This window comes from Lissotriton helveticus, chromosome 2_1 (genome assembly GCF_964261635.1).
Source record: "Lissotriton helveticus chromosome 2_1, aLisHel1.1, whole genome shotgun sequence".
NCBI classification, from domain to species: domain Eukaryota; kingdom Metazoa; phylum Chordata; class Amphibia; order Caudata; family Salamandridae; genus Lissotriton; species Lissotriton helveticus.
The window spans coordinates 445,780,637-446,934,069 of record NC_136059.1 but is presented as its reverse complement, the minus strand read 5'-3'; the positions used below and the strand labels follow the sequence as shown (position 1 = coordinate 446,934,069).

General features: G+C 45.5%; 1 pseudogene; it reads left to right on the top strand.

The window, feature by feature from the left end:
• The first annotated feature begins 585,673 nt into the window (after positions 1–585,673).
• LOC144820610 (U4atac minor spliceosomal RNA) lies at positions 585,674–585,811 on the top strand (annotated as a pseudogene).
• The last annotated feature ends 567,622 nt before the right edge of the window (positions 585,812–1,153,433 follow it).

The window sequence follows — 1,153,433 nt, the reverse complement described above, 5'->3', positions numbered from 1 at the left end:
GTAGACAGTGATGATGAAAGAGAGGCAGTTAGATTAGCAACTGAACTCGCAGCAGCTGATACTGCACTGCAAGACGCAGACCCGGATATAATACTCATTCCGGTCATTAAAAGGAAATCTATAACTTTAAAACTTATAGAAAATGGACTGACACCTAGAGGTGGTACAGTCATATTCGTAATTGAGGCACACGAATATCGGCAGACAGAGGTATACTATTCATGGATACATTTTCCTGCAGCAAATGCTGTAACAAAGTACTTCCACTATTACAAAATAGAGGAACCTCCTGAAACGTACACTCCTTTCGAGGAGGTGGAAGTACCACTCAAATTTCAAGAGCACCTGCTCTTATTTGATGGCGCCCTAAAACATAATAATCACATCACCAGGCTCGGTCCCTTAGGTAGACCAGGAGCAACGTGGCCGGTCCTAGCCGGATACACACCACATCCAGACATCGACGGGATGTCTGCAGCAAACCTTTTAACACAGCTAAAACAATTAATAAAAATACATAGACAATTAGTCCAGTATGTGATGCGGACTTCTACAATTCAGCCAGCAATTAAAATTCCACAGCTGACCCCTCACCAGGGGAACACAAATAAAATTACACCACAGAACATACAGTCCTGCCTAGGTAAAGTACCAGCTAAACGGGAACAAATACCATTCTGGTTGGCACAGAAAATAACCCAAATAGAGGCGGTGTTTCCTGACACCACCCCGTTAGAAAAACACAGGATTCTGACTATCTGTCTTCCAATGGGAATCGCACCACACATTGAGGACTGTGACACTTGGGGTACAGTCTTTGCTTCCATTTACACAAAAACGCACGGTGTTCCATCCATTTCGGTAATACCAGATGTGCTAAAACAAATTCAAGACGAATATGGTCCAGAACCCGCTTTAACTCTTGGTATGAAATTACTAAAAGACTTCAAGCAGGTCTCAGCTATATTATTAGCCAACATAAAGGGAGAAGCAGCAAACGTGGCGATCCGCCAGAGGTTAAAGGAGACAGATATAGCAGACCAACCAGCTGAAATGACCAGAATCATAGAAAAATCCTATGAGGAACTAGGTAGAGATAGTTTAGGTGGAATACCAGTAAAGCCACAACTGATTGAAAGTCCTGAAAAAATATTTTTTAATAATAATTCAACATCACAGAAAAAGAGCTGGGATGGAAACAAACAATCCAATCCTAAAGAAAAGAAATTCCAGTCCAGAGGCAGGTCTCCAAGGCGAAGAGAAAAATCTCCGAACCAAAGACACAGGTCACCCCAGAGTGACCCCTCTGGGAAAAGATATAACCTTAGAAATAGGGATAATATAAAAAAGCCTGATAGATATCAAGACATTGATACACGTCCCTCTCAATCTTTTCAGACTTCCTCGCAGAAATCGGAAAGAAGAGGACGATCAGAACAAAGAGAAGAGCACGCCAAGTCCAAAGACAAGGAACCTGCTCAGCTAAAAAAGAAATTACAATTTCCAAAAAAGAAGGTAGCTAGTATCAAGGTAGTTAACAATGCCGAGAATACTGAGGACACAACTGAAAAACGGAGAATGGGCTCAGACAATGCTAGACAGCGCAGCAGAAGTGAGCATAGCTCGCAAAGTCCTTATGAATCATCTGGAGACAGTGGACACGAATGAATATCTTCAAGTGGAAACTGCAGACACCAGAGTTAGCAAACCTCACAAAATATACGAAATAACATTACGTATAGAGGGAGATAAGACTAGAAAAATAAGGGGACTATTTTGGGATAATCTCTCCAAGGGCTATGACATCCTTCTAGCTGAAAAAGACTGGCCACCAGAATTTGTCAGGGAGTGCCCTCATGGCGAAGAAGTAATTATGCCTGCCTTCTCAAACCACATCCCAATTCATAAAAAATACACACTTGCTAGAAAGTGGGCAGTAGCTCTAGCTCCTGCTTTATATAAAAATCACGTAGGATGGGATGAGGACTCTCCTCCTCACAAAATCCAGTTAAAATCACAACCTACTGCACAAAGGCAGTACCCAATTAAGCAAGAAGCAAAAAAACAGGTAAAAGAAATTCTAGATCAGCTAGAATACCAGGGGGTGATTGAAACTTGCACCTCACAAATGAACAACCCTTTGTTTCCGGTCTCCAAACCAGACAATTCATACCGTCTAGTTTTGGATTACCGACACCTTAACTCATGTTGCAAAACTTTTGCAGTGCAAAACTCACATAGTGCTGCACTAATGAATAACATAGTGCGCAAAAAATACAAAACAACCTTAGACATCTCTAATGGATTCTTTTGTCAAAACATAGCACCAGAGAGCAGATATTTGTCTGCGTTCTCAATAAATGGCACTCAAAAACAATTCTGTTGGTTAGCCCAGGGGTACAAGAACAGCCCGGGAGTATTCTCAGCGAGAGTAACAGAATTACTACAAATATATGACGACGAAGCATTATCATATGTCGACGACATATTCTTAACAGATGATGACTTAGAGACCTGAACATGACTTGGTTTCTATCCTTTCGACCTATGTGGCAACGATGTGTTTTACCTGTATTAAGGTGCCTGCTATGCGGAGAAGAATGCGTGTTAGACACCTGTCTGACGCTACAATCGGATGCGCCAATGGATGCAGAAACATTGTTGAGTCAGATCAAGGCTCATGCTTTGTGCTGCCCTCAAAGGCTACCAATCCTGATGACGGCATTCGTGGAAGCTTTACCAATACGATTAAGGGGTATCCCAAGAAATGCCACAGCAGTCAGGATGCTGTCCTCCAATATATTCTACCTGATAAATTCACCCAAAAAATTATTATTATCAAGAGAGACACACGGAAACTGCTATTTGTACAGTACAACTAGACAGCACTAATGATCATGTCCCATTCTTCCCTAGAGTTCAGACCTTTCCTTACAGTGTTGAAAAAGGAGATATGCCATTGTTCTCTCTGTTTGTGCACAGTGGTAATGTTGCCACCCCTCTTGCCAATTTTAACTCTCTCCAGGACGAACCATTTAAACTCTCTCTCTCCATGATTCTTCTCTAAGAAATGTGTTACAATGGGGGCTGTGATCTTTTTAGTTTTTATTGCAGATCTGTGTTCCTGGAAGCGAATACGCGCTTCTCTTCCTGTCTCTCCGATATAGCAGAGCCCACATGGACACAAAAGAAGGTAAATAATATTTTTGCTTCTACAGATATTATGTGTTCTGCATTTCATGGTCATTCCATTGTTAGTAAATTCTGAGGCAACTATGCATTGGGGGCATATGTTACATGAACCACATCTAGAGTTCCCAACGACTCTAGAATTGTCTAGTGTTCGTTGCGAATCCACCACATTGTCCCTGTAGGTATGAACCAATAGGTCACGTAGGTTCTTGTTCTTCTTAAACGCATAAAGGGGTCTCTCAAGGGTAACCTCCTCATGATGATTGAGAATGTGCCAGTTCTTATTGACCACATTCTTTATCTGATTGCTAAAACCAGAGAAATAGCTAACAAATACAATTTTGTTCATTTCCCCCTTATCTTTTTTAGTTGTTTGAATCAGTGCCTCACGGTCATAAAATCTCGCCCTTTTCAGTGAGTGTGATAACAATTTTCTAGGGTATCCGCGATCTTTAAATTTGTTTTTTAGCACTTCTGCGTGTTCATAAAAATCATTAATGTCAGAACAATTTCTTCGCAGCCGAAGAAATTGGCTGAAGGGAATACTCTCCTTCTGGGATCTGGGATGAAAACTTGAATAATGAAGGAGAGTATTCTTGGCCATAGGTTTGGTAAATAATTCCACTGTTAAAATACCATTAGAGTTCCCAATCGAAATATCCAAGAAATCAACTTTGTTATTACTGTAAGATGATGTGAATCTTAGGTTTGGGTCTCCTAAATTAATCCAACTCAAAGATTTCTCAAGAAGCTCAGTAGTGCCTTCCCAAATGAAAAAAATATCGTCAATGTAGCGGTACCAGCCCGCTACATTTTTGAAAAAAGGGGCCATTTCATTGTGTATATGTTTGGCCTCAAATTGTCCCACATAAACACAGGCCAGACTGGGGGCACAACTGGCCCCCATACTGGTCCCTTTTAGCTGTCTAAAATACTCAGTTTTGAATAAAAAGACATTAAAAGTTTTTAGAGACATGGGCACTGATCTCTAACCGATGTAGTAGAGATTGGATGCTCTTAATAATCGAAACTGCCCAACATCTGATCATAATAGAAAAAGATGCAATTGACCAATTAGAGATTGAACTAAAGAACTGCCCTGCATTAGAAGAAGCGAAGAGAAAACTCGAAGATATTAATAAAGATGTGGAAGGATATAGTGATTATTTACTAATCAAAAAAACTAACAACTAACAAACTGAAGAAGGATATTGAACATTACTCTGAAGAAAGAGTGTGTCCTTACTTGAAAGAAATTTACTACCAATTGAGAAATGAGGGTAACTGGGATAGACCACAAAATAAACAAATTTACTATAGGGGAGGAAATAAACATGTCACCTTTTCTGAATCATCAGGCTCTAGTAGTGAAGATGAGGGTGGTCAGAGCAGTGAGAATTCCGGGAGAAATACACGTGACCAAGGACATTTTTTAGAGTCACGCCCGAGGATTCAATGCGAATCGAGGGAGGGGCCAATATAATCGAGGCCATCAACAACAATACAACCGGGCACCTCCTCAGCAGGAATACATCAGCACCCGGAACAAACGATATTGGCGTCCAGTCGATTACCAGTGATTAATCTATCCACTAAAGTTCTGAGTGAGGTAGAATTGGGTATCCTTAGTAGAGGCTTCAGTTTTGTTCCGTCCGCCAATCTAGATAAATTCCAACTTGAGAAAGATCTGCGATCTTTTTTTAGGAAAATTCGACTTTGCAGATTTTTTGAAAATAAAGAGAGTAGGGACCGGGAGAATGTTTCAGGGTTGAAGCCAAAATCCACCTTTACACCTACCCTAGGGATGGTGGGCAAGAATGTGGAAGCATTTGAATTAGCAGTTGAGAGTGGGATTCATAAACTTTTAGATAATAAAAAGAAACCCTATATATTCAACATTAGCAAGGATGAAAGAGCAGCCCTTAACAAACTTAGTAATGATACCTCCCTGACAATTAAGCCTGCAGACAAAGGCGGTGGTGTTGTTGTCTTTGACACTACAGATTATGAGGATAGAATGCTCGAATTACTAAATGTTGAAGAACACTATATGCGTGTCAGTGCTACCTGCATTATTGACATGGCAAAAGAATGTTCAGATCTCCTCATTGAAGCAAAAGAGGCAGGATATATTTGTGAGGAAGAATTTAAATTCCTCAATAACTTAGAACCAAGGACTCCTGCTATCTACGGCCTACCCAAGGTGCACAAACATAAACAAAATCCCCCCATGAGGTCAATTGTTAGTAGCATAGATTCCCTACTGGAACCGGTCAGCAAATTTGTGGATCACTTTCTTAGGCCGCTAGTGTGTAATTTAAAATCATATGTGAGAGATTCTGCACATATTATCTCGCTAGTAGAAGGCTTACCGTTCTGTGAAGAGACTCAGTGTCTGGTCAACCTGGACATTGAGTCTCTTTATACGAACATTCCACAGTCTGATACAGTGGAGGTTATTGACACGCTCTTGACCAATCAGGATTTGGGTGGTGCAAACAAAGACTTCATTGTTGATTGTGTAAGATTAATTCTGACTAACAATGTCTTTTTATTCAAAACTGAGTATTTTAGACAGATAAAGGGGACCAGTATGGGGGCCACTTGTGCCCCCAGTCTGGCCTGTCTTTATGTGGGGCAATTTGAGGCCAAACATATACACAATGAAATGGCCCCATTTTTCGAAAATGTAGCGGGCTGGTACCGCTACATTGACGATATTTTTTTCATTTGGGAAGGCACTACTGAGCTTCTTGAGGAATTTTTGAGTTGGATTAATTTAGGAGACCCAAACCTAAGATTCACATCATCTTACAGTAATAACAAAGTTGATTTCTTGGATATTTCGATTGGGAGCTCTAATGGTATTTTAACAGTGGAATTATTTACCAAACCTATGGCCAAGAATACTCTCCTTCATTATTCAAGTTTTCATCCCAGATCCCAGAAGGAGAGTATTCCCTTCAGCCAATTTCTTCGGCTGCGAAGAAATTGTTCTGACATTAATGATTTTTATAAACACGCAGAAGTGCTAAAAAACAAATTTAAAGATCGCGGATACCCTAGAAAATTGTTATCACACTCACTGAAAAGGGCGAGATTTTATGACCGTGAGGCACTGATTCAAACAACTAAAAAAGATAAGGGCCAAATGAACAAAATTGTATTTGTTAGCAAATTCTCTGGTTTTAGCAATCAGATAAAGAATGTGGTCAATAAGAACTGGCACATTCTCAATAATGATGAGGAGGTTTCCCTTGAGAGACCCCTTTATGCGTTTAAGAAGAACAAGAACCTACGTGACCTATTGGTTCATACCTACAGGGACAATGTGGTGGATTCGCAACGAAAACTAGACAATTCTAGAGTAGTTGGGAACTCTAGATGTGGTTCATGTAACATATGCCCCCAATGCATAGTTGCCTCAGAATTTACTAACAATGGAATGACCATGAAATGCAGAACGCATAATAACTGTAGAAGCAAAAATATTATTTACCTTCTTTTGTGTCCATGTGGGCTCTGCTATATCGGAGAGACAGGAAGAGAAGCACGTATTCGCTTCGAGGGACATAGATCTGCAATAAAAACTAAAAAGATCACAGTCCCTATTGTAACACATTTCTTAGAGAAGAATCATGGAGAGAGCGAGTTTAAATAGTTCATCCTGGAGAGAGTTAAAATTGGCAAGAGGGGTGGCAACATTACCACTGTGCGCAAACAGAGAGAACAATGGTATATCTCCTTTTTAGGTCGAGCATCGAGACCCTCTTGTATACTTTAGTATACCTCTTGTGCTTACTTGAATGTGGACACGAGTCGGACACGCACTTTTTCAATGTCAGATTTGGCCTTGTGAGCGCTCTTGGGAATCTGACACAGCATTCGGCCATGCGCCTCTGCTGTCTCAGATTTGTCCGTGTGAACGCGCTTTTGTATCTGGCTGCTGGCAGCTTGCTGGAGACAGCCTCAGTGCTTTCGGTTTCTAAGTACGTGTCTGCTGGCGCTCTGCCTTTCGTATAAGAGCTTTAGCGCTTTCAGTTTTTGAGTGCGTGTATTTTTTAATTTTTGTTACAGTGGCAATGACTTTTCAAGATTTAGGAAGCTTAGCCTATTCATTGTTTGTATTACACCGCAGGCACCTCACATAGTAACTGCAATGGCATACTTTTTTCTGTGTTCGTGTCGTTTTTTTTTCTTTTCGTTTACAGTGGCAATCACTTTTCAATATTTAGTAAGCTTAGTCTATTCGTTTTGTACATTACTCCGCTGCCATCTCACACAGTAACTCCAAATTCTGGAACTCTCTCCCCCCTTCACTTAAATTTTCTAACTCGCTCATTCAATTTCGTAAATCCTTAAAAACTTGGCTTTTCCCACAATCTGGTTAATTCTTTCCGCCTCCCTCAGTATCAGATCAGCGCCAAGAAACTCACGGTGACAGAGCGCTTTACAAGCTTCCCTTAACATAACATAACATAACAAAAGGTAGACGAGGTTTCTGAGTGCGTGTCTGCTGAAAACGTAAGGCATGTTTAAAATGCTTTTAGTTTTGTGCAACTTTCTTTCAACATGCTCGTGTTTGGAGTACGCGTCTGCTGGTGCTCTGTTTTTCGTTAAAACTTGAGGCATATTTATAATGCTTTTATTTTATTTTTTTCCCCTTTTCGTTTACAGTGGCAATTAATTTTAAAGATTTTTTTATATTGCACTCTTAAACGATGGATATTTATCCATTCCACTCCGGCTATGGGACTCGACATGCGAAACACGCTCTCCTTGCTTCGCTGCTCTTTAGCGGAGGGCGCCATATGAGTTCACTAAATCTAGGTACTATCGGGAATGCTATTATTCCAAAGAGGGGCTGTCTTAGCTATTATTATAAGCGTCCCCACCATACTCTCTCCTGCATATCCTACACTACACCCTGCAGGTACAAATGAGTGGACTAGTCCAATCTGCATAAAACAATACGCTGAACTCTGCACCCCGTGTACTCTGTAGACTCACATCTACTCAGCTTTACACGTTTGTATTGTGAGAGATTTGTAAACATTTAAACCGGATCACCTGCAGTCCTGTCTTAAGAGGATGTGGGGTAAGAGCTTCCGACTTTGGAACTGGTTTTGGTAGGCATGGGGAGATTAAGTGATTTGCCCAGAATTATAGGATGTGGATGCGACTGTTAACGCGGGATTACTGGTTACTAGTTACCTTACCAGATCCCAAACCAAGTCGAACTGGATCGTTGGTACCTGTCATTGAGTAAAAGGCAATCTACCAATAGGTCAATCTTTTAAGAACTTATACCACTCTAAATGATCACTGACCAGGATTAAGTTTTGAAAATGTAATATAAAACCAGAGATAACTGAAGATACAAACTTCTCAAGATGAGATTCAAGAGATATACTGGTATCACAATGAACATGAATTCTTTGAATAATCTGAGTCTACAAAACAGAATAATGAGTACAAGTTCAAAGATCATTAGGTTTGCAAGGATCGATATAAGTTGCAACCTAAGAGTCATTACAGAAAAGAAAATTCAAGTTAGTCTGTCCCTACACTAGACTAAGTGACATCCCTACTTAACAAGATCTTTACCCCAAAAAGGTGTCAGCCGTGGTGACTTCCTAAGAAGATCACGCCCTTCTCCTTGTCTCTTCTCTGATAATGGGTCTCTCCTGATCAGCCTATCTGCCTACCCATCCGCTTCCTTAGGCTCCCAAAATCATCTGCTCTACTCTCCTCCCGGGTCGCTTTCCCTAATACAAAATCACATTTCCGATAGGAACGCCCCTTGGGACGCCCCTCACGTGGTACATCTTTGCGCGGTAAACTCCATGATGGTACTCTTCAAGACCCTCGTTAAAGTTGACCTTGGTTCCCAGGCTTCTTCTCCAGTGCGCCGATACCCCCTGAAATTCCTGAAGACTCCTACAGGCCTGCGCCAAGCGCCACTGAACAAAGCTCCATTCATTTCGACTGATTAGGACCCCTCGCACCTGCATACAGGCCATCCTACAGTGGGCCTCAAATTCCAGGCTCCCCCATATCTATAGGTCGTAAAGCATATGGAAAGCACAGTACTTGGCGCCTCTCGACTTCTTCTCTAACAAGCACATTTCAGATCAAAGGAACATCATTATCAGTTCGAGCCTACTTGATTTACATGAAGCGGGTCCCTGCACTCTGAAAACATTTAACTTGATTTAAACAGCATTCTTAACTAACATACGTTTCTTAAAGTGCACATCTATAAAGCATATATTTCAAAACTAAATTCGATAATACATTTTGGAAGAACCACGTTAACCCCACCTCACATTATTTTAGCAGCACGTTTAGATTTTCTGTGAATTGCCATGAGGCCTACACAATTGAACTGGTTTGCAAGGTTCCACTTAACTCTTACATGATTCCTTTAACATGAGAACGTGAGGTTTTCATATTCATTCCAACATTTCTACATTAGTCTCACACTGTTATGATTATTGTTACCCTACTTGAACACTCTTTACATTTCACTACTAAATATAAGACACTCTGGTGCAAGGCATATGTTAACTAACTACGTGCTTGTAAATATGGTGCACTTATACATTTTTTCCCAGACTAGTGCTCTCTCAGTCCCCCCTTTGATGACCTTCAGGGGTCATCACCATCAAAACACCATCACAAAAATGTAGGACTCTTCAAAGTGAAGTCGTGGCAGTGCCCCTTCTTTTCATTGTCTCCAATGCCTTCAGACTCTTATATTGTGTATCTTGCATCGCTGTCAACCTTTTCTCCTGTTCTCTCATAGATCTCTGCAATCTGTTTGCTCTATACCACTGATACAAACGCACCAATCCCCACAAAGTGATTACACAAATCACAACCTCCAACTTTACCCATTCCATGACCTACTTTTTCCCACACGTTTATCTTTGTCAGATCCTCAATTTCGTGGTGTATGGCAGTGATGTTTCGTATGTACTTTTCTAAAGGTTTTGAAACAGTAACCACTAAAACTATAAGTGAAATCACCACCCCTAAAAGTGTGCCAACTATACATTTCGCCCTGCGGTTCGGGTTGCCAGCCTCCATGATCTCAAACAGTGTAGCTTTGGATGTTCTTCCAGCATCAACTTCTCCTTCTCTCCGAACAAAACTTTCTTTCAAACAATGTCTCTCTTTTGAACACTTAGAAGCTGACAATTTGCTCCGAAAAACAGTTTAAAAGTCCTGTAGGAAATAGACAACCCTAGCCCTTCTCCATCCTCTAAAAGGGAGACCCTACCATTTTCTTCTTCCACTCGGCGCTAGGTTATCTTACAGCAATATTTACAATTCCTTTCCAAAAGTCTTTTATCAATCAGAATCTATGTATGTTGCAAGGAGTGACACTACGTCTTCATAAATGTCCATACGAAGAAGTATTCCCTCAAATATTGGACAGTTCTCACAACAACACGGAAATTCGACTGTCTCTAGGATTATTCTCCTTATTTCACTCTGGACAAGTGGACGAACAAAATGAAGAGTTAATGTCTTTTCGATCTCCACTCCTGGTACTATCAGTTCTACATCCACAGTTACAAAGGGGTCCGTTCTGACCAGGATCACCTTCTTCACTTTCCCAGTTCTACGCCCCTTTGAAGACATTTACAACAAGCTATTAGTCCAAGACAATGAGTGTTCCAAGAACTTCCACCACTCGCTCAAGCATTTCCAGTCGAAGAAGAGTTCCCTCCAACACTGGATATCGTGAACAGCAAACCGGAAAATCAACTGTCTCTAAAATCAATTTTCTTATTCCGCTCAGGAGAGGAGGATAGACGATGTTGAGTGTCAGCAGCCTTTCGGTCTCCGCTCCTGGCAGCAGGAATCTTATTTGCACTGTGATGATCGGATCAGTTCTGATCAGGCTCACTTCCCTGACCCTCCCGGTTCTGTGTCCCACGGACATCTGCAACGAGGTAGGTCCAATCGGGAGTAGAGTACCTTCTGCTAGGCACTCGCACCCTCCTTGATCTTCTAAGACCTTCCTCGGCTTGATCCTGGGTATCTTCTTCTGGATCCGAGTCTTCGGATATAGGAGCAAGCGTTTCTTCCAGAGCCGACCTTAGACTTAGCCTCCTTCTTCTTTCCGGCCAAGTGGCAGCTCCAAGCCTTGTTCTCCTATTTCTCGTCCTCACACTCGGTTCTTGGTCGCTCTGGTACTGATCTGTGTCTGAGTCGTATTCACTGCAGCTCTCCCCTTCAGTTGCGTCTTCAGTCTCACTGCCGTCCTGTCTTCTCTCTTCTTCTGGATCCGATGCGTTCCCACCTTCTTCCGACACCCCCTCAGCTGATCCAATCCCCTCTTGTGACTCTTCTTCCATGACTGAACTTTCATCTGGGATAGGAGCTGTTTCTTCTAGAGGTGCTGGAACTCTTCGAGTATGGGATGCATGGATCCAATTTGGCAGCCCTCCGCACTTCACCGCGGTGTTCGTGATCAGGATTACCTGAAAGGGCCCACGCCAGCGTACATCTAGGCAGCTCTTCCGGACGTGCTACTTGACCAGCACCCAATCCCCTGGGTTCAGATCATGACACAGATTCCTTGATGCTGGAACTTCAGCCGCATGCACCTGAAGGGACACAGAATGGATGGCGTCAGACAGTCCCTTACAATAATCCAAGATCTGATCATCGGTAATATTCAATAGGGCAGCAGTTGGAACCGTGGGAAGTCTCATGGCCCTCCCCATCAGAATCTCGTGTGGAGAGAGACCTGTCCTCCTGTCAGGTGTGCTGCGCATGCTCATGAGCACTAAAGGAAGAGCATCTGGCCAACTCAAAGATGTGGATGCACAAACTTTAGCCAATCTATTCTTCAGAGTGCCGTTTACTTGTTCCACAATCCCTGAGGCTTCTGGTCGATAACTACAATGCAGTTTCTGATCGATCTTTAATCTGGAGCACAACATCTTCACTATTTCGCTGTTAAAATGTTTTCCTCTGTCCGATTCCAGAGAGGCAGGCACCCCGAAGCGCGGTATCAGCTCCCTGAGCAACAATTTAGCTACTGTGAGTGTATCGCACCTGCGTGTAGGGTATGCTTCAACCCATCTGGAAAATATACATACAACCACCAACACATACCTAAGGCGGTTAACTCTTGGCATTTCAATAAAGTCTAATTGCATTCTATTGAAAGGCCCCCCCGACCTCCCTATGTGACTCAGTGTGACTGGTGTTCTTTTGCCTACGTTCAGTTGTTGGCAGGTAACACATCGCTTGCATACTGATTCTGCTGCTATTCTAAATTTTGGGCAATACCAAGTCTGCCTAAACACTCTCCTCATAGCGTCTCTTCCTAGGTGTACTGGACCATGTATTTCTCTTGCCATGGGATTAGCTAATTCTTCAGGTACAGCCCTCCCATCTGCCGAAACCCAAAAATCCATTTCACTTCGCACACAACCTGCTATTTCCCATGCCTTTTTCTCAGTTTCCGGTGCGTTCTCCTGCATTACCCTTAAATCTTCCCAGGTATCCACGGTCTCTAACATCATGCTTAATTCTGTCTTTTCTTCAGCACCATCAATTTCCACTTTTGAGAAAGAATAATTTTGTTCCGCACAATAGCGTGCGACCTCATCAGCGTACCTGTTGCCTTGTGATACAAAATCTGTATTCTTAGTATGAGCTACACATTTTACTATTGCTATGGCAACTGGACCTTGTAATGCTTCTAACAACAATCGCACAAATTCTCCATTTCGAATGGGCGAACCAGAGGAGGTCATGTAACCTCTCTGAGACCACAACTGCCCGAAATCGTGAACCACACCGAAACCATATTGGCTGTCAGTGTATATGGTGACTCTCTTTCCGTTTCCTGCTATGCAGGCACGAGTTAGGGCAATGATTTCTGCTACCTGTGCGGAATGTACTCCTTCCAGGCAAGCGGCTTCCACAACTCCAGTAATGGTACAAACAGCATAAGCTGCTCTCAACCGACCAGTATCGTCTCTTAAACATGAACCATCGACAAAGTAAATCTCATCAGGGTCAGACAACGGTTCATCCACAATATCTGGTCTGGGTTTCGTGCATAGTTCAGTCACATCAAGGCAATCGTGGTCTTCACATCCTTCGCCTTCTATTACAGTAGGTAATGGCATCAAAGTAGCAGGATTCAAGACAGAACATCTCCTGAGGGTCACGTTCTCCGCGGCAAGGATAACTTGCTCGTAGCGCGTGAGCCTGCTATTGGTCAGATGCTGCGTCTTCGTCCTGGTCATTAACAATTCTACAGAATGCGGTACGTACACCACTAACGGATGTCCCATCACAATACTCTCACTCCTTTCAATGCTGACACCCGTTGCAGCAACGGATTTGAGACATCCGGGCAACGCTGCGGCTACCGGATCTAATGTAGCCGAAAAGTATGCAACTGGTCTACGGGCATTTCCGTGGGTCTGTGCCAAGACTGACAAAGCACATCCCTCCCTCTCACAGCAATAGAGTGAAAATGATTTCTCGTAGTCGGGCATCCCCAGAGCCGGAGCACGACACAAGTCGTCTCTCAGCTGCAAGAACGCCACTAGGCATTCGTCATCCCATGGTACCGGATCACTCACCTCCTTGTGCGTCAGTTTTTGTAAGGGTTTTGCTTTCAGTGAAAAGTTAACTATCCACTGTCGACAATAACCAACCATTCCTAGAAACATCCGAACTTCTCTCTGTGTCGTAGGCGCATTCATCTTCATTATTGCCTCAATCCTCTCTGGGGACACCTTGCGTTTTCCCTTTTCTAACCGGTGCCCCAAATACTGTACTTCTGTCAGACAGTACTGCAACTTGCTCAGAGATACCTTATGTCCATTTTCAGCTAAATGGTTCAATAAGGCAATGGAATCTACTTTACAAGCTTCCTCAGTCTCTGACGCAACAAGTAGGTCATCCTGAACCGAATTCTGCGGCAGTACTAGATTTTCGAGATTCTTCTTCAACAACTGGTTGAAGATGGATGGGCTGTCTGTGAATCCTTGTGGGATTCGACACCATGTTAAAACGCGATCTTCCATTTTAAAAGCGAAAAGATACCTGCTCTCTTCATCCAATGGGATTGAAAAGAAAGCCTGGCAAAGATCTATCACTGTGAACCATTCTGCTTGACATGGTATTTGAAACAGTATCACTGATGGATTCGGTACCACTGGACAACATGAAACGACTATATTGTTAATTTTTCGTAAATCCTGAACTATCCTGAACTTCCCGCTAGGTTTCTGCAAACCCATAATCGGGGAGTTACAGGGACTACCCACGATTTCTTTCAGTATTCCCTGTTGTATCATTGACTCGATCACAGGTTTTATTCCTGCAATCGTTTCTTGGGACAATTTGTATTGAGGCGTTCTGGGAAACTCGGCATTTGGCTTTACCATTATTTTTACTGGTTCTACCCCTTTAATCAATCCTATTTCTTCTCCTGTGAAGTCCCATACCTCTGACGCTACTGCATCTCTTAAGTCTTGGGGAAGATCCTCTACTGTCAGAGTAGGATATAGCTCTACACAGGATTTTGAATTGGCTACCTTGAAAGTAGCATCATCGTCTGTAGTCTGTACCTCCACTCCTTGCGGGGTGCAGTATATTGTGCAGTTCAATTTGCACAACAAATCCCTTCCTAACAGACATACAGGACTCGAATCACAAACCACAAACTGATGTTCGTTCATATGGTTTCCTATCTTCACAGACACTGGTTCTGTCAAGGGACTAGTCAGCCTTTTGTTTGCGACTCCTACCACCTGAATTGTTTCCCCTGACATCGGCAAGTCTGGAACCACCGCTGACCTCAGAGTTGATCGAGTAGCTCCAGTATCCACTAAGAACGTTGTAGGACACCCTGCCACTTCTGCCTCAACAAACGGCCCTCTCTGATCCACCTCTAGGACTGCCCCAAGGGTACAGTCCTCTTCTCCACTCACTCGTTGTCCTGTCAATGGATCAATATAATAACACTTTTCTTCCTCGATAAAGAGAGGCATTTGTTTAAAGACCTTTCCCCCGGTCGCTATTTTCGGTGGCTGTGGGAACTGGGCCCGTGGAGCCGAAGTCCCCCCTTTGGCCACCTTGCTTCCTGGAACTGTCACCTTCGGAGCTGGAACTTCTTGAACCTGCTCTTCTACTTCTAGCTCTCCATTTTCAGGGTTAAAGGGACACTCGCGTCGCCAATGTCCCACCTGGTGACACAAATGGCACTTTGTCGTTTTCTTTAAAGTGGCAAAGTCTACCCTAGGTCTCTGCCCTTCTTCATTATCCTTGTTCTGACCGTTTGGCTTTCGTCCCATCCCCTGCTTCTGCTGTCCACCCTTCCCTGCTGACTGCATCTGCACTACCATCAACTTCTCCTTTATATTCTTTGCTTTAGAATCTATTTCGTCACTGCAGTATCTCGCATATCGCAAGATCTCATCTAGTGGTTTGTTCTGCCAACAGATTAAATGTTGTTGAATCATCAAACAAATATCTGGTCTCAGACCCAAAACGAACTTTGACACAAACTGTCCTATATCTTTGGGATCCATTACATCGAGTCCACTATATTGTTTGAATATTTTCAGTAATCTCTCATAAAACTCGTGAACTGTCTCCTTGGGTTCCTGCCTTGTTCGGTCTATTTTTACCCAATCTATATCTTGTGGAGGCACTTTATCCTTTAACCAGGCTATTACCCTTTCGTACTTCTCCATGACACTGTCCGATGGTCCATTAGTTCTAGCATTCCTCTCAGGCTCTGCATTTGGCCACTGGACACTAATCTTGCACGTTACCCACAAATCCCCTGGAACCACAATGTCGAACAAGGTGTTCAAATCAATCCACAATACTTTGGAGATCTTTACAAACCTTTCTACCTGCTTATACCACTCTACTGGGTTTTCCCTCAGTTTCGGAAATGAGTTGGTAAATGCAGCCAAATCTCCTCTACTCCATGGTACATGTACATAGTTCCCATTTGATATCTCTCGCAAAGGGAATGCCTCCATCTGCATTACCCTTCCCTCGGGGGTCATCACATTTGTACTTCGTCTAACTGTGCCCTTTTTCGACCACCTTTCCTCCCATTTGTCCAGTTCTCTCCACACTCTTATTCCTGATACCAACTCTCTTATGTGTGTTTTTAATCCAGTAGTTCTCTTCTCATCTAGGTCTTGGTCTGAGTACTGCAATCTGTGGTTACTCTGCTATGCCCTTGTCCTAGATAAATCTACAGCATACCTGTCTGCCAAATTAGTCAGTTTCTCATGAATCGCTCTAGCTTTCCTAGTAGTATCCTTCGCTATGAACAGCAGCTCATCTTGTTCATACAACTCAATCCTTTCTAAAGGCACTGTCCCTTCTATAATCTCGTCTAGATCGGATTTTAGACTGGAGACATCAAGCCTTTTAACCTTTATCGCAGCCTTTAGTACTTCGGCTCCAGATGCTCCTTCCACATCCCTCCCCTCCCAGCTCCTAGTCCTGCGCCTAGGCACTGGTGAGTTATAGGGAGTCCTCCCCTGCTCCCATCTCTCTAGGTCCCATGCCTTTCCATCTTCTCGGGGTGGATGGTGAAACACTCCTTCACGCCTCATAGCCCCACGTTCCCCATCCTGTCTAGTTTCACGGGATGCATGGTAAGATATTCCGTTACTCCCTCTCTCTTCCTCTTGCATCTGTGACCTTTGATCACTTGATGTATGACGTGATCTTTCACTGTTCCCTCTTTGCCAGTGCTGTACACTTTCCCCAGGTGCGTGATGAGTGCACCTAAACCTCTCCCTGTATTCTTGTGTTCTTTGGTCTCCCTCAGGTTGCATGAGGCGAGACCTCTCCTCACACTCCATACTCCTACCATTCTGCTCTTGCTGTCCCCTCTCATTCATAGGACATGTAACTCCTCTATTCTCCTGACTTTGACCTTCTCGGCCCTGACTGCTTTCGCTAGCCCTGCAATGAGATACAGTCCCGTTACCTCGACTTTCCCACTCGGGTTCTGTTCTTGACCTATTACTCGGGGTTACTGCGGACCCATCCCATTCTCTCAAATCAGCCCTTAATTCTGTATAGGGTTTTGGCCGTGGTCCCCTCAGGTCCATCGGTCCTCTCTGACCTCCCTGTCCTGTGTTGGGACCCACAGTCGTATCGAATGGGGTGCTCCACGTTACCGATCCTGGCAATTGCTTCCATGCATTTGTCGTGTTATTCCTCCTTTCCATCTCTATTCTTTCTCTATCTAGCCGTGTCTGTTCTTCCTCTCTCCCATTCACTGGGTTGTAAATCGATACTATGGGTCCTATGGTAACAGGTACTTGAAGAGCATCTGGTAATCCAAAAGACTCAACCTTTTCGGTGTTTGGCGTCTTTTGTACCACAAACCTTCCCACTACACTCTGTACTGTACTAGGTTGAGGTGTCTCCCCACCTTTGATAGGTGTCCATTCCGATATAGGGAGTGGTGTATACCCCTCTATGGCATTCCCATCTTCCCTTGCGAGCCCTCTATCTTCAATTTCCTCAACTCTCGGAGGTGGTCTGTCTATCAATAATCTATTTATCACATTGTCCTCCGACTCGCTCTCCTCATCCTCTTCCATGAGGTTCCTCCCACCTACCACCTCCCTCATTGGATACAACTTCTCTACCTCAATAGCCTGTACCCTCCATCTCTTTGTCTCCTCGTCCCATTTGGAATCTCGCACTGCTCTTACCGATCGCGTCAATCTTTGTTGACGCCTGTCCAAATTTCTATCGTGTGCCGCCCTAATCCATGCATTAAGGGCCTCAAACTGGGTTGGTCTAGGTGAGGGTTTCAATGAGGACATGGTTGCTTTTAGCCGATGTAACACCTCTAGCTTAAACGTTCCGTACTTTGGGAACTGCATTTCCTCATTTCCTTCCGTAAGCTTATTCCAAGCCCCAATCCATAATATCGTATGCAGCCCCACATTCATTGCCATATAATGAGCTGGTGTACCCTCCGGCGGTGCCTCTTCCCCGTAATAATGTTCACTTCTTTTTCTTTTAAAAATCCCTTTCAAACACTTAAAACACTTCATGATTTCTCTTTTCTCCGCGTTTGTTTACTTCCTGATGACAATCTCCCAATCACCGTGCTGTTCTCGCTAACTGGCCTATCCGAGCGCGGCTTTCCTCCGACGTCACTCTAGCCGCCCAACCAGAGCGCGGCTCCAGCTAACGTCACACCAACCGCCCAATCACCGCGCGGCTCTATCCGACGTCACCCGTCCCCCTTCGCAGCAGTTCCCCTCCTTTTTCAGCTCGTCTCCTCGGTCACGCATGCATCTCACTCATACTCTGAAAAATGATTACTTCCGTCCAAGCGATCATCTTTCTTGACTGTACGCCCACAGTCTTTCCTGTAGTTGTCACCTTAACTTGACGAAATGTCTTTTCCGTTTCCAGACAATCGCCTTCTCTGATAGGTTACTCACACACAGTAACTTTCGACCAGCGTCCGTTCCTCATACGTTCACTCTTACACTCCCCCTATCTCGGTCCCACGGCGGTCAATGGTACCTCGTGACCTCCGTACTATGGTCGACAACTACTCTGGGTGTTCGATACACCCAAAACCACTTAAGCTCTGGCCTGAACTTAAGATTTCACCAGTTCACCCGTCTACCAGGTAACCAGTTTACCAGGTTGCGCGCGCTCACAACTTCTCTCATTCACACTACAGGCATTCAACTCCGCAAGACATTACGATACAAATACAACACAAAACACCGCAATCTGTTCACGCATGACCCTTGTTATACTCACTCTCCTCCGATACTGCTGCTTTTCTCGCAGCGTCTGCACCTTCGGCGCACGATTCTTCCGCTGCTCGTCTCTCGATGTCTAGGGGCCTAGGGGTAAACTGACCTCTCTAGATTACCTTCCTCAAGAAGATAACCATCTTAACTGCTACCAACTGTTAACGCGGGATTACTGGTTACTAGTTACCTTACCAGATCCCAAACCAAGTCGAACTGGATCGTTGGTACCTGTCATTGAGTAAAAGGCAATCTAACAATAGGTCAATCTTTTAAGAACTTATACCACTCTAAATGATCACTGACCAGGATTAAGTTTTGAAAATTTAATATAAAACCAGAGATAACTGAAGATACAAACTTCTCAAGATGAGATTCAAGAGATATACTGGTATCACAATGAACATGAATTCTTTGAATAATCTGAGTCTACAAAACAGAATAATGAGTACAAGTTCAAAGATCATTAGGTTTGCAAGGATCGATATAAGTTGCAACCTAAGAGTCATTACAGAAAAGAAAATTCAAGTTAGTCTGTCCCTACACTAGACTAAGTGACATCCCTACTTAACAAGATCTTTACCCCAAAAAGGTGTCAGCCGTGGTGACTTCCTAAGAAGATCACGCACTTCTCCTTGTCTCTTCTCTGATAATGGGTCTCTCCTGATCAGCCTATCTGCCTACCCATCCGCTTCCTTAGGCTCCCAAAATCATCTGCTCTACTCTCCTCCCGGGTCGCTTTCCCTAATACAAAATCACATTTCCGATAGGAACGCCCCTTGGGACGCCCCTCACGTGGTACATCTTTGCGCGGTAAACTCCATGATGGTACTCTTCAAGACCCTCGTTAAAGTTGACCTTGGTTCCCAGGCTTCTTCTCCAGTGCGCCGATACCCCCTGAAATTCCTGAAGACTCCTACAGGCCTGCGCCAAGCGCCACTGAACAAAGCTCCATTCATTTCGACTGATTAGGACCCCTCGCACCTGCATACAGGCCATCCTACAGTGGGCCTCAAATTCCAGGCTCCCCCATATCTATAGGTCGTAAAGCATATGGAAAGCACAGTACTTGGCGCCTCTCGACTTCTTCTCTAACAAGCACATTTCAGATCAAAGGAACATCATTATCAGTTCGAGCCTACTTGATTTACATGAAGCGGGTCCCTGCACTCTGAAAACATTTAACTTGATTTAAACAGCATTCTTAACTAACATACGTTTCTTAAAGTGCACATCTATAAAGCATATATTTCAAAACTAAATTCGATAATACATTTTGGAAGAACCACGTTAACCCCACCTCACATTATTTTAGCAGCACGTTTAGATTTTCTGTGAGTTGCCATGAGGCCTACACAATTGAACTGGTTTGCAAGGTTCCACTTAACTCTTACATGATTCCTTTAACATGAGAACGTGAGGTTTTCATATTCATTCCAACATTTCTACATTAGTCTCACACTGTTATGATTATTGTTACCCTACTTGAACACTCTATACATTTCACTACTAAATATAAGACACTCTGGTGCAAGGCATATGTTAACTAACTACGTGCTTGTAAATATGGTGCACTTATACATTTTTTCCCAGACTAGTGCTCTCTCAGTCCCCCCTTTGATGACCTTCAGGGGTCATCACCATCAAAACACCATCACAAAAATGTAGGACTCTTCAAAGTGAAGTCGTGGCAGTGCCCCTTCTTTTCATTGTCTCCAATGCCTTCAGACTCTTATATTGTGTATCTTGCATCGCTGTCAACCTTTTCTCCTGTTCTCTCATAGATCTCTGCAATCTGTTTGCTCTATACCACTGATACAAACGCACCAATCCCCACAAAGTGATTACACAAATCACAACCTCCAACTTTACCCATTCCATGACCTACTTTTTCCCACACGTTTATCTTTGTCAGATCCTCAATTTCGTGGTGTATGGCAGTGATGTTTCGTATGTACTTTTCTAAAGGTTTTGAAACAGTAACCACTAAAACTATAAGTGAAATCACCACCCCTAAAAGTGTGCCAACTATACATTTCGCCCTGCGGTTCGGGTTGCCAGCCTCCATGATCTCAAACAGTGTAGCTTTGGATGTTCTTCCAGCATCAACTTCTCCTTCTCTCCGAACAAAACTTTCTTTCAAACAATGTCTCTCTTTTGAACACTTAGAAGCTGACAATTTGCTCCGAAAAACAGTTTAAAAGTCCTGTAGGAAATAGACAACCCTAGCCCTTCTCCATCCTCTAAAAGGGAGACCCTACCATTTTCTTCTTCCACTCGGCGCTAGGTTATCTTACAGCAATATTTACAATTCCTTTCCAAAAGTCTTTTAGCAATCAGAATCTATGTATGTTGCAAGGAGTGACACTACGTCTTCATAAATGTCCATACGAAGAAGTATTCCCTCAAATATTGGACAGTTCTCACAACAACACGGAAATTCGACTGTCTCTAGGATTATTCTCCTTATTTCACTCTGGACAAGTGGACGAACAAAATGAAGAGTTAATGTCTTTTCGATCTCCACTCCTGGTACTATCAGTTCTACATCCACAGTTACAAAGGGGTCCGTTCTGACCAGGATCACCTTCTTCACTTTCCCAGTTCTACGCCCCTTTGAAGACATTTACAACAAGCTATTAGTCCAAGACAATGAGTGTTCCAAGAACTTCCACCACTCGCTCAAGCATTTCCAGTCGAAGAAGAGTTCCCTCCAACACTGGATATCGTGAACAGCAAACCGGAAAATCAACTGTCTCTAAAATCAATTTTCTTATTCCGCTCAGGAGAGGAGGATAGACGATGTTGAGTGTCAGCAGCCTTTCGGTCTCCGCTCCTGGCAGCAGGAATCTTATTTGCACTGTGATGATCGGATCAGTTCTGATCAGGCTCACTTCCCTGACCCTCCCGGTTCTGTGTCCCACGGACATCTGCAACGAGGTAGGTCCAATCGGGAGTAGAGTACCTTCTGCTAGGCACTCGCACCCTCCTTGATCTTCTAAGACCTTCCTCGGCTTGATCCTGGGTATCTTCTTCTGGATCCGAGTCTTCGGATATAGGAGCAAGCGTTTCTTCCTGAGCCGACCTTAGACTTAGCCTCCTTCTTCTTTCCGGCCAAGTGGCAGCTCCAAGCCTTGTTCTCCTATTTCTCGTCCTCACACTCGGTTCTTGGTCGCTCTGGTACTGATCTGTGTCTGAGTCGTATTCACTGCAGCTCTCCCCTTCAGTTGCGTCTTCAGTCTCACTGCCGTCCTGTCTTCTCTCTTCTTCTGGATCCGATGCGTTCCCACCTTCTTCCGACACCCCCTCAGCTGATCCAATCCCCTCTTGTGACTCTTCTTCCACGACTGAACTTTCATCTGGGATAGGAGCTGTTTCTTCTAGAGGTGCTGGAACTCTTCGAGTATGGGATGCATGGATCCAATTTGGCAGCCCTCCGCACTTCACCGCGGTGTTCGTGATCAGGATTACCTGAAAGGTCCCACGCCAGCGTACATCTAGGCAGTTCTTCCGGACGTGCTTCTTGACCAGCACCCAATCCCCTGGGTTCAGATCATGACACAGATTCCTTGATGCTGGAACTTCAGCCGCATGCACCTGAAGGGACACAGAATGGATGGCGTCAGACAGTCCCTTACAATAATCCAAGATCAGATCATCGGTAATATTCAATAGGGCAGCAGTTGGAACCGTGGGAAGTCTCATGGCCCTCCCCATCAGAATCTCGTGTGGAGAGAGACCTGTCCTCCTGTCAGGTGTGCTGCGCATGCTCATGAGCACTAAAGGAAGAGCATCTGGCCAACTCAAAGATGTGGATGCACAAACTTTAGCCAATCTATTCTTCAGAGTGCCGTTTACTTGTTCCACAATCCCTGAGGCTTCTGGTCGATAACTACAATGCAGTTTCTGATCGATCTTTAATGTGGAGCACAACATCTTCACTATTTCGCTGTTAAAATGTTTTCCTCTGTCCGATTCCAGAGAGGCAGGCACCCCGAAGCGCGGTATCAGCTCCCTGAGCAACAATTTAGCTACTGTGAGTGTATCGCACCTGCGTGTAGGGTATGCTTCAACCCATCTGGAAAATATACATACAACCACCAACACATACCTAAGGCGGTTAACTCTTGGCATTTCAATAAAGTCTAATTGCATTCTATTGAAAGGCCCCCCCGACCTCCCAATGTGACTCAGTGTGACTGGTGTTCTTTTGCCTACGTTCAGTTGTTGGCAGGTAACACATCGCTTGCATACTGATTCTGCTGCTATTCTAAATTTTGGGCAATACCAAGTCTGCCTAAACACTCTCATCATAGCGTCTCTTCCTAGGTGTACTGGACCATGTATTTCTCTTGCCATGGGATTAGCTAATTCTTCAGGTAGCACAGCCCTCCCATCTGCCGAAACCCAAAAATCCATTTCACTTCGCACACAACCTGCTATTTCCCATGCCTTTTTCTCAGTTTCCGGTGCGTTCTCCTGCATTACCCTTAAATCTTCCCAGGTATCCACGGTCTCTAACATCATGCTTAATTCTGTCTTTTCTTCAGCACCATCAATTTCCACTTTTGAGAAAGAATAATTTTTTTCCGCACAATAGCGTGCGACCTCATCAGCGTACCTGTTGCCTTGTGATACAAAATCTGTATTCTTAGTATGAGCTACACATTTTACTATTGCTATGGCAACTGGACCTTGTAATGCTTCTAACAACAATCGCACAAATTCTCCATTTCGAATGGGCGAACCAGAGGAGGTCATGTAACCTCTCTGAGACCACAACTGCCCGAAATCGTGAACCACACCGAAACCATATTGGCTGTCAGTGTATATGGTGACTCTCTTTCCGTTTCCTGCTATGCAGGCACGAGTTAGGACAATGATTTCTGCTACCTGTGCGGAATGTACTCCTTCCAGGCAAGCGGCTTCCACAACTCCAGTAATGGTACAAACAGCATAAGCTGCTCTCAACCGACCAGTATCGTCTCTTAAACATGAACCATCGACAAAGTAAATCTCATCAGGGTCAGACAACGGTTCATCCACAATATCTGGTCTGGGTTTCGTGCATAGTTCAGTCACATCAAGGCAATCGTGGTCTTCACATCCTTCGCCTTCTATTACAGTAGGTAATGGCATCAAAGTAGCAGGATTCAAGACAGAACATCTCCTGAGGGTCACGTTCTCCGCGGCAAGGATAACTTGCTCGTAGCGCGTGAGCCTGCTATTGGTCAGATGCTGCGTCTTCGTCCTGGTCATTAACAATTCTACAGAATGCGGTACGTACACCACTAACGGATGTCCCATCACAATACTCTCACTCCTTTCAATGCTGACACCCGTTGCAGCAATGGATTTGAGACATCCGGGCAACGCTGCGGCTACCGGATCTAATGTAGCCGAAAAGTATGCAACTGGTCTACGGGCATTTCCGTGGGTCTGTGCCAAGACTGACAAAGCACATCCCTCCCTCTCACAGCAATAGAGTGAAAATGATTTCTCGTAGTCGGGCATCCCCAGAGCCGGAGCACGACACAAGTCGTCTCTCAGCTGCAAGAACGCCACTAGGCATTCGTCATCCCATGGTACCGGATCACTCACCTCCTTGTGCGTCAGTTTCTGTAAGGGTTTTGCTTTCAGTGAAAAGTTAACTATCCACTGTCGACAATAACCAGCCATTCCTAGAAACATCCGAACTTCTCTCTGTGTCGTAGGCGCATTCATCTTCATTATTGCCTCAATCCTCTCTGGGGACACCTTGCGTTTTCCCTTTTCTAACCGGTGCCCCAAATACTGTACTTCTGTCAGACAGTACTGCAACTTGCTCGGAGATACCTTATGTCCATTTTCAGCTAAATGGTTCAATAAGGCAATGGAATCTACTTTACAAGCTTCCTCAGTCTCTGACGCAACAAGTAGGTCATCTATGTACTGGACCAGAACCGAATTCTGCGGCAGTACTAGATTTTCGAGATTCTTCTTCAACAACTGGTTGAAGATGGATGGGCTGTCTGTGAATCATTGTGGGATTCGACACCATGTTAAAACGCGATCTTCCATTTTAAAAGCGAAAAGATACCTGCTCTCTTCATCCAATGGGATTGAAAAGAAAGCCTGGCAAAGATCTATCACTGTGAACCATTCTGCTTGACATGGTATTTGAAACAGTATCACTGATGGATTCGGTACCACTGGACAACATGAAACGACTATATTGTTAATTTTTCGTAAATCCTGAACTATCCTGAACTTCCCGCTAGGTTTCTGCAAACCCATAATCGGGGAGTTACAGGGACTACCCACGATTTCTTTCAGTATTCCCTGTTGTATCATTGACTCGATCACAGGTTTTATTCCTGCAATCGTTTCTTGGGACAATTTGTATTGAGGCGTTCTGGGAAACTCGGCATTTGGCTTTACCATTATTTTTACTGGTTCTACCCCTTTAATCAATCCTATTTCTTCTCCTGTGAAGTCCCATACCTCTGACGCTACTGCATCTCTTAAGTCTTGGGGAAGATCCTCTACTGTCAGAGTAGGATATAGCTCTACACAGGATTTTGAATTGGCTACCTTGAAAGTAGCATCATCGTCTGTAGTCTGTACCTCCACTCCTTGCGGGGTGCAGTATATTGTGCAGTTCAATTTGCACAACAAATCCCTTCCTAACAGACATACAGGACTCGAATCACAAACCACAAACTGATGTTCGTTCATATGGTTTCCTATCTTCACAGACACTGGTTCTGTCAAGGGACTAGTCAGCCTTTTGTTTGCGACTCCTACCACCTGAATTGTTTCCCCTGACATCGGCAAGTCTGGAACCACCGCTGACCTCAGAGTTGATCGAGTAGCTCCAGTATCCACTAAGAACGTTGTAGGACACCCTGCCACTTCTGCCTCAACAAACGGCCCTCTCTGATCCACCTCTAGGACTGCCCCAAGGGTACAGTCCTCTTCTCCACTCACTCGTTGTCCTGTCAATGGATCAATATAATAACACTTTTCTTCCTCGATAAAGAGAGGCATTTGTTTAAAGACCTTTCCCCCGGTCGCTATTTTCGGTGGCTGTGGGAACTGGGCCCGTGGAGCCGAAGTCCCCCCTTTGGCCACCTTGCTTCCTGGAACTGTCACCTTCGGAGCTGGAACTTCTTGAACCTGCTCTTCTACTTCTAGCTCTCCATTTTCAGGGTTAAAGGGACACTCGCGTCGCCAATGTCCCACCTGGTGACACAAATGGCACTTTGTCGTTTTCTTTAAAGTGGCAAAGTCTACCCTAGGTCTCTGCCCTTCTTCATTATCCTTGTTCTGACCGTTTGGCTTTCGTCCCATCCCCTGCTTCTGCTGTCCACCCTTCCCTGCTGACTGCATCTGCACTACCATCAACTTCTCCTTTATATTCTTTGCTTTAGAATCTATTTCGTCACTGCAGTATCTCGCATATCGCAAGATCTCATCTAGTGGTTTGTTCTGCCAACAGATTAAATGTTGTTGAATCATCAAACAAATATCTGGTCTCAGACCCAAAACGAACTTTGACACAAACTGTCCTATATCTTTGGGATCCATTACGTCGAGTCCACTATATTGTTTGAATATTTTCAGTAATCTCTCATAAAACTCGTGAACTGTCTCCTTGGGTTCCTGCCTTGTTCGGTCTATTTTTACCCAATCTATATCTTGTGGAGGCACTTTATCCTTTAACCAGGCTATTACCCTTTCGTACTTCTCCATGACACTGTCCGATGGTCCATTAGTTCTAGCATTCCTCTCAGGCTCTGCATTTGGCCACTGGACACTAATCTTGCACGTTACCCACAAATCCCCTGGAACCACAATGTCGAACAAGGTGTTCAAATCAATCCACAATACTTTGGAGATCTTTACAAACCTTTCTACCTGCTTATACCACTCTACTGGGTTTTCCCTCAGTTTCGGAAATGAGTTGGTAAATGCAGCCAAATCTCCTCTACTCCATGGTACATGTACATAGTTCCCATTTGATATCTCTCGCAAAGGGAATGCCTCCATCTGCATTACCCTTCCCTCGGGGGTCATCACATTTGTACTTCGTCTAACTGTGCCCTTTTTCGACCACCTTTCCTCCCATTTGTCCAGTTCTCTCCACACTCTTATTCCTGATACCAACTCTCTTATGTGTGTTTTTAATCCAGTAGTTCTCTTCTCATCTAGGTCTTGGTCTGAGTACTGCAATCTGTGGTTACTCTGCTATGCCCTTGTCCTAGATAAATCTACAGCATACCTGTCTGCCAAATTAGTCAGTTTCTCATGAATCGCTCTAGCTTTCCTAGTAGTATCCTTCGCTATGAACAGCAGCTCATCTTGTTCATACAACTCAATCCTTTCTAAAGGCACTGTCCCTTCTATAATCTCGTCTAGATCGGATTTTAGACTGGAGACATCAAGCCTTTTAACCTTTATCGCAGCCTTTAGTACTTCGGCTCCAGATGCTCCTTCCACATCCCTCCCCTCCCAGCTCCTAGTCCTGCGCCTAGGCACTGGTGAGTTATAGGGAGTCCTCCCCTGCTCCCATCTCTCTAGGTCCCATGCCTTTCCATCTTCTCGGGGTGGATGGTGAAACACTCCTTCACGCCTCATAGCCCCACGTTCCCCATCCTGTCTAGTTTCACGGGATGCATGGTAAGATATTCCGTTACTCCCTCTCTCTTCCTCTTGCATCTGTGACCTTTGATCACTTGATGTATGACGTGATCTTTCACTGTTCCCTCTTTGCCAGTGCTGTACACTTTCCCCAGGTGCGTGATGAGTGCACCTAAACCTCTCCCTGTATTCTTGTGTTCTTTGGTCTCCCTCAGGTTGCATGAGGCGAGACCTCTCCTCACACTCCATACTCCTACCATTCTGCTCTTGCTGTCCCCTCTCATTCATAGGACATGTAACTCCTCTATTCTCCTGACTTTGACCTTCTCGGCCCTGACTGCTTTCGCTAGCCCTGCAATGAGATACAGTCCCGTTACCTCGACTTTCCCACTCGGGTTCTGTTCTTGACCTATTACTCGGGGTTACTGCGGACCCATCCCATTCTCTCAAATCAGCCCTTAATTCTGTATAGGGTTTTGGCCGTGGTCCCCTCAGGTCCATCGGTCCTCTCTGACCTCCCTGTCCTGTGTTGGGACCCACAGTCGTATCGAATGGGGTGCTCCACGTTACCGATCCTGGCAATTGCTTCCATGCATTTGTCGTGTTATTCCTCCTTTCCATCTCTATTCTTTCTCTATCTAGCCGTGTCTGTTCTTCCTCTCTCCCATTCACTGGGTTGTAAATCGATACTATGGGTCCTATGGTAACAGGTACTTGAAGAGCATCTGGTAATCCAAAAGACTCAACCTTTTCGGTGTTTGGCGTCTTTTGTACCACAAACCTTCCCACTACACTCTGTACTGTACTAGGTTGAGGTGTCTCCCCACCTTTGATAGGTGTCCATTCCGATATAGGGAGTGGTGTATACCCCTCTATGGCATTCCCATCTTCCCTTGCGAGCCCTCTATCTTCAATTTCCTCAACTCTCGGAGGTGGTCTGTCTATCAATAATCTATTTATCACATTGCCCTCCGACTCGCTCTCCTCATCCTCTTCCATGAGGTTCCTCCCACCTACCACCTCCCTCATTGGATACAACTTCTCTACCTCAATAGCCTGTACCCTCCATCTCTTTGTCTCCTCGTCCCATTTGGAATCTCGCACTGCTCTTACCGATCGCGTCAATCTTTGTTGACGCCTGTCCAAATTTCTATCGTGTGCCGCCCTAATCCATGCATTAAGGGCCTCAAACTGGGTTGGTCTAGGTGAGGGTTTCAATGAGGACATGGTTGCTTTTAGCCGATGCAACACCTCTAGCTTAAACGTTCCGTACTTTGGGAACTGCATTTCCTCATTTCCTTCCGTAAGCTTATTCCAAGCCCCAATCCATAATATCCATATAATGAGCTGGTGTACCCTCCGGCGGTGCCTCTTCCCCGTAATAATGTTCACTTCTTTTTCTTTTAAAAATCCCTTTCAAACACTTAAAACACTTCATGATTTCTCTTTTCTCCGCGTTTGTTTACTTCCTGATGACAATCTCCCAATCACCGTGCTGTTCTCGCTAACTGGCCTATCCGAGCGCGGCTTTCCTCCGACGTCACTCTAGCCGCCCAACCAGAGCGCGGCTCCAGCTAACGTCACACCAACCGCCCAATCACAGCGCGGCTCTATCCGACGTCACCCGTCCCCCTTCGCAGCAGTTCCCCTCCTTTTTCAGCTCGTCTCCTCGGTCACGCATGCATCTCACTCATACTCTGAAAAATTATTACTTCCGTCCAAGCGATCATCTTTCTTGACTGTACGCCACAGTCTTTCCTGTAGTTGTCACCTTAACTTGACGAAATGTCTTTTCCGTTTCCAGACAATCGCCTTCTCTGATAGGTTACTCACACACAGTAACTTTCGACCAGCGTCCGTTACTCATACGTTCACTCTTACACTCCCCCTATCTCGGTCCCACGGCGGTCAATGGTACCTCGTGACCTCCGTACTATGGTCGACAACTACTCTGGGTGTTCGATACACCCAAAACCACTTAAGCTCTGGCCTGAACTTAAGATTTCACCAGTTCACCCATCTACCAGGTAACCAGTTTACCAGGTTGCGCGCGCTCACAACCTTCTCTCATTCACACTACAGGCATTCAACTCCGCAAGACATTACGATACAAATACAACACAAAACACCGCAATCTGTTCACGCATGACCCTTGTTATACTCACTCTCCTCCGATACTGCTGCTTTTCTCGCACAGTCTGCACCTTCGGCGCACGATTCTTCCGCTGCTCGTCTCTCGATGTCTAGGGGCCTTGGGGTGAACTGACCTCTCTAGATTACCTTCCTCAAGAAGATAACCATCCTAACTGCTACCAACTGTTAACGCGGGATTACTGGTTACTAGTTACCTTACCAGATCCCAAAACAAGTCGAACTGGATCGTTGGTACCTGTCATTGAGTAAAAGGCAATCTAACAATAGGTCAATCTTTTAAGAACTTATACCACTCTAAATGATCACTGACCAGGATTAAGTTTTGAAAATGTAATATAAAACCAGAGATAACTGAAGATACAAACTTCTCAAGATGAGATTCAAGAGATATACTGGTATCACAATGAACATGAATTCTTTGAATAATCTGAGTCTACAAAACAGAATAATGAGTACAAGTTCAAAGATCATTAGGTTTGCAAGGATCGATATAAGTTGCAACCTAAGAGTCATTACAGAAAAGAAAATTCAAGTTAGTCTGTCCCTACACTAGACTAAGTGACATCCCTACTTAACAATATCTTTAGCCCAAAAAGGTGTCAGCCGTGGTGACTTCCTAAGAAGATCACGCACTTCTCCTTGTCTCTTCTCTGATAATGGGTCTCTCCTGATCAGCCTATCTGCCTACCCATCCGCTTCCTTAGGCTCCCAAAATCATCTGCTCTACTCTCCTCCCGGGTCGCTTTCCCTAATACAAAATCACATTTCCGATAGGAACGCCCCTTGGGACGCCCCTCACGTGGTACATCTTTGCGCGGTAAACTCCATGATGGTACTCTTCAAGACCCTCGTTAAAGTTGACCTTGGTTCCCAGGCTTCTTCTCCAGTGCGCCGATACCCCCTGAAATTCCTGAAGACTCCTACAGGCCTGCGCCAAGCGCCACTCAACAAAGCTCCATTCATTTCGACTGATTAGGACCCCTCGCACCTGCATACAGGCCATCCTACAGTGGGCCTCAAATTCCAGGCTCCCCCATATCTATAGGTCGTAAAGCATATGGAAAGCACAGTACTTGGCGCCTCTCGACTTCTTCTCTAACAAGCACATTTCAGATCAAAGGAACATCATTATCAGTTCGAGCCTACTTGATTTACATGAAGCGGGTCCCTGCACTCTGAAAACATTTAACTTGATTTAAACAGCATTCTTGACTAACATACGTTTCTTAAAGTACACATCTATAAAGCATATATTTCAAAACTAAATTCGATAATACATTTTGGAAGAACCACGTTAACCCCACCTCACATTATTTTAGCAGCACGTTTAGATTTTCTGTGAATTGCCATGAGGCCTACACAATTGAACTGGTTTGCAAGGTTCCACTTAACTCTTACATGATTCCTTTAACATGAGAACGTGAGGTTTTCATATTCATTCCAACATTTCTACATTAGTCTCACACTGTTATGATTATTGTTACCCTACTTGAACACTCTATACATTTCACTACTAAATATAAGACACTCTGGTGCAAGGCATATGTTAACTAACTACGTGCTTGTAAATATGGTGCACTTATACATTTTTTCTCAGACTAGTGCTCTCTCACGACCCCTCAAACCTTGGTTTCCCAGCTCGGCAATCTAGCCGTTAAACCACATCCTCATTCCTCTTGGTTCTTTTACAAAGGGTTTTGCTTTGTAAATCTAGTGATAATAATATATTTTGTGTATGATTTAAAAATAGTGCACAATATATGCAGTTATAATTGCACGTGGTACCTTACACCATACATTCTTACACCAGAGTTGTAAAAGTACCCCACCTGTACCAGTGATTCTTCAGTCCATGTTATTTACAGAATTGTCCGGGATTGGGAAGGGGACTTTTTACAAGAAGAAGTGTGTTGTATTTTATAAAAGTTATGCGACCATAAGATGGGAACATATGGAAACTCACATTATTTCTAATCATAGTTGATTATTATGTACCCGCCCCTTCACCCCATTAAGCAGATATTTCACACGAGACCCTACTTTGTGTATCTTAGTTATTCTTCTTCTTCTCATATTGGTAGTAGTATTAAATAACTAAGTGATACTCACAACAACTTTGCATGGATGAAAGGATGGATAACTTATGTTTGATTAACAAAATTAGCTACCAGTCTTCAAACCTGTGGCATACAATTTACAGTTCTCTGCAGCAAATGTGTTAACCTTCCGAGCTATCTTCCGTGTTAACAAAGACAGAAGCATCAGGCGTGCGTGCGATTTTTTTAAGTCATGGTCACCAAACTTTTTGGTTCAGTAGCATTTTTTGCACACTGCAGTGCGTGTGTTTAGAACTTGTTTAGCAGAATCTGGGCGAATTTGCGCGATTTCAGGCACATGGTTAGCCCCGCCTATACCCCCCCCCCCCCGCTCCCCCCCGCCTCTCGGTTTCACAGTGCGTGCCCAGTCACTACTACTGAGGCGAGCGCAGGAGAGGAGCGTCAGCCCTCGGTTCACCCCAGCCATGTCTGCCGGGGTACCCCTGCTTCTGGTCGCTCTATTGGAGAGGTGTGTGCGAGGTGAGCTACTAGATGGATGAATGTGTGCTGTACTAGATATCGCAAGGCTTAATTTGTGCCGGTGGTGGGCACAAGCAGTGTTAAAAAAGAACCTGCTAAAGTGACATAAAGAGGAGTGGAGTGTAGGGTGGTGGAAGAGAGAAGCTTGTCTTTTAAGAAAAGGTTTGGGCTGACCTCCTGAATATTATTATTCTTATGTTACAAATTAAGCACTACATCTGTGTGTATGAGGGAAGCTTGCATTGCAGCAGCCAGCGGTGTTATTAAAGTAAGAGATGCACCCACTGCAAAATTTGCAAATGTTATTTGCTGACAGCAAATATTTTTATCCTTTGCACGCTCTACTGTGGAAGCTTGGTTTGTGAAGGACGCTTGCCTAACTGCTGCCTGTGATGTTTCTTTAAGGGAGCCATACCTACTGTGCTTTGCGTAAAAAGAAGACTCGAGTCTCCCTCCAGGTACAACACCAGGGCCGGATTCACACAGCTGTCTGCATCCTGTGCACATAAGTGATACCACTGCAGAGACGGCAGCGCTTGCACGTGCAAAATCAATAGTGTTTTTCCACAAAATGTATGTGAATTGTTACTCGTCAAACGATTTATACAGAGATCTGACTTACACCAGCGTGATTTAATATCTGTGCTATTAACATTCTTGCTGGATGATATCAACTGCAAAATGTGAAAAGGACTTGCGTATTCCCAAGTTCATATACATACATAAAACTTTGCAGGTAGTTCTACTCTCTGAAAACATCTGTATGTTACTACATACCCTGTCACTACATCCCCTGACAGTACTCCCCTTCCACTACATTACCCGCCATTGCCTCATCTTCGGTGGTGGGATGCTCCCAATCTAGAATTTGTATTAATCTTCACACTTAACCTATTATATGTCATTTATATTTGACAATGTATGTCAGGCAACATAGTGGCGGAAATGTAGTGGGCCTTTACCCTGAATAGGGTCAGAGATTTACTCCTGGTAAAGCAGTAAGGGAAGGTGGGGGAAGCCACCCCAAACGTGGAAGAAAAAGAAAAAAAAAGTAGCTAAGGAAAACACACTAATGTATTCAATTTTTTCAATTGTTTTTTTTTCAATTGTTTTGTAATACACTGGCTTATGAATAGTGCTTTGTTGAGAAAATAGTCAGAAAAGTCTAAGAACTGCCTTGTTCGCGAGTCATTCAGACACATCTGTTCCATTTCCAGATGTGTCAATGTTAACATGTTGTTACTCCCCGAAAGTTGTGGGGCGAGGTGCTTCTAGGTGTTATCCAAGGATTCTTTGTAACAAGCATTTGCAATGCAATAGGTCTCGCATTTACACGAGTATAAGCTATTGGCATTGTAAATGACAACGCCTTTTTCAAAATAAAAAAATAAAAGGCATTGTCATTGACAATGCCAATAGCTTAAACTCGCACAAATGCGAGACCTATTTCATTCCAAATGCTTGTTCAACACTGTAAGGAAAGGTCTGAACTCTAGGGAAGAATGGGACAGGATCATTAGTGCTGTCTAGTTGTACTGTACAAATAGCAGTGTCCGTGTGTCTCTCTTTATAATAATAATTTTTTAGCTGAATTTATCAGGTAGAATGTATTTGAGAACAGCATCCTGACTGCTGTGGCATTTCTTGGGATGTGGCTGTGCCAAGGATGGCAGGCATTATATTCGAGTCTATATCTATGAGAATGTTTGCGCTGTTAGGAATTAGCATTCTTTATAACTAGTATGTACTCTGGGTCCAGAAATGGCTTGACACTGGCTACCCAGGGTTACTATTACATTTTGTTTGTAACATTGAGGCACACATCATCTTATGTGTTTTCATTAAGGGTATGACCGTGTCATATTGAGATACATATCCTTAGCTCAACAACGTGTGGATGTTAATATCTACTATACGTTGAATATTGCATATTTGGATATTTGCCTGTGGATTAGTGTAAAGGTTTTTTTATATTATTAAATGTTGTTCTATTCTGGTTTTGGTGTATTTTACACTTTATGTCGGCACTATTCCGTTTTTAATTTATATGGATTATGTTCCACGGAATTCAACATAATTTAAGGCAGTGATACGCGGGATTTGTGAGTGGCACGTATTATAATTTAGAGATACTCTTCGTCCTTAGCGTGGGTTCGGCCTTAGCGTGGGTTCTGCCTTGAAATAATGCAATGTTTACAAATTACTTCGGCCATTTTGGATTGTAAAAGTTACTTGATACGATACGCAGATAGTCCTGCTTCTATTTTTATGGTACCGCGTTTGGATACAGTAAGTTTGAATCTCTGACCAGCTCGCACATCAGTTTTCTATTAGCGGGTTCCCGCGTTTTACATGAATATTTAAACGGCGTTGACTGTGGCTTCCGGGTTTCGAGCCAGCAGGCTGGTGGTTACTGACACATGGGACGCTGATACCTTCAAAATTCTGGTAAGCATAGGCGTGAACTTTTTTGAGATCCAGAGGTATCGGGAAATGTACCCTGTGGCTAATGGAATCGTATTTTGGCGTCTTTTAGGTGGTATCCAAGATATATTTTCGAAGGAACCAACTGGTCATAGCAGTAGACCCCTGTTTACGTATTTACCTGAGGACAATGCAGCCCTTTAAAGCTTCTTATGTCACCGTGAGTCATTGAAGATCTTTTAACTATATATAGATGTGAGTATATGGCCAGACACTTTACTAATGTTTCATTTGAGGAATTGCGAACCCGGTATTTATGGGCAACTGTGCGTCTGTTTTTATGTCTTTCAGTTTAATCGTGTATCCGCATCGGCGCCTAGCTGGAATACCGTTGAGATTGTTCCGGTATACTTACTTTACTGTATCTTTGAGCACCGAGTAAGGTGGGTTCGACATTAGGTGCATTATAGGCATAGATAATGTTTATGGTGTCAATTCGATTGATCAGTGAAGACACACCTTATGTTTTTCGTACATTTATCTATTAATATAGATTGCCGGTGTTCGGAAGTTATCTATCTCGCTGGATGAGAGACGTTTTTAAAGTGTATGAGGTACTTACCCCGAGACGTTATGCCTAGATTTTAATCCCTGAGGTATGTGAGCATGTATTTTCCGATATTAGATAGCAATTAGTATGATGGGCTTTGTCGCTCCCCTTAGCGGACTCTCTACCAGGATGAACTTATTGTCATCCCAAGGTTATTGGTGGGTCGTCTTTTGGGAGGCAGTTTTGCCCCTACATTTGCCCGATATCCAGAGATCCACATGATTACACCTTTTGGTGTATGCTGTTAACTATAACGGTGCATATATCAACAAGCTGTGGAATATAAGAATGTTAACGAAAACATGTTTGTTGTGTCTAGTAATGTTTGTTGCAAAGAAAAATCCTTTTAGTTATCTATTAGGTTTTGTCTCACGGCCTATATTTGGATATTATATCTAGGTCTGCTAAATGTCATGAAATGTGTCTTTTTTAATATTGTTAAATAATTCAAATTTGTTTACTGTGATCATTTATGTATTCCGTTTTTTTAATACTTTTGAACAAACCTTGAGGCAATGTAACAATGATATTATGAGATGTGTTGTACAATGTTTTTAATACTATATATAGTGATGGTAATAAGAAACATAAGAATGTTTTAAAAATAATTTCTCTTAATTTCAGAAATTTTGGGAAGACATTTCATATAGTCCTGACGAAGGTGGCTTGACTATATGATCCACCGAAACGCATCGCACAACTGAAAGGAGGATTGTGTTTTATATTGATTGGAAAATAATTCTGACGTTTTGCTGAATTTAATTTTCTGTTCATACCTCCTTTTTAGGTTTCGCCTATTATCATTCGCTTGCGAATGTAATAGGCGAAAATTCAAGGGCTCAATCGACTAGTGAAACCACTGCGGTTTCTTCACAGTGCATGTGAGCACGTGACCACAAAAGCGGGTCACGCATCTCCCTAATCCGCAAACAGCATTCATTCAAAAACACAGAAACCCCCGCCCCCATCCGGCTTCCCTCCGCGCATCTGCCTGCCACACTTCTCCTCCCCTCTCGCATTCCCGCCCCCCCACCAGGCTCTCCCGCCCCCATCCGGCTTCCCTCCACACATCTCCTTTCACCATGCCTGCTTCTATCCCCACACTTCTCCCCTCGCTCGCATTCCCGCACCCCAAAATACCCTTTGTTTAATGGGGTCTGTGCCATAAAAGGAAATGTTTTGAATACATACATGGACCCTCCGAGAGGCACACGTTACATCTTGCGTTATCAGATTAAACACACCATTTCACACCCGAGGCATCTCTCCGTGGTGCCTGCCAATATTTCTGCCAGCCAATGCCCTTTTAATATTGCACTGCTCGACCACGGTTCCCAGTAGTACAACAGAAAAAGGGCTCTGGACAACAGTAGATCCATGCAGCTTTTCTTGGGAAGATTCCACATTTCACGTGATTCGTTAAACGTAGCAATAACACGCCCCCACCCCACTAGTAATGTTAACTATAAACAAATACGCCTAAGAGTCAAACATCGTGTTGGCTGAAAGATTCATTTTTATTTTGCAAGCTCACTTACCAAATCATATAGAGCTCGAATTAATTTCTGTACAGAATTCTAATTAACACAAATGAAACATGGCTTCTAAAACTCAACTGCGATATATACGCGACACTTCACTTTCATATGTACTGTATCGCTATTAGAAGGGCTGTCGGAGTTAACGTCCTGTGCTCAAGGCAAAATACTCTATCGCAATACATGACTTAAGTAGAAATGTATTTAAGTATAACTGCATAATACTGTAATTAAAAGACTAAACGTGCTTTACAACAAGCGTTATTCAAATCAGTTAACATGAAACATTTATGTGAATATACATTCTGGCTCGAAAGAAAACCAAAACAGTTTTGACTTGCTGCTACATTCAAACTATCCACACACAAAGTTAGACATGTAATTTTAAACATTAAAGAACTATACCTAACTTTATCATAATCCGCAAACAGCATTCATTCAAAAACACAGAAACCCCCGCCCCCATCCGGCTACCCTCCGCGCATCTGCCTACCACACTTCTTCTCCCCTCTCGCATTCCCGCCCCCCCACCAGGCTGTGCACTGTGAATAATTAGCAGCTTAAATGTGATTTCGAAAAGACACTTTCCATTTAATTAAACGAGTTCGTGATTTGTTATGCAAGAACCGTGGCAAAATAACAAAGAACACCATTAACAGCAAAGTGTGCATTTCAAATCTAGATGTCAAGAATATTCGGATATTTTCAAATGTTCAATACAAACGGTTTGACAGCCTCAGAAGTAAGGGACTTACGTGACGTTACGATGCCTTTTTCTTTTCTAAAATACTTCCAACAGTGGCGTAGGGGCATGGCTACTTAGAAATGTGTTCTCTTTACGGAGGCTAACTGCTGTACAGTAATGCGTCTCAACACAAGACCACACTGAAGATTGGCTGCAGCTAGAGGAGCAAACTAAATATGCCACACAGCAGAACACTACTTCTAAGCTTACATACACATTACTTAACTCAGTCGGTACAACTTGTACTAGAAGGTGTATTTGTATCAATTTAATAAAGCCAGTGTTTAAAAAAAATAACAAGCACTGGCGTTGCCAATAGGTTTCGCATTTGGAAAGTTGGAGCTATTGGTTTTGTAAATGACATTTTATATTTATATATCGTTATTGGCATTGTCATAACAATATATAAATATAAAATGTCATTTACAAAACCAATAGCTCTAACTTTCCAAATGCGAAACCTATTGGCAACGCCAGTGCTTGTTACTAATAGGAATTCATTGCTTCCTTACTTTTAATGTCTTTTTTTTAGGGCTCGGACTCCTCCCCCTGGGGGAGGAGTTAGAGAACTAATGTTAAAGGAGAAAAAAAAGAAGAAGAGGGCCTTGGAGAGAGAAATTCCAGACATTCCTTAGCGTTTTCTGGCATCTGGTCAGTGATTCGTCTTCCCTGTGCTGTGTATGTAGTAGCCTTGAAGTGATAGGCTGTAAGTAATGTACGCGTGCCCGATGTGGCATTTTGTGTGCGAGAGCGAGCATGGCAGAGTGATTAATCTTAATTACGAGCAGTCAGAGTGCCCGTGTAATGCAAGCCAGACGATGCGAACGCGTTCACAGCGGTGAGCGCGTTCAATGTTAAATGACGAGAGGCAGCAGGCGACGCTCACAGAAGATGACTCATACATGCTCGTCCACACTGTAGTTCTTGTTTTAAGTTGCTACGGGGTGTCTTTTTTCTGCCTCTGCGTGACAGTCTGTAAGAATAATGAGCGATGGTGTGCTGACTGTTTATTTTTAGGGTCTGGGAAGGGGAGTGTGTCCGTCCGTTGTTTGAATGTGTGTAGGTTTCAGTTCAATGATCTAGAACACGGAGGAGAGAGACGTTGTCTACGTAATCAGATTTTTAAAAACTTCACTGCCCCACAGTTTCTAGAACAGGCTGTTGACTGCAAGACTGATGCACATTCCCAGACTTCCGTAATTTCTAATGAACTTTAGGCATTTTGAACTTTCTGAACCCTGTCTGATGCAGCCACTTCACTAATACATAACAGAACAGGCACAGTTTCCCTCGCTGCTGTATAACCGCCAAATGGTTCCAAGCCCATACAGTCCATGGCCTCTCTGGAAAGGTTTCCAGGTGGATGCTAGTTCGCTGAGGGAAAAAGTTGGAAGCGCCTATTAACTGAAAGACCGGCAAGGCAACAAGGAACGGCAATGGCCGTGAGTGTGACAGTGGAGGAGGGTGAGCGGCGGACATGGTATGGGCACACAAAGTGAACTAGACGGCTAGAGTGAAGTCACCTCACATGCGTGCATAGAATATATTCTTTGAGATTTAGGAACGCGTGCTGCTTGGCGAGTTGTGCTGGTGGAAGCTGTGCACAGCGCGAACAGGGCTACCCGCCCAAGGATGTGCATAGTGTAACTCGTTTCTGCACCCGTGGCAGTGCTTGCATCCAGGGTCATAGGGTCACTTTCTATGGGTCCGTCACCTGAGCAGCCCCAGATCGTTTTCAGTCCCGCTTCTTATAGCCCCTTTAACGTGATTCCCCCCTTGCTGACATATGTTTATATTTCTTACCAGGTCTAGTTTTATTATTTATTTTAATCCCAAAGCACGTGTTTGAGGCTGCACTGTTTATGGTGGTCTTGAAAAGCCTGGCAGACTCCGAGATAAAAGGGAGTGGAGGCTGCTTCTGCAGATGGAAACAGTGATAACTCACTGAAAGAGGTCAGGGTGGGATTTGCAAAGCAGGCGCCCTGTAATAGAATTCTCCATAATCTATTATCTCAACAGGACACCCAGAGACCTATTTCAAGAGATGCTGCCTCCTTCTGCGGCCCTTTCAGTTACCCTAATGCGTTATTAACCGAGAGGAAAGTCCAAATGCACAATTGCAATTTTACACTTCTGGGGGCCACGTATTTCCATTTTTTTGTCGCAAGCACGTGCTGCTATTTACGTTCTATTTCACCTTAAAGAAAGTACTTTGTGGGGCGGCGACAGAGTATACCCCAGCGGTGGGAATGAGAGGGAATTTGGGATCGACCCCAGCACCTCATTGCCATTCCCGCACATACTTAAAACTATAGTTCCTCGAATTGATTGTTAGCAGCACTTGAAGTGTTCCCTCTGACTCAATGTTGGTCGACTTTTGAAACTGTTTAAAGAGAACAACAGAAGCTTAAAGAGAACAGCAATGGATAGGGAGGAGCTATTGTAGTAAACACAGTGGGCAGTGCAAGAGGGGCAAGGAAGCACTATTTGACTGGGTCATCTCGTTGTAGGGGGGGGCCTGCTTTAAACCGAGCACGGGGCAGGAGAATGGGACGGGGGCACACCTTAATGCCTTTGCAGGGCCATTGTAGGATCACAGCGTGCCCTCTGCCGACACGTGTTGGGCGGTGCCCTTCTCTGGGGCGTCGCATATAATCGACTGTGCAGGTACTTTGGGAGGGGGGGGCTCTCTGGTGTTAAAAGAAACGTGTTATTCTGTAAACACACCACACACGGACACCCCAGAAAAAGAACGATTCGTGTATTTCCTTCCTTTAGTGACTGCAGAGTGAGAACCATGCACTTTAATCCCCAACTGGAAAATGGTTAAAACAATTGTCGACCTATTTATATTTTGGCATTGTATCGGGCACAAACACCACCAGCCGTCAGTGCAGGCTTCCACCAGGTACACACCACCAGACGTCAGTGCACACTTTCAACAAACACACACACACACACCACCAGCCGTCAGTGCACGCTTTCACCAAGCACACACACCATCAGCCATCTGTGCACACTTTTACCAGGCACACACACACCACCAGCCGTCACAGTGCATGCTTCCACCAGGCACACACACCTCCAGCCAGCAGTGCATGCTTCCACCAGGCACACACACCACCAGCCATCAGTGCACAATTTCTACGAACACACGCACCACCAGCCATCAGTGCACACATCAATTGTTACCGCATCCACAATTAAGTATTGTAGCAGGGTGTCCAGGGCCAGCAGTGTGTGTGTGCAGGGTGAGCAGAGTGTGAGTATGCAGAGTGAGCAGAGTGTGAGTATGCAGAGTGTGAGTATGCAGAGTGAGCAGAGTGCGAGTATGCAGGGTGAGCAGAGTGTGAGTATGCAGGGTGAGCAGAGTGTGAGTATGCAGGGTGAGCAGAGTGTGAGTATGCAGGGTGATCAGTATGCGAGTATACAGGGTGATCAGTATGTGGGTGTCCAGGGCCAGGAGTGTGTGAGTGTGCAGGGTCAGGAGTGTGTGAGTGTGCAGGGTCAGCAGTGTGTGAGCATGCAGGGTGAGCAGTACGTTGGTGTCCAGGGCCAGCAGTGTGTCAGTGTGCAGGGTCAGCAGTGTGTGAGTATGCAGGGTGAGCAGAGTGTGAGTATGCAGGGTGAGCAGAGTGTGAGTATGCAGGGTGAGCAGTGTGTGAGTATGCAGGGTGATCAGTATGCGAGTATACAGGGTGATCAGTATGTGGGTGTCCAGGGCCAGCAGTGTGTGAGTGTGCAGGGCGAGCAGAGTGTGAGTGTGCAGGGTGAGCAGAGTGCGAGTATGCAGGGTGAGCAGAGTGCGAGTATGCAGGGTGAGCAGAGTGCGAGTATGCAGGGTGAGCAGAGTGCGAGTATGCAGGGTGAGCAGAGTGCGAGTATGCAGGGTGAGCAGAGTGCGAGTATGCAGGGTGAGCAGAGTGCGAGTATGCAGGGTGAGCAGAGTGCGAGTATGCAGGGTGAGCAGAGTGCGAGTATGCAGGGTGAGCAGAGTGCGAGTATGCAGGGTGAGCAGAGTGCGAGTATGCAGGGTGAGCAGAGTGCGAGTATGCAGGGTGAGCAGAGTGTGAGTATGCAGGGTGAGCAGAGTGTGAGTATGCAGGGTGAGCAGAGTGTGAGTATGCAGGGTGAGCAGAGTGTGAGTATGCAGGGTGATCAGTATGTAAGTATGCAGGGTGATCAGTATGTGGGTGTCCAGGGCCAGGAGTGTGTGAGTGTGCAGGGTCAGCAGTGTGTGAGCATGCAGGGTGAGCAGTACGTTGGTGTCCAGGGCCGGCAGTGTGTCAGTGTGCAGGGTCAGCAGTGTGTGAGTATGCAGGGTGAGCAGTGTTTGAGTATGCAGGGTGATCAGTATACGAGTATACAGGGTGATCAGTATACGGGTGTCCAGGGCCAGCAGTGTGTCAGTGTGCAGGGTCAGCAGTGTGTGAGTATGCAGGGTGAGCAGAGTGCGAGTATGCAGGGTGAGCAGAGTGCGAGTATGCAGGGTGAGCAGAGTGCGAGTATGCAGGGTGAGCAGAGTGCGAGTATGCAGGGTTAGCAGAGTGCGAGTATGCAGGGTGAGCAGAGTGCGAGTATGCAGGGTGAGCAGAGTGCGAGTATGCAGGGTGAGCAGAGTGCGAGTATGCAGGGTGAGCAGAGTGTGAGTATGCAGGGTGAGCAGAGTGTGAGTATGCAGGGTGAGCAGAGTGTGAGTATGCAGGGTGAGCAGAGTGTGAGTATGCAGGGTGATCAGTATGTAAGTATGCAGGGTGATTAGTATGTGGGTGTCCAGGGCCAGGAGTGTGTGTGTGTGCAGGGTCAGCAGTGTGTGAGCATGCAGGGTGAGCAGTACGTTGGTGTCCAGGGCCAGCAGTGTGTCAGTGTGCAGGGTCAGCAGTGTGTGAGTATGCAGGGTGAGCAGTACGTTGGTGTCCAGCGCCAGCAGTGTGTGAGTGTGCAGGGTGAGCAGTGTGTGACTTTGCAGGGTGAGCAGTGTGTGAGCGTGCAGGGTGAGCAGTATGCAGGGTTAACAGTGTGTGAGTGTGTAGGGTGAGCAGTGTGTGAGTGTGTAGGGTGAGCAGTGTGTGCGTGTGTAGGTTAAGCAGTGTGTGACTGTGCAGGGTGAGCAGTGTTTGAGTATGCAGGGTAATCACTATGTGAGTATGCAGGGTAATCAGCTTTTCACCAAGCTCACACACACCACCAGCCGTCACTGCAAGCTTTCACCAGGCGCACACACACACCATTAACCATCAGTGCACACTTTCACCAGGCATACACACACCACCAGCCGTCAGTGCACGCTTTCACCAGGCACACAGAGTAGTGAGTGCAGAGTAGTGAGTAGAGTAGTGAGTAGTGAGTAGTGAGTGCAGAGTAGTGAGTAGTGAGTGCAGAGTAGTGAGTAGTGAGTGCAGAGTAGTGAGTAGTGAGTGCAGAGTAGTGAGTAGTGAGTGCAGAGTAGTGAGTAGAGTAGTGAGTAGAGTAGATTAGTGAGTAGTGAGTGCAGAGTAGTGAGTAGTGAGTAGAGTAGTGAGTAGAGTAGTGAGTAGTGAGTGCAGAGTAGTGAGTAGTGAGTGCAGAGTAGTGAGTAGTGAGTGCAGAGTAGTGAGTAGTGAGTGCAGAGTAGTGAGTAGTGAGTAGAGTAGTGAGTAGTGAGTAGAGTAGCGAGTAGAGTAGTGAGGTGAGTAGAGTAGTGAGGTGACTAAAGTAGTGAGTGCAGAGTAGTGAGTAGAGAAGTGAGTAGTGAGTTGAGTAGTGAGTTGAGTAGTGAGTAGAGTAGTGAGTAGAGTAGTGAGTAGTGAGTGCAGAGTAGTGAGTAGTGAGTAGAGTAGTGAGTAGTGAGTGCAGAGTAGTGAGTAGAGAAGTGAGTAGTGAGTTGAGTAGTGAGTAGAGTAGTGAGTAGAAAGTAGTGAGTTGAGTAGTGAGTAGAGTAGTGAGTAGAGTAGAGTAGAGTAGTGAGTAGAGTAGTGAGTAGAGTAGAGTAGTGAGTAGTGAGTGCAGAGTATAGTAGTGAGTAGAGTAGTGAGTGCAGAGTAGTGAGTAGTGAGTGCAGAGTAGTGAGTAGAGTAGTGAGTAGTGAGTAGAGTAGTGAGTAGAGAGTAGAGTAGTGAGTAGTGAGTAGAGTAGTGAGTAGAGTAGTGAGTAGTGAGTGCAGAGTAGTGAGTAGAGTAGTGAGTAGTGAGTAGAGTAGTGAGTAGAGTAGAGTAGTGAGTAGAGTAGAGTAGTGAGTAGAGTAGAGTAGTGAGTAGAGTAGAGTAGTGAGTAGGACATCACAGGCAGCAGCTGTGCAAGCTTCTTACACTCACAAGGAGACCACAGGCAGCAGAGGTGCAAGCTTCTCACACTCACAAGAAGGACATCACAGGCAGTAACGGTGCAATATTCGCACACTCACAAGGAGATCACTGGCAGTACACACCACATGAACACACTCCATAACACATAGCAACAATACATTGGCATTTACAATGCCATTAGCTCAAACTCAAATAAATCCGAGCCCGATTGCATTTCTAATGCTTGTTAATTATTGTTGAATCATTATGTTTTTAACATTGCATTGTGTAATAAATAAATTGTCCAGTATTTTTCATAATTTCGTTTGTGTTTGCATTTTGCCTTATTAGCACAGTATTTAGTTTTTTTCTGTCTAATTGTCCGTCGAATGTTTGTCACTTCAATTAGGTGTCCCAAAGGGAATTTTTGCTTGACTAAATAGTCTATTGTGGCACCCCATCCCTTTGGCTGTGGGGTCCCTCTCTCTTTTATTAGAGTATCTGCAGGGATGCGCCAGGTAAGATGCGTCACGCAAGTTTACCCTTGTGCCACCACAGATGCATGACGCATCTGATGGCGTAAATGCGGCGCATTGCTGGAGTCGTGTCGCAAGCGCGACGCAACTCCAGCAAAGCTCAGGGGCTGCCCATACCAACATGCTGGTCACGCCTTATGCCTGCTTCAAGCACGCACAGGGTTTTGATGCAGTGGCGTCGGAAAAGTGACTCAGTGAAATCTTGTAGATTTCACTGCGTCACTTCTCCGAGGCTTTTTCCGATGGAACGCCCACCCTGCATACATTAAACCTGATGCAGGTTTAATGTGGCGCAGGGCTTTATAACGTGACGCATCTCCCTAGATGCGTCACGCTGTAAATACGGCGAAACATGGCACATGGCTTGTAAATCCGCCCCAGAGGGGCAGATCTACAAGACAGTGCCGCAGCGTGGTACCGCAAGCCCTTTGGCTACGCCACGCTGCGGCACTTTCAGAGCACAGAAATGTGACATATTTACAAGAATATGTCGCATTCCTGTGCTCTCCCCTGCGCTGGCGCACAAACAGCTGCCAAGCGCCGGCGCAGGCACCCTTGCACGATGGGGCAAGGATGCCTGCGTCGTCGTGGGGAAATTGTTTTATGCAGGAAGGGGCACCTTCCTTCACAAAAACCATCACTAAACGCTATTTCCTCTTTCAGTGCGTGCTGTAGAATGTAGCACGCATTGAAAGAGGAAAAAACGAGGAGAAATGAAAACATTTTTCCTCGTTGCGCCTCGCTACGCCACTTCTAGGGTGGCGTAGCATTCACACATATCTCCAGATTTAAGATTTCTTGTAAATCTGGAGATGTGTCTCATTCCATGGGTGTTGCGTGGGAACACCCACAGCAACACCCATGGAACGCCCCTTCAACGCAAAGTGCTGCGTGTGAAGGGGCCTTATTTACAAGGAGAGGAAAAGTCACACGGGTGGCTTATCCTCTCCTTGTAAATATGGAAGAGCCCCCTGCGCCTGTCACGAAAAGTGACGTACTGGTGGCGCAGGTGGCTTGTAAATTCCCCCCCCCCCCCCCCCCCCCCCCGAGTGTTTAAGAAATGAACTCCCTGTTGCCAACACTCTGAGGTGACCAATGTTGGCATGTTCTTGAGTCGGGTTTCGAAAGGTCTGTATTTTGATATATGGGACAGACTTTTCTAAGCTTTAAATGTTGCTGGCCTCGTGAGTGCCCCAAGACGTCTCTGAAAGATCTTATGCAGATGCTTGTGTTAGGGCTGAAAATGGCACTTAAAGAGAAAGAGTAACAAATAAAGACTGTCAATAATATTTTTGTTAATTCATCCTATAGAACCGAACGAAACTGTAAACGAACATGGTGTCTCTAACAGGAGGCTGGTGCTGTGCACGCTGTGAGACACTAATGCATCCCGCTGAGCTATCGTTTTACATCTAATAATTAAGAGCACATGTGCTCGAGACCACCTTTCATCCCAAAGGTCACACTGCAGGATGTAAATTACTGCTCCCGCATCGGCCTGTCCTCAACAAACACCCCAGAGGTACAGTATTTTAGCCCAAAAAGATTATCTCAAAATACCCTTTGTTAACCTTCAGGGGCGCAGCTGGTATTGCCAGACACTGACATCACCACAATCTGACCTTCAGAATGGCGGTGACACTGAGGCCCGTAAGAGTGATTTACGGACTGTGAGAAGAGGCACGGGCCGTTTCAGTCACTGTGGCATACCCTCCAAGAGCTCACGGGCGCTCAATAATCTAAAAGCACCAAAAGAGACTCCGCTGGGAGCATGTAAATAAATCCAGCCCTCCCCTGGCCCGGCCGAGAGCGCGCGAGACCTTGTGAGCTCAGCATCTGCTGCAATAGCTCTGAGTGCGCCGACTCCGTGGGCGGGAAATCAATGCGCTGATGAAGCGAGCAAGCATCCCGATGGGCCCTCGGAGACCCGCCAGGCGCAGGGCTTTACATTTCAAGCTAGACGGTTTGAATGTAAATGTAAGAATCGACATGAAATCAGTCATGACTACGTTTTAGAGTTTTACGTTTTTACACGGATGGCCTGATCATGGAACCAAAGCCCAGCGACGTTTGCCTTCCATGACGTTCACCACACATGTTCAACTAAACAGCTTAAGTATAATTAATAATTCTTCTTCTGACATATTGCAAAGTGTGTTTAATTTGAGCTGGTGATTGTCGGAGGGTATCACCTCGAATCATTTTCGAGCACCTACTTTGATTTTAGAGCTGAATCGGGATTTATGGCTGCGCATTTTATAGGGATTGGGGTGTTAACTTGGACTATTTGATTTTACTAAAATGATATGCACCTATGCTTTCGCATAGGGGCTTTCAGCCAGCCCTCTTCATCTAGGTCTGTTGTTCTGTTACTCACTTTTTTCTTCCACCCACTACAGCGCACAGCCTGTGGTCCAAGTCTGACAACAGCCAAATTCCCTGAGTGATGGCATTCTGCACTTCCGCCAGGAGCACTTCCACCCACAAAGTACAAAGTAGTTCCCCTCAGTGCCAGATATTACTATGATAATGCATGCGTTTCAGACTAATATGTTTTTGCGGTTTGCTTTTTTTAATGATGTCGATGGCACAGCAGCTACCCCAACAAAAAAGTTTTATAAAACCAAGGCAAAACAAAATAAGCACTGACAAAGCCAAAAGGCCGGCAGTCAATTCCAAGGGACAGATTTATGTCGGACTGGCGCCACATTTACGCCGCCGTTGCGTGACGCAACTGTGGTGTAAACGTGGCGCATCCCTGTGACCCATTTACAACGTGACACATCTAGGCAGATGCGTCACGTTGTAGAGCCCTGCGCCACATGTGGGCGTTCCGGCGCAGGGTGGGCGTTCCGGGGCAGGTGCGCCTCGCAAAAGTACCTGCGTGAAATCTACAAGATTTCACGCAGGCACTTGTGCGACGCTGCTACGTCAATTCCTTACGCCTGCTTGAAGCAGGCGTATGGACTAACGCAGCACGTTAAGTATAGGGCACACCCGAGCATTGCTGGAGTCGCGTCGTGTTTGCGACGCGACTCCAGCTATGCGCCGCCCTTACGTCACTAGATATGTCACGCATCTGCCTACCCTTGCGCCACGGCACGCCGCATCACTCAGCCCCACCCTCTTCAACGTCTACATGAGACCTCTCGCAGCCATCGCACGCCAACACAACCTCAACATCATCTCCTACGCCGACGACACCCAACTGATCCTCTCCCTCACCAGAGACCCCGCCACCGCCAGAACGAGCCTACACGAAGGGATGAAAGACGTCGCCCTGTGGATGAAGAACAGCCGCCTGAAACTGAACTCAGACAAGACGGAAGTCCTCGTCCTGGGACCATCGCCCTCCGCCTGGGACGACTCCTGGTGGCCCCCCGCCCTGGGCACCACCCCCAAGCCAACTGACCACGCACGCAACCTGGGCTTCATCCTGGACTCCTCCCCCTCGATGACCAGACAAGTCAACGCCGTCTCCTCATCATGTTTCAACATCCTACGCATGCTCCGCAAGATCTTCCGATGGATCCCGACCGAAAACAGGAAGAGTGTCACCCAAGCACTCGTCACCAGCCGACTGGACTACGGAAACATCCTCTACGCCGGAACCACAGCCAAGCTACAGAAAAGACTCCAAAGCATCCAGAACGCCTCCGCCCGATTCATCCTGGACATCCCCCGACGCAGCCACATCTCCGGCCACCTTAGGGACCTGCACTGGCTCCCCGTCAGCAAGAGGATCACGTTCAGGCTCCTCACCCACGCACACAAGTCTCTCCACGACCTGGGCCCCAAGTACCTCAACGACCGCCTGACCTTCTACACGCCCACCCGCCAGCTACGTTCTACAAGCCTCGTCCTTGCCGCCGTACCACGCATCCGAAGAACCACCGCCGGAGGTAGATCCTTCTCCTACCTGGCGGCCAAGACATGGAACTCCCTCCCCATCCATCTTCGGCTGACCCAGGACCATCTCGCCTTCAGGAGACAACTCAAGACCTGGCTGTTCGAGCAATAGCGGACCCCTTCCCCCAAGCGCCTTGAGACCCTGCCGGGTGAGTAGTGCGCTATAAAAATGTTATGATTGATTGTAAATGCGGCGCATCCGCCGTGACGCAAGGGTAGTTTTGCGTGACTCATTTGTTCTGGCGCATCCCTGCTGATTTGCAGAGATGCGTCAGAACTCATAAATATGCCCCCAAATATTTTGGCATTGCCATTTTTTGTTTACGTTGGATTCTTTTTGGGTAACAATGCATGCATCAAGGGCACAGCTTCCGCCAGGTCACTTGCACATCCAGGATACGGCGGCTTGGTGGGCTTAGGAGGAGTACAGGTTGGTACATCTTAATGGAAAGTGCCTACAGCAAACATGGCGGTTAATGCTAGCTGAGTTGGCTAAAACACCGGAGCAGAGACTACTGATGAAGAGTAGAGACTGCCTAATGTAAAATATGCAGAGTTGAGGTGAACATGTTAAAGAAAAGTACACGATTTACAGTTTATTAGGTTTCGCCTGGCGTCCACTACGCAGCAGTGTTGCGCAGGCGAAATCTTTTGTTTAGCAGTACGGGGCTTTCTCCCGCCTCTCTCTTCCATTGGCTAGCTCCATAAATGGAGGCTAGCCATTGGAAGAGAGATCTGTCCATAATTGTCTGAGGAGATTCGTGGGCGTTCCGCTGATTTTTTCTCTCTCCGCCCCTTTTACAACGTTATGCGGCGGTGGGCGGATGTCTTCTTTTTTTTCTCGGCATGTTTTGGCCATTTTGAACATGTGTTTTTGCAGTGGTGGATTGCGCGATTTAAGTTGCCGGGATGTATTTCTTTATTTACGAGCAGGTAAGCAACATTTTGGTATAATTTTCTTTTTACGTCCTGTCCTCCGTTTCCCCCTTCCCGTAGCCCTCCTCCTTTCCGCTCTTGCCTCCCCTCCCCCCCGCTCTCGCCTCCCCCTTCCCTCTGCCCGCAGCTCTCCTCCACGCAGCTCTTCTCCGTCCCGCTCTCGCTTCGCCCCCCCCCTTCGCTCTGCCGCAGCTCTCCTCCGCCCCGGTGCGCGATTTAAGTTGCCGGGATGTATTTAGTCTGCGCACGCTCCCCCGAGCATGGCCTCCGGGCTTGCCCTGGCTTCGAAGACTGTATCCGGCCCTGCCCCGCCAGCCTCCTTGTTTCTGTGTGTTTTGACCAGGACAGTGATGAAAAGGAGCCGCCGAAGCCCCGCGGGACATGAGAGCTTCAGCCCTCTGGACACCACCATTCCGAGGGCGCGGGAGTCATGAAAAGGTTCACCAGGTGAGCGAAGGGGGCGGAGGAGCATGCTGCCTGGTAGGGGACGCCGTCTGCTGGGGGCACCGGGAGGCTCTTTGTGCCAAGGCATAATGGAGTGTCATTGCTGTTCTCGATTTGTAACGTGATTTGACGAGCCATGACCGTGGAAACTACTCTCCCCGAAAATGATGCCGATATTGTGAACAATGTGGACTTCTTGATTTTAATAACTGATGTAAAACGAATAGGTAATATTATTCTTTTTGTGCTGTGGCATTTCTGAAGTAGCGTCCAAACCTGATTACTTGTTATCCCCTGAGGCGGAAAGCCGGGGGCATCTTTCTTTGTACTCTGTGATATTGATCTGCTTGAGAGTGTGCGTGTGATGTTACATCTACTTTCTGTACGCCTGGTGACTACTACTTGGTGTTCAGACGCCACGCTGATCTGCCTATACTTGTTAATATTTTAATAGTTGCACTTTTATTGTAACGACAGACCTCTCTGTTGGTCCGGACGAGATCTCTTCGTCCCAGGGGCCCGACCTGCTCTCTCTCCCCCGGCGCAGCCGAGCACAGCGCTCTCGCCGGCCGGGAGAACGCCGAACCGCCATCTTGGGGGGAGGCAGGGTAGCGCTCCAGCTCCTGGACGCCTCCCACCCTCCTCCCACCGCTAGATGGACACGGATATAAAGAAGGGTCCATCCCGTCCGCGCAGCGGGCGGGCGCGCCGATGGCGCGCCGAAGGCGCGCCTAAGGCAAGCCCTTCTGCGCCCGTGCGCGCCGGACCCGCGCCCAGCGCCAGAACCCCTGCCTCCCACACCCCTAAAACTTCCTGACATATGTATCCCTAATAGTCGCTGTAACCCTTCTAGCCTGGAATCAACAACATACTCCTGCTCACACTGTAACTTCTCTCTCCCTGTGGTGTTTAAATCACCTCAACTGCCCCTGATTGTTAATAGCCAGCCCCCGACTATATTAAAAGCTGCATTAATTAATTGCCAATCTCTTCCAGCTCACGCCTCTGATATCTGGCTTTTACTTGACACCCACAAATGGGATCTATTGTTTCTTACAGAAACTTGGATCAAAGATTCCTCCAAACCAGACATTTATCTTGCCACTCCCCCCGGTTACTGTTTCGTTGGCATCAATCGAGACAACTCCAAGTCTGGAGGGGGTCTTGCGGTTATTGCTAAATCTCATTTTAAACTTAATCTCACAAAAATTCCTAATCTCGGCCTCATTGAAGCCGCTTATTTTACGGTCGCGGATACCGCCAGTACCATCTTTGCAGGTATACTGGTTTACAACCCCCCTGCCGCGACCACCGCTTCCTTAAATGCTTTGATGCATTCAATTGCAGATTTTTCCCTCAAACACCCTTATTTCACAGTACTGGGAGATTTTAATCTCCACATTGACAATCCTTCTAGCACACAAGCCTTTTCCCTGCTAGAAACTATACAAGGACTCACCCTGCCCCAATTAGTTACAGGGCCCACTCACATAGCAGGCCATACACTTGACCTAATTTTTTCTAATCATCCTGGCATCTTCACTCTTCCCCCCTCCCCCTTGACATGGACTGATCACTTTCTTATTTTATTCACCATCACGGCCCCTTCCCCTCCTTCCCCCACCCCCCTCAACAGACTCAGAGGTCGTAAATGGTCCAAAGTCACTTGTGACTCCTTGGACGCCCATCTTCATTTTCAATTTAATCAGCTGGAAGATCTCGACATAGAAACTATGAGACTTAACTCGACCCTCTCCACTGCTCTTGACTCCGTTTCCCCTCTTGTTCCTCTTACTTCCTCCAGAACACGTCCCTCCGCCCCCTGGTTTTCCCCTATGCTTCGCGAGGAAAAAAGCAAATGTAAGCAGTTGGAACGCAAATGGAGACTGGATTATGACCCCTTAGCCAAATTGGCTTATAAATCTGCCCGGAACAAATTTCACAAATTGAAACGCTCTTCTATGAGAGCCTACTTCTCCAATCTTATTCTTCAGGCGCAGAACTCCTCTAAAACCCTCTTCACTATTGTGAAAGACTTTGCCAACCCTCCTGCCTTAAAATCCCAATGCATCCCCACTCAGGTTCTGTGTAATGGACTTTCGGATTACTTTCAGGAGAAAATAGTCAAACTCTCCTCCTCCTTTGCTATGGCTCCGCCTAACTGCCTTGAAGACATTTCATGTTCCCTCCCGTGCTCTTTCAACTCCTTCAGTGAGCTGAACCCGGACCTAGCATTATCTCTGCTATATAACGTAAATTCTGGCTCTCCTCTGGACCTTGTCCCGGCCAAAGTTATGGGTATTCTTGCACCCATTTTAGTTAACCCGCTTCTCTCCATCTGGAATGCCTCCCTGCTACGCGGCCAGTTCCCCTCAGTGTGGAAGCAGGCGAGGCTAATTCCCATACTGAAAAAACCTGGCGCTGACCCCCTGCAATTTAGCAATTATCGGCCCATATCACTCCTGCCCAAACCTGCCAAAATACTGGAGAAAGTGGTACAAAAACAGTTGGCGCAGTATCTAGAGTCAAACCAGCTTTTACACGACTCCCAATCCGGTTTTAGAACCGGCTACAGCACCGAGACGGCGCTGCTAGAGGTCTCTGAGATTATCAGAGAATCAGTGGATAGGGGCGAGGAGGCCATGCTGGTCCTCCTCGACCTATCCGCTGCATTTGATACTGTATCCCATGATATACTTGCCACCCGTTTACAACAGCTAGGGGTCGGTGGGACAGTGCTGGCCTGGACTAAATCCTTCCTGTCCAGCCGATCTCAGAGGGTTACGATGCACCCATTTGAATCTGAGGACAACCCCCTCCTGTGTGGAGTACCCCAGGGCTCTGCCTTGAGCCCCTTACTGTTTAATGCCTATGTGGCCCCTCTTGCCAAGGTAGTAGAGTCCTGGGGTGTCAGGGTGGTCTCTTATGCTGACGATACTCAGCTTGTTTTTTCCTTTAGAGACCACTCTGACTCCCTCTTCTCCAACTTTAGAAACTGCCTTGGCAATATCTGCACCTGGATGTCAGCCAATCACCTTGCCCTTAACACTGACAAAACGGAGGTCCTCTTTTTCAGCAAGAAATCCCCTCCCCCTGCTACTCTTTGGTGGCCTACCGTGCTGAATCCGCCTCCCACCCCTGTACAGGCAGCCCGTAACCTTGGCTTTACCTTTGACAACTCCTTATCTGGAAGTGCTCAAGTCAATAAAGTTGTAGGGGCTTGTTTCTCCAAATTGCGCATGATCAGGAAAATTTTCCCCTACCTCCCTCAATCATCTCGCAAAACAGTTGTCCAGGCTCTTATCACCACCCATCTGGACTATGCTAATAGTCTTTATGCAGGTGCCCCCTTTTACCTAATTGACCGTCTGCAAATTGCTCAGAACGCGGCAGCACGGCTCATTGGCAATATTCCTGCCCGCACCTCGGTCAGAGCCTACCGGACTGAGCTTCACTGGCTCCCCATAGCCCGACGCATAGATTTTAAAATTCTGACCCTGACATTCCGAGCTATCCATGGAATTGGCCCGTTCTATCTGAGAAATCGTCTGAAGATCTCTTTTTCAGCTAGACACCTGAGATCCAACAGTCTACGTCTTTTGAAGGTCCCAAGATTCAGGCTTTCTCGTAGTGGCGGCAGATCCTTCACCGTCACTGCTGCCAAACTATGGAATAGCCTTCCTCTTGACCTCAGGTTCATTGAATCCGAACCATCCTTCCGACGCAGACTTAAGACCTGACTATTCACTAAACACTAGATCTTCAGTACTTTCAGGTTTGCTGTGTTTTCCTTTCCTCAGTATGATGTGATTCTGGGTACGTGCAATGGGGATTCTCATGTAATCTTAGCGCCGGGACACCTCCGCTGGAGGTAGCCGAGCGCTTTATAAGCTTCAAATAAATAAATAAATAAATAAACCTGGGCCTGTGGTGTTCCTGGATCCAAAGCACAGCGGTATGCAGTAGTGTACGAGGTTGTTATTCCTCCACTATAGTTGTATGCCGTCTTCTTCCCAGTTCAGTGGTATTTGTCCATCGCAGTTACAATTGCAGCCTCTCTCGTATAGTCAGGACATAATGTTTCTACTTCTGAGGTTTCATTAAGCTATTTAAGGTATTCTGGAAGTTGTTTTCGTTTGAGTGGGTGTGTGTGGCTGGCTCTGGGTGTGTGTGTGTGGTAGTAATTGCTGTCTGCTGAGCTCGTCCAGTAGGGTACAATAGGTCTCACATTTGCGAGAGATTAAGCTATTGGCAATGTAAATGACAATGCCATTTATTTATCTGTTTTCAAAACCAACACATGAATAAAAATGTTGTCATTTACAATGCCAATAGCTCTAACTTTTGTAAAGGCGAAACCGTTGCATTGTAAATGCTTGTTCCTTTTGTCTCCATCACCTGGCTATGAGCCGTAAAAGCACGCAGGCTGTGGTGTTGTTCTCTGTTTGTCGACTGCAGGCTAGGGTTGCCACCTTTCTGGGATTCCTTGTGCTCTCTTCTGGAGGAAGCCTCACCTAACAGTTTGGGACGGACTGTTCCCACGATGAGCAAGATCAGTACTGATTTGCATAAGGTGAACCTCTGTCTTGAGTGACAAAATGGGCGAAAGACAATGTCCAAAGAAATTGCCAGTGAATTAGACTATTTGCAAGCACAGATCCCATCATCCTTTGTGTGTTTAGGGTTGCCAACTGTCAAGTATTTTTCCATCATTGCTCGATTTATGTTAGCGTATGTATAAAAACTGGAAAAATCAACTGAAGATGGTATTTTTCTCCATTTGAAACATAAACTTAAAACAGCAATTACAAAACAAAATCACTTCAAAAGTATCTTATATCTGTCTAAACGATCCCAAACTTAATGCTTAAAAACAGAAGCAGCCTTGAGAGTTTAAACAGCTATCCAGTGGAGGTTTCTTAAACTCTTATCACTCCTGGTTCTTCTGGCTGTAAAGGAACCTCAAAAATCGAACACATGGTTACTTTATTCTCTGAGAAAGTGGGCAATCCTACTGCAGTGGGGACTGAGACAGGCAATCAGTAGTCCACTATCGATTGAACACAAGACATTTTGTAGTCTGTGGATTGCTTTTGTCATTTTGTTCTGGCTTGTCGTTTTTGTGGATATGATGCCTTTGGCTTTACCGGCATCTAATGTATGCGCCTGCTGTAAACGGGATTGTCTGCTATAGTCCATATAATGATTTGCAGACTAATTTACAATAGTCGTTGCATTTCCTCAATTGCAATTAATATGTTCTTCCAGTGTCCAGTGATACCGCACTTCAAAACAGATTTTCGTGCTGTACCCGGGTTAGCAGCTGATAAATGTTGCATACTGTGAGATAATTAATTTTTACAAACGGTATGCATATTTCTAATGTGCAGAAACATTATGCATTTTCATTTTGTAATTACCTGTGTCACATACACTTAGCCACCAGCAGGCATGAAAATTGATCAATTAAGGTAAAATTTCTAAGGATACACAAACTAAGACTAAACCCAATTATTTCTAAATCTATGTAGAGCAGCAATGTTTATCTCAACCTACCGAGGGCCATATGTACGACGAAGTGGCGGAGCATGTCGTTAGCCTCCAGGGCTTACCAACACGCTCCGCCACTTCAGAAACGCAAGGCTGCACCATATTTGCAAGAATGTGGTGCAGCCTTGTGTTTCCCCTTGCGATGGTGCTAAGTTTCACAACTTAGCACCAACACAGGCACCCTTGCACCAGAGTGCAAGGGTGTCTGTGTGCAGGGGAGGATTGGTTGGTTATGTGTAGGAAGGTGTTCCTTCCTGCACGTAAACAATCCTAAAATGCCATTTTGTAACTTTCATGTGTGCTGCTTCATGTAGAACACTTGAAAGTTACAAAATGTCATTTTTTAAAAAGATTTGTTCGTGTACAGGAAGGGATACTTTCCTGTACATAAACAAACCACGGCATTTTGCTTTTTCCATGTGTGCTGCACAAGGCACGTGGAAAAAGCAAAAACGAGGAGAAATGATGCATTTCTCCTCATTTCACCACCTTAAGATCAGGGCTTTCCTGGTCTTAATTTTGGCGCTGCCTCCTATTTACGCCACCCTTGTACATAGGGGGAAGCGTCAAATAGAATGGGTGTTGCGGTGGAACGCCCACCGCAACACCCATTGCCCACCCCTTTCACGCTAAACATAGCATGAAAGGGTGCCTTATGTACAAGGCAGCGTTAAGCCACGTTCAGTGGCTTAACGCTGCCTTGTAACGAAGGCAAGGCCCCAATCGCCACGGGAACGTCACAAAAAGTGACATTCCCGTGGCAATAGGGGCTTGTACATATGCCCCTGAGTCTCCAGAGTGTGTGAAGTTAGTTGTTCGTGGTGTATGATCTCAACCAGAGTATTGAAGATAGAGAAAAGCTGAAAAGGTGACCCTTAATGAACTCTTTAGGAAACATGTTGCATTTGGGGAGGTGAGTAGGTGAGTCCTGAGACAAGTAGTGAGGAAAACATCATCTTACAACTGGGTACAACCTGTGGCATTCCAATATTTATCTAGAGCCAATGAAATGCATTTACTCTCTTGTAACATGTAAGCCCTGATAACTGACAAACATCACCAGCCAGGATAGGCCATGAATTGCATTGTTTTTCTATTGCTGCACCACATATTCTGCAGAAAACCATCCTTCATCTGCACAGTATAGTGCCGGTGTAGTCTGATTGCTTGTGTCATTTCTGTCTCTAAGATATTTAACGTGTTCTGTGAACTAGTCTGATGACAAGCTTCAACACTGTTAAGTTGAAACTGAAGTACTGCCCGCCCTTTACACTCGCCTTATGCCCTCTCCATATTACCAGACCATGAGAAAAGTGGAATATTTCAGGGGTGTCCTTTCAAATCACCATTTCAGTGACTACCGCTTTATAGCAAACTGAAGTGAATATTTGGATGTAAAATGCACTTCTGGGTCTCATGGTTTCAACATTTCCTAGGTGGAGAGCCCTGGAGCTTGAGGAAGGTAGGCTCATGTGCCTCATTCTCTCGCTCCTGCTCAGTTCTCTGCACAGTCCGTGGAGGCCGTAGCACCGGCCTAACAAGGAAGTGGATGTTCCATTGATGGAAGTAGGTGGTGCCTGTGGAGGTTTGGGTGACAGTCTTCTAAGAAAATGTTTTGCTCCTGCATTTATTATTATTGTTTTTTTTAAACAAATTTTATTATCTCTGCTGCAGCAGCTGGATACATAATCATAAGGCAATTTGTTTAATTTAACATTAGTTTTCTCACATTCTTTTCATTTGGAACAGAAGTGGTCAATTGGAATGTCCAAACATCAATAAATTGACAACTATAACTAACCCCCTCCCACCCTTCCCCGAGTCATCCTGTTAGTAGGGTTCTGGTATTTGCTCCTGCATTTATTAATATTATTATTTATAAATTAAGCACGGCTTGAGGTGCTAGGCTCTAAATCCCAATGCAAATCTTGGACCGTGCAGCACTAGCTGTGATCGGTCTGTACCCCTTGACAGGAATCCTGTGATGTGGCAGGTTATGAACACTTTTGATTTCTCAGGAGGCATCCATTTGTTCTGCCACTTCCAAGCCCAACATTTCTATGCCTCCATCGTGGCCTTGTGACCCAAACCCTTGTGAAACTACCTATTTGTTTTTAATTCTCTTTATTTAAATTTGCAGTTACACAAGGTACTACATTGAAAGGTGTTTATAATGGCAGCGGGCAGCCTCCTCTCATTGCCCTGGTATACAATCTTGTGCTTATTCACGACATATATGCCATTTTTGTGTCGCATCTGAGTCACTCCTTCTGATGTTCCACTGCAGAGAGAAGTATTCAGTCGCAGATACATTTTGCGATCACGAGATTAAAACAGAGAGAACACAAAGGAACGTGCCATTACATTCAACGGACCGGGAGGGAGGGAGGGAGGGGGGTCAGAGAGGAAGAGTGCAGGGGGAGGGGATAATTTAAGTTCGTCAAGTCAGGGGGTCAAGAGTCAGTCTCATTGGCGTACGTGTCGGGTGTGTCCTGTGTTATTCCTGAGCTTCTGGGATCTGGAGGTGTGACGCCTCCCCATCTGCTGCGAGCCATCTCATGTGTAGCAGCATCGGGCCCCATACATCTTTCGGTTGGGAGTGTGTGGGCATTAGGTCCCAGTATGCGGACAGCTGTACCTGGCAAACCGCTGCATCACCAAGCCATGCAACCCTTGTGGAACTACCTTGAGGCATGATGTGTGATACACCAAGAGGTGTGTGGACCCTGGAGCATGTGTGTTGCATCAGATTGAATGAAAGGGAGACCAGATCTCTTTCTCCAAAACGTCCCAGCTATGGGTTGACAGAGTCTTTTATTTTACTGCAAACGCCAGAAGTCACAACATGACACCTTGGAGAATGTTCAGGGTGAGTCAATAAGCACCACACTTGCATGACACAACATCCCTCCCCAGATTAAAGAAAAAGAAACAACCCATAAAAGGACTTGAAATTCCGTGATTCAGCACTTTGGTCCAGATGTACAAAGCTTCCTGTTGCATTTCTTAAATAGCGACTCCGTAGGAATCGCTATTTAAGAATTGCAAAAGGATATGTACTATACTCGCGATTACCTAATAGCGATACCTACAAAGTAGGAATTGCTATTGGGGAAATCCCAAATAGGAACTGCTATTACATTCCTGCCTATGGGTAAAATAGGAAGCGGTTCGCATTTCCTAAATTACTATTTCCTAATAGGAAATTGCAATTTAAGAAATGCACAGCCTAGGGTGCCACTGGGCTTAAGGCCCCCCTGGATGCCCCCCGAATTTCCTAGTGCACATGTAAGTGCACATATGCCCTAGGGGCATCTGAGCACCGCATGTCACATTAAACAGTGCATTTTTAAATGCATTTTTAATTTTGGACATGGTTACCATTGACTTCAAGTTGATGGTAATAGCATTGCCTAAATGCCTGATTCGCATTTAGGAAATGCTACGTACATGTGCTTTAGGAATCACAAATAGCTAATCTCTATTTGTGATTACTAATGCCCACATGCATCAAGGTAAATTGCATTCACAAACAGTGCGAATCGCAAAATTCGGCCGTTTGCGAATGCAATTTCCTTTTTTGGGATGTATTATTTTTTTTCATTTTTTCGCAATTTAAAGAATCGCAATTATGTTGCGATTTCTTAAATTGCGATTGCATTTAAGAAATCGCAATTTGCGATTTCTTAAATGCAATGCATTAACATTTTTTTGCGAATTCGCAAATAGGAAGAGGTAAATTACCATGAAGTTGAACTTCATGGTAATTTGTGAAAACTTTCAAAAATGCACAAAAGTGCATTTTTGAAAGTTTCATTTTACACACACACATGCCCTTGGGGCACCCATGAAATAGCATTCTCATTTTGCGATTCCTTAATTGCGAATCGCAAAATGAGAATGGTTTCCCATTAATTCCTATGGGCCTCTAGGCCCATAGGAATCAATGGGAAGGGATTCCTTAATTGCGATTCGCAAATTGTGAATTGCAATTAAGGAAAATTAAGAAATCGCCAAAAAAATTGTGATTTCTTAATGCATAGCATTTTGCGATTTCTTAATTGCGATTCCTTAATTTTCGCAATTAAGAAATCGCAAAATGTAACAATGATGCATGTGGCCGTAAATCTCTGTCACAATTTGCCATTTCTATCAGGTAGAAATCGCAAATTGCGACCAGTTTTGACCCTTTGTACATCTGAAAAGGCCATTTAGCATTTCCTAATGGGCTGAAATAGCGATTCGGCGCGTTAAGTAATACTAAATGGCTTCGGACATCTGTGCCATAGCCTTTATGTCTCTGGGACTGTGTTGCATTAAGTGTGAGTGGCACTGAAACCGAAATGGTGATCAGGTGAGAAGGATGCTGACAAAGGACCTGCTCTCGCATTGCTTTGGAGTGTTAGGGGCAGATTTATGTTAACTGGCGCATCCCCAGGGATGCGCCAGTTAACATGCGCCACAGCTGCGCCACCCATGGTGCGCCGCATTTATGATGCGGCGCACCATGGGGCAAAAACGGCACAGATGCGTGACGCATCTGTGCCGTAAAGGTGACGCATTGCTGTTGTTGCGTCGCAAGCGCGACGCAGCTCCAGCAAGGCTCGGGGGTGCCCCATCTCCACAATGCTGCGTCAAGACCTACGCCTGCTTCAAGCAGGCGCAGGCTTTTGACACAGCATTGGCCTGAAAGTGACTGAGTGAAATCTTATAGATTTCACTCAGCCACTTTTGCGAGGCGCACCTGCCCCGGAACGCCCACCCTGCGCCGGAACGCCCACAAGCGGCGCAGGGCTTTACAACGTGACGCATCTGCCTAGATGCGTCACGTTGTAAATCGTTCGTAGGGATGCGCCACGTTTACGCCGCCTTGCGTGACGCAACAGCGGCGTAAATGTGGCGCAAGTGCCTCATAAATCTGCCCCTTAGGGGCAGATTTATGTTAACTGGCGCATCCCCAGGGATGCGCCAGTTAATGTGCGCCACAGTGCGCCACAGCTCCGCCACCCATGGTGCGCCGCATTTATAATGCGGCACACCATCGGGCAAAAACGGCACAGATGCGTGACGCATCTGTGCCGTAAAGGTGGCGCATTGCTGGAGTTGCGTCGCAAGCGCGACACAGCTCCAGCAAGGCTCGGGGGTGCCCCATCTTAACAGTGCTGCGTCAAGACCTACGCCTGCTTCAAGCAGGCGCAGGCTTTTGACGCAGCATTGGCCTGAAAGTGACTGAGTGAAATCTTATAGATTTCACTCAGCCACTTTTGCGAGGCGCACCTGCCCCGGAACGCCCACCCTGCGCCGGAACGCCCACAAGCGGCGCAGGGCTTTACAACGTGACGCATCTGCCTAGATGCGTCACGTTGTAAATCGTTCGTAGGGATGCGCCACGTTTACGCCGCCTTGCGTGACGCAACAGCGGCGTAAACGTGGCGCAAGTGCCTCATAAATCTGCCCCTTAGTGTTTGAGTTCTGACAACAGCTCAGAGGTCTGACCTCTTGGCAGCAGCATCGTTTGTTCAGCTATCGCAATACTTGCTAGCTAGCAGAGAGGATTTTGGACTGCCAGATGACATGGGATCTGGCATTGATGACTGACAAGGCATCTGGTGATCACTTGGAGGTGAGACATTGTCAACAGCAATCTCAGCGTCTTGCGGAGCTTCGAAAGAATGATGCATTCCTTGTGGCATAGCCATCACCATGTCTTCCAGTTACAAGCATGTCTTGTGTGTGAGAGATTATCCAAAATGGCTAATCAACCAAACATGAAAGTTTCCTCCTGGGTGCTGGTCTCAAATCAGGACACAATCTCCTATTTGGCGATAAGTGTGACAGGATGCCTCTACGTACCTGTGTGCCCTGTCATTGGTTTTCATTTTGTTAGAGAGGAAACTCAGGGGCAGATTTATGAGGCCCTTGCGCCACGTTTATGCCGCTGTTGCGTCACGCAAGGCGGCGTAAACGTGGCGCATCCCTACGAACGATTTACAACGTGACGCATCTAGGCAGATGCGTCACGTTGTAAAGCCCTGCGCCGCTTGTGGGCGTTCCGGCGCAGGGTGGGCGTTCCGGGGCAGGTGCGCCTCGCAAAAGTGGCTGAGTGAAATCTATAAGATTTCACTCAGTCACTTTCAGGCCAATGCTGCGTCAAAAGCCTGCGCCTGCTTGAAGCAGGCTTAGGTCTTGATGCAGCATTGGTCAGATAGGGCACCCCCGAGCCTTGCTGGAGCTGCGTCGCGCTTGCGACGCAACTCCAGCAATGCGCTACCTTTACGGCACAGATGCGTCACGCATCTGTGCCGTTTTTGCCCCATGGTGCGCCGCATTGTAAATGCGGCGCACCATGGGTGGCGGAGCTGTGGCGCACTGTGGCGCACATTAACTGGCGCATCCCTGGGGAGGCGCCAGTTAACATAAATCTGCCCCTAAATGTGAAATAGTTACACCACTGCAGACATCAGTAGAGAGTGTCACATAGTTATATGTGGCAAAAGAGTAGGGCAGGACCAGACTCCAAAATGATGCAAGACAGGTGAAGAGTTCTCTAGGAAAAAGAGTGCCGGATCAGCAAGGTCGTAGGTAAAGAAAAAACTGTGTTCGCAAGCCTAAAGGAGTTTATGATCACAGCAACAAGCACACATTCTGTGTTCTCAGTAAATTGAAAACACGATTGAAGAATAGGAGCAGGAGATAGAGTTAACCAGGGGTACACAGAATCTGGTAAGAATTCTTGGGAGCGGACTAATAAAACCCACACGCAATGCACGTGCATTCAAAAAAAGTAAATAAATAGTTTGTCAAGGATTGACTTGAAATTACAATAAAGAATGCGCAGGGGAAAAGATCAAGGGGCTTATTTACAAGCCACTTGCGCCACTTTTGCGGCATTTTTCCAATGTTAAAAATGATGCAAAAGTGACGCATGGGGCTTGTAAATAAACCCCCAAAAGTCCGTCACTCCACCGTGACGGACTGACACTGATTGAAATACTCGGCAATTTTGCTTATATCTGAAGTGATCGCTCGCATTACTTGTCATTGGATTGACGCTTCATACTGGACTCTTACTTTGGGTCTCGTCCTCTGCAATCTCCATTACGATTTAACGGTTCATGAGCCCCCTCCCCCCCCCCCCCCCCCGCATTGGCTCAGTCACGGCAAATAAGGCTTGTATCGTTTAGGCATTCACTAAATGTCCTAATGATGATCCCCATAACAATGTAGTGGGATCAAAACGCCGTCGACCTTAATTGCGCACCTTATACATTTATGTACCTTGTATCATTTAACATGTAAAGGTGTTTGAAATCTTCTGTTCTACTATTGAAATTGTGATATTTACAGAACCGTAAGCTTTTGCCTAAAAGCCCTTTTTGTTTCACATTCTCTAACTTTCCTTTTTGTGATTGTTCTAGTAGGGTACAGGCTTGTACCCCACCTTGTAAATTGTTGATGAATTTTGTCGCTATCAATCTAAAGTAAATATCCGACCTCTGTCCAGCTGGACATGTCACACCAATATAGAAACGACTATGTCTATATTTATTTAACTTTATTCTTTTGCTTGTAAGGGACCACAGTTGTTTAAAAAAAACAAACGTTTAAAGACACAGGTGATGTGATGTTTTGTAACAAATATGTAATTATTGAGTAACCTATTATTTGATCTTTTGTAAGACGCATTGTTTGTATGACTATTTAGGGGCTGCCTGTGAGCAGCCATTTCAGACCAGCTGTTTACCTGTGTCTGAATAACTACTCTCCCTGCCGTGACTATTAAACCTGCTTTTACCTTGCCAAGAGGAGCCTTGTTTTTTGTTACAGTTTCCTGCAACTTTTGGTGAGCCAACATAGGAGTCCCATTTGCCCTCAACCTACTGATGCCAACGGCATACCACCTCCCCCTGATGCATTTATCATTGCTTATCTTTGATGGGGTAAGCAGACACCATGTTGCCTAAAGTTCTGCCTATTCACTGGGGTGGGTAGGACCAAGAGATCGCTGTCTTTAAGATGAGGACAATGCAGTCTGCGTTCCATGATTTGTATATTGTATGACTTGTCTCTTTGGCAATGGTAAACGCAGGTATAATGTAAATAAGGTTATTGCATGCAAGATTGTGTACAAGAGTAGCACAATATTAAGTTAAGGCACAGTGTAGACTGTAAAGTTTTTATCCCAATATAAAGTTGGAATTGGTCAATGTGGGTGATTCCAAATTGGGAATCCAATATGTGTTCCAATATTTTGACAGAGGAATGGTTGAAACTTTACTTCCAAGTATGATCTTAACACTCAAATTACTGTCTTGAACCTAATGTCCAGAAGTCATTCCATGGTCTATGAGATGCATGGTTTGAGGGTCATCCTCTCTTGAGCCATAAATACAAATATTGTAGGAATGATTTAAAGTCACTCAGAATTACAGAAACGAGAAGCCACCTTAGCCTTATGGCGAGTCTTCTGTGAAATGTCTAAGGACTCCTTAAATGCTGACACATCTATTCTCCTACCTCCATATGATTCTACAAATACATTCCTCAAGGTACTTAAGGGCTTACTTACAAGCCCCTTGCACTACCGGTGTGTCACTTTTAATATGGGGAACCAGCAGCGCATGGGGCTTGTAAATAAGCCCCATGGTATTTACCCATTGTCACAGCTACAGCAAGCTGCAGTGGGATTTGAGAATCCTGAGGTTGAGACCCCTTCACTATCCCCAAAAGGTTCCCCTAGTTTTATCTCACTTATATCAAAACCAAGACAAAGAAGTACTCCCAGACAACAAGTAAGGGTGGGTGACTCCCAGTTTGTCAGGGCAGTTAGAAGCGCATTTTAAACTTTATTTAGATCCAGAAGAACAGGGTCTAGGAAATAGTAGCTCCTCTCTTGCCTTGTCTTAAAAGACACATTTAGGTGCACTTACAATGCCCTGCCTATCCAAGACTGTGAACACCTCTCATTCACCATATATTTGTCCCCTACGACCTCCTTCTCAGGTCTATTAATCTACGGACCACAAGCTCCTTGCACTAAATTTATTGAAGCCCTACCAGAATCAGTATCCAGCCTGGCTATGGAAAAAACAATTTCACACTTCTTGGCAATGTAAACATTCATTTTGAAGAGTCCAAACAACCGCACAGTGTCTAACATCCTACATGATTGAGAGAGCCTACAGCTCACTCAGAGAGTAAAAAGTGGTATCCATGATAAAGGGCACTTTCTGGACCCTGTGTTCAGTAATGATCCTAATATACAAACTGGAACACCACACCCAATGGTTTGTACAGACCATACCCTAATTCCATTCACATTCGACAGTATCCTTCCTCCGTTGGCCAAGACTGCTACCACTAGTTTAGGTAGTGGATGGACAAAACTGAACAAGGAAGCCTGCAAGAATCTCTTAGGCTCAACCAACCCCTCATTTGGAAATCACACTGATGTTGCTAACTCCTTAATAGACAAATGACAAAAAAAAACATTAGACGAAGCGACCCCCATTACAACAATAAAGAAGGGAAAGAAAGAAAATTCAGCACCATGGTTTATGACCCAGCTAATCCCCTTAATAAAAGACTGCAAAGCTCTTGAAAGGAAATGGAGGAAACTACGAGCTGCTACTAGTTCACAAGGTGCGACATTCCTAAAGCCAAAGGGCCATATGTGTGAAGGTACCGATTTGCGATTCTGAAATAGCGATTTTTAAGAAATCGCTATTTCAGAATCGCAAATTGGTATGTATAAATTCGCATTTTTTTGCGAATTCTTAGTATTCCTTAATTGCGATTAGCAAATTGCGAATCGCAATTAAGGAATACTTTCCCATTCATTTCTATGGGCCAGGAGGCCGTAGGAATGAATGGGAAGGTATTATCAATTTTGCGATTCGCAATTTGAAAATCGCAAATTGAGAATAATTTCAAGGGTGCAGGGATGTCCAAAGGACTCCCTGTTGCATCCCTGAAATATGCATGGGTGCACATGTGCCGCACATACATGCCCTAAGGGCATGTATGTGCGTCACATTGCACTTTGAAAAATGCTGAAATGTGCATTTTTCAAGGAATTCACAACTTACCACCAACTAGAAGTTGGTGGTAATTTGCGATTCCTTAAGGGCATTTTGCAAATTTTTTTTGCTTCATACATTGCATTTAAGGAATCGCAAAATTTGCGATTCCTTAAATGCAATTGCAAAATAAGGAATCGCAAGTTTTGCGATTCCTTATTTTGCACCAGATTTTGCTTTATACATACCATTTTGCAAATTCGCATTCGCAAAGGCCTTTGCGAATGCGAATTTGCTTCATACATATGGCCCAAAGTCATTTCTTCTCTGAAGCAAATAAAGATCATAATTCCAGAGTGCTCTTATTGTCTTCTATCTTCTATCCATGTTAGATGTTCCTGATCTGCACATTAGGTTTGAGGGTCTAGTAGCTTTTCAATGTTATGTCCCTAGTAAGGGTAGTTTTCACTCAGGATATAGAACATGCACATTTTGTCACCCTCAAAATTACTTAAAAGACAGTGCACCAGCTCAAGAAATGAGTTGGTAGAACAAAACTCAAAGTGAGTGTACTATGCTGCCTTTGACTTATTTCCAGTCTCTTTAATTCTCTTTGTTAATAGAATGGTTGTACTTTGCTACCTGATTTATGTTTCAAAAAACAAAACTGAGCGTAACATCAAATGGTACATTGATGATGGTCAAGTCCATGAAAGCACAAAATGTTTTGAGCGCACTGGTGTAGGTGAGGGGAATAGGTGGCCCTGCTTTCCTTATGTTCTGCTGTAAAATACACGTGTGCTTTGATTGTTCTGCTGTCATGGAACAATTGCTGGTTGAATTTGCTTATTTCGAGTATCTGACATTCATGTTTTTGCAAAAAATGTTTAGTTATGTCATTGAAGAGGCGAGGCATGGCTTACTGAAAAGGAAGGTGTATGAGGGCTATAACATATACAAGATTTGTTCATTCAGGGACTGTGAGGCTCGCCCAAAGGAGGCTTGCTTACAGACATCTTTTAAACTTGTACGCTCTCTGAGGCCCATGTAGGAGGATGGGATCATTTCTGATCGCTGCGCAAACCCCTGTTTTTGAAGAAATTTGAACTATGTGTTGTGAGATAAATACCACATCCTAGCAAATTTCCACAGGTCAGTTTCTGTAGACCAAACCTACTAAAATGTATGTACATGTGGATTAGGGTCTCAGAAGGAGAGTGATGCAGAATAATATTATCTGCAACAACACATTGGGCCTTAATTAGGATTCCCACAGCATGGGATTAAAGTAATAAATAGTGATATAAAATCATAAGCAATGATACCCCATGATGAGCCTTTTACTGGGTAAATTAAATACCTAATCTTTCAAGAATCCCCCATGAAGATTGGTGCTTTTCACACCAAATTAACATTGAATACATGTAGGCATCAACAGTCACCCGAGATCTTCATAGGTTCATGGAATTTTCATCTTCCCTCCATTGCTCTATTTACGTACATACCATAATGGAATGAGATAACGAAATACATTATTTTCCAGTCTGCTTGATTTTTGTACAGTTACAGATCCATTTGTAGCGCCTACTTTGTGGCATACTGGTCCTTAAGTGGATGAGGCACCAGCGAACAAAAAGTCTCCAATTATAACTTCCTCCTCCACGGGGGCATCACTTATAATTTGTGGGGCCAGTCCTCTTCTTCTACAGATATTATATCATAAGAGATTGTCAATTTGGTATCCCTTTTGATTTGAACTGTAACTGTAACCTTGCAAACCAAATCCTACTCATTTAAATGCCCATTCAGTGTTTCTACCTAAACAAAGTCACTAGTCCTCTTCACATTCAGGAGGGACTTGAGCCTCAAGGATCACATCCAGTGGATTCTATAAGCACTAAAGGAAATATGCTATTCTTGGAGAAAAGAGGAAGTGGCAAGTGCCTCACCTCCTCTCTAGCATGTTATGCTATGTTATACAGGGAGTGTTGAGAGTCAGACAAACTTGTTAGAGAATTTCTCATCTGCAGGTGATGATATTGCTAACTCTGAGATCCTCTATTTTTAAATCTTTTATACTTTTTAACTGTTTTAACAGTTTTTCATTGCCTTACGCTAGGAGGTGTGGGAGAGTGGGAGGCTACCTACCACAATTTGGTTTATTTGACTCCTGACTCCACCGAGGGTACTCTCGCCCTGGTCAGCCACGGCTGGTGCCGTTTGTGCGGAGGGTGCTGCGACGTACCCTCGGCCTACCGTCCTCACTTCCAGCCTTTCCACTTCCACCGCAGAGTGTGTGGTGCTGCTGGAGCGGTCTAGTGCTCCCAGCACACACACTTTTAGGCACATGCTCAAGCAGGCGCGCAGCAGGTGTGCTGTTGGCGCGCCAAAGGCAAGCTCGACGGCACCCGTCCACGCCCAGATGGCGCCAGGGCCCCTGGATCTTCCATTAGGTATGCATGTTTTTATTACGCAGAGGAACTGGTGGCCCTTAGAAGCGATCTGTTGCAGAAGAAAGGGAAAGAGGGAAGGTACTGAGAACAGTAAAAGACCCACTACTCTGTCTATCTCTTAATTGCAGGTCCTTAAGCAAACACAGCCAAGAAATACACAACCTACTTGTGGACCAAATACTGGCTGGGTTATTTTTAGTGGAAACCTGGCTCAATGAGCAATCTGCTCCGGATATCTTGAAAGCGCTGCCTGAAGGTTATGCTATCCTTAGGGTCGATAGCCTTTTTTAATTTGGCTATCACTAGTGTCAGCTCAATCGTAGGGCTTCTCATTTTTTAGACCCCCTGGCCCGGCAAGAGCCTTCCTTGATGATCTAGCAGAGACAGTGCCCCCCTACATTATCCGCTACCCCAATTTTATTCTTCTGGGGGATTTGAATCTTCATTTGGAAGATAAAGAAAGTAAAGAAACCGAGGAACTGACTCAAGGACTACAGGCGATGGGTTTAAAACAAATGGTCCACACCCCCACGCACAATAGGGGTCATAATTTGGACAATATTTTTGCTAACAGTGCTCAAGTAGAAACGCTGTTGCCTGTGCCCGTAGTCTGGTCTGACCATTTTATCCTCCCTTTCAGGATTGTGAACCCCAGAAAGGTTCCCCGTAATCAGGGAAAGTATTTGGCGCCCATAATGGTCCGGAAATTGGCTGCATTAAGCCATGACACCTTTGGGGATAACCTGGCTTCAAGCATTCCAGATTTAGGGGCCGAAACCCAGATTGCAAAGAACCAAGTCTCTCTTTGGATTAGGGAGGCAGTGAACTCTATAATACCTTTGAAACCCTGTAAAAGTACCCGTACTACCCCTTCTGCCAAATGGTTTTCGGAAGGGGTAGGTCTTCTACACCGGTAGAAGGGGAACTGTCTAAATGAAGCTGAATAGGCTGGTATACTTAGCTGCACTCAAGTCTTATCATCAACAAATCAGGAGAGCACGTAGGGAGTTTTATACTGAGCAAATTGAAGCAGCAAAATATTCCACTAAGAATATTTTTAACATAGTGAAACAACTGTCTTCTTTAGATCGTGTGACAGCCACATTGCCTGCCTCTATTGATCATTGTAATAAGGTTGCGGATTTCTCCATGGGTAAGATAGAAAAAATATATGCTACCTTCCCTGAAAGCAGCAGGAATTGTATCTCTCCTCCAGTTATAGAAGATTCCAGGATTGAGGATAGGTTTGTTTTTCATCCTCCTGAAGAAAGGGATGTCCTCAAACTTGTGGAAGCAGTCAAATCTGTGTTGCCCTTGGATCCAATCCCCCCAAAATGTTTATTGCGAGGGAAAGCTGTAATTGCACCAGTTTTCACCAAACATTTGAACATGTCCTTTAGCTCGGGCAGGTTCCTAGCAATTGGAAACATGCTATGATGGTACCACTGCTAAATAAACCTCCTCTAGACCCTGCTCTTCTAGAAAACATGAGACGTATATCCTTGCTACCCTTTGTTGCTAAAATTGCAGAGAAACATTTAAATAGCCAATTGTCTATGTTTTTGGAAGAAAGACAGGTTCTCCATGAAACTTAGTCTGGCTTCAGGCCGCTTCATAGTACTGAGTTGGCCCTTCTTCTAGCTTCGGAGGCCCTCAAAACTGCAGCCGATGAGGGAAGAACTACTGCACTGATCCTTCTGGATCTGAGTGCTGTGCTTGACATGTTCTCCCACGGCCTTCTGATAGAACGGCTGGGGGAGACCAGGGTCGGTGGCAGGACATGGGAGTGGATTACACATTTTCTGCAAAACAGATCCTTCCAGGTTCTACAACATCCTTTTAAATCCAGAGTTTGTCCTCTGTCTCAAGGGGTGCCTCGTGGTTTGACCCTTAGCCCTACCCTATTTAATATCTACATGCACCCCCTGGCAGATATTGAGACATGGGTTGAAACTGGTGTCATATGAGATAACACTCAGTTGATTGTTAGCCTGGAGCAAAAGGGGTCAGGAACAGCATCTGATTTCAAGGTCTGCTTGGGTGAGCTTGATAACTGGATGAAGCTCAGCTGCCTGCAGTTGAATGCGGAAAAGATGGAGGTTATGGTAGTTGGCATGCAGCCCTCTTTATGGTCACATTTGTGGTGGCCAGAGGAGGTGGGACCATCTTCGACTCCTAAGGCAAAGGATCAAGAATCTGGGAGTATGGTTCGATGACACCCTCTCCTATTCGGAGCAGATATCAGTTCTGGCTGGAGCCTGCTTTGGAATTCTTAAAATGCTGCGAAAAATCCTGGACTTACTCCCACTAGATGCCAAATGAACCACTGTACAGGCCCTTGTTACGTCCTGTCTAGATTATTGTAACATCCTTTACTTAAGGGTGACCACAAGAAATTTGAACATCTTGCAGAAGGTTCAGAACGCTGCAGCTCGGCTAATTCTGAATATCCCTAGGCGGGCCTTGGTAGGGGAGGCCTTGAGGGAATTACATTGGCTCCCTATACACGCTAGAGTCACCTTTAAGGCCTTGTGTTTGGCCGCAGGATCCTCAACGAGAAAGGGCCAAGATTTCTGCACCCCCTTCTTATCGCATATAGACCTGCTCGTAACCTGAGGTCTTTGGGCACGGCAAGGATGGTTGTGCCTAAGGGAGCTCCTTTGGCTTCCTTGCGGCTAAGGCCGGCAATGACCTACCTGCTGATTTAATGACGTACCCATCGGGAGATTCTGTTCCGGAAAGAACTAAAAACTTGGCTTTTCTAGCACCCCTGAGGGGCTGGGGGGGCGTATGTAGGCCTTCTTTACTTGTTCTTCTTGGGCCTTTGGCTAGAGGGAGGGAGGGAGGTCCCGGCCAGTTGCCGTAGTTTTGATGGTGTTCTAGTGCAGGGACACTCTGTTGGAGTAACCAAGCACTCTATAAGCTGAATAATAATTATAATAAAGCAGTGCCCACCCTTGTACCCACAAAGTAATATGTGTACTTAGTTAATAGTATTTTAGAACTATATGATTATGTATAACTCAGTATTTCTCTATAAATCATATGCAGTAGAATCTTCACAATAATTATGAACTACTTTTTTTTTTTTTTTTTTAAGTCCTCATTACGCAACATTTAAAAGTCAGGAGTTTTCAGGGATCCTTCTCGATATTCGTGACACCCTTGAGAAAGGAAGCCCCTTACGTCCACAAACTTATAGGGAGGAGGCATAGTTGGTCATAGTGGGTTGAGCTAGCCATTTTTGCTACTCTTATAAGCCTCTCTCATCATTGTTGCGATAGCGTAATCATTGGACCGTAAACAGAGGAGGTGAATTGGAGAGCCAGGAGTAATGCCTTCAGGTTTCAAATAGACAATTTATTAACACACCCTTTAGTTCAATACTTATGGTATTCTTCCCACAGGTCCCAGAATCTGTATTTTTTTGAGGTATACCTCTTATTTTTATCTAAATTAAACACTCTCAAAATTGAGGCCAACCATTCATTATGAGTAGGGGCAACCGGAGTTATCCATTTTACACAGATCTCCCTCCTTGCCAAGAGAATCAGAATGAAAAGTAACTTCTCTTGGGCTTTAGTAAGAGGCCTTCCCGCAATTGTTCTGGAGATCCCAAAAATAACTAAGTCCATACTTACAGAGAGTTGTCTTCCAAATACCCCGTCTAAGGTAATACCCACTTCATTCCAAAAGACATCCAGGCTGGGACACCGCCAAAACATATGTAGATCGTCAGCCCTCTGCACACCGCACTTTGGGCAGTTCTTCACTGTGGCCCCGTTAAATTTGGATAATCTTTTTGGGGTCCAGTAGGCTCTGTGTACAGTGAGCAAATGGTTTCTTTTAAGAGCAGCAGATGTTACAATTGACCAGCACATGTTCATAGATACTTGCCATATGTTACTTATATCCAGCGTCGGCAGATCTTTTCCCCAGATGTCTTCTGGGATTCGGAAGTCTTCTTCCCCGGCCGAGATTAAGGCCCAATACCAGTAGGAAGTTTCTTTCAAAAATGATTTAGACGTCCACATCTTCATCTCAAGGGTAGTATTACCTTTTCTAGTTTCTTTGAGAGACTTACTCCAACTCTGTAGTTGGTAGTATTTAAATTTAGAAAGAGTGAAGTTTGTGCTCTGAGATAATATATCCCAGTCAAGCAAGTTATTCTGAAACAGAAGTTGACCCCAATCCTTTATTCCTGCTGATCTTAGCGATGTTGCTAAACTATCCTTGAGGCAATCTGGTGTAGTATGAGAATCCCAGATCGGGGCCTTTTCGCTGTAAAAGGGGATATCCAGCGTAGATCTAATACAGTACCATACTCTTGCGGCAGATTTCAGGACCTTTAGTTTAATTTTTTTGAAGAACTTAGGGTGTCCGAATTTGTATAGAAAGTGGCTAGTGTTGTTTGTTAATACACATAAGTATAGTGGGTAGTTTTCATATGGACCCAACAATACCCTACTACTTTTGAATTGGAAGGCTCTGCAATATTCTAGGAGGTCTGGGCTTGCTATTCCTCCTTGCTCTTTTGATCTTCTTAATTTACGCCATGCAATCCTTGGTTTTTTAGATGACCATATGAAGCTGGATAAGTCTCCCTGGATCTTTTTTATCTTATCTCTATTGAACTCAAGCGGGATAGCATTAAAAATAAAGGTGAATTTTGGTAGAATTGCCATTTTTATGATATTTGATTTCCCCAGGAATGTTAAGGGCAAAGCTTTCCAGACATTTAGTAATTTTTTAACTTCAACCTCTACCCTATGTAGATTTATTTGTGTAATTTTATCAATCTCCTTTACCAGTTCAATACCCAGGTATCTTATTTTGTCTTTACTAAAGGGGGATACGAAGTTTTCATTCCAGCTTATGGTTTCAGTTTTTGTTTGATTTATCTGGTAACCAGATATCCTACCGAAATTCAACAAGGTCTCTTCTGTTGATTTAAGAGCCTCTTTTAAGTCTGCGGTAAAGATCATGAGATCGTCCGCATATAATGCGACTTTCTTGTGCCACCCTTGGTAAGAAAATGGGGAAATAAAAGGGAGGTTCCTAAGGTGTTCTGCAATCGGCTCAATATAAAAGTTAAAGAGCAGAGGGGAGAGTGGGCAGCCCTGGCGTGTACCTCTACCTATCAGGATGTTGTTAGTAAGGTGACCATTAATTAATATTTTAGCTCTGGGTGAGTTATAAATATTGGCTACTGCTTTTACGATGTTTTCCCCTAGATTGAATTTCTGTAGTACTTCATTTAGATAGGACCAATTTACCCTATCGAAAGCTTTAGCAGCATCTATTGTAATTATTGATAGAGGAATCTTTTCTGTTATAGAGATGTCGATTGCTGCGATTAACTCGTGAGTGAGGTCTTGTAAGTGCCTTCCTGCCATAAAGCCTTTCTGGTTAGAATTTATTAAGGTCCCCGCTATTTTCCCTAACCTTTTTGCCAGAATTTGAGTAAAAATCTTGTAATCACAATTCAAGATGGATATTGGGCGGTAAGATTCGCATTGCTTTGGATTTTTTCCTGGTTTTAATATGATAGAGATGATGGCGTCATTCCATGACTCCGGGATTTTAGCATTATTTATGAAAATTTGGTTGACTAGTGATGTTAAATGGGGGACAAGTGTATCTTTTAACTTTAAATAGAATTCGTTGGGGAGGGCATCAGGTCCTGCTGCTTTTCCTCTCTTTAGCTCTTTAATCGCTTGGGCAACTTCCTCTGATTTTATTTCACCATTTAAAGTTATTTTTTCCTCTGGGGTTAGAACTGGCATATTTTGTGTTTGCAGGAAGTTAGTTATTTCTTCCATTTTTGGGTTGCAGTCCTCGGTGTAGAGTCTAGTAAAGAAAGCCGAGAATTCTTCTTTTATTATTTTCTCTTCAAATCCATTTTGAGAATTGTCTGTTGGGTGGATGTAGTTTATTTTATTTCTAACTTGGTCTGATTTGAGTTTCCATGCGAGCATCTTTCCACAACCCTCTCCATACTCGTAGTTGGCGAGCTTACTACATTCCCATCTCTCCCTAATTTTCCCTTCCAATAGTGATAATAATTTTTCCTTCTGGTTGAGCCTTTCCCTCATTAATTCTTGACATCTCGGTGAGGAAGTATCTAACAAAATCTGTCTATCCAAATTTTTTATGTTTTCTTCCAATTTCTGGATCTCTTTTTTTGCCTCTCTTGATTTATGTGTTGCCAGGCTACAAATCTTACCCCTGATTACAGCCTTATATGCATCCCAGATCATTTGGGGTGAAGCACTCCCTGTATTATCATGAAAATACTGATCTGTCTCTTGTATGAGTAAGTCAATTATTGTAATATCCAGGAGGATCGAGCGGTCTAACGTCCATCTAGATATAGATTTAACATCATTTATTTTTAATATCATTTGCACAGCCGAATGGTCTGAGAGATGGGCGGGGAGGCGAGTTAGTTTGTAAGTATTTTCTACCAGGCCTTGATCTATTAAGAAGTAGTCAATTCTTGATTGTGTTCTCAGTTTTTTATTATTAAAAGTAAATCTATCCTGTTTAGAGCCCCTTTGGTCCCATACATCAATGAGATTTAACTCTCTTTTGTATATTGTCAGCCATTCTCTCATTTTGGGCAAGGTGTTTTGTTTCCCTTTTGGTATCCGATCTGTGTTTGGGTTTAAGATTATATTAAAATCACCTCCTAAGATCACAGGAAAATTTACCGCGATTAAATGAGAGTATAAAGATTGTAACGGGGTGGGGTCGTCTATGTTAGGGCCGTAATATCCGGCTAAAATAAAGGTATTGTTGAAAAAAGTTATCTTGGCCAAGGCCCATCTCCCCTTAGGGTCTGTCTCGGCGGATAATATTTTAGCTTTCAGGGATTTTTTTATAAGAATAACAACCCCCTTTGAGGCGCATTGTTGATCAGTACAGACGTAATCTTCTACCCAATAAAGAGTTTTAATGATCTCTTCCCATTCTTTTTTCATTAGATGAGTTTCTTGTAGGATTAGTATTTCGCTATCGACGAGTTTTAGGTATTCAAAGATTTTCCTTCTTCTGCTCTTGACTCTTAACCCATTAACATTCCAGGTAATTATTTTTATATTCTTCAGGTTTTTTTCCATCCCCCTCTGTAAAGTTTATGGCACTTTTTATTGATCATCTGATTCCCGATTTTCTTCTCTATTTTGCGATGAGGACATTTTTTATAATTATGAACTACTTTGCAGCTTATATGAAAATCAGGGTGAATGTCAAGTAAATTCTTGCCATATTTCATCTCATATCCCTATCCTATCAGTCTATTCCCTACCTTACATATCTAAGCTTTGTCAGCCATCCAATATATAAGGCTTTATCAGTTTACTAAGGTTTAATTATACCAACCCATGTAGAGATTCCCCCTATACCTTATGCTGTCATCACGGCAGCAGCCAGAATTCAGAGTTTCTGCATCTCTTCTCAGCAACTGGTCAATTTCGGGGCCACTGGAATCTAACAGCTTTGACCCCAAAAATATTGGGGCACCCGACAGTTTCATTCTGAGGAAGTAAAGAGGAGGGTGTAGTGGACCTAGTTGGTTTTTCACGAGGTTTTGGCAAGCATAAAAGAGTATACGAGGACAATTAATTCACTACAAGTTTTCCTTGGCTGAGACATTGAAGTTACATGCACTTGCCTGTTAGCATGCTAAGACTGCCATGCATTACCCTCAGGTCCCTCCGTCCTCGACACCTTCACTACTAATGAGATGGATCCATCTTCTGACAGAACAAAAAAAGAAAAGGAGGAATGCTGGACCTACCCCCACCCTTCCCCCCCTCCCGCCGGGAGTACAAAAGGGTACAGGTCCCAGCATTCCCTCTGTTCTTTTTTTCTGTCATTCTGACAGATGGATTGGAAGCGCGAGGAGCTTGACGACGCTCTCGTGCTGGACTTACTTTCGGACTCGGATCCGGACCCTGGTGTCTCTGGCCCGGCTGTTTCGGGCAGGGGGTTGTTTTCCGGTGCGCCTCTGGTTGAGGCTTATGGGTCTGATGGCGGCGACGGTTTTTACGGTGGCTTGGGCTCGGTTCCATCTGCGCCCTCTGTGGGGTTATCTTCTGTCCCACTGGAATCCTGTGTCTGGGAATCTGGAGTTCCGGCTGTCGGTTTCTCCTGTGGTTCTCCCGACTCTTCTTTGGTGGTCCACGCGGTTGCATCTGTCCCGGGGTCTCCCTCTGTAGCCTTCCCCTTCTCTGGTCTTGACGACGGATGCCAGCTCTCTGGGTTGGGGGGCGACTTTGGGGTCTCGGTCCCTTCAGGGTCGCTGGTCTATTCTGGAGTATCGTCGTTCCTCCAATTGGCGGGAGCTGTCGGCTGTTTGTCGAGCTGTGATGGGGTTTCGGTCCCTGCTTCTGGGTCACAACGTTTTGGTTCGGTCGGACAATGCGGTGACCGTGGCGTATCTGAACCATCAAGGTGGGGTCCGTTCGGCCTCCCTGAATGCTGTGGTGGTTCCCCTGTTCTGTTGGGCGGAGGGTCACCTTCTGTCTCTGACGGCGATTCACATTCGGGGGGTGGACAACTTTGTGGCGGATGCCCTGAGTCGCTGCTTTCCGGGGTCGTTGGAGTTGTCTCTCACTCGGGCTGCGTTTCAGCTTGTGTGCGAGAGGTTTGGGCGTCCCTTTCTGGACCTCTTTGCCTCCCGGCTGAATGCGCAGTTGCCTCGCTTCTGCTCCCGGTTTCGGCAGGTGGGTTGTTGGGGGGTGGATGCCCTGTCGGTTCCTTGGCCGTCTCGCCTGCTTTATGCCTTTCCTCCTCTGGCGCTGATTCCTCGGTTTCTGGTGCGCCTGTGCCTGGAGTCTCGGGAGGTGGTTGTGGTCCTGCCCTTTTGGCCTCGAAGGTCTTGGTTTCCGACGGTTCGTCTGCTGGCGGTCCAGGGCCCTTGGTTTCTCCCCCTGTCTCCGTCTCCCCTGCGTTCGTCTCCGTCCCTGTCTCTTCTCCGGTTGCGGCTGTCGGTGTGGAGGTTGAGAGGCAGGGGTGGCGGCGGCGTGGCTTCCCTGAGCATTTAGCGGTGGCTCTTCAGAGTTTCCGTAGGCCTTCTACCCTTCGGTCTTATGACCGTCATTGGGGTAATTTCAGTCGTTGGTGTGCGGGGTTGGGCCTTTCCCCTTTGCTATGTCCCTTACAGGCTGTGCTTCAGTTTTTGTGGGACGGTTTCGAGTAGGGTTGGGCTGTGTCCACTTTGCGGGCTCAGTGGGCTGCTGTGTGGGCGTTTCGTGCTCCGTGGGGTACCCTTTCGGATGATGAGGACTTGGTTTCTCGTCTTCTGCATGGGTTTTCCCTTTCTCGTCCTGTGTCCCGACCTTCCTTTCCCTTGTGGGATTTGCCTTTGGTCCTTAGGGCTTTGCTTGATCCTCCTTTTGAGCCCTTGTCTGACGTGGCCTTGAAGTTTGTTACTTTGAAGGTGGTTTTTCTGGTGGCCATCACCTCTGCTCGCTGCCTTGGTGAGTTGGGGGCCCTGATGGCGCGTGAGCCATTCTTGTCCTTTTCGGAGGGTGGGGTGGTTCTTCGCCTTGATTCCTCCTTCGTGCCTAAGGTCGCTTCTCAGTTTCACCGGGCCCAGGAGTTGGTCTTGTCATATAGCTCCTGTATATCCTTATATCGTGTTAAGTTAGCATAGGTACATTTGAGGTTTAAACGCCATTTTTCTTTCTTGCAACTTCTGCACACGACACTTAATTGTTGACTTAGCTTTCAACCTAGTAGTTTGCCGTGGTGTATGTGAGAATAATATGTTATTGCTCTGATATCAGCTTTGCTTAATAAACTATGTCTGCACGAAGAGTGCTGAAGTTTCAGGAACAACACGATATGGAATTGTTATGAGGTCTGATCTCCACGCCTTCATAGTCATAACACAAGTGCAGCCTTTGCCAACTCTGGCTTCAGGCGGGATTGATATTGCTTTGCACGACACAGATATAACACACTTGATGCGGTGCACATGCAGAGAGAGCTGGTGTATGCTGATGTGATTCCTTCATGCTAGGACACTAAGGTATGGGCCCGCCCTAAAACAACCCAAAGAGACCTTCTTAGCTAATAATATAATATATGTGTTAGGGAGGGTGAGATATAAGTGTTGTTAACTCTTATCCAGTACAGCATGTTAACATGCTGTCACCATTCGCTTTTTATGTCTTAGTAACTATGCTGGTAATTTTGCTACTGATAATATGTATACTTGTATTATCTAAGATACTGCGCCTGAGAAGACGGCATTAGTAAATAAACATTTCAAATGCACATGTGTCTTCTTTACTCCATGTTCTGGTTTGTAATGATAATATAACGAAAGAGTGTTCATGAGTCCCACGTACCCTGAGGTACTGTAAGTTCATGTTCTGGTTTGTCTAAACATTGGGAGTTTGATATGTCCAATGAGACACTGTAGCTAGCTCGGTAAGGGGTGAGTTGGTTGCTAAGGTAAGTTTTGGGACACCCTAATTTGCCGAGGTTCCACTCCTCTGTGCACAGTTCTGTGTGGGAACAGAAACCCTGTAACATGGCGCCCAACGGTTTCGGTGGTCTTATATCATGACACTCGAGTAGTTTATCGTTCATACCTTAACCCCTTCACCTCCGTTTCCGGAAAGCGGGGTGTCGGTGAAACCTGCCTATTTTTTGAAATAGGTCTTATTCAAGCTTGATTCATTCTTAAACGGTTTCTTTGAATTACTACCCAGTTGTGCTACAAAGTATTCTTTGTGTTTTCTTGTTTCCAGTGTTGACATGGCGGTGGCCATTGCGCAACATAGTCGCGTAGCGGTGCGCAACCATCTTCAGACGTACCAGGTCCCGGTAGATGGGATGGCTGTGATGTTCGTGGTATGTGCAGATCCGGCGTTCCCTTACGAGTTGTTTTACTCTTGGGTTACGTTTCCGGCTGTGGACGCTAATTCTGGTTTGTTCCACTCCTACACCGCCTCGGATGTCCCGGCTGAGTATACACCGTACAGGGCATTGGAAATACCTATTGATCATTGGCAGCATCGAGTTTGGTTTGATGGCGCCCTCCCCCACTCTTTGTCCGCAGCGAGGTTAGGTCCACTCTCAATTCCAGGTACAAATTGGCCTGCGTTGGGTGGATTTACCCCGCACCCGAATCACGGCGCTTGTACCCTGCAGGAAATTCGTAGGCTGCATGTTGTTTCCATTTCCGTGATTCGTGCATTAGTGCAATACATCGGTCGCCACCTGCCTGGTGGTCCCCAGGGGGGTGCGGCCGTTCCCATGGATCGAGGCGGAATGCGTCTCAATCCAGTGATGGTTAATTCGGTTTTTGGTGCTCGTCCAGTTGACAACGATGACTTCCCGTTCTGGCTAGCAGAGAAGTTTGATCAACTGGAGGCGGTTTTTCCGAATTCTACTCCTGCTGATAAGCATAGAATGTTAACGATTACTCTACCGAAGGATTTAACTCCTGAACTTGTTGACTGTGAAAGCTGGGGAAAAACATTTGCGGCAGTTTATACAAGGTGCTTCGGCACCCCGTCTATGACTGCCCTGCCTGATATCATTAGGCGTGTTCAGAATGATCACGGTCCAGAGGCAGCGGTTGAATTGGGTATGCGCCTGTGTGGTTCTTTTGAGATTGTATGTGATCTCATTCTCTCCAATGTTAAAGGAGATGCAGTTAACTTTCAGGTGTCGAATGCTTTGGCTGCTCTGCCCGATGCCGACAAACCCCGCCATTTAGCAAAGATTGTAGTGGCCGCTTATAAGACAATTGGCCGCACAAGTAGAGGTCTGAAATATTTTCCAGTAAAGGAGAAAAAACAACCACAGGGACAATCTGCAGTGACAGATGTCCAGCCCAAGTCCAAAAAACAAAATTGGCCTAAAAAACAGACACAGGGGAAGCAGATTAAACAGACTCAGGATTCTTTTCCTGCAGTGCAAGCACCTGCGCCAACAGAAAAAGTTTATGATTTGCGCGATCGCGCGATGATTAAATCACCTGATCGATTTCAGGGTTCTGATCAACGCTCTCCTCGTTCCTTTCAGGAAACATCGGCCCGAAGACCAGTGGAGGAGGGGGTGGACGTGGACGTGGTGGCCAACAAGGACGTGGTCAGTCCCGCCAGACAGACGGCGCAGTGAAGCAGGAGGATTCTACGCCTAAGCGACCGCAGTTTGCGAAAAAGAAAGTCGCAGCCTTAACAGCGCATAGATATGCCACAGATAGTGAGAACGCGGCTTCGGAATCTGACGTGGGCTCTGACCTTGCTGGACAGCGCGGCGGAGATTACCATTGTCAGAGAGGCGCTCCGTCCACTACTGAGGGTGACAGCGACTGAAGTGTTCGTTGTAATTGAAACAGCCGATACGAGACTAGCTCCCCCTGAAAGACTTTTTGAAATTGTCCTGTTAATTGAAGGTGACATACAGCGTACTGTCAGAGGGGTATTTTGGGAGAACCTTTCGTCTACGTACGACATTTTGCTTTCTGAGGCTGACTGGCCCCCACCTTTTGTGCTCGCGGCGCCGCGAGGGGAGGAGGTGATCCTTCCCAGTTTCGCGCACACTGTCTCAACTGAGCATGCGCAGCATTTTGCAGAAGAGTGGGCTCGGGCTCTTGCGCCGGCTCTCTACCGCAACCAATGTGGTTGGGACAAATTGTCCCCTTGCCACGAAATTCCTTTGCGGTCTGAGCCGCAGCCTCAGCCTCAATATCCCATACGGCGTGAAGCTAAAGCTGCCGTCGCAGAAATCCTTGAACAATTGGAATATCAGGGAGTTATTGAAACGTGTGTGTCACCGATGAATAATCCCCTTTTTACTGTGACCAAACCTGACGGATCATATCGTTTGGTATTGGATTACCGGCATTTGAACTCGCATTGCCGTAACTGTGCAGTACAGAATACTCACGGCTCTGCGCTAGTGGATAGTCTAGTGCGTAAGCGTTTCAAGACAACGCTTGACATATCCAATGGTTTTTATGCACACAGACTGGATGGCTTCAGCTCCCAATGGACAAGTTTTACGTCCGCTGGTGTGCAAAAAAGCTTCCGGCGACTTCCAATGGGCTACAAAAATAGTCCTGGCGTCTTCACCTCAAGGATAGTCACTCTATTGGAGAGTATCGATCCAGATGCATGTTCTTATGTGGATGACATATATCTCACAGACGACGAAATTTGGATGCATCTGTGTCGAGTGAATTCGATAATTTGTAACTTTGCAGATATGGGTTACAAGTTTAATTTTGCAAAATCGCACATTGCAGAACACACAGTGTTGTTCCTCGGCTATGAGCTGAACAATGAAGGTCGAGGATTGGCTCCTCACTTCCTGGAAAAATGCGCCCAGTTGCGCGCTCCTACAACGCTGAAGAAATTACAGTCTTTACTGGGCTTCTTGAATTTCGGCAGAACTTATGTCCCGGAATATGCCCAGCGTATCAAGCCTTTGTATGCTTTGATACAACCCACTTTTTCAAAATCATGCTGGCTGCCTGAGCATTCGGCCATTTTGCAAACTTTGCAGGCCGATCTGCTCGCTTCTAAATACTTACTGACTCGTGATAACCAAACCAACCTGGTGATAAGAATAATTCCTGGGGCGGTGGGTTTCACGTACCTGACTTTTAATGAAGGTGACACAGTACCTATTGCTTACAAGTCACACTTGTACACTTCGGCTGAATTGCGGTTTCCCACTGTGGAGAAAGTTTTAACTGCTGTACAGATGGCGATTCTTAAAGAACGAGCACTGTCGCAGGGGAAACGCATGTTAGTGGTAACACCCTGTCCTCATTTGGAGGCAGTCACGAAAGCCAGTGTACCAAATTCAAAAGCTTTGCACCCTCGGTGGATTCAGTGGGCTGCGTCATTGACATCCACGGATGTCACGTTCATTTTTGACGCTTCCTTACGGTCGCAAGAGTACTTGCAGTATGAGTTCGTTCATCCTGCTCCTCTGGCTATGCGACCTTTGGAGGACTTCCATTGCATCATTTACACTGATGGGTCGGCGCAGGTTGCGCATGGCTCTAAACATGCCTACGTTTCCGCATGCGCTATTGTGGTTGGTGCTATGTTAAACGATGAATTCATTTCCAGGGAGGTACACACGTTGCCCCTGGGCGATTGCACTGCACAATTGGCTGAGCTTCGTGCTCTTTTACTAGCGTTGGAGTACACAGATCCAAGTGTTACTACTCTGATTGTGAGTGATTCTTACTACTGTGTCCAGTCTTACAATGAGAACTTGTTCTTTTGGATTCAAAATGATTTTCATGATTCCAAGGGTAGCACAATAAAACATAAAATGATCTGGGTTCGAGTGGCAGAGCTTAAGGCTATGTTGCCACTCGTTTATGTGATTCATACTCTCGGTCATCAGCGCGTGGGAGTACACGCTGTTGGCAATTCGCTTGCTGATGAAGCGGCGAAATCAGCAGTATCTACATACTTAGTTGCAGCGGTTACTAGATCCAAAACAAAGATTGATAGCGACATCTTGGCGGCAGTTGCTGCCTCTGAAAAGGGAAGTAAACATCCTGCGGGGTTCCCTTCGAAGTACAAATACCGCTTAAGTCCCGAAAAGGTTCCTTTTGTGACAATTCCTGACGTTGGGGAACGGCTGATTCCCAACTCGGATCGCAGAGCAGACTTGATTACAGCGGCACATGAAGGTGTGGCGTCTGCACATGCGGGCGTCTCGGCCACTGTAACTCAATTACAGCAACGTTTCTGGTGGCGGGGACTGTACAAACAGACGCGTGATTATGTCCTTCTTTGTGACATATGCCAGCAGATTAAACCTTCGACTGCTACGCGTCCGCCACAGACTCAGTTGTACATTTCTAATAAACCGCTAGGTTGTGTTTATTTAGATCACTGCGGTCCTTTTTCATCTGATACTGCGTATAAGTACATCTTAGTAGCAGTTGACTCATGCACACGCTTTGTGTGGGTTTGGCCACATCGCAGCGCTGATTCACGGACTGTCATTAGAGATTTGCGTGTCTTTATAGGGATTTTTGCCTGTGGTACCTTCCATTCGGATCAGGGTCCGGCTTTCGCCTCTAAGGCGTATAAGGATGCCATGACTTCGATGGGGGTCCAAGTCAAGTTTTCGTCTCCCTACAGACCTGAGGGTAATAGTGTAGTTGAGCGAATGAACCGTGATTTAAAGCAATCTTTGACAGCCCGAGTTATAGGCACTGGCAGAAACTGGCTGGCTCACCTCTATGGCGTGCAGCGTGCTCTTAATAATCTCCCTAGAAGGTCTCTGGGTGGGCGGACCCCATACGAAATGCTCTTTGGCATCAAGATGTACGTCCCTGACCTTGACGGTCTAGACTATGTGGTTTGCGCCACTTCCTTTGACGCAGATGAACATTGCAATGTTTTACAGAATCTACAAAAGACCAGAGACAGTCTTGCAAAGGAACATTTGCCCTCCACGTCGGATGATGCGTTGCAGATCCCGGTAGTTGGCTGGCTACCCCAAGTTGGAGAACTTGTTCGGGAGAAGATCGATAACAAGAAAGAATTTGGTCCTTCCTATCGAGCTCCGGTTCCCGTCGTTGGAGTGAAGGGCACAAGAACAGTCATTTTACCACCACTTCCTGGTCGTAAGGAAAACAGGTTTATTTCAATTGACAATGTCAAGATACACAGAGTGGCCGATTCTTCTTAGCATGACACCGGCTGTTTCCTGTCCTTCCGTTGTGAGAAATTCAGTTATGCCCACTGCTTCTAATAATGAACCTGAAGTGGCCATCGAGTTACCTGCTCTTTCCAGTCCTTTATTAAATAATTTACCTGGAACTAACATTGATGAGACAGACTATGCCTACCCCACTGATTTGTCCATACCTGACCTGCAAGCACGTTTAGCCACAGAATCCAGATTTTCTTTTGACTCTGTTTCTCTTGCCTCAAAGGAACCCTCTCGTGTTGCAGTTTATGCAAGCCTGTTTAAAAAACATTTTTTGATACCCCCTTGGACTTACATTTGGCTGGTCCTTGTTTCGATTTACCTTTTTATGTCAATTGGTTTTGTGTTTTATTTTTTTCGAATCATCAATGGACATTATGTCGAGGAAAGAACATGCATTACTCATTTAAATGGAACTTTGGCCCCACTTTCCTCTTCACATTCTACACACAGATTAAAAAGGGACTTGACTTTGGTTAATATCACAGCATGGCCTGTCCTTGATGGAATCGTGTGGGATGCAGTTCGGTTTCAGATTCATGGCCCCACGGAAGTCGTTAATGTTCCTAATGTACTTAGAGTGAATATGGGGGATGTGGTGAAACAAAACATTCGTTCTGATGACTGGGATGTTAATGCTGTGGAAAGTTTATTTTCTGATTTAAAATACTATGCTGCCTTTGATGCTGAGGATTTATATTTAGAATCTGCTAATTATGGTGAATTGTTCTGTTACCAACATTATGGCAATCACTTTTTACACAAAACATCATCCAGAAGGGATGCTGTTAATTTTACTCAGTGGGAACATTGCCCAGCACCTAAACAAGGGAGTTCAGAAACGTTTCTTAAAAAGTATACTTATTTCACTGACTTTAACCAGTCCAATCCCGAGTCCTTTTATTTTAAATTTCACAAACATCCACTGTCCAAGGTTAGACTTACCGATACAAAATTGTTGTATTCGAAGGCCTTCCTAGATCAATTAGTTACTGGAGGCTATGAGCTATGGAAGGAAACAATAGACCTTAAATCGGTTTGGGGTTCAAGGGCCTGGCAGGTACAAGGCATTGAGGCTTTGCACCGTGCATGTCTCATCCCGAATCATATGTTGTTTTTAAATGAAACAATTTCCCAGACCACATGCTTTGGATTGGCTACATCTAAAAGGTTAAACACTCCGTCTTTCCCGGAGTTGGAGGAATATGATGGTTGGAGTAATTTTACTCAATTATCAATTAGAGAATTACAGACGCTGCTTCTCAATTCCTCCTTTAACATTTCCAGTATGAATCCTAAGGGTTGGCTACTTTGGCACCGTAGTGCAGAGTCTTGTCAAAGTAGATTTTTGAATTTAACTGACGGTTTTAAGACTGTTAGATCTGATCCCCGGTTTGACTTGGGTCACACTGTCACCTCTTATTCTGTAGGCAAGTTGTGTCAAAATTGGCTGAAGAATTCAACTTTACCTGCGGTTAAGAATCACCTTTCCAAACTGAATGCAGAAGTGGATTTGAATGATGTCATTAAAGGCCCGGCTAGTGGCAGGTCGAAAAGGTGGTTATATGGGGTTTACAATGAAATTTGGAAGCTATCACAGATTGAGGCTGCTACACGCCTTAGGGCTATTGATCAGGCTAATCTTGAGAAAGTGCTTGCAGTTGTTGACAATAGCATTAATGTGCTTTCCTCAAGAATTTACACGTTGGATAATATTGTGTCGTCAGTTGTCGATATTGTGCATGATGAAATATCTGTGTTATACCATGGTCAGAATCAATTACGATCAATCATGCAGTTTGCGTGGACCCTTCAAACTCTGAAAATGGGTAAAGTCCCCTGGGGTTACATGATCGTTTCTTCTTTATTTGCACCTTTTAATTTGACTGAGAAACAACGCTTGCTTTCATTGCGTGATGCTTCCTTTTCTATGTTACATATTGAGAGGTTAGAATCTTTACCTTTTTCCGTGGCAGAAGCCTCTGCTGCAACGTGGCTTATCCACGGTTTAATAACATTGCCTTTTGCTTTATATAAATTTTCAAATTGTATGAAATATGTGCCAATAGGTCGTTATGAACCTTTGGGTAGCGGTTTCCTTCATGAAGTCTGGTCACTCCCATACACGTACAGATGTTTTAAGGATGACCAGGAGGTTTATCTGAATGGGGAGGAGTGTACTGAGACGCCAGATCATTCATTAATGTGTCGACACATACAGTTACACGGTTCATGCAACAAGGACAGGCCGAATATGGCTTGCGTTTTACAAGGCACGCCTGTTCCTGCTATCATCCCCACGTTTAAATTATTAGAGAATGGAAGTTATTTAATGCTCAATAATGAAGACTGTTGTGGGTTAATTAAAGGTATCCCTTTCATAGTTACAGTAAGTGAGCGGGTTATTTGCTGCAGAAATGTGCTTTACCCTCCCACACATGAACATAGTGATTCTTCCATCTGGCCAAGAATACCAACCTTGGGAGCAGAATTCAGCGGCATGGCAAGAATAAGAGCTCTTTTGTCCCAGAAAGAGGTGGCCTTGAGCTCGGCCCGTGAAACTTTCGTGCTTCACGTTGCTAACACCCGTACAGAAGTTCAGGCTCTATTGAATACTGATTTGCCTTTGCATTTCGGAGCAATGGTTCGTTCTATCTTTAACGCATCCTCCACAAAGGGCCTATCACATTTTTTAAAAGTTGTTAGCAGTGGTCTCGTGACTTCCTTTGAGAACATTTTTGGAGTCATCCCTGCTTTCTTCCATTCAATCTTTTCATCCTTGTTTGGAGGGTTCCCGTTTTTACTTGCAGTAGAGGCTGGCGCTCTGGTGGTTTTCTGTCTTTTTAAATATGGATGCCCATCCTGTGCAAGACCACGCGCAACTGCTGCTGACGCGGTTTCGCAACCGCATGCTTGATTATTATGGCACACTGCCGTTGGCGACTTTGAGCACGGCTTTTGGATTATCTTTTCGATTCTCCTATTTCACCTGTGTCCAGCCTGTTTTTCACTGCCTGACCTGTGATTTCCAGTGGGCCATTGATTTGTGTCTCTGCGGACCGGTTTCTCCTGACGTCGATTTTAATCAACTGATGAGTCCTATCATTGCTCACGAGTTGGTTTGTTCTGACGAGAGGATTATGGCCTTAGCAGTGGCGCATGGACTAATTGGTCCCTGGGATGTGTTGTCGGCGGCACGGAATTTCTTGGAACTGAGTTTTCTTGAAAACCCACCGAGCTGTCCTCTGATGGTTATAGAGGATCCGGTGCTGGAAGAACACGTATGTTCCTTTCATCTTTTAAATTGGATGGCTGAACTGTTTTCGGATGAGGACAGTGACTTCCTATTGGAGGCTGTTGCTACTTACTTTTCATATACAGTTCTGTCATAGACACTGCTTCATATTGACTTGCTGATTTATAGCATGTCGTTGATTTATTTGTCATGAATTTTTAATTTTCTCTTGCCTATTGGCTTGAGCCACATTATATTTTTGGGCTATTTTTTAGCATTACCTTTTTATTCGTTAATTTCAATTCATGCTCGTTTACTGTTGAGTTCTGCTCTCATGAGATGGCACTTCTGTTATCATATTTTGTCCGTTCTCGGATCATGGGGGGGTGTCATATAGCTCCTGTATATCCTTATATCGTGTTAAGTTAGCATAGGTACATTTGAGGTTTAAACGCCATTTTTCTTTCTTGCAACTTCTGCACACGACACTTAATTGTTGACTTAGCTTTCAACCTAGTAGTTTGCCGTGGTGTATGTGAGAATAATATGTTATTGCTCTGATATCAGCTTTGCTTAATAAACTATGTCTGCACGAAGAGTGCTGAAGTTTCAGGAACAACACGATATGGAATTGTTATGAGGTCTGATCTCCACGCCTTCATAGTCATAACACAAGTGCAGCCTTTGCCAACTCTGGCTTCAGGCGGGATTGATATTGCTTTGCACGACACAGATATAACACACTTGATGCGGTGCACATGCAGAGAGAGCTGGTGTATGCTGATGTGATTCCTTCATGCTAGGACACTAAGGTATGGGCCCGCCCTAAAACAACCAAAGAGACCTTCTTAGCTAATAATATAATATATGTGTTAGGGAGGGTGAGATATAAGTGTTGTTAACTCTTATCCAGTACAGCATGTTAACATGCTGTCACCATTCGCTTTTTATGTCTTAGTAACTATGCTGGTAATTTTGCTACTGATAATATGTATACTTGTATTATCTAAGATACTGCGCCTGAGAAGACGGCATTAGTAAATAAACATTTCAAATGCACATGTGTCTTCTTTACTCCATGTTCTGGTTTGTAATGATAATATAACGAAAGAGTGTTCATGAGTCCCACGTACCCTGAGGTACTGTAAGTTCATGTTCTGGTTTGTCTAAACATTGGGAGTTTGATATGTCCAATGAGACACTGTAGCTAGCTCGGTAAGGGGTGAGTTGGTTGCTAAGGTAAGTTTTGGGACACCCTAATTTGCCGAGGTTCCACTCCTCTGTGCACAGTTCTGTGTGGGAACAGAAACCCTGTAACAGTCTTGCCTGCTTTGGGCCCTGGTTTTGATTCCCCAGGGGGTACTTGTTGGTCCTTGCTGGATGTGTGCCGGGCTCTTCGGGTGTATCTGGAGCGCACGGCTGATTTTCGGGTTTCTGATTCCCTTTTTGTCTCCTTTGGGGCTGCTTCCCGGGGCCGTAGGGCTTCCTCTGTCTCGATTGGTCGCTGGCTGAAACAGGTCATTTCTTTGGCCTACTCCCTTTCTGGTTCCCCTCCTCCTGTGGGTGTTCAGGGTCGTTCTACCAGGGGGGTGGCTGCTTCTTGGGCTGAGGTTCGGGGTGTTCCTCTGTCTGAAATTTGTAGGGCGGCCACTTGGGCTTCTCCCAATACTTTCATCCGGCATTATCGCCTTCCCAATTTGCTGGGTGAGGAGGGTGGTTTTGCTTTGGGGGTGTTGGGTTGTGTTCGCCCTTGATTTCTTTGTCTCCAATAAATCTCTGGATTTCTATGTTGTCCTAGTGGTTTGTTGTGTATTTTTCTTTGGGATGAAGGCCGGGTTGCGGCTTTGGTATGTCTCATTAGTAGTGAAGGTGTCGAGGACGGAGGGACCTGGGGGTAATGTCCTATTACGTATGGTAATCCTCATTACTCCGGGTCCCATAGTCCTCGACACCTTCATGACTTCCCTCCCTCCCTTTGTGCCGGCCTTCATCTTTGGGCTTGGTATTTCAGAGGGATTGCTGGGACCTGTACCCTTTTGTACTCCCGGCGGGAGGGGGGGAAGGGTGGGGGTAGGTCCAGCATTCCTTCTTTTCTTTTTTTTTTCTGTCAGAAGATGGATCCATCTCATTAGTAGTGAAGGTGTCGAGGACGGAGGGACCCGGAGTAATGAGGATTACCATACGTAATAGGACATTAACTTTTATAATAGATACTTAGTAAAAAATAATGGCATAATTCAAGTTATAAATAAGTACAGGAGTTGTAATAAACTACTGAGCGAAGAAAGATTCATTTATTCCTCCCCTCCCCGCCCAATACAAATGGAAAAGGACTCCAGCTGTTTGTGGATTTGTGATCCAAAACATTGCAGATCTCATTTAGAAACTATGAACAATGGACAAAAAATTATGAAACATGGTAAGTGATGAAAAGCAGAACGATTGTCATTTCTTCATTCTTTAAATTGTATTGCTATTTCCATCATGTAATACAAACAAAGGAATGGGTGTCTCTGGACTCTGGTTGAGTTACATACCAATCAATTGGTGGTAACCACTAAACCTCCTCAACCTAGAATCCCTGAAATAGTATCAATGTGCAAAGCAATGTGATATTTTCTCTACTAGGTCTTCCCTTTGGAATGAGCCAAGGTATTACAAATACCAGATGTAAGTTTTGTGTTGAAGAATTTTGGCTTCTACGTATGCTTCTTTAAACAAAGGCTTCTGTAAAATGTTAACGTGGCAACCTGGGAAGGCCCTGGCCCTGGCTGACAATTACGTTTTTTTCTTCCAATTTACACAGTATGGAATATAGTTTTTTGTTACAAAAAGATATTATTATTTTCATAGAGTAAATATTGTAATAAATGTAAAACGGGAGAGCATCAGCATTTTAAAAGTTAAATTTTCATCTGCAATTCAATTGTAATTCATTGGTGTACAGGAATAATGGCTTATGAATCAATCAAAAATGTAGAACTACAGCTGTCCATTTGTGTAAGTTGCAAAGAGCTTGATTTCGAGTTTGGCAGTCGGGTTACTTCTCGTGAAGGTGACAGTTATCCAATGCACCCTATCACAAGTACATTACTATATCCTGTGTTATTCCAGTCCGCCAAACCCTGAATTAGGCCCAGAGCCTTTTTAAAGTTTACAAAGGCTGTTCACTGGTGAAAAAGCACCAAAGGCACAGGTGATTACGTCTCCCTTCATACCGCAGATGTCTGCAGGATCCGTTATACCAATTAGACTTGTATATGCTCTCTCGCCTCATGCTGTTCACTGTTTGGTGTATCATTCCACCTACTAAGAAGTGTTTGCATTGCAGTTCATGCTACTTCACTAAATCCTCACACGTTAAATTATTTAGGCCTGGTTCAAACACTGCATGTTGAAAGACAGTCAGCAACTCTACTGTAGTACCACTCGTATGCTACATAATGCAATTTACAAACCTACGTGTGGAGACTTACTCCTCCACCACCCTTATCTTTTCTCAGCATAGATCTCTGCCAAATGTGTGGAGATTCCTGCATTCATAAGTCTTAGTTTTAGTAGTAAATGTGGGCAGGATTGGGGTAATGTCTGGAAATTGGGGAATACTCACTCCTATATTGGTGGGGTTTTGAGAGGTATGAGGATAGGTTTAGGGAGGCACATACAAATACAAACACCCAACCACAAAACAGTAAGCTAATTTCTATTCACAAACTACACTTCTAAAGTTAATGCAGCCAAAAAGGTCCTAAAACAGTAGTAAATCTGCTCCAGCTCAACCCTGGAATAAGTCAAGCAATACACATGGCCACCCACAGTTATAACACCATCTCATACGAAACAATGGAGGCAGGAAAAATAACATCCCTTCAGAACTAATGGTAAATAAATAAAATTAAATCAACTTTTAAAACATATATTTTATTTAATGTAAAAATATTGTAATTTATTGATTTGAAAATGTAATGATCACCTTTATCAATAAATAAAAATGAAGGAAAACATTTCAACCTTTTTTATAAACATTTTTATTGAGTTTTTATTAGAAACATGAAATGCAAGATCAGTTGAATGAGCAACAGTATACGACAGCTCATCTCACAGTTTAAACTTCAGCTTTTAAAATACCACTTAAGTCGCAAAATAGGCCCCGTTTGTTAGATTACACGATAATTTACCAAATATAATCTTCTACAAGGACACTCACAGTACGGCCTGGGGGATCGCTGCGGCGGTCCTGGTCTTTACATACGGTCCCTGATGAAAAGCATCATTAGGCTGCCCTTTACTTGACTGGGGGGTGCACTAGGATAAACAAACAACAATGCTGTTATGAAACCAGACATCTAAAGGTCTGAACCAAATTTAGTTAAAATCACAAGACATTAGTAAGCAGAAATGATAGACATAGGACGCCATTTGGACTTTGGACTTTTGACCTGCTGCTGCTATTTACAAGGACTTGCCACCACTCCTCGCGGAACCCGCTCCGCGGGTCCCGCTTCGTCTGGACAGTGCCTTTGAGGTGTCGGCTCCTGCAGGGTGAGTGTCAGGGCTGCGAGCGCGGACCGGGACTCGCTTTCCCAAGAGTCCCGGCCATTCCAAGGCCGAGTCAGCTGGCCCGCTCTTCCTGACCGCCCCGCCCCGCCTAATCTCTCCAAAAGGACCCTGCCTGCTGCTGCAACGTGGGACGCCATTTGGACTTTGGACTTTTGACCTGCTGCTGCTATTTACAAGGACTTGCCACCACTCCTCACGGAACCCGCTCCGCGGGTCCCGCTTCGTCTGGACAGTGCCTTTGAGGTGTCGGCTCCTGCAGGGTGAGTGTCAGGGCTGCGAGCGCGGACCGGGACTCGCTTTCCCAAGAGTCCCGGCCATTCCAAGGCCGAGTCAGCTGGCCCGCACTCCCTGACCACCCGCCCCGCCTAATCTCTCCAAAAGGACCATGCCTGCTGCTGCAACGTGGGACGCCATTTGGACTTTGGACTTTTGACCTGCTGCTGCTATTTACAAGGACTTGCCACCACTCCTCGCGGAACCCGCTCCGCGGGTCCCGCTTCGTCTGGACAGTGCCTTTGAGGTGTCGGCTCCTGCAGGGTGAGTGTCAGGGCTGCGAGCGCGGACCGGGACTCGCTTTCCCAAGAGTCCCGGCCATTCCAAGGCCGAGTCAGCTGGCCCGCTCTCCCTGACCGCCCCGCCCCGCCTAATCTCTCCAAAAGGACCCTGTCTGCTGCTGCAACGTGGGACGCCATTTGGACTTTGGACTTTTGACCTGCTGCTGCTATTTACAAGGACTTGCCACCACTCCTCGCGGAATCCGCTCCGCGGGTCCCGCTTCGTCTGGACAGTGCCTTTGAGGTGTTGGCTCCTGCAGGGTGAGTGTCAGGGCTGCGAGAGCGGTTCGGGACTCGCTTTCCCAAGAGTCCCTGCCATTCAAAGGCCTAGTCAGCTGGTCCGCTCTCCCTGACCGCCCCGCCCCGCTTAATCTCTCCAAAAGGACCCTGCCTGCTGCTGCAACGTGGGACGCCATTTGGACTTTGGACTTTTGACCTGCTGCTGCTATTTACAAGGACTTGCCACCACTCCTCGCGGAACCCGCTCCGCGGGTCCCGCTTCGTCTGGACAGTGCCTTTGAGGTGTCGGCTCCTGCAGGGTGAGTGTCAGGGCTGCGAGTGCGGACCGGGACTCGCTTTCCCAAGAGTCCCGGCCATTCCAAGGCCGAGTCAGCTGGCCCGCTCTCCCTGACCGCCCCGCCTCGCCTATTCACGTCTCCACGCCCTTAAGAACCGGCAAACCCCGCTGCGCGGTAGCGCGCGGGAGCACCGGGGGCTAAGCCCGGGCAAAGGGCGGGCCCTCTGTGGCCCTCCGAGGCCTGAAGAGCCTGGCCTGGGCCATATACCCTGCCCCATTTACATCAACCAACTGACATTTGGACACCTGACCCGTAAGCATAGGTGTAATATCTAGAAGTTCACGTGTAAATATCAATTGGGGTGTGTATATCTACCCATTGTTTGTTTCTGTCGGTTGCTTCTATATTTAACGACCTTGTGTATTTATACCCCATAGCTCTGTTAGCTTTTTTTAGTTTCTAGGGGTAGGCATTGACATGGATTGTCGAGAGACCAGAAGTATGGCTGCAGGGGGGGCAAAAAAGTTGACCGGCACCCTGGATGATTTCATAGTCCGTACCAATGCATTGATTGATGAAGGGATTGTACTAATGGACAGAAGGGTGTCCCAAGATTTGATTAAGGCTAAAAGATCTTCATTAGGCCTTATTGCTCAGGCACGAACGCCTGATACTAGGATCTGCCCCAACACCCCTGCTAGGTCAGATAACGATGCTGATCATCATGCATTAAGTCCCCAACAGGGTCTTGACGCTCCCCCTCATTCGAACTCTTTGTCAGAGGGTCGCCTAGACAGTGATCTGGTTGCCACGAAGTCGACTAACCGATCGACGACCTCTGATATCAACCAGAGAGGGCAGAAAGAGGGGGCAATTCCCAAACAAAGGGCCAGTAAATCGACCACTTACAAAGCCAGGAAAGCTAAAATTAATTCTAACCAGACCATTCCCAGCTCACAGCCCGTGACTGTGAGTGGGGACCCGGCCTTAAGCATTGAAGTTATAGGGGAAGTACAGCCAGTAACTGTTGGCCTATCATTGAGTCTCCCTGATGACACGATTGTAGACAGTAGTTTGGAGGAAATTTTGGAAGCAAGTGGGGAAGAGGATAAATGGGTTGATACTCGTCAGGAAGGAGGTGGGGTAAGTCCGACGAGTAGTAATATCTTAGAAATTCTTAAAACCCTTCTTGAACCGATAGAGGCAAGGCTACGCTGTCTAGAAATAGTGCTGAAAAACATCCATAAGGACATAAGTGCTCCTAGTTTTAATCAGAATAACATGGCCTCCCATGTGACGACCACAGCACGTAAACAACCACCGGCCCCTAAAAATGTCGCCCTGGGTAAAAACACTGTGTTAAAGAACCCGATTAACACCTCCAAATCAGGAGGAGAAAAAGTCAAGACCCCTGATCCTAATAAAACACCTACTCTTGTTAAGTTTAAAATAACCCCTCAAGTTAAGTTTAAGGATTCTGCACCTTTGACTCCAAATCTGGATTCAGCCCCCAGAGAAAAGGTGGAGCCTCGAAGAAATATTCACCTCCCCCCAGATGCCTGCCCTTATGTAGTGGTCCTGACTGGGGTAACGGAATTAATACCACCTTATGTGGAACCCTTCCAGGCATTAAAGAATAAGGTGTGCCACTGGTTATCCAATAATTATCCCCTACCCACGAATATGCCCAGTAACATCTTAATGGTGGAGAGAACCCCCTGGGTGGGTGGAAATAGAAAAAAACTACAAGGGGATTGCATTGTGGTAACCTTTGAAAACCCACAGGTGGTAGAATATATCTGCAGAGGAACTGCTCGCTATCAAGTTAACACTGTCACTGCCAGACCACTCTCTTATTTCTATTTGCCTGTGGAGCAAGTGGATAAAAGATGGAGTTGGCTAAGGGATCCGAATGACCAAAAGGGTAGGCGGAGGTATAACCCCCCATGGGATGAGCAACCCTATGGATGGGGCCAGGGAGGTGAGGATGGCTGGACCGTGGTCCAGAGAAGAAGAGGTAGATCCACTCATGGTGGGTTTGGCGCAGGGATGCAAAATGGCCATTTTTACAGTTATCCCCAGACTGTTAACGGTCATGAAAACTATTTTAACATCTCCAAGGCCAATCGCTATGATTGTTTGTCCAACTTAGGCTGGGTTGATTGACAAACACAGGGCCGATCGCCTAGTTTGTTGGAAAACACCCACTCAACCCCTCCACAAAAGGCTAGTAGCCCCTAAAATGTGCAGGAGCCTAATATAGATGCGGGACCGTTAATCCCAACTATCATTCAGGGTGTTGAAGGTGGCGATTCAGTACCTGGAAAAAGGGACAATGCAACAGGGCAGGGGGAGCTAATTGTGGCTACATGGAACATTTCTGGCCTCAGAAGTAAAGTTGATGACCCTATATGGAGGGACTTTATAGGCACAATGGATATAATATGTATACAGGAAACTTGGGATATACAAAACATACTTACATTAGATGGTTTTACCAATTTTTTTCTGCCAGCTATCGCCTCTGCACGAGGGCGAGCGCGGGGGGGTTTGGTTACCCTGGTATCTCCTTCAACTCCGCCACCTTTCCAGAAATATGGAAACACGCCGAACTCAGTGCCCTTCTGAAAAAACCAACAGCAGACCCCTCAGAACTAAAAAAACTACCGACCCATTTCCCTCCTCCCTTTCCCGGCCAAAGTCATCGAGAAAGCCGTCAATAGCCAACTCGCAGCCTTCCTTGAATCCAACAACTCCCTGGATCCCTCACAGAACGGCTTTCGAGCCAAACACAGCACCGAAACCGCCCTCATTGCGGCGACCGACGACATCCGAGCACTCCTGGACAACGGTGAAACAGTGGCCCTCATTCTACTCGACCTCTCCGCCGCCTTCGACACTGTCTGTCATAACACCCTAATACAACGCCTCTACAACATCGGCATTCAAGGAAAAGCCTTGGACTGGATCATCTCGTTCCTAGCCGGGAGAACCCAGAGAGTCCGACTCCCCCCTTTCTATTCAGAGCCCACCGAAGTCATCTGCGGCGTACCTCAAGGCTCCTCACTCAGTCCCACCCTCTTCAACGTCTACATGAGTCCCCTCGCCTCCATCGCACGTCAACACAACCTCAACATCATCTCCTACGCCGACGACACCCAGCTGATCCTTTCCCTCACCAAAGACCCTAACACCGCCAAAAACAACCTTCACGAAGGTATGGAAGAAGTAGCCGAATGGATGAAACAGAGCCGCTTAAAACTCAACTCAGACAAAACGGAAGTGCTCATCCTAGGATCCTCCCCCTCAGCTTGGGACGACTCCTGGTGGCCTTCCGCTTTGGGATCAGCGCCCACACCCACAGACCATGCACGCAACCTTGGCTTCATTCTAGACTCCTCTCTCTCAATGTCCAGACAAGTCAACGCCGTATCGTTCTCCTGCTTCAACGTCCTTCGCATTCTCAAAAAGATCTTCCGCTGGATCCCCCTCGAAACAAGAAAAACTGTCACCCATGCACTGGTCACGAGTCGACTGGACTATGGCAACACACTCTACGCCGGAATTACAACAAAATTGCAGAAAAAGCTCCAGCGCATCCAAAACGCATCAGCGAGACTCATATTAGACATCCCGCGCCAAGAGCACATCACCGGTCACTTAAAAAACCTCCACTGGCTTCCCGTCAACAAAAGAATTACTTTCCGCCTTCTTACCCACGCACACAAGGCCCTTTATAATCTAGGACCCGAATGCCTCAACACCCGACTGTCCTTCTACTATCCCACCCGCCAACTAAGATCATCCAATCAAGCCCTCGCCGCAGTCCCGCGCATCCGAAAAACCACCATGGGTGGCAGATCCTTCTCCTTCCTGGCTGCCAAGACCTGGAACTCACTCCCCACCCACCTCCGCCTTACTCAGAATCACATCTCCTTCAGAAAAGAACTGAAAACATGGCTATTCGACAAACAGTGAACTCCTCCCTCTAGCGCCTTGAGACCCTCTGGGTGAGTAGTGCGCTTTATAAATGCCTGAACTTGAACTTGAACTAATAGATTTTATTTTCTTAAGTAGTAGTTGCGGTAGCCATATCATCAGTTATTCCGCTGTGTGGTCTCATTTCAGCGATCACAATCCAGTCTTGTTAAAGGTAAAAGACGTAATCATAACTACGGAGAGTAGGTCGAATATGGTGGATAAATGCGACAAGCGGTTGACTGATCAAGCCCGCAGAATCAAATGGTGCAAGCTAGTCCCAGAGGAGTTCTTTTCAAACCTCTGCCGGAGCAGCCGGGAGGAACTCAAGCTTTGTATGGATGTTCAGGCTGGGGACAAAGAAGTAGTGGAGGCGTACCAAAAGGTTTGCCTCGACATTGTCCTTAATCTGACACGTCATGGCAAAGGCAAAGCGCCTGGAAAGGTAGGCTGGTTTGATAGGAATTGTTCAGTGGCCAACCAAAAACTTAAAGCGGCCCTTAAACGTAAACCAGTGGACAGATTGCTCGTGGCTACCCTCAGGAAAGAATATAAGATAGTCGTTGAAAGGAGGCGGCGAGAGATCAGAGAGGATGCCTGGGCTGAGTTAACGTCAATTGACGTGCTGAAAAGTAGCGCCAAGTTCTGGGCTGTGGTCAACCAACCCTATTTTACTGACTCCCGTAACAATGAACTGGACTGTGGAATACAAGAAGATAAATGGCACCTGCATTTTAAGTCAGTTTATGAACAGGAGAATTCGGGGGCTGAGGCTTCAACCACCTTTTCCAGTCTGCCATATACTTTAGTTGTAGACGAGGGCGAGGTGGCAGAAGCTATTGGTAAAATGACCAGCAATAAGGCTCCTGGGCCGGATGGAGTTCCCTCTGACCTTTTTAAAGCCAATATAGCATTTTGGTCCAAAGTATTAGCAAATGTTTTTAATAGAATATCAAAAACAGGCATCCCGGAGACATGGTCCAAGTCGGTGATTGTGCCTATCTACAAAAAAGGTGATAGGGGTGACCCGGGCAATTATCACCCAATCTCACTTATCGATTCTGGTGTAAAGGTCCTAGGGAGAGTGGTTTTAAGTAAACTTACTGATTGGCTCGAGGACACTAACACCCTCTCGGCTCTACAGTATGGTTTTAGAAAGGGGCGAAGTACCATCGATCAAAGCCTAAATCTGCTATTGCTCATCGGGAAATACACAATAGCGAAGCCAGGAACACTGTACATCGCATTTATGGACCTATCCTCGGCATTTGATCGAGTAAATAGGTCCAAGTTATGGGGCCAGCTTCTTAGAATTGGAATAAATCCCAACATTGTGCATTTCTTAGCAGACCTCCATAGGGACCTTACAGCCACGGTGCGATATGATAGAAAGGGTAATCGCACGTGTGAGATTAGTATCACCAATGGGGTAAGGCAAGGATGTATTTTAGCTCCCTTGTTGTTCACATTATATATTAATGACTTGGGCGGCGCTCTAGGAGCAGCTTGTAAGGACATACCGAGGGCAGGAAAGTTTTCATTGCCTGCTCTATTATATGCGGATGATGCCGCTCTTTTAGCTCGCACCGCAGTGGGTCTCCAATGTCTGTTAAATTCTTTTTATGTTTTTATGTCATCCCTTGATCTAAGTGTTAATTACGGTAAATCTCATGTTATGGTGGTGGGCCAGAAAGGCAGGGCCCAGAAAAAAAAATGTAATGGCACTAGAATGCAATGGGCATAAACTGACAAGAGTCTCCAGATTTCCCTATTTGGGGGTTGTATTTGATGACTGTTCTACCTGGCACCCCAAAATTGCTGGAGAAAAAATATGCCCTGGCACGCTCTATTTCGGCAGTTCTGGGCTTCTCGCGTAAACTAGGGGTGAAACCCTTGGAGGCGGTATTAAAGGTATATGCTGCAAAATGTATTGCTATCGCCATGTATGGCGCAGACTTGTGGGGTTTCAGGACAGTCAAGATGCTCCAGATAACTGAGGACAATTTTCTTAAAACGATTCTTTCCTTGCCAAGATCTACGGCCGGCTTCATAGTACATCAGGAATGCGGCGTAGCTTATCTGGAGGATCGAATTGCCATGGCCCCCCTACTTAAGTGGATTTCAGTCTGGCTTAACCCGGAATTGGAAGTGAACCACAAAATTTTTAAGGACTGCCTTACCCTAGATCACTGGGACAAGATCCCCTGGTTGAAATATGTCCAACAACTATCTATAAAGTTAGGTCGGCCAGAACTGTTTAGCAAGCCATCTAACTTAGTGAAGGGCGACCTGAAGTGGGTCAAAAATACCTTTCTGTTGAACAGAGGGATGGATAGAGAAGGATTGGAGTTGTCAAAGCCATCCGTGAGAACCCACCAACTGATTGTATTTTCTGGGTGTGAACTGGAACTTTACCTAAAGGTTGGTAATAACACAAATCACAGATACCTTTTAACTAAGTTCCGGTTAGACAAAATCCACCTTTTGATTTCTGACCGCCCTGGTTGGACTAAGCCTCTTGATCTGGATTTGTGTAAATGTGATGGTTGTTCGATTATGGATACTGCTCACTTCCTGTTTTTCTGTGGTTACTTCATAGATATAAGGAAAAAAGTTTATTATACCCCTACTAAAGGGGAAAGGGTTTAAGCAAGTAAAGCCAGCCTTATTGTACCTCCAATTACTGTCTAACATATGGGAAATTTGTAATGTAGCTAGATTTTTAACCATAGCAGTGAGACTTAGTAAGAAGATTAATTGGACTTAGATGAATAATTACATATGTTAATTTCTGCTTTTTGACTCAATTTTTAAATGTTTTTAATCTGCTTTTAAACAATGGAATGTTGTATATATCTCCCGTTTTAAAATTTGACACCACATTTCTGCACTTTCAAGTATCTTTTAAACTGGGTACTTCCTCCTTTTTAAATTGTACCTTTATGTTATTATGCTGTCTGGTGTCTTTAGGACCTTCTTGTTTGTCTTTGTACTTTTGTGGTTTTTGAAACGAACCGAATAAAGTATTTCTTGACTTGACTTGACTTGATAGACATAGGATAGAGGATCAATTTACATAGCACAAATTAAACTGATAATAACATTAATCAGGAACAGTAGTGCACTGAAATTGTTCATTGGATGTAAAGCAGCCACAGAACACTTCACATTGATCAGAAAGGTTGATTCACAATCAATTAGTGAACACTTCCTTTCTGGTTGGGTTATAGACAAGTTACTAGTTGTAGCAATCTTCAGAGTCATCTGGGTGAGTGGGAAACACCAAACACATCGGGGTCAAAACATCGGATGAGCGTTTACATCGCTAGCTTTTAGTGCGCATGCGATGAATGCGCAAGGCCATTAACATCGCATGGAATTACAACGCATGCAATGTTAAGGTGCGTTCACATCGCATGCATGCAAAGTTGTGTTAAAGCTCGGATATGTGGGGATATGTACGGATATGTGGGAAAATGATATGTGGGCTACATGAAATAAATATACAAGGATATGTGGGGAAAAATATGTGGGCTAAATGAAAAAATAAACAACGGATTTAAAATAAACAACGGATTTCAGTGGGAAAAATATGTGGGCTAAATGAAAAAATAAACAACGGATTTAAAATAAACAACGGATTTCAGTTGGTGGGAAACATAGAAGTCACGGATATGTACGGATATTGTACGGATCACTTGGTGGCAAACATAGAAGTCACGCAATGAAAAAATAAACAATGGAGTGGGCTGGTGGATGGATGGATGCATGGATGGGTGGATGTATGGGTGTGCATGGATGGGTGTATGGATGGATGCATGGATGGGTGGATGGATGGATGCATGGATGGGTGGATGGATGGATGCATGGATGGGTGGATGGATGGATGGATGGATGCATGGCTGGGTGGATGCATGGATGGGTGGATGGATGGATGGGTGTGCATGGTACTTAAACACCTGATACCCATAATTTAACTGTGTTATTGAAGTGAGAACAAGGCCCGCCACATTCGTTCACGAGTACCCGATTCAAGTAAGGGTGTTTAGTTATCTAACTAGGCATTGCCATTTAACGGGCCCTTTGTTTCCCTTCATTAAAACGACATGTAATATTGTTTCATTTTCAGTTCGGAAGTGAACTGTCTTGTTGAAGCGAGACGAAGCCCCGCCACAAGCGTCCATGATCTCCAGATTCAAGTAAGTCTGTTTGTTTTGAAACGAAACCCAGCAAACCATGAGGCACTCTGTTTCCCTTTACATAATCGGGTTTTAACATTGCATCATTTTTAGCAACGATCCAGTGCTGCCGCGCTTCAGAGAATTACATTTCCTCCGATAACGGCTAACAGGCTCCTACATAACTTGCATCGGACAATAAATGTAAGTCCCCCTTTTCCCTTCATGTTATGGAATTACCAATGAGCGCACTTGATACAGTTTTTTACTGTGTGGCACCAAACGTCGCGTTGTCATGTCGCGCGATGTGACACGCGATCCAATTAAATTGCCGCATTTGCGGCGCAACTACTTGCGATGACATAATGGCCGGTGAGACGGCCGATGCGATGTAATGCCCTCGATTTGAGGTGCCGTGATGACATTGACATCGACGGATCGTCATACAACCGGGTGAGTTCCACAGCTTTCAACTCTCTTGGCAAATTGATTGTTGTCACCGCTCAACTGCACAGGACTGTGCTATTCAGAATGTCACATTTGAGACTCTAACGACAACAGCACTCCTCTTATCTTCATTCATCAGAGCCAAAGCCACAGGTTTTCAGGACTGGATTTTCTGCACCAGATCACTTGGTTTAGGGTTCTCTGTGGTCAGCACCTCCCTTTGGTTTCAGGATCTGTGCCATCTCCTAGGACAGTGATCCTTAAAGCAGGGTATCTTCGAACATGCAGCTTTCTCAGAAAAGGCAGGTGCAGAAATCCGTATGGATTAGTTTAGTAAATATGGCTTTCCGTTTCTGGAACATAGTGATTGGTACAGAGATTAACGTTAGTGGTAGCTACACACTCTTCCACCATTCCCCTGCCAGGCACTAGAACATCTGACTTCTTAGCAACAGAGCAGGCTGTCACCGATTCCACATCCGAGGTTAAAAATAAAATGTTAAAAAATGAAATATCTGAGGGAAACATGCAAAGCACATCGTTTTTTTAACAGGCGTTTCTACAAATATTGTTATGCATTTGGAATATTTTTTCAACGCCCCTATGTTCTACAACTTGTTGATTGTTTGCACGCTTGGATTGCATGTCCATAACCGCCCCTGATACTCCCGATGTTTAGGGTCACACCCCTTGAAACTCTAAAGTCTTCTCACTCACTTACATCTTGTTCATGGTGAGGTTACAACATACTTGCTGGATCACACATGAGTAACAGATGTTTTTGACTTTATTCAGGAATAATGTAGATTGTTCAAGATATGTGCACCACGTGTAAGATCAGATGGGTATGTACATGTCACAACGTTTTCTGCCAGCTGTTCACTCAGGGAAAGATCTTTGTGAATCGGCTCCTTATTGTTCACATTCTCAGAAATACGCTTCTAGATTGTCATGCTGCCGCTACAAGATGGGAATGCGTATTTCCTTTAGCAAAAAAAACGACTTGGCAGGGTAACAGATTGACTTAAATGTCATTCCTCGATTAAAATGTACGGTGGGGTGCCCTCTCATCCCACAAATACAGACATTCAGAAATGCAGAGACACCATCCTTCAGTTTCCCAGCAGTGTGTTCTGTGCCTCTTTCCTTCCTGTTGGAATGTCGCACTGATAGGATAGCTGAAACTTACACCGTGTGGCACGAGGCCCTCATTAAACAATAGAAGTGAAATAATATGTCCCGCAGCTCCTTCCTGCTGTATTTACTCTATACATGTCACTTCCATATGCTTTAAGCAAAATAACATAACTTATCTTTTACTGAAAAACGCGTGTTTATCGTCACTTCCCAGAAATGCGTGCTTTGTTGACACACCTGGGATATCTAATCTGCACATTCCATGAATGCTTGACATAAAACTCGAAAATGCTGTCTGGTATCTTGCTTTAAGGCACACTATTTCTTTTCTGTTTCAGCCTCATTATCTTATAAAATTTCGAATAATTGTTATTGGGTTTTCTAGTACAGTTTGCCCATGTTTTAAATCTATTCTATTACATGTTCATTATACTAGGAGAGTTTCTTCTTTACCATAGCTAGTAACTTAAACCTCCATGTCCCCTCTTTCTACCCCTCCAGGCAGCCACCCCGTCCCTTTGCTTCCAGGGCTTTCAACCTCATTTTCTCCACTGAGAAAGTCCATGTTTCACTCTCTCTTCTATTTTAACAAACACTGTGTATGCCAACAATATCTGGACTCACAGTTAACTACTTGAGGTTGGACCTTTATGATTATCTGAACCATTTACTGGAGGAGGATGTGTCCACCTTGGTGCTGATCAGCACCACCTCTTCACTCCCTAATTTTGATTTTTGTTGGTTCTTTAGACAGCGTACAGCTGTGGGAGTCTTCTGTTTCTTTTCTGAGCCAGAATTTCTGGCATAAAAAGGATACATCCATTTGCTTGTCTATCCTTTTCCATGACACTCCTTTTATGATTCTAAAGGGTGTTAGTTACATTCACAAACACGACACATAACTACACACGCATAGCACACACACTTAGTCTGAAGATGGAGGAAGCAGGCGGCCTAAGTTTTGATGATGAGGAGGTCGACAGGATTTTAGCCACTCTCAACCCATTTGAAGGATTGAGTAACTCAGACCCAGGCCCGACCACAGGGGACTGGGATGAACTAGCCAATTTGAGAAGGACACAAATCAAGACAGCTTTACATGGTCTAATGATGACCGAGTACTTGAAAGTTAAGACAGCCCCACCCGGTTTGATAGTGAAAAATGAACCGTTCATTTTCACACACGACATGGCATTTAAAAGGATTGGTCCTTGATAAGCTGGCGCTGTACCAGGGCCTGGCTAGTCCTTATTATAAAAACAGCGACCAGACTCACCCAGGAACTTAAAATAGACATCCAGAAGCTGGAGGTCCAGATCAGGAGTTATCAAACACCAGCGGTATTAAAGAAAAGACTAGAGAAACTAAATCAAGAAATGACTGAATTCAAATTAACCCTTAAGAAGAACAAGTACAAGAAACATAAAAAAGACACTGAAGGGTTCAGCCACGAGCGCGTATATCCATACACCAAAAAGGATTATGTGTCTAGGAGCAATAGTAGCGACCAGGACACTGACCCTTCGGACACAAGTTCCAATAGCTCAGGCTCGAGTAGGAACAGCAACCCAGGAACCAGGGGAGGTGGACGTTTTTTCCACCAACCACATACACATGCAGGGAGAGGCTGGCCACCGTACCAAGCCCCCCAGGGTATATGCACTATCCTCTATCGCCACCTTACATGAACAATCAGTTCCAACAATGGAACCAACAGGCACCCCCTAACTTCAACTACTATGGTCCACCGCCTTTTTTAGGCCAGCGCCATGGTCGAAGAAGAGGCAGGAACAGAAGGGGCAACCAGGTCCACTGGAACCCCAACCCAGAGCAACCTCCACGCGTGTCAACACGCATCATGACGGCATCAACCAGCCGGGGCACCTAGTGGTCAATTTGTCTGAACTACAACTGACCGAACCACAACACCAGGTTCTGGAAAAGGGACTGGGTTTCGTACCAATAAATAAAATGGACAAGTTCAAGGTTTGCCAGGAAATGAAAGAGTTCATGCGCAAACTGAAATTAAAAGCTTTCTTTGCTAACCAAAACGACAGTTTGACTAATCAGAAGGAAACAACAGACACCGGCCTAAGGAATAGGTCCACGTTTACCCCTCCAGACTCTGCCATGCCAGTTGAGTTACTAGCTTTTGAAAAAGCTGTCATGGAGGAGTTGATGACTTTACCGGATAACAACAGTACTACATTTCAAAATACCTCACAGAGGGAAAGAGAGGCTCTGTCAGCATTAGCTAACAACCCAGAGATCGTCATAAAACCGGCCGATAAAGGCGGAGCGGTTGTCATTCAATCCCAGACCAACTATGACAGGGAGTGCCGGAAACTCCTAGATGACAGACGCAACTATGAGGTATTGAGAGAGGACCCAATGGAGGAGACCAGGATCCAAATCCTCATGATGGTTGAGGAGGCCACCGCCCACGACTGGATATCTAGTAAAGAAGCAGAATTCCTCATTAAGAAGACCCCAATTACACCGTACTTTTATACGATACCCAACATCCACAAGGAGACAGCTTACCCCCCAGGCCGACCTATAGTGTCGGGGATCGGCTCCATACTGGAACCTCTGTCTAAGTTCTCAGATGCTTTTCTAAGGCCGCTGGTACAAGCAACCAATACGTACTTGAGAGACACCAAGGCGGTACTTCAACTCATTGAAGAAATACCTTTTGACCCTGAAAATGACCTCTTATTGGGGTTGGATGTAGAAAGTCTCTACACAAGTCTACCACACCAAGAGACTCTTGAGATAATTGAGGAAGTACTTTTTGCATCACAATGGCAATACCAGACCCCCAGGCATGTGGTTCTGGAATGCATCTCTCTGGCTCTAAAGAGTAACTTTTTCATGTATGAAGGCACATATTACCTCCAGAAACATGGGACCAGCATGGGAAGCACATTTGCTCCTAGCCTGGCTGGTCTCTATGTCCACCACCTAGAGATGACCAAAATCCTGCATGCACAGAACCCCTTCCACAATCATGTGGTCACATGGAAAAGGTACATCGACGATGTGCTAGTGATCTGGAAGGGAGATATCCAATCAGTAAACAATTTCATGACCTGGTTGAACCTGCAAGATCCGTTTTTGAAATTTACACATACTGCATCCAGTGAGAACCTTGAGTTCCTAGACTTAAACATTTACCCCAAACAGGGTAGACTTCACACATGTACGCACTTCAAGCCAACTACCAAGAAGTGTCTTCTTCTCTACAACAGCTTCCACCCGAGACACCTACGGGATAATCTGCCCTACTGGCAATTCCTTCGCCTCAAGCGTAACTGCTCTGACATCACGGAGTTTAAGAACCAGGCAGTGGATCTAGAAAGGAAACTACTAAACAGAAATTATCCCACAACTATTGTTTAAAAAGGTTTCAAAAGAGCAAGGAATAACAATAGGGAGGCCCTTCTCGAGGACACAGTTCCTAAGGAACCATAGACCCGCCCCATCTGCATAACAACTTTCAACTCAAACTCTAACAGAATCATTAAAATAGTAAACAAACATTGGAGGTTTCTTGACGGGGGTTCTTTGAATTTTCCAAAACCTATGTTCTCCCATAAAAGAGGGAGAAATCTTAGAGACATATTGGTCCATAGCAGACCTAGAACCCCTGTGGAAAACGGCCCACCCAAACTAGTGGATGTGGGTGGACACCATCCTTGTGGTACCTGCACCCACTGCGAACTGACCAGTAGGAGTAGGACTATCCATTTTTCTAACGGAACAAACTGGGAACAACGGGCATTCACGAACTGCAATAGTCGTAATGTGATCTACCTCATTACTTGCCCGTGTGCAAAAGAATACATTGGAATGACATCTAGACCCGTCAAGGTACGCATAGGTGAACACCGTAGCAACGTACGTTGCAAAAAAACAACTACTAAAATGGCCACCCATTACCTCTTGATGGGACACAGTACGCAGGCAACCTTATCTTAAGTGTAAATGACACTCAACCTAGGCGCACTGTTGCTCTAGCGTGGACACACGCTAAAATAATATCAACACTCTTCAATACGTTTTCAGAATAAGTTTTAGTCAACTTTTTTCAAATGAGAATTTTCAAAACAGTATAAATAAACTCAACATGTTGTCGTTGTATAACAATCACAACACATGATTATGACAAAAATAATATTTTTTCAGAACTTCAATAACAGTTACATGAAAGTAATAACGTTTCATCTGTATATGCCCAATGCATTTCGAGCTGTGGGCAGCTCTTCGTCGGGGGCCTGAAAAGATAAAATGTGGAAGGCAATACAATCACTCAAATGTCTTTCTTTAGGCACTGAACAGAACTCATAAACAGAGAAATGAAGAACAAAACTTTGGTAAATGAAGACCTTCACCAACACCCATGTGCCTGTGTGAAAATGACACCGAAAAAACTTACTCCAAACGCGCTCCTCAGGCGCTAAATCCTTCTGTAACAACAAAATACAGACTCTGAGCTAAAATCCAGTCGAATGACTGGGCGACTATCTCCTATCCATACCAATGACAAGAAAATGTTCCACAGAAAATTCAAACAAGTAGAACCACACTTTACCTTGTCTTGAACACCAGTGTTCAAAAGAATATGCTGTAAACCCAGCGCTTCACTTTTCTGCCTGCAAATGACACGAAAACCCATGCCGGTCAGTCGGGGACCATTAACCCTCGCGAATGAAATACACATCAAAGCTGCAACGCAGCGCGCTCACCGTGTCTGTCTCAACGTGTACCGAAAAACTCCTCTCTATCTCTTGACCAAACACACTCTCCGGGAACAGTAACTGCAAAGCGGCAAACCTCGATAGTCCTTTTACCACGGAACTCCATTCTCAAAAGTAAAAATAAAAAGCGGACAACTCACTCAACTGAATCAATATTAACCCGCGCCATCTTGCAATGGGGAAATAACGGGAAAATGATGAGTGACAAAAGTAAAATGAAAAAAAGGTGAAGAAAGTGATATTAAAAGTGCCTAAAAATCAGGTCAGTCTTATGCAAATACAATATAAAGTTACATTCATCACACATGGATGCAAAAACAGAGTCATTATAAAAAGCATGAGAAATCTACTTTTTCATTGAGACCCTTAGGTTCTTGAGACGATAAAAATTTAATCCAGTGTATTTCTCTCTGGAGGAGGGATCTGTTCAGATCAACCCCCTCGTACAATTTGACTACCTCTAGAATGGAGAACCTTAGCTGGGCTATGCTGTGGTTATTGTCATTCCAATGTCTAGCTAGATTGCTTTTGGTGTTTTTATTTCTGATCGTACTCTTATGTTCAGAAATTCTTGTTTTCAATTTTCTTTCAGTTTTACCCGTGTAGATTTTGCCACACGGGCATTTGATGTAATAAATCAGGTTTTTGGTGTTACAATCACCGTTGTAATGTAGCTTGATTTCTCTTCCATTTTGCGGATGATTTAACGCATTGCCTACAATGACATTGGAACAATGTACGCAGTTTTGGCATTTCTTCATGCCTCTGTTGATCTCTTCAGGTGCCCTGATTGGGGTCATCAATAACTCTTTCAGATTTTTTGAACGTTTGTAGGCAAAAATGGGAGTGTTGTTGTATATTCCATTAAAATCAACTTCATTACTCAATAAGTTCCAATGTTTGTTTATTATTGTTTTGAGTTTGTTTGATGTTGTAGAAAATTTTGACACAAACACCTGTCTGTCTAGAAGTTTTTTGGGTTTTTGAATAAGCAAGTTCTCTCTGCTATAGGCTTTGATCCGATCTTCGGCTTTCTTCAACACCTCCTCTGGGTATCCTCTTTCTTTGTAGCGTTGCTGTTGTGAGTCTAAGTTCTTTCTACAATCATCCTCATCAGAACAGATCCTCTTGATCCTCATGTATTGAGATACTGGAAGATTATCTTTGAGATGTTGGGTGTGGAAACTTTGGTACAGTAGTGAGTTGTTGACGTCCGTCTGTTTTCTGTAAATAGTAGTGGAAATTTGTTGGTTGTCAATTTTAACTAAGACATCCAGGAAGGAGAGTTCTTTTTCACTTATAGCATGCGTGAATTCAATATGCTCTAAACATTGATTGAGTCTATCTATCTCCAATTCCAAGCTTTGTTTTGTTCCTGTCCACATCAGGAAGATGTCGTCAATGAACCTCCTGTACAAGGTTGTATGATCATTCCAGAATTTATTGTTAAACATGTGATCCGCCTCGAATTTCGCCATAAAGGTATTGGCATATGCCGGAGCCCCGGCAAATCCCATGGATGTTCCATGCAGTTGGAGAAAAAACTCAGAAGACCATCCACTACTATTTACAGAAAACAGACGGACGTCAACAACTCACTACTGTACCAAAGTTTCCAGGTGTTGAAGAAAGCCGAAGATCGGATCAAAGCCTATAGCAGAGAGAACTTGCTTATTCAAAAACCCAAAAAACTTCTAGACAGACAGGTGTTTGTGTCAAAATTTTCTACAACATCAAACAAACTCAAAACAATAATAAACAAACATTGGAACTTATTGAGTAATGAAGTTGATTTTAATGGAATATACAACAACACTCCCATTTTTGCCTACAAACGTTCAAAAAATCTGAAAGAGTTATTGATGACCCCAATCAGGGCACCTGAAGAGATCAACAGAGGCATGAAGAAATGCCAAAACTGCGTACATTGTTCCAATGTCATTGTAGGCAATGCGTTAAATCATCCGCAAAATGGAAGAGAAATCAAGCTACATTACAACGGTGATTGTAACACCAAAAACCTGATTTATTACATCAAATGCCCGTGTGGCAAAATCTACACGGGTAAAACTGAAAGAAAATTGAAAACAAGAATTTCTGAACATAAGAGTACGATCAGAAATAAAAACACCAAAAGCAATCTAGCTAGACATTGGAATGACAATAACCACAGCATAGCCCAGCTAAGGTTCTCCATTCTAGAGGTAGTCAAATTGTACGAGGGGGTTGATCTGAACAGATCCCTCCTCCAGAGAGAAATACACTGGATTAAATTTTTATCGTCTCAAGAACCTAAGGGTCTCAATGAAAAAGTAGATTTCTCATGCTTTTTATAATGACTCTGTTTTTGCATCCATGTGTGATGAATGTAACTTTATATTGTATTTGCATAAGACTGACCTGATTTTTAGGCACTTTTAATATCACTTTCTTCACCTTTTTTTCATTTTACTTTTGTCACTCATCATTTTCCCGTTATTTCCCCATTGCAAGATGGCGCGGGTTAATATTGATTCAGTTGAGTGAGTTGTCCGCTTTTTATTTTTACTTTTGAGAATGGAGTTCCGTGGTAAAAGGACTATCGAGGTTTGCCGCTTTGCAGTTACTGTTCCCGGAGAGTGTGTTTGGTCAAGAGATAGAGAGGAGTTTTTCGGTACACGTTGAGACAGACACGGTGAGCGCGCTGCGTTGCAGCTTTGATGTGTATTTCATTCGCGAGGGTTAATGGTCCCCGACTGACCGGCATGGGTTTTCGTGTCATTTGCAGGCAGAAAAGTGAAGCGCTGGGTTTACAGCATATTCTTTTGAACACTGGTGTTCAAGACAAGGTAAAGTGTGGTTCTACTTGTTTGAATTTTCTGTGGAACATTTTCTTGTCATTGGTATGGATAGGAGATAGTCGCCCAGTCATTCGACTGGATTTTAGCTCAGAGTCTGTATTTTGTTGTTACAGAAGGATTTAGCGCCTGAGGAGCGCGTTTGGAGTAAGTTTTTTCGGTGTCATTTTCACACAGGCACATGGGTGTTGGTGAAGGTCTTCATTTACCAAAGTTTTGTTCTTCATTTCTCTGTTTATGAGTTCTGTTCAGTGCCTAAAGAAAGACATTTGAGTGATTGTATTGCCTTCCACATTTTATCTTTTCAGGCCCCCGACGAAGAGCTGCCCACAGCTCGAAATGCATTGGGCATATACAGATGAAACGTTATTACTTTCATGTAACTGTTATTGAAGTTCTGAAAAAATATTATTTTTGTCATAATCATGTGTTGTGATTGTTATACAACGACAACATGTTGAGTTTATTTATACTGTTTTGAAAATTCTCATTTGAAAAAAGTTGACTAAAACTTATTCTGAAAACGTATTGAAGAGTGTTGATATTATTTTAGCGTGTGTCCACGCTAGAGCAACAGTGCGCCTAGGTTGAGTGTCATTTACACTTAAGATAAGGTTGTTTGAAGTAAGGCACGTGATAGGGCAGACGTGCTACCTAAGCTGCACGCTTTAAGTTTAAACCTGTATAAATAGGAATCATTTTGAAATAAATAAGAAATAATAGTGAGTGCTCCTCTAATTACACTAAAACACAGTACGCAGGACCTACACTGGACAGTGGTTGAGTCCTTCAAAACTGATAAGAACCTTCTGGAAAAAGAACAGCGATGGGTGTTCCGTCTGGGCACTCACATCACTGGACTTAACGATGACATACCCTCGGCGCAATTGAACCTGTAATGATCACCCCTGAGTTTGAAGCTACAAACCATGGGTCATCATTTATAGACTACCAATCATACACACAGAACGATGACAAACTATCTGCGCAACTGAGCCTTTATCGATCACCCCCGTGTTTGGAGTCACAAACCATGGGTTATCTTTTTACATTACCCACCGTACATAGCCTCATTAACAAACGGAGGGACCTCATAGCATACTTCCCACATTGTTTGGCAAGTTTGTAGAATTGTACACCCATTTTTCACCATTCCAAGATGGCGCCTATGGTCAACCTAGCCTTAGTTATCGCCAGTCACCATTCCAAGATGGCGCCCATAGTCAACCTAGCCTTAGCTATCGCCAGTCACCATTCCAAGATGGCGCCTAAAGTCAACCCAGCCTTAGTTATTGCCAGTCACCATGGTTACTTCCCCTGCTGACCAAACCCAGGTGCACGTAATTAATCAATTCAGACCAGTTTAGAGCAGTATATAAAGGGCATCCCCTTTCGTACCGGCCACAACATGGAAGCCGAGGACGAGGGAGGATGTGAGAACTATTTGTGGCCTAGTAAGTATGGCATAGCCGAGATAGGGAGTGCTGAGGACTCATTATTGTCCTGTGTGCCATAATCTCCACTACTCCAGGCACAAATCCTTGCTATTTTTAATCTCCATAGATGGAAGTTCCATTTACCCCTCATCCCTATCGGCTCATGGGACATTAACCCCTGCTTGTGACAGTATGTATCTAGCAATGTTTTGCCTCTATTTGTCAACCTGGAATCTGTGTCCCCATCTTTTTACGTGTATGTCTATGTTGTGTTTTGTGTCTATTAACAATATGTAAGTGTGTCTCTTCATCCCTTAACAAAAACCCTGGACCTAGTATTGTCATGGTCCATTATGGACATGTTTCTATGCCACTGTAAAAAATGTTTCCCATTTTAGGAGACCTATTGCGCTTTGGGATTCGCACTAACAACATTCACGTGCTCTTCCTAGTTTCTTGCAGGCCCACTATTCAGCAATACTGATAGGACTGTACACTATAGGAATTAATACATACCACATAGGTATAGATTATCTTCACCTGTATATACACATTGCACACACTGTGAATCAACATTAGTGAGTGACAGAGGGATCAGACCCCGTCCTGACGAAGAGGCGTTCTGCTTCGAAACATGTTGACGCCACTAGGAGATTAAGCTCATTGTGAAGCTTATTAGTCTCCTCTACACCTTTTTTAACGATACCAGCTTGTGACTAATAAATAGTTTTTTGCTTTCACAAAGCCAGGTATCATTTTAGATTCACTTTTCCAAACACCCCTGACCTTACCTACACTCACTCCAACTCACAAAGCACTCACAATTATTTAAGGTGCTCCAGCGTAGTCGCTAGTCGTAGCACGCCCCGTCCCGCAGCGGAACGGGAAGACCCCGATGATGAAGCATGACACCAAGGGCCCTTTTGGTGTGTGAGGGGTATTTTAACAAACACTTTGTATGCCAACAATATCTGGACTCACAGTTAACTACTTGAGGTTGGGCCATTATGATTATCTGAACCATTTACTGTGGGAGGGTGCATCCACCTTGGTGCTGATCAGCACCACCTCTTCACTCCCTAATTTTGATTTTTGCATGGTGAGGTTACAACATACTTTCTGGATCACACGAGTAACAGATGATTTTGACTTTATTCAGGAATAATGTAGATTTTTCAAGATATGTGCACCACGTGTAAGATCAGATGGGTATGTACATGTCACAACGTTTTCTGCCAGCAGTTCACTCGGGGAAAGATCTTTGTGAATCAGCTCCTTATTGTTCACATTCTCAGAAATACGCTTCTAGATTGTCATGCTGCCCGCTACAAGATGGCAATGCGTATTTCCTTCAGCAAAAAAAACGACTTGGCAGGGTAACAGATTGACTTAAATGCCATTCCTCGATTAAAATGTACGGTGGGGTGCCCTCTCATCCCACAAATACAGACATTCAGAAATGCAGAGACAGCATCCTTCAGTTTCCCAGCAGTGTGTTCTGTGCCTCTTTCCTTCCTGTTGGAATGTCGCACTGATAGGATAGCTAAAACTTACACTGTGTGGCACGAGGCCCTCATTAAACAATAGAAGTGAAATAATATGTCCCGCAGCTCCTTCCTGCTGTATTTACTCTATACATGTCACCTCCATATGCTTTAAGCAAAATAACATAACGTATCTTTTACTGAAAAACGCGTGTTTATCGTCACTTCCCAGAAATGCGTGCTTTGTTGGCACACCTGGGATATCTAATCTGCACATTCCACGGATGCTTGACATAAAACTCGAAAATGCTGTCGGGTATCTTGCTTTAAGGCACACTATTTCTTTTCTGTTTCAGCCTCATTATCTTATAAAATTTCGAATAATTGTTATTGGATTTTCACAGTACAGTTTGCCCATGTTTTAAATGTATTCTATTACATGTTCATTATACTAGGAGAGTTTCTTCTTTACCATAGCTAGTAACTTAAACCTCCATGTCCCCTCTTTCTACCCCTCCAGGGAGCCACCCCGTCCCTTTGCTTCCAGGGCTTTCAATCTCATTTTCTCCACTGAGAAAGTCCATGTTTCACTCTCTCTTCTGTGCCGGTCTCCGTGTCTCTGCGGGTGGTGTTGGAGCATGTTGGCCTAATTCTCAAAGTTTTATCGGTGAATAGTTTCCATGAGTAAAACATGCTTACCTAAACCATGAGCAACACACATCTAAGCCCTGAGTAGAGCCCAAACGGCCCTATTCACAAAGGTAAACTTAGATTTTTGTGAAAGCTTACTACTTTTCGATATTCAAAAAGGTAAACTTAAATCAAAGGTCTAACTTTGCTACTTTTCGGTATTCTCAACGGTACGTTTCTACTAGTAAAGTTAGGGGAATATTCTCAAGAATGTGTGATAATTCCTGCAAAATTAGCTTAACACAACTCTTCACATTGCAGGCTATCACGGGAAATTAATGCTGTGTTGGCGTTGTATTCACAACACGGCGGTACCATGCGATAGGCCCACGATAATGTGTCAAATGTCCGCGATAAAGTCAACGCGATGCCGCAAAAATGCGAAAGACAAATGCAAAAAAAGTTGCGATGAGGCCAATCGCGATACAAAAACCAGCGTAAACCAGCGACAAGCATGTAATTCCCACGTGTCATGCGAGAAAAGGCACCATAAAAGCAGAGTAAATAACAGTGAGATGACAATGTACGAGCACAACCCCACATCCGTGACTTAGAACAAATTACCATTGTCCCGCATCAAATAAGCATCTCCTCACAAACAGTCACAATGTACATTGACATGCAGTCTGCATGTGAATTGCGCCAATGCCGAAACATACATGGAACACACTGTGAAACCGCATCTTCCCTGCACATTGCTGAGGGACAATCAACACCTCCTGTACACATATGTGTCATGTCCATGATAAATCAATCATGTAAGCATGAACGAATGTAGAGGCAGTGACACCCACTTACATACATGTTGCCCATGTTGTGGGACTTGAGTCAGTGTGCATCCCTGCATCATGGTGGAACAAATCCGACCCCAAAATGAGCACTGAAGAGTGGGATTCCGCACTAACTGTGAAACACAGAACTGGCAGGTCATATACGGGACACCCTACACAGCCTCACTGCCCAGAGGTGACACACCCACCATCCATTAACAAATTCATAAAATTGTAAGCACTACATGTCGCACTCACACGTGTCTGAGTGATGTGCACTTACAGATGAGTGACATGCACTACCAGCGTAAACCAGCGACAAGCATGTAATTCCCACGTGTCATGCGAGAAAAGGCACCATAAAAGCAGAGTAAATAACAGTGAGATGACAATGTACGAGCACAACCCCACATCCGTGACTTAGAACAAATTACCATTGTCCCGCATCAAATAAGCATCTCCTCACAAACAGTCACAATGTACATTGACATGCAGTCTGCATGTGAATTGCGCCAATGCCGAAACATACATGGAACACACTGTGAAACCGCATCTTCCCTGCACATTGCTGAGGGACAATCAACACCTCCTGTACACATATGTGTCATGTCCATGATAAATCAATCATGTAAGCATGAACGAATGTAGAGGCAGTGACACCCACTTACATACATGTTGCCCATGTTGTGGGACTTGAGTCAGTGTGCATCCCTGCATCATGGTGGAACAAATCCGACCCCAAAATGAGCACTGAAGAGTGGGATTCCGCACTAACTGTGAAACACAGAACTGGCAGGTCATATACGGGACACCCTACACAGCCTCACTGCCCAGAGGTGACACACCCACCATCCATTAACAAATTCATAAAATTGTAAGCACTACATGTCGCACTCACACGTGTCTGAGTGATGTGCACTTACAGATGAGTGACATGCACTCAGGGAATGCATCTAGGAGTGCATTTATTTGCACATGCTGGGCCTCTGTTTATTTTGTATTGTCCCATGATTTCTAAGGATTGTCACAATGTGACGTGCTCATGAAAAGAAATTGTTAATGATGGTGTTCCTACGGGCTATTCCTGCTGCGGCTGCAGTGGGGTGTGGTCCACCTGTCTCATCTTCATCATCATTGTTCGGTGCATCCAGCACTTGCATCCATGGGGCATTGCTGCGTACACATATGTTGTGCAACACCCAACATGCAACAATCATCTTGCACAAGATGTCTGGCCTGCACAGGAGCCTTCCACCTGTGACGTCCAGGCACCTGAAACATGACTTCAATACGCCAAATGTGCATTCCACGATGGCCCTGGTGCGTTTTTGGGCCGCCTTGTACTGCCTCTGGGCCTGTGTGTTCAGGGCTGGGAGGGGTGTCATCATCCAAGCGCAGAGTGCATATCCTTGATCACCTGTGACAGTGCAGAGAGAAATGAGTCAATAGTTTGTTCTCCATGATGTATTGGCAGGCTCACTGGTACATTGGTGTGTGATATGTGTGACTCAGTGATTCTTGTATGACATGTACTGCATGTAGCAAATGTGCAGCATCAATGTGTATCAAGTAGCCTCACTGCTGCTCCTCCCTCCTCCCCGAGCCTATTCACTAGTGTGCGCAGCGCGGTTGCATCACTTGCACCCCTACGACACACCATCATCATGACTGTCTGCACAAAAACTATAGTTCCCAAATATAAAAAAAATATTGCTTTATTTATGTAAATTCTTATCAAACAAATATAAAAGCATGATCAAAAGCATAAATCATCTCAACAATCCCCCCAAATTTCATAAAAACAGTTTAAAAACACGAAAGAGACAATAATAGGTGATTCAATGCAAAAACATCCTAAATTATTAATTCATTAGGATCTATAATCACTGTTGGATTAATATCATCACTGTCCCAAACATATAGGGGCAGATTTATGAAGGCCTTGCGCCGCCGGTGCGTCATTTTTAACATGGGAAAAAGTGACGCACCTGCGGCGCAAGGCCTTCATAAATCTGCCCCATAGTCCCTTGAATTTAATGTAACAGAAGCGTCGACGCGTTTCGGTGAATTGTTTGCTACGCACCACCTTTATCAAGACCACAATAGTTGGATGTCTCTTTTCTTTTTGCACATTAAAAAAGATTTTTTCCAATCATCGATTAGTTTATCTGTCATCCGGTATGGTACATCATTAGCTTATTGAATTTCACTAGCAGATATCTTCAATTGCTGTATAAATTAAAAGCTATTTCGGCCTGATTATTCAAGATCCGTGCTCCACTGATGTGGGTCTCTGTTTCTTCAAACTACGGGCATCAATAATCATGGTTCACACCCCCGCTATTGCAGTGCAACGGTCCTTATTAGTATAAATCTGCAGTATAATGTGTAGTTGTGACGTGTTATTCATCCATCAAGATTCGGACGTTTAGTGCTTCATAACGTTATCAATTTGCCACGTAATATATTAAACGTATCTATTCCTTCTCAGGGTCTCCAGATACGGTAAACGTCAAAGGAATAGAAGAGTGTCACTGTTAGAATTGGGGGTCTCTGTTTGGCACAGGTGAGTACTTGTCACAAGCAGGGACCCTCTCCTCTAGTTAGGGCAAGGGACTTACAGCCAGATTCATCATTGAAAAATGGGCTCGCAAAGGGTCAGATTCTGAGAATCTGGCCCTTTGCGAGCACAATTTTTGCATTTGGGATTCATCATCCCAAATGCAAAAATCGCTAATTGCGAAATCGCATATTTGCGAGGAATTGCATTTAAGGAATCTCTATTAGAGATTCCTTAAATGCAATTCATTAACCATTTATTATTTGCGAAATCGCTATTTCTTGCCGCTATTTACCGCGAAGTCTGACTTTGTGGTAAATAGCGAAAACTTAGAAAAATGCACTTTAGTGCATTTTTCTAAGTGGTATGTTACCCACACACATGTCCTTTGGACATGTGTGTGCGCAACATCAGGCTAAATTTACATTTCAGGGGTGCTACAAGGTGTCCTTTGGACGCCCCTGGCACCCTTGAAATCGCATCCTTATTTGCGATTAGCAAATTGCTAATCGCAAATAAGGAATGACTCCCCATTCATTCCTATAGGCCTTTGGGCCTTTGCTAATCGCAAATAAGGAAGCTGTAGGAATCGCAATTAAAATTGTGATTTCTACATGAATCCCGTTTTGCAAGTCCTTAATAGCGATTCCTTAATAATTGCTATTAAGGACTCGCAAAACGGGACATTGATGAATCTAGGTGTTAGTCTTAAAAATAACCCCTGCTCACCCTCTAGGCAGTGTGGCGTAAGCAGACAAGGCTAAACTTCAGAGCGTTATGGGGTAAGCATTTATGACCACATACAGTAATTCAATGATACACCACAAATAGACACCAGCCTAGTTTTATATCAAAAATAGTTTTTCTTTATATAAGATTAAGCACAAGACCCAATAGCGTTTAAGAACAGGCCACAATACTTTTCAGATTCAAGAGTTCTTTAAAAAAATGTGTATCTCTAAGGTCCATACGATTCGCGCTGACTGTGCGCTTCTTTTGGGGCCGATCGTAGCACAAAAAGAGTCAAATGAACGTTGCGGACCCTCTGGTCCGGTGTGCACACAGTCAGGGGCGATTCTCACAGTACCTGGTAACTTGTAGATCTCGACGCAGATGATGCGGCAGGTGAAGGCATCCCAGGAGCGTGCGTGGGCTCTTCTCAGGTGCGGGCCCGGCTTGGTTAGATGCCTCGGTTTAGGGAGTCTGAGCGGGGCTGCAGGGCGAAGAGGCGGTCCGGGTCGTAGAAGCTTCACAATACGGCGCGGGATGCACGTCGTGCCTTTGAGCGGGGATGCCAATCCGAACCCAGCAGCGCCGTACGGGGCGGCCGGTACGCTTCGAGCGTACGAGCTGTACTCTTCAGTGCACGGCTGTGGGTTAGGTCTCTGGAGTGCGGCGCCAGGGGAGCCGGTACGCTTTGGACGTGCGGGGCGGATTCTCCTTGCGGGACGCTCCGGTCTTCAACTGCCAGCGGCAGGGGCGGCAAGGCGAGCAGTGCGGCTCACGGGGGGAGGGAGCAGTGGGAAGCGGGCGGCCCGGCAGTGGACAGTGCGAGCTACGTCTCGGACAGAGCGGCGTCACACAGTGCGGGGTGGCCACGGACACGGCTGCAAAGTGAACAGGGTTTTGAGTCGCACTCCGATCGCGGCTCCAGCGGCTGGGCAAGTCTGGGGCAATGTCCAGCGGCTCTTGAGGCAGGAGGAGTCCAATATTCCTGGGACTCCGTTCAGGGGGCAAGCTCACCCACAAGCCCTAGGAGATTGTTTGAAAAAGGCACAAGTAGATAAAAGTACCTTCAATCTTTTCCTCTCCTCTCGCAGCAGGGCACCCACCACAGACCAGTCTCCCAGGTCAGAGACAGTACTCCTCCCTGTAGTTTTTCCAGGTCCTTCTCGTCGGGCAGAGGTTCTTCTTGGTTCAAACAGGATCTGATTTCTTAGAAGCAAGGTTCCTATCTTTATACTGCGTTGCTTTTGTTCTTTGAGGCCAGGGGGCCTTTGCCTTGTTCCGTCCAGTTCTTGAGCACTTTGTTGTGGTGACTCTGGCTTGTCTTTTCAGTGTGTAGGGCAGAGACATCAGACGCTCCACAGGAGGTGGAGCCAGTATTGTGGTGGCAGAGCACAGCCCTATTCAGAGTCAAGGGGCACTCCTCCCACCCATCCTGGTGTAATCTTTCCATTCACCACCTGGCTGCCCAGACTGTCTCCTGGAATTCCCCAGCTCTGTCACTCACAAACCAGACAGCAGATACACATCAGAGCAGAGGTGGGCTGAAATGGTTAGGCAAGCAAATACCAACTTTCTAAAAGTGGTATTTGCAAACACAAAACATTAAAATAAACTTTGCTAAAAGATGTATATTATTATTCTGAGTTCAGGCATACCAAACTCGAATTCCTACCATGTTTCCTGAGCCTGCTAGGATTATAGTGTGTAATAATTCCAGCAACCCATTCTGGACTATGAGAACAGGTAGCCTCACAATAGTGAAAAATGAAAATGGCTGTAATTCACTATTAGGACATGCCACACACATCAGGGCTTGGGCCTACCATTGGGGTGACTCACATGAAGTAAAGGGAAGGTTTAGGGGCTGGCAAGTGTGTGCACTTGCCCAGCCAGCGTGAGTACCAGACTGCACGCAGGTTCTGCAATGGCAGACCGTAGACACTTTTTACAAGGCTGCTTCTGTGGGTGGCACAACCAGTGCTGCAGGCCCACTAGCAGCATTTGGATTTACAAGCCCTGGCACTCCTGGTGCACTTTACTGGGGTCTGACAGTAAACCAAATAAGCCAATCATGGAAACCAATCACATATACACTTTGTACAGGGAACACTTGCATTGTGGCACTGATTGGCAGTGGCACACTGCTCTGAGCAGCTAACACCAGCAAAATATATGAGGCACAGCAACAAAAAGTGGAAGGGAGACTCACGCTATGGTGCCAGGTCTAACAGTCATACGTCCAACCCCGGGAATAATTGAAAACGACACTGCTACATGTCCCAGGTACACCCCACAGCCTGCGGTGACATGTGTGCGTCAGCTGTACACAGCACAATGTCATGTGGTAAGGCCCGGGGCCCCTCATGCATACATAACAACCGCACGGACATACTTAGATAGTTTGTGGAACTGGCTACGGACACGTGTGCCCAGCACATTTTATTGCCAGTGTCCCATGTCCAGTGACGCCTCTACTGGATGGGTGTGGGGTGAGTGTAAGCCAACCCTCAATGGTCAGTTGGTGCTGGCAACAACTACAACAGTGATCAGACAATCAGAAGTTCAAAGTACAAACAGCAAGTGTCCATAACTTGAGCTGCACAGAGTGAGTGGCCCTGGATGCACTGCAGCCGCACAGGCACACCGCCACAGGACTTTGACTTGTGGTGCACTTAGGTAGGGCCACGAGAGCTGAGCGGGTCCTCGTTGATGTCCAAGGAGAATGTCGCGGAGTGTTACGGGGGACAGTGGAAGGTGTTCTTCCAGGGCATGATGCAGAGGGCAGAACCAAGCACAAACAGGCATATGGAGGAGTGGAATGCTACAGACACCTTTTTACCACCATGTCAGTATCATCTACATGATGATGTAGACATCCCCCAGGCCATAGACTCAGATGCAACCAGAGCTCTACCAGGGAGTGTCCATGAGTTCCGTGGCACAGAGTCAGTGTCACCAGAGCTGTTCCAGCGCAGTGTGGGGGAAGTATAGGTACTGGGATACAAGCTGATGGTGGCATACAGGACAAGTGTGAGGAACTTGGATAGGGCTGGCTGTGAGACTCCTCTGACTCTGGGGGTTGTTGGTTGGAAGGTACCAGTGGCCAACAAGTGCAGCACAGCCAACAGCTTTGTCTGAGGTGGGATGTTGGTTGTCCGCTGTGTTGGTAATGATGTTCAGGATGCAGGGGATGGTTGTCTTTTTGAGCCTGTTGTGGGCAATGACATTCTCTAGTGTTAAGTCTGTGAGGCTGGTGCGTTTCCTGAAAGTCCTTTGTCTTTGTATGCGCTTCCTCTGTGGTGGTCCGGGGGGGGAAACGGGGTGGTGTTGGGGGGATGGCAGGCCTGGGGGTGGTGGCGGTGGGTGTTGTGACCCTTTTGGTGCTCTGAGCTGCATGATCAGTAGCTCCATGGCATCAGTTGATCTTCAGGTGTGGCTCTGGGCTGGGCTCTCTTCTCTGGTGCAGGCTGTTGTCCGACTTTACACCAGGTCTGAGCGTTAATGTGCTGCTGCTAACATGCCTTAACACCTGTTTTGGGATCTGGCTGGTCATTGTAAATGTTGCGTAGTGGTGTTGTCGCGATGTTTTGCATGGGAACGCCTACTCTGCATCTTATTAGCGATAGTTGCCGGGGTCATCTGTGGCCATGTTTTTTGTGGCTGCTATCGGCGGTAAACTGATGATATGGGCTGTTAGCACCAGCTTGTGAATGGGGCGATACATTTATCTCAACTTTGGCTGCAATAAAGTGCCGTTAACTCTGCGATATATCCTTGAGAATGTGCCTCTTAGACTTTTGATTTAAGTTTACCTCTGTGAATACTGAAAAGTCGTGAAGTTAGACTATTGGTCTAAATTTACCTTTGTGAATATTGAAAAGTAGTAAACTTACACAAAATGTTTTGTGAATAAGGCCATGTGATTCTAGTTTCTTCTGCCTGGAATCTTAGAGCTAAGTTAAGCTATATTGTGTGTAAAAGTGAATGATTTGCTAATGTATGCATAGTTTACAGGCAGGAACTTTTGGCTTGCTTTACATCTGTGGGTATTTGTGGGAGGAACAGAAGGGTGTCATGAGAGTGGTCAGGGAAACCATCAGCAAATGTGGTGAAAACTCTGGCACAAATGTGACAATATTACGAAACAAGTACAAATGACTGTATTCTCTGAGATTCGTCAGAAAATTCTGCTAAAAGTATGGTAAATAGTGCCAACTATCCAAGTTTTGATGAGGAGAAGCAGTAGACAGAAGTGAAATTGTAGGAAAATATTCTAACCTTCGAAATAATTATGGACATATTTATAAGAGGCTTGCTTCGGGTTAGCACCATGCAATGTGGGTCTTGTGTGAGGCAAACCTCTAAAATAGATTTTTGGAGCCACGCAAAGCCACTTTGCATGGCACTCAGAGGCTTCATAAATTTGGAGTAACAATGCAACATAAATACACTGCCCTGGGAAGCCATTCCATGAGCATTACATTGGTGTTCCCAGGCAACTCCCATACAGTTTTGGAGAAAAAAGTGGTTGGTGGGAAAGTGAACTTGTTACCACTCAACCGATTTTCACAAGAGGAAATCTACACATGACTATTTGCCACTGCTATAATGTAGTTCACAAATATTTTTTAGGAGTACGATTTCCTGACCTACTTCTGTTCTTGTAAAGTTATGGAATCTGCAATACTACAAGGACTTGTACCAGGGGTGCAATATTGTGACGTTCTTTAGGAATTGGGCCACTATTTAGGTCTGGCATTTTTGTTTTTATTAAAATTCCTTCTCTCTATCTACTTGCTGGCTTCACTGTGAGTGACCGTATGCTGCTCTTTCACAGGTAACATATTGGCACACAAAGTAGTTTTGTCAGTGCCAGGAAGTACGTTAGCAATGTATCGTTTTTGAGGCACAAAATATTTTTGCTTTGGCCAATGTTTGTTATAATGATGAGGGCCCGTTTCATTGCATTTTGCTAAACGATGCTTCAAAAAAATGGTACCTGAAACTTCACAGTAGTTTAGCAAAACGTATTTTTCCGAGTTGCATTTTTTAATGAACATTTTATTTTGAAAGCAAATAATCATCAATCTTAATTTCAAGCTTTTGCATATATTTGCATCTAATCAGAGAGCATCCTGGAAGCCTTAAAGGTAACCCCATATTGTTAAACTTTGCAAACGTTTGCACACATTTCTATACTGGAACCACTGTCAATAGTGCAGTCTGAACTTAAAACATAAAACATTTCCTTAGAGCGCTCACCCTAATAACAAAAGCTTTGTATTAATGAGCCATAAATACAAGTTCTAATAGCATTTACATATGGGTACAAATATTACCTTAACTGCAGACAGTGCCCTTCCCTGATCCATAATGTGGTGCTGTAAACAGGAGGCAAAGTATTTGGGCTGCAGGGGGTTGGGCCTACAAAATAAACATGAAAACTGCTTGTCTTTGACCCCAAACAATATGTCCTGGGTGTCGGGCTATAGGAATTCTACACCCCTGCAGTTGACACTTCTGAATGAAACCTCTTATCATACACATACAACACAGAAGGAGTAACATGCTGGTACAAAAAGGAACAGATGATCTCAAAGGAGCGGAAGATTGAACTAAATAAATATGTGGATCCCATGTTGGACAAACCTTGAACACTTTCCTGAACCCACCAAAGCTCATGCTGTGATATGCATAAGTCAGTTTTAATACTAGGTATTACTTTATTGCTGGCAATTCAATTGATATGTGATCAATTACACAGATCACATATCCAGGAGAAGATCTTTCCTAAAAAGCCTGTATTCAACATGAAGACAATGCTTAATTATCTTACAACAGTCAATATATTGAAACTCTCGGATTGTTTCCTCAAGACTACCATCTGATAACTAGCCTATCTCTTTGTAGGCCGGTTAGAAATGGCCCCAGGATGGCATAATAGGTAGAGCGCCACCCACGCTCTAATGATGGTCCTTCGTGTCCCTCCCGTAGGCACTGTGCCCACCTTCAATTGGGATTGTGGCAATTCCAACCCTCGAGGGCTTCTGTCGAGGTCTCGCTCCGGTCTAATCCCCCCCGCCAGGAATGACTCCTGGTGCACAACGGCGTGACTGGGAGGCTACTCCGACTGCCTCTTCTGGACCGGGACCCCTGTGGAGACGTTCTCCCTGCCCGCTCCGGGATATCGCAAGAACACGTGTCTTTTAGGTCGGGGCGGCACTAACTCTGTCCCCCCTTGCCGTGGACGACCCCAATCGCTTAAAGTACCGCAATGCCCCCAAGAGGTTCACACTCTATGGGAGAGGCACCCGCACCATCCAAAGAAAATGGTGGGAGCCCCCTCCATGGGCGGTGTACTCACACGTTGGTGGCAGGACCCGGTCCTCATGTCTCCTGGCGGGTATCCTGAGCAGATGTCGTCCCACACTCTCTCTCTCCACTTTCACTGGTGCAGTTTCACGGGGCCTTTGCGTCCACACCACACCTTCGACGGCTGGTTCCTGCCTGACTTCCTCTCCCAGAGGGAAGCTCCGCCCACCATCAGGGGGGCTTTGCCTGACTTCTGGTTTCTCCTGCGTCTCTCCTCACTGCGCGACAGCGCCTGCCATACCAGGTTGGAGTCCCCAATCTCATGCTCCTGGCGATCAGCTGGGAAGTGCCCAGCATGCGCTTCCACTACCCCAGTGCTCCTGTAGGCGGTCTTCTCTTTGGCACACGCCCCACCCAACACCAGGCAACCACTCCCTGGCTTCCTGCAGCCGGGCCCATTTCAGCCTTGGGCCTCGGAGCGATGTCTCTGCCGGACGGGCGTAGCTTGTTCTCTTCTGTGGCTGGGTCCTGCGTCCCGAGGTTACAGCAACACACAAATGCGGGGTGGGCTCCCGCTCCGGTTTTTGGTGAAACACAGGGCTCCCTCTGGCATACAGGAGCCCTGCCCGAATGACGCTTACAACGAAGCGTTGTCTCCACTGCTCCTGGGCGAGAATGCTGGGTAGGCTCCAGCTTCTCCTGCAAACTCCACAATGCAGGGTAGGTTCACGCTTCTCAGGGACACAATTGCAGGGTGGGCACCCGCCAAACTTGCATCCAAAACGCGGGTTAGGCTCCCGCCCAAAGAGGCATGAAACAGCGGGATGGGCACCCGCTCGATCCCTGCGTCGCCAGAATTCCCTTGGGAGGCCTCTGCAGCCCAGCACTGCGGAGGCCAGGTGCTCCTCTTCTCTGGGCAAGAGTCATCAGTGTCCAGGGTGGTTCCTCGTGGCGGTTGCTCCTGGGGCCCAGTAGCAGCAAGTCACCTGGAAACACAAAGCACAACCAACTCATGGGGTCACAGCCCCTATATTTATATTATATTTCTCCTTTGTCTGGCTTGGGGGAACCAGTTCCAACTGGTTCTGGGGGGTGTTGAAGCGCTTTGTGTACAGTGCTCACATGCTCCTTTGTGAGATGAGGGCTGTGCCATCAGACACACCACAGGGGGGCAGAGACTGCATTCACATAGGCAGGCAAAGACCTCTTCAGGGTCAGGGGACTACACCTCCCACTTCTAGTAATGCAGATGTCCCATTCAGCCTAGCGCAGACTCACCCTGCCCCTCCTGGAGCCACACACACCTCACCAGCCTCTGTCACTCAAAAGCCAGACATGCAACTCATATCAGGCAGGCAGACACATAGCACACAGAAATGCCAACTTCTAAAAGTAGCATTTCTAAAATAGTTATAATAAATCTGCGCTCACCATTGCGTACCATTTATTATCACTATTCCAAATATACTAAACTTGACCATGCTGCTCCTCTTCTCTCAGGAATTACCACTGAAACACTTATCAGGGAATCCCAATGCATTCCTATGGGAGGGCAGCCTCACAATAGTGAGAAACCAAAATGGCTGTTTGCCACTACCAGGACATGTTACGTTAATGTTATTGTTAATGTTACTGCTATTTGTAAAGCGCACTGTTACCCTACGGGTGTCCTGGCGCTAAAGATTAAACGTCCTACCGAGGTCCAACCAAAAAGAGGAGGCCGATTTAGCTGGACTGGAACAGCCATGTCTTAAGGGCCTTCCTAAACTCCAGGTGGTTAGTTATGCGCCTGAGGAACAGCGGCAGATCATTCCATGCTTTAGCTGCTCCGAGCATAAAACGTTTGCCTCCCCAGTTGGATTTTCTAACCAAAGGCACCCGAACCAGTTTAGCTTCAGATAATCGCAGGGTTCTCCTCGTCACATACCAATGGAAATTCTGTCTAAGATGCAGATGGCCGAGGCCATGGAGAGATTTATGGACTATGCACAGAGCCTTGAAACTAACCCGCTTCTTAACGGGCAGCCAATGGAGTTTCTTTAATTCCGCTGAAATTGAGGCATATTTGGGTGTTTTAGTCAGTAATTTAGCTGCCACGTTCTGCAAGAGCTGAAGTATTTTCAAAGAGCCCTCCTGTATATTTAAGTAAAGACTGTTACAATAGTCCAATTTGGACATAACTAGGCCGTAACAACGGTTTTCTGACTAACTGATGGAAGGAGAGGGAGAATGTTTTTGCAGGATCGTAAAATAAAGGAGGTAGATGAAACCACTGCATTAATCTGGTCCTTCAGACAGAGTTTATTATCGATATACACTCCCAGGTTCTTTACCTTCCTCACAGGTTGAGGGAGGTGGCCCATTTTTTCCGGCCATCAACTAGGCGACCAGAAATTAGCATTGTTGCCAAATAAAACCACCTCCGTCTTACTCAAATTGAGCTTAAGACAATTTTGGTTCATCCAGCCACCTACAGCTGTTAAGCAGTCCTGGAACCGGGAGGCCGTATCATGTAGCTTGTCAGGGAGCAGCGACACTACAATTTGTGTGTCATCTGCGTATGATGTTAAATTGAACCCAAAAGATTCGATCAGAGGCGCCAATTGAGCAATATAAACGTTTAAAAGGGTAGGACTAATTGAAGATCCCTGGGGGACCCCACAAAGTAATGAAAAGGGTTTGGACGTGTACCTCCCCAGGGCAACTGCCTGGACCCTGTCCGGAAGAAAAGATTTGAGCAGCCTCCAGGCCGCCCCTTCTACCCCGATCTCTTGCAGCCTGTCCATCAGTAGGCTATGATGGACGGTGTCGAAGGCCGCAGAGAGATCCAACATTATCAGAGCAGCGTATCCTCCCTGATCTAAGCTGGTTCTGATCTCATCAGTGGATTTTAGGAGGGCAGATTCCGTACTATGCCCACCCCGGAAACCATATTGTATAGGGTTTAGGCTCTGAGAGGCTTTTAGGAATACACTAAGTTGAGTGTTCATAGTCTTTTCAATTAATTTAGCCGGTACAGAAAGTCTAGAGATAGGTCTAGAACTATTACAATCCTTGGGATCAAGATTGGTTTTTTTAATGAGGGCATTATGGATGCATTTTTCCAGGTCATGAGGAAATAGCCTTCCTCAAACATTGTGTTGAAGATAGGTGTTAAATGGAGGGCCACTGGTTCCGTTACTAATTTAAGGGTTGATAATGGGAAAGGGTCAGTAGGTGAACCCGATTTGGCCGACATGATCATTTTAGAAATTTCCTGAACTGAGACTGGAAGGAACTTATCAAATTGAACGGACGCGTGAGCTGATGAAGAAAGATCTAAAATGGCTGTAGGGTGGGGCTTTGTTGTGGAACCCGACAGCGAGACAAAAATAGTGTTCACCTTGTTATAGAAGAATTCGGCGATAGAGTCACACAGCTCTTGGCCAGCCTCAATGGGAGGGGGGGCGGGATGAGCCAATTCAGTGACTGTTTTAAACAGTTTCCTTGTCGAATTTTTCGCCTGGTCGATTTTATTTGCAAAATAAACCTGTTTATTCTTAGCTAGCAACAGTTTATATTGCACCAGGGTCTGTTTATATTCTGCTCTTGCTGTTACATTATACTCCTTTCTCCAAGCTCTCTCAGAGCTTTTGCAGACCAATTTTTGTCTCTGAGCTCTTGGGAATACCAAGGAGAGGAGGGGCGAGATCTGTTAGAGTCTCTGGGTTTACACTGAGCCAGTTTTTCCCCAGCTGATTCAAGCAAGTTATTGAACGTTATGGTTGCCATGTCAAGGTCTAAGGGCTGCATAGGTAAAGAGGAAGACAAAAGGTCCACCAGGTACTTTGTTTTTATCTTGTTCCAGGCTTTACAGTAAGAGGGCTTCATTATAGGTTTTTTAATAGACCTATGTGGTAGTGCTACACTGAACATTACCGCCTTGTGATCTGACCAGACCAGTGGGAGCAGCTCTAAAAACTCCAACTTGGTGTTGTTGGAAAAAATCCCACCCAACAAATGACCTGCTATATGAGTAGCCCCCCTAACTTTCTGTGTGAGACCAACACTGTTCATAAGATCCAACAGGCCAGAAGTCTCTGGGTCCCCGTCGCTTTCCAGATGAAAGTTAAAATCGCCTAACAATGTATATGCGTCGGAGCAAAGTTTGTTTTCGAGCATATTACATACTTGAGACAAGAATCTGTTCCTTGAACCTGGCGGCCTATAAATGAGGGTCCCTTTAAAAGAATGCTGATGCGAAAGCTGAAAACAAAATTCCAACGCTTCGCAGTCTTCCATGGTGGAATTGGCAAAGGATGCGATAAGCGACCTTAGATAAATGATTGCTAGCCCACCACCCTTTTTATGGGTTCTATTCAGGGTATGCACTGAATAATTAGGAGGGGTTGATTTTACCAGATCCGGACCAGATGCTTGATCTGTCCAGGACTCTGTAATGAAAGCAATGCTAATTTGTCGTCCTCAATTAAGGTGGCGCAATCAATACTATGTTTTACTAAGGATCTGACGTTTACCAAGGCACATTTGAACACCTTAGTATCCCCCTGCGTCTGAGTTCTACAGTTGTTAGCCAAGTCCATCCTACTAAGAATAAGGACTTCTGGTAGTTGGATTTTACAGCCCTGACAGACCAAAATGCTCTGTTGGGCCTTTATGCTGGTGATAATAGAAATACAATTCTGCTGTGGAAACGAAGTATTAAGACTATGGAGCTTACTGCTCGAATAAGGCTCCAGTCTGACAGCCTCTATGACTGAAAGGGCAGGGGGGCTAGCGCTGTGCGCAGGCTGATCGCGGACGGGCGCAGACGGGCTTGCTTTAGGGGCGCCATCGGCGCATCCGCTGCACGTTTGCGCCAGGTCTGCTTTTACGTGCAATTCGGGAGAGCGACTAGCGCGCTGACCCAGCCTCCTCCCAAGATGGAGGACACCAATGCCAATGCCCAGCAAACCCCAGAAAGTCCGGCTCCAAGCCCTGAAAGCAGAGCTACCAATAGCAGGTAAAAAGATTTAAAAAACAACGTTGCGCAAAGCGAAATAATATGCGATAATTTTTAAAAGTAAAATGCTGCCAATACAATCAAAACGGCTGAGCCTCAGGAGGACATCACACACTTAAGGTACATGTCCTACCTTTTACCTATAATGCACCCTGCCATTAGGGCTAGCTAGGGCCTACCTTAGGGGTGACTGACATGTAGTCAAAGGGGGGTCACAGACATGGCACAAACTTGAGGTGCCACGTCACAGCTTCAGTAACACTGCGCGCACAGGCCCTGCAATGTCAGAGGCCTGAGACAAGTTTGAAAGGCTACTTTGGTGGGTGGCGCAATCCACGCTGCAAGCCCACCAGTAGCATTTAATTCACCAGCCCTGGGTATATGAGATACCACTTTGCAAGGGACTGACAGGTAACTTAAATAGGCCAAACAGGTGTAGACCAATCTTACCATGTTTATCACAGAGAGTGCACACACTTTCCACTGAACAGCAGTGCTAAAGTGCCCAGAGTCCTAAAACCACCAACACCATGTAAGAACAAGCATTTGCAATGCAATGGTCTCGGCATCATTAAAGGTAGAGCTATTGGCATTGCTCATGACATTTCTTTTTTTTTCTTTAAATCATAAATAAATGGCATTGTCATTTACATTGCCAATACACAGCACTCTGCACTCAACAGCACACACCACTCTGCACCTGCACTCACTACTCTGCACGCACTACTCTGCACGCACTACTCTGCACGCACTACTCTGCACGCACTACTCTGCACGCACTACTCTGCACGCACTACTCTGCACGCACTACTCTGCATTCTGCACACTCACTCTGCACGCACTACTCTGCATTCTGCACACTCACTCTGCACGCACTACTCTGCATTCTGCACGCACTACTCTGCATTCTGCACTCACTACTCTGCATTCTGCACTCACTACTCTGCATTCTGCACTCACTACTCTGCATTCTGCACTCACTACTCTGCACTCACTACTCTGCACTCACTACTCTGCACTCACTACTCTGCACTCACTACTCTGCACTCACTACTCTGCACTCACTACTCACTACTCTGCACTCACTACTCACTACTCTGCACTCACTACTCACTACTCTGCACTCACCACTCTGCACTCACCACTCTGCACTCACCACTCTGCACTCACCACTCTGCACTCACCACTCTGCACTCACCACTCTGCACTCACCACTCTGCACTCACCACTCTGCACTCACCACTCTGCACTCTCACCACTCTGCACTCACCACTCTGCACTCTCACCACTCTGCACTCTCACCACTCTGCACTCTCACCACTCTGCACTCTCACCACTCTGCACTCTCACCACTCTGCACTCTCACCACTCTGCACTCTCACCACTCTGCACTCACCACTCTGCACTCACCACTCTGCACTCACCACTCTGCACTCACCACTCTGCACTCACCACTCTGCACTCACCACTCTGCACTCACTACTCTGCACTCACTACTCTGCACTCACTACTCACTACTCTGCACTCACTACTCACTACTCTGCACTCACTACTCACTACTCTGCACTCACTACTCACTACTCTGCACTCACTACTCACTACTCTGCATTCTGCACACTCACTCTGCACTCACTACTCTGCACTCACTACTCTGCACTCACTACTCTGCACTCACTACTCTGCACTCACTACTCTGCACTCTGCACTCACTACTCTGCACTCTGCACTCACTACTCTGCACTCACTACTCACTACTCTGCACTCACTACTCACTACTCTGCACTCACTACTCACTACTCTGCATTCTGCACACTCACTCTGCACTCACTACTCTGCACTCACTACTCTGCACTCACTACTCTGCACTCACTACTCACTACTCTGCACTCACTACTCTGCACTCACTACTCACTACTCTGCACTCACTACTCTGCACTCACTACTCTGCACTCACTACTCTGCACTCACTACTCTGCACTCACTACTCTGCACGCACTACTCTGCATCTAGCCGAGACCTAAAAACTCCACACATATTGCTTAACAAGATCCCTGCACTCCAGGCTTAACCCATTATTGATGGTACCTCCACTCAGTAAGGCTCCAACTCGGGGGAACTCCTTTCTGTCTAAGAAGCTAAAGTGTGGAATTCAATTCACTGCTCGAATAAGAAGATTGACAACCACCCCCAATTTCGAAAAGCACTTTGGACTTGCTTCTCCCCACCTCTGATAACACAAGCTACTGACCCGATACTCAAACAAACGGCAAGCGTAAATGCATGGCTGCATCTCCTCTCACACACACCGCAACCTTCCACATGTATGCGCCATGAGATAAGCCGAACCCTATTTGGAGCATGATTTCGAAACTCATGCACCTCAACCAATCTCTCCTACATAGGACTGTACCTAGGGTAGAACCAGATGTAAATGTATGTATAGGCATTTATATAGCGCACTACTTACCCGTAGGGTCCCAAGGCGCTTCGACCGCTGCGAAACCCTTCCTGGCTTCCCTGAGAGATGGTCCCTTATTGGGTATCTCCAGGGTGAGACCAGGCATCCCCGGCGGTCTGGTGGGGCCGTTAGTGAAGATGAGGCAAGCTAATGCCCAGAGTTGCCGAGTGTGATCGCTGATCAGAGTGGGCACCGAGGCGAGAGAATTATCGAGTCCGCTGACCCTGGTCCAGAAACCTGCCGCGCCGGGAATCGAACCCTGGTCCCGGGCCGTCCGAGCAGTGTACTTTGATATTCAATACACTGACTGACTCCGCTAGCCCCTCATATGTCAGGAGCCTGGTCCATAACTTTACCGATCTCACTGCACTAAATCCTTACTTAATGACGTTATTCATCCTCCAGTCCAGGCGATGAGCATTGTTCTGTAAATGAGCAGGTTCTCTGTTACATCTCAGATGTCCAATTTACATAATTCTAAAATCAGTCAGCCACCTCCTGTCAGCAGCAACAAGTACAACCACCACACACAGCGCTTCTGCACATTCTAAAGCATTTGGCGACCTTCAAATAGTGTATTTAAAGAAAATGATAAGTTCCTCTTTGGAGACTCACGGAGCTGCAGATAAAATTATTTGAGAATCCTGTTGCTGGCAATGCACCGTAAAACCCCAGTTCGCAACTATGTGTCAGGAAAAAAAACTTGAGAGACCTTACCTAATAAATATTTCACCACCAACCACGAACAAATGCAATGCAAAGCCTAGTTTTACACAGTTGCACTGGTTCAAAGTGATATGAAATGCCAGCACCTTTCGTAAACATCCTCTCTCTGGGAGAATAAACCCCAAACCACCTCCATAAATTGTCTTTAACATCTATGCATTGTTAACCGCGGCTACTTGCCGGCCCAGGCTATTGCGCTTGAATGGTCCATTAGCCACTAATATACTCAGCACAATGCCTACCTGCCTACGCACCTGTGCCTGGGGCACTGGGCAGGCGGGGGCACTGTACCCGGAAAAAGAACCCCCACCCCTATCAACTGCTACAGGACTTTTGGGGAGAGGGGAGCCGGACAGAAGGACAGCGACGCGCACCGTACCTGGGGTATGGCCGGCGGTGGTCTCAGGAGGCAGCCGCTAGCCGCTTCGAAATCCTCCGCGGTCCCCCTCACCCAAAGTCGCCCTTCAAATGTAAGGAGGCGGAGGACCCGTGCAGGACAGCACCTACTTCCGGTTTGGCCGGCAATGCTTCCGGGTCGCCGCAGGCAGCGCGGCGGCCCGCCCTGCACGGGGAAGGGAGGCAGCTTTCGAGGAGGACAGCACCTGGCCGCGAGCGCGTTCTCGTGCGCGTGGCCTTAACAAATCGGCGCGCGCGGCCAGTGCTGTCCTCCTGGGAAGCTGAGCCGTTAACAATAAGGTCTCTGGCGAGAGCGAGCTTCGCTCGCTTCTAGCCGAGACCTAAAAAAGGCTAGGAGAAAGGTAAAAAGTTTAGGGATGGCCCTGCAAAAAGGGCCAAGCCCAACAAGGCCCAATTTTTCTTTTTTGCAATTGCATACTCCATAATATAATTTGGAAACTACTGAAGACGGTCCATAAAACCATTTTTTGTTCTATGTCTAATCATCTGGATTTTATAATCCAGTGTTGCGAAACATCTCTAGGAAGATAAAAATGTAAACAAATATATGTAACTTAACAATAAATATTTTACATAATTCTCCAGTTCATGATAATGAATAGTACTGACATCCTACCTCTTTAATAAAGCCTCCCTTTTTTCCTTGCGCAAAAAGTCCTTCATATTTATGGTATCTATAGGACAGATATAAAAATAAAAGAGTTAATTATCACTCCTAAAATTATTGTTTATGTATATTGTATCGTATATATTTTCAGCCTGACCGAAAGGAATGTTAACACTGAAACAAGTATCTTGGACAATGACATGGGTCTCTATGGCCCACCTGCCCTCATCATTTGAAATCTTCTTATATTTGGATTAAATAGTACTTTTACTAGCGTTTTGGGCTACCAGTGCTTGTTACTGTGACAACGTCTGTAAATATCTCTAGAGAGACTAACTCTACAAGATAAACCAAAACCGCCACTCACATGAATTTCATATGAGGCCATATCTCTTTCTAGGTTCAACGTAATTCAGATGCATGCTCCTCATTTAATACATTGCTACAATACAATGGCATACACGAGTATCTTTAAGTAGTTTCAATGCAGGGCTACAAATTGTGACATACATGGTATTTATCTTATATGTCGCTCACAGGCTCAGCGTGCAAAGTGTTATGTGACTATTAAAAGACCCGGGGCCTCATTTATGAGGCCGTGCGTCACTTTTACGCCACCGGTGCGTCACTTTTTGTGACGCACCAGCATCGTAAATAATGTGCCTTGTTGCACCATATTTACAAAGTGACGCATCTAGGTAGATGCGTCACTTTGTAAACCCCTGCGCCACATTATACCTGCTCCAGGTATAATGTATGCAAGGGGGGCGTATTGACGCAAGGAAGGGTCTTGGAAGTGACGCAGTGACATCTATGAGATTTCACAGAGTCACTTTTAGTACGCCGTTACGTCAAAATCTTGCGCCTGCCTCACAGCAGGCGTAAGACTGACGCAGGCCCTTTCACATGGGGCTTGCCCCATGTGAAAGGGTGCATTGCTGGAGTTGCGTCACTTGTGTGACACACTCCAGCAATGCGTCACTTTTGCGCTTACAGATACGTCAGAAATACTGACGTATCTGTAACTCCTTGCGACATGATGCGTCATACATTAAATATGATGCATCATTGGTGTCGCAAGGAGTGCACAGTGAAAAGTGAAGCATCGCTGTTTTCACGCAGCGATGCGTCACTTTTCATAAATGAGGCCCCCGATTTCCATGACAGAAGCATTCTTACATGTGATGCTTGATGACCTATTTCTTCGTTGTCCCTTGCTATTCCTGTCATCCTGAGTGGATATTCTGTTTGAGTCGCGCATCTACACATGAAACATGTAGTTGTTGAAAATTTCCCTACGATAAATGGCATCCAGAAAGTAAAATCTATCAATGACATGATGGAAAGAAAGACTGTAGATCGTTTTCATCTCTATTATTGTACACGATGCGAATAAGAAAAAAAGTTTATTATCTATATAATATTGCTTTAAATTATAAGAAAAATCTAAAATCTGACAAAGTTCTCCACTATATGGTTATGTCACCATGGGAGCTAAAATAATGTAAGATAGATGATCTTGATCAGAGGAAGAGTTTGAAAACGGCTACTTGAATAGTTTTTGGGACGTACTGGTGGCGAGGGTGGCGTAGCGAGGCGCAACGGAGAGAAATGTTTTAATTTCTCCTTGTTTTTTCTTCTTTCGATGCGTGCTGCATTCTACAGCATGCATTGAAAGAGGAAAATGCCTATAGTGATTGTTTTTGTGCAGGAAGGTGCCCCTTCCTGCACATAAAACAATCTCCCCATGACGCAGGCATCCTTGCACCATGGTGCAAGGGTGTCTGCGCCGGCGCATGACAGCAGTTTTTGGGACAGCACAGGAATGCAACATATTATTGCAAATTTGTTGCATTCCTGTGCTTCGGAAGTGTTGCAGCGTGGCGTCACCAATGGTCTTTCGTTGCCGCGCTGCGGCACTTCCTTGTAAATCTGCCCCTCGGTATTCTATCATTACCCTACAATAATCTAAAAGGACAAACATCCTGATTGGGATATAAAGATTGACATAATGTTAGATCTCCCAGTGAACAGGTATGACTTTTCTCCCACTTGAAGAATATGATGTTAAATAGAGGAAGAAGAACAATGGTCCATATTGTAATTCTCCTTATATAAGGTTTCTCCTAACTTAATGATCTCAAACAGAGGGTAGGAGGGGATCTTTAAACTTTAATGCAAGGCAGTAGAAGATTACTCCAATCGTATATCAATAATGAATCACTGTTTCTGAACGAATATCCCATTGCCTGTTCTACAGTTGGTCATATCATGTAAATGCTTGACATAACTATTAACGTTCAGCCTATCAGTGGTCAATGCTTCAACACAAGCTAGCACGTTCCGCATCTATGATCACCTTTCACTAGGACTAATGCATCTATTTCTCTCTGATCAGGCTATCTAACATTTAGAGACAAAGAATGCACCAGGTTGTCGCATAAGTTTATGTTTCTCCAGAAGGCAAACAATCAATTAATCAATCATCGTTTGTATAGCGCAGCACTGTCCCCCCAAGGGGTTTCTGGGTGCTGTGGGTGCAACATTTCTGTCGAAAAAGCCAGGCCTTGAGTCTATTTCTCAAGTCCTCCGGGGAGGGTGTCATTTGAAGAAGGAGGAGAAGGTCATTCTAGGTCTTGGCAGCGATGTAGGAGAAGGAGCGGCCTCCACTGTGGCTGCGTGGATGCGGGGTGTGTGCCAGGTAAGTGAGGAAGAGCGCAGGTGCCTTGCGGGCAGATGGAATTTAAGTCGGTGATTGATGTAGGCCAGTCCTTGATCATGTACGGCTTTTTAGGCGTGCATGAGGATCTTGAACTGGCATCTTTTCCGGATGGGGAGCCAGTGGAGGTTTCATTGGTGGGGGGTGATATGGGTTCCGCTCGTTCCTGCCTGCCTGTATTGAGAGCCTGTCAGCATTTGTTACAGCGACGTATCCTGATTGCGAGGACTTGCCGCCTAGAGACGCTGTACTTCGAGGAGCTAGGAGCCCGTGTGCTGCCTTGTGTATTTCCATTGCTCTGTCCCTGTGTGAGAAGCGTCCCACGCTAGGAGCGGGAGCGGGACTGCGAGGACCAGAGGTGCTAGCGCTTGTCCATCGCGCGCACCTGGTGCCTCTTCCCGCCCCCTTTCTGCAGGCTACTTCACCTCTCGCGGCCCCCGCTCCGCGGGTGCCGCTCGTTCCTGCCTGCCTGTATTGAGAGCCTGTCAGCATTTGTTACAGCGACGTATCCTGATTGCGAGGACTTGCCGCCTAGAGACGCTGTACTTCGAGGAGCTAGGAGCCCGTGTGCTGTCTTGTGTATTTCCATTGCTCTGTCCCTGTGTGAGAAGCGTCCCACGCTAGGAGCGGGAGCGGGACTGCGAGGACCAGAGGTGCTAGCGCTTGTCCATCGCGCGCACCTGGTGCCTCTTCCCGCCCCCTTTCTGCAGGCTACTTCACCTCTCGCGGCCCCCGCTCCGCGGGTGCCGCTCGTTCCTGCCTGCCTGTATTGAGAGCCTGTCAGCATTTGTTACAGCGACGTATCCTGATTGCGAGGACTTGCCGCCTAGAGACGCTGTACTTCGAGGAGCTAGGAGCCCGTGTGCTGCCTTGTGTATTTCCATTGCTCTGTCCCTGTGTGAGAAGCGTCCCACGCTAGGAGCGGGAGCGGGACTGCGAGGACCAGAGGTGCTAGCGCTTGTCCATCGCGCGCACCTGGTGCCTCTTCCCGCCCCCTTTCTGCAGGCTACTTCACCTCTCGCGGCCCCCGCTCCGCGGGTGCCGCTCGTTCCTGCCTGCCTGTATTGAGAGCCTGTCAGCATTTGTTACAGCGACGTATCCTGATTGCGAGGACTTGCCGCCTAGAGACGCTGTACTTCGAGGAGCTAGGAGCCCGTGTGCTGCCTTGTGTATTTCCATTGCTCTGTCCCTGTGTGAGAAGCGTCCCACGCTAGGAGCGGGAGCGGGACTGCGAGGACCAGAGGTGCTAGCGCTTGTCCATCGCGCGCACCTGGTGCCTCTTCCCGCCCCCTTTCTGCAGGCTACTTCACCTCTCGCGGCCCCCGCTCCGCGGGTGCCGCTCGTTCCTGCCTGCCTGTATTGAGAGCCTGTCAGCATTTGTTACAGCGACGTATCCTGATTGCGAGGACTTGCCGCCTAGAGACGCTGTACTTCGAGGAGCTAGGAGCCCGTGTGCTGCCTTGTGTATTTCCATTGCTCTGTCCCTGTGTGAGAAGCGTCCCACGCTAGGAGCGGGAGCGGGACTGCGAGGACCAGAGGTGCTAGCGCTTGTCCATCGCGCGCACCTGGTGCCTCTTCCCGCCCCCTTTCTGCAGGCTACTTCACCTCTCGCGGCCCCCGCTCCGCGGGTGCCGCTCGTTCCTGCCTGCCTGTATTGAGAGCCTGTCAGCATTTGTTACAGCGACGTATCCTGATTGCGAGGACTTGCCGCCTAGAGACGCTGTACTTCGAGGAGCTAGGAGCCCGTGTGCTGCCTTGTGTATTTCCATTGCTCTGTCCCTGTGTGAGAAGCGTCCCACGCTAGGAGCGGGAGCGGGACTGCGAGGACCAGAGGTGCTAGCGCTTGTCCATCGCGCGCACCTGGTGCCTCTTCCCGCCCCCTTTTCCCTCCTATAAGAACTAACTGGTATACGCGAACGCGGGACGCGCGCGGACGAAGACCGGACTAAGAGCGGGCCCTCTGTGGCCCTCAGTGGGCTGAAGTAGGCTGGGCTGGGCCCACTCTCTAATTTTTTATTTTATTATATTATATTTGGTTATTGCGTTGATTGTTTGTCATAGTAGGCAATTACTGTTTATTTAGTGATTCTATACATGCCTCTCATTGTTCGCCTGAGCGAATAGTTAGTATCCATTTTTATCTGTACATTACTTGCGTATTTATATTGTATATTATCTTTTTTACAGTTTGATCTTAGTTGTAGTATGACTGCCAAAAAGTTGAGATCTGGAAGAGTGTTGGGGGGAAGATCTACAGCTAAGACCAGATCAAACCCCCTTCGAAATAAGAATATTGCAACGATTCAGTTGAAAGGTCAAACCCAGATTTTTCAGCTTTGGGAGAAAGCGTTGGATGGTATTCCTCAGGAAAACATCGCACCTGATAAGAGCATCTCCCTGGTCTCAACCCCTATTCCATCTTTGGCTAGTCAACCGAAGGAGGTAGAACTGGGATCTCCCGGTCCTAGCGCATGTATTTCTGGGGGTTTTCCACCTATCACGTCTGTATCTCAGGAGAATGAGAAATGTTTAATCTCTAGCCCAGTTAATCCCAGAAACTCTAAGACTGTATTAACTTTTGATGATGTTTTGCACAATGGGTCTTTGTCCATCTCTAAGTCTAGGGTGGATATAAATGAAGATTCACAGTCCCTGATTATTGACCCTGTGTTGTGCAAACGTTATTTGGTTGACGTCCCTAGGGCATTATCAGATGTTGTAAAGTCCCCTATGGGCGCTACTCCTTCTGGCCTCCACCTTTTTAGCAGTACTCCTTCTCCCAATTCACTAGATCCCTCATTTAAAACAAACATGTCTTCAAGTCCATTGCTCAATATAACTGGGATTGAGGTTATTAATGATCCTAGTTTGAAATATTCCGAGAAACCCATTTCTGAATTTTTACTTTCATTGGAACAGTTGCTATCCTCAATTCTCACGTTACTTAATAAATTCGTGGGTAGCTCGGATTGCGTATTGGACTCTGTTACTCAAATTTTAAAGGCTTTATTACGTAAGACCTGTGAAAGGAGCTGTGGCCCAGACTCTTCCACGTTAACACCTCCTAATAATGTTCGGACTAATACACCTTGTTTGTTGAGTGAGAATATGCCGGTGGCTCCGGTAGTGAAGGACGCGTGTCCCACGTTGAAATCTTCTGCTTATAATTGTATAAGCGATTCCATTCTAGGTATTGTTGCTGAGGAAAATAATTTGGTCATTCCCAATGCTATTGCCGAAGTGGCATTATATCCTATTTTCGATCTTGAACCTAAGGGGTTGGAATTGGAGGAAAAAGCTGATAATCATGTAAAACCTAAGGGGGGGAAAAAGAGGAAGTCTCTTCGCAGATTTAAAAAAAGGAGACAGAGACAAATTCTCTTCGAGAATCCCAAAGTTTCCTTCAAGTCCCCCTCTGTTGAGGTTGAAGACGATAAGAACAAGAACAAGGATAAGATATTTTTGAAGCTTGATCCAATTAGGCCATCCTCTGATTTCTTGGGGCTCTCCGTTAATTCTGATGATATTATTATGAATTGTTCAAAATCAAATCTAACAGATCAGGGTCTAGGAACAGAAAAATCTATGACCCTTCGTTTAGTCGAAGAAGAAAGATGTTCTGCCTTGGTGGCTCCCACTTCTTTAAATCCTTCTGCACCCTCTTTCCGTACTCGGTTAGAGGGGGCAATTGGGGGCCAAAATACGGCTCATAAAGTCACGGAACTCCGTACTGATTCTTTGATTTTGGATTTTGTCCCATTATTCGATATCGATTTAAGTTTGAACAGATCTTTTCTGTTGAATTGTTGTAAGGATATCGAGGGACTAAATTTAATTAAATCTAGCGACATTGACTTAGTAACACTATTGGGATCTGGACCCACGTCTTTAACTAGGGTAAGGTTCTATTCAAATCTGATAGTGAATCTAATACTAAATAAAGCTGAACTTTTCCAGAGCCAGGGGATTGATGTGGTACCATTTATAGCTACTAGTGGTGACAATCTCATTGCGAATGGTCCTCTTAGGGGATTGAGTTCGGTTGGTCTTTCTCAACCTTTTGATGACTTAAAAATTCGAGTGTCAAAATCAAAAAGGATAGTAACGCATCCTATTCCTTCCCCTAAAACAATAAACAGAGGCTTACCTGAGAATGACCAGCAATGGAATTGGTTAACCGGTGCCCTGGTGACTAAGGTGACGGATAACCCTAGACTGTTCTCTCACCTTTAGCAGTAATTTTTCTGTCATCTCCTGGAATGCAGCTGGCATTAATAATAATCCGGAAAAATTATCATATCTTTTTTCCTTGAATGCTAATATCATTTGCATCCAGGAAACTTGGTGTATTGATAAATTGAACATAGTGAAGGATTATTATGTATTGGAGGTGGCGGCAACCCCCTCTAGTAGAGGACATGCAAAGGGGGGAATTGCCTGCCTTTTATCAAATACAATTATGTGGAGTTTCTCTCACTATATCGATCCCAGTAACCTTTTCCAGGCTGTGACCCTCTCTAATTTAGATAAAATTGGAGAGAGACACCCTCTTGTTATAATAAATGCCTATATTCCGCCTGGTGATCTTTTTAACACTTTGATGAAGCAAATTTTCATTTTTATTAGACAAATAAAAAAAACAGTCCCTCTCTCTAATTTTTTGTTAGTTGGCGACTTAAATTGTAAAGTGTCCAATTATAGTCTTGAATTATTCAGGAATAAAGAAAAAGAGGAGGTCTTATTGATACCCCAAATCATTTTTCCAGATAATATAAAAACAAATAAACGGGGCAAATTGCTGCTGGAGGAACTATATAGTACGGAGGGAGTCATAGTTAATGGTAGGCTCCCTTCTGATGTCCCTGCAAACTATACTCACAGCTCCTTCAACAGCAAATCAATTTTAGACTATATAATTGTTGACCAACCTTTTTTCTCTTTGTTAAGGGATTTGGTGGTCATGGACACTAGCCTTAGTGACCATAATGTTATTGTACTAACGCTCTCTCTAGAGCCACCCAATTCTGATACCTGGGTGTTGGACAGAGAGGTGGTCACCTTTCAAAAAACAGGTAGATGCTTCTGGGATTATAAAGCCATGAAGGATTTAGAACCTCTCCTTGAAAAAACTGTGTCCGATTTAAATAATTGGCAGGGGGTGGAAGAGAGCTCTTTTGATGTTTTCATAAAGGAGGTCATCTCCGCAGTTAAAAAATCGAACCTAATTAGGAAAAAAAATTCCCTCCCAAAAGCGGTTGTTTCCCTCAATAAGGAAATAAACAAACTGGTGAGGGAACAATATTTAGGTGGTGCAGTAGAAAGATCCCAGAAAATATCTCTTCTCAAAAGGAGGAGGTGCAGGTTAAAGAAAAAAATGAAAAGAGAAAAAGAGGACCTGTTATGGATTGGATTGCGTGAAGCCGCCGTCCATGGGAACTCTAGACAATTCTGGACCCTTATTGGGGAGGGATGTGGTTCTAGAGTGCGCCCATCTCCAATCCCTATCTCCGAACAAACCTGGGTCAACTACATTTTAAGTCTGTATGCAAAAAATGATCGGCAGGTGAAACTTAGGGGAATTGAGGAAAATACCACCCTTATAACTGAATACCCCTCAGAATTATCCATAGAATTAGCTATAAGAGACATGCGTTCTTCAGGTGCCATGGGCCCTGATGAACTCCCGATATCAGTCTTAAAACAAAATCCAGTAGCTTGGAGTAAAATCCTATTTCCTCTCTTTAGGATTTGTTACCTTAAAAAATATATTCCTGCATCCTGGAAGGGGAGCATTTTGGTTCCGTTGTTTAAAAAAGGTGATAAGAACTTGCCTATCAATTATCGCCAAATAGCTCTTCTAGACGCTATCGGGAAAGTGTTTTGTAAATGTCTATTATCGCTGATTAATGATTGGGTGGAGTTAAATCAAATCCTTCCCTTAGAACAAGTAGGTTTCCGTAAGGGCCACGGAACGTTGGACAATCTTTCCGCTCTTCAGTCTATTACTGACAAATATATAGGGGTACGTGGCGGAAGAGTTTACGTGGCCTTTATTGACTTCTCCACAGCATTTGACAAGGTTGACCGTCCACTGCTGTGGAGAAAGCTCTCGGTCTTGGGAATGCCGCCATATCTATTAGATATGATTCAGTTGTTGCACACAGACACCTGGTGCCAGGTGTTGCAAGGAGGTGACAGGGGGCTCTCTAAGATCATTCCTTCATGTAATGGTCTTAAGCAAGGTTGTTTGCTTGCTCCGCTACTCTTTTCGTTATATATTGCTGATTTACCCGCTTCTCTCTCCTTGTGTGATGGGATAGCCCCAATACTGGGCGGAAAACATATCTCATGTATGCTATATGCGGATGACATCATAATAATGGATCTTATGCCCAAAGGTCTTGCTAAACGCCTCCTCGCTTTACATCAGTATGCAGTTGTTCATTTCCTAAAAATTAATGCAAGTAAGAGTAAAATTATGTGCATCACAGGCCGGAAAAAACATAAATTTAAGAATTTCACCTGGTCTGTGGGAAATGACAAACTGGAGGTTGTAAAGAATTATGTTTTTCTTGGAAAAGTAATTTGTGATAATTTAAGTGCCAAACCCCACACCGATAATAGTGTCCGTAAGGCATTAGCCCAAGGAAGAAGTTTAAATTCATTATATTCGGCACTGGGAAAAAGGCATTTTTCGCATTTACTGGAGGTCTTTAGGGCAAAGGTCCCATCCACCCTTCTATATGGCTTAGAATTAATTGATCTTAAGCACTGGGATTTTTTAAATAAGGTGGAGGGGAAATTGCTAAGAAGTATTACTTCAGTCAGTTCTGCCTGCTCCGTGGCAGCTTGCAGACTTGAGTTCGGTCTGCGCAGCAGCTGGGTGCAGGGCTTGGCAGCTGTGGTGCGCTGGGTCGCAAGTATAGCCAGAGGAGAAGAGGGGACCATGAGGTTCCTTTTAAGGACTGAACTATTGGGAGGTTTAGGGGAACACTCCTTGATAGTCAGCAATTTTAGAAAGGCCGTATCCCTCCTGCAGTTGGATGAGAGTACTCTCTTCTCTTTATCTGCATCCCAGTTAAAGTCTGTCCTGAAGGAAGCCACTTGGGACCTTAGTTACAGATTAGACTTTACTGCTATTTCTGATAAGAAGGGTGTTAATCTACTTACTGATTCATTTGCAAGAAAATCCGCCCAACCTTATGTTACTTGGAACTTACCCCATAGTATTAGGAGATTTTGGTTTTTACTGAGACAAGATTTGTTACCCCTAAACAATCTTTTGTCTAAATGGCACGGAGTATCTGCAACATGCAATTTTTGTCATCAATCTTTTCAAGATCGAATACATGTACTTCTGATATGCCCAGTGCTGCGCCCCTATCGCAGCAAGTGGCTAAGATATATATGTTTGCAAATGGGTATTCTAAATGTGAATTCCTTTATGTGTGCTTTATATAATCCCCCTAATGAGAGATTCTGTTATTATATTTTTAACTTTTTTAAATGTTTTTTAGAAATCTTTTGAAGATCGGCATGCTTATTAATGTGTCACTTTGTGTTCTAGTAATTGTAACTACTATGATTCGTTTATTTTTTGTGAAATGATTCTCTTTATATTGTATTTTTCCTTTATGTGGACCTCTAAGGAGTTCCAAATCATAATAAAATTTGAATTGAATATGGGTTCATTGGAAGGTCATGGATGAGTCTGGATGCCAACATCTGTATGGTCTGGAATCTTTTGAGGAGCTGGGTGGAGATGCCTGTATGGAGAGTGTTGCCATAGTCATGGTGACTGGTGACAAGTGCCTGGGTGTTGATCTTTCTTGTGTTTGTGGGCTCCAATTGAAGATTCTGCAGAGGCTGTGGAAGCAGGAGGAGGCAACTGCGTTGACTTGTCATTTCATGGTGAAGTTGCAGTTGAGGATGATGGGTAGATTACGCGCATGGTCTGGTTTGTGTGGGTGTTGGTCCGAGTTCTGCTGGCCACCAGCTGTAGTCCCAAATGGAAGTATTCTTCCCTAAGAGGAGTACTTCTGTTTTGTTGAAGTTGAGTTTAAGGCAGTTGTCTCTCCTCCAGTTGGCTATGTTAGTAATGGCATCACAGAAGTTAGTTCTGGTGGGGGAGGCATATTCAGTGAGTGAGAGGATAAGTTCTGTCATCTGCGTAGAAAATTATGTTGAGGCCATGTGATCTGACGATGTCTGTGAGGGGGCTCATGAATGTGTTGAACAAAATGAGACTAAGGGATGTTCCTTAGGGTATGCCATATATGACGCCCTTGGGTTCAGAGGTTAACGGAGGAAGCAGGATGCTCGGTGTGCACCCTATAGGGCAGGAGGTGATCCACTTCTGAGTGTTTTGCTGTATGCCAATGCTGTAGAGTCTGTTGATGAGGATGTGGTAGGATACTGTGTCGATCGCAGCAGAGAGGTCAGGGAGGATCTGGGCTACTGACTCTCTGTGGATGAGGAGAGTTTTGGTGTTGTATGTGGAAGAGATTAGCATGGCTTTGGTGGTGGTTGGCCGGGAATCCTGACTGTGAGACGTCAAGTAGCTGGTTGTGTTCCAGGTGTTCGGTGAGCTGTTGGTTGATGCCCTTCTCAAGTACTATGGCAGGGTAGGGGGAGAAGGAGATTAAATGTTTGACTTTGCTGGGGTTGGCAGAGGGTTCCTTTAGGAGGGGTCTGTCCTCAGCGTGTGGGGGCAAGGCTCAGTGGGTACCCAAGAATGGATGGATACACAGAAACAAAGGCAAAAGATGTGTGGGAAACGATCAATTATATGTAGGAAGAAAATCCATTAGTTCCTACAGGTGGGAACCTAGTCCCCAGGCTAATTATTTAAATAATTCAAACACTCACAATCAAGGCGATATTATCTATATGAGGTTCTGTTCCATGAGTTTTACGGTTGTATGTGGATCTCATTTTCATGCTCATGTGTTTTTATTTATTATTTATAGTGCTTGTACAATCATATGCATGGGAGTGGTGACATCTCCTATAAGCAACACAGAGTAGATACTGACTTGAGTATATTGTTTGGTAGGTCGTTTTTCTTTCTTTTTTTGCCCATGTCCTGATGAGGCCCGAGCCAGTAGGCCCAAACGTGTCGACCCGAAAAATTGGAGAAGTCTAACGGATCAAAAATTATATGTACAAATTTAAGTATCCCTCATTTATGTGTGTTGGACTATCTCCCCATGGATTGCATATGTATTTGTGTTTGTTTGCATGGCTATTGCATGATTATTGACTAATATATTATCTTGTGTTTGATGTTTTGGGTTTGTGATGTATTGTTAAAGAAAATATAAAATCCTATCATGTGAAACAATTGAGTTAGGTTCGGTGAGTGTTTGAATTATTTAAAGAATTAGCCTTGGAACTAACTTTCCACGTATAGGAACTAATGGATTTTCTTCCTTCATTTAATTAGTATGATCGTTTCCCACACATCTTTTGCCTTTGTTTCTGTATGTGTTTGCCCAGATTTTTTGGGGTGATTAGGGCATGCCCCTGGGTTATGTATATGTACAGGAATTGATGGATGATTTGATGGCCGTGGAGGTCTGAGTGGTGAGTAGAGACCAAATGGTGATCATTTGGCTGGTGGGTTCCGGTTGGTTGAGCAATAATTTGCTTAACTGACTATGATTGTTTCTTGTAGACATTTTATGCCAATTTGAAGTTATCAAATTAAAAATGTTATTGTTAAAAATTAAGTTAAGACTTACACAAACAAGCTGAACTTCTATTCTCTGCTTTTTATTGGGAGCACACATTGCCTCTCCATTCCAGAAACATAATATTTTTCTAGTGTGTCTATCAATATGGTTTGGATAACCGCATGCTGCAAGTTTTTCTTTCCAAATAGAAGAATACTTGAGATATTTCTCAATTATGGAACAAGTGCTTTTAAGAATTATGGAACAAGAGCTTTTAAGTCTGAGGAATTGGCTGAAAATGACACCCTCTTTGAGACTTTTAGGGTAGAATGTAGTGTAGTTCCTATATTCCCAATAGGCTCTGCACATTGGAATAATATATCCTGTAGTTTAGACGTAGGACTGAGGTTGACTAGGTCTCTACCGAATCTATTAGACTTAATTGTGAGTGACAACTAGCTCAGAGGTCACTAGAAACTTTCTCGAATTCACAAGAAGGGATTAGTTTCTGACAACCGCATAAACATGACAACAATTTTTTTTCCCTAGAATAAGAAATCAATCTCTAGAGTCGCGGAAACAATCGATAACTATTTTACTCAGTCAATCGTGCATGCTTCGTTTCACCAGAGGTGCTGAGAAAATAGAGAGACGGGCGTTTTCAATAAAAAGTATTTATTGAACAGTCTTCTTTCTCGAGCATAAGAAATCTACTGCTACAATTGTAATACTGGTTATAAAGTACAAGGCATATAATACGATAAGTATTATAAAGTAGTACTGTAAAAGCATGATATGGTTTCTAAGCCATAAAATACCTAAAATACATAAAATACATACAGTGATAAAATAATGACTAAAAGTACTCAACTGGTGCTTCTAAAATATGCCTACCCTGGTGTACCTAACCTAAGTCTAGTACAAGGGAAGAAGTAAGTGAGGTGTAGACTAAGTTTAGTATTCTTTGCCAAGAATCTATTCCAAGAATTCTCTTAAGGGTCTAATCAGCTCCGTACCTTGGTTTTAGAATGAAGGAGGTCTTGTATCTCTCTCTCAGGACTCGATTTCCCAGAAACCCGCAAGGGTAGCCTGGAAACACTGGAGCTGGATTTCTCAGCAGGAGAAAAGACAGCGTCTCTCAGTGCGTCAGCTGGAGGGTCGGCTTCCTTCGGCACTTGCTGCTGCAGGGCGTCGGGCAAGTAGTTAGTCGATCTGCTCCAAACCACTGTGTGTTTGTCTGGGCAAATGTAGGCATATTTATACCTTGACGGTGCCGAGTTTGACGTAATATTGGACATAATAACGTCACTCAAGCAGGGGGAAGTACCTAGCTGCTGAAGGCGGGTTTTTCTAAGAAATCGTTGTTGATTCTAGGAACTTAGTGGAAGTAGCCATGCCGTATTTGGACTGCATAGGCTCAGTCTAAATATGATAATGATTTCTATGCCTATATAAAGATCGGGTAATTTATACCTGTATATGGGCATGAATTTGGAAAATTACACTTGGGTCCTAGATTCCTACACAACAAGAAATCAGTGAAATTAAGCAAAGTGCTTTTCCCTGTGGGGTTGACATACAATTCTACCTGCAGATAGTTTCGTCTATTTTCAATCCAGTTGTCCAAAATTTCTACTTTCTCTCTCATTCTCACAGTAAATTTCAAATTCTTCTTACAAAGGCTCAGCCATGTAAAAAATTCTCTCACATGTTCTCTGCCCCTTCCCAGATGAAGAAAATGTCATCAATTAAACATGTGTATAAACAAAGATTTCTCTTGGATTACAACTCACAAAGGGTCAATTTACCACATTCAACCATACAAAGGACATGCAAGTATACTTAACATACTATTGTTTCAGAACCCATAAACCAATTATAAACATAACCAGAATCTTGCGTGAGTATTACAAAAATTAATTTATTAAAACCACAATCAATAATATAAAACACAATACTGTAACCAATTATTTCTAAAAGGTTAAAAAATATATTTTGACAGACTTATACATATGACAAATACATTTCAATATGCATGAGAGACAAAAACAAGTAGCACATTAAAATGTATCATAAATGCGTTAATTCGATTGAATCTGTTGCGTTGAAGTCTGTCAATCCTTTCATAATTCAGCTCAAACATTCCTCGAATTTAACAATATCAAATAATGCGCTGGCGCATTTCGGTGAGCTACATATTTTTACACCACCTTCTTCAGGACTCTTAATCTTATTAACTCTCTTAGAGTTAGCACAGTGTCATAAATGCCTGCATTGAAACAAAACATATACAATATCATATGTGACCAATAAGGACAACACCTTTAGTCATCTTTACAATTAAATACCATACACATAAAAGCCAACAATTCAAAATAAGAACAATAGTAGAATAACAAGCTTTTATACTCCTAATTCAATGACGAAACAACATCATAATTCAGTTTATAACCAATCAATTCACACTGCTAGGCATCAGCCATCATCATTCACTCTCCTTTTATTCTAATAGTTAAGTTTCACTTCTCACTTCCCATACAGGACTAAGGGAATGTTGCAAGAACTAAGTATTTATTGATATCCCCATTACAGACCTTATTGTCATTTCTGGGGATTAGGTCTCTCTAGGCATCTATAAAGTATCTATATTTTATTGTAAGTGGGATGTCAGAGAGATATTTCTGTCTATGTTCATCTTTTTAATTTAATATATCTCGTTATGCTCATATTATAGACCTTGTAATGGCACTGTCCCATCAAGATGAAATAAGTGATATAGGCTGTTGATATATTGTATATATTTTGTTTCAATACAGGCACATATGACACTGTGCTAACTCTAAAAGAGACACTAAGATTAAGAGACCTTTTTGATCTTTTTCACTTTCACGCCCCCAGGTTAGGGTGGACGATTAGAGAGTCCATACCGCCAGGGTTTAATCCTGTCCTGATGAATGCCTAGGTAAATTAAAACCTGAAACATGTTGACTGACTAATGTAGTATCTGAATTAACCAATCCATTACCTTGGCAGTAAATTCAGACACATAACCCTTTTATTGGTGTCCTAGGGATCAACCATTAAACATTTTTGTAGATACCCTTCAGACACTTTTTACCTTTAATTTAAACCTCACATCACGCCCTTTTCACACAACCAGCTCCGCAGTCTTCTGGCGTCGTAGCACACCAAAGAGGCATTCTGCCTCTTTGGTGGGGCCCAATGATGAAGCATGACACTGACTAGGTCGGTGTGTGAGGGCTTTCCTTTTCACCCAAAAAGGGTGTGTGATCCCCCAGTTGCTTCGCTCCGTCTCTGTGGCTTCTTGAGACTTTGACCTCTCTTTTCTTGTTTACTTGCAATTAACCAGGGACTAAGAGAGGGTTCCTTATTCTCCCTACCTCTCCTGTTGTTATTTTGTAAAAATATATAGCTCACCGAAACGCGTCAACACTTTTTTTGATATTGTTAAATTCGAGGAACGTTTGAGCCTAATTATGAAAGGATTGATAGACTCCAAACCAACAAATTCAATCGCATTAACGTATTTATGATGATTTTTAATGTGTCTCTCATGCATATTGAAATTAATTTGTTATATGTATAAGTATGTCGAAATATATTTTTTTACCTTTTAGAAATAATTGGTTACACTATGGTGTATTATATTTTTGAGTGTGGTTTTAATAAATGAATTTTTGTAATACTCACGCAAGATTCTTGATATGTTTATAATTGGTTTATGGGTTCTGAAGCAATAGTGGATTAAGTATACTTGTATGTCCTTTGTATGGTTGAATGTGGTAAATTGACCTTTGTGAGTTGTTATCTAAGAAAAATCTTTGGTTATCCACTTATTGTATTTGGTACCCCATCTCTTGGATAGTGGGGCCACTCCCTCTCTACTTTGATCAATTAAACATGACCAGCTTTTAAAAAATAGAACACTTAAATCTAAATGTATTATTCATCGAAGATGGCCTTAGCTGTTAGACACACTGGGGGAAATGTATTATTCATCGAAGATGGCCTTAGCTGTTAGACACACTGGGGGAGCAGGTAGTGAACTTAGCTAATCTATGACAATTTTTTTTTAATTAGTAAGATGTTTAATCTAATATTAGTTCTTAATCCCCTGTTTATGATCAATAAACTAATTTTTGGGGCAATCCATTGATTTGATAACCATGCACATCGTGCTACAGGTGCTGTAGGGATATTATTGTGGAGGTCTTTAAGAGGTAACCCATTGGGATCTGTTTCAGGTAGAGATTAACTGTTCAACAGGTGGGAAATGCTCTTGTGACTAAATTGTTTTCTTTGGAGGTCTGCTTTTCTTATTGCATTCTCAATAATGGAAGACGTACCTCTTAAGAAGCAGCCTATCAAGTTTGAGATCTCTGGAAGGTCAAGTTTACTCTATAATGGGAAACAGAATGGTTAAAGTTGATCTGCAGTCATTCTGGGTTGTCCCTGTCAGATTTGCTTCATGTTTACAGAGGTGTTGCACGGACACCTCAAACCTGACGAGGGCAGTAATACATACTTGGATCATAATTGTGCAGTTCTACTATAAACATAAAGGTCCCGTGTGTTAATCCTAAACCTCTGGGAATTTTCTCCATGCTAAACATTTCAAGTAAGTCTGAGAATGTTCTGTCAAACACTTATCACTTGATATGAATTTAATTTTGACTACAAGGTTCACACTTTGCATCTAACTATTTTCACAGTTGTAAATTGACATACATCAATATCATTTTAAATCAGGGCTTCTGTACTAATTGGTGTAGATTGGAACTGTTAGTAAGATTCCAAATTAAACATTGTTTAGCTGATTGTTTATTTCATTTACACATCCATCAAAATGAAACCTGAATGCATTGAACTTTACTTGTAAACAAAGAGGTTTATTTACAAATGTTTGAGTTGCCGATTTTATGGGGCAAAGCAACGCAAACTGTAGTGTCTATTCACTGTATGTTAAACGGCCTGTGAGCACAGCTCAAAATTGTATTGCGCCATTCAAACTCCAGTGCAAAGGTTAGTAAACATTCTCTAAAGTTTTTGCTGTCTCTTTGTTCATACTAAAACAAGGAACCTGTATGAGCAAATATAGAAATTGGCTTATTAATCCTAAAGACCATAAAAAATAAACTAAGAATGCCTCTCTGTTGTACATGGGTGAATCTAAACTAGTCAATAACTATATGTGAATACTAGGCAGCATCTTTGTCTTGAGTTAAAATGATCCAATGATAGCAAAAGCATTTAGTGGGCATCAGAGTTATTGAACTGTTATCTAAGACATATCACTCAGTTCAATTAAAATGTTGATGACTGCTGTACCTTAAACACTTTCTGGCTGTAGTGGAAAAAATTAAACAAATATAGTTATAGATTCATTAAGTTTCTGTCCTTGAAATTAAACAAATATCATGTGTTTGGTCATTCAATATATTTGAACTTTGTATGGGAAGGTTTAAGAGGCTCTTACGTAAGCTTAACAAAAAAGTGATATCATTTGATATTAAATTGTTTTACCATGCACTTTTTTTGGCTTTTACTTTTATTTTCAGCAGTTACAAACAACTTGAAAGCATGTGTCTGGCTAAAAGGTCCAACTTGACAGTATAATAGATATTACAATGACTGTGACGTAATCATTCAAAAATAGCATCACACATCATGACATAAGTTTTATTTTTTCTAAACAGATTTTATTGGTATACAAACCCGCATGAAACATCAGACCATAAAAAAAGTCCTACCTCAAATGATCAGTACATATCTATTAGACCCTGTCGTAAATACTTCTCGTAACTTGACCAATCCTCCCCCTTCCAAACTGGATCGATCTCGCACATCAGCATAAAAGGTAAATTCTTCCCAGTTCCCTATCCGCTAAGCGATAAATTTGACCCTTAGTGCTTTAATTAAATCAGACACACAATGTACTGCTGTACATGAATGGTTCAGAAATAGTAACTGCAAAATGTCCCCAGGCATTTGTAATCCCTCTACTGTGAGTGTAGTAGGCGATATGTTTGACTATTCCAGTTGGACTACCTAGTGAAAAATGTTTCTTGTGCTGCAGTCCGCTATTACACTCAGGATTCGACTGGTAGTATTTAGGGGTCTAGGAAATCTTGGAAGGGGAACCAGCTGGGTCAGGGGCCTGCTTATACTGTCCTTTTCCTTCTTGCAATATGAACTTTACTCCCTTTCCTCTAGTTCTCCTAGTGCATACAATACCTTTGGGTTGTCAGGCACGTCATAACGCAGGCCATGCCTGTGGTGTTGTTGGAATATTGCCCTCTCTGAAGGTCACCCCAACCTTTTTGCCTTCCTCCTCCCCTTTTTATGACCTTATTTTTGTTGGCTTTAGGACTCTGAGTACTTTTCCACTGCTGACCAGTGCTAAAGGGACTGTGCTCTCCTCTAAACATGGTATAATTAGTTTACATCTATTTGGCATATTTAATTTACTTTTAAGTCCCTTATAAAGGGGTTTACCATATACCCAGGGCATGTTCATTAAATGCTGCTAGTGGGCCTGCAGCACTGATTGAGCCATCCACACAAGTAGCTCTGTCAACATGTCTCAGGCATGCTACTGCAGAGCCTGTGTGTGCAGTTCAACATGGCATTTAAAACCCTTTGCGAAGCCTTAAACTCCCCTTTTATTACACAGAAGTCACCCCTAATGTGGGCCATAGGTTGCCCATAGGGCAGGGAGCTGTACAAGTAAAAAGAAGAACCTGTACTTTTAAGTTTTGCATGTCCTGGTAGTGATAAACACCCAAATTCATTTTTCACTACTGTGAGGCCTACTTCGCATAGGTTAACATTGGGAATTCCTTAATACACTTTTAATCTGTAATTCCTGATTAGAAAGGAATAGCTATATGATTTTTCATATCTTTTGAATGCCACTTTCAGAAAGTGCTGCAGCAACAAATGATGGACTGAATGCTGAATGAATCAAATATTCACCGACAGTCAAGAGATCTAGTTTAAATCCATAGTTCTTTGCTCACTATGCCACCCCAGTTTGGACCCAGCCATATGCAAATCAGTCTTGACCCGACTCCTCATGGGAACAGTCTAGCCCGAACTGCCAAGCCAGGTCCTCCCTGGACCAGAAACAAGCATCCTGGGACCGGTTTCAGGGTAGCACCCTCATCAGCCAGGCTTGCTTGAATCCAGTGGCACAGTGAGCAAAGGACCCACGTCTGGGCAGATATAGCTTAGTCACCCTCTGACAATACTTTGGGAGCTTCTAAGATTCACCATCATGGAGTGGTAAAGATCCCTCCCTAGTGCACAGTGCATATCTTTGTCTCAACCTGCCTCAGCTCCTCCATGGCCCCTCTTCTTAACACATTCTCCCCATGCTAGTACACCTACCATGTCCCTTCTGAGCAGTAAGTGAGGTATTACCCTTGAAGCAGGGTCTGGGCAGCCTTCGTGGTAGTCTTGATAGATGTTATCAGGTTTACCGTACTAAACCTGCCAAACTGAGTCAACTTCAAACCAGCAGCACAGCGCTATTTTAATCATCACTGGTTTGGAGACCTGCACCATGGTAGAGAATTCTTGATACACTGACTTGATGTCTCTATCCCATTATTATACTTCTGTGGCATCTCGGAGTTGTATATTCCAGGAGTTCAGTCCTGAGACTGGTTCTGGGCATTTCTGCCCTTTTGCTTTTCCCACTCAGACTGATGTAAATGTAAATGTAAATGTAAATGTGTAGTATTTTATAGCGCACTTCTACCCGGAGGCCTCGTAGCGCTGTATTCATACCGCTGTGGAACCCATCCCGGCTTTCCTGTGAAATGTCCACTCCTGGGCACCCCCAAGGTGAAGCCAGGCATCCAAGCGCTGCTGGGGCCGTTGTGGAGATTAAGCAAGCTATTGCCCAGAGTCACAGAGTGGGACCCATGATTAGACTAGGCACCGAGGCGAGAATAATCAGGTCCGGGGAAATTGAGTCCAAGAGCCACCGAGGCAGGAATTGAACCCTGGTCCCGGGCCAGACCTCTGCATCAGGATCTGCCGCTCTAACCATTGAGCCACGCTTCTCCAGCTAAGATTCTTGTCATTAGGTGTGAGAAGAAATATTGGACGGAGTCTCCAGACAGGAGAAACCAAAAACAAGGGCAAAAAAGTAAGGAGAGGCTGCCTTGGTTAGCTACCTGTTAATCTGTGGAACATAGTCTTTCGAGAGAACAATGGACAGGAAAGGGAAAGTGTAAACTCCCTAGCTCCTCAGCTACCTCCTCTCCTTAACAGTCTTCAGTCTGGCCCACCACAAAGGACTTCTAGAATGTCCTGGGGCTGCCCTGTGATTTGCATCTGCTTTCTGGGCTCTTCTTTCAACCTTGTATCATAGGTACCACTTGAAAGTAGCAAACACAAAATGTGGCTGGGGTCACACGCGTCATACATACACCATACAGGCACCATAGATGCACCATACACACACCCTACACACACTGTACAGTACAGAAGTGCGAAATCCTTATCCCACATAGATGAGCACAGACCCCAGTTGCAGGGGACTTGCAAACCACTTTGAAAAAGGTGGGAGAGGCCAGTAGGTGATTATCCCGAGAATGAACTGGTAAAAAGGTGCTCTATGCCACTATCAATGGAATTGCTGCCACCACTGCCAGAACTTTACATCCCATCAAGCTGACAGATGCCATGCTTGATGAAGGGGGTGCAGATGGTGTGCCTCTTGAGTCAATATTGCACTGCTCTGGGTCTCATTATACGTTAAAATGTACATTCAGCTTGCGTGCGTGATCATTGTGTGTGCCACGTTAGGAGTCAAAAAGCTAAAGTTTGGTAAGGTAAATTTGCAGCAAATGCTTGCTTTTTCACCAATGCTGGGACTATCAACGATTAGTAACAGGAGGAGTATAAATAACTTATTGCAGCAGTACTAGTTAGTTCGTACTAGGACCAATTCGTAGCAGCGACAGTGTTTATTTTAGAGGCTGATATTGTCAGTGTAATGGATAAAGAAGTGCATAGCTAACATGTTTCTAGAATTCTAGTCTCTACCATCACTGTGATGCAGATACATTGCAAACCAAAGGCTTGAAAAATAGCCTGTGAGTATATATAATAGATCCAGAAGTTCTGCACTGCTAGTCCTCCCATTTCAATGGCCTTGTTAGTGTCTCTTATCCAACTCATGCTTGTTTTCCATCCCTGATCGATCAAATGAGCACTTGGGTAGTGGGAGCTGCATTTTCATGAAGAGCTGTAGATTTCTAGGTAACACTACCACTTTCACGTTGGCTAGTCTGTCTTATATCAATCAGTTTGGTAACTTGCTGCTATAGGCTGTCTATAGCTGTGCCATAGTTCTTCCTGATCATTCCCCCAATCTTTGTGCTCATCTAGATACTCACATACCTCACTGAGTTAAAACACCATTGGTTGTAATAGCCTGAGGAGCTTCTACATGTGATTCTTAAATGGTAAAACCTCAGATTTGCTTCAGATAATATTGAAACCAGAGAGTCCCGCTAACCCAATAACGTCATGTACGATCATAGACAGGTTCTCCTATAAGTGCTCTACATATAACAACACTTTGTTAGCATGTAAGGAGACAACTGAGGATCAACTTCTGATGTACATTCCACTATGTCAGTGATATCTTTGGAGCACAAACACACAATCAGGTGTGGTGGAAGGGCAAACATCATGGATGATGGGGACAGCCCTGCCTCGTGGCCCTGGATGTGTGAAAGTCCGACAGTACAATCCCATTCACACATCCTGGTTACTGGAGATAGGCAGAGAAGTTGAACCAAATCCACAAACAGTGTCCCAATCCCACATCTTTTAAGCACTTCAAACAGAAAACTCAATTTTAGGGAATCAAAAGCTTTTTCAGTATTTAGAAACAGTGCTAATTGTGGCAAAGTGGGATCCATATGGTGCAATGGAGCCAAGAGTCATAATATTACATATGTGGTGGTGCGACCAGGAAGTTTGCTCTCATCGTGTTATCTATATTTATCAACAACACCTTTCTGTAGGATGAGCAATGTTCAGTATAACTAATTGGCTTCAATGATGGTATAGCAAATCTCCCCTTGTCATAGAGTGTATAATACAGCAAGAGATTCCAAATAGATTGCTAGTAGGCGTGGGATTAGACTATCAACAAATTACTTTTAAAATATAATGGATATGCAACTCACTCCTGGAGACCTTCCCCTTGCCAATGATTATATAACAGTTAGGGCCTCATATATGAAATCTGTCACATCACTGCATTAAAACAGTGATGCAACAATTTTCACTGTGCCCCCCTTGCGACACGATGGATGCGCAGTATTTAATGTGCGGCGCTCCATGTCGCAAGGAATGACAGATAAGTCAGGAATCCTGACGATCTGCTGGCGCAAAAGTTGCACATTGCTGGAGTTGTGTCGCAAGTATAATGCAACTCCAGCAATGCGTGGGGTAGGCCTGTACTTATAGCACTGCGTCACCCTTATGCCTGCCATGAGGCAGGAGTAAGGTTTTGACGCAGTGGCATCCTAGGAGTGTCGCAGTGAAATCTTATAGAGTTCACTGCGACACTTCTACGACCCTTTTATACTTGGGAACGCCCACCCTGCATACATTATACCTGATGCAGGTATAATGTGGTGCAGGGCATTACAAGATGACGCATCCGCCTAGATGCGTCACCTTGTAAATATGGCACAACGTGGCACAGTGTTTACACCACAGTTGCATCACCAAAAGTAACGCAACAGCGGTGCAAAAGTGTTGCAAGGCCTTTATAAATTTGGCCCTGGTGGCTAAATTTACGAGAATGTGACTCAGTGCTGCACTGCAAGCCATTTGGCTGCACCGCACTGAGTCACTTTCAAAGCACAGAAATGCAACATATTTACAGTAATATTGTGCATCCCTTTGCTCAAAAACAATCACAAGAGGTGTTTTCCTCTTTCGATGAGTGCTGCAGAATACAGCATGCATTCAAAGAGGAAAAAACGAGGAGAATTAAAATATTTCTTCTTGTTGCACCTCCCTACGCCTCCCCTGGGGAGACGTAGGTTTCTGACGCATTCTAATGTTTGCAAAAGGTTGTAAATCTGGAAATGTGGCAGAATCTATAAGTGTTGCGTGGGAACACCCCCAGCAACACCATGGAATACACTTTCACACACAGTGCTGCGTGAAAAGGGGCCATATTTACAAGGACACGTAAAGCCACGCAGGGTGGCTTTACGTGTCCTTGTAAATATGGGGCAGCAAAATGTGCTGCCAGTGCGTCACAAAAAGTGACGCACTGGCGGCACAAGGGGCTTGTAAATATGCCCGTTCATTTTAGCCTCTTCCAGTGTAAGTGGTGTATTTAGGTTTCCTCTACTTTGCTCATTTATCCAGCCCACTATGATCTGTTGCAAATATTGGGAGATTTATTTTGTTACAACCGTGGCATGGGAGAAAAATATATTTTCATGTAGTAATGCACAAAGGACTGGAGTATTGATACATTATCAGCCCAGCAACTTCTCTCAGAGTCATTAATATATGAAGCAGCGGTTGAGGGGCTAGGACCATTCAGTAGACAAGACAAGTGGCAGCCAGGATTATCATCCTCCCCAAACTGATAGGCTTGGGTTTATCTGTAAAGATACTTTGCTTTCCTCTGTTTGACATCACTGATATAACTCCTCTGGAGGCGATCCCAGTTTGGCCTAAATTCACAAGCAAATATTGCACTTTTTATAATTTTCCAATCCATGCCCATATTGGGGAGTGACCCAGCACTTTCCTAATAAAAATTAAACCATGCTTTGTTAAGTCGATTAGCACATCAGAGCAAAAAGCTCCAAACATGTATGTTTGGCATTCAACGTCATCAGCAAGGGGCCCTGTACTTCTCCATGATTGCGTTGTAAAGAGTTCTTTGCTTATGGTCATGTCCTTATCTGTATTGGTGACAGCTATGATTTGTTCCACAGACAGAGCCACTGGTGTGCTGGATCTCACAATAAAGTTAAGATATGCTTCAACTGTCCTTGAGGTCGAATTGTGATGAGGTAGCGGCTCTTGTGAAAAGTAATCTGCCAGGTTTTGATCCTTTCGCAGTTTGTGCACGATGTCATTGTCATACTCTTGCAGTTTTAACCCCCACCTCTCAATGCAAGGGGGCATCTTAGCCTTTGGGTACCAGAATATTGTAAGCAGAGCCTGGTGATCTGTGATGAGAGTGAATCGTTTTCCATAGAGGAATACGTGAAAAAGTTTGAATGCCCACACCACAGCCAGACTCTCCTACAGCTGAGAGTAGGCGCATTCTGTTTCAGACAGGCTACGACTGGCATATGCCACAATGTGTCTCTGAGCATTCAAATGTCCATTGTGTTGAGCAAGGATTGCCGATTGCCCTACCAGGCTCGCATCAACTGTTAATTCGGTATGTAATTTGAGGTCAAAGCAGGTCAATCGCATGTTTAATGTCTTTCAAACTCTGGTCGTATTCTGGAGACCACAGAAATGATACATTTCACTTTGTCAAGTCTCTCAATGGGGCACTCACTGTTGTAAAGGTCTGGATGTATCTTGAGCACTCACTGGCCATGCCTAGAAACGATTGTTGCATGGTAACATAATGGGTGATGGGGGCAAGTGGATTACAGGGCTTGCACCTTATCTGGGTCTGGAGTCATTTCCCTATCAGAATAGTTGCTCTAAAAACTCGACTTTTGTTTTGTGAAACACACACTTTGTTGTGGTCTGAGTGAGACCTGCAAAAGCAAGTAACTGGTACACTTGGGTATGAACTTTGTCATTTTCTTTCTGTGTTCCTCAAAAAACCAGTATGTCATTACTGTATTTGAAAGCATGTGTAACAGGTTAGATTGCTCAGCGAATAACATCCTGAAATATCTTATCAGCCGAAGGTACTCCAAAATTCAGGGGCAGATTTACAAGCCCTTTACTCTGCCAGTACGTCACTTTTTGTGACACACTGGCAGCACAATACACTGCCCCATATTTACAAGGACAGGAAAAATCACCTTGCGTGGCTTTTCCTGTCCTTGTAAATATGGCCCCTTAACATGCAGCACTTTGCATGAAAGGGGCGTTCCATGGGTGTTGCTGTAAATGTTCCCACGCAACACTCATAGAATGAGACACATTTCCAGATTTACGAGGAATCATAAATCTGGAAATGCGTGTGAATGCTACGCCTCCCAGGGGAGGCGTCGAGAATCGCAAAGAGGAGAAATATATTCATTTCTCTTTGTTTTTGTTTCCTGTTTCTATGCGTGCTGCATTCTGCAGCACACTTAGAAAGAGGAAATCACCTCTAATGATTGTTTTTGTTCAGGAAGGGTTCCCTTCCTGAACAAAAACAATCTCCCCATGACGCAGGCATCCTTGCACCATGGTGCAAGGTGCCTGCGTTGGTGCATGGCAGTTTGTACGCGAGCGCAGGGGGAAGCACAGAGATGCAACACGTTGTTGTAAATATGTCGCATCGCTGTGCTTTCCAAACTAACGCAACACAAATGACTTGCTGCACCGTGCTGAGTTAGTTTATTGTAATCTGCCCCTCAGTCTCTTATATCTGAACAAACCAACATGAGTTGCAAAGGTAGCAATGTACCTGCAGCTCTCCTCCAACTCGAGTTGATGGTGTCCTTTACTCAGGTCAAGATGGGAAAACACTTGTTATTCAGCCTTTTTTTAAAACAACATTAATTGGAATTCGAAAACATCATTTTTGTATTATTTTTCTTCTTTTGCTCTCACTGAGCATTATGGATTTAGGCATGCTCAGTTAGTCTAACAGTAAAATTACTATTTGGAGGAACTTTAGAGCTTGTTTAACCTTTACTTCACTTTTCAAAGCAAACCATGTTTTTATACTCTTATTTTAGTAATATCTTTTTATGCTTTTCAAACAGGCATAGTCTAGCATTTGTTACTTTGTCGTCCAGTCGGATGAGCAGTGGGTGTTATGAACCCCAATGTACCCCAATATAGGCCTAGGTAGTTGCACAACCTTTTACATACATTTGTCCTACCACTGTTCTACAAAATGGGTTTGGTGCTGACCTTTTACCTAGTTAGGTGCTGCATAAATGTCGCGTGGTTTTCTTCAGAAACTAGCCTCATTTATTATGCATGAAGATTCTCAGTATCACAGCAGGATTGCCCTCTTCTGCATAATAACTCTGTATAAGAGTCACCACCAGTGTTCCCTGTAACGCACGTGCGCGCGCACCTTGCTGACCCCGAGCGCGCAGAGTCCTGAGGAAAGCGCGCACACATCCTGTGAGTGCTTTCGCTCCACCGCGTTTAAAACGCGAGTGGTGCGAAAACGGCAATTTAGTGTTTGGGAGAAAGAACATAGATTGAAGTAGCTCCGCACTAATGGGCTGTGGCTGCGGGCTGTTTGTGGCCCTTTGTGAAAACATTTGTTAATTGCAGCACCATCATGCGCTGCAATTAACAAACATGTTCACAATGGCTCACAGTCAGCCCCCACAAAAGGGCGATATCTTTCCCATTTGTGTGAGAAAATGCTCTATTGGCCAGTGCCTATTTGTAAGGCTTAATTTAGCCCAATGTGTGCATTTTCTTTTAAGCTGCAGCGGCGCCTCAGGAGAACTGGTCTCTTCAAAGTTCATGGCGAGCGGCATGGGCACGGCACATATCTTGCACCACATCAGTGCCAGGACTTCAGACTGATCTGAATGCGGGGATAAAATACATGTGTTTTTGAAAAGCGAAAGTGACATTCGCCGCCTCACTGTAATGATGCGGAAGCCATAAAGCTCTTTGTGACCGGGATTAGAAGTCACGCTAGAAGTCCGTATTTTTGCTGATTATGGTCACGAAAGGCTCGCCAATTCCACCTCCAAGGAGGTATCTCTAGGGGTGGTTGTGGTTTGGCTGCAATCAGCTTTGTATGTACCGGCGCAATAAAGTGAGGCAGAGCTGCACTGAAGGGAGAAGGAAGAGCGCATACAGTAGCTGTTTAAAAATCTCAGACATAGAAAGCGAAGGTGGAGGTGCAAGGAAAGGAAAGCGCATATAGTGAAATCCTGAGATCGACATTGGCATAAAGTTAACTGTGGGCGTGTGCTTATGTGGTACGGAAGGGCGCTGCCTAACAGAGTACAAAGAGCACTGTCACAGTGAGCCACATATTGTTTTACTTTGCAACTTCCGCCGCGCTCCGATCAGAGCAGAGAATGCCTAAGGCGGGTGACGGGGTCACAGGGAGGCACCAGATTTACGCCTAGCAGAAACCTTGGTTTTCATTCTGAAAACTACAGTGATCGCCTTATTATTGTATTGGCGCCTGCCAGAATAATTTCCCATTTGCAGGCTCTGCATAAGTTAACATATCATTTAATATGATTTCTTGTGCAGCTGCAAATAAGTGCTACAGTTAGAAATAAATAAACGTGTCCAAGTTGCGTAATGTAACTGTGGCTCATGTACAGCGCTCTAATACGTTCAGGTCGAGTTCGCGCTATTTAACTGCAAAAAAATTGTAATTCTTTGAATATAAATGCACTCTCAGTCTCAAGGTCATATGCAAGTGTAGTCAAGTGTTAAAATAACTCTGGCTAGGAAATTTAGAAACAACTGAAATCGGGAGGTGGTGGAACATATGAAGGGTACTACCATTAAAAAAAAGAGACAATGCTGATTTCACTTGGCAGCAGTACATCAAATCTGGTGTTGTGTTAATTTGGTATGCGCTAGTTTATCCACATATGCAGAGCCTCTGCCAATGAACACACAACTAGACAACTCTGACTTGTGTGAAACAGGGGAGCCAGGCCTCTATAAATAGCACTGCAATGAACTACAGTTCTGCCTCAAATAGGTCTGCAAATGCACGTTGACGTTATATTATTAAATCATAGTCCGGGATTCTTTTGGTCTTTGTATCCACAGTTTTACTTGAAGCAGGTGGATATTGTTTGTCTGTCCGTTATTTGTGATATGTCTGCATGCTCTGGGATAGTCCAGTATTCTGAATAGATGTGGCTTGTTGGCGACAGATGTTCCTTATTAGTGATCATGATTTTTTTTTTAAGCAGTGAGTTAAGTAAGTACTGGTTGCAATTAGTTGTGCATAGTTGTGACATTGTGCAATATCCTTCTTGAGTGCAGAGTTTATTTACAGTAGTTATCTTCTATTTGTGATGTTGCAGAATTCTTGATGGTCCAGAACTATTTACATACTCTTTGTGAAAGAGAACCTTGCTTGATTAATTAAAAAAAGGGCTTCCGTGCTTAAACTGTGTGATCTTTGGCAAATATTTTATTTCACCAAAGCTAACTTTTTCTCCATAATTAAGGCTCCCTGTTTTCCGTTTTTACTAATTTTTACAGATAAATACAGACAGAAAATCATTTATTTTCCTATCTGTATTTATTTTTAAATGTGGATAAAAACGGAAATTGGGTTAATGGTTCTCTGTCAGCCGGAGCCCTTATGTTTGATGTGGGATAGGAGTAGGTGGGACAAGTGGATTTTACAGGACATGTAGATCTCAGTGGCATTTTGTCCCTTGGACAACTAGATTATTTGGAAAATTCCACACCCCTGATTAACTGTTATCAAACAGCTGTGTGTTAACTACAAGTATTATGTTAGATCAATATGTTTTATTGCCCAGTCTTTTATTATCCTAATCTTTCCAAAAGGGTTCATTTGGGTAAAAAAACAATTCTTGTTTTTAAGAGAACCTCTAACAATGGGGTCACATTTTGAATTCTGAATTCGTATTTTTCCAGATCAAGCATTCTTAAACTATATTGCCGGGGGAGGAGCTTGGCGGGCATCCGTGATGGCCGCGTAAGCACAGCGCTCTCCGGACCCCCGCCACCCCCGACATGATATCCTGAACATATCCTGATTTCTTACAAGGGTTAATGAAGAGGAACCTGGGCTGATCCTAATATTGTTTTTGGATTTCGGATTGGACCAGGGGCACCGAAGCTACGTCGACTCGAACTTTCGGAGCCCACCTTGGTGGCGTGCCCGGGTCTTGGTGAGGCTCTGTGGCCGTGTCTGAGTTGAACAACAGCGGCAGGGAGACTCGACCCATGGACCCCCCTCTTAACTTTCGGTTTCGATTCTGACTCAGACTACGTCTTCCGGCAGAGGTGTCTGGCCGGTGCTGAGTACGGCGGCGTGAGGCTACAGCGGTACCTTCTGCCTGCGCAGTATCCTTCTGGGACGGTTCACACCTCGACTTGCCCTCGCTGCTGACTTTTTGGCTCTGGCGCCCTGTCTCCCTGCGGCCATTTTCACCAGGTCGTGTGGGTCCCTTGGGGACGCGGTCTCCACTATGATGGGCAGAGGGGACCAGGAGAGGCGACAGGCCAAGACGCCCCTTCGCGGAGGCCCGTTCCAGTCGAACAGCATGGACCGGTACACGCAATCGAAGGTGTCCCCCAGTGCCTCCTTTCCTGGCCCGAGTGCAGTGGGGCCCCCTTTGGAGGCTTCGGCGGAGCCGTCCCTGCAAGACATCATCGGCGCCATCTCTGGCATGAGAGAAACCATTGGCCAACAGTATGAAGCTCTGGCCCACAAAATCGATACTGTGGCTATCGATGTGAACCTTATTCGGGCCGACTTATCTAAAACCAATGAGAAGGTGAAGTCATTGGACCTCAAGTCATCTAGCCTCACGGCCGACGTCTCGGAGATGCAGACGGAAATCGGCAACCTCAGAAAGGTAAACAATTTCATGACTCAGCGCCTGGAGGATTTCGAAAACAGGGCACGGCGTTGTAACGTGCGTGTGATCGGTGTTCCGGAAAATCCTGATCCGCATTCTGTTGATCTCCTGGTTGAGGACTTGATACAAAACTACCTTTCTCCATCCGGATTGAGCAAATTCTTTGCGGTGGAACGTGCCCATCGTGTTCCGGGTGGCCAGGGTAAGCCGGGCGCCCCGCCGAGGCCCATTGTTGCTAAACCTTTTCATTATAGGGACCGAGACGCTATCCTGCAGGCCTCGAGAGTTAAGGGCCCGGTGGCCTTCGAAAATGCCACGGTGAACTTTTACCCGGACTTCTCACAGCTTGTGCAGAGACAGCGAATGGGTTTCCGTGGAGTTAAGAAGCGTCTTCGGGACCTGGGTCTGAGATACGCTATGCTTTTTCCTACCAGGCTACGAGTGGAGTACAATGAACGGACCCTTTTCTTTGACCGACCTGATTCGGTAAATGACTGGCTGGACTCTCTGCCGGACCGGCTTAATTTGACTGATCCCACCGAACACCCGGGTGGTGCCGAGGGTGGCGTGGAGAGCTGAACTTGATATCTGTGCCCCTGATTCCGTATCATGTTATCTCTTCCTGGGTTCTGTACTTGAGCGCATCTTTTTCACTGTGTTCTCTCCCCTTCTTTCTGTCGGGGTGGCGGGTGGGACAGAGCCTTTTCCTCCTCCGGGGTCTTTTTGTAGAATGGGGTTTTTTGGGCGACAGGCACACTGCATGTTGGGGTGGCTTCTTTGTCTACTGCAGGGGTGCAGGGTGGGGGGTGTTTCCTTGGGTGTTGGGGGGTGGGTTGTGTGGGGGTTTGTAGTTTGTGTTTTGTTTTCTCAAGGCGATTCTATTTTGATGATTGTATTTTCGGTGTCATGCTCATTGGGGGAGGGTTCCTGCATTACTTCGTGGGATGGGGGGTAGCGGGTTGAGGTTTATTTCATGGAATGCCAATGGTCTAGGGGATCGTATAAAGCGGGGGGTGGTGTTGCGATGCTTACGACGTTTGTCTCCCGATATTGTCTTTCTGCAGGAGACGCACCTAGTGGGCAATACTTGTCGAGCAATGAATAGGTGGGGCTATCGTCTTGTTGCGCACTCAGGGTTTACAACGGGTTCCAGGGGGGTGGGCATCCTAGTCCGGGCTTCCCTTCCCCTTGTGATAGATGATGTGATCCTTGATGATCGGGGGCGCTATGCCGTCCTCGTAGGTCGATATGAGGGTAACCCCCTTTCCCTGTTTACTGTCTATGTGCCCCCCGGCTTGCAGACCTCTACCTTCTTCGATTTGGGCCGAGTTCTGTTGGGCCTCCCTGATGGTGCTCTCTTTATGGCTGGTGACTTTAATTCTGTTCTCTCTGGTCTCAGTGATCGTTACCCCCCTAGGGATATTCCTTCGACCCAATTATGGCTGGGTGGCTTTTTGGATACTTTTGGTTTGGTTGACTGCTGGAGACTTACGCACCCCACTCAACTTCAATATACTTTCCACTCCAGGGCCCATGGGAGCTTGTCTAGACTAGATTACTTCCTCATGCCTGCTGACCAGTCATCTGCTGTTCGCGAGATTAGGCACCTCCCCCGGGGCATCTCGGACCACTCTCCGCTCTGGCTCTGGTTTGATGTGGGGGTGGAGGTGGCGGGCCGGGTGGCTCCTATCAACCCTTGGTACCTGACCTCCCCTGAGACCCGTGGTCATTTGATTGCGTCCTTGGACAACTACTTTCTGGAGAACGAGGGGTCTGTCTCTTCTGCGGTGTCCCTATGGGAGGCTTTTAAGACTGTGATTCGTGGGCAGGCCCTGTCTCTCATTGCTGAAACCAAAAAGGCAAGGAATCGGGAGGTGGTGGAGCTTGAGAGGGACATACTTGAGATGGAGGCGGACCTGGAATCGAGTGTCACTCGTGACAAACTCCATGCCCTGGGTCTGAAGCAATTGGCCTATAAGTCTCTGGTCACAGACGCGGCCAAAATGATGTTTAGAGAACAACAGGGTCGTCTGTATGATGTCGGAGACAAAGCAGGGAAATTGCTTGCCTGGTTGGACAAGAAGGAGAGGGCGAATCGAGTGGTGCCTGTGATTCAGACTTTGAATGGTGTGAGAGTGACGGACCCGGTTGAAATAGTGGAATGTTTTGCGGATTATTTTCGTGCGGTTTACTCCCCAGTGTCGGAAAGGGATGAAGACGACTCTCGCCTCTTGCTGCGCGATATTGCTTTGCCCTGCCTCTCCGATTTGGAGCGGTCCTTTATGGAGGCCCCGTTCTCTACGGACGAAATCGCGACTGCAATTCGCTCTCTCCGTTCGGGCAAGGCTTTGGGCCCGAACGGTTTGCCGGTCGAGTTATACAAACTGCGTCCTGATAAGATTGCGCCCTATCTTCGGACAATGTTTTCGGAGTCCCGGGGGCGGGGTGTTCTCCCTTATGACCAGCGCCTGGCTACGATTGTGGTCATTCCTAAAGATGGTAAGCCCCGGGATCTTTGTTCGTCTTATAGACCCATCTCCCTGTTAAATGTCGAGCCTAAGGTTCTTGCCAAACTTTTGGCTACTCGCCTCCTCACGGTTGTCAGTGACCTGATTCATCCGGACCAATCCGGATTTATCCCGCACCGTAACACAGCCCTTAATCTACGTCGCCTTCATGGAGCCATCGCGACGGCGGGGCTTCTGACGGAGCCGGCCATTTTGGCCTCGTTGGACGCCTCGATGGCCTTCGACACGATAGAGTGGCCCTACCTTTGGGCGGCTCTTGAGAAGTTTGGTTTTGGCCCGGGATTCATCGGATGGGTGAAGCTCCTGTATACCGACCCCCTTGCACAGGTCGTGGTTAATGGTCGAGTGTCAGCTCCCTTTCCCCTTGGTAGGGGGACCAGACAGGGGTGCCCCTTGTCTACGCTACTTTTTGCTCTTGCATTAGAGCCGCTAGCTGCGTGGATTCGCTGGGAGCCTTCCCTCAAGGGTATACGTTGGTCCCCAGATTTTGAGGACCGTGTTTCGCTTTACGCGGACGACATTCTTCTTTATCTTACTTCCCCGCGTAAATCTTTGAATGTCTTATTTGACGTTCTCGCCTCGTTTGGTAAGAATTCTGGATTGATTATAAACTGGGCTAAATCCTGTGTCTATGTTATTTCGGGTGACCTGCCCCCGTTGCCGAATAGATTTCCCATCCAGGTTGTTCAGTCCGGTTTCAAATATTTGGGGTTTTTTATTACATTGGATTCGTCGCTCCGGTTTGAACGTAATCTCCTTCCCCCGCTTCATAGATTGCGGCTGGACGTGGCTCGCTGGCGTAAATTACCCTTGTTGCCGCTGGGCAGGGCTGCCCTTTTCAAGATGATGTCCTTACCGCGATTCCTTTACGCACTCCAGAATTCCTATGATGATATCCCCGCTACTTACTTCCGAGAGATCGAGAGTCTACAAAGGCAATTGATTTGGGACGGGCGCCCACGTATCGCACTTGCGAAACTCACCATCCCTTGGTATGACGGGGGCATAGCACTTCCTGATATCAGGAGATATTATTGGGCTACGCAGCTGTCTGCCATTAACCACTCGATGTACTCCCCGGGTCCGGTTCCGGCCTTTGCGATGGACAGACTCCAACTGCCGGGTGGTAACTTTAATAGAGCGCTTTACTCTAGGTCGGCTGGGCTCCGCCTTACGGGACCAACTAGGATTGCTGTTGGTGTGTGGCGCGCTGCGAATGTGAGCTTGGGGTGGGATGACCGAGTGACGCTGGCTACTCCGCTTTTTGCATCTGAGCGTCTGGGATGTCTTTGGACTACGAAAGGGTTTGACCGTTGGGACATGATTGGAATCTGTCGAGTGGGTGACGTGTGTGCGAATGGTTTACAACAAGGGGTGGTGATGGACAGAGTCTCTGAATTAAGCAGAGTACTCTAACCCAGTCAAGAGATCAGGGCTAGATCCAACACCGTTTTTTAGCTCATTGCACCATCCCAGTTTCAGAACCTGGCTGTATGCAAATTAGCCTGTCCCTGGCCCAGTGCATCATGGGAACAGGGCAGACCAGACTACAAAAGCCAATTCTTACACTGGGAAGGAAACAAGCTTCCGGGGACCGGTTTCTGCCATTTCAGGCGTCTTCGGCCCGGCTTGCTTGAATCCTGATGGTGCAATGAGCAAGGGACTCACATCTGAGTATACCCTTCCACGCTTAGGGTGGACAAAATTATTTACAACAAGGGGTGGTGATGGACAGAGTCTCTGAATTAAGCAGAGTACTCTAACCCAGTCAAGAGATCAGGGCTAGATCCAACACCGTTTTTTAGCTCATTGCACCATCCCAGTTTCAGAACCTGGCTGTATGCAAATTAGCCTGTCCCTGGCCCAGTGCATCATGGGAACAGGGCAGACCAGACTACAAAAGCCAATTCTTACACTGGGAAGGAAACAAGCTTCCGGGGACCGGTTTCTGCCATTTCAGGCGTCTTCGGCCCGGCTTGCTTGAATCCTGATGGTGCAATGAGCAAGGGACTCACATCTGAGTATACCCTTCCACGCTTAGGGTGGACAAAATTATTTACAACAAGGGGTGGTGATGGACAGAGTCTCTGAATTAAGCAGAGTACTCTAACCCAGTCAAGAGATCAGGGCTAGATCCAACACCGTTTTTTAGCTCATTGCACCATCCCAGTTTCAGAACCTGGCTGTATGCAAATTAGCCTGTCCCTGGCCCAGTGCATCATGGGAACAGGGCAGACCAGACTACAAAAGCCAATTCTTACACTGGGAAGGAAACAAGCTTCCGGGGACCGGTTTCTGCCATTTCAGGCGTCTTCGGCCCGGCTTGCTTGAATCCTGATGGTGCAATGAGCAAGGGACTCACATCTGAGTATACCCTTCCACGCTTAGGGTGGACAAAATTATTTACAACAAGGGGTGGTGATGGACAGAGTCTCTGAATTAAGCAGAGTACTCTAACCCAGTCAAGAGATCAGGGCTAGATCCAACACCGTTTTTTAGCTCATTGCACCATCCCAGTTTCAGAACCTGGCTGTATGCAAATTAGCCTGTCCCTGGCCCAGTGCATCATGGGAACAGGGCAGACCAGACTACAAAAGCCAATTCTTACACTGGGAAGGAAACAAGCTTCCGGGGACCGGTTTCTGCCATTTCAGGCGTCTTCGGCCCGGCTTGCTTGAATCCTGATGGTGCAATGAGCAAGGGACTCACATCTGAGTATACCCTTCCACGCTTAGGGTGGACAAAATTATTTACAACAAGGGGTGGTGATGGACAGAGTCTCTGAATTAAGCAGAGTACTCTAACCCAGTCAAGAGATCAGGGCTAGATCCAACACCGTTTTTTAGCTCATTGCACCATCCCAGTTTCAGAACCTGGCTGTATGCAAATTAGCCTGTCCCTGGCCCAGTGCATCATGGGAACAGGGCAGACCAGACTACAAAAGCCAATTCTTACACTGGGAAGGAAACAAGCTTCCGGGGACCGGTTTCTGCCATTTCAGGCGTCTTCGGCCCGGCTTGCTTGAATCCTGATGGTGCAATGAGCAAGGGACTCACATCTGAGTATACCCTTCCACGCTTAGGGTGGACAAAATTATTTACAACAAGGGGTGGTGATGGACAGAGTCTCTGAATTAAGCAGAGTACTCTAACCCAGTCAAGAGATCAGGGCTAGATCCAACACCGTTTTTTAGCTCATTGCACCATCCCAGTTTCAGAACCTGGCTGTATGCAAATTAGCCTGTCCCTGGCCCAGTGCATCATGGGAACAGGGCAGACCAGACTACAAAAGCCAATTCTTACACTGGGAAGGAAACAAGCTTCCGGGGACCGGTTTCTGCCATTTCAGGCGTCTTCGGCCCGGCTTGCTTGAATCCTGATGGTGCAATGAGCAAGGGACTCACATCTGAGTATACCCTTCCACGCTTAGGGTGGACAAAATTATTTACAACAAGGGGTGGTGATGGACAGAGTCTCTGAATTAAGCAGAGTACTCTAACCCAGTCAAGAGATCAGGGCTAGATCCAACACCGTTTTTTAGCTCATTGCACCATCCCAGTTTCAGAACCTGGCTGTATGCAAATTAGCCTGTCCCTGGCCCAGTGCATCATGGGAACAGGGCAGACCAGACTACAAAAGCCAATTCTTACACTGGGAAGGAAACAAGCTTCCGGGGACCGGTTTCTGCCATTTCAGGCGTCTTCGGCCCGGCTTGCTTGAATCCTGATGGTGCAATGAGCAAGGGACTCACATCTGAGTATACCCTTCCACGCTTAGGGTGGACAAAATTATTTACAACAAGGGGTGGTGATGGACAGAGTCTCTGAATTAAGCAGAGTACTCTAACCCAGTCAAGAGATCAGGGCTAGATCCAACACCGTTTTTTAGCTCATTGCACCATCCCAGTTTCAGAACCTGGCTGTATGCAAATTAGCCTGTCCCTGGCCCAGTGCATCATGGGAACAGGGCAGACCAGACTACAAAAGCCAATTCTTACACTGGGAAGGAAACAAGCTTCCGGGGACCGGTTTCTGCCATTTCAGGCGTCTTCGGCCCGGCTTGCTTGAATCCTGATGGTGCAATGAGCAAGGGACTCACATCTGAGTATACCCTTCCACGCTTAGGGTGGACAAAATTATTTACAACAAGGGGTGGTGATGGACAGAGTCTCTGAATTAAGCAGAGTACTCTAACCCAGTCAAGAGATCAGGGCTAGATCCAACACCGTTTTTTAGCTCATTGCACCATCCCAGTTTCAGAACCTGGCTGTATGCAAATTAGCCTGTCCCTGGCCCAGTGCATCATGGGAACAGGGCAGACCAGACTACAAAAGCCAATTCTTACACTGGGAAGGAAACAAGCTTCCGGGGACCGGTTTCTGCCATTTCAGGCGTCTTCGGCCCGGCTTGCTTGAATCCTGATGGTGCAATGAGCAAGGGACTCACATCTGAGTATACCCTTCCACGCTTAGGGTGGACAAAATTATTTACAACAAGGGGTGGTGATGGACAGAGTCTCTGAATTAAGCAGAGTACTCTAACCCAGTCAAGAGATCAGGGCTAGATCCAACACCGTTTTTTAGCTCATTGCACCATCCCAGTTTCAGAACCTGGCTGTATGCAAATTAGCCTGTCCCTGGCCCAGTGCATCATGGGAACAGGGCAGACCAGACTACAAAAGCCAATTCTTACACTGGGAAGGAAACAAGCTTCCGGGGACCGGTTTCTGCCATTTCAGGCGTCTTCGGCCCGGCTTGCTTGAATCCTGATGGTGCAATGAGCAAGGGACTCACATCTGAGTATACCCTTCCACGCTTAGGGTGGACAAAATTATTTACAACAAGGGGTGGTGATGGACAGAGTCTCTGAATTAAGCAGAGTACTCTAACCCAGTCAAGAGATCAGGGCTAGATCCAACACCGTTTTTTAGCTCATTGCACCATCCCAGTTTCAGAACCTGGCTGTATGCAAATTAGCCTGTCCCTGGCCCAGTGCATCATGGGAACAGGGCAGACCAGACTACAAAAGCCAATTCTTACACTGGGAAGGAAACAAGCTTCCGGGGACCGGTTTCTGCCATTTCAGGCGTCTTCGGCCCGGCTTGCTTGAATCCTGATGGTGCAATGAGCAAGGGACTCACATCTGAGTATACCCTTCCACGCTTAGGGTGGACAAAATTATTTACAACAAGGGGTGGTGATGGACAGAGTCTCTGAATTAAGCAGAGTACTCTAACCCAGTCAAGAGATCAGGGCTAGATCCAACACCGTTTTTTAGCTCATTGCACCATCCCAGTTTCAGAACCTGGCTGTATGCAAATTAGCCTGTCCCTGGCCCAGTGCATCATGGGAACAGGGCAGACCAGACTACAAAAGCCAATTCTTACACTGGGAAGGAAACAAGCTTCCGGGGACCGGTTTCTGCCATTTCAGGCGTCTTCGGCCCGGCTTGCTTGAATCCTGATGGTGCAATGAGCAAGGGACTCACATCTGAGTATACCCTTCCACGCTTAGGGTGGACAAAATTATTTACAACAAGGGGTGGTGATGGACAGAGTCTCTGAATTAAGCAGAGTACTCTAACCCAGTCAAGAGATCAGGGCTAGATCCAACACCGTTTTTTAGCTCATTGCACCATCCCAGTTTCAGAACCTGGCTGTATGCAAATTAGCCTGTCCCTGGCCCAGTGCATCATGGGAACAGGGCAGACCAGACTACAAAAGCCAATTCTTACACTGGGAAGGAAACAAGCTTCCGGGGACCGGTTTCTGCCATTTCAGGCGTCTTCGGCCCGGCTTGCTTGAATCCTGATGGTGCAATGAGCAAGGGACTCACATCTGAGTATACCCTTCCACGCTTAGGGTGGACAAAATTATTTACAACAAGGGGTGGTGATGGACAGAGTCTCTGAATTAAGCAGAATACTCTAACCCAGTCAAGAGATCAGGGCTAGATCCAACACCGTTTTTTAGCTCATTGCACTGTGTGCGAATGGGGCGGTGAAGTCCTTCGATGCCCTTCGGAATGATTATGACCTGAGTGATAGGGAATTTTTTCGATATTTACAGGTCCGTCATGCCCTCACTTCGGTTCTGGCCTCCGGTGTCGCCGTCCCTGAATCCTCCCCCCTTGAGGATCGTATCCTAGATGGCTATCTCCCTGATAGCACCATTTCCTTGATTTATAAGAAGCTGATTTACAATCGCGCTGACTTGCTCGTTCGACTTAGAGAGGCGTGGGTCGGCGACGGGCTAGAATTAGATGATGAGGATTGGCAATCGGCGTTATCTTCTCCGAAAGAGGTTGCCATTCCTGCCCGTCTCCGTCTGGTTCAGCTCAAGATCCTCCACCGGGTGTATGTTACTGGTCCTCGTTTGGTTGCGATGGGTTTTTCCCCGGATGGCCTATGCAAGCGTGGGTGTGGGATGAGTGCGACGTTCCTTCACATTATTTGGGAGTGTCCGAGGGTGGCTGCCTATTGGACTGCGGTGCTTGCGGTGATGGCTGACGTGACTGGAATTGCACTGGTGCCGGAGGCCCGGAGATGCTTGTTGAATGTGTGGGAACCTACCGACTGTTCGGTGGCCCAAACCAGATGGGCGACCCTGGGGTATATGGTTGCAAAGCGAGACATAGCGCAACTCTGGGGCTCCCACAGGCCCCCCACTGTCTCTGTGTGGGAAGAAAACATGGACTGGTCTATGTTCCGCGAAAAAACCGTCTACACAGCTAGGGGCAGACCTGGGGCATGGACGAAGATCTGGTGTCAGTGGAACGCCTATCGTGGAGACATTTGTGCTCCTCCCCGGGTGGAGGCCCCTGATATTCTCTTATCACCCTAGGTCGATGTTCCTGAAATTTAACGTACTGTCCTTTGGCTTGATTGACCTCCACGCTGTCCCCCCGCCTTAACTTGTCCTACTGATTGTACCTTCATGTTCCTGATTAGTGGGTTTCCCACCCCTCCAGGGCTGACTCTCTGTGTATTACTCCTTCGCCTTGGTGTTTATGTTTGTTGTTTTGGTGTGTTTTAAAATAAGAAAATTGTCTCATCCTGTTCCATGATGTGGGCGACATTTTGTGTTCAGTTTGTGCCTGACTGCCGGAGTGGCGATCACTGTTTTATCTCATATTATGCTCTGATCCTAGCGGCCGGCCCGTGCGGTTGTGGGCCCATCTCTGTACACATGTTTTTGTTGCTCAATAAAAGTTTTTAACAAAAAAAAAAAATAAAATAAAAAAAAAAACATGCGTTGTAAATACATGCGTTGTAAAAGTTTTTGCGTTGTAAAAATTTCGTTGTAATGGTATGCGTTGTAAAAGTATGAGTTGTAACGTCATACATCCCTAAAATGTTCTGTGTTGAACTGTGTTTTGTATGGAGGAGAAAGTCACTATAACTTTACCCAAGAAAAGTCTTACTTACCTTGTATTGTGAGATCCGTAGGTGTGGTATCTAGGCAACCCACCCCTAGTAATCAAAGTAATCTAAAAGTAACTGAGAAGTGTTCTAAAAGTAATCATGGTGTAATGTGAACTGATTTTTGAATTCATACCAACCTGTGACTATTGCATATTCAACCATAACTGCATTTTTAACATAACATAACATTTCCTTTTGAAGTCTTGCATTTGAGAGTATATTTTACTTACCTGGGCCCATTCCTGCTTGGTTCTAAAATAAACCATAAGTACACCTTTTTTATTCTTAAAAAAAACCAAAAACAAAAAAAAACTATATTGCCTACTAGTATCGATGACTCCTACACTACACCTTGTAGTCTTGTCTGATGTAACACTTCCAAAACACTATAATAATAATAATAATAAGGGAAGCTTGTAAAGCGCTTGGTTACGCTCGTGAGCGTGTCCCCGCGCTACAACTGAAAATCACTCCGAGCCAAAGTGAGGAGAGAGCTCTGTTATCTTGTAAACAGGTAAGTTTTTAAGTTCTTCCGAAAGCTGGATTCAGATGAGTCCAGACGGAGATTAGGAGGCAGGGCGTTCGAGCTCTTCGCTACCAGATGTCGGAACGAGCGCCCTCCCATGCGGGCCCTTTTAACCCTGGGGACCTTAAGTAGGCCTCCATTTGAAGAGCGCAAAGTACGTAATGGTACGTACTTGGAAACTAGGTTCTGTAGTGGTATTGGCGCTTTTTTAGCAAGAATACGATGACAGGTACAGAGGGCTTTAAATTCCACTCTGCTTCTCACTGGCAACCAGTGGAGGGTCTGAAGAGCAGCTTTAGAATCCGATCTTTTTGGGATTTTTAAAACAAGGTCGGCAGCCGCATTCTGTAATATCTGGAGCCGGTTCATTGCCTTGCAAGTGGCTCCCAGGTATAGCAGGTTGCCATAATCTAGGCGTGAGGTCACGAGGGCATGTACCAGCGTTTTCCAAGCGGACCTAGGAAGGAGGACAAGAACCTTCCGTAAGGTTTTCAAGACGCCAAAACAGACACCAGCTACTCGGTCTATCTGGGGTCCAAAAGACAGGTCAGCATCGAGCCAGACGCCAAGATTTTTAACTTCCTGACGGGGCATAGGAGCCTCACCTAGGCATGGAGGCCACCACGCCGATGACCAAACAGATGGGTTCCTCCCTACCACGAGCACCTCAGTCTTGTTGCCATTTAATTTAAGGCAGTTGGTGGACATCCAGGTTGCAAGATCTTGCATGCAAGCCCTGAAACTGTCCATAGCAGTACCGGGTGCACGTGAGAGGGAGACAACCAGCTGCGTGTCATCGGCGTATGACACAATGTTCAATCCATGACTCATGGCGATCGGAGCCACTGGAGAGACATAAAGATTAAACAAGGTTGGGCTCAGGGACGATCCCTGGGGAACGCCCTGGCCCAATCCCATGTCTCTAGAGTAGTAATCACCCTGGCGGACTTGAAAGCTTCTCCCAGTCAGGAAGGATTGGATCCATTGGAGTGCAGCTCCAGATATTCCTCCGTTATTCAGACACTGTAGCAAGGTGGTATGAGCTACAGTGTCGAATGCTGCACTCAGGTCCAATAGGATGAAGGCCATGGTATGACCCTCATCCGCCCCCTGACGTAGGGCCTCCACCGCTGTTAGGAGTGCAGACTCCGTTGAATGACGAGGTCGGAAGCCAAACTGAGTATCATGTAATAAGGCAGCCCTTTCCACAAAGTCCATCATTTGTATATTTACCGTTTTTTTCGGCTACTTTGGCCAGGTAGGGTAGGAGTGAAATAGGACGGAGGTTCTCTAGTTTCTCGAAACTGATAGAAGGTTTCTTCCTTAAGGGTAGAACCACCGCCTTTTTCCAATCTTTAGGTACGGTCTTGGTGCTGAAAGACACGTCTAATATATGTCTGATGTAAGGTTCTAATACCACCAGACTATCTGCCAGACGCTTAGGTGTGGTAGTGTCTCGTGGAGAACCCGACCTCACAGATCTACAAATTTTTAGGAGATCTTCTGGGGGCGGGGTAACAAAGTCAGTCAATCTGAGTCTGTCTCCCCATTCCCTTGGACTTTCTACAAAATCAGTCCCATTTATGGGCTGCGTTGGAAATGCCGAGTAGATGTTGTCTATTTTTTCTGCAAAGAAGTCTGCGATTTTATCGCACGTTTCGGGCGAGCAATTGTCTGGGACAGTGGCTGTTTTTCCGCTCGAAAGAGTTTTGTAGAGCGAAAACATCTCTTTCACTGAATTACCAGCTTCATTGATTCTGGACGTAAAGTATGCTGTTTTGAGTTTCCTAATTAGGCCATGGTAGAGTCGCCTCTCAATCAGGTAGGCATTTCTGGCTTCTTTAGAGAGGGTCCTACGCCACTCTCTTTCGGTTCTTTTCAGTGCAGTTTTCAAGGCTCTTAGTTCATCGTTGAACCATGGAGCAGTTTTTTGAGCATGGCCGCCAGATTTGGCTTTTAAGAGAGGAGCTGTGCAGTCTAGTGCCTTAATAATCAGTTTGCAAAGATTAGTATTGGCCGTGTCAGCGTCAAATTCCCCCGGGGCTCCCTCCTTTAGTCAGCTCCTCGGAGAATTTGGGCTGAGAGAAGGTAGCCTTTTTTCGCTTGAGGTGATACAATGCTATTGGCTGCGGGGGTCTATTTCCTGGAATTCGTATAGAAAAAGGGACCAAATAGTGATCTGACCAGGGGATAGGTATAGGGGTCATGGCTTCTACTTCCCCCCAATTGACAAATATAGGATCCAACAGGTGACCCATTTACACACCTATGATTGTGCAATGTGTGTATTATGTAAAGTCTTCTGACACCTTACACTAGTATGAGTGGTGCTATAATACTAAATGAATCAGAGAGCCAGTGGTTCTGGAGACTTGATGGCCACTGTTAAAGGGTGCTAGTGAGGGGATCCATGGTAGAGGTGGCCATTGGGGGGCGCCAACAAACATTGTCGCACAGGGCTCCACCAGTGTTAAAGGCAGCCTGGCTGTGCCTAGTTGAAGTTGGCTGACCAAAGTCCAATTGAACAACCTGCAAAGCACACGTTGTTCTTTTGGACTTGCTACATTTCTTTTAGGTATCACGCAAGTTAGAAATCTCTCTGCTTAGCCTAGTGTGCCGCCTGGCTGGTATTTTGTTGTTTCTTTCCGTCTGTGCATCCAGATATACAATACAACAAGTAACATTACATCTACAGCAGTAAAATCTTATAATGGTACTATCATTGGAGTCTTGTGCTTTTCTAAACCCGAAGTGTACTTGCCTGTGTAACCAATTCATGTAATGGCGTGTGTCTATATTGCAAACCTGCCATAAGACCCTTAACATGGCGATTTATGTGTGAAAATTCAGTCTTTTCACTTGGTTAAGCATGAGTTTGGAGTGATATTTGGCGCTGCACCCACACGCACGGTCTGGTTCCTGGCGCACAAAACCATGGCTGCAGCGCACTGAGACCCCACACTGCCGCACACAGAGGACAAAAATTAGAGGGACCATCGGTCACCACTATCGTCATCCTTGTCCGACATACCCACAGTACCATCACATATATAGGTAGAACCCTGAGGGTCCCTTTTGAGTATGTAAGCACCACATCTTCACTGAGGAAACCAGAGGAGAAAGACTTCCATGCTGACACGCTGACATAAGACACTGAGACCCCTGCCTGCAGATACTCCAGCATGCAGTGGTCTGACATCCCTCGCGGGGTGTACAGCTCGAGTCCAAGATGGGGCCCTTCACTCTCTCTCACATCAGGTAATGGGGTTGGCACTTTTCTAGGGGGATTATTGGTTATACACCTACATACATGCTAGGTACACTTAGGTACATCTAGTTCGGGTTTGCATCGTAGGAGTACGCATTACTACTATCATGTATTTACATGCCTGCATATGTCACTATTTTGGCACTTTGGTAGAATTCTACCATCTATTCACTCTATGCGTATAACCGTATATATCTGTTTTTGTCTTATGGTTGTTGCAGCACACATATTTTAGCAAAACAAAGATGATGGACGGAATGTTGCACAATGGCAAAACATTCACCCCCAGTCACAGATCTGGGTTTAATCCATTGTTATTTTGCTCACCAGCCACCCCAGTTCAGACATGCCCATATGCATATCAGTCTTGACCCTGTGCCCCATGGGAACAGTCCAGCCCGAACTGCCAAGCCATGTCTTCCCTGGACCGGAATCAAGCATCCTAGGACCGGTTTCTGGCTATCAGCCGTCTTCAGCCAGGATAGCTTGACTCCAGTGGAGTAGTGAACAAGGGACCCACGTCTGGGCATACCCTTCCCATATAGGGTGAACAGCAAAACAAACAAGATGATGGCTGGAATGTTGCACAATGGCAAAACATTCACCCCCAGTCACAGATCTGGGTTTAATCCATCGTTATTTTGCTCACCAGCCACCCCAGTTCAGACATGCCCATATGCATATCAGTCTTGACCCTGCGCCTCATGGGAACAGTCCAGCCCGAACTGCCAAGCCATGTCTTCCCTGGACCGGAATCAAGCATCCTAGGACCGGTTTCTGGCTATCAGCCGTCTTCAACCAGGATAGCTTGACTCCAGTGGAGTAGTGAACAAGGGACCCACATCTGGGCATACCCTTCCCATATAGGGTGAACAGCAAAACAAACAAGATGATGGATGGAATGTTGCACAATGGCAAAACATTCACCCCCAGTCAAAGATCTGGGTTTAATCCATCGTTATTTTGCTCACCAAGCAATCTCAGTTCAGACATGGCCATATGCAAATCCGTCTTGACCCTGTGCCTCATGGGAACAGTCCAGCCCAAACTGCCAAACCAAGTCTTTCCTGGACTGGAATCAAGCATCCTAGGACCGGTTTCTAGCTATCAGCCGTCTTCAGCCAGGATAGCTTGACTCCAGTGGCGGAGTGAGCAAGGGACCCACGTCTGGGCATACCCTTCCCACATAGGGTGAACAGAAAAACAAACAAGATGATGGACGGAATGTTGCACAATGGCAAAACATTCACCCCAAGTCACAGATCTGAGTTTAATCCATTGTTATTTTGCTCACCAAGCCACCCCAGTTCAGACATGGCCATATGCAAATCAGTCTTGACCCTGTGCCTCATGGGAACAGTCCAACCCGAACTGCCAAGCCATGTCTTCCCTGGACCAGAATCAAGCATCCTAGGCCCGATTTCTGGCTATCAGCCATCTTCAGCCAGGATAGCTTGACTCCAGTGGTGTAGTGAGCAAGGGACACACGTCTGGGCATACCCTTCCCACATAGGGTGAACAGCAAAACAAACAAGATGATGGATGGAATGTTGCACAATGGCAAAACATTCATCCCCAGTCACAGAGCTGGGTTTAATTCATCATTTTTTTGCTCACCAAGCCACCCCAGTTCAGACATGGCCACATGCAAATCAGTTTTTACCATGTGCCTCATGAGAACAGGGCAGCCCAAACTGCCAAGCCAGGTATTCCACCGGAATCAAGCATCCTAGGACCGGTTTCTGGCTATCAGCTGTCTTCAGCGAGGATAGCTTGACTCCAGTGGCTTAGTGAGCAAGGGACCCACTTCTGGGCATACCGTTCCCACATAGGTTGAACAGCAAAACAAACAAGATGATGGACGGAATGTTGCACAATGGCAAAACATTTACCCCCAGTCACAGATCAGGGTTTAATCCATCGTTATTTTGCTCACCAAGCAACCCCAGTTCAGACATGGCCGTATGCAAATCAGTCTTGACCCTGTGCCTCATGGGAACAGTCCAGCCCGAACTGCCAAGCCATGGCTTCCCTGGACCGGAATCAAGCATCCTAGGACCGGTTTCTGGCTATCAGTTGTCTTCAGCCAGGATAGCTTAACTCCAGTGGCTTAGTGAGCAAGGGACCCACGTCTTGGCATACCCTTCCCACATAGGGTGAACAGCAAAGCACACAAGATGATGGACGGAATGTTGCACAATAGCAAAACATTCACCCCCAATCACAGATCTGGGTTTAATCCATCGTTATTTTGCTCACCAAGCCACCCAGTTCAGAAATGGCCACATGCAAATCAGTTTTGACCATGTGCCTCATGGGAATAGGGCAGCCCAAACTGCCAAGCCATGTATTCCACCGGAATCAAGCATCCTAGGACCGGTTTCTGGCTATCAGCCATCTTCAGCCAGGATAGCTTGACTCCAGTGGCTTAGTGAGCAAGGGACCCACTTCTGGGCATACCCTTCCGACATAGGGTGAACAGCAAAGTACACAAGATGATGGACGGAATGTTGCACAATGGCAAAACATTCACTCCCAGTCACAGATCTGGGTTTAATCCATCATTATTTTTCTCACCAAGCCACCCCAGTTCAGACATAGCCATATGCAAATCAGTCTTGACCCTGTGCCTCATGGGAACAGTCCAGCCCGAACTGCCAAGCCATGTCTTCCCCGGACCGGAATCAAGCATCCAAGGACCGGTTTCTGGTTATCAGCCGTCTTCAGCCAGGATAGCTTGACTCCAGTGGCTTAGTGAGCAAGGGATCCATGTCTGGGCATACCCTTCCCACATAGGGTGAAAAGCAAAGCACACAAGATGATGGACGGAATGTTGCACAATGGCAAAACATTCACCCCCAGGCACCGATCTGGGTTCAATCCATCGTTATTTTGCTCACCAAGCCACCCCAGTTCAGACATGGCCATATGCAAATCAGTCTTGACCCTGTGCCTCATGGAAACAGTCGACCCCGAACTGCCAAGCCATTTCTTCCCTGGACCGAAATCAAGCATCCTAGGACCAGTTTCTGGCTATCAGCCATCTTCAGCCAGGATAGCTTGACTCCAGTGGCGTAGTGAGCAATGGACCCACATCTGGGAATACCCTTCCCACATAGGTTGAACAGCAAAACAAACAAGATGATGGACAGAATGTTGCACAATGGCAAAACATTTACCCCCAGTCACAGATCAGGGTTTAATCCATCCTTATTTTGCTCACCAAGCAACCCCAGTTCAGACATGGCCATATGCAAATCAGTCTTGACCCTGTGCCTCATGGGAACAGTCCACCCGAACTGCCAAGCCATGTCTTCCCAGGACCGGAATCAAGCATCCTAGGACCGGTTTCCTGGCTTTCAGCCGTCTTCAGCCAGGATAGCTTGACATTAGATTGGTTATGTACATGAATATAAATGGAAAATGAGAGGGAAACACGGCCATTTTGACTACAACTACCTGAGGTACATCTTTAAAGAATATTCTCATAAAACTTCAACAGCTTTCTGTAAGGTAAGTTGTTAATTTGTAAGGGCACTTTAAGTTAATTTGTAAAAATGTTTTCTGATAGTTATTTACTGTCCCTCTGTTATAGTTATAGATTAAGATAGGCTTCTCTGTTATAGTTATAGATTGAGTTAGGCTTCTCTGGTATAATTATGAATTTACTTAGGCTTCTTCACATACACTTTTTTATATTTCTACTTCCTGCCTGATACCATACACTGCCCAAAGATAACTTCACTGTTAAAAACTCAGAAGTACCTGTCTGAACTTAAACCCAACAGTGCCCTAACTCTACTGATATAGTTATTTTTTATGCAATTTACAGCAAGAAAATGGAAGATACACCACAGAGCATCAATATTTCTTTCGAAATTACTAATGAGGAAATTCTTTTCGAAATTACCGATGAAGAAATTCTTCAAGAAGATTTTCTTGACTTCCTGGATGAGTCTCTTGACCAACAATTCATTGACTGTTTAGATAATATGGAATCATGCAATACAAATTTGGAGGAGATTCCGGATAATGAAATGTTGCAAGTGTTATTAAATTATGAAAATTCAGAACAATAAATTTATATTTAATAATTAAAAATTGTTTGAGACATTATTAATTTTTATATGTAATTCATGAAGTAGTACCAAAATGATTATAATATAAAGTGAGACTTACAGTATACTGTGCAACTTTTTTGTGTTACATAGTAAGTTTGCTCATAGTTACTTCCTTTCTCCCACTATATTATCTCCAATGTGTTTTTCACAACTCTTTTTCATCTCCTGCCTCCTTTCTCTCACTGTCTGTCTCTAATGCACCATTTCACCGCCAATTTTGTGTAGATTCAGAAGAGAGTAAAATGTAATACTTGAAAACATCATAAGGGAGCAGGGTAGACTACCCATGATCCCATAGGCTTTCTCAAGGAGTGCTTAAAGGATCTGTTTCTGCTTTCCTGACAGACTATGGTATGGATTCCATATACCATAATAACTTCTGTAACAACATGCAAGATATCTACAGAGGAGACGGTGTACATTGAATTTAAGACTCTGCATTGGTACCTACATGTTGGTACTGAAATCACCCACACAACACAACAACTCTATTCAGAGCTACCCTACCTCTAATCACCTTAAATTATTATTTTACTGTTTCACTTGGTTTTCCCCATGGTACGCTCCCCGATATGCTCCCCGGTGCGCGTACCGGGCGCTCCCCCCGCGAAAATCGAATTTTTTTTTATGGCCCCCACATCAAACCTAGGGGGTCAGGGGGGGTCTACCCTGCCCCCTTTTGGTCATTTCCCCCTTTGTTTTTGCCACCTCTTGTGTCTCGATCCTACCGAGACACAAGATGGCCGCTGCTCCGGACTGTTTGGAATGTTCACAGACACCCGAGAGCCAATCACCGTTCCGCTCGCGAACTTGCGTAGCGCGCTGGTACGCGCCCCGGTGCGCGTACCGGGGCGCGCTTATAGATATATATTTTTTTTTTAACCTAAATTACCCAAAATTCACTGGAGCACATATCTTGAGACATAGCAAAGGCACATCGGGCTACCAGTCCCTACAATTTTGCCAAGTTTGGTGGAAATCCATTCAGCCGTTCGGGCTAAAAGTGAGTCCAACCACCCTATGGAAATGAACATGGGGAAAACACGTTTTGGCACCCCCCTTTTTATCTCGGCTCCTGCTTGACAAATCCCCCCCAAACTTTCAAGGAAGAAGCGGAGCGGAGAGTGCCATCTTCTTTAAGAAATTCGCGAAGATTCGTCAACCGGCGCCAAAGTTATTCCCAATAGAATGTGGCGGATTTCCTATGGAAAACAATCCTAACTATAACTACCTACTGGTGACCGCCAGTAGGTAATATATGTATGTATATGAGATGCCGAATAAACATTTGGGGTACTATACCCAGTAAAGGAGGTAACGTAATTCTAACATGTAAAAGTTTAATCACTTGCTAATAATGTAACATCTTTTTACTGAAGTTGAAAAGGGCTGTACTACATACCCTAGAATGCTTTGCAAGGGCGAAAACAACTGTGGACTGTAAAAACTGCTGTCATACATATTGAATTGGGTACGACACCCCATGACATGTATGTGATAAGTCTGCAATGCGTTTCCATATGCCTAAAGGTTACAAATGGTGGATTACCGTCTGACAATGTAAATATACTTGTACATATGTTGATGTTGATGAACTACGTATCCCATAATACCCCTTAATGGCAGAAATGAGATATATAATAAACACAAAAGATAGCTCACTTACCTTGATCAAAGCCGGTGAGGCTGAAACGCTTCTGTTCGAGCTCCTAGTCCGAATAAACAGAAGCTAAAACACCCAAGTCTGGAGCGCCGTGCCTTTGGTTTTTTGAAAATTGTCGTAATTGGGGCCATGATCCGGCCCCAGCACAGAGCACCAGTAGTAGAGCGCACAGAGGCGTGAGGGTCACGTTGGTAATGATACATATACATATATATACATATATGTGATCAAGAGTACGTGGTACTCGAAACGCATTGCCAGAAAGGTTACTAATAAACGCAACATCTTGCCTGAAGCCGTGGGGTCTGTCTCCTTCTTTCGCCACACCGTGCGGTGTGGAGGTTTGAGGATTTCTTTCGGATAGATATATATATATATATATACATATATATATATATATACACACACACACGCAGATTTTAAGGCAAATACAAACTCACAATGATAGATGTGAGAAATAGAGAAAACCATGCCCTGAACTGTGGTTTTTCAAGTTGCTGCTAATTATTGTCGCAGAAGCTCAAATGAGAATAAAGGGTATGTTGCAGGCAGATCAGCTCTGCAACTGAAGAGCAGGTCCCTGTAGGATGAGAAACATAGCTTCTTACAGAGACCGGACATAGCGCTTTTTTTCCAATGAGGTGAAAATGAAAGCACACCATTTTATGATTCAATGGTTTTAAATGGAGGATTTAGCTAACCTTCATCTTGCCGCACCCAGTTCCTTACAGTAGGTATATCCAGCATCACATGACAAAAATCACTCACAAAGTTCAGCTGTAATCATTTTTAAAACATAAAAATTAACCTCCGCTATGACTACACTGTGTCTAGAGAGCGACTGACTTAATACAGCCCTGCTATCTTATTCCACTAGACAAGTCTTTTGCTTTGTTCAGAAGACATCCTTTCGCTCCCATATTTTTGTCAGCATAGACATTCCAGCAGAAAAAAAACCCTGTATTTGACATGGTTGTTCACCCTATTCTAAGAGATGTTAATTACGTCAGACATCCAGTGGTGTCCAGTCTCTATTCCTTACACCACCCAGGAGGCTTTCCGGACATGCAAGACCTCTATTACTACCTGGATACAGGAGAACTGCCTTAAATTAAACAGTGAGAAAACTGATCTCCTTATATTTGGTAAAAAAATACTCACCTTGGTCCTTCTCCTCGTGGGGAGTGGGTTGGGCACTCCTTCAGTACCAGTAGCTTCAGCTAGAAACCTAGGCTTATTTATCAATCAACAAGGTAATCAGGTTGCAGTCACTTGTTTCTCCTTGTCAAGAATGCTCAAAAGTATTTTCTAATTTCTTCGGCTGGAATTACTTTCAGACTGGATTATGGCAACTCCTCCTAGCTGGGAGTACCATCCTATATTGTTTCATCACCTACAGATCATTCAGAATGCTGAAGCCTGACTCATCCTTAATTTAATTCATCATTATATGCCCACTTCTTCCCATTGAATAGATCTCCATAATTTTCCACTCCACAAACATATACTTTTTAAATCTCTTGGCTTAGTCCACTGCGCAGTTAAAAACTTTGGAAATGGTTATCTCAAGGGACATATTTATTCTGATTAACCCTCCTCTTTGGTCATCCTCCATATTCCTTCTGATGACACCCCGCTTTAAGCATCATCGTTCATGAGGTTGCTGTTTTGCTGCCAAACTCGATTACACTTCCTTGCCACAATTAGAGACCATTCAAGAAAATTTTTGAACTTGGCTTATCTCTCAAGGTTAGTGAGCCAATCCTTTCTACTCCTTGTAGGGCCAGGAGTCCTGTATTTGGGTAACACCTGCACTTAATAAGATTCATAACACAACATACACTATGGGACCAATAACTTGGCTTACTAAGTTATCATCATGACCCAGTTTTTGACCTCAAGACGCCCTGTTCTCAAAAGGACGAAACACTTTGACTGATACAATTGATAACTAATTGTATAGTGTTAGGAATTGTAGAGAACTTTTGAATTAAAAAAATCATTTGTTTATAGCATTGATTACACATCATAAACAATCCTATCCTATCCTTTTGGGTTCTGCAACAAAATTAATTCTAGTGACTAAAAGTAATGTAGGCCATATGCCTCAGCTACAACCCCTGTGCTCAGTCTGAAATCACAAGCCAATTACCATCATTGTTCCATGGCCTGGGAAAACTCAAGGAAATGAGAGTACAGCTTCATATCGATGAGGACGTTTTGCCCTGTTGCTCAGCAGCACCTTAGAATTGTTTTTATCTACAAGAAGCTGTAGAGGAAGAATTGAAAGCACTCTTACAATATGACATAATTGAACGCTCCACAAGCCCTATCCATGGGTTTCACCCATAGCAGTAGTACTGAAAAGTGACAGTAGCAGAGCAGTGCACATTTGCATTGATGTGCGCCAGGCAAACAGAGGCATTGAGCGGTAGAAACATCATTGTACACACATAGCGGACATGATCATGCCATTGAACGAAGCCAAAGTTTGTCATATAGTTCCTATAAATCTATGTAGGATCTACGCATTTAGACAACACAGGTGACATGATTGTGAAAGGTTCAAATATATCTATTTAATCTTGCAGACACTATTTATTCCTTCTCAAAAATGTAAAAGCTATTCATTTGCCCCAAAATCGTTTTTCCAATAACATTCAAGAAACAGAGCGCTCGTCCTATGTACAAGCAATCGATTTGTAAGCATATTGTGCAGATGAGGTGAGGCTTGTCCAGGGGTGCAGAGGAGGTAAGTCCTGTCCACAGCACTGTTGGACACAGGACTTATCTCCTCTGCACCCCTGGACAGGCCTCACCTCATCTGCACAATCTGCTTACTAATCTGAGGAAACACAGGTGACATGATTGTGAAATGTTCTAATATATTTTTTTAATCATGCAGATACTATCTAATCCTTGTCAATAATGTAAAACCAATTCATGTGCCCGAAATCTTTTTTTAAATAACATTTTCAAAACAGAGCACAGGTCATATGTATAAGCATTTCATTACACTACTGAAAACTCACTCATTTAGAAAATACAATTCCTTTATGCACCAACATTTCTTTACCAAGCATTATCAACAATGTATTAGTCTCTATTGTATTCTCTTCCTGACTTACTCTATTTGTCCACCTGTCCCCTTCTAACACCCTCTCTCTGACTTATTCCTTTTTACATCCTGACTCTGTGTTACACTCTCTTACACTCTCTCTTTGACTTACTTTCTCTTACACCCTGTCTCTAATTTATTCCCTCTCTCTCTTTTTTACAGCAATTTGTAAGTCATACTTTCTCTTACATCCTCTTCCTGATTTACTCCGTCTTACAACCTTTCTCTTTGTAACTTTCTCTCCCAGACTTACTCCCTATTACACCTTTTGTCTGTTTTACACCCTCTCTCCCTCTTTCTGACTTTTTTATTCTTTTCCTCTGTTCCTGTTACACCCTCTGTCTGACTTACTCCTTGTCACATCCTCTCTCTGATTTACTTACTCTTACACCCTCTCTCAAACTTACTCTCTCTCTCTCCCTTTTACAGCCTCTCTCTGTTTTAGTCTCTTTTATATACTCTCCCCTTCTAACACCCTCTCTCTGTCTTACATCCTCTTACACCCTCTCTCTGTCTTACACCCTGTTATATCCTTTTTCTGACTTACTCCCTTTGTCCCTTTCTTTCACTGACTCCCTCTCCCTATTACACATATTACAACTCCGCCACCTTCCCGGAAAACTGGAAACACGCTGAACTCAGCGCCCTTCTGAAAAAACCCACAGCGGACCCCACCGAACTCAAAAACTACCGCCCCATCTCGCTCCTTCCATTCCCGGCCAAAGTCATCGAGAAAGCTGTCAACAACCAGCTCGCCGCCTTCCTCGGAGCCAACAAATCCCTCGACCCCTCACAGTCCGGCTTCAGAGCAAAACACAGCACGGAGACCGCCCTCATCGCAGCAACAGACGACATTCGAACTCTGCTGGACAATGGAGACACAGTCGCCCTCATCCTCCTCGACCTCTCCGCAGCCTTCGACACAGTCTGCCATAGCACCCTTCTACAGCGCCTCAGAAACATCGGAATCCAAGGAAAAGCACTAGAATGGATCACCTCGTTCCTCACCGGAAGAACCCAGAGAGTCCGCCTTCCACCATTCAAGTCAGAGGCCACTGAAGTCATCTGCGGCGTACCACAAGGATCTTCACTCAGCCCCACCCTTTTCAACGTATACATGAGCCCCCTCGCGACCATCGCCCGCCAACACAACCTCAACATCATCTCCTACGCGGATGACACTCAACTGATCCTATCACTCACCAATGACCCTAGCACCGCCAAAACTAACCTACACGAAGGAATGAAAGAAGTAGCCGAATGGATGAAACACAGCCGTCTGAAACTGAACTCAGATAAAACAGAAGTCCTCATCTTGGGCACCTCCCCCTCTGCATGGGACGACTCTTGGTGGCCAGAAGCCCTTGGAAAAGCACCCATCCCGACAGACCACGCACGGAACCTGGGCGTCATCCTGGATTCCTCACTTTCGATGAACAGACAAGTCAACGCCGTCTCTTCATCCTGCTTCAACATTCTTCGCATGCTCAAAAAAACATTTCGTTGGATCCCCACCGAAACTAGGAAAACGGTCACCCACGCTCTGATCACGAGCCGACTGGATTATGGAAACACCCTCTACGCCGGTACTACCGCTAAACTCCAGAAAAAACTCCAACGAATCCAAAACGCCTCAGCCAGGCTCATATTAGACATCCTGCGTAAAGAACATATCTCTGGCCACCTGAAAAACCTCCACTGGCTTCCCGTCAATAAGAGGATCACTTTCCGGCTCCTAACCCACGCACACAAAGCACTCTACGAAACCGGACCAGAATGCCTCAACACACGACTGTCCTTCTACACCCCCTCCCGCCAGCTACGATCATCCAACCAAGCCCTTGCCACAGTACCTCGCATCAACAAAACCACCATGGGAGGTAGATCCTTCTCCTACCTGGCAGCTAAAACCTGGAACTCACTTCCCACTTACCTTCGCCTTACCCAGAACCACCTAGATTTCAGAAAGCAACTTAAAACGTGGATATTTGACAAGTAATTCCCCACCCCTCCTCAAGCGCCTTGAGACCCTCTGGGTATGTAGCGCGCTATATAAATTCTCTGACTTGACTTGACTTGACTTGACTTGACTATTACATCCTTTTTTTTCTTAGAACATATTATACAGTTTTCTGTCTTACTCCTTCTCTATGTTTTACTCCTTCTACCTGTTTCTTTGTCTGACTCTCTCTGTCTTTTTGTGTTAGTTCCTCTAGCTCTTTTTCTCTGTCTTAATCCTAGTTACATAGTTGCTGTGATATAAACTTAGATATGTTGTAAACTAGTGTTTATATCGTTTGCTTATTGTCATTGCTTTGTTGTTTGGTAATAGTGATCTAAAATGTGTTATTTCTTTCTTTAACACAGATTGAAATCAAGATTTCAATAGTAAGGAAATATGCCCTCAAGGCAGAGGAGAAGAAAAGATGGCAAGCGGAAAAAATCAAAAACAGCAACGGAATTAAAGCACTCGTCTACAACAAATACTTAAAAAAACAGGAAAAAAAGCTCCTGGTAAGACAACTAAATCTTTCTTTCGGAACATATGTAGATCAAAATTTTTTTTTGATGAGGATGGGAATATACAGAAGGAGAGAGCAAATTTGAAAAGGAAGGAGAGGCCCCCCAAAAATGTTACTACTGGAGCAGGAGAGAATAATATGTATAGGAATAGAAGGCAAAACCAATTTAGGGACATTCGTAAACGAATGTTTCGCAATAGGGTGGTTTTAAATTTGTTAAAAAATATTAGAAAAGGTAAACAGAGAGCTGCTTTTTATAAGAAAAAGAAAAGTGTAGAGAAGATTGTTGATCAGGCTTTTGAACTTAAGAAAAAAATATTTATTTTAGTAATCAATAGAATTAGAACACTTAACAAGACAATTGATGTTTTCAAATCAAAGAGTAGATGCAAAAGAGTAATTAATCGGACTCATTTTTGCAAAGTTTTTTCTGGAGAATGGATGCATAGTTCAAGTTGTGAGCCATTTTTTAATGAGGAGAGTTACTTCCAGGAGAATGATTTGGTGCATGCAGTTGACACCAGTGGTCGAGCATATGAGGTGAAAGACGGTTGTCCGATAAAAAAGAGAAACTTGTGTCTAGAAATGCAGAAGAAGTGTTAACTGATGAAGTTTTAGGGAGACGTACTAAGGGTCCAGTGTACACTTGGAAGTGAAGTAGTATTTGTAGTGTGCGACAGGATTCAATCGATTTGCTTCGTAATTTCTTACGTACATATAGTAAGAAAAGTCTAAAACAGAAAATGAAGATTTTGCAAGACTTAGATCCTTGCAGAGTGAGAGAAAACACAGGTTTGCAAGGGCATTCACTGGCTTGTCTTTCTAGAAAAGTATGTCAGAGTGTTTTTCATCATTTTAGGATGTTAGCAGTGCATCATACTAAAATGAGGAAATGAGTGAGAATGTTGTATTATGCAAAAAGTCCAGCACTTAAGCTTAAACAGTTAAACAGTGCTCTTTTGCATGGAACTGAATTAGATGTGAAGAAAATTTGTGAAGAAATTGAGTTAAGTTACTTTGGTGAAAAAGAGGACAGTGTAGAAATTGACACAGTAATAGAAGGTAATGTGGAAGACAATGTACAGATTTCAAGTACAGAAAAGTTTGACCAGGAAATTACCAAGTTTAAGGTGAAATCAAGTGAAAGGCCTAATTTTACTTGTGTGTGTTGTCGACTGACTCATTATAAGATTCAGACTAGGTTAGTTGATTTATATGCAGAAAGGGAAATGGAAAATAATAGTGAATGGAAGAATTGTGCAACTTTTTTGTTGGTGGAGAATTCTTTTGATTTGAGTTCTGATCAGCGTATTTGTAAATATTGTTATAATAAATTAAATGAAAACAGAATGCCTGCTAGAGCTGTTCATAATAATCTTGAGTTGGTAGACATTCCTCCTGAATTGATGGATTTAAATACATATGAATCTATTTTGATTCAATGTGTCCATCCTTTTCAGGCTATTGTTCGCATGGAGCCTAAGATAGGATTAAAGGGAAGAGTTGTTTATTTGCCTCTAGATTTCAAGAAAAATATTGATACAATTAGTGTAGAGAAAGTGGAAGAGGAACCTCTGGTTGTTCTAGTTAATGGGGTTCCGACAAAGAGTAAGAAAATCTGGCAAGATTTAGTGGATGTTAGGAAAGTCAAAAAGGCAACGTTGTATTTGGTCAAAAACAATGAGTACTACAAAGATGTATGTGTTGGAGCAGAGGAAACAGCTGCAGAAGAAGACAGTGATTGTTCAGCCGGCCAAATTGAAAAAGTTGATGTGTCTAGAAGTGAAGAAATATATGAACATTATACTGTTCATCCTTTGCATTCCAAAGAAGTAATGGGGAATGCAATTGACTTGTTTCAAATGAAAGCAGCAAAAGGAAGTCCCATTAGGGACTTCCTTTTGCTGCTTTGGGAGAGGTGTGGCGCCGCGGCCAGGGCGACTGACGCTGGAATCTGGGGATCAGGGTTCGATCCCAGGCGGCAGGTTAGCTCAGCACCATGTGACTCTGGGCAATAGCTTGATTAATCTTCATGACGGCCCCCAGCGCCTAGAGACCCTTACGGGTGATTGTGCGCTTTACAAATGTGGATTATTATTAGTGTATGGGAAGAAAGTTTGGAAGCTCGTTGTTTTCCACAGCTATTTCCAACAGGTCGAGGTGGACGATATGACGATCGACCACTTCAAATTCCAGCATCTGAATACCGGACTTTAGGATTATATGCTGAAGATCCAAGGTTTCGTCAATGCACCCCATATTTGTTTCATCTACTGTATGAAAGTGACTTGTCTGGGCTTTCTTATGCAGTAAACCATATACTGAAAAGTGGAGCACATCTGCAAAATGTTTCGGCGAGGGACTTTATGGAGAAAGTCAATCTGCAAGACAATATTTTGGAATCTCATCTAATCAATCTCATGGTATGTCAGCGTGGTACAAACGAGTATTGGTACCGTCGTCATGGAGAATTGAAATGTATACTAAGAAACTTAGGAACTCCTACATGGTTCCTCACTCTTAGCTGTGCTGAATATGCATGGGACGACTTACTTCAATTTCTACGAGAGGCAAATGCAAACATTCAAAATATAGAATTCAAAACACCTGGAGAACTGTGTTCTTTGGATCCAGTGAATATATGCAGATATTTCAATCATAGATTTGAAGCTATGATGTCTTTCATTACCAACAAAAAAAATCCTCCCCATGGAGAGGTTTTGGATTTCTTTTGGAGAAAGGAGTATGAAGCGAGAGGTGCTCCTCACATACATATGTTGTTATGGATTAGAGATGCACCCAAATTTGGAACAGATTCGGATGACACAGTGATGAGTTTCATTGAAGAGTATTCAACATGTGCTGTTCCGAAAACTACCGAAGAAAACAGTTTAAGACAACAAGTTTTACGCTTTCAATCACATCGTTGTGGAAAGTACTGTCGTCAAAAATTCAGAAACAAGGACAAGTTCTACACAAAATGTCGTTTCGGATTTCCACGACCAGTGATTTCTAAAGGAAGAGTAAATATTTTGATGTCTTCTCTGCGACATACTGTTACGAGGAAATCACCAAAAAATGCATACAATTTAAAAAGAAACGAAGAGTCCAAGTACATCAACTACTACAACCCAGTGATTTTGTCCATGTGGAATGCTAACATGGATATTCAGTTCGTTGCTGACAACTCTATTGCTGTGGCTTGATATGTGACGTCTTACATCACAAAAAAATAAAAGACAGAACTGAAGGAAATGTGGGAGGACATTTCACATGAAAAGAGTATAAGTAAAAAATTATACAGTTTCAGTTTGAAGATGTTGTCGCATCGAGAAATTGGAGCATATGAATGTTCTGATCGGTTATCATCAGCAAGTCTCTACGCCAAGTCTAGAACAATTATTTGGGTGAGTCTAGGTCTTGCTGCAACACGAAACCGAGTTTTGAAATCTGTACAAGAAATTGAGTATTTGGCGGAGAAAGAACCAAACAGTACAGATATTTTGAAGACAAACATGTTGGATACATACTATCCAAATAGAAGTAGTCATCTTGAGAACAGTTGTTTGTATGAAGTTCTGCAAAACTATATTTATAAGAGGACCATCAGAGAAGATATCAATAATGGAATATATGCTATCATTGGGTGTGAAGGATGTCTAGTGAAGCAGAGAAAAGGCCATTTGATTAATCATCGAAAATTGAGTTGCGAAAATCCAGAGAAAAGGGAATTTTACTATTTAGCTCTTTCGCAACTCTTTAAGCCATGGCGTACAGAAGAGGAACTACTTGGAGATTTTCTCTGTTACGAAGATTCTTTTAATGCAACCAAGGATACCATAGAATGTCCTGATTTTCCAAATTATCTGCAAATGTTGAACGAAGAAATAGAACAATAAGCCACAATTGCTGTAGAGATCGCTAGAGACAGTTCTCAAGACAGTCAGAGTTCTGCTTCATTGAGTCAGGATCCACTAGGAGGACCAATTATCCAAAAGAAGCAGCCACTGCCATGGATGAGGTGGAAAGAGCCATGGAACAAGCTCAAGATGATGTAGTTAACTTAGAAGATTTGGTGAAACAACTAAACCTTGAGCAGAAACAGATATATGACGAAGTCACAGAACAGGTTGAACATGGATTCAGTCATGAGAAAAAAGAGTGCTCATGTACATCATTTAAGCCTGTGCGACTGTACGTGAGTGGAGAAGCGGGAACTGGAAAAAGTTTTCTGATTAAAGCAATTGCAACTTATCTGCAGAAAAGGACGGAGTCATCACTGTCTTGTGTTGTTACCGCTCCAACTGGGCTGGCAGCACATAACATTAAAGGGATTACTTTACATCGTTTACTGATGCTACCAGTTGAGCATGATAACAAATTGCAATACCACAAGCTATCTGGAGATGCGTGTTCTGAAGTTTCCAGAGTCCTGAAGAAAATGAAACTTCTTATCATTGATGAAGTAAGCATGGTCTCAAATCTAATGCTTGCTTTTGTGCATTTAAGAATGCAAGAAATTCTTAGAACAGACTATGATGTCTTATTCGGAGGAAAACACATTATTGTTTTGAGAGATCTACTGCAGTTGGCTCCAGTGAAAGGACAACCAGTGTTTAAAATGCTCACGCATAAAGATACCAGGAAGTGCCTAGGAAGCATTGGAAACGTTATTATATGGTTAAATTTCAAATATGCAGAACTGCTTCAAAATATGCGACAGGCAAAGGATGAAGATTATAAAAATATTCTACAAGATGTAAGAATCGGAAAAGTAAGTGAGCATGGGAAAGAAGCTTTACATGCACGATTAATTTCAAATTTGTATCCAAATGAAAACATTCTTCCAGAGAATATTTTTAAGAAAATTACTGAAAAAAAATCTGGCATATGTTTGATGCCAACTCTGCAAGAATGTTCCATCTTCAACCACAAAATGTTAAAGTTAGAAAATGAAGCGATTGTGAAACTGGAAGCTATAGATAAAATAGAGCATATGGGAGCAACAATTATTTTGTAAGAAAATTTGATATCTAATCTGACTATTGACAGGAGTATCCTGTTGGAGGAAGAAGTAATAGAAACATTGCTCGAGGAATCAAATGAGTTCTTCAAAATTAATCTAGGCACAGCTGCACTTCCGGTTGTCTGGGATACATATAAAGCTTTTCTAAGAGGCCGGCTATTACCATTTCAGGTCGCAAAACATAAAGCATATAAGGCGCAAATCTCACAGATTGAAGCAAGAATTAAGGTCCTTGAACGAGCTATATTTGACCCTAGTCTAGCAAATGTAGAAAACAGTAAAACAGATCTAATAAATTGTAAATTACAGTTGGAGCAGGTGTTAGATGTAAGGCTGAGGAAACGATGGCAGGCTAGCTCATTGGCACACTTTGATTATGGAGAGGCCAGTGGAAAGCTCTTAGCGTGGAAAACAAGAAAGGAAGTTAAGAAGAGCATAATTAAAGACGTACAGATAACTAATACGGATGTGATCTCAGAGAATAGAGAAGACATTGAAAAGGCTTTTTTCCATCACTTTGATGAAGTCTATAAAGAGGGCCTAGTCCCACATCAGGAATTAATTCAGTCGTGGCTTAACCAATATCAGGTTCAAGTCTTGGACGACCAGGCCTCGGATAATCTTAATAGAAATATCAGCTCGACTGAAATAGCTCTGGCGATAGATTCCGCTAAGAGAAGTAAGGCCCCGGGCCCGGATGGGCTACCTTCTGAGGTATATAAAGTTTTAGCTCCGGTAGTTATACCAGTTCTGCAGCTGTTATTTACATCTATATACGAAGAACAAGGCAATATTCCTGTTTCCTGGAATGATGCTATAGTGGTCCTTATCTTAAAACCAATGAAGAAGGCTTCTCAATGTGACTCATACAGGCCAATCTCTCTCCTTAATTCAGATTATAAGCTCATGGCAAAAATTTTAGCGGAGAGATTAAATGGGGTAGCAGCTCAATTATTACATCTAGACCAAAAGGGTTTTGTCAGAGGGCGTACCATACAACATCTTACACAGGCCTTGGTGGGAGCAATCGATCTTGCCTCTCTATATAAAATTCCATTAGCGGTTATCACATTGGATGCCGTGAAGGCTTTTGACCGCGTCAATTGGGAATTTTTGGTTAAAATATTAGAAAAGGTTAATTTGGGTAGGAACTTTTGTAGGGTAATAGCAGCTTTCTACCAAGCTCCGACGGCTAGACTACTAATAAATGAAAGCCTATCCCCTCCTATAAAAATTCAAAGAGGGACAAGACAAGGGTGTCCGCTTTCACCCTTGCTCTTTGATTTATACATCGAATCATTCGCAGAAAAGATCAGACAAGATCAAAATATTCCACCATTTAAATATAAAAACTGGGTGAAAAAAATCTCTCTATATGCGGATGATTTGATGTTGTATACCTCGGATCCTATTAAATCAATTCCCCTTATATATAATGCTGCAGAGCAGTTCGGCCATGTCTCTGGATATCTAATTAACCAATCGAAATCAGAATGTATGTGTTGGAATATAACCCAGACAACTCCTATTCCAATTTTGAAACACCAAATAAGATATCTGGGAATCCAAGTTACGCAGGATATAAACCTACTGGCGGAAAAAAATCTTGCAAAAATCGAGAAGGAAACGGCCGAATCTTTAAAAAGCTGGTCATTTTTGCCCTTGACCTTAATTGGAAGAATTAATATTGTAAAAATGATGCTGTTACCTAAATTAATATTTATATTTCAGAACATTCCTCTTGCCTTTAAAGAAACCAAACTAATTAAGATTGAAGCGAAATGGAATTCATTTATTTGGGCCTCAAAAGGCATAAGAATTTCATGGAAAAAACTTCGCAGAAAGAAAGACAAGGGTGGGTTATGCGCACCAGATTTGAGAGTATACGCTTGGACCCTACTATTGAAAGCAGGAATAAGGCTATTTGATACCCTAGGGGGGACAGAAACCGATTATATGTTTCAAATTATGTTATCCCTGATTCAGAGAGGGTCTCATGCATTTATGTTTAAGTTTGGCGACATGCGTTTTAAAAAAAAAGTGCGATTAAAGGTCCTCAGAGACTTGGCATTTGGGCCAGAGTCAGGAAGGCGTTGAATATTCCATATTACTCTGCTATGGCTCCAATTTGGGATTCGCCAGGCTCTCCAGAATGGACTAAAGACTTACTATCTACTGCACTTCAGAGCGCAAATATTAGACTCTGGGGCCAGTTATTGCCGGAAGGGAACCTTTTGTGCTGGGAGGACATTTCTCTTCTTACGAATAAAAACTTATCCAAATTTAAGTACCTACAAATCAAAAGCTGGGCCCAGGGTGTGACAGAGGTTAAAGGCGTCAAGGCTGCTCTGGAGGAACTACTATTGAAGAATGCAAGACTCAAAACATCAGTGCTTTATTGGGCAATTCTGGAGGGAGAAGATGGAGAATTTGGCCTTCCAGAACAACTTTGGAGGGACCAAGTTCCGGATGCAGATTTGCAGAATTTATGGCAAGTATCTTTTGATTTACTACATCTTACGGTATCTCCAGCCAATTTAAAGCGAAATCACCTGTTTTCTCTCCATAGAGTATACTGGTCGCCGGCTAGGCTGGCCAAATTTTCAAAGGGGCCTACTCCATGCTGTCCAAAATGCAATCTGGAAAAAGCAGATGACCTCCATATGTTTATGACCTGTCCAGCGCTTAGAGATTTTTGGGTTCTCGGCCTGGTTGCCCCCTCGCTCCCCGCCTGCTGCCTGCCACTTACCTGCTGCCTGCCTGCCTGCTGCCGATCCATCCCGGCGCCCCAGCCGCCGCAGGGCCGCCCGCCTTGATCGCCGATCCAGCCCGGCGCCCCAGCCGCCGCAGGGCCGGCCGCCTGGATTTCGCGCCGGTTTTTGACGCGACCCCGCCCCCCCGCCTACCGATCGGCCCACGCGCTCCCCGCCTCCCGCCTGACCCGCCCTCCCGGATCCCTTCTTATGACGCCCCCTCAGCGACCGCGCAGCGGACGCGCGCAGCGGGAGCACCGATTGAGCGCCGAAGGTGCGCCAAAGGTAAGCCCGTCTGTGCCCGTCCGTGCCTGGACCGCGCCCAGTGCCAGGACCCCTGGCCCCCGCAGATCCCAGCCCACCCGCCGGACGTACGACGCCGCCACCCTCATCGCACTCAACGACGGACGAGCCCCGGGATGCTACCGTGCCACCCCGAGGCGCTTCCACGGACCCTTCTGCTGCACCGCCTGCAAGTTCACCTGCATCCGGACCTGCCTCGCACCAGCACCCGCCAAGACGAACACCAGCACCAACCACCTCAAGTGCATCCTGCTCAACACCCGCTCAGTCCACAGACACGCCATCGAACTCTGGAACCTCATCGACACCACGGCTCCTGACGTTGCCTTCCTCACGGAGACCTGGATGAACGCCTCTTCAGCGCCCGACATCGCCATCGCCATCCCGGACGGCTACAAGATCATCCGGAGGGACCGCACCGCCAACCAGATGGGAGGAGGCATCGCCATCATCCACAGGGACACCATCCGCATCACGACCCACACCGACGACATCCTGACTACCGCCGAACACCTACACTTCCAGATCCACACCGACCCGAAGACCACCCTCAGAGGCACCCTGATCTACCGACCCCCGGGACCACGCACACAATTCAGCGAGGACATCGCCGACTTCGTCAGCCCGCATGCCTTCCCCTCCACTGACTACATCCTCCTGGGGGACCTCAACTTCCACCTGGAGAACAACAACGACCGCAACACCACCACCCTGCTCGACAACCTCGCCAACCTCGGACTCAAGCAGCTGGTGACCACCCCCACCCACCTCGCCGGACACACACTCGACGCCGTCTTCTCATCCTGCAAAGACATCGCCTTCAGCCACGCCACAGGACTCCACTGGACGGACCACAGCTGCGTCCACTTCACCTTCAGAAGAACGACGATCCACCACCACCAGCAACAGGTCGCCCGCAGAAACTGGAGCAAGATCACAGTCGACCAGCTCGCCGCTTCCCTGAGTCAGCACCCTCCCGCCAGCTCAGCGAACCCCAGCCAGGCCGCCGACAACCTCACGAAGTGGATCAGCAACTGCGCGGACGAACTCGCCCCACTGAAGACCCCGCCCAGCAGACCCGGCAGCAAGAAGGCCCCATGGTTCACCGACGAACTCAAGAGCTCCAAGAAGAACTGCCGAGCCCTCGAGAAAGCCTGGAGAAGGGAGCCAACACCGGACAACATGACCACCCTCAAGCTTGCCACCCGGAAGCACCACCAGCTGATCCGCGACACCAAGAAAACTGCATTCAAGGACCGACTGGACAACAACGCACACAACTGCAAGGAACTCTTCAACATCGTGAAAGAGCTCTCCAACCCCAACGCCGGGAACAACGACATCACCCCATCGCAAGAACTCTGCAACTCCCTCGCCTCCTACTTCCACAACAAGATCGCGGACATACACAACAGCTTCAGTACACAACCGACGAACGCCACGTCCGACTCAACCGAACCACCGCCCCCCACCACCACCCTCCGCGCCTGGACTACTATCAGCACCGAAGACACCGTCCGCACGATGAACTCCATCCACTCCGGATCTCCGACCGACCCTTGCCCTCACCACGTCTTCAACAAGGCCGACGCTGTCATCGCACCCCACCTGCGGGACATCATCAACACCTCATTCGACACCGCCACCTTCCCTGAGAGCTGGAAGCACGCCGAACTCAGCGCTCTACTCAAGAAACCAACAGCGGACCCCACCGAACTGAAGAATTACCGCCCCATCTCGCTCCTCCCGTTTCCAGCCAAAGTCATCGAGAAGACCGTCAACAAGCAACTGGCCGCCTTCCTCGAGACGAACGGATCCCTCGACCCCTCACAGTCTGGCTTCCGAGCCAACCACAGCACCGAGACCGCCCTCATCGCTGCCACCGATGACATCCGAACCCTGATGGATAACGGAGAAACAGCGGCCCTCATCCTCTTAGACCTCTCCGCGGCCTTCGACACCGTCTGCCACCGCACCCTAGTGCAGCGCCTCTACAACGTCGGAATCCAGGAGAAGGCACTGGAATGGATCATCTCCTTCCTCGACGGAAGAACCCAGAGAGTCCGCCTACCTCCGTACAAATCAAAGGCCACCGAAGTCATCTGCGGCGTACCCCAAGGATCCTCGCTGAGCCCAACCCTCTTCAACGTCTACATGAGCCCCCTCGCGGCCATCGCACGCCAACACAACCTGAACATCATCTCCTACGCCGACGATACCCAGCTGATCCTCTCCCTTACCAACGACCCCGCCGCCGCCAGAGCCAACCTTCACGAAGGAATGAAAGAAGTAGCCGAGTGGATGTCGACCAGCCGCCTGAAGCTGAACTCGGACAAGACGGAAGTCCTCATCCTGGGATCCTCGCCCTCCGCCTGGGACGACTCCTGGTGGCCCCCCGCCCTGGGAACTGCACCCAAACCGACAGACCACGCACGCAACCTGGGCTTCATCCTGGACTCCTCCCTCTCCATGACCAAGCAAGTCAACGCAGTCTCCTCGTCGTGCTTCAACATCCTGGGCATGCTACGGAAAATCTTCCGGTGGATCCCCACCGAGACCAGGAAGACTGTCACCCAGGCCCTCGTCACCAGCCGACTGGACTACGGCAACGCCCTCTACGCCGGAACCACCGCCAAGCTCCAGAAGAGACTCCAACGGATCCAGAACGCCTCGGCCAGACTCATCCTCGACATCCCACGACACAGCCACATCTCCGGACACCTAAGAGACCTGCACTGGCTCCCGGTCAACAAGAGAATCACCTTCCGTCTCCTCACCCACGCACACAAAGCCCTACACGATCAAGGCCCGAGCTACCTCAACAACCGCATCAACTTCTACGCTCCCAAACGACACCTCCGATCAGCCAGCCACGCCCTCGCCGCCGTCCCCCGCATCCGAAGAACGACAACAGGAGGAAGGTCCTTCTCCTACCTGGCTGCCAAGACCTGGAACTCCCTCCCGACCGACCTGCGCCTGACCCAAGACCACCTCGCCTTCAGGAAGAAGCTCAAGACCTGGCTGTTCGGGCAGTAGCAGCACCCCCCCCCCCCCTAGCGCCTTGAGACCCTCCGGGTAAGTAGAGCGCTCTATAAATGTCTATGATTGATTGATTGATTGATTGGGTTGAAGTACAAGAAGGTATGAAAGCCCTCTTTGGGTATGATATACAGGTTAGTATACAATTAATTTTTTTGGGAATCCCCCCTAATTATGTAGAAGTACCTCAAGATGTCAATAAGTTATTTCTTTATTTAATTATTCTTGCTCGCAGTTAAATATGTAAACTGTGGGTGAGCACTAACGCACCGTCACATGTAGATTGGATTAGGGCAATCAGGCACACTCTTAGTTTGGATAAAGTGGTCTGGAAGAGTAGGAAGCACTTCTGGATTCCTTGCATTAATTGGCTCGATGGGCTTTGATCAACTTTGTCCAATGATTATGCCTTTTTGCAGAATGGATCACCCTAAGATCAGTTTAAGGGTCTGGAAAATTGGAAAACTGAGCTGATGCTTTACATGGCGGTATCGTGAGATATATATTGGGTGTCTGCAAAAAGAGCACCCATAAAGATTCTCGGTATAATCAATACTGAAATTATCTTTTTTTTGGCGTATGAGGACAAACAAATAAAAAAAAAAAAGAAAATTTGAAATCAAAATTGGATTCATTAGAGAAGAGTATATCTAAAACTGCTTGTTTTGAAAAGACTCTGAATGTGTGTTTAAATTGTCGTATCATTTTGAGAAGGAATTTAAATGTTGAAAGAGGTCTGGTAAATGGAGCAATGGGTCATGTTGTTGATTTTGTGAATTACAAAAATAGAGATGGAATTGAAATTTTAAAAATTACATTTGATGGCATTGACGAAATAGAACACATTTGTCGTTGTTCAGCTAGATTTTTGCTATGTTCGCCGAAAACAGTTTCCTGTTTGTTTGGCATATGCGGTGACAATTCATAAATATCAAGGTTTAAGTGTAGATAGTGCTTTGGTGAACATTGGAAGTTCTGTGTTTAAAGAGGGTGTGGCATATGTGGCATTATCACGAGTCAGAACTTTATCAGGATTGTACTTGATTGAGTGTGATGAAACAAAGATATGTGCAGATCTAGATTGTGTTAAAGAATACAATGGGTTAAGAAGAGAGTATGCTCCACATTTGCCTCAATATCCTCTGTTTGAAAAACGTGTGGTAGGCCGAAAAAGAAGAAATGAGAATAATTGCAGTGAGGTAGTAGCAAAAAGACAAAAAGTAGATGAAACTGTACTTGTAAGCAGAAAGAAAAAGGATTCTGTTGAAGATGTTGTTGGATTTCAGTTTGAAAACAGTTCTGGTGTCAACTGCTATGCTAATGTAGTGGTTAATGTTGTTTTTTTTCTTCAAAATTTACAAGAACAGATTGTTGAAAATCGGGATCAAACATTCTGCTGTTTATTGAATTATGTGTTTGAGAAATGTAGCAGTGATAGAGCAAAAATAGAAAGTGTTTCAGAAATTTGAAATCTTTTAGACATATGTTCTGGTCAAAATCCATTTTCACAGAATATTCAGCAGGATTGTCAGGAATTTTTAATGTATATGTTTGATGTATTGGAAGATGAAGGTGTAGATATAAAAAATCTTTTTAGCCTTTCGTATCAATGGCAGCTGACTGCGACAACTGTAGTTTATCAAGTAGTACTACAATAAACACTGAAAGATTTATATATTTGACTTTACCAGACTGCAACTCAGTGCCTTTTAATAATAATCTAGTTAAAGCAGCTGATCACAATGTGGTGTGTACCCAATGTAAGTCTGCAATGCTGTCCACATTATTTATACAAAATTATGGTCAATGTTCCAACGATGTAGATCCAATGGAACTAAATTGACAACTTCTATTAAAAATTTCGTGCCTTCTCAGTTATCAATTTCAGGAAGAACTTTTGCAACTGTAGCTATTATTTATCATGACGGTCCTTCAACAACATCAGGGCATTACACATGCTATTTAAAATGTCGAAAAGGTTGCACTAACTGTAATGACACTCATTTGACTTTCAAACAACGTTTGCCTTTTGACTTAAAAAATTTATACCTAGTGTTTTTAGAACCAAAATTTAAGTAAAGGTAATTGCCCTATGAAGACGGGAGCAGTTAATAAAAGTTAGTTTGCTGTTTAAAATTTTATTGTGAGTAAAAGTGATGAACATAATATAAAAATTATAGTTCTCATAAAGGTACGGTAAGTGGATCGCATAGTAAGTGATATCAGTATTATAGGAAATGTGAACATGAGAGAGCCAGAGATGAAATTATGAATATTTAAATATTGTGAAAATGTTGTTTGAGCCTTTCTTTCAGAACGTTGGGAAAACGGTAATTTTAGAGTTTGTTTTAAGTAATTTGAAAATATACTGATACATCTGACACTATTTGGCCTTAAGGAAAGGTGAAGGAATGAGCAAAGAGTCATGACTGAACAGAAGGAGTATATGAAAACATTGAAACATATTTCAGATGTTCTTGGAGCTTTTTTTCTAGAGAGTCGATGAAATGGAATTTTTAGAGAACAGCAGAGTACCTTCCAATGAAAAGGACCTTCATGATGTACTATTTGGCCTAAAGGAAAAGTAAGTTGATTGTGGGTTTTTTTCCCGCTGTCATATGATGAATAGTTTGAACTCACTGTTTTTAGTGAAATTCAATATGTTCTGAGAACAGCAAAAATAAACTATCTAACATGCTGTACAAATTATTCTATAGTTTGTATTGTGTAATTTATATTGTATTCCCATTGTCTCACACTCACTTTCCTTTTTCCTTTCTCTTTCAGCTCTCTTTACTCACTCACACTGCCTTTCTTTCACTCTGTTTCACATCCATTCGTTTACTCCACTTCTTTCACAACCCCTCATTTCCATTTCAACTGTCTGCATCCCCTCTCTCCCTTGCACCACTTTTCAGCTTTCAGTCTCTCTGTTTTACTTCCCTTTTCCGTCTTTTCCTCCTTTGCTCTTTTAGTAATTCCTCTTTACTCACTCACCAGTATTGTTGCACTTTATCACTATAACTCTCCCACTCTCCCTCACTTATCTTTGTTTGCTCCTTTTTTTTGACCTCTTCTCTCTATTTTCCGTTCACTACCTCTATGTCCTCAGTCCCTCACTCTCCTTGTGTTATGTTCACTTGTGTTTATCTACCTTCTATCATTTCTCTTACAACAACTTCACTGCTCCTCTCTCATCGTTCTTCACCCTATTTCTTTTAGTCCAGTTCCATTACTACCCCTCATTTCCTATCTTTCAATGTTCTTCTCTTTACTTTCATCACCGAATAACTTTCTCTCAGTACCACTGCTTTAGTCCTCTTCTCCTCTCTTTCCTTCTTTTGCTCCCTTACTCATTTTCCTTTCCTCACTCATTGTACTCCACTTCACTCAGTCCTTCCCTTAATCTCTCTATATACTAACTTCCTCACTCCTTTTCCCTCAATCCTTCTATATTATCCTCTCTACCTTCATCCCTTCACTCTATGACTCTCCTTCACTTACTCTCAATTATCTTCCATTCCTCATTCTTCTAAATGCATCCTTAATTAGACTCCTTTCCCTCTCAGTCATTGTCTTTTTACTTACTCCTGTTTCCTGATTTAGTTTTGCTAACTCACATTCTTTTAGTGTCTTTCTTATCTTCAGTTCATTTCTCTCTTCTTCTCTTCCTCTCTGTCAGTGAATCTATATAATAATAATAATAATAAATGAGTTTATAAAGCGCCTGGTGACGCCATCCCGGCGTGTCCCCGCGCTGTGGAGAGAGTAGCTGGAAGCTGAGGCCAAAATTATAGGGTGTACAGATGGGTTTTTAGGCTTTTCCTAAAAATGGATTCTGTTTCAGCAAGTCTGATGAACATGGGAAGATCATTCCAATGTTTGGCCGCCAGAGCGCGGAAAGAGCGACCTCCCATCCTGGCCTTCTTTACGCGAGGAATTTTAAGGAAACCCTTTCCCATTGAGCCTTACTCTTAGTAATTTCCTCTCCTTCTATTTCTTTTACCCTCTTTTTGTCCTTCTACATTACTTTATTTCCCTTTCTGTGTCTTTCACTCGTACTTTATTTCTTATTACACTGTTATGATTTTTAACCTCTTCATTTGTATCTTTTATTTTAAAATATATATTTTACTAATTATAACTTATTTTTTCTTCTCTCTTTCACAGATACAAAGTATAGTAAAAAAATGTAATAAAAGTTACATTAATTATATGGTAAGTGTGACTAAAAAAATGTAGTTTGTCATCACCCTTTGCTTTAACCTCACTATTATTCTCTCACCCTACCTCACTCCTGTTTCCTTACTCTGCTTCCCTCACTTATTCTTATCCTCCATGTTTACTCCCTTTGCCCTAACTCCCCTCCCACATTCAACTTCTTTCACTCCCCCTGCTTTACTTCCCTTACCCTCTGTTCCCTTCCTTTGCTCCCTCACTCATTCCCTTTCCCTTAATCATTTACTTCACTCCTGTCACTCTGTCTCTCAGTCCGTCTGTCCTCACAGTTCCTCACTTCCGTTCCCTCACTGTGTCTCTCTTACCGTCGCTGTCTCTGTCCCCTCATTCTGTCAATACTCTTTCGTCATGCTCATTCCCTACAACTCACCCACACTCCCTCACGTATCTTTCTTTGCTGCTTCACTCACTACCTTTCAGTCACTCCTTCCTTTACTCTCTCTCTCCTTTCTCTCTGTCACTCCCCATGTCTTACCTTTATTCACTTTTATCCACCCTCTTTCACCTGTCTTTACTTACAGTCACTGCTCTTTTCTAATCCTCCCTCACTGTTTTACTATCTAATACACAGTCCCTCTGTGTTGCTCCCTCTAGCTCTCTTTCTCTTAACATCACTCTCTCTGTCCCTTTCCTTCATGCTCACTCCTTCATTTTTCTTTTTTTTTTTTTTTTTGGTGCGCGCCTCGGTGCGCTCCCCGGTGCACGTACCGGTACGCGTACCCTGGAGAAAAAAGAATGACAGAGTTTTTTAAAAATGTTTTTTTTTATAAATTAGAGGTAGTTCTAAAAAGAACTGTTTTTTTAATTCTTTTTGTTGTATTATATTTTTTTATTGTTTTTTTGAACATTTTTTACCTTTTTTGGCTTTTCTGAACAGTTTTATATTTTTTTGTATTTTTTATGGGGAGAAACAAAAAACAGGGAATTGAAAACGGCTCAACTGGAGCAAAAAAAACAAGCATTAGAAATGCAATCGGGCTCGGATTTATTTGAGTTTGAGCTAATGGCATTGTAAATACCAATGTATTGTTGTTATGTGTTATGGAGTGTGTTCATGTGGTGTGTACTGCTAGGGATCTCCTTGTGAATGTGCCAATATTGCACCACTTGCCTGTGATGTCCTTCTTATGTGTGAGAAGCTTGCACCTCTGCTGCCTGTGGTCTCCTTGTGAGTGTAAGAAGCTTGCACTGCTGCTGCCTGTGATGTCGTTCTTGTGAGTGGGTGAAGATTGCACCTCAGCTGGCTGTGGTCTCCTTGTGAGTGTATGCACTGTCATTGCTAGCCTGTAGATATGCACTATCATCGCTAGCCTGTAGATATGTATTGGCTTCACTAGCCTGGAGGTATGCACCGTCATCGCTAGCCTGTAGATATGCACTGTCATCGCTAGCCTGTAGATATGCATTGGCTTCACTAGCCTGTAGATATGCACCGTCATCGCTAGCCTGTAGATATGCACTGTCATTGCTAACCTGTAGATATGCACTGGCTTCACTAGGCTGTAGTTATGCTCTGTCATCGCTAGCCTGTAGATATGCTCTGTCGTCGCTAGCCTGTAGATATGCACTGTCGTCGCTAGCCTGTAGATATGCACTGTCGTCGCTAGCCTGTAGATATGCACTGTCATCGCTAACCTGTAGATATGCATTGGCTTCACTAGGCTGTAGTTATGCTCTGTCATCGCTAGCCTGTAGATATGCACTGTCATCGCTAGCCTGTAGATATGCATTGGCTTCACTAGCCTGTAGATATGCACCGTCATCGCTAGCCTGTAGATATGCACTGTCATCGCTAACCTGTAGATATGCATTGGCTTCACTAGGCTGTAGTTATGCTCTGTCGTCGCTAGCCTGTAGATATGCTCTGTCGTCGCTAGCCTGTAGATATGCACTGTCGTCGCTAGCCTGTAGATATGCACTGTCGTCGCTAGCCTGTAGATATGCACTGTCGTCGCTAACCTGTAGATATGCATTGGCTTCACTAGGCTGTAGTTATGCTCTGTCATCGCTAGCCTGTAGATATGCGCTGTCGTCGCTAGCCTGTAGATATGCGCTGTCGTTGCTAGCCTGTAGATATGCATTGGCTTCACTAGCCTGTAGATATGCACTGTCATCTGCACTCTGCACCGCCACTCTGCACCGCCACTCTGCACCGCCACTCTGCACCTCTGCACCGCCACTCTGCACCGCCACTCTGCACCTCTGCACTGCACCTCTGCACCGCCACTCTGCACCTCTGCACCGCCACTCTGCACCTCTGCACTGCACCGCCACTCTGCACCTCTGCACCGCCACTCTGCCACTCTGCCACTCTGCACCGCCACTCTGCACCGCCACTCTGCCACTCTGCCACTCTGCACCGCCACTCTGCACCGCCACTCTGCACCGCCACTCTGCACTCTGCACCGCCACTCTGCACCGCCACTCTGCACCGCCACTCTGCACCGCCACTCTGCACTCTGCACCGCCACTCTGCACCGCCACTCTGCACTCTGCACCGCCACTCTGCACCGCCACTCTGCACCGCCACTCTGCACCGCCACTCTGCACTCTGCACCGCCACTCTGCACCGCCACTCTGCACTCTGCACCGCCACTCTGCACCGCCACTCTGCACCGCCACTCTGCACCGCCACTCTGCACCGCCACTCTGCACCGCCACTCTGCACTCTGCACCGCCACTCTGCACCGCCACTCTGCACCGCCACTCTGCACCGCCACTCTGCACCGCCACTCTGCACCGCCACTCTGCACTGCCACACCGCACCGCCACACCGCACCGCCACTCTGCACCGCCACTCTGCACCGCCACACCGCACCGCCACACCGCCACTCTGCACCGCCACACCGCCACTCTGCACCGCCACTCTGCACCGCCACTCTGCACTCTGCACCGCCACTCTGCACCGCCACTCTGCACCGCCACTCTGCACCGCCACTCTGCACCGCCACTCTGCACCTCTGCACCGCCACTCTGCACCGCCACTCTGCACCGCCACTCTGCACCTCTGCACCGCCACTCTGCACCGCCACTCTGCACCTCTGCACTGCACCTCTGCACCTCTGCACCGCCACTCTGCACCTCTGCACCGCCACTCTGCACCGCCACTCTGCCACTCTGCCACTCTGCACCGCCACTCTGCACCGCCACTCTGCACCGCCACTCTGCACCGCCACTCTGCACCGCCACTCTGCACCGCCACTCTGCACCACCACACCGCACCGCCACACCGCCACTCTGCACCGCCACTCTGCACCGCCACACCGCCACTCTGCACCGCCACTCTGCACCGCCACTCTGCACTCTGCACCGCCACTCTGCACCGCCACTCTGCACCTCTGCACCGCCACTCTGCACCGCCACTCTGCACCGCCACTCTGCACCTCTGCACCGCCACTCTGCACCGCCACTCTGCACCGCCACTCTGCACCGCCACTCTGCACCTCTGCACCGCCACTCTGCACCGCCACTCTGCACCTCTGCACTGCACCTCTGCACCGCCACTCTGCACCTCTGCACCGCCACTCTGCACCGCCACTCTGCCACTCTGCCACTCTGCACCGCCACTCTGCACCGCCACTCTGCCACTCTGCACCGCCACTCTGCACCTCTGCACCGCCACTCTGCACCTCTGCACCGCCACTCTGCACCTCTGCACCGCCACTCTGCACCTCTGCACCGCCACTCTGCACCTCTGCACCGCCACTCTGCACCTCTGCACCTCTGCACCGCCACTCTGCACCTCTGCACCGCCACTCTGCACCTCTGCACCTCTGCACCGCCACTCTGCACCTCTGCACCTCTGCACCGCCACTCTGCACCTCTGCACCGCCACTCTGCACCTCCACTCTGCACCTCTGCACCTCTGCACCGCCACTCTGCACCTCTGCACCTCTGCACCGCCACTCTGCACCTCTGCACCTCTGCACCGCCACTCTGCACCTCTGCACCGCCACTCTGCACCTCTGCACTGCCACTCTGCACCTCTGCACCTCTGCACCGCCACTCTGCACCTCTGCACCTCTGCACCGCCACTCTGCACCTCTGCACCTCTGCACCTCTGCACCGCCACTCTGCACCTCTGCACCTCTGCACCTCTGCACCTCTGCACCGCCACTCTGCACCGCCACTCTGCACCGCCACTCTGCACCACCACTCTGCACCGCCACTCTGCACCGCCACTCTACACCGCCACTCTGCACCGCCACTCTGCACCGCCACTCTGCACCGCACCTCTGCACCGCACCTCTGCACCTCTGCACCGCCACTCTGCACCTCTGCACCTCTGCACTGCCACTCTGCACCTCTGCACCGCCACTCTGCACCTCTGCACCTCTGCTCTGCACCTCTGCACCGCCACTCTGCACCTCTGCACCTCTGCACCGCCACTCTGCACCTCTGCACCTCTGCACCGCCACTCTGCACCTCTGCACCTCTGCACCGCCACTCTGCACCTCTGCACCTCTGCACCGCCACTCTGCACCTCTGCACCTCTGCACCGCCACTCTGCACCTCTGCACCGCCACTCTGCACCTCTGCACCGCCACTCTGCACCTCTGCACCTCTGCACCGCCACTCTGCACCGCCACTCTGCACCGCCACTCTGCACCGCCACTCTGCACCGCCACTCTGCACCGCCACTCTGCACCACTGCACCGCCACTCTGCACCGCCACTCTGCACCACCTCACTGCCACTCTGCACTGCCACTCTGCACCACCGCACCGCCACTCTGCACCTCTGCACCTCACCTCTGCACCGCCACTCTGCACCGCCACTCTGCACCGCCACTCTGCACCGCCACTCTGCACCGCCACTCTGCACCGCCACTCTGCACCGCCACTCTGCACTGCCACTCTGCACCACTGCACCGCCACTCTGCACCGCCACTCTGCACCACCTCACTGCCACTCTGCACTGCCACTCTGCACCACCGCACCGCCACTCTGCACCTCTGCACCTCTGCACCGCCACTCTGCACCTCTGCACCTCTGCACCTCTGCACCGCCACTCTGCACCTCTGCACCTCTGCACCTCTGCACCGCCACTCTGCACCTCTGCACCGCCACTCTGCACCTCTGCACCGCCACTCTGCACCTCTGCACCTCTGCACCGCCACTCTGCACCTCTGCACCGCCACTCTGCACCGCCACTCTGCACCGCCACTCTGCACCGCCACTCTGCACCGCCACTCTGCACCGCCACTCTGCACTCTGCACTGCCACTCTGCACCACTGCACCGCCACTCTGCACCGCCACTCTGCACCACCTCACTGCCACTCTGCACTGCCACTCTGCACCACCGCACCGCCACTCTGCACCGCCACTCTGCACCGCCACTCTGCACCGCCACTCTGCACCGCCACTCTGCACCGCCACTCTGCACCGCCACTCTGCACCGCCACTCTGCACCACCACTCTGCACCACCACTCTGCACCACCACTCTGCACCACCACTCTGCACCACCACTCTGCACCACCACTATGCACTAGATGGTATCGGATATTGCTTGTTTCACCTTTGGTCAGAAATCTATAATTTTTTTCCCTTCTGGCTCTTTTTTGTTGTTGTTTTTGTTTTGTTTTCAAACCAGTACTGTGGGAGTTTGAAATGCGCAAACTTTTCCCCATTGCCAGCTTACATGTGACAGTTTCCTGCAAGGTCCTACTATTCTCGTCTCACACATCGAATCCTTTTGTACCTGGTTTCCACTGTTGCATTCAAAACAAAATATTAGAGCGATTATCTTTGCTGTAAAATTGGTTTCTGTAATACTGCATATGATCATAAAGTTGTCCATAGAATCTCCAATTGACAGATGACCAAGTAGTTGAGGCACTTGGTGCCATCAAGTGTGATTTAAAGCGCGGGGCATGCCTTATGATCTATGTGCTCTCTTGAAGGCGTTTATATTGCTATTCAGGCTTGCAATGTAACTTAGAAAATCGATTTTAAAATGTGACTTTGAGAAAATGTAACACTGGTCTACGGCACCCGATTGATTAGTCTTTGCAGCATCTTAGGGTCTTCTATGCACTGCATGTATGTCATACTGAAAACATCACTCCATGCGAATAAATCTGACCTGAATTGTATGTTTACATCCGTTCTCTTATATGTGCTGGATTGCTTAGTGTGTTCTGCTGTTGAAGGAACACTTGTGCTTTTTTATGCTAATGTAGTGAGGGCGCGCGCAGTCCAGTGTCTGTCAGGAGCGGCTCTGGGAAACGAACATACACGGGAACTTAAATGTTAAAAGCGGCACCATCTGGATTGCATTACACGGCCACTCTGACAGCTCCTAATTAAGATTAATCACTCAGCCGTGCTCGGTCGCGCACACAATATGCCACATCGGCCACGCGTAAATTACTTATAGCCTATCAGGTCAACGCTACAAAACAAACAGAACAGCGAAGACGAATCACTAGGCAGATGCCATAAAAATCTAAGGAATGTGCCTGGCCAGAGCCCTTTCTGAATTCCTTCTTCTTTTGATAGCATAAGATCTCGGGAAGCTCCGCCTCCCCACTTCGTGGAGGCGGAGGCCCGAGCCCTAAAAATCAGGAAAAATTATGGTTTCCTTGGGCATTTGTGGTTATCACCAGCAACATTGATGAGTGTAATGCTTTGCTCACCATAACTAATTGTTTTGTTACAATATATACAAACAATTTTGTATCCCCCAAACTTTATTTGTATATTTGGGGCCGTCTCCCTTGCCTCTGGACCCGATGGAGTGGGTTCTTTGGTTGTTGAGGTTCTGGATGACGATTGGGGTAGGTTTCTGTAGAGTTCTCTTACCTCTGCTGCAGAATAGTTGTTAGGGTGCAAACGCTGCATTTGCCGAATCATAGTATGATTCCCAAAGGAATATTTTTTTGCAGGGTTCCCCCTGGATAGCACAGCGCCACAGATGAGACAGGTCACCTTTGCAGCGTTTACTTTTTTGGAACCCCTTGGGATTTTATAAGACTCCCATATGAAGTGCTCCCTAGGTTTGTATGGGGGATTGTCTTCAGGCAGGAACTGCCTTTTCTCTTCCTCCTCTTCCTCCTCCTCCTCCTCTTCTTCTTGACCACCAATGTGATGTTCTGGTGGTCCCTGTGGTGGTGGTGGGGCAGATGCTCCAGCTGCTGATAGTACTGTAGCAATATCTGTAAGAAAAAAGCAGGTCTTCCTCACTCAAAGAACAAAGTGAGAATGAGGAAAAAAGGTAGGGGCTTTCATCATTTGGAAAACAAAACTGATCTGAACCAATGAAAAGTGTTATTTTCAGATCACATGACCCGACGCGCTTACGCTACGCGCCCCGATGTGTGCCCGGGGGCGCGCCCGGCGGCGCTTACGTTGCGCGATCGTATGCGCTCGGGTGCTTCCGGGTGGGCTTACGTCGTGCGTCATATGACGCATCACGCGGCTACGCGATACGTCACGATGTTGTTTTCGTTCGCGCCAATGGCGCTAACGGGACGCTCACCGGTACGTGCCGTAACACTACGCTCATCGGTGAGCGCATCGGTACGCGCCCCGGGAGCGCTCTGGGGCAAAAAAAAGGGAAAAATATACATTAAAAAGTATTATATAAATATACAATATAGGATTTATTATAAAAAATATTATATATCATTGTTATATAATTTAGCTATTAAAAAACATATGTAATTCACTGAAAAAAACTTAGGTTTGAGGCCCTATATAGAGTTAGGAATTAGCATTTACAAAACCTATGAAATTCATTGAAAAAACCATAGGTTTCACACCAGTTATAGTTAGGAATTAGCATTTAAAAAACCTATGAAATTCACTGAAAAAACCATAGGTTTCACACCAGTTATAGTTAGGAATTAGCATTTAAAAAACCTATAAAATTCACTGAAAAAACCATAGGTTTGACACCAGTTATAGTTAGGTGGAAATTTTACTCGCATAAAACCAATGAAATTCCCACGTTATAGTTAGTTGGACTCACTATAACTTGCGCATGCAATGCACTGCTGATGACGTCACATATTACATCACTCATGACATGGTCAGTGACATCACTCATGACATCACTGATGACACCATCCTTGTGACAGAGTGACAGACCTCTTTTCACTGTAATGTAACCCTTGAAACACATATTCAAAAATAGAAATTAAAGTTTTCAAAAAAATGGAGATACCCATACCAGTTACAACAACCAATTCAATAATTCCACCATCTATATACACATCCACTATTTGACCAACAGTTCTATATAGTCACTCATACATATACTCACTCATCATATGTAGTGATACACCTATACATCCTGTTACACACCGACAGTCATCCAAAAGATACTCTCACACATACTCACACATGCAAATAAACTATTGAACATCCATTTATTTGCATATACAGCTATACACCCACTACCACCTTACTTCTAAGGAAACGTACACATACTTACTATGTTAAACAACCACTTAAAGAAACACATACTTATTTAAACAGGAACTCTTACAATCTCTTACTCTCACATATACTCACTTATATACATCAATATTCACATATATTAGATTAAAACATATGTAGTTACTGATAAAGACACTAGTGATACAGTCATTCATTCACTAACACACACATATACACACTCATCCACCCATACAGTCCTGCACATATGCTTTCTTTAAAACACATACAAACAGAGAGTCAGTCATTCATGCATCTATGTTCTAAGTAATACCCCCACCAAACATATAGACACTCATACTGATATTAAAAAAAACATCTAATAACCCATGTACCTACACATGTAGCTACTCATCAACCCATGCAGCCACTTATACACAAAGTGAAACACTAATCCATATATTTAAATATTTAAACATTACTCACTAATATATGTATTCACTAAGATACACTTAATAAGCCAGTTAACCAATGAATTTTTTTTAAAAAAACCATCCATGTAAACACTTATTTAAACATTTATTCTTCCATCAACTTTTACATATACATATATAATACATAATTATTTTTTAAAAATACACACATTCACTGGTTAACAGTGACCAGGGACAGTTAATGTCCGAAACGCGTAGGTGAGGGAACCTACTTGAATAAACAACTGAAGCTGAAAGTTTGAAGTGGTGTGCGGCGTCTTCATTTTTTGAAGGATTTCTTGCTCTAGCATATATATATATATATATATATATATATATATATATATATATATATATATATATATATATATATATATATTCACTGAAAAACCCATAGGTTTCACACCAGTTATAGTTAGCTGGAAATTTTACTCGCATAAAACCATTGAAATTCCCACGTTATAGTTAGTTGGACTCACTATAACTTGCGCGTGCAATGCACTGCTGATGACGTCACATATTACATCACTCATGACATGGTCAGTGACATCACTCATGACATCACTGATGACACCATCCAGTGAATGTGTGTATTTAAAAAAAAAAATATGTGTTATATATGTATATGTAAAAGTTGATGGAAGAATAAATGTTTAAATAAGGGTTTACATGGATGTTTTAAAAAAAAAATTTGATTGGTTCACTGGCTTATTAAGTGTATCTTAGTGTATACATATATTAGTGAGTAATGTTTAAATATTTAAATATAAGGATTAGTGTTTCACTGTGGTCAGCCCTATTTTGAAGAAAACCAACTCTGACCCCTTGCTCCCGGAGAACTATCGGCCCATCTCCATCTTACCTTGGACCGCCAAGGTCACTGAGGCGCACGTGAATTCCATCTTGTCTGCACACCTCTCTCGTAATAACATTCTTGACGAGAGCCAAAATGGTTTTCGCGCTCAACACAGCACTGAAACTGCTTTGCTCTTTATGATCGAGCATTTGCGGTTGGTGCTGGACGCGGGGCAGACTGCGGCGCTCCTATTGTTAGACCTGAGCGCCGCGTTCGACACGGTGTCTCACGACATCCTGTTGCGGCGATTGGAGGAAGTGGGTATTGTGGGGAAGGCTCTTCAGTGGTTCCGCTCCTTCCTCTCGGACCGGTCTTTCAAGGTAGCCATTCCACCTGGCCAGTCCTTGCTCCATCCCCTGGAACTGGGAGTCCCTCAGGGCTCTGCCCTTAGCCCCACTTTATTCAACTTGTATGTGAAGCCGCTGGCTGCTGTCGTCAGGCAATTTGGCCTCACCATGACATCGTATGCCGATGACACGCAGCTGGCGGTGACACTTAGTGGGGACCCTGAGGTGACTGCGCTCAGATTCCGGGCAGGACTTATAGCTGTGGCTAGTTGGATGCGTAATAACTGCCTACAGCTTAATGCCAAGAAGACCGAGGTCCTGATTGTAGGGAAGCAGGCGGACCTCTGGGGAGATCAGTGGTGGCCTCCCGAACTAGGGGTGATCCCCCTCCCAGCGGCCGAAGTGAAAAATCTGGGGGTCTGGCTGGAGTCTAATCTATCTTTTACCAGCCACACGAAGAAGACAGCAGCTACCTGTTATGGTATTCTGCGAGGACTGAGACCAGTCCTCAAATTCTTCGACCCTCCCACTCGGCAACTGGTGGTGCAGGCCTCCATCCTTTCCCGGATTGACTACGGGAGCGCTTTGCTTCTAGGAGTCAACCAGGCGGAAGCCACTAGGCTTCAGAGGGTGCAGAATGCGGCTGCACGGGCTATTGTTGGCCTCCCAAGACGCTGCTCGGTTTCGACCGTTCTGACCTCTCTTCATTGGCTTCCGGTCAGACAGAGAATCAAATTCAAGGCTCTCTGTCTGACATTTAAGATTCTGAAGCTTTCCTCTCCCCCTGCCTTGGTGGGCCTCATCTCGGCGTATGTCCCCTCGCGGTCCCTCAGATCTGAATCACTCCATTTGGTGAGTAAGCCTAGGTTCAGGCTGAGCAGGATGGGAGGTCGTTCCTTCCGTGTTCTGGCGGCTGATCTGTGGAACTCCCTTCCTGTGCACATTCGCGCCCTTAATAGTCTGACTCTTTTTAGACGGGCCATTAAAACTCACTTGTTCTCCCTGTGATCTGTAATTCTCCTCTTTTCAGCTCGGATCTGTTGTGTTGTGTACATGATCTGGCGCCAGGACGCCCCTTTGCTGGGGCAGCTGTTGCGCCTAATAAATGTTATTAACATAACATAACATAACTTGTGTATAAGTGGCTGCATGGGGTGGTGAGTAGCTACATGTGTATGTATATGGGTTATTAGATTTTTTTTAATATCAATATGAGTGTCTATATGTTTGGTGGGGGTATTACTTAGAACATAGATGCATGAGTGACTGACTCTCTGTTTGTATGTGTTTTGAAGACAGCATATGTGCAGGACTGTATGGGTGGATGACTGTGTATATGTGTGTGTTACTGACTGAATGACTATCTCACTAGTGTCTTTATCAGTAACTACATATGTTTTAATGTAGTATATGTGAATATTGATGTATATAAGTGACTATATGTGAGTGTAAGGGATTGTAAGAGTTCCTGTTTAAATAAGTATGTGTTTCTATAAGTGATTGTTTAAGAGAGTAAGTATGTGTAAGGTTCCTTAGAAGTAAGGTGGTAGTATGTGTATAGCTGTATATGCAAATAAATGGATGTTCAATAGTTTATTTGCATGTGTGAGTATGTGTGAGAGTATCTTTTGGATGACTGTCGGTGTGTAACAGGATGTATAGGTGTATCACTACATATGATGAGTGAGTATACGTATGAGTGATTATATAGAACTGTTGGTGAATGAGTGGATGTGTATATAGATGGTGGAATTATTGAATTGGTTGTTGTAACTGGTATGGGTATCTCCATTTTTTTTAAATTTTTAGTTTCTATTCTTGAATATGTGTTTTAAGGGTTACATTACAGTGAAAGGAGGTCTGTCATTGTATCACAAGGATGGTGTCATCAGTGATGTCATGAGTGATGTCACTGACCATGTCATGAGTGATGTAATATGTGACGTCATCAGCAGTGCATTGCACGCGCAAGTCATAGTGAGTCCACCTAACTATAACGTGGGAATTTCAATGGTTTTATGCGAGTAAAATTTCCAGCTAACTATAACTGGTGTGAAACCTATGGTTTTTTCAGTGAATTTAATAGGTTTTTTAAATGCTAATTCCTAACTATAACTGGTGTGAAACCTATGGTTTTTTCAGTGAATTTCATAGGTTTTTTAATAGCAAATCTCTATAGGTATGAAATGTAATATTTTTTATAACGAATTTTATATTGTATAATTATGTAATTTTCTTTTTTTTTTTTTGCCCCGGGGCGCGTACCGATGTGCTCACAGGTAAGCGTAGTGCTACGGCTCGCCCCGGGGCGCATACCGGTGAGCGTCCCGTTAGCGCTATTCCCGCGAACGAAAACAACATCATGACGTATCGCGTAGCCACGTGATGCGTCATATGACGCACAGCGTAAGCGCACCCGGAAGCACGCGAGCGCATACGATCGCGAAACATCCTGACGTGCTTACTGGAGCGCAACCCGGGGCGCGTAGCGTAAGCGCGTCGGGTCATGTGACCTGAAAATAACACTTTTCATTGGTTCACAACACTTTTGGTTTCCAAATGATCAAAGCCCTGGTCATGAGACTTGAAAATAACACTTTTCATTGGTTCACAACACTTTTGGTTTCCAAATGATGAAAGCCCTTGTCATGTGACTTGAAAATAACACTTTTCATTGGTTAAGAACACTTTTGTTTTCCAAATGATGAAAGCCCCCACCTTTTTCCTCATTTTCACTTTGTTATTTGAGTGAGGAAGACCTGCTTTTTCCTTACAGAGATGGCTACAGTCATATCAGCAGCTGGAGCATCTGCCCCACCACCACCACCATCAAAAAGACCACCAGAAGATCACATTGGTGTTCAAGAAGAAGAGGAGGAGGATGATGAAGAGGAGGGACAGACAAGGCATTTCCTGCCTGAAGATAATCAGCCCTACAAACCAAAAGAGCACTTCGTATGGCAGTTCTACAAAATCCCAAGGGGTTTCAAAAAAGTCAACGCTGCGAAGGTAACTTGTCTGATTTGTGGTGCTGAGCTGTCCAGGGGGAACCCTAACAAAAAATATTCCTTCGGGAATCATACCATGATTCGACATATGATCCGTTGGCACCCAATCAACTATTCTGCTGCAGAGGTAAGGGACCTCTGCAGTAAGCTACCCCCATCAACATCCAGACCCTCAACAACGAAAGAACCAACTCCATCGGGTTCAGAGGCAATAGAAACGATGGCTATCATACAACCAAAATTTTACGATTTTAAAATCGTGTGCAAATATTGTGGAAAGTTACTTTGCTATGGTGAGCAAAGTATAAAACTTATCATCTGTGCTGGGGATAACCATAAGTGCCCGAAAAATCCCTAATTTTTTCTGGGTTTTTTTTGCTCCATTTGAGCCGTTTACAATTCCCTGTTTTTTGTTTCTCCCCATAAAAAATACAAAAAAAATATAAAACTGTTCAGAAAAGCCAAAAAAAGTTAAAAAAATTCAAAAAACTATAAAAAAATATATAAAAAAAAAAAACAGTTCTTTTTAGAACTACCTTTAATTTATAAAAATAAACCTATATTTTTAAAGAATCTCTGTCAATCTTTTTTCTGCAGGGTACGCGTACCGGTACGTTCCCCTGGGGCGCGCACCGGGGCGCGCACCCAAAAAAAATAAAGAAAGAAAGAGTGAGCATGAGGGAAGAACACAGAGAGAGTAATGTTAATAGAAAAAGAGCTAGAGGGAGCAACACAGAGGGATTGTTTATTACATAGTAAAAAACAGAGGTGTAATAGGGTGTAAGTGAGAAAAGGAAAATGAATAAGGGAGCGAAAAAAGGGAAGAGAGAAAAAGAAGACTAAAGTAGAGGTACTGGTAGAATGTGAGTGGGTGTTGAAAGTAAAAGGAAGGACAGTAAAGAATGGGGAATGTGGGGTAGTGACGGAACCAGAATAAATGAACAACGGTGAGGGAGGGTGAGAAAAGAGCAGTGAGTGTAAGTAAAGAGGGGTGAAAGAGGGTGGATAAAAGTGAATAAGGGTAAGACATGGGGAGTGACAGAGAGAAAAGAGATAGAGAGTAAAGGAAGGAGTGACTGAAAGAGTCTGAGTGAAACAGGAAAGAGAGGTAAGAAAGGCAGTGTGGGTGACTTATAGGGAGTCAGTGGGTGTAGGTGGGGGTGTGGGTGTGTAAGGTGTGTGTGTGGGTGTGGGTGTGTGGGGTGTTTGAGTGTGGGTGGAGGTGTGGGTGTGTGAGATATGTGTGGGGGTGTGTGGGTGTGGGGGTATGTGTGTGGAGTGTGTGTGTGTGTGTGGGATGTGTGGGTGTGTATGTGTGAGGAGTGTGTGTGTGGCTGTGTGTGTGTGTGTGTGTGTAAGGTGTGTGTGTGGGGTGTATGTCAGAGGTGTGTGTGTGTGTTGGGGGAGGTGTGTGTGTAGGAGTGAAGTAAATGATTAAGGGAAAGAGAATGAGTGAGGGAGCAAAGGAAGGGAACAGAGGGTAAGGGAAGTAAAGAATGGGGACTGAAAGAAGTTGAATGTAGGAGGGGAAATAGGGAAAGGGGAGTAAACATGGAGAATATGAATAAGTGAGGGAAGCAGAGTAAAGAAACAGGAGTGAGGTAGGTTGAGAAAATAATAGTGAGGTTAAAGCAAAGGGTGATGACAAACTACATTTTTTTAGTCACACTTACCATATAATAAATGTAACTTTAATTACATTTTTTGTACTACATTTTGTATCTGTGAAAGAGAGAAGAAAAAATAAGTTATAATTAGTAAAATATGTATTTTAAAATAAAAGATACAAATGAGGAGGTTAAAAATCATAACAGTGTATTTAGAAATAAAGTAAGAGTGAAGGACACAGAAAGGGAAATAAAGTAAGGTAAAAGGACAAAAAGAGGGAAAAAGAAATAGAAGGAGAGTAAATTACTAACAGTAAGGCATATAGATTCACTGACAGAAAGGAAGAGAAGAAGAGTAAATGAACTGAAGGTAAGAAATATACTAAAAGAATGTGAGTTAGCAAAACTAAATCAGGAAACAGGAGTAAGTAAAAAGATAATGACTGAGAGGGAAAGGAGTCTAATTAAGGATGCATTTAGAAGAATGAGGAATGGAAGATAACTGAGAGTAAGTGAAGGAGAGTCATAGAGTGAAGGGAAAGAGGATAATATAGAAGGATTGAGGGAAAAGGAGTGAGGAAGTTAGTAGACAGAGAGACTAAGGGAAGGACTGAGTGAAGTGGAGTACAATGAGTGAGGAAAGAAAAATGAGTAAGGGAGCAAAAGAAGGAAAGAGAGGAGAAGAGGACTAAAGCAGTGGTACTGAGAGAAAGTGATTTGGTGATGAAAGTAAAGAGAAGGACACTGAAAGATAGGAAATGAGGGGTAGTAATGGAACTGGACTAAAAGAAATGGGTTGAAGAACGATGAGAGATGAGTAGTGAAGTTGTTGTAAGAGAAATGATAGAAGGTAGATAAACACAAGTGAACATAACACAAGGAGAGTGAGGGACTGAGGACATAGAGGTAGTGAACGGAAAATAGAGAGAAGAGGTCAAAAGAAAGGAGCAAACAAATATAAGCGAGGGAGAGTGGGTGATTTATAGTGATAGAGTGCGACAATACTGCTGAGTGAGTAAAGAGGAATTACTAAAAGAGCAAAGGAGGTAAAGACGGAAAAGGGAAGTAAAGCAGAGAGACTGAAAGCTGAATAGTTATGCAAGGGAGAGAGGGGATGCAGACAGTTGAAATGAGAATGAGGGGTTGTGAAAGAAGTGGAGTAAAGGAACGGGACTGAAAGAGAGTGAAAGAAAGACATTATAAGTGAGTAAAAAGAGCTGAAAGAGGGTGGAAAAAGGAAACTGAGTGTGAGACAATGGGAATACAATTTAAATTACACAATACAAACTATAGAATAACTTGTACAACATGTTACATAGTTTATTTTTGCTGTTCTCAGAATATATTGAATTTCACTTAAAAAAGTGAGTTCAAACTACTCATCATATGACAGCGGGGAAAAAAAACCACAATCAAAAAGATTGTGTTTTTAAAAAAAACATCTAAACTTAAAAATCACAAATGTACACTAATCTTTGATTCACTTACTTTTCCTTTAGGCCAAATAGTATATCATGAAGGTCCTTTTCGTTGGAAAGTACTCTGCTGTTCATTAAAAAATCCATTTCATTGACTTTCTAGAAGAAAAGCTCCAAGAACATCTGAAATATTTTCATTATTTTCATATACTCTTTTTTTTCAGTCATGACTCTTTGCTCATTCCTTCACTTTTCCTTAAGGCCAAATAGTGTCAGATGTATCATTATATTTTCAAATTAATTAAAAGAAACTCTGAAATTACCGTTTTACCGACGTTCTGAAAGAAAGGCTCATACAACATTTTCACAATATTTAAATATTCGTAATTCCATCTCTGACTCACTCATGTTCATCATTTCCTATTATACTGATATCACTTACTATGAGATCCACTTACAGTACCTATATGACAACTCAATTTTATATATTATCTTGATCACTTTTACTCAGAATATAATTTTAAACAGCAAACTAACCTTTATTAACTGCTCCCGTCTTCATAGGCCAATTACCTTTACTTAAATTTTGGTTCTAAAAACACTAGGTATGAATTTTTTAAGTCAAAAGGCAAACGTTGTTTGAAAGTCAAATGGGTGTCATTACAGTGGGTCCAACCTTTACGACTTTTTAAATAGCATGTGTAATGCCCTGATGTTGTTGAAGGACCGTCATGATAAATAATAGCTACAGTTGCAAAGGTTCTTCCTGAAATTGATAACTGAGAAGCCACAACATTTTTAATAGAAGTTGACAATTTACTTCCATCAGGTCTACATCGTTGGAACATTAAAATCACATATTTACCATAAGTTTGTAAAAATAATGTGGACAGCATTGCAGACTTACATTGGGTACACACCATATTGTGATCAGCTGCTTTAACTAGATTATTAAAAGGCACTGATTTGCAGTCTGGTAAACTCAGATATATACATCTTTCAGTGTCTATTCTAGTACTACTTGATAAACTACAGTTGTCGCAGTCATGCTGCCATTGATAAGAAAGGCTAAAAAGATTTTTTATATCTACACCTTCATCTTCCAAAACATCAAACATATACATTCGAAATTCCTGACAATCCTGCTGAATATTCTGTGAAAATTGATTTTGACCAGAACATATGTCTAGAAGATTTCTAATTTCTGAAACACTTTCTATTTTTGCTCTATAACTGCTACATTTCTCAAACACAGAATTCAATAAACAGCAGAATTTTTGATAACGATTTTCAACAATCTGTTCTTGTAAATTTTGAAGAAAAAAAACAACATTAAGCACTACATTAGCATAGCAGTTGACACCAGAACTGTTTTCAAACTGAAATCCAACAACATCTTCAACAGAATCCTTTTTCTTTCTGCTTACAATTACAGTTTCATCTACTTTTTGTCTTTTTGCTACTACCTCACTGCAATTATTCTCATTTCTTCTTTTTCGGCCTACCACACGTTTTTCAAATAGAGGATATTGAGGCAAATGTGGAGCATACTCTCTTCTTAACCTATTGTATTCTTTAACACAATCTAGATCAGCACAAATCTTTGTTTCATCACACTCAATCAAGTACAATCCTGATAAAGTTCTGACTCGTGATAATGCCACATATGCCATACCCTCTTTAAACACAGAACTTCCAATGTTCACCAAAGCACTATCTACCTTGAGATTTATGAATTGTCACCGCATATGCCAAACAATCAGGAAACTGTTTTCGGTGAACATATAAGTCTTTCACAAGCAAAAATCTAGCTGAACAACGACAAATTTGTTCTATTTCGTCAATGCCATCAAATGTAATTTTTAAAATTTCAATTCCATCTCTATTTTTGTAATTCACAAAACCAACAACATGACCCATTGCTCCATTTACCAGACTTCTTTCAACATTTAAATTCCTTCTCAAAATGATACGACAATTTAAACACACATTCAGAGTCTTTTCAAAACCAGCAGTTTTCGATATACTCTTCTCTAATGAATCCAATTTTGATTTCAAATGTTCAGACAAAATAATTGTTGCTCCCATATGCTCTATTTTATCTATAGCTTCCAGTTTCACAATCTCTTCATTTTCTAACTTTAACATTTTGTTGTTGAAAATGGAACATTCTTTCAGAGTTGGCATCAAACATATTCCAGATTTGTTCTCGTTAATTTTCTTAAAAATATTCTCTGGAAGAATGTTTTCATTTGGATACAAATTTGAAATTAATCGTGCATGTAATGTTTCTTTCCCATGCTCACTTACTTTTCCGATTCTTACATCTTGTAGAATATTTTTATAATCTTCATCCTTTGCCTGTCGCATATTTTGAAGTAGTTCTGCATATTTGAAATTTAACCATATATTAACGTTTCCAATGCTTCCTAGGCACTTCCTGGTATCTTCATGCGTGACCATTTTAAATACTGGCTGTCCTTTCACTGGAGTCAACTGCAGTAGATCTCCAAAAACAATCATGTGTTTTCCTCCGAATTAGACATCATAGTCTGTTCTAAGAATTTCTTGCATTCTCAAATGCACAAAAGCAAGCATTAGATTTGAGACCATGCTTACCTCTGATGAAGCGAGATAGAAAACAAAATTTTGTTTAAACTCGTGAAGTCACACTTCCATAATATAAATTAATAGTATTAATGATTTGTGATATGTTATGCTAACTCAACCTAGATTAAACTTTACACATGGGGATATTAACATGTGTGCTCATAAACGTGCATTATTGTTGCATCTTTTGTTTGTGCAAAAATAATAAATTAATTTTGTCGTTTTCATTTTTGTCATTACTAACTGCTGCAAACTTTAAAGTGGCATGTGCTTGTTTTGCTTTCCTTGTCTATGTGATGTTATTTCTACTATTATAGGTGCATATAAGATTTCATGGATTCTTGAAGACTGGTAGATATAAAATGCTGCTTTATTTGTTTGCTTCTTGCTAGGTAACACTAGACTAATAGGGTGGGTTAATCTCTTAGTAAACAAAGGGTGGAAACAGAATAAAATAATATTTCTTTCATTAATACTTTTCTTGTGTTTGTTTTATACTAGAAAAATAAGTTGCCTGCTTTTGGGCCTAGTTTGCTCGAGTTTGCAAAAAAAAAGATGAATTCAATTTCTGCCTGAAGCACGATGTCCACCCTAAAGTTTTCCATGAAAGTTACATTCACTTAACAATGAAGAAGCGCTGTCATTATTTTTGTCGGACGTGGCCAAGGTCAGAAACCGGCAGAAAGAAAGTTTGATAACTTGGCATCTGAGGAAGTGAAATGAAACCAGTGAGAACTCTTGTTCAAATTTGTTGCAAACTAAGGAAGCTTTGGAACACGTACAAAAAAGACAATGGTCTCAAAGAATATGACAGAATGGAAGTTTTGAAATATGGGGTGACATGTCACTTGTCACTTTCGGACCAATGGGACATCGACTTTTGCAGAAAACTTTCCTTGACTTAGATTAGCTAGCGTAGAAAGGTATAAAAAACCCGTGTCCTATGGTTAGGGCTGGCTGCTGCTTTTCAACTTTCAGATGAGGGTATCGTGCTGACGGACTTTGCTAGGAGCACGTAAGATCCCTTAAAGACTTTACTTCATTTCCATTTATTAAGCTTAGTTAGGGGCTTAGGATTTTAGAAATGCTAAATTTATAATTTCTTGCTTAAAACTGTAATTTTCTAAAATGTTTTCAAATATGCTCACTATGATTCTAATAAAATTACATTTATAAAATTATATTCACAACAATCTAAAATTAGTTAATAAAATCTTACTTTTGGAAACAAGCTGGTCTTGGTTATTCAGGAGTGTGGGTTACTATTAGCTAGATGCCATCGCCATGGTGGTCATTTAAATAGTTAGGATTTGTTCAAATGATGTTATCTTTTACCGCGGTTGTATATAAATTGTAAATAAGTTGTATATAAGTTTAATTTGGCCACCTGATTCAGTAGGTCAAAATATGTCATATTTGATTAATGGGTCCATAAGTTAGAGTAGTGTTTAATGTAATAGGTTATAGAGTTAGGTAGCGTTGCTTATGACATATTTCCTATAGGCCGCTGGATCAATTCTTCTGGTAGCAGAGATTGATGGTTGCTAAAGGTAACCAATGTGTTATGGTATAGATATAGGATCGATGTTTAACACATGTTAAGTTCGTTTTTGTGCTATATGTGAGTAGTACCGGTACAGATTGTGTGATGAGAAGGTAGTCACACAGGGCATTTGATCTGTTTCAGAGTAGTGATATCGCCGTGTATCACAGGTGTTGTGGCAATGCAACACACGTTAGGGCTAGGTATGAAAGTTGTATAGTGAGGATTATCTAAGAAATTTGAATAGCATGAGTATAGGGACTGAGAGCCTGTTATAAAACTCACTGTGATAAAAGTATTAGTATATATTCGAGCTCGAATGAAGGGTAGGGTAACGTCGGTGCATGATTATCTATAAACAGGTGAGAGTCCTGTAGGGGTACATGTTTTATATCTATAAACAGGTGAAAGTCCTGTACGGATAACGTCGTTATTCTACTAACGGTGCATGATTTCTATAAACAGGTGAGAGTCCTGTACGGATTTCATGTGTGTTTGAATTTAGGGACTTTTTCCGTGTGAAAGTGCGAGGTTGTTTTGTAAATTATGTTCAAGTGGAACTTTTGAACAGTCACTTAGTTGTGCGTTCTGAGGAAAATGAGTTCATAATTACTTGTTTGAAGGGTAGAGTAAAAAGATTACTGTACTGACAATTGTATATTCTATGGGAATAGCGCCTTCTATTCCGAGAAAGAGAATATTTGAGTAATTGAAATTCTATCACTTTTTAGAGAAACAGACAGATGAGTCTTTCTTGTCGTTGTTAAAAATTAATTTTCACTGAAAGAGCGTTTTTAAAATGGCGCTGTGAAAAGATTTTGTGAAGGAGGGGTGAGCGCTGAGGGAGAGAAGTGAGAAACCGCAGCTACTGTGTATGTCACAGAGCCGCGCTGTGATTGGGTGATATACGTCACTAACTGTGTTCTGATTGGTTCTTGAGTTTCTGACAAGCTGTAAGCTAATTGGCTTTTCAGAAAAACTCCTCATTTATTGGTTGAGCAAAATAGTGACGTGGCTCAACTCTCATTGACTTGTTAGTGTGTTTCGCGCACGGATTGGTTAGCTGTGCGGAATATCCAGGAAATATTTTACGAACAAAATTGTTAATTAAATTTAAATTTCAAAAATGAGTTATCATTTTAAACATGTTGAGAAAAAGCCAATGTTATTTCAGAAGCTAAAATTTTTTATCTCACCTGACAAGAAAATTGAAACGTGAGGTGGTAAATTACTTCATAAGTACAAAACACCTGCAGCATATATGGAAGGTGAATATGGTTATCATACTGTTTTGTGGTTTGATATTTGGAAACACTACACTAAGGATGATGGTGTTTTGGCTTGGCCTGATGATGGTTCGTTTAACGTAAAGGTTTTGAGAAATTTGAGAGAGAAAATTAATGCTCTTATTCCAAAACCGAGACCTACTCAATTTAAAGCTTTAGTCGAATGGGAGGATGAGATGTTTCAATTACAAAGAGAAGCAAGTGGAATTAAAAGACCTCCTAAAACTCCAAGTTATAGAAGAGAAACACATGAAGACAGGATGCGAATGTGGAGACAGGGAAGTATGAGTGAGGGACTCTATTTAATTAGAGAGATGGTTTTAGGTTCTCCTGGTGAAAAAAGAACTGAAAAGAAAAATAATGCTTCTGTAGAAAGTGAAACTGAAGATACAGTTTTAGAAGAAATTTACACTTCTAATGAAAGGAATGAGCCTTTGAGACCTCCTAGGTCATGGTCTACTCCGATGGTTTCTACAGAAATCACACCGAGTGCACCTCCAGTTAATGATTCTTCTAAGATTTATCCAAATAATTCTGAATCTTTTGAAACTCCAAGAAAATTTGAAACTGAAACAAATGCAGATGTCTGTATTGAAGGTAGACATTTTTCATTAATCCCAAGAGAAAGGGAAGCTCCAAAAAATTATGTGAGAGAAGTCAGAAATGTGGAAACTGGGAATTCTTCTGAGTATTTACGATCAAAAGAAGAATTAATTCGACAAATAACAAAAGGCATGGAAGCTGTGACAGTTCCAGTAACGATTGGTCCTGTTCAGCCTGTCTTTGAGCAAAGAGAAATTAATAAGCCAGGTTTGACTATCCCTTTAAATGCAGAAATTCAAAAGGTTGCCGAAAATTGTTATTCAGACATTTCTAAAATTAATTCTTCAAAAACAAAAATGCCTAATTTAACTTTTAATGAGGATTCATTTCCTAAATCACCGATGGGTGCAGAATCTGATGCTGAGTATTCTGAAGTCAGAGTGACAAAACCTAAACTTGATGTTGTTGAATTAAAAGCAAATTTGGAAGAATTAATAATTGGTACAATTGGTCCTGACAGTTTAAAATTTTATCGAGATGATGAACTTCTGTTCATTTGCAAGAGTATTCAGTGGAAAACGAAAAACAAATATGATCAGTTGGATGAACTGGCAGCAGAACTTGAAAATGATTTGAGCAGGCAAAAGAATTTTGCAAAACATTACAGATTAGATTTTTCAGAGAATGACATTGAGAATTTGAACTCAATGGGAAGAATAATGCACATAAAAGATTTGATTGTTTATATCAAAAAACTGGGAGAGTTGAGTAAGTGGAGAGTTAAATGGACAAGAAAGAAGGAAGATGAGAAATTAGAAAAATTGTCAAAACAATTTCCAATGAGAGAGATTGCTGGTGGAGGGTACGTTCATGTCCCTTGGTCAAGACAGGACATACTACTATTTGCAAATGATTTTCCGAGGCTGAGAGAAAAACCTGTTGAGTGGTATAGACAGGTAGACAGGTTCATCAAAGTCTCAAAGGTTCTGTGGATTGATCTGGATGGATTTTTTGACATTGTTGTCCCATCAGATCTTTGGACAGAATGTAAAATATCGATAAGTTGGCCAAAAGTAGAACCTGAACGAATAAAAGAAACAGGTGCTCCTAATCCGATTGTAATGGATTTTTATGAAAAAGTGATTTACTGGTTAAAAGAAAAAATTCCGCCTAAAGAAGTTGATTGGGTTAAAATAGAAAGGACAAACCAAGAACCAAAGGAATCAGTTCATTCATTTTATGAAAGGTTACTGTTGATTTTTAAACAATACAGTGGCTATGAAAAACTAGACGAAAAAGATATGAGTCATTTCGTCTACAGATTTGTTTATGGTTTGAAACCAGAAATTGCTGATATGATTAGGAACAGTATTGTCGGATGGCAAGCACTTTCTGTTGATGACATTTTGAGAAAAGCAAAATACTGTAGTGATGAATTAGAAGTGAGACAGAAGAAGCTCAAGGAAAAGGCAATGTGGGCTCAAGTGAAAGTGGCTGAGCAACAAATTGCTAATCTTGGAAATAAAAACACAAATTTTGTTCAGACTACAAATTCAAATCTTGGGCAAGGAAAATTTAAGGGTAATAATATTATCAGAAAATTTAATCCTAAAATCGAAGAGATGAAACAAAAATTGCCTTGTTTTAATTGTGGCGAGATTGGACATTGGAGAGACGAATGTAAGAAACCACCAAGAAATTTAAAAAATCCATTGTTAAATCCACAGATGCAGAATGATGTTGATCTGCAGCAACAGCTACAGTTACAACAGAGTATTAATGAGTTAAATCTTCAGCGACAGCTGCAGCATCAAGTGAATCACCAGCAGAATCAATTGCCACAGCCTCCTTTTCCTAATTCTGGGGGAATACAAAAATATAATTCTGGTGTGGGATTTCAAGGAGATGAACAGGTAATAAAATCCCAAAGGCAAATTGTGCAAAATGCTTCACAACAGTTTTTGTTAACAGAAGGACAGGGAAGTGACTCTGATGATTACTTCTGACGGTGCCCGAGAGAAGGGGAAGAGTGTGTTATTGGAGCCACTCTTGAGGTTGACCAGTCTGGTCCTTTTGTAAACGGGAAAGTTAATGATGTAGACATCACTTTTCTAGTGGACACTGGTGCTACCCGTTCTACTGTTAGATCAGTAGAAATTGAAAACCTACCTCTCTCTGGGGAAACCATCCAAGTTGTCGGAGTAAGTAATAAACAGATCAGGACTGACCTAACTGACCCGGTACCGGTCGAAATTGGAAATTTTAAAGACAAACACAGGTTTGTGGTTTGTAATAGTAGTCCAGTAAATCTATTGAGCAGAGATATATTGTGCAAAATGAATTGCAGAATATATTGTTCTCCTGATGGGGTTGAATTACAAACAATAGAAGAAGATGGCTTGTACAGAATGACAATGATGTTGATGGAATCAGAGGAATCAAAATTGTTTCCCACATTTGAAAAAGAAATTCTGCCAGAGGAGCTAAAAAATACAGTAAAATCTGAAATTTGGGATTTGACTGAAAATGAGATGGGTCTGATGAAACATGTCGATCCAGTCAAAATTACATTGAAACAGGGAATAGAATTTCCTAATATTCCTCAGTACAAGATGAAAGTGGAGACAATTGAGGGAGTTATACCTGTGATTGAAAAATTCATTAAACAAGGTGTTTTAAAGGAAATTGGGAGTAGTCCTTGTAATTCACCGATCATGGGAATTAAGAAATCGAATGGAACGTATAGAATCGTTCAAGATTTGAGAAAAATTAATCAAATTGTAGTTCCATGTTGTCCTGTAGTTCCAAACCCAGCAGTTATTTTGTATCAGATTCCACATGATGCTGAATGGTACACTGTCATTGATCTTTGTAATGCGTTCTTTACTGTTCCTTTACATCCAGAGAGTCAGGAAATTTTTGCTTTCAGATTCCAGAGTAGGACCCTCGCATGGTGTAGAATTCCTCAGGGGTATACAGAGAGTCCTTCTATCTTTAATGAGCTGTTAAAAAGATCTTTGGAAGATTTAGATTTACCTGGCAGGTCAACTTTGGTGCAGTATATCGATGACTTGTTGATTGCTGCTAAAACAAGAGAAAATTGTGTGACTGACACCATAATACTTCTGAACCATCTTGCCGATGAGGGACATAAAGTGTCTCCAGCAAAATTGCAGTTTTGTAAACAAGAAGTGAAATATCTTGGTCATAGAATTGCTAAAGGGAAAAGACAGGTGACAGTTGAGAGAATAAAAATGATTCAAGCAATGCAGCCTCCGAGAACACAGAGACAGGTTAGGATGTTTTTGGGAATGGTTGGCTACTGTCGACAATGGATAAGTGGATTTTCAGTAATTGCAAAACCATTACAGAGACTTACTAAGTCTGATGTAAAAGATCCAATTATTCTTAATGAAACTGAGTTGGAGTGTTTTGAGAATTTGAAAAAGAGCTTATGTCAAGCTCCTGCTTTAGGCATGCCAAATTATGAGAAAAGTTTTGAACTGTATTGTAGTGAAAGAGAAGGATGTGCATTGTCTGTGTTAATTCAGAGACATGGGAATTTGAAGAAACCCATTGCATATTTTTCTGCAGTTCTTGATCCTGTAGCAAAAGCCTTACCAGGTTGTTTGAAAGCAGTTGCAGCTACTAGTGTTAGTCTTGAACAGAGCGAAGGAATCATAATGGGATTTCCTGTGAAAGTTTTTGTGCCTCATTCAGTTGAAATATTACTGACAAGAGGTAAAACTCAACATTTAACCAGCAGCAGGTTGACAAAATATGAGAAAATCATTCTAGGAGCAGACAATGTTTCCATTTCAAGATGCTTGAATTTAAATCCATCTACTTTATTACCTGATTCAGAAATCGTTGATGAGAATTAAGTGGAACATGAGTGTTTGGATGTCATGGAATTTTGCACCAAACCAAGACAGGATATTAAAGATGTACCTTTGCCTGAATCAGATGTCGTCTACTTTGTGGATGGCTCCTGTCTGAGGACAGAAGGAGGTGTTTTGAAAGCAGCGTACTCAGTTTGTACAGTTGCAGATGTTGAAGAAGCATCATGTCTTGAGGGAATTCGTTCAGCACAAGTGGCTGAATTGATTGCTTTGATTCGTGCTTGTGAATTATCAAAAGATAAAAGAGTTACCATCATTACTGATAGTCAATATGGGTACGGAGTTGTGCATGATTATGGACAGCTCTGGTCCCAGAGAGGCTATTTAACTTCAGCAGGGTCACCAATTAAAAATGCAGTTTTTATTAAAAGATTGATTGATGGTATACAATTGCCTAAAGAGATTGCAATTGTAAAGTGCGCTGCACATACAAAAGGAGTGGATTATATTTCAAAAGGCAATGCCTATGCAGATGAAACTGCTAAATATTGTGCGAAAAATTGTCGCGCATACAATCGGGAAAAAAGTAAAGAATGTGATTCAAATTCATTGATGCTAACAACAACAGTGGAGACATGGCAGGAAATCAGAGACTTACAAAATGAAGCAGATGATGAGGAAAAAGATTTATGGTTGAGAGCAGAATGTAGACCACGTGATGAGGATGGAGTGTGGACTTACAAAGATGGTAGAATAGTTTTACCAAATTGTTTGATTGCTGACATGGCTAGATTATATCATGGTCCAGCTCACCTAGGAAGAGATGCTATGATCAGACTTTTCCGTGAGACTTGGTTTAACACAAAATTCAGAACGATTGCAGAGTCTTTTTGTCAAAGGTGTTTGTCATGCCAACAAATGAACCCCAACAGAAAATCAGTTGTAGGAACAGGGGTAATTGGTCGAGAGGGTGGTCCTTTTACCAGGTTGCAGATGGATTTCATTGAGATGCCTCTACACAATTGTTTGAAATATGTTCTTGTGATTGTTTGTTTGTTTTCAAGATGGGTAGAAGCTTTTCCTACACGACATTGTGATTCAATTACAGTAGCAAAACTGCTGCTCAGAGAAATTATTCCAAGGTACGGTTTTCCAGTCACTATTGAGAGTGATGGAGGAAGCCATTTTGATAACAAACTTATGAAACTGATATGTGAGGCATTGAATATTGAGCAGAAAATACACTGTGCATACAGACCAGAGGCATCTGGGGTGGTAGAACAGATTAATGGAACAATAAAAAACAGAATTGGAAAAATGTGTCTAGAAACTGGTGTAAAGTGGACTGATGCTCTTCCACTTGTCTTAATGTCATTAAGAAGTACACCGGATAAAAAGACAGGTTTGAGCCCTCATGAAATTCTCATGGGAAGAGTCATGAGACAAGCTTTTGTACCTGTAGGCAAATTGTTAAGTATAAATGACAGTGCTATTTTGGATTACTGTAAAAGGTTATCTGATATAGTAACTTCTGTGTCTAATCAGGTGGGAACTGAAGCACAATCAAATGAAAAAGTTCAGACACATGATTTGAAACCTGGTGATTGGGTCAGAACAAAAGTAGATCGAAGAAGAAATTGTCTGGTTCCTAGGTGGCAGAAGCCTAGACAAATTATTCTGGTCACTACAAATGCAGTAAAGTGCAGAGGATTGAAAAGGTGGATTCATCCTAGTCATACTATTCCAGTGCCTACTCCTGAGAATTCTGATGATGAGAGTGATACTACGGAAGATTCTGATTCCGAAGTAGAAAGTGAAACAAATCCAGATTCTGAAGATCGACAGGGAGGTCGACATCTGGAACATGTACCTGTGAATGAAAAGTTGAAAAGAAAAGACTTGGAAATTATTGAAATAGATTCTGGAGAAGAAGAGAATCTATTAAAAGGGAAGACAACTGAGGATTCAGTTAAGAAGATAAATGGAGTAAATTCTGTTGAAGACAGAGAAGCTGAACCAATTGAAATTTCTGACCAGGAGAGTATCGAAAAGCAGAAAACAAGCTCTGAAGCATGGAACGGAAGACCAGAAACTGGGAAGTTGGAGGTAATTGAAGAAGAGGAGGAGGACAAATTACCTAGTACCAGTGATGGAAGACAAAGATTAGTTCCTGACAGAGTGAAACTGCCGAATAGAAAAATTCCTGAGTCAATCATTGAAGTTTCAGACTACGATTCTGGAGAAAGTGACGTAGATGGTGAAAGTAGAAGTGCAAAGAAGAGATCCTGGAAGTCAGAAGTAAATGTTTCTGAACCAAAAAGAAAATTCTTGAGAAAAACAGATTTTTGGCCAGGTGGAAGATTGAGAGTCAGATTAATCAAAAAACCGAAGGAGCAGGTGGAAGAAATAAGTAGTCAAAAGGATTCTGAAAAGGAAGTTGGAGTTGGAAGAAAAATTGAAGTAGTGACAAGAAAGACAAGGAGGATTATAAAGCCAAATCAGAAATATAAATCTCCTGAGTGGTCTTATCTAGTGATTCCTCCTGTTATTGATATTTATGATAGCAGCCAAGAAGAAGAAGAAATTGAAGAAATTAGTGACAATGATTGAAGTATAGAGATTTTAATTGGGATTTTTTGAGTTTTTAATTTTGGCAAAAGGCCGAAGAAATCTTGTTAGGTGACATAAGGTCGAAAAAAAATTTTTTAGCTGAGAAAAATTGTTTGTGACATAAGGTCGAAGAAACACTGTTAAGGTTTAAAAAAAAAATTTTTTTTAAAAATTCTTTTAAAAAGGGGGGTGTAAATAATTAATTAATTAATTAAATCATTTTTAAAATAATTTTTGTTTTCTTATAAGGCAAAGATAATAAAAGATGCCTTACGTCATGGAACAGAGTACTTCAAGGTGTTCCATTTTTAAGAGATGCTGTAGGATGACTCTGGTGTGTGTGCTCATTTTGATTCTGCTCTGGTTAATTTTAGCTGTTGTTATTCCTTTTGAAATTAACAAAGATTTTCACAAAGTAAACATGACAAGTAAAGCTTCAGTTAGTCAAAATAAACATAGTGAAATAGGCAAAGTTATTGATCATCAACCTGACATTCATCAGGACAAATCTATTAGTGATTTGTCAAGCAATACATTTACAAGGCTTTTGAGCGAATATGTCAAAGTAATGAATGCTAAAGACTGCTATGTTTGTGTTAAATTACCTGCTTCTGTTTCTGAGGGAGTGACATACAATATGCTTCCTCTTACATATGGTGTGACATGCAGTGTGTTAGCTAGTCTGTTCTATCAAACTGGACGCTTAGAATATTATTATTCGAATTATGATGAAATTTTTGCTAATTTAAAAATTGAGGGTAGTTTGAATAAGCATAAAAAGGCTAAACAGATGAGGGAATTTTTCCTTGTTACTAATGAACTCACATATGAGTATGCTTACAAAAACAATCTAACCTGCAAATTAAATGTTGAAGGAAAGAAATTTTTGAACCTAGTTGAGGAGAGGAGAGCAATTTACAAGAGAAATGAAATAGTCAAGCAGACTAAGTCTAAGTTCTGGCAAAAAGAGGATGAGAAGTTAAATGGTAAAACACTTGATAACGCTGCAATTCATATAGACAAACCAATTAGTGCATTAGAAGGGACAATACACTTTTTGATAATTATTTTGTGGGTGCGAGCAATTGTGAAGATACATATCAGATTTTGGGAGGTTGGGGATTCAAAGGTGGAAAAGATCCAATTTTCCCTGGGATTTATTTTGTTTGTGGTGACAAAGCTTACTACAACCTTCCTGACCACTGGTATGGGACTTGTTATGTTGGGATTGCTTTCCCTAAAATCTTTCATGTTGATAGAAATACAGAAGGATTGTTCAAAATTAATAATTATGTAAATAGGGCTAAAAGAGAAACTTTTACAGAAATTTTGGGAGATATTTTTGAAGCAGTAATACCTTTAGTAGGTATAACCCTGAATGCAGGGAGAATTAGAAAATTGTCCACAATTGTTGACAGATTGTCAACAGATACAGCTGATGGTTTCCAATTACTGAACGTTGAAGTCATTGCAATTAGATCTATGGTGATTCAAGATCGCCTTGCTTTAGACATACTCCTTGCAAAAGAGGGAGGAGTCTGCGGCATTTTACATGTGCAACATTGTTGCACTTACATTCCTGATGAGAGTAAGAACATTGAGATGTATATTAAGAACATTACTGAAATGCATTCTGAGATAATTCCATTGGAAGAAGAAGATTTTTCAGAAAGACTTTCAAAGAGATTTCAAACTATAAAAAATTGGTTCCATGATATTGGAAGTTCAGTTCTTGGCAAGATTTTGGCACCTTTGATTGTCATTATATTCATATTTGTTCTGACAAAAATTGTTTGTTTGTTGCATAAGAGAAAGAAACAAATGAAAGAAAAGAGAAGAATTTATAAAATTTAAAAAAAAGAAGAAAGGGAGATTGAGTTACAAGAATTACACAGAGCACAGTATGACAATTGCAAGGATTTTGCAGAAACAAATTTCTAGAGATACTAACTCAAATGAATTTGAATCATTTTCCTAGAAGTCTAAATTTTCTCAAATTTTGGGTTATGGTGTGGTGATTTGTTAATCACCAGATGAGGGAGTTGATGAAGCGAGATAGAAAACAAAATTTTGTTTAAACTCGTGAAGTCACACTTCCATAATATAAATTAATAGTATTAATGATTTGTGATATGTTATGCTAACTCAACCTAGATTAAACTTTACACATGGGGATATTAACATGTGTGCTCATAAACGTGCATTATTGTTGCATCTTTTGTTTGTGCAAAAATAATAAATTAATTTTGTCGTTTTCATTTTTGTCATTACTAACTGCTGCAAATTTTAAAGTGGCATGTGCTTGTTTTGCTTTCCTTGTCTATGTGATGTTATTTCTACTATTATAGGTGCATATAAGATTTCATGGATTCTTGAAGACTGGTAGATATAAAATGCTGCTTTATTTGTTTGCTTACACTAGACTAATAGGGTGGGTTAATCTATTAGTAAACAAAGGGTGGAAACAGAATAAAATAATATTTCTTTCATTAATACTTTTCTAGTGTTTGTTTTATACTAGAAAAATAAGTTGCCTGCTTTTGGGCCTAGTTTGCTCGAGTTTGCAAAAAAAAAGATGAATTCAATTTCTGCCTGAAGCACGATGTCCACCCTAAAGTTTTCCATGAAAGTTACATTCACTTAACAATGAAGAAGCGCTGTCATTATTTTTGTCAGACGTGGCCAAGGTCAGAAACCGGCAGAAAGAAAGTTTGATAACTTGGCATCCGAGGAAGTGAAATGAAACCAGTGAGAACTCTTGTTCAAATTTGTTGCAAACTAAGGAAGCTTTGGAACACGTACAAAAAAGACAATGGTCTCAAAGAATATGACAGAATGGAAGTTTTGAAATATGGGGTGACATGTCACTTGTCACTTTCGGACCAATGGGACATCGACTTTTGCAGAAAATTTTCCTTTACTTAGATTAGCTAGCGTAGAAAGGTATAAAAAACCCGTGTCCTATGGTTAGGGCTGGCTGCTGCTTTTCAACTTTCAGATGAGGGTATCGTGCTGACGGACTTTGCTAGGAGCACGTAAGATCCCTTAAAGACTTTACTTCATTTCCATTTATTAAGCTTAGTTAGGGGCTTAGGATTTTAGAAATGCTAAATTTATAATTTCTTGCTTAAAACTAATTATCTAAAATGTTTTCAAATATGCTCACTATGATTCTAATAAAATTACATTTATAAAATTATATTCACAACAATCTAAAATTAGTTAATAAAATCTTACTTTTGGAAACAAGCTGGTCTTGGTTATTCAGGAGTGTGGGTTACTATTAGCTAGATGCCATTGCCATGGTGGTCATTTAAATAGTTAGGATTTGTTCAAATGATGTTATCTTTTACCGCGGTTGTATATAAATTGTAAATAAGTTGTATATAAGTTTAATTTGGCCACCTGATTCAGTAGGTCAAAATATGTCATATTTGATTAATGGGTCCATAAGTTAGAGTAGTGTTTAATGTAATAGGTTATAGAGTTAGGTAGCGTTGCTTATGACATATTTCCTATAGGCCGCTGGATCACCTCATCAATGATAAGAAGTTTCATTTTCTTCAGGACTCTTGAAACTTCAGAACAAGCATCTCCAGATAGCTTGTGGTATTGTAATTTGTTATCATGCTCAACTGGTAGCATCAATAAACGATGTAAAGTAATCCCTTTAATGTTATGTGCTGCAAGCCCAGTTGGAGCAGTAACAACACAAGACAACGCTGATTCAGTCCTTTTCTGCAAATAAGTTGCAATTGCTTTAATCAGAAAACTTTTTCCAGTTCCCGCCTCTCCACTCACATACAGTCGGACAGGCTTAAATGATGTACATGAACACTCTTTTTTCTCATGACTGAATCCATGTTCAACCTGTTCTGTGACTTCGTCATATATCTGTTTCTTGTCTATGTTTAGTTGTTTCACCAAATCTTCTAAGTTAACTACATCCTCTTCAGCTTGTTCCATAGCTCTTTCCACCTCATCCATGGCAGTGGCAGCCTCATTTTGAATAATTGGTCCTCCTAGTGGATCCTGACTCAATGAAGTAGAACTCTGACTGTCTTGAGAACTGTCTCTCGCAATATCTGCTGCAATTGTTGCTTCTTGTTCTATTTCTTCGTTCAACATTTGCAGATAATTTGGAAAAACAGGACATTCTATGGTATCCTTGGTTGCATTAAAAGAGTCTTCATAACAGAGAAAATCTCCAAGTAGTTCATCTTCTGTACGCCATGGTTTAAAGAGTTGCAAAAGAGCCAAATAGTAGAATTCCCTTTTGTCTGGATTTTCGCAACTCAATTTTCGATGATTAATCAAATGACCTTTTCTCTGTTTCACTAGACATCCTTCACATCCAATGACAGCATATATTCCATTATTGATATCTTCTCGGATGTTCCTCTTATATCTTTGCAGACCTTCATAGAGACAAGCGTTCTCAAGGTAAGGGCTTCTATTTGGATAGTATGTATCCAACATGTTTGTCTTCAAAATATCTGTACTTTCTGGTTCTTTCTCCGCCAAATACTCTATTTCTTGTACAGATTTCAAAACTCGGTTTCGTGTTGCAGCAAGACCTAGACTCACCCAAATGATGGTTCTAGATTTGGCATATAGACTCGCTGATGGCAATCGATCAGAACATTCATATGCTCCAATTTCTCGATGTGACAACATCTTCAGACTGTAACTGTATAATTTCTTGCTTAGACTCTTTTCATGTGAAATATCCTCCCACATTTCCTTCAGTTCTGTCTTTTCTTTTTTTGTGATGTAAGACGTCACATATCGAGCCACAGCAATAGAGTTGTCAGCAACGAATTGAATATCCATGTTAGCATTCCACATGGATAAAATCACTGGGTTGTAGTCGTTGATGTACTTGGATTCTTCGTTTCTTTTTAAATTGTATGTTTTTTTGGGTGATTTCCTCGTCACAGTATGTCGTAGAGAAGACATCAAATTATTTACTCTTCCTTTAGAAATCACTGGTCGTGGAAAGCTGAAACGACATTTTGTGTAGAACTTTTCCTTGTTTTTGAATTTTCTACTACAATACTTCCCACAACGATGGGATTGAAAGCGTAAAACTTGTTGCCTTAAACTGTTGTCCTCGGTAGTTTCGGAACAGCACATGTTGAATACTCTTCAATGAAACTCATCACTGTTTCATCCGAATCTGTTCCAAATTTGGGTGCATCTTTAATCGATAACAACATATGTATGTGAGGAGCACCTCTCGCTTGATATTCCTTTCTCCAAAAGAAATCCAAAACCTCTCCAAGGGGAGGATTTTTTTTGTTGGTAATGAAAGACATCATAGCTTCAAATCTATGATTGAAATATCTGCATACATTCACTGGATCCAAAGAACACAGGGGCATATTACCAACAACTAGCGATAATTATCCCTTGATAATATGCCCCACAGTTCTCCAGGTGTTTTGAATTCTATATTTTGTATGTTTGCATTTGCCTCTCATAGAAATTGAAGTAAGTCATCCCATGCATACTCAGCACAGCTAAGAGTGAGGAACCATGTAGGAGTTCCTAAGTTTCTTAGCATACATTTCAATTCCCCATGACAACGGTACCAATACTCGTTTGTACCACGCTGACATGCCATGAGATTGATTGGATGAGATTCCATAATATTGTCTTGCAGATTGACTTTCTCCATAAAGTCCCTCGCCGAAACATTTTGCAGATGTGCTCCACTTTTCAGTATATCGTTTACTGCATAAGAAAGCCCAGACAAGTCACTTTCATACAATAGATGAAACAAATATGGGATGCATTGACGAAACCTTGGATCTTCAGCATATAATCTTAAAGTCCGGTATTCAGGTGCTGGAATTTGAAGTGGTCGATCGTCATATCGTCCACCTCGACCTGTTGGAAATAGCTGTGGAAAACAACGAGCTTCCAAACTTTCTTCCCATACACTAATGGGACTTCCTTTTGCTGATTTCATTTGAAACAAGTCAATTGCATTCCCCATTACTTCTTTGGAATGCAAAGGATGAACAGTATAATGTTCATATATTTCTTCACTTCTAGACACATCAACTTTTTCAATTTGGCCAGCTGAACAATCACTGTCTTCATCTGCAGCTGTTTCCTCTGCTCCAACACATACATGTTTGTAGTACTCATTGTTTTTGACCAAATACAACGTTGCCTTTTTGGCTTTCCTAACATCCACTAAATCTTGCCAGATTTTCTTACTCTTTGTCGGAACCCCATTAACTAGAATAACCAGAGGTTCCTCTTCCACTTTCTCTACACCAATTGTATCAATATTTTTCTTGAAATCTAGAGGCAAATAAACAACTCTTCCCTTTAATCCTCTCTGTAAATCTGAAGGAGGCAATTTCCCTATCTTAGGCTCCATGCGAACAATTGCCTGAAAAGGATGGACACATTGAATCAAAATAGACTCATATGTATTTAAATCCATCAATTCAGGAGGAATGTCTACCAACTTCAGATTATTATGAACAGCTCTAGCAGGCATTCTGTTTTGATTTAATTTATCATAACAATATTTACAAATACGCTGATCAGAACTCAAATCAAAAGAATTCTCCACCCACAAATAAGTTGCAAAATCCTTCCACTCATAATTATTTATCTTTTCACTTTTTATGTATAAATCAACTAATCTAGTTTGATGCTTATAATGAGTTTGTCGACAACACACACAAGTAAAATTCGGCCTTTCACTTGATTTCACCTTAAACCTCATAATTTCCTGGTCAAACTTTTCTGTACTTGAAATCTGTACATTGTCTTCCACATTACCTTGAATTTCTGTGTCAATTTCTACACTGTCTTCTTTTTCACCAAGATAACAAATCTCAATTTCTTCACAAATCTTCTTCACATCTAATTCAGTTCCATGCAACAGAGCACTGTTTAATTGTTTAAGCTTAAGTGCTGGACTTTTTGCATAATACAACCTTCTCACTAATTTCCTCATTTTGTTATGATGCACTGCTAACATCCTAAAATGATGAAAAACACTCTGACAGACTTTTCTAGAAAGACAAGCCAGTGAATGCCCTTGCAAACCTGTGTTTTCTCTCACTCTGCAAGGATCTAAGTCTTGCAACATCTTCATTTTCTGTTTTAGAGTTTTCTTACTATATGTACGTCAGAAATTACAAAACAAATCGATTGATTCCTGTCGCACACTACAAATACTACTACACTTCCAAGTGTACACTGGACCCTTAGTACGTCTCCCTAAAACTTCATCAGTTAACACCTCTTCTGGTTCTCTAGGCACAAGTTTCTCTTTTTCAATCGGACAACCGTCTTTCACCTCATATGCTCGACCACTGGTGTCAACTGCATGCACTAAATCATTCTCCTGATAGTAACTCTCCTCATTAAAAAATGGCTCACAACTTGAACTGTGCATCCGTTCTCCAGAAAAAACTTTACAAAAATTAGTCCGATTAATTACTCTTTTCCATTTACTGTTTGATTTGAAAACATCAATTGTCTTGTTAAGTGTCCTAATTCTATTGATTATTAAAATAAATAATTTTTTCTTAACTTCAAAAGCCTGATCAACAATCTTCTCTACACTTTTCTTTTTCTTATAAAAAGCAGATCTCTGTTTACCTTTTTTAAAATTTTTTAACAAATTTAAAACCACCCTATTGCGAAACATTCGTTTACGAATGTCCCTAAATTGATTTTGCCTTCTATTCCTATACATCTCATTGTCTCCTGCTGCACTAGTGAAATTTTTTGGGAATCTCTCCTTCCTCTTCAAATTTGCTCTCTCCTTCTCTTTTTCTACATTCTGTCCAACATTTATTTTGATCTACATATGTTCCGTAAGAAAGACTTAGTTGTCTTACCTGGAGCTTTTTTCCTGTTTTTTGAAGTATTTGTTGTAGGAGACTGCTTTAATTCCGTTGCTGTTTTTGATTTTTTCCGCTTAGCATCTTTTCGTCTCCTTTGCCTTGAGGGCATATTTCCTTACTATTGAAATCTTGATTTCAATCTGTGGAAAACAAAAAAAAATCAAAAAATCATTATAGACCACTATTACCAAACAACAAAACAATGACAATAAGCAAACAATATAAACACTATAATACTTATACATATGACCTTATCTCTGTTTTTTTAAATATAATTCTAAAAAAATATTTCGGGCACATGAATTGGTTTTACATTATTCACAAGGATTAGATAGTATCTGCATGATTAAAAACATATATTTGCACATTTCACAATCATATCACCTGTGTTTCCTCAGATTAGTAAGTAGATTGTACACATGAGGTAAGGACTGTCCTGGGGAGCATAGGTGCTGAGGCCGGTGTCTAAGAGTGCACTGGACTGCACTTCATGAAGCCTATCCCCCACTGCACTCTTAGACACAGCCCTCACCTCTTTCCACCCTTGGACAGACCTCTCTTCCACTACACTCTTCAACACAGGCATCACCTCCTATGCACCCCTGGACAATCCTCACCTCATCTGCAATCCTGAATAGGCCTCAACTCATCTGCACAATTAGACAGGCCTCAGTTCATCTACACCCCTGGACACGCCTCATCCCATCTGCAACCTGTTACCATCAATTATACTCAATGTATTGAGGCCTGTCCAAGGGGCACAGATTAGATAATGCTTGTCTAAGGGTCAGAGGAGGTAAGTCCTCTCAATTGCACTCATGGACACAGACCTCAACTCCTTTGCGCCCCCGGACATGCCTCACCTCATCTGCACAATCCACTTCCTAATTTGAAGAAACACAGGTAACATACATTTCCTCTCTCTTGCAAACATTCCTACCAAGCATTACCAAAAACATGACACAAACCAACAGCAAAGAAGCTCAGTGTCCTTCCTAATCTGAGGTAACACAGGTGACATGATTGTGAAAAGTTCAAATATTTTTATGTAATCAGCAACACAATATTTATTCCTTCTCAAAAATGTGAAAGCCATTGACTTGCCCCAAACTCGTTTTTTGAATAATATTTTAGAAACAGAGTGCAGGTCCTTTGTACAAGCATTCCATTTTAGTACTGAAATCTCACTATTTTACAAAATACATTTCCTCTCTCTTGCAAACATTCCTACCAAGCATTACCCAAAAAATGACACAAACCAACAGCCAAGAAGCTCAGTCTGCTTCCTAATCTAAGGTAACACAAGTGACATGATTATGAAAGGTTCAAATATTTTTATGTAATCATGCACACACTATTTATTCCTTCTCAAAAATGTAAACACCATTGATTTGCCCCAAAATCGTTTTTACAATAACATTTTAGAAACAGAGCGCAGGTCATATGTACAAGCATTCCATTTCAGTACTGAAAACTCACTATTTTACAAAATACATTTCCTCTCTCTTGCAAACATTCCTACCAAGCTTTACCAAAAAAATGACACAAACCAACAGCAAAGAACCTCAGTCTGCTTCCTAATCTGAGGTAACACAGGTGACATGATTGTGAAAGGTTCAAATATTTTTATGTAATCATGCACACACTATTTATTCCTTCTCAAAAATGTAAAAGCCATTGATTTGCCCCAAAATCGTTTTTTGAATAATATTTTAGAAACAGAGCGCAGGTCCTATGTACAAGCATTCCATTTCAGTTCTGAAAACTCACTATTTTACAAAATACATTTCCTCTCTATCGCAAACATTCCTACCAAGCATTACCCAAAAAATGACACAAACCAACAGCAAAGAAGCTCAGTCTGCTTCCTAATCTGAGGTAACACAAGTGACATAATTATGAAAGGTTCAAATATTTTTATGTAATCATGCACACACTATATATTATTTTTATTATACCATGCATTTTCAAAAAGCATGACACAAACCAACAGCAAAAAAGCTCAATGTGCTTCCTAATCTGGACTCTCTATCTATATTGAATGAATCATAACTCACCTTTACAAATGCTTTGGGAGATTGAGAACAGTGTCAGATACACACACCAATATTTCTTTAGCAGAGCAAAAGGTATGTACTGCAGGCACTGCAACCATGAATGGCACAGAAAACCTCTAATTCTACACACATATCTCTCATGTTAACCAATTAAAACTCTTCCCTCTCTATTTTCAAACCAACACCCTTCCCCCCCGCAGCCCTTTCTGCCTGTTACCATAGCAACTCCCTCCTCACTCACCTCTCAGGGTTAAAAGTTTATTCTACAATGTTGCAAATGAACTCAGCAAGGATGTTTGACCTCTCAATACACCAGCTTATCAGGTGCAATCTTTCTTTTAATGACTTTTTCTTAACCATTCAAATTACTTCTTTCATAGAACAGAACCATGCACCCTAACTTTCAGTTTTCAACTATCTGAATCCACCAATCATTGCTTGTGATTCAAGAGCACTGAAACTCCACATTTTTTTGTTGCAAACTCCTACTGTTCCAACTGCCATTTCATTCCTACACTTCATCTGACTGCACCAGAACCTCCTCTCACCATGTACTCTGTCTGGATTATTGGACATAGCTACATTCACTGGGCTCAAAGGTATGCAGCTATCAGAAATTTTAACAACCTTGATTTACCAAATGTGCACATAAAATGGATTGGCCAAAGAGGATTGAGATGTCATCAATTGATACCATTGGTGAAAACCTTTTACCATCTGCCACACCCTGACCTCATAATTTTGCACTGTGGTGGAAATGACCTAGGCACTTTGACTGGGGTAGGTCTGGAGATGGTTTAAAGGACACCTTTGGGCAATTGATGACACTTTTTCCACAAACTGCCTTGGTATATTCCAATATATGCCAATGACAGAAATGGAAGTGGTCCAACCAATTTTGTCCACAATTTGAGAAAGCACGGAAACATGTGAATAAATATGTTTCTGCTTACATGAGAGACTATGGAATGGGTTCAATATACAACAATAACTTGTGTTACAACATGCAAGATATCTACAGAGGAGATGGTGTGCACTTCTCAGATGAGGGGAATAGAATATTCCTCCTGAATATAAGACTGTGCATTGGAACCTACTTTTAGGTACCTAAATCAGCCACAGAACCCAAAAGCTCTTTTTAGAGCTACCCTACTTCTGATCACTCAAAATTATTACTTTTCTCTCATTTTTTTCACTATTTTTTACCAAAGTACGCTCTCCGGTACGCGTACCGGGCGCTCCCCCGCGAATTTTTTTAAAAAAATGTGTTTTTTTGGGCCTATATGGGCCTCCTAAGCCCCCCTCAGAAAACCTAGGGGGTCAGGGGGTGTGTACCGTGCCCCCTTTTAGCCATTCCCAACGTTGTTTGTCCTCCATCTTGTGTCTCAAATCTACTGAAACACAAGATGGAGGACTCCCGTTGCGCTTATCGGTTTGCATACCGGGGCACGCACCGGTGAGCGCTCCCCAAAAATTTTAAAAGTTAATTTACATAAAAACCACTGGAGAGACTTTTCAACAAATATAGAATAGGCCCTACTACATACCAGTCCCTACCATTTTCCCAAATTTGGTGGAATTCCATTGAGCCATTTGAGCTGTAGCCCTGTCTAAATATCCTGAGGTAAATTACATGACAAAAACACATATGAAGTGTTAGGATTTACAACCAATTAAAATGTTACTTTCATTTTCTACTTTTTTTCCTGACATTTGATTGGTTATGTACATGAATATAAATGAAAAATGAGAGGGAAACACAGCCATTTTGACTACACCTACCTGAGGTACACCTTGAAAAAATGTTCTCCATTTATCTTCATCACCTTTTAATAAGGTAAGTTGTTAATTTGTAAGGGGCACTTTAAGTTAATTTGTAAAAACGTTTTCTGATAGTTATTTACTGTCCCTCTGTTATAGTTATAGATTGAGATAGGCTTCTCTGTTATAGTTATGGATTGAGTTAGGCTTCTCTGGTATAAATATGAAATTACTTAGGCTTCTTCACATACACTTTTTTGATATTTCTACTTCCTGCCTGATACCATACACTGCCCAAAGATAAATTCACTGTTAAAAACTCAGAAGTACCTGTCTAAACTTAAACCCAACACTGCCCTAACTCTACTGATTTATTTATTTTTAATGGAATTTACAGCAAGAAAATGGAAGGAGAAGCAAATATTTCTTTCGAAATAGTTCTTCAAAACAATCCTGAGGAAGACTGTGACTTTATGGATCAGTCTCTAGACGAAGAGTTAGTTAATTGTGTGGAAGAAATTGAAGCATGGACTGAAAATGAGGACATTCCTGACGATATAATGTTGGAAGTGTTATTAAATTTTGAAAAATCACAGCAATAAATTATTATTTAATAATTAAAAATTGTTCCAGACATTATTCTTTTTTATATGTAATTCATGAAATAGTACCAAAATGAATATAATATAATGTGAGACTTATAGTATACTGTGCAACTTTTGTTTGTTACTTAGTAATTTTGCTCATAGTTACTTCCTTTCTCCCACTATATTATCTCCAATGTGTATTTGACATCTCTTTTTCATCTCCTGCCTCCATGTTGTTTCTACTTTCCTCACAAACTATGGTATGGATTCCATATACCACAATAACTTCTGTAACAACATGCAAATTATCTACAGAGGAGACAATCTACATTGAATTTAAAACTCTGCATTGGTACCTACATGCTGGTACTTATATCACCCATACAACACAACAACTCTATGCAGACCTACCCTACCTCTAAGCACTTTAAATTATTATTTTACTGTTTCATTGGGTTTGCCTTTTGGTACGCTCCCCGGTAAGCTACCCGGTGCGCGTACCGGACGCTCCCCCCGCGAAAATCGAAAAAAAATTTACTTTTTTTTTGTCCCGCGGGACCTTTTTATGGCCCCCACATCAAACCTAGTGGGTCAGGGGGGGTCTACCCTGCCCCATTTTGGTCATTTCCCCCTTTGTTTTTGCCACCTCTTGTGTCTCGATCCTACCGAGACACAAGATGGCGGCCGCTCCGGACTGTTTGGAATGTTTACAGACACCCGAGAGCCAATCAGCTTTCCACGCGCATACTCGCGGTGCGCGCTGGTACGCTCCCCGGTGCGCGTACCGGGGCGCGATTATAGATATATATATTTTTTTTAACCTAAATTATTCAAAATCCTCTGGAGCGCATATCTTGAGACATAGCAAAGGCACATCGGGCTACCAGTCCCTACAATTTTGCCAAATTTGGTGAAAATCCATTCAGCCGTTCGAGCTAAAAGTGAGTCCAACCGCCCTATGGAAATTAACATGGGAAAACACGTTTTGGGACCCCCTTTTATCTCGGGCCCCGCTTGACGAATCCCCCCCAAACTTTCAGGAAAGGAGCAGAGCGCAGCGAGGCAAATTTGAGGAAAATTACAGGCAGATCCCTCAATCTGCGCCAAAGTTATTCCCAATAGAATGTTACAGATTTCCTATGGAAAACAATCCTAACTATAGTGTACACTGGACCCTTAGTACGTCTCCCTAAAACTTCATCAGTTAACACCTCTTCTGGTTCTCTAGGCACAAGTTTCTCTTTTTCAATCGGACAACCGTCTTTCACCTCATATGCTCGACCACTGGTGTCAACTTCATGCACTAAATCATTCTCCTGAAAGTAACTCTCCTCATTAAAAAATGGCTCACAACTTGAACTGTGCATCCATTCTCCAGAAAAAACTTTACAAAAATTAGTCCGATTAATTACTCTTTTCCATTTACTGTTTGATTTGAAAACATCAATTGTCTTGTTAAGTGTCCTAATTCTATTGATTATTAAAATAAATAATTTTTTCTTAACTTCAAAAGCCTGATCAACAATCTTCTCTACACTTTTCTTTTTCTTATAAAAAGCAGATCTCTGTTTACCTTTTTTAATATTTTTTAACAAATTTAAAACCACCCTATTGCGAAACATTCATTTACGAATGTCCCTAAATTAATTTTGCCTTCTATTCCTATACATATTATTGTCTCCTGCTGCACTAGTAACATTTTTTGGGAATCTCTCCTTCCTCTTCAAATTTGCTCTCTCCTTCTCTTTTTCTACATTCTGTCCAACATTTTTTTTTTATCTACATATGTTCCGTAAGAAAGACTTAGTTGTCTTACCAGGAGCTTTTTTCCTGTTTTTTGAAGTATTTGTTGTAGGAGACTGCTTTAATTCCATTGCTGTTTTTGATTTTTTCCGCTTAGCATCTTTTCGTCTCCTTTGCCTTGAGGGCATATTCCTTCTCAAAAATGTAAAAGCCATTGATTTGCCCCAAAATCGTTTTTTGAATAATATTTTAGAAACAGAGCGCAGGTCCTATGTACAAGCATTCAATTTCACTACTAAAACCTCACTATTTTACAAAATACAAATCCTCTATCTTGCAAATATTGATACCAAGCCTTACCAAAGAAATGACACAAACCAACAGCAAAGAACCTCAGTCTGCTTCCTAATCTGAGGTAACACAGGTGACATGATTGTGAAAGGTTCAAATATTTTGATGTAATCATGCACACACTGTTTATTCCTTCTCAAAAATGTAAAAGCCATTGATTTGCCCCAAAATCGTTTTTTGAATAACATTTTAGAAACAGAGCGTAGGTCCTATGTACAAGCATTCACTACTAAAACCTCATTATTTTACAAAATACAAATCCTCTATCTTGCAAATATTGATACCATGCATTTTCAAAAAGCACGACAGAAACCAACAGCAAAAAAGCTCAATGTGCTTCCTAATCTGAACTCTCTATCTATATTGAATGAATCATAACTCACCTTTACAAATGCTTTGGGAGATTGAGAACAGTGTCAGATACTGTGGTAAATAAAGATATTACCCTGGCATAATTTCTAGGCATTAACAATTAGCATGTATCAAATGAGAGGCAGAGAGTCCGTGGTGTCCAAGTTAAAAGGGCTTTATTCCAATAACTCGAGTTAAGGGAGAATCTGTTCCATCACCACTGAGGTTCAGGAAGGGTCTTCTAACATTATTTACAGAGAACAACACATATATACATTTTTCCTTGTACATAGGGAGGAGCGCTCCAGGCAGTGCAAGAAAGAAAGAGATAAGAGCATGTGGACGTGCATGAGGGTGTACACTTGATGAGTCACAGGTGGGTGATAGGTGGGTGGCTACATAGAGGAGGAGTTACATGGCAGGCTGGAACTTTGCCCTACTTGTGCACGCAATTTGAGCATGACGTGCAATTGACGTGTAACTGGGAGGAGAGCTGACTTTCAGTCTAGTAGAGAGGCCTTTAGTGTCAGGGCGACCAGCACGTCTTGTACTAACTGATATCTTAAGTCAGGGGATGTATTATCTGAAGCAGAGGTTGCTCATCACTAAGAATCAGAAAAAGCATATATTTCTTTGTGCATTGCATGGGGGCTGTGAGCTTTCTATGGATGCAAGCACTGTGATTTACTTCAATGGAGACAGAGAGGCCAGGCCCTATCTTCCGCGGACGGGTTCTGTTTACCTTTTTCACCGGGCATGCAGATAACTGTTAAGCAAAATATACTGTCTTGGCAACCCTTGCTCAGCTGAGCTAGAAGTATGCGAGGTCAGAGATACGTAATTGCAGCTTTCAGTGTGTCAGGAGTCATGAAAACCCTGATTCAGAAAGTGGTTCAGACTGAACCACAAAAGAAAGGGTTCATTACGATATTTATTTAAAAGTGCACAATGCAAATACATGGGCCTTCATGTTAGCTTAACGTTTGGGAAACTTGATGACAGGCACCTTAATGCAGGACGTGATTGCAGAGGCCTTGTGATTCAAGCCACTAAGAGAAATATACATGGGTGACATGCACATATATGTAACATAGGGTACACGTAGGGGGCATCTTGGTCAGGCAAAATTTCATTTTCCTCATTCCCTCCTTGTCCCCTACGTAACCCTTCAGGATACATCTATATTCATGAGACCGTATAGTTGATCATACAGCATCATTTGTTCGTCCTTAACCCTTTGTATACTTGGATGTGGAACACATGCAGTTGCACACAGGCCGCAAATGGCCGGGCCACACTGCAGACAGAGACAGCAACCAAATATCATAAGTAGGATCATTCCTAGGAAGGACAACACTTTCCATCCCCAAGCAGATATCACACCCCAGAGCCAACTTGACCAAGTCCATGTGCCTGGGTCTTGATGTATGCCATGAGCAATCTTGTGGAGCCTTGTTATCGCTGCATACACAGATGGCGCGTTATTTGGGATGAAAACGCAACAACTAGATCGGATCACGCTACAAGCTCCGCCCCTATCCGCCAAGATGAAGAACAACAAGTCTCATAGCAGACTGTTCCTGGGTCAAGTTCGCCAGGGCAGATGCAGTCACATTCACTACTGCCTCAAGAGTCCTTGTTAACTTGCGTATCAGTTTACTGTTTTGGACGGGACCTATGAAGAAGAAGAATCCTTTGTTGAAATCTGTATATTGCTCCCAAGCTGTTTCAGTCTGATCAATCCCTGAGGCATCTGTCTCTCTCCTTACTCTAACATGTTCTAGTCGTGAATCTCTATGATAATGGGATGGGGCCAAGAATACAGGTGGCAATAAGAATGCTATATAACAAGTCCCACCCCAGTCTAAGGGCAGATGTACATAGGCTGTCTAACCACAAATGAAATAGGTATGGCGTGATGTTTTGAAAGAAGAAAGTCCTTCATCATTAAACTCTACTACAACTTTACACTCGCTGTGTCCCATATGTACTGAACCTTTCTTTCTAACACATAAATCACCTTTTGCTGGTAGAACTGAAATAAACGGTGGACCTGTATTTTGCTTGGGCTGAAAATTTAACATTATAAAATTAACGGATGCATTTCCCTGCTCGTACTCTTCATTCTCTAGATCTGTTCCCTTCCTTTGAGGAAATCCGTCTTTGTCTGGAAAACATGCTTCATTCATTACTTTATTCAGGTTTCCATATATCCAGCCACCTGGATAAGCTATGTACTTTCTATCTATTGAGGTCATTAAGGCAAACCATGCTCCACATGAACCTTTGTGTGAGAACGGTAGAGGATAGAAGGGCAGAACTCCCTTCGCCTTTTGATAAGGTGGCAGTTGGCCACATACCCAGCAATCAGTCGCATTGCTGGTCTGGTGAGATGGTGTAACATTTGAATAAAAGTATTGTTACGCAATGCAAGTCGATATGACAATTCATGAGGTGGCAGTTCACTAAATGTATGCTCTATGGTACTGTTACTGGAAGAGTGTATATGTGAGGAAATAGGAAAGATTATAACAATGCACAAAATAAAAAGAATGATCAAAGTAACTATACATCTACTGCGTAATAACTTGCAGTACTTTTCTCTCATTTTGCTCTTCTTACTATTCTCGTATGTGATCTTATACATGTCAGAAATCTAGTCTAACCGATTCACCACCGAGTGGACTTAGACAATTAAACTACGTCTGACTTACTAGATCTTAACTTAGATTTATACTCCTGCTGTGGAGTCTTTTCTAGTAAAGGCGGCGCAGGCGGCGCAAGCGGCGCAAAGTCTGTATTGTCTTTTATGTTTTTATTCTTCTCAAAAGCTCCAGATTGTCCAAAGTATCTCTTGCAGTGATGAGCGTGAAGCCATCCTTTGCGTCCCTCCACTTTTATTACGGTCCTCGTGGTCAGTAGCACCAACTTCGGTGTCTTCCAACGTGGCTCAAGGGGGCTTGATCGATCAAAGTTCCACACAAAAACGAAGTCCCCAGGGACTATGGCGTGTTCCTTGACCTGGGTGTTGTCAGGGAAGGCGGCAGCAACCTGTGAACGACAAGAGAGTAGTGCAGACATCAAGGAAGCCAGGTAATCTGTCAGCATGTTACTGTCAACATCAGTTATTCTTTTAGGCATAGGCGTACCCCACATATTTGGCGGTCTACCGAAGACTACTTCATACGGGGATAGGCCTAATCTGGAATGAGCTACCATACGCATGTAAAAGAGGGCAACCGGTAAAGCTACCATCCAATCCACGCCTTTTTCTGCACATATCTTAGCAAGTTTTGTTTTGATTGTCTGATTATGTCTTTCTACAAGGCCTGCTGCTTCAGGGTGTCTTACACAATGGAATTTCCAAGTATATCCTAACAGAAGAGACACTTGTTTCATTAATTCAGAGGAGAATGGCTGACCGTTATCGGAATATACGACCCGAGGCAATCCATACCTGGGGAAGTACTTGCGCACTAATTGCCTGGCTGTTGTCACAGCAGTATAATCTGGAACTGGATATGCTTCTGTCCATCTAGATAGTGCACACACAACTACCAAGACATACTTGTAACCTCTACATCTGTTCATTTGGATATAATCCATCTGGAGGACCTCAAAAGGGTGGTCAGGAGGATGAAATCCGCCTTGTTCCACCGGAATGCCTTTACCTGGATTGAACTGGCAACAGATCATACATGTTCGTACTTTCTGCTTCGCTGCTGTACGCATGTGCTTGTTAAACCAGATATTCTGTAAGCTGTCTATCATTGCCTTTTCTCCCAAGTGTGCTGGACTATGTGCTGTGTTTATGATTACTTGTACCATAGAATCTGGAAGAAACCATGTACCTTTTCCCTTAGTCATCCAACCTTGTTCAGTCTGGACCCCTCCTTGTTCAGTCCATTTCTTTATTTCATCTGTAGTGGCATGTGTCTGTATGTCAAGTACATCTTGAGAAGGATCCCTGACTGTCATACTTTTTGTCAGTAATGGTACTTCTGTCCTTGTCGTGTCTGTTGGTGTCTGGGCTGTAAGTTTAGCAGTTCGGTCTGCCAGGTCATTACCCTGGGAAATGGTGTCTGTAACTTTGGTGTGAGCTTTGCACTTCAGGATAGAAATGGCTGTAGGTAAATGTATTGCTTCCAACAGGGCTTGAATGAGCTGGCCGTGCTGGATCTTGGTCCCATGGGAGGTCAAGAAACCCCTCTCCCTCCATAAGACCCCGAAATCATGAACAACGCCAAAAGCATATTGTGAGTCAGTATAAATGTTTACTTTCAAGTGCTTAGCTCTTATGCAGGCTTGTGTCAGAGCGATGAGCTCTGCTGCTTGTGCTGATAGTGTGTCTATTTTCTGTGTCTCTATGACTTTAGTAGCAGTGGTCACAGCATATGCTGCTACTAATTCTCCTGCACTCGTTCTCATGCAGGATCCATCTACATAGAGCGTTAAGTCTGGGTCTGGAAGTGCAATATCTGTCAGGTCTTGTCTTGGTTTCGTCACTATATTCATTACTTCCACACAGTCGTGTGGCGGTGCATTTACTGTACTTGAGGGCAAAAGTGTAGCAGGATTCAGAATATTACAACGTCTGATCTCTATGTGTGGTTGAAATAATGTCAGTTCATATCCTGTCAGTCTTGCTACAATCAAATGTTGTGTCTGTGTCCTGTTTAAGAGAACCTCCACTGCATGTGGAACCTGTACTGTCAGAGGGTGACCCAACACTATTGAGTCACTTTGTCTGATGGCTAGGGCTGTTGCTGCAACTGACTTCAGGCACGCAGGCAGAGCCTGGGCCACTGGATCTAGTGTACTAGAAAAATAAGCGCAAGGCTTGTGTTTTCCTGCTTGATCTTGTGTAAGGACAGATAACGCTGTTCCATCTCGTTCAGTTACGAAAAGCATAAAAGGTTTGCTGTAACATGGAGTCGCTAAAACTGGTGCTTGACATAATGCTCTTTTTAATTCCTCAAATGCCAAGGTATGTTCTTGTGTCCAAGGAAGGACAGTCAGAGTGGCTGCCTCCTGTGTAGTTAACTGTATGAGTGGTTTGGCTAGATAGGCATACTGGGGAATCCATTGCCTACAGTATGAAGTGAGGCCAATAAATGCACGTACTTCTTTCTGTGTCTTGGGCTGTGAAAGGTTAGAAATGAGCTGTATGCGTTCTCGTGTTAGTTGTCTACCCTCCTTGGAAAGTAAGTGTCCAAGGTACACCACTTGCTTTTCACAGAATTGCAACTTGGAAGGGGACACCTTGTGCCCTTTGTCAGCCAGAAAATGTAACACTGTCAGTGATGCATTTGCGCATTCTGGTTCTGAACGTGCTGTAATTAGGATGTCATCTACGTTCTGTAGTAGAGCAGTGTTGGGAGGCATGTGAACACTGTCTAGCTGTCTTTTTAATGCTTGACTGTAAATGCTAGGGCTTTCTGTAAAACCTTGAGGAGCTCTTGTAAAGACAAAGCTACGCCCTTTTAAACTAAATCCAAAAAGGTATTGGCTATCTGGATGAATGGGTACACTAAAGAAAGCATTCTTCAAGTCTATGACAGTGAAGACTGTGGCCTCAGAATCATCAATAGCAGTCAATAATGAAGAAATGTCTGACACCACTGGATATTGTGGTACTACACATTTGTTCAATTCTCGTAGGTCAATAATTAGTCGGTACACTGGCAGTACACTAGGGTCAGATCGTTTAAGGATAGGGATGACAGGCGAGTTACATACATTCGAGTCAGTCTCTACCACTACTCCTCGTGCAATAAGTTCGTCAACTAATTTCAATAAGGCTGTTTCGGCGTCAGGTGGTAACTTGTATTGTCTAATACGTGGAGGTACTACTCCTGCTTTGAGTGTGACATGGTGTGGCGTTATGTCCATGTAACCTACGTCAGTCGGTCCTTGTGCCCATAGAGTCTGTGGCACATTCTTGAGTTTGTGGTCAAAATCAGTCAGTACATCATAATGACCTTTAAAATCACGTAAGAACAGGCGTACTCCTTCTGGAGAGCAGCAGATAACTGCTCCTAGGTCTTTTAATGTCTTCATACCAAGTAAGTTTTCTGGACATGACTTAGTAAGTAGCAAGTCTGTGGTACGTGACAGTGGACCAACTCCTAGGGAAACTGGTTTCGATACTTCATTAACAATAGGCTTTCCTGAAAATCCCAGGGAAACATTCTGTGAGCCTGAGAGAGGTGCCCCTGGAACCTCGTCATGACTGATGGTAGTCCTGCTCGCCCCTGTGTCAATCAGAAATTTTCGGTCTTGTCCTAGTACACGACTATGTACATACGGACCCTCTTGATCTACAGGAACCTCAATAAGGGGCAAGCCTACTTCCCTCTCAAGGCTGTTTCATGAGAACTGTTGATACTCAGGATAGTCAGACTGTGTGTACTGATACATTTGTGGTGTGCCCTATACAGGCGGTGGTGGAGGAAAATTCGCTACTGTTCGTTGTGTGTTCTGTTGCGTGCTATTCTGTCTAGGAGTGTACTGTCATTCTTTTGTCTTGCCTGTAGCTATATTGTGTTTCAGAATAGTGCAGTCCTTTACAAAGTAACCTGGTTGTTTGCAATAATTACAGTTCCCCTTGACAGGTGTCGTGCTATGTTTGTTTGAATTTGCCGGTACCGTCTGGGCAACCAGCACTTTCATTTTTGTCTCTTTCATGCGTCTCTTTTCATGGTCCTGCTCTTCTCTAATCCTGTTCTGGTGATACTGTAACATCTGTAACATTTGTGAAGGGCTGTTTGCTTGCCAAGTACTCTCAACCTTCAGTACTCTATTCTTGATCTGGGGCAAGGAATTCTCAACTAATTTGCTCACAAAAAGATGTGGAAATGACTCGCTACCTGGCTTAAGGCCACTATTAATAGTAAAGCATTTCTCAAACCTAGAATAGAAATCACTTGTGTCCTCGTCTTGCTTTTGTTTACATGCTGAAATAGCATCCCAGTCTTCCTTTTTAGTAATCAATAATCTCGGTAAAACTTGTATCAGGAGTTCAGGCAGTTCTCTAGCTTTTTCCCCAAGACCAATCCCTGGGAGCCTACCTTTTTCTTCCGTTTCCAGTGCATCCCAGCTTAACTTTTTCTCGCCTACCTCCCAGTCTTTTTCCTTAAGCTTTTCATAAATACCAGCAGGTAACAGTACTTTTAATAACTTCAGAATGTCAGCGTACGTATAATCTCCTATGCGGAGGATGTCTTTTAATTCTCGGTGAAACCCCCCCGGGTCTTTATCATGGCAGGGCAGCATCTTTTTCATTTCTAGTATTTCTATTTTTGTTAAGGGGGTGTAAACATACACCCGTTGCAACACATTGTCCGCATCTTTGACGGGATGTACCTCTCGTAGGGGGTTCTGTCTGTCTACGTGTAAGTTATTTCCGCCGTGGTGTGAGGTTGGAGGCATACATGTGGTCAGAGAATTTATGTACTTATGTCGTTGATCCAGGATAACATTAATTAATTCAGTACCTAGGCCTGTCCATCTGTCTAGAAGCAAGTCGTCTAATAATTTATACAGTTTACCGGGATCGGAATATTGACTCTCATACAACGTTAAGTGTTGGACCATGTAAATACCAGCCAAACGCTGTTCGTTCGGTGGAAGGCTTAAGAAAGTCTGAGCCACTATATCACTGCTGTATATATTGGAATTGGACACCCACTGGGTGGCTGACCGGCCAACTCTATTTCATGTGAGGTGGGAGGTCTCTCACTCCCTATCCATTGTTTCAGTGCTTTTTCAGTAGCCTGGAATAGAGCTTCAAGGGAATACCTTTCTTTTATAGCTGGCCCTTGTTTACGGTAATCACGGCACTTGGGTCTGTCAAACTGTCGCGCTTTTCCTACATAATTAATCTTGCCTTTCGGATCCTGATGATCCTCTACCTCTTCCGCTGATGACTCGCCCTTCTCGTCAGACTCTTTTCTGTGTCTTTCTATTATTTCCTTTCGTATTTTCTTGTACATGGCATCTATCTGTCCCTGTTTATCATGTCTACCGGCATCTATGCTCGCTCCATTCTATCAAACCTTGTTTTACATCTCCGTCTCCTTCGTCTTGTTCCCTGATCAGGCAGTTAATAATAAAACGTAGGATATGGTTCTTAACCCCTACCTTTCTTTGTGCCATGGCTTGTGCTATACTATCTGGTCCCTCCCCCGTTCTAATAAAACGGTACATTTTATCTAGGTGTTCTATCATATCTGGTAATGTCTCTAGATATGCAACGGCTTGTCTTAGCCTAAGTGAAATCACAACCATTGAACCTTTTCCTGGTTCTGGATCATATACACAAAATGGAATGGCTACATCTACAGTAGGCACCCCTCCCACTGCCCCGGGACCTATGTCATCTTTTACTAGCTGCTGCTGAAGTTGCTGGAGCTGATCTGCTGGTGGGGGTGGAGGGAAACCTGCATTACCGTAGTCCGGAAGGGAATCATCTAGATACGAGGAAATGAACGCCTCTGATGCTGTTGGCTTTACTCTACGTTCTCTATATGGTACAGGTGGTGGCGTTCGCGACCTACTGGGTGTTTCTGAGGGGGTCACTCTAGCTAGTTCTTCTGAGAGGACGGGGTAAATACCAGTAACGACGGCATTTCTTTCTCTATCAACCTGTTCTGTTTTGACCCGTTCCCCCTCCTCCCGCAATTCTTTTTCTTTGGCTCTTTCCCCTGCTTGTTTAGTTCTCTCTACTTTATTAAATTCTTTCTCTGTTCTCCTGTGTGACTCTTTGCGCCATAACTCGATGGCATCTTTCTGAGAGGGTCTTGATTTCTTTTTCCATAGCGCTTCCTCTACTCTCATAATGCATTCTGAATCCCATGTTCCTGAGATAGGCCATCTATACTTTTCCTCCAGGTCCTTTGTATAGTCTACCCATAAATCTAAAAACAAGATGGCGTCTAATCCATGCTTATTATACATATAATGACCAGGTGTGTCTCTAGGCGGGATGTTAACTGACTCTTCTAGTATACCTTTTCTGGTCCCTATCTGACGCAATTTTGAAAACAGTGGCATGTTGAAACCAACACAATGGAAATACAATACACAAAAAATAGACTGAAACAATCAACAATCATTCACACTAAAACATCATAACATTAAAACAAACATGATCTAAACCAATACAGAGAACTAAACATGTACTTGAAAAACTATATGCACTGGGATACAGTGCAACCATACCGGTCTCAAAAATGAGACACGTCTTTACCGTGCCCACGTTTACCATGGACCCGTCTTGACCGTGCTCGTGTGAACGAACCCGTCTTTACCGTTTTCACGAATAACGTGAACCCGTCTTTACCGTTTCCACGAATAACGTGGACCCGTCTTGACCGTGTTCTTATAAAATGAACCCGTCTTGAAACTTTATCCATTCCCCATAGTGGTACTCACCGAGAAGCAAAACTTGAAACTTGAAGGCCTCGGACTTCTACGCATCTACGTCTACGTCTACGCATGCGCCTCGGAACGGGTGGACCTCTGGAAACCTCGGACCTTGCTCTCTCACAGGTCGGGCTCTGGTTGAGACGATCCGCAATCCTCACCGCCTCGTATGGATGCCTGGTCACAGTCCGTCCTCCTCCTGGGCCTGAGGGAGTAGCGGGAAATCCCGATGGCGTGTACACTTTAAAGTCCGTCACGGCTGTAGAAGGGGGCAAAGCTGGACCTACAACTCCGGCGCGTGGGGAAAAGGATATGTCCCTGTAAGGGCGCCAAATTAATGTGGTAAATAAAGATATTACCCTGGCATAATTTCTAGGCATTAACAATTAGCATGTATCAAATGAGAGGCAGAGAGTCCGTGGTGTCCAAGTTAAAAGGGCTTTATTCCAATAACTCGAGTTAAGGGAGAATCTGTTCCATCACCACTGAGGTTCAGGAAGGGTCTTCTAACATTATTTACAGAGAACAACACATATATACATTTTTCCTTGTACATAGGGAGGAGCGCTCCAGGCAGTGCAAGAAAGAAAGAGATAAGAGCATGTGGGCGTGCATGAGGGTGTACACTTGATGAGTCACAGGTGGGTGATAGGTGGGTGGCTACATAGAGGAGGAGTTACATGGCAGGCTGGAACTTTGCCCTACTTGTGCACGCAATTTGAGCATGACGTGCAATTGACGTGTAACTGGGAGGAGAGCTGACTTTCAGTCTAGTAGAGAGGCCTTTAGTGTCAGGGCGACCAGCACGTCTTGTACTAACTGATATCTTAAGTCAGGGGATGTATTATCTGGAGCAGAGGTTGCTCATCACTAAGAATCAGAAAAAGCATATATTTCTTCGTGCATTGCATGGGGGCTGTGAGCTTTCTATGGATGCAAGCACTGTGATTTACTTCAATGGAGACAGAGAGGTCAGGCCCTATCTTCCGCGGATGGGTTCTGTTTACCTTTTTCACCGGGCATGCAGATAACTGTTAAGCAAAATATACTGTCTTGGCAACCCTTGCTCAGCTGAGCTAGATGTTTAGTGCGCTGCCACTCGCACTTGAAGCCCCCGCCCTCAAGTGCTCGGCGCATTGTGGTAACTTTTGGAAAGTCTCAATGTTCTTGGGAAGACGCCGAGCCACCGCAACTGACAGCGCATCGACAGGCCATTCACATTGGGAGATGACTGCATCCCGTCACCTCTGCCTACTGAGGGAAGTGACACTGGTACGCAGTTAGCATTGTTGGTAGGGCGAAGGTAAAGACAGATGACCCCCTCACACTACAAAGACCACAATCCTGGGAGAGCTGCGGACACCGCCCACTGGGGCAAGGACTTCCGTTTGTGTGTCTGCAGCCAATCAACTCGCAGCTGCGGGTTGAAATTTCCTCTTCTCAGTGGGACCCGTTGTGTGCAGGTGAATTTTACAAACATTAGGCATCTGAAGAAGGCACGTTGTGCCGAAATGCATCATGCCGTTTGTTTCCTGTTAATAAAGGAGGTCCGTTTCAACTTACCTGCGTGGGCTGACGTCTTCTCTATGGAGAGGTTCGTTTGTTCGGATATATATATATATATGCAACAAAACTCCTTCCCAAAGAAAAAGAGCAGAGACCCGAGGGGAAACAGTTGGAGGCTTTTAATTGCGGTAAATGGCGGATGCATTTCTGGCAGATGATAGCCTTCGTCAGCGCCCAAAGCCTCCACGAGTGATGCAACACTCTGCTGATAGGTCCCGCCCCTTTTAAACCTGTTGTTACAAGTCCGCACCACCCCTTGTATCTTAAAACAGCACACCTTTGTAGCGCCCAAACAGTGAGGGGAAACTACAAGTCCCAGAGTCCCCAGTGGTAGGTCCTTGGAGGTGTTGCTGGGGGAATGAAATGATGACTTTATCATTGTGCGTGCGTGCGGGAAGCAGGGTGTGACCTCAAAAACGAAAATCAAAATGTGATGATTTGTTTGTTCAGCTTTGCAGTCTACAAAAAAGCGCCTCCTCAGCTCCCCTGTACCGCTTCAGCCTCAGAGTCCAGGGATGCATGCAGCAGGGGCTGCAATGACAGTGCACACTGCCCGGCGCGAGGTTGGGATGACCTCGCAACTACTAAATTTCTTCCCGGGCTCCAAGACGGGCTTCGGACCATCCAAACATCTTTGGCAACACAAGGAACTGCAACAGTTCAAGCCAGTAAAGTCCAAAGCCCAAGGTGAGGCGGGGGTACTCTGTAGAGCATCTCTGGCTGACGCATGGGTATGTGCAACAAAACTCCTTCCCAAAGAAAAAGAGCAGAGACCCGAGGTACTTCGTTATGTCCAGAACTGACTTTCGGTTGCTAGGGCAACCAAGGGAGAATTTACATGTATATATGTTGAAGTAATACAGCAGAGTGTGAAATGCAGTGAACAAGGCGGTTGCGCCGCCGAAACGCGTCTGACCTTGCTATTGGAATAAAAAGCTACCTGTGCCACGAAGAATCACGGAGCCGGTGCCTGTTTTGTATACGCTGTCAGGATGGTGAAATATATATATGTATATGTATATATATATTCACTGAAAAAAACATAGGTTATAGACCATATATAGTTAGGAATTAGCATTTAAAAAACCTTATTTTACTCACACAAAACCATTGAAATTCCATATATAGTTAGTTGCACTAACTATATATCGCGCACCCGCAATCCACTGCTGATGATGTCACATATTACATCATTCATGACATGGTCAGTGACATCACTGATGACATCACTGATGACATCTCAAATGACATCACTGATGACATCACTGATAACAACATCCAGTGATTTTTTGTTTCTGTAAAGTTTAAATATGTCTTACATATTGAAGAATGAGTGGATGTGTAAGTGTCTGGACGAAGGATTTAGTAGGTGCATGACTGACTGTATGAGTGAGTGATTAAATGTGTCTCACTGAGTGCATGGGTTAGTGACTAAACTGTCTTAATTTGTGCATCATTATGTCTGTTGTTCTGTAAACTGCTGCATGTGTTGATCAGTAGCTATATGACTAACTATATGGGTTATTGATTGATTGCCCAAGTATTTGTATGGGAGACTGAGAGTGTGTGTGGCTAGCTGGGAGGTGTGTGACTCTGTGCAGATCAATGTGTACTTGTATCAATGATTGTATAAGAAGGTAAGTATGTGTTAGTATATGTTTGAAAATGTAAGGTGCTCTATGTTTAACTGTATAGACAAGAACATGGAAGTGTCATTGATTCTTTACAGGACTGACTAGGTGTGTGAGTAACTCCATGGATGAGTGGCAGACTGTGAGTGTCTGTATAGGTGTATGAGTGCATATGATAGTGTTGTAAAGATGAGTGATTGTATGTATGAATGATTGTATGGGTGAATGAGTGAAGGTGTGTGTAGACGTAGCAATCAGTGAGTGCGTATGTAGTAACTAGTATTGGTGTATCAATGGTTTCAAAAATTATACTCTGTAATTAACACTGGGTGAAACAGAGGTTATATTAAAATGTGAGGAGATGCATTGTATTGTCACATGAATGATATCATCAGTGATGTGGTCATTGATGTCAAATGAGATGTCATCAGTGATGTCATCAGTGATGTCATTTGAGATGTCATCAGTGATGTCATCAGTGATGTCACTGACCATGTCATGAATGATGTAATATGTGACATCATCAGCAGTGGATTGCGGGTGCGCGATATATAGTTAGTGCAACTAACTATATATGGAATTTCAATGGTTTTGTGTGAGTAAAATAAGGTTTTTTAAATGCTAATTCCTAACTATATATGGTCTATAACCTATGGTTTTTTCAGTGAATTTTCAAGGTTTTGTAAATGCTAATTCCTAACTATATATGGTCTATAACCTATGGTTTTTTCAGTGAATTTCAATGGTTTTTTAATAGCAAATATCATAAGCTGTCGAATGTCAAGTACGTGGTAAGTGAAAACATTTTCGTGTTTATGCACACTGATCTGCTTTGAATGGTGCCCCCCCCCCTCATTTCTATTAGGAGTACTCTCTCTTTGCAGATAGTGAAAGGTAGTTAACGCAGGCCTTTGCCCCCGTTGTAATACGTCGTGCCTGCTTCTCTCTCCATTTGATTGATTGTTATCCAAGCATTTACTGTTTTAGAATTGGTTCTCTTTGGTTCATTCTCTATTTACAAACAGACACAGAGTCGCAATACTCTGTTTAGTCTTTGCAGATAACGAAAAATCGTGTAAAAAAAAAGAAAAGGAATCGAGCAAAATCAGTAGGCCACTAATGGGATCTCTTTTTGACCTCGCTAAAATAGAAACATTAGGAACAACCCCTCATGACAAATACAAAACTAGTGAGATGAACTGAACTCCACACAATGATGGCTGCAAAACAGCTCGGCTCCGCCACCCACCCCGCCCAAAATAACGATAAAGAGCGGCTGCCATGATTGGTTGCGGAATGGCCACGACGGAGCTACGAAATGGTGGTGCTCTCATGCTAACCCCAGCTTCAGTCTGAAACATCCAGAAACACTGTAGACTACCAATTCGATCAGTTCCGGTAGCGCCCCAATGTAACCCGGTAGAGAAGAACTAGCCCTCCCCTCTTTGACTGATGGTTCTTGTTGCCTGTCCCTTCTGTTGTCATTTAACAGAACTATTTAGCCTGCTGAAAGGGGTTGTGTTCCGACCGCTGGTTGGTGGAGACATTTTGACTATATTCTGGACCTGCGTTGTCGCGTAATGCGTCATATGACGCGCCGCGTTAGCGCATCCGGAAGTCATCCGGGGCGCGACGCGCAGCGCGTAACGTAAGCATAACAAGTCATGTGACTTGTTAATAAAACTTTTCATTGGTTCATTTTACTTTTCTTATTCTAATGATGAAAGGCTTGGTCATATGACCTAAAAATTACGCTTTTTATTACTTCCGAACATTATTTTTTCTTAAATATATGTTATAATGTTCCAGGCTAATGTACTTTCCCGGAAAATTTACAACTGTCCTGCAAGTAAAATATATTCTTTTTTCGAGAAAAAGAGCGTTTCTTCGTCCCATGACGGAGCCGTTGAGCAAAAGAGGGTCGACCTGCTGTCTTAGTCGCCGATACGCCTGAATATGAGATTCTTATCGATCACTTTATGTTGCAGGAGTAGAAAACACAACAGCCCTTGACCATTTATCTTTACTGCGTTCCTGCGTATTATACCTTTTACCCTTCATGTAATTGGTCTGCTTTATTTCACTTGCCTTTTAATGATTCTAAAACAGTAACTATTATTAAAAACTTTACCAATGTATATACTACTACCATGTTTTCTTTTAAAAACCTTTATTGTGAAAATTTCATTATACAAATACGAGCCTATAACCACGTGGGCCGACCACGGAGCAAACTGTAATCGTATATGATGAGTAGACATTTACACTGTAGAGGAACGTAACGGGCGGGCCATTAGGTTGCAAGAACTAAGGTGTCTAACAGTTGCGGAATCGGTGGACGTACATTTTATAATTAAAATACGACAGGGCCAGTTACAATAAAATTATCTAGATATACATTTGCGGGCAAGTACCATGGGTGACGTTAATTCGAACTTTCAATAGTACAGTAATCAATAACACATCAGAACTTAATATCAATAGGGATGTCGAAATATTCAATCAATTCTCGTCCCCGCCCGCCATATGCTTCAAAACTGCATACGTATCTCGTGATTTCAAGGTTCTGCAACCAGTACACAACAAGGAGTTACGAGTCCCATTTATTCCGGCGCCATTTTGGGCGAGGACGGGCAGGTCCAGGATATAGTCAAAATGTCTCTACCAACCATCGACTATGATGATGTTCATATGCTGTATTTATTAGAGTAACACTCATCTGTCCACATGAAATTAATTTGCCACAATCTAAACATGTCATTTTAATCTTTCCAAAGTTCTAAATATTTGGGACCATTTCCCTTGCCTCTGATGCTGTCAGTGCCACTTCTTTGATGAATGTACTGGCAGGTCGAGGGTTCTCCTCCAAATCTCTCTTTTATGCAGCACTATAATTAATTAGTGCCACCTCTCCATATGACGATGCATGGTATAGTTACCATAACTATATTTTTTTTCGGTTCCTCTGGAGAGTACATCGTGGCAGATGAAGCGTGTAACGTACCGGGCATTTACCTTTTTTTGCATGTACAGGAAAGGAAAAAAAAAATCGAGCGTCCGAGTTCTAAAGTGTCCCAGGGCCATTTTAGTAGACCAGGCCCAAATCCAAAGAACAAGCCGCCATTTTGAGAGTCCTGTTGCAGCCGCCTGTCGCTGTAGCATCAAGAGCAGCCGAAACTCAGCTGAATGGCAACTGAAACGGTAAAGGGGCACCCCACTACAGCAGACGAGCCTCCACCTAGGAAGGCCTGTTCACGCCGCCTCCCCCCCCCCCCCCTTCGGGCACCCCACGCCGTTATTCGGAGCAGTATTGTAGGATGGCCACACCAGTGCGGCAACTTGCTAGACATCACCTCGGTGGTAACCGAATCTCAGCGCCTTGTGGTGTCTTCTATTCAGAAAACATTGTTGTGCTGCCTTCGACCTATTCGCCGCAAGTGCGCACGCAACTCAGCTGCATAGCTTGCTAGACACCACCTCGGTGCCATCCGGATCTTGGAATCTCAGCGCCTTTTGGTGTCTTCTCTGCAGAAAATATTGTTGCGCTGCCTTTGGCCCCATTCGCACATCGGTCCGCTACTGACGCCATCTCACAGGCTAATGGGGCGCCCCACGCCGAGTTTCAGCATTGTAGGATGACCACACCAGTACAGCAACTTGCTAGACATCACCTCGGTGCCATCCGGATCTTCGCATCTCAACGCCTAGTGGTATCTTCCATACAGAAAATATTGTTGCGCTGCCTTTGGCCCCATTTGCACATCGGTCCGCTACTGACACCATCTCACAGGCCAACAGGGCGCCCCACGCCGACTTTCAGCATTGTAGGATAGCCACACCAGTGCACCTTACTAGACACCACCTCGGTGCCATCCGGATCTTGGCATCTCAGCGCCTTGTGGTGTCTTCTATTCAGAAAATATTGTTGCGCTGCCTTTGGCCCCATTCGCACATCGGTCCGCTACTGACGCCATCTCACAGGCCAACGGGGCGCCCCACGCCGACTTTCAACATTGTAGGATGGCCACACCAGTGCGGCAACTTGCTAGACACCACCTCGGTGCCATCCGGATCTTGGCATCTCAGCGCCTTGTGGTGTCTTCTAGTCAGAAAATATTGTTGCGCTGCCTTTGGCCCCATTCGCACATCGGTCCGCTACTGACGCCATCTCACAGGCTAATGGGGCGCCCCACGCCGACTTTCAGCATTGTAGGATGGCCACACCAGTACAGCAACTTGCTAGACATCACCTCGGTGCCATCCGGATCTCGGCGCCCCACTGCAGATGAAGTGCCTCTCAACTATGAAACCACCACGGTGCCATCCGGATCTTGGCGCCTTGTGCTGGTTCCGGCCTATTCACACATCGGTCCGCTACTGACGCCATCTCACGGGCTAATGGGGCGCCCCACGCCGAGTTTCAGCATTGTAGGATGACCACACCAGTACAGCAACTTGCTAGACATCACCTCGGTGCCATCCGGATCTTCGCATCTCAACGCCTAGTGGTATCTTCCATACAGAAAATATTGTTGCGCTGCCTTTGGCCCCATTCGCACATCGGTCCGCTACTGACACCATCTCACAGGCCAACAGGGCGCCCCACGCCGACTTTTACCATTGTAGGATGGCCACACCAGTGCCACAACTTGCTAGACACCACCTCGGTGCCATCCGGATCTTGGCGCGTTGTGCTGCCTTCGGCCTATTCGCACATCGGTCCGCTACTGACGCGAACTCACAGGCCAACAGGGCGCCCCACGCCGACTTTCAGCATTGTAGGATGGCCACACCAGTGCTGCAACTTGCTGGACACCACCTCGGTGCCATCCGGATCTTGGCGCGTTGTGTTGCCTTCGGCCTATTCGCACATCGGTCCGCTACTGACGCCGCCTCACGTGCCAACGTATTTTCTCCGCATTTTATACCCTATGCCGCATAACAGGTCATGTGACTTGTTTATAAAACTTTTCATTGGTTCATTTTACTTTTGGTTTCCTAATGATGGAAGGCTTGATCATATGACCTAAAAACAACACTTTTCATTGGATGAAAACTTTTTTTTTTCCCCAAACGATGAAAGCCCCACCTTGTTTCTGGATGTTTCAGACTGAGGCTGGCGTCACCATGAAAGCACCACCATCTCGTGGCTCCGTCGTAGTCATTCCGCGAGCAATCATGGCAGCCGCTCCCCACCAGAAGCCTGCAGGAGTCGGGGGCCCCCAAAACTTTTGATGAATCCTCAAGGCGGAGGGGACGCTTTCGAGAATGGGGTCCAAGACCTAGCAGACAAGCGTCCGATTTCCAAGGTGTCCCAGGGCCATTTCAGTGGACCAGGCCCAAAAAGGAAACAGCCTGCCGCCATTTTGAGAGTCCTGTGACAGCCGCCTATCGCTGCACCGCAAGAGTGGGCGCAACTCAGCTGAATTGCGGCTTTTGACACAGTGGACCAAAAGCGGACGGAATGGCAACTGAAACGGTAAAGGGGCGCCCCACTACAACAGACGAGACTCCACCTGGAGAGGCCCGTTCACGCCGCCTCCCCCGGGGCGCCCCACGCCGTTATTCGGAGCAGCATTGTAGGATACCAAAACCAGTGCGGCAACTTACTGGACATCACCTTGGTGCCATCGTTCTGCTGCCTTGGAACTATTCGCACAACAGTTTGCTACTGATGACCCACCCCCCGCGACGCCCCACGCCGGATGCCGAAATCAGTGAAATCTGGACGTTGTGCTGCGTTGGGACTATTCGCACAGCCGACCGCTACTTCGTTGTTTTTCCCTAAAAATGTTTATATGTTATTACTGTTTTTGTTTTCTTGTATATATTTATAAGTTATTAAAGTTTTATAATCTTACTACTTTGTTGGAGTGCTATATATTTTTAATGTGACACATAATTGTAAAAACTTTGATGTACAAAGAGTCATCCCTGGAATCTTCCGCTTCAGGCTCGGTCCCCTCCCCAATCACAATACAGGATGGTTTTCAGATAATAGGAACGCGTCTGCTGTGACGGATCTCATCGAGTGTGGGCCTTGATCTACTATAACTCCTTTGAAGAGGGGTGATTCTTTACAGCTGGGGCCATAAACTACATCTGCAGGGCTAGCTGATACCCTAGGACCGGCCTGAACAATCGGACACAGAGGAAAAGGAGTGTCAGAGGGTGCGGTAGTGAATAGGGCGAAAGGGAGGTGTCGGGCCGGCACAGGGTGTGATTCTCAGTGAAGAGCAGCGCAGATGGGGGGTGGTTTATTACCCATGCATAAGACAGAGAGCGGGGGTGACCACTGCCTGGGGGAGATGCTTGCGAGGGTGGGGAGCCATGCTAAGGATCGACAGCGTGCAGAGAGTGGGTCTGCTCAAGGCATCTAAAATGACTGCCGTGCACGACAAAAGTGTGGCATTTGAAAAAAGGCAAGATGGCGCAGACAATGTTTTTCAACACTTCCTGATTTCCTTCGAATCGAACGTTAACAGACGTTGGGGCATATTACCAAAGTTAAGCGATATTTATCCCTAACGATGCTTAGCAACGAATTTTTTACCGCTAAGCATCTTCAGAAATTATCGCAGATAAACCTTGCTATTATCAAGGTTTATCGCAAATACGATAAAAAACGACCGCAATGCATTAATATCGCTGAAAACTCAGCGATATTCATGCATTACCGAGCTAATGCTCTTAGCCATGTTATCCACCTCCCATTGGATAACATGGCTAAAAACTGCTCAGGGCAGGTGGTAGCTTTTGGAGATATTCGCGCTTATCGCGAATATTTCTAAAAGTTGGTAATAGGAGATAGCGATGTTAGCGATTGTTTCCAGTCGCTAACATCTTGGCATGCCCACTTTGCATGTCATTAGTGATAAATATCACTCACATGCAAAGTGGGGCCCAAGATGGTCGCTATCTCCTACTAGCCGTCGCTAACTGGTGTTAGCAACAGCTAGGTAATACAGAGATAATTTTATCCCCGCGAAGCGGAGCGCTGTTACAGATATATATCTTGTTTTTGAACGTTAATTTCTCAAAATCCACTGAAGCACATATATTGAGACCTAGCAAAGGCACATCGAGCTACCAGTCCCTACAATTTTGCCAAGTTTCGTGCAAATCCATTCAGCCGTTCGATTATTATTATTATTTTTTTTTTTGCCCCGCGGGGCCCTTTTAAAACCTCCACATCAAACCTAAGAGGTCAAGGAGGATCTACTATGCCCCCTTATGGTCATTTGCCCCTTCGCTTTGGCCTCCTCTTGTCTCTCGATCCTACTGAGAGACAAGATGGCGGCCGCTACGGACTGTTTGCAATGTTTACAGACGCCGGAGAACCAATCAGCTTCGCAAACCTCCGTTACGCGAAGCGGAGCGCTGTTACAGATATATATCTTTTTTTGAACGTTAATTTCTCAAAATCCACTGGAGCACATATATTGAGACCTAGCAAAGGCACATCGGGCTACCAGTCCCTAATATTTTACCAAGTTTCGTGCAAATCCATTCAGCCGTTCGATTATTATTATTATTTTTTTTTTTTGCCCAGCGGGGCCCTTTTAAAACCTCCACATCAAACCTAGGGGGTCAGCGAGGATCTACTATGCCCCCTTATGGTCATTTGCCCCTTCGCTTTGGCCTCCTCTTGTCTCTCGATCCTACCGAGAGACAAGATGGCGGCCGCTACGGACTGTTTGGAATGTTCACAGACGCCGGAGAACCAATCAGCTTCGCTTCACAAAGCTCCGTACCGCGTAAAGTCCGCGAACCGGAGCGCTGCCCGGTCCGCTGTTACAGATATATATCTTTTTTTGAACGTTAATTTCTCAAAATCCACTGAAGCACATATATTGAGACCTAGCAAAGGCACATCGGGCTACCAGTCCCTACAATTTTGCCAAGTTTCGTGCAAATCCATTCAGCCGTTCGGGCTAAAAGTGAGGCCAACCGCCCTATGGAAAACTCAATGTTAAAAACACGTTTTGGGACCCCCCTTTTTTCTTGGCCCCCCCTTGACGAACCCCCCCCAAATTTTTAAGGGCTGCTCAGAAACAAAATGTGCCATTTTCCTGAAAATTTCAGCCAATTCCGTCCACAAACGCCAAAGTTATTAGACATAGAATTTTCAAAAATCCCATAGAGAAAAAATCCTAACTATATACACCTACTGGCGACCGCCAGTAGGTAATATATATATATATATATATATATATATATAAATATATATATATATATATCCACGAGCAAATGTCCCAAGCGGGGGGAGCGGCTTTACAGCTGGTGCTGGCGGCGAGGATTAGGACGACCTCGCTATAAATGCTAGAGCAAGAAATCCTTCAAAAAATGAAGACGCCGCACACCACTTCAAACTTTCAGCTTCAGTTGTTTATTCAAGTAGGTTCCCTCACCTACGCGTTTCGGACATTAGCTGTCCCTGGTCCTGGTGTGCTGCGTCTTCATTTTTTGAAGGATTTCTTGCTCTAGCATATATATATATATATATATATATATATATATATATATATATATATATATATATATATCCACACGAAAAAGTTGCACCTTTTGAGAGAAGCCGCACAGCCAGAGGTAAGGGTTCAGCGCTTTTATTTTGGTGAAAAACAGCAGCTTACAAGTCAGGGCACTGTCTTCCTTCTTAGAATGCCCAACGCGTTTCGTGCTCGTTCAGCACTTGATCACGGGCCGCCTTCTCATAAGCATTCACAGAGTCAATAGTCAGCACCTGTTGTGCGCAGATACGCTCGCCTCAGTGGGCGTGGCAGCCCCAGCTGCCTGATGGTCTATGTAGTGCTGGGCCGGTATTCCTCAAGTGAGTGGCTCGTAGAATGCCCAATCTCAGAAAAATTAAAACCCCAGTGGGATGAAGCACAATGTCCTGCACCTTGCTGGCTGCATCTTAATGTTCCCACTCGCGCTCCTCTAGCCCTTTAATGCTGTCGTCAGTTTGGCGGCAGCAAAGATCCGCAAAGCGGCGGGGCCTCTCTCGCGACCAGGCTAGCCGCTAACAAATCCACACGAAAAAGTTGCACCTTTTGAGAGAAGCCGCACAGCCAGAGGTAAGGGTTCAGCGCTTTTATTTTGGTGAAAAACAGCAGCTTACAAGTCAGGGCACTGTCTTCCTTCTTAGAATGCCCAACGCGTTTCGTGCTCGTTCAGCACTTGATCACGGGCCGCCTTCTCATAAGCATTCACAGAGTCAATAGTCAGCACCTGTTGTGCGCAGATACGCTCGCCTCAGTGGGCGTGGCAGCCCCAGCTGCCTGATGGTCTATGTAGTGCTGGGCCGGTATTCCTCAAGTGAGTGGCTCGTAGAATGCCCAATCTCAGAAAAATTAAAACCCCAGTGGGATGAAGCACAATGTCCTGCACCTTGCTGGCTGCATCTTAATGTTCCCACTCGCGCTCCTCTAGCCCTTTAATGCTGTCGTCAGTTTGGCGGCAGCAAAGATCCGCAAAGCGGCGGGGCCTCTCTCGCGACCAGGCTAGCCGCTAACAAATCCACACGAAAAAGTTGCACCTTTTGAGAGAAGCCGCACAGCCAGAGGTAAGGGTTCAGCGCTTTTATTTTGGTGAAAAACAGCAGCTTACAAGTCAGGGCACTGTCTTCCTTCTTAGAATGCCCAACGCGTTTCGTGCTCGTTCAGCACTTGATCACGGGCCGCCTTCTCATAAGCATTCACAGAGTCAATAGTCAGCACCTGTTGTGCGCAGATACGCTCGCCTCAGTGGGCGTGGCAGCCCCAGCTGCCTGATGGTCTATGTAGTGCTGGGCCGGTATTCCTCAAGTGAGTGGCTGGTAGAATGCCCAATCTCAGAAAAATTAAAACCCCAGTGGGATGAAGCACAATGTCCTGCACCTTGCTGGCTGCATCTTAATGTTCCCACTCGCGCTCCTCTAGCCCTTTAATGCTGTCGTCAGTTTGGCGGCAGCAAAGATCCGCAAAGCGGCGGGGCCTCTCTCGCGACCAGGCTAGCCGCTAACAAATCCACACGAAAAAGTTGCACCTTTTGAGAGAAGCCGCACAGCCAGAGGTAAGGGTTCAGCGCTTTTATTTTGGTGAAAAACAGCAGCTTACAAGTCAGGGCACTGTCTTCCTTCTTAGAATGCCCAACGCGTTTCGTGCTCGTTCAGCACTTGATCACGGGCCGCCTTCTCATAAGCATTCACAGAGTCAATAGTCAGCACCTGTTGTGCGCAGATACGCTCGCCTCAGTGGGCGTGGCAGCCCCAGCTGCCTGATGGTCTATGTAGTGCTGGGCCGGTATTCCTCAAGTGAGTGGCTCGTAGAATGCCCAATCTCAGAAAAATTAAAACCCCAGTGGGATGAAGCACAATGTCCTGCACCTTGCTGGCTGCATCTTAATGTTCCCACTCGCGCTCCTCTAGCCCTTTAATGCTGTCGTCAGTTTGGCGGCAGCAAAGATCCGCAAAGCGGCGGGGCCTCTCTCGCGACCAGGCTAGCCGCTAACAAATCCACACGAAAAAGTTGCACCTTTTGAGAGAAGCCGCACAGCCAGAGGTAAGGGTTCAGCGCTTTTATTTTGGTGAAAAACAGCAGCTTACAAGTCAGGGCACTGTCTTCCTTCTTAGAATGCCCAACGCGTTTCGTGCTCGTTCAGCACTTGATCACGGGCCGCCTTCTCATAAGCATTCACAGAGTCAATAGTCAGCACCTGTTGTGCGCAGATACGCTCGCCTCAGTGGGCGTGGCAGCCCCAGCTGCCTGATGGTCTATGTAGTGCTGGGCCGGTATTCCTCAAGTGAGTGGCTCGTAGAATGCCCAATCTCAGAAAAATTAAAACCCCAGTGGGATGAAGCACAATGTCCTGCACCTTGCTGGCTGCATCTTAATGTTCCCACTCGCGCTCCTCTAGCCCTTTAATGCTGTCGTCAGTTTGGCGGCAGCAAAGATCCGCAAAGCGGCGGGGCCTCTCTCGCGACCAGGCTAGCCGCTAACAAATCCACACGAAAAAGTTGCACCTTTTGAGAGAAGCCGCACAGCCAGAGGTAAGGGTTCAGCGCTTTTATTTTGGTGAAAAACAGCAGCTTACAAGTCAGGGCACTGTCTTCCTTCTTAGAATGCCCAACGCGTTTCGTGCTCGTTCAGCACTTGATCACGGGCCGCCTTCTCATAAGCATTCACAGAGTCAATAGTCAGCACCTGTTGTGCGCAGATACGCTCGCCTCAGTGGGCGTGGCAGCCCCAGCTGCCTGATGGTCTATGTAGTGCTGGGCCGGTATTCCTCAAGTGAGTGGCTCGTAGAATGCCCAATCTCAGAAAAATTAAAACCCCAGTGGGATGAAGCACAATGTCCTGCACCTTGCTGGCTGCATCTTAATGTTCCCACTCGCGCTCCTCTAGCCCTTTAATGCTGTCGTCAGTTTGGCGGCAGCAAAGATCCGCAAAGCGGCGGGGCCTCTCTCGCGACCAGGCTAGCCGCTAACAAATCCACACGAAAAAGTTGCACCTTTTGAGAGAAGCCGCACAGCCAGAGGTAAGGGTTCAGCGCTTTTATTTTGGTGAAAAACAGCAGCGTACAAGTCAGGGCACTGTCTTCCTTCTTAGAATGCCCAACGCGTTTCGTGCTCGTTCAGCACTTGATCACGGGCCGCCTTCTCATAAGCATTCACAGAGTCAATAGTCAGCACCTGTTGTGCGCAGATACGCTCGCCTCAGTGGGCGTGGCAGCCCCAGCTGCCTGATGGTCTATGTAGTGCTGGGCCGGTATTCCTCAAGTGAGTGGCTGGTAGAATGCCCAATCTCAGAAAAATTAAAACCCCAGTGGGATGAAGCACAATGTCCTGCACCTTGCTGGCTGCATCTTAATGTTCCCACTCGCGCTCCTCTAGCCCTTTAATGCTGTCGTCAGTTTGGCGGCAGCAAAGATCCGCAAAGCGGCGGGGCCTCTCTCGCGACCAGGCTAGCCGCTAACAAATCAAAATGTAAAAGCTGCAATCACATTAGCAAATGCTGTCCTTTTTAAATATATAATATAAAAGCATGAGTGTGGTCAGAGCAACTGATGAATACAGAGGGGCAGATTTACAACAAAGTAACGCAGCATGGTGCAGCAAGTCATTTTGCTGCGCCGTGCTGCGTTAGTTTGGAAAGCACATAGATGCGTCATATTTACAAAAATATGTCGCACCTCTGTGCTTTCAATGCGCTGGCACAGAAAATGCAGCCATGCACCGGTGTAGGCACTGGTGCAAGGGTGCCTGCGTCGTGGGGAGATTGTTTTTTGCAGGAAGGGACACAATCCTGCACAAAAACAATCACAAGAGGCTTTTTCCTCTTTCAATGCGTGCTTAGAATGCAGCACGCATTGAAAGAGGAAAAAACTAGGAGAAATGAAAACATTTCTCCTCGTTGCGCCTCGCTACACCACCTCTAAGGGTGGCGTAGCATTCACACGCATCTCCAGATTTACGATTTCTCGTCAATCTTGAGATGTGCCTTGTTCCATGGGTGTTGCGTGGGAACACCCACAGCAACACCCATGGAACTCCCCTTCTACACACACTGCTGCGTGTGAAGGGGCCATATTTACGAGGAGAGAAAAAGTAATGCAGGGTGGCTTTTCCTCTCTTTATAAATATGGAGGAGCCCCCTGCGCCACCAGTCCGTCACGAAAAGTGACATAGTGGTGGCGCAGGGGGCTTGTAAATCTGCCCCTGAATGTGGTCAGGAGGACAGAGAGCCACAGGCGCACAGGTCGCAGACTACTAAATATGCCATCCATTAATGCTAACAAACGAGCCAGTGAAAACCCTAGTAATGTGATTAGAGCAGATGAAAACATTATAGCATGAAACAAGTGCTTAAAGCTAGTCATACATGTGTTCAACAAAACCCTATTATCTTCTAATTAATATATTAAGCCATCTCCTGCCTTGAAGGCGAGTGTCAGTAGCTTGGTTATGGCTCTCTTTTGGCAGAATGCCAGCTAGCCTTAGGGCCATTGGATGTACAACATACAAAGCTCTGGTGGTGACGTTTTGGACCCTGCAGTGCCTTTATTTATTTATTTATTTATTTATTTATTTATACAATTTTATATAGCGCGGACTTTACCCGAAGGTGTCAGAGCGCTTCACAATAGGAACAGAACTGATACATGAGAACATTACAAGTGAGCAAAATACAAAAGCAAACGGTACATTAAATGAAGCAAATATGACAATCGTGAGCCAACAAAATACAAGAGGTAGCAAACGGTGCATTACAAAAGTGACAATCGTGAGCCAACAAAATACAAGAGGTAGCAAACGGTGCATTACAGGAGGTAAAAGTGACGTGTGCAGGTTACAAAAGCGTACAAAGTAAACATAGAGGTATAATACTGCAATATATGGAGGACACTCAAGCACAAGAACAAACGTTACGTAGGCACTGGTGGCACTTGTGCAGGTATCGAAAACAAACAAATGTAAGAGCTAGAAAACAGTGTGTTACAAGAGAAAGTGACGGGTGCATATTACACACGAGTACCAAACACAGGTAGAAGGAAAATACTGCAATAAATGGCAGACTCTCAAACCACAAGAACACACTGGGAAGACACTTCCATAGTCATGTAAAGTAGATTTTTCTATAATGGAAGGGCTTCCTTTAGATAATAGAGAGGGCATGGATTACATTTGGAAGTGTCTTTGAAGGAGGAGAACTTTGAGGTCAGTTTTGAAGGCCTGGGAGGAGGTGGTGGTCCGGAGCTGAGGCGGAAGGGAGTTCCAGATTCTCACTGCGCTGCCTGAAAAGGATTGGGCCATCGATCTTTCCGTCTTGAAAGTTGGAGGTTCAAGCAGTAGATTTTCCGAATTTTGTGATGGTCTAGAGCCTCCTGAGAGTTTCAGTTTATTCGCCAGGTAGCGCGGAGAGGAGGAGTTCAAGGCTTTGTGGGTGATGCAGCCAGTCTTGTAGATAGCTCTAGCCTCAATGGGAAGCCAGCGGAGGGTGGATAACATGGGAGTGATGTGGTCGCTTCTTTTGGCCCCATAAATGAAACGAGCTGCTGAATGGAGAACAGACTTAAGGGGAGACAGGTGGGATTTGAGGAGGCCAGTCAGAAGAGAATTGCAGTAGTCCAGTCTGGAGAGGACCAGCGATTGGACCAGGGTTTTAAGGTCATGCTCCGGGAAGAAGCAACGAACCCCCCAAAGAAGGCGCAGTTGGTATCGGGCAGACTTTGCAATTGAATTAATGTGGGAGAGTAGATTGAGTTTTGTGTCGAGTATGACACCAAGGGATTTTGCGCTGTTGACAATGATGGGTTTATTGTTCAGCAGATTCATCTGGTCCATCCATGATTGAACCGGGGGAGGAGAAAGTGAGGAGGAGAGGAGGAGGAATTCAGTTTTGGAGGGATTCAGAATCAGTTGATGTGTTGACATCCAGTTTTGAATGGAGTCGAGGGTAGAGCTTAGGACGGAGAGATCGTGAGTGGAGGCAACCTTGAGGTAGATTTGAGTGTCATCTGCGTAGAGATGATAGTTGACCCCAGATTTACTTAGGAGATTTCCCATAGGTTCCAAATAGAGATTGAACAATGTGGGTGCAAGAATAGAGCCTTGGGGAACACCTTGACCCACCGCCAAAGGAGATGAAAGACTGTCCGCAATTTTGATCATTTGGGATCTATCAGAAAGGAAAGAAGCAAACCATTTAAGCACAGTGCCCTCCATGCCCATTCTCTGTTGAAGAGTGTTGAGGAGGGTGTTGTGATTGACAGTGTCAAAGGCTGCCAAATGTCAAGGAGAATTAGAAGACAAGACCCCCCCGAGTCTAGTATTCGCAGCGCGTCATCGATCACTTACAGCATGGCAGTTTCAGTGCTGCAGTTTTGGATAAAGCCGGACTGAAAATTGTCAAGAATATCATTGTCCTTGATATGACGAGAGAGTTGTTTAGCAACACATCTTTCTGTGATCTTCGCAAGAAAGGGTAGGTTAGTGATGGGGCGGAAGTTGTTGAGGTCATTCGCATCCGCAGTGGGTTTTTTAAGCAGAGGGGTGACCTGCCCAGTTTTGAAGGGAACAGGAAGGGAGCCTTGACAGAGGGAGAGGTTGACCAGAGTGGTCCAATAGGGAAGAGAATGGGTATAGAAGTCAATGGCAATGGCACTAGGGATGGGGTCGAGCGAGTGGTTGGAGGGCTTTGTTTCGAGGATGCACTTGAGGAGGACATCTTCAGAGATGGGGTCGAAGTTCTGCCAAATGGCTAGTGATTTGCGCTCTTCTGGAGGGGTAGGATGAGCGACCTGAACCACAAGTGATTTCACTTTTTCGTCAAAGAATACAGCGAAATCAGCAGCTTTCTTTGTAGAATCCTCCAATTTGGAGGTTGGGGGAGAGTAGTTAGTATTCTTGATGAGATCAAATAGTTTTTTGGGTCTATTTTTGGCTGAGTCAAGGAGGGTTCTGAAGTGTGATGCTTTCCCAAGGAAAATGTGCTTGTGGTACTTGGATCTTGCTGAACGAAGCGTAGCCAAATTATCGGTGGAGGGTGCTTGCCTCCATTGTTTCTCCATGAGTCTTAGGTGCTTCCTTTCTTCGTATAGGGATTTGTTGAACCAGGGTGCTGAGGTAATGGGCCTTTTCTTTTTGCTTTGGAGAGGAGCAACGCTATTGATTTCGACTGCAAGGACTGAGAGGCATTGTGAGGTGAGATCGTCAACATCTAGGTTCGGGTCTAGCCTTGGAAGTGACAGCAAAGCTGATTCACAGAGGGAAACAGTGTCAATATTTTTTGCGTCACGGAACCAGGAGGTAGCCCTCTTAGGTTGGCCAAGAGTTATAGAGTGTGCTAGGTGAAGAGAGAATGGAATGAGGACGTGGTCAGACCAGTCTACGTGAATTGGGGTAGTGATAGAAAGCATGCCTGCTTTAGAAATAACAAGGTCCAGGATTGAGCCCTTAGAGTGTGTTGATTCTGTGCAGTGTTGGATAAGATCGTTTGTAGAGAGGAAGGTGGCCAGCAAGTTCGCGGAAGAGTCTTGCAGGGATCCCCAGTGGAGATTGAAGTCACCCACGAAGGTCTGATTGTCACTTTGTGCGTATTGGTCGCTGATGAAGTCAGTGAGTTCCTCCATAAACGAAGGGCCGCTGCCAGGTGGGCGGTATATGACATGGAATCTGAGGGGTGAGCGGTGGTGTCATTGAAGCTCAAGATATAGACATTCAAAAGTACGGAAGGCGCTGATAGGAAAAGCCTTGAGTTGAAGGGAGTTTCTAAAGATGACTGCAACACCCCCCCCTAACTTTGATAGGTCTGTCATTCCTGAAAATAGAATAGCCTGTGGGTAGAAGGAGATCAAACATTGAGAGAGAGGTATCGTTGAACCAGGTCTCTGTTAGGAAGAACAGGTCAATATTGTGAAGGGTGATGGTATCAGAGATTTCGAGTTTGTGTTTTTTTGCAGATCTGCAGTTGTGGAGCAGGCAGCGCAGTTCTGTCGAGACTATTTTGGTGACAGGGGCACTTGGGCTAAGAAGGGTGATAGGGATATTCAACCTATATGGGGGTGCACGGGAGGGTTTAGGTGGATGCATGGTTCTGACAGAGGAGATGGTTGGAATAGAGTAGGTAGTTGGGTTACTCGGAGATGCTGGTTGAAGAAGGGTGGCGTTCATGGGCTTGTGTGAGTGAGCGATGTTTGCAGACAACAGGTTATGCTTGGCTATGATGGGGTGAGGGGGCGAGGTGCATCTTGTGGGAAGGTGAGAGTTTTCCAAAGGAGTTGAGGTGAATGGGAAAGTTAAAATCTTAGAGCTTAAAAGTGAAATGGAGCTACAAGCTGGGAGATGGAGGTGATAAGAGAGCATAGCTTATTTTCAAGAGAGAGTAGGGCAAAGCACGGAAGGTTAGGTGTCTCGATGGCAAAAGGAGGGGGTAATATAGGTGGTGGGAGGCAGGGAGAGGTGGGAGGACAGAGGGAGAGTTGAGGTATAGGGTTCATAGGTGGGGAAAGGTGGAGGTTGAATGCGGGGGTTGGTTCTATCAGAGGTGAAGGGAGAATTGTCTTTGTTGGTGTTGCACGAAGGAAAGGAATTTAGGACATGTTTAGGGGGAGATGGGTGCGGAACAAGACGGTGGGGAAGAAGGAGAGGGGAGGACTGTGAGGTGTCATGGGAGTGTAGGAGGTTTGGGAGGAAAAGAGGGGAGGTGGTTGGAGAGGTCCTGTTGGCTAGGAGAGGTGGCTGTGAGGGAACCGGTATCTGGTAGAGTGGGGGCGGTTGGGAGAAGGGGAAGTTGACGAAAGGAAATGGTTCTGCTGGGTCTGATGGAGGGAGATGGAAAGGGTTACCAGGGTGGTCAAGGGGGCAGCACAGCATTGCTGGCGGAGTGGGGGGAAGGAGAGAGATGCAATGGGATTGTGAAGAAATCGGGAAAAGAAGTGAGGGGAGGAGGGTTTAGAGAAGAGGGGGAGAGGGAGGAATGAGGGGAGCATAAGGAAAGTTAGCTGGGGGAGGAGGTTGGCGGAGGGGTGGACTAAAAAAGGGAGTAGCAGATAGGAATAGGGGGACGAGATGAGATTGGGGTACTGGGACGGTGCAGATTGGACGAGGAGCGTATTACCAAGTGGTAAGGCTGACGTGACGAAGGGGGGGCATACTGTGAAGTGGGAGGAAATTGAGAGGAGGGCACAAGGGAGGGGGAGGGAAGAGGGCTGACCTGAGCCTCCCGAGGGTGCAGCCTATTGGACTGTAAGGGGGTCAGGGGAGGAGAAAGGGAGTAAAGGGTGGAGCTAGATGGAGAGTCAGGGGAAAACCTGGGGCCTTATTTATGAAGGACTTGCGCCGCCGGTGCGTCACTTTTAACATGGGAAAAAGTGACGCACCGGCGGCGCAAGGCCTTCATAAATAAGGCCCCTGGTCGCAGAGGAGCGGAGTAGGGAGGGGAAGAGATGGTCAAAGAGAGAGAGACCGGTGTCTTTGCCTTGGATCAAGACAGTACCGTTGTTATAGATTGAGATGGTGAGGGAGCCATTGAAATACGCAGAGGGGGAAATCTTTAGTTGTTTCCCTTGAGGGATAGAGGAGGAGGAGATGACGTTAAGGGAATTAAATAAGCTGGAGGACCAAGAAGGGGTGTCGTGAGTGAAGAAAATGAAATCGTAAAATTGGTCAACAAAAAGGGAATCAGGGAAACGTTCAATAGTCTTATGCTTCAATCGTTTTACTGAAGCTTTAGTTTGGCCAGGAGGATAGTTGATTTTGTAGCAGTTGTAGCAGTTAATTCCATCCTTAACTCGAGAGGTGGCCATGTTGGGAACGTGAGAAAGAGTGCTAGGGGGTATGAGACGGGTGTTACTAGGAGAGAGGTGGTGATGAGAAGTATAAGGACTAAAAGGGGACACATATTCCAGGCGTCGGGAGTGGAAAACTGAACTAATGTGTTGTCCGGGAAGAGAGGTGGGTATTTGTTGGGCCCTTCATCTAGGTGTATATGAAACCAACTGGCACAAGATAATATTTACAAGGGAAATGATTACAAATGATAGGACCAACTGGATCACTGTCAAAACCATCACAATGCACAATTAGTCAAAGTAAAGCAGATCACAAACGAATACCCTGTGACTATTGGTGATCACTGTACTTAGCATCAGCCTGTAACATAAGCACATTCAGCACCAACCGCATTGTACGCCCATAATCTCAGCAGACCACTATTGAACCCTAATCAGAAACCATAATGTCAAGGTTGCTGCCAATGCAGCGAGAGACCTGACTCAATCAGAAATGTCCCCACGGATAAAGGTGTTATAAACGGTGCAGCTGGCACTACTTGCAGCACAGCTGTAAAAGGCCAAAACGGTGCAGCTGGCACTGGTTGCTGTGCAGCTGTAAAAGGCCTAAACGGTGCAGCTGGCACTACTTGCTGCGCAGCTGTAAAAAGGCCTAAACGGTGCAGCTGGCACTACTTGCTGCGCAGCTGTAAAAAGGCCTAAACGGTGCAGCTGGCACTACTTGCTGCGCAGCTGTAGAAGGCCTAAATGGTGCAGCTGGCACTACTTGCTGCGCAGCTGTAAAAGGCCTAAACGATGCAGCTGGCACTACTTGCTGCGCAGCTGTAAAAGGCCTAAATGATGTATCAGCCGAGGACTTGCTGCGCCGAAGAGAGTGTGAGCCTTCCCGCCCTCCTGTGGAGCACAGCAATTAACGGGCTCAATCACCGCTTAGTAGGGCAGAAGGTGTCAGGCCCCCACAGGGTTGAGGAGAGGGAGGGGGGAAGGCGTCAGTCCCCGTACTGAAGGGTGCCCACGTCGGACAGTTGCTGCCGAAGCCTCTAGGTGGCCGCCATTTCGTGAGGACTGGTAGGGTGTATCAGCAGAGGACAAACAGTCTCACTAGAGTTGGAAACCGACTTTATGGGGCCCCTTCGTTTCTGCTGGTAGGTCTGGGGCGGGTGTACAATCTCATACCATCCTATGGTATGAGATTACCTTGTCTTACTATGTCCCAGTTTTAGGTAGTGTCCAGGGCTCCCTAATCTTGCTATATCCTAGCGTATGTAGATCATATAGTGAGTTGATCGTTCCAAGATGGCTGCTTCTTTATCTGTGGATTAGTCCTATTACTCTTTCCAAGCCAAGCCTGCTTCCGCAATCCTGCATGGTCCTTTCTTAATGTTTGCTACCGGGGTCCATGTTTTAGCAGCGACCTGAGGGGAGTGGTCCTTTCTTTGTGTTGCCCCTGCTACTGATTTTCTGGTTCAATCATAACATGGGGGTGCTTGAACTGTACAAGTGAGATTGTCTAGTGAGACCGCTGTGCTCCCCCTCCTCAAAACGTCTCAGGGCGCCCATTCAATTAGTGAATTCACTAGTGAAGTGTGGGATAGCAGCTCGACTGGCCGTGAGCGAGAGGCTCCACTGCCTTGCCCTCTCTGCGCGCTGGCCTCTGCTCCCACGCGCAAGCACAGCGGGCTTTCAGTACAGTCCTGCAAGCCCGTAACATAGTTCCCACAGGCACTTCTCCCAGCGCGGGTACTGGACTCACCCACTGTCGCTGATGACACACCCTCCTCCGGGCCGCTCACACTGCCTGCAGAGTCAGGCGCCGGTCCAGGGCAGAGCCACCTCTAATGTCCGCGAAGCATTATCGATGGCCCCAGACCACTGTCTGCCCCAGTAGCAGACTTGGGATACAGGCAGTAGGCTGGGGGTGAACCAGGGACCGGCACCTAGTAAGAGGGAGTCAGAGAAAGCACTAATCTGCAGCAGAAGGTCCCCGGCGGCCACCATTTTTAAGTCAGGCAGGCACCGCGTGGAACGCCCCGGAGGAAAGCCCCCGCAGGAATGGAGCTGGTGAAGGAGCCACCTGCCCTGGAGGGTTAATTGGAGTCATCGCGGGGCACCAGTATGCAGGCAGCGATCCTACCTCCCTGGGGCGTTTGCAGCCAGCAGCCATGCAAATGGCGGCCGACCCCGGTTAGGTGTCGGCTGCCATTTCAAAGGACGAGCACTGTAGGCGTCCTAGTAAATGTTTGCAGTAGTCACGCCTGCTGAGTACCAGTGAGTTCTTATTTTTGTTGTCTTGGAAGTGTTGTAAGAAAGTATTTTTGTGTATGCTCAATAATTGCCATCCTGGCGTGGATACCCGATATGTAGGCTTCCGATATCATGAACGTCTAAGAGAGCACAAGGAATTCTGGCTGAGGGGTTAAATGTAAGAGTGTCAGAGTTTTGGGACGAAGTAGTTTGAGTCACTTACAGAGATGAAGAGAGAAATTATAGGAGCTTAACGTGAGTGACGGTGCAGCCATCCAATGAGGTAGCCCGAGACACCTGCCTGAAGATGGAAAGAAACCTTAGGAAAGAAGAAACAGCTTTGAGGGTCATACACACATAGGTAATAGGTGAACACGAATGAGAATACAATATTCCAAGAACAGAGCCTTGCAACACCCTTAATGGAAGAAATAAGGCGCAGAGCTGGAGTTACAAGCAACCATGAAAGAACACCAGAGGGGTATGAAGTGAGGCTGTTATGATCCAGGCATGTGATGCCAGTGAGTTGAGAGAGGAGAGCAGCGTTTGACGATCGACAGTATCAAAGGTAACTATTCGGTCTAGGACTAAGGACGGGAGAAAGTTGGTTGTGATGGGCAGTGCTTGGACACATGCAGTTTCATTAGACTGGAGAGTATTGTTGTATTCTCTGCACTTATGTTTTGCTGTACCCCTTTAAGTCTTACATTCCATTTTCATGATGTCATCTTTCACTGTGTTCTCTCCAGTCAGTTAGCTCCCTGCTTTCTGATGGGATCACCAGTTATTCTCTGTAGTGCATAATAAATGCTTTATATTCTTTTATTGACCTCTTCACTTCATTTACTACACATATGAAAATGGAATGTAACAGTATGACCTCGGCATAATCATCAATCCCAGGGCAGCACAACAGGTGATGGTTGTAGATAGTATAACCACGGATTCGATTGTTGAAGGGATGAATGGTTTGTTTGATGAGCACATTGGAGAGTTGAGAGGTTATGTACATAAGATTGTACTGCGTGATGATGCCGTACCTATACAACACAGGGTGAGGAAGGTTCCATTTATTGCACGTGTGGAAGTGAAGAAGATGTTGAAGGAGATGCTAGACCAGGGGGTGATAGAACAGATCGAAACGTCACCCTGGATTTCTCCCGTAGTTATTACGACCAAATCGGACGGAAAATTCCGTTTTTGTGTGGACCTTCGCACCTTAAACCAGAACATTGTAGTAGACAACTTTCCATTACCGAACATCAACGAGTTGGTTTTGTCACTTAAAGGGGTACAGCAAAACATAAGTGCAGAGAATACAACATATCCGCAAAAGAGATTCCAGGAGATTATGTAATTTGTTAGATGATACATAGGGTGTGCAATGGTCAAAGAGCAATTGTCTTGCTACCTTGGAGAAAAAGGAAGATTAGGCAGTGGGAGATAGTTGGAGGGAGAAGAAGGGTTGGCAGTGAGCTTTCAGAAGAGGTAGAACACTGCAGCTTTGAAACAAGTTGGGTAGACGCAAAATGTAACCTAGGTGTTGTTCAGCTGATCAGAATGCTGGACTTGAGAGCGAGAGGTTTAAGTCTGAGAGCTAGAAAGTTGAGGTGGCCCAAAAGATGGGCTGGCAGATTTTTTTTTATTTGCAATTTATTTAGACACAATGTGTGAGAGTACATATAAGCGGGATTGAGGAGCATATATGTAGCTGGAGGAGAAGAAAACGGTGTAGAAAGGGATGGCATCTCTCATGTTAGTGTTGATGAAGAAAAGTATGCAGCAAAGTCCTTAGCTGATAAGGGAGGCAGTAGCGTAACAAAGGCCCTCGCAACACCGCAATGAGAGGGGGAGGGGTGAGATCAAGGGGGCCCCCTCAGGACAGTACCCTGGCCTGAGTGCTCCTAACTGAATCCGGAGGGGGGGCCACTTCATCTACTTTGCACGGGGGGGGCTCAAGTTTTGTAATGCCACTGAGGGGAGGTTATAGAGTAACCGTCATGAAAAGAGGTGCATGTGAATTGTCAATGAGGCAGAAGTCAGGCGAGCAGGTTTTTAAAATATAAGACCTTAGCATTGCAGACGGTTTTAGGGAGGGCTTACAGTGCTGTCTATTTCCCCCCATATTAATGGTGGATTTGTTCTTGTTCCACTTGCATAGAAGATCTCAAATTTTGATTTTGAGATTTCTAATGTCTAATGACTGCCAGGGTTGTGATTGTGAAGTAGAAGGGGAAAAGGCAGGTATGTGATAGTGGGAACAGGAGGCTTGTTTCAGAGCATTATTGAATGGTCAAATTGTGTATTGTTTTGCAGTTGCATGAGGCCAGTATGTGTGTGTTTCAGTAATGCAGGGAGAGACTCAATGAAGGGTTTACTTTTGGATATAGGGGCATTAGCTGAGGGAAGAAATGCTAGGGCAACGTGGACTAAGGTATATTATGATAAGAAGAGTTGATAGTGGGTTTATAGAGGTATTGTTTGTTGGATACAGTTATTGGGCCTTATTTATGAAGGCCTTGCGCCGCCGGTGCGTCACTTTTTCCCATTTTAAAAGTGGTGCACCGGCGGCGCAAGGCCTTCATAAATAAGGCCCATAGGATCTAGTGGTTTCTCTAGACGATGGCTTTATAGAGGGGTGGATCATAAGGACATTGTGAAAATTAGGCGTGTATGGGGAAAACTGGTAATACTGGAAGAGCATGTCTGGCAGTGTCAGTTTGTGGGGCAGTTTTCTGGTTGAGTTTACGCCAGGTTTGTGGAGTTGTCGGACAGTTTTCTGGTTGCATTTGGGCTGGTGTTGTGAACATCTTTTTATAATAACTAGGATCCAACAGCAGGCAACATGAGCAGGCGGCAGTAGCATTATGCGCACAGAGACTGAGTGTCTCACCTGGGAGGGAAGGAGCTGCATTATGTCATATTGTGAAATTAAATGAGCGGCCATCCAAATCACACCGAGTACTGCACAGACTCCTCCACCAAGTTCCGCCCTCTCGAGCTCTATCCAGGCCCCAGTCATATGGGCACAATACTGTACATGCCTGCGTTTTCCCTAACGCTGGTGCTGAACTCAGCTGCCTAGCACCAACACAGGCACCCTTGCACCATGGTGCAAAAGTGTCTGCGTTGGGGAAAATTATGATGGTTTATGTGCAGGAAGGTACACCAATCACTTATGGCGTGTTGGTGTTTCTATGTGTGCTGCACAATGCAGCACACATAGAAACAGCAAAAACAAGGAGAAATAAAGCATTTCTTCTCGTTTTGCCATGTTAAGACCAGGTTTTCCCTGGCCTTAATTTTGGCGGTGCCCCATATTTATACCACACTTGTAATTATGGGGCAGCGTAAAAATCAATGGGTGTTGCGGTGGAACACCCAGTGTAACACCCATTGTCCACCCCTTTCACGCTAAGTATAGCATGAAAGGGGCCTTATTTACAAGGCAGCGTTAAGCCACGTTAAAAGGCTTAACTCTGCCTTGTAAATAAGGCGAAGCACATATCACCACAGGAGCGTCCATTAAAGTGATGTTCCTGTGGTGATAAGGGCTTGTAAATATGCCCCTAAGTGTCTCAACGCTGCCTTGTAAATTAGGCGAAGCCCCTATCGAGCCAGGAACTTCATTAAAGCGACATTCCTGTGGCAAAAGGGGCTTGTAAATATTCCCTACACTTCTTTAAGTGGATTTCTAGCTATCCCTCCATGTGTCTGCTTCTATACAAACACACACACACACACCCACACACATGTACACACACACAATCAATCAATCAATCCATTTATAAAGCGCACTACTCACCCGTGAGGGTCTCAATGCTCTGGGGGGGAGGGGTGCAGTTACTGCTCGAATAGCCAGGTCTTGAGAAGCCTCCTGAAGGTTAGTAGGTCCTGGGTCTGCCGTAGGAGGATGAGGAGGGTGTTCCAGGACTTGGCGGCTAGGTGTGAGAACAATCTGCCACGTTTGGTCGCTCTTCGGATGCGGGGGCCCATGTACAAATATAGTCATACACATTTAAGAAAATGCCTCTTTTTGCATGAAAAGCCTATTTATTTGAACTGATGCTCTTGGTGTTTGGACTCTGTATACTGGGACACTGCTAACCAGGCCCCAGTGCATGTAGTCTGACTCCTAAAAACAATTGGGCTGGCTAAATATTAGCACATTTATCTTACCTCTAAGTCCCTAGTACATGCTACCCTATGTGCCTATGACCTTTAAGTTAAATGTCACTATCGGACTGCAATACCTATTGTGCCACCACTAAAGGGACCATGTAAAGCATGACAGCAGCCTAGCTAGGCAGTATTACAACTTCCATTTCAACCTGTCAAAATCATCCTTTTGCCAGGCCTAAACTTTCCTTTTAAATAGTAGTGAGCCACCCCTAAAGTAGGCTTTACGAGCCCTAACGCATGGTGCTAAGTATAGTATAGTATTTTAAAATAGGACAGATGTAGTTAATGTTTTACATGCCCTTACAGTAAAAAAAACTTCCAAACACATGTTTAATTGTAGGTAAGGCTGGCTGTGCCATAGAAACCCCTAGGTAACTTAATTACACTTAATAAAGCTAACTTCAGATTTGCGATAGCTAGTACAAAATTCAAACACTTAGGGCCCCATTAGGATGAAGGGCGGATCGCGGTGGCGATCCGCCCGCCATCCGTGCAGGAATGACCTCCCCCCGCCATATTATAATGGCTGTGGAGTCCGCGGCGGACGGAAAGTCCGTCTGCCGCTTTTCCGCCCGGTCGACATGTAGACCGGGCGGAAGAGGGTTCTATATGGTGGGGCCAGCCATATTAGAATGTGCTATTGTGAATGATGCCGCCAGGGAAAGGCATGCAGAGTCTCCTTTGGGGGGCTGTTGCGGGCCCCCATGGACTCTGGGGCGATGGGGGTGCACATGGGGAGTACCTATGGTACCCCCCTGCCTTTCAAAGAACAGCGTGGCAGGCACCGCGCGGTGCCTGTCACGTTGTGCTTTGAAAAGTACAACATGTTTTTTAAGCATTGCGGTGGGCGGTGCTTTCAGCACCGCCCGCCGCAATGTTAAAAATACGGGATGCGCCCGCTACTGTGGCGGGCGCATCCTAATTGCCTGTCCACCCGCCATCCTAATGGGGCCCTTATTTTCATAGTTAAACAAAATCCAAATTAATACTAAAGTAGAATTTTGTCTATGTCAAAAATAGTGAATTTAGAAAGTCACTATTTTTCTGCCTAAAGACTCTAGTAGCCGTTTCATATTTAATCCCCAGCTTTCACCTGACAGTCTGCTGGCCCCCTGCAAGGAGGTGTAAGTTGCTCCTAGGAAAGGGGACATAAGGGCCGTGGGTCGAAGGAGATGTGATCTCCTCCAGATAGGATGGCCTGGGGGGGAGACATCCTTTACAACACAGGCATTACAATGCAATGCCTTTACAACCAATGTTCCCTCTAATTTTTTTCCTCTGTGTGCGGCAGTGTAAGGTCTATGTGCGCTGCAACCTAGGCTGTGTGCGCCAGTAACCAGGCGCGCGCGTGGGCGCAGCGCTAAATATCACTCCAAACGTTTGCTTAATAAAGTGAAAGGACTGTGCATTTCCTCACATACAGATACTCGTGAACGGTTTTAAGGCAGGTTTGAAACCGTCCCACATATCAATTTGAAACCTTAGCAGCTATGTTGCTGCATTTCTTTTCTTAATAGAGCTGGGCTGCAGGGTGATTGTGTGCATTTGTTCAAGTTTTTATGTTGATTTCAGCTCATGATGGGCACTGTGATTAACATGAAAACTTTAAACAATGCTCTCTTTGAGCAGGAAAAATAAAATTATAATAATGTTATTATAATTTTACTTTTCGCAGTTTCAGGGCTGGGTTAGGGTAGGGCCGCATCAGGCTTTTGACGAACACATTTTAATGCTAGTGTCCGCATCACCGCATTAAAATGCATTAGTCCAGTATTCTAGCAGCCCTCTGACAATACTGCAATTGAGGTACACTGCCAATGAGGCAGCACCAGCACACTAAAATTGTCTAACATATGAGAGCATGCAACTGTGCCTTCAAATTTAAAATGCTATGCGTCAGAGATATAATATTCATGAACAGCACTGAGCAGGCAGGCCAGAATTTAACAGATCAATTAGCAGTGCCCCAACCAGCCTTCCTGTGGGTCTACTTCTTTAATGTGATAGATTCTATTCCCCAGATTTTTTATTTTAAACATGTGTCTCAGGATGGCAGAAATAGCCAAGGCCCACAGATCTGGCTCGGCATTCATGACAGTTCGGGGCGGGGCGGGTAGAGAAGGAAAAGGACTCTGTCTCTTCCTTCTTGCCCAGAGAAGACAAGGACAGTGTCCACTTCTGCTCTGCCGCTGGCAAAAGCACTCACTGATATCTGAACAATTAATTTAAAAGCGTCAAGGTAACCATGTTGTTCCTGCTAACATTTCACATGCTTTACTTAAACTTGCATTCCTTATGAGTATTTGCTTTCTCCATGATTTTGTAACTTTTCTTTAGGCAGCATATTACTCTCGTCTAATGCGTAATTTGATTTGTGTTGCATCCAGAAGTTTATAGCGGGCCACAATTGGGTTGTAGCTGAAGGCAGTGGGAGTGTCTCTCAGTGGAGCAGTATGGTGTTCAGTGGAGGAGAGGATGTGGCACTATGGTCAAAGCTGCCGAGTTTGGAACTGGGGAACCAGGTTCAGCCTTCATGACCAGACCACTCTACTGAGGGAGCACATTCCCTTGCTATACCTTAGAAGCGCTGGTGTCTTTGCACCATCATGCCCTAATGGTGGCAACTATGGGTTAAATGTAAAGGCCTGTCAACCACAATCCATACCGAAGATCACCTCCAGTCTTGCAGGCAGGCCTATGAAGCAGCGCACCATAGAGTGACAGTGACTCTGTCACAGAGGTCACAGGACCCTTGAGCAAGGTGGCTCTAGGGCGGTGCATTCGCACCGGGCGCTGACTTTGGGTGGGGGGACATCCTAGCAGAAAAGTCGCAGCCAAGGTAGATATGGCCATTGGGGGTACATACGGATGTGCATAACAGGCACGTCTGGAAGCAGATGTATGTATGAGTTGCGAGTCACATACTATGCTGTTTATTAGGAAGGCAAACAACGAACATTTTATAAAGATCTGCCGCCTAATAAGAGCCCTGGCACCTCTTTAGTGACAATTTAGGCACTGGCAAAGGGCCACCTTGTGACAGACTGCCGCTTCGAAGCACTTGTTGAAGTATGCCCACAGAGAAGAGTGTTGTGTATTGTAAGGCATTTGTATGTGTGGGAGTCTGTTGGGAGGTGAATGTACCCCAAAAATGAAAAACATTTGCTTTAAGGAGAGAGGGGACCCCGTAAACACTTTTTTCAGTATTGCTTTACACAAGCATCTGCGCCTCACACTGAAGGGAGGCCACGCCTTTCACTGTGCACCGACAACTAGATATTATTGGGTAAAGAATGACATATTCCTAAGGAGAGATTCCGTGTCCACAGTGTAGCCCAAAAACACATCCCTGGCACACATGTACAAAGTTCCTTACTTTAGCCCTGCTTTACACAACAACTGAGGGCTCTAGCCCGTACCCACTCTGAAGAAAGGCCTGACCACTGGGCTCTATTTGCTAAGGGGGTCTGCCCTTAAGGAGATAACCCCCTTCTTCAAATGGTACCCTTTAAACATGTTCCACGCATGCATCTTATTTACACGGTTCGTTTCTTCTGCGCTGCCTTACACAACCGAGTGCAGCCATCCTGGCTTCACTCTGAAGCAAGGCCGCTCCTTTCACTGCACACCAACCACTGGCCCCCATTTGTAAGGAAGAATGTCTGTTCTCTTAAGGAGAGAAGCTGTGTACACAGGGTACCCTGTAAAGATGACCCTGCATGCATTTACAAGGGCTCTTTTTTCAGCACCATTTCCAGAACCAAATGAGCTCAGCTAATACTGCGCCACACACACTTTAATTGCGCACCCACACAATCACTGCCAAATAGCGCATTTGACACTCGTATGTGGGATCTTCGTCCTGCCCATAACCTGTCCCTTTGTTGCATCCACAATGACTCAAGACCACTGGGCATTAGATACAGACAAGGGGTGGTGTGTACTTCATTTTCCATTGGCCTACCGTTCAACCATTATCCAACATAAACTTTTTGTTTCATCATCATTTTTTTTAATCAAAAAGCATAATCTGCTTCAATTTACTGGGTCTTGTATTTCACTTGAATAACTGCCAACATCGAGTGCGCGCGTATATGTGAATGTGCGTGGGAGAGTGTCTTTGTGTATAGTGTGTGCCCGTGTATGTGTGGCTGTGTTATTATGTGTGTTTCTTTGTATATGGTGTGTGCCCATGTACATGTGGCTGCGCCAGTGTGTGTGCGTCTTGGTATGGGTTTGTGTCCATGTGTGCATTTGTATTTCTATGAGTGTATGTTACTTTTTGAGTCAATGTATTTCTTTGTGCGTGTGGTGTGCGTCCATGTTTGGTTATTTGTTTGTGTCTGTGTCAGTACAGGTGGGTGCTAGCTTGTATGTGTACGTGTGATATACTCCTGTTTATGTAGCTTAGGGGCAGATGTATCAAGATTCAATTTTGCGATTCCTAAATAGCGATTTTTAAGGAATCGCTATTTAGAAATCGCAAAATGGAATGTATTAAAAAAATCGCTATTTTTTTGTGATTCCTTACACCTCCTTATTTGCGAATTCGCATTTTGCGAATTCGCAAATAAGGAATAATTCCCCATGCATTCCTATGGGCCAGGAGGCCCATAGGAGTGATTTTGAACTAATTCTCAAATTGCGAATTCGCAATTTGCTAATCGCAATTTGAGAATTATTTCAAGGGTGCAGGGGTGTCTGAAAGACACCCTGCTGCACCCCTGAAATGAACATGTGTGTGCATATGGCGCACATACATGCCCTATGGGCATGTATGTGTGTCACATGCCACCTTAAAAAATGCAAATTTGTGCATTTGTTGAGGACTTCGCAAATTACCATCAACTACAAGTTGGTGGTAGTTTGCGATTCCTTAACACAAATTCACAAAAGAAAAATGCATCATACATAGCATTTAAGGAATCGCAAAATTTGCGATTCCTTAAATGCTATGGCAAATTAAGGAATCGCAAATTTTTGCGATTTCTTAATTTGCGATTGTTTGTTACATTAAAAAAATGCTAAACAACCATTTGCGAGTCGCAAAGGCCTTTGCGAGTCGCAAAACGGTTGATACATCTGCCCCCAAGTGTTTACATATGTTCATGCATATTTGTATCTTTGTTTATGTGTGATGTTTCTCCGTGTGAATGCCTCAGAGTGTGTTATGTGTCTGTCTGTGCTAGCATCATTATTTGAGGCAGTGTGGCTTGCATGTCTCTTATATTCGACGTATTGTTGTGTTGCAAGAAGACAACTCCTTGGCTCCTGTCACAACGCACACTGTTGAGAACGCTGTATAAACACTGCAATAAGTTAAGGTGGGAGGGGTTAGACTTCCCAATTAATCCCAACGCTTCTTCACACATTCCCAACGAGAGGAAACATGACGCAGTCTGGGCTCTGGAAACATCTGCCTCTTGTCTTGGTGTCTCTCCCAACTCTGTTTTATTTGACTGTGCTGCCCCCACACTTTACTTCTAACACATGCTCTTCTGATGGGTGCAGGGGGCACAGGCCCATGTATGAATCGGAAGGTGGGGGAGACTTGTTGTGGACAGTCCTGGGTGGGTATTGTGCAAAGGCCCATCTTGCGGAGGGAGTGGGTACACCAGACGAGCCTTCATCCAAACACCCTATGTAGCCTCGTCGGCATGAGATAAGCTTTGTGTAGAATGTTATTTTGGTTGTACTGGTATTTAGCATTTTGTGACAATGTGCGTGCAAACTGGAGACCCCTCTCCCATTCCTTATGAGTCAGCCTATTGACCTATGTCTCTTTCCCAGCTCCAGAGGGTCGGCAGTAAGGGGTCCTGCGGTGATGAGTTGGCAGCCGCCGCCCATGGTTTGAAGTGTATGTACTTAACATATATTGTGCCGGCTCTGTGTTGGTGATGCGCAATTGCCGTCCCAGTTCCACCAACATCCTACTGTGGAACAAGTAATGTCCCACTGACAAATCACAGTCTGCCTGCAATTGGTCTAATAATGGCATGAATGCACTATCATGGAATAGGGCACATGATGATTTCTTGCCTTCAACATCTTTCTCTCTCCATTCGCTCTGGGGCAGAATGCCTCTGCTGGACGTGAGTAGGTAGTTGCCATATATCTGGCTGCTCTTGCTACTTCTCTCAGCACATACGGATGGATCTTTTTTATACTATTGTGTTTCCTTTTTCCGTAACATTTGCCATCCTTTATGAGGTTCTTTTGTGCCTAACTTAATAAATGGCTGGTTTTATCGCTGTCTTGGTCTCTTTCAGTTGCATGGTCTTTGTGGTGTAAAGTGATCTATTTTTTGGTATGTCACCATTCTGTTGAGGACTGCAGCAGCTGATGTGATCTGGTGCCTGCTGCTGGGCAGGTAGGGGCACCGCTCACCGATTGGGGTCGGCCACCCAGCTCGGGGTAATGATTTTTATTGGAATTGAGGCTCTTAAACTAATGTAAATGTAAATGCCTCAGCCTCACTCTCCGTTGTAATTTCTAATATTTTAATGTTTCCCTTGTCTTCATTGTTTGATTTTCCTCACGAGTAATTGTCACTCATAGTCCTTGAAATAGCACTCATAATTGCACTGAAATTATGAAACTGGCAGCTATGCCCCTCCCGCTCCGGCCTCTCTTCCCCTGCTCGGATCCGCCGCCCTCTTCCTCTCCGAGCCTCTGTCCGACAGGCGCCTCTCCTCCCTTTCTCTTCAGCGTCTGTATTCATATTAATTGCAGCGCACACGGGCTGCAATTAATATGAATACTACCTCAATGGCCCTCAATCAGCCCCGCATATGTGCACTGTTAAGAAATGATAATCACATTGTCAAAACACCGCGTGTGCTAAAGCACACGTCGTGTTTGAAACTCAGTTTTTATTTTCTTAACAGTGCACCGCTGCGGGGCTGATTGTGGGCCATTGAGGTAGTATTCATATTAATTGCAGCCCGTGTGGGCCATTTGCACGTGAACGCGAACAGAAAATTACGGGTTTTCGCGCCGCTCGCATGTTAAAAGCGGCGGCGCGAACAGTCTTAGAATGTGCGCGCTAAATAATGAGCACTGCGCGCTTGGGATGCATTCAATGCGCGCGAGCGCAGGCGCGCAGGTTATTGGGAACAGTGTTTACAACACAATCATTACAAGGCAGATACACTTACATCGCATGATTTTTCAACGCATGCCATTACAAAGCATGTACAAGTACAACACATGCTTTTACAACGCATTGGTAAGTATTGGATGGTAAGTGTTTATTTAACTTTTTGAGAATGTATGTTTTAAAATATAGTAAATATTAATTTATAAATATTGATTTTATTTATGACTGTTATTAATATTTAGATATTAATATTGCGATTACATTGTTAATATTTCTGAGTAGGTGAAAGATATTTTTTATAAATAGAATAGGTATAATTTTGGGTAAATTAGTACTCAGGTATTAATAGTAATACTAACTTGTTATAAATATTTATGTATTCAAATTGTTATTAAATAGTTAATATTTTGATTTTGAAAATAACTTTTTTAATGGAATAGGTATATTTTTTGGTAAATTAATATTCAGATATAAATATTAATACTAACTTGTTATTAATTAGGTAAAAGTTGTTAGAAAATATTAGTTTTATTTTTAAGAAAAAAAATAATACTCAGGTATTAATTTTGGTATTAAATAGTTTTTATTTAGGGGCGTGGCTTGGACGGCGGTGGTAATGGCCGCCTAACCTTATCCTTGCCCACGTAGGAGAGCGACCTCTTCGCCCTAGGAGAGAATCCTCGAGCCACCAAACTACTGGGCACTGGACCCCGGCTCCTGTCATCATGGTGCACACTCGATGACAAGATCGTATTCGAAATCACCGGATAAGTGCCCCATTCAGCGCCCGTGCCTCTGCGCCGGCCAGCGCCTGGTCAAATGCGAAGGGTTCCCGAGTTCTACTCCCCTTGTGCTACCCTTCGACTGAGGACTTCACCTACCTGACAATGAAGCCTCTGAGGTGAGCCGACTGCTTTACAGTCCATCGCTAGTGCCCGGCCGCACACAGAAACAGACTTTGAAGCTTTTACCGGCTCCCGCGTTCCCTCGTCGCAATGCCTGTTCTTAAAATGGTGGACCGCCTTCGTGCCAGTGCACGATAACGATGTCCTGGGGGCCACTAGCAGCGCACATGTACACCCCGGGCCTCACCGCTCTAAAGCCACTCTGAGATGCGCCCACAACCCTGCGTCCAAAGAGCAAAAGCAGTCCCTGTGCGCTCCACCGACCACCAACAACTGGACCTCCCAGGGGGACTTGCCTGACCCTAAAATGGCGGCGGAAAAATCGCATTTCTAGCGCAAAAAGTGCTATTTGCAGCCTGAGAGCGCCATCCATGCCCAGATACACCTGAAAGCGCGAATACAGCCAAATACAGCCACCAAGATCACCAATGCTGATCCCAATGCCGCGCAGATCACAGATTTCAACAGAAGGATAACTAATACTCCCATACTTGCTGTAATCGCAGTCTAGTGACCCTATTCCTTACGCAAAGAGCCCCATTGCCAGTCCTGATTCAACTGGTCTTCGTGTGTGTCCCTCGCCTCTCCGCCCAGCCACTACTCTGCCACCACAAGAATACCAGAGGGGGTTCCTGAGGTCAAGTGGCAACACCTCGACCGGCACCACCACCACACCTGCAGAGTTACGGAGAGTTAGAAGAGCTCCTACCCCGCAACCACACTGCTCACTCAGATACCATGTGGCGCTTCAAAATTACAAGACGCAACCCACCTATGCTCAATCATTCAGGACAGTGATTAAACACTTCCTCGGCCTTGGCCCAAACATCTTCTTGGTCCTAACTCTTACGCCAAACTGGATAACTCCCGCCTCATCACTAGCCCGCTACGGAAAACCAACAAAATGGCAGAGGGGATTGATAAGAAGAACACCAAGAAAGTGAAACCGGAATCGTCCATATCTGACTGGCCCATCAAGGCAAAAGCAGACCTTAATAGTACCCTGGATATGATCCTAAAAAAGCTGGCGGAGGTACATGATCTCGCAAAATCAACAAAATCCAATACTGATGCTATGCAGCTTGAACTTACGGCGATAAGGATGGACATGAACTCGGTCCTCAAGAGCTTAGACGAAGCGCAGCAAAGGATAAGCGATGTTGAAGACAAATCCAATCTCTCGGCCAAAAATATCTCCCAGCTTCAAAGATCGACCGACTCCCTCAGACGCCAAAATGCGGAATTGGAAGACAGAAATAGGAGGGGTAACATACGCATCTTTGGAGTTCCTGAGAATGCGGAGAAGGATGCTGAATCCTGCGTAGGATTCCTGGAGGCTTGGATTCCCTCAGTGACGGGCATCTCATTTACCCATGAATTGGAGCTTGACCGAGCTCACAGAGTCCCAACCTTCATCCCTCATGGATACAAGGGCCCTCGTCCGCTGATTTGTAAACCGCTGCGATTCCAGCACACTGAAGCTATCCTACAATTCGCCAGGCGTAATCATTCCGTCACCTGGCGAGGCCACAAAATCACCTTCACTCAAGACTACTCGAAGGACACGATGGAAGTTAGAAAGGGCTTCCTAGCCCTAAGGGAAAAACTGAGGTCAAAAGGTATACAGTTCTCCTTTGCAGGTCCGGCGCAATTTTAAATCATCACCAATGGCAAACCTCGCTTCTTCTCCAATCCTAATGAGCTAGCACTGTTTCTGGAAGATTCACCTAGGCAGGCAATGGATTCATCTGTGTTCGCATCTAACAAGAGGAAGACGGACGGACATGAATCTGACCAATCGAGCACGGGTCATGGCTGAGCTGTCCTCTGTCTCTCTGTGTCCTACATCCACTTTGTATATGCCCATTTTCTCTATACTACCTGCATATGCCTACATATGCCAGCTTACTTCCCGACCAATTGTAAGTCCGTGCTTAAACTAGCTGGTTTCCAGTCCCCAAGTTGACCCTCACCAACAGGTAGGCCCTTCTTTTACCTACTTTTTGGGTCCAGCATCATGTCACTAGACTACTCGCACTGATACTTGAAGAAACTGGAAGACCCATGATCCAAAGCCTTGCCTACTGACACTATGGTTATTTGTTATCTGTAATGGTTTTATGGTACTAGTCATTCAGACTAGCTGAAGATATACACTACTACGATGTACTAGTTAGTTTTCCATGAGTCATGTTGTTACATTTTGACTCTGATGTTATCTCGGTTCTGATATGTATTGTTCACACCGGTCTGCCCTGCATAGTCATCATGCTCTATTGTAGTTCCTATAGTTATATAGCCCGGTATACTATTGAAACTGGTAGCCCGACCATTTCCTGCATTTACAGCCACTTTCTCTAATGGCTTTGCATAACCTAGATTTACCCTGTTAGTAAATACTAGGGGCCTTATTTATGAAGGCCTTGCGTCGCCGGTGCGTCACTTTTAACATGGGAAAAAGTGACGCACCGGTGGCGCAAGGCTTTCATAAATGAGGCCCCAGCTAGTTATAAGATCTCTCCTGCTATGATGACACTTTTGACTCATCCTACGTTGTGCTTGGACGGTACTGCCGTCGCTACTCCTATGTTCTAGTTCTGGAGGGGGAGGGGAGGGGGGAGGGTTGGGATATTGAGGGTGCGGGTAGAGGGTGTGGGAGGAGGAGGAGGGAGGGGGGAAATCTTTTGGAATGTTTCAGTATGCCTTTTGTACTCTTGTTTTGCTCTTTATGTTGTCTTTGCATGCTCAACAGTACAGTTATCTAACAAACAGAAATACTACCGGCTGTTTGTCACATGCTCATCCAGCCCTTTTCTGACATATTCAAAACGTACCGCCGAGCTAGGCCAGTTCAAGATCCAGAAACCGCCCATACAGTAACTCTCACGACAGTAGCTTTATTAATCCACAGGCGATACCCTGCTGATTCATGACCCACACCAAGGCTATATCGGAAGGCCTTAACATTGTCTCCCTAAACGTCAAAGGGCTCAACCACCCGGTTAAACGGAGGAAAGTCCTAGAATATCTAGCCAAGGCCAAGGGTGACATTTTCCTACTCCAGGAAACCAAATTATCCAACGAAGACGCTGAATTTATCAATCAACACTGGATTTCACACACCCTATGCTCCTCCGCCGTACACAAAAAGAGGGGGGTCATTACACTTATTGCAAAGAAATCCAATATCTCCGTTGTGTCACATACTCAAGACACTGAGTGTAGGTTAATCATGGTTCACCTCCTAAAGAACGATGATCACATCCATGTCCTGAATATTTATGGCCCAAATGGTGACGATCCGATCTTTTGGGACTCCCTCTCTCCCATTCTCGAAACAGTACCCCAAGATGAACTACTTGTGGTTGGGGGGACTTCAATCTGCCTCTCGACCCGAAATTGGACCACCAGTCACATTGTACCTACCACCCAACACGCTCACATGATAGTTTGAAACGCCTCTGCTCAAAATTTGACCTACAAGACTCTTGGCGACTACAGCACCCAGATGGTCGTGATTACACGTTTTATTCGACTCCCCACAACTCCTACTCCAGGATCGATTATATCCTCATCAATAGTCCCTTCACTCACCTTATTGAAGAAACCAACATTGCCCCCAAACTCGTATCAGACCACTCCAGCATCCAAGCTAAGCTAGTAGGCTCCAGATCTATTCTTCCCCCAGAGAGGTGGCGCTTCAATGACGACATTTTCACAGAGCCAGAAAACAAGAAAAAAATTGAAGCGGCCATACAGGACTACCTTGAATTAAACGATACTCCGGGCTCGGACATAGCGAATGTCTGGGACGCACTTAAAGCCACTATAAGAGGGGTGATTATTGGTATTAGGGCGCAAACTAACAAGGCACTGAATCTAGAGCTTGTTACTTTAGAAAGGGACATTAAAAACCTGGAATTATCTCATGCGGCGGACCTCCATAATACTTCGATTCTGAATGACCTCACTAAAAAGAAATACGAATATAACGCGATCCTGAGCAGAAGAGCGGGGGTGTGGGTTAATAAATTTAAATCCTTGAAGCTGTGTGAAGGTAACAAAGCGGGGAAACTACTAGCATCCTATCTAAAACACAAAAATAGACAATTCAACATTACCTCAATCAAGGATCAAAAAAACACAATCCAAACTAAACAAAACCACATCCTACACTCCTTCAAGTTCTTTTACGAGGACCTGTACAAGAATAAATTAGATTTTGATCCTCAAGCGTGCTCTACATACCTGAGCTCCCTAGGCCTCCCAAAATTCAACGACGCAGATAATCTTAAACTGAATTCCCCGCTTTTCTTACAAGAAGTCTCGGACTCCATTAAAACCCTCAAACGCAATAAAGCTCCAGCCCCTAACGGCTTCTCTGCCGGTTTCTATAAGGAACTTGGACCCACATTAATCCCAACCCTTCTAAAATTGTTCCAGTCCTTTCCCTCTAAAAAAGGAGTAACGAAATCAATGAGTGAGGCCACCATTATTATCATACCCAAAGAGGGGATGGATCCGCTACTAACAAAAAATTATAGACCGATATCCTTGATAAACCTGGACTGCAAACTCTACGCCAAAATCCTCGCGTCCAGACTGGACTTGCTCTTGCCTAAATTAATCAGTACATCACAGGTTGGGTTCCTAAAGCATTGTATGTCTAATGACAATACGAGACTTCTCTGCCATGTTATAGAAAAGGCCAAGGCGTTTGATGCCCCCTTCGTGGCGATTACCTTGGACGCGGAGAAGGCGTTCGACAGAGTCTCTTGGCTCTTCCTTAAACATTGTATGTCCACCTTCAACTTAGGTAACACCTTCATAGACATGGTCATGGCTTTGTATCTCTCCCCATCCGCTCGCATTGCCATAAATGGCTCATTGTCAGATCCATTTGGCCTGGAACAGGGGACCAGACAGGGCTGTCCCCTCTCCCCATCACTCTTCCTCCTGGCCATGGAGCCTCTCATTGCCAACATTAAAAAGAACGACAACATCAAAGGAGTAAGCTTTGGGGATACTTGTGTTAAACTAGCCGCTTACGCGCATGATATCCTGATAGTGACTGAATCTCCGGAGCTTTCCATCTCCGCTTTGATGTCAACCATTGAATCATACTCCACCCATTCAGGGTATAAACTTAATCGGGAGAAATCGGAGGTCAAACCGCTAAACATCGTAGCCACTAAGGACATGTTGAGGAACTCTGGGCTCTGCTGGCAATCAGGGTTTATAAAGTATCTGGGGATAGAGTTTGGGGACTCCCTTATGGAAACCCTTCTACAAAATGATAAGACCACCCTAAATAAAATAAAAATCAACTAGATGGATGGTCCCCTCGCTTCATCACGTGGTGGGGTAGAATAGAAACCATCAAAATGATGATCTCCCCCCTGGTAAACTACCTTATTTCAATGCTCCCTCTAACACTCACCCAAGATTTCTTCCATAAATTGGACCAGTATATAGCCAACTTCCTGTGGAAAGGGAAAAAAGCGAGGATCAGCATTAAAAAATTGCGATTAGACAAATCATTAGGAGGGGTCAACCTACCGGACTTTAGACACTACGAGACCGCTTTTCTAGCGAAGCAAGGCGCCCACTGGCTAGCCCCCGCAGTAAACTACACTCCAGTTTGACTGGAAGTCGAACAAGCGATCCTAGACGGAATCACCCCGGCTGCGGCCCTCTCACTCAATTTAAATGTACTAGCCCACTCGAAATCGATCTTTCGTAACACGAAAACGGCTCTTCTTAAAATGGAAAAATTTCTACATCATAGCATATGCCACTGGGGTTGGGAGTCTTTATGGAACATTTTGATACATACAGCACAAAGGCAAATACCTGCATAATTCTCAGTGGGTTAAGAAAGGTATCTTTTTCCCGCACCAATTATTCGAGGGGTCATACTCTATCCCGTTCAGAGTATTGCAAACTACCTATGGCCTGGCACCTATAGAGTTTTATACCTTCCTAAACATAAAAGCCGCACTCTCTAAGGCGAAACTCTTCCTAATACCACCCTCCCTCCCATCTCACCTCAGTAGATTAAACAGACTTGGACATCAAGTGTCACATCTCTACAAACGTATTCGCCCCCAACATACCAATCTCACCGCACCACTAACTCAGTTTTGGTCTGAAATGTCATCTAGAACGATTTCGGAAGCGGACTGGGCCAATACCTGGGTATCATGCATGCGACATAAAATTAGCCCGACTTTATCCCAGACCAAATATTGGTTCCTCCACAAAACCTTCTGGACTCCTGCGCGTCTTTAATGCCATAACATTAGCCAAGACGCCTTCTGCTGGAATTGTAAACGGGCGGAGGGCGACCTCGCACACATTATTCTACATTGCGACTGTGTTACCCCATTTTGGGACAAGGTATTCGACTTCATCAGTAAAGTTTTCCCCATCTCCCCGTCCAGAGAACTTCCTTACCTAGCTTTTGGTTTCACCCTAGAACCCTCCCTCCATGCCGACAACAAGGCGCTACTTGATCTCATGCTCACTGCAGCTGTTAAAATTGTCCTCAGTAACTGGAAGGATTCTAGCAAAGCTACCTTTGCTTGCTGGCTCAACTGGATAATTAGCCTCAGGGGAGCGGATAACATAGCTCTCCAACAATCACCATGGCGCCCCCATATGAGAAAGATGTGGTCTACCGTTGACTGTTATTTTACCACCCATAAACCACCTTAGATACTTTCTCCCCCCCTCCCCCGCTCCGATGCATTTAACGCCATCACAATCCAACAGTGTGGAGCTAATATGATACTTCGGTTCACCCTGACATCCTGAGTCCCACCTACATATCTTTGGTGCTATAATTTACATGAAACTGTCCGGATACACCGCCTATGGATGTATGTATTATTATGTGACCTATTGTATATTGCTTTTGACCCCTTTTCTCTTTATTTTACTGTACTGTTCTTTTGTAATATTGTATGTTTTTAAGTCTGTACTATGTGTATTTTATTTACTACTGAAACTTCCAATAAAAACCTATTTGAATTTAAAAAAATAGTTTTTATTTATGATAATAATGCTACTAATTATTTCATGAATTAGGTATAATTTTTGAAAACTTAATATTCAGGTATTAATATTAATTGTAAGTAGTTATTTGTCAGGCGAAAAAGAATAGAATTTTTTGTTATGAAAAAAGATTATATTCTAAATATGAAAAAATTTGTCATGAAAATATAGGTGTGGGTATATTTTATTATTATGGTGGGTAACTTTTTAATGGGAATTTTTTTATGAAAAGTAGATTTCATTTTATAATTCTTTATGTTTAAAAAATATAATATGTTCTATGTATATGTGTAAATTTTAAAAAAATTATTTAGCAATTTAAAATATTTGGGATATAAATAAAATGTATAAACAAATACTACACATTTAATGTATTCATAACTAAACCCAACAGCATGTCATGTTGCGTCAACAATCATGTGGCAATAGTAGCTGGTGACTTGCCATTGTGATTTGCAACCAGGGGAATAAATATGGTAACAACTATAGAATGGTGATTGCACTTTTTCTATTGGTTGTGAATCTGCTCTGTGTGTATGGATGTAAAGTGGTATGGAATTTGAAATAGGTGTTTTATTGTTACCTCAACAGCCCTGAGGAAGTCCCTTGTAGGTGAAATGCGTTGGTTGTGTGTATCGATCAACCTGTGAAAATAATAAAGAAGAAATATCCGACTCAGGACTCTGAAAACGTCGTAATTTGACTGCATATTTTATGCTATCTAATGTGTTCCTCTCTTTGCCTTTGGGTTTAGTAGTGTCTTAGGTCTTGTGGCAGTGGACCTATAGAGGTGGGCATAGTTTTGTTGTAAATTTCACTTTCAAATACATATAATGATTATAAGGTGAGTGCAACTGTCATTTTTCCTTCGCTGCCATTGCATTATTTGAATCTATTTATAACTAATATATCAATTATTTTTACTTATTAATGATTATTGAAATAAATTACGAAAAATATATACAAAAAAACAGTACAAATATAGGTATTTTATAAATGTAAATTTTTTATTTTATTATGTTCAGCAACATTTTTATATACATTTTTGTACAACTTTCTCACACTTTTCCATTGGTTTCAATGGGAGAAATTGTCCTTTTTTTATCTTTACAGAATGATATGACGTTGACGCGTTAACATGAGTTTCATCATTAGGGTGACCGTCGCTGGAGAGAACAGAAGCAAGGGAGAGCTGAGTTAAGGTAAGTAAAATTTGCATTATTAAAATACTTAGGGGTCCATTAGGATGGCGGGCGGACTTTGCCCGCCCGTCATCCCATCGTAAATCGGGACCGCCCGCCATAAGGGCGGGGGTCCCGGGGGTGCCATTAGGATGTGCCCGTCACATTGGTGGGCACATCCTGTATTTTCAGCATTGTGGCGGGCGGTGCTCTCTGCACCGTCCGCCACAATGCTGAAAATGCACTTTCAACATTGTCATTTGCAAAGCGGCAGGCACCAAGCGGTGCCTGCCGCTTTGCAAATGACAATGAAGGGGGGGGTACCACAGGTACCCCTCATGTGCACCCCCCACCTGTACTTCACTCTGGGGGCCCCAGAGTGAAGACCGCATGCCTCCGATGCGGAAAGGCACTTGACACCACACATCATAATATGTCTGGCGGTGTTTATTAGACACCGCCACCATATTATTCCTTTTCCGCCCCGGCCGAAAAGTGGCGGGCGGTGTTTCCCTCCGTTGCGGTCCCCCCGCCATTGTAATGTGGCGGGGGGAAAAGGGTAGCGGGTGGGCATTTATGTCGGTCGGATCGCCACCGCCACCATGGCGGTGGCGATCCGCCCGACATCGTAATGGACCCCATAGTGTAGTTGTAATGTTTATTGTAAGGAGAGACAAGGGAGGTAAATAGATGTAACAAATGTGTTTTATGTAGTTTTGATGTGTGTGTAAGAACTAATTTCTGCCATTACTTGTTGCAGTAGTAGGCCCATGTCGGGTCTCTTTTTTAAAATAAACTGTTTTTGTTTCATAAAGTGGTTAATGGTGTAAATATATTAAACACTTTATCAAAACAAAAGTGTTTTGAAAGGTGTGCTTTTTTAGTTTAGCGACATGATTTATATTGAAAAATATGTTATGTTATGTTATGTTATGTTATGTTATGTTATCCACCATTTGTAACTCGCACGGATACTCGGAAGTGTCTCGGCGCGAAAGCCAACTTGGAGGAGAGAGGATGGCGAATGCCCTGGCTGGAGAATTAATTACGCTTTTTTTTTTTTTTTCCGACGTGACGCGGCTGGACACACGGAGGACTGCTGACCATAGCACGGGGTGTGGAAGACGAGATCTTTGCTTTTTTTAGATAAGGATCAAGCCAGTAAACAGTATCCACCCCCGATAAAAAGGCTCCTAGAACTGCAGATCCACGATAACTGAGAATTCTCGAACTTGAGACGGATCTTTATAAACTAAATAGAAGACTTACCTATGGACCGTATATAAATTCAGTACATAAAAACAGAAGGAAGCAAAGTGCGATACAAAGGTTACAGATAAAGGTGGCTGCTAGGAAGAAAGTACAGCAACAAGATGAATGAACAGAATAATATGAAGATCTGAACGCTCTATAGTAGAAAATCTGCGAAAGTAAGATCTTGTGCTATGTGAACAGGAGTTTTGTGTCAGTGGCAACCAACCAGTGCCCAACAACAGGAGAGACTCATTATTTAGTCTTGACAAAGATGGTCGAGTATCAGTAGATACCATCAAACGCGTCGACGCCTCTTCTGCACGATCAAGGGACCAAACCTAGCCTGTAGACAAAGAATTAAGCAAGTCCAGGATTTGGTTTTGTTTATGCTAGGTCTCAAAACATGCAAAATCTAATGACAAATAACGGATGTCTTTGTATGTCTCTCCCCCCCTTATCCTTTTGTGTAATTCTTCCAATTTTAGCCAATGAATGTCAAATATTAATTGATTGTGTTTTTAATTTTCATGTGTACCAAAGTTGTATTTTATGAAACTGTTGATGTGATTTTAATGCAGGCGCGCAATGAGTTGTTTTTAACAAAAAATGTATCTGTAAAGAATATTTTTTTATGAAAATAAATAATGAGCTATATCACTGTTGTGTGAGTGTGCTAGATAACAAAGGGATCTAGTGGTTATAGTTTGGGTGGCTTTGACAACCGTTTTGGTTGTATTACGTAAATTATTTCGCCAAGGGAAGATTTATTTTTACTGTCAAAAGTACCCTATTCCCCTGGCCGTCAAGGGGTCTCTCTCAATTTTTTAAACATGGAGAATTAATTAAACAGCAAAGTTTGTAGCTGCTTTTTGAACAGCCTATGGTCCTGGTTGTTCCTGAGCTCAAAGGGCAGACTGTTCCAGGCCTTCGCCGCCCTGAACGAGAGGGAGCTGCCTCCCATTCTGACGAGGAGGTGGCGAGGAATAACCACAAGGCATTGTCCCGTGGAGCGAAGGTGTCTGGGAGCGACATAAAAGTCAAAGCGTCTCCTGAGATACACATGACCTGATTTATAGAGGGTCCCATGCATGATGGTAAGGGCCTTAAACAGAACACGCTGGTCAACGGGAAACCAGTACAGATCGCTGAGAGATTGCTTAGCACTGGACCTGCCCAGAATACCCAGTTGTGTTCTAGCGGCCCCATCCTGGACGGACTGAATTTTGTTTAGCTGGTATCCAGGAAGACCAATGTAAAGGGCTTCGGCATAGTCTAACCACAAAAGAATGAGAGCGTGGGTCACCATTTCTTTAGCAGCTTTCAGCAATAGTGGAAAAAATGTCTTGAGAAGTTTTAATGTGCCGAAGCATGCCCCCCCCAGTTTGTTAATCTGCGTTAGAAATCTGAGATCCTCGCTAAACCAGACCCCCAGAGTTTTTGCTGTCCTTCCCATGGACTTCCACCTCGGATACCCCTCGGGTCACAGGTCGTCCCGAAAATGCAGCGGGAAAGACCCGTCGAGGAATACCTCAGACTTATCCTCGTTGCATTTAAGTTGGGCCATCGCTAACCATTTAAAAACTTCAGTCAGACAGTTTTTGGCTAGGTCGGGAGATAAACATTTTTCTTCCATGTGAAAAGAAGCTGGGTATCATAGGCATATGCTATGATTTTCGCACACAGCCCTTCCGCCAGATAAATAAGTGGCATCACATAGACATTAAAAAGGAGGGGTTCGGGGTTGAGCCTTGCGGGACGCCCGTGGACATGTTTCTGGGTGAGGAAGAGAAAGATGGAGCCACACTTGTTGTGTTCTATTTGTCAAGAAAGATTTGATCCAGTCCCAAATCAGGCCAGAAATTCCAATGCTCAACAGGCGGGCTAGGAGTTGGCGATGGGGTACCATTTCGAACGCGGTGGAGAGCTCTAATAAAATCAGGGCCACTCTGCCGCCTAAGTCGAGGCATTGCCTAATAGCCTCCACCGTCTCCGTACTATGAGAGGCCCTGAAGCGATTACATGTTTTTACAGTGTTAGTGAAAGTTATATCTTTTGGATGTGTTAATCACAATTTTTCAACAGGACTTTCGGTTTGATGGATTGAATTTTTTGAATTTGTTGTGCTATTTCGGGGGGGGGGGGGAAATTGGGGATTTTTTTATTGGGTCGCTTCATATTAGATTTCTATGGATTTCGAAATAATATTGGATTTTGGTCAGAATTGGATTGCAACATTGGAATTTGTTGCGTTTTTTGGAGCAATATCTTTTTCTGGATATTTTTTATTGGGTACAGTATTTTTATATGCACAGTTTTTAGTGTGCATATTATTATCATTTTCATTGGACTATGGATTTTTCAAATGGATTTTCTGTTATTTACTGTGGATTATAAATAACAGTACAGGACTCTTGGAGGTATATTCACAAGAACGTGTGCTAAACATAAAAAAATGCTACACATCGCAGCCTATCGTGGAAAAATAACCCCGTTTCAACGTGGAATTCACAACAAGGCGGTAACATGCGATAGTCTGCCGAAACCGCAGCCAATGTCCGTGATACAACCACCTCGACGGAGATAAAAACACAAACCACAACACAAGAAAAGTACAAAGAGCCCATTCGCGATGGTGAAAGCAGGGATAAACACCGCCAGGCCAGCTGCACACAGGGCAGGCGGGAATAAGCACAACAAAAGCCTGAAAAAAAGAGACACTCCAAACAGAAAACAACAGCCAAGCACAATCGAGGCAACCCAAGCCAGTATACATCCCCACAAGCCCCATTGGCAACAAATCATTGTACATGGAAGGCCATCTTGGACAAGGTGAATGCAGCCTGAGAGTGGAGGAGGACAATGGAAGAAAACCAGAACATCCGGAATGATGCGAAACGTACAAACAATCAGAAACACGCCGACAACAAGAAGGCAGCAATACACACCGGAGGTAGGAGGCCAGTGCCACACCAGGAGCTGGATGACATGGAGGAATTGGTGTCCACCACATCAGTCTGGAAACGGTGACAGGACTCGGGGACCAGAAACTGCCCAAAACAACAGACTCAACAGCAACAGGGAGAGGAACCATCAGGGACCCGGGGGATGGAGGGAGATGGGTACAATGGCACAGATGCACAATTAAGCAGAGCACAACTGCAGACAAACTATGCCCAAGAGTAACAACATCAACAAAGAGCATAAGTCACACAACTCGGCAATATCACACCACTGAACAAGCACAGAAGTGAAAACCACACTGCCTGAAAGGGAGAAGGGTGAGCCAAACCAGAGCTGAAGGGACATCTCACACACAATGCAGCACACACACATAGGAAGCAGAGCACCCCAACATCGAACACAATGTGGTACAAACACCAACATTTGCACAACTGAACACAGGACACAAGTGCACCCACCTGGTGCCGGTAAACGTCCATACACATCTGGCTAAGCACGAAACAGGGACATAACAATGCACAAGTAAAAACCCACAGCCCTGATGGGGTAGCAATGCACGTATCGCAGGGAGCCAGAGAGTCTGTGACACACACATTGGCATACAAATCAAGACACAACACAGTTAGAGGCAAGTGAAAGGGCAGAAACTTTATCAACAAGTATGTGTCAGTACAGCCAAGAGAAGTGCCACAATATGCAGACTAATGCAGCAGCATGCCTGAATGAGGAACTTAGGAAAGCACCCGTTTCCACCTCGGGGAAGTCCATCACCAACACAAGTCAGTGCCAACCCGCGTCGGTTGTCCACGCATGGATCATGAGTCCAGGCCAAAGCAGCCATGTCCACTGTCGTCTTGGGACATGTGACCAGGTACACAACATGCAACCAGGCATCGGGACACGTGCAATGGGTCACATCCAGTTGTGGCTGCAGGTACCTTGTCACTGAACGCGAGTGCAGCTGCGTAGGCCAACATCTCCAATGAGCGATCGTTGTCCACCACATCTGACATGTTGTGGACGTAATCCATCAGCTGACCCGGACAGATGTGCTGACTCCAACCACTGGCCCCAATGTGCACCAAAGCCCAATCGGGTAGTGGCTCAATGTGCTCACTGTACACAAGGACTCGTGCTATCTCCATGGTTCAGTTTCCAACCTGCAGGCCAAACATCCATGCATGCCATAAACGGGCATCACAGTGACACTCCAGGTTGTGGGCCAACATGGGGCGCACACACACGTCGTATTCCAGGTCAGCTACTGTTACGTTGGAGAGACAGACATCCATGGACCACTCGAATATGCACGAGCAACAATGCAACACAGGCTAAACGCAGGTGACGTCCACAATGCGGAAGCTCAGCCGGTAACTGATACGCAAGATGGCCAACAGCAGTGCCCTCAGTACATGCAGCAGGCGTGCACGGTACAGGTCTAAGTGACTGGATTCGAGCATGAGTCCGGGATGGTTTGCCATTGCGTCAGTGGCTCTGCTAGACGCGGCACTGGCTTGCCCTGCGCCAGTCCTGTGGATGAAATATCACAGCTCTGTGCAATGAGCAGAGTCTGTGTGCAAAGGGTGCAGGCCTGGGGTGGGGTGGGAGTATGTGTGAAGGCCATTTCATACACGCCAACTACGACCAAAGACTTCTGCGTGTGGGATGTGTACATGTTGGTCTCACTTCGGGCAGTGCGTAGTGTGGGAGTCACAAGCAAATGCTATCGTATCTGTCAGGGGGTGCCGACCACATGCAAGTTCCTGCTCGGAGCTGCAGATGTGCTACCGCCTGATAGTTCAGACAAAGGACCTTTCTTCCCCACAGTAACTTCACCGTCTGCATGCATACAGGGGATGTACAGAGGCCGGTTGTGGGTGCGGTGGAATGTCTGCGACCCTGGGAACACCGTGACACTGGCCTTTGAAGGTGTGCGGCCACCTGAGTGTAGGCCAATGGACCGTACAGGGCGGACACAGGTGTACAGCCCATGGCTGGCTGTGATCGCACTGCAAATGAGGTCAGGCAACTGATTCATGCATTCGGAGGGCTGATACACATAACACGTGGCATGCATGTGCCAAGACCCCGAGTGGTTTTGCGCACCTACATGTCCCCATACTTGCGGGCCGGCCCTCCTGGTGCATGCTACATTGCAACATCGACTACTGTGGCCCTGGGGCGACTACACCCCAACACAGAGACACACTTACCGCACTTCCTGTCCAAAGTCAGGTCCAAGCCACGTCCTGCTCCCCCTGCCGAATCACCACACCCCTGAGCTGAGCTGACCTGACATAAGCCTGACCAGCACATATGGCTTGTGCATGCAGGGGGGTGATGCGCAGCTAAATGTCCAGGGTCACTACCAACGCTGAGGTGACACAGAAGTGTCCGCTGAAGACAGCACACTGTGATGTTGCAGGTCCCATGCCCATCATGCTGACACAATGCCCACACAGACATGCTTGCTCAGATGGTGGGAATGGCTATGACCACATTAATTAGCAGGCATGCATACCGAGTGACACCTGTGTTGGATGTGTGTGGGTTGTGTGCACACCAGCAGGCAAGGGCTGCCTGGTGCAATCAGAAATCGACAACAGTGTACATCGTAAAGGACAAAAGCATTCAACCTTGAAGCCGCATGACATGTGCTGCACAGAGTAGGTGGCCCCAGATGCACAGTGTCCTACACGGGCCTACCGCCATGGGACGCTGACTTGCGGGGCACTGGAGCAGGGTTACGAGTGCAGAGCAGGTTTCCGTAGATGTAAAAGGAGCTTGTCGCGGAGTGTCTCGGTGGACAGAGGCCCCAGGGCATGATGCAGAGGGCAGGACCATGCTGAAACAGTCAGTATGGTGGAGATGAATGGAACTGACACATGTTGGACACCAAGTCTGGTCCAGCCAGATGAAGGTGCAGGAAACCACCAGGCCATGGACTCAGGCGCCACCAAGATCCAACCAGATAGTACCCATGGCACATTGCGCACAGAGTTAGTGGCACCAGTGCTGTTAGGGCATGCCGCCTTCGATGAGGCATGTCCAACGGTGTGGACTCCTCCACATCTTAGCCTGTTCCACATGTATGATGTACTGGTCCGTAGGGTAGGCCTGAGCCCTCATCCACGTGTTGCCGGCTTGCGTTGAACAGGGTTAGTGGCACCACGTGTTGCCGGCTTGCGTTGAACAGGGTTAGTGGCACCACGTGTCGCTGGCTTGCATTGAACAGGGTTAGTGGCACCACGTGTGGCCGGCTGGCATTGAACATGGTTAGTGGCACCAAGTGTCACCGGCCTGCGTTGAACAGGATTAGTGGCACCACGTCTGGCCGGCTGGGGTTGAACAGAGTTGGTGGCACCACGTGTCGCAGGCCTACCATATGGAATTAATTAGGCCTCACTGATCAAAGAGAGTACTTGGAGTCACTGCCATTCAGGACTCAGGACAAAGTTCCACATGTGGGACCTACTGGGCCGAAGAGGATGTCGGTGGAGTATGTAAATGAGAAAGGAGTAATGTGGGCCAGCGTCGATGGGGCCAGCGATGGTCTGTGGAGGCTGCAGAGGTCACGGGACTGGTACTTGGAGCTTGCACCGGCACATGTTGGGCCCTCTTTGACACACGCACGCTGGTGTAGGCAGGTGAGCAGAGACTCGTTGGTGCACTGAGGCAGGCATGGCAGGTCTGGGGACCAGTGACCCGGGGTGCAGCAGGCGCACAGATACGCAGGCACCGCCGCGCTCGGCGCAGGACTCATGGTGGGTTGAGAGGCACCACCCTGGCAGACACGCTGTCCATTCCAAATGAGAACCATGACCAGTGCGAGGGCATTTTGTTCACACCCCTACACAGGCCTGGCATTGGCAGGTCCAACCCACTAAGCACGCGCATGATGGGGGGACGTAATGTGTGACATTTCTGGGTTCTGCCCCACAGCCTGTGGGGACATGGTAGCGTCCACTGGCCACTACACTCCATGCACCAGCAGTTGATCTCCACATGGCCATTTCCGTGGTTTGCACTCTGTGGTCTGTTGGGCACATCCACGTCACACCTGGCATAGGGTAGATTCACATTCATTAGTCGCTTGCCGCTCTCGCACATATCTGCTCCATGCCCCTCCTCACATCCTGCTATTGTATGTCTGTGGTGCCATGCTGTGGCTCGGTTGTACGCATGGCAAAGTTGAATTCCCAATGGAGTTGTGTTATTGTGTCTGGTCGGTTGGCATGTGCTGCATGCCCATTGGAAGTGTTGTGAGTTGCCTGACTATGGGCTGGAGGTGTGTGGTATGTTTATTTTGGACTTAACAATGGGCACTGCATTTCCATGTGTGCCATCCTGGGAGTGCTGGGTGATGATGGGCTGTCGGGAGATGTGAGTATCATGCACTCTGCCTGGGGAGTTGGCCACAACATTGTTGAGGAGTCCCAGGCGGTCCACTATAGCCTGCACATTCATGGTATGCGTGTGCTTTCTATTGTGGTAGTTGTGTGCAGTGTGTGGAGGGGGCAAGGGGAATACATGTGTGCAGTTGTTTGTCGCTGACACATGAGGGAATCCAGCTATGGCATATGGGTATCGGCGTTGCATGATCATTGTCTCCATGGCATCTGTGAGTCTTCAGGTGTGGCTCTTGGCGGGGCTCCCTTTCATGCTGCGGGTAGTCGTCCTGCTTAAAACCAGCAAAAGGCAGGTGTTAATTCCCTGCTGCTACCGTGGCTTATCGCCTGTTTTTGATACGCAACGCAGATCTGACAGTTCGTTGTGAAATGGTGTTGTGGTTTTTTTGTGTGTTTTTGCATGGGAACACCTACTCTGCATCTCATTAGGGTTAGTTGGTGGTGTCCACTGTGGAGATAAACTTTGGGCCAGTTATCGCGGGAATACAAGTGATGCCTGCAGTTTGTACCAGCTTGTGAATGGGGTGTTAAATCTTTCTCCACTTTTAATGCGTTAAGGTGTGGATAAATCGGAGATGAGTGCTTGTGAATATCCCCCAAGGTAAAGTAATGGATGGAATGTCAGTCCAAGACTTGAAGAAAGAAAACATCTTGAGGGAAGGAGACCCGACTTTTATTATTAACTTAAATATTTTCTGGAAAAAATCAACTGAATTAGTGGGAGTTGTTTTAGAGCAAAACAGACAAGTAAAACATGTTTGTGTGTTAGAAATGTATGATGTGAGCAATAATGATTGCGACATTTTTATTTCTTGGAAACTTTGCTCCTTCTTCAAAATTTCCCAAAAATGATAGAAGTTAGAATCAGGTTTGCCAATTGATTTTTTGAAGGAGTTGTGCCATCCCTCTATGGCATTGTTTGTTTTTGTTCCCCCCTCTAAGCAGGTCGAGTAAAGGTTCCACCACTTCACATGGAAACGTGGTCTCCTCCTGTGACCTGACTTGGTTAGATGGCCAATCCATGTGTCTTCAAAATAATTTAGTATGGGTGCCAATTTTTCTTCATTTGTTGTAAAATATTTTGATTCTGTAATTGAAGTGTAGTACTCGTCTACACTTTCAGAAGGAACAAAGCATAGGGCAGTTCATTTTTTTTAATTCAAACTGAAGTTATATTATAATCCTCAATTAAGGATGTTTTTATAGTTTACGCCAATATTCCTGAGAAAAGTGAAAGAAACATTCTTGAATTTGGGTATCTGGGTATGTGTTTGTTATTGTATTAATCATAGTTAATTCAAAGTCAATTATTACTTTTCTAGAACTGTTGTTGAATGTTTTAGATTTTATCACTGATAATAATTCAGTATATGTTGAGAATTGTTTATCAGGGAGCATACTGTTATTAAGGGAACTACAGTATTGTTAATATATGCATAAATAGTGTGTATTTGGGTGAATGGATGGGGCGTGCTTTTAAGCGTTCCATCCATCATCCAAATATCACTGTTTTCTAATCTTATTAGGTTAAGGGGTTTGCTAAAGATTATTATCCTCTTTTGAGGGTTTTCGTTGTCATGCAAGAGGAAAGGTTCATTAGAATAAGTAACAGAGAGTTCAGGCGGAATTATTATGTCAGAATAGGTTTGGGGAGTGACTCTTTGGGGTTACTTGTCTGTTTTGGACATTGAATAATTCTTCGCAAATTAGGTATGGTGGGCATACTACTTGCAACATGTGGGGGAATATGTTGGGATACCTCCCTTAAAACTGCATCACAGGTTTCATTGGAGGTGGATGCAGAATCTTTTATTTCATTAATCCTTTCTCTAACTTCAATCTCCATTGCAGAGGCAGAGTGGTTATGGTCTGTGGTTCTTAAAACAGTGTCTGAAACAACAAAAGAGGGGACTACCGGTCAGCGAACGTCGAGACCCAAGAGAATTGGATAGAGGACAGAGCAATACAGATTCAGCTTCACTATATTGAGATAAATCCCATCAGCCCACCTTGCTGGCGGAGCGTCATCATCTGGGAGTGAACTTGGTCATATGAACCAGTGCAGCCCACACCTTTCCAGGGAGGACCAAGCTGCACTTAATTCAAAGCCAGTGATCCATCCAACCAACATGAAATCTCAAATAGTGGTGCTGATGATTTGCAGTGCAAAAAGAAGTGAATGTGACCAGTTAAAAATGACTACTGGGATACAAAAATGAATTTAATAGGCGCTATCCTAGCGTCAAGATTAAAAACACAAGCTGATAGTTTGAAAAAATAACTATCTACAGCAATAGGACATCGGTCGACATGTTTCAGCCATAAAGGTAACACTGACCTGGCTTTCGTCAGGACCAAGAGAAATATACGCTACTGCAAAAAATATACTACATGAAATGTGTGAAACCAAAAATATATATAATGGAAAATGCTACACCCTACCAGAACCTGTTTTTCACAGATATTCATGAATGTTCGTTTTTCACTGGAGGTGCATTTTCTTTCCTAAAAAGCCGAATATTAAAGTAATTAGTATTATGCTCTGGTACATTCTTATCATACCAATCTCTGTCTCATTCTACATACTACTAACAGTAGTTAGTTCACAAAGTAATGCATTTCGCAGAAAATAATATACATTATTTATTTGTTTGTTTGATATGTACTCACCCAAATTTATGTGGGAGTATGCCTCACCTCACCCGGCAACTGCTCGGTAAATGAGGCCCGCTTTGTATATGGGTAGAAAAAAGCACAACGTGACGATAACCTCATGTGCCCCCTTTTTTATTCTACATATATTTGAAACCTTGCTGTTGACACAAAAGTGGACTGACCATAAACCAACAATTGAGTCCAAAAGTGTAAAGACAAGGAAAACTCAAGGGATGTCAAATAAGGATCCTGTCAAGACCCTGGTAAGTAAAACACTCTTACTACAATAACAACACAGGCAAAAAGTGTAATGAAAAGGAAAACTCAATGATGGCAGATAAGGATCCTGTCAAGACCCTGGTAGGTAAATACATGTGTGTATGCAATCCTGAATACTCATATGTGTTGTACAAAATAAAACACTACCTTGGTTAGAAGAGAAAAAAATGCGCTAAAGCTTAGCCATCAATGGCTCTTACAAGTTACTGGATCAGTAATATAAACATTATAACCAATATAAACAAAGGACCAGCGGCGCATTTAGCTCCAAAGATGCACAATGACAGAGAAACAGATGTGCAGAGAGGGCCTAGATAACTAACCTGACCGTTGGTACCCCTGGCAGGAACCAAGCTGAAGGGGAAGTAACCAAACGGCAGGAAGGACCTCTTTAAATAGCTCCATTGATTGGGTAATTCAGAGCATGTGAGCCTCTCGTCATGATGATCAGGTAAGGAGATCTCGTGAGCGCTGCTCTGCGCATGCGCTGATCAGTAGATACTGATCTCTATCGGAGTGGGGATGTTGTCTATCTCACATGAATAATCATGTGGCCCCGTTCAGCGAATTGCGCTGCTGCGCATTCGCGCATGTGCAGCGGATGGAACACTGTCTATAGTGAACATTCATGCTCTTAGCCCAGACACTACCTGTGTCTACTGAGTTATGTAGTGTATAACAAGGAAAGAGAGCTGTATCGGGGCTCTGACACTTGAGTAATACCGAGAGGATAAGAATTAATAAACCAAAAGAGGTAACCTTCATCACTACGTGAATATGAAGGATCAATTCAACTCTCTGACTATATGTTGGCTGTAGTTATGCTGTGAGGATAAGGAGTAATCTTAGCGCATAAGTATTGAATCTCAATAGCCCTCTATCGCATGTTATGACGGACATCATGCGATTGGCAGTCTAGTTGTGTAGCGTCAGGAGCACAAATTGGATATACATGTACAACCAAAAAAACCCTTGTGGATTCTCCTTACTACTTGATAGGGGTGCTAACCATGTACACCGTACTTAGAAATCCGTACGCCGGCAAATAATGTTTGATGTAACCAGGCGACTCCCAGGTTCAGGGAGGAGAGTATGTCTATCAGTATGATTGTCTCAAATAACCCAGGTTGTGCGAGAGGAGAGGACACATATTAGACATGGAAGCTAGGTATTCAAAAAAAGCGCTCTTCGGGTGTGGTTGTAGAACTCTCAGAGATAGTATTGAACACTTGGTAAGTGAAGGAGCCATATGACAACATTTGTGTATACAGATAGTTATGCTTTGATCTCAAATGGTGACCAAACTCATAAAGTCATCCAGGGGATCTCATCATTAAGACCCTGGTTATCGTATTTCAACCTGTATATCCATTTTTGTTCCTTAATGAAGAGGAATCTTGAGATATCACTGATATGTGATGGAATGAAAGGTCGCTCAAGAACTACCCACTTCATGTCTTCTGCCTTGTGTTTCAGGGTGAGAAAATGATTCGTAAGACGTGTCGATTGCTTACTGCACCTGATAGTGCTCTTTTGTTCGCTAATCCTTCGTGTGGTGAAACCAATGCATCTAAGCTCGGTGTACCAGATGTTTAGGATAATTTCGGTCCCATAGCTGTTCAGATAATGCCTTAGCGTGTCTTTCAAAATGTTGTCTTACCGAACAATTCCTCTGAATACGTAAGAATTGCCCGACAGGCAGATTCTCACGTAAGCCCTTAAAACAGTGTCACCAAGAGTAACCGCTCTGCCTGTGCAATGGGTTGAATAATATTGTGCACACCTCCAATGACACCTGAGTTCAGATAGCCTCTCCTTACAATAAACACACCCACTATGGTTTAGTAGTCTGTTCCCTCTTTTTGATGTCAGGTATTTTGCTTCTTTGGAAGGGGTAGTCATAATATTTTCTGAAAAGAGAAAAAAAAATGTTATTATATTTAATATTTTATTGTGTATACCTTATTAGAGGGAAAATGACTGTATATTTTATATAATACATTTTGCAGTTTACAATTCATGCATTTTCGTGTTCTGTTTAATGTTTTAAGTTTGTTCTTTTTCTAACTTAGTTGGTTTATCACATAAAGATTCCTGCTTTATTGGGATTAAAAAACATTAATTTGTTAAAAAAATAGTTTCATTTTTCTAACCTTTGAATTAGCTGTGGTTTGATTCTTCTTCTTTGATAAACTTATTGATTTTCTTTGATGTTTCTAAAATGAGATATACTTTATGGGTTTTAATATATATATATTGTTTATTGCAAAGTTTCCTAGAGAGAGAAATATAGTTATTATTTATTTATTGGTTTTTGTTTCTGAAATCTTACCTTTATAATATTGTTTAGGTTGTTTCTTGATTTTTATGAGTGAGTTTTAGTTTAGTTGTGTTCTGAAAAAGGATATATTTATTGTTAGTATATTGAAAGTATTTTTAAATTATTTGTCTGAAATATAATAATAGCATTTTGGTTAAGGAACAACAGATTCAGGTTTTATATTTGGACCACAGTTTTGTGCTTATTTGTCTACATTTATTTAATCACATTTAAACTATCTATTTAACTGTTCTATTTATTTTTCTGTGGAAGAAAAGAGAACAATTTCTTTATAATAACGTAGTTAAGATGTTGTTTTTACCTAAGTTTTTGTATTTTTTTCAGGCTATTTGTTTATAATTTTCTCCACAGGTATTTAGAAATATAGATACATTGTTTACTAGGTTTGTTTGGGGATATAATCGACCGCGTAGGGCATGGCGGTGGCTCACTAATTCAAGAAAACGTGGAGGTTGGGCACTCCCCAACTTCAAGTTATATTACTGGGCCGCAGTATTAAGGTATAGCTTGAGTCTTATAACTGGTACCACAGGAAGCGGCAATATATTAACACCGCAAGAACTTATTCTGGGAGAAGGGGCCGCTGGATGTCTATGGCGACATGTTAATGACGGGTATTTTAAAAAAGTCAAATTTAAGACCATCAATAATATTAGCAAAGTTTGGGGGGATGTTAAAAAGTTAATAGGACTAGGTCGCTATTCTTACTACACTCCCGTGAATCAGAACTCAGATCTGCCAGAGATATTTCATGATAACTATATAAAGAAATGGAAGGATCTGGGGATTACTCAGCTTGGCTGTTTTTTTCCGAATAATGGATTTAAATCATTTGACGAATTAAAACTAGAATACAATATTCCTAATAAGGACTTCTTTAAATTTCTTCAAGTGAGAGATTTCTTATTAAAGAAGGGGGGTGGCCGAATCAAATTTCAATCGTGTGCATTCATAGGAAACCTAAATAGGGAAATACCCCTAAAAATCGGTGAGATTTATGGGGCTCTAAATGCTTTGCTACCAGATGACATGAACAAACACATAGTGGCATGGCAGACTAAACTTGGACTCTCTACCCAAAGTGTGGCATATTCATATGAAGTGTCACTTTCATGCCTTATGTCCATTAGGCTTCAAGCACAATAAGACCTTTTTCTCATTGTATTATACTCCATCTAAAATAGCTAAATGGGGAACTGGGAAAGGTACAACCTGCCCACGCTGTGCATTCCCAGCGGCAGATATTATCCACATGTTCGCCTCCTGTGACTTGCTAACTAATTTAATCGCCGAAATATCAGGCTTTCTTACAGAGATAGTTTACCATTAGGTAAACATTACAACAGCAGAAGTCATGCTGGGGGTATCAAACAGCGATAGGCCCAAACAGATACAAGGGTTAATTTTTGTCGCGATGGGGGTGCTCCGGCTGTGTGTTGCATCAGCTTGGCTTGATACGATACCACCATCATATATACAGTGGAGGGCCAGACTGTTGGCGACATGTAGCCTTGAAGTTGCCATCTATAGAAATAAAAGCTATAAGACTCGTAGAAGAGAAATGAAAATAGGGGGTCCCCTTCTCGAATGGATTGAAGAGAATGATTAGGGGGAATAATGGGAGATACCTGATATAGTATTATCTTGTTAGACGCATGAGGTCTTCTTTTATTTTTATTTCTCGGTAATGAATTTCTCTCTCCTCCCCTTCTTCTTGTTTTCTTTTTTTTTTTGTTTTCTCTTTTATTTTCTTTGTATCTATCTTTTTTTTTTTTCTTCAGAAAATGATTGAACTGTAATGTGTATCTACTGCTATTTGACTGTATAAATTGCGACCTGGTCTCGCGGGGGGAGGTGGGTGGGGGGTGGGTAAAATGTAAAGCTAATAAAAATGTGTAATAAAGATTGTAAAAAAATAAAAAAAGAAGTACAATTTTTAATATAATAATTTATTGATGTGAAAATTACCTTGTTATGTTTTTCTTTTAAATGGTCATCGAAAGTTTTGAAAGGTGAAAGAAAAAATATTTGGATATTGTTTATAATTTGTTATGATGATGTTTTTAAATTTGTTTCATTTCTGTTTGTATACTGTTTAATTTGTTTACTTGTTTTTTGTTGCTTATATATAAGGAAATTACCTTGCAATGTGCTCCTCTCAAGTTTTTTGTGGATATTTCGATATGTATTCTCTTGAAAATGTTCTGGGTATTTCGTTTTTGGATGTAGTAGTAACCTGTTGGTATATAAAAAAGAAATATAAATATGTTTAGTTTGTGAAAACATTTTTCATGTAGTTCAAAATACAACATAAAGTTTTACTGAGATAAGAAGATGTTTTAGTATTTGTTTTTCATCAATATACAGTATTTTTTACAAAGTTAGAAATCTTTTATATTCGAAAGAATAGTTTTATTTTAATCTTTAGTATTATTTTTGAGGTGTGCATGTTTTAGGGTTGGAATATACATTTAAGCCACGCCACTATCTAGCTTTTTCTCAGAGGCAAGCACCCTTTGGAGTTGGAAAAGTAATTTTAACATATCACTACCCTGCATCTTTCCTGAAGCAAGCACCTTTTGGAGTTGGAATAGTAGTTTAAACCCCATCACTATCCAGTATTTTCTCTGAGGCAAACACCTTTTGGAGTTTTGGTATAGTAATTTTATGCACATCACTATCCAGCATTTTACAGGAAGCAAACACCCTTTGGAGTAGGAATAGAAATTTTAACATACCACTATCCTGCACCTTTCTTGAAGCAAGCACCTTTTAGAGTTGGAATAGTAATTTAAACCCCACCACTATCCAGCGTTTTCCCTGAGGTAAGCATGTTTTGGAGTTGGAATAGTAATTTTAAATGAACCACTATCCAGGGTTTTATAGGAGATATACACCGTTTGGAGTAGGAATAGTAATTTAAACATACCACTATCCTGCAAATCAAGCACCTTTTGGAGTTGGAATAGTATTTTTAACCCCATTACTACCCACTTTTTTCTGTGATTTAAGCATCCTTTGGCGTGGGAATAGTAATTTTAACATATCATTATCCTGCACCTTTCATATTTTACATCATTTTAGAGGCAAGCATATTATGGTATAGTAATAGTAATTTTAAAATACCACTATCTTACATCTTTCCTAAGGATAGTATATTTTGGAGTAATTTTAAACTTATAATTAATTTAAATTGTTTGAGAGGGAAGCAGCTTTTGGATTTGGAATGGTAGTTTTAAATGCACCACTATGCAACTTTTTATAGGACGGAAACAGTGTTTGGAGTAGGATTAGTTATTTTAACATTTCACTATCCTGCACTTTGTTTTAGGCAAGAATAATTTTTATTTGAAATTGAATACTTTATTTTCAGATTTTTTTTTATAAACCCATTATTGTACATTTATTTAAAAACGTTAAAAATATATATATATAGTTTTAGTCACTTACTTTATCTATATTGTCCAAAATAGAGTATTTTGCAATGTTTAGTTGGATTTTGAAAGTTTTCAAACTGATAAAAAGTTAATGTACTTTATTTTAGTATGTTTGCTTATCTAGAAGTTGTTAGGTAGTTGAAAATTTTTAGAGTTTGTACTTACTAAGGGCCAGATGTAGGTCACCGAATACCGGTCGGTACCGGCCGATTTTGGCCGTTACCGACCGGTATTTGGCATTCGACATGTAGGCGGCTCGGAATTTACAGAATCGGTATCCATATCCATATGTAGGTGGCACAGTTTGCAGTGCCACAGGCCCTTAGGAATTCTTAATTTACCACCCAATCCTATTGGGTGGTAAAATACCGAATTCCAGTGTACATGCACATCTGTGCATGTACACCTATGCCATGTGACACACAGACATGCCCTCAGGGCATGTATGTGTGCCACATGGCACACAAGCCTGCAATTGGGGTGCTACAGGGTGTCAAAGTGACACCCCGTTGCCCCTGCTAGGATTCGGTATTTACCGATTCGGTAAATACCGAATCGGTATTTCCCATTGATTCCTATGGGCTTCAAGGCCCATAGGAATCAATGGGAAATACCGATTCTGTATTTACCGAATCGGTAAATACCGAATCTTACAGAATCGGTAATTGCAAAATAAAAAATGACCTACATCTGCCTACTTCCAATTTACCTACTCTTAAATACCTATTCGGTATGATTTGGTATTTAAGAGTAGGTAAATCGGAATTACCTACATCTGGCCCTAAGTGTTATAGAAGGCTTGCTTTAAGGTTTGTCGTTCTCAGTAGTAAAACGTGTGTGCAGTCTCTGGTAATCAGGTAACTACAGTTTTTAAAATGGTGGTCTGCTTCTATTATACGTTTTGTTGTGTTGTACGTAATTTGAAAGGAAAATATGTTTTGTGTACAATTTTTCTTTATCTTTTTAATGGTGTGTGAGAATGTAAATAATTATTTTGTTATGTTAGTTTTCTTAACTTTTTTTGTTTGTATGTTATAAAGTTCGTTTTGAGTATTTCCAGGTCAAAGTAATTTCACTGAAAGAGTTGTAGGACTTTTGTTTTTGGAATTTAAAAACCGTAGTTTTCTTTTTTATGTTGAAAGTCGTTTTTTGTTTTAGTGTTTTTTGTTATGTGGACCTTTAAGATTAGTAATGGTAGTTTGTTTTGTTTTATTACGTGTATTAAAGTTTGTTTATTTGTTTTGTGTTTATATAGTACATTTTTTACAATGTTGGTTAAATGTATGTTATGTTAAAATAGTCTACATAAATTATTTTTCGTTACTTTAAGTTTGATATTTATTTTATATGTGTTTTATATATTTTAGTAATGTTTAGTAAAAATATATATTTTTTAAAATATTGGGGGGGAATGTACACCAGTATTAATTTTATTATTTGAGTATTATTTTTTAGAGGTGGGCAATTTTATTAAATATTGTGTTATAAAATAGTATCTTTTGTAGCAATATTTTAAATAAATGTGTATAATTTTTATTTTATAATGTATTGTTTTTTTTATATGAGTATTAAATATAGTTCTCACGTATTAATTCCCAATATCCATGTTTTAATTCACTTCCCCACCCAAAACCCCTATTTTCCCTGCATCCCGCTACACGAGTTTATTATACAAAAAAATTATATATATTGCATTGTAAACGAGTACATTGTTGTAATATGCGTTGTAAGGGATCATTCAATGTTTTATACTATATTTGCGTTGTAATGGTATGCGTTGTGAAAACTTGCAATGTAATGTCACTTGCATTGTAAAAGTTGCGTTGTAAAATAATGTGTTGTATTTCTTTGCTTTGTAACATCATATATTCGGTCTGGGAGGTGTGCCCAACAAAATGCACAAGCTTCAAAGGACACCCCCTGTCACATGTGGATTTAACACACACTTAGGCCTGCCCCCTTCCATTGTCCACGTAGTCAGGATGGCACACATCTCAGTGTGGAAAAACCTGTTTCAGAACTGGTTTTGAAAGAAAGTCTCTCATTTCCTTAGACACTCTGCCTAGCAATGAAATGCTCTGCACTGTTGGATTTTGGCAAAGCAGTGTACTATGGGATTTCTTAGTGCTAAATCCCGAGGAAATTATATTAAAGTGAGTAGGGTTTACCCTGGGATATTTTTGCCTATTGGTCAGGGGATCACCCTGACCCACAAGCTAGTGCCTGGCATAAATTCGGTACCCATGGATACCTTCATCAGTACACATCTCGAGGACAGAAAAGTAAACTCCAAGGGTCTGTCGGCTGACCTTCTGTTTGACTGCAGAGTCACAAAGGCAGCAAGAAGCCTACTTTTTCTGTGAACCAGCTGGATTTGCCCTGGACCCTGCTGTTGGCCACTGGTAGTTCTAACCCCCCAAGAGGTGCCCATGTGGGTTTGACCCTTTGCTGGTGTTCGAGTGTTCTCCTCTGACCCTAAAACCTTCATAACTGGACACTTAGAAATGTTTTCAGAACTTTTCCTTCAGAGAACCAATGGCGATCGGTATTAATGCCAAGGCCACAGTCGTCGGCGTCAAATCGGTGGTCGGATTCAACTCGCTGGTTTCCCCCACTTAAAGAACGTTGATTTCTAGAAAAGTTTCTAAATCCAAACTTAGAGGGAGTTTACTGAGGCTGTCGTCAAACAGCATCATGCCATCTACAAGCCCTTACTGTGTACAGGTCTTGGATTCAATAGGCACTGTCACACCTGTGGCTTCAAATTTCACCCATTACTCGAAACACCTTTAGTACACCCAACTACAGAACCTATTAAAATGTTTTTCTTGAACTGCCGCTCATTATCTAAACATTCATTGGAAATGTACCTCTTACTCGATGAGGAAAGCACGGACGCTCTCTTTTTCTCCTGACTGAACAAGGAGGCTGATCCCATGATTGTCTAAGCACTCCCTCCAGGCTATGCTATACTGAGGCTAGATCGAGTCACAGGTAGAGGAGGTGGACTAGCCATTATATATAAGAATACATTTGAGTGTCGTTCTACTAACAATCCTCTACCAAATTGCGAAAGTAACTATTTTACCTTAAGCATCTCCCACATCAGGACCTTCTCAGGGATTCTAATATGCCCACCTCCAGGTGCTCTAGGCGATTTTTGTAAAGATCTCCCTGATACTGTGGCCAATTTAGCCAGTTCTCTCCTCAATCTAACTCTCCTAGGAGATTTTAATCTCCACTTCGATGACATTTTATCTCCACCTAGAGTTGAACTAGTAGAAGGACTGGATATGCTCAAACTTACCCAATTAGTTAAAGGGCCCACTCACTAAAGGCCATCTATTCAATCCTATTTTCAAATATTTCTGACCTCCTGGTTAAGGACCCTATCCAGTACCCTGGACCGATAATTTTTTTATGCCATTTTCCTGGATATCCCAGTACCCTGACTGATCATTGTTAATACCATTTTCCTGGATAATACAGGATGGAATTGCTCCAACCAAAAAAAAAACAGCAAGTTGGTTCCAATCTGGTAGAAACTGCCCATAAAATCCTGGGTGACTATATCGGAAGATTCTGTTCCCAATTTGGAAACTGACCTAGTTACTGCAAACGAAAACTTAGTAAATTGGCTTGAGTCGTTACTTGACAAGGTCTTATCGAAAAAATTGATTCATAATAAACCCGTATCTAACCAAAATACCAGGTATGCACCCAAACTCAGGGAGCTTAGACAATCTAGCAAAAAGTTTGAAAGATTGTGGAGGAAACATCCCTCTGCAATCGATAAAAACAAGTATCGAGAGGCTATAAAGATGTATAAAAAAGTTATAAAGGCAGCCAAAGCTCTATACTATGAGGAAAAAATCACATTGTCGACAAACCATCCACGCGAAATTTTCCGGACTGTAAAATCTCTCCTTACGCCCCACTACAACTCCCATCACTTTTGCAGACACACCCAACTGGTGTAATGATCTGGCAGAGTTATTTTCTGATAAAATACAAATGATTAATAATTCCTTCCCTTCAAGCGATGGTTTCACATACCCTACCGCTACTTGAAGAGATAGTCCAAGATGAGGACCAGTTACTGGAGATCATTCCTCCTTTAAATCTGCCGCCCTCCAAGAACTTCTCCGCCAGCTTAAGTCTGGAGCACCGTCAGATGCTGCTCCCCCTAATATCCTAAACCTAATCACCGAGACGGTATCCACGGTTGTTCTAAATGTGATAAATGCTTCTCTAGCAACAGGAATAGTGCCTTTCCAATGGAAATAGGCCGTAGTCAGAGCACTTCTAAAAAAAAAAAAAAAAACCTTAACCCTGACGTACTGGCCAATTATCGCCCTATTTCGTTAATACCAGGAGTTGGTAAACTAGCGGAGAAGCATGTTAATTTGACTCTATCCTCCTTTCTTGAAAACAAATCTCGTCTCCATCCATCACAGAATGGATTTAGACCACAACATGGCATATAAACTGCACTCCTGATAACAGTGGAAGAACTAGAGAAAATCCTAGACGGAGGGGGCTGCGCTGCACTTATTTTGTCATATCTCAGCGCAACCTTCGATACAGTGAACCACCAATTGTTGGTTCAAATACTGGGGAGGATAGGAGTGGCAGGTACAGCATTAAAATGACTGCAATCCTACCTAGAGGATAGATCTTTTGCCGTCTTCGAAGAAGGAACTATCTCCAAGCGAATGCCTCTTAGATGGGGAAACATCCTTTACCACGCAACTTTTACTACGCAGTGCCTTTACAATGAAAACCATTACAACGCATTGCACTGGGGGGCGCTCTAGGATAGGGAATAGTTTTAATTTACTATCCAACACCTTCCATACTATCCACGGGGACTGGAGTTGGAATAGTAAATTAAACTATTCACTATCCAGCACCCCCCAAAGCAATGCGTTGTAAAGGCTTGCGTTGTAAAACTTGCGTTGTAACAGCATGCGTGGTAAAAGCATGCGTTGTAACAACGTACATCCCTTAGATGTGGGGTTCCTCAGAGTTCTTCCCTGAGCCGCACTCTATTTAATATATAAATGAGTTCGCTAGCAGATATAGTTACACCTTTTGGCATTCAGATCAACAAGAGAATACAGGCTCGGTACTTTCCTTATGCCTTGAAAAGGTGTCAAGTTGGATGGACGACTCTTACCTAAAGCTAAATGGAGCTAAGACTGAGCTCATCCTCCTGGGTAAATTCACTTAGCTGAGTACAGGGTCCTTCTGGCCTAGTTGTCTGGGGACACCTCCCTCCCCAAAGGACCATATTAAGAGCCTAGGTGTATGGCTAGACTTCAAGCTAGATTAAAAAAAAATAAGCAGGAAAGGTGGCAGCTAGTTGCTTTGGCATCTTAATAATGTTAAGGAAGAACCTCCCCTGCTACTTTCCTCTGCCAGAAGGCTATTGGTTCAAGCTATGATTTTGTCACGCCTGGACTATGCTAATGCCCTGTATCTAGGAGCACCCTCCACACCTATAAAGAAACTACAGAAGCTGTATGTATCATGCACCAAGCACTCTCAGGCAAAGGCCCTCCCACTATTAGAGACCTTATTCATCCTTATCGTCCCAAGAAATCTCTCAGGTCAGACAATAAACAACTGGCGTGATCCCAAAAATAAGAAGAATACGAAGCGGAGGTCGTCGCTTCTCATTAAATGCTGCAAAGCTATGGAATCACCTACCCACTAAAATCCGCTTGGACTCTAACCACCTGACCTTTAGAAAGCAACTTAAAACGTATCTGTTTCCCTAAAACTATTTATAGTTGGAACTGCAATGCTATTAGCGCTGGGATGCTCCCGAGTAGCCATGCGCTCTAGAAATGCCATTCAATTCCATTCCATTTTACCCGCTCGGAGGTATTCCGTTGTCAAAGGCTCCAAGTTTTCAGCTGAGGCTCACACACGCTTCACAAGGCTGCCGTCATTGAACTCCTCTTCGGATTCAGTCTGAAGCTCAACTTGCCGATGATCCGTCGACATGGCAGTTTCTCCAGAAATTATAAACTTTCCACTGGGTCAAACCTGGTCCCTGGATCCGAATGTTAGTAGCTAGAGGTAAGTCTTAACTTTTGAATTGGACCCGGTCTAGCACGACCACCTAACTGCAATCAGTGCTTTGCACTTTTAGGCAGAACTTTAACTTACAACTTCTAAAAATCATATCTCTGGTTCCCGACATGTGATTTTTGTTGTTTTGATGTCTATTTATTTATTACATTTTAGTCATTGTTTTAATAAATTCGAGAGGGATTTTCATTGTGCTGTTGAAATTTTTTGATACTCATAAATGCTTTCCCCATTTCTTCTAACTTAAGCCTGTCTGCTTTGTGCTACAGCTACCAAAGTTTCAGCTCAGGTTTAAATTACTGAGACCTATCGGGAACTAGTACAGAATTGTGACATTATTACTTGGTCAAGGCTAAAATCCCATCTAACTAATAATTTTCTCACCATACATTTTCTAAAGTAGAGCATGTATTTATCAGTAAATATAATGAAATAATATGATTGCTGCACATAGACTGTAACTTGGAAGATATTTTCTTAACCCCATGCGTGCTCGTGACGGAACCGTTCCGTCACGAGCCTCGGGTGGGCTGTACTGGTGACGGAACGGTACCGTCACAGCCCACTCGCCGCGCCTGCGCGTCGCGAATTCCGCACCTGCGCTGAGCGTTCTATTAGGCGGGCGGGGCAGTGACGGAACCGTTCCGTCATAAGCACAGCTCACCCGAGGGCCATGACGGAGCGGTTCCGTCACAAGTACGCGAGCGCCGCGCGGCCCCCCCTCCCCCTTAGCACTGCGGCGGAATAGCCACCGCAGCTAAGGGGTTAAACCCCTACAGGGCAGGGACATGACCTCACCTATTTTGAATATAGTGATCATTGAAGAATGATCAGGTTTGTCAGTATGCCAGAAAATATATGCTAGTGTAAAGCAACTATGGAAAGCATTATTTTAGTGGGTAAAATGTAGGAGTTATGTGCAGGCTAGGTTTACATCAAAGTTATTTCGTCAGGTATCTGGCTTGATCTGCAAGGTGTTCAACTGGCAGAGGTTTAGCCATTAGTCCCTTTTAGGCCCAGATAGTCCAGAATAGGTGATGTCCTATACAGAGTCAGCCCTATGCTAAAATGCCTCCAGGGTGCCTATTATATAGAGGGAGGAAAGTGTGCAGGACTTCATGGACTCTCACTCAATGAGAAATCGAGTAGGCAAAAGATAGAACCATTTTATACAAAACTGAAGTGTACATTAGAAAAAATGGACATCATTCAGAAAAAAATGAAGCTACAATATTCACAGCCAATATATGAACTGCATGATCTCACTTAATGCAGAGATCAGCAACAGGGAAAAAACATGTTATCACACTTAACCAATACCAATAGTTAAAGATAAGTACTCAAACATTAGTACTGGAAACATCATAATTGGGTGTATTATTCCTGACAGTTTTTTATCCCAAAGATAGTATTTGATTTCCAGCATGCCAGTAGTTTGTGATCACCTTCCCTTGGATGCACTGGGTATCCTATGGAACGTTCAGTGAACTCTCTACACAATAAATGTGTAGAAAGAAACAGACTCTAAGAAAGTGAGTGGGGAAATTAATAAAGTAGATTTCTGTGGCAGCACTATTCTGTCCAACTCGGTTCCACGGACTGGAACACACAGCCAAACACACAAAAAATGTCAAATGGAAGATAAACATTTACAGAGCAAAGTTTCAGATGAAAAGGTTGACTGCTCGGGCTTTGTAACTGGAAGTTGAGAAATTATGATTTACAGCAAGCACATTTCTAAATGAAGACCACTTGGTTGAGAAAACATCGTTTACATGCCATAGCAATGGCTAGACTAAATGATAATGGGTGCTGCAGCACTTCAACAATGTACACCTGTTAACATCTGGATAAAAACATTGGGTTATTGATTGAGGGGATTGTAAACCCTTCTCAAGCCACAACCATAATCCTTGTCACGAACCACAAAAGTCACTCAATTTACCCACAGCATACAAACAGCAATAAAGTAAAAGTACAACACAATACAAATACCACACCAATTTATAAAAATAGAGTAACATGTAATAAATCATTTGTGGGCAAAAGGATAAAACTCCAATCTGTAGAACCGGAGATATGCAGTTTCAATGTTTTAATGAAGAAGAGTGCCTAGAAGCACAATGCACTACTCCCGGTCATCTGGTCATGCTAGATCAGCGGAAAGTCACAAGTTCAGGACCACCACAATGCATAAAAGGCCAGATATAGGGACCAGGTTAGTCCCACTGAAAACGATACTTTCTCAAAGTCCGACGGCACGAGTTCCATTAGCAGTAGAGGAGGCTGCAAGGAGTGCTGTGAGTGTTTTAGGTGGCCTAAAGTTTAGTGCAAAGAGCAGGCCTGCTGTTGCGAATGGTCGTTGCTGGAACTTTGCATTGGCAATTACCGTGGGCTGTTTCTGTAGTGTGAAGTATGTATCTGCAATGCCGGACATCGCTCATGGTCACTGTAGTGTGAATAGTCAAGTTCACCAGTGCTTCGATTTGGCAGTCTTCTCAGCTGGAACCGGGCTTGTGCGAAGTCACAAAGAGCCCGAAACTTTAGGACTTCTCCTTTCATCACAGAAGAGTGCACTCTGATGCCAGCCAAGGGTCCAGGACCTGGGGAGGCACTTCTTGGGGTTCAGGTACTCACTCTAGCAGAGGCCAGTAGGGCTCAGGTAGGTCCTGTTGCAGCAGGTCAACTGGGCAGTTTCAGGGAGGCCTCTGAAACTTTTGTCTCTGTAGTCCAGAACAGAAGGTCAACCAACTGACCATTAGAGTCACTCTGGTAGTCCTGGGCTCAAGGAGATGGTCCTAGCTCCTTCAAGCAGCAAAGCAGGTCTCAGGCAATGGGCAGTCCTCTGAGAAAGAAGGCAAGCCTCAAGCAGCAGAACCGACCACTGGTAGCAGCAGGGCAGTCCTCTGGGAAACAAGGCTGGCCTCAAGCAGCAGGATAGGCCTCTGCAGCACAAGGCAAACCTTCTGAAGTCTTCCATAGGTCCAGGACTGTACTGAAGGGTGGCTCAGGCGGTTCAACATTTATGCCTGGTGCAGGCATTTGAAGTGGGGGAAAGTCTAGGTTACCCCCACATCTGGTGCTGGAAGTGTCCTTCCTTCCTCTACCCAGGTTCCGTGTGGTCTAGGGTGACAACAGGCTGGTGTCAAGTTCCTTTGTGTGTGTGTGTTTAGGAGGCGGACCTTTGAAATTTAAGTGGGGCCGGGAATAGCATCAGCCCACCCATCCTGGCAGCATGGTCCATTCAGCCAATACTTAGTCTCACTTTGTCTCACTCTCTGGAAGGAATAAACAAACGCCAACTGACAACTATTCACTATCATGTGACCAGGACACAGGTTGCAAGTCAACTTTCCAAAAGTGTTATTTTCAGAACTGTGACTTAAAATTAAACTTTACCTTTAAAGAGGATTTTAAATTGCAAATCATTTGAGCCCAAACAAAACATTTCTACCTGTTTCCAATCAAATTCTAGCACTTATTACATGTAATAAGGTAACCCAAAGTTATCCTATGGAAGCGGTAGGCCTCACAGTAGTGAAAAACCAATTTAAGCGTCTTTCACTACCAGGACATGTAAAACTTAAAAAGACATCTTACCTTTTAAATATAATGCACACTGCCCTATGAGCTGTTTAGGGCCTACCTGAGGGGTGACTTATATGTATTAAAAAGAGAGGCTTAGGTCTGGCTAAAGGTTTATTTTTCCAGGTCGAATTGGAAAACTGCAACCATGCCACAATGGCAGGCCTGAGAGATGTTTTAAAGGGATACTTAAGAGGGTGGCTGTTGAATTTGTTAGTATTAAGGTGGTCTTCCTCCAAACCGTTTGCCATTTTCCCTCCATCTTTTCTGAAATTCATTTTAGTTGGCATTAGAACTCTGTGTGCTTTACCACTGCTAACCAGTGCTCACTTGCCTAAGAATGAAAACATTGGCTCACACCTAACTGACATATTTAATTTACTGATAAGTCCCTTGTAGATTGATGTATCATATACCCAGGGCCTGAAAATTAAGGGACATATTTACAACCCCCATTGCCACAGGAACGTCACTTTTAATGATGTTCTCTAGCAATAGGGGCTTTGCCTTATTTACAAGGTGGCGTTAAGCCACTTAACGTGGCTTAACGCCGCCTTGTAAATAAGGCCCTTTCAAGCTACACTTAGATAAAAAGAGGTGGGCAATGGGTGTTGCGGTGCGCGTTTCACTGCAACATCTATTGATTTAGACGCAGCCCCCTATTTACAAGGGTGGCACAAGCAGGAGGCAGCGCCAAAATTTAGACCAGGGAAAATCTGGTCTTAACATAGAGAAATGAGGAGAAATGCTTTATTTTGCCTCATGTTTGCAGTTTCTATGTGTGCTGCTTTGTGCAGCACACACAGAAACAGCAAAACACCATTAATGATTGTTTTTGTGCAGGAAGGTGTCCCTTCCTGTGGCGTTAAACAGGGACCCCCTGAATGAAATCCGATTCCTGGATCAGGGCAAAACAGTCGATAGCAAAATAAAGTATCCAGGCAAAAGCAATGTAGATAACTGACAAAAACTTAGTATAACAGTATGCAAACACAGGTAAAAGAAAATGATATAACCAATAATTATGATTCACATATAAAATTTAATAACATTGATAAAAGTTGATAAACATGTTCAATCAAATGCGAAAATTATATAAACAAAGAATAAAAAAGAGAGTACAGTATTCAATTATTGTAGTCTCTAGTATTAAGGGAAGAGTTCAAATATTATGATGATTCCCAAAGCTGAATATTGAAGTTGATGTCTGCCTGTCAACGCGTTTCGGCACAAACAATGTGCCTTCATCAGGACTTTATCAGCATATTTTCGTAATCACTTTTTGTGCGTATTTCCAATGTTTGATGATTCAGAAGGTATACTGTGCAATGCTTTATATTCTCAATACCTCGTGATCTGTAATCCTCTTTACAGACGAATATTAGGATTATATAGGATTTCGTCGTTTGTTAGGTACTCATCTTGGTAGTGACCGCTTTAAGACAAACTCTTAAAAAATTAAAGCGAGCTCATTAACGCTGGTATCCAAAGTTCAAAACACAGATGTTGTAACATGTATCCGACCGACTCAATATTTTGTATTCTTCTCTAAGAATATAAGAAATTGCTCATTCGTGTTGCGATTTCCTAGTTTGGTTGTAAAACGTGTGATAGTTGAAGCGGGACAGTTGACGGGAGCAGTATGCCGAGTTATGGCTGACAGTCTCCGTTAAAAAGCACTGTGGCAGGATCGGAATCCAGTGTGGATAATGGCGGCGAATGAGTCCGTCATGTCCTTTCCTGTACATACACAATCATTAAAAAAATTACGAATTGCAACTTCTATGTGTGCTGCACAATGCAGCACACATAGAGGTTACAATTCACCAGTCTGGATTCTGTGCAGAAAGGGGCACCTTCCTGCACATAAACAATCATTTCCTTAATGCAGGCACCCTTGCACTATTGTGCAAGGATGCCTGTGTTGCACTAGGCAGCTGATTTTAGCATCAGGGCAGGGAGAAAGGCTGGGGTGAGCCGTATTATTGTAAACACAGCACATCCCTGCATTTCTGAAGTGAAGGAGCGCAGCGTTAGTAATTTTGGAGCTAACCTGCGCTTTGCCACTTGCTTGAAAATATGCCCCTAAATGCTACAATTGGGCCTGCAGCACTTATTGTGCCACCCTGCTAAGTAGCCCCTTAAAACATGTCCCTGGCCTCCCATTGCAGCCTGAATGCAGTTTTATACTGCCATTTTGACTTGCCAGTATAAAACTTTTGCCAAGCCTTAAACTCCCCTTTTAGTGCATGGAAGTCACCCTTTACTTAAGCCCTGGATAGCCCACGGGGCAGGGTGGTTTGTAATTAAAATGTTGGACATGTACTTTTAAGTTGTGAATGTTCTAGTACTGAAAAATTCCTAAATTCATTTGTATCTATGAAATTGTAATTAAAAATTCCTTATAATGGTAATGTAACATTTTGAATTACAATTTTAAAAATGCCACTTTTAGAAAGTTTACATTTTCCTACCCTTTGCTAATTGTTGCCTGAAGCCTATCCTAGATCACATGCCTGGGTGTAGTTGGCAGTATAACTTTGTGAATTCCTCCCAGACAGTCACACAATAGAGGGATTAGGTGTGCCTGAATGGGCCATCTGCTGGCAGAATGGGGGGTTGGAGCTGGGCACCGTCCCCCTTGCAACTGAATAGGCTGTTCTCTGCCTTAACTCAAAGGGCTTGATACCACTGCAATGTCCTTGCAGCCAACTTAGAGCAAGGACAAGAGAGTCAGGAAATTCCAAGCACTTCAAAGGAAAACTTGTAGAAACATCTCTTACTTCAAAGAAGACAACAGGTATAGAAATTGGATCCACAGATCCATTCTTCAGTTCCCTTTCTGGACCGGAGGAAGGAAACTCAGAGGACTGCTTGCTGCTCTGGTTTGCTTTGTACTCCATAAGTCTACTTTTCTACACCTGGTAGGACTGCTTTGCTGCCTGGAGCCTACCCTGAACCCTCAGAGACCTGCCCTGCTGCTGGAGCCCTTCTTCATCATTTGAACCCAGGACTAACAGGGTGACTCCAAGGACTAGTTTCCTTGTTTCCTGTCCAGGGCCACAGTGACATTACAGGCTCCCATCATCTTAAACCTGCACCTGGAACCAGCCTGAGTGAGTCCTAACCCCCCAAGTGGTGCTCCTCCAATTCTGGACCCTTGGTGGTGCTAAAGGTGCCCAGATAGCCAAAATCCACAACTTAGGACTTAGACATTTTTGGGCTCAAAACTGCTCTGAGAACCAAGGGAAAACTAGGACTAACCTGCTCGCCGATCCGCCCAGGGTCCATCGCGGGCTGCCTGACTTTGCGGTAGCTTCTGCTACGCTCTTCTCTGCAGCAGCAAATCCTGTTCATCCGTACCTCGATAAGAGGTATTCAGCCTCCTGTAACTCTCATCAACTACAGCCTCCAGCCTCCCACTGAAGGTTTTTGACTTCCAAAAAGTGTCTAAGTTCAAATGTAGAAGTCTTAACCGCAACTATGACCAGCGACTCCCCAACAATGAGGCTCCCTCCTCGGACACTGCCTGCAGCCTTGCCCCTCTGAACTTTACTTTTTCAGAAATCTTTCTTCTAAGTCTGATGGAAAGCAACAACCGGTCCCAATCCATTTCTTGTATTTAACCCGCACTCCACTGCGTTTGGCCATATTTTTTTACTTTGACCCGTCTCATGTGATTAGATGGCCGCGGTTGGCGCTATGATCTTTTAGGAACACGTTTTTACTAAAACCTTTAAACATTCATACCTCAGGCTCTAATGATGGATTTTTGTCGTTTTTGTGTCAAATAATTTATTAAAATTCACTCTATTTTTCAAAATTTGTGTGCCATTTTTGAGTGCTGTGTTTATACTTTATTACTGTTTGTGTGCTGCATAAATACTATATACTTTGCCTCTAAGCTAAGCCTGACTGCTTTTCATGCCAAGCTATCCAGGGTCAAGCACAGGTTAAGTTACTTTTTGTGGTTCACCATTACAGGGATTGTGGCTGTTTCTTGACCAGGGTTACTACCCCAGTCAACCAACAACCCAATTTCTCGCAGTGGCACAATAAGTGCTGCAGGCCCACTAGTAACATGTGATGTACAGGCCCTGGGCACCTGTAGTACCGCTTTACCAAGGAATTATAAGTAAATTAAATGTGCCAATTGGGACAAAGACAATTTTGCCATGTTTAACGGAGAGAGCACAAGCACTTTAGAACAGTTTGCAGTGCTAAAGTGCACAGAGCCCTAATGCCAACAAAAATAAAATCCAGACAATGGTAGAAAGTAGACCTCTGCACTGCCCCATCATCCTCAGTGGGCAAGGCTTGGTAGGTCCTCTGATCAGAGCACCTGACACTGCCAGCAGGCCAGTCTCCCGTTTTAGGTTTCGCCTGCACAGCACTTGCGCTATGCTTGTTATCTATTGTATTTATTATAAATCTTAAAAGGACCTTACATCCCACCCGCCTGCTTTCCTTGCTTGTCATTGATTCCTATGCTTCCCACTTACTTTTCTTCTGCTTCTATTGGCTGTAGCGTACTGTTTTCTATTGCTTATGGTGTTGTTCCTCGTGTGCTTCTCTTATGATTTTCCCAAACAGAAGTACTGTTTCCATCCACGTTTCTGGAACTATTTTTTAAAGGTTTTTACCTACATAGCACTTGCGCTGTGCTTGTTATTATTTTTAAAGTGCAGGCATTTCTGTTCGGGGGTTTAATTAGTTTGAAAACATGTTTCACCATCCAATTTGGTGTCTTTCATCTGGTTTCTGTTTCACTCACTCTGTAAATGTAATTTCTTACACGAGGCTTGGAATGCATCGTTCTCCAAGCCTTGCTTTCAGCCCTGAGCCTCGCCCCAGGGTTTTGACATTGAGCCATCATTCCTTTACATGAACTCATTCAAATTAGGACTAGCTGCGTTCAGAAGTCACTGTGGAAACAGACGCACCAGCCACAGCTGGGGCAGCTCCCAGCCCTGGGGTCAGTTTCTTTGAGTTTTACGGAGGGTCTATCTATACCTGTCTTGATAGTTGAGAGGCACTCTATATATATATTTTTTGTTATGTCTCTCATTGCGCTTTGTGTAAACTGCTGGGCCATTCCTTTAAAGTGTTGAATGTGATTTAGCTGTTCTTCATTGTGTCCATATTTCCTAAAAATGTCCTTAAAAAATGATATTTGGGATACGGCACTCTCGGGCTTGTACATCAAACATAACAGTTTTAGCCACACGAAAACTCTTTTCGACAAACAAATTAAGAGCGACATTACCGTGACTCGATCTCTAGTCATTGTCAGACTGTCACGGACTCTCAGCTATTCATCTCTAATATATTTAATTTAGAGTGTTTTGACACTGCTGAGCCTGTTGTTGCTGTTCAGTCTGCTCTCCTTTGCCTCTCAAGCAAAGATGGACGGTGACGCGGCCGCGGGCTGGCTGGGGTGCTGCACTATTGAGACAGCACTTCGGCATGGTGCTGTCATCGCAGTAGTCCTTTGGGGCACACCAGTAGGTGGGGGGGGGGAAGCACTGACACAGACACCAACTTAGTGTGATAAAGGCCGCTTTATTTGGAATCAGGTGCACCTACATAAAACACCAGCCTGGCCTGTGCCGAACAAAACTAGTGCTTGCTAAATAACAACTGCCTAACAGCCCCCCTCCACCTCCACCCCTAATTGTATCCCCAACAGTGCAACAAAGTTTCCACATCCGCTCAGCAACCTACCCTCAACTGCAAATGTCCTCAGTGACCTTACTGACCTCCGCTCCCCAACTGCCCATACAGCCCCAGGCCTCCTGTGAATACCCCCTTTCTCTTAGGGAAACGCCACCCATCCCGGCACCTGTTCCAGCGACAAACCACTCTTGTCCCCTGACCTCCAGTGCACTATCAACCAGTAAAGCCCCTCGCAACCTCCAGGGCCTACCCAGGCCTGTACCCACCCCAACGGGACACAGGGAGGGAGGGCGGGACAACAATTCTCGGACAACCCCCGGCTGCCGTGTCACTGCACCTCAAATGGTGCCTGGCTCTACAAAATGTCCGTATTTCAACTAACCATGCCAAAACTAACCAACAGGCGCCCTACCAGCCCAAACTACGGGGGCCCACAGTGCTCACCTATCCCCCCCCCCTGCTGCCCCAAATTTCCCCAGGTGGGCAAGCCTCCCCTTGGTCGGCTGCCCCCCCAAATCCCCATTGGGGCACACCAGTAGGTGGGGGAGGGGAGTACTGACACAGACACCAACTTAGTGTGATAAAGGCCGCTTTATTTGGAATCAGGTGCACCTACATAAAACACCCACCTGGCCTGTGCCGAACAAAACTAGTGCTCGCTAAATAACAACTGCCTAACAACCCCCTCCACCCCCACCCCTAATTGTATCCCCAACAGTGCAACAAAGTTTCCACATCCGCTCAGCAACCTACCCTCAACTGCAAATGACCTCAGTGACCTTACTGACCTCTGCTCCCCAACTGCCCATACAGCCCCAGGCCTCCTGTGAATACCCCCCTTTCTCTTAGGGAAACGCCACTCGGAAGTTGTTTACTACTTCTGACCCCCCCCCCCCGAGGACTCCTGCCTCCTAGGATACCTGAGCACCCCCAGAGCTCCATCCAGTGCCTCCTTCAACTGCACTATGTACAGTTCCATGCCATATCTGGAAAGGTGGACCCCATCCTCCCTGAAAAAATATACCGCTCCATAGCGCAACTCCGGATGCACCATTCTCCCCACCCCTTCTTTGGCACAGAAATCCCCCATCTCCCGGTTAATCTTCCTCCGTGCCCTGTCTATCGCACCTGGGCGCTCAGCTCCCCTCCACACCCGCCTGGGAATAAACTCAGACCAGATCACAGGACACCCCGCCCATTGTTTTTTGATCTCCCTCAGGTCCCTCTTCATTTGTTTTACCAGAGCCAACCCCTTGCACTGCACCAAGTCGTTTTCCCCTAAGTGGATCACTACTACATCCGGACACACACCCCCTTTGACCACCGTATTCAACAGAGGCAACAAATCATGCCAACGCATACCCCCTTTGCCCCTCCAGTGACACCGATACAGTCCAGTATCCAATCCCAAATTCAGTGCACGATGCTTTTCCCACTCCGCCTGCTCAGCCCGCTTGACAAATGAGTGTCCCACCACATACAAATTCAACACTGCCACCTCCGGCCCCGCCACAGCACCTGAAAAGAAACACATATCAGACTTCGTAATCACAGTAACGACACCCCCTCCACCTCCCGCAGCCTCACATACGTCCGGTAACAATCCGACTTCCACCGTCCCAGCCGCTGTATCTCCTCCTTCCCCCAACCCCTATGCGCCGCCTCCGTTGCCTCCCCGATCCGGAAAGAGTGAGTCCCAAAAGCTAAAGGGTCCTCACCCAGGCCCCGCAGGGCACGTCGCAGAACCCACAACGCCTGCGCCGCCGTCACTCCGCCCCCACTACCCCGGCCAAACACCTCCCCCGCTTCCTGGCTCCGATCCACCATCAGCCGTCTACCCCACACCGCGGGACAAACTCCCTCCCGCACCCCCGGGCCCAGGACCACCCAGGTTCCAACCCCCCTCTGGTGAGTTTTCGAGCGCCGCAGCCGCACCGCCACTTCACCCGCTCGCAAGTCCACATCCTCCCACACCACCCCTAGCGCCCCCTTCGTTCCCACCAATTCCGACACTCGAAACGCTCCATAAAACAGCCAGGACATTAAAGTAGAGAAACGCACCACCTCGCCCTCATCCCTGCACACCGCCGGCAGCGCGCCAATGATTTACCCCAACAAAGCCACCGTAATGGGACACCTCAAGCGCACCGCAGCGCCCCTCTCTCTCGCCCACCCCTCCAGCAGCCGGGCCCCCAGCTCCCCTGCTGACGGGACGTAACCCCACCACAGCTTACGCATGAACGCCACAGCCGACAACTTGCCCGCGATAGTGACCCGTGAAAATCCCTTGTCCATGAGCGCCAACATGAAACGCACCACCTGCTCCTCGGGCTGCCACCGGTCCCCTCGCCTTACCGCGCCAGACAGCAGAAATTCCTCCCATGTTTGCTCGTAAGACTTCCACGTGGACGCCGCTACGGACGACTTTACCAGCTGAAGGACCCGGGGCTCGCCCACCGACCACATCTCTCCCGGCACCTGCGTCTTGACCTCCTCCGCCGCTGTGGCTAGCCCATGGAACCTCTCCCACTGTGAACGAGACAAAGCATCCGCAATGTCATTGTACACACCCGGAACATGGCGTGCCTGAAAAAGGATGTCATTCTCTAAGCAGCGCAACACAAAAACCCTCATCAACTTCAACACCTGCGGGTCTCTGACCGACTGCCTATTCACCACCTGCACGACCGCCATGTTGTCCACTCGAAACAACACGCGCTTGTGCGCCAGCTCCCTGGCCCACACCGTGACAGCCACCACCAACGGGAACAATTCCAAGAACGCTATGCTCCGTCCCCCCGCCTGCCAGTGCGCCGGCCACTGCTCCGCGCACCATCGTCCGTCCCAGTACAGGCCGAAACCGCCAACACCCGCCGCGTCAGAGTACATGGTGACGTCCCACTCCCAATCTTCCGCCGGCGCCATCGGCACTCCGTTGAACCGTTCCAAAAACGCCCGCCACATGCGCAGGTCCTCCTTCATGCCAACCGACAACCGCACATGGTGGTGAGGCAAAGACAACCCGGACAACGCCAATCCCAACCGCCTGCAGAAATTCCGACCCACCCGCACCACGCGACACGCAAAGTTCAAGTGCCCCAACAGCACCTGCACCTCCCGCACCGTCACCTTCCTGCTCGCCAGCATTCCCGCCACCAGCCCCACCATAGCCGATTTCTTATCGTCCAGTAGGCGTGCTTCCATGGCGACCGAGTCGAGCTCGATACCGAGAAAGGACAACACCGTACTGGGACCGTACGTCTTCTCTGGTGCCAGGGGAACACCAAAATCCCCCATCAACCCGGCCAAACCGTCCAGCTGCCGCTGGCAGTCCGCCGCACCGGGCCGCCCCACCAGGAAAAAGTCATCCAGGTAGTGCGTCACTGACTCCGAGCCTGTGCGCCTGGAAAAAACCCACTGCAGGAAGGAACTGAAACGTTCAAAGAGCGAGCACGAGATGGAACACCCCATCGGCAGTGCCTTGTCCACGAAGATGAGTCCTTCAAATTGAATCCCCAGCAGCTGATGATCCGCCGGGTGGACCGGGAGGAGCCGAAAAGCCGACTTGACATCGCATTTCGCCATCAATGCATGTCAAGAATTGAAACACGAGTGAACTAACCTTTCCAAAACAGGATACAGCGGGAGCAATGGTGATGCTTGATTCCGACTACCCCTATGTGCGATACCCCGCAGGAGCGATAGAAAACAACTCCACCACGGGCATCACACAAGGGGAAGGGGAAAAGTGGAGAAATAAAATATAACGATGCAGCAGTGTAAATCAGCAAGTCTTGATAGACCAAGATGTTCGCATAACTTCTTCCTGATCAGAGACCCTGCATAGAAAGAAAGCACACGTCACCACACACCACCTAACAGGTAACAATCAATGTAATGCAATGTGTGAGGGATAACTAAACTTACAATAATCACTGCTGCAGATGGCAGTACTCAAAACGGCACAAAAATAGAAAAATAAAGTAAAAGAAAGAAAAAACAATAATGGCAGTAGATACCACTCTCTTGGAAACAGAGAACGTATGCTTAATGCACATTCAGACCCTTCAGATACTACTTATCTTAACCAGTGAGAGTCCCTTTAATTTTGCTAGGTCCGCTGATGCAGTATCCAGTGTAACCGCTACACACTCGTTAACCTCACGAGTTGGAACTATCTAATCCAGCGCGGCATGCGCTATAAAACTAACTACGAAGTCTTTGAATTTCTGCACGACTTAAATAAGTCCACGCGACAGTTATTTCAAAGTTCAAGCGTTCCTCTCACGCTTATAGAAAAGCGCAACTCCTTCAACAAACCGCGCTCAGACACACGAATGAAATCTTCGCGGCTTCAGATCCAGCGCGTCATGCGCTGCCGCTCAAGCAGGGGAAACAGCGGAATCTTCGTGGCTCTGATCCAGCGCGTCATGCGCTGCCACTCAAACAAGAGAAACCGCGTTTCCTTACTCTCAGGTACCAACACGAGTATTCCTTCTCCGGACCAGGACTCTCACTTTGAAAACAGGTGACATGCACCTGAACACAGGAAAAGGAAGGGCTAAATGGCTAAAGGGAAAAACAGAAAAGGGACACACCTAGCGCCAGGCAGTCTGGGAATAGTAGTCCCATAGTAATTCATTCATACCGAATCATGACAATGCACCCCTCCCTGCCGCCGTAACGAGCCTCCGCGCCACGTCCACCGACGAGTAGGTCACCGACGCCAGGTCCGCCGAGATGTAAGCATTCACCGACTCCCCCTCCGGCCACGACAGATGTTGTATCAACCGGAACTGCCCCTCCTCCTTCTTGGGCACCACCCCAATGGGGGAGATGATCAAGCCAGGCATCGGCGGCTCCGAGAACGGGCCCGCCATTCTCCCCTCTCTGACCTCCTTGAACAGCTTCTCCCGCACAATACCTTTGTGCGCATTCACCGACTTCAGATTGTCCGCCCAGCGAGCAATCCGGGGGCCCTCATAGCCCAGTCGGAACCCTTCCCGAAAACCCTGACGCAGCACTGCAGCGTCTGCCGCCCGCGGATACGCCGCCATCCAGGGCTCCATCCGCTCCAGCCTAACCGGCGTACGAGCCTTTGCCCAAAGCTCCCGCTCCCCCCCTCAGACCCCGCCCCTTCCTCCCCCCTGCCCCCCCCTCCCTGGGGACCTCCATGCCCGGGCTGTTGGCCCGGCTGGCCCCCGAGCCCCCAGCACCGCAGCGCCGGGTGCCGCCTTCCACAGTTCGAACACTCATGCCTAAAACGGCAAGCCGCCCGTCCGCACGAACCTTTATTGAAGTCCCAACAGGCCCCGACCGTGGCCTGTCCGCTGGACTCGCCTCGCCCCACCCCCCGGGTGGGGCGCGCGTCAAAGGGGGGTGGCCCAATCGGCAAACCGCTGGCCGTGTAAATGGTGTGGCCGAACTTGGCCCCGCCCATCGTCTGCTGGTACAAGTCCGCGTCCAGCTCCCCCCATAATGCCTCCGGGTCAGCCGCCATGCGCGCCCGAAACTCCTCGTCATAGTGCGACCACGCGAACCCGCCATACGTCACCTGCGCCCTCCGCACCACATCCATGTACTTGAAGAGCGCCACGGAACGGTCAGGAAACTTCTCGCAGTACACACTTGCGTATATAAGGAAAGCCGCTGACCAGTTGTCCAGTGTCAACGGAACCTTCGGACGCCTGGCCAACTCCTGCTCTTCCTCCTTCGACCCTTCCTTAGACGTCAACTCCCTGTGGAGAAGCTTCAGTATGTCTATGTACTCCCCCTTCCATATCTTTTCTTTCGTTGCCAACGACAGGTGCGCTCCCAGTGGCTTTGTCAGACCCATTTATGGTAACTTACGCACCGGCACCACGCAGCTCTCCTTCCCCCCACTGGCAGCGTCCTTTCCGGCGACCGCCTCCGACCCCTGCCGCGCGCCTGCCTCAACTTCCGCTACACCGTCCGTGCCCACTCCCGTGTCCTGCACATACCGCCCCCGCACCAGCCTCCAGCCCTCCTCCCCTTCGCCCCCAGTCCCCACAGAGACCTGCACACATCGCCGCTTGCCACTCCCCGCTCCGTCTCCCGTCTTACCTGGCGTCAAGGTCGGCGTCCTAGCTGGATCCCGCCGCCTAACCAGTGGAGCTGAGGGGGCCGTCACTCTCGGCACTTCCCGCCTCGCCGGCACCTGTAAAATACTGCCAACAACATTACTCGCCCCCCCTTCCTCCCGAATCTCCCCCTCTTCCGCGGACTCCCCATCCGCCACCTCCACACAGTCCCGGTCCCCCCCTGGGGGGTCCAGCCGGCACAAACCCGCTCTCTCCCGACACACTCTCATCAAGTCACCCAAATCCACACTCCCACGCCGTTCTACTCCACGCACATCCGGCTCAAAAGTTTGTGCATCCATCCTCACTCCCCTGCCCCCGGCGGCCGTAACAACCCTTCGGGGGGGGGCCGGCGGAGATGACTCCCACGCTCCATTGACAGGTCCCTCGCTGGAGCTCGGCCGCCCGCACCAGACAGAGCCGGCCCATCCTCTCGGTGGTGTGGAGCCGCATGCTGCTCACCCGAGCGCCTCGCAAACAGCTCCTGCCAAGGAAAGAAGGTGGAGTCCAGCATACCGGGGGGAAAAAACCCGCCGTCTCCTCCCCACGCACCCCCCCGCTCTCCCACCCCAGCGGCGCCCCCCGTCCCCACCCCGCCGAGTGACCGCCGCGGCGCGATGGAAACCCTCTGCCTCCCATGCCCCACCCACTCACCCCATCCCAGCCCCTCGGGCCACCCCACCCGCCCGACCCCCAACTGGGCCCGCACCCCCTCCGTGCCCCGCACCCCCTCCGTGCCCCCCCTCCCAGCCCCCCGCCGCGCCCCACACGCCCCCTCCACTCCCCGCCCCCCCATCACCCCCATACCACCCCACCCCACCCGACCCCCCCGCCCCCCCACCACTCCCCGAGACACCCCCGCCCCTCCCGCTCGCCACGCCACCCCTCCCCATGGCACCCGTCGCCCCCCCCCCCTCCCCCGCTCCAGGGACGTCACTCCTTCCAGGCCCTCCACGCCCCCATCCCCCTCCGACTCCGAAGAGCTCCAATCCAGCTCCGTGTCCGCCCCCACACCCATCTCCTCCACCTCAGTCTCCTCAATTAACAAGGGTGAGACCGCCCCCCCACCTCCTCACCCCCTCCTGCCTGCCCGCCCCTCTGCTCCCTTTGGGGCGTCCCCCCCCCAACCCCCCCGGGTTTCTCCCCCCCGGCCCCCTCGTCCCCCACCCCTCCCACCCCCCTAGCAGTCGACCCTGCCTGCACCTCAGGGGCCCCCTCCCCCACCCTCCTGCTCTCCCACTCCTGCGTCACAATCCGCGGCCACCCGCCCCCCCTCCGCCCCCTCCGCCACCTTCTCCTGTCCTCCCCCCCTTTTACAAACTCAAGCGCCGCCTTCTTGCCTCGCCGCCCGGCCCTCGCTGCCCCTCTCTTCCCCGCCTTCCGCGTCCCCGCCGCTCCCCGTTGTTTCCCGGCCTTCTCGCCACTGCCCCCGCCCCCTCTCCCGCCTCTCTGAGCCGGCCGCGGCGGAGGCCTCACCTGCAATTCTGGCCGAAGGACGTCCAACCGGCCTGCCTCCCCCAATAGCCGCAACGCTTCGGCCACCCTGGGGTCCCGCTCCGCCATGCCGATGACGCTGCCTCAGTCCCGCAGAAACTACCGCCGACCACAACGTATCTCGGTCGCGCCGCCTGACACCCGCTGCCAAACGCCCCCGCACACGTCTCCGGCCCAATACACACAACGTCAACAACAATTCTCGGACAACCCCCGGCTGCCGTGTCACTGCACCTCAAATGGTGCCTGGCTCTACAAAATGTCCGTATTTCAACTAACCAGCCCAAAACCGACCAACAGGCGCCCAACCAGCCCAAACTACGGGGGCCCACAGTGCTCACCTATCCCCCCCCCCCTGCTGCCCCAAATTTCCCCGGGTGGGCAAGCCTCCCCTTGGTCGGCTTCCCCCCCAAATCCCCATTCTCCGTTTTCACGGTATGGGTCGCAGGTGATGTGTAGTGGGAAGGGCTGGTGATGGAAATGGTTACTGTTGCGTTGCCATTGACGCTGCACATTCACCTGATAGAATCACCTCGATCAGCTGAGAGACCCTCTCCAGAGCCTCAGTAGTGGTACAGACAGACTTGTCAAGGCGAGAAAAGGCAGTTGGGACCACAGTGCACTACAGGCAGCAGCAGATGTCCTGCCGGAGCTCTGGCAACCTCACCACCCACAACAATGCCACCTACATCCCGCCTCCGCTCCTGCCGTGCTAAGTGAGGGGGCTGTGAGCACTGCACCCCATTCACCTTCAACCCAAATACAGGACAACTTGTGGCATTTTGTTTAACCTCATTTAACTCACAAGTGATCTTTCCATGTTAACTGAAGCTCACAAGGTTTAATGCGATGCCACGTGCTTGACGTCGCTCTAGAATAACTTCTTTTAAGTTCAAAAGAATTTTATTAAAGATAATGAATTAACATAACATAAAGAGTTAGAGTATCATATGATTAGTGCACAGTATCTAATATAAAAATTGTGAAAATATCAAACAAATATGGTTCAAAGTGTAGAAAAAGTAAAATAAAAGGAGAGAACAGTAACTAAACAGAATAATGGCATTTGAAAAATATACAAAAATAGTAAAGAGTACATAATGCAAAAAGAGAAATTGTACGCAGTAATACATTAAAACAATGTCATTATCGAATAATGTCAAGGAGGTTTAGCTACTTCTTGCTGTGACAAAGGCACACGTAATGAACGGCTTGCACTAATGTCAAGATAAATTGTGACAGGTGCCCATAAGTGCGCCCGTTTGGATGCCATGGGGAAAATATGGCTCAAAATTTGTAAATCTTCAAGAGCGGCTAATACCACACAAACTCTCTTTTTCATTTATAATAGACTTCTGCTTTCCCCATATACACTCCATCATAGACAGGCTCATATCCCAGACACTTGCTGGTCCTGCTCCGCACCGCGAGCAGACCTCCTTCATATGCTTTTCACGTGTAATCCTGTTCATGATTTTTGGACTAAAGTATGGTCTCAGATAAACTCTATCTTCAATACCAATCACCCGTATACCCTTGTACATGTCTTCTTAGGCAGTTTATCACCCATTTGGAATACTTGTGAGTCCACGGTTACCATCATTGACCTATTGTTGGCAGTAGCTTTCCAGCAAATCACCAAAAATTGGAAGAATTTTACTAAGTTGTCATTTCAGGCATGGTGGTATGCAGTTTGCTACAACCATAGATTGGACACCTCCTTTGTATACCCGCTCTAGAATAACTTCTGACTAGTTAATTTAGAAGAAAACTTTTATAGTAAAAAAACAGATTTCCTCACTTTTTTGGAGCTCCTTTATTCCATCCCCTAAACCACTTCTCCAATGCAAAGACGGAAAAGAAAATTGTTTCAGTGTGAAAATCTTCATTGCCTCTTTATACTGTCTCCTGAGAATGTCTAGTGTATTTTAATATGTTGTTTTTCATATTATGCTTTCCATATCCCTTGCTAGGCCTAAAGCACCCCTTTGCTCCGAGGGTTGCAGCCTGACCCCCAAAAGAACCTTTCCTTTTGTTGAATGTGATTTAGCAAAATGGTGTCTGGCGAAGCACTCTGTCCACTGGGCTCTTGTGGGCTTCAGTGTGCGGATTGCTGACTGCTCTCCAGTCTACTGGATGAATCGCTGCTTCTATTCTACTAATGGCATTTGTTGGATTTTAAGGTGCCATGAGGCTCCTTGCATTTATGTGGTGCTCACATTGTGCAGTCGTGGTAAATATTAACAGGTTAGCATCAGACGTTGCTTTGTCGCCAATTAACATCAAATAAACAGTTTCAACTAAAATGATAATTCTGAAGAGAGTAAGTATGTTATTAAAGAACTATAATATTGTGGGAAAGGGAAAGAGTGGATGAGTCCCTCACTGACAGTGTAAAATCATTGATACTTATAATACCTTCTCCCAGCTTATAAACTACTAGAACAGCATCAGCCCAAGTCAGCATTTTTCCGCAAAGTGGCCTGTTACAGTTGGGGCAGGTACTACAGAGTTCAGTGATGTTTGTGTCTGGAGAGAGTTCACATAATATGGTACTGTTTAAAATGAAGAATAGAGATGGATTTCAAATCCAAGTTGCAATGAGGTGTTCCATAGCCAAACATGGTCTGGCAAATTCACACTGTTCAATAATGTAATTTGTCTGTGGTTCTGCAAGTAGCTGCAGTAGACAGAACAAGTATAAGCTCATGCAGGATTTGAGTAGATGTGGTCACGCAATTGTTTTACAGTAGGATCAGCTAACAAAGCAAAAGTAGAATAGTTCCTTTTCATTTCAGGTGCTTTGCATCAGTTTCAAGATCTTTTTAGAGCTTTGTCTTACTCAAATTGATGTAATTTCTTATGTTTATCTGTTTCCGTGGCTGATTTTGCTCATGAAACAGTGTCACTCATAGTCATTGAATGTCACTCATAATTACACTGAAATTATGAAAATGTCACACATAAGCAATCTGAAACCTTGGCAGCTATGGACCTAGAGTTTTCGTCGCTCTCAAGTGACACTCTTTTTTCTATTCATAAAATTCCTTTTACAAGTGGGTTTCTAATAGACTCACAGTAAAGACAAGGGTTTTTTTTTATCCCCCATCGATAATGTTTAGCACACATCAAAAGATTCATGTGCATATACTTGCAAAATGTCGATAGCATATGGCCAGAAGCGAGCTACCCTTCAAATGACATTCTATGTAATGTCTCAAGATTGATAAGTAGGCCACTGGGAAATTACGCTGCTGTGTCATTGGTGGCAAAATTCTTGTGATCCGGTGCTGAAGCACATCTATAGTCACAGGCTTTCTTTTTACACACCATTCTAAACTGAATAGTTCAGTACAATGTATTCTCTTGATGCAAATAAAGACTACAACTCCCATAATGTGTCTATCTGTAGGTTCTCCATCTGCTTCTTATATAAAATAACATTGACGTTCCATGTTTATGAATTATTTGATGCTGGCCACCCACATTATTACTACAATCGCCGTGAAAGTTCCTTTGTTGGGTCATGCAGGACTATCCATGACACATTGGAAGGGAAGAAAAATCTAGAAAAATTGAAAATGGCAAAATGTAATTGCTGTACTTGCCTTACTTCTGCTGGATAATTACTTTAGCAATAAACACTGCAAATAGTTTCTTTCCAGTTTAAATGTTAAATAGCTGTTGAAACCATATGCATTAATCATTATAATTGTTTTAAAGGTTAATTCCTCTCATTTTTCCAAGTTAATCTGGAGAACATGCTGTAGCATTTGCTGAAGCTTCAGACAATAACTTGCATCCCTTATTCATCCGATATCTTATTTACATTTAGGAGCTGATTCCAATGCAGTTGGAAACGGTTACGACTGCATATGAATTCCTTTCCAACCGACCCCATTTTGATAGGGTCAGTCAGAAAGGAATCTGAACCAGATTTCCGAATGGTTTGCGAAGGACTTGGAGAGCCTGGCTGCCATTCGTAAATCCTCCATCAATCCCTCGGGAGGCTCTTTCCGGCCGAAGGATTCCGATGGAGGATTCCCACAGCCTCTCTGTGCCGGCCTCTCCCGACACAGAAAGCCTGTGGGAACTCGACTTTGGGGGACCCCAGCAAGGCCCCCAAAGGGGCAATGCCTGCGGATGGAGGCTTAAGGGGGTCCCTATGGAGGCCCTCTGTTGATCACTGCATCCAGTGGCAGGCACCTGGAGGTGCCTGCCACTGGGTGCAGGGATGAACTGCACCTCTGCTCTTTACAATGGGAGCATGCCTTCCATTCGGAAGGCATGCTCCCATTGTAAAGAATAGGATTCACATCCTACTTGCCGGGCTGGAACCGACAGGAGGTCGTTTGGTTCCAGTTCCCAGACGATGTCGGACAGACTCCGGTCCTTCCGACATCTTATTCGGGCCCTTAGTGTCCTGCTGTTAGTAACACTGCTGTTAGATGATGCCTGATTTTCTTTACAATGTGTGTTCTCCTGCGCGGGATACTAACAACTATCATTAACATTTCATTGACGTACACATTAATGCTTTGCTATTTTTAATTCACATATTTAATTCTTAGGTCTCTCATTCAGGCAGCTCCCTTTCTTTTTCATCCTTCCTCCACTTTTCTTTCTCATTCTTTCTTTCTCCCTCACTACTTTTCTTTCTTTTTGCCTGTCTGCCTGTCTTTCTTTCTCCCTCCCTGTCTCGTTCTGTAATGCCATGCCATTCTCCCTTTCTTTCCATCCCTCCCTATTATTCTCTTCCTCCCTCTTCTCTCTATTTTCTTTCTCCTTTTCTTTTCCTTACTCCCCCCTTTCTTTCAACCCTCTTTATATACCTCCCCTACTCTGCTTTTTTTTCTATGGCCCCTTCTACCTAACTCCCATCGTCCCTCACTTTCACAGTTATTCCCAACCTACTTCCCTTTCTCTCTTCCACTTTCTGTTTCTTTCTTTGAGTGTTTAGCCTCTTAAAACAATGCTCTAAGGCTCCAGAGACATATTTGTTTTTAGAAATGTATGAAACCTTTGTTTAACTTGCCAAATATATATTGTCAATGATCCTAGTTATGGGTGAAATAAATGCTTGGTTTTTCATCTACCTCTTATCTATCTATTCTCCCTATGGCAGCACCAAATTCAAGCCTACACATCAGGCACATGTATTTTTATCATAGTACCACCCCATGTACCTAATTTCCCCACCTTATAATAAAACCAGTAACACCACAATATGTTGCCTTTCTTAAAAATAAGTCATAACAATTCAACAGACTTTCAATAACGTATATTGCACTATTATTCACCAAACTGCAACTTACAACAAAAAACAAATTATATTAATAACATGTGCGAAACCAAATGTATTTACCAATGCTTGTTAATCAGACCTAGCCCCAGACACTGCCAGCAAAGCACGTTCATTACCGTATTTTTGCACAGATTTTGACATCTTGCTTTACGTCACCGACTTGACTAGTGTCATGCGCCTCCAAGGCTCCCTTGAGAGCAGCCATTGAGAGGATGAAGATTGTAATAGTCTAAAACCCTGGGACATGTGGCCCGCATTACCATGAATATACATACGAGAAACTCTGGCATTCCAGCGCAGAGAAACTTCAAAGCCCTGGAGATGCTGTCTGAGGAGGAAGTCATCAACCTACTGCCTCCACTTACTCGAGGGGGGACTTTTTGTCAGTGCTTTTGTTCTATTTGTGGGAGGCAGCACTAGCCTTTGATGCTCTGTTCACTCAAAAGCTTTAAGAGGATGAATCAATTTGGTGTGTACAGTACTGCAAGCAGAACAGATGTCTGAAAATGTTGATAAAAAAACACAAGCATTACAAAAGGTTTGCCAACTGTGCATTGAAAAGAAATGCCTTAGGCATAGTTGTCCTTAAAATGCGGTCGCAGCTAAGCAAAGACTGCAAGCTCTGTATTTATATTTCTTAACCCTCGAAGTGCAGCGGTTCCGGCTGGATTGTGACTTGTGAGTAACTTGAACGTCTACGTCATCTTCTGCCAAAAAGGTGTTCAACAAAGATGGCGTCCGATTCACAAGCAGAGGGGTTTATGTAGGTGTGATTTCCACCGTGGTATATTGAAATGTAGTTAAAGAGCCTTTGCTGGCGTGCTTGTGGAATTCAGGAGTACTTCAAGAGTATGTCGCAGCAAACTCTTTGTGAATCGGGCCCATAGTGAGTATTTTTATCCGGCAAACACTTAAATAAATTGTTCCATCTGGTTTATTGTTACTTGTATATATACATATTATTTTCCAAATGGTTATATTGAAGTATACAATTTTGCCCGAAACTGGTGCACGTGCTAGCGTTTTCCTTGTAATTATGTACATACCTTTTCAGCTGGGAAAAAAACTCATTTTCTGTGGAATTTGAAGAACACGTTTTAAAATCTTGCACTGTCATGTGTGAAGGGGCACGAATATATAAAATGTGTATGTGGAACACATTTCTGTTATTCTGGGATGTTGGCAACTTTCCAGAGAGATCACCCGAGGAAAACATAATGAACACTTTGGCTAAAAACTGCTCTGAGAACCCGGGGACATAGGGCCAGATTTATCAAGGTCTTGTGCGGCCCCTGGCCACCCAAGGGGGTGCAAGGGCGATGCAAAACCTAAGTGAGATTTATCAAGCCACTCAAGACCACCCTGTGTGACCCTGCTAGGGTTGATACATTTAGAGTAATGCTAGGCTGCGCAAATCGCTGCTTTGCATTACTCTCTGGCAGGGAGGCGTTCGCCCATACAGTCTGACACATTCTCGGATTTACGAACATTGGTGGATCGGGGAATGTGTCCGAATTGTATGCCTGCCCACCAGAGATGCAACAGGGAGAAATATCTTTCTTTCTCCTCATTGTTTTCTCTTTCTAACAAACTTGGAAAAAGGCAAATAGCTCAGAGGATTGGTTTTGGGCTGGAAGGTGTGCCTTCCTGCACACAATCAATCCTACCCTCAATGCAGGCACCCTTGCACCATGGTGCAAGTGTGCCTGCGTTGGATCTTGGCAGCAGTTTGTGCGCCAGCGCAGGCAGAGAGTAGGAATGTGCTGTTTAATGTTAAATATGGCCCATTCCTGCTCTCTCTGTTTCACACAATGCACCAAGGTGGCTTGCTGCGTTGCATAGTGTGAGATATTGATAAATATGAGCCTGAGTGTGCATGGATCAGACTGCGCATTGTGAATGTATGCTGCTTTTAAAAAATAAAGTTATTAGCATTGACAGGACAGCTCTCTTTGGTGCAGCTGCTTAGAGTTCTGGTAGGCTTATCAGTATGGTCACACCCACATCCCTAAAGGTTGGGGAGGGATAGCTAGCATTAGTGCAGTGCAGAAGGTACAGTGGCACCAATGCTTAGTGCTGTGCTAAGATTTTCTAAAATCGATCCACACTTGGGCTGTTTTTATAATAAACTGGAGTTCTCCATTTGTACTCCTTGTTTGTCACTACAACATTTTGCAACTTAGCAGTTGTACTTGTACTGTGACCCCCCAGCCCGGTAGTCTGAAACTCTGTATTAGTGCTGTTTTTCACATTCTCAACCTTCTCTCAGCCTGCTCGAGTCAGTGTCTTAATGCAAAATGATGCCCCCCTGTAGAATATAATGAGGGGCCTCTGCGTCTCCCATATCTCACAGATATTTATTGACCTTGGCCTGACTGGGGGCCTTCTGAAGGGGTACCCCAACCCCTGCGCTGCAGGGGCTGCAGGAGCTTCTTTTATGCCCCTTGCTGGAGCATGTCAACACCAAGAGGCATATTTATAGGATTGTAACGCAACGCAACAGAGCAAGTCACCCTGCTGCGCTGAGATGCATTACAGGGAAAGAGCGGGAATGTGCCTTATTTATTCCAATATGGCGCATTCTTGTCCTTAAACATCCAGTCACATACCCTCTCTGATACTGATGCACTCACTCACATACCTATTCAGGTACTTATGTACCCACTTACAGTCTTACTCAGAGACTCACGCATCCACTTACAGACCCACTCACACACTCATGTATGTTCTCATAGACCAACTGAGACATTCATGCACCCACTCACAGATCCACTGAAACATTCATACACCCACTCACACACCCATTCAGTCACCCACTTAGACACTCACGTATCCACTCACAGATCCAGTCGGATCACTGAAAGAATATCGACTGAAAGAATATCGACTACCCAAAATATCGTTGAGAAAATATCGAGTACAAAATATCGAGTTTCTATCTACAAACAGGTAAGTACAAAAATATCGAGTACAAAATATCGTTTACAAAAATATCGTTGTTAAAAATATCGACTTTACTAAAAACAATGTTTAATTACATTAATATAAAAAATTAATTACTAAAATATAATTAACAATACTTAAAATAACTTTTAATAATTAAATAATTAATGAAAGTAAAAAAATATTTTTTTTTCATCATATTTCTTAAAACATATATATATAGTAACAAAATTTAATTAAATAATAGGCAATATTGTATATGTACCCCAAAAACCCCAAACTGACCCTGAACCCTAAAAATACCCCTTTACCCAAAAACTGAAAACTGACCCTGAACCCTAAAAATACCCCTTTACCCAAAAACTGAAAACTGACCCTGAACCCTAAAAATACCCCTTACCCAAAAACTGAAAACTGACCCTGAACCCTAAAAATACCCCTTTGCCCAAAAACTGAAAACTGACCCTGAACCCTAAAAATACCCCTTTACCCAAAAACTGACCCTGAACCCTAAAAATACCCCTTTACCCAAAAACTGAAAACTGACCCTGAACCCTAAAAATACCCCTTTACCCAAAAACTGAAAACTGACCCTGAACCCTAAAAATACCCCTTTACCCAAAAACTGAAAACTGACCCTGAACCCTAAAAATACCCCTTTACCCAAAAACTGAAAACTGACCCTGAACCCTAAAAATACCCCTTTGCCCAAAAACTGAAAACTGACCCTGAACTCTAAAAATACCCCTTTACCCAAAAACTGAAAACTGACCCTGAACCCTAAAAATACCCCTTTGCCCAAAAACTGAAAACTGACCCTGAACCCTAAAAATACCCCTTTAATTTAACATAATTAGCAATTAATCAATTAAATTAAATTAATTACCAATTAAATTGTAAATAATTAACATATGTTATTTAATTACCAATTAATTAATTATTACTACCAATTAATAAATTTACATATTTAATTTATTATAATTAAATTACTTCCCACCCTATTCCCCTATAAACCCACAACCTGCTACAGAATAAAATTACACAATAATTAAAAAAAATTATTAATTAAAAATAATTATTAAAAAAAATGACACTTTTCACATATATTATAACATAAAAACACTATAAATAATAAATATTATTGAAAAAACTATATTTTTTACTATCTAGATTATATACTTGGATATTTTCACTGTCTATATTATTTACAGTCGATATTACTTCACTTACCTTAAAAACGATATTTTGACTGTCGATATTCTGTCTAGTCGATATTTTCTCCAAACGATATTTAAAACTCGATATTCTTTCCAGTCGATATTTTGGAGTCGATATTATGTCTGTGCACCGATCCAGTCAGATAGTCATATAGTTACTTACAAATGTACAAAGTCACTCATGCACCTACTCACAGAATGAATAGGAGACTGAAGCAACCAATCACAGACCCATTGTGACACTGATGCAACTACTTATAGATGTACTGAGGCAGTCACGTATTTTGTTACAGAAGTATTGATAGACTGATGCATCCTCTCACAGATCCTGTCAAATACTTTTACACTGAATGAGACACTTAGCAATACAGTGATGCATGCGTTCCTAGATTACACTGAAAAGGTTATGCACTGTGATATAGAGATATTAAGGGAGTTGTACATGCTATTATACCGTTGTTTAGTTATGTGTTTAGCGTGCAGGTAACCATCTATTTTGCAGTTGTAAGTTTTGAATGTGGTGGTGGCTTTTGAATGCCTGCATTTGTTTTATCATTTCACAGCATATTCGCGGTGATTGCAGTTACCAAAGTTATTGCAATGCCCAGCTTCACCAACAAAACTGAAAATCAGCTTAAATGGTTGCTTTTATGCAAACTCCCTTTAAAAATTTTACTTTAAACAGTGCAGTAATAAATCCCTAGTGTATACATACTGTCAAATGTGTGTATATATGTGTTTGGCATCTCCTAAATAAGGGGCGATTGTAGGAAGCAGGATTTAAACAGTTTCTTAAAAAACCTACTAGAAAAATATGTGTTCAAATATGTTTTTAAAGCAATGATGTGGTTAGTAATGTGTATATTGTAATAGAATTATTTTTCTTGTTACAATTTTTGAACGTGGTGGTGATCGCGATCATCACGAAGTCGTCACAGATTTTAAAAATAAACATAAATATTTATTTGACAAGAAAATGAACTAAATTTTGGCCTTTTGCCTGGCTCTGATTAAAATGTCTTTAAGTGTATTTTTCAGTATGTGAAATGCATTTGCTGATCACATATTCTCCAGAGTAAATGCAACAATGTTGTGCCAACTCAAAAAATTCTTTAAAATTAAACCAGTTATTAATGTACTTTATGATAAACACATACCAAATAAAAAAATGAGTGGTATATAATATAAATATAATGTACACTATTCAATTATAGAAAGAAAATACAAAAATCTTAGAGGCCCAATTAAACAAAAATGGACGTTACAATTAAGAAATAGAATTGTTTACAAATCTTAGAAATTCACTGAAAAAACAAAGGTTACATGGATGTTATAGTTAGGAATTTACATTTAAAAAACCTTAGAAATTCACTTTAGAAACAAAAGGTTACATAGACGTTATAGTTAGGAAATAGGATTTAAAAAAACCTTAGCAATTCACTGAATAAAGCAAAGGTTACAGGGACATTATAATTAGACTGACATTTCACTCATACAAAGCCAGAGTAATTCAGCAGTTATAGTTAGCTGAGCTAACTATAACTCGCGTCCCCGCAATGCACTTCTTAGGACCTCACATATTACATCACTCATGACATGGTCAGTAACATTACTGATGACATCACTCATGACATCACCCACAGTATCTCTGATGTACCCACTCATACCCTAAATTAACCTATCATACACCCACTCCAACTTCCCCAATACAATTCTAAAAACCATTGACACACCCATACCAGTACTTATACACCCACTCACTGATTTATAGGTCTACACACTTCCTCTCTGCCACCCATTCACCCACTCATACATCAAAACATTAATTCTCTTAATTTATATTTTCTAGAGAAAATAGCCATCATCAAGGCTAGTATCTCTTCCGTGGCTTGTCTTACTCACGACTCAAACACTGACTTGAGCCTACACTGTCCTGATCGAATCCCCCTGATTTTGGAGGAGATTTTTCTGAACCTACTAAATAACGTGCTCCTTTTTAATCTCTACCTTCTTCCTTTAATTCGTTCTCTGAGGAAAAGGAATGTTGGAATTTTTAATTACGCAGAAGACCTTCAATTGGTGTTCAACATTAATTCATCTGCCTTGTCTGAGTCCAATGTTCAAGACACGATGGTCTTCATAAGTGACTGGATAAAAAACAACCAGTTGAGGCTGAACCCGGAGAAAACTGAGCTGATTCTTACGGGTGGGCCAGCAAATCCCTGGCATTCCAACTTTTGGCTCCCTAATTTGGGCAAACCACCTGTGCCAGCCACCTCTTCTAAAAGCTTGGGGATCTTCATTAGTAATGATCTGTCCATGAAAGCCCAGATCATCTCAGTTGTTTCTGCCGGTTTCTTTCAGCAGCGTAGAATAAAGAGGATCAGTAGAATCTTGAGCAGGAAAGCTATGATCCTGGTCACTCTAGCCCTAGTGATCTCTCGCTTGGATTATGCCAACTCATTGTATGCTGGCATTCCGGCATACCAACTGAAGTGCCTCCAGCTAGTTCAGAACCAGGCGGCCAGGCAGATATTTCATCAGCCTAAACGGCACCATGTTAGCCCATTGATGAAAATCCTTCACTGGCTTCCAGTGAGCAAGCGCTGTGCATTTAAGATGGGTTGCACCATCTTCAAAGCAATACATTGTAACGGCCCAGCTTTCATCTCTGCTCGCTTACACCGCTACATTCCTACTCGTGACCTAAGATCTTCCCACCTGAATTTATTGGAAGTTCCATTAGCCAAACGGAAGAAGTATGGCGGACTAAGGTTCTCAGTCTTAGCATCACAATTTTGGAATTCCCTCCCGACTGAGATAATGTCTCTTACCTCTTTAGCCCAGTTCAGAAAACAGCTAAAGGCCTTGCTGTTCATTCAAGCATATACTGATTAAGCATTCTCCCTGTGTATTGCCTTGATCTTCATCTCAGCGCCATGAAAACGTCGGTGTACGTGCGCTTAATAAGTGTTTTTAACATAACATAACATAACTCACTAATACAGCCACTGATATATCAAATCATACACCCATACAGCCACTCACACACTGTCAGTCATCCATAGAGCTACTCACATACCTACTCAGTCACCCGTAGAGTCAATCACAAAGCCACTTACTCACATATACAGGTATACACACACCCACTCACTTATTCATACAGGTACTAACACATACTCACTCACCTATACTGTCAGTGACACAAGCACACACTCACCCATATAGCCACTCTCACAATCACTCACTCACACATACAGTCACTCATATACTCCAACACTCACCTATACTGCCTTCCACATATGCAGTTACTCACCCATATACCACTGACACATCCATTCACAATACCGACACAGGCTTTATACTTACCTGCTAAATACTTTTTCGTTGTAAGGCATTTGTGGTAAAGGCATATCCATGGTAAAGACGTTCATTGTAAAGACATGCGTGGGAATGACCCACCCTTGGTATTATGCTGTCCATGACATGATGGTGATAACTAGTGGCATATTTTGGGTAATCATGGTGGGGTGCTCACTAGTGGTATAATGCTTCTTACTGGGATAATGATTGTAATGTTTAGTATATTGTGGGCACCCAAGTCATGAAAATTCTAACTCCATGAGTAATACTAGCCACGGCATAATGATGCCAATTCTTGGCCTATTCTTAGCCTTCTTAGTTTTTAGTGACTACTCATAGTGAAATGCTAGCCCTTCCCTATTAGTTGTAACTCATGGTATACAGAGGGTATTTGTTGCACCATGGTGTCTTCTTAACTCTGGTTTAATAGTTACTAGGGCCTAATAGTAGTAATCCATTGAATATCATGGCATCCATTGCAGGACAATGTCTACACCAGGCATATTGCAAGCACTAGTATTATGGTAATGATTCATGGTTTACTGCAGCCACTATTGGTATAGTGGTATCCTCCTACTGGTGGTATTAGTGGCAAAGGATGGGCATCCCTTACATGAAATGGCCATACATTGACATGCACACAGTGGGGTCGATTCCGATCCGGTAAAATATTCCGCCGTACGATTCGCATTCGTATCCGAATCCGTACGAATGGGAACTTTATGTCCGACCTGCGAATTCCGATCCGTTCCCGTCGATTTCCGTACGAATATCACGAACCGTCCGAATCACAATCGATGATCCGTACGAACATGCATCGGGAATCCTACCGTACGATTCGTAACCAGCCCGTACAAACACACAAGTACGATCCTGTACGAGAAGCCTGACAGCGATTCGTACGGAACAAAGTTATCGCACTTGAATAATGATTCGTACGGCAATATTCGGCTCGCATCTAGCAGCGTCAACACATACCACACGCGTACCCCTCGCTCATGCACAAGTACGACACGCACCCCCCCAACAAGCCCACACGAACACCCCCACCCGGCAACGGCCCGTACCAGTCAATCGCACGCACAAGTACGACACGCACACCCCCCAACAAGCCCACGCGAACACCCCCACCCGCCAAAGGCCCGTACCAGTCAATCGCACGCACCAGTACGACACGCACACCCCCAACAAGCTTACGCGAACACCCCCACCCGCCAACAGCCCGTACCAGTCAATCGCACGCACAAGTACGACACGCACACACCCCCATCAAGCTTACGCGAACACCCCCACCCGCCAACGGCCCGTACCAGTCAATCGCACGCACAAGTATGACACGCACACCTCCCTACGCGAACACCCCCACCCGCCAACAGCCCGTACCAGTCAATCGCACGCACAAGTATGACACGCACACCCCCCAACAAGCCCACGCGAACACCCCCACCCGCCAACGGCCCGTACCAGTCAATCGCACGCACAAGTATGACACGCACCCCCCCAACAAGCTTACGCGAACACCCCCACCCACCAACGGCCCATACCAGTCAATCGCACGCACAAGTACGACACGCACACCCACTCAACAAGCTTACGCAAACACCCCCACCCGCCAACGGCCCGTACCAGTCAATCGCACGCACAAGTACGACACGCACACCCCCCTACGCGAACACCCCACACCCACCAACGGCCCGTACCAGTCAATCGCACGCACAAGTACGACACGCACCCCCCCTACGCGAACACCCCCACCCGCCAACGGCCCGTACCAGTCAATCGCACGCACAAGTACGACACGCACACCCCACAACAAGCCCACGGGAACACCCCCACCCGCCAACGGCCCGTACCAGTCAATCGCACGCACAAGTACGACACGCACCCCCCCCAACAAGCTTACGCGAACACCCCCACCCGCCAAAGGCCCGTACCAGTCAATCGCACGCCCAAGTACGACACGCACACATAACGCCAACACCCAAACCAGCACAAGGACTTTGCAAACAAGTGGCACAACAACACTGAACATGTCTCCTGTGTACTCACCATACAGAATCAATGTCCTGGTCACAGCCAAACAGAGGTCAACACTAACACCCACCCCATATAACACACACACAACCAATTCAAATTAAGCCACACCCACAATTTGACCAATAAAAGGGTCCACACATACAACCCATCATCCTTTGCAACATACCCATTCTTGCCAAGAAACAGAGAGCACACCAACTATTGCAGCCACATACCTTCACACATACACCCTATCACATCTACCCCCACACCACCCCCTTCACAATCACAACCACATACCCTCATCCATACACACCATCACCCCCTCAATCACATACACCCCACACCATGACAACACCCGAGAATCCAAAGTTCACTAACCCGGAGATGGAGATACTTACAGATGAAGTCATCAGAGTCGAGCCACAGCTGTTTGGCGCATTGGTCAGACAGACCAGCATGGCAGAAAAAACACACCTGTGGGAGAGGATCGTAGACCGGGTCAATGCTGTTGCACCCATCCGGCGCACCAAGCAGAAATGCCAGGCCAGGTGGTATGATCTGCGGAGGATGGTCAAGAAGAAAATGGACCAGGACTACGCCTCTGCACACCACACTGGAGGTGGTGGTCCCCGCAGACCTCCTGTATACCAGCCCTGGGAGGAGAAAGTCATAGCCCTCCTGCCACCGGTGGGAGTACATGGAATAGAAGGAGCCGTTGAGTCTGGTGAGTGTACAAAAAATACATGTTACATGGGTGGACTTACAACAGTGCCCAGCAGCATGGGGTGGGTGGCCATGAGTCCGAGCAGGACACAACTAAAAGTGGTTTGTTGCAAGTGGGACTCACAAAGGGTGGAAGGTGGAGGGTAGGAGGCTGCTCTCATCCCATATGCCCCAGGGCCTCACCCAAGCACCATGCCCAATGTACAGGGATAGTGAAATATCACACAAGATAGTAGACCACAGCTCATAAACAATATCATGTTGTGGACACACTTTCCAAAGATACAATATTTTGTGACACAGTAAGGCAGTGTAGCAAGTGAGCAAGCACAAACAACCTGTCTCCAACCCTGTCTCCCCCTCCCATCGTCGCCCTCCCTCCCTCTGTCACCCTCTCCCTCTGTCGCCCTCTCCCTCTGTCGCCCTCTCCCACTGTCGCCCTCTCCCACTGTTGCCCTCTCCCACTGTCGCCCTCTCCCACTGTTGCCCTCTCCCTCTGTCGCCCTCTCCCACTGTTGCCCTCTCCCTCTGTCGCCCTCCCTCCCTCTGTCACCCTCTCCCTCTGTCGCCCTCTCCCTCTGTCGCACTCTTCCTCTGTCGCACTCTCCCTCTGTCGCACTGTCCCTCTGTCACCCTCCCTCCCTCTGTCGCCCTCTCCCTTTGTCGCCCTCTCCCTTTGTCGCCCTCTCCCACTGTCGCCCTCTCCCACTGTTGTCCTCCCTCCCTCTGTCTCACTCTCCCTCTGTCGCACTCTCCCTCTGTCGCCCTCTCCCACTGTCGCCCTCTCCCACTGTTGCCCTCTCCCACTGTTGCCCTCTCCCTCTGTCGCACTCTCCCTCTGTCGCACTCTCCCTCTGTCGCCCTCTCCCACTGTCGCCCTCTGCCACTGTTGCCCTCTCCCTCAGTCGCCCTCTCCCACTGTTGCCCTCTCCCTCTGTCGCCCTCCCTCCCTCTGTCACCCTCTCCCTCTGTCGCCCTCTCCCTCTGTCGCACTCTCCCTCTGTTGCACTCTCCCTCTGTCGCACTCTCCCTCTGTCGCCCTCCCTCCCTCTGTCGCCCTCTCCCTCTGTCGCCCTCTTCCACTGTCGCCCTCTCCCACTGTTGCCCTCCCTCCCTCTGTCGCACTCTCCCTCTGTCGCACTCTCCCTCTGTCGCCCTCTCCCACTGTCGCCATCTCCCACTGTTGCCCTCTCCCTCTGTCGCCCTCTCCCACTGTTGCCCTCTCCCTCTGTCGCCCTCTCCCACTGTCGCCCTCCCTCCCTCTGTCACCCTCTCCCTCTGTCGCCCTCTCCCTCTGTCACCCTCTCCCTCTATCGCCCTCTTCCTCTGTCGCCCTCCCTCCCTCTGTCACCCTCTCCCTCTGTCGCCCTCTCCCTCTGTCGCCCTCCCTCTCTCTGTCGCACTCTCCCTCTGTCGCCCTCCCTCCCTCTGTCGCCCTCTCCCACTGTCGCCCTCCCTCCCACTGTCACCTCACCGCATCTCCCTGGGCACACACACAGTTGCACCCAAGCACTGCACAGGCCTTACAAACACCATAGAGCAGAATGTTTAGGGATGTCTCCTAATTACCAGCAGTGATCCACTAAGTGCCTGCAACACACACACCATTTCCAGGCAACACTGTACTGTGTCAGGACACACATATCGGAAACCTCTGTAGTACACAATGGCCACAGGTGTAGGCAGCACAAGTCCCTCCTGTGATCACTGCAAACACAAACACCAGGACAAGGTCACACACCCTGTGCATGAACACAAAACCACAATTATGCCAGCATGCTACATCAGGGGGCAGCCAAATCATGAACGATGGGCGCTTGCAAATCACACACAAACTACTAGCATGGCCTATCATACACCCGCCTTACAGAAACCCATCCCCTGGGGACAGGCTTTGGACTGCAACACTGTCCCAATTGTCATGTACCACAACAAAACACTCACTCATATGAAAACGCATACTACTCATACATGCACATTGCAGATGCTCATGTCCATTGTGGCGCTCAAACAATGCACGTGCCCCATCTCATGAACGTTGTGGATGCACTGAAGTATCAACATGGACATGGGTATTGACAAGGTAATGCGTCTTACAGAAGTGCCAAGTTCAAAAGCCATGATCTATAAGTGTGTGTACAGGTCCAGGGGTGTTGGCATTGTTTGGCCATCACGGTACAGCAAAAGACATCCAAAGTAGTAGATGTCATGCAAATTAATGATGCTCTGTCTCTTACATCAACATGCTGTATCTAAACTCTGTGCATGCTTGACGCAGACATAAGGATTTACACCGTATCCTGGATCTTGCGTGAACATGACCAATGCTTTACATGTGTTGTGCCGGCAATACAAGACACAGCAATGGCTGTGTCAGTCATTGTCAAGAGAATGGAAGAATGAAAATACCCCAGAGTACATGTCAATTTACTACCACTACATACACAACAGAACAATGTCAACAATGTAAAGCTTGTGGAACTGTGATGCTCATAATGGATAACTAAACAAGATGTCACTTTATAGTGCCTTAACAGTGTCTGTCTCTCCCACACACCGGGGAATGTGTGCCCCCCCCCAACCAGGGGGGAGAAGGATCCCAGTCCCAGGCTCAGCAGGACCCAGACCCCACCGACAGCGACGCCACTCAACGCACTGTGGATGACCCCAACCAACCTGGCTCCTCTGGATCCCAAACCCCTGCACCGACTGTACCAGCTACATCTCAGCCAACCACCGGACCCATTCCCACCACTTCCCAGCAGACAGGTCACTGCCCTGCCCATGATCCACATGAGAGCCAGTCTGAAAATGAGCGACACCCTTTGTCGGGCACCCCTGAGGTTGCTGACGACCTCCACCCTGACAGCACTCGGGGGGCCCGTCGATTGGATGTGCCCACAAGCGCAGGCCGTGTTCGTGTGGGTCAGGGTGGTGGGGCGGAAGGCGGAGGCGAGATTCTGGCCAGCCAGCCGCAGCACCCGGTATGCCTGAACTCGCTAACATCCCGGAGGCATACCGGCAGGAAACCAGGGAGATAAGCCAGCTTGCGGAGGCCCTCAACCAGGTGAAAGAACAGCAGGCAGAGCAAATAGCCAAGCAAGACCTACATTATGGACGGGTGGAGGCAAGTCTGGCTCAGCTCTTGACGGTGCATCGGGAAATGAGCCAATCGCTACGTCAGATAGCTGCCAACATGCAGCACCCTCCCTGTGTCACAAGGCCAGCAACATCACGGCAAAGTGTGGCACCAGCCACAGGGAGGGAGGAGGAGGAGGAGGAAATCTCTGACATAGCATCCCATGCATCGTCCAGGCCTGCACCTGAGGGTCCCCCAAGGAAGGTGTGTCGTCCACGGCTAAGACGTTGAGTGGCAGTGGGCCATGCACATCTCCCAGGACACTGGACCTGGCATATTGCCCCTGGGTGCAACAGCATCCCCTATGAGACTCTCCCACATGGACTTGCTAGTCACAGTCTGCCCAATGATGCCAAGGACTGTGGCCTGGACTCTGTTGACTGAAACTGTAAGGCATCCCATCTCCGGCAGTGAACTTTGGATTCCACCCCTTTCTGTACAGCACCTATTCACGTTTCCTGCACAAGATCTCCCAATAAATATACTAATCCTCATACGCATGTGGTGAGTTATCTTTGAACCACAGCATAAATTGATATGTGTGTGCAAATGTATGAAATGCAAGGGTATCCAACTAACAGCAGCCAACCACACACTTGGATCAGAATCTGAGTGCGGACACACATCGGTCAGAAAATCCAAACAACTAGATACATGGATGGAAAGACACACCTGTGTGGGATAGTAAATGCTGGAGGGGGTTTGGATCCCAAAACTGCTATCACAGGCAGGCCCAGGAGAGTCACTTTGAGGTGTACAGATCAGTGTGACAAAACTAGTTGTCCACGTAGGGAGTACCTACAACTGTGTCCTCAGGTATGTGAACTATCATCTGCATGATGCAGTACTGGGGATGTGATGAATGGCGCACAGGACAAGGGTGGCAGGACAGACTGTGGGCAATGGGCTGTAGCACTCTACACAAGCACACCTGATTAGGTGACCTACCCCTATGTAGCTACAAGTACTATACTACTGTAATGGGAGCCACGCATACAGAACAACTACCCACATCTGACAAATACCTACACCAGAACGGGGAAATCACACCACACCCAAGAGACGTGGTCATGGTGTGTGTCCCCTGTGGCTACTTGACTGACAGTGACAGCTATGTTTTAGCTGCTGTGGCGTTGACAAGGTAACACTGTATAATATTGTGCCTATGGAAGGTGTGTGTGTGCTGTACACGGCACATGACCTGGTGGTACATAGACCCAATGTCATGTGAATCTGCCATAGTCGTGCCAGTATGTGTTGCACACACAGGCATAGCAGCTGCAATGGCTGAGTTTGAAGCATTGTGATAGCAGGAGGGTGAATGTCTGGTGTTGTCTGTGTGTAGGGTGGCAGGAGCATGCTCTATAAATGGATTGAAGGAGGGTCATCCTGTAGGTGTCTGTGTCCCTGGATAATGTGCGCTGCATGGTGGCTGTGTATGCAGCAGCAGCAATGAGTGAAGACGTGACGGCAGGAGGGGTGTGACAACTTGCAAAACAAGCACATACCACAAGGGCATTTGCTAGCCACAAAGTGACATGTGTATGTGAAGGCAGGAGTGTCTGCCTCATTCAGGGTCACTGCAAATAAAATGGCACAGTAATCACCAAAGATCACAGTCACTGGATCAGGGCCCTTACGGACAAGTGGGGCACAAGACACACAGCGTCAGCAGGTGTAGACTACAGCTAGTGTGTTCATAGCTAAAAAGCAACTACAAAGCCATCTACCTCACACACAACATAGTATTCTAGCCTTCCCCAACACCATGCGTGTGGTCATTTTACACGTAAACACATAACAAGCATAAGCTAACTTCATGCTAAATAGTATACATGCACATTAGAAAGACATGTGCGTTGACATCAAGGCGGCACAATAATCTATAGAAGTCAGATGTCATGCACAACATGATTATTTACATTGTGAGCCCATAGAGCATTATCAAACATACATGAGCATTGGCAAGAACTCCAAATAACACTATTAATGATGTCACCTGTAATGCAGCAGTACTATTGCCTACAAGCCTGTCAAGGACTGGCCGTACCTTTCTTCATCAGAGTGGTGTGATGCTCAAAGGGTTCCACCTCCAAATAGCCCCTTGGTCTGAGTACAAACGACAGACACAAAAGGGTGATCAGGCGAGGGAAGGAGAGGATGGGAACTGCTGGGAGGGAGACCTGAAACAGAGGTAAATAACCATTAGGAGTACATTCTCATGTCACTGACACTTCAAAAACATCATTAGCTACACTGTACCAGTCACACCTGTGAAGTTTACTGACTGGAGACAATTTTAGATGAGTAACCATGGTATCACATGAGATCCGATGCTATGACACAGACACATAAGACCTAGGACAGTCTGTCATCCATTCGAGTCATGTGTAACGCTCTCAAGTGAGCTACCATGTAATGAGATCTATGTTGTTAAAAATCATTCACTGGCTCAGATGAGGTTGACCTTACAAACAAATGGAAACATGTGGCAATGCTACTTACGCTAACTGTAATGTCTGCATGTGATTATGGGTACCCATAAGGGCCATGTACCCCAACGTGACTTCACCCACAACAGCTGTAAGTATCACATATGATGACAAAGCTAATGATCTACATGCAATGAAGGCACTCAGTAGCCAGTCTTTTGATCTGTCAAGTTTGCATTACTATGCTAAACATGATATGCAGGTTTAAAAGATATAAGGGTCAAGTCATGTTGATCCAAGCCACATAATGAGACCCTAGCATTGCCCAGTAATGCTGCACGGGACTAGAGATTCATGGGAATGACCGCACTCCACTGGTGCTACACAATAAATCACATATGCATCACCCAAACATTGTCATTTCTCATGCTAAACATTCATGGCATCATGTGAATCAAAACAGAACTGCTACTCACTGTGAAGGCTGGTGTAGCTATATTTTCGACCTGCACTGCGGTAACGACATGACAGTGACATGATATACTGCAACAAGGGGCAATGCATCCATGTAAACAGAATGACAGGACAGTTATCTCAACATGTGGAACATAGACTGTGCCACACCTACACCACATGGTTTGATGGTAATCAAACGGAACTGGCCCACAAGCTGGAGGAGAGGATCCACTCACATTCTAATGCACACAGTGAGGCTGCAATCCCCCACAGAGTCCGTGGTTGTGACCTCTGACACAATGTAAAGTCATGGTATATGCAATGTTGCAGTGTCAATATCTACACACATAGATGCATTCACCAGAGTCTCTAACTACAACAGATGACAGTCAGATGAGGTGACTATCCTGTCATGGGAGTGGGCATACATGTAATAAGTAACATTTTGTTGTTGCATGTATGCATGGTCTCACTACATGCACATGAACATGTACCACACGTTTCAAAACATACCAACGCTAAACAGCCTCATATGAGTCCTTATCCAAATTGACTTCTCCACATGTCCATGCATGCTCCGTTGATTTGGCTGACGTTGCAATCATGATGAGCAATAGCAGGATGACCACGATGACCCCAACGGACAACAGGCAGGGCGAGCTGTGGATGAGAGTGGCACACAAGGGGTCAAGTTCTGTTTCATGTCAGTCAGTCAAACAAGCTTTATTCGACATAGTCATAAAAGCATTACATTTTGACAATGTCCTGTTTATTATCCAGATGTTGTAGTGCACCTGTACATTCAAAATGCACACATAGCACATATGTGTGTTGCATTACATCTGCACCTGTGTGACACTGCACAACAAACATCCAAGTGAGCTTGCATACAGTCTGTTGCATACACAGCATGCTACCCATGCAATTCTATAGTACGTGTTTCAGATTACAGCTGCTATGACTCACCATCATGAAAAGAAGTTGCGGATGAGGTGACTCCGGATATCATCTTCACCCTCCTCGTCGCTGGCATCCTGGGCAAGGCATTCATCCTCAACGGGCGGATGTTCCAGCTCATCAGGATCAAGGTAGAGTGGCACGGCCTTCTCTACTGCCATGTTGTGTAGCATGCAGCACACGGTGAAGATGTCACACACCTTGCGTGGGCTGTATTGGAGGGCTCCGCCTGTCTTGTCCAGGCACCTGAACCGGCTCTTCAGGAGTCCAAAAGTTTGCTCGATCACCCGCCTGGTCTTCCCATGAGCATTGTTGTACCGCTGGTCTGCAGCTGTCCTGGGGTTGCGTAGTGGAGTCATTAACCACGGCATGTTTGGATATCCAGCGTCTCCTGCAAATTGACATCATGGAAATGAGTGTGTAATATGATGCAGATCATGAAGTTGTGACATACTGACATACATAGCTGACAGGGTATATTCACCAACAAGACATGCCCGGTGGTTGTGCAGCTGCAGCATCATCTGTGGTACCCTGCTACGCCTCATGATGAAAGCATTGTGGCACGATCCTGGAAAACGTGCACAAACATGTGAGATAATCATGTTGGCAAGACACACCACCAGGGCATTTATCGAGTGGTAGTGTTTCCTGTTGCGATACGCTTGCTCCTGAGCCTGTGGTGGCACCAGAGTAACATGTGTACCATCAATTGCACCAATTACATGTGGCATGCGGCCCAGGGCATAGAATTCCCCCTTGACATCTGTCAACTCTTCTGGAGTAGGGAATGTAATGAATTCATCGAGGTGCAGCAACATAGCTGCCAATACATCACCCAATACCCGGCTAAACACTGTCTGAGACATCCCTCCCACATCAGCTATGGTGAATTGGAACGTACCTGTGGCAAAGAAATGGAGGGCTGCCATCACCTTTACCTTGGGTGTCAGCGCAGTTGGATACCTGTGGCGTGGTTGTAGGTGAGCCTCCAGCCTGTCCGTCAGGTCCTTGATCATCTGTCTGTTGAATCGATATCGACGGATGCAATTCCGCTCCCTCATGGCTTCCAAGTCAGGCAACGGCCTTTCCAGAGGGGGTGCCCTGCAATACACAATTTATCAAATATGTCTTCAACTGTCTGACTATGACAATAACAATGTACATCCAGAGTGGAAAGCAGGTATAATCATGTTCAAGAGATTCATCGATGATATCTTTTTAATCTGGCACGGTACAGAAGATACATTGATCAATAACATAAAGTGCTTGAACAATCAGAACGAGAGAATCAAGTTCACTTACACTGTCTCTAAAGCAACGATAGCTTTTTTGGATGTGAGTATCACCATTAACAATCAAGACATTAGCACCAAAGTCTTCCATAAACCCACGGACAGAAATGCATGCTTGGCATTCCAAAGTTTTCATCCAGAGCCATTGAAAAAACATTTGCCAATGTCCCAGTATATACGACTGAAGAGAATTATATCCACAGAACAAGAACTAGTCAAATCCTTTGAACAACAGACAACAAAGTACAAACTAAGAGGTTATCCACAAGATGTACTACAGCACGCTTTGATGAAAGTAGACAAAATCCAGAGAATAGATCTCTTAACACAGAGAAGGCAAAAATCTCAACAACAAAAAACTGTGTGTGTACTTAAGTATTCATCAGACTCGGCCAGAATTAAAAAATGTATCATCAAACATTGGCATTTGATATAGTTGGAACCCGAATTACAAGGATTATATGATGATCACATAACCTTCGCATATCAAAGATCAAAGAATTTAAAAGAATTGTTAAATGCACCGATTAAAGACAAAACCAAATGGAAAGGTATGGCGAAATGTTTTAATTGCATCCATTGCAATAACGTCATCTGCGGTAAAACACTTACTCATCCAACTAAGGGTTTTTCAATTGCATTGCAACACTCCAGTACGTGTGATACATCTAACTGCATATACATGATCAAATGCCCATGTGGCAAAATATATATTGGCCAAACTGAGCGCAAAGTTAAAATCCGAATCACGGAACACAAAAGCAACATTAGACAATGCAATCTCAAGTCATCAGTTGCAAGCCATTGGAATGAGATGAATCATCAGATTTCACAACTAAAATTCATGGTCATCGAGTCGATCACACAGAGCCCAGACATGGATCCGATAAAACAGAGACTGAGAGCGGAATTTTATTGGATAAAGAGACTCAATTCTACCCTGCCTTGGGGTTTAAATGATCGTATTGAGCATGCATGGGTATTATAGCATAATTCAAATCACAGCTAGCGTTTCAGCACAGTTTTGTTCCCCCAAAGAAGGTGGTAATGTATAATATTATATGTTCGTTTCAATATTTGATGCTGTCGTTTATACTTTTGTTTTGGTATTTATTTAAGCGTTTGCACTTTAATCATTGCTTCAGTCATTATCATTGTATGGTTCTAACGATAATCGAGTGAACTAACTATGGGAAATGTAGTTTTAGCCGCCTTCCACGGCGCCTTCAGATTGTGAAGCCATGGTACTCATATCACATGACCACGGTATTTCAACGCTATTGGTTGATGCCGCGATCATGTGTAACTCAAGCAAACCTATGAGAAGCTCTTTTGTTTCGCAGTCAGGAAACAGTTTTGAATTCACCGGGAAGCGCAACCGCGCTAAGCTTAACGTGAGTGTTACTTCAGTGTGTTAACATGGCGTGTTTTTGATATATGTTTAACGCTAACGCTCTCGTAATGAACAGGTAGTTCAGACCTATAATTTGCTGTTAATTATTGAGGAGTGCGATGTGAGCACAGTTGACCTTGATTATCAGAGAACACAGTTTATGATTTTTTGAAAGACGAATGTTTCACTGTGCATTTAGCTTTGTATGTGTTAAATGTATTTTACATCTAGATAGCATGAAGAGTGACTAATCTGGTCCTGTTTTGTTTTCATTCAACAGACCCCTGACGAAGGGTCATGTATTTTCGACCCGAAATGCATTGGGTGTTGTAAAAATAGCGCATTACTTACATTGATGCTAGTAGCATAAGAACTGGATTATGTTACTATAATACGAAGGAAATTGTATAAATCTACAAATGAATCACGGCAAACTTGAATGTTCGAAATAAAATGCTAATGAACTCATCATAGAAAACTATGTTTTCATTGTGAATTGGGAACCCGTCTGGAGTTTAGCGAGTCTAAACTCAATAATTGTTACAATAACAATGTACATGGCACAAGCAACACAGCTTCAAATTATCTTCACAATTTTGAGTGTGGCGTGGGATACACACTGATGTAACATGTGCCAGCTCCCAGCCACTCCTCCGTGAAAAGTAAAAGACCTGTGGTGTGTGGAATGGATATGACATGCATACAAATGATCTGATGGAAAGGTCTTAGTGAGCATTGACAGTGTATCATGTCAGTGACACACGTCATGTGAATGTCAGTAGGAGGTTGTCTGCACATCCAGACAGCTGACAGCAATACACACACACACACCACATGTGCCATCATTTGCACAGTTCTGCCTTAGTCATGTTGTGGTGTTTACTTTCCCTATCTATTACATGACCATCATCATACAGCATAAATCTTAGATTTGTGACAAATGGTCTGTGATGCCATCACACATATGAGCGGGTAATTAACACACGGGGCATGGTGTGTGTACATTAGAAACCAGGTCATCACGCCAAGGACACAACATAGATTCTCATACAGCAGATGTACTGAACTGTATGGACTAGTTACTTAAGTTTTGTAACAAAATATCAGTAAGGAACAATAGTTAGTCGCATAATCCCGACTTTGAATACATGACAAGCTTTTGACAAATTTGCCTCCCTGGATACCATCGATCTGCCCAGTGAGTCGGGGCTATCCAGGCCACACCGGAAAAAAGACAGTGTCGCTGATTGGCATCCTACAAGGGCGTGGGCAAGTATTGCCCGTACCTTCAACGCACACTCTGCCAGCAGTTACACAACCATGTCCCACAGAGAGTGTGGGTAGCGGACAAAGAGGCATGTGATGTAGGAAGAGCCCACTCCCAGACTCAGGGAGGATGATGACATGTTTCCATAGTGCTCATACCTCTTGGATACCCTCTACAGCGGAGCTAACGGGAATGTGGTCTGTGATTTGGGGGCCTGGATGCCCATGCTCTCTGGGATGGGGTGGGAGGACAGGGAACATGGTCAGCCCGGGGAGTGGTGTGGGCGTCTGACAACGTGCCTATCTACAGCCAAACATGCAGCATGCCTGAACATGCTGGCCAATATAGATACAGTACATTCCTGAAGATAGGCCTGCAGAGGCACAGCGGAGCGTGAGTGGAGTTGAAGGACCTCAGTGAGGAGGTTGGTCCTCATGGCGGCAACGGGGAGATGAAGGGGCAAGGCTCCGGCCCCCCACGTAAACACTACACTGTACGTTGCCCGCTCATCCAAAAACACGTTTGGAGTAGAGACATCACCAGTGTCAGGCTAGGTGTCCAGACCACTCGCATCCCCCAGTCCACCTGTCCTGTCGTCTTGGGACTGACACTCACGTGCCAGTGGGTCTTCATGACACTACCAATACCCATTAACACCCATTGTAATGAGCTGTGGCAGGCTCATTGATGTTTTACTCCCCATGCAGCATTAATATCGTTGTTCAGCCGCACAGTTTCCACGCTGGAGCCATACAGTGTGTGGTATTGGGGACAGCATCACCCGAGAACGGCACCAAGGCTGACACGTGGGGGATTGTTGCCAGTGAGGTTGTAAGTTGAACCAGCGAGGACCAGGATGACCATTCATATCCTGTCTGTCCCAGCGGTTCCGGGACGTATGCGCCGCCTGCGTCAGGGACAAAGCGAGTGATGGCGTCAGGGGCAATTCACCAGACGTGCTCGTGCCCCCAGACGGGTCTGCTGGGCCAGAACTCGAGGCCGTTGTTGGGGTGAGGGACATCATGGACATGAGGAGGTGCACTGACTTCTCCTGCTTCACATGCAGGGCAGGGCCCGGTGGTCGTGGGGCAGGCTACGACGGCTGCTAATCTGACAGAGCCGCGTGGGCGGTGTCACCCGAATCACATGCAGCATTGCACGTGCATTGTGGGGATTTGGAAGTGCGATGACATATCTTTGACTTATTTGGGATACCTGACGACTCAGCCCTGGAGGACTGATGTGTAATTCAGGGGCTCTGATGTCTCAACACCCACGCCCAGGCACTCGTCCTATGTCCAGACCATGAGCTATAGTGGTGCAGGGCCAACTGCTGGAGTCTGAGCGGCTTGTGGGTCCAATCACACCTGGATTCATATGTGTGTTCCCGGCAGTCGGAGTAGCTCTTGTTGTTGTGCTTGACGTGAAAACAGAGGAGACACCAACGGTTAGGGTCAGTCACCAACATGAGTCGTTGGCATTCCTCACAGGCTTTGAAACGGACATCCATATAGGCACCGTCCGGAGTCAGACAATCCAAGTGAAATGGTCAGAAGTGAACGTACTATGATTTTGGTTGAAAAATGAATAAGCTTACACTCATACGGGACCAGCACTTGTGTTGCGAAAAAAGAGTTCCTGACGTGTGCACGCAGAGGTGACGTCTGAGTACTCAGACAACGTCATCATGGCACACACAACGCCAACAACACATGCTGAGCCGCAGGCCATACCTACCGACACACAAGTGTAGTGCTGAGTGGTAATTGCCATATCCAGGATGACACTTGGGGATATTCAAAGGTGAGTAATTTGATACTGACCTGTAAATTCCATATGCTAACAGCATGCACAATGTCGCACATGGCACACACATGACGTGGTCACACAGGGTCATGCTGTGCGGCTATTACACCTCTGTGACAGTGGGCATGTTGCTGTCATCATGTGGCAGTTCCCTGTACTGAATGGTGTGCCATTCCAGTGTTGATGTGCATCACAATATGTTGCAGACTCTACTGCGGTGTGAAGTGTTGAATGCATGTGATGCACATGTGCAATATGGTTGATGACATGTCTCGCCAGCTCTTCACACATCAACTGAGTCACAAGGTCACAGTCCCTGTGCTTCTTCTATGTCTGCCACACCTGGGGCATGCTGATGTATGGATGCCATGCTGATGTATGCATCCACATCCTCGACATGAGTGTGGACTACATCCCTGCTATGTGATTTCCTGGAGTCACTCTCCCAATGGTGACATGGGGTAGGACAGGGACGCAGCCTACACAATCGTTCACTTGAGCATGTCTGATGCACTCTACCCCAATGGTACCTGCGTCTGTACGCCTTGTTTCCCTATTGCATTTCAGCCATACACGAGCCAAGCGTACCCCAATGGTACGTGCGTGTGTACGCCTCGTTTCCCTATTGCATCTCAGCCATACGCGAGCCAAGCGTACCCCAATGGTACGTGCGTGTGTACGCCTCGTTTCCCTATTGCATTTCAGCCATACGCGAGCCAAGCGTACCCCAATGGTACGTGCGTGTGTACGCCTCATTTCCCTATTGCATTTCAGCCATACGCGAGCCAAGCGTACCCCAATGGTACGTGCGTGTGTAGGCCTCGTTTCCCTATTGCATTTCAGCCATACGCGAGCCAAGCGTACCCCAATGGTACGTGCGTGTGTACGCCTCGTTACACCATTGAATGGGTTGCATACGCAACGGCAATGTCACCGTACTTGTGTGGGTATTTGAATAAATACATAGCCAACATCTAGGGGAACAGTGTACTGATCAAAATGCAACCAGGTTGTCATGGATACAGAGTTTGTTGAGCCTCCTACAGGTGTTCTAGAAAATTCAGTTGGGCAAAAGTATACAATGTTGCAAATGTTGTTGTTCAGCTCAGGCTCAGTTTTCAAACCATGCATATGTGTGTCATGGCCTTATGTGTGATGTGATTGGAAGGAACATAAGATGCTAACTATGGTGGCCTATCACACACTACTCCTTGGACTCACAGACCCTCTGCAGCACAGATATAAGGCAGCATGTGGCTGTGGGAGGGCACTTGCCTGCACAACATTGGTGTGGTAACCACAGCTGCTGTCTCTGAATCCTCTGGACCCTGATTTGCTGAGCATGGAGAGGGCACCTGCATTCACTGATGCTGAGAACAAGGCCCTGCTGGATGCCCTCCTGTCAAACTACAGCAAGCTGTATGGGAGACCAGGGGATCAGGTGAGTGATGTGTGCAAAACCTTGGAGTGTGCAACTGTTGTGTGTGTGACATTTCAGCCACTGTGTATGTATAGTGTATAGATGCAATGTTGTTAGGAGTGAGTGCCAGGGTGTACAGTGTTGTTTCAAGAGGGTTCTTTGTTGTAGTGGGGTGTGTGACAGCGTGTCACGTGCTGCAGTGCACCCAGATGTAGCATACATTGCTCTGTGAGTGCCATGCTCTAAGAGTGTTTAGCACCCGTCATGTCATCTGTAGCCTTTCAATGGCATGTAATGCAGTAGTGTTTGCTCACAGGCCACATACTCCTGGACAATGATGCTAATGTGTGGAGCCTACGATGCCCTGTTATCATCAAGCTGTTTTGTGCACATATGTGTGTGTTTGGAACATGGACCAGGTGTACTGATGCTCTTTTACTTTATATTTGTGACAGGTATCTGCCTATGAGAAGGGTGAAATCTGGGTGGACATCGCCAGGGCTGTCAGTAGTGAGGGGGGGCCTCGCAGAAGGCTCAGAAACATCAAGAAGAGGTGGCAGGACATCCGGTGCTGGACCCGCCGCATCGCCAGAGTACAGCTGAAGCTGGAAGCTCCACGCCGGCATGGCGGCACCCGTCACCTCACCCCCCACATGCTCCGGGTCCTGGAAGTGGTGTTCCCAGACCTCCATAGGCAGTTGCAGGAGGGACAGCAGCAAGAAGGGGGTAGGTACATGTCTGTTTGTTGTCATGTGTGTCACATGCTCCCTGTAGTGCTTCAAGGCATGGTAACACTCCCATAGTTTGAGTGGTGTGGTCAGACTGGCACTCCATGCATTGGCATTAGAATGTCCCAGTTTCTGCAGCTGCTACTTTACATGCCTTGCCCTACTCCACATTAGCCCTGCGCTTTGGCTGAAGTTTGTTTTTCACATGTACTCCTATGGTGCAATGTCTCAGTATGCATATTCCTTTGCACATCTTCATGTTGGAGGGGGGTCTGTGACGCCTGTTGGTACATTACATGTAGCACCACATGTGCACTGCGTCTGCCATTCTTAATACTTTGGCATGGATCCTGAGTGTCAACATGTGTTTTCTGCACGAGTCAGCCTCAGTGGCCTTTCTCCATGGTACTCTTTAGAATTGTCATGTGTTGGCTACAGGTGCACAATGTTCATGTCCAACATTTTGGGCTTATGCATACTCACACTTGGAAGTGCGTGTGTGCATATTCGCCAATTAAGTAGAATGTTGTTTCTAACTAATAATGATTTTCAGCCACACAATGAGGCCTTGGTTGTCAACAGCTGTGATGCCAGTGTGAGGTGTTGTTACAGTTGGTTCAGGTCCAAGGATGGCATCACATTTCAGTTCAGGAAGGACTTTTCCCATGTGGCACAAGGTCTAAGCAAATCATACATGTCCAGGTCTGGGTTTGGGTGGCAGGGTGGGTAAATGAGCATGTGATGCATCATCAGCTATCCTGTTGTCAGGCAGTGGATCATCATTGTGTCTCTCATACAAGTTTTTGCCTTGCCTGTTGCTTGTATCCTACTATACATTGAGCGTTGTGTCTCTCACAATTGGCCAAAACTAGACTTATCATTGTGCAGAGTTCTGTGTCATGTGACTCATGATGCATGCCATGTTTAGAAATGAGCCCAAATGATTTGTAGGTGATATGTGTGATGTGTACAGGTGACTGATATGTTTTTATTCTTCTCCTTGCCCACAGCATCATCATCTGAATCAGGAGGAGACACAGGCGCGGACCAGGCACAGGGACCCAGCGACAGTGCCACCTGCTTTGAGGTGTCAGAGGGAGGCAGTGGCACGGAGGGTGAGGAGAGTCTGCAGGCCGGACGACATGTGACTGACACATCTTACCATGCAGACGACTCCGAGTCAGACTCTCAGGAGGAGGGGGAATATGCAGCAATGGTCACTTCTTCATCTTTGTCTGGCCGCCCCTCCTCCAGTACAATCTCCACCCTCCCAGTCGTTAGTGTCCCTAGGGTCCGTGCTAGCCCCCGTGTCTCCTATGTTCCTGGCACCGCAGCCCCTGCCCCTGTGTCCCCTGCTGCCCTCAGTGCTGAGACTGTGGACCTACTCCGGCAGATAGCTGTAGGTCAGACATCCATGCTGACTGTCCTCCATGGACATACACAACTGATTACACAGTTGGTGGCGTTCATGGAGGGCATGTCATCGGCCATGTCTGGTCTACGTCAGAGTGTGGCTGCCATAGAGTCAACACTGATGGCAGCTCTGTACACCCAGCAGCATCTGTCCCCCCCATCCTTCAGACCCATCCACCTCTGCCTCTCACATACCTACACAGCATACACGCACACGCCACAGGTCAGACACACCCAGCACACACACACAGCATAAGAAGCTCAAAGCTCCACGCACCCAATCTCAAGGGGATGTAGGCACACCCACAGGGAGAGGGGAGACACCTCACACACGCATACACACACCCAGGGGAACAGACTCACAGCCCTCTACCTCCACCCCCAATGTGTCCCCGGCTTCAGGTGGTAGTTGTTCCGCACTGGCTGAGGTGTGCAGCCAGTTTTTTTAGGCTACTTTTGGTGATGCACCAACCAGTGTGGATGAATCCACTACACCTGCACCCACTTCACCTGTCCTTCCCTCTCCTGTCCATGCGGTGCTAAGGGATTCCACAGATGGTGCCACCGTAGTTTCCACTGAGGATTAAACGCCATGTGCAGGCAAGTTTGGGTGTGATCACACCCATGGAGGCACAAAATGTTGCTCAGACTTATTTGGACTGCCCATTGGCCTTTTATGAGCAAGGACTCTTATTTGGATTTCTATTTTGAACCAGCTGAATAAAGCAATCCTTTTTTTTCTGAACTTTAGTTTGTGTGATGATGTCTGTGACTGCTGTGTGCCTGGGAGCTGGTGTGATGTTCAAATATAGTAATGTTGACATGTGTCATTCTCATGATGGTAATGTGGTTAACAATGGTATGTTTATGATGTAAGAGCTGGGCACTGGTGGGCAGTGGTGGGGGTGTTGTCCACACACACACTCTGATGCTGGGCACTGGTGGGCACTGGTAGGGGTGTTGTCCACACACACACTCTGATGCTGGGCAATGCTGGGCACTGCTGGGCAGTGGTGGGGGTCTCAGCCACACACACACTCTGATGCTGGGCACTGGTGGGCACTGGTGGGCAGTGGTGGGGGTCTCAGCCACACACACACTCTGATGCTGGGCACTGGTGGGCACTGGTGGGGGTGTTGTCCACACACACACTCTGATCCTGGGCACTGCTGTGCACTGGTGGGCAGTGGTGGGTGTGTTGTCCACACACACACTCTGATGCTGGGCAATGCTGGGCACTGGTGGGCACTGGTGGGGGTCTCAGCCACACACACACTCTGATGCTGGGCACTGGTGGGCACTAGTGGGGGTGTTGTCCACACACACTCTGATGCTGGGCACTGGTGGGCACTGGTGGGGGTGTTGTCCACACACACACTCTGATGCTGGGCAATGCTGGGCACTGCTGGGCAGTGGTGGGGGTCTCAGCCACACACACACTCTGATGCTGGGCACTGGTGGGCACTGGTGGGCAGTGGTGGGGGTCTCAGCCACACACACACTCTGATGCTGGGCACTGGTGGGCACTGGTGGGGGTGTTGTCCACACACACACTCTGATCCTGGGCACTGCTGTGCACTGGTGGGCAGTGGTGGGTGTGTTGTCCACACACACACTCTGATGCTGGGCAATGCTGGGCACTGGTGGGCACTGGTGGGGGTCTCAGCCACACACACACACACTGATGCTGGGCAATGCTGGGCACTAGTGGGCACTGGTGGGCAGTGGTGGGGGTCTCAGCCACACACACACTCTGATGCTGGGCACTGGTGGGCACTGGTGGGGGTGTTGTCCACACACACACTCTGATGCTGGGCAATGCTGGGCACTGGTGGGGGTCTCAGCCACACACACACTCTGATGCTGGGCACTGGTGGGCACTGGTGGGGTGTTGTCCACACACACACTCTGATGCTGGGCAATGCTGGGCACTGGTGGGCACTGGTGGGGGTCTCAGCCACACACACACTCTGATGCTGGGCAATGCTGGGCACTGGTGGGCACTGGTGGGCAGTGGTGGGTGTCTCAGCCACACACACACTCTGATGCTGGGCACTGGTGGGCACTGGTGGGGGTGTTGTCCACACACACACACTGATGCTGGGCAATGCTGGGCACTGCTGGGCAGTGGTGGGGGTCTCAGCCACACACACACTCTGATGCTGGGCACTGGTGGGCAGTGGTGGGCACTGGTGGGCAGTGGTGGGGGTCTCAGCCACACACACACTCTGATGCTGGGCACTGGTGGGCACTGGTGGGGGTGTTGTCCACACACACACTCTGATGCTGGGCACTGCTGGGCACTGCTGGGCACTGGTGGGCAGTGGTGGGGGTGTTGTCCACACACACACTCTGATGCTGGGCAATGCTGGGCACTGGTGGGCACTGGTGGGGGTCTCAGCCACACACACACTCTGATGCTGGGCAATGCTGGGCACTGGTGGGCACAGGTGGACAGTGGTGGGGGTCTCAGCCACACACACACTCTGATGCTGGGCACTGGTGGGCACTGGTGGGCACTGGTGGGGGTGTTGTCCACACACACACTCTGATGCTGGGCAATGCTGGGCACTGGTGGGCACTGGTGGGCAGTGGTGGGGGTGTTTTATACACACACACTCTGATACTTACACTTACAATGACATAGCAGACGTATGTCCCACACGTCTATTACACTGGTGAAGTGCGGTGACGTAATTCGATGATGTAGGTGCGGCACGTCTCCGTATTGCACTGGTGTTGTGCGGTGACGTACCGTACCCCGAGGTCATTGACGTAGGTTGGGCACGTCTCCGTATTACACTGGTGTTGTGCGGTGACGTACCGTACCCCGAGGTCGATGACGTAGGTGCGGCACGTCTCCGCATTGCACTGGTGTTGTGCGGTGACGTACCGTACCCCGAGGTCGTTGACGTACCGTACCCCAGCTGGATGACGTACATGCTGCACGTATTACACTGGTGGAGTGCGGTGACGTACTTCGATGACGTAGGTGCGGCACGTCTCCGTATTGCACTGGTGTTGTGCGGTGACGTACCGTACCCCGAGGTCGATGACGTAGGTGCGGCACGTCTCCGTATTGCACTGGTGTTGTGCGGTGACGTACCGTACCCCGAGGTCGTTGACGTACCGTACCCCAGCTGGATGACGTACATGCTGCACGTATTACACTGGTGGAGTGCGGTGACGTACTTCGATGACGTAGGTGCGGCACGTCTCCGTATTGCACTGGCGTTGTGCGGTGACGTACCGTACCCCGAGGTCGATGACGTAGGTGCGGCACGTCTCCGTATTGCACTGGAGTTGTGCGGTGACGTACCGTACCCCGAGGTCGTTGACGTACCGTACCCCAGCTGGATGACGTACATGCTGCACGTATTACACTGGTGGAGTGCGGTGACGTACTTCGATGACGAAGGTGCGGCACGTCTCCGTATTGCACTGGTGTTATGCGGTGACGTACCTTACCCCGAGGTCGATGACGTAGGTGCGTCACGTCTCCATATTGCACTGGTGTTGTGCGGTGACGTACCATACCCCGAGGTCGTTGACATACCGTACCCCAGCTGGATGACGTACATGCTGCACGTATTACACTGGTGGAGTGCGGTGACGTACTTCGATGACGTAGGTGCGGCACGTCTCCGTATTGCACTGGTGTTGTGCGGTGATGTACCGTACCCCGAGGTCGATGACATAGGTGTGGCACGTCTCCGTATTGCACTGGTGTTGTGCGGTGACGTACCATACCCCGAGGTCGTTGACGTACCGTACCCCAGCTGGATGATGTACATGCTGCACGTATTACGCTGGTGGAGTGCGGTGACGTACTTCGATGACGTTGGTGCGGCACGTCTCCGTATTGCACTGGTGTTGTGCGGTGACGTACCGTACCCCGAGGTCGATGACGTAGGTGCGGCACGTCTCCGTATTGCACTGGTGTTGTGCGGTGACGTACCGTACCCCGAGGTCGTTGACGTACCGTACCCCAGCTGGATGACGTAAATGCGGCACGTATTACACTGGTTGAGTGCGGTGACGTACTTCGATGACGTAGGTGCGGTACGTCTCCGTATTACACTGATGAAGTGCGGGAGTGTGTGGACCAACGTACCCAGACATTACAGTCGTGCAATGGAGATGTGCACGTGTGGCAACACGTACAGGTATGTTGGACTTCGTTGTACTCACCTTCTGCACCGTCGTCGGTTTCTAAGTATGAGGTGGTGGCCGTACAGGATAGGGATGAGACGGACGATGCCGTTTATGTCCTGCTTGTCGCGTACCGGGGTGCGGTTCGTGCCAGAGTGTGGTTTTACAGTAGTTTTGAGCTCTCGTAGATAAAGAGCCGTACGTGGTGTGTTCTACACGGATCCTACTTCCTGGTTCGGGAGATGCGCTCTTTTTACGTTCGGACGTTGCGTCGAGCGTCAGCCGACTGCAATTCGTATGGACTTTCGATTCGTACGGCGTTTTTTACGAGCCGTATGGAGTGACGCTTTAGATTGTGATCGTACTTGCTGATTCGTACGGGGACGCCTACGGGTACGACTCGTATGGGGAAAACCGCTCCAAACCACAATTCGGAGCGCTTTTTCCCGAATCGGAATCGACCCCAGTGTGTGTCCATCCATTCCCAATAATAATGCATGTGACTATGAGTCACTGATGAAAATGCCAAAATAAAGTTTGGGCACGAAACAAATAGTTACTAAAAATCGAAAGTTGATAGTGCAATTTAAAATATTGCTTTTTAATGAAAAGGGCAGTCTTTTGCTTTTATGAAATAGCATTCCTTTTTCAAATATGAAAACGCTACATTTGCTGGTACAGTTATCATTTCATATACTCACAAGTTGATATTTCTGGGTAAAATTATTGCATTTTCAATAATATATTAAAAGTTGACAATCGAATGACTATCCCTCTTGGTGCCTACTATCTAGCTTGTAAGATTGGTGCAGCCTCCTGGCTAACCAAAACAATAATATCTCTATTACCTGGGTAATAGAACAGCACTGTGACATCTTCAGCCCTGCATAGGTCTGCTCAGGCAGCAAGGTACCTGCACATTAAGCGCAAGTACAGCGCCTGACTGCCTGACCTGAAAATGAAGAGTATCTCTTCTTGTTTGAAAAAAGGTGGGGAGGTGTGGTCCCTTCCCCCTTAAGGACGGGCTGCCATTGCTGCTAGGAGTCCTGCTCAGCCCTCCTCATTGAGACATGGTATGCCCTCCTTCCCTTTTCCACCTTGCTGTCTTTTATGGTGCCTTGGAAGGGAGCTACTTGAGAGGGGGAGAGGACACAGTACATCAGTGATTTCACTGCTGGTTAGGAAGAGCAACGAGGCACAACAGCCCATGCACATGAAGCACAATGACCCATATCAGGCATTCTCTCTCCCTCCTTCCTAAACAGGAGGCCACTCGAGCAAGAGATCAAAAAATTGGCATTGAAGAGTGATTCTGTTTGAGGGATGGTACAATGACATTTATTTTGATCTTTCTGTGCATGGTTGGAGAAAAGAAGGATGCCAGATATGGGTAGTGTCAAAGTACTGCAGTATTACAGATACATTTAGAAAAACATTTGATGGGATTGTCCACAAAAAGTTCACAACAAGAACCAAGAGTGTTTTATTTTCCGCTTCACCAGTGTCATGACAAGGAAAGCATTGGTAGACCTTTCTCACTTTTTAGGAATGTCTTACAGAGAGTCATGTCAAGTCAACTGACTTGTAATTAACCCAAGCACCATGTTCAGTCAGTAACAAACCTACATGGCCATGGAATTTGCAAAACTCCATCTTTAAATTATTCCCCTCAGTCTGTCTAAACAAGACTTTATTGTTTTTAAAAATGCTTAAACCATAGCATGTTTGATAGCTCGGTGGAGTAGTGCACCCACGATAGAGACCAGTGTTTGATCTTATGATCACAGGTTCTAATCCTAGGGGGTATATCTTTCTGACAAATTAGAAAGGACAACTACAGCATAGGAAGGATTAAGGTAGTGTTTTGAAGATCAGAATTACAAAATGATAAAAAGATGCATTTTGCTCACACCTCTTGCCCAGTGTGCTGCTGTAGTAAATACTGGTCCCTGCTTTTTACTTGAATTTAAATTAGTGTAGTAAGCAGCATTTGTACTTCAGACAGTAGCAGCCACCCAATCTTCAACAGTGCATAAGATGGTCATCGCCTTTGAGCACCCAATCCTTGGAACGGATAATTATTTTCCCTACTGACTAATATTTAATTAATCTTACCCAAGTCATGTTCTCCGCTAACCTTGCAGCTTGCAGCATACAATAGTCAACCATCCTATCGCCATTACAAAAATAGATGGTTTATGAAATCATTCCAATAAAAAAAGTGAGAACTTAATAGATTCAGTGGAATGTTTTCAGGGCATCATGATGTTTGTTATGCTATAGATAAAATTATAGAATTACGAAGAGAATAAAAAGTGTTAAACAGACTGGAGCTGCTATGGTCAGTCTCTGTATGTGGATAGCACATTTGAATAAACTACCATCCGTGCTAGGACTTCCAATGTTGATTATCAGCAGGTTATCAATCAGTATATTATCATGCCTATTAAGAGGTGTTTCCTTCATGTCACAACCCCACCCCCCTTACAACCAATCTGCTCGGACACACCCTACACTACCTCAATCACTCCTCTGGACCTCGCCAAAAACAAAATGGCACCTAGTGGAACTAACGGCAACCTTGTCTGCATCTAATTGAAAAACAACGCCAATTGGTCGATTTTCAACCCAATGGCAGAACTTGAGGTTTTCAATAATATTGCAAAACTAAAGCATACTTTCCTCACCAAAGATCCCCTCCCTGCCAAAATGGTGCATAACCATAACCACATTATTGCCCCATATTGGACAAAAATCATCAATTCCTCTCTTGCCTCGGGTTGTGTTCCAGAGTCCCTTCAACTAGGACAAATAACTTTTCGCGCTTTCGTAAAAATGTCAAAACCTGGTTGTTTGATCAGTAACATCTACGTAAGGTTCTGCTCTGCTGTATGCTCCGTCTTGGCGCCGGTAAACCCTTTTTGGGTAGCTGTGCGCCTTATAAGCTTAACAAATAATAATAATAATATAATAATCACACCCATTCCCAAGAATCCTAAGGCTGACCCAAATGATCTACGCAACCTCAGATCTATCTCCAACTTCTTGTTCCTAGCCAAAAGCATGGAAAAATGCATATTGCAATAACTCAACCGATATATTGAGGACTCCAACTTACTTGACCCCTTCCAATCAGGGTTCAGAAAAGACTGTAACACAGAAACTGCCATGCTCAATATAACAGATGACATCCATAGATCCTTAGATGATGGAGATACATGCATACTTATCCTACTTGACTTATCACTGGCCTTCAACACTGTAAACCACACAGCCTTGCTGGAATCTTTGAAGTTCAGTTCTGGTATTAATGGCACTGTTTTAACGCCATGCGCTCTGCGCGTTTTCCCGCTGTGCGCTGACTTTTGCGAAAATCCGCGGTTCATAACGAGCTCAGCTCGTCATGAGCGTACGAGAGGCGTAACTCATGACGAGCTGAGCTCGTCATGAGCGTCGAAGGGGTTAAAATGGTTCACTTCTTACCTTTAACACTGATCACAACAAATCAAAATTAAGTCTTGCCTCTCAAAACCCACACCGGTCACTCTTGGCGTACCACAGGGCTCAATCCTCTCCCCGTCACTATTCAATCTCTTCATGGAACCACTTTCTATCATCTTGAAGCACGCTGTAATCAAATTCCACCTCTATGCAGATGATACGCAACTCTGCTACAAAATTAAATCTTCTAGTGACATTCGACTTCTCAGTGTCACACTGTGTAATATCCAATCATGGTTTAACGCTAACCATCTAAAATTAAACCCACCAAAACAGAAATTATCCTGTTCTCTCCCAAAAGTAACCACCTCCCTATCAAAGATTGGATCACTGACCTGAAGGCTCTAAACTCTACTCTCACTCTCTCAAATTTGGCTAAATCCCAAGGATCCACCATGGATAAAGACCTGTCAATGAAGGAGTGCATCAAAAACTCAGCCAAAGGAGCGATTTACACACTAAAACACCTCAAAAAAATCAAACCATTAATTCCCTCGGATGATTTCCAAGGGGTCGTTCAATCTCTGGTCTTCTCCAAACTTGACTACGGGAATGCCATTCTCACAGGGACCCCGAAATCACACCTTGCTCCTCTCAGATCAGTTCTAAACATGGCAGCCAGGCTCATGACAGATATCAAACGGTATGATCATATCATGCCTGCACTCAGGACCCTTAAATGCCTTCCGATAGAAGGAAGATGCAATTTCAAGATGGCCTGTATCACCCACAAAGCCATTCACTCGCACAGCTTGGAATATTTAGATAACAAACTCATTATAGCAGGAAGAACTAGATTGCTGAGAAGCTCCAACATACTTCTTCTCATCCCTCCCAAACTAAAAAAGAAATCTACCCAGTCTCGCTTGGTCTCGGGTAATGCCAACAGCATATGGAACTCTCTCCCGAGGGACTTACAATGCAACCCCTCCTTCAATTGCTTCAAAAGAGACCTAAAACGCCATCTCCTCAACGAATACTGGAACACTTGAGCAATTTCTGGTCCTCACTTACTTTAGTCTCCCTTTAACCCGTTAATCTGCTGGCTGTTTATTTCTGTTGCTGCCTCTTTCTACCTTGAGGGTATTGCTCTCACTGGACCCAAACTGGCAACTTGCCCATTAAAGACAGTTGCCACCCTTTGGGCCTAGCTGCTGTCCGTGTACACATTGTATTCCACCTGCGTTGCCAAATATTTCCTTGCGTATTTACTGTTTGTTTGTACATGATTCTAGTTTGTTGTGCGTCATTTCCGAAATGGCTGGATTATAGCCTGACTCTTGATTCTGTAAAGCGCTCTGTTACCCCTTGGTCTAGCTAGCACTATATAAAACTTATATAAATAAATGAAATAAATAAAAAGAGGTCAAGGTCAAATGGTGCCAGTGGTCCAAAAAGCCTTCTGTCAACAATATTCAAACATGATTTGACCTACTTGGGTCAATGCCTTTTCCTCCCATTTAAACATGCTATCTTAAATGATGTGAGCTCAGATTCCTGGAAGGGTCCAAATATACACCCATTAAACAAGAAGGGCCCACATAACAACCAAGCGGTTATAGATTAATAGTGTATATAAATTATAGGTTATAGGTGAATTGACTTTTGAGACACTGAAGCTAAATGTTATGCCAACGTTCTTTTAGCAAAGTTATGGGATTATATAGATGAGTAGAATTTATTATCGCTTTACCCTTGCGCCACCACAGATGCGCCACATTTACAATGCGGCGCATCATGGCGCAAGGATAAACAGATGCATGTCGCATTTGCCGGCGTAAGGTTTGCGCAGTGCTAGAGTTGTGTCACGGGCATGATGCACCTCCAGCACTGTTCCAACCTGGCCTATCCTCAACATGGTTCGTCACGCCTTACGCCTGCTTCAAGCAGGTGCAAGGTTTTGCCGCAGCGGCGTCGGAAAAGTGACTGACTGAAATCTTGTAGATTTCACTCAGGCACTTTTCCGAGGCGTTCCTGCGACGGAACACCCCCCTTCGCTGGAACTCTCACATGAAACCTGACGCAGGTTTCATGTGGCGCAGGGCTCTACAACTTGACGCAGCTCCCTAGATGTGTCAAGTTGTAAATAGAGCGCAACATGGAGCATAGTTTACGCCGCCACTGCGTCACAAAAGTGATGCAACGGCGGCACAAATGTGGCACGCGGGGCTTGTAAATCTGCCCCTTTGTCTTTGCTAACGGCTTATGGTTTTATCAGGGCCTTCCCTTGATCCGTTATTCAAAGTTGTTAAGGCTAAACATCTTCTTTCTGTAACATATGGTTCTTTAGTCTGATGTTCCTCCTTCTGAACTCCATTCCACAAACCCAAATTAGGTTGGATTTCTGTTCTATTAGACCAAGTTTCTCCAACCTCTTCTGTAATGAGAGCTACTTTTAATAAATAGAAATCATCTCGAGCTCCTTGTATAATAAACTGTTACAGTAGTTACCACATCTGACATAGTCATCAGATGTATTTTTTAAGTTTGCACACTTCAAGTCTTGCAGTCCAAATCTTGTGCTACTCGGCTCTTCCTTCCCAGACCAGACCTCACACAGCGTGGCTTGCTTTGCCAGGGTCCTCTTCAGCAGGGCATTTGCTGAATGGTGATTGGTTAGGTTGAAGATTTCCTGCTGTCAATCACATTGTAAGTGTGTTTGAGCTTGGGTCTTCAAGAATGACTAGGCTGACTGCCACTTCTAGGACTTACAACTTAGTGGCGCTGACTTCTACTCAATGCGGGAGCAGACTGTCTCAAGGAAAACAACCATTACAACGCAGTCATTACAACGCACTACCTTTACAACACAGCTGTTACTACGCAACTGCCTTTGCATCGCATGCCATTACTCCACATGCCATTACAACGCATGTCACTACAACACATGCCATTAGAACACATACCATTACAAAACATGCCATTACAACACATTATAAGGTAAACAATATGGATTTTTTTAGTTTTAGGGTGGGTATGGGTTTTGAGGTACATGGGAATAGTAATTTTTACCCCTACACTAGCCAACACTTACCCCACTGTTGCACTCACTGGAGTGGGAATAGTAATTGTTATCCCTACAGGGTATACAACCTTTACCACGCAACTTTTACAACGACCTACCATTACCACGCACTTTTTACAACGCAGGATCCATTACAACGCATACCATTACAACGCATGTATTTACAACGCAGGTACCTTTACAACGCATACCATTACAACGTAAGTATTGGTAAGTATATCATTTTATCAAAAATTATATAAGTTTGGGTTTTTGGGTAAAGGGGTATTTTTAGGGTTCAGGGTCAGTTTTGGGTTTTTGGGCAAAGGGGTATTTTTAGGGTTCAGGGTCAGTTTTGGGTTTTTGGGTAAAGGGGTATTTTTAGGGTTCAGGGTCAGTTTTGGGTTTTTGGGTAAAGGGGTATTTTTAGGGTTCAGGGTCAGTTTTCAGTTTTTGGGTAAAGTGGTATTTTTAGGGTTCAGGGTCAGTTTTCAGTTTTTGGGTAAAGGAGTATTTTTAGGGTTCAGGGTCAGTTTTCAGTTTTTGGGTAAAGGATATTTTTAGGGTTCAGGGTCAGTTTTGGGTTTTTGGGCAAAGGGGTATTTTTAGGGTTCAGGGTCAGTTTTGGGTTTTTGGGTAAAGGGGTATTTTTAGGGTTCAGGGTCAGTTTTGGGTTTTTGGGCAAAGGGGTATTTTTAGGGTTCAGGGTCAGTTTTGGGTTTTTGGGTAAAGGGGTATTTTTAGGGTTTAGGGTCAGTTTTGGGTTTTTGGGTAAAGGGGTATTTTTAGGGTTCAGGGTCAGTTTTGGGTTTTTGGGTAAAGGGGTATTTTTAGGGTTCAGAGTCAGTTTTGGGTTTTTGGGTAAAGGGGTATTTTTAGGGTTTAGGGTCAGTTTTGGGTTTTTAGGTAAAGGGGTACAGGGTAAAAATTAAGTACAATTAAATTTAAATTACATATCATTTTATCAAAAATATTATAAGTTTGGGTTTTTGGGTAAAGGGGTATTTTTAGGGTTCAGGGTCAGTTTTGGGTTTTTGGGCAAAGGGGTATTTTTAGGGTTCAGGGTCAGTTTTGGGTTTTTGGGCAAAGGGGTATTTTTAGGGTTCAGGGTTAGTTTTGGGTTTTTGGGTAAAGGGGTATTTTTAGGGTTCAGGGTCAGTTTTGGGTTTTTGGGTAAAGGGGTATTTTTAGGGTTCAGGGTCAGTTTTCAGTTTTTGGGTAAAGGGGTATTTTTAGGGTTCAGGGTCAGTTTTCAGTTTTTGGGTAAAGGGGTATTTTTAGGGTTCAGGGTCAGTTTTCAGTTTTTGGGTAAAGTGGTATTTTTAGGGTTCAGGGTCAGTTTTCAGTTTTTGGGTAAAGGAGTATTTTTAGGGTTCAGGGTCAGTTTTCAGTTTTTGGGTAAAGGATATTTTTAGGGTTCAGGGTCAGTTTTCAGTTTTTGGGTAAAGGGGTATTTTTAGGGTTCAGGGTCAGTTTTGGGTTTTTGGGTAAAGGGGTATTTTTAGGGTTCAGGGTCAGTTTTGGGTTTTTGGGCAAAGGGGTATTTTTAGGGTTCAGGGTCAGTTTTGGGTTTTTGGGTAAAGGGGTATTTTTAGGGTTTAGGGTCAGTTTTGGGTTTTTAGGTAAAGGGGTACAGGGTAAAAATTAAGTACAATTAAATTTAAATTACATTAAATTAAATTGATTAAATTAAATTAAATGAAATTAAATTAAATTAAATTAAATTAATTAAATTAAATTAAATGATATTAATTTTAATTAATTTACATTTAAAAAAATATTATAAACTTACCAATACTTACGTTGTAATGGTATGCGTTGTAAAGGTACCTGCGTTGTAAATACATGCGTTGTAATGGTACTTCGTTGTAATGGATCCTGCGTTGTAAAAATTGTGTGGTAATGGTAGGCGTTGTACAAGTATGCGTTGTAACGTCATACATCCCCCTACAGTATCCAACACTTACCTTACTGTTGCACTCACTGTAGTGGGAATAGTAATTTTGACCCCTATACTATCCAACACTTACAGTGCGCATGGGCCTGGTCAGCGGTCTAGCTCTCAGAACTCGCTGTACTCGGACGTACATAAAAACGCCCGATGGCGCGAGCGTGCAGCGGACTCATGCAGCGGGCATGCCGCTAGTGCACCAAAGGTGCGCCAAAGGCATGCCCGCCTGTGCCCGTCCACACACGACCTGGCCCAGGTACCAGACCCCCTGCCCCTTCATCTGCAGCCCTCCCCCATTATACAAGGGAAGAACTAATACAAATGAATAAAGCCCCAGAGTTAACATGCATCCACTCTATCTCCCTTGAGAAGTTGAGGAACAGGTGACTACACTGCTCATTTGAATTGGTTCCACTGACTATCCACACCCCTCCTTGCCCCCCCCCCCCTTGGCAGGGAAGTTGTTCAATATGGCTCTGCTTAACTGCAGATCACTGTCAAACACGCCACATAAATTTCTGTACTACTTCTGGACACAGAACCAGATGTTCTGTTTCTCACGGAGACCTGGTTATCTCCATGCTCAGACCCAGACATTGTTCAAGCGTTCCCCCTTGTTACCTCATTCAGCTTTTAGACAGAACCAGTGGAAAGGGTGGCGGGATCGCAATCATTCATAAAGATCATCTGACCTGTCGTATTGTGGACAGCCCTCTTCTAGACTGCGAAAATGCCCATTTCTCTATTGAATTTACTCCTTCACTTACTTTTGTTGGCATTCTTATATACCGCCCCCCTGGAGCACAGGGAAAATTCCATAGCTCTTTACTGGACACTGTCATAAACCTTGCTAGTGCTTCGCCTAATTTTAACCTTCTTGAAGATTTTAAGCTTCATTTTGACGACCCCTTAGATAGGTTGGCCAACAACCTAGCCCATGATCTTGCAGCTTACCAACTTTATCTAAAAGCACAACAAGCAACACATATTAAGGGTCATCTCCTTGACCTCATTTTCTCAAACATAGTGGAATTAATAGGGAAAGACCCCATCCCCCTTCCTTGGTCAGACCATTTTTTAGTCGCTTCTCCTGGCATCCACCTACCAAGAGCTCGCATTCGCTAGTTTCACGCACCCAAATTCGCCCCTGGTCCAAATTGATCGTAGAGGACTGGAACCGCAAATTGGAATTAACTAAACCCAATCATGACATCGATCCTTCGGTAGCCAACAGTAAGTTCTCCTCTTGGATTGAGAACTCACTTGATACAGTTCTTCCCAGAAAAACTATATTAAAAAAAAATGGGACCTAATAAATGCCCTTGGTTCACTTCTGGACTTTGCCAACTGAAACAACAGTGTAAAAGATTTGAAAGAGCATGGAGGAAAGACTTTTCCATCTACAAAAAATCTGAATATAGGTCTTAAATTGCATTATACAAAACAGCAATAAAAGCAGCCCAGGCCGCTTATTACGAGGAAAAAAGTCAATCCTTCTCTAATTCTTCCAGAGAAATATTCCGGATTGTAAAAAAACTTTTGAAAGTCCCAGATCCTCCTGCAGTCCCTGATCCATCCGGACGCTGATGCAATGAACTGACAGGATTCTTTTTCACCAAAATTCAAAATATCCTCAGACATCTCCCACACACTGATAATGAGCACACACTTAAGTCCTCTGACCGAGAATCTCAGAATAATCTTCACCTCTTAGAATCATACACTCCACTCACTGGGGAATTACTCCTTCCCATCCTAGACTTGTTATAAAGCGGTTCACCCCTCGACTCTGCCCCCCCTAACATCTTGAAATCGGTGGCACCCACGGCTGCCTCCCCCATCACCAATATAATCAATGCCTCTTTAGCATGGGGTATAGTCCCCCGAGACTGGAAAAATGCAATGGTGAAGGCTTTATTAAAAACAACACACTTGGAACCCGCCAAATTGGGCAATTATCTCCCCATTTTGTTACTTCACTGAATTAGCAAGACCGCTGAAAAATATGTCAATCGCATACTTTCTGCGCACCTGGAAACTTTTAAACTCCTTCACTCCTCACAGACTGGGTTTCACCCTGGTCGGGGCACAGAGACGTCTCTGATAGCGGTAGTGGAGGAGTCAAGAAAGATTCTTGACTCCGGAGGATCCTCGGCCATTATCCTCCTGGACCTAAGTGCAGCCTTTGACACGGTGAACCACCACACCCTGATTCACTGTTTTAAAAAGGTGGCAGTGACAGGTACGGCCCTATAATGATTGCAATCGTTCCTGGAAGAAAGATACTTCCAGGTATTTGAAGGAAATACCCTCTCCTATCCAGTCCAGCTGCAATGTGGAGTTCCTCAGGGCTTGTCGCTGAGCCCTACACTTTTTAATGGGTATATGGCCCACTTAGCAGAGATCGTAGCCCCTTTCGGAATCCACATAGTCACATCATCTGATGATTCCCAGCTAATTGTGGAACTGAACCAGGCATAACAGTCACCCACGGATCTGTGCTCGTGCCTCAAGGAAGTCGCCAGCTGGATGAGCTCATCCCACCTGAAGGTCAATGGTGACAAAACGGAGCTCATGCTGCTCGGTAATCAAGCAACCTTCAACTCGAACACTATGTGGCCGATGTGCATGGGCCCAGCTCCAGCGCCAAAAAAGGAGATAAAAAGTCTGGGTATCTGGCTCGACCACGATTCCACTCTTAGAGCCCAAGCAAGGAAAACTGCTGCTGCTTGCTTTGGTTTGCTCAGAACAACCCGAAAAATACTCCCTCTCTTACCCTGCCAATCAAGAAAACTTGTGATGCAGGCTCTGATCCTCGCCAGGCTAGATTATGGCAATGCTCTTTACTTGGGTGCCCCCAACTCAGTTATCGCCCAACTGCAAACTGTACAAAATTTGGCAGCAAGACTTATTACGGGCACAAAAAAACATTGCTCAGCAAAGCCTGCCTTACGCTCCCTTCATTGGCTACCGGTACAGGAGAGAATACATTTTAAGGCCCTCTGCATTGCGCATAAGGGCTTGCAAGGCAAAGGCCTACCCATTACCAAAGATTTGGTTAGACCATGTAAGGCTCTCGAAGTCTTCGCTCGGATGTGCTCCACCTTGCGGAGGTTCCTAGAATTAAGAAGGCCAGAACAGGTGGCTGCCTTTTCTCCTACAATGCGTCTAAGCTCTGGAACTCCCTACCTCTCCCTTTCTGCAAGGAAGCCAACCATCTGTTGTTTCGCAAACATCTGAAAACTTGGCTATTCCCTTAAACCCTCCCCACCCCCCTAGCTTCTGCGGCAGCGCTGGGATGCCTCCAGGTAGCCATGTGCTATACAAAAGCTTCTTTCATTTCATTTAATTTCATTCATTCATTTCATTCATTCATTTCATTTAATTTCAGTTACGATGTAAAAACCACGTTGTAAAGGAATACGTTATAATTGTTTACGTTGTAATGCCATATATTCGTCTCAGGTCCACTGAATTATGATTAGGCTGGGCTCCTTGTCCAAGAGGTAGCTGCTGGCAACTGGCGAGCTACGGGTAGGTCCCGAGATGCCTGTTGGAAAACCCTTAGAGAATCGCCATCACTAATGGCTAACAATCTATCTACACACTTGGCATACAATCAAACAGGCAGCGAGGTTGCTTGAAGTTTCTTTTTTTGAAGGAATTGCAGGCTATGCTAACTTCTGGAAACTGTTTTTGGATTTCCTATTTAAGGCAAGTCAACATTGACCTATTTTTTTAATGGAAATTTGACTAGCCCATTCAAGTTTTAAGAAACGTCTATGGAAACTGTTGTTTTTTTCTATCAAGAAGGGTTGACCTCAAAGACATTGGTCCTGGGAGAGTTGCCAAACTTCTTCCCATGTAGATAACATGCTCCCTAACTTTTTAAGCACATTCCTCTGGCAGGCAAACTTGGTTAACTCGGGTTTAGAATGGGTCTGTGTGTGGCGGGGGCAGTGCATCAATACTGGACATATTATGCCCCAACAAACGGGTGCAGATTCTGCAACTGTACAATGGAAACCATCACACATGTTCTGTGTCGTTTAGGTTTCATCACGGAATATAGACTGTACTGAAAACCCTCTTGGGCATATTTACAATAACTGGCGCATCCCTACAAATCAGCAGGGATGCGCCAGTTATTGTGCGCCACAGCTCCGCCATTATGGATGCGCCGCATTTACAATGCGGCGCACCATGGGGCAAAAACGGCAGAGATACGTGACGCATCTGTGCCGTAAACGTGACGCATTGCTGGAGTTGCGACGCAGCTCCAGCAATGCTCTGGGGGCCCGATCTAGTTAATGCTGCGTCAATCCTTACGCCTGCTTCAGGCAGGCGCAGGGTTTTGACGCAGCATGGGCCTAAAAGTGACTGAGTGAAATCTTGTAGATTTCACTCAGCCATTTTTGGGGGGCGTTCCTGCGCTGGAACGCCTCCCCCTGCGATGGTACGCCTCTTCTGGCGCAGGGCTTTACAACGTGATGCATCTGGGAGATGCATCACGTTGTAAATACCCCGCACCATGGTGCATCTTTTGTGCCGCCGCTGCGACACAAAAGTGACGCAACGGTGGCGTAAAAGCGGCGTAAGGGGCTTGTATATCTGCCCCTCTGTCCTTAGATTGAACTAGTACGATATAAACGTGTTTCAATAATCATAATGTGCAATTATTAAGTGATTTTTTTTTAAAGCGTGTCTGTAGTAAATATTAGTCTTGCAGCCCACCACAGATGATCCTGCTCTTTTCATCCATTGAATAAGGGCTGGATCTTTGCACCTCAGCTTCCCAGGACTAACACAGTTTTCAGCTTCTGTAATGAGGCTGGGAGATGACCAGAGGATACTGAGCGCATATTTTTAAGTTCTGTTTTATTTTCTTCAGAAGTATTTTTTTGTGTAAATTTTGTATTCAGATGTTTTAATGAACTATTCAATTAATAAACTTCAATTGCTTCACCTGCTTAAGTAACAGAGACCCTCTCTCGTCTTGAACCTTCCATTGTTTTTTCTGCCACTGCCGCTGAATGACAGCAACATTGGGAGTAATGCTCATGAATTGTTAATTTTAAGAGTAATAGAATTTTTAATTGATATACGTTTTTATAAAACGACAAAAAGGTGTTTTTGTACTGTCCTTTATATATCCAATTGCAATGGTTTTAAGTAATTCTGCAATAAAAACGTATTTTATCGTGACCTCTGTTGATGCAACAGGTCAATGGCAGCAGCCATCAAGGTAGAGCTGGTGTAGGGACAGGGCCCGGTGCTGAATTTTTGTTTTCTTTCACGGTGTTTCCAACCACGGTGGACAACATCTCCTTTCTCCCCAGGTTTCTTTTGTTGCAGACTGACAGTACTAGCAGTTGCCATGCATGGGTTGCTCTTAGAAAGTTTCCATGACATCACAGTGCTGTAAATCAAGAAGTTCAGAAAATACCCGGAAGCGGGCCATCTCAAGTTAAGCAGATGCCTATGGATCAGCACCGCGCTGCCAGTTGGCTTCAGTCTTTTTCCCCTCCATTTCAGGAGGAACTCAAACACATCTACTTCAGAAGCACCCATTGCGCCCACGTGAATTAACTACTTTAGCATCATACGCAATCCATTGTGCCTTTTACTGTGTCACAACTGGGATGCAAATATTCTTATCAATGTAGAGCGTCTTGTTGATTACAATCTTGATTAGCTTTGTCTAAATCCCAAAACGTACATTAACCAAACATGACTGTCGAGCAAAACATGAGCGCTGGGGGAGAGCAAAGCTGAAAAAGATCCAGATGTGTGTCCTGGTGAGAGAGCAAAGGAAATCCAGAGGCAGGACATGAATATCCCAATGATGAGCCTGACTAGTTAATGTGGCCATCCTACAAAGCCCTATGGGGCATATTAGCGAGGGCTTTATCGCCGCTTTAGCGGCACTGTTTGCCACTAAAGCGGCAATTTTTTTATCGCCCTATCAGCAAGCTGTCGCTAACCGGCGTTAGCGACAGCTTTCTGGCGATAGCAGCCGGTTTTCCCATCGCCTTGCATGCCAGCGATGATTATCGCTAATGACACGCAAGGTAGGCGTTCCCAACTAGAAGCAACTGAAAACAGTCACTAACACTACTTCCCCCTATTACCAACGCAGGCGAAGCGATAAAAAAAGTCACGCTAAGCGCGATTATCGCTGGTATTTAACACCTGCTGAAAACCTGACTCACCTGTATCCTCAATGGGAGGTGGATTTCAGGCTAAGCTCACCATGGTGTTAATGCGTGAATATCGCTGGATTTCCAGCGATATTCAGGCATTTCGCCGCTATCGCAGGATATTTTATGACAGTGGAGATAAACGTTGCTAATAGCATGTTTTCTCCACTAAAATATCCAGTGATAGACAGCGATAAAAATAAACGCACTAAGCGCATTTTGCGATAAATATCACAAGTTCTTGCTAATATGCCCCAGTGTTCTGAGCCCACTGTTAACCTCCTTCCATATCCTCTGGGACATTGGGCTCACTCTCCATTGAAGTGTCCTGCCTCAGAGATGCCTCAAGCATCGATGCCCAATTCTCCAAACGTCACATGCTGGTATTCAGGTTGTTTCTTTCTTTCTTTTTTTCTTTTTTGCACTCATCACTCACATACCAGCTCCACTGTATTTCAGGTGTCGTAGCACACCTTGATGGCACTCGGCTATCAAGGTGGCCCCGATGATGAAGCATGTCACCGACCAGGTCGGTGAGTGAGGGGTTTATTAAAACCAAAGAAGGACTTTCTTCTTTCTGTCTCATTAGGAAATCATCCCACCTAAATCGCTCTTTTGAGCTCTTTTCAGGTGGTACTCCTCTTTTTTGTTATATAGATACCTAACCCAGGGGACCAGGAGTATCTTTCCGTCCACTCCGGTGGATAAAATCCCTTTACTCTCTTCTTTGTTTATGGTATTCAGGTTGTACCACTCACTGATGTTGCTTCCCTTATTACCTCCTTTTAACCTGAAGAGGGATTTCCACTGTTTGCCCAGGAAGAGGTGTGGCACAGCGGCCAGGGCACCTGACTCCAGAACCCCGGGGCTCACGGTTCGAGTTTCAGCACCGGCGGCAGGTTAGCCCAGCACTATGTGACTCTGGGCAGTAGCTTGCTTAATCTTCCCAACGGCCCGAGCGCCTTGACACCCTTAGGGGTAATTGTTCGCCCTTTACAAATTCCGGTATTTCATTTTTCATTTGCAGTCCTCTCTCTGAATAAGACAACGATGTCAGCTTCAGCATTCTACCCATCCGCGGCTGCCGATGGGCACACAGTCTGGCCCATACTGCTTCGTGGCCAATTGGAATTAAAATTGTTAAAGCCATCACTCGTGCCAACTGCAAACGTGTGTAGGCACCCTGTGCCAGGCCTCTCTTTGCTACTGCAAGACTGCAGGCCACTTGTGCCATAGGGTCTATCGTGGCTCTCAACGAGGCCAGGCATGGATGTCATTTAGGTGGTTACCAGAGGTCACAACTGCGCCCCCTGGCATGGCTTTTGTGACCCCTGCAACTGCCTTTGCAATCCCTAGCGTCAGCAGCCGCAAAATCAGTGGCAGGAACAAAAGCAGTTCGTCCTTATGGACGTGGGGGGCTTCACTCACCTCATTTTTTGTCAATTTTTTAATATTCTAATAGTAAATAATATTAGATTATTCGCTTTTAGTTTAAAAAAAATGGAGTATAAATACCTGGATAAGACTTTCTCTGGCAGCTGAGGTAAGTAGAAAAAATGTTTTTAAATGTATGTATGTTGTGGGCGTGCTTGCAGTTTTGAGTGTTTTTATGTGAAAGAGGGTGTGTGAATGTGTGTGCATATGTAGGAAGAATGTGTGTGTGTGTGTGTGCGTGTATGTGCGAATGTGTGTGCACATGTAGGCAGATTGCGTATGCATATGTGTGTGTGTGAATGCGTGTACATGTATAAGCATATGTATGTGTGAGTGAAAGCGAAGGTCAAGGGGCATGTGAAGTCACTTCCGCTGCCCCAGGCATTTTGGTGAATTGAGGTCCATGATGCCAGGGCAGACATTGCAATGCCTCATTTGTGTACACTTAAGCAGGAAAGGTCGATATCTTTATTTTCCTGCGAGCTAAACGACTTTTTTTTTGTTAACAGAGGTGCCGGCCCTTCGGCTTGTTTTTCCTTTGTTCATATTGCTTCCCTCGATATCGAAAGCTCAGCTATGCCAAGCATCGCGGAGAGCAGTTCTGTTCATTAGAAGCAGAGCATTAGGGAAATGAAAGCATGTATTCTCATGACACTCCTAATGCAGTTCTCCCAGACACCGAGGCGTCCCCCGGGGGCTCCTGGTACAATTACTCTCTGTGCATTAAAACTTCAAAAGCCGAAGGCAGCCATTGACAGTGATGTGTTTCGCATCAGTCGGCTCTGTGCTACCCATGGGGAATGATGTCACGCGGAATTATCGCAGTAGAAGGACTTTTATATTTTATCTCACTACCAGTGATTTAAGTCTACCAGAAGGCGTGCGGTATGACGGGTCCGCACATGGGCGATGAATATTTGGTGAGATCATCTTTTCCCCCTTGCTTGTTTATAAATGCAGTGGGTGTGCATTTCTTCCACATACATGTAAAATCAAACATTGATTTGAATACTTAGGGGATAATTCACAAAAGTATGTATGGTAAGTAGTTCTACAGCAGTATTTTTTAACGCACTCTCATGTGCCTTGGTGAATCAGCCCAAAAACGTACTACTCCCTATTAGTATTAGTGCAAAAAGGCTGCAGTCCTTTCTACTAACTGTATCTGAATATTCCCTGCAAATGTCCATTTATTGGGACGGAAAAGTCCTCTGCATGGTAATGAGATGCACCCCAACAGTACTGATTGCTGGATCTTAATGCTGATTGTTGTTCTCCTAGCTAAACATGGATCATGCGTGTGCACCATTACATAGGCCTGTCTCATGGATTACGGTCTTATTGGAATGGGAGGGGCACCCAAAGCGCTAGCCTCATGGTGGTGGAAGGCTACTACCGTCACCAGGAGTTAGGCTGCACAAGTGCAGTGGTGGCAGCATACAGTAGATCAGCAGCACTGAACAGGTCCTTTTTTTACCCTGTGTCACTGGAGTGAGGCCTACTGGCTCAAACGCTTTCAAAAGTTCAGGTGATGTGTGCTTAACTCACGCTTGGCCTAAATAAGGTTGGTGTGAAGTGCTGCACAGCGCAGAAGTGACACATCTGCGCTGGGTATGTTGCAGGGATTCTGCTCCTACACAGAACTGTGCACAGAGACCCAGGACCTCAGTGAATTGCGGGGGACCAAAAAACTCACCTCAGTATCTAGAAACCCTAACCGACTAGCATCAGTGTCACCTTAGCGGGAGCGTGGCTTGGAGGCCGATGGAGCTGGCTGTGTGAGCGCCGAGCTCCGTGTCGGCCCCCACAGAATCCTGAAATAAAGAGTCCTAGCTGCCCGCCAACGGCGCAGGGACACGTGGATTATGGAGTTCCTAACCTGGGGAGCTGCCCGGTGATCAAGAGGGCATGCGTTGAGGGCTCCTGGACCCGGGACTACCCGAGCTCGCAACAGAGGAGGCGGCACAAAATGGCGGCGAGCCGAGGGGGAGCGCCTGGGTCCACGGAGATCGCGTGGTGAGGCTGCAATCCGTCCGGCGCTGCAGCCGCTGGGACTTTGGAGGAGCGGTGCCCGGGACCCGAGGCGACAGAGAAGAATAGCGGCGCCTGTCTGGAGCGCGCTCGGGGTGCGTCATTCCTCCAGCATATCGGAGGTGAGCGGCTCGACGATTGCGGGGACGGTGATCCCCGGCTGTGGGGTGCTCGGCGGCCCGGAGGTCCGGAAGCGGTCCCCCCGTGATCAACAGTGACCAGCGGCAGCGGAGAACGATGAGCGGTGACCCCCAGCGGGGGCGCCTGGTACCTGGAGCGACCCAGGGTAGCACCGGAGGAGGCAATGCAAAATGGCGGTGAGCTGAGGAGGAGCGACTGGGCCTCTGGGGGTCGCGCTGAGAGGCTGCTGTCCGCCCGACGCTGACACTACTGGGACTTTGGAGGGCAGATGAGAAGAGCGGCGGCGCCCACCCAGAACGAGCTCGGGGTGTATCATTTCCCCAGCGGATCCGAGGTGAGCGGCTCGGTGGGACCGGGCGGCGGCGACCTGCGGGCGAGGAGTGCTCAACGGCACGGATGGCTGGAATCGGGCCCCCCGCAATCGATAGTGGGCGGCAGCAATAGTGATCGCCGAGCGGGCCCCCCCCACCTGCCTGCGGGCCCGATGAGGGAAGCGTGACCTGTCTTGCAGCCTGGGCTGAGGAGGGGACCGGGAGACCGGAGGACGGAGGTACCCTACGAGCGGGTTCTAAAACCGATGAGGGTATGGGCTGGGAGCTAGAGCCCATCTGAGCACGACTGGAGATTGACTACTAGGGGACCGCTGCAGGAAGGGTGCCGGAAGCCACACGGGCGCCGATCGGGAGAGGGGCCCCGGTGCTCTGGGACAAGCTGAATGACGCCAACGGTGTATTGTGGAGGGGAGCTGGCGCTGTCATCCTGTGTGGAGGACCAGACGAGCGGGGCAATGGTAGATCGGGCACATACGGCTACTGTGCTGAAGGGATGAGGATGCCCTGGCCGGCGCCCACTGGCAGGAAATACGTGGGCCGGTAGGAAATGGGCTACATTGTTTGCCGAGAGAGGTGCACGTGCTGAGAGGGGCTGCAGATTGCGTGGTGGGGCAGCCTTGAGGCCCTGGGAAGGTAGAACCGTGGCTGCGCCCCCTGTTGCTGCGGCTGTCTGGAGAAGGGTCTTGGAGTGCTGGAACAAGGAGGAGGGAGCCGGGAATTGCTCGTAGCTGAATACCTTCAAGAAGTGGATAGGAACGGGCTATCCCGACGTTGTACTGCTGGGTGACTGAGAGTGGCCCTCTCTGGCGGGCGGCGCACCCGGACTCTAGTAGAACCACGGACGAAGGAAGTGTGAATCTGAGAGCCTGAGCGGCAGAAGCGAACTTACTCCCACTCCGCTATTGTCGTACGCCAAGGACAATGGGGAAGCCAAAGGGGAAGCAGGGCGGAACGGCCCAACAGTCATACGGCGAACAGCAGGCCCAGGGCGACTTGGAAGGAGCGGAGGAGACCCAGGATCCGCAATTGCAGCGACAGCTTGATCGTATCCTAACGGCGATAGCGGAATCCCGAACAGCCCTACAACAGGACATTGCGCAAGTAGCGACGGGACTAGGGCTATTGAAGGCGGACCACTCCAAGCTGGTGGACAGGGTGAAACAAGTGGAAGGGACATTGCAGGAGGTAGAACCAGCCCAAAAGATATTGGAGAGCAAGATGGTAGACGCTCTGGACCGAATTCAATCGCTGGAGAAGCAGGCAGAGGATGCCAAAAGCCACAATCGGTGAAATAACATTCGCATGGTGGGGCTGCCGGAAAAAGTGGAGGGATCACATATGGTGCAGTATCTGGAGCAGTGGTTGCGGACAGTGGTGGCACCCGAGGGTTTGTCTTCCTTTTTCACGCTGGAACGAGCGCATAGGGTGCTTGCCAGGCCCCCACAGCCGGGACGCACCCCCCGCCTGGTTGTGGCTAGGCTCCTACATTACAAAGACAGGGACTTGCTCCTCCAGAAAGCGCGGACGGAAGGGCCCTATGAGGTTGATAATAGCAGAGTGAATATATTCCTGGATTATACTTTGGAGATCCAGCGCAGTCACACGTCATTCCTAACAGTGAAAAGGGAGCTGCGATCGGAAGGCATCCAGTACTCATTATTGTATCCCGCAAAATTGAAAATCATGCTTGATGGTAACACTCTTTTTCATGACACACCAGAGGACGCATGGGCGTGGCTGGAAACTTACAGAGCTAGTGCGGACCGAACGGAGAGACGAATGCAGGAACTCTCGGAGGGGCTGCCCCAGCGTAGGTCGCAGTGCCTTCGCCGTAGATGACCGAAGGTGCAGAAGCCGTCTCAAGCTCAAACTGACCTAGGGAAACAAGATGCGCTGGAGGCGGTGTCGGCGTTATCTAGCAGTCAGGCTATGCAGTCACCGAAGGGCACGGACACGGAAGGAGAAAAAACACGGTCAGACACAGAGACGTCGGAGGTTGGAAGTGTTCAGATGCCGCAGGTCACCCCGGCCACAGCAGATGGACTCCTTGATGAGTGATAGTTCATATGTTTGGATGCTGGAACCGGAGAATGGTAGTGGGGGGTTGCAAATGGTCCTTGTATGAAGTGGTAATGACACGCGGCGCTAAACGGCGAACAGAGAGGGAATGCTGGGTGGCGACCTGGAGGAAGGGGGAAGATCTCAGATTGTGGTGCTTTGTTAATTAGAAGACTGGCGCATAGGTGGGATAGAGGGTGGGGATTTATAAGGGGGCCTCGGCGGAGTTCATAGGCGGGAACGAGCGTGCACCCGTCTGCACCAGACCCCCTCTCTAGCCCTTAAGGCGAGCCTGCAGTGGCTACCGCTGGGCCTAGGAGTGTGGTGTGTGTGGGTATGGTTTTAGGGCCTGTTCTTGGTAGGGTGGGTGGGGCGGAGTTGGGGATGGGGTTTGGTTCTGGGGGTCACCGGTTTGCTAAATAAGGTCGATGGAAGGAGGAAGAGATTGAAATGTGATAATGGGGGCAATACCTGATTTAAAATGCATTACCTGGAATGTGCGGGGACTACACACGATGACAAGACGACACAAGGTTCATGCATATTTGGTTTGGAGGGCGGTACACATAGCACTGCTCCAGGAAACTCAACTCACCAAGGCGGAGGGCTTAGCGCTGCAGCGTAGATGGAGGGGCCAGCTTTTAACACAACTTATTCAGCATTTGCGAGGGGGGCACTGATTTGGGTCAGGGCGGGGGTCCCCTTTCAGGCGCTTAAGCATACGATGGATGGAGAAGGCAGGTTTGTTGCGGTTGAGGGGCGCCTATATGGCAGAGAGGTGACCTTATGTAGTATCTATGCTCCTAATGTGGACCAGGCGCGATTCCTGGACCGAATGTCAGGCACCCTTGCACAGTTCCTAGCGGACCCAATGATAATGGGAGGGGATTTCATCTCGATTGAAGACACACTTCTGGATAGGTCTCATCCCCCCTCGGCAGACTCCCCAGTTCACAGGCTGTCCAAGTATAAGGTTGAATGGCAGGCTCAGTGGCATTTGGTGGATGTGTGGAGGTTGCAACACCCGCAGGATAGGGACTATTCCTATTTCTCAGCGTTGCACAAGCTTCATGTTCGGCTCAACGCCTTTCTGTGCTCCTCATCAGTGGTGTCTTCGGTGACCCAATCGGAATAGCTCACGAGGACTCTGTCTGATCATAACCCGCTGTTGGTTACGATACATTGGATGAGGGACAAAGCTGCAATTCCCACATGGCGGCTGCGCCCGGAGACGCTAGATGATCCGGTGTTTCGTAGTGAGGTGGAAGTGGGGATAGCACATTACTTCACCGAGAACGCGGGAACGGCTACTACTAGGGCGGTGGAGTGGGACGCCTTTAAAGTGGTGGTGCAAGGGTTGTGCATAAGTAAATTGCCGGAGTAAGGAAAATCCTGCTACAGGATGTCGAAACGGCAGATAGGTGGTTGAGGCTAGCGGAACAGGTGAGGCCGGAACATCCAGAACTACAGACCGAAGTTACGGAGGCCAAGGAGAAACTGGCCGAGGAGGTAGAAAGGCTCCGCTGCTTCGATTATAGGAAGTAAGTGGAGAAGGCTCATGCAGAACGTGATAAGGCGGGGACACTGCTGGCCTGGCTGGCAAATCCTATACCGAGGGGCTCCCCAATCTTGGCCCTGGGTACGGGTAAGGGCTCCATGGTCTATACCCAAAAGGAGATTATGCAGGAGTTTCGGAAGTACTATGAGCGACTGTACGAGAGTATGTTAATGGCAGATGAAACTGAAATTGAGTCTTGAGAAGTGGCACTTCCACAAATAGATGAGGAACAGGTGAAGCATTTGGGTAGGGATATCACCCTGGAGGAGATAAGAAGTGCCATTAAACAGATGGCACGTAATAAGACCCCGGGCTGGATGGGCTGCCAGTTGAATTCTATTTGCAATGTATGGACGTACTGGCGCCAAGGCTCTTAGAGGTCTATCGAGAGGCGCGGGAAATAGGACAGCTACCGGGGACGATGCGGGAGGCCCTTATAGTTCCATTACTGAAGCCAGGGAGGGATAGCACGGACACGACGGCGTATCGCCCTCTATCAATGATGTCCACGGACTATAAGATACTTAGTAAGATCCTGGTGTTGTGCTTGATGCAGCATATGACGAGCCTAGTGCATGAAGATCAGGCTGGGTTCATCCCTACCAGGAATATAGCTACTAATGTGCGAAGATTGCTGAGGGTCTTGGGTGAAGCTAGTGAGGGCTCGCTTGGGACGGCAATCCTTTCTGTAGACATAGAGAAGGCCTTTGATAGCCTTGAATGGCCATATTTGTATAAAACGTTGGGCTGTTTTGGACTGGGGGAGGCATTTGTGAGATGGTCGGCGGTGTTATATTCCACAGCAGTGGTGCGAGTTAAGGTGGGGCAAATGATTTCCCCCAGATATGCGGTAGCTCGCTGGACTCGACAGGGTTGCCCTCTTTCTCCGTTACTATTTGATTTGGCAATAGAGCACTGGCGGCGCTGGCTCGATTGGGACGGTGGTACGAGGGCCTAACCTTCAGAGGGGACTAGCAATACATCTCTCTTTATGCAGATGATTTGTTATTGTTTTTGGCAGATACGGGCGAGGCGCTGACGGGAGCAGCACGACTGTTATCAGGCTTTGGGGCGGTTTCGGGATTGAAAGTTAACTGGAATAAGACATGTCTATTTCCAGTGCAGCCATGAAAGGGGTTTCCCGAGATGTCGCAGGCCATGAGATGGGAACCATCTTGTTTAGCATACCTGGGAGTTCATATTTATCATGGCACTAGTGATATACTGGAGGGGAATATAGGGAGATGCATACGGGCCCTAAAAGGAAGTATGACATTTTGGAGAGCCCTTCCACTCTCTATGATGGGGAGGATAGCGTTGCTGAAGATGGTGGCTCTCCCCCGGATGCTATACCTTTTTAGAACACTGCCTATATGGGTGCCGTGCTCGGTGTTTGCCAACTTGAAGTCTATGGTGGTGGGGTTCATCTGGGGGTCGGGGAGACGTAGAGTGGCATTCAAAACATTGATGAGGCCCAGAGCGGAAGGCGGCCTAGCAGTGCCTGATTTTGAATTATATTCTATAGCAGCGCAACTACAGGTCTTTACACAGGCGGTGGCCTTAGAATTTAGGGGTCCGTACTCTGCCAGAGGGGGAGGCATCCCGAGACATGTCCTGTCCTTTATAGCACTGCAGCAGAAGTTGGATCTCAGTGACCTTACATTAGAAGAAAAAACACTGAGGTTGTGGTGGAACAGGTCCGAGAGGAGGGCGGGAGTGCAACACCCTTACGCGCCGGAGATGCCTTTGGGGATGCTGACCGCATTGCCACATGGAGGGGACTGCCCTCACTGAGGGACTGGGAGCAGGCAGGGCTCCAGGTTCTGGGAGACTTATATGAGTATGGGGAGCTGTTGTCCTACCAGGTGAGGTTCTGTGAATTCTGAACCCGTGGGTTCCATTTTGTGTATGGCAGCCATTTTGTGGTTGCCCTCACATAGGCCATGATTGTGGCTGAGCTAGTCTTTTAAGGACATGTACACCTTAGCTCGAGTTCATGCTGACTCCTGTTTGGCCTGAGTGAACTGACCCTGTTGCCTGAAGCTGACCTTGTTAAACCAGTTCCTGCCCTTTAGCTGATCAAGATTAAGGATCAGAACACAGGACATCATAAAGTTTTACTGCACTGCCTACTTCTATCTGTTTCCGTTTCTTCTTTTATGGTCTATTTACGATATGGGTTGTGGTCCTTTTTATTATGGGTTTGTCCAGCTTGTCTAAAGAAGAATGTTGGGTTTGTTCAACTTGCATGTCCATGTTAGGCATTTTTGCATGCTTGCAAAAACAAGGACAGCCCCTTACTTTTATGCTGAGTTTTGTAACCCTGAGCATATATAAGGCCTCTCTCCTCTGTACTCCTCAGACTACCTCATTCAGTTGCTACGGCTTCTGTGTGACGTGGCCTCACTTATTAAATTTAATAAAGATGTCTTTTCATATTTTCAGCTTCTGTGCCAAGTTCTTTTTTCTATTAGTAAGTATTCCCTGAGATTGAAGACTACAGTTTCTTCAAATGGCGCGGCAAACGTGGGCTTCATCAGAGAAGTGACTATCTGTGGGAGTGATCTTGTCAGAGGACTGAAATCTACTGAGGAGGACAGAACAGGATTCTACTAAAGAGGTACTCTGTGCACAGGGATTCTGGAGGTTCTTTGTTTCTGCAGCCCAGTATATTTCTGATCTTCCTGATTTTGATCCTCCACATGATGTCACTCCTGACTGAGAACCTTTTTGGCGTGACTATTCTAAAAAAGACCGTTAGGTCATGTAGAACTTGACAGTTAGAATTTGGATAACCTTTTGATTAGTAAGAATAAGAAGTACAAGTGGGTCGCTCCCACGACTTTGTTTGGTTTCTTGGTTTTGATTTGGTTATTGCAATTACCAAAGCCGAGGGGTTGGTTTCTTGGTTTTGATTTGGTTATTTTCAATTACCAAAGCCGAGGGTCTCGTATATTTGCGAGTATATCGTTTTTGATAACCCCTTGAAGTTTGAAGCTAGATTAGTGAGCTATAAGATGCCTGGTCTTAGCAAATTTAGGACTGTAACTTTGGAACTTTGGAATTTGTGTTGGCCAACTTTGGATTTGTATAGGTTTGTATATGCGAATTGCAATTTGTGTAGAACAGGTAATGAGGAGAATTTTCTCTATTTGGTTTAGTTGAACGGTGTACGTACGAAAAGTACATTAAGCACTACATTGATTATAATATTGTATATTTTGCAATTTTTTTGGCATGCCTGTTTAAAAGCTCACATAGAAGAATGTGTGGCTTTATTTGAAAGGTAACATGTTGTGATGTGAAATTAATTAGCCGGCTCTCCTAGAGGGAATACCTAAATAGGTAGGTATACAAACATATTTCTTCCTTGGTGATTCTGTATCCCCAGGGAATTAAAATATGACATAATACAAAACAAGGATCCTTTGTTCTGCGCAATTTTATAAATGAAGATATGCAGAGTGATTGATTTGATTGAGTGCTATTTGTGTCCCTCCTGAGGCGGAAGCCGGGAGGTTGTGCTGCTGTGTCTTTTAACTGTATTTAGAACCTTTAAAAAATCGAAAAATCGGCGTTTTTAAAATTTGCTGCTACAACTCCCCATCAGCTTGATTTAATAAGCTCTTTCTGCTGACCCCATTCCCCCTCTTCCTTATTGCCCTGGGCCACTCCCAGCCGAGTATTGACGCTGTGGAGTTGGTCCCAGGTTTAGACAAGCGGCGGCCATATTGGGTGTGTGTCCAATCCCCTGCGCTCTAGTCGTGCATAAAAGGGGTTCCCAGAGCCTGCTGCCTGTTTGATTGAGTGCTATTTGTGTCCCTCCTGAGGCGGAAGCCGGGAGGTTGTGCTGCTGTGTCTTTTAACTGTATTTAGAACCTTTAAAAAATCGAAAAATCGGCGTTTTTAAAATTTGCTGCTACAACTCCCCATCAGCTTGATTTAATAAGCTCTTTCTGCTGACCCCATTCCCCCTCTTCCTTATTGCCCTGGGCCACTCCCAGCCGAGTATTGACGCTGTGGAGTTGGTCCCAGGTTTAGACAAGCGGCGGCCATATTGGGTGTGTGTCCAATCCCCTGCGCTCTAGTCGTGCATAAAAGGGGTTCCCAGAGCCTGCTGCCTGTTTGATTGAGTGCTATTTGTGTCCCTCCTGAGGCGGAAGCCGGGAGGTTGTGCTGCTGTGTCTTTTAACTGTATTTAGAACCTTTAAAAAAATCGAAAAATCTGCGTTTTTAAAATTTGCTGCTACAACTCCCCATCAGCTTGAATTAATAAGCTCTTTCTGCTGACCCCATTCCCCCTCTTCCTTATTGCCCTGGGCCACTCCCAGCCGAGTATTCACGCTGTGGAGTTGGTCCCAGGTTTAGCCAAGCGGCGGCCATATTGGGTGTGTGTCCAATCCCCTGCGCTCTAGTCGTGCATAAAAGGGGTTCCCAGAGCCTGCTGCCTGTTTGATTGAGTGCTATTTGTGTCCCTCCTGAGGCGGAAGCCGGGAGGTTGTGCTGCTGTGTCTTTTAACTGTATTTAGAACCTTTAAAAAATCGAAAAATCGGCGTTTTTAAAATTTGCTGCTACAACTCCCCATCAGCTTGATTTAATAAGCTCTTTCTGCTGACCCCATTCCCCCTCTTCCTTATTGCCCTGGGCCACTCCCAGCCGAGTATTGACGCTGTGGAGTTGGTCCCAGGTTTAGACAAGCGGCGGCCATATTGGGTGTGTGTCCAATCCCCTGCGCTCTAGTCGTGCATAAAAGAGGTTCCCAGAGCCTGCTGCCTGTTTGATTGAGTGCTATTTGTGTCCCTCCTGAGGCGGAAGCCGGGAGGTTGTGCTGCTGTGTCTTTTAACTGTATTTAGAACCTTTAAAAAAATCGAAAAATCGGCGTTTTTAAAATTTGCTGCTACAACTCCCCATCAGCTTGATTTAATAAGCTCTTTCTGCTGACCCCATTCCCCCTCTTCCTTATTGCCCTGGGCCACTCCCAGCCGAGTATTGACGCTGTGGAGTTGGTCCCAGGTTTAGACAAGCGGCGGCCATATTGGGTGTGTGTCCAATCCCCTGCGCTCTAGTCGTGCATAAAAGGGGTTCCCAGAGCCTGCAGCCTGTTTGATTGAGTGCTATTTGTGTCCCTCCTGAGGCGGAAGCCGGGAGGTTGTGCTGCTGTGTCTTTTAACTGTATTTAGAACCTTTAAAAAAATCGAATAATCGGCGTTTTTAAAATTTGCTGCTACAACTCCCCATCAGCTTGATTTAATAAGCTCTTTCTGCTGACCCCATTCCCCCTCCTCCTTATTGCCCTGGGCCACTCCCAGCCGAGTATTGACGCTGTGGAGTTGGTCCCAGGTTTAGACAAGCGGCGGCCATATTGGGTGTGTGTCCAATCCCCTGCGCTCTAGTCGTGCATAAAAGGGGTTCCCAGAGCCTGCTGCCTGTTTGATTGAGTGCTATTTGTGTCCCTCCTGAGGCGGAAGCCGGGAGGTTGTGCTGCTGTGTCTTTTAACTGTATTTAGAACCTTTAAAAAATCGAAAAACCGGCGTTTTTAAAATTTGCTGCTACAACTCCCCATCGGCTTGATTTAATGAGCTCTTTCTGCTGACCCCATTCCCCCTCTTCCTTATTGCACTGGGCCACTCCCAGCCGAGTATTGACGCTGTGGAGTTGGTCCCAGGTTTAGACAAGTGGCGGCCATGTTGGGTGTGTGTCCAATCCCCTGCGCTCTAGTCGTGCATAAAAGGGGACGGTCATGCATCCGCGCAGCGGACGCGGGCAGCGGACGCGCCGGACCTGCGCCGGAGTCGTGCCAGAGTCCTGCCCGTATTCGCCCGTCAGCGCTAAGGAAGCGCTGGAGGCCACCTCCCCCTGTGTTTACTCTTCTCATGTACTTAGGAATCTGGAGTGTGTATCTATTGCATTACCTCCACGGACATTGGATACTATCTCGGCCCTTGGTATTGCACGGTATGCACCCCTTCCCCCCCCTTGCACTGATCAGTTATCCGATCCCAGAGTACTCGAAACACGCATCCGGGTTCTATACCTAAATACACGCTCATTGGTCAAGCACCAGATTGACCTCTTTCTCCTACTTACCGATGAAAGACCTGATATTCTCTTACTTACCGAGACCTGGCTGAATGATGATTCTCTCCCCGACATCTTAGCTGCTATGCCTACCGACTACTATCTGCTCAATACGAATCGACCTTCTGGGCGTGCCGGTGGCGGGTTGGCAGCTGTCATCCGCAAGGAGCTTAAATTTACTTCCACGTCTTCTTTCACTCTCACTGACGTGGACAATCTCATCCTCAAGCTAGAGACCGGTGAGGGTGCTCTCACCATCATCATCCTCTATCGTCCTCCCTACCCTATGCCTTTGTTCCCCGCTGCCCTCAGTGAACAGCTAGCCAACCTACTTACTTCATCTGCTCGAGTCGCCATTTTCGGTGACTTCAACTACTGGTATAATGACAAGGAGGCTGGCCCTCATGCGGCCGAGCTATTTGAAGTCCTCACCAGCTTCAACATGAACCAACACGTCACCTCCCCCACTCACACCGGGGGTCATATCTTAGATCACATTTGGACTCACAACCTCATTCTCTCCTTTCCTGTGATCACCCCTTGTATTTGGTCCGACCATTACTTGATCGACACAGCGATCACAGTCAGAGGTTGTAGTAAGGTCCCTCCTATGGCTGGCGGGACTGCCCGGAAATGGAACACTCTTGATTCTCAGGCATTCCTCTCATTCTTGGCTGAGACACGTCCTTCGCTATCTAAAACAGCGACTGTCCACACTCTGGAGGAAGATCTCACTGGCTGGATCATTAAAGCCAGTGATTGCCTTGCCCCTCTCTCCAGCTTTCCCCGTTCTCGGCACAGTAAGTCCCACAAGTGGTTCAACCCCACCCTAAAAGCTCAGCAACTCGTACTGCGCCAAACGGAGCGTAGGTGGAGACGTAATTATCTGTCCACCGACAGAGAGCTATATATCGTTGCGAGAAAAAAATATAAAGATGCTATCATTGCAGCTAAAGCTCTTCATATTTCAGATAGGATCCTCACTGCTCATAACAAATCCCAGGAGATCTTTTCGATCATGAGGGAGCTTACGTCTGATGCTAGGACTCTTCCGTCTCAGACCCCAACGCAGGAATCTTGCAATGCATTAAATAATTTCTTTATCGAAAAAATTGCCAAGATCAAGAACACGATTCCTTCAGTCCTCCCTGAGGACATGCCAGCACCCCCCCCTGAAAACCCGCTCTCCCTGCTCTCCTTCCCTGCCCTTGACCCAAGCACTTTGGCCAAACTTGCTGTTCGAGTCAAATCGGGCTCACCCAATGATTGTTGCCCTCCCTCTGTCTTTCGCGACATCTGCCTGTCTATGCCGGACTGCATTTTGCCCTTATTAAATGCCTCACTGGAGACGGGAGCAGTACCTAATTCCTTCAGGAGGCTGTCCTAGTGCCCCTACTAAAGAAGCCTGGAGCTGACCCGGACGACCTTGCCAACTATCGGCCTATTTCTCTCTTGCCCTACCTATCCAAACTCCTGGAGGCACATGTTACGAGCTGCTTATCTGAGTTCATCGAGCGCTCCAACTTCCTCAAACCCAACCAGGCTGGGTTCAGACCAGCCCATTCCACCGAGGCTGTGATCCTGGCAGTCATGGATACTCTTAGGGCCAATGCCGATAAAGGGACATCACAGGCGCTTGTCCTGTTGGATCTGTCGGCTGCGTTCGACACGGTGGACCACAACATCCTTATCCACCGTGCCGAGCAAGCCGGCATCCGAGGCCTGGCCTCTGCCTGGCTCAAATCCTTCTTGTCGGGTAGATTGCAGGCGGTCCGGCTCGGTCCCTTCACAGCCGCACAGGTCCCATCTACCTGCGGAGTGCCTCAGGGATCTTCCCTGTCCCCTCTGCTTTTTAATCTCTATCTTCAGCCGCTTATCTTTTCCTTGAAGAGGTGGAATATCACCGTATTCAACTATGCAGACGATCTGCAAATCATTTTTCCGCTTAACACCCCCAATGCAGCCCTCGACTGTCAAGCAGTGATGCTACACATCCAACATTGGATGAACTCCCATCAGCTCAAATTGAACCCGGGGAAGACTGAGTTAATCCTCCCAGGAAACAGTCTTACCCACTGGGGCCCACAGTTCTGGCCAACTGAGCTTGGTTCCCCGCCCGCCCCGGCTAAGTCAGCAAAGAGCCTCGGGGTCATAATTGACTCAGACCTTTCTCTTAAGCCTCAGATCGGTGCGGTTGTGTCCTCATGTATGTTCCAGCTCAGAAAGATCAGGAAAGTCTCCCATCTCCTGACACCAGAGGCCCTGATACAAGTCCTGATTGCCCTGGTGCTCTCCCGCTTGGATTTCTCAAACTCCCTGTACTACGGCCTACCTAAATTCCTCCTTAGTAGGCTCCAGATTGTACTGAACCAAGCGGCAAGGCTGGCCTACAAAATCCCGAAGTGGCAATCTGCGAGACCTCTGCTTCACAGACTTCACTGGCTACCAGTAGAGCAGAGGACCGCATTTAAGATCGGCTGCCTGACCTTCAAAGTTGTGTTCGGGACCTCCCCTGCTTTTCTCAAATCATTGGTCATCCCCTACTGTCCAGCACGTAATCTTCGTTCCTCCCATCGCCTTTTGCTAGCTGTCCCTGCTACCAAATTAAAAAAGACCGGCGGTCGGAGATTTGCCTCCCTAGCCCCCGCCCTCTGGAACCAGTTACCTCTCTCTCTTAAATCTGCCAATTCCCTCTTGGCTTTTAGAAAACTTCTGAAAACCCACCTCTTCACACAGACTGGCTAGACCCTCGTCTCTCCATCTCACCTGCACTCAGCCAGCGCCAGGAAACCTCTCGGTGTCAGCGCGCTATACAAATTCCCCCTAAGATAAGATAAGATAAGATAAGAGTGATTTTGTGGTGTTCTGCCAGCCAAACCTAGTGAATTAAGTGTGTTTTGGCTTCTTGGATATGCAGCAGTCTGTTTTTGCAGTCTTTTGGAACACTATTGAGAAGCGTTTCGTGTAAATATGACTTACAGCTAGTATTTGCAAATGGTTTGGTTTAAGTACAGTCTGTGGGCTGTCCTTTATTTTTGTTCTGAGTATTGATTTGTGGGTTAAATGTGTGTTTAAATGTCTATGTGGTTTTCCCATTAGTGCAACTTCTGTAAGTACATAGCGTTGGCGCTATTTATGAAATGCATGGCTAAAGCGCGCCATATTGTGTGTCCTGAGTGTTTCACCCCTTTCTGTTTATGTCTGAAATGAGCTCAAATGTGTGTTTGTGGTTTTGTATGTTTTCAGTCTATTAAGCAAAATGTCTAAATGCTTAAAAGAATAAAACTAAAATTTACATTCACTAGGAATAAAAAGGCCCCCAACAACGAATGGTGTGTTTTTGTAGAAAAACCAACTTATAGCATTTCTTCATTATTTTGTATTACAGGAAGACATTTCAATTAAGTGTTTCCTCTCTTCAACCATTTTTGTACGCATATTCTGGGCTTTGTTGCTAAAATAAAAATTGTCCTTTTTAGAAAGAAAAATGTGGCGTCAAATTTTGTCATGTTTTAAGTTAGGCTTCTGTGCTTAGGCTTATAAATGAATGCGTCTAAAAATGATAGGCAAGGGATGCAGCTTGCTTTTATATGTGGTATTATCAAAAAGGATTGGGTTTATTACAAATAATTATTAAATTATTAAAAATAATTATTAAAAATAAGTGCTACAAAATTTGTTTTTTACTCTTCATGAAGCTTAATGCTCATACTGTGACCTCCTAGCATTATAATTTAATTTGAGTTGTGTTGCACTGCATAATGAGGACATTAGCATATGACATCTCACTTAGCGCAGGCGTAAAAAACTCATTTTCCCAAGGATTTGCATGAGATATGTCTAATGTCTAATATCTGTAATGTGTAAAGAACATTCTGAGGATGATTAATATGTAACATACTTATAGGATATTTATTTTTAAGTGCCCCAAATATCAAAGTCGAATTTGGGTATTTTTGCCATTTATAATAGCTTTAAAGTGCTTTTAGGCTTCAGTGAATGCATACATTTAGGTATAATACAAATTTGCAGGCTGTCCTCATTTGGGGTTTGCTTTTAAATGGCCCAGTGAGATTCATTTAAGGTTGATGAAATAAGTACCATTGCAACAAGCATTTGTTCTAAAACTGGTATGTGTGTTATTAGGTTCTGTGAATTATTCACAGTAAATGTTGTTTAATAATCTGGAAACAGAGATCATTTTTTAGCGCCTAAAAAGGAGACATTATTTTTCAAAATAGAGTGAATTATTGCAGGTTAGGAGGAATTAGGAAGGCCTTTTGCCTTTGTCAGCCTCAGAATGAGCAGAGGGTGGGGGCTAGTAGAGCTGCAGAGGCTTGCTCAAATCGGGCTGAGGTGTTATCTTTAGTTTCCCTGTAAACAATGGAAGGAGGCTGTCATGTTGACATTTGTGACCTTTTAAATTAGGGCCTTGTCTCTGTGAAATGCAGAATGACCTTGCTAAACAGGCCTCTAAAGGGAGGGTTTTCTGGTTTCTCCATAAGAACAGTTGCTTTTATTTGACAGAAAATGAGGTATTGCATTAAGTTTTACACAGAAAATAAGAGGAAGCTCTTATTTCAAATTTTGAAGGCTACATGCCTAAGTGAGAACGATTCCCCAATTAAGAATTATTTTTCAAAGTGGAAATTGTGGCACAAAGCTAACATGGAGTGTCAGCGAAAGAATTTTAGTTTTAATTTAATGTTGCAAGCTGACTGACAAGATGGTAACAGTTAAGTAATGGAAATGTATTTTTGTGTCTGTTAATTTGTATCATGTTTGGTCTACAGAATATTTGTTTGTTATGAGAAATGTTTTCTCTTTTGTGTGTTGTGTATTTATTTTTTTGCTTCTGCTCACAGTTCATCCATGGATTGCTCTGGGTGGTTTTAAGGCTGACAAGACACGTGAGTTTGGTTGGTTGAAATGAGATGTGTTTTTGCGTAACTCCTTTGGAAAGAAATGTCCATGCGTTTTTCATGTTTGTGTATTTGGTTCTATCATGAATTGTTCTTGCTGGTTCTGTGTGTCTGAAAGTTGTATTTGACAGCAGATATCCACTAATTGGTGATCTACTGTCAAAAAGGAGGGTAAGGATTTTAAACCTGACACGGTGTTATGCGTCACTGCTCATTTATATATGCTATTGTTTTGTCTATGCTTTTTTGTGCTTGATATACAGCAAGTATATCTGATGGCTTGACATGTCCGTTTTGTGCGTTTTTTTGCATGTTTTTTGTTTTATGTTGCTGCTTATGATACTATTACAAGTTTACCTGTGTTGTGAAGGGATATACATGATGATGTGTATCCTGTACAACAGCTGGGTGAATTTGCGCTAAATTTCACAGATATGATATTTTTTTCATCCTGTGAGCAAGACAGACAACACTTCACCAGTGCATGTCTATTTTGGCTAAATAGTATTGAAGTAAAATAAAAGAGATATACAGGAAACAAGGTTTCACCTACAGTCACGTTACTGCCCCCTTTCCCGTAAGGAACAGGCAACCCTAAATTTATGTATCCTGAATTGGACATAAGGATAAATTATATATCTGTGACTTTTGTGCATGGTGACCTAATTTTTATATTACATTAGTCAGTTTTGTTCTGCTTCCTGAATAGTGTATGGCCTTGTACCATAAAGGAAACAAGGTTTAATTTGTTTTCCCTGAAAAAGGAACTGGAACATTAGCTGAGATTACCGTATATGGTGTAGAGGCCAGCGGTAGAGTTAAATTTGTGAACTATTTTGATTTTTGTGTATCACCCCCCCACTTTTGGTGTTGTGTCACATGCTGGACTATCACCCAAGACATTTCTTGTTCTTCCTATAGATTTTTCTTTTGTCACTTCTCCCCTGATTGATGTTGCATCGTGCCTAGTAATTGGGGATTTTAGCTGTGCTAGTCCCATTTTCCCTTTTCCATATTCCTTTCACCAGTTAGCCTTCTTTTATTATTATTATTGTATTAGGTTCACACTTCCAGATTGCAGTAATGTACCAGAAACTCCTATATTATGTATAATTCCCTTTTGTATGACCAGACTGGTTTTTAAGAATTTTCTTTAGGCCTACTTCATGTCCCTGATAATCTGTATTATGCGATTTCTCTTTTGAGATGTTCTAGATAAGGAATTTAAGAACACCTAGACTTAATAATTGAGAGAAAAAATGTGTTTACCCCATTAGACGATGTCACTATGTGTGAGGACATCCATTTAAATAAAATTCTCATATAGTTATCTACCCTTAGATGGTAGAGGATATGCTCCACATGGAAACCCAATTGAAGAAATTAGAGGCCCTGTTTTGCTTATTGCCTTTGTTTTTGTATTCTATGAGAATGACAGTGTGTTTTAGACCTGAATTGTCTCATGGCGTATGGCCACTCCCTCGCAGATTGCAGGCCACCTGCTTGCAATCCTCTTGTTAAAAACAAACTGTTTTTGTACTAAATTGAAGGATAATAACAAATGTGTCCCATTTCCTACGTCACTAGGTTCTGCGGGATTAAGTCATATTAACCTGCGGACCTTTGATGAAAAGCTAATTCCCATCAGTGACAGTCTCAGCACCCAGAAAAGCAGCAAGGCTGGACAGTGATCGCCAGAGCACCATCCATGGTATCTCCAAAGAATCGTACTTGCTCCATCAGATGGCATTGGACATCACGGAACACGTTTCAGTGCAAAAGAGCAAAAGAGAAGGATTTCTGTTGTTTCAGTTTTCTCACCTGTCATGTGCTGGTAACCTCTTACAGTAGGCAGTCCATTGAGCCCCTTGGCCTGAGTTTTGGCCACACACCCCTTTTTCCTTTGCTCCAACGGAAGTGCAGTGCACCGGAGGATCCAAGAGTGGCAAAAGGCACTTCATTGTGGTGCCCATGAAAGAGCAGCCTGAGCGTTCTCTGACACTGAGTAATGAGTGTTGGAGCCTGAGAATGTGGACCCAGATCTGCATAAGATGATCTGTGCCCTTGATCAATGAAGAGCACACTATCTGTAGTGCCTGCTGCAGAGGAGAGATATTGGTGCACTGCCTTGAGACATTGAGACTTTCAAATAAGCTGCTAGTGTTTGCCAGGAGGGCACTCCAACGGATACTGAGAAGGACCATTTTCATGAAAGGCCTGAATGAAGAGGCCCATGCGGAAGAAAACAACAGAAGAGGATTTGATGAACAATAGAAGCCTGCTGGAGAGGCTTGGACGGACTCTGGGTATTTCCCGTGCGATTGCATAAAATGGGTGTTAGGAGAGTGATTTTTGCTGTTTTGCTGTTATTGTTTTAAAGTAGTATTCTGTTTAGTAAAAGCAGAATAAAATCCATTCTCTGTTGAAGAGTACCCCCTTTTTCACCTCAGAGCATTGATGAGGATCACCACTGTTTCACCTGAACATATAATAAGTTACTGAAATTCATAGGAGCCATAAAAAATGTTAATAGATAATTTTAGGATTTGCTTTCTGCTTAGAGTTGTGACAAATGGTAATTTTGTTTGTAGTAGTGGTCATTACTTTCTCCTGTTGTCCATATGTTCTTAATAACATGTTTTCTAGTATTTTTAAGCATGACGTTGTCTTTTGTGGGTTGGATTGTTTTTGCTACCCAATTGATATCTGTACCCACCTCCCAACCTATGTCTCTTCCTACTACTACTTCTTCGCATTCTTTCCGTACTTTACCTGAACATGAACTGGTTAGGAGGTCAGAGTTTACTAATAATTCCTTTGTACAGCTTCTGCATCAACACCAGTTAGTAATGAACACCACTAATTGTTGGGTGTGTGGTCTTATGCCACATACTACAGATAGAGGTATTCCCTATTTGGTTCTGTCATTTAGTTACAATGGGTCTGTATGGGCATATCAGACGATGTTTATTTATGCCAACAAAGTCTATCTCTTGCGTTCCATGAAAGATAACTCGAGTAATAATGCCTTAGTGAAGGGAATAACGGATAATATTGACATCGATTCAGATACAGACTGAGTGATTGCCTATGTAAGGGCAAAAGGAAGGTCTGAGGTTCTGTGAATTCTGAACGCGTGGGTTCCATTTTGTGTATGGCAGCCATTTTGTGGTTGCCCTCACATAGGCCATGATTGTGGCTAAACTAGTCTTTTAAGGACATGTAAACCTTAGTTCGAGTTCATGCTGACTCCTGTTTGACCTGAGTGAACTGACCCTGTTGCCTGAAGCTGACCTTGTTAAACCAGTTCCTGCCCTTTAGCTGATCAAGATTAAGGATCAGAGCACAGGACCTCATACATTTTTACTGCACACAAACATGCCTTATCCTACTTCTATCTGTTTCTGTTTCTTCTTTTATGGTCTATTTACGATATGGGTTGTGGTCCTTTTTATTATGGGTTTGTCCGGCTTATCCAAAGAAGAATGTTGGGTTTGTTCAACTTGCATGTCCATGTTAGGCATTTTTGCATGCTTGCAAAAGCAAGGACTGCCCCTTACTTTTATGCTGAGTTTTGTAACCCTGAGCATATATAAGGCCTCTGTCCTCTGTACTCCTCAGACTACCTCATTCAGTTGCTAAGGCTTCTGTGTGACGTGGCCTCACTTATTAAATTTAATAAAGATGTCTTTTCATATTTTCAGCTTCTGTGCCAAGTTCTTTTTTCTATTAGTAAGTATTCCCTAAGATTGAAGACTACAGTTTCTTCACAGGTGCTGCGGGAAAGGTTTGATCTCCCCGGGGGTGCTTTCTTGATACATGCGGCCCTAGTGCGTGCGATACAGAGACACTGGAAAGAGGGACAAACCGAACCTAAAACTACAATAGCATGTCAGTATGCGATGATGGCGGCTGGCACTTTCAAAGCAGTTACATGCTTATATTTAAGGATGCTGAATGAGGGTTTGGTCTCACTGGACGGACTGCACCTTAAATGGGAAGGGAGCGTTGGAAAGCCCATTCCAGAGGCCACATGGGAGCACATACAGCATAGGGCGTGGAAGGGAACTAGGAACACTCAGTTTCAGCTGGTCCATTTCTTTATTCTACATAGAGCCTATTTGAAACCAGGGAAGATCATGGAATATTATAATGCTAGCAGCGTGACGTGTACTCGATGCGCCGCAGTGGGGTCGGACCTGGACCACATGGTATGGAGTTGCCCGACTCTGGGGGTTTAGTGGACCGAAGTGGGTGATCTCCTAAACCTAATCACAGAACGCCAGCTGGTTTTTTGACATGGCCACTTGGTGTAACTAGTGAGTTTGTAGATATGGGCCTAAAATTAGCGAAACGGGAAATTACGATGCGCTGGAAATCGAAAGAGGGACCCAGTGGTAGGAGATGGAGGGGGTGCTGCTTAAGTGGACTAGTAGTGAGGGAGCGGTTCGGTATCAGAGGGCGATACGACAGAAAAATGAAAAGGCAATAGAAGTGGCGAGAGCTTGGGAAGAGCTGGTTCAGTCCCTGATTACCCATATAACTAAGCATGGGATGGAACAGGAGGATGGGGGAGCGCAGGGGTAGTTGTTGACCCAAGAGGACATTTCCTCAATTATTCGTATCAAAGACCTCATCTTTATATTTGTTCAATTTAGAGGGCACGCCGGTGACGGGGAGGGGAGAGGGGAGAATAGGGAGTTTTTTTTTTGTTTGATTAGCTGTTAAATATAACGTAAGCAGAGATGGTTGATACCTTGTTAATGGAGGGTGGGTCATGCACGGATGTTATTATTGTACTCCAAGAGGAACTGATCTGGACGCACCAGTAACGGGACTGTATTGCAGCATTGGAGCTGGGTGTTGTAAGTGAGGGGAAGGGACATGTATAATTATATACCTACGCTTTTTGGTTGTTGAACTGAAAATCAATAAAATTTGTTTACAAAAAAAAATCTGTGTCACCTTAGCTCTTCATCCTACAGCAAAGGAACCAATGATTAGACAACCCAGAACAAGCGACTTAGGTTATACTCAGGAATGGTGGGAATCAAGAACACTCTTTCGTTTGTTATTCTCATATCAGTCCACAACAGGAGTAAAAAGCGACATAGGAAAGTTTAAAATATTTATTTTAATGATGTGCTCTAAGATGCAGTATCTTTGCTAACATAAGCAGACATATGATTATAAATAATATGATCAGCATTGTTATAATTCCATAAAACACAAAAGGAGAAATCATATTACAATGATGGTGAAAATAGGTCTTATAATGCCTAGTGAATCACCCTCCCTAGCCAAGAACTATGTTTTATAAAATATAGAAGGTCTCTTAGGCTTGTGTGGGGGACCCCATACCTCCAAGATCAGCTGGAGTAAATCACATCAGGATCTGCAAAAGCTTTCTGTCTCTCTGGAAAAACGGGATTCTTCCAAGTGTCTGAAATCATGGCTACAGTGCAATATTAAAGGCGCCAGAATCGCCGTTGGCTGCAGCTGCATGTATGTTATGTCTAAGACGTGAGCCGATCATCCCGAACAAGCTACCTTGTTATGATAACCTTGGAGGCTTTAGCACTCACTGTGCAGACTAGGGTCACGATGCAAGTTTAGGGATGCCGAAAACAAGCCATTCTCGTGTGACGCATTTGACGCAACCTAACTTACAACAACAGCTATATGCAGTGCTGCGTGCAAAAAGCAGCAAAAGGTAAAATGGTGTTTAAACTTCTAATAAGCCTATGCTAACTTAACAATGCGCGCAATACGGCCCAGCCCTCACTACAGGTTTATTTTATGCCTATGAAGGGTACAAGGATAATGCAGTACTGTGCAGTGCTGGTATGATGTATGCATGTGCGTGATGTTCATATGTTTATGAAGGGTACAGTACTAGAAGGACGTATTGCTGTACAGTGCATACAGAAAAAAAATCATCTACTGTGTGCATGTGTACCTGTGAGTTGTACAATACATGAAGGATGCAGTGGGTGCACGATAGGTGCATGTGCTGGGTGCATGTGGGCCTATGAGTGATTCAGTACTTAAAGGATACAGTGTTGGGCAGTGAGCAACTGTTGATTGCTAATGCTGGATGTATGTGTGTCTCTGAATGGCACAGTGCATAGAGGATACCGTACTGTGCAGTGAATGTATGATGTATATATACAATGGATGCATAAGTGCCTGCTAATGGTAGAATAAATGTAGGGTGCAGGGTTCCATTCTGAGGGACCCAGGCATACATGGTGAAGCATGGAGTGGAGGTAGAGAGATCCCCTAGACAGATTTGAGGGTTGCTGCATTCCTTTAGGCTGGGTGCAACATACTGAGGAGGAGAGGACCAAACCTCCCCTGTACACTGCAAAGGGGGGTCTTTGATTTAGTGAAAGGTCAAAAGGAAGGGGATTGGGCACATCTCAGAAAAGAGATTGGCTGATAAGAGAATCAGAAAGCGTAGGGCTGGAAATACCGAGCTAACCTTTTGATGTACATATTACTGTGGCTGACATCCAGGTGTGAATTCTAGACACTCCCATGGCCTGTGTTGTGGGACAATAAGCTTTGGAGACATCCCTGCAGTGACAGACTACCTTTTACAAGAAAGAGGGAACAGAGAAGAAAGCACTTAAGGAGAACCAGAACTCTAGCATAAAACTGCAAAGACTCAGAGCCTAAATCACATTTGGTATCTGGAAATGCACTGCATGGAGAGACCCCAAAGATTGTCATCTGTCAAGCAGCCAGATGGGCTGCGTGAGTAGGGGAAGCACCGCAATACTTCTGTCTGTGACCAGGACTGTGGGGCCAAGACATGCTAGTCTCCCTTCTGGGTGAGAGGACATCAGCCAAAGAATCCATGACCACCTTCCCTGGAGCAACAGTGCCTGCTTGCCAAGACCAGTGTTGGAAAATGACCCTCTCTGTATGGTCACTCCAAGCTTTTTGCCTTCCTCCTCTTCCTCTTTTTGCTGTGCTCTTTTTGTTGGCTTTAGGACTTTGAGTAATTTACTACTGCTAATCAGTGCTGAAGTGCATGTGCTTCTTCCCTAAACATGTGTGCAATTAGTGTATACCTGGTTAGCCTACTTAATTTACTTGTACGTCCCTTGTAAGGTGGCATACCATATACCCAGGGCCTATAAGTTAAATTCTACTAGTGGTCCACCTAACTAATTGTGCCACCCACTGAAGAAGCCTTTCAAACCTGTCTTGGGCCTGCCACTGCAATGCCTGGGCAAGCAGTTTTACTGCCACATCGACTTAACATTTAAAACTACTTGCCAACCATTAAACTCCCATTTTATAACATATAAGTCATCCCTGAGGTAGACCCTACGTAGCACTAAGGGCAGGGTACTATGTAAATAAAAGTTAGGACATGTACTTTTATGTTTTGCATGTCCTGATAGTGACAAACAACCTAGGGGCATATTATCAAGGACGGGCGATACGTTATCGCCGTTTTTATCGGCATGATAAGCGTGGCTCAATTCCACCCGAGTGACTTACCGCACTCACTTATAGTTACCCAATAATAAGTCAGCCGGACAGTGGAGAAGAATAACAAAACAATGTATTAGGCCACAAGCTCCCATATGAGAGGGCCCTGTATCGACCTCACCCCTAAGAGTGCGCCGAGAAGGACTGACTCATATCATTACAGTAACACATTATAATACGAAAGCAGAGTAAGGCACGCCCATTTGTGGAAAAGTACTGGACCCCTGAGATGGTGAACAATGGTCTCATACAGTAGGCATCTGCACCTGGGATTGCAACATCCTCCTATCTCACTCCAAGGACACGGAGCCGAGTCTTACCATCCCCAGCACATGAGAACGAGATAAGGGGTTTCGCTAGTAATTTCAGTCACAGTGGGCCGAAAAGCAATACTGCTGACATGTGGAATATTCTTATTCCTACGGGAGGTGGGAGTGAGCAAGTATAACTCGCACAGAAAGGGAGATGCTTCAAAATGGTGGCACACAAGCTAAGCTAAGAATAACTGTAATAATATCACACGCATAAATGGATAGCTAATAGAAGAATATAAACGTAAATGCATAAATGAATATATCAGTAGTTAGACACATTCTGCTAACTCATAAGCATAATGTATGCAGTGGGTGGGGCATAGAGAAATGAAACCTATCAGGCAGGAAACTGCCGATAAAGCGGCGATAATGGGCTTGATAATATTCTTTATGAATTCCTATCGAAGCCCATGTTAGATGTATTCACATCTAACATGGGCTTCGATAGGAATTCATAGAGCATATTATCAAGCCCATTATCGCCACTTTATCGGCAGTTTCGTGCCGATAAAAGCGGCGATAATGTATCGCCCGTCCTTGATAATATGCCCCCTAGTTCTTTTTTCACTACTAGGAGGTCTACTTCTCTCATAGGTTAGCATTGGGAATTCCTTAATACACTGTTCAGCTGTAATTCCTGCTCAGAGAGGAGTAGCTTTTTCATGTTTTATATGTTTGGAATGGTATTGATAACTCCTAATTACTGGTGAAGTTGAATTAAACCTTACTATTTTGGAAATGCTACTTTTAGAAAGTAGAACAACAAATTGTCTAGTCATCAAATTTATAACTGACAGTAATTCGAACAACAGACAATCAACCAGCTCCTTTGGTCTGGAGTATTTATTTACTCATTTTTTCATTATTTCAAAACGAAGTCATTTGTTTTTTTAAATGTTCAGAATAAGAGAAACACAATTATTTCAACAGTTAGACCAACACTCAACTCCTATTGTGAAAAGCAAATCTACAAAAAGCACGTTACATATACCAAGGAAAAACCAGTCATGATTTCAACAAATGACTTTGTTTGAAATAATGAAAAAATTAATAAATAAATACTCCAGAGCAAAGGAACTGGTTCATGGTCTGTTGTTCGCATTACTGTCAGTGATAAATGTGATGACTAGACAATTTGTTGTTCTACATATCAGGCCCTTTCTAGTTGTCGTCTCTAGGGCCAACCCCTTCAGATATAAAGCTTTTAGAAAGTAGACATTAATTTGCACTTGCTGCTCTGTGTGCCTGACAACCTATCTCCAATACACGTCTGGGATGGATGACAATTCCCTCTAGGCAGTTGCAAACACAGGAAGGATAGAAGTGTCTGAGTACCCATCTATATGCATCTACATTCTGATGGCCTTGTCTGGGCAGGATGGATGGGAGAGACTAACACATTACTTAAATAGGCTCTGTCCTGCCCCCTGCAAAAAGTAGTGATTACCCCCCACAAACAGCCTGGGTGACAGGACTTGGCTGAAAGGTGTACCTGTGCACGTCATAGTGCTGCTTTGAAATCACCCCCCCCCCCACATCAAAGGCCCTTTTGGGTATAAGTATGGGTCTCTGACCTCTTAAAATCAGACACTTCTAGATCTTTGCCAGAAGGATTGCAGTGCTGTTTAAAGGACTCAACTGTACTGCAGATATGGAAGCCCTGCTTTTCTGTTTGTTGTCCAGCTGCTCTCTGACTCTGCTGAAGGAGAGCAGGACTCTGCCTTCCTTCCAAGTGATCTCCAAGGGCATGTTGGCTTGCCTCCTGTAGTTCGAGACTCAGGTATATCAAAGTCTCTACCCCTGCTTTTGTACCTGGCTCACTGAAAGTGGCCCAAATACATGCAACATGGATTTCAACGCATCTCCTGTCTGTGTGTAACAGAACTGGCACATCGATCCTGTTGCAGGCGTAAAATTGGTACATCGCATCTGAACCAGCACTTGGCATTCAGAGATCGATGCTTCGGACAGCGTATCGCCCCCCACTGCAGCTTGGTGAGATCAACGCATCTCCTTGACTGTGTGTCAGAATCTGGGCATCGCTTGATGCCTCTTGCCTGTGGAAATTGTCTTTGGAACAGAATATCGACGCATCACTTTGCTTGCAACCAGAAAAGGTACTTTGTTCACCAGGGCCTGCGCTTCTCCTGTAGCTGGCCTATGCTTCCACAAGGTTAGCCCGAACTTTGTCTTTGCCCTGGTCCAGCGTGACCTAAAGTAACGTTTTAGCATTAGTTGCTTCTAAGCGCTTTACTGCATTTATTCTTTTAAAGTTCAATATCTCAAATTCTATACATTAGATTTTTATCATTTTGGTCTTCTTTTGATTATAATAATCTATTTTTATAAACTTGTGTGGAATCTTTTTGTGATGTATTCACTGTGTTACTGTGTGTATGCTGCAGAAAAACGTTACTCTATGCCTGTTTATATAAGCCTGACTGCTCTCATCCAGCTACCACAGGGTGAGCACATGTTTTAGTGTGTAGCTAGCTTACCCTGACTAGGATTGTGGCTTCTTTTTGGGCAGGGTGCGTACCTTTGCCAACCAGAAACCCAATTTCTAACATTAGTGATCAGCAATGAGGATAGGACTTATGTTTGTGTAATACCATATAGTAACTCATTGTTCATTACCACGCTATACTTAGACCATTTCGATTTTATTCACTTCTCCCTGATTGGCCTTTTAATTTTTCACGCTAAATTATGTCTTAATGTGGCAAAGCTAAACCTGCAACTGCACCTGCTCCTGAAGGTTTGGATGATCTGGCCAGGTTAGAGTATTACACTGTGGCTCAGATGAAGACTTTTTAAAAAGATGTTCAGGTCTCCTAGAGAGGCTTTACCTGGAAGGTGGAGCTACAGAAAGCCTTGAGGGCCTGGGCAGAGTAATAGGTTGCAGAAGATGCCAATCTAGATGAGGAGCAGAACATTCCAGAGAAGGAGGATGAGCTGATTCTGGAGCCTGCAGTGGCTCTGGACCTGTAGAGGAGGCCAGCAACTTGCCAGGAGAAGTAGTGGGTCCCAGAGCAGGAAGCACTGTTTCCTCCAAGAACTTGTCCCCGAGAGGAGCTGGCAGTCAGGAGAGAGGAGGGAAAGTCAAAATCCGGAGCTTGCCACACTAAAGCTAGAGAAGGAGCAAGCTCTAGAGGAGAGAAGGATGGTTTCAGAGGAGAGGAAACTTACCCATGAGCTCAACCTCAGAAAGCTGGGTGTCAGAGCCCTGTAAATAGGGTCCAGCAACAGTAACGGTGGCAGCATACCTGTAGTGTTTTCACTTGAGTCAAGGGTCAGAATACCCAATAATTTGGTGCCTCAATATGTGGTGGGGAGATGATGTGGAAATGTGGTTTGCAGCCTATGAAGTGGCTCTAAGAATGCACAAAGTCCCAAAGGAGTTCTGTGGGGGTAGTCTATGGAGGTACATGCCCATGGTGGGCAAGGACACTTATTGCACTAGAGGTGGGGGACCAGATATGCTACATCTGAGAACTATCAACAAAGTTTCAGGGCCAATCACAAGCTATCCACACAGAGTTGGGTTGACTGCTTAGACACCACTGGTAACGCACTAAAGGGCTGGGTGAGGGGTAGCAAAGCAGATAATTATTCAGGGTTGTACAACTTAATTTTAAAGGAGGAGGTGCTTGACATTTGTTTTACAGAGCTGCACCAACACCTAGTGGATGGTAAGCTTAATGATCCCAGGAAGTTTGCTGAGGAGGCGTATATCTGGGTCAGCACCAGAGTGTCCAGAAAGGTATATGGGAGACCCCAAGAAGAGTGGGTCAGGTTCCTTCCAACAGAGTGAGGGGGTTCCCAGAGACCCAGACAGGTCCCCGGGTCGGAAAGGGTTCCCATGTCCCTTCTGAGAAGAGGGAGGGAAGTTCTGGTGGGCGGGGACCCAGGGAGCACCATTTCTAACCCCGCTGCTTTGATTGTTTTCAATTACGACAGAATCCTGTGATTCTGGGCAAATCACTTAATCTCCCTGTGCCTAACAAAAATGAATGTGTTCTCATGTAACGCAACTGGTGCTCATGTAAAGCGCCCTGATACCAATTTTGGGTCAAGTTCGCGGTATATAAAACGTCAACAAACAAAAGCAGGGGGACTCTGTCTACCCAAAGAATTCACCCACTAGTGAGAACCCAACAGGGGTGGCTAATGTGCCTTAGGGGACAGTAGTCCCCAGTGGCACGTCATAGAACATGCCATGATCTCCCTCAGCTGGGAGAAAGACTCAGAAAGTAAGTTGGTGATCCCTGAGTTTAAGAGTCGTCACTTCCACCAGGTGGGAGTGAATGGAGTCCCAATCATTGCTTTGAGGGATACTGCGGCTAACAGAACCATGGTTGTGGAAGAGCTAGTTTCCCCAGAGCAGCACACCTGTGAGAAATGTAGAGTGGCTCCAGTCCATGGGGAGGACTTTTTCCTTCCTATGGCCCTGGTGTCTCTAGAGTGGGGTGGGGAGGTGACCCTGAGAAGGAACATAGTTAGTCCCCAGATGCCCATTGACTGCCTTCTGGGGAATGAGTCGCCCCCACTGTCAGGAGAACTGAGAGAGGTGGCTGCCACAGGTGCCCTGGCAGTCCAGTTTTCTGTGGGTACCACTCCCAAAAGGAGGGTACAGAAGCCCAGATGTAGGGATAGTGGGGGGAAGGATTCACTCCTTACTCATATCCAGCCCAAGGCTATAGTCTCTAGGTTGGAGGATCAGTTGCAGTATACCACCCCATAACTGGTGGAAGGTGAAGTGGACAAAGGGTGCAAGACACCTGGGGCTACTGCCCCACTCTGAGAAAACACAAAGGACATGGACACCTGGATGGCATGAAGCCTGTTTCTTGACACTAACAGCTATCATTGGCCTCTGTTGGTTGGACAAAGCTTTCCTTGGGTTGGGGACAAAAGTCTGACCTACGGGTGGAGTAGGCCGCACCCCTTTGTTGGCCATGGTGGAACTGTCTACCTTCTGGAATGCATATGTGAGCAAATTACAGTTAGGTACTGCACAGTTGAGGTCCACAGGTAAGGAAAATGATTCTCTATGGGTTAGCTCAGGGACCCCAGTGAGCATAGAAAGAGGGATCCAACTGGGTTCAGAGAGGCATAGAACTGGTAAGTATCCCTGTAGTGTATGTCATTGTCCGTGTTCTATTGCCCTAAGCAGGGAAGTCCATCAAGGTATTGATTTGGCTATCCTGGCTTTAGGCTGGGACAGATGGGTTGTGTTGGAAAATGGCTATCTCTGAAGGGTCACCCCAAGCTTTTTTCCTTCATCCTCCAATTTTTGCTGCACTCTTTGTGTTGGCCTTAGGACTCTGATCACTTACCACTGCTAATCAGTGCTAAATTGCATGTGCTTTTTCCCTAAACATGCCTGTTATTGGTGTACACCTGATTGAAGTGTTTAATTTACTTATAAGTCCTTGTAAGGTGGTATATCATAAACCCAGAGTCTGTAGGATAAATGCTATTAGTGGGCCTCAACTCTGATTGTGCCACCCAGGGAAGTAACTTTTCAAACCTGGCTCAGGCATGCCACTGCAGTGGCTGGGTGGGCAGCTTTACTGCCACTTTAACTTAGCATTTAAAAGTACTTGCCAAGCCTTGAACTACCTTTTATTACATGTAAGCCACCCCTAAGGTAGGCCTTGGATAGTCCTAAGGGCAGGGTGATATGTAAGTAAAAGGTAGGACCAGTACGTTTACGTTTTGTATGTTCTGGTAGTGACAAACAGCCTATTTTGTTTTTCACTTCTTTGTGCTGACTTACTCCTCTCCTAGGCTAGGAATGAGAATTCCTTAATACACTTTTAAACAGCTATTCCTGATCAGAGAAGAGTATCCTTTTATGTTTCATGTGTTTGGAATGGTATTGATAATTCCTACTTACTGTTGATGTGGGATTTAACCTTACTATTTTGGAAATGCTACTTTTAGAAAGTTAACATTTCTCTGCACTTACTGCTCTGTGTGCCAAACAGCCTCTCTCCAATAAACATCAGGGGTAGGTAACAGCTACACTTTGTGCATTTCCTCTAGCCAGCCACAAACACGGGTAGGATAGGTGTGTCTGAGTACCCATCTATACATAACTGCATTCTGATGGCCTTGCCTGGGCAGGATGGAAGGTAGGGCCCAACATTTCAATTGAATAGGCTGGTTCCAGTCCCCACGCACAGGAATGATTACCCCCATAGATAGCCTGGTTGACAGGACTGGCCTGAAAGGGGAACCTGTGCACTTCAGAGAGCTGCTTTGAAGTCACCGCCCACATCAAAGGTACTTTTAGGTATAAGTACTGGGTCTTTGCCCCTCTGAAATCAGACACTTCTGGAACTTTAACAACATCTCTGGCAGATGGACTGCTGTGCTGCCTAAAGGACTCAACTGGACTACTGCTCTGGAAGCCTGCTGCTCTCTGACTCTGCTGAAGGAAAGCTGGACTCTGCCTTCCCTCCAAGTGATCTCAAAGGGCTTGTTGGCTTGCCTCCTGTTGCTTGAGACTTAGGGATATCAAAGTCTCTACCCCTGCTCCTGCTCCTGCACCTGGCACACTGGAAGATTTCTATGAATCTCTTGTTGTGTGTAACAGAACTGGCGCATCAACCCAGTTGCGCGATTAAAATCAGCCCATCTTATCAGAACCAACGCTTTACCTCCAGAGATCGATTCATTAGACAGCATATCACTGCTGCTGCAGCTTGGTGAGATCGAAAGATCCCCTTGACTAAGTGGCAGAATCTGGCACATCGCTTTCCACTACTCAACTCCGGGACACATCTTTGGAACAGACGCAATGCTTTCACTGTGTGGAGAAGATCGACGCATCTCGTTGCTTGTGATCAGAAAACTTACTTTGCTCACCGGGCCTGTGTGGGTCCCGTAGCTGGCCTGCGCTTTCACAAGGTCGGCATGAACTTTTATTTGGTCCGGTCCAGAGCTACTTAAAGTAACCTTTTAGCGCTACTGGCCTCTAAGCGCTTAACTGCATTTATTCTTTTAAAATTCAGTATCTTCTATACATTTGATATTTGTAGTTATGGTCTTGTTTTTACTTTTATAAACCTGCGTAGAGTCTCTTTGTGATGGATTCATTGTGTCACTGTGTGTGTGTGTGTGTGTTACACAAATACTTTATACATTGCCTCTTTCGATAAGCCTGACTGCTCTGTGCCAAGCTCACAGAGGGAAAGCACAGGTTATCTTTTAGTGTGTATCTAGCTTACCCTGACTAGGATTGTGGCTTATGCTTGGACAGGGTGCATACTTTTGCCAATCAGAAACCCAATTTCTAACAATCCTATATGCCCCGTGAGGAAGAAGTGAGCATTAGGAGGAGACAGGTCAGGTGGGGAGCCCTATCAAGTGGATTCCCTGTGCGAGGTTTGAGGAGACATCTGCTGCACCAATTGGGTCATTGCCCGTGTGCATGATTGAGTTGGTGACTCCCATATGCCAGGGGAGGGCCGCTGTGAAGATAGCCATGCTAAAGACGGCAGTGCAGTAAGGGCTGAATACTTGTGCCAAGACAGTGCGGTGATCCTGTATGCCAGGAGGGGCTGCCATGATAAAAACTGCCATGCAGAAAGGGCTGAAACCTTGTGCTGTAGCGGTGGAGTGACCACGTATGACAGGAGGGGCTTCTGTGGAAAACTTTGCATGTTGATCGGGCCAGAGCACATAGACAGCGAACGGTCATGATCCGTAGGTCACCAGGAGTTACAAGGACAGTGACTGGTACGACCCCCGTTGAATGATTGAGGAGGCTTGGGAGCACCATCACCCAAGAGGGACCAAAAACAGGATTGTCATAGTTACTTCCCATCAGAAGTGTGTGAACACTTAGCCCGCAGGAGAAAGCCTCAGTAAACCTTCAATCATTTCAACTGAGATTTTCCCTGTATTGTTTTTTTTTTACTTTATTATTGTTTGAGTGAAGCATAAATACTGTACACATTGCCTCGAAGTTAAGCCTGACTGCATTGTGCCAGGCTACAAGGAGATTAATCAAGGCTTTTATTAGTGGCATTGTTGTTTTACATTGCCAAGGATTGTGATTATTCTTTGAAGTGAGCTCTCATCCCTTCAACACATAATCCATGTTCTTACACCCAGATTATAAAGGTTTATGAACTGTGTCTTTTACTGTGTCAAAACAGTGATGGAAATATTTTAATCAATGGCATTATACAGGTAGTTATGAGTGAATTCACTAATAACATCAGTGAAGAATCAAGCATTATGTGTAAAAAGTAAACTAAAAACACTCTGGAGGCAGCAGCACTCGGGTGCCAAACCATCTTCACTCAAATACTCAAACCTCTTCGAAATGGGTTGTAGGCTGAAAGGAATCTATTGTTGCTCCTGGTTTCATTGGCTATGACAACCCTGAAATACTTTCCTGCAAAAAAAAGTCTTGTGTCTGGAGTCAACTTAAAAGTGCTCCACTAGGATATGGATATTTTGCTCCACCGTAGAGTGCTTGACTCTTCTTCTGGAGATGTGGGTTCAGCCACGTGGCCCCCCTTTTTACATGAATGACTAAAATCTCTATGTCCAGGCCGTGCAACTGCCATGCTTGATGCACAGCTTCGCACCATAGTGCAGAGGTGAGTGTGTGCTGGCTAGCACAGGATTTTGTACTGGAAACATACCTTTCCCATACAAATTCCTATACATGGACAATCAAAGAAGGATCCTATTCATTGAGGTTGTGTTGTGTATTGCAACACACATGTAATCAATTATTTTTTGAGAATTGAATACATTTCCTGTTCTTTACCCCTGGTTTGGCTATCTTAATAAATTGGGCTAAACCATGGGTACTCGCAAACATTTCCCCGAGGGCCACACAGTACTGTTGGTGGCATGCCCGAGGGTCGCACCTATGGCAGCAGGGCGAGAGTCGGGTAATGATAGGTGGGCGTAGAAGGACATAAAGCAGATGCATGGTGTGGAAAACAAACCGAGCCTCGTGACTTTTGCCTGCCACCAACGTTCTATTGTCATGCACCAAGAATTAAAGTCAATTAAAATTAACTTTCAATGGAAAACGGTTGAATTGCACATATGAAATCAGAAAACCTTTATTTATGCCAGTTTCATAGCTTTCTGAATGTTCCTGATCTGTAAAGTGAGCAGCAGTCCAGAGTTGCTGGCCACCAGGGGGCTGCAATTAAAGATCAGGAGGGCTTCATGCGGCCCCCTGGCCATACTTTGAGTATCCCTGGGCTAAACAATGCAAAGCTACATCAGTGTAGGGAAAGGGACACCTTTCCAAAGCAAAACTCCTTTATCTCTTCATTGTAAATAGTATGCACCACTTTACATCGCTTTACATTAACACAAAGGCTTAGGGGTAAATTTACGAGGAGGTTTGCATCACGTTTGCACCACGCAACGTGGTGCATGCACAACCAAACCTTAAGTAAGATTTATGAAGCCACGCAAAGCCACTTTGCATGGCCCTGAGTGGCTTCATAAATCTGGAGTAACACAACGCTGTGCAAATCTCTGCGTTGCGTTACTCTGCCCTGGGAAGGTGTTCAATGGGCATTGCGCGGGTGTTTCCACACAACTCCCATGGTTTTTTACACATTCCCAAATTTACCAGAACTGCTAAACCTGGGAATGTGCCAAAATGTTACAACTACCCGGGGAAGGCGTAACGAGGAGAAATATCTCTATTTCTCCTAGTTTCTGCCTCATCCTATGTGTGCTGCATTTTGAAGCATACATAGAAAGAGGAATATGCCTCCCAGGATTGTCTTTGTGTGGGAAGGTGCCTTTTTCTGCACAAAAACAATCCTACATGCAACGCAGGCACCCTTGCACCATGGTGCAAGGGTGCCTGTGTGGGCTCTCGGCAGCCCCCTGTGCACCAGCTCATGGGAAATGACAGGAATGGGCCATATTGCCTTAAATACGGCACATTCCTGCCCTTTTCCTGTCATACAGTGCAGCGCAGGAAGGTGGTGTACTGCACTGCACTGCATGACGTTTTCATAAATAGGCACCTTAGTATATTTGGGCCTCTGTGTACAGAAGAAATGATTCAGCCTGGTGCAGGTTTCTGAAACTTCCTTTCCACAGCCAGGAAGGGACTCTAAGGATCTCATTATAGGTTAGGTGGAATAGGATGATGTAATCACCACACCTGGGAAGTACCATCACCACAGGGTAAGGTATTTACCAATTATTGTAAATACCTTCTATTCTGGGTTTTCAACTTGCAAATGTGGCATAGCAAAAGGAACCGGTATTTTACACACTGAATTACATGTTTTGTCTTTTAAAGGGTATTTTCCCACAATACATTTTGTGAGGTTTGACCTTCTTGAGTCTATCATGGGAAAACTGCGAGGGTGTGATAATTATCACACAACTCAGGATTCCGATCCCTCTGTACACAAGCTCTGGAATAGGAACCCGAATTTAGAGTAAACTTGTAATCAGGGCCTCAGAATGAGGAAAGAATCATGAGGTTCCTGTGCACAGAGGCAAAGAAGGATGCTATCTTGTCTTCTAAAAACCTGCTCAAACCCTTCTCTTTGAACTGTGAAGCCTCAGGTGCTTCAGACCTGGATGTAGAGGCCACCTGCGGTTCTGGTGCCAAGCCTGCCCTAGAGGCTTCATATCAGAATGGGGATTTCTGCTTCGACTATTTAGACCATTTCTTCTGTCAAGAAGAGAACCTGTGATACAGATCATGATGGAGGAAGTAGTTTCAAGATCAAAGTTCTACTTTTTCAGGTGTGTCTTCTTATTTGAGGGCTTTGGAGTCCTCCTCCTGGTTCCCTCCTGTTGGGTGTATGAGCCTTCTCTTTTTTTCACTGCTACTGGCTGATGTCTGAAAGACTGACCCTGAAGAACAGACAAGTTATGACACCGAATTGGAAGAGTTAATCGCTCCTACTTTAGGGTATGGCTCTTCCTTGAGTGGCATAGACCTCAAGAGTTGAGATCTGGACCATTCTTGAGGTCCAGCATGCCCCACCTGGCACTAAGACCCAACCACACCCAGACCGCCTGTGTACTGGACACTTCTGTCCAGTTTGGGAGATTTCCCAATCTGATGCCCATGAACACTGTAGCCCTCATTTACAATATTTTGAAGGACGGCAGCACAGTAAGCCTTCCAGCTGCGCTGCCGTGCTTCAAAATTAAATGGCAGGAATGCGCCATTTCTACAAGACACAGCGCATTCCTGTCCTTCTTCCCTGAGCCAGCGCACAAACAGCAACCGTGCGCCAGCGCCGACACCCTTGCGTCATTTTGCAAGGGTTCCTGCGCTGAGGGGATAGCTGTTTTTGTGCAGGAAGGAACACCTTCTGCACAAAAACAATCATTAAAAGCATTTTCCTATTTCTATGCATTTTGCAGAATGTAGCACGCATAGAAATAGGAAAAAACAAGGAGAAATATTTGTATTTCTCCTTGCTGCGCAGCCCTTGGGGAAGCGTAGGATTCTGACTCATTCCCAGGTTTACATAATGTTGTAAATCTGGGAATGCGTCATGTTCCATGGATGTTGCGTGGGAACACCCACAGCAACACCCATGGAATTCACCTTTCAATCAGATTTCTGCGTGAAATTGAAACATATTTACAAGGCCATGAAAATTTGTGTAGGGTGACTTTACATTGCCTTGTAAATATGGAAAAGCCCATTGCGCTGCCGATGCCTGTATAAAAGTGGCGCAGCGGTGGTGTCACTTTAACCGTTGCAGCCACCTTGTTGCGCCCATACTGTGGCACGGAATAGGTGCCTACATGAAAACAAGAGCCGTCCTGACTGCAGCATTCAGATGAATATCATGCATCAAACTGTTGATCCAATGTCAGCTGTGATAAGGCCGAGTGGAACTGGCAGTAACATACAACTACTTACCCTCGGGTTATGTAAAGCGGTAGCAAGCCAAATAAAATCGCGCAAGGAGTCTGCAGCTGGCACGTAGCTCCTGGCATAAAATACTGCGGATGCTTTTCCATCAACATTACTAGCGGGCATAGCTTTTAAAAGGGCTTGACAAACTTTGAAATGTCTAAAATATTTTCAAACTCAAATTCTGCTCTTTGTTCCCCATTGTCGAAAGCCCAACTATTTGACCCTTTCCAAATGCTTTTAATTCCGTTTCTGTGTAGTTTTGTGAAGTAAAACCCGATGGTGGCGTAGCATCTCAAGCAAGTCTGCCAGACGCACAAACCGCAGAGAGGCCGCCGTGGGCGGGTCGCAGGCACCACATTTTCACGAATTGATTTGTAACTGCAGAGCGAACCTACAAATTAATGTGCTGTTAAGGACTAAGAGCTACACGAAAATGTTTATGGATCTTGGCACACTTTTGAAAACCATTTATATTATGAAATATTCATTTCAGTGGCTAGATCCTGTCTGGCTGAGTGCCCGGCCGCTTACTCATGTTCTACCTTTTTAATCTTCACCCTCTGTAAAGGCACACCCACATTTCAGCACTTACTACTTACTTCCAGGGATGAAATTGTTTTGTAACAGCATAGTTTTTTCTTTAAGCGTAAATACGCTGCCCGAGGCATCAGAATGGTAAACAAAAATATACATAAAAAGAAAATCTAAAAATGAAACATGCATTTACATTTATAAGAGTTATTTATCTCGCATTGGCATGGCCCAGTAGGACAGTGGAGAGCATTATATCCTGAGACGTGTGAGTGACAGAGGCATGGACATTTCTAAAGAGGGTCTCATATGTGTCATTGTCTGCCAGGCCCTTGTAAATAAAAAACAACATAAAATCGCTACATGCATGTACATTTAAAGAGAGTCTTTGGGTTAGCTCTCTTCTGTCTATTCGATTGTCACTGGCATCCTGCTTCTCCCCATGTAACCATACTGCATGGGGTAAAGACTTAGGGGCAGATTTATGATAACTGGCGCATCCCCAGGGATGCGCCAGTTATTTTGCGCCGCTGCTCCGCCACCCATTGTGCGGCGCATTTACAATGCGGCGCACCATGGGGCAAAAACGGCACAGATGCGTGACGCATCTGTGCCGTAAAGGTGGCGCATTGCTGGAGTTGCATCGCAAGCGTGACGCAGCTCCATCAAGGCTCGGGGGTGCCCCATCTTTACAATGCTGCGTCAAGACCTACGCCTGCTTCAAGCAGGCGCAGGGTTTTGACGCAGCATTGGCCTGAAAGTGACTGAGTGAAATCTTATAGATTTCACTCAGCCACTTTTGCAAGCGCACCTGCCCCGGAACGCCCAACCTGCGCCGGAACGCCCACAAGTGGCGCAGGGCTTTAGCACGTGACGCATCTGCCTAGATGCGTCAGGTTGTAAATGGGTCGCAGGGATGTGCCACGTTTACGCCGCAGTTGCGTGACGCAAACGTGGGGCATTCCCAACATAAATCTGCCCCTTAGCCCATTTCTGCCATTGGCTCTATTGCCCTGTGAGCATTTGTTTGATGATTGGTTCACATACTCCTGAAACGGAATTTGATTTAGTGTCTAAGCTGGTGGCGAGTGCCTTACGTTTCCATTTTTTCCATCTTACATCCTCTTTCATGTAATTTGTTTTGTCTTGTAGTTCCACACACAGTCCTACCACATCACTCATTTGATGCTCATTTCATTTCCAGTGTGATGTATTCTGTGTGGCCACTATTACTTGACTGGGTGGCCATCTTGGAATGGTATTTTCCATGGTGAGTGTAGGAGGTAATACCAAAGGCAGCATAGTAAAGGATCACAATATTGTAACCAGAATATCAAGGCTCAAAATATCAAAGAGGTAAGTGCACAGAGGGAGGTATCGGCTTATCATTCTTAACTCCACATTTGCATATCTTGAATTAAAAAACATAAAAATAAAAATATATATATTTATTATATATTAATATATACATATATTACAGAGTGGTGTTAGCTACTCTGTAGTTATAGTTAGGATTTCCAGGTATAGAAATTCCACAGACTTTTGCTTGCTGATAACTTTGACCCTATTTGAAGAATCTCTACAAAACTTTCCAGACCCATTGCTTTTCCTACATTGGTAGAGGATGGAACGTTTCACTGTGATTGGTCAAAGAGGTGCAAAGATAAAACGGGGCTCCCAAAATGCGTTTGGGTACCAATGCATTTTTCCATAGTCTTTGTAGACCACTACACTCAACGTTATTCCACTCTACACCACTCCTCTATACACTACTCCACTGTATGCCACACAGCTCTTCGGCACTCCACTCTACACAATTCCACTCTATATTTCTCCACTGTATATCATTCCGTGGCTTGCTATTACACTGTACGCCACTACAGTCTACCTCACTACACTCTGCCCCGCTCCACTCTACAGCACTCTACTCTACGGTATACCACGCCCTGTATGCCACTACACTGTTTGCTTTTCCAATCTTCAATACTTCACTCCACACCATCCCAGTGTACGCTATTCTACTGTGTGCTACTACACTGTACCTCTATCCACTCTATGCCACTCCAGTGTATGTCACTCCACTCTACACTATTCCACTCTATTGTATTCCACTCCACACCACTCCACTCTACACCACCCCAATATATGCTATTCCACTGTACGCCACTCCACTGTAGTCCACTCTTCTCTATGCCACTCCACTCTACGTTTTTCCAGTGTACAACACTACAATGTACCTCACTCCACTCTATACTACTCCATTGTACACCACTCCAATATACGCCACTCTGCTGTAATCTGTATCTTGGTCGACATGTTTCACGCCCTAAGAAGTCCAAGAGGATCAAATGGCATTTTGTTAGAACGTAAACTGAAAAAACCTCGTCCTCGCTAAGTGAGTGAGGGGCATATTTACTAGACACTGGTGGCGGGTGGTGTTACGCCATAATTGGTAACGCAGCACTCCGTCAGCTTCAAAATGCAGGGATGCTCCGTATTTACAAGAATGTGGTGCACACCTGCATTTCCCTAGCGCTGGCGCTAAAGTAGCTGCCTAGCGTCAGAGCAGGCACCCTTTTGCCATGTTACAATGGTGCCTGCGCTGCTGGGGTGATTGTTTATGTACAGGAAGGGACACATTCTTGCACATAAACAATCGTTACATGCGATTTGCTGCTTCTATGTATGCTGCAATCTGCAGTACACATGGAAATAGCAAAATACGATGAGAAATTAAACATTTTCTTCGTATCGCCTTCTTAAGACCAGTTATTCCCTGGCGATATTTTTGGCGCTGCCCCATACCTTTTAAATGTGGGTGGTGCGGATGAACGCCCACTGCAACACCCATTGCACGCTCCTTTCACGCTAAGTGCTGCGTGAATAAGGACATCATTTACAAGGTGGAGTTAAGCCACATTAAGTGGCTTAACTCCGCCTTGTAAATAAGGCAAAGGACTTATCGCCATAAGAACGCCACAAAAAGGCAGTCATCTGGTAGCGGTAACTCCTTGTAAATATGCCCCTAAGAGTGCTCTTAATGAAGTGTAAGTTTGTTACCTATCAGGTCTACGAACCGGAACAATCAGAGTGTATAAATTCATAAAGTGATTTAATGCATTGGGCAGAATCAAGAATGTAAGTTCTGCTTAAATTAAGGACTCCAAATAAGGATTGCAATTTCTTTAAAGTGTTTGGGGGCTGCAGTAGTGCACATTTCTCCCAAACATGAGGGGCAAGACTCTTCCCCTCATCATTAAGTTCATATCCCAAGAAAAGGATATTTAGAAATGTTATATTAAATTTCAAAAAGTTGAACTTGTTGCCTATCTCAGCAAATCCCAATATCACGCAATCTACTTCGGCTAAATGTGGATTTAACTTATCTTCCATCATGTAGATATCATCTACATAGGACAATGCGTCTGGGTCAATATCATATAGAATTCACACTATTTAGGCAGTAAACAGTGATGGACTGTTCTTATATCCCATGGCTTGTTGGGGAAAGCGACATTGAAGGCAAGCGCCGAGAAGGCTGTCCAATCTCTGCTTTCAGGCACTAGATTTTGGCAGAAAACCCATTGTAAATATCCAAGGTTGTTGGATTTCTTAATTTTCGGAAATTGCGATTCCTTAATTGCGAATCGCAATTAAGGAATGGCATTACATTGATTCCTATGGGCCTAGAGGCCAATAGGAATCAATGCCTTTTTGCGAATTTTTTTTGCCAATGACATTTTGTTGATGCATTGCAAGGGTGCTGAGGGGGGTCCAAAGGACCCCCCCCCTGCACCCTTGAAATGTTTGTTTTAGTGCAAGTTTCACACACACATGTCCAAAGGACATGTGTGTGTGTAACATGGCACTTTCCAAAATGCATTTTTGTGCTTTTTTAAAGAATTTCGCAAATTACCACGAGGGTCAACCTCGTGTTAATTTGCCCTTCCTATTTCAAAATTCGCATTTTTTTACAAATTCATGCATTGCATTTAAGGAATTGCACAAATGCGATTCCTTAAATGCAGTCGCATTTTTAGGAATTGTAAAAAAACGCGGATTTTCAAAAATTGTTTCATGCATCCCAAAAACTTATTTAGGAAGCGCAAACGGCCGAATTTACCGATTCGCACCGTTTGCACTTCCTAAATAGGTTGATGCATGTGGCCGATAGTCCTCCCACCGTAGGTGCATACTCTCTATATTGCATGTGTCTCCCACTTGGAATTGATGACGGGTGTATAAAAGCACAATTGCGTTCGTGTAGCGGTCCGTGACTGGGGACACAACGCCGTGATAAGGGCACTACGCGTGTTAGAGAGAGGCCTATCATAGCCTTAAGTTTCTCTGTATTATTGACAAGACCGCCGTACGACTGAAATTTTGCTTTTATACACCCGTCATCAATTCCAAGTGGGAGACACACGTAATATAGAGGATATATTTTTGTTTTGCTAGCATATGCCCACCAGGTTTAGGTGGTGGCATGTTTTCTGTCTTTACATTTTTCTTTCAAATGTTTGTTGAGTTTGTGTGTCTGTTTTATTGCAGATGGACAATTGGATTGGATGAATGCAAGAATGAGTGACACCTTTTGACACAGTGACAAGCACTGTGAAAAACTCGCTCTTTCAGCATCAAGTGGAGGACACTCATCATGCCACATCATGAACACTCATCCACACATTGAACTCAAACACCTAGATACAAAAACACCAAAGGCGATTCTGCAGGATGCTTTATAGAAGAGTCACATGTTGAATAAAAAACAAAACTACAGTTAAACAATTGGGAAGAGAAAGTACTCCATGCAAATCGAAGCACGTATAGTTTGCAACATATAATAAAACGTGATCTCTAACAGGAAATGCATCACTGACTTGACTTACCTTATGAGTTTGTGCACACATTTTCGAGGAAGAAATCACAGTGTTTTTGCCAATATAGTTATGGGCAACAAAATAGGGCCAAATAGGGACCCGTTTTAAAGTCTGTTTTTAAAAACTTCCCTTGCTCAGCACTGGTCAGGACCCATCCTATTGAAAGCCCTGCGGTTATTAAATAATCAGTGGACCCACACCGTTAAATAGTTATGGCGTGCCATCCATGCTTCTGACACAGCATTAGTCTATGTGTCAAGTAAGGTCAATGAGTTAAGGGGGATGTTATGAGGGAAGGGAAATAAGGAAGGCAAAGTTAAAGTTCATGAAGGTCATGATGAAAGGGTAAGTCTCAGGTAGAGTGGTAGATTCATTCTTGAGGAAGCTGAAGTGTTGTAAGCCAACAGAGACTTTCCCCGGCCCCTCCTCCCCCTTGTCTATGTGGATAACTTGAAGACATGAACAGCAGGGAAACCTACAAGGGTTTCTGTGAACCGCCATGGGCTAAGGCACTGGGAACCAATCTGTACTGATGATGCTACAGACCATTGTGAGGGTGATGAGTACCTACAAGCAGAGAAGAAGTGCTTGGAAAGGTAGAAGAGCCATTCAAGGATTGTGTAAGTAATAAGGGAGAGAAGGCTATCTATAAAGGAGGAATGATCAATTAAACTAGATTGAGCCTAGAGATTAAGAATAGCAGGAACATCTTTGTGATACGCAGAAGTTGGAAAGATTGATGTGTTCGTAACATCTCTGCAAAATGGATTTACAAATGTCTAGCATTTCTCATAGGTTTGCAAGTTTCAACACTGCATTATAGGTGGCCAGCAATCACAGTCTTCAGAGAGCCACTGGGGTCTGTTGAGAGTAAACCTTTTACCCAAGGTTGCTTTAGAATGAAACAATCGCAAAACCCTCAATAGTCTACTGTTTACTCGAGGGAAAAGGAGCCTTAAAAAAGGGGACATTCCAACATACTCCAAAGTATAGCCGAGCATCAACTAACTAATAGGGGGACTACTTCCAATAGCGTGAATATTAATTATTCCAATATGATCCGTTGGCTGTGAGTGAAGGTACTCTTTGTTGTAAAGATGCACACAAATCCGTGGTATAGATTGTATCTTCTTTAATGAGCATAACCCGGTAACAGAGACATTATGGACACAGCCGTTGGACAGCTCAATACACCAACAGTAACCACCAACCCCTCAATTCCAGAACAGAATCACCTATGCGGTTTGATTCATAACACAACCAACCCAGCCACCCACGTTACACGAGTTGTGCTCGAGCAGATCTCGAGCTATGACAGACCACGAGATACAACTCGAGACACAACACTTCTCCCCCCCTTATAATAATAATGGGCAAAAACAAAAAAAACAATAATAAAAAAACAAAAAAATAAAATAAAATATTGTCACTGTACATAAGTAACATAATCCTCCAACTTTTTTGGTTTAAAGCAAACACGTTTAGAGCGTTGTGTAATGTGATCACTTGTATTCCCAGTGACATTGTCTTCCCTGATAGTAGAATCAACATCAGTGCAAGATGCTGAATGCTCTACCTGCTCCATGCTACAAGAGGTTGCCTCTACATTACTACTGCTTGGAGCAGCAACAACAGTACCATCACTATCATCCAACCAATCATAATTCTTCTTAGTCAACTGAGAACCGATTACACCTCTAAATAATGCTATTCTATTTGCATTCCAAACCTTACCATCGCTCAACAGGGCAGAATTACACAAAACTCTAACTACTTTGAGCGGGGATGAGTACATACTATCGCCTTTAGTAACCAACCTACCTTTTTTTAACTTTAGCAATGTCACCTTCTTTAAGTGCAAAACCCTTCCTATTTTTACTGAGTTTTTCTTTCCATAGTGACTGGTAGTCTTCTAGAGAGTGCCTCACATCCTCTACATTCCAATACATTTTTTTAGTGCAGCTCAGCCACCCCATATTATCCTTAGTACGGGGAGAACGACCCCTCATCACTTCAAAAGGTGAAAACCCAGAGGAATCACATTTTGTAATTCTATAAGCAAACACTGTTTTCCTCAACTCATCTTCCCAGTCCATGTTGTTACTATTTCCTACTTCAATAATCCCTTTAATAACTCTATTAAAGCGCTCAACGCTACCATTACCTTCTGGGTGGATATACATTTCTTAAACCGCTCCCCTACAAACTGTCCCCCGTTATCCGAAATGATGTCCTTGGGAAGGCCTTCCCTACTAAAAACTTCTCCTAAAAATACCAAAATGCTGTCTGAATCAGCTCTATGAACTACTTTGTATTCTGGCCATTTTGAAAAATGGTCTACAATCACAATAATATATTTCTGCATCTCATCAATACCTCTTACATGTCCAAAGATATCGATACCAACTCTTTCCCATGGCATATTAGGAACCACGATGGGATGTGGACTGGTCTTACACGTGATTAAACTCTTATCAGAATTGACACAATCACAACATTCGCGAACCACCTTCTCTTCTTCCCTGTCAATGCCTAGCCACCAGTATTCATGTTTGACTCTAATCTTGGTTTTTACAATTCCTAAATGCCCTTCGTGACACAGGTCTATGACTCTACTTCGAATGGCGGAAGGAGGAACTAACTTCCCGCCCCTGAGTAATAACCCATTCTCTAGAGATAATTTGTGTCTTACTTCCCAAAACGGTTTCAAACTATTCTCCAAACTACTCTTTTCTGGCCAATTATTTCTAACAAATTGACAAACATCCTTAATCACTTTATCAGAGTCAACACATTCTAACCACTCCTTGTGAGTTATGCTCTTTAATTCGTTGTCAAAGATACTAGCTACAAACCACTCATCCCAATCATTATCGCCTTTATTAACAGCAGGAAGGGGACTCCTACTTAAAAAATCTGCAATTCTGTTTCGCACCCCAGGAACATAAATTACCTCATACACAAAATCAATGAGTTGTGCTGAAAACCGTGATATTCTGGGTGAAACATTGTCAAGACCCGAAGATGTTAGGACCTTAGTAAGGGGTTTATGATCAGTGCGCAAAGTAACGCAAGTTCCCCAAATGAACTGTTTAAAGTGTTTGAGGCCCCACAAACAACCAAGAGCTTCCCTTTCTATAACAGAGTAGTTTTCTTCAGTCATAGTCAAGGCTCTTGAAGCAAACGCTACTACGCATTCTGAACCGTCCCTCTGTAGTTGAGACAGAACTGCCCCGAGACCTTTACCACTTGCATCTGTTGTGATAAAGCTCTTCAGTTTGGTATCAAATCCTTTTAACGCAGGAGCATGACAAATATCCTTCTTAATGCCTTCCATACACTTTTGACACTCGACTGACCAATCAAAACTACTACCTTTCTTCAACAACTGCCTTATACAGTGCATCTTTTCCGCAAAATTACATACAAATTTGGAGTAGTACTCAGCAAGTCCCAGGAAGGATCTAACATCATCCTTATTCTTTGGAGTGGGAGCCTTGAGGATAGCATCCACTAATTCTGATTTTGGGCTAATACCATATCCACTAATCTCATGACCTAGATAAGTTACACTTCTTCTTGCCAATTTACACTTTGACTTTTCAGCCGTAAGACCTTTGTTATCTAGTACTTGCAAAACTTTTGTCAATAAATTATCATGCTCGCCCTTGTTTTTTCCCATGATTAGAATGTCATCTTGGAAAAATAACACATTTTTGATTTCCTTAAAGATGGTAAACATAATGCGCTGAACCATTGCTGCGGCAGACGCTAATCCGAATGGTACCCTTTTAAATTGAAACAACCCAAACGGAGTTACAAACGCCGTTAAGTGTCTGCCCTCTGTGTGAAGTTGAACCTGGTGATAGGCTGAGGTCAAATCGATACTTGAAAACCATTTCATGTCTTTTGTGGAAGAGAGTAATTCAGTGATCTTGGGTAAGGGAAAAACATCTACAAAAATATTTTTATTAAGCTCCCAGAGGTCCACACATAGACAAATTTTGCCATTGGCCTTGCGTGCGACCACCAAGGGGGCGACCCAATCCGAAGATTCTATCCCCTCTATTATGGCTCTATCTACTAGTGTACTAATTTCAACTTGTACTTCATCTTTAACACAAAGGGGAATGTTCCTGACCTTGAGAATGCGAGGTTTCGCATCATTTTTATGGATTATTCTGTGTGAAAAACCCTTCAATACTCCTACGTTTCCCGAAAAAACTTTTGGATATCTTTTGTACACTTCCTCAGCCTCTTCCTTAACCAAAGGGTTATTCCCAATGCACAAAACTGGATCCGGACTGTTAGGATCAAGCTGTATTCCCAGATCCCCCTGATTCCACCAGCCCAAAACGCACGGCCCTACCATAGAAACGTAAAGTTTACACATGTCTTCTCTCCCTTTGAATTCAAACTTGAGCTTACGAAAACCCACTAAATTAATAGGTTCGCCCGAATAACCAACTGGATGAATATCAGGTTTGTCTAGATTCTCACCTATTTTCAACTTAAATAATTCCTCCCATTTCTTCCTATTAATGATAGTATATGGAGAACCTGAATCTGTGGTTAAGGTTACCACAACACCACCTGCAGTAATATCATAAACAGGTTTCTTCCTTATTCTACCATGCTTCGGGGATTCATCACTAACATGTTTTTGTGACTCGTCATCACTAGCACAGCATACAATGTCTTCATACGTTTCCTCCTCATTGTCATTATCATCTTCACATTCATTAACTATACACTTTACACTTTTCGAATTTCTACACGCACGTGCAAAGTGACCAGACATTTTGCAGTAAGCACATCTTTGTCCCAGTGCTGGGCATTTCTTGTCATTGGCAAGATGGGATACACTACCACACCGAAAACAAGCACTCTTAACATTGTTAGGCTTTGTAGCTTGAACTTCTCTTGTCTTGTTTTTTGCTTTGAAGCCAGGCTTGTACTTGTTTTTTCTGAAATGTGTTGCCCAGGTATCCTTACAATTTTTATTATTTCCTCAATGTTGTCACTTTTGGCTTTGCTGATAACTGTTTTTGCACATCTAGAAGTCAATTCCGATTTCGAAATTATTGCAGAGATTTCCTTCAAATTTGAATCTCCGTTAATCCAAACTTTATCTTGCAAGCCTTGGTTATTGCAATGCATAACTAATTGGTCCCGAATTAACACCTCTTCAAAAGTGCCAAAGCTACATGACAAAGCCAATCTTCTGAGTGAAGCTACATAGTCCTCAATTTTCTCATTTGTTTCTTGTTTCCTATGATAAAAATTGTATCTATGCATAGCTTTGCATACTGTAGGGCAAAGTAAGCATTAAGGTCATCAATTGCATGACTGAAAACATTTTCATCACCACCCCCACTGCTTTTCTTTTCAGTTCGATTGTAAACTCTCAAACCACCTGGTCCAAGACAGTGTAATAACATTTTCTTCTTCCTTTCAGGGGTTAGTTCTTTACTCTCAAAAGTTTCCAGATAATTAACCAGATTGTCTCTCCATTCCTCCCATCTCTGGCTGGAAACTTCCCCATCTTGAACCATAAATGCTTGGGGAGGAGGTAGGTTCATAGTAGTGGTAGTCATCATGTAATTAATTTACTATAACATGTGTTAGAAACGGGATCTCTGGCTGGCCAAGGCTTGCGCCAACGTCAGTCAGAGACCACCACTTCCATGTCAGGGCAAGGGAGTCACACACCAAGATAACCCCTGCTCACCCTCTAGGTAACGTGACGCGAGCAGCCAGGCTAAACTTGGAGGCTATGTAGGTTAAGTGTTTGCGCGCGCACCCAGCAACAACTCCCAGGCCCACCACAAAGGAAACTTCACACAAGGTTATATAAAAATAGCCTTTGTATTATACCAAAAATACATTAGATAAGAACACACATTTTACAATGTGCCAACAGGCACGGGCAGAATCTACAGGGGATATGTACAAGACAGGGCCACATGGACCACTGTCAGGAATCACCACTTTTTAGGAATAGTAAGAAGCACATAGAACACTTTGTAGAACCAAAATAGAAAATGTAGCACAAATTAGCACACAACCAGTAATTACTGGTAAAGGGTAAGTACCTCCTGCGCAACCCTAGCCACCTTAAGAAAATATTGCGCAGGGAACCAAGACCTCACTAGCAACACCTGTACTAGGAGAAAAACAACCACCTAAGTATCACCAACATTTAGGGGTATAAGCATAGGAACATTACACATGATGCATTAACATTCAGCGGTGTAGGGAAAGAAAACACATGATGTATCAAAACACATTCAGAGGTGCAAGCACAAGCAATTGCGCAAAACTCACATGAGCCACAACCTGTGGCAGTCCCTAGGCCCTCTGGCCTTGTTGGGGCTAGGACGCCCTGTGTCCCAGTGTAAGGGCCTAAGCGTAGCAGCTGCCCACGAAGTGCCCACGAAGTGCTAGGCAGCTGAATCATCACTGATGGGCCAACGCAGATGGGGGAGCCTCACAGGCTCTGGACAACTGATTGTCCCCTCTTGGAGCCTCGCCGGGCTCTCAACACAAATAACTGCCCCTGAGCCTCTCTGGGCTCTAAAACAACTGTGTGGGCCCTGGAGCCTCGGGGCTCCTAATTAACCAATGCCCCCAGAGCCTTCTGAGGACTCTTCACAAGAAAATGCCGCCTTTTGGAGCCTCGGGGCTCGAGGACCAACTTGCCCCGTCGTTGGAGCCTCACTGGGCTCAAAACATGCAATGCCCACGAGCCTCTCTGGGGCTCTAAACAATAATGGCCACTGTGGGAGTCCCTCCCTGGGGGACTCGATCTCCCTGGATGCCCTCTGGGTCATGGGAGTGGCCCTCTGCCAACCGGGGACGCTCTGAGCACACCCACCTGCCCACGGCACTTCTCTGCGTAGCGGAGCGACCCGGAGCCCGCCCGCACTCACCGGCTGTCTGAGGCGGCGGCTCCTCGCGGCGTCAGCTCCTCTCCGCTGGGCTCTTCTGCTTGGCAGTGGCAGGGCTCTCTCCTCGGGAGAGCCTCGTCGGAGGACGGTTCTTTCTTCTTCCCGGTAGGAGCGCGGGGTGGCCTCCCGTCCGCTTCCTGGTTTCTCCAAACTCCTCGGCAGCCAATCACCGCGCAGGTCGCCCGGCGAGCCTCCCGCAGCCTGAACCAATGGCAGCGCGGCTCCCGGGTGACATCAGCGGTGGTTCCTTCGGCGTCTCCTCGGCTTCTCCGCGGCCCCAGGGCTGCGGCGGTGATTTTCACGGGCAGAACGGCATTTTAATATAAAGCGAGGTAGGCACTCGCTCGGGGCAATGAAAACGGCCACAGGTGCGGCGTGGGCCGCCGCGAACACGCCACAACACGCAGGGTGGGCACCTGCCTTCCCCCACGCAAAATGCGGGGCAACAGAGCGCTCAAAATCCACCAAAGCACAAACGCTCCCCAGCGCTAAAGGCAATCACCAGCGCTCCCAGGCGCTTAGGGGAAATAAAGCGCTCCCAGGCGCTGGGAACACAAGAACAGCACTCCCAGGTGCCCTCAGCAGAGCAGAGTTCCAGCAAAGTCCTTAGGGAGGCAGGGCATCAGCAGTCCAGGGGCAGGGCCCAGGGAGGCAAGACTTCCCCTGGGCCCAAGCAGCAGCATGCCCCTGGCAGATTCAAGTGTCAGAAACAAGAACAACCTCTGTGGGGACACAGCCCCTTCTTATACTCATAACTCCTTTGTTTGGAGGTGCAGGGTGGGGGGAGACCAGTCGCAGCTGGTCTTGGAGCACCCTTGATGGCCCAACCACCCCTTTCATTCACTGGGGAGGCTAGGGTCATTAGACACACCACAGGGGGGCGGAGCCAACATTGTGTGGGGAAAAACCCAGCCCATTCAGGACACAGGTACACTCCTCCCACCCATCACTCATGCTAATCTCACACTCACCACCGGGCAGACCCATCCAGACTTCCTAGAGCCTGGCATGCCAGCCAGCCCCAGCCAATCACGCTCCAGCACCCTCACTGCGCACACACATCAATGTCCAGAAGTAGCACTTCCCTTCTAGACACATACATGCCGCATACACCATCTCGCAGCATTCACTCTCACGAGTTCACACATACTAAACTCGAGCCTGCACTCCCCACGCATCAGGAACTACCAGGGACACACACATTCCCCATGCATTCCTATGGGAGGGCAGGCCAGCCATACTACACGCACGCACTTTACTCTGGGACACAGGGAAAAAGTGCGCAGAGACCCAAAAATCACTAACACAGGTTACAGAAACAGGCTAGGCAAAAGCAAAAAGTTGCGGGGTGAACCTGCCAAAAGGGCCAGGTCCAACAACATGCAAGAATAAACATGCAATAATAAACCAGAATGAGGAGAAATGCACTTAAATTGAAATTTCTTATCACTAGACCAAAATCAGTATTTTTACTAACACCTGTAAGCGATAAGAATGCTAATCCTGTATTAATAATAAAACATAAATATACGTAACAATATGACTGATATTGTTTTTTGAATTAAGTAAAATTGCATCTAGTGTGCATATCACTGACAACTTGGAATTTTAGTGTCCATATCACTGAAGAGTTTGAACATATATGCACAAAAAGTACCTTCAAATTTGGACACACTGTGTGTGTATCACTGTAGATAAATCTTCATGACCCACAGTTTATTCTGACAGGCAGTGGTGGTGTCCTTTTAAAAATCGCTGTTACGGAAAGAACTGTGTGCGTCTTATAGATGATTGAATTCTGAAACTATAAAAAAAAATCCAAAATGGCGTCACATAGCGTCGCGTAGCGTGACCTCAATGCGTGACCTCTGTGACGTTACGTCGTGAACTTGATGACACGCCTCAATTGCGCGCAGTGAACTGGATGACGAATCTCATTCGCGCGTTCCGCTGCTGTAGAACGTCGACAAGTTTACAAGATGCCGTTTCCAACGTACAATGCAATCAGCATCATAAGGTAACAAGAGACGGAGTCTTCGTTTTCTTACTTTTCCGTCTTATCTGTACACATGGAATTCAAATCGATTCCCTTACACGATATATGAGTGAATTATAAGAATAAAATCCAATTCACAGCCGTGTGATAAAGTGTACACCATATGCAAAGTAGAAAACCTGTTATGTATTCCATTAAGACTGAATTAAAATCCTTTCATGCAGTATGTCCAACTCCATTCAATCTCTTAAAATTCTCTGTAATTATTTATATCCATTTTCTTCTTAAATATGCGGCTCAATTTGAAGAATAAATAATTAAATTTCTTGACTTACATTGGTATCACTGTCCATCCTTTCAAAGAATTAATATTCCGAATAAACACAGGTGCAAGTATTCAATTCATAAAATGCTCCGTACTCAATTCACAAAATGTTCCAAAATTACTTGAAGTAATACTCAGCGTAGGTTCTTCCTCGGGTTATCCCACCCTCGTGGCCATTGTTGTAAAGATGCACACAAATCCGTGGTATAGATTGTATCTTCTTTAATAACCATAACCCGGTTACAGAGACATTACAGACACAGCCGCTGGACAGCTAAATACACCAACAGTAACCACCAACCCCTCAATTCCAATACAGAATCACCTATGCGGTTTGATTCATAACACAACCAACCCAGCCACCCACGTTCCACGAGTTGTGCTCGAGCAAATCTAGAGCTATGACAGACTATGAGATACAACTCGAGACACAACACTCTTCATCATATCTAAGAACCTGGATACCAATTAAATACAGCATAGAGAGAAACAGGATAGGATATATGTTATGCTACATAAAACCATAGCTCAAAAACAAACAAACTGCGCATCTTAACCCCTTGACCGCGGCAAAAATTCCACCGCGGTGCGGGTGATTTATGGCGTGGGCGTGGTTCGGACGGCCCCCGGCCGTCCTCCACACACGCCCACCGTGACGTCGGACGGCCGCCGGCCATCCGACGCATGGAAGGGATTAAACAAATATTAAACATTGTTGCATGGTGCATGTGGGAGTGGAGGGAGGTGAAACTTAAAGAAGAAAATCCACACTGTTAGGAAATACATTGTACCATGCAAGGAAATATTCTTCCCAATTGGTTGGCCCAATTAAGTCAACATATTTCAACCCACTGATACATGAGAAACAGGCTTTCATCAGGACATTTTACATTTGAATCCGAATTTGAATCCGAAAAGGGCTTCTGCCCCTACAAAGATATAAGACATACTACAAGACATTCTATGTATTGCATTGTAAGAAGAATTAATCAAGCCAGTTGTGTCATTCAGCATACAGACCATGGAAGCCTAAAAGGTAGTTTGTGTTATTAGAAGACCTTTGGACAGAGCACTTCTACCTCTCTAAAAGCTGTACTATGTTTCATTTGTGGTTACTTTATTCAAGGCATGAGGAACTTTGAAAGCTGTTCTGCATGCCGTAAAGACATTGGGCCTCCTTATGAGACTCTTTGCGCCTCCGGAAATGCACTCTGCAGCACACATAGAAAGAGGAAAAAGCCTCTTGTGATTATTTATGTACAGAAAGCTTTCCCTTCCTGTACAAAAATAATCATCCCCGCAACCCAGGCACCCTTGCACCATGGTGCAAAGGAGCCTGCGTTGGCGCACGGCAACCCATTGTGCGCCGGCTCAGGGGAAAAGGACAGGAATGAGCCGTATGTTATAGATAAAGAGCATTCCTGCCCTTTTCTTCTGCTGTAGGGAAGCGCAGCAGTAAGGCTTGCTGCGTCTCCCTAGGGCAAAACCTCATAAATGAGGCCCAGTCCGCTTTGTATCCCTAGAACTCGATTGGATATCTGTCACCATCTTTGTTTTGCAGGGTAAGATACTTAGAGGCATATTTACGAGAAACAGCATTAGCCAACTTGGCTTAACGCCAGGCTCCGCCACTTCTGAATGCAGGGCTGCACTGTATTTACAAGAATACAGTGCAGCCCTGCATTTGCCATCTGAATAGAATACCATCATCCATAGTGGTATCACTATTAGGCATCAACATAACTGCGGCATTGGCAGAGGTATCAAAGTCCCTCAAGGAAACCAAGCATCCATACAAGTTGAGATTACTGAAGAGGAACTTTTTGTAAAATCTCTGTGATATCTTCGGGTATGGTGATGGTACCATTGCTTTGATGTAGACAAAGTAACTTTAAAGATTGACTGAGCTAGGCAAATGTCTCAACAGTCAGTAAAGTGATCAATTGCAGCAGATCACCAAATTAGTTATCCATCTTTATAACGGTCAGATGGTCACCTTGTCCAATGGCACTGACCCCAGCAGAGCACTAATACCAGTACCGTCTAATAAGCAATTATTATGAGAAATTCTCAAACACCTAGGTATTGACTGATCATCACTTTTAGGTATCCAGACAACATTAACGCGACAAGACTAGACCCCACAGGTGATTAGATGAACTCATAAAGGATATATTTAAAACACCTCTAAGACTGAGTGCTTGTGCCACTGAAGCATTCTGCAAAGAACATTGTCATCGATATCAGAGGATTGTAGTAATGTAGTGGCGTCATGGACACCATAACAAACATCCTTTCACCCATTGGCTTTCTTTATTCAGCTTCCTTCAGCCATTGGCTTGAGATTTCAACAATCAAATCTTTGTCCAGGCCGTGGAGAATTTATCTGTTCCGTAACACTGCATGCCTTAACACATTAAAGCCAGACCTACAGGCTTTGCCAGTGCTTGTTTTGTTTCTATCTTTTGCTCTAGGTCAAGGTCTAATGATGAAAAGTGAGTTCAAGTTCCAAAAAATGTAGTGCTCACCACCTGCAAACACCTGCACAAATTAATCACGGGCACTCAATCAACAATAGGGATATGCTTCCTCCATTTTCAAAATAATGTAAAACATTTTTTCTTATTGGAATTGATGTTGTTATTAACCCCTTGTGTGCTGTTGACGAGCTCATCTCGTCATGAGGGATGGTTGAGCTGCCCTCATGATGAGCTAAGCTCGTCACAGCCGTTGGAACGTTCGCACGCGGGGATAATTACCCCGCTATGCTGAACGTTCTAAAAACGGGTGTGGTGTGACGAGCTCAGCTCGTCACGAGGGCAGCTCCGCTGTGCCTCATGACGAGCCAAGCTCGTCAACAGCATAGCGGCGCTGCGCGCGGCACCCCTCCCTCCCACACAGCGGGGGGGAAACATCCCGCAGCCAAGGGGTTAAAGTAGTATTCTAATAGATGTATCATTTAACCCTGTATTTTTTTATTATATTGTCTTTTGCCATGTTTTTAATGATGTGCATTCATTTGCATTTTGCGGAAAAGTCATGTGTTTTTGTCTTGTCGAACTTCCTTTTGTGCATTGTGTTCACTGTTCACAAAGAAGAAATATACTACATTGCATAGCATGACTTATCAGGACCCATCACTGGAAAACACAGTCTTGAATACCAGCACTACATGGCTCAACTCAGCAGAGCTCAGAATTGCATTACATGACATGAAATATCATGGGGCATATTACCAACAAGTAGCGATATTTATCGCTAAATAGGCTTAGCAACTATTTTTTTATCGCTGAGCATCGCCGGAATTTATCGCTGAGATAACGTGCTATTAGCAACGTTTATCTCCAAAGCGATACATTTTCCGGCGATAGCGGCGAAATGCGTGAATATCACTGAGAATACAGCGATATTCACGCATTAGCGATGAAATGCTCTTAGCCATGTTATCCACCTCCCATTGGATAACATGGCTAAGAACTGGTCTGGGCAGGTGTTAGTATTTGGAGATATTCACGCTCAGCGCGAATATTTTCATCGCTACGCCTGACTTGCTAATAGGCGATAGCGATGTTAGCGACTGTTTTCAGTCCCTAACAGTTCGGGTACGTCCACTTTGCATGTCATTAGCGATAAATATCGCTAACATACAAAGCGGGTCCCAAACTGCTCGCTATCCCCTAAAAGCTGTCACTAACTGCTGTTAGCGACAGCTTGCTAATAGGGCGATAGAATTATCGCCACTTAGCGGCCGAAAACAGCCGCTAAAGCGGCAAAAATTCCCTATCGCCACCCTTGATAATATGCCCCCATATCATAACATTTTAGCACATGATATAGAGCATATTGCTTTAGTCTCTCTTTTCGGTCTGACAACTTTACGTACATTAGGGCCCTCATTACAAGTGACCTTTAATTCCAATGTGTCAGTAACAGCAGTTACCAGACCGATGGGAGGTGGAGATCTGCTAAAACACCACAGATCACTTAACTTAGAATCTTCGGTTGGAAGCTCTGACCAGAATGAAGAATAAATTGGGGAATTAAACCAGAGAATTATACATTTCCCATTACTTCCTCATTTCTTAGTGGACTATCAGAATTCAATTGCTGGAATAACTCTACCCCCGAAGCTACTTGTACCCTGGTACCCCAGTAACACCAGAGGTGGGGAAAATCCAGCCCGTTTACTGGTCCACTCATACTGAGGGCATTGGTCGGGAAATGTTAATGAAACCAAAAAGTGTCGAATGAGCAACACAGGATTTTGTTTGGAGCCCCACATAACTGGCAAGGCAGAGAGAGAGGCCGCTTTCCATTGTCACCCACAAATCTCAAATTCTAGACTAAAACCTTCTGGCGGAATTTCTGTTTCTGAATCTTTTTAACACGTAATTTAGACGTCTTTGAATACAAATGGAGTTTAAATAGCTCTCAATGTGACAGAAATTGATAAATAACTTACATAGCATTTTTACCCCAAAAAACAAAATTTTACAAAATTTTGAAGTGCAGCAGCATTCCTGCTGCGCTGTCATGCGTCAAAAGAAAAGAACAGGTATGTGCTGTATCTACAACATATGGCACATTCCTGTCCATTTCCCCTGCGCTGGGGCACAATGGGCTGCCGTGTGCAAACGCAGGCACTCTTACACCATGGTGCAAGGGTGACTGCATTGTAGGGGTGATTGTTTTTGTGCAGGATGTTTTCTCTTTCTATGTGTGCTGCGAGAAATAAAGGTATTTCTCCTTGGTGCTCCTCCTTTCCTCCACCCCTGGGGAGGTTCCCAGTTTTACATGGATGTGGCGTGGGAGCACCCACATCAACACCCATGGAATTTCCCTTTCATGCAGAGTAAAGCGTGAAACAGTGCCATATTCACAAGGCCATGAAAAGCCTCTCGGGGTGGCTGAACGTGGTCTTGTAAATATGGCAAGGCACACTGCTATGCTGGAGTGTCAAAAAAGTGACACACCGGCGGCGCAATGTGCTTGTTAATAAGCCGATGTATTTTTATTCAGAAAACAGGTGGAAAAAAGTATCCCACGTGTATTTTCTATGGTTGCTCTCTAAACACAAAATATTTCAAGACAAGTGCGAGCTTCCTTCAAACCAAGTTTGAGTCAGAGTTTCTGAAGCGCCGCTTTGGCCAAACCACAATTTTCACATGAAAGCAGACACTGGCACAAACCCGAGACAGGGTGTAGTGCTGCATAAGCCAGACATTCATACTGAAGGAAGCGCTGGCCATGTACCACACCCACGCGCTCCTTAGATTTACACTCTAGTCACCAGGATCTTTCACTCCCTGGGCACGGAAGTAAAGAGCATGGGAAAATTAGCCCATCTCAGTTTACAAGGAAATAATATTTGTGGCCAGGAAACACAGAAAGTGTACGCTGTTGCAGTAAATTATAAATTCCAGGACGTCATTATCTGCCACTGATATTCCAGTCTTGCTTCACTCTTGAACGTGATACCAGCTCTATTCTAGTTTTTGGGAACAGTTGTGATGAAACCATTTGTGTGTGAGTTTGGCTCCTTCAGTGATGCAAGACTCCCTGAGCCTCATTTATGAGAAGTGACGTTTCACTGCGTGAAAGCAGCGATGAGCCACTTCTCAGTGCGCCCTCCTTGCGACACCAATGATGCGTCATATTTACACTATGACGCATCATGTCGCAAGGAAGGACAGATCCATCAGTTATCTGTCAGTGCAAAAAGTGGCACATTGCTGTAGTTGTGTCAGAAGCCTGACGCAACTGCAGCAATGTTCCTTTCACATGGGGCAAGCCCCATCTGAAAGGGCCTGCGTCACCCTTATGCCTGCATGAAGCAGGCGTAAGGTTTTGACGCATTGTCGTCCTAGAAGTGGCGCATCAAAATCTCATAGATTTCGCTTCACCACTCCTACGACCCTTTCTTACGGGGCTACGCCCACCCTGCATACATTATACCTGGCAAAGGTATAATGTAGCGCAGGGGTTTACGAAGTGACGCATCTACCTAGATGCGCCACTTCGTAAATATAGTGCAACATGGCGCATTTTTTACGCCACTGTGCATCACAAAAAGTAACGCACCAGTGGTGCAAAAGTGAATTACCATTATCACCCTTATGTGACATTAAATCTAAAAGGCACAAGTTTGGTGCCAGCGATTCATTTTGAACCCCTAAAAATGAAGAGGGTTAAAGGTTTCAAACAACTGTAATTCACAGCGTATTTACAAGCGTATATAGTTGCTTCAATTATGTCACATAAGGGTGATAATGGTAATTCAGGCGGTATAATGCGCATTTAATGGACTATAGTGATGGACACGAGTGGTTGTTCACCCATAACATGTGAAATGATGTTATTTTCCATTATGACTTTTCCTTGCATTATTTTTCTATTTTGCAGATCGCGGGCCCTGGTGATGTCTGGGTGAGCCCACACGGGTAAATCCGTGAGTTGTATCGATTTTTAACGCGGTGCGTTACCAGCTGTTCTGCGTGCCGAGTCACGCAAAAGTGTGTGGGTAGGTGCCTAGAGGAACGGCCGCGTGCTAACCAGGTATTGACCTAGCAGCACAGGTTCCACAAGAACAGTCTGTGGGGACCATTACCAGGGATTGAGGGGCTGATTTCCACACAGGATACCTGCCTGCCTTGGTTACTGACCCCTCAGGTTGTATATTACACACTTCTTAGCCCGCATGGGGCACACTATGAGTTTATGAGCACAATTAGGTCCTGAAGAATTGCCGATAGGGCATGAAACATGTTGACCAGATTATAGGCGAGGGTTGAACGAGGCCAAACTACATTGTCTTTGAGTCCCGGTACCCCTCCCTTCACTATTTTAACAAGGTAGCTAGTTACATGAATAAAGTTGTCTTAGTGGACTATACTAACATTTTTTAAAAACACTCTTTCACGCTCACTACTTCACCCCTTAGGCCCCTCACACACACTCAATCAACGGCCAGGAACAAAAGAACTCCACAAAAGCGTAGCACCTTGTGCTACCCGTCAGGCATTGCAGCGCCGGCTTGACGTTGGAGCAGGAAGCCGATGATGAGACAAGACAACCATCTGGCAGAATGACATCAGTCATCAAGCCAATTAGTTGTGTGAGGCATCCTAAGTTCCGACAAGGGATCCCTTTGATTCCCTGACGATTTTTCACACATCCAATCAGAGAGAGAGAGACATACTAACATTATTCCTTGGGGAACTTTGTACATTACTTGGTTACAGGTTTATAGGACACGTACACTGGACCCCCGTAAATATTGTCCTTTTTAGGTCCCCATTTGTTGTTTAATCGATTTTTAACACACATATCCCCACTGTAGGGTGCGCCTTAGCGTGCGCATACCACCGGAGGATAAACCTTGGTCCTCAAGAATGCTGAGCGATATAGGCTCTTTATAGCAGAAACATGTCAACCTTTATTATGTAGGATACGGAGTTTCAATCTTATGAACTCTGTATTGTCCGTCCCACCTGTTTTTATTTGATGCTGACTGGCCCTCCATTAAAGTCGATACGGGGTATAGTCGGTCATCTTTTAAATCACTTACACTATCACCATTTATCACTTCTTCACAAAAAAAACAGCTCCACTGTAAGTCAGGCGTTGAAGCACACTGGGGGGACATTCGGTCTCCCCAGTGAGAACCCGATGATGAAGCATGTCACCAACCAGGTTGGTGAGTGAGGGTTCTTTTAAGAAATAAAGTTTCTTCTTTCACTTGATTCACCTTGTTTTGTGACATTTAAGATAATTCTGTGTAATTGCACATACGGTTGACTAGCACAATTAATTTTTCTTGTTAGTTTCTGCACCCTTTGTCACTCTTACGTTGTTGTTATATATGAAGTACATTTCTACCTTTTATTGGAGTTCTGAAATAATTCCAGGAGTGCTCCTGGATATTTATGGCATTGGTAGGTAACATGTTAGGTAACCATGGGTAAGAATCCTTCTGCATATAAAATGGGGACACATGTGCAACCAGGTATGGGGAAAATGGATGCAAATCTATATTTGCACTTAAAACTGTATTTGCCTTATTTCACGCAGGGAAATATTTTCGATGGTGGAGAAATTCCTTAACCGGTACCCCCAATATGACGTTTTTTCACTGATTCGCCATTTCCTTATTGCTAAATATTTGCAACCTTCTTTCCCCTCAGTCCTGCAGCAATGTTTCATTATTTCACTTCCTTTCACTCTCCCAGGTGAATAATTCATGAGAGTTACCTTGCCTCAGAAGTGCACATTCAGTGGTTTTACGATGAGCCCAGCAGTACTGTACTAGAAACCTTTGAAATGCAGACAGATTTTATTACAATTTGAGATTTATTCTTGGTCAGCATTTGCTCACGTGAATGAAATAAAAATAACATCTGTTTCTTTCTCCTCTAGTGTTTGCTGTAAGCGGTTGCCCGGTTACTCACAAATATGCCATGGGGCAGATTTATGTTAACTGGCGCATCCCCAGGGATGCGCCAGTTAATGTGCGCCACAGTGCGCCACAGCTCCGCCACCCATGGTGCGTCACGCATCTGTGCCGTAAAGGTGACGCATTGCTGGAGTTGCGTCGCAAGTGCGACGCAGCTCCAGCAAGGCTCGGGGGTGCCCCATCTTAACAATGCTGCGTCAAGACCTACGCCTGCTTCAAGCAGGCGCAGGCTTTTGACGCAGCATTGGCCTGAAAGTGACTAAGTGAAATCTTATAGATTTCACTCAGCCACTTTTGCGAGGCGTATCTGCCCCGGAACGCCCACCCTGCGCCGGAACGCCCACAAGCGGCGCAGGGCTTTACAACGTGACGCATCTGCCTAGATGCGTCACGTTGTAAATCGTTCGTAGGGATGCGCCACGTTTACGCCGCCTTGCGTGACGCAACAGCGGCGTAAACGTGGCGCAAGTGCCTCATAAATCTGCCCCCATGTACTTAGTGCTCCTGAGCAGATACGGAAGGAGGAGGGCTGTCTATGAACATTTAAAACTGACCTCCACCTTATGCCACGGTTTCTTCTCACCTCTTCCTCAGTATGGCCTCAACCAATCTAATCTCACTGACTGTCACACTCAGGGCCAGGTTTACTGTGTATCGCGCAGCGCATTGCAGCATGACAGTTAGCAGCACTGTGCCTCATGAATAGGAAAACATAGCGCAGCTTCGTATGTACAAAACATCATGCAATGAGGACATCACCGGCAATGCAAACGCAAACAGTGCAGTGGCACTACACATGGCTGCTTCATGCCGCAAAGCATCATGCGATGATGACCTCTCAGGCAATGCAGACGCAAACAGTGTAGCGGCACTGCACATGGCTGCTTCATGTTTCAAAGCGTCATGCAATGATGACATCACCAGTGATGCAAACGCAAACAGTGCAGCAGCACTACACAATCAATCAATCAATCATAATATTTGTAAAGCTCACTACTCACCTGTGAGGGTCTCAAGGCGCTGGGGTGGGGAATGCTGCTACTGCTCGAAAAGCCAGGTCTGGAGGAGTTTTCTGAAGGTCAGCAGGTCTTGGGTCTGCCGTCGGTGGATGGGGAGGGTGTTCCAGGTCTTGGTGGCGAGGTGGGAGAACCATCTGCCGCCTGAGGTTGCCCTTCGGAAGCAAGGTACTGTAGCGAGGGAGAGGGCGGCAGAGCGGAGCTGGCGGGTGGGGTTATAGAAGCTGAGTCGTCTGTTGAGGTGCATTGGTCCGGTGTTGTGAGGAGCTTGAAGGTTATCCTCTTGTTGACCGGGAGCCAGTGCAGGTCTCTCAGGTGGGGTGTGACGTGGCTGCGGCGAGGGATGTCGAGGATCAGGCGTGCAGAGGCGTTCTGGATGCGTTGGAGCCGTCTCAGGAGTTTGGATGAGGCTCCTGCATAGAGGGCGTTTCTATAGTCCAACCTGCTGCTGACAAGGGCCTGGGTGACTGTTCTTCTAGTTTCAGTGAGGATCCACTTGTAGATCCTACGGAGCATGCAGAGGGTGTTGAAGCAGGAGGAGGAGACGGCGTTGACCTGTTTAGTGATGGAGAGGGTGGAGTCGAGGATGACCCCTAGGTTGCGTGCGTGGTCGGTGGGTGTTGAAGCGGTTCCCAGTGCGGTCGGCCACCAGGAGTCGTCCCAGGCCAAAGGGTTGGATCCAAGGATGAGGACCTCCGTCTTGTCCGAGTACAGCTTCAGTCGGTTGTTCCTCATCCATTCAGCAACGGCCTTCATTCCTTCGTGAAGGTTGGCTTTGGCGGTGTGGGGGTCCTTGGTGAGGGAGAGTAGCTGCTGGGTGTCATCGGCATAGGAGAGGATGTTGAGGTCGTGCCGACGGGCGACGTGGGCGAGCGGTGCCATGTAGATGTTAAACAGGGTTGGACTGAGGGATGAGCCCTGGGGTACGGCGCAAATGATTTCGGTGGCTTCGGAGCGGAAGGGGGGAAGGCGGACCCTCTGTGTTCTGCCGGAGAGGAAGGAGGTGGTCCAGTCCAGGGCCTTCTCTTGGATCCCAGCGTTGTGGAGGCGTGTTCGTAGTGTGTGGTGACAGACCGTGTCGAAGGCGGCTGACAAGTCCAGGAGGATGAGGGCCGCCGTTTCTCCGTTGTCCAGCAGGGACTTGATGTCATCGGTGGCGGCGATGAGGGCAGTCTCGGTGCTGTGGTTGCTGCGGAACCCGGACTGGGAAGGGTCCAGGATGTTGTTCTCCTCGAGGTAGCGGGTCAGTTGTTCATTGACGGTCTTCTCGATGACCTTTGCTGAGAACGGGAGCAGGGAGATGGGCCGGAAGTTCTTGAGGTCCTTGGGGTCCGCCTTGGGTTTCTTGAGTAAGGCGTTGATCTCGGCGTGCTTCCAGCTCTCCGGGAAGGTTGCTGTCTCAAAGGAGGTGTTGATGACTTTCCGGAGATGGGGTGCAATGGATGTGCTGGCTTTGTTGAAGGTGTGGCGTGGGCATGGATCTGACGGAGATCCGGAGTTGATGGTGTTCATGATCTTGATGGTGTCATCGTCGTTGATGTTGGTCCAGTAGAGCAGGTGGTTGGTGTGGATGGTGGTTGTGGGGGCCGAGGTCTCAGTGGTTGTCGGGGCAGTCGTGGCGTTGAAACTGTTGTGGATGTCTGTGATCTTGCAGTGGAAGAAGGCGGCCAGCGAGTCGCACAGGTCTTGCGAGGGTGGGACGTTGTTGGTGTTGGAGCTGGGGTTGGAGAGTTCCTTCACGATGTTGAAGAGCTCTTTGCTGTTGTGCACGTTGTTGTCTAGGCGGTCTTTGAAGGAGGCCCTTTTGGCGGATCTGATGAGGTGATGGTGTCTGCGGGTGGCATTCTTGTGGGCGGCGTGGCTGTCCGGTGTTCGTTCACGAAGCCAGATCTTCTCCAGCTTTCGGCAGGTTTGCTTGGAGGCCCGGAGGTCTTCAGTGAACCAGCTGGCTTTCTTGTTGGTATGATTGTTGGAGGGTTTCTTGATCGAGGCAAGGGTGTTGGCGCATGGATGCTTCATGCTGCAAAGCATCTTGCAAAAATGAGCTCACTGATGATGCATGGATGCTTCATGTTTCAAAGCGTCATGCAATGATGACATCACTGGCAATGCAGACACAAACAGTGTAGCGGCACTGCGAAAGGATGCTTCATGCTGCAAAGCATCATGCAATGATGACATCACTGGCAATGCAAACGCAAACAGTGTAGCGGCACTGTGCAAGGATGCTTCATGCTGCAAAGCATCATGCAATGATGACCTCCCTGGCAATGCAGACGCAAACAGTGTAGCAGCACTGCACATGGCTGCATCATGTTTCAAAGCATCATGCAATGATGACATCACCCGAGCTGCAAACGCAAGCAGTGTAGCGGCACTGCACATGGATGCTTCATGCTGCAAAGCATCATGCAATGATGACATCACTGGCAATGCAGACGCAAACAGTGTAGCGGCACTGCACAAGGATGCTTCATGCTGCAAAACATCATGCAATGGTGACATCATTGGCAATGCAAACGCAAACAGTGTAGCAGCACTACACATGGCTGCTTCATTCTGCAAAGCATCATGCAATGATGACCTCACCGACGATGCATGGATGCTTCATGTTTCAAAGCGCCATGAAATGAACACATCACCAGCGATGCGAACGTGAGCAGTGTAGCAGCACTGCACATGGATGCTTCATGCTGCAATGCATCATGCGATGATGACCTCCCTGCCAATGCAGACGCAAACAGTGTAGCAGCACTGCGCATGGCTGCTTCCTGTTTCAAAGGGTCATGCAATGATGACATCACCTGCGATGCCAACGCAAACAGTGTAGCGGCACTGTGCAAGGTTGCTTCATGCTGCAAAGCATCATGCAATGATGACATCACCGGCAATGCGAACGTGAGCAGTGTAGCGGAACTGCACATGGCTGCTTCATTCTGCAAAGCATCATGCGATAATGACCTCCCTGCCAATGCAGACGCAAACAGTGTAGCAGCACTGCGCATGGCTGCTTCCTGTTTCAAAGGGTCATGCAATGATGACATCACCGGCGATGCAAACGCAAATAGTGTAGCGGCACTGTGCAAGGATGCTTCATGCTGCAAAGCATCATGCAATGATGACATCACCGGCTATGCGAACGCAAGCAATGTAGCGGCACTGCGCATGGATACTTCATGCTGCAAAGCATCATGCAATGATGTCATCACTGGCGTTGCAGACGCAAACAGTGTAGCGGCACTGCACAAGGATGCTTCATGCTGCAAAACATCATGCAATGGTGACATCACTGGCAATGCAAATGCAAACAGTGTAGCAGCACTACACATGGCTGCTTCATTCTGCAAAGCATCATGCAATGATGACCTCACCGATGATGCATGGATGCTTCATGTTTCAAAGCGTCATGAAATGAACACATCACCAGCGATGCGAACGTGAGCAGTGTAGCAGCACTGCACATGGATGCTTCATGCTGCAAAGCATCATGCGATGATGACCTCCGTGCCAATGCAGACGCAAACAGTGTAGCAGCACTGCGCATGGCTGCTTCCTGTTTCAAAGGGTCATGCAATGATGACATCACCGGCGATGCCAACGCAAACAGTGTAGTGGCACTGTGCAAGGATGCTTCATGCTGCAAAGCATCATGCAATGATGACATCACCGGCAATGTGAACGTGAGCAGTGTAGTGGAACTGCACATGGCTGCTTTATTCTGTAAAGCATCATGCGATAATGACCTCCCTGCCAATGCAGACGCAAACAGTGTAGCAGCACTGCACATGGCTGCTTCCTGTTTCAAAGGGTCATGCAATGATGACATCACCGGCGATGCAAACGCAAATAGTGTAGCGGCACTGTGCAAGGATGCTTCATGCTGCAAAGCATCATGCAATGATGTCATCACTGGCGTTGCAAATGCAAGCAGTGTAGCGGCACTGCACATGGATGCTTCATGCTGCAAAGCATAATGCAATGATGACATCACCAGCGATGCAAACGCAAACAGTATAGCCGCACTATACATGGCTGCTTCATGCTGCAAAGCATCATGAAATAATGTCATGACTGAGGAGACAAACACAAACAGTATAGCGCCATTGCGCATGGATGCTAATGGAGGGCAGGCTTGGGTAAGAGTGGTACTTGAGAGTAACCTCAAGCACAATTGCCACTCATTTAAATGCCTTTGGGTGACTCGAGTGATATGTGTATTTATGCAAAAGTTACATATACCACACATGGAAAAATCGTGCAGTGTTGCCTATCGCCTCTCATGTGCATTGTATGTGTCCATGTGCGTCTGTTGTTGGGATTCCACCGGGGGCGTTAGGCAAGTTTTAGGGGTCCCCGATCCTCAGTGTCACGGACCCTGCTCTAATTATAAACTAACATCGAAACTAGTTCCTATCTGGCACTAAATTCATGTCCTTTCCTGCAATGGCTAAAACCCCATATCTATTTTTTAACAATTAATGTAAAAAAACATTTAGGCAATCCATATCAGCGATTTGGTTTATATTTACATTACACACGTTTTAATTACTACTGTACTCCCTAAGAGTGTTTGCTATTTCTAGGATGTTGTGTTTCTGTAGTGTTTTTACGTTAGGCATATTACACTTGTACAGCTTATATTTTGAAGTGAGTCACCTCTATGAGGCAGATTTACAATAACTGGCGCATCCCCAGGGATGCGCCAGTTATTGTGCGCCACAGCTCCGCCACCCATGGTGCGCCGCATTTACAATGCGACGCACCATGGGGCAAAAATGGCACAGATGCGTGACGCATCTGTGCCGTAAAGGCGGCGCATTGCTGGAGTTGCGTCGCAAGCGCGACACAGCTCCAGCAATGCTCTGGGGGGCCCTATCTGTCCAATGCTGCGTCAAGCCTTACGCCTGCTTCAAGCAGGCACAGGGTTTTGAGGCAGCATTGGCCTAAAAGTGCCTGCGTGAAATCTTGTACATTTCACGCAGGCACTTTTGCGAGGCGCACCTGCCCCGGAATGCCCACCCTGCGCCAGAACGCCCACAGGTGGCGCAGGGCTTTACAACATGATGCATCTGCCTAGATGCGTCACGTTGTAAATGGGTTGCAGGGATGCGCCACGTTTATGCCGCGTGACGCAACGGCGGCGTAACCGTGGCGCAAGTCCGACATAAATCTGCCCCTATGTATTTATAATGGGCCACTGAACGCACTCTGGAGTTGAAGCTGAAGGCAGGGGGAGTTTCTCACAGTAGGTCAGAAAGGTATTCAAAATAGATGGGCATTCAATTCTTGGCCTTTTGCCAGAGCGCACACAGCAGGGGCCAAGTATTTCAGTTGCAATTGTGATTCTGTGTAGATGTGTGTGAAGGGGTACACAGCTATCAAATTATTGACAAGGCAAAAGTAAAGGAAAATACAGTGCTTACAGGTGAGTGGGTGTGTTGTGTGTTTAGGGGGTGGTAAAGTGACGGATTGCGAGTAAAATGCATTTAGGAGAGAGTGAAAAGAGGGTGCTGAAGAGGAAAGATGAGATGGGTGATATGTAGATGGAGGACATGTGAAGACAAAAAGGGGGCACTTGTCTAACATAGAGTGAGCATAACAGGAGTGATTGAGACACTGAATACTACTATCCCTTCCACAGGCTTCAGTAATGTTAAATTCACAGTCTCATAACATCAGAATTGAAACACTTTCAATATTAATAATTTAAAACAATATCATTGTTATTACTCATTTATCTTAAACAGTTAACCTCCATTGACAAAGCCAATAGTCCTGGCTGGTTTTGAAAGCATGTCGGTTGTTGCGCTATATATCTGAATACCATAACAGAAAGCCCAGAAAGGAACCAAAATACGGGCAGGGTGGCACACTATGGGAATCAGAGAAATGTAGTTTACATGTTTAAGCCACAACCTTATTAGCTACCCCCCACGTTTTGCATCCCACATAACACCCTGCCCAAGAAAATGAATATCTGTAAGTTATGTGACTCAGGGGCCCCTCTTCACACTTTGCAGGGGAACCTATAATTTGACGTTACTGGATTCCACGTAATGGCAGCTCATGGTATGTTGTGTGACTCTAGTTGGGACGTTTTAACATGGAATCCTAAATGTGATTGTGCTTTTAATCCTTACACCTCTGGTTACACCCCCTTTACATAACTTATCAGAGGTTTGGCGCTATGTGACACAATGGTATGTGTCGCTGTGCTCACGTCAGTGCATGAAACCTTCGCATGTGTAAGCTGTTCACTGCTACCTTCTCTGCCATTTAGCATCGCTTAAGCCCCCATGTTTAACTTTAACAAATCTCAGTTTTAATTTTTGAAAATTGTGCCCTGCTGGAACACACAGTGAAACCCTCTCAACTAAGATTGTGTTCCAGGCAGTCTTGTATGCTAACATAAAAATAGATGGGGTATATTATCAACAACTAGCGATAATTTTTGTCTCTAACTTGTTTAGAGACAAAAATTATCGCCGCACATCGGCGATTTTTATCGCAGATAAACCTTGCTATTAGCAAGGTTTATCGCAAATGCGATAAAAAACGCCCGCAATGCATGAATATCGCTGAAAAGTCAGCGATATTCATGCATTATCGAGCAAATGCTCTTAGCCATGTTATCCACCTCCCATTGGATAACATGGCTAAGAATTGCTCAGGGCAGGTGTTAGCTTTTGGAGATATTCGCCCTTAGCGCAAATATCTCCAAAAGTTGGTAATAGGAGATAGCGATGTTAGCGACTGTTTCCAGTCGCTAACATCTTGGCACGCCCACTTTGCATATCATTAGTGATAAATATCACTGACATGCAAAGTGGGGCCCATGATGGTCGCTATCTCCTATTAGCTGTCGCTAACTGGTGTTAGCGACAGCTTGGTAATAGTCCGCTTTCTTGGCTTTTAAAGCCAAAAAAGCGGAGATAAAACCCCTTGATAATATACCCCGATATTCTTAATGCTCTGAGGCTTGTTCCACTAAGTATTGATGGAGTGCTGAGCCTTACAACGTAATCTCCTTGTCAAATCACCAAAGTTTTTCCCCATCAGTCGTATGGACCTTTGATAAATGACATGAAGCATTGAAAGGGAGAAAACATCAACAATACATTTATAACTTGTGAAGCCCATGTGACTCCACAATAAGGACCAGAAATGCTGAATATGACGAAAGGGTTTCATTTGGATTGCCAATCAATCCAGTAAATATGCAAGTCAAAAGTAAATTCAATAAGTATATTAGTGCAATAGGCAAAGTGAAATATTTCAATTGGTTGAGACACAATAGAATGAGATACAGAATTGTGATAGCCACAATAATACAGTAACAAATAATAGTGACCAGGAGTTCCATTAAGAAACTTCCCTTCTCTTCAAAACATAAATCAGATAGGGTCATCTATCAAGGGTCTTTAATTTGGGAGCATAAATAAGAAGGTGTCAGCGTGATCAGACTTAAAAACAAATCCAAAAAAAAGGACATTAGTTTTTATCATAAAGCTTCACATTGCAAGAATAGGGCAAGCAGAGAGGTCTGTACCTCTTAAAGTCTAAAGGGAATTTCTCCTAACTCTAACCATGAGAACACCACATTAAAAGTAACAGGAGTTTCAGAAACATTTTATCTCGGTTCACACCAGAACAGACTAATCACAACACTGCTTGAGTGTTTCTGCAACATTACTCCGAGTGGCCCAAGCATCTGACTGAGACTACGGTTCTAAGCCTTGAACATCTTGCCATCCTGGTACATGATGAACAGAAAGCTTCTTTCGACCATTGTTTGTCCATGCTCTCTGCCAAGTTTCTCTCTAAGCCTCTTTATCAGCTATCTAATACAGACAATGAGACTTTCTCTTGGTAACGAATAATAAACCTGCAAAAAAAGAGAAAACATGATGCCAAAGCAAAATGCATTTCAACTGAGGCCTGTAGTTAGGCTAACTTTAGTTAAGCATTTAATGTGCGTTTCAAATACATGATTATACATGCACACAAATAACCTTTTAGAGTAAATGAAAAACGTGAACAAAAGAATACACGCCTGTAAGACCTGGCATCATTGGCGTGAGTCTCCCTTCCATTTTGTTGGATTGCCTCCTCTGTTTTTGATATGTTTTTGCTGGTTATATGCTTTGGGCACTGTGCCACTGCTATTCAGTGCCACAGTGCAAGTGCTCCCTATGTTAAATTGATGTACTAATTAGTGATTCCATGATTGGGTTAATTGATTTACTTGTCAGACCCTAGTACAGTGCACCATGTGGGCCCAGGGCCTGTAAATCAAATGCTTCTGGTGGGCTTTCAGCACTGGTTGTGTCACCCACAGAAGCAGCTTGCAAAGTGTGTCTCAGGCCTGCCATTGCAATGCCTGTATGTAGTTTGTGACTGCCATGTCGACTTGGCCAGTGCACCCACTTGCCGGTCCCTAAACCTTCCCTTTTCTTGATATCAGACACCTCTATGGTAAGCCCAAGGGCAGGGTGGGTTGAAAGTATAAGGTAGGACATGCTATGGTGTGTGTAGCATGTCCTAATATTGAATTACAGCCATTTTCATGTTTCACTATTGCAAGGCTACCTGTTCTCCATAGGCCAGAATGGGCAGTTAGATTATTACATTTTATAATCCTAACTGACTCTGGGAACATGGTGGAAATTCAAATTCAGTATGCCTGAACTCAGAATGATAAAATACATCTTTTAGTAAAGTTGGCTTTAACATTCTGTGTTTGAAAATACCACTTTTAGGAAGTAGGTATTTTCTTGTCTAACTATCCAAAGCCTGCCTCTGCTAGGTTGTGTATTCCTTGTCTGGAGTTTGAGTGACAGGGCTGGGGATTCCAGGAGACAGAATGAGTCAGCCCAGTGGTGAATAGGGAGATCTGCATCTAGATGGGAGGGAGGAGTTGCACCTGGCACCTGAATAGGGCTGGGCCTTCCCTCCACAATGCTGGCTCCACCTCCTGGGGTGCGGTTGATGTCTCTGCCCTGCACTGTGAAAGAAGAGAAGGAATTACCTCAACAAAGTGCTCTAGGTCTGTACTTTCCCTCCACAATGCTGGCTCCACCTCCTGTGGGGCATTTGATGTTTCTGCCCTGCAATGTGAAAGGAAAGAAGGAGTCCTGTAAACAGAGTGCTCATGAACTGGTTTGGACTAGGCAGAGGCCTCTCTGCCTTCAGAGAACAAAGGATTTTGGGGTATAAATATTAGGACTCAGACCCAAGAACTTTAGATCACTTCTGGAAAACAAGACAAACCTTTTGCCAAGGAGAAGAACCAAGGAAGCTGCAAGAGTTGGACTGCCCCTCTGCCAGTGTGCTGTATGCTGGGTTGGCCTGCAGTGGTTTCTTTATTGCCAAGGAAAAGGAAATGGACATTTTTAAGGACTTTCATCATCTTACAGAATATTGTCTGAGGGCTTGAATTTGTGCTTGCCTCCTGCTGAAGTCTCAGGGACAAAAGACTTCATCTCCAGCTCCACTCTGAATTTCCTTGCTGGGAATTCTAAAGCCTGCGTGTTGCTGGGAGCTAGAAGTGCGTCGCATCAAGAAGAAGCGTGATGCCGCCGCAGCTGAGATCGTCGCATCGCTGGAGAAGCGTGCTGCTGCCACATCTCCCAGAAAGTATGCCTTCGTCAAAGCAGCGTGCTGTTGCATCACCGGAGAAGCATGACGAAATCAAGAGAGTTGCCATCACATCACAGGAGAAGCGTGTAGCAGGGCCTGTCGTAGCTCCAAAGTACAGAGTCGTCGCAAGGCTGCCAGGACGTCTACGCATCATCGTCACATCGTCGCATCAAGGCTGCCATCTTCTTGCATTGCACCAGGATTATCGCCAACCTGCGCATCGCAACCTGACCGCAAGCCAAGAACCTACGCATCATCCCCGCACCGGTAAGGATCACGACGCATCCCCTACTCTGCGCAAGCATTGAGGAGCGACGCATCATCTCCCCCGGATCACGGAACCAATGCATCTCCCCTTTTGCGAGCCTTTTGTTCATTTTGCGTTACACGTCCAGGTACTTTGTTGAGAAGTTTGTCGCATTTATCACCAACTTGAACTAAGTAACTTTTACCATCTTTAAGTCAATCTTAAGTACAGTATTGTGGATTTTTGTCATTTGTGGTCTTGTGTTAAGTCTATATAAAGAATACTTATTTTTATAAAACCTTTGTTGTGTCCATCTGTAGTGTTTTCATCGTATTACTGTGTATATTCACAAATGCTTAACACACTGCCTCTGAGATAAGCCTGTCTGCTCGTGCCAAGCTACCAAGCGGGTGAGCAGGGGTTATTTAGGAGTGTAATCCCCTTATCCTGACTTAGAAGTAAGGGTCCCTATTTGGACAAAGGTGAATACCATTGCCAACTAGAGACCCCCAGATCTAACATTGGTGGTCAGCGGTGAGGATTTGGACCTGCATTTGTGTTTCATATAGAGTAATTGGTGTACACTACTAGTGAGTGCAGACCAAACGCAACCACATACTTTTTGGTAGAATTTATTTCCTTGGACTGTTTTTTTTTTCTAAAAACTCCCAATTCTTACTACCATGAGTAGACCAGCATCTGTTGCATCTATGGATCTTGATTTTGAGGAAGAGAGGTTGGAAACCTACACTTTGAAACAGCTTGAGTATCTCTGCAAGAAATTGAAAGTTGCTACACCAGGCATTTCTAAAAAGGATGACTACCAAAAGGCGCTGAGGGCATTGGTAGAAGCAAGAAATGCCCCTGATCTTGTGGTGGAGCCAGCTGGGGATGCAGATGGGCAATTGGATAGGCCAGTCTTTTCAGTCAGGGGAGGGGTACCGTCCCCACCTGGCAGTGGTATCTTTTCCAAAGACCTGTCCCCCAGAGAGTTGGAAGACAGGAAGAGAAATAGGGCACACAAGCTGGAGATGGCTAAGCTTTAGATGGAGAGTCAGAGGAAAGCAGAGAAGAACAGATTGTCCTTGGAGAGAGAGAGAATGAGAATGGAACATGAGAGGATGTTGAAGGACTTAGAGATCCAGGCGAAGGGCTTAGAGATCAATCCCTCTGGTGGCAGTGCACCATCTGTGCCTTCAGAAGGCAGGATATATATTCCCAAGGATGTCATCAAAGATTTCCATAAGCATGAATATATTGGGCAGTGGTTTGCAGCCTATGAAATAGCAATGTTGGCCCGCCGGGTCTCTGAGAAGGATTGGGGAGCGCGGTTGTGGGACACTTTGTGAGTGAGGGGAGGGATACTTTGTTAGATCTACCCAGTGAGAATAGGATGTCTTATGCCCACATGAAGGAAGCTCTGATGACAAGGTATGGTTTGACTCCAGAACCCTATAGACAGAGGTTCAGGAATTGTAAGAAGCTGGAGGGAACCACTTGGGTAGAATATGTATCTTACTTTTGCAGAGCTATGGATGGGTGGGTGAGGGGTAGAAAAGTGGATAATTTTCAAGCGCTCTATGATTTGATTGCCAGGGAGCACTTGTCTGCTAATTGTTTTCCACAGCTATGCCGGCACCTTATTGATAGCAAATTGATTAACCCTAGGAAGCTTGCTGAGGAGGCGGACCACTGAGTCAGTACCAGGGACCACAAGGGTCATGTGGGAGACTCCACCAAAGGTGGGCTTCATCCCCAGCAAAAGAGTGGGGGGGACAAGGGTAAACAGAGGGAGTTCCAGAAAGGGCCCCAAAGTAATTGCCTAGGGAACCAAGGTAAGGGTTCCAAGCCTCCCCCTGAGAAAAAGTCAGAACCCCCAACAGGTAACCCTGTTCATAGGGGGCCTGTTCCCTGCTTTCAGTGTATGCAGGTGGGACACCGTTGGTATGATCCCCAGTGTCCCCAAAAGGATCAGTATGTGCCACCCCGTGCACCACCCCATCAGAAGGACAGTGTAGCCCTGGGTGGGGAGGAGATGGGTGCCCAAGGTGGGTAGGGTCCCGCAGAAATGTCCCTTGTCTCATTAGAGGACTTCGAGATGGTCCCTAAAACTCAGCTGCCTGATAACACTAAAAATATCAGGCAGTGGGTGACCATCAATGACCATAGAGTGGAGTCTCTTAGAGACACCGGAGCCAGTGGGACAACTATCAAGGGTCACTTGGTGTCTGAAGACCAGGTGGTCCCTAATGCATTCTTCCCAGTTGTTGCTGCTGACATCACAGAGAGCCATTACAAAGTGGCTCAAGTTCATTTTGAGTGGGGGGGGGTCTCTGGTACTCTTCAAGTAGCTGTGAGGCCAGCCACGCCTGTTGATTATATGTTAGGCAATGATTTGGAAAGCTCCACTTGGGCTAAGATGGAGAAGAAGGCTCATTTAGAGATGTTGGGTCTGCCTGAGTGGGCGTATGTGACCACTCGGTCTATGCCAACCAAGGGTGTTCAAGAGATCCTGGACCCTGAAAGTATGGCCCAGGAACCTGCCTTCAAGAGGAGAGGAAGGGGGCGCGGGAAACCAGCCCCCATTGTTTCCACGGTCTAGGAGGAGGCAGACATTGAGGAGGATGCCCTAGAACCTACAGGGGAGAAAGTTTCTGAACTGGGGAACCTACCTGAGCTGACCCATTGGCATCAAGGAAGGGGACCCTTCAGGGAGGAATTTTGTGCAGAGCAGAAGAAGTGCCCATCTCTTGAGGGTTTGAGGCAACAGGCCACAAACCAGGCAGCAGGTGATCAGTCTGGATCACATTGGATCTACTGGGAGAACGGCCTCCTGTATAGCGAGCCTAAGGTTGCTGAGCCTGGGTCAGCTCGTGTACTGGTGGTACCCCAGTGCTTCAGAACCTTCCTACTGGGGTTGGCTCATGACGTACCTTTAGCTGGACATCTGGGGCAGCACAAGACCTTTGAAAGGCTTGTCTCCCACTTTTATTAGTCCCAGAGGCGGAAGAGTTCAGATACTCATTGTAGAAATTGTCAAACTTGCCAGGCAAGTGGGAAAAGTAGAAGGAAGCACAAGGCTCCTCTCCAACCTTTCCCTGTAGTCAGTATCCCCTTTTAACGGGTGGGCATTGACATTGTGTGGCCACTGGACCCCAAGACAGTCATGGGCAACTGGTTTATCCTGGTCTTGGTGGACCATGCTACCCGGTACCCAGAAGCCACCCCGCTCAGGACAGTAATGGCCCCTGTGGTGGGACATGCACTGATGGGGATTTTCTCTTTTGTGGGGTTCCCCAGAGAGGTGGTGTCTGACCGAGGCACAAAGTTCATTTCCAGTTATATGAAGTCTATGTGGAAGGAGTGTGGTGTTACCTATAAGTTCACCACTCCTTGCCACCCACAAGGTAATGGGCTGGTTGAGAGATTCAACCGGACCATTAAAGGCATGATCATGGGTCTTGAGGAACCGATGAGGCATAAGTGGGATGTCCTCTTGCCATGCCTTCTGTTTGCTTACCGTGAGGTGCCACAAAAGTCCCTAGGGTTCAGTCCCTTTGAACTGTTGTATGGACACCCAGTAAGAGGTCCTTTGAGTGTGGTCAAGGATGGCTGGGAGCAATCTCCCAGGAAACCTCCCCAGGATGTATACAGTTAGATGCTGGCCTTCAGGAACCAGACTCGGCGATTCAGAGGTCTCTCTCAGGCGAATCTGGAAGCCAGACAGGGGGAAATGAAGCGGTGGTACGATCAGAATGCCACTCTGATTGAGCTTCAGCCTGGACATGGCCCCTGTAGAGCCTTGTGCGCTCCAGGACAGGTGGACTGGTCCATTTGAGGTGGTGGAGCGCAAGAGTGATGTCACCTACCTGGTGAACTTGTGGTCTCCAAGGAACCCTTTGTGGGTCCTACATATTAACCGCCTTAAGCCCCACTTAGAAAGATCCGAAGTGGGCATGCTCCTAGCGACGGATGATGGAATGGAGGAGGAGACCGAGCCTCTTCCTGACCTCCTGTCTGCTACAGAGCAAGATGGGTCAGTGGATGGTGTCAGCCTCTCTGCCACACTGACGACTGATCAGCAGCAAGATTGCCGCCAACTGTTGGTACAATTCTCTGATTTATTTTCCTTGGTTCCTGGTGTCACTGAGTGGTGCATCCATGATGTGGACACTGGGGACAGTCCTCCTGTGAAGCACAAGCCTTACAGAGTGACTGACAAGGCCAGGGCTTACATCAAGGAGGAAGTCTCCAAGATGTTTGCTTTAGGGGTGATTGAGTACTCAAACAGTCCTTGGGCCAGCCCAGTGGTTTTGGTCCCAAAGGCTGCCACGCCTGGTGCCACACCCAAACTCCAGTTCTGTGTGGACTACCGAGGACTCAATTCAGTCACCAGGACTGACGCGCACCCCATGACCAGATCTGATGAGCTCATTGATCAGTTAGGGGATGCACGGTACCTCAGCACGTTTGATTTGACGTCTGGGTACTGGCAGATCGCCTTGACTGATGGGCCAAAGTGAGGTCAGCATTCTCCACACCAGATGGGCACTACCAATTCTGAGTTATGCCCTTTGGGATGAAGAATGGCCCATGCCACCTTTCAGAGGTTGGTCAACCAGGTGTTGGCTGGACTGGAGGATTTTAGTGCCGCCTACCTGGATAACATTGCAGTGTTCAGCGCCAGTTGGGAAGAACATCTGTGACACCTCTGGGAAGTGTTGATGGCACTGCGAAAGGCAGGCCTCACGATCAAGGCGAGTAAGTGCCAGATCAGGCAGGGTTCCATGGTGTACTTGGGTCACCAGGTAGGAAGCGACCAGGTGGCGCCCCTACAACCCAAGATTGATATCATCCTGGCATGGTAACCCCCAAAGACTCAGACACAGGTGAGAGCCTTTTTAAGACTCATGGGGTACTACAGGAGGTTTGTCAAGGGGTATGGCAACATTGTTGTATTCTTGACAGAGCTGACTTCCAGGAAGCAGCCAGAGAAAGTGAACTGGACTGACACCTGTCAGAAGGCTTTTGATGCCCTGAAGACTACCATGTGCACAGCACCCATGCTTCAGGCACCCAACTTCTCAAAGGAATTCATTGTTCAAACAGACGCCTCAGAGCATGGTGTGGGGGCTGTTCTATCACAGATTAATGAAGGGGGCCTAGACCAACCTGTAGCCTTCATCAGTAAGAGGTTACTTCCACGCGAACAGAGGTGGAGTGCAATTGAGCGTGAGGCATTTGCTGTTGTCTGGGCACTGAAGAAGTTGAGACCATACCTGTTTGGGACTCACTTCCTGGTTCAGACCTACCACAGGCCCCTCAGATGATTAATGCAGATGAGGCGTGAGAACTCAAAATTGTTGAGGTGGTCCATTTCCCTACAGGGTATGGACTTTACGGTGGAACGCGGCCCTGGTACAGAACACGCCAACACTGATGGCCTGTCTAGATTTTTCTGCCTTAGTGAAGAGAACTCCCAAGGGGAAGGGTAGTTCTCCCCACATTTCAGCTAGAGGGACACGTGTTAGACTTGGCATCATTGGTGTGAGTCTCCCTTCCATTTTGTCGGATTGGCTCCTCTGTTTTGGATATGTTTTTGCTGGTTATATGCTTTGAGCACTGTACCACTGCTACTCAGTGCCACAGTGCAAGTGCTCCCTATGTTAAATTCATGTACTAATTAGTGATTCCATGATTGGGTTATTTGATTCACTTGTCAGACCCTAGTACAGTGCACCATGTGTGCCCAGGGCTTGTAAATCAAATGCTGCTGGTGGGCTTGCAGCACTGGTTGTGCCACCCACAGAAGCAGCTTGTAAAGTGTGTCTCCGGCCTGCCTTTGCAAGGCCTGTGTGCAGTCTGTGACTGCCATGTCGACTTGGCCAGTGCACCCACTTGCCAGTCCCTAAACCTTCCCTTTTCTTCATATCATACACCCCTATGGTAAGCCCAAGGGCAGGGTACATTGTAAGAATAAGGTAGGACATGCCCTTGTGTGTGTAGCATGTCCTAATAGTGAATTACAGCCATTTTCATTTTTTCACTATTGCAAGGCAACCTGTTCTCCATACGCCAGAATGGGCAGTATGATTATTACATCTTGTAATCCTGACTCAGGGAACATGGTAGAAAATCGAATTTAGTATGCCTGAACTCAGAATGATAACATTCATCTTTTAGTAAAGTTGGTTATAACATTTTGTGTTTGAAAATACCACTTTTAGAAAGTAGGTATTTTCTTGTCTAACTATCCAAAGCCTGCCTCTGTTAGGTTGTGTATTCCTTGTCTGGAGTTTGAGTGACAGAGCTGGGGGATTACAGGAGACAGAATGAGTTAGCTGCATCTAGATGAGAGGGAGGAGTTGCCCCTGGGACCTGAATAGGGCTGGGCCTTCCCTCCACAATGCTGGCTCCATCTCCTGGGGTGCGGCTGATGTCTCTGCCCTGCACTGTGAAAGAAGAGAAGGAATCATGTCAACAAAGTGCTCCAGGGTTGTGCTTTCCCTCCACAATGCTGGGTCCACCTCCTGCGGGGCATCTGATGTTTCTGCCCTGCACTCTGAAAGGAAAGAAGGAGTCCTGTAAACAGAGTGCTCAGGAATGGGTTTGGACTAGGCAGAGGCCACCCTGCCTTCAGAGAACAAAGGATTTTGGGGTATGAATATTGGGACTCAGACCCAAGAACTTTAGATCACTTCTGGGAACAAGACAAACCTTTTGCCAAGGAGAAGAACCAAGGAAGCTGCAGGAGATGGACTGCCCCTCTACCAGTGTGCTGTTTGCTGGGTTGGCCTTCAGTGGTTTCTTTATTGCCAAGGAAAAGGAGAAGGAACTTTTTAAGGACTTTCATCATCTTACAGAATATTTCCCAAGGGCTTGAATTTGTGCTTGCCTCCTGCTGAAATGTCAGGGACAAAAGACTTCATCTCCAGCTCCCCCCTGAATTTCCTTGCTGGGAATTCCAACTGCAGAAGCCTGCGTGTTGCTGGGAGCTGGAAGCGCTTCGCAATGAGAAGAAGCGTGATGCCGCCGCAGCTGAGATCGTCGCATCGCCGGAGAAGCGTGCCGCCGCCGCATCTCCCAGAAAGTGTGTCTTCGTCAAAGCTGCCTGCTGTCACATTACCGGAGAAGCGTGACGCCATTGCATCACCGAGAAGCGTGTCGCAGGGCCTGTTGCGGCTCTAAAGCTCAGTCATCGTAAGGCTGCCAGGGCATCTACGCATCATCGTCACATCACCACACCAAAAGCGCCAACTTCTCGCATCGCACTAGGATTGTCGCATCGCATCGAGGCGCCATCTTGCGCATTGCAACCGGAACGCAAGCGAGAACCTACGCATCATCCCCGCACCGGTAAGGATCACAACGCATCTCCTACTCTGCGCAAGCATTGAGGCGTGACGCATCATCTGCCCCGGATCACGGAACCGACGCATCTCCCCTTTTGTGAGCCTTTTGTTCATTTTGCGTTACGCATCCAGGTACTTTGTTGAGAACTTTGTCGTATTTATCACCAACTTGAACTAAGTAACTTTTACCATCTTTAAGTCAATCTTAAGTACAGTATTGTGGATTTTTGTCGTTTGTGGTCTTGTGTTAAGTCTATATAATGAATACTGGGGCATATTATCAACAACTAGCGATATTTATTGCTAAATAAGCTTAGCACCATTTTTTTATCGCCGCGCATCGCCAGATTTTATCGCAGAGATAACGTGCTATTAGCAACGTTTATCTCGAAAGCGATATAATATCCGGCGATAGCGGAGAAATGCGTAAATATCGCTGGAAATTCAGCGATATTCAGGCATTATCGCTAATAGGGACTTAACCTGAATATCCACCTCCCATTGGATATACCTGACCTCGGGTCACTCCCCACGCCGCACGGCTCCTCCTGGGTGCCCGTGTCTCCCCGCTGCTGCCGCTGACCGAGGGTTCGCCGCCCCTGGTGACTGCCACTCTCACTGTGCCTAACATTGTTTTCTTCCCCATCCTGTAATTTTGTCATTTTTCTTTTTGTGTACTTATTCTAACTGTCTGCCTTTTCGTGCCACTGCCCTCCTGCCCCCCCCCGCTTTCCGCCGCTGCTCTCCTGCGGCCCGCCCCCTTTTTGCCTTCGTGCTCCAGCTGCTCCTCCCTCCCGCTTCGCCTATTATGGAGGTCACTGCACGGAAGCGCAGCAGACACGCGCAGCGGGCGCGCTGCTGGCAAGCCCATCTGCGCCCGTCCGTGCCTAGACCGCGCCCAGCACCAGGACCCCTGGACCCCCCGCAACACCAGACTGCACTACGACTCCAGCACCCTCCGCACACTCAACACCGGACGAGGCCACCCCTGCTACCGGGACACCCCGAGGCGCACCCAAGGACCCTTCGCTTACCTGAACTGCAGATTCACCAGCATCCAGCCCACCAAACTACCAGCCAGAGAACTCAACCACCTCCGCTGCATCCTCCTCAACACCCGCTCCGCTCGCAAGCACGCCATCGAACTCTGGGACCTCCTAGACTCCACCGCCCCCGACGTCGCCTTCCTGACGGAGACCTGGCTGAATGCCACCTCAGCACCAGACACCGCCATAGCCATCCCACAGCGCTACAAGATCTCCCGCAGAGACCGCACCAATGGAGTGGGAGGGGGAATCACCATCATCCACAAGGACACCCTCATAGTCTCGACCACCACCGACGACACCCTCATCACAGCCGAGCACATGCACTTCCAGATCCACACCGACCCCAACCACCCTCAGAGGAACACTCATCTACAGACCTCCCGGACCACAACCACAGTTCAGCGACACCATCTTCGACCTCGTAAGCACCCACGCCCTCGCCTATACCGACTACATCCTCCTCGGGGACCTGAACTTCTACCTCGAGAACAACAACGACGCCAACTCCACCGCCCTGATCGACAACCTCGCCAACCTCGGACTCAAACAGCTCGTGATGACACCCACCCACGTTGCTGGACACACGCTGGACCCCATCTTCTCCACAATCCCCTACGTCTCCTTCAACCACACCAACGAACCCCACTGGACCGACCACAGATGCATCCACTTCACCTTCAGGAAACCCACCACACACCACCTCACCCAACAGCTACCACGCCTCTGCTGGGGCAAGGTCACCAAGGACCAACTGACTACCACCCTCGCCCTTAAGACCACCCGCCGACCCCACCGACCCAGACACCGCTGCGACCAAACTCAAACAGTAGATCAACGACTGCACCAACACCCTCGCCCCTCTCAAGACCTCCACAACCAACCACACCAACAAGTAAGCCGCCTGGTTCACCGAAGACATCCGGATCTCCAAGCGCACCTGTCGGAAGCTAGAGAAGAAATGGCTCCACGACCGAACACCAGACAGCCACACAGCCCACAAGAGCGCCACCCACAGACACCACCAACTCATCAGGGCCGCCAAGAGGACCGCCAAGAGGACCGCCTAGACAACAACGCACACAACACCAAAGAGCTCTTCAGCATTGTGAAAGAACTCTCCAACCCCAGCTCCAACACCAACGACATCCCACCATCACAAGACCTGTGCGACTCCCTGTCCACCTTCTTTCACCGCAAGATCGCGGACATCCACGACAGCTTCAACACCGACACCCCCGCACCAACCACCCCTGCGACCACCACCTGCACCAGCCGCCTGACCACCTGGTCCCACGTCAGCGACGAAGACACCGTCAAAACCATGAACTCCATCCACTCCGGATCCCCATCCGACCCCTGCCCTCATCACGTCTTCAACAAAGCCAGCACAACTATCGCGCCCCACCTCCGGAAAACAATCAACAGTTCCTTCGAGACAGCAACCTTCCCTGAAAGCTGGAAGCACGCCGAGATCAACGCCCTTCTGAAGAAACCCAAGGCGGACCCCAAGGACCTCAAGAACTTCCGGCCCATCTCCCTGCTCCCGTTCCCGGCAAAAGTGACAGAGAAGATCGCCAACAAACAGCCAACCCGCTACCCCGAAGACAACAACATCCTGGACCCTTCCCAATTCTGTTTACGCAGCAACCACAGCACCGAGACCGCCCTCATCGCCGCCACTGACGACATCAGGATCCTGATGGACAAAGGAGAAACAGCCGCCCTCATCCTCCTGGACCTATCAGCAGCCTTTGACACAGTCTGCCACCGAACCCTATCAGCACGCCTCCATGATGCCGGAATTCAGGAGAAGGCCCTGGCCTGGACCACATCCTTCCTCTCCGGCAGAATGCAGAGCAACCGCCTCCCACCCTTCCGCTCAAAAACCATCGAAATCATCTGCGGCGTTCCACAGGGATCCTCCCTCAGCCCGATGCTGTTCAATATCTACATGGAACCGCTCACCCACGTCGCACGACAACATAGCCTCAACATCATCTCCTACGCCGACCGCACCCAGCTGATCATATCCCTCACCGAAGATCCCCACACCGCCAAAGCCAACCTCCACAGAGGAATGAAGGCCGTAGCCGACTGGATGAAGGACAGCAGACTGAAGCTGAATTCAGACAAGACGGAGGTCCTCATTCTCGGACCCACCCCATCAGCCTGGGACGACTCTTGGTAGCCCACATTGCTAGGCTCAGCCCCGGAACCCACAGACCACGCACGCAACCTGGGGATCATACTCGACTCCACCCTCTCCATGACCAGGCAAGTCAACGCCGTCTCCACGTCCTGCTTCAAAACCCTCCGAATGCTCTGCAGGATCTTCAAATGGATCCCCCCCGACACGAGAAAAACCGTCACCCAGGCCCTCATCACCAGCAGACTCAACTACAGGAACTCCCTCTACTCAGGAACAACAACCAAGCTCCTGAGATGATTACAACGAATCGAGAATGCCTCGGCATGACTGATCCTCGACATCCCCCGACGCAGCCACATCACACCCCACCTGAGAGGCCTGCACTGGCTCCACGTGAACAAGAGGATCACCTTCAAACTCCTCATCCACGCACACAAAGCACTACACAACCCCGGACCCACATACCTCAACAACCGACTCAGCTTCCACACCCCCACCCGAAGCCTCCGCTCAGCCACCCTTGCCCTTGCCTCAGTTCCTCGTATCCGGAAAGCCACCGCCGGCGGAAGATCCTTCTCCTACCTCGCCACCAAGACCTGGAACGCTCTCCCTACCAGCCTACGACAGACGCAGGACCTGCTGGCCTTCAGAAAACTTGTCATGACCTGGCTCTTTGATCTGTAGCGCCCCCCTATCCTCCCCCCAGCGCCTTGAGACCCTCACGGGTATGTAGCGCGTTTTAGAAATGCAGAGATTGATTGATTGATTTATATACAGGCTAATAAGTGGTCTGAGCAGGCGTTAGGATTTGGCAATATTCGCGCTTAGCGTGAATATTTTAATCGCTACGCCTGCGTTGATAATAGGCGATAGCGATGTTAGCGACTGCTTTCAGTTCCTAACAGTTTGGGTACGCCCACTTTGCATGTCATTAGCGATAAATATCGCTGACATGCAAAGCGGGCCCCAAACCGCTTGATATCACCTATAAGCTGTTGCTAACTGATGTTAGCGACAGCTTACTAATAGGGCGATGAAATTATCGCCGCTTTGCGGCTGAAAACAGCCGCAAAAGTGGCGATAATTTCATTTCGCCTGCCTTGGTAATATGCCCCACTTATTTTTATAAAACCTGTGTTGTGTCATTCTGTAGTGCTTGCACCGTATTACTGTGTATATTCACAAATGATTAACACACTGCCTCTGAGATAAGCCTGTCTGCTCGTGCCAAGCTACCAAGGGGGTGAGCAGGGGTTATTTAGGAGTGTAATCCCCTTATCCTGATTTAGAAGTAAGGGTCCCCATTTGGACAAAGGTGAATGCCATTGCCAACAAGAGACCCCCAGATCTAACAATGTGATAAATGCAAATATAACTTGAAGTGTAAATGTAAAACATGAATAAAGAGTACATGCTTCATGTTTAAAATGAACATTAGTGCACACATAAATAAAGCTCTAGTTTCTGCAGTGAATACACTTTCATTAATACGTTTAAATGCTTAACACACATTAAAAAAGTTATGGCACACAGTGAATATATCGTTAAATGCCTGTGCACAATTGCATGTCTGTGACATGTAAGGGCGGAATCTAAATTGCCCTGTTCCAATATTAACTTTAGTGTTGATTCCCACATTCCCACATGTATAACAAATGACTTCTTGAGCTGAAGGCTAAAGCTGGCTCCTGAAACCACTCCACAATAACCACCAGCTAGGATTTCCCCAAAAATCAAAATACATCGCTCAAAATGTAAATGTCTTCTCCGATGGTGATTAGATCTGTCTAGAAAGTAAGCAGTTTATAAAAAGGTGTATGTAGTGCTTTTAAGACCACACAAAGACTGCAGTGTACAAGATATTAACAAAAAAACATAGCTCTTGTAATGAAATTCTCACAGGAAGAAAGAGCAGATGGTTTTACGATAGAAGATTCTGCTGCAAGGCAGACTCAAGACTAAACACGACAAAAAGGTATTCAACTAAGGTGCACCGCAGTCTTTAATGGGTTTCTAGTTCACAGGAATACGAGAACAGTAAGGAAAAAAGTGAAACTGCAATTATTTAGAATAGTCTTTCTTTCAAAAACGTAAATATGCAGTTTGTACAAAAACGTGTGACATCCTCTGTGACCCTCATACCTTGCATGTCTGAGCAGGTGTTTGGATTGCTGAGAGTGAATGGAGATGTGTAGAATGTTGATGTGTGTGTGGAGCACGTGGTGCAGTCTGGCCAGGAGAGTTTTTTCAATCTGAGATGAAGTTTGGTCACAGTTTTCATTATTGCTTTTCTTTGTGCTCTAACTGTGCAGAATTGGGCTTGACGTAGAAAGCCCTTGTCGGAGAAGGTCTAAGGTTTGTTTGCCCAGTCTGTACCATAACTGGGAGGCTGAAACTATGTTTCCTGTATGCATAAATGATGTGGTATAGATTAATTTTTAGAGGGCAAAAAAAGGGGTTGGCAGGGCCTCGTGTGTGAGGAGGTCACTAGACTTGTGCTTCTTGGACTGTTACGCAAGGTAAGTCGCAAACCGAGTTGTAGTCTCATTACTTTTGTTTGATGTGAAGTGTGGGAATCCTCATGTCTTGTATGGTTGCATGGTATTCTATGAAGTATTACGGATTTAATGTGACTGTTATTGGTTTTCTATCTGTGTCTGCAGGGGAGTGGCAGAGTGTAAAAGGTGTTTGTTTGGTTAATGTGTGACTCGGTAACGTTTGAGGTGTATTGATTGTAAATGGTTTTCGATGTACTCTATGGACCTGATTATGTGTTTGATGGTCCCAAGACCGCCGTAGCGTTGACATCGAATCGACCTAGCACCTCTGGCGGTCCGACCACCATATCAACAGACATGAGGTTACATAGGCAAAAGAACTCTGCGGTCCCGTCACCACAGCTAGGCAAATCCGACCTCAGCAGCGGAATAGGCCAATAGGTCTCTCGGAGGTTTGAATCGCCAGTGTAACTGCCGGCCCAATTACGAGTTGCCTTACAGCCGGTGTGAACGTGGTGGTCCAACCACCTCATCAGAGCTGGCAGAAAGGGAGGGATATAAGGCAGAACCTCACCTCTTCATGTCTTGTGCCACCATGGAGCCGATCGTACACATCCTGCTGCTGCTGTACCTGCTTGATCACATCCAAAATTGACACAGTCACGGATGAAACTGACGGTAACTTATACTACTACCTTCTTTCCATAGACTCCTCAGCAATTCGATGCCACGCCATGGACCTGGCAAGGGGTTGGGGTCCCTTGGTCAAACATATATGTATGACCCAAATACATCTGTATGATGCCCTCCTTGGCCAAGTCACTGACACAACACAGGTACACTGTACACAAATGGTTGTGTGTTCACAACTCATAATCAGTCATAGTGATACATGCATTAAATTGTGTCACATAAAAGCACCTCCTCATCAATATCACACTTATTACTCTCTGTGAGACACTCACTTTGCACACATCCCGGGTCTTGTTGTGATATCAAAGATACATCTGTATGACTGAGTCATGATACTGAAACACACCTTCTCGGCTACAACTCTGTATTGGATTCTCACCGTTTTAAAAGGCAATGTCAGTAAATGGGATTACAAAGAATCAGAGTGAGAAGCATTTTAAGGACACAATGTAAATACTCTCTGCAGAATATGTATGCCTCTATTAGGGGGAACCCTGAAAGGCTGGGGCTCTGGGGCACAGAACATTTTGCACATGCCGGAAAACCTCAATGTGCACAGGACCTGTGGATTGAAGTATATCGGGAACAATCAATATCATAACCAAGTGCCATGCATGTGTAGGTTATGTGTTAGTGCAAGTCATGAAAGCAAACACAGCACTAAAAGCATTTGTCACACATCTAGATACAGTAGGTGTAAGGTACACACAGGATAATGGACACATGTCCATACAGAATTCCACAAAGGTATGACAATGTAATGCCCTCCATGTGTTGATAAACAAATAACTAACTTGAACACATCAAACACATATCCAACCTGCATCATAGGGAAAGTGCAGCCTAAATGATGTTGACAGTGGCCAGGCCGAGCTGAAATACTTACCATTTATTATAACACCCAGTGAAATATCTGCCCCACTTGGATTTCATCCCACTTAGACATCCATCCAACATTTTCCCTTATCCTGTTTAACTCCAGGACTGGGCACACGTTCAGATCATATTAACCACTTCAACTGGATCAGCAATTAGGAATGAAACACACACAACTATGGTCACACATTACTAACTATACAATAACATCAAATAGTTAGAAAAGTAATGGCAGGACCAATGTTTTCCAAACTATGAAAGGTTTTGATGACAGTATGTAAAAATATGATGTAAAATAAAGGCCAACGGCTAGTCTATTGTGTAGCCATGTGCCACAGCACAATGCTTTGCCACCAAACTTGTGCTGGCTGACACTGCCAGGGAACCACCTCAAAAAGGGACATCTATGGGGCATAGCAGGAACCTCGAAGATGGTACTTGTGGGGGAGGGGCTGCGGTTTAGGGAGGGATGGGTTTGGTTTTGGAAGGTTTATTTTTGGTCTTTTTGGCTTTTGGGCTGGTATTAATGGGTTGGGGGTCCAGTTTCTGAGGGATGAAGTGGGATGTGGGAGAGATGGGTGGGTCTTTGGGAGAGTTATTTTTGTCTTTTTGGTCTTTGGGCTGGTTTTAGTTGGATGGGGATCTGGTTTCTCAGGAGTGAAATGAGATGTGGAAGAGATAGGTGGGTCTTTGGGAGTTTTTTGGGGGTATTTTCGGTCCTTGGGCAGGTTTTAGTGGGGTGGATGTCTGGTTTCTCAGGGGTGGAGTGGGATGTGGAAAGGATGGTTTGTGCTTTGGAGGAGTCTTTGGGACTTGGGGGGGCAGTTATCAATGGTCTAAGGGCAAGGGCAAACAACACATCTTCACGGGGAAAATGGATAGGATACGCGGGATGGAGTTGGGTTTGTGAGGTAGAGGAAGTGGAAGTGAATGGTGTATGTGCTCTAATAACTGTGTGCTGTGCCGGTAAGTGTTGTTGGGTGACTAGGAGCATTTGTGTTTTTTGGTTGTGTATGCTGTGGACATGCTGGATGTTGTTGGAGGGGTCTGTGGCTGTTCCTGAGGTATCTGCGTGTATGCTGGGTGTTGGGGAGGGGTCTGTGACTGTTGCTCTGGTGTATGCATGCATGCTTGGTTAGAGTTACAGTCATAGTGCCTCATGGTAGTTGTAGTCATTTCTATCATAACCTACCACACTTGACAAATGGTTAGTGTAACATACCTGTTGCGAACATGCTTTTGGGTTCGACCATGCATTAACATTTAAACACATACAATGGGTCAGGGGATGAAATGTTTCTAATTATACACTTACAGACAGCATTCCAATATATGGTATGTAATGGAGAGTGATGCATTTGATCTTCTATGCCACAATACACATTAACACTGACAAACCAACAGCTCTGCTACTTTGAAGATTGCATGTTATGAAAGTAGATAGACAACACAATAGCAAAAGCAAAGTTGAGAGCCAACAGGACATTGATGTATTGTGAAAGTTAGTGAATTGTAATTTACCAGACTCCATTCCCCAGCTATTCTTCTCCTGCATTCAGTATGCAGGATGGCCAGCACCTTCTCCTCCCAGGGAAAGAGTTGTAATGGGCTGCTGGGAGGGCCACTGCCAGTCCTCTGGGCCTCTAGGTGGTGCTTTGAGGCCTGGGTACACACCTTCAACCTCAGGTTATACCAACTCCATCTAAATTCCAGCTTTGTGCGCATGGTGGTACCAACACAGTGCTTAATTTGTGCCGGTGCTCAGCACCGGCACTTACTTTTCAGGGCCGGGTCTACACACGTCTGCAACTCTGCACGACTGTACGTTACATTTTACATGATCTTAGCTTTCACTCGGTGCAGGGTGCTGTTCTAACTTCTCGCTCTCCCCAAGTCCCAATGATTGCTTCCTTGTGACTTCTGAGCCGGCCGGAGACTGCATTGAGCAAAGAATTTCAGTCTGTGTATTGATCATCATCATAATGTGATCATTGCGATGGCGTCATGGCGGCCCTTCCTTAATACAGTGTTGCCCGTGGTGGGCGGGAGTTAGACTCGGACTGGGCTGGGATTAGGCTAGATTAGGTTGTGCGCGCTGCGTGCTGTAGCGTATGTGGTGGGCTAGCGCTAATTAGCAGCCGCGATACGCTAATAGAACACAGGAGCCGAAGTTGTGGTCTACGCGTGGCTCCGACTGACTGTCGTGGCCACGCCCCTTTATTATTTATCTCCCTCGCGTCTGACGTCACGCGTCAGCGCAGGGACGCTACGGCGACACGGGACGGCAGTGACGCTGCCTCGCGCCTTCAAACATTACATTCCTTTCAACCTTTATCAAAACAGTAAAACTTCAGAAATAATAAGATGCATATAGAAGATGGATCTGTTACCAGTCTGCCAATGTTCACTTGGGACGTCACTCCACCAGGTAATCAGCCAGCTGGGATGAGGGCGCTGGATTCCGTCTTAGTCCATACCTGGATTGGCCCCCCCTGTGCATTGCCACTCTTGGTGTCCCCGGGATTGGGGTACTGTTTCCTCCGGCCGGAGAAAACGGGCAGGACTCTCTGCGCCCCAGGGTAGCCGAAAGCCGGGGACTGTCTTGATCTCTCAGGCTTTCCTCTTCCGAGATATACGGGTCAGTCTCTGGCTCTTCCTCCTGTTGCGGCCCCGGGCTATACTGCATTGGGCTGGTGGAAGCCTCCTGGTGTACTCTCTTGAAGAAGGAGATGTCACGTGTCACGGTTTCGGCCCCTCTCTGGGCGGTCACCATGGTGCCGGTTCGGCGAGTGACAGTCCACGGTTGATGCTCGAAGGGGAGTCGGAATTTGCTCCCTGGGTAGCGGTCTTTGACATAGACTTGGTCACTTAGTTGTATGAGGGATTCACGAGCTCCTCGTCGTTTGCTGGCTTGCTCATTGGAGCGAGTTCGATTTGCTAACGTCTTCTCTTGGCTGACTTGCTGAGGGACCCATCTGGGGTGGCTCGGGAGTGTGTCTTGTACGATCTTACCCATGGTCGATGCGCTGGGTGCTGCCTCTGTTGTGGCGTGTGGGGTCACGGGGTATTCTCGTAGGAAACTGTAAATGGCTTTCTCTAGAGGTGACCCGTCGGCGAGGGCTATGCGGATGGTCTTGTTAAGTGTGCGCATAAACCTCTCGACCTCCCCATTGGCTTGGGGCCAGCGTGGGGTTATTTTCCTGTGGTGGATACCCCAGCTCCTTAGATACTCAGCAAACTCCTGGCTTTGGAAGGGTGGTCCATTGTCAGTCTTTACCACTCCAAAGATCCCATGAGTGGCGATGGTCTTCTCGAATTTAGCTATGAATTCCGTGCCGTTTGGCTGCCCACTATCTCAACCTCTGGATATTTGGTGAAGTCATCGATTATCACTAGTGCGTACCGCCCATCCGGGAGGTGTCCGAAGTCCGCACTCACATGTTCCCACGGCTTCTGAGGGTTGTCTTCAGTTGCTACCGGGTGGGGCCGATCTGGTTGTCCTGCGGCCTGGCACCAGTTGCAGGTCTTGACGGCTTGTTCGACCATGGGGTCCATGCCGGGAAACCATACCTTGGCTCTCAGTCTGCTTTTCGTTTTCACCATCCCTTGGTGACCTCTGTGGGCCAGTGCCACCGCCTGATGGGGTAGGCTGGCCGGCAGGACGAGACGGGGACCTCGTAGAAGGCATCCTTGGCTGTCGAGGGACAGTTCTTCCCTGATCCTCAGGAGGGATTCTAGGGTTGCTTTGGCTTGAGGTGTTCTTTTACTAAGAGAGTCTTGGATGGGGCGCCAGTTGCCCGATCGGACTGCGTCAGCGACCAGTTGAAGGCATTCATCTGCCTGCGATGCTTCCACGATGTAGTCAAGGCTCATGGGCAGTGGTCGGGATCTTTCTGTCACCAGTCGGACGTATTCTTCCGTGTCTTCCGCCTCCTCCTTCTCCGTTAACGTGGCCTCTCGGGGGTGCCTTGACAATTAGTCTGCAGGGTTTGTCGATCCGGGCTTGTATTCTACGCGGTAGTCGTAGCCCTGTAGCTGAAGGATCCACTTCTCTATTCTCGGGGGTGGTTTTGACACTGAGCCATGGAATAGGGGTAAAAGAGGTTTGTGGTCCGTGATCACGGTGAAGGGGTGACCGTACACGTAGACATGAAAGTGTCGGCAGGCCCAGTGGATTGCCTTGGCTTCTTTCTCAATCTGCGAATACCTCTGCTCGGTGTCGGTCAAGGAGCGGCTGGCATAGGCGATGGGTGCCCACTCTCCATTGTTTTGAAGCTGCGTCAGCACCGCTCCTAAGCCAAACGGACTGGCATCCACGGCTACGTTGGTGGACTTTGAGGGATCAAAGTATGAGAGGGTGGTGTCCGCAGAAAGGGCTGCCTTTGTGTCACGAAACGCCTTTTCTTGTTCTGGGCCCCATTGCCACATGGTGGCTGCTTTGGTCAGTTCTCTGAGTGGTTTGGTGAGGTTGGAGAGATCAGGGATAAAGCATCCACAGAAGTTCACCATGCCCAAAAAGCTCCTTGCCTCGGAGATGTTGGTTGGGGCTGGGGCCGCCTGAACATCCTTCACCTTGTCGGGGTCTGGTGCTACTCCCTGGTCCGAGAATGTGTACCCGAAGAAGCTGATTTTGCTCTGCAGGAATTGGCACTTTTCTCGGTGTAGGGTTAAGCCTGACTCTTTGATCCTTTGGAGGACGCCTCGTAGTCTTTGGTGGTGGTCCTCGATGGACGTCGCGTAGATGAGTAGGTCGTCGCTCAGGTTTAGAACTCCTGGGAGTCCACTCAGGACCTCGCGGATGGTGTTTTGGAACACTTCTGCTGCGCTCGAGATCCCGAAGTTTGAGGCGTCAATATCGTCTTAGCCCTACGTGCGTGGAGAAAGTGGTTATGTACCTTGAGTCGGGGTGGAGCGGTAGCTGGTGATATCCCGACCGAAGATCTACTTTGGAGAACCATTTGGCGCCGTTAAGTTTCCCTAGGATGTCGTCGATTGTAGGGGTCAGGTGACGCATGTCCACGCAGATGCGAACTTGCCCAGGCTGCTTTGGTTTACGGGCCACCACAATTGGGGATACCCAGGGGGTGGGTCCACTGACCTTCTCTATGATCCTTTGTCTTTCTAGTGAGTCAAGTTCCTCTTCGACCTCCTTCCTTAGATGAAATGCAATGCGCCGATGCCTTAGCGCAACAGGCTGGACCGACGGGTCGATGTGGAGAGACACTACTTTCCCTTTTAGGCATCCGATACCTTTGAATACCTCCTCAAATTCCTCCAAGATGGTGTCTAGCTCTTCCTCCAGCACTGCCATAGCTTAGGAAATGAGTTTGAGGTCTTCTGTAGATTGTCCGCTCAGCAGCATGCCGCTACCTTCTTTGGTGACGTAGATCGTCGTGTGTACTTTTTCCTCTTGATGTTGCAGTTCAGTTCGGAAACACCCGATCAGGGGGATGGGCGTCTTCTGGTCGTATGCGAATACCCGGATCTTGGCTTCTCGCAGAGGAGGCTTTGCTTGTAATTGGTTGTACACATTCGCCGCCATTAGCTCGATGGACGCCCCTGTGTCGATAGTTGCTCTCACCTCCTGCTGGTGAATCTTGAGGCGGCACTTCGGGAGGCGGCGTTTCTTTCTTGTTGGCTGGTCGATGGCATATACGTAGTGAATTGGATAGTCTTCTGTATCGTCATCCATGTCTTCACTGTCTCTTTCTTCTCTCACAGCATGTGCGGCCTCCTTCTTGGCTCTCGTAGACCTGCATACTGCTGCAAAATGGTTCATTCACCCGCATGCGCTGCATTTCTTCCCTCGTGCTGGGCAGTCTTGCATGCGGTGGGGCTGGCCTTCGCAGTATCCACACTCGTTCTTTTTGTCTGGCTGCCTTCTTCCGCCTGTTTGTCTTCCTTTCGGCCGTACCACGTTCACCTTTTCTGCCGTGTTCACTTGTTCCGCCTTGACAGGCCGATGGAGGGCTGACTCCATGTGGGAGGCTCGCGCCTGAGACAGTTCTTTAGAGCGGCCGAGTTTGAGTATGTCGGGGAGGGGTTTGTCATCTTCCTGTAGGATTGCGACCCGGAGTTTCGACGAGAAGCAGCCTTGCATGATCTGTCCGCGGATCTCCTCCTGTTCGTCCCGAAACCTGCACGAGCTGGCTAGTTCTTTGAGCCTGCCGTGGAATGCATCCAACGATTTGTCGGCTTCTTGTTTCGCTTGGCGGAAGATGAACCGCTCGTAGTCTTTGCTCGCCATGGGCTCAAAGTAGGCATTGAGCGCCGCAAGAAGTGTTTGATATGTCTTCGGTGTGGCTTCTGTTAGTGTCTTGTAAATACGATGTATGTCTTTCCCTCCTAAGTGTAACAGTAGAGCTCTGCGCCTTTCTCTTGAAATTCCCGCACACTTAAAATAGATTTGGAGGTGGTCTGACCAATCCCTCCAGCGTGGGGCAAGGGATGACGGAGCCCCGCCAACCGTAAAAGGTTCCAGGGCGGGAATAGACACCATTTTGGCACGTGCACGATGTGCTGTGGTGAGCCCTCGACTTGTGGGTGAGGCTGCGCTGGACTGGGGCTAATATCCGCCCTGCTCGTGCGCCAGTTATGTGGCCCCTCCCTGCTCTGGGCGTGCTCTCACGACCTGGCTTCAGGCGCAGGGTGGCGGCGTGGGGTGATGGCCTTACCCTCTTTGCCGTCGTGGGCACTGTATCCGCTCCTCGGGTGGTGTATTTCGCCGCCTTCTCCTGTGAGTAGGGTGCCTGATGAGTGAGGCCTCTGACCACGTGGACCCAGGCTTTTCATTGTTTCCTCCTGACGCTGCCCAACAAGGAATTCTGTCACATGCAGGGGAGGGAGTGGGTTCAGTGGTACCCTTGACGCCAGTGTAGCGTATGTGGTGGGCTAGCGCTAATTAGCGGCCGCGATACGCTAATAGAACACAGGAGCCGAAGTTGTGGTTTACGCGTGGCTCCGACTGACTGTCGTGGCCATGCCCCTTTATTATTTATCTCCCTCGCGTCTGACGTCACGCGTCAGCGCAGGGACGCTACGGCGGCACGGGACGGCAGTGACGCTGCCTCGCGCCTTCAAACATTACACGTGCTGCGCGCAGATTTGTTTCCAATTGCTGCCCCCCAGGAGTCTTTAGCCCGACCACGTCGAGGGCAGGCAGTGCAGCAGTAGCACCAGGCGGAAAGGCAGTGCCCACCAGCCCTGGCAGACCACGAGTGTAACCATACGTAGTACGCAAGCCGGTCTAAGCAGGCATCATGCCATGCATTGCATCAGTATTCACAAACCAAAGCACACTACTTTTTTTTTGCGTAGTGGCGTGTCGGGCACTGCCACCACGGCAGCTCCGGCTCCATCTCCATCAACAAGTGATTTGATGATTCACTGTGCCTGGCCTGGCCTGCCCTGGCCCACGGTAGTACGTACACTTAAATTTAAGACAGATATATCAGAATTGGGGCGGCCGGGGTTACGTTGTTAAAGAAGGCCCTGCCACTTCACGTATCATGATATAGGGCCGGCGGTCGGCCGGGTTTAAAGTTAAAGGCCCTGCCCGACCCCTGCCTTGTTTGAATTTAGTATCCTCCTCCCGGACTCGGTGCTTAACAGTGACTTCGCTTTTACTGGCTTAAAACTGGCTACATATTGCCATGAAAAGCAGGATGTTGTGTAGGGTAGGCCGTGCGGCACGCCCCTTTTTTTCCGATTGCATGGCACACCCGCACTCTGTGACGCGCCATCATCAGCCTGACGGCCTTGAGGTTGAGGGCATGCAGCACCAGGCAGGCTCCTATAAACCAGTGGAGCCGCCATCACCTACTGAATGCAAAGAAAGGATCGTAATCATGATCATGGGCATAAAACTCTGAGCACGGCTTTCAGGGAACACAGACATGATTTTGTTCTCTCAAAACTAAAGGTAAGGTACTGGGAATTCGTTTCCCATAAATAATTCCCAAAATTCAGATCCAGAAAGTCTACTTCACACATTTAATCTCTGAAGCATGGAGGTAATGTCATACTCGAGAACATCCTGAGAGAACAGAGATGCAAAACTGCATGTCACTTAATGCAAGTTTCAAGAGCCATTTCTACCTCCCTGAAAACACGAAGGAATGTCTGACTCTTACTAGAGAGATGTCACATTTGATTATGTGTCTGTATACCGATTAGATTACAGTATAGTCTTTCATTCTTGCTAGGAACAGGGTGGAGTAATTATGCTGCCTCTTGTGGGTATTACACGTTGTTTGATTTTGTGTTTTAAGTGTTGGACAAAGAAAAAGCAGTCCGAATGACTCTTTCACATGGAAAATTCTAGATTATACAATATATACATATGGGTTGATGAGGTTACTTTTTTGAAGGATTTTTATGTTGCACCCAGTGAAGGGATCTTCAATTATGGCATGAAAAAAAGGCAAATGTACTTTCTCAAAGAGAACATACGAGGAGATTTTGAATGATGTGACCTGACCTCTGAGAGTGTTGAACTTAGTTAAAAGACTGGGAACATAGGGACCTGTCACAGTTAATCGAGGTGTCAAAAGGAGTCACTCACAGTGGGTACTTTATCCTCTTAAAATCTTATTGTTTTAAATTATGTGGAGTAATTTGAATTACAATGTGCACTCAATATATTGCCACATATGGAGCACATCTTCCAAATAGTCACTGTTTTTCCAAAAACGTACTGTTGTCGACAGTATTTTCTGGTTCAGCCAGAATGACAAGTGCAATGTGAAAAATTTGCCGAACAGTAAAATGCAAAGTTTCAGAACATTACGATTGACAGCGCTGTACCTCTAGAACAGCGAGACACAATAGGGCATGCACTTTGGAGCCGCGGCTAGGTCGAATGACTCTGGGGATCACGGTTCGATCCCTGGCACCGGTGGCAGATTAGCCCAGCACCATGTGACTCTGGGCAATAGCTTGCTTAATCTTCCTGAGGGCCCCCAGCGCCTAGAGACCCTTACGGGTGATTGTGCGCTTTACAAATGAGGATTATTATTATTATTATTATTATTAATATTATTATTATTAATAATTTCACTTTCGATCTACATACCTCCTCACAGTACCCCTAGTATAATCTTGCGCATAGCGACAGTCTGGATGTATACATGCTGAAATGTCCTGCTTGTTTACCCTGAAAAGATAGGTATTGGAACTTTTCAACCTCACTACAATTCACCAGAGTGGTGTCTACCTCCCTCTTATAACTTGCTTGTTTCAATGCTCCCTGGTCGCATGGCAGGAAATTTTATGAAAAGTATGGATTACAGCTGAGTTGTAAAACCTAATGGTTCTGTTTCACCCTGGTGCAGAGCCCATGGTTTCATTTTCATCCCAAGACACATTTGCCTTCTCTAACTGTAGGTTGCTTTGCTTTGCCCTGTTCCAAACCTGCAGGCCTACCTAGCTATATAGTGTAATGAATAAGGCAGTGCGCTGGACTCCCGTCCCACAACTAGTATAAATAACTGTAAGTAATACTAAGCAGGTCATTCCATGCCCATTGCCAAACTAACACTGCTTTTTTTTTGGTGGCGTATAATCTAATTTAATCAGCACATAGAGCACTGGAATTATCCCTTCAATGCATTAGTGATTTAGCTAATTTATTCCAAAATTGTGCTTTAAATGCACTTTTGATTTAGGGGAACCTCCTATCAAAACCTTACTATGAGCAGGGCTCCCTTGCTGAAATTCATCTGACTTTTCGCAGTGCCAGTTGAGGATGTGGGTGGAGCAAGTGAAGGAAGTGGGTGGAGCCAGTGGAGGAAGTAGGTGGGGCCAGAGAAAAGTAGGTGTGGCCTCCGACAAACATTTGAGCACCTGCACTTTACAAATTAAGCACTGTACCAACAGCATTCACTCTGTCAACTGTCCTGTTCCACAGTTCCATTTTCCTACTGACAGGAGTATGTTGGGCTTGGTCTTCAAAAATGTGTGGCTCTACTCTAATGATTTCATCCACCATGACTGATAACTCAGCCTCTGTGAAACATGGATTTTTTGGGCGATTCATGACTATAAAATAAAGTGAGTGACAAATGAACACAAAACCCAAGGGATATTAGTGACTAGGCTAAAACTAAAAAAGGGTGTGGTGAGTGCTAAATGGGAAGATGAAATATAGGGCTGCCTTAGCTCAAAATGCCCAAAACTGTGGTGCCTGTCTATGGAGGCTGCAGTTGAGAAGCAAAGGATCATGGTCAGGGATGGGGTGTGTTTTATAGTGTGATTTGCCGGTGTGTCCACTTGGCCAAAGGACATCAGATGTGTTGTTTTTTTAATTCATCCAGTGGGCATTGTTGTGGTGCTTTGCTGCGAGCATACAGTGGTGGTCTGCCACCATTGGGGAACCGTGGAAGGGGACCGCCAGTACAATTGTGTTGTCATAACAGGCTCAGCGGGAAGCCACAGCACTGACGGTGTCGGATAACGAATCGCCAACATTGCATACCGCTGCGGCCCAGGTGGGAACTACGCCGTTGATGCGGTCAGCAATTCAGGCTGCATGACTTGGAATAGAGCGGGCAGAAGACTGCCAGCGCAGCTGTCTTCTAGGGACCGCAGTGGTCATGCAGTTGGAATGTCAAACTCATAATCAGGGCCTTACTGTTCTGGAGCTGCAGTTCACTCTCTATAGTCACGTAGTCAAAAAGTATAATCCACCAAAAATGGGAATTTGTTTTTCAAAAATACCCTCTAATAATGCAAAAATAAAGCCAATCCAATAGAGATCCCTCAAAGCAATCCAGAGTTTCTAGGAAAATGTTAAAAAAACGAAAAAGGTGTCTAAAAAAAAAGTCCGCGCAACAAGTAGGGGACCTCCTCTGAAAGATACTTATAATGTCAGGGAGAAGAGGAGAAATACAACAAGACAAGAAAAGAAACTCCATCTGGACCTATATTTCTTTTGTTTGATTCAGCACAAATTCAAAAGTGGGCTAACTATTAATTTTTAACAGAAACATAGTACAGACAACATCAGTATTTTCATCTATTTAGATATATTTTTATTTTATTTCTTTTATCAAAATTATTTTCAACATTGTTTATAAATATTTTACACATAAAAATACTCTGATCAGCCTATAAACATATTTGTTTTCAAAGACTCGTATAGTCATACATCAATATTGAGTCAAAAAAGAACAATAAATAACCCCAGGAAGAGAGACAACAAACACCCTAACTACAGAACAATCGTTCTATTAGATAGTGAAGCAAACATTTTTGCACAAATATTTTCAACGTGCTTGCGGAATGAGCCCACACATCAAACATCTTACTACCACAATAAACAAGCTTCAGAAAAGGATTAAAACATTGGCTTACATCATGGCCTGTAACCTACTGGCCCAAAAAGCGCTGCACAAGGTACCTCAATCTATGGCTAGCGCTACTTTTGATTGTGTAATTAGAGCAATCCTCTGGAGTAAATGATTGAACTGGGATATCCAGGCTCCCCTTCTCATTGCCATCCACTTGCTGCATACAAATACATGGCTGAGAATGAAGCTCATAAATGGCACTAAAGTGTCCTGAAAAGACTGGAGGAAAGGGACATTGGGGGCCCCCCCTTTTCCCCTTGCCTCAGTTTTGTGGGGCACCAATGGTGCCACTCTACATATCCCTGCACAATGTGGCAGGCACAGCATGGTGCCTGCCACGTAGTGCAGGGATATACAGGATCTCCATATTTTGTATTGTGGTGTGTGGAGCAGCTTGCAGCACCCACCGCAATACAAAAGATAGACATTGTGCCCGCCGTGGTGGCGGTTACATACTAATTGGGCTGGCAGGGCCGCCGACTTGTAGTAGGTTGGTCCCATTTCTGAAAGGATACGTCTGACCACAATCCTAATGAGGCCCTAACTTTCCTACGCATCCCAGACTACACTTTGCAGACTTTACAATCTCACTGGATAATAACCCCATTAGACTAAAAAAGGCACTATTTGTTCTCTATACATGAAATGAGGAAAACAACTAAAACTCAGGGCCCTATTCATGAAAGGGTTGTGTCACTTTTACACCACACAACAGGGTACATGTGCGATGCAACCCGTAAATGCGATTTATCAAGCCATGCAAGGCAACCTTGCATGGCCCTGAGTGGCTTGATAAATCCAGAGTTAAGCAATGCAGAGCAAATCACTGCGTTACTTTACTTTGCCCCAGGGAGGCATTCCATGGGTGGTGCGTGGGTGTTCCCACGCACCACCCTTGGATTTTCACACATTCCCAGATTTAACTGGCAAACCTGGGAATGCACCACAGCTGCTACACCAACCCAGGTGAGGTGTAACGGGGAGAAATATGTTTATTTCTGCTACTTTTTTCCTCTTTCTATGTGTGCTGCATTCTGCAGCATGCATAAAAATAGGAAAAAGCCTCAGGGGATTGTTTTTGTGCAGGAATGCATACCTTCCTGCTCAAAAACAATCCTGCTTAGAATGCAGGCACTCCTGCTCCATTGTGCAAGAGTGTCTGCATTGGCCCTATGCAGCACATTGTGCACCAGCACTGGGAAATGGCAGGAATGCGCCATAATATGTTAAATGTGGCAAAGTCCTGCCCTTTCCCTGTTTTGGAAGACTGTGAGTGAAAAGGTAGTCAGCTCCACGCCATGTGTTATCGTGCTAGATACTTGCAACAACATCTAAGGAAATTATACTGGGGTCTAGAGAGCCCATTGGAGACATCCACTCTTGAGCTATTTCATGCTAAATTTATTCTAACCATACCCTGTGGCTCACCAACTTACAGGGCAAATCTACACAAAGAACTTGAAGTACTACTATTGCCAATATTAAACTGTACCCTGATTAGCCAACTAAGATTGGGATTTGGACTAATCAACCAAGAAACAATTATAGATCATTAATCATCAAATACTGTTTCAGATTGAATCAATCCTATCCAAGCTATATAAAGAGGCTACATACAGAACGAACTATGGGCCTGATTACAACAGCGGTCGGTCAGGCTGTCCGACTACCGCATTACGATGTGACCTCCAGGCTGGCGGTCAGAAAGTGCTCTGCTTCATTGAAGTTTGTGCTGTGGCCAAGGAAAAGGCCCGGAGCACAAGGCGCCATGGTACGGAGCACCCCCTGCACATCCATGGAAGTGTGCCATGCACCATGTCGTGGGAAACATCCTTTACAACACAACTTTTACCACGCAGTGCTATTACAACACAGGTTTTACAACGACAACCATTACAACGCATTGCGCTGGGGGGCGCTTTAGGATAGGGAATAGATTTAATTTACTATCCAACACCTTTCCTAGTGTCCACGGGGACTGGAGTTGGAATAGTAAATTAAACTATTCACTATCCAGCACCCCAAAGCGCTATGTGTTGTAATGGTATGCGTAGTAAAACCTGCGTTGTAACAGCATGCGTGGTAAAAGCATGCGTTGTAACGTCATACATCCCCATGTCGTGCATGGCACACAGTGTATAGAGGTGAGTGGGGCACTACATGTGCCCCACAATGGACAGGGGCCCTGTTTAGGGCCCCAATATCCCTTTCTGACAGCCTTTTCATGGCGGTCATCCCACCATGAAAAGGCTGTCGGAAAGAGATATCGTAATCCCACCGGCAGTGCCTGCCACGGCACCACTGTCATTCAGGGATACGATTGCGCCAGCAGCCGCGTCTGACTCTCCAACCACTGTGGGTTCAACCGCCAGGTTTGTAATCTGGCAGTCAACATTAGTACCCATGTGAACAACCACAAATACATACAATAAACGGCACACAGTTGGGGGGTAAAGCTTAATGTTGCACTTTAACGCTCAGTACATGTGCTTCCAGAAGAAAACAGGACACAATCAGTTGTATTTATCTTCTGTATTCAGATTTCTCGCATGAAATTGCTGCTAAGTCTCCTACCCCTCAGTCCCACCCCAAACACACATACTCAATAGCAGAACGCTAGTTCACACATTCTGTGCTGGTGCAGGTAGATCCATTGACATATGCAGAGACCACTTTAGATACCAATAGCAAGGGACGAGACAGTGCAGAACATAGAGATACAATTGATGTCATCTAATTAATTGCATGGCTGGTTTAGAAGGAATTATTGTTGCCCGTATGAACCATAACATTGCAGTTAGAGGTTTTGCTCATATTAATTTTCAAGTGAGTTGGTGTGGATACTAACACAGTGCCACCAAATTGCTGTCATAATGCTTTGCTTACACAAAACAAATGGGCTAACTTCAGATTGAATGTGTTAGACTTGGCCCTTTTTGGTCAAAATTCCTTAAACTTTTTGCCTTCCTCCTAGACCTTTTTGTGACATTGTGTTGCCGACTTAGATGCCTTGGGCACTTTGCCACTGTTGATCAGTGTCAAAGTACAAGTGCTCCTTGTATAAAGTGCACTATATGTGCCAGGGCTGGTAATGCAAATGCTACTAGTGGGCCTGCAGCACTAATTGTGCCACCCACACAAGTAGCCCCAAAAAGAGATCTCAGGCCAGCCACTGCAGTGCCTGCGCGCAGTGTGTTACCTGCCTTGTTGTCCTGACAAGTGCACCCACTTGTCAGGCCTTACCCTCCCCTTTTTATGCACATCAGATACCCCTGTAGTAGGCCCAAGGTACCCCCCTGGGCAGGGTGCACTGTACGTTAAAGGTAGGACATGTACTGAGGTGTGTACCATGTCCTGACAGTAAAATATTGCCAAATTCGTTTTTCACTGTTGCAAGGCCATCTTGCCCATAGGACAGAATGGGGAATGCTGTGTCACATGTTGCCAGCATATCTTCCCATAGGCATAAGATGGAGAGATGGAGATTAGTGTGCCTGAACTCAGAATTTAATGACACATATGTTTGTGAAGATGGTTTTTAAATTGTGTGTTTAGAAACCAAGCTTTTAGAAGTGGCTGGTTTCTTGTACTAACCATCCTGGGTGCCTATGCCTGGTTGTGTATTGCCTGTCTGGGTTTGGATGTGACATGGTCTGGGGAGTGTCCTGACACCAGGGAGGAGTAGGTGGGACAGCAACAGGCTAGCCTGCATTTGGTGTGGTGGGAGGAGTAGCCCCTTTGATGCGAAGAGGGCTGCGCTGCTGCCACAAAAGAATGGCTCCACCGCCTGCGGAGCATCTGGGGCCCAGACTCTCACTATCGAAGAAAGAAGGTGTGCACTGGCAGGAAGACACCCAGGTCTGGTTTGGACCGGGCTCAGAGCCCCCTGAACACAAAGACGTCAAAGGCATTTAGGGGTATAAATGTGAGAGCTGAAACCCCTGAACTCAAGACTGTACTCAAGCTTACAAAAAGGATTGAAACTACTTTGTGATCAAGAGGAACCTCTGCCAAAGAAGAACAGCTGAAGAGACTGAAGAGAAGGAGGGCCTTTGCTGAGTGTTCTGGGGCTGGCCTCCAGTTTGCTGATTTGACAAAGGAGAGGACAAAGGACTTTGCTGTGTGCTCTGTCCCCCTGCTTGAAAGGACTTTGCTGTGTCCTGAAGTAACTTGTCTCCAAGGGCCCGAAAGGAGCTGGCTCCCTGCTGTGGAAACTCAGGAACATAAAAGTTTCCAAGTGTCTCTCAGTGACGCTGTGTGAGTGTGCTTTTTGCAGCCTGAGACCTTTGTGAGAATTGCCCCGTGACTGTGTGCCCTGGAGCAGTCTTACGCTTTGCTACGATCGACAGTGTGACCAGAAGTGCTGTAATCATTATCACCATCGGCCTGGACCGTCGTCCCAAGGAGGAGCCGTGAGAAATCAACGCAGCTGGCCCGACCCTGCCATTGCCAAGGACAGACCTGTGAACCTTCACAATCGTGGGTCCGAGGTCCTTTGCCCCAGATCAACGGAGTCGTGCCGGGAGCCGATCAGCTGCAAGGCCGTCGCCTGTTAGCCCGACTCTCACTGCGAGGAGCAGCCGCCATCAACCCGAAGCCACACAGCGTGACGCCCAAACCGCGAGGAGAGGAGAGAGAGACTGCACCCCTCCAGGTAACTCTCAGCGAGCGTGCGTGTGTCGCCGCCTGGGGCGGAGTGCGTGTGACGAGAGACCACTCTCGGCCTTTCCCATCTTTGCAGCACGAGCCTCCACTCAAGTCCGTATCGCAGCCCGTACTCGCCAAGGAGTGGCATTTCCGAGGTCAGATTGCGGAGCTGCACTTTGTTTCCATCATAACAGTATCGGGGGTAACTTTTGGCAAACGTTGACTGTGAGTCAGCCAAGAGTGGCATAGAGATCTTCACTAGCACCAAGAAAGGTGCCGAATTACTTTTACGATCCGCATTAGTCCTTGCATTACAAACTGCATTATTACTTGCTTTTACGATCCGCAGCAGTACTTGCATTACGGACAGCATTATTACTTGCTTTTACGATCTTCATTAGTACTTGCATTGCGAATTGCATTATTGCTTTACGATCCGCATTAGTACTTACATTAAGCACTGTCTTATTTCTACATTACGAACTGCATTACGAACTGCATAGCATTACATTGCATTAGGACTGCATTTCATCATCGTGAACTGCTCATTAATACCGCAAGAAGCTACAAGTGATTGCTGGCCTAATAACCAGCCCAGTGAAATATTACGAATACGCATATGATGGATATTTTTATCGTTTGGTCTCATTGTATTTCTTCTTGATATAGATACCGCTATTTGCCTAAATCAGTATGGTGTCCATTTGTGGTGTTATCACTGTGTTACTGGGAGTGTGGGTGAAAATACTTTACACATTGCATTGGAGATAAGCCGGGCTGCTCGTGCCAAGCTACCGGGGGTGAGCAGGGGTTATCTAAGAGTGTGTCCCTCCTTTCCCTGACTAGAAGCAAGGGTCCCTATTTGGACTAAGGGACCTACCTAACTAGAGACCCCCAGTTCTAACAGTATGCTTCAATCATTTGGGCAGGCTTTATGAACCTATATATTATATATATTCACTAAAAACCAAAGGTTTCAGGGACGTTATAGTTAGTTGGACATTTCACTCGTACCAAACCAGAGAAATGTAGCCGTTATAGTTAGTTGAGATAACTATAACTCGCACCCCCGAAAAGCACTGCTGATGACGTCACATAATCCATTATTCATGACATGGTCAGTGACATCACTGATGACATCTCAAATGACATCACTGATGACATCATCCAGTGACTATGTGTTTCTGTAAAGTTTAAATATGTTTTATATATATATAAATATATATATATATATATATATATATATATGACTAGAATCCTTTCGACGAAAAGAAGAGAGGCCACACGGGGATACAGGAGCAGGTAACCATTTATTTCAGAGGTCCAGGTAATGGCGGATGCATTTCGGCTTAAGAGCCTTCTTCAGCGCCTTCCTCCTAAACGAAACAGCCCCAAATGATTATCCTCCTGTGACTGGATGTCTTGTAGGCACTAAGTTCCCTCCCCCTAATGCATTCAGCACAGCAGTTGTAGTCCGTGTTGAATATTACGGACTCAAAATCCCAGCATGCACCATCATGGCAGGTCCAGGTCGCTGGTGTGGGGGAGTGGAGAAAATGTAGTTTGGTGCCCACGCAGGAGGGCGGGGTGATCGATGGTCGACGAAAATCACGACGCCAGTCCTGTGTCCCCATGGACTGCAGCGCCCTTCATCCCAGGTCAAACACGAAAACAGGGGCGGTCAAATACGAGACTGTTTGCCCGTCGAGGTAAAATACCCCAGTCTGCTTCCTATGATCTGAGACTCTTGGCGGACTCCCGGTGCTATCGATTCCTCGGTTGTTTAACTGCTGCAAGAAGCGTGGTGCCAGTGAAGCTCCATAGTCACTTAAAGCAGCAGGGCCATCCTATATATATATTTTCTTCACCAATTTACTCCCGTTACCGAAGGCACACCTTTAAACAGCCGGTGCGAGTTCCAGGGACGGGCTTTCCCTGCTCGTCAATTTCTCACCAAGGAAATAATTACTCGCACTCCACCAGGAAGGTAGTTTCTTGCAGGTTTATTACTTTGCCATTAGAGCAACAGCTTTACCAACGCGTTTCACAGCATCCGCTGCTTGATCACGGTTACAAACATTTGTCCTTTGTCTGTTTTTACTTTTATACCTGTAATTCACAATTGCCTTGTTATGAGGCATTGTGGTACTTGAGGTCGCTCTTAACTTATTATACATTACTCATTAACATAAAAGTGACGTACTACGCTTGCCTACATCCAATGGTAAATGTCAAACATTTCTGGCATTGATTTCAACATCGATATACTGTTTTTAGCGAACAGCTGTTTGGGGAAATGTTCACAGTAAAACATACAAATGCATTATCCTCTAAGTGAGTCTAATTTGAACACCACATTGCCTGCCACTCAGCAATCACCGCTATTTTCTACCACTATTATTGCTGATAGATTATTCATTTTTAGGGACTTAGTTCCCTCCCATTATAAATGGCTTGCATGATTGATATTTACAAACAATATTGTTAGCAGGTTATTTTTGGTGTGTTTTATGCATTTTGTTTTACACATATATCTCGGGACTCAGTGCCCTACGGTTCCCACACACTGTTCGCACAATTCGCTCGTTGAGTGATTTCTTTTTCTTTTATCAATAGCCAGTATTTAGCCTTTTAAAGGTGCACATAAAGTTCCTCGTCTCCATTGAGACCCCCAGGGATCTTAGTCTTAAAACGAATGATTAGCCTTGATTCTAAGCGCCGTAAGGTCATCAGTCTGTTTCCCCCTCTCTCCTTTATTGGCACTGTTACCAAGCCACTATATGTAATATCTTTCCAAGTCTTTTTGTCTTTTTCATGGGTCAACATATGTTTTGCCATTGCATAACTTTGGTCATGATTCTCCATGGCTCGGATATGTTCTAATATCCTTTTGTGGAGAGGGCAGATGGTACTTCCAATGTACCTTTGGCCACAAAAACATTGCAACAAATAAACCACATGAGTTGTTTTACAGGTGATTGTTCTTTCTATTCTGAAGATCTTTCCATTTGGGTCCTTTATTTTGGTAAGATTTCGTCCCACTTGACAGGCATTACATTGGCTGCATTTGGTGAAGCCATTTCGTCTTTCATCTAGCCAATTTTTTGATTTCTTCATTCTTTCAAAGTGGCTGTTGACCAATTTGTCAGATAAGGATGGAGCTTTCCTGAATGTTAACTGTGGAAACTTTCCAATCTCCTTCCCTATGTCCGGATCCTTTTCTAGAACATGCCAGTATTTTTGTAGCAATTTACGTATTTTGTGGCTCTCTTTGGTATAGGTCAATATCATTCTGATTGGTACCCTGGTTGTCTCTTCTGATTCTTTTTCTTTTTCTTTTTCCTTTTTTGGAATCAATGTCTCAAGTCTGCTTTTTTCTCTTGCTCTCCTTTCACCTTGGTCAATATCATGCTGTTTATATCCCCTTTTCCTGAATCTGATAGCAGTTTCTTTGAATTTTTTGTTCATTTCCTCTTGATTAGAACAATTTCTCTTCATCCTTATGAATTCACCATAAGGTATATTCCTTTTTAAAGTTGCCGGATGAAAACTTTGGCCATGCAGTACACTGTTCGTGGCAGTTGTTTTCCTGTGGACTGTTGTCTCCAATTGACCATTTTCAACATAAATTTTGGTGTCCAGGAATACTATTTCACTAGTACTTATGTTATGTGTGAATTTTAATCCTTCTTCATTCTCATTTAGGATTTTCAGGTACTCCAGGAATTCTTTGTTTGATCCGTTCCAAATTATGAAAAGGTCGTCTATAAATCGCAGCCAGAGAATCACTCTGGCTACGTGTTGGTCATTTCCTTCTCTCCAAGCTACCATTTTCTCCCCCACCAACCCATAGCGTAGCTTGGAGAGAAGGAAACTCCCATTGCTGTTCCACACAATTGAGTGTAATGTGCCTTATCAAAAAGGAAAACATTGTTGTTGAGGCACATTTCCACCATCTCCATGATCATCTTGGGGTGTTTCAATTGTTCTATGGGTTTTTGCTTCAAGAAGTATTCTATTGCTTTCAGTCCAAGTTTGTGGTCTATTGAGGTGTAGAGAGAAACTACATCAATGGTTACCAGCCGGTATCCATCCATCCATTCTATGTTCATTAAATGTCTCAGAAAATCCCCAGTGTCTCTTATATATGAGGATAAGGAGGGTACGATTGGGGCTAAAAAATGATCTACATAGTTCGCCACATTTTCATACAGTGAACCACAACTGGAGATTATGGGTCTCCCAGGAGGTCTGTTAAGTGTCTTATGCACTTTCGGGAGAAAGTACAGTGTCGGAGTGATCGGAGTTTGAGTGTTGAGGAATTGTACTTCATTTTCACTTAATAAGTTCAGATCTTGCCATTTTCTTAGACGTTTTTCCAGGTCCGTTATCATATCATTCATTGGGTTGTTGTAAACTACAAAAATACTGGCGTGTTCTAGAAAAGGATCCTGACATAGGGAAGGAGATTGGAAAGTTTCCACAGTTAACATTCAGGAAAGCGCCATCCTTATCTGACAAATTGGTCAACAGCCACTTTGAAAGAATGAAGAAATCAAAAAATTGGCTAGATGAAAGACGAAATGGCTTCACCAAATGCAGCCAATGTAAGGCCTGTCAAGTGGGACGAAATCTTACCAAAATAAAGGACCCAAATGGAAAGATCTTCAGAATAGAAAGAACAATCACCTGTAAAACAACTCATGTGGTTTATTTGTTGCAATGTTTTTGTGGCCAAAGGTACATTGGAAGTACCATCTGCCCTCTCCACAAAAGGATATTAGAACATATCCGAGCCATGGAGAATCATGACCAAAGTTATGCAATGGCAAAACATATGTTGACCCATGAAAAAGACAAAAAGACTTGGAAAGATATTACATATAGTGGCTTGGTAACAGTGCCAATAAAGGAGAGAGGGGGAAAGAGACTGATGACCTTACGGCGCTTAGAATCAAGGCTAATCATTCGTTTTAAGACTAAGATCCCTGGGGGTCTCAATGGAGACGAGGAACTTTATGTGCACCTTTAAAAGGCTAAATACTGGCTATTGATAAAAGAAAAAGAAATCACTCAACGAGCGAATTGTGCGAACAGTGTGTGGGAACCGTAGGGCACTGAGTCCCGAGATATATGTGTAAAACAAAATGCATAAAACACACCAAAAATAACCTGCTAACAATATTGTTTGTAAATATCAATCATGCAAGCCGTTTATAATGGGAGGGCACTAAGTCCCTAAAAATGAATAATCTATCAGCAATAATAGTGGTAGAAAATAGCGGTGATTGCTGAGTGGCAAGCAATGTGGTGTTCAAATTAGACTCAATTAGAGGATAATGCATTTGTATGTTTTACTGTGAACATTTCCCCAAACAGCTGTTCGCTAAAAACAGTATATCGATGTTGAAATCAATGCCAGAAATGTTTGAGAGGGGTGCAGAAAGAGGCAAGATTGATGCAGGCACAAGCAAGTGAGGTGCAGAAAGAGGCAACAGAAGTACAGAAAGAACCAACAGTGGTGCAGAAAGAGGCAAGAGGGGTACAGAAAGAGGCAAGAGGAGTGCAGAAAGAAGCAAAAGAGGTGCAGAAAGAAGCAGCAGTAAAAGGCAAGAGGGGTGCAGAAAGAGGAAAGAGAGGTCCACAAAGAGGTAAGAGGGGTACAGAAAGAGGCAAGAGGGATGCAGGAGGAAGCAGGAGAACTGAGGGTGAGGTCACCGATTCATTCCCTGTCGAACACGGTGTCCGGCAGGGATGTGTCTTGGCCCCCACCCTGTTTTCCCTATACATAAATGGAATAGTTGACCATCTTCGTAGTTCACCCACCGATGCCCCTGTATTAGCTGGGGTTTGTGTACCTGTCCTCATGTTCGCAGACGATAGTCTGATTGTCTCGCGGACCCCGAGCGGGCTACAGAAGGCTGTCAATGCCTTTGGGGAGTTTTGTCAGCAGCATGGACTTGAGATCAACACCTCAAAAACCAAGTTCATGTCCTTGAATCAGCACAAACCTTATAAAGGTAGAATCCTTCTGAACGACATACCACTAGAGCAGGTTGAGGCCTTTACTTACCTAGGCATATTTCTTCAGGCCAATATGGGATGGAATCGTCATATGGATATGGCCATTTTAAAATTTCATCAGCTTGCAGGAGTCTTATCCTCCAAACACAAATCTTCCCTTACAAAGCCAATTACACCTGCCTTGGAGATATACAACATGAAAGTGATAAGTGCTACCCTCTATGGATCAGAGTTATGGGGTTTTAATAACTTGAGCCACCTTGCCAAAGCGGAGAATAAATTCTTAAGACATTTAGTTGGTGTCCCTCAAAGCACCCCTATTGCTCCGCTTTTACTCGATCTAGGCAGGAAAAATGTTGTAGATATAGCAAGGTTACGGCCATTATTGTATTGGAGGCGAATTTGGACGACCCCTGAATTAACCCATTATGTCCAGGGCCTGAAGGACGTGATCTTGGTTGATCGTTTTCACAAAATTCAATGGCTTAAAGAGCTTAGGTCCCTCTTAATAAAGTTAGATCTAAGTCTGTTATGGGATGAACCGGATACCTCGGTTTTCCCATCCAAAAAACAAATGAAAGAAAAATACTGGAAAATGGTTCAGACAGTATCCCATAGAGCCAAGACGAATTCCAACTTAACTGGCTGTTTCATAAATCATAAATCACGCCCATTTTGTGAAGCATATTGGGATATTATTAAGAGGCCTCTAGACCGTAAGTTATATTTTCAATTTAGGGTTGGAACCCTAACGGTTAAAGCTTTTACCTATAAATGGGTACCATCATTTGATGACAAATGTCATAAATGCTTAGACATGGTAGAAACTATAGCTCACCTATTTTTTGTATGTCCCCTTTATGCTGCCCCATGACGCAAGTGGCTTAGACCGATTTGCTTAAATCTGGGCACGTGAAGACTCATAGAAGCACTAAGAATACTAGGATCTGACTGTTCTCACTGTATAGCTGTTGCTGTAGCCAAATTCCTAAGGTGGGCATGGATAATACGCACTCGCACTTTTTTGCCTCCCATTGCTAGCTCCTACAATATATGTTGCCATTATGCTGCCCCTATTTTATTAAACAATTTTACTGCATCGTATATATGAATTTTAACCTGTTTTTTAAATCGACAGTAATCAATTGAATTTAATATCTATTTAAATTGTGTATTGTTATGTACTATTTATTGTGTCTTGTGATTGATGTGTTGCTCATGCTTTTATGACATACTGTCGAATAAAGCTCTTTTGAATTGAATTGGAAGCAAGAGAACTGCAGTAAGAAACAACAGAGGTGCTGAAAGAGACAAGAGGAGTGCAGAAAGAGGCAAGAGAAGTGTAGAAAGAAGCATCAGAGGTGCAGAGAGAGGGAACAGGGTGCAGAAAGAGGCAAGAGGGATACAGAAATTTGCAAAAGAGGTGAAGAAAGCAGCAAGAGCAGTGCAGAAAGAACCGTCGGAGGTGCAGAAGGAGGCAAGAGGAGTGCAGAAAGAGGTAGGGGAGATACACAAAGAAGCAAGAGGGGTACAGAGAGATGCAAGAGAGGTATAGGAAAAAGGAAGAGAAGTACAGAAAGAAGCAACAGAGGTGCTGTAAGGGACAACACGGGTGCAGAAAGAAGGAAGAAGGGTGCAGAAAGAGGCAAAAGAGGTACAGAAAGAAGCAAGTGAGGTGCAGAAAGAGGCAACAGAGGTGCAGAAAGAGTCAAGAAAGGTGCAGAAGAAAGAAAGAGTGGCGTGTACACCATTAGTACCAATTTAACAACCACATTTAGTAATAAGTTCTAGGTTTGCAAAGGGCCTTCCACCACGCGGTAACACTTGTCGCTGCATTTGTGATAACGTTTAAGCTAGAAACACAGCTTTTTTTTGTTCAAATCTGCAGATTAGGGAGCAGATGATGGATTCTGTGGCTAATGCGGAAAATGTATAATGTTGCGAAAGTCGGTGCAGCCAAAGAGTCACATAATTCCAGTGGCCCTGCTCATCCCTCTGCCTAGGTCCACAAGTGCTCCTCAGTGATTCCTTCTTTTTCATAGTTCATAGTTGAGCTTCTATGGAAACGAGGAAGACTAAACCTGAGGTTACCACTCCACAACAAAGACACCGTACCACATAATTACTCTCCATAATACATAATCCCATTCTACATAATTCCTACACACTAAATACCACATACTTTCCATCCACATAATTTCACTGCACAATTTACCACATAATTCCACTACACACAACGTACATCCACTCCACTCCAAAAAACATTAGTAAAAACCTTTTACATTTACGCCAATAGCTCTAACTCTCGCAAATGCGAAACCTATTGCATTGCAAACACTTCTTTAGACACGTTTTGCAGAGTGGTGGAGAAAGCGTGCTGGGCCTCCCACCAGTGCTCAGGAATTCCGCTGCGTAGGACTTACAGGATGTACAAGGAGGGCTTCTTAGCCCTCAGAAGTAAAGTGGACTTCATCCTCCAACCCGTAGTCTGATAGGAGACGCATTAACAGAGTGGTGGAGAAAGGGGGCGTGGCCTCCACAGATATTTTAGCAATCCAACTGTGGGACTTACTGGAGGTAACAGGAGGGATAGTTGGCCACCAAGGACAACCTTGGGGCCAACTACTCCTCCTCTTACCTCCAGTAAGTCCCACACAGCAGGATTGCTAAGTGCTCATAGCAGGCCACACCCCCTTTTCCCACCACTCTGCAAACGCGCTCCCTGGCACGCTCTTGGATGGGGATTGAAGGACCATTTGCTGCTGGTGGAGCTTAGGGGCCTTGAGACCCTACTGGGTGAGTAGCGCGCTATACAAATTGCTGATTGATTGATTGATTGATTGATTGATTGAACTAGCCTACCTCTTACCTCCTGTAAGCCCGACACAGTGGGACTGCTGAGAGGTGGACACAGGCCACGCCCCCTCTCTCCACCACTCTGCACACGCGTCACCTGGCACGTTCTAAGTTGGGATATTAAGCCCCCTTCATTCCTGAGGGTCCCTGGAGGCCAACTAGCCCACCAGGTACCTCCAGTAAGTCCCACACAGCCAGAGTGGTCCAAGGCCATGCCCCCTTTTTACACCACTCTGCAAACACAGCTTCTGGCGCACTGCTGCTCGGGGGATGAAGTCCCCTTGTGTCCTGGGGTCCTCATGACACAAGAGGACCTCATCGCCCCAGCAGCAGTGCGCCAAGAAGCGCGTTTGGAGAGTGGTGTAAAAAAGGGGCGTGGCCTCGAACCACCTCTCTGCAAACCAGCTGTGTGGCGCATACTGGAATGTAAATGTAAATGTAAATGTACAGGAATTTATATAGCGCAAATCACCAAGCGGTTTCTAAGCGCTTGCTTAGGGAACCCGTCCTGGTATTCCCCTGTGAGATAACCCCGGCAGGGTATCCGCAAGGTGAAAGCCAGGCATACCGCCACGAGGGGCCGTTGTGGAGATTAAGCAAGCTATTGCCCAGAGTCGCAGAGTGTGAACCCGTGAATCAAGTAGGCACCGGAGCGAGAATTGTCGAGTCCATGGACATTTTAGGACTCAAGACCCCGCCGAGCCAGGAATTGAACCCTGGTCCCGGGCTGACCTCTGCTTCCAGGTCTGCCTCCTCTAACCAGTGAGCCACACTTCTCCACTGGAGGTACTGGTGGGCTACTTGGCCTCTAGGGACCCTCAGTATTCAAGGGGACTTAATTCCCCAACATAGAACGCACCAGGGGGCACGTTATAAGAGTGCTGCAGGGAGGGGGCGGGGTTGATTTTGGCCCTGGGGATCCCATTCCCCCAGGCATTGCCTCTTTGTTTTTTAAATATTTACAGGGAAGGAGGCTGCAAGGTCCCCCTTCCATGGGCCACTATTGGACCCGGGGATCCCATCCCCTGGGGCTTGGCCATTATTAAAAATATATATTTTTGAGGAGGGGCACCATTCCTCAGGCCAATTTTGGCCCCGGGGACCCCATCCCCAGGGACTCTGCCATTTTTCTTTTTTACTAAAGGGAGGGGGGCCACGTGGCCCCTCCTTCTGGGCCACCCCTGGCCTAGGGGACCCCATCCCCGGGGGCCAGCCCTCAGCATTGGGGGCCATGGGGGGAGCCTCAAAGCCCCTAGAAACTGGGGAACGTCCCCTGGTCACTGCTTGTAGCCCCTCCGGGTTTTGTCAATAAATCATGGACGGACGCGGCTCCGGGCCCGGACTTAGTTAATGCCACTCCCCCTGGTTATATTAGTTTTACGAGAGACCGGCCACTGAGGAAAGGTGGAGGTCTGGCAGTTATCTATCATAACTCCCTTAACGCCCTCTTTCATCCGCTAACTGCGGACGGCTGTGAAGCGGTAGCTTAGTTTATAGACCCCCTGGTCCTAAAAACATCTTTTTGAGCTCGGTGGGAAGTATTCTGGAGGAGGGACTCTGCTCCAAGGACTTTACGGTCTTGGGAGACTTCTATTTAAAAAAAAACATGGATGCGGACACTAACGCACTTATGGACCTAATGGATGGCGCCGAGCTTAAACAACTGGTTAGTGGCCCCACGCATAAGGCCGGCCATACCCTAGATGGGATTTTCTCGAACCACCCTACCCTGGGCTTTAATAAATCTTTACCGCTCACCTGGTCCGATTACAGGGCGCTGCTATTTGCCATCTCTGTGCCTAAATCCCAAGGTGGGAGGTGCCCGCCTAAAGTAGCTAGGGTTTGCAGGGCCTGGAACAAAATTGAGGGTAGCGCATTGGAAGATTATCTGCTCGCTACAAAGGAGCCCCCTCCATTAGAGGTGGAGGCGGTGGCGCTTGCCCACACTAGCTGGATTGACAAAGCCTGCAATATCCTCGCCCCACCCAAACTACGCCTCCTGGCCAGAGCTCAGCGACATGATAGATAAAGATGACATAGCATTTCCAGTTGAACTTTTTTTTTGTTTTTTTATTTCCCCAGTTAACCAAGAAAGTAAAAACAAAAAGAGCATCATAGGCATGCAGACAATCTAGCAACAGAACATTCAGCATGTAGATTCTCAGAGACCAAAAACCTCTTCCTGGGTGCTGTTCAACGCAGCAAGTGCAGCAGAGCGAACATAATGAAAGGGAAAGTGATCAACGCGCGCGGGCTATCCTCTCATCCACTCAACCCTTTCGCACCGAAGAACTTCCTACACGTGTGATTCAGCCTCCAGTCGCACATCAGGGTCAGTCGCGGGAGCCACCTCCAATGAGCCATCCCGCTCATCATCAGTAGTCACAGCAGTCTCAGCAGGCACATCAATACGAACCGCCCCCTCCAGCACTGCCGCCCAGTAGTTCTTAGGTTATATACATCGGAGGCATCAGGTCACTATACAGCTCAGTCTGGGTGCAGCAATAAACCAGGTCCCTCTTCCACACTCGCACCGTGGGCGGGGGGCCTCTCATCCAGTTCCTGGCAATACAACGCTTAGCCGTCAGAAGCGCCACGTCCACGATACGGCGCCGGGAGGAGCGCAAGGGTCTGGAGTAGCCCAGAAGGGCCAGCAAAGGTTCCGGGGTTAATGTTAAGTTAACCGTTTTATTAATCTACGCAAAGACCGATTGCCAAAAGGAAAAGATCGTGGGGCATGACCATGCAACATGGAGGAAATCTGCCAGAGGGATCCTGCACCTTCACACTCCGGGGATTCGCGAAGCCCATATCTATGAAGCCTCTCCGGTGTATAGTATGTCCTGTTCAGGAATTTAAAATGTGTGAGTCTATGGCGGCCATTAAGAGAGATTTTGCGGATGCTGGCGCAGCAATAGCCCCAGAGGTCCTCTGTCATTTCGATGCCCAGGTCGTGCTGCCAGGCCAAACGTGGCTTGGTGTAATCCGCATACAACTCTGTCTAGGCTATCCGATACAGATTGGAGATCAAGCGTAGGGGAGATTTGGCCGTGATCACATAATCAAAGGCAGTGACCGTCACTGGCTCCGCCATGTCTGTCCCCAGAAGTTCACGTAGAGCACTCCGCACTCTATGAAACTGGAAGCGTGCCATCAAGGGGGGGGTCCTCCACCGTGCTATGCACCTCGGACCACGTCCGCGCCGTGCCCTCCGAGAACAAGTCGCCCATAGTATGAATACCAAGCCGCTTCATGGCCCTAATCACTCCTGTTTCCCGACAGGGACTCAGCCAGTAGCACCACTCAAGTTTCGCGCTCGGGGAATATAGAAGCGAACACGCCTGAGAGTCCGCCATGAAGTGCCAGGCGAGGTTGACCGACAGCAAGGAGTCGACCAGACCAGTGAGGCGATCCCTTGCCTGTGTTAGCAGGGCCGGCAGGGGGGTCGGGTCCGCAACAATTCGTTCTATACGGACGTAAGGGGCGTCCTGTGGGCCGTGGATCCACGAGTAAGCATGAGCAGCCTGCGCTGCGCGATAGTATAGTTCTAGGTCCGGGGCGTTGAGCCCGCCCGCCGCATATGGTCGCCGCAGAATATGCCCACGCCAAGCAAGTCGCACCAGCAGCGATTGGAGCCTGCGGAAGAATTGAACAGACAGAACCATAGGGATAGCATTGAATAGAAAAAGAAAACGCGGGAGTACCACCATCTTCATTAAGGCGATGCGCCCCAGGAGAGACAGTGGAAGAGAAATCCATCTCTCCACATCATCCTCCAGCTTCGAAACCGTGCAGCCGTAATTTTCCCGGAGAACGATTTCCGAATCAGTGTGGAGCCGAATGTCTAGGTATCGTATCGTCTCGGTAGTCCACTGTAGTGGGAACTCCGGCTCAAACCGCACCGTCGCCGCTGTAAGCGGAAACATAATCGACTTCGCCCAATTCACCCGGATACCAGAAAGAGCGCCAAACCGAACCACCTCCCGCAAAACTGGGCAGAGATGAGTCTCTGGGTCTTGCACGTAAAGAAGTGTATCGTCCGCGTAAGTAGAAACAATGAGCTTGTACGTAGGGAAGCGGATACCCCGATGTCCATGGTACTCGCGAAGAGCACAGGCAAGGGGTTCAGCCACCAGAGCATAAAGTATTGGGGAGAGCGGGCAACCTTGTCTCGTGCCCCTGCCAACTTCAATAGGGTCAGAGGTCAGAGGACCAATACGAATCCGGGCTCTCGGCCTGTAGTACAGGACCGACAATAACTGCAGGAAGAGAAGGCCAACACCCATCCTGCGAAGAACGTGATGTAAGAAAGTCCACTCAACAGAGTCAAATGCCTTCTCCATATCTAAAAATACGGCCACAGCCGGCACTTCCGGACTAGTATGTTGAAAAGCAGCAAAGACTGTCCTAATATTGTAGACAAGATTGCGTGTGGGGACAAAACCAGACTGCTCTGGAGCCACCAGGGTCGTAACCATAGGGTGTAAACGGTTCGAAACCACTTTAGCAAAGATCTTCGTATCTACGTTCATCAGGGAGAGTGGGCGATACGAGGCACAGTTATTCGGGTCTTTGCCCGGCTTAAGGATTGCCACAATTATGGCCTCACGCCAGGAGGGTGGCATAGAACCCGAATTGGCCATATCATCGAATAGGCAAAGCAGATGAGGAAGCAGCAAATCAGAGAAAGCCTTATAGAAGGCCACCGTAAGACCATCACTGCCCGGAGCGCCACCACCCCGCATAGAGGACAGGGCTAATACCACCTCCTCTCTTTCAAAGGGGCGGACCAAAAACTTACGGTCCATATCAGATAGCCACGGAAGTTCTATGTGCGACAGGTAGTCCATTATACCTTCTTCCGGAGCAGGGCCTCTCGAGGCGTACAGATCCTCGTAGTAGTTCCAAAAGTGCGCAGTTATCTCGTCGTTCGTGAGCGGGGGCCCGGAGTCACCGGATCTCATTATCGGAACGGAAGAATGCTCTCTGCCCCGCTTAGCCAAGCGGGCCAACACCGCGCCCGGTCTTTCACCCTCGCAGTAAGTCCTGGCAACTGCATATTTCCCTAAGTGTTTAATTTCCAAATCCGCTTCGTCATTGTACTCCTGGAGGGTTCCAGCAATCTCTTGTTCAACAGAGCTGTCACCAGATCGGAGGCTTAGCTCCTCCAGGGCTCGAAGTTTCCGCTCAAGAGGTCGAGGCGGTCCCTGATCGACTTTTACAAGCCTCCGTGTTTAGAGATAGTAATTCCCCGAGCATAAAGCTTAAACGCTTCCCAAACCGACTGAAAGGAATCAACAGAGCCCACATTTGTCTCAAAGAAAGTCTCCAGCGCCGTTAAGAGTTCCTCCTTAAAGAGGGGGTCGAGCAGGGAATAAGGGGGAAAACGCCAGGTAAAAGGTGGTATCCGTCGTACCGGCACCGAGCAGGAGAGCAGTAAAGGCGAATGGTCCGAGTAGGTCCGCGGGAGGATCTCGCAGGATCGCACGTCCTGCAGGTTAGTAGAGGAAACAAACAAGTAGTCAATCCTCGTGTGGATATTATGCGGGGCTGAGTAGTGTGTGAACCCGCCCTGCAATGGGCACCTATGGCGCCAAACATCAAGCAGATCGAGATTAGTCAATTGTGTAGCCAGCGTGCGTGCAGAGGCCGAAGGCATCCGGGACGGCCCATCCGATCTGTCCTGCGCCGGACTGAGAGTTAGATTAAAATCACCTCCCCAAAGAACAATCCTGTCTGCAAGTGGAAATATCTTCTGAGCCAGTGTCATATGAAAAAGTCAGGGAGATCAAAATTGGGACCATATGTGTTCACTATGCACATGTCAAGACCCTTGCCAGAACAGGTCATAATCGTGAATCGACCCTCGCTATCAGTGGTCACAGGTGTCCAAGCGAGGGAGGACTTAGGATTAAACCAGGTGAGTACCCTCCGGGCGTGGGAAGTAAAACCTGCAGCATGGATGTTGTCACGGAGCCCCCTATAACCTAGGATAGGACTATGTGCCGTTAGATGTGTTTCCTGCAAAATCGCAATGTCTACCCTATGCTTCACTAAGTATTGGAGAACTCTACGGACCTTGCGGTGATCATTTAATCCCCGCACATTCCACGTTAGGAATCGCAGTGTATCACGAGATGTCACCCCAACTGTCCTCTCCTCTGCCATGTGGACATATAAGAAATTACATCCGTCGCATACAGTCTAGCAACTTGCAAGATTTCATGTCTCTCGCCGTCATCCACACCAGGTAAGCTACATGCCTCAAACAACAGTCGTCTCGCATTGCAGAGCAACAAGAAAACTCTGAATCAGAACAATCCCGGCCCCCCACCCACGCTTGCCCTACCCCAACCAGGCCGCGCACAACCATCCACCCCAACAAGCAGCCCCTCCCTCCCCATGTATCCCCCAGCACCGCAACAGACACAAACAGGCTGCGGTCATCCACCCATCCCAACCCACAAACTCCCTCCCCCCTCACATCCCCCAACAGCAGTACTACCACAATCACCCCCACCACCCACACAACATCCATCCCCCATCCTCCCCAAAAAACCATGATAGCAGTGGTAAACACACGAGGGCAGAAGTAGCCGGAACAGCGCACGCCAGTGGCACCCAACAAAGCTGGCAAAAAAAACACCTCCCTTCACCCCCCCGCCCCAGAACCTTAAAAAAGGGGGTAAGCGTGGCAACTACACCACAATTCGCTCATTCGGAAAACCATAAAGTCAAAAGAGCAAAAGTGCACCACAACAAAATATGTCACTGGGCCCAGGATGATATCGGTGCAACCGCAGCTGCGTACCTAGGCGAGTACATTGTCTAGCGCATTCCCACAGGTAATTATTAACAGGCAAATAAATTGGCAGCCCCGCGGATAGCCCTGAGAAAAGTGCCGCGGCAGCAGGGGAAGATGTCCAAACAAAGCAAATGCAGTATAAAAGAGCTGCCCATACCTGAAAAATAGATGTTAAACAAAGCGGCCCGGCAGGCACCAGGCCCCCTGGAGCAAAAATGTCTCTGCCAACCTAAAGTAATAAAGCATCAATCAAACCTGAGGCGATCCATCCTACAGCGATCAGCTCACAGCATGTCTCCATCAGTCCTGGTTCTCCAGGGAGCCCCCTTCCAGTTCACCCTCCCCCTGTCTCGGCCATCATTTCTCTCACTGCCAATCCTACAGGGCCTTTTGCAACGCCTTAGGGTCCGTAAAAATCAATGACCTCCCTTGTCGATTGACGCGCAATTTTGCCGGATACAGCATCGCGTAATCTGCACTTAGTTCCCGGAGCTGTCTTTTCATAGGAGCGAACTGCTTCCGGGCCTCCTGGACCCGAGCCGTGAAGTCAGGATAGATGGACAAGGTGGAGCCCTCATACTGCAAAGGCTGTTTCTCTCTGGCCAGTTTAAGTGCAACATCCCGATCCCGATAGTTCAACAGTTTGGCTATAATGGGATGCGGGGGAGCCCCTGGCTTCAGTCGTGGCCCCAAGGAGCGATGTGCTCTCTCCACCACGAACATGTGGGAGAATGCGTCATCCCCCAGCAGTTTCTTCAGCAGGTTTTCCATAAAGAGTTCCATGTTGCCCGTAGAAGTGCTCTCCGGAAGGCCCGTAACGCGCAGGTTACAGCGTCGCGAACAGGCCTCCAAGTCCTCTGTTTTGTCCAGTAGGGTCTGCATAGCCCTGCCGATCTGTCTATTGTCGGCCTCCAGCGTGGTGTGGGCCTCCTCAACCTCGGTAAGGCGACGCTCGGACATGTCTAGTCTCTCCGCATGCTTAACAAGCCTCTCAGCCATGCGGTCCATACGATAGGTCAGGGCATCTAATTTCGTGCCAATAGCCGCGATGCCACCTTGAAGGTTCTTTTCCATGGCGAGGAGTATCTCTTTAAGGTCCTGCTGCTGCGCCCCCTCCAGCACGTCTCCATCAGTCGCGCCGCCACTCCCAGCGCCATTCGCCATCTTCGAGGTTTTCTGTGTGAAGGAGAGTTTCGGCTGAGATCTGTCCGGGCGTCACATGATGCAGGCAGAAGCTTCTCCAAGCTCCAAGCGTAAGGCCGCGATCAATGCACACGGCAGGCCGATGGTGTCGCAATGGCCCACAGGGGGAAGGAGACGGTGCAACAAGAGAGAGAGAGGAGCCCCCGCAACCCCCCAAGGAAGGAGCAGTGGCACGCAGTGCAAGGGTCAGATCAGCGGGGGCGCCCGAAGACCTCGCAGCCCCCACAGGTCCTGTAAGTCACTAGGGAGCAGCCGGACCTCGGCAAAAGGAAATGAGTCGCAGACAGCGTCTGGATCCCCAAATACAGTCAAGCTATCCGCAGGAACATCCAGTCCCCCCCAGTGCCTGCGCACAGATCAAATGGTGGCGGAGTAGAAAAGAGTACCACCAAGGGGGGGCCAGAGATAGCCTTCCAGAGCGCGGGTCCGGGGCGCCGCAGATTCGCCAAAGCAGTCCGTACAAAGGGGCTCTCTCTTCCGCAAACAACTGGGCTCCGCTGGGGGGGAAGAAGCCGTGCCCGCAGGCACCCACCCCGCAACTCTGCAGCAACGAGGGAAACACGAGAGGAACCAAGCACAAGGGCGCACTGCAAACCCCAGGTGACCAGCCACACAGCGTTGCTCCACTCCGTTGATTCCGCCGTGAACAGGCGACCCACCGCACGTCAGGGCCCCACAGGCCGCCGCTGCACAGCACGTCAGTCTCGGACCGGCCCTGCAGATATTCCGCACTCGAGGGAGGGAGGGGGGCGGGGAAGGGAGAATGTAGCCCCCGCACACCTAACACGCACCCCCACTCACCGCCGAGGCTGCAGGTCACGTCGCGTCTCTCAGCGCGGGGTCGCGCAGATCTTCCCTCCAGCAGGCGCGGTCCCAGCAGCGTCCACAGCCGCTATTCGAGGCCGCGGCTTCAAAGGCCCGCCGCGCGCCTCCTCACCGGCCATCAGCTCTCGGTCCCGCAGGTCACGGGTCCCGTTTCCGCCGTGAGGATCGAGGTTGTAGCAATCGCGCCTACACCGGGGCTGAGTGTTGCCTCACGATAAGCTCCGAACAGGCAGGATAATGTAGGATATTGGTTCTGGGCAGAGGAGCTCCGGACTCAGGCGGCCATTTCGGTCGCCGGCTAGCTCCACCCCCAAGTCGGTCGTGTTCTTAACGTATGTTCTCATGTTTATAACTCTTGGCTGTAGGTATTTGTCTAGTAATTGTCCTAAGGGTTGATGAAAGCTACCTCTGGTTGACACAATTGGGCGAAATTGAGGTTTCTTTTGGTATTTATGGATTTTTGGGACCATATATATGGTAGGACTTTTAGGGTGGGATGGTGTTAAGAACTTTTTGGTGCCTTCATTGATGACTCCTGTGTCATATGCATTGTTCTCAATCATTTGGAGTTGTTTTGCAAATTCATCAGTGGGATTTGCATCCAGTGTTTGATATATGGTGCTGTCAGATAGATGATTTTCCACTTCTTCTTCATAGTGTTTGGTGTTGAGGATTACAATAGCTCCTCCTTTGTCAGCCTTTTGACATATGATGTTAGGATTATTGGCTATGCGATGTAGAATACCTTTTTCTTTTTCCGTGAGATTGTTCACTTTTGTTTTCTTCCCATAGTTCAATTTAGATAAGTCATTTTTTATGAGGTTTTCAAAGATGTCTAGCGTCTTGTGGCTGGTAGGTGCCATGTAAGTGCTTTGAGGGGTTAGGCCCCATAGTTGGTCTTTTTGTGTTATGCTCCTCTCTGGTAATATGTTGTTTAAATAAGCTGATTTCTAGCTCTAATTTGTTGGTATCGGTGGTTGGTACATAAGTCATCCCTTTTTGTAAGATTCTTAACTCCATGGTATTAAGTTGCTCATCTGATATGTTGATCACCAGATTATCTAGTTCTTTTTGTTCTTGTCTTTCTTCATCCCTGCCATTGTGCTTCTGGTATTTGGTGTGTCCTTTTCCTTTTCCCCTCCTGGGTCTACCTTTTCTGGTTGGCCTGCCTCTAAAAAAGGCTCCTTTGTAGCTTATTGTTCTTCTATTTGTCTTGAGGTCGTTCAGTTGGAACTATTTGTTTGAGTATTCGGGTTTTGTTATGCCAATCTCTGGGTCTGGTTGATGCGTCACTTTCTGAGGATGATGTGTCCGTTTGTTGGCTATCCGGTTTGTTCTGTCGGCAACGGGCATATACCTCTGCCCAGGTATACACCTCCCCGAGTTTGTAATCCACTGTGTCTCGTCGTAGTTTTCTAATTTTCTTTCATTCACTTCTTGTGAATGTTTAGTGAGTTGGGTGTTGATATCCTCAAATATTTCGTTGACATTCGTGCACAACGGAGTGCACACCCAAGGAGCACGCTATAAACTTCAAACACCGCGATAAAATAAGAGTGCAAGAGTACACCCAAACCATAAAGGAGCCTCAATGCCCCCATGGTCCCAGCTGGCTCCCCTCCTCCTGCGGGAGCCGGCATTGCATTTGAGCAAGGGGAGCTGCTGACATGCAGCTTCCCTTGCTCAAAAGCAACCCTGCTTGCTTTGTTGAAGCGAGAGCAGGTTTCCTGCTCTCGCTTCAGCAAACCAAAGTTTGCTATGACAGGACGGGCGCTTCACAGCTTCCACCCTGCCATAGCAAACAGCAATGTCCCAGGGGTGGGCACCACAGGACATTGCAGGAGCCGGCCCCGGGGGAGTGGTGGTCCCTAGGGTCCGCAACAGACCCCACATTTGAATATTTAGAGCCCCGAGGTGGTGGTGGTCCCCGTTGCTCCACAACGGACCCCCACATTTGAATATTTAGTGTCCCTGGCAGGTGGTGGTCCCAGGGGAAGTGTGCGAATTCAGCTGAATAAAACAAAATGCTTTTTTTGGCCCTGGGGGTCCTTGTGGGACCCCCCTGAGCAGGCATAGGGGGTCAGGGTGTTTTTACCCTGCCACCTTTTCTTGTTTTTCATCTTTTTTTCTGTTTTCTTGTGAGCCGGTTACTGAGTCACAAGATGGCTGCCAACACTTCCCGGTTTGGAGTGTTGGCAGCTAATCAGAAGTGAGCTCGTTCTTGGGAACAATCGCGAATCCGCCTCGGTGCTCAGATATATAAATTTAACATTTTAATTTTTTGAATTACTCAGCAACTACTGGACGGATTTACACAATTTAAATAAAAGAGTGCTTACTGAACCAAGACCTACTTTTTGCCAAATTTGGTGTCCTTCCGTTAAGCAGTTTGGGCTGTAGCCGTGTCTAAAGTTCCCATGGAAATGAACATGGGGAAAACGCATTTTGCGACCACACTTTTTTCTCGGCCCCCGCTTCACGAATCACCCCAAGAATTTCAAGACAGGAGCTGAGCGGAGCAGGCCATTAGTTTTGAAACTTTCACAAAGATTCGTCAAAAGGCGCAAAAGATATTGGCAAATCAAAAAACACTTTTCCTATGGATAATAGGTCCTAACTATAACTACCTACTGGTGACCGCCAGTAGTTAATACATATATATGAATATATATATTCTCTGTAAAAACAAAAGGTTACAGGGACATTATAGTTATGAAATGGAATTTTTAAAAAACATAGAAATTCACTGAAAAACACCAACGTTTACAGGAATGTTATAGTTAGGCTCAGGTTTCACTCGTACAAAACCAGTGAAATTCCGCCTTTATAGTTGGCTGAACGAACTATAACTTGCACCTCCTGTAATGCACTTCTTATGACCTCGCATATTACATCACTCATGACATGGCCAGTGACATCACTGATGACATCTCAAATGACATCACTGATGACATTTCTTCCCCTCTTGCTTCTTGACCACAGGAAGACCGTTGTCCAGGCATTGATTATCTCCAGACTGGACTATGTTACCGTCCTGTACTTAGGCCTTCCCGAATATCTGCTTAACCGCTTACAGGTGGCCGCACGCGCAGTTCTCTTGCTCAAGTCCAGGACTCATATCTCTCCTCACCTGAAGGCCTTACATTGGCTTCCTGTAAAAGAGAGAATCTATTTTAAGGCCTTGGTACTCTTCCTTAAGGCCCTGCAGGGAAATGGAGTGCACTACCTCAAAAGGAGAGTCACCCACTATGTGCCTCAAAGAACCTTGAGGTCCTCCACACTGAATTTGGCTTCCATCCCTATGATACACCATGTCCACTCTGGAGGCCATTCCTTCCAGTTGCAGGGTGTCCATGACTAGAACCTCTTACCTCTGAAGCTCAGGCAGATGTCTGATGTAACCATGTTCAGGAAAATGCTCAAAACTTGTCTTTTCCGGAACTAACCCCTGGTCTCTCGCCTGGTGGGGAAGCAGCAGGTCTGATTGAGTCTTTCAGCACCAGGACACTCTTTCTGAATAGCTGAGCGCTTTATACATGCTCTTTCATTCATTCAAACCTTATTGGAATCGAAGTGCTGGCTGCGGTAATATACAGCAATAACATACTATCTATTTAATATAGTGTTTTTTACAAGTTGCAGTCAAAGGAACAAAAGCACCAGACAGAATGATACTATGTATTCTGATTGATATGTTATATTATGCACCTAGTTTTCATAGCATGTGTGAAGATGAGGACGGGTTAGTAGGGTTGAATCCATGCAACTGCATCCCTAATTAGAATCATCCTAAAAGCCACTAAAACATTTAATGACATCACTTAACCTAGAATAGGGATGAATACAATTACACAACTATGACAAAGTGCAAATTTAAGAAAATTCTTGCTTTTCAATGACTGGGGCTTTAGGGGTGCTTATAGTTGCAATCAACATGGTACACATTTAAAGGCAGGATATATACTGGGAGCTCAGCTGGTCACAAGAGAGTGCAGGAGGACCAAGTTGTGTGATACAGTTAGCACCCACAACCAAACTAAAACATAATATTCCCATTTACTGCTTAGCACGGAATCCACAATTGCAAGAACACTTATACACAAATGTGTTATTTTTTAAGATTTTACTTCATAAAAATCTATTTGAATCATATAATAATAATTACTAGTCTAGGGACATTTTTTAATTTGTCTCTTCATGGGGCCGGCACTGCCATGCCCCAATGCCCCACTATAGGGCTCTTTTGTGGAGATCTTCTCTTTAAACCATAAGGGTGAGTGGGGGGGTCTGTGAATCTAGGGTAGAGTGTACATGGTGAGAACAGTGATTAAAACTACCTAAGGAATGTCAAAACAAGGTTTTAATATCTGACCTCCTCGGCAGGGTTACAAATTGGTAAAGTGAATAGGCTGTCACAGGTGTGTAATGGACTGTGACAGTTTTCACACATGAAGTGTACTCTTTCAGGCATAAGGAGGCGCAATAAGGCGCAATGAGGAGAAATGTTTACATTTCTCCTAGTTTTTTTCCCCTTCCTATCCGTGCTGCATTTTGAATCACACATAGGAAGAGGAAATCACTTCTTGTGATAGTTTTGTTGCAGAAAGGTATCCCTTCCTGCACAAAATCAATCATCCCTGTGATGCAGGCACCCTTGCACCATGGTGCAAGGGTGTCTGCATCAGCGCATGGCAACTAATTGTGTCTGACATATCGTAGTAAATATGACACATCCTTTAGCTTCGGAATTAATGCACCACGACACAGCCAAATGGCTTGCGGCACAGCGCTGCGTTAGTTCCTTGTAAATAAGGCCCTGTGTTTTTTAGCACAAAATGGGTCCTACAATCAACAACTGACATGATGAACAGTTCACATTAATATATAGCATGAAATTATAGAGTTGCCTTTTGTATAATTATGAGGAATGTTACATAAGTTTCCTGCAATTTTGTGTAATTACACAATAGCAGATTTCACACAACCCTAGTTATTACTGACTTTCATTGGTTGAGTATGTAGGTTTATCATGTGACCTTTGTGGAGTGGGGTCGCACTGGTGACCCCGGGGGTCACCAGTGCGACCCCCGGGGTTACCGGGGGTCGCACTGGTGCCTCCTGGCATGTTCTTTGCGGCCCCTGGCACTGCCTTTGTGATCCCAAATCAGCAGTGCTAGATGAATAGTGGGGCTGGATGAATAGTTTTCTGAAAAGAAAAAAGTGCAGCACAGCTTTTGGTTATTTAATTTGTATTTCAGAAGTGTTACAACATTAGTAAAAAAAAGTGAAAAAGGAAGAAAAGAAAAAAATATTTACATTGGCAGTAATAAAAACATGTCAGTTTCTCCTTTAAATCCCAGTAGTGGGTCTACTTATTGTAAAGTTTATTGTCAAAAGTCAGGCAGAAAGACCACATTGCATCTTTCACCCAGAATGTTATGCCCAGTATAAATCAGCTAATATGGAACATCCGAAAGCCATATTGCACTAAGCAAGTGTATTATTATCAAGGGGCTCAAGTTCTAACGTGCAATACTATACCATACCTTGACCACGTTCTAACCTCTTATTTTCCTCTCGCTTAGACAAGTTCTCTATCAGGAAACCCCAAATATATTGTGCTGAGATATGCTGTCTTGGCATATGCACCTTCATTGCACACCACCATGTCTCTAGTCCAGTGCACTACTTTGGGAGTTGGACTGTGCATCCATAGAATAGTTACTCTTTGTTACACTAGGAGTTATGAAACAGCAGCCATACTTCTGTCTGTCTTTGGGATTTTTCGGCACATTGCCCAGTAGCTCCACTAGCAGTGCTGTTAGCATATCTACATCTAACATCCTTGTTAAGGTTGAGAAAATGCTACTCCACTACACCTCTAACTATGGGCATCTCCAGGCTAGATGTAAAATAAGCATTTACAATGCAATGGTTTCGCCTTTGGAAAAGTTAGAGCTATTGGCCCAGCACTTCCTCTGATCTGACTATCCCCACTGCTGTAGGCAAATAGGACAATACCTCCCCTCCTTTCTCCAATTCGGTAAAGGAGTTTAAGGATTTAGAAAGAAAATTGGGATTCATTTAGAATTCGAAAAATAACTTATGGCCTCAGGCCAAACGCATAGCAGACCAATTCATGGGCACCCTAAGAAACTGCAAGTAACAAAAATAACTCCCCAGTTTCTGTCTGATGCTGTGAGGTACGCTGCAAGTGTGTTTGTGTGTGTGTGGTGGGGGGGTGGGGGGAGAAGAGTTCCGGGGAGGTGTAGAGTCATGACGCGAGTCTGAACGGTACGCCCAGTCATAACAGTGCCCTTTGTCTTGTTTTACGCAGTTTAGGCATATTATGGTTAGATGCAAAAAAAATATTATATATAAAACTCTACGAATCCTGAGAAAGATACTGCTGGTCACCTGCGTGAAACTGTTCACTTTAAAGCGAGGAGGAAACATAAGAGGGAACAGGAGTTAGTTGGATTTTGACTGGCACTACGGCTGCCTTGTAACGTCACGTTTACCCACAATGCAGGCTTAGCCAATCGTTCCTGTACTACTGCAAGATATCAGCTGGTGGGGTATGAGCGGACAATAAAGAATTCATGTGGCTGCTTTGGAATCTTACGCCTCCAGTGCAAGGTGTGTATGCCCTTGAAGTAAACACTTTACAAACGCCTAGGAGGACGCTTGTGGTGTGAGCACAATTAAGGGTTTTAACCTCGTCACTAAATATATATTATGTCCTGTTGGTATCAGAATAATGGACGACAGCGAGTTCGCCACCCAGTGAGAACCATCCGCTAAGAGCATGGTCGCTTTCCTCCCAGTCGCACACAAGCAACGTGTATGCAAATCTGCACCTACAACTTGAAACCATGGGCGCGCGGCTCGAGTCAACAATCCACACCGACGCTAGGTACAGCACAGCAGAAAAGAAAGTTATGATAATCAACTAAAGTAATCAAACACAAAATGAACATTAAATGGCTGCGATAGATTAACGTCGAACGATTCTGGTTAGCCACACCCCCTTCCAATTAAAAAAAAAAACTTTCGCCATTAAAGAGATTCGAGGGGGCGCACTGTCACGTAATGAGTTTTTCTTTTTTGTGAGGGGTGGGGAATTCCCCCCCGCCCGCTGTGCTTTGGCCAGAACAGGGGTGGTCAAACCCCTGGTGTGTCGAGTTGCGGCCGGGACAGACTGCTACTAAAGACTAGCGTCCATAGGAGTAGGCGCAGCCCACACAGACAGCGACATGCACCGGGTGCGTGCCATGAAAGAAGCAGCGCACGCAGCATTTCGTTTAAAAGGAGGTTTAAGCCTGCTTGATACACCCAACTGGGCCGTTCCTTGTGCCATCTCCACGGCTCAGTCAGTCCTGCACAGTAAGCTTACGCCTAATACGCCCACACAACCGTTCTAGGCCAGAGGAGCACTCCGACGGAGGCCTCACCTTCCTCTTCGGCATGATGGTGACAGCTAAGAGGGGGGGCGGGAAAGGAACGGACAGCGGAGGGAGGAGGGAACGGCAAGAAAGGCACTCACCTGGACTTCCTCCGGCGGCGGTCGGCCGGGGGAATGACCAAATGAAACCTCGACGCAAAAAAAATAAACCCCGCCCACCGCCGCACTGACGCACAAAAATGGGCGGGATGAGTAAAAATCGTGGGAACGCCCACGAATCTGCTCGGAGAATGAGTGATGCATCTCTGTTCCAATGGCTAGCCTCCATTTATGGAGCTAGCCAATGGGACAGAGAGGCGGAACGAAGCCCCATACTTGTTTACAAAAGTTTTCGCCTGCGCGATACTGCATGCGCAGTAAACGCCAGGCGAAACCTAAAAAAATCAGTGGGTGCTGACACAATGCACACTGTGCTTTGGTTCAGGTCCGGCATGTGCGAAAACAGCAGCTTAGAATAATATCATGGTAGATTGAAATGTAGGAGCTTTTGTCTACTACTTATGCATCAGTCATTTTTTTGTTCTCGTAAAATGTTAGAACTTTGAAGGTTCAGCAGCTCTGTGTACTACTGCAATCCATAAATCCAAATTAGACCATTTGTTTTGTGTAGTGTGCTTTAAACATATTTAGTGTATGAAAACCAAACTGTCATAATTCCCAGAATATGTTGGCTATATGGCTATGCAACACAATATAACGACCAACTAAGCATGAAGTCACTAGAACAGGCAAACCAGTTCATGAGCACATAGTTGTTAGTTGTTAGTGTCAGAGCACACATGATTCTGTGGATTTTATGACCCAAGGATGCATGTAACCTGTGTGCACACTAGTTTTGAGCTGGAGGAGAGCCTTCACACATACTCGTATTATGCTTTATTAGGCATTTGATGCTATGGTGATAGCGCCTACACAAATTATGGTATCACTAGGGCATTTGAGTATGTACTTGAGTATGTGGTGTCTGTACTATTAGCCTATGATTGCCTGGCCCTTGGTCTATCATGTTGCCACCTCTGCCAAACAATTGGAGCATCTTAGTTCATATATGGGTGGTGATTTAAATGGAGATGTATTTGCTTTAGTATTTTTATTTATATTTTATCACTATTGCTTTTATCGTGTGCGACTTTCAAAGTTCAGTGTTGCCGTTTTCTGTATCAACAGAGTGAAAAGTCACATGACAGCACTTCTTGTGATATTTTCAGGGTAAACTGTCTTATCAAGTCACTTCCTGTGAGGTCATAAGTGGAGAGGGTAAAAGAGAGTGATGCTACTTCCACTACCCCTGGCATTTTGTTGAATCAACTTCCATGTATGAGCTGGAGGGTTGCTAATACTGTGTTAAAGTTTTTTTATGTGTACATTTCGGTGACAAATTATTTGTGCGAATTGGTCTATTTGATGAGACACATCGTTGTAACCGATGAACTAATGAGAATGCCCTTGAAGCGACTTAAAACGGTGGGTTTGAAGTGAGATTAATAATGCGATATAGTTATGTCACATTTCAGTGTTAGACTCTATTTTAATAGAATGGATGAAGTTTCTGATGTACTGCTCATTTTGCCCCTGCTCATTCCATCCTCCTAATTAGAAACCCACTGTGAGCCTTCCCTCCTCACAATTTCTGCGGAGCACCCTGTGTTATGAAGTAGATGCTGATTGTCTTAGAAAGGGTGTATTGTGATTTAAACATTCTACTGTGTAGCCAATGTATTATTTTGAATAATTTCCGTTGGAAGTTCTGATGTAGGCATGAAGAAGATCATAATTCTAAGAGCTGTTGTTTGAGAAATGTTTCATATTATACTGCATATCTCCGGAGTGCAGTTGATGAGGAAACAAGCAGGAGAATTTCGTTTATCTTAAGAAATGGGTTAGTGTTAACAGTTTAAATTATTAGGAAGCAGCTTTTGATTTGCCAATGCATTCTCACCATGATCATACCATGTGTTTCTGCAGTTTTGGATAATTGTTTATGCATAAACGAGTCTAAAAACCCCTAGTTTTGAAGGTTTGGGTGTGACTTCTCATTTTCCTCCAGAGACTGTCTGATTATTATGAGACTTTCTCATTCTGAAAGAACATCAGTACTCTTTATGACTTTCACACTTAAAATCTGGAGAATTTTTTGTTCAAGTAGGAATGTTACTATGATTCTATGTTCCAGGTCAGAGGCTTCACGGCAAATAATGCTTTTTTGTATAGTTTATAGTAACAATTCTATAATACGCCTTTTGAACTTACTTTTGAAATCGAACTCAGTTATTGCAAGTTCCCAGTTTCTATCTGAATGCTACTCTGCTAATTATTGGACTTAATGTTGAGGGAGGGTGGTCTCTTGCTGCTAGATCAATGAGAAATCACAGACCAGAACAACCTGAGTTAAAAATCAGTTTGCATAAAATAATGGGGTTTAGTAAATTATTAGGGCTCTGCTCCCATAACTGTGCCACCACAAAACTTGCTTATGTCCTGACAGGTGCGCTGAGGCAAAGAGGCGTAGGAGGTACAGTCCTAATTTGCATAAAATGACTCTGTGTGTGTGTCAGGGCCGGACTGGCTACCGGGCGTTTTGATGTGCTGCCAAGCTGGGGGCTGATTTTGTTGATGGAAACTTGCGTGTGCTTAAAACTATCCGTTTTGCTTTGTTTATTTTGAAGCACACTCAGGTCCCCATCAACAAACTCAGCCCTCACCGCAGTGTAATCAGCCCCCAACGTAGAAGCACACCAAAACACCAGTAGCTAGTCCTGCCCTGGTGTGTGTGCGTGCGTGCATGTGTGTGTGTGTGTGTTTGTGTGTGAGCGCCGGTGACTAATCTCTCTGCTGGTAGAGTTGCAGATGCTCTGGTGCTCAGAGGTTGTTCTACCACAATAGAAGCATTTAATAGCATCATTTAGCAATATTCATTTCAGGATAATAACTACCACTATATTGTCACAGTAAGTACGTTTATATATGCATATGGACATTGTATGCAATTAAGAATAACATGCAATTAAAAAATACTCATGCAGTTAAGCATAACAAATGTACATTTACCTATATATACACTCATCTTGGATACACCGGCCCCTTTTTCCACTGTAATTGCAATTTCAACTCTGCAGATGTGAAACTTATGAATTTGGAAGGTGATGCTGTCATGTTCTTAGGATTTATGTACCAACAGATGCCTTTATTACAGAAGCGACAGCGCTGATCAGTCTTCATAGTCAGTCACTGGCAGGGGAGCAAAGATCCCGTCAATTCTCATCAGTCTGATTTAACAATGCAGCAAGTTCATTGGCCAACGGGAGCATCAGTCACTGCAAGAGTGGCAATGACAACTGCACTTAGAGCAAGTGTTATTTAATTTAGGAGCGCTTAGCAGCTATGATGACTGATGACAGACGCTACAGCGGTCTCTGCTCTCTCCTGCATTATGAAAGGCACTTCAGTGTTCGATGCAAATAGAGTTTTAAATGGACTTTCAATTCAATTACCCTCGGAGCAAGAATGAACTATTGACGTCCGTTCATTGTGATGGAAAAGGGAAAATGTCACATTATTAGTGCGATAAATTAAGAAAAAGGAACAGCGGCTGGACCCGGCTCCAGGAAGCGATATTATCAAATCCCTCTGGAGTGATATACCCAACACTGCAGCTCTAAAACAAGTAACCAGTTGCTTTTTTTAACTTGATGTTATCGTGTTTAAAGTGTACATTACATGGCAAATCTCTATCCTGGACATTTCTTCTTAAAAACCCATCTATTGATGGGCCCATGGGGAAGGAATCCATGTTCCCCGTCTCAGTTGTCAAGGACTGCCTGCAAAAGCTCTTAGAAGCCTTCAGCTGAGGTTTGCTGGAGGACCAGAAAAAGTAAGTTCCATCTCAATGATAGTTCTCTTCATCTGCTCTAATGTATCTTCCCAACCCATTATCTTTACGCTTATTCTTTTTTCCTAGGCACTGTTCTCTCTATGACTCTCTCCCATTCTGCTATCCTTTCTGCATTGAGCTAATACCTGCAATTTAACCCTGATTACGAGTTGGGCAGAGGGGAATTCTAGTGCAGAATACTTGACCCTATTTTAGTGGCCAGAAATTAAAGCTGGTAAAAATGTTTGAGGCTTCTGCTACAACTGCATTGAACTCTTGGAGCCCGCCCCCACCTGACCTTTTCCTCTGGCAAGAAAGAAAGAAGCATGCAAAGCTCCACTCACTCCACCCCCGCCTAAGCGGATGCCACCACAAACATTTACCACCTGCTTTAAGCAGGTGGTAAATGTATGTGCTAAATACCTTGGAATAGGGAACGTGGCATACCACATGGAATACCACATGGTAAATCTATGTCCATACAGCTATTCCCCTTTCCAAGAGGTTTAACTCATACACCCACCTGGTTATGAGTTACACATTGGTGGCACGGTGTAAACACCACACACCAAATTAACATCATCATGCAGCAACACTGTGACAATACTGTGTGTTCACATCTAAAAAAACAGAATGGGGAAAAATTGTGTGGACACAGAATTACCATGTTCTTTTCTACATGGTGTTCCCTATTCTGAAGGATTTAGGGCACACATTTACCGCATGCTTTAAGCAGGTGGTAAATGTGTGCAGGGGCTTTTAGGTGGGGTGGAGCTGTAGGGAGATGGTAAATGAGGTAGGGGAGGCAAGAGGAAGAATAGCTGTGGCAGAGGGGAGCATTGCATGCGCTCCTTTGCCAGAGAAAAAAGTTTGGACAGGGCCAGGTCCAAGGCGTGGCTGCTGTTGCAGGAGAAGTATCAAGCAGTTTTTCCTGCTGGAATTTCTGACCAATAAAATTGGGTGTGGTGTTACCACATCTGGGAAAAATGGTTGCAAAAACATTGGGCAGTTGGGATTGGGCAGAATTCCACAAAGGAATTCTTCTCCTCTTGACTCATGCTACTTATGTTACTGCACGTTAATTTTAACTGCGTGTGCGGAGTGTGTCTCCCCCTCCACACACCCCCGCCCCTCTCCAATTGCCATGCAATTTGTAATTGGGCCTTCTTGGGCCAGTGGGTAGACAGAACTATTCCCCTGCACAGTAACTTTTCCCCCAGTTTAAAAAGGTTGTTTTAATTTAATTGATTGAGTGATCAGTAATGCATGCTTAGGGTGTCCGAAAACACTCTGGAAAGACAGAATTGTGTTCCATAATTTTATTCCAATATTTATTTTGGTGTATTTAATGCAACTGTTGATGCAGTGCATGCATCCAGGGGCCTTGGAAGAAGGTACTGAAGTTGCAGGCACCATCATCCCTCGTAACGGGAAACATCGTTTACAACGCGGTGTTTACACCGCGTTGCCTTTACAACGATGCCATTACAACGCAAGTCGTTACTACGACTTGCGCTGGATGGCGCTGTTGTATAAGGAATATTGTAATTTTATATTCCAACACCTTCCCTACTGTTACGTGGGCTGGTGTTAGAATATACAATTATAATATTCCACAATCCACGCACACCAATGCAAGTCGTTGTAACGACTTGCGTTTTAATGACAGCGTTGTAAAGTACCGCGATCTAAAAGATCATGTTGTACTAACGTACATTCTTCGTAATCAATGCTTAATTTGCAAAAGAATGAGTGCTGGCGACCAAAGCTCTGCTAACAGGCCCACAGCTGACACTGGAGCACTGAATACCAAGGCTGCATAATCTACAATACATCTCATGCCTCTTTAATCCAATACCAGACACTCCCTGCCATGTATATCACTCTGGCAGGTTCCGGGTTTCTCCCTCTGTGATGGTCTTTCCATATTTCACTTTCTCGCTCCTTGCCCTTTGTTGTTTTTCTCTCTCTTAATCTCGGGAAATGTCGGATCAGGAAAAGTAAGTCTCCGTACCCAAAAATAAGCGTTGGAGGCCCTCAGTGGCAACCACCAACTCGAACTAAGTGCTACTGGTAATACTAAAGTTGCTCTAAGTTTGTGCCCTATGATAGCTATACGACAAAAACACATGTCAGACATATGAACTCTGTATGCAGGATCACTCTGTGGTTGGGAAAATCCAAGCAATGAATAAAGATGCCTTTAAATTCTGTGTTTATCTTGTCACGTTTGCAGTCCTTCAAAGACAGAAGTCAAATGTCAGGCTATGTCTTCTGACAAATTGCTGCTTATTCTTTTAAAATGAGAATTAGTGTTTACTTTTCTTGACATGTGACTGCTAAGAGAGAGTAGTTTTTAAAGCGAATTGACTTACAAGTTTGCAAAACACATCAAGACACTTTACGTGGTGATGCACAAATGATACATATTCACAAAAATTCGATTCTCACACATTATCATTTGTGTGCTGCATAGTTTTATCAGTAAAACAAATTTGCAAATTTGATGGCCATTTCAATCAAACACATTTTGTCTGTATATGACAATGAACTACTACACTTTGCTTTAGTTACATTAAAAAAACACCTGCTTCATTTCCATTACAGGTAGTTGGGCTGCGAGGGTTTGTCATTCTAAAAACTGGGTCGTGGTTCGAAAGCGTTTGGGAAGCACTGCTCTGTGATGCACAGTCTCTCACCTCGTACATCACCATGAATGCATAGAATTGAGGCAAGAGACTGAACCATTTCACGGAACTGCACTTCTGACGTCCATCACGTGGCATTTGTATTTCTAGAGTTATCTCAGGGACCTATTAGATAACAGTGCTGGGAAAATGTCATAATGGTTATACCATGGCAAATACATTTTAGCAGTCACTTTGAATATTGAAATGCTATCTGAGGTGAAGTGTTTGCATGCATTCAATGGAACATCAACATGCCTGTGGCCCGGCACCGTGTGTTTGGTGTCAAACGTCCCTGCGAATTCTACAAGAGTCAAATGAGCTCGTTTGCTTGTATCTGGGGTATTGACGTTCAAGTAGCACCTCTTCTGGATTCCCTTTCCCCGTGCTCCTTAGATAACTTCAATTTTTGTAGAAGCCGGAGCAAGCATGGGTGCCCCTTCCCATCGCATTCAATCTAGCTGCAACCACAGCCCAGCTTTCCTCTTCCTAAGGGTTGTTTTGAGTCCTTTTTCTCCATATACCTTTTTCGGGGTCACACAACTGTCTGAGAGCACCTTCAGCTATGTCATGCCATCAAGAACATATTTACCATATTCATTGCAACCCAGGACCACCTCCAGGCACAGTGACCAGCACTTAAGACGTTAATCAAGTCTGAAGAACTATTGGATGAATGTTTTCTTGCAAAGAAGGATATTTAAGCAATCCGTAGACAGCACATTTAAATTGCAACACGATTTCACACTACCCCATGAACCCATGCCTCGTGCAGTGCCTCCCATCACACCGCCTTAATTGTTGGGCAAACTTCCTGCGTCACGGTCCTGTCAGATCATCAGCTTGGGCTCACTTCTCGCGTTGAAGCCTCTTCCAATAACAGAGCAGAGCCCGTTGTGGCGGGAGGTCCTTTGGAGTTGCCTTACGCAATGGGACGCAATCACCACCGGCCGTCGGCAACTTTCTGACTGCAGAAATATTCCGGAAAGAAGCTTGGCCTGTTAATTATCTGTCCTCAGGCGTGTGTTGTTCTTCCTTCTTGTGACAATGACGGTTGTAGGGCACAATGCCCTCAGGCGATAGTCTGTGCATGATGAACAAATCACCTCAACCGAGAGTAATCGGCCTCAACAGGCTCTAAAGAAGATTGTAATAGTCACATCAAGCACACTCTGCTGGCTAACCATGAAGCCCGCAGTGCTGTTATGACTGGATCAGCCAGCCGTTTTTTCAACAAGCAAAAACATTAATTAATAACAACTGAAACACTCTACGATATTTACAACCGATCAATCTCTGCCTGGAAATACAACACACAGCCTACTGTGCTATAAGCGTGGCATCAATAAGTCTGGCTTGGTTTGCCTGTGCGTTTTAACAGTGCCATCCACACAAACCTTATAACACAGCCAAGCCTGTGAAGCGCCCACCAATGAAAGCCTAGCGGCTGCTTTTATTGTATGACGTCAAACACAGCGCAGGAAATTAGGGTGCTCCAACCGAATCCGGCAGCAGTTATTGAGCCAGAGCTGGGATCCTGTCTGGCCCCAGAGATATATAGATTGAATTTGTCCTTGTGTAATTTGCTGATACCAAGCCACGTTCCGCAGTGTCCACACATTGCCTGCTTTCCGTTCAGTGCAGCAACCGGTATGGGAGTAGGGGGTTTCTTATTTTTACTTCCTGCTGTGCCCAACCTAAGAGTTTCTTAAAGGGCCATCATCAGCCCTCCTTTTGGTGGAGTTTTATATTGGCTGGACCTATCTGGAGCCTACACCTAGGAGCCAATGAAAGGGAGGGAAACAAAAGCACTCGGGCAGATTTACAAGCCCCCTGCGCCACCAGTACATCACTTTTTGTGACGTACTGGTGGCGCAGGGGGCTCCTCCATATTTACAAGGACAGGAAAAGCAACCCTGCGTGACTTTTCCTCTCCTTGTAAATACGGCCCCTTCACACGCAGCACTTTGCGTTGGCGGGGCATTCCATGGGTGTTGCTGTGGATGTTCCCACCCAACACCCATGCAACAAGACACATGTCCAGATTTACGAGAAATCGTGAATCTGGAGATGCGTCTGAATGCTATGCCACCCTAGAGGTGGCGTAGGGAGGCACAACGAGGAGAAATGTTTTCATTTCTCCTCGTTTTTCCTCTTTCAATGCGTGCTGCATTCTACAGCACGCATTGAAAGAGGAAAAAGCCTTTAGTGATTGTTTTTGTGCAGGAAGGTGCCCCTTCCTGCACAGAAACAATCTCCCCATGGCGCAGGCATCCTTGCACCGTGGTGCAAGGGTGCCTGCACAGGCGCTTGGCAGCTTTTTGTGCGCCAGCACAGGGGAGAGCACAGGAATGCGGCATATAATTGTAGATATGTCGCATTCCTGTGCTCTGAAAGTGCCGCAGCGTGGCGTAGCCAAAGGGCTTACGGTGCCAGGCTGCAGCACTTTCTTGTAGATCAACCCCTCAGTTTGCTATCACTTCACAAATACTTAAGATAAACTATGATTTGGAGGCAGTCTTAACTTTGTTCAAGGTCTATTTTAAAAGATATGAATGCAATGTCAGAATGGCAGATGTATTTGTCTTTATTAGTAATTACTGAAACATTGTTTTAAATAGGACTTACTAACCTTATATTTCATTTATTTTATGGTGCTACTCATTCCAATATAGGGAGTCAGAGCATGTTACATCACAAATACATATTTTTCCAAAACAATGAATCACACAGGTTAGCACATCAATGTACATGGCATGTTACATACAACACTGAGGATTACACGATGTAGGAGTCAAATGAGTGGCGGGTCCTTGAGGGAGTGCTGTGGGACGGGGCGGAGGATGGGCAGGGTGGGGGTTAGTAAACTCTGGCTTACGGCCGAACGGAGTTAAGTAAATAAATAAATAAAACTAATTACATTGTGCGCGCTGCATTGCCAACAATGTAATTTGTTTTATTTATTTATTTATTTACTTAACTCCGTTCGGCGTAAGCCGGAGTTTACTAACCCACCCTGCCCCTCACCCGCCTCACCGCCCCGCAGCACTCCCTCAAGGAGCCGCCACTGAGTCAAATATCATCCATCTTGGTAGGCATTTTGGGGCAGATTTACAATAAGTGACGCATCCCTGCATATCAGCAGGGAAGCGCCACTTATTGTGCGCCATGCCTACGCCACCATGGATGCGCCGCATTTACAATGCGGCGCACCATGGGGCAAAAACGGCACAGATGCGTCACGCATCTGTGCCGTAAAAGCGTCGCATTGCTGGAGTTGCTTCGCAAGCGCGACGCAGCTTCAGCAAGGCTTGGGGGGGGCCCTATTCTTACAAAGCTGTGTGAATCCTTACGCCTGCTTCAAGCAGGCGCAGGGTTTTGACGCAGCTTGGGCCCAAAAGTGACTGACTGAAATCTTGTAGATTTCACTCAGACACTTTTAGGAGGCGTTCCTGCGCTGGACCGCCCCCCCCCCCTGCGCAGGAACGCCTCCTTCTGGCGCAGGGCTTTACAACGTGAGGCATCTCCCAGATGCGTCATGTTGTAAGTACCCCGCACCAGGGTGCATCTTTTGCGCCGCTGCTGCGTCACAAAAGTGACGCAACAGCGGCGTAAAAAGGCCGCAAGGGACTTGTAAATCTGCCCCTCTATGTTAAGAATGCTAGGCCTTGAGAAACACAGTCGTTGGTGTTAGCACTACTAATAAGACTTCATTACTACCCAAACAAACCCTAATTAGAAACCTTAGAATAGCAGACAATTAAGAAATAAACAATGTAATTCTAAACCTATGCTTTGCAGTTTGCATGCAGATCTTTAATACTGATTCACAGCTCTGTGTGCTACATTGGAAGGACTGTAGCTTATAAACTGTAAGTAGGAAAAGTATCTCTGTGACAAAAAGATTAACTCACTGAGCTATCTATCTGTTATCTGCATATTTAACATTGTGCTGGTGCACCAGGAACATTGACCTTCTGTATTCTGCCCTCTTATTTTGACAAACCGCAGCGCAGCAGGAAGGCTTGCTGCACTGTTGTGCATCAAAATATACTAAATGAGGCCCTCAGTATAGGACAATAGCCAACTATTAATAACAAGCCCTAACACAAAAGGACCACACAAAATCTTGCCCTCTCTAGTATAGTAGCAGAATGAATGAATAAACTACTCCCTAAATGGTACAACTTTTATGTATCAGACCATTTTTATTTCATAGGATAGCATTACATAGAAAGGCAGAAAATTGTTACTTGCCCAGTAAATCAACCAAACTGCTAATTTCCAAAACACCTACTTGCAAACAATTTTTCTTGGGCAGAAGCATTTCCTTTTTCAAAATGTAGCCTAGGGTGACCCGGATATGTTAACTGAACCAAACCTTTATTAAGTATTATTTTTTCAAATAAAAATTATTTTCCAAACCTACTAAGGTGATATTCAAAGTAAAACAACACTTGTTTATGCCTTTTAACACAGCTTAACAACAGTTCATTCATTTTTCGCGCTATATAAAACTTTATAAATAAATAAAGACTTATTCGCTTTAAAAAATGATTTTCACATAAACATATCAGTCTACTACCTTTGTCCCAAATGTTCATAATAAACAAATCTAGCATCTCCCCTAAATGTTGCCTGTGAACCAATCAGGCATATATCCTCTCTCAATGGTTTCTCACCATTCCCAGCTCAGGCCTACTGTAAAGAGCTCAAGTATTCCTCACAAAGCAGCCATCAGGCGTACAGTAATAACATTACAAATATGTACAAAATTACAGTTGTCAAAACATAATGCAACCTCCTGCCAAGGGGGCCTAATAAGGATAATTACAGTACAAATAGTCTACCCCCATGGTTTGTGTAAGAGGACAAACAACAACATAACTTTTCTGCCCTCATTACGAGTTAAGGGCTAAATTGTAATCCCTGTAGAAATGCATGTTTACAAAGAGATCAGAATTATGAGTTGTGTGATAAGTATCACACTCTCTGAGTTTCCCCAGATAAATTGTGGCAAGTCAAACCTGCAGAAATTTACTTGATGAAAAAGCCCTTAAAAAAAGCAAAGCATGCAGAATTTGGTGTGTTAGAAATTGTTTCCGCATGTTATGCCCCATCTTCTTTTCAAAAATTCACAATAGGAGGTATTTAACACATTCCTCAACCTGGGGAAATGATATTTACCAAGTGTGGTAAATACTCCATCCTATTCTGACATACTCGTAATGAGGCCTTTGTTTCTATGGTAATCTGTGAGATTTCATAAATGAAAATACCTGTCTACAGGCTTTAACTAATTTTGTTTGCATGTTTTTTTTAATTAGCATTTTCAGAAAATCCAAAACTGCTAACAACATAGCTACCATCACTGCCACTTATCTTGATGTATAGAAGCATTCCCTGTGCAGGATCATTGCCACAATCATAAGGATTTGTAAAGGAAAGTATAGAAAAGACTAATCAAAACCAGATATTGAAGGCTACCATCCCAATGATACCCCTCCTACCGTCCCTCCAGAGCTAAGAGCAGATAGGCCGCTAGGGGACCCCAAATGTCTTTCAAGGATGATCACCTGGTAGCTCTTCCACATACATTTCCAACTGTTCTCTGCAGGATGCGAGCCCCAAGATCCACTGCTCTTTGGGAGGAAGGAAAGGGGGGCAAGCACATCGACCACCATTTGTGTGTGTAAAAGGCCGCTTTATTGAAACAGGTGCACATCACACTTTATTAAAACTGGCAATCTGCCTTACAAAACTAGAACCTCTCTAAATATCGAATTACCTGACCCCCTTTACTTTTCCTCCACCCACCCCTACGATCCCCACATGATAAAAATCCCCCACCCTGCAATATACAATATATAACTTCAAATACATTACATAATACAGAATTTTATCACAAACATTATAACTCCAACCCTCCCAAGACCTACTGTCCTATTTGCCTTCTTGCAACTGTAACTAACTACCCTCTAATGTAACTTCCAAACTGCTTAACCTTTCCCCGCTTCCGTTCCCCAACTCCCCAAACTTAACGATAAAGTACCAAACTCCAGCCAAACTTGGCCAACTTCAAAAACAACTCTACCACCCAGGAAAATGTGAAAGGGTAGGTGATTACATCGCCTCCCCCATTGCCTGCAGCCCCCCCTAAAGCAGAAACTCCAACCTCCCACTGGCCCCTACTCCCAGCGCACACCCAACAACCTGGCCAAGACCTCCCTGAGCTCTAACAACTACAGGTCCATACCCATGCAGGAAAGGTGATCCCCATCACGCCTGAACAACTCTGGCGCGTCGTACCTGATATCCTGATGCCAAATACGAGAGAAACCCAAATGCCGACAGAAACGCACCATCTCCACATTAATCTTACGTCGCGCCTTGTCTACCACCTGAGGCTTCACCTCAACTCTCCAAACTCTCCGCAGGACCAGCTCGGTCCAAACCACCGTACTCCCCGACCATGTCCTCCGCTGCTCAGCCAAATCCCTTTTCATGGCCCGCATCAAAACCAAACCTGTTTCTTGAACCATATCGTTCTCCCCCAAGTGGAGAACCAACACGTCAGGACACCGCCCGCCTGTCACCAGACCCTTCAGTGTACCTATCAGCTCCTTCCAGCGCATGCCACCTCGCCCTGACCAAACAACTTGAAACAAAGCAGGATTAAACCACAGATTTTCGCCAAAATAGCTATCCTGCGCTTGTAGCTTGGCCCTCTTCACAAAGAAGTGGCCCACAATCCATATCAACATGTCCCGGAAAAGGGGGGCGTGGCCGAGCAGCCATGATGGCGGACGGCATTTGTTAGGGCTCCGGGCCCGGCCGAGAGTTAAATACTGCCGAAGAGGAGCTGCGGGCACTATATGGAGTGCAAACAGCTTGGTAACGGCGGACGGAGCTGGGCTGCAGCCTTGGGCCCAGTACCGTTGTTGTTAGCGGCCTGCAGACCGCCCGAGAGAGAAGGGGGCCTCCTCGGCGACCCGAGCCGTTGAAGCCGGGGAGTGGCGTGAAGGCGGCGGCCGGCTGGAAGTTCTGAGGCCAGCCCCGGGACTGCTGCGGAGAGACCCCGGAGCCCACGTAGGCGGTGAGCCATAGCACCGGAGCTCCCCCCTGCATAAACCTTGGGCCGGTACCTGTCTGTGGGAAACGGACGGATGGGGAAGTGTGCGCCGCGCTGACCGCGGCTGCCCTGGGGGACGCTCTGGTGCTCCTATCGGCGCCATTCCTGCTGAGCGGCGGCCGGCCCCCGATCAAGACACGGACCTGCGGCGGTGAACACTGATGCCGGCGCTGGCCCCCTGCACGGGGATTCGATCTGCCCGAAGGTGAGGGACTGATTGTGCGGGGAAGACACACGGCGCTGATAGTGGCTGCACTGGAGGGTGCTTGGAGAACCCCATCGGCGCCATTTTCAGCGCACAGGAGACGGGCGCGGGCTGTGGCCTAAACGCCCAGAGGCGAGGTGGTGTGCCCGGGAGGAGTGGTGCGAGCCTGAACGGTGGAGCCTTTCTTCCCCCCCCCCCCGAGCGGCAACCGAGGTGGTATCCTCCGGGGAACATCCTTTACAACGCAACTTTTACCAAGCAGTGCCTTTACAACGCAACTATTACAACGCATGTTATTACAACGCATATCGCTGGGGGGCTTTCTAGGATAGGGAATAGATTTAATTTACTATCCAACACCTTCCCTACTATCCACGGGGACTGGAGTTGGAATAGTAAATTAAACTATTCACTACCCAGCACCCCTTAACGCTATGCGTTGTAACAGCATGCGTTGTAAAAACTGCGATGTAAAGGCATGCGTGGTAAAACCATGCGTTGTAATGTCATACATCCGTATCCTCCACTCTGCAGTGAGTGTGCGGGGCCGGTGGGGTGTCCAGAGGACACAGGACAGGACCCACAGGACGGGGAGAGGAGTGGGACAGGCATGAGACTGCGGAATGCTATGGATCAGTGTGGAGAGCGGGGCCCCTAGCGCTGCTGGATGTGAGAAGAGACGGAGCCCGGGGGTCACTGTTTTTATTTTTTTATTTTTTTTTTAATACATTTTTTATTAAAATAATAAACAGAGAAAACAACAAACTACACAAGGCATAAAGACGGTAAGTACACGGTCATGGGTCCATGTGGTCGGCATTCCAGCGCTGCATCATATATAATACATTCGAAATCCGTATTGGGGGGGGTAGCAAGGAAACCATCAGCAATACAGTAAAAGTTAATACTTGGAATGTCAATTAGGGGGACAGGGTAACATCGGGAAGCAAATCATGTGGGGGGGTGCATATATTCCCACTATATGAGTTCCATTGTGACCAAATTCTACTCCATTTCTTGGGCCTGCCCCGTGACAGATACACAGTTTTCTCCCTAAACATGCACCAATCCATGTTCTCCTCCCATAATGATGCAGTGGGCGGCCTATGGGAGCCCCAGAGCTGTGCAATATCCCTTTTTGCGACCATATTACCAAGGGTCGCCCAGTTGATCTGCGCCGTATTGTAATCATTGGGTTCCCAGACATTCAGGAGACAGCGCCTGGCTTCGGACAGTAGCGCCACACCAGTGACCCTTTCCATTACGACATGCACACGGGACCAAAACTCAACCACCACCGGGCATTCCCATAGAATGTGGAGGAAGGTGCCAGTCATGCCGCAACCACGCTTACACAAATCATCCAAGGAGTAACCCATGCGAACCAGACTCGGACCAGTGACGTACACACGATGGAGGATCTTAAGTTGAACAAATCTAAGGCGAGCAGGTATGGCGACCTCCTTGGGCGAGGACAGGGCGGTTTGCCAGTCCTCATCATCCAATTCTAGACCGTCGGCAATCCACGAAGCCCTTAGGCGTACAAGCAGATCAGCCCTATTGTTTATCAGCTTCTTATAAATCAAGGAAATTGTGCTATCGGGCACATGTCCATCCAGGATACGATCCTCAAGAGGTGAGGACTCAGGAATATCTGTGCCCAGAGCAAAAAACGACAATAGGGCATGACGGACCTGGGCGTACCTGAAGAATTCCCTGTCACCGAGTTCGTATTCCGCCTTTAGCACCGCAAAGGTCTTAACGTCGCCTTTAGACCAGAGATCCCCCACCTTGCTAATACCAATCATATCCCATTTATCAAAACCTTTAGTGCGCCACAAATTACCCAAACCTTCAGATTCATACAAAGGGGTCGCGCGGGTAAGTCTATCACTCCATCCAAGAGCCGCATTCGCGTCGTGCCACACACGTACAGCTTTTTTAGTGGGACCAGCCAGTGTTTTACAGAGCCTCTTGGAATACAGCGCCCTGTTGAAGTTTCCCCCCGGCAGAAGGTGTTTATCCATTGCAAAGGCCGGGGCAGGACCGGGGGCATATGTTGCGTGATTAACCGCACTTAATTGAGAAGCCCAGTAGTAACGCCTGATGTCAGGGAGGGCAATGCCCCCGTCATACCACGGAAGCGTGAGTTAGGGCGATGCGTGCACGTCCATCCCAGATCAGTCGCCTTTGTAAACTCTCCACCTCTCGAAAGTAACCCGAAGGAACGGGGTCAAATGAGTCCTGGAGAGCGTACAAAAATCTAGGCAGCGACATCATTTTAAAAAGAGCCGCACGACCGAGCGGCGCCAGTGGAAGCTGACGCCAACGTGCAACATCAAGCTTCAGCCTCTGGAGAGGGGGAAGCAAATTACGATCATAGCGAACGGTGGAATCCAAGGAGACATAGATCCCCAGGTATTTAAAACCAGTCTCAGTTACTTGAATTGGAAATCTACGAGGCAATGGGGGGAGACCACCAGCCAAGACGTAGACACAGGATTTAGTCCAATTAATAATGAGACCCGAGTTCTTTCCGAAGGAAGTCAGAACATCGAAGAGCACATCAAGGGATTTCTGAGGGGAGGTAAGATATAGGAGGATGTCACCTGCGTATAGCGAGATACGATCCTTAATATCGGGAGCCCACCGAGTGCCCTTTATAGATGGCTCCCAACGGAGCCATTCAGCCAATGGTTCTAAAGCGAGGGCGAAGAGCAGCGGAGACAGCGGGCAGCCCTGTCGAGTGCCTCGCCCGAGTGTAAAAACACCGGACACCTTTCCGTTAACCACCACCTGAGCAAGGGGCTTCTCATAAAGAAGTTTCACCCAAGCGATAAACACCGGGCCGAATCCAAACTTTGAGAGGGCCGCCCGAAGGTAGGGCCATTCGATGGTGTCGAAAGCCATGGTAGCGTTAAGGGAAGCTAAAATGGCCGGCTCAGTGAGTGTCTCAGCTCTCGCGAGAACTCCGTGGAGTCTCCGAAGATTAAGGGCGGTGTTTCGATGTGGGATGAAACCCGACTGATCCGGATGGACCAAGTCCCTGATCACCTTAATCAAGCGATTAGCTAACAATTTAGCCAGAATGTTGGGTTCGGCGTTGAGCAGTGAGATAGGTCTGTACGAGGCACAGCGATCACGCGGCTTACCCTCCTTATGGATGACCACGATGGTGGCGAGTTGCTGGTCGGCAGGAAGTGAACCAGAGTCCAAAGCCTCAAGGAACATCCCCCTCAAGTAGGGCGCCATTTTGTCGGGTCGTAGTTTATACAGTTCAATGGGTAAGCCATTGGGGCCCATTGCTTTGCCAGAGCGGAGAGAACGTATGGCAACCGCGACTTCGTCCACCGTAAGGGGTGCGTCCATAAGGTCTCTGTCATCGTCGGAAAGGCAGTGTAATGCAATGTCCCGAAGCAACAACCGGGAGTCATCCTCGTCTCTATCACAGACCGAGGCATACACTGTTTTAAAGTGGTCAGCAAAGCACTCAACAATCCCGACTGGGTCAATAACACACTCACCATCAGGCCTCTCAATCACAGGGACAACACGATTCACTATTTCTTTCTTATCCAGCCACGCAATCAGTTTACCAGCCTTGTCCCCCACGTCATACAACCTGCCCTGTTGCTCTCTGCTCATCACCTTCGCCGCGTCAGTGACGAGGGCTCTGTAATCGGCCTGTTTCAGACTGAGGGAATGCAATTTTAAACGTGTTACTCCAGAATCAAGATCATTCTCAAGTGCAGTTATGTCAGTTTCAAGGCACACTAGTTCCTCATCTCTAGCCTTCTTGGCAGCAGCAATCAGTGACAGAGAATGCCCACGAATAACCGTCTTGAAAGCTTCCCACAGTGAAACAGAAGAAGAAACAGACCCCACATTGTCATTGAAATAATGGTCCATGGCTTTCACAAGTTCAGAACGGGTTTTAGGATTACGAAAATACCAGGGGTTAATGGGAGCCACTCTACCCGCAGTGCCTACCCCAACCTCAAACCGGAGCCACAAGGGGGAATGATCAGAAATACCCCTAGGAAAATGACGAACCTCACTGATGGAGGGGATTGGGCCGATGGCATTAAAAAATAGTCTATCCTGGAGAGACTACCATGTGCCCCAGAATGGAAGGTATATTGAAGCTGTGTGGGGTGCATCAACCTCCAGCTATCTATCAGCCCAAACGTTTCCAGTAGGTCACTCAGCCACATATGAGATCTAGCCAGATCCCTGGGGGGAAAACGGTCAACAGTGCCAGAAACAACGGAGTTAAAGTCCCCACCAAGGATAAGGAGACCCTCAGGCAGCCCTAGTATAACCCTACCCAAATCAGCATAGGTGGAGGCCTGTTGGCCCGGAGGGATATATATCGCGAGTATGGACAGTGTTTTCCCCTCCCATCTACCCGTGAGCGCTGCGTAGCGCCCTCTGTCGTCAAGTATCACTTCATCAATTTCAAAGGGGAGAGAAGACCGGATGAGAATGCCAACCCCCCTGGAACCAGAAGTGAAGCCAGAGTGAGCGACTAGTCGGTATCCACGCCTGTTCATGGCTTGACACGTGTTACCTATCAGATGCGTCTCCTGCAGAAGAACAATATTGGGGGAATGACGTCTGAGGAACTGCAACACTACCCCTCGCTTTATCCTGTCTCCCAACCCATTAACATTCCAGGATAGCAGTCTCAACTCACCACCCCCCATCCCCGAGAAGGAAGCAGAGCACCCCACACACGAAACCCAGAGACCTGAGCAGTTAGAAAAAACAATACAATGCCTTGTGAAAAGACACAGTCACACACACCCTTCCACAACCCCCCAACTGAAACCCGTTACAACGCCCCCACCCTGCACCCCTGCGTACGACTCAAAAGCCACCCCAACTTGCAGTGTGCCTGTCGCCCCGTCATAAAACTACTCTACACAAAGAAACCAGGAGGAGGAAGAGTCCCTATTCACCCCCGCCACCCTCAGGCCAATCTAAAACAAGAACAAAAGAACCATTGTCCAGACTCAGCTGAATAGTTGGAAAGTTCAGACGTCAGGGCCCACAATGTCACTCCTGCTCCAGCGAGCCGCCATCGGCGCCGCCGGGGTGCTCAGTTCGATCATCCCTTTTTGGCAAAGAATCAAGCCAGTCACTGACACTGTCCGGGCGGTCAAAGAAAAACGTTTGTTCCTCATACTCAATAAGAAGTCTGGTCGGAAAGAACATGGCATACTTGAGGCCCAGGCCCCGCAGCCGTCTCTTGACTCCCTGAAACCCCATTCTCTGCCTCTGAACAAGCGGGGTAAAGTCAGGGTAAAAGTTCACAGTGGTATTTTCAAACTCCACATGGCCCTTGTCCCGGGAGGCTTGCAGGATAGCGTCCCTGTCCCTAAAGTGGAATAGTCTAGCAATAATGGGTCTCGGGGGGGCACCCGGCTTAACCTTCCCGCCTGGAACTCGATGTGCCCGTTCAACCGCGAAGAATTTAGTAAGTCCGGCGGGAGCAAGATAGTTCGAGACCAGATCTTCCACAAGGAGGTCGGTTGCAGAGGTCTCGGGATTTTCAGGAACCCCGATAATGCGCACGTTGTTGCGGCGGGCCCTATTTTCATAATCCTCCAGACGACGGGCCATCATGTCATGAGAAGAACGCAAGTTCCCGATCTCAGTCTGAACGTCCGTAACATCTGTAGTCAGGCTGGAAGTCTTCAGATCCAACGCCTTGACCCTCTCGTTGGTCTTTGCCAGGTCCGCTCTAATCAGCGTAACATCAACGGCCACCGTATCGATCTTGGAGGCAAGTGCCTCATATTGCTGTCCCATGGAGGCCTTCATACTGGCGATGGCGCTCAAGACATCTTGCAACGATACTTCCGAGGTCGCATCAGAAACAGCCTTAGGATCGTCAGTCATGCGGCCTGCAGCACTGGGGGACCCCTTGAAGTGGGAGTAGTGATCCATAATATTCATCTGGGTTTGTCCCCCACGGAGGGGTGTCTTAGTCTTGCGTTTCTCCGCATCGGGTTTGGTGGCCATATTGGAAAAAGGACCCCGGAGGGGCCCGCGCGACCTGGTGAAAATGGCCGGTCGTGATGTGACCAAAGAACAGCGAAACTGAGCCAAATTAGTGAAAACGCCAATAATGCTGAGAACAAGGCAATCCGCTGGGAAGGCACAAAGCAGTGTGGTAACACCAAGCAGGATCAAGGGTAGATCCGAGCAGCGTTTCAGGCGATTCGAGCCGGGAGTATGAAAGCGAAACTGAAAGTTAGGCAGAGGCCGTCTGGGGGAGAAACCCCTCCGGCCGTTGTTGTTCAACTACACCTCGGCCTGCAGGACAACCGGGCCCCCGGTCACGTCTCGGGACGGGCCGCAAAAGTTTAAGACGATGTAAAAGTGGATCCCAACGTCTGAATTAGATTCTTCAAAGAATATTGGGATCAGCCCGAGTCTGTCTTCAAAAGCCCATCTTCAAAATCAGGATGTAGTAAGGATATCTGCGAAGGGCGGCGCGGGTCTCGGGAGCTCTGTGCTCACGTGACCATCTTGGATGCCCGCGAAGCTCCTCCTCCGGGGGTCACTGTTGGTCCGACGATTAGCCTTGAGAGATTGAGGGGTGAGTGGATCCCGGAGGGGCCGCCTACGGATTGAGGGGACCCCGGAGAGGCAGATGCGGGACCTGGGCGCCATACTCCCGAGTTGACCTGGTGTGGTCCATACCAGCCCCCCTGCCCATGCACTGCCGCTCGACTGGTCGCTACGGGGGACGGTCACCCACATCCTGCGGGAGGAGGCGTCTGTTCGGCGGGAGTGGGGCCGGAGTTGTGACCGCATTCTGGAGTGAGTGAGACCCTGGCACGAGACGACATGGTGCGTAGAGGCCCGAAAACTACTGAGGGTCAGGGAGAGCCGGAAGTGCCCCACCAGCAGACTGGGACGGGGAAGGCGGAGGTCATCCGGGGACGGCCGAAATGGCCCAATCAGGTGCACATCAAGTGGACAAGCTGGACCTTATTTTTCAGCAAATCAGAGAATCTAGGGCAGCGATGGAGCAACCGTTGGGGACCCTCACCACCAATTTTTCTCTTCTGAAGGCAGACCACGCCAAACTGGCGGAGACAGTCAAGGATCAGGGACTAGCGGTGGCCGAACTTACACCAACGGTGGCGGAACACACTACCTCAATACAGGAGCTGCAAAACCAGGTCACTTCCCTGATGGATAGGATGGAGGATGCAGAAGGGTGGAATCGCCGCAATAATATAAGGGTGATAGGCCTGCCGGATAGATGCAAGGGGACGAAGGCTGCGGACTATATGGAACGTTGGTTCCGTGACCAGATCACACTGGAAGGGCTGTCCCCGCACTTCTGTGTGGAGCGTGCGCACAGGATCCCGTCCGGACAGCCTAGACCGGGTCGCCCGCCGCGCCCTTTGATAGTCCGTATCCTGAATTACCGGGATAGGGATATCCTTCTGCAGAGGGCCAGAGAGAAGTCCACCATCCACTTTGAGAACCACAGGGTGTCCCTCTACCCAGACTATACAAACTTGGTGCAGAAACGGCATGCGTCGTACTTGAAGGTGAAGAAGAAACTCAGGAAGGCGCAACTGAAATACGTGCTACTTTTCCCTGCCCGCCTTAAAGTCATACACGGGCGGACAACTCACTTCTTCGAGAGCCCCTCTGACGCTGACGAATGGCTGGAAGTGATGGGCACTGATGGCAGCCAAGACAGCTCCCAAACTGCTGCTACTGGCAATTCGAATGACGGGTCGGACCGCGATGCCCGAAGGTCCCCGGGAGCCGGGAAGGAAAAGAACCGACAGGGCCCGTCTCAGGCACAACAGAAGAAGGACCAGCTCGGGGCACTGTCGATGGCTGGTAACTTTAGGGAAGATGCAGCGAAAATAACCACAGACTCGGAGGACAGCACACTACAATCGGACTTGGAGAACAGTGAGATCCTATTCCCCACGGTCACTCCCCGAGCTGCAGACGAACTAATGGATAATTGACTGGATGGCTGCAGTATCCAAGTAGCGTCTCCCTCGAATGCACTTCACCGTATCCTTTTATGATATTGTACAGTGTACACCCTGTAACATTTCTGTGCGGTTATGTGTTTGTGGGGTGGGACCCGGTGACACCTGGGTAGCATTACCAAGAACCCACCTTGTTTCTAGAGGATGCATACAGGGATCACTTATACAAGGTGCTGAGAGGGACTTACTGCTTGCCCCGTGGCAACCGTTTCGTAAATGCTTTTGTATTCTTTGTAAGTTATACTCTCTGGCTGGGCTGCCCTTGAGCCGCCAACACCTGATGACACCAACATCATGAACGTGTGTGTGCTTAGCCCCCCCCCAATGGCGAATGCACAAGACTTTGGACCTTTACGTTACATTGGTTCATGTTGGGCTCAGCTGGGTTACACGGCTGTGCCGAGTTAGTTCTGTTTTTGTTTGCAATTCTGGGGTATGTATTCTCCTGGGCGCTTATCTTATGGTATCCTGGTACGCGACTACTGACACTGAAAGATCTGACAATGGATGATCATGGCTGAGAGGGCTGGGTCATACAAACTCATCACCTGGAATGTGCGGGGTCTGGGAGCGGTGCAGAAATGACATAGAGTTCACTCTTTCCTCCTCAGACAACAGACACAGATAGCCTTTATACAAGAATCACACCTAACGGCATCAGAAGTGCAAAAGCTGAGGAAGAAGTGGAGGGGTACTATTTATTCAACATCATACTCTGCTTTTTCCAGAGGGGCGACCATTTGGGTTCGCCACGGGACACCTTTCGTAGAACTAGAAAGGAGGACAGATGATCAGGGCAGATACATCCTAGTCAAGGGCACCCTGGATGGCACACTCATAATTCTGGGCTGCATATACGCCCCGAATTACGAGCAGGACACATTCTTACATGAGGTCGGGAGGGCGTTGTCGGACTGGGCGGAAATCCCATGGGTACTTGGGGGGGTTGGAATGCTGTACTAGACCTGGGCCTGGACAGATCACACCCCCCTCTCCAGGCGTCTCTGAGGCTGACTGACACATTTACAACATGGGCAGAAGGCTGGGGACTGAATGATGTCTGGAGAACACTACACCCCTCCTATAAGGAATACTCCTTTTATTCCCCGGTGCATGATCTACACACCCGCATAGACCGCTTTATGTGCTCCTGTGCTCTGACCACGTCGGTTGGTTCGTCGGAATACCTGGCAAAAACCTTTTCGGACCACAGGCCCTTAGCGATCACTCTGCACTGGGGTAGGGTGCCGACCCCGGTACCAACTTGGAGACTTAACCCACGTCTCCTAGAGGACGGACCATTTCGGGCGACGCTGTCGGACTCCCTAACACCCTACCTGGAAGATAACTGGGAGATACGCGCTGCGATTAAACACCTAAATAGAATTAAGACGCCGGCAATGGATGGACTCCCGGTGGAGTTCTATTCGACTCTGATACCGGTCCTGGAAAAGATTTATAAGACAGCGTTTGAAGAAGGGCACTTGCCAAGTCCACCATGCAAGCCCTGGTAATCTCCATACCTAAACCGGGAAGGGATGTTCTGGAACTGGCAAATTATAGACCCTTATCCATGCTGTATACAGAATATAAAATATTGAGCACCGCTATTGCCTTGCGGATTCAACCTCACCTGCCCGCCCTTATACACAGCGACCAATGTGGATTCCTCCCTGGGCGTAATACTTCCCTGAATACGAGACGCCTGCATGCTCTAATGGCTGCGTCGCCAAGGGAATTGAACCGGGCGGGGTGCATTGCACTGGACCTAAAGCAGGCGTTTGATTCCCTCTCCTGGCCCTTCATGTTTGAAGCTCTGACACGCTTCGGTTTTCCTGCCCCATTATTGCAATGGATTCGGTTATTATACACCGATCCCACCGCCCGGGCACGAACGGGGCGATGTGTCTCGGTGGAATACCCAGTGCATAGGGGTACCCGGCAGGGCTGCCCCCGTCCCAATGCTGTTTGTTCTGGCGCTTGAGCCCCTGGCCATTGCCCTCCGGATGCACACTGAGAGGCTGGGCATCCCGGTGGCAGGGACATCCCATCTACTTTCCGTATACGTGGACGACATGTTAATATACCTCCGGGACCTAGAGGCGGACCATACGCAATTGTGCAACATTTTTCGCAGGTTCGAAACGGTGTCGGGTTTGGTCATAAACCCGGACAAATAGGTAGGATTTTATTTTTAGCGAGCACCTCACCCTCCTTCCATACCCTTCGGAGCTTATCAGATCCCGGTGGCGCAATCCACCTTTAAATACCTGGGGGTTCAAATATATAGGACAACGGAGGATCAGATAGACGGTAATATCTCGAGGGCTATTACTGGTCTCCGCAGCAACAGAGGGTTTTGGACCGCATTGCCTCTGTCCGTCATGGGTCGCATTGCGATAACCAAGATGGTCATCCTCCCTCGCCTATTATATTTTTTTGTCAACCTGCCGGTCTGTCTCCCCCACCAGGTATTTAACACGATAAACACTCTACTGACTACTCTTATATGGGGGACGGGTCGAAGGAGGATAAGTCTTTGCACCAGACTTGGAGGCCTGGGAGTCCCAGATTTCCGAGGATACTATTACGCCAGTCAACTACAGTGGTTGTCATACTGGCTGGCGGGCAGGAACCTGCATGAGATCGGACTCACGACGGATCGATTAGATCGGGGAGAATTACATAGTTTACTGTTGCCGAAAGGTAAAATACCACAGGCGTGTCACCCACTGCTTCGCACGGCCCTCACTTGCTGGAAGAAGGCGCTAGCATACACAGCACCAGTAACACCCTATGCCGGGAACATCTCCTTATTGGGCATCCCAACACCACAGAGGAGACTCACAAGGCAGACACTGCACCACTGGACGGAGTACGGGATTGAGGAGGTGGGGAGTTTCTTTGGGGACGATAAACGTCTGGACCACGACACCTTTGTACAAGTCACAGGGTCCTCTGACAGACAGTACTTATTACATGCCACAGTGTCCCACTATATTCGGACGACTCGGGCGCCGCAACAAACTCAACCACCTAGGCACGAGTTAGTGAACTTGATGTATCATATGGTGACTGGGGGGCACTTGGTGCCGTGGCTATATACCGGGATCAGACTACACGCAGTGATATCCCTCACTACATTACGGGACACTTGGGCACAGGAGACCCGAAAGGAGTTAGCGGATAATGTGTGGCAAAAGGTACTCGAACATCCTAGAAGAGTCTCACGGAATGTGAAATTTAAATTTATTCAGACCATGGTTCTTCACAGAGCGTACCTGACCCCGGAGAAGATACATCGGATGTTCCCAGACTCTCCCCATTGTTGCCCTCGGTGCCGTGCGGGTGAGGCAGGCCTCCTCCATATGCTTTGGGCATGCCCACAACTGAGGAGATACTGGGGGGAGGCATGTCAGACACTACGAGAGGTTACACACATGCAGGTACAAGAGACCGCCTTATATTGCTTAGTAGGAGCTCGCCACCGCCCTAAACCACGGAAAGCCAAACTGAGATTTATAGACCAGGCTTTCCTCTTGGCGATCAGAGTGCTTACAATGAGATGGAAATCCCCTAGAGCGCCTAGTGTGGAGACATGGAAGAGAGATGTAGTGAAAGGGGGCCAGGTGGAGAGTGTCACCCTTCAGAGAGAGGAGGAAACTGGGAGGCGGAAAAACCCTATGGCAATGGATTGGGAGGTCATGCTGCTGGACTTAGATAGACTGGACCCGGTGCTGTCTCAGGGGGATGGACCACATGATACGAACTGAGGACAAACATCTGGCGATTGATCATACCAAGGCCAGATTAGGTGTATATGTTTAGGTATTATTACTGCATTAGAGTGGTCAGTGTTGTGGCCCGGAGAATTGTTCCAATGTGAGACATTTGCGCTCAGGAGAAGGGAGGGCTAGGGGTGGGATAGTTGGGGTGGAAGCGGGAGGGTATAGGTCTCCTACATGAGTCATTTGTGTGTATATAGATGTTCTCTATCAAGCTGCCCGTGGATAGTTGGTTAATGTCACACGCCGAGCGGCCATACTGAAGTTATAGAGATTACATAGATCCGGAACGTCGGAGGAAGATTACCACTGTTTTACCTGTTGTTGGGGTGAAAATAGAAATCTGTGATTGCCAAATGTATGATGATTATTGGTATGTTTTGCCTTATATGTCCAATCACGAATAAAGAATTTAATAAAAAAAATAAAACATGTCCCGGACAAGGGGACCAGCCACAGAACCTGAAATGAGAAACAAGAGTAAATAAATAGGTCACAAACACACCGCGCGTTCAATGAGTCTCTTTGCTGCGCACATACCGCTGGTAACAATTGGATGACCACCTCCCCAGACGCATGATGTCCCCCTGCCCGCACCCCCACCTGTGCGCCTCCGACGCCGCCCCAATACGAAATGAGTGCGTGCCATAATGTCTCCCGTCAACCCCCAATGTGCCCAAGCCTTCCGCAACATGGCTAACAGCTGTGAACCCGTCGCCCCCTTCCCATCTGCATGTTGAAACACCTGCCCCTCTGCCATCTCACCCCCCTGCCATCTCCTTCCCCATCGCACCGGGCACACGGCCCCCTCTGCCGCCTTCCGCAACGCTACCCACGTGCCGACGCTCCGCTGGTCCATCTTAGACTTACACAACCAAAGGCGCACCTCCTCCCGCCGCAACTGCACCTCCGACCACCGCAGCCCCTGACTGGCTCTTGAACCCAGCAACTCCGATACCCGAAAAGCCCCCGCAAACATCCACGCCATCAAGGTAGCGAACAGGCAAGTTTCCCCGTGATCTGCGCCTTCTGAATGACGTCCATGTATTTAAACAAGGACACGAACGCTCCGGAAATTTTTCGCAATAAACGCTCACAAAAATAAAAAATGCTGCCGTCCAGTTTTCTATTGTCAGAGGAACCTTTGGCCTCTTCTGCAGCTCATACTCTTCTTCCTTTGAACCCTCCTTCGCCCGCACTTCTCCATGCAACAGCTTCAACAACTCCACATACTCCCCCTTCCATATCTTTTCTTTAGTGGACAGCATCAAATGCGCCCCCAGCGGCTTTGTCACTCCCAAATACGGAGCCGCTTAATCTTTAATTCCTTGCTCTCTGGTTTCGCTGCACCTCCCGCCGCGTCCTGAGACCCTGCCACGTCCGACTCGCACAAAGCTCCACCCGAACCCGCGCCGCTAGCGCTCTGCGGCCCCGGACCCGCAGGCTCCACACCACCCTTCTTGTGATCACCCTCCAATCCCTTCGCACCAGGTGCCAGCGCTGCCTCTTCCGGCCCGACACCTCGATCCACCACATACTTCCCCTTACGCAACCGATCTCCCCCAACCCACCCTGCCCCCCGCCCCCACAGAGACCATGCGCACCACATCCCTGCTATTACCTGGTGCTAAGGAGTCCCCTCGCCACTCTTCACCTCTCGGATCCAATGCTGTCCTCTCCCAAGAATGTGTCTGGGCTGTCGTTTCCCCCAGGCACCGTGACACCTGCAAAAGACTACGAGCACCATTACTGCACCCCCTAACCCCCTCGCCATCCCTCAGCTCCCCTTCCTCCAAACTGTCCCCATCATCAATCAATTGCACCCCACCAAACACATAACTCCGGCTGGCCGGCCGGCGGCGCCGACTGCACCCTGTCGGAAAACAACACCCCTTCCTGCACCCCGCCTAAAACACAAAAACCATCCGTGCCGGTGCTCCACGTCCGTCGGTGCTCCGCAAGCCGCTGTGGCCCTGTAGGTGGAGGGGTCAGCGAGCCCGCTACGGACCTTCGTATGCCGGCCGCAACGTGATCCCTCGCTGCCTCTGGGCATTCAGTGGGAGGCTCAGCCATCCCTTCGCCTTGGGGTCGTGGGGCCGTCCCCAACCCTACCAAGTCGGCAGCCCCTTGCCGGCTGTCTCCCTGCAAAAGAAAAGGTAGGTCTGGTGTGCACGTCCCCTTTGCGATGTCCCCCCTCCCCCCGACGCCCCCCGCGGCCTCCTCATCCCCGCTTCATATTAACCCCCCGACCCCTGCCCCCCTTCATCCGATGAATTCCCCCATCTCCCAGTCCCGTCCCCCTGGACCCCCTCCCAGCCCCCGTCCACCCAGCCTCTCCCCCCTCCACGACGGTCCTGCCACCTCCCCTCCGCACCACACCCTACCCCCAGACGGACTCCCCGCCTCCCGCACCCCCTCCCCCCATGACTTGAAAACGTCCAGACCCTACCACTCCTTCTCACTCTCCCCTGACTCCAACAACAAGGGAGAAACCTCCCCACCTGGTCTTGCTCCCCCCTGCCTCCAGATGCCCCCGGGCCCCTAACCCCCGTCCTGCCTCCTGCCGAAGACCTGTGACCAGCCCCACCCCCTCCTCCCCCCTTCCAGCATACCCCGCCCCACCCAGGGCACCCCCCAGAGTCTCTCTCCTGCCCCCTCACCTACTCCTCCCTCTGTCCTGAGTAGACCCCCGCCGGGCGAGCGAAGGGTTCTCCTGTCTCCTTCCCTGCCTTGTGCCCTGCCTGCCTCCCTTCTGTGCAGCCCCTTTTCCTCCCCTCCCCCCTTGGGCCTTGGTGCCACCTACAGCCCTCCCATTCCCCCCCCCCACGTTCCTTGATGGCCGCCCCACCTCGCCTGGGCTGCTATCCGTCACTCGCACCTCGAGGGGAAGCTTCCTCCCGCCCGCCTCCTCCCTGCCCGCCTCGCTGCCTTCCTGGAGGCCCCGCTCTCCAGCTGGGCCTCATTGACCGCCCCAGAGGGACCGGGCTGTCGCATTCCGCGCGGTGCTGCCGCGCCTCACCACCGGGCGCGCTCCCTGCCCGCAGCCTCCTCCCGCCCGCTACCCCGCTCCCCATCCGTCACCTGGGGCTGCGGAGAGGAGCCGATGGCAGTGCTCCTCGCCCGCGACCCCGACCCGACATGCACCGCTGCCTCCGCCACGCCGCGCCCCTGGCATCTGCACGGCCCTGCTTACCCACCTGGAGACGCGCTGTCTTGCGCTGCGAGTACCGCCACACCCACAGATGCACGCCGATCCCTGCGGGCCCACCAGGAGGTCCATCCGCCCTGCCTCGCGCAGCAGGAGGATGGCCTCCAAGACGCGAATATCATCGATGGACGCCATAATCACTCCAAGCCACCAGGTCACCAGTACCTAAAATGGTGGCTGGGAAAACGTGGGCACCCCCTATATACTCCTTGGGCTTGAACTTCTAAAGTTAGGCTGCCTTTGGGCTACTCCCAGGCAGCCCAAAGCAGCAAAATGGCCACTCTCGCGCTCGCCCCCCTTCCCCCTCCCAAATCTGCCCGGGGGGCAGACCTCGCGGCTCGGCTGTCCCCCAAACTCCCTTGGTGGGTGTGACTCGTCTGTTCCAATACATGGTAACTCTCCACTTTGCCGAAAGTAAAGCCACAGCCACAAAGCATCTTTTGGCCAGCTGTAAGTCTTTTACCAGTCCAAGCAAACAGATTCTTGGAGCACAGTCCACTGTCTCCAGCATCATCCTGGTCGGGGCCGCTGTAGCATGAGAACAGAAATTCTGGACTAGAGGATACAACCCAACCAGATTCAGGAAATCTGCATCCAGCACTCCACATCGCACTCTTTGCTTCTTCCCTCAAATCATATCTACACAATTTAACTAGTGTATAGTATATTTGGTGTAGATGATTAAAATGAATGATGCACAAATTACAGTTAGATGTGAATACACTCAGTTGCGCACAGCAGAAAGCCCAGCCCTCTCTCCCGAGCCGGATCGGGGGCCACTGCCTGTGCCGTATTTTATAATTTATTTATAAAGTTCCTGCAAGTATCATTAGTCAGCAAGGTCTGCAAGGCATTAAGCATTAAGAAATTGAGGATAGTACTGTGGCATGGCCGTTCTGAGGTGATAGTATATTAAAAAAAAAATAGTGTGATGTGTCGCTAATGTCCGTTAAGTCAACGTGCATTTGGGTAGGCGGTTTTAATGCATTTCAATAACAATCAACCCTTAACTGCTGGACCTTTCCCCCCCTAGTACTGAGCCACCCTTTTTTGGCTACTCGGGGGTAGTTCACAATTAGAAAACCTTTTTTTTTACCACATAAGGTATCCACGCCCTATTTGCGTCCTTTTATTCCAACAGGTTGGAGGTTGCATACAATCAAGAAGTGCACGTTTACGGCTTTTAAAATCTGTGGGGCATATTATCAAGGGGGTTTATCTCCGCTTTTTTGGCTTTAAAAGCCAAGAAAGCGGAGATAGAATTATCTCCCTATTACCTAGCTGTCGCTAACACCAGTTAGCGACAGCTAGTAGGAGATAGCGACCATCTTGGGCCCCACTTTGCATGTCAGTGATATTTATCCCTAATGACATGCAAAGTGGGCGTGCCAAGATGTTAGCGACTGGAAACAGTCGCTAACATCGCTATCTCCTATTACCAACTTATGGCGATATTCGCGCTAAGCGCGAATATCTCCAAAAGCTAACACCTGCCCTGAGCAGTTCTTACTGAAAAAATTATATTGGGGTTCTGCCCAAATCACCCTCCAAAACCTGGGCTAGGTACATCACAAGGATGAAAAAGTAGAACAAAGAAGATGTGGAGGGATAAATTCAGGGATGAGCAGTTCTTAGCCATGTTATCCAATGGGAGGTGGATAACATGGCTAAGAGCATTAGCTCGGTAATGCATGAATATCGCTGACTTTTCAGCGATATTCATGCATTGCGGGCGATTTTTTTCGCATTTGCGATAAACCTTGGTAATACCAAGGTTTATTTGCGATAAAAATCGCCGCAGCCCAGCGGTAAAATTTTGTCTCTAACCAAGCAGTAGCGATAATTATCGCTATTGCTTGGTAATATGCCCCACAGATCTTTCACAAAATGAGAACGAGTCACAGAGCCTTCTCAGGCGCTGCCCCAAAGATCTGGAACTCTCTTCCGCCGGAGGTCTAACGAATTTCCTCCTCGACTACCTTCAATTAAAAAATCCTAATGGCTAAGTTCCTGCCTTAAAACAGCTCTGGCCCACTGCTCATTGATTACCACCTGATTGACAAATGAGATTGCTGGACACCTTTGAACCCTAGCACTCGCCTGCCATGCTCATTTATGTAGCAAAGATTATCGAATTTTCTTCTCCATGGTCTGCATCCCACATACCTTAACAATGCTGCACGAATATCTTGTTGTATTATGTATACTCTTGTAATACCTATCCAAATTGTAAAGCACTCAGATACCCACCTGGGTCAAGTTTGTGCTATATAAAACCTTAAAAATATATATATATATATTTATAATATTTTTTGAGGAGTCAAAACTGTGACTACTAAAACACAGATCTCTTTGACAAGTGCATTATCCACCAGAGTTATCCTAGCTTTATTATAATTCCCATAAAATTGCTGGGGAAACAAAGATCTCTGCAGTCAATATTCATAAATTATTTAAATGTAGCCAGTTAGTAATCAATTGAGTATTCTAGGACAGATTTACTGTCACTTAAGTCCAGATTTGTTAACATTTTGCGACACGGTTGCACAACTTTTTTGACACAGCCACAAAGCAAAATGCTAGTCGAGATTTACAAATCCATGTGCAGGCCGATTTGCGTTACATTGCATGACTGTAAAAATAAAAGAAGCGCAATGCCTTGTGCAGTATTGCATTTCTCTGCACCAGGTAGAAGTTACATGGGTGGAGCATGGGCTTTTCCATGCATCCACCAATGTATTTTGTTGCACACCCAAATTTACTAATGGCTCAAAATGATGTGCCCACCCAAGAGATGTGTAACACTGAGAAGTCTCTTTTTTTTAACTTTCTCTTTCCACGTGTGCTGCTTTCTAGTGCACACATAAGAAACATGCCTCTAATGATTTTTCTTGAGTGGGAATGTATCCCATTGTTGGAAATGGGATCCCCGGCTGGCCAGGGCTTTCGCCAAAGTCAGTCAGAGACCACCACACCCAAGTCAGGGCAAGGGAGTTACACGCCAAGATAACCCCTACTCACCCTCTAGGTAACGTGGCGCGAGCAGCAAGGCTAAACTTGGAGGCGATGTAGGTTAAGTATTTGCGCACGCACCCCAGCAACAACAACCAAAGGCCCACCACAAAGGAAACTCCACACAAGGTTATAGAAAAAATAGCCTTTGTATTACACCAAAACACATTAGATAAAACACACACTTTACAATGTGCCAGAGGCACGGGCAGAATTTACAAGGGATATGTACAAGACAGGGCCACCTGGACCACTGTCAGGAATCAGAAGTAGCACTTTCAGAAATAGTACTTAGTACATAGAATATAGCACAAAATAGCACACAACCAGTAATTACTGGTAACCAGGATCTTACTAGCACCACCTGTACTAGGGAGAAAACAACCACCTATGTATTACAATACCTGTAGGGGTGTAAGAGGAAAACACATGATGCAATGCATAACATTCATTCAGAGGTGTAAGGGGGAAAACACATGATGCATCACAATACATTCAGAGGTGTAAGCAATAACAATTGCGCCAATCTCACAAGTCACCACCTGTGACTGTCCATGTGTCCCAATGTCAGGGCCTAAACGTGGCAGCTGCCCACGAAGTGCTGGGCAGCTGGAGATGAGGATGGGGCCAACGTGGGAGCCTCTCTAGGCTCTGCCCCACTGACTGTCTCCTGAGCCTCTCTGGGCTCGTGAAATAAATGGCCCCTGAGCCTCTCTGGCTCGCAAACCAATCTGGCGCCTCGAGCCTTCTCTCCGGGCTCACAACAAGGTGGGGGCAAGGTGGGGCCTTCTGGGGCCACTCCCCCACAGACACCAAATGCCCTCTGAGCCTCTGGGGCTCGTGAATACAACTTGCCTCTGAGCCTCGCAAGCTCCACAGAAATCACTTGTGCCCCCTAAGCCCCTCCGGGCTCTGAAGCAACAATGGCCGCCGTTGGAGTCCCCCTCCTGGGGACTCGAGCACAATTGGGGCACCTGGAGCCTCTCCTGGCTCTACATAAGCAGGATGCCCCCTGAGCCTCTCAGGGCTCACCAACAATTCCTCGCCGGAAGGGAGAAGGGACCCAGGTCACGGGGGCGGCACCGAAAGCGTGCCCGACACACCCCCCAACCGCCTCACTCAGAGCCCCACTCACCGGTCTGGCAGGCAGCTGCGTCACGAGAGCTCCCGCTCCTCGGGGCTCACAGCAGACTTCTTCCCTTTCTCCTGGACTGGTGGAAGGTCCGGGGCTCTCCCGACACTTGGGAGCCCCGGGCAGGATGCTGTGGCTGCTTCCGGCTTCTCTGTCCTGCTCACCGGATCCCGGGGTCGGCTCCCGGCAGCTTCTGGCTTCCTCCTTCCTGTCCCGGGCCGGCAGCCAATCAGAGCGCGGCCCGGGGAATGACGAGTGTCCCGCAGTACCGCCCCCGGCCTGCCTGACTTCCTGGTCGCGGCCGGGCGGCTACGGGGACAATCTCCGCGGTAATGCCGGGTGGGCACCGGCCTTGGAGATAAATGAAGCGCTCCCACAGCGCTAGTGGCAGAGTACAGCGCAAGATCCTTGGCAGGGTGGGCACCTGCCAGGGGACTGCAAACTCGGCGTGGGCAGCCGCAAAAAAAGGAAAAGTAAAGCGCTCTCAGCGCTAGGGTGAAGGCACAGCGCTCCCAAGCGCTACCAGCCAAATAAAGCACTTTTAAGCGCTATAAATGAAATAAAGCGCTCCCAGGTGCCCTCAGCAAGCAGGGCAGAGTCCCAGCAGTCCTTGGGCAGGCAGGGGAGGGCAAGGCTGGGCCCAGAGCCAGCACACTGGGTCTCCAGGCAGGGAGACAGTCCAAGTGGCGGTCCTCTGGCCCAGCGACAGCAGCAACAGCCCCCTCAGGATCCTGGAAGAGAACAACTTCAGTGGGGACACAGCCCCATTTTTATACAGTGCATTCCTTTGTTCAAGGGTGCAGAGTGGGGGCGGAACCAGTCGCAGCTGGTTCTTGAGTACTCTGTTTACCTCAACCACCCTCTCTATTCACTGGCAGGGCTTGGGTCATTAGACACACCACAGGGGGGCGGAGCCAGCATTGTGTGGGGAAAACCCAGCCCATCCAGGACACAGGTACACTCCTCCCACACATTACTCATGCAGATCTCCCACTCACCACCGGGCAGACCCATCCAGACTTCCTGGAGCCTGGCATGCCAGCCAGCTCCAGCCAATCACACGCCAGCACCCTCACAGCACACGTACAGCCATGTCTAGAAATGGCGCTTCGCTACTAGACACATACATGCTGCATACACCATCTCGCAGCATTCACTCTCACGAGTTCACACATACCAGACTCAAGCCTGTACACCCCACGCATCAGGAACTACCAGGGACACATACATTCCCCATGCATTCCTATGGGCGGGCAGGCCTAGCTCAGCACATGCACTCAGAGTGCGCCCGCACTTTCCACTGGGACACAGTGAAAGTGCGCAGAATCCCAAAATCACCATTTCAAGCAAAAAGTCTAGGGGTGAACCTGCCCTAAGGGCCAAAGTCCAACATAACCCCCTTCCAGCCAAAACGCAGGGGAGACCAATCACCACCGTGATGGACTTCCCTGCTTGGGGCGATAGAACACGGACGCGGGCCCGCAACTGCAGGGACACCCTCCTGTTCTATGCCACGGTGAACCCATGGGATTCCTTCTAAACACACTGTCTGGACCAACTGGGCTACCCCACTGGTACTCCCAAGTTGTCCGCGGCCAGGACCAGGCCCTGGGCCACCCAGGTGCCACGGGTCCATGCCAATTCGCAGAGCGGGGGGTAGTAACCCCTGGCACATAGGAGCCATTTTCCACTCTTCCTGTCTGCAAGACAGGACTAGACTGCCACTGGTACTCCAGCCGAGGGCCTACAACCTCAGGCGGACCAGGAGTCTCGGGGAAGGCTCTCCTCCCCCTACCTCTTCTCCTAGGGTTCCTCCTCCCTCTGCGAGGGGTACCCCTAGAACGCCATTCCAACCCAGGACTTATCCACTCAGGTTGCACCGGGGTCAGAGGTGGGCTCTCCCACCCTCTGCACCCCCTTCCAGAGGTCTGCCCTCTCCCACCTGGAGAAGTTCCTCTGGAAGAAGAACCGGTCAGGACACTGGTTACAGTCGTCCTACCCTTCAGGTCAGGCTGATCCTGAACCTGGCCTCCCAACCTCTGGTCTAGAACCTTCGGTGGAACAATTGCCTGGCACTCCAGGACTTCTGGGGATTCACTCGCAATCCCCCTGAGGCTAACAAATGTCACATCTGTTGCGTGACTGTCTGTCTGGCGCAGATCTCCCGCCCTCTGTCCACCTGACAGTGCGTGACGATCCCCCAGACCAGAAGTGGTGTCACCATGGTCACTACACGGGAACCTAGCCCAACTGGGTAGTCCCTGACCCACTGGTCCTTCCACTGGGGAACTCCCCCAATCACTCCTCACTCTGGACTCCTGTACCCTCCCTACCGGAGCGGTACTGCCAGACTCTAGAACCACAGGAGCTCTGGTTACAGACACTCCAGGTCCTCTACTCACTAGGAGATCCTCCTCAAGTGGACTAACAGGACAGCCTAGGTCCCCAACCTGGTGTTCCCTCAAGAAACCATCCAAGTCCTGAGGCAGGGCTTCGGGCGTCTGGGGAACCTTGGTCTCCCCCTCACTCCTGCTCCACTGAGCCAGGCAGTGAGCCCCTACACCCTCCTCGCTATCCTGGGACCTAGCTGGGCTACACTGAGCCTCCTCCACCACGCTGGGCTGGAAGATCCCTGAACCACTACTTTTGGAGTCACTCACCAATGACTCTAGAGAACCTCTGGCCCTTTCCCAGCGGTCGGCTTCCCTTGCCAGTAACTCTGTATCAGTAAATCCAACTTGCAACAGGTGTTGGCGCAACTCTGGCGAACAACCACTGAGCACCTGCTCTTTGACAATAAGATCAAACAAGACTTCAAAATCAGAGTCAGTGTGAACCTCTACCCAAGCCCACAGTGCTCCACAACATTCATCCTCAAACTTCTCCCACGACTGGTGAGGCAGCTTCCTACTGCCCCTGAATTTCAACCTATACTCCTCCTCTTGGGAAACAGGTACCAGACTGGGGGAACTGGGACTGGGATTTCCTACACTGGAATCTAAATAGCTGCCACCACTGGACCCAACCCTCCCTGGGGGATCCAGAAACTCAACACTGCGCGCAGGGGATAGTCTACCCTCCAGAGCTACTTTGCCTCTGGTGGAGGCCCTCTCAGCCTCCTCTATCCTTTCCTGCGCTAAGACCCTCTCGGTCTCTAGCTGTTGCTTTCTAATGCCCAGCTGTGCCATAGCCTGGGCATGCTCCAACCTGAGCCTCTCTAAAGCCAGCTGGTGCTCCCTTTCTCTCCTCCTATCTTCCAGCTCCTCTGGGGACAGGGAAAGGGATGAGGCGCTGCCTCCTATGCTGGACCCAGCAAGGGACTCCCTATCTATGGGGTCCTCACTATCTGCTGGCGTCCCTGTGCTATCATTTTCTTCCTCCTCTTCTGAATCTTCAGGGCTCCCCACAGACCCACCACCCTCCTGGTGTGAAGCCCGGGCCCTTTCCTCACTGCGCTCAAGGTCCCACTGACACTTTTGCCATAGGATCAGGCTGCTCCTAAGTTCGGACTGAGTGTCTAACTCATCCACCCCTATGTCTCTCTCTTCACAGAACCTTACCAACTCTCCCATACTGTATCTAAACAGATCACAGACATCAAAAGCAGGCACCATTCTGGCGGACGTTCTAGTGAAGAGATCACACAGGGAACCTAGGGGTCTGAGCTAACACAGGAGTACACAATTCACAAGGTATTCAGCAAGCTCTCTACCCCAGAGAACTCACACTCACTTGCCTAGTGCCACACACCATTCATCCACACACAACCCCCCCCTCGGACTAGTAAGGCAGTTTCTACCACCCCTGACTTCTCAACCTGACCACAAGTGACACAGGTACCAGACTCTGGGCGCGGGGCAGGGGAACAAATGCACTGGACACAATTGCACAATGCTACCTTCAGGAGAAGAAAATATGAAACTTCCAAAAAAAAAACAATCCCCTTAAAATGTGGTCATCTAAAATGCAGAGTTTTTGTGGTGCAGCCAGCCGCTACTAAGGTACAAGGCAAACACAAATCCTTATCCCACCGCTTGCCGCCAATGTTGGAAATGGGATCCCCGGCTGGCCAGGGCTTTCGCCAAAGTCAGTCAGAGACCACCACACCCAAGTCAGGGCAAGGGAGTTACACGCCAAGATAACCCCTACTCACCCTCTAGGTAACGTGGCGCGAGCAGCAAGGCTAAACTTGGAGGCGATGTAGGTTAAGTATTTGCGCACGCACCCCAGCAACAACAACCAAAGGCCCACCACAAAGGAAACTCCACACAAGGTTATAGAAAAAATAGCCTTTGTATTACACCAAAACACATTAGATAAAACACACACTTTACAATGTGCCAGAGGCACGGGCAGAATTTACAAGGGATATGTACAAGACAGGGCCACCTGGACCACTGTCAGGAATCAGAAGTAGCACTTTCAGAAATAGTACTTAGTACATAGAATATAGCACAAAATAGCACACAACCAGTAATTACTGGTAACCAGGATCTTACTAGCACCACCTGTACTAGGGAGAAAACAACCACCTATGTATTACAATACCTGTAGGGGTGTAAGAGGAAAACACATGATGCAATGCATAACATTCATTCAGAGGTGTAAGGGGGAAAACACATGATGCATCACAATACATTCAGAGGTGTAAGCAATAACAATTGCGCCAATCTCACAAGTCACCACCTGTGACTGTCCATGTGTCCCAATGTCAGGGCCTAAACGTGGCAGCTGCCCACGAAGTGCTGGGCAGCTGGAGATGAGGATGGGGCCAACGTGGGAGCCTCTCTAGGCTCTGCCCCACTGACTGTCTCCTGAGCCTCTCTGGGCTCGTGAAATAAATGGCCCCTGAGCCTCTCTGGCTCGCAAACCAATCTGGCGCCTCGAGCCTTCTCTCCGGGCTCACAACAAGGTGGGGGCAAGGTGGGGCCTTCTGGGGCCACTCCCCCACAGACACCAAATGCCCTCTGAGCCTCTGGGGCTCGTGAATACAACTTGCCTCTGAGCCTCGCAAGCTCCACAGAAATCACTTGTGCCCCCTAAGCCCCTCCGGGCTCTGAAGCAACAATGGCCGCCGTTGGAGTCCCCCTCCTGGGGACTCGAGCACAATTGGGGCACCTGGAGCCTCTCCTGGCTCTACATAAGCAGGATGCCCCCTGAGCCTCTCAGGGCTCACCAACAATTCCTCGCCGGAAGGGAGAAGGGACCCAGGTCACGGGGGCGGCACCGAAAGCGTGCCCGACACACCCCCCAACCGCCTCACTCAGAGCCCCACTCACCGGTCTGGCAGGCAGCTGCGTCACGAGAGCTCCCGCTCCTCGGGGCTCACAGCAGACTTCTTCCCTTTCTCCTGGACTGGTGGAAGGTCCGGGGCTCTCCCGACACTTGGGAGCCCCGGGCAGGATGCTGTGGCTGCTTCCGGCTTCTCTGTCCTGCTCACCGGATCCCGGGGTCGGCTCCCGGCAGCTTCTGGCTTCCTCCTTCCTGTCCCGGGCCGGCAGCCAATCAGAGCGCGGCCCGGGGAATGACGAGTGTCCCGCAGTACCGCCCCCGGCCTGCCTGACTTCCTGGTCGCGGCCGGGCGGCTACGGGGACAATCTCCGCGGTAATGCCGGGTGGGCACCGGCCTTGGAGATAAATGAAGCGCTCCCACAGCGCTAGTGGCAGAGTACAGCGCAAGATCCTTGGCAGGGTGGGCACCTGCCAGGGGACTGCAAACTCGGCGTGGGCAGCCGCAAAAAAAGGAAAAGTAAAGCGCTCTCAGCGCTAGGGTGAAGGCACAGCGCTCCCAAGCGCTACCAGCCAAATAAAGCACTTTTAAGCGCTATAAATGAAATAAAGCGCTCCCAGGTGCCCTCAGCAAGCAGGGCAGAGTCCCAGCAGTCCTTGGGCAGGCAGGGGAGGGCAAGGCTGGGCCCAGAGCCAGCACACTGGGTCTCCAGGCAGGGAGACAGTCCAAGTGGCGGTCCTCTGGCCCAGCGACAGCAGCAACAGCCCCCTCAGGATCCTGGAAGAGAACAACTTCAGTGGGGACACAGCCCCATTTTTATACAGTGCATTCCTTTGTTCAAGGGTGCAGAGTGGGGGCGGAACCAGTCGCAGCTGGTTCTTGAGTACTCTGTTTACCTCAACCACCCTCTCTATTCACTGGCAGGGCTTGGGTCATTAGACACACCACAGGGGGGCGGAGCCAGCATTGTGTGGGGAAAACCCAGCCCATCCAGGACACAGGTACACTCCTCCCACACATTACTCATGCAGATCTCCCACTCACCACCGGGCAGACCCATCCAGACTTCCTGGAGCCTGGCATGCCAGCCAGCTCCAGCCAATCACACGCCAGCACCCTCACAGCACACGTACAGCCATGTCTAGAAATGGCGCTTCGCTACTAGACACATACATGCTGCATACACCATCTCGCAGCATTCACTCTCACGAGTTCACACATACCAGACTCAAGCCTGTACACCCCACGCATCAGGAACTACCAGGGACACATACATTCCCCATGCATTCCTATGGGCGGGCAGGCCTAGCTCAGCACATGCACTCAGAGTGCGCCCGCACTTTCCACTGGGACACAGTGAAAGTGCGCAGAATCCCAAAATCACCATTTCAAGCAAAAAGTCTAGGGGTGAACCTGCCCTAAGGGCCAAAGTCCAACACCCATCATCCACCAAAACAATCCTGCCTGTAACACATACACCCTTGTGTCAATGCGCAAGGGGGCCTGCTTTGGCACTTGGTAGCAACTAGTGCAGCAGCGCAGGGAGAGAGCTGTACAGTACAATATTTTTAAAAATATGGTGCTGTTCAACTCTCTCACATTCACAAAATGCAGTGCAGCAATTTGCATTGCTGTATTGTGTTGCGTAAACATTTAGAAAGCCTGCTCTTAAATATATAAATTAACTGTCAGACTTTGCTTTTCATGAATCTGCGCCATTGTTGCTGGCAGCCCTCAACCCCCAATTTATAGCATCCCAGAACAATTCTTTTCCAATTCCTGCACTAATCCTATGTCCCTGAAAATAAGGGAGCAACCTGAGGTTGTTCACATTATTGCACAAGCACAAAAAGGGCTCAATTGTTTTCTTATGGGTGGAACAAAGTTGATAAAGCCAACAATAATTTGGAGTTTTATGACAATCACCCTCAAATTGCAACAGAGGTGTATAATTGATCCCACTTTGCTATACCAATCATACTGTGAGCCAAACTTGAGGGTGAACATCAGTAACATTCACTCCAGCATTTACAGGATCTAGTTTCAGTGTTTGCATCCAGCCATTACTGCTTGCTTCCACTCTCCTTGCCTAAGAGGTCGTCTAGTAACCTGACATTGGACAAACTGCTCTCTTTACTCTAAAGCCTATCAAAGTACCAACTATAAAACTATCTTCACATGCAAATAATGTTTCTTTCTACAGTCTTGCATCTTTAAATGGCATATTATCCCAAAATACAATCTCTTTATTAATAAAATCCAGCATTAAAACCCAAAACTGATCTTTACCTAAAACCTCTAGTGGTCACCTCTTCTTTTTTCTTTTAATTGTCTCTCTCCTTTCCATCCTATGCATGCCTTTTCTTTTTAAACACAACCTAATCAAAGTCACTGCATGTTCACCTTAATCACTATTGTTGTATTTTTTCAAATTACCTTCAACTTATTATAAAAAATCCCAGTGTCTCTAGCTCATCGATTAACCACACCAATCACCTGCATGGACTCTCACATCCGCATTTTCAGAAGTAGTATGAAGAGGTACTTTTTTGAAGAGGTGACAAGCATTAACCCCTTGTGTGCTTCGGACGGCCGGGGCCGTCCGACGTCATGGTGGGTGTGTGCTGACCATGGCCGGGGGCTGTCCGAATCGCGCCCACTCAATAAAACCCCCGCACAGTGTGAAAATTCACGCAGCGCGGAAGGGGTTAGGGTACCTGTCTACCAAGTTCAGCACATGAGTGGTAGAATTCAAGAAACCTGAGAACTGATACTTTGAGACATTTTCAGGATTCAAAGAATATAAAGGAAGTGCTACATGGAGGTGAAGGAATCTTAATGAATGGAATTATTCAACTGTCTGAATCTCTTTGACAGAAACTCCAGTGCAGCCAATTCTTAGTTTAAGGAACGGAAAAAGGTACTATACTTAAAGCATTATTCAAAACTTAACTGCTATGTACTGTTCCGTTCCACACTTGCACTTCTCTCCTGGTGCACACTTGCACAGCTTCCAGGAAATGTGTCTTATGGTTTATGCAGGAAACAAATATCAGTAATGTGTCCACAGCGCACAATGGGGCAGCTTTACAATTACTGGCGCATCCCTGCATATCGGCAGAGATACGCCAGTAATTGTGCGCCGCAGCTCCGCCACCCATGATGCGCCGCATTTACAATGCGGTGCACCATGCGGCAAAAACGGCACAGATGCGTCACGCATCTGTGCCGTAAAAGCGGCGCATTGCTGGAGTTGCGTCGCAAGCACGACGCAGCTCCAGCAAGGCTCGGGGGTGTCCTATGTGCACAATGCTGCCTCAATCCTCACGCCTGGTTTTGATGCAGCATGGGCCCAAAAGTGACTGAGTGAAATCTTATAGATTTCACTCAGCCACTTTTGGGGGGGCGCTCCTGCGCTGGAACGCCTCCCCCTACGATGGTAGGCCTCTTCTGGCGCAGGGCTTTACAACGTGACGCATCTGGGAGATGCGTCACATTGTAAATACCCCGCACCATGGTGCATCTTTTGCGCCGCCGCTGCGTCACAAAAGTGACGCAACGGTGGCGTAAAAGCGGCGCAAGGTGCTTGTAAATCTGCCCCAATGTGCATCTGATGAGTGTTATGCACTCCTGTAACTTGATCAAGGGAGGAAAGGAGCGCAGCTCAGCGCCGTGGTAAATTGGAAACAACATAATTACTGACAATAGGAAAACCGCTACAAGAGGTTTAGCTACACGAGGCTGATGAAAGTAAGTGACAGATAATGTTTAATACCAAAAGCACCATCAATTCAGTCAAGCCTAAAATATTCAGTCATGTATTTATATATATTCACTGAAAAAAAACAAGGGCTAAAGGGACGTTATAGTTAGGTGAAAAAGTCAGTTAAAACACACTGTTTTCAACTAACAAAACCACTGATAGTCACCAGTAATAGTTATCTCAAGTAACTATAATATGTGCCCTAAAGTAACTATAACTCACACCCTCGCCATGAACAATGTTGTCATCAATGATGCCAATTTAGATGTTGTAATGATGTTATCAATCATATGATAGAGCATGTCATGAGTCATGTAATATGTGAGGTAATTAACTGCTCATGGCAAGGGCACACGTTATCGTTACTTTAGGGCACGAGCTATAGTAAACTGAAATTACTATAACTGGTGAATTTCAGTGGTTTGTGAATTATACTACAGTACCTAACTATAATTTTTTTTGTCAATTTCAATGTTTTTTTTAACATAAAGCAAGATGTCTATCGCCGTGTGAGGTATGGGGCTGGGCAAGGCCTCGCCATAAACACTCAACCCCTGTGAGTACCTTATTCCTCATAGTGCTCAGCATTTTGTCATGCATGGGGTAGGGTTGGGCACCGGTCCTGGCCTGCGGCCATCCGTACACCCAACTCCTCAGTCATACAAGGCTGACTTTGTGATGCAACAATATAAAGGGTGTCATTTTAGGTAAGGCAGACCTACTGACTTTCTCAAAAGGTCAAAACATCAAAATATAAAAAGTCAGCCTATTGGTTTCAACAAGGGGGTCAGCATATCAATATATATAAAGTTGACCTATCAGCTTTGTAAAAAAGTTGCCAATAACTATAATCAAATCAATATTTAATACATTCACACATTTCAATGTTTAATAATAGTGATTGTGATATAATAGTTTCAATAAAGTCTTTATAAGAAAGTCTTTAAGTTTATTGTATTTAATATTTTTCAGACCACAAGGGCAGTCATAAAACCAGCCACTACTGCCCCCTGCACTCCAGCTAAAAAGCATACAGCTCCAGCTCAGAGTGCTTTGAAAATGGTAAGCTCTCCTTGGGTCATGGATTCAATGGCCCAAGAGACATGCTGTGTTTATTTAATGTTGTTGGCTGGCTGCTGTACTCTCTACAGCTCCCTACATTGAAAATATATAGTTTATAAATGCACCTGAGCATTAGGGGTGTTCCTTGTCAGAGCAGTGAATAATAAATGATAAAATAATTTAAAAAATGAATAATAATTTAGCATCAGTATCAATAATATATTATTTGTTTTTTTTTAAATTCAGTGAGTGTCCCGGTAACTAAGGAGGGGACACCGACACTATTGTTTAATGTTGGGGATTGTGGGGGGAGCCCCAAGTACCCTGTGGTCCAGCTGACTACTCAGCTACCACTGTGATGGGAGTCAGCAATTTTTCTATTTGTTTTTAAAAGTGAATGCTGATGGAGCAGGGGAGAGACAAAAATGGGTGTGTACCCCTTGTAAAGTTAAACTCTCATAATTATAACGACTAACAGAAATGAAGCACTTGAATTAATCAACAAAATGCACGTAGATAGACATTACATGTGGGAAAACGAATTGCTGTCTTGCACAAATTATTTAACTAAATGAATGTAAATGAGTCATACTAACATAATATATATTAAATTAAATAAGTATGTGTGTTTGTGCATAAGTAGAAAATCCTTTGTGGCAAAAGAAAAATACAATTGGTAAGTAAAATGATGCTATGTGTTTGCTTTGGCTAGGTAACAACTAACTGGGATATTAAAATGATGGGTGGTAAACAGAATGGCTATAATTCTCAATCTAATTTCTGTTGTATTTATTTTTGCATTAGTTCCCATTGAGGCCTGCACGGCTTGGCTGGGCAAAAATAGCTGTTTACTGAACCAATGGCAGCACTTAGGGAAAAAGATGGCCTCCACGCATGCGCGATGAGTAGAACGTGTGAATAGATTGGCCTGTGTACGGAGTGAGAGCTGTCAAGGTCAGCATGGCCTGGCACAAGGATACGTGCCAAAGGATGCCTGCATCTAAAACCGTGAGAGAGGAAATGTATTGAAAAATAATAACGAAAAGTGTTACAAAAGGAGAATGACACGCACAAATTTGGGATGAATGCCATGGGAAAGAATTAAAGGATGACATTGCTAAAATACAAACTGGTGTGGACAAGGAGTACATGAGGTGATCATCACCACCCCTCTAATGGACCAATCAGAAAGAACTGTGGGCCCTAAAAGTTTCAATATTAAGTTAGATAGTTAGAGAAAAAGGGTATAAAAGGGCTTGCATGAAAGGGAGAAAGGGTCATTGCTCCACGAATTTTATTTGCCCCACGACATGATGTCGGTTTGGACAATTTTATGGTGCTAGAGACTTTGAAATATTTTTGGACTTTAACTTTGATGGTGCAGAGAAGATGATCGATTGCAGAGTTTTTATTTTGGAAGGAAGGCATTGAGGAGAATAGAGAGACAGTTTTGGGAACCTGTGCGAATGTGTCATTCGCTTATGACCGATGGGTAATATGCTTTTCTAATTTTCATTTCTTTAACATGTACTAAATAAAATGCTTTAATTTTGCTTGTCTAAATAAATTGCTAATTTTCCTTTTTTAAATGAATTTGATAAAATATTAAAATTTTAAAAATCGAGCCTGTTTATTTTATTTTAGACAAATGTCACTGACCATGTCATGAGTGATGTAATATGTGACATCATCAGCAGTGCATTGCACGCGCAAGTTATAGTGAGTACAACTAACTATAACGTGGGAATTTCAATGGTTTTATGCGAGTAAAATTTCCAGCTAACTATAACTGGTGTGAAACCTATGGTTTTTTCAGTGAATTTAATAGGTTTTTTAAATGCTAATTCCTAACTATAACTGGTGTGAAACCTATGGTTTTTTCAGTGAATTTCATAGGTTTTTTAATAGAAAATCTCTATAGGTATGAAATGTAATATTTTTTATAATGAATTTTATATTGTATAATTATGTAATACTATTTTTTTATGTTTATTTATTTATTTATTTATTTTGTTGCCCCGGAGCGCTCCCAGGGCGCGTACCGATGCGCTCACCGGTGAGCGCAGTGTTACGGCGCGCCCCGGTGCGCATACCGGTGAGCATCCCGTTAGCGCTATTGCCGCGAACGAAAACATCATCGTGACGTATCGCGTAGCTGCGTGATGCGTCTTATGACGCACGGCATAAACGCACCTGGAAGCGCCCGAACGTATACGATCGCGCAACGTGAGCGCCGCCGAGCGCGTCCTGACGCGCTTACGCTACGGGCCCCCGGGCGCGTAGCGTAAGCGCGTCGGGTCATGTGACCTGAAAATAACACTTATCATTGGTTCAGATCAGTTTTGGTTTCCAAATGATGAAGGCCCGAGTCATGTGACCTGAAAGTAACACTTTTCATTGGTTCAGGACAGTTTTGTTTTCCAAATGATGAAAGCCCCCACCTATTTTCCTCATTCTCACTTTGTACTTTGAGTGAGGAAGACCTGTTGAAAGATCTCTCTGTACCTATTTGTCTGAAAAATGGCTACAGTAGCAGCAGCTGCAGGAGCATCTGCACCACCACCACCACCACCACAAGGACCACCACAACACCACAGTGGTGGAGAACAAGAAGAGGAGGAGGAGGAGGAGGAGGAGGGTAGGTTCCTACCAGAAGATACTACCCCATATAAGCCAAAGGAGCACTTTATCTGGCAGTTTTTTTCCATCCCAAAGGACAAGAAGAAAGTTAATGCGCCAAAGGTGACTTGTTTAATCTGTGGCTTTCAACTTTCAAGGGGGAACCCTAACAAAAAATACTCTTTTGGCAACAACACCATGATTCGGCACATGCAACGCAGGCACCCTAATAACTATGCTAGGGCAGAGGTCAGGGAACTGGCCAGAAACCCTGCCCAATCTTCTGCCAGCACCTCCCAAAGTCAACAACCCACCCCATCGGGTCCAGAGGCAAGGGAGATGATCCCAAGCATTCAATCCAAGTTTTCCAATTTTAAAATCGTTTGCATATTTTGTGGAGGGACAATATGCTATGGTGAGCAAAGCATTACACTTATCACCCGTGCTTGGGATCAACACAAGTGCCTGGAGAAACATGAATTTTTTCCAGTTTTTTTTTGCTCCAGTTGAGCCATTTACCATTCCCTGTTTTTTGTTTCTCCCCATAAAAAATACAAAAAAAATATAAAACTGTTCAGAAAAGCCAAAAAAAGTAGAAAATGTTCCAAAAAAAATAAAAAATATATAAAACAACAAAAAGAATAAAAAAACAGTTCTTTTTAGAACTACCTCTAATTTATAAAAAAATGCTAAATTTTTGGGAAACTCTGTCATTTTTTTTTCTCCATGGTACGCTCCCCGGTGCGCGTACCGGGGGCTCCCCCCGCGAAAATTGAAAAAAAATAAAATAAATTTGACCCGCGAAGCACTTTTATGGTCCCCACATCAAACCTATGGGGTCAGGGGGGGTCTACCCTGCCCCCTTTTAGTCATTTCCCCCTTTGTTTTTGCCACCTCTTGTGTCTCGATCCTACCAACACACAAGATGGCGGCCGCTCCGGACTGTTTAGAATGTTGACAAACACCCGAGAGCCAATCAGCTTTCCGCTCGCGAACTCGCGTTACGCGCTGGGTGCGCTCCCCGGTGCGCGTACCGGGGCGCGCTCATAGATATATATATATTTTTTTTTAACCTAAATTACTCAAAATCCACTGGAGCACATACCTTGAGACATAGCAAAGGCACATCGGGTTACCAGTCCCTACAATTTTGCCAAGTTTGGTTGAAATTCATTCAGCCATTCGGGCTAAAAGTGAGACCAACCGCCCTATGGAAATTAACATGGGGAAAACACGTTTTGGGACCCCCCCTTTTATCTCGGCCCCCACTTCACGAATCCCCCCCAAATTTTCAGGGAAGAAGCGGAGCGGAGCGAGCCATCTTCTTTGAGAAATTCGCGAAAATTCGTCCACCGGCGCCAAAGTTATTCCCAATAGAATGTTGCGGATTTCCTATGGAAAACAATCCTAACTATAACTACCTACTGGCGACCGCCAGTAGGTAATATTTATATATACATAAATGTGGCATCTTATTTGCTCAAAAACTATGGAATATATTTACATCAAATCACAAATAGCACACTTTCAGGGACACTGTCTAGCTTTCAGCCAAATTTGGTCTAATTCATTTCAGCAGTTTTTTTAAATTTCGATGCTCAATTTTCTATGGGAAAATGTGTTTTAGGACCCCCTCCCCCTTTGATCAGAATCATTTCACAGAAAACCATGAAACTTTACAGGAAAGAGCTGAATTGGCTTAGCCTTTTTTGTAGAAAGATTTGTGAAGATTTGTCAAACTGTGTCAAAGTTATTTAGAAATTAAAAAAGCAATTTCCTGTGTAAATGTATATATCTGTGTATATATATCTAAATAATACCCTTTCAGGATTATAGTGTGGCATAAATTATGTATAAAGAAGCAGAGAACTCTGGGTAGTTCCCAAGTTTGGCTTGGATTGTATTTTACCAACCCAAAGCCTAATACTGTGCCTGGAGTGGTAAAAGTATTTTGTCATGTTACAGCCCGGCATGGATGGCACTTGAGAATCCTATTCTTAAAGATGTTGCTGTATAAATGGCAAATAGGTTGTCCCTTTCTAGCTTGGCATGGATGGCACTGTGCTAATCCTATGCTTAATAACGGTTGCTAGAAAAACAGGCATTTGAGGAGAGCAAATTTACAGTGTAATTGGTGTTGTAGGATGCTCTATATTGGAGCTGCTTTCCACCTAAAGTTGGGAACTATTCAGAGTTCTCTGCTACTTTTTGCATAATTTATGCAGCACTCTAAGCCTGAAAGGGTATTGTCATGACTTATACTGGGTGCTCCCTTCTTTCTGGACAAAGCTTTACCTCTCTTAAGAGCTGTAATGATAGTGAAACCGTTGCCAGGGGTAGCTTTTATTAATTCAGGTTGGTTTGGATGTTATTTTACCAATCCAAAGCTATAATACTGTGACTGAAGTGGTGAAGAATCTTTGTAATTTTACAGCTCAGCATGGATGGCACAAGCTAATCCTTTGCTTAAACACTTTGCTGTATAAATGTAAAATACTTTCTCCCTTTCTAGCTCAGCATGGATGGCAATGTGCTACTCCTATGCTTAAAAACTTTGCTAGAAAAAAAGGCAGTCGAGGTGAGCAAATTTAGAGTGTTGCCAGGGTTGGAGGGTGCTCTACATAAGAGCTGCTTTCCACCTAAACTTTGGAACTACCCAGAGTTCTCTGCTCCTTTTTGCATATATAATACATATATTCAGCGAAAATACCAAAGGTTAAACCTTTGCTGTAGTTAGGAAAACTTTGTTTATTCTTCCCATCCAAACCAAATTTAAACTGCACAAACTTTAGAAATGCTAAAGTTATGATTATACCCTAAATTTATAATGTACTCTCCACCTTCAAATTTATGTAACTCTATTTATTCTTTCAATACCAACAAAACTTGGACGACACAAAATGTAGAAATGTTAAAGTTGTAATGATACCTTTAATTTATAATTCATGTAAAACCAATTTTTATAACTCACGTACCTCATCAGCAAGAAAAGACAATAAACGTCTCAGACTGTGGCACCCTGAACACTTCCCACTATAGAACTCCCACCACCCCAGAAGAAGAAGACAGAAGAATCTGTCGCTGTGTATTGCAAAACCCCAAAACATTGTTCAAAAACAACAACCCAGGGATAGGCCTCCTGATGGTCTGCCCCCTTACTATGATGATAGTCCAAATGAGGCCCCCCGCAATGTTCTGTAGCTTCTCCATCACAATGTCTGAACTAAATTGCAGCTTCCCTGGTTCTCCGATCATCACCTCCTCCATCCTCCTACTCCAGATTGCTTGATGGGGGAGCACAGCTAAGGGGGCAGTTCACCCCATCATGGCTCTCTCTCTGAAGTCCACTGAATCTCCTCTGCTACCCGCAAAGGCCATGCCTGTGACCTTCGACTGATCCTCCTCTAACTGGGAGAACTTCCTGTTTCTGTCGAGTCTATTGGTCACCGATTATGCTCATCTGCACCTTCCCCTAACTCGCTGCGGCATGGCCACTCTCAAGGAATAAGTGCCTCTCGGACGATGTGCAGCAGGGGGCGTTCCCTTCTAACCAGCACCATGCCTCTGAAGGAAGTTACCCGTTTTAGGGTCACCCGGGTCACTAATGACCACCTCTCAGTCTTCCGTACCAAATGAAGAGTCTGTCAGACAGTAGAGAATACAAACCAATAACGGTTTATTCATATACACTCAGAGCGGGCCTCATCTGCCCTGTCGCTTGGAGTGCTGAAGAGGGAACTGAAAGCAACAATCATAAAGATATATTATGTACATTTCATAACCAGGTGAAAACATGTCCACAGTGGAATTTTCCAAGCCGGTGCAGCTAAACAGCGAAATACAGAAAAAATGTTTCAGCGCTCATATCTTTACACAAAGTAACAGAGTCCAAGGTCATTCCATCCGAATCCTGCCACCAGACTAGGGGGAGAGGTTCTCTTTATAGTGAGAAAGATATGCACTAATAAGAACAGTGTATTCATTACTGAAACGAGACCCAAATGCAGAAACAAAACCCAAGAGGGAGCATTTCTTGGAATTTAACCAAATCAGTTTCGAACAACCTAAAATGGCACCCAACAAGAAAATGGCACTGCAAATGCTAACTTACATACAGCAGTGCATAAGCATAAACATTTGTATTCTAACGCCTCCTCCTGATCTTCAAAAAACAGGGCTTTCCTTTGAAAGATAACCTTGAGTTTCGCTGGGTACATAAACATGACCCGGATTTGCATTGCTCTGAGCTTAACTTTCACTGTTGCAAAAGTTTGCCTTTGTTGTTGTACCCATTGCATTTAGTCCTGAAAGATCATCACTGACTCTCTATCTCTGTTGTGTGCTACATCACCTTCCACAAGTTGTGGAGGCTGTGGGACACCTCTGATCCCACGCCATCTATACAACCATCTTGGGCCTCCAAGGCTTGGAGTATAGCGGATGTGGACAGCGCATCACTCTGTGGGGGCAGGTCACCTGCTGAGATTCCAAATAAAGGAGCCGCCTCAGCTGGAGGAGTAGCAGGGCTGCAATGTCATTTTTGCTGATGGGAGAAGTTTTGTTCTTTGGAGAAGTTGAAGAGCTGAAAGAAGGCTGTCTTTCAGTCACTTTTCTTTAGAATAGGCGGTACCTATCTGGGATGGCGAAGCCAAGGTTGTTTTTTATTATTATTGGTTTTATGTATGAGGTTTTGAGATCCCTTGTAAAGGTGTCTAATGTTAGGACTTGTTAATGTTTTTGGATTGTGGAAGCTAGCCAGGCAACAGGTCTTCCCCAACTTAAATGAATGAATGGATTGAATTGTATTGCTCATGTGAATTCAATGACGTCTTTGTACTTTGACCTGAAGGGGAGCTTCCTGGCTCGAAAATTAAAACTTCCTGAACGCAGTAACCGAAAGGAAGATAATAGGAGATTTATGAAAGGAGTAATGTTAGTAATTTGGAAAAGAATTAATGGGACTGCATTTTAGTGGATCAGAGCCAAGACAGGGAATGCCCAATCTCAACAACTGCCTGTGGTGGAACCACAGAAGGAGGTAAGATCTGAAGCAAAAGCACATTGTGGATGCATTTTGGCCTACCACCATAAAAGTAACTATGGGCCAGGCACATTGGGGCATATTATCAAGGGGGTTTACTCCGCTTTTTTGGCTTTAAAAGCCAAGAAAGCGGAGATAAAATTATCTCCCTATTACCTAGCTGTCGCTAACACCAGTTAGCGACAGCTAGTAGGAGATAGCGACCATCTTGGGCCCCACTTTGCATGTCAGTGATATTTATCACTAATGACATGCAAAGTGGGCGTGCCAAGATGTTAGCGACTGGAAACAGTCGCTAACATCGCTATCTCCTATTACCAACTTTTGGAGATATTCGCGCTAAGCGCGAATATCTCCAAAAGCTAACACCTGCCCTGAGCAGTTCCTAGCCATGTTATCCAATGGGAGGTGGATAACATGGCTAAGAGCATTAGCTCGGTAATGCATGAATATCGCGGACTTTTCAGCGATATTCATGCATTGCGGCCGTTTTTTATCGCATTTGCGATAAACCTTGGTAATACCAAGGTTTATCTGCGGTAAAAATCGCAGCAGCTCAGCGTTAAAATTTTGTCTCTAACCAAGCAATAGCGATAATTATCGCTATTGCTTGGTAATATGCCCCATTATCTTTTAAAAAGAATGCACTTTCCAATGGAGAGGCTCAGTTTTACCGAAATTCAGAGACATGGTCCGGCTTCCAGAGGTTGAGTATTAATTACACAGCAAGGTTTTGACTCAATGCAGGATGGAAAACCGAAATAGTCAATGTTGCCAATTGTTTGGGTTTGGAGGTGTTGATTTTCTGTAAGTAGGCATTGGATTCATGAAGGAGGCCTTCTTGACATCTTTCTTTTGAGGCAGTATTGAAGAGAGCTGACTTCTGAGATGACGTGGTCTGTGATGGTGTCACACAAGGTTTAGGAGTGAGTTTTTTTTGGAAGTGCACGCTAGGTTGCAGAATTCAGAGAGGATAATGTGTAGTTCCTTGTTTGAGCATTTCACATTATAATGCAGTGATTGGTAGTGATAGTAAGATCTTTTACATGCTTGCAGTGGCGTAACGAAACTTGAGGGGGCCCCCCTGCAAACTTCATGGAGGGGGCCCCCCCATTCTCCGTGCCAGTCTAGAGCTCTCAACCCAGCGACCTGCCATACTGCAGGGGATGCGGGGCGATTGTTACGCCACTGTCACCAATACAGCCGTTATAAGTAACACTGGATGGTGGAGTTAGAGGTTGGGCTTAGTCTGCCCGCAGGCTATCATAGGTGGTGGTCCATTCATTACAGGGTCCCTGCCATCAGTAGGCCGGGGAAGTTTGCCCAATTTTAGGTGGGTTTCCTGATGCACACTCCTGACATGATATACAACATCAGGCCCACTGATTGTTCAGTTTTGACAAAAGTGCATCCACTGCTCCTTCTCGTTTCCGTTTTAAAACATTAGACAATGCGACAATGCAGTATTTCAAAAGCAGATGTAACTACAAAGAGCACATTTTGATAATACATTTTTATTAGTAGACAATAGCAATCTTAAGAGGCATTGCATAGCTTCATACACACTATGACCCCAATTCCATCACAGTCTCGCTCTCTCTCTCTCTCGCTCAGTCAGTCAGTCTCTCTCTTTCAGTCTCTCTCTCTCTCTCTCTCTCTCTCTCTCTCAGTCAGTCTCTCTCTTTCAGTCAGTCAGTCTCTCTCTCTCAGTCAGTCAGTCTATCTCTCTCTGTCATTCAGTCTCTCCTAGTCAGTCAGTCTCTGTCAGTCAGTCAGTCTTTCCGTCAGTCGGTCTCTCTCTGTCTCTGTCAGTCTCTCTATCTCTCTCTTTCTGTAAGTCTCTCAGACAGTCAGTCTCTCTCTGTCAGTCAGTCAGTCTCTCTCTCTCAGTCAGTCTATCTCTCTCTGTCATTCAGTCTCTCCTAGTCAGTCAGTCTCTGTCAGTCAGTCAGTCTGTCAGTCAGTCCGTCTCTCTCTCTCTCTGTCAGTCTGTCAGTCAGTCGGTCTCTCTCTCTCTCTCTCAGTCTCTCTCAGTCAGTCCCGCTCTCTGTCAGTCTTTCTCTCTCTGTCTCTCTCCCTGTCAGTCTCTCTCGCAGTCTCTCTCTCTCTCTCTCTCTGTCAGTCTCTCTCTCTCTCTCTCTTTCTGTCAGTCTCTCTCAGTGAGTCAGTCTCTCTCTCAGTCAGTCTCTCTGTCTGTCAGTCTCTCTCTTAGTCTCTCTCTCTCAGTCAGTCAGTCTTCCAGACAGTCTCTCTCTCCCTCTGTCAGTCTCTCTCAGTTAGACATTCTCTCTCTCGCAGTCAGCCAGTCTCTCTCAGTCAGTCTCTCTCTCCCTTAGTCAGTGACTCTCTCTGTCAGTCTCTCTCTGTGTCAGTCAGTCTCTCTGTCAGTCAGTCTCTCTCAGTCAGTCTCTCACTGTCAGTTAGTCTCTCTCTCTGTCAGTCAGTCTCTCTTTCTCTGTCAGTCTCTGTATCTCTCTCTGTCAGTCTCTGTCAGTCAATCTCTCTCTCAGTCAGTCTCTCTCTCTGTCAGTCTCTCTCTCTCTGCCAGTCTCTCTCTCAGCCAGTAAGTCTCCCAGTCTCTCTCTCTTAGTCTCTCTCTCTGTCAGTCAGTCTCTCTCTCTCCCAGTCAGTCAGTCTCTCTCAGTCAGTCATTCTCTCTCTACCTCAGTCAGTCTCTCTCTCTCTCCCTGTCAGTCCCCCTCTCAGTCAGTCTCTCTCTCTTTCTGTCAGTCTCTCTCAGTCAGTCAGTCTCTCTCAGTCAGTCAGTCTCTCTCGCAGTCAATCAGTCTATCTCTCTCAGTCAGTCAGTCTCTGCCTCTCTCTCTGTCTCTCTCTCTGTCAGTCAGTATTTCTCTACCTCAGTCAGTCTCACTCTCAATCAGTCTCTCTCTCTCTCTCTGTTAGTCAGTCAGTCACGCTCTTAGTCAGCCAGCCTCGCTCTCTCTCTCTGTCAGTTTCTCAGCCAGTCAGTCTCTCAGTCAGTCAGTATTCAGTCTCTGAGTCAGTCAGCCAGTCTCTACTCTCTCTCCACTCTCTCTCTCTCTCCATTCTCTCTTTCAACTCTGTCCACTCCATCTCCACTGTCTATCCACTCTCTCTCCACTGTCTCTCTCTCCACTTTCTCTCTCTCTACTCTCTCTTCACTCTCTCGCCACTTTCTCCCTCCACTGTCTCCCTCCACTCTCTCTACTCTCTTTCCACTCTCTCTCCACTCTCTCCACTCTCTCCACCCTCTCTCCCTTCACACTTTCTCTCTACTTTCTCTCCACTCTCTCTTTCTCTCCACTCTCTCTCTCCACTCTCTCACTCTCTCTCGCCACTCTCTCACTCTCTCTCTCCACTCACTCACTCCACTCTCTCACTCTCTCACTCTCTCTCTCTCACACTCTGTCTCACTCTCTCTCCACCCTCTCTCCACCTTCTATCTATTCTCTCTCCACCCTCTTTCTACTCTCTCTCCACTCTCTCTCCACTCTCTCTCTGCACTGCCTCCTCCACTGTCTCCCTCCACTGTCTCCCTCCACTCTCCCTCCACTCTCTCTCCTCTCCCTCTCCTCTCTCTCTCTCCACTCTCTCTCCCTTCTCTCTCTCCACTGTCTCCCTCCACTCTCTCTCCACTCTCTCTTCACTCTCTCTCTCCTCTCTCTCTCCTCTCTCTCTCTCGCTCTACTCTCTCTCTCCTCTCTCTCTCCCCTCACTCTCTCTCTCTCTCTCTCCACTCTCTCTCTTCTCTCTCTCTCTATCTCTCCACTCTCTCTCTTCTCTCCCTCTTTCTCTCCCTCTTTCTCTCTCTCTCCACTGTCTCTCTCTCCACTCTCTCTCCACTCTCTCTCCACTGTCTCCCTCCACTCTCTCTACTCTCTCTCCACTCTCTCGCTCACTCTCTCCACTGTCTCCATGCTCTCTCCACTCTCTCTCTCTCCACTGTCTAGCTCCACTCTCTCTCCACTCTCTTTCTACTCTCTCTCTCCACTCTCTCTCTGCACTGTCTCCTCCTCTGTCTCCCTCCACTCTCGCCCTCCACTCTCCCTCCACTCTCTCTCCTCTCTCTGTCTCCTCTCTCTCTCCCTCCACTCTCTCTCTCTCCACTCTCTCTCTCTCCACTCTCTCTCCACTGTCTCCTCCACTGTCTCCCTCCACTCTCTCTCCACTCTCTCTCCACTCTCTCTCCTCTCTCTCTCTCTCTCTCTCTCCACTCTCTCTCTTCTCTCTCTCTCTTCTCTCTCTCTCTGTATCTCTCCACTCTCTCTCTTCTCTCTCTCTCTCTCTCCACTCTCGCTCCACTCTCTCTCTCCACTCTCCACTCTCTCTCTCCACTGTCGCTCTCTCCACTTTCTCTCTCTCTCTCCACTCTCTCTCCACTGTCTAGCTCCACTCTCTCTCTACTCTCTCTCTCAACTCTCTCTCTCTACTCTCTCTCCACTCTCTCTCTCTACTCTCTCTCTCCACTCTCTCTCCACTCTCTCTCCACTGTCTCTCTCCACTCTCTCTACTCTCTCTCCACTCTCTTGCTCACTCTCTCCACTGTCTCCATGCTCTCTCCACTATCTCTCTCTCCACTGTCTAGCTCCACTCTCTCTCCACTCTCTCTCTCTCTACTCTCTCTCCACTCTCTCTCTCTACTCTCTCCCCACGCTCTCTCCACTCTCTCTCGCCACCCTCTCTCCCTCCACTCTCTCTCTCCACTCTCTCTCTCTACTCTCTCTCCACTCTCTCTCCACTGCCTCACTCCACTCTCTATCCACTCTCTCTCTCCACTCTCTCTCTCCACCCTCACTCTCTCTCCACTCTCTCTCTCTACTCTCGCTCTCTACTCTCTCTCTCCACTCTCTCTCTCCACTCTCTCTCTCTCCTCTCTCTCTCCACTCTCTCCCACTCTCTCTCACAAAGTAGTGTGCGTTCCATGGGCATCCGCACAATTGTTTCCGGGGGGTACATTTTTAACTTCATCTCCATCCCCCTTGCACCCTTCTCCCCTCTGCCTTGCCGCACCCTTCTCGCCCTCCCCCTTGCACCCTTCTCCCCCTCCCCCTTGCACCCTTCTCCACCTCCGCCTTGCACCCTTCTCCTCTCTGCCTTGCATCCTACTCCCCTCTGCCTTGCACCCTTCTCCTCTCTGCCTTGCACCCTTCTCCTCTCTGCCTTGCACCCTTCTCCCCTCCGCCTTGCACCCTTCTCCTCTCTGCCTTGCACCCTTCTCCCCTCCGCCTTGCACCCTTCTCCTCTCTGCCTTGCATCCTACTCCCCTCTGCCTTGCACCCTTCTCCTCTCTGCCTTGCACCCTTCTCCTCTCTGCCTTGCACCGTTCTCCTCTCTGCCTTGCAACCTTCTACCCTCTGCCTTGCACCCTTCTCCTCTCTGCATTGCACCCTTCTCCCCTCCCCGTTGCACCGTTCTCCTCTCCACCTTGCACCCTTCTCCTCTCTGCCTTGCACCCTTCCCCTCTCTGCCTTGCACCCTTCTCCTCTCTGCCTTGCACCCTTCTCCTCTCTGCCTTGCACCCTTCTCCCCTCCCCGTTGCACCCTTCTCATCTCCAACTTGCACCCTTCTCCCCTCTGACTTGCACCCTTCTCCCCTCCGCCTTGCACCCTTCTCCCCCTCCCCGTTGCACCCTTCTCCTCTCTGCCTTGCACCCTTTTCCTCTCCGCCTTGCACCCTTCTCCCCTCTGCCTTGCACCCTTCTCCCCTCCGCCTTGCACCCTTCTCCTCTCTGCATTGCATCCTACTCCCCTCTGCCTTGCACCCTTCTCCTCTCTGCCTTGCACCCATCTCCTCTCTGCCTTGCACCCTTCTCCCCTCCGCCTTGCACCCTTCTCCTCTCTGCCTTGCACCCTTCTCCCTTCCACCTTGCACCCTTCTCCTCTCTGCCTTGCATCCTACTCCCCTCTGCCTTGCACCCTTCTCCTCTCTGCCTTGCACCCTTCTCCTCTCTGCCTTGCAACCTTCTACCCTCTGCCTTGCAACCTTCTCCCCTCTGCCTTGCACCCTTCTCCTCTCTGCCTTGCACCCTTCTCCTCTCCGCCTTGCACCCTTCTCCTCTATGCCTTGCACCCTTCTCCTCTCTGCCTTGCAACCTTCTCCCCTCTGCCTTGCAACCTTCTCCCCTCTGCCTTGCACCCTTCTCCCCTCTGCCTTACACCCTTCTCCCCCTCCGCCTGGACTCCAAAACGTAAGCTGATCACTTTCTTCAAACAAAATAATTTTGACCTAATAGACAAGCTTTTTATTTTTAGTAAATGCATGGCAGGTGCTCTACTATCAGTTTGCAGTTTTCATCTAGTATCCATATGTACTCTGGCTATACAAGGAAAGTGCCACCATCCCAAGCCAAGGATACACACTAAATACTAAGAACTACCAACAATATATCGCCCAAAAAAGGGTGGGCAGAGAGCACATCACCCTCACATGCATTCATGTTTTAATGAGGATGCTTTTCTCTCACAATAAAATTAATGTTTGTACAAATGCCATTTTGACACCTCTATGTGCTGTACATAACGATTGTCACTGTAACTCAGCTTACCGAACTCAGAGGGTAGGTTGACTTGGTACACCGAGAGAATAACAAATGACTTGGAGGACTTAAACAGATGTCAGGGTGAGTGTGAAACTGACTACGATAAAGCAAGCAATTAAAATTGTATTTTGTTTAAAAGAACCATGACTTGTCGGAAAACACAATTTCTATTATGTATAAAAGTTCTTAAAAATGTCACAGTGATTACAAACTATACTACACAGGCACGTATGTTGGAGAAATGACCTACAGGCTGTCTGAACAGAGATAATCTTCCCTTACTTGCAGGCCCGTTATCGCATTCCACCGAGACCTCTGTTTCACCTTTCAACAATAAAAAGAAACGTACTCACTGTCTCGTTCCTTGTCCCAAACTTAGTGGCTGAGGAAGTGCTTCTGCATCTAGAGCGTTCTTTCTAATATTTATAATTCACCATGGAACATGTGCACAAGCACATAGCAGCTCTCCACATTTACCGAGGCCCACTCAAGAGGGGTGTGCAAATCGCTTTCACTTTCGCATGTTAGACATGCGTAGTCGAGCCGGCTGAAATCATCCAGAAAAGGTAAGCATGCTTTTAAAATGCTGATGTGGAAACACAGAGTCAGCTTCAGCATTGTAATTGTGTCTTTAGATAACTTGTAGGGGGGAGGCAGGGAAGCAGTTTTTTTAAGGGTGCCACAATCACATTTAGAGGTCCCCAGCCCATGTAGGCCCCCAAACCCTGACAACCCCCCCCCTCCCCCACCACTCACAGCCCTGGGCTCCTCCCTTCTCAAAGGAATAGTGCCCTGAGGAGAATGCACTATCTTAGGGACCCCACCCCCTCCTCTTTCCGGGCCTGGCTCGTAGCTTTGACTGAAGAGAAACAATGGAAGTTGATACTTTGTTTCTCTTCAGTCAAAGGTCAGCAGCGCGAGGAGCAGACTGCAGACAGCAGCAGCTGCTTTAGAGAGAGAGAGAGAGAGACACAGCTCTCTACCGGAGAGCTCAGCTGCGGGGCCCCCTTCTTCTACTGGAGACTGGGGCCCCCCCCCACCGTGGGGGTGTTTGTTACGCCCCTGCTCTCTCCCCCCCACCCCCCCTACCTGGTACACTTTCAGAGGCCCGGGGCCGGGCCTGGACACCAATTATTAAGAGGCCGGCCCCTGGCCTGCACCTTAAGTAATTGAGAAGATGACGTGGTGTGCCTTGCTAGCTCTGCTCAGACTGAGGGGCCCCTGCGGGGCCCCTGGAGCGCAGGACCCCCCCGCACTGCGGGGGCTGCAGGGGCCTGTGTTACGCCCCTGCATGCTTGATAAAAGATTTGTAGATTTTCAAGTGGCTGTTTATGCAGTTTTAGGGTCGAGCCTAAACAGCTCTTGCGCTGTAGGCGATCTGTTATCTTTACTTTGTGGGGTCTGACTCCTCCCAGGCTCTGGATTGGCTTTTTTGGTTGTCATTTAAAAAATGTAGCCTGCAAATGGCTAATGGTGGCTGCATGTCCCACCTTTTTTCGTGCGTTCACTCCACTGGAATGTTGCCTCGGGAGCGAGCAGCTACCACATGCCACTGCCTGCGTGCGTCCGTCCACTCCCCTTTTTTTTTAGGGCTCGCCTGGCAATGCAGCGCGAAGTGCTGCCGCTAGCGAGCCTTATTGTTGTTGTGTTAACCTCTTAAGTGGTACAGACCGGTGCACGAGCAGACACCTGTCTGTGAACGCGCGAGCCGCAGGGAACGCCAACGTGAACGCTCACGGCGTCACGCTCCTGCCCTCCCGCTTCTCTTCCAAGGCGCGCTCCAGGCCGCCTTGTTCTCATTAAGTGGTTTTGGTAAAGGCCCTTTACCTCCACATGAGGGAGACAGCGCTTCACTCGCAGGAGCCCCCTGTACCTTCAGCTCGGATAGCTGGCGTGGATCCCAGTACCAATTGAGAGTGAAGAAAAGAAAGTTGCAAGCGTCAATTAGCTGGAATAATTCTTTTGTCAGCGATTTTAACACTCCCTGTTGTTCTAGGAGAGTTTCAATCGCCATTTGTTTGCAACACGTGTTTAATGTTTCAAATTAAAACATAGAAGTCGGGCAATTATTAATTTGAGGAGGTTACCATATAACCTTGTTTTAAGATTCCCTTCTTCAGTTGATTTCATGCTAGTGATTCCTGTAGGTATTCGGAAATGTGTCCCGAGTTAGAGTTCTGAGTGCTTTGCTCAGTTAGCTTCTATGCAGAATTTCACAGCATATTTCCTGAATGTTATATGTCGTGCCCACGCCTACGCTTTGCAATTGTTGGAATTAATTAAAATTAAATCTGTTTCTGGTTGACGAAGTAAGGTTGCAGCCTCCGTTTCACTGCTAATATACAAGCCAAGGCCTATTTGAGTGGGGGTTGACCTAATGAAGTTTTACACCAGCATGTACGATTTGAGCATATTTGTTGGTGAAATTGCTAGAGTTGCTGTTAAGAGTGCTCTTTAAAATCCAATCTAATATTGAAGACTAATGCCTTTTTTACTCAAAGCACAATGCTAACTTTCAGTCGGAGATGGTAAGGTGTAAATGCTGGGCTATAATTTGTAGCCCCTTATAGGGAGAGCTACTGGCATCTATAGAGCTTACACTCTATTTAACTAGGGACCTCTCTTCATCTTTCAAGTAACACACAGTTTTCGTGGAAAACTGATGGATGTACCCCAAACTTATTAAAATCCAGCAGTTACATGGTTTGGGAGGAGTATGCACACCTAGTGGACAAAATTATACTGCTTGCTAGGTTTTTAAAAAAAAAATAAAACCATATCGGTATTGTGCTCTAGTAAAAAAAAAAGGTGATTAAGAGTTGCAGGTAGGATGCAAAAAAAAGTTCAATAGCTTGAGTTTTCCATTTTGTTTCTGGAGTTGTGCTTTCTTATATAAAGAAGATGGTGTACAGTTGGTGGAATGGGTGATGATGGGGTGAACTATGGTTCTGTGAAATGTACTATGCATGAGTGAGGATGTGCGTCTGGTTAGTTACTGGAATTCGAAAACTGAGGCTGGAGTTGGATGAGGCTACCAGCCCTTCGTAGGGTTCTTTTGCCATCATCTTATTTTTTTTAATGTAAGTAGCAAAACTATATTTATGCCATAGTCAGAAGACCTCATTGGAAATATAGACTCGTTCATGAGGACCCAGCACACCAAACTAATGACTTTTTGAGGGCATTTCTTGCACTCGTTTGAGCCATTGTGGACTGAAGGTGCGGTCCTTCAGTGTTCTTGAAGTCAAGAGTTTTAGCAGTGGTACTCTGCCTTTTGTGTAGTGTATTCAAAGCCTTTGCTGGATGTCCTGGAGGTACATGTGGTTCCACGATTTCTGCAAAGCAACCAAATGTTTTTTAGTTTGACCAAGTAGGGAATGAGCTGGTTACTGAAAAAGGCTTGCTTGGCCAACCAGCTGGTGTGTGCTGTTGATGAGAGAAAGAGATGCCCCTAATGCTGAGGTGACTGACAGCTAGGTGTACTGTTTGGTATGTTAGAGTCTAAGGGGCATATTACCAACAACTAGCGATAATTATCGCTAAGTTGGTTTAGCGGCGATATTTTTATCGCCGAGCTGCGGCGATTTTTATCGCTTAGGAACCTTGCTATTATCAAGGTTTATCTCCTAAGCAATAAAAATCGGCCGAAATGCATGAATATCGCTGAAAAGTCAGAGATAATCATGCATTACCGAGCTAATGCTCTTAGCCATGTTATCCACCTACCATTGTATAACATGGCTAAGAACTGCTATGGGGCAGGTGTTAGCTTTTGGAGATATTCGCGCTTAGCGCGAATATCTCCAAAAGTTGGTAATAGGAGATAGCGATGTTAGCGACTGTTTCCAGTCACTAACATCTTGGCACGCCCACTTTGCATGTCATTAGTGATAAATATCACTGACATGCAAAGCGGGGCCCAAGATGGTCGCTATCTCCTACTAGCTGTCGCTAACTGGTGTTAGCGACAGCTAGGTAATAGGGAGATAATTTTATCTCTGCTTTCTTGGCTTTTAAAGCCAAAAAAGCGGAGATAAACCCCCTTGATAATATGCCCCTCGGTTTTGAGGATTAGTGTGTTAATATGATATTGTGACGCTCAAATGTACGACTTTCTTCAGAAGAGTAGGCAGTAGAACTCTGCATACGTCGCAGGTAGAGAACTGTCATTGACATCATGGGCCTTATTTATGAAGGCCTTGCGCCGCCGGTGCGTCACTTTTTCCCATTTTAAAAGTGGCGCATTGGCGGCGCAAGGCCTTCATAAATAAGGCCCCATATGTTTATCTGTTGAGTAGTGTGTCTCCAACGAAGGAATGCACTAGTTTTTTAGTGGGAGGCCTTCTTTATGATCATTTTGTCACGGACAATTGATTTATACTGGATGTTGGTTAAACTTCGTGTGCACCTCAACAGTCCACCCAGTTTCTGCACATCCTTCTGACTTGTGTGCTCTGTTCTTCTGACATTTTCAGCGTAAGAAATAAAGTAGTCTTAAGATGCTTCTCCTGTTTAGTTTCCTTCAGCACACTCGCCCATCTCTTCTATCAGCATCTCTCAGGCATTCTCAACCCTCGAGTGCATACATTTAAACTGTGTTGTATTGAATGTCAGTTACAAATTCCCTATCCACGCTTCAGTTTTTTGGGTTTTTTATACTGACCTTATATTTCCACTCTGTTTTATGGATCTGATGTTGTTCTTGGTGCATTCTGAAAAGCCTTTCTACAATTTTCCAGCTAAAGAAAATGGAAAGCTTAGGCCCTGCAACTAATACGTGTGGCATGCCCCCATACAAGTTTATCAATTTACATTAACAGATTTATTAGTCCTTTTCTTGTCACATTCATAAACCATTACACAGCAATGGGAGCAATGGGGAAACCCAGTTTGATACAAAAGAAAATGGGTCCCAACTGAGGTTTTTTCATATATGGCAATACTAATAGCCAATATAGAATCCAATAAGGTAGTTAGACACCCCCAGTTCAGAAGTCAGTCGGATAGCACATTACTCAGCAAGAAAATGAGTGTACCATAAACCACAACGCAGAAAGCACCTAGTCCCATTGAAATAAACTAAAACATGTAATGACATTTGAACATATACACATAATATACTTTTTATATACATTGGTCGCTCCAAAAAATTAATAGTAAGTGCTAGCAAAAGTGCTTCTGCATAAGTGAGAAAAGATGAAAGCGATACAGTACAATTACTTACAACCAGATGGTATTCGTGCCTGTCTGATTAAAAGTTTAGATCATTTTACATCCATAATGCATAGGTACAGTGTACAATTCAAAGCTAATCCCCTATGGATAGAGATATTAGTACAGGTCACACAAATAAGAAATGTTGACGTTTCGGCCCAAGATGATGAAAGGCCAATTAAACATTATTTAAGGGTCTTCATCAGGACATTTAGGAACAACCTAGTTGATGAAGAGGAGAACACCAGTGAGAAGACTAATGAAGGTGTTAATGATATAGAGATACAATCATACACGGTGGTCAAGCTCACCTGAAATCCTCTGTATTCCAGTCACCTAGATTTGATCTCAAATGTGAAGGCCAACCAGCTCCTCATCTATAGACAATGCAAGCGCCCCTTCATATTGGTCTAATACGATCCAGTATGTAATTGTGTTGAAAGCAATAGCACAAAGGTCTAATTAATATAAGATAGAAAACGGTGGCAGTAACAAAAACTGCATTACTCACCCTGTTGAGAAGGCCCTTATGAAATTGTTACTTGTCACAATAGCAGTTATGCACAGAGTGGCACAAGTCAGTAAACAAGTCTAAGGGCTCAACAGAATTAATTGTGAGATGCGCCGGGCACATAAATTGAAATATGTGAACATTAGCTGGGATTGCCAGTCACTCGTTAAAATAGACATTTAACAATTTGTTCTACGTAAGGTCTAATGAATTATATATCAATGTGTAAGCAGAAAAATGACAGTGTAAACAATTGCTGATCTAATATGTCAAGCTGCGTGATTATAAGGCATATCATGTTATATAATAGCAGGCGACAAACACAGTTATTGGGTCACAACATCATGCAATTAAACTACCAATTGTTCATTGTTATTACTATTAGACAGAGTTACAGTTGTTGGAGATAGAACATCATTGTTGTAAAAGTTTCCTCAGTAAATACCTACAAAGATTCCAAACTTGATTAATTACTATGTCATATAGTGAGAATTGCTCAGTAAAATAGATCACATTGTAGGAGCAAGATATCAATGCCAAGACCCAGGGTTACACTTAAAGTCACATCATGTGAACCTTTCCAGTTTATAACAACCTACGTCCAAATGACGTGTGATTCATCATGTCAGTCATTATTAAGTAGGGACACCTGCCTTCAAATCTCTTCATACTCATTCAATCCATGGGCTACAGTGTCCAGGATGTGCATCTATTTTATTCCCGCGAATTGGGAATGTCAACCAAACTGCCACCCCATGGGCCCAGAGTGGTCTTTTCTAACACTATCCGTTTTAGACTTTCAGCAAGGTGATTAAAAGTAAGGAAGTGTTTCTCCAGAGGCGCCAATTGAACCTTGCACCTGATTCAACTACAGTGTTGAAGTACGTGTACTTTCAAATTTTGATGGATCTGGCCAATGTATAAAAACCCACTCGGACATATGATAGCATCTATCAAATCCACACTATTACAGCTGGTATGTCTTTTCAGTGTAAATGTGTGTTCGTTGTTGTTGAATGTTTTAGACTCTATCGTCAAAACACCGGCTTTGCAATTTATCACATCTAAAATGGCCAATGACCTGAGGTAAATTCCACAGTGAAGTCATGGAGGGTTTCAAAGGGCCTCCTAGGTAGGAACTTACTACATGATCACTAATGCTCTTTCCTTTCCTGAATGCATGCATGGGTGGCTCTGTCATGTCAGTCTCATCTGTTACTAATGCCTAGTACTTGTTAATAAACTGTCTTATCTCGCTGCTCCGAATACAGTACGTCGTCACGCAGATCATCCTATCTTGTGTGCCGCCCGCCTGTTAGTTGGGTTCAAGCAGGGCTTCCCTTTGGTTAAACCAAGCCCATTTCCAGACCTGCTTAAGTAAGCTCTTTGGGCAACCCCTCTCTACCAGACTCTTTAGTAGGCCCTCCGACTCCCTAAAGTAATCCACTTTGCGTGAGCAATTCCTAAAAAATCTGAGGAATTGCTCATAATTATCCCTCAGATTTCTAGGATGGTGGCTTGTGTAACATAGGAGGGTGTTTTTCTCACTATGGGGCATATTATCAAGGGGGTTTATCTCCGTTTTTTGGCTTTAAAAGCCAAGAAAGCGGAGATAAAATTATCTCCCTATTACCTAGCTGTCGCTAACACCAGTTAGCGACAGCTAGTAGGAGATAGCGACCATCTTGTGCCCCACTTTGCATGTCAGTGATATTTATCACTAATGACATGCAAAGTGGGCGTGCCAAGATGTTAGCGACTGGAAACAGTCGCTAACATCGCTATCTCCTATTACCAACTTATGGAGATATTCGCGCTAAGCGCGAATATCTCCAAAAGCTAACACCTGCCCTGAGCAGTTCTTAGCCATGTTATCCAATGGGAGGTGGATAACATGGCTAAGAGCATTAGCTCGATAATGCATGAATATCGCTGACGTTTCAGCGATATTCATGCATTGCGGCCGATTTTTATCGCATTTGCGATAAACCTTGGTAATACCAAGGTTTATTTGCGATAAAAATCGCCGCAGCTCAGCGGTAAATTTTTGTCTCTAACCAAGCAATAGCGATAATTATCGCTATTGCTTGGTAATATGCCCCTATATTTCTTAAATAGAGTGGTGTAAAGTTGCCCTTTCTCTGCCTTGATGGAAATGTTAAGGAAATCAATCCTGGTGGAACTATATTGAATAATAAACTTGATATCTTGGGATCTATCATTAAGCTGCTGATGGAAAAGTTAGAGGTCGGTTTCATTCTCTGTTCAAATCAAGAGGACTGTCTAGTAACTTTTTTTCTTCGACGTTCACTTCTCTCTCACTGCGGCACCCATCTCATGTCAGCCGCACTGTTCAGTAATAAACAACGTTTATCCAAACACCAAATCTGCAAAACAGGAGCCTCCCCGGGAAGAATTTTGGGGCATATTACCAAGCAATAGCGATAATTATCACTATTGCTTGGTTAGAGACAAAAATTTACCGCTGAGCTGCGGCGATTTTTATCGCAAATAAACCTTGGTATTACCAAGGTTTATCGCAAATGCGATAAAAATTGGCCGCAATGCATGAATATCGCTGAAAAGTCAGCGATATTCATGCATTATCGAGCTAATGCTCTTAGCCATGTTATCCACCTCCCATTGGATAACATGGCTAAGAACTGCTCAGTGCAGGTGTTAGCTTTTGGAGATATTCGCGCTTAGCGCGAATATCTCCAAAAGTTGGTAATAGGAGATAGCGATGTTAGAGACTGTTTCCAGTCGCTAACATCTTGGCACGCCCACTTTGCATGTCATTAGTGATAAATATCACTGACATGCAAAGTGGGGCCCAAGATGGTCGCTATCTCCCACTAGCTGTCGCTAACTGGTGTTAGCGACAGCTAGGTAATAGGGAGATAATTTTATCTCCGCTTTCTTGGCTTTTAAAGCCAAAAAAGCAGAGATAAACCCCCTTGATAATATGCCCCTTTAACCTTTCACTCTGCCTGTTAATATGCAAATCACCATGGCAAGGAGGTGCAATGTAGGAAGGGCTGCATTACAATAGTGACGAGTTGGGGGGCGGGGGAGGGGGGGTTAACAAGACTTTCGATTTAGTAAGCTCCTCTTCCTGCTGTAATACATTTCAGCAAGATTTTTGTTCCATACAATAATTCTGCAATTATCACCGTAATAAAATGAGGGTTTCTACTGATTATCAACGCTGTACTACCATTTTACTTTCCTTCATCTTTTTCTTGGGGGTTTTGCTGCTGTTCAATGAACGTATAGATAGAGCAGTACTGCTAACACCTTAACAACACTTATACGCCACCATTGCGCAACTATTGTGGCAGCTGTAAAATGGTGCAATATTTGGAACTGTAGATCCATAGCATCAACGACTATAGTAACAGTAAGATACAGCAGTCGCAATGCAATTGTTCACTGTGTAATTGTAAGGGTGCAGAATCTTTATAAGGTTAATAAAGGTGATTTCACAATGCCACAGGTACACCTAGTAACAGCCTATGGCACTGCACCCTTTTGTTGCTTCGTGCCTTTTCATTTATTACTTATGCAACTGCTAGTATAATTGTTGACAAAAAAATAAAAAACTAACAAACATTAATATTTGCATTGCCAACAACTCAAATATTCCCTAATGCGAGACCTATTGCATTGCAAATGCTTGTTTGGTTAGCAGTGCATCTGATTTCTCTTCAGTGCTGTCATCATGGCCCCGGGTGCCGCGCTAAATTGTCGGCATTAGCAACAGGGGAGCCATGCTTATTTCTTCTTGGTGTCCATGCTGCCCATTCTTCAGAAATAATTCTTGCTTTCCCGGCCTCTTATGAACCTGCAGGTTTGGGGAGAGGATAGGGATTTTACTCTCTGCTGGCTTCTTTCCCTTGAATGGAACAGGGAAGGAAAGGAGGGTCCGCGTAATAAACTTTCTCCGAGCTCCGGCCAATGCAGGCGAGCTCCTGTTGCAGCTTTGCGCTATGAATAAAGGCTGTGGCTGGTGGAGGTAAACAATTTCAGCTCAATTCTTGCTGAATGCACGGGTTTCTACAGCAGTTCCTGCAGCATTGTTACACGCAGTGTGGAAAAGTAAATTTTGCCATGTTCTGTGTCCCTACGTGTTCCCCATCTTATGTTATATGTGCATGATTAATATGCATATGTATTCCCTTTTGATCGATTAAAGACGCAATTACAGTTGTGTCCAACTCTAGTATGCCAAGTTTCCAGTTCTCGTGAAAACTACGAGTATTAGGCCTATGTAAAGTTATGTTGCCACGCTTCACAGTGTGCACGTTAATTCAGTAAAAGTCCCCGTTTCTAGGCCTCAAAAGGGCCCGGACACCAGATTCAGCTCCTGTCTCCTGAACCCTCGCTGAGGAGCGATACAGCCCCCACCTGCATCCCTGACCCTTCACTTACTTCCTGCCTCACAGTGCCCGGCTCGGCCTGGCTCTGCCTGCCAGTCTGCCAAGAGTATGTTATGATTCTAGTTATCAGTCCAGCCCTCCTTCTCTGCATTCCTAAGCTACTGAGTCGCATCAATAGTTTCAGTCATCGTCTAGCCTTTACGTCTCCATGTAAGAGAAATACTGTATTTATGGTCATTTAATATTCCTCAACACGCACTACATGTAGAATAATGCATGCACCAGTCTTAGAGTCTGTTAGCCTTTACCCTGATAACTTTTGGATTCTATCAACATGTTCTTTAAACATCAGATACTAGATAGTGTTTAGGTACATGTCGCTCTGACTCTCCAGACTTTCGTCTCCTCTTCTAGCGCAGAAGTCATAGCCCCCAGTTCCTCCTAGTAACACGTCATTGCCAGCTTGGGCGCACCACTAGGTCAGAGGTCCCGGCTCCTTAGGTAGCCCCCTCCATGTTTCCGCCCCATTTATGACATATTCTGTTACGTTTACATCACATGTCTATGTACACGCCTCTTGTTACACCTACTTTATGCCTTATCTTTCGCGACTGCTACAAGCCCCGCCCACTGCTACGCCTACTGTATTTACTGCAATGCAATTGTTTAACTATAAATATTGTGCACTGTTATTAAAAGTGATCCCACTCTTGCCCAGATCCTGCCCCCGGCAGCTGCCATCCCATTCCCATGCAGGCTGTCCTGTTCCTGTCCCGTTATGCTTGATTAAAGCCTGTAAACTTCAGCTACCTCGTATCTTGACTCTTATTTATTGAGCTAAACCGTTTATTTATTATAGTCAAAAATAGTACCGGTAATTAATTATTTATTTACCACATAATGGCGCCCGAATAGGGACTTGCCCTTTCCCCACGCGCCGGAGAAGCCACGCAGGCCCCCTGATCCTCTGCAGCCGTGACGGAACCATACCGTGCACGTGCAGATATTTCTGCTTCAAGTATCCCTCAGGCCCACGGAGGAGTCGGAGGTTGCGGTCCAGCGTCCAGACGAGGCGGTGGAGGAACGCGGCGAGTCCCGACCAGAGCCCAAGCCGAGAGTCCAAGGTCCGAGGTATCCGGAGGCCCACCAGTAACAGAAGTCCGAAGTTCGTCCGTCCGTCGTCGTAGCAGTCCAGTCCAGTCCGAGGCCTTCCGTTCTTGCTGCCCGGTGAGTACCGTTGCTGGGGTAGTATCTAGACAGGGTCAATTAATTTGTCTCTGGTCCGTGGGTTTGGGTACGCAGATCCAACACGAAGTGTCCACTTAGGTGGATGCGGGTCCTGACGTGTCTCTTTATGGGACCGGTAAGTTTCGTACTGTTTTAGCAGTGCATCTAGTCCTTCTAGTTTCTGTTCTAGTCAGTTCTGTTCTCGAGAAATTCATGTATTCTGTTTTCAGTACTCCAGGTAGTATTTTGTCCGAACTGTTATTTTAAATGTTCTTCAATGTGTTTTCAATATCGTGGTATGAATGTGTTGTTTTTCAGTAATCATCGTGTTCATTGTGTATTGTATTGTGTCTAGACTCCAGTTCAGCCATGCCTCTGTTCTCCAAGTTACGTCAGTTAAAAACTAGAAAAGGTCTGTTAGAAGAAGCAGTTCCTGTCCCGCCTAGGGACAGTCCAGGTCATTTTATGTATCAAAAGCATGGCATAAGTGCCATATTGTATTTAGATTTATGGGTGGAGTACACCAAACAGTTAGAGGAAAAGTATAGATGGCCCGTATCAGGTACGTGGGATGCAGAGTGCATCATGCGAGTAGAAGAAGCATTATGGAAAAAGAAAGCCAGACAGTCCCAGAAAGACGCCATCGAGTTATGGCGCAAAGAATCTCACAGGAGAACAGAAAAAGAAATCAGAAAGTCAGAATTAAGTAGAGAATCCTTAGAAAGAGCCCAGGAAAGGGAATTAATCGAAGTAGGTGAACGAGTTAAAACCGAACAGTCAGACAGACAGAGGAATGCCCTTATTAAGGGTATGTACCCTCTTCTTGCCGAGGGCTTGCCAAAAGCAACCCCGGAGGCATCCAGTAATTTTCCGCCACCATTAGTTCCGACCAAGCTACGTCACAAACCGACCGCAGCTGATATTTTTCTCTCGTCCTACTTGGACGACACAGTCCCCGAATACGCAAATCCTGTTCCGCCAGCTCCTGTAAATAATGTAATTCTTGCTCCTCCAGCCACCGGGGCACCCGTTACGGTACCCCCGGTCCAGCCTACAGTACAAGTACCCGCTACATTGGTCACTCTACCAGCACGAAGAGTATCAGTCGACGATTCCAGTTTAGGGGCCGCGGGGGGAGGTCCTCCTGGTACCCCGCCGCCACACAAACGTGTAACGTCAGTCGAGTTACATGAACGTGCGTTACAGCGTACGCCCAAATATCAGTCCGTTGCAGATATCAGACGAGCTCTTACTGAATGCCGTTATGATCCAGTCCCATGCGATGATAATATGGTTATATATTCATTGCGCGTAAGACGGGTGACCGAGTATTTGGACTCCCTACCAAATATGAAAGAAGATCTAGACAGAATATATCGTTTCATTCGTACAGGAACAGACCCAGAAAGTATTGGCGAAGTCATGTCTTTAAGGAAAGCTGAGATTCAGCTCATGTTATTAAAGTTTCTAATTAATTGTTTAATAAGGGAACAAGATTCCCCGACTAAAGATCCGACCGAAATGAAAGTTCTGACAAGGTGGAGTGATAATATAGCCGAGGGTAAACACAGGACCATCAGTAGTATAGAGAGTATGTACAAGAAGATACGTAAAGAAATAATAAGGTTACACGAACAACGCAAAGAAGCACTAGTAAGCGAGAAAGAAAGTAACTCTGATACTGAGGAAGCAGAAGACGAGAATACCGCCAGAATAGCGTATGTAGGTAAACCTAGATTCCCAGACCGACATTCACGTCTAGAACACAAGAAAGTTTTCTCTCTTCCAGCACCAGAACAAGAGAATCTTGAACAAATATTTCAAGCTACCGATCACATTCTGAAATCACGAATCGGTTATAGTGAACTTAGTACCATGCATGAACAAGAACTAGCCCGATCAGCAGTCCGATGGGCTACTGATTCTACCACTTTTCCAGACGAAATAGTGGCACAGATGTTTCTGAAACTGCCCCCAGCCGAACAGCGACTGGTGGGTATGTATATGATCCAGCACCTCATTACATTGTATGAGGGTCAGCATTCCGATCCAGGTCCGTTACATGATGTTCTGAACGAGTTACTCCAGTATAGATGGAAAGGTCTAGGTACCGATTTAATTAGTATTATTCTAGAACAGCGCCACAAATACAGAACGTTTATGAATCCGCACTTTGTTCATGTCTCACCCCCAGAAAATAAACCATTCTACATAGACAGACAGAACCCGTTACGAGAAGTACACCCAGTTAGGACAGCGGGTGGTGAAATGCAACGAGTATTTGTTTACACCCCGATTACAAAGATGGAACTCTTAGAGATGAAGAAGTTAATTCCCTGTCACGACAAAGATCCAGCAGGGTTCCACCGTGAATTAAAAGACATGCTCCGTATGGGAGAATACACGTATCCAGATATCATTAAAATGTTAAAGGTCCTGTTGCCCGCAGGGGTATATGAAAAACTCAAGGAAAAAGAATGGGAGGTGGGAGAGAAAAAGATAGATTGGGCAGCACTAGAAGCTGAAGATAAAATACGAGTACCAGGTACCGGTCTAGGAGACAAATGTAAAGAATTGCCCGAACTGTTAATACAAGTTTTGCCAAGATTACTAGCCACGAAAAAGGAAGACTGGGATGCAATCTCAGCCTGTAAACAGAAACCAGACGAAGATACTAGTGATTTTTATTCTAGATTCGAGAAATGCTTTAGCATTAACAGTGGTCTCAAGACGAGTAGTGAGTCATACCCTCATCTTTTTGTTACTAAACTAGTCGAGAATTCAAGTCCACAAGTTAAAAATCGAGTTTTGAAAGTCCAAAGTACCTGGCAAGCTACTACTCCGTCCCAAATGCTTCAGATGCTCCAGTACCACCAGAATAGAATCAGAGAAGAGCAAGACCATGAAAGGAAACGTATGAAAGACACGAAAATGAAAGTATTAGTTGCACAATCTGTCCCTCAAGACAGTCAGAAGAGGGGTCCGAATCAAGCCAGTCATCCTGCAGTTCCTGTTAAAGGGACCTGCAATTATTGTAAACAGCCAGGTCATTTTATAAACGAGTGTGCAGTTCTGAAACACAACATAGCTACTGGTAAGACTAAAGAAAGACCACGTCCGCCTAGACAAGAACAAGTTTCACAGACTTCTCAGTTACCACAGAACGCACAACAGACAGTTACAGCACCGCAGCCTATAGCTGCAACACAGCATGTTACACAGCAGATGTACCAGTATGCACAGTCCGAGTATCCAGAGTACCAGCAGTATTCATGAAACAGCCTGGAGAGGGAGGTAGGCTTGCCTCTCATCGAGATACCTGTAGATCAAGAGGGTCCCTATGTTCACAGCCAAGTATTAGGGAAAGACAGAAAGTTTCTTATTGATACAGGGGCAAGTAGGACTACCATCAGTCATGACGAGGTTCCAGGGGCTCCGCTCTCAGGCTCTAGAAATGTTTCCCTTGGATTTTCAGGAAAGCCAATAGTTAATGAAATTTCGAAACCAGTTACTCTAGAAGTAGGCCCATTGTCCCGAACTACTGATTTGTTACTTACGAAATCATGTCCAGAAAATTTGTTAGGCATTAAGACATTGAAAGAATTAGGTGCAGTTATTTGCTGCTCTCCAGAAGGAATACGTTTGTTTTTACGTGACTTTAAGGGTCACTATGTATTACGTGATTTTGATCCAAGATTACTGAATGTCCCCCAGCATCTATGGGCACACGGTCCAACTGATGTTGGATGTATGCAAATCACACCCCATCGTGTGACTCTCAAGCAAGGTATAGTTTTGCCACGAATCAGACAGTACAGATTGCCACCTGAGGCTGTAGCAGCCTTATCCAAAATTATTGACGAGCTCATTGTTCAAGGAGTGGTTGTAGAAACTGACTCCAATGTATGTAATTCTCCTATCATTCCAGTCATGAAACGTACTGATCCAAATGCACCTCCAGTATATCGATTAGTGATTGACCTTCGAGAACTTAATAAATGTATCATTCCCCAGTACCCAGTTGTTCCAGATATTTCGTCCCTATTGACAGCCATTGATTCCGAAGCCACGTTTTTCACTGTCATAGACCTCAAGAACGCATTTTTCAGTGTCCCCATTCATCCAGACAGCCAGTTCCTTTTCGGATTCTGTTTAAATGGAAGGAGCTATAAATTCACACGAGCTCCTCAAGGTTTCACAGAAAGTCCTAGTATTTACAGTCAAGCACTTAAGAGACAACTAGACAATATTCACATGCCAACTGACACTGCCCTGCTCCAGTATGTCGATGATCTACTGATCACAGCCCGTTCTGAACGTGACTGCGAGCGTGCGTCACTTACAGTTCTGTATTTCCTAGCCGAGATGGGGCACAAGGTGTCCCCTTCGAAGCTTCAATTCTGTGTCCAGCAAGTGATCTACTTAGGCCACTTACTGTCCAAGAGGGGTAGGCAGTTGACACCAGACCGTATCCAGTTAATAGCGAGTCTTCCTCAGCCCAAGACACAGAAGGAGGTACGAGCTTTTATCGGCCTCACTTCTTATTGCAGACAATGGATTCCCCAGTATGCATTTCTAGCCAAGCCACTGATACAGTTAACGACACAGGAGGCAGCCGTATCGACTGTCCTCCCTTGGACATCTGAACATACACTTAGTTTTAATGAATTAAAGAAAGCCTTATGTCAAGCACCTGTTCTAGCAACACCAAACTACAGTAAGCCTTTTACACTTTTTGTCACAGAACGTAATGGTACTGCATTATCTGTTCTCACACAAGATCAAGCAGGACAATACAAGCCCTGTGCTTATTTTTCGAGCACACTAGATCCAGTAGCCCAGGCTCTGCCTGCGTGCCTCAAGTCAGTTGCAGCCACAGCACTAGCTATCAGACAAAGTGATTCCATAGTATTAGGACACTCCCTGACAGTACAAGTTCCACACTCCGTGGAAGTTCTTTTAAACCGAACACAGACTCAGCACTTGACAATTGCACGTTTAACAGGTTACGAACTGACCCTGTTCCAGCCACACATAGAAATCAGACGCTGCAACGTTTTAAACCCAGCTACACTGTTACCGTCAGTTACTTCAAATCCTGCCACACATGACTGTGTGGAAGTAGTTAACATTATGACTAAGCCAAGACAAGACCTGACAGACATTCCATTACCTAATCCCGACCTGACACTTTATGTGGATGGTTCATGTATGAGAACAAGTACAGGAGAACTAGTAGCCGCGTATGCAGTGACTACTGAAACTGAAGTTATAGAAACACATCGTATTGACACCCTGTCTGCCCAAGCAGCAGAGCTTATCGCTCTGACCCAAGCCTGCATACGTGCCAAGAACCTGAAAGTAAACATATATACAGATTCACGTTACGCATTCGGAGTCGTACACGACTTCGGAGTGCTCTGGCAGGAGAGAGGTTTCATGACTTCTCATGGAACCAAGATTCAGCATGGTCTCCTCATTCAAGCTTTGTTAGATGCAATACATTTACCGACAGCTATCGCCATCATGAAGTGCAAAGCACATACGAAAGTCACTGACATTATTTCCCAAGGTAACGATCTAGCAGACCGAACAGCCAAGCTCACAGCCCAGACTCCAGACATTCCAGTTAACATGACACAGACATCCACTCCAGATCCGACTACATGTATGACAGTTAAGGACCCCACCCAAGATGTCATAGATATCCAGTCACATGCTACTCCCGAAGAAATCAAGAAATGGTCCGAACAAGGAGGGGTCCAGACAGATCAGGGATGGTTGACGAAGGGAAAAGCCACATGGTTTCTCCCCGACTCAATGGTTCAAGCCATTATTAATACCGCACATAGTCCTGCACATTTAGGAGAAAAAGCCATGTTAGACAGTATCCAGAACATTTGGTTCAACAAGCATTTACGAGCTGCAGCCAAGCAGAAAGTCCGTACCTGTATGATATGTTGCCAGTTCAATCCAGGTAAAAGTGTCCCGGTGGAACAAGGTGGATTCCAGCCTCCTGACCACCCTTTTGAGGTCCTCCAGATGGATTACATTCAGATGGAGCGATGTCGAGGTTTCAAGTATGTCCTTGTAGTTGTATGCGCTTTGTCCAGGTGGACAGAGGCATATCCAGTCCCAGATTACACAGCCGCGACCACTGCCAAGCAGCTGGTTCGTGAATTTTTCCCCCGCTATGGACTCCCTAGGGTCGTGTATTCAGACAACGGCCAGCCATTCTCATCAGAGTTAATGAAGCATGTTTCCCTTTTGTTAGGGTACCAGTGGAAGTTCCATTGTGTACGCCATCCTGAAGCAGCAGGTCTCGTAGAGAGACATAACCAGACCCTGAAAAACCGTATTGCCAAGATCTGTCAAGAAAAAGGTGTAGACTGGTTAGTTGCCCTGCCAGTTGCTTTGTTTTATATGCGCATGGTCGCACATTCCAGATCAGGTCTGTCCCCTTATGAGGTCGTATTCGGCCGCCCCCCGAACATGTGGGGTACACCTAGACCGCGAAGTATTACAGATGTTTCCAGTAATATGCTGACAGATTACCTAGCTTCCTTGATGTCTGCCCTACACTCTTGTCGTTCACAGGTTGCCGCTGCATTTCCTGACAATACTGAAGTCAAGCCACACGAGGTCCTTCCCGGCACTCTGGTTTTAATCAGGAACTTTGATCGTTCAAGTCCGCTGGAACCTCGCTGGAAGGAGCCGAAGTTAGTCCTTCTGACCACCCGTACAGCCGTGAAGTTGGAGGGCCGAAAAGGCTGGGTGCACCTGTCTCACGTCAAGAAATTTCATGGACTAAGAACTAAAACGTTCAATGACACTTCTACAGACACTTCCGAGTCTAAACATTGCCCTATTCTCAAGGACTGTCCCGCTATTGACTTTGACTCAAAGCCCTCCCTGTTAGAGAAAACTCCGCAGCAGGAGTATAAACAGAAGCTCCGGTCTAGTAAAATAAGTCAGCCAGTTTAATTGTCTAAGTCCCCCTCGGGTGAAACGGTTCGACAGGTATCTGACATGTATGAGATAGACCCCCATAGTGAGAGAGTTAGTCAAAACTCTATCAGATGTATCGTTATTTTATGTTTTCTTCTATTTTTGAGTTTGATGGTTACCTGCACAAGTTATGCATTTCATTTATGTTTTCCGATTTCTCATGTCAATATGTTTTCTAATGCTACAGTAGAGCACACGTTTAGTGATCTGCCTCCTCACGAGCTATCCTATCGTCTTGCTATGCGAAACAATACATTTATCAGAATGCTGCATTATTCACACCAGACCAGCAATGCCACTAATTGTTGGGTGTGTGGTCGACTCCCCCCTTTCCAGACACCGAAGGGAGTTCTGACACTCTTTCCTTATCCGTTTTCACATAATGGTTCGTGTGGAGCATGGTCCACGTTAACGTCATCCTCAACTGATATGTCCCTTCTGAATAGTACATGTTTTCCAGACAAACAAGGTCTCACCCATAGAACAGGGTTAGATCTAGAAAATGAAGTATATAATTTGGGTAATTATTCTTCGAATTTTATGGTCCTGAATGTTCAGTCTGATACTACTCCAGATTTACCTGCAATTTCAGTACTACCAGTCAAAGGCGAATTATGTGTCCGAAAGAATGGTTCCACACATGTAGGACATAGTGATTGTACTACTATTGTCAAGTATAGTGACAGTGGGAAATCTATTTTCAAAGCCTCACGTCATTCTTATTTTGTTTGTGGTCAGACCGCATATGTTCGCCTGCCCCTCGATTGGGATGGAACCTGTTACATTGCCTTCCTACTGCCACCAGTTTTCCTAGCCCCATCTGATTATCATAGAAACACACATCTAGTACACGTCAGACATAAAAGAGAGATCGAGTCCCCGATTGTCGATCAAACTGAAACTGCTCTAGAACAGTATACAGACTTCAATAGAGGTTTCTTCTTCTTTATAGGACCTATCCAGAATAGCAAGCTAATCCGTAGGTTAACCAGAACCCTTGAAGCAGTAGTGAATGAGACTACTTCTGCTCTAGGTAACTTAACCGAAGAGCAATCTGCTATGCGATTTGTTGTGCTCCAAAATCGTCTCGTTCTTGACGTCATACTGGCCGATAGAGGAGGAGCATGTAGAGTCATCGGATCTAGTTGCTGCATTTTCATTCCTAATAACGCGCCGTCTGTTTATTCAGCTATAACCAGACTTCATGAAATTGCCCATCAGTTACACCAGAATCCAGGCACCTGGACATGGTCCGGTTGGCTCTGGAGTATAATTTCTGCCTGGGGATGGAAAGTATTGTCATTCCTAGGTATAGCAGTAATGATCATTTTCAGTTGCTGCCTCTGTTTACAATGTGGCCCTGCGATTTGCGGCATTTGTGCTACATCCTGTATTCCAAGTCCTAGTCCTAAGTCCCGTTCCAAGACAATTCGAGACGAGCAAATGATACTGTATGAAATGATAGATGGTATCATGAATATTGATGTTTCCTGATGGAAACGTAGTGACAAGGAGGGAATGTGGAAAAGTAAATTTTGCCATGTTCTGTGTCCCTACGTGTTCCCCATCTTATGTTATATGTGCATGATTAATATGCATATCTATTCCCTTTTGATCGATTAAAGACGCAATTACAGTTGTGTCCAACTCTAGTATGCCAAGTTTCCAGTTCTCGTGAAAACTACGAGTATTAGGCCTATGTAAAGTTATGTTGCCACGCTTCACAGTGTGCACGTTAATTCAGTAAAAGTCCCTGTTTCTTGGCCTCAAAAGGGCCCGGACACCAGATTCAGCTCCTGTCTCCTGAACCCTCGCTGAGGAGCGATACAGCCCCCACCTGCATCCCTGACCCTTCACTTACTTCCTGCCTCACAGTGCCCGGCTCGGCCTGGCTCTGCCTGCTAGTCTGCCAAGAGTATGTTATGATTCTAGTTATCAGTCCAGCCCTCCTTCTCTGCATTCCTAAGCTATTGAGTCGCATCAATAGTTTCAGTCATCGTCTAGCCTTTACGTCTCCATGTAAGAGAAATACTGTATTTATGGTCATTTAATATTCCTCAACACGCACTACATGTAGAATAATGCATGCACCAGTCTTAGAGTCTGTTAGCCTTTACCCTGATAACTTTTGGATTCTATCAACATGTTCTTTAAACATCAGATACTAGATAGTGTTTAGGTACATGTCGCTCTGACTCTCCAGACTTTCGTCTCCTCTTCTAGCGCAGAAGTCATAGCCCCCAGTTCCTCCTAGTAACACGTCATTGCCAGCTTGCGCGCACCACTAGGTCAGAGGTCCCGGCTCCTTAGGTAGCCCCCTCCATGTTTCCGCCCCATTTATGACATATTCTGTTACGTTTACATCACATGTCTATGTACACGCCTCTTGTTACACCTACTTTATGCCTTATCTTTCGCGACTGCTACAAGCCCCGCCCACTGCTACGCCTACTGTATTTACTGCAATGCAATTGTTTAACTATAAATATTGTGCACTGTTATTAAAAGTGATCCCACTCTTGCCCAGATCCTGCCCCCGGCAGCTGCCATCCCATTCCCATGCAGGCTGTCCTGTTCCTGTCCCGTTATGCTTGATTAAAGCCTGTAAACTTCAGCTACCTCGTATCTTGACTCTTATTTATTGAGCTAAACCGTTTATTTATTATAGTCAAAAATAGTACCGGTAATTAATTATTTATTTACCACAAACCAATACCACTAACAAACATTAATATTTGCATTGCCAATAACTCAAATATTCCCTAATGCGAGACCTATTGCATTGCAAATGCTTGTTTGGTTAGCAGTGCATCTGATTTCTCTTCAGTGCTGTCATCATGGCCCCGGGTGCCGCGCTAAATTGTCGGCATTAGCAACAGGGGAGCCATGCTTATTTCTTCTTGGTGTCCATGCTGCCCATTCTTCAGAAATAATTCTTGCTTTCCCGGCCTCTTATGAACCTGCAGGTTCGGGGAGAGGATAGGGATTTTACTCTCTGCTGGCTTCTTTCCCTTGAATGGAACAGGGAAGGAAAGGAGGGTCCGCGTAATAAACTTTCTCCGAGCTCCGGCCAATGCAGGCGAGCTCCTGTTGCAGCTTTGCGCTATGAATAAAGGCTGTGGCTGGTGGAGGTAAACAATTTCAGCTCAATTCTTGCTGAATGCACGGGTTTCTACAGCAGTTCCTGCAGCATTGTTACACGCAGTATCAGAGGAAATCTGGCACTGGATGCCGGAGACGGTCTTTCAGCCACAGGGCATGCAGTGCTCAGGTCAAGGTGAGGTGGGGGCTCACGATACAACGGCAGCTTCTGCCCTGCCCAAGAAATGGCTTCAAGCCACAGCAGCTCATGCAGTGTGTTCAGACAGGCAGGCTAAGAAATGCCATAACAGCCCCTAATGTGTCCGAGCGAGGTGTCAGGGGCAAAGGGTAATGTCAAAGCAGATGCACCCTAGCACAGCAGTACCTGCAGGTCTGACACATACAGTGTCCAGGTGGGGATGTAGGGGGCACATTGTCACAGTGGTTTCTGCACGGTCGATCAAGGGTTCACAGTACAGCAACAGGTACCAGCTCCTGCAGCCTCTGCACGTGTAGTGCGCAATTAAGACATGGAGACGCAGTACAAAAATAGTTATTGTAGTGTCTAAACTGGGTGGGGGGAGAGGGAGCTACAGTGCAGTGCCCAAGCAGAGGGCACAGCGGTGCACCTGTACCTGCAGCTCCGGAACATGCGGTATCGAAAGCATGCGGCTTATGGCTGTCACTCTCAATAAATCAATCAGGGGGTTTATATAGCACGCTACTCACCCGTGAGGGTCTCAAGACGCAGTGGAGCGGCTCCGTATCAGTCGGAAAGCCAGGTTTTTAGGTCCTTCCTGAGTGTGTGCAGGTTCAGGGAGCATCTGATGTTCACAGGGAGCTTGTTCCAGGTCTTGGCTGTGATGTAGGAGAAAGCTCTCCTGCCAGTTCTGTTTCTGCGGATGCGGGAGACCTCTGCTAGGGCGAGGTTGGCAGAGCGGAGGTTCCTCTTGGGTACGTGGAAGGATACTCTCTCGTCGAGGTATTTGGGTCCGATGTTGTTGATGGATTTGTAGGCGTGGGTGAAGAGTTTGAAGGTGACCCTCTTCTTAATCGGGAGCCAGTGGAGGGCTCGTAGGTGTTGGGTCATGTGTTTGTGATGCGGTGTCCCGAGGATGAGTCTGGCAGCGGCGTTCTGGATGGTTTGCAGTTTGTGTAGAAGAGCTCGGTTGATTCCGGCACAAAGGGCGTTGCCGTAGACCAATCTGCTGGTTATGAGCGCGTGGGTGACGGTCCTTCTGCAGTCGGGGGGATCCATTTGAAGGTCTTACAGAGGATCCGAAGGCAGTTTAACCTAGTGGAAGCAATGGAATTGATCTGGAGAGGGAGGAGTCAAGAATGATGACGAGGTTCTGAGCGTGGTCTGTAGAGGTGGGAGGGTTCCCGAGGGCGGAGGGCCACCAGGTGTTGTCCGAGGCGGAGGTGCAGGGTCCGAAGATGAGGACCTTGGTCGTGTGTGAGTTGAGCTTCAAGCAGCTGTTTTTCATCCATGCTGCCATGTTCTTCATTACTTCCTGGAAACAGAGGGGCAGATTTATGAGGCACTTGCGCCACGTTTACGCCGCTGTTGCGTCACGCAAGGTGGCGTAAACATGGCGCATCCCTACGAACGATTTACAACGTGACGCATCTAGGCAGATGCGTCACGTTGTAAAGCCCTGCGCCGCTTGTGGGCGTTCCGGCGCAGGGTGGGCGTTCCGGGGCAGGTGCGCCTCGCAAAAGTGGCTGAGTGAAATCTATAAGATTTCACTCAGTCACTTTCAGGCCAATGCTGCGTCAAAAGCCTGCGCCTGCTTGAAGCAGGCGTAGGTCTTGACGCAGCATTGTTAAGATGGGGCACCCCCGAGCCTTGCTGGAGCTGCGACGCGCTTGCGACGCAACTCCAGCAATGCGTCACCTTTACGGCACAGATGCGTCACGCATCTGTGCCGTTTTTGCCCCATGGTGCGCCGCATTATAAATGCGGCGCACCATGGGTGGCGGAGCTGTGGCGCACTGTGGCGCACATTAACTGGCGCATCCCTGGGGATGCGCCAGTTAACATAAATCTGCCCCAGAGTCTGGTGTCTTTGGGATTCTTTGTGAGTGAGAGGATGAGCTGGGTGTCGTTGGTGTAGGATACGATGCTGAGCCCATGCTGTCTGACGATGGCGGTGAGTGGGGCCTGAGTTATGATCCTTAGGGTACTATGCAGTTGATTTCCGTGGGTTCGGAGAGGAAGGGAGGGATTTGAATACTCTGGGTTCTGCAAGAGAGGGAGGATTGGATCCAGTCAAGGGCGGCACCTCGTATTCCCGCGTCGTGAAGTCTGGCTGAGAACGTATGCTGTGAAATGGTGTTGAAGGTTGCAGAGAGGTGTAGAAGGATGAGGCCAGCAGTGGGTCCCTGGTCAGGTAGTACACGGATGTCGTCAGTGGCGGCAAGGAGGGTGGTCTTCGTGGTGTGGTTGCTGCGGAATCCAGACTGGGAGGCATCTAGGATAAAATTCTCTTCGATGAAGGCAGTCAGCTGGGTGTTCACGAGTCTCTCTGTGACTTTGGCCGCAAAGGGGAGGAGAGAGATGGGCCAGTAGTTTATCAGGTCTGTTGGGTCGGACGTTGGTTTCTTGAGGAGGGGTTTCACCTCTGCCCGTTTCCAGGCGTCTGGGCGTTGATGGTCCATCCTAGTACGGGTGCGATGGCGGCGGCGGCCTTGTGGAATATGTGCGGTGGGCAGGGGTATGTTGGGGCTCCTGAGTGGGTTTTCTTCATGGTCGCAGTGATGAGTAGCGTGATCCCAGGTCGTGATGGTCGACTCATCGGCGGTGCTGGGTAGGGGGGTGGTGTCTGGTGCTGGATTGCTGAAGTTGTCGTAGAGGACCTTGATCTTCAGGTGGAAGTAGGAGCTGAGTTTGTCGCAGAGTTCCTGGGAGGGAGTGATGTCTGTGGCTTCACTAATATATGACGTTCCTTGGCATTGGTCGCGTTGGTCTGGACTTTGTCTCTTATGAAGGTCCGTTTGGTGTCTCTTATGCACTGGTGGTATTCCTTCAAGCCGCTCCTGTGGTTGTTCTGGGCTTCTGAGGTTTTCTAGTTTCACCAGGTCTTCTCTAGGCACCTGCAGGAGTGTCTGGCTTCTTGAAGTTCTGTGGTTAACCAGGTGGCCTTCAAAGGGCGTTGTTTGACAGGGTGGCTGAGGGGTGCAAGCATGTCTGCGCAGCAGGAGATCCAGCAGTGAAATTCCATGGCTGTGGAGTTGGTGTCGGTCGAGGCGCTGGGGGGGGTTTGAAGGAGGGTGGTGTTGAGGTGTTCCTCTGTGACCTTGCTCCAGTTTCGTCATGGCGGACGCAGGCTGGCTTGGGTGCGGGGGTGGTGTTCAAGGTGAAATGGACGCAATGGGGGCCCGTCCAGAGGGGCTGGGTGGTGTGGCTGAAGCGGATGTTTGTTCCTCCAGCGAACATGGGGTTGAGGGTGTGACCTGCTCTGTGGGTGGGCTCACTAACCAGCTGCTTGAGTCCTATGTTGGCGAGGTTGTCGTTGAGAGTGGTGGAGTTGGGTCGTTGCAGTTGTTGAGGTGGAAGTTCAGGTCCCCGAGTAGAATGTAGTCCATGGAGGTGCTGGCATGGGGTGCGGCGAGGTTGGCGATGGTGTTGGAGGGCTGGGTGCGAGGTCCTGTTAGTCTGTAGATGAGGGTGCCGCATAGCGTCCTCCTGGGGCTGATCTCGATCTGGAAGTGGAGGTGTTCTGTGTTGGAGTCGGGGTCACTCGTGCTGAATGTGGAGAGTCGGAAGGGGGCCTTGTGTGTGATGACGAGACCTTCTCCTGGGCGGTCCTTTCTCTGAATCTTGTAACTGTCGGGGATGGCAGTGGCGATGTCAGGGCTGGGGGTGGTGTTGGTCCAGACTTCCGTGAAGAAGGCTATGTCGGGTGAGAGGGTGTTGATCAGGTCACAGATTTTCATGGCGTGTCGGTGCAGGAAGCGCACATTGAGGAGGATGCATGTCAGGGTTTCGGCCGTGCGTGCATCAGGCGGGCCTTTGGTGGCAGTGGGAGCTTTGTCGATGGTGAAGGTTCTGCGGCAGGGTCTGCACTAGAAGAACTGTCCATGGGTGGTGTTCGGCGAGGATCTTGCGCAGTCGGCGTGTCTTCCGGATTTGAGTGCGTGGAGGGTGGCTGAGTCATATCGGTGAGGCCTCAGAGAACGAGGATTCCTGGTGCTGGTCACGGGCGGGTCGCGGACAGGCGCAGATGGGCTTGCCTTAGGCGCGCCTTTGGCACACCAGTGGTCGGCATTAAGTAGGGGAGGGCCCAGAGATAGGGTGGCAGGAGCGGGGTTGTGTCGGGGGCAGGGCTGCAGGGGCAGCAGCGGCGGGAAAGAGTAAACAGGATATCGCAGTCAAAACACAGTACACAGAAAACAACGGTAACCCAACACACAATGGAAATAAGAATAAATTAAAAGGGGGGTTTACAATACAGAACAGAACGGCAGGCAAAAAGGAAAAGAAACACCTGAGGCGAGCTGCCGGCGTGAACCCTGCTAGTGAAGGGCTCTGCGCCGGAGCGGTGCGACTGCGAGCCGGAGCTGCTGGGGAGTGCTGGCCTGGACCAGAGCACTCTGCCCTGCTCTCCCACACTCTGGTGAATTGTTGTTTTTAAAGCTCTCCAAGAGGAACTCAACACGAGAGTCCTTCCCTTCTCCTCCGAAAACGGGTGGTACTGCGTTTTTCTCCCTTCATAACACAGTAGTGACTGATGACAGGAGGGATCAAAACATCGCCCTCATTCCACCCAGACAGACCGCCTGCCTGGGAAACACAGAGGATCCCTACATGCAAAGGGGCGTCCCTTTTATGATCCTGCATTTTATGACAGGTCAGCATTGCTTCAGCAGTGCCAAGCATTCTATTGGGCTTCTGGAAAATCAACAAAGAGCTTTCAAGGAGGACACTGCAGGCATGCCTGAACCTTAATATATAAGTAGCTGCCGGATAGAACATAGAGCCCCGTCGCTATTTATAAGGCTGCCAATTAGATGCATACAAGTGTGAGGAATTCCTTTAGGCAGCCCGTGGCTTTGCAGAAAACAGAATAACCCCCTCTCCACACACCCCTAGAGGCCCGGGTACCTGCGCTTCTCCCAGGTTTGCATTCAGCACCATCAACAGTTGCGCAATTTGCACACCAAAATTGTTCGCAGATCTGAGTTGCCGCAGTTTAGGGTGGCAGCGGCGTTGGCAAGTCCCTTGGCAGCACATGCACTGTTGGGGCACGGCACCCCCTGCACCCCACCGGCTGCCAGCCATACTCAGTGATACGCTCAAGGCCGAGCTTGCAGGGAGTTGAGCCTCGCCTGGCACAGAAACTCGAGGGTAGTATATACCTACCCCCATATAACGACAAACCAACTGAGCTTTGGACTATACCATTTCCAGCTGAAAGGCAGTATTTCTATCCTTGTGTTCCCAACCTGGCATGTCACACAGTTTGGTGCTTACTTTCCCTCCATGTTAAAGAACAGTAGATGTTTCAGCACTCAGGCTAATGTGCTGCATAGCTAAGTTCATATAAGATCCCAAAGGCGAGACCGATTACATTGCAAATGCTTGTTTTCTTTGGGTCAATTGATTTCATCTTTTAATGTTTTTGGGTGCTAATTCCTGTCTAACTCTTAATGATTTTTGTTGAGGCATAGAAGTTTTGGATCTGGATAGAGTAGGAGCAGGTCTTAAGGTGCATCATTCAGCTGAATCTAAAAAAAAGGCGAGATTGAATTGCTTCACTTCTGCTATTTGGGGATGCGGTTGTATTTTCAGTGTGTTGCTTGTTTGAAATCATTCTTGAAAATTTTACGTTTTTTTCTCTGCTATGTTTATTCGCTGTGGGTATCTTCTGTGCTGGGTTGATCGCCATATATCATAGTATTTATAACAACATTTTCGCGTTACTCTGTCGAAGATTCGACATGGTTCACTGGGGCCAAATCACCAATTACTCGAAGTAATATGTGCCCTCTGATACTAAGTATATTTGATATTTCTGCTGTGACCAATGACCTGCTCTCTACTCAGGAGCTCTGGCTGCTTCAGCTCTACTTGAAAGCTCTGATCTATTGCTTCTAGAGCAAGTAAAAATAGCTCCACAGTTATTATTTCAGAAATCATATCTATGCACCAGATGGTGTAATCTTGCTGTGCTTTTTATATGATAAAATCTTCAAGGATTAAATAAACAGCTTTATTAGAATATTTCTAGAAAAAGCAGAATGTATTTGAAAATATTTCATGCTTCCAAATAAAGCAGCCACCCAGTTACTCATTGCCTTGGCAATGAAACCAAAACCGCTTCCAAGGGAGTGCCTCCTAGTTCTCCCTCAAGTTCTGTTTTATGGAAGATAACAGCAAAAGAGGTGTTTTTGAAAACATAAATGATTGTTTTAATAACATGAGCTAGCTCATGAACAAGGGTCTCCAGTTTAAAACTGAATAAACTCAACACTTTCAAAAAGTGTGCTATCAGAAATTAGCATGCAAATGTTTCTGTCAGGTCCTCCCTTCACAGGGCTGGACTATAAACCAAACATATTCAAACCAGCCACACACTGCAGGGAGACAAGAGAAGAGTGGGACCACTCGAGCATGCTGGATCCTGCTCTGAGTCCCTGACCCGGCAGCCTACCGGGGAAATGTCAGAGTGGTCAACAGCCAGCCCGGCCCTGCAATGTGACATTCAAGAAACCCCACAGGAAAGATGGTGTGTTCCATGCACGAGGCACCTGATTAGAAGCAGTGCTTAATTTGAGCCTGTGGTGTCCGGTGCTAGGCACTGGCACTTAATTGTCAACCACAAGCATGACAGTCTACCACATGGTGACGCTGCTCATCTTAATTTAGAGATGAGCCGAACAAGGGTTGTTTATGAATACAAAATACATTAATAATTACTAATACCCACCTCCCCAGCCATTCCATTAGTTTTGGGGACCTCAAATAACCTGAACTATGCACTTGCAGGTGAGAGAGTTGTGTTGGTACTGTCATTGACAGCAATGACAATGTATGCCAACTAAGACAGAAATGTCACAGTGTGAGGAGGGGGCGGAGACTTGGAGGAGCATGGCCTTGTGCACTCAAAGCACCTGACAGGCAGTTTTGCCCCACCACGCTACCCAAAACCCTCTTCCAAAACCAGAGAAAAAGCTTGCTGAGGCTGCTGCTGTTCAGGAGTGGCTCCTCCACTAGGATGGAGAAGCGTCACCCCACTACTTTCTCGAAGTGCGAGAAACAGAAACATAAAATGGTAAAACTACCATTTTGTTTCCGCTTTTTGTATTGCAAGAAAGCAGAAGTGTTTGGTTGCGGGCAGGTCTGCTCTACGAGCAGGGCTAGGCAGGGGAGGAGTGGTGTGCCAAGTCCTCAGTGAGTATGACTTGTTTGGTCGGCCCTCTGGGGCCACTCAAACCAGTCATGCACACTCTGCCCTTTATCCATGCAGGCTGCAATGACGCCTACATGGAGAAAATGGCCTCCCCATAGGCGTCTGGCTGGGCGGCGTCCTCACCAATCACAACACTGCCATTGCAGCATTGTGATTGGCTTAGGGGAGGGGAGGGAGGCTGCCTGATTCCTGTTTCTGCCTGAAGCAGAAGAAGAGAGCAGGAGCTGGAGCTGTGAAATGTGGGAACCGCAGATAGGTGCATTTTCTTCATTGATTATTAAATGTATCGCCCTCCCAGTGCAACCCCCGCCCGCGACTGATGCTGGTCGCTACTGGTACCGATGTCCTGGGGTGATTAATGGAGGTTGGCAGTTCAAAGCCTTGGAAAACTAACTGGAAATCCACTGTTTACAGTGGTTTCCAGCTTGTTTTCCCTGCCGCAGTGTGATATCAGCTCCCCACCCGGAGAAGCCGATATCGTGTATCACGCTGTGACACCCTGTGAGTTGGCAGACTTGCAAGGGGTGGTGCAAGCTGCAGTGGCCTCCTGGACAGTGCCTTGGCACTTTCATTATTTTACAAATCAATCATTGAGGAAGTCTGCAGGTAAGAAACATGGTGGTGGACTGACCAGCGGCACTGGATGCCCTTTAGAAACACAAACCACGAGGGCAAAGCTGTAATGGAAAGTATTCATGTTATACCTACATGGTTCTTCTGTTCTCCGATTGCCAACGCAAAGCTTTCGAAGCCCATTTCGGTCTATTTTACTTAATCACATATTCAGGGGTGCTCTTCCATCCATCGTTTCCCCTCTTTAGCAAAAACATATGTTACTAGGTAATTTCCTATCCTCCTCCACCCAGCATACAGTTACACACTGTGGGGCAGTTAGGTTTACACACCGTGAGGCAGCTACGTTTGAAGTTCGCTAGTTTGAATACACTGGAGAACGTGGGTTTGATTCACAAAACTATTTGCTCACTGATGTTCAATTTTTGTGTGCCAGTCGCTTGAACCACGTGTATCAATTCACGTTTACATTCACACAATGTCAATTTACACACTTAAAAGTGTGAGAAGTGTGGCTCAATGGTTAGAGGCGGCAGACCCGGAAGCTGAGACCGGCCGTGGACCAGGGTTCGATTCCCCGCCTCGGCGGGTCTTGGGCTCTAAAATTCCACAGACTCGATAATTCTCGCTCCGGTGCCTACTCGACTCACGGGGTCACACTCTGCGACTCTGGGCAATAGCTTGCTTAATCTCCACTGCGGCGGGATGCCTGGCTTTCACCTTGTGGATACCCTGCTGGGGTATCTCACAGGGGAATACCAGGACAGGTTCCCTAAGCAAGCGCTTAGATACCGTGTCGGTGATTTGCGCTATATAAATACATGTACATTTACAAATCGATTAACGCAAGTGTAATACTACACTAGTTCGGGTTAGTTAATACATTGGTAGTAATCTGCTCTCAGGCACAGAAAAGTGGGCTTTCCATGGCTAAAATGATTAGGAAATCAGGTACACAAACCTTTTAAGGCTCATATCCAACCTCGATAAGAAGAGAAACGTATTTCTGTGAAGGGCAGGGGTAGCTATGATCCACAGTGGAAACAAGGACAGAAAACCATTAAAAATGGACGAGGTGTGAGGAGAGATTTTTTGCATGTGATAACTCTTTGGTAAGCATTTACACCTACTTCAATGTGCAATATACATGTAATATGTGTCAGTATTTAACATTTTGAGTACTACTACAAAGCTGAGACTGTCACCGATTGACAGTGTACTTCTGCATTTTAAGAGTTCGTACCCTTTCACAATACCATCCAAAGGTAGGTATAAACCTATAGGTTAAGACTTAAACATTTGTATGCAGAATAACAATAAGACGTGCAAAGCCGATGAAAATAGGAAATTCTGGTGTTAAAAATATACCAAGTGAAACCAATGGAGACCAATAAAAGCTAAAGCAATTTGCAAGTGGAATCAAATGGGCGTTTTTTAAATGTCCAAACACTTTATGCGACTGACTGCCTCTAGCATAACCAAATCTTCAACGTGAATGTCATTAAGAGTAACATTACATAGCCTAGTTTTCAGGCAGGCACAAATGTTACGTACTGCACCCGTATGGACAGACCGGCGTGCTCATCACGTGCACTACAAAGGAAGGCCTGCACGTTATGAGGCAAGCAAGCACGAGCAACTCAGCTCCCACGAGATTTCAACACAAGGCAGATGAAGGACTAAGAGGCAAGCAAAGAGACTAATACCAGATGGCAGGAAGTACTTGTGTGCAAACAATGTTTAGCAAGCAGACCACTTTACACACCGCAGGCATTTTTGAAGCAGAATTGCTTTACATTTACAAACGCCCATTCATTTAAATTCTGAGGAAACAAGTTGTGGTCATGAATTAGCAGCCTTGCTCAAACCTCCTTCACTCACAAAAAATCCCTGGTTCTTCAAATATAGCAAAATGCAATAAGAATTAAACACAAGGACCTCAAAACTTGAATAGTGTGTACTACCAAGATATTACGATGGCACGATATCGATACCTGGCCTAAAACTCTTACCTGTCAGCTCTCAGTGACACGTCTACTGCTTCCCCACATTCTTTACCCTCTCGGCACACCCAGGGATGACAGGAACCTATTTTGAAGCCATCTAAAGAATGTTTATTAGTACTAGCAACTGGTTTGTGCAAAGCAATCCTAGACCCATCTGAGGCCTCATAGAAAAGTTTTCACCCACCACCTTCAGCAATAAACAAAGTTGTTGTTTCAACTCCAGCCCTCCCTTCAGAATTGGATATGCTTGTCTACCATTCCTCATCTGTGCAGGGGCCATTACCACGGCAAGCTGTTAATATTTGTAACAAGCTGGCTCTATGTATACCATACCAAAGTAAGGTATAGTGTGCACAGAGTCCAGTAGATCACCAGAGGCATAGCAGAGGCTAAATTAGATCATCACTAACAGCTCTATTTGTGGTAGTGTGGTCGAGCAGTTAGGCTTATCAGAGGGTTTGTTAAGCATTTATTATATTCACTCAGACAAGGAGTCGGGACAGGCCAGTAGAGCTGGGGCTAAAGCAGAGGAGGTAGGATTCAGGGTCACCCCTAAATACTAGTTTTAGGGGTGTTACAGGGCTCTGCTGGTTGGGACCACTGGGTTCCTTCCTTGGGGTGAGTATACCCCCTATTATGCCATCGTCCAGTGGGAGGAGGCTTTAGCCTCTCTCTGATTGGCTGTGCCCCCTCATCTTCCAAATGGAAGGAACTGAAATGTGTGCTTCACCTTACCTCCCTCACCTGAGGATCGGGGTTGGCAAAGGTTGGCACACCTCTCTTGCTGACTTGGTTTTCCTGACGATTATCCTGCCAACAGTGGGCATCAGAACCAGTGGGAGCCAGTTGCTAGGGGCAGCAAAAAGGCAGGTTCAGCTAACAAAGGTGGTAGGCCTTTGAAGCTTCCCCTTCGTGTACCCAGCCGATCCTGGGGGAGGAGGCATGACACTTTGCCCAGGATGGGCTTCGTTTCTGGACCCAGTGAGCAGAGGCCCTCAACCCAGGGGTCCAGAAACCTGTCTGGTGGTGGAAAATGTCGGGAAGCTATTCAGGAACCACACCAGGGCTGGTTGTTTTTCAAGGAGCACTCTAGGATGCCCTCTGAGTGCATTTTAGATTAAATCCCACTCTGGCATCAGTGTGAGTTTAATGTGCTGAGAAGTTTGCTACCAAACTTCCCAGTTTTCAGTAAAGCCATTATGGAGCTGTGGAGTTTTTAATGAGCAACTCCCAGACCAAATACTCTTTATGGCTTTACTGTACCTCTTTATGTCCTTAAGCCGCCGTCAACAGGGTAAGACACCACATATGATCCTTTGTCCCCATAATTTGGTGTATGGTCCCGCAGCGCTGTAGCTGGCTGTGGCTTGGTTCTGCGGTGTGTGCTGTAGTAGCTGGTGAATTTTCCTGGGACAAAGGGAAAACTGCTCCTGAGCTCCGACGGGAGTTTTATCTTCTGCTGCCTAGTGCCCTGAGTGAGAGAATCGCTACTTACACCGTTGCTGTTATTTCTAGGGGACTACGAGTCCCAAGACTCCCTCTGATGTCCCACACCTGCCCCGGACCATCGGCACGCCCCCAGCTTGAGGCGCATTGAAAAGACCTCGCGGAACCCCCTATCGCGGGTCCCGCAGCGCTGAAGCTGGCTGTGGCTTGGTTCTGCGGTGTGTGCTGTAGTAGTTGGTGAGTTTCCCTGGGACTAAGGGAAAACTGCTCCTGAGCTCCGACGGGAGTGTTATCTTCTGCTGTCTAGTGCCCTGAGCGAGAGAGGCGCTACTTACACCGTTGCTGTTATTTCCAGGGGACTACGAGTCCCAAGACTCCCTCTGATCTCCGACACCTGGCCCGGACCATCGGCACGCCCCCAGCTTGAGGCGCATTGAAAAGACCACGCGGAACCCGCTATCGCGGGTCCCGCAGCGCTGTAGCTGGCTGTGGCTTGGTTCTGCAGTGTGTGCTGTAGTAGCTGGTGAATTTTCCTGGGACAAAGGGAAAACTGCTCCTGAGCTCCGACGGGAGTGTTATCTTCTGCTGCCTAGTGCCCTGAGCGAGAGACCATCGGCACGCCCCCAGCTTGAGGCGCATTGAAAAGACCTCGCGGAACCCCCTATCGCGGGTCCCGCAGCGCTGAAGCTGGCTGTGGCTTGGTTCTGCAGTGTGTGCTGTAGTAGTTGGTGAGTTTCCCTGGGACTAAGGGAAAACTGCTCCTGAGCTCCGACGGGAGTGTTATCTTCTGCTGCCTAGTGCCCTGAGCGAGAGAGGCGCTACTTACACCGTTGCTGTTATTTCCAGGGGACTACGAGTCCCAAGACTCCCTCTGATCTCCCACACCTGGCCCGGACCATCGGCACGCCCCCAGCTTGAGGCGTAATCTAAGGAACTTAGTCTCCTGCGGTGCGGGAGCACGCGGGAGCAGCCCGTGAGAAGCCCGGGACAAGGGCAGGACCGTTGTTGGCCGTTCGTGGCCGGTAGAGGCCGGGCTGGGCCACCCCTCTTGGCCCCCCCAATCACTTGCGTGTGGGGCCTGTCTCGTTGGGGTCTTATGTTAGGGGTCTTATTTTATTTTATTTTATTGTACTGTACTTAATTTATTGTAATCCCTGTATTTGTGTTTCGCTTGGGGATTGTAGGAGCCAACTATGGGGAAGCGTAACACCGGGACACCTGCCCCAGCAGCTGAGGCCATGAAAGCCCAGATTCCTTCACTAACGGCTATTGACCGCATGCTCCAAAAGACAATTGGAGTTGTGGCCAATGCCATAGAAAACACCGAGCGACGCCTCGCGCTCCCTGCGCGCTCCATCCCCCCTTACCATCTTCTAATATGTCTATCCTGTCTATTAATTCACAAGATTCGATACTCGCACCATCATTTGTTGCCCTCCCCCGTGGTGGTCCTCTAGTGCCTCCGTCGAATACAGTACCCTCGCCCAACGACCCCTCCCCAAGTATCACTTCTAGGCTGTCAAAGACCCCTCCCATTTTTAGCTCTCAGATCTCTGTCTGCCAGATTCCACATGACGTAGGCAATGATGATATTTTGTTAACCAACTTTCTCAGTGTCAATAACTCACCTTCTGACTCTGACTCTGATCTTGAGTCAAGCACGAAGAGCGTGACTCCTAGCCCTAGTGTAAAAACTAGAGGGCAGCTGGCTAGGCTGATAAGGATCACCTAACACCTGGAAGTGGGACTAGATTAGCTGAAGGTTCAAAGCAAAGAAAGGTGCCTGCCAGACATCGTGCACCTAAAGGGAAGAGCACTCAGATTAATATAGCTGGGAATGCCCCTGCTATTAACGAGGATTTGGCCCTACCCCTTGATCTATGCTCCCTAGATAGGCAAGGGATCTTATTAGCTGAAGCTCCTGCTATCCAGGAAAATAATGATCCTGGTAGCGAAGATGTAAATCGAGCTCATAATACTGATCTAAGAACAGAGATCCCCCCGTGTTGAATGTGATATGCCCCAAACTAACAGTATCGAGCATATCCTAAGGTCCCTTATTTTACCAGTAATAGAGAGGCTCAAAGAGCTATCAGCAAGGCTGGATCGTTTTGAGCAGGGAACTTTAGACAACTTCTTTTCTGTGAAGACTCTCATAAAGACACAATCCAAGATTAGCCCTGTAATAGTGAGGAAAAGTCAGTCCATAACGCACCTGATGCCCAGGCTGCTGGCGCAGGACGCCTCTTAGTTTCCATCTTGAACTATTACCAAATAAAGAGACGGGCGCTGGAAGCAGGAAGACAAGAATAGAGTTTTATTTCTCATGAGGAGAGCCTGTCATTTCGGACACTTGCATAGTGTCTTCAGGAGGTGCTCTAACAAGTTCTCTGAGGCTTCGTCTTTTATACACATGTTTATGATGCACAAACATTCCTTATTACAATAAAGACGCTTTGAAGTAGGAAAAGGCATGCTTGGAATCCCAGCTTCAGGCCTATTCCCATACCAGTCGCTCAGATGTCATCCTCCCCTCCTGAATGTAACAAGAGAGATTGTGATCTCTCAGCCGGACATTCCTACAGGACACGAGGGCAGGAGGGGATGATCAGGTCAAAGGTTGGTCAGGTGATAAGGTCGGACACTTCGGTTGGTGTATCACGGTTTTGTTATGCTGGGTAGGGAAAAGGGGGATGTACATCCACGAGGCTTGGTCTTAGGACTTGGGACCGGGTCGAGAGGCCAAGTGCAGCCGGGGGGGGGGTTGTCAGCTGAGGGGAAGGGTGTTCTTGGGAGGAAATGGGGGGGTGTGGGTCAAGCAGGAGTGCTATTTCTAGAGCAGGGTCACGCAGAGGGAGAGGGTCTTGTGGCTGATGCATGAGCAGTGCGCGCGGGGAGGGGTGCCGGGGACAGATGGGCAGAGAGGCCATGGTGTCTAAAATGGCTGTCGTGTACGTGTGTGCATGGGTCTATGCTGGTGGGATAACACAGTAAGTGTTTAGCGATATCCGTTCTGCTTACAACAAGGGGTACAGTGAACACAAATGAACGCCGCTTATGTACATATATATTGCCATTTTCAACAGTTGCCGCTTTTTTTTACATAAGCAAGTTCAGTTCTAAACAGTCGATACGATTGGCGGAATGCGGTACATATCATTTTACATTTGTTGGGTTATTCATACAAGTCTAGGGATCGACATAATACTTAGTTGGAGTCAATCAGGAAAAATGTTCCGAAACATTATAGAATCAAGTTCAGACTTTCTCTCCGGTGACATCAACATACAGTAAAAGTACTCTGATACCTTCGGGTCTTATCAGTGCAATAAGAGACTTTTTGGAAAACTAAATACATGAGTGACCGATGAAACATTTTTGAAAGCAATACAAAAATGGTTGAGGGAGGAATTCAATTCGATACAAGCACTTAGTCAAGGGGTGGGTAGAAAGTTCAGGAAGAGGGTTTTCGTCACAATGTCTTTTTAACAGAGTCCGTCTTCTTTTGTTGGCGCTGTTGAGCACCGGCGGTGGAGCTATAGGTCCAGCTCGTATTCATCCTTACACGTTGCAGGGTGCGATCAGTCCTCTGCTGTTAGATCACAGTCCTGTTTCCTAACTGATCTTCTTAGGGGTGCCTCATGCTGGGCACCTGCGTGTCTTTCTTCTTTCGTGGCAAAAACCTTATTCTATAGTCAAAAGTTATGCGAAAAGGGTGATGTTGTTGAATAATCAAGGGAAGAGAGGGCGGAGTGGGATCAGATCTTTGAGCACACCAAGGGACCACAAGGAGCAAAGGATGGCGAGCAGGCAGGCCAATCAGTCGGGCGAAGAGGGACGGGGACTTCAGGCACGAGTGGGTCAGCAAATCGAGGGCTTCAAGGCGGCCCTTCATTCCTTCATCTGCCGAGTTTGAGAATGGTGCCTCGTCCCGCGTCTCGTTGCTCTGTGGCTCCACCTTTGGCTGAGGTCACACGTGCTCCATGATCTGTGGCCAGGCTGTGCGCCACGTCCAGCTCCTCTCCTCCGGTGATTGTATCTTTGAATGGGTACAAAACAAGTTTTAGAAAAACTGGCAGGAGAAGACATTTATACATCTCAATTCCGTCCCCAATCCTATGTGGGTGGGTGATAAGTTCATCGGTCACAGTCAGAAGTCATCACTTATGGAGTATGTAAGAGGGCATTACCATTGAATTCATAAACCTGTTTGGCGTTCATTCGTGACGTATGTGGAGAGAAATTGGACCTTTATACACAGTGTATTATATCGAACTCAAAATTGAGTCCTTATGTAGAGACTCGCCCTTTTTCTTTTTAACCCAAGTATCGACAATCTTACATTTCCCTTCGGGGTCGGCTAACTCTTGCAAGCGGGAGCGTTATCGTCAGGAAGAAGGAGGAGGGGGGGGGCAGATGTTAAACATGCCTTTCTTGGGGAATGACCGTTAATCAAGGTCATCAATTACGCTTCGAGGGTAGCTGACATGAAGCTGGGGTTAATCGGGGGAAGCGGGGACGCTTTGGACAGGGAGCTGGGGTCAATCGGGAGAATCGGGGGGGCACTTTGGACATCCGTACTTAAGTGCAGAGGGGTGATGTAATCTGGGCAGTGGGAATTGTATTTCTAACGAGCTGGAAAACAGAAGACCATTGACGTTATAGTCCCCCTATGAAAAGGCCAAATTAGGGGACATCAGTCGTCTTACCTGTCCTTTCCTTCTTTACCAACTCGGGTTCTATCGTTTTGCAGAAAGGAGAGGTAGTAATATGGCAAGTCACAATCGTTTTAGTTCCTGTCAATTTTTCCGAACACCTTTGTTGTTCGAGGAGACCCAATTAGGTTTTGTGCCGGGGGGGGCACAGCGCTACCATACAAGGGAGGAGGGACCAAGGGGGCTTTAGAGAGAGAGTGAGAGAGAGAGAGAGAGAAATAGAGAGAGAGAGAGAGAGAGAGAGAGAGAGAGAGAGAGAGAGAGAGAGAGAGAGAGAGAGAGAGACCGCACTCTAAATGGTCCATTTGGTACACGTATGACATGGAGAGAGAAAGAGAGAGAGAGAGAGAGAGAGAGAGAGAGAGACGTGTACAATAATGGGTCATTCAGTGCGCGCACAACACAGAACAACAGGGGTTAAGTAATACGGAAACACAGGCAGAGGGATGACGTAGATCCATACATTACGTACACACATACTCAGGTGAGTGAGACAGTACATGTATTATATACAAAAATCCAAGACAAGACATATAACCGTTATTGGCCATAATGATCTCTTCCTGTATGCTGCGCATCCTTAGCATCCTAAGCTCTTGTTACCCTTTTCTTTCCTTTTATTGTCGGCTGCCTTTACTGGTCTTTGTGGTTTTACACACTTACGCCTTTGGCAACCGGTCAAGAACTAACCTGGTCAGGCTAATGTGTTTCCAGGCGGAGGCAACAGTGGGTGTCAGTTGGGAGAACGATAGGGCAGCTCTGAGTTTCCGGTCCATGAGGGTGTGGAAAGGATGTAGTAATTTCTAAACACTGACAACATTCCTAGTCCTCCAAACGGAGGGTACTAGAGTAAACCTCACCTCAGAATATTCTTTTAAACTTTCCCTATTTAGTTAAGTGTAGAATGCTTAATCATAAGTGCACGTCATTTTTGGTTGTATTATTCGGGGTGCCAAGTGAAGTCACATTTTGTATTTTATTTTTTTTCGTTTCAGGCTGTCCTTTCAAGCGCTAAGTTCAGGGTATTGTTCACTCATCGTGTGTAGGTACCATAATCGAACGCCTTTTTCCCGTCTCTTCGTCCGCTAGATCACCATTTTCTTTTTCGTATTTTAATCGACGTTTCAATGTGACCTGCAGAAAGAGGGAAAAGAAGGGAGCGGGGGCAGCATTTAAAAAACACATAAGCGCGCATAAACCCGAAAAGGCTTTTACTTACTACATACTCGGCCTATCTCCACGGAACGCAGTCCTTGCCAACTCGGCATTTAAGCCCAGATGGACCTTTTAGTGTAGGAGAGATGATTATCGGAAGCCGATGGATAGCATAGGTCACCCAAGTGTGGTATTACGGATCGTATGTAGGGAGGCCAGGTGGCACTCCTTCGGGGCGACTTAGGGGTATTTTTAGCACAATTTTCCTGATACAGGTAGCATATAAAGTATAGGCTGAATTCCAGGGTCTTTTAGCGGTTGCTTTAGGCTGTACAAAAATGTGCAAAGTACATACAACAAAAACCTGGACCATTCATATTTGCAATATTTCTGCGTACTATACTTTTTTTAACCCTTAACTAATCGAGCTGAGCCATTTCACCTGTAATTCAGTTATATCGGAAACAGTGGTTATTTATTCGAAACTCACCAATTTACACGTGACAACTACGTACGTTTCTCTCCAAAAATCTTTAATAAAAAAATGTTGGTGCATAAATACGGGCCTACAACCCCGTGGGCCGGCCAGAACTGTACATGTGGGAATACCTATTAGTGGAAAACCTAATGGAGTCGGTGGTCGTTGATTTCATAATAAAAGTGCGACAAGTGCAATAAAATCATATCGAAACTTCAGTGTGAGCAAGTATCATAAGTGTTGAATTTTGAACTTTCAATAATCATGATGCGCCAAATTTAACAACTATTTATTGTCCGAATGTTCAATCAGCACCCATCTCACTTCAATTCATTGTCCAAACACATAAACAGTACCCATCCTATATCAATTCATTGTGTTTAAAAACTGTATACATATTTCATGACATCAAGGCTGAGCAATCGGGGTACAACAAGGAGTTGAGAGTTTCATTTGTACCAGCGCCATTTTGGGTGCAGCCAGTCAGATCCAGGCATAGTCAAAACCTCTACCAACTCGTGGTTGGCCCAGAGCCTCTTTCGGCAGTCAAAAAGGTTCCGTTAAAGGGCAACAGAAAGGATCGGCAGTATGAACCATCAGTCAAAAGAGGGGGGAGGGAGGCAACATTTTTCCCTACCGGGTCATACTGGGTTTTTCACCGGAACTGATCCGAACTGTCTGCAGGATTTTAGTCATTCAAATTGAAGCTGGCGTCAGCATGGGAGCGCCGACGTCCTGCGGCTACATTTTCATCGTTCCGCGGGCACTCATGGCAGTCATTCCCCATCGGGGTATCTGCGGGAGTCGGGGACCCCCGCGGCTCCTATAGAATCTTCAAGGTCGAGGAGAACTTTTATGATGGTGGGATTCGTTTCTTAATCAACAAGCAACCAGGCCATTCCTTCATGCTGGGCCCGCTCTTGCAGGGTTGACCGCCATTTTGAGAGTTTGGCAGCTACCGGCAATCGCGGGGTCAAATGAGCAGACGGGCTTCAACCTGTCGGGCGAGGCGTCGCAGCACCGCCACAGTGGACGAGACCCTGCTGGGTGAGTGGAGCGTCGCTGCACCGTAAGAGTGGACGAACCCTTTGCCGGGTGCGAGGAGCGTTGGGGGTGCAGCTGGGGAGCCTTCACCTGGGGAGGTGGGAGAGGCTTGTTCGCGCCACCTCTCCCTCCCGGTGCACCCCACGGCGTCTCGCTTGACATTTGTTATGGCCGGACCAGGCGATGAGGACGGGGGGGGGGGGTCGGAGGCATGTGCAAGACATCCCCCCCAGTGTTGTCGCAGCCATTATTGAAGAAGTGGGGACGTCTGGCACGTTTCGGGCCGGGCCTACAGCCGATGGCGGCCGGACGCTTCTTCGCCCTGGCCCCAGGAACGGGTCCCTTCGTTCATCCGGGGGACAGGCCTTGGCGCGTGGTGCCGCCTTCGGGCTATTCGCGTAGTGGTCCTTCCACCCCAGGCCACCCCTGACGGTTTTTGTAGACTTTAAAACGCCCAAAAACTACTAGAAAGTAGCCCAAAGTAGCCCAACATTGCTACTTTGGGGAAGGAAGGACTGGAACGGCGTTAGGCAGACGGCGAAATGCATTGTGGGTTTCGTTTGTCGATGCAGCCGTGTGTCATGTAAATAGTTGCTTAAATGTTTTTTTTGTTTGTTAAAAAAATAAAACGTGTTCACCTGTTACTTCGCTATAGTGTTGTATATTTTCTATTATTCGCCTAAGGTTTGTCGTTAATTGGGCGGGGTGGGTGGTGGAGCCAAGCTGTCTCGAAGTCATAGCGTTGAGTTCGGCTTTCCTCACCAGTTTCATATCTCCTGAGGGGTTGTTCCCTATGTTTCTATTTCAGCGAGGTTGAAAAAGAGATCTCGTCAGCGGCCTACTGATTTCACTCGATTCCTTTTCTTTTCCCTAACGATTTTTATATATATATTTTATTTATTTTTTTCTCTTATTTGCTAGCACGATACAGTGGCTAATCCGCATTTTTTTTTATATTTGTCCTTTTGTATTAGGGGTGCCCTCCTGGCCGAGCCAGATGACCTACCTCCAATAAATGGTCCTGGTGGAACTGGTTTACCAATCAGTGGGGAGTAGATAGGCATGACAGATTACAACGGGGGACAAAGGTCCGCATTACCTACCCTTCATTACTTGCAAAGACTAGACAGAACATTTCTATTCCACGTTATTTGCAAACAGAGAATGCCTCAAAAAGAACTATTCCTTGAACAATAAATGTCCAGACAATCAATCAATCAGTGGGGAGAAAAACAGGCATGACGGATTACAACGGGGACAAAAGTCTGCATTACCTATCCTTCACTATCTGCAAAGGGGGTGGCAGAATATTTCTATTCCTCCCTGTTTGTAGACAGGGAATATCTCAAGGAGCAATAATCGATAAAAATCGATAACAAACAATCAATGGGGAGAAAGATAGGCATGACGGATTACAACGGGGACAAAAGTCTGCATTACCTACCCTTCACTATCTGCAAAGGGAGACAGAATATTCCTATTCTTCCCCGTTTGTAGACAGCGAATGTCTCAAAGAGTAACAGAGCAACCAATCAATCAGTGGGGAGAAAAATAGGCATGACGGATTACAACGGGGGACAAAAGTCCGCATTACCTATCCTTCACTATTTGCAAAGAGAGAGGAACGTTCCTATTCGTCGCTGTTTGCAAACAGAGAATGTCTCAAAGAGAACCAATACTTCACGTAGCAACCGAGGCTAAATGAACCAATCAATGAACAATACCAGTATTTTAAATACTGATTCCAAAACAATCAATCAATCAATCAATCAGATGGATAAAGCCATCCTACCAATTGGACGTAAAGACGTCCTTCTTAACCTTACCCGGACCGGACCATGTGGGCAATTCTTCGCCTTCCTTTTTCCAGCGCCCCATCGTTCTCTTTCTCCATGTTTTTACCGCAGCATTCCTGTGGGATTCCAGTCAGGACAGTAGGTAACTTGAGAGAGGTCCGTTCAGAATTGGTGAAGTTCATTCAATCGGCAGCCGGACGAGGGCCCTCTCAAGGCAGGTATACTCCAATCGTTTAGATGTTCACCCCATCGTCTGGACCTCTCTTACCGGACCTTATGTCGCTGAAGGACCCCGCGTTGCGGCGCCAATTGAGGAAAAGTCAGTCCATAACGCACCTGATGCCCAGGCTGCTGGCGCAGGACGCCTCTTAGTTTCCATCTTGAACAATTACCAAATAAAGAGACGGGCGCTGGAAGCAGGAAGACAAGAATAGAGTTTTATTTCTCATGAGGAGAGCCTGTCATTTCGGACACTCGCATAGTGTCTTCAGGAGGTGCTCTAACAAGTTCTCTGAGGTTTCGTCTTATATACACATGTTTATGATGCACAAACATTCCTTATTACAATAAAGACGCTTTGAAGTAGGAAAAGGCATGCTTTGAATCCCAGCTTCAGGCCTATTCCCATACCAGTCGCTCAGATGTCATCCTCCCCTCCTGAATGTAACAAGAGAGATTGTGATCAGGTCAAAGGTTGGTCAGGTGATAAGGTCGGACACTTTGGTTAGTGTATCACGGTTTTGTTATGCTGGGCAGGGAAAAGGGGGATGTACATCCACGAGGCTTGGTCTTAGGACTTGGGACCGGGTCGAGAGGCCAAGTGCAGCCGGGGGGGGTTGTCAGCTGAGGGGAAGGGTGTTCTTGGGAGGAAATGGGGGGGTGTGGGTCAAGCAGGAGTGCTATTTCTAGAGCAGGGTCACGCAGAGGGAGAGGGTCTTGTGGCTGATGCATGAGCAGTGCGCGCGGGGAGGGGTGCTGGGGACAGATGGGCAGAGAGGCCATGGTGTCTAAAATGGCTGTCGTGTACGTGTGTGCATGGGTCTATGCTGGCGGGATAACACAGTAAGTGTTTAGCGATATCCGTTCTGCTTACAACAAGGGGTACAGTGAACACAAATGAACGCCGCTTATGTACATATATATTGCCATTTTCAACAATAGTTTCCCAGAAAGAGATACCACCTGTACCTCCCGCCAAACCGACTAAACCTGCACCCTTGAATAAGCGAGATAACCAAGGGACCTCCAGTGCTGCAAATACCGCGTCAAGAGCGGCACCAACGTTTAAAACTCCAGTGGTAGCCGCTCTTAATAAAAAGGCAAGTAAGCCATTAGTTCACTCTCTATCTGTTGAAGATAAGGGGGGCTCCGACTCAACACCACACAGGCCCAGAAAGGCAGGCTTAACCCCGGCATCTTGGAGGGAAATAACAAAAAACTTCTACTAACTCCCGACTTAGCTCACGAAAAGGAAGAAAACTCCCCTTGTATCAATCTGCCCCTAGCTTCCATGCCTTACGTTGTTGTTCTGGCAGGAGTCCCCTGCCTTAAGCACAGGAAGGCAGAGTCTTACGTCGAACTCAGAAATAAAACATCATTCTGGCTAACAAGCAATAGACCCCTCCCAAGCGACCTAGACGCCCAGATCATTCAAGTAAGACTAGTCGGTTGGTTGGGCAAAAGACCGAAGGATATCCAAGGAGATTGTGTTATAGTTAACTTTAAGGATACCAGAGTGGCAAGGTTCATTTGCAGTCAGCAGGATGTGCGTGCCGATGATGGCATCAGATCTCTTGACCTGGGGTATTTTTATCTACAGCATTCTAGATGGTGGCAGAGGCAGGCCCAAGGCATTCCTTCATGGGGATGGCAAGCTGGTAATTTTAATCCCTATGATACACCTGCCATTGACAGAACTGATAACTTGTATGGGGGCCAAATCGATAACCGAAACTTTTACCCAGGCTATATGCATTCTATGGGCAACTCTTACCGGGGAGGGGGAGTATTCCACCACAACCCTTATACAAACTATGTGTCTGGCAGAGGCGTTAGATATGGTGAAGGCCTCAACGATCATTCTAGCTTTTACCCTGACTATCAGCCCGCCAGAGGGGACAACCTCTACCGAAACAACTATGGGTATTGACGCAGCAACCATCTTTTCTCAACTTCATTTTTGGTTTCTGAGGCTTATAGACAGCTTAATGGAAGTAGGCCTCCAACTTCCCCTCCCTATATCCCAACCCAAACCCAAATTGTAGAACCAGCAGAGGGAGCTTATGAAGGGAGGTTGGCCGCGCCATCACCACAGATGGAGAAGATCATTAAGCATTCGAGTAATCTGGAAGATTGTGGCACGATCTGCCAGTTTGGAAGAGGATCCCTTTCCTGTAATAAAATGGCAATTATTTCACCTGGGGCTGCCACTTTCCCGGTGACTTCACCAGCCCAGACTCGTATGCTCTTTTCCACACATGTCCCAATGATAACATCTTTAACAGACACGGGGGAGGAACTCTATCCATCACATTGCATAAACAATCCTATCCAACCCCGGGGCACAGCTGCGGCCAATGGGCCTATCCTGGGGGTTATGAGCTGGAATATAGCGGGTATTGCTAGGAATTTAGATCTTCCTGAATGGCATTCGCAAGTAGAACAGCATTCCATTTGCATCTTCCAGGAAACTTGGACCCTTGAACCCGTTTATAAAGCTGGTTACTCTACATATTTCTTGCCCGCTTTGCTGTCACCCTCTGGGAGGGGACGGCCCTCGGGGGGACTCCTTATATGGGTGGACATTTCCCTGGGGTGTAGCATTACCCAGAAGCATAGTTATTCGCTGGATATCCTCAGAATCTAATTGAAAGGCCCAGGTAGCGGGTGGCCCCTTGAGATTCTAAATGTGTATGCTAGAGGCACTAGAGGTAGCTCCCTTTCCCCCACTGTAGCCCTGCTTGAGAGAGTCTTAGATGATTGTGGCGAGGGTGTACAAGTTATGATTGCAGGCGATTTTAACTGCACGTTTGAACCCCTAGCGGCAGAGGACATTTTGGGTGTTTCTGAGGATGATCTGAGGAGGGGTATACCAATTCTGGCTGTTGAGCGAATAAAGAGATGGTCCCAGAGGGTGATCCAATTAAATGCCATGACCTTGGAATATGGCCTGCGAGCCGTAAATGGAAGAACCATCTCTGACCCCTTGGGCACCTATACATACAACAGGGTAAATCACACCTCCAGGATTGATTATATCCTCCTCGATCTAAATCTCTGGCAGCATGTCATGGACATGGTTGTAACACCCACCACAGATAGTGATCATAACTTCCTCTCGCTAACCCTAAAGCACTTATGGCTAAGCACCCCAACTTTATCGTCTGTTAATAGGACAACATCGAGTACTACCCTGTCTAACTGTGGTAGGCGCCTTAAATGGCGGAAAGTGGCCCTAGATGAATCAAAACTTCAGGCCATAGATCAACTCCTGGAAGCCTCATTAAGCGAGATGGCAACATTCTCCTTAGAACATTCTGGCATATGCAGAACTACGCCATTGTTCCAGGAGACTATAAACTCGATAGGTAATTTGTTTATGGCACAAATGCATGGAGGTAGGCCAGCTGGCCATCAGAAGCCAAAAGCAAAGCATGGGTGGTATACACCTAAATGTAGAGAGAAGAACGCGTGCCTCATTAAAGCTGTCAAGGCAAAGTCACAGCCCCTTGTTCTGCAAGCCAGAGCAGAATATAAACGAGTGATTGAAAGTGCTAAAAAGGAGTGGGAGGATGCCTATTGGCAAACCCTAAGAGAGGCAAGCGCTGGGCGGGACGCAGCCCGCTTTTGGAGCACCATAAGGGCAAGGAACATGCCTGACAGTGAACTCATAACCTGTAATATAACTGGGCAGGCTTGGTTCGAGCATTTCTCTAATCTATACTCATGCTAGCAGGATACCGGTGGGAAAAGGGGTACGCCAGGGATGCGTTCTTGCCCCCACCCTTTTTTCACTTCATGTGAACGGGGTTGTGGAGCACTTACTTAAACATCCTTCAGATGCACCATCCTTGGCAGGGGAGAAAATTCCCACTCTTCGTTTTGCCGATGACACGCTATTAATTTCAAAAACTCCAGCGGGTCTCCAGGGCATCTTAGATAATTTTCAGACCTTTTGTGACCAACGGGGCCTAGTAATAAACACAGACAAAATGAAGTATTTGGCTTTAAACCCCCCCAAAAAATTAGGTCGTCCCCCTGTACTAAATAAAACCCCTCTGGAAAGGGTCACAGTTTTTGATTACCTAGGCATCCGAATCACAGATACTATGCAGTGGACCCCCCATCTGCTGAAAATGTTGCTCAATCACAAAAGGGTCACAGGGGCACTCGCTAAAGAACAGCGATCTTCTTCAATTAAGCCCATCGCCCCTGTTATAGATATTTACAAGGCGAAGGGTGTTAGTTCCGCCTTGTATGGCGCAGAACTTTGGGGTACTTTTAACACCGATCTTCTAACTAGGTCTGAGAATAAGTTCTTAAAAGGTATTATGTCCCTCCCACAGAGCACACCTACGCTACCCCTCCTGCTGGACCTTGGATGTCAACAAATTAGCGATGTGGCAAGACTACAACCATTACTTCTATGTGCTAGACTGTGGCGTGTCCCTGAACTTGCCAAATACGCTAAAGGCCTAGCGGAGGTGATGTCACTGGCGGGGTGGCACAGGATAAGATGGCTAACCGATGTTAAGGCTTTGCTTGGTAAATTGGGACTCAGTGAAGCCTGGGAAAGTCGGTCCACCCCCCGAAAGCTGTCCTAAAAACTTTGTATTGGAATTGGGTCAGTAGCAGAACCACTACGGACCCATCTCTTGGCAGACTCACAGAGGAATTTCTAATTCACAAGGATGCACCTTATCGGGAGCTCTATCTGGATATGGTCTGGAAACCTTACGACAGGGCCCTGTATTTCAGATTCAGAGCGGGGTCTCTTCCTGTACGTGCCCTAACAGCCCATTGGAAGCCACCGTTCCTGTCAATTGCATTCTGTCCCTTCTGTGGCACCATTACGGAGTCAGTAGAACACTTGTTGTTTGTCTGCCCGGCTTATGTACGCCCAAGGCAACTGTGGCTTAAACCTGTATGTAGGGCCATGGATACTAGGCACTCTTCCGTGGCATTCCGAATTTTAACATCAGATACTCGGGCCATGTATGTCTTTGGCCTTGCAAATTTTTTGTCATGGGCATGGTCCATCAGGACTAAACGGCTATTAATTACTGTTTAATTGATTGACTTTTAATTCTACGACCGATTGATAAATGGTTATTTCTTTTAAAGATTGTTGGGATCCTGTTTTATGCTATGGAATCTGGCCATTCTAAATTTGTATTTGTTACAATGCTTTTAATTTTTTGGGATAAAAACTTTCAATGATTTTTTTTTTTTAAATGGATCCATGTTGTATTTTTCATGTGTTGCTTTTATGATGTAACAATCGAAATAAAGCCGTTGAACTGAACTGGTGTACGGCAAACTAGGAAGAAGTGCAAAAATTAACCTGAGTGCTCTGCCATTGACAGAAATTTGACATATTGCCCACTTCATGTGTCCGAACTGAGCTGCCGTAAGGTAGACTCGGAGGTGATCCTGTGGAGGTTACCTTTCTTCGATAGTCAGCAGGCTAGAAAGGGTGAATATTAGGTGTCGCTTCGACCGCTGGGCATGATACAGATAGCACAGTTGGCCCTGGGTGTGATACAGGGTAACCGCTTGCACCGCTGGGTATGATACAGATGGTACGCTTGTCCCCTTGGTTTTATACAGGGGTGAGGCATCACCGATTGGTCCGCTGGGCGTGATAAAGGTAGTACGCAGAAGCCCTGGGTGTGATACAGGGCCAGCACCTTGATCTTATTTTTTTGTCTAAAAGGGTTTTCTCAATGCTATTGGATCCCTAACACTGTTGGTGTCTGAAATAAGTGAGAGGTGTTATTCACGTGGACCACTGTGTGTGATACAGATGGTACACACAACTATTGGGTGTGACATGGGGTGTAATTCTGAAATAAGGGAAAATTTGATCCTTGGGCATTAGGTGTAGCTTGTGCTTGGCCATAGAGTGCCTGTGGTTGTCAAGTTGGTCCTCGTTTCCGCAAAAACTGTTATCTTTGTCTCAGAGACAATAGTGACAGACTATTGGGCTCACTTAGAGCCGATGTAGGTATTCCCGATTACCGATTCTTAAATACCGAATCATACCGATTCGGTATTTAAGACCAGGCAAATGGGATGTAGGTAATTTTACCGAAAAAATTACAGAATCTGTAAGTTTCGGTAATTACCGAATTGGTAAATACCGATTCGGTAATTGCCATGAATGCCAATTACCGAATCCGTATTTACCGATTCGGTAAAAGGGGGAAACATTGAAGGGTGGCAGGGTGTCACTTTGACACACTGTTGCACCCCTCAATTGTGTTTGGGTGCACATGTTGCAGACATACATGCCCTAAGGGCATGCATGTCTGCAACATGGCACTGTTGGAAAAGCCAAAAAAATGCTTTTTCCAAGGTTTTCATTATTTACCACCAACTTGTAGTTGGTGGTAAATAACAAATCCTAAAAGGGGAAATGCACTCATTTGAGTGCTCCCTACATAGCAAAATCGGTAATTTACCGATTCGGTATTTTAAGGAATCGGTAATTTATTGATTCCTTAAAATACAGATTCGGTAAATTACCGAATCAGTAAAATGCCCACCTACATCTCATTTTCCAAATACCGGTCGGTAACGGCCGAAATTACCAAATTTCGACCGTTATCGACCGGTATTTGCCTACCTACATCTGGCCCCTAGTCCTGTGTACCGCATAAAGCCTCCCGTCGTCATCGGGTATCATGCGCTAAGGAGTGGGCTAAAGTATTTTTTGACAAAGTCATAATTTTTTCTCAGTCAGTTTTTTCTTTTTTCTCTCTTTTCTCACTCTTTCTTCATTTTGGTTATCAGTTGATGCATTCTTGATGTTGTGGTGCTGATAAATTGTTGCAATTGTACGTCTTGTCTTGAGTGTTGTGTTTTCTTAATGACGAAATGTGTTTATGAAGGCACCACTAATTTGTACAGTTGTTTTTTCATATCTCCTATTTTTATGCTGAATTCACATGAATTGAACTAACCTTTGCAATTTCTTTCTGGATTTGAATATTCATATGCATTTTTTGTTATTCTGTTTCATGTCTATCCTAATGCAGCTGTGTAAATCCTATTGAGCTCATAGAGGTAGATGAAACCAGCAATCCCTGTGTATTTATTTCCCCAACTATCAGAGTAGAATCAAAAATGAAATGGTACTGAGAAGCTAGAGCGTATCAGTCCCTTAAAAAGCTCCCAGCTATCAAAGAGTCGCCGCTAAAACACATGCAAACTAGATTCCCCCACAGATAAAAAAAAAATGTAGCAGGTATTGCTGTGAATGGCAGGCACACAATAAGGCACCCGCGTCCCCCTGGCCAAAGGGTGGGAAACTACAATCTTTAACATAATCAAACACACAAAAACACACATTCGAACCGAATATGTAGGACAAACAAAGACCAGAACAGAGGCCCTGCTAGAACTATGGGACGTCTTTGAGGAGGCTCAGACCGACAATCCTTTCCTAGAACCCACAAGGAAGTCATCCGTGTCTCCCCTGCCATATGAAGGAATGGAGGGGCTCTCTCCAATGCCTGCCATCCCCGCGTTAGGATACACCAATCCACTGGTCGAGGGAGCCGGGTGGCCTTCCACCGAACCACAAACTACCAGATCTAGTCGAGGGACACCAACAGGCTCCCAGGCCCAGGCAATCCCAGCATCATCCTTGTCCAGTGCTAGAGCTTCCTGAAGCTCAACCCCCCTTCTGTCGTGCTCGACCCTTTGAACCCCAGTGACACGGAGAACATAAACTCCCTCTCACCTTGGTGAAGGCTCTCTGGTGACAGGGAGATTCATAACAAGGCTGTACAGTGATACAATTAGCAAGAGGGAGGCTGAGGGCCCAGTCCCCCGAGATACGACTCCGAGGATGAAGCTACAGTGTCAGCCCAGCAGAACAGGGGGTAAATAGGGCGCCTATGCCAGAGACTGACAAAACACCCAGAAGCACCCAAATCCTACCCCATAGTCGTGGTACTTGTGAACAAGACACCATGAAACATCAGGTGAACAAGGGGTGGCAAGATCATGCCTCTGGGAAGGGACAGTCCCCAGATTAAGACACAGCAACTATACAAGGAGTCTCAGGTACAGTGGCCGGTATCCTCAACACAGATCCCCTTGAGTTGGAGAGAGTGGGGAATAGGATGTGGGGATAGTTACTATACTTTTCTTCATCCCCGACTAATACCATAGGATGAGACCTGATGATGACCAAGCTAGAATTCTCCATTCAGTTTGCCGGCAACTGAACCATAACCTGCTCTTCCTGTGGAGCCCCTTCCCTAAACCCAGACCAACAAAGCATTCCTGCGCTGAATATATATAGTCCCAGCCAATCGGTCCCCCTTCACTGAGGCAGTCATGGAATACAGGGAGTTTTTTTTTTTTTATCATATGGGTTATCCCAGCTCGGGGCACATTGCACACACCAGTTGAATCAGCCAAATGTACGAGAACCCTAATAACCAATAGGGCATGCAGGGAGGAAGGGAGTTGGTACTACGACAAGCGCATGCCTGCTGGTCCCCCGAGACTGGGTGGGAAGCAGGACCAAGGTGCATAGGGACAATGGCAACAACAGCCAGAGCACCCCTGAGATCACTTACCTTAGCCCCTATCGCACTGTGGTACTTACATGCGCTAAAAGGTGGCACAGATATGGCTGCCTGGCACTATGTGGAGTGTTCCACGTCAAGGAAGTGTTCCTACCAACCACTTGGCAAGGGACTCTGAACCTGGGAAGGGTAGACAGCCGCACAGACCCTCCATACAACAGCCGACTGGGAAGAGGCAGGAGCAACAATGCCACATTGGTCAAATACAAATTGAAAAAGACCACCCTCAAGGGGGCTACATTGGCTGCTAAAAGCCAAATGACACCAGTTTTGATTGGGGCTCCACCGCAAAACACCAGAGAGTTTCAACCCAGCTATAACAACAGAGGTCAGGGTGGTTGGTAGCAATCGGGCCTCAGACAATGTTATTATTACTACATAATAGGCCACATTACCAATACCGCTTAAAAGCTTATCACGAGCAGAGATTGATAAATCTGGGTCAGTCTCTGCAGAATCCCCATCCTCAAAACCAAGCCAAGGTAACCTGAATGCACCATGTGTTCAGCCACAAGGAGGTCAGACAGCCACTGCACCACCACAGCAGGGAACAGGTGGCTGGTCGAACACGTGGCAACAGCCGCAACAGAGAGGGACCCCAGCCGAACAAGGGCCACAGCAGGGAGGGGTAACTGTCTGGGTAGGCAATGCCTTTACACAATAACAAAACCCACCTATGTAGTATATTCAAACCCCCAATACAGAACATTCACTTCACTCACACCCTAACACACATTTCAAAAATAAAGACTAATAAAACAACATTAGGAGTTCCCAGCCTTTTGGCTATAGTTTTTTTGTCAAGCATGTTTACACGTATTGTCCTTCCAGAGTCTAGTTTTAGCTTTTTCTTCATAGCTAAAGTTAATGTATTCATTTGTTTTGTAAAGCACTGCATCATGGTGGAAGTCAGGTGCACTGCTGCAGCTGAAACCAGCAGATCAAAACTTATTGCCAATCTCCCTCCAAAGAAGGACGGCAAGTATATGACAGTGGGTGGTCGGATATGTCTTCAACGGTCGTCCAGGACTGATCTTTCTCTCCAGTCATTCTGCACTTAAACGCGCCTCTGTTTTTTAGGTTGAGCCTAGGCAGGCATGCTCTGTCTCTTAGACACATGCTGTATTCACTGTGTGGGCTTACAGACCACCCATTGCCTTTTTTTTCTTTCCCTTTGATTGTCGTTCGAAAATGCTTTCTGTTTTGGGGGGATGGCCTTGTAAACATTGTTCACTCACAGTATGTTCATAGCATAATTGAAGGTGAAAATGTAGGCCTGGCTGAAGGCTTTATTTTCTCATTATATATCAATCCTACTTACTCGATTTCAGAGGTTACAGCCTATTGACCCCCTTGGCATCCCGGTAAGTTTAATTTATTATTATCTAAATGTGTTGCACCCTATATCTTAAAAATTAACAACTTCACTGTTTTGGCCAATTGTAACATACACTGCTGCATTAGCACAGATTCTTAGAGTCTGTAAAGGCATTCAGTTTGAAACAGTTAGTTATAAAAAGAAACAAAAAATGTAGGACACACACTTGATCTTCTTTTGATATTTGTCTCAGTAGATAAATATATCAAAAATCTTTCTAGTTTTCAGGTACCCTCACTGCACCATTCAGAGTGTGATCCAGACTGAATGAAAGCTGAAATTTTGGCAGCTGTTCTTGCTATTGCCCTCCGCTCCGGGAAAAACCTTTACAACGCAACTTTTACAACGCACTACCATTACAACGCAGTCATTACAACGCAACATCCCTTACAACGCATGCCATTACAACGCAACCATTACCACGCCTGACACTACAGCGCATACAATTACAACTCATGTCATTACAACGCAGTCATTACAACGCATACCATTACAACGCATACCATTACAACGAATAGTACCCTTACACTATCCAACACTTACCCTACTGTTGTACCCCCTGGAGTTAGAATAGTCAATTTTACCCCTACACTATCCAACACTTACCCTACTGTTGCACCCCCTGGAGTTAGAATAGTAAATGTTACCCCTACAATATCCAACACTTACCCTACTGTTGCACCCCCTGGAGTTAGAATAGTAATTTTTACCCCTACACTATCCAACACTTACCTTACTGTTGTACCCCCTGGAGTTAGAATAGTCAATTTTACCCGTACACTATCCAACACTTACCCTACTGTTGCACCCCCTGGAGTTAGAATAGTAAATTTACCCCTACACTATCCAACACTTTCCCTACTGTTGCACCCCCTAGAGTTAGAATAGTAATTTTTACCCCTACACTATTCAATACTTACCATACATGCAATGTAATGGTATGCGTTGTAATGGTATGCGTTGTAAAGGTAGTATGCGTTGTAATGGAATGCGTTGTAATGGAATGCGTTGTAATGGATGTTGCGTTGTAAAAAATGCGTTGTAAAGGTATGCGTTGTAACATCATACAACCCTCCGCTCCCCATACCTTTTGGAGAATGTAGAATTTGATGTCTACAACTTCAAATTCTGGATTTAGACAGCCGTGGACCCTATCGCTCTATTCAGTAGCAAATCTCGGAAGAGCACACTTTCTGCTCCTTAGTTCTCTGAAGCCTTAAGAGACGAAAGAAGGAAATGTAAGCCCTGGCGCAGAAGTGGAGATCAATATAGGATCAGGGCGCAAAGAAGTCTACACCTTAGCACATAAGGCCTATCATAAACTTCTAAAAAAGCATACACCATACATTACGCTGATAAATTGCTTCATAATCCAACTCTTCAAAAGAGCTTTTTTTCTATTATTAACTCCATTTTATTACTGTGAGATGTCAGCAGTCAGTCTTCTCAAGAGTTAAGCGATAATCTTGCAACTTTTACTCTGCAAAAATCACTTTCATTTATAAAAAATGTGATCCACAGCCTCATACAGCACAGTTGGCTCAAATTTTTTGTTGTAGGAACATTGGCTATGTTTACACCCATCTTGCTAACAGAATTATATGTTACGCAGTTATTTTATGAGCCCCTTGCAACACTTTTACGCCGCTGTTGAATCACTTTTCGCGACAAGGTTGGCGCAGGAAACAATGCACTACGTTGCGCCATATTTACCAAAGTGGCGTATCTAGGCAGATGCGTCACTTTGTAAAGTCCTGCGCTACATATGCGGGGTGGGCGTTCCCCCGCAAGAAAGCCTTGTAAAAGTGGTGCAGTGAAATCTAGAAGATTTCACTGGGCCACTTCTAAGACGCTGCTGTGTCAAAACCATACGCCTGCCTCATGGCAGGCATATGGGTGAAGCAGTGCAATGTCTATAGGGCCACTCCCTTGCATTGCTGGAGTTGCGTCATGCCTACGACACACCTCCAGCAATGCATGAGTTTTGCGCCAACAGATATGTCAGGATTCCAGACGCATCTGTCATTCCTTGCAACAAGGAGTACTGTACAGTAAATATGGCACATCCATGGTGTCTCAAGGAGGGTGCAGCGAAAATTGTTGCATTGCTGTTTTACCACAGGGATGCAACACTTGTCATAAATCAGGCCCTACAGTTCTATCTTGCTCTTCTGATCAATGCACTCTTAAGATATTAAAATTGTGTCTCGATCTTATTGGACCTGTACTCTGTAAGCTCCTGAACAACTCTATTAAATTTACAGTGGTTCCACTTTCTTAAAAACCGGCTCATGTAGTGCCTTTATTGAAAAAAACATTGCAGAAACTACCGTATTGGCAAGTTAAGGGTCTTTATTACTCTCCCTGCTTCCTTCAAAGATTTTAGAGAATGCCATCAATTGCCAATCACCTGGCTTCTTTCAAGAGAATCATCTTTTGGATGACTCTCAATTGGATTTGGGAAACAATACAACATGGATACACCACAGTTAGCAGTCTCTGAACATTGGTTTTGCTGGATCTCTCTGCGGCATTTGACACAGGGGGTCTGATGCACAAAGGGCGTCTGCACTTGTAGCAGAGGCCTCGCAGTCATGGCGAGGCGGCCAGCACTCGTGGCGGGACCTTAGAACTGCAGTTCCTCATTGCGGTGGTCCCACCATGAGTGAGGGCCCCGGCACAACTGTGGGGCCTTTACCACGAGTGCGGAGGCCCTTTGTGAATCAGGCCCACAGTTTTTCAAACCATTCTGCTAGAATGCCTATCCCTTATGGGAATCCACAGATCTGCACCAAAGTGGCTTTAGTCCTTCTTATCGGATCTGACCCCTGATGTTACGTTAAGACCTTTTAAATCAGTCACTTTTCTGCTCAAACAAGCAAGGCCACAGTAATCATAGTTAAGCTCTATGCTTTGTAATGTGTATCTAGATCATGGGTACTCACAAACTTTCTCTCGGGGGCCAAATTTACAGTGTGGTTTGTGACCGAAGGCCGCACCGGTGGAGGCGGGGTCAGTGGGTGAGAGGGCGTGGTTAGAGCAAAAAAAACTGTGACCATGAGGTTGAACACAGGCCCCTGCAGCGGACGCCTTTGTCCACTGAGCCACCAGACTCGGCATACACACATCTTTCTCTCTCTCTCTCCCTCTCTTTCTATATCCTCCCGTCCCTCCCTCTCTCTGTTGTCCCCCTCTCTCTCTCTCTCTGTCTCCCTCCCTCACTCTCTCTCTCTCTCTCTCTCTCTCTCTCCCTCTCTCTCCCTCACTCCCTCCCTCTCTCTCTCTCCGTCTCCCTGTCTCCCTCTGTCTCACTCACTCTGTCTCTCCCTCTGTCTCCCTCTCTCTGTCTCCCTCCCTCTCTCTCCCTCTCTCTTTCTCCCTCTGTCTCCCTCTCTCTGTCTCCCTCTCTCTGTCTCCCTCCCTCTCTCTCCCTCTCTCTTTCTCCCTCTGTCTCCCTCTGTCTGTTTCCCTCTGTCTGTTTCCCTCTGTCTCCCTCCCTCTCTCCCTCTGTCTGTCTCCCTCTCTCTGTCTCACTCTCTCTCCCTCTCTCTGTCTCCCTCTGTCACTTTCCCTCTATCTCCCTCCCTCTGTCTTCCTCCCTATGTCTCCCTCTCTCCCTCTCCCTCCCTCTGTCTCCCTCCCTCTGTCTGTCTCCCTCTGTCTCTCTCCCTCTGTCTCCCTCCCTCTGTATCCCTCTCTCTCTTTCTCCCTCTGTCTGTCTCCCTCTGTCTGCCTCCCTCTGTCTGTCTGCCTCTGTCTTTCTCCCTCCCTCCCGCCCTCTGTCTCCCCCTGACTACCTCCCTCTGTCTCCCTCTGTCTCCTTCTCTCTCTGTCTCCCTCTGTCTGTCTCCCTCTGTCTTCCTCTCTCCGTCTCCCTCCCTCTGTCACCCTCTGTCTCCCTCCCTCCCTCTCTCTCCCTCCCTCTCTCTTTCTCCCTCTGTTTCCCTCTGTCTCCCTCTCTGTCTCCCTCTCTGCCTCTCTGTCTCTGTCTGTCACAGTCTCTTCCTCTATCTGTCTGTCATATTGTATCCAGCACCTGTGCGTCCTGTCATGCTTTATAAATCACATGTTCATTCATTTACTCCCTCACAATAAAGCAAAACAAATATGATCAAAGTCATTAAAACAAAAATATTTTCAACCAAAATATCGCAAAAGATCTATGTAAAACATATATATGCTTTTAAAAGCAACTGGGCAACTCCCTGCCATAGAAAATCCAAAAACTAATATGCAGTACAAGAAGGGTTACTAGGAAAACACCAAGAGCATCCAGAGCATACAAAGAAATACACTTTTCTCAACATTTAACAATAACACATACCAACACGATTACTTACTGCATTACAATGAAGATAAAGACAATAGAATGATTTTCTAATATTAACTTTCTAATCCTCACACAATGCAAACTATGGATGATGTATGGGGCATTTAAATTGTGCCTAGCACCATTTACACATATATACAGTATGCACGGGCAATACCATAAACCAGAAGTGTCCCTTTAATATCTGCACTACTGCCAAAAATGCAAAGTGCAACCTATAATGAACTCTTAACCAGTGGATGCTCTGATTGCCTTCCTGTTACCCGATCTGCGCATGTGTCAGTTTTTAGTGGAACGTGCATTCGCCCTCTAGCTCGCATGTTTATTGCCTTTCAACCTGCGCATGCATCAGTGTTTCGTGTCAGGTTTGCACCGATAGCGCAGATCACCCAGGCCCATAAGTTCATCATTTTTCTTTATATACTTGTTTCAGTTTTGAGTGTAGGAGTGCGGAGGAACGTCTTTTTCGCCCTCCAGCTTCTCCTTTCACGGAAAACGGAACTAGTTCAGCTTATCTCTTCAATAAACTAATATCTCGGAAGGAGCTCAATTACACTTAGAGACTTTTTGACTTTTGTTTATTTCTTAAAGACAATTATTATTTAATTATCCTTGTCTCTGGAATTACTATTTGCACATTTATGCTTAAAAATGTTTAGTTTTGTTAGCAAATGTTATCATCCTTCACTAGGTCAACGTCAGTAGCATTTTATTTTACAAATATTTATCTAAGTGAAATTTAAATTGAGATACTTTTACAAATGCAGAACGTTACATCACCACCTTTTTTCTTCCAGCTCCAGGTTAACCGTTAATTGTGTTATCAAAGTGGAAAAAAGTATTTCGGAATTATGCTCGGGTTTGTGGCACTAATTTGAGTGCTGAACGCAGGCATGCATTGCTTTTACATTGTTTGGGGGTGGAGGGGCAGGATGTGTTGGAGAATTTACCTGAGCTCCCACGCCCTGAAGCATATGACTTAAATGAGTATGAGATTGCCATTACCGAGTTAGATCGACATTTTTTGCCACGTGTCAGTACCATTTTAGAAAGATATCGTTTTGGTTTGAGGTGTCAGGGTAAGGACGAAATGGTAGAAGATGTTGTGACTGCTTTGAAGAAGTTGGCCTCCAAATGCAAATTTGGGGGGTCAGTAGAGGAGAGGATTAGAGATCAGTTTGTTTTGCGGTGTAACAGTGACAAATTACATGAGGAACTTTGGATGAAAGATGAGCCACCTCGTCAGGAGTTTCTCGTTGTTGCAAAACAAGTTGAGCACATGTTGAAGTGTGTAAGTGAGCCGAAGGCAGGGAAGGAGGTACATACTTTTGATGATTCAGGAAAAGAGAATGTTGCAGTGATTAAGGAAGATAAGACTCAAAATATTCCAGAGGCGAAACAGATCTCTGAGGTCTATAGTGAGAGGAGAAGGAAACAGAATCTCAATGTTACTTGCTTCAGATGCGGGTTCATTAGTCATAGAGCCAATGATAATTTCTGTCCCGCTTTATTTCAAGCTTGCAACTCGTGTGGTACCAAGGGTCATTTCAGTAAATGTTGTAAGAACAAATATAAGAGAAACAACAAGGGTGGGAATAAGGAATCATGTCAAGAGATTATGTTACAGGTTATTGATTCCCCAAAAATATTTCCTTCTGAAGTGGTTAGCATTGATAGCTAAGAGACATTGATGACATTTGATTCTTGTTCACGCATCACAATTATCTCTAAGCAAACGTTGTTGAGTTTGTTTCCTGATAATAAGTCACTCACAAAAATGAACATACAACCTGGAGGCTATGGAGGGACAGGATTGAAATGTTAGGATATTTCGAATCAACTATAGGTGTGTGCGGGAGAAGCACTTTTGGTAAAATGTATATGTTTCATGTAAAGTTGATGATCTTTTGGGTTGGAGTCATCAGAAGCAGTTGGGTGTCAGTTTGCATCCAAGTAAAACCCCGCAGGTACAAATTGACGAGACTGATTATAACCAGAACAAATTTGTGAAGGAGTTCCATGTTTTGTTTCAAAACAAACTTGGCAAGTTGGTCGGATATAAACACAAGATCAGACTAAGAGACCATGCAACTCCTGTTGTTGCAAAGGTAAGAAAGTTTCCCATGCATTTGCAAACAGCAGTTGAAAATGAACTCAAGAGGTTGGTAGAGTTTGGGGACATTGAAGGAGTTGAAGCTACAGATTGGTTGGCTCCCATTGTTATTGCCCGCAAGGGCAATGGAGACATTCGCCTTTGCGTAGACTTGAGGGCTCCAAACAAAGAGGTCATGGTTGACAGATTCCTGTTGCCCAACATTGAGGAAATGATCACGACTTTTACTGGTGCTAGGGTATTTAGCACATTAGATCTTATGTCGTCCTACCACCAGGTCGAATTACATGAGAGCTTGCAGGATCTGACTACTTTTGCTACTCCTTTTGGCATTTTTTGTTTTAAAAGGATGCCATTTGGCTTAATTTCTGCTGCTGCAGTCTTTCAGAGGATTATGTCGGTCATTTTGAAAGATCAGACTGGTGTGAAATGTTAACAGGACAACATAATTGTTTTTGGCTCTAACAATGAAGAGCATGACCTGCGTGTTTGCCAGGTGTTACACAAGTTTCAAGTAGCAGGTTTGACTCTGAAAGCTGAGAAGTACAGGTTTTGCGTCAGTGAAGTAAGCTATTTAGGATACAACGTTACTTCTACAGGGATTAGACCCAAGAAAGAACTTGTGGACACATAAAGTGCTCTAAAGGAACCCAAAACCAAGGAGGAACTTTCATCTTTTCTGGGAATGGATGAGTATTATAGTCGTTCCATAAAAGACTTTGCTAGCAAACCATTTAACATGAGGAAACTTAAAAAAGAATACTGTTTTTGTGTGGGGTATTAAATGTTCAAAGGAATTCTTGGTTGTAAAGCAGGAGTTGAGCAACACACCATCTCTGCAGTCCTTCGAGCCTTCGTCTGTGACAAAAATTGTGTGTGATGCAAGCGGAAAAGGACTGGATGCACGGCTCATTCAAACAAGAGATGGGAAGAAAAACGTATTGCTTGCGTCTGGAGACGACTCAGAGACGAAAAATATAACTATTCTGTAATTGAGCATGAGCCCTTAGCTGTGTTTTGGTCCATAATGAGATTAAAGCAATTTCTCTGGGGTATCAAAATTGCCGTACAGATGGATCATAAACCCTTAGTTGAGGTTTTTGCAAAGAAGGGTCTTGATTCGATATAATCTTGCATGCGGAGATGGGTTGTGGGTTTGCAAGACTTCTCCTTTACTATACAGTATGTTCCAGGAGCAAGCAACTTTTCTGCTGACTGCCTTTCTAGACTTGTAGACATTGAAAATTTGCAGCCTGATGGTAGCGAGGAACTGGACGAGGAGGAGGGAGTCAGTGTGTGTGAAGTGACTGAAGGATCCATTGGTGAAGAAGAGTGGTTAACTGAACTACAGAATGATGTGACCTTGTGGAAGATTAGGGATATAATCAGTTGGGTATGAGGTGTAAAGCACAACTCAAGGATTGTGTAGGAGGATGGGAGAAGATTGTGGATGAACTTGCTGTGGACAAAAGTTTTTTTTTAAGAGGCACTAGACTAATCCCTCCCGAGAGGTTATGAGCTAAAATGTTATGCTTAGCACATGAGGGTCCCATGGGTATTGTTAAGTCTAAAGGGAGGCTTCGGAGAGATTTCTGGTGGCCTTCACTTGATTGTGATATTGGGCCCGATTCACAGAACTAACTTAAGACAAAATCATAAACTTACTACCATTTTCGTATTCACAGAAGGCACTTACTCATTTTGGTATTCACAGAAAACACTTACTCTTTTCGGTATTCACAGAAGTTAGGAGTCCTAACTTTAGGACTCCTAAATGCCTTCTGTGAATACCGAAAGTCTTAAAATTAGGATTTTTCTCAGTTTAGTAGTAGTAAAGTTAGAACTCCTAACTTTAGGACTCCTAAATGCTGTCTGTGAATACCGAAAGTCTTAAAATTAGGATTTTTCTCAGTGTATTAGTAGTAAAGTTGAGAAAAATCCTAATTTTAAAACTTTCGGTATTCACAGAAGGCATTTAGGAGTCCAAAAGTTATGAGTCCTAACTTTACTACTTCTAAATTGAGAAAAATCCTATTTTTAAGACTTTCGGTATTCACAGAAGGCACTTAGGAGTCCTAAAGTCAGGAGTCCTAACTTTACTACTACTAAATTGAGAAAAATTCTAACTTTAAGACTTTCGGTATTCACAGAAGGCATTTAGGAGTCCTAAAGTTAGGACTCCTAACTTCTGTGAATACCGAAATGAGTAAGTGCCTTCTGTGAATACCAAAATGAGTAAGTGCCTCTGTGAATAACAAAATGGTAGTAAGTTTAGGATTTTGTCTTAAGTTGGTTCTGTGAATCGGGCCCGTTGAGTGTATGATAAGAGATTACGTTGAATATGTAGTCTGTGACAAAGTGCTCAGGACTAATCAGTTGCCCATGGTGTGCAGAACACTGCCCAAAGATCCTTGGGAGGAGGTTGCAATGGATATTTTGGGGCCCATAAGAGGTGAACATGCCACTCCCTATGTCATTGTCCTGATGGACTTAAACTCCAGGTGGGCAGAACTATCATGTGTGCAAGACATTTCTTCTTCGGCTGTGATCAGGTTTCTGAAGGATGTGTTTAAGAGAGAGGGTTTTCCCAGGTACCTACTAACGGACAATGGGGTACAATTATGCTCTTGTGAGACGGAATGGTATTTGCAGAGTTGTGGAATTGTAAATAAGAAATTGTCTCTTTATCACCCAGAGACGAATGGTGCCATAGAGAGAGTCATTAAAACTTTAAAGGAAGGCATACACCTAGCAAGAGTGAATGGTTTGGATTGGAATAAGGAGTTGCCAAGTAGACTGTTGGGCTACTGTTTTTCATCACACGGTTCTACAGGGAAGACTACTTTTGAATTGTTCAAAAGAAGATACCCGTCTACGTAAGTATGTCCTGTTTGGATGTGCTGGAGTGTGTTGACGATACCCCTGGTGAATGGAGAGAGAAAGATATTTCTATTCAACGCAAGAGGAAAGAATATTGTGACTCCCACAAAAGTGTGAAAAATGTTGAAGTCGGTGTGGGTGATTTTGTCAAAATTAAAGCGCCTAGAGGGTGCGCTGATTGGTCAAAATTCCCAAGTGAATTACAGGTAATCAAATGTTTCCAGAATGCTGTTAAGACACATGATGGTTGCATTTGGAACAAGAGAAGGGTTGCTGTTATAAGGCAAGCACATGCTTCTTCTGACAAATTAACTTTTAACTCACAACCGGGTGGAAGATGGGTCTGTGATTCAGGTTTGCAAGGTTTCTCATTTGCTATCTGGTTACTTTTTGTTTAATTATTCACGGCAGAGTTCTTTGTTGTGTGAGAGGGAGCAATGTGGCGTGGAACCTCATCTCTGATGAGGTCACTGTCAGAACTCTTACAGTAGGCCCGGTATGTGGGAGAATTCTAAAAGTTGACAGTTGGATGCGCCATCGCTGTTGGATGAGGTGTTGGAATAAACCTCTCTTACCTGAACTAGCATTGTTTCTTACTTCATCCCTACATCACACCAGGCTTACCTGATTCTAGTACTGACCCTCCGTGGCCTGTGATACTGTAGTGCCACAGCCCGTGTGATGTGCAGAAGGCTCTTCAATGAAATGCAGCCCAGACACTTTAGACATCAGTCCTTTGCTGCCTGAGGCTGCATGTCAGTCAACGAGGGTGCACACTGGACAATAGGGCAGACCATTGTGTCCATGTGACATGGCATCCTCAGTGATCATTTCAGCTAAAGTGAAGCATGCACAGTGTATCTGATCAACTCAATGGCACGGTGACCAGTACTGGCTGGCATTCTCAGAGCAGACATTCTGAGAGCAGGACTTGATGACTAGGCTGGGCTGCAATTGTGGGTACTTCCAAGTAAGGGTAGATGGAGTGAAAGTGTTCTTCAAAGACCCGGTGCTCACTTTCAGCGGCACACTGTAGAGCACATCAGTGCCTCTGCTGTGTCTGTGTCTCTGACACCTTGCTGCTACCTGCCCCAGTGAATGCCCTGCAAGTATCCCCAACTGTGCTGGAGCCAGGTATATTATTACTGCTGGATGTCAGGAGGCAGGAGGTAATGGTGATTTTACAGGTTTAGTGTGAGATGATCATCTCCCGACAGAAAAATACAAAAATACAAGAGGAATGCTGGGACACTAATACTGCCCCTCCCCCCTGGAGTACATAAGCAGTACTTACCCAGCAGCCCTCCTGTACTAACAAGCCCAGACAGGAAGGCTGGCCGTCCGGGAGGGAGGGATGGATGTATGAATGGGATGAGGACAACGGGACCCGGAGTAATGAAGATTATCGGTAAGTAATAGAGCATTACCCCCAGGTCCCTTATGTCCTCGTCCCATTCATTACGCACAAGCACACCCAGGAAACCACAACAAAGCAGCAACCCAAGGGAGCACCGAGAAGGAGGAAAGGAAGACCACAGGAAACAACCGGCACGCAACCCAGAACAGGACAGCAGGATCAAGGACCGGAGACAAAGAAAAAGCCAGGGCTCCAAAAGAAAGGAGGCCGCCAACCCGAGAAACTAGCAACCGGGACCGGGACCAGGGCACAAAGGACCCGCCAAAACAACCCACCGGAGAAGGCCGCCAAGCCCAGAACCAGCAGGAAGGCACACAGGACCCGTAGACCCACAAGTAAACCGAGACATCCCAGAAGAAAGCTAAAGAAAGAAACAGCCAACAGAGCGCAGGCACAAGCACCCAGACCAAAAAGGAAGGAGAAAGCACAGGCCAGAAAACCGGCCAACCTCCCAAAACCAAAGGACTCGACCCCAAGAGACCAGAGGTGGAAACCCGGCCGAGGAGGCCCAGGAAGCAACAAGAACCCAGGAGCTTAACAGGATCGAGAACCCGTCCCGAAAGACAGGGAGGGGGAAAGAACCCCAAAACCCAGCCGAAAGCCCACCAAGCAAGGAGAGGCCAACAAGACCGGAAACCAACAACAAAGAAAACCCGCAGCCAGGAGGGAGGGACCCGCAGAGGCAAGAGCACCACAGAACTGCACCCCAACCAGAGAGGGAGGGGGTGGGGCACCCAAACAGACCCACACCTGGAACAAGCCCGGGGAAGCAAGGGAGGAAGAAGCGAGCCAGGACCCCAGAACCAGGAAAGAACCAGAACCATCACTGAAGCCCCCACCAACACAGCTACCATGCCCAAGAAGGAGCTGGGGGCCTGCCCGGAGGGCCCACAGGAAACGAATCGCACGGGACACAGAGAAGCAGCACAGGAAGCAAAGGAAACGTTCACAATGAAGGGCATCTCGGAGCTGAATAACAGATGTGCATTGTTACCCAACTCAATGGCATTCATTTAATCGAACTGAGAAGGAGAAGAGTCTGAGTGGACTGGCAGGAACCCGAAAACATCCACAGTTCCTGAGCCCGAAGCCCGGTCCCCAAATCTGCAGCCCCAGCAAGAACGGGACACCACATCCACAGAGCCGATGTAACCCAAATCCCAGGCGTGCCATAAACAGAGAGACAAACCGGAGCCCCAGGACGGGTCAGAGGATCTCTTACCCGTTGTAGAACGACCCTGAACACCCACCCGAGGAGGGGACCCAGAAAGAGTGCAGGCCAAGGAAATGACCTGCTTCAACCAGCACAGAGGAAGCCCTACGCCCACGGGAAGCAGCCCCAAAGGATACAAAAAGGGAATCAGTCACACGAAAGGCCACCGTGCGCTCAAGATAAACGCGCAAAGCCCTGCACACATCTAACAAGGACCAACAGGGACCACCAAGGGAATCCAGAACAGAGCCCAACGCAGGCAAGACCAACTCCTGGCACCTGTGAAACTGAGAAGCGACCTTAGGCACGAAGGACGAATCAAGGCGAAGCACCACCCCATCCTCCGAAAAGGACAAGAAAGGCTCTCGCGTCATCAAGGCCTCCAACTCGCCATGGCGACGAGCAGAGGTGATGGCCACCAGACACACAACTTTCAAGGTAACGAACTTCAAGTCCACCTCCGACAAAAACTCAAAAGGAGGACCAATCAAAGCCCGAAGGACCAAGGGCAAATCCCACAGGGGAAAGGAAGGCCGGGACACGGGACGAGAAAGACAAAAGCTGTGGAGCAGACGAGAAACCAAGTCCTCACCATCCGAAAGGTTACCCCACGGGGAACGAAACGCCCAACAGCCGCCCACTAAGCACGCAAAGTGGACACAGCCCAACCTTTCTCGAAACCTTCCCACAAAAACTGAAGCAAAGCCTGCAAAGAACAGTGCAAAGGGGAAAGGCTCAACGCTGAACACCAATGACTGAAGTTACCCCGATGCCGATCTTAAGACCTGAGGGTTGAAGGCCGACGGGAACCCTGAAGTGCCACCGCTAAATGTTCCGGGAAATCTCGCCACCGCCACCCCTGCCTCTGAACCTCCACACCGACAGCCGCAACCAGAGAAGAGACAGGGACGGGGAGGACCTCAGGGGAGACAGAGACAGGGGGAGAAACCAAGGTCCCCGCACTGCCAAAAGACGAACCATCGGAAATCAGGCCTCCGAGGCCAAAAGGGCAGAACCACAACCACTTCCCGATCTTCCAGACACAGGCGGGACAGAAACCGGGGAATCAGTGCCAGAGGAGGAAAGTCATAGAGCAGGCGGGATGGCCAAGGAACCAACAGGGCATCCACCCCCCAACAACCCTCCTGCAGAAACCGGGAGCAGAAGCGGGGAAGCTGCGCATTGTGCCGGGATGCAAAGAAGTCCAGAAACGGACGCCCAAACCTCCCGCACATAAGCCGAAACGCAACCCGGGTGAGAGATATCTCCAGCGTACCCGGAAAGCAGTGACTCAGGACATCCGCCGCACAGTTGTCCACTCCCCTGATATGAATCGCAGTCATAGATAGCAGATGACCCTCCGCCCAACCGAACAGGGGAATGACCATCGTGTTCAGGGAGGCCGAACAGACCCCACCCTGATGATTGAGATAGGCCACAGCCACCATATTGTCCGACCTCACCAGAACGTTCCTGCTGAGCAACAGGCCCCGAAAACCCATCACAGCGCGGGACACAGCCGTCAACTCCCTCCAGTTGGAAGACCGGTGACTCTCCAGGAAGGACCAACGACCCTGAAGGGCCCGGGACCCCAAGGTGGCCCCCAACCCCAAGGAGCTGGCATCCGTCATCAAGACCAGCAAAGGAGAAGGCTGCAAAGGGAGACCCTGAAACAGATGGAACCGCGCCGACCACCAAAGTAGAGGCGGGAGGATCACAGGAGACACAGGCAGAAGAAACTCCAAATCGCGGCACAATGGATTCCAGTGGGACAGAAGATACCCCCACAGGGGGCGCAGGTGAAAACGAGCCCAGGCCACCGTAAAGACAGTCGCTGCCATCAGACCCATAAGACGCAACCAAAGGCGCACCGGAAAGGAACCCCCTGCCCGGAACCGCCGAGCCAAGGACACCAGGGTCACAATCCGAGGATCGGGCAGGAACACACGGTGATTGACGTGATAGTGGGGCTGGAGGTGTGCATGGCTCTGTGTCTACAGGCTGAAAACCCTTCACATTTTGCGCAGTAGACTGCAAACATATATATTAGGTACACTCCTAGGTTCATAGACAATAGTGAAAAAAACATCCTACCCCAGCACATTACAAATAAAAAAGAATGTGGTCCATGTGCTTTTGTAATTATGGGTTCTAATAGTTTCATATAAAACATTCAGAGCAATTATTGGTTTTGAACAAGCTATGTTTTCCACAATTTTAAAAGTGCACCCACACACGCATCAATACTGGGGTTCTACTACCACTTCAACTAAAGTATGTGGAGGCACCTACAAAAATGTGCACTAATATAAATACACTTTGGTTAGTGGCTATCATATCACCATCTCTCAAAGAAGCAAAAACTAACAATGCAATGGAAGGATGAAACAATTTCAAAGAACACTTGGGAGAAACCACCCTACCTTCTGCCAATTTCTATAAATATTAGGGGTGGGTGATAAATTCCGCTTTCGTGATGGAGTTTACGGCAAAACTACGCTAACCACCGAGTGGTGATGTCTTTTTTCTCACGTGCAGCTCACCAACAGTAAGTTGGTCAGCGTGAGAAAGAATTAGTACCCACTAGGGCAAATTTTCAGGCGCTAGGCTGGCAACTGGCGAGATTTTCTCAAAGCTGGTGGTGGCGATCATTCACTGTGAGAAAGCTGCTGCTCCAGCAGAAAATCTACTCGAGCTGCAGTAAAGAAGCAGCGTCCTCTAACACGCCCTATGATGCAGATTGCGCTGTGTTTTGCAGCGTGTAACAAACTCCCGGCACTAAAAATCAGCATGAGCAGTGTAACGTGCCGATTTCACCCACGGAACTGTGCAGAGTTTTCATGTAACTCCATGGAATTCCGTGCAGTGAAACTCCACTGGTTCCACCTACCCCTACTAAAAAAAGGAAAGCTGTCAAGAACGACGGCTAGAACAGTTTCTAACAGAACCAAAACAAAAAATATCCAAATAAACTAATTTTGCTGGCAAGCAAAGTGAGATTATATACTAATATGGTATATTCTAAACATTTATTTAGCGCATGTACACCAAACTGTTTCTTGGTGCTAGAATAACAGAAACATAGCTCACTGCATGCAGTTGCACATGTATAGCTGTTTGACAAGCCATGTTTTCAAAAGCTGTCCAAATCTGGTGCAACAAGGGGTCGTCCTAATTTCTAGTGGCAGGGAGTTCCAGATTCGGGCGGGCGAGTTCGGAAAATCTGAAACCACTGAGTCTCTTCTTTTTAAATGGTAAGAATATTCAGGTGCGTGGATCTCAGATTGTGGGTGGGTGGATATTTTTGGATGCGGACAGAGATGAAGGCTGGGCTGTTGCCATACAGAGATTTAAAAAAGATGCAACCAGAGTGGAGTGTGCTGTTTTGCCTGCAGCTGGTGTAATTTCTTTATCAAGGGAGTAATGTGGCATTTTCTGGGTTTTTGGTAGATCAGCCTGGCTGCTTGGTTTTGTGCCAGTTGTAACCTGCGGTTGAGGCCCTTCGAAAGACCCAGGTAAAGGGAGTTTGCATAGTCTATCCTTGATATCACTAATGCAATAATGACCTGGATGAGGGCTTTGAAGGTAAAAAAAAATTAGCTATCTTTCTTATTTTGTGCCACTGCAGGAAGCAAGATGAAATCACAGTCCCTACTTGAGGTTTCATGGACAGATTTTTATCATTGAGAACCCCAAGGCTTTTCACTGCACTCTTGGGCTAGGGAGGGGTGCCCATTGCTGCTGGCCAGAAAGTGGGATTCCACAAGTCAAGTTTGCTGCTAGCTATGATCATTTCCGTCTTGCCAGAATTTAGTTTAGGCTGATTCCTATTAATCTAATCACGGATTAATAGAATTGTATTTTGAAAGGCAGTTTTCGATTCCGGCGAGTTATCGATGGCAAAGAGCAATTGCATATCATATGCATAATTGTATATCTTAAACTTCATCTTTTTCAAAGTAGTGTATGAGGGTGGGTATGTACCGATTGAAGAGGGGGGCACAGGGAGGACCCCTGGGGCACTTAGCAAGTAAGTTGGACCTTGGGAGAGCTGAAGGGAGATCGGCAGAGAGACTGAGGGTCCTTCAAGAAGGAGACGATCCAATCAAGTTCTGTGCCCTCTAGGCCCACAGCTCCAACACAGTCGACCAAAAGATCATGGTTGAAAGCTTCTTACAGATCGACAAGTACCAGTGTCTGAGTGCTACCCTATCAGCTCCTTCCTGCATGTTGTCCACGACTGATAGGATCACCGCTTCAGTAGAATGAGTGGGTGCTTGGTGTAAATCGAGGTAATGAGTATTCTCTAAAAAATGGAACATAGGCAACTGGCCATGTGTGCCTCTAGAACCCTTGGTAAATAAGGTAGCAGGGATATGAGGCATTAGTTTTTCGAAATAACTGGGTCTTCACCAGCTTTCTTCAGCAACCGGACCAATATTGCCTCATCAAAAGAACTGAGAACCACACCTTGGCTCAGAGACTAATTTGTGAGGGATAGAAGTGGGACTGGAAAGAGGGAGAAAACTTCTTTAAAGACCTCCAGAGGACAGATGTCATTAGGGGAGCCCGAGTTCACTTTAGTTAGCAGGTCCATGAGGCGCACCTTGCTAATAGCAGGCAGCTCAGACATTATGTTTGAGTTCCTGTCATTGATTTGGATGGGCGGGGGGAGGAGCTGGGTGGGATACTGCCTTTAATTACTTAAATCTTATCAATGAAAAAAGAATTGAGAGCGTTGCATAGTGTCAGGTTGGGTTGGATCCTTGAGGTAATTCTGTTGGGACTGAAAATTCCGAAGATTTCCATAGCCTCATTTGCTGAGTTTATGATTTTATGTGAGAAAAAGGCAGATTTACTTTCAACAATTGCTTTTTTTTTTTTTAAGTGAAGTAGGTAAACCTCCTTGGGGAATCTCTCCACCAAATGCGTTCAACTCTGCGAAGTTCAAGTTTTGTTACTTTCAACTCTTCAGAGAATCATTTTGGTGCGTTGTGTCATCTGATTGTGGAGAAGTGTGGCTCAATGGTTAGAGTGGCAGACCCTGATGCAGAGGTCTGGCCCGGGACCAGGGTTCAATTCCTGCCTCGGCGGGTCATGGGCTCAATTTCCTCGGACCTGATCATTCTCACCTTGGTGCCTATTCTAATCATGAGTCCCACTCTGCAACTCTGGGCAATAGCTTGCTTAATCTCCACAACGGCCCCAACAGCACTGGGATGCCTGGCTTCACCTTGGGGGTGCCCAGGAGTGGGCATTTCACAGGGAAAAGCCAGGAAGGGTTCCACAGCGGTATGCGTACAGCACCAAGACGCCTCAGGGTATAAGTGCGCTGTACAAATTCATTCATTCATTGGTCTAGCGCTCAAGAGGTTAGATACTGATACATTGATTGACTACGTCTGATCTAATGTGTGGCCTTAATTATGGCTGGGAGAGAACACGTGTGGTTCAAAGTACAAGCTACTTAGCGTGTCATTAGATCCAAGGACGATTGCCTGCCCATTTCTTCATTAGCACAGTAGTTAAGCTCTCCAATTATCAATATTTTTGCGTGCTCAATTACCAAAGGGGGGATGAGTTCCACCAAGGTATGTGAGATATGGGGCATATGGCCCAGGTTCTATATATAAGAGCAAAGGTTAGAGAGGAGGTTATGGAATCGAGTTTCATTAGGAGACTGTCAACAGCTGGAATAAAAAAACTCAGGTCTAGTAAATCTCAGGGGACTCATTTATGAAAAGTGACGCATCGCTGCGTGAAAACAGCGATGCGTCACTCTTTATTGCGCCCTCCTTGCGACACCAATGATGCATCATATTTACAGTATGACGCATCATGTCGCAAGGAGTTACAGATACGTCAGTATTTCTGACGTATCTGTAAGCGCAAAAGTCACACATTGCTGGAATGTGTCACAAAAGTGACGCAACTCCAGCAATGCGTCCTTTCACATGGGAAAAGCCCCATGTGAAAGGGCTTGCGTCAGTCTTATGCCTGCTGTGAGGCAGGCGTAAGATTTTAACGCAACAGCGTCCTAAAAGTGACGCAGTGAAATCTCATAGATTTCACTGCGTCACTATTACAAGGCTTTTTGCGGGGGAACGCCCCCTCTGCATACATTATACCTGACGCAGGTATAATGTAGCGCAGGGGTTTATAAAGTGACGCATCTGCTTAGATGCGTCACTTTGTAAATGTGGTGCAACAAGGCACATTTTTTACTCCACTGGTGCGTCACTAAAAGTGACGCACCAGCGGCGTAAAAGTGACGCAAGGGCTCATAAATGAGGCCCCAGGTTTTTTTCAATTATTGCTGCAACACCTCCACCTAATTTGCCCGCTGGTCAATTAGCATGGAGTAAGTAGTAGTTTTAAAGAACAGCAGTTGGGGGCGTGGCCAAGATGGCGACCTAACCAGACAATAGATCGAGAGGCTCCCCGGCCCTGAACCCTTATTAGCCCCTAAAATCGCCCTCTACCCCTCTGAGCATCACCACCCTCCTACTATCACGGAGGGGAGCAACATCGGCACACTCGACGGGCTCCGGTCGCCTGGGCTGCACTGCCGGTGACGACGCCGAGCCCTGCCGAAGCTGCGCTGCCTTCCCACCGCGCAGTGTGAGGGCGCCTGCGGTGATCAGCCGGTGGGGCCCTGGCGGACTCCGACTGCAGGGGTGTAGACGAGTGGCGGCGACTGGAGACCGCCCTGCCCCGGGGCGCACGCGGAGTCCTGCTGGCCGGCGGCTGCGGCCACTGGGAACGACGGCGGAGCCGAGCACTCGCATCGTGGGTGGTCGCGGAAATCGAGGCCCCGGTCTCGGGCCTAGCCGGGGCGGACCGAGGGAGTCCCTGGCGCCCTAGGAGAGACTGAGGCCCTGAACGAGGAGGCCCAGCGACCCGTTTCGCCCCAACCTCTGGTGTGCTGCAGCCGGGAGCCTGAAACACCCTACGGACTGGGTGGAGTGGCCCCCCGATTGCGCAAGGCCCTACGCCAAACTCGAGGCCCCGGATGTGCGGCGTGGAGTGGGCAGAGCTCGGCTGAGGGGTTGCCGACGGATCGGGACCTGGCTGGCACCCTGTGGTGACGCACACCGAAGCTACCCGGGCTGCTGAGAGACGCTCTGGGCCCCCCCCCCGGGAGACTGAAATTAGCAGCCTGCCACACGGACGGCTGGCGACCGACGAGGAGATCTGTGGCAGATTCAGGACTCAGCTGTGACCCCCGGAGCACACGGTGAGCGGTCGCATTTTCGGTGGGGGCCCACGAGGGGGGGAGCCAGTATACCCACCTTCCCTGGCACGCAGACTGAGCACACATCTGCTGGCGCTGCCCCCCACCTGTGAGGAGGTGCCTCCACGACACCCTCGGGGGCCTGCACTGCCTCGCTGACCGGAGCAACTGTGGGGCCCTGCCCGCCACCTCATCCAGCGGGCCCCGCGGGCATTGAACCTACGGGGGCGCCCCCTCGCCTGGCACCCTGCCGCCCTGACTGGACTACCTATTGCTTACTGTGCCTGCTTACCGTCTCATCCGGCGCGCCTCGAGGAGGCGGATTGAGCGGGGGAGCCCACGCATTTAGTCACCCCACCACCCTGATTGGCCTCCAGACTGCTTGCCGTGCCCTGGCGGGGGTTCTTCCGCACACCCTGCGCCATTAGGAGGTTTGAGACTATGGCAAATACCAACCGCAGAGCTGGCCGCACAATCCCTGCCATGCTGGCCAAGACCGCAATGAAAGGGGACAAGACCCGTACGCCGCCCTCGCCCACTGCCCCGTTGGATGCACTGGTGCAGGATGACGGGGGTGCTCCTATTATCAGGGCATTCCTGGAGTCCCTATTCAACACTCGACGATTTCATCACCCTGAAGCAAGAACTGGCCGGGGAGCAACGCGAACTACGCAGAGATGTGGATGGCCTGGGAGAGAGGGTGGCGGCGGTGGAATCCGCAGACCTAGCACGCAGCAAAGAGGTTGAATTCCTGCGACAAGAGGTGCTCCAACTCCGGGAACTGCAAGTGGACCTTCAGGCACACACGGAGGACCTGGAGAACCGTTCTCGGAGGAACAACGTCCACGTGCGGGGCGTTCCATTAAATGCAGAGGGGAACAGTGTCGCCTGCTACTTGCAAGACCTCTTCCGGGAGATTCTTGGAGAACCAGCTGAATTCGAGGTCCGTATTGACAGTGCCCACAGAGTGAGACCAGCGCGGCGAAATGCAGCCCCTCCACCAGACATTCTGGCATTTCTCCCGGACTTTCTCTTGAAAGAACGCATCCTACGTGAGGCGCGCCTGAAACAACCGCTGCAATTCTGGGGGCACGCAGTCGCATTATTTCAAGACCTCTCGGCCATCACACTCCAAAAACGGAGGTCCTTCCGACCGGTCACGTCCTTCCTCCAGGCCAAGGAGATACCGTACTCCTGGAGACACCCATTCCGGCTTATCTTCAAATGGCACGGAACCCTGCACCAGATGAGTACCCTGCAAGATGCTTGCGCCCTGCTAGATATTGAACTGGAGGAAGAGGCTGTGCCTGGGGAACAATCGTCCCAACGCCTGCGAGAGGGACCCGCATTCTCGCAGGCCGATGGATGGCAGCGAGTGAGACGACGTCGCCCTCCTAAAAAAGGCCTCAAACCCGACCCTGCGACAGTGGCCCATGAGCGATCAGCAGCCATCCAGGAGGTGGTGAAGGACACGTCAAGTGCTGAATGAAATACTGAGGTTCGGGGTAGACATACTGCACTGCCTCCACATGGGAGGGGGGGGGGACGGGCCGGGGAGCTGCGGGGCTGACACCACCATATTCCCTACCTGGCACTGGATATATTGGTTGCTAAGGCCACGTTACCCCCTACTGATCTGACAGATGGGCCTCCACGACCTTGTGACTGGTCCAGGACTACTTTGTTTTTGGGGGGTTGTTCTTTGGGTTGTTCTGTGGGGTTGGGCTGGGGGTCGAGGGAAGTTTGGGAGGGGGAGATAGATAGAAGAGGAGGGGGGTTTTCCTTGTCCACGGAATTTTAAGTTTCCTTTTTTGTGTCCTTGGTTAATTCGCGCATACGGTAGTAGGCTGGGGTCACTGCGGCATACTCCCCTATAGTGGATCCGGTACACCGCGCAGCCAACCCAATTACCCTCTTAGAATGTCGCGCCCTTTAACGGTTCTTATGCTTAATGTGCGAGGGCTCAATAACCCCATCAAGCGCAAGGCGGTCCTATCCCTCCTAGAACACTCGAAGGCGGACATATGCCTCCTGCAGGAAACACACTTGTTGCCCAAAGACCAGCACAGACTCAAGTCCTGAGCCTTTCCCTGGCAGTTCTTCTCGTCCACGTCTAGAAAAGTAGCCGGATTGGCAATCTTAGTGGCCAAATCCTTCCAGGGGCGGGTCCTGCAGAAAGAGGCTGAGGTCAAGGGTAGGTTGCTGGTCCACCGCTTCCAAGTTGCGGGTCAGACATTGTTAGTGGGTACCATATATGCTCCCAACGAGGGTCAAGAGAATTTTTTACACGCGGCCCTGGAGGCTGCCACTACCACCACACACCCACACTTACTGCTCGGGGCGACCTTAACCTGGTTTTTCACAACACTGCAGACCGCTCTGCCCACAGGTCTGGACAGGTGGGGGCTCTATCGGCGGTGGGACACACCCACCTTTCGGAGCTGGATCTCACCGACCTGTGGGGACACGTCCACCCACGGGCCACGGCGTACACCTACTATTCCGCGGCCCACAAAACATATGCGAGACTTGACTACCTCTTGTGCTCCTCCCAGCTGGTGCATCAGACGCGAGAGGTAGAGATCCTCCCGGCCTCCCTCTCCGACCACTCCCCAGTGGTGGCGTCCTTTCTTATTCCAACCACGCCCAGACCGCAACGGCACTGGTGGCTGCGCGATGGCCTCCTGCAGAATCCAACCACGTTAGAACGTATTAAGGTGGCACTCGCTCAGTTCCTCACTCACAATGCTAACGATGACACCTCCAAAGCCACACAATGGGCAGCTCTCAAGGCGGTCCTTCGTGGAGAATTTATCTCTATAGCCACGGCTAATAATAGAGAGCACGCACAGAAAAGGTCCGAACTCACACAGCGTGTGGCGGAGCTGGAGCAGATGCACCAGCGCACTGGAGCAGCCCGGGCGTGGCGGCAGCTGTGTACGGAACGGAAGATGTTAGCAGCACTGGACCAAGATGTGGCTGAATTTGCCGCTATACGCCTCAGACACGCATACTACACAGGCGGGGATCGCTGCGGGAAATTGCTGGCGAGTAGATTGCGGGAGCAGCGTCAGAAGCAACATATTCGAACTCTCCAGTTCAGCCACGGCACCCCCATCACAGAGGACGCGGCCATCGCCGCAGCCTTTGGTGACTACTATGCTGAACTTTATTCGGCAGACCGTCTCGATTTACAGTCTGGCCATGACTACCTTCATGGGGCCGCCCTCCCGTCCCTGAATGCAGCACAGGCAACGTTCCTCGACCGGCCCATCGGCCTAGAGGAGGTGATCTCGGCGATCTCCCGCCTCAAGATTGGGAAATCGCCAGGCCCAGATGGCTACACAGCGGCCTTTTATAAGACCTTCTACCCACAAGTGGCCCCACTACTGAGAGATCTCTTTAACACCTTCGATCAACCTGGCGCCATACCCTCGGATCTTCTGGAAGCGGCAATTTCGGTGATTCCCAAGCCCGGGCGAGATCCTACCCGTTGTAGCTCCTATCGACCGATCTCCTTGCTCAACATCGACCTGAAACTATACACCGGCATAATTGGAGGTCGGCTGGCGCCGTACATACAGCAGCTAGTGGAGCCCGACCAAGCCGGCTTCATCCCACAACGGCAGACCAGCGACAACACCAGACGGGTCCTTCACCTTATTGAGGCGGGGTCGCGGACGAGGCCGGACTGCATGCTGCTCACTATCGATGCGGAGAAGGCATTCATTAGGGTGCACTGGCCCTATATGGACCTGGTGTTACAGCGGTTCGGGATAGAAGAAATCCTCCGTAATCGCATATTTAACTGTTACCGCCACCCGAACGCTGCGGTCCGAGTTGATGGCCACACCTCCCCGCGTTTTCGGATAGGCAGGGGAACCAGACAGGGGTGCCCGCTTTCCCCCTCCTGTTCGCGCTCTATATGGAGCCGTTGGCCCAACGCATTAGGCACAATAGCCTCGTCACAGGCATCCCGTTCGGTGGAGACACTCACACGATCAGTCTATACGCCAATGACATCTTACTCTCCCTCACAAACCCGATGCAATCTCCCCGAGCGCTATTTGTTGAGCTCCACACCTTTGCGCTCGCGTCGGGCTTTAAGATCAACGTCACAAAATCGGAGGCCCTGAGCATATCGCTGTCCCATGAGGTGCTGGCAGACGCCAAAGCTGAATTTGACCTGCAATGGTCGACGTCCACCATTCCCTACTTGGGAGGCTTACTGGGCCCGACGGTGCAGGCCACCGTAGAGGCCAACTACAATAGACTCAGCGCTTGCCTCCGCGACAATCTCAGATGATGGAAACATGTTATGTTGTCCTAGCTGGGTCGTGTCGCGGCCACCAAAATGACGATGCTGCCGCAGATACTCTATGTGTTTCAGACCCTCCCTCTACATCCACCAAAGGGATGGCTTCAGAGGACGCAGGCGGATCTGGCACGCTTCATCTGGAATGGCCGTCGCCCGCGGTTTAAGCACGCGATCGCTATACTCCCCCCCGCACACGGGGGGGTGGGAGTGCCCGACCTCACCTTATACTTTCAGGCAACCCAGCTGCGCACGTTGGTGGAATGGCACCAACTGGAATCAAACAAGCACTGGCTCTTTCAGGGCCAGGCGGTGGCAGGACGTACGCTCCAGGGAGTCCTGTTCTTGCCGCGCTGCCATAGGCCCCACCAATCTCTACGCATCGCCCATTACGAGCACCGTCCTGGATGTGTGGGATAGAGTGGCTCTTAGGCGGGAGCTTACCTCCTTCCCCTCCCCAATGACGCCGCTCTTTTACAACCCTGACTTCTCTCCCGGCCTGGAACCCCGGGCTTTCGCGATATGGAGAACTACACCATGCAGGAATGTGGGACATATGTTTGACCTTAATGGCATTCTTCCCTTTCAGAAAGTGAAGGAGGATTACGGCATACCGGAAACGGATCGCTTACCCTACCTGCAAGTCCACCACTGGGTGTACAGCCGTCGGTCAGACCCGGAGCACAACGCTTCCTTACCCCATACGAGAGATGGCTATTGACACGCACCTCTGATAAGAAACTAATCTCTAATCTGTACCAACACTTACTCTACACATATAACGCAGGGAGGGCCAGATGGGAGAGGGACTTGGGGAGACAACTTACACGCCTATCTCATGGGCCTTACTGAAACCATGACCAAAGTAGCCACCTATTGGCACCACACACCTGCACGACTACACCAATGGGACCCCCGGGTTAGCGACCGCTGCTGGAGGGGGTGCGGGGAGCTTGGCACGCTGGAACACCTGCTTTGGAGCTGTGACCACCTACAGGCCTATTGGAAATCGATCTTAGACACCTAGATACGCAACTGCCCAGGTTTCCTGCTTACGTCCTACTAGGCCTTCCCAACGCCCTGATGTACCCCCTTAAATCCAGGAGAGGGAGGCTTATTGCAATTGCACTGGGGGCAGCTATACAAAACATAGTAGCGCATTGGAGAGCCGTTCAGTCTCCTTTACAATTGGGATGGTTGCACCGGCTCTGGGCGATCCTGGGGATGAAGAAATTGTCATTGGCAAGGGCAGGGAGAGGGGAGGAATTTGCAGGGCTGTGGCGGCTATTCTTGACCGTACTGACCGGAGAATTCCGAGAACTGAGTTGCCCCCGCTACCTGCGATTGCTACGCCTTGCAGACACCCCGCTCCCAGACCCTAAGAAGCAGTCGCGCAAACACAAGACCCCAGATGGTGCTGCAGCCTGAGGACCCTCTTAGAGAGGAGACAATTGTTAGCTTTTATTTTTCCTCCGTGGACACGGGAGGGGGTGGGTGGGTGTCGGGTGGGGGGCTGGGGTTTGTTTTTAGGGCTCGGACTCCTCCCCAGTGAAACTGGGAGGAGTTTCGAGAACTAATGTTAAAGGAGAAAAAAAAGAAGTATCTCCTAGGGCCTTGGTGAGAGGAATTCCACACATTCCTTAGCGTTTTCTGTCATCTGGTCAGTGATTCGTCTTCCCTGTGCTGTGTATGTAGTAGCCTTGAAGTGATAGGCTGTAAGTAATTTACGCGTGCCCGATGTGGCATTTTGTGTGCGAGAACGAGCACGGCAGAGTGATTAATCTTAATTACGAGCTGTCAGAGTGCCCATGTAATGCAAGCCAGATGATGCGAACGCGTTCACAGCGGTGAGCGCGTTCAATGTTAAATGACGAGAGGCAGCAGGCGAGGCTCACAGAAGATGACTCATACATGCTCGTCCACCCTGTAGTTCTTGTGTTTCCTGAAGAGTCTCATTTCCAAAGGGCGCCATTTCCTTCTTTTCCTCGCACGCTGGCTGCACTGCACTATTTTTGTCTTGTTTAAACGCTGTTAATAGTGCATCCTACTTGGTCTCACCCCAGCTGGCTTCTCGTCACGGGTGCAAATACTGTATTGATAACAATATAAGAGGTAATCAATACAGTGATTCTTAAATTCCCAAGAGGTGAATTTCAGATAATTAGCTCGCCTGTTCGTCATGGCTCTGACCTTTGGAAATAAACCTGCAACAGTCGTTGTCCTTGGTTTTCAAAAGCAAAATCACACGCGAGGCAGGGTCACTCGTAATGATTGGGGAACATCGACCACTTTTGCGGTCTGATAAGCCGGTGAAATGTTTTAATTAATTCAGTAGGGAAGAGGCTGAACACAGCTCAATAGTGCTGAATGAGTCCATTAAAAGCCACGCAGGCAAAATTTGAGCCGGTAAACATTCCCTTCTGGTGGGTTTCCGTGCTATTAGAACATTCCCATCTGAACTGCTTTGTCAGGACATCTTGAGAGCTTCTGTACTTCTACCCCCGCCCATCACAATCCCGGCGCTTTTTCAATATGCCGTCTGAATACCTGTTCCATTGATGGTCCTATAGAATTCAGATGCCAACCAATCAGCTCCTCAGAATACCTGTCCCATTGACGAAGCTCAGTAGAAATACTTCCTAACACAGGAGCGATCATGGAATAGCCACTAACTAAGGAGGGAACATCCGAGATCCTCTGAACCTACCTGTCTGGGTGGTCATCACTCGAGCTTTGCATCGCAACAGCGCTGTTGACAACTACATATTGTGCTCGACATTCTTGTGCCGGGGACTATAATAGTCACAATTTGTATGTAAGTAAATCTAAGTATCAAAGTTACAATGTCAGCTAATTCGTCTGCTAGAATTCCTATGCCAGGAACTTGCCCATCACTGTTCCTGTTCTGGCACCCTGACCCTTGGAATTTCAAGGCAAGTTATATAAGTGGCGACCCGTCTCAGCTTTGTGAGCCTACAATAGCCAGGCATGTATAGTTCCAGTTATTGGTCACCATGGAATTAAAAAGTTTGTGATTGCGTCGAAACACGATAGGCAAAGTTAGCTCTGCAGCCATCCTCACTCAGGGGGGCACGGCACCTTGTTGGAATGTCAGTGCTCAAGTTGGATGGTCATGTCTTGTTCTCGTCTGGCCACTGACAAGTGCACGTGTTTTCTTTGAGGATGGGCATGTTCTCTGTAGAGAAATGGTCAGAATGTAGAGTGGGTTCCTATCGACTCTGCAGCGCAGTGTGGTGCATTAACGCTCCGGCTCTCTGCCCGCGGCACCCTTCGCAATCCTAGTGCCTTAACACTGTTAGTGCAAAATGTTTCAGCCCCTGCATGCTGGGCTTCGATGGTATGTCAGCAACGAGAGATGACGCCATGAACCATATGGAAATTCCTTAATGGGCTTCCTGGCAATGGAATAGTGTTAAGGAGTGTCGAAGCTTTCATTCTCAAAATGGCGACTTGGTACTTCATTCACCGAAGACATTCAGTAAAAAATAGAATTTAAGGACATTGAGAGTGGAGAGAACACTGGAAATGCTACACGTTGGTAGCAGACATCCAGAACTCGCTGCAGAAACAGGCATTGCATGAAGCCAACGTCTTTGGAAACCTTGGCAGTTTTACGATGTTGTGAATTTTTTATGCTTTTCCCTTATAAATATGGGACAATGTGTCTCAGAAGCTAAACTTGGAGAGGCAGTTGCTTAATGTGCTTTTGTGCATTAAAAAACAACTGCAAAGAAAAGCTCTGTGTACAATTTCCATCTTGGCTGTTTCGATCAGGTTGGAAATGATCTTGACCTGTGGCTCATATTTACACGGGCAAAGATGCAATTAAACTGAGGAACTTCTCCAACTTGAATGTCGGAATCCAGACACTTGGCAAAAGTAGCCTGTGTAAAAAAAAAAAAAAAAACTTTTTCCATACCCTTAATTCTGACCCCTCCCAGTGCAGAGGAAACGCCGAAGCTGTGCTTCACAAATATTGACAAATTCAGGTTTGCCCCCACCCCTCTGCATGCATCTTAAAGTTTACGTATAGAATTTATTTAAAATAATGTAATGTGGGAGGAGCCAAGATGGCGACCGGAGCGGACGTGTAGTCGCCCGGCTCCGCCGGCCCTTGCATTCCGCTTTGAAATCCTGATATTTTTCCTGGTTGCATCCAGCGGCGGAATGCGTCTGAGGATGTGCTGAGCGCACCGATCCCTTTTTTGACCTTCTAGCGCGCTCGGGTGCTGGGAAAACTTGCGGTGCGACTCCCGCCCCGGACCCTCACTTCAATGGCCGCTCGTCGTCGGCTCCTGGAGGCTCGGAGATGATCCGCTCAACTGGATAGCGCGGATGACTCAGTGGCGGCGCCTTTCCATCTACAGCTGTCACCACCGCACTGACGCTGATGTCTGCTGCAGACTCCGCTTGCACTGTGACTGCCGACTTGGGCAACTCGTGGATGGTGTTTTTGCTCCGAAGGGGAGATGGGCGACACATGGTGCCGGGCGACCTAGCTTAGCGCAACCGATTGACCCTTCCTCCGTTGCCCGGCCCGATCCGAGACGGCTTGCGGGAGGTGTGCCTGATTTGCTCTCGGCGCTGGTGTCTCGAGGACATGCTCGCCCATTCTGCGCCCTCCCCAGATCCACTATCGTTTGACGGCGCCATGGCTCCCTTTGTTCTGCCGCGGCTGAGGAGGAATCCCTCATTCCTGTCTGTGGACAACCTTACCCTGCCAGTGCGGTACATCGACTTGCGAGCACCGGCGCTGGAGCCTACCTCGAGGGTCCTGCTACCTTCACTGTCCCATGGGTCTATCCTGGCCGCCCTTCGTGATCTCCGCTCGGAGATGATTGATGGCTTCCAGGCGCTGTGTGCTCGCCTGGACGCCATGAGGTTTGCCGAGACTCGTGATCGCAGCGCCTGCCTTCAGCCAAGTGTGAGTCTGCTTTTGCCAACCCACGGTGCTACACTGTTTTCCTTTGCCTGTGCTGATACTAAACTTGCGGATTCCTCGCCCGGGGCCGACGGCTGGCGGCCCTCTGATCCTGAGACTGCTACATTGTTTCCCCTTTCCTCCTGGCTTGACTTCTTGATGTCTGCACCACCGAGTTTACTTGGGGACACGACTGAGCGACTTTTACCCTACGTGTCGACTATTGTCTGTTGGTCTTCATCCCTCTCCCCGTGGAACTTTTGCCCTTCGGATGCTCTTATTGAACTGAGTTTGGCGGACAAAAGACCTTGTACAGATGGCCGGTGGCCATTTTGTGATCCTGCTTCGTCTTCTTCTTTTAGGCAGCCATGTTATCCTGATGTGCGCGGGGGGAGGGGCTCTCCTGTTGTACTCTGCATTAAGCTACATCCACGATCGGGCCAGGGTTAAGCTGCTTTCTCGCTGCTGACTGCTTTTGTTAACTGAAGGGGATGGGGTTGGCCCTGGCTAAATGTGTGTACTGGGCTTATGTCGCATGATGTTTTTATACAACTGCATTGTATGCTCACTTGACTCTGTATCGATGCTTGCCTTCTCTCTTTGTTTTATCTGGGGCGGTGTCTAATCCGGGTTAGAGTTTTGGGATGCTCTTGAGATCAGGCCGGGGATGTGATTGACCTCCTTTGTGTTGCTTCTGCTGGGAGATGGGTGGGGGCCCGGGAGGGGTCGCTTCCACGACGCGTTATGAAACGATTTTTGTGTCTCTCCCCACCTTTTTGTGCCCTTTTCTGTTTTGATGCTCTGATTTGTTATCGTGGGTGGTGGGGAGTTTTCATGGCCGGGAGCTCGGGTGATTTCGGAGATATAATATGGCCCTCCTTCAATATTAGGGGATTCTTTTCCATTTCTTTCTTTCTTCTCTATATTTCGGGTTTTCATTGGGCGACAGACACGCTGGCGGGGGGGGGTAGGCCGTGGCCTCCGCATTGTTGTAGGGTGGGGGGAGGGATTATTGTTTCATTCCTTCTTTCTATGGCCTTCTATTTTCTGCGCTTTTCTCTCCCTTTTTCTGTCCTGGGTCCGGTGCGCCGGTTAGTGGGAGTGGGTAGCACTGCGCGTGGCGTGTATTTCTCATTTGATGTTCCTATTGTTTTGTCTTGATCCGCCATGTTGTTTTCTAGACTGACTTTTGGGGTTAATATCGTACTATGCTGTTACCTGCTCCTGATGCGAAGTGATGATTCGGACTCAGTGCTCCTTGATCTTTATTCTTCACTGTTTATGTTTACGTTATAGCATTTAAAATTAACCTTCGCTGCTCCGGTTAGCCGAGCGGCGCGTATCGTTTTTGGCGTTGCTCCTTGATTATTACTGTTTCTTCTGGTGCCGCTGGGGCTTTGTATTGTTCGCTATGGTGCTGAAAGTATTGTGGCCGGCCTGATGGTTGTGGGCCCGTATTTGTTCTCGTTTTTTGCACCAATAAAGGTTTTTAAAAAAAAAAATAAATAAATAATGTAATGTTTTTTAAAGAAATACTTACATTGACTAAAAGTTATTCACATATTTTGTAATAACAATATTTGTTTTATTTATATATACTTCTTAACATGAAATAAAATATATTTATGTTTAAAAGAAGGTTTCTACGGAGAGTGTTGCCGTACAACTGTTTGTCCGTGTGAGTGCAGAGTAGTGAGGGCAGAGTAGTGAGGGCAGAGTAGTGAGGGCAGAGTAGTGAGGGCAGAGTAGTGAGGGCAGAGTAGTGAGGGCAGAGTAGTGAGGGCAGAGTAGGGAGGGCAGAGTAGGGAGGGCATACTAGGGAGTGCATACTAGGGAGTGCATACTAGGGAGTGCAGAGTAGGGAGTGCAGAGTAGGGAGTGCAGAGTAGTGAGGGCAGAGTGCAGAGTAGTGAGGGCAGAGTAGTGAGGGCAGAGTAGTGAGTAGAGTAGTGAGTAGTGAGTGCAGAGTAGTGAGTAGTGAGTGCAGAGTAGTGAGTAGTGAGGAGTAGAGTAGTGAGGAGTAGAGTAGTGAGTAGTGAGTAGAGTAGTGAGTAGAGTAGTGAGTAGTGAGTGCAGAGTAGTGAGTAGTGAGTAGAGTAGTGAGTAGTGAGTAGAGTAGTGAGTAGTGAGTAGAGTAGTGAGTAGAGTAGTGAGTAGAGTAGTGAGTAGAGTAGTGAGTAGTGAGTAGTGAGTGCAGAGTAGTGAGTAGTGAGTGCAGAGTAGTGAGTAGTGAGTAGAGTAGTGAGTAGTGAGTAGAGTAGTGAGTACAGAGTAGTGAGTAGAGTAGTGAGTAGAGTAGTGAGTGGAGAGTAGTGAGTAGAGTAGTGAGTAGTGAGTGCAGAGTAGTGAGTAGTGAGTAGAGTAGTGAGTAGAGTAGTGAGTTGTGAGTAGAGTAGTGAGTAAAGTAGTGAGTGCAGAGTAGTGAGTAGAGTAGTGAGTAGTGAGTAGAGTAGTGAGTAAAGTAGTGAGTGCAGAGTAGTGAGTAGAGTAGTGAGTAGAAAGTAGTGAGTAGAGTAGTGAGTAGAGTAGTGAGTGGAGAGTAGTGAGTAGAGTAGTGAGTAGTGAGTGCAGAGTAGTGAGTAGTGAGTAGTGAGTAGAGAGTAGTGAGTAGTGAGTAGAGAGTAGTGAGTAGTGAGGAGTAGAGTAGTGAGTAGTGAGTGGCGAGTAGTGAGTAGTGAGTAGAGTAGTGAGTAGAGTAGTGAGTGCAGAGTAGTGAGTAGAGTAGTGAGTAGTGAGTAGAGTAGTGAGTAAAGTAGTGAGTGCAGAGTAGTGAGTAGAGTAGTGAGTAGAAAGTAGTGAGTAGAGTAGTGAGTAGAGTAGTGAGTGGGGAGTAGTGAGTAGAGTAGTGAGTAGTGAGTGCAGAGTAGTGAGTAGTGAGTAGAGAGTAGTGAGTAGTGAGTAGTGAGTAGTGAGGAGTAGAGTAGTGAGTAATGAGTGGCGAGTAGTGAGTAGTGAGTAGAGTAGTGAGTGCAGAGTAGTGAGTAGGGAAGTGAGTAGTGAGTAGTGAGTAGTGAGGAGTAGAGTAGTGAGTAGTGAGTGGCGAGTAGTGAGTAGTGAGTAGAGAGTAGTGAGTAGAGTAGTGAGTAGTGAGTAGTGAGTAGTGAGTAGTGAGTAGTGAGTGCAGAGTAGTGAGTAGTGAGTAGTGAGTAGAGTAGTGAGTAGTGAGTAGTGAGTAGAGTAGTGAGTAAAGTAGTGAGTGCAGAGTAGTGAGTAGTGAGTAGAGTAGTGAGTAGTGAGTAGAGTAGTGAGTAGAGTAGTGATTAAAGTAGTGAGTACAGAGTAGTGAGTAGAGTAGTGAGTAAAGTAGTGAGTGCAGAGTAGTGAGTAGAGTAGTGAGTAGTGAGTAGTGAGTAGAGTAGTGAGTAGAGTAGAGTAGAGTAGTGAGTAGAGTAGTGAGTAGAGTAGTGAGTAGTGAGTAGAGTAGTGAGTAAAGTAGTGAGTGCAGAGTAGTGAGTAGAAAGTAGTGAGTAGAAAGTAGTGAGTAGAGTAGTGAGTAGAGTAGTGAGTGGAGAGTAGTGAGTAGAGTAGTGAGTAGTGAGTGCAGAGTAGTGAGTAGTGAGTAGAGAGTAGAGAGTAGTGAGTAGTGAGTAGTGAGGAGTAGAGTAGTGAGTAGTGAGTGGCGAGTAGTGAGTAGTGAGTAGAGTAGTGAGTAGAGTAGTGAGTAGAGTAGTGAGTAGAGTAGTGAGTAGAGTAGTGAGTAGAGTAGTGAGTAGAGTAGTGAGTAGTGAGTAGAGTAGTGAGTAGAGTAGTGAGTAGTGAGTAGAGTAGTGAGTAAAGTAGTGAGTGCAGAGTAGTGAGTAGAGAAGTGAGTAGTGAGTAGAGAAGTGCGTAGAGTAGTGAGTAGTGAGTGCAGAGTAGTGAGTAGAGTAGTGAGTAGTAAGTAGAGTAGAGTAGTGAGTAGAGTAGTGAGTAGAGTAGTGAGTAGAGTAGTGAGTAGAGTAGTGAGTAGTGAGTGCAGAGTAGTGAGTAGTGAGTGCAGAGTAGTGAGTAGTGAGTGCAGAGTAGTGAGTAGAGTAGTGAGTAGTGAGTAGAGTAGTGAGGTGAGTAGTGAGTAGTGAGTGCAGAGTAGTGAGTAGAGTAGTCAGTAGTGAGTAGAGTAGTGAGTAGAGTAGTGAGGTGAGTAGAGTAGTGAGTAAAGTAGTGAGTAGAGAAGTGAGTAGTGAGTAGAGAAGTGAGTAGTGAGTAGTGAGTAGTGAGGAGTAGAGTAGTGAGTAGTGAGTGGCGAGTAGTGAGTAGAGTAGTGAGTAGAGTAGTGAGTAGTGAGTGCAGAGTAGTGAGTAGTGAGTAGAGTAGTGAGTAGTGAGTAGAGTAGTGAGTAGAGTAGTGAGGTGAGTAGAGTAGTGAGTAAAGTAGTGAGTGCAGAGTAGTGAGTAGAGAAGTGAGTAGTGAGTAGAGTAGTGAGTAGAGTAGTGAGTAGTGAGTGCAGAGTAGTGAGTAGTGAGTAGAGTAGTGAGTAGTGAGTCGAGTAGTGAGTAGAGTAGTGAGGTGAGTAGAGTAGTGAGGTGAGTAGAGTAGTGAGTAAAGTAGTGAGTGCAGAGTAGTGAGTAGAGAAGTGAGTAGTGAGTAGTGAGTAGTGAGTAGAGTAGTGAGTAGAGTAGTGAGTAGTGAGTAGAGTGGAGAGTAGTGAGTAGTGAGCAGAGTAGTGAGTAGTGAGCAGAGTAGTGAGTAGAGTAGTGAGTAGAGTAGTGAGTAGTGAGCAGAGTAGTGAGTAGTGGGTGCAGAGTAGTGAGTAGAGTAGTGAGTAGAGTAGTGAGTAGTGAGTAGAGTAGTGAGTAGTGAGTGCAGAGTAGTGAGTAGTGAGTAGAGTAGTGAGTAGAGTAGTGAGTGCAGAGTAGTGAGTAGAGTAGTGAGTAGTGAGTGCAGAGGAGTGAGGTGAGTAGTGAGTAGAGTAGTGAGTAGTGAGTGCAGAGTAGTGAGTAGAGTAGTGAGTAGTGAGTAGAGTAGTGAGTAGAGTAGTGAGTAGAGTAGTGAGTAGTGAGTGCAGAGTAGTGAGTAGAGTAGTGAGTAGAGTAGTGAGTAGGACATCACAGGCAGCAGCTGTGCAAGCTTCTTACACTCACAAGGAGACCACAGGCAGCTGAGGTGCAATCTTCTCCCACTCACAAGAACGACATCACAGGCAGCAGCAGTGCAAGCTTCTTACACTCACAAGGAGACCACAGGCAGCAGAGGTGCAAGCTTCTCACACTCACAAGAAGGACATCACAGGCAGTAACGGTGCAATATTCTCACACTCACAAGGAGATCACTGGCAGTACACACCACATGAACACACTCCATAACACATAGCAACAATACATTGGCATTTACAATGCCATTAGCTCAAACTCAAATAAATCCGAGCCCGATTGCATTTCTAATGCTTGTTTCTTCTTTCTTCCTTCCTTTGTTACTCATGCTTCATAATCGATACCACCTGCACCTGCCTTTTAGCCTTTAAGACGCGGCCGGCCCGATTGGGTTGTAGGCGGCTTGCTGTGTTAACGTGCTCGATGGAAGCATTTCTTGGCAGTGTTCACGCTACTGAATCGCCCTTGCCCGCAATGTGCTTACACGGGTGCGGGTGGCTGTACTCATTGCGATGTTTTGCTTTGCTGCTCAATAAAACAGAGTTAATACTAAAGAACAGCAGTTAAAATCGGGGGACGGTTCATTAGTTAGCCAGTTTCTGATAAAAGCTGAATATCAGGCTTATCAGAGTTCAGTAGCTAATATATTTCTATTTGCTGTTTAATCATGGTCTTAAGATCGAACACCGTGAGCTGGTTGGATGTGTTGACTATTCTTTTACAGGCACTAGTAGCATAAATGACAGGTTTAATTAGTTCCATGGGTGGGCTCAGGGCACAAGTCCTAAAAAAAGAATTGGGGGGACGCTGTCACTGAAAGTGACGTCACGACAGAAAGTACACGTCAGGAAAGGTGACTAGTACCATCAGGCTCATTGCCTCCCCTCGCTCACCCCTTAGATGCGATTGCATCTGCGAAACCAGCGTGTGTGAAGAGTCCTGTGAGCTTCGATCTCGTCCCAGAGAGGGCAAAGAGTGACGTCCAGCTGTCTGGCAGGGGGATGGCATCCATATGGTAAAATAAGTGGGGGGACACCGTCCACCCGCGTGGTACCCCGACTCGAGCCCTGGGTGGGCTGTTCTTATGAGGTAGCCCAAAGTTAGAAAGTTGAAGTGAGGTGGAAAGGACAAGTTGGTATGAAACCAAATGCATAGTCCCATCAGGTCAACAGAACCCCCCGCCCCCAACATACCCAACATCCCGTAAATAACACACAGACACCAGTGTTAGATTGGGAAAAAGTTGCTGCAGGTTTATTACATACAACGTTATGTAATCACGGTGGGTTATCTTACGGACGATCCAAGCGCAGGCCGCATTCTCGCCACCTGCCCGCCTGATGAGCCAAGCAGCACAGTGGCGAACCACCCATCTGCTGCGCCATTATGGTAATCACTCTACTCACGCCCCTTGCGGGGCGTGTCTAGGCAAACCCCCGGTTGCACAGGCCCACAACCGCCCGAAGGACTACTGGGGTGCCGACACGGGTTCCCGGACCTCCCATGAGGTTCGAGGTTAGGCTCTGGCACCCCTATGTGCCCGCTGAAGTACAATGTTGCACCTCTCTGTTTCCGGATCGACCTGTAACTCCGCCTGCAACGAAAAAGAACACATTAAAGCTCCCCCAGGTGCCCACCCCCCCAAGCAGACAATCAGGGTAAGAGGTAGGGAGGGGAAGAGTGTCCTGATGCAAGACACGCGCGTCCGGAGCGGCAAAGAGGCAACTAAAATGGCGAGGGAGAGATATATACCCCCTTGCCTGCCGCCCCGGACGCGCGTCATAGCCTACTAGGCTCCCTCTGCCCGGTGGAGGAGTGGAGGGCCACAGGCCGGGGGCGGGGAAAGACCTCTGGGACTAAGAGGCCCGCCCTCCTGATGGCCACCGGGTGGCCTCGGGCAGCCGCATAGTCCCATCAGGTCAACAGAACCCCCCGCCCCCAACATACCCAACATCCCGTAAATAACACACAGACACCAGTGTTAGATTGGGAAAAAGTTGCTGCAGGTTTATTACATACAACGTTATGTAATCACGGTGGGTTATCTTACGGACGATCCAAGGGCAGGCCGCATTCTCGCCACCTGCCCGCCTGATGAGCCAAGCAGCACAGTGGCGAACCACCCATCTGCTGCGCCATTATGTTAATCACTCTACTCACGCCCCTTGCGGGGCGTGTCTAGGCAAACCCCCGGTTGCACAGGCCCACAACCGCCCGAAGGACTACTGGGGTGCTGACACAGGTTCCCGGACCTCCCATGAGGTTCGAGGTTAGGCTCTGGCACCCCTATGTGCCCACTGAAGTACAATGTTGCACCTCTCTGTTGCCGGATCGCCCTGTAACTCCGCCACAGCCCGGCCGGCGGCCACCGTCGCCGCCCGGGCCCCCCACCACTTTGCTATTTAGGGAAACCTGCAACCCTTGCTCTGCCGAGCTTCTCGTCAGTCCAATAGGAACAAGTCAAACCGACAGGAGAGTTGGACCCCTTCCACTTCAAAGTGACCTGATCCTGTCCTGAATCAATACATGCCGGACGAACAAAAGCCCCTCTGTCACTAATCTGCAGAAACCCCCCGGGTCTGTATGCCTCTACAGCATTAGAGTAGACCGTCCCAGGTACATGGGATCATACCCCCCGGTGAAGGACCAAGCACTGAGGAGGGGCCCCCATTGCTGGTAGTACTTCCTGTAATCTGCACAATGGGAGATCCAGCGCACGCCACTGAGACCCAACCACACACCTACACAAAGTGTCAGCAGACTACACCCCTGTAAGTTTCAACTGCTGCCGTAACGCGGTCCCCCGAATAATCAGTAAAAAGTGGGGCTGATTAAACGCTTGAGCTTCCATACTCAAAGAGTACAGGGGATCATTCTAGTGAAAAATTACATACATTTTTTAATAAATAACTAAGTGTGGAGTCCCTACATGTGATGCCACAGGATTGCAGTAGAAGACACTGGCTTCACAATGCCCTCATGAGTTTGGCCTCGAGGCTGTTTAGTCCATGCTACCAATAGGATAGCTTGACTATAAGGTTGACATACAACCACCACCCTAAGGGGATTGCTTTGACTGCTACAAGGTGCCCTGCGAGTTGGAGACATCATCATCAGGCCAACTTCTAACATTGGGGAAAGGAGTGTTGGGTCACCAGATAGATCAGTGGGAACCCCTGAAAACTAAGCGGGGAAAATAGTGCGGGCCCCTCCCCCTTGAGCGCCACAGGAGTAAGCCCAGACAGCAAATCTGTACCTTGTATAAGTTAAGGTGCCCAGGAGAATTTTCGCACAGCAATTGAAGAGTGCCACAATAGCTGAAAAGGCAATTCCAATAGCTTATATACACAAACTACACGCTGCACGTGACGCTGTACTGCCTCCAATAGGAGGATGTAAGGAGTCGCCTGCTGGAATATGTGCCTGGGGTAATTAGCCGCTTGTATGCATCACTACCTTTAGTGCATGTCAGAGGGAGGATGCCCCACAATACTGCAGTGCGATCAGCTCGACTCCCGCCGTTGCAGAACGGCTCCCTGGTACATCCGGCCCAGAGTAAAGGAGCATACTGCTCTGTGTGCCCTTTTCCCGGGTACGGAAGAGGGAATGTCAGGGTCAACGGACCCGGACGCCAATGGCTCAAGCACTGTAGACCCCACTTACTGTGCTCAATACACTTGATAGATGCAACTAACTCCCCCGTCTGCTGCCCTGGCTAAAGCGCGGGAGGATATATCTGAACTAAAGCGACTAGGTATCACTGTCCACTCCGCTACCTCGGGGTAGGCCCATATGACTGACACCGCACTACATTCTGTGCATTGTGTGAACATGGCCACCATTGAGTATGAGCAGCGCCCCGTGAGGTATACTTGGCTGCGTGGCCGCTGATGTACCAGAAAGGTGAGGCAGAAGAATAATACTGGCAGGGGGTGGCGTGGTATCATGACTTGCCACTGCGTCCAAATACAGATGCTTAAGCCAGAAATTGACCAAAGCCCTTTGGTGTGTTTCATTTGGTATCACCTCCTAACCCACCCCTTACCACTCTACCCAGGAACCTACCTCATCCCGGGCCTCCCGGCTGAACTTCCAGTTCCCCCCCTATAAGGGGACTTACAATTACAGCCCTCTTCGTTATTAGCAGAAGGCCTTTATATTATACAGGTTCTATTCTCCCTGACCCTGGAAGTGTCTTACCCAAGTGTTCATGTGGTTAGCGAGTCCGCCATTTGATGCAGTATCATCCTCTAGCATTGTGTTAACTTTTGGTACTAGGCAAGAGCCACCTCCACGTCAAGTCTGCGCTTAATCGGCATGAGGAGCACTGGCTGCCGACAAGGCCCAGGAGGGTGACCTTCGACTAGCTGTGAGCTGACTCACATGACACCCAGTCATCCCCCGGGGGGGGGCTCGCGTCATGCGAGAAAGGGAATTAATACCATACAACAGGGCCGCACCAGACGGCATGCCTGGGTCTGAGAATTGTGACAGGAGAGGAGGTAGGTGAAGCAGAAGCAATTTTAAAACACTTTCCTATGGAACAATTGGGTAGAATCTGACTCGCAGGTGAATGTTGTGTTGGATAGGCGAACTATACCAAAACCGGCATCCCTTCGACATTTATGTGTTCAATACCAGCCTGTATTTTTGGCCCCTTGGTGAATGGATTCATGACCATGCTAATACCATTTCCTATGGTTAAATGGGAGGCAGGCACCTAGCTCGGACAGCTCGTGTTTGAACCTTTTGTGCTCTCCCCCTATTCAGTGAAGGTGGGAACTATGTGCTTGCCTCTAGATGTAACGTGTAATCTTCAAGCGCTCATCTACAGACTTGGCTCCGAGAAGGCGTTTGCAAGGGCAGGTCTTTACCCAGGAAATTGCAATTAAGTGTGTAGCCTCTTAATGAGTGCCTGCCCGGTAGCACGTGGATGCGTGGCCCAGGATAAGCGCTGCACTATGTCACATGCCACTATTTACATGGGCAAGGAAGGACCAACCCTGTGTTATGACTGAGCCAAAGTAACCAGCGGTGCGCTCTGTTCGAAGGGACAGGTGCTCAGGTTATACATTATACCTTCCGGCATATGCGCATTACGCGCTCTGTCCGGAATCATCTAATTGGCCGCGACCCTTGGGCCTGAAGCCATGTTCTAGCACACGCCGGGAGAGCGCGCTCCGACCAGAAATAAGGAGCGCTAAAATTACCAGTAATTCTTTACCAATTCAGGTACCTGCAAGGTACGTGATTTGACCAAAGTCCACTATTACAGCAGCGCCACTCAGCACAAACTAACTGATTTGCCCGAAAACCCATGCACGTGAATGCGCTTAGTCCAGGATCACCTAAATGGACGCGACCCTATGCTCGAAACCTGGTTCTAGCCCCCGCGTCGGAAGTGCGGGCTCGGCCCAGAGGAAGGAGCGCTTATGTGCAATAATTCATATCAATCCAAGGCACATGCAAGGTCGATGGGTTGACCGAAGCCACAGCGTGTGAACCCGATCCTGCGACAAGAACCACTATTAAAGCAGCGCAAACTCAGCACGAACAGATGATTTGGCCGAAATCACTGCATGTGACGCGATCCTGCGACAGGAAACTTAATTAAGCAGCGAAAACTCGGCACAAACTAATCCATTTGACCCACATCACTGCATGTGAATACGATCCTGAGACAGGAAACCGCTATTCCAGCTGCACCCATAGTTATCCAGCATGCACTCAACACTCACGAAGTTAATAAGCCCAAATCCGTGCCTGTGAAAGCGGCCCAGGAGCTAGAAACCACTAGTCATCCAGCGCGAACTCAACCTGCAAGAATCCGTGCACATCTAGCTCATTCTGTAATGTCCCTGAGGGCGGCCACCCAATATGCAACCACTCATCCATCATTCGTAAATGGCGGCAAAAGGCGACTCAGCAGGCACGCAGCCAAATAACTTGCACACAAAATAGCAGAATTCGAAAGCTGACAAGCGTGTCCCTCACCAAAAAGAAAACGAAGCAGGATGGCTGCCCATGCGCTTTAACAACCTACACGGACAAACCTACAAAACATGCACAAGCAAATGGCCGTCCACTGACGGCATTACCCACGTGCGCCAGACATAGTGAACCTGCTGCCAATGTGGATGGCCGCACACGGACGCCATTACACACGTGCGCCGGACAATGTAAACCTAATGCCATTGTAATTAGCCACACACGGATGACATTACACACGTGCACCAGACAATGTAATCCTCATGCCATTGCAAATGGCTGTCCACTGACTCCATTACCCACGTGCGCCGGACATAGTGAACCTGCTGCCCATGTAGATGGCCGCACACGGATGCCATTACAGACGTGCGCCATACATGTAAACCTAATGCCATTGAATTGGCCGCAACCGGACGCCATTACACACATGCGCCGGAAAATGAAATCCTCATGCCATTGCAAATGGCCATCCACTGACTCCATTACCCACGTGCGCCGGACATAGTGAACCTGCTGCCCATGTAAATGGCCGCACACGGATGCCATTCCACACGTGCGCCGGACAATGAAACCCTAATGCCATTGAATTGGCCGCACCCGGATGCCATTACACACGTGCGCCGGACAATGAAATCCCAATGCCATTGCAAATGGCCGTCCCCCGACGCCATTACCCACGTGCGCCGGACAGTGTCGCAGAAAGCCCTGCTCCTGGGGAGGCCCGAACTCACAACCTCGGCATAGCTCATTGCAAGTACTGCTGTATAAGTACAGCGTGCTAACGGATTGCGCCACTGGAGCACGCATACTGCCCCTGTAAATGGCCCCCCGCAGATGCCATTACCCACGTCCGCAGACAATTGTAAAACATACTTCCCCCAGCCCATCAGCCAGCACCATCCCCTGAGCTTGTGCCATGAATCCCCCTGTGATTACTTAACTCGCAACAAGCCCCACAGGCTGGTGGTGGGGGGATGGGTGGGGGGAGGATGAAGATCAGCCCTGGGCTGCCCCGGGCTCGCACTCCCCCCCCCCAGAGCCTCGACTTGCCCAACCGGCAGTCCAGACGAGAGCTCGACCAGGGAAGAAACTCACCCCCTGCCAGCGCCACCAAGGGGGGGTCCCAGTGAGCAAGTGGGGGCACCGCAAAAGAACAGAAGGGAAGCGGGAGGTCCTGCCACACTGCCTGGGTAGCCGCGATAGAAACCGACCCCCGCTGCCCTACCCGCCGTGATACCTAGTCATGGGAGGGGCGGAAACAACCGTGCACGCAACTGCCTGTCGCCAAGAACACCCCCTCTATGCTTCTGCGCCGAGGGTGTCCAAGCGTGATGGAAAGGAAACGAATACCCCCATCAACAGGAAACGCTAAAAGCACCTGAGCAGCTCACCCAAAGCACGCCCTGTTATACACCCTGTGGCGTAAACCTCACTGCATCCAGCGTAACTAAATGGCCACGCAATAGTAGCTAGGACACCATCGTAACCCGGATCCAACATCCTCCTCCACCTAGCGGAGCAAGGACTCCCTATGACAAGGCATGTTTGAAGGACCAACAAAGTGGTCTACTCCCGATAAAAACTGTGGCACAACCAGATGCTCCGTGTACCGTGACTGAGCACAACGGTCGGCCACGGGGGATGCCGCTGGCCTGACCGCACAATGGCCGGGGAAGCCACCCTTGCTCACTGGAAAGTGTACCAGGGGTCCCGTGGGCGCATGCAACAGGAGCCCTGGCTGAAAGCTACTGGGGTGAGTGGCGGAACAGCATTCGCTGCGCTCCACCTCCCAGAACCGCCTAAAGTGACCTTGCATCCCTCGCCGTTCAAGAGCAGGCCGCCCTGGCCGTAGCCACGGCGTGCCTCAGGGTACTGGGATCACGCCCCAGGTGGCCTCCTGGTTGCTCGATCTACTCTGTCTACCTGCCGCAGCTGAGGCGTTCTCCTGACCCTGTTGCCAGTGCCAGAGCGCCGGTACGAGAAACGGCCCCGCCAGCCATGCCTGCCCCCCACCAAGCAGGAGAGGGGGAGGCCCCGTGCCCCCAACCAGGGCATGCTGAGAGCGGGTGCCGAAGAAAGCTGGCGCCCCCGAAGGCATCAAACCTCCTTCCCTGACGCCAAGTGCAGGACGGGCAGGGGACTCCTCATTGCACACCCGCTTATGCTGAAAGAAAGCGGCATGCCCAGGGCCTCCCACAAGACCGAGTTGGCACAGCCACTTCTCAATGTCTCTGCGACCCTGGAGCGGCCCTACCCCCATCAGGCGATGCAAACCTCGACGATGGCACAGTGAAACCCACAGCCTGGGGGGGAGCCCAGTAATGGGATTGGGGTGGACTCTTTGCAAACTTCTGCAGGATCTCAGACGGGGGGACAGTCTCAACTGCTCATTGCGTGCCCTAGGAATGGGTGGGGGGTTTCGGGGTCCAGACGCAAGAAGTTGTCGTACCCCTGCACTGCGCCCCCGTGCTCTATCGCCACCCGGACGCCGGTAGCCATACTGCACTCCACCACGCAGACTCAGTTACAGCTGGCAATCGCTATAGTCAGTGTCTGGTGCGCCAGCTCATCCACCGGAATGTTAAAGTGGTTACTAGATAAACAGTTTCTAAAATAGAAGATAAGCCTTCTACTTTACAACACCTTACCGCAACAACAATCCTAACGTGGCGGGGGGGTCTGGGTCGCTATAAGCGCTTTGTACTCCATCCGACAACATGATCCGAGGGATGGCGGCACACCACCGCGACAAGCCTGCGCAGCTAGCAGCTCCGAGCTTGGGACTGTGGTGGGGTAGGACACAGCGCCGCCCCCTGGGAGGGTAATGACCGATAATACTCAAGCGATATGATAGGGGGGGGCGCATTGCTAGACCCTAGCGGGAGACGGTGCGCGCCTGCCTTAACCAAGAAGTCGAAGGGACCCGACGGGAAAACTGAAACTCGCCCATGGGACTGCCAGCGCGTGGCCCACGAGCACCTACTGGGAGCGACTTGCCAGCCGCACAATCGCCATGCTCTCCCCAGAGGCTCCAGTTAAATAGGCAGAAAAGCGCAATACCACCCCGACATGCCGCCCGGGACCCATTGCCACGGGAGGGCTTGAGCACCCGTTTTGACAAGGGAGATTCCCACTACACAACGGCGGGGCGGGAAAGTGGGTAGATCGGGAGTACCGCCTACGCACTGTAACCTTTCAAATCCCCTCAAGTGCAGTGTTAATGCGTCGAGGGAGCACCCGTTAGATGGCAATTCCTGGTGCGGCCATCCCCGGACAGGACTACCCCCGAGACTGCATAGCCTGAAACCGCCCGCAGCACTCTCAGCATCAACCCATCGCGGGTTAGATGACCCCGACTCCCGGTGCTGCCCCAGCCTCCACAGCGGCCCGCAGCTATGCAGGCCGCCTAGCCCGGCTCAACCTCCCAAGAAGGAGGGAGTAGGCGGAGGGGGGATCGGACGGCCCATAGGCCCAGCTTACCACAAGTCTCCAAAAGAGTGTCAAAGAGTGTCCTGATGCACGACACGCGCCTCCGGAGCGGCAACGAGGCAACTAAAATGGCGAGGGGGAGATATATACCCCCTTGCCTTGCCTGCCGCCCCGGACACGCGTCACAGCCTACTAGGCTCCCCCTGCCCGGGGGAGGAGTGGAGGACCACAGGCCGGGGGCGGGGGAAGACCTCTGGGACTAAGAGGCCCGCCCTCCTGATGGCCATCGCGTGGCCTCGGGCAGCCGCAGATCTCAAAGTTCATTATAAGTGTAGGTACGTTTTTTGGCATAGCAAATAACCCGTAGCCCCAGCTGGTCTGCCTAGGACGGGAATTCAAAGGCTTTGAACTCTGATAGGATCGGCCTCCTTATGCACTGATTTGTTCCCCTCCAAGCCAATCACAATCTACCTTACAGAGTCTGCCGCAGCTGAAGTGGCGAGGTTAAAATTGTTCAAGTGCAAAATGCGATAAGGTGCAGAACTTTTACACATACATACAACATAAATATTAAAGCAAGTATGATGTGGCATGAGAAGTTTGAATCATCTGCGCATTCGCGCTACTGCCAGCGTTTAAAGGCTGTGAGCTCTGACAGGCCCTGCCCTCCTTGCACGGATTGGTTCTCTCCAGCCATCAGCTGTGGCAGATGCTGTAGGGCGGATTGTGTCACCCTACATTGTCTGCCGCAGCGGAAGCGGTGAGGTTGAATATGTTCAATTCCAAGATGCGATAAGGTGCAGGACATTTTAAAAACAAATGCAAAACAAGTAAGATGCGCCCCCTTTGCACGATGGCCTACCGTTCCTTGCTACAATAACAAGAACAATCTTATAAAAGCACAAGAAACAAATAAAATCAGCCTAAACTATTTTATAAATAATACATTTTTAAATCATTCTTATCCCCCTGAATGAAATTATCATAGAAACCACTCTTTCAGAATGCTCATAAAATTATAATATTTATATATAAAACTCCCTCAAACTAACACAGAAGCCTCCAATACTATACAGCACATATAGATCTAACACACTGTATAACAAAGTGATAGTACTCATATTTTCTAAATATCAAAATATAAACAAACACAATGCAAGACATAATTCCCACCCAACAAATAAATTATATTAAACAATATAGTTATTCACTGCTTTGTAGCCAAAGTCCTCCAAAGATAAGTTAGCACCCAAAAACACACAGTCCATCAAACATGTGTTAAAGACAACCCACAAGCTGAAAAAATTGAAATAAGGAAATATGATCCATCCAATATGACCACATAAAAGCCTGGAAAGTCCTCCAAAATAATATAAATGTAGAAAACACAGCAGAAAAAAATACAAAAAAGAAGGATATATAAAATAAACGGTTGGTTTAAAAATTTCAACCATTTTTACTTGTAAAACAAACATATACCTACTTTCCAAAAATAGAACTTCTACTTCCATTAAAACACCAGTCAAAGGAAAACACATAAAACCCACTCTCAAAATATCACACTCCATATAATTATTAACACAAAGGTCAGAATACTTAAACATAGCTACAAATACAACATACTTTCTTGGTATAAAAATACATAAAACTAAAACAGAATGAGGCCTACTACATACCCCACACAGCTACAAGAAAACCCACACTAACTACGAGCTAAAAATTACATTACCATAAAAATACTCTTCTTATTAACAAACTACCACCTCCTTCCACACAAACTTAAATTAGAAAATAGATCAATATGAGACTTTACCAGAGAAGGCAACAAGAAACCACTGGCATCTACAAACGACAATAACACTACAAATTAAAGAAATCAGTAAAAAAAATAGCTGCAGAATAATTGAAATAAAAAGAAATATTCCTTACTATAAAAACCAATGCAATAAATAAATGCATATTATCAGCATAATGTAATACAAATGGTTTAAAATTGTACATACATTTAAATACTGTTTTAAAAAAGTTTTAGAAAGAAATGTAAATATATGTAAACAAAATACTGAAAAATAAATTTATAAATATTAATTGTTCTTCAAAATAGGAAAATTGAGAAAATGAAATTTTTTATAAAGTGTACATTTTTTTAACTTTCTGTTGAAAATGTAAACAACACAATGCATGTAAATTTGTAGGCGAAATCAAACAACAAATATATTTGCATAAACATATGTATATATATGTGTCTTCGTACGAACGTTAAAAATGTTTCTTAAAAAATAAAAACATCTTTTATTGTCAATAACAATTGTTAAAATAAACTCTTACTTTTTTACAAACAAAATTTGAAAAAATTTGAAACATGTTCAAAACATATAAGATAGGTATGCATTGTTACTAAATTAAATATAAATTGCTTTAAATCGAAACTAACCAACTTAACAAAATAAAAAAATAACAATTGTACTATTCCCACTCTAAATTTAGTCACACTATGGTTAGTATTATATTTGTGTGGGGTTACTTTTACTCTTTTCAACTGAAACTTAACCACTTTGCCGGAAAGTGTTGAACTTTAAGGAGGTTAGATTTATTATTCACACTCCAAAGTTAACCACATTGGCGAAAGTGCCAGAATTTGAGGGGCTAGTCTCACTCCAAACATAACTACATAAGGGAAAGTGCTGGACTTTGGGGAGGGTTTGAATTTACTATTCTCACTCCGAACTTAACCACATTTGGTAAGGTGTTGGATTTTGGAGAGGTTAGATTTATTATTCCTACTCCAAACTCAACCACATTGATAAAAGCAATGGCCTTTTGGAGGGTTACACTTAATATGCCCATTCCAAACTCAACCACGTAGAGGAAAGTGTTCGACTTTGAGTGGGTTACATTTACTATTCCAACTCCAAACTCAACCACATTGGGGAAAATGTTAGACATTGGGGCGGGGGAATTACACTTACTACTCTCATTCCAAGCTTAACCACATTGTTGAAAATATTGGAATTTGAGAGGGATTATATTTCCTATCCTCACTCCAAACGTAACCATAGCGGGTATGGACTTTGGGGAGTTGGGCGCATCAGGGATCGTAGGGACCTTGTCCTTAGTTTGACTATGGGGTGTAACATCGGTCTGTTTTCTTAAACCGCCTTCTTGCCCTGGTTGGGGTTTTGTGCCATTCCCTCTGTTGTTTACAATTGAGGTTAGTCTGTCTATTTTAGCTATGAGTGGTTTTAGCAGCACAGTAATTGAATGTTCGAGGTCCGTTTTGAGGTCAGCTACCATATTGGTGATCCAACACGGTATTCCCGAAGCAGGTGAGTTTATTGGTGTAACCAAGTTGTGATTTCTAGTTTTAGAGGATACTTTTGATGATCCTTTTTCCCCCCCACGTTTAGGGCCCTCCTTATGCAGATTTTTCTCAATGCTGCAGGGAGCGTTAGTATGGTTGTGTGTTTGTACAGCAGATCTCTCACTGCGAGTGTCTGCAGAGACCTGCGCACAAGGTAGGTCAGCAAAAGAAGAGGGAGAGAGAGGCAAGCTGGTGTCAAATTCCTCTACCGAGTCTCGAGAGGCCTCGGTCAGGTTGATGAGGGATTCCTGAGTTTCCTGAATAATTGTCACAGGTGGTAGTGACATTCTTCTTTCTGTGTCTGCGATAGCATTTGACACTGCCCCTATTGTTTGTTTGAGCATTTTGTCAATCGCGGTCAGTGTTGGTAGTGGCGGTGAAGGATCCGTTTTATTTTTTGCGCTTGACCTTAGGGTGGGCATCTTGGGCTTCTTGGTGGTCTTCCTCATAATCTGTGGTACTGAATACAGATGGTAGATTTTGCTAGAGCAGATATAACCGGCTAGAAGCCTGGATCAAAAATTGTAAAGTGCGATTTTTCAGGGGGGTGGCCCAGCCTGGCCTCTTCTGGCCTCTGAGGGCCACAGAGGGCCCGCCCTTTGCCCGGGCTTCGCTCGGCGTCCCGCTCGCGTCCCGCTATGCGGTAAGCTGCTAAATATAAGGAGGTTTTGCAAGCAGGGGGCGTGTCTTCCTGGGGGCGCGCCCGTGCACACCTGTGCTGCGCAGGGACTCCTGGTCTTTTGAGTCCCTGCGGCGCGCTCCCTCGATGTAGTCTCGGTGCTCCTCCTCCTGGGACAGACCCAACAGCGCGAGTGCTCTCCCAGCCTCGACCCCACGCCACTCACCGCGCAGCAGCGCCCGCGAAGCGGGTGCTGCAAGTTGTAGCGTTGCGGGAGGGCGGTCGATCCCTCCTGGGACACAGGGAGGCCGGGTGTCAGCAAAGGCGAGGGTAAAAAGTCTGGAAAGCCTAACGGCGACAACAGCAACAATCTAGTGAGTGCAGAGGATCCCACTGGAGGCTACACAGTTTCCCGCTTAAGGAGGTTTTGCAAGCAGGGGGCGTGTCTTCCTGGGGGCGCGCCCGTGCACACCTGTGCTGCGCAGGGACTCCTGGTCTTTTCAGTCCCTGCGGCGCGCTCCCTCGATGTAGTCTCGGTGCTCCTCCTCCTGGGACAGACCCAACAGCGCGAGTGCTCTCCCAGCCTCGACCCCACGCCACTCACCGCGCAGCAGCGCCCGCGAAGCGGGTGCTGCAAGTTGTAGCGTTGCGGGAGGGCGGTCGATCCCTCCTGGGACACAGGGAGGCCGGGTGTCAGCAAAGGCGAGGGTAAAAAGTCTGGAAAGCCTAACGGCGACAACAGCAACAATCTAGTGAGTGCAGAGGATCTAACTTTGGGGAGTTAGATTTACCATTCCCAATTCAAACTGAACTACATTTAGGGTGGCGCTAGGTGGCGCCGGACCAAGATGGCTGCTCCTGAGTAGAGCTCCCGCCCAGCTGAGCCCTATTTTATCCTGCAATACTATCCTGACCTGAGCTGGCGAATTTCTTACCTCGTGCCCTGAACCGCCTTGGTGAGAGGAACGCAGCGGTGCCTTCATCTCCTGTGAGGCCCGACCTGGAACGGAGCAACTCGCCCTGACACCCGCGGCCGACTCCTGCCACTGAACCGTGGTGCTTCCTCGCCTGGGGTGCCTGCTGGGAAAGGCCGAGGATCTGGGGCCTGGCGGAGCTTCCCGCGCCCCCCTAGGACAGTGACGATCGGCGGGCCCGGCTCCCCAGCAGCTGCAGACATCGTCGCTGTCTCCGTGAGCTGAGGTGAGAGGACCCCTGCCAGTACCCTCCTTACGGTCGGAGCCCTCCCTGGCACGGCCGGTCCTCTACGCGTCCCTGCATTTGCGGCCTGCTTCCTCCCGCTGGGTCTCACTGTAAGGTAACGGCCTGGGCCCGCCGCTGCTGAAAGACTGCCTCCCCTGCTTGGCCCCCGCCACCCTGTGCGATCCGCGTCCTGCAGCCCAACACCTGCGGAAATCAATGCTGTGCCCATATGCGGAGGTGAGAGCCCCCCTGTCAGTGCCCTCCTGACGTCCGGAATCCCGCCTGGGCCTTGCCGTCCCCCGACGTGATCCTGCATGTGCGGCCTTCTTCCTCCCTCTGGGCCCCTCTGGGCCCCTCTGGGAAACATCGGCCCAAGCCTACTGCGACCTATAAACTGCCTCCCCTGCTCAGCCCCCACCACCCTGGACACACCGCCTTCATAAGCTCTGCATCGCCGCCACCTCCGGGGCCCTGAACACTGACCACCACGAGGCCGCGTTGACCAAGGCTGATCCGGTCCCTCCCACGCGGCATATTGCCCAGAGTGGCTGCATGCTCACGACCGCCCTTGCATTCCCATTCTGCCACCCAACGCACATAACCCTCCGCATCAGGCCGAAGCTGCCCAGGGGTCCCTTCCCCCTTTGAGCCCCCCCTTTTTTTTGCCGCACGAGCTGCCACCCTGGGGACAATCTTCACCGCCCACGTGGACATATTGTGATAAGCCCATAACAACTCCGCACTGCACCAGGGACAATTGAGTGGCGCGATCCTGCATGTGCGGCTTTTCTCCTCCAACTGGGCCCCACTGAGAATTATCGGCCCAGGCCTACTGCGGCCTGGAAACAGCCTCCCCTGCTTGGCCCCCCACCACCCTGTGCGCACCGCCTTCCTGTAGCTCCGTGTGCCGCCGCCGCCTCCAGGGCCCTGACTGCTGACAGCCACGTGGCCGCAAAGACCAAGGCAGTCCCGGACCCCCCCACGTGGCATATCGCCCGGAGTGGATGCGTGTTCACGATCAGCCGCGCATTACCAGACTGCCACCCAACGCACTTAGCCCTCTGCACCGGGACGCCGCTTCCCAGGACAGGCGGTCCCTGACCCCATTGTCCCTTGGTGCCGCGCCGGCTGCCACTCTGGGGACAAACTGCGTCAACTGTGCGGACATATTGTAGTGGACCCATAACGACTCCGCGCTGCTCCGGGGGACAAATTGAGATGACGTGTGGCGCGGATTGGCGGCCACGGGGTCTTATCACGTCCATCCCTCCAAACCACATCTCCTTCATTGAGATACTGCAGCCCCGCTGTGCGCCTCCACCTGCGTGATCACCGCTCTTTCGGGTTCTCTGTCCCTGGTGCCACCGACTATATCTAACATGAGGCGGTCAAACTCTCTGCACAGCGGCCCTCTCCTCCTCGCCAAGTGTTGGTGGTGCGCTATCCGCTCCCATGGATCTGTCTGGATCTCTCTGCAACCAGCGCTAAAACCCGCGGGTCCCCTTGGGCGAGGACCCACCGCGCTGCCTTAAGGGGCACCAGAACAGTCGGATACCCGCCACACGCAGGGTTCACCCTCCGCGTCCTGCACCGGCCTGGCGACCTCCCAATCTATGCCTCTGAAGGTTCCCAGGCGTGAAATGGGCCGCAACGACACCAGGCAGTCCAAGATCCCGTCTGAGGCCAGGAGGACCCCTAAATCGACGCTGGAGGTCATGGGTGGCCCCACCACGAGTGCCCCTCCGGAGGAGGACTGGAGGGCTTTACTCCTCGGCATGCAACAGAGCCTCACGTCCATAGACGCCAAAATTGACACTATCAATCTGCGGATGGACTCTGTGGTCGCCAAGCTGGACCAACATGACACCCGCCTCAAGGACGCCGAAAGCCGGATTTCTGAATTAGAAGATGGCGCCTCCTCTACTGACCGTCATGTCACGCAGATGGACAGGCTGCTCAAAATTATTGCGGACAAAAATGAGGACATAGAAGCTCGGTCTCGCCGCAACAATGTCCGCATCCTTGGCCTGGCAGAATCCACCAACACTGGCAAAATGGAGTACTTCATAGAGAATCTGGTGGTCGAACTGTTCGGGAAAGAATCTTTTTCCGCCCACCTCATCGTGGAGAGAGCCCTGACTGCCTGACCGCCACCTGGGGCTCAGCCGCGACCCATCATTGCACGCTTCCTAAACTACAGGGACTGGGACGCCGTGCTCAGATGGGCCCGGGAGATGGGCACGGTTGGATACTGCAACACCACACTATCGTTCTTCCCCGATTTCACCCCAGCGGTGCAGGATGCCAGGCGCAAATTTGCAGGGGTAAAGAAGAAACTACAGGCCCAGGAAATTCCGTACGCAATGCTTTACCCCGCGAAGTTGAAAATCTCTCACCAAGGCAAATCTCACATCTTCACTACCCCGCAGCAAGCTGAGGACTACCTTAAGCAACATAGGAAAGACATTGCCAAGGAAGACACCGCGAGACGCCGCTCCAGATCCCAGTCACCAATGTCGCAACCAGAATGACCGGCCGCCCCCAGCGGTTTGCTGTGACTTGTCATCTATGTGGCTACTGTGGGGTCGACTTGCACCATGGCTCCTGTAAGGTACTTTTTACTTCATGCCTGACTCCTTGGGTCTATAATGCACTGTTGGCTCGGCCAGCCACCCCCCGTCCCACGTCGGTCTACCTAGCAGTGAGCTGGGTGTCCTGTGGGTGCAAATGGGAAGGTGCAGGGCAGGTCGGGCGCCCCTTGTGACTTATTCCCCCTATGGGCGAGCCCCTCAATTCCCCTCACACTTGTGGAGGGTGGGATGTGTTTGCATGTATTTGGTTGTTTTTTGTAGGGTGGGAACTGAATTCCCGGTGGGTTGGGGTTGCCGGTGTGGGAGGGGGGTCGTTCAAATTCATTCTTGTCACTGCTATGACGCCAGAAATTACTATTTTGGTTCCTTGTGGGTGGGTGTTTTTTTTTATCCGGCTTGTTGAGGTTGCCGGTGTGGGAGGGTGGTCACTCCGACTCACCACTGTGACTGTTGAAGCATCAGTAGCGCCTATGTGGGTTTGGATTGCCCGGGTGGGAATTGGGATTTCTTGTTGCACTTATGACAATGTTTGCTATGTGAACTTTGATGCCATATTTACATGCCACACCTTTCTATACCTCTGGGAATGGGTGACGTAACAGACACACAATCGGCTCAACAATTTCAGCTGGTCTCATGGAATGTGGCGGGTTGAATAACCCGAGGAAAAAAAGGCAGATCCTGGGTTACCTGGACAGACAGGGAGTGTCCATTGCCATGCTCCAAGAAACGCACTTAATGCCAGGTGGCTCCCCTTTATTCGCATCTCGCTGGTCCTCATGTAGAGTGTTCTCATCCTATTCGAATTACTCTAAGGGAGTGACAATCCTGGTCAGGCGGGGGGTGCGTTTTACGCCAGTAGGGACTGATGCTGACACGAGTGGCAGATACTGCATGGTGTGGGGCAGACTCATCTCACAAACAGTTCTATTTGCATGTTACTATGGCCCCAATACTGATGACCCGGCCACACTTCTCACAATGTGGGGTAAAATTCAATCATTGGGTATAGCTCACGTTATACTAGGAGGTGACTTTAACACTGCACTTCGGCCCAGTCTAGACAGATCTCACCCGCAGGCGGTACACTATACACATACTCAGCGCACTTTATTGGATATCGTAGAGGAACACCGTTTGTTTGACGCATAGAGGCACGTACACCACTCTCTCAAGCAAGGCACACATTACTCTGCAGTACACTCCACCTGGGCATGTCTTGACTATGTCTTTCTATCAGCAGGCCTCACTCCTTGGTTGGCTAAAGCTGTGCACCTTGCACATGATTGGGGTTGTTGCTTGAGGATGGCTCCCACACCTCTCAACCATAAAACACTGTTTGCTACCACCAGTATTGTCATTATGCAACACTGATTAATTCAAGCATTCCATCCATCACTTTTTTGGTATTCAGGATTGTCATTATGGCCTTTCAGTCAGTCATGGTGGATTGGGCTGAGTATACTTTTGTCTCTTAACTCTGGCTGGAGAAAAAAGGTTTAATTTAGTTTAGGGCAGTGTCTGTCATGTTAAGTTTATGTGCATTTGCATTGTGAGCATATCGTCCAGGAGGGTATCCTAGCGTATAGAGAAGGGTGGGAGCTGAATTGAATAAGGTCTCTTGAGAGAACCATGTTTTCTGTTTCTTTCATAATTCTAGGATGGAGCTGGTTTGTCCGATGTGAAGGAGAAGGTCGTTCCAGGCTTTAGTAGCCAGGTACGAGAGTGTGGACCCACTTGCTCTGGCTCTTTGGATGTGGGGAAAAGGGGCGAGTAGTAGGCTGGCAGAGCAAAGAGGTCTGGTGGGAGTGTGAGAGCTAATGTGGCTGTTTAGGTACTCAGGAGAAGGTTGTGCCATACTTTGTATGTGTGCAAGTAATTTGAACAGGGTGCATTTGTGAATGGGGAGCAAGTGGAGGTCTATATGGGTGGGAGTTTCAATGTGAGTCTGGCTGCTGCGTTCTGGATGACCTGGAGTTTCTTGGTGAATTGTGTGGTGATTGCGATGTAGAGTGCATTTCCGTAGTCCAGCTTGCTGTTGGTAAAGGCTTGGGTATTGATTTAATGGGTGTCGAGCATAAGACATCTGAAGATTTTCCTAGATTCACTTTCCTCCAGCAGATGGTAGAGGAACCTCCAGGGGAATACGTTCCTTACGAGGACATTGAAATTCCATTAACTTACCAAGAGCATCAGCTCTGGTTTAAAGGCGCCCTACAACATCAAAATCACATTACCGGGCTCGGTCCACTAGGTAGACCAGGAGCAACATGGCCGGTACTAGCCAGCTATACACCACATCCTGACATAGAAAATATGACAGGTCGGGAACTGTTAGCTCAGCTAAAACAGTTAATTAAAATACATAGACAATTGGTTCAATATGTCATGCGGACCTTAACAGTCCAACCTACTGTGAGGATTCCACAGCACACCCCTCACCAGGGGAACACAAACAAAATCACACCACAGACTATGCAGGCAGTCATTGGTAAATTGCCCGGAAAGAGAGAACAAATTCCATTCTTGTTAGCTCAAAAAATTACTCAAATTGAGGCAGTATTCCCTGATAGTATACCTCAAGAGAAACACAGAATTCTGACTATCTGTTTACCAATGGGGATTGCACCACACATAGACGACTGCAACACTTGGGGTACAGTCTTTGCTTCCATCTACACAAAAACACATGGTGTTCCGTCTATGGCGGTAATACCAGACGTTCTGAGACAGATTAAAAATGAATAGGGTCCAGAACCGGCCTTAAATCTTGGTATGAAATTACTAAAAGATTTCAAACAGGTCTCGGCCATATTATTAGCCAACATTAAAGGTGAAGCAGCATCAGTGGCAATCCGCCAAAAACTAAAAGAAGCAGATATAGCAGACCAACCATATGAGCTTGTTAGAATTATTGAAAAATCCTATGAAGAACTAGGAAGAGATAGTTTGGGTGGGAAACCATTAAAACCTCAACTAACAGAAAATCCTGAAAAAGTTTTTATTAAAAATAATCTCACTACTCCTAAAAAGAAGTGGGAAAATACTAAACAGACACTTCCTAAAGTGGAGCGTTCTCAGTCCAGAGGAAGGTCTCCCCTATGGGGAGGTGGGTCTCCCCAACGGGAGAACTCTGAAAAGAGGTACAACCTCAGAAATAGGGATAACTTAAGAAAACCTGATAGATATCAAGATACTGATACTCGTTCCTCTCGTACCTTTCAGACTTCCTCGCAGAAATCAGAAAGAAGAGGACGATCAGAACAAAAAGAAGAACGCGTGAAGTCCAAATACGAACAGCACGTTCCTAAAAATAAGAAAACTCAATTCACCAAGAAGAAGGTAGTAAGCGTAAAGATCAGACATGCCGAGGATCTTGAGGACATAACTCAAGAATGGGGAGTGGGCTCAGACAATGCTAGACAGCGCAGCAGAAGTGACCATAGTTTGCAAGATCCTGAAGGATCATCTGGAGACCGTGGACTTGAATGAATGCATTCAAGTTGAAACTGCCGACACCAGGGTTAGTGTACCCCACAAGTTATATGAAGTAACACGCCGGATGGAGGGGGACATAACTAGGAAAATAAAAGCACTCATTTGAGAGAAGCTTTCTAAGGGTTATGACATTCTTCTAGCTGAACAAGACTGGCCACCTGAATTTGTCAGGGAGTGCCCACATGGCGAAGAGATAATTATGCCAGCCTTCTCAAATCCTATTCCTAGTCATAAAAAATACACCTATGCCAGAAAATGGGCTGTGGCCCAGGCTCCAGCATTATATAAAAATCATGTGGGATGGGATGAGGATTCTCTTCACCATAAAATCCAGTTAAAAAATATCAACCTACTGCACAGAGGCAGTATCCAGTTAAGCAAGAAGCTAAAAAACTAGTCAGGGAGATTTTAAATCAACTTGAATACCAAGGGGTGATTGAAACATGCACCTTGTCAATGAACAATCCTTTGTTTCCTGTCTCCAAACCAGACAATTCATATTGTCTAGTTTTGGATTACAGACTCTTAAACTCCTGTTGCAAAACATTTGCAGTACAAAATGCACACAGTGCAGCACTGATGAATAATATTGTGCGTAAAAAATATAAAACCACGTTAGATATTTCAAATGGGTTTTTCTGTCAAAACGTTACACCTGAAAGCAGGCATTTGACCGCTTTCTCAATTATGGGGACATGGATACAATTTTGCCGTCTCCCCCAAGGATTCAAGAATAGTCCAGGGTTATTTTCAGCCAGAGTAACAGAGTTACTACAAATGCACGATGATGCGGCATTATCTTATGTCGATGACATCTATCTTACAGACGATGAATTGGACATGCACTTTAAAAGAGTGAACACCATAATACTTGGGTTCACTTCTGAAGGGTACAAATTCAATTTTAAGAAATCACGAATTGCCCACCTCAACGTCCTATTCTTAGGATACGAGTTATCAAGTGAAGGAAAAATCCTGGCAGCAAACTTCTTAGAGAAATGTGAGCTACTCCAAGCTCCAAAAACACTGAAGAACTTACAGTCAATTCTAGGTTTCCTGAATTCCGGAAGAACTTATGTTCTAAATTCCGCAGAAAGGGTTAAATCTTTCTACAAACTAATCAAACCTGATTTCAAACCAACAAATTGGACTCAAAACCATACAGAAATTTTGCGTTTAGTGCAAACAGACATGTTAGCAAAAACACAGTTAGAAACACGCGATAATGCGCCCAATCTTGTGATCCGAATCATCCCAGAGAGATGAGGTTTCACATACCTGACCTTTAATGTAGGTGAAAAGGTACCAATAGCATACAAATCACACTTGTACACACAAGCTGAAATAAAATTCACTTCTACAGAAAAAATTCTGACAGCGGTTCAAACTGCAGTAGCATAAGAGAGAGCTCTCGCACAGGGTAAACACATAATGATCGTTACACCTGTACCTGCCTTAGAGGCAGTGACGAAAGCAAGCATTCCCAATGCTAAAGCTTTACATCCGGGATGGATACAATGGGCTAATTCTCTTGCTGCAACAGACGTTGAATACGTCTTTGACCCCAACTTAAAGACAAAAGAATTCCTACAATACGAATACGAATGTCCTCTGCCGACCGAGATTCTGCCTCTAGAACATTACAAATGTATAATCTATACAGACGGATCAGCACAACCCGCAATTAGGGGTAAACAAGCCTATAGTGCTGCGTGCGCGATTGTTAAAGGTCGCTGGCGCGAAGGTAAATTCAGACCTATGGTCACTAAAACTCAATCACTCGGAGACTGTACAGCTCAGCGAGCTGAACTACAGGCTTTCAAGATGGTGCTTGAAAATACCAATCGCGAATTTCCCACACTGATAGTGTGTGATTCATATTTCTGCGTTAAATCTTATAACGAGCACTTGCAGAACTGGGTTCGTAACTGTTTCAAAAATGCAAAAGGTGACACAATTAAGTATAAAATGCTTTGGGAACAAGTAGTTCTATTACAGAAAGAACTACAAAAGACTCATGTGATACATACACTGAGTCATCAGCGTGATGGCGTTCACGTTGCAGGGAATTCATTGGCTGATGAAGCCGCGAAGGCAGCTGTACAAACGGCTTCCGTAGCTACAATCACTCGCTCAAAAAGAATAATAGATGGTGAAACGTTGCTAGCAGTAAATGCCTCAATGAAAGGCAGCACTGCAGCGCTACCTCTAAACTATCCGCTCACTTATACATACATAATTGATGCAAACTCCGTTCCTTTTGCTCGAATCCCTGGAGTGGGGGACAGAGTAATTCCAAACAGGAACCGGAGAGGTGCTTTGGTTAACGAAGCACATATGGGAGAGGGTCTGAGACATCAAGGGATCTTAGAATCTCTAATACAACTAGAAGAGATGTACTGGTGGCCAGGGATGAGTGTCCAGGTTTACGAATTTGGAATCAACTGCGATACCTGTTACGGATATCATAGTTTTGAACACCACCAGATACCTGACCACAGTGTAGCCAGCCGAGTTCAGACACCACTGTTAGACAGCATTAGACTATCTACACGCAAACGTCATAATGGACGAATGCGGTCCCACAACTACTAGGACAACATTTATTTGGAGGTGGCCCCCAGCGCTCGGCTGATGCCAGAACTGTTATAAAGGATTTGCGAGTCTTTATCAGCACATAAGCAATCGGCACGCTACATTCTGACCAGGGTCCTGCGTTTAGCTCTTGAGCTTACAAAGAGGCCAAGGCTAGCTTGTGCGTTGCATTGCGGTATTCTAGTCCCTTCCATCCTGAGGGTAATGCGGTAGTGGAAAGAAAAACCCGTGACATAAAGCAATCCATAACAGCTAAGGTATTAGGTTTGGGTGATGGGTGGGTCAAACATCTAATAAGTGTTCAACGTATTCTTAACAATCTGCCATGAAATTCTCTGGGTGGAATCACTCCATATGAATTACTGTTTGGTACTAGAATGATAATCAAATACCTTGATTGTCAAACTTCAGTGGTTGAACAAAAACCCTTTGATGTCAAAGATCGTTTGGCTGTTTTACAGGACTTAAATGAAATAAGAAGAAGTCTGAGTAACACAATACAGAAGCAAACGACCACTGAAGAAAAACCACATGTCCCAGCAAGACCTGTCTGGATTCCAAAGATTAGGGATCTAGTCAGGGAAAAGATCGCGGTAAAGAAGGAATTTGGGCCTTCTTACAGAAAAGCAGTACCTATCTTGGCAATCCAAGGAACAAGATCAGTAGTACTACTGCCCCATTCTGGTAAAAGGGAAAACAGAGTTGTGTCTATCGACCTGGTCAAACCACATCATGTGGCCGATAATAAGTAGTAGGCCCAGTGGACTCCCAAGATGTAGCAGACAACCTAATCTTGCTACAATCCAAGAGGGTCAAACTGAAAGACTAATCACCTTTGATAAACCTGCAGTAAGAAAAAAAGGACAATGCCATGGAACTTGTGCCTCTGGATACCCAAATAACAGTTTGTCAAGAAACACCTGTCTACAATGATGTAGCCTCTGACTATACAAATATGACAAAGGAAGAAGCAGCTCCAACGTTTCCGAACAATCCTGATGCTATTCCAACAATTGACAGAACTGCCTCTGGCTATTTTATCAACTTTGATACCTTCTGTGAGGATCCCAGTGAACCCGAAGATAAGCAAGCGAATAAAACTTTCAAAGAAACATTAACAGAATCCTTTCATCAATTTGAGAAAATATATCTGGTTTCACCATGGATTGAATTTTGGATTGTGTTAGGTGTACTGTTCCTCCTGCTCTGGCTCATTCTGGTTTTAAGCTTGGGAAAGATTATAGATGGAGAATACAGTACAATGGACACAGCAAGTAAGAAAATCAACTTGCTCCTGAAACCTCACAAATCATCTCATCGTGAAAAAAGAGACCTGTCATCAGTGAACATCACAGCCGTTCCTGTACCTGGTGGTATAGCATGGGACAGAACTGATTATGACATCTATGGCCCGGTGAAGCTGTTGAAGATTCCACACCAGTTTAAGGTTTCCTTGAGTGACTTTGTTTCATCCAGCACATTCTCTGATGATTGGGACTTTGAAACTGTTAATAACATGATGACAGATTTAGAAATGTCAGCTGGATTTAAAGAACATAAATACCTAGAAGGTTCATCAGATTATGAACAAATGTATTGTTTTAATCACAATGGTCACCATATTTGCATACATCTGTAAGTCCTAGAAATGTTTTTACTTACAATCAATGGGAACATTGTCCAACGCCGCCAAAGGGCAGCTCGAAAACATTTTACTAAAAATGTCAGTACTTCTCAGGATTTAATGTTACAAATCCAGAAACATTTTATTTTAGAAATAAGAATAAGACAGGAATAGGGGGCGTGGGAGGTCCAAGGAACATGGCGGCCGCTGACTGAAACGGCTGCGGGCGCTCTCCCTCTGGGCTCTAATGGCGGCACGATTTTGAGGTAGAAAGTTGAATATACCCTCCTAGAAACCTCCCTGATAATGGTCTGGACGAACCTTCGGTCTGGGGATTCGGTGTCGGCGGTGTCAGCGTTCGCGTCTCTGCTGGTGTCTGCCTCTGTGCTCTCCTGGGCATCCCCATCGGCGATCACGGACTCGGCGTTTGTGGAGAGGACGTGAGAGAGAGCAGGAGGAGCCCACTGCTGGTCTTCCGGTGTGAGCCGCACTGCTTGCGTGGAGGAGACGCGGTTGGAGGCGCCCGGCGTGAGGATTGAAAGTGAGCCGGTACCAGCGCGAGTACGAGAGACATTGACGGTGACAGTGGGATGGAGGTGGAGGAGAGCCCCGATAGTACTGAGGCGGTCTGGGCAGAGGCTGAGTTTAGGTAAAAACAGCGCTTTGAGGCCAGATTACCTGGGAGAGGGAGTCAGATTGGAGGCGGAGAAGGACCAGGCAATTCTTTCTTTGGAGGAGGTTCTGGGTGAAACGTGTGATATGCCTGGGGGATTGAAGGTAGCTGCCTCTAGGGGGGCAGTGGTGGCAATCTTTGACTCTCCATTGGTTCACCTTGCTGCAAAAAGAAAGGGTAAACCTGAGAATAAAATTGCTGATGTGGATGTGGATGTGGAGAGGGATATAATAGGCAAGGTGCTTGCTGACTGTATGGAGAGTGGAACATCTGTACGAGAGGGTATATTTGCCCTCCAACCTACTAGGTATTCATTAAGGGCTAGAGCTGCACACATTGTCTCAAATAAATTGATCACCCATTCAATTATCCCGCAGCGTGTTCCCCCCCGTTGCAGAAGTTAACACTGGGACCAGGAAAGGCAAACAGATCAAACAGGAGGGGCGTTTAGGATCACCGGTAACCCCAGCTCTTTTTAAAGCACAGAAGAATAGGACAAAACTAAGAGAAAAGAAAATTGTAGAGACCAAAGTAAGAATAACGGCATCTCTGAAATCCTACTATCAAGTCATGTCCCTCACTTCTTCTAAAACCCCTCAGCCTCAGCCGAACCTACAGACCCTAGCCCAAGCCAAAACTCTTCACGAGCCTCAAGCAGTCACTATAGCACAAAATATGCCTGTTGAGATCGGTCTGAATGAAAAAGAGAAAATTCTATCTGAATCTAGCGTTATGGATAGTGGTGAGACCCGCAAGAAAGAAGTGGCAGAACTTACATTACAACCCACGTCTAATCAGGTTCAGGAAGTACATCCAGACATATCTCTTATCAACAGATTTGGTATATTTGATCAGCAGGAGGAAGTAATCCAAGGGCTAGAAGCAGATCCGAGAGATATGCCAGACTTGTCAGCAACACTAGCAACACTAGCAAAGCGGCAGAATGGAGAAGTGATAAAGGAAGACTCCACCCGTCCTCTGTCAATCAAAGAAATACCACCTTCAATGTCTCACTCACTGGCAGATATTCTACTGGCCATGAAAGAGGAGATGACCAATAGGTTTACAGTCTCCGAGGCAAACCAAGCTGATTTGGCTAACAGACTCCTGGTTTCTGAAGCCAACTAAGCGGCAATTCGGTCCTCTTGCGAGTTATTGGCCCAGAAATTGGAAGCAGTTACTGCACGTACGGAGGCAATTTAGGAAGAGATTCCCAAGATTAAAACTGCTATAGAGGCCATGGCATCACAGTTGGAGAAATTGTCTGTCCAAAATAAAAAGCTTAAAGACGATCTTGAGAGGCTGGAGAATCACGTGAGGAAAAATAACCTGAAGGTTATGAATGTTCCCGAGGCAATGGAAGGGGACAATATTAAGGGCTTTTTAATCTCGCTCTTGAAACGTACAGTGCTCAAGGACCACTCTGGAATTAACCTAAGTTATGAAATACAGAGAGTCCATAGAGACCCATTCAAAAGGAATCCTGGTCGGTCAAAGCCCCGGAAGATCATGGTTAATTTGTTGTCTTACTCAGTAAAAGAACAAATTCTGTCCGCAGCTCTGAAGGAAGGTGCCATCTCCTCTCCATTTGCAGAACAATCTCCATTTTCATTTTTTATTAGATCAGACATTTCCCATATAACAGCAGAGAGGCAGTGGGAATTGGGAAAGAGATTGCCAGAGTTGAATGGACTTGGGGCAAGGGCTCAACTGAGATTTCCAGCGACATTGCGTGTAATGTGGAACAACCACATGCACATGATCCGGTCTCCCCAAGAAGCCAATACCCTAATAGCAGAAATAAAGCTTGAAAAACAGGGAGGGGTATGAGAGGGGTGAAATAGAAGTTTAAACAAAGCCTCAAGCCAAGCCGCCAGTTTAAGTCTACACTAAAATAAGTTTTTTACTAAAAGCCCAGAGGGGGAAAACACCCGAATAGGCACTCAGCCTTTTTCGGTAGGTAGGGTTCCTCAAGGGATTAATGGGTTAGGGATACACGGGGTGGTAGGGTGGGAAGGTCAGCTAGGGAGGGAGCACAGGGTGGCAGAAAAAAAAAAAGGAAAAAAATCTCTCATCTCACAGGTTTTTCATACAGTGTGGTAAAGGTTGTTTGCTAAGTAGGAGAGACAAGATGAAAAAACAAAATGAAGGGTCTTAACATCCAATTTATTTCCTGGAATGTAAACGGTCTAAGATGCCCAAGACGACAAAGATTAATCTTTAAGTATATAGAGATGCTGCCAGTACAGGTTTACCTACTACAAGAAATGCATTTAACCCAAATAGAGTCAGAGAACATCTTTGCTAAACTCTCCTGGTTACAGTGTTTCTGTCACTCTCAGCAAATGGTGCATTGCGGAGGGGTGGCAATAATGGTTAAGAGGGGTCTTAAATGTGAGATAAAATCGGTTCTAACAGACCAAGCAGGAAGATGGATCATTGCCCAGTTAGAAGTGGAAGGCGAAATAATTACATGTAGTTCTTTTTATGGTCCCAATATGGACGACCCCTCTTCTTTGATTAAACTGCAAGATAATCTTATTTTAGCGTCACCTCCAATGATTGCTGGGGGTGACTTTAACATTCGCCTTGACCCAGTAGTGGATAGGTCCAACCGCAGTTGGGTAATTGGATCTCCTAGATCTAGAAGGGTTCTGAAGAATCTTCTCCTTAATATTAATATGGTGGATGTTTGGAGAGCAAAGATGGGAGGCTCACAGGGCTTAGCTTTCCACAGTAAAAAAATACCACCATTTGGCAAGGATAGATTATGTTTTAATTAACAAAGAAGACCGTGAGAAGATCCAACATATTTCTGTGGCACCCAGTCATCTCTCGGACCATGCCCCTTTGCTCTTTACATTCACCACAAGTAGAACATGTCGACAGTCAAAGTGGACTCTCAATAGAGCCTACTTGATGGATACAAATATTATCCAGGCAATAAAAGCGGCCTCAAATGAATTTTTTGCTTTTAATATGGGTTCTACTTCAATGGATCAAATCTGGGACACTTATAAAGCTAATCTGAGAGGGGTGTTAGGTACCCAAATAAGAATAAAAAAAACAAGAAAAATGCACAAGAACTGCAGTCTTTTGAGACAAGAATATCGGACCTTGAGAGAGAAAGGAATCAACTAATCCAGGACAGCCCTAGGTCCTTGGTCCAATTAGAAGAAGATCTTGATAATGCAAGACAAAAATTAAGGATCTTTCTTGATGGGAAATATAAGGCCCAGTGGCAAGCACGTAATATGGAAAACTTTGAGTACGGGGAGAGAGCTGGAGCATTGCTTGCATGGAAAGCAAGAGTAGACCGAGCAAGAAATGACATAAATGAACTTATCATAGACAATGTAGGAACAAAATCTAGTAACCCTGAGGATATCCAGAATTGCCTTCGGTCTTTATTTACAACCCTGTATAGTGAAGAAATAACACCTTCCCCAGAAGCAATTAGCTCATGGCTTAGGGACAAGTCCATGCCTGTCTTAACTAAAACAGCTAAAGAATCGCTGGAAACACCCATCTCGGCGGAGGAGATAAAGGCTCAAATTAAGAGAGCAAAAAACAAGAAAGCTGCTGGCCCTGATTCCCTCCCTAATGCAATCTATAAATTGTTAAGTGATGAGCTTTTGCCTATTCTACAGATTCTCTTCAACTCAGTTTATTCCATTTCCGGGGTCGTTCTAAGATCTTGGAAAGAGGCTACAATAGTTTTAATATTGAAGCCAGGGAAAAATCCGTTGTTGGCTGATTCCTACCGACCAATCTCCCTGCTGAATGCCGACTATAAAATCTTTATGGGTATTTTAGCAGGGAGTTTGGCAAAGCTTGTATCAAACCTAATTAATCCTGACCAGAAAGGTTGTATGGTCGGAAGATTTATTCAGGAGCAAACACAAACCGTGATTGGCAACATCGATTTGGCTGAGAGGAGGAACAACCCTCTAGCAGTTGTGGCCTTGGATGCCGCTAAGGCATTTGACCGAGTGTGCTGGAGATACCTCTGGGGGGTATTAGAAACTGTGGTAATGGGCCCCATATTTATACAAACTTTAAAAAAATGTTATTCTGGGGCGTCAGCGAAAATCTTGGTAAATGGCTCCCTGATCCCGAGTTTTGAAATAAAGAGGGGAACAAGACAGGGGTGCCCTCTGTCCCCTCTTTTATTCAATTTCTACATTGAACTCCTGGTGCAAATGATCAGGTTGGATAATACCATCAGTCCATTTAAATCACAAGATTACCTGTGCAAAATAGCTCTCTATGCAGATGATGTTATTATATATACAAGCGATCCCAATATTGCCATTCCTCGGATTGAGACATCGCTGCGAGAGTTTGGGACACTGTCAGGCTACCTTGCCGATTCGGCTAAAACAGAGATCATGTGTTGGAACACAGTGTATAGGGGTGGCACAGAAAGCGGGGAGTTTAGGTATTTGGGGATCAAAATTGTAATAGATCTAAAGAAAGTCCCAATGTTAAATCTGGCCAAGGTTGAAAAAGACATAGAGTACCTCTTTGCAAGATGGAAAAACCTCCCTCTGTCTATTTATGGCTGGGTTAAATTGGTAAAGATGACGGTCCTTCCCAAATTGACTTATCTGTTCAATACTATCCCCCTCACCTTTTCATACAAAGCTATTAACAAAATCCAGGGGAAGATTTGAAGTTTTATATGGGGACAAAAAAGCGCAAGACTGTCATGGAAGAAACTGAGAAGGAAGCTACTAAAAGGGGGCTTGGCTTTACCAGATATTAACATTAACTGGTACTTAATGGCATTTCAGTTTAAAAACATCAGGATGTTGCTTACAACACCGGCTGAATCTAAGTGGGGTAGCCTCTTGAGGGAAATGACCATCGCAGAGGGAGATAATGGGCAAGGTTGATTACTGTTTAAATTTGGGGCGCCCAGATTTTTTAAACGAGTACGTCTAAAGGTCTTGAAAGCTGCCCTGTCAACGTGGTATAGACCGAGGCAAGTCTGGGGTTTAGGGTATTTTTCTAATCTAGCCCCAATATGGGACTCCCCTGGGACTCCAGTGTGCTTGAAAGACAGCTTAGCGGCTCCATTAAAGGGGGCGGGATTGCAGACATGGTCGGAATTGGTAGATTCGGACGGTTTACCTCCCTGGGAATACCTATCGGCCAAGATTGGTCCCACACTTTCAAGATTCAAATACATACAATTGAGATCATGGTATGAAGTGGAAGAGGGTAAGATCAAAGGAGATTGGGAGCTGGAACAGCTTTTTTTAGGCCCGCATCCAAGGAAAAAAGAAATAGCTTATTGGTATGCAAAGCTGCTCGAGGCGGAGGATAGAGAGATCCCGCCCAATCCGCTGTGTGGAATTCCCTCCCTCAGGTTTGTCCGGTAGAAGAAAGGTTTGAATCATCCTTTAAAATCCTATATAAATATATAAAACCAGCAAGTCTAAAAAGGAATCACTTTTTTGTGTTAAATGGCTTTATTTTACACCAGCCAAAATTGCAAAGTTTGCCCCAATCCCTACTCCCAAATGCCCCAGATGTAACATCGACAAGGCTGACGACCTGCACATGTTTTTTGACTGCCCAGAACTAATTTTATTTTGGAAAAATGTGAGGGAAATATTGTTTGCAATTTTTAGCATAGATCTAGAAATGGACATTCACCTGGTCATATTTGGCAAGAACGACTACACAGCTGAGGTGCTCTCCCAGTTGGATAAAGGCCTATTACTGTATTTGATAATTATAGCCAGGAGAGAAATTTGTTTAAGATGGAAAGACTCGACACCCCCCAATAGAGAAAGCTGGGTAAAAGCTATATTAAACATCGCCCACAGGGAACAGGGAGATCAGTTAGGGAGGCAGGTCAATATATGGTCCCCCCTCCTGAACTGGGGTAGACATTTACATCTGATAAACTCCTAGCACAAAGGTGGCGGTTCCCCGGTCCAATGATTACACCTGACCTCAACCACAAGAGGTAGCCCGGGGGGCATGGATCTATGCAGTGAGTCAAAGGGCGCCCAGATTGATCATAGAGGGCTTGCCAAACCTGCACAGATTTAAGGTGAGATGAGGACAAAAAAAATATATATATATTAAGAAAAAAACATTAAAAAAAAAAGAATAAGACAGGAATGAAAACAATGCTGACCAATCCCAAACAAATTTACTCTGCAAACTTTTATGCTCAGCTGTCTACATTAGGTTTTGACTTTTGGAAAGACAACATTGAGACAAAAACTGTCTGGGGCACAAAAGATTGGCAGGTGCAAGGTTTAGAAGAATTGTTCAGAGCCTGCATTGTACCAGAACAAATAATGGGGCAGATTTATGTTAACTGGCGCATCCCCAGGGATGCACCAGTTAATGTGCGCCACAGTGCGCCACAGCTCCGCCACCCATGGTGCGCCGCATTTACAATGCGGCGCACCATGGGGCAAAAACGGCACAGATGCGTGACGCATCTGTGCCGTAAAGGCGGCGCGTTGCTGGAGTTGCGTCGCAAGCGCGACGCAGCTCCAGCAAGGCTCGGGGGTGCTCTATCTGACCAATGCTGCATCAAGACCTACGCCTGCTTCAAGCAGGCGCAGGCTTTTGATGCAGCATTGGCCTGAAAGTGACTGAGTGAAATCTTATAGATTTCACTCAGCCACTTTTGCGAGGCGCACCTGCCCCGGAACGCCCACCCTGCGCCGGAACGCCCACAAGCGGCGCAGGGCTTTACAATGTGACGCATCTGCCTAGATGCGTCACGTTGTAAATCGTTCGTAGGGATGCGCCACGTTTACGCCGCCTTGCGTGACGCAACAGCGGCGTAAACGTTGCGCAAGGGCCTCATAAATCTGCCCCAATGTTTTTAAATGACACTGTTCAACAAACTTCTTGTCTTGGCCTGGCTAAGATAAATGATTTAAACAAACTGTCCATACGAAGCCTTCGCCTGACAGCAATACCTCTGCGGATGAGGGGGTAGACGTAAAACAGATTTTACTTCAAAACAGAACTAATCCTGATTGGAAAAAATGGTTAATCTGGCCCACAGAAACGAATAACTGTCAAGATAGATTCGTGAACAAAACACAAGGGTTCACAGTGAATAGGCCAGATCCAGGATATTCCCAGAGACAACATCCAGGGATAGTAACTACTTACAGTGTAGGAAAGTTATGCCTTGAGTGGCTACATAAATCTACACTTCCAGAAATCAAACAACACTTATCTTTACTTAAAGAAGGCAATAATTTGCGAGATTTCTTAATGGGGCTTCGCAAACCACGTCAAAAATGATTCATATACGCCGGTATATACGCTGCTTACAACGAAGCATGGAAAATAACGCACATGGAAACTGCAGAAAGAATACGAGAAATTGATCGTACTAATTTAGAGAAAAGCCTCTCTGTAGTGGACAATGGGTTAACGACTCTGACCTCCAGAATTTATTCTTTGGACAGTATCATCTGCAATTGACATAATAGAGCAAGACTTGCTAATGTTACAACATGGCCAGTCTCAATTACGTTCTAAAATGCTGCTAGGCTTGACGTTACAAAATCTCTGTTCAGGCTACGTGCTATGGTGTTTAATCAATATCACATCATTGTTTACTGTGTTTAACCTTACAGATAAACAAATCTCTTTGGCACAAAGGGGAGCAGACTATACGGTGCTGAGCATTGAGAAACTGGAAAGATTACCGTTGACAGTTTCTGAGAAGCCTGTCATTGAATGGATAATACATGGCACCATCACAATACCAGTGACGATTTTCCAATTTCAGTATTGTCTACAGCATATATCAGCGGGCCTGTATGAAAGGTTGGGTAAAGAATACATTAAATCGACCTGGACTTTAACTTACACACACAAATGTTGGAATGGGGGAAAAGTGGTATTCTTTAGTGGTAAAAATTGTAAGAACATCTACAAGTGGTACTACACGGAGTCTGCGAAGGTTCTGCAAATAACCTCTCATGCCACCTGCACGGTACACCCTCCACAGTGATAGAACCAATTTTCAGGCAGCTATCCAATGGCAGTTACGTTATGCTCAATGACCACAGCTGTTGTGGCATGTTGCCAGGAAAAGCATATTTAGCTAGTGTGTCATCCAGGGTCACTTGTTGTATGCAAGTATTCTATCCAAAAAGCAAGACAGAAAGGGAGACGGCGTTATGGCCTTCACTGAATATCTCTTCTATACGAATTGATACTTTAAGCAGAATGAAAGTCATTCTTTTACAAAAAACTGTGCCACTGACCTCGTCTAGAGAAACGTATGATCTGCAAGTTACAAGGACTTCTGCATAGATACATGCATTATTATCAAAATACTGCCCAGTACATTTCGCAGAAATGTTAAGTCAAATCTTAAATATGTCTGATACCAGTGGCATCGCACATGTATTTAAGACGATTTTTCCGGGACTGTTAGCACCATATGAAGCAGTCCTCGGCATTTTTCCAAATTTCGTACACTCTGTGTTCGGCGGCCTGCCTCTCATCTTGAAACTCGTAGCAGGAATTCTATTTCTATTTCTTCTGCTCCGATATGGCAAGTCCAGTCACCAGCGATACCCAGACTACCATGGAACAAGCCTTCCTTGTCATGAGGTATCGTGAGAGAATTACACAGATTCTTGGCTTGGCTCGTTTAAGGGATCTGAACACAACTTGGTTCCTTTTGTTCAGACCAATCTGGCAAGATTGCATCTTACCTTTTCTACGATGCCTGCTTTGCGGAGAGGAATGCGTGTTGGACATTTGTCTTACACTACCATCAGTCCTGCCATCGGATGTTGAAGCTTTGCTAGGTCCGGTAACGGCTCATGCATCGTGTTGCCCCCAACGGCTGCCCATTCTGATGATGGCATTCATTGAGGTCTCACCGGCAAGTCTAACTGAGGGTGAGATACGAGACACTACAGGCACACAGGTACCACCTGCTGCGGACATTGCTAATGCATCAAACGCTGACGGCGATGATCCTCATCTATGCACATTTGACCTGCTAACTGAAGTCGTTCCACTTTCACCTACTATGTTAGACGGTTTCTTTGCCAGCCTAGACGATCTGATGTTTTCTCCTGACACCGAGAATAACTTTTGATTAATTCACACAGCGTTCCCTGAAATTCGGCCTTAGTTTTTTTTTTTTTAAACGTCTAATAAATATGAACTTTTTCAAAAATAGAACTTGTTGGCACAGATTAATCTGCTTAAAGTAGAACTATTCTTAGAGAACAAGATTTCTTTTTTAATAAAAAAATGTTTTAAAACTTCCTAAATGACAATATTTGGCCTTGTCCTAAAAAACAAAACAGTTTAAATATTATGCTATGGGATGGTCTCGACTTTTTTTCTGTACCTTAAAGAGACATTTCATGAATATAATTCTGGTTTTTTTATATAAATGTTAAAATGTATACTCTCATACTATGCTTCATATCAGTTGAGACCTATTTTTTCATACTGTTTATACTCATTTCATGTGTACAAACCTTTCAAATGCAATTTGTAATTTGGGTGAGATTGTAAACAATTGCCTTAGATATCTTCAGTGCTTATACATTTAGTTTTATTGAACTTAATATCGTGGAATGGGTGTTGTGTAGGAATCTGGGAGCCTAGTGTAATTTTCCCGATTCATGCCCATATATAGGTATAAATTACCCGATCCTTATATAGGCATAGAAATCATTACCATATTTAGACTGAGCCTATGCAGACCAAATACGACATGGCTACTTCCACTAAGTTCCAAGAATCAACAACGATTTCTTAGAAAAACCCACCTTCAGCAGCTAGGGACTTCCCCTCGCCTGAATACTAATTTATCTAGGAAATCATGGAGTTTTCAAAGAACTGAGGGGCATATTATCAAGGGATTTATCTCCGCTTTTTTGGCTTTAAAAGCCAAGAAAGCGGAGATAAAATTATCTCCCTATCAGCAACAGGGTGCTAACACGCAAATTCGCATGTTAGCACCCTTTTTCTCTACGCTTCCCCTTGCATCTCTAATGAGATGCAAAGGGGGCGTTCCAGAGAAAAATAATAGGAGAAATGTTGTTAAGCGACATTTCTCCTATTATCAAGGATGTCGCTAGCCCTGTTCGTGATAAAAAAAGCAGCGCTAACCGCGGTTAGCGCTGCTTTTTTTACACCTGGAATTTTCCTGACTTAGCCATGATATCCTATGGAAGGTGGATATCATGGCTAAGTTTGTGAGCCCCTATCCTCAAGCTAACACCAAATTTCGAGAGATTATCGTTGGTTTTCCAGCGATAATCTCTCATTTGGCAGTTAGTGCGAGGATTTTTATCACTTCTGAGATAAGCATTGCTAATAGCACGCTATCTCAGTAATGAAAATCCACGTTACCCGGCGATAATTATCCTAGCGCTAAGTGCGCTTAGCGATAATTATCGCTGGGGCTTGATAATATGCCCCTGAATCTTTGAGTGATGGTATTATGTCCAATCATACGTCAAACTCGGCACCTTCAAGGTATAAATATGCCTACATTTGCCCAGATAAACACACGGTGGTTTGGAGCAGATCGCCTAACTACTTGCCCGACGCCCTGCAGCAGCAAGAGGCGAAGGAAGCCGACCCTCCAGCTGATGCTGTCCTTTCTCCTGCCGAGAAACCCAGCTCCAGTGTTTCCAGGCTACCCTTGCGGGTTACTGGGAAATCGAGTCCTGAGAGAGAGATACAAGACCTCCTTCTTTCTAAACCAAGGTACGGAGCTGATTAGACCCTTAGAGAATTCTTGGATAGATTCTTGGCAGAAAAATACTAAACCTAAGCTACTCCTCACTTACTTCTTCCCTTGTACGAGACCTAGGTTAGGTACACTGGGGTAGGCGTATTTTAGAAGCACCAGTTGAGTACTTTTAGTCATTATTTTATCACTGTGTGTATTTTACATGTTTTAGGCAATTGATGGCTTAGAAACCATATCATGCTTTTACAGTACTACTATATAATACTTTTTGTATTATATGCCTTGTACTTTATAACCAGTATTACGATTGTAGCAGTACATTTCTTATGCAATATAAAGAAGACTGTTCAATAAATATTTTTATTGAAAACACCCGTCTCTCTATTTTCTCAGCACCTCTGGTGAAACGAAGCATGCACGATTGACTGAGTAAAATAGCATCTATTGTTTCCGCGACTCTAGAGATACGTTTCTTTTTCTGGGGAAACAAAGTTGTCCTGTTTATGCGGTTGTCAGAAACTAATTCCTTCTTGTGAATTCGAGAAAGTTTCTAGTGACCTCTGAGCTAGCTGGCACTCACAATTAAGTCTAATAGATTTGGTAGAGACCTAGTCGACCTCAGTCCTACATCTAAACTACAGGATTTATTATTCCAATGTGCAGAGCCTATTGGAAATATAGGAACTACACTACACACCTTCCACTGTCTCCCGATGCACTCTGCGACACTCACCTTGGACCTCGCAATGGACTGCCATATTCTGTTTGATTGCCAATGACACAGCAATCAGACTGCGGACTGAACTCTTCCTCGTCCTTTGGACTTGTCATTCCCTGAAGGGCTCTGGGTGGCCCTCCACGGTCCGTCATGTGGAGTTTGCATGGCCCTGTACTGCTCCAGATGCAACACTCCACTGAATGTGCATTAAACAGATGGTTTGTGTCTATGGTCTTTTAAGTGTGGTAGTATGGATGAATGTAGGGTCAGTGAATACCTCTTACATCCATGTGGCTCATATCATCGGGCTTGGGTCACAGGGTGACACATTGCCAAATGTTGTCCGGGTGGCGCCGACGCACAACAGCGACACACGCATTTGTTACTTCCTTGTCCAACCCTGTACGGAACCATGCCCAGACCCCTGGGGTCATTGTTCACACCCTTGTGCTGGACTGGCATACGCCACGCCAGCCCACTCCGCTTACGCTCACGGGGGGGGGGGACAAAGCTACATGTCACAGGTCTACCCTGTAGTGATCTGCTGATCACAGGTCTAGTTGTCAGCATACCAAACACTCCCTCACAGCTGGTGTACACCCACACCACATCCATCCAACACACGCGTCACAGGAAATGTGACGCTGCCAATAAAAAAGGGCCGGGCGTATGTGCTCGACGCCATTTCATACCTCTCTCGGGGTGTATCCTTGTGGTGTGCAGGCATGAGGGCCCAGGGGCCTGCAACATCACATTCTGCCGGGCCAGAGATTACATGATGGCGTCCGCACCACGATTCCTAATCATAGAAGGTCCATATCATGCGGGGCACAGACTTGTTGGCACCGGATACACTGTGGCCGAGTCTGTGACTTTCGGTGCACTGAGGTAGGTTCACCTCAGGTGCTGAGCGGGTGAGCAGCCTGCGATGATGCCCCGTCCCGGTGGTCCGGACTGCTCAGGTTTTGTGTCCCCTGCTGGACCGAGTGTAGGCCTGAGCCAGCAGACAGCGGGGGCCTACCGCCACGTGGCGTGGCCTTGCGGGTCACAGAGTTAGTGGCACCTCAAGGGCAGAGCGGGTGTGCAGCCTGCGATGATGCCATGTGCACTGGTATGTCCTCTGCCATGGCGAAATCAAGACCTAGCATCAAAAGTGAGACCTGGTGGCCTGCGGAGCGGGGCTGTATGATGTGGAGAGTGCCATGTCTGCGGGCCCGGGCTTGTGGCTTGCAGCGGCACGTGGTGGGCCCTCATTTCTACACGCCGGGAGTGGAAGGTGAACAGTGAGGCCTGGGTGCACAGGTGTGGGCATGCACCGCTGGGTGGCGGAAGGGGCTGGGGTGCAGCTGCCTGGGTGCGCAGGGGCGGGCATGCACTGTTGGGTGGCAGGAGGGGCTGGGGTACAGCTGCCTGGGTCGCAGAGGTGGGAATGCACCGCTGGGTGGTGGGAGGGGCTGGGGTGCAGTTGCCTGGGTGCACAGGGGTGGGCATGCACCGCTGGGCGGCGGGCCGGGCTGGGGTGCAGCTCTTTCCCCCTCTCTGTCCGTCTATCTCTCTCTCACCTTTCTCTGTCCATCTATCTCTCTCTACCCCTCTCTATCCATCTGTCTCTCTCTCCCTCTCTCTGTCCGTATGTCTACCTCTTCTCCTCTCTGTCATCTATCTCTCTCTCCTGCTCTCTGTCCATCTATCTCTCTCCCACTCTCTGTCCGCCTATCTCTCTCTCCCCCTCTCTGTCCGTCTGTCTCTCTCTCTCCCCCTCTCTGTCTGTCTATCTCTCTCTCCTCCTCTCTGTCTGTCTGTCTTGTTCTCCCCCTCCCTGTCCGTCTATCTCTCTCTGCCCCTCTCTGTCCATCTGTCTCTCTTTCCCCCTCTCTGTCCGGCTATCTCTCCCTCTCCCTCTCTCTGTCCATCTGTCTCGCTCTCCCCCTCCCTGTCCGTCTATGTCTCTCTCCCCCTCTCTGTCCATCTGTCTCTCTCTTCCCCTCTCTGTTCGGCTAGTTCTCTCTCTCCCCGTCTCTGTCCTTATGTCTCGTTCTCCCCCTCCCTGTCCATCTATCTCTCTCTCTCCCCCTCTCTGTCCATCTGTCTCTTTCTACCCCTCTCTGCCCGTATGTCTCTCTCTTCCCCTCTCTGTCTGTCTATCTCTCTCTCCCCCTCTCTGTCCATCTATCTCTATCTCCTCCTCTCTGTCCATCTATCTCTCTCCCACTTTCTGTCCGTCTATCTCTCTCTCCCCCTCTCTGTCCGTCTGTCTCTTTCTCCCCCTCTCTGTTCATCTGTCTCTCTCTCTCCCCCTCTCTGTCTGTCTGTCTCTCTCTCTCTCTCCCCCCCTCTCTGTCCACCTGTCTCTCTCTCTCCCCCTCTCTGTCCGGCTATTTCTCTCTCTCCCCGTCTCTGTCCTTATGTCTCGCTCTCCCCCTCTCTGTCCGCCTATCTCTCTCTCTTTCCCCTCTCTGTCCATCTGTCTCGCTCTCCCCCTCCTTGTCCGTCTATCTCTCTCCCCCCCCCTCTCTGTCATCTATCTCTCTCCCCTCCTCTCTGTCCATCTATCACTCTCCCACTCTCTGTCTGTATATCTCTCTCTCCCCCTCTCTGTCCGCCTGTCTCTCTCTCTCCCCCTCTCTGTCTGTCTATCTCTCTCTCCCCTTCTCTGTCTGTCTGGTTCGTTCTCCCCCTCCCTGACTGTCTATCTCTCTCTCTCCCCCTCTCTGTCCGTCTGTCTCTCTCTTCCCCCTCTCTGTCCGTCTGTCTCTCTCTCTCCCCCCCTCTGTCCGTCTATCTCTCTCTCTGTCCATCTGTCTCTCTTCCCCTCTCTGTCCGTATGTCTCTCTAATCCCCTTTCTGTCCGTCTATCTCTCTCTCCCCCTCTCTGTCCATCTATCGCTCTCTCCTCCTATCTGTCCATCTATGTCTCTCCCACTCTCTGTCCGTCTATCTCCCCCCTCTCTGTCCGTCTATCTCTCTCTCCCCCCTCTGTCCATCTGTCTCTCTCTACCCCTCTCTGTCCGTATGTCTCTCTCTTCCCCTCTCTGTCCGTCTATCTCTCTCTCCCCCTCTCTGTCCATCTATCTCTCTATCCTCCTCTCTGTCCATCTATCTCTCTCCCACTTTCTGTCCATCTATCTCTCTCTCCCCCTCTCTGTCCGTCTGTCTCTTTCTCCCCCTCTCTGTCCATCTGTCTCTCTCTCCCCCTCTCTGTCTGTCTGTCTCTCTCTCTCTCCCCCTCTCTGTCCGTCTATCTCTCTCTCCCCCTCTCTGTCTGTCTATCTCTCTCTCTCCCTTTCTTTCTCTCTCTCTCTATCGTTCTCTCTCTGTCCCTTGATGTGCGCAGGACAAACCTCATCATGATTTTTGTCTAGACTTACTGATTGTCCCGAGGGGCGCCACCATGTGTCTTCATTTCTGTTCTGTATTTCTTTGAATACATTTCATTTGTTGATTCGAAGGTGAATGTGTGATGCTCATTTTTGTGACAACACATGCATGTCACCAGATGTGATTGTGCGACATCAGGTGGATTATTTTGTACATCATTCCATATAGTTGATGTGTCATGTCTTTGGCCGGGGAGGGGGTGGGTTCGGGGAGGGGAATCCTGGGGGCGGTGGCGGTTGGTGTTGTGGCCCTCTTGGGTGTCGGCCTGCATGATCAGTGGCTCCATGGAATCATTTGCCCTTCAGGTGTGGCTCTGGCCTTGGCTCCCTTTTCTAGAGCAGGCTGTGGTCAGAGCAGGTGTTAGTTTCCTGCTGCTAACACACCGTATCTCATGTTTTGTGGTCATATCGCCGATCTGACTGGTCGTTGAGAATGTTGCTGAGTGGTGTTGTCGTGGCTTTTGGCAAGGGAACGCCTACTCTGCATCTCATTTGCGATAGTTGCAGGGGTCATCTGTGGCAATGTTCTTTGTGGCTGCTATAGTAGGTAAACTGTTGTTATGGGCTGTTAGCACCAGCTTGTGAATGGGGTGATACATTTATTGCGACTTTGGCTGCGATAAAGTGCTGTTAACTCGGCGATAACTCCTTGAGAATATTCCAACAAGTGCATAGGTCAGAAAACTTAAACACAGCTGAATGGCCCTGAATGGCCCTCATCAAGAAAGCTAATGAGCATTTCACAAATGCTGGCAAGCAAATTATTTTGTCACTCTTGGGCATCTGCACTTCAATAAGGGGAAGGGGGGTTTCATGGAGGAGAATGTTGAATTTTACATACTCCTGGAACTAGTTGGTGACTTATCTGTTCATGATTTTGCTTGGATATAGCAAGTTGGATGTAGAATTGTAGTTGATAGCCGTCTGTGCTTGATTCCACAAAAACAGGGTGGCTGTTGAATCTTTGAATGGTTGACAGTGGGCCCTATTTTCATTGTTGAATTCAACAATTGTTTCGTATCTGTCATTGGAAATTGGAAAAGGTTGCATGGCCTTATGTGAAGTGTGGGGAGAAGTCCAAGAGATCGAGCGTGTATTGGGCTGCCTAGATATTAGATATTGTTTATGTCAATGGGAAGCAAAAGATTACTTTAGTGCTGTTTTAAGTGGAAGCCTGTACAGCCAAAGACTTCAACTTTAGGCAAATCCATAGGATAAAACTGTGATGACTACGTTTTAGCAAAAGCCACCCCCGAAGGGGGTCTCGAGGGCCGGCGCCATAACAGCTGACAGAGCCCACAAAGGAACGAATCTGGTTGGCTCTGGGTTGCGCCGCCAGGAAAGGACGCACGGCGAAACGTGCCTGAGGCCCTCTCCCCCCTACCAAGAACAAAGGGAAGAGAGGAAGGGGAGGGGGATATAAGCAGACCCTCCAGGATAACGCGATTTCGCGATTTGACCCGAAATCGGCACTTTAGTAAAAATGCCGCGATTTTTACAGAAGTGCCTGCGAAATCGGCACTTTTGTAGGAAAAGCCGCCTATATCCTGAGGGGGTCTGACTTACGCTGTTTATTGGGGCGGGCGGGAAGGACACAGAAGCACGAAAGAATAACTTTCAGGGCTTAATGGGGCATTAGCAGCTCACTGCGACGGGCTTTGAAGTGCCCATCCCGCGTCTGGCTCCCCGCTGGAGACCCTCCGGTGACTGGGGTGAGGCCCCGCCCTCTCCCCTGGAGCCGAGGGTCGAAAGAAAGGGCGATTGGGTTAGTGAGAGGTTGGTGCAGCAGGGTTGGGACTACAGGTAAGTCCGTTCCTGTCTGACTCCGAGAAGTGCTATATTTGGGGCTCATGGTGAGAAGAGGATCCCTGGCCCTCAAACTTCACCCCCATTCCTGGCCGTGTTTTATGAAGTGCCAAGAGCCCAGCAAGGCACTATCCGCCATATGTAGAGCTTCTAGCATATTTTCGATAAAAGAAGGCGCTATATGTTCAATTTGCTCTCCCTGTTGCATTTCTGGGGTCACTTGTGCTTGACCCCCATTCCTACAGAACGCCTGTTGGATTTCCAATTTAGTGAATGTCCCTCTGCTCAGCACAGCTCTTGAGATGGGTGTTATTTATACCCTGAAAGGGGGGGGGAGGAGTAACTCACAGACTCAGCCTTACACCCATGCAATGTTAGTAAACATTCCCTAATAGAGGTGGTTATTTTCAGTGCCTGGGAACAGCAGGAGTGCGAAATGAGCATCTTGGTACAAAAAAAGAAGATTAAGTATTGTGAACTCTTATTAATCCATTCCATGAAGGCTGGCCCCACGCTCTCCGCACATTTGGTCTGGGGCGTTGCTTTGCGCGGAGCCTGGCAGCATATCCTGGGCCGTGCGCTCCGGGTGTGAGAATGGGCAGAGTGTGCCCACCCTGGAGGCGGGTCTTGGCCTCTGCCCGCATGCCGGAAGGGCTGGTGGCGGATTCGCAGCACGTACAGGGGAGGGGCACTGCTGTGCCCAATACAATACAATACCTGCACACGGCTGCCCTAGAGAGGCCAGAGCCCGCGTGATGCTCGGGTGCACTGCTCACGAGAAACTGCGAGGGCAAACGTGGCTCCATGTTTCCAGGCAAGCCAAAACACGGAAAACTCCGAATTTCATCGGAAACGGACCGGAAGGAAAGTTATGACACCCGAGCCCATCCGTGCACCTGTAAAGATGTGCGACGTGTCGCGGCCATAAAGTATTTTTGCTTTGTAGCACCTCGAGTACTGTACTCCAAGGCGCCCGGTTTGACGAGCGCGGGCACATGAGGGTGGGTACCTATATATAAATATTGATGGCATGCCCATGCAGAAGTGGGCACTCGAGCCTTATGCGGGCCTCAAGCTGTAGGAAAAGGGAATTACTTAAACCCACAATCAAGAGTGTTTCTATGGAGGAATGCTTACATTAGTATACATACATAGGTTCATGTTGTTAAATAACTAAAAAACCGAAGATATCTGTGTTTGTTGTAGGAAAAATGGCCAAATAAAATGCCGCAAAATTGCCGCTAAATTTCCATATTTGTGCCGCTAAATTTCCATTTTTGTGCCGCTAAATTTGCTAATCCATGCCGCTATATCCTGGGGGGTCTGTATAAGGCAACTCTCCCCATGGGCAGCTCACCATCTCATCAGGATGCTGTGGGAGCGGCGCCAACGATTTTAGAGTCCCACCCACCCACACTTACAACAGCAGGATCACAGTGCTGACAGGGACGAAAGAAACTAATGGTACAATGGATGGCTACGGAGACACACCGACAGGCGGTGTGTGGGAGTAAGGCCATTCACTTTGGGATACCTCACGGCTGGGTGAAGTGGTGCCACTCACTTTGGGATGCCTCACAGCTGAGTGAAGCGGTCTAACAAAAAGTGGCAGCAAACGGAGACGGCACTCGCAGTCCACCTACGGCAGGGCACAAACAGTCTAACAAGGTAACGAGTTGGGACTCCGGGAAGAAGCTCCCCCCATGCAAAGAGAGCGCAAATCCAACCAAAAAGGGCGGAAACAAAAGGTGTATTGGTTTTGTTATGGAAACACACTGACAGGGCGGTGTGTTGAAGGAGGCCCACTCACTCTGGGATACCTCGCGGCTGGGTGAGTACGCCTGACAAAAATCGGGGTAGCAAACGGAGACAGCACTCACAGCCCAGCCCCCGCCAGACGGCAGGGCACAAAAGAGACTAGCAAGGTAGCAAGTTGGGGCCTAACTCCGGGAAAAGGCTACACCCCACACGCAAAGGGGTGTGGTAAACAACAAAGAACAATCTATGAGCTGTCAGGGTGATTTATGACCCTAGTAGATGCAAATGAGCAAAAAACAAACCAGTGATTTATGGCCAGTTGATGATTTTGATGCCCATGCAGGATGATTTTATGACAACAAAATGATGACAGATTTGTGACAGACTGATTTATGACATCCCGATGATTTATGACTATGATTTATGGCTGCTGATTTATGATGATCAGGCAGAGTCAATTATGACAACAAAATGATGGCCGGTTGCGGCAGAATGATTTACGATATCCAATGATTTATGACCCCTGATTTATGATGTCCAAATAACACGGAGTGATACCCAATTTGTGATAATGTATGATAATGATTTATGACCCCGGCCCCAAGAAGGTGTCCGGGGGAGTTGTACAAATATGACGTATGTAATGAGTAAAAAAACTACGGCCAACAACCACGACAAAATACAGGGACTGTTGGCTGTATTTAGTGATGCAGATACACAAGTATGGTACTGTTCCTGGAATAGGCACAGTGTGGCTGTTATAAACTTGCAGAACTAACTAAAGTAAATGAAAAATAATTTGTTGTGTGCAGTCAGTTTTTTATGTTTTGGAGTAGGGCAGTTTAAACCCGCCTCTCAGCTCCGTTCGCTTCCATTGGCTGGCTTCCTAAACGGAGGCCAGCCATTGGAAGAGAAGGGAGTCACTCCAAACAAGCCCCGTCTTTTTCGGGTTTGGGGGCGTAAGTTTTGCTGTTCTTTAGACAGTGACGTCGTCCGTCACTCAGGACAGCAAAACACGCCCCCCGAATCCGAAAATGGCGGCGCTTTTATTATGCCATTTCGCGCCGACGGCCGCCCCAAGAAGTCGCCGAGTCCTCGCCTCTGCTGCTGCATTACTGCAAGGGAGCTCGCGATGGCCGGGGAGTTAGGCGGAGGCAGCCCGGCCCAGACAGGAGACACACACAGGATCACAGGTACGGAGCGGGAGCGCACAAGCAGCAGCCCCACCACACCCCGAAGCCAACCCTCGCGTCCTCTATATAAAGCCCATAGAGCCGTTCCTTTCAGTCACGGTGACTATGTCCTCTCTCTCTCAGTCTGCGTGTGGCCACCCTCCTTCCTTCTCAGCCGCGGAAACCCTCGGAGCCATCTCTTGACACATCAAGGTAGAGAAATGATGGCCGGTTGCGGCAGAATGATTTACGATACCCAATGATTTATGACCCCTGATTTATGATGTCCAAATAACACGGAGTGATACCCAATTTGTGATAATGTATGATAATGATTTATGACCCCGGCCCCAAGAAGGTGTCCGGGGGAGTTGTACAAATATGACGTATGTAATGAGTAAAAAAACTACGGCCAACAACCACGACAAAATACAGGGACTGTTGGCTGTATTTAGTGATGCGGATACACAAGTATGGTACTGTTCCTGGAATAGGCACAGTGTGGCTGTTATAAACTTGCAGAACTAACTAAAGTAAATGAAAAATAATTTGTTGTGTGCAGTCAGTTTTTTATGTTTTGGAGTAGGGCAGTTTAAACCTGCCTCTCAGCTCCGTTCGCTTCCATTGGCTGGCTTCCTAAACGGAGGCCAGCCATTGGAAGAGAAGGGAGTCACTCCAAACAAGCCCCGTCTTTTTCGGGTTTGGGGGTGTAAGTTTTGCTGTTCTTTAGACAGTGACGTCGTCCGTCACTCAGGACAGCAAAACACGCCCCCCGAATCCGAAAATGGCGGCGCTTTTATTATGCCATTTCGTGCCGACGGCCGCCCCAAGAAGTCGCCGAGTCCTCGCCCCTGCTGCTGCATTACTGCAAGGGAGCTCGCGATGGCCGGGGAGTTAGGCGGAGGCAGCCCGGCCCAGACAGGAGACACACACAGGATCACAGGTACGGAGCGGGAGCCGGAGCGCACAAGCAGCAGCCCCACCACACCCCGAAGCCAACCCTCGCGTCCTCTATATAAAGCCCATAGAGCCGTTCCTTTCAGTCACGGTGACTATGTCCTCTCTCTCTCAGTCTGCGTGTGGCCACCCTCCTTCCTTCTCAGCCGCGGCAACCCTCGGAGCCATCTCTTGACACATCAAGGTAGAGAAATGATGGCCGGTTGCGGCAGAATGATTTACGATACCCAATGATTTATGACCCCTGATTTATGATGTCTAAATAACACGGAGTGATACCCAATTTGTGATAATGTATGATAATGATTTATGACCCCGGCCCCAAGAAGGTGTCCGGGGGAGTTGTACAAATATGACGTATGTAATGAGTAAAAAAACTACGGCCAACAACCACGACAAAATACAGGGACTGTTGGCTGTATTTAGTGATGCAGATACACAAGTATGGTACTGTTCCTGGAATAGGCACAGTGTGGCTGTTATAAACTTGCAGAACTAACTAAAGTAAATGAAAAATAATTTGTTGTGTGCAGTCAGTTTTTTATGTTTTGGAGTAGGGCAGTTTAAACCTGCCTCTCAGCTCCGTTCGCTTCCATTGGCTGGCTTCCTAAACGGAGGCCAGCCATTGGAAGAGAAGGGAGTCACTCCAAACAAGCCCCGTCTTTTTCGGGTTTGGGGGCATAAGTTTTGCTGTTCTTTAGACAGTGACGTCGTCCGTCACTCAGGACAGCAAAACACGCCCCCCCGAATCCGAAAATGGCGGCGCTTTTATTATGCCATTTCGCGCCGACGGCCGCCCCAAGAAGTCGCCGAGTCCTCGCCCCCGCTGCTGTATTACTGCAAGGGAGCTCGCGATGGCCGGGGAGTTAGGCGGAGGCAGCCCGGCCCAGACAGGAGACACACACAGGATCACAGGTACGGAGCGGGAGCCGGAGCGCACAAGCAGCAGCCCCACCACACCCCGAAGCCAACCCTCGCGTCCTCTATATAAAGCCAATAGAGCCGTTCCTTTCAGTCACGGTGACTGTGTCCTCTCTCTCTCAGTCTGCGTGTGGCCACCCTCCTTCCTTCTCAGCCGCGGAAACCCTCGGAGCCATCTCTTGACACATCAAGGTAGAGAAATGATGGCCGGTTGCGGCAGAATGATTTACGATACCCAATGATTTATGACTCCTGATTTATGATGTCCAAATAACACAGAGTGATACCCAATTTGTGATAATGTATGATAATGATTTATGACCCCGGCCCCAAGAAGGTGTCCGGGGGAGTTGTACAAATATGACGTATGTAATGAGTAAAAAAACTACGGCCAACAACCACGACAAAATACAGGGACTGTTGGCTGTATTTAGTGATGCAGATACACAAGTATGGTACTGTTCCTGGAATAGGCACAGTGTGTCTGTTATAAACTTGCAGAACTAACTAAAGTAAATGAAAAATAATTTGTTGTGTGCAGTCAGTTTTTTATGTTTTGGAGTAGGGCAGTTTAAACCCGCCTCTCAGCTCCGTTCGCTTCCATTGGCTGGCTTCCTAAACGGAGGCCAGCCATTGGAAGAGAAGGGAGTCACTCCAAACAAGCCCCGTCTTTTTCGGGTTTGGGGGTGTAAGTTTTGCTGTTCTTTAGACAGTGATGTCGTCCGTCACTCAGGACAGCAAAACACGCCCCCCGAATCCGAAAATGGCGACGCTTTTATTATGCCATTTCGCGCCGACGGCCGCCCCAAGAAGTCGCTGAGTCCTCGCCCCTGCTGCTGCATTACTGCAAGGGAGCTCGCGATGGCCGGGGAGTTAGGCGGAGGCAGCCCGGCCTAGACAGGAGACACACACAGGATCACAGGTACGGAGCGGGAGCCGGAGCGCACAAGCAGCAGCCCCACCACACCCCGAAGCCAACCCTCGCGTCCTCTATATAAAGCCCATAGAGCCGTTCCTTTCAGTCACGGTGACTGTGTCCTCTCTCTCTCAGTCTGCGTGTGGCCACCCTCCTTCCTTCTCAGCCGCGGAAACCCTCGGAGCCATCTCTTGACACATCAAGGTAGAGAACAGGACTGTCTTGTTTCCCATTTTATTGGCTGCTGCATGTAATCTGCTACTGGTAAGGGCACGGAGGCCACACACATATCTATATATAACAACCGCCTCCATCCCGAGCTCCCCCTGCGTCTCCCCTCTGCTGCACGCTGCCCCCTCTGTTTACCCCTGTCTCTGATGTATGTAAACTAACACTCCCAGGCATAAAATACAACAGTAACACAATAGAGTGAACAAACAAACTACTAGGGTATCAAAAAATATAAATTTTTAATTCGAATAAAAATACAGTTAATAACAATCAATACACTGATAAAAGTTAATAAAAATGCTAGACTGATATATAAGGATTCACAAAACAATCAATTTAAGAATCAAATTTAGAGATCAAAGGAGGTTAGGTGGTATCCGGTCGACGCGTTTCAACATGAAATTATGTCTTCATCAGGACATTTACCATCCAATTTCTGTAATAAAGGTAACAACAGAATTTCAATGGTATTACTCTAGTAGTTATAAGTTTGTTACACATTTCTATCGGTTATACACATGTTTGCTATAAATCTTGATGTACCGCTCATTATATATATAGAAAACACCTATGCATATGCTAATTGATAGTGCATTCATGTCATTGACCAAATTCATATTTTTGATAAATGGAACTTTATGCATATTCCTATTACATAAAACATTAGTTTAATAGCGGGCGATTCTCGCTCCCTTGGGATGCAATGATTGTAGCTTACTGAATTAGCTAGATGTTTATTCTCCATTTCATACATTGCATGTAATGCACATAAACAACTTAATTATTTTCTTTTATACATGTCTTTTTTAGCCCAACAAGAGTCACAATCAAATTAGATTTAAAAGGATAGAAAAATAGAAAAAAAGGAAGAGAATAGGATAATAAAAAAGAGATGACCGCCTCAATTTAACCATATATGCCTATCCTATCCATGAATCATAACTAATATCCTGGTTAGGGTACTGTGCCTGGAGATATTTATAGCACTCACGGTGCACTGACTTAACTGAATGGATTATATACATCTTGGTATCTTACCTAAAGTTAGAATCACGAACTCTGTGTACAGTTTCCTCTGTGTTTCTAGCTGTGCGCTTTATCAACAAAATCCAAAAAGGGATATTTACTCAGTGGGTATCTAAAGGAAAACAAATTAACATGCAGGTAAGCCCTGCCTCAACATGGAGGCTTCATTTTAAACTATTTGTGAACCTAAGCAAGGATTATTGCACTCATAAGGTACCAACTAGCTACTAACCTCAAAGGAAATCAGTAATTATTTTCAAAAAGGGCATTCCGGTCCCAAAAGTCTAAGTTTCATCGAATAAATTCGACCTATAGATAAGAGACCATATATTAAGGGTGTATCACAAGATCGGTGTGAACTTCTTTTTAATTCAAAAACATCTTTTAAATGTCTTACCACAAAGAGGATTCATTCAAGCCTTCTCACTTCGAAGTCCTTTATATCAATCATGTATCGCAACTTTAAAATATTTTATTCAATAAAATCCTAATGTTAGGGAGAAAAGGGGACTTGTTAGCGCAAATTAGATTACCCTACTAATCTCAATACCGTACTAAGCTGTCAGTTTTAAATACCACTCACCAAGCTCTAACTAAGCCGATCATATCCGGTCGCTGTATTCAAAGATAAAACCAGCGAGAAATTATGATATTCTTCTGCTGTGCTCATAAGTTCCTGTGAGGCAATGAGGAGCAACCCGTTAATCCCTAAAGTGACATACATTTAAACAGGTACACTTGTGCGCACTGAAACCAGCAAGTCTTTTAAATTCATGTTATCATACCCCTAATCTAACTAAACCACGGAACAGATGTGCATAAGGCCGGGTAAGTTTCTCGTTACATTATTTTATATCTCAACCCGCTTACCTATTTATTTCCTTTTCCGGGCCTATTATTATTCGCGCTGTTCCCAACTGCGTGCGTTTTTCAGCCTTAGTCCCGTCTGGCGGTTAGAAGCTGATACTCTTATTGTATATATTTTTTGGCAGACACTCGCCACTCCTAAAAATACAAGTGGATGGTCTTAGTGTTTGCAAAGCTCCAGTTGAGGCGGGTTTAAACTAATCCTAACGCACGCTTACCTGTAGTTTACCCGATGAAAAGAAATGATATCAAATCCTGCCGGTCGGTCAGGAATACAACGGAAAGCAGCCCCAGTCGGTGAGATGCATGCGTTTGTCTGCCTTAATCCAGTCTCTAAGGTACGGCGGTAGGGAACTATTCTTAGTACACACTCGCTACCCTGAAAATATAAATGGAGGGTCTTAACGTCTGTGCTCATATATAATGAGCGGTACATCAAGATTTATAGCAAACATGTGTATAACCGATAGAAATGTGTAACAAACTTATAACTACTAGAGTAATACCATTGAAATTCTGTTGTTACCTTTGTTACAGAAATTGGATGGTAAATGTCCTGATGAAGACATAATTTCATGTTGAAACGCGTCGACCGGATACCACCTAACCTCCTTTGATCTCTAAATTTGATTCTTAAATTGATTGTTTTGTGAATCCTTATATATCAGTCTAGCATTTTTATTAACTTTTATCAGTGTATTGATTGTTATTAACTGTATTTTTATTCGAATTAAAAATGTATATTTTTTGATACCCTAGTAGTTTGTTTGTTCACTCTATTGTGTTACTGTTGTATTTTATGCCTGGGAGTGTTAGTTTACATACATTATTTACCCTGTCCCAGGATACGCATCTGTACCAGGGGGTCCTTGTTGCTCACATACTATTACCCACGGTTATCCGTGTGGGACTGTTTTGACTTTTTCATGTATTAATTTACCGCGTGACATACACCTATGTATATGTAAATTATTTTCCCATACTGTTTTATCTATATCTTTCCACTGTCTCTATCACTCTCCTCGTCCCTGGTATCCGAATGGCTCATATGGAAACATTTGGGTTCACGGACGAGGATTTTGCCTTCCTGGTCGGTAACTCTGTACCAACTGTCTCAAACTTTATGTCTAAGCCACAAAGTAACAGTGATCTAGTGAAACTATCTAATCTGAAAAAGAAATTAATAAGAATCGAAGCCCATGGTGAATTTATGTTAAACTACTTAAAAGCTGCCATTATTCCTTTAGGACTACGGGTTAGGAATATCCCAGGGCTATTTGTAAACATAAAATCATTTCTACATAAGTGGAGTATGATAGCTAGTAGGTGCTCTAGGGACCTAATGATTCTGATTATTTCTACCTCCAAGGAGCTAGCTTCAGATATAAAAAAAGAAATAGATGAACTAGAAAACAAGATAAAAACCTCTACAGTGATAACAGAAGCTGAAAAACAACTTGAATCACTGAATAAAGATATCTCATCCTTTGCTGAATATCTCACTAAGAGAAAACAAGATAAATTCACAAAGGACAAAAGATTTTACACTGTGGAACGAGCTTATCCATATTTAGGAGACAACTTTTACAAACCAGAAAATCAGCAAGGGGAAGGAAACTATAATCAACAGAGAATTAATAATTTCTCTGACTCCTCTGACCCGGATTCTGAAAATGAATTAAACTATCATGAGGATGAACATTACAATCCTCAAAATCCCCAAAACGGCCGAAGAAATTCACGCCAACCTTTTTTAGGATACCGAGGTGCGAAACGGGGACGACAGAGGGTTCGCTTCCAGCCGTCCTCCCGGGCACATCATACTTACCAACACCCTATGGAAGTACAGCCCCAGCATTATCTGGAAACCCGCAGCAGGCAATATCAGAGACAGTGGATATGATTCCGATTTTTAATCTTTCAAAATATCAGTTAGAACCACCAGATATGTCTCTGCTTTCAAAAGGCCTAACATTTGTCCCTCATGCGAATGTTGACTTATTTGAATTATATCAGGATATACACTCGTTTTTCAGAAAAATAAGACTGAAAAATTTTTTTATGGCTAGTATAGATATGGAACATGACAACACTACAAACAACATTGTATCTCTACCTTCCACCTTTACACCATCACTGGACCAACTTGGCCCGGAGGTGGCCATGTTTGAAAAGGTCGTTCTATCCAAACTAGAATCAGCACTTAGATTTGTTCCCAAACCAAAATACAATATCTCGAAAGATGAACACGATTCCTTGTTTAACTTAAGGAACAATAAATCACTCACTATTAAAGGGAGTGACAAAGGAGGGGGTATTGTCCTCATTGATTCCACTACATATGAGGAGAACATGCTGAATATGTTGAACGACTCTTTGTTCTATAGAGAAGTTACAACTAATCCGGTTGACAGGGTAGTGAGAAAGATTCAACATATAACAAAGAGAGCCTTGGAAGACAAAATAATAAATAAAAAAGAATATGAATTTTTAAACAAGTCACAAGGGAAAGTTGCATGCATTTATGGTCTGCCCAAAATGCATAAAGACCAACATAATCCACCCTATAGACCCATAGTCTCCACAATTGGTACTCCGACAGAGGCACTTTGTAAATATGTAGACAACATATTGAGACCCTATGTCGCCCTCTCCCCGTCGTATATTAAAGATACGGGGGAAATGATTGCTAAGGTAGAAAGTCTTGCTTTTAATGAAAACAGGGATCTATTAGTTACACTCGATGTTGAGGCATTATATAGTAATATCCCACAGAAAGGGGCACTGGATGCCACCATGTGGTTCATAGATCTCCACCAAATTCCCTGTGACAAGCAGTTTGTCTATGACTGTCTAGCAATAGTTTTGAAGGAAAATGTCTTCCAATTTGGAGACCGAATGTACCAACAAATCAAGGGCGTAAGCATGGGGGCGGCCATGGCCCCTTCGATAGCAAATATATACATGGCTTTGTTTGAGTCACGCAATATATACAACGAGATAGCCCCCTTCCATGAGTCTGTTTCCCATTGGTCTAGATACATTGACGACATCTTTTTTGTCTGGACTAATGGGGAACAGACTCTGGGAGAATTCTTGGAGTGGCTCAATCTGGCAGACGAAAATCTTCGTTTCACTGCCCACGTCGACACCACTAGGGTTGAATTCCTGGATATATATATCCAGAACAGGAATAATGTACTGGAAGTGGATCTATACTCGAAGCCTACATCGAGGAACACTTTGCTCCATTTTTCGAGCTATCACCCTAGGAGTCAGAAGGATGGGATTCCTTTCTCCCAGTTCCTAAGGGTGAGACGAAATTGCACGGATATCAAAGACTACGATAGACAATCGGAAAAAATGAAACAAAAATTTCTGGACAGAGGTTACCCTCGCAGACTAATACGGGAGGCCTACAAAAGGGCAAGATACTATGATCGGGAAGCTCTTTTTAAACCAAAAAACTCAGTCCAAGAACCGAAATTAGTGTGTGTTACACGGCACTCCACACTAAATGCAACCATTAGACAGATAGTGAATGCCAATTGGCACTTACTAAATCTTGAGCCAACTGCACCCAAGCTCAAGAAACCTATGTATGCACACCGGAGGAATAAGAATTTAAAAGATCTGGTGGTGAGATCTAGATACTCTGGCACTCTCGACAGACCCCCTTTTGTACAAAAATCAATACAAGGCGCCAACCCTGTCAAGGGTACTTCTAGATGTGGCTCCTGCCAATCCTGTGAGGGCATCATACCAGGACAGAACTTTCACCTAAACGGTTATAATATCATAGCCAATGATCTGTGGACGTGCAACACTAGCAATGTAGTTTATCTGCTTGTATGCCCCTGCAGCTTAGGATATGTGGGCGAGACTTCCAGAAAAATTAAAACCCGGCTAACTGAACATAGGTCAGCAATAAACACTCGGAAACAGACTGCCCCTCTTGTCTCACATTTCCTTGAATTCAAACATGCTCCATCTGACATACGGTGGCGCATTTTGGAGAAGGTTCAGATACCTAACACGAAAGGAGGAGAGAAAATAAGAAAAAAACGTGAGGTCTTTTGGATATTTTCTCTTAAGACATTTAGCCATGGCCTCAACAATGAATTACCTTGGCAGAATGCTATCTTATGATAAATGCCACGGAATTCCCCGTAATAGAGAGTTTAGTAATGCCATTAAATCACTCGCAATATATGCCTCAGCAATTGTGGCTTTCCCCTTTAAGGATGTCAATAATGTCCAGAACCATTTGTGGCTTTCCCCTTTAAGAATGTCAATAACGTCCAGAACCAATGATACGCTGCCTTATATAAGAAGGTCCCATCCACCAACTGGGGCTGCTTTTACTTGTATTCCTGACCGACCGGCAGGATCCTATACCATTCGTTTTTCACCGTGCAAACTCCAGGTAAGCATATGCGAGGAAGGGTTAGTTTAGACCTATTTTTAATTCGTGTCTTCTTATGCACAGACGTTAAGACCCTCCATTTATATTTTCAGGGTAGCGAGTCTGTACTAAGAATAGTTCCCTACCGCCGTACCTTAGAGACTGGATTAAGGCAGACAAACGCATGCATCTCACCGACTGGGGCTGCTTTCCGTTGTATTCCTGACCGACCGGCAGGATTTGATATCATTTCTTTTCATCGGGTAAACTACAGGTAAGCGTGCGTTAGGATTAGTTTAAACCCGCCTCAACTGGAGCTTTGCAAACACTAAGACCCTCCGCTTGTATTATTAGGAGTGGCGAGTGTCTGCCAAAAAAAATATATACAATAAGAGTATCAGCTTCTAACCTTATGCACAGACGTTAAGACCCTCCATTTATATTTTCAGGGTAGCGAGTGTGTACTAAGAATAGTTCCCTACCGCCGTACCTTAGAGACTGGATTAAGGCAGACAAACGCATGCATCTCACCGACTGGGGCTGCTTTCCGTTGTATTCCTGACCGACCGGCAGGATTTGATATCATTTCTTTTCATCGGGTAAACTACAGGTAAGCGTGCGTTAGGATTAGTTTAAACCCGCCTCAACTGGAGCTTTGCAAACACTAAGACCCTCCGCTTGTATTTTTAGGAGTGGCGAGTGTCTGCCAAAAAAAATATATACAATAAGAGGATCAGCTTCTAACCGCCAGACGGGACTAAGGCTGAAAAACGCACGCAGTTGGGAACAGCGCGAATAATAATAGGCCCGGAAAAGGAAATAAATAGGTAAGCGGGTTGAGATATAAAATAATGTAACGAGAAACTTACCCGGCCTTATGCACATCTGTTCCGTGGTTTAGTTAGATTAGGGGTATGATAACATGAATTTAAAAGACTTGCTGGTTTCAGTGCGCACAAGTGTACCTGTTTAAATGTATGTCACTTTAGGGATTAACGGGTTGCTCCTCATTGCCTCACAGGAACTTATGAGCACAGCAGAAGAATATCATAATTTCTCGCTGGTTTTATCTTTGAATACAGCGACCGGATATGATCGGCTTAGTTAGAGCTTGGTGAGTGGTATTTAAAACTGACAGCTTAGTACGGTATTGAGATTAGTAGGGTAATCTAATTTGCGCTAACAAGTCCCCTTTTCTCCCTAACATTAGGATTTTATTGAATAAAATATTTTAAAGTTGCGATACATGATTGATATAAAGGACTTCGAAGTGAGAAGGCTTGAATGAATCCTCTTTGTGGTAAGACATTTAAAAGATGTTTTTGAATTAAAAAGAAGTTCACACCGATCTTGTGATACACCCTTAATATATGGTCTCTTATCTATAGGTCGAATTTATTCGATGAAACTTAGACTTTTGGGACCGGAATGCCCTTTTTGAAAATAATTACTGATTTCCTTTGAGGTTAGTAGCTAGTTGGTACCTTATGAGTGCAATAATCCTTGCTTAGGTTCACAAATAGTTTAAAATGAAGCCTCCATGTTGAGGCAGGGCTTACCTGCATGTTAATTTGTTTTCCTTTAGATACCCACTGAGTAAATATCCCTTTTTGGATTTTGTTGATAAAGCGCACAGCTAGAAACACAGAGGAAACTGTACACAGAGTTCGTGATTCTAACTTTAGGTAAGATACCAAGATGTATATAATCCATTCAGTTAAGTCAGTGCACCGTGAGTGCTATAAATATCTCCAGGCACAGTACCCTAACCAGGATATTAGTTATGATTCATGGATAGGATAGGCATATATGGTTAAATTGAGGCGGTCATCTCTTTTTTATTATCCTATTCTCTTCCTTTTTTTCTATTTTTCTATCCTTTTAAATCTAATTTGATTGTGACTCTTGTTGGGCTAAAAAAGACATGTATAAAAGAAAATAATTAAGTTGTTTATGTGCATTACATGCAATGTATGAAATGGAGAATAAACATCTAGCTAATTCAGTAAGCTACAATCATTGCATCCCAAGGGAGCGAGAATCGCCCGCTATTAAACTAATGTTTTATGTAATAGGAATATGCATAAAGTTCCATTTATCAAAAATATGAATTTGGTCAATGACATGAATGCACTATCAATTAGCATATGCATAGGTGTTTTCTATATATATAATGAGCGGTACATCAAGATTTATAGCAAACATGTGTATAACCGATAGAAATGTGTAACAAACTTATAACTACTAGAGTAATACCATTGAAATTCTGTTGTTACCTTTGTTACAGAAATTGGATGGTAAATGTCCTGATGAAGACATAATTTCATGTTGAAACGCGTCGACCGGATACCACCTAACCTCCTTTGATCTCTAAATTTGATTCTTAAATTGATTGTTTTGTGAATCCTTATATATCAGTCTAGCATTTTTATTAACTTTTATCAGTGTATTGATTGTTATTAACTGTATTTTTATTCGAATTAAAAATGTATATTTTTTGATACCCTAGTAGTTTGTTTGTTCACTCTATTGTGTTACTGTTGTATTTTATGCCTGGGAGTGTTAGTTTACATACATTATTTACCCTGTCCCAGGATACGCATCTGTACCAGGGGGTCCTTGTTGCTCACATACCCCTGTCTCTGAGGCATTGTCTCGGGTCCACATGACCCACTCCGTGGTTTGTCTTTCGCGATCTGTTGTTTGGTTACAGCAGGCCTCCGTTCTCGGATCCCCGCGACGTGTGCTCTGCATCCGCCTTTGGCCACGAGCTGTGTTTGTGCCAGTAGTGGTCGAGGCGCTCTGTAGTGGCCCTCCCCCCCCTCTACTAGGCGCTACAAGCGAACGCGGAGTGGGGTTGCGCGGATCCTGGCATGGAAGCATTGCTTCCGAATATCTGTTCACGCCTGCAAATCATGACACAAACCCGCTGTGCTGTCTTCATCTGCTAGTTTCAAGCCAGCCCGAAGTTGTGTAAACCTAAAAGTCAATACGGAATCTCGGCAGGACTGATGCAGCCGTTCACACTTATGAGGTCGATAAGACCAGTGCTCCTCTGCACTTTTAGTGCGCTAAATACGTGTACTAATTCCTATTACCTTGGATCGACCCCGAGTGTCTCGTGCCACCCCTTAGGCTCCAAACACGCAAAGGCTAAACATGAAATTACACACATGCTCCTTGTTTCTACTTTCTGCGCTACATCCCTACATACATGTAACTTATATATCGTTTGTATATTATGCTGCTTGCTCAGACATATTGCTAAATTGAATGGCATAACACAAAGAATAGTGTCACTTTTTTATTTGGTCATATCTGCTAATGTCATCATATACTAAAGAGGCATTGCTATGGTGAAGCTACCGCTTTGGATGTTTTTCTCGCACGAAAGTCTATGGTTTCAAAGACCATGTTTTAGCAGCATGTCTGACACCAGTTTTTCTTTTTTCCCGGATGCTGGGTCCCCAAACGTGAAACTCTTCTTTCACGTATATAATGACGCTGTGGAATTTTATGGCATTAAAAGCCTTTAGTTCTTAGTGTTCAGCTGGGGTCCGCTGTGTCTTTTCTTTTTAACCAGCAGGAATTGTGCAGATTTGTCATCACTGGTTCAAGTTTTGACAACAGCTACTCAAAAACTTTGAAGAAAGTCACATTTGATTTCAATTTCATGTTCAAACAGATTCTCGTGACATGGACCACCCGACCCACTTGAAACCATCTGTAACTGGTCAGCTGGTATTTCCAGCAGGTCGCTCACGGGCTAACAGTTTGAATCGCAATTGCAATCTCTGTGTTGTTAAAATCTCCGAGCTCGGTATTTGCCGCAAGACATTTTATTTCCAAGCACTGGCTGCCTGTCCACAGCCCCTGCTCGCCCTTGGGAGCAGGCCTGACCAGGAAGGCTTCTGCGGCTAATCACTCCAGAATGCATTTTATTGAGTTATGGGCCACGGTCCAGAGAGGGCTGGGAGTAAGGAAGCTGCCTCGCCCCCCGTGTCTGAAAGACTCCATGCTGGAAGCTCTGAGTCAGCCTGCCCCTTCCTCCTCTCGGGACAGAGGGTCCCCGCGACGCACTGTCAGGGGCCGCCGTCCACCAACAATAGGTGGGAAGTGGGGGCTGCATTTCCATCGGCGTGGGGGAGGGGAGATCCTTCCACCCCAGCAGCTCTCTCCAATTAGCCAGCCTCCAGCTCAGGCCAAGGGCTTTCGCCCTTTGTCCCAAGGAGAGCCCGTATGTACGGCTCTCCCAAAGGCCTGCAGTGGTGACCGCTGATCCCAGGATGTATTGCGAACAGTAGCCAATGACCAGAGCAGCAGATTGCCGGCATGGGTTCCACTGTATTCAAGGGACATGAATAGGACACAATTATTTACGAGGTTAACAAAGCATTTGTTATTTGCAAATCCAGTATGGTTTGGACATACGCCAAACCACCTCGAATAATAGTGCACAATCCACCGCGTTCTGATTTAATGATAAATACCTGAATCCAGAGAGTACCTTTTTATTAATATATATTTACCCCTACAGCAGATACGCTATATATCTATCTATCCACCTATGGCTACAACGAAGCTTTTATAATGCGAGTTCTAGGCCATCCTATTCAAGGCTTCGCAGTTCAGCCCCGCGGCTCGTGGACACCATAATCATATCGAAAGGTACGACTATGGATTACAGGTGCAGGGTTCTTGGCAGATGCAGTATTGGAGCCAGCCCCTCGTGTTTGGGTACTTTATCGACAACCTCTTGCTGACACCATTATTGGGCATCCAGCAAGATCATCGTTCTTGTAAACCCCAGTCTTACCTTTCCACAGACATCAGGGCTTCTCCAGGCTGCTGATATAGGGTCATGTATGTAGTGAACAGTCCGTAGTGCGTTCATCGTGAGCAGGCTTGTACGGATTTCATTCAGTATTAGCGAATTACTCATGGGAGCTGCATGAAAAACGGAAGTGCCAACCTGTTTATTGTAGTTAACGTATTAATAAGTTTCCTTGATGCAGACCAGACCAGAAGGAGCGTTACTTACCCGGACTGGCTTGCAGCTGTTCAACGCTGCGCGAAGAACGCTGGGTATTTTCTCTGGGTGTATAAATGTCTCTCTGCACGTTTTGTGCAGAAGGATACATTAACCTTTGTTTTTTTCCAGTGAACATATATAGTCTGCAGTCACCACTGTGAAGTTATAGTTAGGAACTAGTTACCATAGAAATAGTTTTTTGGTCTGGTAATAACTTTGGCACTGTTTATGAATCTTCACAAAACTTTCTAAAAATAAAGTTCATCCACCTCGGCTCCTTTCTGTAACGTTTCGATGTGGTCCATCAAGCAGGGGCCAAGAAAATGAGGTGGGTGTCCCAAAATGCAACTTTCCCATTCTGCAACCCCCTGTAAACAAAATCCCGAAATTTTGCGCGCGCTCGCGGGTCACAAAGGAGCCCTTTCTGCACTGAGCGGAAATTGAAGGGTCTGCTGGACACACATCGATCTGTCCGAAAATGGACTTTGCAGGAGCCTACTCTAGTCTGTATTTCTACATCTTTTTTTAAGCATTGGTGATCTACTTTTTTCAGTTTAAAAAATCACACATTTTCGTGGTCCCCTCATAGCTTTCAGGCAGTTAGATTTTTTTTCTAACTTTTTGTTTCGTCTGGAGTCTGTCGCTTTTCTACCGTGTCTTATTAATATCTATCCTGGCGCGATCTGCGAGTAAACAATGTTGTGAGCAACGGGGTGAGGTGTAAGTGAGAGGAGGCCCACATGTGAGTAGGCACAGTCATGAGCCAGAGGATGCTGTGAGCAGGTGAGAAGGGATATTGATTGACTGAGTATTGTGATGAGTGATGTGGAGCCCATTACAACTGAGAGGGGGCCACGTGCGTGCAAACTGTGTCAGAAGCAAGAGAGTGACGTGTGATCTAGAGCAGGCCCATTTGTCAAAGTGATTCCTTTCACAAAGGAGTCAGAGTGCTGATTGCACCCTTCAGTAGCTTAGCATAGTGCTGTACATGAGCGAGTAGAGACCATGTACAGGTGTGTTGCCATAAGGAACTAGATTAGAACTCTGTGCGAGAATCCATGTGCAAGGGTGAACTGGCGGTCCCAGGGCAGCGGCGGCCAGGGGCTCCTCCCTGCACTGCCCGATGCAGTGACTGCTGCTCTCCCCGGGGCAGGGAGTACGGAGGAGGGTCAGGAGGCAGCGAGAGGAGAGGAGCATCCTGGAGCAAGTGCAGGCGAGGGGCTGCGAGGAGGGACAGCACGGAGGGACAGCACGGAGGTAAGGAGGGACAGCATGAAGGTAAGGAGGGACAGCACAGAGGTAAGGAGGGACAGCACGGAGGTAAGGAGGGACAGCAGGGAGGTACAGCCCGGAGGTAAGGAGGTGCAGCACGGAGGTACAACGCGGAGGTAAGGAGGTACAGCAAGGAGGTAAGGAGGTACAGCACAGAGGTAAGGAGGGACAGCACGGAGGTAAGGAGGGACAGCACGGAGGTAAGGAGGGACAGCACGGAGGTACAGCATGGAGGTAAGGAGGGACAGCATGGAGGTAAGAGGTACAGCACGGAGGTAAGGAGAGACAGCAGGGAGGTAAGGAGGGGCAGCAGGGAGGTAAGGAGGGGCAGCAAGGAGGTAAGGAGGGACAGCAGGGAGGTAAGGAGGGACAGCAGGGAGGTAAGGAGGTACAGCAGGGAGGTAAGGAGGGACAGCAGTGGCTGTGCTTGCTCCCCTGGCTGTGCTTGCTCCCCTGCCCCCTGGCTGTGCTTGCTCCCCTGCTCCCTGGCTGTGCTTGCTCCCCTGCCCCCTGGTTCCCCTGCCCCCTCGCTGTGCTTGCTTCCCTGCACCCTGGCTGTGCTTGCTCCCCTGCCCCCTGGATGTGCTTGCTCCCCTGCACCCTGGCTGTGCTTGCTCCCCTGCCCCCTGGCTGTGCTTGCACCCCTGCCCCCTGGCTGTGCTTGCACCCCTGCCCCCTGGCTGTGCTTGCTCCCCTGCCCCCTGGCTGTGCTTACTCCCCTGCCCCCTGGCTGTGCTTGCTCCCCTGCCCCCTGGCTGTGCTTGCTTCCCTGCCCCCTCGCTGTGCTTGGTCTCCTGTGTGTGTGTGTGGCTCTGGGTGTGTGTGTGTGTGGCTCTGGGTGTGTGTGTGTGGCGCTCTGGGCGTGTGTGTGTGGCTGTGTGTGTGTGTGTGTGTGGCTCTGTGTGTGCGTGTGGGGCTCTGTGTGTGGGGGGGTGGGCTCTGTGTGTGTGGCTCTGTGTGTGTGTGGGGGTGGCTTTGTGTGTGTGGCTCTGTGTGGGTGTAAATGCAATCGGTCATGCATTTGCGAGCGATTAAGCTATTGGCATTGTAAATGACAATGCCGTTTATTTAACGATTAAGCTATTGGCAATGTAAATGACTATGCCATTTATTTATGATTGTAAAAAAAATTAAAAAAAAGTCATGAGCAATGCCAATATCTCTACCTTTAATAATGCCGAGACCATTGCATTGTAAATGCTTGTTTTAAATTGTAATTTAAAAATGGATTACCGCCATACACATCCTTTGCCTTCCCTGCAGTGTAACATTTGCAGACATGCCAACCCTCCCGATTCAGGCGTGAGACTACCGATTTCAAGGCTAGTCTCCCGCCTCCCGATTCCTGCAAGCAAAAACCTGATTCCTCTGGGTTTCAGCTGACAGGGCTTGGTATTGTGTAAAGTGCCAATTGTTCCAGCAATAGTCAGAGTGGCCATGCAGGGGCTCTATAAGGGGTGAAAATCCAACAAAGCGCCATTAACAAGGGAATGGTCTTTTAAATACCTGTGAAGTATTGGGAGGGGGGGGGGCGGCTGTATGTGTTCACAGGAAGCTGTTTCAGCCCCGGCTGTCACACAGGGTGGTGGGGCGAGGGAGGGGGGAGCATGCACTGCCAACAACCTGCCAGGCAAGTGCACAACCCTTGCATCACCCTCTCTCTGCCTGCTATTGCGCTCCATGCTTCTAAAAGGTAAGAAAAAAGAACGTGCATTTGTGTTTCAAATGTCCAATCCTGCAGCAGCACACTTCCAAAGCCCATACATGCCAGTAACCCGATTCAAGGCCCCGTTCTCCCGATTTTTTTTTTTTAATCTCCCTCTTTGCTCTTCTGAAATGTTGGCATGTATGCATTTGGGTTTTGTTTCTGCGTTCTATTCTCTAAATAAGAAACAGGACAGTGTGTCCTTGCACTCCAGATAAAGGTTAGAGTTGAAAATACAAAACGTCGTTCAACACAAGCCCCAGCGCCCGAACACCAAGGTGATTTCTTTCAGGCCATTTCCAAAAGGAAAACGAATAACAATTCGTTGTTTCCGCATCCTGCCGCTTTCATGTTGTACATTGTAACCTTGCAAATGTCACTGCACCAGACCCCGTGTTTAAATCACTGCTGAATTTATACGATTTCTAGAAAATACTTATTTTCTGACCTATGATATTCTATGAAATCTCACCGGCCAGATTAGCTTCACAGGTGATTCTGTGACAAACAAGGTTTTCAGAAACCTGTTGAGGAACTCTATTTTGAGCACAGACCCTGTTTGTTAAATCATATAACAGACTCGTCTTTTCAGCCACGGGGGACCGCACAGAATCCGCTAAGAAAGACATTCCTGGAAGTCGGCGGATCTGTGTTGACGACCGCAGCGTTGCTCAGGGGTCAAAGGGCGTCTAGAGAAGCTGAGGTTTTGGCAAGATGGTCGGTCGGCGGGGACTGAATCCAACTGGGTCTTCGGTGCTGGCATTTAGTCAAAGCCTTATCACTTTCTCTTCATGGTCAGCCAAGCTGAGGGGGTTTAGGAAATGTTTCAATAGTGACGGCAACAAAACTACCAGCTTTGTTCGCTGCACACTGACACAGTAGCATAGGGGACCCAGGTAGAACAGGATTACCTTAGAAGCCATCCCAGAGTCATTGGATAATCATTCAACTACCTTAGAAGTCATTTTCACGTCATCACACATCATCAACCTCCTGAAGTAATCAGCAAAGCTTTGAAACCTGTGCTTGATGACTTGCAGATGACTCGAAAATGAGCACCTGATTACTTTGTAAAACAAGATTGTTCTTGATGAGTTGAGGATGAGTATCTGATTACGTCACAAGATGAGACTATTCCTGATGACCTGAGAATGATTTGAAAATGGCCATCCACACCTTATGCATCAGCCTTGTCCGGAGTTGCGATTGCTTAAGGCAGAAATTTTTTAATATAATTTTATGTTCTCCTACAACTCCCCTCCCCCCCCCCCCCCACACACACACACCCGACCCTACGCTGGTCAAAACATATATTTTACCAAAACAACTTCCATTCTGACCAATCTCCATCATATTCAAGAGTTTTTTTTTAAAATATATATCACTAAATACTAGCCTTCCACTCCTGAATTTGTTTAGGGCTTGCTTGCTGTGCCAGGAGGGGGCGCTCAGTTTTGACAATTGTGGAAGCTGTGACTGTAGCACAATCTTTCTGGAACTACTGGGGGCAACTTGGTCAACGAATTGCACCTCTGCTTTAGAATATCACATACTTTCAACCAGTTTATCAGCCAGCCTATTATATTCATATTGAACATGAGGCGGTCAATGGTGACGTCACCCAGCGGCGTGCTGTTGTTATCTCACTTTAAAACAACTGTGGCCTCTGCTTTCTATGTCACGTTTCACAGAAGGAGGTCTTGCTAGTAAAACCTTAACTGAGAAAGCTGTGTGGCTCCTACTGCTTTGATAGTTGTCCTCTGCAAACTTTAAACGGAATGGATCTGCAAAGTGGGTCGTTTGGCAAAGATTCTCACACAAAGACTGACAATTACAAATCAAACGACTGGCATTGTGGCTCTAGCGATCCGAGAGGGGGCGACAATCATTACACCAAATCTTTGATAACCCGTTTCTGTTCTGAAACGGTCACTTATTATTCCTTATGAGAGATGCTCATCCGAACGTTACCGTGCTGTGGCAGTTTAGCTCATAAAAGCACTGTCAAGGAGCTGCTCCAGACTGAAATTGATGGGGGGAGGTCCTGATCCTTGTCAAATTCTTAACTACGTAAAGAAAACATGTATGGGACCAATGGTGCACTTGTACCAATCTGTAAAAAAAAACCACGCGGGTTGTTTTATTTCATTGAAACTTCTTTGATAAAGCGCAAACTTGATCTGAGCGAGCTGCCTTCGGAGCGCTGTACAATGGGTATAATCATAATATATTCAGATTGCAATATAGCAAAAAATATTTACATTGTTCTATACATTATGTTTCAGTAACGCTTTAAGAATATACAGTGGGTGATTTCTCTTGCACTTTTGCACATAAATGCCCGGCGTAGCCATACATTCCTTGCACAGTTAGAGACAGCCCTTAGCCATTCCAGGTCGCTTCCTGCTGCGCTGTCCTCTGGGGGATCCTGGCCAGTGTTAGGCAGTGGTGCTACATAAGCGAACCACGAGATAGCAAAGTCTGCTCAGCTCTCTCTGACATTGTGATCTGGAAAACGTTGTTGCAGCAGAACAGTGCAGATTTTTGGTGACATGCAGAACCCTGTTGAACGGTCAGGTCAGTTAGTTCTCTGCTTTTGGTTCTCCTGCCATATTGTGTGTGAGGTGCTCCTTCGCTTTGTGGGGCTGATCTCCCAGCATGTACACTCAAACAGCACAGAGGAAAGACACTTATAGTAGGGAATGCCTTGTGATGGTGGACCAATAAATACTGGAACGTCTCTCCAATCAGTGGATGTAGTTTACATCTTTTTGCCATGAATGTCAAAAGCATGTAAGTAAGTGACTGCGAAGCTGGGGCACAACAAACACACAACAGACCAAATGGCTGACTAACTATTTTCCGTTCTTTTAAGTGATGTGGCCTTCAGTTACATGGCTAACTGTGGAAGCAGTATACATAAGGTCAAACCCTTACTTCCCCACCTGACTAAACTGTGATCCTCGGTGTATCACTTTACTTGTGCAATAGTTCTTGTGTCCGACGACTTTGGGAGGGCGAAGTCTGGTCAGTTTCAGTTACGCACTTATATTTAAGTGAGATGGGGCTCCTACTAAGCTTTATGTAATAAAATGGCCCTTTTAAAAAGATGTGAAAACTAAAGTGTTTCGATCATCAGTGAGTAACTGCTTTATTTGACTCAAAAGAGCATGACGCTCTAGTGCTTTGAGTCAGCGTGAGTCGTCACCCAGCAACTTTCGGAGGTGTCATAAATCACCTAGCAATCCCATCCATAGAACTTGCTGCTGACAAAGGTCCAATAAAAATGCAGCAGGGAAATACGAAGTTTATTTCTGTATTTTTCCTTAGCCGATGTGTTTAAACCCCCTCATGCTCTTCACAGCAGACAATGGGAAACCCTTATTTTAAACAGCTCTTATTGATATGGTACGGTTTCTGAATTGCCACCTTTTACTTGAGTAGATAACAAGAAATATAGCGGTAATATCATATCAGCGGAAACTGTTTGTAACTGATCAAGAATTTCCACTGTAGAAGATAAACTTGAACGGAAAGCGGATGTGGCATGGTGGCCAGAGCTGCTGACTGAGTGAGCGGGGAAAACAGGTTCGAGTCTTCTGTGATTCTGGGGAAATCACTTCATTTTCCCTTACACACAAAATATGAATCTGCGCCCTTCTGTAACGAAACTTGTGCTTGTGAACTCCTATACCTTAGGGGCGAATTTGCGCTAAATTAACTAAAAGTAATTTGCCCAAGATCACAATGCGGTGAAGCGAGGAGAGAGACCAGGATTGGAATTCGGTTTGCCCCTCAGACACTGGCATGTTTTACAGTGGTGTACTATGTATCTTTACCTCAGAAAGTCGACACGTAGACCCACACGCGGCATCCTTCGTAATCAAGAAGACATTTGGGGCTTGCCTATCTGGGTTTTCCGTCAGGTTGCAGTCAAACGCTGGTGGGAAAGGGGCGTGTGCGCATGAAAAATCTGAGTCCCCTGAAATGAAATGCTAATTAAAGTTAGTTTTGAAAATCCCAAACTTTTTGGTAATTCATATTAATGAAATATGTGAGGTTTAATTAAAGTACGTTTATTTAAAGTATTTCAATTTAGGGGATACCTATCTAAAAACTCATCATTATTGTTATAACTATCAATATCATTGCATATTAAAAAAAACTGCTGTATAATTATGAAGGGGGTCATGTCTCTATTGCAGACTCCAAGACTACAATCTTTTAAATGATGGTTACATTCTTGCTTTTGTTTGCGTATCTTCTTGTTAATCTCACTTTTCCAATAAAGATTGTTGCATTGAAATGGGCAAGGGCTCTCCTACGGCCAACATTTGTGCCCGCCTCCTTGCCGATTTGGCCAATCAGAAAGAGGATTGTTGAATCCAAACCAGCAATCAGATTCGTCGACCTTAACTTGTGCAGGTCTTTGTCCACATGTTGCCGTCGAAATCGAGGGAAATGGCGAGCGTGCAGAGGAGCGCAGAGATGCAGTTCAATTCAAGGAGTTATACCAGCAGTTCTCAGAGTCTCTTTTTAAATAAAGCCGAAGGAGTGGGCAGGGTGTTAAACCGAGTGCAGAGTTCTTGGCAGGAGAAGGTGTAGGGCAGGGAGAAATGATCTTGACGAGGTGAGTGAGGCATTGGACCTCTGCACCTCCTGAGAGATTTATTCGTTTTGTAATTTGTAAGTAGAATGGGTTGGAAATCCGTCTACTCTTGGCCCTTTTAGCACGCCTTCCTTCTTTCCGATTCAAATATTTTTTCTTTTGTTTCTACGCAATATTTTCCAGCGTGTTAGATTTCTTTCCCATTTTCAACATCTACACCATATTCTTCCTCGTGCATTTGCACCTTGTAGGTCCACTCTCCACTTCTGCTCTCTGTACTGCATCTGCTTTTTACACCGCGTCCACCTGTCTAACTCGGCACTCTATACATCCACGGTCTGCATCCTTCAACAGCCCCACATACACTCGCTACAGCTACTCTCAGCCCTCCATGTACACCACTTGTTTTCTACACCTTGGATAGATGATTTTCTTTGTAAAATTTGCTGTGCAAACTATACATCTGCTGTCGACCATGTTAACCATACCCCCACCCTCTACTCACCTATATTCTCAATCCCTCCACTTGCGCTTTATTCTCCGAGCATTCCATTCACCACCGTATAAATCTACTTTACATACTCCATCTGCTCTCAATCCTCCATATTCTCTCAACATCAACTTTCCAAAATCCACATTCTCGTTCTACTGCTGCTCTCTAACGTGCACATCTCTCCACCGCAAACATCTTGTATACGCTCCCCATTTTCTCTACATCCTCTATTTACAATCACCACCCTATTCATCCTTTCTTTGCACATTTTCTCTCCTCCCTGCTCTGGTGCTTTCCACGCTCCCCATCCTCTCTCCAACTCTATCCACTCTGCATATTACCCCCACATGTGCTCCCCTATCCCTCCCACATGCTCTCCCCTCACCCCCCACCCCCACATGCTCTCCCCTCACCCCCCACCCCCACATGCTCTCCCCTCACCCCCCACCCCCACATGCTCTCCCCTCACCCCCCACCCCCACATGCTCTCCCCTCACCCCCCACATGCTCTCCCCTCACCCCCCACATGCTCTCCCCTCACCCCCCACATGCTCTCCCCTCACCCCCACATGCTCTCCCCTCACCCCCCCACATGCTCTCCCCTCACCCCCCCACATGCTCTCCCCTCACCCCCCCACATGCTCTCCCCTCACCCCCCACATGTGCTCACCCTCCCAATGTGCTCCCCTCACCCCCCCCACATGCGCTCCCCTCACCCCCCACATGCGCCCCCCACTATTAACAACACCATTTTCACTCCAAGCATGTTCAAGAGCCATTTGCCTTGGCTGCTTTACTACTAAGGAATTACGCCACTCCTCTCAACAACTCTTATCACTTGCCTGGCTCACTCTCACTGACTGACTCTCCCACTCACTCTCACTGATTGACTCTCACTGATTGACTCTCACTGACTGACTCTCCCACTGACTGACTCATTCACTTTCACTGACTCACTCTCCCACACTGACTGACTCTCTCTCTCGCTGACTCTCTCTCTCTCTCTCGCTGACTCTCTCTCTCTCTCTCGCTGACTCTCTCTCTCTCGCTGACTCTCTCTCTGACTCTCTCGCTGACTCGCTCGCTGACTCTCTCTCTCGCTGACTCTCTCTCTCGCTGACTCTCTCTCTCGCTGACTCTCTCTCGCTGACTCTCTCTCTCTCTCGCTGACTCTGACACTCTCTCTCTCTCTCTGACTCGTTCTCTCTCTCTGACTCGTTCTCTCTCTCTGACTCGTTCTCTCTCTCTGACTCGCTCTCTCTCTCTGACTCGCTCTCTCTCTCTCTCTCTCTGACTCGCTCTCTCTGACTCGCTCTCTCTGACTGGCTCTCTCTCTCTGACTGGCTCTCTCTCTCTGACTGGCTCTCTCTCTCTGACTCGCTCTCTCTCTGACTCGCTCTCTCTCTGACTCGCTCTCTCTCTGACTCGCTCTCTCTCTGACTCGCTCTCTCTCTGACTCGCTCTCTCTCTGACTCGCTCTCTCTCTGACTCACTCTCTCTCTTTCACTGACTGACTGACTCTCTCTCTCTCTCTCTGACTCGCTCTCTCTCTGACTCACTCTCTCTCTTTCACTGACTGACTGACTCGCTCTCTCTCTCTGACTGACTCGCTCTCTCTCTCTGACTGACTCGCGCTCTCTCTCTCTGACTGGCTCGCTCTCTCTCACTGACTGGCTCTCTCTCTCTCACTGACTGGCTCGCTGTCTCTCACTGACTGGCTCGCTGTCTCTCACTGACTGGCTCGCTGTCTCTCACTGACTTCTCACTGACTGGCTCGCTGTCTCTCACTGACTGACTGACTCTCTCTCACTGACTGACTGACTCTCTCTCTCACTGACTGACTGACTCTCTCTCTCACTGACTGGCTCGCTCGCTCTCACTGACTGACTCTCTCTCTCTCACTGACTGACTCTCTCTCTCTCACTGACTGACTCTCTCTCTCTCACTGACTGACTCTCTCTCTCTCACTGACTGACTCTCTCTCTCTCACTGACTGACTCTCTCTCTCTCACTGACTGACTCTCTCTCTCTCACTGACTGACTCTCTCTCTCTCTCTCTCTCTCTCACTGACTGGCGCTCTCTCTCTCTCTCACTGACTGACTCGCTCTCTCTCACTGACTGACTCGCTCTCTCTCACTGACTGACTCGCTCTCACTGACTGACTGACTCGCTCTCACTGACTGACTGACTCGCTCTCACTGACTGACTGACTCGCTCTCACTGACTGACTGACTCGCTCTCACTGACTGACTGACTCGCTCTCACTGACTGACTGACTCGCTCTCTCACTGACTGACTGACTCTCTCACTGACTCGCTCTCTCACTGACTCGCTCTCACTGACTGACTCGCTCTCTGTCTCTCTCTCTCACTGACCTCTCTCTCTCTCACTGACTGGCTCTCTCTCTCTCACTGGCTCTCTCTCACTCTCTCACTGACTCGCTCTCTCTCACTGACTGACTCGCTCTCTCTCACTGACTGACTCGCTCTCTCTCACTGACTGACTCGCTCTCTCTCACTGACTGACTCGCTCTCTCTCTCTTACTGACTGACTCGCTCTCTCTCTTACTGACTTGCTTTCTCTCTCACTGACTGACTCGCTTTCTCTCTCACTGACTGACTCGCTTTCTCTCTCACTGACTGACTCGCTCTCTCTCACTGACTGACTCGCTCTCTCTCACTGACTGACTCGCTCTCTCTCTCACTGACTGACTCGCTCTCTCTCTCACTGACTGACTCGCTCTCTCTCTCACTGACTGACTCGCTCTCTCTCTCACTGACTGACTCGCTCTCTCTCTCACTGACTGACTCGCTCTCTCTCTCTCTCTCACTGACTGACTCTCTCTCTCTCTCTCTCACTGACTGGCTCTCTCTCTCACTGACTGGCTCTCTCTCTCTCTCACTGACTGGCTCTCTCTCTCTCTCACTGACTGACTCGCTCTCACTGACTGACTGACTCGCTCTCACTGACTGACTGACTCGCTCTCACTGACTGACTGACTCGCTCTCACTGACTGACTGACTCGCTCTCACTGACTGACTGACTCGCTCTCACTGACTGACTGACTCGCTCTCACTGACTGACTGACTCGCTCTCACTGACTGACTGACTCGCTCTCTCACTGACTGACTGACTCTCTCACTGACTCGCTCTCTCACTTCCTCGCTCTCACTGACTGACTCGCTCTCTCTCTCTCTCACTGACTGACTCTCTCTCTCTCACTGACTGGCTCTCTCTCTCTCACTGGCCCTCTCTCACTCTCTCACTGACTGACTCGCGCTCTCTCTCACTGACTGACTCGCTCTCTCTCACTGACTGACTCGCTCTCTCTCTTACTGACTGACTCGCTCTCTCTCTTACTGACTGACTCGCTCTCTCTCTTACTGACTCGCTCTCTCTCTTACTGACTCGCTTTCTCTCTCACTGACTGACTCGCTTTCTCTCTCACTGACTGACTCGCTTTCTCTCTCACTGACTGACTCGCTTTCTCTCTCACTGACTGACTCGCTTTCTCTCTCACTGACTGACTCGCTCTCTCTCTCACTGACTGACTCGCTCTCTCTCTCACTGACTGATTCGCTCTCTCTCTCACTGACTGATTCGCTCTCTCTCTCACTGACTGATTCGCTCTCTCTCTCACTGACTGATTCGCTCTCTCTCTCACTGACTGATTCGCTCTCTCTCACTGACTGACTCGCTCTCTCTCACTGACTGACTCGCTCTCTCTCTCACTGACTGTCTCTCTCTCTCTCTCACTGACTGTCTCTCTCTCTCTCTCACTGACTGTCTCTCTCTCTCACTGACTCGCTCTCTCTCTCACTGACTCGCTCTCTCTCTCACTGACTGACTCGCTCTCTCTCACTGACTGACTCTCTCTCTCTCTCTCACTGACTCGCTCTGACTGACTGACTCGCTCTCTCACTGACTGACTGACTGACTCTCTCACTGACTCGCTCACTGACTGACTCGCTCTCACTGACTGACTCGCTCTCTCTCACTGACTGACTCGCTCTCTCTCACTGACTGACTCTCTCTCTCTCACTGACTCGCTCTCTCACTCACTCACTTTCACCCTCCTGTTATTTATGCCCCCTCCATAAAGAAAAAAAACCACAACAAGCAACCATTGGGACAGGCAGATGCAAGTTGCCAGCATTGAAAGGACAAAAAAAAAAACTCCAGACGTTATTTTTGATACTTTTTTAATGTGGTCGTTCAGTTGTACATAATGTTTTTTTGGTCATATCTAAGGTAACAAAAATGATTCTGCCACTTCTTTATTATAACTTTTCAGCATGCAGCAGAATTTGTACAGCACAGCTTAAAGACACTGGTAAAGTCAATATATCTTGCTAAACACTTAAAAGTTTCCAAAGGCGAGACCTATTGGCTATGCCAATGTTTGTTATTATTTAGTTGTATAAACCAGATGCTTCATCCTTAGAAAGTTTGTGGCATTTTCTATTCATGCCCCCAGTGCTTTTCTTTGAACTTCGTAGGCATTATGTGATTGATTTTTTTCAACTTAACCTATTTAATCATTATGATCATATTCTAAATAATGTAGTAAACACTGGATGTTAAAAATAAAGTTAATACATAAGAACTATGCTATATTTTACTGCTAAAAAGGCAGCCACAATTGCAGTTACCTTGCAGTTAATGGGACTTGATTTGAATGGTGCAGCAGGTGCAGTGGCACCGGTGCCAAAAGCTCCAGGGACTCCACTAAACCCAGAGTATTGCTAACATTTAAAACTAAATAGGCAGTCACAATTGCAGTTACCTTGCATGTGAAAGGGGCTTGATTTAAATAGTGCAGCCGGTGTAGTGGCACCAGGGCCAAAAGTTGTCATGACTCCACTAAACACCAAATATTGCTATATTTTATTACTAAACAGGCATTCACACGTGCAGTTATCTAGCAAGCACTAGGGCCACGATTTCAATAGTGCAGCAGGTGCAATGTCATCAGGACCAAAAGCTCCAGGCACCCTACTAAACACCAAGTATTGCTATATGTTATTCCTAAACAGGCAACCACAAGTGCAGTTAGCTTGCAGGCAACAGGGTCATCATTTCAATGGTGCAGCAGGTGCAGTGACACCAGGTTCCAAAGCTCTAGGAACCCCTCCAAACACCAAATATTGCAATATTTTACTACTAAACAGGCAGTCATAAGTGCAGCTACGTTACCGGCAATAGGGTCATGATTTAAATGCTGCAGCAGGTCCAGTGGCACAGGGCCTAAAAGTTGTCAGAACTCCTCTAACATCAAATATTGCTATGTTTAACTACTAAATAAGCAGTCACAAGTGATGTTACCTTGCAGGCATTAGGGGCATGATTTGAATGGTGCAGCAGGTACAGTGGCACCGGGCCAAAAGTTGTCAGAACTTTACTAAACACATAATATTGCTATTACATCAAATAATTCTGTTATTTCCCTCTTTCAAAAGTTTGCTATTACTTACCAGCACTAAACCACTAGTAACAGCACATTATTTTGCCTTTTTGTGCATAATTGAGTCATAACACTTTAACAGTTTCTGTAACTTATATTGTACAACTACTCAGCAATCTACAACTCACAACAAAATACCAGCCTATTATTGATCACATAGGGGAAACCTAATGCGTTTACCAATGTTTGTTGGAGTAATCTGTTCTGCAAACGAACTAAAAAAATTACTGATTTCCTAACTTCTTGTGTATGGCAAAGGTTTACACATTACTCTTCCAGATATATTAACAATACGATTCTACCACACTTTACTCCACTCTCCTACACGACTCCACTTTATGCCACTCCACAGCAATCTAGCCTACGCAACACTTAACGCCACTCTGTTCTACACCACTCCATGACACACTGTCGCTAGAATCTATGCTACTTCATCACATTGCACTTTTCAACATGCAACTCTTCTTTACCCCACTAACTTTTAGCCGTGCTGAACAGCCACGCTCGTGTACAATATGGCTAAAACATATTGGCAAATACAATAGCTCTTGCAAAGGCCAGACCATTTGGCTTTGCCAATTCTTTTTTCATTTTAACCGATACTACAGACCATCGACAAATGACCTTGGCAAGTCACATGGTCAAAAGGGCAAAACCTATTGGCTTTGCCAATGCTTGTTTTTGTAACCATTATTTGCTCTGCTAACAAAGTAATAAAACTGTATTTCTTAACATCTTGAAAATGGCAAACAAGTATTATTACTGGAGGTCATCCTAGAATAATACTTCTGCATATTGACACCGCCATGCAGTAATACAGCCAGACCCCATCCTGCGGTAATACATACCCATTATTAATTGATCAACTAGTACGGTTCCAGTCACGTTCTAAAGTTATACTTGGATCATCCATGAGTAATGCAGCCTCATTCTGAAGTCATCACAAAATGATTATGTAATAATACAGCCCCATCCTGAAATACTCAAAGGATCATCCTGGAGTAATCCAGCCTAATCTGAAATCATCAAGGGATCATTCTGGAGTAGTACAAGGTCATCACAGGTTTTCTACTGAAGTAATCAGGGACCCATCCGGAAGTAGTTCAAGCTCATCACATCTTTTCCAGTGAAGTAATCAGACCCTAATCCTGGAGTCGTTTCTCTGATGACTCTAGATAAAGTCATCCCATTTACACATTTAACCCTGTGGGCAGACTTCAGGATGGCCTGGGATGACATCCCCAGTTAATTGCAGGAATCGCCTGGCTGAAGTCATCTAATGACTTCAGAATCACTCCAGGATGATCTTCCTTTTTGACTTGGGGATCCAAGGAAGCTTGTTTTATTTTATACGTAGGGGCGGTTTACAAATCAAGCAAACGAAATGCAGGCATGCTTTTTTTGGCTTCTTTTCCTTCCTCCTGATTGCTACTCGTTAAGGCACCGGAACCCGCTATTACCAGGAGTGGAAGAAACTGATCACATTTTTATGGTAAAACCAACCAGAAAAATTGCGTGATATTTTGCTGAAGCAGCAGACATATCTCATCCCGCTTTCTTGTGCTAGCAGGTAAAATCATATAAAGCTTCCACTTACTAGAGATATTTTTGCCTCTTTCATTCCCTAACCCTCCCTGCATACAATTGTAAGTGGTAAATGTATGTGGAACGACCCCATGGATTGGTAAAATCTGTATGATGTTACGACCTTCAAAATTCTACAAAGTAAATCTTTATTCCATGAGGCTTCACTAGAAATCACATGGTACGGTGTGATTTTACCACACTGTAACTCAAAATTCCGCACACCTTGTGGGAAATCTGCCCCCAAATCGTGCAATCTGTAATTAGGGTATGCTGCTTTCTAGGTTTTATCTCTGTGTATCAGAAAGAAAGAAAGAACCAGAAAAAAAGAGAAGGAAAGAGTGAAGAAAATAAAGAAGAAAGAGGGAAGGAAAGAAAAAGATTAGGAAAGGGAAAGAAAGAAAGAGAGAGAGAGGGAAAGAAAAAGAAAAGGAAAAAAGAGAAGGACGAGAATGAAAGAAAGGGAGAAGGATAAAATAAAAGGAAAGAAAGAAGTCGAGCGAAGGAAAGAAAGAAAGAAAGAAAGAAGTAGAGCAAGAAGAAAAGTAAAGAAAGACAAAAAGAAGCAAAAAAGGAAAGGGAAGAAAGAGAAAGACAAGGAAAGAGAGAGAGAAGTAAAGGACGGGAGAGAAGGACAAGAAGAAAGAGAAAAGAGAAAAAAGGAAGGAAGGAAAGAAGGCAATATTGAAAGAAGGCAAGAGAGAAAAAAGGCAAAAGAAAGAAAGAATAAAAGGGAGAAAGAAGGTAAACAAAAGAAGAAAATAATTACATTAGGAAACAAAGAAGTAAAAAAAGAAAAAAGTAGAGAACTAAATACAGAACAGTTTCAAATGAACACAATCTGGTACGCTGTTAAACAGCTGCAGCCTGGAAAGCCAAAACCCTTCCAAAAAAAAATTCCAATAGCATTGGCAGGAGATGGGGTCTGATATGAAATGTGCAACAGAAGCGTCCCACTATCACATCAGGCTCTAAACACAAATGGCACAGTAAAGTAATAATAAAGTAAAAACAAAACACTGGCACTGAAGGGAACTGGCTAGCATGTGTGCAGATATGCTCCTGTGAGAGAGCAAAATAAAATCATACAAGTAAAGCAACTTGATGCTTAAGTAGGCTAGCCCACTGCTCCATGCTATATGCTGTAGTGGGCGTAAGCAAAATGTGAATGACACAACAACAGACCAATGAATGAAAAGAGGTGGCTGAATGCTCCTACGTGCAGGAATATATTATAAATATTTTAGTAAAATCAAAAAGCCAGACCTAAAAATGAAGACATTAGACTGAACGCTGACAGATAGAAAACAAAGATTGGATTGTAGAACGAAAATTATTAGTGGAAATCAAGTTTTGTTTTTGCTGTACAAAGAGAACTGACAATGGTAAGCCTCGACAAGCTATGCATTTTTATGAGAAATTGGGTTACTGGTAACCTATCTGGCACTTACTTACCTTGATAGTCAGGCCTGCCCTCTACAGAGCCTGAAGTACTCCCGGAGGTGGCACAGGTGGTCCTCCCAGCTAGAACTGAAAACTGCAATGCCGTCTTGGTAGGCTGCACTGAAGTTCTCCAACACAGCTAGGAAATGGTTGACCAACCTCTGGAAAGTTCAGAAAAATGGTTAGGGGTTCTGCCCACTTAACCCTCCCGTACCTGAGCAGGAGACATCCAAAGATGAAGAAGTAACAAAAAAAGGTACTGAAGGGATCAATCCTTTTTTAATTTTCAAGCAAGAAACACCTAATTATCTTGCGATTCAAAAATAGAACATTGAAAACATGTCGGTTAATTTATATACACAAATATGAGCGGACATCTAGGGAGGCACAACAAACAACAGTCTATATACAAATTATCACATATACATCATATACAAATATACAAAACATGTACAAAGCAATCATTTATCTGTACCCTAAATTCAACATATATATACACCAATTTACATAGATGCCTCCTCTTAACTTGCAATGGAGTGCACAAAAAATGGTAGTCCCGAGAGAGAAGCACCAAGGGGTTAGAACATCAACCCAATCTCTAATTATATAGGTGCATAACAGACAGAAATCAAATCTTTTTATCAGTAATAACAGGGGACTCCATTCAAAAAAGGTGTCGACGCAGTCGCGGTCGCGTTTCAGCCAGATGATATAGGCTTCATCAGGACATGGGTACTCTAATAATCACAAATATATACAAATTATCTACTAATGTGTCCACACTGGTACATATAATGGGAAATTTAACAGCTGCAAAAGAAGGTATAAACTCCCCCAAGTGTGGAAATGCAGTATAAATAAGTGAATTTATCAAAAAGAGAAACAATATAAAAGCCGAGAAGGGCTGCCCACCTCAACCCAACTAAAGAGTCGCACCAAAAGTGAAAAATGAGAGTGATGCCGATCATATACAAAACTGTAAAATGAGGCCTCGACTACACCTGTAAGTGTGAGCATTCTCAAAAGGTGACTGAAACACGAAAGGTAGAAATAATAAGAAATAAAACCACCTTATATCCCGCAGAGAACCAAGTATATTCAACCCAAATAGTGTCACCCCTAAGATAAAAATAAAAATAAATACCTAATTTCGGGGGCCCTGGCCGAGCCTAAAGCCGGTGGAACCGGCTAGTCCAAAGGACCACCCACAAGGGTGGTGTGGGGGCCACTTTCTTTTCCCAGGTACTGCAACTAATATCTAAGGTAAACATATATGGAAAGTAAAAACCAATAGACCGTAAATCAAAAATAACAAAGGGAAAAAAAAAAAAAACATCAGAAATTACTCAGGTATAAACAGGGCCAGAAAAAATGCATAGAGCATACCTTTATGTCTCAAGTGTGTCCGCTCAGATAAGGGTGGGCTCCAGAAAACACGTAGCTAGCAACACACGGTCTCACTGCCATCACAATCCAACCGATGGGGGAAGGGACAGACAGAAAGGGATAAAGAAATATTAAAAACCGGACCTCTCAAAGGTATAATTCTACATCGGTGCCAAGTATATTTAATGCATAGTCAACCAAGTCAACATATGCAAAATTATAAACACTACATGTGTACATGTCTATTAAACCACCATCCCACTCAGAGAGTCTCCAAACGAATAGAGGCAGCCAGCGTTTATACTCGAGACTAACATCTGGCTAAAAGACGAGCGAGGGAACCTCACATCTTCCAAACTTCATATCCCCAACCGGCTTATCTACAGGGCCAACAGTGCAAGGCTCGATTCAAAAATAAATACACTCCTCTCAGAAGAGCTATCGAGGTGTGGACAGTCATATCTTACGATCTATTCTTCTCGTAGTGGCCGTAGAACAAATAAAGGCAGCACGAGTAATAAAAAGAAAACGAAGGGTATAAATACCTAAATACAGCTGGTGACACGAACAAACAATGTTCACCACGGCGTCAGTCACTTCACCGGAAAGCCTGGGAATGGTATGAGAAACGCATATATATGACGCACCCCCGGCGTCAGTACGGGCGCCAAGCCGGCAAAGAACACAAAAGAAGGACTCCAACTGGAAAAGCACGTCTAAGCGCCCGTATATCCACACAGAAGGGCATAAACCGGCATAGGAAGCACACGAATCCCTCATACAAGCGAGTACACGTGTCTGCGAACAAAACCCAGCCCAACCCAAGACAAAGATAAATAAAGTGACACAAAGAATCATGACTAAATATCAAGAAGTGTAATCATACATAAAAACAAAACCGAAAATGAGTGATTAAAAATGATAATAAAAAATATTGAATAGAAAGTAATACTCCTGCATTTCCACAGATGAGTTCCCAATTTATTTATTTATTTATTTATTTTTTTGGAGAAAAAGGGAAGGAAAAACAACACGTCAGTACCCTTTATACAAAAAACAAAATATCAACAATCAGGTAAATACAGGCTATTTAAGTGCACAATATAGCATTTTGCATGGCTATATATACATAATGGAAACAGCACAGGAATCAGTATAAATGTCAGTCTGTTGCTACTATGCATACCACAATAATGAGTGTAATATCATCTCATCCTCCATCTCCACTCGTTAGAGAGGGGGAAACAGAAGAATAGAACAAACACAGAGTAGTAGCAAGATAACAGAGTATAAGCAGTAATGGTCACAAAATCAAATCAAAGCCCAAATTTCATCACGTTCATTCAGTCCTTTGCCAGCAGTGTGGTATCTCTCTATTAATCTCGCCTCAGTGCGATTCAACTTGGACTCTAATTCTGTTTTGTTTTTGGCTGAGATGGTAACTAGAACTGTCCAAGTCAACTCTTCTTCGTTGTGGTCAGCTTCCATAAAATGCTGTACTAAAGGCGCCCCAGTGTACTGACATCTTATGCGTGATTTATGCTGTCCAATACGCATTTTGACTGCTTGTGTCGTCTGTCCGATGTAGGCCAGGCCACAGGGACAGGTCACTACATAGATACAGTTCTTGGTGTTGCAATTAGAAAAAGTACGCATCGTATGTGTGTGACCATTGATATCAATCTCTTTAAGGTCCCTAGTGTTGGGACACACAGAACAATTCATACAGCGATAGTGTCCGATCACTGGTGGTAGTCCCAACAAACTTCTGGTGTCCTTTTTAGTAGGTGGCAATCTATTAGCCTTCACTAAATGCTGTTTTATGTTCTTTCCTTTACGGAACGCAAAAAGTGGTTTTGGGATATTCAAATGATCTATCAATCTCCAATTTTTTTAAATAATCTGTTTGACCTTATTTGCTTTGGGATTGAATGTTAGTACACAGGTCAGTGGAATGTCCTCTTTTTGTCTCTAGGTGTCAGTAAACTCTCTCGAGGTGTGTACCATGCACGTTTCAGTGCAGCTCTGACCAACTTCCTGGGGTATCCTCTATTGCACAGTTTATTCATTAGGGTATCAGCATTGTCAAAATAGTCACTTTTATTGGAGCAATTGCGCCTAATACGCAAAAATTGCCCATAGGGCAAGTTTTCTTTAAGGGTCCTTGGGTGACCACTGCTGAATTCTAATAGGGTATTCCGGTCAGTAGGCTTAGTGTAAAGATTAACTTTTAGGACTCCTTCGTTGTTAAAAACCCACACATCAAGAAAGTTAATTTTATCATTACTGACATTCATAGTGAAATTCAAATCTGATGAACATGAGTTAAGCCACTCATGGAAAAGGGACAATTCCTCATTATTGCTATTCCAAATGAGGAATATGTCGTCAATGTAGCAAACCCACCTCGACAACAAGTGTCGAAATGGGTTCGCCACACCGAAGACATACACCTCCTCAAATTGGTCCATCACTAAATTGGCAATTTCAGGGGCAAAACAACACCCCATCGCGACTCCCTTAAGTTGTAAATAGAGGGAGTCTTTGAAAGTGAAGAAATTATTCTTTAAACAGATCTTGGCTAATTCTACGATACATTTTGTAGGAACCTGGTGAGGTCTAGATCTCCGGTCCAAAACCATCTCCATAACCAACAATGCCTCATCTTGAGGTATGTTGGTGTACAAACTCTCGATGTCGAAGGTGACCAACAGCTGTTGGTCACCCTCGAACACCGAGTCTTCCACCTTATGTATAAAGTCCATCGTGTCACGCACAAAAGCCCTGGTGTTACAAACAAATGGTTTCAAGAATGTATCGATGTATTTTGCTAGCGGCTCAAGCATTGAGCCACATGCCGCAATAATTGGACGTCCCGTGGGATTATGGGTGTCCTTATGTACTTTGGGAAGTACATATATCATGGGTGTCTTTTGTTCCGAAGTGTTCAGAAACTCATATTCTTTTTTGCCAAGATATCCCAGGTCTAAGGCTTCAGTGGTCAGATGTAAAATTTTAGCTCTTAACATAGGTGCTGCGCTATTATCTATTTTCCGATAGTGTGCAGGATTATTCAGCTGTTTCAATACTTCTTTGTCATAATCATCACTATCCCATAGCACAATCCCACCGCCTTTGTCGGCTGGTTTTATCACTGCTAGGGAATTATTCGCTAGACTACTTAGTGCTTCTCGATCTTCTTTCCAAAAATTAGATCTATAGGAAATGTTCTTTTTATTTAATTCGTCTAACTCCCTTAGTACCTGGTTCTCATAGAGTATCACTTCATCTGGCATACTCGCAGAGTCAGGACAAAAAGTAGACTTGAGTTTAAGACCACTAACATTCCATTCCTTGGGCTGTTCTTGATCTAAGAAAAATGCTTTTAGCCTTATCTTTCTTAGGAACTGGAGAACCTCCGTCTTGGTGTCTACCGGATCTTGTATGGTTAAAGGCACAAAAGATAGACCTTTCTGGAGGACTCTTAACTCCACAGGAGTCAAAGATATTTTGGACAAATTATAGATTGGTATGGGTTCCACATTTGTAAAGTCAATGATATGATTGTCACCAGGGCCCTGGTGAGTGTTGATCATATTTAACGGGGGTACACTCGTTGGCGTGTCCGAAAAAAATTCGGATCTTGTGCAGGAGCTGGCTGTGGAAAAGGTTGGAATGATTGGTATTGTGGTTGTCTCCAACCTCGTCTATAACCTCTACCTCGCCTCCCCCCTCTCTCTACAAAAGGTGGAGGATTTGGTTGGTATTGGTAATATGGTTGATATTGTGGGTACGGGGGATAATAGTAACCTCCGTCACTTTGGTCTGAGTCAGAGGAAGAGTTTGAAAAAGTGAGGAATCTGGTTTTAGATCTTCCCTTATACTGGGTGTTCAGAATCCCAGGGTTGGTGTTCTTGAAAAAATCGTCCTTTAGGTAAGGGTACACCAATTCTTGTTTAAAGTTTTTTATGTCCCTGCTCAATTTCGTAGTTTTTAAATTAACAGTGTGTGTGTTTTGAAATCTGCAAGGATATTATCAATGCTGTCTAGCAAAGCTTTAGTATCAGCTATGGACGGGTCTCCCAGTATCTCTTCCTCCAATTTTCTGATTTCCTTTAATTCTTCTTCACTAATACGTAATGCTGTGTTGATAGACAAAACTATCCAGTCTTGTGAGCATTTCGTACCGACCCCACTGAAATCAGCTAGATATGGTTTATCTTGAAGAAAAATCACCGGGATATTTCTCACCTGTAACCCTACAGGTATAGTATTGGATTTAAGGTGCCCTAACAATACTTCCGCATGTAACTGTGTGCGGGTATTTTTCTTACGTAATTGGATTAATTTTTCCCCTTTGTCGGAACTCAAAGGTCTATCTCCAGCCAAATCAGCTCCCAGCACAGATGGTAATTGTTTAAGTCTATTAATTTCCCCTTCTGTATAACTCACTAGATGGGGAACAGACATATTTCATAGGTCATGCACAAACTACCAGTACTCCTATATGAAGAAGTAATTAAATGACATAAAAGGTATATTGAATACAAACAAATAAAAAAGGAAGAGAAGGGATACAACACAGGGGGAGGAGAAATTAAGCAGCTCAACAGAGTGTGTCAAAAAACACAACAACAAATATCAAATACAATCAATGTACCCAGGCCTCCCTAAATGCAAACTCATATAGGTAGCAACAATAAACAATACAAAAACACCATATATATATTATATAAATTGTAAAAAAGAAACCCTCACACTTAACAAAGTGTAAAGCAAAGATCAGAAAAATGGTTAGGGGTTCTGCCCACTTAACCCTCCCGTACCTGAGCAGGAGACATCCAAAGATGAAGAAGTAACAAAAAAAGGTACTGAAGGGATCAATCCTTTTTTAATTTTCAAGCAAGAAACACCTAATTATCTTGCGATTCAAAAATAGAACATTGAAAACATATGTCAGTTAATTTATATACACAAATATGAGCGGACATCTAGGGAGGCACAACAAACAACAGTCTATATACAAATTATCACATATACATCATATACAAATATACAAAACATGTACAAAGCAATCATTTATCTGTACCCTAAATTCAACATATATATACACCAATTTACATAGATGCCTCCTCTTAACTTGCAATGGAGTGCACAAAAAATGGTAGTCCTGAGAGAGAAGCACCAAGGGGTTAGAACATCAACCCAATCTCTAATTATATAGGTGCATAACAGACAGAAATCAAATCTTTTTATCAGTAATAACAGGGGACTCCATTCAAAAAAGGTGTCGACGCAGTCTCGGTCGCGTTTCAGCCAGATGATGTAGGTTTCATCAGGACATGGGTACTCTAATAATCACAAATATATACAAATTATCTACTAATGTGTCCACACTGGTACATATAATGGAAAATTTAACAGCTGCAAAAAAAGGTATAAACTCCCCCAAGTGTGGAAATGCAGTATAAATAAGTGAATTTATCAAAAAGAGAAACAATATAAAAGCCGAGAAGGGCTGCCCACCTCAACCCAACTAAAGAGTCGCACCAAAAGTGAAAAATGAGAGTGATGCCGATCATATACAAAACTGTAAAATGAGGCCTCGACTACACCTGTAAGTGTGAGCATTCTCAAAAGGTGACTGAAACACGAAAGGTAGAAATAATAAGAAATAAAACCACCTTATATCCCGCAGAGAACCAAGTATATTCAACCCAAATAGTGTCACCCCTAAGATAAAAATAAAAATAAATACCTAATTTCGGGGGCCCTGGCCGAGCCTAAAGCCGGTGGAACCGGCTAGTCCAAAGGACCACCCACAAAGGTGGTGTGGGGGCCACTTTCTTTTCCGAGGTACTGCAACTAATATCTAAGGTAAACATATATGGAAAGTAAAAACCAATGGACCGTAAATCAAAAATAACAAAGGGAAAAAAAACAAAAACATCAGAAATTACTCAGGTATAAACAGGGCCAGAAAAAATGCATAGAGCATACCTTTATGTCTCAAGTGTGTCCGCTCAGATAAGGGTGGGCTCCAGAAAACACGTAGCTAGCAACACACGGTCTCACTGCCATCACAATCCAACCGATGGGGGAAGGGACAGACAGAAAGGGATAAAGAAATATTCAAAACCGGACCTCTCAAAGGTATAATTCTACATCGGTGCCAAGTATATTTAATGCATAGTCAACCAAGTCAACATATGCAAAATTATAAACACTACATGTGTACATGTCTATTAAACCACCATCCCACTCAGAGAGTCTCCAAACGAATAGAGGCAGCCAGCGTTTATACTCGAGACTAACATCTGGCTAAAAGACGAGCGAGGGAACCTCACATCTTCCAAACTTCATATCCCCAACCGGCTTATCTACAGGGCCAACAGTGCAAGGCTCGATTCAAAAATAAATACACTCCTCTCAGAAGAGCTATCGAGGTGTGGACAGTCATATCTTACGATCTATTCTTCAGTAGTGGCCGTAGAACAAATAAATTATTTACAACAAGGGGTGGGGATGGACAGAGTCTCTGAATTAAGCAGAGTACTCTCACCCAGTCAAGAGATCAGGGCTAGATCCAACACCGTTTTTTAGCTCATTGCACCATCCCAGTTTCAGAACCTGGCTGTATGCAAATTAGTCTGTCCCTGGCCCAGTGCATCATGGGAACAGGGCAGACCAGACTACAAAAGCCAATTCTTACACTGGGAAGGAAACAAGCTTCCGGGGACCGGTTTCTGGCATTACAGCCGTCTTCGGCCCGGCTTGCTTGAATCCTGATGGTGCAATGAGCAAGGGACTCACATCTGAGTATACCCTTCCACGCTTAGGGTGGACAAAATTATTTACAACAAGGGGTGGTGATGGACAGAGTCTCTGAATTAAGCAGAGTACTCTCACCCAGTCAAGAGATCAGGGCTAGATCCAACACCGTTTTTTAGCTCATTGCACCATCCCAGTTTCAGAACCTGGCTGTATGCAAATTAGTCTGTCCCTGGCCCAGTGCATCATGGGAACAGGGCAGACCAGACTACAAAAGCCAATTCTTACACTGGGAAGGAAACAAGCTTCCGGGGACCGGTTTCTGGCATTACAGCCGTCTTCGGCCCGGCTTGCTTGAATCCTGATGGTGCAATGAGCAAGGGACTCACATCTGAGTATACCCTTCCACGCTTAGGGTGGACAAAATTATTTACAACAAGGGGTGGTGATGGACAGAGTCTCTGAATTAAGCAGAGTACTCTCACCCAGTCAAGAGATCAGGGCTAGATCCAACACCGTTTTTTAGCTCATTGCACCATCCCAGTTTCAGAACCTGGTTGTATGCAAATTAGTCTGTCCCTGGCCCAGTGCATCATGGGAACAGGGCAGACCAGACTACAAAAGCCAATTCTTACACTGGGAAGGAAACAAGCTTCCGGGGACCGGTTTCTGGCATTACAGCCGTCTTCGGCCCGGCTTGCTTGAATCCTGATGGTGCAATGAGCAAGGGACTCACATCTGAGTATACCCTTCCACGCTTAGGGTGGACAAAATTATTTACAACAAGGGGTGGTGATGGACAGAGTCTCTGAATTAAGCAGAGTACTGTCACCCAGTCAAGAGATCAGGGCTAGATCCAACACCGTTTTTTAGCTCATTGCACCATCCCAGTTTCAGAACCTGGCCGTATGCAAATTAGTCTGTCCCTGGCCCAGTGCATCATGGGAACAGGGCAGACCAGACTACAAAAGCCAATTCTTACACTGGGAAGGAAACAAGCTTCCGGCGACCGGTTTCTGGCATTACAGCCGTCTTCGGCCCGGCTTGCTTGAATCCTGATGGTGCAATGAGCAAGGGACTCACATCTGAGTATACCCTTCCACGCTTAGGGTGGACAAAATTATTTACAACAAGGGGTGGTGATGGACAGAGTCTCTGAATTAAGCAGAGTACTCTCACCCAGTCAAGAGATCAGGGCTAGATCCAACACCGTTTTTTAGCTCATTGCACCATCCCAGTTTCAGAACCTGGCTGTATGCAAATTAGTCTGTCCCTGGCCCAGTGCATCATGGGAACAGGGCAGACCAGACTACAAAAGCCAATTCTTACACTGGGAAGGAAACAAGCTTCCGGGGACCGGTTTCTGGCATTACAGCCGTCTTCGGCCCGGCTTGCTTGAATCCTGATGGTGCAATGAGCAAGGGACTCACATCTGAGTATACCCTTCCACGCTTAGGGTGGACAAAATTATTTACAACAAGGGGTGGTGATGGACAGAGTCTCTGAATTAAGCAGAGTACTCTCACCCAGTCAAGAGATCAGGGCTAGATCCAACACCGTTTTTTAGCTCATTGCACCATCCCAGTTTCAGAACCTGGCTGTATGCAAATTAGTCTGTCCCTGGCCCAGTGCATCATGGGAACAGGGCAGACCAGACTACAAAAGCCAATTCTTACACTGGGAAGGAAACAAGCTTCCGGGGACCGGTTTCTGGCATTACAGCCATCTTCGGCCCGGCTTGCTTGAATCCTGATGGTGCAAAAACCCCCTGTGATTCTGGGCAAATCACTTAATCTCCCCGTGCCTAAAATGAAAGTGTGTTCTCATGTAACGTAACTGGTGCTATGTAAGGCGCTCTGATAACTGATTCGGTTCGGTTCTAGTTCGCGCTATATAAAACTCTGCAAAAAAAAAAAAGTTAAATATGCAGATAACAGATAGATAGCTCAGTGAGTTAATCTTTTTGTCACAGAGATACTTTTCCTACTTACAGTTTATAAGCTACAGTCCTTCCAATGTAGCACACAGAGCTGTGAATCAGTATTAAAGATCTGCATGCAAACTGCAAAGCATAGGTTTAGAATTACATTGTTTACTTCTTAATTGTCTGCTATTCTAAGGTTTCTAATTAGGGTTTGTTTGGGTAGTAATGAAGTCTTATTAGTAGTGCTAACACCAACGACTGTGTTTCTCAAGGCCTAGCATTCTTAACATAGAGGGGCAGAGTTACAAGTCCCTTGCGGCCCTTTTACGCCGCTGTTGCGTCACTTTTGTGACGCAGCAGCGGCGCAAAAGATGCACCCTGGTGCGGGGTACTTACAACATGACGCATCTGGGAGATGCGTCACGTTGTAAAGCCCTGACATGAGTCCCTTGCTCACTGCTCCATCAGGATTCAAGCAAGCCGGGCCGACGAGGCTGAAATGCCAGAAACCGGTCCCCGGTAGCTTGTCTCCTTTCTGGTGAAGAATTGGCTTGGTAGTTTGGTCTGCCCTGTTCCCATGATGCACTGGGCCAGGGACAGACTAATTTGCATATAGCCAGGTTCTGAGCTGGGATGGGGCAGTGAGCTAAATAACGGTGATGGATCAAGCCCTAATCTTTGGACTGGGTAAGAGTGGTCTGCTTAATTCAGACACTCTGTTCATCACCACCCCCTTTTCTGAATCGTTTTTGGCCACTATAGGTGTGGCAGGGTATACTCAGACATGAGTCCCTTGCTCACTGCTCCATCAGGATTCAAGCAAGCCGGGCCGACGAGGCTGAAATGCCAGAAACCGGTCCCCGGTAGCTTGTATCCTTTCTGGTGAAGAATTGGCTTGGTAGTTTGGTCTGCCCTGTTCCCATGATGCACTGTGCCAGGGACAGTCTAATTTGCATATAGCCAGGTTCTGAGCTGGGATGGGGCAGTGAGCTAAATAACGGTGATGGATCAAGCCCTGATCTTTGGACTGGGTAAGAGTGGTCTGCTTAATTCAGACACTCTGTTCATCACCACCCCCTTTTCTGAATCGTAGAACAAATAAAGGCAGCACGAGTAATAAAAAGAAAACGAAGGGTATAAATACCTAAATACAGCTGGTGACACGAACAAACAATGTTCACCACGGCGTCAGTCACTTCACCGGAAAGCCTGGGAATGGTATGAGAAACGCATATATATGACGCACCCCCGGCGTCAGTACGGGCGCCAAGCCGGCAAAGAACACAAAAGAAGGACTCCAACTGGAAAAGCACGTCTAAGCGCCCGTATATCCACACAGAAGGGCATAAACCGGCATAGGAAGCACACGAATCCCTCATACAAGCGAGTACACGTGTCTGCGAACAAAACCCAGCCCAACCCAAGACAAAGATAAATAAAGTGACACAAAGAATCATGACTAAATATCAAGAAGTGTAATCATACATAAAAACAAAACCGAAAATGAGTGATTAAAAATGATAATAAAAAATATTGAATAGAAAGTAATACTCCTGCATTTCCACAGATGAGTTCCCAAATTTTTTTTTATTTTTTATTTTTTTTAAATTTTTTTTGGGAGAAAAAGGGAAGGAAAAACAACACGTCAGTACCCTTTATACAAAAAACAAAATATCAACAATCAGGTAAATACAGGCTATTTAAGTGCACAATATAGCATTTTGCATGGCTATATATACATAATGGAAACAGCACAGGAATCAGTATAAATGTCAGTCTGTTGCTACTATGCATACCACAATAATGAGTGTAATATCATCTCATCCTCCATCTCCACTCGTTAGAGAGGGAGAAACAGAAGAATAGAACAATCACAGAGTAGTAGCAAGATAACAGAGTATAAGCAGTAATGGTCACAAAATCAAATCAAAGCCCAAATTTCATCACGTTCATTCAGTCCTTTGCCAGCAGTGTGGTATCTCTCTATTAATCTCGCCTCAGTGCGATTCAACTTGGACTCTAATTCTGTTTTGTTTTTGGCTGAGATGGTAACTAGAACTGTCCAAGTCAACTCTTCTTCGTTGTGGTCAGCTTCCATAAAATGCTGTACTAATGGCACCCCAGTGTACTGACATCTTATGCGTGATTTATGCTGTCCAATACGCATTTTGACTGCTTGTGTCGTCTGTCCGATGTAGGCCAGGCCACAGGGACAGGTCACTACATAGATACAGTTCTTGGTGTTGCAATTAGAAAAAGTACGCATCGTATGTGTGTGACCATTGATATCAATCTCTTTAAGGTCCCTAGTGTTGGGACACACAGAACAATTCATACAGCGATAGTGTCCGATCACTGGTGGTAGTCCCAACAAACTTCTGGTGTCCTTTTTAGTAGGTGGCAATCTATTAGCCTTCACTAAATGCTGTTTTATGTTCTTTCCTTTACGGAACGCAAAAAGTGGTTTTGGGATATTCAAATGATCTATCAATCTCCAATTTTTTGAAATAATCTGTTTGACCTTATTTGCTTTGGGATTGAATGTTAGTACACAGGTCAGTGGAATGTCCTCTTTTTTGTCTCTAGGTGTCAGTAAACTCTCTCGAGGTGTGTACCATGCACGTTTCAGTGCAGCTCTGACCAACTTCCTGGGGTATCCTCTATTGCACAGTTTATTCATTAGGGTATCAGCATTGTCAAAATAGTCACTTTTATTGGAGCAATTGCACCTAATACGCAAAAATATACGCAAAAATTGCCCATAGGGCAAGTTTTCTTTAAGGGTCCTTGGGTGACCACTGCTGAATTCTAATAGGGTATTCCGGTCAGTAGGCTTAGTGTAAAGATTAACTTTTAGGACTCCTTCGTTGTTAAAAACCCACACATCAAGAAAGTTAATTTTATCATTACTGACATTCATAGTGAAATTCAAATCTGATGAACATGAGTTAAGCCACTCATGGAAAAGGGACAATTCCTCATTATTGCTATTCCAAATGAGGAATATGTCGTCAATGTAGCGAACCCACCTCGACAACAAGTGTCGAAATGGGTTCGCCACACCGAAGACATACACCTCCTCAAATTGGTCCATCACTAAATTGGCAATTTCAGGGGCAAAACAACACCCCATCGCGACTCCCTTAAGTTGTAAATAGAGGGAGTCTTTGAACGTGAAGAAATTATTCTTTAAACAGATCTTGGCTAATTCTATGATAAATTTTGTAGGAACCTGGTGAGGTCTAGATCTCCGGTCCAAAACCATCTCCATAACCAACAATGCCTCATCTTGAGGTATGTTGGTGTACAAACTCTCGATGTCGAAGGTGACCAACAGCTGTTGGTCACCCTCGAACACCGAGTCTTCCACCTTATGTATAAAGTCCATCGTGTCACGCACAAAAGCCCTGGTGTTACAAACAAATGGTTTCAAGAATGTATCGATGTATTTTGCTAGCGGCTCAAGCATTGAGCCACATGCCGCAATAATTGGACGTCCCGGGGGATTATGGGTGTCCTTATGTACTTTGGGAAGTACATATATCATGGGTGTCTTTTGTTCCGAAGTGTTCAGAAACTCATATTCTTTTTTGCCAAGATATCCCAGGTCTAAGGCTTCAGTGGTCAGATGTAAAATTTTAGCTCTTAACATAGGTGCTGGGCTATTATCTATTTTCCGATAGTGTGCAGGATTATTCAGCTGTTTCAATACTTCTTTGTCATAATCATCACTATCCCATAGCACAATCCCACCGCCTTTGTCGGCTGGTTTTATCACTGCTAGGGAATTATTCGCTAGACTACTTAGTGCTTCTCGATCTTCTTTCCAAAAATTAGATCTATAGGAAATTTCAATCGATGCCCAGGTTAGATGTGTGAACATCTAACCTGGGCTTCGATTGAAATTCGAATCGCATATTATCAAGGCCATTATCACCGCTCTATCGGCAGTTTCCTGCCAGTAAAGCGGCGATAAACTACCGCAGCTTCCTTGATAATATGGCCCAAAGACCGTGCTTGTGAATTCTAGCTCTCTCCCTCAAGTGCACCATCCTCCCCCAAACACCCGACCCCTCCCACTCTCCATTCCTTCCCACACCTGCTCCTTCACTCTTCCCTCTAGATCTGTACATTTTCTTTTAATTCTTTTTTTCTTTGGCGGATCCAGCAGCTGCCATTAGCTGCTGAGCTGTCCTCTGTACAAAGAGTGTGTTCACACTACATAAGTTACATATTTTTATTTACTGATACCAATTGCGTCATTTACCTTGGATCAGTGAATGAATAATGTGTTCATGTCATTGCCTAGACTCAAATATGTGTGGGGAAGCATGCATGCACGAATGTTATTATGCATGTGCACGCGTAGGGAATTATGCCATTGTGCCTTTATTTCCTTTTTTGTTGCAAATACAAAGCATCAGCAAAAACCATTTTGCTTTTTACAGATGCTGCACAGCAGCTGCTCAAGCTTTAGCAAAGCCAATAGGTAAAAAAGGGCAAGATGTATTGACTTTGCCAATGCTTGTTCTAACTCTAGTCTTTAATTTTCTAATGTACAACTACAAATTCTAATTAACCACAGAATAACCAGTACTACAAATAAAGTAAATAAAATAACCGAAATGTAGAATCCAAACGTTTGTCATACAAAAATATCTAACATTTAAAAATATCGAAACCCAAAATGTACACAATAATAATATAGACATTTCAGATTAACAATAAAAATATGAAATACAAAGTATAGACTTAAAAATATATATATGAAGATGCAAATTGTGGCCATATGCAAGGGCATAGAGAAACAAACAGTGACGCAATATTAGAAGGCACTCAGAGACTTATGGCATGATATTATGTGAAAAAGCAGGTGCAAGACACACTGGGCGGTGTGTCGTCTCCTGAAGACCCAGAAGGGACAAGCAATGCAGAGTGGTATCACGTGATAAAGCAGCAGATACTTGGAAAATATATTGGCTTGTTATTCTCTTTTAAATGTATTCTAACCATTATGGCCCAAAGGCCACTTGGTTTTCAGGGACAGTAATTTGGCATATTTAACAATGCATGCTTTGCTGCTGCGGGGGTCCACAGTCCACAGTCTGCAAATATGAAAGGGATGTGTGAAAGGAAAACACCCCATCATTTTAAAAATGTAAACACAATTACATTGCGATGTTTGCAAACTGCCAGCGTATGCTGCCTCGCATTCCTTTTGGTTACATTTCATTGTAGTCACTTACACTGCATCTAAAACAAAAGGAAAGGGCAACAAAGGCACACTGGAGGAATGGGCCAGGTTCACAAAACAAGAACCTCAACACTCACCCTGCAAGTGGCAATGCCACATAAGTGCTCTGGTCTCAGAGTGGGAGATGGAGACCTCTGTGTCTGGCTTACTGATGAGTGTTTCAGCAAACAAATGATGGACGGAATGCTGACAATGCAAACATTATCCCCCAGTCAAAAGATCTGGGTTAAATCAATTGTTCTTTTGCCCACTACGCCAGCCCAGTTTGGAACCAGCCAGACGCAAATCAGTCTTGACCCTGTGCCCCATGGGACCAGTCCAGACCAAAATGCAAGGTCAGGTCCTCCCTGCACCTGAAACAAGCATCCTGGGACCGGTTTCTGGGTATGTCACCCTTCTGCAGCCAGGCTAGCTTGAATCCAGTGGCACAGTGAGCAAGGGACCCACGTCTGGGCATACCCATCGCACTTAGAGCGAAAAGTGTTACAGCAAACAAACGATGGCCGGAATGCTGACAATGCATACATTCTCCCTCAGTCAAAAGATCTGGGTTAAATCATTCCAGTAACAATGTCACCACAGTTGCACAAAAGAAAATTCAAGAAAAATTAAAGCTAATTTAAAGCAACTCCAATATTCTGGAAAATGTTAAATTCTGATAAGCCAATTCAAGAATCTAAATATACAGCTCATATTCAAACATCACTGGAAAACTGGGCACTGATGAGATTTCCTGAATCTCCATCTCATTGCTTTTCTCCGAACAATCACTGCAGTTTGTTTGAGGATTTTCGTGACTTTTGCTACTGCTTCCATCACTGATACTACAGTCTTGAAGGGGTTGCTTTTAATGTCTGCCATTTCAAGAGTACGAGTATCCTTACCATATCACCCAGAACGCAATTCAGAATGAAGCATGGGAGATTCTCGAAAAACCACACTGAACCCCATCTTTGGAAGATTTTGGCCTCCTGCTAACGAGAGGCTGTGGTGTGCTTTATAAGTCTGTCTGCGGCAAGCCATGTGCACAGCCCCTGTGCTCAAGGCTTCGACTTCCCCGCGGACTTTATCGTTCCAGCAGATGCCTCAGAAAATGGCATAAGGGCAGTGTTATCAGAGCTAAATGAAGAGGGTCTGGATCAACCTGTAGCCTTCATCTCCAGGAGCTTACTCCCTAGGAAAAGAGGTGGAGTTCAATAGAGAGAGCAGCTTTTCCTGTGGTCTGGGCAATGAAGAAGTTTAAGCCATCCCTGTTCGGCACTCATTTCATGATTCAGACTGACCACAGGCCCTCAGATGCCTCATTCAAATGAGGGATAAGAATCCAAATTTGTTGAGGTGATCCATTTCACTAGAGGATATGGACTTCAGGGTGGAACACAGACAAGGAGTAAACCATGCCAATGCTGACAGTCTGTCCAGGTTTTTTGCCTTGGTGTTGAGAACTCCATAGAGGATGGGTAGATCTCCCTACTTTCAGCTGGTGGGGACACATGTTAGACCTGTCATCCTTATGGTCTTCTTCCCCTGCACTTTTTGCCTACTTTTCTCCACTTTTTGCTGAATATGTGTGTTGGCCTTAGGACTCGGAGCACTTTACCACTTCTAACCAGTGCTAAAGTGAGTTTGTTTCTCCCCTAAATATGGTGACATTGGTGTATACCTAACTGACATATTTAGTTTACCTATAAGTCCCTTATAAAGTGGTACACCATATACCCATGCCTGAAATATAAATACTATGAGTGGGCCTGCAGCATTGGTTGTGCCACCCATAAAAGTAGCCTTTCAAACCTGTCTCAGGCTTGCCATTGCAGGACCTGTTTGTGCAGTTTACTGCCACCTAGACTTGGCATTTAAAATCACTTGCCAAGCCTTAAACCCCCATTATATTATACATAAGTCACCCCCAAGATAGGCCCTAGGAGGCCGTAAGGGCAGGGTGTAGTTTAATTAAAAGGTAGAACATGTACTTTTAAGTTTTACATGACCTGGTAGTGACAAACACCTAAATTCATATTTCACTATTGTGAGGCATAAACTTTTATTAAGCTAGCATTGGGAATTCCTTAACACACTTTTAAGTTTCAATTCCTGATTAGAAAAGAGTAGCTATGTAGGGGTTCATATCTTTGGAATAGTTATGATAAATCTTCTTTACTGGTGAAGTTGGATTTAACATTACTATTTTAGAAATGCAACTTTTAAGAAGTGGGCATTCCTCTGCTCTTACGGCTTTGTGTGCCTTGCATCCTGTCTCCAATACATGTCTGGGATGGGTGGCAGCTACACTTTGTGTATTCCCTCTAGACAGCTACAAACACAGGTAGTGTGGGTGTGATAGAGAACTTATATGCATTCTGATAGCCTTCCTGGGCAGGAAGGGGGAGAGAGAGATGACACTTACAGCTGAATAGGCAGTGTCCTGTGTCCCACACAAAGGGCTGATTACCTCCTGCAGATAGCCTGGCTGACAGAAAGGGGACCTGCACTGAAAAGGGCTGCTTTGAAGTCATTGCCCGTATTTTAAAGGCATATTTGGGTATAAGTACTGGGGCTCTGACCCTACCAGTGCAATACACTACTGGAATAAAGACTGCTATGCTACAAAGATTGCCACTCTGCTTGATTGACTGTTCTGAAGGAACTGCTTCTCTGCTTTGCTGAGCTGAGCTGCCCTGCTGCCTGCTGATCTCTGCCCTTTTGAGGACAAGGACTGGATCCATCCCACTTGAATTCAGGTGACTAAAAGGGCTTGCTGACTTGCCTATTGTCTGAAGTCTCACGGCCATCAACGACTTCCTATAAACTCTGCTGCTGCTTCTGGACTCTGCTGCCATCTGTGAGTCCTCCCTTGCCTTAAGTGCCCATTCAGGCCTGAGCCTCAGAAGTGGATTCTGCAGCTGTTTTTGCAGCAAATTTGATGCAGTGATGACTTTGAGCCAATCGGAACTGACTTATTGCCTTTTGACGCAGGAGCTGATCTACAACATTGCTTCGACATCCTGCGCAGCTCGACGCCGACGGACAGCAAGGCCTGACAGTGATGCAGAATCTGCATGGTAACGGGGTTCGATGCCGGAGCTTTAATAGACTGTGCGTATCAGCGCCGATGCTTCGACTCCATCCATGGCACCTCCTCGACCCTTTGCATCGAGTCTTCGACATCCACACTTGCTCCAGCCTAGGTACTTTGTCAAAGTGACCAGTCTAAGTCCTGGAGCCGGCCAGCCCTCCATCATGGTCAGCCTTAACTTTGGATTCACCCTGGTCTAGCGCAACCTCAAATAATGCCTTAGTGCTATTGACCTCTAAGCACTATTTTTTAATTTACTCTTCGAAAATTCATAACTCTGGTTCTACTTATAGGATTTTTGCTGTTTTGGTCTTGAATTTCTCATTAAAATATTATCTATTGTTTTAAACCTGTGGGGAGTCTTTTTGTGGTGGTTTTTTTATGCTGCTGTGTGTGTGTGCGTCTGTTGCACAAATACTTTACACATTGCTTCTGTAGAAGATCATTCTCCTACCTGGCCGCCAAGACATTGAACTCCCTCCTCGCACACCTACGACTGACCCAGGACCATCTCACCTTCAGGAAGCACCTCAAGACCTGGCTATTCGAGCAGTAACAGCACCCCCCTCCCTTCAGCGCCTTGAGACCCTCACGGGCGAGTAGCACGCTCTATAAATATATTGATTGAATGATTGATTGATTGATTGATTGATTGATAAGCCTGGCTGCTCTGTGCCAAGCTACCAGAGGGTGAGCACTGGTTATCTTTTTGGGTGTATCAAACTTACCCTGCCTAGTATTGTGGTCCCTATTTGAACAGGTTACATACTAGAGACCCAATTTCATACAATCATAATGACAGGGAGTAACCTTCAACAATTACCAATGTGGTAGCTACCTGGTTAGTTGCACTTTACCAATTAGTGGTACCGTTTTTTCGTTCTAGATTGTTTAAAGATATATTCCCCACCAAAGAAATGTCCCTGCATGAACAGTGACCTTTATTTTGGAGTGGTTATGTGTTATACTGTATTTTAAAGCTATCTTGACACAGGCTGATTTGAATAATCTTGATTACATGCCCTCAAATATAATTTGTAAAATTAAGAAAAATAGAAGAGTCTTGGTTTATTCATGAAAGCAACAGTATATATTATCCTCAGGCAATAGGGAAAACAGGCAGGCCATCACTGATCTGGCCCCATGCTATTTATAAACGACAGGACATAGAAAAAAATCTGTCCATGTACCATACACCTCACACTTTGACAGGAGGCCACCCATGCCATTGAGGGTGTGGAATGTATTCACCCGTTTGGGTTTTCAGTTCCTGCAACATTTGGGCAATGGCTGTGTAATGGAGAGCAACAGTGTTGTGTTTTCATTCACAGAATTTATATATCAACATTCCTTATGATGTAGTGCACTGTTTTGCAGATGTCCCATTTAGAATGTAGAGTGTCACCGTTTAATGCATCCTTTGTAAATTGTTACATGATTGCTACTTGATAAAGCTGGATGTATGCTGTTGAGCTCTTCGAATTACATTAAAGGAAGATCATAAATATAAGAGATTGGATCCTTTATTACACTGGCGACGGGATTTCGAAGAGCAGGACACCTACGCAAGCAAATTGAAGCAATATTTAAAGAAGAAAAGTTTTTTTCTTCTACATCTATGAAGACACGTCTGGATGGAAGTACCGAGGAGTTTTTTTCTCGACGATTCCTTATCTGGCATGGGATTATAATTTTTGTGAGTGGATAATACCCTTGAACATTTTGCTGTTGAGTTTGGGGGAATTTACGTACATTATATCTAAGTGTGAAGTCGTATAAATCTACATGGGAAGTCGTGTTAATCTACGTTGGAAGTCGTTGTGAGCAACTTTAAATACTGTGCAATTTATATGTTAAATTCAAGCTTGTTTTTGGCGTTCCTCGCGCTCTTACCTTTCATTGCTCAAGCGCATCAACTGAGTTTTCGATGCTGCTCGTGAGCTGCAAATGCTCGTCATAGCTCCATGGTTACAGCGGATTGACTATGCATTCTACGACCGCGTACGTGTAAGGATTGGTGCACGTTACGCACATCACGCACACTACGTCCGCGGCCATTTTGTCCAAGCAAAAGTAATTGTGCATCAAATCACGTCTTTCCACAACATCTAGTTACCTCGACGAAAATTAGCACAGCTTATTTAAACTTTTCTGGCATTTGACCACAAAGTAGGTACTCTATTGATTATTTACAGCATTCAGCGTACTATAACTTAATTCAATTACAACTCCACTGAATATTTTTGTTTGTTTTTGGGAACATTAGTTTTTCATTGTACTTTTTCATTCATTTTACTGGAAGACTTTATATTGGAAAACTATTCGACTCCATTCCTTGATAACTTTACTGATTATCTATTCTCCAGCAAAACTATTTCACTCCATCCTTGATAACTTTGGTGATTATCTATTCTCCAGCAAATCTACTGAACTTCATTTAAGCAATATGACTCAGCCTAATTATAACATTAATCTTCCTCAAGCCTTTTGGATTTCAGGAACTGAGCCTCCGCTTAAGTGGTTAGAGTGGAAACCTTACTTTTGTAATTATATTGATGCGCTGGATGAAGAAGGGAAAATGTCACATGCTCAAAAGAAAAGATTATTGTTGCATGCTTTAGGTCCTGTAGGCTTAAAGGTGTATGAGAGCATGACAAAACCTTGTTTTCCAGGTGATTTAAATGTGTATGCTTTGGCTTTGCTTCATCTAGATACGTACTTTGCCCCCAAGGTTTGCATTGGCGTAACGAGGTGCAAATTATTTTCTAGAAAACAACAGAAAGATGAGAGCATTGACCATTATCTTTCTGATCTTAAGAAATTAGTTCTAGATTGTAAATTTGGTGTATTACAAGAAGATTTAACAAGAGATCAAATTGTTATGCACGCTTATAATTCCACCATACAAGATAGGTTATGGATTAATGGGGACTCCCCTTTAGATGACATCCTAGCCATTGTGCGTAAAGCGGAAATTTATGTTAGGTGTGCTAACATTCTTATACATGATAATACCACTACAGACATCGTAAGTAAGATGAATGTTAGTGATAAAAAAAATATGCATTTAACTCCAAAGATAATTTTGGTACTAAACCAAATTACTCTAGATATTCACCTTCTACAAGTTCTAAACCAAAATGTTTTAGATGTAATAGTTTAGAACACTTAGCGGATTATAAGGGTTGTCCAGCCTTGAAATTTAAATGCACCATTTGTGGTCTAAAGGGCCATTTTGCTAAAGCTTGCAAAAGGAAAAGAAATTAGTTCTAGATTGTAAATTTGGTGTATTACAAGAAGATTTAACAAGAGATCAAATTGTTATGCACGCTTATAATTCCACCATACAAGATAGGTTATGGATTAATGGGGACTCCCCTTTAGATGACATCCTAGCCATTGTGCGTAAAGCGGAAATTTATGTTAGGTGTGCTAACATTCTTATACATGATAATACCACTACAGACATCGTAAGTAAGATGAATGTTAGTGATAAAAAAAATATGCATTTAACTCCAAAGATAATTTTGGTACTAAACCAAATTACTCTAGATATTCACCTTCTACAAGTTCTAAACCAAAATGTTTTAGATGTAATAGTTTAGAACACTTAGCGGATTATAAGGGTTGTCCAGCCTTGAAATTTAAATGCACCATTTGTGGTCTAAAGGGCCATTTTGCTAAAGCTTGCAAAAGGAAAAGAAATAGTGTCAAGTTGGTAAACAGTGTGGAGGAGAATGATGAAACTTATGAGATAAGTGATGAAAATACCTTGGTAATGAATTTGCATGATAAACTTGTGTTGAATATTCGAGATGAGGATGTTATAAATAAGCCAATTTGTTTGATGGAAATTGGAGGGGTAGAGATAAAAATGTATGCTGACTCTGGCTCACCCTATACTATTATCAATGAAGAACTTTGGAGATACTCTTTTGTACACAAGGTGGGGGAAAAATTATTAGAGCCAGATATTCACCCTGAAGGTTATGGTGGAGAAACTATAGACCTTCTTGGTTACCGTTGGTTTGTTTTCAAATTTAAAGGTAGAGTATGCAGGGGCAAATTGTATATAGCAAAAAAAGGACCACCAGTTCTTGGTTGGTTTGATCAAAAACAGTTGCATATTATCTTAGATCCCAATAGCCGAGAACAAGTATTGGTTGTGGATGACAGTAGTGCCATTACCAAAAGTATTTTAAAAGAGTTTCCTAAGGTTTTCAGTGAGGATTTGGGCAATTTGGAAGGTTTTGAACATAAAATCATCATCAAGGAAGATGCTTGTCCTCCTAAAGTACACAAGTGCAGGAACATTCCCATTTTGATAAGAGACGAAGTAAGCAAAGAATTAGACAAACTAGTCTCTAACAACATTATTGAACCAATTGAAGCATCTGATTGGGTTTCTCCGATTGTCATGGCAAGATGGAGTAATGGAAAAATCCGGCTGTGTGTTGATCTAAGGTGTCTGAATAATAACATAGTTGTGGATACATTTCCATTACCTAAAATTAACGAAATGGTGTCATGTTTGAATAATGCAAAATGGTTTTCCACTATAGACTTGTCTTCTGCGTATCACCAGATCTCCTTGTCCCCTGAATCAATGAAGTTTACATCTTTTGTCACACCCTTTGGGTGTTTCCAATACAAACGCATGCCTTTCGGGTTGGCTTCGGCAGCCGCCATTTTGCAACGTTTGATGTTTCAACTTTTTAAAAATGAACAAGGTGTCAGATTTTTTCAAGATGATATCCTTGTATTTGGAGGTGATGAGAAAGAACATTTAATGAGACTTAAAACTGTTTTGAGTATCTTAGAATGTAAAGGCCTTACTGTTGAGCATTCGAAGTGCAAATTTGCACAAAAAAGTGTAACATACCTTGGTCACATCATTGATGAACAAGGTGCTAGACCTAAACCTTCATTGGTTTCTGCTATTTCTGAGGCTCCTATACCTACTTGTAAAGACGACATTAGATCATTTCTAGGCATGGTGGAATTTTCTTCAAAGTATGTACCTATTTTTGCTACTAAAACTTACAATATTCATCAACTCATAAAGAAGAATTGTACTTTTGAGTGGTCTCAGGCATGCAATGTGAATTTTAAAGTTATTAAGGAGGCTATTGCCAAAGCGACTGCTCTTCACAGTTTTGACCCTTCACTTGATAGTATGATCACTACAGATGCCAGCAATAAGGGTTTGGGGGCAGTTTTGTCTCAAATCAGCGATAAGGGTCAAGAAAAAATTATTGCTTACGCATCAAGGTCTTTATCTCCATGTGAGGAGAAGTACCCAATAGAGAAAGAGGCATTAGCCTATGCATGGGCACTAGAACATTTTAAATCTTTTATTAGGGGAAAATTGTGCACATTATGTTGTGACAACAAGCCCTTGGTGAAAAATTTGACGACTGAAGGAGTAATTTCTGCGTCAGCTAGGCTGGCAAGAATTTCTATGAGAATGCAAAATTTCATATACAAAATAATTTATGTTCCAGGCAAAAACAATGTTATTGCAGATTTTTTATCTAGGATTCCAGTCATGTTGGAACAGTGTGAAAGTGATGAATGGAATGAGTTACAAATTGCATTTGTACATGATGATGGATTGTCTGCTTTTAGTAGAGAAGAGTGGGACAATGAATATTTAAATGACCTTCCAAGCTATAATTTCCCATGTCACTAATGGGTGGCCCATAAAAAAGGATTTATTGAATACCAATTATAGGCCATTTTAGGAGATTATATCTGAGTTATCTATTTCACAAAATACACTTTTGAGGGGTGAAAGGATAATTCCTCCTGAGAATTTACGTGATGGAATTGTTGAACTCTCTCATGAAGGGCATCCCGGAATTGTTCGAACTATAGCCTTAGTTAAAAGATTGTTCTGGTGGCCAGGTTGTGAGTCTCAAGTTGAGAAGTGTGTAAGGAACTGTGGGGCATATTATCAAGACAAGCGATAAAATTATCGCTGGTTTAGCGGCAGAAAACGGCTGCTAATACGGCGATAATTGGTTTGATAATATGCTCTATGGAATTCCAATTGAAGCCCATTTAGATGTCCTTCACATCTAACATGGGCTTCAATTGGAATTCCATAGAGCATATTATCAAGCCAATTATAGCCATTTTAGCGCAGTTTTCTGCCGCTAAAGCGGCGATAATTTTATCGCCTGTCTTGATAATATGCCCCTCTATTTCATGTTCATCTTCTGACATAACTTTACAAACATTTCGTCCTCCTGTGTCTAAAGGATTTGTTCCGGAGAATCCTTGGGAATGTGTTGCAGTAGATATTATGGGACCGATACAAGAACCTGATGAGTCTCATTGTTTTCTAGTTGTTCTCATGGATTTATTTTCAAAATGGCCAGTTGTTAAATTTGTTAAAAAAGCTGACACCAATTCTGTTTCTGCATTCTTAGATGAAACTTTTGTGACAGGAGGTATTCCTTCTTGTATACTTACAGAGAGTGGTGTACAATTTTTATCATTAAAAGCCAAAACATATTTCAAAAAACTAGGTATCACACATAAAACCACATCACTTTACAATCCAAGTGGAAATGGTTTAGTGGAAAGGTTCAATCGTGTTTTAAAGAATACCATTCAGTTATCATTTAATAGTAATCTTGATTGGCCTACACAAATTGGGAAAACTGTGTGGCCTTATCGCATTACTGTTAATGAATCTATGGCATTTTCTCCTTTTGTACTTATGAAAGGTAGGAATCCACATTCAAAGTCCATACCAGCCTGGTTGTTTTCTAATGAGATTCAACCATGGTCTATGGATGAGGTAATGACACGCATGGAACAAGTATATGAAAAAAGTAAATCCTATTATGATTCAAGACATGGTACAAAAGAAGTTAGTATTAATATTGGAGACTGAGGGGCTCATTAGGATGGCGGACGGAAGAGCGACCGCAGCCCTGGAGTAAGCGGAAAATGCATTTTCCGTGTCCGCCTGCCGCGGACACTCCGTCCGCCATATCAGGATAGGAAAGAGTGTAAAAATTCCGTCCGCTACGGAAAAGCATGCACCGCCGCCCATCTACACCCGACCACGCAGCGGACGTAACCATTCCAGAGACTCCGCCGTACGGACTGACGTCTACGACCGTCCCCCAAATCAAGATGGCGGAAAATACACATAAAACCGCTGCGGAAAAACAACCTGTCTGAACACGGCGGATTCCCCACAGCGAAGATTACATACATAGCAGAGATACCCACCGCAAGCTGCTCGCCACTATGGACCCAGCGCTACACGCTTTCCCGATGCTCTTCGCGATCCACCACGTCCAAGTCCTGGCCCACTATCGACGACGACGCAGGTAAGGCACAAACCATTCGCTGATTGGAGGGGATTACCTGCAAGGGTCGTGACGTTGGGAGGGGGGAGTGTCATGTTACCGAAACCACTGATTAGAAGCAAATACATATACACAATTGTAGTACGCAAGCAGGAATGACTACGACAAACCACGACACATGATTGACTACCTTTATTACACATAATAGGGGTATAATCACAGTGTATGCGTGAGCATGGGCAAAGTGGGCAACAGAGCAGGTACATCAGAGGCAGCACGTGAGAGGTCAGAATGCAGTATCATAGCATCAACAGGGCATTGTGGACAACAGAGCAGGTACATCAGAGGCAGCACGTGAGAGGGCAGAATGCAGTATCATAGCATCAACAGGGCATTGTGGACAACAGAGCAGGTACATCAGAGGCAGCACGTGAGAGGGCAGAATGCAGTATCATAGCATCAACGGGGCATTGTGGACAACAGAGCAGGTACATCAGAGGCAGCACGTGAGAGGGCAGAATGCAGTATCATAGCATCAACAGGGCATTGTGGACAACAGAGCAGGTACATCAGAGGCAGCACGTGAGAGGGCAGAATGCAGTATCATAGCATCAACAGGGCATTGTGAACAACAGAGCAGGTACATCAGAGGCAGCACGTGAGAGGGCAGAATGCAGTATCATAGCATCAACAGGGCATTGTGGACAACAGAGCAGGTACATCAGAGGCAGCACCTGAGAGGGGCTAAGTGCATCAACAGTCCATTGCACTGACCATGTCCATCAGAGGCAGCACGTGAGAGGGGCTAAGTGCATCAACAGTCCATTGCACTGACCATGTCCATCAGAGGCAGCACGTGAGAGGGCAGAATGCAGTATCATAGCATCAACAGGGCATTGTGGACAACAGAGCAGGTATATCAGAGGCAGCACGTGAGAGGGCAGAATGCAGTATCATAGCATCAACAGGGCATTGTGGACAACAGAGCAGGTACATCAGAGGCAGCACGTGAGAGGGGCTAAGTGCATCAACAGTCCATTGCACTGACCATGTCCATCAGAGGCAGCACGTGAGAGGGGCTAAGTGCATCAACAGTCCATTGCATTGACCATGTCCATCAGAGGCAGCACGTGAGAGGGCAGAATGCAGTACCATAGCATCAACAGGGCATTGTGGACAACAGAGCAGGTACATCAGAGGCAGCACGTGAGAGGGCAGAATGCAGTATCATAGCATCAACAGGGCATTGTGGACAACAGAGCAGGTACATCAGAGGCAGCACAAGTACGTGTTCCAAGCAACCCGTCCCAAGGACCACAACAGTGCAAGGCTGTTCTCAATGGTCAAGGGACACACCATGTGCAATACCATGTGAGTGCGTGAACTACCTGCCTCGGACACACTGCCAGCACCAGAAACAGGAATGTGAGACACAGCCACAGCCCGAGTGACAGACACATGGGCCACAGACCCAGATACACTGCCAGCACCTGAAAGAGGAATGTGAGACACAGCCACAGCCCGAGTGACAGACACATGGGCCACAGACCCAGACACACTGCCAGCACCTGAAACAGGAATGTGAGACACAGCCACAGCCCGAGTGACAGACACATGGGCCACAGACCCAGATACACTGCCAGCACCTGAAACAGGAATGTGAGACACAGCCACAGCCCGAGTGACAGACACATGGGCCACAGATCCAGACACACTGCCAGCACCTGAAACAGGAATGTGAGACACAGCCACAGCCCGAGTGACAGACACATGGGCCACAGACCCAGACACACTGCCAGCACCTGAAACAGGAATGTGAGACACAGCCACAGCCCGAGTGACAGACACATGGGCCACAGACCCAGACACACTGCCAGCACCAGAAACAGGAGAGGGCACAACTGAGACTGTGCTACTACATGATGCATGACAGCAAACAACAGACACAGTGCCACTATCTGATACATGAGACTCAACTGCACCTGCGCCACTGGGACCACTGAAATGATGAGCCACAGGGCTGTATGGGCCAGGAGGCAGGGTGGGCCTGGGAGCTGGGGATAGCTGTACTTGAGCGACATCGGGGTGGGCAGGTGTCAATGGTGTGTGTCTACGTTTCTTAGGGATATGTGAGTGCACCCTGGACAGGACAGGACTGGCAAGTGGTGTGGACTCAAATGAATTATCACCCACCATAGGTGGAGCACCTGCCGCCGGGGGTCGGCTTTCTGGGGACGTGCTGGAGCCTGCTTGTCGTTTGCTGTGTGCCTGGCGCCTGGACTCAGAATCATGTGTTATGGGAGATGCAACAACAGGGGACTCCCTCCTCTGCTTCTGACGGGCCTGGATGGGAGTGGAGGTATGGGGGTACTCCGCCGCGGAGACATCTGTTTTCCGTTCCTTCAACAACATCAGCCTCAGTGCAGCCAGGGGTGATGTATGCCTGTCCTTGATTGCGCCAGTGTCCATGGGAGAAGCCTTGTCCCTAGGATGTGCCTCATCCGTAGGAGGAGTGTTGTCTCTGGACTGTCCCTGTGCCCTGGACGGTGCCCTGTTCCTGCCAGCAGACTTGTCGTCTGTGGTGTACCTGTCTCCAGAAGACACCTTCTCCCTGTGTGTGTCCCTGCCCTTGGGAGATGGCCCATGCTCTGTTGTGTGCCTGCCCTTGGGAGTCTCCCTGCACTTTGGAGGTGCCTTTGTCTTGTGACTGTCCTTGTCCCTGCCCTTGGGAGTGGCTCCTTCCTTAGCAGTGTCCCTGTCCTTGGGAGTGGCCCCTTCCTTAGTATTGTCCTTGTCCCTGGGAGTGTCCCTGCTCCTTTGAAGTGCCTTTGTCTTTTGACTGTCCTTGTCCCTGCCCTTGGGAGTGGCTCCTTCCTTAGCAGTGTCCCTGTCCTTGGGAGTGGCCCCTTCCTTAGTATTGTCCTTGTCCTTGGGAGTGTCCCTGCTCCTTTGAGGTGCCTTTGTCTTTTGACTGTCCTTGTCCCTGCCCTTGGGAGTGGCTCCTTCCTTAGCAGTGTCCCTGTCCTTGGGAGTGGCCCCTTCCTTAGTATTGTCCTTGTCCCTGGGAGTGTCCCTGCTCCTTTGAGGTGCCTTTGTCTTTTGACTGTCCTTGTCCCTGTCCTTGGGAGTGACCCCTTCCTTAGTATTGTCCTTGTCCTTGGGAGTGTCCCTGCTCCTTTGAGGCGCCTTTGTCTTTTCACTGTCCTTGTCCAAGGGAGTGTCCATGGACTTGGGAGTATCCCTTGCCTTGTGAGTACCTTTTGTGTGGAATGCCTGTGTAGCATGTGAAGGCATGTCCCCCAACACCACTTGTGGATCCTGTGTGTGTACTCCAGTGTTTCTGACGTTGTCTTTCTGAACAGATTTTGCTGACCTAGGGGATGGTGTCTGTGCCCTCCGTGCCCTGACGTGCTGTCTGACACTGCTTCTAGTGCAATAACCTGTATTAGAGTCCTGGTCAGAATATTCACTCCCCCCTGAGACACCCAGTGGTGTAGATGAGGAAACAGAAGTAGCACCCTGTCCATGCGACTGTACAATGGCAGACGACACACTGCTTGCCAATGACTGAACTGTCCTGTGTAGACCAGCAAGATCGCCATGCATCCCTTCCATGAATGCCACCACCTGCCCCAACTTCCTATCATGGTCATGGAATGCATTGGTCATATTGGTCTGCCTCACACACAGCTGTCGCAGTAGATCAACAGCCTCAGCACAAAGTGCATTTTGGGTCACCGTGGCAGGGGCAGCGGTGCCTGCACCAAACGCCACTCTGCTCCCCCTACTCCTGCGTGCACGAACAGTACATGGAGCATTTGGCGGCAGTGTGGGCCCGGTGTGCTGTGTCCCGACCGAAGGTGTTGACTGCCCACTCCCAGTCTGTGACAACAGTGCTGGCTCACCAACACTATCGGTAGAGGAGGACGATGGTGTCTCCACATGCGAGTGCTCCGGGACGGTCCTGTCCCCCTCTCCGGCGCTGCCCTCCTCTGCGTCAGTCTGCGTGTGCGCCAAGTCTGATCCGGATGCATTGCCTACACTCATCTCCGCCGTCTGTGGCTGAATGCCCTCTGCCAAAGCTGAAATGCACAGAAAAGAGGTGTAAGTTATGGGCACACTCACGTACAGAAGGACAAGGAATCCCTATTTACATTGCTGACAAAGTTCTTCTAGTCCACATCCTGCACACGGGCCACCTCTACCAGTCATCCTCACATGACATAAGCGTTGGTGGACGTGACACATGGGGGGAGGACAGGAGCATGTACATCTGCACACATGTCTTGCGATGGGGCCACGGACCACTACGGCATGTGCTTCAACACTCAACTACTAAGCAAGTGGCGTGTCAACATGCCGGACCTGGATGTCTAATTACACACAGCCAATGGCACCAACATGGCATTGCAGCGATACATACGCACCAAGGAAGTCACTACTGTGTCTGGCCACCAATACATGCATTGCACTCACAAGTAACATACACAGACAGTCTGCTCACCGCTAGTTTGCTGTTGATGCACACTCAGCCGTTCGGACAGGTCAGGATGCGTCACAGCAATGATACGGTGCATGAGAGGGGTCATGGAGCGTCCGGCCAGACGTGGCGTCCTTGGAATCATCCCCAGTGTCACTTCCGCTACATTCTTGCTCAGCCTGGAAATGTCGTCCCAGCGTTTGTGGCAGTGTGTATGTTGTCTATTGCACACCCCCAATGCCCGTACATCACGTGCTATGCTCCTCCACACGTCCTTGCGAAGGTGCAGCTTGACCTACCATGATGGGAGACAAAAGGGTGCAAGTCAGTGGACAGTTGGCCTGTCACACAGAGAGGGGCCACACGTATCTGTCAGCAGCCATGCACAATCTGGAAAATATGTCGGGCCCACAGTACACAGCTAAGATTGCAGAAGCCAGGAGTCATTGACCACCTCATGCACACCAACATGTCCCACACTGCACTTACCACCTGTCCGGGTGCGCCGTAGAGTCGTCCAAAGTTGCGGAGCACACCGTCCACAAGGACATCAAGCTCCGCGGCGGTGAAGGGACGAGACCGGATTTCTTTGACTCCCGACATGGCAAGATCACGGAGTATGGCAGTAGAGCAGCAGTCGGTGGTCAGCTCAGCAGCAGCAGGTTGAGGTGATGGTCACAGGCAGCAGTCGGTGTTCAGCTCAGCAGCAGCAGGTCGAGGTGATGGTCACAGGCAGCAGTCGGTGGTCAGCTCAGCAGCAGCAGGTCGAGGTGATGGTCACAGGCAGCAGTCGGTGGTCAGCTCAGCAGCAGCAGGTCGAGGTGATGGTCACAGGCAGCAGTCAGTGGTCAGCTCAGCAGCAGCAGGTCGAGGTGATGGTCACAGGTAGCAGTCGGTGGTCAGCTCAGCAGCAGCAGGTCGAGGTGAACAGGCAGCACTGGTTCCCAGGGTAGGATGTGTTCTTTTTGACATCACACATATATAGGGCCCTGAGCACCTGTCAGTGGCATACGTCGCCAGCAATTAGTCAGCCCTGGATGCGTGTTTGTAAAAGGGCCAATGACTGGCCCTGGTGTTGCGGTGCACTGCTTCCGCTACTTTCGATTGGCCATACGCGGCCAGCGTTCCCTCTCCCCATTGGCTGCATGTGCACGGACCGTCATGCTCACACATCGGCAACCGCACGTGCAAGGTTCCGGGACGGATGCTCCTTTTGCAACAATGTCCTATCAGTGGCGCCACTATGGCGGTGCACGTATTCGGCGGGGGAGGTGCAGGCCAACACACCATTTAGATGTAGTCAATGGACATGGCAGTTCATGACCCCCCTTACAGTCACATTGCATCATCCACCGTACACCGGCCGGACCAGCCCGGCCCAGGACCGCCGTTCCGGCCATGTCCACAACCGCCGTGCCAGGGCCGGCCCAGGACCGCCGTGCCGGCCATGTCACCCACCGCCGTGCAAGGCGAGTGAACACCCGTCGGTGGGTGACATGGCCGGCACGGCGGTCCTGGGCCGGCCCTGGCACGGCGGTTTTGGACATGGCCGGAACGGCGGTCCTGGGACGGGCTGGTCCGGCCGGTGTACGGTGGATGATGCAATGTGACTGTAAGGGGGGTCATGAACTGCCATGTCCATTGACTACATCTAAAGGGTGTGTTGGCCTGCACCTCCCCCGCCGAAAACGTGCACCGCCATGGTGGCACCACTGATAGGACATTGTTGCAAAAGGAGCATCCGTCCCGGAACCTTGCACGTGCGGTTGCCGATGTGTGAGCGTGACGGTCCGTGCACATGCAGCCAATGGGGATAGGGAACGCGGCCCGCGTATGCCCATTCGTACATTGCGGAAGCTGTGCACCGCCATGGCGGCGCCAATGATTGTATTTTCCAGACGCTGCACCGTGGTGTATTGGCTGCAGTTGCGTCATGAGGGTTGTGAGCGTGATAGGGAAACTTCATATGTCATGCACTATTCCATGTGTGTCCATACTATGCCCATCGGTGTGCACACAATGTGCAAGACATGTGCATGTAGACGTGTTGACGTCAGTTGTGACCCAACAGACGTTTTAAGCTATTCACATCTACACAGTACATCACGCCTGTATCGCCACATTCTGGATATGTTGTCATTGTGTGGTTCATGTGAGGTCACTACAATGGTGGGGGTACACATGCATTCAGTGTAAGTGTGTTGCCTGTTGTGTCACCATGCATGTAATGTCCGTATGCTCACCATTATTGGTGTTGGCATTGGTGCATGATGACATGGTGCGTGTGTATCATTATCGTTTGTGTGCATGCACTTGCATGTGTGTCTGTGATGTGGCTTCGACACATTAGGGTCATGACACACGTCTTGTCAGTAATGTTGACATGTGACTAAGTAGCGTTGTACGTGTTGACACACTTCCTGTTGCAAGTGGCTGCACATTGTTAATGGGGCAGTCCGTATTGTAGTTACTATCAGAGATGTCACACATATGAACATTGTCCTAAACATTTATCTACTTGCTAATGTTGGCTTTCATGTGATGGAGTTGCACAGCTATGCGTCATTTGTAAGTTGACTCAAGTTACATCTCTCTCCCACACAGGAGGGCTCCAAATGTGCATCGGCCATACACTGTGCTGGAGGATATGGTTGACGAGGAGGTGATCAGGAAATTCCGGCTAGATCGACGCAGATTGATGGAGCTTGTTGCCCAATTGTCACCTCATCTGCAGCCACGAAGGACGTATCCTGGTTCCATTACACCCACAGCAAAGGTGATGGCGGCACTACACTTTTTCGCTACTGGCACCTTTCAGTACACAGTTGGACATGCCGGGGGGATGTCACAGTCCATGTTCAGCATGGTACTTCGGGATGTTTTGAAAGCTATGATGCTGTACAAGGATGACTACATCCATTTTCCACGGCCGGAAGAGTTGGCAGCTGTCAAAGCAGACTTCTATGCACTGGGCCAGATACCACATGTAGTGGGTTCCATTGATGGCACACATATCGCTCTAATTCCACCACGGGCACGTGAGCAGGTTTATAGGAATCGGAAGCACTTCCATTCGCTGAACGTGCAGGTGGTGTGCCTGGCCAACAACATTATCTCCCATGTGTGTGCAAGATTTCCTGGCTCCGCACATGACGCCCACATCATGCGGAGCAGCATTGTCCCCCAACTGATGGCAAATCTGCGTCACAGTCATGCCTGGCTTGTTGGTGAGTATGCTGTGGGGACTTTTGTGATATCTGTGTGGCATGGGGTACCCCCCAAATCTGGTAGTGATATTTGTGTCTGTCATCCCCCTACATAGGTGACTCGGCGTACCCAAACCGGGCCTGGCTCCTGAGTCCCATACGTAATCCTACTACAGCGGGTGAAATGCGCTACAATGATGCACATGGAAGAACACGTAGAGTGGTGGAACGTACTTTTGGACTGCTAAAGTCTAGGTTTCGGTGCCTGGATAAGACCGGAGGGGCCCTGCCTTACTCACCAGGCAAAGTATGCAGGATCGTGATTGCCTGCTGCATGCTCCACAACCTGGCCGTGCGCAATGACATTGAACTGCTCTTGGACCCTGAAGACGAACAAGTTCCTCGGCCTCCCATCCCACCCATGTCGACTGATGAGGATAGTGGTGAGGAGGAAGGTGTGGACCAGAGGCGACAGCTCATTGAGCGCTACTTCCCTTGAATGTGAGTAACTACCTGTTGTGCCGGTTGACAATGCCTTATGTATGTTTGCTGGTGTTGTGTGGATGTGGTGTGCATCAGCTGGGTGTTCTGCTATGTGAAGGTTGCATATGTGTGTGTTCATGTATTTGGACATGCAAGACTCCATGATGTGTGTCCTCTCATCCAATGGTTTTGTGATGATTGTGGTTTGTTGAATGTTGCTGTGCAGTGTGTTGTGATGGGTGTGATTCTGTTTCCTGACGTGTGTTTGCTCTCTCTGAATTTCCCTAGGTCACTCCCACAGCGGCATGAATATGTACGACTTGGATCCCTGCACCTGGTTACGTCTGTTTCAGAGGCAATCATGTGAATAAACATGGAGGCAACACATCATTGAGTGTGTAAGTGGCATTTATTTACAGGTTGTGCATTGGTGCTGGTGAATATTTACAAGTAAGTGTGGGGTGGGTGAGTGGGAGTTGAAGATAATGGCAGATGAATTGTCCGTGCTGACACCACGTTGGCTGATGTCAGGCTAGTTTAGCAGACCTGTGCCAATGATTGGCTATGTGGGACAGGATAGTTGGCAGGGTGAATGGCTGGCTCAGGCATTGTCAGAGTCATTGTCGGCCCCTCTTGCTGCGTGTGGATGGAGCACCACCACTGCTCTCACCCACTTCCAGCCTCGGACGGCCCTTCCGTCTTTGAGGTGGAACGGAGTCAGCTGGCGGGGCAGGTTGCTGAGGGGCCACATCCGTCGCCAGGGGCACAATTGGTGGTGGTGGCGGTGGCGGTGGTGTTGCTGGCCGTGGCATCTGGACACTTGGTTGGGGGGGGGTTGTTGCGGGCTATCCATTCCCTCCACATTGTTGTCTGCTGGCCCATGATGTCCACTATCTGGCCAAGGCAGCCCGCAATGTCCCGCAACATGTTTGTGTTGTCCACTGAGTCCTGGTGGGCACGATCTGCATGTTCCTGGCTACGGTCGTAGGATGCCTGGCACCTGGCCAGGGCTTCAAGTGACTCTGCCACAGGATGGGGTGGGTGGCCTTCCTCACTGCGACGGAGTGTGGGTCTCCTGGTTGGCTGATGTGGCCTCGCCTCTCTCCTTTCTGGCCCACTCTCCCTGCTCGGGTGGGAGGTCGATGGCCCTGCGTCGTGCCGTGGGTTAGGCAGGGTGGCACAGGCAGGAGTGGTGGTACTGGTGGTGGTGGTGGTGGTGGTGGTGAGTCTGCAGCTCACTGTGGCCGGTGTTGCTGGAGTTACACAGGCGACGGTTGTGGTGGCTGGGATTTCTTGTGAGCCAGATGGCCCTGGCGGTCTACTTGGGCCTGCACCGTCCTCCGCACCGGAGCTGCCTGTGCCATCATCCTCAGAGAGTCCGGTATGGGTGTGAGGCGAGTCTTGCGTCCGGTTGCTGGTTTGACCAGTCAGATTACGATCACCTGAAGGACAAGATTGTGCTGATCAGTACTGTGGACATTACATGTTCATATCAATTTGATGACTTTTCAGTGTCCTGTCGCACATACCCCACCCACCTCTCACACCCCCACGCCCCCACCCACCACCACCCTCCCTGTTGACATGGGGGCCTGTTGGGAGTTGTAGTGCTGGTCTCTCACACACCCCACCCACCTCTCACACCCCCACCCACCCACCACCACCCTCCCTGTTGACATGGGGGCCTGTTGGGAGTTGTAGTGCTGGTCTCTCACACACCCCACCCACCTCTCACACCCCCCCCCACCCACCCACCACCACCCTCCCTGTGGACATGGGGGCCTGTTGGGAGTTGTAGTGTTGGTCTCTCACACACCCCACCCACCTCTCACACCCCCCACCCACCACCACCCTCCCTATTGACATGGGGGCCTGTTGGGAGTTGTAGTGCTGGTCTCTCACACACCCCACACACCTCTCACACACACCCCTACCCACCCACCACCACCCTCCCTGTTGACATGGGGGCCTGTTGGGAGTTGTAGTGCTGGTCTCTCACACACCCCACCCACCTCTCACACACCCCCACCCACCACCACCCTCCCTGTTGACATGGGGGCCTGTTGGGAGTTGTAGTGCTGGTCTCTCACACACCCCACCCACCTCTCACACACCACCCACCACCACCCTCCCTGTTGACATGGGGGCCTGTTGGGAGTTGTAGTGCTGGTCTCTCACACACCCCACCCACCTCTCACACACACACACACCCACCCACCACCACCCTCCCTGTTGACATGGGGGCCTGTTGGGAGTTGTAGTGCTGGTCTCTCACACACCCCACCCACCTCTCACACACACACCCCCACCCACCACCACCCTCCCTGTTGACATGGGGGCCTGTTGGGAGTTGTAGTGCTGGTCTCTCACACACCCCACCCACCTCTCACACACACCCCCCACCCACCACCACCCTCCCTGTTGACATGGGGGCCTGTTGGGAGTTGTAGTGCTGGTCTCTCACACACCCCACACACCTCTCACCCCCCCACCCACCCACCACCACCCTCCCTGTGGACATGGGGGCCTGTTGGGAGTTGTAGTGCTGGTCTCTCACACACCCCACCCACCTCTCACACACCCCCCACCCACCACCACCCTCCCTGTGGACATGGGGGCCTATTGGGAGTTGTAGTGCTGATGTCTCACACCCCCCACCTCTCACACACACCACACCCCACCTACCACCACCCTCCCTGTGGACATGGGGGCCTGTTGGGAGTTGTAGTGCTGGTCTCTCACACACCCCACCCACCTCTCACACCCCCCCACCCACCACCACCCTCCCTGTGGACATGGGGGCCTGTTGGTAGCCATTTACATTTTGGTGAGTATGTGGCCCACGTGCATGGGTTGGGGCCTGGGAGTTGTGTCTTCTCAGTTGTGTGAGGCTGACCATGTCGTTCTGATCGTGGTGCTTGGTTTGTACTTACCAGCCTCTTCTTCTTCCTCAAGTCCGTCCAGGCTCTCTGGGTGCAGGATGCCCAGCACCTTTTCCTCCCAGTCAGTGTAGGGTATGGGCTCCGGGGGTGTGCTGCCGCCAGTGTGATTGGCTCTCACAAGGTTTTTGGCACGGATCCCTTTCACCCTGGTTTTCAGGTCATGCCACCGCCTCTGTATTTCATGCTTTGTCCTGGGCACGGTCCCTGTCGCATTCACCCGACTGACGATCCTGTCCCACATGTGATTTTTTTGCGCAACAGTGGTCTGCTGGACTTGGGCCCCGAATATGTGGGGCTCAACACGGATAATTTCATCTACCATTACCCTCAACTCGGTCTCCGTGAATTTAGGTTTTTTTTTGGGTGCCATGGTGTGTGGTGCTCAGGGTGTGGGTTGAGTGAGTTGGGGGGGTGCAGGTGTGTGTTGTGTGGTGTGTTGGAATGGTGTGGTGGGTGTTTGTGTGGTGGGTGTGGTAGGGTGGTGGATGTGTGTCTTCAATTGGTGTATGCTGTTGCTCGTATTGGGCCTCTTGCTAGCAGCTATGCTGTGATGCAAAGGATTGTGGTAGTGGGTGTGAGTCTTTTTATAGTCGTGGCTCAATGGTTGTTGCCAGTCAGGTGGTAGGTGGGTGTGTTGACTAGTGTGCATTATTGGGTACTTGGGGGGGGTGTAATTGTGGCTTGTGATTGGTGTTGGTGTTTCCGGTGGGGGGTACTCCTTTTTCGTGTGTTTGCAATTTACTTCCGTCTCACGTTTTGACATTGGTTTGACGGTAGGGATGTTGTTCGTGTTGGCCTTCCGCTGTGATGCACTGTTTCTCGTTGCAATGTTTCCGCCGCTGACGTGGATGGCGGTGCGTACCGAGGTACAGGCGGCGTTATCCTAATCGCGGACACGGAGCCTTCGCAGGTATGGCGGAGGAGGTGGCTGTTTCCGCGTTCATGTGCGTCCGCGGCGGACGGGGTTTCGTCGGTTCCGTCCGCTTGCGGCGGTCTCAGGTGTACTCCGTCCGCCGCGGACGGGGTTTGCTGTACTCCGTCCGCCGCGGACGGAGTTTAATGGCATTTTTATCCTAATCGCAACGGCGGGTTTTCCGCGGCGCGGTCGGGAGTATCTTGGCCGCGTCCGTGGCGGACGGATCCCGTTTCCGTCCGCCATCATAATCGACCTCTGAGTTTGTATAAAAAAAACAATAAGGTTCATAAAGGTGATTCACAATTTTCAGAACCTTTTCAAGTAATTGAAATTCTGCTAAATGCTGTGAGAGTTAGCGATGGTAGAGCTTGTAATTGGAATAGAGTTGCTAAGTCTCAACCTAATCTCGCTGATCATAGTTGGAAACCTGAGGATCTAGATGGAGATGGTCCGAGGGTTATTCCTTCAAAAGAAGGTGTAAGTTCTCAGAATTTGGAAATATTAAATGCAATCTCTATGGATAATGTTAATGCTCCTTCTGTACAAGACAATAATACTGTATTAGAGGAATCTATTCCTTCTACATCTCAGAATAATGGATCTGATCCTCTTCGACATTCGTTAAGGAAGATGGTGGTGCCTTCTTGGTTAAAGGATTACATTATTGATAACAGATAATAGTTCGATGGAAGTTGAACTATAGTATAACCTTTTTTGTTATTTTATTTTATTTCATTTACGAGAAAAAGGGGATGTGTTGTGTTTTCATTCTTAGAATTTATGTATCAACATTCCTTATGATGTAGTGCACTGTTTTGCAGATGTCATATTTAGAATGTAGAGTGTCACCGTTTAATGCATCCTCTGTAAATTGTAACGGTTACATGATTGCTACTTGATGAAGCTGAATGTATGCTGTTGAGCTCTTCGAATTACATTAAAGGAAGATCTTAAATATAAGAGATTGGAATCTTTATCACAAACAGGTGTTGCCACCCATTGTTTTGTTGCAGCCTTCCTTTTCACCACTTCCAGCTGTATGAACAAGAGATGTTTCCTCAGCAAATCCATAGCTATAGGTTTTGCCACCAGTGTCTCTGGGCACGCCAGACCCTTGGGCTCAAGATGAGAAGAGTCTAAACTGACTTGAATGTCCCCATTTTGCCTCAATTCTTATTGATTACTACCAGGAACGAAGGTCAGAGATATTCTCCGTAGTTTTAATCAGCTTACTATGTGGAAACAAATAAGGACAATGTTCCCATCTGTAACAAGTATCCACTTTCTCTTTTATGTATCATGTCTTTCGTAGTCTTCAGTAGCTCTCCGACTGATTCAGAAGCTCCTGATTGCTCACTTCAGCAGCCATCAGGAGGCTAATTTTCAGCCCTATTTGTTCAGGCCCAAATAGCATATGTCTTTGCTCCAATTTTGAATCATTTTGGAACTTCCAAGTACTAAAGCAGGCTCTCGCTCATCTGAAATTCTTTCTGTCCTGATGATGACCCGCTCATTCCTTCGACCCTTCTGACAATTGGCAAAGAGTCATGCTAATGGAAATCAAATAATTGCATTCACTAGAAAGACTACTCATATATTCCATTAAGAAACAACAAACAATGGTGGCTAGGGGACCTGGTTGTCGCACAACCAAATGTTGCTGTACGTAGCAGAAAAAATTAACACATTTTCAGTTGCCCACCTCCGGAAATGGTTTGCCACCACTTGGAACCACAAATATTTCAGCCAATGATACAAAGATCAAGAGAGGCAACAACGATAATATATAGCTCAATGAAGGCAAAATTGCCCAATAAAGCAGATGAAGCGAGAGGTATTTGATAATTATGTTCTTTATTTCATGTTCCGTGAAGAACTGTTCATACAGCCATCGCATTTTGCCTGTATCTGGGCTTCTTTGGGGCATCCAAGAAGACAAGCGTCTCGGTTTCAAGGCTGTTCCCAGTGCATTTCTCCTCTTAGAGACCAAAAAGCTGTATTTAAAAAAGAGATGTTCCGTACAAAAGAGTTTTATTTGTAGTTGATACTGAAAGTCCTAGAAGAAGAGCTGTGTAAGGATTCTATAGGCATAAAAGTGTTAGAGAGCTGTAATCAGCCATTTGTTTCACCAAAACCGTGTCAGGTTCCGGCATTGGTACATTGAGGTATTCCATGGGGCAGAGTCAACAACTATTAAAACTCTTGTGTATGGAACATCTCTTTTTTAAATACAGCTTAACGTGGCATAACTCTGCCTTGCACATAAGGCCTCCTTTCACGCTATGGTTAGCGTAAAAGGGGTGGGCAGTGGGTGTTGCAGTGGGCGTTCCACCGTAACACCCATTCATTTTGACGCTGCCTCCTATGTACAAGGGTGGCGTACATAGGAGGCAGCCCCAAAATTAAGACCAGTTAAATCCTGGTCATAAGTTGGCGAAACGAGGAGAAATGCATTATTCCTCCTCGTTTTTGCTTTTTCCATGTGTGCTGCCATGTGCAGCACACATGGAAAAAGCAAAATGCCATGGTTTGTTTATGTACAGGAAGGTGTTCCTTCCTGTACATAAAAAAACCCTTAACAAAATGCCATTTTGTCACTTTCATATGTGCTGCATGAAGCAGCACACATGAAAGTGACAGAATGGCATTTTAGGACTGTTTATGTGCAGGAAAGGACACCTTCCTACACATAAAGAATCCTCCCCAGCACGCAGACACCCTTGCACTATGGTTCAAGGGTGCCTGCATTGGCGCTAGATTGGTAAACTTAGCGCCATCGCAGGGGAAAACACAAGGCTGCACCACATTCTTGTAAATATGGTGCAGCCTTGTGTTTCAGAAGTGGCAGAACGCTGCGTTAAGCCAAGGAGGCTAACGCCGCGCTCTGCCACTTCCTTGTACATATCCCCCATATTTCGATTTACACAGGAAACAAGGTTATGTGCCACAAATGCACAGGTTAGTACTGCATGTATTTATGTATGTATGTATGTATGTATGTATGTATGTATGTATGTATGTATGTATGTATGTATAAATGTATTTATATGTGTGTATGTGACTATCTGCTATTTGTATCTAAAGAACCCAGCCAAAAGGCATCAGAGCACTGTACAGGGTTAAAGGCAATGACTAATGGGAGGGAAGCCTTGTTTTGAGAGTGGAAGTGTGCTATCACTTTATCGTAATTAGGTGTTCCCTAAACTGGTGTGTCTTCAGCTCTTCTCTAAGTAGGAGCAGAGTTTGGGCAGAGCTGATAAATTCAGAGATGTTATTCCTGATCTTATCTGCATAAATGGAGAAGGCTTGCTGCCTTGTATTTCCTGTTTCCAGTCAGATTGTGTCTTGGTTGCAGGTTTGCTGAGAGCCGACAGGCCTGGTGAGCTTGTCAGTCAGATAGGCTGGGGTTCCAGTGTTGATAGCTTTGTAGATGATGGAATTGGTTTTGAAGATGGTGTAAATTGGCATGGGGTGTCATTGGAGTTCTCGCAGGCTGGGTGTGAGGGGTTCATATTACTTCATGCCCTTGATGAGGCATACTGCAGCATGTATGATGCCACATTCAGGAGGTGATTGTAAAATCTGGGAAGCCCTGAAGTAGGGAATTGACACCATTGAAATGTGAGAGTACGAGGGATTGAACAGCACTTCTGAAATCGTACAGTCAAGACTTCCAGTTGCAGGTTGGAGTGGGACAGCGCAGCCACTTCAGGAAGCATGGATCACTTACCATAAGTATGATGTCCAAGCAGTGTTATTCTTTGAACTTAAAATATATAAGACTTTCATTATTATCAGGCTAATGTCCCAGTAACTTTAAAAGGTCATTGCATTACGACTCAATGTGGCTTCGGATCAGTCCACTCAATTTGCAGGAAGGGGTAGGTTATGTGGCAGTTACACCGCTCTGTTCAGAAGTGGTGGTTGGAGGTCCACATGGTATAGGGTGGGCTTTATGAGTTGTGCAAGCACTTGACTGCTACTTGCATCACTCAGAAAGAATTGCTGAGAATGTCTAGTACAGGACACAGATTCACCACTGTGATGCTTAGCTTGGGGTTTCATTGCAGAGGCTCAGGGTGTCCATGACATTTTCTCTGCTTTTCACTGCCTCTAATGGGTATTTCTGAATCCCTTTAAATTGTTCCTGCAGTGTTGGTAGGGTTCACAGCTCACAATAGGCCTCCAAGAGGAGGCACTATGATGGAAACAGAATGCCCAGCCTCCTTCTGGCGAAGGTTCATTGGGATGACAACTACACTCTCAGTTCTGGGGTTTGCAACTCGCAATGGTTCACTAAAAAAAAGGTGTTGCAATGATGTCACAAATGTGGGCTTATGAATGAGATTCTTCTTATTCTCAAGAGGATCAGTTTCTTTGGTTCAGGCATGGCAGCAATGCAGAGCCTTCAGTCTAGATTCCACTGAGCAATGCTAAGCACCTCACAGCAGCACCAGCTACAGTGATACAAAGTCAGGGTCTCAGTGCTCCAGGCCGTTCTTCTTTAGCACAAATATTTCTTTCTCAGTCCGAAGGGCAAAGTCCTTATTTCTGAAGGTAGGTGCCAAAGGTTCTGCATATGGTTCTCAGGTTTCTCTATATTGGTCTGCAGATGTCTTAAATTTTTGGGGGGGTTTAAACAATCTTTATTGCGTGGATCACAGTTGACACAGCTATTCGCCCACAACCATGAGGCCGGCAGCATGAAAAACATATGTATCTGTGATATTGCTATGTATTTAATGTTTGTATCTGTACCTTTAATGCTTTAGAATTCTGAATGTTCGTATTCCATTCTCATGTGAGATTCTGGAATGCATCTCTGCTCTAGGAGTCAGTTGAAGATTTCTCCTGTGGCTGAGGCTTTAATTAAAGCTACTCTCTGAACTTATAAGTTCTTCCTCATTTATTTATATAAGAAGACACCACATTATTATGGCGACGATCGGGTGAACCCAGGACTTCGCCTCAACACGGGAACAAAGGAAAGAAAAGATGACTCGCGCACTCCTCCAGCGGCTGTGTTTATTATGCAAATAAGAAAGGAAGCGGAGACTTCCCAGCGGCGGTATCAGTTTCAGAGACAATTGCGGTGAGGAGTTTGGCGGGCGGATTACTTGGATTTATATTTTTATTATAAATAAGGGAGCGGAAACGTTTGGGTGAAGCAACGTGTTTCTCTCGCGCTCTGTCTTAAGAAGACGCGCGGTGTTCTTTTCTCGCGCTGAAGCATTGCTCGCGCTGAAGCTGTCATTGCTCGCGCTGAAGCTGCCCTTGCTCGCGCTGAAGCCTGACTCGCGCTGAAGCTGTCTCTACGCATCAAAGAAGGAAAGAACGTAAGGTCTACTGACATTCTGCTCCTTTTCTACTCTTTGTTAGTAGATTCCATGCTTGGCAATAATCTAGATTCAATGTGTCCTGAACACTAAAGGAATGTTCACAAGAAAGAACATTCTTCTCAATTCTTCTGCATAACCTGAAGGTTCTTTTTTGACATCACAAAGCAGGATTTACATCATAATTACTACAAAAGGTGCTGGTCTACAAAAACTAGTAGAATTTTGTCACTTCCATTCATTTGATGTAATTAAGAGATTTCACACTGTTAGGAAGCCTGAGAAAGAAAAAAAAAAAGGAAAATACATAAGTAGTGGAAAAATGCAAAATGTAACCCAGCCTGCTTTCTTTTTAAATACCCCAGGAGAACCGAACATAAAGTGGAAAAAATGGAAGAAAATTTTTGCGAACTATGCAAGGGTATGTGGAACTAACTTGAGTGCAGAAAGGAAGCTTTCTCTTCTTCTCCATTGTTTGGGAGGGGAAGGACAGTATGTACTAGAACATCTTCCTGACTTATCTGCTGGAGAACAACGCAATTTAAATGAATATGAAATTGCGATTGCTCAACTTGACAAACATTATCTCCCGAGGATCAGTACCATAATGGAGCGTTACCATTTTGGTTTAAGAGAGCAAAAAGGAGATGAGACTGTGGAAGATTATGTTTCTTCGTTGAGAAAGTTAGCGTCCTCTTGTAACTTTGGTTTAACCCTTGATGAAAGAATAAGAGATCAGTTTGTACTTAGATGTGCACATGATGAGATTAGAAAAGAACTTTGGTTAAAAGATGAACCACCTCTTGAGGAAGTATTGGCCATAGCAAAACAGGTGGAACATATGACAAAATGTGTTGGTGAGTTAAAAAAAGAAAAAGATTCATTGAATGAAAAAAAAGAAGAAACAAAAGTTGAAGAAATTATTTGTCAAGTTAAGAAGAATGAGACAAATGAAACTCAAACTGGTTCTAGAAAAGAGAATTTGGCATCAGGTTCGGCAAATCAGAACAATTTTACACAACAGAGTAACAGATTTTCATGTTTTAGATGTGGACAAATAGGTCACTTAGCCAACTCTCCAATTTGTCCTGCATTAAAGATTTCGTGTAATGTGTGTGGGAAGAGAGGACATTATGGAAAATGTTGTAGAACAAAAATATTTAGACCTGACTTGACAAGGAAACGTTGGAGTCAATCACAACCTCAAGTTAGATCCATTACTTTTGAGATAAAATGTGAAGTATCTGATCATCCAAAACATGATGTAAAAGTAGGAAATGTCATAATTAACTTTAAATTTGACTCATGTTCTCGTATAACTTTAATAGATGAAGAATTATTTAAAACACATTTTGCTGGTAAGGTGAGAATGATGAGATCAGATGTGAGACCACTTGGGTATTCAGACAATCCGATTAAAATGGTTGGTTGTTTCATGGCTGAGATAGAACTTGGGAGTAGGACCATTGTGGGAAAAATTTATGTTGCCAAAAAAGGGGATACTTTATTGGGTTGGGTACATCAAGGTCAACTTGGTGTAACTTTGAATCCTAATGCCAATCCACAAAGTTCAAATTCATCAGATAGACACTGTGGATATGAAGGATATAGGAAAAGACTTGTGTGAAGATTTGACAAATAAGTTTCCTAATGTATTTAGAGAAGGTTTGGGATGCTTAAAGAATTACAAGCATCGTATCAGATTAAGAGAGGGTGCCATACCCATAGTAGCAAAAGTAAGAAGAATACCGTTAATGGAACAAGCGAAGGTGAAAGAGGAGATCGAAAAATTGTTGAAGAGTGGTGTGATTGAACAAGTGGAAGCTACTGAGTGGTTAGCTCCTGTGGTGGTGGTTAAGAAACCTACTGGTGAAATTAGACTCTGTGTTGATCTCAGAGCGCTAAACAAAGAAGTGGTAGTTGACAGGTTTCCCCTTCCAAACATAGATGAGATGGTGAGTACATTAGAAGGGGCTAGATTTTTCACCAATTTAGACTTGGCATCAGCCTATCACCAGGTTGTATTAGATGAGTATTCCCAAGATTTAACAGCTTTCATCACTCCCATGGGCACCTACAGATATAAGAGGATGCCGTTTGGCCTTGTATCTGCGGCTTCCGTTTTCCAGAGAATTATGGCTAGGATTTTAAAAGGGTTACCAGGTGTCAGGTGCTATCAAGATGACTTACTTATTTATGGCAACAGTATGGAAGAACATTATGGTCGTGTATGTGCTGTTCTCAGACGTTTGGAAGATGCGGGGATGACACTTAAAAGAAGTAAGTGTAAATTTGGTGTAAAAGAAGTAAATTACTTGGGTCATAGAATAACTGATCGAGGAATCTTTCCAAAAAAGGAATTAGTGGAGACTATTAATAAGGTTAAAGAGCCTGTGAATAAGGAAGAATTAATTTCCTTCCTTGGTATGTTGGAGTTTTATGGCAAATGTATTTGTAATTTCGCAGATAAAACTCAGTCGTTGAGGAAGTTGACAGCAAGAAATGTTGAGTATATATGGACTGAGATGTGCAAGAAGGAATTTGATGATATTAAATCCGAATTGAATAAGGCTCCCTCTCTTCAGGCATTTATACCAGGGTTACCCACTGTTTTGTTCACTGATGCTAGTGAAAAAGGTCTTGGTGCTGTTTTGATACAAAAAAGAAATGGAAAGGATTGTTTGATTTGTTGCTCTTCCAGGTGTTTAAGAGGTTCAGAATTAAACTATTCTGTAATAGAGAAGGAGGCTCTTGCCATCTATTGGGCTCTGAGGAAATTGAAGAACCTGATTTAGGGGACAAAGGTGTCTGTTCTTTCAGATCATAAACTATTGAAGGAGGTTTTTGATAAAAAGGGTTTAGATGCGATCTCCTCAAGAATTAGGAAGTGGATTGTATCTTTACAGGAGTTTGATTTCTCCGTTGATTATATTCCAGGAGTATCAAACAAATCTGCTGATTGTCTCTCAAGAATGGTAGGTAAGGAAAATTTTGTAGAAGAGGATGAATGTGGTTGTTCTGATGATTTCATAAATGTATGTGAGATTACAGAAGGAGCTATTGAAGAGAAAGAATGGAGAAATGAGCTTGAAAAGGATGAAGAGATAAAAAGGGTGATGTTGTCTTTGAGTAGTAATTCTCGTTTAGAGAAACCCTGGACTTTAGTTTCTGATGAGCTCTCTACAAGTTCTGGATTTTTAACTCGTGGTACAAAGATGGTACCGCCTCTGGGCATTAGAAAGAAACTTTTGTCTCATGCCCATTCTGGTCATCTTGGCATTGTTAAAACTAAAGAAATTTTACGCATGCAGTTTTGGTGGCCTGGCATGGATTTAGAGATTGAGAGGTTAGTGAGGGATTGCCCAGAGTGTTGTGCCAGTGATAAAATATTGAAAACTAAGCAGATGCCCATGGTTAAGAGAGTGTTGCCAAGTCATCCTTGGGATGAAGTAGCTATTGATATAGTTGGCCCTCTGTCAGGTGTGAGTGATACCCCTTATCTATTAGTCTTGATGGATTTGTACTCTAGGTGGATTGAGGTGTGTGCTGTTAGAGAGATCACTTCGGAAGAAGTAATAAAATTCCTTGATGCTCTTTTTAAGAAAGAGAGTTTTCCCAATAGTCTTCTTTCTGACAATGGACCACAATTTTGTTCTAGGATCTTTGAAGAATACATGAAGAAATCTGGAATACTACATAAAAAGTATTCTTTGTATCATCCCGAGACTAATGGTGCGGTTGAGAGAGTTAATAAAACTTTGAAAGAGGCTATACAATTGGCAAGGTCATCTAATTTAAATTGGAAATCGGTTCTACAGGAAAGAATAACTGCTTATCGCTTTGCACCCCACTCGACAACTGGGAAATCTCCATTTGTGTTGTTCAAAGGGAGGGCTCCCAACACTTGGTTGTGTCCTGGTTGGATGGATCTCAACAAAGGTTTGGTTGATAATGGAATTGGTGAGTGGCGTAAGAAGGAAGAGAGGAAGTTGGATGAAAGAAAGTCGTATTTTGATAAAAAGAAATTGTGTGAGTGTACAGAAGGTACTAGTGGGTGATCTTGTTCGAATAAAAGCTCCTGTTGGTTGTAGATCTTGGTCAAAATATACTGAGGTGAGAGCAGTAGTGAAAGTATTTAGAAATGCCATTAAAACAGAGGATGGGAGAATTTGGAACAGGAGCAGAGTGGTTGTGGTTAGGTCAAGAATCCCGTTACGTGACTCTTTGTGTGGAAGACAAAGATTACATTCTTCAACTTCTAGTTTTGTCAATGGTTCAAATTTATCCTCATCTTCCCTTAGGAGTCAAAGAATACGTAGACCTCCCATTTATTTAAGAGACTATTTACCATAGATTCATATCCCTCCAAATGTTTGAGTATCTATCGTATGCAATTTTAATATTGTTGTTCAAACTTTCTTTAGGAGGGAGATGTGTGATATTGCTATGTATTTAATGTTTGTATCTGTACCTTTAATGCTTTAGAATTCTGAATGTTCGTATTCCATTCTCATGTGAGATTCTGGAATGCATCTCTGCTCTAGGAGTCAGTTGAAGATTTCTCCTGTGGCTGAGGCTTTAATTAAAGCTACTCTTTGAACTTATAAGTTCTTCCTCATTTATTTATATAAGAAGACACCACAGTATCCTTAGTGACTTTTACACAGCTTTTACACCTACAACCCAGTGGGCAGGCAGCGATGAATTATCCTTGTGTCAACCATTCCATTGTGCCAGTCAACGATCCAGTTAAAGCTGATATCTGAGCAATGTTACTTGGTGAACATTAACTAGAAAACAACCTCCCTCCCCATCTGCCAGTTCCAAAGTACCTTTAAGCCGTTCAACATTTTGGTTAGCTGTTACTATTGTCGTGGTCTAGTCGCATCCAACCCACACCGTTCTAACTTATCTGCCTTTACCCCCGTCCTGAAATTTGTTTGGAAAAACTGATATCATCGAGAGTCAGTGGAAGTAACCATTCCATAGTAACACCAAATTTGTCATGTGTCCTGGTGATCCTAACGGTCGGAGCCACCCGATCCCAGCCAGGTCACAAATGGTTCCCAAATATCAACAGGTCTGCATTTACTAGGCATTAACGCATGTTTACAGTTTGGTCCGAAATAACTTTAAAGGTTAAGTGTGTTCTGACTAGGTATTCACAGCTTTAAGTAGGCATCATGACTTCGCCTGTCCCCAAAGAAAAATCCTTAGTGGGTGGAGGAGTAAAACGAGGGACATAAGACAATTATGTCATCAGGGCCGCTACAGGAACTGACAGGGACATCGTACTCGCTGAGCGACGGGCTGAGAGACGTCGCTCTGTTGAGCTTATTAAGAACAAACGTTCATCTCTGGGTCCGTTACAGCTAGCCATGTCACCGCACAATAGCACGTACTGCGAAAGCGAGGGTCCTGATGCATCTTTCGGTGATAGTATTCCATTACTCCTCCAAGATAGAACCCCCCCCCCACTCGATCCAAATAACGATTCGATTATAAACCTTTCTGCTTCCTCAGGTAACATGACACGAGAGGCAGAGGCCTTGGCAGACACACCATCACCATTGGTAGAGACTGCCCAAAAACTTAATAAAACTTCTAAAAACCCTCGACCACAAGGTCCTCTCCCGAAAAAAAGGAGAAAGGGGGGAAATGGACCACAGAGAAACAAGATCAGTCTTATTGATCCTGTCAAATCCAAGAGCTCCTCATTTGATGCACCTACATTACCTGCACCAGTTATTCAACCACCCTTCCCAATACTAGAAACATCTGACACTGATTTAATGGGAAGTATTGAGAAACTGGTTAGATCTCTCGCATTGCCTTTAGTAGAGAGACTAACAAGCATTTACAATGCAATGGTTTCGCCTTTGGAAAAGTTAGAGCTATTGGCATTGCTCATGACATTTTTTTTTTTTTTTAACTTATAAATAAATGGCATTGTTATTTACATTGCCAACAGCTCTCTCTGCCCACACATCTCTCTCAGCCTTGTATATCCTTTCATAATAGCGAGTGGCAAACCCTATTTTGCGAGTCGGTAATGTTGCCGATTCGCAAAACAGGGTTTGTACATTGCACAGGCCTATTTTCCTATTTTGCGGTCGCAAACGGGCCAATTTCCCATTTGCGACCTCAAAAAAAAAGTTGTGCATCTGTCCCAAACTAATTAAACTACAATCTATCCTCACACTCGTAATCTCCAAGCTCAACTATGTAAACAGCCCATCCTCGGCTCCCCAGCTACATCATATGTAAATGCAACTAATTCAAAATGGTGTTGCAAGACTCCGTCTCCCCCTCCACCCTTGAGAATATATGACATCAGTCCTGGAAGCTCTCCACTGGTTATTCACAACTAAATAGATAAGCAATGTTCATGACGCCAAGCTCTAGAGCTCACTATCAGCCAAGATTCGGAGACTTAACATTTTGGAGGGAGGGGAAACAGCTGCTTGCAACATAACTACAGTATACAATGACTCTGAGCTAGAACCTGGAACAGTAATCGCTCCTTTAAGTACAATCTACAGTTCATACATATAGAACAGCCTTACCAAGCAAACAACGTTCTATGTCCAGATAAGTTATGAAGGGCTGACTTGTGTCTAACTGGGGTATTATACAGGAATATAAATTCACAAACAACTCTTCTGGCTCTCACCCAGCAGGCACGCAGCTCAAACAGGCTTCATAGTAATTCACTAGTACTGCTCGATCCTCTCACGCTTTCGGAAGACAGTACTGCTACAGGTCATGTTTGGCACCCAATAATGTGCAGGTCCACAGCAACATACAAATAAACAACCAATCATCAACTTAACAGGAAAAACTAATGAGATATGCCACCGGACGACTAATTTAGTCTACTGCAGTATGTCCCAAATAACAAAATACTGTGAGGGCTGCTCCTTGACATCTCACAACAACTATATGCAGTAACCACTATAGGAAGTACCCTAATGAAACTTGCAGCACTGACCAAAGCTGGCAGCTTACTGGAAAGGATAAACTGCATGCCTACCATTCACACTAGCAAGTGCTGCATCCCATAACATGATAGCCACATGTTGGTGGTCATCGTATGTTACATAAAAACACTACAAACATAGAATCAAAACTAAGACAACACCCTTCCAGCCCCACACCTTAGAAGATGTAGCATACTGCCCATATAGGCAAGAGCTTCAGTGTCACACACATGGCTAGTAATTGCGAAATACAAATGATAATGCATTAGTGCAAGTCTTAGAGTGCAAAGGGTGTTTGGCTACAACGTCAAGACTCACTGGAGTTGTCATAATCCACTTCATCATTCATTTATAATGCGGTCATTCAGATATCATTCGAACTGTATTCAGAAGGTCCCTATCATGATGTTGATAGTGATTGGAATTTGTTTCCGGTAAAGGTTGGATCTGAGCGCTGTTACTGGCACAAGTGGCCGTAAGTATAGCTCTAGAAGTATGATAGTGTCTGTTATTCGGGGGGATTGTTTCCGAAGAGATGGAGGTGGTCTGGCAGCTGAGGTTTTTGCCTTTAGTAGTCGTGGGCCTTAGTGTTGGGAGGATGGGAGTCATTGGTAGGGGCTGATCAATGTACTGTTTCTGCCAGGGCTATTTAAGATATTGTTTCTCATAGTCATGCCGGTTGGTCTGGGACAATTTATTTCTTGCAAGGTGTTCTTAGATCATAAGTTGGTGAGGTGTTTGTTTAAAAGATCTGGCCGCAGGATTGTGTTTTAAGGCAATTTACGGGAATGTATGTCTGCTGGTGTTTGCATGGACACTGTTTCTACAGGATCTGGTGGGCGGGTTTTGTCTGGGGGTACGAGGCAGAGGAGGGGGCTAGTTCTTTTAAAATAGTTAGTCATTGTCCTAGCGATGCCGGGTGATGATCTGCGGGGTGTGGCGGGCAAGCACGGTTTCCAATAAAAATCCTCAGTCGATGCTTACGGTGCACGAGGAAATGGTCATGTGGTGGGCTATGTGTGCTAGAGAAGTAGGGGATAAGTCGTAAGTTATATTAGGGCTGGGGGTTGAGGATTCCCACCTTCCAGTCATGTTGGCTGCTCCGGTCCTCCGCTCGGGATCCCACTTGCCAGCCGCTTCTCTGCTCCTTCTCGGGGTCGATGCAGGAGCAGCGGGATGGGGGGGGCGGGAAAGCACACGCACAGCGGGAGGGGGGCGGGGAGGCACACGGACAGCGGGAGGGGGCGTGGAGGCACACGGACAGCGGGGGGGGGGCAGGAACGGCCAGCACTCACCTGGACCTGGACTTCCTCTGGCGGGGGTCGGACACTGATTCTACATGATCTGGTGGGCAGGTTTTGTCTGGGGGTTCGAGGCAGAGGAGGGGGCTAGTTCTTTTAAAATAGTTAGTCATTGTCCTAGCGATGCCGGGTGATGATCTGCGGGGTGTGGCGGGCAAGCACGGTTTCCAATAAAAATCCTCAGTCGATGCTTACGGTGCACGAGGAGATGGTCATGTGGTGGGCTATGTGTCTGCTAGAGAAGTAGGGGATAAGTCGTAAGTATTAGGGCTGGGGGTTGAGGATTCCCACCTTCCAGTCATGTTGGCTGCTCAGGTCCTCCGCTCGGGATCCCACTTGCCAGCTGCTTCTCTGCTCGTTCTCGGGGTCGATGCAGACACGGACAGCGGGAGGGGGGGCGGGAAAGCACACGGACAGCGGGAGGGGGGGGGCGGGAAAGCACACGGACAGCGGGAGGGGGGGCAGGGAGGCACACGGACAGCGGGAGGGGGTGCGGGGAGGCATACGGACAGCGGGACTTCCTCTGGCGGAGATCGGCCGCACAATGACCAAACGAAACGGACTAAAAAAAATAAATAAACCCCGCCCACGGCCTTGATGACGATGCGAAAAGGGTGGAGAGGGAAAAAAATGCAGGAACGCCCACGAATCTGGTCCGGCCATGACGGACAGATCTCTGTTCCAATGGCTAGCCTCCATTTATGGAGCTAGCCAATGGAACAGAGGGCGGGACTAAGCTCCACACTGTAGGGACATTAGATTTCTCCTGGGCGGAGCTAGGAGCTCCGGCCCCAGGCGAAACCTAAAAATGAGCCCAGGACTCTCTGATAGGGTTGACTATACATGCATGTATACAGGTGTTTGTATGTGAATGTCTGCGTGTGTTTATGTGAGTACATATGTACGGAGACCATGACAAAGAGAGAGAGTGAAAACCATAGAGTGAGAACAGGCGAGGGGAGAGAGAACTGAGAAGAAGACAGTGGAGACCTTCAAAGTGACCGAGTCAGAGCGAGTATGGCGAGATGTTCAAACAAACAGAAAGTGTGAGTGAGAGAGAGAGAGAAATGATGTCCGTGTGTAAGAGAGGGAATCAGAGAGAGAGAGAGAGAGAGAGAGGGAATCAGAGAGAGAGAGAGGGGGAATCAGAGTGAGAGAGAGGGAATCAGAGAGAGAGAGAGGGAATCAGAGAGAGAGAGAGGTAATCAGAGAGAGAGAGAGAGAGAGAGAGAGAGGGGAAGAGAGAGAGTGGGAGAGAGAGAGGGAGAGAGAGCGGGAGAGTGGGAGAGAGAGAGAGAGAGAGAGAGAGAGCGAGAGAGAGAGAGAGAGAGAGAGAGAGAGAAAATATGTGTGTGTGTGAGGAAGAAAAAGATGGAGAGAAAAGTACTGTGAAATGGAAATGCATTGTTTTGGGGAGAATGGTAGTCAGAAATATATACGGTGGATACAGATATAAAGTGAGTGGGAGAGAGAGGGCGAAAGTGCGAGACAGACTCCGAAAAAGAGACGCAATTAGTGACAAAGAAATAAGAGGGTGTGAAGCGAACATTTCAGGCATTATGGACCTATAATTGCATATGGGATATTAGAGACAAGGTCAATCGCGGCCTTGTTCTTTTATTGTCATAGGACTATGAGATGGCATTGTAGGACCCCCCCCCCCAAAAAAAAATGGAAAATAATTTTTATGAGAAATTAACAATAAAACGTTCTTTTGGGGGTTGAAATACCGCTATTTGCAGGGATGACGTCATGCGTATGAAATAGGGGCCTTACAACTTCTGGCATTTGCAGAATCACACTGAAGAATAAGTTAATCACTGACACGGTTAAGGACAAGGTCGGCCTTGGAGAGCGGCTCAGCGTCCGAGTTGTGCTTTCCCGCCCTCACCCGCCAGTGATAAACAGTGTGATGGTGAAATGCCTTCCAGCCTCCATGTAGTGTTGTTGCTAGATGACTTTTCCAGATAGTAATACAGGAATGGGTTCATCTAATACACTGCTTGTTTACAATACAATGCATAAGGTATAGATATGGACGTATAGCGGTTTATTTGGTCCACCCAGAACATCTAATTCTGTTTTATAGAAAATAACAATATATTTTGTAGGGCGTCACTACAATGGAAGCTTTTAGGAAGCACTCCCCTCTTTAACAGAAAGGTAACATTTAGATTATTCGAGTGTGTACGTCCGTTCCTCTGATGTATGCATGCATGTTAAGGAAATAAATGCATGTACAAAAAATATAAAAAGAAAAACAGGAACATATAATGCAACCTCATAATGCCTAAAGTTATCTTTCATTTAGTGTCTTATTATAATGTAGGGCCTAATACCGAATGTAATGGCAGCAACATCTCAAACGTGCATTTACTACAATGACTGTCTTTGCCCGCCCCACCGCCACTGGTTTTCCCATTGCCCTGACCCAGTCGCTGTTGTTAGCCTTCTTTCAGGAAGAGCTGACCCTGAGCAGTGGCACCAGAAAGGAGAAAAGTGTCTGAAAATGGCACACAAACATTTTGAAGATTGGTGTTAGGTTTCTAGGAGCTGAGATCAAGCGATGAAGCACCCAAGGGAAAGCGGTCGCAGCTTTCCCACTTGGCCTAATTGTGTCATCCTGGGCACTTAATTGGTGCATGCCTCAGTAGATTCATTTAAATATATGGGAGCGCCTAGAAAGAGGCAGGAACGCAAGGGCGGGGCGCTGTATGCAAACGGCACAGTTGCCTTTGGCATTGGAATTGTTGCTTAATTGGGACAGGCAGGGGAGCGTAGGTCACGCGGGTCCTGGACGCCTTGCAAGTGGTAGCTGTGTCAGAATAAACAAGATATCTGATGTCCCTTGGAGACCCCTTCAGGCATCCTTGGCGGAAGTGTACCTAAGCTGCTCTGCCATCAAGCGCCACCAGGTGAAATCTGGGGCACCATAGCAGGGTGCTCGTGTTTTATTTAGGTGGGGTTTAGCGCCAACATGCTTCTAGTCACATCTTTCGGATGGCTTCGAAGCACTGTAAACATTCTGAAATACGAAAATAATACGGAATATAGAAAACATGGGCAGTGGCAGCTACCAGAGGTAGCATCACGCATGGAGGCTCAGAGCAAAAATGGTGAACTAAGTGGGGGATGGGCATTACCCCGCCCGTTTTGTTACAGACGATGAAGTTGGCATGAGCACAGCATTCGTATGTCACGCCTCAAATCCCACCAAACCACGGGGGAGGGTGCGAGTCTGTTTTGAAAATTGATCACCGATACCACATCAGAAAAAAGTCACCGACGGTTCAAATGGTGACACTGACAGACACCCGCGTCCGCCACCCTGCGTCCCGCACCCTCAGGGAGGCAGGCGAGCGCATCCTCGTATGGACACTGTGCACTTAGGCATGTGAGAAGCATCTAGTAGCTGCCTAGATAGAGGCAGAGGGCCAGGGGCCGACAGCACCAACCCGCCAACTCCCGGGAGGAACCCCGAGCGCCTGCACTCGAGGCAGCCTCCGAGGTTGGCTGCGAGGCGCCTGCTCGTCACGGGTCTCTTGGAAGTGGATGCGAGTGGTCTATATAGACTCTGAGCCATATAGACCATTTGGCCCCTCCTCCAAACCCAATAAAATCGATGAAAGTGTTCAGAATCGCAGCGCATATGGGGGGAACGCATGATTATTTTATAGAACCATTTGCTTCGTGTATTTTTCCCAGGCGGGTCTGTTCCGGGTCTCTAGTGTCTGTACACTCAGAGAGCGCTGCTAAACCACGGAGGGTTAAATATGTATTTTAAATGCTGCTTAATAGAAGCACCTTTGTGTCTGAGAAGATACGAGATTAACAACTCGCAGCTGCAACAACTAAAACCACAGAGTGCCCTCAGGCTCTCACCCTGCAGAGGCAGCGGCAACTTTGAATGACATCTATTTTGGAGAGGGTGTGTGAAGGCAAGGGGCCTGGGCGCTCCTACTTACCATGTCTGTGTGCACCACGTCCCGTTCCCACATACATTTGTACGGCCTGTGTATTGATAGTGTTTCTAGCGCTCGGAGCCGGGAGCGGGGCCAGCAGTGCTCTGCACACCGGTTTAGAAGAGGCGCCCAGAAAAGGGATGGTAAAGAGGAAGGCACGTATTCTTGCCAGACGGAGAGAGTAAGGTCGACCAGTCTCCTCTCCTGTCTTTTACAGCGCCTGGTGGACTACAATGCAGCGCTAAGCAATCCTCCTGTTGAAAGTTAGGCTGAAACCGTCAACATTATCGGCGCCCTCTTGCTCTTCTCGAACCCTTTTCATGCACGTGAACAGCCGCCATTTTGAACACCATGGCTTCCCTGCCCTTTTCTGATAACCAGCGCGTCTCTCTCCCTCTCCTAGCCTCACGGGCATCCCCCGCATGCTGGCAACCCCCTCGCCCTCACATGTCTCGGGTCATAAACCCCTCTTCAGCGCAGCTCTGCCTCGGAATCCCATCCTGTTCCCGGCACGACACCTCCCTTCATTCCTTTCATGGTCCCAGGTCCTTTTGATGCAAACCCCTTTTCCTGTGTGCCCGTTTGTCTTCCCCGTTCCCAGGCCACCATCTGGCTCTGCGGATACTGTTTATTACCCCCAGTACAGTAGGAAGCTTCCTCCCATTAAAGGACCCTCGGGTCGATCAAAGCCCCCACCCTACGAGATCCGATCGAACCCCACACATTCCGTGAATCGGCGGAATATCCAACTGCGCGATGATCACCACCTGTTGTGACCGGGGTGGGGACTTCAACTGTAACTATGTGTGGGAACGGACCTAGAGGGGAGATTCCGAGGATGTCCTTTCGTACATCAAAGTATTAACGAGAATGTGTTTCATGCAATAAAGTGATTAACTTGTGTATAAGAGGCCAGGCCTCAGAGATGCGGGTAGAGCACCCCAGAACGATACCTGCTGTCTGTTTTGCTGTGTTCTCCTCCGGAGAGAATAAAACCCTGTTTCCTGCCTTCCAGTCTCCAGCGCCTGCCTCTTCATTAGTTAAATACCTTGTGGGTTCAAGAGGCGACACCGCCGGGCAATACTTAAGGATCTTATATTCTGATTGGTGGGTGCAACCCTTTTACAATTGGCGCCCAACGTGGGGCCCATCAGCGACTCGTGGATCCAGTGGGAGAGGTCCTGACGACAGAGTGAATGACTGCAACGATCGGGAACGCGTCTGTCCGATAGACCCTCGTCTGACAGCCGATCATCCGAACTTCACTGGTTCCGAACAGACCTCTCTCGAGTGATCTACGGTCCTGACTGGGAACCATCAGGAGTGCCGCGAGGATAACGGAGGAGAGAGGACGATCGGGCGCTGGATTCGGAAGACAAGAAACTGTCCATGCGGTCCAGGTAAGGTCGTGTAAACACGACAAGTTACGAAATAATTGCTTGATTGTTTAAAAAATACTAGTATTGCTCTTTTTATTTATTTGGAGATTCGCTGTCTGCAAACGGAGAAACAACAGGCTCTCTCTTTGCAAACAGTGGAGGATAGGTAAGGCAGCAGTCGTGCCTATTTTTTTCTCCCCCACTGAATAATAACTTGAAACTGAACTGTTGTTCGCAAAACTATTGTTTTCTGGAGATTCTCTGTCTGCAAACAGGGAAGAGACCACCCTTTTTGCAGATAGTGAAAAGGGTAGGTAACACAGATCTTTGCGGACCTACTCATTCTCCCCATTGAATATTTATTGGTCTTTTGTTATTTGATCCATGAGGTATTCACTGCCTGCAAACAACGTAGAATAGAAATATTCTGTCCAGTCTTTGCACACAGTGATAAGATAGGCAGTGCTGACTTTTAGTCCCTCGTTACGAGCCGTCATGTCTGTCTTCTCCCCACTGATTAGTAGCCTGTTTAGCCCGGACCGCTTATTAGAGATGGACCATCCAGCCCCACTGGAAGGCACCCCTAATAAGGACATGTTCATGAAGCATGGATTGACCGCTATAGCCTATAGCAAACTATGGCATAAATATACGAAAAAGGATCAAGAAAGTCAGTGGCCACTGATAGGATCCTTCGATGATGATAAAATAAAAACGCTAGAAACAGCCCTTGGTAAAAACAAGACAACACCCACTATGCTTGACAGTTTCGGCATGTGGCGCAAAGAAACTGAACAACGTAAAAAGAAAACTGAGAGTAGGTTGGGAAAAGAGCTGCGAAAAGCAGCCCACCTAGCTGCCCAGAAACTAGAAAAAGAGATAAAGGAAAGAGAGAAAGCTAAACAGAAACTAGAAATGGAAACACCGAGCCAGTGTCCGGTTAGAACTCCCTCCATGCTCTACCCTGATTTACCCTCGAAACAACGAGCCAACGATGATCTGCTGTTAGGTCCTCCTATCATCTACATGCCCCCTCCATATGCCCCTTCCCAACCCTTAGCACAGCACGCGCCACCCCCAGGTACAAACGAAAGTACCGCCACAGCTTCGGCCCTAATGGCCTCTGTGCCAGCCGAACCCCTTGTATTAAATACTGCATCAACAACAACGTTAGACGACCATGAGACTCGAGGGGCTGGCCCTGCAAGAACAAGCAGACTAAGCAAGGATGAGCGAGCAGGGATCGACAAGATAGCAAGGACACTGGTAGAAAGGAAGGAAGATGAAGAGTACATCACGGATATGTTCAACTCGTATACAGGGAGTCACAGGCGACATTTTACCGTACGACTGTGTTATCATGTCTTGAATGCATACGAGGACCGATATCGAGACAACGGTCCCGGGAGCCTAACGACTCTGTACCGGAAGGTCGATATTGGGGATGAGGGCGAGTGTGATGTGTCGGACCTCCTTATGCGTACGCTTGAGGTTTTCCGCCACCTCACTGAACGAGAGTCGGGAACTAAATCCACGACCTCCGTAGTGACCGAACCACCAACCGAGCAATCTAACACCATGATGCCGATACGAGAGGCTGCCCCTTACTGGGTTCCTCCCCGAGGTACAGGGACTCACGAGGATGCAAACAACCAAGATGCGAAGGGAAGGGTAGTGTACAACTGGGTCTACCAGCCATGGGACCGGCAAGAGATTCTGACATTCCGGAAATCTCTACCCGATCTACGTAAAAACCCCACTGCCTTTTATACTGAATTGGGTACAGCCCTGGGTTCAACGATAATGACCCTGGCTGACATCGACTTGTTCTTCGGGTTATGTCTACCAGCTGATGTGTGGAAGCAAATCCGGAAAGTCGACCACCTTGAGCTGTTTGGACATACCTGGTCACAACTCGATGATCTGGATAAACAACGGGGACCAGGACAAAAGCCTTTGAAATCCATTCTAGACCTTCCAGATAAAATCGTGGAGAAATTAAAAACCCTGATCCCAGAAAAGAAAGTGGACTGGTCGATAGTAACAGCCTGTCGCCAGAAACCCCAGGAGGATGTATCGGAATACTTCTCCCGGTTTGAAACGGTGTTCTCCGATTACAGCGGCCAGGACATGACCACTGCAACCGGACACCATCTGTTTGTCCAGAATTATGTTAAGGGCCTGTCATCGGAGATCTCCCAGAAACTACAGGCCAGCGAGAGTAGTTGGGCAGCCTCCAAACCTACAGCTATTCTCCAGATGGCCCAATATTATGAACATCAGAAAAATGAAAACGATAGGGCAACAGAGAAAAAGAAGAAGGACTTGAAAGAGAGGGTGATGATCGCCAAACTGCAAGGGGTGACTATAGGACGAGACCAATATCGGGGAAACTAACAGGCGAACGTCCCTAAGACTACATTTCCCCAGGACCGCACTCTGACTTCCTACAGTGGACGCACAGACCTTAGAGAGAACCAGTGTGCTTTCTGCAAAGGGACTGGCCATTGGAAATCCCAGTGCCCAGTTCTTCTGGAAATAATCAAAAACAAAGACCCCAGAGACATAGCAAATGGACTGAGAAATAAGGGACAACAGCGAGGGCCCCCAAATGACACGACTAACGACAGATCAGGCAGACCAAATACGTTTGATCGACCCAGGCAGAACCAATATCAACAATCCGACTATGAAGACGCCCACAACTTCGCATAGGACAGCCAAGGGCAAGGGAGGGATCCAGTCGAGCTCTATGTTGACCAGCAGGGCCCTTACGTCACTGCTAAGGTCCTGGGTACCAAGTCACCATTTCTGGTAGACACTGGCGCAACACGTAGTGCGTTATCTAAACGACTGATTCCAAGGGCACCCTTGTCTGGCTCGCTCATAACATCGACAGGTTTCGATGGAACGCCCTCCACCAACCCTTTGTCTGCCCCGATTCTCTTCGACGTAGAAAACAACACCACTGACACCACGTTTTTGCTCTCCTCCAATAGCCCTGACGCCATTATGGGACTTGACTTACTGAAACACTTCCGGGCGACGATCAGGTGTTCTCAAGATGGAGTTCGAGTGTTTCTTTACGACAACCCCGTTCTGCTTAGACATTGCTCTCCCCAACACATGTTTTCCATCACCGACGCTGACGCATCCCTGCTTGACACTCTGCCTCCGTATCTGTGGGCAAAAGCGGATTCGGACGTAGGGCGTATGTTAATTGACCCAGTGCACATTACTGTCCGACCAGACGCAACACTCCCAAAACTCCCACAATATCGGATATCGCCCGAGGGCGAGAAGGCATTGGTAATGATTATCCAGTCACTGATAGACGCAGGAGTGGTAGAGGAAGTGGTTAGCAACCTTTGCAACAGCCCTATCTTGCCCATCATCAAGAAACAGGGAGAGGGAGATGAGAAAGCATACCGTTTTATCATCGACCTCCGAGAGATCAACAAAGTGGTGGTACCCCAGTACCCTGTGGTCTCAGACATCACCACCATCCTGACCTTGATTCCTTCTACTGCCACCACCTTCACCGTCATCGACCTCAAAAACGCATTCTTTTCCATCCCCATCCACCCAGACAGCCGATATCTCTTCGGCTTTACCCTAAAAGCCCGCTCATATAGGTTTTGCCGAGCGCCCCAGGGCTACACAGAAAGCCCTAGCATCTACAGCCAGGCCCTCAAAAGACAACTAGATCAAGTCCAGTTACCCGACGGAGTGGTGTGAGTACAATATGTCGATGACATCCTTTTGGCAGCCGACACTACCCCATTAGCGGTTACCGCCACCATTCAACTCCTGCACTTCCTTGCGGAAAATGGCCACAAGGTCTCCAAGAAGAAGTTGCAATTCTGCCAACCCCAGGTCACTTACCTAGGTCACCTTTTGTCCAAAGATGGAAGAAAACTCACTCCTGATCGAATCCAAACCATTCTAGATACTCCTGTCCCTAAGACCCAGAAGCAGGTTCGCTCCCTATTAGGCCTCACCTCCTTCTGCCGACAGTGGTTACCAAATTTTAGCCTCGTTGTAAAACCACTGTTTTCCCTGCTAAACAAAGATGTCCCTTTCCCACTCCCTTGGACCCCTGAGTGTCAAACTTCCTTCACGGAACTGCGAGATGCCCTTTGCTCAGCCCCCGTCCTAGGTACCCCTGATTACAAAAAGCCCTTCTCCCTTTACACTCACGAAAGGGAGGGGTGCGCTTTATCTGTCCTGACCCAGGCCATCGGCCCTAGGCAACGACCGTGCGCTTACTTCTCTGCCACTCTTGACCCTGTCGCCAGAGCCTTGCCTGCCTGCCTTCGAGCTGTAGCTGCTGCTGCAATCTCTATCCGACAGAGTGAGGGGATTGTACTCTCAAATTCCCTCACGGTACTGGTACCCCATGCAGTCGACACCCTCCTGAACCAGACCAAGACGCAACATCTGACAAGTGCACGACTGACTGGATACGAACTGACTTTGCTTGCACCCCATATCACCCTGAAAAGATGCACCACACTGAACCCGGCAACTCTGTTACCCTTGCCAGAGAACGATCCCAATGTGCACCCTGTACATGACTGCGTGACTCTTACGGATGAACAAACCAGAAGTAGGGTTGATCTCAGAGACACGGCTTTCCCTGACCCCGACGGGGAGCTGTGGGTGGACGGTTCTTGCATCAAACTCTCCGACGGTACCACTTCCGCTGCCTATGCAGTCACCACGGCTCGAACCGTAGTAGAAACAGCCCGCATCACCCAGCGATCTGCCCAGGCAGCGGAACTGATTGCTTTGACACGAGCCTGCATCCTGGCAACAGGAACCACAGCGAACATTTACACCGACAGCCAGTATGCCTTCGGGGTGGTTCACCATTTTGGGCTCCTCTGGAGGGAAAGGGGATTCTTGACCTCACACGGCACACCCATTTTGCACGGGGATCTAGTCTCCGCCTTAATCGAAGCTGTCCTTCTCCCCAACAAGCTTGCCGTCATCAAATGCCAGGCACACAAGAAGGTGACAGACATTATTGGACAGGGAAATGCACTAGCCGACATCACTGCCCGAACGACAGCTGAAAATAGGACGACAACACATATGTACGTGACCAGGTCACAAGCGGAAAAATGGACTGACGTTAGAGACACTATCAGGGACATTCAAATGGCTAGCACACAACACGAGTTGACTGAATGGACACGGGTGGGATTAAAGGACGATGAAGGCTGCTGGCGGACAAAAGACACGAACAAATGGTTGCTACCTGATTCATACCTGATTCCCATACTGACCATGGCACACTCCCCTGCCCACATAGGATCAGCCCCCATGATCGAACTTGTCTCCAGAGTTTGGCACAATGATAAGATCCCAGATTCCGCCAAACGCCTGGTCCAACAATGCCTAATATGCCTGCTACACAACCCCGGGAAAGGAACTGTAGTACCCCGAGGGGGATTTGGGGTCCCAAGCCACCCATTTGAAGTCCTGCAGATGGACTACATCCAGCTAGACAGGTGCCAAGGCCTAAAATATGTACTTGTTGTGGTGTGCGCATTTAGCAAGTGGGTGGAAGCATATCCAACCCGTGACAACACCGCTATGGCCACTGCAAAGGTACTGTTAAAGGATTTTTTTCCCCGTTACGGCCTCTGTCGTATTCTATGGAGTGATAATGGCCCCCACTTCATAGCCGAAGTTATCCAGCTCATCTTAAAGGGGTTGGGTATTAAACAGAAATTCCACGCAGTCTTCCACCCCCAATCTGCTGGACTTGTTGAGCGACACAATGCCACACTAAAACTTAAACTGGCCAAGATAGTGGCTACCACGGGTCTGAAATGGCCAGACGCCCTCCCACTGGCATTACTATCGATGCGCTCTACCCCCACCCGACATCACTTAACTCCTTATGAAGTTGTCTTCGGTCGACCCATGAGTGTCTGGTCTGCCCCAAAACCAACCTCCATTCATGACGTCCCGGACGTCCTAATGTCTGATTATCTGTATAAATTGACTGAAACTCTGTCTGTCATTCATCAGCAGGTGCAGCAGGCCATCCCCGATGCTTCCAGGGGTCCGGGCCACACCATCCGGCCTGGGGACTTCGTGCTGATCCGGAATTTTCAGCGATCGAAGAGTTTGGAACCCCGGTGGACGGGCCCCTGGCAAGTGTTGATCACCACTCGGACAGCTCTTCGAGTGGAGGGGAAGAAGCACTGGCTGCACGCCCATCACTGCAAAAAGGTCTCCTCAGCCCTGGCCACAGCAGACAACGTCAGTACCCAAGAGGAGCTCCTGAACAAAGACCGACCATCATTGAACTGCTATCCCGACACAGAGACACTTGAACTTTCAAAACATTCTGATCCCACTGTGCCATCTCGAGATGGGTATTTCCTGCGTCGAAAGGAGGGAGCTTCGGCTAAGTAGGCCACTGACTAGGTTAAAGGGTCTCAGAACGGTGACCCAACACTACCAAGGGTTACCTGGAGAGAAGCTAAACTAAGTCTGTGGTTCTGCCCACTACCGAGCACCTTGAAAACGAAGATGATGGAAGCGCCAGATAAGAAGATGATGGAAGCGCCAAATAAGAAGACGATGGAGACAACAGGAAATACCCGCTGCAGAGATCCGAGAACAGACAGACTCCATAGCTCAAAGACAATCGCAATCCTCTTCTGCTTTCTCCTCATGACCACGCTCTGGATTATGGAAGAACATGCACCTGCTCATGAAACATTCCTAACCACTGCTCAGCCTACCACCATGAAGGAACATTATCTGATTTCACTCTCCCCTCAACTAAGAGAGAGGCGAAAAGAATTTTGGAATAACTCTTTCGTGCAACTGCTTCACCAACACAATCTTGCCACCAATGTCACCAACTGCTGGATCTGTGGGTTGCTACCCCATGCCACTGGACATTCAATACCATTCATCCCTTCACCCTTCTCTGTTCACGGCTCCTGCCTTGCTTGGCTGATCCTCCTGCAAGAAAGCTATAAGGACAATGCCACCTCCGGCAGAACCGTAACGCATTTCTCCCACGGGGCCCGGCGAAACAAAACGAAGATACACTTCTGCCCGCAGACCTCCAACGATTCAATCCAAATGGACATCCCGGCTAAAGAGCGGATCGAAATGCAGGTGTTTAACGATCCAACCAGACCCACCTTCTCCTATCTGCGGAAACGAACGGCTGCCACTCTGACTGTGGCCTTGTCGGTCATCAACGTCACAGGCCACATGTGTGTAGAAGGACTAGGGACACAGCTGGTGGGCCGCAGCGCTTGCCGCTTTACCAGAACTTTGGATTCCACGGATCCACCGTCCTTTGTGTCATCACCAAACATGTATTTCGTCTGCGGCACCAAGGCCTACACCTGGCTCCCCAAAGGCTGGGGGGGCACTTGTTTCATCTCCTTCATCCTTCCTCCGACTTATGTGGCCCCAGCGAATCACCATAGACAAAAACGAGCCAAAGACATTGAGCAAGCCGACTCAACAGGAGCACAGTTCCTCGATGCTATGAAAGGACTCGTCCCCCTCTGGGGCCCGATGGCAAACAGCCGTGCCATCCGACACCTGACTCAGGCAGTCGAGACCACCATGAACATCACAGCTGGTATCTTTGCTAACAACACTGCCGAGCTCCAAGCGGTCCGTCTGGTGGCTCTCCAGAACCGCCTTGTTCTAGATGTGGTTCTGGCGGACCGTGGAGGAGCATGCCGCATTATTGGGTCCAGCTGTTGTACATACATACCGGACAACTCACCCTCAGTGTACAAGGCCATTGAACATCTTCACAGACTCTCTTCGGAAGTCCACCAAGAACAAGAAGAATGGTCGCTTGGTGGTTGGTTCTGGGACTCCGTTAAGAACTGGGGCTGGAGACTGCTCACCATTATCCTGATTCCTGTAGTTGTAATATGTGGTCTATGCTTAGGAATTCAATGTCTGCCACCTCTGTGTTCTTTATGTGCAAGTTGTGTTTTCCCCAAAACTGTGGACTTTGGAAGCGAACACAAGAGAGCATTATACGATACCGAGGTTAGGAATTTGATGAAAATTGACATTGAGTAAGCAAGTTGGCTAGATATGTTGTAAAGGGAAGACTGTTGAAAGTTAGGCTGAAACCGTCAACATTATCGGCGCCCTCTTGCTCTTCTCGAACCCTTTTCATGCACGTGAACAGCCGCCATTTTGAACACCATGGCTTCCCTGCCCTTTTCTGATAACCAGCGCGTCTCTCTCCCTCTCCTAGCCTCACGGGCATCCCCCGCATGCTGGCAACCCCCTCGCCTTCACATGTCTCGGGTCATAAACCCCTCTTCAGCGCAGCTCTGCCTCGGAATCCCATCCTGTTCCCGGCACGACACCTCCCTTCATTCCTTTCATGGTCCCAGGTCCTTTTGATGCAAACCCCTTTTCCTGTGTGCCCGTTTGTCTTCCCCGTTCCCAGGCCACCATCTGGCTCTGCGGATACTGTTTATTACCCCCAGTACAGTAGGAAGCTTCCTCCCATTAAAGGACCCTCGGGTCGATCAAAGCCCCCACCCTACGAGATCCGATCGAACCCCACACATTCCGTGAATCGGCGGAATATCCAACTGCGCGATGATCACCACCTGTTGTGACCGGGGTGGGGACTTCAACTGTAACTATGTGTGGGAACGGACCTAGAGGGGAGATTCCGAGGATGTCCTTTCGTACATCAAAGTATTAACGAGAATGTGTTTCATGCAATAAAGTGATTAACTTGTGTATGAGAGGCCAGGCCTCAGAGATGCGGGTAGAGCACCCCAGAACGATACCTGCTGTCTGTTTTGCTGTGTTCTCCTCCGGAGAGAATAAAACCCTGTTTCCTGCCTTCCAGTCTCCAGCGCCTGCCTCTTCATTAGTTAAATACCTTGTGGGTTCAAGAGGCGACACCGCCGGGCAATACTTAAGGATCTTATATTCTGATTGGTGGGTGCAACCCTTTTACACTCCCGCTCTATCACGTAAACTCGTTCGCTGCTCTTTCTTACGGCACACAGAGGCAGCAACAATACAGTGCTACACGGACATTGGGAGGGGGGGCGGGAAAGCACACGGACAGCGGGGGGGGGGGAAAGACACGGACAGCGGGAGGGGGAGAGGAACGCACTCACCTGGACTTCTTCCGGCAGCCGTGGTCGGCATGAAGTGAGGAAAACAAACACCAAAAAAAAAAAAAAAACCTCCGCCCACCGGCCAATGACGATGCGAAAAGGGTGGAGAGGGAAAAACATTGCCGGAATGCCCACCAGTCGCCTCGGGATTTGACGGACGTCTCTGTTTGCCAATGGCTAGCGTCCATTTATGGAGCTAGCCAATGGGAAACAGAGGCGTGCCGAACATCCATACTGTTGACAAAAGTTTCGCCCTGGGCGGGGCACTTGCAGTGCCCTCGCCAGGTCGAAACCTAAAAAGAATAGCTCAACAGTTGGGGAACTTAGAACAGGTAATCGAGGAAATCAAAGAAGGAATTAAGGGTGTACCAAGGCCCCCACTAGTGCCTGCAACTACTGCATCATCCCCAAACATTATCGTCCAAAAGGCGGGAAAAACTACAAATCAAATTAAATTGAAAACCCCGAAACCAATGCCCCCCAAAACAACTCGGCAAAATGTGAAAAATAGAGATAAAGAGGCTCAGGTGGGTGGAAAACCTAATCTCCCAGGAAGTCCCCAAAAACCTATTGGCCATGAAGATTCTGTGAGGCCATCCTTCCCTAAGAGGCACAATGCGGAACTGCCTCCGGAAGCAGCTCCGCTTGTGGTGGTCCTCACTGGAGTCCCGGTTCTGGAGGATGGTAAGAGAGAAGACCAAAACCAGCAAAAAAATAAAGTCATATTTTGGCTCAGGCAGAACCGACCACTTCCTCCTAATGTAAATGGCGAAATTTTACATGTCAGGCGTCTTCCCTGGTTAGGACCCAGTATAAAGAACATAACGGGGGGATATCATCTTAATAAATTTTAGAGACAAAAGGGCAGTCAGACATATTTTAGATTGGTTCCCTCTTAATGGCAGTAATGCAATTACAGCTCGCGATTTGCCCTACTTTTATCCCAGAAATTTGATAACCCCTGTTACTAATCCCAGGCCTCTAGTCCATCATCAGGATGATCGCATCAGACCCTTATTCCAACATCAGGATGATCACTTTAGGCCCCAATTTAAACACCGAGATGATCGCCTTAGACCTCTACTTCAATATCAGGATGCCTGCTTTAGGTCCCTACCCCCACATCAGATTGATCACTCTAGACCCTCACTTCAATATCAGAATCATCACTTTAGGTCCCCAGGCTATTTTTATCCCTCACTGTGGAATAACCTTCCTACTCAGGAACGCAGGTTCAACCACCAACTGACTACAAGACCATTTTTGATCCCCACCCAGAACCGATTTAAAATTCTGTCAGAAATAGACGATATAGAATGACTAACAGCCACCCCAACTTCTTTGGATAATTGTAACCTGCACATCCTAGACAAGCTGACCGTACCCCAAAAGGTCTCCCTATCTGAGGACTATTCTCACAGTTTTTCTCGCTCAAGCGATCTTCCTAATAAGGCCACGGAAAACAGTATTTTGAATGAAGGGCCTTGGAATTTAACACAAGATCTTTCCTCGTCGACCCAAGGTCAAACTGCGGAAATTCATTTTAAACAACCGTATGTCCCTCCCAAGGTACAATCATCTAGTAGTTCGATCCTTTCCATTATATTCTGGAACGTAGCAGGCCTGCGTCCTAAAGTCGACCAACTTAACTGGCTAGAAACAATTAGAAATCATAATGTAGTATGCTGCCAGGAAACATGGTCGGTGACTGCTATTCATCTTCAGGGGTACAGATCGTATCACTCTAGTGCACGTCCTTCCCTTTTTGGTAGACCCAAGGGAGGACTATCAGTATATGTTTTTAATACCCTCCCACTTAAGGAAATCGTTGAAATACAAACTGAAGAGAACTATCAGATCCTCAAACTCTCAGTGAACCAAGGGCACACATACTTTTTGGTGAATTTTTATAATAATTTGCCACCACCCGAATTTGTTCAAGTCCTAAATAGGATAACCTCTGTTTTAGATGAGCAACGGAATAGATGCTCCTTTTCGCCTTTTAAGCTGATATGGGGTGGAGATTTTAACATTACTTTATGTAAAGAATATAATAAGACAAATTGTGGCATTGTAGATGAAGGCGGGAGACCTCTAACACATTTCGCACAAGAAATCAAAAAAGATTTGTGGGAGAAGCTTCATGAGAGCTGTAATAGAAAGGATAGTTTTATGTTCTGGAAAGTGGTTAAATCACCCTTCTTGACTGATGTGAACCCTGGCCCCAGTGTTGAGGTAGCAATCACAGCAGAGGGATGGGTCTCTCACTTCTCAAAAATATTCTCAGCTGAAAGTCTGTACTCAGACGAAAGTGGGGAGGGAGTATTTCCCAACACATCAACTTTCCCTATCGAATTATCTTTCAGTCATGATGAAGTAGTTAATGCCCTGTCATCCCCGAAGTCCGGTAAGGCCCCCGGGCCGGACGGGGTACCTTTGGATATTTACACCCATACGCAGGAGCTCTGGTCGCTGGTACTGACCCGGGTAATTGAAGCTGCTCTAAAAGGGGGCCTTATAAAATCCTGGTCAACCTCTACCCTCCTGCCCATTTTCAAGAGGGGAGATCGCAGCAATCCTGCATGTTACAGGCCCATCTCCCTCCTGGATTCCCTTGGTAAAGTCGCTGGTCGGCTGATCCTAGATAGATTGCGGGTCTGGTCTGAAGCCAATACCATCTTGACAGACCTGCAATATGGTTTCCGGGAGGACCTGGGCACTGTGGAGCAGGCGCTGAATCTCTCCCTTCTTATTGGGAAATATGTAGAGGCTAAGAAAGGTAATCTCCACTTAGTCTATGTGGATTTGACCGCAGCTTTTGACTGTGTCTCACATTCAAGGCTGTGGTCAATCTTAATAGAACTGGGCGTAGACCCCCCGATAATATCCTTCCTACGCAAGCTGCATTCTGAAGCATCGGCCAGGGTTAGATTTATGGTGAACGGTGAGCTTACTCCCCCCTTCGCAGTCACTAAGGGAGTCAGACAGGGGTGTACCCTGGCTCCCTTTTTTATTTAACCTCTACACGAATGGTCTAGAGAAGGCCATGCTAGAGGGGAGTCAGGACTTACCAGCTATCGCCCGTCGTCCCATTCCCGCGTTGCTATACGCGGACGACGCGGTGATCATGGCGCGAACCCCAATACAACTTCAGATTCTGTTAAATTGCTACTGCAAATTTATGGCCTCACTGGACCTTAAGGTCAATATCAAAAAAACTTTTGCTATGCATTTTGGTAAAAAGATAGCCAAGACAAAACCGATATTCCAAGTTGGACTGTACTAACATCTACCCATACTTAGGTATTTTATTTGACAATAATTCTTCTTGGAAACAGGCCATTAGTAGTAGGCACCTTCTATTCTTGAGAGCTACTTCTGCCCTTATTGCTTTTGCGCGTAAACTAGGGAAGCCTCCCCCAAAAGAACTTATGCAAATATATCATGCAAAATGCCATAGTGTAGCTGTTTATGGTGCTGGGGTGTGGGGCCATGTACCCGTGGACATCTTACAGAGGATAGAGAACAATTTTATTCGTTTTTTGTTGGCCGTCCCGCAGTGCTCTCCAACGTTTGGTTGTCATATCGAATTGGGCATGGATTACATTGCCGACTACATCAAAATTCAGCCAATACTACTATGGCACCGCATTTGGTCAACGGAGCAGTGTAGTTTAACACGTGCATTAATTTCAGGCTGTTTGGGCCTAGACAATTGGTCAGATATCCCGTGGCTGTCCTTTGTACACAACTTTCTTAAGGATTTGGACCTTTCTACATATTTTAAAGAACCTTCCATTTTATCCACTATTACAAGAAAGACCTTAGAAATGTTATGTTTGTCACATCTAAGGGAATTGCGTATTGCCCAAGAAATTAACAAAGTTTCAAACCGAAAAATTTTAACTATTCAATGTACACAGGGCATCCAACCGTATCTCACCTTTTGTCTGACCACTTACGAAAAATACCTGTTGACCCGGTTCAAGTTCAATATATTTTTTCGTTTGGTTACATTTGCAACGAAACAAGACTGGTCCACTCCAACTACCCGGTGTCCTTGTGATGGTATTTCCGAACAGTCCACTATCCATGTAATACTGTTCTGCAAGTTTTATGAATCACCCCGCAAACGCTGGATTACTCCAATATTGTTATCCCTGGGTTTGCGAAGATGTCATCCTGCCCTCATGGCTTTACAACATCTAGAATCAGTATTCAGTGCTAAATGCATTGCCATGTTTCTTAAAATCTGTTTAAAAATTTGTTGCAAATATGATTAATTGTAGTTCCAGTGTTTTATAATTTTTATAGTTGGAAAATGAAGTGTGTATAGCAATCATGTCTGGTTTTATACAAAGTATCATGAGGAAACAAAATCTTTTAGCCATTAACTGTAGTAATGAAAGACTTTAATCTGTAAAGCTAATATATAATGTATATTTCTATTTTATTGTTTTTTTACGACACTGTATGAAATTGCTTACTATGATTGTTGCTTTTACGATTTTATGCTTGCTCTAAAATCGAATAAAGCTTTCTACTACTACTAGGCATTAGTTCCCAATAATGGGATAGTTGATCCTTACAGTAAACCGCAGTATTCAGCCATTCTTCCACCGTAGGAGGCTGCTACTTTTTCCAGTGCCTTGCCACCTGCCGCTTAGCCAGTAGTAGCAACATGGCTGTTAGCTTGCGGGAAATCTTTGGGACGTCTAATACAAAACCTAAGAGCGCTGTTAAGGGGGTGGTCTGTAACTGATTACTAGTGATTTGTCCAATGTGTCTAAAAACTTCCGTCCAGAATTCCGCTATCGGTCCACATTCCCATGAGAGATGTGTAAACGTGGCGTTTAACACTTTCCAACACTTTGTGTCTGGATGTATGCCCATGCGGTGTAACTGAGAAGGTGTGCGGTATAGTCTATGTAAGAAGTTAAAGTGGATTAGCCTCAGTCTATAATTTGGTGAGAGATTTTCTAGCTGTGAGCAGCAGTACTGCCGTTGTTCGTCCGTTATGACGAAGGTTGTTTCTCTTTCCCATTCCTCCTTAGCCATGGGAGCAATAATAGGCGACTCACCTTGCGTTATACTGTAAATGCGCGTTATTAATTTGCAAGGAGAAGGGTAGATTCCTGAGGAAAAGACACATATCTAGCTCGGCATGCGGCCCTAATCTGATAGTATAAGAGCAAATCTGAGACCGTAGGGTCTAGTGAGTTGCACATCTGTTGTAGTGTCAGGAATGTTCCATCTGGGTATAAATCTCTGCCTTTCTCCAACGCATGAGCCTTGGCCCGCATCGCGGCCGCTTTGTCCGTTAATGGGGATAATAGCGGATTGCCCCCAAGTGGCATGGAAGGAACATACAGTTCCACATGCTGAGTCCTTCTCGCAATCCCTCTCCATGCCCACTGTGTGGTTTCTACTGTGTCAATTTCCAAGTGTGGTTTTTTATAAAGCGGATATACTGCCGCATTCAGCGGTAAGGGGGCTACTCCATCAATTTCTATCGCCACATGTGGTTGATAGGGTGTCGGGTGCTGCCAAAATGTGTGTATTGCGCCTGGGCGCTATATGCATATAACTCAATGTCCGGCGCACCCAAGCCACCTTGGGTAAAAGGCAGTGTTAACAGTTTCCATGAAACTCTGGGTTGTTTGCCGGACCATGCCAATTCTAGAATATGGGATCGAATTTTCCTGAAAAAATGGGTGTTCAGCGGCATTGTAATATTTACAAATAGGTACAACAGCTTGGGCAGAATCACCATTTTTACGATGGGTATGCCTCCGATCAATGATAGCGGCAGCAATTTCCATCTCTGTACTTTACACTCAATCCAATCCACCCCTCTTCCGTAATTAGCTAGCCATATTTCTTGCACAGATCTACTTACCCAAATCCCCGAATACTTCACCTCTCCACTAGCCCACTGAATAGGGAATTCCGTGTCAAACGGAATAGTGGTATCTGTGAGCGGTACTATTATGCATTTCAACCAATTTATTTGAATGCCAGTTAACCCACCATTTCGTATCATTTCTCTCATGACGACCACAAAATTAACCTTGGGATTAGTTAGGTATAGTATCATGTCGTCGGCATACATCGATATTAATAACCCTCTGGATGTGAAACCTATGCTTCTTTGTGTGTGGTGTTGTCGGAGACTAGCCGCCAATGGTTCCGTCGCAATCACGGACAATAGCGGTGACAGAGGACAGCCCTGCCTTGTCTCTCTCGTTATGGCAAAAGGTTCCAACATCTGTCCGTTTAATCTGACTCTCACCATTGGACTCGTGTATAGCAGCTGTATTTGCTTAATAAATAGAGGGTTCAACCCCATGCGAGTCAGTAAAGCAAACAGGAACTTCCACTCCAATGAATCAAAAGCCTTTGTGGCGTCAAATAATGCAGCAGTTGCCTGTACATGGGGAGCCAAATAATGGACGAGTCCAAACACTGTTCTTAAATTATGTGCAGTCGAGCGCCCCGGTATAAAACCGGACTGGTCCGGTAGTGCTATCTGTGGTAGCATCGGTTGTAACCTGTTTGCAATGAGTTTGGTATATATCTTAGCATCCAAATTGATGAGGGATTGAGGGCGATATAAATCAGGCACAGTGGGATCTTTATCGGGTTTCAGCAAAGTGATTATGGTGGCTTTACGAAGTGTGGGGGGAAGGATTCCTGTTTCCATTGCCTCTAAATACATCTGTAATAGACGGGGGCAAGGATGTCTGCATATTCTTTGTAGAAGGCTGCTGTCAGCCCCTCTGATCCTGGTGCCTTACCCACTGCCATGCTGCTTATAACTTGTTTGATATCTTTCACAGTTATAGGAAGCTCCATATATTGTCTTGCCCCTTCGTTTAACCAAGCTAGGGCCAAAGTGTCCAGATAGTCGATAATGACCGCCTGTGAAGGGTTGGATTTGGAAGCATATAGTGTGTCGTAAAATCGGGACATTGTACTTCAAATTTCTGGTGGCGTTCTGACTATCTCACTGTCCTCAGCTTGCATTTCAGTGATGTAGTCTGCTCCCCTAGGTGGTCTAAGCCTTTATTTTGCCCTCCATGTTCCTTAATTGCTTTTCCCATTGAGACCGAGCTATTTGGTCAATTCCCGGTGGAGCTACCTGATAGCTATAGAGGAGATGGGTTTTGGGACTTCCCCTCGACCGTCACCTACCCAGCCGGACTTTGGACAGACTTTCCTTTCATCTCTCTGGCGTATTTCCCTCCTATCCCTTTACCCTTCCCCCCTTCCCCTCTACACTTCAATTATCTATGTCTCTTGCAATTGTTTGTCTAGCAACTGATGTAAATTGAAACTGATGTAATCTTGTAATTGTAAGTTTTGTGGAACCTCATGTAGAGCGCTCTGGTACCTCCGGGTCTAGCCAGCGCTATATAAAACTCATGAATAAATAAATAAATAAATCCCTGAGGACTCCTGTTTTAAGAGCTATGCAATTTCCCCTTATCACAGCCTTAAACGCTTCCCTAGAGTGTGCCAGGTGACTCTACCGTTCCATCATTTAGTGTAAAATATTCATCTATTTTCCCTCTCAGCCCTTCTCGGAATACTTGGTCAAGCAGTGCATCTGATGGAAACCGCCAGCTAAATGGTGTTATGTATGGTCCTGGCACTTTAAGTGTCAACTGAGTAGGTGCATGATCAGAAAGAGTACGCGGGTGATATATAGCTTGTGTTACCTAAGTGTGTGTGTCCTTTGAGACTAGCCAGAAGTCCAGCCTCGACCACGCATTGGGATGATGTGTCGCACAAGTGCCCTCCTTGAGTGTCGGGTGCTGCGCTCTCCAGTAGTCCACCAAGCGGAGGTAAGTAATTATGTCATGCAGAGGTGCTGCTGCTTTCATGTGATGTTCACGCTGTGCCCCTTGCCTGTCAGCTGCATCCGATAGAACCACATTGAACTCACCTCCCCACACAACTGTCGTGTTAATCATTGCTTGTACCTTCTGCCCTATATATTGAAAGAATTCCGGGGAGTCCGTATTTGGGCCAAATGTGTTTATTATCAACATGGGTGTGTTATATAGAGTACCTTGTAGCAAGATATACCATCCTTCCCTGACCACCATTGTGTGATGTGATCACCATTGTATAACTTTCCGTATCAGTATTGCGACTCCCCTGGAATAAGTAGAGTAGCCAGCTTCCACAACTTCCCCCATCTGTTATTCCTAAGCAGGCCCGCAGTCGTCTTCGTCAGGTGAGTTTCTAGAAAGAGGCTAATGTCAACCCCATGCCTCGAAAGATAAGAGTGGACCAATCTCGCCTTTCTACAGTCATTCAATCCCCCAACATTCCATGTGAGACATGTCAAGTGTGTCATAGTGGAAACAAGTGGTACATATATCCGTGACCTCCGGGTGACCCAAACCCAAGTAGAGCAAAGGCGCAAAACATATAATTCTTAGTATATTCTAGATTAATAATGCCCTTAAGGCGACACATATGTTTGGACATTCTGATGGTCGACAACCACATTTGCCCGTACCCTTTCCGTATAGTATCTGGCAGGTCTCTGAAACTGAGCTGTCCCTCCCCCCTCTTCCCTCCCACACCAACCCCCCAATCAGGTTGTGAATATCCCACCCCAACTCCACATAACTGCAAACATAAACTCCACAGAAGTGACCCTAAGGGATTCATCCCATGGGGGAACATGGGTGCGCCGGCATTACTCCCCTGCACTTATGGCACGGTTGCCGAGCACCTTCCTTGCTACCACAAATCACAGTACCTTTTGGAATCCACTGTAGTTTTAGCAGCCATGCAAGAGGCAGACAATGTACATAAACATCGATCACAAACTTTCAAATTTGTGGATTAACTGCTCTTGCAGCTAACCCGAATCCAATACCCCAACGTATCATAGTGAAAAACGTATCTGCATGTCCGGCGTAAAGCAACTTAACCTTCAGTCGTTGTCGCTCAGATTATTTTCAGCTTGGGAGCCGCTCAACGCCACTCTTTGCTTTTGGTCCTTAGCCATTTGTTTCGCATATGCCAAAGCGTCTTGACATCAGTAAAGAAGCCGGGTTTACCATGACCCTGAACCCGCAACTTAGCAGGATATATCAGAGAATACTTTGTTCCCAGTAGTTGGAAATTTTTATTTGCAGGCAAGAACTCCCTCCGGCCCGCTTGAACCTGTAGTGTGAAGTCTGGGTACATTGCAAAGTCATTTCCTTTGTACTGTATGACCCCTTTTTCATGTGCCAGTCTGGGGATCGTTCACGGTCCCTGTAGTTGAGCACTTTTGCCAAAGCAGGTCTCAGCGGCTCCCCCGGACGCGGCCTGGGGCCCAGTGATCTATGCGCCCGTTCTATTAAAAACATGGCGGACATGTCTGCACCGAAAAGATGTATTTCTCCATGTTTTGTATATCTGTTGTTTCATAAATGGACGTGATTCTTACGTTACCTCCTTGATCTGGCTTCCAAATCCTCGTTCCTCTGCTTTATGGCATACAACACGCCATCCATTTCACGCAGTTTCTTGGCCATGTCCATTTGTCCTTCTTCTGTCTCAGTTACCCTAGTTTCCAAGACACTCATACGGCCTTCTTGCTTTTCCACACTTTGCGTTATCCTGTCCATTCTTTCCGCTAGGGAATCCATTTTGGAGCCTATGCCCTGGAGACTTGTCTTCAATTCCTTAAATATCGACCGGATGTCTTCGTCCGGTGGCGGGGAAACTGCATTGTGCTCGGTCTGACTCTGTAGGTTGGACTTGCCCTCCGCCCTCTTGCCGGACTTCCTATCGAATGTTATCCGGGGTTGTCTTGTATCTGGTTTACCCATTTTTACTTGCTCTGGGTAGCATGTGGTGGCCTACGTTAACAATTGTTGCACACTTTATTTTGAACTCCTTATCCAGTTGTGTAGTACGGGCTAGCTGTTATCCACGCACTTCTACTTGGATCTAGTTGCTTCCCCTCACCACTCTTGTACGCTCTGTAATACTTATTTGGTGAATTTGCGCATTCGGGGCTGGGTGTGCAGCGATATTTTAGTTCCAGCAAATCCCTCCCATACAGCGACTTCAAAGACTCCTCTCGCCTTGCCTTTCCTCTGTTATTCCTGCAAAGCAGCCATTCGCAGCCGTTGGTCTCACCGTATCTGCACCCAGTCTACCTTGACCAATTCCTCAGTTCCACAATGGGTTCAATTCACCATATTCTAGGCCTCCATCGCATGAGTTTTCTGACTGTTATGTCTCTGGGTGATCTGTTTCTTTCGGAACCCAGTGTCAGCCTGGCCCTCTAGAGTAGTGCTGTACTTTACAGGTGGTGGCGCCGGCAGCGTGTGTTCGTTATTTTCTCCTTCCCCTGCCTTACAGTGCAACAGCAGTTTTGCCGCACCCCATCAGCGCGCAGCTTCAGTCTCCCTCTCCCGCACAGTCGGGCACGTTATAGGCACAGGATCTCTGTTGACATCAATCGGAGCAGCTACTACCAATGCTCTCCCATACATAATTTACGACCAGCTCCCGGACACAGAGAGCCACCGCGATGCGCACTGATCCTTCCCACCAGTACCTGATGCGTACAGACAGGCGATGATTTTCTGCCATGGGTCTTGATCCAGATTAATTAAATTAGCGCCCCGCAGCCTTGGCACTCGGTGTGGCATTCAGTGCGGGCATCTGTGAACTTGTGGTCCCGAACCGCGGCACCCAGAAAATGGCAGCTCCGCATATTACTATCCGTCGCAGTAAATCACCAACACCATGAGGCAATATTTTCTACTCCGCCAGCCTTCCAGCATTCATGTTGTACTTCACCACGTCTGTTATAACAGTAGGGTCCAGCTGACTTCAACTTATGGGCCTCCCTCTGTCTCCCGGTGTCGCGGTGCACCGCGCCCCGACCCCTCTCCAGCTCCCGGAGTCGTAGTGCGGGCAATCTTGCTAATGTTCCATCCAACACACTCCCCATTCATCAAAAGCTTACTTGTGCAGGTGTTAGGAGCTATTTCCTCGCTCGCGCTAGTTCCAATCAGTTGGCCCCGCCGCTTCCGCCACTGCACTTCTCACTACCTCACCCCGCAGCCCGGGGAGGTAGCCACCTGAGTCCCCGGCTTGTTCTGGTGGCACCCTATGAAGGCTGACAGTCGACACTCGCCTCCCTTTGCTCCGCTTACTCAGCTGGTCGCTCCCTCTTGCTGCCGCCACATAAGCAGGATGTATCCGGGGAGCAGGTACACGATTTGGGTAATATTTGCGGATTTATGCTGGATTAATAAGGCTCGGCTGGCGGAGTCACTCTAGCTTGCGGTCATTTCGCAGCACAGCGAAGCCACACCCCCCGGATGTCTTCAATTTAAAGGAAAACGCTGGATAAGCATAAATGGTCAGCTTAAATCCATTACTGGAGCAGATGGTCTAGATCCAAGTGTCCACTCAGATTTAGAATTAGTCCAAACCCTTGGGTGAAACCAATCTTCATAAAGTTAATTTTCCTTTCAGTTGGACCTCATCTCCATGACAACCGACCAGGTGAAATTGTCACTTTTGTTTCTATTTTGGCTTCTCAGGCCTATCAGGTGCTGTTGTTGGGGTCTTTTCACAGAACACAGGATGTGGGCATTGAGTAGCCCACCTCTTTTGTACCAGCTGTACAGCCTAGGCCATGCCTGTGGCCACTTCATTGCTCATATATTAGATTCACAATGAACTATACATGAAGGAGCCAAATAGAGGAGCAGCTTTTGAGGACATGCAGGGAGAGGGGTAAAGAGAGGCACTACCTGCACTAAATCATATTCAGCGTCTTGCAAACGTAGGGGAAACGTACATACAGGGAGTGGTCCCACCCCAGAATTTCGCACTTCTCATGTACCCAAGTTCTCTCATTGACACAGCATGTAGTCAGCAGAAAGCAGACAGACTTTCTATGAAGATTTACCATCAAGAGCCTTTAGACAGTCTCAGCACATGATGATTGGGTAAACAAAATGGGAAACATTGTTTACAATGCACTAGTTACAATGTATGTCATTACAACACATTTTTTACAATGTGAAATCCATTACAAAGCGTGTCATTACATCGCATAATCCATTACAATGCATTCCCCAAAGTAATGCCCCAGCTGAGTTAGAATAGTAATTGCGTTGTAATGGGTTATGGGTTGTAATGACATGCGTTGTAACGACATGCGTTGTATTAAGACTTTGAGTTGTAAAAAATGTGTTGTAAGGACACTCGTTGTAACAGGTGCGTTGTAACATGTCCTATTAATAAAAAAAACTGACCACGGTGCTATATTCAGCTGCCACCAACCATTCACGACGCCGTGGTCTGGTTCTAGGCTTTTGGCCAGTCATGTCAAAATGAGCACCACTATGACGTGTGCCCTGATTGCTCAACAGTTTAGTACTCTGTTTGTAAGCAGCAAACAAAATCCTTGAAGAGCTCTTGAGAATCATGAGATGGGTCAGTCGCAGAAGAAAGTGTAAGAGGTTTGCAAGAATAACGAAATGAGGGGCAGATGGTCACAGTGAAACATCACCTCGAATTTCTGAACATACATGCGGTTGCATAGCACTAGTCTCTGTCATGATGTGTAAATTTTTTTTGAAATTTATCACTTTTAGTGACGCACCAGTGGAGTAAAAAATGTGCCTTGTTGCACCACATTTACAAAGTGATGCATCTAAGCAGATGCGTCACTTTGTAAACCCCTGCGCTACATCATACCTGCGCAAAAAACCTCGTAATAGTGACGCAGTGAAATCTATGAGATTTCACTGCGTCACTTTTGGGACGCTGTTGCGTCAAAATCTTGCACCTGCCTCACAGCAGGCGTAAGACTGACGCATGCCCTTTCACATGGGGCTTTCCCCGTGTGAAAGGACGCATTGCTGGAGTTGCGTGACTTTTGTGACACCTTCCAGCAATGCGTGACTTTGGCACTTACAGATACGTCAGAAATACTGACGTATCTGTAACTCCTTGCGACATGATGCATCATACTGTAAATATGACGCATCATTGGTATCGCAAGGAGGGCGCAATGAAAAGTGACGCATCGCTGTTTTCACGCAGCGATGCGTCACTTTTCATAAATGAGGCCCCCGGTGTAAAAAAAGCAGTGCTAACCACGGTTAGTGCTGCTTTTTTTTATCACTAACAGGGTTAGCGAAATCCTTGATAATAGGAGAAATGTCGCTTAACAACATTTCTCCTATTATTTTTCTCTGGAACGCCCCCTTTGCAATTCATTAGAGATGCAAGGGGAAGCGTAGAGAAAAAGGGTGCTAAAATGCGAATTTGCGTGTTAGCACCCTGTTGCTGATAGGGAGATAATTTTATCTCCGCTTTCTTGGCTTTTAAAGCCAAAAAAGCGGAGATAAATCCCTTGATAATATGCCCCATAGTTTTTAATAATGTGTTTAATAAGTACCATGTACACTTAAGAATAGATTATAGTAATCCAGTGATCAAATCACCATCATGTAATTTAACTTGTTAACATTTCATTGTTATACAAAAACATGTTAAAGTGCGGCGCAGTGATGTTTTACATGTCTCTCCCTTTTTCATATTTGTAATTTTAATGTTTGAGGGGCGGGGAGTCCAGTTGCGTTCCCCTTGGTGTTTCATTTTATAGTCTTGCGAAATATATGTTGCCATTTGTGCGCCTCGCGGTGTGGTTGGAGTTCAACTACCTTCATGCGCTGGTCTTCGGGACTGCATCATAGAGCCTAGTCTGGTGGTTATTAGATTGGGGTCATCAGTGGTCGACATGCTTCATTGGTGTGTATGTTTGCTTGTGTGTGTTTGAAATTTTTTTGTTCTTTTGTGTGTTCGGAGGTTGGTACCAGTCGAGGTGTGTCATCTGGGAGGATTTCCATCTGCATCACTTGAGTGTGTTTCTAAAGTGCTTGACTATGCTGTCTTGTAGGGTCCACACGGTCCCTTCTCATCAGGCTAGTTTGGCATCTCGGTGGTTTTGAAATTGCGTTTTTTATAGAAAGATCATTGACTGTTAGCTAAATGCATCATATATTACTCGTGCACTGTCTAGAACAGTATTGGACTTTTTTACGTTTAATTGGCAGTGAGGTTTTCTCTTTCATGGATGCAAAGAAAAGTCAGCCCTGCCAATCACAATCTCCACCTTGAAGACTTTGATGCAGTTTTAGGGGTGGAAGATATGCAGGCAGGTCATTTACAGGACTTGCACATATGTGTTGGTGGCTGTTCAATCTATATCTGCTACCTTCCCCTTCCAATCCGATCTGTGCTTTTGTGCAGTGGCCCACTATGTGCAGATCCCCATTACTTTCATTCTTGTCGCTCTTCTGTCTTACTTTATGACCCCTGGGCATTGTCTGGCACTGGCCTACATTGTCACTTGATGAGTGGTATAAGGATTGACAGAGTGTGCAGGGCTTCTTCCACTGGGTACTGCATGCTCAGTCTGGCTCCATCACATGAAGATCACCGTTATTCTATGTGATATACCATGCTTTATGTCTTAGATGTGTGGAGCATGGTAGCACAAGTAGTTGTGTCAATAACCAGGGAGGTGAACTGGGGTTATACTGAATAAGCTGCTATCTGTTTTTTGAGGTCATAACTACACTTTCACAATTGCCTTATCAACCTCCTTGCTTTCTCAAATTTTCTTGACAATGCACCATTTGCACACTCTTTTTTTCAGATTTTTCTTTGGAGGGGGGATTATCTAGTGAACTCCTCCTATAATGGTTAGGCAAGCTCGCACGCCATGAGACCTCCATCACGAAATTTTACACCTCATCACTTTCAAATGTCACAGCCACCACTGCTCGTGAAGCGCACAGAGACCATCTTTACCCCTCACAATACTCTCCTCTAGTAAACATGAAATTACCAGCAGCAACAGCAGTAAGTGGAGTTTTGGCTCCGCGCTTGCCTGTAACTCCACCCGTACAGTCATTGAGAGCGATTAAAACTATGCCTGCCCGGACTGTATCATTCGGCAAGTGGGTAATCAATGCTCCTCGCTGTGACTCCAATTTCAATTGCATCTGCTTACAAGGGTGGTGAGTAGGAGCATTATAAACGGCCTTACTGTATCCAACCACGCTCCAGTACTATTCTGAACTAACCTGTAGATCACATTAAGGTGGTAGGATTGTTGAATTTCCCACAAAATTAACCAGAGTACTTTCGGACAAGAAACTGTGGAGTAAGTGCATATTTTTGCATGAGTACGGTGACACGCACACCACAAAGTATTGGCAACAGACAATGGAGCATGACCGAAATTTGCCGACATCATCAAATATCAACTATACTGGTACTATGGTAGCAAGCATACAATACACACATCTACAGTAATGACAGGGTAATCTTACATACTCCATATTTAAACAATTTAATGCGTACATGTGTTTTGTATTTTTGATAGTGGGATAGGACATCTTATGTAAATTAACAGTAATTTTGTTGTGGTAAAAGTGACAGTACAATTGTAATTGCTGCATATGTAAACATTGAAACATGTCTGATGTATTTCATGGCATTTCTGACAACATCTTGTGTGCAATTTACCAGCAATATTGTTATAATGTATTTCAAACCATATTGAAGACCGTAAGGCATTAGTTACATATCAGCATTAGTCACTATAGTGGCGGAAAGTATGAAGCAGCCACCAGCCTTCCTCAATGTAGTGTGTGAAAGATCATTTCCATGGAAGGAGTGGGTAAAACTATTTGAATCTTACCTCATAGCCATAGGGGTTGAGAGGTTCAGTCCTATACATAAACAACACATTATTTTCAATAATATTGGTATTCAGGATATAGAAAAATATAAAAGTTCCAACCTGAACCGGATTAACGCGACAAATGGAGAGCATGAGATTGGGCTAGATGTGTATAAGATAACATTTTTAAAGTTAGAAACTCATTTCAGGGATCAGATCAACATAGTGCTAGAGAGGCACAAGTTTTTTTAGCAGATGTCAGGGCAAACAAGAGTGTAACAAACTATGTGGCTGTACTTAAAGGCTTATCTAAGTTATGAGATTTTTAAAGTCTCAAACATTCATTGATAAGAGACCAGTCAGTTAGATGTACAAATAGCCCATGTGTACAAGAAAAACTGTTATCTAGGAACCCCACAGTACCAGAAGCAATTGAAATAGCTAAATAAGTAGAACACACAGCCCTGAGTATCGAGGAAGAGAAAATACCTACTAAGGCTATTGCAGAGATTTTTACTGATAGTGCATGTAAGGATGTATGTAAGGTAAAAAAAGAAATAAAACTTGATATTAACCCGTTCCGTGCTCGCGTCGGCCGTTGGCCCACGCAAGCACTCACTTCTGGGTGCTGCGCACGACCATTGGCCGACGCAGACCCGCCCACTCCGTAGAACGCCCGCACTGCAGCAGAATGTCCGCCGCGGTAAACGGGTTAAACACAAACGTGACAGAGGACATTTGAAGTGTTTCCGATGTGGGAGGAGTAAACACCTCGCAAGCAGCCTAAACTGTCAGGCACCCAATGCCACACGTTGCAATTGTAACAAAAAAGGTGATTTGCCAGGGTCTGTAGAGAGAGAGAAGTTAAAATGAAAAAATCTAGAGAGGAGGATAACTATGAGGAGAATTTTCTGCGGCAGGAGGGAGATGATGAACCGAATTCAGAGTATGCATAATGCTTTATATGCACAGATGGTAATTCTGTCTCAATGTATGCTAATTCTTGCTCGCCATATACATTGATAAATTGCCATTACTGTAAACAATTGAAGAAGTGAGCGAACTTCAAATTATGCACACCAGATATCAACCCCACAGGGTACACAAGAGCTCCTATTCTATTAGAAGGTGTGAGTATAGCCCGCATTACAGAAAAGGATCATTCAGCCTATGGTAAAATCTATGTAAATTCAAAAGGTTCAAATTTGTTGGGATGGTAACCTCATAGAGAGTTAGGAATTCAATTAGATTCTAACAATAAAGACCAAGTACTTCTTTTTGAGAGATCCATGGACAACTATAAAGAATTGTGCAATAAATTCACCAACTTATTTTCAGAAGATTTAGGTCTTTAGAAAAACTTCTAGCACAAGATCAAACTGAAATATAAGGCGAAACCTGTAGTACACAAATGACGGCCTATTCCCCACCTCATAAGAGGAGCTCTAGAACAGGAATTCTCCAATACGGCAGTCATACAACTCATTGACTGCTCGAAGTGGTTAGCTCAAATAGTCTTAGCCAAGAAAGCGGATGGTAAAGGGTTGTGTCTGTGTGTTGATTTACGCCACCTGAATGAAAACATTTAGGTCAAAAGACAAACTCTACCGCGGATTTATGACATATTGAGCATCATGGGTAAAGTCAACTATTTCATTATCATCGACCTTTCAATGGCCTACCACCAATTAGAACTTCATTCAGATTCCAGACCCTTAATTGCATTCATTACACCCATGGGGGCTTCCATGTTCCGCCGGATATCCTTTGTGCTTGCATCTTGTTGCCGTTTTTGTAAAAAATCATGCAAAAGATCCTAGAAGGAGTCTGTAACACCCTGTGCTTTCAAGATGGCATATTACTATATGGAAAAGATATCCAGGGGCATGCCCAAATTCTAAAGGAAGTCTTTAAGAGATTGATGGATGCTGGTTTGACCTTAGAGTGAGAGAAATGCCTATTGAGTGCCATCTCTATCTTTTACTTGGGACCCACTATATTGAAGGAAGTATTTAGACCCAAAACGAGCCATATTGATTCAGTAGTAAAGGCACCACACACTAAGAAGAAATGGGAACTCAAATCATTATTTGGTTTTGCAGAATACATGACAAAATATGTAAAGAACTTCTCAGACATCAGTGCTAACCTTCTAGATTTACAGAAGAAAAACTCTCAGTTCATATGGGAATAGCAGTGCTAAGAGGCGTTTGAAACTTTGAAAGCAGCAATAGTCAATGCACCCAGCAATAAAGGACTAGGTGCCACCTTTCTCAAATGATGGATGGTAAAGAGGTATGTAGGTGGGCTGAGTGAATATAAGGACTCGGAGGCTGTGTGGGGGTTTTTGAATTGTGATATTTTATTAATTCACAGAGGCAGGATGGTAAATTGCTATGAGCTTTAGTGTAGTTCTTGGATTAATAGTGTCTTCCTTCTGTATGATGGGGCTGATGTTGGGCTCTCTTTTCTTCCCCCAAGGTGTCCCCGAAAGGATTGCACCACCAGGATCCTCTAGAAAAGATAGAACAGGAAGCAGGAGGTTCATATTTTCTCTCTTGTTCTTGCTACCTCATCACCTCACCTGTGACATCACTCAGGACACAGATAACTGTGAATGACCCCAAATGGGTGTGAAAGCTTTCTTTTCTAAACTTTCCTCTGAGTACATCGGGTGTTTCCTTTTGTTTATGGTTACCGTGAGTCCCTGGGCACCATGCAACAAAGGTAGTCTCCCCTCACTTTAAGTGATTCCCAGCTAGGTCCCGTTCGAAGCAAGTTGTAGTGCTCCTCACAAGAGCTTGTCCAGTTAAACACAAACAGTAGTGCCCCTTCCTTCAGTGCTACCAGGTCAATCAATCAATCAGAAATCTTATAAAGCATGACTACTCAATGGTGTCTTGGCACTAGCAAAGAAGCAGGCAGAGGGATTAATCAGTGAACAGCCAAGTTTTAATGGCTGTCCTGAACAGAGTCAGAGAGGGAAGATTTCTGATGTTAAATGGGAGGGAGTTCCAGAGCGTGGTGGCTCCCACCATAAATCTTCTACCACCAGTATGATTTAAAAACTCTCTGAGAAAGTATCACTTTTGCTCCTTGTGATCTCAGACTGTCATGTATTCCTATAGGTTCTGAATCAATCCCCCTATTCCTGACCCTATTCTGGTTAAACTAACTATCAAGTTAACTAACAGTCAGCCCATGAGGCAAGACAAGCCCCCATGATGCAGATACCGTTATCTGACGCAGTCACACTACGGCACAGGAACGTGTTATCTGATTAGGTCATAACGCTTGAGATCTAATTAGACAAGCGACATTCCTCCAGCCCCTGATAAGGCATACGACGTTCTCATAACAAATCAAACCTATGACAACCTGGGAAAAACCCTGCGGCCATTGTTTTGATTTCACCGAGAACTTTAGTAAAGAATGTGCTAACGAGCAAGTCGTATGACATCTTTATTGACGTATCTATGTCCATCCTTACGTCAATCTCGGCACCTTTAAGGTATAAATATTACCGATCTTGCCCTATGCAAACACACGCGTGGTGACAAGACGGAGCAGCCATACTTGCCGAAGCCGAGAGCAGAAGCAGACCCCGCTGGCAGCAGCCCCGCCTTCCTGACGCGCTGAGAGACGCGCTGCTATCTCAAGCCGAGAGACCCAGCACCGGCGCTTTCGGGCAGCCCTCGCAGGCGGCCTGGAATATCGAGAGGAGAGAAAGAGATACCATTCCTCATTCATCCTAAATTCCAGGTACAGAACTGAATAACCCCTCACAGAGAATTCTTTAGTTATTCACTTGGCAAAAACAAACTTAACTTAAACTGTAACTTTCTATTCCCGCCCACGCATTAGACTTAGGTCAGGTACACGGGGTAGGCGTATTTAGAAACACCAGTTGAGTACGTTTAGTCAAATGTATATGTGTATGTAAATATATTTTAATCATTTAAAACATCATATGGCTCAGAAACCATATCAATGTTTTTACAGTATTATTTTATACTATTGCTTTTAATGTATGCACTTTACTTAACTATAAGTATTGCAATAATATCGATCCATTTCTCATGTATGAGAAAAGAGACTGATCAATAAATAACACCTTTTATTGAACACGCCCGTCTCTTCCTTTTCTCTACATTCTGATGAGACTAAGAATGCACGTACTGACTGAGTAAAATAATTGCCTCGTGCTCACACGACTCTCGAGATTGACTCTTGATTAGGGGAGAGCAAAGTTGTCATGTTCTATGGTTGTCAGAAACTAAATCCCTTCTTGTCTAATCAGGGGAGGTAATTCTTTCCTGAACATTCGAGAAAGTTTCTAGCGAACTCTGAGCTTAGCTGGCAAACCCAAAAATTAAGTCTAGTATCGACAGTAGTAGACCTAGTTAACGTCTGGTCTAGGCCTTTACTGCTGTAGGTATTATTCCAATGCGCAGAGCCTATTGGGAAAATAGGAACTACACTACATGGCGCCCAACGCGTTTGGAAAGGGCGATAAAACTAACGTAAGACATTTAGAGTAACTCAGTCGTGCTTTCTCACTCAGACCCCTTTTCCCAAATACTCCAAAGACGTCTGGAGTGGGTGAAAGGTTATATCCTCCAAAACCTCGCAGGAGGGAACTCCTATGTATGGTTCTTGGTATAGTCAACGTTGAAGGATACACTGTTCCAAAATATTGTGCATCTAATCTCTGTTTCCATAAGAAACCTGTTCTGCAAATAGCTATAAAACCATCCGGTCAGTAAAATGACTGAAAGTGATGATGAAAGAGAAGCAGTTAGATTAGCAACTGAACTCGCAGATGCTGATGCTACCATGCAAGCAGCAGACGGGGATATAATACTCATCCCGGTCGCCAAAAGGAAATCTATAACCTTAAAACTTATAGAAAATGGACTGACACCTAGAGGTGGTACAGTCATATTCGTAATTGAGGCACACGAATATCGGCAGACAGAGGTATACTATACATGGATACATTTTCCAGCAGCAAATGCTGTAACAAAGTACTTCCACTATTACAAAATTGAGGTACCACCTGACATTTACACTCCTTTCGAGGAGGTGGAAGTACCACTCAAATTCCAAGAGCATTTGCTCTTATTTGATGGCGCCCTAATACATAACAATCACATTACAAGGCTCGGTCCTTTAGGAAGACCAGGAGCAACGTGGCCGGTCTTAGCCGGATACACACCACATCCAGACATCGAAAGAATGCCTGCAGCAGAGCTGTTAATACAGCTAAAACAACTACTAAAAATTCATAGACAATTAGTTCAGTATGTAATGCGGACTTCAACAATTCAGCCAGCGATTAAACTTCCACAGCTGACCCCTCACCAGGGGAACACAAATAAAATTACACCACAGAACATCCAATCCTGCCTAGGTAAAGTTCCAGCTAAACGGGAACAAATACCATTCTGGTTGGCACAGAAAATTACCCAAATAGAGGCGGTGTTTCCTGACACCACCCCATTAGAAAAACACAGGATTCTGACTATATGTCTCCCAATGGGAATCGCACCACACATAGAGGACTGTGACACTTGGGGTACAGTCTTTGCTTCCATCTACACAAAAACGCACAGTGTTCCATCCATTTCGGTAATACCAGATGTGCTAAAACAAATTCAAGACGAATACGGTCCAGAACCTGCTTTAACTCTTGGTATGAAATTACTAAAAGACTTCAAGCAGGTCTCGGCTATACTATTAGCCAACATAAAAGGTGAAGCAGCAAACGTGGCGATCCGCCAAAGGTTAAAAGAGACAGATATAGCAGACCAACCAGCTGAAATAGCCAGAATCATAGAAAAATCCTATGAAGAACTAGGCAGAGATAGTCTAGGTGGAATACCAGTAAAACCGCAACTGACTGAAAGTCCAGAAAAAATATTTTTTAACAATAATTCACCAAAAAAGAACTGGGATGGAAACAAACAATCCAATCCTAAAGAAAAGAAATTCCAGTCCAGAGGAAGGTCTCCTAGGCGAAGGAAAAAATCTCCAAACCGAAGACAGAGGTCACCGCAGAGTGACCCCTCTGGGAATAGATATAACCTTAGAAATAGGGATAATATTAAAAAACCTGATAGATATCAAGACATTGATACGCGTCCCTCTCAATCTTTTCAGAATTCCACGCAGAAATCGGAAAGAAGAGGACGATCAGAACAAAGAGAAGAGCACGCCAAGTCCAAAGACAAGGAACCTGCTCAGCTTAAAAAGAAATTACAATTTCCAAAAAAGAAGGTAGCCAGTATCAAGGTAGTTAACAATGCCGAGAATACTGAGGACACAACTGAAAAACGGAGAGTGGGCTCAGACAATGCTAGACAGCGCAGCAGAGGTGAGCATAGCTCGCAAAGTCCTTATGAATCATCTGGAGACAGTGGACATGAATGAATATCTTCAAGTGGAAACTGCAGACACCAGAGTTAGCAAGCCCCACAAGATATACGAGATAACATTACGTATAGAGGGAGATAAGACTAGGAAAATAAGGGGACTATTTTGGGATAATCTCTCCAAGGGCTATGATATCCTTCTAGCTGAAAAAGACTGGCCACCAGAGTTTGTCAGGGAGTGCCCTCATGGCGAAGAAGTAATTATGCCTGCCTTCTCGAATCAAATCCCGATTCATAAAAAATATACACTTGCTAGAAAGTGGGCAGTGGCCTTAGCACCTGCTTTATATAAAAATCATGTAGGATGGGATGAGGATTCTCCTCCTCACAAAATCCAGTTAAAATCACAACCTACTGCACAAAGGCAGTACCCAATTAAGCAAGAAGCTAAAAAACAGGTAAATGATATACTAGATCAGCTAGAATACCAGGGGGTGATTGAAACTTGCACCTCACAAATGAACAATCCTTTGTTTCCGGTCTCCAAACCAGACAACTCATATCGTCTAGTTTTGGATTACCGACACCTTAACACATGTTGCAAAACTTTTGCAGTGCAAAACTCACACAGTGCTGCACTAATGAATAACATAGTGCGCAAAAAATACAAAACAACCTTGGACATCTCCAATGGATTCTTTTGTCAAAACATAGCACCAGAGAGCAGATATTTAACTGCATTCTCAGTAAATGGCACTCAAAAACAATTCTGTCGGTTAGCCCAGGGGTACAAGAACAGCCCGGGGGTATTCTCAGCGAGAGTAACAGAATTACTACAACTATATGATGATGAAGCATTATCTTATGTCGATGACATTTACTTAACAGATGATGACTTGGAGACTCACTTGAAAAGAGTGAACACCATAATACTTGGTTTCGCTGCAGAGGGTTACAAATTCAACTTCAAAAAGTCCAGAATTGCCCATCTGAAAGTCCTGTACGTAGGATATGAATTATCAAGTATAGCCTGGCTAACAATTTTCTAAGAACTAGAAGAAATGGAAAATCTAGAATATAAAAAAAAACATATCCTCTGCCAATCGACATTCTACCTCTACACATTACGCCTGTGTAATCTATACAGACGGACATGCTCAACCGTCCGTCTGGGGAAAACAAGCATACAACCCCACATGTGAGATTACAAAAGAAGTGTGGCGCGGAGGTAAACTAAGACCTCTATTAACAAAATCACACTCAGTAGAAACTAATTCAGAAAAACAAACTGAAATAATAGCTTTGAAAATGGCGCTAGATAATGCGGATCGCGAATTCCCGACACTTATAGTGTCAGATTCATATTACTGCGTCAAATCATACAACAAGGATTTGCAGACATGGATTCAAAACGGTTACAAAGATGACACAGATGCACCAATAAAGCAGAAACTACTCTGGGAACAAATAGCTCTTTTACAAAAAGAACTACCAAAGACTCGCGTGACACACTCACTGAGTCACCAGCGTGATGGCGTTCACGTTGTAGGGAATTCATTGGCTGACACAGCCGCAGCGGCAGCCACTCAATCGGCTCCCGTAGTTCGAAAAAAGCGTACATTAAAATACATTGACGGTGAAACATTGCTGGCGGTGAAAACGTCATCAAAAGGCGACTGCTCAGCGTTACCGATCAATTATCCACTCAATTATACATACATAATCGATGCAAACTCCGTCCCTTTTGCTCGAATCCCTGGAGTGGGGGATAGAGTGATTCCAAACATGGACAGGAGAAACTTGTTAATCGCAGACGCACACATGGGCGAGGGTCTCAGACACCTTAAATTAAAAGATTCTCTGGAAGAATTACAATCACGGTACTGGTGGCCAGGCATGAGCCTGCACTACACCATGTTTGTAAAAAACTGCCCAAACTGCAACAGAGATCGCAGTGGGGAGAGAAACAGTTTAATACCTCGTCGTATCAAGGCAGATAATGTTACCAGTAAAAAGAATGGCTTGCGATTAACATATACAGGCTAGTTTCCACTTATAATGTAGATCACCAGCACTCGGCTGACGTCCGGACTGTTATACAAGATTTGCGAGTCTAAATGGCATATACGCTAAGAGCATGTTACGTTTGACCATTGTTTTCAATCAGGCACACCAGCCTGGGGGTAAAAGATGGCCAAATGAGCACAGCCCAGCGGGAATCTTCTCACTTCCTTCCTGAGGGTACGGGATGGTGTAAAGAAAAAACCAAGGCGGAAAGCAATCTATAATAGAAAGGATATTAGGTTCGGGAGCTGGGTGGGTCAAACATCTAATAAGTGTCCAACGTAGTCTAAATAACTTGCCAAGAAATTCTCTGAAGGGATTAAGTCCGTACGAATTATTATTTGGAACTAGGATGTTGATCTCTGACCTTGATAGTCAGACTTCAGTGGTGAAAGAAAAAACCTTTGATGTCAAAGACCGTTTGGCTATTTTGCAGGACTTAAACAAAACAAGAAAAGACCTGAGCAACATACAGTTGAAACAACAGCCAACAACCACTGAAGAATCACCACCTGTCCCAGCAAGACCTGTCTGGATTCCAAAAGTCGGGGATCTAGTCAGGGAGAAGATCGCGGTAAAGAAGGAATTTGGGCCTTCTTACAGAAAAGCAGTTCCTGTCTTGTCTGTCAACGGGACAAGATCAGTTGTACTACCGCCACTTGCTGGTAAAAAGGAGAACCGAGTTGTATCCATCGACCTGGTAAAACCACAACATGTGGCCGATAACAAACAGTAGGCCAAGTGGACTCCCAATAAGTAGCAGAACACCAAGGTTTGCTACCAGTACAGAGGTCCTAACGAAGAGGCTCATCACATTCGAAACGCCTACAGAAGAACAACAAGGACTATGCAACAATGCAATAGAACTCAGACCTCTGAAAACCCAAATAAAAACATTTAGCAGAGACACACCAATCTATAATGAAGTACCAAGTGAAAATGCAAGAAACAAAAATCCTGAACCAATTGGAACAATTGACAGAACTGCATCCGGCTACTTCATCAACTTCGATGATTCCTCTGAAGGCTTCAGTGAATCAAAGACACAGCCATCATCAAAATCCTTTAAAGACAAAGCGAATGAACTTTTGAAACAACTGAAAGAAACATATCTGATTTCTCCATGGATTGAATTTTGGGTGGGTTTTGGTGCATTTATCCTCATACTTTGGCTCATCATGGTATTTACTTTGGGACGCTTCATTGAGGGAAAATATGCTAAAATGGACACAGCAAGTCAGAACATCAACTTGATCCTCAAACCACACACATCTTCACACGTCGAGAAAAGAGAACTTTCTCCAGAACTTTCTTCAGCCAACTTCACAGCTAATCCTATACCTGGTGGGGTAGCCTGGGACAACACTGACTATGAAATTTATGGTCCGGTCGAGATCCTGAAATATCCACACCAAATTAAGATCTCCTTGAGTGACTTTGTAAAACCAAACTCATTTGCTGATGATTGGGACTTCGAAAGCATTAACAATATGATGTCTGATTTAGTAATGTCTGCTAAATTTACCAAACATGATTATTTGCAAGGTTCTACAAATTATGATAGTATGTATTGCTATAACCACTATGGTAACCATTTTCTACATAAATCTGCACAACCTAGAAATGTTTTAAATTATAATCAATGGGAACATTGTGCTACACCTCCAAAAGGGAGCTCAAGAACCGTTTATGACAAATATTCATACTTTCAAGGTTTTAACACAAGTAATGCTGAAACATTTTATTTTAAATTGTCAAACAAGACAGGAAGCAAAACCATGATAACCAACACAAAATTGATTTATTCTGACTCGTTCTTTGAACAAATGAATACTTTTGGATTTGATTATTGGGACAAAAATGTTGATTTGAAAAGTGTTTGGGGTACTAAAGAATGGCAAGTACAGGGTATAGAAGCTTTGTTTAGAGCCTGCATGATCCCAGAACAAATGATATTTTTAAATGACACTGTTCAACAAACCACCTGTCTTGGCTTAGCCAAAATCAAAGATTTAAATAAACCGTCTATTCCAAAGCCAACAATGTTTAGCAATAGCTCTGAAACAGATGAAGAGATAGACGTAAACCATATATTAAACCAAAACAGAACACATCCTGATTGGAAACAGTGGTTGATCTGGCCAACAGATACTAATAACTGTCAAGACAGATTCCTGAATAAAACACAGGGGTTCAAAATGACCAGGCCAGACCCTAGATATCCCCAAAGACATCACCCAGGGATAATAACAACCTACAGTGTGGGCAAATTATGCCTTCAATGGCTTCAAACTTCCACACTGCCTGAAATTAAGCAACACCTAACTTTACTTACTGATGGTGCTGACTTGCGTGATTTCATTCTGGGACCACGCAAACAGCGTCAAAAGCGTTTCATAGCAGCCTCTGTATATGCAGCATACAATGAGGCCTGGAAGGTTACTCAAATTGAAACAGCAGAGAGAATACGGGAAATTGACCGTATTAATTTGGAAAAATCACTTTCTGTAGTGGACAATGGGTTAATGACTCTGTCCTCCAGAATTTTTTCTTTGGACAGCATTGTGTCTTCAGCAATCGATATATTATCGCAAGACTTACTGTTATTACAACATGGACAGTCACAATTGCGTTCTATAGTACAGCTTGGCTGGACGTTACAAAATCTGCGTTCAGGCTATGTGCCTTGGCGTTTAATCAACACAACGTCACTATTCCAAATCTTTAACCTTACTGATAGACAAATCGGTATGGCGCAAAAGGGTGCTGATTATACAATCTTGAGCATTGAAAAACTAGAAAGATTACCAATGACAATGTCAGAACGACCTGTCAGTGAATGGATAATCCACGGAATCATAAATATTCCTATCTCAACCTTCAGGTTTCAATACTGCCAAAAATATATACAGGCTGGCATGTACGAGAAATTGGGTAAAGGGTACCTTAAAACAACATGGAACCTGCCCTATTCGCATGCATGTGTCAGTAATAAAGGACAGAAAGTGTTTCTTAGTGGCAACAATTGTGCTATGTCACTAAGCGGCACACTTCTGTGTAACGGTATTAGTTTGCACGGAGCCTGTGAAGGGAATTCATACAACCTTTCATGTCACCAGCAAGGCGCACCTGCAACTGAAATAGAACCATTCTTTCAAAGACTCTATAATGGGAGTTACATTCTTATTGTAGACCACAGATGTTGTAGTCTTATGCCCGGGACTCCTTATCTAGTCACTACGACGGCCAAGGTCAAGTGCTGTGGACGCTCATTGTTTCCGAGCTCCTTTCCAGACAGGGAGGCAAGGGCATGGCCCAATTTGAAAATTACTTCTATTCGAATAGATACTTTAAGCAGAATGAAAACAGTGCTTCTTCAGACGCCGACAAGGCTCACGTCATCAAAAGAAACGTATGATCTACAAGTCGCAAGGACGACTGCAGAGATACATACATTATTATCAACTAATTCCCCCGTACATTTCGCGGAAATCCTGAGCGAAATCTTAAATATTTCTGATACCAACGGGATCTCAGGGGTATTTAAGACAGTATTTTCGATGGCATTAACACCATTCAAAGCCATACTGGGTATTTTTCCAGATTTCGTCCATTCGATTTTTGGCGGACTTCCCTTGATCCTGGGACTAATTGCAGGAATCCTATTCCTAGTCCTTATTTTTCGTTATGGCAACCCATGTCACAGATCAAACTCTCGCGACAATGGAAGATACGATCCTAGCCATTGGATACCGGGACCGGATATCAAAAATCCTGGGACTCTCCCGGCTTAGAGACCTGAACATGACTTGGTTTCTATCATTTCGACCAATGTGGCAAAGGTGTGTTTTACCTGTACTAAGGTGTCTGCTATGCGGAGAAGAATGCGTGTTAGACACCTGTCTGACGCTACAATCGGATGCGCCAGTGGATGCAGATACACTGTTGGTTCCTACCAAGGTTCACGCTTTGTGCTGCCCTCAAAGGCTGCCAATCCTGATAACGGCATTCCTGGAATCTTCACCACTACGATTGAAGAGTAGTGAAGTTCAAGATGAAAGCAGCATCGAACAGGTACGACCTTCTGTCAGTGATGCAAATCAGAATGTCAATGGAGACAATCATGCGCATGAATGCATGGTTACACCTATTTCCGACTTAGAGGAACTTTCCCATGAAGCTGTTGACAGTTTTTTCGAAAGCCTGAATGATATGATGTTCTCTCCAGAACAGAAATAGAGACTTTTGAGTAAACTCGCACACGGCGTTCCCTGAATTCGGCCTTCAACTTTAAAAATAAAGTCACATGAACAATTACAATCCAGTTCACGGACAGCAATTTTCAGCAACCCCCTAAAATATTTTTCCATATTTTTTCCGGGACACTGATCTTCTGCTTAAAGTAAGAAACTATTCCTAGAGAACTAAGATTTCTATTTTTAGATACTTTATAGACTTTAGCTGCCCGCTGGTATGTTCACAAATGTTTTATTATGTGATGAAATGGTCTCGAACTTTCTTTCTGTATAGCCATATTAAGAGCCATTTCATGTGCATTTCTCAAATACCAAATTAGCAATAATGCATACAAATGCGTGTTTACTTTTGCATTTAATTCATAGCTTAAGTGCATACAATATATATGACTGCAATTTTTCAGTATATTTGAAAATTTCAAAATGCATTTATGTATTTTGGGGTGGTAAGGTATACACTATTCTCTATAGTATGTTGTACTATGTTATACTATGCATAGATTAGTAAATATGACCATAGTTAGCGTGGAGTGGGTGTCATGTATTCCTATAGGTTCTGAATCAATCCCCCTATTCCTGACCCTATTCTGGTTAAACTAACTATCAAGTTAACTAACAGTCAGCCCATGAGGCAAGACAAGCCCCCATGATGCAGATACCGTTATCTGACGCAGTCACACTACGGCACAGGAACGTGTTATCTGATTAGGTCATAACGCTTGAGATCTAATTAGACAAGCGACATTCCTCCAGCCCCTGATAAGGCATACAACGTTCTCATAACAAATCAAACCTATGACAACCTGGGAAAAACCCTGCGGCCATTGTTTTGATTTCACCGAGAACTTTAGTAAAGAATGTGCTAACGAGCAAGTCGTATGACATCTTTATTGACGTATCTATGTCCATCCTTACGTCAATCTCGGCACCTTTAAGGTATAAATATTACCGATCTTGCCCTATGCAAACACACGCGTGGTGACAAGACGGAGCAGCCATACTTGCCGAAGCCGAGAGCAGAAGCAGACCCCGCTGGCAGCAGCCCCGCCTTCCTGACGCGCTGAGAGACGCGCTGCTATCTCAAGCCGAGAGACCCAGCACCGGCGCTTTCGGGCAGCCCTCGCAGGCGGCCTGGAATATCGAGAGCAGAGAAAGAGATACCATTCCTCATTCATCCTAAATTCCAGGTACAGAACTGAATAACCCCTCACAGAGAATTCTTTAGTTATTCACTTGGCAAAAACAAACTTAACTTAAACTGTAACTTTCTATTCCCGCCCACGCATTAGACTTAGGTCAGGTACACGGGGTAGGCGTATTTAGAAACACCAGTTGAGTACGTTTAGTCAAATGTATATGTGTATGTAAATATATTTTAATCATTTAAAACATCATATGGCTCAGAAACCATATCAATGTTTTTACAGTATTATTTTATACTATTGCTTTTAATGTATGCACTTTACTTAACTATAAGTATTGCAATAATATCGATCCATTTCTCATGTATGAGAAAAGAGACTGATCAATAAATAACACCTTTTATTGAACACGCCCGTCTCTTCCTTTTCTCTACATTCTGATGAGACTAAGAATGCACGTACTGACTGAGTAAAATAATTGCCTTGTGCTCACACGACTCTCGAGATTGACTCTTGATTAGGGGAGAGCAAAGTTGTCATGTTCTATGGTTGTCAGAAACTAAATCCCTTCTTGTCTAATCAGGGGAGGTAATTCTTTCCTGAACATTCGAGAAAGTTTCTAGCGAACTCTGAGCTTAGCTGGCAAACCCAAAAATTAAGTCTAGTATCGACAGTAGTAGACCTAGTTAACGTCTGGTCTAGGCCTTTACTGCTGTAGGTATTATTCCAATGCGCAGAGCCTATTGGGAAAATAGGAACTACACTACAAGACATCTGTATGGAGAGTGCCAGTGCAATGAACTCTCAGGAACTGAGGACCGGCCCCATTAAGTGCCTTGTATGTAGTACACAGGGTTTTAAACTTGATCCGTGTTTTTTATTGGCATCCAGTGCAGACTTTGGAGATGGATTCCCACTGACTGAAATTGGGGACTCCCCAGGAGAAGTGTAGCAGCCGCATTTTGGATCATTTGGAGCTTTTGAAGTTGTTTCATCGTTATGCAGAGATATAGCCTATTACAATAATCTAGTCTGCAAAGGAGTAGGGTTGTGACTACCATTGTCCTGCTTTCTGTAGGAATCAGAGGTAGGATTTTCTTAATGGCTTTTAGCATGAAGAAGCTAGATGATGAAACTGACTTAACTTGTGCTTCGAAGTCAGTCTCTGGTCTATAATCACACCCAGGTTTTTTACTTTGGGAACCGGGATAGGCACTGTTCCCAAATCATTTGTCCATGACTGTTCGAATTTTGTCAGTGGCCTTTATCAGCACTGTTTCGGTGCTGTGCTCTGATCTGAATCCAAATTGAGCCTCATCCAGAAGGTCATGCTCTTGTAGATATGTAGTCAGCTGGTTATTCATAACCTTTTCGGACAGTTTGGTAGGAACTGGGAGGCGAGAGATGGGCCTATAGTTGCCTGGATCCAGTGCATCAAGTTTGACTTTTTTTAGAAGAAGTAATATTGAGGCTCTTTTCCATATAGAAGGAAAACAGTTTCTGTAAACATGGAGTTAAAAATGGAAGGTGATCTTGATCCAAGTACCTACGGGGCTTTTTTGAATATCATAGGTGGGACATGATCATAGGGGGAGCCTGATCTTATTTTAGAGATAAGAATCATTATCTCATCTCAGCAACAGTTACTTCTCTAAATTCTGCAAGAATGGGGCCATTGGGATGTGGTACTCGTGAAAAGTTATAATTCTTCGAATTTGAATGTGCCCCTTTATCAAAGGTGGTGAAGATTTGCTCTACTTTATTTTGAACTTGCTGGGACAGGTTGTTGCAAAATTCCTGAGAATGATTGCTCCCCTTTCTAATGGGGGAGTAGACTGTTTAGTCATCACCCGGAAGAGCTCTTTGGAGGAGTTTTCTGCCTCCTTAATGTCCTTAGAGAAGTGGGTAGCTCTTTACGACAGGATCAGTTTTTTATAGTCAGCTAGTAGGAGTTTATATTTCCCCAATTCCTGTTCACTATAATTACTTCTCCAACATCTCCCCTGTCTTCTACGCTCCTGTTTTTTATGAGTGTCGGGGAACCAGGGGTCGGATGGGGTAGTACTATTGCTTGTGGACATTTTAATGGGGACTACCACGTTGGCCGTTTCTGTGAGCCATTCATTAAAATGAGTGGAGGCTTGTTCAGGTTCTTGTAGACCTTTTGTAAGTGTTTGGGTAAGCTGGAGGTTGAGCTGGTTACTGTCAACCTGCTTCCAGTTCCGATATGTTACGTTATTTGTTATAATAAACTTGAAATGCGCACTAATACTCCAGAGTGTCCTGGCGCGAAATTATACCAGTGAACTGTTGGAATGGAGCCCGTTAACAAAGCTGCTGGAAGAGGAAGGTTTTCAGTTGCTTTTTGATCAGTGTAAGGCTTTGAGTCTGCCGTAAAGACAAAGGCAAAGAATTCTAGAGAGAAGGTGTTTTGACAGACAGAGGCTGGCCCCCCATCCGCATTCTGCAGAAACGAGGGATCAACATCCGTCGAAGGGAGGCAGAGCGCAGCGATCTATTAGTGATATAGACGGAAAAACGCTTTCTAATATACAATGGTCCCAGCTCATGCAGAGCTCTGTGAGCCAAAATGAGAGCCTTAAATTGTACTCTCTGGGCCACAGGGTTCCAATGCAGGTCGCGAAATTGCAGTTTGACACTGGTCATTCCAGAGATGTTAAACAGGAGCCTCGCCACGGGATTCTGAATGATCTGAAGCTTATGTATTAGGTACCCAGGGATATCGACATACAGGGCATTGGCGTAGTCTAAGCGGGAGAGGATAAGAGCCTGCAGGACCATCTCCTTGGCTGGCCTTGGCAGCAGAGGAAAAAAACTACGCAGAGCTTTAAGGGTGCCAAAGCAAATGCCAGTGAGTTTCTTGATTTGCACCTCAAATCGCAGATTCTCCTCAAACCAGACCCCGAGATTTTTAGCACGTACACCCACTGACTTAGGACAAGGATATTAAGAGGGCTGTAGCAAATCCCTAAAGGCGGGCGGAAAATGGCCAAACAAGAGAATCTCGAACTTGTCCTCATTACACTTGAGTTGTGCCTGCGCCAACCATTTAAATACAGCTGAGAGACAGTTCAGAGCAAGGTCAGTAGTTGAGTCAGTATCCTCCCAAGTGAATAAGAGCTGCGAGTCATCCACGTAAGCAATTATTTTAACACCCAAGTCCTCCACCAGCGTAATCAGAGGGGTCAAATAGATATTGAAAAGCAGCGGGCTCAAAGTGGATTCCTGTAGGACCCCTTGAGCATTTTCTTGGCCATAGAGGAGAAGGGGGGCATCCATACCTGTTGGGAACAATCTTCCAGAAATGATTTAACCCAATCCCAGGCGGTGCCAACGACGCCTATTTCAGAAAGGCGAGCAAGGAGTGGATGGTGAGGCACCGTATCGAAGGCGGCAGAGAGGTCCAGTAAAATCAGGGCCGCTCTGCCACCCGCATCCAGGCACCCCTGAATCGCCTCAGCCACCTCCACAAGCGCAGTCTCAGTACTATAGGTTGCCCGAAAGCCGGACTGTGCCGGATAGAGAAGGCCAGATATCTCCACATAGGCATCCAGCTGATGAAAGATCACCTTCTCACAGACCTTTGCCAAAGCCGGCAGAAGAGAAATGGGGCGATAGCTAACAAGTTTAGCCGGGTCAAGGGAAGGTTTCTTCAAAAGAGGTAGAAGCTTAGCCTTCTTCCAACTCCCCGGGACCACAGCAATCTGTATAGATAAATTAATAATCTTATTGACCTCCGGGTAGACCACTTCAGCAACCCCCGCCAGCACTCTGGCCGGACACGGATCAGAAGGAGACCCTGACTTGAGGGATTTAAGAATAGCTAAAATATCTGGACTGTCTAAAGGCTCAAAGTTCCAAAGCAAAGGTGCCAATGACAAACGATCAGAAGGGGACGGCAGAGGGTAATCCCCGGAGACAGCTCCCATCGACTCCAAACTATCTTGAATAGCCTGTATCTTCTCAACAAAAAAAGTAGACAACTCGTCGCACCAATGGGCAGAGGCTGGAAGGGCTGTTTGTTGTGAGGCTGGTGCCAAGAAGCTTCTCACAATAGCAAAAATCTCCTTGCTGTTATTATTGGCTTTTGCTATCCGTTCAGCATAAAAGCTCCTTTTAGCTTCCCTGACAGCTGCATAATATTCCCTCTGCACTAACCCAAGAGCATTTTTTGCCAAAGGGCAATAATGCAGCCGCCATCGGCGTTCCAGGGATTTGCAACCCAATTTAAGGTCTCTGAGTGTGCCGGAGTACCATGGTTTGGAAGGTGCAAGTCTCGGTCACCTGGAGGAAGGAGGTTTTTGCACCTTACCCACTCCTTGACCAATCCAAGAGGAAAACGTGTCCACCACAGTATCGAGATCAGAAGTAAGCGCGGGGCAGGTCTCCACAAGGACCCTAGCCAGAGCCGGAATGTCGATCTTTCTCCCTTGGTTGTTAAAGACCGGTATTGACGCAAGTGGCAGCCTCCCTATTGGCCAGGAAAATTGTACCAGATGATGATCAGACCAGGTCACCTGAAGGGGGTCATCTACTGACAATGCGAAGTTAGAACACACCAAGTCAATTATGTGTTCTCCTTAGTGAGAGGTGACTTTACCCACTGAGTAAGGTGGGCCAAATCTAACAGGTCTGTGATCTCCCAAGCGCCTGCAGATTCCAGGCAGTCTAAATGGATATTAAAATCACCTAAAAGAAGGAAATTTGAAAAGCGGAGGGAGCGAGGGATGATAACATCTCCCAAAGTCCTCAAAAAGGCACTCGGTGGGCCAGGGGGCCGATAGAGCAGAGTCCTGCCCAGTGTAGAATGGGGCGAAATGACAATAGAAAAATCCATCGCCTCCACTTCCATTAAGACCATAGTGGTCTCAAATGAGAGGGCCCACGTCCCCATATACACCACAGCAATCCCCCCTCCTCTGCCTGACACACGGTCTAGTCTGGCGATTTTAAAACCGTAGGAATAGCAAGCTCAACCACCGGCGCACAAGCTTTCTGAAGCCAGGTTTCCGTGATAAATAAAAGATCTAAGAGGTCATCTGAGAGAATTTCGTATATATCCAAAGCATGTTTAACCATAGAAAGTGCGTTAATCAGAGCTGCCCTAACTCTGTTTTCCTTCTCATTACAGAAGGTAGTAGCAGGTGCCCTGCCTGGAAGCGGAACTGGCATGAAGAACACGTTCAATGTAAACATTGAATGATCCCCCTATTTCTCCCCCCCACCACACCTTGCCTTACCCAACGCCAGCAGTTCCCCTCTACTGAAAGACCTCCTAGCACCAATCTCCTCTGACGCTGATCCGGCAGCATGGCTGGCGCAGGTCGCCTCCGGGGCGCTGACGGGCACAGACAGGCTAGCCTTTGGCGCGCCTTCGGCGCACCGCCGGCGTGACCGCAGCATCCGGTGTTAAATAGGAAGTTAAGGTTGGGGGACGAGCAACCACTAGAGCGCTGACATGCCCGCGGGCCCGTTTTAACAGACGGACACCACGGAGCAAAAAGGACCAGGTAGCGGCAACTAGCGAAAACCCTTCTTTTTTTAAAAAAGCAGCAGTGCAAATATAGTTTACAAAGTTTAAAAAATCACATTAAAGAAAGCCCCCCACATACGGCAGCAACATCGATGCAACACTATTACCCTAAGATCCTGTTGACTGATTACATCGGCTTGATTGGCCCTTGACCAGGTTCTCGAGTTCAAATATAATAGCACTGTGATCGGTCCAGCACTGTGGTTGGATTTGCTTAACTCCAAGGGCGTTATGGTTGGTAAAGGTACCATCCAGAGTATGACCGGACAAATGTGTAGGGCCTTTGACCCTTTGATTTAGCCCAGCTAGTGTCATGGTATCAAGTAGAGCGATAGTATTTGCATCTGTTTCTGCCTCAAGATGAAAGTTAAAATCACCAAATATAGTGAAGTTGTTTTCCAGCGCTGTTGTGAAGAATTAGGTCCACAAAAGTATATTGGTTCCAGGAACAGGTTTTATTCGTAGATAGAGGAACAGCTTAACATCCACAGAGACTGGCATCAAGCGCAGTCAAACTCCAACTGACTCTCACAGAACCCCCGAGTCAGAACCCCCAAGAAAGAACAGAGATAAAACATTCTAAGTTCCACACAGCTTGTATGCCAAGAAGCAAACAAGTCATACAAACAACATACAAGTAGCATACAACACACCTCCCGCCATTGAGAAAAAAAAAAAAAACTAAGAGCAAACATAATCTTTCATCTTTACAGGTGGATGCGAAACACGCAAACTTCTCCTAATAACGCAATCCGCAACATCATGAACTGAGTCATCTTGTCCCACAGAATTACCATCAACAACCCCACTACCACTCAAAACTTCACAAGCATCATTGGTGTTGTTGATGACAACCTGTGAATCAAGAACAGTAACAAGAGGCTTATTGGAACAAGCAATATAATTAGACAAAACATTTTGAGAATCCTGCAGAGTGTGAAAGTCATCCAAAAAATTTTGACCATCATCCTCATCATACACATGAGAAAATGATTTTTTAGAATTAACATGTGATTTGTCAGATCTAACAATAGATACATGTCTAAAATTCCAAATTTCCCCCCCTTCAACACGTACAGCTTTGCTGAAAACCTCCGTTACTCTAACAGGATCAGACCACTTAGCCCATCTTCTAGAAAGTGAACTTCCAAATTTCACACGTACCAAATCACCAATCCTGATCTTGTGACTAGATAACCTCCTATTCGAATTTTTTCCCATTTTCTCTTTTAACACGTTCTCTTACCTTATTTAAGTCAGAACAAGGCACACCAGATTCATCAGACTGTAACCACCAGGGTAACAATTTAGAACCAGCTTTGCGACCTCTCAATAATTCAAAAGGAGAACAACCAGTCACAGAATTGGGTGAAATTCGATAAGTGAGTAAAGTAGTACGTAGCGCTTTCTTCCAATCCAAACTACTTCTAACAGCTAACTGAATAGATTCCTTAATCACTCTGTTAAAACTCTCAATTTGACCATTGGCCTGCGGGTTATAATTGGAAACCCTCTTGTGAATAATACCCTGCCCTTTAAAATACGATTCAATTTCATCACTAATAAACTGCGAGCCATTATCTGAAATTATTTCAGATGGTAAACCTTCACGACTGAAAATGTTACTAAGAAATTCAATGACTTGACTAGAAGTAACCCTTTCTACAATTTTGACCTCCGGCCATTTCGAGAAATAGTCAATCAGGACCAACCCAAAAACCTCTTTACTACCAGACAAATTCAAAGGCCCAATGATGTCAATCCCTAATCTTCTCCAAGGACCCTCAGAATACTCAATAGGGGTAACCAGAGTGGATAAGGGTTTTACAGTCTTATCACTATTGGAACATGGAAGACAATTCCTGACCCATTTATCAACAAAAGCGTCCATTGAAGGCCACCAATAGTATTCTCGTAATCGCCTCTTAGTGGTTGACATGCCCATATGACCTTCATGGGCAATCCTAATTAAGTTTTCCCTGACAGCAAAAGGAGGAACTATTTTGTCACCCCTAGTAATAATATTGTGAGAACACATAAGTTCATCCTTGACTTTGAAAAAAGAACTCAAATCACCTGACAGCTTCCTCTCTTCAGGCCAACCACACCTCAGATAGGTATCAACTAAACAAAGAGTATTATCATCCGACATAGCCTTCACCCATACATCTTCAGAAGTCGCCTCCATATCATTCACATTTATGTCTTTCATAGTATAAGCTACATCACATTCTTCAGAATGTTCCTCACACTGATGAGGCAAGGCCAACCTAGACAAGCAATCTGCATGCACATTGAGTCTACCGGGAATGTACTCCACGGTGCATTGATACTCTTGTAATTTGGCTTCTAACCTAGCCAAACCAGCTGTTAAAATCCTGCCACCACCCGCAGCTAACATATTTACAAGAGGCTTCTGGTCAGTTCTATTCAAAAAGGGGGGTGGTGATGGACAGAGTATCTGAATTAAGCAGAACACTCCTACCCAGTCAAAAGATCAGGGCTTGATCCATCACCGTTTTTTAGCTCACTGCACCATCCCAGTTCAGAACCTGGCTACATGCAAATTAGTCTGTCCCTGGCCCAGTGCATCATGGGAACAGGGCAGACCAAACTACCAAGCCAATTCTTTACTGGAAAGGAAACAAGCTTCCGGGGACCGGTTTCTGGCATTACAGCCGTCTTCGGCCCGGCTTGAATCCTGATGGTGCAGTGAGCAAGGGACTCACATCTGAGCATACCCTTCCACACTTGTGGTGGCCAAAACGATTCAAAAAGGGGGGTGGTGATGGACAGAGTATCTGAATTAAGCAGAACACTCCTACCCAGTCAAAAGATCAGGGCTTGATCCATCACCGTTTTTTAGCTCACTGCACCATCCCAGTTCAGAACCTGGCTACATGCAAATTAGTCTGTCCCTGGCCCAGTGCATCATGGGAACAGGGCAGACCAAACTACCAAGCCAATTCTTTACTGGAAAGGAAACAAGCTTCCGGGGACCGGTTTCTGGCATTACAGCCGTCTTCGGCCCGGCTTGCTTGAATCCTGATGGTGCAGTGAGCAAGGGACTCACATCTGAGCATACCCTTCCACACTTGTGGTGGCCAAAACGATTCAAAAAGGGGGGTGGTGATGGACAGAGTATCTGAATTAAGCAGAACACTCCTACCCAGTCAAAAGATCAGGGCTTGATCCATCACCGTTTTTTAGCTCACTGCACCATCCCAGTTCAGAACCTGGCTACATGCAAATTAGTCTGTCCCTGGCCCAGTGCATCATGGGAACAGGGCAGACCAAACTACCAAGCCAATTCTTTATTGGAAAGGAAACAAGCTTCCGGGGACCGGTTTCTGGCATTACAGCCGTCTTCGGCCCGGCTTGCTTGAATCCTGATGGTGCAGTGAGCAAGGGACTCACATCTGAGCATACCCTTCCACACTTGTGGTGGCCAAAACGATTCAAAAAGGGGGTGGTGATGGACAGAGTATCTGAATTAAGCAGAACACTCCTACCCAGTCAAAAGATCAGGGCTTGATCCATCACCGTTTTTCAGCTCACTGCACCATCCCAGTTCAGAGCCTGGCTACATGCAAATTAGTCTGTCCCTGGCCCAGTGCATCATGGGAACAGGGCAGACCAAACTACCAAGCCAATTCTTTACTGGAAAGGAAACAAGCTTCCGGGGACCGGTTTCTGGCATTACAGCCGTCTTCGGCCCGGCTTGCTTGAATCCTGATGGTGCAGTGAGCAAGGGACTCACATCTGAGCATACCCTTCCACACTTGTGGTGGCCAAAACGATTCAAAAAGGGGGGTGGTGATGGACAGAGTATCTGAATTAAGCAGAACACTCCTACCCAGTCAAAAGATCAGGGCTTGATCCATCACCGTTTTTTAGCTCACTGCACCATCCCAGTTCAGAACCTGGCTACATGCAAATTAGTCTGTCCCTGGCCCAGTGCATCATGGGAACAGGGCAGACCCAACTACCAAGCCAATTCTTTACTGGAAAGGAAACAAGCTTCGGGGACCGGTTTCTGGCATTACAGCCGTCTTCGGCCCGGCTTGCTTGAATCCTGATGGTGCAGTGAGCAAGGGACTCACATCTGAGCATACCCTTCCACACTTGTGGTGGCCAAAACGATTCAAAAAGGGGGGTGGTGATGGACAGAGTATCTGAATTAAGCAGAACACTCCTACCCAGTCAAAAGATCAGGGCTTGATCCATCACCGTTTTTTAGCTCACTGCACCATCCCAGTTCAGAACCTGGCTACATGCAAATTAGTCTGTCCCTGGCCCAGTGCATCATGGGAACAGGGCAGACCAAACTACCAAGCCAATTCTTTACTGGAAAGGAAACAAGCTTCCGGGGACCGGTTTCTGGCATTACAGCCGTCTTCGGCCCGGCTTGCTTGAATCCTGATGGTGCAGTGAGCAAGGGACTCACATCTGAGCATACCCTTCCACACTTGTGGTGGCCAAAACGATTCAAAAAGGTCAGTTCTAAGCACAAATTTGGTACCCCACAAAAATTGTCGAAAATGCTGGGCCGCCCAGGTACATGCCAATAATTCTTTCTCAATTGTAGAATAATTAAACTCGACCCCTTTCAAAGTTCTTGAAGCATAAGAAACAATGCTTTCTCCACAACCACCTTTCTGTAGAAGAACTGCCCCTAATCCAGTATTACTTGCATCAACTGAAACAATACATTCTTTACCCACAACAAATGGTTTAAGAAAAGGAGCCGAACAAATCTCCTTTTTTAACATGTCAAATTGCAGTTGCTGTTCATTACACCGTAGGAATTTAGCATTTTTCTTGAGTAACACTCTTAGAGAAGACACTTTGGAAGCATAATTTTTTACAAACTTGCTAAAATACTCAGTTAAACCAAGAAAAGAAAACAATTGATCCTTATTGATCGGAGTAGGTGCTTTGGAAATACTAGCAATATGATCAAACTTTGGTTTAATACCTTCTTTGGAAATCTCGTGACCCAAATACTCAACCTTCTGTTGTCTAAATTTACATTTGGAAAACTTAAGTGTTAACCCTTTTGATTGTATGTTACCTAAAACAGCTTTCAAATTCTCATCATGTTGTACTACGTCACTACCATAAATTAGGATGTCATCTTGAAATGCAATGGCCCCTTTGCAACCTTCCAACATTTCTTTCATTAAACGTTGAAACACGGATGCAGCACTCGCTAGACCAAACGGCATACGCAAATAGCGATACATTCCCTCAGGTGTGACAAAAGCAGTTAAATTCCTAGACTCCTCATGTAGTACAACTTGATGATATGCACTAGCAAGGTCTAAAGTTGAAAACACACAAGCGCCAGAAAGGGTAGAAACTAATTCATAAATTTTTGGTAGGGGATGCATGTCAGTCCAGATTTCTTTATTTAAGCTGCGGAGATCCACACATAAGCGGAGCTCCCCATTGGCTTTAAGGGAAAGAACAATGGGGGAAACCCATGGAGACGATTCGATGGGTTCAATAATGTTAGATTTAACTAAATCATTAAGAATATCCTTTAATTTGTCACCATAAGCTAGAGGTACATTTCTAACTCCATGCCTAACGGGTACCGCGTTGTCTTTAAGCATAATTTTGTGTTTAAATTGGGCATACTCACCTAACTTTTCCTGAAATACATTAGGAAATAAAATCTTAATATTTTCGACAAAATCATTGTCATTAGAGGTAACAACACATACTGGCAGTGAAACATTAGGGTCAATATATACCGGGGGAGAAGCATTGGGATCTAATTTAATACCCAACTCTTTTTGATGAGGCCAACCCAAAATGGACTCTCCTTTATGAGCAATGTAGATCTTAGCTATAGTAGATCTATCTTTGAAACTTACTTTGGCCCAAAAAAAACCTATTAGTTCAATTTTATGTCCTGTATAGCTACCAGGTTTGATATCAGGGCCTGAAAATTCCCTATTAGGCCATAACTCTTCAAAAACATCTTTGCCAATTATAGAATACCATGCGCAAGAATCCACTAACATGGAAATCTCCTTGCCATCAATGTTAAACATACTCGAAGGAAAACTCTTGCAGTTATCCGAGGATATACATGAAATGCAGTTGAATTCACTAAATTCTTCAACTGACCCTTCATCATCAAAAGAAATACAATTTACTTTTTGAGGTGAACGACACATCTTCCCGAAGTGTCCAGTCTTTTTACATTTTACGCAAATCTTATTTAAAGCAGGACAATTTTTAAAGTTCCCCACATGGTCAAAACTTCCACATCTATAACATATTATAAATGTACGTCTATTACCAAATTTATTCTCTTTTGCATTACCATCTTTTTTGAATGCAGAAAAAACAGTTTTCTTTTGGACTGCTTGACTTTTGACAATTGAAACTTCAGGTATAGACTCTTGAATTTTAACTGAAAGACTTTGGCCTCTTATTTCGGTCACAAACTTCTCTGATTGTTTGATACCTTTCGCTATATTAACTACAGCTTTGAGTGAAGTTTCAGTTCCTAACCATAGTCTTTCTTGTATCTTCTTGCTTTTAGTTTTCATCATTATTTGATCCCTTAGAACTTGTTCATAGTTGATAGTGTCAAATGCACAGGATCCAGCTAGAGCACGTAGGGCAGATATATAATTCTCAATAGATTCGTTATCTTTTTGTGCTCTTGAGTAAAATTTAAAACGCTCCATGACAGTATTAACTTTCTTTCCAAATCGAATAGTGAGTTGCTTAACAGCAATCTGAACTACATCCGATTCATCATCTGAGTCTTCTAAAGGAGGTAAATCGGATAATTCTTTGATGCCTTGACCACCTAAAGATAAGCGTAAAAGATCTAATTTTCTTTTAGAAGAACAACCATCTTCTTCCAAGACATTAACATCAGCTAAAAACATCGGATACCATAAATCCCAATCCATTTTTGGGTCTCCAGCTACTGGTAAAAAATGAGGTGGAACCATTATGTTAGACATGACTACAAGTTTTAAAATAAAGTCACTTTAACAAATAATGAATTAAAACACAGTAAAATAAAAAACCGCTTAATTAACTATCAATTGCATTAATAAAATACAACTGGATACACGTGTGCATCGCTGAAGATTACTATTGTAGAATTTGCATGTATTAGACTGTGAATATTGCTCTTGAAACGAACCAAAAATTGTTTTGCACGATGACAATATTATACGTGAAATTGTATTTATTTCCTCATCCAAGATGGCCGAAAACGTGAAATAGCGTGATGATGTCACTCCCACAATGCTCCGTGAGACCAGAATGCACTGTGACGATGACGATCAACGAAACATCATGAACAGGAGAAAGACTCCGAACATTCCGAATACGCCACAAGGGAAAATGACGAGGTCCACGAGACAGTACTGGATGAGTAAATGACCGTTATAAACGGGTTTAACTTGGCTACAATAATCGTGAAATTTAATGAAATTGGTTAAAAGGTCTGCCGCAGGTGCTATCATGTGCACGAAATTATTTCACAGCCGCAGTAGCATTCAATACTTAAATAGAGTTCCTAAGAAGTCAATATAATTTACGAATGAAACAAAATATTTCCACAGCCGCTGGTGCAATCAAGGCACAGCTAGTAAAACAGCCGCTGGTGCTATCAGGGCACAAGTTTAAATAAATGAAATTTCTTACTTCCTACGAAGCACGAAGTGAGCGCTGTATCCTCTTCTCGGTTTTATCTTCTTTAGTACAGTCCTGGAACAGTACTCCCATCCTCGTCGCCAATATGTTGTGAAGAATTAGGTCCACAAAAGTATATTGGTTCCAGGAACAGGTTTTATTCGTAGATAGAGGAACAGCTTAACATCCACAGAGACTGGCATCAAGCACAGTCAAACTCCAACTGACTCTCACAGAACCCCCGAGTCAGAACCCCCAAGAAAGAACAGAGATAAAACATTCTACGTTCCACACAGCTTGTATGCCAAGAGGCAAACAAGTCATACAAACAACATACAAGTAGCATACAACAAGCGCACAGGTTTCAAGTAATGTGTTAAAAAAGGCAAGGAACGTATTTTTCCTTTTACCCGGGAGGACGATATACTAACATTCCTTTGAGAGAGAGACAATTGGCAATTTTGAAACTAAAAGATAAAAGCTCACAGTCCAATGAGGCGATAGTCTCAAATGCCGCTGAGTAGGCGTCTTGATATATAATAGCAAGACCACCACCCTTTTTATGCTTCCTGTCATGTCTGAAGACTGAATAGCCTGGAGGCACCGCTGTGCAGAATTCGGACCTGATGTCTGGTCGGCCCATGTTTCAGTACTAAAGAACTGATCCAAGCCCTGAGCATCAATAAGCTCAGCAATACTGAATTTGTGTTTATGCAACGATCTGACATTTATTTATAAGTGCACCCCTAGGTGCTCGTTTGCACTTGGGGTTATTTCTCTCCAAGAGAAGAAAAGAGATAAGAAGAGAGAGAGAGAGAGAGAGAGAGAAGAAGAAGAAGAGGGGGGAGAGAGAGAGAGAGAGAGAGAAGAGGAGAGGGGGAGGGGGAGGGGTAGGGAGAGAGAGCCGACCGCTGGTGCCAGTGTCGAATGCATTGCCGTAGTTGAGTCTGCTGCTCACAAGTGCATGAGTGACCGTTTTCCTGGACTCGGAGGGGATCCACTTGAAGATCATACAAAGCAGTCGGAGCGTGTGGAAGCAGGAGGACGAAACAGCATTGATTAGGTAGTTCATTGAGAGCGAGGAGTCCAGGATGATGCCAAGGTTTCATGGCTGGTCTGTGGCTGCAGGCCAGCAAGAGTCATCCAAGCTGGAGGGGGTGAGTAACCCAGGATGAGTACTTCAGTCTTGTCTGAGTTAAGCTTGAGGCAGCTTTCCTTCATCCAGGTGGCAACTACCTTCATCCCTTTGTGGGAGTTGCTCTTGGTGGTTGTGGGTTCAGCAGTGAGGAAGAGAATCAGCTGTGTGTAGTCAGCGTAGGAGATGATGGCTGCAAGTGGGGCCATGTAGATGTTGAAGAGAATGGGGCTCCGCGAGGATCCGTGAGGCACTCCGCAGCTGATCTCTGTGGGTTCTGAGTTGAACGACGGAAGTATGACTCTCTGCTTTCGGCCGGTGAGGAAGGAGCGGATCTATTCTAGAGCTTTGTCATAGATGCCGGTGTTGTGGAGTCTTGCACAGAAATTGTGGTGGGAGACAGTGTTGAAGGCGGCTGAGAGGTCATGGGGGATGACGGCAGCAGTCTTGCCTCAGTCAACGAGGGTGCGGATGTCATCTGTTGCGGCAAGTAGAGCAGTTTCGGTGCTGTGGTTGCTTCTGAAGCCTGAATAGGAGAGGTCCAGGATGTTGTTTGTTTCAATGAACTTGGAGAGTTGGGTGTTGATTGCTTTCTCAATGACGTTGACTGGAAAGGGGAGAAGAGGGATGGATCTGTAGTTCTAGAGGTCCGTTTGGACGGTAGAGGGTTTCTTCAGCATATGGTTGAGCTCTGCGTGCTTCTAGTCTTCCAGGTAGGTTGCAGACTAAATGGAGCAGTTGATGGTATGGCAGAGTTTGAGTACAATGGAGGTGCCAGCTCTGTTGAAGATGTGATAAAGACAGAGATCTGAGGGGTTCCGGAGTAGATGCTCTTCATGATCCTGAGGGTGTTGTCAGATGTGAGGGTAGTCCACCTGGTCAAGGCCTGCTGGGGTTTGGAGCCTTTGGTTGAGGTGGCTGCAGGTGGGGCAGGTGGATCCTGAGTTGCAAAGCTGTCATAGATTTTGATCTTGCAGTGGAAGAAGTTTGGCGAGGTTGTCGCAGAAGTCTTGAGATGGGGGAATGTCTGCAGTCTCAGTGCTGGGTTTAGCAAATTCTTTGACCACAGCAAAGGGTTCTTTGCTGTTGTGTGCGTTGGCTTTGATGCATTCCTGGATGGCTGCTTTCTTTGTTGTTCTGATGAGGCGGTGGTGTGCGGTGCCGGCAGATTTGAAGTCTGCACAGTCTGCCATGATCTTGCTGCTCCTCCATCTTTTCTCAAGCTGTCTGCAGGTACGCCTGGACTTTTGGAGGGTGTGAAGAACCAGCTGGCTTTCTTGGAGGGCTGTCTGCCTGAGGGTTTCCTGAGGGGGGGCCAGTGTGTTGATGCAGTCGGAGATCCAGCAGTGGAGGTTGTGTGCTGAGTTGTTGGCATCCGTGGAGGTCGGTAGTGGGGTCTTGCAGAGGGAGGTGGTGAGCTGGTCTTCGGTGATTTTCTTCCAGCTACTGTAAGGATTACAGTGGGAGTAGTGACGTACCAGGTGAATCAAACAATTGTGCTTTTCTAAAGAAAAAAACAAAGGAAAATAAATGCCCATTACACTCTTCGTATTGAGTGTCTAACTAATTTCTAATCATGCGAATGACCTCCAGGTGGTACAGGAGTAAATGAGGCTAGCATTACACATACCTCATAAGTCTCACCACCATAGTGTTCTGCTCCCTTCCTTGAGTCACTCACCCGCAACTCAGAGGAGTTGCGCCTGGCCAACCAGCGTCCTCCAGCGGCATCCACCACTCTTTGGTCCATGTCTCCTAGGACTCGTCAAGGCTGGTGGCACATCTTCTCCGGGTCGGGTTCCTTCTCCCTTGTCCTCTGGAATACTGCAGTAGGATTCTTCTCTTTCATGGAGTTTCACACCATCTCTCTGTTCCTTGGTTCTTCCAGGCTCAGCGTTTTTGTTCTCTCCTTCTTGCGATTCGGATTGGTTCACGACTATTGTTGCCCCGCCCACCTGTTCGAGACAGAGTGGTGCCTTGCTATTGTTTGTGACACTTCTCAGGTCCCGACCAGTTTCACCCTGCATCTCTTTCTCTCCCTTTAGGCACTCTGGTGGTGAGGCCAGACGACAGAGCAGACCCCAGGGTTCAATTTAGGTAAGTGAGGTGGTTCACAAGGCTTTTCCTCACAAGGCAACTGTGGCTTTTGGATTTAGGTGTTTATTAATGCAGAACACAATTTTACTGTGATTGAGAAGTAGACACCAGCCGGCTTCTGGGCTGTAAAACATATATGCATGGACCATAAACCTCTCACATTTATGATCAAATCTAGAGGATCCAACATTAGCATGACCAGAATTGCTAAATGGAAGTTAGGCTTGGAAGGAATCTCATTCAAGATTGAATACTTACCTGGTAAAAATTACCCATCAGGAGACTTCATATCTAGGGCACCAATAGAAGGAGAGAAACAGGAAAAGATTTTGGCTGCCCCAATTATGACCATATGGAGCCCGAATGGTATGGAATGCATTGAAAAGAATCCAGTTATGCAGTGTGTCAAGAAGTACATTGCTGACGATGGCTATCAAAATGCAGCGAGCTTGAAGAAGATCGGAAGGAGTTTGGGAGGTCAGACACGAGATAAACATAAACCATGAATTTGTGCTTCGTAATACAAAAATAATACCACCAATAAATGTAAAGAAAACATAGTCCCTCCAGCTCATGAGGGCCACCCACGCAGAAGCTTCACAAAGAATAAAGAAAGATCTTTGAATTGGTTTACAACAATAGAGACATACATTGAACAATAAGTGAAGGATTGCATTAGCTTTTCCTTGAGCGACAAGACTAAAACTGCACATAAACCACCATTGTCCACGTTCAAGCCATGGATCAAGCTAGCCATAGACATTATTGACCCCATAAATTAACAAGGAGTAACAGAAAAGTTCATGTTCATCATGATAAACTACCATTCACATTGGATCTGCACCAGAATGGTGAATCAAATTACCACTAAAGATCTCATAGGATTTTTATGGGATAATATCTGTATAGAAGGTATACATCACACTAATCACCGACAACAAGGTGAAATTTACTTCATGAGAACTGAAATATTTCCTGGATATATTATCAATTAAATATGAGAAGACTGCTTGATATTGCCCCGGAGCTAATGGGATAGTGGAAAGAGCAAATCGAATGATAAAAGAAGACTTATAATTAGCTGTCACCAATATCCACCCTGTTGAAAAATCTATACAAGAACTTGTATGGGCTTATCACCTGAACATAACAGTATAACTGGCATTTCACCTTTTGTTTTTCTCAAGGGAAGAAACCTGTGTACCAAAATTAATCCTAGTTGGTTGGGAGGAAGGGAAAAGATATCTGTAAATACAAGAGAAAACAAAAAAAGATTGCTGACCATGAAAACAAGTACAAAACATACTATTATTCAGATCATGGCACTAAAAACAACAAGTGGTCGGTAGGAGATTTAATGATTAAATTAAATCATTAAAAATGCTGCCAAAAGTGCCCTTTTCACCCTTCATCACCTCAAAAAACAGAAACCTTTTATTCCAGCTGATGACTTTAAAATCGTTGTCCAATTGCTTGTCCTTTCCAGAATTGATTATGGTAACGCAACACTCGCTGGTACCCCTAAAATCCACCTGGCACCGATTAAATGTGTTCTCAACCTTGCCGCCAGAATTATCTCTGATTGTAAAAATTCAACCACATCTCCCCTGTCCTTAAAAACCTCAACTGGCTCCCAATTGAAGGAAGATCCACCTACAAGATTTCCTGTATCACGCACAAAGCCCTCCACCTCAACACCCCCTCTTACCTAGCTGAAAAATTACTAAAAGCTGGGTGCTCCAGGTCCCTGAGGAGCACTAACTCCCTTGTCCTAATCCCTCCTAGACTCAAAATGTAAAAAAGCCCAATCTCGTGCATTCTCTGGTTGTGCCCCTACGATTTGGAACTCTCTCCCCAAGGATCTTCGCTGCAACCCCTCCTACCCTCTCTTCAAAAAAAGGCTCAAAGCACTTCTTCTCAACAAATATTGGGGCACCTAATGTCTCTGATTCTGACACTGTTCACTCCTTCTCCCCTGTTATCCCCGCATCCCACCCCCTTTCCCAACTCTCACACCTCCCCTCCCCCTGTTCTACACTCCCTCTCTCTCTCTGAATCTCAACACTCCCCGTCCCCTTCTTGATCTCCTTGCCTCTCCTCCCCATTCACTCTTTTATATGCTATGTTTTTGTTTTTGTTTTTATCATCCATGATTAATGCACACGGTTAATTTTGTCTTAAATATCTACCGTCTACTCATTTGAATGTGTTGTTTTTTATCCTCCATGATTAATGCACACAACTGACTTTACAATTTTATGATTATCTTTTTCAGTCTAGGATTTTAAATATGGATTTAAATTTTTCTTTTTGTGATGTATCAAATAATATACGTATATTTTTTATCCTCCATGATTAATGCACACAACTGACTTTTTCTTATATGTCTACCGACCTTGTAAAGCGCTCTGATACCCTTGGGTCCAGTAGCGCTATATAAAACCTTTTAACTAAATAAATAAATAATTAAAAATCAAGAAACCAGATAAATATCAAAGTGATGGCACCAAATTTTCTAATCCTATACGTATAATCGAAGTGAAACGCAATGTGTAGAGAATGGTCAAATGTAGAACATGAACAGACTTGCAAGGTTCCAAGCTACAGGGGCCTTTGATCGCAACCATAGTCTTAACCATGGCTATGCACGCTATGAGCAACATCATGATAAGTTATATAACCATGGGTGCTCCGAAATGGCACAAAGACTTTGCAATGCAACGTTCTCTTGATATAGAATGAATCATTCTCTCTCCCTTGTCCTCCCTTCCCTGCCCTTCCTTTGTCTCACCCAGGGCCACCCAGCTTAGATTGTTGATCATCTTGTCCGTTGAGGAGAGCTTGAAGATGGTAATTAAGCATAGGTTACTCTGGCCACTGGGAGAGGTATAGGGTACGCATTTCCAAACTTCCAAGACTCACCATTTGAGGAAACCCGCACTTTCTACCCCTCCCAGTGGAATTTGAGTGTGGATTTCACTTCACCCCTGGTGAAGCAATCCACACATAAATACATTTACACCCGCCAGAATTCCATTTGTGGATTCCCAGCAGATGTAAAAAAAAAAAGCTACATTAATTTGTAAACTTAAGTTTATGACCAAATGTACATGTGTGAATCGTGCCACTAATGTTTTGCAGGCATTGCATTCATTCTACCACGCTTTGGGATGTATTTATCTGCTGCTTCCGGTTGAAGGGTGCTTACAGCACTTACAGTTTTCATTATTAACATAAAAGTAGCATGTGCTCAGTCATGTTTGTGCATGCTCAGTTTCTGCCTTAGTGATATCAACTCAGGCACCTCTACCACCAGCTCTCGTCAAACACCAGACAGAGAGGCGTCCAGTGCGGGCCACGACAATTCTTACCTGGGACCATACCCTCCTCACAAGTACATAGTGTGGAATGGGCACCTGGGCTGTATATGAGCATGCATATGAGCATTCTTTACTGCCTACATCAGCTGCACCTATGTACCTGCACAGATATTTATCATAATACTCCACCCAGTCTTATCAGGATCCCCGGAGTGTGTATATAATAACTAAAGAACTTGTACAATCCCAGCGCTACCCAGAGCACATATATTCTCTTTAAAAGTGATAGCTGGTTGTCCCGACAGATGTTTCAATTGAGACGCATATATTGGGGAAATATTTTTGGGATTTAAGTAATTCTGCTCTACCCATTAATGCATCAACCCCATTTGACTCTCACCACAAATATTTGCTAATAGGTTTATGATTTCGGTGTCTTATTTGACTTATATGATTTATATGACTTTTGCAAGGTGTAATATTCTTGAACTTCCCGGCACAGCCAATAAGACATGATGTTTCAACGTTTCCAATGAGTAACAGAAAAACTCTTCCTTCACTCCAGACTCTAAATTGGGCTGACTGCAGCATCAGGCGAGCGCACCAATCGCATAGGATTTTTATTTTTTTATAGTAGAGTCAGGCATAGTAGGTGCTCTCTGGTTAAAATGGAAAGTATTTTCTATAGATAGGCTGGTTCCTTCCTTAGTTATGCTAACCCCATCTTCTGTGGCTTTTCTGCTGCACCACGGGGCAGATAGACAACTTCTGGCGCATCCCTGTAAATCAGCAGGGATGCGCCAGGAAGATGCGTGACGCAAGTTTAACCTTGTGCCACCACAGATGCGCTGCTTTTACAGTGTGCGCATCATGGGGCATGGATAAACAGATGTGTGTGGCATCTGCCGGCGTAAGGTTGGCACAGTGCTGGAGTTGTGTTGCAGGCGCGACGCAATTCCGGCACTGTTCCAACCTAGCCTATCCACAACATGGTGCGTCACTCCTTACGCCTGCTTCAAGCAGGTGCAGGGTTTTGGCGCAACATGGCCGTAAAAGTGACTCAGTGAAATCTTGTAGATTTCACTGCTTCACTTTTACGTGGTGTTCCGGCGCCGGAATACCCACCTTGCGCCGGAACGCCCACATGAAACCTGACGCAGGTTTCATTTGGTGCAGGGCTTTACAACGTGACGCATCTCCCTAGATGTGTCACATTGTAAATAAGGCGCAACGTGGCGCATGGTTTATGCCGCCGCTGCATCACAAAAGTGACGCAACTGCGGCGTAAAAGTGTCATAAGGGGCTTGTAAATCTGCCCCCACGTGTCTTCGACTCGGCCTCTGCTCCTAATGAGCTTTCTTCCGGTAGTCATACCATGTTGAGATAGGGCACACAGAGCGAGACACCCTTGGGGATCGAGGACATCACTACAGCCTCTTAACTTGACTGACTGTAGCTTCATGCGAGTTTTTAGAGTGTGAAATATTGGCTGCTGCTGTCTGGTTTGCCTGTACTGCGGTTAAAATGTATTGTACAGAGGAGCTGGTTCTTTCCTTGGTATTGTTGACCTTGCAATCTAGGACCTCTTTGCTGCATCACGTCATGCTTGACAATGGTTCTCTCGTTCATGTCTTCCCGACCCTTCTTAACGCCTCTACGAAGTTTGTCCAGCCTGGTCATCCAAGTAAAGGGCAGAAGGTTTACGGCCTTCCTCTAGAGTCTTTCCTATGGGGGCCCGGAAAGGACCTAATGCCAGGAACTTTGCGCATGTCTTCTTTTCTCTGTTACCCAATCCACGGCCTCTTATCTTCCACCTCCCTCAGTGGGAACTGCCCCCAGTCCTTACAAGTGAGCCATGGGACTTGCTTCAACAGAGAATGAGATGATCTCGGGCAGCTTGAGTTTGGAACAGCAGTAACAAGCATTGGCAAAGTCAGTAGGTCAATGCCAAATCCTTTTTTGCTCTGTATTTTGATTTTTGCAAAGCTTTATTGAAGGAGTTGCTGCCAGACTCACAATCTAAAGAAAATAAGGTTAAAAACATAAGTATGGTTTCAAAAGCATACATGTATTGCCATATGCATTTAAGCATACATTGCCTTAGTATTCCCTGTCATTTAAGGCAACTACGTTGTGTGTGGATGTTCTCGTTGTAATATGAAAGTAAACCCACTGCCCTATGCTATGTGCTGCAGTGGGTGGAAGAAAAATGTGAATGACAAAGTAACAGACCAATGGATAAAAATGGCTGGCTGAAAGCCCCTATAAGAATAATATGTATATAATTTTGTTAAAATAAAAATGGTGTTGGCTAAACAGGCATCCCAGCTGGTCGCCAGAGTCCTAGGCCCTAATGATAAATAGCCTTGGACCCTCTTACTAAACCTTGATATTGCACGTGGCTGGCAGTAGGAACACAGCAAAGCCTTCACAGAGGACGGAACCATTATTACCACAGATCACTTGAGCCTGACTCCTTGCAAGGCACATTCTTAAACCACAAAAAATGTTCTCAGCTTTCCGGTGTTCTGAGAAGCATTGTACCCCCATGTGGCTATGTCCCCCCTACGTCACGGGGTGCAGCAAATCTCAGCACCGAGCTATTCGCCGTCGCTCCCCCATGGCGCTTTGTACCCCCTACGTCATGGGGGAGGAGCGGTTCTCGTGCTTCAGTGTAGCAAATCTCAACTCCGAGCTATTCGCTGTCGCTCCCCCATGGCGTTTTGTACCCCCTACGTCATGGGGGAGGAGCGGTTCTCGTGCTTCAGTGTACTAGAAGAATTGCCGTAATTTCTTGAGACAGCGCTCGCGGGCGCCATTTGCTTTTTTTTGGTTATTTAGGGCGGAGCGGCCCCCGCGCAGTGTACTCCGCAGAGTTTTGCCTACATTGACAGAGCGGCCCCTTTGACTAGGTTTAACTCCCCCGATGGCATGGTAGTTTTTCCCGGTTATTTGAAGCTTCGATTTTTATATCAGTGCGGTCCCTCCGGCCAGGTTTGCCTTCCCCCGATGGCCACGGTGGAGTTCTCCGGGGAAATAAATAAAAATAATAAAATAAAAAGAAGCGGCGTACTGGTGGTGTTGCGCCTTTTCCCGCTGCAGTCTGTGGATGGCTCGGTGCACGAGGCTTCATGGCGCAGTGAGACAAAAGGGCAGGCGCGCATCACTTTGATTCAAGCAAGCTTTAATAGCTCAGTTGGTAGAGCGTTCGACTGCAGAGCTAGAGGACCCTGGTTCAATTCCGGGTTTCGGCATAGTTGCAACTTCTACTTTTTTAAATTTTTTATTTATGTATTTATTTATTTATTTATGCGATTTTATATAGCGCGGACTTTACCCGAAGGTGTCAGAGTGCTTCACAAGAGGACCGTTAATGATACAAGAGGAAACAATTGCAAATGAACAAATTATAAAAACAAACCTTAAATTACATGATCAAAACTGACAATAGTGAGCAACCAAAATACATGAGGTACCAATCGGTACATTTCAGGAGAATAAAGTGATATGTGTGCAGGTTACAAAAGCATACAATGTACAAGTAGAGGTATAATACTGCAATAAATCGCAGACACTCCAGCACAACAACAAACGTTACGTAGGCAATGGTGGCACTGGTGCAAGTATCTAAAGCAAACAAAATGTGAGAGGTAGCAAACAGTTTGTTACAAGAGAAAAGTGACATGTGCAAGTTACAAAATGCTACCATCACAGGTACAAGGATAATACTGGAAAAAATGGTAAACATTCAAACTACCAGAACACACTCGGAAGGAACTTCCATAGTCCTGGACAATAGACTTTTCAATAATGGGAGGACTTCCTTCAGATGATAGCGAGGGTGTGAATTAGATTTGGAGGTGTCTTTGGAGGAGGAGTCAGTCTTAAGTCAAAATCAAAATCAAATTAAGATCAAAATACGCAACGCTGGTGGCCTTATTAGACTTAGTTTTTATACTGTTTTTTCCTGTACCCGGTAACTCAAAAGGGAGCTTATACAGGCCTGTTCTAGTTTGCCAGTGTGCCTTGACTAGGGTTTTGCTGGCGTTGATGGGTAGCAGGTAGTATTTAAGCTCCCCGTGGTTTTGTGTACTACCTAAATCAAAAGGCACTTTATACATGCCTGTTCAAGTTGTTTGTTGTGCCTTGGCTAGGGCTCGGCTGGCGTTGATGGGGAGCAGGTAGGATTTCTGCTCCCCGTGGTGCTTTCTGTACCCCATAACTCCAAAGGGAGCTTATACAGGCCTGTTCAAGTTGTTTGTTGTGCCTTGGCTAGGGCTCGGCTGGCGTTGATGGGGAGCAGGTAGGATTTCTGCTCCCCGTGGTGCTTTCTGTACCCCATAACTCCAAAGGGAGCTTATACAGGCCTGTTCAAGTTGTTTGTTGTGCCTTGGCTAGGGCTCGGCTGGCGTTGTTGGGGAGCAGGTAGGATTTCTGCTCCCCGTGGTGCTTTCTGTACCCCATAACTCCAAAGGGAGCTTATACAGGCCTGTTCAAGTTGTTTGTTGTGCCTTGGCTAGGGCTCGGCTGGCGTTGATGGGGAGCAGGTAGGATTTCTGCTCCCCGTGGTGCTTTCTGTACCCCATAACTCCAAAGGGAGCTTATACAGGCCTGTTCAAGTTGTTTGTTGTGCCTTGGCTAGGGCTCGGCTGGCGTTGTTGGGGAGCAGGTAGGATTTCTGCTCCCCGTGGTGCTTTCTGTACCCCATAACTCCAAAGGGAGCTTATACAGGCCTGTTCAAGTTGTTTGTTGTGCCTTGGCTAGGGCTCGGCTGGCGTTGATGGGGAGCAGGTAGGATTTCTGCTCCCCGTGGTGCTTTCTGTACCCCATAACTCCAAAGGGAGCTTATACAGGCCTGTTCAAGTTGTTTGTTGTGCCTTGGCTAGGGCTCGGCTGGCATTGTTGGGGAGCAGGTAGGATTTCTGCTCCCCGTGGTGCTTTCTGTACCCCATAACTCCAAAGGGAGCTTATACAGGCCTGTTCAAGTTGTTTGTTGTGCCTTGGCTAGGGCTCGGCTGGCGTTGTTGGGGAGCAGGTAGGATTTCTGCTCCCCGTGGTGCTTTCTGTACCCCATAACTCCAAAGGGAGCTTATACAGGCCTGTTCAAGTTGTTTGTTGTGCCTTGGCTAGGGCTCGGCTGGCGTTGTTGGGGAGCAGGTAGGATTTCTGCTCCCCGTGGTGCTTTCTGTACCCCATAACTCCAAAGGGAGCTTATACAGGCCTGTTCAAGTTGTTTGTTGTGCCTTGGCTAGGGCTCGGCTGGCGTTGATGGGGAGCAGGTAGGATTTCTGCTCCCCGTGGTGCTTTCTGTACCCCATAACTCCAAAGGGAGCTTATACAGGCCTGTTCAAGTTGTTTGTTGTGCCTTGGCTAGGGCTCGGCTGGCGTTGTTGGGGAGCAGGTAGGATTTCTGCTCCCCGTGGTGCTTTCTGTACCCCATAACTCCAAAGGGAGCTTATACAGGCCTGTTCAAGTTGTTTGTTGTGCCTTGGCTAGGGCTCGGCTGGCGTTGATGGGGAGCAGGTAGGATTTCTGCTCCCCGTGGTGCTTTCTGTACCCCATAACTCCAAAGGGAGCTTATACAGGCCTGTTCAAGTTGTTTGTTGTGCCTTGGCTAGGGCTCGGCTGGCATTGTTGGGGAGCAGGTAGGATTTCTGCTCCCCGTGGTGCTTTCTGTACCCCATAACTCCAAAGGGAGCTTATACAGGCCTGTTCAAGTTGTTTGTTGTGCCTTGGCTAGGGCTCGGCTGGCGTTGTTGGGGAGCAGGTAGGATTTCTGCTCCCCGTGGTGCTTTCTGTACCCCATAACTCCAAAGGGAGCTTATACAGGCCTGTTCAAGTTGTTTGTTGTGCCTTGGCTAGGGCTCGGCTGGCGTTGTTGGGGAGCAGGTAGGATTTCTGCTCCCCGTGGTGCTTTCTGTACCCCATAACTCCAAAGGGAGCTTATACAGGCCTGTTCAAGTTGTTTGTTGTGCCTTGGCTAGGGCTCGGCTGGCGTTGTTGGGGAGCAGGTAGGATTTCCGCTCCCCGTGGTGCTTTCTGTACCCCATAACTCCAAAGGGAGCTTATACAGGCCTGTTCAAGTTGTTTGTTGTGCCTTGGCTAGGGCTCGGCTGGCGTTGTTGGGGAGCAGGTAGGATTTCTGCTCCCCGTGGTGCTTTCTGTACCCCATAACTCCAAAGGGAGCTTATACAGGCCTGTTCAAGTTGTTTGTTGTGCCTTGGCTAGGGCTCGGCTGGCGTTGTTGGGGAGCAGGTAGGATTTCTGCTCCCCGTGGTGCTTTCTGTACCCCATAACTCCAAAGGGAGCTTATACAGGCCTGTTCAAGTTGTTTGTTGTGCCTTGGCTAGGGCTCGGCTGGCGTTGTTGGGGAGCAGGTAGGATTTCTGCTCCCCGTGGTGCTTTCTGTACCCCATAACTCCAAAGGGAGCTTATACAGGCCTGTTCAAGTTGTTTGTTGTGCCTTGGCTAGGGCTCGGCTGGCGTTGATGGGGAGCAGGTAGGATTTCTGCTCCCCGTGGTGCTTTCTGTACCCCATAACTCCAAAGCGAGCTTATACAGGCCTGTTCAAGTTGTTTGTTGTGCCTTGGCTAGGGCTCGGCTGGCGTTGATGGGGAGCAGGTAGGATTTCTGCTCCCCGTGGTGCTTTCTGTACCCCATAACATATACAGGCCTGTTCTAGTTTGCCAGTGTGCATTGACTTTGGAGCACTTACTTCTGCTCACCAAGCTTTTTTGTCCCGTCCCCCCCTAATGAAAATGGATCTTATACAGTCCTGTGCCTCTTTTTGTGTGTGTTCACTAGTGTTTGGCTGGTGTTCATTGCGAGCAGCTACTATTTCTACTCACCATGTTTCTGGTGGGCGTGGACTATGGATTTGCTTGAGTTGATGGGCGACAGGTATTATTTCTGCTGTAAAGGGAGATCATACAGGCCTATTCTATTTTGTTAATGTTCGTTGACTCTGCTTTCATTGTGGTTTATGGTGAGCAGATAGTGTTTTTGCTCTCTGCAGTTCTCTGTACCTTTTAAACTTAAATTGGAGGTCATACAGGCTGATTATATTTCGGGATTGTCCGTTGATAGTGTTGCTGCCCATCCTCTGCTGCTCCAAATACATTGTGACTTATAGTTTGTGCACTTAAATTTACTTGTAGTACTACATTGTTACCCCCCTGTGTGCTTGGCTTTTATGACATTCTACCGTTGTTTATTTGGCAACACCGCATTGTCATAGATCTTTTGCACCTGCCATTGCAATCTGTCCCACATTGTGCCAGTTGTACTTTAATATACCTCTTCAGCCAATTTTTCGCATTCTGTAGAAGACCGTCTTACCTATTTATGCACTTTGGCTCTGTATTGTGTTTCATGTAGGACATAGGCTCTTCCATGCTTTACTCATAGTTCCGAACACACCAGGACATATGGGCTAATGTGCTTTACCCATTTACATTCATTTCCAACAACCTACAAAATGTTGGTGTAACATACAGTGACAGTCTTTGGTTGCTTTTGTGTTACATTTTCCACATAGTAGGTAGGATACAGATTAATTGACTGAGTCTTCACCACCCAAGAACCTTCCAGGTTGTTCTTGCCACCTCTTTTTAAAATGTTTATGCATTTATTTATTTGTAATGACAGTTCTGTAGTAGGCTTATGTCTGTTATACTTGTAATCTAATGAATATCCTTGCCTATTTGTATGGACCCCTTGCGTAATCTAAATTACTCTGTCAAGTTGTTTTAATTGCAGTTATTGTTCATGCTGTGACTATAACAGAGATACCCTTGGTACAGAACTTTAATGACTGCTAAGAAAGTACTCCATTGAATTTGTAGACTTAACGTCTTACTTGTCCAGTGTTTTCTCCTCACAGTCCAAATTTGTATAATTCTTTTGTCGTTGCCCTCTCAGTGCATGTTGGATCCACCACTTCATATTCATTATTAGACACCAACTTGTGCGTACCCATTATTATAATGCCTCCAATGGCCATTCTTCTTGTTTTTTTCTTTCATTTTTCGTGCAAATTGTATTTTCCAGACCTCAATCACCATTCTCGATAAAAACCAAGAAGGATGTGAAGCTGCTTTATTTGCTATCTCTGCATGCCATATTAATCACAAAATTATTAAAGTAGTTTCTTTTCACCTTTCTGCAATGTTCTTTATTTGCAGTCTGCTTGTGCTTTTCACAACAATTGAATGCACCATCTCCATGCATATTGCGTACCAAAAAGACTTGACAATGAAGTCACAATATTTATTTTTAATTATTCTTTATTTCATTTCTTTTAATAATTTCCACATGTACCAATTACATTCATTTATTAGCATAATAAATAATAATTTTACATCATACATCACAAACACAAACATTATAGTAAAGAATTGTTGAGAATGTATAAAGTCACAATCCTTTCAAAATTTGCAATTCCAACAGTAAAATTTAAATTTAAAATTTAAAAATCCGATTCTGTACTTCACAACAAAATTTGTGGGCCCACAAATAAGTATTACTATTTTAAAAAATTCTATAAACTTCTCAGTTTAATTTTAATTTGTGAACATGATGTCTCCAAACACTGAAAAAACAGAACAGGTAAAAATAGTTTCAATGTTTCAGAATGGTTATTTACTGTCATCTTTTCTTAGTACTGCTATATGTTACATATGTTAAACAGTCACTTACACAGTAAGTATCTCTTTTGCATGTTCGGCTGTACATTACCATGGTCGCTGTGTCCTGATATTTTTTCAAGGGTATACTTTCTTTTGTTTGCATCAATTTAGAGATGGTGGCAATTGAATTATGAACACTTTAATATTCTTCGATGTATATGTTAGTGAACGAAACTTGGACACTTCGTAAGTGTAACAATAACAATAATTCTCATTTGCTAAGGCCTAAATCACACGTAAGGGTCGCTGGGGGCAGTCTGTAAAAAAAAGGCAGCTGATCGATCTGTGATCCACAGATTCCGGAGTCAGTCATCATATATGGTGCCACACCTCTTCCCTAACTGTACAGTGCAGCCCTGATATAGTATTGAGTGACGACATTATATATGACACTGATAAATCACTAAGACATTCAAGTATACTTTAAAAAAACTTTGTAAACATTTAATATACGTACATTTTCATCACTTACATCTACCTGTATACCTAAATAATCTTTTATGCTTGTAAAAAAACCCTTTTACTTTAATGTTAAACAATGTATGCAAGTGTTGTCCTCTATATTGCCGGCCAATTTGTTATTCTTCTTTTTGCATAACTAAAAAGATGTTGAAATCACATTCAGTCGACTTACATAGATATTTTCTATACTATTAATAACTCGGCAACTTTTTTAATCTTGGAGATTAAAATAGGATAAATTTGCACTGATTTCAATTGTTCTCGGTAAGTATCCATCTATCCCAAATACACTGATGCCGAAAGTGTAAGAAGAGCCATGTACAAACACCATCGAAAACTGGTGCGAAGCTTGGTATGTGTGATTCCAGAATGCCCTTCATGACACAGGTCAAGTATTCTGGTGCGAAGAAGCATGGGTTAATACAAAAATAAAAAGCACTTTCACTTCCAAATGGCATTAGAGGTACTGGAGTCTACAGCGGTAGCCATGGCCGTTGCAAATGTGTTATGCAGTTTCTTACTGTTAGCTATCTCTCTCAATTTGCTAGTTCAACACGTTTAGTCCTTATGAGTGAAGCATTAAAGTTAATCTAGTCAAGCGTACCTATTAATTTAAATCAAAAAATTATTAATGTTTTTAAGATCCACCTTCCTATAATATACATGCACCTTACTTGAAATTTGAAACTATTCTTTCTCTAAAAAATACTCGCGTTCATTGAATCAAAGTACCCAATTATAAAATTTGTCGCTTACCATAAATCCTTTTTACGGTTAAGGGCACACATCTGTAGCATTACATTTGTATTAATGGATATCTGTGTATTTATACTCTAATTACCACGGAGCAATTAAAAATAATGACATTGTCTGTCTTCTCTGCCTTTCTACATTGTCACTTTTTATGACATTAAAGACCTACATTTCCGTCTATAAGCAGAGTTGTATACAACTGTTGTATACAACCATAATGACTGAATGTGCAAGTAAAATATATTTTTTAAAAATGCATGTCATAAATATAGTGTAGTGTTGCATATTGGATACTTCAAGCAGAAGGGGAACATCTGACAGGTCGCCTGACAAGGATCACCAACCCATCCGCCTACAGATTTCTTAATGAACCTCAATTCAAAGAACATTATTATGTAATGTTATGGACATGTCAGTACTTGTGAGGAGTGTGCGTAAAGTGTCCAATGATTTTGATTACTGGTAGTGTACAGATAGTCCCAAGTAACCATGATGTTGAACGTTCTTCATAAGCATAGTTAACTCACAATTTGATACAGGTGTAGCATATGATTCAGAAATGAACAGAAGAAGGTGTAGATGAACATCGGCATGTTTGCCTCTAAAACTCTCAACGGTGATTGATAGGAAGCGACCAAGATGGTCATCCAAAGATCATTAAATTACATTACTGACTAACCCATTGTTATCAGAAAGGTTGCATGAAGAAATGGCTTAATTTTTAACAAGGTGATTGAAAATGCAAATAGGCAGGTGCATTCTTAAAGTCTTTGCCAGGGTCAGAGCCATATCCGAACAAACCAGATAGCCTGTGTGGATGGGGGTCAAGACGTAGAGTCGATTGAACGCACAGACTCACGCTGAGGTCAAGAAGAGACCCCCGATTGTTGCGATTGTGTCCAGTGTAAATACATGGAAGCAGAACATGATGATATCTGCTGGCATCAAGCCAACTGTTGTTGAAGAACATCAATACCAACAGAGAAGTGGGCTAAACCTAATTAACCAACACGGCCATTGTAAATAATTCACATACCACCAATGTAGGGGATCATGTGCACAGTACTTTTAAATCTGATTCAACTCGAAATTCATGCTCTCAACCAAAAAGAAAATAAAAAAGAAAACATAATATTGCAGGACTTTTTGGGTTGGTGAACTGAAGTTACCGACTAATTATTACAAAAATTTGAGGCACTGACATGAATTTTGAAACTCAGGCCACTCACTTCTTACATACAGTCAGAGCATGTTCATATGATCACTCGACAACAAGTACTCTCATTTTGAAAATCATATAAATCTTTTTCATTAAAAAATATATTACACTTGTTGTACATGCTGGATACTATCAGTTTAAAGTCAATCCATTTGTGCTTCAAAACTACATCACAAGTGTTTACAAACTCAATACCATTACTAACAGCACATCTTGGGAGAAAACATATTAGACATTAGACAACACTACAAGAAACTCTGAGCAAAACGGGAGTAAGCAGGTCTCTACATTTTTCAAGGTGAACAAAAAAACAGCAGAGTTTTAAGAAGACAATAAGACAATCGCCAAGTTCAAACATCTAGTGGCCTAAAAGCCCCCCCCCCCCCACTCCAAAAAGCCCTTATCATCTAACCACGGTTGATGTCAGAGAAGAATTTTGACATTGAAAAGATTGATGTTGAGTTTTTGAAATTGGAAGACATCGACGCAAATTAAAAAATATTATACATCAAGGAGACAGTACATGTTGAAAGTTGACCGTCATCACGTTCACACACACCAATATTTAAATGTCTTGTGACCGTACAAGCCATAAAAGAACAGTGACTCGTTGCGGCATATCAATTTAGCATCACCACATAGAGTACTGACACCATTTGGGGAAAAAAATGGATATAATGGGTCAGATTTTATTTTCAACCAAATACAAAGTTATATGTTGTTTTGGGCTGAATAGCAAACTCAAACTAAGACTAAATACTTGCACAAAACTTATTGTAGTGTTGGGTCCCTGTCATGGGATCGTTTGTCTGTACTCGTTTTGTCATGGATTTGCATCATTGAGGCATTTCTGGACCTGTCCCGATCCCGTTGACACACAACTATATTGATGCGTCTTATGAACAATACAAGTACAGGCCCAGAAGGGGCCCGTACTTTTGAATTCTGCAAGGATCGATTAATGTGACCTTGAAATTGCTGACCGTCTCAGTTGTTAAACAATACAAGTACAGGCCCAGAAGGGGCCCGTACTTAGGAAATCAGACAAGAACCCGTACTATTTAAATGCTGGCCTCAAGTTGTCCAAAATGATCATGATTTTTGTGACTGCCTCAGCTGTGCTTGGCATGTGAAAACAAGCCGGTGAACAATTGGTTATCAGCACAACGAGTACTGACACCAGTAAAAAAAAATGAAGACATAATGTGTCCTGTTTGGTTTGTAACCTCACTACACAGATGTGGCTTTTGAGCAAGCAAACTCCAAGTAAGACTAAATACTTCCACCAAACGGATAGTAGTGTTGTGTATCGTTTGAATGCACACGAAATGCCATGGATTTGCCTCATACAGTCATTAATTGATACGTGAACTCTGGCATTAACAGATTCACAATAAAACTTTAAGAAAAAGCTTGAAGGCAAGAAGGCGGCCAAGACTCCAGGCAACCAATTGGCTTCAGTTGATTTAATCGAGTTTAAACAATAAATACAAAGGAGTAACATCCAGCGGAACCAGATAGCCAGATGCGGGTGCCTGGAGTGCAAGCGCACAGCATTTGACAATACACCAGTACAATTTGTGAAGAAAGAGGCTGAGAACTGCTCGGAGAGTAACCTTTCACACACAACTTATAAGGCAAGCTAAGAGAGGCTTCTCAGATCTGATCTTGAAAGTGATGACCGCCTCTGCTGAGTTGAATGGAGTCCCACTGGGGGGATGCAAAGAAGTCACAGTCAAAACAATGTTAAAGAATACTGCGATCTGTCTTTAAAATGATGCTAAGATGCGGGCAGGAGCCTGGTTAGGAAAAGCGTCCTACTGTTTAAGAATATAGAGGAAGTTTCTAAAAAACAGAAAAAGTCAATCAGAACATCAAAGTACAAGCTCGGTAAGAGCCGGTACTTTGTAATTTGAACAATGGCCAATTAAAAGGACCGTAAACAGCTCAGAAAGGGGCTGTACTTTTAATTGAAATCAACAAAAAAAAAACTTATCAGAAAAGGGTCTCGAGTTTGAACTCAATGAATGAACTGAATGAATTGAATGAATAGACAAACACATCTCTGACTGAGTTGGAAGACTAATCTTTTCTTCTATCCTGTTTTCCAGCAAAGAATGAAACGCTAGCCTCAAGTTGTCCAAAATGATCATGAATTTTGTGACAGCCTCAGCTGTGCTTGGCAATGGAAAACAATTAAAGTACAGGCACAGACACTTTGGCAGTGTGTTTAAATATAGATTGAACAGAATTAACCTGAGCAAATACACATGGATTAAAGTTAATGAAAAATGTGCTATTGGATTAAGCACATGAGTTTCACATTGAATTAGCCTTATAGCGAAAACGATTGTATGGACATACTGAAGGAGGCTTAGCGACCTTCCACTAGGACTTCTTCTGCTTATAAATGCAAGAGGTTTTGCATCTGGTGCAAGTCTAAGAACTATGATCCGACGACATGCAAGAGTTGGCGAATGAAATTCATGAAATATTTTGCTACCAGCGTCAACACCAACAACAATTTTCCTTTTAGTATCTTTAAAAGTATACAATAAATATCCATGTATGTAGATGCTCTACAAGGAATATCAAAGTGAACAAACAAAAGCAGGAAGCCCAGAATGTTGGCAGTACACCGTAAACAGCTCAGAAGGGGGCTGTGCTTTGAATTGAAACATACCAAAAAGACAGGTCTCAGGAAAGGGTCTAGGGTTTGAATTGAATGAATAGACAAACACATCTCTGGATAAGCTGGAACACTACCAATGTTTTCTTCTATCCGTTTTCCTAGTAACTTATAAAAACACTGGCCTCAAGTTGTCCAAAAGATCATGTTTTTTGTGACTGCCTCAGCTGTGCTTGGCAATGGAGTTGCAAAGCTGTGCTCTGTAATTTGAACACTAGAATACTAAATGGACAGTAAACAAACAATAAAGGCCATTGAAACATCTTGCAAAATAGGCCCCTTTGTCATGGAACAGAAAAATGGATCCTGTGCAGGGGAACGGGACACAGCTCAACGGAGATCCCGTCTACAGTGACCCCCTTAGCACACCGAGGTTGAAGCGTCTTCTGATTGTAGAAAGCCAAGAAACAACAGTGACTCTTGGCGGCAGAATAAGTAGTAAAAAAAAAATCTTCAAGTCAAGAAGCAATGGAGCAGAACAATGGTGAGTCTTCAGATATGAAGGAGTATGGACAGGTCAGTACTTGTGAGGAGCTTTGGGATTTTCTCGTCGCTATATGTATAGCCCCATTTTGTGTGTGAAAATAGGAGCAGTATATTTGGCAAATTTTTCTGAGAAAATAAAGCTCCATCAAGGAAACTGGAAAGGAAAGCCCCGCAATGGCGTTTGTGGGGGACGTACACATATTATGGTCTCGCCAAGACAATCAACAATAAAGACTTCAGAGCACGGAATGCCAGGCTGAGATACTTCAAGAGTCAATACTTAATGTTTTTAATAAACCATTCAGATGTTATGAGTGCAACCCTTCTGCAGATGGACAAACATATTTATCTGACACATGAATAAGTTAAGAAGTACTCCTTTCAGAAGTAACTCAGTTGTGATCAGCTACACCACACAATGCATTAAGACTGTGTGCACACAAGACGGGTATCTGGCGTTTAAACTGTGATGCTATTTATTATAAAGTTCGTTTCTCCCTTAGGATAGTATAATGTCGCTATATGATGAAGTATAATCATACTCTACGGTCACTTGTCAAGGTAAATACATGCTCACTGCTGGAGGCACAAAGTGCATTGTGTAGATTAGACGTTAAAGGGAAGTGTAAAAGGGGCTAATCCATAAAAGGAAAGCAGAGTCCAGACTCTGGTTCAGCATTTAAGACAAGATTGTGTGAGTTTGGAGTAAAAAGGCGACATCCAAGCCAAGTAATGTGTATATTAGTTGAGGCACAGTAGTTATGTTAGGACATTATGCATGCAGAATTAAGAATGTAGGTGGCTACCTGCAGAAGTCTGGTGCTGCACCTAAGTGGATAGGAACTTTATGAGAAGAATCGCTAGGCATTCATTAACTTTTTACACAGAGGTACATATCAATCTGTCCTGTCCCTCTTCTTCTTCTTTTGTAATTAACCGGTACGAGAGCCCAATCTCTGGCCAAGCTCATTTAAGTACCATTACGTTAATCATCAGCTTGGGTGCCAAAAAGCGGTTGATTGACCTATTCATCATAGCATGGGGGAATTAAACTGTTAGGAATGGAAGACAAGATGACTTCCCCAAAAATCCATGAATTACCATATCAGAATAATCTTCCCCAGAAAGAATGAGGTGTTCTCCGAACCACACCCATCAGGGATTTTCTCTGACAAAAACAACAGGTTATGGAGACGAGATACAGAACGAAAGATCCAGATAAGGAGTTTTCTCCCCACTTTCCAGATCACCGATTAGACTAATTATTGAAAGGAGTAATTTTTACTGAGTGTAAAACTACGCATGTGTATATAAAAGGCGCCTTCTAGTCATGGCTAAAGCTTTTCATACTGCAGAAATAGCTTTGCTCTTTGTAGTTCAAAAGAGCTCTCCTAGCCACCACTGGAAAACGTGTCAAGAAAAGTAAAGTTAAGGACGTTAATAGTTGGGTGTATGTGCCGTACACATGGGAGTGTATACCGAGATGTACATGGATGGCCCTTAGTCCCTTATATGTTGGGATGTTATATATATATATATATATATTTAGAGAGAGACAGAGATCTCCATCTGTCCTCTACGTCGGTGTCCTATTTTTGTACAGCGTTCTTTCATCCCTATGTTGTGTTAAGGCGCTATATCAATAATTACAATTAATAATGCACGAATGTACTCTATACCTGGAATCGGTACTTAACACTAATAAACGATAAATGTACATAACACTTGAAAATGTACGGCATTTAAGTAATGAATGGTGTTATTATCATGCGAAGGCGTATGGGTACCCGATGTTGGACAGATATGCGGAACGAGTAGGAGTATACAGGCATCTAGAGGTTTGACTATGTTAGAAGTCCGGAGTTCATTTGCTAAGGGCATTTCCAAGAGCCAACCATATCAAATGAAGCATGGACGGATGCCAGTACTCTTCCGCGGGCTCATCGCTGCTCACCTGCAGGTTGAACACCTGAACGGGCAGAGGCATCCTCCTCCTCTCTGGCAGCCACAACCTCAACCTCTACTTCTGGGTCATGGAACGATTCCGAGGCAAAGGTAATGCAGAGCACTGACGAGAAAACGTCACGGAATGCGCCTCCCTAAGAGCCCAATCTAAAAGGGCGGCCATGGCGGCTCGTCCCACAGGCTGTAAATTCCTTAGCCCTTCTTCACTGTTTATGAAGTTCTCAGTGGCACTTCTCGTTGTCAAGCGCTTTGTCTGTCGTGGGACTCCTATTTGGTGTGCATGTTTTACCAGTATTGTCGAGTCGCCCCAGAAAGTACATTGTGAGTTGGAACGTCGCAAAGTCACCATCGGACCGTTTATTTTCTTGAAATACCCTTTTGCAACTATTGAGAAAACATTAAAAGCCTTTATTTTAAAGCCTGAAAAATCTAAACAGCAAACACAAAACAAGTCAGGTCCCGGGCCGCGCTGTGATTGGCTGACGTCACGGGGGTGTCCCGGGCCGGCAGCCAATCACAGCGCAGCCCGGGAATGACGTCACGGGGGTGTCCCGGGCCGGCAGCCAATCGCAGCGCGGCCCGGGACAAAGGGGCGGGACTTAAAAAAAGCACCAGAAACGCCCCTGAATCGCGATTGACAGCCTCTGTCTCCCAATGGCTAGCCTCCATTTATGGAGCTAGCCAATGAGAGGCAGAAGCGGTGCCGACATCCCTACTGTAGACATTAGTTTTCGATCTCGGAGTGGCGCTGCGTGCCCCTCGCCAGGTCGACACCTAAAATAGGTAGAAAACTGAGAAGACTCACGAAGGCCATATTTGCCCAAGAAAAGAGGTAGGTACATAGAAGGCACAGACCTCGTGAGTATAGCGATACAACCCACTCTGAATGACCATAAATGTTTGAATAGAATTGAACAGATTTAATGTACATGTATTGAATTGAATGAAACATGTGAAATTGACTTTGGATTAAGCACCAGGAGGGGCCCGTACTTTGGAAATCACACAAGAAAAGTACAGGCCCAGGAGGGGCCCGTACTTAGGAAATCAGACAAGAAAAGTACAGGCCCAGGAGGGGCCCGTACTTTGGAAATCACACAAGAAAAGTACAGGCCCAGGAGGGGCCAGTACTTTGGAAATCACACAAGAAAAGTACAGGCCCAGGAGGGGCCCGTACTTTGGAAATCACACAAGAAAAGTACAGGCCCAGGAGGGGCCCTACTTTGGAAGATAGCATGTATCGATTTATGTGAATCATATTACTAATTGCCCAATTTAAACACGATAGAACTGCAGAAGAACATCAATATAGAGCATGTACTTTTTCAATCAGACAATACAAGTACAGGCCCAGGAGGGGCCCGTACTCTTGAAATCAGACAATAGAAGTACAGGCCCAGGAGGGGCCCGTACTCTTGAAATCAGATAACACAAGTACAGGCCCAGGAGGGACCCGTACTTAGGAAGATAGCATGTATCGATTTATGGGAATCATGTGACAGCTTGCCCAATTGAAACACAATGGAACTCTTGAAATCAGACAACACAAGTACAGGCCCAGGAGGGGCCAGTACTTTGGAAGATAGCATGTATCGCTCCATTGGAATCATGTGACAGCTTGCCTAATTGAAACACAATGGAACTCTTGAAATCAGACAACACAAGTACAGGCCCAGGAGGGGCCCCTACTCTTGAAATAAGACAACACAAGTACAGGCCCAGGAGGGGCCAGTACTTAGGAAGATAGCATGTATCGATTTATGGGAATCATGTGACAGCTTGCCCAATTGAAACACAATGGAACTCTTGAAATCAGACAACACAAGTACAGGCCCAGGAGGGGCCCGTACTCTTGAAATCAGACAACACAAGTACAGGCCCAGGAGGGGCCCGTACTTAGGAAGATAGCATGTATCGATTTATGGGAATCATGTGACAGCTTGCCCAATTGAAACACAATGGAACTCTTGAAATCAGACAACACAAGTACAGGCCCAGGAGGGGCCCGTACTCTTGAAATCAGACAACACAAGTACAGGCCCAGGAGGGGCCCGTACTTAGGAAGATAGCATGTATCGATTTATGGGAATCATGTGACAGCTTGCCCAATTGAAACACAATGGAACTCTTGAAATCAGACAACACAAGTACAGGCCCAGGAGGGGCCCGTACTCTTGAAATCAGACAACACAAGTACAGGCCCAGGAGGGGCCCGTACTTAGGAAGATAGCATGTATCGATTTATGGGAATCATGTGACAGCTTGCCCAATTGAAACACAATGGAACTCTTGAAATCAGACAACACAAGTACAGGCCCAGGAGAGGCCCGTACTCTTGAAATCAGACAACACAAGTACAGGCCCAGGAGGGGCCCGTACTTAGGAAGATAGCATGTATCGATTTATGGGAATCATGTGACAGCTTGCCCAATTGAAACACAATGGAACTCTTGAAATCAGACAACACAAGTACAGGCCCAGGAGGGGCCCGTACTCTTGAAATCAGACAACACAATTACAGGCCCAGGAGGGGCCCGTACTTTGGAAGATAGCATGTATCGATTTATGTAAATCAGATTACTAATTGCCCAATTTAAACACGATAGAACTGCAGAAGAACATCAATATAGAGCATGTACTTTTTCAATCAGACAATACAAGTACAGGCCCAGGAGGGGCCCGTACTCTTGAAATCAGACAATAGAAGTACAGGCCCAGGAGGGGCCCGTACTCTTGAAATCAGACAACACAAGTACAGGCCCAGGAGGGGCCCGTACTTAGGAAGATAGCATGTATCGATTTATGGGAATCATGTGACAGCTTGCCCAATTGAAACACAATGGAACTCTTGAAATCAGACAACACAAGTACAGGCCCAGGAGGGGCCCGTACTCTTGAAATCAGACAACACAAGTACAGGCCCAGGAGGGGCCCGTACTCTTGAAAGCAGACTATATAAGTACAGGCCCAGAAGGGGCCCGTGCTTAGGTAATCAGCATGGATCGCTCTAGTGGAATCATGTGACAGCTTGCCCAATTGAAACACAATGGAACTCTTGAAATCAGACAACACAAGTACAGGCCCAGGAGGGGCCCGTACTCTTGAAATCAGACAACACAAGTACAGGCCCAGGAGGGGCCCGTACTTTGGAAGATAGCATGTATCGATTTATGTAAATCAGATTACTAATTGCCCAATTTAAACACGATAGAACTGCAGAAGAACATCAATATAGAGCATGTATTTTTGAAATCAGACAATACAAGTACAGGCCCAGGAGGGGCCCGTACTCTTGAAATCAGACAAGAAAAGTACAGACCCAGGAGGGGCCCGTACTCTTGAAAGCAGACTATATAAGTACAGGCCCAGAAGGGGCCCGTGCTTAGGTAATCAGCATGGATCGCTCTATTGGAATCATGTGACAGCTTGCCCAATTGAAACACAATGGAACTTCCAAAGAAAATCAATAAGATGCATGTACTTTTGAATTCAGACAAGAAAAGTACAGACCCAGAAGGGGCCCGTACTTAGGTAATCAGACTATACAAGTACTGGCACAGAAGGGGCGAGACGTGCTAGAGACGGGGCTAGCCGTGCTGGAGAAGGGGCGAGCCGCCCTGGAGACGATGAAATGTGAATTGGAGTAGAAACATTTTGCGCTTCTGGGAAACGTGATGGTGACAGTCGGAGAGGTGCAGGACATGATTGAAGCACAGAAGACCAACTATCACTGTTCATTATAGCAAATAAAAACATAACAATTGGTCTGAATAGTCAATTAGTATGGTATTTTAAGGAGCGTGAGGAGCGTGTTCAGAACAAGTCTGTTCATATCACTTAAAAAATAAAATTAGAAAAGCTGCGGATAAAAACACCATGCATATTAGGTAAAGAATGAAAGGAATGTACTAGAACAAAAAATTACCTGGTTTGTTTACATTTTAAGGCCTCAACATGTCCAAATTAAAAGTTCTCCTTAATACTTTTTTTTAGCATTCATTAGCTTTACACGCATCCCTTGTACTTATGAAACAGTGTAGGGTCCTGAAAATCTGTGCTCCAAAACGCCACCTTTTCTGGTGGTACGCCTAGTATTTTGCAATAACACTAACTCTCCTTTTTGGAAGATGTATGGCTGATATTTCTAGCAAACTTTATTTTACATTTAGTTAATTAGTGAAGTCTTTCACTACCTCAGTTGGACTTGGCAATGAATAATAATAAAAATACGGGCAAAATTCAGGAACCTTACTTATAAAATCAAACCGAAAAAGTGCAGGGCCAAAAGGTGCCCGTCCTTAGGAAATCACACTATACAAGTACAGGCCCAGAATGACCCCAGTAGCCAACAAGAGGTAGGAACATATGAGGAGCAGAACTCGTTAGTATACTGGTAGAGCCCACTCACAATTATGTTCAATGTTTAAAAAAGTAAATGTAGATTGAACAGAATTGACCTGAGGAAACACACCTCGATTTCAGAGACAAAAAATGCCAATGGATTGCACACATGAGTTAAAGACAGAATGACCCAATTATCAAAAAAGATATAGGAACATATAAGGAGCAGAACTCGTTAGTATACTGGTAGAGCCCACTCAGAATTATGTTCAATGTTTAAAAAAGTAAATGTAGAATTAATAGAATTGATCTGAGGAAATGCACATGGATTTAAGTGACTGAAAAATGTGCAATTGGATTAAGCACATGACATTCAGACAGAATGACCCCATTATCAAAAAAGATATAGGAACATATAAGGAGCAGAACTCGTTAGTATACTGGTAGACCCCACTCACAATTATGTTCAATGTTTAAAAAAGTAAATGTAGATTGAACAGAATTGACCTGAGGAAACACACCTCGATTTCAGAGACTCCAAAAAATGCCAATGGATTGCACACATGAGTTAAAGACAGAATGACCCCATTATCAAAAAAGATATAGGAACATATAAGGAGCAGAACTCGTTAGTATACTGGTAGAGCCCACTCACAATTATGTTCAATGTTTAAAAAAGTAAATGTAGAATGAACAGAATTGATCTGAGGAAATGCACATGGATTTAAGTGACTGAAAAATGTGCAATTGGATTAAGCACATGACATTCAGACAGAATGACCCCAGTAGCCAACAAGAGGTAGGAACATATGAGGAGCAGAACTCGTTAGTATACTGGTAGAGCCCACTCACAATTATGTTCAATGTTTAAAAAAGTAAATGTAGATTGAACAGAATTGACCTGAGGAAACACACCTCGATTTCAGAGACTCCAAAAAATGCCAATGGATTGCACACATGAGTTAAAGACAGAATGACCCAATTATCAAAAAAGATATAGGAACATATAAGGAGCAGAACTCGTTAGTATACTGGTAGAGCCCACTCACAATTATGTTCAATGTTTGAAAAAGTAAATGTAGAATGAACAGAATTGATCTGAGGAAATGCACATGGATTTAGGTGACTGAAAAATGTGCAATTGGATTAAGCACATGACATTCAGAAAGAATGACCCCAGTAGCCAACAAGAGGTAGGAACATATGAGGAGCAGAACTCGTTAGTATACTGGTAGAGCCCACTCACAATTATGTTCAATGTTTAAAAAAGTAAATGTAGATTGAACAGAATTGACCTGAGGAAACACACCTCGATTTCAGAGACTCCAAAAAATGCCAATGGATTGCACACATGAGTTAAAGACAGAATGACCCCATTATCAAAAAAGATATAGGAACATATAAGGAGCAGAACTCGTTAGTATACTGGTAGACCCCACTCACAATTATGTTCAATGTTTAAAAAAGTAAATGTAGATTGAACAGAATTGACCTGAGGAAACACACCTCGATTTCAGAGACTCCAAAAAATGCCAATGGATTGCACACATGAGTTAAAGACAGAATGACCCCATTATCAAAAAAGATATAGGAACATATAAGGAGCAGAACTCGTTAGTATACTGGTAGAGCCCACTCACAATTATGTTCAATGTTTAAAAAAGTAAATGTAGATTGAACAGAATTGACCTGAGGAAATGCACATGGATTTAAGTGACTGAAAAATGTGCAATTGGATTAAGCACATGACATTCAGACAGAATGACCCCAGTAGCCAACAAGAGGTAGGAACATATGAGGAGCAGAACTCGTTAGTATACTGGTAGACACCACTCACAATTATGTTCAATGTTTAAAAAAGTAAATGTAGATTGAACAGGGTCAGGAAGAGACAGCCGGCTTTTGAAATAGATTCCAGAGGTAGAACCCCTCGTTAATATAGTGGGAGATCCCACTTACAATTATTTGGATTGTTGAATGGAACAAGTTTAGTCTTCATGAAATGAGTTGAATGGAACATGTGGAATTGGATTAAGCACATTAAATAGAGACTCTCGCCGGGGTCAGGAAGAGACAGCCGGCTTTTGAAATAGATTCCAGAGGTAGAACCCCTCGTTAATATAGTGGGAGATCCCACTTACAATTATTTGAATTGTTGAATGGAACAAGTTTAATCTTCATGAAATGAGTTGAATGGAACATGTGGGATTGGATTAAGCACATTAAATAGAGACTCTCGCCGGGGTCAGGAAGAGACAGCCGGCTTTTGAAATAGATTCCAGAGGTAGAACCCCTCGTTAATATAGTGGGAGATCCCACTTACAATTATTTGGATTGTTGAATGGAACAAGTTTAGTCTTCATGAAATGAGTTGAATGGAACATGTGGTATTGGATTAAGCACATTAAATAGAGACTCTCGCCGGGGTCAAGAAGAGACAGCCGGCTTTTGAAATAGTTTATTCCAGAGGTAGAACCCCTCGTTAATATAGTGGGAGATCCCACTTACAATTATTTGGATTGTTGAATGGAACAAGTTTAGTCTTCATGAAATGAGTTGAATGGGACATGTGGAATTGGATTAAGCACATTAAATAGAGACTCTCGCCGGGGTCAGGAAGAGACAGCCGGCTTTTGAAATAGATTCCAGAGGTAGAACCCCTCGTTAATATAGTGGGAGATCCCACTTACAATTATTTGAATTGTTGAATGGAACAAGTTTAATCTTCATGAAATGAGTTGAATGGAACATGTGGGATTGGATTAAGCACATTAAATAGAGACTCTCGCCGGAGTCAGGAAGAGACAGCCGGCTTTTGAAATAGATTCCAGAGGTAGAACCCCTCGTTAATATAGTGGGAGATCCCACTTACAATTATTTGAATTGTTGAATGGAACAAGTTTAGTCTTCATGGAATGAGTTGAATGGAACATGTGGGATTGCATTAAGCACATTAAATAGAGACTCTCGCCGGGGTCAAGAAGAGACAGCCGGCTTTTGAAATAGATTCCAGAGGTAGAACCCCTCGTTAATATAGTGGGAGATCCCACTTACAATTATTTGGATTGTTGAATGGAACAAGTTTAGTCTTCATGAAATGAGTTGAATGGAACATGTGGAATTGGATTAAGCACATTAAATAGAGACTCTCGCCGGGGTCAAGAAGAGACAGCCGGCTTTTGAAATAGTTTATTCCAGAGGTAGAACCCCTCGTTAATATAGTGGGAGATCCCACTTACAATTATTTAGATTGTTGAATGGAACAAGTTTAGTCTTCATGAAATGAGTTGAATGGAACATGTGGAATTGGATTAAGCACATTAAATAGAGACTCTCGCCGGGGTCAAGAAGAGACAGCCGGCTTTTGAAATAGTTTATTCCAGAGGTAGAACCCCTCGTTAATATAGTGGGAGATCCCACTTACAATTATTTGGATTGTTGAATGGAACAAGTTTAGTCTTCATGAAATGAGTTGAATGGAACATGTGGAATTGGATTAAGCACATTAAATAGAGACTCTCGCCGGGGTCAAGAAGAGACAGCCGGCTGTTGAAATAGATTACAGAGGTAGAACCCCTCGTTAATATAGTGGGAGATCCCACTTACAATTATTTGGATTGTTGATTGGAACAAGTTTAGTCTTCATGAAATGAGTTGAATGGAACATGTGGAATTGGATTAAGCACATTAAATAGAGACTCTCGCCGGGGTCAGGAAGAGACAGCCGGCTTTTGAAATAGTTTATTCCAGAGGTAGAACCCCTCGTTAATATAAAAAATGCTGTTTGATTGGAAACCATAACTTGAAAGGTTCCAAAAAAACAGTGTATGTGTAATATCTGTGCTGTTACACACATTATTTGGAGTAACAAACTGTATCATTATCCCCATTTTTGAAAAATTATAGTATTGCATATCAACTACATTTCATAACAAGATTAAGATTTAATGTGGCATTTGTCTACCAAGTGGACGTTGGCTGACATTTTATATATCTAAATTTAGAAAAGAGGTCATTTGCCGGTTTTAATATGGTATGCGTAGCATTTACATACGATACACATTTTTTAATCTAACCGAACTATAACTTCAAGTTGGTTTAGTTTTTGTCCAAGACTTTGTGTAAATTTATTTTAATTAAATGATATATGATCTTTTATCATATTTATGTTGTGAATTAACAACACAAAATACAAGCTGGAAAGAATGAGCAATTTGAACGTCAACATTTTCATCCAGGATGCCTATTCAAGATTCGGATTGCTTAAGAGGTTTAAATAGATTTTTGAGATATTTGCTTGGCGTGCTGTCATTGACATAAAAAGATGTCTAATGTTGACAAGAACTCTTTGCACACAGCTTAACATGACTGGTTTGTCAACTGTAAATAGAGGGACTGATCACGATGAAAGTGATGCGGTCAAATTGAAGGACTAGCAGAATATGTATTACAATTTAAGGTTAAAAAATATCTTTGTATTTCAGTGGGATACAAAGATTGTAGTCTTTGAGAGGTGGTTCATAGTACAAATTTTGCAGAAGCTAAATGATATGTAAAAACTGAAATTGCAAAGCATAGACATTGTATGGAAGGAGCACAGGCATAGAGCTTTCGGTATCACCTAAATAGTTATAGAAAATTTTGGGCGACAACCAAATAGAGTGACTTCTCAGGGTAGATTTTCAGGTTTAGGTAACTTGAAAATCAGTAAACAGTAAGGAACTGCATAACACATGAAAAACACACAATGAATAACTTTTTGATTTGTTCCAGTGTTCCCACCATACAGACAACTAAAAATTCAAATCATCATTATTATTTGTGGGTACATGCTGCTAATAATCCATGGTGATTTTTGGGAAATCAGATAGCCACAGAGCGAGATAGGATCGAACATAAGGCAAGCACCGTATGAGTGATGGAAATAGGTTGTTTTAAATACCTAAAAGCACATAGTAACAACTGTGGATAATGGCGGTTGGTTTCAAGTTAGGAAATGTGCATTTCAATGTACTTAAAGGATGAGGTACAACCAATTTTATATTTCAACATTCACTCACCATTTTTCAATCATGGATTTAGAAGGAAAATATCACTAATGCCAAACAGTAAAGAAATTAACTTGCTTAATACCGAGAAGAGCACAGGACATGACACTTCAGACCATGGTGATGTACAGCTGATTTGCAAAAACAAAATAGGTAACATGCTTTTTCAAACACATTTGATACAAATGAAACCTCGATCAAAAGGCAACGAAGACATGTCAACTTGTATGCATTTCAAATGAATCCATCGGCGGCACTCATTGCATAGGACGGTGGACAAACCAGAGGAGGTACAATTACATCCACCACAGAGATCTAAGACAGAATCTAAAATTAAATAAAGAGAAACAATGCATCATGAAACGGGGGTACTCTTAAATGAACATATTGAAAGAAGTGATAAACAATCTACAGTTGGGAGACATTGAAAACAATAATAAGTCTTCGATTCATTGCAAACAGCCAAAAACACCTAATACATAGAAAATGTACGGTTCACAATCCAAAAATACAGCGGTTTTATTTCAAAAAAGAATATTGTTGAATAATTCCCTCTAACCTGAGAACTCCATGAACTTCATTGCAATAAAGAGTCTGTAATCCTCCAGAAAAGCAGCATTTATTATCTCTTGATGCGGAACAGGATAACCACTTAGGTACGATTCTGCAAACTAAACAACAATCACCAAAAATGAAAATTGGAGAAGTAAGGAAATGTTACCTAGTAAATCTTTAAAAACAATTTACTGTTTTAAATTGGGGAAAAATCCATCAAAGCTCACAAAATAGCGCCATTCATATCGTGAGAATAATCTTAAAAAACGTAGTCAAAAACATAGCAACATACACTTGCATTATCACCAAAGTAAGTTCCGAGGTTGGAACATAATAAGCATAGCTTAACATAAAACAACAGAAGATAACATAAATAGATGAAAACAGTATTGCAAAATTACCAGCATGCAAAAAACACCACAATTGTAGCTGTCCTGTTGCTTGGCGTTACTTTCTACCACTAACTCCGATTGGTCAGGATCTTTACAACCGATTGCCTGTAGGAAAGCACTTTACAAACATATGAAGAGTTATTTTTCATATTTCTTCTACCAACAAAAAAATACAAGATGTAACTAGAATGAACAATTACTATCTTAAAAACATAACTCCCCAGTGTAACAAGACTTCAAGATTTACACACATTTCAAAAACAAGTTAAGTATACTCTTACCTCCAATTTAATAAACACTGATGGTACCTTGCAACATCAGCAACGATAGAGTCGTACAGTAATAACATTTTGGACAAAGGTTTCACTATCTGCAAAGAAAAATAGAATGGCTAAAAAGTTTTGAAATTCAAGTCTTTTTACATACATTTCAGATTTCTAAACTTGTGGAAGGGAAATGCGAGCAGAGGGATTAATAAATTATCAAACATCAGGCATAACATCTATTACATGAAAAACACATGCAGATAAAATCATTACATTTCACACTCACAATTAGTATCCAATGCATTCCCGTATTGGTGGGACACAGGACAGTCTCCTTTTCAAAAAGAGGAAGCTATGAAATAAAGAACAAAATAAATATATTCAAAATTCTCACAAAAATGAATAACACAATTATCAGATAAAACAAATCAGATACAGGAAAAACATAACAGTATTTACCCGGCAAGAAGATGATGGATAATTGCCACTGAATACAGAGGAAGCCACTGTGGCAGACATCAATAAACACTAAATATTAAAGAAAAATAATGAGGTGAGAATACTGTCTGAAAATGTACTTTAAAAATGAGTAAAAATAATAAGTTATCTGATGACTTTTTGTTTCAAAGGTAAGTACCTTTGCTCTTGGCATACATAGTCTTGACAGATAAGCATCTATCACCTTCAAAAGTATAAGAAGAAAAACTGTCCATTACGACTTGCACTAAAATGACAAGCATACAAAAGTACAGTACGTACACTAAATATTTTTTTAAAGTAAGCATACCTCGTCACATATCCATTCATTTGGTTTCAAGGTGGCAAACGAAGAATCATATAGTTTATAACTTGAAACTATTGCTTCCAACCTTCCAGTGATAGGTTTATTCCACACATCGAGAACTTGCTTCTTCAAAACACACTCAAAGGATAGAGGGGATGGAGGCCATGATGGAGACATTGTAAGCTGTGCTGTAGACGCAGAAATGTGTGGTGGAGTTGCTGAGAAGCTTGATGGAGATGGTGCAAGCACTGCTGGAGATATTGCGAACCGTGCTGGAGACCGGGCGAGCCGTGATGGAGACAGGGCGAGCCGTGATGGAGACAGGGCGAGCCGTGATGGAGACGGGGCGCGCCGTGATGGAGACGGGGCGAGCCCTAGTAGAGCCGGGGCAAGCCCTGCAGGCGATGATGAAAGGTTGCTTGGAGGAGAGACATTTTGCAATTCTTGGGAACTTGATGGTGACAGTCGGAGAGGTGCAGGACATGATGGAAGCACAGAAGACCAACTATCACTGTTCATTGTGCCTGCAGAAACATTTTTTATAAAACAACATTATTAACAAGTTCATTTAATAAACACAGTACTATATCGTGTACCTATAACAAATAAAAACATAAAAATTGTTCAGGATACTGAATTCGTCTTGTGTTTACAGTATCGTGTCCAGAACAAGTCTGTTCATATCACTTTAAGAGAAACATAAGAAAGCTGCACCATGATTAGTAGGTGAAGAATGAAAGCAATGTACTACAGCAAGAAATTACCTGGATTGCTTACATTGTAAGGCCTCAACATGTCCAAATTAAAAGTTCTACTTAATACTGTGTTTTTAGCATTCATTAGCTTTACACGCTTTCCTTTTACTTCAGAAACAGTGTAGGGTCCTGAAAATCTGTGCTCCAAAACACCGCCTTTTCTGGTGGAACGCCTAGTATTTTGCAATAACACTAACTGTCCTTTTTGAAAGATGTATGGCTGATATTTCTTGCAAAGTCTATTTTTAAATTTGAGTTTCTGCCTTTCCTGGCCAACCTCTATATTCTGCTTTGCCTGCTCATGCAAGTCTGTTGCTCTAATTTTCATTTCTGCAACAATGGAGGGATATTCGCTTTCTGATGGTAGTACATACTCATGCTAATAAAGGAAACATAAAAATCAATAAATGATATTTAATTGCATAGAACTAAAAGTAGACTTTATAAATACAATCGATTAACAAATAAGTAATACTTAATTAGTGTGGAAAGAAAACTAAAGTACTACATAGCAAATTTTGCACACATACCAATTAACAAATACCAATATTAATTCAAGTATTGGAAATCTCATACCTGCTCATCATCAAGCTCACAAGGGAATTTTGGTTCACGACCCAAGTACAGTAGAAAGGGGGAAAATTTTGTGGTGGAATGCGGCTTCGATCGTAAGGAAAACAAAACATGGTCCAAATAACGATCCCAATCAGTCTGGTGCTCATTCACGTACTTGGTCAATGTGCTGTACAAAGAAACACGATGTTGCTTATGTGTTTTTTAAAAATAACAAATCATTATTGGACATTGTTTTCAACAAACATATGTGATGATTACAGACTTAACATACAAAAAAACGTTAATGACGTTCAAAAGAGACACAATATAGAAACGATACAGCAAAGTATGCACAAGTCACAAAAAATAAACACCTTGTTTGTGTGATTGTGAGCACATGGCATAAATCATCCATAGAGCCAAAGTACACATAAAATCGATTGCAGCTCCATAAGAATTTTCGCAATCTTATTTTACGGCTTACCTGATTGAGGTATTTTTTGGATACACGACTGCTAACCTATTAAGCCTCTCATTACCACACCCTATCCATTATGAAGTGTAGTAACCTCCCTGTTGCCCCTATCCCTGTCTCTGTAAAGCGATCGGATACCTGTTAAGATCTTTTGCACGCTATATAAAAATTTAAATTAATAAAGCAACGATTACCTTTTTATGTTAGCATTTGTACGCTCATCTAAACCATTTGTCTGGGGATGATAGGGCGCACTTACAGACCGTTCAATGTTCAACAGCTTACAGATGTTAGCGTTAACCTGAAAAGAAAAGTTCCGAACTTTCTAAAACAATTGTGCAATAGAAGTTAACAATCAGAAGGATTACAAAACGACTCACTACATAATTCACAAATAAGAAAAACTATGAGAATACATGAAAACAGGACAACAATGTCAGAAAAAGATACTTTGCTTACCTCGTTGACAAACTCCCGCCCTTGATCTGAGAGGATCCTTTCAGGACTACCATGGTGCAGAAAGATTTCCAGAAGTTTCAAAGCAACTTCAGATGCAGTCTTTGTTTTTAAAGGGAATGCCTCAACCCATTTTGACAAATAATCGGTTGCAGTTAAAATATATCTGTATCCAGCAGGAGTTGTTGGTAAGGGGCCCATCAAATCCACTCCTAGAAGCTCCCAAACACGAGTCACCTACAAATAAAACAATTGCAAAAGTATGGGATATGAAATAGCAAAACATGATTCTGCGGATAGACCTTCAAATATAAAGTATGACATTTCTTAACATACTTTTATCGGTTTTAACTCGGGGCACTTCATGAGAGATGGCTGTTCCTTTTGACATGCATCACAAAGTTTAATCTGCAAATACATAATTGCGATGCTCAGTTAAACATGATGTCTGATTATAAAGAAACGCTCACATTACAGCAGATCATAGTACAAAAAAAAGGAAAAACAAAAGATTTACATTCAACATAAGAAATTGAAATAACAGGAAACAATAACACTCACCCATTCTTTGATATGAGTTGACATATCTGGCCAAAAAAAACGGGCACTGATGCTTCGCTGTGTCTTATTAATACCAGAATGACCACCAAATGTCGAAGAATGAAATTCATGAAATATATTTCGGGCAGCTTCAGCACCAACAACAACTTTTCTCTTCACATCCTTCAATTTATGGAACAAATGTCCATCTATCAACGACAAGGAATAAGAAACAAAAACAAAGATTTACCAAACAAGCATGATAGAAATGCAAAGTCAACAAGCAATACAGCACATATTATACACACTTTCGACCATTGAGAATTAACATTACAAAATAAGATACCTTCACATACGAAGTTTTTGGACATTCGACGCAATGCATGCTTATCAACCTTGGTGAAATCAACTGGATACACATTACGGCTCAAATATGCCAGAAGCTGATTGAACTTTAAGGGATCCATTTTAATTAGCACTAAAAAGACAAAAAACATTATTTTCAATATGCATAAACAGCATGGGGACGACAGAAAAATAAAATGACACCATCAAAACCTCGAGCATGTACAAATGATAACATCAATAGATGCCATACACTGTGAACTTCAAAAAAATACAAAGCCATTAAGGAGATGATAAAGGGAAAATGGCATCAGAAAAGATGTCTGACTTTACAGTACAAGAAAATGTGATATACAGAAAGAGATGATATCTTCGAAATTTTAAAAAGGACTATGAATGTCAAACACTTTCTACGACATTAAACGGCCAATAAGACTACATCATTTTATCTCAAAGCTAAAAAATAGAGGCAACATAGAAGGAATGCTACAAAAAGAAGGTTTCAGTATCATTACAGTGTGCTGAGAAAACGTTACTTTCACTATGGCTATGGAAATGACTTCTAATCATAAGACAGCATACTGCTTCAATACGGAGTACATTACCAAGGGTGATGATAGCAATAATGACATTCAGAGACAATCAAATTAGAGCTCACGAAATGAGGTTTAAATAGAGTATTTCAAAAACAAATTCATTTTCAAACATTTTGCTGACGTCAGGACATAATTTACATTGACAGCTCATTCAACCACTTATGTCAATCGATGAAACTTCGAAGAATACTCAGAAAAGAAAAATGATGGGCTTAAATATCAGGGTGAGATTACAATGTAAAAAGCACTCACCAACTACAAGGAACACAAGAGCCGTTTGCCGTGCTAAGAGAAAGCTTATTGAAAACAAGGAAGAGATGGAATACACACTGAAGTGGAACAGACGCCAAACAAGGTTTGGACAGCAGACTGTAAGCAGGGCGGTGACTGTTATACTGTCAGCAGGGCTGTGAGTGTGACCTAGGAAACAGAAAAAAATAACAATTATTAATGTTGACTCACATTATATTACAGACGTTGCACAATGAAGGTGTGATCAACAACTAATACTTGATAAAACACTTCCATAAACATCATTAATCACAGACCAGACACATGAGATGGTTAACAGAAAAAGTCAGTCGAGAAGGAATGGGCGGACGCCATTTTGAAAAGTACCTAGATGCGTCACCGTTTTGAAATAATTCACACATTGGTGGGGTAAATAGAATTAAAGTTGAACAAATGCAATGCAAGGAGACGCAAAGCACAATATTATTTGAGATTTTTTGATGACTGCAATTTCAAACAAGCAGTGGTAATGCAATAGGTCTCGCATTAGAAAAGTTGGAGCTATTGGTCTTGTAAATGACAAATATTTCATTTATGTCTTGCTTTTTAAAATAGCTACATGGATAGCTTTGTCATTTTCAAAGCCAATAGTTTTAACTTTTGAGAATGTGACACTTGTAGCATTTGGAATGCAACTTGTTTTTTATTTACGTGACTTTGATGCCAGCTCTGGGCGTTAGGCCACATATCTAGAGAGCACGACAGTGCAGCAGAGGAAAGAAGCACAGAGAGGGAGATGAGAGTGCAGCAAGGAAGAGAAGCATGGAGAGGGAGCCCAAGAGTGAAGCAAGGGTGAGATGCAAGGACAGGGAGCCTGAGAGTGCAGCAGGGGACAGAAGCATGGAGAGGGAAACAGAGAGAATCAGGGGCGAGAAGTACGGACAGGGAGCACAAGAACGAAGCAAGAGAGAGAAGCAGGAGAGGGAGTCTGAGAGTATAGAAAGGGAGAGAGTTGAGTATAGAAAGGGAGAAAATGAGTTTGGGAGAGAGCCATGAGAGGTGGAAGGCAGGGCAATGGAGATAGACCTGGGAAAGGAGTAACCAAGAGGGAGATAAAGATGAGAACAACAGGAAAAAACTAGTGGTGTTGACTAATGCCGAATGGTATAAATGATGCTGTGTTAGTGCTCGTTGACAATCGTGGGGACCATGAGGAGATATGGGAGAGGGGAGGGGAGAAAAGGAGGAGAGTGTGGAGAGGAGAGAGGGTAGAGGAGAGAGAAGGAAGAGTGTGGAGAGAGATGGTGGAGGGGAGAGTGAGAGTGAGGAAAGGGGGGAGAGAGAAGACAGGAGAGTTGTGAGAAGGGAGAGTGGTGAGAGAGTGGAGAGTGGTGAGAGGGAGGAGAGTGGTGAGAGGGAGGAGAGTGGTGAGAGGGAGGAGAGTGGGGATAGAGGGGGAGGGGAAATTGATGGGAGAGTGAGGAGTGAGAAAGCAAAAAAAAATGAAGAAGGGAGGGGAGAGTGATGGTGAGAGGGGAGAGTGGTGAGTGCATACTGGTGAGGTGGGATGAGAGAAGATAGTGGTGAGAGGGCAGAGTGGTGAGAGTGCAGAGTGGTGAGTGGAGAGAGGAGAGGGGAGAGTGGTGAGGAGAGTGGAGTGGTGCGAGAGGGGAGAGTGTTGGTGAGAGGGGAGAGTGTTGGTGAGAGGGGAGAGTGGTGGTGAGAGGGGAGAGTGGTGTGAGAGGGGAGAGTGGTGTGAGAGGGGAGAGGGGAGAGTGGTGGTGAGAGGGGAGAGTGGTGGTGACAGGAGAGAGTGGTGGTGACAAGAGAGAGTGGTGGTGACAGGAGAGAGTGGTGGTGAGAGTGGTGTTAAGAGGGGAGAGTGGTGGTGAAGGGAGAGAGTGGTGAGGAGAGAGTCAGGCCTGGAGAGAGTGAGGAGAGGGGTGAGTGAGCAGAGGGGAGAGAGGGGTGAGTGAGGAGAGAGAGATTGGAGAGGGAGTGTAGTGGTGAGAGTTGAGATGGTGAGTGAGGAGAGAGGGGAGTGAGTCAGAAGAGACTGGGATTTGAGAGAGGGAGGGGAGAGTGTTGAGAGGGGAGGCGAGGGGAGGTTGAGGAGAGAATGAGGGGTGAGTGAGAAGAGCGGGGGGAGGGGAGGTTGAGGAGAGAGGGAAGATGGGAGGCGGAGAGTTATTTTTCACTTTTCAAAAAGCCTTTTAAAAATATCTCTCAAACTTTTTTTATTTGCTCCTTTATAATCAGTCATTGGTTCGGAGACAAGCATGTGATTTATGAGGTATTTGTGCTTGACTTGATAGCGGTAATATGGCAGAATGGCAGTAAAAAAGGTAATAGAATATGATTTATGTCTAAACTTTTCCTCACTAACTCACGTTCTGAGAGATGAGGCCGCTTTGGGTCAGAGACTTTTACCGGCCAATTCTGAGGAGGATGAGGAGAGGTAGAAGGGAGAAGTCGCGCCAGGAGCCTACTGAGGGCGCGCATAAAAACCTACCACTTCTGAGGAGGATGTGGTAAGGTCGAAGGGAGAAGTCGCACTACTGAGGGCGCGCATAAAAGCTATAAAATTCACCTGGAGTCTTTATAGGCACTTCTCAAAGAGGATACAACTCCCTTTTTTCATCCCTGACACTACATCAGGGAAGCCCTCTTGACCGGACATTAGGAGTGTATACCAAATATCTCCATGTCTAATTTTACTGCCTCACCAAGATGATCGTCGACGATGGCCTCTTCTACGAGGGTTGTTGACGACCGCCTCATCTGCGAGCACCCACCCTCCTCCCCGGAGAGTCAGTTATGGAGACCCCATGTTTGTCCGGCATGAAAGTGAGTTTTACCATCTTCACAGCCCCTTGCCAAAGCCTTCACGGTGTAAGCTCCACATAGGCACCGTTGTGCATACATATTTAATGCCCACGCAACTAACAAGAAACTTTAAAAAAGCAATTGGGAAGGGGAGCTGCGGTGCGCCGCAAGGCAGTTGGGTTCCCGGGAGAGGCACAGCTAGGAGGGTGAAGGGAACAAATCCACTCCTCGAGAACTGTGAGAAAATGCGCGGCTGTCATTTGAAAAGATAAAACACAGCAGGCGCCCGGTTGATGAAAGCTGTATGCTGCGGAGGGCAGGTGAGAATGGGTGGGTGAAAAAAGAAAAAACGAGAAATGTTGATGAATTTTGGAGATGATTGAAAAGCAGCAGCGAGATGGAAAACAATGTGAGTGAGGAGGGATGTGGCGGTACACAGAAACAAGTATGAAATGTCCCGAAATGCACAATTGAATTAAAAGTAGACAGGAGGAAATGCCGACAGTGAAGAAGAGAACAAAAAATAGCGTAACAGAACGAGAGGGAGACGTAGAGAGCGGAAGAACGTAAGGTAAATGGAGGAGAGTGAAACATAGCGGGATCTATGATGTTTTAGAAAAAAGATGCATTTAAAAGAACCACACAGGCATATGGCGGACTTTGGACGAACATTTACTCGATAATGAATGGGCACACGCCATTTGCTAACTTAAATATACATTGCATGATTATGAGGAACACCGCATGGCTAGATTACATATAAATCACGTTGCAAATATACATTGCCAGTACACGACGAACAACAATTCTAATTTTGTGCTGGTTGCACATTCAAACACGCACATGTCAGATTTTAACGCAGACAGAATACCAATTACAGCACATGGGGTGCTTTACAGAACAAGCATTTGCAATGCAATCGGTCTCGCCTTTTGGGACCTTACATGCATTTAGCTATGCAACAGATTAGCCTTGGTGCTGAAACATCTACTGTTCTTTAACATGGAGGGAACGTAAGCACCAAAATACGTAACACACCAGGTATGGGAACACTTGGAGAAATATTGCCATTCAGCAAGAAATGGTATTGTCCGAAGCTCTGTTTTTAATTTAAAATAAAATCAGGGCCTTCGGTGGTCATATCAATGACAATACAAGATTAAAAACAAATATTATTGTCTACTGGTCGTTTTCGATCCGTAAAACAAAGGCAGTTGGCCAGAAAAAAATGAACCTACAAGTCCTAGGGCTGATGTCCAAAGACTAAAAAAAACATCCACAAAAGAGTATACATTAAAGTATATGCAAGACGGTTTCTACTGCTCAAAATGAAAAAAGCACACATGTGGGTATGCACAGTCGCAGAACCAATGAAATGGGTTCACTGGTCCCCTTTCGGTTGCTGTATTAATGTGTTTAGCTGGTGTAACATGTGCTGCATTAGGCCGCATAAATAAATGAGCTATGCCCTTGTGTTCCCTGCATCTAATCGTGCACCGGTCACTATCACTGATTAGGCATTCACAGCGACAATAAGGCTTGCCAGCGCTTGACGCTGCAACACAGGAGAAGACATAAAATGTCGTTCGAGAAGGAATGGTCGGGCGCCATTCCGAACAGTAACTCGATGCGTCACAGTTTTGAAAAAAAAACACACGGGTGGGGTCAATAGAATTAAAAATGGAGATATATGATGGTTAGCAATTCAACAAAGAAAACTATTCGGTTTAAACGCAGAATCGATTAAAAGTAAGGACCGCGCACATGGCGGACTTTCATGTAGAAATATAGATTTATGATGGCTGCGCATTCAGCCACGCACATCTGGGTTTTCGACGCAGACTGAAATCGTGCACCGTTCTCTATCACTGGTTAGGCATTCGCAGCGACAAAAAGGCGCCATTCCGAACAGTAACTCGATGCGTCACAGTGTTAAAAAAAAATATGGGTGGGGTCAATAGAATTCCAAATGCAGATACGAAATGCAAGCACATGCACAACATTTATTTTCAATTTGTGAGGAATAGAAATTAAACAAAGTAAAGTTTGGAGTTTTCAAGCAGAATCTATTACAAGTAACGAAGGGGAACATGGCGGACTTTCATGCAGAAATCTACTATTATGCTGGCTGCACAAGCCCACAAGCCCGTAAGTACCGTGATGGGGCCAACGATAGAGCACGCACACGCCCACCACAATTAGGCCTAGAGCACGCCTTGGAAGAGACTCTGGAGGACACTAGCGTTTACAGTCAAGGCTAAAATCGTGCACCGTTCTCTATCACTGGTTAGGCATTCGCAGCGACAAAAAGGCGCCATTCCGAACAGTAACTCGATGCGTCACAGTGTTAAAAAAAATATGGGTGGGGTCAATAGAATTCCAAATGCAGATACGAAATGCAAGCACATGCACAACATTTATTTTCAATTTGGGAGGAATAGAAATTAAACAAAGTAAAGTTTGGAGTTTTAAAGCAGAATCTATTACAAGTAACGAAGGGGAACATGGCGGACTTTCATGCAGAAATCTACTATTATGCTGGCTGCACAAGCCCACAAGCCCGTAAGTACTGTGATGGGGCCACATAAACGATAGAGCACGCACACGCCCACCACAATTAGGCCTAGAGCACGCCTTGGAAGAGACTCTGGAGGACACTAGCGTTTACAGTCAAGGCTAAAATCGTGCACCGTTCTCTATCACTGGTTAGGCATTCGCAGCGACAAAAAGGCGCCATTCCGAACAGTAACTCGATGCGTCACAGTGTTAAAAAAAAATATGGGTGGGGTCAATAGAATTCCAAATGCAGATACGAAATGCAAGCACATGCACAACATTTATTTTCAATTTGTGAGGAATAGAAATTAAACAAGGTAAAGTTTGGAGTTTTCAAGCAGAATCTATTACAAGTAACGAAGGGGAACATGGCGGACCTTCATGCAGAAATCTACTATTATGCTGGCTGCCATCGAAAAACGTCGAAAAATAATTCTAAATTTCGATATGTGGCGCATTAGTAAAAGGAAAATGGGTTTTAGCCGCCGACAAGAAAACACAGACGTGTGGCGCATTAGTAAAAGGAACATTTCCGTATGTGGCGCATTAGTAAAAGGAACATGGCTTTTAGCCGCCGACAAGAAAACACAGACGTGTGGCGCATTAGTAGAAGGAACATGTCTAAATTTCGGTATGTGGCGCATTAGTAAAAGGAAAATGGGTTTTAGCCGCCGACAAGAAAACACAGACGTGTGGCGCATTAGTAAAAGGAACATTTCGGTATGTGGCGCATTAGTAAAAGGAACATGGCTTTTAGCCGCCGACAAGAAAACACAGACGTGTGGCGCATTAGTAAAAGGAACATGTGTTTTAGCCGCCGACAGGAAAACACAGACGTCGATCAATAATTCAACATTTCGGTTTGTTGCGCACTACTAAAAGGAACATTTAATAACTAAAAATTTACTACAACAATCACTAGAGCAATGACAACCTTTTAAAAAAAGAAGGAGCGATTACTAAAAGGAACATTTAATACAGAACAACCACTTACAATAACAATACCAAGAACAAGTATAAACCAGCAAAAGACAAGAGCAGAGGAAAGACTCACCGCTGAACAGCTTAAAAAGAATTTCACGAACAACGTCGTGGGATTATATACACAACAGAATTAGATCATTGGTTAAATAGAAGTGCAAGTAAACGTAAGTCTGCGATATGATTGGATGGACCGTGATTCTGAAATGTGATTGGCCTGCGACGAATGTGCACAGATAAGGGGGTACAATGAATTATAACATACGTAGTGAAACGTCATGAAAACGTCACTGCGCATGCGCAATGTCTGTACGCATGCGCACAAACAGGGGGGGGACGCTCAGCCACGGGGGACGTTGGAACATGGAACACCGGCAATTATAGCGAGGATGGAATGTTGCAGTTTACCCAGGGAAAAAAACCGCAAGTTTACTAAAACATGTTACAACATAATATTTCTCCATGGCAAATATCCAGATGGAAATTACGATACCTTGTTACAGGTTTCACAAAACTGTCATTTTATGCAGCTAAATGTTGCTGATGGAGCAGAGGGTACATTAGCTAAACAAGCACAGAATAAGCCAAACAGGTCCCGCTATTTGCTGCAATTGCAATATTACATTTTGTTGCCAATCAGTGGTATGTGTTACAGTACAGTTACTCTGGTGCGGGACCCTTTTTCTGCGTCTGCTCAATCACATCCCATCATTGGAACACATAGGCTATGCAGACAACGCCTGGGTGAAATTCCAAAACCTGCTAGGTGACTCCCACGACAATTCAACAGTGGTTGGGCTATATCAACAGTTGCACCTGACAGCAATGTTACGTGAAGCTAATCAACTGGCAGATTGGGGCATTGAGATCAGGCTCCCACCTCAAGACAGATACCCTCACGTTCTAGTTAATAATTCCCAAAATACTTATTCTATCTTAAAATGCAGGGAAAACCCGCGCTCTGGAAACAACCCGGCCAACACTCTTCTTCATCACGAACATCTGAGGATTATTTGTTCTATTAATCAGAGAAGAGTCTTTACCAGCAATCAGGCCATTAATTATCAATCTGGACACCAGGTCGAAAACGGTCGCCAATCAGCTCGACGGTATCTTTGACTTCTCCAAAGGTAAAACGGATTACACCCTGAACAACCAAAACAACTTCCTAACAATTATCTCTTGGAATGTGGCTGGCCTCCTGAAACTGATTAAAAACAACTCGGCTGTAGAGTATCTTCGAAGCGGAGACCTAATTTGTCTCCAGGAAACATGGGCAACAACAACTACAGCCATTTCCGGATACTATGAAATCCATCTCCCAGCAACAAGACGCAACATTTTTGGGCGGCCGATGGGCGGCCTCTCTGTTTACATCAAGCACTCGTGTAGGCTGGAAGCAACTATGATAGCATCCGATTTACCTGGAATTCAAGTACTATGCATCAACGGAATAAAAAATCACTACAACCCGCTCCGCTTGTTACTATTTAACTGCTACGTCAATCCAGTCTTGCACCTGAGAAACCAAGCTCTTGACGACCTGGCCGCCACAATTGAAGATTTCCTTATCAAATATCCCAATAACAATCCATTTATAGTTGGGGACTTTAACAATAGATCTCTTGACAAATTAGGAAATGAAAACAAGCACGTCAAAGAGGCCGCGCTACTACAAGCTTTATTTAACGCCAGTTCTATATCATCCGCCTACAATCTAAGGAAAGCAAAAGATCATACATGGACACCGCCCCCAACGTATAGGAACATCTCTACCATTGACTATTTGTTCATCGGAAGCACGCTAGCTCTCCACCTAAATGATTTTAACATCGATCATCGAACAGAGAGCGACCACAGGTCCCTAAGAGCATCCTTTAGCCTTTCCATCGTAGTATCCTGCAGATTCACACCCGTGGGTGAATCTACGGGCGAGGAAATTGATAAAATCCCACGTAGGATAAAATGGTCCATTAATCTAGACATAAAACTGTCTGAATGGGTAACGAAGAAAGACCATTTAACTTCCATTAGCCCACAAGCCCTCTTAGACCATTGGCCCATTCTTTTGGTAGATTTGCATCGGGCTCTGGGGGGCTCATCTGACGCTCAAAAATAAAATGGCGCCAAAGGTTTTTAATCGAGACACAAGCAAGGAAACAACGGAAAGCAATTGGAAGAGGCAAAACAGCCCAAAAGGAAGAAGAAAAGGGGCAAGAACATTTCAACGTTCCACAAAAGGGCCACTTCGAGCTGCTTGCAAGAAGCGCGCATGGGCCCAACGGATTAAACGAACCGAGGAAGCCTGGCTCAAAACTTTCTCTCTCTTAAAAGAAAAAAATCCAGCCCCATTCTGGAGATACATCAATCAACTCAGCAACAGTGGCCAGACTAAAGAGAAAGGGGTACCCGAGAACGTATGGGCGGAACATATCAATCAGCTCTACAGCAGCAAAGCAGGGGAGCTGTTAACTCCCTTCTTGCCTCAAGCACTATCCTATGAAAACACTCAGGGTCCGGACATTTCTGTAGCCGCAGTAACCAAGATCATTAGTCGTATGAAGAACGACGGGGCGCCAGGGCCAAACGGAATACCTGCAGCAGTTTTTAAATCATCTCGACAGTTCTGGGCAGAACTTCTCACACCTCTCTTTGGACAAGCTTTTCTTACATCCACAATTCCATCTACCTGGCAGGGCTCAATACTTCACTCAATTTATAAAAAGGGCAATCGCTCAAACCCGGCTAATTACAGATTAATAGCCTTGTTGGATATTGAAGCCAAAGCCTACGCCCGTGTTTTACTGGCGGAACTTGAATATTGGGTTATAGAAAATAACATCTTGCCCCGCACCCAGTCAGGCTTCAGAACAGGCTGCTCCACGACGGACAACATAACAGCGCTCTCCTATTTGTCGTGGAGAGCCACTTTGGCCAACCAGCTACCTCTATTTTGCTGTTTTGTAGACTACAGTGCAGCATTCGACAGAGTCAACCGAGGGACGCTATGGTATAAATTAAACTCTTGGGGGATACCATCTCCACTTTTCTCAGCTTTGATATCTTTGCACCATAAAACTTGGGTGAGGATCAAAACAAGTGCAAAAACACTATCCACAAAAATTGCAACTAAAAACGGTCTAAAACAGGGCTGCGTATTAGCCCCATTATTATTTAATCTTTACACCGCCGATTTACCCAAAGAACTGGCAGGCGCAGTCTTGGTCGCCCCAAAACTGGGCGGGACACGTCTACAGATAATGCAATATGCTGATGACATCCTTATTATGGACCATACAAAGATCAGACTACAAAGATCGCTCACTGCCCTCAACAAGTACAACACAAAGAACCATCTTCTGATGAATGAATCAAAAACCAAAGTTATGACCTTTGGGAAATAAAAAAAAAAAGAAAAATATTTCTTGGCGAGCAGGGAGACTACATATCGCGACTTGCACCAGCTATAACTACTTAGAAGTTTGGTTCAACGAAAAGGCAAATCAAGCAGCTCACCTTAGACATCTAAAGACTAAGGGCATAGGGATTATACATAGCCTGAGGCGCCTGAACCGTCATTTGCATAGCCCCACAGCCGAGCCAATTCTAAGGGTGCTACTGGCCAAACTACTACCAGCTGTGTCCTATGGCCATTTGGCCTTCTCTGTAAAAATGGATGCATTTTTAGCAAATTTACTAATAAAAGCCTACAAGAAAATATTTTCTGTTCCGCAGCACGCAAGGAGGTCGAGGCTGAGACTTGAGCTGGGCCTGGCAAGCGCAGACCTTCACTGTCTGGGAGACTTAATTACATTTTACATTCACACTCTACGAGCTCCAGCTCAATCTATGAAAGAACAACTGCAAGCTGTGTTCACTGATGAACTTTCTCCTTGGTACAAACAGTTGCATCTCGCTATTTCCACATTAAAGATCGAAGCCACCTCCCTCACTAATCCAACCATACCCCTGTCAATGTGGAAAAAAACAATAAAAAGCCAAATCACTCTAATATCATTTCAGACTGACATTGCCGGGCTTTCTAAAAACGCTCTCTTCACAACTGTTATGTTATGTTATGTTATTGCGTGTTTTGTATAGCGCTCAGCTACTCCGAGGAGTGTCCCGGCGCTTCTAACCTGATGCGGAGCGGGGCAGGCAGAGGAAGACCAGATCTACTGAATGAAGAGCCAAGATTTCAGATCTTTCCTAAAAGCTAGCAATGTACCAGTCATTCTCAGAGTGATAGGCAAGGAATTCCACAGTTGTGGTGCCATGCGTCTGAAAGAACGGCCTCCAATACGGGCACGCCGAATACCAGGAACGGCGGCCAAGGCTTGCGACGCTGACCTCAGTGATCTAGATGGCTGGTAAAAAGTCAGCCGCTTACTGATGTACTTCGCACCAATTCCGTGGAGAGCTTTAAAAGCCAGTGTCATCGTCTTGTAGGGTTTTCAAGAGTTCTTTAGCGCTGGATCTCCAATGAAGGCCCGCGATGGCGCGTGCAGCGGAATTTTGGACTATTAGGAGACGCAATAAAAGGTACTCCGGGAGTCCGAGATATAACGCGTTCGCATAGTCCAAGCGAGAGCCTATTAAAGCCTGCACCGTGATCTTTCTATGGGCGAAGGACAGCAGCGGGAGAAATTTCCTCAACATCTTGAGAATGCCGAAGCATTTACCAGCTAGGCCAAGAATCTGGGGCTTCAGAGTGAGACCGTTGTCAATTACCACTCCTAGGTTCTTGGCCAAGGTAGAAGCGGCAGAAGGAGGAAACATGGCCGCAGGCCACCAAACCTTCCAACTAGGATCCGAAAGACAGCCGAAAAAAAGCACCTCGGATTTATCCGAGTTGCATTTAAGGCTGTTGGACTGGAACCAATTGAACACAGCCTCGAGGCAGCCTTTGATGCTCTCTCCATCGAAATCCCCACCCCTCTTGCAGGAGAAGAGGAGCTGGGTGTCATCCGCGTAAGAAACGATCTGGGCACAGTATGACTCCGCCAGTGCCGCCAAGGGGGTCATAAAGATGTTAAAAAGAGACGGGCTCAAAATTGAGCCCTGAGGCACTCCCACCTCAAATGGCGGCACCATGGCAGAGTACGGGGGGGCCCAGACCGTTTGGCGGCGGTTCGCTAGAAAGGACTCAAACCAGTTGAGCACGGTCCCCCACAGTCCGATCTCACTAAGTCGAGAGAGGAGACCTCCGTGGGGGGCGGTGTCAAAAGCCGACGAAAGATCCAGCATTACCAGCATCGCCTTTCCCCCTGAATCCAAAACCTCCCTGATGGCCTCCGTAACTTCCAATAGAGCCGTCTCCGTGCTCATATTGGGGCGGAAGTCGGACTGGGTGTTATGCAAGATGTTGTTAGTCTCGGGGAAGTTGGAGAGGGAACAGTGGACATGCTTCTACACGACCTTGGCAAATGCTGGAAGCAGAGAGATGGTCCTGTAATTGGCGTGTACTAAGGGGTCAAGATTAGGCTTTTTTAGAAGTGGTAAAATAAGAGCATGATTCCAAGCTGAAGGAACCACTCCTGAACTAAGTGAAAGGTTAAGGACTGGATTAATTAAGGCATTGATAGCTTGTGCCGATTTCGTGAGAAATTTGGCCGGGCAAGGGTCCAAAGGGGAACCTGATTTAAGTTTGGCCAGAAGATCCAGTGAAACTGGCAGGGAAAGGGCGGGGAAGGAAGAGAGGACAGGAACGTCAGTAGAAAGAGGCGGAGAGGGAAGAACCCTCGCACTGGAAGCCACCATTGCACCGGAAAGAAGGAAAGAGCTCTGAATGGACTTGATTTTATTCGCAAAGAAATCGGCAAGTTGAAATACCCAAGCTTCGGAGAGAGAGCAGGTAGGCGTGCTCGTAGTGGGGGACATAAATTCCTTGACGATGGAAAATATTTCTTTGCTAGTGTTCAGAGCTGCTTTAATTCTTCGGGCTAGGTAGGCTTTCTTTTCTGCAATAATGTCACTGTGGTATGATTTGATAGATTCTTTACAAGCCAATTTGGCACTGATGTCATACTTGTGGCGCCAGTACGCCTGAACGATTCGTACATCAAGGGGAAACCTCAACCGTACTTCAACTACTCTCTTTACTCTCAGACTCATAATAAAATACTGTACATGAGGCTGTTAGCTCTACCAATTTTTAATTTTAATCCGCAGTGGGCCCGGTGGAATGGGCAGTCTACATGCAGGCTCTGCAATTATATACATGAGTCCTGGCTTCACCTGCTATGTTGCTGTCCATACTTTGCTACAGATCGTCGACGCCTACTGGCTCCAGTTTTTTGGGAAAAGACACTGAGACACTGCAGAGAAGCAACGGATTTGTGTTTTAGCAACAACTCAGCCCAGGCTCTAGCAAGAGCAGGGAAGTTTGTTAACATCATTTTAACCGCACTGCATAATGTTTAGCATTAAGAAATTGTTTAGGACTTTAAATTTTAAAAATTGTACATTTCATTATGCCATGTTATGTTTGTATATTATGGTTTTAATTAACTGTAAAATAAAGATACCCCTTTTCTCCTTACCAGGTCTTCCTCCTGTTAGCTGTCACAGCAGGTGTCAGCATTTAACTCACTGAGCCATATTGCCGTTGAAAGCATCATTATGCTACTGATATGAATCAGTGAATGAAGGCGGACCTCAGAGAGTCGTGTCAGTGAGACTAAACACCTACAGGCTCTGAGGGAGAGCTGATGTGACCAGTTCCCGCTCAATCATTGCTATTGTCTTCTTTACATAAGGTAATCCTCATTACCCCGATTAGTCCCCCCTCGTTCCAGTTATTACACAGTGAGGGCGGCCTGTCATCGATAGGGTCATACCACATAGTATTTTTTTTATGTCCATTGAATGGACAAAAGTTCCGTCTTCCTCTTCCTCCTCCTGTAAGTTCACAAGCAATAAGAAAGGAAAACCCCAAGGGAGGGACGGAGGACTTATTACACAGTGAGGGCGGCCTGTCATCGATAGGGTCATACCACATAGTATTTTTTTTATGTCCATTGAATGGACAAAAGTTCCGTCTTCCTCTTCCTCCTCCTGTAAGTTCACAAGCAATAAGAAAGGAAAACCCCAAGGGAGGGACGGAGGGAGGTAGGGAGGGGTGATGACTGGGACGAGGAGAACCTAAACTGGGTAATGAAGATTACTGGTAAGTAAAGAAGACATTACCCTCTCACAAGCTAGATGCCAAACTTCATAGGAAGTCATCACTAGGCAGGAGTGGACCTGGAAACCTATTTGCTAGTGGCATCCCCGTCACCCAGACCTCAGAGCACATCTGTACTGAAGAGATGAATGAAGAAATCCTGCCCCACTTTTTCCTTAATCCAGCAAAGAGAGGCTCAGCAAAGACTGGACTGTAGTAGTAGTAGTAGTAAAAGTATGTTTATTAGACCGTTGGTCTCCAAACAGAATACATATTGCAATAAATAGGTTAAAACATATACAAAATATTTCACGGATACTTTAAAAAGGACGATTCCTTCAAGGGGCAGTTGCTGCCTCTCTCCTGCAACTTAAAACATTTCGTACAACAATACTCCTAAAATAGCAGTCAGCAACACAGTCAAGCTATAACATAGGGATAGAATTCCAACCTAATCACAATTTACTTAGAGCAATGACTGGACTAAACCTGCTGCTCCTCAGGCTGGCAAAGAGAGGAGAGAGTCTGTGGTGCCCTGCTCAAGGAACAGTAACCCTGAGCCTCAAACAGATGAAGTAGCTCCAAGAGTAAGCTGGCTGACTTCCTGTTACAGCTACAGTGCCACAAAAGCTGAAGGAGCCTGCCTCGGTGAGTCAACAGTCCGGAAAGCCTTACCACTGCTGACCGCCACAGAGCAGCCTGAGAGATGAAGATCAACCCACAAAAGTTGCACCTGAGTCCGCAGGAACCAGGAGAGTCACTGAAGTGCAGTTTGGCCACCCAGCAAGAAAGCTACCACCAGTTAAAGCTAACCTCTACGTTTGCTGGCACTGGAGATCAGGAGACAAGTGGCAACTGGGTTTTGGCTGGACTTTACCTGGACTTCGAGGGACATCAACCCTTGTGTCCAAAGTTCTCCGCTGTGTCCGTGAACCAAGAAGTGGCCCCAGTATGATCCCAGTCACTGTCTCCTTCACCTGAATACTTGGGCTCAAAAACTCGACAATTTCTTGCAAAGTTCGTATTCTTAGTTTCAAATTCATTAGGATTTAACAAAAATGTCTAGGCCGTTCTCCTTCTCCTTCTGGTTCATCTTCAAAAGATGAATTGGCACCAGTTTGTTAGAGTGTAGACTTTCACTTCTGACTCTTCTTCTTTTGGTGACACTAATGCTAGATAGGGCCACTCAGGTGATGCATACATTCTATTTGGGATTCTTCTTCTTGTTGACCTACTAGCAAATGACAATTTGCTATCACTGTTCACAGAATCAATTTCAATTACCTCCGTTTTTTCTCTGATTGACTCTGATATTTCATTCTTCCAATGCCGCCTTTTAATGCTTCTTTTGGTTCAGGACACTTATATCCTTGATGCTCTTTCTCGATTTCTGTGTCTTCACGTGTGGCTACTGATGAATCTTCTATAGTCACATTCCGCATGCTACTGGATCAGGGACACACCATGGCCCTCATCCTTCTAGACTTCTCCGCAGCCTTATACACCGTCTCATATCGCTCGATCGCAGACAGACTTCAAGATGCGGGAATACAAAGAGCTGCCTCGACTGGATCCAATCCTTCATCTCTGACATAACCCAGAGGATCTGACTCCCTTCCTTCCTCTCCAAACCCACAGAAATCAGCTGCGGAGTACCCCAGGGATCATCACTAAGCCCCTACGCCGATGACACTCAGCTCGTCCTCTCGTTTGCGAAGAATCCCGAAGACGCCAGACTCTGCTTCGAGGAAGGAATGAAGGAATGAAGAACGTGGCAGCCTGATGAAGGACCGCTGCCTGAAGCTAAACTCAGAGAAAACAGAGGTCCCCATCCTTGGACCCTGCATCGCCGCCTGGGACAACACCTGATGTCTCTCCACCCTCGGGAGCCCACCCACCCCTACAGACTACACTCGGAACCTCGGCATCATCCTTGACTCCTCCATCTCCATGAACCACCAGATCAACGCCGTCGCATCCACCAGCTTAAACTGCCTTCGCATCCTCCGCAAGTCCTTCAAATGGATCCCCCTGACTGCAGAAGGACCATCACCCACGCACTCATTACCAGCAGACTGGACTACGGCAACGCCCTCTATGCCGGAATCAACAAAACTCTTCTACACAAACTCCAAACCATCCAGAACGCCGCAGCCAGAGTCGTCCTCAGCACATGACCCAACACCTACGAGGCCTCTACTGGCTCCCCGTCGAAAAGAGGGTCACCTTCAAACTCCTCACCCACGCCTACAGATCCCTCAAAAACATCGGACCAAAATACCTCAACGAGAGACTATCCTCCCACATACCCAAGAGGAACCTCCGCTCCGCCGACCTCGCCCTGGCAGAGGTCCCCCGCATCCACAGAAACAGAAATGGCTGGAGAGCTTTCTCCTACATCGCAGCGAAAACCTGGAACGAGCTTCCTCTGAACATCAGAAGCTCCCCGACCCCGCACACTTTCAGGAAGGACCCCAAGACCTGGCTCTTCGACTGACCCAGAGCCGCTGTCCCCCCAGCCCCCAGCGCCTTGAGACCCTCACGGGTGAGTAGCGCGCTATATAAACCCCCTGATTGATTGATTGACAGTTGAAATTATGCTTTGATCTGCATTAGCAATTTGAATCACTGCCCTTGGGGCTTCTAGAGACTCGAATTTTCAAATTGACTTTTTCACAAACTGGATCAGAGACTGTTTCTTGTCAGTCATGACTTTGTAATAGTTCTTCACTCTGATTTTCATACTGAAACAAACTGACCACTGGTACCTTCACCAAGATCTTCTCTTTGATCTTCACCAGTTTCAGGATTCACTGCCCCCGACTCTAGGACCAAGCCAGGAACTTGAGCTTGACTCTGTGAGGCAGTGGTTGTTGTCACCACCTCTTCATCAACCGTCTTCACTCTTTTCATGTAAGCTGCAAGGATCCACTGTGGGATTACAGCACACTTTACAGCAGTATTAGTCACAAGCACAACTGATGCGACCCTTTCCACCTCAGCTTTAGAAAGCTTTTGTGGACATGCTTCTTGAGCAGAATGCAGTAACCTGGTTGCAGTGTGTGACAATGAGTTTCTTTTGTCAATGATGTTGCCGAATTCAACTAAAGAGAGTCAGATTTTACCGCATTACCCAGACCTGTGCAGTAATACAATAAAATATCATCAGTTATCAATACACGTGTTGGTTAAGGGAGGGAATCAGCCTTTACCCCACACTCTCAACAACCGCCAGCCTTTACCACTCGGCCACTACCTCGACTGCGATGTTACAATGCATTACTTTTACCCACAAGTTGCTACAAAACGGCCTGTTGGGGTCACTTTGTTGGACTGGTGTTGGATTTTTTAAGTCCAACACTATCCCTACTGTTCCGTAGACTGGAGTTGGAATAGTAATTTGTGCTATTCCAAAGTCCAGCGCCCTCTAAAGCAATTCGTTGTAACTACTTGTGTGGTGAAGTAACGAGTGGGAATGGCACAGTCAGGGTACTGACTGTGATGTAAAGGCATGCAGTGTAAATGCATGGGGGGTTTCGTCATACAACTGGAAAGGGATATATGCTACTTCCATGGCTCTGCCCATCGGGATCTCATTGGTTGAGAGACCATTCTTTTTATTTGAATGCTCTGATGCTCACGAGAACACGATGAAGAGCATCAGAATAATTTAGTTTGGTGGAGGCACACACCTTGCAAGCTTACATTTTCTGGTGCCATTTATTTTCTCAAGCATTCATGATGCTTCTGGTCCGTAACTGCACTGGAACTTTTGTTCAATCTGAAGAGCAATACCGTTGTAAAGTCCTTATGATTTGACTCCATTCTGGCCAGGCCCCCAACTCTCTTTCAAATAACACTTCTGTCATAAGCAATAATAGGATGAATATTGTCCACCCTTATCATTCAAAGAACTGAGAGAGTGTTAAGTCATTTCAATAATGACCTAGATATCATACCTAATGCGACATGCAAATCCCTGTCTCGAAGAAGTGTTCACTTATTAATGTGTCAGGGCCATCTAGCAGCATCCCTAGAGAATTCATCAAATAGGTGTAAGTCGAATTGACATCCCCTCATCTCCCATCTTCTTTAAGATATGTCTAAGACAATTTCTCTGTTACCCATGATCTATGTACCACATTGCTGAAATTATGTCAGAGGCTTTCATGCCTGATAATATTTATTATGTGAGGACCACCACTCGACCCCTTAGGTAGAGAGGTCCTTCATCCCCAGATTTATCCTGCAAGATACCGTCCGAGACGAACTTGGGTATTGAGACACTCAGAGAAGTAGATGAACCTTGCTTGACACTGATACGAGCTGAGTACCCCAGGGAGGTTGCTACAGCAGCACGTTTGCCTTTCACAGGGAACGCTTCCTCCGGGGCTCTTCTAATAACAACAGCCTGAGCTGTCCAAGGTATGCAGTGCACCGCTTCTCCCTAAGAAACTCTAGACTGCGATTTACTCTACTACATGCTCTCCTGGGGTAGAACATAGAAATTTGTTTTAGGGTGTTAGGCTTTTAGATGTCATTTTAACCATGTTAGAAATTGTATTTTTATTTTCATTGTTTGCAATGTGCCTTGCTGTTTTTAGGATATCCTGTGTGATTATTTTAGATGTACTAAGGAACAGGTGCTCCTTGTTGTAATAAATACATTCAGTTAAATGTGTCTGTTCTTCTTAGTGCTGTGTGTGTGTGATACTGTGAAGAACAAAATAGGTTTACTGTTACTACAGTGCCCCATATCCTTTTCTGGGGATAGTTAGTAACCCTTGGTGGGTGCAGTGGACCTCTTCCTTTAGTGCCGCAGATGTAAAGTTCCAGTATGATGTAAACAAGCTTTTCTGGAGTATAAGCACCTTACTCCTACTCCATCAACTTTACCCATTGAGTCTTACCAGAGCGTATTCTACATGGATAGCTATGCTCAACCTGTGGTACGAACAAAATGCAAGTAGTCCACAACCTACACAGTGGTGTAAGGTGTCATCCACAGCGCACCTACACTAAAATCTTTGGTGACAGTGCTGCACAACATGCAAAACTTAATGACCTAATACTGGTATTACAGAAGGCTGACTCAATAGTTCCCACCCTCATAGTGTCTGACTCATCCTTCGGTGTGCATGGTTACAATGTACACTTGCAACACTGGCATTTGAATGAATTCACAGATTCAAAGGGAAAACCTATTAAGACTAAACAGCTTTGGGGAAAGGTGGCTGTCTTACAAGATAAGCTCAAGAAAAATAGAGCCCATCTTCGCAGTGCGTTCTACAGGGTGAGAAAAAAGCACAGGGCTTTCGTTATATAACCATCCACCAGGGATGCGCCTCTGTGGCATGCTTCATCATAGGGTTCCTTCTGTTCCGCTGCGGAACGAGGTGTGCTGCTACCTGCGAAATACGCTGCAGCACCCAGTGGTGTACTCTAGCTGGTGGTAGTATAGGAGTTGGAGGAGTTTTGTAAGTGAGATTAAAAATACCTGCCAGGTAGGAAACCTATGCTTTATTCCGTCCTCTAGGTGGTGTGGCTAAAAAAGGGGGGAGAAGAGTAGAACATGTGGGTTTAATGACCCTTCTTTTTAAAGGTCTACATGTTGCAAGTCACCCTTTCCAGTGGCTGTTTTCAGGACAAAGGAACTCACTCCCTGATTCCACAGCTGATCAGATAGTGTAATTATCGCAAATTGACTTAACTCAATCTCCATATTCAAAGAATACTTTTCACCTACTTGGTGTTATTCTCTGTCATACATATAGAAAGCAAATGTTTTGCACCACAGCTCATCCAGTGGCAAGTCGAGCCTGTAGTCATACTTTCATCAAGCCGTCCTCACAGCCTCTTAACCTCAGAGTACTACACCTGGCCTGAATATATAATACACAATAAGTTGCCATTGGTCCATTTGAGGCCCACTTTTGCCAAACCAAAGGGAACTGTGCGGTCATCCTAGCTGTGAATGCTGTAATCCAGACTGTTCAAATAGCAGTTTTAACCAGATCTCAGATGAAGATCGACCTAGATAGTCTAACAGCAATAACCATAACCAAGCAAGGTTAGAAGCCTCCTGCAGGCTTTCTCCCTAAATACTCTTACACCCTTAGTTCATAATATGTTTGTGTAGTTACTCTTCCTAGAGAAGGAGACAGGATAATATCTAACAATCCATCTTGCAGCGATTTAATGATGGAAGCTCATGAGGCCCTAGCATCTGCTCATGCAGGGGTCAATGGTACTGTAGCAATGCTACAGCAACGCTACAGGTAACCTAGCTAATACAAACAGACTAGTAATTATGTCAGGCAGTGTGACATTTGTCAACAGATTAAGCCGTCCCTTGTCAAACAACCCACACCAGCCCCTCTCACAGTCTCCACATCCCGTTCTTGGTGATTTATTTGGGCCATATCTGTCCTATCCATTCTGTGAACTGATATCAATACATACTGGTGGCAATCAATTCATGTTCTTAATTCCTATGGGTGTGGCAACAGGGAAATGCATGGGCTTCAGCAGTAGTAAAAGGTTTGTAGTGTCTGCATTGGGTTGGAGCAGTTCATTCATTGCATTTGGCTAGGTCCAAACTGGGGTGACATGGTGAGCAAAATAACAATGGATTCAACCCAGATCTCTTGACTGGGGTTGAGTGGTTGAAAAGTTTCAGCACTTCGCCCATCATCTTGTTGTGTTTGTTAAATATATCTGGGGCACAGTGTTTGATTTCTGATCTGTGGCAGAATCGCAGCTGCATTGCTTTGTGTGCTCTGTACCATCTGTAGTGTTTCGTATGATTTTTTTTCTGTTTGCTTCTGTATTTCCAATCATTAGTGCTGTAATGTGTTATTGAATCATTTATTGTGATCATATTCAGTCTGAATAAAAAACAATTAAAAAAATAATTTCATCATGCCACCCCAGTTTCGAACTAGCCATCTGCCAATCTGATTGACATATGGCTGGGTCCAAACTGGGGTGGCAAAGTGACCAAAAGAATAATGGCTTAAACCAAGATCTGTTGACTGGGGGTTAGTGGTTGACAGGTTTCAGCACACGTCCATCATCTTGTGTTTGCTATGTTCGCTCTAAGTGGCCAAGGGTATGCCCAGACGTGGGTCCCTTGTTTGATGTGCCACGGGATTCAAGCTAGCCTGGCTGATGAGGGGTGATACTCTGAAACCAGTCCTAGGATGCCTGTTTTCCATCAGGGAGGACCTAGCCTGGCTGTCCGTGCTTGGCTGCCCCAGTCAAGACTGATTTGCATATGGCTTGATCCAAATTGGGGTGTCATAGTGAGCAAAAGAACAATGGATTAAACACAGATCACTTGACTGGGGGTGAGTGTTTGAAATGTTTCAGCACTCCATCCATCATATTGTTGTGTTTACCAGATATATTTAAGGCATACATAGCCCTTTATACCCCTCAGTCTAAGAAAAGCTGACTCAAGTTCAAACAGCTGCCAAAAAAGTGCCCACCACTCAGGTGGTACCCTGCTGGTCCATGATCTAACAATACTGAGACAGGCAGAAATAATAGCAATAGAGATCACAGAAAACCTGGGGATAACATTTCATTTATAGGCTAACTTGATTCCTCCGGGGAATATCTGTAAGTCACATCCTAGATGACCGGTAAGAGAGTGAGCTGCATTAGTCCAAAAAGCATTCAACATAGTGCAGTTTGCAAGCATATGGATGATACCTGCAGCATAAATGCTGCACTCTGGAAATTAACCATTATTTGCAGCAATATCTGTGGGCTACTTGCAACTTCTATCTGGCATATGTTATAGCATGCAGATAGTTTTGTACTGTTGAAGCTTAAGACTAACTGAGAGAACCAAATGATTAATAATATCGAAAGCATCAGTAGTATCATCTAGATGTGTAGCCTGTTCAAAACTACTGCTCCATTTAGCGACTAATATGGATAAGTCATCGTCTCTATGCACCCCCAGAATCCTGTATCATTTGTTGATCTTTAATGTGCCTACAGTTGTATACAGATACATCAGGATATCTAAATCATTGGAATCATTGGGTGCTCCTTTATACAGTAGGTTTATGCACAAAAGAATCACTGACCTGGAGGTATTTAAAAAAATGACCGCTGTGGAAGGTTGTATAGCATTTGTAAAGTAGAGAAAGTGCATGCCCCTTTTGTAAAGTTGCCCAACCGTCCTCAGCCTAAATTGTACCAAAACATAACCACCGAGTCATGGAAGATGGGTTGGAAGTTAGGGTTACCCCGAAAGGGAAATCACGAATGAGTAACAGAGAGAGAATTCGCACCATATCGAGAAATATCATTAGTGATCTTAAACCGGACTCATTTGAAGTAGTTTGGGTCAGACCATCAGCAAAGAAACAATCTAATATCAGGCCCCAAAGCGTATGAATCGGAGTGTGATCAGTCAGAAGATTGATCACACTCACACAGTGTTGAAGGCTGCCTAGAAATAGACCTTGAAATCCACCAAAAGGGGAGTTTTTTTAAAGACTATCAGCCAGTTTCATCATTCTCCCGTTTTGCGAGCCCCTAATAGCGATTCATAAGGAATCGCTATTAAGGACTTGCAAAACGGGATTCATGTAGGAATTGCAAAAAATATTGCGATTCCTACATGTTCCCTATTTGCGATTAGCAAATTGCTAATCGCAAATAAGGAATAACTCCCATGCATTCCTATGGGCCTACAGGCCCATAGGAATGAATGGGGAGTTATTCTTTATTTGCGATTAGCAATTAGCTAATCGCAAATGAGGATGCGATTTCAAGGGTGCAGGGGTGTCCAAGGGACACCCTGTACCACCCCTGAAATGTAATCTACATTGGTGTTGCGCACACACATGTCCAAAGGACATGTGTGTGTGTAACATGCAACTTACCACGAGGTCTGACCTCTCGGTAAATAGCGGCCCAAAATTGCAATTTCGCAATTTTAAAATGATTCATGAATTGCATTTAAGGAATCTCAAATAGAGATTCCTTAAATGCAATTCTTCGCAAATGTGCGAATTCTTTAATAGCGAATTTTGCATTTGGGATGATGAATCCCAAATGCAAAAATTGCACTCGCAAAAGGCAAGATTCTGAGAATCTTGCCCTTTGCAAGTGCAATTTAGCTTGATGAATCAGGCTGTATGGCACATCTAGCTCTCCAGTACTCCCAGATAAAGCTGCTAATAGCTCCCTCCAATCTCTTAAAGAAAGAATCAGGGACCTGCAGCAGGATGGTGTGAAAGATTTAGAGAAAGTAGGGGAGAATGTTCATTTCAGCTGTGTTTCAACTTCCCATTATGCTTACTGGGTGACGATTCCAAGACCGCATCTTGACTATCGAGGACTGTAGGAGGGGCTCATAGTTCAATTAAAAGATATGGGGGCACATGCATCATTCATAGGTTTTGCTATTCTTAATTTGCGAAAATTACCGAATCGCAAATTAAGAATTGCAAAATGCTATGCATCATTTTTTTCGCTATTTATTTGTGATTCGGTAAAAATCGCAATTTTTACTGAATCTCAAATAAATAGCGAATTCCTAAGTGCATTTTCGCAATTCCCATTGATTCCTATGGGCCGAAAGGCCCATAGGAGTCAATGGGAAGGCATTTACGAATTCGCAATTTGTTGATGCATTCCAAGGGTGCAGGGGGGGCTCCAAAGGACCCCCCCCTGCACCCCTGAAATGTATTTGGAAGTGCATGTTTCAAACACACATGTCCTAAGGACATGTGTGTCTGTAACATGACAGTGTAAAATATGCATTTATTTGCATTTTGAAAGATTTTCGCAAATTAACACGAGGGTCAACCTCGTGTTCATTTGCACTTCCAATTTAAAAATTCGCATTTTTTTAAAAATTGATGCATTGCATTTAAGGAATCGCACAAATGCGATTCCTTAAATGCATTCGCATTTTTAAGAAATGCAAAAAAATGCGAATTTTGAAAAGGTGTTTGATGCATCCCAAAAACGTATTTAGGAAGTGCAAACGGCCGAATTTACCGATTCGCACCGTTTGCACTTCCTAAATAGGTTGATGCATGTGCCCCATGGTCTACTCTAGCACTGACCTTGACCCCAAGATAGGTAGCCACAGAGATGATCCCAGCAATTCGGTTTTCTGCTTGAAAATTAAGTATTATATGTGTTTTTGAAAGATTGAGCTTATACCCAGAGACAACCCCGAATCTCTTGCAGCCTGATTCATCAATCTCCCGTTTTGCGAGCCCCTAATAGCGATTCATAACGAATCGCTATTAAGGACTTGCAAAACGGGATTCATGTAGGAATTGCTAAATAAATAGCGATTCCTACACATTCCTTATTTGCGGGCCAAAAGGCCCATAGGAATGAATGGGGAGTATTCCTTATTTGCGATTAGCAATTAGCTAATCGCAAATTAGATAGCGATTTAAAGGGTGCCAGGGGTGTCCAAAGGACACCTTGTAGCACCCCTTAAATGCAAATTGAAACAGGTGTTGCGCACACACATGTCCAAAGGACATGTGTGCGTGCAACATGCAACTTAGAAAAATGCTTTTAAAAGCATTTTTTTAAGTTTTTGCTATTTACCGAGAGGTCTGACCTCTCGGTAAATAGCGGGCCAATATTTCATTTTCGCAATTTTAAAATGCTTCATGAATTGCATTTAAGGAATCTCAAATAGAGATTCCTTAAATTCAATTCTTCTCAAATGTGTGAATTCTTAAATAGCAAATTTTGCATTTGGGACGATGAATCCCAAATGCAAAAATTGCACTCGCAAAAGGCAAGATTCTGAGAATCTTGCCCTTTGCGAGCGCAATTTAGCTTGATGAATCAGGCGGTTAGATCACTTGATGCCTGGTCAATAGCTTGGATGGGAGTTGACGAGTAAATTGCATCATCATCAGCATATGCACTGATTTTAACTTCCACCTCAATAAACATGACCAGCCAGATCTTTTGATTAGTAATGAAGAGCTTTAGATGAGGTTCAATATAAAGAGCAAATGAGAGGGGGAGATAGTGGGCAAACCTGGTGAGTACCTTTGCATATACTGAACAATGGGGAATTATTCCATCGAAAACCAGCCTTGCAGACGAGTTTCTATATTTATGCAGATACTTATCCCTGTTTTTACTGACTTGGTGGTTGGTATAGATGTTGGTGGAGAGGTTCCTGCATCTTGGAAATATACCAATATTACAGTCCCGGAGGAAAGAGGGTTATTTCAGCCTGATGACAACATATTTGCCAAGGTGTTATCACCCAGGCTCACCCCATGGTTTTTTCCTGGGCAGAAATACCACTAGCCATACTAATGTAGCAGTAGCAGTATTTTATGTTGCAAATTTACCGGGCAGCCAAGTTGGCATGATATTATAAGATGCAGAGAAAATCCTTCGGCCACGTGTCATAGGCCTTTCTTAGGTCGACCATGTGTGCCATGGGATTCGATTAAAGATTTCTACCTAAAGTTTGGAGTCTATATAGGAAATAATATTTCTTAACCAAACTGTCCAATAGATTGCATGTCTGGTATTTGGAACAATGCAGTACTTGAAGAACTACTTGGAAGAGCCCAAGATCCTCATAAATGAAATAGTTCAAAATGGAACCTATAATTCTACTGAATTTCTATTGAGGGTTTGATCTTATAGCCTTATGATTCAGATACCTGCATGTGTCATTTCCTTTCCGACACTCCTGGACCTAAAGCTAATCGTCCTGATTCCCGTTATAACACACTAGCACCTTTAGCAGTTACCACAATTAGTGTAAGAAAACTATGCCAAAGGTGGCTGGAACATTCCATTAATATTGAAAGACCATTTTTTCTGATTAAAGAAAACATGGACTTTTCTGACTTCCCCCTGGAACCACACCCTACCAGAAATAAATGGCAACAGAAATATTTGCAATATCTAATGAATTAAATAAATATTCAGAGAAAGGCTGCAGAACATATTAGGCTGATAGACTGAGAAAATCTGCAAGCAGTTTTAAAAGTTGACGACAATGGAATGCATGCGCATTCCGAAAGAGTGTACTAATGAAATCATATACTGCCTACAGCCTTAGACCTCATGCAAGGAGACCTGAATTTGTAACAACACAGACTAGCTGAATTGTGAGCTATTATACTTTTGAATTTGGCATTATAAACGCTCAGGTCAGGTTTTCTGCCTTGACAACTTCTAAATGAGACAGCATCTTTGAACATTAAATTTGACATCAATCCAAAGAATAATGGTGAAAAAGGAGACCATATGTGCATTGCTAAACATAGAACAAATAAATGAGGCCCCATTCACCGTTCATGACTGTTAGAAATGGGGGTCACTAGTTGGCAGAGGTAGGTACCTTTGTCCAAGTAGGAGCCCTTCTTTCTAGTCAGGGTAAGGGGGATACACTTCTAAAATAACCCCTGCTCACCCCCTTGGTAGCTTGGCATAAGCAGACAGGCTTATTTCAGAGGCAGTGTGTAAAGCATTTGTGAACACATACAGTGATACAGTGAAAACACTATAAATGGACGCCATACCAGTTTAGAAAAATAAGTAATCTTTATCTAAACCAAAATAAGACCAAACGACAAAAATCCACAATACAGTTATCAAGATATCCTTTAAAATAGGTTATTCATTTAAATGAAGTTAGTAGCAACAATGAACTCCACCTGGAGTTATTACGACGTCATGACAGATGAAAATCCCAAAGTATGGCGCTGACCGCGAAGTGCGTGGCATCAGGCGCAGAGTCAAGCAGACCCCCAAAGAACAGTACCTTGGAAACGATGAAAACAAAGACTGTGCACGACGTCGAGGAGGGGATGCTTCGTTGGTGCAGGGCGGGGTCGGTTCCTTACGACCCCTGGGGAAGTGAAGCCTCGGTTCCTTACTGCGATGCAGGGGAGGTGACATCACAGTGGTGGCGAGGTGTCGGTTCTTTATGACGGTGCGGTGTCGATGGATTCGGGAGTCACCCATATCGAATATCGGCTCTGCATTGATGAAGCACCAGCGTCGGTGAAGTCGGGGTTGTGATGCGAGTCGGGACGGTGCGTTGTGCTCTCAACAAGCGGTGTCCTCTGCTCCGGTGCAGTCAGGATCCTCGGTGGCAGCTTTGGAGTGGCACGGCAGGCGTCGGGCCTATGGTGCAAGTCGGGGCGGTGAGTCGTGCTCTTCATGAGCTGTGCCCACAGCTTCTGTGCAGATTTCGGCATCGCTCGCCGGCGTCGGTGTTGTAATTTCCTTCTGTGGCAGCTGAAACAGCAGTTCCAGATGCAGAAAGACAGAAGGAATTAAGGTTTTGTGTCCCTGAGACTTCAGAACAGGAGGCAAGCTCTATTTCAAGCCTTGGAGATCTTCCTCTAGCAGGGGACACAGCAAACAGCAAAGTCCTTCTCCGTTCCTTGGCAGCAAGTAGCCACGGCAGGCCAATCCCGGACAGCAAAACAGCACAGGGGCAGTATTTCTCCTCAGCTGCTCCGGCTGCTCTCCTTAGCAAAGTTTCCTCTTGATTCCCAGAAGTGATCAAAAGTTCTGGGGTCTGGGCCCCAATAATTATACTACAAAACCTTTTGTTTACTGGTGGCAGAAAAGCCCTTTGCTTGGTCAAAACTGGTTCTGTCCTTTCTGGTGCAGCTTCCTGGCAGGAGGTGGAGACAGAATTGTAGAAGGCAGACCAGGTCCATTCAGGTGAAAGGAAATCCCCCCTACTCTAAATGCAGCCCTGGTCTATTCAGCCCAACCCTGACTCATCAGGCTCTCTGAAGCCACTGCACCTCCCTCGTCCCTTACACTCCAAACCCAGACAGTTAATCCACATCCTAGCAGAGGCACAGTGGAGGGCTAAGCAAGAAAATACCTACTTCCTAAAAGTGGTATTTTCAAACACAGAATGTAAAAATTACCCCCACTAAAAGATGCATTTTAACATTCTGAGTTCAGGCATATCTAACTTCCTTTTCCTAACTTGTTCCCAGTGGTAGTTATTTGTATATGATGTTATAAGCAAACTCCACATTCTACCCTATGGCAACAGGTAGCCTTGCAATAGTGAAAAACGAAATTGGCAGTAATTCACTATCAGGACATGCCACACATACCAGGGCATGTCCTACCTTTCACATACACTACACCCTGCCCACAGGGGTACCTTGGGCCTACCTTATGGGTGACCAGCATGTATTAAAATGGAAGGTTAAGGCCTGGCAAGTGAATGCACTTGCCAGGTCGACAAGGAAGTACCAGACTGCACACAGGCTTTGCAATGGCAGGCCAGAGTTACATTTACAGGCTGCCTATGTGGGTGGCACAATCAGTGCTGCAAGCCCACTAGCAGTATTCGATTTACAGGCCCTGTGCACACACAGTACTAGGGGCTGACTAGTAAATGAAATTGCCAATTATGGAAACACCAATCTCTAGCAACAATTTACAAAGGGAGCACTTGCACTTTGGCACTGAACAGTAGTGTCATAGTGTCCAAAGCATCTAAACCAGCAAAACGGAGTTCAACACACAGCAAAAACAAAGGAGGCAAAGGCAAGAAATGCAAGGGAGACTCACGCCAATGGTGCCAGGTCTAACAGTGACATCCCACCTATTACCTGGTTGCTATATGGTACGATTTCAGTACCTATTACCACATTTTATTTTCAAAACTGCCTGAAGTACAAATCTGTAAGCTGGTATGAAGTTATACATAATACAGAATTGTTGCATTCATGGAATTTTCCCATTTCTCACACTTGTTTGAAAGGAAAATGAGGATGACCCTGTGTTTATCACACTAGCTAATTTAAAAAATACTTTCAGACACTCCCTTCTGTGTGATGCTATTACCTTGCACAGCATGTGTAGTGTTTCTCAATCAATCAATCAATCAATCAGGGAATTGTAAGCGCACTACTCAACGTGAGGGTTTCAAGGCGCTGGGGGGGAGGGTAAGCAATTTCGTTCGGTCGAAGAGCCAGGTCTTGAGTGTCTTCCTGCAGACATTCAGGGAGGGGGCGCATCTGATGTTGATTGGGAGCTCGTTCCAGGTCTTGTCCGCAATGTAGGAGAAGGCTCTTCTTCTTGTTTTGGCTCTGTGGATGCGTGGTGTTTTGGCGAGGGCCAGGTTTGTGTATCTGAGGATTCTTTTGGGTACCTGGAAGGAGATTCTCTCATTGCGGTATTGGGGTCCGGTGTTCTGGAGGCATTTGTAGGCATGGGTGAGTATCTTGAAAGTGACTCTCTTCTCGACGGGGAGCCAGTGGAGGTTTAGTAGGTGTTGGGTGATGTGTTTGTGTCGAGGGATGCCGAGGACGAGTCTGGCTGCGGTGTTCTGTATTGTCTGGAGCTTGCGGAGTAGAGACTTGTTGATCCCAGCATAGAGGGCATTTCCGTAATCCAGTCTGCGGGTTATGAGTGCATGGGTGACGGTCTTCCTTGACTCGGGGGGATCCATTTGAAGGTTGTTCGAAGGATGCGGAGGGTATTGAAGCAGCTGTAGGCGATGGCATTGACCTTTCGGTTCATGGAGAGGGAGGAGTTGAATACAATTCTGAGGTTTCGGGCATGGTCTGTGGGGGTTAGAGGGCTGCCAAAGGTGGTGGGCCTCAAGGTGTTGTCCCATGCTTCTCCGAGTTGAGCTTCAGGCAGCTGTTGCTCATCCAGGATGCAACATCCTACATTCCTTCCTGGAAGTTGGGTTTGGTGGGGGTGGGATCCTTGGTGAGGGAGCGGTTTAGCTGAGTGTCGTCGGCATAGGACATCATGCTAAGGCCATGCTGTCTGACAAAGGCAGCGAGGGTTGCCATGTAGATGTTGAAGAGGGTTGGACTGAGCAAAGATTCCTGGGGTAATCCGCAGTTGATTTCCGTGGGTTTGGAGAGAAAGGGTGACAGTCTTTGGGTTCTTCCGTTGAGGAATGAGCAGATCCAGTCAAGGGCGGTTTCTTGTATGCTGACTTCGTGGAGTCTGGAGGCGAGTGTGCAGTGGGAGACAGTGTCGAATGCTGCTGAGAGGTCAAGTAAGATCAGGGCTGCGGTGTGTCCTTGGTAGAGGAGGGTGCGAATGTCGTCTGTGGCGAGCAGTATGGTGTTCTCGGTGCTATGGTGGCTGCGGAATCCGGGTTGGAAGGGGTCGAGGATGGGGTTGTATTCGATGAACCTTGTTAGTTGTACGTTGACGGTCTTCTCAGTGACTTTTGCCGCAAAGCGGAGAAGAGAGACCGTCCGGTAGTTCTTGAGATCCGTGGGATCTGCTGATGGCTTCTTGAGCAGGAGTCTGACTTCTGCACTTTTCCAGTCGTCAGGGAAGGTGCCGGACTTGAGGGTGGTATTGACTGTGCGTCATAGTTCTGGCGCAATGGCGGTGGCGGCTTTGTGGTAGATGTGCGGTGGGCAGGGACCTGTGGGGCCCCCAAGTGGATTCTTTTCATGGTTGAGGCGGTCTCTTGGTTGTGACCAGTGTCCAGGAGGAAATGGTGGGCTGGCTGGTGTTGCTGGAGGAGGGAGTGGTTGTGGAGTCTGGTGTCCGGTCGTTGAAATTGTCGTAGAGGCTCTTGATTTTCAGATGGAAGTAGGATCCTAGCTTGTCACAGAGGTCCTAGAAGGGGGGATGTCCGTGATTTCACAGGGGGGGGGCTTGGTAAAGGCCTGGATGACGCTGAAGAGTTCCTTGAAGTTACTGCGGTTGGAGAGAATTTCGTTTTTGGTGAAGGTCTTTTTGGTGGTTCTGATGTGTTGGTGGTATTCTGTCATGGCGTTCTTGTAGGCGGTGTGGTCTTCTAAAACCCAAATGCAATGACTTCTTTTCAGCTATGCATTGAGTGGGGTTCAGTGGGACTACAATAATCTGTCTTTCACATTCAGCGCTAGGGCATTGAACTAAGTTCACCTGTGTTGCCCGTGGGTGGAAAGCAAATCTTGTAGAGCTACATCAGAGTCATTTACACAACAGTACCCAACAATTTTAGGTCTTCATAGTTAAAATATGTTCAACGATCTACCTCTGTAGAAGTAGCCAAGCTAAACTGTGGCATTAAACCTCTCAACAGGAGGTTGGTCACAGTCATGCTTTCACTTCTCCTGGACGGATAGGCCTGACACAATTAGAAAACAAGCAGACATTCACACGAACATATGGGAGCCCATTGTAAAGAGGCATTTCTATCAACTCTGCTAACAGTTGAGTGAATGGACCTTCTGATTTGTCTATGTGACTCATCACAACAAGTGTTCAGTTACACCGGTTTATTTTTCTGGTAAGTAATGCATCTCTGACATAAGTCTTCTGCTACACTTCTGAACTTTGTATTGTACCAGTATTTACTAAAGTTCTTTACCATACAATCTTTTCCTACATGACTGTGTCTGTGTATCTGCACATTGAGTGTAGCTTAAAATATGGCAAAAAATATTGATGATTTGAAGTTACCTAAATGTTATTGTGATTTCTTTTATAGCTAGTTCATTTTCATTTTTTCTTTTCATCATTTGACACTTCTTCAGGTAGTTCTGAAAACTTACTTAACATTGCCTGTATTGGATCAAACAAAAAACAAATTACATTATTTGTGAATGTATTAACTGGGATCAGTATCTGTTTATTCTTTTGTGCACTGGAGTGAACATATTAACTAAAAGTAGGCTAGCGCAGTTCGAAACCTTTCTGCTATGTGCGTGCTGTGAAAGCACAGTCTATTTCTTTGAACTGAAATATTCCTTTCCATTTAGAAGTACAAAATAGTAGTTTACAGAAAGGTTTGTGGAGCTTTTGTTCATTGAGGTTTGCCGTACACTCTCCTGCTTACATCATAGGATGTCATGCTGGGATAGGTCGGTGGGTGCTGAGAGCTGAGTCATGAATATTTGACTTTTGCCCTTGTCGTGCTGGGATTGGCGGTCAATAGGTCCCCTTGTTTACTGTACTCTTCCACAAACGCACTTTCTGTAAACAGGCCTTTAAATCTTTTTCTTATGTCGTCACATTTGCTGTGCATTCAAAGACAGAGGTCAAATGGCAGGCTGTCTCTTCCAGGGAGCTTGGTGTTTAATTTTCTCTCTCTGAGTTCAATGAGAGCGAATTTACGTGACAATCCTTCTGAGTACCCATGTAAGAGGAGAGGCTGTAGGGTGTTTTTTTTCTGGGACACAACAAAAAAATTAACTGGGTAGTTGTTTCAGAATTAGTACAAATGAAGCAAAAATAAATTTTAATTCTGAAGTGTGGTGGAAACAAATATTTGAATACGATCAAAACACATCAATACACTAGGTGATGCCATTTGCACGCATTATCATTTCTATACAGTGAAACCATATTCCTGTTCAAATCTAATAGTCTTTTCAATTAAAAAATGTGTTGTCTGTAATGGCAATGCGCTACAACACCATGCTTACTCCTCACTAAGCCACTTCACTCCACTCTATGGCTTTCCACTCTATACCATATCACTCCCTTCTATGACACTCTACTCCACTCTACGGCATGCCACTTCACTTTATGCCCCTCCACTCTCAGACACTTTGCGACATGCCACACCACTCGACTCCAAATCACTCCAATCTACACCACTCACTCCAAAACACACCACTCCACTCCATGCCCTTCCACTCCCCATCACTTATTCCACTCCTATCCACCCCACTCAATCTATCCAACTCCACTGCAAATCAATATACCACAATCTATCCCACCCCACTTTGCTATAATATACCCCATTCTACTACACTCCAATCTACCTCACTCCACTCCGCCCAATCTACCCCACTCCACTTCAAATCTACCCCACTCCAAGCGCCCACCCCACACCAATCTACCCCGCTCACTACTTGGATTCTGTGTTCACGAAGATCTGCTTCAGAACGCTTGTTACCGGAGCACTCCCTGAGGCAGTGTCGGCTGGTGGGAGCGCTATCGCTGTCGGCGGTTAACTCACACACTCCAAGCGTGATCCTGCCCAGGTTGAGGAGCTCGACAGGGGACTCTGCCTGAGGAGCCTACCGGGGGACTGCGAGGCCCAGCAACCACCACACCTTGCAGCTGGTGCCTCTTTCCCCGGAGGCCACGCCCTCTAATCCCCACCGTTTATCACCTTTCGCGACACCCGCTCCGCGGGTGCCGCTCACTACTTGGATTCTGTGTTCCCGAGGATCTGCTTCAGAACGCTTGTTACCGGAGCACTCCCTGAGGCAGTGTCGGCTGGTGGGAGCGCTATCGCTGTCGGCGGTTAACTCACACGCTCCCAGCGTGATCCTGCCCAGGTTGAGGAGCTCGACAGGGGACTCTGCCTGAGGAGCCTACCGGGGGACTGCGAGGCCCAGCAACCACCACACCTTGCAGCTGGTGCCTCTTCCCCCGGAGGCCACGCCCTCTAATCCCCACCGTTTATCACCTTTCGCGACACCCGCTCCGCGGGTGCCGCTCACTACTTGGATTCTGTGTTCCCGAGGATCTGCTTCAGAACGCTTGTTACTGGAGCACTCCCTGAGGCAGTGTCGGCTGGTGGGAGCGCTATCGCTGTCGGCGGTTAACTCACACGCTCCCAGCGTGATCCTGCCCAGGTTGAGGAGCTCGACAGGGGACTCTGCCTGAGGAGCCTACCTGGGGACTGCGAGGCCCAGCAACCACCACACCTTGCAGCTGGTGCCTCTTCCCCCGGAGGCCACGCCCTCTAATCCCCACCGTTTATCACCTTTCAGCGACACCCGCTCCGCGGGTGCCGCTCACTACTTGGATTCTGTGTTCCCGAGGATCTGCTTCAGAACGCTTGTTACCGGAGCACTCCCTGAGGCAGTGTCGGCTGGTGGGAGCGCTATCGCTGTCGGCGGTTAACTCACACGCTCCCAGCGTGATCCTGCCCAGGTTGAGGAGCTCGACAGGGCACTCTGCCTGAGGAGCCTACCGGGGGACTGCGAGGCCCAGCAACCACCACACTTTGCAGCTGGTGCCTCTTCCCCCGGAGGCCACGCCCTCTAATCCCCCCCGTTTATCACCTTTCGCGACTACTTGGATTCTGTGTTCCCGAGGATCTGCTTCAGAACGCTTGTTACTGGAGCACTCCCTGAGGCAGTGTCGGCTGGTGGGAGCGCTATCGCTGTCGGCGGTTAACTCACACGCTCCCAGCGTGATCCTGCCCAGGTTGAGGAGCTCGACAGGGGACTCTGCCTGAGGAGCCTACCGGGGGACTGCGAGGCCCAGCAACCACCACACCTTGCAGCTGGTGCCTCTTCCCCCGGAGGCCACGCCCTCTAATCCCCACCGTTTATCACCTTTCGCGACACCCGCTCCGCGGGTGCCGCTCACTACTTGGATTCTGTGTTCCCGAGGATCTGCTTCAGAACGCTTGTTACTGGAGCACTCCCTGAGGCAGTGTCGGCTGGTGGGAGTGCTATCGCTGTCGGCGGTTAACTCACACACTCCCAGCGTGATCCTGCCCAGGTTGAGGAGCTCGACAGGGGACTCTGCCTGAGGAGCCTACCGGGGGACTGCGAGGCCCAGCAACCACCACACCTTGCCGCTGGTGCCTCTTCCCCCGGAGGCCACGCCCTCTAATCCCCACCGTTTATCACATTTCGCGACACCCGCTCCGCGGGTGCCGCTCACTACTTGGATTCTGTGTTCCCGAGGATTTGCTTCAGAACGCTTGTTACTGGAGCACTCCCTGAGGCAGTGTCGGCTGGTGGGAGCGCTATCGCTGTCGGCGGTTAACTCACACGCTCCCAGCGTGATCCTGCCCAGGTTGAGGAGCTCGACAGGGGACTCTGCCTGAGGAGCCTACCGGGGGACTGCGAGGCCCAGCAACCACCACACCTTGCAGCTGGTGCCTCTTCCCCCGGAGGCCACGCCCTCTAATCCCCACCGTTTATCACCTTTCGCGACACCCGCTCCACGGGTGCCGCTCACTACTTGGATTCTGTGTTCCCGAGGATCTGCTTCAGAACGCTTGTTACCGGAGCACTCCCTGAGGCAGTGTCGGCTGGTGGGAGCGCTATCGCTGTCGGCGGTTAACTCACACGCTCCCAGCGTGATCCTGCCCAGGTTGAGGAGCTCGACAGGGGACTCTGCCTGAGGAGCCTACCGGGGGACTGTGAGGCCCAGCAACCACCACACCTTGCAGCTGGTGCCTCTTCCCCCGGAGGCCACGCCCTCTAATCCCCACCGTTTATCACCTTTCGCGACACCCGCTCCGCGGGTGCCGCTCACTACTTGGATTCTGTGTTCCCGAGGATCTGCTTCAGAACGCTTGTTACTGGAGCACTCCCTGAGGCAGTGTCGGCTGGTGGGAGCGCTATCGCTGTTGGCGGTTAACTCACACGCTCCCAGCGTGATCCTGCCCAGGTTGAGGAGCTCGACAGGGGACTCTGCCTGAGGAGCCTACCGGGGGACTGCGAGGCCCAGCAACCACCACACCTTGCAGCTGGTGCCTCTTCCCCCGGAGGCCACGCCCTCTAATCCCCACCGTTTATCACGTTTCGCGGCACCCGCTCCGCGGGTGCCGCTCACTACTTGGATTCTGTGTTCCCGAGGATCTGCTTCAGAACGCTTGTTACCGGAGCACTCCCTGAGGCAGTGTCAGCTGGTGGGAGCGCTATCGCTGTCGGCGGTTAACTCACACGCTCCCAGCGTGATCCTGCCCAGGTTGAGGAGCTCGACAGGGGACTCTGCCTGAGGAGCCTACCGGGGGACTGCGAGGCCCAGCAACCACCACACCTTGCAGCTGGTGCCTCTTCCCCCGGAGGCCACGCCCTCTAATCCCCACCGTTTATCACCTTTCGCGACACCCGCTCCGCGGGTGCCGCTCACTACTTGGATTCTGTGTTCCCGAGGATCTGCTTCAGAACGCTTGTTACTGGAGCACTCCCCGAGGCAGTGTCGGCTGGTGGGAGCGCTATCGCTGTCGGTGGTTAACTCACACGCTCCCAGCGTGATCCAGCCCAGGTTGAGGAGCTCGACAGGGGACTCTGCCTGAGGAGCCTACCGGGGGACTGCGAGGCCCAGCAACCACCACACCTTGCAGCTGGTGCCTCTTCCCCCGGAGGCCACGCCCTCTAATCCCCACCGTTTATCACCTTTCGCGACACCCGCTCCGCGGGTGCCGCTCACTACTTGGATTCTGTGTTCCCGAGGATCTGCTTCAGAACGCTTGTTACCGGAGCACTCCCTGAGGCAGTGTCGGCTGGTGGGAGCGATATCGCTGTCGGCGGTTAACTCACACGCTCCCAGCGTGATCCTGCCCAGGTTGAGGAGCTCGACAGGGGACTCTGCCTGAGGAGCCTACCGGGGGACTGCGAGGCCCAGCAACCACCACACCTTGCAGCTGGTGCCTCTTCCCCCGGAGGCCACGCCCTCTAATCCCCACCGTTTATCACCTTTCGCGACACCCGCTCCGCGGGTGCCGCTCACTACTTGGATTCTGTGTTCCAGAGGATCTGCTTCAGAACGCTTGTTACTGGAGCACTCCCTGAGGCAGTGTCGGCTGGTGGGAGCGCTATCGCTGTCGGCGGTTAACTCACACGCTCCCAGCGTGATCCTGCCCAGGTTGAGGAGCTCGACAGGGGACTCTGCCAGAGGAGCCTACCGGGGGACTGCGAGGCCCAGCAACCACCACACCTTTCAGCTGGTGCCTCTTCCCCCGGAGGCCACGCCCTCTAATCTCCATCTATTAAAGCAACACAAACTCCTCCGCGAAGCGGGTCGCGCACGGGTCGGAGCCCGGGGCGAAGACCGGGCAAAGAGCGGACCGTTTGAGGCCGTTCGAGGACGTAAGAGACTGGACTGGACTATTTTTCTTTTCATTTAATCCAGATTTACCCCCCCTTATTTCTGTTACTAATAGTATCATTGTTTAGATACAATGGTTGTCACTAGGGGAAACAAAACCAAAGTTCCGGGTAGTGTAGGCATAATGCTTGGTCCTATGGACGACTTCATTACGAAGGCGAATACGTATATAGACCAAAGCATATCATTATTAGAAGAAAGGGTTTCCTTGGACCTGGCATTCGCCAAAAGATCTTCTTTGGGGATCTTGGCGGACGCCAGATCGCCAGTCGTAGGAGTTTCAAATGCTGAGGTAAACCCAAACCGAGAGAGACGTAGTTTGCCTAACACAGTTGATTTATCAGTGTCCCACCTCGCAGACTCACAGCTTAGCTTTGACTTAGAAAAAACACCGGATCTAGCCCCGCAAACCTCACCACAAAATCCTTCCATAGAAAAAATAATAGCAAGGGGAAGGAGGGAGGGGGCGATAAGCAAGAAAAGGGTTCCCCCCAATCATCCAATATTTAACAACCCGACCCACATATCTAGCGCCCCACAAGATCGAGCAGATAGAGCAGAACAAATAGTAGTCCCAGTGTTAGTTCATCATTCAGAGAACGAAACACCTACCCCGATAATTTTGGATTCACCAACCACTACACAAATCCATAAGGGTTCCTACGATAAGGAGGATTCTCAGCTGTTACTAGATAAGATATCTAATTCATTTAAACAATCCCTGCAACCCTTAGAACAACGATTAGTGCAGTTGGAGTCACAGATTTCAAAAGTGATAAAAACTCAACAACCTAACCATCCTTCAGGGTCACAAAAAATAGGGGGAAATAACACTAAAACACCACACCCCATAAAGACAATAAATGTAAACCCGAATTTGTCAATTCCCCAAAAGAAGACACTTCAGATAACTATCCCCAGTGTACCCATCATCAACAATACACCGAATTCAGTTAATATATCACATCTAACTACTACCCCGACTATATGTAGTATGCCAACAAACACTACCTTACAGGCTTCGCCAGGACCTCTAATTACACCCGCCCCACATGCAGAGGCATTTAACAATACCAATAATAAAACTGTCAATAAACCTTTAAATAAATCATCGACCAAACCTTGGTCCCTCAGATTTCAGCCTCAAATCCCTCGTACACCAGAACCAGGAGAAATACGGCTAAAAATTTAGGACATATAAGAGCCCCAGCAGACTTTCTACCTGAGGCTTCACCATACGTAGCGGTCATGACCGGTGTTCCTGAGCTAATAGATCATAACTCGGAACCTGGCTGGTCTCTAACAAACAAGGCACAGCATTGGCTGCAGACCAATTGACCGATCCCTTCAACCTGGCATGCTAGAATTAGATCTGTTTCCAGGGTTCCTTGGGTGGGCAACACTAGAAAAACGATCCCAGGGGACTGCATAGTGATCACCTTTGAGGACCCACGAATAGCAGACTATATTTGCTCCTGGGAAGACATCGCTTCAAACGGAGGCATTAAAATTAAGTCACTTTCTTTTTTCTATCCTTTCAGGCAAACAAACGGTCCACCTCAGGAACAAGAGCCCCCTTGGGTTGTTCCAGTTGCCCGACAGGATGACTTACCGAATCCCAGATATTTCGCCCCCCCCAGATTCTACGACCCACATTATTCCTGGCATACAGTAGGATCACGCCATCGGGGGAGAGGCTGGGCAGATAGGAGACCATACTCACAAAGGCCGGTGATTAGAGACCAACCCCGGTGGGATCCATGGCATAACATCCCGTTGTTTAATAGATATAACGGACTCGAAATGGTCGATTGACCATCAAACGGAAGTGTACCAACCAACTCTCCCACACTTCCCTCCCCCAGGAACTTAAATATCTCTTCAGCACCCACGGATGCCAAAGTTGTACCCACACCAGTGCAACCAAAAGTTGTGAGACCCCCGATTTCTATACTCTATTGGAACATAGCAGGTCTCCGTTCCAAAATCGAGGACGGGACCGCACAAAACTTCCTAAAACCCTACCAAATAATCTGTCTCCAGGAGACTTGGTCAATAGAAGAGCTGCACCTACAAGGCTATAAAACCTACTTTGTTCCAGCAGTAAGTAGCATTATGGGAAGACCTAAAGGTGGGTTAGTAACCTACATAGCGAACACTTTACCCCAACTAAAAGTGGCGAGAGTCCTTCAGGATTCTAATTATCAAATCCTCTCTCTTTCCATTGCCAACAAGGAGACCATCTTCTTAACCAATCTTTATAATAACCTAGACGAAGACCAATTCATAAATCTCCTTAGTAATGTACACGAGAGATTAAAACACTCATATCAATGGAGAACTAGTCAGGGGGCAACCCATTTAATATGGGGAGGAGATTTCAATCTCCATCCATGCTTAACGACCATTCCACTCTGCTGTGGGATGGTGGACGAATTTGAGGCCCCATTAGCACACTTCACACACAATAAAGTGGGAAACGCTCTTAATGCCGCCCTCGCGAACTTGGATCTGCAAATTGTTAACCACCGAAATGCAGACTCTAACTCATTCAATCCAACTTATGTAGGCAGAGGCTACCATACAACAGTAGACTACATCTTTTTATCTTCTGGCCTGATAAGCATAGCTAAGGATTTTTGTGTCATTGGCAATCTACTCAGCGACCACTCAGCCCTAATGATTAATCTTCATTTACCTGAGCTCAAACCCCAAAACTCGGCTATAGCAAGTATGCTTGCACAGAATAAAATAGAGATTGGTAACAGAACGGCTATACAATCAAATGGGGCAAAATCAATCCTACTGCTAACACAAAAAAACTGATAATCCAAGCATATCCAAACATTTTAAAATGTCTGGATCTCTCCTCAAGTTATGAGGAAGTCCTAACGAACTTCAAACAAATTTTGGAGTTCATTAAGGATTTACTCTTGTCAAAACCCATAACATGCCACCCTGAAAAGAAAGGATGGTTTACTCATAACTGTACAACCGCTCTAACCAAACTAAAACTGGCGCTCCATAACCAACCGAGGGATCCAATCCAAATCCAACATCTAAGGCGACAATACATAGGTGAAAGAAAATTGAGAATTGCACAACTAAAGCAGAAACTTTGGGACGATCTCCATAACAGTGCTGTATCAAAAAATAGCGACCTAGTCTGGCGTACAGTCAGAACTCCATACCTTTCTGACACTGGAACCCCCAGAATAGAAGTTGCCATAGATGAGCACACATGGGTTACACACTTTTCCATGATCTTTAAAAGTAATTCACCCCCGGACTTATGTCTCCCAAAAGTACAGTACCCCATTCCGCTTCAGTTTGATATTCCTCATCTTTTGGAAGCATTGCAAAAAAGTAAACCGGGTAAAGCTCCAGGCCCTGACGGGGTCCCAGTGGACTTCTTTAAAAATAACTTAGATCTCTGGGCCCCCATCATAACAAGAGTGTGCATAGCGGCAACGAATGAGGGACTCTTAAGTTCCTGGACCAAGTCAATCATGGTGCCCATCTTTAAAAAAGGGGACCGCCAAGATGTGAAGTGCTATCGTCCCATCTCCCTGCTGGACTCGCTCGGGAAGGTAGTGGGGAGAGTTATCCTAGAGCGTCTCCAGCAGTGGACCGAGGAGCGAGGCATTATTTCTGATATCCAGTTTGGGTTCCGTGAAGGTTTTGGAACAGTGGAGCAGGCCCTCAATCTCACTCTAATAATGGGAAAATACATACAGGCCAAGGCAACGAAGATCTACATGGTCTTTGTCGACCTGTCCGCAGCGTTTGACTGCGTGTCGCACGCAAAACTGTGGACGGTCCTACGCCAACTGGGAATAGAACCATCTCTTTTGGATTTTTTGAGGGAACTTTATTCCGGTGCAACGGCCAGAGTGCGTTTTGGCCTGAGTGGCAAGTTGACGGCCCCGTTTAGCGTAGGGCGTGGAGTCAGGCAGGGATGTGTCCTGGCCCCCTTCCTCTTCTCACTCTATACTAACGGCCTGGAGGGGGAGATGTTGAGGGGGGCTCAGGATCTCCCACGTATAAATCAGCGCCTGATTCCCGCCCTGCTCTACGCGGATGACGCCGTCATTCTGGCTCGCACACCACGCGAGCTCCAGCTCTCATTGAATAGGTATACGACCTTCATGGGCAACCTGGATTTGCGGGTGAATGTGAAGAAAACTTTTGTCATGACAGCAGGCAGGGGGAAAAAAAGAACAAAGGCCATTTACCTCGAGAACCAAAAGCTGGAGGTTACCCCCCAATACCCCTACCTGGGCATCATGATAGATGATCAACTGACATGGAAGCCAGCAGTAGTTACAAGGGGTCATCTCCTTAAGAGATCAATAGCTGCTCTGACGAGCTTTTCTCAGAGATTAGGAAAGAGGCCCCCAGTGGAGCTATTGAAAATTTATAATGCTAAATGCCAGGCTATCGCCCTATATGGTGCGGGAGTCTGGGGATACACAGACACTAGCTCCATCCAGAAAGCTGAAAATGTTTTCCTTAGATTTCTCCTGGCCACCCAGAAAGGTACCTCTACCTATGCTATGCACCTGGAATTAGGAATACCATATTTAGAGGATCTAATTAAAACCGAACCACTGATGCTGTGGCGGCGCATTTGGACATCAGATAAAAACGCGCTGACCCGGTCCATCATTGCAGATTCGATGGCCCTCGACAAATCCTCTAAAGTAAAATGGCTTACATATATAAGAGATTTCTTCAAAGATCTAGGGTTACAGAACTACTTCCTAGAACCAGAATCTATAATGGATATCTCGAAGAGAGACCTCAAACAATTCGCACTAAGACACTTGGAGTCTCTAAGACTGGCATCTGAATCACTAAAAACGGCAGTAGTCCATGCAAACATGATACAAATAACTCATTGCATTCATCCGTATCTGTCACTTCAATTATAAACATATGAGAGAATGCTAATAACTAGATTTAGGCTAAACACTTTTTTTAGATTGGTTACGTTTCCATTGAAAAACTGTTGGGAAACTACTCTCCCACCTTGTCCGTGTGATGACGTATCAATACAATCCAATCTACATGTGATTATGCTTTGCAAATTTGATCAACCGCATAGAAAAATCTGGTTATTACCAATACGGAGGAGCTGGGGACTGAGACAATGCAGGCCCGCCTTTCTTAGACTCCAAATGATGGAAACTGAAAACGTCTGTTATTTTGTGAGCAATTTTCTAAAATGTATCATGAAGCACAGGAAAAACTTATAATAGCCCTCACAAATGATATCCTGAGCTAATTTTTTGATGAAACCTCTTTGTAATTAATTCTCTTCTATTTTATTAGCTCTTTGTATGAATTTTATTGAAACCTTCTTATCCATGTAAAAATTTAATGTGTATTTTTAACTGTATCTTTTATGGTTTTTCCTTTGTGAATAAGCCGAATAAAGAATTTTATATATATACCCCACTTCAATCTACCCCACTCTAACCCAATCTACCCCACTTCACCCCAATCAACCCAAATCCACGCCAATCTACCCTAATGCACTCCACTATGATCCAATCTACCCCACTATGCTCCAATCTACCCCTCTCTACCCCATCTACCCCACCTATTACAATCTACTAAAATTCAATCTACCCCACTCCACTCTCCCCAATCTAGCCTACTCCAATCTACTCTACTTCTCTTTACTCCACTCCAATGTACCCCACTTAATCTAACTCAATCAACCACATCCCACTCAAATCTACCCCGCTCCACCCCAATCTACTGCACTCCAATCAAATCTACCCCATTCTGTTCCAATCTACCCCTGTCTATCCCACTCCACTCCACTCCAATCTATCCCACTCCACTCTATCCCAATCTAACCCACTTTAATCTACCAACTTCAATCCACCAAATCTACCCCAATCCACTCTATCCCAATCTACCACACACCATTCTACTCTACCCAATCTACCCCATTCCACTGCACTGCATACTACCACATGTCACTCAAATCACTCCAGTTCAATCTAACCCACTCCAGCCAAACTACCCTACTCCAAATCACCTCATCCGACTCACCCCACTCCAATCTGCCCCAATCTACTCAACTCCAGACTACTCCACTCGACTCCACTCCAATCTACCTAACCCAATCTACCCCACTCCAATCTACCCCATCCTATCCTAGTCTGCCCCACACCACTCTATTTAGCTCCACCCCAACTTCTCCAATCTGATCTACCCCACTCCAAATTACTCCATTCCGCTCTATCACACTCCAATCTATCCCACTCCACTCTACCAGACTCTACCCCACTCCACCCTAATCTACCCCACTCCACTTTGATCTACTTCTCTCCACTCCAATCTACTCCTCTCCACTCCAATCTTTCCCACTAAACTCCAATCGACCCCAATCTACGGCACTCCACTCTTACCAAATCTACCCCAATCCACTCCAATCTACCCCAATACATCCCATTCCAATCTACCCCTCTCCACTCCAATCTATTCCACTCTAATCTACCCATTCTACCCCACTCACCCCAATCTACCCAAATGTAATCTACCCCATTCTCCCACTCCGATCTACCTCCATCTACTCCACTCCAATCTACCCCACACTACCCCACTCCATCCCACTCCAATCTACCCCACCTGATCCCAATGTACCTCACTCTCCAATCTACCCCACTCCAATCTACCCCACTCTACCCCAGATAGCACTGCATTGAACATTACGCGCCTGATGGAAGGTGCATAGAATTAGCCACTTCGCTTTTTAAAGCTTTGTATCTTATTTTAAATTGGGAATTTTGTAATTTACCTGTGTTGTGTGGTGGGATCATTTGTCTGCCTCCTCGGTCTGCCGCGAGTACTTTGCTCGATTGTTGCGGAAGGAGGCAGACATCATATGGGGATTAGGCGACTTCCGGGTGCCCTGTTGGGAGCACTTTCTGCGCAGCTAGCGCTCTAGTGGTAGGGTCAGAGCTGCACTTAAATGTGCATGCTCACACGGACTCGCTTGTGATAGCACTGCATTAAACATTACACGCCTGACGGAAGGTGCATAGAATTAGCCACTTCGCTTTTTAAAGCTTTTTATCTAATTTTAAATTGGGAATTTTTTTATTTACCTTTGTTGTGTGGGGGGATCGTTTGTCTGCCTCCTCGGACCGCCATGAGTACTTTGCTCGATTGTTGCGTAGGGAGGAAGACATCATCAGGGGACTAGGCGACTTCCGGGGGCCCTGTAGGGAGCACTTTCTGTGCAGTTAGCGCTCTAGTGGTGGAGTCAGAGCTGCACTTAAATGTGCATGTTAACGGGACGGGCGCAGCGGGCGCGCCGCTGGCATGCCAAAGGCAAGCCCGTCTGCGCCCGTCCGTACCCGGACTGCGCCCTGCGCCAGGTATGCTGCCCAATTTGACCCAGCTGGATTAAAGCCCATTACCTACTCGGCTAAAGTGCTACTGGAAATTAGGCATGCTGTAAAGTACAATAATTGTATAGACACCATATCTTCCACAGAGAATGTATTAGACCATTTTAGTCAAACCTGCACTACCTGTGGTTTTTCGATTTCATCCCAAACTGACAAAATAGCTAATTACAGAAAGGGGAAATTGATAATTCCACAGGTGACCACACCGGTAGATATAAGTGGCTACAAGGGACTACTGCTTAATGCTCGATCCCTTATTAAGCATAAAACTGAGTTCTCAATATTCATTGGGGATCAGGAACCCGACTGGGTTTTTATAACAGAAACCTGGGCAAACGCGGCCTCAGGGCCTGACCTTAGTTACGCCATCCTGGACAACTATATCATTCAAAGGCTAGATAGGGTAGGTCGCATGGGGGGGGGGTTAGCTATTGTTTTTAAATCCAAGTATAAGTGTATCATCGAACCTGATCACAAGAATCTTACCTGTGAAGTTCTGAATTTTAAACTTATTCTCTCATCCACTTGTATGTTTGGAGGGCTATTGATCTATAGACTCCCGGTCATAGGGTGCCCTTTTGCAAGAAACTAAGCAATTTTTAGAGACACTCGAAGCTGACCACGCATGCACTATCCTAGGGGATTTTAATTTCTACCTAGAAGCAAGAGATAATACAGATTCAAATACCCTCTTATAATCATTCGAGAGTATGGGCTTTGCCCAATTAGTCACAGCCCGACTCAGAAGTCAGGACACATGTTGGATGGTATCTTTTCCAATGACTCATGTATCACCTTCCAACATACAATACCTATCTGTTGGTGAGACCATGGTGCAGTTCACTTTGAACTCTTGCCTCCAGTAGTAAACAAAGAACAGAGATCCACCCAAGGGCCTACCACATTTAGAAATAGGAAAGGCATTGCAGCTACTACTCTGATCAATGCTTTAGAAAAAACTTCCTGTACTATTAATGAGGACTCTAATCTAGGAGCTGAGGCCTTTGATATGTGGATGAAATCAGCAGCAGATATAGTAGCACCTTCTAAAACATATACTCAGAAAAAATGTCGCTCCTCAGCTCCTTGGTACAATGACAAACTAAGAAATTCAAAACAATGTTGTCACCGTGCTGAGCGGGCATGGAGGAGAACTCATGAGAGAATTATTTATAAAGCAAGAATCAAGGAGGATAAAGCTGCACTTGTGAGAGAAAAATCTTGGTAGAAGCAGACACATCACAATTGTTTTGTGATCAATTAGCCTCCTTTTTCCAGAATAAAGTCACAGACATATACATTGGGCTAGAGGCAAACTCAAATATGCCGACTGCAAATCCAACAATAAACAGCCCTACCAAAGATGGTCCATTGTTGTCTAGCGGTGAACACAGAGGCCTTCAAATATTTTGTGACCTGACGCCCCCTATTCTCGCACAGTACCTGAGGACAACGCATTCTGGCTCTCCTATGGAGACATGCCCACCGGCAACCCTACACATGGTGGCCGATACTATAGCAGAACCCCTCTGTAAATTAATGAATACCATCATCCGCTCTGGAATTTATCCCCATTCCTGGAAACAAGACATTATCAGACCTCTTCTGGAGAAACCAAATCTGGACTCTAGGGACTGAAGAACTACCGTCCCATCTCTCTGCTTCTTGTTGCAGCAAAAATCCTGGAGATGCATCTCAAAAAGCAGCTTATGGAAAAGGCAGATAGGCAAGCATGGCTTAATGAGTCACAGTTTGGTTTCAGAAAACATCATGGTGCAGAAAAGGCCCTGGTTTTAGCCTCTGACTTATTCAGGTGCAAGGTCGACGAAGGATAGGGAGTGGTACTAATTCTCTTGGATCTGACAGCAGCTTTTGATACCATCTCTCCTATGTTGCTGCTGGACAGACTCCAGAATCTTGGTATCTCCCATCAAGCCCTTGCCCTTCTGTCCTCATTCCTGACAGGGAGATCAATCAATCAATCAATCAATCATTTGTAAAGCGCACTACATACCCAGGAGGGTCTCAAGGTGCTGGGTGGGGGGCAACTGATTGAACAGCCAGGTCTTGAGTATCCTCCTGAAGGTCAGCAGGTTTTGGGTCTGTCCTAGGCTCAGTGGGAGGGTGTTCCATGTCTTGGCAGCGAGGTGGGAGAAGGATTCCAAGGAGTGAATCTTAAATCTTTTTACTCTGACTCCTACTCACTACCTTGTGGAGTACCGCAGGGGTCTTCATTGAGTCCCACCCTTTTTAATCTGTATGTGACACCCCTCGCTGCAGTAATCCATTCTTTTGGATTGGAGGTGGTGTCATATGCAGATGATACAAAAATGATGGTTAGGGGCTGGGCTCATGGTCAGAGAATGTCCGCGGCTGCATTTCCGATGTAGCAAACTGGATGTCGGCTGACTTCCTTAAACTTAATGGGGAGAAAACGGAGGTGATGATATTCGGATGAGAGGCAACTAAATGGAATAGTAACTACTGGACTCAATCCTTAGGATTCTGTACTGTCCCGAGTGAAAAGGCCAAGAATTTGGGAGTTTTGATGGACACGGAACTTAGCTTTATGGCCCAAGTGAATCGTACATTCTCCACATGCTCCTGGATTATACGGATGTTAAAAAAAGTCTTCCCGTTCATCCAGCGTTCAGCTAGGATCCAGGTAGCGCTGGCTCTAGTAATGGCCAGATTAGACAACTGCAATGCCCTGTACCTGGCGGCTAGTAAGGGTTTACAACATAAACTCCAGGTACTGCAGAATGCACTGGCAAGACTCATTTTGGACATTCCCAAAAGACAGTCAGCCAAAAAGAGACTAGAACACCTATACTGGCTTCCCATTGAACAACGTTTTAGTTTTAAAGCACTGTGTATGGTCCATAAGTCATTACATGCCTTCTATCCTCAGAGACTGAAGACCATGTTCAAATGGTACTCCCCAGGCTGACTTCTTCGCTCCTCTCATCAAATGCAACTTTTGGTTCCAAGAACCAAGAAGAAGAAGTGGGGGGACAGGGCTTTCTCAGTGGCAGGTTGTAAGCTCTGGAACTCCCTACCCCTCGCACTTAGATATATCCCTCTTCTGCTCCCATTCAGAAAAGCCCTTAAGACCTGGCTGTTCTCAGATAAATGGTAAGCGGAAGTTTTACTATTCTTCTGCTGGACAATGTGTATCTGCGGTCTATCTCTAGCGCCTTGATGCCTTTGGGTGAATGTTGCGCTATATAAATATCAAAATCAAAATCAAATCAAATCAATAAATCAATCACTCCCTCAATCTACCCCACTCTCGCAATCTACCCCACTCCCCTCCAATCTACCCCAACCTGACCCACTCCAAACTACCCCCACTCCATTCCAGTATACTCTACTATAATTCACCTGATCTACCTCACTCCACTCCAATCTACCCCGATTCTCCCCACTCTTCCCTAATCTATCCCACTCCACTGCAATCTACCCTAATATATCCCACTCCACTCTGCCCCATCTACACAATCTACCCTACTCCTATCTAATCCACTCCAATCTACCTCACTCTAATCCACCCCAATCTACTTCACTCCTCTTCATCCTACCATAGTCCACAACAATTCAATCAACTCCAATCTGCCACATTAATCTACACAACTCCCCCACTTGAATCTACCCCACTCCACGCCAATATAACCCAATCCACTCCACTCTATCCTACCCCACTCTAGCCCACTCAACTCTACGCCAATCTACCCCACTCTACAACAGTCCATGCCACTAACTTAGCCATTATTTAGACCAGCAGCCACATGGCAAAAACACATTGCCAAAGTCAATAGCTCTCGTATAGATGAGGCCTATTGGATTTGCCAATGCTTGTTATTTTTTGTCTTTATTGTAGTTTCTTTTTTCTTGCTAGTTAACAGTTATTTCCACCCCCCACCTACTTCCCAGTTCGCCTCTTTGTACATGGTTTTAACTAACTATGCAAAGGTGATGTATATGTTAGTTTCTTGTTCTACGCAATTGTGAATCCCAACTTCACCTTGTTTTAAGTACAGCATACTGATATCCTTGCATCTAGTACACTTTATAAGAATGGATAAATAAGTAAATGAACAATGAAGGTTGATTTCAATATACCTAGTATCAAATTTTGCTATTGGTGTTTGGACAAAATATTGAGTCACAAATATTGTGTGGCCTAACTATCGTGTCAAGAATATCGAGGTCAACAATATAGTGAAGATAAGTTTCTATGGGTAAGCAAAGTTTTACTATACTTACCTCCACATATATTAACCTTGAAGATATATATAAGTTAAGAATAGTAAATTCTGCAGCACACATAGAAGGAGGAAAACAACATCAGTGATTGTTTATGTGCGGGAATGTGTCCCTTCCTGCACAAAAACAATCAACCATCCCTACAACGCAGGCACCCTTGCACCATGCATTGGGCCAGGCAGCCAATTCTGCACCAGCGCAGAGGAAAGCACATGGATGCATCTTATTGCTGTAAATATGATGCATCCCTACACTTTTCAAATCACACAGCTCAGTGCAGCAAGCTGCGTGATTTTCTAGTAAATATGCCCCTATGTTTAACTAACTACATTAATCTCAGCTCATCTTTTATCCTGTTTCTCTTGGGAAGACGCAGTAACAACTATTACTAGGTTTTACAAGCTTGTTATAAGGCATGCAATCGATGAAATCGATGCAAAGACACATGACAAAGCACCAAATGGACCAGACAGACCCCAAAATATAAGTGCTTTTAAATGGTCGTGGACATTGAAGCGGATGCGATTTTCAGTATTGCAATATTGAACTTCAGAGCTTCCTCTTTTTCTAAAATATTCTGCGCATCTCTGTGCATATGTCTTTGGGATCTCTACAACAGAGAAACTGTGGAGAAGTGGAACAAAAGAGGATAGAAGAGAAATTCGAGAAAAATCGAAAAATTGAGAAAAATGGAAACAGAACAGATACAAGAAAGGAATAATCGATGGGAAAATCATCAGTATTTCTTTAAAAAAAATCAAGTGATGTGCTTTTCAACCGACACTACAAAATTCGCAAATATTTGAACCTTTTAAATGAGAAACTTCCAATAAAAAATATGCTCGTAAATAAAAAGGAAATTGATAGATACGGGTGGTCAGGTAACCATGTGCTTCTCTTTTATTCTATCTGTATAGAACCTCATACCTGTGAGGTCATGCCTGAGATCCTTTGTATCTCTAGGCAGAGCAGCAGAGGTCGGTTTAACATTTCTTCTGAACTTCAAGAATCTCATTCCATGTTCTGGGCTACTCACGCAAAAAATGTTTTATTCAAAGCAGGATGGGATGAAAAGTGGCACACAATAGCACAACGTCAGGGTGTTTGCCTGCATGATTTGTGACTTGTAAGATCTGGTGTACCGGTGATTCCTGCATGATGTGCACTAGGAAAGACCTGGTGCAGCACATGCAGGTATAGACCACACATTCTAGGCCAGATTTATCAACACTTGAACCGGTGTAAAATCAACAAAAGTGACATAACCTGGTGCAAAGTGTTGACTTATTAATTATTTTCCAGGGCAAAACTTTATTCATGCTGGAAAGTTGCTTAAAAATAATGTAAAGTCAAGCTGTGTGCTGCGCTGCCACACCTTGGGGCAGATTTACAAGCCCCTTGCAACACTTTTACACCGCTGTTGCGTCACTTTTGTGACGCAGCGGCATCGTAAACAATGTGCCACGTTGCAACACATTTACAATGTGATGCATCTAGAGAAATACGTCACGTTGTAAAGCCCTGCGCTACATTATGCCTCCGACATAAGAAAGCCTCGTAAAAGTGATGCAGTGAAATCTACAAGATTTCGCTGAGTCACTTCTACGACGCCACTGCGTCAAAACCTTATACCTGCTTGAAGCAGGCGTAAGGAGTTGTGCAGCATAATAGAAATAGGCGTGCCTGAGCATTGCTGGAGTTGTGTAGTGCTTGCGACACGACTCCAGCAATGTGTTGACTTTTCAACAACAGATGCGTCACGCATCTGTCAATCCTTGCACCACAGTGCGCCGCATTGTAAATGCGCCGCAACCATGGTGGCGCAAGGGTCTTTTTTGGTGACTCAAATTAACTGACGCATCTCTGCTTATATGCAGAGATGCGTTGGTTCTTGTGAATCTGCCCCCTTGTGTAAAGGGGCATTCCATGGGTGGTACATGTGTGTTGCCTTGCTATCAACAGTGGTTTTTGACACACAACTGAATCTACTATCATGTGTAAATAGGACTTTACACCTAAAAAAATGCCTCCTTGAGGCAGGCGCAAAGTAGGAGAAAGGTTTTTTCAAAACTTTTCCCACTTTGCGTGTGTACTGCATTGTAAGGCTCCCTTCCAGTACAACACTTATGCTAGACATCAGGGACACACCTTTGCACTATGCTGCAGCAGTTTGTGCATGGCAGAATTGTGCACCAGTGCTTTGGAAGAGATCAGCAGCACCCTTCCTTATTAGATATGGCTCTGTCCTGTTCTCTCCCTCTCATGCAATGCAGAGCAACAATGTTGGTTGCTCCGTTGCATGACATATTAGTAAGTCTGCTCCTCTGAGTTTGTGCACTTCGGCACCATGGGCCCATAAGTTCTCCTGATCCTGTAACTTAGACAATGAAGTTACTCTCAACTCCATGAGGCTGCTGGCATGGCGTTTTCTACTCCCTGCAAATACTACTGCCACCTTTCAACCCATCTGCATGCCTCTCCAACAGACCAAGCACTTCATTGATGTGCTCTGAGATCTCTTTACCATCTCTTACATATGGCATGTTGACATCACCCTCTTATATGATTTCAACTTCCCAGACAGCACAAGCTAAAGAAAAAGAAGAGAGACCCTCTTCAACCTTACCAACACACTCAACATGGTATAGCATGCCACAAAACCAACACATTGCAAAGGCCACATCGTTGTATTCTCAATATCACCAACCATCTAATGCAAACACCCACACCCTTAGGCTAGAGTAGATTGACAACTTTGCCATCCCTATCTCCCTGCTCAGAATCCTACCAACAAATCAGGGTTGCCACAAACGAGAAGACCAAACCTTCCCTACGAGGTCCCTCAAAGCCTTCTCCAAGACAAAGTAATGCTTGAACTCATCTCTCACCCTATCAATTCCATATCCAATGCCAACACCCGTGTAACCAATTTAAACACTTTTTTCACAAAACTATGTAAACAGCCATGTCCCAGTAAAACCACACAAGTGCAAGCCAACTCCTTCTGCACCCCTGTACACTCAAGTCCTTACTTACAATAAATGATCCATCCCAGAAAGGAAAGAACATGGAAGAAAGATTACCTTAACTCCAAATCACCTCATGATATTGAAGTCTCTTCATACAATACACAGACAGCTCATCACCTCAGTCAAAGCAAAGTACCATAACAACATCAAAGAAACCACCAACAGATGTAAAAACAATCATAGAACAAGAACAGTGGTTCCTGGTGGGACATACATATTTTAACATCACAAATGACTAGAAGATGGAACCTTTAGTTAAATATAATAAATATAATAAAGCCGACCTAGACAAAACACATGAATGTAGCTGTCGTTTGGGAACACATACTCTTTGTCATATAGGTATGCACAGACATGCAAAAACACAATTGCCGAGAGATTTTTCAAAGAGGAGATCGCGACTACACCTGAGATGTAGACCATTCAACTGTACGTGCTGAGGTACAGGGTCCAGTGCAAACACCCAGAGGTCTATTCATATATATATATATAATACCTTTGCTTCTGTAGCAGGGGAGGGGTGTTAGTCTACCCTGTCTAATATCATGACAGCTCCTTTTATGGTTTATGGATTACTTACTATGCTGGCCTTATTTGTGTTAGGCATCTTCTTACTTATTGTGGCACGTATACTGCATACTAGAGCGCGATAGTTTAAATAAATATTTTAAATGTTTCTCGTGTCTCTGTCAGATCTTATTCTGGATAAGTACGAGTGTGAGAGTGAAAGGGTGTGTCCTGTCACCACGATTCTTGAGAGACTCTGGAGTGTTGTGTTCTGGGGTGTCTAATCACTTGTTCCTTTGTGAGTGAGTAGGAGGGCAAGTGAGGCACTATAGTTCATCAGTTCCGGCTTCATGGGTACTAAGGTAGTAGGATAACTCAGTCCTTGCCTACTAAGGTTCTATGGTCCCAAGCATAGTTCTGTGATTTCACAGAATCCCTGCAGCAAATCATACCAAAACCAGTACGAAAGTGTGTATAACATATTAAGGCAATAGAGCATTTCATTGGTCTGGATAAGGCGCAGATCCAAGTATATGTAATTGAAAGATAATTCATTAATTTAATGGCCCTCGTTGCTTGGGATGTTGACAGTTTTTTTAACCCAATGTTATTTAGGGGTCATCATCAGGAGTAGAATATCAAATAAAGTGATGCAGAGCAAGATATCTAAAAAGAAAGAAAGTTTACAAAGTTTGAAAAATTGGACCAGCATAAACACGTTATAAGACTATAAAAATGGGGTTATGACCTCCATTCAGTAGTACTTATTTGTAGCACTCCCTTGTTGGAACAATGAATGAATCTGTGCAGCAAAATACAAAAATATTTTAAGATTGGAAACCTGTTTGAAATCTGAAAAAGTGAAGCCACTTTTGTGTGATTACTTAATCATTCGTATCACTTACTGATTGGCGAATAAATCACGGCCACCTTAAGATTAAAGTCAGGTGCCCAGTCAAGGGTCAGGGATCACCTAAGGTGATTTAATGGTTGAGAATTCACAAATACCTGCATGTATTCCAGAAAGCAACTTCAGAACTGCCGTTCAAGTCCTCATACTCTCTCACATTTGGATGGTGGCAATGCCCTGCGCAATTTGGGGCAGGTGAGCTCACGAAGTTCGTGTGTGAGCAGGGACAAAAATGGCCGCCACACGCCTCTGAAGGCCGAGCCCTGACCAGACATTGTGAGTGTTATCTTTTCCATTCCCAGAATGTGTCATAACCGAAGAAGCCAGCCCGTGTGCGTTGGAATCTGTGGGGTTACTAATGGTGAGTATGTTTTGCATGGCTGCCCCCAATGCCAGCCCGATCTGGTGCCCTCTTCTAGACTTCAAGGGGTATGGAAGCGGGTTTGGCACCCCTAGGAGCATGTAATTGGGTGTCTAGATGTGTGTCGATTTTGTATAGTACTTGAGCCAATTGTGCGGCAAACACTGACAATCCCATAGAACATGTACCAGTGTTCCACATTCCCCGCATCCCCGCCAGCAATCACCATTCTGTGTGGAGTTGACCCTGTATATCCGAGCTGGAGTATAGTACCAATATGTAGTTACTTTTGTGAGTGTTTCTGTCTGCTAGCTGTGTGTCAAGCTCTGGGGTATATTCTTTCCCATTCTTTGTCACTCAGTGCCCTCCCTATGTCTTTGTTCCACCGGACATGGCCTGCGTTGTACATGTGCTTATTTCACTAATTCTGCAGAGCATATATTTCTGAGATTAGTTTCTTGTCAGAGGACTTAGTCAGAAGCCATTATTCGTACTGGGTGAGATGTTGCTGCGCATCAGGCCTGGTTTGTGGCTCTAATGCCCAGTGCCGGAGTTGCAGGTATCTTAGCCTCTTCATCTCCGAGATGCCATAATCATCTTTAACCCGCAGAAAGGGGAGCACCCCTTCCACATCAAAGAAATGTCCCAGAGTGCCGCACTCTGTGTGGTGCCACCGCGTAAATCTGGCCTATCCTACTCCTGGTTCAAACTCCGGATTGTCAAATAGTGGGGTCAGGGGGGGGGGGGGGGGGGAAGTTGTCAGGTTATGTGTAGTGCTGGTGTTTTCCCACGCCGTCATAATTGTTTGCGTTATAGGGGACAGAAATCTGTAACGGGGTCTGTGTAATTTCTTAAGGAAAGTGACCTGCGACAGGGATGCTCCGGCCACTGCCCTATCCTGAAATAACTACTGTTTCTCTGATTCGGTGCGGTTCCATTCCACTAAGTATCTCAGTTGTGCTGCAAAGTAGTACAGTTGGAGATCAGGAATCTCCATAACTCCCTTGCGCGGTGGAAGGAAGCTAATGGCTTTTTTCATCCGTGGTTTACGGCTCTACCAAATGAATTGCAGAAACTCAGTCTGCATCTTTTGAATCAGACCTGAAGGTGGTTGTAGGGGGAAAGTCTGAAACAGATATAGGATTTTAGGGAGAATCGTCATTTTTATTGTGGCTATTCTACCCTAGGTGATGTTTCCACCTTTGGATATAGGACTGGATTTGCCTAGGCAAGTTGCAGTAATTCATGGCGGCAGTGGCCTGTGTTGTTGATGCTAGTTGGATTCCTAGATAGGGGACAGTACTGTGTGACCACTGTATAGGGTGCTGAGTTTGAATTTGTTCCATCATCTAGGGTGGGAGGGAGAGATTAAGTGCAACAGACTTCTCCACGTTTACTTTAGACCCTGAAGCCCTGCCAAAGGATTCCAACTCCACAAGGAAAGCATCAAGGGATGTATCGGGATTCTCTAGTGTCACCAGGACATCGTCTACATAGAGACTGATGGTGTGTTTGTGTCCACCAAATGGCACTCTGATGATGTGTGGGTGCGTTCGTTCTCACCGTGCCATTGGCTCCATGTATTATGCAAAAAGCAGGGGCGATAAGGGACACCCCTGCCTAGTAACTCTGCCTATCTGGAACGGGGCTGACATGTGACCATTTATTTTAACCGTTGCCGTGGGAAAGCAATAGCATTTTAAGAACCAAGTCTTTATCCGTTCCCCCAGGCCAAAGTGAACCAGTACTAATTTGAGGTAGGGCCAGTGCACCCTGTCAAAGGCCTTCTCAGCATCTATGGTCAGTAGTATGTATTTGCCTGATGCCCTGGATGCCTTCTCTATGATGTAAAGAGCCCGCTTGGTGTTATCGCTTGTCTGTCTCTGAGGGATAAAACCCGCCTGATCGTGATCGACCAGGGCGGGTATGTATGCGCCCAGCCTGTGAGCCAGTATTCCTGTATATAATTTCAGATTCCTGTTTTGCGGTCGAAACGGACTACAATATGTTTTATCTTTCCCCAGCTTGGGGATGACTATGATTGTGGCCTCCAGCATCGATGTCGGATAGCGCGTGGCCCGAGAATGTGTTGAAAAGCCGAGTCAGAAGTAGAGCCACCGCCAAACAGAATGTTTTGCAGAAGGCTGCCATGAATCCGTCTGGGCTGTCGTAACGTGGCTGCCTGACCCTGTGTGTGACAGGACAGGCAGCACAGGAAGGGCGTGGGGAGGAAAGAGGAAGTAGGTGGGGACAAGGCAGTAACGAGGTACACACGTGAAATAAAGACGTGTTTACTGTACCTCCTCGGCTCCTGTGTTTATTGGGGTAAAGAGCGACAATGGCGACGAGGGTGGGATCTCTACACTAAATCCAACGTCGCTTCAACACCCCGCTGCTCACGAGCAGCCGAACACCCGAGCCTGCAGCCCTCGTCGGAGCGGTGCATGAGCGGCCGAAGACGCGCTCACTCGCTGCCTGGCTGCCTTCAAAGCGGCACAGAGGAAAGGAAACCGCTATATAAAAGAACGGAAAGGACGTACTGGTGTCCGATAATCCTGCAGCCGGCTGTGAAGGGGAAAGAGCGCGAGAGACGCCGAAAGCACCCTGCTGGCATAAAAGAGCGCGAAAGACGCTGCGGCCACACAGAGGTGAACGAGAGACACGCTGTGGCCACAACTGATCTGGGTGAGTCCCCGAAGCAAAGCGACTGCCCCAAATACTGCGATTTACCTACAAAACATTTTCCTGCACATAGATTAGTTCTCCTCAAGTAGAACCACGTGTCACCAACGGCGGCCATTTTGAGGTCAGGCGCTGCCCATAGACCTGCATGTACACCTGCTGGAGCGGCCATCTTAGAGTCAGGCACCCTGAAATAAATACATAACGAGAGCCAAATAACACTAAGCTCCCTTACCGAGCATGTCAGTGCAACCCAGTTCATCCAGTGATACCGGAGGAACACCAGCAGCAGTGACACAGGCGGCACACGGAACGCCAGCAACAGTGACACCAGCGACACCAGCGATACAAACCCCACCAACCAACGCTGTCATAATGAACAATACAGGGCCTCAAACAATCATGGGACTATCATATCTCAGGCCACCAGAGCCACTGGAGCTTACCTCTGGCAGCAGCATGGGCCCCAAATGGAAAACTTGGTCCGAAGACTTCGAGGACTATATGACAGGGGCGCAAGTTCAAGACCCCAAACAGAAACTAGTTGCCCTACGCAACCTAGTGGGAAAGGACATTGCCCAACTCATCAAAGAATTGCCCGATGCAGCCACAGCCTCATATGACGACGTCAAAGGAATCCTCGACAGGCAATTCCTACACAAGTACAACCTTGACTATGAACGATACACGTTCAACCTGGCTACACAAGAAAAAGAAGAACGAATGGGTGACTTCATATTACGCATACGACGACTAGCCCGTCACTGCAACTTTGACGACTTCAATACTGAAGACGCATTGCGATTACGCATAATTGAAGGATGTCAGTCCGAATCACTAAGGCGACGTCTACTGAAAAAGCACTACTCACTAGCAGAAATTGAAGAAATGACACGTATAAATGATCAGGCAGAAGACCATGCCAAGAAAATGGAAGGGAACAAATCGGACAAGAAAGAACAGGCATTTCGTCTTCAAGCAAGAAATCACAAGGACCGACAACATCAGAACGATCGAGGGAAATCGAGACAATCAACCTACCACCACTCATCTCACAGACCCAGAACGAGTCACAGATCAAGAGAATCACGCCATGCCAAATCCACCAAGTCACACTCAAGCTGTTACAGATGTGGACAGGACTATCCACATTCAGGCCAATGCCCAGCCATGGGGCAACGCTGCCACCGCTGTGGCAGAGACAATCACTTCGAAAGTGTATGCCAGGCTAAGTCGTCGAGACAAAGATCATCATGCTCAGGACAGAGATCCTCCAGAACCCAATCCTCAAAACATCATCACGCACGAGCCATCAAGGAACAGGAAAGACGCTCCACCAGCTCTTCACGATCCAGTGACCACTCCCTCGAATCACGTCAGTCTCGTCGGTCGAGGTCAACATCCAGTGACTCTGCGACACACACACCCGTGTCTCAAGATAGTGATGAATACATATGCATGGTCTCAGATCCGGACCGTTTACGAAAATACAAGAAACTAGACATCCGAATTGGAAGCCACCCAGCCGAATTTGTCCTGGACTCAGGCGCCTCCCTGAACTACATCTGCGCGCTAGAACATCAGAGCATGAAACCAAGCCCGGCACTAGAACCAGCAGCAGTGAGAATATTCACTTGGATGTCCAGGAAGCCACTACCGTGCCTAGGCCGGTTTCACACCACTCTAACATTCCGGGATCGAACGATTCCAGCATACATCCATGTGGTAGAAGGTCCAGATATAGCTGACTGCCTGCTCAGCTTGCCAACAGCGGAACGGCTCAAACTGGTAGAACTCCTCTATATGACTGAAGATACCCCAGACATCGTGGCAAAGTTCCCCAACCTATTTAAAGGACTTGGAAAGTTAAATCACTTTAAAGTCAAATTACACATCGACGACCGTGTCACACCAGTGGCACAACATCATCGGAAAGTACCATTTCATCTGCAACAAGCAGTAGATGATGAACTGCAAGAACTACTCAAAGCCGACATCATCGAACGCACATCTGGCCCTACTCCATGGATATCACCTGTGGTCGTCGTCCCCAAAAAGGGACAAAACAACAAAGTGCGTCTCTGTGTAGACATGCGTGCAGCCAACGTAGCCATTGAACGAGAACGTCACCCCGGGCCGCACATCAGTGATATGATTGCCCGTCTCAACGGAGCTACCATATTCTCAAAATTGGACCTTAATAAAGGCTATCACCAACTTGAACTCCATGAACGATCTCGCTATATAACCACATTCACAACTCACCAAGGCCTCTTTCGCTATAAACGCCTAAACTTTGGCATATCATCTGCTGCCGAAATCTTCCAGGAAACCATCAGACGGGTAATACAAGGCATACCGAACACCTTCAACTACAGCGATGATCTACTGGTATATGGCAAAGATCAAACAGAACATGACACAGCCCTTGACCGAGTGTGCCATGCGCTCCTCAACGCGAACCTCACCTTGAATTCAGCCAAATGTGAATTCCACAAATCACACCTGAAATTCTATGGGCACATCTTTTCCAAGGATGGTATGACTCCAGACCCCGAAAAAGTATCGGCCTTAGTGGACACTCCAACACCTCAAGAGGTGGGTGACCTTCGCTCATTCCTTGGCATGGCAAGCTACTGTGCTCGATACATCCAGGACTTTGCTACACTCAGTCACCCGCTGCGTGAACTCAATCGACAAGGCCAGCCATTTGAATGGACAGACGCATGTCATCGTTCCTTCAAGAAAATCAAGAAGGCTGTCAGCTCTGCGATCAATCTGGCCTACTTTGATGCAAAAAAACGGACAGAACTCACTGTGGATGCCAGCCCGGTTGGGCTTGGTGCCATTCTTGCCCAGTATACGGAGGACTCCGACCAGCGTCACATCATCGCATACGCCAGTCGTAGCCTCACTGACACCGAGACCCGTTACTCCCAACCGGAGAAAGAAAGCCTAGCTGTGGTCTGGGCGTGTGAACACTTCCACCTCTTCGTCTATGGCAAGCATTTCACCATCGTCACAGACCATCAGGCTCTCATCACCATTTTCGGCAATCCCAAGGCCAAGATGCCTCCACGCATCGAGCGGTGGGGCCTCCGTCTGCAGGACTACATTTACACCATTGTCCACAGGCCTGGGAAATCAGACAACCCTGCTGACTATATGTCACGTCTCCCAAAAGCCTCTGCTACGGCTCCGCCTTCCATTGCTGAGGAGTACCTGCACTTCGTCATTGATGCGGCGTGTCCTCCCACAGTCCCGCTGGCCGCCATTCAAGAAGCATCCACCCAAGACCCTGTCATTCAGGCTGTGTCCGAACGCATCCGCACCTGCTCCTGGCGCCACGTGCCAGACGACCAAAGTTCTCTCTCTCGGGAGCTCCTCGCCTTCCGTCATGTCCAAGATGAACTTTCCATTAGCAGTGACGGTCTCATTCTGAGAGGGGGGAGGATTGTCATTCCTCAGAAACTGAGACAAGGAGTCATCAACCTTGCCCATGAAGGCCACCGAGGAACAAGCGCTACCAAGAAGGCGCTAAGAGAACGGGTTTGGTTTCCAACACTGGACCAGATGGTGGAAGACACTCTCAAGGACTGCACATCATGCCAGTTAGTAAGTCGAGATGAGCCTCCTGCTCCACTACAGATGTCCCAACTACCTGAAGGAGTGTGGCAACAAGTGGCCGTAGACTTCTTTGGACCCCTGAAGTCAGGCCAATACATTCTCGTCATCATGGACGAATATTCCAGATTCCCGTTCGCCCAACTCATACCCTCCACCAGAGCATCTGCAGTAATTCCAATACTTGACGAAACATTTGCAGCATGGGGCATCCCCCTACGTGTCAAGTCTGATAATGGGCCCCCATTCAACAGCCACGAATTTGCCAACTTCGCGACACATCTTGACTTCAAGCATCAAAGAATCACACCACTATGGCCACAAGCCAATGGCATGGTGGAAAGGTTTATGGGAACATTAAAGAAAGCCGTGCAACAAGCAGAACTGGCTCACAAAGACATCCAACAAGCACTGAATGAAGTACTGAGAGCATATCGCACCACGCCTCACAACACCACAGACCAATGTCCAGCCACTCTCATGCTAGGGAGAGTTCCACGCACCCGAATACCCGCCATAGCCAGTGCGAGCCAGTCAAGACCAATAAACACTGATCATGAAACACTAGTCAATATTGATCAAGAAAAGAAACTGAAAATGAAGACTTACGCCGATCAGCGTAGGCACGCAAAGCACACTGACATCAGAGAAGGAGACTGGGTGGTAGTTCGACGAGATCGAGGAACCAAAGCAGACAGTCGCTACTTGGCACACCCACTAAAGGTCAGCCGTCGGAAAGGAACCATGATCACGGCTCAAGGCGATCACAAGAAAATCACACGAAACGTATCACACTTCAAGAGATGCAATCCACCCGGAACAGACGACCGCCACCAGTGGGAATCGTCTACTGAATCTGAAAGTCAAAGCAGAAGCAGCGACTGCGGCTCATCCAGCCCAGCAAGACAAGACCACCCTGCGCATCACCGACACACCTCAGAGAGATCAGAGAGGCCCCGACGACAAATTCGACGGCCAGAACGCCTCATCGAAATAATCTAAGATACAGTAAGACTTTGTACAAAAGGGGGAGATGTCGTAACGTGGCTGCCTGACCCTGTGTGTGACAGGACAGGCAGCACAGGAAGGGCGTGGGGAGGAAAGAGGAAGTAGGTGGGGACAAGGCAGTAACGAGGTACACACGTGAAATAAAGACGTGTTTACTGTACCTCCTCGGCTCCTGTGTTTATTGGGGTAAAGAGCGACATGGGCCTGGAGATTGTGCCAGTTACAACTGGGAGATCACAGCGATAACCTCCTCAAAACGGATATCCCTGTCCAAGTGCTCAGCCTGGTCTGTGGTCAGTGTGGTTGACTGCGCGCCCTGCAAATAACTGTCGCTCTCTGCACTATCTAGCATTTGACCTGAGTAAAGGTGCGCATAGAACTTTTGGAAGGTCCTGACTATTTCAGTGTCCTCCGACACTAGGTCCCCTGTTTGATCCTGAACCGCCTGAATGCCTTGCCTCTGTCAGCTGTCACGTAGTTTGTGTGCTAAGAGGCGACCACATGTCTCCCACTATGTAGAAGGAGTGATGCAAACGAAGGGCTGCGTACTCCGCTCGATCTAAATCGATCGCCGCTAGCTGGGTACGAGGGGTCACGAGTTGACGCCATATTCTGGGAGCCCTTGTCCTCTGGTGAATGTGTTCTAATTTCCGTATTTGCTGGGATAGACCTTCCCTTTTCGTCTTCCAAAGTGCGATATCTGCAGCAGATATCGCAATGAATTCGCCCTGAATAATTGTTTTAAACGCCTTCCACAGTGTTGCTGTGCATATATCCGGAGTGTCATTGTGTAGGAGGTAATCCCCTAAAGCTTGCTGAATTCATGTCACTACTTTGGGGTGCTGTAAAAGTGTGTCCCTAACGCGCCACTGTTGAGAGGGGTGCTGCATAGGGGGGAGTGACAATGTGGCCACCACCGCTCTGTGGTCTTTGAGTGTTGCAGTGAGTATCTCTGCATCTGCTAGGTGTGTGTGGATGTCTTTGGAGCAATTAAGGGAGTCAAGCCTGGCGTATGTTTTGTGTGCATTAGAGAAAAAAGAGTACCCCCTAGCATAGGGGTGGGAAGCTCTCCAGAGATCTATCAGGCCTAGTTCCCTCATCCAGGCTTGATCTTCAGTGGACAAAGCGCATGTCTGTCCACATCATAGGGGAGAGGAGTTGGCCTAACGGCTAGGGCGCTCGACCTCGGACCTGGGGATCTGGGTTCGAGTCTCGGTAACGACGCCAAAAACACCTCCTGTGATTCTGGGCAAATCACTTAATCTCCCCGTGCCTAAAATGAATGCGTGTCCTCATGTAACGTAACTGGTGCTATGTAAAGCGCTCTGATACCTGATTCAGTTCGGGTCTAGTTCGCGCTATATAAAACTCTGCAAAAAAAAAAGAAAACAAAATCGTTGGGCTGAACTGTCTAGAATATTATTGAATACCAAGTCAATGTACCCCCCAATAGTATCTCACGTTAGTCCATAGTGGTTGCCTCTGTCAGCGCTGTATGGAGGAATTTCTCCTGTCCCTCATTCGGGGCATATATTGAACCTATAATCAATGTCTAACCCCTCAATGTGAATCTGTATGGAAGGAGCCTCCCCTTAATTTTGGTCTCTTTCTGAACCACTTTACCTTTAAAACCTCGGGACACTAAAATATCCACCCCCGCGGTTTTGGTAGGGCATGAGGAGAACAGTTCAATGGGGAATGTGTGCACCCTGAGCCTGTGGCAGTCTCTAGCGAGGAGGTGGGTTTCCTGCAGGAGACAAATGTCTGCCTTTGTGCTTTCTAGGTACAATATTATCGCTCTACGCTTCACCGAATTATTTTGTCCTCTTACATTGAGAGTGAGGATTTTAAGATCAGTAGATTACATTATCTTGGGTGAGCGATATGTCTGGTGGGTAAGCCCTGGATGCTGGTTGTCCTGGTTGAGCTCTACCATTTCGCGTGAGAGACCCTTGAGCCCTAAGGTAAACCTTGTGGTATAATTATGTGGTAAATGGAAGAACCCAAAAATAACCCCAATGAACTCTAGAAAGAAAGAATTGAACTAGATTAACTAATAAAATATATACAATCAGTCCTTCTGCCATTTGTGGCTGTCTGGAAAAAAAATTGGGGTCCATGTTGTGGCCAAGTTTTCGACTCCCACTCCCACTCCGCCTGCCACCCGCCCCGGCCACTCTGAAGGGCAACTGCCCTCTTGATCTGCTCATACATCCTCAGTCTTTGCCAGTGCAGCAGGAATAGATTACAGTGCCTCTTGTTGTCCTCTCACTATCTCCGCCCGGTTAGGTTTTTTCGGGATTCGTCTGTGCCTTTGCCATTACCATCTGGTTGTAGCTCCCCAGTGCAGAGGACAAAGCCCTTCCTCCGTTGGTCTCCACGGGCAGTTCCAGTCCCAGCAACAAGCAACCAGCAAGTCTCAGTGAGGGAGCATAGCTCTTGCAATTTGCCACCCTATCGAAAGTCTGAAAGGATGGCCCCAGGATTATGCAATATCCTGTTTGCAGAGGTGAGTGGTCACTGGGCGGAATTCCCTTTGTTTTTGTAGTGTGAGCGAGGCTAAGTCCTGAAATAGTGTTGGGGTTTGGTCTTTAAAGGTGACTGGATGCATAGTCCAAGGTTTGCGTAGTATCTCTTCTTTGGTTTGGACGTCGTGCACGCAGACCAAGATGTCTGCTGGGGGAGCCTTGTCAGGACAGGGAGGGCCCACTCTCTGTGCTCTGTCTTAATTTGAGCTTGGTACCTGGTGGAGGATTACTAAGCATATGGTTGACAAGGTCCTGCAGAAAGCCAAAGATGTTTCCTCCCTCTGCTTTTGTCACCACTCCTCATATCCAAACGTTGTTCCTACGGGACAGATTCTCAAGGTCCTCCACATGCGCTTGAAAATCTGTATGCTGGTCCTGGAGCCTGAGAACCTCTTGCTGTAGCGCCTCCACTTCTTCGTCGATGGTCCCCTTTATCTTCCAGAGCTGCGACTCTTTCCCCAAGCGCATCCACATCTCTCCTGGTTTCTTTGATTTCTATCACAAGATCTTTCTTGACTGACTGCAAGTCTTCCCGAAGCATCGTAAAGAGCAATTCTAGGAACGCACGTGTCACTGGTACCGCCATAGTGCTTTCAAACTGCGTGTGGAGTGTCTCCTTTGCTATGGGGCCATCTGCTATTCCACTACCGGCGGGACGCATCAGCATGTCTTTAAGAGATTGATCTTTCTTCACTTGGCTGGTAGACATCATCAAACTCTGTTTCTTATGATTCTTTCGCCGTCAGGTCAGGGGTCACTTTGCTCATCTTCTAGGACAGTCTTCTTTTGCCCATATTGTGGCCAGTTGTATGCGCCTGCGGTAGTCTGTTGGCCTCTGCTGTGCTGTGCCTGTGAGGGGCCCCAGCTCACCCGCTGTCTTCTGCCTCTTGTCCTGAGGGCCCGGCTTCTAGTCTGCTCCCTCAGTATTACATTGATGTAGCGGTGCTCTCTCCTGGACTCCCACAGGGGGTGCAAGGTCAGAATGATGCAGGGTGTGATGAGCCAAGCCCGCTCCCCCACTGCCACCACGGCGTGGACTGTGTGTGTGTGAGCCAGGTGGCAGCTTTAATGGTAGTTGTGATGGTGGGGACCATTGCGGGCTCCAGGCCCTCTTCTGAGATCCCTGGGTTGCACAGGGGACCCTCTGTGCCACTTTGCCCTCGAGGCTCCGCCCCCCTGACGTGCGAGGCCCCGCAGCCCCCTGGTCCGCCACACGAGAAGACCGCCGTTCTTCACCGTAGATCAGAGCGGGGGGGCCAGTTTTGGATCCTGCTCCCTCCTGGCGGAGTGTGCAGATGCTTTGCCACTGGGGTGTTACTCCCTGCTGTAGGTGCTGTGGCTGAGAGGATGTGCATTTGCCACCTTTCTTCCAGCCGCCCTCAGCCTAGGCCAAGGCGCGAATGCTAGGGGGTGCGTCAGTTCAGCCCGCGACGGGCCGGGCACGCAAAGCTCACGGCCGAGCATGGCGGGTCGAGCCCCAGGACCTGCCTTCTGGAGGCCCTCCCTCACCCCTCCCGCCGGCTCAGCGTCCGCTCTCCTCACCTCTGAGTAAGCGCTAGTCTTACGTCCCCTCAGGGTGAGCCATGTTGTTACCTTCTTCGTTCACATGTATTTTCTCACTCTGTATCTTTAAATGGTTATGTATTCATTTGTATGCTTAGAGTTCCATTTGGAACTCAAGGGAGCAGCAAGGCAACACAGTCTCTGTGTCTCTGTCTCAAGGCCTGTCTCTTCCTGCACTTGGGCTGTCTTCATCTGTTGCTGTGCCGCTTTTAAATAAACCATCTGATTTCACCATTTGTTCCTGTCTACTTTATAACAAATTTGGCGACGAGGGAGAAGAACCAGTAAAGCGGCACAGGTGTGGAATTAATATTTTCATTTTACTATATTTTTATAAATATATTGCTTGGATTAAGAGCAAGGAGGAAAACGGACTGAAATTTCGAAATGAGGAGCACTGCATACTTCGTGAATTGAAGCTCCCGGGAAATTAATTCCAACCAACAGTGAGTGGCGCATTTGTAAGCATTTTTAGAGGAACAAGAAGTTGTTTACTTTCAACTCGTCCTTACCGGCAGCTGGAACGAGATAAGCGCCGTGGGCATTCCTCCTGCTCGAGCGTGAGCAAGAGCATCCCTTCAATTCCACTGTGACTTCACTGCAATGGAGCTGAGCGAGCACGGTGTTGCTTGGTGCACGACGTAGGAGTGAAGGGAGAAAGGAGCAACGGGTGATCATTATGTTATGTTATGTTATATATTCTTATATAGCGCGCGGCTGCCCCAGCTAAGGGGCGTCCCGGCGCTTCTAAGAGAGACAGAAGAGTCGGCCACAGCAGATGGAAAAATGTGGTAATAACATAACAAAGCAGTCTAGTGGAAAAGATGAGTCTTGACGGCCTTCCTAAATAACAGAAGGTCATTTAAGGTACGAATTTGGAGTGGAAGGGCATTTTAGAGTTTTGCCGAGAGATACCGGAAGGAGCGTCCTCCCATCCGAGCTAGCTTTATACGAGAGACCACTACTAGGTTCTGGCCTTCTGAACGTAGTGTCCGCCGAGGAATGTACGCGTTCAAGAGGGGACAGAGCATGGGTGCCGAGGCGGTTTTTAAGATTTTAAATACAGGGCATTAAGTCTTAAATCGGATCCTCTTCTCCACCGGGAGCCAGAGGAGTTTGGTGAGGGTGCTCGCAACCGCGTGACAGCGGGGGAGCCCCGTCAAGGCTCTAACCGCTGCATTTTGTACACGTCGCAGCCTTCCCCTCTCCTTCTGATTGACCCCCAAAAATAGGGAGTTCGCATAGTCGCATTACATCATCACGTTAACGCTACGCGACGGCCATTTTGAGTTTGTGTATCAGTTTCCATGGATACAGCACCGATCGGAAGGAGTTGTTTGTTGGTATTTTCAAGGAAATAATACCGTACAAAAAGATATTTACAGGATCGAGGCAACCTTTATTTTATTTTTTGGGGAATGCAATATTGAAGTAAGTGCCATTATTATCTTGGAGGAAGAATATTTTAATTTGGAATCGTTTTTTTCTTTTCATCTTGGTGATTTTTTTTTCCTCTACTACATCGATATTTCATTCATATTTGCCCGGTAAATATACATTTTCGAAAGGATTGTTAACATTTTTGAAAGGTTTTGTTTATTTTTTTTATTAGCTTCATTTGTAGACGCTACAACAAAGGATACTATCCACATTTTCTTAAAGGAGGTCGCTTTAAGGGAACATTTGGACTATTGAACACAACATTATTATTGTTTATGACCTTACGTTATATACCAATTTCCCTTGTAGTACTTTTTCAATTATTACCACCTTTGGAAAATGCAATTCGACCCACCAGAAAAATTTCTACAAAATAAAGGTGATCCGCCAATTCCTTGGACACGATGGAAGGAGGAATTCTTCAATTACACGAAGGCTATTGATGGAGAACGTATGGGGGCCGAGAGGAAGAAAGGTATTTTTTTGCATTGTTTAGGGTCAGAGGGACAGATGGTTTTTAGAGCTTTGCCACCCATTCCACCTGCAGAAGGTGAGGGTGAAGGTTCAAATGTTTATAAGGAAGCGTTACTTAGAATAGAGAAAATATTCAAACCTGTTTCAAATATTGCTTTAAACAGGTACAAGTTTTATACACGTGCAAAACATGACATGGAATCATTTGATGATTTTATTACTGCTTTAAGGTCATTATCCATACATTGCAATTTTGGTAGTATGTGTGATGAAATGTTGAGAGACCAAATCATTGTTCATGTTAAAAATAAGAAAACGCAGGAACGATTGTGGGAGTTAGGGAACAAAAATTGTCAGAAGCCATTGCTGTAGCCAAATCGTTAGAACAATCTGAAAAATGGATGTTAACTGTTAAAAAACATAGTGAGCATAAAGCTGACTCGGTTGATGAAGTTTGTTTGGTTAAACAAACAGATGGTCAAGTTGCTGAAAATTCACATTCTTCACAAAATTATTCTAGATTTAATAATTCAGGGCAATTTAAAAGATTTGACAAATCTATTACATGTTTTAAATGTGAAAGTAAGGATATGTGGCTTCGTATGCTGGATGTCTTGCTATAAACAAAGAATGCAGGAAGTGTGGAATATTGGGACATTTTTCAACGGTATGTAGAGATGTCAGGAAATTTGTTCAAAATCCCAGGAACAAGATAGCTTATGTTTCTGAAGAGACACCCAAAATATGTAAATGCACTTGTGTTAGTGGGACTTCTTGTATTGAGGAGAAAAAGGGATTTGTTGTTTACCTTACTGAAGATGTTTCTAGCCTCAATGACTCTGTTGAAGATAATTCTATAAAGAAACCCATATGTGAGATGTTTGTGTTGGGACTTAAAATTGATCTTATGGCGGATTCGGGTTCGCCGTGGACGATAACTCTAAGGATTATTTTGATGAGCGTTTAGGTTCTGTTCTGAATCTGATTGATATTTTGCCATCTGATGTATGTCCTTTGAGCTTTAATGGTTCAAAGATTTACATGTTAGGGTTTTTCCTGGTTGATCTTACCTTCAGATCTAGGTGTGTTAAAGTCAAACTATATGTTGCTCTCAAGGGTGTAAATGTCATAGGTTGGAAAGACCAGTGGAAATTTGGGATTATTCTTAATCCTCGTGCAAAAGATCCAGTTTCGTTAGATCAAACACTTGTTTTTGATAATATATCTTCCATTGTATCTGAAAAGAATACTGATATCATCAAATCTGAATTTGAAGATGTTTTTTCTGACAAGTTGGGCATGATACAGAAATTTTCACACAAAATAAAACTCAAATTGGGTGTTTCTCCCGTCAAACAGAGGTTAAGGGGGGTACCAATTAATGTTAGAGAAGAACTAAAAAAAAACCTGAATGAGTTAGTTTTAGAGGGGATCATTGAACCCATTGATTCTGCTGAGTGGGTTTCTCCCATTGTTTTGGTGAGGAAACCGGATAAAAGTTTGAGGATGTGTGTCGACCTCAGGGCTTACAATTCTGACATTATTGTGGATTGTCATCCCCTTCCCAACATAAATGAAGTGGTTTCTATGTTGGAGGGAGCTAAAGTCTTTTCCACCCTCAATCTAAGATCTGCCTATCACCAGATTCCCTTGACTCATGATTCAAGTCATAAGCTTTTATTCGATTTGAGAAATACAAATCATACAAGCAAAAACATCTAAAAACAATTCATTGCATATATAATAATTCTAAAAATGACAAAAAATATACTCAGGAGTAATAAAAAATGTAAAACGTAGCTAAAAAGCTATAAAAGAGGTCATGTATGTACAGACAGGAATATATATATTTATCACACCAAGTGCTTTTCTGGCAGCTGTACATTTTAAAACAAAAATTCAAATATGGCTCGGGCAAACACGGGAATAATAATTTGATATATGTAAAAAGGACCATACGTTTACATACTGTGGGCATAAAACAGCATAAACAAGGACATTAATGTACAGACAGGAATATATAAAGTTATAGCAGCACTATGCTCTTCCTGGCAGCTGTACATTTTAAAATAAAAGTAGCAGCAAAGAAACAAATATCCACGTTCTCTAGGGAAGATAAAAGTACTAGAGCGCTCTTTGAAGATCGGATATTATATTTTAAAAAGATGGGTTTTAGATACTTTACCCTTAAAAAGTGATAAAATTTACAAAAAAGTAGAAAATGACAGCAGCTCTGTCGTGAAATGTTGTCGCACGGGCAGGGAGTTTCGGATCTTATTTTCTGGTTTGGGAATGCCACAAGGTGGTGTACAATACCCAATCTAACTCGGGTTAGCACAAATTGATGGGAGGGACGGGACACGTTCGCAAGGTAGGTTTGAAGCCCCGGGGTTAAGTTCAGTTCCTTGTAGAACTTCACGGTGGCTAACTCGCCATGCACCTTATCTCGCTCATTCTTTTTAAAGTTTAAAAATGTTTGTTTAATTTCTTTTTTGGGGATTGCAACTGCCAATTCGGGGTCAAGGAGAACATCAATTTCAAATAAGGTTTTGTACCAGAAATGATTGTATTTCAACCACTGTATGCGTAATGAGTAATCCAATCCTATACAATCAAGGATAATCTCTTGAGTGAATCGAGTCTCTGGCTTAGCCTAAATAGAGCGCCACAATAAGAGTGGCCGAACGGCTGCTAAGTCAGAGATAAACTCGATCCCTACCTCATCGTGAATTCATGACTCATGATTCAAAATGTCTTACGTCATTTATCACTCCTCAAGGGCTGTTTCAATACACAAGAATGCCGTTCGGTTTAGCATCGGCAGCATCTGTTTTTCAAAGGGTTATGTTTAACATTTTTAGGGATGTTGACAAATTCATCAAGTGTTTTCAGGATGACATTCTGATTTATTCTGGTACCACTGAGGAACATTTCTTACATTTGCGCTGTGTTTGTGAGAAGTTGAGGAAAAGTGGTTTGACTTTAAAGTCGAGTAAATGTAAACTTTTTCAGGACTCCGTTGAATATCTTGGTCACACATTATCGGGACATGGGGTGGTACCAAAGAAGTCCAATGTAGAAGGTATTAGTAATGCTCCCCCTCCCTGCAACAAAGAACAGTTGCTTTCTTTCGCAGGTATGTGCGAGTATTATAGTAAATTTGTATGCAACTTTGCAGAAAAAATGGAACCCCTTAGGAAACTTCTCAGACATGGTAATGCTTTTGAATGGGGAAGTGTACAATAGTATGCCTTTGAACATATTAAATCAGAGATTTTACATGCTCCCACACTTAAGCCTTTCTGTTTAAATAAGACATGTATCATTACGGTGGATGCCAGCATGTATGGCATTCGTTCAGTCCTATCTCAGACATCTGGTGAAGAAGAATGGAATGTCTGCTTTGCATCACGAACTTTAAATGAAAGCGAACGCAGATATGCTGTTATAGAAAAAGAGCTTTTGGCCTGTGTTTGGGCGATTGAACATTTCAGAAACTACATTTGGCGCAGTAAATTTGTTTTGAAAACGGATCTCAAACCGTTAATCAACATTCTTTCTCCAGGAGGGGGGTTGTAATTCGACTGCACGCATTGCCAGACTTACCTCTAGATTACAGGAGTATTGCTTCACACCCGAATTTGTTCCAGGAAAAAAAAATGTGGTTGCTGATTTCATGTCTCGCCTTCCTTGCCAAATCTCTTCCAATAATATTCCTGATGACACTGATGTTGTCACATGTTTACAAGATGTTTTGTTGGGTACGTTTGAGGATATTTCTGAAGAGTCCTGGACTCTTGCAGATAATCAAGATCTTTCTTTGCAGACCATCAAAAAATATATATTGGAAGGTTGGCCTGATAAGAAAAACTTAACAGAAAATTTCATGCCTATGTTTAAGGTATATAATGAATTGGAATTAGAAAGTAATTTAGTGTTCAAGTCGGGAAAATGTGTACCACCATTTGCTATGCAAAATGTCATTTTAGAACTTGCTCATAAGACGCATCCGGGAATTTCTGCAATGAAACGTTTAATAAGAAAATATTTTTGGTGGCCAGATTTAGATCGCATGGTTGATCGCAAAGTAAGAGAGTGTGAGGTTTGTATGGTTAGTGAGAAGATGTTAAAAGTGAATGTTCCTCCGTTGAAGAATACACCCTGGCCCACTGATCCTTGGAAAAAAATAGCATTCGATATTTCAGGTCCATTTATGTGTCTACCCAATGATTCTCGTTATGCTTTTGTTCTCATTGACTACCACTCTAAATGGCCTGAAGTCAAATTTGTTTCTGCTGCTTTAACCAGTAGTGTAATTGAATTCTTTAAGGAAGTCTTTTCAAGAGAAGGTTGTCCTTCGACACTTGTCACTGACAATGGGGTTCAGTTGACTTCATTAGAAATGGAGGATTTCCTCAAACAACAGAACATAGTACATCATACTGTTTCTGTTTATGAACCCCATGAAAATGGTTTAGTTGAGCGTTTCAACAGGGTTTTGAAAGGGTTTATATCTGATGTTATCATGTCGGGGTCCAATTGGAAAAATCTTTTGAGAGAAAAGCTTTGGCTTTATCGCATAACTCCACACTCAACTACTGACGTTAGTCCCTTCCATCTTTTTAAAGGGCGGGATCCTGCTTCTAATATTTGTCCTTGGTGGTTCAGGGAAAAATTTTCTAATAACTCCTTTTCAAAGGTGCTTATTAAGTATGTTGCCCATAAAGTTGAATATAAACAAGCTAAAACAAAAGAGTGGTATGATAGTAAGTGGAATACTAAAACTTCTAATTTGTCTGTGGGTGATTGGGTTAGAATTAGAAGGCCAGGTTTCCTAACTAAATGCTCAGATAAATTTGGTAAACCTATGAAACTGGTTAAAGTTTTTAGTAACAGTGTCATCACACAAGATGGTAAGTTGTGGAACATCAAACGCGTTGCTAAGTGTCCTGATGTTCATTATACTAAGTTTCTTGATCCACAGCGGAAAACTATGGAATCTATTGCATCTATGGCATGGATCTTGCTATCAGGCAGGCGACGGGCAGGAGCGATGAAGCAGAGCGTCATACCTCGCGGCCATCTTGGCCATGCCCCCCACACCTCTTTAAAGAAAACAACATCACAATTAATTAACCGTCGTCAAACCAGCGGCCTCTCCTGGCACTCGTTGACTTTATGATTGTCTTTGAATCTGTATAATGCTGCACTGCCTTTTGACCAGGTATCACATATGTACATGGGAAGCTCACATCATTACTACGTTATCCCCCATTCTCTGGTCTAAAATTCTGAATAGTGTGGTTACTGTGTACCCATTAAATATTGCCCCCAGCAGAAATGTTATTTCAGGGGTGCATAGTTACTGCAAATAAAAACTGATCAGTCAGAATGAGAGCCCAAGATAGCTAGGTCTACTAGGAGGAGAGGGAGAATGGAGGTGCTGTGTGTGAATATTTGAGTGGGCAGGGATCTTCCCCATACTGCATTTAACCCCCCCTTATGGGGGAATCAGCAGGTTTTTTAAACTTGGTGTCTGGTTGAATGATAGGATAAGAAGACTCTGGAGTGGTAGCCTGGTGGTCGGTCACTGAGAGCTTTGTAAGTTAGAAGCTGCCACAATGGAACATCACACGCTAATGTAGTGGCAAAAAGCATGTCACAGATTGTCTGTGCGCCTACCATGGACACTGGAACTGAGCTGGTACAGAATTCCAATGACTATGCATCAAACTTTATTTTATTTACTACTTTTCACTGTTTTGTAATGATCTGCATGCCAAGTTAATGTAGAACAGTGCTGCTATTCCTTATAATAAACTGAAAGTGTTGCAAATAGGTTTTAGGGCTGTGCAACGCTTTTTCCCATCTGAGCTTCACTTTATTCTTGCAGACATCACAATTACGAAGTTCGCAACGTTTTCTGCATGTGGGTTTCATGTTAAATTTATGACACTCGTGCCCCTTCTAAGGTGTTTCAATAAAATAATAGTGACATCATTCATTCAATGTTGCAGAGAAAATAGTTTTAAGGAGTTAAAAACACACCAGAAAGCCTAAAGTCCAACTAGAATTAGATGCAAAAAAGTAATACTCACATTAAAAGATCAAATACAATTGTTATTATAACTGTCCAGAGTACTCACTAGAAAATGATCAGTTGGAGCTAAAAGCTAAAATACAAAAATACATAGAAAATTAGACCAGTGCGTGTGTGTATGTATATTGCACAGGGCCTGGTGGAAGGCCAAGCTCTGTGGCCAACACCCCGCTGTGCACCACCAAAGGCTTTGTGCAGCCTGGGGTTCGCTGCTTGTGAGTTGGACGCAGGGCCAGGCTGCACGCCAGGTCCTGCAGCCAACTCCACGCTGCGGATGATGAAAGGTTGTGTGCAGCGTGGGGTTGGCTGCCTGTAGGGCTACCTCCTCAGGCCAGGCCCTGTAGTCAACCCCCTGCTGTGCACGGCCAAAGGCTGTACAAAGCGTGAGGTTGCCAGCCTGTGGGGAGGTTTGTTACATGGTCTGGCGTATGGCCAACCCCCGCTGCACACGTCCAAAGGTACTACGTATGGTAATAAAATATTACTTTACATTAAAAACTTTTGAGCTTGAGTGATTAGCAGTGGGTGAATAGATGTCCTTGTGTCTAACTCTGACTAGGACCCTGTGCCATTGCCTCTGTTAGTGTGCCAGTGAGTTTGTTCAGGTTTCCCAGTGCACCCCTCAATCTGCACCTGAGTGAGTAGCAGTAGATGAATAGATGTCCCTTTGTGTGCGTGACTCTGATTACAACACAATGCCTTTCCCTCCATTGCAGTGTAACTGGGTCAATGAGTCTGATCATGTTCTGGTTCCTTAGTGTGCCATTCAGTGTTTACCTAAGTGAGTGACAGAGTGAATAGAGTCCCAGTGTGTGACTCTGACAATGTATCTGTGCCTTCAACTCAATTGGTGTGCAGTGACAGAGAACATATTCAGATCCTTCAGGGAACCCCTGATTGGGTGTCTTAATCCAAAATCGCCAATCATGTTAGAATTGAGGGACATATAATATACTATATATATTCCATAAAAAACAAGGTTTATAGTTAGGTGTAACTGCAAATGTAGTTAAAACATAACATTTTACCCTCTAGAAACGATTGAAATTTACTAGTTATAGTTCTTTGAAGTAACTATAACGCATGCCATCCACTGCGCACCGTGCTTTCCTCAATTACGTCATTTTAGATGTTATCAATGATGTCATAGTAGGGGGCATAGCCTGACGCAGATGGAGTGAGCATCACTGCTCTGAATGCTGCTTGGCCGAACCCCATCCAGTACCATCCTGAAGTAAATATCCTGCCCAGGGGCACCCAAGCTCACCTCAACTATATTACCTCATTGGGGGAACGAACATTGCTGATGTTGGAGAAAGGGATGGCCGCCAATGCCGATTCTCGGTTTGTGGTGTAACAGCGAGGATGCGACTCAAGATGGCGTCCGGCTCGCGTTGACTGAGGGAAATCAGTGTCAAGCTGCTAGAGACCTGCATTGGCGATTGTGGCACCCGCTTGACATACCTGCAAGCCCTGAGCTCTTTTGAATCCTTCGGTAACCCTGCCGGCAGATAACTGGATCTGGAGCTGCATCGGCCTGCCTGGACCGGGAGACTGCAGTGGCGGGAAGAGGTCCCTGGAGGCCCCTGGGTGGGTAACAGAGAGTGTCACAGGTTTGTGGCCAATAAGGAAGGAGGCCCTTGAGTGACGCTGCAACTGTGCCTACCCTGAGTAAGGGGATCTGCCCATGGGGCCCTTCCCTGAAGGAGTGAGGTTGCAGTGAAACAGATCCTGGGGACGCTACGTAATACCCGGCTCTAGGGGAGAATGGCGGGAAGCAGGGGATTCTGACTGCTCCAATTTGCCATGGAGGCTGAGATCAGGTAGGAGGGCGAGACCCAACTGCCACTACCACAGTGGAAGTGCACCGGGGGGCTCTAGGTAAGAGCTTGTTGGACCGCGTATGGCAGGTTCCCATCCAGGTGCGGGGAGCAGATCTGTTGCCCAATAGCCACAACGAGAACGGTTTTCCAGGAGCGTGAGGTGCAGCAACTGCACACGGTGCCCTATCGATTCCCAACTGTCTTTCTAATTGAGGAGCAAGGGATCTTACTCCCGGCCCATGAGGGCCACTACTTAGGGATCTGTGACTTACTCAGGCTGAGCCCACTGTAACGACCTGTTACACCCAGGAGCTACCAACTTTTCTAGACCTGCGGAGTCTCTAGTGACAGCCACCAGATTCTGCACTCCCTTTGGAAATTGCTTGCTGTACCTGGGGCATGAATGGTGTGAGGCAGAGCTCTACAAGATTACAGAAAAGGATGGTTGGGCTGCCACTTCCTGCAGTGAATCGGAGATGGGTCATCAGCACTGGCGATAGACAATTTTGCATCACTAGTAGCTGAGCTTGATGGCTGGCTGACCCGGCCATAGACACCCCCATGAGCCTGCCGCTGCTACCTACTAACTCCCAATCATGGGCAAGGTCTCCAGAAGGTGTGACCTGGATGCTGCTAGTCAGACTGTGAACGTGACGACAGCTGGTGTGGTGGAGGATGTGAGGCTGCCGCCGCCAGTGGGACCCAGTGGAGCCCACACTCCTAGACATCTTGCAGCCCATCACTGCATCTAGGCATGCATTGGGGATGAAATCTGATAGCTTGAGGATGGACTTCAACTTACTAAAAGATGACGACAACCATTTGGCTGGCAGAGACACGAAAGTGGATAGAGATATCGGATATTCTCCTTTTGATATGGTGTCAATTTGTGAGAGGATGACACATATGGAGAACATACCCAGGAAGTCAGAGATGAGGACAGTGAAAACAAATCAAGGAGGAATAATGTCTGCATCATAGGTCTGCCCAAGTGCATTGAGGGTAAGTAAATGGTGGGCATTGAGGAGAAGGACTTGCTCGCCTACAAGGAACAGTTGCTGTGTGAGGAGGTGACACCGGAGGGCCTCTCCTCATTCCATGCCCTAGAGAGAGCGCACAGAGTCCCTGCTGAGCCGCCACTGCTCGACTGATAGTTGCCAGACTCCTCTATTATAGAGACCGTGACCATATCTGTGCGCAGCTAGAGATAAACGGGACATCGGGGTCAATAAGAACAAGATAATGATCTTTCCTGATTTAACCAAAGAAGTTCCGAAGCAACGGTCTACGATTCTGGAGGCCAAGTGGCCTTTGCACAAATGGGACTGAGCTATGCCATATTATTCACGGGCCGGCTGCAGACGGTGGCCCGAGAGGGAGTGCAGTTCATCTGGACCCCACAGGAAATGTGGGACCGGCTTGGGAGACATCCACAGGCCGGTACCAGACGAGAGTCGAGCCACGCAGAAATGCGGAGGAGATCAAGACAGCATGATGGAGCTCCACATAGGGGGTCTCCCTCAGGTGAACAAGCCCAGTGAGAACAACGGAGAGCAGTGGAGGTGGTGGCAGCGCTAAGCAGGAGAAAGAAGAGCCCGTCCTCATTGATGGCTCAGGACATTGCCCAGGAATCCCCAATCTGATGCGTAGTGCCAGTTCCAATAAGAACCCAGGTAAAAAACTACAGGCGGTGACTCCTGACACATCAGACGATCTCATCTGATGCCGCTGGGGTACTATAAGACTTATGTCAGCTGATGTGGGGTGCTTACCAATGTCTCTGGGATACTTTGCTAAAAGGGTGGGGGGCGCCTGAGGGGGTTTGACTCAATTTGTTTTTGCAACTGGCTGAGTGGGGGGAAGGCGGACATGTTGCTCCTCTTTGGCCTTCACCCCTGACTTTCCGTGAAGTTCCAGAGTGCCCAGCCATGACTGCATGCACATTGGATGCCTGTTTGTATGGGGGGGTACTTACCTGCTTGTCCTGGGGTGTAGGAATTGGAGAGTTTGTTTTTTGGATGTTGATAGGGGGGTATATGGATCGTGCCCTATGTAAGTGTCTCCTGATTTGCCGGAGGGAGTGGAGTGACTGGATCAGGAGGTTGTGGTCGGGTGGCGTCCCGTGATTTCAGCCTCACACATGCAATGGCTACCCCCGTGACTTACAATATACGGTGTTGGAACATTAGGGGGATGCATACCCTGACCAAGAGACACTAAGGGGCAGATTTACAATTACTGGCGCATCCCTGCATATCAGCAGGGATGCGCCACTAATTGTGCGCCGCAGCTCCGCCACCCTAGATGCGCCGCATTTACAATGCGGCGCACCATGGGGCAAAAACGGCACAGATGCGTCACGCATCTGTGCCGTAAAAGCGGCGCATTGCTGGAGTTGCGTCGCAAGTGTGAAGCAGCATGGGCCCAAAATGAATATAGTATATTTCACTCAGCCACTTTTGAGAGGCGTTCCTGCGCCGGAACGCCCCCCCCCTGCGATGGAACACCTCCTTCTGGCACAGGGCTTTACAAGGTGACGCATCTGGGAGATGCGTCACGTTGTAAATACCCCGCACCATGGCGCATCTTTTGCGCCGCCGCTGCATCACAAAAGTGATGCAACGGCAGCGTAAAAGAGGCGCAAGGGGCTTGTAAATCTGCCCCTATGTATTTTCCCATCTCAATAGACGAAGGGTTCAGGAGACCCACCTTTTTGTGAAGGAGGGAGTGGCACTACAGCGCTGATGGAGCGGGCAAGTCTATTAAAGTATTAACTATGCCTATGCGAGAAGGGCAATGATATGGGTGCGCCCAGGGTCCCCTTCCAGTATATTGGGCAAGTAATAGATCTTGCTGGCCAATATGTTGTAATTACTGGCTGATTGGATGAGTGAGACATTACTATAGGTAGCATATAAAGCCCAAAAGGGGACCAGATAGCATTCTTCGCTCACCTTTCTCAGGAGTTGGCCCCTCGCATGTTGTCTGCTTGGCAGAGGGAATGGGGGCTGGTAGACTCCTGGCATTCAAACCACACAGAATAACGTGATTATTCTTTCTTTTCCACCATGCATGACTTACATGTGCACCTGGATGCACTTCTGTGCTCACTGGATGTACACAAGATTGTCCGTACTACGGAGTATTTATACTGAACCATCTCTGATCACAATCCTCTGCTGCTGGGCTTAGATTTGTGAGAGCTCTACCTTTTATCCCGTCGTGGAGGTTGAAGCCAGATATCCTGGAGGACCCAATGCTCCAAGACACGGTGGGGACAGCTGTACAGCATTATTTTGATGAAAACGCTGGTTCCAAGTCGTTCCCCTGTTGGAGTGGGACGCCTTTAAGGTGGTGATACATGGCACCTGCATATCTGAACCTGTGGGTGTTTATAGAACTCTGTTGTCAGAAGCCTTGTCCTCTGAGGAGAAGATGTTGAAACATTTTTAGCACCCTTTGCAGTTTCCAGCTGTGACCCCTGAGGAGGCTGAGGACCTGGGGGCAGGCCTTACACTCCCGGAGATCTGTGCTGCCATAAAGTCCATTATATATGAACAGTGGTCCGTCACACAAAGGATAAGGATAGAAAAGTAATATAGAAATACAATGAGATCTATATTGCGTAGTCCAGCCGGACAAAGATATTTAATATTTTAGACATTCACAAAGAAAACAAAACAATGAAGTGGAAACACAAATCCTGAGACAATAAAAACAAGAAAGGAAACTCAGGCGTTTCGTGGTGCATGAAAGAAATCAGAAGATTGTCAAGCACAAATTAAGGTAAACACCTTAGCACAATTCATTGATATATGTGACAGTGTCAGGATGTTAAGGAGCTGACGAAATTTCGATCCCATACACAGAAGTACTGGGATCATCATCAGGACTTATACATATATGCCTGAGATTAGTACTGCTCGCATTAAACAGTTGTAGTCCAGCAGGGGACTCAGAAGAACTAGGGAGGCAAATGTATGCCAACTATAGAACCGCATCCGCGATCCAAAATGTTAAAGTATAATTGACTAGATAGGGCCAAAATTGGCAAACCGATAAGTGGAGAGCCAGGCAGCGTACATGATACCTAGGCAGCAGAAACATCATGACCGATGTGGAAGACCGCGAGTGACCATAAGGTCCATGGCCCAGAATAAAACACTGGGCATGGATCGGCTGCAGGCTTAGTTTTACTCCACCTATGTGGATGCCCTTGCCCCCAAGTGGGTAGTCCTCTATAAGTCCGCCAGGGCATGAGCATAGTCCCTCTTTCTACACGAGAGGCTCTGATTATGCCACTGCTGAAACAAGTGAAGCCGGCCTACAAACCTCTGTTGATTCTAAATTTAGATTACAAAATAATGAGTAGGATTCTAGCCCCCATCTCCCGACTCCTTCCTCACATGCCTACTCTAATCCATCCTGCTCAGGTGGGATTCATTCCAGGAGTCCTAACTTTACTACTCCTAAACTGAGAAAAATCCTAACTTTAAGACTTTCGGTATTCACAGAAGGCATTTAGGAGTCCTAAAGTTAGGATTCCTAACTTTACTTCTCCTAAACTGAGAAAAATCCTAACTTTAAGACTTTCGGTATTCACAGAAGGCATTTAGGAGTCCTAAAGTTAGGAGTCCTAACTTCTGGGAACACCGAAATAAGTAAGTGCCTTCTGTGAATACCAAAATGGTAGTAAGTTTAGGATTTTGTCTTAAGTTAGTTCTGTGAATCGGGCCCATAATATCCAGGCCGAAATACAGCACTCAATATCCGTAGACTCCTCACGCTATTGAGGGTTGACTCCTCTGATAAGGAGCATGCAGCAATCTTAGCTGTGGACATTGAAAAAGCATTTGATAGCCTGGAGTGGGGTTTCCTCTATAAGGTGGTGACTCGCTTTGGCCTGGGGCAAGGATCCCTCACCTGAACCAGATTGCTGTATGTGGACCTTTCGGCCAGAGTAAGGATGGAACTGTGTTATCTCAGAGAGTCACAGAGTATGGCATGGCACTAGACAAGACTGCCCCCTGTTTCCGCTGCTTTTTGCCCTGGCCATAGAGCCATTGGCTTGCCATGCCAGGGCTGGAAATGTTTATGACGGTATAGCGGTGGGAGCCCCGATGCACCATATTGCTTTATACACAGATGACCTCTTGATTTTCGTTTTAAACTCTAAAAAACACTGAAATTCTCCAGTTATAGTTAACTCAACTAACACAAGCACTGCTTATGACTTCACATATTAAACCACTCATGACATGTTCAATGACATCATTGATTTTTTGGGCATTTGTATCAGCTCCACCAACTTTCGACAGGCTTGGTAACATGGAGAAATGCATGTAAATTATTGATAAAAAATGTGTGCATGGCGAGGGCATGAGCTATAGTTACCTTTGGGCATGAGGTATAATTACTTGCGATAACTATCACTGCTGAATTTCCGTGGTTTTTGTGTGATTCTTTATGTTTTTTCTAAATTCTATTTATTAATTATAACATCCCTGTAACCTTTGTTTTTTAGTATATATACAGGCCAAATTCTGGCCCCGGGGGTCCCATCTCCAGGGGCCGACCATATTAAAAAGGGAACAGACAGTCCCCCTTCCCGGGCCAATATCGGCCCCTGACGCCCTCTGGGGCCTAGGCATTTAATACATGAGGAGAGGGGTGCATGGTTCTTCTGCCCGGGCCAATTATGGCACAGGGGACGGCACCTCCTTGGGCCTGGCCACATTATGAATGGGTAGGGGGCATGCAACCCCCTTCCTTGGGTCAGTATTGGCCCAGGAGACCACATCCCCCTGTGCCTGACTAAATAATAAGGGGGGCCCGTGGTCCTCCTTCACAGACAATTTCTGGCCCTGGGGTTTCCATCCACCAAGGCCCGGCCACTAAAGAGTGGGAGCCCTGGATCCCACCCAGGAAACCCACTTCACCATTTTTGGAGGCCGTGAGGGGAGGACCAATGCCCCAGCGGGAACCGACATTGCTTTGACCTGCAGCGAGCAGTTGAAAAGGCTGCTCCCTGAGGGCAGGAACAATCTTTTCATCTGTTTCCTTGCCCACTTCACAGTGGGCAGGGAAACAGATGGAAAGTCAGCTCTCAGAGAGCAGGAGCATTTATGATGCTCCTACCCGCTGGGAGTGGACTTATTGTGTGATCTCGCTTGGCAGGTGCTTAAAATTCCTCCTGCTAAGTAAGAGCAAATAGTGTTTTTTCTACCTGCACCAGTGCGCGCAGGGAAATTGCTAAGTTCCAGTGATGGGCACCCCTGGGCATAGCTGAGTCAGCCCTAGGGGTTAGGTCCCCAGGGCCATTAATGGCTGCAGGAGGATTGTAAAGGGGGTCCCCGCTCCCTTTTTCAGTACATGGCCGGGTCCCAGGGGATGGGATTCCTGAAGCCAAAATAGGCCCAGGAGGGGGACCACATGGCTCCCCTCCCTATTCTATAATTTAGCTGGCCCCGGCATCCCCAGGGCTGAAATCAGCCAAGGAGTGGGGCTGCTCCCCCCTCATCGTCTTCACTTTCAGCTGGGCCCCAGGGGTGGCGGTCTCCAAGGTTATAATCGGCCTGGTGAGAGGGTCCACATGCACCTACCTCCCCTTAGTTATAAAACGATATTCCCCTGGTGAATTGCCCCCCTCGGGGCCCAAATTATAAAACAAGCGAGGGAAAACACACTTGTTTCTTCTTTTTTTTTTAAATTGCTGTAAAACCTTCACGCATTTGTGGCAAAAAGTTAAAAAATACTTTTTGGGAACCTAGCAGGTCCCTGTGGGACCCCACCATCAGGCCTAGGGGATCAGGATATTCCTACCCTGCCCCCTTTTGTTTTTTTTCTTCAGTTTTTGGGGGACTCAGGCTCAGTCCCGACTCCCAAGATGCCACCAACACTTCCTGTTTGAAGTGTTGGCAGCCAATCAGATCTCACCAAGTGATTTGTCAGATCCACAGAGCATTTGCGGCACTAGAAATCTATATTTATTTTTCCTTTAATAACTCCAAATCTACTGGACGGATTTGCACCACAATAAAAACACTTCCTGGACCAAGAACTAGCTTTCTGCCAAACTTGGTGTCATTCCATTCAGCGGTTCGGGCTGCAGTTGTGTTCAAAATTCCTACCTGAAACTGCATGAGTAATGCACGTTTTGGGACCCCCTCTTTTTCTCAGTCGCCACTTCACAAATTAGCCCCAAACTTTCAAGACAGCAGCTGAAGTGAGTGGCAAACTAGTTTTAGAAATTTCGTGAAGGTTTGTCAAACAGCACCAAAGCTATCAGCAACAAAATAAATGCTTTGTCTATGGAAACTAGGGGCCTTATTATCAAGAAAGGGAGATACATTATCGCCGCTTTTATCGGCAGGAAACTGCCGCTAAAGCGGCGATAATGGGCTTGATAATATGCCCTCTTGTCTGTAGTATGCTAATATACTCTCATATACAATTGTGTTAATGCCCGCATATATACCCCTGAATGTACCAACCATTTGAATCAAATATGGATATCATTTTATATTCAAGGCTTTCTGTAATTATGAATATGCTAGCCAATTTTCGCCCAGAAACCAGGAACTCAATAAAAGTTGTACCATACACATTTCCAAGCAGGGCAACATCGGGCCATATTATCAAGAAAGGGCGGTACATTATCGCAGCTTTTATCGAGGTTAACACCAGAACCTGGGATTCTATGGGAATTCACAAGGGCATATTATCAAGCCCATTATCGCCGCTTTAGCGGCAGTTTCCTGCCGATGAAAGCAGCGATAATGTACCGCCTTTTCTTGATAATATGGCCCTCCGTTTCCAAACCTAAGTGGAAATGGAATTTTGTGTGCATTATGAGTCTAGTATTGTACATACGAATGATACCTTCCCCTCATGCCATTCGCAGTGGCGTAGCTAGACCTTTGGCCACCCGTGGCGGCCCCAGTGATTACCACCCACGACAGCCGCAGGTAAGAGCGGGCGGGGGAGGGTTTCTGGCGATCCCTATGTTTGCTGCAACTACTGCAAGTAAGAGCGGGGTGCCCAGGCCGGACCACGCCCATCCCCCTCTTGCCACGCCACTGGATGTTCATCACTTTCTTGGAGGGAAGAGCCTATCATCTACACATTAGATACGTTTTCACTGAGATTAACAAGTTTCTGTCATATGATTGAGTTCCATTGACTTGTATTAAGAGAAAACATATATATAATTACATACTGGCGGTCGACAGTAGGTAGTTATAGTTAGGACCTATGGCCATATTATCAAGAAAGGGAGACACATTAGCGCCGCTTTTATCGGCAGGAAACTGCCGCTAAAGCAGCGATAATGGGCTTGATAATATGCCCTAAGATTATTTTACGTTTGTTTCCATCACAGTTATTTCACTGGAATGTTAATGTTAATTTTCACCACTAACTTTGCACTAGCGTGGAGATATTGCCAGTTTGCGTAGATTTACGAAAAGCACGAAAGGATCGGAAGTAAGCGGTTAAATAGTAATGAGGCGCTGCAGAAAATCAGCTATTTAAAAACATCACAAATCCTTAGAGAGTATACGATCTGGGCAATTTTACCAGGGCATTCTTTTCAATGCAAATAATGACATATGAACCTGGGGAAATACTTTCTATTTTCTGTCGAGCATATATATTTTTATGTCTTTAGAAACCTTTATAAGCGTTATAGTTCAGCTCCTGGCGAGAGAAGATGCTGCTGCTGTGTCTAACAGCAGGCGCCCATGCAGCTGCCAAGTGTGCTAGAGTGCAGCAGAGCAGGAATTGCTCAAATTATACTTAAAAAAAAAGAAGTAGCCTCTGCAGGAAATTTAAAGCTCGTGGATTCTGCTGTTTCAGCAAATTCGTTCAGGCTGTGCTCTATCCATGAAATCTGCTCTGGATTTTCTTTTGAATTAACGTATGTGTCGTGGTGTTTATTTCATTAACATGTTGGCATCAAGATTTGAGTTTGCTCGTTCGATCACGTGATAGAATATGTAAAAGATAAATAAACTACATTCCTGGTGGTTTCTCGCAGGAAAATGAGCTTCAATGCATACTTGCTTTATATTTATTTGTTTAACTAAATATGGTATGTACTTCCTCGGTTTTGTTCAGCATGCCTGCAGCCTGAACACGATGATTAACCTGTAACCAGCTCTTCACTCCTCAAAAACCAAGGCGGGAAGGGTGCTGTCATGCAAATCAGCTTCTGATATGAGCTTCAACGCAAAGTTATTTGCAATAATAGTAGAGCCGTCATTTTTGCCGTTTGTTCCCCGACATTTTTGCCTTTGTACTTCGTCAATTTTACCTAATAACTGTTTGGCCCCAGTTAATTACAGGTCTTCTAGTTTCATACATTTTTGTTCATCCAAAGCTACATTTATGTCATCTGGACAATGTATTGCAGGCACAAATCTAGACACATGTTTCAATCTTATTAGAGCTCACGAGAAAAGATTTGCACATTTTCAACTCTAACTTTTGTGCAGTTCTTAACACAGTAACTCATCAAAAGTAACAATACTAACCTCTCTGATCATTTTGGAGCAGTGGGTTAAGAAACAGACGTCTGATTTTGCGTTGCAAAACAGTGCTGAATGACTTCTAATATGTAATGTAAGGTGTATTTGTAGAGCACTGCTTCTCAACTGTGAAGGTTATCCAGGCACTGAGTAGGGGGGTGTAAGCGTGTGGAAAAGCTGGGCCTGAATAGAAGCAGTCTCTATGGCCCCTCAAGAATACTAATTGAATAGCCAGGCAGAAGTGGGGAGGAGGCCCTGATGTGTTGGGGAAGATCGTTCCGGGATTTGGTGGCTTGGTAGGAGAATGATCAACCTCTCATTCTGCTTCTGTGGATGCAGGGTGTATGTGCAAGTGAGAGTGATGCTGCCCGAAGTTGTCTGGTGGGTTGGTGGAAGTGAAGCCGGTGATTGAGGTATGAAGGTCCTGTGTTGTGTAGTGACTTGAATGCGTGTGTGAGAAGTTTGAACTGGCAGCACTTCTGGATGGGGAGCCAATGAAGCTCTCTGAGAAGTGGTGTTGGTTCGGCACAGGAGGACGAGTCTGATGGCGACATTTTGGATGGCTTGAGGTCTGTGATGGAGATGGATTGAGATGCTAGCGTAAGGTGCTTTGCCGCAGTCCAATCTGCCTGTGATTAGGGCCTGCATGATGGTACGTCTGGTATCTAATTGGAGCCACTTAAAGATTTTGCGTAACATAGAGAGAATGTGCAAGCATGAGGAGGGGACGGCATTGACCTGGGACTTCATGGTGAGGTTAGTGTCCAGGATGAGTCCAAGGTTCCTAGAATGGCTGGTTGGGGTGCGTATGGGTCCAATATTGGCAGGCCACCAGATGAAATCCCAATATGAGCTCTTATTCCTGAGGATCAGCCCTTCAATTTTGTCGGTGTTGAACTTGAGGCAGTTTTCTTAAATCATATTAGCCATGCTGGTCATGCATTGTTTGAAGTTTATCTTGGTGGTGACGGTGTCGCCTGGGAGGGAAATATTAGCTTAGTGTAATCAGTGTAGGAGATAATGTAGATTCCGTGGGATCTGATGATGTTTGCCAGAGGAGTCATGTACATGTTTATGAGTATGGGGCAGAATGATGATCCCTGGGGGACTTTGCAGATGAGGTTTTTGGATTCTGAAGTAAATGGCGAGAGCCTGACTCATGTTCTTCTGGAGACTAAGGAAGCTATCCACTTGAGTACTTGCCCTTGTATTATTGCTGTGTGTAGTCTGTAGATGTATGGGGAGAGATAGTGTCGAAGGCGGTAGAGAGGTCGTGGAAGATGAGGGCAGAGGTCTTTCCATGGTAAAAGATGGTGTGTATGTCATCTGCGGCAGCGATGACATCAGTTGAAAACTTGTGCATTGATTTCCTTATAACATTAGCGCTGTTTAATGAATCTGTGTGAAATGTGGCAGACATTTACCATGTTTCACTCACTCTTGGTATTTTAAGTTTCATGTAGACCCTTTGATGAGGGACATATTAAAGGTGAAAAGAAAAAGAAATGCTAATTTGCTACTAATTTTGGTGCCATTGAACTAATCTGCATGAAGAGAGGCAGATTGGTACCACATTAAGGCCAGAGCTTGTTTGTCTAGGTTCACCTAGGTCCATCAAGGGATTCAAAGTTAAAGGAAGGATCGAAAACATGTTCATTTTCTAAAACCTGCGGCTCCATTTGATATATTTACAGAAAATTATTTGAGATTCCAAAATCACTGTGTTCTATAATACATTTAATACATATTTAAGAGCCCATTACATATTTGAGGGAGTGACCAGTTCTAGTCCTATTAAAGCTGATGATCTGTTATTCAATGTTGGTGCCTACGAGTGTTGATGCCTGAATACTGGTCAGAAAAGAAGCTCAGCTTAGGATGTTAGCCCTGTTATTCAACATACTATGGCTGGTGCAGGTAGAGGATAGAAAAGTGTCCCCTCAAATCCAGTCAAGCACTAGTGGACAAAATGGGACCCAGAACCACCACAGCTGGAGCTATGATAGAACACTCACTGAGGATCAGTACCTGAGGATCTAGTTCCAAATGATTTCTGTAGTGAATCTGCTGTACCGGATGGAGAGCATTCAAACAGTATACAAGTACTCACATTGTATATCCCAGTACACAAGACAACACAACCTCTCTCATACCCTCTTTGAAGAATCCTCCTCACCATGTATCTGGGCGATGATCCAGAAGAAGTGGGGATATCAATGCTATTAGAAATGTTCCTTTAGCAAGGTTGGCAAGAGATACACAGAAAACTGACATTATGGTCAAGGAAGCTGGAAGTTATGTTTGAATTTCACTGGATGGATGATTTTGGCAAGCTTATAGCGCCCAATAAAGTGCAGCTAGACTTTGTTTATCTTTTTCAGCTAAATTTTCAAGATTGAAAGCCATTACTGATCTCCCAATTATAGTACTGGTGCTGGGTAGCAGATTTCATCTGCATTTTTTAAATATTTTCTTTTTGATGTTCTTATACAGGCAGATTACTTTAACTAAGGGTGCTAAGGAGAAGTCTGCATTCTCCACCCCAGAGGAACACGTCTACTTGGGACACCCTGTGTTGGTTGTAAGGTACAACCCCTCCAGGTCAAAATTCAAACCATCTTGGCTTGGAACCCTCCCAAGACCCAGACTGAGGTGCAAGCTTTCTTGGGCCTCACTGGATACTACAGGAGATTTGTCAAGGGCTATGGTACCATTGTTGCACCCTTGGCCAAGCTGACTTCCAAGAAGCAGTCCGGAAATGTGATCTGGACAGAGACGTGCCAAAACGCTTTTGACACCTTGAAGGAGGCAATGTGTACAGCACCGGTGCTACAAGTAAGTCATTGCTCAGATGGATGACGCATAGCATCGTATAGAAGCTGTGCTCTCATGGCTAAATAAAGGAGGCCTAGACCATCCTGTAGCCTTTCCTGGGGAAAAAAGGTGGAGTGCAATTGAAAGAGAAGCCTTTGCAGTGGGGTGGGCATTGAATATGTTGAGACCATACTTGTTTGGGACTCACTTCCTGGTTCAGACAGACCACGGACGCCTCAGATGGCTAATGCAGATGAGGGGTGAAAATACCAAACTATTGAGGTGGTCCACCTCCCAATAGGGAATGGACATCACAGTAGAACACCACTCTGGAACTAAGTACACCTGTGCATATGGTATTTCCATGTTCTTCTGCCTTATAGTAGGAACTCCCATTAGGGTTGGTAGTTTTCCATGCTTTCATCTGGACTGACACAAGTTTTGTTTAAAATATTTTTCTTTATTAGTATTATCAGGAAAAAAGGACTGTCTACAATTCTTCGCAGTAAGTAATCAATAGTAGTGCACAATTAGGTCTTTACATGTCAATGAGGACCATAAATTATTGATCTCTGGTTTTGCCATACATCACACATCTACAAACAGATTCTTACATGCATCGTTCATTCCTTAATCTTCTGGCATACATAATAGAAGAGAAAACTATTGTCATGCAAACATATCTATCTGTGCATAACTGGGGGACACATGGGGGACACATGTTATATCAGACTTCCTTGGCATGGTCTTCCCCCAAACCTTTTGCCTTCACCGCTGATGAATTGGTGAATGTGTTTTTGTTGGCTTTTGTAGTCTGTTAACTTTACCATTGCTATCCAGTGCTAAAGTGCTTGTGCTCTCTCCTTCAAACATGGTCAAATTACTTACACCTAATTGGCACATTTAATTTACCAGTAGGTCCCTAGTAAAAGGTACTACATGTTCCCAGTGCCTGTGAAATAAAGACTACGGTTGAGTTTGTAGCACTCATTGTGCCACTTATTGATGTAGCCTTTTAAAAAAGACTCAGGCCTGTCACTGCAGCCTGTAGTGCAGTTTTTACCAGTCGTTTCAACTTGACAAAATAAACCTTGTGTCAGGCCTGAACCTTCTTCTTTAATACTTGTAATTCACCTCTAAGGTAGGCCCTAAAGGCTCATAGAGCAGGGTGAATTGTATTTAAAAAGTAGGACATATGTGTTTAAGGTTTAGATGTCCAGGCACTCTCATTTGCCTCTGTGACTGCACCCTTTTATGGCAAAGGTATAAAGGCAATAAGCCCCTCAGGAGGTGCACTATCTGTGCACAATTAGCATGCTCCCTGAGGGTGAATCCTGCAAATGGAGAAAGGGGGTTCCATTGAACCACAGGCATCCCCCTGCAAATAAGTGCAGTCTCTGACAGCATCTGCCTATAGGGGGAATCTCTGTCCCATTTTTAAAGTGTGGGGTTGCCACCAACACAGAGGAAGATGAACCAGCTGCTTCAGTCAGCCGGTCTGTGTCTCACTAATGTACTACTCCAAGGCATTACAAGTTCACGGCTTCCCTGTGGACAATGCTTTGCTTGTAATGGGGTGCACTGTTACTGTTAGCACCCAGCACAACTGTTTATAGATGCGCCCTGGCACAAACAACATTTTTTGGGGGAGAGCAAAGGCCCTTGCCCAAGGGGCCGCTGCCCCCTCCCTGGTGTCTAGGTGGATCCCTGCATGGGGATTGCCCTCCTGGGGCAATCCCCAAGCAGGGATCCCCTTTCCAATGATACCCCTCCCGTCTTTCTATGTGCTCAGGGGGCTGAAATAGCCCCCTAGGCACACAGAAAGTGAAACTGAAATGAGCCTGAAGGCTCATTTCTGTTTCGGTTTCAGTAAAGTGCCGTCTGCGTGATGTGCACGCTGATCGTCATTTCACTGAAACGGAGGGGGGGGGGCCTCGAGAGCTGGGGAAGCTCTTCCCCAGCTCCTGAGGCTAAAGAGGAGAAATAGAAATCCCTCTGGTGCACCAGAGGGTTTTCCGGGGCCATGTGCCATGACGGCCGCGAGCCATCGTGCGCACACTGGCTCCCGGCCGTCGTGCGCATGGAAGGGGATAAATCTTGGTTATCTGCACCACAAAATGGAAAACTTGGGTGCTGTTTCCATCTTTACTGGTGACCCAAATATTTTCACATATAGGAAGATTCCAAAACTCAAAATTCATACAGAAACCTGCTGACTCAGGACCAAAATTCGAATTTGGTAAACAAGAACATTCCCTCAGTATCATTTGTAATTTCATTCCATATTCACTGTTTCAAAATGAAACTTGAGGCTTTCAAAAAGTACAAAATAATGGGTCACTTAAGAAAAAACGAATGACATTGCTTTCAATCCCATTTATAATCTTAAAATTTAAACTGGAGTAAATGTCATAGACCGAAATATGCCTCTCACTGTGATTCTAGTTTATAAAATTTTCCACCCAAAGTAAAAGGTTATGCTTCAATAGTGTAGGCTGTGCTTCAATAGCATAAGGTGCATTGGCAGGCATTTTGGCAGTATAAACTTTCAGTAAAGAGAAAACATCTCTTTTACATTTGTTGCTGAAAAATTGAAGTCGACCAAAACCTACAGAACCTGTTATTGCTGGTTGAATTTTACAATGGTGAGACAAAGATAGTTTATCAGTCAAGGTGAATCCAAGGTAAACATAGGTATTTACAATCTCAAGACATTTTGATTTCAATACCATTCCTATGGAGCTGATAATCCATGATCCCTAGTGATCATTATCTTCGTTTTATTTTCATTGACCAATACATTGTGCACTTTCATATACTGCTAATGCATATCATTTTCTTTAAAATCTCCCTGGAGTAATAGCCATTAAAATCAAATCACCTGCATACATTAAGTTAAAAACATCTTGATCTCCTAATTTCAGAAGAAAGGGGAGGGATAATTTTATATAGTTTGGTAGAACTGATTAGTACGATGAGAGAAGTAAAGTTGCTAAAACACAATCTTGTATTAGATCTTTCGGAATTGGGATTCTAGATGAAAATGTATTCAATTCAATCCAATAGTACATGGACCAAGTTATTGGAGTGAAGATTCATTAATGGGAATAATAGGTGATTGGGAATGCCTACGTATTTTAATTAATGCCATAATTTAGGATGGTGCACACAATCAAATGCGCAACTAAAATCAACAAAAGCCATAAATAATTTTGTTTTGCGTTTTTTTTATATATTGTGTGTATAATAATGGAAGGCTCTAAATATTATCAAAGAGACCAAAAACCCACTTGTTCAATATGTGGAAGTTGTTTATCATTTATCCAGTTTACTAACTGGAAAAGGATTACCTTAGCAAATACCTTTCCTGTGATATGTAACAAAGCGAGAGGTTGGCAGTTAGATGGTTTGTGCTCTATCTCACTTTTTATACTAAGGGATGATGTGGCTACCTTTCCAAAAATCAGAAATACAGTTTAAAAGAATATGGTATGTAAGGTCTGAGTTAAGTAACTCTGTCCAGACTAAAGGTGCCATTTTCAACAGTATAATAGGTATACCATCAGGTCCCTGGATTCGAGACTTGTTCATAGATACAATTAAACTAACAAATCCTTCAATAGTTTTCGGTTCTATACTAGATGGAGTAGTCCTATTCCTCGTTATATCAAAATTTATATTGAAGACCTGCTATAGCTTATTGAAATATATACACCAAGGGGCAGATTTACAAGCCCCTTGTGCCACTTTTGTGTCACTTTTAATATGAGAAAAGTGACGCAAAAGTGGTGCAAGGGGCTTGTAAATCTTCCCCCAAATATCTTAATCTTTTGAAATATGTTTTTGGTTGTATCTATGCCCAGTGTTTTTATACAGTAAACCTGAAATCACATAAATTAAGTATAACTAGGGCTAACTGCATAAGGTGCCGACACCTTGCTTCTTAAATTTACTTTTTAAATCTAATTTGTTGTAAAAAAAACTATTTAAAGAATCTTTTATTATTGCCAGAGGAGAATGGATTGCCAGAGGGGATTGTAGAGCTACTAAGTAAATCTACCAGGTAAAAATGATTGATTTGATTAATCATTCTTTAGTTTATAACTGAGTATGGATTGGATGAGCAGACTTTTTTGTTCTTCTCCAAAAATCACAATTCTGTAAATACAAATGATGAGGACGACAAATATAAATTTGGGTAAGATAGTTTATAAAAGATCATATAAATTGGCAGTTCCATTGAAAAATTAACTGAGAATGATCACTCCATTCTATTAACTCTATTTTAAGTTTACTATTACTTGTACTCCCTTTGCATGCAATAACAATGTATTCAACCAATGATAAACAATCTCTTCTTCTCCAAGTAAACTTATTAATTTGATTGTCTTCAAACTGACCATTACATTTAATTTGAAAGCATAGGTTAGCTCACTTATCACTACGCCTATTGGGAAGCGAAGGACAAAGTAGACCCCATACAACATCTAAATCTACTTTTGGTATATAGAGAGCTAGTAATTCACACATTAAAAACACCACCTACAATAAGAGTAGGGTTTGGGCAAACATAGCATCAATAGATCTGAAAAAACTCAAATTCCATATTAATGTTTTATGTGGGAGAAAAGTGAACATATAAAGAAAAAATGGTGACAATAGCCTTTTTGGACTTTATAGGAGAGATAAACTGCAAATTCTAATTTTAATATTAAAAAAGATTTTTAATCCAAACAATTTATATCGCTCCATAACGATGTGCAATCGGCAAGGCGCACCCTTGCATAATCTTTGTGGGATGACCAAGCAGGTCTGGAAAACACTTTATAATAATGTGCATCAAAATTACTTACAAACCAACGGCCATATTTACAAGGGCTTAACACCATAGGAACATCACTTTTTGTGATATTCTTGTGGCGTTAAGTCATTTGCCTTATTTACAAGATGGCGTTAAGCCACTTAATGTGGCTTAATGCCTCCTTGTAAATGAGGCCCCCTTTCATGCTACACTTAGCGTGAAAAGGGCTGGCAATGGCTGTTGCGGTGGGCGTTCTTCCGCCGTACCCATTACTTTTGACACCGCCCCTATTTACAACGGTGCCGACAAATATGGGGCAGCGCTAAAATTAAGACCCAGGGAAAACCTCACCATAACATGCCAAAACAAGGAGAAATGTTTAATTTCTCCACCTTTTTGCTGTTTCTATGTGTGCTGCATTTTGCAGAACACTTAGAAAAAGCAAATCGCCATCAATGATTGTTTATGTGCAGGAAGGTTTCCCTACCTGAACATAAACAATCATTAAAAAAAATAAAATGCAGCACAATGCAGCACACATAGGAGTTACAAACACCAATTGTGATTATTTATGTGGAGGAAGGGACATCTTCCTGCACAAAAACAATCATTCCCTCAATGCAGTTGCCCCTGCACTATGGTGCAAGGGGGCTTGCATTGGCACTAGGCAGCTGAGTTTAAGGCCCAGCGCTAGGGAAAACGCAGGGATGTGCCTTACCATTGTAAATACAGTGCATCCCTGCTTTGTAGTGTAGTTCCTATATCCCAATGGATGTATGACATGACAACGCAGGCTTTTACCCCGCGCTGCCATTACGACGCTGCTTTTACAACGCAAGTCGTTACAGCGACTTGCGCTGTAGGCGCTGGATAGTGGAATAGTTTAATTTTCTATTCCAACTCCAGCCCACGTTACAGTAGGGAAGGTGTTGGAATAGAAAATTAAACTATTCCTTTTCCAACAGCGCCCTCCAGCGCAAGTCGTTGCAACGACTTGCGTTGTAAAAGCAGCGTCGTAATGGCAGCGCGGGGTAATGCCCCCGTTGTCATGGCTGCTCACCATTCCCAATAGGCTCTGCGCATTGGAATAATATATCCTACAGATGTGACGTAGGACTTATGTCTATTAGGTCTTTATCGAAATATATTAGACTTAATTGTGAGTGCCAGCTAGCTCAGAGGTCACTAGAAACTTTCTCGAATTCACAAGAAGGGATTTAGTTTCTGACAACCGCATAAACATGACAACTTTGTTTCCCCAAGATATAACTGATCTTCAGAGTCGCGGAAACAATAGATAGATATTTTACTCAGTCATTCATGCATGCTTTGTTTCACCAGAGTTTGCAGAGAAGTAGATAGACGGGCATTATCAATAAAAGGTATTTATTGAACAGTCTTCTTTCTCAAGCAGAAGAAATTAACTGCTACAATCGTATTACTGGTTGCAAAGTATAATGCGTACAGTAAAAAGAGTAGGAAAAAATAATACTGTAAGAGCATTGTATGGTTCCTAGACCATAGATAAATACATACATAAATAACAAAAGCTAAAAAGTACTCAACTGGTGCGTCTAAAATACGCCTACCCTGATGTACCTAACCTAAGCCTAGTACGAGGGAAGGAGTAAGTGAGGTGTAGCATAAATATAGTATTCTTTGCCAATAATCTATCCAAGATTTCTCTAAGGGTCTAATCAGCTCCATAACTTGGTTTAGAATAAAGAAGGTCAGGCTCAGGACTCAATTTCCCAACAACCCGCAAGGGTAGCTTGGAAACACTGGAGCTGGATTTCTCGGCAAGGGAAAAGACAGCATCTCTCTCAGTGCGTCTGCTGGAGGGTCGACTTCCTTCGGCACTTGCTGTAGCAGGATGCGTCGGGCATGTAGATAGTCGAACTGCTCCAAACCACAGTGTATTTGCTAAGTCAAGTGTGGGCATATTTATACCTTCAAGGTGCCAAGTTTGACGTAAAGGTGGACATAATAACGTCATCAAAGAGTCTCAGTTCTTTGAAAACTCCATGAGTTCTTGGGCAAGTCAGTATTCGAGCAAGGGGAAGTCCCTAGCTGCTGAAGCCGAGTTTTCCAAGAAATCGTTGTGGATTTTCAGAACTAGTGGAAGTAGCCCTGCCGTTTTTGGACTGCATGAGCTATGTATAAATATGGTTATGATTTCTATGCCTATATAAGGATATGGTGATTTATACCTATATGAGGGCATGAATCGGGAAAATTACAGTAGGGTCCTAAAATGCTATACAACACACACTCTACGTTTATCATGTTCAACATTACTAAGTTCAAGCACTAAAACATATGCTAAAGCATGGGTTTACAATCCCACCCAAAAATACATAAAAAATGCATTTGAAATGGTTGCACATGAAAAATGAGCATTTGTACTGAACGCATTAAAAAGCAATAATTTCATCGTAAGCACATGACATCATATTTGAAATGCTAACCGAATGAATCACAAAATTACATTTATGAAATGGTTCTTAGTTACAGAAGAAAAGTCGAGACCATCTCATAACAGAATATACAAACTGTTTTGGTTTGTGGATTTAGGTAAATATTGTTCCTAGGAAGTATTCAAAGAATTCTTGTTCTCTAAGAATAGTTCTACTTTAAGCAGATTATTTTTGTGCCAAAGTTCATTGTGTTTGGAAAAAGGTCAAATCAATTCGTAAAAAAAAATAGAGTTCCAAAGTTAAGTGAAGGTCGAATTTCAGAGTTGAAAGAATGCTGTGTACTAACTTCAAAAGTCATTCTCGGTGTCTGGAGAAAACATAAATTTGTCTAGGATGGCAAAGAAATCGTCTACCACAGTAGATGAAAGTTCAACCACTTCATTAAGTAGATGAATCGTACACAGATGAGAAGCATCGCTGTCAGCGTCAGTCGCATTAGCAATGTTTGCAGTTGATGGTACCTGTGTGCCTGTTGGTCCGCGTATCTCACCCTCAGCTGATATTGCCTGTGAGATCTCAATGAATGCCGTCATCAGGATTGGTAGCCGTTGTGGGCAACACAAAACATGAGCCGTTACGGTACCCAGTAATGCGTCAACATCCGTTGGCATAGCTGATGGAAGTGTTAGACAGATATCCAACACACATTCCTCTCCACAAAGCAGGCATCATAGAACAGGTAAGATGTAATCTTGCCAGATTGGTCTGATTGCCAGGAACCATGTGGTATTCAGATCTCTCAAACGAGCCAAGCTAAGGATCTGTGTTATGCGTTCACGATACTGCATTGCCAGAAGAGTATTCTCCATGATAATTTGGGTATCGCTGGTGACTGGACTTGCCATAACAAAGCAGAAGGAATAAAAATAGTATCCCTGCTACGAGTCCCAAGATGAGAGACAGGCCGCCGAACACAGAGTGCACGAAGTTAGGAAAAATGCCCAGGACTGCTTCAAAGGGTGCTAACAGTCCCGATAAAATAATCTTAAATACATGTACAATACCACTGGTATCAGACATGTTTAAGATATGACCTAACATTTCTGCGAAATGTATGGGGCAGTTTGTTGATAATAATGCATGTATCTCCGCAGAGGACCTTGCAACTTTCAGATCATACGTCTCTCTGGACGAGGTCAGTGGCACAGTTTTTTGTAAAAGAATAGCTTTCATTCTGATTAAAGTTTCAATTCGTATAGAAGAGATGTTCAGTGAAGGCCATAGTGGCGACTCCCCGTCCGCCTAAGTTTTTGGAAACAATACTTGCATACAACAAGTGACCCTGGCTGACACACTAACAAGATAGGCTGTCCCTGGCATCATTCCACAACAGCTGTGATCATTCAGCATTATGTAGCTTCCATTGGAAAGCTGACTAAAAATTGGATCTATCACTGCTGCCGGGGAACCCTGCACGTGGCATGATAAGTTGTTTGAAGAACACTCACAGGCTTCATGTAAATTATTGCTGTGACATAGAAGTGTACCGCTCAATGTGGTTTTGCAATTTTTACCACTAAGAAATACCTCCTTGCCCCCACTCCAACATTTGTGTGTGTATGGTAAATCCCAGGTCGACTTTATGTACCCCTTACAAAACCTTTCATACAGGCCTGCTGGTATGTGTTTTAACGATTCAAAAAGGGGGGTGGTGATGGACAGAGTATCTGAATTAAGCAGAACACTCCTACCCAGTCAAAAGATCAGGGCTTGATCCATCACCGTTTTTTGGCTCAATGCACCATCCTAGTTCAGAACCTGGCTACATGCAAATTAGTCTGTCCCTGGCCCAGTGCATCATGGGAACAGGGCAGACCAAACTACCAAGCCAATTCTTTACTGGAAAGGAAACAAGCTTCCGGGGACCGGTTTCTGGCATTACAGCTGTCTTCGGCCCGGCTTGCTTGAATCCTGATGGTGCAGTGAGCAAGGGACTCACATCTGAGCATACCCTTCCACACTTGTGGTGGCCAAAACGATTCAAAAAGGGGGGTGGTGATGGACAGAGTATCTGAATTAAGCAGAACACTCCTACCCAGTCAAAAGATCAGGGCTTGATCCATCCCAGTTCAGAACCTGGCTACATGCAAATTAGTCTGTCCCTGGCCCAGTGCATCATGGGAACAGGGCAGACCAAACTACCAAGCCAATTCTTTACTGGAAAGGAAACAAGCTTCCGGGGACCGGTTTCTGGCATTACAGCCGTCTTCGGCCCGGCTTGCTTGAATCCTGATGGTGCAGTGAGCAAGGGACTCACATCTGAGCATACCCTTCCACACTTGTGGTGGCCAAAACGATTCAAAAAGGGGGGTGGTGATGGACAGAGTATCTGAATTAAGCAGAACACTCCTACCCAGTCAAAAGATCAGGGCTTGATCCATCACCGTTTTTTGGCTCACTGCACCATCCCAGTTCAGAACCTGGCTACATGCAAATGAGTCTGTCCCTGGCCCAGTGCATCATGGGAACAGGGCAGACCAAACTACCAAGCCAATTCTTTACTGGAAAGGAAACAAGCTTCCGGGGACCGGTTTCTGGCATTACAGCCGTCATCGGCCCGGCTTGCTTGAATCCTGATGGTGCAGTGAGCAAGGGACTCACATCTGAGCATACCCTTCCACACTTGTGGTGGCCAAAACGATTCAAAAAGGGGGGTGGTGATGGACAGAGTATCTGAATTAAGCAGAACACTCCTACCCAGTCAAAAGATCAGGGCTTGATCCATCACCGTTTTTTGGCTCACTGCACCATCCCAGTTCAGAACCTGGCTACATGCAAATTAGTCTGTCCCTGGCCCAGTGCATCATGGGAACAGGGCAGACCAAACTACCAAGCCAATTCTTTACTGGAAAGGAAACAAGCTTCTGGGGACCGGTTTCTGGCATTACAGCCATCTTCGGTCCGGCTTGCTTGAATCCTGATGGTGCAGTGAGCAAGGGACTCACATCTGAGCATACCCTTCCACACTTGTGGTGGCCAAAACGATTCAAAAAGGGGGGTGGTGATGGACAGAGTATCTGAATTAAGCAGAACACTCCTACCCAGTCAAAAGATCAGGGCTTGATCCATCACCGTTTTTTGGCTCACTGCACCATCCCAGTCCAGAACCTGGCTACATGCAAATTAGTCTGTCCCTGGCCCAGTGCATCATAGGAACAGGGCAGACCAAACTACCAAGCCAATTCTTTACTGGAAAGGAAACAAGCTTCCGGGGACCGGTTTCTGGCATTACAGCCATCTTCGGCCCGGCTTGCTTGAATCCTGATGGTGCAGTGAGCAAGGGACTCACATCTGAGCATACCCTTACACACTTGTGGTGGCCAAAACGATTTAAAAAGGGGGGTGGTGATGGACAGAGTATCTGAATTAAGCAGAACACTCCTACCCAGTGAAAAGATCAGGGCTTGATCCATCACCGTTTTTTGGCTCACTGCACCATCCCAGTTCAGAACCTGGCTACATGCAAATTAGTCTGTCCCTGGCCCAGTGCATCATGGGAACAGGGCAGACCAAACTACCAAGCCAATTCTTTACTGGAAAGGAAACAAGCTTCCGGGGACCGGTTTCTGGCATTACAGCCGTCTTCGGCCCGGCTTGCTTGAATCCTGATGGTGCAGTGAGCAAGGCACTCACATCTGAGCATACCCTTCCACACTTGTGGTGGCCAAAACGATTCAAAAAGGGGGGTGGTGATGGACAGCGTATCTGAATTAAGCAGAACACTCCTACCCAGTCAAAAGATCAGGGCTTGATCCATCACCGTTTTTTGGCTCACTGCACCATCCCAGTTCAGAACCTGGCTACATGCAAATTAGTCTGTCCCTGGCCAAGTGCATCATGGGAACAGGGCAGACCAAACTACCAAGCCAATTCTTTACTGGAAAGGAAACAAGCTTCCGGGGACCGGTTTCTAGCATTACAGCCATCTTCGGCCCGGCTTGCTTGAATCCTGATGGTGCAGTGAGCAAGGGACTCACATCTGAGCATACCCTTCCACACTTGTGGTGGCCAAAACGATTCAAAAAGGGGGGTGGTGATGGACAGAGTATCTGAATTAAGCAGAACACTCCTACCCAGTCAAAAGATCAGGCTTGATCCATCACCGTTTTTTGGCTCACTGCACCATCCCAGTTCAGAAGATGGCTGCAATGCCAGAAACCGGTCCCCGGAAGCTTGTTTCCTTTCCAGTAAAGAATTGGCTTGGTAGTTTGGTCTGCCCTGTTCCCATGATGCACTGGGCCAGGGTCAGACTAATTTGCATATAGCCAGGTTCTGAGCTGGGATGGTGCAGTGAGCTAAAAAACGGTGATGGATCAAGCCCTGATCTTTTGACTAGGTTTGAGTGTTCTGTTTAACTCAGATGCTCTGTCCATCACCACCCCCTTTTCTGAATCGTTTTGGCCACTATAGGAGTGGCAGGGAATGCTCAGACATGAGTCCCTTGCTCACTGCACCATCAGGATTCAAGCAAGCCGGGCCGAAGACGGCTGCAATGCCAGAAACCGGTCCCCGGAAGCTTGTTTCCTTTCCAGTAAAGAATTGGTTTGGTAGTTTGGTCTGCCCTGTTCCCATGATGCACTGGGCCAGGGTCAGACTAATTTGCATATAGCCAGGTTCTGAGCTGGGATGGTGCAGTGAGCTAAAAAACGGTGATGGATCAAGCCCTGATCTTTTGACTGGGTATGAGTGTTCTGTTTAACTCAGATGCTCTGTCCATCACCACCCCCTTTTCTGAATCATTTTGCCACTATAGGAGTGGCAGGGTATGCTCAGACATGAGTCCCTTGCTCACTGCACCATCAGGATTCAAGCAAGCCGGGCCGAAGACGGCTGCAATGCCAGAAACCGGTCCCCGGAAGCTTGTTTCCTTTCCAGTAAAGAATTGGCTTGGTAGTTTGGTCTGCCCTGTTCCCATGATGCACTGTGCCAGGGTCAGACTAATTTGCATATAGCCAGGTTCTGAGCTGGGATGGTGCAGTGAGCTAAAAAACGGTGATGGATCAAGCCCTGATCTTTTGACTGGGTATGAGTGTTCTGTTTAACTCAGATGCTCTGTCCATCACCACCCCCTTTTCTGAATCGGTATGTGTTTTAAGCAATATTGAAACTGGAAAATCGTCACTGGTATCGTGATGGTGCCATGTATTATCCATTCAACGGCTGGTTTCTCAGAAACGGTCAATGGTAATCTCTCTAGTTTTTCAATGCTCAGCACCGTATAGTCTGTTCCCCTCTGTGCCAAAGAGATTTGTTTATCTGTAAGGTTAAATACAGTAAACAATGAAGTGGTGTTGATTAGACGCCAAGGCACATAGCCAGAACGAAGGTTTTGAAACGTCCAGCCTAGCAGCATTATAGAACGTAATTGAGACTGGCCATGTTGTAACATTAGCAAGTCTTGTTCCATTATGTCTAGGGCAGAGGATACGATGCTGTCCAAAGAATACATTCTGGACGACAGAGTTGTTAATCCATTGTCAACTACAGGTAGTGCTTTCTCTAAATGAATACGATCAATTTCTCGTATTCGTTCTGCAGTTTCCATTTGCGTGACTTTCCATGCTTCATTATAAGCAGCGTAAATACCGGCGTATATGAAACGTTTATGACGTTGTTTTCGAGGTCCCAAAAAGAATTCTCTCAAATCAATGCCATCTTTAGGTAAAGTTAAGTGTTGTTTTATATCTGGGTTGCGGATTTTTGTAGCCACTCAAGGCACAGTTTTCCTACACTGTAAGTTGTTATTATCCCTGGATGTTGTTTCTGGACATATCTTGGATCTGGCCTAGTTACTGTAAACCCTTGTGTCTTGTTCAGGAATCTATCTTGACAGTTATTCGTGTCTGTGGGCCAGATTAACCATTGTATCCATTCAGGATTAGTTCTGTTTTGTTGTAAAATTTAATTTACGTCTACTTCCTCATCTGTAGCTCTATAACTATCAGGTGTGGGCTTAGGTATGGACGGTTTGTTAAAATCTTTTATCTTAGCCAGGCCAAGACAAGATGTCTGTTGAACAGTTTCATTTAAGAACAGTATTTGTTCTGGGATGATGCAGGCTCAGAACAATGCTTCTAAACATTGTGCCTGCCAGTCTTTTGTGCACATCACAGTTTTTGTCTCAATGTTGTCTTTCCAAAAGTCAAAACCTAATGTGGACATTTAAGCATAAAAGGCAGCAGAATAAATCTGTTTAGTATTTGCTAACATACTTTTCATGCCTGTCTTAGTAACTTTTTTAAAGTAAAAGGTTTCTGGATTTGTGACATTAAAACCTGTAAAATATGGGGGAGGAGCCAAGCCGGGAACCGAGATGGCTGCTTAAAGACTCGGCTCCGCCGATCTCCGCTCCCTGGGACCACATCCTGCATGATATCCTGTGCCCAGAACGCACTTCCCGCTTAGGGAGTAGAAGCGACGCTCGTAGGCGGTGTCTTGGAGCGTTTTCGTGCTTCGGCGGCGGCGTTAGACCGCCTGGAAGTTTGGGGCCTGGTCGGAACGGAAGCCGGGACCTCGATTGATTGCAGGGCTGCCCGCCAGTTCAACAACATCGGGGACCGTCGGCCGGGAAAAGCCGGTCTGGCCCGATAATTGACATTGATGCCCCGGGGTCGCTGTGGTGTCCCATACTCTCTGCGCGGATGATCGTTTATATGAGGAGGAGTGCGGGCGATTTGGATCCTACGCCCGGCTCCGGGGGAAATAAGTTGCGAAGTTGTGGGGTGTTTTGGCCGTCCCTGAGCACATACGGCGGACTGGGCCCCCCCTCCCCGCTCCCTGACTTTGAGCAGGGTTCTCTGAGTTTTAACCCCCGCGGAATTATATGAGGATCAGCGACTCACCTGCAGCAGCCAATAGACAGTGTTGCCCCGAGGTTCCCCAAGCTGCTGGTGACCTGTGCATTGTGCGGGAGCTTCCAAGTGGGACTCGGTGGGGGCCACGGGGTGCTCTGGTAGCCTGATGGAGGTCGGCTTCACTCTGGTCTGATTGAAGGGAGCTTTGCTGTGCCACGGGCGTACTGGTGCTTGGACCCGTGGGATATGCCGGGCACTCACTGTGGGCTCACTGGATTGCTGCTTGGAAAGAGTATAAGATGAGACACGGACGGCTCGTGTGACTATATGGTGATATGCTGTCTGACCTGATGAGGAGCTACAGGGGGAGTTCCTGAGTGGATACGGCCTGGATCGCTGCTGCTCCTACCAGGTTAGCCTACACGGATGGAGAGTTGTTGAGGGGTGGTAGTGAGCTCGATCCTAGTTGGGGCCCTCCTCGCCGGAGGTGCTCTGACCATTTTCAATAGTGGAATATCCCTCTCGCATTCCCGTTTATTGCCTGGGAGTGCTTCAAAACGTTGTGGACGCGCTGGACCGAGTAATCTGATCTGGACTGAGTGACGCCTGGGAGGGCAGTAATAGTGTTTCATCTGACTGGGGCCTTCCGATGGGATGAAGAGATTGGTGACCTTAACAGCAGACGCAAGCCTACTTTGATTTGTTCCGGGGATAGCGAGGAAAACGATGGCGGCAAGGCCAGAATCATACAAGTCCTCTGCCACGGTCCTCTAGGGGTTAAAAAACCATCCAATCAAACAAATTGGATCGATATACCCTACATAAGGGGTCCCCAGGTGACACTAGGAAAACGCCACCGGTGAGTGAGGATGTAGCATCTGCGCCCGCCGAACCCACATTAACGGATCTTATGGCGGTTATTAACGGGGTGCAGACGGCACTGGGTCAAAAGATGGAAGCCCTGGATACCAAATTGGACACTGTCACAATCGAGATGGGGCTACTCCGAACAGACCTCGCGAAGACTAACAAAAAGGTCAAGTCACTTGAACTTCAGTCTAAAAGCCTAATTGATGATGTGGGTCAGTTGCAGCGAGAGGTGCAGGATCTTAGGGCCTCGAGAGCTCTCACAGACCGCAAACTGGACGAATATGAAGGGAGAGTTCGACGTAACAATATCTGCATTCTTGGGGTACCTGAAAAAACAGAAGGCCAAACACCGGATCTGTTTATTGAAACTCTTGTCCTGAACCATCTCAAGCCAAAGGGCCTTAGTAATTTGTTCACAGTTGAACGTGCACACAGAGTCCCCGGAGGAAGGCCGATGCCGGGAGCGCCTCCTCGTCCCATGATTGCAAGAGTCCTCAATTTCCGGGACAGATATGTGATTCTACAAACTGCACGAAATGGACCCCCTCTGAAGTACGAGAATGAGTCTCTCTCTTTTTTCCCAGACTTTACCCAGATGGTACAGAAACAGCGTCAGACCTTTCTAGCAGTAAAGAAAAAATTGAGAGACAAAGGATTTAAATACGCGATGATGTTTCCGGCACGCCTCCGTGTTGAACTGAATGGGAAGGCTTGGTTTTTTGACAATCCTGAGGTGGGGGTGGACTGGCAGGGCAGTGTAGCTGCGACAGAGAGGGAGGGCAGCGGCCGAGGCGAGACGGAAGAACAGTAATGATGTAAAGTTGCATCAAAGGGGTTGAATAGTAATAGACTATGTTGGGGGGTGTGGTGGGTGCGTAACGTTCTCCATTGCTTCATAATGCTCACAAAGGGGTGTTATTGTGTTGAATTGAAATGTGGTAGAGGCAGTGGAACAGAGAGCAGAGTGGGGTACCGGTAAATGTAGGCCCTCCTTCTATTTTCTACCTTTAGTTAGTTGTAGATTAGAACTGGGGTAAAAAGGAGCGACAGGCACACTGCTAGTTGGGGGTGCGCGTAAGCGGCATGCAGGGGTGCAGCGCGGAGGGTGGGGAGAGTAGAGTTGGGGTGGTTTTGTCGTAATATTGTACGTCATATTATTGGCATTTTGTTTTAAGTTCTTTGTGTTTTGAATTATTGAAGGCATCAGTGTTTTGAATTTGAGTATAGTGCAGCAGACACCAGAGGATCAGCTCCGCGTTTCACATGATGATGGGGGGTAGTGAGCTCAAGGCTTTAAGTTGGAATGTAAATGGGTTGGGAGACAAAATCAAGCGCAGTGTTGTCCTTCAATATCTCAAACGCCAGGCGCCAGATGTGGTCTTGCTCCAAGAAACGCATTTAGTTGGAAATTCATCTCTGGCGATGCATAGAATGGGGCATAAGTTGCTTGCCCATGCGGGATTTACATCTGGATTCAGGGGGGCAGGTATCCTCATCTGAAAGGTGCTCCCCTTGGTGGTGGACTCCAGGTGGGTAGATGATAGGGGAAGGTTTGTTGGAATCTCGTGTCGTTGGGAGGGGCATGTTCTCACCCTTCTGTCAGTCTATGTCCCCCCGTGTCTGCAGTCTACCTCGTTCTTCGATTTGGGAAAACTATTGCTCGAACTAACGGTAGGGCTTTTAATCATGGGTGGCGATTTTAATGCCGTAGTCTTAGGAGTCTAAGATAGGCATCCCCCGCGGGATACGGGGCGTGCCCAGAAATGGTTGCCCGATTTCTTGGATGCGATGGGTCTGGTGGATAGTTGGCGACTGTTCCACCCGGATAAGCAGCAGTACACGTTCCACTCGGGTGCACATGGTAGCCTCTCCCGAACCGGAACCTGGTTCCGGCTGCTCAGGCATCCTATATCGTCGAGTCGGTTCATCTTGCCAGGGGCATCTCTGATCATTCCCCGCTTTGTCTCTGGTTTTGTGTCGCTTCGGGATCTGCGGGTAGGATTGCTCCTATTAATCCATGGTATTTCCGAAATCCCAAGATTCGTAAGGACCTCATAAAGGCCTTAGATGATTATTTTATGAATAATGAAGGGTCGGTGTCCTCTCTGGTGTCTCTTTGGGAGGCATTTAAGACGGTCATCAGGGGACAAGCCTTATCGTTAATAACTGGAGCCAAGAAAGAAAGATGTAAAGATATTGTCGCGGCGGAAACTGAGATTGGTAGGCTTGAGGAGGGGTGGAGCGGGGGGTAACACCTACAAATCTGCATATTCTGAGTCTAAAACAACATGAATATGAATCTTTGGTTACTGATAGGGCTAAGGCTCTCGACAGGGAACAGAAGGGAAGACTTTACGATCTCGGAGATAAGGCGGGGAAACTAGTCGCTTGGTTAGACAAGAGATATAGGGCCGGACGTGTGGTCCCGGAGTTAGTTACAGATGAGGGTGAGTCGCTTACGGACCCCGAGAGTATTGTTGATAGCTTCGCGACGTACTTCCAAACTGTCTATGCCTCGGTTTCAGATCAATCGGAGGAGGACTCCCGTTTGCTGCTTCGAGATATACAGCTTCCATGTTTATCTAAGGAGGATAGTGATTTTTTGGATAGTGCCCTGATGGTTGATGAAATAGCACAAGCCATTCGCTCGTTGAGTTCGGGTAAGGCACTCAGACCTAACGGGCTTCCAATTGAGCTGTATAAACTTAGACCAGATAAGCTGGCTCGTTATCTTAAAGGTATGTTTGTCGAGGCCCGAGAGGGGGGAGTCCTGCCCCGGGACCAGAGAGTGGCGTTGGTGGTGGTAATTCATAAGGAAGGTAAACTCAAAACTAAATGTGCTTGGTATAGACCTATCTCTTTATTAAATGCAGAACCTAAAATATTAGCCAAGGTTTTAGCTACTAGATTGATAAACGTGATTGGAGAATTGGTCCACCCAGACCAATCAGGCTTTATTCCCCATAGAAACACGGCTTTGAATCTCCGCAGGTTACATGGAGTAATAGCTACAGCACACACTTTACAAGAACCAGCCGTGATCGCTTCTCTTGATGCAACTATGGCATTCAACACCGTGGAGTGGTCCTGGCGAAATTTGGATTTGGGCCCGGCTATATTGATTGGGTGCGTTTATTATATGCGGAGCCGCTCGCCCAGATAGTGGTCAATGGTCGGGTCTCGGCACCCTTTTGTTTGGGTCGGGGCACTCGTCAGAGTTGCACCCTCTCCCCTCTCCTTTTCTCATTGGTTCTTGAACCCCTGGCGGCCTGGATCCGCTGAGAACCATCAATACGTGGAATACGGTGGTCCCCTGACTGGGAAGATCGAATCTCCTTATATGCGGATGATATTCTGCTTTACTTGACCGCCCCGCGTAAGTCCCTCATGGTGGTCTGTGATGTTCTGGCATCTTTTGGTAAAAACTCCGGACTCTCTATTAATTGGGGGAAATCTCTTTTATATGTCCTTAAGGGTGAGGCTCTGGTTGCTCCGAGAAACTGTCCCATTCAGAGTAACACAAGTGGATTCAAATACCTGGGTATTTATGTCTCCCTGGATCCGACAACCAGATATGTTGAAAATCTTCTTCCCCCGTTGTTGAGGCTCAGAAGTGACTCCGCTCACTGGCGAAGTCTCCCGATCTCATTGCTGGGCCGTGCGGCCCTATTCAAGATGATGTCTCTGCCCCGCTTCCTTTATGCCCTTCAGAACACTTTAGACGTAATGCCCGCTAGTTAATTGCGCGAGGTGAAGGGGCTACAACGTAGTCTGTTATGGAAGGGGAGGCCCCGTATCGCTCTAGCAAAATTGACGCTTCCATGGTATGATGGAGGTATTGCCCTCCCGGACATCAAGCGTTATTACTGGGCCTCCCAGCTGGCTGTAATCAATCATGGAACTTACGGGCCCGTGTCGGATCCTGGTTATGCTATGGACAAATGGCTCCTCCCTAGGGGTAGTTATAACAGGGCATTCTATTCCAGACATATGCCAACTCCTCTGGGGAGAGGAGTTGGCCTAACGGCTAGGGCGCTCGACCTCCGACCTGGGGATCTGGGTTCGAGTCTCGGTAACGACACCAAAAAACCTCCTGTGATTCTGGGCAAATCACTTAATCTCCCCGTGCCTAAAATGAATGTGTGTCCGTCCTCATGCAACGTAACTGGTGCTATGTAAAGCGCTCTGATACCTGATTCGGTTCGGGTCTAGTTCGCGCTATATAAAACTCTGCAAAAAAAAAATATGAAGCTTGCTTTGACAGGACCCACCAAACATGCAGTAAAAATCTGGCATGATGCCACAAACTCCTTGGGGTGGAAGAACAGGTTGACATTGGCAACCCCACGTTTTGATTCGGAACGATTGGGTAAGCTCTAGAACACAAAGGGATTTGATAAATGGGAATTAATAGGGATTTCAACTATAAAGAATATGTGGGGCAAGGGTCGGGTTAAATCATTTGAAGAAATGCAGGTGGAATTTTTGCTTTTCGGTTCTGAATATTACCGATATGTGCAAGTACGACATTCGTTAATGGCGGCGTTGAGTACAGAGGTGGATATACCAGAAGCATCGCCCCTTGAGGATAGAATCCTAGACGGTCATCTCCCTGAAAAGACGATCTCCCTGATCTATAAAAAAATAATTAATAATAGTGCTGACCTACTTAAGGAGCTGAGGGATAAGTGGACACGGGATGGGATAGAATTGGATGATGAAGACTGGCAATCAGCGTTATCCTCCCCGAAAGTGGTCGCTATTCCTGCTAGGCTGCGACTGGTACAATTAAAAATATTGCACAGAGTGCATGTCACGGGCCCCCTCCTCGTGCAAATGGGGGTGTTGGAAGTTGGATTGTGTAGACGTAAATATGGGCTGGTGGGAACGTTCTCCCATATCATCTGGGAGTGCCGACATATAGCCGAGTATTGGAGTAAGATTCATGATAGTATCCAGGAGGTTACGGGTGTCTCCTTGTTACCGGAGGCGCGCAGATGCCTTCTCAATATTTGGGAACCCACTGATCTCAACTCAGCACAGACACAGTGGGCCACACTGAGCTATATGATTGCGAAAAGAAACATTGCTCAACTGTGAGGTGCCGAATCACCTCCCACCCTAGACAATTGGAAGAATGACTTGGACGGGAGTATGTTCCGTGAAAAAACTGTGTACTTGGCGAGAGGCCGTCCCCGAGAATGGGCATTGATTTCGGATCAGTGGAATAAATATAGGGGGGGAGATTTGTGTACCACCTAGAGATACAGTATTTGATGTTCCCCCATCCCCTTAAATGTATTTCTTTTTTGATAAATATATGTGCTTTGACTCTGTGTTGTTGAAGAAGTGTGGCTCAATGGTTAGAGCAGCAGACCCTAATGCAGAGATCTGGTCCGGGACCAGGGTTCAATACCCGCCTCGGCAGGTCTTGGGCTCAATTTCCTAGGACCTGATAATTCTCGCCTCGATGCCTATTCTAATCATGGGTCCCACTCTGCAACTCTGGGCAATAGCTTGCTTAATCTCCACAACGGCCCCAACAGCGCTGGGATGCCTGGCTTCACCTTGGGGGTGCCCAGGAGTGGACATTTCACAGGGAAAAGCCAGGGGCCTCATTTATGAAAATTGACGCATCGCTGCGTGAAAACAGCGATGCGTCACTTTTCACTGCGCTCTCCCTGCGACATGATTGATGCGTCATATTTATAATATGACGCATCATGTCGCAAGGAGTTACAGATACGTCAGTATTTCTGACGTATCTGTAGGCGCAAAAGTGACGCATTGCTGGAGTGTGTCACAAAAGTGACGCAACTCCAGCAATGCTTCCTTTCACATGGGGAAAGCCCCATGTGAAAGGGCTTGCGACAGTCTTACGCCTGCTGTGAGGCAAGCGCAAGATTTTGACGCAACAGCATCCTAAAAGTGACGCAGTGAAATCTCATAGATTTCACTGCGTCACTATTACGAGGCTTTTTGCGGGTGAACGCCCCCTCTGCATACATTATACCTGACGCAGGTATAATGTAGCGCAGGGGTTTACAAAGTGCCGCATCTGCTTAGATGCGTCACTTTGTAAATAATGCGCATCAGGAGGCATGTTTTACGCCGCCGATGCGTCACAAAAAGTGACGCATCGGAAGCGCAAAACTCACGCACGGCCTCATAAATGAGGCCCCAGGGAGGGTTCCTAAGCGGTATACGGACAGCGCCGGGACACTTCCGTTGGAGGTAGCTGTGCGCTTTACAAATGTTGGCATTTACATTTACATTTACTCTGCTTCCCCCCTCTCCTTTCAAATGTATTGCAAAATGGTAAAGTGATTCTTCTGTATTGTGTCCTTTCTGTTTGATGCCGTGATTTAATAAAAAGAATTAAAAAAAAAAAAACTGTACAATATGGGAACTTTCTATAGAATGTTTTAGAGCTACCTTTTGGCGGCGTTGGACAATGTTCCCATAAGTTAAAACATTTCTAGGATTTGCAGATTTGTGCAAATGATGATGACCAAAATGATTAAAACAATACATTTCTTCATAATTTGATGAACCTTCTAAGTATTCATGTTTTGCAAATTTTGTTGACATTTCGAAATCTGCCATCATGTTATTAACAGTTTCAAAGTCCCAATCATCAGAAAATGTACTCGGTGAAACAAAATCCCTCAAGGAAACCTTAAATTGGTGTGGAATCTTCAACAGCTCAACCGGACCATGAATGTCATAATCAGTTCTATCCCATGCTATTCCACCAGGTAGAGGAACGGCTGTGATGTTCACTGATGACAGGTCTCGTTGTTCACGATGAGATGATTTGTGTGGCTTCAGGAGCAACTTGATTTTCTTACTTGCTGTGTCCATTTTACTATATTTTCCACCTATCAGCTTTCCCAAACTTAAAACAAGAATGAGCCATAGTAGGAGTAAAAGTACACCTAACACAATCCAAAATTCAACCCATGGTGAAGCCAGATATGTAGTTGCAAAATGGTGACCAAGTTCTTTTATTTGTTTCTTCAAATTTTTGTTTGTTGGTGTAGTTCAGGTTCACTAGGATCCTCAGAAAAGGTATCGAAGTTGATGAAATAGCCAGATGCAGTTCTATCAATTGTTGGTATTGCTTCCGGATTATCTGAAATCGCTGGTGCTGCTTGTTCTCTTGACATGTTAGTATAGTCAAATGCTACATCATTGTAGACGGGAGTTTCTTGAGGAACTATTATTTGGGTTTCAAGAGGCACAAGTTCCATGGCTTTATTGCATAGTCCTTCTTTTCTCATTGCAGATTCTTCAAACGTGATGAGTCTTTCAGTTTGAACCTCTTGGATGGTAGCAAGATTTGGTCATCTGCTACATCTTTGGAGTCCACTGGGCCTACAACTTATTATCAGCCACATGGTGGGGTTTTACCAGGTCAATTGATACAGACCGGTTTTCCTTTCTTCCAGCAAGGGGCGGCAGAAACACTGTTCTTGATCGGTGGACTGCTAGTTCAGGTACTGGTTTTCTATAAGAAGGCCCAAATTCCTTCGCTATTTTGTCTCTGACCAGATCCCCAATCTTTGGAATCGAGACTGGTCTTGCTGGGACAGGTGGTTTTTCTTCAGTGGTCGTTGGCTTTTGTATACTGTTGCTTAGACTTCTTCTTGTTTTGTTTAAGTCCTGCGAAACAGCCAAACGATCTTTGATATCAAAGGGTTTTTGTTCCACCACTGAAGTATGATGATCATGGTCTTCGACCATCATTCTAGTACCAAAAAGGATTTCATATGGAGTGATTCCACCCAGAGAATTTCTTGGCATGTTATTAAGACTACGTTGGACACTTATTCGATGTTTAACGCACCCGTCACCCGAACCTAATACCCTAGCTGTTATAGATTGCTTTATGTCACAGTTTTTTCTTTCCACAACCAAATTTCCCTCAGGATGGAATGGACTTAAGTACCGCAATGCAACGCCCAAGCTGGCCATTGCCTCCTTGTAAGCCCGAGAGCTAAAAGCAGGACCCTGGTCAGAATGTAGCGTGCCGATTGCGTATGTGCTCATAAAGACTCGCAAATCTTTTATAACAGTTCGGGCGTCAGCCAAGCGCTGAGGCCACATCCAAATGAATATTGTCCTAGTATTTGTGGGACCGCTTTTGTCCATGGGGACGTCTGAGCGTGGATAGTCTAATGCTATCTAACAATGGTGTCTGTACTGGGCTGGCTACACTGTAGTCAGGAATCTGGTGGCGCTCTAAGCTGTGATCTCTATAGCAGACATCCCAATTAATTCCAAATTTGTAAATGTGGGCGCTCATTCCTGGCCACCAGTACATCTCTTCCAATTATAATAGAGATTTAGAGATCCCTTGATGTATCAGACACTCTCCCATATGTGCTTCTTGAATCAAAGCACCTCTCCGATTCCTGTTTGGGATTACCCTATCCCCCACTCCAGGGATTCGAGCAAAAGGAACGGAGTTTGCATCAATTATGTATGTATATTTGAGCGGATAATTTAGAGGTAATGCAGCTCCGCTGCCTTTGCTTGTGGCATTGACAGCTGGCATGGTTTCACCGTCTATTTTTGTTTTTGAATGAGTGATTGCAGCTACAGAAGCCGTTTGCACAGCTGCCTTCGTGGCTTCATCAGCCAATGAATTCCCATCAACATGAACGCCATCATGCTGATGACATAGTGTATGAATCACGTGAGTCTTTTGTAGTTCTTTCTGTAAAAGAACTACTTGTTCCCAAAGCATTTTATGCTTGATTGTGCCACCTTTTGCATCTTTGAAACCGTTCTGAACCCAGTCTGCAAGTATTCATTGTAATATTGGACGCAGTAATACAAATCGCACACTATAAGTGTGGGTAATTCGCTGTCCGTATTTTCAAGCGCCATCTTTAAAGCTTGTAGTTCAGCTCGCTGAGCTGTACAATCTCCGAGAGATTGAGTTTTTGTGACCATAGGTCTGAATCTACCATCGCACCAGCAACCTTTAACAATCGTGCACGCAGCACTGTAAGCTTGTTTACCCCCAATTGCGGGCTGTGCTGATCCGTCTGTATATATTATACATCCGTAATGTTCTAGAGGCAGAATTTCAGTGGGCAGAGGACATTCTTGTTCGTATTGGAGAAATTCCTGTGTCTTCAAGTAGGGGTCAAAAACGTATTCAACGTCTGTTGCAGGAAGAGAATTAACCCATTGTATCCGCCTTGGATGTAAAGCTTTTGCAATTGGAATTCTTGCCTTTGTCACTGCCTCCAAGGCAGGTACAGGAGTAACGACTTTTATGCGTTTACCCTGTGCGAGGGCTCTCTCTTTTGCTACTGCAGTTTGAACCACTGTCAGAATTTTTTCTGTTGAAGTGAATTTCATTTCAGCTTATGTGTACAAGTGTGATTTGTAAGCTATTGGTACCTTTTCACCTTCATTAAAGGTTGGGAATGTGAATCCGCATCTACCTGGGATTCGGATTACAAGGTTGCGTTCGTTTACGCGTGTCTGTAAATGTATTGTTTCTAACAAGTCTGTTTGCACTGAACGCAAAATTTCAGTGTGTTTTTGAGTCCAATTAGTAGATTTGAAATCAGGTTTGATTAATTCGTAGAGAGGTTTAACCCTTTCTGCGTAATTTAGAATGTAAGTTCTTCTGAAATTCAGGAATCCTAGAACTGACTGTAAGTTTTTCAGTGTTTTTGGCGGTTGGAGCAGCGCACATTTTTCTAGAAAGTTTGCTGCCAGGCTTTTGCCTTCACTTGAAAGTTTGTATCCTAAGAATAGGACATTGAGGTGGGCAATTTTTGAATTTTTAAAGTTGAATTTATATCCTTCAGAGGCAAATCCAAGTATTATGGTGTTCACCCTGGTCAAGTGCCTGTCCAAATCATCGTCTGTAAGATAGATGTCATCGACATAAGATAATGCCTCATCATCGTACGTTTGTAGTAACTCTGTTACTCTGGCTGAAAATAATCCAGGACTGTTCTTGAATCCCAGGGGGAGGCGACAAAAGTGTCGTTGTGTCCCCATTATTGAGAAACCGGTCAAGTACCTGCTTTCATGTGCAATGTTTTGACAGAAGAAACCGTTTGAAATATCTAATGTCGTTTTGTATAGTTTTTGCCCACAATGTTATTCATCAGTGCTGCACTGTGTGCATTTTGTACTGCAAAGGTTTTGCAAAAAGAATTTAAATGTCTGTAGTCCAAAACTAGACGATATGTATTGTCTGGTTTGGAGACAGGAAACAAAGGATTGTTCATTGATGAGGTGCATGTTTCAATCACCCCTTGGTATTCAAGTTGATCTAAGATCTCCCTGACCTATTTTTTAGATTCTTGTTTAACCGGATACTGCTTCTGAGCAGTTGGTTGATTCTTTAACTGGATCTTGTGGTGAGGAGAGTCCTCATCCCATCCCACATGATTTTTATATAATGCTGGAGCTTGGGCCACAGCTCATTTCTGGCAAAGGTGTATTTTTTATGAATAGGAATATGATTTAAGATTTGAGAAGGCTGGCATAATGATCTCTTCGCCATGTGGGCACTCCCCGACAAATTCAGGTGGCCATTCTTTTTCAGCTAGAAGAATGTCATAACCCTTTGATAGCTTCTCCCAAAAGAGTGCTATTATTTTCCTGGTTATTTCCCCCTCTATTCGGAGTGTGACTTCATATAACTTATGTGGTAAACTAACCCTGGTATCCGCAGTTTCAACCTGAATGCATTCATTCAGGTCCACTGTCTCCAGATGATCCTTCAGGATCTTGCGAGCTATGGTAACCTCTGCTGCGCTGTCCAGCATTGTCTGGGCCCATTCCCCGTTCTTGAGTTGTGTCCTCAAGATCCTCGGCATGTCTGATTTTTAGACTTGCTACCTTCTTTTTGGTAAATTGAGTTTTCTTATTTTTTGGACATGTTGATTGTCTTTGGACTTCACGCGTTCTTCCTTGTGTTCTGATCGTCCTCTTCTTTCGGATTTCTGGGAGGATGTCTGAAAGGTATGAGAGGAACAAGTATCAGTATCTTGATATCTATCAGGTTTTCTCAAATGATCCCTGTTTCTGAGGTTATACCTCTTTTCAGAGGGCTACTTTTGAGGAGACCTACCTCTGTATTGAGAACGCTTCTCTTTAGGAAGTGTCTGTCTAGTATTTTCCCACTTCTTTATAGGAGTAGTGAGTGTGTTTTTGATAAAAACTTTTTCAGGATTTTCTGTCAGTTCAGGTTTTACCGGTTTCCCTCCCAAACTATCTCTTCCTAGTTCTTCATAGGATTTTTCTATTATTCTGGCCAGTTCATTTGGTTTCTCAGTTACATCAAGTTCTTTTAGTTTTTGTCGGATTGCCACTGATGCTGCTTCACCTTTAATATTAGCTAATATTATAGCTGAGACCTGTTTGAAATCCTTCAGTAACTTCATACCGAGATTTAAAGCAAGCTCTGCCCCGTATTCATTTTAAATCTGTTTCAGGACGTCTGGTATTACCGCATGGATGGAACACCATGTGTTTTGGTGTAGATTGCAGCAAATACTGTACCCCAAGTGTCACAGTCTTCCAGGTGTGGTGCAATCCCCATTGGTAAACAGATTGTAAAAATCCTCTGTTTTTCATGAGGTGTACTATCAGGAAATACTGCCTCGATCTGAATAATTTTTTGAGCTAACCAGAATGGAATTTGTTCCCTCTTAGTGGGTAATTTACAGATGACTGATTGTATAGTCTGTGTTGTAATTTTGTTTGTGTTTCCCTGATGAGGCGTGTGCTGTGGAATTCTTATAGCAGGTTGGATTGTTAGAGTCCGCATGACATATTGTACCAATTGTCTATGGATTTTAATTCATTGTTTTAGCTGAGCTAATAGTTCTGGAACTGTCATTTGTTCAATGGCAGAATGTGGTGTATAGCTAGCTAGTACCGGCCATGTTGCTCCTGGTCTACCTAGTGGACTTAGCCTGGTAATGTGATTTTGATGTTGTAGGGCACCTTTGAACCAGAGCTGATGCTCTTGGTAAGTTAGTGGAATTTCAATGTCCTCGAAAGGAACGTATTCCGCTGGATGTTCCTCTATCTTATAGAAGTGGAACACATGTGTTGTTGGATTTTCTTGTGGAAAGATAATCCATGAATAGAATACCTCTGCCGATATTCATGTGCCTCTATGATGAAAATTACCCTACCACCTCTTGCTGGGAGGCCATTTTCTATGAGCTTTATAGCTATAGTTTTCCACACATTTTCCGGGATGTTTATAGCATTCGGGTCGTCATGTCGGAAACCCGTAACGTCAAGACCTGGTTGGTTTGCATTTACTGCACTTCCACTTTCCCTGGGATTATCCTCGTCGGTATCCGACATTTTGTTTGAAAGTCTTGCAGAACAAGTTTCAAGGAAATAAAGATAAGGTGCACAATATTTTGGAACACTGTATCCTTCAACGTTGAACAAAACCAAAAACTAATAAAAAAGGATTTTCGTCCTACTCAGTTATGGCGGATGTTCTATCCTTTAACCCACTCCAGACGTCTATTGGAGTATTTTACGGGAAAGAGAGGTTTCTTTGAAAAGCACGACTGAGTTACTATATTATCTAGTATTAAATTAGTGCCTTACCAAACGTTGGGCGCCATGTAGTGTAGTTCCTATATTCCCAATAGGCTCTGTGCATTGGAATAATATATCCTATAGATGTGACGTAGGATTTATGTCTACTAGGTCTCTATTGAAATATATTAGACTTAATTGTGAGTGCCAGCTAGCTCAGAGGTCACTAGAAACTTTCTCGAATTCACAAGAAGGGATTTCGTTTCTGACAACCGCATAAACATGACAACTTTGTTTCCCCAAGATTTAACTGATCTTCAGAGTCGTGGAAACAATAGATAGATATTTTACTCAGTCATTCGTGCATGCTTCGTTTCACCAGAATTTTCAGAGAAGTAGGTAGACGGGCGTTATCAATAAAAGGTATTTATTGAACAGTCTTCTTTCTCAAGCAGAAGAAATGAACTGCTACAATCGTAATACTGGTTGCAAAGTATAATGCGTGCAGTAAAAAGAGTACGATAAAATAATACTGTAAGAGCATTGTATGGTTCCTAGACCATAGATAAATACATACATAAATAACAAAAGCTAGAAAGTACTCAACTGGTGAGTCTAAAATACGCCTACCTCGATGTATCTAACCTAAGCCTAGTACGAGGGAAGGAATAAGTGAGGTGTAGCATAAATGTAGTATTCTTTGCCAAGAATCTATCCAAGATTTCTCTAAGGGTCTAATCAGCTCCGTACCTTGGTTTAGAATGAAGACGGTCAGGCTCAGGACTCGATTTCCCAATAACCCGCAAGAGTAGCTTGGAAACACTGGAGGTGGATTTCTCGGGGAGAGTGCGTCTGCTGGAGGGTCGGCTTCCATCGACACTTGCTGTAGCAGGATGTGTCAGGCAAGTAGATAGTAGAACTGCTCTAAACCACCGTGTGTTTGCTAAGGCAAGTGTGGGCATATTTATACCTTGAAGGTGCCGAGTTTGATGTAAAGGTGGACATAATAACGTCAACAAAGAGTCTCAGTTCTTTGAAAACTCCATGAGCTCTTGGACAAGTCAGTATTCGAGCAAGGGGAAGTCCCTAGCTGCTGAAGCTGAGTTTTCCAAGAAAATCGTTGTGGATTTTTGGAACTAGTGGAAGTAGCCCTGCCGTATTTGGAATGCATGAGCTATGTCTAAATATGGTTATGATTTCTATGCCTATATAAGGATATGGTGATTTATACCTATATAAGGGCATAAATCGGGAAAATTACAGTAGGGTCCTAAAATGCTATACAACAGCTTTAGTATTCCACGGCAGTATTCCTGACGCATCTGTAGGCGCAAAAGTGGGGCATTGCTGGGGTGTGTCTGAAAACAGATACAACTCCAGCAAGGTGGTCTTTCACATGGGGCAAGCCCCATATGAAAGGTTCTGCGTCACTCCTCACACCTGCTGTGAAGCAGGTGTAAGGATTTGACACAGTGGCATCCTAGAAATGGCACAGTGAAATCTCATAGATTTCACTGCGCCACTACTATGAGCCTTTTTTGTGGGGTAACGCACGCCCTGCATACATCATACCTGATGCAGGTATAATGTAGGGCAGGGATTTACAAATTGACGCATCTGCCTAGATGCGTCACTTCGTACATTTGGTGCTTCTTTTACGCCGCTGCATCACAAAAAGTGATGCAACGGCTGCGTAAAGTGCTCATAAATAGGGCCCACAATTCCTAAAGTGGAAGGGGTCCGGAAACAGATACTACCTCCTTTGAAACGTTGGTATCTGATTAATGGTTTGCAACAGCATTTGCGGTAACAGACCCTTGATACTGTGGCCTTATAATCACAAATAGGAGGGAGACTGTTGGTCCACCACTGGCCCATTATCAGAAAATGCATTTGACCCCTCATAACTGGGATCCCAGACTTCCTCCTGAATGTGTGTGTTCTTGCTGTCTGGTGTGTTTATGTGTAGAGTTCTGTGTCTTAAGCAAATGGTGTCCTTTGCAGTGAAACAGTAAATTTACCACATGAAAGCATGTGCACCATTAGCTTACATTGTCCTGGAAGATGTGAGAGTATGCATGTACCTGAAGCCTGTATGAGTGGGATAAAGGAGTCCACATCTACAGCCTGCAAGGTCCAGAGATATGTACAGTGCAATAGACTTACTGAAGACTAGGTGAGGATAGGGGTGCTGCCCCCTCCACACCTTTTCCCCGCAGGTGAGAGCACCACCAGAGAAAAGAGGACTGGATAGTCTCAAAAGCTAGATCCCTAGTAAAGGATCACCAGGAGATATATATTCTTATTGAATCCCTCAACCTAGACACACTGTTTCTTACGGAAACCTGGACACGCCCTGATTCAGAGGTCGGATTAGGACTGGCGTGTCCACCAGGCTGTAAAGGTGCTACACAAACCACAGCTAAATGGGAGAGGAGGGGGAGTTTGTTTGATCTTTATAGACAGATGGAACTTTATGCAAATCTCAATTGACAAAGCCGTGGACATCAAGCTGATGGGGTTCTCCTTGTTGGATCCCAAGGGGCACCTACTCTCTGTCATGTCATGTTATCAATCCTCATTTTCAGATTTTTATCAATATTCTTCACAATATGTCCCTCACTCACTCACATATGGTTATTTTGGGGGATTTTAATCTCAGGGTCAAAGGAAGCATAGGGTCTGCACATAAAGATTTCCTTCAATCCTGTGAGAATCTGAACTTTCAGCAACTGGTAAAGGACTCTACTCACCAGGGTGGTCACATTTTAGATTTGATTTTCGCTGAGGAAAACGTGGCCAAAGTGGAAGCAATCTCTCCTCTTTGTTGGACTGACCACTTCCTTATCACTTTTTCGGTGGACATCCCAACTAAGAGTTCAGACTCCGCATCCACGGTTAACTTCCGCCGAGGCAGGGAATGGAACAAATTGCCCGACATATCTAAACAACTGCCAATATTCACTGATATTAATGTGTTTGTTGCAAATACACCAGTGGAAATAAACTACTCAGAATTCTGTAAACAGATCACTAAGGTCCTTGATCTGATCATTCCGGTTAAAATTCTGAAGAATAAACTCAAGTTATCTGACCCCCGGTTTAACTAAAAAACTTTAAAAAGGGCAATAAACAGGTGGAAAGAAAGTGGAGGAAATGCTATGATGAAGACGATAAAGTAGCTCTGAAGGTTATATTGGGCAAATATAAAAGGGAAATTGCTAAAGCAAGTTTTTTTGCCAACACAATTCTAGAGGTGTCTAACAAATCTTGTTTATGCGCAGGAAGGGACACCTTCCTGTACATAAACAAACCTTGGCATTTTGCTTTTTCCATGTGTGCTGCACAAGGCATCACACATGGAAAAAGCAAAAACGAGGTGAAATGAAGCATTTCTCCACATTTCATCACCTCAAGACCAGGATTTTCCTGGTCTTAAGTTCAGCGCTGCCACCTATTATCGCCTCTTTTGATAATAGGTGGCAGCATCGAAGTGAATGGGTGTTGCGGTGGATCGCCCACCGCAACACCCACTGCACGCCCCTTTCACGCTAAGTTTAGCGTGAAAGGGGCACTATTACCAAGGCAGCGTTAAGCCGCTTAACGTGGCTTTTAGCCACGTTGTGTGGTTTAACGCTCCCTTGGTAATAGGACACTGACCCCATAGCCACCACAACGTCACAAAAAGTGACATTGTGGTGGCGCCGGGGGCTTGGTAATATGCCCCCATGTGAATAAAATGATTTGAACTTGCTTCTCCCTTAACAAAGCACTGCAGAAAATTCTCCCTATGCTACCTATGTCAGCCAGGGCTCTCATGGTGAGAAGTGTTATTCTGAGCCGTCTGGACTACTGCAATGCCTTGCTACTCGGTGAGCCTAATTTCCTGATTATGAAACTTCTAAGAATACACACGATAGCAGCAAAGTTAGCCTTAAAGAAGCCACGTAGTTATTCTGCCTCTGCTGCACTTAATGTGCTCCACTGGCTTCCTCTAGCTCAGAGAATCCAGTTCAAATCACTATGCATCATTTTCAAGGCTCTGCATGGACTTGGACCGGTGCCACTGCAAGAAAAATGTGTCTGGCATTCCCCCGTAAGAAATGTTCGATCCTCCACAGCGCATCTGGTCTGCACTGCCAGAATTAGAACCTCTAAGTTTGGAGGGAGAGCGTTTAGCTGTGCGACAGCTCATCTGTGGAACAATCTCCCACCCATCCTCAGGCAAACAGAAGAATTTCTTCACTTTGGGAAGAAGTTTAAAACCTGGCTCTTCCTTAGGATGTAGTTCAGGATAGTCATCCGGTTGGTAAACATGTGCATTTAGGTGAGTTCCTATTAACCTCAGCGCCAGGATACCCATGGGGTGATAGTGTGCTTTATAATTCCGCATTACATTACGTTACTTTTTATTGTTAAAGCAGCCTTCTTCCCAGATCCTTCTAGAAATAGTTTACCCTTACTTAGGATGTTGTCTAGCCTGTGACCACCCAGTACACATTCATTTGAACATTTTCCATTTGCTAAGTGCATTTTAATAAAATTGGGTAAAATTGTGAAGATATGTGTCCTGCTCTAGTTGGCTGGGGTCATCATTGTTCCAGGAGGCATATCGTCCGGCGGGCCCTGAATTCCCACCAGTGCTACCAATTTTAACTGAAGCTCTGCAGAAGCAGTTGAGTTGGGAATGGTTTACCTCAGCTCGCACGTTGAGGAGTTGTTCTCTCCATGAAAGAAACTTGAAAGATTAGACAGAAGTCTAGTTACCAGAAAGAAGTTCTTGTATTGATCCCGGCAGGGGATACTGCTGCCTTATCTGGATGGCAAGTACAGGGTCAGCCCACTAAACATGGATGCAGGAGATTTGAGAGGTGGGCCTGCCAAGAACCATGTATAAATTCACAATCTAGTTAGGTGGGATGACACCCAAGGCCGAGAACTGTGTCTGAAAATGGGAACGTCACGAAAATGCTAGCGATACCAAAGAACTTCTGCTGGAGATTCTACACCAGGGCCGGACTAAAAATGCAAACCAGCTCTGGCAATTACATCGAACTGGTCAAAGGGAGGGGGTGCTGGTGGGAAACACATCTGCTGCACTTTTGTTACAGGGGGCAAATATTGCAGCACTGTTGCAAAACTGAACCCCAGTAGCAAATACGGCCTCCACTGGTCTAAAACCGGCCCTCGCCCTTTCAGCCCACTGGGAAAATACCCAGTGCCCGCTACGGCCAGTCCGGATCTGGTTTACACTGCCACTTGCTTGGTCTCCCATACTCCACTGCTATAGTCTATATTAAGCACCTGAGCCAAATACTTAGTAGTGGAAAGAAGTGCAGACAAAAGAAAGTCACTACAACTCTGTTCTAATTTTATTGGAGCACCCTTGTCAATTAATTAGCCCGAGAGAACCTTAGACCTCTTATAAAAAAGATCTTTCTCAAACCCTGAAAGTTGCAAAAATCACAGGGTATGCAATCGCAAACGGACTTTTCTTTACATACATAAGCCCTTTTATGATTCGGAAAATTCTTTCAAACTGGTAAAAGAACTTTTGCAATTCTTTCCGAATGACAAATAAGAGTGGGTGTGAAAAGGGCATCTCTCTCCTATTTACTATTCAGTCAGGAATCATCAATGCTTTTCAGCCACAATTGTAGTGTCAAACCTTTGATGAGTTCCCACCCCTGAGGTGGGTGCTAACTGATTCCGCTTATGACCCCTTTCCCTTAGCAAAGCTTCCAGGAGCTTTAGGGGGTGTAGGCAGAGGTCAATGTTACCACCACTGCCTGCCCCCCTAAAGCTTTCCGAAATGGAAAGATTTATGCATAAAAAGTAGCACTGGTTCCTTTAGGGCTGAATATTAATTAGGCAGGTTGTTTTACGACCCACTGTGATTCAATAATGTGTCAATTAATCTATAAGTATATACGTCAGTTCACAAAATAATATTCATTAAAAAAATTTGGTGCACAATTTCTGATTACATTTTATGAACAGAATAGTACAACAGGCCCTGAGCGGTTTAAGTAGACGCAGAAAGTATTGACCAATAAAGTAGGTATTCATTTTACCAAACTTACCAGTAAACTACTGTGAAATTAAATTATGACCAAGGCCCACTCCTTAATGTGGCGATTTTGCAGTTGCCCAGAGAATACCGAGCTAGCTATACAACTGCTCAACATCCAAACATCAAACACCGTGATGTGATGCACTCGTCTGGAGAAGTGCAAGGCAGTCAGTCTGGCATGTGGAGGTACTTATGGTGTAATCCAGACCATAAACAATGAGGCGTTTGTGTCAGGAGAGCAGACGAGAAATGGCCTTTCATCTAGGAAGCAAAAAAGACAACTATTGGATTTGCTTTGACCTTGACTTTTAAAGCGCCAGAAAACGTAAGAACGTCAAGCTTAGTCATAATAAAACTAAGCAGTGACAAGCCATGAGCGCTGGATTCCAAGCATATCCTTGACTTGATGATCGATCTAAAAAGACTGATAAAAGTCTCCTTTACTCCCGTGGCTGGCTCCATACTCATTCTCCCTTATCAACACTAACAGTTTTTGAAATGCACAGTAAGTCTTTGCTGGGACTCTGGGCTGCTTTCTGGTGCTCTTTTAACGTGTGCAATGACAGCAAAATCTAACTTGAACAGGATGGGTTACATTCCTATTTTATACAAAGGTCACACATTTTTGGCAAACCTAAATGATAATATGCTCGCTTAGGAGTGTAAATTACACACATTGAATCTTAGAGTCAAGAATGATCAAGTTTGCATTCATATGATGCACAAATGAGAACAATGTTTTGCCAGTTTCGTGAAATGCTGCATTTGCAATTTTAGGAGTAGGGGCCAGACTGTGGGAGGTTCACTGCGAGGTACCCTCCTGCAGTAGCAAGCAAACACTAAAAACCCCTTATGTTTTTAGATACACCCCTGCACATTCAAGGTCTTTTCTCATCCTGGAAAACCCCGGACAGTTGTTCCTTTGGAAGGCAGTAGTAATGGCATTTCCAGGAAAGAGCTCCATATTTACTCACGGTTTGGGAAGCGGTATCTCCATGATAGAACTACTAATGTACGATTACACTTAATTATGTAAACAGAATTTTCCACCGTGTGAAATTCTACAGAAGTAAATTTTGCACATTAGAAAACTCCAGTAATTCTATGAGTGTTTGTAGAGCTTCCAGCCCACTCCTATGGTTCTTTATGACGTCATCAAGTGTAGGAGTAATCCGTGGAAGCACATTTCTGTCTTAACTTGACGTTGTGTGAATTTACCTTTTATCGTTAGAGCAGAGCTAGTTATTACCAAATGAAGATAATCTTTAAACCTCGCCACTCCCTGACCCCCAGCCATCTCTGTGAACAAGTATGACCTTCACAGAAGCACAACTAACAGCAGAGTAGAATTACAGCATTCCATCCGGGCTGTGTTGTGCAAAGGAATGTTTAGAGTGTTACTGGAAATACCTTCGTGAACATCAAACAATGATGATAATTGCTTTCGCAGAACAGATCAAATCTAGATCAACAATGACAACACGAGGAAGAGACTGGAATGGCTGGAATATGTCCAGGTAAGCTTCATTGCTTTCATTATCATATTTTCGTCCTAGTACTTATCTATGAGGGGGAGCGCCAGTCTCCTTACACTGGCACCCCCTTTATCCAATATCCTTAATTTTAATAACTTCCTAGTTAGACGATCACGAGGGTTAAAGAGGGCGACAGCTCACATGCAAGTCAGTGTCTAATCACAGACGATACAATTCCACGAGGGAGGGCAGAATGTAAAACAACAAATAAAAGTATTGGGACGGGGAAAGGAGAACCGAAGCAATGAACATTACTGAGAAGTAATCTGGCCATTGCTTCCTCTCCTCGTTCCTCTTCCAATTTCTTATTTTTTGAGGATGCACCAAAGCAACATGTCCTCACTTCAATCCCCCAACCCTAAAAAGTGTCACATCAAGCGAAAGAATAATGCGACACCCGACCCTTTATTGCACCACCTACACATAAATGTAAACAGAAGCAACAAGTCAAGATGCAGTGCCCCCCAAAAAGACACTCATACCAAAAACCAGATCAGTTCCTCTTGCCACAACTATCTTATAGGAGAAACAAAGGTGGATAGTACAGCTCGATTATTAGCCTTGTAGAGGTTAGAATAAAGAACCCCAAACTCAAAGCAATAGGCTGCCATACCTCTTGTAGATCGATAGTGAACAAGGCCTGGAAGGGGAAATCAGCCTGATTGCAGGCAAGGGAAATTACTTAATACAACTTCATCAAGCAGTCGCTGTGGAGGGCTTGCAACCTTTGTCAGCAACACCAAAGTTATCAAACTGTCTTTCACAAACTTGAGAGTCAGCAGACAGGCAGGGATACATTGAGACAGGTCTCTCCACATTCAACAAATTGAGTAATAGGTCCTCCTTTGAGGACGAGTTCAGGCAGAAAAATATAAGGCCACTTCCTGGGTCTAGCAAAAATGCTGAGATCTTCTGAGGTAGAAAGCCCAGGGCCAAATACAATAACACAGGGTCCTCAAAAATGCACAAGTAGAGAGGAGGACAATGTAAGAAACTCAAATAACAGAGCTGTAGTACCACCCACAAGAACACCCTAAGAAGCAAAAACCTAATAGGTACCTCTTTCAAGGACTAAAAAGGAGGAACCTGTAAGACTGAAAACAGTGGGAGATTCCACTGAGGGTTCAACACACAAACCCTTGACTTAGATATGGAAGACCAGCAACAAACTAAACTACCCTATTGGTCCATAAAAACCTGTAAAGCAGTCCACTGCCAGCACAGAGCTGACACGGATAATGCCAAAGCAAAACCTCCCTTGCAGGAACTAGACAGCCAACTTTGGAGCACAGTCAAGGGGCATCCGCAACTGTAAGTGGCAATACTTCTGAAACATAACCAGTGGTAGTCATAGTCCCATCTAGTGACCAATTTATGGGAAACTTCATTATTGAGGGTCACAAGGAGAGCCTCTCAACCTCCATGATGGGAGCCTCAGGCACAGCCAGGTGGTTGACACCAGAGGAGGATGATGCATTGTCCAAGGTTGTAATGGAAGAATCCACTACAGGGCTCCTAACATCAGATATGGAAAAAGAAACCAGGACCTCTTTGGATATAAGGGGAGTATTACTATTACAATAGTTTATTCACCATAAGACATGGAATGACATTGAAGGGGGTCAACAGCACTAGTGGCAAAGTGCTCAGTAGAAACCTTTAAAGAATGAGTGGCAGCAAGGAATTGCTCGGCTTGGCAAACAGATAGGCCACTGAAGTCTGCAACTGGAAGTAGATATCCTGAAAGTGGAAAATCCGGTGAAAATGGAACCACCTGACTGAGCTGATACTCACTAGAGTTGTCTACCCCTTTTTATTATTGAAAGCCCTGATGTAAAGCTCAAACCGCACCACCAGGACAAAGTCTGGCACAGCAGATGCTCAGGCGCTTGAAGCATGTAATGAGTGTGGGGGTTCAATAGACTAATGCATCCACTGCAGAGCCTATTTGACCTCATGTTCACAGGTTAAATGCCAGCGGTCCTACTCAGTCTTTCTGAGATCGATAAATTAGTACCACAGAGTTGTGAAACAATAAGCATCAGCATGGGCGTCCGCAGAAATTTTTCCAGGGGGGAGCAACATTTTACTTTATCGCCATCCTCCGACATGATTGAGCACCAGTATTAAATAAATAAATAAAACATCTAATAAGACAAAGAGCTTGAATAAACAAAGAAACCCATGGGGGGGGAGAGAAAAATCTTGTGAGGCGGCACAGCAGAAGACCTGGCAACTACAATAAAACAGAGGAAAAAACTAAAAATGGGCAGAAAAAGAAATCTGAATAAGATTGATGTGGTTCTAGAGAGATCCACATCAGCAAACCTTTCATTGATGATACAGTGGACAATTGTGCCAAATTCAAGAGCTAGTAGGATCAGCCTCGCTAAGCCACATTGTCTAGAACAATATTAATGAAGCAACTCATTAAGTACCAAAGCCATGACTGATTCCATCTATCTACTTGGACAGAGGCATGTCCTGTTTAGAGTCTGTGGAAAAGCAAGAGAGGGAGATCTCAGTGCAGAAGTAAAGGCCAGGTGCAGGAAAACCTAAACGAGGAAAGCAGGGGACTGATAAATGGGTAGGTTTTAGGTGTACTCTGCAAGTCATTGAACACAGACGTAGCAAGGCTACATGGCCTCTAATGCACACCTCTTTAGGAAGAGAAAGAGGAAGAGACTAAAAGGCAAACAATAAAGATGGGCAGAATGGAGTACATGGGTTTGGTGAGAAGGAGTTCTGGCAGACTTGGGAGTTACATTCGGCTAGGAGTAGGGGGGCAAGAAAATGGAGGATGAGCTTGATGCTAAAAAGGTGATGTGGGGAGAATAAAAAAGTACTGTAGATGGGGGGGAGGGAGGTTATGAGGTAGCCCCAGCTCTTTCTGCTGTTGCTAAAGCTAGGACACAGATGTCCAGGGCTAACAGATACATTTAGGAGAAAAGTAATGTGTTAAAAAGGCAGGGCCGGAAGCAATAAATCATATCAAGTAGGACTTGCTGGGGATTGATGAGGGATGACCAGATGGTGGAGATGGACAAATACAGTTGCTTCTAGTTTTAAGAAAAAGGAGGTGGGGTAGCATGTCAAGTGAACATTCTACCTCTTAATTTGCCTAGAGGGTCCGGGTAACACATAATATAACCTGGAATCACTGAGATATGGCAGAGCTGGCCTGATACCGGTAAGTTTTAGAAAGGACTAAAGATGAGTTTGAAGAAGGTGTTCGTTAGGACTAAGAGGAGACCAATATGCCAATGCAATGTGGACAGGGCCTAGAACCCAAAGAACTAGGTAAAGTGGTGAGAGAGTTAGCCGAGAGTCAAATACAGGCGAGGTTATTGCATAGTAGATGGTAATGGTATGATGTATTCTTTTTTCATTGACCATTTTATTAGTTTATACACTCAAGGGGAGGGGAATTATTTTTTGTTTTTTCTTGTCTCAATAATAACATGAACTTCATTCAACTTTAAAGTTTGTCTGTGCTGATTTCATTGCTCCTTTTCGTTCTTCAATGACAAGCCAATTAGTTTGATCCCAAAGAGATAGTTCTCCAGCCCAAGAGAAGTGGCTTCAAATATGCACACCCCATGTTGACACCATTGCGTACACACATGTATAGTCTCCACACCCACTCCTGCCTAAAGAGCTGCATTTCATGGCAAATCAAAACTGGAAGAATCATCTGGTCACCCTATACATATGACTGATACTGCCCTGAAAAATGTATATTCGCAGACAGTGCCCAACCACCACAATGTCACCAATGTTCTGCAGTTCACCCAAACAAAGACCCACATAAAGGGTGAGCCTCATACCAATACTTATTTATTCCAAACAACATTAATATCGACCCCGCCAAAAAGGTAAAATAACAATGCCGCAGCATTGGGTACTTACTGCCAGATTCATCAAAGACCCAGTTTGCGAGTCTTTAATAGCGATTCATAAGGAATCGCTATTAAGGACTTGCAAAACGGCATTCATGTAGGAATTGCAAAAAATATTGCCATTCCTACATGTTCCTTATTTGCGATTAGCAAATTGCTAATCGCAAATAAGGAATACCTCCCCATTCATTCCTATGGGCTACAGGCCCATAGGAATGAATGGGGAGGTATTCCTTATTTGCGATTAGCAATTTGCTAATCGCAAATAAGGATGCGATTTCAAGGGTGCAGGGGTATCCAAAGGAAACCCTGTAGCACCCCTGAAATGTGAATTTACACTGATGTTGTGCACACACATGTCCAAAGGACATGTGTGTGTGTGTAACATGCAACTTAGAAAAATGCATTTAAATGCATTTTTCTAAGTTTTCGCTATTTACCACGAGGTTTGACTTCGTGGTAAATAGAGGTCCTAAATTGCAAAATCGCAATTTTTAAATGTTTCATGAATAGCATTTAAGGAATCTCTAATAGAGATTCCTTAAATGCTAATCCTCGCAAATTTGCGAATTCTTTATTAGCGATTTTTGCATTTGGGAGGATGAATCCCAAATGCAAAAATTGCACTCGCAAAGGGCCAGATTCTCAGAATCTGGCCCTTTTGCGAGCGCATTTCGCTTGATGAATCTGGCTGTTAATACCAACACAGTACTCCCAGAGACATAGCCCACACAAGTGGCTTTAGCTGCAACTCCCTGAAGAGGCCCTCCTAAGAAATAACACCCAAAGCACACACAGAAAAGAGTGAAACCCCACAAATATGCCACCATAACGTGCTGTCAATTAAGTAATTCTATACTGCCCGCCTCCCCCCTGGACCTCCCAATGCAAAACGACAAACCTATTTCTGTTCGTGAAATGGGGGCTAGCTAACCTCACACTCACCACAGGTACTAAACCAACTTCTAGGCGGAGTTGCATCACAAACTCACAATGCGGCTCCTCTCAAGTTTTGCATAACCAACTGAAACCCTTACCCCTAATACATAGCATATCATTCCTCTATGTACCAATATTTCACACAGCTCGAGATGTACTTTAACAAAAATCGGCATCTTCCCTAATTAAAGAAATGATTTATCATACCGACACTTTGAGGATACCAAAAATAAGCAAAACATGCCATAATCTGACTGCTAATTTAAGCAAAATTTTGTATCTAAAAGGTGTAATTCAACTCCAAAAAGCAAGAACGTCAATGTCCATTGCTAAAATCCTTACAAAACATAAGTAGTATGGTTTTAAAAGACCACATTCATGAACATAAAGCTGCAGTACACATTTTATAAACTAATATAAGGAAAACAGTTGATAAGGATCACATTTTTTTTCTCTCTAGTTCTGCCACTCTTACATTGCTCTTGGCCCTAATACATCCATGCTCTACTCTTTACCTCTCATCTTCCCACCTTTTCTCTCATATTTGCTTGCTGATTTTGCCTTCTTACATTCACATCTCTCTTCCCTGCCCAACTCTTCACCTCTCAACTTTCCACCCAGTCTTTATCTTCTCTGTTGGTTATGCCATCCTAAATACAGCTATGCCTTTTCCTTCTCCACTACCCTTTTATCTTCTCTTGCTTATATTCAACTGATGTTACTATTTATGTTTACCTCTATGTATGTTTCTTTTGGATGCACATGCTTGTTTGGAAAAAGAACAAGAAAACAGTTGTAAAAAAAGGAAAAGAATAGCCTCTCTCTCCATTTTCCGCTCTTCTCCTTTTCCCTTCATTGAAACTGAGCAGCACCGTTTGTGACACTAAGGTTTTTTTGTTGTGAGCCCTGCAGGATGCTCTGCCTTTCATTAATGCAGGGGCAGGGCTCACTTCACACCTAAGGCCAGTTCAAGGATCTGTACTTATAATGCAGATGCAGCGATTAGGATAGGAGAAAGTTGCCAGCAAAGAAAGCTGATTACGGCCACCAAACCAGCCCTGCCCAGTCTGCCACAGCTGAAAGGAATCCGGGGGTCATATTACCCTTTCAGCCCATGGCAGCATGGCCCAGGAGAGGGGGTCCCACCTCGGACCTTGCAGCTGCACCTCGACTGAACACCCTAAGGGAGGGCGCTGCCCACGTGTAACTCGTTCAAATGCACATTTTCAAAAGGATGATGGCCTCATGGGGGTGCCCGTCGTAGTTAGAAGGCCGCGGGGCCCTGGGCAGATGCCCACACTGCCCATGCCTAGCACCGGCCCTGACCGCAGACTTTGCACGGGTGTCAGCAGAAGTGATGTTTCTTCATTGGCCCGGGTTAGAAAGCTTGCCCTCTTCTGCCCCCTGTCCGCCGCCACTGTCAATTCGTACCGCACTTGAGGATGGGTTGTGGTTATTTTAACCACCTGTACGGCCTGCACCGGACAGACTTGCAATCCAGGGGGGGGCAATCGCCCTTCCTTGCCCTCCACCCTGCGGACGCCCATGAGCATCAGTTATTCAGCGCTAAGGGGCCCCACTTTGCAGGCATTCTCTTTACAGAATAAATGTTATGTTGTGTACCAACCTCCCCAAATTAGCTATACTCTAGTTACAATGTAAACTATGCAGACCACTCAAACCTCCCTTCCACCAGCAAGGCCCAACAGAGTGCTAACAACTCACTCCAATTAGAAAAATGGCTGAGGTCCAGAGAAGTCCAAGTCCTTATTCCAAAGCTGTTCCCAGTGCCACCAAACTAAAGAAGCAAGGACTGGAAGAAAAAAAGCACAAATGAAGCAGACTGCAGAAGCCATCTTCACCAGGAGAAGAGCTTTGAAGTGTTCTGACACTGGAGCCCTGTGACTTGGATCAGAGGACTCAGGTGCAGATGGACCTACATCGCCACAACCTTACTGGCCGCCTTAAGATGAAAGACTGAACGAGTCATCAAGAACTGGAATTACAAGAGTCCTCTAAACGTTCAACTTATCATATGCTCCTACACCTGGAGCCACTCCTGGGCCAAAACTAAGTCCTGCTGCAACAGAACGGACAGATGGAAATACAGTTTGGCATCGCTCGCAGGAGTTAGGAACAACAGGAACAGATGTCTGAAACCAATCCTCAGTATACTCGAGATCTCAGAAGAGTGTGCCATTTGGTCTGTTTTTGTGTGGAAACAGTGGCCCTGAAGCAGTGTCACTCGTATCCAGGAAAGCATGATCCCAGGAGCTATCACATTTTGTCAAGTTGAATTGCTGTCAAGGGGTCATGATCATGGTGAACACTCTAAGGCAGACGACCCTGAATTTCCAGTGCTAACTTCCAAGCAGATCTTGGTGATGGTGGCAGAATTAGTTCCATGAAGATACCCACCCTGCAAATCAATATACACAGTGGCGGCTCGCACAGGTAACGCTGTGGGGCAGTGAAGCGAAGCGTGCTGGCTGGGGGGTAGTGGAATGTGACATATGACGGTAAAGTGGAGAGTAAGGAAATAAATAAATGAAAGCACTTACTTTGCGCTCACAAGTCGGCGATGCTGCGAGCACAAAGTAAGTGCTTTTATTTATTTATTTTTTTACTTTCCACTTTACCGTCGTATGTCACACTCCACTACCCGCCCGCCTCACCGCCCCCCAGCGTTACATGTGCGAGCTGCCACTGAATTTACAATAAAAACTCCCTGTAGGACTTGGCCTTTTTGGCTAAAGTTCCCTAAACTTTTTGCTTTCCCCCTAGACCGTTTTCCTGACATAGAGTTGCCAATTTAGATGCTTTGGGTACTTTGCCACTGCTAATCAGTGTCAAAGTACAAGTGTTCCCTGTGTAAAGTGTAATGGTAATTTGTTTGGCCATGATTGGTATGTTTGCCTTACTAGTAAAGTCCCTAGTGGTGTGCACTGTGTGTGCCAGGGCTAGTAATGCAAAGGTGTGTGAATAAGACAACTCTGGCCTGCAGTGTAGGGCCTGCGCGCAGTTTGCTAAGTTAGCATGTTGGCCTGACAAGTGCAACCACTTGTCAGGCCATACCTTCCCTTTTGCGTACACAGTGGGCACCTCTGCGGTAGGTCCTGCGTAACCCCTGGACAGGGTGCAGTGTAAGTGAAAGGCTAGACATGTACTGAGGTGTGTGCTATGTCATTACAGTGAAAAACACTCCATTTCATTTTTCACTGGTGAAAGACCATCCTGCCCATAGGACAGAATGGGGGAGGCTGGGTATTGTGTTTGTTAGCCTAGTTTCCCATAAGTTTAAAATTGAAAAATGAAGTTTAGTATGTATGACTCACAGTGTCATAACACATCTTTCTATGAAAGTGGTTTTGTTACTGTGTGTTCAGAAACCACTCTTTTAGAAAGTGGCTGAGTTTTGTGCTTTAAGCATTTCTGTGTATCTCTGCTGAATGTGGATTGACTGTCTGGATCTGAGAGGTGATAGGAGCTGGGGGAGGTCTTGACCCAAGGGAGGGGTGAGATGGCACCACGCCGACCTGCATCTGGAGAGTAGGCGGAGGAGAAGCCCACGAGGTGAAGAGGCCGGGGTTGCGGCTATAAAACATTTGACCCATCTCCTGCTGAGAGTTTAAGGATCGAGACCCCCAGTATCAAAGAGAGAAAGATGACACTGGGAGTGAGACACCCAGAACTGATTTAGGCAGGGGTCTGGGACCCCTGAGCACAACGAACTTCAAAGACATTTAGGGGTATAACTATGAGAGCTGAGACCCCTGAACGTTGGAATATAAATGGATTGAGACTGAAAAGGTTTAGACCCATTTCGTGGTCGAGAGGAACCTCTGCTAAGGAAGAAACAACTGAAGATACTTCTGGGAAGAATCGACCCTTGCTTCGTGATCTGGGGCTGATCTGCAGTTTGCTGTTTTAACCAAGGAAGAGGCTGTTGGGACTGTGCTTTGTGCGCTGGGTCCCCCTGCTTGAAGAAGACTGTGCTTTGTGCTGTGTCTTGTTACCCCAAGGCCCCGAGGTGAGCTGGCTCCCTGTTTGGAAACAATGGAGCATAAAAGTTTCTGGAGAAGCTTCAAGCGACGCGGTGGGCGCTTGTTGTGGCAGTTTGAGAGCCTCAGAAGGTGTGCCCTGTGATCTTGGACACACGGAGGAGAAGTGAGACTCGGACGTGCTGGGTGCGTGTTGTGGTGCACAGGAGGCGTTGGTGAAGAGCGCCTGGTCAACGTGTTCATCAAGGGTGAAGTGAGTATCTGACGCACTGGGTGCGTGTCATGGTGCACTGCAAGGGTTGGTGAACAGCGCCTGGTCGGCGTGTGCATCGGAGGTGAAGTGAGAGTCGGACGTGCAGGGTGCGTGTCGTGGTTCTCCGCAGGTGCTGGTGAGGAGGGCCTGGTCAACATCTGCATCGGAAGTGGAGTGAGTCTCCGACGTGCAGGGTGCATGTTGGGGTGCACCAGAGGTGCTGGTGAAGAGTGCCTGGTCATCGAATGCACTGGAGGAGAAGTGAGACTCAGACACGGTGAGCCGTCTGGTGCAACCGAAGGTGTTGGTGAAGAGTGCCTGGAGATCGATGCACCGGAATTTGAGTAAGTCTCAGTGAAGCAGTGTGCGTTCTTTGGTGCAACCTGGGACTGTGGAGGTGATCGGCTGATCATCATGGGAACCAGAAGAACCTGCACTCGGAGTTGATAGGAAGTCCCCTCAGCGTTGTGTGTGTGGCTTCGTGCCAGAGGAGATCCAGAGGGTGCTGTGGTGAATGTGCACCCGGTGTAACGTAATCTCAGAAGCGTGGGGTACATGTGCCCTGCGGCCCTCTGAGACCTTCCTAACAGTTGCGGCATGGACCGGCAGCCCCGGAGGAGCTGAGCTGCCAGGCCGAGCTGCCTAGGCCCATTGAGAAAGTTCTGCACCAAATGACCAGTTCGCCGAAGGAGGAGAGGAGAGTGGGGTCACGCCCCCAGGTAACGTGGATCACTGCCTGGGCAGGGTGCGGGGTCAGAGGGACACGCTCTCGGCCTCTCAGTCCTTCTGGCGACGTGAGCCTTTTCTTCAGCTCCGATTGGGACCCGTACTGACCAAAGGAGCGGCAGTTCTGGGGCCAGAGTGAGAAGCTGTACTTTTTGTCATTGTTGATACATGTGGAGGGCAACTGTTATCGAAGAGGCTGACTGCCGTACTACACATTGCCAATATTGCTGCTAACGAACTGCCGGACTGTCTTATAACCCTGACATTATTTCTGCATAACGAAGTACACGATTGTAGTGCTACGCATTGCCTTATTTCTCAATTGCAAAGTACAGGATTGTAGCGGCCACATTGCATTATTTCTTCATTGCAAAGTACATGATTGTAGTGGTGCGCATTGCATTATTTCTTCATTGCAAAGTACGTCACTGGGGTGTGACGTATTGCATTATTCTTTCATTGCGCAGTACAGGACTGCAGTGGTACGCATTGCATTAGTTCTCCCATTGCAAGGTTCCGGGTGTATCATTACCCATTATATTATTTCTCCTTTGTCCAGTACAGGATTGTAATGTTACGCAGCGCACTATTGTTTGTCCATTGCAACATGTGTGATTCTAGCATTACGACCAGCATAGCATTTTGAAAGCGGTGGTTGGGATTTGAACCTACCAGCCAGCTGGAAAAAATATTACCCTTCATTATATGTTGGTTTTTGTATCGTTTGGTCTGATCGTATATCTTTTTATATAAAGTTTATACTCGTTTTATCAAACTCGTGTTGAGTCCATTTCTGGGGTCACCAGTGGGTTGCTGGGAGTGTGGTTGCACATACTGTACACTTGTGCCTTGGAGATAAGCCTGGCTGCTCGTGCTAAGCTACTAAGGGGGTGAGCAGGGCTATCTCAAACGGTGTCCTTACTTGGCCTTACACTGAGTGAGAAGCCTCGGTTCTCGCATTTGGTGACAGTGGTGCGGGACTGGGACTCCGGCTTCCAACACTCCCCTTTGAAATCAAAGGTTGGATTAGGAGGTGAGTTTTTCATCTTGAAGTGCAAGATCACTGTGTATTAGTTGATCCCTTTCAAGTAAACCTGCAGCCTGTAGTCCCCCAAGGTCTTTATCACCAGGGCCACACAATGTAACTTCTCAGTTAGGCCTTTTTAAGAACACAGGCAGTTCAAGCTAATCTCCAATTCAACCAGTGTCTGCCTTCACAATTTCATAATAAAACTGTGCTTTCAAACCAGTGTAGTCAATGATGCTCAAATTCTTGGAACCCAACAAGTGAAATCAACCAGACGAAAATGAAAAGAGCAAAGGTCTTTCGAATCTGGAAATAACTAAATAAAGTATACATTAATGTAGCAATACATTGATATTTTGTCGGTTGTTTCATTTTTTAGTTTATGTAAAACTTGTCTGAAATGTTTTGTTCATACTTCTGGTAAAAATAAAACAGCATTACATAAATGACCAATATTTTCTTGTGTGCACTTGCATCGCCAGGGGCATATTTATCAAAGAGTTGAGCTGCCCTTGCGCCATGCAACTGGGCGCAAGAGCAACGCTACTCTTAGAAGCCATGCCCAAGAACTCATCCTCACCCTCCTTCTCATATGTGAGAAAGGGCATAAGTAGGACACTGAAGATGGGAAGGACACTGAAAGCTACAAGGAGACTCAGGGGCCCTTGCACCGCCGGTACGTCACTTTTTCCCACATTAAAAGTGATGCACCGGAGTGAGCAGAAGAGGCAGGCTGCACCTGAAGCACCACCATTGATTGACTCATAGCTTCTGTCAAGGACTGCAATGAACCCATCATCTGGTCTTGAGACTGGCCCGGAGGAGAATGGTGAACGTCTTGTGAAGAATGCCCTGTCCTGTCTTTCCAATTATACCTGGGAGATCTAGGAAAGGTATGTTAGCACGTGTGCATTGTATACCACAATATCAGATACAACATATTGTGTCATATCAATATTGTGTCCTAAATATTGTTTTAAAAAATATAAGTGCACTGTGTGAATATTTTGTATTATTACCTTCAGCGGGGTGATATGTGTGTAAATGATATTTCGAACTAGGGGGCATATGTACAAGCCCCTATCGCTAAGGGAACGTCACTTTTTGTGATGTCCCTGTGGTGATAGGGGCCTTGCCTTATGTACAAGGCAGCACAATGCTGCCTTGTACATAAGTCCCCCTTTCACTGTGGTTAGCGTGAAAGGGGTGGGCAGTGGGTGCTGTGGCAGGCGTTCCACCGCAACACCTATTGTATTTGACGCTGCCCCCTATGTACAAGGGTGATGTACATAGGAGGCAGCGCCAAAATTAAGACCAGGAAAACCCTGGTCTTAAGGTGGCGAAACAAGGAAAAATACATTATTTCTCTTCGTTTTTGCTTTTTCCATGTGTGCTGCAAAATGTCATGGTTTGTTTATGTACAGGTAGATGTGCCTTCCTGTACAAAAACAAACTTTTTAAAAATGCCATTTTGTAACTTACATGTGTGCTGCAGCAGCACACATGAATGTGACAGAATAGCATTTTAGGATTGTTTATGTGCAGGAAGGGACGCCTTCCTATACATAACCAATCCTCTACTGCACACAGACACCCTTGCACTCTGGTGCAAGGGTGCCTGCGTTGGCGCTAAGCTGTGAAACTTCACAACTTAGCTCCATCACAGGGGGAAACGCAAGGCTGTACCACATTCTTGTAAATATGGAGCAAACATTGTATTTCCGAAGTGGCGGAGTGTGTCGTTAAGGCCAGGAGGCTAACGACACACTCCGCCACTTCGTTGTACATTTGGCCCTCGAAATTTATGTCAGACGATATTCTGACTACAGTATTTTGGGACCATACTGCGTGTGTGCATCTGCTTGGTAATCCTCTATCAGAAAGAAGAACTGCAGCAGCTCAAACAAGACCCAGGCTATCTTAAACACAAGTCAGTAAGGAACCCCGAAAAAGAACAATCGCTTGATCTTATAATACACCAGCTCCTAGAGAAAATTTGAATAAACTGAAGAAGAAATAAGGAAAGGAGGTGCCACCACAATCAGAATGAAAGCCAGTGTACCACCACACTGCCGTCACAGAACCAGAAGTTCTGCCAGGAATGTAAGCACTAGAGGGAAGGGATCACAACGTCCCACACGTTCCTCTCAAAAGGTAAGGAACAGGAAGATTAACTGGATGACGAGGTAATGACATCATGCAGCGAAAAGAAATTATTGTAGAATCTCAAATCAACATAGTAAAAGGAAATTAATTCTCTACTATGAGAATTCTCAGATATATCTTTCCATATTTTTCTTTTTATTAACACTTACTTTAATTCGGCTATGAGGGCACTCCTCCATGTATAACTAATTAAAAACCCTAAATGCAATTGCAGTAATATATTGTAACGGTCTTATCCTTACATTGTCCGTAAAGTTGTTCAGATGGACAGAACAGTACTTAAAAAGTTGAGAGTGTCATAATGTAGTATTTCCAGGCAGCAGAAAAACTATTGACACATTCTTTGCTGCATTTCGTTTATTATGGTTTTGTTATGTTAAACTGCATTGTAATGTAGGGCCATATTATCAAGAAAGGGCGATACATTATCGCCGCTTTTATCGGCAGGAAACTGACGCTAAAGCGGCGATAATGGGCTTGATAATATGCCCTTGTGAATTCCCATAGAAGCCCAGGTTCTGGTGTTAACCTGGGCTTCTATGGGAATTCACAAGTGCATATTATCAAGCCCATTATCGCAGCTTTAGCGGCAGTCTCCTGCCGATAAAAGCGGCGATAATGTATCACCCTTTCTTGATAATATGGCCTGTATTTTTTAGCATTGCATCATGTCACAATACGGTCCAGTTGCAATAGATATTGTGGGACTGACAAACATACACAGATCTTCACGTTCATTCGCTGGAGCTACAAGGCGTTAAGAGTCTCAGCATTCTGGCCCACACAGCAAAAGCAAGTTTATCAATTTTAATTTGTAGCTCTCTGCTAGGTTTAGAAATAACAGCAGTGGCTTGTGCGCGCATGCGCCATTCAAAGTCCCTCCTCTGAATTGGCCCCGTTCACTCCTGTGGGTAGACCTGCTTAGGTCAGCAGGTGAGTGTTGGGGAGCACGCCCAATACATCTGTGTGCATGGCGGATCTGGCTGTGCACCTCTTCTCGCTCCACCAATCTAAAGGTAAATCTGGTTTTCCCACTTACTGCGATTGGTAAATAACAAAGTGTAAGCTATGTTCTAGATAGGATCTGGAGAAAAGTCAATTCCACCTGCTACACCCATGTGCTTTTCTTATACCTCTAAAAAGACTTTGCGTGAATGACCGTCATAAATGGCATTAATTTAGCTAAAGCCCAGAAAGGGTATGGGATAAAACAGAAGGTTTTGTTACATTTGCATTTAGTAAGGTTTAAAAAAGATATCCCTTCCTGCTATGACAAAAAGAGTACAATATGGTATTCTACACTATCATAAAGGCTACACAAGTACCCCAAGCGGTTGTATGACAGTGGCATGCATAGGTAAACCATGTGTGCCTCCTCCACGCAGCCCTAACTACGAATGCATCTAAACAACACATTCCTTTACCACAAATGCCCTTACGCAGCTTGTCTTTACCACGCAATTTTGTGGTAAAGGCATGACTGTTAAAGGGATGTGTGGTAAAGATCACACCTCAGAACCCCGCCTTGAGACCTAAACACAACCCGACCCCCCGAACTCTAAATACTACCCCGATCCATCCTAGCCCTAAATATTACCTCAACACCCCCAGGTCTAACACTACCCCAATCCCCCTGATCCCTAAACACTTCCCGAGCCCTAAATACTACCCCGACCCCCACTGAGCCCTAAACACTACCCGATCCCCCCCTCTGAGCCCTAAACATTACTCCTAGCCCCCATGAGTCCTAAACATTACCCTGACCCCCTGAGCCCTAAACACTACCTAGAGCCTCCCCTAGACCTAAACATTACCTGACCACCCCTGAGACCTATACACTACCCCAATACCCCCGTGAGCTCTAAACACTACCCCGCCCCTGAGCCTAAACACTACCCGACCCCTCCAAGCGTACAAACTACCCTCCAAAATCCAGCCCCACTTACCTCACTGCGTCCTCTCCCGATCCTTACAGCTCCTGGGCCTGTCCATTCTAGACATCTAGACATGCTTATGCCTTAACCTCGCATATGTGTGGTTCAGGCTAATGTACTTATGCGTACATTGCTCCGGCACGTGTGGCTCTGCCGCATTGTCCGGCCATTTCCTAACCCAAGCAAAACAGAGGTGAAGAGCCACCCAACTGCCCAAGTCTTCAGAGGTCACAGTACCCTCCATAGGCACACAGGTGATTCCAAGGTGAGCTTGTAAACTCGTTGGATTACGGGAGCCTTTTAAACCTGCATGCCTGTGGAGTGGTACTGTGACCTGTAAAGACTTGGGCAGCGTTTCAGAAACCTCAAATGACTTTCTCTGCTAGCTATTACTTCTGCTCTTTACTGATGAAGATCTAAACCCCAAAACATGTGTCTAGAGAAAACAGCACTACCTGCATCAACTTTGGGGAATAACTACAGCAACATTGAAGTAAGCGTACTGCATTTACCAGAATGCAATGGGGTGAACTGTGCTGGGATGAGAGGAATTGGGCTCCCTCCCTCCTTAATTTCAGACCGGTCCACATAGCGTGGGTAAACCCAGACACACCCGACAAACGCTATCTTTGTGAGACCAGTCCAAGTAGTGTGTTTAGGTACTTTCGAGCAAGTGTATTAAAAAACAATGGCCCATATTTATCTTTTTTTTTAAGCAGCACAATGCAGTAAGCCACCTTGCTGCACTGCGCTGCATTAAAGGGAAAGGACAAAAAAGCACAGTATTTAACATTATATGGCGTTTTCTGTTCTATCTTAGCACTGGCGCACTTTTGGCAGCCTAGTGCCAATACAGGCACCCTTGCATCATGGTGCAAGGGTGCTTCCATTGCAGGTAGGATTATTTTTGTTGCAGGAAGGGGCACCTTCTCTCATAGAAATAATAATGAGAGCCATTTTCCTCTTTCGACGTGCTGCAGAATGCAGCTCACGTCGAAAGAAGAAAAAACTAGGAGAAATCAAGGTATTTCTCCTAGTTGTAACTCACCTTGGGAAGTGTAGCATTTTGACACATTCACAGGTCTACCATTAATGCGATAAATAGGTATTCACCAAAATCCATACATGGATGTTTGGGAACACCCACGCTCCACTCATGGAAAGCCTCCCTGGGGCAGAGTAAAGCAATGCAGCGACTGGCGCTGCCTTGTGTTACTCTAGATTTATCAAGCCATGCAGGGCCAAGCAAGGTGGCCTTGCGTGGCTTGATAAATCTCTTGTAGGTTTTGCGTTGCCCTTGCACCCCCTTGCGTGGCGCAAGTTTGATGCAAAACCTTGATACAAGTGCAGTTATATTTGCCTCGGTCTTCTTTATAACCTACCCTAGTATCAAAGAGCGAGTGGATTTAGAATAGTAATTACACACTTCATTGCAGTCAACATCCAGTCCTCATAGTGTGTGCGTATGTGTGTGTGTGTGAGAGTCTCATTACTGACGCCAATGGGATCCATTGTAGATGCCTCTGACTGAGCATGGTGCAAGATAAAGGGCAAAGATAGCTTTTCCAGAGAGTGGAAGTACAGGGCATGCTTTCCTGTGGCTGGTCGGTAGAGACCTAGGGCCTCATTTATGAGAAATGACGCATCGCTGTGTGAAAGCAGCGATGCGTCACTTCCCAGTGCGCACTCCTTGCGTCATGATTTCTGACGTATCTGTTAGAGCAAAAGTGACGCATTGCTCGAATGTGTTACAAAAGTGACGCAACTCCAGCAATGTGTACTTTTACATGGGCAAGTCCAATGTTGTTAGTGCCTGCGTCAGTCTTACGCCTGCCATGAAGCAGGCGTAAGATTTTGACGCATTAGCGGCCAAGAAATGGCGCAGTGAAATCTTATAGATTTCACTGCGTCACTTCCATGACCCTTTCTTGCGTCAAAACGCTCCCCTTGCATACATTATACCTGACGCAGGCATAATGTGGCACAGGGGTTTACAAAGTGACGCATCTACCTAGATGCGATATTTTGTAAATATGGCGCAACAAGGCTCATTTTTTACGCCACTGGTGCGTCACAAAAAGTGACGCACCAGAAGTGTAAAAGTGACGCACAGCCTCATAAATGAAGCCCCTAGACACTGAAGTGTACAGAATAGAGACAAGGCTACCTTTGGAAATTCCATGAAGTCCTTGTTAGCAAGAGGCTGCTGATTAGCTCTTCCTGAGCACTGCTATTTGGTACATGGTAGGGGTGAAGAAGTGTTCGGCAGCTTCTGTTGTTTAAGTTGAGGACATTTCTAGGCCAGACGTGCCCTTTTGTTTATCCCTGATTACTGTTTCAAGAAATCTGATGACGGACAGGTGAAGAAAATTCACACTTCACTGTGCCCATGTTGTGGGGATCATGCCTGGAGACAACCCCAGAGCTACCTGCTGAAAGAAGACTCACTTCACACTGAGGATGTGTATGGAGGCAAGCTGGAGAAGAAAGATTTAAAAGAGAACCATCCTAAACTAGTTATGAAATTTGAGACACTAGATCCACAGGCCCTGTCTGAAAAGAGTGTATGGAAGTGGGATCCCAAACCAGTCCACATTTTCATCCAGTCCCAAGTTATTCTTGACCAAGGTAGGGAATGCTACGTGGAGCAATCAGAGTGTTGCTGTGTAACCAGGCTCCCTGAGGAGAGAGGACATCACCTGAAAGCACTACTGTGTGAGAGTAGCTGGGTATCTCCCTGAAGAATCCTAGTAGCCTGCCAGCCTGCTGAGAGAAAAAGGCTTGTGTCTGGCCCTGCAGGAGCAGAGACTATCCAAGAAAGAGAGGACTCAGCATGTTCCTAATATGAGGAGCACCCATAGGAAGTTGGAAATCTTGAGTGATCCAAGAGGGACCCATGCTGAGAGGGGGTCCCCTAATATCTTTGTGCTGGGTTTGGAAAATTCTTTGACCACGGTGGAGTTCTTTGCTGTTGTGTGCATTGGCGTTGATGCGTTACTGTATGGCTACAGCAGTTTTGAAAGCTGTGTGGTCTGCCATGATCTTGCTGCTCCTCCATCTATTCTCGAGCCGTCTACAGGTGAGCGTGGACACTTGGAGGGCAGGGAAGAACCAGCTGGCTTTCTTGCAGGGCTGCTTGCCTGAAGGTTTCCTGAGGGGACCCAGTGCGTTGGCACAGTTGGAGATCCAACTGGAGAGGTTGCGTGCTGAGACATTTGCGTACCTGGATGTCGGTGGTGGGGTTTTGTTGAGGGCGGTGGTGAGCTGGTCTTCGGTAACCTTGTTCCAGCTTCTGCGTGGTGCCGTACGGTGGATTTGGTGAAGGAGAAGTGGTGGTCAGTCCAATGTAGCACGGAGGTAAAGCTGACGGAGATGTTGTTGCTTGCGATAAGATGTGGTAAAAAGTGTGTCCTACTGAGTGTGTTGGAGAGGTGACCAGTTGTTTGAGTCTGATTGCAGTGGGGTTCTCCAGTAGGGATGAGGTTTTGTGGTCGTCAAGGTTGGAAATTGAGGATGCCGGGGAGGATGTAGTCCATTGAGGCGAGAGCCTGGAGAGTGATGAAGTTGGCTGAGGCTTCGCTGAGGGCGGAGGGAGGGTCTTGGAGGTCTGTAGATGAGGGTGCTGCGGGAGTGGCATTTGGGTTGGTCTGGATCTGGAAGTGGAGGTGTTCCATGTCAGATGAGTTGTCGTCAGAGCTGGTTGTGAGGCGGAGGGTGTGCGATGATGATGCCTCCTCCTGGCCAGTTGACGCAGACAAAACTGTCATGCAATGAAGCTCTCTCTAATCCAGCTGTATTGCTGGGTTAGTGAGAGCAGAAATAGGCTCCCAGTCTTACTGGGAGCGCAAATTCAGAGCGTTCAGGCCAATCCTGATGCTGCTCTCACAATCATAACAATAATAATATTGTCATGAGAGCAGCGCCAGGATTGACCGCAGTGAAGCCTGTGAGACTGTGCCTGTGAGGAGGGGAGCAGGAGAGTGCAACGCAGCCGGCTGCAGGTAAGTTTTTTTCATTTATGCATGTTTTTATTTTGTCCTGCAACCCCCCGTCCTCCCACATCCCCGCTCACCCGCCCGCGTGGCTCTCCTCCACAACGTCGGCTGCTACTCGTTGCTTAACCCTCACAGTCATCATGCCAGACAGACAATATTACAAAATACATCACTGATGACATCACATCACACTATGCATATCAGTCCTTTGCAGATTTACAGTTGTGACTCATTCGTCTGAAATATGTTTCAAAGTCCCAGTTCCTGCTTCCGGCTCTTGCTACCCAGAGTGTGAGGGGCTGGACGCAGCATACCCATGGAAAGAAACGAAGGGGTGGTGGGAGGTGTCTATGACGTGAGAACACTCTTGAATTTCATAGATTTTAGATGTAAGCAGTGCTTTACCCAGACAGGTACTGTCAGCTACGGAGTGCCTGCACTTTTTTAATATGAAAGAAATAGTATCTGCACTTATCTGAGCTAGTCGGTGCAAGAGCTTTCATGGGAGAGTACCGGCACTCCTCAGTGGCAAACAGACAGGTAGTCAAGCATAGTGAGAACCTACATTCCTGTACTTCCATTGAAAGCTGGATTGAAGCAGGGCGGCATTCTTTAGTCAGGCCCTGGGATATAAACGACACTGCTGACATTCAGGATCTGGTTCAAACCATATGAAGAAAGAAAAGACGCAAAGTCATCTGAAATGTGTTTTGTTAAGAAAAGTTCACTTCCGGGTTAGACAGCCTCTTGAAATAAAATTTTTAAAAAGGGGACGCTGGGATCTCGCAGTCCCCTTGAACTTAATTTACTGCTGATGCATGGTTTCGGTTACCATAGAAATTATCTGACAGGGGAGTTTCTTTTTGTTTTTATTGTCTTTTCCCTTCCACGGGATTAGCATCATGATTCCGATACAAAACAAGTGTCAACTTCAGCAAATACCGCCGAGTGTCTGACCTCGGTCACACGGCGTTCTGCTTGCGCGGGCAAATTGTACTTGTCTCTCTGTGGTCTGTTTCCGTAGATCTGCTGCAGCAACAGGAAGCGCTGAAGATAGTCTTACCAAGTTCACCTTGTGTCACTGAGGCATCATGAGAGTGCAGCAGGGGGCTGTAAAAAGTGTTTACTGAGGAGATTGCTCATAACTGTTCCAGGCTGGCGCACGAAGATCCTCTTTTGTAGATAATGCTTTTTTTTTATTAACGGATGTTGAAAGATAATGAGAGAGTCTATTAACAGCTGCAAGGGCAGGGAAAAGTTACATAATTCATTGCTACACTTCTCATGGCAGAAAACTACCAGTCACGGCAATCAGTGTGTTTAAATGTGTTTGTGTAGTTTGCTTGATGGAACAAGACGCATACATATACCAGTTAAATATTATTACTTCTTGGGAAAGTATACATCAACTCTTGAAAATGCATTTGTGTCTGTGTTTTTCGCTAGGATAAAGTCAATAACAGCTGGTTGTCTGTGAGAGTAAGTCTGCATTGTCGCCCTCTATGCAGCCAACCAAGGAGAAGCCAGAAAATAAAATACCTCCTACTTCGAGTGATGTGAGCGAGGGTTGCCTTCTTCCTTTGTAAATCTCTCAATTCTTTTTCAGACTTTTCTTAATCTATACATCAATCCTTCCTTGTATTCTTCTATCCTTCCCTCCATCCATCTCTCAATCCATCTTTTTTGGTTTTTTCCTTCCTTTCGTCTCTCTGTTCATCTAACCATCACCCCTAATTCCTTTTCTCCATCATCCATCTCTCCATTCTTCCTTCCTTCCCTCCATCCATCCTAAACTCCAACCTTCTCTATTTCCATCTTTCACTTCATCATCCGTCCATCATTCTCTCTCCGTTTAACCATCTGCCTACCCTTCTCTACATCCATCAATCCACCCATTCATCCATCCTTTTCTCCATCTAACAATCCATCCATCCACCCTTAGAACCTACAGCTCCATCCTACTATTCTCACGCAGTGGCATTCATGAACGTTTATTTTGAGACCCGAGTCTCGATTAGAGTCAAAGGAACAGTAAACGTACATTTCACTGCTTTAGATTACACAGTACTCCCCAGTGACACTCACCCCCGCTCAAGCAGCAAATGTGTGGGTTTATGACCCCCCTGCTGAAATTGCATGTTTTGGTCAGAATCAGTGACAACATTTTGTTGAAGCAGTGCGCTTGAAAATCTCATTGTTGCATTAGTAAATCTGGGAAATGGTTTTTTTCAGACAAACAAGCACAAAACAAGAACAGATACGTGTTTAGGACTTTCTGAAACTTGTGCACCTAGCCCCCGCGCTCCAATGAAAGAACATTTAACTATGTGCAGCTGAGGGCCTCATTTATAATGTTGTGCCGAAGGGTAGTGCCGCAAGCCTTCGTGCTATGCTCCCCTATGGCAAAAGAAAAGGGCAGCAATGTGCCGTATCTATAATGATTATGGGGCTTTCCTGTCCTCTTTCCATGCACTGGCACTCAATTGGCTGCCACGCGCCAATGTAGGCCCCCTTGCCGCCTGTATTGTGGGAATTATTGTTTTTGTGCAGGAAGGACACCTTCTTGCACATAAACAATCAATGGAGGTGATTTCGTCCTTCTATGTGTGCTGCTGAGTACAGCACACATAGAACGAGGAAAGAAAGAGGAGAAATAAAGTTATTTCTCCTAGTTGTGCCTCCCCTATGCCTCCCCTTGGGAGGTGTAGGCTTTTGATGCAGTCCCAGGTTTACAAAACATTGTAAATCTGGGAATATGTCAAATGCCCTGGGTGTTACATGGGAACACCCACCGTAATGCCCAAGGCACGCCTTCCCATTAAAGTGTGAGGTAACGCAGCGACTTGTGCTGTTCTGCCTCACACCATATCTACAATGCCATGAAAAGCCACGTAGGGTGGCTTTACGTGACCTTGTAGATATTGCACTGCAATGTGCGCCACCGGAGCATCATTAAAAGTAATATTCCGGACACTCAAGGGCCTTGTAAATGAGGCCTTAAGAGCTTTAACCATTTTACTACCCAAAGTTTTCCTTAACTCTTTGGACTACCAGCTATCACTAAATATAGCTTGAACCTAGATTTTCAGTGGTCAAACCAATCTAATAAATGCTTTCATAAATTGAAATTAAAATTTGGAGCATTACCCAGATAGTGCTCTTCGATTCTAGTTATAAGGACAACTTGGAGATTGTTACATAGGCACCTATGAGAACAAAGCTCGTAATCAAGGCAAGCAGGTGCCAGAAGGGGCAGAGCTTGGTGGTCTACCTTGGGCACCAAGTAGGCTGAGGGAATATCCAGCCTTTAGAGACTAATGCCCAAGCTGAGCTGAGCTGGACTGGAAAATGTCTTGAGCCCAGATACGGGTGACAGCCTTTCTAGCATTGTACCACTAGGGGGCAGATTTATGTTGGACTTGCGCCACGTTTCCGCGCCGTTGTGTCACGCAACGGCGCGGAAACGTGGCGCATCCCTGTGACCTATTTACAACATGACGCATCTAGGCAGATGCGTCACGTTGTAAAGCCCTGCGCCACATGAAACCTGCGTCAGGTTTCATGTGGGCGTTCTGTCGCAGGGTGGGCGTTCCCTCGTAGGAAAGCCCCGTAAAACTGACGCAGTGAAATCTACAAGATTTCACTGAGTCAGTTTTACGACGCTGCTGGGTCAAATCCTTACGCCTGCTTGAAGCAGGCATAAGGAGTGACACACCACGTTATGTATGGGTGGCCTCTGTACATTACAGGAGTTGCGTCGCACTTGCGACGCTACTCCAGCAATGCGCCGCCCGTACACCACAAGATGCGTCACGCATCTGCCCTTCCTTGCACCATGGTGCGCCGCATTGTAAATGCGGCGCATCTGTGGTGCCGCAAGGAGGGAATTGCGTGACGCATCAGTTCTGGTGCATCCCTGCTGATTTGCAGAGATGCGCCAGAACTCATAAATCTGCCCCAAGGTTTTTCCACACTTTTGAGGGCAATGATGGGATCACAGCTGCTCCACAGTTGATTTAAATTCCAAGAATTAACCAAACAGATCAATTGGATTGGAATTTCAAGAGGCCTTTAATAGGTGGAAGAAGGCTCTGAGCATCGTTCCTATCCTTGAGGTGCATGTCTATGGTAGGCCTTTTAGGATGCAGACTGATGCCGCTTTCAAATTTAACCAGATGAGCAGTGGGCATTGTGGCTTTCATCAGTTGTTGTCTCCTACTCAGAGAGCAGAACGTGGCAATAAAGATGAAAGAGGCTTACTCCGTTATCCCGGTACTGATGATGTAATGTTTGTGTTTTGTGGTATCTAGCTGACATCACCTGGAATCTGGAACACAGCCTGTGTTCCGGATTCCAGGGCAGACGGTTTGGCCCAGGCTTACGAGAAGGTACTGAGCTGTTTCTCTGCTAAAGAATAACGCTTCTCACCTTCATTACTGCGTGCTGTGATGTCTCGTTATTACACGTTTCTCTGCTTATGTACCCTCATTCCATTTCATATACTTGTATATTCATATAACTAAGTGCACATTTTTTTTATTTATAAATGCATGCTGCACCAAGTGTTTATTGCGGATGTACGTTGTTACAACGCATGTTTTTACCAAGCATGCTGTTACAACGCGAGTTTTACAACGCAAGCCTTTACAACGCATTGCTTTGGGGGGTGCTGGATAGTGAATAGTTTAATTTACTATTCCAACTCCCGTCCCCGTGGATAGTAGGGAAGGTGTTGGATAGTAAATTATTCCCTATCCTAGAGCGCCCCCCAGTGCAATGCGTTGTAATGGTTTTCGTTGTAAAACCTGCGTTGTAAAGGCACTGCGTGGTAAAAGTTGCGTGGTAAAGGATGTTTCCCGTTTATTGCACATAATCAACATATACCGTTTGCTTTAATGTACTTTGATAGTTCCTCAATTTATTCTTATATATGTATCAACATGATTTCTAATGTGTGATGGGCTTTAGTGAACATGCAACAAGGCTAATATTTCTATTGCTTGTATTTTACATTATTAATCACAAGGCATACAAATAATCAGAACAGTGTATTTAGGCCTGGTACAGGCAGAGAGGACTCTTCAGCTGTCTTCCTGGGAGACTGCTCACATGAGCTTGACTTCAAATATCCCTAGTGAAAGCCATAGGCTCTTTGGAACCAGCAAGGCCTTATCAGCTCAGTTGGGAATGCCACAAATAAGACAGAGACAGAATGCGATGTCCTTTAGGAATGGAATAACACGCCTGTTTTAGATAAGGTATATGAGTTAGAGGCCACTTCAAGCAAATCAAAAAGCCATTTTTGGCACTAGGATAACATAGCCAGGGGTAGGAATGGAGGGTTGACCAACAGAGGCTGGTTCCACCATTAATGCAATGATTATCTAAAACACAGTCACAATGTTGCACTTCTTTTCACTATTTTGTTAATGAAATTGCTTTAATTTTTCACTATATTGTTTGTTTTTATATTGACACCTATACATATTATATGCACTAAATTAGGACATTGATTATAATAAAATCTTTAAAATATATAGTGTGGATTCTTGTGTGTGTCCATCCATGGTGAAATGAGTTTTCAGAACTCCCTAACAAACGAATAATCCTGTAGTCTCACAGGACTGATCTCAGAACATTCCATCCACATGTAAGACGCAGGTGGTTCATGGTTTACGGTCCTCCAGGTTTCCTGTCTCAAGTTGGTTATTAGCCTGTGCTTTGCCAAAGGTTCTAGGAGATTTAAAACTAGCCCATATATTGAAGAGAGAAGTAAAAAAATGTATCATGGGAGTGGTTCTCTTCATATATATTTGGGAAAACCTTCCCCATCCAGACAAACCATAAGCCCTTGTGGTAGCTGATTATAATGACAGATTAATGAAAATTGCTCAGATGCTTTATTTATTTGCCAGAATTACTGTGGAACACAAGGTACAGTTATGTCATAGGAATGATGTGGACTTACTAGAGATTCTTCTAGACAAGTGCAGTCTGTAAAGGTCTGGTTTGAGGAGAGTAGCATTTAAGGATGAAAGTCAATGACTCAGTGCCCATGTGATAACCTGCTCCTCATATTATCATTTTGGAAGACCCACTATGTTTTCTTGTGATGGAGACTAGCGTTGCAAGCCTTCTGAAAAATGCTCCACTTGAGTATGGCGTGTTACTCCACAACAGAGTGCTAGAGCTTGTTGGGTAATTAGAGTCCACCAAAAGTGCCAAAAGTGATGGTACTCCTTCTAATATGAGTATCTACCACCCTATGTTAGCAGCAGACTGCAGAAGTGAGCAGCAGGACTTTCACCTGAACCCCAGTGAGGAGTCTGCCTACTGGCTCTATCTCATTTATCCTGACTGTATGTGAATGCTTGACAGTCGAGATGAAGTACCTCATTTGTATGTAGCCCCTGTTGTTGTTAGGGTGCTGCATAGTGTTTAGTGGTAGTCAGTCCCTGCTGTCTCTCACCCCCTCTCTAAAATGGATTGTGAAGCCTGTCTGACTGACTGAAAGGACTGACTGACTGACATTTCTACATCGCACACTAGCCAACTTTTGTTTTTTGGCAATTATGTTAAATCAAATTTCTAGCCTTGAAGACATATCTTGAGCTTTTTACTGAAGATTGTCAGTGAGAGAGCACAATGTCCATTGTAAGCGCTTTCCAGGAAGTGGAGGCCTATATGGAGAAGAACCAAACACCACAGAACTGAAAGTTAAATTTGGGGTCTGAAACAATAGCTTTGTATTTCTGTGCAGGTGGCGACACAGAAGAAAAGGAAAACACCTGGAAGTGAGCTAATCCGATGACAGATCATTAAGACATTTGTAAGGGAGACAACTAATTTTAAATGAACGTGATCAGCTACTGGTAGCTAATGCAATGTTCTGAAAGCTCTGTGGATACCATCTCTTTTATTGAGACTGGTGATAGCCATCATCACTGAATTCTGTATTGTTTAGACTTGTAGTCTACTCTAAATGGAGTTACAATCATGTAACTAGAAGTTAGTAGATGCATTGACTACTAAGGGCTGATGTTTTCTAAGCTGAATATGACAGTTGCAGACTTTTGTACTTAATTGGGAGGTCAGGGGAGCTTCAGAGCAAATATTTGTCAGCTAATGAGAGATAAGGCCAAAGATATCTGAAAGAATGATAGAAAGTACAGAGAATCTCCTTTTATGATCAGTGATAATGACTTCAGTGTTTGGGTTGGTCTGTTTTAGGTAATTCCCTGTGTACATGATCTATGAATGGAGTGGTGTCCACAGAGAATCTAATCAATATCCAGCTATCATCGGCATAGGATTGGATAGACATCTATTGTGGCTCATCATCCAAAACAATGGGTATTTGTGGGCTCCCTTAATTCCATCACCATCAGGAGGGGCCCTTAACTAAATCCATTCCACTGCGAGTCTTGCAACCTGTTAGCATTGTACCATTCTGTCACCAAGTGGCAGTCACGAGGGCCCTGTGCGGACTTGCATCCAGGCCAGTTTACAATAGACTTGACAAACTGCAAACCTTGTTCCACTTCTGACTCCTGTCCTGGTCTTCATGATACCACAGTGAAGCACTCTGGTCTATGTGTTCTCTTCTTTCCTCAGACCAAACCAAGGTCACATGCTGGAGCCTGTCTTCTGTTTATTATCATGGTTCCTGGTCCCTATAGAGTCAATGACGCTTAAATAGATACTTTTCAGACTTTCCTCTATCTCATCTCCATTTCAGGTATCCCTGTTTCCTTTCTTGTGCATTCCGACTTGTCTAGTCCTGCCCTCTCAAAATACCTAACCAAATCCCAGAATCTTCACTGTACTGGTGGACCTGATTGAAAGCACTTGGGTATTTACTCATCCCTGCCTCTCTCCTTGCCCCTTTGCTCCTACCCAGAGTTGACAGCTATTCCATCCCTGTAGGCTCAGAGTTTTTGCAACCGTCTTACTGCTTAATACACCGCAGGTCTTGTGATCTCACATTCTAAGACCTTCAACTGGTTTTGCTTACTCATTTTGCCTGTGAAAAACCTTCCTTCAGGACAACTACTACACAGGATGTGACTTCAGAGCTAGCCAGAGCAATTAACTCATGTACCAGCATGCCACTCAGGTAGGCTGCAGACAGCCCCCTTTGTGTTATGTGATTGGTATTTGGGGCTTCTGTAGAGTTTAATAATTATTAATGACTTGTGTATCCCATGCCACTAAAGCAGGCTTCAGATGATTCTGTTGGTTCTCTAAGGTCTTGTGTACCACCTTGACATGCAATGGGCTGGGGCAATTTCCCTTTCTTCTTCTAATTCACTGAGGTCTGTTTTGGTGGTTTCTGGCGCTCGCTATTTCCTAGGGCCACTATTCCACTAATGGTAGTCATTGGTAGCGTCAAAGAGATTTCTGTACCACCATGTCATGTTTTTAGTCTGGACACTTCGCCTTTATCTTTGTAGATTAATGTACTACTAATCGATTGAGAGTGTTTTGCGGCTTCTGTCAAGCCTTTCCTTTCTAGGGCCACCAGTAACCATATGCCCTTAAAGTAGGCTTCAGTAGAACCCATTTCTTCTACAGGTTCTTATATGCCAATATGGCATATGGTTAGGCTGGAGAGGCTAATCTTCCTTCTTACAGTTTAATGTTCTGCCAATTAAATGAGTTTGGTTTTGTAGCTTTATTCAAGGTACCTCTTTCTTAGAGATACTGGGACACTAAGGTAGTCACTATTAGTTAAGAAATATTGAAAGAAAAATACACTGAGTTATGGTTTGCTTGGCTGTTGCCTAAATTATGGATTTCTACAGTCTTGCATCCTCAAATTGCATGTTATCCCAAAACACTTTATCTTTATTTGTTAAATTCTACATGACAAACTGACCTTTACTTAAAGTTCTGAGTATTGCCTCTCCGTTTTTCTTTCTAATGGCCCACTCTTTCACTTCCATTCTCTGCATGCTTCATCTCTCTGAGAAGAACCTACTTTAAGTCATATTCATATTTGCCTCTCCATTATTGTATTTCTGCAAATTTCCCACAACTCACTTCAAAGATCACATGACTCAACAATGAATTAAAATCAAGATTTGCATCAAGGAGAGAGTGCTACATGCTTGACTGAAAGCACAGGGGATTCTTGGCATGGGTACTCACATCAAATGAACTCACAAGCTTACAAGGCAATGTCCTGGTTTCTGAGTACAGAACACACGTTTACTCGAAGCCTAGTATAAATACAAGTATTTAAGATGGCAGCCCTCAAGAGAGCCCTCCATAAATAAAAAAACAGGACTTCAAAGATTTAAACGTCAAAGCAAGCTAAAATGCAGGAAACAATAGCATATAGGGTACCAAACACCGGCATGTGGTACAAACAGCCACGGCCCGTGGAGGGAGTTACGGTGGGGCAGGAAGGCGGGGCGGGGGCGGGGCGGGGGAGGGGCAGGGCGGGGTGTGCTAAAAAACGGAATATGGATAATTGGAGATAAGTAAATAATTTAATTAATAAAACAAATTTCGTAGTGCGCACTGCCTCGCATTTTGCGATGCAGGGCGCGCTACGAAATAAATTCGTTTTATTTATTAAATTGTTTACTTACCTCCAATTGTCCATATTCCGGTTTTTAGCACCAGCCACCCCGCCTTCCTGCCCCACCATAACTCCCTCCACGGGCCGCGGCTGGGTACAAATTGCCTAGAAAGTACAGTATCAAGAATGGTAGGAAAAAAATGTATTTCTTAGAAATTAAGGTCCCCCATTATTGGCATTCATTCATGCCCAGTCCAACAGAACTGAGATGGTCTATCCATCAACTCCCCTGCACAATATGATCATCATCTGAATTACCCCCTCTTGGGGTGGACATTACTTGTTGACAACCTGCCAGAACATCTAATTAACAAAGTGCTTGTATCCCTTACAGTGTATGAAAAGGGTAGTCTTAAAGAGTTGTGGAGACTCTGATTTTCTAGCCCCTAACCGAAAAGTCTGAGTTAGGATACACATCTAGTAAACATGCAGGGAACAACCATTTGATGCACTGGGAATAGCAGCACCTGCACAAAAGAAAGGCCAAAAGACAAGGCCAAGCTTCTGCAGAGCTTCTCAACGTCTTGCTGGGGCTTGTCTTACCGGATAAGAAGTTGCCTGGAAACTAATAACCAAACTGAAGGGGGTAGCTTCACCTGAAACTGGTTGCCATGGAGATATGGCACAGTGAAGGGAAAATGCACTTTGCCCTGATTGATTTCTACTAAACATTTGAACCAACATTTGAATTCAAATGAATAGGCCAAACTGCCACATTACAGAATATATATTTATCGTTAACTAGGCCTAGAAACAAATATTTCATCGCTAAGCTTCACCGGAAATTATCGCTGAGATAACGAGCTATTAGCAACGTTTATCTCCAAAGCGATACATTTTCCGGCGATAGCTTGAATATCGCTGACAATACAGCGATATTCACGCAATAGCGACAAAATGCTCTTAGCCATGTTATCCACGTCCCATTGGATAACATGGCTAAGAACTGTTCAGAGCAGGCGTTAGTTTTTGGCGCTAGCGGGAATATTTCCATCGCTACGCCTGCCTTGCTAATAGGCGATAGCGACGTTAGCGACTCCTTTCAGTCGCTAACAGGTTGGGTACGCCCACTTTGCATGTCATTAGCGATAAATATCGCTCACATGCAAAGTGGAACTCAAACCGCTCGCTATCGCCTAAAGCTGTCGCTAACTGCTGTTAGCGACAGCTTGCTCATAGAGCGATAGAATTATCGCCGCTAAAGCGGCGATAATTGCCTTTCGCCCTGCTTGGTAATGTGCCCCTAGACCCCTATGGTCCCTAATGGACTTCATAGTCTAGTGGTGTAAGTGATTGGCTGTGGTTAATAAAATTATTGACACAGTATGTTTCAGTTAATGATTACACTCTAGAGAATAAAGATGTTTAATACCGAGCTCCGTGCGTGGCGTGATACATTTATATGTTACTTGGCTGGGAAAGGACACTACAACTGGCTATGAGATAGGGAATAAATAAACCCGCAACACACAGAATTGAGGGTGCTCTTCCAGAGAGTTTGCCGATGTCCAACAAACTGCTTGCGCCTCAGTCAAAGTGAATAATCGACGGTTGGCGCATGTATGGTCAAATCGCAACTCTAGCCAGTACAAGATCTTCAAAGACAGTGAAGGCCCCACAGAAAGTTTGATTTATTGTGGCAACGAGATAAGAAGTGTGATGCTGCAACTTAACACAGAGTTGTAATTCATACAGTACGGTCACTCTAAAGACAGTGGCCACCAGGTACAGAAAGCGCAACAAGCTGTGACAGCAAGTGCAAGAGAACACTGCGAGGGGAAGCAGATAAACTCAAAGGAAGGCAATAGGCGGTGAAAAATAGGTAAAATGCAGAAGGTTGATTGTGGTGAAGAACAAGAGCAAGAGACAAAACCGATACTCACCGTGAAAGAAGAAGATGGTGTTTCACCACCTCTGGTTGGGCACGAAGATCCGAGCACTAGTCAGAGAGCTGATGCCCACAGCTGTGACTCTGGGCCAGAAGACGCTGAAGGTCAAGTTCACCCTGAACAGTATATAATCCTGGCAGCAGCTGCAGAAAACAGCACAAAGTATGATGCCCAGTTTTCTTAAAATCAATGTCTTCATTAGATGCCGCCAAAAAGCAGAGTCTTGGCGCTCAATGGATTGCTTGGATTGAAACCTTGGATAATTGCAATGATGCCCTCGAAATAATCGATGGCAAAAAGATCATCAAATATCATAAGAATATAGCAGGAGAAGGAATAAGAAAAGTGATCAAGAAGATACCACAGAGGACAGAGTATCTTACCAGGATGTTAAGGTGGCATTGAACATCAAGTTCAATCCAATGCCGAACGTTGACTATGAAAGGTACATCTTCAATCAGTAGAGGTAAACAATGGATGAATTTATTGAAAGACTTGAAATGCTCATCAAACACTGTAAGTTCAGCAAATTCAATGATAAAGAAGCCATTCATCTCAGAGTCATAGATGGTTGCCTTTCCGGTTCCTTCAGACACCGAATGCTGAGAGAAATGCTCAATCTGGAGTATGTGCTCATTTACGGCCACAGCAGAAGAATGTGTTGACAAACAAGCCACTGGCATAGAGGCCAGAGGGGTCCAGAGTGAATTCGCATAAAATATGAAGTGCAAGAAAAAGCACAAGGTAGAAGGACACAAAGTGATGTATCCCAAACAAATAAGTTCTATCTATGTGGATTTTCCTTTCCGCATGAAGGTAAATGTCCCGCCATTAGAAAGATATGTTAAGGCTGCGGGAAAGAGAACCATTTTGCAACAGTTTGCAAATAAAGAGAAGACATTAGTGCGTCATGTCATGAAGACAAAATGACTGCCAGGTTGTCATGTTGTGAAGAGAAAATGGCTGCCAGAAAGTTCCATCTAATTCTTCGTTAAGAGGTTCTTCTAAGTCACTGTCAAGCGACAGTGAAGAAGATGGGTGTGAGATGTCAATGCCAGCTACTGAAAGACATGTGCATTTAGGTTTGACTTCTTGCAAAGAATACAAGTCGAAAGAGCTTCCACAGGTGCTATCACAAAATTAATTTGGACTTTGTCCCAAAATAAAATTAAAAGTTAATGGTTGCTGAATACCATTTGTCATAGACAATGGTGCGTCATTAAATATCATACCAGTCGAAAAGTAACATGAACTGTCTCCGGTGCCTCGGCTTACACCATGGAAAACCATGGTAATTTATGTGGACAGCCTCAACGCCATTGCAAAGTCAAGTTTCATTATGGCGACCATTAAGCGCAAAAAGACAAAGGTACAAGCTCTAATCCATGTCTATCAAGGCACTTTGTTTAGTGCATGTTTGCTCAGGTTCGGCACTGCTGCTGACATGGGACTCATTTTTATGAATTATAATGTCAATGCTCAACATGACATAGCGAATCAGTTTTCATCATTGTTCCATGGATTAAAAAAATTTTTACAATGAAAGTGCAACTTCACATTAATGAAGGCATTCACCCTGTTGCTCAATGACTCTGTAGAGTGGCATTTCACATACAAGAAGATATTGAAAAAGAAATTGAGACTTTGCTAAAACATGATATCATTGTGCGCTCTACTAGTCCAATGCTATGGGTTTCGCCGATAGTGGTGGTACCTAAAATGACAGAGGAGAGTCTGTGAAAATTTGTGTTGACATGGATCAAGCAAACAAGGCGATTAAAAGAGAACTACATCCAGGTCCTCACATTGCCGATATGCTTACCCTGTTGAATAGTGCTAAAGTCATTTGGTGCTTCGATCTGAGCAAAAGGTATCATCAGCTCGAATTAGAAGAAAATTGTACGTACATTACTACCTTTTCAACTCATGCTGGTTTGTTCTGATACAAAAGATTGAGGGACATATTATCAAGGACAGACGATACATTATCGCCGCTTTTATCGGCAGGAAACTGCCGATAAAGCGGCGATAATGGTCTTGATAATATGGTCTATGATTTCCAATCGAAGCCCATGTTAGATGTGAACACATCTAACATGGGCTTTGATTGGAATTCATAGAGTATATTATCAAGGCCATTATCGCCGCTTTATCGGCAGTTTCCTGCCGATAAAAGCGGTGTTGATGTATCGCCTGTCCTTGATAATATGCCCCCAGTTTTAGAGTGTCTTCAACTTCCAAACGGTTCCTAGATTTAATTTGTCACATTATACAGCCTGTCACGTATACTTTCAATTACAGTAATGATATACTAGTATTTGGGGACACACGAAAGGAACATGATAGTGCCCTTATACAAGTGTGCCGTCTACTTGCTGATGCAGGTCTTACATTGAATGCTGAAAAGTGTGAGTTTCACAAAACAAGACTAAAATTGTTTGGGCATATTTTACCAGCTGGAGGAATGACTCCAGATCCAGCAAAAGTTCAGGCTTTCTCATCTACCTTCCCTCCACAAGGTGTAACTATGCAGCGTTCTTTTCTTGTTATGGCCAGCTACTATTACAGGTAAATTTCAACTTTGCCACTGTGAGCGTCCCTTTGAGAGAGTTAACGAAATGGAATGTTTCTTTCAGTGGTCACAGGAGTGTGATCAAAGTTTCAAGATGATTAAGCATGCAATTGAAAATGCTACTGTAATGGCTTCCTTCGATCCGAAATTGCATACAGAGATTGTTGTGGATGCCAGCCCAGTGGGTTTGGGTGTGATTCTTACACAACATGGTGGACATACAAATGCAAATGCACAAAGGTGTATTGTAATTTATGCTAGCCGAGGTTTACCACAGACTGAACAAGCTTACTCATCACCTGAGAAAGAGAGCCTCACTGTTATGTGGGCTTGCGAACACTTTCATGTGTTTCTGTTTGAGAGACCTTTTCCTTTTGTTACTGATCACCAAGCACTGCTCACTATTTTTGGCAAGCCAAAATGCCCCCTCGCCTTGAAAGGTGCGGGCTGCGACTTCAAGAGTATGGTTACACCATTGTTCACCAGCTGAGAATAGATCAAAACCCTGCCAACTACTTTTCTCATGTGTTCAACCAGTGTCAGGGAGCCCCTTCTAAAGTTTCCAAGGCCTACTTTAACTTCATTATGAGATCCAGCACTCCTGCAGCTGTGTCCATGGAGCAAATAAATGCTGCTTCCAGTGCAGATAGGAATATGCTCATCCTCAAGGGCATTATTATGCATCAATCATGGAGAACACATGCTCGACCTCATGATAACAACAGCGTATATCAGAAATTCAAGAATGTGCATGATGAACTGTCAGTTACACAAGAAGTGATTATCTTGTGTGGGCCAGGCTTTATAATTTCTGATAGTTTACAAAAGCAAGTCTTTAAAGTGGCACATGTGGGACATCATGGAATTGTCATGACAAAACAAGCACTTCGAGCCCATGTTTGGTTCACTCATTTTGATGAGCAAGTTGAGAGAGAGCTCCAGACTCGTCATTTGTGTAATTGTTCTCCCAAAACAACAAAGCAGCATCTTCCAAAACAGATCTGGGAGACAATTGTAGTTGACTTTTTTGAACCCCTTGTAAATGGCCATTGCCTCATTCTAATCATAGATGAGTACTCCCAGTTTCCTTTGGTGGAAGACCTTACATCAATCACTCATGATCGAGTAATTGAAAGACTACAAGGCATATTTAAAACCTGGAGTGTTCCGCCCATTAAAAAATCTGACAAAGGCCCACCATTCAATGGTCAGGAATTCATACACTTTCATTATCATTTGAATATCAAGCATAAGAACAGTACACCTCTATGGCCATAGGCTAATGGCGTTGTTCAACCAATCAATCAATCAATCCTTTGTAAAGCGCACTACATACCCGTGAGGGTCAAAAGGCGCTGGGGGGGGGGCGCTACTGATCGAACAGCCAGGTCTTGAGTATCTTCCTGAAGGTCAGCAGGCCTTGGGTCTGTCGTAGGCTCAGTGGGAGGGTGTTGCATGTCTTGGCGGTGAGGTGGGAGAAGGATCTCCCACCGGTGGTTGTTCTTTGGATGCGCGGGACGGTGGCGAGTGAGAGGGCGGCGTAGCGTAGCTGGCGGTTGTGGATGTACAAGGAGAGCCGTCTATTGAGGTAGGCTGGGCCGAACTCGTGGAGTGCCTTGTCTGCGTGGGTGAGGAGCTTGAAGGATATCCTCTTGTTGACGGGGAGCCAGTGCAGGTTTCTCAGGTGGGAGGTGATGTGGCCGTGGCGTGGTACCTCGAGGATCAGTCGTGCCGAGGCGTTTTGGATGTGTTGTAGTTGTTTGATGAGCTTGGTCGGGGCTCCCGCGTAGAAGGCATTTCCGCAGTCGAGTCTGCTGCTGACGAGGGCCTGGGTGACTGTCTTTCTTGTATCTGTCGGGATCCATCTGTAGCTCTTGTGGAGCATGCGGAGGAGGAGACGGCGTTGACTTGCTTGGTCATTGAGAGCGTTGAGTTGAGGATGATTCCCAGGTTGTGTGGGTGGTCGGTGGGTGTCAGGGCTGCCCCCAGTGCCGTCGGCCACCAGGAGTCATCCCAGGCTGAAGGGTTGGAGCCGAGGACGAGGACCTCCATCTTGTCCGAGTTCAGCTTCAGATGGCTGGTCTTCATCCAGTCGGCGACGGCCTTCATTCCTTTGTGGAGGTTGGCTTTGGCGGTGATGGGGTCTTTGGTGAGGGAGAGGATCAGCTGAGTGTCATCGGCGTAGGAGATTATGTTGAGGGAGTGCTGTTGGGCTACGTGTGCGAGCGGGGCCATGTAAATGTTGAACAGCGCGGGCTGAGGGAGGATCCCTGGGGTATGCCGCAGATGATCTCGGAGGCTTTGGAACGGAATGGGGGGAGGTGGATGCTCTGGATTCTGTCAGAGAGGAAGAAGGTGGTCCAATCTAGAGCCTTGTCTCGGATCCCTGCGGTGTGGAGGCGTGCGCGTAGTGTGCAGTGGCAGACGGTGTCAAAGGCAGCAGAGAGGTCTAGGAGGATGAGTGCTGCGGTCTCGCCATTGTCCAGCAGGGTCTTGATGTCATCGGTGGTGGCGATGAGGGCAGTCTCGGCGCTGGGGTTGCTGCAAATCCTAACCGGCAAGGGTCCAGGATCTTGTTTTCTTCGAGGTGTCGGGTTAGCTGTCTGTTGACGGTTTTCTCGATGACCTTGGCTGGGACGGGGAGCAGAGAGATGGGCCGGAAGTTCTTGAGGTCTCTTGGGTCTGCCTTAGGTTTTTTGAGTAGGGCGTTGATCTCGGAATTCAAACACTTTAATTATCATTTGAATATCAAGCATAAGAACAGTACACCTTTATGGCCACAGGCTAATGGCGTTGTTCAATGTTTTAAGAGCATGCTTAAGGTTGTCCATCATGCTGCAATAGAGGGACTTGAGCTCAAGTCAGTTCTTCATTTTACTCTTCATGCCTACATTCTGCAACCGGCGGAAACCCAGCCACCTTGATGTTTGGGAGAGCCACGGGTACCAAGCTGCCACAGCGGGCCACTGAAAGAATAATTGATGCCAAGAAAGTTAAACTCACTAATTCATCTCACAAGTCTTGTATGAAGACTTATGCAGACAAGCATCTATGTCCTCCCGACATTACTTTTCTGAAAGGGGATCGTGTCCTTGTCAAGCAGAGGTGCAAAAGCCAATGTGATGCTCCAGTAGATGTCAATCCATTGCAAGTTGTGACTAGTAAGGAACACATGGTGCCTGCTCACCATCCTTGAAAGTCCATTACAAGGGTTTCCTCACATTTCATGCGCTTTGTCAGATAGCGTTGTCGGTGCGTGTTGTTAAGGACGCACAGTAAACATTGACAGATCCCCTTAGACATATATTTCGGTTAAGGTCCTTCAATTCAAGTACTATATTTCCCAGAGGCCATAGCGGGATCACATTGACGTTGTGGGAGAACGGAAGGAGGAAGAAAAAGGCTTCCGTTTCCCTCGGCGTTGCCAATTGTTCCGGAATTGGATGTCCGTCAGCTTGGAGGCCTTTGATTGTTCCACTGTCATTGAAGAGCTGGTAAGGGTGAGGCTGCACCACCATTGTTTTTACCAACTGCTACAAATGAACAGACTTGATTCTGAGTGGATGTCTTCACCATTGGGGACTGTGTTCGGACCAGTCGATCTCCGTCCAGCAGAAGAGTTATACTTGCGATATTCTGCTGGTTCTTGGAAATTACCCGGTGACCGAGTCCCTCTCTGTTGAAGCGATGAACGTTTGTAGTCTATTGCAGGTTGTAGGGACTCATGCACAGGTTTTTTGTCGAATACGTATTGTGTGTGTGCAATCCCTTTCCCGTTGGAGAGTATCCTTATTACTCATGCGGGAAGAGGTAAAACTTGATTAATTTCAGGTTTTGAGTAGTCTCCTGAAGGTAAGTAGTTCTGGGTCTGCCGTAGGAGGATGGGGAGAGTCTTCCAGGTATTGGCGGCGAGGTAGGAGAACGATCTGCCGCCGGAGGTCATTCTTTGGATGTGGGGGATATCTATATTCGGAATTCATCGTCCTGGGAATTATTGCCATTAAATGAATTCAGTTTGAGAAGAATCATTTACCGATTTCAGTTGCAAGTAGAAGGCTCCTAAGATTATTGGTGATTTCAGCTGATGCATTAATTGCTGAAACAGTGTCTAGAAGATGAAAGTTGTGTTATGAAGCAATAACACCTTACTTATTTTGTGTCTTGTAATACATAGTAGTTTATTTTGCTGTCTATCACTTTATTAACAGGGAACTGTGGTAGAGCTGAGCATGACTACCTCTTGAAGTCACTGTGAAGCCTAGCTCAGGACTTCCTGGGTAGGTAGTGGTCAAGTGCATTTTGATATTGTCGTGGGATGTTTAAACTAATGTTATTTAATGAAGGAGAATCTTCTGTCAGTAATAACTGTCCTTTGCATATTGTTGTCTTTACAGCATATCAATTATTAAGTGGCATCTGAGAACAGATTCTGATCACATCGCTATTCAGAAGAGTGTGTGTGTGTGTGTGTGTGTGTTTGTGTGTGCTCATGGTGTGCACTGCTGTAACGTTATTTTCCTTTACAGGTAATATATATGTATATGTATTTCACTACTCTTATGAGAGAGAGAGAGAGAAAGAGAGAGAGAGAGAGGTTATGACAGTATACGTATAGCGTGTCCCTCCCTGCAGTCCCCATCCTTTCCTTTCCTCGCTTGATCGCTTCACTGTTCGTTGCTATTATAGCATTCAGACTTGATGCTACCAATAGGTGGGCATACTTGAGCATCAATCCGACACCGAGGTGGAATTGAATCCAACACACTTGCCTCAGAGTCTGGCAGTTTCAGACATCTGGAGTGAGACTCTGTTACCAGAGGGCCAGTAGAGCAACAGGACTGCCTCAGTAGCTAGCCCACCAGTGCCTACTGTGGTTGTTTCTCCTACATCTTCTAAGTCTCACACCACAAGATCTGGAAGAGTGGTTCGAGCGCCTCGACAACTCACTGAGGAACTAATATATATATATATACATATATATATATATATATATTGTTGCTCCACTGCCAAAAAACTTGACACACCAGCACTCGTAGTAGGTTAAACCTTGTAAGGTTTATTGCACAAAAAACAATGAAACAGACGCGTTTCAGCACTTGCCTTCGTCAGTGTCAGCTGGCGGCGGCGAGGCGGAAGTTCATAAAGGCAATCATAGTCAAAATAAAAAACGAACCACGGTCCAAATCATAAGCGCCATCTTGGAATGGCAAAAACCAAAATTACAATTTCATCAATTCAAGTATATCAAGTTCAGATTACTGTTGGAAGAAGTACATGTGGTGTATACTATTTCATTGCACCAAATACGTTATATATGTTTTGTTTGTATATTTTACTTAACAAAGGGGGAGATGTAGTGTTTTGTGTCCCTTAACGGACTCAGTAGTCTAGTGATGTAAGTAGTTGGGCGTCATTTATAAAACTCATGATGCACTATGTTTCAGTTAATGGTTACACTCTAGAGTATAAAGACGTGTAATACTGAGCTCAGTGTGTGGCGTGATTCATTTACATGCTCCCCGGCTGGGGAGGATGCGGAGCATGCTACAATGCCCAGGAAGTACATCACTCCAGGCTCATGGCTGACAAGTGACCTAATCGTGACACCCCTAACTTGTTGGCCCATCACCATTGTGAACCCCTACACATGGAGTGTGAGGCTCTCATCAACCAACACTCCCTTTTTGCAGGTGTCAAGGTGATGTACATAACCCCATTGTGGCATCTTACCTGGTGGCCCTTTCAGCACTGTCATTACCTGTCCAGAGCTGTGGACAGTGAGCTGGTATACCTGCACGCTGTCATGGGAAAGAATTAACATATTGACTTGTTAAAGCACATTATTTGATTATGAATTGTGAACTTCCAGAATTGACAAAGCAGTATTGCAACTGTAAAAATAAATATTGAGTTGAAGTACTATGAGTGTTTAGCACAGAGCGCCCTCTAGTTGTTGAATAGTATTTTATGGTGAATAAAGAGACCACATGAACCATAATTCCCAGGGAGTCTTGCAGATGTGTCCAGAAAGGACCTGTGATCGGTTGATGTGGGGCTGTGCTGACAAAAACTATAAAGGACCAATGCAATGAATTGTCTGATATATGTACCTCTTTTTTCTGCATGGTATTTTGGAAAAATTGACTTAAGGAACAGCACTCCAGCACCTTCTTCATTAAACGACTTGGTATATTTCTGTCTGAAGATTGCTAATAAGTGTGAAAAGTTGTTAAGAGTATCCTTTATTAATATTGCATTTTTAGCCTTCATAAGAGTGACAGAATAACAGAATATATTGGTGGATGAGCTTTTAGAGGAAAGTTGAGAAGTTCCCTAGAGGTTGCAAAAAGAAAAGGAAAAGAAGTGTGCCCGATTTTTTAATTCTATTTTATTTAAATTCTATTTGTCAAGCACTGGTACTACAGTCCCCAAGGTAAAGCTTCGAGTCGTGTAGACCTGGCTAGGACCAGGAAGACGGATGAGATGGTGATGTTAAATTAAGTGCGATAGACCAAAGGCAGGCGGGCGTTCAGTAGGAGGTCTTTGCCTGTACGATAGGGTTCATTCTCCAGGTATCAGACACTCACACATTCCATTGCTCAGTATTGTTTTCTGGATGAGTGAGACTGTTGATCACTTATTTTCATAAGGGGAAAGGCTGTTTAACATGCCTGTCTTACAAACCATCCTGTGATAGCTCAGTGCCTGGAGTAAATGAATTTGTTTTAAGTGGCTCGGATGAAAGTCGTGAAAATACCTACGTTAAGTTGCCGGGATTCTTGTAAAGGGAAGTTCTATGTGTCAATCCTTTCTCATGAACACATTTGTGTTCGGGACATGGAGTGCAACCCTGGAGTCTTAGGAACTGAGTTTTACTAGATGGCGGAAATGTGTTGAAATCTGCTTGAGTAATTTTGCCACACATCTTTAGATAATGAATGTGTCACAAGAGCAGTGTGCGGTTTTAGAGGAAGTGTAAAAAAAGGACAGTGAATAGATTTTACTGGGATTATCTCTAGTTAACTTCTGTTTAATACATGTACCAAAGAGTGACATCGCTTAATGCCACTTCTTTTCTCAGTTTCATGTTTCTCAACGTTTCCTAATTGCGATCTCCAAGGTTCAATAGTAGGTCCATTATTGTACCCCATCTTTACCATGTTCCTCAATGCCAGTTCCTCCAATTTAGTTCTCTTTTCATCTATTTTAGATTATAACATTACTCCTCAACTCCACAAACAAGTTCTTTGACTGTTGTCTGGTTCTTGTTGGATCAACATTTTCTCATGCTTACCTCATCTAAAAACAAAATCATCTTTGTTCCTGCTTTTGTGACAATACTCTTCTTCTCTCTCCTCCTTTTTTGCTAGAATTCTTAGTCCTCACTCAGAGCTGTCGGAGTGCTAGTCAAAAATGTTTCCATAACTCCTTACCTCTATCATGGCCACAGCATACCAATTCCAGCTGCTCAATATTGCGAAGTGGTGAACCTATGGGTTTACCCCTGCCAAGACACTCAAGAAACCATTTGTCACAATAAAGTCATAATACTGCAAAAGCCTGCCTTATGATCTCCTGAAGTCCTCTTGTTTACCCCTTTAAAACTGATAAACTTTGCAGCATGTGGATGACTAGCGATTCCAGTTCAAGCTCTTAATGTTATTATTCGGGACCACTCGGAGTCTTTTCTAGGCCTGGGCGATATTCAAGAAATTTTCTGTGCGGAAATTACACAAAATGCCCCAAGAATTACATGAATTTATATGAAATGCAAGCATGTTGTGCTATGTTTAGTATGAAAGGCATCCTTGAGTTTAAAATGGCTAAACAAAACCCACAAAATCGCATGTCATGCGAACAACAGCCACTCACGTTCTGTTTGCGCACATTATTCTTAGTTCTGTTCTGAGCGAGAGAAGGCCTTGTCTGGACGTGGCAATGGAGGAAAGGATCCCAGCAAAGGGGGCACCAAGAGGCACAGGAAGGTCCTTCGGGACAACATCCAGGGCATCACCAAGCCTGCCATTCGCTGCCTAGTGCGCCATGGAGGAGTGAAGCGCATCTCCAGTCTCATCTATGACGAGACCTGCAGTGTGCTCAAGTTTTTTCTGGACAATGTAACATGGGATGCCGTCACCTACACCGAGGATGCCAAGAAGAAGACTGTCACCGCTATGGATGTGGTGTACGCCCTTATGCATGAGGAGCTCACTCGCTCCAGATTTGTCGGCTTAATGCTTTACTTACTTCAGAAAAACAACACTAATCCAACACGAGAACTCCCTCTGGGACTCCACCTGGTGGCCATCATAGCTCGGTCTTACTCCATCACACACCAACTATGCATGCAACCTGGAGATCACATTAGATAAGAAACTTAACATGGCCACACAAGTGAAAGCAGTTAGCTCTTCCTGCTTCCACATGCTACACGTACTCAAAAAATCTTCAGATGGATTCCCAAGAGCACTAGACATACCGTCACTCAAGCCCTAATCACCAGCAGACCTGACTACAACGCACTCTATGCCGCAATTCCCAATCACCTCCTCCTCCATCTTTAGATCATCCAGAACGCTGCGACCAGACTCATCCTGGAACTAACTCAGTGCACCCACATCATGCCTCACCTTCGAGACATCCACTGGCTGCCAATGCAAACTCCTATTTTTGTTTGATCTGTTTATTGAATTTCTTTGTTTAGCATATATGATACATTCGACATGCAGTTACATTGTCTATAGAACCAGTAGGTAATCTTCAAAACAAATTCTTCAAACCATTATAGCGGTATTTGAACATAAAGCACATCACAATCTATATCCATACCACATATCACCTTACAGATTAATATGGCAAATAAATATGGTCAATCTGAGTTTGTTACAGATTCCTTATTGGGGCACAATGCAATCGTTTTACACAAGTACATATTAATTCCATACGTGCGTCCCAAAGGACTCTTTACGACTATGCTGCTTCGCCCGAGTGTTCGATCAAACGACATATGAGCAATGTTTGAACTTTAACCCCTTCGGGGCGGATGACGAGCTCAGCTCGTCATGGGCGTAACCTGCGCTACGCGGATGACGAGCTGAGCTCGTCACGTAACGCGAGTTTTTTAAAATCGCAGCGCGCAGCGGGAAAACCGCTAGCGCGCATGCGGTTAAAACAATAAATTGAGGAACAGGAGGGGAGAGCAGGGAAGCCTGGGTGGGGGAAAGGCATTCAGTATCAGTTACAATATTACCAAATACACATTTGTACATATGCATGCTATATCATCATATAGTTATAGCTTGCTGGTCTGAGGTGCTTGATGCATGTTACACATTATAGGCTACATTGTTTGCAGAGTGTGTTACAACAAAAATGTTGACAAGTATTAGTCAGTATTAGGAATGTCCGGAGGGTCATCTGGAGTTACCATCACTTGAAGTGTGCTCAATATTATGTTCCAGGCTATTGAGAGGGGATATTTATGCAACCCTAACGTGTCTTCCCTTATTAATGCGACTGCTTCAGCTTTGGCCCAATTCAGTATAGATTGGGACCATGCCGTTAGTGATAGGGGGTCTCCTGCCTTCCAGCGACGAGTGATAAGTCTTTTCACCAACACCAAACCCAGGTCTAAAAATCTGTAGGAGGCTTTGTGTTTCTTCCCTTTAGGGAATATCCCCATTATGCACACTTCCCATGAATTCGGCAATGTTCTGTCTGTACAGGTAGACAGAGATTGGATCACCCCGTACCAATAGGTTTGCAATTTGGGGCATGACCATAACATATGCAACAGATCGGCATCTTGCAGCATCGGCAGCATGCGTCTGCTCTATTAAAATATCTGTTAATTTTGTCAGCGTATATGTACGCTCTATAAACTATAAAAAATTGGTTCAGCCTAAATCTAGCGTTTCTGGGGATCTGTATAGGACTTTCCAACAACATGGTCCATTCCTTGTCTCCCATTTATTACGCAATAGCGCTAGATCCATCTTAGTGTGTTCTCGGATTGATTCTGCAAACCATTTTACTAGATGTCGCCCCGTGCCCATCACATGTGCATACTGCATTAGAAGATGTGTTGGGGGTCCCTTTGAGATATTACCCCATTGTCGCCCCAGCATGGCCAACTAAGAAGAATGAGTCAAGAATTGTCCAGGCGGGACACCCTCTTCTTCAGACAGAGAGATAAAGGGCTGCATCACACCTTCCATGTATAGGTCACCCATTGTATGTATATCTGCCCCATGCAAGGCTGTGAGGTCAGACTATCTTCAAACTCCGTACACATGCATTAAAGACACTGCACAACACTGGACTGGCAAACCTCCACTCCTGCCACCACTTTCAACAGCCCACCAGACACCTACTCTCTTCCTCTCTCTCTCTCACACACACAGCACCCGCAAAAGCAGAACAGGATGCCTAGCGTTCTCGTACTTCGCACCCAAAATGTGGAACAACCTCCCTATACACTTAAGGGCTTCCTCCTCACTTCTTGAATTCCACAAGAAGCTGAACATTTGGCTCTTCAACTAAGTCCCTGCAAACGACCTTCACATCTGCTCCAGTGCCTGAATACACCTCGTGTGATAAATCGCGCTTTACATACCATGATACCATAACATAACATTCCTGTGCTGCTACAATAGGGTTTTTACTCAAGCTACATCTCAATTAGTTGACGTGGCGTTATGGACTAATGTTGAGCATTTTGCGTAACAGGCGTAATGCGAAATGCCAGAAATTATGTGAGGTTATGCCACTCTAAGTTACATTTCCCCTGGACCAGTCTTCCCCCCCACCCCCCATATCTTGCCAATTCCCTCTTCTGTTACTTGCACAATCAGTTACTGCACTTAAAATACTTTCTATCTGCAGACTGCTCTCAGTCCCCACAAGATGACCCCCTCTCAATCGGTATTCTTAGATCTTTCCTGAATCTATCTCCTCAAACTTGATAACCACCAACATTTCGAAATAACTCCCAATCACCTGCTCCGCGCGATTCTCCATAAAGCTGATATGTGGACACCGTAGTAGCCCATTAAAAAGCAGAAATGTATTTATTTATTTATAAAGTTTTATAAAGCGCTAGCTAGACCCGTGGGTATCAGAGCGCTTTACATACACAAAGGAAAATAAAAAATGCATAAATGACACTGCACATCTTACAAATACTTCTCTGCGAGTTTGTCATGACATCAGCCCATCACCCTGTAGCTTTCAAAAAGCAATGGAGCGCCTGGTGTTGTCCCTTCCCATGCAGTGAAGAATGCTCCAGATTCCAGCATCTATTCATCATTCAGCAGGCACATCTGTTAAATTCACACTGGGATCTTGGAAGGGCAGAGTAACTTGGAGAGGCTGCAAGGACGGCGTCAGCTTTTGGCCCAGGGCTCGCTGACGATGCTGTGGACTGCAGAACATTGGCAGGCTCCTGAAGAGGCTGGAAGCAAAACAATGACGTGCCAGTTCCTCTGCAAACAGCGCTTGACAGGCATCTCCAACCCAAGTACGTGGGAAAAAAGGCACTTTTTGGATCTATCCTCGAAAGTGGAGGTCCCTGAAGTTGTGCATATACTTTCTTCAGCTGTCGCAAGTTTTTTCTAAGCAGAATATCTACTTTTTCTACGTTAACGCAGAGCAATGTGTTTCTTTCAAACAATGATTAAATTGTAATCGATTTCTGACCCACTTCCCAAAAGCATCATTTTACATCGAAATTGTGTAATAATGCAGCCAGTGGAGCTAACTAGCCAAAATATTGTGCTTTCATGATCATTAACTAACACTAATACGTTTTGTGCATATTGCACGCATTTACCTGTGCTCAAAAGAATTGCCAACAGTAGTGTATAATGTAACCCTCCCCCATTAGGATGATCTCAGAATGTGGGGTGCACCAGGAGGAATGCTTACGTTGTTTAGAAAGGGTTGGGTTGCCATTGCTTACCATCACAGACCAATTTCAATTCCAGCAACTCTGGGGCAATTGAAAAACCCAGTTTATTTTCACCTCTTCAACACAATAAAGAAAATTCTAGCAGACTTTATCGCCATTTGCTCTGACTTTTGATGAGGCAGAGCTTTGTCAATGGATTACATTAACTTCCGAGGTGATAATTGTTTGCACCAATGCACTTTAGCGTCATATTGCGTATGGGATGAGAGTGCTATTCTGCTCCATTGCTCATTTAATTCTGTTTTGCATATACAGATGTGAACAAGCCTGAGTCACTTGAATATGTTTGCAATGAGTAGGTCTGAATTACTCTTGTGACTGAACTTCTATAGTACCTCCTTTCAATAAAACTGGGAGGGTGGCCGAGGGACCGGGAGGATTAGTTGGTAACTTTTGTTTTTGACAGGCATACTGTCTCCAGTATCTACAGACCTGCCGACTTTTGAACCTTTTTCACCGTGTTAGGAGGGGGCGGAACCGTGAAGGGGGCAGGGATTAGTACCAAGTACAGCCTGAGTCCCTTTTAAATTCACTGCCTCCAAGCATCAACCACTCCCACCAGCCTTCCTCATCCCATTTTCAACCCTGCCAATACCAACACCAAAAACAAAGCTGTTGAGGCTGCTGCCGATATCCTGGGGAGGTTCCACACCTCGTAATGGACATCAACTGTGCAGAACCTGCACATAGTTAGCTGGGAACCATCTCGCTGCAGGGGTTTCCAGCTAATTGTGTGCACACCGTGTGATATCGACTAATCACTGGGTGACCATGTGAAGGGAGCTGATATTATGTGACACACGGTAGTGCCTTGTGAGTTGAAGGGCTGTATCGATGTCATGGGTACACAAATGTGTATACCATGGGGTCAGAGCAGGAGAGAGGTTGACACCCTCTACTGACCCATTGCACTCTTGGGCAGACAGGAGGTCATGGTGAGGCTTGCTCTCTTCTCCCACACCATCGTCTATCAGCAGGAGCATATTGACTTCAGACCTCTCAAAGCGGGGTATGATGACACGGTTTATGTGGAGCATCTTTAAGGAGTTTCTAGGGTTCTTGAGGTGCACCAGTAGGTGGACTCCCCCTTCTGCTCCTTCACCTCTAATGGGCCTGTCCAGTGATCCTCGAGAAGTCTGGGCTCCACAGTCTCCATAACTCACACCTTTAGGCCAGGTTGACCAGACTCTACCAGAGTGGCCTTGTGGTCAGAGCTGCATGACTTCTTGACTGGTCTCAAGATTGTCCTTCACCTTTAACCAGAAGCGACGCATCTGGTTGCGAAGTGACAGCATGTAGCTGACCACATCCTGAGGGGATATATAACAATAGGTGGCAGGGTATCAACATACAATCACCTACTATTCCATGAACGTCAATCTGCATATATTGCATTCTTACTATGGTGCCCTAAAAGGAAAGGCAGCCACTACACAACCTTAAGTAGCCAAATAGCTCTGTTTTTCAAAGACACCTATGAACATACTATAATTATTAGTCCACACAAAAATGTTTATTCTTGTGACACTTTAGTGTTGTGTGCCTTTCTTATTTCATTGTTTAGATGCTTCTAAAAGCTTTATAGTCGTTCCATAGTTTAAGCCTGACTGCTCAAGGCCACAGCAACCTACAGCTGAGCCAAGGTTTAACAAATGAGCCTGACTGACCAAAGTTAGTATCACACCGTATCATACTCAACTTTCCTCACAAGAAGTGATCAGGCTAGGTGTATTTTTCATTGGAAAGTTGAAGACTGTCCCTTATTGTCACGGTAAGAGGTGGAAGTGGGTTTAAGAGACTGAGAGAGCAGATTCTGGAGGCCCTCTCCACAGTCATTTAAAAAAAGTGAAGAGTAGAGTTTCCTGGAATTGTTTTTAACCATATAAAATGCAGGAAGTGCTGCAAAATCTAGATGGCAACATCAATAGAATTTTACCTGGATAGGTTGAGAATATGTGTTCATCACTAGTGAATGACTGCTAGAAATTAAGGCACATACCATTTAGAATTGCAAATGCTGCTGGAACCTTGAAGGACATGAAGAGTCTGCTGATGGAGTATTCCTGTCACTGAAAAAGGGGAGAAGACTGAGCCCTGCTTTCTTTGAATCACATAATAGGAAGAGTATTCGCAGGTTCAGGGAAACTGCCCACTTGGAAATCTATAGGGAGATGAGCACTCAGTGCATCTTTGCAAGAACCAGCAACCACAGTTAAAACAGGACTATGGCTGATGCTCTGAGTGTAAGAATGATTTAGAAGCTGATCTCCTTATAGAACCTTCGGCCTGGTATTGAAGGAACTGTTCCAGGATGATGGAGAATTCAAACAGGAGTCATAGAGTTTTTGTCACAAATTCTGAGGCTTGACAGTTGCTTTTGGCAGCCTTAGCAAATGTAGACATTTGCTGCTGCTAGTGATACTTTTTAGGGACAGAACACATTCGCCTAATCACTGAACTCTTATAAGACTATTTTTTTGGATACATTGGTTATTTAAATACTGAATTTACTGCTACTCTGAGTAGCCATTTTGAAAAGCATAGCTAGAGCACTGGTGTGGGTAAATTTGTGCACAACACTAAAGAAATCCAAAAACAATTTATAAAGGTGGAGCTTATTTTTATGAATTTTCAGACCCTAAAACAAATGAAATTGAATGGAGGGTTACGAAAATCGTAAATCTCTGTTTTGTACGCAAACATCTAACAAGCATTGGTAAGTCAAAAGGTTGAAAACTTTGTAAACCTTTATAAAGTTGCACCGGGCTATTCCATCTTCCTTTGGGTGAGCAACTCCAACAGAAAGAAGGTAATGAGGGACATAAGGAGCTGTAGGACAGTTACCTTGTCACTAAAGCAGTCTCAAGTCTAGTTCCAGGCTCTATGGTTGAACCGCTATAGACTTCTAAAGAGTGGTCCTGATGCAAGGGATACAGGATGATGAAGCTGCTGTAAGATGCTGAGGACGCTGTGTGGTGGCTATGGGGCATCCTGGTGCTGCTCCTCGGTTCTGGGCCTAGGTGGGATGACCTTGTCCTCGATGTCCTCTTCGGTCTACCAAAAGTCCAGTTGCCCCTTGACAACCAGTAGTCCACTTTCCTACAGCCTGCAAATCATAACACATTTTGACATACTGTCTTGAGTCTGTCTTCATTATTTAACAACTTCTGCCCAAAGATCGGCTCTCCACACCTGTGATCAAGAGGTGTGGATTCTGGTTTCTGAACTGAAGACCCCCCTAACTGAGAGGTGACCAATAATTTTGGATCAGTTACCTCGCTTTTCCATCGGTTGTCTTTTCATTGAAGTGAATTTGACATCCCGCTAGACCACAATAAATAGATACTATAGAAATGTTTTTGTTATCTGTTTGTTTTTATTTGGGAGGCAATGCATCACCTGACAGCCCTGTTTTTCATACCAAGATATTTTGAGAGAAACGTATTTGCATTCTTTGTAGTCTGTTGGTGGAGGGAGCATTCCTGCACCAATTTGTAAAGGTGTCAAACATGAGATGGTCTTCTGAGGTTCCGTGATTTCGAACCAGACTCCATTTTGTTTGAGGTGTTCGTGACGCCATTTTTGTGTTGCCCTCACGTAGGCCGTGGAGGTAACCGAACGAACAAAGTTGCATGGGCCTCATTGTTCATGTATGCATTAACAGCCCCTTTCTGACTTGTGAGTGAATTGCAAAGACGCTGACCCCGTCACCTGAAACTGACCCTTTCACGAAGCCAATTTCTCTGGCTGATCGTTGTCTAAAATTGCCAATCAATGTTCAGGATATTGTTAACTTTTAGTTTCTTGAACATATCTTATCCTACTCAACATCTGAATTGTTTCTTTCCTTACGACTTTTCATTACATGGGTAGTGCTTTCAATTATGGGTTTGTCCGGCTTGTGGAAATTGAATTTGGGACAGTCCTAATAATTAACTTTTGGGTTGGGTTACTGTAAATTGTGTTTTTGTTAATGTGATACTCAGTTAGAAAATGTGTCCTATTGGTCAGAATTTAGCGCAGTGGGTGTACATTTGTAATGAGAATATGGTGTATAAAAAAAGATGTCTTGCTCTACAAAAATTGAGCAGTTTCCTGAGTTGTACACCGTGTTGTATTGCTTGGGTTACTAGCTGCAGCTAATAAATTTGATCTTTGACGCCATCCAGAAGTATTCCGTGTCTCTGTATTCCAAGACAGAAGAATCCGAAGACTTCGGGTGTGTCCCTGGCACCGCTGGGTTCTAAGAAAACCCGGTTCTTCAGTTGGCGCCCAACGGTGGGGCAACTTCAGCGGTACCGGTCCAAGCCTGAGGATCGTGAGGAGCCCCATGAGGAAATTCTGGAGGAAGGCCAACCACTTCATTGACCCCTGTATGTCGACGTGGACTGAAAGTTTTTACTGCGAGGCTTACCGCTTTCCAACGGCTACGAAGGACTGTTGCCCTGGCTGTCGCCCTGTCTTGGACCCTTGATTGATCCTTTATAAAGCGAGACGATAGACGGTCTTCTGGTGGCGTTACAGATACTTTGGTTAAGTATAAGTGGGTCACTCCCACGATCTTTGTTTTGGTTCTTGGTTTTGATTTGGTTATTGCAATAGTCGAAGCAGAGTGGCTCATATATTTACGAGTGTATCGATAGTTGATAACCCCTTGAAGTTTGAAGCTAGACTAGTGAGCTATAAGATGCCTGGTTTTAGTAAATTTGGGAAATGGTTTAGTTGTGGTTGCAACAGGGATTCCCGATTGGAGGATTCATGTCCGATATCTCCGGTTGGAACTCCAACTTATGAGCTCTATTCAAAACACGGAATGGGTCCTATTACTTATAATGAAGTATGGGTTCGCTATACGAAGAAAGATGGTGTTTTACGATGGCCCCAACATGGTAGTTTCGAATTAAATATTTTAGATAATCTACAAGTTGCGCTAGTAAGGAAGAAAGCCCGGCCGGCAATGTTTGACTCTTTCCGCCTCTGGCGAAAGGAAGCCAAGCAGCGAGAAATTAAGCAAGCAAAAAGAGATAGGAAAGATAGGAATATGTCAGTACTACAAGCTGCTAGGCAGTTTAGGGAAGATGCAGAAGAGCGTGCAAGTGAAGTTTCATATAGACAGCATTTCATGGCCATAGATAAATGTTATCCGGCCTTGCCGTCTTCGCCTCCAAAAGTAATTGAAGATCTTGAAAAAGATCCTTTGATCTCTCATCTACTGAGATTGCCACCCCCTTATGTGCAGGGTGCTACTGCGCCTCCATTACCCCCGGTTGTTCCACCCTTTGTTGTTCAACCTCCTGCTGTTGTTCAGCCACCCGGTGCTCCAGAGATGGTTTTGCCTCCTACTGCGCAACCCACTCTAGGGTCGCAAGCTTTGCTACCAGCTTTGCCTCAAACTCCTTTGCCTTCCATTCCTGTATCTTTGACTCCTACTGCTCTTGTCCCTACACCTCTTTTGTCTCAATATACTTATTCTCCTGTTCTTATGTCTGCTTCTTCTCCTTCTGCTCGAAAACGAATGACTGAGACTGTTGTTAATCTGTTGTCTCCATTGTTTGGGTCACTGAATATGTCCCCTGTTTCGGAACGTAAGCAGAGTCATAGTCAGCTTCCTAGTTCCGAGGAACGGACAGTGTTGGATTTGTTGGCTCGTAGATGGATTTTAAATGCTTCCAGGTATAATTTGCCAGCGGTTATGGATGTTTTCTTTCAGTGGGATCCGCCTAAGCAAAGGTATGTTTTTGATGTAATGTGTACTTTTCTCCGTCAGGAATGGGAAGATAATGAGTTGGGTCCGATTCTGCAGGAAGTCCTTGATGTTCAGTCCGAATTTGCTAAAGGGACGATAGTGGAATCTGATGTTACAGATGCCGTGGAGACGATACTTGTTTTTAGGTCTAGATTACCGCCTCAGACATTGTACGAACCTGATTCCTCTGTTAGGAGGAAAGTGAAGCAGTATCCTATGAGAGAGGTTCCCCCTGTATGGAGAGAGGAAGTTGTTGCTAATGTTAATCAGGGTATTCAGGGTGTACCGGCTCATTTTCAGCGAGTATGGGTACATGTTCCTTGGAAGAGAGCAGAGGTCTTGGCTCTTAAGCAGACCTTACCTGACCCCCGTAAGAATTCTGCTGGTTATTACAAAGAGTTGTCTCAGACAGTTGATGCCTGTATTATGAATTTAGCTGACATAGATATGTTGATGGGTAATGTAGTCCCTCAACCTTTGTGGGCGAAGATCCGTCATGAGAATCATGCGCAAGAATTAGGAGATACGTGGGCTAATATTGTTGCTGCAGATGGTCGGCAGGTAGGAGGTGCCAAACCTGATCCCTTAGTTGCAGAGTTACCTGGTAGGATTATTAATTTAATTAAAACTATGATGCCACCTTTACGAGTGAATTGGGACAAGTTAGCAGCATGCAAACAAAATAAAGACGAGAGTGTGTCTGATTTCTTCACGAGGTTTGAAGAAACGTTTATTGATCATAGTGGTCAGGACATGAGTACTGAAGGTGGTCAAAGGTTGTTTGTGGACAAATTTGTCTTTAATTTGCTTCCCGAACTTTCTAATAAGTTAAAGGACTCTGAGAGTTCATGGGCTGTTTCTTCGTCGGCCCAGATATTGGCTACTGCACAATATTATGAGAATAGGGATAAAGATGAGAAGGATAAAGTAGAGAAGAAGACTAAAGAATTAAAGACGAAAGTTCTTTTGCAGCAAGCTTATCCGCCTCGTCCGAATCAACCTCAGTTTCAGCAACCTCCACAGTTTCAGAGATTATTACAGAAACCTGAGTATTTCGCTCCGCGATTGCCGCTAGGACCTAATCAGTGTGCTTATTGCAGAGAAGGAGGTCACTTCAAGAGTAGTTGTTCGATTTTGTTACAGCGTGCGAATGGTGTATCTGGTCAGAGAGGTCGTGGTGGTTCCCAACAAGCTCCTAGGGGTAGGGGACGTGGTGTGTTACCCCAGAATGAGCATTCCTCTTCCCTTCAGAATTCTGCGAATTATTTTGACAGACAGAATGTTCCGAGTGGTCAGTCTGCACAGTACTATGTTGATGATTATTATGTTGAGAGTGAGAGTGCTGGTTATAATGATAGTTAGGACAGCCATGGGCAAAGAGAGGGAGTAGTGTCAGTTCCAGTAGACCAGAGTGGACCTTATGTTGAAGTGATTACATTAGGTATGGCAGAACCTTTTCTTTTGGATACTGGTGCGACGAAGAGTTCTATTATGCACTCTAAACTTCCTGGCGCACCTTTGTCTGGCTTGACCAACGTTTCAGTAGGATTTTCTGGCGCCCCAGTTTGTAACCTGGTTTCTAGTCCTTTGCACCTTTCTATTGGTCCTTGTGAATTGGAATCTCCTCTTATTTTGACGACTGGTTGTGGTGAGAATCTGTTGGGTTTGGACTTGCTGAAAAGACTGCATGCGACATTACATTGCTCTCCTTCGGGAGTACATCTTACGATGGGTAAGAAAGTGATTTCCCCGATGTATTTGTCTAAAGATTGTCTTCCACTGGAATTGCGTTCTCTTCCTGATACACTTTGGGCTACAGGTCCCAATGATGTTGGTCTTTTGCAGATTCCACCCTATGTTGTTACCCTTAAGTCAAATGCTAGGCTACCTCGTATTCCGCAATATAAAATATCTAGTGATGGCAAGAGAGCTCTTTTGGCGATCATTTATGATTTGGTTGAGAAGGGTGTAATTGAAGAAACGAGAGGTAATGTGTGTAACAGTCCTGTTCTGCCAGTCCTTAAGCGTACTGATGCTTCTCAGCCACCTGTGTATCGGTTTGTGATCGATCTTCGAGAAGTGAATAAGATTGTGGTGCCACAGTTTCCTGTTGTCCCTGATATCACTACTTTGTTGACTATGATTCCTGCTTCGGCAGCCTGGTTTTCTGTTATCGACTTGCAAAATGCTTTCTTCAGTATTCCGATTGCCGAGGAGAATAGAGATATTTTCGGCTTCTCTTTAGGTGGCCGCAGCTTCCAGTTTAGGAGAGCTCCTCAAGGTTATTGCGAAAGTCCCTCCATCTATAGTCAGGCGTTGAAAACTCAGCTTGATGGTTTTGTGTTGCCTACTGGTGCTACTCTTATTCAGTACGTTGATGATTTGCTGATTACTGCTGATGACGAAGAGATTTGTAAAGAAGCTACTCTTTCTTTGTTACGACATTTGTCTGACCTTCATCATAAAGTGTCACCTTCAAAGTTACAGTATTGCCGACAAGAAGTAACCTACTTAGGTCATCTCTTGTCGAGGGAGGGAAGAAGGTTGACCCCAGAACGAATTCAAGCGATTGCGCAAATGAGTGTGCCATCCACACAGAGATAAGTGCGTGCCTTTTTGGGTATCACCTCGTATTGTAGGCAGTGAATCCCCAACTTTTCCTTGCTAGCGAAACCTCTGTTGGCGCTGACTCTTAAAGATACTCCGTATCCTCTCCCTTGGTCTGATGATTGTCAGAAAAGTTTTTCTGAATTACGTGATGCATTGTGTTCTGCTCCGGTATTGGGTACTCCTGACTACAGTAAACCTTACACACTGTATGTACACGAGAGAGAAGGTTGTGCATTGTCAGTGTTGACGTAACAATTTGGAGACAAGCAGCGCCCATGTGCGTATTTTTCAGCGACGTTAGATCCGGTAGCTAAAGCGTTGCCGAGCTGTTTGAGAACTACAATGGCAGCGGCTGTTTCTATCCGACAGTCTGTCGGTTTGGTATTGGATAATAATAATCCTGGCAAGGGAACCCCAACTCCAGCTGGTCATTTTGCTCCCCCAACTTATCCGTTTGAAGTGATACAGCTAGATTACATTCACATGGAGAGATGCAATAACTTAAAGTATGTCCTTGTGGTTGTTTGTGCCTTTTCCAAATGGATAGAGGCCTACCCCCTAAAGGATAATACTGCCTTGTCCACAGCCAAGGTTTTGCTCAAAGAGTATTTCCCTAGGTATGGTTTGCCGAGAATTGTATGGAGCGACAATGGGAGTGAATTTGTGGGCCAGATCATGAAAGTGTGTGCGGGTTTGGGTATCAATCAGAAATTCCATGCTGCGAATCACCCCCAGTCAGCAGGTCTGGTCGAGTGCTATAACGGCACTTTGAAGCTGAAGTTAGCTAAGATACAAGCGAGCACTGGTCTTACATGGCCAGATGCCTTCCCATTAGCCCTTTTGTCAACAAGGACGACAGTACATTCTCGTGTGGGACTTAGCCCATATGAAATTGTTTGTGGTCGTCCAGGCCAATATTTGGGGTGTGCCAAGGCCTAAAAAGTACAGTGACATTGAGTACCCTATGTTGGTGGATTACTTGCATGACTTGACTGCTAAATTACGTGTTCTCCACCAACAGGTCTATGACAGTTTGCCGACAGCTACTGCAGATCCAGGCCATACGATTCAACCTGGAAACTACGTAATTACGAAGAATTTTCAACGAACCAAAACTTGGAACCGAGATGGACTGGACCACATTTGGTCCTTTTGGCCACTAGAACTGCAGTTAGAGTAGCTGGTAAAAAAAACTGGGTGCATGCCACACATTGTAAAAAGGTTCCTTTGCCCCTACCGTATGATAAGTGGGTGAGGGATGGAATAGCCGATTCCAAATGTGAAAGGATTCCTAGAATTGTAACTTTTAGTGATGCACATTTGACATGGACTCAGTCAGAACGCGAGGATGATGACATACTGCAAGCTGCTGTGCCTTTGCCCTTGAGACTTGACACAACGAGTCCGGAAATCCTTTTTCAAGAGCAAACTGTGCCTGGTAAAGAGGGCTACATTTTAAGACCGAGAAAGACTGAACCTATGGACAAATAAAGATTGAATTTTTTTACGTAGTGAATTACACCTTGTCAGATCAAGAGACTTTTTTTACCTTTTTTTTCCTTTTTCGAGTCACCATCCGGACTCAGCTGCAGGGTCGCGCTACAGTCTTAAGGGGTGAGCCGCATATTGACGAAAGGTCTGTGGTTCATGGTCGTTAGTACGATCTTGACGCACACTTAAGTGAAGAAGGTAATTGCCGCGAGCAGCACGTTAGAGGATGGAGTTTTTTGAGCTTGATAAGGGTGTTAAGAGAACTGATCCTAAAGTGAAAATATGTATATTGATTCGTAGCAAATGTTTTTTGATATTGTGTTTTCTAATGCTTTAGAATATTACGTTAGCTTGTGTGGGTTGGATTGTCTATGTTACGCAACAGACGCTTGCATCTACGTCCCAACCTACTCTTTCTTTCTCTACTGTTTCCCCACATGAGTTTCATACGTTGCCTGAACATGAACAGACACGAAGATCAGAATTTGTGAACAATTCGTTTATACAGATGTTGCATCAGCATCAGTTAGTAGTAAATACCACGAACTGCTGGGTTTGTGGTCTTATGCCACATACGACAGATAAGGGAATGCCATATTTGTTTTTGCCTTTTTCGCCTAATGGGTCAGTATGGGCACTCCAAGCAATGTTTATCTATGCGAATGAAGCATCTCCTGTACGTTCCGTCAAAGATAATGCGAGTAATAATGCCTTGATACAGGGAATAGTAGATTTGATCAGAGATATCGATGCGTATAATGCTATCCCTAAAGATGAGGTACGAGCATATGTTGGTTGGAACAAGACGAGATATAGCATTAGTCTGACAGAAAAGGAGAGACAGAAAAGGTCTCCTCCTATTTGGATTGTACCCCACCGAGGTCATTTTTGTCTGCAAGGTAATGGTCAGAATCCGAGAGCTCAGCTTGGTAAGAGTGTGTGTGTTCACACATATGTCTATAGGTCCCAGGAATCTCCACCGTTTGTGCCAGCTAAAGGCACGTATTTTGTTTGTCACGACAGAGCATATACATGGTTTCCTCCTGATTTCTCAGGCAAATGTTATGTGGCATTTTTGCTTCCCCCTACGTATACAGCTGCTTTCAATTACCATAAGACAAGATATGGTATGGTAGAGGTGTTATCGATGCGAAAGATACTGTCGTACAAGAAGTTGGGGACTTCTTTAAGGGTTTTCTGCCCTTTTGGTGTCCTATGGCTAATAGTAGAAATATTCGTCAGCTTACGAGAGTGGTCGAGGCCACTATAAAGGAGACTGCAGGTGCCCTTAGCAATATTACAGCTGAGCTTCAAGCGGATCGCCTTATGACATTACAGAACCGTTTTTTTTTAGATATTATACTTGCAGATAGAGGTGGGGTATGTAAATTGATCGGGTCTAGTTGCTGTGTTTTCATTCCAGATAACGCCCCGACAGTGTACCAAGCCATCTTGAGGTTACATAAGTCCGCTGAGTCTATACATGTAGACGAAGGGAACTGGTCATTGATAGAATGGTTTTGGGAACTGCTGTCCAAATGGGGACGGAAGATTCTGATGTTTCTTGGTATGGCTTTAGCAATCCTTTTCTCGTGTTGCTTATGCATCCAGTGTGGTCCCGCCATTTGTGGCCTTTGTGCTACAATCTGTGTGAGAAGACCCGTCCCGAGAGAAGTGAAGGATAATAAGATGATGTTACAGCAACACCTTGATGACCTGATGAGAATAGATATAGACCTAGATTCAGATTGACGTGAGTTTAGGTCATTGCCTACGTAATGGCAAAAGGAGGGACTGAGGTTCCGTGATTTCGAACCAGACTCCATTTTGTTTGAGTTGTTCGTGACGCCATTTTTGTGTTGCCCTCACGTAGGCTGTGGAGGTAACCGAACGAACAAAGTTGCATGGGCCTCATTGTTCATGTATGCATTAACAGGCCCTTTTCTGACTTGTGAGTGAATTGCAAAGACGCTGACCCCATCACCTGAAACTGACCCTTTTACGAAGCCAATTTCTCTGGCTGATCGTTGTCTAAAATTGCCAATCAATGTTCAGGATATCGTTAACTTTTAGTTTCTGGCACATATCTTATCCTACTCAACATCTGAATTGTTTCTTTCCTTACGACTTTTCATTACCTGGGTAGTGCTTTCAATTATGGGTTTGTCTGGCTTGTGGAAATTGAATTTGGGACAGTCCTAATAATTAACTTTTGGGTTGGGTTACTGTAAATTGGGTTTTTGTTAATGTGATACTCAGTTAGAAAATGTGTCCTATTGGTCAGAATTTTGCGCAGTCGGTGTACATTTGTAATGAGAATATGGTGTATAAAAAAAGATGTCTTGCTCTACAAAAATTGAGCAGTTTCCTGAGTTGTACACCGTGTTGTATTGCTTGGTTTACTGTTACTAGCTGCAGCTAATAAATTTGATCTTTGACGCCATCCAGAAGTATTCCGTGTCTCTGTATTCCAAGACAGGAGAATCCGAAGACTTCGGGTGTGTCCCTGGCACCGCTGGGTTCTAAGAAAACCCGGTTCTTCACTTCCTTATAATAATCTTTGTGTATAATCTTCCTTTGTCTAGAGGCCCATGGACCCCTGCTGCCACTTCCATTTTGACACCTCCGCAGACGTTTTCTCTGAAGGTTCGCTGCCAAATAACATTCGAGGTGTGATTTTACTGCCTAGCTTTACCCGTCAGTTGAAGAATCCGGTCACTGATTTAGTACCCTTCTTCAGTGGCATTGATTGATTAGTTGCTGGGCACTGATTATAGCCAACAGAAGGCTGTGCCTGAATGCCAGGTGTAGGAGCGTTAGGGCTTGGGAAATAAAATACAGTAACATGATGATGACGTGTGAAATCTGAGCTTTAAAACTCTATTTCCCACAGTATTTATCAAAAGGCCTAAAAGGACCAGCCATGCATTCCAAGCCTTTCGTGGCTAGGCTTTTTCGAAAAACAAATACACACTGCCCGTGGGAGGTGTAAACATGTTAGCTAGCAGTAGTAGCTAAGATGGCCATGCAGTAAGAAGCAGAGCAATTAGTTTCACTTTTTATAGAGTAAAGGTGCTATATTTTTAGTATTATTTTCGCTCAATATTCAGCACATGGATTGTGAGCTTTAAGGGTCTTGTTGCTATATATTCTTGGTCTAACACAGAGCAGGGATTTAAAACAGCCGACCGAGGCATGTATCGCATATGTGTGACCACATGGGCGTGTTTGAACTGGCCGTTCAATACCTCTGCACGAAATCCGGAGCTTCATAAACACGGCTTTATTTGCGGCGGGGTGACGTGGATAAACTTGCGATGTGTAAACAGAGTTTTGCAAGACTAAATTGATCACTCCAAGAGCAAGAAAGCCCAAACATGGCTCTAAAGTACACAGTCGTTTGCCGAAACGGTATCAGATTAAAGGCAATAATTTTACAGTCCTGCCAAAGAAATCATTTGAGAATGCGCTGAATCACCTCCTCCAGAAAGAAAACATTTGAGAATGCGCTGTGCTCCCCTGGACCAAAGAAAACATTTCAGAATACTCTGTATTGCACCACCCTAAAAGAAAACATTTCTGAATGAGATGTACTCAGTGGTCACATACAAACATATGTGCTCACTAGTCACATACCAACACATGAAAATAAATGTGTTGCCTTCTTGTTGCACTCCAAGATAAATGCATCACCCCTCCCTGAAAGCAGTTACTGTGCACGTACTGTGTAGCTCACTGAAGGGAAAACCAGTGCTTTAGCAGAGTGATAATCTTCAGAAATAAAGTTCAGCTCCTTGACTGTGCTAATTATGCGAGCTGCCATTTTCAATGGCGCTGCCGGTTAAGGAAAGGTGTGGTCTCACAGAGGTCATATCTCGGTCTGCCATTGCTCTAATCTCGTTTATGTGCAGAACAGGAGTGCCTGCCTCAAAAAAGGCGTGTGTATAGTTTTATTTTCCTAAGTGAATCAAGCATTACCCACCTCGGGGGCTGTTTAAGTAAGTTATTGGTTTGACAGTGCCTGTTTTCAAAGCTGGAAATGCTTATTAGAGGCATACTTGCGGCATTAAGTGCAATTGCTCTTATCAGATATCCAGGGCATTGTGCAATGCAGAACCTGTACTCGAGTTGTGTTGTCTATACACATGCTGCCTCTGTGCATGGGTGCCTGGGCATGTATGTGTGCATTTCTCCATGTATGTTGTGTGCATCTGTCTGCACGTCCTAGAAAAATTTGAACTCAAACCAAACCTATTCTATTTGCTATTTTTTTTTGTTCTACTCTGTCAATTAATTCAGAACATTGTGAGAATGGCAGAAAAGGGAATGTCAGTGCGGAGGAGAAAGTGATGATTTTTACAAATATAAATCACAATTCAGCTTCTCTATTCAACTCTGTACAAGAAGAGCACCGTCCAGTAGTTGAGACATTTTTTAATGAATATAAGAAATGGCTATTATTTTAGATGTGATATTTTTCATGTTTGTAAGTGGATGGTTGATGTCATGTTTAGCATTGTAATGTGAATCATCATTTCCCAAATGAATGAAAGTTGGCTTGAATTTTGATTTGAAGATCACTCAGACTTTGCATTGATTGAGGGTCATCAGACTCCCTGTGAGCATCCTGAATAGCAAGTGAAGATGTTTAGTAAGTGATTTGGATATGCGCCCCGTGATTAGCTGGTCGGTTTATACTGCCCACAGGGCAAAGCAGTGGTGAAGCAAGGGGGAGGGGGTGCGGAGAAGGCGGTCCACCCCAGGCGGCACAAGCTTTAGGGGCAGGGCGGCCTCTGCCCCACTATTACCTGCAGACGTCATGTGGCGGCCGCCGCATGAATCACCAGCCCCCGCCCACCTACAGGCTCTGCAGGGCAGAAAAAGCAGGCGCCACCAGGGGCGGCCAAAGGTTAAGCTGCGCCACTGGGGTAAAGTGATATCAAATGTGAACTGAATAGTACCAGATAAAAGCGATGGCATCAGAATAGCTAACAGTAGGCGTCCACACGATCTAGGGGACCTTCCAGGTTATACTGAACCTTTACGACCTGACAGCTGGAGGCAGACCCACCATCGTGCCTTGCCAGAGTAATAGGAACTAGAGCATGAGATACTAGGGCTGTCACAGTACCTACCCATGCTGTGCTAATTATCCCCATTACTGACCTCTGCAATCTACTCTCTTGCCTGCCTTCTCTGCTGACTCTTTGATACTGCCTTCAAGAAGCACATGTTGCCTAAGAAATCACCAATAATACATAACAAATTCTGGCTTTTTGCTTAACCGATTACCCGTTCCCTTCTTACAAGCTATATTTACCTAAAACTAACTCCTTGCTACAACACAAACTTTTAATAGAACATAGGTTTGCCATGTCCAATGCAAACAAATACCTTTTTGAGGTGTAGCTAAATGGTACTTTCTAGGTTTGAACCTATTGTTTTCAATACATAACATATGCCTATGAGTGGGTTTCAGGTCAGCCCCTTGCTCATGGCAAGACAGCTTTGTTTTCTGTTTCTTCCTTGCTCCTCATTCAATGGCATGCACCCTATCCTTAAGTTTGTCCCTCTCAGCAGCATGTCAGTCTTACAGTGTTTTGATTGGATGATGTATTCTTCCAGTGCTGATGTCATACCTTGCTTGCAGTGCGTGGGGGGACTACATTTCTCTGTCTCTACTCCCCTCCTCTCCATCCCACTATTCCTCCTTCCACCACCCATCCATTGTCCTCTTGCCCCCGCACACACCAACCGCAGCTCTGTTGTTTTTTTCATTTACTTTTTTTTTGCCTGCTGAGGAATTGGTCTGTAGTCACCTTAATATGTTTTGGACCTATACGAGATGGCAACCCATGAGGGAACATGCATGCTTCTTTCAACAAATCCCATTCAGAAATGACCACAGTAGAGGTTTGCAACCTTGGTGACCATCTATGAATGGGATATCTTCAAATAACTGTAGGTAATGGCTGTGCACTGCGAGGTCTATATGTTCAATTTAAGGCGTGTGCCGTGCTCCTTAGGATTACTCCCCGCTCAGGAGTATATACAATGAAAATAGACAGCACTGGCACGGAATGTGCAAGTGTCTCCTAGGGCACTGGTGAATACTGGCTGGAAAAAACAGCTAAAGTTATTCAAAAATATTTGTCAATAAAGTTTTTTCATCTTCAAAAGTATTTTATTCATACTTGTGGAATTCATTCGATATCATTCCATGATCACATTCATAGTAATCCAGCGAGAACAATATATATCCAACTTTCTTATATTTCATATATCAAAGTTAACATTCCTTCCAATGCATTTCAGCCATAGGGCCTTCGTCAGGGAAGTCTGTGAAACAGAAAATATGTCTGTCACTCCTTTATATCACACACAAAAAATATATCATACGTGTATATAACTCTCATGCATTTATCAACTTGTATTTCATTTAACAACAAAAGCGTGTTTTGAATGGACCAACAAAAATAAAAATAAATATAACAATTTCATTACATAGACAATCAAAATGTTACCCAATAATTCGCAGAACTGTTTGTCAATAGCGAGGTTGGGGTCATGATCACGTGTATCACTACTAGGTCTTTAAACGATCAACATCACGGGTAAAATAACATTTTGATCATTACATCCAGGTAAATCAAATTTTCCTTCGTGCCTTTTATCGACGATATCTTCATATTGTGGAAAGGCACGAAGGAAAATTTGATTTTCAACATTCAACAACTCAATGAGATAGATCAAAGAATACAATTCACGTCCGAAACTCATGACAGCCAAATCAACTACCTGGATGTAATGATCAAGAAAAGCGGCAATAAAATAGAAACTACACTCTACACTAAGAAGACCGACCGCAATAATCTATTAGCCTATCAGAGTTTCCACCCATCCCCACTCAAACAACATTTACCATATTCACAAATCTTACGAGTAAAAAGAATCGTCTCAGACCCGGAGGAATCCACGAAGCAATCTCAAACCATGTTACAACGATTCAGAAAAAGAGGTTATCCAGAAACAGTATTGAAATCAGCATTTGAAAGAGCTCAACTAAAAGAAAGAAGAACATTACTTTCAGTACCGACAGCCAGAAAGGAAGCTAAAATAACATGCGTCAGTAAATTCTCTACGGTGAGTCCATTGTTTAAAAAAACCATTAAGAAACATTGGCGATTATTACAGACTGAACCAGACTTTAACAATATTTTTGCCGATGAACCTTTATTCGCATACACCCGTGCGAGAAACTTAGGAGAAATCTTCAAGTGTCCTACTATGATAAAGTCCAACATCAAATACAAAGGTACCATTCCTTGCAAAAATTGCAGTAACTGCAACAACATAATGGAAGGCAGTACAATTACACATCCTATGAAAGGAAATAAAATCAAGTTACATGTTAATGCCACCTGTGACACGAAAAACATTATATACATGATGAAGTGCCCATGCGGGAAAGCGTATGTTGGATAGACCGAACGCAAATTCAAAATAAGGCTCACCAAGCATAAAAGTAACATCAGAACTAAAGTCCTAAAATCAGCAGTGGCAACCCACTTTATTGAATATAATCACCAAGTGAACCAAATCAAGGCTTGTATACTGGAAGTAGTGGAGAGAAATGAAGAAAGAGACAATAAAAAAGCCCTTTTGAAACGCAAAAATTACTGGATATACCATTTACAGACCATTTGCCCGAATGGAATTAATGAACGGACAGAATTTAGTTGTTATTTATGAACTACATGACACACATTGTCAATTTCTGGTTGGTGCTGAGCTATAAAACCGATTTATTTAATTGTTTGGTTTTCATTTCATTACAGTTTAAGGTACTCAATGTATTTCACGTATGAACATGGTTACCCTTCACAGTGTTAAGGTATTTTATCTTCATCACAATGTTGCACACTTTGAAATGCCTTCATTTATTCGCTGCGTTAGAACAGTCAAGCCTCACTGCACGGTCACTTTAAGGAACACGCGTATAACAGACATTATAACACGCCCCCAATGCGTCACACGCAAACTTTTCTGAGCCGATGGTGGAATCCAAGATAGCGCCATTAGTTGCTACGAGTAATATTCTCTCGGAAAACATTTCACATTGCAGCCGATGTGGAGCGAAACAACGTAGATATAGAAGCGCGTAAGTCTTGACAACTTCTTAACTAACGTAGCGTTTTCCCTGTGATGATGATCGTTTAAAGACCTAGTAGTGATACAGGTGATCATGACCCAAACCTCGCTATTGACAAACAGTTCTGCGAATTATTGGGTAACATTTTGATTGTCTATGTAATGAAATTGTTATATTTATTTTTGTTGGTCCATTCAAAACACGCTTTTGTTGTTAAATGAAATACAAGTTGATATATGCATGAGAGTTATATACACGTATGATATATTTTTTGTGTGTGATATAAAGGAGTGACAGACATATTTTCTGTTTCACAGACTTCCCTGACGAAGGCCCTATGGCCGAAATGCATTGGAAGGAATGTTAACTTTGATATATGAAATATAAGAAAGTTGGATATATATTGTTCTCGCTGGATTACTATGAATGTGATCATGGAATGATATCGAATGAATTCCACAAGTATGAATAAAATACTTTTGAAGATGAAAAAACTTTATTGACAAATATTTTTGAATAACTTTAGCTGGTTTTTCCAGCTAGTATTCACCAGTGCCCTCGGAGACACTTGCACATTCCGTGCCAGTGCTGTCTATATCTTCAAATAAGGCAGAATGCATAAAAAGATGGCCATCAAGATAGTCATGAATGAATGATAGTCAAGTATGCAAGATGTGTAGGCCTGTGTCTAACCAATAATGATAGTTATAACTTTTCTCTGTTCATAAAGTTTCAGCTTTGGACTTCTATGCAAGCACCATGTCTACTCTAACCCTAACCCTGAAGAATATCTGCAAAAAATAAAATCCACCGATGTATTGGTATAGAAAAGGTCAATTTGGATAATTTTCCTATTAAATGTAAACTGCAGTGCTTGGTTATTAAAAAACATTGCAATTTCTAAGCATGCAGTATAAAGCATTATAAAGACCTAAAAGGGAAACAAAATAATAACATGAACCATTTTTTAAAATTGTGACCCTCACCACTAGTACAATGATGATGCATGCTGCATTTCAATATAGAATCTAAAACGCATTAATCAAGCATGCATACATCAATATCCAGAATCTGGCAGAAAATCTAACAGTCATAAGTAACAGCTTTCAACCTTAACCCACAAACATAACCTTATATGCACCGTAGCAGTCAGGAGCGTTTTTCATCTTAGCATATAAATAGTGCAAGATGGCCTTATATACACAACCTATGACCCTAAGACTTGTTAGGCATCCACCAATAATAGTTCTAGAACAAGCAGAGACTGATTGCAGATTATTTGTAGTGCTATAGACTTAACAGTGGCTGCATTTAAACATTTAACCAAGCCAATATATGGCTTGGCCAAAATCGTAGGATGTGAGCTAAGCTTTCAGATTTATACTCACACATTTGTTTCTCCCTTGCTATTGAATTTCGTCAATGTCAAAACGTGAAAGCATAGGCGGACAGATTATCTCAATTCTTAATGGAATGGTTTCAATCAAGTAATGCTGGAAAGTGCATAGATTGTACGGCGTTAAGACAAGAATAGCATGCCATAGAGTTGAACAAGCTTTAAATCAAGTTTAAAAAAATGTGTGTGGTAGTTGATTTTTAAGATGATTTTAATTTGGATCAGGATGACGAGTCTCCCAATTTTTTGATCATTAATAAGAAGTCTAGCTCTGCCTGTCAGAAAAGTAGCGCTGTAGTTATTCTTTGTTTTATTCTGTTCTGATTTTCTAGCTATAATATAGCTTTTAATGTACCCTTTCTGGGCTTTTACATAGGCTCCAAAAACATAATATAGTATGAACTGCAGCAACGTTTGCTCAAATACACAAAATTCTAAAATGGATCTGGGCTAGTGAAGGAGATAAGGGGAGATTAAACCCTCTAAACCGATTGCATTGAGCTTGGGTTCATCCATTTCATTGCAATGGTGTGAAAAACCACCAACCCTGCTTTAAGGATGGCATGAACTTTGCTCTGATGACATCTAGCAGGGCTTTTGCAGACAGCCGTGTTAGTTTCTTAGCAATGTGTGTCAGAGCAAATACCAAGGAATTTGCTTTAGGCATCAATAAGGTTAGATGAAATAAGCAGCGTGCTTGATCCTGAACCCCCCCCAAAAAACACTTATACTATAAGGCTCTTGTGATCTCTTACCATTCATGTATAATGAATAATTTTTTTCCATAATTGGACTAGGTTTCTCCTGCTCGAAGCTAGTGATCCTACATTTATTGTACAAACATTTGATGCTGTTCTTCCTTACCGCATAGTGTGCCTTCCTGCGTAGCCTGCTATATACCTGTTTATTGTATCACTCATGTCGTCATTGCTTTTATGTCCTTCCTTCCATCATTTTTGTAAAGCGCTCTGATATCCTTCGGGATCTTGTTCGCGCTATATAAAACGTTATAAATAAATAAAAATGTAACATTTTCCCATATGGATTATATCCCCACCGACCACTAGCACATTTAACTTAGCAGTGTTAAGATTGTTGTTATGACAGTAGTTCTCAATGCTCTTTGATTTGTGCTGTCGCACAATTGTGACAAGTGTGACAGTTCTATCCAAGATGACTGCCACCTGCAAATTGGAGTGCTGGGATTGGAATTCCTCTTAGTTTTAGCGGGCAGGCGCTACAGTTAAACAAAGCACTTCAATATCTGCGGCACACAAATTAAACAGAAGGGGTGCATGAACACCCCTCTGTTTCAAACCCTATTAGTGTATACTTATCAGATGTGGACGCATTATCTCTGAATTTCACCTGTATCCAGGTGCCTCTGTGCAATGCTTGGAAGGCTCTTAAAAGTCTTGAATCAGTTCCCTTAAGGTCCAGTTTTCTCCAGAGTCAGTTCTTATCTATTTCATCAAAGGCTGCCCTGAAACCGATGAAACAGGTATTCAATTCTGGGTTGTCTGCTTGAACATATCGATTTACCAGCAGGAAAATTGCAAACACCTTGTTTCCAGTTCCACTTTTCCCTCAGAGCCCTTTTTGGTACAATGGTACAAGATTATTATCTTTGGGTCACGAAGTTAAGTCTTTTAATAGAAGAGTTGCTTAGAATTCATTCTGCATCTACATCCTTTAATGTAATCATATGATAACTAAAAGGATCATTTATCTGGCTCTTTCATGCAATGGACAGAGAATATTTCTTAACCAAGAAAATGTGAGTACAATTGATATATAATGAGCATCGTTTAGTGGGTGAGGCCAAGATGCCCAGTTATAATAATGAGATTTCAACAGAGCAGGTAGAGCATTTGATTCTGAGGATTGCATATCTGAATATCAACACCAACAGTATCGTGGCACACTAATATCGAGGACAGAATATCGAGGGACAAAATATTGAAAACTAAGTGCATGTAGAGAAGTATAGATTTACTATTCCTAACTCCACATCTAAGTACCTTGAAGATATATGTATTGTGCAGGTACATATATGTGGAGTTAGGTATAAAAAATCTAGACTTTATTACCTGTTGATATTTTATTTTCAACATTCTGTCCACGATATTCTGTCCCTTCGTTATTGTTGCTTCGATATTCAGTCAGGCCCCATGTGATCTGATATGTCTTAAAATGTCTATATGCCTTGTTAAGGATCTGGGATCCAGTGCCAGAGAGGTATGTTTACATTCAGCTTTGATTTACCGGGGTAGGATTACATTGTCCTCTACCAAACAACAAGGCAACATGTCTTTCCCAGAGTTCCGCTGGGACAATGTTGCAACCTGATTTGTTTTCCTTCCCATCAAGTGAGTTATGTAGGACCAACACTTCCTCATAGTCTTATTTTTTCATGTAAAATATAATCATTTCCATTAATTTTCAGTCTATATTCGCTTTGCATGCCAAATGTTCTGCTTGTACTTGTTATGCATTCTTCTATGATGATGAGATTAGTCATTGACATTATTAGCTTTTAAATTCAGCTGCTGAGCCAGTTTCACAATGGTACATTTTTGAGCCTTTAACCCACCTTCAAATCACGTGTTATTGTTCAATGATAAATCAGTCACATCATGTAATCCAGATTTATCTTGAGCCAAGTAATTCAGTAGGGAACCAACAACTGCCGCCTACAAAGGACCATAGGCAGAGGTCACATTTATCATGAAGGTTTGGTGCAAGGATTCAAGATTTGCAAATGGTTTATACTCATGGACAGCCCTACACTTCATTGTAATATTTCCTCTGATAACTTAGCAAGTTACCCAACTCATGTCAAAGACAATCTCCAAGGTGGTGTCCTGTACAATGTCGTTACTTTCTACTATAGTAACTATCCAAAATCCCTAATGTGCTTGAACAGTGTTAGGTAGACTGATATATATTCCAAACCTACTGCTCTATGTTTGGATACATGTGTGTATCTTGCTGGGTTTCCAGTTTGGAAATGACCATTCAAAAACTGTAATCCGACACCTTGCAACTTTAGAAGAAACTGATGTCCAATTTTGCCCAGTCTCTTGTGCTGTGTGTTTACTTGTGGAATACTCAAGAATCAATCTTGTTCTGCAACCATGCCTCTAGCTATTGAAAGGTTTTGAAATGAGACCACCTATTAATATTAGCATGGCATTATCATGTTGAGTTTTAACCTCATCTATTACTTATATTAAGCCTTTTAGCAATGTTCTTTTTCCGTATGCGGTACGATGGACACTAAAAATACTCAATACTAGAATATTGCCATGATCTTTTTGAGCTAGCTCTTGGAATAAACAGAGCTCCCTGTAAGAATAATACATCAATTTAGATTTTTTTCTTTTATTGTGAGATAAAGCTTTACAGCTATACGTGTAGCAAGCTCGCCACAGGTTCTACCTTTCTCCGATGATCTCATCACTGGGATATGAAATAATGTGAGATTGATAACTGACAATGAATCTTGACACCAGGTTTGTAGGAAACAAAATATATAGTAAGAATAAACATATTCAAGGACTTCTGCATCCTTCATGAGTCTCAATGAACTACCCACATTCTAGGATCGCAAAGTAAGTACTCCGATGAATCTAGTGCTCCTCTTTTATACAACAGTCTATATTCGCATTAGGAGGGGGGTGGGAGCACATAAGGTTTCACCTCCCAGCACAGTTCACCCCTTAGCATTATGGTAAATGTAGTTCAGTTTAAATGTTTACTTGAGTTTTTGCTGAAGTGTTTCACCAACGTTGGTGCAGATTAGTGCTGTCAATCTCTAGACACATGTGTTTCTGGATATCATCCTTCATCAGTAGAGATAAAAAAATACATTTATCCAGGGTTCCTGAGAACGCTGCCACAATCCTTTGAGGTTGCAGAGACTCTCACAGGCGCACAGGTGCATCTCCAAAAACTCATCAGCTCAATGGCTAAAGGGAGCCTTTCCAAACAGATGGGGGATGGTAGGACATCTACTGATGAACGCTAATATCCAGAAACACATCTCCAGAGATTAATAGCACTAACCTGCACCAACGTTGGTGAAACATTTCTACAAAAATTCAAGTAAGCATTTAAACTGAACTGCATATACCAGGATGCTAAGGGGTGAATTGTGCTGGGAGGTGAAGCAGTGTGCTCCAATACCCCTTCTGTCTATAATCACATTAGGACTGGCCGAGATGAAGTGATAATTGTGACGTAGCAGGCTGTAGTGTTTGTCAGAGAAGCCTCTCTTGCTTGAGGCCAGTCCTGTGGAGAGTTGTTTGTTACCTCATTTGACTTTTGTAAAGGAAAAGATGACTTCTCCCTTTGTTGGATCTTCCAGAAAAGTAAGGGACCTGGAGAAGAGGTGAAAGAAAGTCATAAAGGAGACATAGACAGTGAGAAAGGAAAGGACGAAGAAGACATGAGAGAAAGGATAAAGGCAGATGAAAGACTCTCTTTCAGCTTCTTCTAGGACCCCGCAGAACACCAGGCGGAAAGGTCCCGGGAAGCAGGTCCAATAAGGGAGGCGGAATTAGAAAAAGATGGGAAGGTGTAGTAATCCATCCCATCCTCGTCGCCAAAATTGTAGTAAACTTCTTGGAGACTTTCTGTGTAGTTGAGCAGGTTTATTGTATAAGATAAATAGCAGGCATCTTCACCACAAGCTGGCCAGGCACAAACTGTCTCCACCTAGAACACTAGGAAGAGCCAGAGCCATCTACATTCTGGAATGTATGACACAGGTAAGATACAGAAGAAACAATAGAAATGAAAGTAGGATAAATATACAACAGAAGGCAGAGAAGAGGCAATGGGAGAGTACATCATGAGGAGACTTCTAAGAGCCCAGGTAGAAACCTGGGACGCTGGGGTTGCAGAAAACCTGATGCAGCAAGGCGGAAGGATGCCGCACATGTGGCAGGAGAGAAAGGTTTGCGTCTGAGTAGCTTCCTGTCTACAACCAGACCGTACCTTCACCCAACTCCCAATACGTTCCCAGAAGAATGTTGCTTGAGCACGGGGGTAACTGATTATGGGAATCGTCAAACAAGGTTTCATGAGAACATCAAGTGAGTGGTCAAGAAAGCTGATAAAAGGGGCCGATAAAGCAGTGGCACCTTCAAAGGCCCAACAGGAACACCAAAAGAAGGAGGGGAGAAAAAACTAGCAAGAGTCTTGTACAAATAAAAAATTAAGGGGTATGACCACCATTATTGCACATAAAGGGGACATGCAAAAGTACAGAAACTACCAAGGAGCAGGAGCACAAAAAGGACAAAAGGGGAAGAGAACATAGTCTGGCCCTTTAAGTGTCTAAAGGACAAGGAGCAGAGAAATAGGGAAAGAGAAGTGGAGTTGCAGAAAAGACTAAAGTGACAGTGAAAGAAGAGTAAGGAGAGAAGGGAACACACTTACCTGTGGCTTTCTTTTCTCCACCACAGATCTGTCTGGTGCTAGAACATCTGGAAGAAAGATAGAGAAGAAACTGTGTGTTGTAAACTTAGGAGGATCATGACGAAACGTGTAAAGACTGTCTTAAGAGGCAGGGGGAGAGAGAGAAAAGAAGATCAGTTGTTATCTTACCTAAACAGATAATAGTTGTATCATAAATGATAAACCCGGTACAGATTCATCCTTATCCTATCTCCTAGCACTGTACTCAGTCAGGCCCACCACAGTTCCCAGCGTCACTGTCAAACGTGCACACCAAGAAATATAGTCAGATAATCATGCCCACTCAGGCAACACCACAGGCACACATAGCCAACATTACTAAATAATAATCTACTTTATAGCATCTACTTTATAACTACACTAACAGAACAAAAGTGGCTTAAAATATACATGAAATTTTGAAAAAAGAAAGAAAGAAACATTCAAGATCACATAATCTGCCATCTTTAAAAACTGAAAAAAATAACTTCTTAAGTTAGTTCAGAGCATCTCTTTTCAGAACTGCTATATTTAGCTTTTCTTACAATTTCGGTTCCTCATTTATTTTTACTTCCTAAGCTGCTAAAATAATCAATAGCAGGCCACAAAATATGCAAGTTCGTGCTTGCTGCTGACATCTGTGTAATCGCTGTCATAAACTTCAATTCCACAACGCAGACTGAGCCTTTCAGTATTGTTATCTTATATTATTTAGAAATATCTTATACGGCGTGGACCTAACCTATGCAGGTTTCAGAGCACTGTACACAAAATAAGATAAAGGACAATGAATACCAACAGTTTTGGTTGCTGGACTGGGCTATGGAACCGAAGCAACTCTGGCAAAAATGCTCAAACCAGCCCTGATCCCTTCATCTCTACAAACATTTTTTCTCTTTCTATCCATTCACTTTCTCCTTCACTCCTGTTTCTTTCTTCTCCCTCTCTGATTGCTTTCTCTCTATTGTCTCTTGCTCCCTCTCTTTTTCTCTTTTGAAGCCTCTCTGTGCCTGCTGAAATTACCCCAGGAGCTGGGGAAAGTGACAGAGGCACCAGGAGCAGCTCCTGCTCTAAAAACACCCCCCACGGACTCCTACCCACCGGGAAATGCCTGGTGGAATTTAAGGCGTCACCTGCCATGCTTTGATGCTGTGTAACGTAATACAGCCGTACAGCCTGTCATAGCTGCCTACTGCAGAATATGCCCTATACAAAGGGGATGCCCCATATCAAGGGAGCAGGACTTTAATGACTGGTATAGATTGCAACAGCAGGCTATAAGTCTATTAGAAAAGTTCCACCCCATGAGGGTAAAATGCCCTAATTAAAAAGAAGTTCTCCTGGGAGACAGAGAGGGTTTAAAGCCCCCAGCAGCACTGACACCTTTGTTTCACAGCTGTTGTTGTGAATGTTCAACCATTACAGCAGTGAGCAGGGCCTCAGCTGTTAACTGTAGAACATGCACAGCCACAACTGTGGAAGGTGGCTGAAGGCAGCCCCTGGTCATCCCTCAGTTCTGCCAAACTGCTTTTCCTTGCTCAGCAGAGCCAGGGAGACCCAGAAGCTGAGCATAGCTCCTCCCTCCTTCGGAGGTTCCAGTGACAGTGTGAGCTACAGGAAGACAGAGAGGAAGACGACTACTGGGTGCCCGGGTCCACAGCCACTGCCTCTGTCTTTCCCCTGCCTCTGTCTTTCCCTTGTCTAATCCGCATATCCTGGAGAGGCAGAGGAAAGAGAGAGGCAGAAGCTGTGGTTTAGGACACTGTAATGGTGCAAGCAGTGGGCCTATACCAGCTTTTATAGCGAGCTGCTGCACCATTGTCTTCAATGGAGCTTTGAACATTCCAGTATTCTAACTGTAAAAAGGTTTACATAGCAGGGATAGTATAATGTATTGTACAAAATATTGGCCTTGGGACAAAAACACTGAATTGAGTCTTTTATCAAAAGCCTGTTGCGTTAGTTACTTATCTCTGCTCATACAGCGAGCATAGAATTACACGTACAATTAGCAGCGTCAATGGTCATAGAGAGAAGGAGTCATTGAGAGCAACATTAGGGATTTGACTCTTGGAAAATGCAGTAAAGAGTGCACAGTGCAGCATAGACATTTAACATATGATACAATAGAAGTACATTGCCTTTGAAATAGTCCATGGATTTCTAAATGGGCTTACAGTGCAGAAATGGGTCTTGCCAGAGAGTAGTACCAGAGGACTAAATAATTTGACCCCCATCATGACTCAAAGATTTTTCTGAAAGCAGATTATAGCTGTTTTGAAAATGCGAATGGTGATTCCTTCCTGATGTGGTCACATGGAGTATTTCATACTCTTGGTGCATTACATAAGAAAATCTACAGAGGTTGGTCAACTGAATTCCATTAAAGTGGTTAACAGTAAAATCTGTTAATTTCAGTGGCAGATACACAGTATGAAGCTATATCAAGTTGAGTTGTATTTGCTGCTCAAATATTTGGGTGACTAACATAATCAAGGACTAAATTCAAGCAGGATTAAGTGATTGTCACCAAGTTAGAGTAGTGATAATGCTAACGCGGGATTTCTGGCCTATTGCTGTTAATCCAGATCCCAATTCAGGTCGACTAAATCGTTGGTACCTGTCATTGAGTAAAAGGCAATCCACTACTAGGTTAATCAAGGAAGAACTTACACCACTCTAAAGAACCACTTACCACTGGAAAAGGTTTAAAAGTTTATTATAAAACCAAAGCTATCTGGAGATACAAGCACCTCAGAATGAGGTTCAAAAGATAAACAGGTGTCAAGATAAACATAAAATCTCTAAATGCTCGTAGTCGACAGAATAGAATTACCAAGATCAGCTCAAAGGTCATTAAAGTTGCGAGAATAGCTACGAGTTGCAACTTGAGAGTCATTTACAGAAAGGAAAATACAGGTTAGGCTGTCCCTACACTAGACTAAGTGACATCCCTACTTAACAAGATCTTTACCTAAAAAGGTGTCAGCCGTGGTGACTTCCAAAGAAGATCACACACTTCCCTTAGTCTTTGTCTCAAAGTTGAAGTCTTGCAGTTCCCTATCTGCCTATCCATCCGCTCTCTTAGGCTCCTCAGATCATCTGCTCTAACTCCACCCCGGGGTGCTGTCCCTAATACAAAATCACTTTTCCAATAGGAACGCCCCTGGAGACGCCTCTCACGTGGTGTTGGTTCTGGCGGCAACTTCCATGCTGGTACTCTTCGGGACCCTTCGTTAAAGTTGACCTTGCTTCCCAGGCTTCTCTCCGGCAAGACGGTACCCCCTAGAAATTCCTGAAGACTCCTACAGGCCTGTTCCAGGCGTCTCTGAACAAAGCCTATTCATCATTTTCCTGATTAAACCCCCTCGCACCTGCAAAAGACACTTTCTCTGTGGGCCCCAAATTCCGGCCTCCGCCATATTTTGAAGTCGTAAACCATTTGAACAGGCTTACAGTTTGTGCCTAACACGACTTTTCCCTAACGAGCACATGCAGATCAAAGAAGCGACTTTATCTATTCAGGCCTACTAAAATTACATGAAACGGGCCTCTACACTAAGCACATTTAATTTCTCTGTTTAAACAGTATTCTAACTAACACACATTACTATAATGTAACACATCTATTCAAAACATTATTTCAATTCTATGAGTAATAATACTTTGCAGTAAAATGACATTAGAATACAAGTTACTTAAAAGTGTAGCAGCATCTTTCGTTTCTTGTGAAATGCCATGTGGCCTACACATTTCCATGGTTTGCAGAGTTACATTTCTTTTTCACACAGCCCCATAACGTGAGACTCCAACATCATTCTAACATTTCTACAAATCTCTACATTAGTTTTTCACACTGATATATGTATCCCTATTCAAATTAAACACTCATATATATATTTTCATTCTATAAGTTTGACACTCTGGTATATTATATACTAGACTAATACAACGTGCTTGTAAATATGGTGCACTTCTACATTTTTCAGATTTGTGCTCTCTCAATAACTTTCTATAAGCAGCATTGTGAAACCACAATATTGAGGCAACACACTCTACATCTGAAAATACTTCAGGCAAAACTGCTGAAAAACTAGTCGTTGTGGAACTGAAATTAGGAGAAAGGTTGTATTTCACATAACAGCTGTTCCTAAAACGCAGAAATTCTGGTCTGCCTTGAGTTTGCACATCTCTTCTGCTGATGCTTGGCTGCTGCATGGCTCTGGCCATGGCCTCTGGTTGAAAGTGCGACCCGACAAGAGAAATTGCACTTCCGCTTACCAACTACTGCCAAATCTGACAGAGAAAAAATGCCATTACATTGAAGTTAGATGAGGGACATATCAACAGCCTACTGCATATAACATGTCTCTATTACACATTTGGAAAGGCTAAGTAAAGTTACGTATCACAAATTTACAGAGCATCTACTGAACTGTGGACCAAGCAACCAATCGCAGAATAAACAAAGATGAGTGAATTGATGAGTGTGTATTGGATGATATCATCATGAGGAAAAATCATTATGTTTATTGTCCCTTACAACTGCTGCCTCTTTTTCTGCACAAAAACCCCTCCCTTTGTGGCCTCATTGCAGTATTGCAGCAATTAAATGGTTAAATGTTTTAGGGTGAAATTCCATATTTCAATAATGGGCAGTTTCCTACACCTATTACTACTTACACCCACATGACTTGGGAAAGGTGGAATAGTTGGCAAGAGCATTACCATATTAATATCATCTAGCATGGGTTGGGGATTTGCAAGGCTGCGGTACAATTGCAGACACAATTAATACATAATTTAAAAGATATTTTATGTAATTATAATTTATAATATCAGATATTATAATTTGTAAATGGAAACCTGCAGCACCCCAACCAGAATAAATATTGAAATTGCATCGAGAGTCTCAAATGAAACAATTGTAGATTAGAGAAGGAGGAGGTAGATAGGCTTGTTAAAATAGGAACGATACATTGGTAACAGATGCTGTAAATATTGGGAACACACTGCGGAGAGATGGCTTCCCTGGTGAATTCTACAACGAGTACATAGAGTTACTGCCACCAATATTACCACATTTCTCTAGATAAAAGCACAAGGGGGATGTCAAGGACACCCCAAATAAAAGTTATCCTTACTGTTTAAGTAATTCACTAAACAACTGAATGTAAAGAGATTCCTACATACTCCAGTTATTGGTAAATCTAGATGTAAGAATATGTAAGATATTCACCTCAAGCGTACAGTGAATTCCCCAAACATACTCCCATAACTGGAGACTAGAGGCCTGATTCACAAAGGTAATTTAAACTTTTAAGTAAATTACACTTTTGAGTATATTTACTATTTTTGGCTATTCACAAAATCCTAGTGCAAGTTACTACTAAAAGAAAAGTAGTAAGTCCACCACACATGACTAACTGCATCCAATATCAGCATCAGCATCCGACCACTTGGGTTTACGGGCCAGATCAACTCAAGGTAGTGGGAGTAAGAGGGACCGTCCGCAAGGGCAGCGGCGGTCCCTCCAAGGCAACTAGGATGTGACCGCCACCCTGGCGGTCACAGCCTGTATTTTTTACATTGCGGCACGTGCTGCTTGAAGCAGCACCCGCCGCAATGTAAAAAATGAAAGCAGTGCATTTGCATGCACAAAGCGGCAAGCACCGCGCGGTGCCTGCCGCTTCGTGCACGCAAAGGCAGGGGGGTACCGTAGGTACCCCCCATGAGCACCCCCCACCCCCCTTCCACCAGGGGACCCGCAACGGGCTCCCGAAGTGAATGTCCGTATGCTTTTCCACGGCGGAAATGCCGCCGCGGAAAAGCACCGCCAGCCATGTTAGTGCTTTTCCGCCGCGGTCGGAAGGCGACCGCGGCGGAAAAGCTGCGGACGGAGTTCAAGACCCACCAGCCATCCTAATTTGGCGGTGGGTCTTTGGAGGCTCCGCAGCGGTTTTCCCGCATCCTCCGGGCCGGCGGTGTCTTCCGCCGGCCCGGAGGATGCGGGAAAACCGCGATCCTAATCGGCGCCTAAATTGGGAAAAATCACAGGTTTTCCCATTATTACAGGTGACGGAACAGGCCCACCCTCCTGACCTTGGACACCTTTAAATATCTGGGATTCCAGAAATACCAGGACGATGACAGGCTGAAGGCAGGCAATATGAAGGAGGTTGCCACTATGTTCAAATAGAGGATTCCTTGTTGATGTCAGCTGCCCATTGAGAAGTGTGACCATCGCTACGATGCTGATCTTCCCCAGACTCTCATATCATTTATGGCGATATCCATAATTATTAGACAGGGGATTTTAAAAGACCTAAGTAAGCTACTGGTGGGATTGATATGGGGTAGAGACAAAAAGCATTTAATCTATAGAGAAAAGCAAGTGTCTGCTTAACATGAGTGGCATCGAGGACCACCTTTTGGGATTTATTATTGAGATGGCAATGCGCTGTATGTGGACTGATTCAGAGATGGTGAGAAAAGAGATCAAGGCGAGCATTGAGGGGCAGACAGTCAAGGAGGCAATATTTGGTAAGGTATGCTCCCAATGGGGATCTCGCTAAAGTCCTGAAAACGGTAATCTAGCGTTGGCAATTGTATCTTAAAGAATTTGAAGTCACAACCCTATATATCCCAGAACTGCCTGTGCAGTGTCTCCTGAGATTTAGAGATGTGGCCCGGGAACATGATATGAGACTTTGGATTGAAACTGGGTTCACATCTGTTGGAATTTACATCTTGATGGTATTATACAGACATTTGCTTCTGTGAGGGAGGACTACGGTATATTGCTTCAGGCAGTTTTTTGCCTACAATGCTCTGGCACAAGCGACTGATTTGGCATAGGCTGAAGAAGACACCAAGCCACCTCAGGCCAAGCTACTAACTAAACTCTTAACAAGTGGACTGCTTTGCTATGATGTGGTTGTGCTCTATCCAGATGTATATGCATTGAAGACGAGAAGTGAAGGTAAAATTTGTAAGGAACACATATGGAATGACAGCAAATATTGGAATACCCTAAAAATGTGTCAAGAAACACCAGGTTGAAGTTCACCCAGTTTAACTACCTGCACTAGAGTCATCTTGTCCCAGCTAGAACAGCGCACATGTGACACTGTGCCTCCGATGTGTGCCTCTGGCGTGGCTCCCCACATGCGTTTTTTTTTCATACAAAAATGTAATGCACAGCATTTCATCATCTTTCATCATCTTTGAGAAGAGATGGTCGTGATGCATAGGGAGGTAAGCACAAGAAGACTGACTCTTGAACCTGCGACGTGTCTGCTAGGATGTCTGAACAGAACCGAGGGGTCTAGACAAATGTGAAGATTCATAGATTAGGCTTTGGTGATAGCCAAAATGAACATCATTATGGGGTGGACGGCTAAGGGGGCCATAGAGAACTGGAAAAATTGACCATGATAGAAATTGCAGCTACAAAACGCAATGGCAGAAAACAGGCCTAGAAACCTCCATGAAAGACCTTTGATAACCCTTGAAATTCATGCTATAAAGGTATGTGGAAATATGCAATGCATTAGTTTGACTCACTGGTTTGTTTAGGAGGAAGAGGTTGCAGTGGTTATGTTCATTATCATATGGAGCACCTGGTTGACAAAAATGTCTCTTTCCATTTACCTTTATGCATATGTAGGTTGTCAACTAAGGGCCTGTATGATACTGTACTGAAAAGCGTGGGCAACACTGTCTAAGGAAGTGTGGGGGGTGTTGAATTGCTAATGTTATGATTTAGCATGTGTTCTGGTTTTTTCTAAAGTGCATATCAGGGTAATCACAAAGGATTCATATTGTGTATCTCCTGCCTCGTTGTTGTGATCAACTGAGGCTTGAATCCCTAAGTGGCTTTTACTGATATAGTTGAAAACTCAAAAAGACAAAATGTTTTAAAAAATGACCTCCAGCTCATAATGGTTTTTGATGGCATACCAATTATGTATCAAATCATATGGTAACATTGTATGAATAAAAATGGGTATAAATGAAACCTATGCATTTCTGAAGTGTACCCAAGATACTGAGTTTAGCAATAGTGGTTATTTGCACAAATCTGAAATTGAAGTTATCCAAACTATTGCATGATTTAAAAAGTGTTGTTTGCAAAATGTGCTCTTTCCTGCACACTTACATCTGCAGGCAAAAACTGGAGAGAAAAGAAATTCATAACAACAAATGTTCTAGTATTCTGTATTCTCACCCTTATCCTGACAAAAACAGTGCCCAACCACTGTGGACTAGAAGAAATGAGGAATATACCCTTTTACCTAGAGCAGTTAACAAAGCATGTTGTAGAGTGGTGATGAATGATGGGTGGTACTGTGGTTCTGTTATGTAGAGTGGTGTGGCCGCTGTGTGGTGATGGATTATGCTAGTGTGCTGGTGATTGGTAAAGTCATCGTGTTGTGTAATTGCCACTCTACAGTAGGAATGTAGCATTTGTTGACAGCATTACCATTGGGATGGTGTCAGACTGATTCCATACACCCCCTCAGAATATGTCATCCTATAGGCCAGCTAGCTCACAGTGCCACCATAAGCCACCCTACCCTGTGCGGGTAGGTAATGGTTCTGGCAGCCACTGAACATGACAATCCTGATCCCCCAGGAGCTGTGCTACAGATCTAGAACCTTTTGCTCAGTGACTCGTGCTCTCTGACTCTCAGAGAAATATACATGGAATACACAGAGGGACATTTTCAATATTTATTGAACCAACATGATTCTGGTATAAAATATATGTGCTGCAATAATCAATAGACAGAAGCAAATTACAGTTATTAGAAGTATTAGGACAGTGAACAGAATGAAAAGTTCCACCATTGTGCTAAAACAATATATCCTACATCAGTCCTAAAGCATGGAACGGCCTGCCACTACACATAATAGCGGCCTCCTAAATTCTTGAATTCTGCAAGAAGCTGTAGACCTAGCTTTTTGAGTAGTCCCATTCGGCCCAGGTGTGCCTACAATCACACCTGCTCAGGGTCAGAATCCTCTCAGGGGTAATAGTGCGCTCTACAAATATGCATAACATACCAAAATATAATGAACAGCACAGTATATGCTTAAAAAAAACTACAGTCAAGAGTAGAGAAAGACTTAAAGCTGAGTTACGAACAATGAAAAACTCCAAAGGAAAGACAAGAGTGACTAGGGTAAATGGATTTCTAGAAATGCACTACTTACATTTTGGTTAAATGGAGGGAGATGAAACACAAGGATGTTAGCTTCCATACTGATAGCAAAAAATGATATATGAATTTGAAGCTTAGCTAGGCGGGGCTGTTGACATTTGTATGTTCGCTTATCAATGTGGATGTTTAACAGAGCACTGTATTAGATGTGCAACCATATCCATTTTGATATGTACATTGTTTGTAAAGAACCATTTTAAATTGATCCTGAAGCTATGCTCTAAACATGAGCTGAATTAAACCATTGTTAGACGTCAAAAACAGGTCTGGTTGAGTGAAGAAGAAAACCTAAGTGATGTTTTTAAAGGAATATTTATGAAACTAAAACGATTTAAGTAATGGGCATGAATAAATGAAACATTCAGTTGAATATATGAACATTTACATATTTTGAAGAAAACGAACATAGTCATGTATAGCAAAAATGATAGAGACTTGATTACATTATAAAAGAATGCATCCTTGTCACACGTATGAACTTGTGTCAGTTAACTGAATGTATTGGTTAGTTAATTAAAACCATAACAAATAGCTTCACAATTCAATCTAAAGCCAAAATTCTAAAAATGACAAATCTCCAGTTTTATGTTTTCATGTCAAAGAAATTAATATAATTACTGGAGTCAGCGCTAGAAATACCTATTATAAAAAAAGCATCTATCATTACCTCATCCATTTATGGATCTACAATGTAATGTACTTTGAAGCGGGGACGGGAGCATTACTGACGTCAAGGACTTTATATCGCAGGTCCCTGGTTTTAATTTTGGAATCAGCAGATGTTAGAAAGTTCCCAAGTCTACAGCTGAGCATGGTATCCTCTGACTTGAAGCAAGCGACCGGGGCTTGCCTGCAGGGGGGCAGACTTTCTTCCAGCAAGGGGATTCTCAAGAGTTTTCAGCTCTCCTCCATTAATGCGGGGCAGATACAAATTAAGTGCATTATATCTTCGTTTGCCGACCCACATTAACAGCACCAAGCTGGAGCCTTTGGCTAGCAAGTTTACTAGCGGACTAAGAGAACAAACCGTCCCAAAGCTCCTGTAATGGAGTCTCTTTCTGGATTTCTCCAAATATATCTTTGCTGGGTTTAAGCTGTTCTCATTTATGGCAGTCCATAAACCTTCCCTTGAAGTTTCCCTACTAGCCAATTCAGTATATGACAGGTCTTCACCTAAGCCATATCTTGAAAATACCTGTTTTGGGATTCCAAACTCTAGGCATATCTGTGCAGCCCAGGTGATATGTATTTTAGGAGCGCGAACAGGTATCTATAAGCTCTAAGAATATCTCTCGCAATGACCATGGCATCTCTGCCACGGAGTGCCTCTGAGCCATGCGCCAGAGTTGGTAGTAGCTTCACAGATATCACCTTCTAGATCGGTGATACACAAGGACCTCTTAAGGCATTAAAGAGCGCATTAAAGGCCGACATTTGTGATGCCCCTTTCTTCGTGAATAGCGATTTCTGTTCCGCAAATGTTCCTTTTGCATCTATCATGACTCCGAGGTACTTCTATTTTGTAACATTCTCCAAGGTCTGATCCCGTAAGTACCATTTGTATAGTGCATATTTTTATCTTTATTATTTACATAGTTTTTGTTTTTATGCAATTAATCTCCATCATGTGTGCTTCAGCATGCTGTGTTATCGCATTAATTAGCCTTTATAAACCAATCCTGGTTTGGCGGACTAGTACTACACCATCCGCGTAGAGCTAGATTGGGGACACTAAGGGGCAGATTTATGTTGGGAATGCGCCACGTTTGCGTCACGCAACTGCGGCGTAAACGTGGCACATCCCTACGACCCATTTACAACGTGACGCATCTAGGCAGGGTGGGCGTTCCGGGGCAGGTACGCCTCGCAAAAGTGGCTGAGTGAAATCTATAAGATTTCACTCAGTCACTTTCGGGCCAATGCTGTGTCAAAACCCTGCGCCTGCTTGAAGCAGGCGTAGGTCTTGACGCAGGATTGTAAAGATGGGGCACCCCCGAGCCTTGCTGGAGCTGCGTCGTGCTTGCGACGCAACTCCAGCAATGCGCCACCTTTACAGCACAGATGCGTCACGCATATGTGCGGTTTTTGCCCCATGGTGCGCCGCATTGTAAATGCGGCACACCATGAGTGGCGGAGCAGCGGCGCAAAATAACTGGCGCATCCCTGGGGATGCGCCAGTTATCATAAATCAGCCCCTAAGGGGCAGATTTACAAGCCCCTTGTGCCTCATTTGTGCCGCCGTAGCGTCACTTTTGTGACACAGCGGCAGCGGAAATCCTGCTCCATGGTGCAGGGGTACTTACAACGTGACCCATCTGGGAGATGCGTCACGTTGTAATGCCCTGCGCCACATGCAGGCGTTCCTGTGCAGGGGGGGCGTTCCGGCGCAGGAACGCCTCCTAAAAGTGGCTGAGTGAAATCTACAAGATTTCACTCAGTCACTTTTAGGCCCATGCTGCGTCAAAACCCTGCGCCTGCCCGACGCAGGCGTAAGGATTGACGCAGCATTAACTAGATAGGGCCCCCAGAGCATTGCTGGAGCTGCGTTGCGCTTGCGACACAACTCCAGCAATGCGTCACTTTTACGGCACAGATGCATCATGCATCGGTGCCATTTTTGCACCATGGTGCGCCGCATTGTAATTGCGGCGCATCCATGATGGCGGAGCTGTGGCGCACAATAACTGGCGCATCCCTGCTGATATGCAGGGATGCGCCAGTTATTGTAAATATGCCCCGAAAATTATTCAGTGAAGGTGAATGTGACATGACATTGTCCAGGCCTTGTGAGATATCAGCCATAAACACAGTAAACAAGTACAGTGCCAAGATACAACCCTGTTGTAAACCCTGCGTTGTTGGGATTGTATTGATAGTCTGTCCCGCGCACCCAGTATTGTTCTGATCGATGTCTTTGAGTAGAGAAGCTAAATAGCTTTTATCTGGTATGCTGAACTTGTGTAATTTGGTACAGAGGACATTCCTGTCTCCTGCATCAAATGCTGTCTTGTAGTCCACAAAACAGAGATTCAAGTTCTGAATGTTAGTCCTCAGTTTGTCAATTAAGAAGGAAAGCAGCATGATGTATACGCCCATTCAAGTACCATTTGGAAAACCTGACTGATTTATTGGAATTACTTTCTTCCCCTTCGCCCAGTTGGTAAGAGCTTCCAAAAGGACTTTACCAAACTTTTTAGTTTCGACGTCTAATAGTGCGGAGCAGCGGCGCAAAATAACTGGCGCATCCCTGGGGATGCGCCAGTTATCATAAATCAGCCCCTAAGGGGCAGATTTACAAGCCCCTTGTGCCTCATTTGTGCCGCCGTAGCGTCACTTTTGTGACACAGCGGCAGCGGAAATCCTGCTCCATGGTGCAGGGGTACTTACAACGTGACCCATCTGGGAGATGCGTCACGTTGTAATGCCCTGCGCCACATGCAGGCGTTCCTGTGCAGGGGGGGCGTTCCGGCGCAGGAACGCCTCCTAAAAGTGGCTGAGTGAAATCTACAAGATTTCACTCAGTCACTTTTAGGCCCATGCTGCGTCAAAACCCTGCGCCTGCCCGACGCAGGCGTAAGGATTGACGCAGCATTAACTAGATAGGGCCCCCAGAGCATTGCTGGAGCTGCGTTGCGCTTGCGACACAACTCCAGCAATGCGTCACTTTTACAGCACAGATGCATCATGCATCGGTGCCGTTTTTGCACCATGGTGCGCCGCATTGTAATTGCGGCGCATCCATGATGGCGGAGCTGTGGCGCACAATAACTGGCGCATCCCTGCTGATATGCAGGGATGCGCCAGTTATTGTAAATATGCCCCGAAAATTATTCAGTGAAGGTGAATGTGACATGACATTGTCCAGGCCTTGTGAGATATCAGCCATAAACACAGTAAACAAGTACAGTGCCAAGATACAACCCTGTTGTAAACCCCGCGTTGTTGGGATTGTATTGATAGTCTGTCCCGCGCACCCAGTATTGTTCTGATCGATGTCTTTGAGTAGAGAAGCTAACTAGCTTTTATCTGGTATGCTGAACTTGTGTAATTTGGTACAGAGGACATTCCTGTCTCCTGCATCAAATGCTGTCTTGTAGTCCACAAAACAGAGATTCAAGTTCTGAATGTTAGTCCTCAGTTTGTCAATTAAGAAGGAAAGCAGCATGATGTATACGCCCATTCAAGTACCATTTGGAAAACCTGACTGATTTATTGGAATTACTTTCTTCCCCTTCGCCCAGTTGGTAAGAGCTTCCAAAAGGACTTTACCAAACTTTTTAGTTTCGACGTCTAATAGTGCGGAGCAGCGGCGCAAAATAACTGGCGCATCCCTGGGGATGCGCCAGTTATCATAAATCAGCCCCTAAGGGGCAGATTTACAAGCCCCTTGTGCCTCATTTGTGCCGCCGTAGCGTCACTTTTGTGACACAGCGGCAGCGGAAATCCTGCTCCATGGTGCAGGGGTACTTACAACGTGACCCATCTGGGAGATGCGTCACGTTGTAATGCCCTGCGCCACATGCAGGCGTTCCTGTGCAGGGGGGGCGTTCCGGCGCAGGAACGCCTCCTAAAAGTGGCTGAGTGAAATCTACAAGATTTCACTCAGTCACTTTTAGGCCCATGCTGCGTCAAAACCCTGCGCCTGCCCGACGCAGGCGTAAGGATTGACGCAGCATTAACTAGATAGGGCCCCCAGAGCATTGCTGGAGCTGCGTTGCGCTTGCGACACAACTCCAGCAATGCGTCACTTTTACAGCACAGATGCATCATGCATCGGTGCCGTTTTTGCACCATGGTGCGCCGCATTGTAATTGCGGCGCATCCATGATGGCGGAGCTGTGGCGCACAATAACTGGCGCATCCCTGCTGATATGCAGGGATGCGCCAGTTATTGTAAATATGCCCCGAAAATTATTCAGTGAAGGTGAATGTGACATGACATTGTCCAGGCCTTGTGAGATATCAGCCATAAACACAGTAAACAAGTACAGTGCCAAGATACAACCCTGTTGTAAACCCTGCGTTGTTGGGATTGTATTGATAGTCTGTCCCGCGCACCCAGTATTGTTCTGATCGATGTCTTTGAGTAGAGAAGCTAAATAGCTTTTATCTGGTATGCTGAACTTGTGTAATTTGGTACAGAGGACATTCCTGTCTCCTGCATCAAATGCTGTCTTGTAGTCCACAAAACAGAGATTCAAGTTCTGAATGTTAGTCCTCAGTTTGTCAATTAAGAAGGAAAGCAGCATGATGTATACGCCCATTCAAGTACCATTTGGAAAACCTGACTGATTTATTGGAATTACTTTCTTCCCCTTCGCCCAGTTGGTAAGAGCTTCCAAAAGGACTTTACCAAACTTTTTAGTTTCGACGTCTAATAGTGCTATCAATTGATAGTTCGCAGCGTCTGATTTGTCCCCACCCTTGAATATTGGGCTAATTATAGAGCCTCGCTATGGTTCCTGAATTATTTCAGCTTGCAAGCTGTAATTGAACAGTATGCTCAGTTTCTCAGCCTAAAAATCCAGGTAATTCTTAAATAGGGCTTGGGGGAGTCCGTTCAGGCTCGGTGTACCATCTCCTCGGCCTTGTCTTATGACAGCAGAAATCTGTTTCGTAGTAATGGCGGATAACTTGCTTCTGGAGTTATCCCCGGATAACTTGGAGCACCTCTCTTTCTCTGGATACCTGCATCTACAATGAGATGTTAGATGTTTGACCCAGTCCGTTCCCGTTACATAGGATATATCAAGTGGCTTCACAGATCTGTTAACACTATTGACCTTGTGCCAGACAGTCTTTGAGTTATCTTTTGTTGCAGGCCTCAATATGTTTCTTCCAATGCAGATCCTTTTGTAGACTGGAGTCTTCCCAAAATATGTTTTTTTATTGTATTTCCTCAGATTGTGGTACTCGGTGAGCTGGTGCAGATTGGGCTCTTTGCCACTGATGACTCCTAGTGCTTGATTAAGCTTCTTCTTTGCCAGCTGCACCATTAATGGGCAGCGTCTGGTCCAGCTGGGCAGAGCGAAACTGACTCGGAACAGACTTTGGCAACAGTGCTTTCTGTATGCTTGTCGTTTGGAGTTATGGAATAAAGCTGCTGTCTGATCAGGTTGGGTAGCCTCAAGTGCTTCTAGCATCTATTTGGCTGATAGTTCGATGGCAGCTAGATTTAGCTGACCACTTAATTTCTTTATAATTACTCATGTGAGTTATTCCAATATTATCTTTAGTTTCCTCATGCTTTGATAGTGAAAGGGCAAGGGTTATTATTTGAGTAGAGTGATCACTGTCCGGCCTCGGATCTATACCGAAAGTCACAACTGCTGGAAAGAGGGATAGTGCCACAAAGGTGTAATTCAATAATGAGTGATTGGAAGAAGAGTGGTGTGTATGTGCCACGGGGTGCATCTCAACGGGGTCTACCATTCAGTGAGCTTAACCCTAACTGCTCCAGCTCCTCTTCCAGCGGAGCAGCTAGTTTATTCTTCCGCTTGGTATTCATTGATTGCACAGCTACTGCAGGGATACATGAAATCCAGTATTTGTAAAGTGCACAATTACCCGAGGGTGTCAAGGCGCTAGGGGCCGTTGGGAAGATTAAGCGAGCTATTGCCCAGAGTCACATGGTGCTGGGCTAACCTGCCACTGGCACCGGGGATCAGACCGTGAACCCCGTGGTCTGGAGACAGGAAGCCTGGCCGCTGAGCCACACCTCTTCCCCAAATACCGTATTCTGAAATTATGTCTCCATCCAGATCCGATGCATAAATTAAGTTCAGGTTAAGGTCTCCAGCTAGAAGGATTTGAGTTTGTGGATATCTTTTTAATAGCACTTGAATTGTGTCCAGAACTTTGTTTTTTGTTTTTTTGTTTTTTTCACATTAGAATGAATATAAACATTTATTAAGATGAGCGAGGTCTTAGTCCTGGAGATCCGATTTGTTATTTCCAGAGTTTACAGTCCTGGATGATTACTTCAAACAACCCCTTTATTGATGTGAAACATAAATTGCTAGGCCCCCATTGGTCGCCCAAAAATTGAAACCTTCCCTACAGGCAATGCTACCAGTTTTAATACCTAGGTATTAAAACTGGTAGCATTGACTAAGGGGCATATTCTCAAGCATGTGTGATAACCATCGCAAAAGTAACTTAACGCAACTTCCAACATCGCAGTCTATCGCGGGAAAATAACGCTGTGTTAACAAAGCATTCTCAACACGGCGGCACCATGCGATATTCCCCAGATAACGCTTCAACTGACCACCTTAAAATCACCGCCACACTGCAAAAATGCGAAACGCGAACACAAAAAAAGCTGCGATGAGGCCAATCGCGATACTAAAATCAGCAGAAACCAGCTACAGGCCTGTAGTTCATACACGTCAGGCGGGAAAAATCACCATAAAAGTAGGAAAAAACTGACAAACAAATGCCAAACAACAGCGAAGCACAATTGATGTCGCCGGAGCAAGTACAGAGGAGAACCAGAACCCCACAAGCCCCCCGGATGACCGGCATGGGACCTCGGGGTCAGGGAAGGCCAAGGAGAAGAAGAGTAGGAAGAAGCGCTTCAGTCCACAGGAAAACAGGATACTGATACCAGAGGTGGTCGAACACCATTAACAACTGTTTGTCACCTCCACTGTGTCATTGGCAACAAAAGATGGACTATGGCAGTCCATCGTGGACAAGGTGAATGCAGTGGGAGTGCTGAAAAGGACAATGGAAGAGGTTAAGAGGCGCTGGAATGACGTCAAGCTCAAAACCAAGCTGAAACTCGCCAGCAACCGGAAGGCAGCAATGCAGACTGGAGGTGGGAATCCAGCGCCAGAGGAGGAGCTGGACAACATGGAGGAAATGGTGTCCACAGTCATCAGTGGGGAGACGGTGGCTGGAGTTGGGGGACCGGACACTGCTCAACATGACCGGACACAACAGCAACAGGGTGAGTAACGACCAGGGACTGGGACACATGCACAAATGAGCTGAGCACATCTGCCGAGAAACCATGCCCCAGACCCCAACTCCCACCAAGAGATCAATTTACCCAAGTATGCAACATCTCAGCACTGTATTAGCACAGAAGGCAAAGGCACATCGCACAAAAGGGATAAGGGGCAGCAAAACAGAGCAGCAGGGGTCACACCCCCGAAATGCAGCACACACACATAACATGCAGAGCACATCAACACTGACAACACTGTGGCACAAACCGCCACTCATCCACAACAGAATACAGGACACAACTGGTGCCGACTGGGTGTAGACACTGGCCAATTACAAGTGGCATTGCAGGAAAATGTGAGATGACAATGTACAAGTACAAACACACACGTTTGTTGTCGAAATATCCACTGTCCTCCATTAAATAGACATCTCCTCCCAAACAGCCACGATGTACACAGTCATGCAGTCTGTATGTAAACATGTACAATGCGACAACACACATGTGAACACATTGCATCTCCCCTTCACATTGCAGAGGGACAATCAACACCTCCTGGAGAGCAGCCCAAACCTCTCTTCTCTGATGACGAAGAGGACCACCACAGCTTCGACCCCGATGCCCTCCAAGAGTTCATTGACAGCCTCCGCAGCCCACCTCCAGGAGCAGGGCAGCCCAGCTGCAACGAGGAGACCCCACCCCCTGCACAGACCACACAGCAGGCAGCCCCCACCGCCACGGCTGCCTCCAGGACCCCCATGAACAACACATGGCCTTCCAAAGCAGTGTGTTGGGATGCCAGGAGCAGCTGGCTGAACCGATGTGGGTGGGCTTCAACCGCATGGCCATTCGGGGTGTCTAAGTCCCATCAGGGACCACTCACAGTCCCTAATGGACACCCACAGTCCGCTCCATGCTCTCCAATGAACCATAGCTGATATCGTCAGAGTCCTGACTCAGAGACAAGAACGACTGACTAGTCAGAGTGGCTCCAGCGAGCTTGCCCGGGAAGTGGGAAACATGCGGAGGCTCATGGAGACCATGGAGCAGGCCAATGCGGAAAGAGCAGCTGCCACGACTACACACCAGCGAGTGGTAGCTGGGCTCCTCAATGACCTCAAAACCATCCTCATGGCATTGCTACAACAAGGCTTAGCGCTGATGCATGCTGCTGCTACCACTACTTAGAGAAATAATTTACACAGGCTCGAGATAAAGGCTGTGTTTTTCTTCTTCAATGTCCAGCCGGACCTAGAAGCGTTTATTTGGAAAGCAATTTTTAGTATAGGCAGAATAGGGCGAGATAAGTCGCACATTGGTAACTGGGCACAAGCCTGTACCTAGTCAGAAGAAAACAATACAAGGGAAAAAGAAAAAGAGTTTACAGGCAAACAAGGAGAGCAGGGTGGCTTATAATACAATGTAAACAATTTTTGAATAAGCACAAACCCACAGTAACTGCCGTGAAAATTATAAATCATGAAACGAGCAGTACTGCAAAACAGTCGACGAACGTTTCGATCCCTATCTCCTACAGTATAGTGGGATCATCTTCAGGACTATAATTGACTTTGCCTGATTGGTCGAGTGAGCAACAAGCGAGGCAAGGTTGGCCGGGCGTGGCTGAAGACACTTCAAATGAGCAATAGGCTTCCGATATAGCTGATGCCGTTTCCGCTTCGTAGTTGGGCGGCGTCAGAGAATGTGTGGATATCAACCCAGTTGGGTCGGTTCAATTCAGACCCTTGAGGCCTAGCATCTAGCGTGGGCTCGACGGGGAACTTCAATGGAAGTTTAACCGTAATATGCGGTTTGTGATCTCCGCATGGAGCACCAGGCCATCGAGCCTCCAGACGGGAACCCATTGCGGCCCCACTACGAGCGTATTACGGCTCGCACGGGTAAGGCCCACGCTATTAAGCGCCATGCGGAGATCACAAACCGCATATTACGGTTAAACTTCCATTGAAGTTCCCCGTCGAGCCCACGCTAGATGCTAGGCCTCAAGGGTCTGAATTGAACCGACCCAACTGGGTTGATATCCACACATTCTCTGACGCCGCCCAACTACGAAGCGGAAACGGCATCAGCTATATCGGAAGCCTATTGCTCATTTGAAGTGTCTTCAGCCACGCCCGGCCAACCTTGCCTCGCTTGTGGCTCACTCGACCAATCAGGCAAAGTCAATTATAGTCCTGAAGATGATCCCACTATACTGTAGGAGATAGGGATCGAAACGTTCGTCGACTGTTTTGCAGTACTGCTCGTTTCATGATTTATAATTTTCACGGCAGTTACTGTGGGTTTGTGCTTATTCAAAAATTGTTTGCATTGTATTATAAGCCACCCTGCTCTCCTTGTTTGCCTGTAAACTCTTTTTCTTTTTCCCTTGTATTGTTTTCTTCTGACTAGGTACAGGCTTGTGCCCAGTTACCAATGTGCGACTTGTCTCGCCCTATTCTGCCTATACTAAAAATTGCTTTCCAAATAAACGCTTCTAGGTCCGGCTGGACATTGAAGAAGAAAAACACAGCCTTTATCTCGAGCCTGTGTAAATTATTTCTCTAAGTATTACTTAAAAACCTAGGACCTTTGTTAAATAAAAATAAGTAGTTCCACCCGTGGTCCTTGGCCAATTTTACGGGTTCCCTTGTATACTGATACCTACGCTGCTACCACTACATCCACATCTCCGCCCCCTGAAGTGTCAGTGCCACACAGTGCGGCAGACATTCCACCTCCGGCCCCTGAGGTGTCACTGCCACACAGTGTTGGCGAAAGGCCAGCACCACCAACACGTGAGGCACATGGAACAGCAGAGAATAAAGAGGCAGATGAAAGCCCCATTGTGGTGAGAAGGACGCAGTAGCATTCATCTCCGCCATCTGGCCGGTTTCAGCTTGGTTATGCCCTCTGCATCATTACCTTCCACTGTACCCCTATACATTCTGCGACACTCACCTTGGACCTCGCAATGGACTGCCATATTCTGTTTGAACTCTTCCTCTTCCTTTGGACTTATCATTCCCTGAAGGACTCTGCCTGGCCCTCCACGGGCCAACATTGATAGGTCGAGTTTGCATGGCCCTGTACTGCTCCAGGTGCAACACTTCACTGAATGTGTATTAAACATTCCGAATCACACAGATGTGTTGTGTCTGTGGTCTTTCATGTGTGGTAGTATTGATAAATGTAGGGTCAGTGAATTCCAACTACGTCCATGTGGCTCATGTCGTTGGACTTGGGTCACAGGATGACACATTGCCGAATGTTGCCCGGGTGGCGCCAACGCAACAACAGCGACACACGCATTTGTTACTTCCTTGTCCAGCCCCATACGGAACAACACCCAGAGCCCCAGGGTCATTGTTCGAACCCTTACGTTGGACTGGCATACGCCATGCCAGCCCATTACGCTTACCCTCCGGGGGGGACAACAACGCTACATGTGCCAGGACTTCCCTGTAGTGATCTGCTGCTCACAGGTCTAGTTGTCATCATGCCACAGCCACTCCCTCACGGCCGGTTTACACTCACAACACACCCATCCAGGACATGCGTCACAACACATGTGACCCTGCCAATAAAAAGGGCTGGGCTCATGTGCACAACGCCATTTCCATCCTCTTTCGGGATGTATCCGTGAGGTGTGCATGTAGGCATGGGGGCCCAGGGGCCTGCGACATCACATTCCGCAGGCCCGTAGGTGACATGATGGCGTCTGCACCACGATACCCAATCATAGACAGTCCATGACTATCGGGGCACAGACTTGGTGGTACCGGATACACTGCGGCCGGCACAGGCACACCGCCACGGGACTGTGACTTTCAGTGCACTGAGGTAGGGGCACCGTAAGTGCTGAGCGGGTGTGCAACCTGCGATGATCCCCGTCCAGACTGCTCAGGTTTTGTGTGCCCTGCTGGACCACAGTGTAGGCCTGAGCCAGTGGACAGCGGGCTTACCGCCATGTGGCATGGCCTTTGCGGGTCACAGAATTAGTGGCACCTCAGGGCTGAGCGGGCGTGCAGCCTGCGATGATGCTGTGTGCACTGGTATGTCCTCTGCCATGGCGAAATCAAGACCCAGCACCAAATGTGAGACCTTGTGGCCTGCGGAGTGGGGCTGCATGATGTGGATGTGCAATGTCCACGGGCCCCAGGTTTGTGGCTTGCATTGGCACGTGGTGGACCCTCTTTTCTACCCGCCGGTGGCGGAAGGTGAGCAGTGAGGCCTGGGTGCGCAGAAGCGGGCATGCCCCGCTGAGCGGCAGGAGGGGCTGGGGTGCAGCTGCCTGGGTACGCAGGGGCGGGCATGCACTGCTGGGCGCCGGGAGGGGCAGGGGTGCAGCTGCCAGGGTACACAGGGGCGGACCGGCAATGATGTTGTGTTCAATTGCATGTACTTTGCATTCATGTATCTGGACTCTGTTTCAGATGACGGGTCTGTCTCAGATGTGGGACCTGGTGAACTGCACTACATACCGGCACGTGGTTGGATACACACCAGTGGCAGCAGGTGAGCAATGTGGCATGGGTGTGCAGTGTCGGCACTCTCTCTCCCTGTCCCTCTCTTCTTTTCTCTATCTCTCTCTCCCCCCTCTCTGTCTATCTCTCTCTCCCACTCTCTGTCCGTCTATCTCTCTCTCCCCCTCTCTGTCTGTCTATCTCTCTCTCTCCCCCTCTCTGCCCGTCTATCTCGCACCCTCTCTTTCTCTCTCTCCTTCACTCTCTCTCTGTCCCTTGATGTGCGCAGGACACACCTTACATAACATAACATGTGTATTTGTAAAGCGCACGTTCACGCGCAGGTCTCTTGGCGCTGAATAACAGATGTTTATTGTTACCTAACTCAATGGTACTCATTTTATTGACCTCAGATGGATGAAAGGATGAGTGGACCCGCCGGGATTTGAACCTGTGACCATGAGGTCGAACACAGGCCCCTGCAGTGAATGCATTTGTCCACTGAGCCACTATACCACCTTCTCATCATGATTTTTGTCTTGCAGGCTGTGACCTACGGATTGTCCCAAGGGGTGCCGCCATGTGTCTTCATTTCTGATCTGTGTTTGTTTTAATACATTTTCATTTGTTGCTTCAAATGTGAATGGGTGATGCTCATTTTTGTGTCGACACATGCATGTAACCAGATGTGATTGTGTGACATCAGGCAGATTATTTGGTACATGATTCCGTGTAGTTGATGTGGCATGTCTGTGTCCGGGGGAGTGGCGGGGAGGGGGTGTTCTGGGGGTGATGGCGGTGGGTGTTGTGGCCCTCTTGGGTGTCTGGGCTGCATGATCAGAGGCTCCATGGCATCTGTTGTTCTTTAGGTGTGGCTCTGGGCTGGGCTCCCTTTTGTGTTGCAGGCTGAGGTCCAACTTCATACCAGGTCAGAGCAGGTGTTAGTTTCCTGCTGCTAACGCGTCTTATCGCATGTTTTGTGATCTTATCGCCGATCTGGCTAGTCGTTTACAATGTTGCAGAGTGGTGTTGTTGCTGCTTTTTGCTCGGGAACGCCTACCCTGCATCTCATTAGTCATAGTTGCTGGAGTCATCTTTGGCGATGTTTTTTGTGGCTGCTATCGCAGGTAAACTGGTGCTATGGGCTGTCAGCACCAGCTTGTGAATGGGGCGATACATTTATTGTGACTTTGGCTGCGATAAAGTGCCGTTAACTCAGCGATAGCTTCTTGAGAATATGCCCCTATGTTTCTTGGACAGGCAAAAGTTGTGTTGGGATGCACACCATTCTTCCATCATAATCCATGTTACTCCTCATTTATTTTATCAACATGTGCGTGCTCATTGGCAGGATGGCATGCCCACAAGTCACCAGTGTAAACAACTTTAGCAGGTTGGGGCGACTGTATGCCCCAGGCCAATCGCACTGCTAAGGCAACTTTACCACATTATTTGAAAATGATTCCTTCGTCTTGACTTAGTTTACCCTTCGTCAGGAGAATTGTGTTAAGAGAGCATGAATTAAATGATTTCGGGGAGGCTGATTACTGAATTGCGGGTGAATGCGGGAGAGTACAGGGTATGCGAATGGTGTTTAGAAAGAGTGAATTAAATCGGGGGCGAAACGGTGATGGTGATTAATTTTTATTGAAAGGGAGAGATTAGTGGGAGAGATACGAAAAAACCGGGACAGCATGGAATGGCAGGACAAAAGAGAGGATGTTTGTCTCATTAGTGGGAATGGTTTGGCCATTAGTATGGGGAACTAGGTGTTTGACAAATAATTAAAATACTTGTTTTTGTAAGAGAAGATATTTGTCTAAATAGTGGGAATGGCTTGTCATAAGTAAAGGGGCTAAGGATTTGTACAACCTGTGAAGGTTCTCTTGATCATACGGGGGAATTTGCATAATATGGGGTTCATTTGACATAATATAGCGATCTAACATGTATAAATATGATGTTCACAGTCTCATGGTAATTTATTGTTTTTTACAGTTACCCCTGACGAAGGGCTTCTTTAAGCCTGAAATGCATTGGGTCTTTTAATAAACACTGCTACTACGAACCACTCGCATTTGTCGTGTTCTTGAAAGAGGCCTGGAGAGGCACAACTTGGGCATGAGAAGCTTGGGAAATTGCAAAGTATCCCACGTGTGGAACATTTAAATCTGTTGAAAGTCATGAAAGCGAAGTCAGAAGAAATTAATATATGGTTTAAACTAAGTTAAAACGAAGGAATCATTTTCAAATTATGTGGCAAAGTTGCCCCAGCAGTGCGATTGGCTTGGGGCGCGCAGTCGCCCCACCCTGCTTACTTATGTTTCTTGGAACAAGATTATTTGAAATGATTCCCAGTATTGTAAGACATCCTGATTTAAGATGTTTGGAGCTAAGCCACTAATATTCCATGAACATATTTTAAGCAGGCTGCTGATGCTGATCTTTTTTTGTTGTTAGGGGTCATTGTTGGATCGTTCTCTGTAACATTATTGGTAACCAAGATCAATCATTTCTGAATTTGAATTTTAAAATATTTATAAAGCGCACGTTCACTGTGCAGTTTCTTGGCGATAGAAGATTCCTGGGCTGGGGAGGACTCAGGGAGCTATAGGCTAAAAGCTTGTTGGAACAGGAAAGTCCTGAGGGTTCTGCGGAACTCAATGTAGGAAGGAGAGAATCTGACCGGGGTCGGGAGAGAGTTCCAGAAGGTGGGCGCAAGAACCGAGAATTTCTGGCCTCCCGATCTTTCTTGAAGCGGGGGATAACTAGTAGAGATTTGGAGAAAGAATGTAGCGCTCTAGCGGGGCAGTAATTGGTGATGGTAGAGTTAATAAAAACAGGGGCAGTTCCTGTCCGAGCTTGAAAAGTGAGGCAGCCGAGTTTGAAAAGGGCACGTGGTTTGATAAGCCAGTGAAGGGCAGAAAGCCAGTGAAGGGCAGTGAAGGGCAGAAAGAAGGGGTGAGGAGTGATGATATTTAGATAGGCCATGTACCAGACGGGCAGCCTGGTTCTGCACCAGCTGGAGGCGCTGAAGTGCATAGGCGGGGGCACCATTGTAAATAATATTCCCGTAATCGAGCTTAGATAAGATCATGGCCATTACGATCAGTTTGAGTGCAGAGGGGGAAAAAAATCGGGATACTTTCCTAATAATACGCAAGGAGAAAAAACAAGAGGAAGCAACAGAACTAATGTGAGAGTGAAGTGTCAGATGCTGATTGAGAATGATACCAAGGGTTTTGACTGAGGAAGAGGGGGTAGGAGGAGAACCAACGGAAGGGGGCCAAAAGGAAGAAGACCAGGGGTTGCCACTGCCTCCAGTCAAGATCAGCTCTGTTTTATCCAGGTTGAGTTTGAGATGGTTTGCATTCATCCAATCCCGGATAAACAGCATGATGGACTGGAAGCTAGCGGCGCCTGATAGGGGGGAAGACGAAGAAAAATTAAAAATAAGTTGGAGGTCATCAGCATAGTTGTAAACTGTGACCTCCAATTGTTGCAGTGCAAAGATAAGGGGAAAAATATACAGGTTGAATAAAAGGGGGGAAAGGGAAGAACCCTGAGGGACGCCACAATTCACCCTGCGGGGCGGGGCGGAGAATTCAGCAAGGTGGACTGCCTGAGTGCGGTCGGTCAGACAGGAACTTATCCAGGTCAGTACCTGCTCCCCCATGCCCGCCGCCTTGACACGGGACAAAAGGATGGAATGGTCCACCGTGTCAAATGCGGCGGACAGGTCTAGGAGGACCAGGGCCTGAGGAGTGTTGGTGTCAAGTCCCTCCCTGAGTTGGTCCATGACCGAAATAACCACCTTCTCAGTGGAGTGGCGGGGGCGAAAGCCCGCCTGACAGGGTGCAAGATAATTACTGTCCTCTATGAAAGAGCTGAGCACCAGGTTGACGTGAGACTATGCTACCTTTCCCAGGTAAGGGAGAAGGGATATGGGGCGATAGTTTGCCGGGGAGGAAGGGTCAGCGCCCGTTTTTTTTAGTATGGGAAGAATTGTGGCAGTTTTGAAAAGAGGAGGGACTGAACCGAGCGTGAGGCAGTTATTGAGAAGGGTGAGGGCGGGGACTGAACATTCAGTGAAAATCTGACATAGAATGCGTGCCGGGCAGATGTCCGCTTGGGAGCCCGACTTAACACGTTTCAGTAAAGGGAGCAGAGATTCTCTAGTCAGTATAAGAACGGTGGTGAGGGACTGGTTGTTATCAGGTGGCTGCGGGTAAGTGAAGGTGGGCGGGGGGGAAGGGATGTTGGCTTTGATGCAAACTATTTTTTCAATGAAAAACTCGTTGAGCGAGTTACATAGGGCCTGGGAGGGCGGAATCTTGGGTAAAGTTCTGTCTGATGATGCCAGCTCGTGGACGGTGGTAAAAATCTCACGAGGCTGGCTTTCTGCTGCTAAGATGCGGCCAGAGAAGTATTCTGTTTTAGCTGTCAGGATGGCCTGTTTGTATTCACTAAGTTTAGTGATGAAGAATTGTCTATGGGATGGGCAGTAGGCCCTTCTCCAAGCTCGTTCAGCCTGCCGTAGCTCTAGTTTCTTGGCTTTGAGGCCAGGATTGAACCACTTGTTGGCATTGTGGGTGCGGTTGATGGTAATCTGCTTCATCGGAACCACTGGGTCGCAGGCTTTGGTGAGCCAGTGGTCCAGAATGGCAGCCTGGGAGTGTGGAGCTAGGCCTGATAGATCTGGGCAGGTGACAACTAGGGAGTTACCCAGAGATGGAATATCGACTTGAGTCCAGTTCCTTGCCCAGGTGTTTTTGGAGAGGGAGGATGTTATTTTATGACTCAGATCCAGGGAAAAGGCGAGCAAAGAGTGATCCGACCATGAACAGGGCGAAATGGTGGGAATAGAGGTCGGGATGTTTAATGACCAGATCTGGTCGAGGATGTGGCCCCTAGTGTGGGTGGGGCCATGAACATGCTGAGTGAAATTGAGACTGAGAAGCAGTTGGGTAAAGTCTTTGGAAATAGTGTCCTCAGCCGGGTCAGTGGGCCAGAAATTAAAATCTCCCAGAACGAGGACAGCGGCATTATTGACCACTAAGGTGGCCAGTAAATCTTGGAGGGCAGAAAGAAAGCCAGGAATCGGCTGGGGTGGTCGGTACATTAATACGCAGGGGATAGGAGTCTTAAAGGAGGTTGAGCGTGCAACGAGGCAGTCGGCTACAGGCAGCCTGGGTGATGGTAATATCTGAAAATGGAGTTCCTTACGGGCAATCAGAGCTACGCAGCCACCTGCTCTCTCCTCAGGGCGGTCTGCACGAAGCATAGAGCAGTGAGGTGGAAGGGCTACCAATATGCTAGGTAGGGAGTCAGATCTGTACCAGGTTTCGGTTAAAAACAGTAGGTCGGGGGAGTTATAATCTAGAAGGTCAAATATTTCGGTCTGATGCTTAACGGCTGATCTTGTGTTTAATAAGAGGGCAGCAGTGGGGGGGGAAAGATTTGGGGAGAGGGCGTGGTGGGCGTAGAAGAAGCAAGACCGAGCTTTTGGACATAGGACAATATTGCAGGGTTTAGTGGCCAATTTTTATTGAGGGAACACAATTGTTCAGCGCTGTATGTTAAGGGATGCGCAAAGTGGGGTGCCCCTTGCCCCGGTCGGTCGCGGACGGGCCCAGACGGGCTTGCCTTAGGCACGCCTTCGGCGCGCGAACGGCGCGCCCGCAGCGCTCGTCCGCTGCGCGTCTGGGGGATGCACATTTTTATAGTATGCAGGGGGCGTGTTCTGAGGGTAGTGGGCGTGGCCTCAGTGTTCCGGGGAAATGGCGGCAAGCAAAAGTAATAGCCCACGTCAGCGCTAGAGTCGGCTGCGCGGGGATGCCCGGGGGGAGTGGCAGGTAAGTTAAAAACACACAATATTACATCAAATATTAAAATGACAACAAGCGTTTCTCCCGGCTTCCGCCTCAGGAGAGTTACAATCCTCTGGTCGCGCTCGTGTTCAGCGCGCCTAAAGTACCTCAGTAAAGGGGGCGTGGCCTGAGGGTAGTGGGCGTGGCCTCAGTGTTCCGGGGAAATGGTGGCAAGCAAAAGTAATAGCCCACGTCAGCGCTAGAGTACGCTGCGCGGGGATGCCCGGGGGGAGTGGCAGGTAAGTTAAAAACACACAATATTACATCAAATATTAAAATGACAACAAGCGTCTCTCCCGGCTTCCGCCTCAGGAGAGTTACAATCCTCTGGTCGCGCTCGTGTTCAGCGCGCCTAAAGTACCTCAGTAAAGGGGGCGTGGCCTGAGGGTAGTGGGCGTGGCCTCAGTGTTCCAGGGAAATGGCGGCAAGCAAAAGTAATAGCCCACGTCAGCGCTAGAGTCCGCTGCGTGGGGATGCCCGGGGGGAGTGGCAGGTAAGTTAAAAACACACAATATTACATCAAATATTAAAATGACAACAAGCGTTTCTCCCGGCTTCCGCCTCAGGAGAGTTAAAATCCTCTGGGCAAGTGTTAACCTCTTTATTACTTAATAAGACGAGTTATTACAGACGGCTTCTCTTAGAATTGACATGGGACCTTTTTTTAGGGTCTGCTTGACTGCCCACCCCTGTTGTTGTCAGTCCCTTGGATGCATTCAGTTGTTTTCCTGCTGGAGATGCCATTTACTTTTTCGGTAGTAAAACTTTTGGATATCAAATGTGACCAGAGCATCTAATTCCCCATTTTTCAGGGAGAGCCTTTTCTTTCAGTACTTTGCGTGCTATTTTCCCATTTACCCAGGCGACTCAAGTGGCCGAAAGCTGTTTGTAGCGGTAAAAAATCAATAGATCTTATATCAGAGCTGGCCAATGACTTTAAAGATGGAATTTCTTTTAGTTCCCTCAGGATATTTCCCCGAGTCTTTACATCAAATGGACCCTGTGAGCTATACTGGGGAATAGGTAAAAGCTTACCACCAGCTTCTCCTCATCCTTATGTGTACTTCTTTGATCTTCCAGAGTGCACTTTTGTCAAACTTGTTGACTGAGTTTTGTTGCGGAATCTCCATTGCTTTTCTTACTTTGCATTGTTGTACCGTATGTAGAGATAGCTCCTGTTTGTTGTGCCTTGGGTCGATGTACTTGAGAAGCTGGGAGTGGCCCTGGACCATGTCCCTTAATTGATAGTGTGGGAGTTCCAAGTATTTCAGCTACTGCTGAGGCTTTTGGGGAGCTCAGCTAAAAAGTGTGATCATCATCCAAGTTCTGAGGGGATAAGTTATGCACAGTACATGGAATGCTAGTTGGATTTGCTCGGTTTTCTATAGTTGAGCTTGGGGAGTTCTTTGCTTGACTTTGGATATTTCTCTCGACTATAGGTATTTGGACTGGGGCATTTATAACAGGGACTTCATCCCAATATGTTTGCGATTACTTATTCATTTGAGTGTGCACTGCTGTATTCTAATTCCCGCTTATAATGATACCCTGTGCCGCTGTCCTCTTCTGATGTGTTAAGGATTCAATTTGAGTTTCAGATTCTTGGATATCTATCACTGCCTTGCTTGATGATCGCTTCTTATCTAGTCGTTCAGATTGCTGTAGGGGCTTAGCAAAAATCCAGAAGAGGTTCTCCACAATGCATTTTTCCCGAATCCCAGGACTCATTTTGATTTTGTTCTTGCTCCTCTGAGATGATGGCAACAGATGAGGTGAGTAAACAGTCATTCCTTGGGACTTTTGGTTGACTTGGGCGAACATTTTAAATCATTGTTGCTGGGGTTAATGGAGGTCTCTGAGCTACTTTGTTCCCCTAATTGATGGACTAATTTAGCCCTCCCTTTGTTCGTTGCCTCTTTTAGGTGATACTTTATCTCTGATAAGAAAGTATCCAACATTGCCGGTAATTACCTTAGTCTATCAATCACTGGTGAATAGGCACAGATTTTCAGTTTTAGTACCGAACCCTTCAACGGATGGGTGGTTTCATAGATTAGGCACTGACTCCTGCTGAGTCCTTGTGATGAGGCTGTTAAGATTAGCTAGTTTAGTGTCAATGCCAGTAATGTATATTGCTAACATATTTTAAGCAAATCCACCATCAACAGTCCTTTAAAATCAAAGCAAGGTTCAGGTGCTGTTTGACAAGTCTTACATTAAGGGAGTGTCATCTTGGTGATCTGTAGCTGGTTCTTGTACCTCCAAGGGCTCGCATAGTCCTTCGTGCTCTTCTAGTTTCATCATTTGTTCTTTCTTTTCTCTGCCCTTTTATGACATGTTAGCGATTATCTCTTACTCTAAGTCTTGTAGAGGAAGGGCAAAAGAGTATAGCTCATTTAATACTTACTCTTCTGATACAGCTTTGTCATGAGCGGCTGTACGCCTACAGATTCCATGTTAGGGGTAGTTTTGGGAACACTAGCTGTTATAATATTTTGATCCACTGACTCCTTTTTGTACTTTGTTGGCCCCAAAAGGGCTGGCTCCTTCTCAATGTGGCTATGTGGCCTACTCTGAGTAGGTAGGGCTGGGAGCACTTTAAGGTCTTCCACTGAGGTGGTCGAGCCCTCCGCTACTGCAAGTTGTAGTGTCTTTGATGTTGACAGGTGCTTAAGCAGCTCTTCTGCTGTTGATTTTGGTGGAGCCCAAGAAGTCCATTCAAATGGTTTTCTCTTTTTCTGTTTCACATAGTTTGATATTTTCTTGTCCTTTATTATGATTGGATTTAGCAGAGGCTGTAGACCTAGTAATTTTCTAATTGTCAACAAAGGTTTTGTAGACAGATCCTTCAGGAAGCCAAACATAGTAAGAAGGTTGGGGCCACTTTCATACAGGCCAAAGGAGGGTGAAATCAGGAGGTGAGCAGCTTCTGCGCATTTCCCAATTTACTCCAAGATGAGCTTACATTTGCTATCCCCTCAGCTAGTTGGGGCAGCCCACGTACCTTGCCTGGCCTCATTGTTACCCGGTTTAGCTAGCCGTAAACTATTTTGATGCATATAATACGTGTATAGCAAACAGACAATGTCAGGGATGGAAGCTCTAGTCCCACTCAACTCCTTTTTCACAAATCGACTCTGCTATCTCAATTGCCAGGCCTTGCCTCTCCTGACCTTATCTGGGTAAGATATGGATGAAAACTGGTTGAGGTTTGCAGCAAAATAGGGAGTAGACAACAGCGAGCACATCTTGTGCAGGAGCTTTTCCAACGGGTCCCTTTAAAGTGCTCCCTAATTTGATGTAGTTCTACTTTAACACACAGTCCCCACCTGTAGTGCTATAGCGGGCAGCAGGTGGCTCCCTCCTTACCTCCTTGTTGTACTTGGCTTCCCTGAGACATTTCCTCCTGCTACTCCCTGTACTGTCTATGCCTTTCTGCTTGTATTGCACAGCAGCGAGCGTCACTGGCCTCCTCTAGTCCTCTCCGGCCTTCTTGGACCTCCTTGAACACAGCCAAGAGCCGGCCACGAGGATGAGTGGTAGGCAACAACCACAAGTCCACGGCCAAGCCAAGGCAGAGTCTCAAATCAGAGCAGCTCAGCTAAAAAATTAGCTGCCATGCAAGATTGTAGCAGGAGTGGGGGGGTACACAGATGGAGGCAAGCTGCGCCAGTACCTAGTCCTGCCACTTCTGCACCCCACTGGCTCTACCATCGTACAGCTGATAGTACCACCTCCACTCCACCATGCTTAGCCTTCCACTGCCTACCGCCTGCTCTCCTCCCCTATGCATGTATCCTATGCATGTTCAGAGGGCGACTGTGGTGCGGCCAAGAGCTGGGAGCTGGTGCATGAGAACTGGCGCACAAGCAGGTAGAAGGGTGAGGCAGAAGTGTAAGTTAGATGGTGCCGGAACTGGGACACTGCGGAGTCCTGCCTGCCCATGGTGAACGGCTGCATTGGCTGTACTGCCCCATCACCAGGTCCAGCTACCATGACCACGCCGTGGCAGCCTATTCCTCCGCTCGGTGATGTGGTGTATTATGTGCTGAGTGCGCTACTTTGTACTCTGCCATAATGCCATCCTGCATACTCACAGTACCAACTGCCCTGTTGTTTGAAGTTCCCAACTTGTGTCTCTGGAATGAGCATTTAAACCCCTTGCTGTCAGAATGGCACATGGACAGCGCTGAATTTCGTTAAACATTTTAACAAATTTAATAAAAGGTTATGGGTTCCTAATCTAGACTATAACATTGACAGAACATTCAAATAGTACGAATTTGCGTGCCTTATGCTTGGTTTTTCTTCCGTGCCATGGTGTTTTGCAACACTGCCTCATCCACTGGTGGCTCATTTGAGGGAAAGAGGAGTTAGGTTGATTTTGTATTATTACAACAGAACAACGGTTATGGTTTAAATTCCAGTTGCACACCGTCTGTCCCATAAAGTCCTGATTATGCTCACTCTTCTGGGTCAACCGAAAAAAAAACAAATCTAAACATACAAATGTACAAGTTGAGGAGCACAGAGAGTTCAGAAAGTCCAAGGGAATCTTTTTTCTTTCATTTCACAAGATATATACATTAGTGGAAATAGAACATGTGACAGCAAAACAATTCTAGCAGTCATATAATAAGCAGATTTCTTTCACATCCAGATTGTTTTTCCATTATCTTTATTCATAAAGTGCTCTCAAGTATTCTGATAAAACAAGATGTTCAAGATGGAAACAGCCTACGCGTTTCATCCCTATTCACATGGGTCTTCTTCAGGGCGACACTCAGTATTATGAAAGGTTCTGTCTCCCAACCCTAGGCGTCTGTTAGACACTCTTTGCTTGCTGTTACAACCTCATGTAACTCCTCTGTTAATTCAATGTCTATTAGGCCTGCTAGCAAAGCAACGAATTTCATTTGCGGTTTCCCTTTTCCCTCCCGCGCTCTCTTACGATTCCCCTACTCAGGCAATTTTAGCTAGAGTATCTTTCATAAGGAAGTCCTCTTCCATCAGGCCTCAATCCTATCGGCCTTTCTTGCGCATTTCAGCACTCAAAGTAGTGTGTGGTGCCTCCTCTTTCTCGTACGAGCCAGCCGTCAAAGGTCTCACGGTTCCGTTTGTACCTTAATGAGGAGAAGTAGCCTCACCTAACGCCAGGGCTGCCAACTTTGGAATTGGGGGACCAGGTTTGAGTCACGACTTCAGCTCAAGATCCTGTGATTCTGGACAAATAACTTAATCTCCCTGTGCCTAAAATTATTTGACCTTGTGGAATGTTATCTGGTGCTTATAAAAGCGCTCTGATGCTTGTGGGCCAAGTTTGAGCTATATAAAACAACAACAAACAAATTATATATAGTCAAGGATATACCATTATCCGAAACGTGTCTACCGAGGCTTCTAATAAATCAAGACCTGCCAAACACGCAAACTGGTATCCATCTCCATTTCTCCAAAGCATCGCCGGCTGGTGTGCAAGGGACGATTTGGGGAAACAACGTTCTGGAGATATATATATATATATATATATATATATATATATATATATATATATATATCCCCCAAAGATGAGGCCGCACTCCTTCGCAGAGGTGTCACCACTTTATTAATGAAAACGGCCTGGCCTGACGCGTTTCAGGGAATCAGTCCCTTTCTTCTGAGGCGGACACAAGCTACCATTTATGTGCCGAAAACAGCCTCCCCTGCATGCTGATATCTTTAATTAGCCTCCGGTGTGCCACTTGATAGTCCATCACTCCTCTTGCATGCTGGGATCTGTTGTCCAATGCCGCACTAATAACATCCCTCCAGTGGGTTGGGTGCTCGTGTCTCTTTACAGGGGCAGATTTATGGCCCTCCATTGAGCCCGGATAAGACTCAGTCCGTTTAAAATTTACATTTCTGCTGTGCCGATCACGGAGACATAGTTTCACCGTGCAGACCCCAAACACTCCAGGGACAGTGCGTTGCCTCCACGGCCTGAGGGCGCCGTGAGTCCATTGTTTCAAAAGTTTCCCCCAAAGATGAGGCCGCACTCCTTCTCAGAGGTGTCACCACTTTATTAATGAAAACGGGCTGCTTCTCACCCCCATTGGAGCCCCCTGGCCTGACGCATTCCAGGGAATCAGTCCCTTTCCTCAGAGGCCGGCACGACCTACCATTTATGTGCCGAAAACAGCCTCCCCCGCATGCTGATATCTTTAATTAGCCTCCGGTGTGCCACTTGATAGTCCATCACTCCTCTTGCATGCTGGGATCTGTTGTCTAATGCCGCACTAATAACATCCCTCCAGTGGGTTGGGTGCTCGTGTCTCTTTAAAGGGGTAGATTTATGGCCCTCCATTGAGCACGGGTAAGACTCAGTCCGTTTAAAATTTAAATTTCACCTGCGCCGATCACGGAGACATAGTTTCACCGTGCAGACCCCAAACACTCCAGGGGCGGTGCGTTGCCTCCGCGGCCTGAGGGCGCCGTGAGTCCATTGCTTCAAATGTTTCCCACAAAGATGAGGCCGCACTCCTTCGCAGAGGTGTCACCACTTTATTAATGAAAACGGTAGCTTCTCACCCCCATTGGAGCCCCCTGGCCTGACGCGCGCGTTTCAGGGAATCAGTCCCTTTCCTCAGAGTCCGACACGAGCTACCATTTATGTTCCGAAAACAGCCTGCCCCGCATGCTGATATCTTTAATTAGCCTCCGGTGTGCCACTTGATAGTCCATCGCTCCTCTTGCATGCTGGGATCTGTTGTCCAATGCCGCACTAATAACATCCCTCCAATGGGTTGGGTGCTCGTGTCTCTTTACAGGGGCAGATATATGGCCCTCCATTGAGCCCGGGTAAGACTCAGTCCGTTTAAAATTTACATTTCTGCTGCGCCGATCAGAGACATAGTTTCACCGTGCAGACCCCAAACACTCCAGGGGCGGTGCGTTGCCTCCACGGCCTGAGGGCGCCGTCAGTCCATTGTTTCAAAAGTTTCCCCAAAGATGAGGCCGCACTCCTTCGCAGAGGTGTCACCACTTTATTAATGAAAACGGGCTGCTTCTCACCCCCATTGGAGCCCCCTGGCCTGACGCGTTTCAGGGAATCAGTTCCTTTCCTTAGAGGCCGACACGAGCTACCATTTATGTGCCAAAAACAGCCTCCCCGCATGCTGATATCTTTAATCAGCCTCCGGTGTGCCACTTGATAGTCCATCACTCCTCTTGCATGCTAGGATCTGTTGTCCAATGCCGCACTAATAACACCCCTCCTGTGGTTTGGGTGCTCGTGTCTCTTTACAGGGGCAGATTTATGGCCCTCCATTGAGCCCGGGTAAGACTCAGTCCGTTTAAAATTTACATTTTTGCTGCGCCGATCACGGAGACACAGTTTCACCGTGCAGACCCCAAACACTCCAGGGGCGGTGCGTTGCCTCCACGGCCTGAGGGCGCCGTGAGTCCATTGTTTCAAACGTTTCCCCCAAAGATGAGGCCGCACTCCTTCTCAGAGGTGTCACCACTTTATTAATGAAAACGGGCTGCTTCTCACCCCCATTGGAGCAACCTGGCCTGACGCGTTTCAGGGAATCAGTCCCTTTCCTCAGAGGCTGACACCAGCAACCATTTATGTGCCGAAAACAGCCTCCCCCGCATGCTGATATCTTTAATTAGCCTCCGGTGTGCCACTTGATAGTCCATCGCTCCTCTTGCATGCTGGGATCTGTTGTCCAATGCCGCACTAATAACATCCCTCCAGTAGTTTGGGTGCTCGTGTCTCTTTACAGGGGCAGATTTATGGCCCTCCATTGAGCCCGGGTAAGACTCAAACCGTTTAAAATTTACATTTCTGCTGTGCCGATCACGGAGACATAGTTTCACCGTGCAGACCCCAAACACTCCAGGGGCGGTGCGTTGCCTCCACGGCCTGAGGGCGCCGTGAGTCCATTGTTTCAAAAGTTTCCCCCAAAGATGAGGCCGCACTCCTTCTCAGAGGTGTCACCACTTTATTAATGAAAAGGGGCTGCTTCTCACCCCCATTGGAGTCCCCTGGCCTGACGCGTTTCAGGGAATCAGTCCCTTTTCTCAGAGGCCGACACGAGCTACCATTTATGTGCTGAAAACAGCCTCCCCCGCATGCTGATATCTTTAATTAGCCTCCGGTGTGCCACTTGATAGTCCATTGCATCCTCTTGCATGCTGGGATCTGTTGTCCAATGCCGCACTAATAACATCCCTCCAATGGGTTGGGTGCTCGTGTCTCTTTACAGGGGCAGATATATGGCCCTCCATTGAGCCCGGGTAAGACTCAGTCCGTTTAGAATTTACATTTCTGCTGCGCCGATCACAGAGACATAGTTTCACCGTGCAGACCCCAAACACTCCAGGGGCGGTGCGTTGCCTCCACGGCCTGAGGGCGCCGTGAGTCCATTGTTTCAAAAGTTTCCCCCAAAGATGAGGCCGCACTCCTTCGCAGAGGTGTCACCACTTTATTAATGAAAACGGGCTGCTTCTCACCCCCATTGGAGCCCCCTGGCCTCACGCGTTTCAGGGAATCAGTTCCTTTCCTCAGAGGCCGACACGAGCTACCATTTATGTGCCAAAAACAGCCTCCCTGCATGCTGATATCATTAATTAGCCTCCGGTGTGCCACTTGATAGTCCATCACTCCTCTTGCATGCTGGGATCTGTTGTCCAATGCCGCACTAATAACACCCCTCCTGTGGTTTGGGTGCTCGTGTCTCTTTACAGGGGCAGATTTATGGCCCTCCTTTGAGCCCGGGTAAGACTCAGTCCGTTTAAAATTTACATTTTTGCTGCGCCGATCACGGAGACATAGTTTCACCGTGCAGACACCAAACACTCCAGGGGTGGTGCGTTGCCTCCACTGCCTGAGGGCGCCGTGAGTCCATTGTTTCAAAAGTTTCCCCCAAAGATGAGGCCGCACTCCTTCTCAGAGGTGTCACCACTTTATTAATGAAAACGGGCTGCTTCTCACCCCCATTGGAGCAACCTGGCCTGACGCGTTTCAGGGAATCAGTCCCTTTCCTCAGAGGCCGACACCAGCAACCATTTATGTGCCGAAAACAGCCTCCCCCGCATGCTGATATCTTTAATTAGCCTCCGGTGTGCCACTTGATAGTCCATCGCTCCTCTTGCATGCTGGTATCTGTTGTCCAATGCCGCACTAATAACATCCCTCCAGTAGTTTGGGTGCTCGTGTCTCTTTACAGGGCAGATTTACGGCCCTCCATTGAGCCCGGGTAAGACTCAAACCGTTTAAAATTTACATTTCTGCTGCGCCGATCACAGAGACATAGTTTCACCGTGCAGACCCCAAACACTCCAGGGGTGGTGCGTTGCCTCCACGGCCTGAGGGCGCCGTGAGTCCATTTTTTCAAAAGTTTCCCCCAAAGATGAGGCCACACTCCTTCGCAGAGGTGTCACCACTTTATTAATGAAAACGGGCTGCTTCTCACCCCCATTGGAGCCCCCTGGCCTGACGCGTTTCAGGGAATCAGTCCCTTTCCTCTGAGGCGGACACGAGCTACCATTTATGTGCCGAAAACAGCCTCCCCTGCATGCTGATATCTTTAATTAGCCTCCGGTGTGCCACTTGATAGTCCATCACTCCTCTTGCATGCTGGGATCTGTTGTCCAATGCCGCACTAATAACATCCCTCCACTGGGTTGGGTGCTCGTGTCTCTTTACAGGGGCAGATATATGGCCCTCCATTGAGCCCGGGTAAGACTCAGTCAGTTTAAAATTTACATTTCTGCTGTGCCGATCACAGAGACATAGTTTCACCGTGCAGACCCCAAACACTCCAGGGGCGGTGCGTTGCCTCCACGGCCTGAGGGCGCCGTGAGTCCATTGTTTCAAAAGTTTCCCCAAAGATGAGGCCGCACTCCTTCGCAGAGGTGTCACCACTTTATTAATGAAAACGGGCTGCTTCTCACCCCCATTGGAGCCCCCTGGCCTGACGCGTTTCAGGGAATCAGTTCCTTTCCTCAGAGGCCGACACGAGCTACCATTTATGTGCCAAAAACAGCCTCCCCGCATGCTGATATCTTTAATTAGCCTCCGGTGTGCCACTTGATAGTCCATCACTCCTCTTGCATGCTAGGATCTGTTGTCCAATGCCGCACTAATAACACCCCTCCTGTGGTTTGGGTGCTCGTGTCTCTTTACAGGGGCAGATTTATGGCCCTCCATTGAGCCCGGGTAAGACTCAGTCCATTTAAAATTTACATTTTTGCTGCGCCGATCACGGAGACATAGTTTCACCGTGCAGACCCCAAACACTCCAGGGGCGGTGCGTTGCCTCCACGGCCTGAGGGCGCCGTGAGTCCATTGTTTCAAAAGTTTCCCCCAAAGATGAGGCCGCACTCCTTCTCAGAGGTGTCACCACTTTATTAATGAAAACGGGCTGCTTCTCACCCCCATTGGAGGAACCTGGCCTGACGCATTTCAGGGAATCAGTCCCTTTCCTCAGAGGCTGACACCAGCAACCATTTATGTGCCGAAAACAGCCTCCCCCGCATGCTGATATCTTTAATTAGCCTCCGGTGTGCCACTTGATAGTCCATCGCTCCTCTTGCATGCTGGGATATGTTGTCCAATGCCGCACTAATAACATCCCTCCAGTAGTTTGGGTGCTCTTGTCTCTTTACAGAGGCAGATTTATGGCCCTCCATTGAGCCCGGGTAAGACTCAAACCGTTTAAAATTTACATTTCTGCTGTGCCGATCACGGAGACATAGTTTCACCGTGCAGACCCCAAACACTCCAGGGGCGGTGCGTTGCCTCCACGGCCTGAGGGCGCCGTGAGTCCATTGTTTCAAAAGTTTCCCCCAAAGATGAGGCCGCACTCCTTCTCAGAGGTGTCACCACTTTATTAATGAAAAGGGGCTGCTTCTCACCCCCATTGGAGTCCCCTGGCCTGACGCGTTTCAGGGAATCAGTCCCTTTTCTCAGAGGCTGACACCAGCAACCATTTATGTGCCGAAAACAGCCTCCCCGCATGCTGATATCTTTAATTAGCCTCCGGTGTGCCACTTGATAGTCCATCGCTCCTCTTGCATGCTGGGATCTGTTGTCCAATGCCGCACTAATAACATCCCTCCAGTAGTTTGGGTGCTCTTGTCTCTTTACAGAGGCAGATTTATGGCCCTCCATTGAGCCCGGGTAAGACTCAAACCGTTTAAAATTTACATTTCTGCTGTGCCGATCACGGAGACATAGTTTCACCGTGCAGACCCCAAACACTCCAGGGGCGGTGCGTTGCCTCCACGGCCTGAGGGCGCCGTGAGTCCATTGTTTCAAAAGTTTCCCCCAAAGATGAGGCCGCACTCCTTCTCAGAGGTGTCACCACTTTATTAATGAAAAGGGGCTGCTTCTCACCCCCATTGGAGTCCCCTGGCCTGACGCGTTTCAGGGAATCAGTCCCTTTTCTCAGAGGCCGACACGAGCTACCATTTATGTGCCGAAAACAGCCTCCCCCGCATGCTGATATCTTTAATTAGCCTTCGGTGTGCCACTTGATAGTCCATCGCTCCTCTTGCATGCTGGGATCTGTTGTCCAATGCCGCACTAATAACATCCCTCCAATGGGTTGGGTGCTCGTGTCTCTTTACAGGGGCAGATATATGGCCCTCCATTGAGCCCGGGTAAGACTCAGTCCGTTTAAAATTTACATTTCTGCTGCGCCGATCACGGAGACATAGTTTCACCGTGCAGACCCCAAACACTCCAGGGGTGGTGCGTTGCCTCCACGGCCTGAGGGCGCCGCGAGTCCAATGTTTCAAAAGTTTTCCCCAAAGATGAGGCCGCACTCCTTCGCAGAGGTGTCAGCAAAGAGGATATCAGCAAAGAGTTCCAAGTCAGTACGCTCTCTGCCACAAAGAACACGCCAGTGCGTGCGCCACCTCCCACGGGGCCACCAGCAGTTTACACGGAGCGATTGTTATATATATATATATATATATATATATATTACGCTCCATGGGGTTGTCCAAGTAGCGGGTAGCACCTGAGCCTGAGTGCGCCTTCCCCAAAGCGTTAGTTGGTATGGGCAGTTCCGTGTTTGAAATAGGCCCGACGCGTTTCGTAAATTTATTTTCTTCATCAGGGGCCAGCAGTAAAGTGTACGACGTCTACCATCTCCCTATATGAAAACACACATTGTGCTTGTGGGAGATGTAGTCCATATATCCTGGATGGATGCACTTTCAAATTACTGCTCGTTCCAAGGCTCTACCATGAGCCCCAAACATCACTCCTGTCCTCATCCATTGCGCAGCTCCACATACGAGACTCCTTGGATAGCGAGTCTCGTGGCCCTCGTTTCTTCGGGGTGGTGCAACCCAGCGGCAGGACCGCCGCTAATGTATTACGCTCCATGGGGTTGTCCAAGTAGCGGGTAGCATCCGAGCCAGCGTGCGCCTTCCCCAAAGCGTTAGTTGGTATGGGCAGTTGCGTGTTTGAAATAGGCCCGACGCGTTTCGGAAATTTATTTTCTTCATCAGGGGCCAGCAGTAAAGTGTACGACGTCTACCATCTCCCTATATGAAAACACACATTGTGCTTGTGGGAGATGTAGTCCATATATCCTGGATGGATGCACTTTCAAATTACTGCTCGTTCCAAGGCTCTACCATGAGCCCCAAACATCACTCCTGTCCTCATCCATTGCGCAGCTCCACATACGAGACTCCTTGGATAGCGAGTCTCGTGGCCCCCATTTCTTCGGGGTTGTGCAACCCAGCGGCAGGACCGCCGCTAATGTATTACGCTCCATGGGGTTGTCCAAGTAGCGGGTAGCACCCGAGCCAGCGTGCGCCTTCCCCAAAGCGTTAGTTGGTATGGGCAGTTGCGTGTTTGAAATAGGCCCGACGCGTTTCGGAAATGTATTTTCCTCATCAGGGGCCAGCAGTAAAGTGCATGACGCCTACCATCTCCCTATATGAAAACACACATTGTGCTTGTGGGAGATGTAGTCCATATATCCTGGATGGATGCACTTTCAAATTACTGCTCATTCCAAGGCTCTACCATGAGCCCCAAACATCACTCCTGTCCTCATCCATCGCGCAGCTCCACATACAAGACTCCTTGGATAGCGAGTCTCGTGGCCCCCGTTTCTTCGGGGTGGTGAAACCCAGCGTCAGGACCGCCGCTAATGTATTACGCTCCATGGGGTTGTCCAAGTAGCGGGTAGCACCCAAGCCTGCGTGCGCCTTCCCCAAAGCGTTAGTTGGTATGGGCAGTTGCGTGTTTGAAATAGGCCCGACGCATTTCGGAAATTTATTTTCCTCATCAGGGGCCAGCAGTAAAGTGCACGACGTCTACCATCTCCCTATATGAAAACACACATTGTGCTTGTGGGAGATGTAGTCCACATATCCTGGATGGATGCACTTTCAAATTACTGCTCGTTCCAAGGCTCTACCATGAGCCCCAAACATCACTCCTGCCCTCATCCATTGCGCAGCTCCACATACGAGACTCCTTGGATAGCGAGTCTCGTGGCCCCCGTTTCTTCGGGGTGGTGCAACCCAGCGGCAGGACCGCCGCTAATGTATTACGCTCCATGGGGTTGTCCAAGTAGCGGGTAGCACCCGAGCCTGCGTGCGCCTTCCCCAAAGCGTTAGTTGGTGTGGGCAGTTGCGTGTTTGAAATAGGCCCGACGCGTTTCGGAAATGTATTTTCCTCATCAGGTGCCAGCAGTAAAGTGCACGACGTCTACCATCTCCCTATATGAAAACACACATTGTGCTTGTGGGAGATGTAGTCCATATATCCTGGATGGATGCACTTTCAAATTACTGCTCGTTCCAAGGCTCTACCATGAGCCCCAAACATCACTCCTGTCCTCATCCATCGCACAGCTCCACATACGAGACTCCTTGGATAGCGAGTCTCATGGCCCCCGTTTCTTCGGGGTGGTGCAAACCAGCGGCAGGACCGCCGCTAATGTATTACGCTCCATGGGGTTGTCCAAGTAGCGGGTAGCACCCGAGCCAGCGTGCGCCTTCCCCAAAGCGTTAGTTGGTATGGGCAGTTGTGTGTTTGAAATAGGCCCGACGCGTTTCGGAAATTTATTTTCCTCATCAGGGGCCAGCAGTAAAGTGCACGACGCCTACCATCTCCCTATATGAAAACACACATTGTGCTTGTGGGAGATGTAGTCCATATATCCTGGATGGATGCACTTTCAAATTACTGCTCGTTCCAAGGCTCTACCATGAGCCCCAAACATCACTCCTGTCCTCATCTATCGCGCAGCTCCACATTAGAAACTCCTTGGATAGCGAGTCTCATGGCCCCCGCTTCTTCGGGATGGTGCAACCCAGCGGCAGGACCGCCGCTAATGCATTACGCTCCATGGGGTTGTCCAAGTAGCGGGTAGCACCCGAGCCTGCGTGCGCCACCTCCCACGGGGCCACCAGCAGTTTACACAGAGTGATTGTGATATATATATATATATATATATATTTCTTCAACAAAGCTCCAACAATTATTGGAAAAAAGCAGGACACTCGTAGTTCAGTGGTATCAGATTTATTCCGCAGATGAAAAGTTACGACGCGTTTCGCCAATACGGCTTGATCACGCTCGTCTGCCTGTAAACACAGCCATTTTTTTATACATACAACACCCTAGTGCAAGGTTACAAACTTGGAGAATAAGCAGCCATCTTGGAATGGTGAAATGTCAACAGTAAGTATATAACATTTGATAACCCCTCCGGGTCGCTGTTCCTGACATTCATACAATTCCTATAAAACGTATAACATGAATTGTGTATATATTTAAGCCAAAAATATTAGTTGCTGTCAAAAGAATCATGTTTGGTCAAATTAAGTAATTTGAACTTCCAAAATTATTCTTAACATGTCAGAATCTCGCAAATGCATAATTATATCATCATTACACATGAAATTCCTGATATCCTCCTCGGGAGAAACAGCGTGAATGATATTATTTCATTCGCTCTCTCAATTATCTTACACGCCATTGGTTGCACGTTGTTATGGCTGCGTGCTGTCAACAGTCGTCTTATTCGACCAAGTGAAACAATTATGTATCTGCCCCAGTGGGCTGTAAACCTCCCAAGTGTCAAGTTCACGTGAAATGATATAAACCCCAGTGGGTGATTCAGTTCAAACAATAATACTGCAATGATAGATTCTTCCAATATAGTCCAATATCTTCTGCTAACCCAAGTTGTGTGAAATCTAAAAACAATACAAAGATTGTGTTAAAATCAAGAAGACTACGGATACAATGTTACAGTAAATTAGCTACAGTCTATATGTGGACATATTTTCATTCATATAGATGTACAGCAAGTTCTTCACTCATATTAAATCCTTTCGGAGTAAGACACTCGAAATCCACAATATATTTTGATTCTAGTTTCCTAAGTGACAACTCACGATTGCCTCCTCGGATCCCTAAATCAACACTGTCAATAACCACTAACTGCACTAATTTCTCATCTTGCATGTGTTCTGAGAAGAAATGTCGCGCTATAGGATATTGTCTATTGTTGTTGTGTATTGCGCGGAGGTGCTCCAATACTCTCTTTTTAGCCTCATGCTTGGTACTTCCCACATACCATTTGTTACATGGACAGATGAGCACATATACACTATATGGTGTATTGCATGTTAGATGTTTACGTATTGTGAAAGTCTTTTTTGTAGTAGGTACAAGAAGAGTCTGGCAATCCTGACTAAATTTACATGCTTTACAACGCCTGCAGCATTTAAAGCCAACATCCTGATTGGTTGTGCCTGCTGATGTGACATAATTTCTACTCAATTCATCTCTTAATGATCTCCCTTTCCGGAAAGTTATTTGTGGGTTGTCACTCAAATACTTTTTGAGATGTATGTCGGTATGCAACACATGCCAATGTTTGTTGAATATTTTGCGCACCTCACGTGCTTGACCTGAAAAAGTAGTGATAAATCTGACTTGGTTTGCATCATCCGATGTAACTCTAGGAATTAGTAATTCATCTCTGTTTTTCAGTGCTACTCTTTCCTTGGCAGTGTTGATCATATTCGGACTGTACCCCCTATTTTGGAATCTTAGACACATTCTCTTCTCTTCATCAAGAAATGCACTCTCGGTACTGCAATTCCGTTTGGCGCGGAGTAGCTCGCCGTAGGGAATGCTGTAAACCAAGCTACGGGGATGGCAACTGTTCGCATTTAAAATGCTATTACCAGCAGTTTTTTTGCGAAACAGCTTGGTGACCAGCTGTTTATTCTCAACCTCTACAAGAACATCGAGAAATTCAAGCCTTACATCACTGATATGTTCAGTAAATGCAAGATTCAAATTGTTGGCATTTAACTTCTGTATAAAGAGTTTCACAGATGTCTCATCCCCATTCCAAATAAAAAAAATGTCATCTATGTATCGCAGCCACAGGGCCACGTTGTTAAAGTCTGCCATCTCACTGACAACCTGCTCCTCCCACCAGCCCATGAATAAATTCGCATAGCTGGGGGCGAAGCAGGTTCCCATGGCTGTGCCCTGTGACTGACGATACAAGATGTTGTCAAAGAAAAAAAAATTATTTCTAAGACAGAAATCAATCATAGATATGATCATTTTCGAATGTTGCAAGTACGAGACAGAGCGTGTTCTTAAAAAATGTTCAATGGCTTTCAGTCCCTGCTCATGAAAAATACTCGTATATAAACTTGTCACATCTAGTGTGACAAGAATAAAATGATCTTCCCAATGAATTCCATTTATGACGGTCAAAAAATGGGTAGTATCTTTGATATACGATGGGAGAGCGACCACATACGGTCTAAGGTAGTGGTCGATATATTTAGATGTATGTTCCAGTAGTGACCCAATTGAAGATACAATTGGACGTCCTGGTGGAACTAGGGGGTCCTTGTGAAGTTTAGGTAATAGATATAACATGGGGGTTCTAGGGTGGGCACAATATAAATATTGAAACTCTTCAGGTTCAATTAGTCCCACATCTTTCCATTCCAACAACAAATCCCTGAATGCTAAATTAGATTTCAACAGTTCTTCCTGATTTGTTTTACAGTAACAACTCACATCATTTAGTTGTCGTAGCCCCTCATTAATGTACTGGGTTTTGTTAAGCACTACAACGTTTCCACCCTTGTCACTTTGTCTGATGACAATACTCCCATCACATTTCAACTCATCAATGGCCAATAATTGGCTAGTGGTAAGATTTTTCTTTCTGCCAGGTACTTTTTGATAACGTAATTTCGTCAAATCATTCAAAACACCTCTTTCAAATACATCGATGGCATCACATTGAATTAATGGAAGAAAAACTGACTTGGGTTTAAATTTGGTTCCAGGATTAAGTCCCAAATCAGTCCCCCATGTGTCCCATTCAGAAGTGTTATGGGCATTGTCCGGGTCGGAACTCATAATATGTAATAGTTCCATACAATGTACATTAATGAGGGGCTACGACAACTAAATGATGTGAGTTGTTACTGTAAAACAAATCAGGAAGAACTGTTGAAATCTAATTTAGCATTCAGGGATTTGTTGTTGGAATGGAAAGATGTGGGACTAATTGAACCTGAAGAGTTTCAATATTTATATTGTGCCCACCCTAGAACCCCCATGTTATATCTATTACCTAAACTTCACAAGGACCCCCTAGTTCCACCAGGACGTCCAATTGTATCTTCAATTGGGTCACTACTGGAACATACATCTAAATATATCGACCACTACCTTAGACCGTATGTGGTCGCTCTCCCATCGTATATCAAAGATACTACCCATTTTTTGACCGTCATAAATGGAATTCATTGGGAAGATCATTTTATTCTTGTCACACTAGATGTGACAAGTTTATATACGAGTATTTTTCATGAGCAGGGACTGAAAGCCATTGAACATTTTTTAAGAACACGCTCTGTCTCGTACTTGCAACATTCGAAAATGATCATATCTATGATTGATTTCTGTCTTAGAAATAATTTTTTTTTCTTTGACAACATCTTGTATCGTCAGTCACAGGGCACAGCCATGGGAACCTGCTTCGCCCCCAGCTATGCGAATTTATTCATGGGCTGGTGGGAGGAGCAGGTTGTCAGTGAGATGGCAGACTTTAACAACGTGGCCCTGTGGCTGCGATACATAGATGACATTTTTTTTATTTGGAATGGGGATGAGACATCTGTGAAACTCTTTATACAGAAGTTAAATGCCAACAATTTGAATCTTGCATTTACTGAACATATCAGAGATGTAAGGCTTGAATTTCTCGATGTTCTTGTAGAGGTTGAGAATAAACAGCTGGTCACCAAGCTGTTTCGCAAAAAAACTGCTGGTAATAGCATTTTAAATGCGAACAGTTGCCATCCCCGTAGCTTGGTTTACAGCATTCCCTACGGCGAGCTACTCCGCGCCAAACGGAATTGCAGTACCGAGAGTGCATTTCTTGATGAAGAGAAGAGAATGTGTCTAAGATTCCAAAATAGGGGGTACAGTCCGAATATGATCAACACTGCCAAGGAAAGAGTAGCACTGAAAAACAGAGATGAATTACTAATTCCTAGAGTTACATCGGATGATGCAAACCAAGTGAGATTTATCACTACTTTTTCAGGTCAAGCACGTGAGGTGCGCAAAATATTCAACAAACATTGGCATGTGTTGCATACCGACATACATCTCAAAAAGTATTTGAGTGACAACCCACAAATAACTTTCCGGAAAGGGAGATCATTAAGAGATGAATTGAGTAGAAATTATGTCACATCAGCAGGCACAACCAATCAGGATGTTGGCTTTAAATGCTGCAGGCGTTGTAAAGCATGTAAATTTAGTCAGGATTGCCAGACTCTTCTTGTACCTACTACAAAAAAGACTTTCACAATACGTAAACATCTAACATGCAATACACCATATAGTGTATATGTGCTCATCTGTCCATGTAACAAATGGTATGTGGGAAGTACCAAGCATGAGGCTAAAAAGAGAGTATTGGAGCACCTCCGCGCAATACACAACAACAATAGACAATATCCTATAGCGCGACATTTCTTCTCAGAACACATGCAAGATGAGAAATTAGTGCAGTTAGTGGTTATTGACAGTGTTGATTTAGGGATCCGAGGAGGCAATCGTGAGTTGTCACTTAGGAAACTAGAATCAAAATATATTGTGGATTTCGAGTGTCTTACTCCGAAAGGATTTAATATGAGTGAAGAACTTGCTGTACATCTATATGAATGAAAATATGTCCACATATAGACTGTAGCTAATTTACTGTAACATTGTATCCGTAGTCTTCTTGATTTTAACACAACCTTTTATTGTTTTTAGATTTCACACAACTTGGGTTAGCAGAAGATATTGGACTATATTGGAAGAATCTATCATTGCAGTATTATTGTTTGAACTGAATCACCCACTGGGGTTTATATCATTTCACGTGAACTTGACACTTGGGAGGTTTACAGCCCACTGGGGCAGATACATAATTGTTTCACTTGGTCGAATAAGACGACTGTTGACAGCACGCAGCCATAACAACGTGCAACCAATGGCGTGTAAGATAATTGAGAGAGCGAATGAAATACTATCATTCACGCTGTTTCTCCCGAGGAGGATATCAGGAATTTCATGTGTAATGATGATATAATTATGCATTTGCGAGATTCTGACATGTTAAGAATAATTTTGGAAGTTCAAATTACTTAATTTGATCAAACATGATTCTTTTGACAGCAACTAATATTTTTGGCTTAAATATATACACAATTCATGTTATACGTTTTATAGGAATTGTATGAATGTGAGGAACAGCGACCCGGAGGGGTTATCAAATGTTATATACTTACTGTTGACATTTCACCATTCCAAGATGGCTGCTTATTCTCCAAGTTTGTAACCTTGCACTAGGGTGTTGTATGTATAAAAAAATGGCTGTGTTTACAGGCAGACGAGCGTGATCAAGCCGTATTGGCGAAACGCGTCGTAACTTTTCATCTGCGGAATAAATCTGATACCACTGAACTACGAGTGTCCTGCTTTTTTCCAATAATTGTTGGAGCTTTGTTGAAGAATTTTACGTGGCTGGCTGGTAGCTCGATGCAGGACCGCCCGTGACAGCTGACCCCTTCTACCAGCAATAGTGGAGTGCATATATATATATATATATATATATATATATATATATATCTATATGTCTCAGGACCTCAAAGAATATTCAGATTAAATTTGCACAGGTAAAGAAGCTTTTATGGGACTTATGATTCATGGTAAATTTGGAAAAGTGTGTGATGGAACCCAGCTGGACAGTGGAGTGTTTGTCTTGCTCTGCAGGTGTGGTGTTCAAGTTACTGGGTCAAAGCAAGGTAATAGTTTGCAAATAAAATGTGTGTGCGGCAAACAAAGGTCCATGTGGTAGAAATCAGAGGTAAGCAGTGAGGATCTTGCAGCTTTCACTGGAAGACAGCTTGAGGCCTCCATAATGAAAGAGTAGGTGCTTGTGGCAATCAGAAATCTCAAAAGCTTTAACTCGCTGGGGCGATACAGTTTTTCAGCAGAATTTTATAAACCTTGGAGAATTCATAACAAAAGAACTAAACAATGTTATATACTCAGGGTGTTGACACTCACTATGGCGGAAGGTACTTTCTTACAGAAAGTCAATTAACCCCCACAGACAATATGCATGAGTCTGCCTGCCAATTGAGGAGCGAAGGGGAGTTCTCCTCTTAGAAAAATATTTTAGATATAGGACAAAAGAATGCATCTTTAGCACTTTTGATAATGAATTTTTTGCACATTTTGATAAGGACTTCGTGTATAAAGCCCAACCACTTCTGGCATATTTTGCCATGAAAATTAATTTGTTAAATCAGGCAGCAGATATAAAGAAGCACGTGGCCCCTGTCCAAAGCAAGGCGAGAGATCAGATACACTCATTTCATGAACATTATTTGAATAGAGTTGGGGAACATGGTAAATTGTCTCTGGAGATATGGAAGAGTGTTTGTTTATTTTTTTAATAAGAGGAGGGCTTCAGACATTTTATAGGACCTTGGAAAACAAAGTCATAAAGAACAGGGATGAAATGTCATCTGGCAGATTCACTACACCTTATTAAACTGCAGTTCCGCTGAAAAAGACAATATGTCAATAAAATTGAGTACACAGGAGGTTACACTTTTCAGAACTAATTCTGAAGAGGGATAAATACACCCCAGCACCTTGGAAACGGTCTACCTGCAGTACAGCTATATGTATTCACATTTTGACATTGCTTTTGAAATCCAAGTACATTGATTCTTGCTACAGTTTTCCCAGTCTATCTAGTCACTGTTTTTTTGTAAGCATACTTCCTGCAACTTCGAAGTGCTTTGAGTGTTGCTAAGGCACAGTTCATCAATAGTCCTTGAACAAAACTACAGGAGAACTACAGTTTAATAAAGGCTGATGTATTGTAATTGCATTTATATAGCACTTACTACCCCTGATGAGGCGTCAAAACACTTTTTTCCAGGAGTAGCAGGCTACTCTGGAACCCATAAAGGATTAGTGGTGAATTAGTATGGTGAAATATGAAAGTCATTAGAGTGGTGGATATGTTAGTCAGTTATTTGGATTCAGAAGGATAGTGGAGAGATAGAAGAGGGAAAAGGTTTGCCTTTATATAACACTTGCTACCACTGATGGGGTGTTAACACCATCCGAGCGGCGCATTTTCCCGCTGTGCGCTGCACTTTTAAAAAACCAGCGGTTCATGACGAGCTCAGCTCGTCATGAGCGTACGAGAGGTGTACCTCATGACGAGCTGAGCTCGTCATGAGCGTCGAAGGGGTTAAAGGGATTTTTCAGCCAGTAACACGCTATTGCGGAACCCATAAAGAATTAGTGGTGAATTAGTATAGTGAAATATGAAATTAATTTGAGGGGTGGATATGTTAGTCAGTTATTTGGATTGAGAAGGAAAGCCGAGGGATAGACAAGGGAAAAAGGTTGTCATTTATATAGCACTTGCTACCCCTGATCGGATGTTAAAGCATTTTTTTGGGCGATTAGCCTGCGACTCCAGAATTCATAAAGGATTTGTAAGAATCTCATCTGTGTTTCCGCAGTAACGTCATGGATGTGAAGTAAGGTCCACAGCTTCACCAAATCACCTATTGCACCTGAGAAAAACAAGGTGGCAAATGGTAACCCGGGGAAGAAGGGAAACAAAACAAGGAAAGAAAAGGGGGAAGAAATTCCGCCTCGTAACTCAGATAACCACAGGATCCTTCAGGATAAGGCAAAAAGCTGTAGGCAGGAAAGAGTCAGTACATAAGTAAAAGAATAGAATCATATATTAACTTTTTTTATTTCTTTTCCCTACCTTATGATATCCCTTCTTCTGTGAACTAGGTAGTGAAATAATGATTTTTGGGGTGTGTGTCTAGTGCTAGAAAAGACAATAAAGTGAAGTAAGTGAAAAATCCCTTTGTATATGGGTGTTCATGAGAATCCTCCAAGTAACGGTTTAGAAATAGCTTGAGTGTCACAAAGTAAGTACACCTTAAGCTCAGGTACAATAACTGTAATCACTATTACTTTTAGATCCCAGAGGGCGGAGCAGACGCCCACATCACCAAGAACACAGGATCAGTTAAGTGACATGAACAAAATGAAGTTGAAATAAATTGTCAGCGCAAAGCGCTGTTACCCCATTAATAATAATAATGCTGTGTCTTTGTCTTATTCTTTCTTTCTTTAGGTTTGCAGGTTACCGAAGAACGGAACGAGTCCAAAAAGATACCCAGGAAAGACGACCCGATGCAAGGAACACCGTGCTGACACCGAGACCGACTCGAGAAGCGCGACGACCCGAAAGAAATCAGGAAAGACGGTAGAGCTTCCAAAAACCACTAGAACGCGAAGCGGTGTGGATTGGGGACAGCCGGGCTTTAACTTGCCTGACCCGTCCCCGCGCATGTGCGTTCTAGATTGGTGGTCATTTTAGTAGTTCGGTTCCCCGCGCAACCGTGACTGTACACCCCCCCCACCATTGGCTTAGGTTTTTCAGGATGTCTTCTGTGAAGCAAACGCAATAATCTAGGGACATGTACTTCACTGGCTGGTTCCGAGGTACGCTCTTCAACACCGTAACCCTTCCAATGTATCAGATACTGGAGTTTGCGTCTCACCCTGAATGAATCTATGATCGCCTCAACCTCATATTCCTGTTCATCATCCACCATTACCGGCGTAGGAACGTTAGGAAGACGCATGCCCGGTTCTACTGTTTTCAAATGAGAGACATGAAACACCAGGTGGACATTCATTGAGGCGGGAAGGTCCAGCTTCATAGCAACAGGGTTCACCAGCTTACATATCTTGTAAGGACCTATCTATTTAGGTTTGAGTTTGCAAGATCCTCTCATAGTCAAATTTTTAGTGGATAACCAGACCTCGTCACCTTGTTTGTATCCAGGCTCTGTGCGTCTGTGAACATACGCCCCCCCCTCATAATTAGCCTTGGCCCTTTCCAGGTTCACTTGTGTTATCTTGTGTACTTCTTGTAATTCCTTCACAAAGTCTATGGCTGCAGGAGTAGAACAAGAGGAGGAAAGCAGAGATAATATAGTTCGGGATGAAAACCGTAAGTGCAATAGAAAGGTGAGTAAGCAGTGGAAGAGTGGTAACTGTTGTTATAAGTAAACTCAGCTATCCATACCATCTTATCCCAGTCAACAAGAGTGTGTAAGACCTGACACCTGATATATTATTTAAAGCATTGGTTCACTCTCTAGGTTAGACCGTCTGTCTGAGGGTGGTGACTTGAGGACAGCCGAACGTCAATTTGCAATAAGTCTCCCATCCCTCTCCAAAACATAGAGATAAACTGAGCTCCCCTGTCTGATACCAACACGGAGGGGAGGCCATGTAGGCGAACTCCTTGCTGAACAAATATAGAGGCTAATACTAGAGATGTAGGGACGATCATTGGGACAAAATGGGCCATCTTGGTCAACAAGTCTACCACAACGAGGAGGGTAGTGTTCTCTTTCACAGTCCTTGGTAAGTCTACTATAAAATCTAAGGATACTGTGTGCCAAGGCCTAGGTGGTGTAGGTAAAGGCTGTGACAATCCTGCAGAATTCTGGTGAGAGACCTTCCCCTGGACACACACGTGACATGTCTGGATATACAGCTTTGGGTCCTATCCCATAGTAGGCCATCAAAAAAGTCGCTGTAGTAAGTCAAGTGTCTTCTTATACCCTGGATGCCCAGCTAGAGGATGAGTGTGACACCATTCTAAGGCCAGTAATCTCAGCTCTGGAGTAGGAAGTACCAACCCTCCCTGAACATAGGACAGTTCTTGTTCTACAGTGACTTCGTGTGTACCTGTTATTTCATCCATGTCTGTGGATGTTTGTGCCTCCCTAACTGATTTCAGGATGCCTTCTTCGGAACACATAACCCCTACTATTCACTCCCTGGCTATTAGAGGGGGGGGTTCACCATGTGGTTCTATGGTTTCATAACCTAACGAGACAAAGCATCTGCTTTCCCGTTCTTTTTCCCTGCTTGGAACTGTATAACAAAATCATAATCACAAAAAAACTAAGTCCAACCCAGTTATCGCATGGATAGAGCCCTTGCGGATTTTAAGAATTGTAAATTACTGTGGTCTGTTAGAACTGTTATCTTGTGATTGGCCCCCAACAAATACTGCCTCCATTCCTCGAAAACCCTTTTTATGGCCAATAACTCCTTGTCTCCTATAGAGTAGTTTATTTCAGCTGGAGCCAATTCACGTGAATAATAAGCCACTGGATGAAGAACTCCTGTGCTAAGATCCGTCTGAGAAAGTACCCCCCAACTGCCACCTGTGAAGCATCAGCCTCAACCACAAAAGGACGTGAAGGATCTAGATCCCTTAGTATAGGTGCTTGTGTGAAGGCTTCTTTTAGTTTGCAAAAGGCTGCCTCTGTCTCAGGAGTCCATTGGAATTTCCTTCCTTTTTTTAACAGTTATTGGGGAGGCTAAATCAGAAAACCCACTAATAAAGTGTCTGTAAAAATTGGCGAAGCCCAGAACGCTCTGAATCTCTTTGACATTTCGAGGTGCTTGGCAACGGTGGATGGCCTCTATCTTTTGTGGATCCATACTAAGTCCCTGAGGAGAGATGAACACCAGGAAGCCTACATGCTGAGTATGGAAGTGGCATTTCTCTAGCTTACAATACAAATAATTGTCTCGCAAACGTTCTAGTACTCTCCTTACATGGATTACATGTTCTTGCATGGAGGGAGAATAAATCAGGAAGTCATCGATATAAGCAATGACAAATATATCCAGCATGTCTTTTAGTACCTCATTAATAAAGAACTGAAAAGCCAAAGGGGCATTAAATAGCCCGAAGGGCATCACTAGATATTCATACAACCCATACTTGGTACAAAAAGCCGTCTTCCACTCATCACCCTCCTTAATTCTCACAGGATGGTATGCCCCTCGCAGATCTAACTTGGTGAATACCTGGGCGTTCTTCATCTGATCAAGGAGGGAGGATATTGGTGGTAAGGGATACCTATTCTTGATGGTAATGGTATTCAGTGCCCTATAGTCTATGCGGCATCTAAGACCCCCTTCTCTCTGCGGTATAAAAAAAAAGAGAAGATGAAGCAGGTGATCTAGAGGGACGGATAAACCATATTCTCAACATTTTATCCAGATATTCTCGCAAATACACGTTCTCTTTTTCTTTTAAGGAGTACACGCTACTGCATGGTATGCGAGCTCCAGGCTGCAGATCAATTCTGCAGTCATAGACCCTATATGGTGGGAGACTAGTGGCCTGTTCTACATCAAATATTTCCCTGAGGTATTGATAATCGGAAGGTAAGCACATTCATCCGTACCAGTGAATGAAATACTTTTCTCAGGATCTCTTGGATCAAGAAGAATATGCTCTTTACAAAGGTTGTGATTGAAAGTTAATGACATAGTCTTCCAGTTAATAATCAGGCTATGTTGACATAACCAGGGTAGCCCTACAATAGCTGGAAACTGAGGAGACTGTATCAGATTGAATGCAATGTTTTCTTGGTGTTTCTTCTCAATAACCAACATCAAATCAATCGTAGCGTGCTTAATGGGACCAGACTTCAGAGTACTACCATCAATTGTTGTAACTTCTTCCCAAGAAGATTTAGACACTTAAAGGATGTTCTGACTCTGAGCCCACTGTGCATCCATGAAATTACCCGAAGCACCGGAATCAACCATTATTTGCACATCTACCACCTGATGTTCCCATTTTAGACGCGAGGAGAGAAGAAAGTGACTTGGCTGGGATGCCGCTACCTCCGTAGATGAGACAAGTAACCCTGAATTACCCTAAGTCCTTGTCTCCTGAGACTTCAGGCTTACTAGTTTTCCGAACGCCTTGTCTGTTTTGATTTGACAGGACACTCCCTAAGAAAATAGCTCTGCTTTCCACAGTATAAGCATAATCTCTTGTCACACCTTCTCTGTTTTTCTTCCTCACTGAGGTGCCCTCTTATGCTCCCTATTTGCATGGGTTCAGGTTTGTCTGCTGTTCTTTCAGGGTCAGGCTTTCTTTCTCAATAAGCAAAAACTCTCCCCTCCAACCTGCCTTTTTCTCTCTTACGCTCACTGATTCTATGATCCAACTTGACCTCCAAGTCAACGAGAGCAGTGCACGTTTCAGGATGGTATACCACTTGTGCCAATGCATCCTTTAAATCATCTCTCAACCCCTTGTAAAACAAAGCACTACGCTTTTCCTCAGGCCACCCAGTTTCAGCTACTAATTATAGAATGTGGAAATATACATTGTTAAATCCTTAGTTCCCTGTTTTAAGGTTAACAGTTCAGTGTCAGCTGAGTGTGTAAAAGCATGTCTATAAAACAGTTTTCTGAGTTCTCTTCGAAAGCACAATAATCCTCTAACAATGGATCATTTCTCGTAATCAGAGGTATGGTCCAATTAGCCGTAGACCCTCCTAGATAGGAAATAACTAATGCTACTTTAGCTTGGTCTGTTGGGAAACAAGAGGCTTTGCACATGAAATGAAGCGGACACTGACTGATAAAGGCAGCAAACTTAGTGGTATCTCCAAAAAACCGCTCAGGAGGCACCAGAGGGATAGATGGAGGTGTAGTTACTTGTATTACCGGAAAATTAGCACTGGGATTATGGGGCCCTAAACCTGGATTTGTTTGCATTTCATGCTGTATGTAATCCACCCTGGTTTATAGGGACTGAGTTTCTGCTTGCAAATTACCCAACATGTGTGCTAGATCAGCTAGTGTCACCTGACCAATATCCATGACGTCCGGGCGGAAAGAAAATCTATTCTTTCTCGGCTTTGTGTTCTGTAAGAATCTCACCTGTGTTTCGTCAGGAATATCATGGATGTGAAGTAAGGTCCACAACTTCACCACATCACCTATTGTACCTGAGACAAACAAGGAGGTAAATGGTGACCCGGGTAAGAAGGGAAACAAAACAAGGAAAGAATAAGGGGAAGAAATTCCGCCTCGTAACTCAGATAACCACAGGATCCATCAGGATAAGGCAAAAAGCTGTAGGCAGGAAAGAGTCAGTACATAAGTAAAAGAATATAATCATATATTAACTATTTTGTATTTCTTGTTATTTCTTTTCCCTACCTTATGATATCCCTTCTTCCGTGAACTAGGTAGTGAAATAATGATTTTTGGGGCTTGTGTCTGGTGCTAGAAAAGACAATAAAGTGAAGTAAGTGAAAAGTCCCTTTGTGTATGGGTAGACAAAATATGCAGGGGTCTGTATTTGTGACTACATATTCACCCCGTATTGTTCGTGAAAATCGTCCAAGTAACTGTCTTGAAATAGCTTGAGTCTCACAAATTAAATACACCTTAAGCTCAGGTACAATAACTGTAATCACTATTACTTTTAGATCCCAGAGGGCGGAGCGGATGCCCACATCACTGAGAGCACAGGATCAGGTAAGTGACATGAACAAAATGAAATTGAAATAAATTGTCAGAGCACAGCGCTGTTACCGAATAAACAATAATGATGCTGTGTCTTTGTCTTCTTTCTTTCTTTAGGTTTGGAGGTTACCGAAGAACAGAACGAGTCCAAAAAGATACCCAGGAAAGATGACCCGAGGAATGCCGCGCTGACACCGAGACCGACACGAGGAGCGCGATGACCCGGAAGAAATCAGGCAAGACGTCAGAGCTTCCAAAAACCACTAGAACGCGAAGCGCTATGGATTGGGGAAGGCCGGGCTTTAATTTGCCTAACCCGTCTCCGCGCATGTGCGTTTTAATTGGCGGCCATTTTAGTAGTACGTTTCCCCACGCAACTGTGACAGAATTAGTGGTAAATTAGTATAGTGAAATATGAAAGTAATTTGAGTGGTGGATATGTTACTCAGTTATTTGGATTGAGAGGATAGTGGAGGGATAGATGAGGGAAAAAGGTTTGCATTTATATAGCACTTGCTACCCCTGATGAGGTGTTAAAGCTCTTTTTTGGCGAGTAGCACACTACTCCAGAACCCATAAAGGAATAGTGTTGAATTAGTATAGTAAAATATAACATTACTTTGAGAGGTGGACATGCTAGTCTGTTATTTTTATTGAACAGGACAGTGGAGGAATAGAAGAGGAAAGCTTTTAGACATTTTTTGTTTTCGTTTTGGAGGTCTTAGCAGTAGAAAGAGGCTTGGGATGAGAAAAAAAGGTGTATGCAGGTGGGAGAGTCAGAGGGAAGAGTTTAGAAAGGCATGTTTTGAGGGATTGGAATAGAAAAAGAGGTATGAGATGATGCTGCTGGAGCAGGGAAGAGTTCAGAAAGAGTTATTTTGAGAATCACAGTATGTTATGGGGTTGGAATGAATGAGAGAGCGGAGGTAGAGGACATATTTATAGAAGTATAGAGTGAGGAATAGGGTAGCGCATTGGAAAGAGTAGTATAAAGAGGTTTGAGATGAGTCAGAGAGTTGAGGTAGAGGAGAAAGTTATATGGTGAGAAACAGCATAGTGCATTGCATATGCTGTATTAGAAGAAAAGAAAGTAATAAATATATAGATCCATAAGTACATGGAAGGTATATAGATGCATAGAGGAAGTAAGTATATGTAGATTAAATAAACTCAGGCTTTTAAGTATTGTTGTACTTAAAATTAATTGTATTGATTTGTGTATATATACATGTATATTCCAAAGAAGCAAAAAGCGTTCCCCTGTTACCGAAGCTTGTGGCCCTCCAGGGCTGCCTCACAACATGGGCACGGGCAGCCCATTAACATCCTCTTGGCAAGACAAACAAAGTGAGGCCCATTGCAGTTACAAATGGCTTTATTTCCAGAATTTCAAGCGCATGCTTCCATTTGTCCAACGTTTCGGCGTGTTGCCTTGTTCACGGACTGGATCACAAGCGCCCAGGTGCGCTCGGGTATGCTTTTAAAATGGTGCAACACGTCACTGTAGTCACCAAACTACTACTCCCATAGTGCTTTGTGCATGTTGATAGAATGCACAGTGAAAATCCCAAGGAATAGAAGAGGAAAGGTTTTAGACATTTTTTGTTTGTGTTTTGGAGGTCTTAGCAGTAGAAAGAGGCTTAGGATGAGAAAAAAGATGTACGCAGGGGGGGAGTCAGAGGGAAGAGTTTAGAAAGGCTTGTTTTGAGGGATTGGAATAGAAAAAGAGGTATGAGATGATGCAAGGAGGAGTGGAGAAGGGAAGAGTTCAGAAAGAGTTATTTTGAGAATCACAGTATGTTATGGGGTTGGAATGAATGAGAGAGCGGAGGTAGAGGACATATTTATAGAAGTATAGGGTGAGGAATAGGGTAGTGCATTGGAAAGAGTAGTTGAAAGAGGTTTGAGATGAGTCAGAGAGTTGAGGTAGAGGAGAAAGGTATAGGGTGAGAAACAGCATAGTGCATTGCATATGCTGTATTAGAAGAAAAGAAAGTTATAAATATATAGATCCATAAGTACATGGAAGGTATATAGATGCACAAAGGAAGTAAGAATATGTAGATTAAAGATGCATTAAATAAACTCAGGCTTTTAAGTGTTGGTGTACTTAAAATTAATTGTATTGATTTGTGTATATATACATGTATATTCCAATGAAGCAAAAAGCGTTCCCCTGTTACCGAAGCTTCCGGCCCTTCAGGGCGGCCTCAGAACATGGGCACGGGGCAGCCAATTAACATCCTCTTGGCAAGACAAAGTGAGGCCCATTGCAGTTACAAATGGCTTTATTTCTCGAATTTCAAGCGCCTGCTTCCATTTTTCCAACGTTTCGGCGTGTTGCCTTTTTCACGGACTGGATCACAAGCGCCAATGTGCGCTCGAGTATGCTTTTAAAATGGTGCAACATGTGACTGTAGTCACCAAACTACTACCATAGTGCTTTGTGCATGTTGTTAGAATGCACAGTGAAAATCCCAAGGTGTTCAAATCCATAGTGGTCATAATTGTCTCTTGGCATAAGCACGATATTATAGTGGAAATATATTCTCAAACAGTCAGGTGAGTTTGACTTTCCCACTGCTCTCCTGTGATTTTTTTTAACTCTGGGAAAGTCACCTTTGCACTGCACGATCATGACAGGATATCCTCCTGCCTGAATCCCTTCCACGCGCCGACCTTTTTCGCTTTGTGGCAATCCTTCGTAGGTTGGAAGGCGTGAGTGAGCCTAGCTCCTCAATTAACATTCCAAAGTTGCAAAAAGCGTTCCCCTGTTACCGGAGCTTCTGGCCCTTCAGGGCGGGCTCACAACAAGGACACGGGGCAGCCCATTAACATCCTCTTGGCAAGACAAACAAAGTGAGGCCCATTGCAGTTACAAATGGCTTTATTTCGAGAATTTCAAGCGCCTGCTTCCATTTGTCCAACGTTTCGGCGTGTTGTCTTGTTCACGGACTGGATCACAAGCGCCCAGGTGCGCTCGAGTATACTTTTAAAATGGTGCAACACTTGACTGTAGTCACCAAACTGCTACTCCCATAGTGCTTTGGGCATGTTGATAGAATGCACGGTGAAAATCCCAAGGTGCTCAAATCCATAGTGGTGATAATTGTCTCTTGGCACAAGCACGAAGTTACAGTGGAAATATATTACCAAACAGGTAGGTGAGTTTGACTTTCCCTTTGCTCTCCTGTGACTTTTTAAACTCTGGGAAAGTCACATTTGCACTGCACGATCATGACAGGATATCCTCCTGCCTGAATTTATATATATCATTTTTAAATATATATATATATATATATATATATATATATATATATATATATATATATATGTGTGTGTGTGTGTGTGTATATATATATGTAATACAATAGTACATTAATTGTAGATAGTTATGAAAAAAAGATTAACTTATTCATGCAGTTACTTATATACCTTTAAAAACATAGAATAATGTAACTATCTGTAATATGTACATTTGTTTTGCAGAACAAATAAATATCTATATATGTTGTACTTTTTTTAACATAATTATTCTACACATTTATACAAAGCAATACACATATATAGGTACATATCCATAGTACAAATAAATGCTTATATACAGAGGAATATGCTGTATATTTCTGTTTGCGTATTGTGCTTATGTGGTGAGATTTGCCTTACATTAAAGGATCACAAACTGAACTACAACTTCGGTATGTTTATAAACATTGTATCTAAAGACTGTTAGCAGTTTAACAAATCTACTAATGAACTGAGGATGTAAAAGAAGTTTAAGGCAGAGTTTAGCCTTTAATCCACTTAGGCCCGCCTTCAGGCGCGCTTCCAGCTTTCCACCACCCTCATCGAAGAAGGTTTTATCAGCGTATATTGAGGATTAATTTATAGGACTATTGTTTTAGCCTGTCACTAGCACCTATGGGAGTCGTAAATATGGGGGTATCATGCCAAGATAAGCCCTCTGTCTGGGACAGCCCCGCTCTGTGCAGTTGCTCTTGTGACTTCTCTGGTGCTCTTACTAATAAAAAGGATCCTGAGTTTTTCTTATCACCCGGAACAGGTGCCATTCCTGCTACTGACAGGATACTCCTGACAGCTCCAGGAATACCTAGGACCAGTGCTACACACCCGTGTAAACCATAACCAAAGAAAACATTAGTTCATCCCACACCAACAACAACAGGCTCATTATTGCCAAAGGCATGCTGTGCTCAGAGGAACAATGAAGGGGAAGTGCTGTGAACACCGGTGTCTGTTTTCTCAGTCTTGATCGTCCCATGTCCCAGTCGGTCCTTCTCACTGTCTTTTATCCCCGCGGTCTCTTACCTTTCGTTCATGTGAGCATTTTCGTCCCCTTTTTCTCTGTCTGCTGATTGGGTAACAGTCATCGGGCCCCGCCTCCCTGTATAGAGACAGTGTAGTCCATTGTCACTGTTTTCTGCCTTTGGTTGGTCCATGCCATTCTCATTCTTCGTTTTACTCTTTCTTAACAGGTGTTCCGGTAGCGAGACACAATGGAAGATCGGACCCCAGTGTCTGGGGCTAGTAAATGGTGGGGTTCAGGGGAACCTTGCACACACCAACATATTCCCATCCCACTTCACACCACCATAGGGAAATCTGGAATTTATACACATCAAATCAATTCAAAAAAGATATTTGCAGAGTGTGACTTGTCCCCCGGGATCTCCAGGCTCTGTGCTGCAGGTTTCAGTCGAAGAACTACGTCTTGATTTCCTTCCTGAATTGGTTCAGGGAGGGTGAGGTGCGGAAGTGGAGAGGGATATTATTCCAGGCTTTGGCAGCGAGATGGGAGAAGGAGCGCCACCCCATGCGGCTGCAGTGGATGCGTCCAGTCTGAGCGTGAGTGAGGTGTGGGGAGCGGAGGTTTCTGGATGGTTGGTGGAAGGTTAGGCAGTGTTTCATGTAGTGTGATCCTAGATTGTGGAGGGCTTTGTTGGTGTGGGTCAAGAGCATGAAATGGCATCTCTTCTGGACAGGGAGCCAGTGGAGGCACTTCAGTTGTTGGGTGATGTGTGTCTTTTGGGCAGGTTGAGGATCAGCCTAACTGCTGCATTATGGATTGCCTGGAGTCTTTGCATGAATTCAGAGGTAGTGCCGGCCTAGAGTGCATTTGACGTAGTCGAGTCGGCTGGTGATGAGGGCCTGCCTCAAAGTTTTTCTGGGGCTGATGGGGAGCCAGATAAAGATCTTTCTGAGCATGCAGATCGAGTGGAAGAGGGCTGAGGCAACATTGTTTACCTGGTGTTTCCTAGAGAGTTTGCTGTCTAGTATGATGTAGAGGTTGCAGGCATGGTCTTTCAGTGTGGGGGTGGCAGTGAGCTCAATGGGCCACCAGAAATAATTCCAAAGTTTGGTGTGTCTGCCGAAGAAGAGGACTTCCGTCTTGTCCGTGTTCAGTTTGAGGCAGTTGTCTCTCATCCATGTAACAACGTTCATCATGCAGTTGTGAAAGTTGGTCTTTGTCTGGGTGGGGTTCCCTAAGAGTTTCATCAGCTTAGGAGAAAGCAAGCTTTAAGGCTTTGAGGCTGTGGGGGGGCTGACAAATGATCTGTGTGTGACATATTCTTGAAAGAGGAAGTGAGATTGTTGACACAAATGAAAGAGGAGTATGGTCTCCACAAGGGAGAACGCTTTAGGTTCCAGTAGGTGTGACACTGGGTAATGAACTGTCAGTTTGAGAAATTTCTCCTAGATTGGTGTCTCATATAGTTATAGTATACTGACGAGACAAATGACAGACGGAGACTGGCCTAGCAGAATCATTTGTAAAGGAGTTGGGAATGCACTTGGATGATGACCTATGGAAGAACATCATGAGAACAGCAAACAACTTCAAAACACACAGGTGTCAGACTCTTTTTAAAATCCTACATAGATAGTGTGAACCTTCAGACAGCCTACATGCAATAGACCAATTCAGAGAGGTCACTTGGTAGTTGGTACTCTCACCCACATACTTTGAACATATGTCAAACTTCACAATTAGTGTGGAGAAGTGCTGGGAGTGGGCGGGGAGATCACTGGCTCAGCACTTGGTCTGGAAATGATTTTATTGAACTGATCCTCAGTACTAGCTTACCTTTTGAACAAAAGACTAGGCAAAATCATATCATACCTGGCAGCAAAACAAGCCATCTTAAGATATTGAAGTTCGCCCCCCTTCTAATGGTATTTTTGCCTTCAGAGGGTCTGTGGGTTCTGGTCATGAAGAAGCTGTCCGAGTTAGTGAGGGGAAGGAGAAAATGTTTCGGAAGCAGCAGGTAACTGACTTTTCAACAAGAGACTTTTCTGAACTTTGTTGTCCACAGAACCTTTGGGTTTTGACAATTTTGGATCAGGCGGTTGTCAGTTTGAGAGTTCTGGCACAAGTGATTGGTCTGCTCTCAGTTATGTTAATTTAGATTATTTTTTGTGGACCCGTGCTTTATTGTACGCTTTACTGTTTGAAGGTGGAAAGAATCCACATAGTTTCATGATATGGAGATCAAGGGAGCCTGTCAGAGTAAGCCAGAGAGGAACACATTTCGTTGTTGAAGACTTTGGAATAGGTCCAGATTTCATAAATTTAGTCAAATGCAAGTACTCCGGTCAAGAAGACAGAATTGGAGAATTACAGGCAAAAGGAAATAAGTTGCAGCCAGAGGATGATCTTCAACTAAACAGCTTGGAATTGAAGGTGGATGCATTTTCAAAAAAAGTGTTTTTGAATCCAGTTCAAAATTATTCAGTACTTCTTCACATAGTATCAATTAGCTAGTTGACAGCGGGTCAAAAAGGACTTATAGATTTGACAAAATAACTGTGGCATTACTGTTTGGGGTATAATGTTGCTTCAAGGCCAGAATTATATCTGTGAGTAGGAATTGTGGTGTCAGATTGGATTTTGAGGTTTCTGAGAGATTATAATGAGTGGCAGCTGAATCCTTGTGGTTTTTCAGCAATTCAGTGGGAGTCCCTTTGGTGTGGAATTATCGGCTCTTCAGATAACGCCTCAGATTTCAGTGTATTATATTTGGAGGTTGGACTCAGAAATCCAGGTATTGCATTTTTCCTGACAAGATCGGTACTGAGGGATAGCATGTGCTTTTCTGCCCATTGTGCTGCTTCAAGTGTGCTTCTGCAAATCGAGAGACATGAGATCCCTTCTGTCTTGTATTAAAGCTTTCGCTGGCATTAGAGGTTTTACTACATTGGTTACCCAATATGTTTGATATGGTAGCAGAGGAATTGTTCATATTGCTGTTAACTCAGTGCCTTTTGTTAGTTCTATTTTGGAGAAAAACACCTTTCCTGAGACAGCCAACCATGGATGTTCTTGGCCGCAGCATGAAGGGGGAACTTCTCAAAGCATCTTGGGGGCTGGGGAAAAGGGAATAATATGTATTAGAATAAAATGCTGCAGTTCAATGGTGCCTGGAAAGGAGGGTGGATCCCTTGGAGGCTGATGCAATGGTGGTACATTTGTTGAGTCATTTGCATTTGCTAGGGCTGAATTATAGGATAATAAGTTATTACAGCTCAGCAGCTTCTGTTGGCTTGTCCTTTTCAAAAGTCTTTTGGAATTAATATTTTAGTACACGTCAGGATAGTAGTTTCCGGTCAAATGACCAAGACCTATATTGAGTAATAAAATTTGTGCAATTACATTTAATCCTTTTATTACTCAATATAGGTCTTGGTCATTTGACCGGAAACTACTATCCAACACTGAATTCATCTTGCATATTAAAAAATGGTCTGAGGAATTTTTCAACATTAATCGTTTTAGTGCTTCCAGAAATATAGTCTGGGATTCATATAAATCTGCTTTAAGAGGTGAGATCTCTAGTTTCCAACATGCAGCACGAAACAAAGCTAGAAAACTCTACGAAATAAAGTTAAACGAGTTAACGAAAGCTGAAATAGAACATACGTGTTTAATAGAGCAGAATAAAGAATCCCATAAACAATGGCTTCGGGTGGCGGTTTTGAAAGCTGAGCTTAATACTGAACTAAGCCAAAAAGCCGCCCAAACTTATAGAGCGTATAGGAAGAAGGTTTACGAGACGGGTGAAAAAATAGGCAAACAACTGGCCCTTCGTACACGTCAAAAAAATGTGCATAATAATATTATTTCCATTGTAGAAGGTGGACGTACTTATGTTCAGTCTATAGATATTATTACCCAATTTCAACAGTATTATCAGAAATTATATTCTGAAGAAGGGAATAATTCCGAAAAAGATATAGATATGTTTTTGGCTGGCTTCCTTAACGATACGGCAACCACTAATTTGCTGGATGATGAGATGAGAGAGGTACTTGAAGCTGAGATTACTATTGATGAAGTTGTAGAAGCCTTATCACTTTTATCCTCGGGCAAAGCAGCAGGCCCCGATAAATTGCCAATCGAGATTTATAAGATTCTTAGCCCCATATTGAGCCCTTTATTACTAGACTTATTCCTAGGTGTACAGTATAATGGCATTCCCCCACCTTCTTGGGATGAGGCTAGTATTATAGTATTTCCCAAGAAGGGAAAATCGCCCGAACAGTTGACTTCGTATCGGCCCATCTCATTGATAAATTCGGACTCCAAATTATACGCCAAAGTGATGGCTCTCAGACTCAGCAGGGTCATTGGGCATCTGGTTTCTCCGTGGCAGCATGGCTTCGTTCCGGGTAAGGGGACAACGGATCATATTCGTCGTGCTATCGCTCTATTCGATGCCATGTCGGTCACGGGGGATCAGATGTCTATGATCCTGCTTGACGCTGAGAAAGCCTTTGATCGTGTTTCATGGAGCTTTTTGTGGGTTGCCATGACACGTCTTAATTTCGGCCCTAAATTTCTAAAATCTATAAAATCTATGTACCACCAACCCAAAGCAAAAATCGTAATTTCAGGATTGGAATCAAATTCTATTAATATAACAAGAGGCACAAGAAAAGGATGTCCGTGTTCTCCTTTACTTTTCGCCCTTTATATTAATCCCCTTATTTTAAAACTATTAGAAAATATTAACATAAAGCCGATTGTGTATAACCAGTATCAAACTAAAGTTCTAGCCTATGCTGATGACATCGCGGTATTAACATCTCACCCGATCGAAGCTCTACATGAAATCGAACTACTCTCTTTTCAATATGGCAAATATTCGGGCTATTCTCTGAATAGAGGAAAGACCATTGTGCTGTGCACAGACAACACTATATGCTTAGATTCAAGAAGAGCAAATACTGCGACATATCTGGGTGTGATTTTATCCGCCGATATAAAGATATTAGTCAGAAATAATTTTGATCCTCTAATAGATAAAATTAGGATCGACTTGGATAGGGTAAATGGTTTGCATCTCTCCATTATAGGTAGAGTGAATTATTTAAAGATGAATATACTACCAAAATGCTTGTATCTTTTTCGCTCCATTCCTTTACATATAGATTCTAACATAATTAAATTAATTAATAAACTTACCTCCAAATTTGTGTGGCAAAATGGGAAGATCAGACGATCTCTACTTTACCTATCCACTCCGCTCAACAGAGGTGGGCTTACCGCTCCGAATACTATTCTATACTATTGGGCAGCCTTTTTAAAACATCTAAAACCAATGATTTTAGGAACACCCTTAGCCTTGGACACTATTAACATCACTATTCCCACAATCTATGAACTAATGCTAGGGCAAGAAGCGAATGGTTTGTTATTAAGAAAAACTGAAAAAGCCCATTATAATCAATTGAAGGGTGGGATCATTAAAAGCGCCTGGCTGATTTGGAATCAGATACTTAAACATACAAAGATTGGCAAACTCAACCGATATTCGCCCATATTCCATTCGACCATTACTTCTGATCTTGATTTTGAATATACAGCTAAGAAATGGTATAATCTAGGCATAAAAACAATCAACGAAGTTTGGATAAATGGCCCACAAACTACATTTCAAGATGTTAAAATAAGATTTGGTCTCCCAGAAGGTGATTTTCTTAAATTTGCACAACTACAAGCAAAATTAAAAGCTAAAAAAGATGTTATTAATCTACAAAAGAACGATTTAATAGAAGCATGCTATCTTGCAAAAACTAGGATAGGAACGTTATATAATATTCTATTAACTAATATCAACGATGATGTCGAGAAAATAGAAAGTAAATGGACGGTAAAATTAAACAACCCAGATATCGATATAGATAAAACGCTTGAAATGAGCAATAAACTATTTATGGCTAGTAATCTAAAGGCACAACTGTACAAAACCATTTATGATTTATATTTTACCCCTGCTAAACTTTTTGCATGGGGGAAAGGGGAAAACGACCTATGCCCACGTTGCTCACAAGGTCCAGCGACGTTAATTCACCTCTTTAGTAGCTGCCCCGAGCTACGTATATTAAAAAATATGATTGCAACATTTTGGGAGAAAGTCTTCCATCACAAACTTCCAGAGTCTGATACTTTGTATGTGCTGGGATATGACAGCTCGCTAAAACTAAGTAAATCTGAACAAAAACTGTTATTTGTAGGTACAGCTGTATTGAGACTAATCTTGTCTGCGCGCTGGAAGGACACTCTCCCTCCTACTTTCCAAATGTGGCTAGCTCGATTTCTTGCTGTTTTTTCTTTTGAATCTGCTATATATGCAACTAGAGGAATCAAAACAAAATTACGTGGTAAAGAACTGTGGCACCCTATTTCAATATGGAAAGAAGGGCTCTGTCCTAGCGGAATTGGCTGATGGAAATGTACAGTTTCATATGTATTATTTGGTATTTGTTCTTTTCCTTTGAATTTAAATCTAAATAATGGATGTATCATATTTATTTTGTACTTTGTACTATCCTCTGCTAAAATGCTGGTTCTCAATAAAAAAAAAATAAAAAAAAAAAAAAAAAGGAATTAATATTTTAGTGCGGAGTATTGAGAAGGGGAGTCATCAGAAGAGGACACTGAGAACACAATATAATACACTTTTGGATGTGAGTAAATCCTTCATGCTTGTGAAAATTCAGCCATCAAATTCATTTTTGACTCTGGCAATTTGTATTGATGATTAGATTGTTGTGTCTGATATAGTTATGAAGAGTTTTTTTTATATTAGTGCTTTGAAGGTTTAAGTTCTCTGTTTTTTAACTCTTTCTGGTAAGTAGAAGTACTAGGACATCTTCAGTTTTGATTCCATTCCTTTTTTCCAAGATCATCTAACCTAGCGTGTGGTCAGATATTTGTAGGAGTAGGATCCAGGTATAAATTAACTGTGTTATTATCCTTCGCAAAACCTCATTTGGCTGTTTTTGCTGTGACTTGATGGACTCCGTGATTGCTGACGGAGGTATTAATGTGATGAGTTCTATTACACATTTGGCATGTGAAGCCAGGGCTAGCTGGGTTTGTTGAGCGAGTCATTGTGTGGCTGACAGTTTGAGAGCTGTAAGTTGGTCCAATGTATCTACATTTGTAAACATTTTTTGCAATTCCCTTTATTTATTCATTTTCTTACAAAGAACCCGCCTATATCCTAAGGCTGATGGGGATGACTAAGAGCAGTGAACAAAAGAAAAGCAAGGATCGAGCCATAGTAAACACAGTCTCCAGATAAAACAAGGCCTGTTACAGAGTAAAACCACTCAAACCCTTAGAAAAAGTAACCCCGCCCAATAGGCACTCCTGCCAAATAATCCTTCAGGTTCAGGTATCAGCTGCTCGGATGCCATCTCTTTCCCTGTCCAGGATGGGTTTGACTCATTACTAGGGGATTTGCCCTGTGTTGAAGGGACTATATGCAGAACCTGTAGTTATTTGGGGCAAGTATTCGCCTTTAATCAAGTTGGCAATGTGGAGAGACATACTTGCTTTTTCAAGGGAGTCACAACTCACTCCCCTGCCCTTCAGGCCAAAAGTTATTTTTCCATTCCAGGTAGATCTAACACCCGACAGAGCCAAGCCCTTTATGTGGGTACCTCTTCCTTGCTCCAGAGACCCAAGTTCGCCTGTTTTGCTGCTCCCAGCAAAAGTAAGATCTCAGTGGGTAAATGACTTGATCCTCTGCCCCCAAAATAACATATGCCCGAACTTCAGTATTTGAGCCTTGGACATGCGGTTGATCTCGTTTAGGACCTCACCTCAGTATCTCTCTAGTATGGGGCAATGCAAGAGTAAGTGCAGCAGCATCGCCATATCACAGCAATTCCTCCAGCATAGGCTACTTTTCCAAGAGGCCCACTTGTAGACCCTATTAGGAGTATAGTACTAGTAGTCTGTGTGATTTTCAGGAGCGTCTCCCGCACGGAGGTACAGGCTGTACGCAGTCAGGGTCGCACCAAAATATCTGACCATTCAGTGAGGATCATTGATCTTCCAATCTTGGTCGGAGGTATCAAGGTTAAGGGCCTTGTAAATCTCTGACATTAGTCCCATATCATCCCACTTGTTAGTAGAATGTGCATGATGAGATTTTTTATCATTTTATTCAACATTATCAGCTTCAGCTGACCGCCGGACCTGTCTAAGTCAGATGTTTTGACATTTGGAGTGGTTCTCCAATTCTTCCGGGTTACTGTAAATCAATGCTTTGGTTGAGTAAAGCATGCAATTATTGGCCCATGGTTCCACCTCTGTTTCTCTTGAGTCTCCAGATTCTTCAAAGGAATGAGAACGATGCCCATTACATCCTGTTTTATGTCATAAGTTCTTTAGAGACGTCATTGCGGAGGTGAGCAATATCCTCTCTGATGCTTCCATAAAGGTCTTCCCAGAAGGATCTGGTCAGAGAAGCTTAAAAGACTTTGGAGCCACACCCATCTCACCACTCTGGGTCGAACTCTGTTTGAACTGGCTCCAGGGTAGGTCTCCTCAGCTATACGGCCCTCCTCCTCTTTTCCTGGCAAAATCCAGAACTCCCAGCATCAGAGTTTCACTGCTTTCTTTGATCAGCAGCAACTGCAGAGATTGTTCACCATCAACAGACAACTTTCCCTTCTACTGTGCAGGCCTGCCCCTTGGGTCTCCTTCTATATTTAGTTTGGCAATTGGGGTGGGAGGGCACCATCCTCTTCATTGAGTCACAATCAAGAGTTCGGCTCTCAGTCCTGGTCCTGTAGGCACGTGGGTCTTGGATGGGGAGACCTGGGGGGAGGATCCCGCACCTCTCAGTTTTGTGTGCAGGCCAGTCTACTAAGGGCCAAGAAGCCCCCAGTACCCAGGACTGATGTCACTTGGGCCACCTTCTGACCTCCCTGTGGTGCTCACCTCCAATTTTGTAGGCCTTGTGTGTGTCCTAGAATCACAGCGAGTGTCCAGGGTCAGCTCCCTCTTATGCGTTTGCAGGGATGATTCCTCATTGACAGTTAGAAGAGCGGGCCCCTGCCATGCACAGCAGCTCGCCAACCGGACTCTCAATTCACTGGCCTGAAGAGCTCCCATGCCGAACTCATGGTGTGCACGGGGACCACTGGGACGCTTCCCCAGAGCATGCACTCCTCACCACTCTCCGCTGCCCTCGGACACTCCACTCCATGGTAAGGCCTTCATTCCTCCACGTTAAGGCCCTCATTCCTGTTGGACCCGGCCTCGCGGCGTGGTCCTACCCCTCCCGCATGGCGGGCCCCGGACGACATCAGCCCTCCATCCAGCCCGGGTCGGCCTCGGGCACACCTCTGCACGCCCTCCAAACCACCAGATCCGCCACCCGGCGGCCCACAACCACTGACACGGCTCCCTCGGGCCGCCCCAGCCTCACCGGTCCGGTGCCCACCCCGGACCCTCATTCCAGGCCCGACGCCATCTGGGGCCCATCACGTCACATACACGTGGTCCCGGACCAGCCGCGGCCACGGCCCCAGCGAGCCTGCCATCGAGGCACCAAGAACCCTCCGGGTGGTAGAGTGGCCACTCCACCAGAGACAAGGAGAGGGGAGTTTGATGGCTCTCCAACCATCCCCGGATGCCTGGTTTCGATCCCCCGACGGCCTCCCTGGGCTCCGGCTCCACCCCCCTGCTGGGTGTCTGGACACCATCATCCCGCCCCCTCTGACCCCAGGCGAGAGGGTCCGGACATCAAAGGACTCCAGACCTATATCTGGGCCAGCCCCGGAGTAGGACGGCAGTTATATCCCGGAGTCGAGAAGCCCTGCTGACGCTGTCGCGGCTGACCCTGAGACAAACTCACCTTGCTGTTCTACCTGGAGCCTGCTGGCGCTGCCGCGGTCCATCTTTGCTGTAACCATCTTGGAACCTGCTGGCGCTGCCGCGGTCCACACTCGCTGAACCATCTCGGAACCTGCTGGCGCTGCCGCGGTCCACACTCGCTGAACCATCTTGGAACCTGCTGGCGCTGCCGCGGTCCACACTCGCTGAACCATCTCGGAACCTGCTGGCGCTGCCGCGGTCCACACTCGCTGAACCATCTTGGAATGGCCGGCACCTCCGCCACCCGCCACTGCCACGGCCGAACCCGAACTGGGGCCGCAGGGCCCCAGCCATGAAGAACTTCCCGAGCTCGGGCCCCTTCCCGAACTAGCCCAGTGGCGCCAAGAAGGGGGCCCCACCCGCGAGCAGTTCCGTCGGGAACAAAAGACATGTCCTTCCCTTGAGGGACTCCGACAACAAGCCGCCACGCAAGCCACAGGAGACTCCTCGGGGTCCCACTGGATCTATTGTGACCAGGGCCTCCTGTACAGTGAACAAAAGCTCGCCGAGCTGGGGGCCGGCCGAGTGCTAGTCGTCCCCCTCCACTTCAGAGACTTTCTCTTAAACCTGGCACATGATGTGCCCCTCGCCGGACACCTGGGGCAGGACAACCTACAGCCGCCTGGTGACCCACTTTTATTGGCCGAAGATGCGCCGCGATGTGTACAACCACTGCCGAACCTGTCCGACCTGCCAAGCCAGCGGAAAGAGTGGGGGGAAAATCAAGGCCCCACGCCAACCGTTTCCCGTGGTAACCACTCCCTTCGAGCGAGTAGGGATCGACATTGTGGGGCCCCTGGATCCTCCAACCTCCCAGGGGCACCGCTTCATCCTCGTCCTGGTGGACCATGCCACCCGCTACCCAGAAGCTATCCCCCTCCGGACTATCACAGCACCCGTAGTGGGCCGGGCGCTAATGGGGATCTTCTCCCGAGTCGGCTTCCCCCGAGAGGTCGTCAGTGATCGGGGCACAAACTTTATATCGAAATATATGCGGTCCCTGTGGCAACAGTGCGGGGTCGCGTATAAGTTCACCACCCCGTATCACCCTCAAGGGAATGGACTAGTGGAGCGATTTAATAGGACCCTGAAAGGAATGATCAAGGGCCTAGAAGAGCCCCTCCGGCGCAAATGGGACGTTCTGCTGCCATGCCTCCTGTTCGCCTACCGGGAGGTACCCCAGAAGGTCCTGGGGTTCAGCCCCTTTGAACTATTATATGGACACCCGGTGCGAGGCCCCCTCAGCCTGGTCAAGGAAGGCTGTGAGCTGGCCGCCTCCGATACTCCGCCCGATGTTTTCCGATACCTCTTGACTCTCCGCAACCAGACTCGGAAGTTCCGGGAACTGGCCGAAACCAACCTGAAGGCCAGTCAAGAGGAGATAAAGCGCTGGTATGATGAAAATGCCTCGTCCATTGAATTCGAGCCGGGCCAGCAGGTCTGGGTCATGTCCCCGGTCGACCCCAGCACCCTCCAGGACAGATGGACGGGGCCCTTCAAAGTGGTGGAGCGCAAGAGCCCCGTCACCTACCTAGTGGACATGGACTCCCCCCGGAACCCCCTCCGGGTCCTACACGCCAACCGGCTCAAGCCCCACTTTGTCCGCACCGAACTGAGCCTGTTGTTGGCTACCGATGACGGAGCAGAGGACGACTCCGAGCCTCTACCAGACCTCCTGAGCACCTCCGAGAAAGATGGCTCCGTCGAGGGAGTCTCCCTCTCTCCCACGCTGACACCCAAACAGCGCCAGGACTGCCAGGAACTGCTGGGTCAATTTGCGAACTTATTCTCCCTCACCCCCGGAGTCACCCAGTGGTGTGTTCACGACGTCGACACCGGGGACAGTCCGCCCGTGCGGCACCGAGCCTACCGAGTCCCCGACCGAGTCCGGGCCTGCATCCAAACCGAAGTTTCCAAGATGCTAGCCCTAGGGGTAGTCGAACCTTCAGACAGTCCATGGGCCAGTCCCGTCGTCCTGGTCCCTAAGGCCGCCGCCCCCGGGGTGCCTCCGGAGCTGCAGTTCTATGTCGACTACCGGGGACTGAATGCCGTCACCAGGACCGACGCCCATCCCATTCCCCGAGCGGATGAACTGATCGATCGCCTGGGAGCCGCCAGGTACCTCAGCACCTTCGACTTCAGGGCCGGATACTGGCAAATCGGCCTCACGCCAGGGGCACAAGAACGATCCGCTTTCTCGACCCCCGATGGCCACTTGCACTTCAACGTGATGCCCTTCGGCATGAAGAATGCTCCGGCCACCTTCCAGAGACTAGTGAATCGGGTGCTGGCAGGGCTGGAAGAGTTCAGCGCCGCCTATCTGGACGATATTGCCGTGTACAGCCTCTGTTGGGACGAGCACCTGACCCACCTCTGGAAGGTCCTGACGGCCCTCCAACGGGCCGGTCTAACAATAAAAGCCAGCAAGTGCCAGATCGGTCAAGGGTCCGTGACCTATCTGGGACACCAAGTGGGGAGCGGCCAAGTGGCTCCCCTTCAACCCAAGATCGACGCCATCCAGGCCTGGGAGGCCCCCGTCACCCAGACCGCCGTCCGAGCCTTCCTGGGGCTCACTGGATACTATCGGCGGTTCATAAAGGACTATGGGAGCATTGTGGGGCCCCTCACAGAACTAACCTCCAAGAGACTACCCCCGAAGGTGCACTGGACCCCCGAGTGCCAAGTAGCCTTTGAGACACTAAAGACTGCCATGTGCACCGCCCCGGTGCTCCAGGCCCCCGACTACAGCCGAGAGTTCATCGTCCAAACTGACGCCTCGGAACACGGCATTGGGGCCGTACTGTCCCAAATGAACTCTGACGGAGTTGACCTTCCTGTGGCCTTCATCAGCCGGCGCCTGCTGGCCCGAGAACAACGATGGAGCACCATCGAGAGGGAAGCATTCGCCGTTGTATGGGCCCTAAAGAAGCTCCGGCCCTACCTTTTCGGCACCCACTTCCGAGTACAGACCGACCACCGGCCCCTGCGGTGGTTGATGCAGATGCGGGGCGAGAACCCGAAGTTGCTACGTTGGTCCATCTCCCTCCAAGGGATGAACTTCACCGTGGAACATCGCCCTGGCAACGACCACGCCAACGCTGACGGCCTCTCCAGATTCTTCCGCCTTGGCGAGGAGAATCCCCAAGAAGATGGGTGACTCTCCCCTGCCTTCAGCTGGGGGGGACGCGTGTTGGACCCGGCCTCGTGGCGTGGTCCTACCCCTCCCGCATGGCGGGCCCCGGACGACATCGGCCCTCCATCCAGCCCGGGTCGGCCTCGGGCACACCTCTGCACGCCCTCCAAACCACCAGATCCGCCACCCGGCGGCCCACAACCACTGACACGGCACCCTCGGGCCGCCCCAGCCTCACCGGTCCGGTGCCCACCCCGGACCCTCATTCCAGGCCCGAAGCCATCTTGGGCCCATCACGTCACAGACACGTGGTCCCGGACCAGCCGCGGCCACGGCCCCAGCGAGCCCGCCATCGAGGCACCAAGAACCCTCCGGGTGGTAGAGTGGCCACTCCACCAGAGACAAGGAGAGGGGAGTTTCGATGGCTCTCCAACCATCCCCGGATGCCTGGTTTCGATCACCCGCCGGCCTCCCTGGGCTCCGGCTCCACCCCCTGCTGGGTGTCTGGACACCATCATCCCGGCCCCTCTGACCCCCAGGCGAGAGGGTCCGGATATCAAAGGACTCCAGACCTATATCTGGGCCAGCCCCGGAGTAGGACGGCAGTTGTATCCCGGAGTCGAGAAGCCCTGCTGACGCTGTCGCGGCTGACCCTGAGACGAACTCACCTTGCTGTTCTACCTGGAGCCTGCTGGCGCTGCCGCGGTCCATCTTTGCTGTAACCATCTTGGAACCTGCTGGCGCTGCCGCGGTCCACACTCGCTGAACCATCTCGGAACCTGCTGGCGCTGCCGCGGTCCACACTCGCTGAACCATCTTGGAACCTGCTGGCGCTGCCGCGGTCCACACTCGCTGAACCATCTCGGAACCTGCTGGCGCTGCCGCGGTCCACACTCGCTGAACCATCTTGGAACCTGCTGGCGCTGCCGCGGTCCACACTCGCTGAACCATCTCGGAACCTGCTGGCGCTGCCGCGGTCCACACTCGCTGAACCATCTTGGAACCTGCTGGCGCTGCCGCGGTCCACACTCGCTGAATCATCTTGGAGCCTGCTTGCGCTGCCGCGGTCCACACTCGCTGAATCATCTTGGAGCCTGCTGGCGCTGCGGCGGTCCACGCTCGCTGAACCATCCTGGAGCCTGCTGGCGCTGCCGCGGCCCAACCTTCCGGAACCCCCCAGCTCGAGGATTGAGAGCTGTGCGTAGGGTCCCATTGCCACCGACCATCTATAAGACTGTCCCGCTACCTTGCCCCTTGCCACGATACTTTCCAGATCTCTGGATCTGCTGTATATATATTGAAACGATACTTATTGCCCGATAAAGATTGAAAACTCTATCTACGTGTGGTGTATATTTGTAGTGGTGTGGTTACTCTGCTGTACGATTCTAGGAGAGGGCCCTCCCGTCGGAGGCCTCTCGACATCGCTCGGTCCCTTCTCTGAAGGAGGGGTAGACCTAGGGGTGGTCAGTCAGACACCTTCTGCCTCCCCCGGGTTCGCCTTTCTAACAATTACCCAGTCAACACTCTAGTGAGGTCAACAACCTGGAAAGGGATGGGGCACACCGGTGAGGCTACCAGTCCTCCTCGGCGAATCAGTAGGTTTCGCACCACAGCTGCCATCTTCGCCGCCCCTCTGTGAGAGCTGCCTTTCTTCCCCATCTGCCACGCTGCGCATCTGTCAGATGACCCGCCCTGGCTCCCTGGCCAGACTCGTCCCTGTGGAAGAGTCGCACAACTTAGCCCAAGAACGCTCAAACCCTAAAAATCACCACTGTAACTTCTGCCCGGGCCTGTGGTACATGTGGCTTCAGTGGAAAGGATGTACTTAGAACATGCATAATGCTAGTCTCTGGTCTTCGCATAAAGTGATGATTCTCCAAGTGTATGTCAGGGGAATCTAGATTTTATTAAAGACAAAGAGGCTACCATTTTACTACCCACCCCAACTGTTACATGTACGTGTCTGATTTAAGTTCTTTTTTATCAGTATAAAGCAAACAAAAATGGAATAATACGTTAAAATGTAAGGTTTATATTTAGAGGACGATGTAATGCACAAGTGAAGTTTTGTTTGTTGATGATCATTTTAGTTTTTTGTATAGTTGGACCAAGTGCGCAAAGAAGTTGAATGTTCAAGATGTGGTGTCTGGCTGGTGACATTGAGTGAAGACCTCTTTTGGAAGGAAATACCTCTCTTAGGAGCATATGAAGAGAAGGACTGTAGTTTTTTATATGATTGTTCTAAGTTACAGGACAATCTATGTGGAAAATATTCTCTATGGTTAAAGTATACAGCCATGGAAAGCATCATTAAAGTTCATGCATAATGCTAGCTTGCACATCTTTCCTGATATATACTTGTAGAATGAAAATTGTTTCTAACTCATGTGTAGGAAAGTTTCATTTCTATTAAGGACACAGAGGCAAGGATTATGCTTCAACTCTCTTCACTTTATTAAATAGCAGCCTTTTGGTATAACAAAAAACAACCGATGAGTCTCCAACAGTAGTTCATAGCCATGGCCAATCATGGTCCACATGTGTCTGTTAAAGTCCTCTCTCTGCTTTGATCCCCCACTTTCTTCGCACGAGTTACGCCACAGTCACATTCTCATTGGTCCGATTTAGAACTATCCGAAAGGGAGAACAAAAGAGACAGATCAGGGAGATTCGATGTTCTGAGCATTTCAAACAGACAACAACTTGCAGGATAACTTTTATTATGACTTTGCCAGATTAGACAAACAATAAACTCGTTTTAAAAGTATTACTTACGTCTTAGGGCGGGTCTTTCATTTGTAGAGAAAAAACTTCTCGCCGGGTGGGATAAACCTCGCCTTCGTGTCCTTAATAGAATTGAAACTTTCCTACACAACAGTTAGGAGCGATTTCCATTCTATGTCAGGACCGGAGGCAAGGATTATGCTGGTTCAAAGTTTGCTCACCAGCAAATGAGCCATATTCAGCACCGGCTTGACCCAAAGTGGAGTCTGCTGACCAATCTGCAGCATTCATAATGTCCTCCAACCTTGCCCCCAGGGAGAAAACTTTAGATGCCATTGCTCCCCTGGTATAAAGGGCTCCGAACATTGTCAGGTCAATGCCTGCCTTCTGCATGATCCATCGAACCCATCTTGCAATCAGGGGTGAGGAAGCTGCCAAGTGCATTTTTTTTAATGCAATGGGTAGGTGTCTTTCGCTCGGGGGGCGCAACTACTCAGACATCAGCTCGTATTCTTTGAGACACTGGAGCTTTGGTGAGTCAGGGAAGGCTGGGTATTCTATAACCCTGGTATTAGATTTGGTTCTCCTGGACACTGTGAAAGACACCTCAGAAAGGGAAAATATTCAGCCCCTTACATCTGAAGCGCTCGAACATCGGAAATTCTTCTGCAAGAGATTAGACACAGTAGCATTGTCAATTTGGCAGGCAGCTCTTTGCAGAACAGGAACCTGTTTGGTTGCCAAGAGATAAAAAGGTTGAAAACCCTGTTAACATCCCAAAGCGCCAAATATCTTGGCGATGGCGGCAGCAACAGCCTAATTCCACGAAGGAGCCCACATACAAGGACGTGTTCTCCAACTGGAACCCTGTCAACTGGGCTGTGTCCGGTGGATATTGCCGAACGGAAGGTATTTATGGATCGAGACTCCAGGCCTTTTGTTGCCAACTCCGCCAAGAAATTCACTATCTGCACTACCTCGGCGACCAAGGGATCGAAACCCTGTCGCAGACACCAACGTGACCATTGGGTCCAAGCTGACCTGTACCTTTTGATCGTACTGTCCACCCAAGCTTTGTCCACGAGCTCCTGAGCCTGGTGCGAAAGTCCTGGGACCAACCATCATCCCCTGTAATCCGCCACACCATCAGGGTTAGGGTGCCCTCCAGGACTAACTGGTGGGGAGC